General features: G+C 51.5%; 13 protein-coding genes, 5 long non-coding RNA genes, 1 other non-coding gene and 3 pseudogenes across 47 annotated transcripts; 16 read left to right on the top strand and 6 right to left on the bottom strand.

The window, feature by feature from the left end:
- Nucleotides 1-48,287: 48,287 nt before the first annotated feature.
- On the bottom strand, nt 48,288-48,372 carry TRNAR-UCG. Its single transcript has one exon. It is a non-coding gene; the product is annotated as a tRNA-Arg (tRNA).
- A 103,661-nt stretch (nt 48,373-152,033) lies between these two features.
- LOC122227230 lies at nt 152,034-157,648 on the top strand. The gene is made up of 3 exons (XR_006205930.1): nt 152,034-152,222; nt 157,014-157,395; nt 157,558-157,648. It is a non-coding gene; the product is annotated as an uncharacterized LOC122227230 (long non-coding RNA).
- Nucleotides 157,649-422,090: 264,442 nt separating this feature from the next.
- Nucleotides 422,091-580,914, top strand: KAZN (kazrin, periplakin interacting protein). Its single transcript, XM_042951590.1, has 15 exons — nt 422,091-422,160; nt 457,209-457,400; nt 510,372-510,508; nt 515,353-515,523; nt 523,284-523,473; nt 525,507-525,637; nt 528,491-528,541; nt 529,911-530,034; nt 552,319-552,524; nt 553,056-553,174; nt 561,827-562,058; nt 563,366-563,467; nt 564,002-564,168; nt 578,457-578,571; nt 580,414-580,914. Exons 2-15 carry the CDS (start codon nt 457,265-457,267, stop codon nt 580,576-580,578), a joined length of 2,046 nt encoding a protein of 681 aa, XP_042807524.1. The 5' UTR covers nt 422,091-422,160; nt 457,209-457,264; the 3' UTR covers nt 580,579-580,914.
- Nucleotides 547,269-549,909, top strand: LOC122227228. The gene is made up of 3 exons (XR_006205928.1): nt 547,269-547,414; nt 548,024-548,269; nt 549,282-549,909. It is a non-coding gene; the product is annotated as an uncharacterized LOC122227228 (long non-coding RNA).
- A 10,336-nt stretch (nt 580,915-591,250) lies between the features above and the next one.
- On the top strand, nt 591,251-596,919 carry LOC122228480 (annotated as a pseudogene).
- Nucleotides 596,920-619,553: 22,634 nt separating this feature from the next.
- On the top strand, nt 619,554-673,863 carry TMEM51 (transmembrane protein 51). Of its 6 annotated transcripts, none has more exons than XM_042952107.1 (4): nt 619,554-619,808; nt 666,005-666,078; nt 670,053-670,610; nt 672,924-673,863. In XM_042952107.1, exons 3-4 carry the CDS (start codon nt 670,267-670,269, stop codon nt 673,330-673,332), a joined length of 753 nt encoding a protein of 250 aa, XP_042808041.1. In that variant the 5' UTR covers nt 619,554-619,808; nt 666,005-666,078; nt 670,053-670,266; the 3' UTR covers nt 673,333-673,863. The 6 variants fall into 6 exon arrangements, with proteins under 6 accessions (XP_042808041.1, XP_042808039.1, XP_042808038.1 ...); XM_042952105.1 differs by having other exon boundaries at nt 666,005-666,068; XM_042952106.1 differs by lacking the exon at nt 619,554-619,808 and adding an exon at nt 620,910-620,994 and having other exon boundaries at nt 666,005-666,068.
- A 14,679-nt stretch (nt 673,864-688,542) lies between these two features.
- LOC122227367 lies at nt 688,543-690,625 on the bottom strand. Its single transcript, XR_006205992.1, has 2 exons — nt 690,296-690,625; nt 688,543-689,089 (listed from the first exon to the last, which is right to left on the bottom strand). It is a non-coding gene; the product is annotated as an uncharacterized LOC122227367 (long non-coding RNA).
- Nucleotides 690,626-690,720: 95 nt separating this feature from the next.
- On the top strand, nt 690,721-825,621 carry FHAD1 (forkhead associated phosphopeptide binding domain 1). 11 transcript variants are annotated; one of them, XR_006206768.1, is made up of 34 exons: nt 690,721-690,835; nt 694,475-694,581; nt 715,041-715,247; nt 723,585-723,852; nt 732,705-732,814; nt 736,160-736,396; nt 740,355-740,478; nt 744,991-745,121; nt 747,460-747,549; nt 748,576-748,680; nt 752,487-752,594; nt 755,245-755,328; nt 756,074-756,226; nt 757,419-757,614; nt 766,352-766,422; nt 768,908-769,060; nt 772,150-772,257; nt 772,502-772,609; nt 776,296-776,403; nt 779,717-779,824; nt 785,318-785,491; nt 787,082-787,298; nt 788,642-788,726; nt 789,257-789,363; nt 791,175-791,334; nt 793,787-793,919; nt 797,280-797,406; nt 798,062-798,195; nt 801,343-801,432; nt 801,862-802,082; nt 802,566-802,731; nt 807,567-807,623; nt 810,961-811,071; nt 814,712-814,794. XR_006206768.1 is itself a non-coding variant. In XM_042954231.1 (33 exons), exons 2-32 carry the CDS (start codon nt 694,489-694,491, stop codon nt 814,826-814,828), a joined length of 4,293 nt encoding a protein of 1,430 aa, XP_042810165.1. In that variant the 5' UTR covers nt 690,721-690,835; nt 694,475-694,488; the 3' UTR covers nt 814,829-814,862; nt 824,883-825,621. The 11 variants fall into 11 exon arrangements, 9 of the variants coding, with proteins under 9 accessions (XP_042810165.1, XP_042810166.1, XP_042810164.1 ...); XR_006206769.1 differs by lacking the exon at nt 807,567-807,623; XM_042954231.1 differs by lacking the exons at nt 807,567-807,623; nt 810,961-811,071 and adding an exon at nt 824,883-825,621 and having other exon boundaries at nt 814,712-814,862.
- On the top strand, nt 742,865-743,686 carry LOC122227691 (annotated as a pseudogene).
- A 3,057-nt stretch (nt 825,622-828,678) lies between the features above and the next one.
- Nucleotides 828,679-844,621, top strand: EFHD2 (EF-hand domain family member D2). The gene is made up of 4 exons (XM_042954238.1): nt 828,679-829,052; nt 840,478-840,625; nt 841,858-841,992; nt 842,895-844,621. Exons 1-4 carry the CDS (start codon nt 828,742-828,744, stop codon nt 843,024-843,026), a joined length of 726 nt encoding a protein of 241 aa, XP_042810172.1. The 5' UTR covers nt 828,679-828,741; the 3' UTR covers nt 843,027-844,621.
- Nucleotides 844,622-849,285: 4,664 nt separating this feature from the next.
- On the top strand, nt 849,286-855,321 carry LOC122227702 (chymotrypsin-C-like). The gene is made up of 8 exons (XM_042952382.1): nt 849,286-849,325; nt 850,484-850,575; nt 850,671-850,768; nt 851,611-851,736; nt 852,648-852,784; nt 853,574-853,719; nt 854,490-854,642; nt 855,264-855,321. The coding sequence occupies exons 1-8, from the start codon at nt 849,286-849,288 to the stop codon at nt 855,276-855,278; spliced, it is 807 nt and encodes a 268-aa protein (XP_042808316.1). The 3' UTR covers nt 855,279-855,321.
- A 7,577-nt stretch (nt 855,322-862,898) lies between these two features.
- Nucleotides 862,899-871,671, top strand: LOC122227431. The gene is made up of 3 exons (XR_006206056.1): nt 862,899-863,137; nt 864,843-864,932; nt 870,794-871,671. It is a non-coding gene; the product is annotated as an uncharacterized LOC122227431 (long non-coding RNA).
- Nucleotides 871,672-878,071: 6,400 nt separating this feature from the next.
- Nucleotides 878,072-896,899, bottom strand: CASP9 (caspase 9). The gene is made up of 9 exons (XM_042951354.1): nt 896,699-896,899; nt 893,530-893,923; nt 891,430-891,464; nt 890,292-890,468; nt 889,768-889,857; nt 888,448-888,595; nt 881,927-882,106; nt 881,209-881,318; nt 878,072-879,181 (listed from the first exon to the last, which is right to left on the bottom strand). Exons 1-9 carry the CDS (start codon nt 896,828-896,830, stop codon nt 879,092-879,094), a joined length of 1,356 nt encoding a protein of 451 aa, XP_042807288.1. The 5' UTR covers nt 896,831-896,899; the 3' UTR covers nt 878,072-879,091.
- A 1,617-nt stretch (nt 896,900-898,516) lies between these two features.
- DNAJC16 (DnaJ heat shock protein family (Hsp40) member C16) lies at nt 898,517-942,231 on the top strand. 5 transcript variants are annotated; one of them, XR_006205675.1, is made up of 17 exons: nt 898,517-898,647; nt 898,957-899,051; nt 900,899-901,083; nt 905,244-905,310; nt 907,009-907,345; nt 917,454-917,638; nt 919,692-919,796; nt 920,574-920,732; nt 932,225-932,355; nt 934,482-934,665; nt 935,436-935,618; nt 935,768-935,844; nt 937,100-937,180; nt 937,540-937,638; nt 938,187-938,357; nt 938,841-940,662; nt 941,616-942,231. XR_006205675.1 is itself a non-coding variant. In XM_042949959.1 (16 exons), the coding sequence occupies exons 3-16, from the start codon at nt 900,917-900,919 to the stop codon at nt 939,238-939,240; spliced, it is 2,346 nt and encodes a 781-aa protein (XP_042805893.1). In that variant the 5' UTR covers nt 898,517-898,647; nt 898,957-899,051; nt 900,899-900,916; the 3' UTR covers nt 939,241-942,231. The 5 variants fall into 5 exon arrangements, 3 of the variants coding, with proteins under 3 accessions (XP_042805893.1, XP_042805895.1, XP_042805894.1); XR_006205676.1 differs by having other exon boundaries at nt 938,841-940,033; XM_042949959.1 differs by having other exon boundaries at nt 938,841-942,231.
- An 18-nt stretch (nt 942,232-942,249) lies between these two features.
- On the bottom strand, nt 942,250-952,371 carry AGMAT (agmatinase). Its single transcript, XM_042949962.1, has 7 exons — nt 952,038-952,371; nt 950,601-950,803; nt 947,807-947,855; nt 946,551-946,746; nt 945,652-945,831; nt 943,700-943,784; nt 942,250-943,027 (listed from the first exon to the last, which is right to left on the bottom strand). The coding sequence occupies exons 1-7, from the start codon at nt 952,307-952,309 to the stop codon at nt 942,954-942,956; spliced, it is 1,059 nt and encodes a 352-aa protein (XP_042805896.1). The 5' UTR covers nt 952,310-952,371; the 3' UTR covers nt 942,250-942,953.
- Nucleotides 952,372-974,524: 22,153 nt separating this feature from the next.
- LOC122227074 (protein DDI1 homolog 2) lies at nt 974,525-1,012,179 on the top strand. 7 transcript variants are annotated; one of them, XM_042951252.1, is made up of 10 exons: nt 974,537-974,808; nt 982,406-982,535; nt 985,680-985,916; nt 987,748-987,874; nt 992,024-992,151; nt 996,210-996,338; nt 1,002,894-1,002,997; nt 1,005,157-1,005,346; nt 1,010,235-1,010,336; nt 1,010,838-1,012,179. In XM_042951252.1, exons 1-10 carry the CDS (start codon nt 974,671-974,673, stop codon nt 1,012,112-1,012,114), a joined length of 2,562 nt encoding a protein of 853 aa, XP_042807186.1. In that variant the 5' UTR covers nt 974,537-974,670; the 3' UTR covers nt 1,012,115-1,012,179. The 7 variants fall into 7 exon arrangements, with proteins under 7 accessions (XP_042807185.1, XP_042807184.1, XP_042807186.1 ...); XM_042951257.1 differs by lacking the exon at nt 1,010,838-1,012,179 and adding an exon at nt 1,007,671-1,007,733 and having other exon boundaries at nt 974,563-974,808; nt 1,010,235-1,010,319; XM_042951250.1 differs by having other exon boundaries at nt 974,532-974,808; nt 1,010,235-1,012,179.
- On the bottom strand, nt 991,557-992,013 carry LOC122227075 (annotated as a pseudogene).
- A 17,344-nt stretch (nt 1,012,180-1,029,523) lies between the features above and the next one.
- Nucleotides 1,029,524-1,065,167, top strand: PLEKHM2 (pleckstrin homology and RUN domain containing M2). The gene is made up of 20 exons (XM_042950834.1): nt 1,029,524-1,030,360; nt 1,049,632-1,049,738; nt 1,050,071-1,050,180; nt 1,050,731-1,050,830; nt 1,051,369-1,051,456; nt 1,052,280-1,052,466; nt 1,053,751-1,053,810; nt 1,056,963-1,057,191; nt 1,058,276-1,059,118; nt 1,059,382-1,059,451; nt 1,059,551-1,059,641; nt 1,059,962-1,060,026; nt 1,060,414-1,060,502; nt 1,061,115-1,061,247; nt 1,061,490-1,061,680; nt 1,062,124-1,062,189; nt 1,062,882-1,063,041; nt 1,063,391-1,063,570; nt 1,063,653-1,063,769; nt 1,064,090-1,065,167. Exons 1-20 carry the CDS (start codon nt 1,029,644-1,029,646, stop codon nt 1,064,222-1,064,224), a joined length of 3,738 nt encoding a protein of 1,245 aa, XP_042806768.1. The 5' UTR covers nt 1,029,524-1,029,643; the 3' UTR covers nt 1,064,225-1,065,167.
- On the bottom strand, nt 1,037,396-1,040,871 carry LOC122226899. The gene is made up of 2 exons (XR_006205810.1): nt 1,039,589-1,040,871; nt 1,037,396-1,037,897 (listed from the first exon to the last, which is right to left on the bottom strand). It is a non-coding gene; the product is annotated as an uncharacterized LOC122226899 (long non-coding RNA).
- Nucleotides 1,065,168-1,066,892: 1,725 nt separating the features above from the next.
- SLC25A34 (solute carrier family 25 member 34) lies at nt 1,066,893-1,071,010 on the top strand. Its single transcript, XM_042951768.1, has 5 exons — nt 1,066,893-1,067,466; nt 1,068,046-1,068,111; nt 1,068,202-1,068,354; nt 1,068,762-1,068,896; nt 1,069,518-1,071,010. The coding sequence occupies exons 1-5, from the start codon at nt 1,067,047-1,067,049 to the stop codon at nt 1,069,698-1,069,700; spliced, it is 957 nt and encodes a 318-aa protein (XP_042807702.1). The 5' UTR covers nt 1,066,893-1,067,046; the 3' UTR covers nt 1,069,701-1,071,010.
- Nucleotides 1,071,011-1,071,642: 632 nt separating this feature from the next.
- Nucleotides 1,071,643-1,075,699, top strand: TMEM82 (transmembrane protein 82). Its single transcript, XM_042952245.1, has 6 exons — nt 1,071,643-1,071,760; nt 1,071,916-1,071,988; nt 1,072,164-1,072,338; nt 1,073,209-1,073,626; nt 1,074,818-1,075,005; nt 1,075,260-1,075,699. The coding sequence occupies exons 1-6, from the start codon at nt 1,071,673-1,071,675 to the stop codon at nt 1,075,353-1,075,355; spliced, it is 1,038 nt and encodes a 345-aa protein (XP_042808179.1). The 5' UTR covers nt 1,071,643-1,071,672; the 3' UTR covers nt 1,075,356-1,075,699.
- A 7,481-nt stretch (nt 1,075,700-1,083,180) lies between these two features.
- On the top strand, nt 1,083,181-1,107,559 carry FBLIM1 (filamin binding LIM protein 1). 4 transcript variants are annotated; one of them, XM_042953105.1, is made up of 8 exons: nt 1,085,268-1,085,335; nt 1,089,722-1,089,991; nt 1,095,930-1,096,099; nt 1,096,605-1,096,719; nt 1,098,983-1,099,152; nt 1,102,214-1,102,392; nt 1,103,175-1,103,292; nt 1,106,369-1,107,559. In XM_042953105.1, exons 2-8 carry the CDS (start codon nt 1,089,742-1,089,744, stop codon nt 1,106,480-1,106,482), a joined length of 1,116 nt encoding a protein of 371 aa, XP_042809039.1. In that variant the 5' UTR covers nt 1,085,268-1,085,335; nt 1,089,722-1,089,741; the 3' UTR covers nt 1,106,483-1,107,559. The 4 variants fall into 4 exon arrangements, with proteins under 4 accessions (XP_042809038.1, XP_042809037.1, XP_042809039.1 ...); XM_042953104.1 differs by lacking the exons at nt 1,085,268-1,085,335; nt 1,095,930-1,096,099; nt 1,096,605-1,096,719 and adding exons at nt 1,083,181-1,083,230; nt 1,084,747-1,084,904; XM_042953103.1 differs by lacking the exons at nt 1,085,268-1,085,335; nt 1,095,930-1,096,099; nt 1,096,605-1,096,719 and adding exons at nt 1,084,426-1,084,480; nt 1,084,747-1,084,904.
- Nucleotides 1,107,560-1,127,095: the final 19,536 nt, after the last annotated feature.

Consider the following 1,127,095-nt stretch of genomic DNA (forward strand, 5'->3'; position numbering starts at 1 on the left):
GGTTCCATGCCCTGTGGTCTTTTTCATCGATCTGCGCCCTACCTAGCAGAGGCCCTCCCCAGAGGCGTCTGAGAGAGCCTCCAACACAGCAGCTAAACGTGGTCTCGGCAGTGATGTGCCAGCGTGGGAGGCAATGGCACAAGGGCAGGAATAGCAGAGGTGGTAATGATTGGGGGCCATCCTGGAGGCTGCATTTGTTCAACGGGGATAGTCAACGTTCGGTGTTGTTTTCAAAGAGGCTTGGGGACTCCTCTCTTGGAAAACTATCAACTTCTCTTTTCTGTCGCTCCTTTATCCGTAGCTCTTCTTCCTTTTGCACTGGCAGGTAAAATTGATTTTTCTACCAAGGGACCGGGATTATTAGCTTATTTCACTGAATGTGAACACTGAGTTAAAAGGGAAACACACACACACACACACACACACACACACACACGCACGCACCAGTTCTATAAGTTGACCTGGCCTGTGCTGTGCCACAAAAAGACATTGGGATGAGAACTTCTTTTCTCAGCCTCACAGGGACTCTGTGTTGCTTTCTAGGTGTGCTTGTGGGATCGAACCTGCCATACAAACGCGAGGGGACTGAGCCAGAGGACTTTTGCTGGACCCCACTCTGCAAGGGCCCAGACTGTGTGTCCTGTATATGCCCTCCTGGCTCAGAAGGGGTTTGGCCGTAAATGCAACCTGGCTGTTTTCTGTAAATCCTCAGAAGACAGGTTTTGTTGCAACAGAAGGTCTGGTTGGGTTGGTGTTTAACGAATTACTGCTGAACGAACAAGAGATTGCAAGTCAGATATCTCAACAGACGGGATTCCCTGATAGCATTTTGATCTTTGCTCCTGAAGGCACAGATAAAAATGACCATAACCATGATTTCGAGGCACCGGTAGGCTTGAAGCTGTGGCACCGGAGGCCGACTGGTACCTACATGATTCTATAAATGTACCCTGGCAGTTTGCTGCATGTTTGGTGTTGCAGACCTCATCAGATTTCATGACAATTACACATTTATTTCAGGGTCCTGATTGCTGGGAGGTTTCCCCGCAGGTAGGACTGGGGTCTCTTGTGTACAGAGGTATCCCAAGTAACCGGTACAGTACCCGGCTCCTAGAGGGTTTTCAATAAATAGTGTTGAGTGAATGAATGAGGCAGCAATCCTAGAAACGCATCTAACTTAAAATTGGACTCGCTCTTTGAAAAGAGTCAAAAGTTAGCCAACTCTGGAAAAACCCAAACTCCGAGAAGGGGAAACTATGGCAACCCTTGTTCCCTTTTTGTTTTTCATACTGGGTGGCCCTGTTACTTGCTTCCTGCCTGGCACCTTCAGCCTTTGGACTCCTCTAAGCTTTGGCCCATTTCCTTAGCTTCAATCCAGAGAAAAATGACACTACTGAGAATTCTAGGTCCTTCTCCCCATTGGTAGGCTCTTCCCTACACTTTGCCATGTTCTCTCACGTCTGCTGCCCTGGGAGTTAAGATTCAGGGGGAAGAAGCGAGAGAGAGAGAGAGAGAGAGAGAGAGCGAGAGAATGAGAATGTTTGGACTTGTGTGTGTGCACAGCTTCCAAATTTTTTGGCTCCTCCCTCTGCACCGCTCTTCATTGGGCCAAAGCTCTCTATTAATGTGAAGCAAACATCATGGTCAAGGGGGAAGATGGCGGCAAGCCTCTGCATTCTTTCCTTAATCAGATTAACTCAAGGTAGGGAGGTATGAAATCAAAGATGGCACACTGCTTTTATCCCTTCTACCAATTCCAATCAATTGGTATTGGCTGCCTGGGCTGCTGTGTCATGAAGGATTCTGAGGCTGGGTTCTGGCTCAGCACAAAAGCATGACACGATCAATTCATGTCTTCCATGGGCACAAGAAGAGTCAGGGGCGACTCACAAGCCAGACACACTGGCCCAGTATCTTCAAAGCAATGGAAGAGCTCAAATGTCTGGCCTCCAAGGGAAAACACACACCCTTGTTTATTGCAACATAAACGTATATCTAAGTAGTGTCAGCATAGGGAATAATTGTTCTGGATTTGGGTAAATATAAGAAGAGGAAGGATAGATAGATTAGGTAAGGTTTGAGCTGCTGTCACCAATGTTCTGATTTCTGTAGCTTGGTTTCTTTCTTTCTTTCTTTCTTTCTTTCTTTCTTTCTTTCTTTCTCCCTCCCTCCCTCCCTCCCTCTCTCTCTGTCTCTCTCTCTGTCTCTCTCTCTTCCTTCCTTCCTTGCACCCATATGATCCCATAGAAACCAGAGTAATTAATATTCAACAAATGGATAAGCATTAGGTAGGTGACATTTAGAGAGTAATCGCAAATCGGTTTTCTCTTACCCACGAGTTCCAATCAGTTGGTGGGGGATGTTGTCCAGCTCCTGAGTTCCTGAGCATGGAAGGTTCTTGATGCCTGACCCTGGAGCTGTAGGCCATCTGAATGTGACACCATTATGCTGCACCACTATCCCGACAGCATGCAAGGACACCAGTTACCCCCGAGACAACATCTGGCCAAGCACCTGGGGACACATAGCCCCCCTCTGCTTTTTCCTTTGTTCTAAAGACTTGTTTAATGTTTATTTATTCTTGAGAGAGAGACAGAGACAGGGCATGAGTAGGGGAGACGCAGAGAGAGAGAGGGAGACAAAGAATCTAAAGCCGATTCCGGGCTCTGAGCTGTCAGCACAGAGCCCGACGTGGGGCTCAAACTCATGGACCGCGAGATCATGACCTCGGCCAAAGTCAGACGCTTAACCGACTGAGCCACCCAGGCGCCAGGCCCCCTCCTCCCCCCACCCCCACCCCCCAGGTTTTCCAAACTAACATCCACACTGGGTGTGATGCCAAGGCCCAACCTACCCCACAAAGCTGCCCCAGACATCCGACATTACTTGAGGCCTCATTTATTCGTACAGACAAGTGTGCACAGCCCAGCTGGCGGGCCCCACACATAGCCTGGCAACAGCCAGAATGTGGAACAGTAGTGAGGATCCAGCCTTGGACCTGTTTACGCCCCGAGGAGATATGCTTCTCTTTTGCTAGCTCAGCTCACCCTTCCAAGGACAGTGACCAGCACTGGCACCTGCTTGTACCCTGAACAGGGCTCCCCGGGCCATGTCCTGTGAGCCTCTGTCCTGGCCTCCAGCGGCCAGATGGCCTATCAGCGTTTACTACAGTCCTGAGATGCCCCTCCCCTCCTCTCTGACATTCTCTTCCCTAATTTCCTTTAAGTCCCTGTCCCACGCACGCCTCCATCCCCCACCCGCCAAGCAGAAGTCCCCCAGGCGGCTGAGGACGCTGGGCCCCTTCCTCATCAGGACCCTCCAATCAGAAATCAGATGCAGAGCTTCCTTAGGAAAACAGAGATACTTCGCTTCAGTGGGGGCATTTTACAGTTCAAAGCATTTTGGCAAGTCTGATCTTTATTTTGATCTCGTTAAGGCAGTTTATAGCCATTTCTCTGTTAGGAAGCTGAGTCTCACAAAAAGAAAATAAATTGCCCCAGGCCGTGCAACAAGCCAGTGGCACAGGGCTAGGGCCCCAACACAGTCTATCCCGGCTGCACAACTAGCCCTCCCCCCACAACCAGGCTGTCTGGCCTGACTTTTCATCCACAGCCATCGTGGCTGTAAAACTCCTTCCAAGGGCAGGGTTTTGTGTCTTGTAAAGTTGTCACTGCTTCGTAGCCCCACAGGAACCGAATTTCTTCACGGTACCTGGAATCTAGCAACAGAGACATTACTCTCTCCCAGCCGACACCCCTTTTGTCCAGGGTTCAAGTACTCCCAGAGGAATAAGACATTCAGGTAATTACAGCTTAATTGAAATCAGTTTGTTTGACGCCCTCTTCTGAACGTCGGGAACAGGGCAGGACCGAAGCTACCACGAGCAGAGAAAGAGGGTGAGTGGCAGTGGGGCAACCATGAAGCCCACCTACTTTATGACCTCGCCCATCCAGTTATATCCAGAAACATGTGAGCCGTGCAGGTAGCCAGGAAGGAGTCAAAATAAGGCAAATCGAGAAATCAGAAACTGAAAACATTCCTGGGAGGGACCTGCTTGGCTCCTTGACCCTCAGGCAACGGTCCTCTCCCAGGGAGAGCAGAAAAGACTTTCAGTTTTGAATATTTGTGCCCTTCCCTAGTACCACCAAATGCTAAGCTGCAGTGCTGTTCTTATCTTTTGGAAGGAGAGAATTAAATTGCATTGGTTTCCCTTTGTTTTTCCCCAAACTCCTGGCCACCAGGGCAAGAAGTTGGGAATGGTGAATGCTTGCAGTTTAAGGTGGCGGGGGGCTCGATTAATTCTGGACCACCCTGGGTCCAGGAAGCTTCCCTGTGCATGACGCAGGTTTTCAGCATCCTGAACGTTTGCCAACTGCTGTTCCACTCCTATATTTCGAAGGTAATGGAGGCCAACATTTTTACCAACCCCACTGATAGAGATCTCACTCTATCGGACCAGAACACTGTCTTAGGACCTCCATTCTAACCTTGATCCTAAAGTTTTTTAATCCCACCTGAACGCCTTAGGCGGCCCAAAGCTTCTTTGACTAGCTCTGTTATACCTTATTTGAACCTCTCTAGTGTGTTTCTGTAAAGTGCTCCTGTAACAGTTCCTGGCACAGGGTAAGCAGTCAGTACGTGTTAGTAGTGATTATTATTAGCAATGTGGCCCTTAGAATCAGCGGCATCCATTCCATTTCAGCTTCTGATGTATAGTATGACAATTCCCAGACCGTGTTTCGTAATTAGTTGCCATTGCTTCCAATCCGAACGGCAGTATGAAGTCTGGGCACAGTCCTTTCTAGGGGTCTTTCTATGGTAGAAGCAGCAGGCAGCTCTACAATATCTGATGTACTTAAGAGGCTTGAAAATGATGGTCCTGCCCCTCCCCGTGAGGGCAGGGTGCTTTTAGCAATCAGCCCAACCCAGCTCAGGGCACCCTTTGCATGAAGCCAGCCCTGGGGAGCAGGGCTTATTGGGGCAAGGATTCCATTTCCTTTCCTCCTGGACACACAGTTAGACTACATTTCCCAGGCACCCTTGCAGTGGAGGGGGAACCACAGGACTGTGCTTTGGCCAGTGAAATGTGAGCAGAACTGATCTATGTGGATGTCCAGTCTTTTAGAAAAGAGACTCCAGTGCAACCCTTCATGTCTGGGTCTGCCCCATCTATGAGACTGGAAGTAAAGTGCTCTAAGGCCCAAGGTGATGTCAGGGACATGGGATGGAAGGAACGTGGCCCACAAGTCTCTGTTTGGAGGACAGCAAAGAGCTGTCAAACGTACACACCCACACTGAGCTGTTGCATAAGTAAGGGCAATTTTTTTTATTATGTTAAAGTACTTAAAATTGGGTATTTTTAGTTACATCAGTGAGCCTGCCTTAATTAATACAGAACCTTCCGTTGTCTGAGAGACAAACTAAGCCAATGGTTGAGGGTGCCATCCCAGCAAGTTCTGAGGAAATAGGACATGAGTTTGCATACTTTTATTTACAATACAAATTTGTGGTACAAAGCTAATGTCTCTGGCAAGCAAGAATAAATGAAACAGGTAAACATCTCTTTGCTCAGAAGGAAACTGCTGGTGGAAGGCCAGAGACTTCTCTCCTGCCCCCTCTCACCGTGATACGGGTGTTCTCGGCATTATGAGCTGCAGTGCTGCTAATTCTGGAAAGTTCCATTCTGAGAGCTTGCTGAGGCCTTTTGGTTGTGTTGTTTTCATTTCCATGAAACCTGAGAGCCCCAGGAGTGCCACCTGTCTGAGAATTCTCTGTCTTGACCGGGCACACACGAGCCCCGGACCATACAGGGAAGACATGGGCCCCAGGCATTTTTAGAATGTTAGCACACGATGGGACTTAACTATGACACATCCCCCGTCTGAACGAACATTTTCTCACCTGTACCTGAGGGGGTTGAGTCAGATTACAAGCTAATAGCTGGGGAGAAAGTGCAGCCTGCAGGTGTGTGTTCCTTGGCTTGCAAGGTAACGTTATATATTTTTTAATTAGTTCCCAACAGTTAAAAATTAGGATTTTTGCATTTAAAAATCCGACAGCTCTTGAAAAGTCTGGCAACACTAAGCTTGTGTTCCCTCAGGGCAACAATTGGTTTTCCTCTCCAGACGTGACATATACTCTCTGGGTTGCATAAATCCTGCCCCCTCCCCCCAGGTTATTCATTCATTTGCATTGCCTGCCTGGATAGACTGTGTTGGTACTTGAGTTTGAGACCCTGATTCTAGACGATTTCTAGCAGCCCCTTCTACCTGGTCCAGATGAACAAGGTCGCATCACTTTGTTACATAGTCTATTGCTGTATAGCAAGCTGACCCAACACACGGTGACTTCAAACAACCACCGTTTAACAATATCTTGTGATTTTGCAGGTCAGGAGTTCAACAGGGCTTAGGTGGACATGTCTTCTGTTTCATACGATGTCAGCAGAGGTCACCTGTTTCTCTTCAGCTGGTGGGTGAGCTGGTATGGAGAGTCTAGGGTGGCTCCATTCACGTGTCTGATGCCTTGACGGCCATGGTTGGAGGTTTGGATTTCCTGTGTCTGTCACTGGAATACCTCCATGTGACTTCCCCAGTGCAGCATGGAATTGAGGTGGCTGGACTCATATGGTGGCCCAGGGGTCCCCGAGTGAGCATTCTAGGAAACTCGGGCAGAAGCCACAAGGCCTCTTGAACCCTTGAAACCTCAGATATTCCAGAATATCACTTTAGTCATGTTCTATTAGTCAAGCAAGTCACTAAGTCCAGCCTAGTCATGGGGAGGGGAATTAAATTCAATAGGAAGAATAGAAAAGAGTTTATAACATCTTTAATCTACAGGATTTTTATTTAAACTTGGTTGCTCTGAGTTAGAAGATACTGATTAGGCTAAATAAATATATCTCATAATAATTCACTGTATTTCATAAACATTTTGTTCCTGATCCAAGAAACAGAAGATAGGTCTATATAGGAGATAGTTCACTCTACATTGTGCCCACTGCTCTTTTAGATGTACCCCACAGCATGCAATATCACAAAGGACACTTTGGAATACAAGTAATTGAACTTCAAGCTTTTGTAAGAAAAGAGAGAGAGAGAAGAAAGTATTGATTCATACGAGCATAAGTAACTACATAGGTAAATACAGTATTTTTTGTAATTCTTTTCTTCCCTATCTGATTTAAAAGACAACTATATAAACCGATAATTATAAAACTAAGCCAGTGCCTTATAATGTATAAAAATGTAATTTTTATGATGAAACTAGCAGGGAGGAGGAGGGAGGGTATTGTGCTTTATTTGATGCAAAATTTCTGTATACTATTAAAATCAAGTTAGCATTAATCCAAACTAGATTATTTTGAGTTAAAATGCTAATTGCAGTCCCCAGGGCAATTACTAAGAAAAATAATTTAAAATATTTTATAAAAGAAAGAACACAGAAAGTAAGATAGTAGATTGAAAATATCTATTTAATACAGAATAAGTCATTAATGGAGAAATGGAAGAACAAAAAAGACATGAGACATACAGAAAGCATATAGCAAGATGGAAGAGGTCAATCCTACCTTTAAAGAATTACATTAAATGTAAATGAATCAAACATTCTAATCAAAAGGTAGAGAGATTAGCAGAATGGATGAAAACAGTATCCAACTATATGTTGTCTACAAGGGACACACTTTAGATTCAAAGACACAAATAGGTTGAAAGTAAAAGAGTGAAAAAATAAGCATTTGGCACACATATTCAAAAAGAAAAAGAGGAGAACTTGAATTAGCATTAGCATCAGCTGGGTCTGGGAGTTCTAATAATGTTGTCAAGATTTAGTCTTGCTCAGTTAAGCATTCTTCTGTGTTAGTTCGGCATCCCCTGGTGGCCCCCCAGAAGCTTCAGGTGTTGCAACTCCAATATGAAGTTAAGTTTCTCTGCTATACCAGCGAACTTTCTGGTGTGAGTTTCATTAGCCTGCTTGAGTCAAACATCCACTTCTGAGCCAGTTCCAATGACCAGGCCTGAGTCATGTGCCCTACCCTGGATTCAGAGGCAGTTTGGCTTGGCCTCTCCTGAACAATATTCCTGAGAGGAGGTGAAGGGTGCTCCTACAGTGAAGGCCAGGGAGCTATAATCAGAATCAACAAGAGTGAATAGTTGGCTGGCCACTAAACAACACAAGTGCCCACTGCACATGCATTGGAAAAAAGCAAAGCTAACTAAACTCTGAAGTGTGGAAACTTTATGTTCATGTTTTTAAGTGTCCGAAGACCTTCTCAATTAATTTTTAAAATACTTTTAGCTCCCGTGATACATAGGACATACTCCAGTGGAGTTCTGTGAGATTGAGAAAAGGAAGAACGGAATCTCATATTATGAAATACCAGCTCCGTACCACTCCTCTTTACATACCTAATCTTACTCATGCTATGTTAAACCCTGTGAACTAGATGGAATTCTCAGCCTTTTGAAAATGAGGAAATGGAGGAACAAAGAGATCAGTCATTTTGCCAAAATGACCATTTGCCAAGTGGCAGAGTCAGGTTTCCACTCAAGTCAACACAACCCAGAGCCTGGGGCTCTTTGCTGTACTCCCTGCCTGCATCATACTGCATAGCGTGTCGTTGTTATGTATCTTCCTACATGCCTGTGTTCAGATAAGAACTGGGAAGAAGCCACGGACATGCCCAGGGTAGAGTTTGGCTTCACCACAAATGGGGGGTTAAATGTCAGGATTCAAGCTAAACCAGGAGTATCGAAGGCTGAGCACCAGTGAAGCACATGGTCAGAACTTCTTGGCTTTCACTTTACTGGAAAGTTATTTCACCATCAATGTCTGGCGGTTGGTGGTTTTGTATCTTGTACGTTCACGTTTTGCTTGCTGAGGCATCTCTGATGGGAGGGGGGGGCAGGCATCAGCAGCAGTTTGCAAGACGGTCTCCCCATGGCAGTGGCTCATGATTCTTGCTTTGATTTGTTTCTCGGTTCCAGTTCGTATCACACCCCATTTTCAGTCTTTGGCTTCATCTCGGTACGAGGCATGGGTCGTGATGAAAAATGGGATCACCACACCTTTTCGTTCACTTTGCATTCTCTGCCTCCTCTTGGGCAGAGGTGTATAACCAATGCTGAAATTGGACGGTTTCCTTCATCCAGATATTTCTTGGAAAAATGCTTCTCTCCTTTTTGATGGATTAAGGCAGTAATCCCTACAATGTGTTCTGTTGAACATAATTACCAGGAATCTCCGCCATAAACAAATGGGGTGCTGCTATCAGATTATGGTGGGATATATGTCAGGCAGACAAAAAAAAAATCATCCACTACATCTCCTCTGAGGTTATAAAGTTCTGGAATAGACCTTTTCTACCAAAATTATTTGGCCAGCCAGTCCAAGGACAGCAATAGTCTGAATCCAAAATGTAGCACTTCTGTTTATCAGGAATGAAAAACTAGTCCCCACCCACAGCTAGTGAAAACTGAAAACTAGGAACTTGGCTTTACAGAAGACATAAAACCTCTTTCACTTGTATCCATTCCATCCCCCCCCTTTTTTTTTTTAATGAAATGAAAGGTTACTTTGATAGCAGAAAACTGTTATTGTTGCTGAATTTGCTAAGAAAATTGGGCAATTTATCAGTGAAGATGGCAATAGAAATTCACAGGGTTGCCAGAGGCATTATTTTGCGATCCTCAGCAGCATTAACAAGTTGGAAAAAAAAAAAATTCTAGGTTTCAGGATGGCAATAATGAATTTTGGTCTCCCGGGCAGGAAGCTGGATGGTGGATGTGTTTCCCACTGAGCCAGTCCTAGTGGGCACCAGAGGTTTCTAGAACAGAGGCCATGATGTCAGATTCTGATTAGCATTAATGATGGGTTGCTCGACGAAATCTCTGAACCTTACACTACAAATCTTCCTGGAGGATTTGGGACTAGCGGTCAAGATTAAGTGACTATTTTCTCTGTCCTTGCTGGGTTAGCTCTTCCTTATTGGCATTCTATGTAGGCTTTTGGCTTTGAATAATGTCTTGTTCTGTAAAACACCAAGAAATAGTGTCACGGTCGGGAGCAAAATGGATGGTGTTGCGTTGATACAGCAAACACTATTTTGAGGGGATAAGTGAGTCTGGGCGGTGATAATGTTGAACAGCAAAGCTATTGTTATTGACCATTTTATAGGAACAGGTTCTTTTTAAGGCCGCGTGCCTACATATTTTATAAACAATGTGCTTGAGAAATGTCCAGCGAGGTACAATGGATAGCGTAAGAATGAATGCTGAGTTAAGACAGATAGCCCAGCTTGAAACTCCTGTTATGAAAAGTAGGAAATATAGACACAGGCAGAAAATTATGTCAGGTAGAAAGATTAAAACACAAAGCAGCTTTCTCCAAAGAGGCATGTCCGTGGTCCCCTCTGTAAACAGCCAGTACTTAGGGACAGCAACAAATGGTTGGAAACATAGAAAAAGGTGTGGCCATGGAAATGGGCCAAAGCACAGGGAAGAAGATGAAAAGAAGGAAAAAACCGCTATTTCGCCTACACCAAAGCACAGAGAGATAGCGTGTGAAACCCACCGTTTGACAATCCATTTCTGCCAATCACAGGCAGCAGCTTTCTTGGGAGAGAATGTTAGACTGAATGTAGGATTGTTTAGGCAAAAGACCCATAGCAGCCAACAATTTGCAGCTCTATACTGAAAGGAGAGAGAATGTTTTTTTCTTGGAAATTCCACACTCGTGTGCACCTTTCATGTTCCCCAGAGTTCACTTTGTTTGCAGGCAAAGGAAGGTGTGGGTGAATTTGGGGAGCTATTTTCAGAAGTTCCCTTGTGCCCCCCCCAATACACCACTACCATCACCATCTACACGAATACAGTCCGTCTCCCAGATGGCTCCCAATGACCCCTACCTCCTGTTGTTTCAGTCCTGTATAGTCCCCTCCCGCAGTGAATAGGGATGACTTCTGGTAACCAATAAACCATTGCATAACAGACAGGGTGTGACTTCTGAGACTAGGTCATAAAAGGCATTGTGGCTTCCATTCTTTCTCTCGGGTTATTTGTCCTGTAGGAAGCCGGCTGCCATGTTGTGAGGGCAGCCCTATAGAGAGACCTGCCAACAGCCAAGTAAGTGCACCATCTTGGAAGTGTATTCTCCAAATCCAGTCCAACCTTTAGACTGCTGCAAAGACCATCTTGAAAGTGCACCATCTTGAAAGTGCATTCTCCAAATCCAGTCCAACCTTCACTGCAATGCTTGCCAACATCATGACTGTAAACTCATGACAGACTCAGGGTCAGAGCTCCCCAGCTAGGTTACTCCCAAATTCCTGACCCACAGGACCTAGGAGATAGTACTTTGTTTTGCTTTGCTTTAAGCCATTAAATTTGGGGATATTTTGCTATGCAGTAATGGTTGACTAGAACAGCTGACTATAATTCTTAATTTGGGATTTGCTTCTATAATTGTAATATTAAAATATTTCAAACTTTTATGTGAGAAGATAACAGAACAAATGCAAGTAGAAAGGGGTAAAATTACGTATCCCGGCATGAGTGTCTTATGCAATAAAAGCCAGATAAATTAACATCCTGTATGTGTGATGTGTAAACCACATCACATACAAGACCTAATAAGATACTGTATAGACTTGGGTTTTGCTCTGAGTGAGATGGGAAAAAAAAAGCCATCAGAGGATTTTGAGCAGAGAAGTAAGTGACATGACCTAACTGATGTGCCCAGGGGACACTCTGTGTGCCCAGACTACTGTGTACCCAGGCATGTGCTAGGGGGTCTTTGAGAATAAGGATGTCAAGCCCCTACCCTCAAGGTGTTTCCAGGCTCATTTACATTCAACCACACCAGGAAAAGTTTCACTCCTCCTATCCCTCGGGCTGTACTTTAGGCTTAATCCTAATATAAGAAGAGCGAACTAAGGGGAGAATCCCTGCGTTCTGCTTCTGCACAAGTGTTCAGAAAAGCTACAACAGTTCTGTTCTTTGGCTGGGAGACTGCCTAACTTGGGTCTAAGGGGCCCATTAGAAATGTTACAATGTTCCAGGCTCGGAAGCTCTAGGAGGCCCGTCAGGCCCGTCAGTCAGTTATGTTGTGGTAACAAACAACTCTCAAAGCTCTGCGCTTAAAATGATGAAGTTTCCTTCTTGCTCATGCTGCATGTCCAGCGCAGGTTGGAGGGGTCTCTGCTCATTGAGCCACTCTGGGGCCCAGGCCAATGAGGTTTTACCATCCTATGATACCAACGTGCTACAGCAGGCAAAAGAGGGCTGGAGTTCAGTGCTTTGGCCCGTAAGTAACACAAGGCATTTCTCTTTCCATTTCATGGGCCAAAACTAGGCACGAGGGATCACAATTCGAGTCCCTGAAATCTGTGTCTCTCCATGAGACAGGAATAGAGTGGGGCAAACCCAAAACTGGCTTGGCTTCCTCTTAATGAATTAACACTTATTTACTAAGGAGGTAGGTATGGTGCTGGGTGCTGTTGAAGAGATAGAAAGTCAATTAGATATGGTCCCTCCCTTAAGGGAAGCATATGGCCTCTCAGTTTTAACATAATTATGAGAGTAAATCGCCTGGAATAATCATTATTTAATATGTTCTAGAGATAAATGCGCTTTTCAATTTCCTCATGTCTTTTTTCCCTAAGTAGACGGGAATAAGTGATAATTCAACTAATTGCCTGTTCCAGTTCCAGTTTCTTCTCTGAATTCTCCTCCATGATCAGGGGACAGCAACATGGTCCAGGATTCTGGAACAATTGTCACACATTGATCAAATTTGGGCTGTTGTCTTAAAGCGGGATTGCCAGATAGAATACAGGCTGCCCAGTTAAATTAGAGTTTCATATTAGCAAGAAATACTTTTTATTTTTAATTTAAATTTTAGTTAGTTAATATACCGCGTAATATGGGTTTCAGAAGTAGAATTCAGTGATTCATCACTTACATACAACCCCCAAACACCCAGTGCTCATCACAAGTGCCCTCCTTAATACTCATCACCCATCTAGCCCATCCCCACCCACCTCCCTCCATCAACCCTCAGTTTGTTCTCTGTATTTAAGAATCTCTTGCGTTTTGCTTCCCTTTCTTCTCTTTCTCCCCCTTCCCTTATGTCCATCTGTTTGGTTTCTTACAGTCCACGTATGAGTGAAATCGTATGGTATTTGTCTTTCTCTGATTGATTTATTTCACTTAGCGTAATACATTCTAGCTCCATCTACGTTGTTGGAAATGGCAAGATTTCATTCTTTTTGATGGCTGAGTAATACTCCTTTACAGACTAATACCCCATATCATTTTCATCTATTCATCAGCCAATGGACATTTGGACTCTCCCCACAGTTTAGCTAGTGTTGATAAGCAAAAAAATGCTTTTTAGTATAAGCATCTGTCATGCAATGTTTGGGACATACCTCGACTAAAACGTTATCTGTTGTTTGCCTGAGCATTCAAATTTAATGGGGCATCATGTACTTTTATTTGCCAAATCTGGAAAACCTATCTTAAGAACCCCTCACCATTATAGAAACTCCAGCCACCTCTAATTTCATCCTGTACCACTCCCCTTTCCCACCACCACACCATTACTGTGCCACACCGGCCACACTGGTCTCATTTATGTTCCTGTAACATACTTGGTCTGAGTCTACCTCAGGGCCTTTGCGCGTGTTATTCCCACTGCACGAGACATTCTAGGTCCTTGAGAGGCTGCCTTCTCTCCTTTCGCCATCTTAGCCTAAATGCCACCGCCTCAGAGAGACGTCCTCTGATCAGGCGATCTAAAGCCACACCCTCTTGCCCTGTCTCCACCCTTCTATTTATATCACTGTGTTTATTTACAATAGTTTCCACGCTCTGCAATGATGCTAGTTTCCTTGTGTGCCTCTCTTCACTATCATTTATCTTCTCTGACAGCAGGGACCGTGTCTGCCTCGTCCCTCACTACATCCCAGCACTGACAACGGGGCCTAGAATGTAGCAGGTGAGCAATGAGCATTTATGAACTGAGTCATGCTTTAGTTTGCACAAGATCCCTGGCCTCTAGTATGTATGTATATGTGGGGAAGCTAAGGAAAGGCGGATGAGACAGACAAATGATATAACTTATTATAGGAGTAAATGTGATGAAAAAAAAAAGTAAGTGCAGCAATATGTTGACGAGCCATTGGGGACGCCAAGCAGGGTGGATTCTTTTTTCGTAGAACTTATTAGGAGGGGCACCTCTGAGGAGGTAATGGGAGCTGAGTTCTATATAATGAGAAGGAAGGAGTCCCTTAAAGGGAAGAACATTGCAGGAATGGCAGCAATTGGAAAGTTCCTAAGGCAAGAACAACCTTGGCTTGCTAGAGGAAGACAGTTAACCAGCATATTTGGAATGGCATGCGGGAAAAGGCAGCCAATGAGAGGGGTGTTAGGGGCACAGCCAGAGTAGGCTGGTAATGCAATGGTAATATACTGGAGGACTTTAACCAGGAGACTAATACGCGCCTCCAGAAGATCACTTTGGTAGCCATGGTGAACACGAACGATGGAGAAAAAGGCGTGGAAACATGGAGACCAGATAAGAGGCCACCACAGTTGTGCAGGCAAGAGAAGACGGTGGGTTGGTCTAGGCTTTAGCATTGGCAACGAGGATAAAATGGGACAGATTTGAGATGGAACTATGGAGCCTCACCAACAGAAATCGCTTAATTGATTAGTGGAAGGAATGAGGGAATGAACGGGTGAGTGGAAGGATGGATAAATGGATTCATTGGTGGATAGATAGTGAATGGATATTGGATGGATGGATGATGGATGGACAGATGAATGATAGATGGTGGGTGGATGGATGGATGGATGGATGGATAAGGAAATAGAATAAACTGATTAAAATCCCAGGCTCTGGACCCTGATCAATCTCCTTTTGAATCTTTGGCTGATACCCTCATTAACAGGGCAACCTTGAAGAAGTAGCTCAACGTTAAGCCTTACTTTCTTTATCTGAAAAATGCAACAGTAATACGTGCATTGTCAAAACAATATGAGGACTAAAAGGGATAATGTCTTCTGACTCATTCCCCCCGTAGTTACTGTTACTTACCTCTAGCACCCTATATATCAATTTGTAACATTGAAGATGTTTTTTCAACACCCTCATTATCACTTACTTTCAAACTGTTCAGACTCAGGCTGCACCAAAACCCAGCCCAAACAAAAACATTTATATCAACTGTTTAAAGTTGTTTTTTTTTTAATGAAAGGGAGAGATGATGCAGTGTGGGAAGTGTTATAAACTATTCAGTATTTCAATTTTTTTATTCACAATCCTGGATTCCCTTTGATGGTTTTTTAATATAGGGAGGGCTCTTGTGACTATGTGTGAATAATTAAACTTTTTTGAGCTTGAGCATAACTTGGAAGAAGCTCATTTCACTGTCAATGATGTGAGGCAAAGGAAAACCCAATAGGCATCTTTTTTTACACTCGATAATTTTGTGGGATTTTTAAAAAATCATTATTCTCTTCCCAGACAGTCGGAGAAAGTCGGCTTGGGGAGGCTCCTCACCGCGCTTTTCCTATCTTTGGTGTTGCCTGGATAACCCTTGATCGAAGGAGGAGGGCAGGGGTGGTGGTGATGATGGTGCTGTTGTTTGAGCGTTACATGTGCACACAACAGGAAGAGCTTCATTTTTGCTCTGCCATTTAACGCTCCCAGCAACCCCTGGTGCAGGGGGTATTGCTGTTCCCATTGTACAGATGAGTCAAATGAGGCTCCCACAGGATACTGGACGTACCCAAGTAACTACTTGGGTACCCAAGTACCCAAAGATTCACACTCACACTGGTGTGATCCCAGTGCCGGAGCTCTCCGCTACGCTCCAAGACTTCTCCTTGATTGGCTGCTTGGCACTGAGTCATTTCTCAGCATTATTGACTGTGTTTATTCATTCCCCTCCCTCCTCGTTGCCTGACAGCTATTGATTTTCGTGCATGATGGTGCCCTTGGCCTCAAATAGTTTTGCAATTTCTTCCCCAATTTTCAAGTGAACTTTATCATCCGTTGCTTAGTGAAGCTCGTCTTTGTTCTTTGGGCAATAATGGATGATTCAGTAAATGGCATGTCACAGAACAGGAGAGATGCGAGGGCGACCTTTATTAGATTAAATAGGTTTTCCCCACCCCGTGCTCTGTAGAGTCTTGGAATTGCTATGGGAAAGCAGACAACAGGGAATGAGTAGTATGTAGCTAAGAGCTTCCCAAACTTGCATCAGGAATTACTTTTCTTGATACAGTTATATTTATGGGTCATAACAATTTCCTGTAAAGTGTAACAGTTACTGTATCAGTGCAATTCTGACATTATGTATTCAGTTTGCTTCAAAGCTCTCCAAGATGATAAAGTCACTCGTGAATGCCACCATCCCCACCCATCTTTCAAACCTGATTCCTATCTAGAACCCCATCACCTGCCTTTTGGATGGAAGGCTGATAGGCATGTGTGGCTATAGGCAGATCACCTTGGCAGTCGGGTTTGCGACACTGTGCGTGACCCAACTCCTGCCCACTTCCTTCTGCTCCTCAAATGCCACAAAGTGGCATTGTCTTTGTTCTTCAACCATACCAAACTTTCTCGCACCTCAAGGCCTTTAAACCTCCTGATCCCTCTGCCCAGAATGTTCTTTCTAAAGACCAGCATCAGGCCATCTTCTCTTCATCACCGTGTCTCAGTGAAAATGGCAGCAACCTGGAAAGGCCTAAGATATCTCACCCACCCAGGTAGTCTTTTTCTGTCCATCTCTGTTAAGTGAATTTTTCATCAGGGCCAAGTCTTGTCTTATTTCTTCTCTTCCCTACGTTGGAAACAAATATTATGCATCTCCTCTGATTCCCTTGGTTCCCACAACCTCCACCATGCCCTACTACGCCCACTTGGGCCCGCCTGGTTCTGCCTTCTGCGTCAGACTGAACCAGTCACATGCCCAGAGTTTTAGCCACTTCCAAATGTGAAAGAAGCCCTCAGCGCAGGGAGTGTGGGATCTGGCTTCCTGAGCAACCATCAGAGGAGCAGTCCAGCTGAAGGGTTGGATGTCCTGCAGAGCGGACTCTCCACTGGGCAAACTCTGACCAATGGAAAACAGGAGATGAATGGGGGTGGGGGAGTCACCAGATAGGTCACCTCTCCTTTCTTGCTCCCAGAGACGGCTTTGAGGCATGGTTTCTTCTTGCCGAGAAGTCGGTACACCAAGTGGGTGAATCTGCTGAGCAACTAGCCTTGTCTTCCACAGCTCATCATTAAGGGAAAGTCAGCATAGTAGCACATCACTCACATTCTTACTCACCTCCTCGCTTACTCGCCTTACTCACTTCCTCTCCCTCATTCTTGCTGCCCTGAGTTTGTACCTCCCAAATGAAACACAAGCATTTTAATCTTTACCTCAAGCTTTGTTTTCTTGAGAATCTGGGCCAAGGCAATCCCCAGTACTGGGAACATTTCCTGGTACATACAAAGCACCCCATATACAGAGGATGGATGGGTGGGTGGATGGATGGATGGATGGATGGAAGGATGGATGGATGGAAGGATGGATGGAAGGATGGACGGATGGATGGACGGATGGATGGATGGACGGTAGGATGGGTGGATGGGTGGATGGAAGGAAGGAAGGAAGGAAAGAAAGATGGATTGGTGTTCAAGGGCCAATGGGATGAATGAAAACTCAAAAAGGTCACTATTTTTGTCTTTCCCCGTGGAACAAGCCTTTCCTACATATGCCTCAAACCCAACATATCCTAAACTAAAATAACCATTCTCTTTCTTAACAATTTACTTTCTTCCTGCTCTTCTTTCCCAAGCCATAAATTCTTCCTCACCCATCACCTAATCTACGCTACGTCTTTCCCATTTTACTCCCCAGGTGTCACTAGCCTCCATCCTTTCTTCATGCTTCGCAGCTACTGTTCCAGCTCAGGCCTGTGTAATGTCTCACAGGATTGGTACCCCCATCACCAGGTGGCCTGCCTGCAAATTTCAACCATCTCCAGGCTAAGCCATGATCAGAATGTGTCCCAATTTCGGTTCTCCTGAAAGCAGAGCCTGAGGCAAGGGCCTGGATACAAGTGGTTTGTTGGGAGGACATCCTAGAAAAAAAGGAGGGAAATGAATCAGGAAAGAAGGAAAAGGCAGCCAATATAAAGGTACATTATCAAGGTTGCTGCGACGGGCAACAGGGGCTTGGCACCACTGGGACCTCCTGGGAGCATCTAGAATGCCTCCTACAGTTGTGCACCTGAAGGATGGGAAGCTGAAACATTTATCCACCAGCTTCTACCCCATCAGTTCAGGATTGTCCCTGGTGGCATTAACGGCTCCATGCTTCCAGGCGGTGCTTGTGTGCAGGCCACGTGGTCCTCCTGTGGTGGTGAAAAAGGCTCTGAGATAGAAAGTGGAGAGGACACACAGGTGGGAGGTGGGTCTGGGCTCCTGTGGAACTGTCCACTGCGGCTGCAGCTGAAATCAGAAGCCGATCAAGGTTGCTAGAGGCTTCTGCTACAGCATGATCTCTAAAACGCACGCGCAAGTCTGATTCCCAATGGTTAGACTCCTGGTAACTTCCCTGAGCCTGGGGCAAGATGCCCGACTTTCTTAATAGAGCTCAGAAGACCACCTGTAGACTAACTCTACCTCTGTTGCGGTCTCGTCTGTGATAACTCCTACTCATAGTTTGCTCTCTGCACCATCCATGGGTCTCCTCTCCGTGACTCCTCTGCCTGGGACTCCCTTCCCATTTGCATTCCTTTCCTAGACTAATGGGTCCTTAAAGATGCCTTTTCTGACAATTCCAGACAGAGTGAGCCCCTGTCCCTATTTCTATCATTGCCCTGAACACATTTTTTTAAAAATAATCATTGCCAGTTGAGGGGCTTCTGCTCCCCTACCACTTAGGCAGTGAGCTCAGGGGGCGCACTGACACACAAGGTTCTCTTCCTCTTGGCTTCCCAAATTCCCAGGGAGAACACGGGAGAGATGTTGCTGAATGGCTGGCTGGTTGGACGTGTGCACAAATGCTTCAGTGTGGACTCACTCAACAGAAAGTGGTCTTGGCAACTGGAAAGGACCCAGTCTTCAAGGAGAAGCAGAGCCCACGCTATGCAAGCATCTTGCTTCGCTCACTAGATCCCAATCCAAATAGTCTGGACCATCTGTTCACAATTGTTTAAGGATGCACAAACCATTTTTCCAGGTGTCCATCAAGAAGGCAACAGCTCTGATAGTAAATTCAATTCAGCAAACATTTGTTGGACAGCCAAAGAGCTGAGTCACTGCGTTGGACACAACATAAGAGGATGAGCTAAAAAACAAAATACCTGACATGTCTTTGGGCATCTTTGTGACCAGTGCTGGGGAGTGACACACACGAGGACAGAGACAGGTGAATCAAGATGAGACTGTCAATGCAGCCAGCCTTCCTTGTGTCAGGATGCCACCCTCTCCTCCTCTGTGCTTCTAGACAGGTATCCACCCTGGGGCAAGGGCAGCCAATGGAGCCATTGACCTATAATCTGGAAAGGAGAACGTCCCATGTATCACATACAGGTAGCCATACCCCACAGCAAACATTTAGTGAGCCCCTGGCTCAAAGGGCAGCCATCTGTGCCCTACGTTCATGTACACTCTAGCAGAGGAAACAGGCACATAGGGGGACAATGGCAGGGACAATGGCAGGATGATATCATAAAACAATGTGAGCCACACTATGTACGGAGGTTTGCATGCATGTACAAGGGAGGGATGGGAGCTCTAAAGGTATTTACATTGATGAAATATTACAGGATAAATGAATGTACACTCAGCCATTGCCTTTCTGTCTGTCATGTATTTACTGTCTTATATTCCCTACACGTAGCCTTTCTTTTCTTTTTCCCTTTTAACCCAGTTGAGTGAGTATGTAATGAGTAGATCAATCTCAAATGTTTAAGAGGGAGGGCTGCAGTGTGCAACCACCTACGTTCACGTCCTACTTTGCCTCTTACAAAGGCAAAGGCTCTGTCATTTGGGGCAGTTCACCTGCCCACTTAGTTTCCACATCTGCGAACTGGGGATGATGAAAGCACCCTCTTTGTAACGTTTTGTGATGGTGAAATGAATTGATAAATGAAAGGGCTTTTAAGGCACACACTAAGCCCTCAATAAGGTTAGCTATTATTATCAGTGGTTCTGTTGTTGTTGTTGTTGTTGTTAAGATTATTACACAGTGGCACAGTGTGAGTGCCAGTTTTCTGGAAAATTCTAAGAAAAAGGAAGAATTATTCTCATTAAGTAAGAGGGCAGGTTCTAAATTCTAGTCACCGAATAGAGGTCCACAGGAGCAGTCATGTTTGACCCCTAAAGAATGTGTTTTTGATCCCCAGTTTTCCGATGGCAAGGCGTAAAACTAGAAATTAATTTTGCCTGGTGCCTCAGACAGCAGGACACTTCCTGTTTTGAAAGTAATAATTTGCTGAGCATCCACTGTGGTTCTTGATTATTGCAGGCAAAAAAATATCCAACGCACTTGGAAAAATGGAGAATATATGCATGGGGCAACGAGAAACTATGATGAGGGAGAACGTTAAGTAAGAGGGGTGCTTAAAAGCGTGATGGAGGAAGGCGGCTTCTGGAGGATGCCTGTGAAGGAGCTCTGGGCCCTCCCTCCATGGGAACGTTTTGGACCTCCCATCCCCAGGTAGAGCACTTGAATTCTGCAGGTTAATCAAGAGCCTCACAGGCCCAGTGGTGTAGGAGCAAATTTCCCCAGCCCAGAGTGGCTACGGACAGTGAAACACTTCCCCCAAAGCTGCACAAATGCAACCATGAGAGCCAACGGGCGTGAGGCAATGCTTGGTGGCTCAGGGAGGGCGCCGCAGGGACCTGCCTGGATGGATGGCCAAAGACCAGATAGGAAAGGAGACCAAGATGAAGTTTCTGCCACAACAGGGGAATCAAGGGCCACGGTAGCTTCAGGAAAAGAAATGCAAATCTACGTTTCTTGCAGATTTCTCAGAACAAAAACAAAGTCAGAAATCCCTGTATGGAGGTAGTAAATAGAAGTCTTGATGAAGAATGTGGGTGTTTAGAGTCTTAAAAGGTTGGTCATTGCTCTGCCCCTTGTCAGCTGACCAGGTACTTCCTTTCTTCTCTAGTCTCTTTGCCTGTCTATAAAATACACATAGTAATAATACCTGCTGAGAGATTGCATGTGTTAAATAGAAACTTGAGGGCTTGTTTCATGATAGGCATTCAATAAATGCAGGTGAATATCATCATTAGAAGGGAAGGAGTTAGGGAGGGGTCTTGGGGCAAGGCTGGTTGGAGGGGTCTGCGATGAGTTGCTGTTATTCCTGGTGGTGAAGATTCAGAAGAATCCCTCTCAGCTGGCACATGGTAGAATGTCACTGGCCCACCGAGAGGGCAGAAGAGTGGGTTTATGTGTGCATTAAGCACGTGGTCCCCACGTGCTCCAAGCTGGTCAGAGCCAATACAGTGTTGCAGTCAAGGTCATGGGCTCCGGTGTCCCACTACCTGGATTTATCTTACTTACTAGCTGGGGACGTATCCTTGGGCTAGTCTCACCTGTAAAATGAGTTCTTATTTGAAAAAAGTTATCCAGAGGCTTAAAGAAACGAACACAAGCGAAGTGCTTCTCTCAGCCTTCCTTCCTGGCATATGCTGAAACACACTATAAACATTAGCTGTTACTACTCTGATTTTGTTTCATCCAAGTTTACACTTCAGCTGCTAGAATCCCTCAGGGTCTCAACTATGATCTCCCTTCCGACAATAAAACCCATCCAAACTCCAGACCATTTTCCCTCAAAATAAGAATATTAAAGCCACCAATGTTCCCATGAAGGTAAAGACCGGGACCCTCCTTTTTCATGCGCCCTGGCAGATATCTCCACTTGCACTTCAGAGAGAAACAAAAACGTCAGCGGGGTTGCCCACAACCCAAAGTCAGGGGCTCACAGCAGTGGGAGCACTCACTGACATAAGAACGTTAGCCAATCAAAGAAGGAACGAAAGAACAACTTGTCTGTGGGAGATCTTCTGTGCTTGTATGTCTTCTTTGAACCAAATATAAGGGAAAAAGTAACTTGCAACTTGTATCAGTTGATGGCCGTTCGAATAATGCCGTGTAACAAACGACCACAAAGCCTCAATGGCCTATGGTGAACACTTGTTTTGGTCCATGGGCTGTGGGCTGGCTGACTGGTTCTGCTGATCTGAAGCTGGCCTCAGCAGGACTCATTCCCACGTCCATGGTCATCTGCAGGAAAACCAGGCCATTTTGCCATCTTAGCAGGGCTTTTTCACATGTCTTGGGGCGGGGGCCGGGGTGGGGGGCGTTCTGTTGGGTTGTCTCAGGTTTGCTCCATGGATCTCATCCCCCAGCAGGCTAGCCCAGGGAAGCTTTCACAGAAAAAGCAAAAGAATGATTGGGAATGCAGAAATGCATCAAGTTTCTGCTGGTCTCGACGTTTGTTACCATTTCCTTGGCCAAAGCAAATGTCATGACTTAGCTCAAAGTCAAGAGATGGGATAGAATATGTCCCCCCTCCACACACACACACACACACACACATACAATGAGGAGGTAATGCAGAGTTACATAGCAAAAGGTTTCAGTCCTGGAAGGGATAGAATTTTCCATCTCTTGTACATCTGTCCATCAGTCTCTGGCCATAGTCAAAATAATTTGCCAACGTCGATTTCAGGAAAGCAGAGAGGAAAATTATGAGAGACCAAATCTACTGAAAGGAATGCCAGAATCACCCACAAAACAAGCAACTTTGAGGATGTTAAATAACATTTCCCTTTATGGACCTTTTGCATTCAAAGAAACACCCATTCTCACATTTCACTCTTTACCGTCTTAAAATCCTATCAACATTTCCCATCCCACCTACTTTGAGTGAATCCAGATATGCCTTCAGAGGACAGTTTTCCAGGCATTCTGCTCCAAGACTTTAATATGCCAAGAATTACATATCCATGTGAAAGTAAGTGAAAAATAACTTTAAAGAAATTAAGATTTCTCCCCATTTCAGACAGGTTTGACTCCAATTAATGGATGAAAGTTAGAAAACTGCCCCTTCTCTTTTCCCTTCCACCAGTCCTCAGTTAAGACCCACTGGGCTAGGTCATAGATGCAATTATTTTGAACATGATATCTGCTGTGGAACTCTCAGTCCCCACTTACCATGGCTTGTGGTTGAAAATCCTGGTGCCTACTATAGATTCCAGGAAAATAAGTTAAAGATGGGACGTAAAATTCCAGGATGAAGATTCAGAATTACAGCTGACTCTTCCACCACTGCCTGTTTCTCGTGTAGAAGCTCTGGGAGAGGCATTCTTCCTTCTCCTCTGTGATGTTTTATAAGAGGAGCTGACCACTTTAATAGCTTGTGCATTTAAGATCCATAAAAGATAATGTGCAGTGAAGATAGTTGGGTCAGATAGACTCAGCAGATAGACATTTTGATAGTCAATTTTTAACTAGGTAATAAGAGTTGATACCATGCGTCTAATACCTTCTGGTTTGGGAGGAGAATTCTGTCCTTTGTCCTTTGTGGTGAAGTTCACAGAACTGCCTGGCTAAGTTCCAAGTACTGACCACTGGGAAGCACCAGGCATAATATTACACCTGATGGGCTATCAGTTTGACCTCTATCCTAAATTCATTGGTAGCTTCCTACAAATTACGGGTTCTGTCATTTTATCTAAAGCAATTATTCACTTTCAGTGTGGTTTTGCTTGTGGCCAAGTTGAAATGGAAGGATCCATCAGCTGGATGTGTATTCATGGAGACCAACTTTTTTTTTTTTTTTTTTTGGTCGGGGCTAAAAATGGTCTAAATGAGATTCCATAAATCAGTGCTAACAGCTACAGTAGTGAATTTTCTTACGGTAATGTAGGATGCTGGGGCTAAATCAACAGGCTCACTATTTGCTTCTACATTTGGTTGCAGACTCTTGATGTAACGTTCGTATGAGTTCCCAGGCCACCACCTTATTTCCTGTTTTGTTTGACCTGGTTCTTTGGGATCCCATTGGGACAGAGAAGGCAATATCATTACACTGAAGTTTTCCATATGACTAAAAAGGTGGTCATTCTCTAGGTGATGGCCCATATGGAAACATATTTTATTAATTTCCTTTTCTGGTGTTACACAGTTAACCTGGGTCCACAACAACCAATGAAACAATTCATACATGTAAGAGAGAGTTCTACGTTTTTTTTTCTTGTAATGAGGACTTTTAAGATCTACTCTCTCAGCAACTTTCAAATGTGCGACACAGTGTTATTAACTATAGTCACCATGCTGTGCATGACATCTCCAGGACTCATATGTTTTATAACCAGAATGTTGTGCCTTCTGATGACCTTTGAAACAAATGCATAGCTATGCGTGGCAATGGATGTTAACTAGACTTATTGGTGGCGATCATTTTGCGGCATATGTAAATATTGGATCATTATATTGTACACCTGAAACTAATATTATAAGTCAGTTGTATCTGTGTCTGTCTCTATATCTGAAGAAACCTCTCTCCACCCCCCTCCAGACTCACGTCCCAAGGTGACCAATGTTAACAGCCTGGAATACAGATGTCCATGTATTTCTCCCATCTTCATACTCAACATGTGGTGGGGAGAACATGGAGACACGATGGAGTAAGCCACGTGGGGCCTGGGGCCAAAGACTTATTTTATCTTCGTCCAAACGTAAAGGAAAACTCTGGAGGGTTTAAGGAGAGGGAGTGATAAAGTCTGTCTGTGTGGCAACTGAATGAATGCAGGAATACCATCAGAAAGCCATTGTGATTTTGGCACCTGGGTGGTTCAGTGGATTAAGCATTTGGCTCTTGATTTCAACTCAGGGCATGATCTCACAGTACCTGGGATGGAGTCTCCTGTCAGGCTCTGTGCTGACAGTGTAGAGCCTGCTTGGGATGTTCTCCCTCTCCGCCCCTTCCCTATACTCTCTCTCTCTCTCTCTCAAAATAAATAAATCAACTTTATAAAAAGAAAGCTATTGTGATTGCTCAGGAGAGAGACATAGTGGTGGCTGGGACTGAGGTGGTGGCAGTGCAGGTGGAAACAGTAGATATTTTGAAGGTCAGGGGATAGATTGGGGGATACATCAGATGCTGTAGGGAAGATAGCCGGTTCTAGCGTGTGCATCTGGGAGCCAGTGCTACCTCGCCCGGAAAGAGATCCCCGAAGGAACGGGAGGCCTGGCACAGAGCTCATGATTCTGTTTGGGGCATGTTGAGGATGACGCATCCCCATGGCACTTCCAATATGGAGCTCAAGTGGGCCGCTGGCTCAAAGGAGAGGTGCAGACCAAAGCATTCTGCCTGAGGAGGTGCAAGGACATCCCCAGCACCTAGCACGTTGTTCTAGCATAACACCTGCTCAGGAAGTGCTTGTCAAATTAACTGATGACAGGGATTATAGAAGAAGCTTCATGAGGGAAACCTCTCTCCCTTCCGGGCTCTCCAGAGGCCCAGGCCTGAGGCTCTTTGGTGTCACTTGGAAACTAATAATGTGGCACATCTTCAACACAATATTCTTTAAATAGCTGTTCATTAGTCACTTGTTTAGAAAAGAGGCTCAACGCTGCTTAAGGTGGGAGAGAGGAAAGGAGGATAACAGGATATTGAGAAACAGAAGGGTGACCTTTCCTGCTCTCTCGGATCCTGAACAATTCAGCTCCGGCCCACACATGCATGGTGTTCTCTGCAGAGAAAATAAGGGCTTGGAGGTAAGACTCCTTGAACTCAAATCCTGCCTCCGCATGTGCTGACTGTATGGACACGGGCACATTATGCAACTTCTGGGCCTCTGTGTCCTCATCTAAAACGGCGGGTGGGGTGGGTGGGGGCTCATAATAGGACCACCACCCCCATCAGCTTGGTCTGAGGCTTAAATGAAGTAGCATACTTAAAGCATTCAGCAGAGCCCCTGGCCCGTGGTTAGCACTCCCCCAATGCTGGCTGCTTGCTTCCTCGTGCACATCTTCCTTCCAAAGCCACAAAGTGCTGTCCCTAAAAGGGTTCTAGAAAATAAGGAATCCTCCATCCCACTGCATTTCCTGTGATGTGAGAAGTGTGAAATGTTTCTGCCCCATGAGTCCTGTCCATCTGGCTTTGGCTTCTCATCTCTTTGCCTGGTCTGCCATGTTTTATGGCCTTCCAAGCTGGAGCCTGTCTTCTTCACTCGATAATTCTGTACTTGGGACAAGATACGTGTCTTCTGGCTCATCTTTACTGCCCTGCACCTTATACACAGTAAGGGTGCAGTAAACATTTATTGCAATTATCTTAGTTGCGTTTATCTGAGCTGGGCTGAGAGAGGCAGAAGGAGAGATCGGGGAACAGAGATATCACTAACGTCAGCTTTTGTCCCACACTCACCACCTTGGGAGCCAAATTTTCTGGCAATAGTTGGCTCTGATATGTTTTCATTTGTTTGTTTTTGAAACTAACAAGAGCATGTGCTTATTACTGAGGTAATTTCTGTTCATTCCAGAAAGTTTGGAAAAGTAAAAAAACATATAGAAGACTATAAAAACAAATAATAATTACCCATAATCCCCCTAGAGATAATCACCGGTGGTATTTTGGGATTATATATCCAGATCTATTCTGTTGGTCTATTCTATATGACCATGTATATTCTGTGTATATATTCTACATACTGATATATGTTCTATATACATATACACACTGGGATCAAATCAAATAAACTTTTGAAATCCCTTTTTTAAATTAACATTATTTCAGAAGAGCTCTCTCATAATTCAAATATTATCTGAAATGTGATTTTAACATTAATCTCTCCCAGGAATAAATGTCTTTGTGTATAAGTCTTTGCCCACATATCTATTTTCTCTAGGACAGACTTCACGGGAAAGGAATTTCTTTGTCAAAGGATGTGAACTCATTTTAAACCCTTGGTATCTTTTGTCAAATTGCTTCTGAGAAAGAGGGTAGCACTTTAAGCCACCAGCGGCCATGGAGGAGGGAGACATAAATATTCTCAGCCTCTCCATCCTTCCGTCCTTTTATCTTGGACAGTTTGATTGGCACAAAAAGGCAGTGACTTGATTTGTTAATTTCTTTGATTACCAGTCAAGTTGAACTCCTTGGGAGCCATCTGTTCATATCTTCTGCCCTTTTGTTCTACTAATGGGCGAAGCCCTTTTTTTTGATCTTTGAGAGCTCTTTATATAAGGAAAGAATTTATCCTCTTCCTGCTTTAGTTACAATTTTTTTCCTCTGCAGTTTGCCATTTAAATGATTGAGAAAATACTAAGTTTATAGATTTGCTTGAAGAAAATTGACATTGTCACAAATTCATAGATTTTCTTCCAGGTAAATATGTTCATTTCTCATATCTTATTTTGTGTATCTCAAAAAGATATTTTCTAGTTTTCATCATAGGGAATAAAATGGGATATTATGCGTGTCTTGTCATAGTTTTTCCTAGGGTATCTTGGGTTTGCTAACGCAATTAAGAAAATTTCCGTCTTTAGATATTCTAACTGGTTATTGCAGATGTAAGTGAAGCTGTTGCTGTTTCTCTGTTTTCTACTTGATCCATCCACTTTATCAAACGCCAATTAACTCTTAGGAGATCAACAAGTGAATCTCTTGATATCACCAGGGATACTTGGCTTTCCCCTGATTTTAATGAAAATACCTTCTGTTTTCACCATTACTGCTGGTTTAAGCTAGATGGTATTTACCATACTTATTAAGTGGACACATATTCCCAGCTTGCAAATAGGTTTTCTCCCCCTTTTAATTAGGAGTGGGTGTTGAATGTTACCCAATACATTATCAGTGCTTGGCTGTTTATAAATGCTGTGATTATACATGTTATCTAAGTGTCCCTCTTTGTTGTGTTTACTAATGCTTTTCCCCCCTTGAATTCTACTCTATCTGAAATGGATATTGCCACCCTTGCTTTTTCTAAAACATCTTTTTGCTTGTATTTGCTTATTCTTTGCCTATCTCTCCGCTTTAAATCTTTCTGTACCATTGATTTTCAGCATCTCAGTTCAGTTAGACATTTAACAAATATTGGCCACATGCCTAAATGGCAGAACGCTGGATTAGGTCCCTGGGATAAAGATGAGCAAGTTGATCAACTTGCCCGAAGGGATGCATCACAACTCAGACTGAATTAGGCGCCGCTGTGGACAGATGTGGGACACAGGAGCTCCTAGCTGGGAGCTCCCGGCAAGTTTGCCCAGAGTTGATAGGTTTGTCCTGCAGATGTGCACACAAGATAGCCTGAGAAGAGTCAATCAGCTGGGTGTCAGGGAAAATGGAAGTTTGGGTGCTCCTGAGTTTAGAGACTCCATGGAATTTGGGGAATCCCACACTAGGGCACCACCATTAAGTCTGGAAATTAGCTACATCCCCTCTACTCTTTTTCTCTACTTCATAGTTTCTGACTACTTAACAGTTTTAGTTCCATTCATTCACTCATTCAGTCGTCCTGGCAATCAATACCCTCTCAGCACTTTCTCTAGATCTGGTGTCACTCTAGATATTGAGAAGGCAACAGTGAAGAAGGTGTAGAAACTAGTTGCCATCACAAAGCTTATATTCTAAAAGAGGGAGCAGACAATGACAAGTAAAAGCATAAGATAACGTCTAACAGCCTCTCATCACACCCGGAAGAAAACCCGAGTTTCCCTCCACAGTTTCTACGTCAACTGACACCCTCCTCCACCCCATTACCTCAGCAGTCCTTCTCTCTGCCTTGATTTCCCGGCTCCAACATCCTGGTTTCAACCTTCCTCAAACGGGCCAGACGTGCTTCTTCCTCAGGGCCTTTGCACTGGCTGTTCCTGGATGCTCTTTCCCCAGATGTTTACTTAGCTCACCACCCGTCTATTTCAGGTCCATTTGAATATCACTCTGTCAGTACGGCCTTCCCTGGCCACTCTCTCCGTGAGGCAGGACCCCTCCCTCCCACTCAGTCTCTCTCTCTTTGCCTTGCTTTGTTCTGCCTCACAGCTCTTAGCACCATCTGACCTTGTCATGCATATATTTATCTGCGTCTTTGTCAATTGTCTGTCTTGCTACCTAGCAGTGAGCTGCTTGAAGGCAAGGGCTTTCTGTGCAGAATAAACACAGGGAACAGAGCTCGGTACAAAGCAGACCCTCAATGAGTGTTTGTTGAAAGAACGAATGAGGAAAGCAGGACATGGTACACGCAGTAACGGTTCCGGGGAATGAGCTGGTGGGGAGGGAGACCTCTGCAGGTCGGCAGACCCCAAAGACAGGGAGAGGGAGAAAGGGCCAAGCTGCTCAGGCCTCCTTCATCTCCCAGCGCATTTCTCAGGTAACTTGCTGCACATCCTTGGGGAGGAGTATAGGATGGGACGGGAAAAATGGGGAGTAGCACTCCTTCCCCACAATGTATGTAGTCTCCTCTTGTTTCAGACTCCGGCTTGGGTGATTTTCATCTTTATCCTTATAATTTAAGTTTTGCCACAAGGTGTCTGGAAGGGCTACACCTTTCATAAATTGTGCCTGAGACATGAGATAACATTTTCGTCTGCCCCCTAAAGTTCCAGGAACTTCTCCAGCTCCAGGAAGGTGTCTTATATAGTATATTCTTGTCCCTTCTTTCTATATAGATTTTTATCTTGTTCTGCATTCTGGGAGAGCTCCTCAAATTCATGTTGAGGTCATTGATTTGGTTTTATGCAGTGTCAAATGTGTCCTTTTCCCCCTCGGGAGTGAGCGTTCATGCTGCTACTGCAACACTGTTTCCTTTCAAGACGTCCTTGTCTCCCCAGTCCTGTCTCCAGGTTACATTTGTACCTCAGACACTCTTCAACCTCTCTCTGTGCCACTCCTGCCCCGGCCATTCTCCTCCTTTTCTTCCCAGGTCATGTCTTCTTGCATTGTCTTCTTAACTTGTCTAAACTTTTCTTCTGGCTCCTAGAGTAAATCATTTTCAGAAGCATGCATTTCCTCTGAAAGCTATGGATATTTCGTTTGTTCATTCGACAATGAAATGTATTGACTGTGTCTCCGGTACCTAGTACAGAACTAGGCTTCGGGAGGCAGCCCATGGCCAGCGAGTCTCTGTCCCCACGGATGGTAAAGTTCAATGGGAAAACTAAACAATTATGTAAGAAATTTTAATTCACGTGACGAGGACTGGGGTGCCCGGGTGGCTCAGTCAGTTAAGTGTCTGCCTCTTGACTTCAGTTCAGGTCATGATCTCACAGTTCCTGGGATTCAAGCCCCACGTCAGGCTTTGCACTGACAGTGCTAAGCCTGCTTGAGATTCTCTCTCTGTCCCTCCCTTGCTCTCTCTCTCAATAAATAAATAAATAAATAAACTTAAAACAATGTATGACAAGCACCATGGATAGGACATGTAGAGGATATCAGAGCACAGAGTTGGAGCGTGTCACATTGTCTACAACAGAGGTGGAGGGGAGGTGGATGCTACTGTCTTTCTTTTTTCTGAAGTATCGTTTTTTTCTTATGGTTCACGCCATTGAATTTGGGTTATTACCCCCTTACTTTGGTGTTTCTCAATGAGGCATGATTGATCCAGGCTTCTTGTGTCGTAACAAATGGAATCGAATTCCTCTTAGTTCTCATTGTCTCTCCGTGTGCCATTCGTATCTCCTTTTAGATGTACAGGCAGGTGGCAGGTTGATGTCCACAAAGTCTGGTCCAATCTCTAGTGTGAAGAGGCAGATACTTTAACTGTGCGTCTCTACTGACACCGGATAAGACACCCCGTTGCTCTCTGACATCCTGAACCAATTGGTGTTGTCCAGGCAAAGCCAAAATCTCCAGCAGGCTTTATTCCTAGGACTCTTCTGGAATAAGTAAATCCAGAGTGGACGATCTCTTCCCAGTGGTGACCCCCTTCCAGCATTTATTGATATGTGTTTGGTGCAGCACTCAAGGAAACTACAGAAAGCATGTCGCGTTTCTGGTGCCCTCTGGTCATTGGTAGAGACAACCCTGGGTGATGGAGAAAGGCAGGCAAGTCAAGGAACTGTCCCCTCAGTGGACCCACTAGGATTTGGGGCTCAAAGAGCACCAGTGAATCTGATTCTAAAGAAGGGGGAAAAAATTCATCTCTCCGACAGAAAGAAAAAATGAAATGTGGGCTGGTGGAGAAGGGGGACAGCAAGGTTTCAAGGAGTTCAGATAGATATTTATTTATCAACATGTTACTTTATTTTTGAGAGGGAGAGAGACGCAGCGAGAGCAGGGGAGAGGCAGAGAGAGAGGGAGACACAGAACACGAAGCAGGCTCCAGGCTCCGAGCTGTCGGCACAGAGCCCGATGAGGGGCTGGAACTCATGGGCCTTGAGATCATGACCTGAGCCGAAGTCGGAGGCTTAACCGACTGAGCCACCCAGGCGTCCCTCAGGTAAATATTTAAACTGGGAAGGAATTATGAGTCTCCCCCAGATGGTATGCATCATTAATTCCCAGGCAGTCCGGTTCACAATGAGCTGGTAGGGAGATAGCCTCTTGAATTAATCTTTCAATGGAGTTCCCGGGTTAGAGTAGTTTTCACTTAAGGTCAATCAATAGGCAATTTTATCCAGGCTTGGTGATTGAAAGAAAACCATAAAGAAGTCCTGTGACAGTAATCATTTTGGCTCAATCAGACCTTCCTTTAGACCTGGAAAGCAGTGGATGAAGGCTACAACCACAGATCAGGGCAGGGGCTCCGGGCACTGTTTTCCATCAAACTCTTCACCTCAGTGCAGTCTAACTGCTCCCCCACAACCTTTAGCCAGATGGTTCAGTCCACACCCCTAGGCAAAGAGAAGAAACTCCTGTTCAGTTTCTCTTCTGGTAGATGGGGCACATTGGAATAATTTAAATGAAGAGTGTAGATCCAGCTTATTTCTTGAATTCCCAGTGATCGGTCACAGTGAATTAGTATGAGTCAGAATTTTACTTTGACAGAAAGTGATTATATTTGGCGCCTTGTGAGTCTCTGGGTCTCTCTATCTCTCTTTCTTTATTAGAAGTAGCCTCGGGAAATCAGGAGGAAATGAGATGCCCAAGAACGTGTAGCTCAGAGATCCACCATTGACTTGGTTAGGAAATTAGGGTTGAAGAGGGTTTCTAGAAAATAAAATTGCCTTCAGGTCTTACGGACTGATTTAAGTGCTTGCAAAATGCATCTGGGAATTATAACATTTGAAGGAAAGGGGTTTTGCTTTCTCTATCATTTGTCTTCAGGGAGTCAATGGAAGTGACATTTTTTTTTCCTTTGAATTGTGGGTTCTTAGGAGTGAAATAGTGTATCTTTCTTTTTTTTCTTTTTTCTTTTCTGAATAGTCCAGGACTTTTTCTAAAAGTATGTTTTACCTGATCCTGCATTTTGAGTTTATTAGACAGGATTTTCCCAAGACTTGCTATTTATTTTCACAGACTCACTTTTCACCGAGTCAAGAGAATGAGGAAGAAAGATCCTTGTTGCCGTGTGTGTGTGTGTGTGTGTGTGTGTGTGTGTTACATAAATTAGGCTTTAAAGGAGCTGCTGGTTGCTAGTTCAACACACAATCAAACTCTGCTGTAGTTTCCATTAAAAAAAAAAAAAAAAACCTGCTGTGAACCTAATGAGGAAAAAGGCTCTGAATCTTTCCTCCTTGCTTATCAAGAATCAAAATGGAAACAAGGAATGTTTGGAACTATACAGAAAGTACACTAAGGAATGTGAAAATTCTATGGGGGAAGGAAATAAATCCTGCATTGTTGAGGGGTGTTGCTGCATGTGAATATTGTCTTCAGATTGATGTTCACATACGAGTAAATGAGGTGTTAGGAGGCGAGCCTTGATATGTTTATTTCCATAAAGGCCAGGGGAAAGTAAGGTGTTTCCTTTGGAGACAGGAATAGCTTCTTGAAAGACTTTCATTATTAGTGCTCTTAAACAGGTCTGTGATCACTTTTGAATACATTTGTTTAAAATGATAGATGAGGAACAGTGACAAAGAAAATAGACCCCTAATTTCCTATTCCCCTGAAATTTTCAGCTCTAAAACAGCTTGGCAATGACTCTAAATCATGCTGAAACATCTCTTCGGCAACGAGACATATGTGAAAATGAGCGTGTGCCCGAGTGCGAAGCATGATATTCGCATGCTATTCCCAGAACATGTAGAATCAGCATTTTGAAGGCTTTTAGCAAAAGGGCTGGAATTCAAATCCAGAAACTAGGAGGAAGCTAGAAACGGCAGAAGCAACCTTGTGTGAATCCATACAGCTGCTGGCTCTGTTTCCTTGCATTGATCTTGGAACTTGACAACTGAGAAATACATCTTGATCATCCTTTTTGCTTAGACTGAAGTATTATATATACTTGAATGCAACATTGTGTTTTATTTTCCACCTCTGCCAAGATTCAATCTACTGGTATTGAATAGCCACCGAAAGAACGCCAGACAATTACAGAACAGGCACAAAGGAGGTACAGAAAACCCCATAAGCCTCATTCTCTCGCCAAGTCTGATAGCAATAAAACACCAACTCCACCCTTTTTCGCCCTGGGATTCTGACTAATAAGGAGAGACAGAGGAGGAAAAGGGAAATTGAATCTCAATTATGAGAGATAGAAGGGAATGGGTGTTTTTATTGCCTTCACCATTTGTTCCTTTCTTTAATGTTGTACCTAATTCCGTTATAAAAGGAAAAAATCTTTAAAAAAAAATTAGCTATGAATACCTAAAGAGATTTGAGCAGTAGCAAACTGTAATAAGTCATTTTCAAAGGGAAAACATTTTGCAACAGTAAATCCGTGATTTCACTACCTTAGAACTTGAATTTCTGTTACTTTCAGGGGGCTTTCAACTTCAGAGTGAATACGGTAACCAGAACAATAGAATTTATTGGAGTTTGGAGTTGGCCATATGAATGAGTAGGGGATTCAGAACAGAGTAAAACAGGTAGGGAATTTAATGCTGCTTGTCAGGGCCCGCTTATCCCATTCAGCCTGTGAAGATGTATTATTTGGGTAACTGGATTGCCAGGGGGAACTGGGGATCTGGAACACTTAGAGGGTCTGGGTTCGGGTTCCCATAGAGCCTCCAGATGAATGCACGGAAGGTTGAGTCATCCCTCGGGTGCTGCTGGGTGGCTGACCCAGTGTGGGTGAGGAATATAGCGCCCCTGTGTGGAAGAAAAGGCAGAGAGTGACCAAAACCCACCATTAGAAAGAAGTCATGTCACTCCCTCGCCTGTGTGCCCAAGACTCATTTTAATGGCTTTCTGTTAGCTTCTGGTTAAAGCCCAGACTTTGCAACCTGGCACCTGTTTCTTCCAATCTGTTCATCTGCACTTTGACGAGCAGCTGCTCCTTCACCTAATCGTATTCAATGTCCAGGTTCAAGTTTCTTTCTTTGGAAACCTCCCTGACTTCTCTCACTGACCCGCCCCCGCCCCCCTCCAGTTTTCTCCTTCTGCGTTCCCACGGCATCTGCAGCCGATGTGGCTCATCGACAGTATACTCTCATTTCTCCCGACCTGACCCCAAGGTCCTGGCCCCAGGGACTGGCTTCTGCACCTCCGTATCTGTTGTGTACTCTGGATATTGTCCACTGGCCACCACAGACCTATTCTCCACCTTCTCCTCCCTGCTCTGGGTTCTGCGGTGGCATCACGCAGGCTCTTTGCTCCCGCTTTCTAGTTGCGTGGGGCTCCTCGTCTGTTGAACATACTCCATAAAACAAAACATTCCAAATTGGTCACTGCCCTCCGCCCTCCAGATGGGGAAGTACAGACGGCAAACGAGGGTGGAGGGTGGGAAGAAGGAGGGGCCGGGTGTTCTGGCTCTCTCCCTCTGAGCCACGGCTTGACAGAGGTTATAAGCTTCTATGTAAAACCTCTGCTCCACTGGGGGCAGCCCCTCCCCCAGCTCGCTGTATTCTAGGAACTTCTCCTTCCCTTTACCCCTTCGGGCCTGGGGATGCTAACGGCTTCTGCCTCGCAGGACTTTTTCTAAATGTAAAAGAATATTCGATGCGGAGACCTCCAGGGCCCTTTCTGTAATCCCCACCACGACCAAGGACACCTGTCTTGCACACTTTGCTTTCAGTATGGGTGCTTACCTTCCTCCCTCACCCACCAAGTCTCAGTTAGGGAGAAGTTTGCCTTTAGGCTCTGTCGTGAGATCGATTGCTCCTGAGCTGGAAGATATTGATCCCGTGACAATTGCTGTCCTGCCTTTCTTTGTGTGAGGAGCTGACTGTAGGCTTAGGGATTGTGCACAGCGGAGGTATTTCTGAATAACAATGGCCCATTGTCTCATTATCGATTGTTCTGCGGTCTAACTGGGTTAGAACCAGTGCACTCTTTATGCTTCCTTCCTTCTCCTTCCTCCCAAAGCAAACCAAACCCTTTAAAGAGAGAGAGGGGTAGATACAGACAGAGGCTATTTGATTTCATATGAAGATGTTCTCAAAGCTTCTGACCAAATACATTTTTCTTTCTTTTTGAATGCTGAAAATGGTTCAGAGCAATAGTCCTGGCTTGGTCCGAGGGGTTTGGGCCTCAGACCGTTGTAGTTCAGCCCTTGTCCTTACCCAGAAACCCCATCGGACCCGAGTGGGCCTCTCACTTCTGGGGACGCTCTGTACCTGACTGACTTCCGTGGTAGGCAAGGTGTCTGGGGCTCACAGTGCTGTTAAAGGCACATGAAAATGTCTTATGTTTAATTTCTTTTAAACTCAGGAGAAAAAGTGCATATAATAATGATGAATATGTAATAATAAATCCAGCCTGGATTATACTTGCTTTATGTCAGTGTGGTTGTAAAATTTAATTTTTAATATTTTCCACGAAGGGAAGGACTTGCAAAGGCAAATGTGCCTCGGGCCCTCAGAAGTCATAATGCCGCCCTGCTGTGCAGAACACTGGCCCTGAAGACACTCCTCGGGCAAATAAAATCTGGGAAACCCAAGGGCTACACCTCCCTTGGGAGAGTCACGTCACACGCTAGCAGATCAAAGGGCCAAAGGCATGTTGCAGTGAAGGAATCTACTTCACTGTGCTTAAGCCACCTAGCTTCAAACTTCTTTGGCCACGTGTTTCTTGGAGAAACACCAATTTAAGCTTTACCTGTTTACTCGTTTTATTTCTCTTTTTTAGCCTAGACAACTTCTCAGAACTTAAGGAGTATGATCTTGTATTTATTATTTTAAATGCCTCTGGGAAATTGATAGCTATAAATGTCTATATTTTTAATTAATTACTCATTTTTTTTTTGAGAGAGAGAGAGAATGTATGTGAGCAGGGGAGGGGCAGAGAGAGAGCAGACAGAATTCCAAGCAGGCTCCACACTGTCAGCACAGAGCTCCACACGGGGCTCCATCCCACGAACCACGAGATCATGAACTGAGCCAAAATCAAGAGTCAGACACTTAACTGACAGAGCCACCCAGGTGCCCCTATAAGTGCCTATATTTTAAAAGAAGCAAGATCTCATATTGATCACCTAAACTTTCACCTTAAGAAATTAGAAGAAGGTCAAACAAAACCCAAAGCAAGCAGAAATAAGGAAATAATAAAGATTAGAGCAGAAATAAATGAAAGTTAGAATAGAAAGTTAATTGAGCAAACCAACAAAACTAAAGGTTTTGAATAGATAAAAAAAGATCTTTGAAAAGACCAGCAAAAAAAAAAAAAAAAAAAAAAAAAAGACCAGCAAAATGACAAACTTTCAAATAGATGACCAAGAAGAAAGAGAAAAGACTCAAATAACTAAAACCATGAATGAAAGAGGAGACAATACTACCCATCTCACAAAAATAAAATGGGTTATAATTAAAATGAATTTTCAGTGGATACTGTAAATAATTCTACATCAACAAATGATAGAGCCTAGATGAAATGGATACATTCCGGGGCGCCTGGGTGGCTCAGTCGGTTAAGCGTCCGACTTCGGCTCAGGTCACGATCTCACGGTCCGTGAGTTCGAGCCCCGCGTCGGGCTCTGTGCTGACAGCTCAGAGCCTGGAGCCTGTTTCAGATTCTGTGTCTCCCTCTCTCTCTGCCCCTCCCCTGTTCATGCTCTGTCTCTCTCTGTCTCAAAAATAAATAAACGTTAAAAAAAAAAAATTTAAAAAAAAATGGATACATTCCTAGAAGAGACACACGATGGAAACTGACTCAAGAAGAAATACCCAAACAGACCTATAGAACAAGTAAAGAGATTGAATTACCACTCAATCGTTTTTTCACGAACTCTTTCAAAAATTAGAAGAAGGAACACTTCCCAACTCATTTTGTGAGGCCAGTATCACCCTACCCTGATTCCAAAACCAGGTAAAACATCACAACAAACTAGAGACCAATATCCCTTGTGAATTTGGACATGGATATCCTCAACAAAATAGTAGCAAACTGAATCCAATAATATATCAAAAGACTATACATTATGACCAAGTGGGGTTTAACCCAAGAATGCAAGTTTGATTCAACATACAAAAATCAATCAATGTAATCCGCTCTATTAATAGAATGAATGGTCAAAGCCGCACAATCATTTCACTAGATGCCAAAAAAAAAAAAAAAAAAAGCATTTGAGAAAAACCCAACATCCTATCATGATCAAAATACTCAACAAATCTGAAATCTGAAATAGAAGGGAACATTTACAACCTGATCATCTACCAAAAACTCACGGCCAACATCATACTTCATGGTGAAAGGCTGAATGTTTTCCCTCCAGCAAACAGTAAGACAAGAATGTTGTCTCTCACCATGTTTACTGAACATTGTGCTGGAGGTTCTAGGCAGGGCATTTAGGCAGGAAGAAAACATAAAAGTTGTCTGGATTGGAAAGAAAAATCTATTTATAAACGTCATGATCTTATATACAGAAAATCCTAAAAATGCACCCATACACACACCTATTGGAGTTACTAAGTGAGTTCAGAACCATTGCAGGTTATAAGATCAATATATGAAAATCGTTATTTATGCTCTACACCTAACAATGAATAATCCAGAAATGAGATTAAGAAAACAATTTCTTGGGGCGCCTGGGTGGTGCAGTCGGTTAAGCGTCCGACTTCAGCCAGGTCACGATCTCGCGGTCCGTGGGTTCGAGCCCCGCGTCGGGCTCTGGGCTGATGGCTCGGAGCCTGGAGCCTGTTTCCGATTCTGTGTCTCCCTCTCTCTGTGCCCCTCCCCCGTTCATGCTCTGTCTCTCTCTGTCCCAAAAATAAATAAAAAACGTTGAAAAAAAAAAAAAGAGTCATAAGAAAACAATTTCTTTTACAATAGTATTAAAAAGAATAAAATACTTAGGAATAAATTTAGCAAGAGATGTGCAAGACTTCTACCCTAAAAACTACCAAACATGTTGAAAGAGATTGAAAAAGACCGAATAAATGGAAATGTTCTCCCGTGATCATTTATGGAAATGTTCATTTATGGAAATGTTCTCCCGTGATCGGAACACATCGTAGTGTTACGATGACCGTACTCCCCAAACCAATCTGCAGATTCAACACAACTCTCTCTTCCAGGATCCCAGCTATAAGCAATCTAACCATTGGAATACTATTTGGCCATAAAAAGGAACAAAACACTGGCACCCACTGTAATGTGGATGAACCTTGAAAACGTTATGTTAGGGGAAAGAAGCCAGACCCAGAGGCCTCGTGTAGTAGGATTCCATATACGTGAAAGGTCCAGAAGAGGTAAACCATTAGCAATAGAAAGTAGATTCATGGTTTCCAGGTGCTGGCACAGGGGAGACGGGAAAGCGACAACTCACAGGTACAGGGTTTCTTCTGGGGTGATGAAAAAGTCCTGAAATTAAGTGATAGTGACGGTCGCACAACTCTTTGAACGTACTAAAAGCCGCTGAATTGTATACTTTTAAAAGGGTGAATTTGATGGTGAATAAGAACAATAAAGTTGTTACATTTTAAAATATCTCCTGGCAGTCACCGCTAGGAATGCCCCTCATGAGTCTGTTCCTGTACCAGATGAAATAGGTGTTCATCTCTCCCTCCCCTTTGCGACTCTGGTAACCTCACATCTTTCTGGATTGAGGAGTCTTGGCATGTTCATTTATCCATTCTTTCATTAATTCATCCATTCCCCACGTATTAACTGAGTGCCTCCTCTGTATCACGTATCAGGCATGAACAGGACAGACCCGGTCCCTTTCCTCAGAGAACTTACCATTTAGTTCGTACTTGCTTGAAGCTTAATTCTGAATTTCTGGCTTGTCAGGCCATCCACTTGTAGAGTGAGGGTGGGAGTGGGGATAGAGAAACAATTAGCTTTTTTTCTTCGGAGACCTCGGTTCAGGTACCTTGGTAGACCCTTCCCCTGGGTGCCTATCAGAATGTCACCTGTTGGAAAAAGGCCAGTTTAGAATGTTTGCCTTCCCGGGGCTTCCTGCGTTCAAGTTGGGGACCACTTGAAAGGTGAAGAGAAGACCTTGAATACCAGTTGGGCCCCTGGCCTGCTCCGACGCTGTGCCATGGTCACAACCTCCCTGCCAGGTGGGTCACAGGGATAGCAAAACTAAATGGCCGGTGTCGACAAAACATTTACTGTGTTCCAGATACCACACAGGGATTTTATATGCATCATCTCATTTCCTCCTCCCAGTAACTTTATGGTCCCCATTTTATAGACACCTTTCAGAGAGTGTTGCCCAACGACGTAGTTAATGAGTTGAGGGACCAGAATTTTCACTTCAGCTCTGCCTGGCTCCAAAGCCGGTGAGCATTCTCTTCTCCTGCATTGCCCCCTGGGTTCTGTCTTCAGAATACCTGAAAGACTTACAGATCCAGGAGTGAGCTTCTTAGTGCAGGCTCATGGGCCCTGGGGCAGGTAGACAGAATACTGCCGGTTCAGATTCCTGGCTCCTGCACCTGCCAGCTATGTGTCCTTGCCTCCACTCCCTCCTCTGGGAAGTGCATCAATAGCAAGTCCAATCTAGAGGGAGTATTATTAGGATTAAGTGAACTGATGTGTGTAAAGTGCTTGGAGTAGGGTTTGGCTATACTAGGTGATCGATAAATAATAGCTGTGCTCCCTCATCAAATCACACAGACCCAATAGTAATTACGGTGGACCTATCTGATTGACTTACCAAACGTCCAACACAACGCTGGACATGTTCCAGCCCCCAACTCCAACCCACCTAACTTCTACACAAGCATCGAAGAGTTATTCTTCCCATTTTACAGATGAGAAATCCAAGGACAGGACTGCACAAGCTAAGGTGCAGACAAGATTGGATGAGTTGATGTCATTCACCTTCTCTTAGGGCCAGGACCCCTTGCATTCCTCAGGGCTTGGAATAGCTTCCCTCTCAAGAAAATTTCTCACCCCCAAGGCCATCTGAACAACCCCAGGGGGTAGTGGAGAGCTGTAAGCTGGACCAGAATGAGGGTGAGACACATGAGGTATCTAGGACACAAAATTTAAAGAGGTGCTTATTCCCAGGGTAGTGCAAGGGCAAGGCTGGCACCCGAGATTAAAGTGCCTCCTTAAATCTGTACCTTAGCTCCCTTGCTTATCTCTCTCCCTAATCCCATCCCTGACTACTCAGGAAGCCCCAGGATCTTGTCACAGTGAGGACAGAGTGTCACAGATTGTGTTCGGAGCTGACAAAATTATAGTGTCTCTCTGCTACAACATGAAAAGAGACCTGGGGGTTATAGGGAAGTAAGAGCATCGAGTCCAGTATAATTCAGGGGCTGGTACTGGCCAAATTCACCATCAGTTTAAAGCTGGAAGAGAGAGGAGTTTGAAGAAAGCCAGTGGCCTCAAGTTAAAATGCTATGTAATGTTAGAGAAGACAGGGGGATTTATGGAAAGAAGTGAAACCAGCATAATGAGGATTAATGCCAAGCATTTGGATTAATGCTTGAGTAAGCATTTCCAACAAGTTAAGTCCTAGTTGGAAAACTGAATTCTGGAAGGGAAGCTGGGAGAAGGTTCAGCATGGAACAGAAGCAAGTGATGTGATGGGACAGGTTGAACAAGGAGAGATGAGGGCCACCTGAGAAGTGTTCGTAGGGCAAGAGGCAAATGGCGGGTGATGGATGTCTGGAGGAATGCCATCTTCCTGTCCAGGCTTTGAGTTCCTGTGTCACTCTGTACTCGTCTGGAAGTCTCTTTCCAAAGAGCTCAGAGTTCTGTGCAAATATTCATAAAGCATTTTGCCCCCAGGGGCACCTGGGCGGCTCAGTCGGTTAAATGTCCAACTTTGGCTCAGGTCATGATCCCATGGTTCATGGGTTTGAGCCCCACATCGGACTCTGTGCTGTCACTGAGGAACCCACTTCAGGTCCTCTGTCTGTCTGTCTGTCTGTCTCTCTCTCTGCCCATCCCCCACTTGTGCACTTGCTCTCTCTCTCTCAAATAAATAAATAAACATTAATTTTTTAAAAAAGGGAATTTTGCCCCCAGGTGAAGAGCTGTAGACTGAGTGTCTTCTTTCTCCCTAATGGCCAAATGTATGGCTCAGGTGGAGGTCAGTGGAACAGGGGTTTTATATTCTTCTTGCATTAACTGGAACTCTTCTGGCTGCAAGTGACAAAATATGACTGGAGATAGCATAAGCAGAAAGATCTGATTGGAAGAGTACAGGGTGTCCTTTGGATCCCCAGTACAACAAGATGTTTTAGCTTCAGGAAGGAAATATCAGCAAAAAACTGCAGCTCTGTAAAGAACCCAGGATGCCGTCCCCCCACCCCCGCAATTCCTCTTGTGCTGCTCACTCTATAGGACGGCTTCTCTGCTTCTCTGTCCACCTGGTGGGAAATGGCCACAAGTAGCTCCCCACTTGAAGTCCCCCTATTTCCAAGAATGGCCATACTGATGGGAATTTGGTCCTATTACCAAATTCCCAGAGAAGAGGCTGGTGGGCCAGCTTAGATCGGAGGCCATCCTGATCCGATCAAGTCTGGCCCGGAGGGTAGGTCTGAATGTGGCTCCTCCCCTTATAAGCACACGGAGGAAAGGAGGAAGAGGGGCAAATCCCCAGAAGACCAGGTCCTGGGTGGACAAGCCAACAGATGTCTGTATTTCCTTCTCCCGTGAGGTGTGATTTCATCCACAGTCGTATGGCAATATTGACTAAAGCCACAACAGCATGAAACCACGTGCTCAAAAGTTAACTAGAGTCGAAGACCTTACACCAAGTCAAGTGAGCCAGACAGGAAAGGACAAGTATTGTATGATTCCAGCTAGAGAAGTCGCATTCCTGAGACAGAACGTGCAACAGTGGTGACCAGGCCAAGGGGGGTGGGGGAGGGGAAAGTGGGGAGTTACTCTTTAATAGCTGTAGAGTTTCAGCTTGGCATGATAGAGAAGTTTGGGAAAGGGGTGGTGGCCATGGCTGGGCAACAGTGTGAACGTACTTCATGCCTCTGAGCTGTATACTCAAGAATGGTTACAGTGGGGCACCTGGGTAGCTCAGTCGGTTGAGCGACCAACTTCGGCTCGGGTCACGATCTCACGGTTCGTGAGTTCGAGCCCCGCGTCGGGCTCTGTGCTGACAGCTCGGAGCCTGGAGCCTGCTTCCGATTCTGTGTCTCCCTCTGTCTCTGCCCCTCCCCTGCTCACGCTCTGTCTCTCTCCGTCTCAAAAATAAATAAAAAAATTTTTTAAAAAGAATGGTTACCGTGGTATATTTTATGTTGTATATGTTTTACCAAAATGCTAAAATAAAGTACAGTAAATAAAAGTTGAACTGGAGAACCAGCGGAGGGAAGGGCACAAAGGTGTGTAGCTTGCCCTCCTGTGCTCCCTTTGCTTGGGGTGCACTTTTCCTCCTTCTGGACTTGGCAAACTCTCAGCTGTTCTTCAAGATCCAGGTACTATCGCCCTCCTCTCTTAAGCCTTGCTCCACTCCCCCGGGCAGACTTAATCATGTGCTCTCTGTGTTTCTATGGCAGCGTATGTGGTACGTAATGCCATTTACTATCAATCACGTACGATCGTTGTTTTGATGCATTTGTCTCTCCCAGAGCAGGCCAGTGAGAACAGCACAGTGTGGCAGTTCACACAGCAGACCTCGGAGCCCCAAACCTCAGCTCTGCCACTCACCCACTGTGTGACCTTGGGCAAATTCCTTGCCTCCGTCCCCTCGACTGTAAACATGGGGGACCGTGAGCGTATTTGCCCATATGGTTGTCTCGAGGATTACATGGGGGAAGCCCACATACGCCATTGTACGTGTCGCTGAGACCTCACGAGTACTCAATAAACGTTAGCTTTCGTTGTTATTACTCACCACCAAACACAGCGTCAGGAACATGGTGGAGACTCCACGTTTGTCGCATAGATGAACAAAATAAGGAAAACAATAAAACCGTGTGTAGGTGCGTATACTCTGTCAGTCACAACAAAACAAATGGTTGCAAGGTTGCAAGATTAAGTAAAAAAAAAAAAAAAGAGAGAGGCACATTGGCTGCCTGTGACACGTGACAGTGGCCTCGGCTTTGTAAAGGAGGCTGCGAATGTATTGTTTCTGGAGGAGGTTCAGGAAATAGTAGACAGAGCCTCGGTGAGGACGTTGCGGAAAGTTGACTAGCCCTCCCACTGTGGTACGTGTGCATAAATGAGGTGCCCAGAATGTCCCTTTCCGAGCATAGATTTTCGTTCCACTTAGCTGCTACATCCTTTGGCTGCGAAGAACAGATTGGCACTTAAATATGTACATCGCGTTTAGATTTCCCCAGGGAAAGAGATCGATACAGCCCCTGTTTATTTGCAGAACGACAGTTTAATTGTGGACGGGTTCCATCATCTTCAGCCCAAGATCACTTACTTTTTAGACCGTGCTGCTGCTTAAGGCCCCTCCCTGAACCCCTTTTATTTTCATTTGGAACCACTCTGGCTTTTGAGCCCATAATATGCTGAACAAAATGCTCGTTTCAGGAGAATGGGGGCTTTGTTCCCTATCACTAACGTCCATCTTGGTGAAATGACTTACCACAGCTGCTCTGAGAAGTAAAATCTGATAGAAACAGAGTCTGCATAGATATAAACATAAACATTAGTTTCTATGGAAACAAAAGTTGCAGGATGATAACTAGAAGGCCTAAGAGCCTGTATTCCAGGAATCAGATGCTAAATATACAGTGAGTGCATCCACCAGGGATCATACCAATAAAGCCGAATTCTTTTTGAGAGTGGAACAGACCACATAGACGATTGTGACTAAAACGGACCCCACCTAGCAGAATCGATATGAAGGAGGGCGGCCTTTTCTGCCCCAGATTGAAACCACATTTCTTGTCTTAATTGAAAGCCTCGGGGCAATGAATCGTGCATTGATGGAATTCAGTCAACAATTATACCCATGGGTATTTCGCTCTGGTGTCCAATAAGAGCTCTGAAGGCCTAAGGAAGGTTTGAAGTCTCACACTCAGAGCAACATGTTCCCAAGCCCCTTACCAAATGGGCCCCATTCCTGTGGCCCCAGTACCATGCATCCTGGGTGCCTCCCCATCTTCCTGGCCGTCATTCTAGGAGTCCCTGAAGCAGTCATTATTCCTGAGGCTGAAGGACCTTGGTTTAAATGACATTGGAAATATGGTCCCCAGGAGAGCCCACGAGTGTTTATGCAAAGCCATCAGGTTGCACCAGGACAAAGTCACAGGTTCCATGTTGGATAGGCTGAATTTCAGGTGCCCCTAAGACAACCAATGGGAGCCAGCCCATCTACTCCAGATGCTATTTCTGAGTAACAAATTATCCCCAAACGTAGCCGCTTAGAAGGATCTTTGTATTAGGTTCACAGGTTCTGTGGATGAGGAATCGAGGCAAAGCATAGTGGAAACAGCTCGTCTCTGCTTTGTGACGTCTGGGGCCTTGAGAGGGAGGATGCAGCATCTGGAGGTGACGCATGGCTGGGTGATTCAGTGACTGGAGGTTGGAGACATCTTGGGGGTGCCACATGTCTGTCGGCTAATGCTGGCTGTCAACTGGGACCTCAGCTGTGACTGTCAAGTAGAGCACCTTGCTTGTGATCTCTCTAAGTGACTCCCTCACTACGGTTTGGCGGCCTCATGATAGTCAGATTTACATGACAATCAGGACTCCAAAAACCAGTGCCAGTAAGGCCTTTCGTGATACAGCCTTAGAAGCTACCTCGCAATGGCGTCACTTCCATTGTATCTTTTTTTTTTTAATATAACGTATTGTCAAGTTGACTAACATACAATGAGCACAGTGTGCTCTTGGTTTGGGGGGCAGATTCCCAGGATTCATCGCTTACATACAACACCCCGTGCCCATCCCAACTAGTTGGATTCAAGTAAGTTACTAAACTCACTTGATCCCTGATTCAGTGGGAGGGTAAGAATTTCTGGGCATGGTTTAAAACTGCCCTGACAGAGAGGGAAAGGAGGCACACCATTAGAGACTCTTAAATACGGAGAACAAACTGAGGGCTGATGGGGGGTAGGGGAGAGGGGAGAGTGGGTGATGGGCATTGAGGAGGGCACCTGTTGGGATGAGCACTGGGTGTTGTATGGCAACCAATTTGACGATAAATTATATAGAAAGAAAAGAAAAGAAAAGAAAAGAAAAGAAAAGAAAAGAAAAGAAAAGAAAGAAGGAAAATTGCCATGACAAAGTTAAAAATATAATAATAAACTACAGACATAATTTAAGAGTTTAGTAAAACAATTTCCAAGTTTAAAAGAAAACTCCCTCACAGATGAATAGCAGTTTTTGACCACTGCATAACAGTACATTATAGGTGGTGCATAGCGGACATTCACGGTACCCTAGGGAAACACCTAGTGCGAGTTCTCTCCACCAGCCAGCAAGACCATGTGATGTCAGTGCTGACCATAAGAAGAGAGTTTAAAGGACCCAAGCGTCCAGGTATGCATCATCCAGCATTTATGGGGAGCGCTTAAAGCCCGGGACAAAAGTAATTACATTTGCTCTTTGGACCTCTGCTGTTCTCCCTTCCTAGTCTGAGAAAATCTCGGCCATAATAGTTACCATGGCAACAGCAACATCTGTAGCAGATCCAGCCCGGAGGATATTTAAGGAGCAGACAGGAGTGGGTACCAACCCGGGTGCCAGCAGGGAACTAGGAAGGGTCTTTCCAGGATCAACGCCTGCCTGTTCTGTCCTCTGAGAAAGCTGACAGCACGGAGCAGTGCAAACAGAGCTCATGGCTTATTGGAACCAGTGGAAATTTGGTGCAAGGACTACAGAGAACAGGTTAACAGGGCAGTGAGAGAGGAGAGGTGTATGGTGTTAGCAGGAGACTCTATGATGTGGAGAGGGTTTTAACAGCCTCTGAGGCACAATGTGCCACCCAAGGTACCCGAGAGAACCCTTCATGACGGAGAAACTCAGCAAATACTTATGAAAGGCCAGCTGTGCACCAGACCCTATGCTGCCGGCTTACACATATCATTGCGTTTGATTTTTTCCTCTATTCCTATAAATAAGGTCTGGCTGCCCCTGTAATGTAGATAAAGGATATCGAGAAGCCAAAGTCGAAGCTGGGATTCCAGTACAGAGCTTCCCATCACCCAAGCTCCCAGTCTTTCTGCTAATCAATGTGGCATATTTATGGTCCATGTAGATGTGACCCAGGTCCCCAGTGGGGTGGAAATGCCGTGGGCTTTACATATGCGAGGCTTCCAGAGAAAAGGCTCCCTGTGAGTTGACATTCAAGAGAAAGGCGTGGAGCCTCTCAGGCATGAGAAAGACTGGATTTTATTCTAAGAGTAAAAGGATAAACATAAGTTCATTCATTCATTTTTACATTGTTCCCGGAGCCTCCACTGTGCACCATGGCCTGTGCCAGACTCTGGAAATAGGGCCGACAAGGCCGTGCTGCCCGTCTGCTAGAAGAGGCAAGCACAGAGCAAGGGAGCAGATAAAAAATAAATATACACTCACCTGTAGGTGAAGAAAATAAAACAAGATCCTATGGTAAAGAGCTCTAAGGGATGAGGAAAAGGTCCTTCGTGATAGGGTGATCAAGGTCCTTTTTTTTTTAACATTTATTGGTTTTTGAAAGCGGGGGGGTGGGGTGGGTAGGATGGTGATAGGCAGAGAGAGAGGGAGACAGAATCCCAAGCAGGCTCCACGCTGTCAGCACAGAGCCACATGCGGGGTTTTGAACCCACAAACTGCAGGATCATGACCTGAGCCAGAACCAAGAGCCAGACGCTTAACCAGCTGAGCCACCCCAGGCACACCTGAGGTCCTTTCTGAGGAGGGCGTATTTGAGTAGCGACCTGCAGAACGAAAAGAGCAAGCCAAACAAAGAGCTGAAGGACGGACACAGCGGGCAGAGGGAGTCATTAGCACAACGGCCAGAAGTCGGAAAAGACTTGGAATATTGGAAGCCACCGTCGTTGGGGTGAGCGAGAGAGTAAGGAGGCGTGAGATGAAGCTAGAAAAGTAGCAAGTCTCGTGAGCAGTGTTGCCAGGGAAAATGCAGGACAGGTACACAACAAACACTTTATTGGTGTAGGTATGTCCCCAAGTATCGTATATGGTTGTCAGTGCGCATTGTTTATCTGAAACTCAAATGTAACTAGACATCCCGTATTTTTATTTGCTAAATCTAGCCATCCTACATAGTGAGCGCTCAGGGATCAGTTCTGAAAACAATGGCAAATCATTGAAGTGCTTTAAGCAAGGAGTGACGTGAACGGATTTACATTTTTAAAAACGTATTCTGACCGCTGTGCAGAAAAACGAATTGTGGTACAGCCAGAGAAGCTGCAAGAGATTCAGTAGTCATTTGGGCAAAGGGTGTGTGGTGCCTTACCTTAGGGGTAGCTGTGGGCTTGGAGAGAAGTAAACTGATTTGGGACATGCATTGGAGGTATGGATGGAGAGGTTTGGAGAGGGGAATTGTAGATCAAGCATGATTATTAGCTACTAAAGCAGACCATCATCTGCTTTTTATGCCTAAGGAAGCTTCTTAGATGTACAAGTTGGCTTAACTAGCCCAAGAGGCATCTTTGGTGTTCAAGACAGATGGTGATTTTCGTGCTCTTTGGTGACCCCCCCCCCCCCCCGCCCTTAATTCTCTAGCCTTGGTCAACATTCTCTGGGTCGACCACTTAACATTTTTTTTTTTTAATTTTTTTTTTTTTTAACGTTTATTTATTTTTCAGAGAGAGAGAGACACAGCATGAACGGGGGAGGGGCAGAGAGAGGGAAACACAGAATCGGAAGCAGACTCCAGGCTCTGAGCCATCAGCCCAGAGCCCGACGCGGGGCTCGAACCCGCGGACCGCGAGATCGTGACCCGAGCCGAAGTCGGACGCTTAACCGACTGAGCCACCCAGGCGCCCTGACCACTTAACATTTTTAATCAAACATCATGTACCTCAGAGTTCTTCGGGGGAATCCCTGTTTCCTTACTGCATGTGATATTTATTCCCATTTACTCTGGTAGAAGCCAGAAATAGCCAACATCTGGGGCTCTGGATATTTCCATTTGTCAAGCCAGTTTTGAAAGATGAGGGACACAACAGTTCATTAAGTTCTTGTGGGCTTAACTAAGAGAGACAGGTACTGGAGCCAAGAAGAACTTATTAGCTGAACACAGCCTTCCATTGCCAGCACCAATCACTTCAGGGAGTAGAAACTAGTCAAAGAGAGTTTGGGGAAAGACTTTAGGGGACAAATTCTAAATATGGCAGAACCAAACAAAGAAGCACTGTGTTCCTCCGGCCTCTGTGTTCCTTTCAAGACACTATCCCTACTGTATGCTTTCACAAAGGCTGAAGAAATAATCACAACACATTTATCATTCACCGGGCGGAATTATTTTGGCAAGAAATCTATGCTCCGGAATACATTATACTCGCTGACAACATATTCTGAAAAATGTAGATTTTCAAAGCCGGTAGGTGCTTATGCAACCGTGTCGGGCTCAGGGACCGAGTGATTATGTCATTATATGTGTATCAAATATTTTGGATAAATATTAAATGATCTCCCAAGTCAGGTCTTGTTAATGCAGGGAGTGGAAACCAGCAGCTTCGACAATCACGTATTAAAAGCCAGACTGGGGGGAGGCTGATTTCACTCGGGGCTCCTGAAGAAGAATTCATAATGTTCTGGGTGGAAGGCTACATTCAGCATAAATAAATGCATTAGTTTAAATATGGGAATTCTGAAGAATGGAACAAAGCTCGGTTATTCTCTCTGCGTAACTCAGGCAACAGGGGGAGACCACAGAATTTTTCCAGGGGTGTGGCCAGGGAGGAGGTCAAGGTGGAGTTCTCCTCCTGGAGGAGACGTGGAAGGCAGTCTGCTTTTTCCCCCTATGGGCACAAGTGCATGTTGACATCGACTTTCATCTCAGATGCTGTCAGATGTGTGGAATGTCCTTCTCCCTAGGAACTCGCACAGATGTGGCACCTGGGATAACTTGCTGTGTGTTCAGGGGGCACGAGGAGGAAGCTTATCTAAGGCATCTCCTCTGGCCACATGTTGATGTGGAGGGACACTGTGAGTTTATGTCTAATTGATGGTTTAAGGCAGGGTTTCTCAGCCTCAGCACAATTGACATTTGGGGACAGATAATTCTTTGTTGCCAGGGGTCTGTCTTGTGTGGGTGTAGGATGTTTAGCAGATCCCTGGCCTCTACCCACAGGATGCCAGTAACACTCTACACCCAGTATGACAACTAACAACGCCTCCAGAGGTTGCCAAAGGTCTCCTGGGTGGAGTGAGAACCCCATTTGGGGACCACTGAGTTAGGCCACTGAGGGAAGATTCAGGACATCGGACTGTCAGCATGTGATGGCTCATTGACTCAAGAAAGGCACAGTGAGCACCAGTCAGCCCCAAACCCCTAATTTCACAGGCAACAAAACAGCCCCAGAGAAGTGCAGGGTCATATCCAAGGTCACAGAGGAGCTGTTCTCTGCCCAGATTCCACCTCGCTGGGTTTATGAGAGAAATTAAGATGGAAATAAAGTCAAACAGCAGATCGCTGATTCCTATTCATGGCAGTCCTTGCAAAGAGTTACAAGTTTCTTCACATCTGGCACCTAAGACTGAGGACACCTTACACAGGTAATCGGGCAGGCTGTTCTCCCGCTGAGAGAAACCACACGCTTCTCTTTCTTGAGATCGCAAAGCAGGCAGGTTTGGAACAAGGTCCCTCCCTAATCAGTGCAGCCAACACAGCCTCCGAAATATCACATATGATTGAGCTTACTTAGAAAAGATCTCTTTACAGTTTTATGCCCTCGTCTCGTTACGCACAACGATGAGAATGCCAGCCTCCCTGGGGATGTCTCCAGGTACACTCCTTTGCCCCTTTCCCTTGGAAACAAGTCCGGTTGCTTCCGCCTCTAGGAAAAGAAGTGTTGGCTCTTCCTTTGGGCGTCGTATATCTTACTGTCTTATGCCTCTGTGTTAGCATCCCGCCTCCTGTCTTTGTCTGGGCGGTGTCTCTGACTCCCACATTCAAAAGCAGCACCAGGGAGAGATTGCTCCCATTACCCATAAATTCCCAGTCTTTTGTTGATATGCTTCTGTTCAAACCTGGGCCCAGACTCACTGGGTGGCAGGGAATAGTAGCCTATTTTCATAATCCCCAATCATAAAACTCCACAAGCTTATGTTATACACCCAAGCGTTGTCAACCGGTAAGTCACCATGCTAAAGAATGGGCAGCCTCGAGGTCTGGTTTTTTCCCCTCTTTGTAACGTGCAGCAGAGGGCAGAAAGAGAATCAGATTTATGAAATAAGGGATCGCAAGCCTATTTATTGAGCCCTGGTTAGCAAAAGAGAAAACCTGATTATTATTGCTGGATATTTTATATAAACTAGATATTGAAAACATATAATAGTAAGCATTTTAAAATAGCGACCTTATTTCAACTTTACATTCTAAAATGATGCTGTTATACAGGGTAATTACATAATAAATTTGTTAGGGGAATATACAGCAATAAAAATGGTGGTAATGGTTTGTCATTTAATAGCTGAATTGTAAATGAGTTTTTCAGCATTAATGTAGCAGGTTGCTACAATTAGGAGACCATTCTTAGGGGTGTCTTTAATTTCTAAAAAAAAAACTTTCTGAGGTTCAGTATCATTAATTTCCTCATTTGAAGATGCTACACATTTAACCATTTGAAGTCAGAGGATATTGGGATTTTTGAGCGGTAAGAACTATCAGAGCCAAAAAATAAAAATGCAAAGGGATAGCAAGGATTTGTGCCTGTATTACTAATTCCAGCAAGGCAGTCAGGGTAGCATAGTGATAAAAATGCAGGGTCAACCCCTTACGGGTTGTATGGTCTTAACAAGTGACTTCATCTTTCTGTGCCTCCTTCCTGAATCTCATTCATAAAATAAGACAGATAAATCAACCCTCCTGAAAGGGTTAGTGTCGGATTAGGGTCATTGTTTCATGTTGATGGATTAGATCAGATGACATATGCAAAAGACTTAGTCTGGCCTGACTCAGAGTGTGAGCTAAAGATATGATAATTACTGCTTTTGCTGTTGTCATCATTCGTTCGTTCCTTCCCGTGGTATCCCCTACCACTCTGATCTTACCTTCTTTTTATCTTTTCATCCCATGCTATACCACATTTCCCAACTTTTGTCCCCATGTGTCCAGTCTTCTAGAATGAACAGAAATTAGAAATTTTTTTTTTTCCAACATCCATCTGACCCTGGGCCATAATGTCCTCTCTTGCCAACAAAACCAGAAAGAAAAACAAACATTTTTTTAAGTTTATTTATTTTTTAACGGGTGGACGAATGGGCAGAAAGAGGGGACAGAAGATCCAGGACAGGCTCCGCACTGACGGCAGAGATCCCTACACGGGGCTCAAACTCAGGAACAGCGAGATCATGACCTGAGCGGAAGCTGGATGCTTAACCGACTGAGCCACCCGGGTGCCCCTGAAAAACAAACATCTTAATGAGTGAACTTACACTATGAACATTCCTGCCTGAGCTTGCTTAGTCTTCAAAATACCCTAAGAGACCTATGTTATCTTACTTTCAGATGACAGGCCCACTGAATTTCAGTGATTTGGCCAATATTCCTCAGCTACAAGGTGGCAGAACTGGGATTCCAATCTAGTCGTCTCCACTGGACCATACTCTCCACTGTAGGAAATACTCACTGAATGTCTGACATACGCAAGGCTGTGTGAATGTGGTAGGAGAGGTGGGGGCAGAGTGTATCCGTGTATGAATCAGACGTGGAGCTGGTTCCATGGCCACAAATAAAGCACTTGGGAAATTCAGACGAAGCAGAATCATCAATATGGGATCTGGCTCCTGCCTCTCTCGGTCTGTCCTCCTTACCCACCGTGCTCCACTCCACCAACCCTCTTTCTGGCCCTCATCCATACCAAGTCCATTCCTGCCTCAGAGGCTTTCCTTGGAGCCCTCATCCCCATGGGATCTTCATGGTTCTTTGTTCTTAAGTCTCAGCCATCCCCTCCTCTTGACATCTGACTGTCTATCCCAAGGGATCCCTCTCCCTCCTCCAGGCCTCTGTTACACATTTCTCTGCTTTATTTTCTTCCAGAAAGCTGTCACCTATATATGAAGCGCCTCTGCTCATGAACATGGGTCATTTACTTGTTTGATATCTGCCAACTAGAACATGAGCTCCAAAAACAAGAATCTTGTCTGCCTTCTTTTGTCTGTCCTCACCCCTGTATCCCTAGGGCCTAAATAGCACCCGGGCACATGGTAGATGCTCAACGAACATTTTCTGAATAAAGGGCTAATGAGAGAGTGACTGATATTAAAGTGATTTTGCTGTATCGGGAGGTTCGGTCTTCCATGTTTACAGCTCTGACTCTGTTCCCAACTATGTAAGTTCCTTGAGGGCAGGCACCGTGTCATCTTGCCTTCACATTTCCAAGGGGAAAAAAGGAATCAATCCTTACGTCTTCGTTCCTTTCCATCCCCCACCCTCAATCTCATTTTTCTAACTGGAACCAGGCTTCCTCCTCTGTTCTAGCTCCTTGAATTTTCGCTCATGGATTTTCGTGATGAGAAAAAGAAGTCAGCAAAATATGTTTTTTGAATTGTCTTCATCCTCTGAGACATAAGGAACCTTGCGTTGTAGTGATGGTCTGTTCTTTTGCCTGCCAACATCTCTTTTGCTGCCCCTAGATCCAGCCACGCCTGAAGCTGATCTACCTCCGAACTTTTCAATAAGCGAGGCAAATAAAAATCTCTTTTTGTTACTTGCTGAGTTTGAGTCGTTTGCAAGCAAAAGGCTAATGCAGGGACCGAAAGTGAGGCTAAGTCTGGAACCCATGCCTCCGCACAGTCCGTGGCTCACAGTATGAGCTTAAGCTCTTCCAGTTCTGCATAAACAACATGTTGGCCTCCAACTATGAGAGAAACCTTAAAGCAAAAGCGGGAAATATTTGGGTAGAAAAGAGCATTTGTTTATCTTCCAGCTCATAGCCGGTGGATGTGCAATTCTAATCTCTTTTTAAAGGGCAGTTCTTTGGAACTGGATGCTGCTTAAATACCAGGCCCAGACAGCTGCCAAGGGGAACATCATCTAGTTATTATTTTTCAACAGCAGCAAAGTGGATGGATGGCTTCACATTTTTTCATTGCCATAAAACAACACAGACGAATGTGGATTGCTTTAGCTGTGAGGGTGTGTGCAGCACAATGTGAGTGAAAAAGAGGCAAGGAAATGAAGCTAACTTGGCCAAACACCTACTGTGTGTTCCAGAACTAGTGACGGGTGTTTTACATCCTTTAGCTCACAGTATTTGGGATCAGAGCCCCGGATTCAAGTCCAAGATCAGCCGCTGACTGGCTGCAAGACCCTGAACAAGCCACTTAGCTGTTCCAGTCTTCAGCTTCTTGATCTGTCAAGTGGGGTAGTACATATCCATCATTATTAGAGAGCCATGCTCTGCTTAGCTGGAGTCTGTTTGAAGGCATTTTTAAAGGAAAATAGGAAAGTATTAGCAAAGTAAGCTTCTTAGGGCCCCCAGGTGATGAATTTGCCAAGGTTGAGATGGCCTGCTCTCATCTCTTGGTCTGTCATATTTGGGCTGATCAGGACATCTTGCCATTGCTATTGTGTGATGTTCCTCAGAAGAGCTCTATCCCCGAAATCACACAGAACGGGCCTCGAGTCCTGGCTCTAGCATTTGCTTGTTGCCTGTCCTTGGGCAAGCCTCAGTTTCCTCCTCAGTAACATGGAGACTACATAGGGCTATTAGGTCAACAGAGTTACTCCGTTTTGAGAGCTGTGCCCAGGACCAAGCCAATAGCAGGTATTCAATAAACGCTAATAATCAAAGTTTTTGAAAGCCAAAGCCGACACTTCTATTGCAATATGCTGTAACAAAAATTGCTGGGAACAGGTATGGGAGGACGACATCATCTGTGCAGAGACCCACCTTCTGTGGTCCTCTTGCTCTTGGGACCCTGTACAACCTCGGCAAGTATCTTGCCCCTTCTGAGCAGCGTTGTCTTAGCCGTAACATGGAGGGGAGGAGATAGGGCAGGTGGCGATTAGAAATAATGTGAGTCGCTGAGTCCCACTCAGCTCTGACTTGCTACGGTGCTACATAAGTGAGAATTTAATTTTTTTTTTTTTAATAATGAAAACAGAAAGTGTCTAGAGCCGCAAAAACAGCCCTTGGCTACACAGGTCAACATGAACTCCATGAAGAATGAGAGAAGGACCCGTGCATGGGTTCGAAGATCGTTTTGAAGTGTGGAAAGAAAGGAGGACTCCTCTGCTTTGCTTTAAATGGTCTTCAAGGCCGGCTCTTGAGGCAGAAATGGAAGGAAGCGTGACATAGGTGCAGGAGAAAAGAGGCAAAGCAAACGAAGCCCAGGGGCTGTTGAGAAAAACAGCTGAGAGCAGCGGAAAGAGCAGGGCTGGTAGGGGGCCGAGCAACAGCCCCTTGTGCATTTCTATCGCCAGCTGAGGCTTTTCCCTCTTCTGGGCTTTCCTGCCCCTGTAGTGTCACTGCCCCTGTGGAGAACTGACCTGGGCCCACGGACATCCTGGAGACTTTAGAAGATGATGCCACCATGGCACACGGATGACACACGTCCAGTGGCATCCAGGCCTGGCGTCTGTTCATTCCGGACAGCCACATGATCGACCGGGCACGGCCAGGCTGGGAACACAGGGATGGAGATGGCCATACACAGTCAGTCCACACGGTTTCTTCCCACCAGTGGCCACAGCCTGATGGCGGAGGCGGACATTCCAAGACTGATGGGAATGGAGTAGCAGACAGAAGAAAGAAGCAGGAGTGGGGAGAAGACAGTGTGAACGAGAGAAGTGAGCCCCAAATCTGCAGCAGCCCCCGGGACGGTTGTGTGGGGAGACCAGCACCCAGGAAGGGGCGGGGCGCAGGGGAGCACATGGAAATTCACGCTGATTCCGTGTACCTGGCCATAAAAAGCAGCAGCTTATAACACAACCATGTATGCACAAAAAGCCAAACAGGAATCCCACTTCCCCGTCAAGAACATAACCGAGGTGCTGAGGAGCCCAGAGAAGAAGCAGGTTTGGCTGAGGTTTGCCTCCCTCTGGCTGCAGTTACCCCGGGAATTTCCCCGGGCAGAGACTGGAACTGAACTGAACCGTTAACACATGTGATCACCCTCCAGAGCTCCCTCTGGATCTCACCTCTTTGGCACTAAACTAAAGGTGGGTTTGTTCTGACACGTGTTTAACCTGCCTCAGCTAAAAAATGAGCAATATTCTGAAAAGAAAAGAGCTGAACCAAACCAGGCAGAATGATCCCAGCGCCTGTTCATTCATTCAGTTCTGTTCCCTCTGACACAGTTCTGTCAGGAAGAAAGGGCGTGGGGGAGACTGGGGCTGAGACCCATGTATTGGCCCCTCTGGAGGGAGAGAGAAGGGAAGGAAAGAAGAACTAGCCTCCTTTGGACTCCCCACTTCTGCTAACAGCCAACAGGCAAAGCCCAGATGAGCTCATGCGTGTCCAGCCACAAGGTCATGTGGGCTGTCAATGCCGAGGGAGGGAGCGCAGCCCACAGAAGCGGGTGTTGTCTCGAAGCATCATTAGGAGAAATGGCAAGAGAGACCATACTTGAGGGACGGGGGTCTAAGAACGCCCCCAGGATGCAGGTCAGCGTGGACTCTGACATTTCCAGAGGCGCCCATGACTGCGTTGGCCAATTCCCTTTTGATTCCATGTGCCCAATGCGACATTTAAACAGAAATGCTGCCCCCGTGGCATTTATGTCTCCACAGCCTTTAGAAGCATGTCTGTTGTCAGATCGGTTCATTGGTGACTTCTTTCCAGAGCCAAAGTGACAAATGTAAACCAGAAAGAAGAAAATGTGGACATCGTGAACTCAGGATTCAATCAGGCTGGGGCTTTTAGCAAAACCTGAGCCCTGTAATGCGGAGAAATTACATGAGCTCTTTCCTCTTCAAAGCTCCACGCCGTCTCTGCTTAAGCCTCTCGCTTGACGGCCACCATCGCGGCCTGTCGGGTCAACACCGTGGAACAACTCGAGAAAAACACGAGCCAAGCACCTGGCTTTGAACTGAGAACGGAGGACCGCCTACCCTCAGTAACAGACTGGCCCGGGACGTTGAGTTAAGGCTTCATCCCGTTCTTGAATGCTTGCTTTTCTTTAAAGTTCAAAGTTCTCTTTCAAGTTCAGTGACACGCGGTAACTGAGCGTTTGCCTCCAATCACCCTTCAGTCGAGGGTCAAGTGACGACATCGCGGTTTGGGTTATCAGAATTGATTTCTTTGGCAAATGTGCACTAAAGACTGTGTTTCCTAAGTGGCTACAAGTGCGCCGTAAAAAGAAATTCATATCTGTAGACATCAGCACATCTCGGTGAGTGTTGCAGCTAAATTTGAAAGAATGTGCACTTTTGAGATGTCACATGTAGATGCAAATTTGTGTTAAGGATTGTACGTGGAGCTGTTATTCGAGATGTTTAGCGCAGGCCTTCTCCACCAAGAGTTTCGACGACAGGAAAAAAAAAATTAAGAGAAACTCACACCCCTACTTGCACAAAAATCTCCATCTCCCGCTGGCAAGTTTTTCTCGCTCCTACTTCAACTCCATTTATCACGCAAGATAGAATTTTCTGCTTCTCTCTCTCTCGAATACGGTCCTGGCTTCCATCACCTGTACATTGTTCTCCCCGGGGAGGTGGTAACTGACATCCCTTAAAGAAAAATAAGTTCTGTATCCCGTATTCAGAGAAGCAAGCCATCTGAGACCTAATTACCCCCAAAGGGCCTTGTGGGTCACACACGTTTGCTCCTTACGGCGGAGGCTGGTGCGGGTTGGAAGATGGGAGCAGATACATTATCTTGCTGTTGCCACTCTTTCAACTTAGCCGTGATCCTAACGATTAAAGGGATCGGGGATCAGGCGTTTCAAAAGGCTTGACTGCAAACCTAAACCTTTTACACTGTACAGTTTGGTGTCTTGCATTAGGCAGGAGTCCTTGGTGGTGTTCTAAAGCCTGGTTTTAATAAATGGCCAAAAAGAGAAGGAAGGCAAATGCCTACTGATGCAGACTGCCCATCCTTTTGGACACGAGCCATAGAATACACGGGGTACCTACAGAAAAACGGTACGTAATGCGTCCACAGTTACCTGGACACTTAGCATGCATGGGACAACTCATGACGAGAAACAGATCTTTGTTTTTCAGACGTGGAAGGAACGAATGAATCACAGGTCACAGATTCAGGTGTGGAATAAGCATCAAATCTTTTTATTTTCTTCTGGACAGCTCCGATCCCGTGGTGACTATCCTGTGCCATCACGTAGGCGGGAAATTCAACGTCACTGATTCTCAGAGCACCCCCAGCCCCATCCTAGGGTGTCTTTTCCTAGCATTGAGGTGCTGGGAGGGCCTTCCCCGTCACCTAGTCCGTCCCCCGACTCCCCAGCATGTACTAGCTGTGAGTCACCGAACTATGCTGGTTGCCATGGAGACGCACATTGTCCCAGTCTACCGGTCCCTTCATGTCTGGGGCTGCTGCTCCCACCCCGCACATGGAGGCTGGGGTACCGTGGCAAATCTGGGAAGCACCTCACCCTGCCCCTCGGCCCGCTCGCTACTCCCCTGCGGCTGAGCCCTGCTGGGGAGCAGGGTGCTGGTTCTCCGGAATCTCAGAATGCTCTTCTGCTTTTGGTCCGAGGAAATAGATTTTTCTTCAAAGACTAGCCCTCCCTATCTCTTTGTGTTTTTCTTAGACGTACTCCCTTCCCTCTCTCCTCCAAATTATCCACCTCTGTGATTTTAAGTTGGCAAACCAAAGCCAAGAAGAGAAACGTAAGGGCGCCTGGCTGGCTCAGTGGGCTGGGTGCCCGACTCTTGATCTCAGCTCAGGTCATGATCTCACCATTCGTGAGATCGAGCCCCGCGTCGGGCTCCTTGCAGACGGTGGAGGCTGCTTGGGATTCTCTGACTCCTCTCTCTCTGCCCCTCCTCTACTCGTGCTCTCTCTCTCTCTCTCTCTCAAAATAAATAAACTTAAAAAAAGAGAGAGAGAAATGTCCAGCAGACAACTCCAGCTCCCCACCCTCCCCTGAGCTTTCCAGCCCAGAACTTGTGACCTATTTCAGAAATAGAAAGAGGAAAACAGAGAAGCGGTAACCAAATACATAAATGTTTTCCCCCGCTCTCTGAAAGCAGCGTGTCCCTACGAAAACTTCCGTTAAGTCAAAATGGCATGAAGTGAAGAAGCAATTACCAGTAATTTATATGGAAAATTTTCAGAGTGTTCCCAGACTCAAAAAAAAAATAAATAAATAAAACAACCTCTCTGAGGCTTTTCTGATGCCTTAGGACACATCTTGCTAATGGATGCACAGAATAAATGGAGATAAAGCACAGATGCTCCCAGACACATTTCAAAGCTATGTCGGCTGGATGCTGACACGCTGCGTGTAGGTCCCAGGGAAGGAGCCTCGGTGGGGCCACTCTCGCTGCTCCTCGGGGTGCACGCCGCCCCAAGAAGGGCTCGCTGCAAAACAAATGCTGAACATGGGTTTCGCTTCTCGCCTTTTTTTCAGACCAACAAAAATCCTCTTTGGATTTCTTTCAGGTAGCGAAAACAGGTACAAATGTCGGTCTCCCATAAAACAAAGTAGTGGAACTTGAACAACTGAAAAGCAGGGGATACCTCTATACGTGTACATATACAGACATATACATGTACAAATACACACATACACATAGATGGGCACAGATACGGAGAAGGAGGTGGCCATAGGCATATATTTATTCCAGCCGCACAGATGTTACAAGGTTCTACATCGTTGCGAGGAGGGGGAAACTCCGCGTGTTCTTTCCCTCCACCATAACCAACAGCCTTCACATGCATCCTGGCACTTTCTCAGCTTAGTCCCGTGGCTTCATTCCTCAGCTGAATATTTCATTGCGCATCCCATCTGCCTTCTCAGTCCCTTACTTTCTCTTCAGTGCCCCCACTTAAGTGAATCAAGGAGAAGCGTGGACTGGTGGGTCTTATGGCTCACAAATCTGGTGGCCGCGAACATCATGCGTGGTCATGAGGCGGTGCGGAATGTGCTGGCCACGCGTGTCAGACAAACTGAACAGCTAAGGGGAAGCAATGTTTTATTTTGAACGTGCATATCCCGTCTAGGCTCACTAGATGTTACGTCTGTGCATCCGTGTGTTATCCAGGAAGCGTGGCGTCAGGGTGAGAGGTGAGGGCTCTGCAACAGTCACCAGCGTTCTAGCTTTTCCATCGAGGAGCTTGTGCCCTAGAAGGAGCCCGTTCTCCAGGCCACCCCTAGATTTGCTCATCTCTAAAAGTAAAGGTGTGGACTGGCTGATCGCCAAGTCCTCTTTGGCTTTGATGGTCTTCGGTGCTAGTTTATTCAAATAGACAATATTGTTCAATAGCTTTTTACGGTGACGAGGGCACCTGCTCATTATATAACTGCAAACCTGGCTGAGCTCAAACCCCTCGGCATGTCAGCCTGCCACAGCTGTGCCTTCACTGTTCGACTCTATAAAACCCAGCAAACTTTATACGTATTAAAGTTTAATAGCAGCCCAAGAGTGAGAAGGCGAAAGAAATGCGAGCCATACCTAAGGGGTGTTTTATTCATGTTGATTCTCATATGTATGATAAATAGTTCCCGTGCCTGACTTGTGATGAGAGCAGGTCCTTAAAAACTCCAGCAAAGGGAGCCCATAAGGAAAACGGAAATCTTGTACCATAAAGAAAGTGCTAAAATATTCATATATTTCTTTCGAGACCCAGCAGGGTATGGAGAGAGCCAGCGATTTTCAACTTGGCCAGACACATTTACCACCGGTGCTGTCCTACAACCCCATGCTGGACAGATGCTGAGCAACATAATGGTCTTTGAAGAGCAGGTTACCCGGGAGGGGCCCCGGGCAGGTGACACGTGGGTGTGGGTCCGGGTTGTCACACACGTATGTGTACTGACATGTGTTTGAACGTATGCGTGTGTGTGTGTGTGTGTGTGTATGTATAGAAGTATATAAACACACGTATGAAAGGTATAATAGCCAACTATGAAAGCCGTGTTCGAATATATTGCTTGAAACCAATTTTCTTTTTTATCTTGTGGTGCAGAGATTGGCAAGTGAAGGGTAAATATAGGAAATCTTTTAGGCTTGCAAACTATCAGGTGTCTGTTGCAGGGCCAAAGCAGCCGGGGACAACATACAAACAAATGAACGTGCTTGTCTTCCAAGAAAACTTGATTCGTGGACACTAAAATTGGACTTTCGTGTAGTTTTCAGGTGTCACAAAATATTAGGCTTCTTTTGATTTTGATTCAACCACTTAAAAACGCAAGCACTGTTCTTAGTTTGTAAGTCATACACCAAGAGCCGACAGGCTGGATTTGGCCTTGGGCCGTAGATTGCCAATATGTAATTTAGCGTGCCACTTCCCACAGGAAAATAAATGATTATAGATATTGTTTGGGTGATCAGATCAATCCACAAAGGTCAGTTCAGTCCATGAAGAACCCGAAGTGTGGTGTATATAATAACTAATATTATTGAGTGTTTATGTTTGGCATCGTGCTAAGTCCTTTGTATTCATTACTTCCCTTAATACTCAGTACAGGCTTAGAGGGAAACAGGTTGAGAGAGTTTAAGTGATTTGCTCATGTCAGCTAAGGAGCTGCAGAACTGGGATTTGAACCGACTTCTTAGGACCTCAGATCTGTGATATTGACAGCAAGGATGCACACCTGATCATGAAGTAGGGGGACGATGCCTGGAAGCTAGTGAGCCCTCAGTGCGGGTCAGCCATCATCACGTCACCATTATTACTCACTGAACTACTTCAACACTACTAAATTGCCACTTAGGATGCCATTTTTTTAAATCAGGGTTCAAATGTGGAATGCCCCAGACGTCTCTCCTTCCCTGGCTTTCAATACCTGCAGTGCCATTTTGGAAGGATGGATGGAAATTCTTCTGAGTAGGTAGGATTGACTCTTCAACGATCCACTCTTGGGCTTCTGCTTGAGAGCAGACAAGCCAATCATTTCCCAGTTGCTCCCAATGAGGGACAAGGACTAAAAGAGAACTCCCTCTGCAGCAGAGTCTGGGGGAGCCATGTTTGGAACCCCTGGGAGTGTGTTCCTAACACTGAGCTCTTGGCAATCAAGTGTCAAGGAATCAAGACCTCATGTATAGACGTGGTTACAGCCACGCACCAAGCCCATTGGACATTTACAATGACACATGCCATCATACCATCATCGGTAATATTTTAGTATCCGTGCAAGCCACCTAGTTTGCTGAGAACAAAGAACCCCCATGGTTATAGCCACAGATAAGATTGACAAGCTGAAATGGACAAAGATGTAACTGAATATTTTTTGTCCCTCTTTCCATTTTTATCTCCCTGCTCTTGGCTCTAGTCTTTTTCCAGTTTCCTAGAGGGCCTTACTTTTAAAAGTATCCCTCGCTCCCTCTGTCATCCTGGGTACCAAAAACCTCATTCCGCTGGGGCCATTTTCAGACATCAGGAAACCATATCATAGTAAGGTAAAGGAGAGCTTATTAGATTTAAGGTGTTCTCCCCGCCCCCCCCCAACCACCACCAAATTGTATCAATCTTGAAAGAGGTCACCCGTCAACCAGAAGTGATTCGCTCTCGCTGTAATTTGGGGCAACATGGCAGGCTGTAGTGGAGATGTTGTAGGGCTGAGCTCTTGCTAACATCTTTATGACAATTTCATCTAATTCACCTACAACTAAGTCTAATCCTTCTCCTCTGTTTTGTTGATAGAGTTAGGAATTCTAATGCTTGTGGGCCAGGACCTATCATTGCATGAGAAACTGTTCCCAAATTTAATGCATTAAAACAATGGATTCTTACGTCTCATAATTTTGTGGGTTGACCCAGCTCAGCGAGATGGTCCTTACTTGGAAGTCTTTCATGAAGTTGCATTAAAATGGCAGTGAGGGGGCGCCTGGGTGGCGCAGTCGGTTAAGCGTCCGACTTCAGCCAGGTCACGATCTCGCGGTCCGTGAGTTCGAGCCCCGCGTCAGGCTCTGGGCTGATGGCTCGGAGCCTGGAGCCTGTTTCCGATTCTGTGTCTCCCTCTCTCTCTGCCCCTCCCCCGTTCATGCTCTGTCTCTCTCTGTCCAAAAATAAATAAAAAACGTTGAAAAAAAAAATTAAAAAAAAAAAATGGCAGTGAGGGCTGGAGTCATCTAAAGTCTTCCTCACTCTCATGTCTGGTGCCAGAGCTGGGATAGCTACAACTGTGTTGTCCGGACCAGGGTTTATTCTTCTCTCCATTAAGTCTCTCCATGAGGTTAGCTCGGGCTTCCTCACAATATGACAACTTTAGGAGAGTCAGACTTCTTACACGGCAGCTTAGAGCATGCCATCCAAGAGCAAATGAGGTGGAAGATGGCAGTCTCTTATGGCAAGAGCCTGGGAACTGGTACAGCACCATTTTCTCCATATTCTATTGTTCTAGCAGGCTAGCCCCCACCCCTCAGATTCAAGACGGAGGGACAGAGACCCCACCTCTTGATGGAAGGGGTGTCAAAGAGATTGTTCTCTTTAATCTACCACAGATAGGATAAGAACTCAAGGAGTCATCTTATACAGCCCCTTTATAAATGCTATCTAATCTGCTTTAGCGGCTGGCAGAGTCCAACCCGTTCCAGAAACATCTACAATAAATGAGGACTCATTGGTTTTCTGGAGCAGCCTGTTCCAACTCGGGGCATCTCTGTCTCTTAGAAAATTCTTTTTTCACAGTCAGTGAAGATCTGCTTCATTCTAACATCTGTCCATGTATTCTATTCTAGTTCTTGGAACTACCAAGAACACTCCTACCTTTCCACATGATACTCCTTCATATATCTGAAGATGGCTCTCCTCACTCTGCTAAGTCTCCTTTTCTCCAAGCTCCCCATCCCCAGTTTCTTCATTCATGTCTTGGATGACATATTATCGTTCTTCCTCCACAGTCACTTCTGTCCTCTGAACAAGCTCCATTTCCCCCATGTCCCTCTCACAGTCTGATGCCAAGTACAAAACAGGAAACCGATCAGTCAGAAGCAGGCAGACCTCCTCTCTCCCCATCCATGGTACCACTTGTCCCTTAATGTACTTGTAACAAGGATAATATGTTTTGAAACATATTAATCTGCTTTTCTTTCCCATGCGTCCTCAAACATTACCATTCAATACAAGCAGCCAACACCCCTGAGGGAGATTAGGATTTGTCATAATAGGAATGCACAGAGGGGGGAAGAAAAGAGCCACTGTTCGGCTTTTGATTTCCAGTTTGGGATTTTTTTTTTTAGTCTACAGATGTATTAGGAGAAACACGGTTCTTCCCTATTCTATATGTCTCCTTTAGTATGCACACGGAACACTTCCCTTCTGATATTTCTGGTCACCAAATGTGGGGTGAGGCTGGGAGTTCCCATACCAAACAAGTCTATGACCCCAGCTGGGTGTCCAACAATTTCACTCAATTCTGACACTATCTACCTGGAGATCCCACAGGGTAAGGACTCAGTCCCACAAGACTGCCTCCCCCATTCCAGATGCCAACACAAGCAGTAGGCCCCCAAGGTACCTACGACTTCTGTCCAACTTGGCGAAAAATCAGAGGTTCCCGTGACCCGCTTCCTCCTGGATTTGATTATTTGCTAGAAGAGCTCACAGAACTCGGGGAAACACTTACTTACATTTACGAGTTTATTAGAGGATGTGATGAAGGATACGGAAAAACAGCCAGATGAAGAGATACATAGAGTGAGGTCTGGGAGGGTCCCAAGCACAGGAGGTTCTGTCCCCGTAGAATTGGGGTGCATCACGCTCCCTGTGTGGATGTGTCCACCAGGCTGGAACCTCTCCAAACCATACCATTGGGATTTTATGGAGGCTTCATCATTTGGCGTGATCGCTCCGCCCCTCTTTAGAGAAATGTGGGGTGGTGATGAAATTTCTAAGCTTCTAATGAAAACTTGGTCTTTCTGGTGACCGGTCCCCATCCAGGAGCCCACCCAGAGTCTGCACAATAGCACAAAACATGCTCCTGGTACTCTTACCACCTAGGAATTTACAAGGGTGTTAGGAGCCCTACGGCAGGGACTGAGGATGAAGACCAAATATATATTTCTTACTATGAATCACAGCATCACATCATTATTTCAAGATAACGGTATCAAAATACAGGTTTTGTGAGAGAGAAGAGTGTCTTCTAAATTCCAGAAAACCGAGTATGTTGGATTTAGAGTATGAGGTGTTCTCAAATCCAGTGCTGGAAGGACAGAAGAGGTGAGAGAGGAAGAGCCGTCTGTAGATAGGATGAGAAAGCCTTCCCAGGATGGAGCAGGAGAGGGAAAGGGGACGGAGTAGACCCAGCCTGGTGTTAGGCACAACTGGATGAGGGTGGGGGAACCCAGGGCTCATTACTTATCCTTGTCACTCATGCACAGACAAGGCCACTTCAGTCCTGTTAGAAGTACTCCTACCTGGAACTACTGAGGCAGAAGGTTAAAAATGACCAACGAAGGTATCTCGGTGAGTGGACCAGGGGCTGCTTATGGAGCCAGATGCTCGTGTCACAGAAACAACCAGGCCATCCAGGAGAACTCGTGGGATAAGAATAGAGCATACAGAAGGTGGGACCTCATGGCCCAACCCCATGACGGTAACCGCAGAAGGTGACAGCGCAGCACCCAAAAAACCCAGATGGCACCAGCTGTGTCTCTGGCGCTCCCAGTACTGGGATCCTAGAGGGCCGGGTGAAGCCAATGGAGAACAGCAGGCAGACCATCTTCCCTGATATCAGCCAGGAGGACAGGTGGGCTCCCCTCTGCCCCAATACATCCCAGAAAGAAGAAGCAGGAGCAGAGGAACAATGAAAAATTGCACATTTACCTAAAGCAGACTGATTTGACCCCAAAGGGCCTGCTCTAAAGATCAAGACAGATGAAGCCACCTCCGGGAGGTACAACGCAGGTTATATCCCTCACTGCCACCATGGAATGTAGTCCTCCTAAGCAAGCTATGGACATTTAAAAAAAGCCACTTTTTTTTTTTTTTTTTTTTTTTTTGCACATCTGAGTGTAAATTTTCCACCCCTGCAGAGCCCAAGACCCATTTTTGGCAGCCAACTGTCCAACACGTCATTTATGGAAACTCCGTATGAGCCGATCCAAACACATCTATCTTGAGCTGAGCTTCTTCCAGACCGTCAAAGATAGAAACAGTTGTAGAATTTTCCCTCCCAGATATTGGAGATCCCATGAGATCACCCAGGCAAACCAATATAAAGGGGTAAATGTGCCTTCTTACCTGAAGGCAAGTTGACACCCTATTCTCAGACCCCACTATGATCCCTCTCACCAGATGACGGCACAAGAGATGCCAGACTATGGATATTCAGGCACAGTCTGTAATCAGATCACTCCTGTGGGGCCAGCATCTTCATCCAGGAAAGGTTTCCTGAGACTCCGCTAGGTGGAGTGGGGGGGGTGAGAGGGAGAAGGTGGGAGGAAATGAGGGGCTGGGAGGTGGGGTACAGTGGAAGGTTGTGGTTTACAGACAGGGTTTGTACCCAACTTGGTAACTGTAGAACTTCGGTTAATTGACTTTATCTTTCCAAGCCTCCTGGTTTTCCTTCTCTTTAAGAGATTTTTATCATCATCGTTACCATTCAAACGACCTGATATGTTCCATTGAAAAGCAAGAGAAGCTTTAAAACTAGTACTAACAAAGAGATTTCTAAAGGGTTGCAATTTTTTTTTTCAGACACATCTTCTTAAAGCATTTTAGGCCGTGACATCTAAACTGTGTTCCCTGGAGCCCCAAGGGACCCTGGAGCCTCCCCCTTGGGTGAGGGGAATGACCTTCTACGGTGATTTCAACCAGAGCAGTGGTGCAATTTCTATTCGTTTCACATGCCCTGCATCCATAGAATAGACTCCCCAACTTAAGAAAAAGGTCTCTCTGCCCCTCCTCTGCTCACTCTCTGTCTCTCTCTCTCTCAAATACAAAATTAAAAACAAAACCTATAAATTTGTTTTAAGTATGGAAATTTACTGATTTCAGGAAAGCGATGTGAAGAAAGCCAGTGCCAAGCTGTCTATGGGCATGGCAGCCACCCCCCATCCCTCTTCAAACAGCTTGCCGCCTTCTTTGCTCCTACTTTCCACCCTGCCAGCTGCCTCCCTGACTCACTGCTCAGCCACCAGAAATAGCGTCCCACCCCCCGCCACCCCTCCAACACCCCAGGCCCAGGGTCCTCAACCCGACCCGCCAGAGCCACAGACCTGCTACCCTCACCCCCAGCGCCTAAGCTCTGGCATGACTCCGACAGGAATTGGAGAGAAGCTTAAATTCACAGTCCAGGGACATTCTGGAGACTCGTGCCTTATTTCCAAAGGGCAACAACCATCATTATGCTTAAATGAACTGCTTTCCTGGTTGAAAACATGTATTTTTTAAAAGCTTAATTCTTCTGCTTTGTCCAAAATGAGAATCAAGTTATAACTGTGGCCTGGCACCTTGAGAGAGCATTTCCTTTTTTATACTTCATAGAATCCTTAATAATACAAAAATTGCCCAGAGCATTTCACACTGAGTTATGAAGTCATTAACATTTTCAGGATAAACACAATACCCCAGGACAAGTTATTAGCCATATAGGAGTGGGGAAAAATTAGATACATTGAAAAAGCCTCATGTCTAGCAACTGCAGCCAGAAAAATTCACCTGCTCCTAGTTAAAGGCAGCGGAGGAAGCTGTCTGCAGCCCACATGCCGACTGGGTGGCCTTTTCTCAGCCAACCAACTCAGCATATTGGGTATTGGTCAAATCTTAAAGAATCAGCATCTCGATGTCCCAAGGCCAGCAATCTTTCCAAACTCCCGGCTCTGCATCCTGCCTCAAGGTTCCTGGTATTTATGATCATGTCGGCAACAAAATGGCCGTTCCCCCACACCCTACAGTCTATTCAGACCCATAACAAATTTTACCTGGCTGTGCTGTTTGCTTCCAAATTAGCAGGGGAATCCATCATACATGCTCTCTACTTCCCATGCCACTTCCCCCGTTTCCACCTGTCCTTCACTGTTACCTTCAAGTGCCACTGGCTTCGTGGAGACTTCTAAAAGGCTAGGACTCATATATTTCCTCTCCTTTTCATAGACAACTGTCGTATATTTTACCAGGAATTTTCTTTTGGGGACTTCAGCGTACTGTACTTTGATCATTCTTTAATTCTGCTCACACGCAAGTATTACGGTTATGAAAGAAACCCAGGGGGACTGGTCGTTCAGGCTTGCAATGAAGCAACCTTGCCTCTGGCTGAATCCTCAGCCAACAAAGATAAACACTCCTGAAGTTTATAGATGGTCTCAAGTGTTCTGTTTCTTTATGGGTTTCCTTCAGCTGGGGAGGAAGTGTCTTTCCCTAGATCCTTTCCTTTACTGCTGCATGGAACCCTTTCCAGAAGGACAAGACAAGAAGGCAAGAATAGCCCCCCTCCCCCCACCCCCATCAACCCTCAGTTTTTGTTCTCAGTGTTTAAGAGTCTCTTATGGTTTGCCAGATGCCACGAATTCACACGGTGCCCTTTCCCTCTGAGCCTAGACTCAGCTTCAAAGGGGCACATGCACCCCAATGTTTATAGCAGCACTATCAACAAAAACCCAATTATGGAAGAGCCCAAATGTCCACTGACTGATGAATGGATAAAGAAGGTGTGGTAGAGATACGATGGAATATTATTCGGGGATGAAAAAGAATGAAATCTGGCCATTTGCAAAACTGTGGATGGAACTAGAGGGTATTATGCTAAGTGAAAGAAGTCAGTCAGAGAAAGACAAATTATCATATGATTTCACTCATATGTGGAATTTGAGAAACTCGATGGATGAATATAGGGGAAGGGAAGGAAAATAAGATGAAAATAGGGATAGAGGGAGGCAAACCATAAGAGACTCTTTTTTTTTTAAATCCTCAATTTCTAATTTGAAAAATTTTTTTAAATTTTTTTTTAACGTTTATTTAGTTTTGAGACAGAGAGAGACAGAGCATGAGCAGGGGAGGGGCAGAGAGAGAGAGACACAGAATCTGAAGCAGGCTCCAGGCTCTGAGCCATCAGCCCAGAGCCCGACGCGGGGCTCGAACTCACGGACCGCGAGATCGTGACCTGAGCCGAAGTCAGACGCTTAACCGACTGAGCCACCCAGGCGCCCCCATAAGAGACTCTTAAATACAGAGAACAAACTGAGGGTTGCTGGAGGGGAGGTGGGTGGGGGGACGGGCATTAAGGAGGGCACTTGCTGGGATGAACACTGGGTGTCATATGTAAGAGCTGAATCACTGGGTTCTACTCCTAAAGCCAAGACTACATTGTATGTTAACTAACTGAATTTAAGTTAAAAAAAAAAAAAAAAAAGAAGCCTTCTCAACAAAGTATTTCCAATTGCTGTTGATACATGATTTAAAACACATATTCCGTCTCCAGTGCAGTCCCTGGGAAGCGACCCAACTCCAAATGTACATGGCTCTTGAAAAGTCAATTAAAACTGTAGCCCTGTCCAAATACTAGGTTTCCACCTCTAGCCACTTATGACACCCCCCCCTTAGATGCCATACCTCTTTCCTAGGATGAACAGCCAATAATAAGGGCTCTAGCCCATGGGATCTTCAGCAAGTGCCTACACAATTCAATATTCCTGATTCCCTGTGTATTTTCACCACTACACTTGAAACTTTCTTATGGAAGAGACCATGTGCCATAGTCCCCCCTGAGCCAGCACTGAATTCATCTTCTTTAACCCCCCTGACATTTGCCTCCATTTCACACCAGACTGTACTCCTCACTCGATCGTAAGTCTGGGCCCCCCCTTCCTAATGTCAGCCCCCTTCTCTTCCGTTCGGTGAACTGACTCTCTGTCTCCTCTGGGACTTCTCATTGTGTGGCTGGTCACCTATGTCTCTCCTATTCGGAGTCCACAAATTTGCCAGCCTGCCTGAACTCCAGAGCCACCCTCTTCGGTGTTTGCCTCACCAGGATCCCAGATTCTGTCCTACCAGCCCGTTGGCCATTTACTGTGACAGTCCCCAACACCCCTACATCCCCATCTCGTCTCTGTAGAACCCATGACTTTGGACACACCTGCGAGACATTACCGATGGGCCACTGGGACACCATGGCACCAAATTCATCGTGTTCTCCTAGTAAAAGAAGTATCCCATACTGCTGCTTGTATGCCTTGGAGAATCTGCTTGGGGTCTTCCCTGTGGCACATTTCCAAGACACCTCAGCCTGAACTTTCACACTCCCCAGTTTGCCTATTGCGATGTCGAGAGTGATCATCTTTGTCTTATAGAACTCAGCCATCAGCCGAAGACGAGGGTAACCTGCTTTCCCATTGTGGGACCAAACCAGGAACCCAGATCTCTGAAACAGATTTATGGAAATAGAATGGCCTATAAATATTTGTTAAATGGGAAGACCAAAGCTCCCTGGGCCAAAGCAATCTCTTTAATTAACTGGAACTGGAAATCCCTAATCACTAGGGCAGACGGGAGAAGGTGACAGCAGCTGTGCAGGGGCTCTCCAGTTGGCTTGAGTGACATTCAGGCTAGAGCGTGATCCTCAGCCCCATCCCCACTTGGGCCACAAATAATTGGTTATTAATAATAACCGAAGGTGCAACACCGAGTAATGATATTTTTCTCTTTCTGCTTTAAACCATTTGGAGCTGCTGTAAGGTTACCCATAGGCAGTGCCCTCCTATTCTTTCTTATTTACCTGTACGTTGTGACTGGGAAAGAACAGGGGACACCTGTGCCAGAGGGTTGCTCATGTGAATGTCCTTCGTCACATGTGCCTGGGAGAGAGGAAGAGGTCCCAGAGGCTCTGGTACCAGTTCGTTGTTCTTAGAGGTTGGGTTGATCTACCCTTTGGGAAGAGACCAAGAGCAACCAGATGTGTATGCCTTAGAGCCGGGCTCCTCTGGAGGCACAGATGATCACTCCCAACATCGTGACAGGCAGGTTGGGGAGTGTGAAAGCCCAGGCGGAACAGCAAAGAGCACCCAGCTTCTCTACAAGAAAGTTGAAGTTCGAGTTGGCCACCTCTACCTCACCAGGCAGGTGGGAAGAGCCTGTAATGATGCTCGAAATGCTTTCGAAGATCCGAAGAGCCGTTCCCGCATTGGTTCTCTTTCCCCCCCATTTCTCTCCATCGTGAGGTTTATGTTTTCTCCCTCGAGTCCTGACAACACAAGGCTCAGCTCAAAGGAGCAGTGCAGGCAAGGGGCACACCTAACCCACTGGCAATCAGGTGGAAGCCGTGTGCTCGTGTTCAAGTCTTTTTTTTTTTTTTATTAAAAGGAATGAAAACCCATGTGAGTGAGCACAAGTAATAAATGGGGGTATTTGTGCCCAACGAGACATCTAGGAAACCCAAGGGCAGTTTCTCAGTGGGACAAAGGTGGCCTCACAACCCAACGGGATCGTGTTGAGTGTTCTGCTAATTAGCTTACTGATTAAAGACTGGCCAAAGACCTGAGGCATCTGGGTTTTTAGATCTCGCTTTACACACCACAAGATACGCATTTAAGGAAGAACAGAACCAGAAATTAAAACTTTCCATCTACGCTCAACTGTCTAATCATATATTAGAAAACTTACTTTGTGTATGCACCTTGCTTCATTTATTTTTTTCTGAAAATGGGCATGACCAAAGGCCATAAAAGGTATCGCTAGAGAGACCGTATGATAGAGGAAGGAAATGTTAGGTGCAGGGTCCTTGGGTCTAGAATTATAAAAGTCTGGGGAAAAAGCTCTCATTTTACAAAAATATTTATCAATAAACTGACCACTTACACAATTACCCCCCTTTCTTACTGAATACTAGCAGCCTGGTCCAGATATTTATCATCGAGTAGGGCACAGGTATCCACCCGCCCCTCCCACCCCCCATGGGGAACAGACCCATTACCTGGAACAGGGTCCTGGGGGCCCCCTGCTGGCCAAGAATTTACCCTTCAGTCGCTACGGTGGAGAGATTGGGGGGAGGTTGGCACGGGGGCGGGGAGGGTGTCCAAGGGCAGGCAGAGGGAGGGTGATCTCTAGGCTTAGCTATTTATTAAAACTTACAGGAATATTTTGCTATTTTAACAAGCAAAGGACTGTCCCAGCACATATGGATTGAAAACCCACCTGGCTTGACACGAGCATAAGTCGCACTACCCGCCCCTAAAAATTTTGACACAACAATTTTTTGCTATCGGTCCCTTGCTAAGTGGAATTGCAGATATTGAAGCTAAAAATATATAATTTCATCAAGTCAATAAAAGTGATGTCGGAGAAGTGCCTGAATCGTGCTCCGGGCAAGTCACTGAGAAGTAAATAGACAGCAGAATTAGATCAGTCATAATCAAAGAAGGTGTTAAGAAATATGCTTCCAAAGAGAACGATTGCTAAATGTAATGAGGTGCCCTGGACTATATCCTGGGACAATAGAAGGGCACTTGTGGAAAAACGGGTGAACTGTTAGAACCATCTGGCAAAGCTACCATAGTTCTGTAAGGTGTTAACTTTGGGGCGAGCTGGGAGAAGGGTGAACGGGAACTCTCAGTACTATCTTTGCAATTTTTGTTTTTATTTTAGAGAGCTTTCACTTGTGTGTGTGTGCATGTGTGGGAGGGGCAGAGAGAGAGAGATAGAGAGAGAGAATACCAAGCAGGCTTCTCCCTCAGCACAGAGCCCCACTTGGATTCAATCCCACGACCCTGGGCTCATGACCTAAGCTGAAATCCAGAGTCAGATGCTCAACCGACCGAGCCACCCAGGCGCCCCTTTGCAACTTTCCTGTAAATACAAAGTGACTCCAAGATAAAGAGAATGATTAATATCCAAGGATTAAGACAGACCCTTGGGGTAGTTAGTAAGGCCTCCAGATATTTTTGCAAAACTTGACTTTATGACGCTGGTATGAAGGTCACATGTGAAGTGAGGACAAGTGTTCCAATTCACTGGAGAAAAATATACCAGATTACCACCCCCCCCTACTCCCCCCCCCGCCCCCCGCTAAATCCTTACTTGATCGATTTGCTCTTAGTTCTAAGAATTAACACCTGGTAGCAATTATAACCTAAATTACGTTTAATGCAAGATAGCAAATTAATTTTCACATCGTTCTATTTTTCAAGATGAAGTCCCAATCCCAGTCAACCCCCCACCACTGTTTATTTGGAACACTCCCCCCCCCCCCGCCGCATTAAGTGAATGCATCTGAAGTCACCTTTCTGTGGTCCCTATGATGTGCAGAAAAGTGGACCCCCTCCCATGTCCAGTATGCAAACTGTCTCCCCATCCAGCATTCCAGAGAAGATTCTGTAATGCTGGGGGGAGGGCGAATGTGTAAAGACTAAAGTGTTTTATACAATAAAGGGATTGGCATACGCTGAAAGTGTGGCTGAGTGAAATATGATGTCACTTCACCTCATCGTCCCCAAGAGACCTTCAGTAAAATCTATGTTTTGCTTCAGCGCTTTGGAGTAGGAGTCTGTTTTGCTTTGGATTTTTATAAGACATATGTTGACACTGGACTCCAAGACAAGTGCCAGATGGCCCAGTTACACATTGGATACCCCATGAATCACCCTGTTTTGTGGAGGAGAAACTGAGGTTCAGGAAAACAGCTCACAGGCTGGGAGATGGAACCACGGTGAGCTAGAAAAATATGCCCCATCCAAAGGGGATAGCCATGAAAAAAATACACCCAGCACAGCTAGCCCTTCTGATCTTTCAAAAGAAGCCAGGACTCTGGATTTTTAAGTCAGACTGCCCCACGGCCCTTCTTGGTTTTGATTGTTTTAAGCACGGGACAGAGTTCCCAAAGGCTGTAGAATGCGTGTTTCCATGGGCAGCCACTGTGTAACCTCTAGACCGGGGAAATATTAAAAGTTGGGTGAAACCCACATAGTAGATTCCTGCCACTTGGGAAAATAAATTTACTTGGCCTATATTATATATTGTAATACTACACATTATATTAAGTGATCTCTCCCTTTTCCTCTCTACACTAGCCAATTCTGTGTCACAGTGTATTTATAATAATAATACATAGGGGCGCCTGGGTGGCTCAGTCGGTTAAGCATCTGACTTCAGCTCAGGTCGTGATCTCGTGGTTTGTGAGTTCGAGCCCCCTGTCAGGCTCTGTGCTGACAGCTCGGAGCCTGGAGCCTGCTTCGGATTCTGTGTCTCCCTCTCTCTCTCTCTGCCCCCCCCCCCCCCCGCTCATGCTCTGTCTCTCTCTGTCTCTCTCTGTCTCTCAAAAATAAAGAAATGTTTAAAAAAATTAAAAAATAATAATAATACATAAATGCGTGTACATCTCTATCTAAAAAAGAGAGTTTCCAGATCCTACTGCTTTTCGGTCTTCTCTCTCTCTCTGTCTACTCTGTAAAGCCCTGTTAACAATCAGATCAATAGGAGAGGAGCTTTAGATACATCAGATGCAAATTATTTGCAAGAAGTTGCACTATTTCTAAGGAATAGGCAACAGGCCCCAGCACAAAGTGTTTACCCACCTACTCAAGTGTATAAACCAATTATCTTTTTCAAAGAAGGTATTCAAATGTCGCTCTCCTAAGATTGAGCTATTTCCAATAATTCTTGACTTGTCTTTCAACAGATCTCAAGTTAAGCTTAACCATTTATCTTATGCCTCTGCTTCCCCCGAGGACAAAAGAAACAGCTACACAATAGTCGGGTTTTCCAGATGGCAATGGCAAAGCCAAAGTAGACACCCAATGTAATTTATGGGATAGACGAACGAAAAAGAAACTGATTTCTGTGACAGTGATTTGTGGGTAGACAGTAAGTTCTTTCCTGGGACGTATAAATGTGTTTTCCCATTTTCATTCAGAAAAACACTGAGGTCAAGGCAAGTTCAGATCCATGCAGTGAAGGTCAATCTCAAACTTGCATTTTCAAGAGAGGCTGTGTGGAAGAATACCTGGGGCCAGGACACTAATCCAGAGTTTACTGATGAACCAGGTAACCTTGAGTAAATCACCCAGCCCTTTGTGCTTCCTCCGAAACTGCCCGAGTGTTTGGAGAATAAAGGAGATTGGCTCCAGGGAGGGCCTTGAGCATTTCAAAAGACCTGGCGTCCAGCTGGTGCCACGGGAGTGGCTCTCTGAAGCTACTCTTACAAGTGTTCCTGTCAGTTTCCTGCCCCTGAGTTATGGGTTCTAATCTCTCTTGATCCTCCATTTTTAACCCACAAGAAAAAGACATTTGTTTTCCTTTCCTGCGGCTGAAAGGTTAGATAACCGTTCAGTGTCATCTTTAAAGGCAGCCTTCTCTGCCACACTGAGACGTTGCATCTTATGATGGAGAGCATCCAGTGGAAACTTCCAGTTATTTGCCTTGACAGCCCAAGAATCAGACTTCAAAGCAGAGGCCTGCTGAGGCGGTTGCCAACCTCTGCTATTCATCATAGGGCATTTCCTCCAAAATGCAGGGATTGATGAATCAGACAGGCCCGCGTGAATTTATTCTGGAGAGCAGCAGCTCTGTGGTCTTGGGGGCGTGCAGGGGACTCAGAGGCTCGTTTTGCTCCCCCACGAATCCACTGATACCCACAGACATGACGTGCACCAAAAAAGAGCTGGGTAGTAACAGCTCTAGTATATATCGCTTATTTTAGGGACCCAGAAAAACATAAATGAAGCCACTTTTCCTTACCTCCTATTCAATTTTAATGTCTACTCCCCCTGGGAAAGTGAGGGACCAGCAAACTGAGATGCTGCTTGGGGTCACGGAGTCACCACGCTGCACATCTCCGGTGGGCGCTGCTCGAACTGTCTGTAGTTGTGCATGGCTCAGCCTGCCGGTTGCAGACTTGGATATTTGGAGCACGTCTGGAGCACGATGGGGAGCACAGGCTCCTACGTAACCAGCTCGGCGGCCTTGACATTCCTTACCTTTCTGAGCCTGTTCCTCGTCTTTAATTGGGCTTCACGGCCTTTAATGTCCTTTTAACATCCCTTATCGCAAACGGTGTGATTTGCGGGTAAGGAAAGTTAGCTTTCCTTAGAATGTAACTGACATTCTCAGGGCAGCCAAGTGGTATTTGAGGAGCCTGGATTATGAATGCAGACTCCAGGGGTGGTCACATCAGCCCTCCAGCCTACAGCAGGATTTGTTCATCAACAAACGATGTTAGAAATAAGCACTCTTGGTCAGGGCAGTGAAGGTATGTCATTGTCTAGAAGAGTGAAGGACTCAGCCACTCCTGCATTGATAAGATGTAAGAATTTGACCCGATCAGTAATTGACCAGTAACTGATCAGGTGCTACAGAGCTGCCCCAATGCCCACTTCATTAGTCCTCTGGCTCTGCACGCGGAGTAAGCCAGTCCCCCCAGAGAGCTGGACAGGCAATGCCTGTCCCCCTGGGCATGCAGTGGCTCACAGCTACCCTTGGAACATTATCTCAGCTCATTAAAAGGTGGCCCCCTTCACATGGGTGGAGTCCCCTTTATTGTTTTCCAGCACACCCCCGTTCACTTTGTTCCAGAAATTGCTTCAGTCTTGCTGCGCTGGTTCAGTGGCAAACAAATCACAAGATTATGGGTCTTGTGCAATAGTCATTTCCATCTTAATGTGAGAGCCATCCGTTTTTGCAGCATCGGGTCATTGGAGACTGCTATACGAGGAGTGTTTCATACGCTAGAAATAAGAAAATGGAAAGTTACGTGTATTAGAGCTGCTTGTGTAAACAAATAAATCAAACAAGGAATCATGTTATTAGATGACCAATTAAATGAAAGGACCACCCAGGCATTGTTAGTACGGCAATTAATTGTAGGGTTCCACTCATCTTCATACACTTTGTGGGCCTATTAATATAATGGATTGATTCTCAACGATTGGGTCTAAAAACATGTGTAATCAGACTGTGCGAGGCAAAGGATCATTATTTTCATGGCTTTGTGAAATGTATATTTTTCCCAACCGATTCTGGAACAGGCTTTTCAAAGGTTAGGAGAAGGGAGCTCATATCCTTTTACATAACACCAATTGAAATTGGAAGTTTAAAGAAAATCTCATTATCAAGAGAATAATTGGGGGAAACTAACACCCCCAGTGTTCCTTTGATTTGGAAAATGCTTGAATAGAGTTTTCTGAATAGAAAGTTGAAGGATTCTTTTCCTTTAGTCTTGTAGATTTTCTTAGGGTATCTGAAGTCCCAACAACTGTGGTGTAGACAAACCACAAATTGCCATTTGGAGGTTTGGGGGCTTTGGGTTTGATCAAGCTTTCTTGGTCCCCTCTTAAAGACACTTCTCGCAATTGTGAAAAGGGAATAAGTTCCCCTTCACCCCAAAGTGACTAAGAATATGAGTGGGTCGGATCCAAATGTACAAAAATCCTAAAGATACACAAGGGAAAAATTTAGCCTTTTTTTTAATGAACTTCAAAAATACCAGTGTTTCCCTTCTTGCCTGGGAACATAAAAAAGAGTGTTCTAGGATAAATTAAAGGAGGCCCTATTTTAAACAACTTGTCTTTATGCAGCAAGAGGTAGTATGGGCTAAAAATTCAACCAGCTTCAGGAAGAGTTCAGATAAACCCCTTGGAATCCTATCTATGACAAGGGATTGAGGGGGATCTAAGGATGCTCAGAGGATATCCCTTACCCTTTGGCGCCCAATGCAGCCTTCCTGGACAGCCATGCTATTCAGAGTGGCCCCCGCTCCGTTCTCCCAGGGAGTAGCCCTCTTATATTGCTCAATGTCTGTCTACCTCCCACACTCAGGAACAGTGTCTTCATGGATATTGAGTCCATTAGCAAAGGGTCTGATACAATAAATATCGGACCAAACTGATCATTGGTATCAGATGTTTTCCCCCACGAAATGCCCTGAGCTATTGCTTATGATCTCATTATTTATTTTCCAGGTTGTCCCTATAAAGAAACTCAGGCTGTTCTTCAGGGACAGGGCAGCTCTACCCTGCATTCACGTAGCTGGGCCCATGGTGCCATTGACTTTACTAACACGCTGCCTTTATGAAGTGGGGGAGGGGCTGAGCAAGGTGGGAAGGGAGGTGGTCAAAAATTGGTGTTAGAGAATGTTCTTTCTTCTTCCCCACGTGCAACACTCCAGCCTCCCTAAACGGCCTGTAGAGCATTGTGGTTTTCCTTGCAAGCTCTGAAGACAGATTGCCTGAGTTAGAATCCTAGCTCGACCACGTAATGACCTTGGGCAAATTACTTAAGGTCATGGTGCCCGTGATGCTGGATCAGTAAAGAAGGGTAATTATTGTGTCCACTTTACCGCGTTGTAAGAATTCAATGAGATGATCCGTATGCCAGTGTTTAGTGTATTACCTGACCCATATCAAGAGTTTAATAAGTGCGTACCTGTCAGTAGAGGCTAGGGCTGCAGAACGTAAAGGATAAGATCTCCGTGCTTAAGAAAAAACAGTTTTATTGTTCACTCATGCTGCATGCCCGCACAGGTGGACAGGGATCTGTCTTCATTGAAGCCACTCAGAAAACCAAGCTAAAGAAGCATCCCCCTGTTTGTTATGTCACATCCGAGGGAAGGAAAGAGAAAGTGGCAAGACATACCGGCTCTTAAATCTTCCGCCAGAAACGACCCGTGAGGCTTTTGCTCATATTTCATTGCACGTTATATCACACGGCCCCGCTTAGGTCCACGGAGACACGGGTATGTGAGCCTGCCATGTGCCTAAAAGTTGGGGGAACCAGAACTACTTGGTTTCTTTAACCACCACCAGGGGCGAGCCGATATCATTATGATATAGAGGCTCGTATGCAATTGACTTGCACATTTTCACAAGCAAGAATGTAAAATGTCAATGACGTAAAACAGATAGGTTCTTACACCTGAACTGGACTATCAGTCCTCTCCCCTCATCTGGCATAAATGGCAGCCAAGCACATTCTCTCTCCCTCCTACAGTTTTCCCAACTACACTATTCTCACATAATTGTCAGTAGCCCATCATTTTTGAACAGTCTTAATGCCGCCTTTCATTCTGGTTGCGTGATAGATGGGGAGAACAGCTTCCAGGGAGAAAATGGAAACCAACTTCTTTTTTTTTTTTTTTTTTTTTTCTTCCAGAGCTTAAGAAATAATGCCATAGTGCCTAAGAAAAATACCCCCCGGGTCCTCAGTCCTGTCAACCAGTTTAATGTGTGGGCCTTATTTTTTTTTAATTCTTTATGGGTTGGGGGTGGGGGTGAGAGGTGCTAGGAGCAGAGAAGAGCCCTCCCCAGGTCTAAGTGATTTCCTAAATTTTTTCCCATGATTTTCGTAACAAATAACTAAAACACACAAGGAAGCTGGTAACTTCTCATTTGATCTTTCCTGTAGAAAGAACTAAAAGGAAAGCCTGCCTGCGAGACTTCAGAGGCCACTAAACTGCTTTCTATTGATTTTATACTAAGATACTTTATCACTCTTGTTGCTTTAAAAAGAAATGCGATCTGTGTCGAGGTCTAAATAGACTTTCCTAGAAAAATCAGGCCCCGCACCCCTACATGAACAGATGTGGAGGCTATTTATCAGCTTTGGCAAATCAACTTTGGGGAATTTTTTTTTTTTTTTCAAGAAGCATCTTTCCTACTACAGCAGCCTACTTCCTGAAAGGGTTCTAGCTGGAGCCTTACTTCCTGATATGAAACCCTTCCTTGGATCTGGACTTTCCCTTTAAAACCACAGTCCTCTTCCTGAGCACCTGGGGAATGTGGGGCTCTGAGATGTCGGGGACTTGCTGACGCTTACTGAGTGAGCCAGGGACAGTCACCCGGCTCAAACCCACTCTGAGTCCCAGACAGAGAATCGCAGAATCGGCAGAGACTTTCAACCCCAAGTGACTTTTCCTGCACCAGCTCTTCCCAATGGAAAGAGTATAATGATGCATTTTTTTCCCCTTACCTTCTTTTTTTTTAACGTTTACACGAACCGTGAGATCATGACCTGAGCCGAAGTCGGTCACTCAACCAGCTGAGCCACCCACACGCCCCTTCCTTAACCTTCTCGATGCAAGTTACCTTTGGCTATTTCCTGTTCCTATTTGGCATACCGTATTCTCCTGTTTTAAGAAATTCAATAAATAGAAATACTGCCCTACCAAACTAGTAAATTGCAGAGGTCTTTCATGTAAAAAATGGTTCTATATAAGGAAAGACCTGAGTTCTAGTCTCGACATTGCCATTAACTGGTCACGGATCTGTGAAAATCTCACTTTGTCATTCCCGGCCTGAGTGTAGGCATCTATTAGAACAAGGGTTGGAGTAGACCATCTTTACAAAACCTTCAAAGTGAAGGTCGTTTGTGAATTAATTACATGAATCAAAACAAGTTTCCCTAAGGTTTTGAATTTTAAGTTTTTACATTTATTTTTAAAGATTTCATTTTTTTAATGTTTATTTATTTTTGAGAGAGAGAGAGAGAGAGAGCGCACGAGCAGGGGAGGCGCAGAGACAGAGGGAGACACAGAATTCAAAGCAGGCTCCAGGCTCCGAGCTATCAGCACAGAGCCCGACACAGGGCTTGGACCCACGAACCGTGAGCTCGTGACCTGAGCCAAAGTCGGACGCTTAACCGACTGAGCTACCCAAGTGCCCCTAAATATTTCACATTTTTAAAAAGGGGGGAGGGAATAAAGAATACTACGGTTAGCATCCATGAAACCACTGCTCAAATTAAGATCTAAATCACAAGGGACACATTTGAAGCTACCCTCTACAGCCCTCACCAACCTGGGCCAGCCATCTCCTTCTTTCCACCCACGGTAGAAGTAGCCCCTACCTTATCATTTTCAGCTTTTCTCGATCATCTCACCACATAGCATTGTGTCCCTCAACAATATATGATTCTGTTCTGCGTATCTTGAATATATAAGCAGACCTGTACTGCCTTTTTCCTCCTTTGACACTCTATTCTAGAACACATCCTTGTGGGCACGTCGACTGTGGGTCCTTCATCCGCGCTATTGTAGACAATTTCACAGGATGAATATCCCAAGTTTACTTATATTCTTTTGTTGGTAGAAACTAGACTGTTTCTTACTTTTCACTGTTAAGAGAAGGCTGCTGGGGAAAGCCTTTCATTATCGACAGTATACATGAGTTTTCCAAGGCATCACGATAGAGTGGAATTTGTAAAGTGTTAAGATATTAGCTCCTTCTATCTTTATGCTGTTGGCTTTTCCCACCCATGAACCTGCTCAGTCTCTCCACTTAAGACTCATTTTGTGTCTTTGAATAGTTTTAGAATTTTGTCCATAACTGGCTTGCATACATCTTATTTAATTCATTCCTAGATACTTTGGTGTTTCTGTTGCTATCACAAACGGTGGCCTGTCTATAGGAATGCAATTAATTTTTGTGTATCAGTCTTGTAAGAGCGTACACGCTGCTCTCACTTATTAATTCTAATAATTTTTCGGTGGAGTCTTTGAAGTTGTCCTATGTAGATAATCATATTATCATGTCATTTGAGCTTCTGTCTTTCGGATCTTTACACCTAGTGTGCGATAACACGCTTCTGATCCAGTGCCCGTTCCCCCTTTCCCCCTTCTTTCTTGTGAGCAGAATCCAAAATATTCCCTCAGCCCTGTGCCCTGCTAAAAATACTCAGCCCATGAGTCTCCTTGCAGCTGGGAGAGGGGCGGTGCATGAGAAACAGTTCTGGCCGGTGGAATGTCCCTGTTTATGTCCCTGGAGAGGAAGTAAATTAAAGATCAAGCTTTGGAAGGAGGCTTCTGCCCACCCCCCGCCCCCCTTACACAAACCTGTGGTGCAGACATAGGGTGGCACCAGCCAGAGACTGTTTTGTATTCCTTTCTCATCTGGAGGTTTCCTGGACCACATGGGTAATGTAAATTTGAACCCCAAACCTACGAGTGGGCAAACTGTTGTCAGGAATTCTCCGGGCAATGTTTTTGTATCTGGCGCAGAACAGACCGTGCACTTGCCGTATCCTGTTGGCACAGGTAAACTTTTCCCGCCGTGACCCATGAGCCTTCAAGAATCCCAGGTGAGCAGTGGCCTCAGCTCCACCTTCCTGCCTTGGGCAGGTCTAAGACCCGTCTCCCATCTCCACTGAAAACCAAGCCTCCTGGGTGCATAACTGGATTGCCAACACCCCCGACAGCCGTGGCCTCAGTCCCGGCTTACCACTCTGGTTTTCAGCTTCTTCTGTATGTTTGGTCCTCGGAAATTTCCCTTACTTTCTCGCAAAGTCAACGAAGCACCTGAGAAGGGATTTGTTCTCTTTGGTCCAAAATTTCTGGATGTTTTGTTGCAGGAGAGTCTTCAGATTAGAAATGGAAGTCCCTTCTGCTATTTATTTAGTTCACGGCTCAATTTATGAAATCCTTCCTGTGCCACCTGTTATGGAGCACACCCATCGCATGGCGTGAGCTTCTCTCCTTCAACACGTGCTTTCTCTTTAGCACCTAACCGTGCCAGGCACTGTCTAGGATCCAGGGATCCAGAAGTGAAAAAGACAAACCAGTCCTCTACCCTCGTGGAACTCGTCTCTAGTGGGAAGTCATACAATAAACAAGGAAAACAAAAAAAAAAAGGTTTTCAGAGAGAGAGAAATGCTGGGGGTGTGGGGGATGGGGAATGAAAACCGGATAATGCCAAAGCGAATGGAACAGGACACATTAGGGAAGGTATTCAAGACATTTGACCTGAGGCCAAGAGATCCAGAAGCCAGCTCGGTAAAGATCTGGGTATAAAGGTTCCAGGTAGATAGACCAGAAAATGCAAATACCCTGAGACTGGGAAGACTACTGGCATGTTTCTATAAGTCTGCAGCAGAATGGATATATTTCTGGGGTGTTTTCTTTTTTCTATCTTGTTTCTTCCCAGTGTGCCAGAGTCAACGGTGGGTACAACTTATTCTTTCTGCTTGAAGAGATGTCTAATTTAGACTAGGGAAAAAAATTTTTTTTTAATAATAAGTTCATTAGCAGCCTCCAAAACATGAACAGCCTGACTTCCCTTCCTCTCATTTTATTTTTTTTTTTTATGATAGCAAATAAGAAAAGAGAATGACATCTTTAGGGTATCTGGTTACCAAAACCCACAGACAGGGTGTTACCCAGGGGAGAGCACAGCACAGGCAATGGGACTGTAAACCAGGTCAGTCTTTGCTGTGAAGTCTTCGGTCCCGACTCCATGATGACAGTGGGAGGAAGAGAAGGCTGTGGCTTGTCGGTGTTGAGCCCTGTGGCCTTGTTGAGCCTTGTCCCTGTGGCCAGGTCTGGATGAATGGAGTTAAACTAGAGAGGACTTGGCAGAGGACGTGGTGTTTGAGCCGAGTCGTGACGGCGGGTGAATGTTCAGAAGATGGGCGAGGCAGAGAGCATCCCCGGGGACAGCTTGGGCGAAGGAGCAAGAAAGGAGGTGGCTGATGTGGCACACCAGGACTTCCCAGCATTTTGGTTAACGCCCTTGGCCCCACGGATTACAAGCTCCAGAGACACCGGGGCTGCCCCCGTCCGTGTCTCTGGCTTCCAGACTCCAATGTCCTCCTCCTACCGTAATGGGATCTGCTCCCGCCATTCTTCTTTCCCTTGACAACCAGCTTCTGACCCACCCCCTAGGTGGTCCATTTCTCCTGTTAGGGGATCATGAGAATGTCTTCCTCGTGGGGACTTCGCTGTTGGCGTGAAATGAGCCCATTACCATAAGGTGCTTGTCACACACTGATTTCTACATAAACCTCAGCCAACATTCCTATCATTGTATGTCCTGGGTGTGTAAAGTGTTTGCTGGGGAGAGGTCCGTGTGCAGGCTGAGGAGATTGGGGTGGCGCCTCACCCTGATGGGGCAAGGGGCCAGTCCTGTCCCAGCTGTAGCTTGCACCCTCCCTCAGCTTCCATTCCTGATCAGCCAGACACAACCCCCAGGATCAGACTGAAATTCTGCAGCCAGGCAGACCCCCGGCCCAAAGGGATGGTCACCCCTTCCCATGCCTGGTTCTCTTGAAGCCTCCTGTCCCCAGCTCTCCTCCAGCCAGGAGGCTCCCTGCACTGTCTCCAGCCATGCCTCCTCTCCTCCTCCAAACCCAGCACCCCCCCACCCCGCATCTTTATAAAGCATTCCTTCTCCCATTATTTCTGTTTTGTTCACACTTCTCTGCTCTCCAGAAATATTACTTTATCCAGCAAGTGTTCTGGTTGTAAATTGAAATGCAAATAGATAAACATAAATCTGAATGTCCATTTACATTAAATATATTACAAATATAAAAATATAAGGCCCCGTGGGTTTCAGCTCATCAGCCCTATTACTCTTCTGCCCCTTGGCAATCGACTTCGGACCTATCACCAAGCCAGTGCTCATCAAACCGCCTAAATTACAGTTGGGGGGGGGGGGGTCTCTGATCACAGCAAAGATGATTCCCCTTCTCTTCCTTACCACAAGGAACACTGACTGATGTGCTGTTCTCCTTGTAAAACTCTGCACTCTCTAGATTGGGGGGAATCAAATCAAACCCCTGTAGAGGATCTGGGGCATCTCTATTTATGCAGCTAGTCTTGGCACAAATCTAATATTCTGTAAAGATTCTAAGCTCTGTGCAATTTGTGCGTGCACGGCACCTTGTACAAAGGCACTCGATAAATATCTGTTGGCTGGTTGGCCACAAAGAACAAAGCACCCCTACAGCAAATGTGTAGTGTTATCTGCTCTGAGCGTTATTCCTTTTTAGGTCAAGGCCTTCGGTATGTTAATAGCAGGCTGGGTTGAGATTTTGGTGAGTCAGCTGGTGGCGGGGGGTTAAGTGGAGTCATTTTCAGGTTTGAGGCATCGGAGCCACCCCTCCTGGTCCTCAAGCTGCATCCAACCCCAGCCAAACAGCAAGGCCCTTCACTAGTGATGTTTAACCACAGGGCAGGTGATTACCGAAGGAGGGCAGTACAGGTATAATCCACCCAGGGATTAGGAAGAGAATTAATGGCTACCTGGAGTCCTTCTCATCCCTCCTTTGCCCCCGTGGGGTGAGAAAGCAGCATGACGCATGACACTATCGACCCTTCTCTGCTTATCGCCTTCAGAACATTAAAAAGGGCCTCTCCATGGGGCGCCTCGGTGGCCCAGTTGGTTAAGCGTCTGTCTGACTCTTGGCTTTGGCTCAGGTCATGATCTCCCGGTTCGTGGGTTCGAGCCCCGCGTACAGCTGTGCACTGATTGTGTAAAGCCTGCAGGAGATTCTCTCGCTCTCCCTCTCTTTCTGCCCCTCCCTTGCTTGTGTGTGCCCTCTCTCTCCTCTCTTTCTCAAAATAAATAAGTAAACTTAAACAAATTTTTAAAAATTCAAAAAGGGCCTCTCCCTCCGTCTCTTTTTTTTCACTATTTTATTTTCTTCTTCCTTTCTTTTTCTCTTTCCTCACTCCTTCTTTCCCTCCTTCCTTCCTTCCTTCCTCCCTCCTCTCTCCCTTCCTTCCTTCCTCCCTCCCTCCCTTCCTTCCTTCCTTCCTTCCTCCCTTCCTCCCTCCCTCCCTCCCTCCCTCCTCTCTCCCTTCCTCCCTCCCTTCCTCCCTTCCTCCCTTCCTTCCTTCCTTCCTTCCTCCCTCCCTCCCTCCCTCCTCTCTCCCTTCCTCCCTCCCTTCCTCCCTTCTTTCCTTCCTTCCTTCCTTCCTTCCTTCCTTCCTTCCTTCCTTTCCTCCTCTCTTTCTTAATGTCACATTTGTCTGAGTGCCCTTGACTGGGATTTGGTTCAAAGCTGACAACCTGAATAATTCTTTCGGTGCCCCTAAAATGCATGTAATTTATCCTTTGGAATATAAATAGTTCAGAATGCTTTCTGTTCAAGAGGCAGAACGAGGGTTCCTCCAAGCAGGTAGCCTCTCTCCCTTGGACACCATCATCTCACTTCCTATTATCATATCGCTTGGGAAGAGATTCAGGGCTGGCGAGCAGAGGCCACCCTGCAGGTTACAAGGCCCCGCACAGAGAGCCGGCCGGTCGCAAGGGCTGTGACACCATCTTGGGGCCCCAAATCCCAGCTTAGCCCTGCACACCGCTGCGTCCCCTTCCGGCAACTAGCCGCTTTGGTTCACAACTGCAGTGTGCCAACCTGAAGCGGCAACTTGGGGGTTGCCAGGGAAACCGCTCCCTGTGTTGTCTGGTGAAACTGTGGCAACTGGGTCTGGGAGAACCAAGGGTATGCTCAAGGGGGTTCCTTCCTCCCGTCGCAAAAGCTGGAGGAGAGCCCCAGGAATGCGTCCATGTCAGTCTGGGCTTGCTTCGGATTCAGATTCTGTGTCTCCCTCTCTCTCTGCCCCTCACCTGCTCATACTCTGTCTCTCTCAAAAATAAACATTAAAAAAATGAAATAATTATACACACACACACACACACACACACACACATACACACACACACACACACACACACACACACACACACATATAATCTAATTTAATGCTCAGAAGGGGGTCACTAATTCACCCTGCACCACTCCAGGAGTCAAAATAAACCATCTGGGCTGGTGTGAGGCAATAAGGCTGGTGGGGCCAGGGGTAAGCAAGGACAAGCACGCCCCGTCAAAAGGGAAGCTCAGGTTCTGTCCTAGAAGACCGTGCCCATCAGAACCACAGATCCCATTATAGAGATGAGGAAACTGAGGCTCCAAGGCACATCTCTGGTTTTCCAAGAGAAGCCAGAAATACACATTTTCATATATAATCTTCTGATTCTTAAAGCTTGATAACTAATTCAAAACCATACTCCACTCCATGCCTGTGAAACTCCACAGGTCAGTGGCCCGGGGCCAGTTCTTGGTAACCAGTTTGTAATCTTGGCCTTGGAACTCTGTGAGGAAGAGGGCACAAGTTCCATTTTTCTGATGGGGGAACTCAGTCTCAAAGTGTTCATGTGACTAGCCCAGGACCACATGGCTAGTGAAGGTACTCATCGGTGCTCAGTAGGCAAGTTTATCGGCGCTGCATGGGTTGATGATCTGACGCCCCTCTCCTGGGCTTAGGGCCCCCAAATGCCACAGTGTTGTACCACTGCCCATCTGGAATGGTTGGCAACTCAAATCCGAACATGATCTCACAACCACTGGGCTAGACCAGTGACTTTCAATCCGGGCCAAACATTGGACTCACCCAGAGGAGCCTTTTAAAATGACCAACGCCTGGCCTCATCTCCAGAAATTCCGATTGGTGTTTTTTAAAAAGCTTCCCCATAGGGTTCTAATGTGCAACCAGGAGGGACAGCCAGTGAGCCATCCCCTTGCTTAAGTGCCGAACCTAAGTTTCTGGGAATAAGAAAATGCAGAAGAGTATTGGAGCCGGACAGGTCTGGGTTTCAGTCCTGATGCTGCCCCTTCCCAGTTGAGGAAGCTTGGAGAAACCAGTGCCCCTCTCTGAGCCTCAGTGTGCTCATCTCTATGATGGGGACAATAATTGCTACGATACTGGGTTCCTGAGAAGAACAAAACATTACGGTGTGTGGATATGAAATGGTACCTGTGGCATTCAATGAAAGGCAGCCTCCAGCTCGTACACAACTCCAGCCCCAGCCACCACAGATAGAAAAGCAAAGAGCAGTGAACCTAGGCAGAGTTCCGGGGGCTTGAATCGTACCTCTGTATCACCCAGGCACATGCATCTAATGTCAGTTCACAGTTGAGCCCCAGGTGGCCCGGGGGCCCACACCTGGCTGAATTTAGCTGCCTCTTGATGGGAGGAGTTTCCCCGAGGGGTGTTTCAAAAATGTCACTCTTCATTTCCCTCCCTTTCAAGCCAAAGGAAGAGGAATTGGTAGGATAAGCTGACCCACGTCCGTGGCCCCTTTGAAACTTTTAACAGGTGGTCCCCTCCACCAGCATCATCCTCGAAAGTCTTACAATAGGACCTGAAGGAGACAAAGACAATTCAGAGTGAAGCGTTTTAGAAATAGTAATCCGGTACTCGAGGTCTCTAGAAAGATCTGTGCAGTGGAGTCCACATTTTCATGAACCGGGAATCCCCTAAAATTAGATTAAAACTGCCATCTCCTGTCTAAATGGACTCATCTGGTAGGAACCCCTCCTGCTTCCTGAAACCCTTTAAGCCTCAGCTATGATGACATCATTATTCGCAGTCCGTCATTCGTACATAAGCACTGAGTCACAAGCCAGCCCAGAACTGCACACACCAAAATGTTGTATCTTTGAATGCACCTAATGGGAAAGACCGCCTTCCTCTGCCCCCAATCCTGCTACAGTGAGAGTCGCTTAGCTCGTTTTAGGGGTTCTGTTTATTTCAAAGAGCAAGTTGTTAACAGCGATAGCTATAGTCGTGGAGGGTTTATCATCAAATACTCCAAGATTTCTGGGGTTGGGTCTCTGACCTGCTTGTCATCAATGACAAGTGAAGTTCCGCTGTCTTTACCCCAAGGATGGAAGTCCTCTTCCCAATTAGCAGTTGAACGGGGCGTAGAGCTCACACCGAAAAATCTGCACCTGCCCAAAGCTTCGTACAAGAAAAACTTGTGTAGCTCCCTTGTGGTGGCTTTATCTGCAGCCTGCAGCCTCGGGGGCAGGGGCACAGGGGACACGGTCTTTTGGCAACACCGATGTAGAACAGAGGCGAAAAAGATCATTTAGCAACCGCTGGTAACGGTGATTCGCCATGGATGCATTTTCCCAAAGAGCCAGAAATAAGAGATCTCCACCCTTTCTGCAGCGGTGGGTCCTCAGCATTTTGTTTAATTTGGTGAGCAATGCCTCCACTCCTAACAGTCTGTAGGAAGCAGCTTTAATTCAGGAATTACACTGAATCTACATTAAAGCTGTTTGGGCAATGGGAATGTTTTCTGACATCCCCGGAGGTCTAAATGTTGTGCAAGAAAGCTGGGATTGTTAAGTCTTCAGTGGAGAAAAAGAAAAAAAAAAAAAAGATTCCTAGACATTTGAGAGTCGTTTGCCTTATTTTAACAGAATTCTTTGAGTTCTTCCTGATGGCCAGCCCTAAGAATGTCCGAGGACTGTATCTATCCGGTTCACTCCTGAATCTGTAGGGTCAACACAAGTCAGGCACCCAGGAGACCCTCCATCAGTGTTTGCTGACTGTCTAAACAACTGACCTGAGCATTTGTACAGAACAGTGGTGTGGACATCGGGCTCGCCTCCTACTTCTGTAACCTACAGAGGTTGGAAAGTTGCTTTGAAATCGAGATTTAGGTTGCCTCTGAACGATACACGTGCAAAAAGTTACAGCGAAGAGCCAGTTGTGTGCGGGGCTTCCCATCTCCGTATGCAGTGATGTTATCAGTGGCTCGAAACCAGCCACGGGGTAGGAGTGACGCCACAGAGACTGGCAAATGCTGCAGGTCACGGATTTTTTTGTGTATGTGGGAGGGAGGAAAGGCGGTTGTTAAACACGTAGAGCACATTAATACACATGTACATGAATATTGGAATTTTTATATGGGGGGGGCTCATAGAGGTATGGAACTGGACCTTTCTCCTTTTTTTTTTAATGTTTGTTTCTATTTTTGTTTTTAATTTCTTTTTGGGAGGGAGGGGCAGAGAGAATCCCAAGCAGGCTCCATGCACCAGCACAGAGCCCGATGCAGGGCTTGATCTCACAAACCATGAGATCATGACCTGAGCCAAATTCAAGAGTCAGATACTTAACCTACTGAGCCACCCAGGCGCTCCCTGGAACTAAATCTTTTAAACATCAAGCCAATCAAATGTCCTCTTTTTCTCTTTTCGCACGTACCTATGAAAGACCAAAAAATGTTTTTGCCAGGACATTTTCCTCAATGTATACTTGCTTTTGCCCCAAATGATATTAGCTCCCTGTCAAATAAGTAACTGTGCCTGGAAGAAATCCTGTCTGTACCTTCCTCCAATAATGGCCATGGAAACAGGTGACTTCAGCCCCTTTGCTCCTCTCTTGAGTGTCCCCATCTCTAAGAAGAGACAATGAGATCAAATGAGCTCCCATGGCCCATTTGTCTCTGACGTTCTGATTCCTGGTTCTACTAATAGGTGGTTCTTCATTCCCAGTCCTAACTATTCCCAAGGACCCTTGTGTGGCTGATCTAACTTGTCTTAAAAGAACAGTTTGTCACCAATTCATAAAGCAATAAATGGCACGTCATTTTATGCCCAAGAGTGGCAGGCAGGGATAGGAACTTCTTAGGACTGCATCAGTCTATAAATAATCCAGCTAGCAAAATAAAGCTATAAGTGAAATAGCACCAGAAAAAAAAAAAAAAAAAAAAAAAAAAAAAAGGAATCTGTCCTAAGACCAACAAAGGCAGAAATACCATGAGCAAATAGTGAAGTTGAAATTTTAGCAGACCGCAGGAAGGAGAATATGAAAAGAAATCAATGTGAATCTTAAATTAGCCCCAACACCTGCTACACCTCTCCTTTTTCAACTAGAACAATGTGGGAGATACCTGCATTAGCCCCAACCTTTATGCATTCATTAAATGAAGCTATTTGAAAAGGTTTTTTGTGTACCCCAACTATCTAAGTGGGGACCAGTTAGAGGGAAAAATTTTGAAGTCACTGGACCAAAGATCAAAAACTCAAACATCTTTGGGTGCCAGAGACATGATATATAAATGAGTGAAATAGTCCAGGCATCAGAGAAGTTTGGCATGGGCACATGTTTCCATATTAAGTATTCTTATAATAATTAATAAACATTTATGTAAATATATAAAAATAAATATAAAAGTCTTTAGCTTCACAAAGAAATGTGGTCTCTGCTATTTTTCTTGACAGATATGAGCCTCTTGGTCTATATTTTGTCTATGTTTCCTACTCTTCAGAAGACAAGAAAATAAGGGAAGGATGCTCGGCTGGCTCAGTCAGTTAAGTGTCCAATTCTTAATTTCGGCTCAGGTCATGATCCCAGGGTCGTGGGATCAAGCCCCACATCAGGGTCCACGCTGAGTGTGGACCCTGCCTGAGATTCTCTCTATCTCTGTCTCTCTGTCTCTGTCTCTCTGCCCCTCCCCGGCTCATGCTTGCTCACTCTCTCAGAGAGAAAGAGAGAAAGAAAGAGAAAGAAAGAAAGAAAGAAAGAAAGAAAGAAAGAAAGAAAGAAAGAAGGGAGGGAGGGAGGGAGGGAGGGAGGGAGGGAGGAAGGAAGGAAGGAAGGAAGGAAGGAAGGAAGGAAGGAAAAGAGAAAAGAAAAGAGAAAAAAGAAAAAAAGGAAATCTCTCTACCATACTTTAAGGAGGACAGCATGGCAATGCCTGACATGTGACAGGTGGCCTTGGTGAGGACCATAGGGAAGAAGGGAGCTTTCTTACCTAGAGGAGACAGCCATTATTCAGGGCCAGCCAACTGTGGCCATGAGGGGATGGGCCCAATGTTGTCTGTGGCCAGAACTCCCAGGTTTTCAAAGCATCCTGAGAGCCAAATAAAGCCCAGTCTATAGGGTGCAGTGGCCCTCTCTCCTACCCAAACTACCAGTTTTCAACTTCTTCCCTAGACTGTGATTTCCATGAAGGTGAGAAGTGACCTCATATGTCTTATTAATGGTTGTATTCCCAGTCCCTTCTAGAGAGCCTGGCTTTCAATAAACAGTTGGTGATTGGTTGACTCCAGAGTAGGAAACCAGCAGGTGCATTAATAATAGAACTTGACCTTCATAAATGCCCTCCACTGGAGGAGCCCAAACAGATTTGCAGATTTGACTTGTGCTGACGGCAGAACCACCAAACCCTGACGCCCAGGAGAAGAGTCTCCCCAGACCCCAAGGCCACTCTTGTGATAACACACTTTTTTTGTGTGTCAACATAAAACTGTGCTCACCTCCTCCTAGGTAGCCTGGAGGTGGGTGATGACCTTCCTCTCACTAGTTCTACTATGCAACAGTGTAGCTCTTCACTTTGAATTGGGGGACTTGTCACCAATTGTTTTCAGTACCGATTTCACAATAGGGGAGGTGCCGTTTTATCAGGTGTTACACCAGGCAGCAACAAGAACCACCTTCCAAGAACCACCTTCTGCAAAATTCAGAAGGTAGATAGACCAGCTGAGCCTCAAGTGCCGTGTTGGCTTCAGGAGCCACCCATCCTCCCAAGAGGCAGGTACACAGATTCCTTGCTTTGAGTACTTTTCACTCGTCTGCCCCTAAGGAGTCAACAAGGATTAATGTTTGTTCAGAGATCCTAGGATGAGCTGTCCCTTGTGATAAATACCAATTGGGAATACTGGGCTTCATGCGGTATCTCATTCTCTTCAAACATGGAGCCGTGCTAGTTCTTTTCAAGATCAAATTTCTGGGTCAGATATTTGGTTGAAAGTCTTGGAAGCTCCATCTTCGGCATAAAAAGGTATCAAGTTCACACAGCAGTGCGTGGACCTGTGAGCGTGTCCATCCAGGAAGTGGCATCCTCTGCCCCATGCCGGAACGTGGGCTTCTTGACAAGCTCTGATCCGTAGTACTCTGTGTCCCAGCATCTAGCCCAGCATCCAGTTCAAAGCAAGCTGTCCTGGTTAAGGATCTTTTTGTTGCACGAAAGAGAAATCCACTCAGACCAGCTCAAGATGAAAGGAGGGCTTATAAAAGGGATCCAAAGTCTCCTGGGGAGTAGAGATTCGAGACTCTCTTTCTTCTTTCTTCTTTCTTCACATTCCTCATCTTTCCTCTTGTCCACCCACCTCCTTTCTGCCTCCTCTCCCTTCTCATTCTGCCCATGGCCCAGAATGGTTGTTCTAGTTCCAAGGAGATGTGAGCCAAGGACACATGATCTTTGAGCTCAGGCATCGGTTATTAACTGGAACTCCTTTTTGTATCTCTTGGTTCAAAAGGAATCTGATTGGCCCAAACCTGTCCCTTGGGTTTTATGTTCTAATCAGCTGAACTGGGCCTGAGGGTAACGGGGATACAGGATGGGTAGATCCTTCTGGGGCCGGAAGTAGAAAAGGGAAATAGATCTATTATGGAGGTAGTTGATGGTAAATACATATTGAATGAATCAGCTCACCAACTGTAGAGCCTTTCCTCCAAAAAAATAGAGGAAAAGAAATAACCAGTTTGAGACAAGTTGATTACCTCTCCATCCCTGAAAAGGCTCCATCCCTGACCGTCCATCCTTCAGGACAGCCTAGTGCCACCCTCTGAGTAGGTGACGTCAGAGCCTCTGGGAGGCCTGCCCACAAGTGCCACAGAAACCCTCTGAGCTGAAGCTGCTCCATCTTTAAAATGAGAGCAGAATTATCTGCCTCACTTGGTAGTTGTGGAGATTGAAACAGACCCATAGCAGAAGACGCTATAAATCGTCAAGGCCAGTGTCCGATGCCCAAGGCCAGACCTTCCGATCCATTGCCAGTGAGTGGTCAGAAGCACATTTTTATAAAGTTCAGTCCTTACTGTTTGGAAGGGAAACACACACACACACACACACACACACACACACACACACACACCCCGGCCCCCCGGAAATCACACTGGTCAGTCACAGGATCAAAACACCTAAAATCAAGTTCGAGTTCTGCTTGAAACTCCTCGTGTGACCTCAACAAAGCCACTCACCCCCTCCAGGCCTCTGTTTCCTCCCGGGCGATATAGGAAATTGGAAGAGAACCCAATCCAAGAGCCATGTTGAGTCAGGGTTTCATTTTACTTGCTGTGCAGGCAAATTAGGAAAATAAGTCAACATAGAGAACTGGGCGGGGCTGGTTTTTCTCAGTTCAAAGGACCCTGCGTGCGTTATCCTGAGGCTATGTCCTACCCTCTCCCACTCAACGGCCTTTCTTCAGTGATGGGAAAGGTAGTACTCTGTTCTTAAACTCCTGTTGTCCTATCTTTTGAAATTAGGAGCGGGCAACCCCGTGTCCCTCCCCACTGCTCACTTATTCTTACTGGTCTGTGAAATCCCAAGTGTGACGATTGGTGGCAACGCTGACATCCGTGGTCCTTTTTAAGCTCTGACAGGCTCTGATTCCAAGGGAGGCACGAGAACGCACGGCCTTGGGAGCCAAACAGCCCGGGTTCCAAGTGTGACCCCACCACCCAGAACTGTGCGACCTTGGTTGGGCGAGTTACTTAACGTGGCCTCTTGGTCTCTGATCCGGAAAAAAATGGGGATAATAATAGTACCTACCTGACAAGGCTGTTGTGATGATTAAACATGTTCAAGGACATAAAGTGCTGTGGGCAGTGCCTGGCACAAAGTGCTCCTTAAGTGACAGTGAAAACCGTAAGGGGAAGCAGGAGAAGTGGGGAGAGAAGGAAGGAGGAAGAGGGAGGAGGAGAGAAAGCCCTTCTCTGGGCCCTTTCGGCAGCGGCAACTGAGAGAGGGTGTCTGGTGGGTTCCATCCAGCACCATCCACTGGGGAAAACCCTCCAACCGAGTTGCCCATACAATGGTGGCCAGCCCATGGAGTGGCTGCCCACGGGTCATGTGTCCCTCGCTGGACCAATCAGCTGCGGAGGGGGGGGGGGGCAAATCTTGAGCTGTGTCACATCTCCCAAAGGAGTGGCAGGGTGCCACTCTGGGTGGGGGTTACCGGTAATTTGCAGGCAATGTCGCAGCTAATCTGAGATGGCCAAGAGAGGCGTTTGAAGACGACCGGGGAGGATGCGGGAGGCCCAGGACTGGGAATAAAATAAAAGAAATAATGATTGGGAGGCTTGTTTCACAGCATGGTTTGATTGGCTGCTGCGAGGTCAGGTGCTCACACCTGGGCCTATCAGCTGTGTGAGGCGGGGCTGGTCACACGACCGGAAACAGCGACTGAGGGTGGGAAACCCCTGCTTCCACCCAGCCAGAGCTACAGGCCATCCGGACAACCTGGGACGGGACCGTTATGCTTGCCCCGTTTCGAAAGCTCTAGAAAGTCCCTGAAATCCCTCCTTTGTTTAAAAAAAAAAAAAGGGAAAGGCTTTGAAAAACTTAGGAGCCCGGAGATTGATTCCCCCATCAGAGGCACAGAATTACTTACCAGATAAGTGGTAACGTCTTCATCTTTTATTAGGTGAGCATCCCCCCCACCCCTCCTTCAGGGATGTGGGACTGCCATTCTGTTGGATTCCACATAAATTGAAATCTTCCAGCTAATTTGGAGCTAGCCATGCTACCAACTTCTAATTTGGAAAAGGGTGACTCGGTTGGAAGCAATTGCCTGGGAGTCAAAGCGTCTGAGACCAAATCCAAACAATAAGGGAAGTCGGGGGGAACCCATGTGAAATATTTGGAGTGAGGAAAACATCTGTTGGTTTTGATTTTCTGGGTAATTGACACTAGGTCTAAAGTTGTAGACATTTTGTAACGTGACTCACCTGGATAAATTGAACTATACGGACCTCAGCAAACTTCAAGATTAGCTCCAAAAGGCTTGTCATCTCCTCAAGGTAGTAATGGTTCTGAGGACTTCTGTGGTGGAGTCTCATTGATGTTCTAAGCCGATCCTGAAATCCTCTGATTCCCTGGGCGAGTTTCCTTCCGGCGGATTTTCGGCGTCTGAAATAGCTGATGTTCAGTAAAATGTGTTTCTCTCCAGTCTCATGAGTGCCGGAACGACGCACGGGTAGGTTCAACCTAGTTCTGCTGATGTTTATTGAGCACCTACTAAGTGTAAGGAACACCCTGCGTTTATTTCCTGATCCCTCGCAGTAAATGTTTATCCGTGAAAGAGCTTAAATTCTTCCCACATGTCCATATGGCAGTGCTTTCCAGAGATTCCCGTGGAAAGCAGGAGACGGCCAGTTGAATGGTCGGCAAGCCAAATACTCGATCGCATAGCACTCCGGAGTGTGTTTGGTTAAGACAACTCATCTCGGAGGGGATTTGTGGAAGGCGGTGTCGTGGATCATTTAAGAGCCTTACAAGTGGCGCTGTGACATGTTTGCTAAGTGGCAGGGTACAGGAGGGCCAGGATGAGCTATCAGATCGAACAAAAGCATACCAGGGGCGCCTGAGTGGCTCAGTCGGCTAAGCATCTGACTTGGGCTCAGGTCATGATCTCACGGTTCGTCAGTTCGAGCCCCGCGTCGGGCTCTGTGCTGACAGCTCAGAGCCTAGAGCCTGCTTTGGATTCTGTGTCTCCTTCTCTCTCTGTCCCTTCCCCATGGGCACTCTGTCTCTGTCTCTCTCTCTCAAAAAATAAATAAACATCAAAGATATTAAAATAAAAAAATAACAGAAGCATACCCACAGCGGCCAAAAGAGGTGATGAGTGCTCCCTGGGCACATGTGAACCTGCCACAATGGGGGGTTTCTGCTGCAGGCACCGGGTCGTCCGTTCATAGAGCTCTCCCAATCTAGTGAGAACTCACCTACGGTTAGAATTTGATCAGCCCTTTTGCCAAGTGGAGCTCAGCCTAGGTGGCTCCTGTGGGGACGTCCTTTGGCACCTGCAAGAGTCACCTGGGAGCTTGATAAAAATAACGATTCCTCATTCCCAGTAATTCTAGCTTTTTGGTGGGGCTAGTACGGTGTATTGGCCCATAGGCATACCCCCAAGGGATTCTGGCCAAGTGTCCCCCTTAGACCACACTTTGAGAATAACAGTTCATAAGATGCTCCTGTCATGCTCTGCCTTCTAAACACCAGACTTGAATAGTCAGCGTTTATAGCAAGTTGTCTCAGACCTCTCATGGCGAACTCTCTCTTCCTGGGTTTATCTCACTGGATGGCACTACCCCCACCCCAATCCCACCCCCAAGCCAGAACTTGGCAGTCACCCTGAGTTACTCCTCACCTCAGCACCTCATTCTCCCTCACCCCCAACTCCCATCGGCTCCGTCCCCTGAACAGTAATAGGATCTAGCCAGTGCTCTGCATTTCTTGACCCCGCCATGGTTCAGCTGCCTTACTCCTCACTCAGATTATTTCAAGGGCTTTTCAGCCAGCCTCCCTATCTTGGATTTTGTTTGAGTATTTCCATACGGCTACTAACATTATGCTTCGAAATGCGCATTTGCTTTGTCGCTCTTGCTCAAAATCCCTTAGTGGCGCCCAGTTGCACTCAGAATGTGATTCAAGCTCCTTAATGTGGTGCTACGGTCTGAATGTTTGTATCCCCCTGAAATTCCGATGTTGAAATCCTAATGCCCAAGGTGATGGTATGAGAAGGTCCTTTGGGATGTGTTTAGGGCATGAGGGCGGACCCCTCATGAATGGGATTAGTGTTCTTATAAAAGAGACCCCCGAGTGATTCCCTGCACCTTCTACCGCGTGAGGACACAGCAAGAGAGTAAAGGCTATGAACCAGGAAGAGGGCTCTCATCAGAATCCAGCCTTGCCAGAGCCTTGATCTTGGACTTCCCAGCTTCCAGAACGGTGAGAAATAAACGTCTGCTGTTTACAAGCTACCCAGTCTGTGGTCTTTTGTTAGGGCAGTCCAGATGGACCAAGACGCATGGCATCTGAGAGCCTTTCATACCTACCTCCTACCCTCCTTGTCTGTTCTCATCACCCAGGGCTCTCCTTCCCAATTGGGATGTCCTGAACTTATTACTTCACTCAACAACATTCCCTTCGTAGGGAACGTCCTCCCCTACTTTCTCCGCCTCCACCTGGTGAGTTCCTACGTGTTTCCTTTTCAGAAGGAGAGATGGAAACCATATACCCATGACTGTGGGTCCATATAGAACACAGCCTGATGTCGTGCTTGGGAGTGACACCATCTAGGTTCAAATGTCAACCCTACCGCTTAAGAAGTGGTGGCACTGGGTAAGTTGTTTAACCTCCCTGTGCCTCAGTGTCCTCATCTGTAATACGGGATAACAATAAAAGTGACCCCACGGGGTTGTTGCCTGAATGAATTGAATTAATGTGTGTTAAGTCCTAGAATAGTGGCTGGCACCGAGTCAAATGCTATAAGCGATCACTATTTTTGTTATTATATACAACGTCCATGGATGGGTAACCGAGATACTGTCAACAATATTTCCTCCAGGAAGAGAATTTAGATATTGGAAGTCCAGGGTGTGAAGGAGATAAGAAAAATTATTATGAAACTTTACAAACATCAGAAAGTATTTAAAAATAAAGAACAATGGCCCGCCACCTTCCAGCTGATAAGCAGAGCATCACCCATACAGGCAGATCCCTTGGGTGCCCTCCCTAATTGTATCATCCTCTTGTCCCCTCCCCAGGAGCCAGGCATCCTTATTTTTCGTGCATTGTCCCTATACATGCTTAAGTATTTTTAACGTGTACAAGGTTCTCTTTTAAAACCTAAAACTGGTATTTAGTAATATAAGTATCAATGCCCATATTAGAATACAACTTGGAAAAGTGGGTGTTTTTGCTTTTGTTTTGAGTCAGCTACTTTTGTCTGTTAAAAATCACCTCCTCTTGGGGGGGTGCCTTGGGGGGCTCAGTCAGTTAAGCTTCTGACTTCGGCTCAGGTCATGATCTCGCGGTTTCTGGGTTTGAGCCCCGTGTCGGGCTCTGTGCTGACAGCTCAGAGCCTGGAGCGTCCTTCGGATTCTGTCTCTCTCTCTCTCTCTCAAAAATAAATAAATGTTATAAAAAAATTTTTTTAATAACCCCCTCTGGGAAGCCTTTCTATCTGTTCCCTCACCCATTCAACAGTTTAAAGCCCTTTCCTCTGACCCTTCACAGGGCCATGACTGCAAAATTATAATTAAAACATCCTTTGTCAGGCAGAATTCCAAGGGCCCTGAGAGCCCCACCCTTGGAGATCCCTTTCCCTTGAGTGCAGGCAGGGCATGTGGAGATGATGGGATTCGTGTGAACAGGTTACATCATATAGCAAAGATAAAGGGATTTTTCACATGTCACATTAATCAGTTGTTGACTGGGAGTTCATTAAAAGGGAGATTGCTGTGGGTGGGCCTGGCCTAATCAGGTGAGCCCTTTTAAAAAAAAAAAAAAAGGGTCCAGTCCGTATTTGAAGAAAGCAAGAGAGATTCCCTTGCTGGCTTTGAGGAAGCAAATGCCTATGACATGAATGCTTATGGATAGGGCCATGTGGCAGTATCCAGAGGAAGTCCTACAACCATAAGGAGTTGAATTCTTCCAACAACCACATGTGCCTGGAAGAGGACCCCCAGCTCCAGATAAGAACACGCACACGGTCCAGTGGCGTTTTTTATTTCTGCCCTGTGATATACCCTGAGCAGATGACTCGGCTCGGCTGTATCCGCATTTCTGACCTATAGAAACGAAGAGGTAGGGGACGCCTGGCTGGCTCAGTCGGGTAAGCATCTGACTCTTGATTTCAGCTCAGGTTACGATCTCACGGTTTATGACCTGGAGGCCCACAGCGGGTTCCGTGCTGACAGCGCGGGACCCGCTTAAGATTCTCTTTCTCTCTCTCTCTCTCTCTGAAAATAAATAAATAACCTTAAAAACAAATTATGCGGCAGTAAGTGGCTGTTGTTTTAAGCTGCTGAGTTTGTTCTGGCAATAGAAAACTCAGGTACACCTTAAATGTCTCCCCCCCGTGCGACTCTGGCCAGTTCGGCCACGAACATTTATGGCAGCCTTGCTGCGGGTCTTGGATTTCTCTTAGCCCTGGGGAAACTGAGGCAGTAAGAAGCCACTGTATCCAAGCACTTCACGTTTGGCCACGGCACACAGAGGTCACTCAATAATGCATGTTGGCTGAACGAAGGAGCAGCAAAACAGTCCGCAGAAAATCTACACTCGTGTGCCAGATAGACTTCTGACAGCTGCCCGATTTTGTTTTCCCTAAAGCTATCCCCTTTACAGTTGTGCGGTTTTATTTTATTTTTTTCCTAATTCTCCTGACTATATTCAGGTTCAATGCACTAGTCTTGTGTAACAATAATTGTCGTTCCATATTGTGGGGCGGGGTGGGGGGGTGGGCAGGGGAGGTGCTTCGAAAGTGTGTTGGTTATTACAGAATAATTTCAGAAGTCCTGCGGTACAAAAAGTTATAGACGACAAGTTACCAAACTTAACCACAAAACCACCAGCACCCCCTTTTTAAAATAGTAATATCCACCATTCATTACCCAGTTTGGGAAATTTACTGTCTGAAATCACAAGTCAGTGACACCTCGGGATGTCCCCATCAGTCAGAAGGGTGCAGTCAGCCCCCGTAACTGCAGCCAGAGGGTTGGGACCAGTTTGGAGCTGAATCCCCCAATGAGGTTTCTGATTAAACCCAGGATGCCTGGCTCAGGCACCCCCGTCTTCAGAGTCAGGCTGACACCCCTAGGTTTTGTTAAATGTGTTTCTTCAGTCCTCTGCTTTGGTTTTGTTTGTTTTTTTAACAGCTATATTGGGGTATAATTTGCGTACCATAAAATTCACCCATTTAAAAAAAATTTTTTTAATGTTTATTTATTTTTGAGAGAGAGAGAGAGGGAGACAGAGAGTGAGCGGGGTAGGAGCAGAGAGAGAGGGAGACACAGAATCCGAAGCAGGCCCTGGGCTCTGAGCTGTCAGCATAGAGCCCAACGTGGGGCTCGAACCCATGAACTGCCAGATCATGACCTGAGCCAAAGTCAGATGTTTAACCAACTTAGCCACCCGGGCGCCCCCAAATTCACCCTTTTTAAGATGTACGATTCAATTACGTTTGGTATACTTACGGAGTTGTGCAGTCCTCACTCTCTGATTTCAGAACACTGTCACCACCCTAAAAAGAAACTTCATAACCGTTTATTTCCCATTTCCACACCCCGCCCCGAGCCCCGGGCAACTACTGATCTCCTTTCTGTCTGTCTGATTTTACCTATTCTGGACGTTTCGTACAAGCGGAATAGCGCCATAGGGATTCTTTCGTGCCTGGCTTCTTTCGCAGAGCGTAACGTTTTTGGAGTCATTCATGCTGTAGCACGTATCAGTATTTTATTTCTTTTTATTGCCAAATACTAACCCATCGTGTGGACATACCACATCGTGTTTGTCTCTTCATCAGTCGATGGGTATTTGGATTGTTTCCACCTTCCGGCTATTATGAATAATGCCGCTGAGAACACTGATGTGCAAGGGTTTCTGTGCACATAGGTTTTCATTCCCCCGCCCCCCGGGCATATATACCTAGTAGTGGAATTGCCGGGTCATAGGCTAGTTCTGTGTTTCACATCTTGAGAAATCGCCAAACTGGTTTCCGAAGGGGCTGTAACATCTCCTATTCCAGCCAGCATTGGAGGAAGGTCCCAGCGTTTCGGCAATACCTCCGTGTGACGTGACCAGCTAGCTGTCCTGGATTTCACATCACCTGCTTTTACTCCTGACCTCTGAACCTTTGCCCACTTCCCCGGATTCCTCAGCCCCAGCCTCTCCGTGTCCTCTCTAAGCTTGGAACTTCAACTGCTACCCAACTTCTAATGTCCAAACTGGTTTTCTATGCTCCGACCGCGACGAAATGAAGCCCTTCACCCCAACCCTAGCGCTGCCCACGGCCTGTGCATGACAAAAATCCTTTGCCTGGGTTTTTTTTCACTTGAACTCGTTTTGAAAAACAAAACCAAATATAACCTTGCGAAACATACACAGAATTCGAAACTAAGAACGGTGAGCACGATCAATTTTTCGGAATGCTTTTGCCCTTTTGTTAAACTATTGTTGAGGAGTAACATCAGGCCTGGGGCTAAAAGGCTCCATATAATGCTGCCTTTGTACCATAATTATACCAAAGAAAAAGAAAGAGACTAGTTATTATTGTCCATAATCGTTCACCTTTTTCACGTATTGAATCCCTGTCGTCCGTTCCCCGACTTCTCTCTGCAAAAATTGCCAAGTATCCTTGCCCTCCTGGTTTTGCTTTGGCGCAGTTCAGTAAAGTGGGCTCTTTGGAGGTGGGGGGGGTTGGGGTTAGTCTGTCTTGGGAGAAAGCGGGTTTGAATGCCCCGCGCGAGGTCAGTGGCTCCGTGCACCTGTGCGATGTGACCCCTGCCAGTCTTTCTGCAGATGATCAGTTAGAGGCAAAGGAAAGCAGCGTGAGAGCAGGGACCCCCCCCCTCTCCAATAAAGGCAGCCAGCATTTTTGCGTTCGTTTGTACTGCTTGAATTGGGAACGCTATGGGCTGTGAAACGTCCAGGCCAGGGCAACCAGCAGTACCTCCCCTCCACCAGGATCCCACGGAGATTTACCCTTAATCAAATGATCCGTCCCTCCAACTGGGCTGGTAGCCGGAGGTAAGCAATGGGGAAGGCAGAGACTGGGGAGGCGGGTCCTGCATTCATGCGGCTGCAGAGAGCAAGCTGGCAGTAAATTCAATGGAAGTACTCCGTCTGGAATTGAATCAAAAGCCTCCCCTCAACCCTCACTTCTGTGCAGAGGGCCTGGAGGGGCGTGATTCCGATTTCCTGTAGACCTCTGGGGAGGCCCAGGGGTGGGGAGAGGGGGGTAATAGCCGCCCCCCCCGCCCCTGGTGCTGTGAGAAGGCTGCCCCCTGCAGCTTCGGGAAAGGTACCTCTTACATCATCCCCACTGCCTCCCTGTGACCAGCCCTTATGAGGCAAGCCAAGTCATTTTTATCATGGAGTGGGTGGGTGGGACACTTCTGAATGACTCAGTAGGTAACACTTTACATTCGGACGTGGTATTACAGGTTATTTCAATGATGGCCAATGGAACGTTTGAGGCTTCGTATTCCTTGATGTGTCGTACAAAGGCTGTGCATTCAGGTGGCCAGCCGTCAGACTTGGGGGCTTCTGGAAGCTCTGGCACCAGATCAGAACCCAGGGGACAAGGAGAAAGGGCCACACAGTCTCATGCTCCGGGAGCCTTCCCGGGTGAACAGGGTCCCGGGCTTCAAAAGCTTTCTTTTTCTTCCAGTCTCCCAGGAGGAGATCCTCTGTAATGCCTCCCTGTCCCCAGATCTCCGAGGGGTTGCATGACTTTGGGCTCTGAGCTCAGGCCTGGGAAGCAGGGACATAAAGGCTTCCTACGCACTTCACCTTCTGGCCTCCTGTGCCCTGTGCCGGCAGCTCTGTCACAGTGAGCCTGTTCCCGGGGCTTTCTGTAAGTACAGTAACGAAGCCACCGCCCAAGACCCAGTGGAGGATGCAGAAAAGCCTTTAAGAAGTCAGTGTGTGAACTTTATTTGTGCCGTGGTCCTTGGTCCAGCTGCGTGCTCCTGCTCCAGAAAGAGCAACAGGGAAATTTTGGAGACGCCAAAGGTGACAGGCTCAAGAAAAAAGAATCCCTACTTAGACTCGTGATTCGTTTATGTAAGTATTTACACTTACTGGATGAGGCATTGGTGTGAGCATTAAGTGAGTGCTTACAGTATACCTGGCACTCTCTGGGCATTGTTGAGTCAAGACGCGGGAGAAATAGAGAAAGTGTTCCCTGCTCTCCAGAAAGCCAATGCTCTACCTGTAGAAACCCTTCAGAAGCAGTGATGTAGCCGACCAGAAAATGTAACGGACGACTCCGGTGCTCATCAGCTCTGATGGATGGGGGAGAGGGTAGAAGTCCTATTTCATGCATGAGAAGAAATATGCTTCTGATTCATTAAGTTCCTCTCTCCTCAGGGTCAGTAAACCCACTTCTCCTAAACAGCATAGAGCCTCCCACGCTCTCCCTTTAAGCCCCCATGTGTATTTAGGGAAATTTAGCTGAACAATTTGGAATAATGCGTCGTGCACTCATCAAAAAAGAAATTAAGTAGCTTTGTAAAAAGCCAAGCACATTTTCAGGAACCTACTTGAGGCTTTCCCATAAACCTGTTTTCTGCAAAGTGGAAGCATCGGAAATAATACTTAAACCCAAACGAAATGAATACAGGTAAGAACTCAAAGCAAGGCAAGTTCAAGCATATTATAAACCTGGCAAATGGCATCCTCACATTCCGTGTGTAATGATGGTTTCTTTTTTAAACTTGAGTTGGCCAGGGTGTTTTCGCCCTAAGATTGCCCCTTTTGAGGGTAGGGAAAGAAGGAGAAAGTCAGGGGCACCTGGGTGGCTCAGTCGGTTAAGCGTCCGACTCTTGGTTTCGTTCGGCTCAGGTCATGATCTCACAGTTTTGTGAATTCGAGCCCCACATTGGGCTCTGCGCTGACAGTGTGGAGCCTGCTTGGGATTCTCTCTCTCTCTGCCCCTCCCCCACTCATGCTGTCTCTCTCGCAAATAAATAAATAAACTTAAAAAAAAAAAAAAAACACAGAAGGAGAAATTCAGGGACCTGAAAGGAGTACTTGAAACAGGAAACATCTTAATTAAGAGAAATATCTTCATTAAGATACATACATTATCACTGCCAAAGGTGGCTCAGAGCTCTGATTCCATTGATCTCAGCCCTGCATTCCTGTTCATCTAGGTGATTTTCCTTTAAAAATGTATGTTGTTATTCCAAGCAAGCAGTGATTTCAGGACCTACAGTTTCCAATGAATAATTTTAGGTGTGCACCTCAAAAACCCCAAAGAGACTCCGAAAGTCTACAAGGTGTGCATCTCAAACATTCTTAAGAGACTCTGGGAAGTTTCCTATTTGTGTGAAGCCTGAACAGGCTGGGAGCAAGTCACAAACTAGCTGGGTAATTCCTCTAGCCTGAGTCTCCTCCTTTATAGCACCAGAAAGCTGCATTTCATCGTGTCTCCCAGAACTTTGTTAACAGCCATGAAGCAGAGAGTTCTTTCTTATAGATCCAGACAAGTTACCAATGTCCCCATGGAGCTTTGTCTTCATTCATTCGACTGTTGTTCATTGAGCACCTGATGCTTACACAGTGAGGCTGCAAAGGTTGGGGAGGACTTATTCCTGCCCTTGTGAGCTTCTAGCCTAGTAGAGGAAACCAGAAGTTACAGGATAACAGAGGAGGTTCTATGATGGAAAGGCTTCAGGAATGCCCCGAGATGATAGGGCAGGAGCTTTTTCTGTTCAACCAAGACTTCAGAAGGGAACTGGTCCTAGGTGCACAGAGGAAAAAGGAGGAGGGGGCTGTGGGAGGGGAGAGAGGAGAAGGGGATGGGGGAGGGGAGAGAGAAGGAGGTGGGGAAGAGGTATCCAAGTGAGGGGATCAAGCAGAGTGAACAGCAGGTGGAAAGATACAGACATGTGAGTGCATGGCATCTTCAAGGGTTCTGGTAGGGGGCGCCTGGGTGGCTCAGTCGGTTAAGCATCTGACTCTGTTCTTCCCCTGCTTGTGCGCTCTCTCTCTCTCTCTCTCAAAATAAATAAACTTCACAAAAAAGAAAAGAGAGAGAGTTCTGGTAGGCAGGAACTGGATCCAGGCATGTCCTTTATGCCACATTAAAGAGTTTGGGTTTATTCCTAAAGACAGGGAAGTGCCATTGGAGGGGTTGAGCAAAAGAAAGAGCTGATGAAAACGATAGTTCCTGAAGGCCACTCTTGCTGCATGATGGAATCTCAGCCGGTTGGGGAAGGGAAAAGACTGGAGGACATGGCCAGGGAACCAGTGAGGAGGCTGTTGGCTGTAATCTTGGGGACAAGGTGGCAAGTAACCTGAACCAAGTCAATAGCAGTGGTCGAATAAAGGAGAGGACAGAGCTGAAAGACACGCGGGAGGTAGAAGCTTGAAGAGCCAGTAACACATCAGTGAGAGTTGTGATTGTTCTCCTACCCTATGGATAATGGTTTTCAAGCTGCCGAACCACGCTATAAGTAGTTGTCCAGTACGTGCCCCTGCTGCCTACAAGCTTCTGAGGGAGAGGGACAATGTCTGTGTCTTTCCTGTCCGCCATTTTATCTCTAGGACTTAGCATAGGACTTGGCACCTAAATCTCGTCCCCTGACGTGAACCCGTGGTGGGTGGGAAGTCATTTCTCTTTTCAGATATTAAGCTGGTGAAACTTTGACAATTCAGAATTCTTGCCTGAGGCAGCCAGGTTAGAAGGAATAGGGAAAAAAGGCCTCTTCTTAGAGTTGAGAGATGAACTTGAGTGCCTACCCTTCTCATGTGCTCTGTGTGACTTGACTGAGTTCCTTAACCTCTCTGAGCCTTCTTTCCCTCATCTGTAAAATGTAGAGGATGTAGATGTAAAATGATATTAGTATTAGACTTCATTGATGGTGGGAGAAACTAAATGAGGCTCTCCATGACAAAAGTTGAGCAGAGTGTCTGACAGAAAGTGAACACTCAATAAGTGCTAGTTAGACTAAAAGGATAGAATGAATGGATGGGTAGATGGGTGGGTATGTGGGGTGGATGGATGGATGGGTGGATGGGTGGATGGGTGGATGGGTGGATGGGTGGATGGGTGGGTGGGTGGATGGATGGATGGATGGGTGGATGGGTGGATGGGTGGATGGGTGGATGGGTGGGTGGGTGGATGGATGGATGGATGGATGGATGGGTGGATGGGTGGATGGGTGGATGGGTGGATGGGTGGATGGGTGGATGGGTGGATGGATGGATGGATAGATGGATGGATGGATGGATGGGTGATTGGGTGGATGGGTGGATGGGTGGATGGGTGGGTGGGTGGATGGATGGATGGGTGGATGGGTGGATGGGTGGATGGGTGGATGGGTGGATGGGTGGATGGGTGGATGGATGGATGGGTGGGTGGGTGGATGGATGGGTGATTGGGTAGATGGGTGGATGGGTGGATGGATGGATGGATGGGTGGATGGATGGGTGGATGGGTGGATGGGTGGATGGGTGGATGGATGGATGGGTGGGTGGGTGGATGGATGCGTGATTGGGTAGATGGGTGGATGGGTGGATGGATGGATGGGTGGATGGATGGGTGATTGGGTAGATGGGTGGATGGGTGGATGGGTGGATGGATGGATGGGTGGATGGATGGGTGATTGGGTAGATGGGTGGATGGGTGGATGGATGGATGGATGGATGGATGGATGGATGGATGATTGGGTAGATGGGTGGATGGGTGGATGGGTGGATGGATGGATGGATGGACGGATGGATGGATGATTGGGTAGATGGGTGGATGGGTGGATGGGTGGATGGATGGATGGATGGATGGATGGATGGATGATTGGGTAGATGGGTGGATGGATGGATGGATGGATGGATGGATGGATGGATGGATGGGTGGATGAGTGATTGGTAGATGGGTGGATGGGTGGATGGATGGATGGGTGGATGGGTGGATGGATGGATGGATGGGTGAATGGATGGATGGATGGGTGGATGGGTGATTGGGTAGATGGGTGGATGGGTGGGTGGATGGATGGATGGATGGATGGATGGATGGATGGATGGGTGAATGGATGGATGGATGGGTGGATGGGTGGATGGGTGGATGGATGGATGGGTGGATGGATGGATGGATGGGTGGATGGGTGATTGGGTAGATGGGTGGATGGGTGGATGGATGGATGGATGGATGGATGGATGGATGGGTGATTGGGTAGATGGGTGGATGGGTGGATGGGTGGATGGATGGATGGGTGGATGGGTGGGTGGATGGATGGATGGATGGGTGATTGGGTAGATGGGTGGATGGGTGGATGGATGGATGGATGGGTGAATGGATGGGTATGTTAATGGATATATAGATGCATTGGTGATGAATGGGTGGACAAATGAAAGGAACATTCTGAGTAGGATCAGGTCACGGTCTTTTTCAGACCAAACTTAATCCCATTTTGTGGGCATCCGTATAATAAATTGATTAGTCTGAAAACTTAAAAAGCCACCTGATCACTGTTTCTGTGCAAGTCTTATGGCCTGCTGCCATTGAATGCTGAAGATTTAAACTTATTTTAGGTTCTGTCTAGACACCTCTCTAAATAGGAACTTCATGCTAATCTGCAGGTGTTGCTTATGAACAGGTTATTTCTAAATAGTAGCTGGTGCATTACAGAAAAAATCCAAGAGCAAATAATATTTACTGAGACCAAGGTCTCCAATGGGAAGATTCCTAGTCAATTTGTCCACCCCTCCCATACCACCTGGTTCCTGCCTATACCCTACCCAATTACCGGGGAATCAAATATTCACAGAGGGTATAATTAATTAAATGCATTTTTACTAATTAACTTAAGAACTGGTAAATAGAGCCTCCCTTTGGTAGTTTGAAGATGCAGCTACTGGTGCTGTTGATTAAAATGTGAAGCGAATCTGGCTAGAAACTAGCATGTAATGGATGCGAGCACTATTGCAACATTTCTTTTAAAGTTTGTCAAATCGTGTCCTACTGATACGGCTAAACCCCTTTAATCAGTAAGTATAAAATTCATCTGAGAGCATAAAATATATCTGACAATGGCATACATCAAATCCCAAACTGAACATTCAAAATAAATTGTATCGAGATTTTGTCACAATCATTGATTTCTGCTTTTCAAGCTGGTTTCTGGGGCAGCCACATAAAAGTTAAATACAAGCTATCTATGGGCTCATTGGATTGCGGTAATTCATTAAACCAACAGTGGCTTTAATAAATCTGAACATAAAGATTGCTTCCACAGACACCCTCAGCTTGGAAATGTGCCACTAATCAAAGAGGGTGGCAAAACTAATCTCGTCGGCATGTAGGGGAGGTGAGAAGTAGCTTCGAGGGTTGCCGAGGGCTGATTTCCAAGGGTAGTAACACACTTGTGGAACCAGATCAGATCACTGTGGAAGTAAGAGCCCCTGTGGAGCCAGACTCTCAGCATTAGCGGTCAGCACATGCACAGCACAGGCAATTGGTTCTTTGAACAAAGCTGGTTTTCGTCTTAAATGGGAGCCCACTTATTGAATGACCTTCGGTTCCATTGATTGACTGATTCCCCCCACCGCTCGCACTTCCCAACGATGATGGTGATTGCTGGGCTCTTCACAATTTACAAAGCGCTCTCACACCCAGTGGTTTCCTCAGCCCCGTTGCGATCTTGGGAGGGACCAGGCTGAGATTATTAGTATGCCCATCTTCTAGATGAGAAGAGGCGAGTTTCAAAAGCAAAGTGATTTGCCCTAAGCGCCCCAGCTGTCAGAGCTGGAGCCCAAAAGCCCAAGCTTCGGGTTCAAATCCCACCTCTGCGACAGGCTACAGGTTATCCAACCTTCCCCAACCTCAATCTTCTCAACTGTAAAGTGGAGATAAGACTCTACCTATCAATGACTTGGGAGATTTCATGAGCACCCATGGCTCAGATGTATAACAAGCACTTAACTACATGTTTGCTACTATCGAAAGAGAACGTCAGGTTTGTATCAGAAAAACAAACAAGCCGGACAAAGCCTGGAAAGTAACTAATGGAAATTTCAAATTCCGTCTCACACAGGTAGAGGAGAGCCTTGCCCTTATCATGCATTAGCCTTTTCCCGCCGTAGAGCACCCTTCTTTTGGCGTATGTTCAGAGAAGCCCATGATATTTCAGTCCCTTTCAGCTGTGACTCATTATCGTAAATAGCAGTGCAATGAGAAGACGAGGAAAGAATTTAAATACACTGACTGACAGAATTTTTAGGGAAAGTGATACACAAGGAGATAAAAAGCAATCAGGAAATTTTGCATACACCCTTTGTGGTCTCAAAGGTCATCTATTTGGGAGTGTACTAATGGAAATACGTCTTTTTTCAATTCCGGGTGATTATTTAATTGAAAAGGAGAGAATTTAAATGAATCAAGTCATAGAAGCAAAGTAGATTCATGTCAACTGCAGCAAAAAATTGCATGTTTCTTTGGGAGAAAAATTGGTCCATTCATACACAAGTTAAAATTTAGGATGGAGTAGTAAATTTGGCCATTTATTAGGATTTGGTCCAGCACTGTAAAAAAGGTTGATATTAATGAGCTTTATTAATTTATTTTTTCTAAATCGGCTTCCTATTACACCCCTTATTCTATCTAGAAAAGAGGATGGTTTCATATCCATTAATTTACTTGAACTTTACAATGACCCTTGGAGGTATTATCATTCCCACTTTATGGGAAGTATAATTTATACTTATTCAAGGCAGGGACCGAGACATTTTGTCTTTTTTTTTTTTTTTAACCCCCCTTGCCCGACTAATGAAAATGTAAGTCAGAGGTTTAGCGGAACTTCCTCAATGTTCTTTCTACTTAAGACATTAATCTTTTCTTAGAAGTCAGCACAGATAGACATTTAGGCTCCGGCTTCACCATCCAGCTGGATTTGAGTTCAAACCGCAGCTCTGTGTGTACCAAGGATGTGACCTTCGGAACTTATTTCTTGGAACCTCAGCTTGTAACACTGTTACTAATACCTCCCTTCTGGAGTTGTTATAATATTGAAATTTCACGATAATGCAATGAGGGGAGAGATGTATCTGACACATATTAATGCTCAAAATTTATAGTTTTTACATCTCATGAACATAGAAAGGCTGGAAGAAGCATAGCTTTTGACCACTGCGGGACGTTTTTTGTTTTCTTTTTTTTTTTTAAAGCATGCCTTAGTCATCAGATTTGAAATTAACAGGCACAAACTGAGTGGCTGGTGTATTACTAGATGAGGAGCAGTGTCCAGGCACATGGCAGCCAGGCACGGATTCTTAGCGCTCCTGTGACGAGCCTCGCCTCTGATTTAATGTAATGTGCTGGTATCATTAATCAGCAGCAGGGAACCCAGTGCGAGGCTGGCTGCTGTCTCTCATACTGGGTCCATTCACTTTATTATTTTCTAGGACATCATACAGTCCTTTGGCCATGTGGGGGGGGGGGGGATATCTGCTCATTTCATTTCCGAGCAAGGGGCAATTGGTGCCGATCATGACTCATAGCTCCAGGAATCCAACATCTTTTTCAGGATGTTGTGCAAATTTTCTATTAGGAGATGTGCAAATTTTCTGGTGGTCCCTGGGAGGTCCAGGGTAATTGCACTGTGTTGCAGTTAGCTCGGTGTTCGCCACTGCTGATGAATCATCTTTAAAATATATTACCAGTGTAGCCACGTACAATGAAGGATCGTGTGACTGATATTAAGAGATGTGTGTGGGGGGGGCGGTGGTGAAGGACAAGTGAGCGATAGCTGTGCGTTGGACAAGTTGTGTGGTTGGTGATGAGGAGAAAGGGGACTAACATTTCACGAGCATCCGCTGTGCACCAGGGCTTAAACTGGGTGAGTTATGCATGTCAGCTCACCTTATCCCCCATGCCCACGCTATGAAACCCCTCGTCAGGGCCACCAGCGGTCACATTGCCGGGCCCTCAGTCTCCTGCCTCTAAATCACACCTAAGTGCCGACAACTTCCAAATTCATGTTTCTAGCTCAGATCCACTGCCCGAACTCCAAATTCATGTATCCCACTGCCTGCTTGATAGCTCCATGTGGATGTCTAATACACATCTCAAAATTACTATACACCTTATCCCCAAGCCTGCTCCTCACCCAGCCTTCCCCAGCCACAAGTGGATCTTTCATTCTTCCAGTTGCTCGAACCCAAAGCATTCAAGTCACCCTCGACTCCTCACTCTGCCACGTGCCACATTCAACTGTCAGCAAATCCTGGGTCTCTCCCTTCAACATCTCTCTAGAACTCAGTCCTTTTCTCCATGTTCAGCCGCCTCCCTCCACGTCACTACCACAGCTCAAGACCCCATCATAGCTCTCCAGACTTAGCAACATCTGCCTGAATGGTTTCCTGCCTCCACTCCCGTCCCCCTAGAGTCCTTTCCACACGGCAGCCAGGGGAGCGTTCTAAAGCATAAATCACCTCCTAGTGGATCTCTGCTCAAACTATGCAGTGGCTCCATCTCAATCAGAATAAGAGCCTGAGCCCTCGTAAGTCCGCAACCGTTTCTCACATAAGCCAGTACCTGTCTCAGCCACCAGACTGTGAGCACTGTAAGCGCAGGGACTGAGTCTCCCCCATCCCTGCATCTCCGGCACCTAATGCACCATCCGGCGCAAGAGGAGGAGCAAATGCTGAGAATCACTTTCTCCATGCCCTGTGCCATTTTAAACCCTTATGCCCATCAACCTCTTCAATCTTCATAACAAAGCTATAAGATAGAAACGATTAGTGGTGCTGTTTTACAGATGGGGAAACGGAGGCACAGAGAAGCCAAGTGCCTTACCCAACGTCACAGACCTGTTGGAGGTAGACCCCCAGGCAGCCTGGGTCCAGAGGCAAGTCTGTGCTCTTAGTTGGCCCATTATCCCCATTCTCCTGCCTTTCCTAAGTGTGCCTTTGGCAGATGAGTGCATAGGCCCTAAAGAGGAGAACTGGGGAGAGCTGTACCGTATCCCCTACATGGACTAAGGATTCTGCGTAGCATCTCATTTAATCCTCATTGCCCTACCATAATGAGTTATACGTTTGTTACGCCCACTTTATAATCAAGCAAACTGCAGTTTGGAAGTTGTGCCTAAAGCTGACCGATCATCCAGGAAGATAAGATGGGGATTCCAGCCCCGTGTGAATGATGAAAAGTCTGAGGGGGCCAGGGCCTTCATGCTGCCCAGGCTGCAGGCCCAGGCTCACCAGCTTCTTGTTGGGGCAGTGTTGTCATGGGCACGGGTCTCCATTGCCCGGGTCTGCCACTGCCTGTCTCCTGCTTGTCTCCTCCTCCCCTGCACGGGCATGTGCTCCTTCCCGATCCTTGCGCCTGTGGCCGGGGTCACTAGCCTGATTCCGTAGGGCTTCTGGGTTGGGGACACACACCGGGCCTACTCAGGCAGGGGAGTACTGTGCTGTGGCCCAGGGGTAGGCCAGCTCTTATCTGGGAACGATAGGAAAGAGAGGCCTCTTCCTCGGAGGTAGCTAAAGTAACATGATGTAAGCCTAGAGCTGCCTGTGGCCATGTTCCCCCAGCCTCCTCTATAGAGAGAGAGGCCAGGTGCATAGAAGAGAATGAGAAAGGAGGCCAGGGAAGAGCAAGTGAGAGAGATATGCTGGCTTGAGCTCCCGGGATCCCTGAGCTCTGACCTACCTCTGGACACCCTGCTTTGTAGGCCAATAAATTCCCCATTGGTCTCTAAGCTAGTACACATTGATTCGCTTGCACCTGCCGGCGGAATGAGAGCCTGAAGTCAAGGTGCTAGTTTCAATAGTGTATCAGTCCGTTTTTGGTGTGTAACAAACAGCCTCAGAATCCCTGCACTTACGGCAACATTCATTTTTCCCATTTATGGATCGACACACTGCAGAGGGCGTGGCTAGGCTCTGGCTGGCTTTTTTTCCCCCAGGCTGAAGGGCGGGCTCAGGCGGGCTCCCTGTGACTTCCTTCTGGGGCTGAGAACAGTGAGGCAGTTGCCTGGGCCGCTCGCTTCTCACCGAGGATTGCAGGAGCCTAAGAGGCCAAGCAGAACTGTGTGGAAGTTTTAAAGGTCCCTCCTTGCTGCAAGTCAAGGAACATTCCCGTGGCCAAGGCAAGTCAGATAGCAGACTGGGGCAGAGGAAGGTGATCCACCTGCCTTAGTGAGAGGTGCGGAAAAGCCACAGGCAGGGGCAGGGTGGGCACTTCGGAGGGGAGTGAGGAATCAATGGCCATGATCCAGCATGCTACAGATGTGCAAGAGGAATGAGGAGAGGGGGCTAAATGGCTCCTGGGGCAGGGGGGACATCCTGGCCATCACGCCGATGTCAGTGAAGGTGTCCCGTCCCCCACGTCCCCAAGGGCAGCCCCGCCTCTCCTGATCGTCAGAAATACAGCAGAGTCAGCGGAACCCCAATACCTTCTCAGAACGGCACAGGCCATCTCGAGGCAGCGGCTCTGTGTGCGGAGAAACCAGATCCTTTCTGAGAGATCAAAATCGATTTTAAACAGACACAGCTGTTCCCTAGCGGGGGCGTCGGAAGGCAGAGGGGGAGCCACGGTAGGGAATGTTTTGTTTCTTTTTGTTTTAAGTTGTTGGAATAACCAAAGAAGATTTCTGAGGTTTGATTATTAATTTCGGGAAGAACCGCTTGCCAAGTTTGCTGTCCTTTTCAAGAAAAAGAAGGGTGAGATCAAAGAGATGCTTCATAGCAGAGGTGTTCACCTTATATTGAGTTTGGAAGCTTTTCGCAAGAGAAGGATCAGAAATAGAGCTGGTTTGTTTTTTCGATGTGCCCCTCAGATGGATAAATCAGATACCACAGTTGAGTTCAGCTCCGCAGATGTTTACCGAACATCTCCCGTGGCCACGTGCTCGCTCGCTTATCAAAATACAAACAAATAATAACGGTAGTGAGGACTGCCCCCACACGTCTGGGTTGTCTGGCCCAGTCAGCTTCTGTCCCGGGGTCTCAGCTACGTCATTTGGAAAGAACGCCGGTGTGGCCTGTGAACGCCGAGGTCCCTTCCGGATCTACGATTCTCAAGTCCACAAGCTGGAAGACGTCCTTTTCCCGCTGGCTGCTGACTAAAAGTGCAGAGGTCCGCACTTGGGAAAGCAGACCTCCTGAAGCCACGAGCGTCAGAGGACCAAACAGGGGTGGGATGTTCGAGGTCCTTCCCGTGGCAACGCAGAGAGTTCCTGGGGCAGAATTCCTCAGTTCAGGTACATCCATGAAGCCCGTCTTCGCTACGCTTTTCGCTTTACCAACAGTGAGTTCAGAGGAGTAAGGAGGTGATGCAAGATGCCAGAGAAGTGGACGCCACTGACGCCCCCTTGACCCTGCCTCTTTGTCGGTTGTACGACCTGGGGGGACTTAGCCTCCCCACGCCTCACTTTTCTTCTCTGTAAAATGAGCGTAATAATAGTAGCTTCTTCCTACAGGGCCGTTGTCAGGGATGTAAGTCAAGTCCTTAGCACCGTGTTCAACGCAAGAACCCACTGGAATCGGTAGTATTATTTTATTAACAAAGCCCCCCCCCCCTTCATGCGCACTTTCAGGCAAAACTGGATTCTGAATCTGCCAGTTCATTTAGCCTCTGCTTAGAAAACCCAAAAGAGAAAGAAAGAAAGAAAGAAAGAAAGAAAGAAAGAAAGAAAGAAAGAAAGAAAAAGGAAGGAAGGAAGGAAGGAAGGAAGGAAGGAAGGAAGAAAAAGAAAGAAAGGAAAGAAAGAAAGAAAGAAAGAAAGAAAGAAAGAAAGAAAGAAAGAAAAGAAAGGAAGAAAGGTTTATACCATCGCTATAATGTAATGGGGAAGGTACGGTAACTTCCTTCGGCATTCTTCCCATACAAGGGTACACAGATTTGTAAACGTATGTGTTACTTTGAACTCACAGCAATAATAAAAGGAGCTTTTAAAAACTGGAACCAGAGAAACCCTGTGAGTCAGGGGGGAAATCCAGGTGGCAAGTGATAACATGGGATCATTTCCTGCTTGGTGTCCAGAGGGAACTCACCCACAGGCGGGCCGAGGCCCCGTTCTCTGAGTCTGCGCCCTCAAGCAGGGCTGCGTTCGCCCCGGGGGAAGAGGGCACATCTTTCCTGACTTGCACAAAGGTGCTCTGTGGGCTAGCCAGGGCCCCGGACCGGTTCATCCTTTAGGAGACATCCACGTTCATACTCTGGTTTGAAGCCTCCCTAATGAATGACGGGATGAGAACCTAGATCTGTCTTTCATTTCTCTCCGAAGCTGCCTGGGGGACTCAGGTTCCACATGCTTGCCCAGAGCTGTAAGGCTCCTAGGGCTAAGTGGCCACCTGCAGGAGGCCACCCCCGCCAGCCCCAGGGACTCCTTACTGGCCCTGGTGGATGAGGGAGCACCCAGCTCTGTTTCCTTTTTTTCCAGACTGTTTCTCCTCTTTGATACAGGACAGCTGTCTTAGCGCCATCCAGGCATTCCTGCCCTTACAGTCCCAGCAGCTTGAGAGGCTAGGTGTGGAGCCAGCGTGCCGGGCAGAGGGATCCAGGGCCAGAGTCATGGGTGCAGGATGACAGACAACGCCTGGCAAGGAGAAAGAGCGAACCACCCCCCTCGGCTCTTGTTTCCACGTCTCCCCCAACTTCTTTTAAACCCAAACCTCCTAGCTCTCTGTTTATCAAAAGGAACACACGTCTCCAGCTAGCTCTTCGTGGACAGAGGTGTCGAGGAACCGTTTTACCGTCAAGGCGGCTGAGGACGCTGACCCAAACACGCCATAACGGACATTGCTCTGAGCAGACACTGTTCCCTCTGGAACGGCGCACACACGCCTAATAGCGTGGCCTTGTGGTTCCCAATGTTGGATTATAAAATTGTTTTACTCCCCCCTGCCCCCCGCCCCGCGTAAAATAAGGCTGGTAAACAAATAAAGGGACAGTCGATTAAGATAAATATGCAACTTCACAATTTACCGACTAGAGACACATTATCCCAGTGAGCCCAACGTTGGGTAAAATAGCTCTTTTCTGACTATGTCTACAATTGGTCAGCTAATCCTGACTGTCAGGGCGGATGGTCCCAGATACAGTCCTTCGTGGCACACTGGATTGAACGGTGTATACTATTTGGCTAATAAATACTTTTCAGAGAGCACCTTAGTGCTGCAAAGGTTTAGCATTGACTCCAGGGGCCAGATTCCAAGGCCCTTTCTTACTGCCTCTGCTTCCAATTCCTGAGAAAGGACATGTTGCCATCGCCATATCTGAGATGCCTTTGTAATGAGTCATCAAGGGGCCCTGGGGTCCCAATTCCCCAAGCTGTTTGGTGCCTACTATGGGCCACTCCTCTGTGGCCTCGAGGGAGGGCCACCCTGGTCTTTCTTGCACTGGTCCTAAGACAGAAGGGGCTCAGTGCGTAAGGCATCGTACAGGTCAAAAGAAATGAACAGAGGGGAAAAGGAAACTCTTGAGAGTCTGAGCAGGGGGGTGGGAGAAGACATGAGAGAGAGACCTCTCCTGCCTGAGTTATCATTCAGTTAAATAAATGGCAGAGCAAAATGTGGGGCGGGGGGTTGGGGCGGCGGAGGATAAGGGGTCCTGAAAATCCCATTCTTGGAAATGCCCACTGTGCTCCTTACTGAATCTAATGCACTTCTGTTAACAACAACAACAACAACAACAACAACAACAACAGAAACAGAAACAAAAACAAAACAAAAAACGCCTATCTCCTCACCCACCCCTGGAAAGCATAGAAAGCAACTTGTATAGGATGGAGATCACATAAATAGTACTATCAGTGAGAAAAGAATAAATTACCCATTTAAGGTAGGGCTGGAAAGCATTTCAAGCCACTGGGGTACCATTTCATGAACCAAAAGAACTAATTTACCAAATGGGTCCCCAGGGCCTAGAAGAACTAATGCACCGGCCACTGAGGAGTGGCTCCTTCTGTTTCTCCATCACATCAGTGCCTTTGGCAGAGAATAAAGGGCGCAGGGCTGGAAGGGACGCCGAACATCCCTTGGTGCATCAGTGCGCACAGGGAGGAGACCGTGTTCGCGCATCCGAGGGGAAGGGGGAAAGGAAGAAAAGGCAGACGCGTTAGAATCAGACCTACCTGGGCCTGAATCTGGTTCTGCACCTTCTAGCTGGGTGCGTCTGAGCAAACCTGAGCTTGGGGTTGCTCCTGATCCGCTGAAAGGGGGTCCTAACACCTATCCTTAGCGTGGGGAAGAGTCAGCCTACGCTGGTGGTGATGAATGGATGAGCACAGTGGCCGGCCATGGTGGCATCCAAAGGACAGGAGCTGCCCGGACAGCTCTCGCCGTCCATCCTCCCCTCCGGGACCTCCTCCTGTGTGTCGCATCACTGATACATCCACTGAGTTCTGCCAGGCACCGGGCACCCTGCCAAATGCTTCACATGCATTGTCTCATTTAATTTCTCAACAGGTCTGCGAAGTAGGTAGTCACATTATCTCATTCTTCTAGTGAGGAAGGTGAGACTCAGGGAAGTTAAGGAACGCTGTGAGTGTCACGGGGTGAGTAAATGGCAGGGCTAGGACTTGAACCCTTGTCTGACCAACTCCATAGCCCGTGCGTTGACCCTACTTTTGCCCTTCGAGAAGAGTGAGATCATTCATGATGTCAGTTAGCATTGTCCTGCCAATGGGCTGTAGAGAAGGGCTTCACTGAGACGAGACATTGGAGCTAAAGACCCAATGACTGGAAGACTCTAACCATGTTCTCTTTAGCCCTGTTCAAGGAACCTCTCAGACACTGCTCTTGGTACTCAAAAGTAAACTAGTGCCCAACCCGTGGATCTAGCCAAGACCTAAGAACGCGGGAGGTCTGACAAGAGACCTGGGGGTTGGACCAGTTCTTTGGGGTGTAGGGATGGTTTTCTACAGGGGGGCAGATTTATCTCAGGGTTTTGCATTTTGCTTGGCTGTTGTTATTTGTCACCATCACACAGGTAGTAACAGAGCCCGGAGCCAAGAGCCCGGGCCATGAGGCACATCCCTTTGTAAGCCCCACACCACACCCAATAAACATCAAAAGTATGTGGAACGTTCAAGGGAAAAAATTACACTTCTATGAAGAAGCATATATATGCTTTCAGTATATACGCTTATGTGTTTGAATCTATGGTTAATATGTGCTTTTAATATTTATCTATTCCATACCTAGGTGCGTCTGAATCCTAAGTGATTGTTTGTAAGGGAAGAATGTGCAGAAATGACTGAGTTGATTAAATAGACACAGAAGGGATGCACCTGACCAGCTTCCCGACCCTTAGATGAGACATTGCCGGGGAAGTCAAGAGGAAAATGTCGTTCTTTTTTTTTTTTTAAGTTTACTTATTTATTTAGAGAGAGAGAGAGAGAGAGCGCGCATACAAGCAGGGGAGGGGCAGAGAGACAGGGAGAGAGAGAGGATCCCAAGCAGGCTCTGTGCTGTCAGCGGTCAGCCTGACGTGGGGCTTGAACTCATGCACCGAGAGATCATGACCTGAGCCGAAACCAAGCGTAGGATGCTTAACCAACCGAGCCCCCCCAGGAGCCCCATGCATGTCACTCTTCACACTAATAACTGTGCTCTGTGTCCTCACTGATGCCCGTGTGTGGCATCTGTTCTCACCTTACAGCTCTGGGCTGTTTCCCTAAGCCCCACAGTCCTCTGCCCTGTTTTCCTCTCCTGGTGTCTTTTTCCTCCAGCCCTTTGTTTCCTGGCTGTGGGTCTGAGGGTGACTGTTGGGGTTCGCTGGGGATCTCGAATGGAGGGGGGTGGGCGAGACAGGACAGCCGACATCCAGAAGAGGGGGCGGGGCTACAGCCACTCCTGAGGTTCAGAAGGTCTCTCGCATTTATGTGTTTCACACGTGTGAACAGTGCTTTATGGGCGCCTGCTCTGGGCGCCTAGGGCAGGGGGTCCCAGACTTTGTGGGGCACCAGACACTCCTGGGAAGCTTGTTGCAAATGCAGAGACCTGGCATCTCCTCAGAGCTTGCGGTTGGTTGGCAGAGGGGCTGAGGATCTACACTGTAACAGAGGAATCAAGCGACAGGAGGGTAGTGAGCAAAGGGGAGAGCCATACGAGATGGAGTCGGAGGCCAGATTGTATAAGATCGTGAGCTCGCGCTCCCAAATTTAGAGTTGAGGAAGCGCCACGTGCACCAGTGGTCTGGCATGACCGTGACAATACGTAGTGCTGGATACACAGTAGTAGGATGCTTGGTCATTTTCGAAAGACTCTGCTTTGTGGGGGGTGGGGGGGGGGCATCTGGGTGGCTCAGAAGGTTCAGCGTCCAGCTCTTGATCAGCTCAGGTCGTGATCTCACGGTCCCGGGATCCAGCCCCGTGTCGGGCTTTGCACTGAGCATGGAGCCCGCTTGGGATTCTCTCTCTCCCTGTCTCTCTGCCCCTCCCCCACTCACTCTCGCACACGCGTGAGCGCTCTCCCTCTCTCTCAAAAAATAAATAAACATCTAAAACACATAAAGACTCTGTTTTTCATCCCTCCCAACTCCTTTACCAACGTGGCTTCAGGGTCCCTTCCTGTCTCTGGGTCTCTGTTTCTCCATGAGTATATAATGATAGTGCTGGATGAAATGATCCCCAAATTGCCTTCTCGGACCAGATAGTTCATTCGGCTGTAGGTTGGGGCAACCACATACACTGGGTTTCCTGGGACAGTTCCAGTTTGTGCCACTTGTCCCGGCTTCATTATTCATAACACCCTCTTGTGCTCTCAAAAGTGTCCCAGTTTGGACATTAAATTATAAGGTCATTCTATTTATGGGAAAAGGGAGGTGCGTGTGACATGACTGTCAGCCATGGGCTAGGCTCTCTGCCTTAGTTCTTATCAGGAATTTTCTTTCTCAGAGCAAGGATGGTTTTGCAGACTTTCCAGAATGCCCAGGTAAGCTTCGAAGGAGGGCCTACGGGCCGGTGCGCTGCCCGTGGCTTGGATGGGGTATGGCTGATGGGGAGAGATGGCAACTGGTAACATTGGGGAAATGGCAGCAGATCTCTATGAAGCAAGCCTATTTCTGTGGCTACATGAGGAACGTGCACTGTCACATCCTCACCGTTGTGGACCCCAAAGCGAGAAGACTGTGATTGACACACAGCTCTGGAGCCCCTCCCCCTTCTCCTAAGAAGTGAGCTGTAGATGTGAGTCAGCCTGCAGGCAGGCAAGGGGGCGGGGCTCTGGAGGACTCTGTGACTGTTTTGCTACCTGGGGTCACCCAGGGAAGAGCACCAGCGGAAGTTGCGGGGAAGAGAGGTAGGATAGTCATCGTTCTGGTTTAAACGGAGTAGATTCTAGGCGGTAATTGTTCCCAGACTTTCTCTCTGAGATCTGGTCCTTTTGTATGTGGGTGAACATAAGGAGACACAGCTGGGAAAAGCCCCCTTTTTCGCGTGAAGAAAAAATTTCTCAAAATTAAAATTCTGTAAAATCCTAGGAGGCACCCCAGAGGTTTCCAAAGTGAGTTTCTTGACATTTCAATGGCTGTACTTCAAGTGGGGGAGAGGAGGCAGAGGCAGAGGAGAAAGAGCTCAAGGAATGGGGGCTTGCTTTCTTTTCTCCTTGTTGGGGTTTTGTGTTTTGTTTTGTTTTGACTTGATTTTAAGATTCTGGTGTGTGGGAATAATCTCACTGAAGAGGAAAATGAGTAACACTTGGTCAGTTTGTTTACCGTACGAACACGCTCACACACACTCATTTGCAGAGCGTTTACGATGGCGGCAGGGATTCAAAGACAGATAACGACGCTAAACGGTGACCACCCTCCCTCTCCCACGCGGAAGCAGTAGGTGAAGTGGGAGAGAGACAGGTAAACAGATGAATTACTGTGCCTTCTGATGAGCGCAGGGCTCTCCAAATGACCTGCTCCAGATCGGTTCCTCGGAAGATTTGTTCCCAGGACACCCCTCCCCCGCCTTTTATTGGTATTTGCATAAGTGCTGACTTACTGTTTATTGAGATGAAATTCACATAACATAAAACGAACCCTTTTAAAGTGAACAATTCAGTGGCATTTCGTACCTTCACAACACACCACCACCTCTGTCTCGTTCCAAAATATTTCATCTCCCCAAAATAAAACCCCGTACCCATGAAGCAGTCATTCCCCACTCTCGCCTCCCCCCAGCCCCTGGCAAACATGTCTCTATCGATTTACCTATTCTGGGTATTTCATGGAAATGAAATCATGTTACCTTCCGTGTCTGGCTTCTTTCACTTAGCATAATATTTGTGAGATTTATCCACACTGTGGCAGGTGTCTCATCCCATTCCTTTTCCTGGCTGGATAATATTCCGTTATATGGACGTACCACAATTTGTTTATCCATTCATCTGTTGTTGGCCATCTGGGTTGTTTCCACCTTCTGGCTATTGTGAACGGCGCTTCTGTGAACCTTTGTGTGCAACCTTTTGTTTGAGTTTTCTGTTTTCAATTCTTTGCCTATATACCCCGGAGCGTAAGTGCTCAGTCATAGGGTAATTCTGTGTTTAAGTTTTTGAACACAGTGGCTGAACTATGACAGCCCCTCCGCCCCTCCATAACTTTTAGCCAAAGGACTTCAACGAACTAAATCCTGATTTACAAATACGCCAAGCAGCCCAGGTTCCTTGGTTGGTCCAGTGGGTCAGGATTCCGGCTAACGAGACTGAGGTCAGGGGTTCAATCCCCAGCTGACCAGTTAGCTCAGGAGAGTCGACAGTGAAAAATTATCTCTGCTGCCACATGTTCCACCAATACTGTCTTGCCCTCTTACAAAAGCTTGTTAGTGGCCCCAGGGGGATGAAGCTAGAGTGGGTTTTTATGGTTCCATACAAATCTAGCATCCAAGGCACAGTGGGACTAATTGGAAAGCAGATGACTGCTTACTTCCCGTCTTGGTTTCACCGGATTTCTGTGGGCCCTTTGGGTAAATCGCTTCACCCCCACCCAGAGCCTCAGTTTCCTCATCGCTAACGTAGAATTCATAATCCTTACTCCAAAGAGATGATAACCCAGCTAAGCACTTTGCATATTGTAGGCTTCCTACCTAATAAACGCTGATAAATCTCCAGGGTGGGGAACTTCAGTCTGTCCAGGAACATACCACCAGCTTCTGCAGTCGGCCCTGAGCTACTCTCCAGAGGCTGACCGAGCTGGGATGGCCTTGCACTATTGTCCTCGGGGTTACATTGGCTGTTCTAAATTGTCCTATTTGCATGGAATGAAGCTTGCTATGGTAACAAGGTCTGGTGGCTGGAATCCAGGGCCCCAGTGAAAAATGCAAAGCCTGTGCTCTGGGAGAGAGAGGAGCTAGATAGGTTTATCAACTTTAAGGTTACCTCAGTTCTCCTTTGAAGGGGCAGTAGGTAAACTGAGACAGCAGGGCCTCAAGGCTCACACTGCTCCAGTAGGAGGAGAAAGAGGGAAGCCCCTTTGATGCCTTCCAGTCTTCTCTCCTGGCCTCTTCCCTCTCGCCCCCCCATACTTAGCCCAGCTAAGAAGCTTAGTACCTGGCTGAGGCCAGCCCTCCACCTCGGGTGCACGCACGGGGGTGGGGGCGGGGGCCTGCGAGGAGGCCCGAGCTCCAGTGGTCCACCCAGGGCCCAGACGGGGCCGGGGGCGGGGGGGGGGGGGGGGGTTCCTTCCGGGGAGGGCGCACAGTGGAGGTTGGTGCGGAGGAGGTGGGGGTGGTCGGGCTGGAGTGGGGTGGAGGGTGAGAGGCGCTCGGGGCACCAGCTCAGCTCCCCGCTGCACATTTCTTACCCGCATTTTAAGGGAAGCAAAGCTCCACTCCCGGCATCGCGCAAGCCGCCCCCTTCTGCGGAGCTCCGTCCCCGCTCCCCTCCCGGGCCTCCTTCCCGAGCACCCCTCTCCCGGAGCACCCACCCCCTCCCCAACCCCGGGCCGGCGCGGGGCGCTCGTTAGCCAGGGCGGGGGCTGCCCCACCGCTCCCGGGAGGGGACCCAGCGCCGGCCTTGGAGCAGGCGCCCCCTACCCCTCGCCAGGGGCGCCACCTCGGCCCACTGGCGGCCGCCGCCCGCCGCCCCCGCCCCCCGGGGGGGTGTGTCCCCGAAGTGGGGGGCGCGGGAGGCCGAGGGTGCGCCCCGGTCCCCGGCCCGGGCCCCCTCCCGAGCGCGCGGCGAATGGTAGGCTCCAGTGAAAGAGTGCCGGGCGGCGCGCGGTGTCCTTCCCCGAGCCGCGCTCGGCGCCGGGGTCTCGGCGATCGCTGCTCCTCCTCCTCCTTCTCCTCCTCTTTCTCCTCCTCCTCCCCCCCGCCGCCTCGCTACCGCCGCGGCTCCGGCTGGAGGCGCCGCTGTCATTCCTGCGCCGGAGGAGCCGGCGCTGCCGGAGCCCGGGGGTCGGGGCGCGGGGGAGCCGGGCCGCGGGGGACCCAACAGGTAGAGCCGGGGGTGCCCGGCCGCGCGCCCCCCCGCGCATCATGCAGCTCTTTGTCACCTCTCTCGCCCCCAGGCCAAAATCCTGAGCATGATGGAAGACAATAAGCAGCTCGCGCTCCGCATCGATGGGGCGGTCCAGTCGGCCAGCCAGGAGGTGACCAACCTGCGAGCCGAACTCACGGCCACCAACCGGAGACTGGCGGAACTGAGCGGCGGCGGCGGCCCGGGCCCGGGCCCGGGAGCGGCGGCCAGCGCCTCGGCGGCGGCGGCGGCGGCGGCGGCGGCGGCGGCGGCGGACTCGGCGGCGGCGAGCATGGAGAACCACCAGCACGGCGCGCAAGGTAGGGATCGCCCGGCGCCCGGGGCGCAGGGGAGGCGACGAGCAGCACCCGGGCCGGAGGCGGCCGGGGACTCGGTGCCTGCACGCCCCGGGCGAAATCGCCTTGCATTGTGGCTCGTAACCCTTTCCGCCCGGCGGTGGCCACCGCTGCTCCCCTGCTGGGAGTTGCAGGCTGCTGTCATTAAGGAAAACCCGGGCGCGGTGTGCACGGGTTCGCACGGTCACACGGGCCCCGGCTAGCGGGAGCGAGGCGCAGCCGGCGGGGCCCCTCCCGCGGCAGAAAGTGCCCTTTAGCTGGCGCACAGCCCCCAGCTCCGTGGGCAAACTTTTCGTGCCCGGGCCTTTGCCCCCACCCCCGACAGGGGTGGGTGCCACCGCTCCCCCCACCCCCCACCCCCCACTCCCCCCGGTTCTGGCGGCTCCTTCCTTTGGAAAGACTCTTACCGCCCCCCCCCCCACCCCCCTCCGAGAGCGAGCTCCGGGCTGTGCTGCCGTGGTTGGGGTAGAGGATTGGACTGGTTTGCACTTTTCTCCACGGATGCCAAATCCCTTGTCTCCATTGCATCTGGACTTTATTTTCTTCCCATTTGAGATCGCGCAGACAGCGGAATATATCGATGCAACAGTAGATGCTTTGCTCGGCAGTGAGTTTAAATTTCCAGCAAATATAAACACCGAGAGCACTTTCCAGGGGGAAATCTTAGACCTCAAAGGTTGAGTGATGGGCTCCTGGCGAAACGAAGGCTTAGATGGTGGGTTGCAGGGAGCCCGCTGCTCGCTGCTCTGCTCGAAGGGACTCTTTGCACTTTACAGGAGGGGGTGGGGAGGAAGACAGCTGGACCGTGTTGACATTGACAGTGATAAAGCCCTGAAATCCCCCTGCCAGGGTTAAAGGTGGAGGAAGCATCCAAAAATGTACTGTTTGGTTTCTGCCAATTGAAAAGTAAAAGGGTAGACCGGCTTTTCAGTCTTTTTTGTGTGTATTTTTGTGTATGTGTGTTTTGTTTTGTTTTGCCTGACTGTCCTTTAAGACATGGTTTCACTGATTATTAATAGCATTCAAATTATAAGCTAAACTGCTGAAATCCAGAATTCGACAGAAAAAAAAATATATAGGAGGGCCACTTGTATAAATATGTCACTTGATGAAGTATGAGGTACCAACAGCTCAGTGGCTCAGAGGGATTTTTTCCTGGTTTTGTTGTTATTTCAAGAGCTTCTCCTAAGTGTTGGGAGAGTCTGTGTTCATATGAATGCCTTCTCCCCCTCAGTTTCTATTTGCTCCTCTCCTTCCTGGAGAAGGTGTGCTTTTTCTGGTGGGAGATGTTAAGCCTATGTGTTCGTTTTATGCAGAATTCCAAGTCAGATGTCAACTTGGTACTCCAGGAGTCTGTCAGAAGTGTTAGGAATTGGGGCGGTAATTTGGTCTGACGTAGCCATGACATAATGGTGGGAAGGTGTCGTGAGGCTGTTCTTTGCTGCACAGTTGTTTTCAAGGTGGGTATCTTCTTATCCTGTCATTTATCCCCTGCTCTGTCATTGTGTGTGGAAGAGGCTGTCTGCTGGCATCTGGGAGAAAAAGAAAAAGGAAGGCAGACTGCGTGGTGATGCTTTACTCCTTACAGGCAGAGACCCTTCCAACATTAAAGAAATAGCTAAGAACTGGCCCTTCTTCTGCGAAGAATCAGAAACCGTGGTAAGGAGGACGGAACAACGCTGGTTTATTTCCCGCCGTCCGCCCCCCGTTCCTCAGCCAAGGAAAAGTTAAGTGGTTTTCATTTGAGTCATGGGTGCAGTTGCAGACTGAGTGTGCTAAGGAGGTCAGTACAGCAGTGATCCACACGCTCGACTTGGAAATGAAGCTGCTTAGCTGATGGGTAAATTGTAGTGGGAACAGCGGGCTGTTTCCTTCTTTTTTCCTACAAACCTGCACAAGGCTGTGGAAATGACTTTTGGATCTCTCGATGTCCCTAAAAACACACAAAACCAGCGTCTCCCTCATGCTTATAGGAGCGTGCCTGTCGGTGTCAGTAGCCATCGGGAGGGGGTGGGGGATGAAGGATGGTCTCGATTTTTCTTCTGTGTGTCCCTGATAGTTTTCAACACCTTCTCTAGAGGGAATTGAGTGATTTTATAATCAGAAAATAAAACGTTAAAGGTTTCAACTCAACTTAATTGCTGGCCACATGTCCCTCTTGAATGGATGTGACTGACAACCAATGGGATGGTTGAAAAGAAAGCAAACCAAGAGGGCATCACTTGCTTATCTCTACAGGAATACCTCGATCCTGTACATTTTACATTAGGTAGCCTTTGTGAGCTCTTTAGATTTTGTTTTTCTTTTCTTTTGTTTTTGTTTTTTTCTCGTGACCTATGACAGCCCTGGCTAGAGCAGAAACCCTCTGCAGATGTGGTCTGGCAGTTTCTTCTGCTGGTGTTCCCATATTCCTAAAGGAAAACGTGGGGTTCTCTCAAGTTATTTCTAAAGTATGGTCGATTGATTTCCTTATGCTTCTTTGTAATATACATCCAGGAAGGCTCACGGATGCTCAGCTCCTGGGGAGTTCCTGACCATTCTTCCAAATTCATCTTCTGTTTTAATTTTGTCTCTGTTGGTGAGATTGAGTGGGACCCAACCCTCAGGAGCATTTTGTGCTATTGAGTTGTCCCGTTTCAAATCAAAGTTTTGAATGAAATGAAGTATCTTTCAAAATGCATCTGTGGCAGTCATATTTTACTGAAGGGCATTATGCACATATTAAATGAACGCTAATGCACTTTTAATAATATTAACACAAAGGGTTACAGGGAACAGTCGCCTCTCCCTCTCCCTGCCAAGAAATTGTTAGCTCTATTTTCAGATTTTTTTGTGTCCCCCAATTTTTGTTTTGAATGAATTAAACAAGCTTGTCAGTTCACCAAGGGGTTTTGTCCCAGTGATGGTATCTGACCCTCGGTAAGTCGACGAAGAACACCTGGGTTTTCCTAGAGAGTTAATGCAGTGCGTCATCTAAACAAAATATTAACTTGGTTGGTACCCTGTGTGAGCTGGCATGGTTGCTATGTAACGGAGTCTAGAAAGTGAACTGCTGAAAATCTGGGCTTTCGACACTTTGCAGGATCTTCTTTTGGAATCTGTGTTGAAAGTACATTTGGCCGCCAGCCCATCTTCTCTCTCCCTGCTCCGAGTAAGTTGGATAATCCCTAATGAGGATTCTGGCATACAGTGCCGAGGGCATCCGTGCAGGGGGGCGCGTTTCACAGCTCTGGAGCTGCCTTGTGGGTTGGGTGGGGGTGGGGGTCAAAACTGCCTTTGACAGGTGGACAGAAGGAGCCTTGGAAAGAACAGAGCCAAGCATTTGTTCCAATTTGTCTTGTTGGTAGCCAGAGAACGGATTTGTTTAAAGTAACATTTCTAAGCTGTTTTCCTCGGCGTAACATCTCTGGAAAATGTGTTTAAAATGCTTGCTGTTCTTTGAGGAGAAAATATAGCAGTTTGTTTCTCTGGAAATGTCTTATCTGATGAATGACTAATATTAGATTCAATTGCTTGCTTTGCTATGCATAGAACAAAACAATTAGGCTCCGTTGTACCCGATTCAAATAGGTGTTAACCGTCTACACCGTAAAATAACTTGTGCCCGGTAGGATACATGCCTACTGCTATTAGGGTTTTTTGTTGTTGTTGTTGTTGTTTTAGGGAAATAATTGTTATTTATGTGCCTATGCAAGTGGAAGCGCTTGAGAGCATCTTCTTTGAGTGTTGAGGACACACAGCCTACTGTGTGGGGCTTGTTAGGGTGGGAATGGAGAAAAGGGTCACTTTCCTACGCCCTGGTAAATTTCCATAAATAGAGGCAGGTTTTATTTTTTTCTCCCTCGGCGCTAAAATAGGCTGTTACTTCAGGTCTGCCTGTTCTTATCTAGCATCACTCCAACGCTGGAAATTCTTGGGCGAAGTATGAATTACCTCTGGACTGAATTGAATGTGTGAGCGGTCTACGGAGATGCTACACACTGTTGCTTTGCAAAATCAGTTCTGTCTTTTGGCCTCCCCTTCCCAATTCATTCTCCCTCGGCTCTGGTTTTCCCAAGTAGACATTTATCTTTTCTTGAGAAAAAAAAAAAAAAAATTACAAATGGCAGAGTGGATGGAACAGAATGGGGTGGGATTTCTAGGGCCTTCTGTTGGCTTGCCCCCAAGTTACAGAGCTCAATTCACGGGTCACACGCATGTCGGTTTTCCGGCTGTATCAATGGGCCGAAAGAGACAGGTGTCTTTTCCTCATCCGGTAGGCTGTCGTGAGATGGGACTTCCAAGTTCTTCCCGAAAATCACCACGCATGGTCACAAAGAGATTACTTACAGATCAGTACGTCGTGGTTGAAATTACTTATTGATTGGCTGTTATTTACTGTCTTCCCATTGTCTTTGGAAAATGCCTTTGGAGGACCCCTTCAGTCGAGTTTCTGGCTCTGACTAATTTCATGCTTCCAGTATTTCATGATTTACTGAAGCTTTTCAAAACTTTGATATTAACCACAAGTCTAAGCCAATCTGATTTTTATAGTAGGAGCTATGTTGCATATCCTCCCAGGGTAAGGTAAGGCATTGCTCTCCCCATCCCTTTACTCTCCTACGCCCCAAGACTGCTGGCACTTTTTAGGAATCCTGGAGGCCGAAATTTGTGACTTCCTGGCTGCCCGTGAACTTGTAGCAGATGGGCCTGGCAGGTGGGGAGTGCTGGTTGGAAAGGTACCTGCTCACTGTGCAAATCACAGGGGGCCCAGGAGGTCAAGCTTGGGGTCCTGGCCATATTCATTGCATATTTTGTGTATATTTATTTCTGAGTTATACAGTTAAGGAAAGTGAAATCAACACGAACCCCTCAGTTGTTTTCAGACCCTTTCCCGGATCGGTTTGTGCGAACATTAGCGCTTGGCTTTGTACCCCCTGCCATCCGTCAGGCAAGAAGACAACTCGTTCAGCCTGCTGAGGCTAGGGAATGGGTTTTTAAGTGATCTTGTAAATGAAAATGAGTCTGTACCGTTTGGGCTGGATATTAGGGTAAGTAACACATGGAATGACAAAGGGGTGCCACCAACAGCACTCATCGTAATGTCTTCACCGTCTGAAATGCAGGCAGAGCGGGTTCGGGCAGGATCACTTAGGAAAAGAAGCCAAGAGAGTGACCGTCCATTGTGGCAGATTGCACCCAACAATTCAGAGCAGGTAAGAGTCCTGCTGGCCCGTGTCACCATCCTCAAGGTCTCCTGCCAGGCCCCTCTCGACTGTGAAGAAGCTGGAGGAAGGCCAGGCCAACGGACCTCTTCTTCCTCCCCACGTGGTTGGATGAGACCAGAACATTCTTGCTTGTTTGATGCAACCTCAGATCTAAGCGGCGGAGTTCAGGTTGTGCTCTGTGGGCATTCCCGCTTCCCCCTTGGAGTCCTAAGCTGCTAGAAACATGAAAGAAACTGAACACGGTCTTAATGAGTTTGGCAAGAACAACTGTTTGGGCAGGTGGCTTCTGTGTGGTGGGAAATCATTGGTTCCCAATTTGTTTTGGTGTCTTTGTTGACTTGGCCTTGCTGGGCCTTCGGGTCAGACTTCTGAAAAGCTCCCGTCCCCTTCGCCCCTCTGATGAATTGAGCCCGTACATGAGAGCTTGGATGGAGCTTGTTCACAGGCAGTTCTGCAGGCGAAGCCTTCCCAAGGCCTCTGGGATCTCCTGTGAGGTGCACTCTGTCCGGGAGGATGGACAAAAGTGGAAAAAAGGAGGCGTCTCGCCCAGCCCCACCCCCATCCTCTTCCATGCCTTCGTAGGGTGTCAGGGCCTTCTATTACCGGTACGGTCTCAGCCCTGCGGATGGTTGGAAGTCAGGTGAATCATCAAGAGCAAAGTGCCCTCTCAAGGAAGGTGGGTCCAGAGCTAATTTTTCACACTCACCTTTAGCAATCCATAATGGTTCTCGGAGCTCACTCTTGAGTGCATTGCCAGGCCTTCCGGAACCATCCTGACGGCACGCGGTTTTCACCTGGTGAGTGGTTTAAATGTAGGACTAAGTGAGACCTAGTTTCAGCGCTTTTGGCAAACTTTTCAATAAATAATAAGAAATGACAACATATCAAGTATTGTCCCAAGTGTTTAACATGCGTAACTGAATCCCATGCCCAATGAGTTGGCAACTATTCGCATTTTTCTTTTCTTTTTTTTAAATGCTTATTTGAGAGAGAGAGAGAGAGAGAGAGAGAGCGTGCACGCATGTGGGAGGGACAGAGAGAGGGAGACAGCATCCGAAGCGGGCTCTATGGTGAGAGCAGAGAGTCCGACGCGGGACCTGAACTCACAAACCATGAGATCAGGACCAGAGCCGAAGTCCGTCGCTTCACCGGCTGAGCCACCCAGGCGCCCCTTGTGCCCATTTTTCAAAAGAGGACACTGGGAGTGGGAGAGGTTAAGTCACATAACATAGTCATGACTGCGGTGGCACTGATAACAGCAGGCTTTGACATGGTCTTGACTCGGAGCCAGGTACAGTGTTCCAAGTACTTTCCTGGAGTAACGTATTTAACTGATGCCTTCAGTCCTCGTAATGACTTGTGAGGCAGGGACCATTCTTGTGCCCACATTACATATGAGAAAACTAAGGCACAGGGATAATACATTACTTGCAAAAGGGCCTTCTGCTGTTAAGTGACCAGGGTCTGGCCCTCCCTCGTCCCCCTTCGATGACGAGGGCCACTCAGTTGGCAGTGACTGAGCCAGGGGTCCAAACCCACCAGGTCCCTCTGCTGCGTAAACCTGTATTGTCGCCTAAGTCAGAAACGTCCTTTGGCTTGATATGTGAAGAAGGTTGAGGGGCGCCTGGGTGGCGCAGTCGGTTAAGCGTCCGACTTCAGCCAGGTCACGATCTCGTGGTCCGTGAGTTCGAGCCCCGCGATGATCTCGCGGTCCGTGAGTTCGAGCCCCGCGTCAGGCTCTGGGCTGATGGCTCGGAGCCTGGAGCCTGTTTCCGATTCTGTGTCTCCCTCTCTCTCTGACCCTCCCCCGTTCATGCTCTGTCTCTCTCTGTCCCAAAAATAAATAAAAAAACGTTGAAAAAAAATTAAAAAAAAAAAAAAAAAAAAAAAAAAAAAGAAGGTTGAGGGAGCTGTAGGCTCATCTCTATTCCTGAGTATTATTTCACTAGGCTAGTGGTATTTTCTGGGCCCTTGTGATGAAATCTTTGACCGAGAGTGAAGGGAGCAGCCATACTTTTCACTTGGGTGTGAAGTTAGCTGACCGAGGAAACTGGCTCCTACCTGCAAGATTCACAACCCAGGGGTCACTTGTCACCACTGAAGAGAGCCATCTGATCCTGGGTTCGGGGCCTCCTGCTTCTTGGACTTTGTGCACTTTCTCTCTCTCTGGAAGCGTGAGTCTTGGCAAAGCTGGAATCTTGTGGTCCCCTTATTCTCCATCCACCTGTGTCCCTCCCTTTCACAGCTTCCCTTCCTGTGGTCTCGGTAGCCTTCAGTTGCCCAAACCGTACCCAACAAAGGACCCATTGATATTTTACAGATTCTTTTACACTAGAGTTTCTCAGCTTCAGGAGTGTTGACATTTAAGGCAAGATGGTTCTTCGTTGGGGAGGGAGGCTGTTGTGGGCACTGTAGGATGTGCAGCAGCATCCTTGTCCTCTGCCCACTAGATGCCAGTAGAACCCTCTCCACCCTAGCTGTGGCAACCACAGACGTCTATAGAAGTTGCCACACGTCCACTAGAGGCCAAAAGAGCACCCGGCTGGGAACTGCTTTTTATGCCAGGCATTAGGGGGAGACCTAGTTGTGAGTCTAGAATGATAGCCACGGGAGAGCAGAGTTTTGTCTGTTTGTTCTCAGCTCCATTGATTAGCACCTAAAACAGTGCCTGGCACATGGCAGGAGCTCCGTAAGTCGTTGGTTGAGTGAAGGAAGGAAGGAAGGAAGGAAGGAATCCATGACTGGTTGCTAATTGCAGTGTGTGAAATTTGGTCTGCTTATCACATTATACGTGATACCAGGAAGATCGCTGGTTTAATCATTGATGGTTTTGAGTGTCTACTTGCCACGTCAACCCTGTTCCACACCCTTTCCCTGTATTAGCTCAGTCGACCCTTTAAACCACCTTCTGAGGGAAGTACTGCGTTTGCCATTTTACGGATGAGGAAATTGAGGCGCGGGAAGGTTGTGTGACCTGCCCAGGGTCATGGAGCTAGCAAGTGGCAGAAGCAGGAGACAAGCACAAGTAAGTGGGACTCCAGGGACCACCTGCTGTCTCACCCAGGATGCTGAACAGCTTTGCAGTTTTGCCCACTCTTGCCCAAGAAATCGTTTTTGTTCCAAAGCTGGCACTGTGGCAATTATAATTAGGATTTGCATGTCCGACACGAAGTCATTCATCATAAATCCTCAGAGCTGCGCTGTACGGAATGTGCTTCGTCACGGCCAGAGAGTCCGTAGCCAGGAAGGATTGGTGCCTGGCCAGAGATAAGAGGGCAGACTGGTGGCCGAACCATGTTCAAAGGTGAGAGTCTTCCTTCTTTCTACCCAGCTGCTGGGCTTTGGCTGCACCGAGTCATGGAGAGGACGTGGACTTCTTTCCTTTCTGGGAAAGGGGACAGTGGACCTCTCCTAGCAGGGGTTTGACTCATTCTTCGAAAAAGGGATGCTCCAGGATCAGAACTGGGGAGCTAGAGATACTTTTGAGGTCATCTGAGAGTAATAGGAGCAGCCATAGCTAACGAGGGTCGAGCCCTTCTTGGCTTTCCCAAACACTGCCCCGTGTGCTTGAGGGACGCTGTCCCTGTTCCTTCCCTACCACAGTGCGTTAGGTAATGTTATCACCTCCATTCTCCGGATGAAGAAGTTAAGGCTTAGACAGGCGAGGCTGCTTTGCCCAGCCCTGGAAGGCGGTCATCTGCTGAACAGAACAGGGGATCGGAACCCAGGCTCAGCCAATCCCGGAGCCTGCTTGTTTCACTGCAACGAGAGATGCCGTGGCCAGGCAGCACAGAGACGTGCCATTAGGAGGGCTTTGCCTTTTTGCTTAGATGGCTACCCTGCCACCCTCCCTCTTCTTTCTTCTTTCCTTCCTTTCTTCTGCCTCTCTTCTCTCTGTCTCCGTCTGTCCGACAGATTGGGCACACGGGTTCGGGGACCACAGATTTAATAAGATACGAACTAAGTTATCTTGGAGCTCATGGTCTACTAGGTGTGACTGACGTGGAAACATAATTACATTTTATAATAAAGGTCTAGACAGATGTAATGGCAAGAGAGGTGAAGTGACAGATACGGAAGCCTTCACAGATGTGCGTGACAGCGGCGACGTGCGATAAAGGCATGCTGGGAAAATACATTCATTTTGCTACTAAAGGTTAAACTGACCATGAGAGATGATTAAAAAGCACAACCTTTCGGAGAGATTAGGGTTGGACACTGCAGAGAGCAGCTGCTGGCTGGGACCTTCTCCCTCAAAGGGTTTTCCTTAAGGAGGAAGAAGACGTAGACGATGTAGGGTTTAGCTCTTGAGTAACAGCTTTCTTTTTCTCCCAAGAGAATAAGAAAAATATATGAATTTCAGCGCAGGTATGGCCCTGCGTCTCTTAAAGTAACCTCACCCTTTGTAGTGTCCTCCTGGCGAAGGCTGGGGCTTCTTGTCAGCTACAACAAATGAATTAGTTCGTTTTCCTTGATTACCTTGGACTTAAAAAGAAAAAAATTGAACGTGGTGTATGTGCTTGAATTCAGTAAGTACGACTTGGAACACAGTGGGATTTCTGTCTCCTCCCTGTCCCCATTCTTGCCGTTTGAAATTCTGTGCTCACCATTTCTGGAAATTTGGAAATTTGGAAATTTGACGCCCTGGAGAGTACAGTCGTGGTACCATAGAGCCTGAGAGATGATAGCTGGGGAGAATGGACCCGAGATTTTATGTTTATCGATTTTCTTAATGAATGTATTCATCAAGTAGATTGTTCTTCCTATTCCTACAAGATTTACTATGTGACGTGAGAAAAAAATGGGAACGTTGGAGACGTCTTTAGTTTCGAGAGTTACCAGAGAGGCGAAGCCCAGCTGCCCTTTTGTGGACACTGTTGGCCCATAAGCTGGCAGGGGTGTCCTGGTTGTTCTGTGTGCAGTTTGATGCGGTGCCACGCAGCCCTGCTGGAGCAAGGAAGCAGGTGTAAGTCTTAATGGAAGTCCTGTGGGAAAGGATCACGATTCCATGGTCAACTCTCCTACAGTGCAGGTCATTGGCATTGGCCAATAGCGTAGAACGTTGTTGAAGTTCAGCTGGTCAACACATGGGTTGTTGCCACCATGGGATAACTCAGAACCCGCCTTCTAACAGTTCTGGTGTACCACCTTGCCTCTAAAGCAGAAGCTTGGTCTGGTACCTTCAGGCCACGAACCCGATGCTCGGTCCCTCTTTCCAGGATTCCGCTGCATTTGTCCACTCTTCTCTGCACCTAGGAGGGCACCAGGGATGCACCGAATTCTGTCACTGCCCAGCTCTTCATAGTATAAAAGGACGCTCACAGGCATCATCTCTGTGGATTCCACCAACTGGCACCGTGTAATGGAATTGGGGTAGACACAACAATCTATTTCCCGAATAAAGAAACCAAGGCACAGTAATTTAAGCTGATTGATTCAAGATTGTTGAGCTGGTCATTGAGCCAAGTTCTCCTCTCTTTCTCCCATGGCAAGGTCGGGTCTGACTGCACGGTGGTGGAAGAGGGCTGCCCTGTAGCCTATGATTGGGTGAGACCTAACCTTGCCTTGGCCGCTCTCTCTCGGGCATGGGTCACCCTGATCTGGAAGGCCTGGACGGTGAGACCATCACCCCAAGCCTATGTTGTCCTGCTCTGAGCCCTCATGTCCACCCATGGTGAGGGGGAGAATACAGTTTTACAAGTGACCTGTCTTCTCAATGCCTAAGCTTAAAGCTGCTCTCCCAGCCTCCCTGACAAGCAGGTAAGGGATCTATAAACTGGGGCAGGGCTGCACCAGGTAACTTCCTGTCTTTGAATGAACTCTCCTTTGGAGGAAACTTTTTTTGCACCTGCCGCCACTGTCGTTTGGGATTTTTGAAGATGGAAAGTACATCTGGGTGGGAACCCATGGTCTTAGTGTATGGATGTGTATATTCTCTAAGTGTTGGGGGCAGGATTTAACCATCACAGTAAATCTGCCTAATTTCCGTCTTCACTGTCCCTTTGGGGGGACTCCACTAAACCTTTGGGGTCTCTTTCACCAGGTTCTTTGGGTTAATATGCAACCAAAAGGTGTCGGTTTAAATTCTCCATGTAACCTGGGGCGCCTGGGTGGCTCAGTCGGTTAAGCGTCCGGCTTCGGCTCAGGTCACCATCTCACGGTTTGTGAGGTTGAGCCCCGCGTCGGGCTCTGTGTTGACAGCTCAGAACCTGGAGCCTGTTTCAGACTCTGTGTCTCCCTCTCTCTCTGCCCCTTCCCCACCCACACTCTGTCTCTTTCTCTCTCAAAAATAAATAAACATTAAAAAAAAAAACTTAAGGGCGCCTGAGTGGCTCAGTCGGTTGAGCGTCCGACTTTGGCTCAGGTCATGATCTCACGGTTCGTGGGTTCGAGCCCCACGTCAGGCTCTGTGCTGACAGCTCAGACCCTGGAGCCTGCTTTCGATTCTGTGTCTCCCTCTCTCTCTGCCCCTCCCCTGCTCATGCTTTGTCTCTCTCTGTCTCAAAAATAAATAAAAACATTAAAAGAAATTTTTTTTAATTTGCCGTGTAACCTATTGCACGTAGGTGATGTAGGTGCACGTTCTCACTCCTGCTGTGGCTGTACTGCCTGAATAGTAGGAAGACCTTCTGCTGCTCAAGGTTCTTGCCCTAGACCTGAGTCATCCATAGACCAAAGGCCAAGAGTGTGGTAGAAAAACTCAGGGAAGAACAGAAGAGCGTCTTTTGCATCTTAGAGGAATGGAAGGGAGGTCGCAACCTGGAGGTCTCTGTAGATCATCAGACAACCAGCTGTGATGAACCCACTCCTAAGCAGCTAATCCAGTGCTAGGGGTCTGATCCTGGTTTTCATTTCATTGCGATGAGGAGCATTCACTGTGGGCTTCCCCAACCTCTGACAGCAAAACAGAAATAACACACATTTGAACTTCATTTGAAGATATATTTATAGTGGACTCTAGAAAAGCCAAAAGTATATTCAAGGATGAAAATGTTTTGGTGCTTGGGAGCTGCAGATTTGTATTAGCATTGAACAGTTAGGATTTCCCCCACTGCCAAGAGATCCTATAGTTGCGGGCATAAATGGAAACACTTCTTGATTTGGTCTGGAGTTCACTTTATTTTTTTATTTATTTAAAAAAAAATTTTAATGTCTGTTTTCAAGAGAGAGAGATAGAGTGCAAGCAAGGGAGGGGCAGAGAGAGAGAGAGGAAAACACAGAATCCGAAGCAGGCTCCAGGCTCTGAGCTGTCAGCACAGAGCCCGACGCGGGGCCCAAACCCACAAAATGTGAGATCATGACCGTTGCCAAAGTCGGATGCCCAACCGACTGAGTCACCCAGACGCCCCTTAGAGTTCACTTTAATACTCGCTCTGTGGCTTGAATGATGGAGCTGGTGTAGGATTGGCCAACTTTTTCTGCAAAGGGCTGGATGGCAAATATTTTAGGTTTGGGGGGCCATAGGTATCTGTCCCAGCTTCTCAGCTGTGCTGTTGTAATGGGACAGCAGCAGCCACAGACGATAGGCAAACGAATGGGTGTGGCTATGTTCCCGTAAAACTTTACTTACGAAAACAGGCGGCCTTTGGGCTGTAGTTTGCCAACCCCCGAACTTGTAGTTCCCTTTCATTTGCCTTCTGACCTGTTTACGTGTAGTATTTTCACAGTGCGCAGCATACAGGGGGAGCTTAATAAATGGTGATTGAACGAGTAAGCTAGTGGATTCAACGTGAACAATAAAACTGCTCAGTTATAGTGTTAGAGGAGCAGAAACAAGTCAGTCGCTAGGGGTGTAATGGTTAACAGACAAGAGAAAGAGACATTGTGGTTTGAGGTATAGTCACCTGTGTTTAGACATCATTCCTGACCTTAAAAGCATTGTGAGGGGACAAAAGTCAATTGATCACAGTGAGGTACAGGGTGGGACAACTTGGCATCTGAGCCTCAGTTTCCTTATTTATGAAATGAGGAGGTCACTTCCCTCGTCAAGATAATACAGCAGATACATGGGTTTAAGGGAGTGATCCAGATCCCCCCCTATATGTGCGGGACCTTACGGCTCTCGGTTTGTACATTTAGAACAAGAGTCTGATAACGCCTCCTTTTATCAGGCGATCGGGATGGTTTCATGCAGGGTTTCTCAACCTCGGCACCATTAACATTCTAGGCCAGAAACTTCTTTGCTGTGGGGGGAGGGGGAGGGCTGTCCTGTGCCTTGTAGAACGTTAAGCAGCGTCCCTGGTCTCTACTACTAAATGCTCCCATAGTAATGTGGGAGCTCCCGTAATGTGACCACCAAAAAAATCTTCAGCTGTTGCCCACCGTTTTTCCCTGGGAGGAAAAATTACTCCTTGGGTGGGCACCGCTGGCTTGATGGAATAACAGCACATAGTGTGCCTGGCACAGAGCCCAGCACATTCTGGGATTCTGTCGATAGAACTCTTCATCCTGAGTAACATAGTCTCTTATTGAGCGTTGAATTCTCCCCCCTTTGAATGGCGTTCTCTTTATTTTCCCAGCCGATTTTTGTATCCCAAAGGAGAGGGTGTTTTTCTTCTACGCTCCAGATCTCTTTCCTGATATTTCTGTGTTGCTTGGAGGCCTTGCGCCTAGGAGGAGCTAGACTTGCCATGATGTCCTGTTGAGTATGGTTTCCAGGCCTTTTCACATACGTGTACTCTCGACTTGTATTGGAGCTTGTGGTTAGAATCCACCAGTAGCTCGTTTAAGAAGTCATCCAGATGTCTGCAGCATGAGTGGACAAGGAGGGTTAAGGGCTGAAAAGCTTAACTCACAAAGGCTGGCAAGCTTAGGTAGTAGGTTGTACTCAGAGGAAATAGGTAATATACCCCAAACTAGCACCAACAAAATGATCACTTCCCTACGGAGCATGCATGTGCTTCTAACTTTAGCCAGGGGCCAGTTTTCAGTGGTTTAAATTGTAGGCAAGACGGCTGTTCCGTACCATCGGTCTCCTTCTGGATTTGATGACTTGGCCGTATTACCACTGAAACAATAGTTCTCAGTTTTTATATATACTCTTTTTAATGAGAGAGAGAGAGAGAGAGAGATTTTTGAATGTATGACTTCTGGCCCCTAATATTAGGAGGTGTCATTTTTCTATGTTTTTAAACGTATAAATGCAAAAGAGTGCAGTGAATTCTGTAGCATGGTCAGATGGATGTTGCCTCTGCATCTGCATATATTTGGAAACGATGGTGCATACATGCAAGAAAAATGATTCATTCACAGCATGCCGGAGACCTTTAGATTTTCTGTAAGTGGCTCTCTCTGGTCACCCAGGGTCTCGATGGCCCACTAGTTGGGAACTGTTGCCACTGAATGCATCCGGGCATGTGTGTTCAGTCCTGTTCAGCGTGGTCCTCAGTATTGTCGTGTGGGTTACATGCTTTGATATGTGCCTTGGAAGATTACGGCTCCTGTTCCAGAACTTAGACTATTCCGCTGATTTCAAAGGATCCTTCTGTTTCTCAAATTCATCTCCACCTCACTGTGACACAAGCAGATTGATCTCTGATTTGGTCCCTTGACGTTAAGCAAACCCCCCCTTCACGTAGGCAAAAATTTCTACAGTGACTTCCTGGCATGAATATTGGAAAGCGCCAGTCACAGTCAGAATAACAGAACTGGCCCTAAACTAGATTTCAGGCAATGTGATTTGATTGGCCAACTGCCATTGCTAACTAGCGTCATCCTGCCCCATCTCCAGCTAACTCCTAAAACCCCTCAAGCATGTGATCCATCATATCATTTTCTCATTTATGCCAGTGCTGGATAATGGCCTAATCTCTCCAGCAGCATTCAGATTTATTAGAGAAGATGGCATTTACAAAATCATTTCACTGTTCCACTGCAAACACCCTAAGCTGGCGTGCACTTTCTCATTATAAACCCTACTTTTAATGGTGGTTTATAACCTGCGATTAAAATCACCTGGAAGACCCAAGTAAACAGTTTTCATTTCCCTTCGTTGGTGTTTGGCTGATACTTGGCTGGTGGGCCACCTAGGACTTAGGCGCAAACCGTAGGGAGAGGCTGGTCAGCCTTGCTAAGGAGAAGAGCTGTCCAGTGGAACATGGTCAGTCCTAGAGCCCGGATGAACGTCTTCCAGGAGTGTTGACGAAGCACCTTCTGTGTGGGGTTTGGAAGTTCAGAAGAAAAAAAATAAATAAGAGGAACACCCAGCGTGATCTGGTTGAGAGGAATCGTCCCTTTATGGTGTTTTCCCTTCCTATTGGCCATCAAAGAGAATGTCGAGTTTAGCAGTCACAACAGGCCATCATTTGGGTACAACCCAGAGAAATGTTGTAATTACTGGGGAAGGGCCTCACTGGTTTTCCCCGTAATGACTCGTCTCAGCACACGAAGATGCCGACACACGTTTATAATGTAGGACAGAAATCTCTTGAGCCTGTTGCCTGGATGCATACCATGTTCCCAGCAGTTTTTAGCTGTAGGAGGTGGGCAAGTCACTGTACAGTCTAGGCCTCCGTTTCTTTGCGGGTATTACCCTAATCCAGACATCCCAGGGCTGTTGTAAGACCACAGGAAGAGCATGGGTCAGGTGCTGAGCTCAGCCTCCCCCCACCCCACCCCATGAGTGTTGTCAAGGTCACAAATGGGCACCATAAGGGTCATGAATGGGTGCCGCTAACGTGCATCCCAGCGGGTACCAGCGTGGGAGACTGAGTTCATTCTTTTCTGTTAATTCATTCAGTTAGCGTTCATTAAGCACGTTTTTCTGATTGACAAGGCAGGTGGTGGGCACAAAGGATCCGAGGACAAGGTGCTCACCTCCTGCTGGAAACCAGAGCAAGAAAGAGCAGCAGGAGAAGGGTGCAGTGAGGGACTCCAGGAGACTGGATTCTCACCCTGACTTCGCAACTGAGAGGCTGAAGAAGAATAACTGGGACGTTCCAGCGGCCCCAGTGCCCTGTGATGCCAGCTGTGTGACCATAGACATGGGTCACGTCACTCCCACCTCCGTCTGCCAGGACTCCTTAAGAGGCATCCAGATGGTCGCTTAGGAGCTGGGACATTGGGTGCGTCAAAGTGAGTGCATTGGGTAAGACCTCTCTGAAGTCCCTCCCATTTTTCAATTTCTACAATTTGTGACCTTGAACAGCATCACTCAACCAACAGGTTCCCCTTAAAGAATATTTTAGAATAGGTTGTTTAATTTGGGGGCTGTCATCTTCCCTGAGTTAAGCAGAGATAACATAAGCCTGTGACTCAACGATAGACATGTGCGAGAGAGCCACCCTAAAACGGATGGAGAGAACATGGAAGCACCCGAGAAAAGCACTCACGTGGGCTTACGGAATCACGGGATGTCGGTACTGCACTGGAAGGGACATTGAAGACCATGTCGTCCAGTTTTTGTTGTTTGAATTCTTTTTAACATTTATTTATTTTTGAGAGACAGAGAGAGACAGAGAACGAGAAGGGGAGGAACAGAGGGAAAGGGAGCACAGAATCCGAAGCAGGAGTCCAGGCTCTGAGCTGTCAGCACAGAGCCCGACGTGGGGCTCGAACGCACGAACCGTGAGATCATGACCTGAGCTGAAGTCGGTTGCCTAACCAACTGAGCCACCCAGGCGCCCCATCCTCCAGTTTTTGTTTAGCACTTGGAGAAACTGAGGCCAGAAACCACACGTGAGCTGATTGAGGCCACGTAGCCCTTTGAAGCAGAGCCCAGGCTAGAGTGGGGACGCTGGCTTCCTGGTCCGGGACACATCCCCCCGGTCCATGCAGAGGCCATGCTGATGCACACGTGCACGGGTGACAGCAGAGCCCTTCATGTGTCATAAACACATCCTTTCTGTGCCTCAAGGAACTTCTATTCTGAACCAGGCAAGTGGGAGACAGAAGAGCCCTCCAGAACAGGTTTGTGGTTCGGTCTTGTTTTCCAGGGCGTATGGAAGAGGATGATTTGGGGGGTTGGCGGGGGGGGGGGGGGGGGGAAGAGCACAAGCCAGATGCCCAAATTAAAACACTAAATTTTCTTGGAGTTTATGTGCTCCAAGCAATGTAAATAAAGGTGAGGGCTGGGCGACTCTGCCCATAAATCAGCCTCAGCCAAAGGCTCACTCAAGGTTTGTTTCGGTATTTCGGCCCATCACCCATCCTTCTTGGCATTTCCAAGATACAAGGGGGAGGGTTCCATTTGTCATCCTGGTCGTCCTCCCCTGGGTTTTCTGGGAGCGGCGATCTCAGTGTTGCCTTTTGCATGAAATATTAAGCTCAGGGATAGAATCAGGACGTTTCAATGCAGGCAGGATACACTTGGGAAGGCCGGTTTTCTGCCCTCATGGCCTCATTTGCATTTATTTTGCTCCCGACCATTTGTAATATAGTGGTGGGTGTCCATCAAATAGCTATTAACTCTTCAGCCAGCTCCTAAGGGGGCTGTCTGGGCTGTCTGTTACAAGTTCAGGGGATAACATGGCCCATACCTTTGGCCATTCAGTTGGTATCACGAGCCACTGTGGATGCTAGAACTTCCCCTTTTGTTTCTGTGTAGTCTCTCAGAGACCCCGCAGAGACAGCAGCCTTGGTTGTATGACTGCCTTCCTTTAACTGGATCCGAATTCCTTGGTTTAACCACCAGTTCCACCACCTCCTAATGTGTCGTTTTGTTGGGTCACATGACAGATGTTTTCTTATCTGCATCGTGGGGCTGATAATAGTTCCTCACACCTTATAGGGTTTTTTTATTTTAAGATTAAGTTAATATTGGGTTAATATATGTGAAACCCTGTGCTAAGTGCTTGGCATATGTGTGTGTGTGTGTGTGTGTGTGTGTATATACATATATATATATATATATATATATATATATATATATATAGTATATATGGATATATATGGATTCATATATAGATAGATACATATACATATATATACACATATACATATATACATATACATAGATATATGGATTCAATAAGTATCAGCTGTGAGTATTTAAAACTATGGGTCAGAGTCTCCCATGAAAGACCTCTGGTGCTGAAGAGTGACTTCTCATGGGAGTGATAACAAAATCATTCAAGGAGTAGCTGCTTTAAGTTAGAATCTTGGTTTTTCAAATACAAATCCCAGAGTGTATGAAGCCTTAATGTCCTCATTTATTTTGTGGTTTGATCTATGGAGTTTCCCATTTGGTGGCGGCAGAAGGGACTCCCTGAGTGCCCACTGCTATCTGCACTCACCTTAAATATGCCCAACCAAAGTCTTATCTCCGACAGCTCATGCATCATCCTCCCTGGGAGAGGGAGCCCCGCTGACTCGTGGACAGACCCTCAGTTAATTTCTGGATTATTTTCTTCTCGATTATTTATAGCTTGCCTGCTGATGTTTCAGGCTCTTGTTGTGAAGCAAAGAAAGGTCTCGAGTGCTGAGATGTGGCAGCTCAGCCCAGCACTGGCCTCACTCTGATGGAGAAGTGTTGTTTGGGCCACATGACAGGATTTGCAAGGTGTGCAGCCCATCTCCTTGCAAATACACTGGGATATTGTCCCATCGTGTCTTAGTGGTGAATGAGGACACAACGTGGGAAGTTCACGACCTCCTTCTGCCTCCAGCCGTTTGCATGACTGGGCAAATCACTTTCGTATTTACCCATCAGTAAAATGAGAACTGGGTGGATGGATCATAACTTCATTCAACATGTGGTTGTTGAACATCTATTCTATGGCAGGGCCCTGTGCTAGGCTTGTGGGGCTCATAAGCTACTGGGGCAGAGGGAGGATGATGGGGGCGGTGAGGACAATAACGACACTAACATTTACTGGGTCCCTAGGAGGGATGAGGCACTGTTCTAAAAGCTGTCTATGTATTTCTGTGTTTAATCCTCACATCCTCAGTAATTATCATTAGCCCAATTTTTACAAAATAGGCAACAGGCACCCAGCAGTTTGGTAGTTTGTCCGGGTACACAGAGCAGGTAGAGCTGAGATTTGAACTGTAGGCCAGTGACTCCCCCCGCCCCCAGGCCTCTACTTGTAACCAGCACATGCTCCTCTGTTGTATGAAAGCTTGTAATTACAATACGCTGTGGTGAGTACTGTGACGACGGTACATATGAGGCATGTAAAGCATCAGCGCTGCCCGAGCCAAGGCAAGGGGCTCCGTGACAGCCTCCACAGGATGCTGTGCTTGAGTTGAGTCTTGGAGGACAAGTGGGCAGAGAGTATAGGAGGGGACCCTGAGCAGGGCTGGCTGCGGGATGATGGGTGGCACATGGTTCGCAAGGGAGTGGCTCGTGTTTGGGTCGGGCTCCAGGTCTGGGTGTGATGGGAAGAGTGGTTGGCATTGAGAGAGAAAGAGAGACAGAGAGCAGGTGGAGAGGACACATTTGGAAATTTCTCGCAAATCAAGACCAGAAATAGGGATTTTCCCCCATGTACAATGAAAGAGGCATTGAATCATTTTTTAATTTTTTTTTTATTACTAAAAATTTTTTATTACTAAAAATACACATGGTTCAAAATTTACCATTTTAACCATTGTAAAGTGTACCACTCGGTGGTATGAATTACATTCACGGTGTTGGGCAATACCACCACTATCCAGTTCCAGAACTTCCAGATCGTCTTGAAAGGAAACCCTACCCCCATTAAATAGGCACTCACCTGCCTCCTCCTTCTAGCTCCTAGCGGCCAGTAGTCTGCTTGCTGTCTCAGTGGGTTTACCTGTTCTAGACATTTCACAGAAAGGGAACGATGCAGTGTGTTTTGACTTTTTGTGTCAGGCATCATGTTTTCAAGGTTCGCCCATGTTGTAGCAGGTGTCCGTCCTTCCTTCCTTGTCATGGCTCAGTAATATTCCATCACCTGTATATGCCACATTTTATTTATCCATCCAACATTCGACGGACATGTTGTTAGAGTTGTCGATGGTGCTGTCCCTACTTTCTGGCTATTGTGAGTAGTGGCACTGAATTATTTTAAGTTTTGGCCTCAGCTCAGCTCCTCAGACCAAAGTACTGTAACCCTAACCCCAGTAAGTGTTGGTTTATCCATCTATATAATGGAAAGATCTATGTCTCTATGTGTATGTTTGTATGTGTAGGAAAGTGTATCATCTGCTTCTCCCTAAATTACAAGCACGCAGGAAAAATGACGTAACTTTGAAATCGTTTGAAGCTCCACACATTCTATTTGAAACCAAAGCAAACGTTCCCTGAGGTGTAAAATGGGGCCTCCCATTTCCGAGACTTCTCGAGGTTACTGCACGTGCTCGTTTATGAAGGCACGCAGATCGGAAGCACCCGGTGACGGTTGGTGGTGATCATTCCTGTAATTATCATCGTTGTTATCTTTGGCATGCTATCCATTTTGCCCCGTGTTCTCTGGGCGGCAGGAGGCTGGGATGGGTTTCCTGGATCTCCACCAGTCTACGAGGGAGACCTGCCAGGTAGACTTTGGGCACACATCGCCCAGAGATTCATGACAGTGTAACGGCAGGAACTCTCCTCTTCTTTTGGCCTGTTCTTTCTAAAATACTTACCGAGACTTCCATGTGCCAGGTGGCAGAGGCGGGCCGTAGTTTTGACCTTGGTCCTGTCCAGGGCATTGATAATCTAGTACTTATAACAATAAGTGGTGACAAACTCAGGCTCCAGGGTGCATGGCCTAGAGTTGGGTCCTCGCCTCACGGTCACTTCCTTCATGATCTGAGCAAGTTATTCAACCACTCTGGGCCTCAGCATCCCCAACTGTAAAAGAGAGTGTAGCTCATTTTGAGGTTCAAATGAGGGTCTAACTTTTTTCTTTTAAGGAGAAAACATACCCAGTCATCATGCTTATGAACTACAAAAGGATCTGTACACCTGAGACTGATGTCACATCGTGTCAGCTGTACTCACAAACACTTTTTGAAAAAGGAGAAAACATGTGCATCAGTTACATAACACAAGTTCGAAAGAGATTTTCTCTTTTTTTAATATTTATTTTTGAGAGAGAGAGAGAGAGAGAGAGAGCAAGTGAGCATGAGCGGGGGAGGGGCAGAGAGAGAGGGAGACACAGAATCTGAAACAGGCTCCAGGCTCTGAGCTGTCAGTACAGAGCCTGACATGGGGCTCGAACTCACAAACCACAAGATCATAACCTGAGCCAAAGTCAGATGCTCAACTGACTGAGCCACCCAGGCGCCCCTCAAAAGAGAATTTCTAAGAGAACTTTTAACATCCTTTGGAAGTTCGGAGGAGAGAGACGATCTCTGGCTAGAATGGACTATGGAAGTTTGATTTGGGATCTTGCGAAGAACTCATAGTAGCTCTGAGTTTTTAGCGTTTACTCTGTTTCAGGAATTGTGCTAAGCACCTTGAATCTTTATTATAAGAGTGGCGTCCTTTATTAGGCTGGATTATGTTTTTAAACCTTCTCTACAATCCTCTGAGGCTCTAGCATGGATTATCCTGGCTTCTTAGATGGCAACAAGGCCTCGCCCCAGGTCAGCCAGCATACGAGGGGTGAGAAAGGAACGCACGTCGGGTCTGGCTGCCTCCCGAATCCCCACCAGCGGGTCACCTGCAAGCAAACCTCAACCCCAAGCGGACAGTTTGTGGCGCCAGGACGTTGCTCTGGTGTCGCTGATCCACAGAGCGATCCCCCTTCTGCGAGGAATTTAACTCGGAAGTAAATTTGCATCCTGTGAGGCCACAGCACCACAGCCTAAAAAGAAGCAGGTCAGGAAGGGTGTTGGGCGGCAGAAGCCAGCTAGCATAACACAAGGGGCAAGAGGCTGCGGAATCAACCCATCGTGGCTTCCAGCCCCAGCCCTGCCACCTACTAGCTGCGTGTGACCTTGAGTAAAGCGTGTGGTCTCACGAAGCCTCGGTTTTGTCATCTTTAAAATGAAAATGGCGAGAGTACCGACATTTCCGGGTGGCCGCGAAGATCCCAGGAGATGCCGCTTGTGTGTACTAAACCTCAGTAGAAGGGTCCTCGTCACCATCATCAAGGTGCCAGTTCAGTGGCACAGAGGGGTCTCTATCACGTCTGCTTGTCCTGAAAGTTGGAGCCATCCTGTCGGCCTTCCTGTGTAGGGACTTCCTTGCTGGCCTGGAGGAGGCCACGGAACAGATGGGCAGCTCCGGGGGGACACTTTCTTGGAGCTTTGACCTCCCAAGGGAGCTGCCAAGTGAAAAGACAATCACTAGAGAGGAAGGCTGAATCCTTTGTGTGCTGGTCCATCAGGGACTGAACCAGGGCCACCCAAGTCATTTGTCATCTGCTAATGGGGCTGATCAATGGCCAGAGGGTGGAAGCCGGGCGGGGCGGGGGGCGGGTTGCTTACTGCTCACAGCCACCGGATCCACACTGCGGCCTTCAGGATGACTGCGCTGGCAAGGTTATTTTTTTTTTTTCTCAAGAATGGGTGCTATATTTCACAGATAGGTTCCTGCTGCTTCTGAATGCAGAAAAGTCCATGAGTTTGTTTATCTATTTATTTATTTAATGCTTATTTTTTGAGAGACAGAGGGAGAGACAGTGTGAGCAGGGCAGGGGCAGAGAGAGAAGGAGACAGAGAATCCAAAGCAGGCCCCTCGCTGCCAGCACAGAGCCAGACCGGGGGGCTCGAACCCACGAACCGTGAAATCATGACCTGAGCCAAAGTTGGATGCTCCAAAAAATGAGCCATCCAGGTGCCCCGGAAAGTCCATGAGTTTAACCCACATGCGCGTTTAAGTTGAAGTCCGATTACTAATTTAACCCACTTTGCAAGATGGTGTGTAAGGAACCTCCGGGGCCGCACTCTCCCCCAGCTCCCTCTCAGGACCACACTGATGTACAAAGGCCTCTTTGCCTCCCTCTGACTCTCAGGGTCCAGTCGGCTTTCTCCACTTCTCTGCACCTGCCACTGCCCAGTGTTTACCCCCTACGACTGGCTGCAGAAGGGGACCTTTTCCCCAGGCCCCATTTCTTTTTTTCTTTTTCTTTTAATTAAAAAATTAAAAAAAAATTTTTTCTTACATTTATTCATTTTTGAAAGAGAGGGAGAGAGAGAGACAGAGTGTGAGCAGACAAGGGGCAGAGAGAAGGAGACAGAATCTGAAGCAGGCTCCAGGCTCTGAGCTGTCAGCACAGAGCCCGACTTGGGGCTCGAACCCACAGACCGTGAGATCATGACCTGAGCTGAAGTCGGACGCTTAACCAACTGAGTCACCCAGGTGCCCCTAGAAGAATTTTTTTTTTTTAAGTTTATTTAGTTTTGACACAGAGAGTGAGTGGGAGAGGGGCAGAGCGGGAGAGAGAGAATCCCAAGCAGACTGTGCACGTCCGCATGGAGCCCAAGGCAGGGCTCGAACTCACAGACCGCAAGATCATGACCTGAGCCAAACCCAAGAGTCGGACGCTTAACTGACTGAGGCCACCCAGGCATCCCCCTCACCAGGCCTCCTTTCTCAAAGCTTCTGAAGAACACGGGCCTTTGCTCTGGGGAACTAGACGGAAGACAAGAAAATAGTGAGCGTGGGAAAATTGCAACCCTAGGAAACCTTACTTCCTGTACTTACAGCCTGTACTTCCCGCTCAGGCAGGGTGTAAAGTGGGGGAGTTCAGGGACCAGACCCTTGTCACCTTGTGCGTGGCAGACAGTCCTCTCCCCTTCCTGACACCAGTTGGAGGGGCAATTTTAGAAGAAAAGTGCACACGTTTATTTGCTCTCACCTTGTGAGCTTCTTGAGGTCAGATATGCTTTTGACTTCTTTCAAAACACAGTGGGCATTTAATAAATATTGACCGACCAAACTCCCCTCAAGTGAGCCCACTGGGACTCCATCCTGGAAGGAGACTGTATTAATACATTTTGGTTGGAAGGTATATGGATTTGCTTAATTGTAGGCTTTCACGAGACATTTAAAAAACACCACGGTGGTAGATGGTATTATTATGTTTAATCAAATAAGGTACCTTTGAGGTTTCTTACACTTTCATCAAACATCAGTGAATACCCGTCAAAATCTCCACTTCACCTTTAAGCCTCACCCGAAACGAAATTCGGATCACCCAGTGATATGTACACTCTGATTTGTCTTATGATGGGAGGTGCTCAAAGCGTTGTCTTCAGAATCCAACAGACCTGGTTCAAATCCTGTTACTTAAATAGCTGTATGACCTTAAAATTTTTGCTTACCTTCTTTGGCTGTAAGTTTTCCTTTTCTTCTTTTTCGTTTTCTTCCCCCCCCCCCCCAAAAAAATAAAGAGTTTTGAGCATTCAACAACATCTCCGCGGACCACGCATGGCCAGCACAGAGTGCTATTGACAGCTGAGAACTCAACAGAGAGTTCATTCATTTGGTCAACAAACACACGTTGGGTCTTTGCCATGCGCGTGTCATGGCTGATCATGACCCTGCCCCCGTCCGCAGTTTACGCTCTCATGCTAGAGTTTGTAGTTTTGTGCTAGTTAACACGGTCAAGTCCGGCCTTTCACGGGAATATTATTTTTTGAAGTGGGTTTAGTGACCCAAGAGCAAAAGACTTTCTTGTTCCTGTCAGATCCTTTCTCCCACCTACCCCACCTGCTCTCACCAGACATTACCAAAAACTGTATGTGGACGAATGGGAACAACATTTAGGTTTTGATGAGGTGATGTCTGGTTTTTTGTTTTTAAATTAAATATCACAGGTAAATTGCTAGTCCGTGCCAGAAACCAAAATACAGACATTGCCACCGTTTCCAAGAGAACCGCGTCAGCCCAGCCTGTGTCCCCTGGAGGGTCCCCCCGCCCCCCAACTCCCTCAGGTAGTAATCAAGAAAGAAATCAGCACTGGTAACCAGGATGTGATGCATGGTGCTTTATTACACATTCTTTGCTTTCCCCTCGAGCATGTTTTCTGTTGAATTTCTTTAAGCTTCTGCACACGGTTCAGAGGGTAATACCATTAATTAGACCAACAAGGTAATGTAATGAAAGGTATGAGCCTTTGCAGTGCATGAGATTTGTCCCTGATTAACAGAGGAGCCCCTCCCATTGTGAGGCTTTGGTCTGTACTATCTGAGGATAATGCTCCGATTGTAATTAAAACTGGGGAAGACATTTCACTCTTCCCGCAAGTGGAAGACGAACAGTTGAAAAGCAGAGGACCAAACTCATCACTTAGAGAAGTCAAAGAGATATTCCAAAAAAGCCCCAAAGAGGCTTGACTTATAATTTGCAACCCAAAGATTGCCAGTGATGTTACACATCAGTCTTTGTGGAAGAAAAAAACTTTAAGATTATTTTGACAAGCTAGAGTTTTGACTGAAGTTGAGGGAAGCTAAAAGCGTTACTTGAAAATGTAATTATGTGAAGTTTCCATTATCTTCCTCCCTTTCAAAAGTCTCTCGACCCAGCAGGCAATTAGACGTGAAAGAGGGCAGACAGGTTTGTGTGGTGCACAGTGTGATTTCTTCCCAAGGACACACACACCTGGTGTGGCTTACTGTTTCCAGCTTCCTTGGAAAGGACAGGAGGTGGGGTGGGAACGGTCAGTCTGGCCGGTGAAGGGATCTGGACATCGTCAACAGCTGTCTCTTCTCCGTGGCTGCCCCCATGTTCATTCCCAGACACCTGTTTGGGTTTTTTTTTTTAACGTTTATTTATTTTTGAGACAGAGAGAGACAGAGCATGAACGGGGGAGGGTCAGAGAAAGAGGGAGACACAGAATCTGAAACAGGCTCCAGGCTCTGAGCAGTCAGCACAGAGCCCGACGCGGGGCTCGAACTCACGGACCGCGAGACTGTGACCTGAGCCGAAGTCGGACGCTTAACCGACTGAGCCACCCAGGCGCCCCCTGTTTGGGGTTTTTTTTTTTTTTTGCCTTTGGGGGGGACCTAAGAGATTCTTAGGGATGTTTGACAGGTCATAGATGTCCACCCCGAGGCTGTTGTCCTCTGAGTATAGACTTGAGCCAGGAAAGCTGGTACAACACATAAGAATCCTTTCCTTCCCCATCACACCCGGTGGAGCTGAAGAATCAAGGCACCAGCCAATTGGACAGAGCCCCGCTGGGAACACGCAAATGCCACCAGAGGCCTTGTGTTCTGCCCTGGTCCTCTCGGGCTGTCTGTGCGCCTTCTCCTGCATTGGTGACTTTCGGCTGTCAATCAAACGGCACCATTATTCAAATTCATCAGGGTTTAGATTCGGGCACACTCGCTAAGTGCCAAGCGGGGATGATCATGGAAAGCCTCAGCCATCAGCCGGTAAAGCTAGCCGTCATCCCAACAGCTCGCTTTTGGAGAACACTTAAGCCTGCACTCCCCCGGAAGCGGCATCGTTGACACGGATTCTCGAAGCAGACCACCGTGCTGCTCAGCATACCCACGTGGCCGGCAAGAAAGCAGAGGTCCAGGCGGGTCAAGCGACGTGCCCAGCGACACCGAGGTCCCGGAGACAGAGCCAGGCTCTCTGCTCCTCTCCAGGGCCACCGCTCCGGCTGGGGCACTCAGCATCTCTCTGCCACGGCCCCCTCCGGCCCCTGACACCTCACTGTGGCCCCCGAGGCACTGTAGCGCCCGCCCTGGCTTTCTCCCTACCGTGGTCCGCGTTCCGGCCACACCGAGATTCTCGCATCCTCTCCCAGATTTCTCGAGGCTGCTGGTGCTGTCTGCAGTCCTGTTCCCTGTTCTCCACGCAGAAAACTCCCACTGGCCGTGAAGTGGCGCTTCCAGGAGGCCTTCCAGACTCCCAGACACTGAGCCCCTCCTGCGTGCTCCCGCGGCCGGCTCTAGTAAATCTGTATCGAACATCTGCTGGGTTCCAGGTGCTGCTGGAGTCCTGGGAGATGAAGCGGTGAACAGCAGGGAAAGCAGGGGAGAGACACTGTAAATAAATGTGTGAGGAACATAAGCAGGCGAAGGGGGACGGAGCGAGGGTGGAGAGCGAGCTCCTTTAGGTCAGGGGTCAGGGCAGGCCCCGTGCAGAGAGGTCAGGGGTCAGGGAAGGCCCCGTGCAGAGAGCGGGAAGGGGGTGAAGTGTTGAGCCTTGTGGATGTGCAGGGGACAAGCATCTCAGCGGAAGAAAAAGCAGGTGCACGGGGCCGTGAGGCTACAGCCGCTTGGCGTGTCTGAGGGAGGAGGCTCAAGCAAGTAGGAGAGGAGGCGGGAAGAAATGGCGGGCAGAGGGGCAGCTGGGCCACAGCCTGCAGAATGGCCGAGAACGGGGAGCTCGGGAATCTGGGGAGCCGGACAAGGTGCTTCCGCACGGGCCCACTCACTACGCTGCGCTCAGGGTTTAACAGACTCGACCCTCCCTCCCTTTGTGTTGCCGTCGGTTTACTCTGTGGTCTTCCCGCTGCTTCCCGTGAGCTCCGTGAAGGCAGGCAGGGCCCGGGTCTAGTTGATCCCTAGGGCCTTCACAGCCCTGCCTCCTGGAAAGTGCCCAACAGATAACGCGTGAAACGGTTCCCAGACCAGCCTGCTTCCTCTTAGACGCCAGAGCCATTAGCCAAGCGGAGGGCGGGGCTGTTCGTGTTCTGGGTCATGTGACCCTCCCCCAAATTCCAACCGACCAAAGGGGAGCTGGGCACCTAAGCCTGGCCGGTGCTGTGCAGGGTGCCTCGGGTGCATGGGGAGGAGGCCGCCCATAGGGGGACACCGCCACTCCTCAGGCCCCTCCCCCGGAGACACTGTGGGCAAGACGCCTGTGAAACTCTCTCCTCCTCCCCGCCGTCTGACTCTCTTGCCCTCTCCTCCCCAGGAAACGGGCAGCACCCATCCACTACTCGGGAACACATTCGGTGTCTTCTCTGAAGTTATTTTCTCCTTTTGCAATGGGTCACCCCGGTCCCTGCTGCTGGGCAAAGTGCACAAAATGCACCTCGTCCGCAGCTTTGTACTTCTGCGGCGGGGAAGAGTGGGGGGGATTGGCTTTGGCGGGAAGGGGGGTGGGGGGACGGGGCGGGGGAGCGCCCTGTGTGCCCTGTGTGCGTATGGATTCTGTGGGTTGGCTTGAAAGGCTGACCTTTTGTTGGCGGAGTAATTTTAGTTTTCGTTGGCGCCCAAGACAAAGCAGGCTTTCAACCCACCCGCAGCATATAGGCGGCCAGGATTTTTTTCAATGAGATTGTAGGAGATTTGCCAAGTCGTTTGGGGCCTGTAAATTAGGCCTTGTTTAAAAATTTAGATAAAGCCCGATGTGAGAGAGAAATGCTTTCATAACACGAAACGGGAATCACGCTGAAAACCCCTTTCAAGTTAAATGGAACCGTTCTCGGGAAGCACAGGGACGTGAAATGCTTCAAATGTCAAAAGAGTTTTCATTTATTGTCCCAAGTGAAACGAAGGCGTTTTCTGTGGCTTTCTAGTTGAGACGCACATGTAAATGGAATTCGTTTGGAGAATGCCCCTCCTGTTTCGGAATCCCTTGTCACAGACCTGCCTGATTCCGTCCCATCTGTGCTGTAACCCCGCGAGGGGTGGGTCCCCCCGTCCCCGGTGTCCCGAGAGGAGGAGCGCCGTTCTGTGATGGGCGCTCCTGCCACCAGCATGGCATCTTTAAGCCGCAACAAAACTGGAAGTATCGTCACGTCTTAAACTTGCCTTCCGAAGAGGCCACTTGTTGGACCGTCTGGAGGGGGTCTCGTGGATAACCAGTGAAAGGTGTCGGGGTTGGCTTCTGTGGGTTAGTGTCTGCCATTGTTAAGAAGCCTTTGTTCTTTCTCTGAGAGCCTTTCTGTACCCTGGCTCCCTTATTTACCACTGCTCTCTATGGAGCTGCCTTCCCCATGGGCTGATTCCTTTGATGGGCCGCTGTGTTGCTTAGGGTGTATTAGTTGCAAGGAACAGAAACTCCCAAGTTTAGACCGGCTGCAACGGTAAGGGGCTCTCACGACGGAAAAACGTCCAAGGCTTCCAGCACTTTCTGTGCAATTCCAGTTAAGCCTCTGGTGCAGCTCGGCTCAGCTGACCAAGCCCCGCCTCCTCTTGGCCTCCTCAGTGTCGATTCCAAAGGCCACAGGGGTCTTTACCCTTCCTGCCCCAGGATGGTCACCGCCGGCTGCAGAGTAGCATGCTTCCTCACTCACGTCCAGTGGGTAAGAGCTAACTCTTGTCCGATCTTCAGGAAAAAGTCCCGGACTTAGGTGTGACTGGATCAGAGGCGGTTCCCGAAGCAGGGACGGCGGAGGGGCGAGGGAAGAGTGCAGGTGGGTGGTGCCGTTGCCTTCCCCCTAAAGCCGCGAGCCCTGGACTGCTGCTATGCTGTGGCATGCTGGTAAATGTTTAACGAGTGACTCTCCCAGAAACAAAAAGAGAGGCAAGAGTAATAATAATAATAACAATAATAATACTAACGCAGACTTGGCTGGTTCCTGGGGTGTAAATCATCCTGCCATGGACGATTTTAAGCAACGGATGTGATACCACTGAACATACACTTGGGAACAGAAGCACATACGTAATTGGCTCTCAGGCCAGTGCCGCAGGGTGACCCTTCCTCCAATGTCTGCGGGCCGCACAGAGGGCAGTACGGGTCCCCAAGCCAAAAGCAGAGAAAGGGAAAAGGTGCGGATGTGGGGGGCCCTCAATCCGGCCAGCCGTAGCATGCCCAGGCTTCTCTCCTGACCCTGCATCAGCCTGGTCCTTCCCAGGCCAGCATGAAGCCCACTGCCAGCCTCTCTGTACCTGTGGGTAGTGGAGACAGTTTAACTTGGACTAGAAAGTCAAGCTGGGGCCCCCGGGCGAGTCCTTGGACCTTTCTTGGTAGCTTCAACCATAAAAGGATTGTAGGAATAGCCTCTCCCCCGAAGGGCCACCGTGAAGATCAGACGAAATGCCACCTGCCTGTCCAGTGTGTCCCTCACGCCATGGGGACCACAGTTCAACACCAAGTGTAGCCCAGACAGGCCTGGGTTCAAATCCCAGCACTGCTGTGTATGAGCTGTGTGACTGTGGAGAAGATCCTTAACCTCTCTGAAACTTTGCTTTCTCATCGGTAAAAATGAAGGAGAATAATGGACCTTATCTGGAAGGGTTGTTGCAAACATTGAATAAGATAAAGCATATGAGGGCACAATAAAGATAAAAGTCGTTGTTTTTTATAATTTCACAGCTAGTACATATTGATTACCCCCACACCCTGCAATCCCCTGCTCTTCCGGCAGCAGCCTCCAGTTTTTGTTTTGGAGGTCCGTCTTTCCCTGGTGTTTAGGCTAGGAGGCTCATGGAACATCCCCTATCCCCACCTCACCCCACGTCCTGCTGTTTAAGCCAAAGGGTATAGTTACATCCCATCACCACTGTTACTAGTTTAGAGGTCCAGTCAGAATTCATCCAGGAGCTTCTGTGAAAGCGACTAGGAAGTGACTCGCTCTGCACTGAGACCTGGAAGACCAGAAGGGTGGAGCTGCTGCATCCATTTTGCCACCATGAGGTAGGAGCCGAGTAGCGTCTGTATGAGCTGACAGATGGCGGGAGCTACAGGCGTTTGAGTCTTGGATCAAGAACCTCATCCTTGGATATTTCGCCCCTATATTCGGTTTATTCTTAAGCTAGTGAGGGCTGGGAATTTTCATCAGTTGCAACCACGAGACTCCTGTCGGGCACACTACAGCTGGAGAAACAGCCTCAGAAAGTGGCGCAGGCGGGAGGGCGTAGCAGTGCCCGGAGTGGTGCAGCAGAGACACCCGCCAGGCTCTCCGGCTCCAGATCCTGTTTCCTCCCACCCCGGGCTCTGCCACTACCTCCACAGGATCTTCCTCGAGCTTCCAGCTGGCGGCCCTGGCGTGCACGGTGGAGAAGTGTGACTGCAGACTGTGCACGTGGCAACTTCTCCCGTCACACGGCGTCCTTGCGAGAGAGCTCAAGCACGCGAGCCTGCAGCCTCGGGCTGGTTGGATTTGTCCCAGGGAATCAAGTGGAGAAAATTCCCAGACAGTCCATTCCCCTGCGTCGTCGAGGGAGCCTGTGGGTATAATGCACCTTTGTGGGTTGTGTGTCTGAAGCACTGTGCCGTTTGCATAAAGGAAGAAAGAAGAGTCGTGAGAGAGACCTTGGGGTCGACTGTCTTAGTGTCTCAGCACACATTCTGGCAAGCACCCCCAGGTTTTTAATAAATGTTATTTTGATTGGGCTTTGAAGTTTGGAGACGACAAAGTGACACATTTTCACAGTTCCCTGTCAAACCAAAGCATGACTGCCAAACTGTTAAGTTAAAAAAAAAAAAAAAAAAAGGCAGGAAAGGGAGCAGCTTGCGTGAAACATCTCCATTACGTTTTCAAGGTTCTTGGGGGGGGGCTTTGCCTTCCCCCCACTATCATCTACAGGTACATTTAATGTCGTGGTGCTTCCTGGGGTGGCTGACGGTGGGGTGGAATCTCAGGAGAATGTTTGCAAGAGTGTTGTAGTCAAAAGGCACTGTCAAGGGAGGGTGTTTTCATTTTAAAACAAACTTTTATAGGGCCGCCTGGGTGGCTCAGTGGGTTAAGTATCCGACTTCGGCTCAGGTCATGATCTCGCAGTTTGTGAGTTCGAGCCCCGCATCAGGCTCTGTGCTGATGGCTCAGAGCCTGGAGCCTGCTTCGGATTCTGTGTCTCCCTCTCCCTCTGCCTCTTCCCCACTCGCACTCTGTCTCTCTCTCTCTCTCTCTCTCTCTCTCTCAAAAATAAATAAATGTTAAAAAAAAATTTTAAACAAACTTTTATGAAGCATGGCATCTCTCTAGTGGTTTCTTTGTGGGGGAATTAGATGTGAATCCCTTTATAAATAGAAAAATCCTTCTATAGAGGAAAGAATCACCCTGGTGTCTTCGTCAGAAAATGCCTCCGCCGTAAAAGCTAGATTAGCGACACACACATAATGAAGAACGGTCTGTGTCGAGAAGTAGCCTGAAGATTAATGGCACAGGTTCCAAAGTGTTCTGAGAAAGTTGAACAAGCCTCCAGCGGGAGAATCCTTCCTTTTGGAGAAACCTTTCCTTTATTTTATGCTTTGGTTTGTTCATCTCACTTCTGGTCATTTTCCTGCCCCACCCCCTGCCCCCCGAAGCGGCAGGTAATGATCCCCTCCTACGCAAGTGATCGTGCATTGCTCTGAGCCAGGGCTGGACAAACGAAGCCAAGAATCCAAGTAGAGGACCGTGTAGAGGCCCATCGTTTGGCCTCATCCCACCGGCATCACCCGCGTGCCTGACTTGACCACCTCACCTTGGAAGAAGAGCCTGGTGTGGGGTGTGGCTGGCCCCGAACAAACTGATCACCAGTACTGGACCAGAAGAGTAACTCAAGATACTCACCTGTGATATGATAGATGGTGCCCTATTTGGGAGGGGGAGTGAGACACGACCTCAGATGATCAGATCTCCTGGTTTTGAGACGCTGTGGTACGCAGCATCATGCCCCCCCCCCAGAGACGTCCGTGTCCTCATCCCCCAAACCTCACATGGCAGAAGGGCCTCTGCAGACGTGAGGTGAGATGATCGTGCGTTGTCTGGTGGGCCCAGCGTCCCCGCGAGAGCCCTTATGAGAGGAAGGCAAGACGAGCAGAGGCAGAGAGGAGGTGTGTTGGTGGAAACAGGTCAGAGAGATGTCCCTGCTGGAAGGGGCCACAAGCCAAGTCATGTAGGCGGCCCTAGCAGCGGGAAGAGTCGAGGGAATGGATTCTCCCCCGGGGTCTCCAGGCGCATGCAGCCTTGCGACACCTTGATGCGAGCCATGGAAGGCACATTTTCGGACTTTTTTTTTTTTTTTTTAAGGCGCTGAGTTTGTGGTAATTTGTTACAGCAGCGATAGGAAACTAATAGAGACATCCGCTGTCAAAGGCATTAAAGTAACACACACCCCTGGGCTCTCAGATCACAGAACATAATTCATGCTTTCTTTGATGATGCAGAAGACACTTCAGGCCCCTACCGTGCTTTGGGCACATGCTTCTGAAAACACGTTTCTGTTACATTAGTGCCGCTTAAGAAAGAGCTTGAACTGATGGGTTGTGAAACTCGCCCGCTTCTCCCGTACTGTTTGAGAAAACAACAACCACAAAAGACGATCATTTGGAGTGGGAAGTTTGAAAAAACAACAACCACAAAAGACGACCCTGGAGCTTCACAGAGTTGTGAGCTGTCCCGTCCTGAGTTCTGTGTCATCGTGCCTAGTTCCGTCGCCCTCCGAGGGTGCCACCGATGTGTCCGATGCTATGAGACAGGAGAACCAGGGTAAATACAGGGTTTGCAGAAGGGGGGACCCATACTTCCCCCTCTCTTTGCATGCCTGTTTCTCATTAACATCACGAGGCGTTATGAGGCTGCGTCCAGAAGGCAGTGGCTGCCATTGACTGGAAAATAGCCAGTGCACAACAGTCTGGGCTCACAGACACTACGCTCGCACTTGAACTATTCCTTCCCCCAGGGAACTTTCTCCCCAGCGAATATATCATATACTTCCTGACTCTATTTTTTTTTTGTTTTGTTTTATAAAGCCTGGCTGATAAAAGATGAAAAGATCACTAAGGATTTCTTCCCTTTTGGCTTAAAATTTTCCATCTCATAACCACACGTGGAGAATCTGTCTTCAAAAATGGATTATGTGTCGGCAGGAGGTTGGATGCTTCAGTCCTCGTGTCACTGCAGGTTGCCTGCTGCACCATAAACGAAGCCTATGCATTATGTCTCCCGGGCCGTGGTCACTCAATCACAGCAATATGAAGGCAGGGCAAAGGTGGGGGGGGAACCTGGCCCTTGGGCACTGTGTGGGGAGCTCTGCCTGCATTTGGGGCAGTGGGTCTAGACAGCTCCGCTTCCTTCCCCCCACCATTCAGTCACATCCTGTTTATGCAGCCCGGCACAGGCTGGCTTTGTTTGGTAAGTTGCCTTCTATAAGGGATGGTCAGCAGGGCAGTCCAGGGCTCTCTGACGAGCTCACTGTGGGCTTTGGAGGGGCTCCTAAAGGTCACCTAGTGCTGGCAAAGATGGTTCCTAGGGCTAGAATGCACTTCATGTTTCCAGCCCATTTTTCTTCTTCAGCAAGAATCCACTCAGGGGATGGGTAAGTTTGCAAATTTGCCCTGACTTACTGTGCGCATGTAATAAAAAGAAGAAGGAGAAGGAGAAGGAGAAGAAGAAGGAGGTGAAGGAGGAGGAGGAGGAGAAGAAGAAGGAGGAGGAGGAGGAGAAGGAGAAGGAGAAGAAGGAGGTGAAGAAGGAGGAGGAGGAGGAGGAGAGGAAGAAGAAGGAGGAGGAGGTGAAGGAGGAGGAGGAGGAGAAGGAGGAGGAGGAGGAGGAGGAGGAGGAGGAGAAGGAGAAGGAGAAGAAGGAGGAGGAGGAGGAGGAGGAGAAGAAGAAGAAGAAAGGAGGTCAAGCGGCTCAGAAATGGGGCTGTGGAGTCCAGCTGCTTAAGGTAGAACTTGGCTTTGCCTTGTAATAGCCGCGTGAACTTGGACAAGTCCCCCAGCCTGCAGGTGTCAGTTTCCCCACTTGTAGTATGGTGGGGGAGGGGGATGAGAATGGTACCCACCCCACAGGTATTACGCTGAGGGGGGTGAGGGGGATGGAGTGAATGCCAAGCTGTTTGCATGGGCTCATGCCGAGTGTTGAGTAAATATTAGCTTTTTGTTGTTGCTGCTGCTGTTAATTGGGTGAGATGATGTCATGGATTAGTTAAGCCCAAGGCTCTGAATTCTACAAATCCTCTGTGCCGGCTCCTGGCACTGGGGCTTTGGGCCAGTCCCTGACTGCCCTGACTGGGGTGCCCCAGTACAGCCATACAGCCGTGAGGGGTCAATGTGAGATACCTGGTCAGGGCCGGCACCTAGGTAGCCAGAAGGAAGTCACGGCTTCCTTTCGCCACTCTTCCTACGCCCCCTGCTGCTACCACTGTTATTAGTAACGGGGTGGCTCTTAGGCCTCCTTAAATCATCCTGTCCCTTTTGCCGTGTTCTCTACGGGGACCCTAGCAAATGTAATCCACCGGTGCTTATGGGCTTTCCCTGCTTCAGGTGTAGCTGTGTCTGTGTGTGTGTTGTAGCTGATGTGAAATAATCAGACCGGCGGTACCCAACCACGGCGATTTGGCAATGTCCGGAGACAGTTTTGGGATGTCACAACTAAGGGGGGGGGTGCTGGTATCTAGTGGGTGGGGGGCCAGGGATGCTCCTAAAATCCCTACAATATATTAGGACAGCCCCTGACCCCAAACGTCAACAGTCCAAGGTTGAGAAACCCTGAACTAGATGATCTCACAGGTGACGTATCGGTTGTCCGCACCCTGATTTGTTTTATCCCGTCGATTTGTTGTATTTCCTTATTCCAGTGTCTGTTTACATTGAGGTTTGTTGGCATATGGAAAGTCACGGTTGCCCAGGAAGCTAAAGGGTAAAAATGTGCTCTCTGTCCCCGTTCTTGTATCTCAATCTCAATACATCCAGTCCAAAGGAAGGAGGAAAGCAGGCCCTGAGGGCAGAGTGAAAGGAGGGAGGGTGTAGGTGGGGCCCTGGACCCCAGGATTCTGGCCCCCTTTCCACCTCTCTGGGCTTCAGGTTTCCCACCTGGCAAACGAAGGGGTGGGACCAGATGGAAGTTGCCATTCGGCTCTAAAATTCCTAATTAGAACTTTAAAATCAGATGGTCACCCTGTCAAGGTCCTGGTGGAGACTAACTTGCATGGTGGAGACAGTGTTGTCTGATCCTCCCTACCCCCGCCTCCTCCAAAAGGAGGTGAAATGAATTGGAGTCACCTGTGTGCCGTACCTTGAGCCCTTGGGATTGGAGAGCCCTTGGGATTGGAGAGCCTTTGGGATTGGAGGCTGCTTGTGTTGGTTGGACACTTCTGGCTGTCCTCTGTCCCTAAAAACCCTTACCATCATGACAGTGACAGCAGCTGGCAGCTTCAGGAGCCAGGCGCCATCACTTCTCCCGCCTTACAGATGGGGAAACTGAGGCACGGTTGTTGATCACAGGTGGGAGAGCTGGACGGTCGGAGTCTCCCCCACAAAGTAAGACACGATCACTCCAAGTTGCAAGAAGCGATCCCTTCCCCGGCAAGCCCGTGCACACGCTTTACTACTCGGCTAAATTTCAGATGAAGCTCATTGGTGAGATGCCACCGTCCTTAGGAGGGGAGAGAGAAGACCAGAGGGAACATAGAGGGGAAGTAGCCGAAGTTATATATTGCTCCCCGCCCCCCACCCCGCCAAATGCATGCTCGTGTGATTGAGGGGAAATCCGACCTGAGGTTCAGACGTTTCACAGGGAGATGAAACCCTGAGAGCTCTGATTTCAAAGGGGTCCCTCTGAAGAGCCTGGCCCCTGGTGACGCGTCACACAGGCTGCCTGGAGAGCCCGTCCAGTCCCAGCTTTCTGATTCCTTTGTTAGCCGGCTGTGTGTTCTCTCTGCGATGGGACTCCCCCTGTACCTTGGATGTGTAATGGGAGGCGTGCAGTGAAAATAGAACTAGGATAACCTGGGTAGAGCTCATCAGAAAGGGCAAGAGGTGATAGAAATGGGGCCAGGCAGAGTCACCGTCGGCATAATTCTCGTCAAAGGAATATCATGATATGAGCTTTCCCGTTTTACTGAGCACCTACCACGTGCCAGGTACCAAGCTAAGTTCTTTGCTGGCGTTAACTGTTTCAGCGTCCCAACAGCCCCAGGGGGCAGGTGGGAGGAAAGTTGAGGCTCAGAAATGTCACAGGGCTCACCAAGGCCACAGGGTGGGACGCGGTGGACACACAGGTAGCTTGAGCAGGACCCGCGCTTTCGGTCACCCTCCTCAGATACCTCTCACTGGCTCTCTGTCCAGTCATCCAAGAGCTTTTATAAGTGACGGTACCCGGACTCCACCTTCCAAAGCTTCTGCTCAGTTAGTCCTGGATGGGGCCTGGGCATGGTATCATTTTTTTTTTTAACTCCCCAGGTGATTGTGTGGGGAGCCCGGGTTAAGAACCAGTCACGTATAGGGCACCTGGGTGACTTGGTTGGCTGAGCGTCCTTTGTCGGCTCAGGTCATGATCTCATGGCGTGTTGAGTTTGAGCCCGGCGATGGGCTCTGTGCTGACAGCTCAGAGCCTGCAGCCTGCTCTGTAATCTGTCTTCCTCTCTCTCTCTCTGCCCCTCCTCCGCCCATACTCTGTCTCTCTCTCACTCTCTCAAAAATAAATAAACATTGGTAAAAAAAAAAAAAAAAAGAACCAGTCATGTATAAATGTGAGTGTGAATCTGTGTATCTGAACACGTGTGTGTGTGTGTGTGTGTGTGTGTGTGTGTGTGTGTGTGTGTTTGTATCTCTGTGCGTTGTATTAGTTTCTAAGTGCTGTTGTAACAAAGTCCTAAGTCTGGGTGTCTTAAGAGAACAGAAACGTATTCTTTGTCCGTTCTGGAGGCTCTGAGGGAGAGAGTCTGTTCCGGGCCCGTCTCCCAGCTGCTGGTGGCTACGAGCAGTCCCAGCGTCCTTGGCTCCGAGGCTCGCCATTTCTGTCTCTGCCTTCGTGTCCCCATGGCACTCTTGCTGGGTGTCCTTGTCTCTCTCCATAGGTCCGTTCCTCTTCTTATAAATAGGGCGCCAGTCGTTGGCTGTAGGGCCCTTACTAGTCCAATAACTCATCCCAACTGGTCACACCTGCAAAGAACCAGTTCCGAATGAGGTCACATTCTGAGGTTCCCAACGGGCAGGAATTTTGGAGGGACGCTATTTAACCCACTGTGTCTATGTGCCTGGGTATGCGTGCGTGCGCAAATCACTGAGGTTGTGTTAAGAATGGCTCTCCTCTCGAGACCCGTAAGGCCCTGGCCACGGTAGAAGACCATCGTGTCTGTTTCTGGAGAGTCAGCAGGGAGACGGGTCCTCTCCCCAAAGATGGGGTTGAGTGTTCCTCTTGAATGGGTCTTGGGTCCTTCTACTTCTCCATCCACAGGCCACACCCCCATCCAGGCCGCCATCGTCTGTCATCCGCATGGACGGCAGCAACCACCCCGCCGGTCTCCCTGCCTCCCGCCTTGCAGACTCTGCAAGCCCCCACTTCCACCATTGCACGCAGTTCATTGCGAACCAGCAGCCAGTCTTCTAAATGCCAAAGCTAAACTTGTTACTTCTCAGCCAAGGCCCTTCAGTGGATCCTGTTGTCCTCCTGAGAGCCTTTCCGGTCTCTCTGTCCAGCATCACCTAGTGCTCTCCCCATCATGAAGGTGCTTCTGTGCCGGAAGCACATCTCCTGGCTCTTTTCTTCAGGCCATCCTCTGTGTGGTCCCTCTGCCTGGAAGGCGGGACAGACGCCATCCCAGGGACCCTGAAGGCTGATGCGCTCAGGCAGGTCTGTGATCCCCCCGGGGGCCCCGCAGACAGCATAGAGTAAGCCAGGGAGAGTCCTGTTTGGGCCTCTCCTTGAAACCTTGAGTCGGGCAAAGAAACTGGTAAATAACCCCACTGAGATTTCTCCAGCCACTTTCCAAGCTGGAAATGAAATGACCAGCTGTAAAAATGTGATGCATAACACAGACCAGCTTAACGGTTTTCTGAAACATTAAAAATGAATGTTGAGCATCAACACTTTTAGTGGTCAAATGTCCCCCATGGAGCTCCATGTCTGGAAATTGTCCCTGTGGGGGACATCGGGGACCATGGCTGTGGGCCTGTTTGGGATGGTATAAATGCCCTGTGGAGGAGAGGCCGTTTAGGGGTGAGCTGGGCTTAAACGGCTCAGGCAAGGGGCACAGAAGCTTTCTCCCTAATCTCTGCTCTCACCAGTTGTTTGTAAACTTCAGAGGCTTTTCACAACCCTAGCTTGTTTTATGCAATGCGGAGGGCAGGCCTGTCCGAGGCCCGGAGCCGGCCAGCGCCTATGGCTGCTAGGTACTCTGACCCACGTCCTGTGATGTTTTTAGCCATCCAGGGCAGGGAGGCGAGGCTCACATTCCCAGTGGCTGCCTGTGGCTGCCCGTAGGGCTGCCCCTTTCCGTAGATCAACTTTGAATCTTACTGGCTTCTGGAACTCGGAATTCCCCGCCCCCCAACTTCCTCATCCCCTTGGGGGCAGAGGGAAGGATGGGAGACTTCTTTCCCTAACTTGTGCCGCTACTAAGCACCCCAGGTGGAGGTGGAGGGAAGAGCCACAGGCACAGCCCAGAACAAAAGGTTGTTGGAGAAATGCGCGCAGTTTGTTCGGGCCTGAAACAGCAATATCTTTAAAAACACAATCTGCTGGGGGCTCCTGGGTGGCTCAGTCGGTTGGGCGGCCGGCTTCGGCTCAGGTCACGATCTCGCGATCCGTGAGTTCGAGCCCCGCATCGGGCTTTGTGCTGACAGCTCAGAGCCTGGAGCCTGTTTCAGATTCTGTGTCTCCCTCTCTTTCCGGCCCTCCCCTGTTCATGCTCTGTCTCTCTCTGTCTCAAAAATAAAATAAACGTTAAAAAAAAAAAATTTTTTTTTAAAAACACAATCTGCTGCTTAGCTAAGTTTAAAAAAAAAAAAGCACCCCTTTGTATTTTAGATAATAAAGCTCAAAATTATTCACTATGTTAGATGCTGCTTAATACACTTATGGTCTAATGAACTGCCTGATTGGTATTTGCCAGGTTTCAACCGTCTGGGACCCGCTGGGATGTGCTCTGATACTGTGGCAAGTGGACTCAGCCTCTGTTCCGTGTCCGTCGGGGAGGCAGCGGGTTGGGACGTTTGTCATTCCCTTAAAGGCCTCTTAAATACCCACGCCCTTCCCTGCCGGCACAGGTGCTGGGGCAAGGGGTCCGGAGAGGTCTGTGGTGCCAGGGCAGCCTCGAATTGCAGCCATTCCCAGGGGGCAGCCATTGCTGAGATCTTTGGTTTCTGTGCTAGGTCTACCTATCATGTGCCTGAGTAATTAGTACCTTCTTGTCCTACTACTTTCCCGAAGTGTTCACCTGGTGCTTTGCAGCTTCCTTGGCAGGAACCTCGGGAGCTGCAACTTAGTAAGGATCCTACCCTTCCACTGCAAAGCCCGGCCCAAATAGAGAGTCTGCAGCCTATGCTCTGACCTGTAGTCATGCTGCCCCTGGGCCTTTGCGCATGCCATTTGCTCTGCCTGAATAACTTTTTTTTTTTTTTTTTTGAGAAAGAGAGAGAGGGAGAGAGAGAGAGGGAAAGCGTGTACACATGGGAAAGGGGTAGGGAGAGAGGGAGAGAGAGATTCTTAAGTAGACTCCACACACATCATGGAGCCTGAGCCGGGGCTCGATCTCACCACCATGAGTGGAAATCAAGAGTCGGATGCTTAACCAACTGAGCCACCCAGGTGCCATCTTCCTGGATAACTCTGCTCTCACTCCCCATATCCTCACCGCCATCCCCTTTATCGTATTAACTCCTCTTGTTGCTTCGGGTCTCCTATTAAATGCCTCTTTCCTTGGAAAGGCTTACTGAGCTCCCGGGGCCCTGCTCTGAATCTCTCCTTCTGCCAGCACATTTTCATCCATCTCTTGGCTCTTTGATCTGGCTGTATTCTCAGGAAGGCTCTTTAGTGGCACCCTGGTTGTGGGTGACTGTGAACTCACAGTCCCCAGATGAATCACGGGGCCTTACTCCTAGTGGTTGTGGCAAAAGTCCCGAGTCCTTTGTCCATCGCTGAATCAATTCCACTATGAATCTGATTGGCCAGGCTTGGATCTCGGAACTAAGTAGAGTCAGCCCCTCTTAAACCACATGACTTAAAGTGCTGAAACCAGAAGCAGAGGAATGTTCAGATAATTAATACTAAAATACCAGTATAAGGACGTATACTGGGCAGGCGAAAACCAGATGGCCCCTGGAGTGCCATGCGGCCCACTGGACTCCTAGGTTGAGTTGTGGGAGATAGCCCTGCATGTTGCTGCATCAGGTCGGTCTAGATTTGGCCAGCGATGACAGAAAATCTGAGGTAACAGTAGCCTAAGTAAAACAAAAACACAAACAAAAAAACCATTATTCTTCTTTCCCATAAGAGCGAGATGTGGGCAATCCGGGACTGGCATGAGGGCTCCTCCACAAAGTGGAGCTGAAGGGTGTCTTTCAGCTTCCCATGGTGCCATATCCCTGCAGTGTGGCCCCAGAACCTTGAGGGCCAAGAGGGCATACCGGCCGTCACAGCCCCACTCCCAGAAGCAAGACCGAAGAGTCTGGAGTAAGGAGCAGAGGAGGTATACCGGCTGACGTCTAAGGAGGCTCTCTGGAGGAAGCCACCTCCTTCGCACCCTGTTGACCGGAACTCGGTCACATGGCCACCCTTGGCTACAAGAAAAGCTGAGGGTGGCCAAGAGCCCCTGGAAAGTTGTTTTACGCTTGCACGTGACAACAAAAGCACAGTCCCTAAAAGACAAAATTGATAAATTGGACATGAGAAAAATTAAGACCATTTCCTCCGTGAGAGACGCTAATGAGGAGAATGAAGCCACAAGCTACAAACTGGGAGAAAACAGTTGCACGTTGCACGAGAGGCTTGTATCCAGAGCATATCTGAATCCTCAAACCTCAAGAGTAAGAAAACAACCCATTTTTAAAAATGGGCAAAAGACTTGCACAGACACTTGGCCAAAGAGAATAGAGGGCTGGCAAGGAAGCCCATGAAACGATGGCCCACGTCGTTGGCTGTTCAGGGAAGGCAAATTAAAACCACGACAAGGGGCGCCTGGGTGGTTCCGTTGGTTGAGCGTCCAACTCTTGATTTCAGCTCAGGTCGTGATGTCACAGTTCGTGAGATTGAGCCTGCATTGGGCTCCGTGCGGATGGTGAGGAGCCTGCTTGGGGTTCTCTGTCTCCCTCTCTCTCTGTCCCTTCCCCACTCGCTTGCACGCTCTCTCTCTCTCTCTCTCTCAAAATACACTTAAAAAATAATAAAACCATGACAAGTCACCACGACACGCCTGTTGGAATAGCAAAACTCAAAAAGGTGGACAAGACCAAATGCAGGAACCAGACCTCTTAGGAGGAGGTGAGATCGTGTAGGCAGTCCAGAAGGCGTTTCGGTGGCTTCTTATAAAGGAAAGCCTGTAGCTACTGTATGACTCAACAGTCGCACACCTGGATGCTTCCCGTGGAGAAATATGGACTTAACTCCACATAGAACCCTGCACGCAAGCGTTTACAGCAGCTCTGCTGGTAACAGCCCCAAACTGCAAGCGACCCAAACGCCCTTCCACAGATGAATGGAGACACAGGCTGCGGTTCGCCCATACGACGGAAAACCGCTCAGTAGTAAAAAGGAATGAGTTACTGATCCAGGAAATAATCTGGGTGAATCTCAAAGGCATTATGCTAAGTGAAAAAAAAAAAGTCCCCAAACACTGCCTGCTGTATAATTCCATTTATGTGATATTCTTGAGAAGACAAAAATGGGGACGGAGGACAGATTTGTGGCTTCCACACGTTGGGGATGGGGGAGGACGGACAGTCCGGGGCAGTTTTTTGGGTGGTCTAACTGTTCTGTATCCTGATGGTGGTGCCGGTTAGTTACATTTATAGAATTGTGCGTCCCCCAGAAGCCAATTTTATTGTAGAGAGTGTTATTACTCTAGTGGAAAGGAGGCCTGGGTAAGGTGGGGGGAGGCAGTCAATAGCGATCCAACGACCTGTGCCTCACTTTCTAGCACGTTCCCTTGGTTGGGCCAAGGCGGGGTTTCTCAAACCCCGGTGCTTTTGCCATTTAGAGCCAGACAATTCTTGGTTGAGGAGGCCGACCCGTGCACTGGAGGGTGTTTACAGCAATCCCGGTCCCCGTCGTGACAACCAAAATGTCCCAGACGGTGTTGAATGTCCACGGGGGACACGGTTGCCCCTGGTTTTGAGAACCACTAAGCGAGTGTGAGTGTGTTTCCGTTACTTACAACACATGACCTCCAACTGGTGCTTTCCTTTCTCAGAGACCCTGTTGCTTCACTCTGTCTCCATTCCCGGCTCTGTGACAGGTGCTCCGGAACCTGCCAGGTGCAGCCAGATACCCCTGAGGGCGGGACCCCGCGAGGCGGGTGGGGCTGTTCGCTGAACTTCTGCTCCTTGTAGCCTGTGCGGCACCTGCCCCACCGGCCCCTGCCTCCCCCACACCCTCTCCCCGCACCCGCATCACCCCACTCCGTCCCCATATCCGCTACCTGGCGGAGGAGGGCTGAGCCCCCGGGGCAGTTAGTGGCACCAAGTGGTGGTGCGTCAAGCCCACATTTCAGTTACATCTCAAGCCATAGGTATTTCCCTTGGCTCATTTTAAGGCTCAGAAAAGCCATTTCACTGTTTAAATATAGAAGAGCAACAGATTTTAATAATCATCCTCCGGGGCACAGTTTCTCCCGCTGCGTGAAAAAATAATGGTCAAAACAGCCCGCAGCCAATTGCAAAATTATGTAAAAGTAATGAAAAGAAATCCGAACCCACACGCCTTCCACCACGCAAGACCACCTTTGCTGCCGCCGTGTTTCACCCGCTCTCCAGCCCAGGATAGAGATCCTGGAGGTGTTCAAGTCTGGAGAAGGGCTTTGCTTGTTCCAAAGGTGGCTTAAGAGGTGGAGCTAGAGAAGGACCGGTCCACCTCCAGGTTTAACTTCGGGACCAGCAGTGGCGTTTACTGAATTATCTTAAACACAAGGAAGGTCAGAGAATCAGAGTTACTTTAGGACACAGGGCGACAAACGCCAGTGCTCGCCGACTCTGGGCCGGCAAGTAAGTGATGGGGCAGCCGAGTGGAAGCCACGAGGAAACAGTTCGAGGGCACACACCTGTTCGGAAGAGCCAAGTGCCACCTGACGGCTACAGAACTGCCGTCACGTGGGAACTGACCTGGGCCTGTCAGATGGCATGTGTTTCCGGCCGAAGTCGTGAACCCAAGCCTTTATTTGATCCCTCCTGATTCGTAAATGCTGCAGTCAATTCCGATGGACAAGAGCAAGCGTGCAGGCTGGGTCCACGAGGGTGTGACTGTCCCCCACCCCGACCCTCTGGACGTCGGCTCTGCAGGGAGCCCTTTGAGGGATGAGGGAAGTTCACCGTGGTCACAAGTCCGACCCTGGGTCTCCGTTGGCTTCCCGTCTCCTCATGGGTCCTTCCTTCCCGGCTGGCGTCTTAGTATCTTCTGCTGCCCCTACTGTCCAACCCAGCTGAGAATGGGTGCCTCCTCCCCTCCAATGAACTAGATCGGGACGGAGCGTGTCCCTAGGAATAGTGGCAGTGTGATCCGAACGTCGGCAGCACAGAGGACACGCACAAGCCAGGAAGCCCAAGTGAAGAGAGCAGAGTATGAAGTTGCACAGACGGAACGATCACATTCTTGTAAAGATCACAACCAAGAACTTGGCAGTGTGGGTGCAGCCACCAGAGAGAACGGTACGGAGGTTCCTCAAAAAATCAGAAATAGAACTACCATGTGATGGAGCAGTTCCACTCCTGGGCATATGGCCGGAGGAAGCAAGATCACTTTCTCTAGAAGCGTCTGCACGCCCCACGTTCACTGCCGCATTATGCATAACAGCCAAGACCTGGAAACGGCATAGGCGTCCACGGATGGATGAATGGATAAAGGGAATGTGCTATTTGTATATGGTGGAATATTATTCAGCCACAAAAAGGAAGGAAATCCTGTCTGCGACTGAACAGATGGACCTTGAGGGCATTATGCTAAGTGACACGAGACAAATAGAGAAAGACAAGTACTGTGTGATCTCGCGTATACGAGGAATCTAAAAGTACCGAACTTACAGAAAAACGGAACAGATTGGTGGTTGCCAGAGGCAGGGGTTGGGGATAGGGGAAGTAGGTGAAGGGGGTCAAATGGTACATACTTCCATTTATAAGATAATAAGTAGGTCCTGTGGATGTCATGTACAGCATGGTGACTATAGTTAAGGATTTTTTTTTTTTAACGTGTATTTATTTTTGAGAGAGAGAGAGAGAGAGAGCATGAGCAGTGGAGTGGCAGACAGAGAGGGAGACACAGAATCTGAAGCAGGCTCCAGGCTCTGAGCACAGAGCCTGATGTGGGGCTCGAACCCACAAACCGTGAGATCATGACCTGAGCCGAAGTCAGACGCTTAACCAACCAAGCCACTCAGGTACCTCTATAGTTAAGGCTTTAAAAAAATTTTTTTTAAACATTTATTTATTATTGAGAGATAGACACAGAGCATGAGCAGGGGAGGGGTAGGGAGAGGGGGAGACACAAAGTCTGAAGTAGGCTCCGGGCTCCGACCTGTCAGCACAGAGGCTGACATGGGGCTCGAACTCACAAACTGCGAGATCATGACCTGAGCCGAAGTCGGTCGCTCAACCAGCTGAGCCACCCAGGTGCCCCAAGGCTTTTTTAAAAAAAATGATTATTTATTTATTTTGAGAGAAAGGGAGTAGAAGCGGGGCAGGGGCAGAGAGGGAGAGAGAGAATCCCAAGGAGGCTCCACACTATCAGCACAGAGCCCGAAACAGGGCTCGAACCGACGAACTGTGAGGTCATGACCTGAGCCAAAATCAAGAGTTGTCATTTAATTGACCGAGCCACCCAGGCGCCCCAGCACGATGACTCTAGTTAACAATAGAGTATTATATATTGGAAAGTTGTTAAGAGAGTAGATCTTAAAAGTTGTCAGCACTGGAACAAAAATTGTAAAGACGTAGATGATGGATATTAATTAAACACCGTGGCGATCATTTTGCAATATATATACACGTGTGTCACATAATTGTGTTGACTACGTGAGACTAGTACAATGTTATATGTCGATTATATCTCAGTAAAACCGGGGGGGCGGGGGGGGGGGGAGTAAATTACGCAGAGAAAAATAGACCAGAAGGAGATACAGCAAAATATTGACTGTAACTAACTCTGGGCTTGGGAATAGAGGTCATTTTCTTTCCATCAACTTTCTTGTGTTTTTCAAGCTTTTCATGCTGGGAATGTGCTATTACTAATTTATGATGGAAAACATGTTTACAAGAAATCTCATTTGGAAATTAAATGAGAAACATGAAGAAACTTCAGTAACGATACTTAGTGAGCATCGATTCTTTGATAGATACCTGATCTTAGTTGATCTAAGGAAAAAACGGGCTTGCCCCCTGCAGTGCGTGTCTCGGATGAGGTGATGAGGTGGTTGGACAGGAGCCCGGAATTGCAGAGAGGCTGGGGTAGACGTTGCCCCTGGAGTTCAGAGAAGGAGGTGTAGGGACTGAGCCTTGCAAGGGAGTAATTCCCAATCCACCATTAAACACGACGACGGATCCCTCGATTCAGAGGGTTTTTCCTTCCATGGATATTGACGGGACTGATGGGATGGGAGTCACTGTTGTAAAAGTGGGAAAATAATGGAGCTTGCTAACGTAAAGTGCATGCCTTAGGTCATGTCCCATCAGGAAGTGGCCTCTCCGCTGGGGGAGGTGCAAATGGCAAAAGTTACTCGAGTCTTTGGGCACGAAGCCATTCTGCCCTGAGTTAGACAACTGTGTTCATCTCATCCCGTTAAAAGCAGGCAGCTTGTTGTACTCGGTTCTTTTAAATTGGCAGCAGAAGAATTTGAATGAACACATCCGTTCTGTCCACACATTTAAATTTTCCAGGATGCTTTCCCAAACCACTAGGAACAGGGAAGCGTGCCCCAACTTGTTTGCCATTGGGTCTGAGCGCGACAAAGCAGGGAGCAGTTACCAGGGAACGGGCACCACGTGAGTTCTGTGATGGTGGTCAGGCCCTGAGTTCTTCAGCCAAGTAAAGGCTTGTCCCGTTCCCCAGACTCTTGGACAAGGAGCGCCACAGTCTCTGATTCATACCCTCCCGGAAGACCTAATCCTCAGACCCCTGACAGGGCACTTACTTTATGCCACACCCAGCCCTAAATTCTTTACATTGAAGGGTGGAGGAAGGCAATATTGTTTTTCCGATTTTAGAGCTGGGGACGTGAAGCACAGAGAGGTTACATGATTTGTGCACGGTCACACAGCAGGTGACCGGAAGAGCTGGAATTTAAACCCAAGGAGTGTTCTGTGGAGTCTGTGATCTTCCAGGAGTGGCTGATGGTTTGCATTATGTCCCGGAGCCTGAGCAGTGCCTCGCCATAAGCCAGGTTCACAGTTTTCCTATCGCTGTGATGAAGTATGTTTCTAAACACGTGCAGCCCAAGGAAGGTCCTAGGGTTTGCCTGCTGGCACGTTACGGCAACACTAATAAGAAGCTGCTTTAAAACGGGCCAATCTCAAAGACAACCAGTGCAGCCTGTTAATTAGGAAGGTCTCTCAGTGGGTGGCTTTTAGCTCAGGATTAGGAAAAAAGATACAGCATGAACTAAGAGGAGCGGAGATGGAAAAGCCAGAAATCCCACTCCGACATGATTTTATTCCAGTGATCGTCATGATCCCGTGAAATCCAAAAATGTGTCGTGTCTGATTGCTTTTCATTTGCACATTTTGAGGTAGTGTGAGTTGGTGCAAAGACATTAAAGAGAAGAGGGTAGGGACGCCTGGGTGGCTCAGTCAGTTAAGCCTCTGACTTCGTCTCAGGTCGTGACGTCACGGTTCGTGGGTTCGAGCCCCACGTCGGGTTGTGTGCTGACAGCTCAGAGCCTGGAGCCTGTTTCGGATTCTGTGTCTCCCTCTCTCTCTGCCCCTCCCCCGCTTTCTCTCTCTCTCTGTCTCTTTCTCAACAATAAAATAAAAACATTAAAAAAATTACAACGAAACATTAAATCAAATGTGCCTTAAAGAATTACAATGGGACCAAAAGTCAACAGAAGTGCTTTCCCTTAGTTGTAGGTAAAAACCATTTTCATGATTAAAATGCTTCTCCTCCCATTTGATGTAGCTTCGCTTTTAACATCTTTTGACTGATAAAAATCACAACTGACACGGAGGCTATGCATTCAGTAGTGTTTTAAATAAATTTGTACTTCATTAATCGGTGGCTTCTTCATGCAGTGGAAAATTATGTGGCCGGCCCACCCAAAAGGAGTGTTTGGTGCATGTGTGGGTTTGGGGACTGAGTAAACCACACCAAGGGCCCCATCTCCCCTCTTGGGGCCAGTGGCTCACCAGATTGGGAACAAGTGGGTTCAGGGAACCAAGGAGAGGACTGGTCAAAACCTTCAGTCTCCTCCTGCTACCCACGCACACGGGGCAGGAGACTGTGTGGAAAGCAAACCCATTGGGCTGCAGGTCCGGTGGTTTTCCTAAAACTGCGTGCATTTGGAATTCAGAGAAAGTCCCTCAACACCTTTTAAATCCAAGAGCCTCGCTGAGATAAAACCGCCTGTTCTTTGGGTGATCAGCTGAAGCACCTCCTGGTGTTCTCGTGTCGTTTTCAACTTGCCACGTCTGGCTTTGTGAACTTGGGGAAAGAAGTTCTTGGCGAACGTTGCTTGCACGGGCTGCATGGTTTCGAAGAAATGGTTAAGACTTGCTTTGGTGGCAAGAAGACCTGGCCTTTTATTTTGCCGGGGACGGTGGGGGGGTGGGGGTGGGGTGGGGAGGGCTCTCTGTATACTGGAGCATCTTGCCAGTTTGCTGGTAATGATTGGGAAGGTTTTGTTTCACTTGCACACCTGTCTTCCCTGGTAGTGAAGAGGGACCAGAGGAATAGTGCATAATAAGTGAGAAATCAGCCTCTCTCCTCCTCACCTTTCTACCGGACAGATAGGGTGTGTGTTGGGGGGGGGGGTGGAGGGTGGGCGTGTTGGGTGAACCCTGGAGGGCCTCTGACCTCTGGAATGAAGAATGCTTCCCCAAACAGGCAGGAATCAGCTGGCACAAAACCGTGAACTCAGTCTCGATGAGTGTTATCCTATGGAGGCATCCTTGAAAAGAACAACATTTACTTGATTGGATTTGTTTTCCAGAATTTTGATTGGGGCTTTTTTTCCCCAAGAGAATAATTACAGGGTCTAAATGAACCGTTTGAACTCCAGCATTAAAAGAAAAGACAAATCATGATGTAGCTCATGACATTTGATGGGTGGGTAACGTGTCTTAGTTGGTCCTCGTTAAACGGCTAATGTGCCCGAATCCAGAGCCCCTCCCCCTCCCCTTTTCAACTTCTTTACCTAAAATAGGGGTAGTTTGAATGACACTGCTGATCCCATAAGATGCTTTCGAGATGGAAATAGACCCCTCCCCAAGAGGAAAATCATGTAGTTTCTCAAAACTCTGCCTTCATTTGCTTTAAATTAACTCCTATAGAATAGGACATTCTGGTACTGAAATGAAGTCTGCACAGGGCGGATCATCAGGCCACAAATCAGGGCCCAGCTTCCAGAGCAAAAATCAAAAGTGAAATAAACTGAATAGTAGAAAACAAATTCAGTTTAGGAAGCTGCATTTTTGTATGTTCAAGGACTTACCCCAGCCCTGTAATTCTGATCCTGCTATAAGCTGTAACAAGGGTTCTTCACTTGAAGTAACTCACAGCATCCCTGAGAAGTTGCTCAATTTGCTCTCATTCAAAATTGCCATTTCCAAGTCATTGTATTGGCTTCACTCCTCATTATGTTTCATTTGGTTGTAGCTTGAGTTTGTCTACCTTCTTCTTCCACCTGCTCCTTAGTCTTGCTGTCCTATGTTTATTTTTGGGGGCCATCCGTTCATCCATCCATCTATCCACTCACCCATCCACCCAGCCCCACACACACCTATCCGTCCATCCATCCACCCACCTGTCCATCCATCCATCCATCTATCCATCCATCCACCCACCTACCCACCCACCTATTCATCCATTCATTCATCTATTAACTCATCCATCCATCCATCCATCCATCCATCCATCCATCTATCTACCCATCCACCCACCCACCTACCCACTCACCTATTCATCCATTCATTCATCTATTAACTCATCCATCCATCCATCCATCCATCCATCCATCCATCCATCCAAAAGACATTTCATTGCTGCCTATGCTCCAGGCCATACACCAACTCAGTGATTTTTTTTAACGTTTATTTATTTTTGAGACAGAGAGAGACAGAGCATGAACGGGGGAGGGTCAGAGAGAGAGGGAGACACAGAATGGGAAGCAGGCTCCAGGCTCCGAGCCGTCAGCACAGAGCCCAATGGGGGGCTCGAACTCACGGACCGCAAGACCATGACCTGAGCTGAAGTCGGACGCTTAACCGACTGAGCCACCCAGGTGCCCCTGAGCTTAGTCATTTTTAAGTGGGGGCAATTTTGCCTTCCTGGGGCAATGCCTGGAGACATTTTTAGTCGTCCATCACACCCTGGAGTGAGGAGGTGCCTCTGGCATCTAGTGAGTAGAAGCCAAGGGTGCTGCTGAACATTCATGATGCGTAGGACAGCCCCCAACAACAGAATTATCTGATCCAAATATAATAATGCCGGCGTTGGGAAAGTCTTCCAACTGAGAGATAGATAACGGGTGCCTGGCCACGTGGAATTCACAGTTCTGTAGAGGAAATCGACAGATAAACAAGGGAGACTATGTTGATGCTCCTGATGAGGTTAGAGGTGCTCCCATCATTTCTCCGTTGGAGGGCGGTTCAGCAACGAGCCCATTCACAGTTCTACAAGAGCATTCTTTTCTGGAGAGGTCCAGTAGTAACTGGAAATAGGGGAAGAGATGTTGAATAAACCAAAGGGTTACGGATACATGTTTGAGACATATCAGTGCAGGGGGGAAGTTGGAACCCTGAGTGTGGGTGAAGCTCTGATGTGGAGGTAACACGCTCATACACCTGCAGGTGCCAGGTGAGGTGACAAGAGCAGTGATGACTGGCAGCTGATTACAGCTCCCTGGGGAGTGCTGGGGACCGTGGCAAACATCAGAGCCGCTAAAATACACAGCAGCTCCAGTCAGCTCTCTCTCTATCTACGAATGCAGGCCCAGAATGGCCAGATCCTTGTGATTTTTCAAGAAAAGTTAGAAGCCCAGACTTTCTATGATGTTTCCTGAGTTTTATTTTTTTCTTTTTTTTTTTTTCAACTTTTTTTTTTTTTTTTTTTTTTTTTGGGACAGAGAGAGACAGAGCATGAATGGGGGAGGGGCAGAGAGAGAGGGAGACACAGAATCGGAAACAGGCTCCAGGCTCCGAGCCATCAGCCCAGAGCCTGATGCGGGGCTCGAACTCACGGACCGCGAGATCGTGACCTGGCTGAAGTTGGACGCTTAACTGACTGCGCCACCCAGGCGCCCCGTTTCCTGAGTTTTAAATGTTAACAGCTAATTCGATATTGGTTTAAAAAAAAAAACCAAAAGGCACCGCTCAGGCCACACAACACATCTGTGGGCTGCATCCCGTGGAGTTTTGACGTCTGTTCTAAGGATTAAACGAATGAAGGCGTGTGATAACCGATAGGGTACCTGGGAGACAGTAGGTGCTCACTAAACATTGGTCAAGCATGAGTACTTCATCTAAATCCGCCTTTCTCAGCCTTGACGTGATTGACATCTGGAGAGGGATCGTTCTTTGTTGTGAGGCTCTCCTGTGCCCCCGGGCCTCTTACCCACGGAAGCCAGTGACAGGCCTCATCCCTAGATGTGCCAACTAAAATGCTTCTAGACATTTTGCCAACAGAGTATTTGCCTAGCAAGCTACAACTCAACTCAGCACCTTGAGTTCTTTGCTGTGGCCTCTCAGTACAGCTGTCAGCCCCAGTAGAGAGCTCAGAAATTGCTGAGGAAAGGCCTCTCTCAGTCTTCCTGGCCTCCCCAGGACAGGCCCCCAGGCCCCTCTCCCCCGCACAGAGGTAATTTTGTGGCTCTCTGCTGCTTCTGGGGCCTGTGGCGTTTGCCCTTTCAAGGCCCAAGTCACCTCTTTAGTTAGTCTTTATAGAAATGCCTTCCGAGACGCAGCTCACAGGGACACGTGCCAACGCCCCCCCCCCCCCGGAAGAATAGTCCCTCTGCTCCAGGGACCCCAGCCCTGCCCGTGTGTGTCCCCAGGGTCGGGGAGGCCACCCTCTCAGCCAAGTCTGTGATGGAATCTGTAATGAGAGCAGCAGCTGTTAGCTTTGTCCAAGTTGAGTAAGCCCTTAACTGATCCAACAGGTGGTTCTCAAACGTAAGCCTCAGAACCGCTCCCATTTCTTACAGGTTACTAGGTGCTGTTGCTGTTACTGGCCCAGGGGCCGCACTCTGAGAACCACTCCTCTGGGCTCTCATGTAGATGCCATCTCCCCACGTCCACCTGGTTCCTCCCTGCAGCAGAGAAAGCAGAGCCCGGGGAGGCCGGGGAGACTTAGGGACACCTGTCTGGCTCTTTCTGGGTTCTCTACTTGGGGCCGAGGCATCCCCGGCAGAGGCATCCCCGGCAGACCATAACCAAGTACTCATGGCACTGAGTTACCTTGTAACCTTGCTGGTTGAATAAAGTAAATTTACATGCCTCCCGGCTCTTTGGTTTTTTAATTATTTTTCTCATCCCCCTGATAATGTCGCGTGTTTGGATGGGTCTCCTGGTCATTAGAGTGAATTAGTGAAATCCCCCTTTATAGGTTTTTGTTTGTTTGAGCTTAACAGAGGTGGCTTAAATCACTGGACGTCTGAAATGCCTTCTCCGGCGAGTGCTTGGATAGTGCTTCATTATAAGCAGGCTTAGCTGCTGGGACAGATAGAGATGAGAACAATTTGCTTCTCCGCTGATGGGGAAGCTGTGACATTTTGGTGGCTCTGATACAGAGCTGTTTTTCAGAAAGGGAAAGCGTCTTACGTTTCTGTTCGGTTCCAAATAATGTAGCTCCAGGATGTAGCAGGTGAACCAATGCATGTGCCTGCGTGCTGGGGGTTGGGGGCGGGGAGCAGCCACAGTGGGGTCTCCAGGCCGGGAGGGAGCTGCTGGCTCAGAGCAGGGTGATCAACGCATCCCAGTTTGCCTGAGACTTTCCTGGTTTGAGCACTGAAATTCATCCCGGGGAAACCCTCCGTGCCAGGGAATCTGGCCGTTTGGTCCGCCCGGCTTAGAGGGTGATGATGGCTGGAAATTTCCCCCGGGGCAGGGCTCAGAAGATCTCAGAATAATAACGCCGACAGTCGTCACCCAAGATGTAATAATTCACAGACTAACAGACCAGCCACTTCATCCACATCCCTCGTTTCGTCCTCAAAACAATGCAAAGCAGTGCGGCTAACACCAGTTTACAGGTGAAGGAAACCGAGCTGGTTAAGGCTCTCAGGCTGAGTCTCGGGCTTCTGGAGGCAGGGACTGGCCTCTCCAGATCCCAGGTGAACCACCCACCACAACAGGTCTGGGGTTGTGTCCTCAGACCCTGGCGGAACCCGTGAGGCCCCCTCCTCTGTTGGGGCAGCTCCCCAGTGCCAGGACGTGCCTTCCCTTCGTTCACCTGATTGGGAAGACCGAAAGAGCCAGCATCCTAGGGCGAAAGCAGTTTCCCCTGGTGGATTTCTGAGACCCGTGCGAAACGGGGTGGGAGCCTACGGTGGGGGGCTAGAAGGAGGCATTTCGGAAGCAGTGGTCAGGAGCGGGGTCAAGGTAGGTACAAACTCCAGGGGAGAGCTGGAGTAGGAGATGCCACTTCTTGGCTCTGTGGCCATGGGTGAGGTTTTATTTTTTTTTAAACATTTATTTATTTTTGAGAGACGGAGCACATGAGCCAGGGAGGGGCAGAGAGAGAGGGAGACACAGAATCCAGAGCAGGCTCCAGGCTCTGAGCTGTCAGCACAGAGCCCGATGGGGGGCTCGAACTCACGAACCGTGAGATCACCACCCGAGCCGAAGTCGGACGCCTCACCGACCGAGCCACCCAGGTGCCCCGGCCGTGGGTGAGTTTTTAAATTCTCTGTGTTTCACTGCAGAGAATGACTATGAGGACCTGAGATAATGTATAAATATTGCCTGGCGCACAGTAAGCACTAAATAAATGTGAGCCGGTATTTTTTCCATCGTTGCTCTCTCTGCTGCTTGACCAAGCTGGAACCTCAGTTTCTCTATCTGTAATAAGGGAACAAAGTGCTAACGTAGCTCACCGTGGAAGGGGAGGAGCAGGTGAACCAGTGTTTGTGAGGCTCTGTGCCTGGCGCCTGGAAGGACCTCAGTAAATGTCCGCTCTTAAGATTATTTATAATCTTTCTAGGTCAGAGTTCTTGGAGCATTTGGTAAAAAGTATAGACTTCGGGAAAAATACAAACATAATAACATTGTGCACATTGGGTCAGAGACATTGGCCCCCTAAGCTGTCTCTCTCTCTCTCTCTCTCTCTTTAATATTTATTCATTTTTGAGAGAGAGAGACAACAAGAGACAGAGTGGGGGAGGGACAGAGAAAGAGGACGACAGAGGATCCGACGCGGTCTCCTCACTGACAGCACAAACCCGATGTGGGGCTCAAACTCAGGAACTGTGAGATCGTAACCTGAGCTGAAGTCAGACGCTCAACTGACTGAGCCACCCAGACGCCCCTTCGACCAGGTTTAGAATGTCTCCAGTGGAAGGGGTACCCACAAATAAGTGGCTTAGGCCACTGTCCACTGGTGAGTTCTCTGTGTTCCCATACTCCTTCTCTCCCTCTATCCCCCGTTCTCCTACAGCAAACCCTTCTGCGAGGTTCATCCACTCCGTGCTATGTCAGGGCACTCCAGGTAACTTCCCAGGTAGTCCTGGACTTATCCTAACTCACACAGGAATCGTTAGGGACTGGCCAGGAATTCCACCTGTACCCGCTTTAATGACATTTCTGTTTTAAAGGAGGCTGCCAGGAAAAGGCAGAATCTAGTCAAAGGAATGTATTACAAATTGTGGAATTAGGGGTAGTTCTATAGATCACCAAGGAGATGAAATGTTAGCCTCTGTGAAATCCAGGACGCTATGGTGTTTTGTTTTGTTTTGTTTTGTTTTCCCAGGATGTGGTAGCCAGTAATGGGGAAAAATATTGAAAGATTAGGGAACAAAAATCATCAGGTACCTAGCCTCTCTGCTCTGCTCACTTTAAGCCCAATGAGTTCCTTTTCCATTCCTGTCTCCCGCAGGCAGTGCTATATGTTGTATCCTTTACAATCAATGGAAACTTCTAGAAAATCAACCACCACCTTGGCCCTGCCTGGGAAAGTAAAATGTTATGTTTTCCATGAATACGAGATGCACAAAGTCTCTCCCAAGCCTGTCCCTGAATTGGATATGTCATCTTAAAGCGAGTTTGCTGCTTTCAGAAACCATGATCCCTGTTGGCCCTACAACAAGGCAATTTTCAAATAAGGCAGGTCCTGGCATCTGGGAAGACTAGCTGTTTCCTTTGTTGCCACGGAAATCATTCTGAAACAGAAAAAGCCTGGAATCCCAGCCCCCAACAATCTCCAAAACAATACGCATTCTCAAACAAAACAAAAAGATCCAAACAACAAAACAAGAGACTACACAAAACCCAACACATTACTGTACATCAGGAAGGCTTTTTTTCCCCCAACTGAAGGGATGAAAGGGCATCATAATTTTGTTTTCAAATGTGTTTAAGAACCTGTTATTAAAACGGAATTAAACCCGAGTCCCAGGGCAGCCTGCTCGGGAGACCGCAGGGAGATAATCCCGATAATGCGATTAGCGCCTGCTTGAATAGGGCCTGGGAGGCAAAGAGAAAAACTGGAAGCCTGAGCTGTGCTGAGCCACCCCCGGGTGCCTGGGGCTGAACACAGATGCCTCCTTCCCCCCCCCCCCGCCCCCCCCCCAGGACTGGGCAGTGGACCCCTGCCATGGGGGGACATTGGGGGCCTCAAGGATAAAAGGAACAATAACCCTCATCCACGGTTCCCTCTGTGCCAGGCAGCGTCTAAAGACTGCACATGTGATTTCTCATTTCTATTCAGATACTTAGTATCTAAGTCAGGTACTGTTCTAGCCACACACACACCCATTTCTCAGATGTGAAAACTGGTGGCGGTAGGGGGGGGTGTGTAGGGGCGGGGGCGGGGCGTGAGTTTCCTGAAGTCACATAACTGATGAGCGGCAAAGCTAGGATTCAAACCCAGGTCTGGCAGCGGCCCTGTACAGCCACAGTCGAGCTACAGATTGGGCACTTAAATGCAGAAGACTCAAATCTGTTGGAAAGTAATAGCAAGTCCTGTCTCCTCCCACAAGGAGTCGGACAGCTACAGTCACGGATCAAACTGTTGCCAGCAAGGTCACGATAATATCGACACAAGGCCAGTGGCTATGCAGTAAGAAGGTCCCTCGAGTATGCTGCATTTTGCCTTTTGCGTATTTATCTATCCAGAAAGCAGAGCGCTCTCTCTGTTCCTCTGCCTGATGGGCCTGTTGAACAGCAGGCTGGTGGCAGGGGCTTCCCCCACGGCACCACACTTTTGCCAGGCACATAGAATGATGTTGTTGGTCACAGGCCGAAGGAAAGAAGGAAAGAAGGGGTCATTGAGGGCAGACTCTGTGCCAAGCCCTGTCTTGAGCCTTTTATCTCATAAATCTCACTTAAATGTCGCGAAAATTCCATGAGCGATGTTGCTGTTCTCCACGTTTGTGAATGGGGAAACTGAGGCACGGAGAGGCAGAGCGATTCTTGAGCCGTGGGAAGGGATGATCCTAATGCTAGATAGAGGTCAGAGACGATGAATAAAGGATATGAGGATGGTCCTGGTCTCTGGTGATTCCGTCCGGAAGGGCCCTCTAACCCTCCCACCTGGTTCAGCCACCCCTGCTTTGTGTGCTGGGGCCCCTGCACCTTTGATCAAATTGAACATTGTTATGGTTAAGAGCAGGGGCCAGCACACTTTCTGTAAAGGCCTAGGTAGTAAACATTTTGGGCTTTGTGGATCATTCAGTGTCTGTGGCAACCATTTAACTCTGTCGCTGAAACAGGAAAGCAGTTGTAGACAATACATAAATGAATGGGTTTGGCTGTGTTACCAATAAAACTTTATTTACAAAAACAAGTAGTGGGCCTCAGTCTGCTGACCCCTTAAGGGCATGGCTTCTCAAGTCAGCGAGGCCTGAGGTAGAATCACAGCTTCACCTCTCCTAGCTGCGTGATCCCGAGGACTATTCTTTACCTCCGTTTCTTCGTCAATAAAGTGGCTTCGTAATCATACCCGTCTTGTATGGTTTTATGAGGTGTCTGTGTGTGCCCCGGGTCAGGAAGGAGAGGCGTTCCCCGGGGGAGAGGCCAAGCACACCAACTTCATTAGCCTCGCTCCCCAGCGGGCAGGCTTTCGCAGAGGCCTATTCCCGACGGACTGGATGGTGACCATTTTCTTTGGACTGATTGACCAGCTAGTCTTTGGACTAGTTGCCTGTTTGTGTGCTCAAGTCCAGACGAGACTTCTGGGGCATCTGCCATGGCGGGTCAATGGGCTGCTGACACCACAGGCCGGAAGGTTCAATGTTGGTCAGCTTTAGGGAATGGACAGCCAGCCACACACCCTCGAAGCTTACAGTTGCCATCTGGGTGTGTCTCGGTCTGCTCCTTGAGTGTTGTCTTCAGGACTGACTGTTAGAGGAAGAAGGCGTTGCTTAGCTCACCGCGTCCCAGGCACCGTTTGTAGCAGCCCTAACCCCAAAACCATGAGTATTTCAGTTCTTCGGAAGTCCGTGTACATCCATCTCTGTTTCTCCTGACGTGACAGTCTTAGATCTCTAATGCCGATGCCCAGTGTTTGAGAACCATCAGCACAGTCCCCTTGCCTAGGAACAAGCCTGGCTTTGTATTCTTAGCGAGGCATTTGGAGCTGCCCATGTGTCCCTGTTTCCACCCCGCCCCCCACAAAGTGGTCTTATCCACACAAACACTGTAACCAGAGGCTGTGACTTGCCCCGTCCTGTATCATGCCAACAGCATCTCTTGGGAACGGGACAACACAGCATTCCGACGAACAGGAGATCTGAGCCAATTAAGCAACCCTCTCTCTGTTACCTTTTAGCAATCTCCAAGAATGTCCAATAGCTGCCTTTAAAAAAATAATAATAATAAGCACATTGAAACGTGTTAGCACTGTTTATCTCTTCATCCCCTGAATAGTTAGGCATGAAAAGCATGACATTTATCGGTTGTGCCGATAGAGTGATTGATGAATAAGTTATGCAATGGCTTCGTTTCCCTCAAGATCAATTATTTAAGTGCTATCAGTTTATACTTGGTGTCGAGAAAGCTGAGGTTGCAAGAGTCAACCCTAGGGTGCTTGTTAGGGTTCGAGCAGGGTGGAGAGGCAGAGGGTGGCAGGGTGCTGGTTCAGGACGCAGGCACTGCAGGCCGGGAGTCAAAGCCAGTTCTGCTCGCTGGAGGAACTTGACCTCTGGCGGGTGGTTCCCCTTGTGTGAAAGCACAGGGGATGATCGCCCCTACCTCCCAAGGATTCAGCCTGAAAATCCCAAAGAGTGTTTGGCACCGACTGGCCCGTTGTCAGATGCTGAATCCCCATCGACTCTTATCATCTTAGCTGTTTGTATTCTAGTTGTTTTGTTTGTTTTTAATGTCTGTTTATTTTTGAGAGAGAGACAGAGTGTGAGCAGGGGAGGGTCAGAGAGAGAGAAGGAGACGCAGAATCCGAAGCAGGCTCCAGGCTCTGAGCTGTCCGCACAGAGCCCGACGCAGGGCTTGAACTCATGAACCGTGAGATCGTGACCTGAGCCGAAGTCGGGCGCTCCACCGACTGAGCGACCCAGGGGTCCCTCTAGGTGTTTTGCGAAGACACAGCCACCTTATTTGGGTAGCTTCTCACCTCCCACAACTGGGGCCCAACGGTTTCATGTTCCCTTTGCAATTTGGAGGCTCCAGGAAGGAAAAGGTTTGCAGAGAGAGAGACCTGGAGATTCAGAACTTGGGGAATGATGCGTAATTAAGATATGCTTCCAGTATAGTATCTATACTAATGTAATAGAAGGCAGTAATGAAGCTCGTATATGAGTTTTCTAGGGCTGCCATGACAAATTACCACAAAGTGGTGACTTAAAGCAACAAAAATATATTCTCTCATAGTGGGGGAAGCCAGCCGTACAAAATCAAGGCACCAGCCAGCCCACACACCCACCGAAGGTTCTAGGGGAGGGTCCTTCCTCGACTCTTCTTGCTCCCAGAGTTCCTTGGTTTATGGCAACCTTACCCCAATCTCTCTTTCCAACCAACACCTGTTTTGTCTTCTCGTGGGTTTCTCCCCAGTGTCTCTCTGGGTTTTCTCCTCTTTTCACAAGGACACACCCTAAATCTAAGAATTCGTCTCTGGATTCCATAACTACTTACATCTATTAAGACCCTTTTTCCAAATTAGGTTCATATTCTAAGATTCCAGGGAGACTTGAATGGGGGTGTTGGGGGGAGGGGGCGGGACATTATTCAACCCACTACGGCCTACTACCCGTGTTGCCAGCCACAATCCCCACGTGACGAACGAGGGGAAGCAAGGCAAGATGTGAGCCCTTGCTTTCTCTGGAGCTGGAACAGCCAGTCGGCATCCTTAGAGCGCCTGATGAGTGGCTTTCCTTGAAGACCTGGCCCTTCCAAAGGGTCTGAATCACCCTGATGAGGAGACTTGTAGGTGAGTATACGCCGGGGAGCCATTCAGCCAATGATCCATTTGTCCCCAACTCCTCGAGCACGAGGAAGCTGAGGAAATTACCGTTTTCGCAAGAACATTAGAGGCCTGTGCCATTCTCTTAACCGTGCGCCTCTGATTATGCGTTTGAGGGTCTGAATTCACCCACAGCACAGGAACACTGACTCCGTCGCGTTTTTCCAGGCAGACTGGCTGTGTTTTATCCGATCCAAACAGCTGACTTTAACCTCAGGCAGATTTCTCTTCGGGTTGTAATTATTCCGGAGCAAACAGAGAAAATGGGAAGGGGTGTCCCGGTGGGAACCACCTTGCCTCCTGGGTGGAAGGATTCCCACTGAAAAGCTTCAAACCACGGGGCTTCAAGTTGATCCAGATAACTGCCCACAGCTGCAACCCACCTTCTCTGCAGTATCTGTAGATGAGTGCGAAAGAAAGAAAGAAAGAAAGAAAGAAAGAAAGAAAGAGGAAAAGAAAAAGAAAGAAAGAGAGAAGAGGAAAGGAAATCAAGGAAAATAGCTCTCAGTGTCTGATTAGGTGCCCTTACATACAACTCTGGTGATCAGATTGCCCCTTGGAGCTGAACCAGAACAAAACCCTGTCTCCCCACACTTCACACCTTCAAATATATCTTCTTCATCTTCCTTTTGAAAATAGAAATCCCTTAGGCTGCAGTGTGGGACGAACTGTGGTGTGACAGTACTCACAAAGGATAGGGAAGCGGGGTGCCTGGATGGCTCGGTTGGGCATCCAGCTCTTTTTAAAAAAATTTTTTAAATGTTTATTTATTTTTGAGAGACAGAGAGAAACAGGATGTGAGCAAGGGAGGGACAGAGAGAGAGGGAGACACGGAATCCGAAGCAGGCTCCAGGCTGTCAGCACAGAGACCGACTCGGGGCTCGAACTCCCCAACCGCGAGATCCTGACCTGAGCAGAAGTCAGAGCTTAACCGGCTGAGCCACCCAAGCGCCCCTGGGCGTCTGACTCTTGATTTCAGCTCAGGTCATGATCTCATCATTCCCATGAGATCAAACCCTGTGTCGGGCTCTGCGCTGACAGCCCTGAGCCTGCCTGGGATTCTCTCGCTCCCTCTCGCTCTGCCCCTTCCCCGCCCGCATTCTCCATCTTTCTCAAGATGAATAAATAAGCATTTAAAAAAAAAAAAAAAAAGATGATAAGGAGGGAACCACAGGAAAAAGCCCACTGATTCAGATGTTGCTTAAAAATGCTAGGATCCTAAGACTCCACAGAGATATTCGGGCACCTCTGAATACATCTTTAATTAGGAAGAGAAATGGGGGGGGGGGGATCAAGTCTCCGGGAAACTCGGGAACTTTATATGTAATTTCCTTTCTTATAAGTGGAAGCATCTCAGATGCTCTCAGATTTTTCCCATTCGCTGTCGGGCAGGGGAGCACACAGTCCTGCTTCAGGGGCTCCTCATACGTCCCTGGGCTGCGGTGGCCGTCCTCTGCCTTAGCTCTCCGGTGGCCGTCCTCTGCCTTAGCTCTCCGGTGGCCGTCCTCTGCCTTAGCTCTCCGACATGCCACAGACCCCTTCTCTGAGCACAATGCCTTTGCTGTTTGCAGCCCTGCTTCCCATACTCAGCATTTCAAAGAGAAGAAAGGCAGGTCCTTGTCCTTAAATTTGCCTTGAGAAATCCCGAGGGGCTCTGGAAATCCTGTGTGCGTGTGGAGGAAACCCATCACCCCCCCAAACACACACACCGGCTGCCCTGCCCGTAGACCCCAGGGCGCCATTTTGTTTCCCTTTCTTGAATCAGCAGGACCCGGGGCACAGGAGAGACACAGGAGCTGGTGACTGTGGACAGCGAGGGTGGCAGGGGGCTGCTACAGTGCCGCTGACCGCAGGCTACCCAGGGAGCTTGTGACTTAGACTCGGGCCACCCTCAGCTGGACCAAAAAAGTGCCCCCAAAGAGTCCGGAAGGCCAGTCCTTCTCTGACACGGAGATGGGCTCTCTGGTCTCCCATGGGGCCATACCACGTGGCACGCACTCCTGATCACGTGCTCACGTGACCTCACAAGGACCCATATGAAGTGGCAGGAGGATTTTTGGCCCCGTATCTCAGATGGGGAAGTTGAGGCCTAAACCCTCAGAGTGACCTCCGAAGGTCTCCTTGCCCCCTGTGGGGGACTGTTTTCTCTGGATTCAAGAGAGAGTGGGCCACTTTCTCTTCCAGAGAACATGCCGGGGGAGGAGATGGTCTCCTTCCCGTGTCTCCCTCCCTCTCTGGCTCTTTGTGAAGCAGGACTTCCCGCCTCCTCGCCACCCCCACCCCCTGCAGGATGTTGATGCTGCTTTAAAAATCTGTCAGGAGCTGCTTACCCTTGCCCCGGTAAAGTGAGTCCGTCGCAGGAATTCAGACTGGGAATGCGATCTCTCCCCTTCTGCGACATGCATCTTTGAGCTTTTATCATTTAAAAATAAATAATAGAAAAGGTGCCTGCTCCTGGCAGGAAGCTGGCTGCAGCTCACACACTTGCCATCAATTTGTAACTGTATTCTGTTACGTATTTAGAAGGAGCTGGGTTTGGAATTCTCTCCTCCCAGAGCAGTGCACGGAATGGAAGCCACACAGAGACCCTGGAGACCCCCTCAGACAGAGAACATTTATCACGGACTTGGACGAAGGGGGATTTGCAGAGACTTATGTTCGTGAATATCTTTTCGCCTGATGTTATCACAAGGAGTTTCTTCTATCGCGTGAGAATGACGGGCATTGTAAAGACAGGCTGAGAACCCTTATTGAAGGCGCCCACCATCCACCCCTGTCCCAGCTTGGGAAGCCCTCACTGCCTTCATCGGGAGGATGGATGTGGTTAGCTAACATCTTCGGTCTGTTGAGAACCACTCAAGGGTTCTCGATTCTTCAGGTGTTTTGAACAGACGAGGAGCACAAGGCAGGTCAGGCTCAGGACTTAGGCTGCGGTGCCCGGCACGTTACTGATGCTCCCGTGTTGGAAGCAGACGTGGGCACGGAGCTACGTGCAGAGGGTTTATTGGGGAGCAGCAGGTGTGCAAGGCAAGGGGAGAAGGAGGATTAGATGAGGGGACGAGGGGGCCTTGACCGAGATTTGACAAAGCTCAAGGCAGCCCGAAGGTTGCTCAAGAGAAAAGACAGCCCCCGCCCCCCCCAGGGGAGTTGTACCCTGGATGGCAATGCTATCCTTGGCCGGGGTCACGCTGTGAAAAACAGGACCTCGGTTAAACATTAAGGCCGATTTTTCTCTTGTTTTGGTCCTTTCCTGCTTCTCATTCGGTCGTGCTCAGCCAGAGACAGTTTTGCCCCCAGAGGACCTTTGGCAATGCCTGGGAACATTTCTGGTTGGGTGGGAGGCTGTCAGCATCTGGTGAGCAGAGGTCAGGGGTGGTGCTAAGCGACCCTCGAGGAACAAGACAGCCTCCCCGCCCCCCTGACAAAGACCTACGTGGCACCTTAGTTGTCCACGCAGCTAAGGTTGAGAAACCTGCTCTCGTGCAACCTTTGCCCTGAGAACCTGGTCTTCCACATGCCAGCTTCTCCCAGCCGAGACTTTCCTCGGTGCGTTTTTTGTTTGGAAGCAGTTGGCGCAATGAGAATTCATCAGAATCTGACCAGCACTTCCTGGGTGTCACCAGCTTATTACAGGTTACCGCAAACTAGAGATCTGTCCTCAAGGAGATCACTGCTAACTTGAGGAGGCATCCAGGTTTTCGTAGGAAGACGACAGCCATATAAGGTATTACCTCTTGCAAGATGGCCAGATGGGAGCCCCCCTCCCCCCGCTGATCGGGTCTGCAGAGGTTTTATTTGGCCAGGGAGCTTTCTTTTTCTTTCTGTCCTGTTTTTCATCCAAATATTATGAGCAAGAACTTAGAGTCTCTAGTTGACTACAGGTCCTTTCCAGATATTTCACCTTTATTCATTCCATACCTTCCTGCCTGTATCCCTGAAGGCTATTGTGTTTGTAACCCTCTAGTCAAAGACAGTGGTTCTCGAAGTTGAGTGAGCCTCAGAATCACCTGGAAGCCTTGTTAAAACAGATTGCTTATCCCCGCCCTGGAGTTTCTGCTTCAGTGGGTCTGAGGTCGGGCCTGACGGTTTGCATTTCTTTTTTTTTTTTTTTAATTTTTTTTTTTAACGTTTTTATTCATTTTTGAGACAGAGAGAGACAGAGCATGAATGGGGGAGGGTCAGAGAGAGGGAGACACAGAATCTGAAACAGGCTCCGGGCTCTGAGCTGTCAGCACAGGGGCCCGACGCGGGGCTCGAACTCACGGACCGCGAGATCGTGACCTGAGCCGAAGTCGGCGCTCAACCGACTGAGCCACCCAGGAGCCCCTGACGGTTTGTATTTCTAATAGGTACCAAGAGCCTCTGGTCTGGGGACCATACTCGGAGAGCCACTGGTCTGATACAATGATTCTCAAATGGTAGTATGCGTCAGTTACCTGGGAAGTTGGCCAGAAATTCAGATACCATTACCCCATGCCATTAGATTCTGGTTCCATAGATCTGGGGAAGAGCCCAGCCACCCCTACTTTGTAGAAGCCTTCCAGGGGAGTCTGATGCATACCATGTTTGAGAATCATGGCTGTAAGGGTCCAATGAGTGGTGCAGACCCCTGCTTCCCGGGGACTTCATGTGCATATGAACCGCCCAAGGACCTTGTTAAAATACTGATGCTCATTAAACAGATCTGGTCATACCCGAGATTCTGCACTTTTAGCCCATCCCCAGGCAGTGCTCATACTGCTGGCCCACTGGCACTGTTTGAACAGCCAGGTAGACCATTGGTTCTCAACCACGATGATGTTTACCCCTCAGGGGACATCGGCAACGTCCAGAGACATTTTTAGTTGTCACAGCTGGGGGTCTAAGTACTACTGATACGGAGTGGGTAGGGGCCAAGGGTGCTGCTAAACATCGCACAAGGCACGGGACACCCACAACCCGAGAACGAGCCCGCCCAGAATGTCAGTCAGTAATGCTGATGTTGAGAAACGCTAGGTAGACAGGGTCACTGAGAAGTCGGCTCACCATCAATAAATGGGCCAGGGTGGCCAGCAAAGACATCAGGAGGAAGGAGCACTTACATGAGTCCAACCGGCTAATATTAAGTTCCTGTCAGAGACAATGAGGTCGCAACCCTCCCCTGCTACCTCCTGTGCCTCGTCTCTGCTCCGTTCCGTCTCCGAAGCACATGCCACGATCTCACATAATTTAACTTACGTGCGTCTTATTGATAACCTGCTTCCCCTATTAAGATTTAAGATCCGGAAGGGCAAGACTTCCATCTGTCTGATCCACCTTGTAACCTACCCCAGCACCTAGAACAGTGCCTGGCACATAGCGGGGGCTCAATAAATAGTTATTGAGTGAATGAGTAGATGTCCGGGTTTTTGGAGGAGTGGAGGGGAAATGGGTGCCAGGCCACAGGTTAGGGGAATGGAGAGCTATTTATTTTATCCTTCCTTCCCTCAACCAATCATAGGATGTATACTAAAGGCTTGCTTTGTACCGGCTCCTGGGGCCCACACTTGATGTGTTCGTGGTCAGGCTGTGAGATATGCCCATCACCCACTGTTCTTGCCTTTGGACATTCAGAGAAGGGCAGTAGAGTTTTCCCCAATGGACAAAGAGCCCATGTATTTTTTTTTTTTTTTTGGAGACATCCTAATTTCATGATGCTCGGGAAGGAAACTCCATGGAACTGAGAAAAGTCAGAATGAACATACATGTCTGTATCTCCTTTTAATTCACCGCCTTTCTTCTCTCTTTCTTTTTAAACCTCACTTCCATCCAGAAAGTTCTTGCCCTGTATTTTCTGAAAATTGGAAAACCAGACCCTTAATCTGTGCGTCTACAACTGCCGGGGAGCTGGCCGGGGAGTGCAGATTCAAAGGCACTCTTTTCAGAACATCCCATTTTCCCATTAGCACGAGTCTCCGAGCACCTTTGTATGTTACTGTCTTCAGAGAGGAGAGTATTACAAAAACACTTTCTAATTATTGTTGGCCTTTTATTACTTTAGAGGTCCCGCAGCCTAGAAATGAACATCCGTGCCTGAGAATTTGTCCTTTTTCTCTCTTGGGAGATGCGTCATCCCCGCGGGGGTTATTGATGGAGACTGAGCTGGTGGAATTTGCCTAATGTGTGTGACGTCAAAGAGATCAGGGCCACAATGGGAAGGACAGCTCTGGGTTCATTTGCATTCGCTCCCCTGCTTCCGGAACAAAAGCCCACCCCAGGCCACAGCCTTCGCTTCATGGTTCACTTATTTTGGCTCATTTCCTCCAAATTGAGGAGTAGATTAAGAAGAAGAAAAAAACCAGTCAGGTTTTCTCTCCCGTGTCCTCTGCCCAGTATTCTTGGCTGGACTGTCATGTGGGCAGGTCACTATTGTCTCTAGAGGAGGAGGAACCTTCGAGTGTGATGTTGGCCAGAGCCCCTCCCTTTTGACAGGTCAATTCCATAACTGTGTGGCGCTTTCTTGAAGGACTGCCGGGCTGAGGATCTTTGAAAGCTCATTTGCCTGAGGTCCCACCCAAGCAACATTTCTCCCTTTTCTGGTAGCACTCAGTGTTACCACCTGTACCCAGGTGCCTTGGTGCAGACAGCAGAACGGCTTTCTGGCGGTCATCAGGGGGCTCACAGAATCTCCAGAGGTCGGGCAGCTGGGCTCAGGGCAGCTACGGAGCAAGATCATCGTCACAGAATTGCCTCCTGGAGACACCCGTGCCGCCACCTCTGAGAACAGAGTGCCCCGATGCTGGGCACCAAGTGCCACCTCTAAGCTGTCGTCACGGCCTTCTCCGCAAACTGGATGTAGTGGCCGTGCCCTTGCCTGAGATCTGCCCAGTGCCCGTCTCTCTCGGCCACGAGCCTGAGTCCAGCTTGGGCATAATCGGAGTGTTGGAGCCCAGGTCACATGCAAAGGAGGCCGAGAAAGAAAACTTGTCACTTCTCATTTGAAAAGGGCTCCTAAGTAAGGAACTCTCCGACTACAGGCAGAGTGTTCGAAGCTTAGGGTGACCCGGAGGAATGACAGGTGCCTAATAGCCTAGGCAAGGCCTTCCACTGAGCTTTGGCATCCTTGTGAGCCAGAGGCTTCAGGCTGTAAGAGAGGGAGACCTGCCAAAGGATCTCCGCTGTCCCCGACTTCCCATCTGAGGCAGCAACAAGTTACGCTGCCCTGAGGTTTCCCAGCCCCCCTTCCAGGCCTCGGCTGGAGATAGATTCTGCAGACGGACACAGAGCTGTCCTACCGTCCACGGAAAAGCTCCTCTCCCACGCCCCGGGTAATGGTTCCAGAGCGGCCAGGTGCTCCTTCCCAGGAGCAGCAGTCACAAGCTCGTGACGATTTGATGACTTTGATGTAGGAGCTGATGACGGCTGGAACAAAAGCATGCATGGTAGGCAAGCAGTTTGGTTAAAGAATACCTGACATCCAGAACGTGGGGGAGGCAGGGCCTTTCCAGATTCTGAGGACCAGCCCCCCAAGTTTCAGCAGCTGGAGGAGAGAGGCGTGTAGTCCCCAACTGCACATCGGGCGGGCTCAGGGACGCGAGCCAAGGAAACGAAGGCAAGAGATGCCAGAGTGTTTGTGAATAAAACTCACCAGGAATCCGCACAAGTCAGCATCTTCATACCAAATCTCTCCTGAGTTTTGGGGGCCAGCAGCCCCCTCCCCACCTCTTGCTTGAGCTTCCTCTTGCCAGACTGAGGAGCCCTAACAGCTTTAACATTCAGAATCTTTTTTTTTTTTTTAAGTTTGTTTAATTACTTTGGGAGGCGGAAGGGCGGAGACAGCGGGAGAGAGAATCCTAAGCAGGCTCCGCGCTGTCGGCACAGAGCCCAGTGCAGGCCTCGGTCTCACGAACCGTGAGATCATGACCTGAGCCAAAATCAAGAGTTGGATGCTTGACCAACTGAGCCACCCAGGAGGCCCTCAACACTCAGAATCTTAAAAAGGCCCTTATGGTTCATTGAGTCCAGAGTTTGTCAAGTGTGGTCCTCACTCTCCATGGATCTGATTCACCACTGCACCTTGATTAGAATGCAGACTTCCTCGGCCCATCCCCAGACCTACCGAATCCAACTCTGGGGCGATGCCCACAGGATGTGAGTTTCACCCAGCTTCTCAGGCCATTCTTGTGCACGTGGAGGTTCTAGAACCACCAATGCAATCCAGCCTTCTTATCTTTCGATGGGGAAACAGAGCCTCGGAGAGGAGCAGAAACTTGCTCAAAGGCAGACAGACGGGGGGCCACCTGCAGAGTGGAGCCTGGACTTCTCCAGGTTACGTCTCCAGTCCTGTGTCACTGGCCCTGATCCGCTGGCTTCTCCAGCAGATCTTCTGCGTATCTTCATTAGGAAGCATTGAGGGGAACAGTAGAACTAGAAGTGAACCCTGTTGGATGCCAAGAAGATCTTGCCCGCAAAACTGGAAAATACGTTCTCTCTAAATACATCTGTGGTCACCACGGGACCGTGAGCCAGCTGTGTAGGGATGTGATAAGCTAGTGGACTCACGGCTGAAAGCAAGGCTCGTCCTGGACTTGGGAGGGAAGGGGCACTTTGCAGGTGCCGGGCTTACACCCCTCCTCTCCCTTAACAGTCTCTGCCCCCTGGAGGTAGATGTCACCTCCCCTGGTCGACATTACTCCTGCAGCCCCGGGCCTTCTTTGCTCACCAGGGCAAGCTGGGCAGTTCGAAGCTTGAGCAGAGACGTGAGGTTGACTGTATCAGCCATTGGTTCTAGGCTGACCTGGGGATGTTGCTGTCCACTCACGCCACGGCGGTGTGAGTGGGTCCTTAGCTGGAGCTAGACAGAGGTTTGGATGAAAAATGAAATCAGTTGGGGGAGTGCCTGGGTGGCTCAGTCAGTTAAGCAGCCAACGTCGGCTCAGGTCATGATCTCCTGAGTTTGAGCCCCGCGTTGGGCTCTGTGCTGGCAGCTCAGAGCCTGGGCCCCGCTTTGGATTCTGTGTCTCCGTCTCTCCGTCTCTCCCTGACCCTCCCCTGCGCATGCTCTGTCTGTATCTCAAAAACAAATAAACATTAAAAAAGATTAAAAAAAAAAAACCACGAAATCGGTTGGGAAATGACTTTGTCTGCAGATGTTCTCAGTGAGATTTTCTCATCACGGCATCCGTGTTCCCTCCCTTCCAGGTGCCCCACACTGGCACTGGGGTCCGTCCCATGACGTGAGTTATTTGGACAGAGTGGTGGGACTGCACTATTTTGTGTAGCCCATTGAGATAGCTGGTTTGTTCCTCCTCTGGGGATATCACGGCTGCTAAGAGCAAAAGCCACAGCCCGTCACAGGCTGTGCTGTGTTCACTCTGCAAGATCAGTCACACCCTGACCTGATGGTGGAGGGGCAGCTGTGAAGGGGCCCCGGAAGTCACATCTTCAGAGTGAGGCACAGATGCTCAGCAACACGAGGGGCCCTCGGGGTGACCCCTGGACATGTGTAGGAGGTGCCCAGAGAGGTGGTGGGTGGCCGTATGGACTTTGGGGCATGTTCCCCATAAACCCTCCCCTCCAGCTTCGGCTGCTTTTCCTGCTGCGGTGGTCCTTCCACTTAGAAGATGCTCCTGGGCCTTTCGTGACTGTGTCGTCAATGCCTACGGCAGTGTGTGGCACCTAGTCCAGCAGGGCAGACTGACTGTGCCCCCCCCCATCCCAACCTCATTTCCTTCCTTTATTATTTGCTCTATTTCCTCCTACCTTTGATCTGTCTCCATCATGAGAATTTGAATCTCAGAGACAGACTCTGTTTTCTTCTGACTTTGTCTTCTGATGCTTCCAGACCTGGCACACAGTAGGTGCAGAATAAATACTTTGGTGAATGAATACTGAATAAAAGTAAGTGCTCAATAATGGTTTGTTCATTGCATGTGAACTTGGAACTTCCCAGGAGTTATCATTCCAGAGGAATTTCTGGCCCTGTCTTTGATAGGAGAGACTCCCTTCTCGCCTTGTGGGTTATTTCTGCCTTTTTTCCCCCTGATTGTGAGTGACTTTCCTGTTGGCTTTGCTCTCTGCCACGTGCATGCTTAGCCCCTCCAGATCTGAGCACAAGAGGGCTAAAAAGGGGCAAAAAAATACAAAGGAGGCAGAGGAGAATCTGATGTGACTTTCCGGGAATGGTGGAGGGAGGGTGACCACCACATGCAACCTGAGTGTCCCCAGGCAAAGCCCTGAGCATGAGATTGGGTTTTTCCTGGGTTTTCTAGTTAGTAAGAATGAGCTGTCTTCCCTTCTTAGATGCTGGCACCAATCCACTTGGAATCAGCTGTTGACTACCCTGCTGGGGTTACAAAGCAAGATAATCTTTAATTATGCTCATTCCTCTGCCCGCAGGGCCAAGCTGAAATGATCTTAATATGCTGTTGGATTCCTTCTACAAACACAAAACACCGGTCCTTCATGTCTCACTCTGAGGCATTGACTGAGCTTGGTCAGGGTGATTGACCTTGATCCCTAGCATGTGTCCAGCCAGCTAAGTGACCTTAGAGAGGTCACTTCCCCTCCCTGAGCCTTTGTTCCCATCTCTGTGATGGGTGAGATTATACCTGCTCTGTTCTCCTGTAGGGAAGGTTGTGATAAAATAATGGATGGGCACGAGAGAGTGGAGACGACCCAGATGTCCTTCGGTTGATTAATGGATCAACACAAGTGGTACATCCCTACGATGGAATATTATTTGGCAATAAAAAGGAATAACGCATACTGCGACATGGACGGGCCTTGAAAACATTATGCTAAGTGAAAAAGCCAGACACAAAGGCTATGTATTGGGAGTCCATTCTTACGAAAGACCCGGAAGAGGCAAATCCATAGGGACAGAGAGCAGAGTAGCGGTTTCCAGGGGCTGGAGGGAGGGGAGAATGTGGAGTGACTGCTGATAGGTGCAGGATTTCTTTGGGGGCTGATGAAAATTATGTAGTGATGATGGTTGCACAACTTTGTGAATAGACGGAAAATCACTGAATACATACTTGAAAAGTGTAAATATTTTTTTTCGCTATGAATTATACCTCACTGACAAAATAAATAAACACACATACATACAATGTATGAGAAGGCGGCTGAGTAAGCTGTCAGGCTGCATTCAGCTGGTGTGTTGTCATCACTGACAGCATCGTCTTCATATTTTAACATTTATTTAGTGCCTGCTGTGTGCCTGGCACTGTGACAAGAGCTTTGCATGTCTTGCTTCACATAATGGACCTTATCGTCTTTATTTTGTAAAGAAGGCTGAGAACCTAAGAACTTGAATCATATGACCAAGGTCAAAGGGTGGCTGAAGGCCTGACTGGGACCCAAGCCCCAAGACCTAGGCCCTTTCTTCAACCCCATGCTGCTGTCTCTTGGGTTCAGGGACATGTGGGGATAATTACATGTCTTATTTTTTGTAGACCTGGCCACCATTAAAATGATTCTTGGAACTTGAAGGGTGATACCCAAGACTCCCGTTGGAAAGGCAGACATATCTCCATGGTCAACCTAAGTGAACCTTTCAAGCTGCAGAAGTCAGCTGGCTTATGAATTGCTCACCCCTGAGACCAGCAGCTGGTCTCTCTGGCTTGGGGGCTTGGGAGTGGAATCCAAGAACTCCGAGAGTTGATGACAGGCCCTAAGATTCCCAGGCCTTGGTGATGACAGGCACCCACTACCCTGAAGCCGAGGGAAGTTACTCCGGGCTTCCCTCCGGGAAGAGCTGAGATTCAGCGTTGCAATTACGTCATATGTGAGGAGGCCACTCAGGACTCATCGATTAGGATCCCGTGAGCCAGCTCCCATCTATGAAGTGGGATCAGGACATGGCCTGCCAAGTCTAAAATAGTTTCAAGGTCTACACCAATACGTCAAAAAGCTGCTAGCAGCGACAGGAAAATACATATATGTGCGTATGTGTATATGTGTATGTATCTGTATGTAGGCACGTATGTGTAAAATGACTGAAAACAAGGTCAGTGGGGTGTGCAAAGGACCGCAGTCCGGCAAGGAGACATTCCAGAACTTCTTGAACACCCACGCAGCTTCAGCATGTGCAGACAGGGATGTTCGAGGGACGTGAATTGCTCACAGGTTTTCGGGGGGAACTGCCTGGTGTGGGGGAAGGGACCTTGAGGGTCGAGGGGCCCTGACACCTTAGCTCCACCTCAAATGGGCTGTGGGATTTGATGAGTCGTCACACCCCCACCCCGGGGCTTAGACTTCACTACCTACTCAGGGAGGGGGCTCGACTGCAAAACCAGTGCATCCTCCGTCATCAGTCAAGTCTCTGTCTGGTCCTTGGCTAGAAGCTGGTGGTGTAATAGTGAATAAGAAAGTGGATATCAGCCTTCCTTCTCAAAGCTGAGAGGCTGGGGCGCCTGGGTGGCTCGGTCGGTTGAGCGTCCAACTTCGGCTCAGGTCATGATCTCACGGTCCTTGAGTTCAAGCCCCGCGTCGGGCTCTGTGCTGACAGCTCAGAGCCCGGAGCCTGTTTCAGATTCTGTGTCTCCCTCTCTCTCTGCTCCTCCCCTGTTCACGCTCTGTCTCTCTCTGTCTCAAAATTACATAAACGTTAAAAAAAAAATTAAAAAAAAAAAAGCTGAGAAGCTAATGAGACACGTGTTATTCAAAGAATCCCCCAAACATATGATCGCACGTGGCGGTGAGTGCCGTGAAAAAGTAGCAAGACATTCTGTTCACGCGTGAACTCAACCTTTTGCAGACCCGCTATGTGCCGGCCACTCTTTCCATGCTTGGATTAACGTGCACCTGGACTTGGGGGTTTATACGGGTTTGGTAAAGCCAAGAGACCAGGAGGTGATTGCTATTGAAAAGGTTGTTGTGATTCGTAGTTCCCAAAAGAAGAGGGAGAAAAGGCCACACCGTGCAGGGCCACCTGGGGAAGTACCAAGTCAGGAGGGAGAAGGGGGCAAGGAGAAAGCACAGGCCAGAGTGTTTACTGGGGTATTCTCGGAACGGATAGGTCAGGTAGGGTAAATAAGCTTAGGACTGCGAAATCTGAATAATTTGGGGGGGCTCTGGACAGTCCTGGTGGTCCTGGTTGTCTGGTTCCTGACCCTGGCGCAATTCCGGGCAAGGGAAACGTTGGCTTGCTTTGTCAGGGTTTGATAAAGGAGCTGGTTGGGGGTGTGGGCCTTGGCTTGGTTGGTGTGCATGTCAAGGGCAGGCTCACAGGCTAGCTGTTTGCTGTCTCTAGGAATTAGCTAATCCTGGGAGGGCTAAGATAAGACAACTGAGGCATACGGACTTGCCCGAGGTTCCTTAGCTTAGTCAGAGGGGCGTTGGGGTTTGAACCCGGGCAGTCAGGCTCCCCAGTTTGTACTCCTAAGGACCTCATTCCTGCCCTCTGCCTAAGAAAGGACTTGGTCTGGTATTACTGAGCACACCTGAGAAGTGACTTGTGCTCTGTGAGCCGAGGTCCAAGGCAGCACCTTCCAGGGTGAAGGATGCAGGGAGACAGGGCTGTGGGAAGGCATTCCTGTCTCGAGACCTCAAGACCAACATGGCAGGAGGGAGTGGCGTGGCTGACAGCCAGCTGGCCATACAACTGGCCTGTGGATATTTGAAGCCTTCGGAGGCTGACTCCCGCTGCGGGCCAACTCAACCAGAAGCTCTGGGGCGGGCGATATTCTTGATAAGCTCCCTGAGTGGACTCTGTAAAATTATCCTCCTTAAAGATTGTAAGGTAACGCACATGCAGTTGAAGTGCACAGATCTGGGGTATATGGTTTGATGAGTTCTGATAAATGCACACACTCATGTAATCCATACTTCTTTCTTTTAATGTTCGTTGATTTATTTTGAGAGAGAGAGGGAGCACGTGAGTTGGGGGGAGGGGCAGAGGGAGAGAGAGAATCCCAAGCGGGCTCCACACTCAGCCCGGAGCCTGACATGAGGTTTGATCTCACGACTTCGAGATCATGACCAGAGCCGGCATCGAGAGTCTGCCGCTTACCCGACTGAACCGCCCAGGCGCCCCATATAATCCACACTCCTATAGAGATACCGAGTATGTCTATCACCCTAGAAAATTCCCACACTGCCCTCCTCCCATGCAACCACCGTTCTGAGTTCCATCAATAGAGATCAGTTTTGTCGTTCACAGCCATGGATCCTACAATAGCTATGCTCTCATATCTGGCTGCCTTCACTCAGAAAACTCTTTTTGGGATTTATCCAAGGTGTTGTGCGTTCCATATTCATTCATTTTATCACTGAGGATGACTAAATTGTACCGATATAACCGCAATTAGTTTATCTGATCTATTGATGGACATTTGGATCGGTTCCAGTTTTAGACTCTTGTGAACAAAGCTCCTACAGACATTTGTATGCAAGTCTTTTGTCGAATTAGGTTTTCGCCTCTCCTGGGTGAATACTAGGCCTGGAATGCCTGGGTCGCCCCTGACTGATCTGTTGCAACACTGACGTTGTAGAAACTCTGGACTGACCAGCTCATGACTGTAAATCCCTTTCAGCTCCCAAATCCCACAGTTCCGTTTCAGCTCTAGTATGTTTCTTGCAGTTGCTACATATTTTTTGTGTGTGTTGTAAAATACACAGGGCATAACATTTTACCATTTTAACCATTCTTAAGCGTGCAGCTCAATGGCATTAAACACGTTCGCGGCCACCATCCGTCTCCAGAACTCTTTTCATCCTGCAGCATTGAAACTCTGTGCCTATGAGGGGCGCCTGAGCGGCTCAGTCGGTTGAGCGTCCGACTTCAGCCCAGGTCATGATCTCGCAGTGCGTGAGTTCGAGCCCTGCGTCGGGCTCTGTGCTGACGGCTCGGAGCCTGGAGGCTGCTTTGGATTCTGTGTCTCCCTCTCTCTCTCTCTGCCCCTCCTCTCTCTCTCTCTCTCTCTCTCAAAAATAAATAAACGTTTTTTAAAAAGAAAGGAACTCTGTCCCCATGAAGCACTAACTCCCCATTCTCCTTCTCCAGCCACTAGTATCCATCATTCTACCCTCTGTTTCTATAACTCGGACCACTCTAAGTACCCTGTGTAAGTGGAATCAAACAATATCTATCCTTTCTGTGGCTGGCTTATTTCACTTAGCCAGCAAGGTCCAGCCATGCTATAGCACATGTCAGAATGCCCTTCCTTTCTTAAAGCTGAATAAGACTCCACTGTGTGTTATAGACCACGCTTTGTTCTTGTATTTTTTCACAGAGAAAAAATTTAACACAAAGAGTCGTAAAAAGAACGTACAATTACCCGACCCAGAAGCTCTGTAATAAACCCTTCCCTTACTCACCCAGGACATGTTTGGCTGTGTCCCCGCTCACGACATCCTAGGTCCAGGAGACCTCAAAATGCAGGTAACTCGGCACAAGGTGGATTTCACCGTCGTTTGTCCCGTAAAAGACGGAATGCATCAGGACTGTCAGCCGCTCGCCCGCCACCATCAACACCTATTTTCTCTCATTTGAACTGGTTTCCCAGTGAGTCCATTAAAATCTTCTCTCCGCTTCTTCTCCCAGAACAGTTCATACCAGAGTCTAGAAGGAGATCTCTTTGTTTTTATTTCCCGTGGCTGTTTTAAAACCCGATTTGTCATATGGGACATCCTGCACGTTTCCTGTCAGATCTGAGAGGAGGGAATGCGTGATGGGAGAGAGGAAATGCGAGCCGAAAGCCGCATTGACTGTGACCGCAGCACCTTCGCGGGAGCTGAGAGCCGCCGGGCGTCTCCGCGGGGGGAACCAACCTGAGAATAGCGGGCGGAGTGTAACTTCCTGGGCGCTGAGTTTCTCCAGGAATGCAAAGGAACAATCAAAGCTGCAATTGAAACACTGTCACCCACGTTAGACAGTCGTGGCCTGTCCCAAAGAAGATGTGTAGGTCACACACACACACACACACACACACACGCACACGCTGTATTCATGGGCTATTCATGCGGAGACGTGGTGCAAAGACTTCCTACCCGCATCCCACTGGTGGATGCTCCTTGGCCGCTAGACCTCAAATTTCATTTCTTTTGCTCAATGGAGCATTTGTGTTTCTTCTGAAGTATGGTAGCAGTTGTTTTCTCTATGGTGTCTTGGCTGTCCCACGTCACTCTAGAATAGAATTAGCGTGGAGAACCTGGATGGGTCGGTCGGTTAAACATCTGACTCTTGATTTCAGCTCAGGTCATGATCCCAGGGTTGTTAGATTGAGCCCCAAGTTGGGCTCCGTGCTGGGCATGTAGCCTGCTTAAGATTCTCTCTCTCTCTTTCTCTCTCTTATCCTCCCCACCAACATACACACATACCTCTCTCTCTGACCCTCCCCCCCCCCCACACTCTCACTCTCAAAAAAAAAAAAAAAAAAGAATAAAATCAGTGACTCTGTCTTGGGCCTCATCTAAGCAGGTTTTATTTTTATTAATTTTTTTCATGTTTGTTTATTTATTTTGAGAGCCCGAGAAAGCGTGTGCACAAGTGGGGGAGGGGCAGAGAGAGAGAGAATCCTAACGAGGCTCTGCACTGTTAGGGCAGAGCCGAACAGGGGCTGGATTCCATGAACTGTGAGATCATGACCTGAGCTGAAATTGAGAGTCGGTTGCTTAACCAGCTGAGCCAACCAGGCGCCCGTAAAGCAGGTTTTATTACGTGAGTCCTGAGTTAGGCTCTGGCCCTGTGCCAAGTGCTGTGAGCTTCTCCTATCATCTTTGCAAGGCTTGACGTGTTTCTTGTTTGTAGAACCTTTTAATGGCATTGTAGACACAGGAAAACCAACCCCAGGGTAATGGCTTTACAAGCTGGCCTCTTAGAATCAATGTTGGGGTTGTGGGTGGAGGAGAATTAATTGCTAAGGTTGGACAGACTGAGTTTGATCCCAACTCTGCCACTCTTTGACCTCAGAGGCAAGCCGTTCCACCCCTGAGTGACGGTGTTCCCATCTGCAAAATGGGAATAGATAGCATCCGCTAAAAGTGATGCACTGATTTGATGGTGGGCTAGTTTTCTGCTGCCACTATAATAGACTGCCATAACCTCAGTGGCTCACAACAACCCAGATTTATTCTGTTACGGGGCTGGAAGCCAGAAGTCCAAAATGTAACCGATGGGGCTAGAATCATGGTGGAGCAGAACCGATTCCTTCTGGAGGCTCCGGGGGAGCATCTCTTCCCTTGTCTTTCCCTCTGTGCCTTGGCTCATGGCCCCCTCCGTCCATCTTCGGAGCCAATGGTAGCATCGTTCTTTTCCAGCTCTGTTCCCCACGGCTCTTGTTGTCACATGGTCTTCTCCACACTCTGACTCCACTGCCTCCCTCTTACAGGGACTCTTGCAACTACATCAGACCCACTTCAAGATATTTGGATTTAATCATATCTGCAGAGTCCCTCTTACTCTGTAAAGTAACATATGCATAAGTTCCAGGGATTAGGATGAGGACATCTTTGGGAGACGGGGATTGTGTGTATGGTGACCTTCAAGTAACTAACGCACCACATCGTCCTGTGTTCTCCATCTCCGGAGTAAAACTTCACATCGATACTGTCTTAGTTTGGACTCCTCCGAGGCAAATGGAATCGAGGATTCAAGAGCATATAGTTTATCTAGGAGGTAAAGGGAGCGCCAGGAAGATGTCAGGAAGGGAAGGCAGCCAGGAAGTCCGGGCATCCAAGCCAGTTACCTCTGTAGCAGACTGGAGCTTAACCGGAGAAACCCAGGGTTAGACTCCCAACCTTATAGGGGAGGGAGCCGGGGTATGTATTCACCAGTTCCCAGCAGTCACTGGGGTGAGAATTCCCATAGTTTTGTGGCACCTCTGGCAGCAAAGTGAGCCCTGGTGCTAAGGGAAGGCAAGGAAATGAAGGCATTGGCAGTTGGAAGTCAGGCCAATGTGCACCCATGTGCCAAGGGCAAGGGTGTACGGGCAGTATAACCGACGGTGTCCTCCACAGAGGCTCAGGGCCTCTTGGATGCTCATGGTCAGCAGTCCATCCGTCACCATGCCTGGGCACCTCTGCTCCAAGCAGTCAGGTCATTTGCTGGCTAAGAGTCCCTTGCACTTGTGTCCAAACCCGTTTATGCCATCTATCCAGTCATGTAATGAAGCTCCCTTGAATGTTAAATGTGCAGTCGTCTAATGACACTAAGGTGAAGACTTGATAGGAGTAAAGCTGATCGTAAAAAATGCTGTTCAATTAGGTATGTCATGACAGCTGTGGAAGATGATGGCAGGGGAGGAAGAACCACAGAATTCCAGAAGGGGTGGTCATTTCTCCTTTTAAAGAAACTCAAGCTGGAAGGCACAGATGATGAATTGTGGGTGGTGTGTGTGTGTGTGTGTGTGTGTGTGTGTGTTCAATTTTCACAACACTGTGAGGTTGGCATTATTCCCATTTTGTTGAATGTAAGTGACGAAACCCAAAACGGCTGGGTTAATTCCCCAAGGTCCCACAGTCAGTAAGTGGCAGAACTCGAATGAGGGGATCTCCCTCTTGACCCTGCACTGCCTCCCACCGATCCCAGCCTGGCACAGTTTCCAGGTGTGTCTAAGGACACCTGCTTCGGTCTGACCAATTTCTTGGGGCCGACGCCATCCCACGTTGCCCAGAGAGACTCCAGGCAAGCATATGTGGTTCTTCTCCTCCCCAGTCTGGGAGCTTCCTTCATGGAAAAGGGGAAATGATACCTTTATCCTACCTTTTCTTAACTTCTTTTGACATTAATGAGCTTCCACAGCTTATAGACCATGGGAACACCTGAAAACTCATAGCAAAGTCAGCGCCCCCCCTTCACCTTCTGGCAAAGATGTCCTACCAGGAATTCTGGGCAGTCTCCCTCTGCTTTGCCCAATATCCAGGCAATATGTGGAGGCATGGAGGAAAGGCCCTGATACTGGCCTTGGCTCTTCAGAGACCTCCAGGTTTGGGATTTTGACAGCAACAGGAATCAGACAGTGGAGAAGCTCAGGCTGGGGGGTCGCCAAGGCTTCCATGTTGGTCCCGAGTGCCTGAGACTAGGCTCTAACTAGAAATCTGTTTGAGGGGAAGAGCGAAAAGCTTCCACCCAAGCAGAGTTAACTAAGCTATTAACAACCCTGGGACTGGCTGGGTTTCTTCTTCCATTTTCTATGGAACTCCCTGCAGAGGTGGCTAGGAAAGAGAGCTCACCCCAAGAGCACTGGTTCAATGAGAGGTGTCTGGAGACCCATCAGTAGACAAATATGGGATTGGCTGGCATGCAGCTCTTATAAGGCAGTTCAGTTCTTGCTCCCCTTGGAACGGCAGATTGATCAACTTACACTGTGGTTCCCAGCACGCAAAATAGCCTTCCTGATTTTTACCGGGGTTTTGTGTCCTTGTTCTTAAAGGAAATACCAGTTGGCAAGTTGGCTGGTGTGGTAATTCCTTCAGTATCAAAATGGCAGCTTTCTATGACGCTGGATTGAAGACGCATTCATTTAACATATGCATCGCATGCCTGCTGTGGTCGCGCGCTGGGCTATTGCGGTTATAGGACTCAGGCATAACCCGTTTATCAGACGAGAGAGGGGAGTCAGCAGGCACATGGCGTGTGCCACGAGGGAAGTAAATAAAGGGCCTTACAGGGGCCCGGAGGGTGGACGGCTTCTCCACCTTTGTGTGCAGGGTTTGGGCCTGTTAACAAACACCCAGAGGAGGCGATGCCTGAGCTGAGTTGAGAAGGATGACTGTGGATTAGCCAAGGAGAGAAGGCGGAACTGTGGCGCCATAGGTGGCCTGAGCCAAAGCCAAAGGCGAAACAAGTGGTGGATGAGAAGAGCTTCAGGGAGTCAGCTGAGGCCAGGATGTAGGACAGAAGCAGGGGAAGAGCAGCCTGGAGATGGAGACAGATTTCCACCCAGCGGGGCCTCTGGGTCTTGCCAAGGGGCTGGGACTTGACCCCGGAACGCTGGCCTTACCTGCGTCGTACGTCGGGGACTCAGCGGCAAGCTGGAGGCAGGAGCCCTTCGTGACTTATCTGTGTAATAATGAGTCATGTTTTAAGGGTGTTCTATGCATTTTCATGGGGCTTAACTTGATAGACAAATTCAGCTCTTCGGTTTTAATTATGCAAACCCAAGAGGCAAGAATTATTCTGTTCATCTCCAGCATGAAGACCGAAGTCGGCACGCTGGCCCAGTGCCAAGGACCTGTGCTGGAGTTCTTCAGCGCACCGCTGCGGGGAGGTGGCCAAGGACCTGATGTCCTGCCACTGATGTCGGAATAGGCCGGCCCCGGTCTGCCTCTTACCCACACCCAGAACCTGGACACGTCTCTTCTCCTGGGATCCTTTGCTGCTACTGTGCCCCTGCTTTTACCCGTCTTCATTCCCAGCCTCTGGCACCAAAGAGACAGTCTCACCGAGGGGCTCTCCACATGCCAAGTGGTGTTGTAGCCAGTCGGGCTTGGGAAGAAAAGTGCCGGACTGGGTCTCATTCCAGCTGCATGGCCCTGGGCACTTTCCTTCCCCAGCCTGTCTCCTCATTTATTAAAAGCAAGTGCAGAGGCGGTAGCTGTCCTGCTCATCGCTGTGTCCCTCAGTGGCTGGCATGGAACAGGAGCTCGGTATATTGCTATCGAACGAGTATGGAAACACCCATCACGGGCCAGGCAGCGTGTGCCCCCCGGGCAGACACCAGGGAGACTAGAACGAGACCCCTGCCCTCCAACGTCTAGTGGTTAAAATCAGTGTGGGAGCAAATAAGTCGAATATGGCACAAATGAGTAGAAAACACACATAAGTAGAAAATACGGTGGCAGCCGGAGTGGTTGCTCAGTGCGATTCTTTGATTCCATTTCATCTCAGTGGAGGAATCTTAGCACAAAAAGGAAACCAGACAAGATTGCCCGCCGCTGGAGGCACGCACGGGTGTGGCCCTCACCAAGGGTTCTGACCATTCGGGAGTTCGTCACGTCCCAGGTTCGTGGACGCTGTTATTTGTTATTCTCTGTGCAGGACAGCACAGATGATGCACGTGTTTGGGCAAGAAACTTTTTCTTTGAAAAGAAATGCCGACGAGAGTTTGTAGGCGAAACCGCTCTGCGTTTTGTGTATCAGAGTCTGTGAAACTTAACAAGTGGAGATCTGCTCAGGACCTGGTCTGGCGGGCGACTCACATGCAAGTGACGGCCACCAGAAGGAGTGACATCCCCTCTCCCCACCCACTTCTGATTGTAGGACAGGCCTCTTGCAGGAGCCCACCTCTGGGGTGAGGTCTGGGCAAAGCTGCTGGAGGACGTTGATGGCGTGGGAGCACTTTGTCGCCCAACAACACGTTTGCCATTGGAGTGTCTGCTTATGAGGCGGCTGGGGGTTTTAGACAGTTGATAATAAGTGAAACGCCAAGAGGGCAGTTCAGCCTGCTTTGCTCCTTGGCAGGACCCAGTTGACCTTGCCTGGAAGAACCGGGAGTTGTTTTCCCTGTGAAAACCTACAGTGGCCACAAAGAGAAAGGAACAGGTGCAGGGCCCTCCCAGCAGCCCAGAGCCTGGAACGTCATCTCAGCCCGCCTCGGCAGGTGGCAAGGAGCTGCTTCTCCACAAGAGCCCAGTCCTTCGGGACTGATTAGACCCTGGCGGGGATGTGCAGATGCTTCGGTTCACGGGGTTCAGCCCATTCCGGGGGGCAGAGGGCATGGTGAGATCCTCCGATGGCAGGGAACCCGTCGAGACCAGCTAGTGCCAAACAGTCGCTACACGCAAAGCCAGGCAGGTGGGTCACTGAGCAAGAGAACGGGACGTCGCGGGGTTGTTCTCCTTAGACGGAGTGAAACGGGCAGCCGAGTGCCTCCGGGGTTTCCAGCTTCTCTCTGGGACACCAGCTCACTGGATGGTGGAGGCTTCCCCTTCATAGCTGACTGCGTGTTGACAAAGTAGGTTTTCAACATCGGATGGGATTCCGGAGACCCCGCTCTCTGGCGGCAGAAACGTCCCTTTCTGGCCCAAGCTACCTGCCGCGTTGACACCATCACTTCCTACAGTAGGATGCACGGGTGCCCTCTATGAACAAACGAAGGCTGGCTACACATTTCATCCAGGAGGCTTGTCACGCGGGACAGCTGCAGCCCTTGACGTGAATTATGCATCCGCGGGTCTGCTGGGGTTCCTTCCTGTCTTCTCTTCCTCAAGTGCTCGTAATATACGAGGCCCTGGAAACGTACACTCCTCACAGTCTCATGTGACGAGGAACCTGAGACGGTCATCCCATGTTTTTATCTGGAAGCCCAGGACTTCCGGGGGCCACAAAGCTGTAGCAGACATCGGGAGAGAGAGAACACAGCACAGTTAGGTATTCGTGCCGCAGACTTGGCGGGGAATCCTCCAAGGCCGATCTGAAATGGAAGGAACATCGGACGGGCTCCCTCCTTGTCACCAAAGTCATTCCTGGCCTGCCTGACTGACTCGGGGTGACAGCAGCCCCTGCAGGTATAAGAGGGTTTCCTTCACGCTCTTTCTCCTTTTCCGGTTCTTTTAGATCAAAGAGAGGAAGGTCACCTTCTGGCTTTGGCCAGAGCCGTTCGCCAGGAAGGAATACTGCTTCTAAAACACACCCAAAGCCCTTTCTTAGCAGGACGGGATTCTTTTCTGCAGACTCCCATTGTATACCAGCCATAAAACTCCTTAATAACTTTGCCTTAGATAGGCCTCTAATATCCATAATTCATTCAAGGAGGCAGACTCCAGAGGCTGCACTGTGGTTTATCTTATTTTTGTATAATTACACACACCCCCACCCCCCGCGCACGCGCGCGCGCACACACACACACACACACACACACACAGGGTGTACGTGGTGATTTACAGCGATGTTGGGATACCTGGTTATTATTCTTCACTCCTGATCCATTATTATTCTTCCTAATTTTGCAGAGTCATTTGTTGGATAAGGCCATTTAGGAAACAAATGCATATTTTAATAGCTAATATTGAATTTACATTTATATCTCAGGTGTATAGGGATAGTGATGTGGCAATTAAAGGCAAATATATAATTTTTAGTCATGACTATAGGGATTACTCTGCTGACAGAGCAAGAGCTGACTTAGATATTTAACTGAATGTTAAATTTTTTAGAGCTCTGGGAATTTTGGACTCTTGATGGATAGCTCAGTACTTTCAAATTTTAGGCGGGGGCAGGGGAAAAAATCCTGATTTTGCACTTTACGTCTAGGTGTCTCAGAAATATGTGGCCAATTCATTGAATATGCTCACAATGTATTGGTGAGCAAAGCAAGCAGGTATGTGTGCTGTGATCCCATCTGTGTGTGTGTGTGCACAGACACACGAACTGTGTGAGTATACATACACAACATGTATATATATAAAATGTACATGTATGTTATTTCTATAGCTTTTTGCATATATATTATAGTATGTATTTATAATACACACACACACACACACACAGACACACACACACACACATTCATGTTTCCAGATGTCTTTCAATGCATGTGTGGAAGAACAGATAAAATTTTAACAGAAATTAACTCTGGGTTTATGGGGTTCTGCTGTCTTCATCTTTAAGCATAACCGCTGTTGATTCTCTTTATTGGAGAGCCCGCCATGAGATGAGCCAGGTGCGGAGCACGTGTTAGATCCAGACTGCCTGAGTTCATGTACCTCCGTCAGTTCCTTACTCCGGGGTTGACATCAGGTTGATCTTACCAAGGGTCATTTTTAAAGGGAATGGGGATGTGTCTCTGCTTGGGTCACTAAGTAACTACCCTTGACTTTGACTTTGGTGTCTGAAAGGTCCAGGCTGGTTTGCGAGGTTAGGTGGGAATGGTGATGTCTCCCTTCCCCCAAAGAGCAACGGTCCTTGAATTGGTTTAGTCCTTACCCTTGGATACAACAGAACTGTCTGCCTCGCAATCACCTCCTTACTAGTGGCCTCTCTTAACAAAACAGCCTGGGGGCACCTGGGTGGCTCAGTCATTAAGCGCTGACTTCTGCTCAGGTCATGATCTCCTGGTTCGTGGGTTTGAGCCCCACGTTGGGCTCTGTGCTGACAGCTCAGAGCCTGGAGCCTGCTTTGGATTCTGTGTCTCCCTCCCTCTCTTCTCCTTCCCCACTTGTGCTCTGTCTCTCTCTGTCTCTCAAAAATAAATAAACATTTTAAAAAAACAGCCTGTAGAAGAAAACATTAGGGGGAAAGCTCTTTGACATTGGTCTTGGTGATGATTTTTTGGACTTGACAGCTGGAACAGGAACAAAAGCAAAAGTTAAGTGGGACCACATCCAATGAAAAAGTTTCTGCGGAGCAGAGGAAACCATCAACAAAATGAAAAGGGAGCCTGCGGAATCGGAGAAGCCATTTGCAAACCATATATCTGATAAGGGGTTAATATCCAAAATATAATTCCCATGAGTCATTAGCAAAAAATCAAAAACGTGATTAAAAAATGGGCAAAGGACTTGAATAGACGTTTTTCCGAAGAAGACACACAGATGGGCAAAAGGGACATGAAAAGATGCTCAGCCTAACTCATCATCAGGGAAATGTGAATCAGAACCCAGTGAAACACCACCTCACACCTGTCGGGATGGCTAAAATCACAAAGACAAGAAATTATAGTGTTGGCGAGGATGTGGAGAAAGGGGAACCCTCTCGCACTGTTGGTGAGAATGCAAACTGGTGCAGCCGCTGTGGAAAATAGTTTGGAGGTTCCTCAAAAAATTAAAAATAGAACCATGTGTTCCACAATCCCACTTCTGGGTATTTATCCAAAGGAAATAAAGTCACTGTCTCAGGAAGATGGTTGCACTCTGGTGTCCGTTGAAACTTTGTAGCCATAAAAAGGGAGCAACCTAAGGGACTGTGGACAGATGAATAGATAAAGAAAATAACATATTCACGTATATTTATACATACATGTGTTTATACATAGATACATATACACGCATACACACACACACACACACACACACACACACACACACATATATATGTATATACACACACACGTGTACATATGTATAAACACGTTTATAATTCAGCCTTAAAAAAGGAAATCCTGCCATGAGCAACCACATGGATGAACCTGGAGGATGTTATGCTAAGTGAAATAAGCCAGAGAAAGACAAATGGTATCATTTATATATGGAATCTGAAAAAGAAAGGTGGGCGTGCCTCATTGGCTCAGTTGTTAAGTATCTGACTTCTGCTCAGGTCATGATCTCATGGTTCACGAGTTCGAGCCCCGCATCAGGTGAGCCCTGCTTCTCTCTCTCTCTCTCTCCCTCTCCCTCTCTCTTTCTCTCTCTGTCCCTCATAGGATTCTCTTTCTCTGCCCCTTGCTTGCTTGTGCCTTCTCTCTTCCTCTCTCTCTCTCTCAAAAAAAAAAAAAAGGAACTCCCAGTAACAGAGAGTAGGGTGGTGGTTGCCAGGGGCTAGAGGTGCAGGAAAAGGGGAGATGTTGGTCAAACAGTACAAACTTTCAGTTATAGGATGACAAGTTTCTGGAGACATCACGTATAGCATCGTGACTATAGTTAAGAATAATGTGTGCTTGAAATTTTGCTTAGAGAGTAGATCTCAGGGGTTCTCATCACACACAAAAAGGACACTATACCAGGTGAAGGGTATGTTAAGTAGCTCAATGGTGGTCATTATTTCACGATGCATATGTCTATCAAAACATCGTTTTGTATGCCTTCAATATCTATAATTCTTTTAAAAACATCTATCTATATCTATATCTGTATCTGTATCCATTTTGATCAGTCATACCTCAGTAAAGCTCAGGGGAAGAATAAAACACCTGAGCAAGAGAGGTAGTTGTTTGTCCGTGGATGATAAGGGAAGGATAGCTGAATTCATCATTTCTTCCCACCAAGAAGCAAGGAAGCCTCGTGGCTCTCATTCCAAACGTCAGGACTGCACCCTGTTATGCAGTAGGCCACCTGGAGAACTGTCATCTCTGGGTCCCATCTGCATTTGAGGACTCCCACTCCGAAAGGAATATCGTCATGTTGGAGAGTGAAACTCTTGAACCTACGGGTGCTGAACTTGTCCTGTATTATTTAACCTGCCCTTGGATGGCGAAGCAGATGCACTTCTGGCATAGAAGCTTAGATTTTCTGTCTTTTCTTTTCTTTTTTTAAGTGTTTATTTATTTATTTTGAGGGGGGAGGGGCAGAGAGAAAGAGAGAGAGGGAGAGAGAGACTCCCAAGCAGGCTGTCCACTGTCAGCATGGAGCCCAACACAGGATTCGACCTCACAAACCTCGAGATCATGACCTGAGCCAAAATCAAGAGTCGGACGCTTAACCGACTGAGCCACCCAAGCGTCCCTTACATTGTCTTTATTTCACTCTCCTGTTCCACCCCCCTTACCCTGACTCTCCCTCTCCCCCCGCCCCCACACACCACCACCTACAAATCTGTGTGTCGTTGGGGGGGGTGGCAGGGTTCAGTTCTGTCATGCGCGTCACTTGGTGTTCAACAGAGTCTACAATTGTCACCATATTTTCAGAGACACCCTGTTTTTCTTGAGTGTTTGGGGATCGGTCCAGAAGTGTGTTCCGGGATAGGGACCAGATATTCATTTCTGGATTCAGCATGTTGAGTTGGGCCTGCCGTCCGGGAGCTCGACTGGGTCTCCATTAAAAAGACCCCACTGAAGAATGGTACTAATGCACAGAGGGGCCCGAGAGCCTGCCCCAAGCTGTGATGGTGATGGTCTGCACTTAATGGAGAAGATTTCAAATGTGGCACGCAGGCTAAGTGTGATTTTAACTTGAGGCAGTGGCACAGGCTTCAGCACCAGGCTAGGAGGAGATGGGCTATTAATCCTCTCGACATTCCCTTTGAATAGCATCATATTTCAGTCCCGTTAAGCTGTGGGGCCATTGTTTATCAGTCTCCCTCCAAAAGCAGGGCCTCTGTTGCGCTGAGCTGCAAAACTCTGCCCAGCTCTGTGCCTTTAAGACGACAGTTGGCTTCAGCCTGCTAGGTGACCCCCTCCACCTCTCCGGCTCTGAGATAAACTCAGGCAGCTCCCAGCTGCCTCTGCTCGCCCATCTGTCACTGACCAAGCAAGGGGTCAGTGGACCTGGTGCCCTTTATTGGAATGTCGAGAAGAGGAAAAGGAAGCAGTGTATCTGGGAAACAGGGGGAAAAAGGAAGGGGAGGTGGTCAGGCATGCTGAAGAATCCCAAATTCCAAATTGTGACTGTCTCCATGACCTCGCTCTTTCTGTTCTGATCCCCCCAGCTTCAATGTCCGTTCATTTGCACATTCATTCATCAGACCTCTATTGAGCATCTCGCAAGTGCACTGTGCTCAGTGCCACAGGTAGAGGATGAACACAGCAGGTGAGGTCCGTGCCCTTATCAACCTACCATCTAGCAGCGGGATGGACATTGGCCACAGGAAGTTGGGAATATGGAGAGGGAGGGATTTGGAGACCAGCTGTCCGGGCTCTGTAGCCTGACGTGGCTGCTTGTAGGCTGTACAGCTTGGAGGAAGTCACTTGACCTCCTTGAGCCTCGGTTTCCTCATCTGTAGAATGGGGCTAATAGCAGTACCTCTTCCAGGATTGTTGAAAGGTCTAAATAAATCATTGCAAGTAACACACTTAGGAAGCAGTCAATAATTGTTGGGTTTTGCTATTAAATTCTATGGTAAATTGTATTATAAAGGGCAAGCACAAGGTGCAAGGGGAATATATTACAGCGAAATTTGCCTCGTCTAGGAAGTCAGGAAGGCATCCTTGACGATGGGATGTTCAAGCAGTGAACTGGAAATAACCCCCAGCCTATTCTCTCTCTCTCTGTCTCTCTCTCTCTGAGGGTTTACCACTCATATGTTCAGTCTTCCAGGTTTGGGCTTAATTGGATCCCTGTCTTCCCTCTGCTTAGAGGAGAGGGTCCTGGTGGACAAGGAGTGTACCTTGTGCATAATTCTAGCACTTTCTGCCACACTTATTGCGTTGCTTGGCCCATCACTGGACAACCAGATAAGCGAGTGGCCAATCTGTATCCACACACAGAGGCTGAAAGATCTGAAGTTTAGAGTCTCTTACGACATGGTCCCAGGAACAGCTCCAGCTGGCCTCACAGATGTACAAGGTTTCCCTCATTCGTACGCTGCTTTATAATTGTCCAGTGAGTTACGAAGGGGTCCATACTCTTGGACTGTCAGCGGGAAGCACGCTCCCCCAGAGGCTGCCCTCTGCCCAGGAGGTTAAAGGAATTACAGGAGGGGGACGCAGGCCACAGGGGGCCTGGGTGGCTGTGGAATTCCTTCCCTGGCCTCTGCCCACTTCTTATGCACCCCAAAGGCCACAGCTTTGAGGGGCTGTAACTCCCCTTCCGCAGCGAGCATGCATGTATTTTTAACTTATCCAAGAACCTGAAAATCTGTTCATCAATCTTTCCCGTTTGGGTGAATACAGGAAGAAACCTTCTAAGAGACGTGTGAATGTGCCACATGTTATACATAATTCAGTTTTCCTTTGGCTATTAAGTTGGCCTTGCATGCCTGGTATTTTTAAATTGCCGCTCCTACTGAGCTCCCTCCTGTCCTGTGAGCCTGAGACCTCACAAGGGTCTGAGGGCCATTCTCTCCACCTCCTCCTAGGATCCGTGTCGAAGCACTTTGTTCATTGGCGAGCACCTCCGTGTGTGCTCGTGAAAGTTGGGAGAATGGGAATAAAGCCACATTTATCTCCCGGGAGCCCACAGTGCTCAGCAGGGAATGAGTGTACAGCAGGCTGAAAGGTTTGCAGAGGGTTTGCCTGGGGAGCATCAGGGGCAGGGCACAGGCATTCTAGACAGAGGACAGCCTGAGCCTGGCGGGAAGGTGGGATACCGTAGTGTGAGTGGGTTACTGCTGCTGAGCGTGGACAGGTACGCAGGGAGGGGCGTGGCCAAGCCAGGTGGTGGAGGGTCTCACGCGCCACAAGAAGGAGACGGGCAGGAAGGTGGCTGGCACAGAACGGACAGCGGAGGAGTTTGGGCAACACAGCAGTGCCTCCTACCCCCTGTATTTTCTCGGGGATGGTTTTGCGGGAGCCTCTATGCCACAGGGTGGTGCTTCTCAAAACTTGAGCGTGTGTCAGAATCATTTGGAGGGTTTGCAAAAACCCACGCCCAGAGGTTGGGGTTCAGCGGGTCTGGGGTGGGACTGAGAATCTGCGTCTCCGACAAGCAAGCTCCTGGTGAGACTGATCTCGCTGGCCCAGGGGCCACGCTTAGAACCACTGCTTAGGCATCCAGGAGGTCGACCAGGAGGAGCAGTGTCCCCTGAAACCATCAGGAGAGAAAGAAGCAGGTTAGGAAATGGGGGGAAGGAGCCACTTAAGCAGCTGCCCACGGACAGGCTGTCCTTGAACTCACGCTCTGGATCCCAGCTGATAATCCCAGATTCAGCCAACTCACGTGGGCTGCGGTTACATTAAGGAAATAATCACCTCCCTTTCATAACTGTATACAATTTGGCCGCATCCGGAAACGTAACCCATTTTCCCTTTTTACTTTTAATCCTGTCTGCTCTCTCGGAGACTGAACACGGCGTGTCGAAGGCTTTATTTTGGAAGCCTATCTTCTCACTGGTTTCCAGTCTCCTCTCTCACGGCTTTCTGGTCACTTTAGGGCACATCACCAGTGGCCAGCAGCTCCTAACGCTGCAAATCTCCTCCCCGCGTCTTCCTCTCACCCCAGATTTCATGGGTTCCCATCAAACGCTTCGGCCCAAAGGGTCCAGAGACAAAGCTCGTTTTCTGATAAGGAGAAGCACCACACTAAACTCTGAAATGTCACGTTTTCTTGTGTTAAGACCATGGTCTTGGAGGGCCAGAGGGTGCCCTCCGGCCCAGGGCCACTGGCTGCCGCCTGCCTTCCCTGCTATCTCCATTTCCTCTCCCACCCCATTCTGCTGTGGTTCCTGCCCACGGAGAGGTCCCACAGGACCCAGCAGGGAGGATGCTTCTCAGGGCATGGAGCCATCAGTTAAAGGAGAAATGGGGGTCACTGAGGTAGAGTAGCCAGAAAATCCTGGTCCCCTTCTCCGGAGTGTGAGGCAAGACTGGCCAAACCTTGGCCGGGTTCCTGCGGTTTGCCTGTGTCTTTGCTTCTCCAGCATCCTCCCCAAAGGCTGTCGCGAGTCTCCACGCTGTGGCTCCTGATAACCTGTCGACCCGTGTGAGTCTCGGTCGGCAAAATCAGTTACATGCATCTCCTGTGCGGATTTTAAAGATTTTCCGACAGCACATTCAGCTTCCATTTCAGCTCGGGGCTCCGTTTAGCCAGAGTGGTGGAAATGTGCCATCAGGTCAGCTGGGGTGGGGGTGGGGCGGTGTCTAAAGTGCCCAGGGCTTGGGGCCGGCGTGGGGAGGGTGGCAGGGTGTCTGCCCCCGGTGTCATCTGTGCACCCAGACATCTGCCGAGGCCCTCGCCGTGCCATCTGGCCCTTGTCAGGAGTTACACAGCTGCTGCGGTTACCCTTCGGGGCGGGCAGCGGGCAGCGTGCAGAAATGATCCCGCTGCTCCACTACCGGGGGGCTTCTGCAAGCCCGGCTCCCGGGGCCGGGCTCAAGTGCCGTCTTCTCACCAAGCCAGCCCGTGCTGCCCCTTCGGAATTGTTCTCGAATACTTGGGAGAACCTCTGTTGACCGTATCACCTGCATGGGCCGTCCCACGTCAGAATCCTTTACCTGTCCACCGCTGGCCGCTAGACTGTCGCCTCCTGGGGCCACAGCACCAGCTCCTTCCAGGACACGCATGGCGCCTGGCCAAAAAGCGTGGGCAAAGCGTGCTGACCTAACACGCGTGGAGACCCGGAGCTGGCAAAGCCCCGTCCTGCCAGCAAAGAGGAAACCAGCCTGTTTGTCTCCCCCTGAGTCCTCCGTGAGAAAAGGAAAACGGGCGGGAGCACCTGAATCCACAAGGACACAGGGGCTTGACAGGTGAGGGGCCAGAAAGCTGCAGAACATAAGCCCCATTTATCTCTGCTCTTCTATCATCCAGCCTTGGAGCGTCCCTGCAAAGAAAGCCCCAGCAGATGGCTCCTGGACGTCCCTCACTGGGACAGAGGTGACACCCCAGCCCCCAGGGAATTGCGAGGCCCCGGGCTCATGGCATCCTTGAAGGATGGCAGGAGATGACACTTTGGCTGACCCCTGGGAGAACTGTCCTCGCTGGTGAACTCCAAAGGCAAGGGTGGTGTTGCATCCCAGGTGGGGCCAGGGAGGATCTGGACCGCTCTGGGCCCCAGGCCTTGAAGGTTCACTCTTCCCAGGGAGGAGCATTTGCTTTGCCCCGCCCCCCCCCAAGCCCTTCCCAGTCTACTGGAGGCTTGAAAGGGCTTATTGTCATGCCCATGCATTTCAAAGAATATGCATTGAGCAGGGTGCCTGGCCCTATACTAGCCTGGGGGTGGGGGGGGAGCGGGTGTGTGTGCAATGGGCTGGTGGCTGCTCTCAAGAGCCTACAGTGGGAAAGGGGAAACCATCCAAAAACTTAGCAGCAAATAAATAACCTGCTTGTGGGTTTGAAAAACAGGCAGTATGAAGGGAAGGGATGACAGGCAGGAGGACTTGTTGACACGGCAAAGGCTTCTCAAAGTACCACTGGAAATGAACACTGAATGACAAGAAGGAGCCAGCCAGTGGTGAGCTGGTAAATACTTAACAACTTGCTCTAAAAAAAAAAAAGAAAGAAAGAAAGAAAGAAAGAAAGAAAGAAAGAAAGAAAGAAAGAAAAAAAACAAGTCAGGAATGCAGAAAGAAAGGGAGGAAGGGGGGGAAGGAAGGAAGGAAGGAAGGAAGGAAGGAAGGAAGGGAGGAAGGAAGGAAGGAAGGGGGGAGGGAGGGAGGGAGGAAGGATGGAGAAAAGGAAGGAAGAAGGGAGGAAGGGAGGTAGGAGAGAAGAAAGGGAGGGAGGAAGGAAAGAAGGGGGAAGGGAGGGAGGAAGGAAAGGAAGGAAGGAAAGAAGGGGGAAGGAAGGAAGGGAGGAAGAAAGGAAGGGAGGAAGGAAGGAAGGGGGAAGGGAGGGAGGGAGGGAGGGAGGATGGAGGAAAGGAAGGAAGGAGGAAGAGAGGGAGGAAGGAAGGAAGGGGGAAGGGAGGAAGGAAAGGAAGGATGGGAGGGAGGAAGGGAGGGAGGGAGGAAGGATGGAGGAATGGAAGGAAGGAGGAAGGGAGGGAGGAAGGAAGGGAGGGAGGAAGGAAGGAAGGGGGAAGGGAGGGAGGGACGAAGGAAGGAAGGAAGGAAGGGGGAAAGAAGGAAGGGAGGAAGGAAGGGGGGAAAGGAGGGAGGGAGGATGGAGGAAAGGAAGAAAGGAAGAAGGGAGGAAGGGAGGAAGGGAGGGAGGAAGGAAGGAAGGAAGGAGGGAAGGAGGGAGGAAAGGGGAAGGAAGGAAGGAAGGAAGGAAGGAAGGGGGGAGGAAGGAGGAAGGAAGGAAGGAAGGAAGGGAACCCCAATGTGTAGTTTGCCAGTTTCCATGGTGTCATTATTCCCACCATGGCCGATTTCAAGCTGTCAACCTGACATCATAGGAAGAGATGTGCACACTCAACTCTCGTGAGCTGGTGTGAGCCCCACTGCACTCATCAGAGTGAGCCATGGGAAGACCTGGAGAATGAGCAGTAGAGGCAGAAGAAATGGCAAGTGCAAAGGTCCTGAGGCAGGAATAAGTATGTTGTGTTCAAAGAACAGAAAGGAGGTCGGTGCAGCCTGGTCATAATGAGCAAGGGGTAGGAGGGTCATGCTGGAAAGAGGCTGGGCCACAGAGGGTCTTGTGGACCTTAGGAAGGAATTAGGGGCATGACAGATGGCATGTCATGCCCCCCAGATGGCAATGACCGTGTACTGGGGAGGTGCTACTAGGAAAACCATTGACCACGGCAACAGCAGTAATATAGCGCGATGAGGCCTGGAAGGAGGAGGCCTTGCCCAAGTCCTTGAAAATTGGCTCTAACCCGACTGAGCAAATAGTCAGAGACTGGGCACACTGTCCCCGTCCCTGTCACACCTTCCTGGTGTCTGCTGGAAGCATTTGTTTCGATTTAAGAGGATCGATGATTTCCACCGAGAAAAAAAAAAGAAAAGAATATCGTCGTGACGAATGTGTCCACACAGCCACCCTCTGTTTGCAGAGGTCACCGGGGCGGAAGTCGAGCGCGTGGGTCTGCTTGTCCTAAAAAAGCAACCGGGAGATGCACCAGAGGCAGCGAGAAGGTAGAAAAGACTCGGGGGAAGGCAGCTTCCTGGCTCGGGTTCACTCCCTGTCTGAACAGCCCCGGTCACCGGGCCAGGAGGGAACCGGCAGGAACGGAACTGAGCAGTAACTGTAGCTCTTAGCAAGGAGCAAGCCCCTCTAAGCAGTGGATCAGGCATCCAGATCCACGCTGGGTGAGCCTTCTGGACGGTTCTCCTCTCCCTCCCTGCTCTCCCCGGGAAACCTCAGCCCGCACAAAGGGGCTGGGGCCACGGACTTCAAAGGGAAGTCTTGTTCCAATGAACGAGCCGGAGAAGATTTCAATTAAGGCTGCCTATTTATTTATTGGACTTTTCAAAAGATGCGGCCCCCATGCCCTCTGGGCGCAGGTGTCTAATTTAAAACATGTTTCATTAGTATAATTTTTAAAAAGCAGAGAAGTCTCCTCCGGGCACTTTCCACCAGGATTTCATTCTCGGACGAGAGAGAGCGCCTAAGAAGAAGGTGGCTCCCTCTCCGTCCCCTTGACCTGTCTCACAGGGGCTCCGTTTTTTCTCGCCACGTTTTCCCTCCACCTCACGCATGAGCACCGCCCCCCACCCCATCTTAGCATCCCTGTCTCCCGGTCTCCCCCAGTCCTCGCCAGACCACAGGCCCCTTACTCTGCTCTTACGCATGCTGAAGCACAGGCTTGCTTCTGGTCGGTTTTCCGGTATGCACGGATGCGTCTGCTGTCTGGTTGTTCATCACCGGGGCTCCAAGTACAAGTCTGGGAAGCAGGGAACCACTAAGGGGGAAGGGAGGGCTGGCCTTGTTCGCTGCACGTTTCTCTTCGGGTCCTAAATTTGATGTTTTGAAAAGGCACGAGGGCCCGGGCAGCTCGGGAGGTTAAGGAAGCGACCCTGGTGCTAGGGGTTCTGATCTTCAAACACTTGCACGGGCTAACGGGTTTCCAGAATGCACTGACATGGTGTGCAGAATGGTGTGGGTGTTCTTCCCGCGAAGAGAATTGGTACCTTCCCTCACTTCTCAGGGGGTTGGCGGGGGGGTGGTTCATGGGTTTATGAAATCCCAAAGGTTAGGAATAAAGTGCCTGAACATATAGATGGTCTGTCCTCTACCAAACGAGATGAAAAACACACAAAATCGGTACACAATTGTAGGGGCTTCGTGGATTCCCCAAGAAACCCCACCTCACACCCCTGTTTTGTTTATCTCGGAGCTGGAGGAGGAAAGTCCTACATGAGGCCCCACCTCTTAATTCCTAGTCTCCTGTCGGGTACTCTTTGCCTTTTGAGGATCCCCAGACAACAACCTGTTTTGTTTTTTGTGTTTTTTTAAATTTTTTTTCACGTTTATTTTTGAGAGAGAGAGAGACAGAGCATGAGCAGGGAAGGGGCAGGGAGAGAGGGAGACACAGAATCCGAAGCAGGCTCCAGGCTCCGAGCCATCAGCACAGAGCCCGACGCGGGGCTCGATCCCATGAACCGTGAGATCATGACCTGAGCCGAAGTCGGACGCTTAGCTGACTGAGCCACCCAGGCTCCCCACAACCTGTTTTCATTAAAATGTAAAACAGCCCGTAGCAATGGGCTCTGCTGAGGTGTTTACTGTGAGCTTTTTGGACTGTCCCCTTCCTCCAGGACCACCCTCACTTCTTACCCCTGTTATTCCTTCACCCGAGAATGAGAGAAACAAGGATTTACAACTAAAATCTACCCTTCATCCACTTATTCCTCCACCCCCACCCCATTTAAAAACTCAGGGGGCCAAGGAGCGCCTGGGTGTCTCAGTTGGTTAAACGTCTGACTCTTGATCTCAGCTCAGGTCTTGATCTCAAGGTCGTGAGTTCAAGTCCCGCATCGGGCTCCACGCTGGATGTGAAGCCTACTCAAAAACAACTGGGGGGGAGGGAGCAATATTTTCGTTACTGGGTTCAACACACTGACTGCTGAGTAGACAATCCCATTTAATAATAATCCCATCAGGTAAGAACTATTATCACCCCTGTTTTAGAGATGAGGAAACTGAGGCTTTGAGAGGCTAAGATATTTCCCCAAGACCGTGCAGTGTGTAAATAGTAGACCAAGGATATGAACCCAGGGACCTGTTGGGTCTCTGGGGCTGTGCCTGAGAACCGAGCTACAGGCTCCTTGTTCAGCTTCCATCATGGACGAGGTTGGCCAAGAGGAGGTTGACCAGTTCTCTGGAGAAGAAGAGAAGGGAGAAGGCGGCTTCTGTGTGGGAGCCACTGGGCGTCCTCGTTCCGAATCCTGGGAGCAGACAGACATACTCACCCAGCGTGGATCTTGGAGGTGCGAGGAGGCAGTTCACCCTCAAAAGAGGAAGGAGAGAAGGGAGCGGCCGGACGGTGCATAGCCAGTTTCTCCTTCCAGACTTACCCATCAGATGAGTCACTCCTGTCTCCCTGGGGGTCCGGGGACAAGAGTGGGAAAGGCCTGCAGGACGGCACCGACGGATGACCCTCGTGGGAGGAAATATCAGGAAGAGGGAAGAAGCTCTCCCCACCCAAGGGGATTTTGACACCAGCTGCCATAAAGATCCTGTAATACCCATGGTTCCACAGCACGAGGGCCCTGTGAACAAAGTTCTAGAGCTCCCATCATACCGTGACAGCAAGAAGAGCATCTTTGGAAGGGACAAGGTGAGCCAGGCCAGCTCGGCCTCCCACTGGCATCATCAAGACCTAGCATCATCATGAGACCCAGCGTGTGTGTCTGGAACACTGGGTTGGTTCCCTGCAAAGCGGAGAGGTGCGTCCACGGGGCAAAGGGGAATGATTTGACCCGCACCTTAGAGGAGGCTGTGGGCCTTGGCTCTGGGGGATAACCTGGCAGGCCACCCTCTGTAAGAGACGTAAGACTGAATTCGTCCTCTCCAGGAGGGGCACCGTGGCCGTGACATCATGTGCTTTTCTTCAAGTCCGAAGTCTCTACCTCCCATGTCTAGAAATATTTTCCATTTGCTCCGCCTGGTCATTCTCTACCCTTGCCCCCTGCTCTCTGTCATGACAGGGGACATATACAGATGGCACCAGCGGGTTCAGCCAACAGGGAGTCTCCCAGCAGGAGCTCGGAGCAGGGAGTGGGGGTGAGGTCAGGGTATTCGCTGTGCTGGCTCCCTCTCTGGGTGGTCGCCGTGGAACTGCATGCTGTCTTTCCACCAAAGGTCACTGCAAGGCAGTCCTCCGGACACAACCCTTTCCTTTACAGGCCCTTGGGTGGTTACAGCCCCTGGTTACTGCACAGACGGTTCCTGTATTCATCTGCCGTAACAAAGTACCGCACACTGGGGGGTTTCAACCACAGAAATCTATTGTCTCGCGGTTCTGGAGGCTGGACGTCCGCCAGGCTGGTTTCCTCTGAGGCCTCTCTCGTTGGCTTACCGATGGCCGCCATCGTGCTGCCGTTCACAGGGCCTTCCCTCCTGCCCCTGCTGCCCCCTCCCCTCCTTGAAAGGACAACCAGTCGTATTGGACCAGGGCCCCACCCTAGTGGCCTCATTTATCTTAACCCCCTCTTTAAAGACCCCGTCTCAGAACAAGAGTACATTCGGAGGCTCTGGAGGTTGGGGCTTCGATGTAGGAATTTACGGGGGCACAAGTTAGCCCTAAGCAGTTCACCTACCCCCTTCATGAGTCACTTTTTTTTCCTGATTTGAACGTGCCATCTGTTTCTGGTTGTCTGACTGATCAAGGAAGGCACCCCGGGCTGTTTCTCTTGTAGAGATTTGTACTAAAGCACCTGTTTGTCTCCCTTCACACCCCAGGCGTTGGAAGGACGGTATGCGAACAGGGGCTGGGTGGTGCACAGAGCCATCGAATCCCTGCTTACACGAAGCCCTCGCTGTTGGCTTCTCTCTGGGGCCATGAGCTTCTCCCCCGGTGACCTTCGAAGCCGCAGATAGCATGGCGTGTCCTAAAGTCCAGCCCCCCAGCCAGCGCTCCCTAGCCAGTGCACGCCGGCACGTGAGGACCTTCGCCTGGGTGTAAAAGATGCCATGTGTGAGGGTGACATTTGTCTAGTAGAATAGGGAACACAGGTCACAGCTTCCCATGGGTGAGAGGGGAGAACCCAGCGTCAAGGGACCGGGTAGAGGGCTTGGCATCCAGAGGAAATAAATACATGAAGAGATACAAGGCATAGCAGTTCCGCTTCCCCCACAGCACCCAGTAAATGTTCAAATAACCATCTGAAGCAGCAGAATCAAGGCAGTAATGTAAAGCCTTCAAGAGGGCTGAGGACCACCGTGCGTCCTGAGAATAATGCCAGGCCATTCCATTGGCTTCCCGATCTCAGCAGGCCTCTTTTCCAGAACTCTCCATGCCCACGTGATGGTGGTGTGGCTCTTCCTCTGAGGTCTTCATTTGCTTTCATTCCCAAACCTAACTCCCTGCTATTGGAAGAGCATGAGGCTTTCTCCCGGGTCCCAGAGTCACCAAGCGCCATTGCAAATGCTTTGCAAACTAAGATTTTGTTCCAAGATGCTGTCTCCTCTTATAATTGTCTGTCACATACATTATCAAGAAGCCCGCACTTACACCGAAGGCATCGGCGTTTGGGGCAGTTGTTTGAAGTCCGTAAAGGTTTTCGCGCCTCAGCCCTCCTCCCTAATTAAGTGCGGCTCGTCCAGTGCTACTTGTCAAGCACTGTGCCCGGGCCCTGCAGGTGTGGGGGCAAGTAAGACAGAGCCCCTCTGTCACGGAGCTTGCCGCGTGAAACACCCTGCCAGGACTTCAGGAAATGAAGTCAGGATGCCAAGTGTTCGTTTGGAAAATCCAGGTCCGTTGAGTCTGAGCAGTTTCCAGATCTGGCCACCGTGGCTTTTGCTTCCTCCTCACTGGCTCCGGCTTTTGGAGTTCCTCCTTCCCAATCGTGGGCGCCTCAGCAATGCATCCAGAAAGTCTGGATTCCTTCCCTCTGTTTGAAAAGCCTTTTTGCAACACCCTCCCCCACCCCTGCCCGCCGAAGACCCGGTTGTGCCTTTCCGTCAGTGAGAAAATCTGGTGCTCACCCGGGGAGCCCGCATCTGCACAGGGAGTGGTTACGGGGCTGGGGCTTTGGACTCTGAAGTTCCGTAGAAGGGAACTCAGAGGTAATTAGTGGGAACAAGTGCTTTGCGGGTTCTGTTTCAGTCCCCGAGCATGATCCTGACCGAGGCTCCTGGGTCCCTGTGAATTTGATCAAAGCACAGAAAACTTCTTTGCCGCATGGGGGATAGTATAACATGTTGTTTTCATAAATAATTCCCACGGGCCTGTCTTTTGTTCCTAAATGTGCCAGGTGTCTGGTTAAGAATTGTCTCAGGTTGGCATCAGAGGGTTTTCACACGGTCTCTGCCCAGAGCCACGTAAAGGTCTTTTTAATGACACCAGTAAGGGGCGCCTGGGTGGCTCAGTTGGTTTAAGCCTCCCACTACGGCTCAGGTCATGATGTCATGGTTTGTGGGTTCGAGCCCCTCGCTGGGCTCTGTGCTGACAGCTCGGAGCCCGGAGCCTGCTTCAGATTCTGTGTCTCCCTCTCTCTCTGCCCCTCCCCTGCTCACACTCTGTCTCTCCCTCAAAAATAAATAAAACATTAAAAAATTAAAAAAAAAAAAGACACCAAAGGAGTTGAGAACGCTCCTGTGTAGAAGGCGGCCCACAGCTCTGTTCACGCAGAGCAGCATGGATGGCTCTGGTCCCAGATTTGTGAATAGTGCCCCCGATCCATAGCGGCTGCTCTTGCCTCACGGTATCTTTTCTTTTTCTTTTCTTTTTTTTTTTTTTTTTTAACCCCAGGAATATTCAGCTGGTGGCAGCCAATATGATCACTTCAAGAAGGATTTCTTGTTTTCTGTCCTGCAGTGTTGGCTGTCTTAGACTCTTACTTGGTTGGTTTGTTTGTTTAAGTTAATTTTATTTTCCCTCAGCAGGTCCTGGAGTTTTTAAAGATAGTTTTTGAGCATGGAAATAAACAAGTCCGGGAGAGTATCATTTACCAGGGCCGTGTTTTATGCCCTCTGGATCTGGAGTCCCTGACTTGGCTCCTAGTAGACACATAGGACCTGTTGGTGATGCTGGTGATGATGGGAGGGTGGTGGTGGCCGTGATGCAGCTGATGAAGACAGGCGCCTTTTATTTCTCTGTTTATTTATTTTGAGTGCCTAGCCTGTCAGGCACTGGGGCAGGGGACCTTCTTTCCCCCTTCTCATTGTAGCCTCGTAAGTACCCGAGGAGGTGAGGTGCCATCGCCATCATTTTTGCACAGCTGAGGAGTCGGAGACACAGAGGCACGTGCCGGTGATCGGGAGAGCTGAGACACATCGACACGGGTCCCACTCCAGGGCCCAGATTCTTGTCTTGAATTGCGGAACGAAAGACCCGATTCGTAAAGTGCAAAACGTGTGTCTTTCCAGTTCTGTTCCTTCCGTGTCCAAAGGCACGTATGAGGGGGGATAGAACGACACCAACCTTTGTGATGCCCCGGAAGCATTGAACTCCAGAGTCGGGAACATGACAAACTCAGGCTAAATCTGAGTGAGAGCCCTGAAGAGGTGGGTCTCAGCCTGCCAGGGCCCAGAAGAACCTCCTGGAGGGAGGGGGCGGGGGAGGGGGGAGCTGAAGCGTCCCCTGAGAAGTACCCAGTGCTCCTCAGGGAAGCCACGGCTGTACCCGGTGGTCCGGCGAGGAAAGCCACTCAGTCGGCTCAGCAGAGAGAGGACTCGGGGGCCGGTCTTTCCCACAGGAAGTTGATTATCTCACCCCCGCCACTATCTGAGAGGCCACCGCTCCCAGGATGCAATGACAGGGAGGGGGCAGAGTCGAGGGACAGTAGGAATCCATGCTGTTGCGGTCCTTCCCTTCTAAGAGCAGAGGCACATGAGGCAGCTTAGCGGGGACATGAGCTCCTATGTGTTGGTGTCTTCTAGGTGCTAGTTACTGTCACATACAGTTGCTGACGAACATTTCTTAACGAGATAGGTCTTTTGTCCCGCAATTTACAGAGAAGGGAGACAGGGCTCAGAGGGGTTCGGACACTCACCCAAAGAAGAACAGAGAGTAAGAGCTGGAGGGAGGGTTCAACCCAAGGGAAACTTCTAGACTTGGCATCACTCCCCGTGCCACCTCTGCAGCACACACAGAGCTGCTGTGTCAAAGGTCGTGTGTCACACGCTATGAAATAATGCCCTCCATCCACTCGTACCGCGCCCCAGGCTCTGAAGGCCAAGAACATGCCAGACACGGCCTGTGCCCTCGTGCAATTAATACCGAAGAGGGAAGCAGGCCGTAAACAATGACATGTTGCACAGTTAACTACTCGTTTACAACGGCGATAGGTACCACTCAAGGGAAGGACCGGTGTTTGAGAGTACGTCCGTGGCTTACCCGCTTCTCCCCTCCGCCGTGGCTGCTGCCCTTGGCCCGGCCACCGTGGTCTCTGAGCTGGTCTCCCTGCTTCAGCTCTGGCCAGCCAAAGGGATCTTTTAAGCTACAAATCAGATCACGTTATCGCTCTGTTCAAAGCCCCCAGAAGCTCCCACTTGACTCAGAGAAGAGGTCAGAGTCCCACCATGGTCCCACCATGGTCACCTCTTCCCTCTCGCCGTGGTGGGGAAGCTTAGCCACGCTACCTCCTGTTGGCTATTTCCTGCATCCCCCAACTGTGCTCCAGCTTAGGGCCTTCGCAATGGCTGTTCCATCCGCCAGGAACACCCTTCCTCTTGTATTGGTACGAATTGATCCTCACTTCCTTAGGGCTCTGAATAGGAAAGTCCTGTTGTAGTTACACGGCCCTCCCTGTCTCCCTTTTCCCTGCTTTGTTTTTCCCGAACAAGTGATTGTCATTTGGTATTATTATTATGTTTATTTGTTCATTTTGTGTCTTCCCCGAGTGGGATGAAAGTTCCTGAGGCCAGAGCTGAGGTCACCTGTGTGCTCTGCCTGATGCCCAGGGCTGAGAAGGGTGGGTGGCACACAGTAAACCTTTAATAAATCATCGTTGAGGGGATAAATACATAACTGAGGGCCACATTTTGGCTTGGGGGCCACGCTGATTTCTTTGAAAGAAGGGAGGTGTTGCAGGCAGCTTCGAAAATGGGTCTCCATCATCCCCCACCTCGTGGTGTTCTTGCCCCTGTGTGGTCCCCTTCCCCTGACTGTGCACGGGAATCACGGCTTGCTTCTATTAGAATATGGGGAAGGTAGTAGGATGTCCCTTGCAGGATTAGGTTACACGGGACTGTGCCTACAGTCCTGCTCGCACTCTCTCATTTGTTCACGTTGAAGAAGCACCCCACCAGGTTGTGAGTGATGGAGAGGTCTCCGTGGCCAGGAGCTGGGGGTAGCCTGGACCAACAGCCAGGGAGGAACCTGGAGGCTCAGCCCCACCTATCCACAGGGAACCGAATGCTGCCACCAGCCACAACAACCACGTGATTGAGCTGGGAAGCAAGTCCTTCCCCCGTTGAGCCTTGAGATGCCTGCAGCCATGGCTGAGACCTTGCAACCGGCGGGACACCCTGAGATAGAAGCTCATAGGATGCAGGAATCCTGATGCACAGAAACTGAGACCGTCACCGTTGCTTTGAGCCTCTGGGTTTGAAACCATTTGTGACGGAGCCGTGGCCAACAGCACAGGAGAGGCACAGGGTGCGTGGAGTGGCATTCTGAGTCTCAAAGGAGCAGGATGCAGGGCATTTAAGATGCAAAGAAGCCAGAAAGCTAAAGCTCCGTGAATAGGTGGGGGTGGGGAATGGGGGGGAGAATCCAGGGTGAAGTGAGAAAGGGCACAAAGCCAGGCTCTGGGTTTGAGTTTCAACACAAAAGTTCATATAAACCATTAAAGGGTTGGAGCCCGGAAAAGACATTTATCCAATTTGCATTTAAAAGATCACCTTGGCCTGGGTGCCTGGGTGATTCCCAGTCCCTTAAGCGTCAGATTTCAGCTTAGGTCATGATCTCACCGTTCTGCACGGACAGTGTGGAGCCTGCCTCTCTCTCTCTCTCTCTCTCTCTCTCTCTCTCTCTCTCTGTTTCTCTCTCTCTCCCTCCCTCCCTCTCTCTCTGCCCCTCCCCCACTCGTGCTTTCTCTCTCTCAAAATAAATAAAATAACCTTTGAAAAAAAGATCACCTTGGCTGATGTACAGAGCAGAACCTGGAGGGGCAGGGGTGGGTGTGGGGAGATGTGTTGGGGGACCTTGAACCATCTTTGTGCAAGATGTCAGTGGCTTGGCCCTGGGTGCCGGCAGTGGGCATGGGGAGAGTGGGTCCTAACGTCGTTTTAGAGAAGATCCCACAGGACTCGGTGATTGAGTGGTTGGGTGATTCAGTGGGTGGTGGCCAGGGAGAAGGAGACGTCACAGGGCTGCCCTGTAGGTTTCAATAGTTTTGGTCTTCGTTTTCGGTCCACACTGCAGGCCACTGAGATGCTTTGTTGGTTGGGGTTGACGCCAACAATGCTGAAACCACACCGTCCTCACCATAGAAGTTTCTGATGCCTTCCGAAAAGCAGGTAGAGCTCCAACTCCATTTAGTGGTAGGGAAACCAGACCCCAGGAAGCAGGGCGTGTTGCAATCATCCAGGCTTTGAGGGACCCCAGGACGTGCCCGAGAGCCATGCCCTGGAAGATGCACTTTATTTCTTGAATGGTCGCTCTGTGTTCTCGCTGACCCCGTAACTGACAGCTGCTCGGTCCTCTGTTCTTACCCAGAGAACCAAAGCTGGGCCTCGGCGGGGAAAGGAAAGATAAAGTCAGAAGCTGAGGACAGAAATAGCCCAGACATTGACGGGCTGGAACATTCCCCTAGTGCAGTCTGTGGCTAAGAGTCAGCCTGGAGTGAGTGCCTCCTTCCCACCCTCACCTCCTCCCCACGCCCCCTCACACACCACAGTCAAAAGCAGCCGGGTACTCCCAGCCCTGATGACGCCGGGACTTCGGGATGTCCATATGGGATACAAGATGGCGCCCTCCCCATAGATGCTCATGTATCAGCTAGTTTTTGATATGCTGCTAATGCTGCGTGACACAGACCCGAAACATAAATAACTATACATGCATGTTGCTCCCGTGTCTTGATGGTCGGTTAGACGGCTCTGATGTTGACTGAGCAAGCTCAGTCCCTACAGGTCATCCCGCTGTCGGAGGGCGTGACGGGACTACTGCTCTGTGCTCTGTATGTCTCACCTTCCACTGGGCCGGCTCGGGCGTGTCCTCGTGGCAGTAGCAGACGGGATGGAAGGGACAAGCCTAACTGTACAAGCACATTGCAAGCCTCTGCTCGGCCCCATGTGTGTTAGCGTCCCAGTGGCCAAAGCAAGTCACGCGGCCAAGCCTGGGGTGAAGAATTGGGAGCATTTTGCCATCTTCCCTAATAGACACACGATTATCCCGCGTTTCTAAGAGCACTGTTATTTCAGTGCTCGTCACTGTCATTTATGGAGCTGGCACTGTGGCTATTTTATATTAACTCAGTGGCTCTCCACCGAGGGTGGATGTTCCCAGGAAACGTCTGGCAGTTTCCGGAGACATCTTTGGTTCTCACAACAGAGGGGGAGGGGTGCTGCTGGCATCTAGTGGGTAGAGTCCAGGGATTCTGCTAAATATCTAAGGCGCCCAGGACGGTCCCTCAACAAGGGACTGTCTGGCCCCAGATACCGATGGTGCCAAGGCTGACAACGGTGTTAATCTGATGACACTCGTCCTGTGGAGTAAGTTCTGTTGGATCTGTTGTTACTTCTTCCTTTCTTTCCGCATAACTTAGTCTTGCCCCGTGGGACTGTCCGATGGAGACCGCCTGTGATTTGGGTCCAGATTGATGCAGTCGGGTTACCCTCACACCAGTTGTATTTCCTTTCTCCCATTTAGTCCAACTTCCAAGCAGGTGCCAACCCTGCCCCGCGCGTGGGCACGTGGTGGACAAATCCCTCCTCAAGAGGCATCTGGAGGCACCTTCTTCGGAACGGCTGAAGACTGTGAAAGTATCCCTGTTCTCCGTTAGCTGGGCAATTGGCCCTAGACGGAATTTCTCACCGCCGGTGTTAGGCGATCTTAAAGGAGTTCAGAAGAAAGGAAACAAATGTCGGAAGAGCCAGCATGTTAGCCTGGCCGCCTGGTCTACCCTGTAGAACCTCTCCTCACGTGTGCACACAACGAATGCACACGGCCCACAGAGGGGCCCGGGGCTGGAGATGTTTGTGGTGACTGCAGACATCTCTGCTGTCATGTTCTGTGTGTCCTTTGCTCTCACTTCAGGTGACTTCCCTCCTCTCGTGAGCTGCTCATGCAGGTTTGAAGGTCCTTGAGGAAGGCACTGTGTAGGAGAACAGCTGCTGATCTCAGGGCTCTTCCCTTGAGGAAGAGGACAGGGTGCTTAGGTCTTGGTTTTCTCACTCTTGGGGCGGAAAGACAAGGTTGAAGCCATCCACTGGGCCACCCGGTGGCTACAGTAGAGAGTTTACTCTTAATTCCCAAGTTTGTTCCGCCTTGAGAACCCGGTGCCCTGCCCCCAAGAGGCTCCTTGGGTAATAGCTGTATGAACAACCGGCATCTGGGCCCCGCGGGCTCTGTGTTAGCGTCTGTCATGCATCTCGTCATTTATCCTGACCACAGTCCTCCGACACGGGTTCTGTTATTATCCCCATGTCATCGATGCAGAAACTGAGGCAGGGGAAGCTACCGTGTGCACGTTGCACAGCTAGGGGAGCTGGGAGTCCGAGCCGTGCGATCCGGCTCCAAAGCCTCGCTCTCCACCGGGACGTGGGCTGCTTCCCCGTGGCCCACGGAGTCTCGTGCCCGGATGCCCTGGCCCCCCAGTGTTTGGCACAGAGCCATTGCTTAGTGAGTTTTTGCTGGACGAACGGAGGTCTCGGGCGCCTCTGTAAAGGCACACCGTGGAACCCAGTGTGGGGAAGGGATGAGCAGCGGAGGACCTACCTGCTGTGGGCCACCACCTCTGCTGGGTGCTCTTCTGTCATCCCATTTGTGCAGAATGCTATCGATGCAGAAACTATTTGGTGGCATCTGGGACAGTTGGTGACGGGGCACCAAGACTTACCTGGCCTTCAGTCTCCCCACCTGTAGGAATGGGTCAGGGGAAGTGATTCTCACGGTCCCTCCTAGCTTTCATCTTCCTTGGTACTTTGAGTTGAGGACAAGTTTAGATGAGGAAACATGTATTTCCTCCTCACAATAACCAAGCACAAGATGTGCAAAGACCCACCTGCTTCTCGAACCTAGATTCTGAGTTTTCTTTTTGTTTCGTTTTGTTTTTTATTTTGAGAGAGAGAACGCGTGCGCGAGCAGGGCAGAGAGAGAGAATCCCAAGCAGGTTCTGCACTCTCCGCGCAGAGCCCGGCACGGGGTTCGAATTCACTGACTGTGAGATCATGAGCTGAGCCAAAACCAGGAGTCGGGCACTCAACCGACTGAGCCACCCAGGCGCCCCCCGTAAAGTCCAAGTTTAAAGGAAGTTTTGAGGAGAATGGGGCTCGGAGACCAGGACTTTCTGAATTGCTTGGCCATGTCAGCTGGAAGTCTGTCCTTCCTGGTCCTTTTCCATTTTTTTAATTCTGAAAACATCCACTGAAGACACACAAGGACCGTCCTCCCCATTTTAGAGCAAACTCCGTGTACCTTCTAGCTGCTTCGTCTCTATCCACAGTCCTCTAACTGTGATCCTGGGGGCTCTCCCAGAAATCTTCTGCTCCAACCTCTGCCCTCTGTCACCTCCTCTGCTTCGCCAACAGACGTCCCCTCTCCCTGACCCTCTCCTCCGTTGTCCTTTCCATCCGCCTGCCTTTCCCAGTAGCTAACGCGTGCACAGTGCCTCACAGCTTGCAACGTGCACGCAGGGACCTTCTCCCGTGAGAATTTCCCAGGCGGACGGGCGGGCAGGAGCACCACCCCCTTTATGGAAGCGAGCAAACGGAGCCTCCCAGAGGTTTCCCATGATCACGTGACCCAGCCGAGCACTGAACCTGGGCCACCCATCTTTCAGTCTTGTCCTCTGTCCCTTTAACACCCCGCGGCTGTACTCGGCTGCCTGCTGTCCTTCCCGTCCACCACAATAGAGCAGTAACACCTAGTCCTTCCAACTCCTGGCTGACAACAGGCACTAAATAAGTACTTTATATAAAGTAGCTCTTTATCCTCCTAGCCACCCTGTAGAGTAGGTACCCTTATCATCCCTCCTTTACGGATGAGGAAACCCAGGCCCAGAGAAGTCAAGCAGCTTGCCCAGGGTCACACAGCTAGTAATCGCCAGAGCCGGGTCATCTGACTCTAGAACCCATGAGCCTGATGACCTCACCATGTTGCCTTTCTGAACTACCGCTCAGCATTCACTCACTCATTCATTTAACTGTGTGCCAGTTGCTAAGACAGGTCAAATAAGACCCGGTTGCCACCCTCAAGGAGCATGATCTGGAGCTTTAAGGGTGTAGTCGTTTTCTACGGCTGCATTGCAACTTACCGCACGCGTTCGTTCCCCGACGCCCGTTTATTATGTCACCGTCTCTGCGGGTCAGGAGTCGAGGCGTGGCGGAACTGACTTGTCCGCTCAAGGTCTCACAAGGCTGAAATCTCATCTGGAGCTCACCTTCCTCTTGCAAGCTCACGTGATTGCTGGAAGACTTCGGCTCCTGTGGTTGTAGAACTGAGCCCTCACCTCCTGGAGGTCACTTGTCATTCCCTGACATGTGGCCCTCTCCCTCTGTAGCATGGCACTTTGCTGCTTTAAGGCCAACAGGAGGCCCATACTGCTGCTTCTCTTCTCTTGATTCCAGCCCCCCATTTAAAGGCCTCTCCTGATTAGGTCAGGCCCACCCGTGATGATTTTTTTTTTCCCTTGATGGATTGGATTCAAAGTTAACTGATTAGAGACCTTAATTACATCTGCAAAATCCCTTCACCTTTGCCCTGTAGTGTAATCCAGTCACAGGAGTGAGATGCCACTCAAAAGTCCCACTTACGCTCAGGGGCAGGGAGTATACAAGTTGTGAACACTAGAAGGGGTGGGGGTGGGGATCACCGCTAGCAGCTAGGGATTTGGGGATGAATGAAACATAACAGTGGTGAGAACAGTCACGGATAGTTACCCAGTGCCCATAAGGAGCGAGCTCCGGGGCAGAGCCTTTGTGACATCGTCTCATCCCGTCCTCTCTCAGGCTCCCCTCTGAAGAACGAGGGAACCCCAGCTTGCCGACGAAGAAACCCAAGCCCAAAGGGGTTACGTAGGATAGCTGGAGGTTGCCCACACGGGTTTTCACCATCCCAGCAGCCAGAGCCGCCCCGGCATCACTTGCTGGCTCTCGTGGTGAGACTTCTGGCCGCGGACGGCACGGGCCCCCCCGGTCCGCCGTCCCTGGAAGCCCTTGGCCCGCTTGCCTTTCAGGCTAAGGTGCTGCATCCTGGTGATTCTGCCAGTCTGCCAGGGTCTCCGTGTGCAGCACCATGGTGGTTGTTGGAGAAGTTCGCAGACGTCAAGGGCGTTGATCTTGGTCTCCACCAGCCTCCTGTGTCACGGGGACCCTGCCCCAGCCTCTGAGAGCTCCCGGTCTGGTGGGAGGGCCACAATCTCTGACGCTTTACGCTCCTTGCGAGGTTAGCCAGGTTTACAAGGCGAGGTGACCCTTGGTGTCAAAGGATGACACAGTCTGAAAAGGAAGGTGTTCCACTCGGGGTAGGGCTGTGGGACACAGGCGGCACGCGCTGTCCCCGGAAGGGCCTCGTGTGCTCCATGGCGCTCGGAAGACGCAGGCTGCGGGTGCGGCTTGGTGCGTGCGAGGCTTGGCAGAGGACTCCGTGACGGATGTGTCCCGTCTTGGGGGTGCATTTTCCTCCCAGGACCGTATCACCTCGCAGGGCCAAATTCAGGTCGAGAGTCTTCCGTCACTCTGAAAGGCTCGGCAGCAAATGTACGGTCGGAACCTTTTTTCTGATTGAACTGAACGTATCACAGCTCCATTTTCTTTTCTCTTTGGGTTAAGTCAGTACTGAGAAGGCCTTCCTGAGACATGAGGTTTGATCTCGTTTTGAAATCTCCAATTCTTGGGGCGCCTGGGTGGCGCAGTCGGTTAAGCGTCCGACTTCAGCCAGGTCACGATCTCGCGGTCCGTGAGTTCGAGCCCCGCGTCAGGCTCTGGGCTGATGGCTCGGAGCCTGGAGCCTGTTTCCGATTCTGTGTCTCCCTCTCTCTCTGCCCCTCCCCTGTTCAGGCTCTGTCTCTCTCTGTCCCAAAAATAAATAAAAAATGTTGAAAAAAAAAATTAAAAAAAAAAAAAAAAAAAGAAATCTCCAATTCTTCAGCACAGAGACCCGGGCCACGGTGGTGGAGAAGGTTCTGGCTTCTTGTTCCCAAGCAAGTCAGCCGACCCCACCCTCTCACCGGAGGCTTCTAAGGACTGGAAAGAAGCTGGGCTCAACCGAAGGCCTTTAATCAAGCTGTGGTTACCAAGTAAAAGGAAGTGGCATTTCCTTTGAGTCACTGAAAGGTTTGGATTTCTCCCTCACAAGCGTTTTAAGAGCAGACCCCAGGGTTCACTAACGTCGGACATGGCTTCCACATATGCCAGTTTTTCACGAGTTTTCTTGGAGCCCAGAGAAAATGTAGACACATGTATTGCATATGCTTGTGTGCGTGCACGTGTGTGTGTGTGTGTGTGTGGACAGGGAGGGGCTTCCTTTTTTTAATTTTTCAAAAATGTTTATTTATTTTTGAGAGACAGAGACAGAGAGTGAGCTGGAGAGGGGCAGACACAGAATTAATTGGGACGTTCCAGTCTCCGAGCCGTCAGCCCGGAGCCCGACGCGGGGCTCGAACTCAGAAACCGTGAGATCGTGACCCGAGCCGAAGCCGGGCGCTCAACCGACTGAGCCACCCGGGCGCCCCGATTCAGTAATGTTTTAAATAAATTTATAGTTTATTAACCAGTGGCTCCAGGCTCCAAGCTGTCAGCACAGAGCCAGATGCGGGGCTTGAACTCACGAACTGTGAGACCATGACCTGAGCCCAAGCTGTCAGCACAGAGCCGGATGCGGGGCTTGAACTCACGAACTGTGAGATCATGACCTGAGCCGAAGTCGGTCGCTCAACCCACTGAGCCACCCGGGCGCCCCAGGGAGGGGCTTCTTCACTCCCCACCCAGTATTCTGTGAAGCTGGTGGTCGCGGTACATTCAAATGCACCGAGCAGATTTTTTTTCTCTTTCCAATCTTTTTTCACGTCTCTCTGCTCTTTTCCACTTCCAATGCCACCCAGCAATCAGGCACCGATAATCCCTCCCTCGGACCCTTGCAGTAACCACCACCCCCACCCCCTGTCTGCAGCCTCCTCCTTCCCATCCATCCTGGATTCAGCTGCTGGATTAATTCTCCCCTAGCAGGCCTCTGAGCAGGTTGCGCTCAAAGCACGCTGCTCTGGCCTCTGTCAGCTCGTCCCGGAGGCTGGCATTTCAGAGCTGGGCCCGCAGCCTCCAGCCCTGCCTTCCCTGTCCCTTCCCTGCCGCCCACGGATAGCACAGGTCCTGCTCTCTGGCCCAAGTCTGCGCACTGCTCCTGGGTGGTAGGGGGTGGACGGACTGAGTGCAAAGCCCCCCCCCCCCCCCCCCACGCTGCACCCCGCCCAGCACAGGGCTGGATCCTTCAGAGGTTCTGTTTCTTTTGTTTTGTTAAATCCACTGCACAAGGTGAAGCTTCCAAGCCTGCCTTCCAGAAGATTCTGCCAGTGGGGGGGGAGGGGGATGTTCTCCCTGCAGTTCCCCTACAGGGATCTTCAGCTTCCTGTTCTCTGTGCCTTCCCTCAAGCCACTCCCTCCCTCTGGAAAGCCTTCCCCTCCCAGACCCAGCTGGGAGGCCCCCTGCTCTGGGAGGTGGGGGGGGGACACCTTTCTTGATCGCCCGGGGAGCCCTCTCCCCTGCAAGCCTGGGGATGCATCTTCACCTCGGTGGGGCACACACAGGCTGCCACAGGCCATCGTCTCGCAGCCTCCACTGTACCCTCCGCCTCCCTGGCGATGGGCTCTGAACACAAGGTTATCTCTTCTATCCCTTCCGGTCATTCATTCATTCAACGCACAAACTTTCCCAGGTCCTGGGGCTTGGGCAGTGAATAAGAAAGGCACACCTCTATCCTCATGGACTGTATGTTCTAGGCAGAGAGTTTTAAAACAAGTACAGAGAGGACAGCCTTGTGAGAGGTGGCAAGAGGGCATTAAAGGAGAATCTTCTGTGCACAGTGTGGTTGGTGGTCCTGGGCGGGGCCCCGTGAATGAAGCCTCATCATCTTGTCATTGTCATCGCAGTGGACACGGAGAAGATGGGTGGGAGTGAGCCGGAGGGGGGGGGGGAATGGGGGCCTGGGTCAGGGAGACAGGAGGGCCAAGGAGACCCCGAGGGGGAGGACGTGGGGGTGAGTGTGGCTGTCACTCAGTGAGGGGGAGGGGAAGGCCAGGCAGGAGGGTGGGCAGGGCTGCATGAGAGCCCAGGTGGTTTCTCAGTGGCTTTATTGCATTTCCTACAGCTGCTGTGACAAACTGCCAGCAAGTGGGTGGCCCACAAGAGCAGACATTTATTCTCTCCCAGGTCTGGAGGCCAGAAGTGCAAAATCAAGGTGTGGGCAGGGCCATGCTTCCTCCAAAGGCTCCAGGGGAGGACCCTACCTGGCCACCTCCAGCTTCTGTGGCCCCATCCATCCAGTCTCACGTGGCCTTCCCCCTGTGTCTCTGTGTCTCCTTTTCTGTCCCTGATAAGGACACTCTCCTTGGGCTCGGGGCCCACCCTATTCTGACGTGATCTCCTCTGTCTTTACCGTAGTTTTGTCTGCTAAGATCTTATTTTAACCAAGGCTCTGAGGTTCTGGTTGGACGTGAATTGGGGTGGGGTGGGGATACTATGCAACCCCGCTCCCACGGCCCTCACAGCACCCCTGCAGGGTTAACTTGGAGGTGGAAACTGAGGCCCAGAGTGTCAGTTTGTCCTGGGCCGCACGGCTGAACTTGGCCCAGCAAGGAGCCAACCGAGCCTCTTGCCCCCAACATGGATGTTCTCCTGTGCACACCCCCTGCCCCCCAGAAGGCAGGCCGGGCACTGTTGCCTCGTCTACTGTTCTCAGCCTGCTCCTCAGTTCAGAGTCTAAGAACAAACCGGCCTCACAGCCCGTCGGGCCGGAGGCCGGGACTGCAGCCATGGAGACTGGGGTGGGGGTGGGGGGGGTCCCTCCACTGGGCCTGACCCCATCGCCAGTAGTGACTCAGGGAACGACGCCAAGACCGATGGCATCGGCTGGTCTCCACCGTTGAGCTGAGCACAAAGAAGCAGATACCCCAGGGATTCAGCTTCGCGTCCGTTGCATTTTCGTTGTGTTCTACGCTCTTAGCTCCCAGCTGCTCACACACCACGTCTAATGGTTCCTTCTATTTCTCTGTAAGGAGAATGTTGGCCGTCTCCCTTAAGTGCCCATCTCCCCCCGGGGTATGCCGCCCCCTTTTGTTCTCCGCCTTGCCATGTGTTTGAACAGCGACAGGCGGTGCACCCTCTTGGCCACTTGGCCTTCTGCGCGGCCCCTCCCTCGTCCGCCCTTCAAACAGTCCAGACCGAGTTTCCCCCGACCCGGCAGGCTGGCATCTTCGCGGGGACTTTTCTCTTCCGGATGGTTGCAGTATTTCGCCAGATCTTTTTTTTTTTTTTTTTTTTTTTTTTGTAATAAAAAGAGGAGAATTGCTGACAATTTTCACAAATTTGGGCTCTTGCAAGAATAATTTTCTCTGAATTATATGTGGTTCTCCCTTTTTATGTATCCCTTACATTTAGTTTGCTTGTGGTGCTGCCTCTAAGCTGACTGTTAAATATTTGGTGTCTCCTGTCACCTAGTTTTCAAGCTGTGGGGGTTTAGCACAAGCCACAGATGCGGGAAGACCTGAAGTGCTGAGTGTGCTGTTGGCCTTCTGGATGCCCACACTCCGCGAGCAATGGAGGAGGCAACAGATGAGAGGTTTGATTTGACCGCAGAGTCTCTGAGCCTCCGCCCTTTGTTTCTGCTTTTATCTTACAACCAAGACGAGCCCCGGGTCCCTGGGGGCTGTGAGGGAGGCAAGAGGGTGCCCCACATGTGCTTGCTAGGAGGGCTTGATGAGCAGGGCATAGAAAGAGAACACAGTGAGTTTGAAGCCGACGGTTTTCAACTGTGCAGACTGATGCTGCGTTTAGACCCGGGATTGTCTGAATCTTTGGGAATTCAGCCTTGGTTTCCAAGAACAGGTACCACAATCTGCTTACAATCATCAGGTGACTAGCCCACGCTCAACCCTGCACATAGGCCATTACACATCTGTCTGCTTGCTGGTCTCGGGGATTGTGCCCAACGGACAACATAATAGGTGATGGCTCCATTTGGGTTGAATTAGTGCAGTATTTGCTATGATGATGATGGTTTTGTTGAATTAATGAAATACTACCGATGATGATGATGATGATGAAGGAGAGGGAGGGAGAGAGAGAAGAAGAGGAAAAAGAACTTATGGGTCCCTTACCTGGGTCAATAAATGTATGTCGAATGCATCCTCTCTGCCAGGCACCTGTGCTAGATCTTGGGAAATATGGCGGAGAATGAATAAAACAGACATGAGTCCCTGCCCTCGTGGGCTTAGATTGCCAGAGGGAGAACTGAGGCCATAAAATAAATAAGTAGATTGCCTTCAGTGGTCTATTAGAAGGTGATTAACACTGTGGAGTAAAAGCAAGAAGGTGGAAGGTGCAATTTGAGGGACAGTGGTCAAGGGTGGTCCTCTCTGAGAAGGTAACATATGAGCAAAGGTGGGAAAGATGGGAGAGCCACACACGTGCTGGAAAGGCCATTCCAGGTGGAGGGAATAGCCAGTGCAAAGGCCCGGGGGCATGTTTGAGAGACAACAAGGAAGTCAGAGGGACTGGAGTGGAGTGAACCAGAGGGAGAGCAGGAGAGGGGTCGGCGAGTTAAGGGGCTGCCCTCCCACCACGGGTAGTTGAGGCAGCCAAAGCTCAAGGGAATTAAGGGCGTGTCTCAAGCCCCCCAGCCAGTGAGTGGTGTGGTAGAACTGGTTCTTGTGCCACCTCTCCACATGACAAGAGGGTCCCCTGGAAGATGGCACCTTTTGTGACATGGCATCCCCAGCACCTGGCTGCTACAGCTGTAGGTTGGAGAGAGGACAGACCGCGTTTCCCTTCCTTGCTCCCGAAACATCTTCAGTCAAGCGGACAAGAGTTGGCGGCCCCATGATTTCAGTCTGAGCCGTCCTCAGAATTCCCAGCTAGATCCCAAATGCCTCCGAAGTCCTTATTGCGTCTGTCTCGGTTGTCCAATGCCACGGTGACTCCGATTCCTTTCCCCGCTTCTCCCTCTTGCCCCCAGTTTCTTGTCTCCTTCTGGAACTGGCCAGGAAGACGTTTAATTTGGGGCATCCACCTGTTCACAGCCAGTGAACTCCCACCGCTCATCCGCTCTGACAAAATCATCTTCCTGGGCCGACCTTTCCTTCCTCGCGTTTTGGCAGCATTTTTCTTTGCTTTGCTCTCTGTGCAATCCTCTTTTCCATTTCTCCTCTTTGCTTTTCTTATCATTTGCACAGCCTGCCCTTCCCTCGTGTCGCGAGCCTTCCTGCTTTCCCCGGCTGCCTCATCTTCACTTTGGAGGGAATTTCTCTGCTGCCTCCAGGGTCGATGGCTTTGGGGACCCTCCCGCGTGCGTACCTGTGATCTTCACCGTCTAGTTTGGCCCTTTCCTTTATGTCGGTGGCCCGCACAGAGGCAGGCTCTCCCTACGGCGCGAAGTGCTGTTGAGTGTTCCTGGGAAACGAGGACGGGGCAGTGATTTTGAAGGCACCGCTGATGGAGAATCGCAGAGCTCTGTGCGGGTGTGATTTGGTGAGACAGGAACCTTGAATGCGACCTCATTATCACCGAGATCTGGTTGTGGTTGGGCATTTACCTCAAAGGTAACATTTCTGTGCTCACAGCAGGCGTGCCAATCAGTACGGTCTTTTTTTTGAAAGGCGCTTTGCTTTGGTGACGGCTGTTCAGATTTTCCACACATTTCTGGAATTTCAGAAATACTAAGCGGGTTTTGCAGAGGTCTGTACAGAAGACCACCTACTACAGCAGTGTTTACTGTACGAGTAAATTGAGATCCTAATTGTCTATCAAACCATCCGCAGGTTGCACTGGGTAAGTAAATAGTGGTTCCTACCTATACCAAGGAGTCCGTGAGGTTGTTAAAAATGGTGAAGATTGGTCCACGTGGACATAGAGAGATGACCGGGAGACTGAGTTGTTTGAAATAAACACGTTGCCCTGCCTTTGTGTAGGGGATGATCCATTTTTGGAAAGCAAAATTATATACCCGCTAGAGAACAGGCATGATCTCCTTATTAAGAGAAATTAACTGCTTCACAGATCTGAAACACTGTAGCATTCTCAAGTCATTAAGTGGTTATACTATTCTATCTAATTAACATAAAAGGTGAGTTTAAAACCTGGAAGGAGAACATTTGATCAGAGCCCCTCCCGTTGCGTGAGTGGAGAGAAGAACTATTCAGTCGTTGTAACTTTGTTTTACTTTCAGTAAACATGAAGAATCGTGTTCACTTCAAAACATTATACATCCAGATAGATATCGTGCATTCATAGGAAAACCATTAGAAGGATGTGTCCCAGAGGCCTCGAAAGAAGGGGAGAAGCGTGTGTGTGCAGGAGAGACAGTAACTGAGACTTTTTACAACCTGCACCACTGGGTTGCTGAAGCTCTCTTCCAGTGAGCACGTCTTTTATTATATGATAAAAAAACAATACACGTAGGGGAAGTTACTTTACTTTTTCTTTGACTTTGTGTCTCTCTGTCTCTTTATCTTGATTGTGGGGAATTTTGAACATGCAGAGAGGTGGACAGCCTAGTAAAACACTCATGTATGTACCCATCACCCAACCCATCAGTCTTAGCCTGTCCTGCCCGGTCTAAACCAGGATCCCCTCTTCCAGCCGCTAGTCCTGTGTGAGGTCGAAGCAAACCCCTGGCTTCATTGAAACGTCTCCTTTCCTCCTCCCAACTCTGCTGCCCTGAGGCTGCCGGGGGATATGTCCTCCGATGCTGCACTGTTGCGGTGACATCCTAATCCTGGCCTGCAGGACTCCTGCCCGCTGTTTGCCCCACGCGGTCCCCAGAGCGACCTCCTTACGCCCTAATCTGAGCCCTGTCTTAAATGCATCCATCTGAGCATCCCAGCTGTGACAGAGGGCCACCAAGGGGTTGCAGGTCTGCCCAGACAGCGGTGTCCTCGCAGGCAGGGGTGGCCAGAGCTTGCTGACCGTGGCCTGTGGCCTTACGGAGCCTCATCAGTTGGACACCAGCGAGCTGTACAAATAGCATCATGTGTCCATCTGCCATGTCAAGGAAAGAGCTGGACCACTCAGACTGCTGCCTGCACAGAGGACAGGTGGCAAATAGCCCTCAGTCGGCCTGTCCGCCTCAGCTCTTCTCACTCTCCCTCCTCCGCACCTGTGTCGGCTTCTCCCCCTGGGACTCGTGTGCCCCAGGGGTGAACATCGTGGGATGGGGTGGGAGGCGATGCGTCAAGCCACGGCCGAGTGTGGGGCACAACCCTGAAATATTGCCATGACGGATTCGGCCAGTCTTTCAACAGATATTTTCCTGGGCGCCTCCGATTTGCCGACACCCTTCTAGGCACTGGGAATGCAGAGGTGATGGGAACAGACAAAACCCCTGCCCTCACGAAGTTTCTACACGCGCAGGAGCATACAAAGATGTTTGCAATGACATCCACCGAATATGGTTGAATTGGGGGTAATCTTTGCTCTTTTGTCTTTGCAGCATTCTGTATTCACTAATTTCTTTAAGGAATGTGTTTTGTTTTTACCAAAAAAATATGATTTTTCTTTTTTTCCTAAATGTTTCTTTGTTTTTGAGAGAGAGAGAGAGAGAGAGAGAGAGAGAACGAGCGGGGGAGGGGCAGAGAAAGAGGGAGAGAGAGAATCCCACGCAGGCTCTGTGCTCAGCACAGAGCCCAACACGGGGCTTGATCTTACGAACCTCTTGATTATGACCTGAGCCAAAACCAAGAGTCGGATGCTTAATGGACTTAACCACCCAGGAATCCCATAAAAATGTGATTTTTCTTCTCTCTTTAAGTTTATTTTTATTTATTTGAGAGAGAGAGAGAGAGCACAAGGCAGGGGGAGGGACAGAGAGAGAGAATCCCAAGCAGGTTCTGAGCTGCCAGCACAGAGCCCAATGTGGGGCTTGAACTCACGAACTGTTGAGATCGTGACCTGACCCGAGACCAAAAGTCAGATTATTAACTGGCTGAGCCACCCAGGTGCCCCAACATGTGATTTTTCTTAAAATGAAAGCCATAAACACAGGAAGAAGCACTATTGTTTGTTTCTTTCCCTCCAAAATCAATTTTAATTTTTGTTTGTTTGTTTTAGAGAGAGAGTGCATGAGCAGGGGAGAGGGGTGGGGGAGAGAGAGAGAGATTGGGAGAGAATCTTAAGCAGGCTGCATGCTCAGCACAGAGCCTGATGCAGGGCTCAATCCCACAACCCTGGGATCATGACCCGAGCCGAAATCGAGCATCAGACGCTCAACCGACTGAGCCACCAGGAGCCCCTACCAATTTTTGAATTAAAAAAAAAAAAAAAAAACTAGGAAAAAGTGAATTCTTTGGAATCAGCAGTGAATCAGCCACAAAGCAAGGGATGTAAGGAGGGTTTTTTTTTCTTTCTTATACTCCACCTGGAAACCATCGTATCGCTGCCTCACTCCAGGGCAGACATGTGCTGTGGGAAAGCTGGGATTATCGTTCCCCGACTCGGTGAGGCTTTCTCTAAACCACCTTTTTGCGGCCTTAATTCCGTGAATACAAACAATAATTACCAACCTAAGTAGATTACTCAGCATAGCTTAGACGCCTCTGGGTCCCTGAATGAGTCACATTATTGACTGCTCACAATTAATCTAAAAAATTAAACCAATTGCTTTTCTGGTTCCCTCTTCCCCGTTTTGTGCCTGAATGACACTTCCACAAATTGATTGCCGGGGCCGTTATTTCTGCTTGCTGTTCCCATTTTTCTCCAGGACTGAAAAATTCCATGAAAGCTAATTTGTTTCTGGTCCAGGTCTTTCGGATTTCTCCGTCCTTCCCTTCTGGGTACTGTCCCTTTAGCCTCAGCGGGCTGCAGCCGAATGGGGCTTCCTGTTTATAATTCTTCCATGGTCTGTCTGGTTTTTCAATTATTACTTCGCCAACTCCCTCCTGTCCTTCTCCACTTCCCCCCCATCAATTTTCACTTCACTGTCAAGTTTGGAGGAAGCCGGTGCAGTTATCCCCACCCCCCAGCATCCTAAGTGTTAGTGAGGAGTGAGAAAACGACCCCAAATCCTGAGAACAACTAATTCAAAAGTATTTGTTGAGTTGCTGTTAGCACAAAGAAAAAAAAAAGTGCAAAGGACGCGTCTTCCTTCACCAAGCTTATCATTTACCGAAGGAAGAAGAGAACCACACACCAAACTTCAACCCTAAATACAGAAGAGTTTGGGGATCACTTGTTACGCAGCTGTAGGTGACTAATGCGCATTCTCTCGCTTCCTGGCTGGGCACGTACTGTGTCCCAGGTACACCCGGCTCAAACGCATTCGCTAGTCTGGAACATTCTTCTTCTCCCTCCTCCCCTTCCCCTGCTCTTCATTATGTGTCACTGCAGACATCACTTCATCAGCACCCCCCACCCTGGGTGGTGGCACCCTGCACCTTCTCCTGTGTTGCCTTTACTTTGCAGCAGATGGTCACCTCGCATTCGTTTGTGTGATTTCAGGTGTCCCCTAACGAAGCCTACGTTCTGGGAGGGCGGGGACACGGGCTGTCTTGTCTCTTCTTCCTGTTAGATCTCCGGTGCCTCTCAGGAGGCCTGGCACATGGCGGGCACTCACATATTTGGTACAGGGATGAGTAAACAGGAACAGCCGTGTTACTCTCGTTCCCATTTTACACAGATGAGGAGACTGAGGCTCAGAGGGCAGAGGGGGGTTACTGACATTAATCGTTCAGTTACTAAGTGGCTTAGCCAAGCTTCCGGCCTCGGTATTCCCAGGCTGCCTTCCCCAGCGTATCCCTTAGCTCAGCACTTCTGAGATGCTACTGGCCACACACACACCTGGGGGTTTTGTCAACAGGCAGATTCTGACTCAGCAAGTCTGGGTGGCCGAGAATCTGCCTTTCCAACAGTCTCCCGGCCGTGCTGATGGTGCCGATCCTGGATCACACTTGTGGAGCAGTGACGTCGTCCCAGGCATTGTCTGCTCGCGGAGGGAGGGGATTGGACAGGCTCAGAGCGCACAAGGAGATCGGCATGGAGCACCTCGGTCGCGCTGGGCACTGTCCTTGTGTGGCCCCGTTCTGCTCCAGAGCTCTGTGTGTGTGTGTGTGTGTGTGTGTGTGTGTGTGGTGACAGTGTAAACATTCAAACAGGTGGGGCAGAGGCAGGGGACATTCTGAATGCCAGTGTCACGTCACCTGCCACTGGGTTTGTGAGTGAGGCTTCAAATGGCTTGGTTCCTGGGCTGGGCCACCCATGGGGACTAGAAAGACTTGTGACAAGCCCTGGTGGCGGAGGTGCCTGGGCTCTCACTGAGGAAGCAGCTCCCAGCTGGGCACGGACAGCTGGCGCTTGGCAGAAGCAGATGTACACCCTATACAACAAGGGAGAAAACCGGAGCACATATGGGGGCCGTGCAGGCTGCTGGAGGCTCTTGTCACCGGGGGCTCCCTGCTTCGTCCCAGGAAGAGGTGTCCCTGGGAGATGTGTTCCCAGCCCCTCAGGAGACGTGTGCACTGCCCCCAGGACCCTGCTCACCTCCCTCCGTCTTTAGCTTCCTCCCTGAGCCGTCGGCCGGAGGGTGCTGTCCACAGCCGCCCTTCCACGAGTGTGCATCCCACGAGTAGAGGTTGGGCCGGACCAGGCTGCGCAAAGACCATTAGAAGCTCTGAGTCCCGCAGCACTGAGCTGCTTAGCAGTCCACACCAAGCCAGAAGACCCCAAGTCAAGAACTACCAGACTGCCCCCTTTGACAGCCACTTTCCCGACCAGAACCAGACCAGGAACTGCTGGCTGAATTTTCTGGCTGTCAGCGACGATGACCGCCAGGCCAGCGTGTTTCTGGGACCATCTGAACGGGTTCCACCCCACCTCTCCTCTGCCCTCCATCCTTCCCCCAGGATGCCGAAGGGGGACGGGGCACATGGTGATCTCCACCCCGGGATTTTGAATCGTGACTTAACTAATACCAAACACTCCTTGTAAAAATATTAAAAAAAAAAAAAAAAAAAAAAAAGCAGCCATGAGCCCTGCAAAGATCATTACTACAGTGCTGTATAGAACAACAGCAAAAACAATAAATCCTTACGTAGCAATTATTGCAATGCCGTGGGTCAGACATTGCTGTAACTATTTGCCTACACTTGTAGTTCTCAAAGTGGGGTCCCCGGACCCGCAACAGCAGTGTCACCTGAGAACTTGTGGGCAATGCAGATTCTCGGGCCCCACTCCAGACCTGCCAAATCAGCATCCCTGGGGATGAGCCTGGAATCGGTGTGGAACATGCCCTCCCAGGGACGTGGATGCATGCTTAGGTTTGAAAACCTCAGACCTAGATGAACTCATTTAATCCTGAAAGCAAGCCTGTTAAATGCAAACTGTTGCGGTCACCTGTCTGAGGTCACCCAGCTGGAAAGTGGAGGCAGCAACATTCAGCCCTGGGCCCCTGGTTGCAGAGGCCGGGTCACCACCTGCCTGTCATCAAGTGTGGCCCCCATGAAACCAGTGCTCTGTATAAATCATAAACATGCATAAGGATGTCAAACCAAATAGCATGGGTTTTTTTTTCCTATGTTTTTAAAAAATAAAGATGTTTATAAAACACTGGATTACAAATCACTGGGTTTTCCCCAAATGTTCTTTTCTCTTTTTCATGCTCAGCCTTCCCATGGAATAATCCAGCACTAGGCAGAGCGGATGCAGATTCACAGGGGAACAAAATAGGCCCCAGACTTGAACTGAGGCCTTTCTGACAGTTGCTTCCCAGTGCTCCAGGCCCCTCTCGATGAATTATTTGGTTGAATTGGTTATCAACTGAGAGGATAAGAGCTGACAGGCCTAGCAAAGGAATTCTCAGGATCACCCAGATACTTGCTAAAATTCAGATTCTGGGGTCTACCCCCAGAGAGGCTCACTCAGGGCATCTAGAATGTGGCCCAGGAGCCTACACGTTAGCAGATTGCACCCAGATGGTTCTAATGCAGGAACTTCCCGTAGCCACCAGATCTCAAGACGCTTAGCTTCCTGTGTTCAAAGCCTGTTTCCTTTGAGTAACACTGCATTTGCAGAGGTCCTGAACCCACACACGAACATGGCCGCCTAGCCTGATGCTTCAGGACACAGAGTTGGGGCCCAGAGATCGCAGGTTCAAATCTTGCTTCTGGCACTCACAGACTTTATGACCCTGAACAAATTTCTTAACCCCTCCAAACTTTGGTGTCATCATCTGAAAAATGGGTGTGGTAACAGTCCTCTCCTCGTAAGGTCATTGATGAGGATTAAATGAATTGGCATGCATGTTTGACCCCACTTAAGCACTTAAAATAAAATCATGTTTTAGATTATCAGTAGGCAATTTTAGTGCCTTCCAAAGGGTACTTGTTCAGATTCTCTGCAGGTATGATCGGGAAGTCCATTTCTTAAGCTCCTTCTAGGTGACAGATGGGGAGTGGCTCCTTGACATGAACCGTGGCACTGCTCACAAAGCTTTCCTACCCTTCTTCTGCCCTAGGCTCTGTGGGTCAGGGTGGGGAAGGGGCATGTCACCACAGATTCTTGGACATGTGTATGGCCTTTGAAGGCCACATGGTGCAGCAAATAGATGGGAGAGTCCACGGTGACTCAGAGAGACTTAGTGGCTCTGTCTAGCCACATTTCCTTCAGTCTGATTGACCACATGAGTATTTGTAAATGAACTGGAGACTTAACCAAGACCCTCCGCCAGGGAGCAGACAGCTCTGCAAAGCCCCCTGCCATCCTCCCACCCAGCACCACTGAACTGCCTTCTTTCCCACACTAATCAGTTCCAACAAATGCTTTTACAGGAGATCCTAATGGGTTTTGTGAGGTGTTGCATTCAGTGGGTAGTCTGCAGGTTAATCCTTTCCAACACTATCAAAAGATTGGAAGAAGAACCGAGAATTCCAGAACTGGAAGATGCATGAATTTAGACTTTACGTTGGCTCGCTCACGCAATTCCGTTGGCGAAGATCTCACCCTTCGAACAGGGCCTACTCCGTTCTGTGTCCCAGAATTTTTCCCTTTGCGGAGGTCACAAGTGAAGAACAAGAGAAAAAGGAATGTGTTTCAGACCAGAGATTTAACTGACTGTAAATGAATAACATTAAGACCCTAAAACAGGGTCGGCAAATACTTGCCACTGATGTTCGGATGTCCCACGAACTACAGAGTGTTTACTTTTTTTTTAGGTTTGCTATTTGAGAGGGGAGGGGAAGAGGGAGAGGGAGACAGAGAATCCCAAGCAGGCCCCACACTGTCAGTACAGAACCTGACGTGGGGCTCAAACTCACAAACCATGAGATCACGGCCTGAGCTGAAATCAAGAGTCGGACGCTTAACCGACTGAGCCACCCAGGTGCCCCCAGAGGGTTTACATTTTTTAATGATTGGGAAAAGCCGAAAGAAAAATATCTGAATATTTCATGATATGTGAAAATTATATGTGAAAATCAAATTTCAGTGTCCATAAATAAAGCTTTATTGGAACACAACCACGCTCATTTGTTTTGATGTAACACTTGTGACAGAGACAGCGTATGGCTGCAAAGAAAGCCTGAAGTATTCACTGTCTGGCCCTTCATAGAAAATGCTTGCCGGCCCCTCTCAGAAATTGTCATAATTTGCCAAGAGAGCTTGCGTGTGTTTATTGATGTATGTGTGGAGTTCTTCCTATGAATCTTTCTTGTGTTTTAACTCATTTAATCCTTATAACAACCCCAGGACACATACTCTTATAATGCCCATTTTGTCGACAGGGAAGCAAAGGCAGACAGAGCTTCCTGAGATCTGCTTTAAATCATGAAGCTAGAAAAGGGCAGAGCTAGGACTCAAATCCAGGAAGTCTGAAGCCAAAGTATACACTGTTGACTACTACCTCGCATGCCTGGCTTCTGCGAGACTTTATCCATAAGGGGAGCATCTGGAAGGTGGGGTCCTTAGATTTTCCCAGGCAAGAACCCAAAACCTCTTCCTGAGAACTAAGCCCCGTGGGACTGATGCTTTCTCAGGCCCCAGGGAGAACATTTCCTCCTGATTTGCTAGAACATCCCCTTCTGATCAGGGCTGGGACTGGGATACAGGTGTCTCAAATCTCATCTTCGACCCACTTCAAGATGGCTGTCTCTCCCACATGTCCCAGAGGCTCTCTGATGCCAACTTGGGCACAGCAGGGAGCCCGGTGCTCAGGCCTGATGGATTCCAAGACCCCAGCAAGGGACATCCCCATTAGCTGGGGACAAGGCCCTGGCTATTGTTCTGTTCGCTTTCCTTTGTGATGTATTGTTGCATGGGAAATTTATTTCTTAACAATTTCACTTACAGCCCCTTTGACAAAATGGGGCTCTGGAGAACTGCATCATTAGCATTGATAAACACTTTAGAATACCATCATGAGCAAATGGAAATGCCTAATGAAAAGAAAAGAAGCACTGTCAAGTAATTAAAGAGGCTGGTGGGTTGTTATTATTATTTTTGAGCAATTATGACTAAAAGCTCTCATCAAGCAGCACCCATTTTCCCATCCATTTTGAACTCGGTGATTAAAAACATGCGTCGTCAGCTACACGCCAATGTGGTCAAGACACCCATGCCAGGTAGCACATTAGGCCAAGGGTGCCCAGTCCTAAGTGCTTTGCCTTCTCCATGGTCCTGAAAGTCTTGCTCTGGGGCCTGCCCTTGAAGTGTCTTTCCTCTTTCTTTTTTTTTTTTAATTTTTTTTAATGTTTATTTATTTTTGAGGCAGAGAGAGACAAAGCATGAACAGGGGAGGGGCAGAGAGAGAGGGAGACACAGAATCGGAAGCAGGCTCCAGGCTCTGAGCCATCAGCCCAGAGCCCGACGCGGGGCTCAAACTCACGGACCGTGAGATCGTGACCTGAGCTGAAGTCGGACGCTCAACCGACTGAGCCACCCAGGCGCCCCCTTTCTTTTTTTTTTAATTTTTTTTTTAATGTTTATTTATTTTTGAGACAGAGAGAGACAGAGCATGAATGGCGGAGGGGCAGAGAGAGAGGGAGACACAGAATCGGAAGCAGGCTCCAGGCTCTGAGCCATCAGCCCAGAGCCTGACTGTCTTTCCTCTTTCTGTCTCTCCTTCCCCCACTCTCCCTTTCCCGTCTTAGGAGGTTTTGCTTCTGAATTAGTGTTGAGTCTTCTCCATACATCCTTTGTTTCTTGTCATAAAGACCATCCATTTTCAGAATAGCTGTCCGAGGTACACAAACAGTAGATGTGGTCTCAAGGACCAGAGAGGTTGAGAAGCTCAAAAAAAGACACACAGCTAGTGAGTACTAAGGTCTAGACTTGATCCCAGGTCCTTGGACTGTGCTGGTAGGAGGGAGGTGAGGAGCAAGGGCTTTGGCTGCAACTGGCCTGAGTGGGAGTCCCAGCTGTGCCTGGTGATCTTGGGCAAGTACCTTAACCTTGTTAGGCATCAGTTTCCTCGTCTGTAAAAGGGGAGGATAGTAGTGCTTATTTCATGGAGTGGTAGCGAGATCGTGTATACAAAGCACATGGCAAGTGCTCCTTAAATGGCAGACTCTATGGCCACGGTTCCCAAACTGTGCACCGATGTGTCCTGGGGCGCCACAGTGGAGTCCCTGGGGGTGCTCTGGGGTATTTTCAGTTTTCAAAGAAAACACAGCGACATCTGTCGGACATTGAGTAAAGTACTAGCTCAAGGTAAGTCACTGTTTTCCATGGCAGATTCTGCTACATTCCTTTCGATGACATCATTTCTTTGTGAAGCTGGGGTTTGTGCAGTCCCTTTGGTCAAATACCAACAAAATCAGTGTGTTACAGGAAAGGAGGGTGGTTGAGTGCAATCCAAGTTCAAGGTTGGAGGAGGTGTGCAGAACCCAACAGGCACACCCATTCCATTGGTACATCCGTGAGACTATTTAAGAACAACTTAAATCTATTGCTTTTCCTTTCGATGTACGTACATTTTCTTTTCAACTGGCTAGTAAGTTGTTAGACCATAGGTAGTTTTTAAGGTTTGGGCTTGAACTACTTAATTTAAAAAAAAAAAAAAAAAAAAAAGCCTTTAGGGATTTCTTTTAGCTTCCGGGTGCCATGAAAAAAATGATAGAGACTCTAAGAGTGCCGTGAACTGAAAAAAAAAAAAAAAAAATGTGGCAACTCCTTCCCTAAGGCACACCCAGCGGCTGCCCCACGTCCTCTTGGGAAACTTAACTCCAGACAGCTCCACCGGGGGGGTCGGACTTGAGAAACCACTTTCTGCGCACACGGGTGGCTGAGTGTTAGACTCTTGCCTTTATGTGTGTTTCTTGGGATCCGTTGCCGCAGATTCATCAGCTCTGACTTTAGCCCCCAGAGGGACTTTCCACCCCGCCGCACCAGGCTCAGGGTATAAAGCCGTCCGAGTGACTTGGGACCGGCTCAGGTACCTTCTTAGCAGCCTGTGCTTGGAGCTGAGATGACACCACGAGGAGACGTGTCCCAGAGAAACCTAGCTGATGGAGAGAAAATGGTGTCTCTTTCAAATGCAGCTTTCCCCGCCGCTGTCCGAAAGGAGAGCGTGCCTGTGAAACCCTACGTAAGTCCTAACTGTGTAGAGCAAAGAGTGTCTCCCGCTCTCTGAAAGTTCACGTTAGGCCGTGTGGCTTTTATGAAAGATCTATCAGAGAAGACTTTACCACCCTAATGTACGTCTTTTGTAAAAGCCACGTGGCCCAATGCGGGCACTTTTGGGGGAAAGGGGGGTACCTGCACACGACCCTGAGTTTTACCTCAATTAAATGGAGACAGAGAAGTTCTTTTCCCACTCTGCCCCCCAAGCCACCTTGATTTTCAAATCTGTCAGCAGCTGCAGCCGTGCAACACCTTTTTGGCAATTCCAGTAATGCCTGGAAATGAAGTCACTGCCACAGGGCGGAACCCAAGAGCCTCCGGAGTCAGGTGGATGCTCCCTGTGAGATGTCCATGTGGCCCTGTTTGCCGGAACGCGCAGAAGTTCTGAAAGGTTCGGCAAAAGGAGCACTTCTCCAAGGGTTGGGGGCCCCATGTTTTCCCAGAGCCTGTTTGATGTTCAGGGTGGGCTCTCAAGGGAGATAGTAGCCTCGGCCATGGAAGCTCTTTTTAGCGGCCTCGTGGGGGGTCTGGCCCCTGCCGGCCCCCTCTCCAGATGGAACCTTCTCCTTGGCTCACTACACAGCCCAAGCCCTGGCTGGTCCCGACTTCTCTCCGTTCCCTGCCTTAGCTCAGGCTGTTCCCTCTTCCCAGAATGCCCTTCCTCTGGACACCTATCCTTTGAAGGCTCTCAAGGGTTTCCTCCTTTAGGAGAAACACTTTCAAATCATGATGAGACTGTCTCAGAGTTCAGGTCATAACCTCACACCTTTGCACATCTCTCGGGTCTCCCTCAGCCTCCTCACCCTTAGAATGAGGATAACTGAGTGCGTCTCAAATGTTAGGGTACCCGGAACCACCCAGGGATCCTGTTAAACTGCAGGTTAAGATTCATCTGGTCTGGGAGGGAGGCTGAGATGCTGCATCGCTAACGGGCTCCCAGGTGATGCCGATGCAGCTGGTCCAGGGACCACACTTTGAATAGCAAAGGCCTGTCTGGTTGCATTACGTGTGATGGGGCGTGTGAGGTGCTGAGGACTTGCCTGGCTCACGGCTGGCCACCCATGGGAGCTCATCTCGTGCGCTACGTGAGATTTCTAGAGCATGCCCGCCCGCCCTCCTTCCGGGAGACTTGGCCTGACCGTGTGTCCAGACCATCTCACTGTCTGAGGTTAGACGCACCACTGCTCCTTCCTCCCCTTTCTACCCACGACTCCTTCTGGTTCGGTGTGGTTCCTCGATCTCCACGTGGGCCATCACGTTGCCGAGGCCTGAAACATCAAAAAGGGAGAAGGCGTGTTTGTGCGAAGATGGGCCCCTTGGCTTTTACGGTGTGGAACAGGTCCCGTTCTTTCCAAAGAGATATTTAGTGTTGAAGGGAACACAGCCCCACCCTGGTTTTTGCCCACCGCGGGTGTTTGGGCTGGACCCCGGGGCCGCCTGCCGTCCACAAGGCCCAGGTAGTGAAGGTTTCCGAGCAGCTGGGCTCCGAGATAACATGCCAAAGCCCAGCACACCTAATGACCCATTTTCACATGGCAGTCCCCCAGATTGAGATCCAAATACCCAAACATCAGACGGCTGCTGTAGAGAGAAGCAGCAGGAGACGTACAAGCTACTTATCAGACATTTTCCATTATCCCTGCCACCTGTTCCTGGATTTCCAAAGCAGAGCACCGGGTAATAGCCACTCTTGTACCAGAAAGGAGAAACGCCAACGATTTTAAGAGAAAGCTCCTTTTCTTCGCTCGGGATTTTATAAATTGTAAAAGGGGCTCGCTGTGAAATAACCACTTACTGTCTCAGGGACTTTGTGATCTGTAAGCTTGGAGCTTGAGCTAGAGCCTGGTGACAGTCTCAACCTGTGGCCTTCGAAGAATAAAAGCATTTGGGGGAAATGGGCAGGTAGAGGAGAAAGCCCAGAGGAAGGAGTGTGGTGGGCCATCGGGCAGAAGGGCGAGCCGGAGATGGGAGGGGCCCGCTGGAATATCCCATCTGTCCGTTTGCAGGCGGATGTCAGGGGCTTTATTACTGCCAGTGGATAGATGAGACCAGCTTACAGCCGGAAACTGTCCTCGGGCTCGGGACAGACGGGAGGGGGTGGTGGGCGTGTGTTTCCTATGAGTCCTGTAAGTATTCTCAAACGTCCACGCGCCTACAAATGGGGTAGGGGACTACTTCCTCAAAATTAAAAGTACATATTCCTGGGCCCCGGGCCTGTGAAAGCTAGGGAAGGACTTGAGCATCTCCAGATGGTGCTGGCGCAGGTGGTCCCCTGGCCGCGCTTTGAGAAACTCTGCCTCCTCCGGCATGTTCCCCTCTACAAAAGTGAAGGAGAGACCGTTCATTGTTCAGCTCAGGATGTTCAAGGGAGAAAGAGTAGTATGTTCACTCACATGGTTTGAAATGCAATTTCCAGAACAGATTTAAGCTGCAGAATTTGAGGAGACGTGGCCCTAGTCCCATTTCATTCATTCGTTCATTCATTCATTCATTCAACAAATATACCTGAATACCAGCTGCTGTTGTAAGTGCTGAGGAAAAGTAGAGAATTGGGCAGAACAAACTCCTTGACTTCAGGGGCGCCTGGGTGGCTCAGTCATTTGAGCATCTGACTTCGACTCAGGTCATGATCTCGCAGTTTGTGGGTTCGAGCCCCGCGTCAGGCTCTGTGCTGACAGCTCAGAGCCTGGAGCCTGCTTCGGATTCTGTGTCTGCCTCTCTCTCTGCTCCTCCCCTGCTTGCACTCTGTCTCTCTCTTTCTGTCTCTCAAAAATAAACACTTAAAAAGTTTAAATAAAATACATTAAAAAAAACCCAACAAAACAAAGTCCTTGATTTCAAAGACTCTGTTTTCCTCTGGAAGAGCTCAGCAGTACAGAAGATAAATAGGGATGTGAGTACATCGAACACAGTTAAGGGTAGGCAAGAAGGTGGTAAATACTCAGCAGAGGGAATATTGCAGGCAGGGACGATGGTGGGAATAAATGTGGCAACTTGAAATTGGGAGGTCTGGGATAGCGTCCCAGAGGAGGTGACATTTAAGCAGAGACTTGAAGGGGGTGAGGGGCCCATGTGGACATTGGGGGTGAAGCACAGAGACCCTGAGACCTCAGGGCACCCCAACATGTAAGGAGGCCAGTGGTAGAGGGGTGACCAGGCAAGAATATTGTAGGACATGCGGTCAGAGGGGGAGTGGGGAGCACGGCAGGGTGAGGGCCTGCCCAGTTTGTCCAGGACAATACCAGCTGAAGCTCCGAATACCTGCATGGTGATTAATGGTTTCCCATTTTACTCTGAAACGTTCCCCGTCTGAACAATAACATAATTATCCGCTTACCTGTTTACAGGCCATCGTAAGGACTCGGGCTCTCAGTGAGATAAATCCCCTGGAGGGTTGAGCAGAGGGCTGACGTGATTTCATTAGATTATAAAAGGCTCCGTCTGGCTGCTAAATTGAGAGCAGACCGTGGGGCAGCATGGGTAGAAGGGAGAGTTAGTCAAACACTCCAGGAACCCCGTGGGGGTTCAGGGAGGTAGAATAATACCCCCCCCCCCAAAGTTACCCACATCCTAATCCTGGAACTTCTGAATAGGTTACCTTACGTGGTAAAACAGACTCTGCAGAGGTGAGATGGGAAGATTAGCCTGGATTCTCCAGGTGGGTCCCCCGTAATCACAGGGGTCCTTCTGAGAGGTCTGTGTCAGAGAGGAGAAACAGAGGTTGGAATGAAGCATCTTGAAGATCGAGGACAGGGGCACAAGCCAAGGTATGAGGCAGCCTCAAGAAGCCGGAAAAAGCAAAGAAACAGATTCTCCCCCCGGAGCCTTCAGAAACAACACAGCTCTGCTGACACGTTGGTTTCAGCCCACAAGACCCACTCAGACATCTGACCTACAGATCTGCAATATAACAACAAGCTTGTGTCATTCTAAGCCTCCAAGTTTATGGTGACTCTTTACAGCAGGGACAGGAAATTCATGAAGTGCCCCAGGGTTTCACCAAGCGGTCCCCTCGACCTCTTGACTTCCTGCCTCTGAGTCCCTAAAAACCAGACGCTTTTGGAAGGAAGGGCTTCTCTTTTACCATAACTCGACAATACAGGTCAATAAACTGTGGCCCACCGCCTGCTTTTGTGCATAAAGTTTTATTGGCACACAGCCATGCTCCTTTATTTACATACCGTCTAAAGCTGCTTTCCTTCTACAATGGCAGAGCTAAGTGGGTTGACAGAGGCCATATGGCCCCCAAAACCTCTAAAGTATTTACAGCTATCTGCACCCTTCATAGACCCTTTGGGGAATGTACTCCACCCACGATGACCCCACCCTTTCAGAGTTACCTTACCATCTGCAGGCGAGGCCACAGCAGCCCTGCTCGGCTCACCCTGACCTTTCTCTCAAGCCCTGCTTGGCTCACTCTCACCCTGGTCATTGCAGAATGAACCAAACCGAGGCCACCCCCTCTCAGACTTTGGAACTGGATCTCAAAGAAAGCTTGCGGCTGGATCTGAGAACAAGCCCTGGCACGTACTTGCCCCTCAGCGGGTATCTTGTGAATGAGTGAATCCATTCGGGAGATATGGGCTTGGCCTCATCCACAGAGCGCGGAGAGGAGTAAGGAGATCCAGGAGGGATCTAGGAGAAGAACAACCATGAGGCTATGCGGGGAGAAGCCAAGGCAGAAACCACAGGGCGCTTTCCACAGGGAAAGGGTTGTGCCGTTATCTTGTGTATCATTGCTGCGATACCCAATTATCACCGACTTAGTGGCTTAAAATGACAGACGTTATCTCTCAGCCTCCATAGGTCAGAAGTCTGGGCAAGGCTGGACTGGGTTCTCTGCTCAGGGGCTTCTAAGGCTGAAATCAGGTGTTCACTGAGCTGTGTGCCTTTCTGGAACTCCTGGTGGTCTTTCTTTGAAGCTCATGCAGTTATTGGCAGAATTCTGTTCTTTGCAACTGTGGGACTGAGCACGCCCCCCCCCCCCAACGGTTCTCTTAATGGGAGTTTGCCAGGGGCTGCTCTCAACTCCTAGAGGCGGCCTGCAATTCCTTGCCACGTGCCCCCCTCTGTAGTCTCTCTCAGGCTTCTAAACCCTTAGGAAACACCCAGGCCCTTTTAAGGGTTCACCTGATTAGGTCAGGCCCACCTGGACACTCTTCTTTAAGTCAAACTCCACTAAGCTTTGCCATGGGAGTGAAACGCCATCCCATTCGCAGGTTCTGCTTGCACTCAAGGGAAGTGGATTATATAAGACATGTACATTAAGGATTGGGATCTTAGAATAGTACCTCCCATCCTTGGTTCCAGCATGATTTCTGGATCCCGGCACTGGAGCAGCAGGGGCTATTGTCTTCTGTCCAGGGGCTCCCACCCAATGTGATAAATGACCAGTCTCACTTCAGTTGGCCCCAGGGGATCTCTGTTAGAGAGCCCTGGCTGAGACAGGGATGGGATGGGGGTCCTAAAACCAGTTTCAGCCTTGCTTGCCTGTGGTGTGCAGGAACCTTCTCTCTCTAGGAGCAGAAAGAAGGAAGCAGTCATGATCAAATGTTTTCCAAGCTGCCTGGGCCGTGGCAGTTCACTGCCATGAACTCTGGCTACTGCCCCAGCACGCTCAGCCTTAATGTATTGACATTGGCAGCCTTTGTGTATCTTGTCATGCCAGTAAGGTAATTGAAATGGAATTGTCTCCAAGCGTCCAATTAATCAACAAATAAATCATAAACCTCTGGTCATTCACTCAGGGAGGCAAAGAGGCTTCTCCCTGGCTTCTTGACCACTGGAGCAGAGGGGGCTTGGGCTTTATGCACGTCTAATGAGCTTTAGGAGAAGAGAAGGAAGGTGGGGAAGGTGACTCTCAGGGCATTTACTGAACCCCCAAGAAGTGTGTGCCTTATAAACGAGACCTTATTCTTCCTTCAAAGAGGTTTACAGACTGAATTTCATTCATAAGACAAAGAAAGGATTATGATCCACATTTTACAGAGAAAGAAACTGTGCCCCAGAGAGGTTAAGCAAATTGGCAAAAGTAACACAGCAAGTTAGAGGGCAGAATCTAGGTTCAAAACTAAGTCTGTCTAAGCTTCAGAAAGGCCGTATTCCTTTCACTCCACGCTATGCTAGAAATGCAGGTCTAAGTAAGAAATAGTTTCAATCGTTGGTCCAGAATGGTGCAAGTTGCGACAATATTTGAATGGATGTCCTCTGTCCACCTCTCCTCTAGCTCAGCCTTACTAGGTGCTGGTGTTGGGGGGGAAAGTGGGACCGGGAGTGTTCTCTGGTGCACCTGTGGGAAGGCGTTCTCATGTTCCGTTGGTGACAGAGATCTCTAAAAGCCATTGAGTTCCCAGAATGCTTCCAGAGTCCAGCGTTCCCTCCTCTTTGGACAGAAGGGAAACCAAGGAACCGTTCTCAAACTTGGCTCAGGAAGTAGGGCATGTTGTTTTTCGCCTTTGGATGCCTCAGCGACCTTCCAGCCTCTTTACCCAATGCCCCTTCTTTCTCTGTCCTCCAGTGTTCAAGTCAAGAAGTTAAACGGATTAAGAGGCCAGACTGACTGAGCCAAAGGCACAGGGTGTTCCAAAGAGCGGAAACATTGCAGCGTCCTTACTTAGCCTCAGAATCACAAAATGCTGACCTGTCTACAGGCCTCCCTACCTGCACAGGAGGGATTCCTATGCACACTTCAGGAGGGCTTGCGTCCGCTTTGGGGTTTGACAAGCAGGAGGAGTCACCTTATTCTCAGGGTTTGGGGTAAGCCCGTGGAATTCTGCTGCAGGGGGCGTGACCCTGAGCCCTTCTGGTAGAGGCAGGGGAGAGAGGGGGAGAGAGGATGCTGGTGGAGCGCGGGGGGTTTGCTACGCGGTGAAAATGCAGAAAGAAGCCAGCCTTTTCCTAAAGGAGGCACCTAAACGCGTCTGCAGGAAGCAGGAGACCATCTGCCATGCAAAAGCACGTTGTTGTCGACAGAACCAAGCTGGGCGTTCTGGAGCTGTCTGTGGTGAATACCCAGCAGCCCCCAGGAGGCAGATTGGTCCCTCTCCAGGGAGCCATGGCTTCAGAAATCCGTGCAGCTCCGGGAACTAACCAATGGGGTGATGAGTAATAGCGCCATAGATGCTGTGCTGTGCCGGAGAGCTGCAGTCCCGAGCACACAGACCGAATTCCTGGGCAAGAAGCCTCCACCTTGATGCACAGATAATTACGGGAGGGGAAGAGGGGGTCGGAAGCGTTCCCTGACATCCAGCCCCATGCAGACTTACCTCCCTCCAGCTCCTCCTCATTCTTGCCTCTCTTCCACACCTGCAGACGTGTGCTTCTCTCAGTTGTTAGAACCACCCACTAAAGTCTCCCCCATCCTGCCCTGTGCCCCCCCAAAATACGAATCTGATCGCCTCACTCTACTTCGCCCAACCCCTCGATGGCTTGGCCTCGGCCCCGCAGCCCTCCCCGCTCTGGCAGCTGCCACTTGGACCTCACACTTTATGCAGCTGTGACTCTGGGCCATGGGCGAAGCTGTTCGTCTCCACTCTCTGCTCATCCTCCCTCCCTTGCCTAGAATTCCCTTAGCTCCCTTCCCTGCCAGCTCCCAGAAGGATGAAAGACTCCACCTTTGCTGGACTCTGGGGTTCCAGCTACCAACTCTGGGAATAACAGAGCATTTGGGAGTTTAGGTTTGGCATCTCTGGGGGAATGACCAGCACTTGCTCTCCGTGGTGCCGGTGGGGGTGGGGATCCTGCCCTCTTTGCACAGACCTGGAGGGGAGTGGGAGAAAACTCAGTGGATGATGATTTTAGTGTTTGGACATTCTTCCCTGAGGGGTGCACACCCCGTAAGAGGCTGGGGCACAATCCTGCCCCTCACTTCCTTTGTTATGCTCCTACGGAAGTCCTGTGTGCTGGCCAAGCACTTGTCCCAGGGTGCTGGAGCCAGTGGTTTATCCACCCGACTATGTCTAGGTGCTTGGTTTTCGGATGGATGGGGGGAAGGAGAGAAGGAAGGAAGGAAGGAAGGACGGAAGGAAGGAAGGAAGAAGGAAGAGGGGGGAGGAAGGAAGGAAGGAAGGAAGGAAGGAAGGAAAGAATGGGGGAGGAAGGAAGGGAGAAAGGAAGGAAGGAAGGAAGGAAGGAAGGAAGGAAGGAAGGGAGGAAGGAAGGAAGGGAGGAAGGAGGGAAGGAAGGAAGGAAAGAATGGGGGAGGAAGGAAGGAAGGAAAAAAGGATGGAAGGAAGGTAGGAAGGAAGGAAAGAATGGGGGAGGAAGGAAGAAAGGGGGGAAGGAAAGAAGGAAAGGAAGGAAGGAAGGAGGAAAGGAAGGAAGGGAGGGAGGAAGGAAGGGAGGAAGGAAGGGAAGGAGGAAGGAAGGAGGGAAGGGAGGGAGGGAGGAAGGAAGGAGGGAAGGAAGGAAGGAAGGAAATAATGGAGGAGGAAGGAAGGAAGGAAGGAGGGAAGGAAGGAAGGAAGGAAGGAAATAATGGGGGAGGAAGGAAGGAAAGAGGGGGAAGGAAAGAAGAAAGGGAAGGAGGGAGGGAGGAAAGGAAGGAAGGAAGGAAGGAAAGAAGGAGGAAAGGAAGGAAGGAAGGAAAGAAGGAGGAAAGGAAGGAAGGAAGGGAAGGAGGAAGGAAGGAGGGAAGGAAGGAAGGAAGGAAGGAAAGAATGGGGAAGGAAGGAAGGAAGGAAGGAAGGAAGGAAAGAATGGGGAAGGAAGGAAGGAAGGAAGGAAGGAAGGAAGGAAGGAAGGAAAGAAGGGGAAGGAAAGAAGGAAGGGAAGGATGGAGGGAGGGAGGAAGGAAATGGAAGGAAGGGGGGAAGGAAAGAAGGAAGGGAAGGAGGGAGGAAGGGAGGAAGGAAATGGAAGGAAGGAAAGAAGGAAGAAAGGAAGGAAGGAAGGGGGAGGAAGGAAGGAAAGAAGGAAAGAAGGAAAGAAGGAGGGAAGGAAAGAAGGAAGGAAGGAAGGAAGGAAGAAAGGAAGGAATGAAAGAAGGAGGAAAGGAAGGAAGGAAGGGAAGGAGGAAGGAAGGAGCGAAGGGAGGGAGGGAGGAAGGAAGGAAGGAAGGAAGGAAGGAAAGAATGAGGGAGGGAGGAAGGAAGGAAGGAAGGAAGGAAGGAAGGAAGGAAGGAAAGAATGGGGGAGGAAGGAAGGAAAGAAGGAAGGGAAGGAAAGAATGAGGGAGGAAGGAAGGAAGGAAGGAAGGAAGGAAGGAAGGAAGGAAAGAATGGGGGAGGAAGGAAGGAAGGAAAGAAGGAAGGGAAGGATGGAGGGAGGGAGGAAGGAAATGGAAGGAAGGAAGGAAGGAAGGAAGGAAAGAAGGAAGGGGGGAGGAAGGAAGGAAGGAAGGGGGGAGGAAGGAAGGAAGAAAGGAAGGAAGGAAGGAAAGAGGGGGAAGGAAAGAAGGAAGGGAAGGAAGGAAGGAAATGGAAGGAAGGAAGGGAAGGAGGAAGGAAGGAGGGAAGGAAGGGAGGGAGGAAGGAAAGATGGATGGATGGATGGATGGATGATGGATGGATGGATGGATGGATGATGGATGGATGCCTTCCCCTTTGTGTCCCAGTGAGCTAGTGAAGGGTAAGGATCCTGTCTTGATCATCCACCTCCCTAGCACCAGCGCGATGCCTAAAGCACATAACTACTATAAATATGGGATGAAAGGAAGTTGGAGGAGGGGTTGGCTTGGCAGCACCAGTCGCTTGTGTTACCTCAGCCCAGGCAAATCCCACGGCCATTTGGAGACCTGGGGACCTGCAGTGCTTTCTTGAGATTGTTGCCTCATAAGGTTCTAACAGTTCTGGACCCTTCTCTTGGATCTCCTGGAAGGGAAGGTACAATAACACCCCCCACGGGGTCCAGAGGGCTGAGAGCAACAATCCGCACAGTAAAAGGGCCCGTGTCATTTGGTTAGGGTTTTGCTTCTGAACCTGTGTGGTTTGGCTTTCTCCTAAACGATGCTGATGTTCAGTACCTTGGACAGGGAGGCAGAGGGGCCCTGCCCTCCAGGGTTTGGGGGCCTGCTCTGCTTTATGGCTGATAGGTTTGCATTCTTCGCTCAGAGATTGGCATTCCAGAATGGCCCTCTGAGACAAAAAAAAAAAAAAAAAATCCTTCAAGGCAAATGAAACACAAGTAAACCTTGATAAAATTTCAGATTGGTGGCATGTTTTTCTGAGAAACTCGAATGAGAAACTGATGAGCAGTCCTGTAATATATTTAAATCTTGCTATTTGAGCCAGAACCCAAATATTGCTTTTCTGTGAACTAACTCAATGTTGCCTGTCTACTGTGATTTTTTTAAAGGACTTTCCTTGTAGGCAGGCACACTTTGTTTTTGTTTTTGTTTTTTTTTATTGTATTTAAAGTTTCTTTATTTCGAGAGAGAGCGCACGCATGTGAGCACGTGAGTGGGGGAGGGGCAGAGACAGGGAGAGACAAAGAACCCCAAGCAGGCTCCACACTGCCAACGCAGAGCCCAACATGGAGCTCGAACCCACAAACCATGAGGTCATGACCTGAGCCAAAGTCAAGAGCTGGATGCTTAACCGACTGAGCCACCCAGATGCCCCTTCACTCACCTTCTTTTTTTAAAAAAATTTTTTTTAATGTTTTTTTTTATTTATTTTTGAGACAGAGAGAGACAGAACATGAGCAGGGGAGGGGCAGGGAGAGAGGGAGACACAGAATCCGAAGCAGGCTCCAGGCTCCAAGCTGTCAGCACAGAGCCCGACGCGGGGCTTGAACTCACGGACTGTTCACTCACCTTCTTAATGGCTGAGTTAACTGTGTAGAAAAACAAAACCTGCTGCAAGCAGGAAAAGATTCTTCACACTTGGTGAGAACCCAGTGCAGGCAGTGATTCCCTCCCAAGTTTCAAAGAGCAGGATAAACAAAAGGACAGATCTGTTAGAAAGGTCCTTCCCAACTACTATGCCTGGCACATAGTAGGTGCTGAATCAATAATTATTTGTGGACAAGCTGCTTGCTTACAGCCTCTGTGATAGCAAGGACCACATGCACGTCCAGTTTGCTCACTGACGTGTTCCCTCAGGTTAACATCATAACGGGCACAAAATAGAAGCTCATTCATGCATTGAGCAAAACCACTATAGGCCGGGATTAGTCAGACCCTCATATAAATATTTGTGAATTAACTAGTGCATTCACACATACATGATTGAATGAATAAAAGAACAAATGATTGGGGGGGGGGGAAAAACAACCAATAAGCCAATCAGTCCCCCAGCCAATAACCAGTTTCATTTCCCTTTGTTCCAGTTCTAGAACAACATGGCTTGAGATTTCTCTCCCTGTACTTTTTCTCACTTGCTTTGCTGTCCCTGATGAGTCTTCCCCATCTCTGCCTCCCAAAACCATTAACTGTCAGTTCATGTGCCGTTGCTTTGAATCATCCCATCTGGTGGGATGTGAATTCTCTTGCTTTGGAGTTGCTTCGTCACATTTTATCCTAGCCACTTCGCACGGTTCAGAAATCATTTGCTGAGCCCCTCCTGCAGGCAGCCACGGTGGCAGAAACCAGGAATGCAGAGATGACAAGGAACCAGGCTGTACCCCCAGAGTCACTGGTGTCCAGCGTGTGTCATGCCTGCCTGCGCCGACCGTAAAAAGCACCCGGGGCCCCGTGACAGGTCTGCCCCTCTCTGTAATCGCCCACAGCACTCAGCACCGAGCCTGGTCCGACAGACGCTCCCGGGTTCACTCTGCGAATGGACGTGTGAGATGTGCAGCCTTTGAGATTTCCACTCTGGTGGAACTGAAATGTGGGAGGAGGGAGAGCAAGCTGAATCGCAATGCGTTGGGGCAGGGGTGGTGCATCTCAGGCGGGGGCTCGGAGGAGCCTGGGACCAGGGCAGACACATCTGTGCCTGCTGCACTGACAGCGACCCTCGAAGGTAATGATAAGTCATTGCAGTGGCGAGAGTGGGGACTTCTTTGGTAGTAGCCCGAATATTGTCTAGGCTTGCTTGCGCAAAATAAGACAGAAGGAAACCTTAATTGGCTTCCAGACCGGGGAAGTCGTAGGTTGTCACCGGCATCAGGAAGGCTCAACGGTGAAATCTGCCTCTTCTCAACTCTCGGCTCTGTCATCCTCTGGGTTGGCTTTGGTTTCAGGCAGACTGTCTTCTGGGGTGCCCCCTACCCTCGGCTGCTCCCGGATTTCTAGAACCGTTTTGTCTTCAGAACTATCTCAGTGGCTTAGGGTCGATCTCAGGTCCCCAGTGGCCAAGATGTTGGGATATGCTGATTCCCTGGCCTGGGTCAGATACTCACCCTGGGACCAAGGGCAGGCCAGTCGTTTTTTATTTATTCAAATTCAGGTTAGCTAACATACAGTGTAGTCTTGGCTTCAGGGGTAGAACCCAGTGATTCATCTCTTATATTCAACACCCAGTGCTCCTCTCAAAAAGTGCCTCCTTAATGCCCATCACCCATTGAATCCACTACCCTTCCAGCAACCCTCAGTTTGTTCTCTGTATTTAAAAATCTCTTGTGGTTTGCTTCCCTCTCCGTTTTTATCTTATTTTTCCTTCCCTCCCCCTATGTTCATCTCTTGTGTTTCTCAAATTCCACACAAGAGTGAAACCATATGATACTGGTCTTTCTCTGACGGACTTATTTTGCTCAGCATAGTACACTCTCGTTCCATCCATGTTGTTGCAAATGGCCAGATTTCATTCTTTTTGATTGCCAAGTAGTATTTCATTGTGTATATATACCATATCTTCTTTATCCATTCATCAGTCGATGCACATTTGGGCTCTTTCTATAATTTGACTATTGTCAATAGTGCTGCTGTAAACATTGGGGTGCACCTGTAATGCACCTGTACAGCACACCTGTGTCTTTTGGATAAATACCCAGTAGTGCAATTGCTGGGTCGTTAGGGTAGTTCTATTTTCAATTTTTTGAGCAACCTGCACGCTCTTTCCCAGAGTGGCTGCACCAGTTTGCATTCCCACCAGCAATGCAAAAGGGTTCCTCTTTCTCCGCATCCTCGTCAGCATCTGTTGTTGCCTGAGTTGTTCATGTTAGCCATTCTGACAGGTGTGAGGTGGTATCTCATTGTGGTTGTGATTTGTATTTGCCTGATGATGAGCGGTGTTGAGCATCTTTTCATGTGCTGGTTGGCCATCTGGATGCCTTCTTTGGAAAAGTGTCTACCCAGGTCTTTGAGGGCAGGTCAATCTTAACCCAACTACTGAGGCTGAGAAAGGGGTCAGGGTGGTTCCCTGAAGCAAAATCAAAGTGATGGTACTATAAAGAGTGAAAAATGAAAGCTGGTCACCCAAAAACCACTCTTGGTCACTGTGCAGAGCTATCAAGAGAAGTGAATGAGATGGCCGGCCACCTCCCCCAGTGCCTGTCCCCCTGCAAGTGATGTGGTTATTGGAGCAGTTCCTGGGAGCCTACTGGAAACAGAGAGGTTGTTGTGTGGTTCGTGGGGCAGATACTTCTGGTCCTGCTGTGTGACCTCAGGCAAGTTGCTTCTGCTCTCTGGGCCTCAGTTTCCTCACCAACAAAACCATGGGATTGGAGGAAGTCATCTGATATGGCTTCCTCCTAAGAGCTGATAATCTCCATTCCTACAGTTGGAAGAATGGAGCTGTTCTCCAAGGGCACCATCATGGCCCTGAACTCTTCCTTACGTCCAAGCAGCATGGACCTGGCCATGGGCACGCGTTAACAATAACAGTAGCAATGTTACTGATGGCCACCATCATGTGATATGTGGCTCTTCTGCACTGGCAAAGTGCCAAGTTCATTATGATCTTATTTGGTCTAGATCCCAACCCACAAGTGAGAATTATTAGCCCCACTTTACAAATAAGGAAACTGAGGCCCAGAGAGGCTAGGTTCTTAAGTGGACAGCTGGCAGGATGTTCTTTTCACAGTGGCCACATCCACATCCAGCAAAACATCACCAGCACCCAGCAGCACCAATGGCCCCTCCCAGTCACTGTCTGCCCCCAACGTGGCCACAGTCCTGACCTGTAGCATCAGCGGAAGAGCAGCTTCCCTGGGTGGTCTGGCCCCAAGCCGCATTCCTGGCCTCGGTCCTTTCCCACCCGTGGGCAGTGTTACGTTATGACGGACTAACCGTGTAGTTCAGATCTCAGGAGATGACACGGGTGAAAGGAGGTCTTCACTCGATTGAACTGCCTCACGATCTAACCAAACACTTTGGCCCAAAACCCAGACAGATCCCAATGTGGCCAGTGCCCTGTGGACCCAAGGGCGCACGGTGCCAGGACTGGCCTGGAAGCTGAACGGGCTTATATCGTGAAATAGGAAAACCACATTCTTCCTTCGACAAACGGACTTCTCCACAACCATTTCCAAACGATCGACACATCAAACAGATAGGAATGATAGTAACAATAAGGTAAATAAAGAACACCCCCTCCCCCCAGAATAATAGTGGGGCTTTTTCCCTTGCTCGTAGGAAAGCCCAGAGTAATTAGCACCCTGAGCACAGGGTTGGGGTAGGGAGTTTTGCTGCTTCTACAACACTCTAATTACCAGTTACTGAGAGTCATAGTAGAACTGAAAGGAGGCTTTTGAAATCTCACCGTTGAGTGACTGCTTGAGGTGGTAAAACACTCAGCAATGGGGATCCTCTGCTTCTCGGGGCCAGGCACTTGGAGTGGGCTTGTTTCTCTAATGTTAGGTGGGATAGGGAACACAATGCTTGCACAGAGTGAAAGAGCAGAGAGGGAGGTCTCCACCGTCCCTGGAATTATTCGCACTGATAACAAAGTCAACGACTCATCCACCAGAGCATCATGCGGACGAATGCTGCCTTAGACATTATTTTCTTGGCTGCTGTAGCTGTCATCCCCATTTGGCACGGTTTGCCTTTCTGTTGGGGGCAGACCGTTTTCATTTGTCACAAGTGGGTCTTTAAGAGCCTGCTCTGGCAAAGCCCTCTCTCTGCTGGCACGGGCCATGTGGGGGAGACCCCTTGGGGAAGTCGGCAGTCTCTTTCCTCATGGAGTTGATAATCCAGCAGAAATAAAATATAGCAGAAGTTGTCTCTGAAGGAAGAATCTTAACAGTTGTGCAATGTGATTCATCATGAGCTCTTACTGGTTTGGTTTAAAAATGCTATTTGCATACACCCCAAACTAGGTTATGAAAGTTCAAAGTCACCCCTGACCCAAATCCTTGATGGACCTATGTACGGGTGTGAATGTGCGAGTACTTTGTGGCTTTATTTTAGATGCCACATATAAGTGATGCCAAACGGTATCTGAGTATTTGTCTTTCTCCTTCTGGTTTATTTCGCTTGGCATAAGGCCCTCCGTGTTGTGGCAAGTGGCAGGATTTCCTTCTTTCTCATGGCTGAATAATATTCGTGTGTATATGGGCGTGTGTGTCACATCTTGATCCATCCATCTGTGGAAGGACATTTAGGTTGTGTCCAATCTTGGCTACGGTGAATAATGCTGCCGTGAACATGGTATGAAGGTCACTCTTTGAGATACTGGATACTCAATAGCGAAAAAAAGTAAAGAATCCAACTAAAAAATGGGCAGAAGAGTGGAATAGACATTTTTCCAAAGAAGACATACAAATGGCCAACAGGTGTAGGAATAACTGCTCAGCATCACTCGTCATCAGTGAAATGAACATCAAAACCACAACGAGGTGATACCTCACACCTGATAGGATGGCTGTTATCAACAGGAGATAACAAATGTTGGTGAGAATTCAGAGAACGGGTAGCCCAAACGCTGTTGGTGTTCCAGTGTAGACTGGAACGGCCACTAAGGAAAACAATATGGCGGTTCCTCAAAGTTAAAAATTGAACTGCCATGTGATCTAGCCGTCCCATCCCTCGGTATATATCCAAAGGAAGCGAAATCAGTATGTCAAAGAGGTGATTTTCTCTTGATTCTCACACCGAGTGAATCACCTCTCTCCAAAGGTGTAGGTAAGATTTCTGGAGTACAGAGGAAGGACTGCAGAGTCATATGTTGACTTAGGTAACATTGTATTGAGTGGTCCAGAAGATGCCAGGATCCCTAGTAAGGGTCATGGAGGGATTCAAGTGGGAGAGACTCAACCTCTACTCCCGACGTCCTGAAGAAGAGGCCTCTTTCAGACAACTAACTGTAAACACCAAGAAGCAGACAACATGCTTTAGGAGGTCAGGTCAGTCAGGGAGGGCTTAAACTTTCCAGCAGGCAAGATGATCCGGGAAGCCTTCTCAGAAGAGGCGGCACGAAAGCATCAGGAGGATGTTGATAAGCAGAAGTGGGAGTGGGGGGGGGGTGCATTTCAGGTAGAAGCTGGAGGTGGGAGGCTGAAATGGCAGTTTGGGGGTCATGAAGAAAGCCACTCACGTGCGTCCTTGAGAGTCAGGTGACTTGGTGGGAGGTGGGTGCTCTGGTAGGGATTTCTTAGTGCTGGAGGTCAAGGCAGTCTTTTCGAGATTCAGCAGCTACAGCTGTTTTCCTTGCAGACCTGTGCATACATATATGTGTGTATTAATATATATATATTTAACAGGGGCACCTGGGTGGCTCAGTCAGTTAAGCGTCTGACTCTTGATTTCGGCTCAGGTCATGATTTCACGGTTCATGGGTTTGAGCCCCATGTTATGTATATTATATATAACATACAATTCACCCTTTTAACAATTTTTACGTGTATAATTCAGTGACTTTACGTACTTTCACAGCGTTGTCCAACCATCACCACCATCCATTTCCAGAACGTTCTCATTTTCCCAAAGAGAAGCTCTGAACCGTTTAAGCAATAACTCCCATTCCTGCCAGCCCTCAGCCCCTGGTGTAGCCTCATCTACTTCCTGTCTCTGTGAGCGTCCGTACCTCGGACAAATGGAATCCTACAACTCCACCCTTTTGTGATTGGCTTATGCCACTTAAGGGAACGTCTTCCAGCTGCCTCCATGCTGTAGCATGGATAGTCAGAATGTCCTTGCCTTTTAAGACTCAGTAATAGGGGTGCCTGAGCGGCTCCGTTGGTTAAGCACCCGACTCTTGATTTTGGCTCAGATCATGATCTCACAGTTTTGTGAGTTCCAGCCCCGACAGCGTGGGAGCCTGCTTGAGATTCTCCCTCTCTCTCTGCCTCTCCCCTGCTCACACTCTCTGTCTTTCTCAAAAATAAATAATAAATAAACAACTTAAAAAAAAAAAAAAGACTCAACACTATTCCATTGTGTGTGTGTGTACCGCATTTGGTGTAACTGTTCATGTGTTGATGGACAGTTGGTTTGTTTTCAGGTTTGGCTGCTGTGAATACTGCTGTTAGGAACATGGGCATACGTCTATCATCTGCTTGAACCCCTGCTTTCGGTTCTTCGGGGGTGGACACCCATGAGTGGAATTGCTGGGTAATATCGTAATTCCATGTTTAACTTTTGGAGGACCCGCCAAACTGTTCTCCACAGCAGCTGCACCATTTTACGTTCCCACCGGCAACGTATGAAGGTCCCGATTTCAACACACGCACGCTTTATTTTCCTCCTTTGGGGGGGATAACCACCCTAATGGACACGAAGCGGTGTTACGTTTACATTTGCTCCAGCAACGTCTTTGATGTGAGTCCTACCTTGTAGGTTTTCAGCTGGATCATGTTGCCGATTTTCAAAGATTTCAACTTTTGTTCTTTTCCCGTCTTGAGTAACACGGTGGCAAGGTGACCAGAGGGGTGCCTGTGAGAGGCTAAACTTTTGGTCATCAGATGCTGGCTTGGGAAACTGACCCCTCATTTGGCTCCTCTCTTGTTGTAACTTGGACAGTTTATCAGGCTCCACCCAGTTCTTTTCAACCAGAAAGTATGAGTTCTTCAGTTTCTGCTAGGTTTTCTCCCATAACATCATCTTTCAAAAAATAAATCTAAAGGAGCCGCGTATGTGGGCCAAAAAAAAAAAAAAAAAAAAATCACTTTTCTCATCCTTTCCAACAGTTTTCAGTTCACAGGAGTGTGGGAGGAACTCAGCTCAGGAATAAGCCTCCCTCTGAGATAAGCTGTAAATAGAGTGGACATCACATGATTAGGAGTCCACAGACCTGGGTCCAACAAATTACTGGTTCTGTGACTTTGGGCAAGTTGACCTCTTTTTGGGCAGGGGCGGGGGTGGGGGGATGAAGGGCAAAGTTATACAGTTCTTTTTTTCTTTAACCTCTTTGTTCTTCAGTTACCTTGTCTATAAAATAGGGATATTTGACCAGCTTCATTTGGTTTTTAGGAGGATTCAATGAGGGAATGCCTGTAAGTCATCTGTAACTGTGGCTGGCATATAGTGAATGTTCCGTGTCTGTTAACTTACATTAGTTTTGTTGAGCCTCGACTTCTTTTTCTGTAAAATGAGGCTAGTAATAGGTTATGTTTCAAAGGCTGTTATGTAAAAGAACGGAGCTTATGCATGTAAAGTTTTTGACACAGGCTTGGCACATAGTGATTGCTCAGCAAGTCTAAGTTGTGTTGTCACTACCAGGATTGTTGACGCTGATAACCTCCAGCGCCCCAGAACAAGCAAGTATTTATCCTTAGCCCGGAGGATTGTGATGATATCCAGACTCAGTCAGTTGAGCCATAGCTTAGAAGAAAGTTTTGCAAGCACCGTAATGGTCTCCCAAACTCTGCAGGCAAAAAAAGAACACTAGTCAAAAGATACATTTTATATTTTCTGCTCCATCTCTAGTGTTCTGCTTGACCACAGGCAAGTAAGTCCCTCCAATCCTTGGGTCCCAGTCTCCTGCTGTTAACAGACTCTATCAAGAACGGTAAATAAATATGGCCTGAGGGCCTTTCGGCTCCACGGCAGACATTACTAATCGATCTCAGCACTCCTAGCCGCCGAGACCAGTCTCCACCTCAGAATCCTTGTCAACACAGGGCTACAATCAACTGCAGTAGGTTAATGAGTTGAAACCTATTTGATGTTCTAAGTGGGAATCCTGATTCCATTAATAAACTCTTCTCCCACACCACCATGCACACGGGCAGACGTGCTAGGACTTTTTTTTTTTTTTAATTTTTTAAGTGTTTATTGGTTTTTGAGAGAGAGAGAGAGAGAGAGAGAGAGAGACAGAGACAGAGTGCAAATGGGAGAGGAGGAGAGAAAGAGGGAGACACAGAATCCGAAGCAGGCTCCAGGCTCCGAGCTGTCCGCACGGAGCCCGATGCGGGGCTCAAACCCATGAACTGTGAGATCATGACCTGAGTGGAAGTCGGACGCTTAACCGACTGAGCCACCCAGGCACCCCAAGGACTTCTTTTGCTAAGTGTCTCATCAGTTATAGCTCCTGAATGTTTTCACTAGGCCAGGTGCTGGGGAGCTCCATCAGCGGTGGAAGAAGCACTCTTAAGCCACTCTTAAACCTTCTCCAGGAAAGGGCTTCAGCTCAGCATGAAGAAGCAAACACAGATCAGGGAATTAGTGGTAAGAGGAAGTCACAGGTACCTGTGGTTCAGTCTGCCCCTTCAGTTCAGGCTCTGCCTGGGGTTAAGAGAGGAGAGCAGGCTGCAGGGGAGGGGGGAGGGGGTGCATAGTTTCCCCAGTGGGGAAAGAGAAGCATTTCCCCTTTAGGCTGATTTTTCTGGGAATGGGCCCTTGTGCCCCACAGAGACCACCAGCCCACTGCTGCCCGCTGGGGGCTTATCAGCATTTTCTGGCTTCCTGCTCTGGAAGCTACTGTCCTTGGCCAGTTCTGGGGGACTGTGTATATAATAATATGTCACAGAACAAAGACATACCGCACCACCGCACATATAAAAAAAAAGTGTACATAAAAACTGGTAAAATCTGAGACATGTGTCAATGTCAGCTTCCTGGTTTCCATATCATTCCGTGGTTGGGAGAATGCCATTATTGGGTAAAGCTTTATTATAGGTACAGGAAACCTCCATACTATTTTTGCAATTTTGTGTAAGTATGTCATTATTTCATAACAGAAGTGGGCTTTTTTTTTTTTTTAAATGAAATCCTTGAACGTGCATTGAACAATTTCAAGACAGCACTCATGGGCTGTAGTTCCAGGCACGAACTCCTCTGCCCGGTCCCGGGAGTCCAGGGCCCTGTGGAAGGAAAACACTCACAGCCCCGGCATTTTCAACACCAGAGGCTGAAGGTCTCACCCATCTCTCGGGCCACCTGTGTACCTGAGTTCACAAGGGGATCCAAGTTCTAGGTGCCCCATACTCCAGACATCAACACTGAGGCCTCAGTCACAGCAACCCCCCGTACCTGGAAAAGCTCGTATCTTGGCATCTGTTTCCCCCCGCCCCCAAATTCATAGTCTGAGATGCTTTCTATCTTAAAGACAGCTGCTTCCTCAATTCTGTACATGACAAGATTTCTTTTTTAAAAAAAGCCTTCAAATCCATTTGTCTTCCATTCCCTCTGCAGGGCCTTGAGGAGCTCAAGGCCTGGGAAATTGTGATTAATTTGAAGACTTGTTAATTACTCTTGTATTGAGGGAAGCCGCTAAACTCGAGCCCGGGCTGCCTGGTCGGGTGGTGGGGCGCCAGGCAGAGTGTCTGCACTTTAGAAAACACATGATTTCAGAGAGCTTGCTGGGAGGGTTCTGACATCTGGAGGCTGTTGCTGAAAATAAGCAACAGTTTCTGTTGGGTCAGTGGACAGGCCCAGCTTAAACCCTGAGGCATCATTTTTGTTCCCAGGTGAAAGTGGGGAAGAGCCTGATCACAGTCAGGGCTCATGTGTCATGTGGGGAGGTCATTTATAATGCAATCCAGACTCTGGCCCCTTTCCTTCCCAGAGGAGATGTGAGATGGGAGGCTTTTGCGTTTGTTTGTTTGTTTGTTTCGAGTTTTAAAAATCGCTTTGTTGCCTAGAGGAAACGATACATGCTCACTGTAAGTGAACCCTGAATTCTACCACCCAGATACAGTCACGCTTCACATTGTGGTGAGCCTTCCCCCAGATCTTTGCAGGACTTTAGTCACGTGTAGATACTGTGTATACATGTAGATAGAGTGTATGCCTGTGGATTTAATATATTACTCGCGTGGCCTTCTGACACCTACCCATTCCATTTGCATCGTTAGAGCCCCGACCATTCTTACGTTCATTGTCGTTGAATTCAAACCTTACTTCATCCCCCATCTGACTTCTGCCTGGCACAGGTGAAGCACTTCCCTCAGTGTTAGACACTCTTACAGCACCCAGATGATCCCTTAGTCCTCCCAGCATCCCTCTAAAATGACTAGTGTTACTGCCTCCATTGAATATTAAGACACAGAGAAAGTAAGAGACTTGCCCAAGTCACGCGTCCAGGCCCCAGGCCGGGCACTTGAATAAGACATTTGGTGCTAGACTGTGGGCTCTTACTTGCTGGGCTGCCCTGCTGCTCAATCCTGAATCCAGGCATCGCTGAACTCACCTGGCCCTGGGATGGGGAATGTCTGACACACAGAACACCATTTCTCAGCCTTGTTTCCATGGCAGACATTACTAATGGATCACAGCTCCTTTCTTCCTGAGAATCCCAGACCGGCTCAGGCTCTCTCTGGATACATCATCACAGGCAGTGACTCCTAAGCCACTGAGATGGGTTCACGGGGTGATGCCTAGGTGCTTTCCCCGATCCATTTAATGCCGCTTCCCCCTTCGTGAGTGAGGAATCAGGCCCGGAGGGAACTGACTTGTCTAGGTGAGGAGCAAAGCCAAAGCCGGTGCTCGGTTCTCGCTATTACCAGTCCCTCTCTTTCTACCCTATGCCACTGTTTCCCCAACTAGAGCAGAGCAAACAGTGACTACCCTTGGGGACACATCCTCATCAGAGTTTTGCTTCCACCTGACTGTGCACTTGGACAACTCAGAGTTAACCAGAGAGGATGGGCCACAGAGGATCATTTCATCACAATACACTTGATAAAAGACGTTGCCAAATGGAGTGCATTAGTGATATCAATACTTTTAATGTATGCAGTGGCCACGGCTCAGGGGGCAGCGAGCCTGGGTGGATGTCAGTTGCCAAGAGTTTACTGAGGGTGTCCGTGACTGGGGGGCACTGGGGGAGACCCAGGAAGCGTACCCTCAAGTAGTCTATTCACTCATTCGACAAGCATGCGTTGAGTGCCTCCTGTTTATTCAGAGAGGCTAGGTTTACACAGATGAAACAATCACCCATAAGACAAGGTGGTATTGGTGGGGTTTCAGATGAAGAGGACCCTTTTCTCCATCCCCAGGTTTTTTTTTTTTTAAGTTTATTTTTATTTATTTTTGAAAGAGAGATAGAGAACAAGGAGGGGAGGGGAAGAGAGGAAGGGAGACAGAGAATCCCAAGCAGGCTCTGCACTCTCAGTGCAGAGCCCGACACAGGGCTCGAACTCACAAATCGTGAGATCATGACCTGAGCCAAAACCAAGAGTCGGATGCTTGACCGACTGAGCCACCCGGGCGCCCCCACTCCCCAGTTTCTTTTTAACTGAGAATTAAAGACACGGAAGAAAGACCGTGGAGATCACAGTCGTTAGTGACAGAGCTGACTGGGAAACGAGACCTGGGTGTTGGCCGGTTCTCCTCCCCAGGGGTAGGCAGGTCTGAAGGGCCACAGACCTCAGTACTCCACCCTCAGGAACCAAGTCTTCTCCAGTACTTACCTCTGGTAGAGAACAGACCAGAATGCATATGTCCGTGGGCAGCCAGGCTCCAGGTAAGCCCTTTTCCTTCTCCCAGACTTACCAGCCAGACAGGAGTGAGTGAAGGGCAGTGGGGAGCCTGGCGTGTAGGTGACTGGGGCTCCCTCCAGAGACACTTGGCCAGGACTTGGGGGCTCTCCTCTAACCAGCCTGGGCTCAGTTGGCACAGGTGCTGGCGATTCAGAAAGCGGGGTGGAGGTGGGCTTCAGCCACTGGGAAGAGTTGCTGCGGGACCCCAGATTCGGGCCTGAGAGTGGGGGTCACTTTACACGGACCGGATGCAGGGCCAGCACCCTGGGCCTGGCAGTTAGACAGCTATTTCCGTGGTATATGGCGAGGAGGCCAGCGGAGAGGTTACGTTGGGCATAATTAGATAGAAAACACAGTGTTTTGAACGTTGCGAATTCAGCAGGTCTCCAGTTCGAATCAATGAACCCAGACTTTTTAAGCTGATATGTTCACGTCGGCGGATGAGTTCACGCTTCATGACACGTGGGAAAACGCATTCTCACGCAAGGAGGGGGAAACGCATGTCCGGGGGAAAGAGAATGGCTCTGGGGCCTGGTAGGTGCTCTTTCAGTCCCTAGCTCCACTGCCTGCCAGCTGTGTGACCTTGTACAGATTACTTAACCTCTCTGAACATCTGCTTCTGCCCCCGCTTCATAAAGCGGGAACGACATGGATTTCCCAGCTTGAAAAAATTAAGTTCGGGGCGCCTGGGTGGCTTGGTCGGTTAAGCGTCCGACTTCGGCTCGGGTCATGATCTCGCGGTCCGTGAGTTCGAGCCCCGCATCGGGCTCTGTGCTGACAGCTCAGAGCCTGGAGCCTGCTTCCGATTCTGTGTCTCCCTCTCTCTCTGACCCTCCCCCGTTCATGCTCTGTCTCTCTCTGTCTCAAAAATAAATAAACGTTAAAAAAAAAAATTAAAAAAAAAAAATTAAGTTCATCAAGGCTTGCAAAACGCCATTTCTGTGCCCGTCTCTAAACTCTCTTTCACCCCCCCACACCTTGCCCACCAGCCCCTCATCTCTCCACCCAGAGGATTTTGATATCAGATACAACCCTAACTCCCAGGTGAGAAAAAATGTTGAACGCTTCTCTGTAAAGAATATAAATTCAGGAAGTCGACTTGTACTAATATATGTGGGTTGTAGATTTTTTTTTGTTGTTAGGGAAGGAGAAAAAAATGCCTCCTGGGAAGTTTCGATCTCCTAGTCATTAAGAGGGAGGTCTCGGCAGATTCCCCAAAGTTGCAGAAGAGGAAATGAGACTCAAGCTCCAGATTTGCATAATTGCAAATGAGGCTGTTCATTTGCCTCCCCTGTGAAGGGCAGCCCCCTTCCCGGCCTGGATGCCCTCTCTGCCCCTGCTCGGCGGGGTCCCGCTTGGAATGATGCTTTAATGACCGCTCAAGTGGCATTTAGCTTCCAATTAAGAACGAGGAGGAAAACACTGACCGAGTGGGGTAAACGTTCTGGGGAATGCACCCACTTAGGAGAAGCCCAGAGAATTAGCAGGCACACAAAGCCACTTTATGACTGGACCAAAGGCCTCACAGCCTTGCAGACCCCCCACTGGCTGGAGAGGAAGTTGGCTGCGCAGTGACCTGTCTTTAGAATTGTACCAAGGACTCCCTCCTGAACTTGGGAGGCCATGTCCACCGCGGGGGAGGAAGAGCCTGAACAAACACTTCTTGAGGAGATCTGTCTCTGCCAGGCTGGGTGCCTTCCTGCCTTGTGCTAGTGTCTCGGGCTATGGATGGAACATTTGTCCCCCTGCGCCCCCTTCCAGATTCATATATGGAAACAGTAATGTCTAACATGACAGTATTTGGAGGTGGGGCCTTTGGGAGGTAACTGGGTTTGGGTGAGGCCATGGGCGTGGAATACGGGGACGAGGGGACCCAAGCTTGTGCCCCCCGCCTCTCTCCCCTCTCTCTCCGCCATGCGAACCGACCAGAAAGAGGGTTCTCACCAGAACCTCCCTGCGCTGGCAATCTGATTGCGGACTTGCAGCCTCCAGAACTGTGAGGAATAAATGTCTGCTGTTTAAAAATACCAGCATCTGGCAATTTGTTACGTGTAGCAGCCTGAACTGACGGAGATGCCCATACTCACCCTCACAACAAACCCTCATAAAAGCACACGGTGGGGACGAAGATCAAGGATGGAAATCAGCTTGCCCCCGGGCAGCGTGAGGATTCGAACCCAGGCCTTTCTGATCTAAGAGCCCATGATCTTCAGCATCTGAGCAGACATCCCTTAGAGGCCCTTCCTCCCCAGACAGGCATCTCTGTTCACCATCTGTCTTAGGCCAGCCCTTGGCCTCCTGCTGCCGGACTGTTCCTCACTCTGAGCCAAGCGGGCAGGCTAAAAAGAGCTCTGAAAACTGGCCCTGTTCCCCCTGCTGACCCACCTTCAAGAGTGCCCTCAGCCTGACCCCAGGGGGTCCCAGTCAGTGTGGTTAGTAATGCAGCGTATTTGGGGGTGAGGTTTTGGAAACGCCCCTTCTGGTGTCAGACCGGCATCTCATCCCAGTTAGTGCCTTCTTTATCCGTTCATTTCTGATGAACGCTGCAGTAAAGTCAGCCGTGAGCGGACACGGGAGCAGGGACTGTGTCCTCAGGCCTGGGGTCATTTACAAGGCAGCACGGACACCACCAGGGTCCGAAATGAAACCACATCGGCCCCGCTTCGCCTCTGTTACCTCCCCCGGTCCACGCATTGAGAATATAATGAGGGGAAATCATGGGTTTTGAATGTCTTCTTACTAAGCAGTCTGCCGAAGGAAGAACAATTAATCTCTTTATCATAACTGGCTTGGCCACATTTAAATACTGAAAAGAGAAAAAAAAAGAAACAAAGAAAACAAAACAAATAGAACAAAACCTTTTGTGTTCCTGCCAGCAGAGGGGCAAAGGATAGGCTTGTCATTTTGCAGACATTTTTGGCTAAATGTCCTTTTTACCTTTAATCTGCGAGGTTTGGGATATTCTGTTGCAAGAGGGAGAAATCGACCTGGCCTGTCTGCGGAAGGACTGTGAAACTCACTTCAGAATCTCCCTGCGGAGGCTCAGGAGTTTACAGAGCAAGGATTTCAAGGCCAAGGAGGAGGCCCTGGGGGACTTTTGCCTTCAACATCACCAAGCCTTCTTCTGCTCCCAAGAGTCCACAGGAAATTAACAGTTACACTACGAGGGGTTGTCAGTGTTCACAGACGTGACTCCGACGCTCTACGGGACACAGAATTCTGCATTACCACAGCCCACAGCGAAGCCAGAACCTGTCTGCTCCTGCTTCCTCTGCAGTGTCCCACTTCTGCTGGCAGAAGAAAGCCGGAGCTGGTTACTGAAGCCAGAGAGAGGATTGGAAGTTGCGGGAAAGAGCAAAGGAACGACCGTCTGAGGACTGGGTCTGAACCCCACGTCCGGCACAGACCTGCTGTGGGACCTTGGGCAAATTAGCCCACTTCTCTAAGCCTCCGTTTCCTCATCGGTAAAACACTGACAGTAGGAACCACCTCACAGAGTTTCATGAGGAAGATCCAATTTATGGAAAGTGCGTTAGTGAAGCGTTACACAAGTATCAGGTGCCGATTTCGTTACACGCAGGACAGTGTAGGAAGCAAACCGCTGCTTTTGAGGGAGCCGATTTGACTAAGTTGAAACTTGGTAATAGTTCCGTATCACTGGGATGTCCTAATGGGGGAATCAGAATTTCTCCTGTGGGCTCAGGAGTCCCTTCTGATGTCATCTCTTGGGAGCACCCTGTACACCTTACGTATGGATTAGGAATTCGCATTTTAGCCTGACGGGTCTAAATGTCCAGATAATCGCTCGTCACCATGATTGACCTGTTTAAGGAGGAAGGGAGGGCTGGACAACAGTGACCCTGTTGTGTTGACAGGAACGTGCGGTAGGCAGAACTACTGTCCCAAGTGGAGACTTCGGACAGTAATTGGAGCCACACCGTCACCATGGCCACCTTGACTTTAGACCCCACCATGTGACTTGCTCTGGCCAGTGTTACTGTAGGCAGAAGCTGGAAATGAGCTTTGAATCTGCTTTGCCAGGTAGGACACTTCTCAAGATAGCTGCACCTGCATTCTTGGGGGGTGGGGTGGAGGGGGTGGTGAGAAATAGTGCGGGGGAATTGGAGCCTCTGGAGAGATCGGGACTTTGAGATCTGCTTTGCCTCTCAGATGACGAAAAGCTGTGACCTTGCATATTGGTTACTGTCATTTTGCTGGGAAGCAGCCCTCCTCAAGCAGGGTCATTTGAATCTAGAAATGAGTGAAAGAGAAAGATGAAAAGTGAGAGCATGAGAGCAAGTTGGGGGCAGGAGGGAAGATCCACAGAGGCTTGAATTTGACCAGCTTCCCTGGACCAGGAATTCGTCCCGGGGCTAACGCAGGATTCCCTGAACAGCTGAAGGGAACTTTAGGAAGGGAGGCGGGATCCTCTTGGAGATTAACTTCGGCTTTGGCTTGCTTGAGCCTCGTTAGACTTTAAAGAAAAGCTGCGGGGAGCGGGCACCTATAGGGCAACCCCGGGTGGTGGCGAGAGTTTGCATCCCAACATCGCCGTGCATCCTGACATCTGACACTTCTTATTTTGGTAACTGATGTGGCCGAGTTGAAGCTTGTCGCGGTGAGAGCGCCGCACCGTGGCATCGGCAGTGCCGGGGCTGTGTGCAGAGTGGCAAAAATCAATTTCCACTGTCCACGGAGTGTCGTTTGATTTATGACCGCAGGAAGAAGAAATGCTTCATCTCCCACCCCCTCTTGGGGAGGACGGTTTTACGGTCTGCCGTTAGAGACACTCTATAAAGGAAGTCCTCTTTGCCCAAACTTTGGTATTTTGATAACCTTCCTTGGCTATTCAGAGGACATTGAACACTCCCAATTTTTATGACCATCATTTGTTTCTGATTAAGCAATTACAGGCATTAAAAGACAATCCGCAGGAGCGCGGCCCGCGTACCTGCAGGATTGTTTCATGCAGTGGGAAGCAGTGTAAGGCTTCAATTTTTCATGACCACCGTGGGGAGGAAGGACAGGCTTACTGGGAAAGCAGAGGAACGGACAGATTTGGGAGTCACGCTGGGTTTGGAACCCTGCCTGCCACTGGAGAGCGAGCCAGCGAGCCTCAGTATGGGAGCCTCAGTCTTTCTCATCTGCACAGTGGGCGTGTGGAGGAGACAACCGTCTGCTAAGATCCCCCGACAGCCCTTCCAGCCTTTTCTTGTGTGCCACCTCTGCCTGCCCCTGCGAGCTTTTGTGTCCAGCGCCCTGCACCTGAGACACGTCTCCCCAAAAATCACCCTTGGCTTCTGGAGCCACTCTGCCTGCACAGCCACAGAGCCGGGAGTGCCTGGGAATTGATGTCCTTTCGGGGCGGCCGTCAGGCAGTGACTGACCAGTGTGGGGGGGCGGAAGCCCAGCTGGCACTCCAGAGCCCTCCACAGCCTCAGGCTAAGGCTCCCCCTTGCTCACCTTCCTCTCCTTCCCTGACCCTCTTCCCCTCTCCTACCGAAGACCTCTTTCATATGTCACTTATGCCCTAATCCTGGTCTCAGGGCTACTTCTAAAGAATCCTACCTCAGGGGCGCCTGGGTGGCTAAGTCGGTGAAGCGTCCGACTTTGACTCAGGTCATGATCTTGTAGTTCACTGGTTCTAGCCCCGCGTCGGGCTCCGTGCTGACAGCTCAGAGCCTGGAGCCCGCTTCGGATTCTGTGTCCCCCTCTCTCTCTGCCTGCCCCTTCCCTGCTCGCACTCTGTGTGTGTGTCTCTCTCTCAAAAATAAATAAACATTAAAAAAACATTTTTTAAAAGAGTCCTACCTTAGATAGCAGACTGATGGTTCATGCCGGGTTTTTTTACAAACTGTTTTATTAACTTTTATTCAGCATTTTGGTGTGCCAGGCATGGAATTACATGTTCAAAATGCATTCTCTCTGGTAATGTGGTAATGAAGAAAGCAGGTCTCCGGAAGCATTTTACACGAAGTCTAACACACAGCAGGAACTCCGCACACGCTGGCCCGGTCTGAACACGGTTGGTCTGCAACATGTGTGGGAGGAAAATGCAAACTCCTCCTCGTCCCTGGTCCCTCCTGCCCCTTCCCAATTCATCTCCTCACAGCGGCCAGAATGGCCTTTTAAAACATATCCGTCAAATGTGTGAGACCCTCTAGTGGTTACTTTGTTGCACGCAGAATGAAATCCAAACTTCCCACCGTGAGCTACAATGGGGGTTGGCATACTTCTTTAAAAGGCCATACAGTAAAGATTTGAGCCTTTGTGGGCCATGTGGTCTCTGTTGCACCTACTCGACTCTGCCGTGTGTCACCAAAACAGCCACGGACAGTATGTCAACCAGCAGACGTGGCCGCTTTCCATAAAACTTTATTCATAAAAACAGATTTGGGGGGCGCCTGGGTGGCTCAGTCGGTTGAGCGTCCGACTTCGGCTCAGGTCACGATCTCGCCGTCCGTGAGTTCGAGCCCCGTGTCGGGCTCTGGGCTGACGGCTCAGAGCCTGGAGCCCGCTTCCGATTCTGTGTCTCCCTCTCTCTCTGCCCCTCCCCCGTTCATGCTCTGTCTCTCTCTGTCTCAAAAATAAATAAACGTTAAAAAAAAAAAAAAAAACAGATTTGGCCCCCAGGCTGTGGTTTGCTGACCCCCGGTCTACAAGACAGCTGAATGGCGTGGAGTCTGCCTCCCTCGTCAGCCACGGGCCTCCCCCTGACCCGCTCTCCTCCTCTTGGCTCATTCACTCCCAGCACATTCCTGCATCAGGTGTCTCTGTGCAGCGAGTCCCCTGTCTGGGTCTGGGACCCTCTTCTGGGAGCCCTCTGCATGCCCGGCCCCTGCCCCCATCATTCGAGTGCCAGCTCATGTGTTACCCCCTCCAGGAGGCCTTCACAAGCCTGCAGATCTCGGTCGCTTCGCCCCGACCCCACCGCCGCTGACTCCATTCACACTGTTCTGCATCCTCTCAGCGGTTCATTTAGTCCCCTGATCACTTGTTTGGTGTCTGTCTGTCAGCAAGGCAAGGCTCAACAGTATCTGATTGTTTCCTGCCGCATCTTCGGCCCATAGCTGAAGGTACGTGAGTCTGGCACTTAGTAGGTGCTCGATAAACGTTGGTTGGCTTAGTGGTGTCTAGGACACGCCCCCTCCCCCGCCGACCACAAGAAGTCTGTGAAGGGTGAGGAACACTGGAATTCCAGGTGGTTATGTCGGTTGCAAGACAAGATCGCAGAACTCCCAATCATCTTCCTCTCTTCCTCTTTCCCTGTCAATTAGCCCGATAAACGGAACATCTCATCGGAGGATTTGCCTGAGCAAATCCCCGCTTTTCTTTTCTCAGTCCCAAGCCTTGGACCTCCATTTTCAAGGCTAAAAACACCAAGAGGAATGTGTTCTCTGAACATGACATTGAGATTACCCAGTTAATTAAAGAGGGATTTAGGAGTTACTTAACATCTGGGTGGCAGGGTTTTGTGTGTGTGTGTGTGTGTGTGTGTGTGTACGTGTGGTTTTCCCACTCAGCCTCAGAAAGGAAGCAGAAATCATGATACGCCTGACATGCACACCTCACTGCCCCTCCTGATCCCCCCCTCTCGCGACTTCATCGTGCTGTAAGAGGAGACTCTTCATCCCGGGTTCCTTGGCACCAAGACGTCTTTGTCTTGCTTTGACGAAGGCCGTCCTCCCCACGGCAAAACCCAGGACGCCTGCTTGGAGAAGCAAGCTGTTTCTTCATGCTGATCGCCACCCCAGAAGCGGCAGTGGCTCTTTTTAGTACTTAACAGCTCAGAGCAGTGGCTCCCAGACAGCAAGCGTTGTAAGGGGGCTGGGGGAGCTTCAAGACGTGGCCTGAGACGTGGCTGCCTTTAGGTGGTGGGGAATGTGCCGTGCTGGGGAACGTGATGTGAGCTTTAGGCCGGCCAGGGAGCCTGGCAGGCTTGCTCGCTGGGCAGGGCCCCGGCCGATGCTCCATGGCAGCCGTGGGGAGGACGGTGTGAAGGAGGAGGACTTGTGGCCGGAAGCCCCGGTAGGAGGTGGCTCTGCAACTCCAGGTGGGAAGTGAAGGGACCCGACTGTCACGGTAGCATCGGGAAGGGAGGGGAGGAAATAGGTTCGGACAGGGGTTCTCACCCCAGGGACGGGTCACCCCCAGGGACGGGGGGAGGCAGGCCCCCACCTCAGCTCCTGGAGCTTGGATTTTGTTCGGCACTGATGGCCATGAGCTGAACACCCGACGGTCTGGGTTCCCGAGAAGGTAGCGAGCGCCTTGAAACTTGCTTGTAACGAGTCGTTTATGAACTTTTCATCGGTCGACAGGTGCCATTTCTGCAATGCGTCATCAAACAGAGCTATTCGGAGCTTGTCGGCACGTGAGTTTTCGACGGACTCTGTCATCCTCATGCGGCGCCTGGGCCCTAAGAGGCCTCCCGGTAGCTCGGCTGACAAAGGGTGGGTGTTGCTGATCCAGCAGTAAAACCAGCCTCGTGGGAGAAATACCGTTAAAAAACAGGGACGGGGGCGGGGGTGGGGGAGGGGAGATCCGTGGGACCGAAGGCAGCGCGCCCGTGTGTCACCCATCAAGCCCTACGGCACGCTGTTTCGGAAGCGGTGCCCCTCTGAGGCCAGCCCCGAGCGCAGACCCCAGTGAGGAGCACAGCTGTGATTGTGTTCATGGTTGGGGTTGCGGCCACCACACTTTGGTCCGGCCCCCGTTCACCCGCGTTTGTGACCGGCCAGGCTCCTCGAGATGCAGCTAGACCCCGGCCCGCTAGCGTTCGTACTTCGCCAAACTGCCTGAGAGAACAGGATCGGGGTGTTGAACCGTAGGTCACTGGGCTTAAGTGCAGCGGCCTTGCTCTCGGGGGCCTCGATTTCAACTTTACGGGGCGCTGGGCGATGCTTTAATTGTCAGTAGTGGCTCGAGGCACAGATCGGCCAAACGAACAAATGACAAGGGCAAAAGAACAAGGGCAAATGACAACAGACTTGTTCCCTGGAAATAGTGTGAGCTGATATGGTGGTGGTGAGTTAGCCCGAGGACGACCCTGTGCCTAAAAGGCGGGGCTGGGGGACACCAGTTTAAACACCTGTTTAAAATTAAGGCATGTGTGGGGCGCCTGCGTGGCTCAGTCGGTTAAGCATCTGACTCTTGGTGTCGGCTGAGGTCATGATCTCACGGTTCGTGGGTTCAAGCCCCACATCAGGCTCTGTGCCGACCGTGTGGAGCCTGCTTGGGATTCTCTCTCTCTCTCTCTCTCTCTCTCTCTCTCTCTCTCTCTCCCTCTCTCTGCCCCTCCCTGGCTCATGCCGTCTCTGGCTCTCTGAAAAAAGAAATAAACTTAAATAAAAATATAAAATTAAGGCATTTGTTTATTCTGCTGCAGTGGAATGCCTCTCAAGAAGCAGCAAAGGATGATTTCCTTGTGCAGTAGGCAGGTGAGCCACAGAAAGGCCTGCAGGAGGGTAGGAATCCCCCTTACTGGTAGCAGCAGTGTGCCTGAGACCTCGAGCCCTTGTCTGGGTCAAAGCACCCCTCCTCCAGATGCCCCGTAGCTAAATCCTTCCTCCTTCAGGTCTTGGTCCAAGGGTCCCCTTCTCGGTCGGGCCCTCCCCCAACCATTCTGTTTAAAATTACAAACCACACACACATACACACACACACACACACACACACACACTCCCGGTATCTGTTCCCTGTTCTCTTTCCCCAGCCTTCTAACACAATATATGATTTATTGACTTTTTATAAATGTTTAATGTTTATTTTATTTTTGAGAGAGAGAGAGCACAAGCAGAGGAGGGGTAGAGAGAAATGGAGACACAGAATCCAAAGCAGCTTCAGGCTCCGAGTTGTCAGCATAGAGCCCAATGCAGGGCTTGAACTCATGAACCGTGAGATCATGACCTGAGCTGAAGTCGGACGCTCAACCGACTGAGCCACCCAGGCGCCCCTGATTTACGGACTCTTAATCACATCTCCTGTTATCCGCTCCCCCAGATAGAAATAGGGGAGATAAGTAGGGCAGAGGCTTTTGCCACTTTGACTGATGGATCCCAAATGCCCAGAGGCCAAAATAGATGCTCAGTAAATACTAGTTGGTTGAAGGGATGAATAAATGAAGGAATTTGAGGGAGGGGACAGAGGGAATGCAGGACAGGTGGAACAGCTGACTGTAAGAAAGCTGTCACACCCTGCCTTGGACGGTCACCATGATGGACCGACGGGACGTGCTTCTGCCTCCCGGCTGCCAGAAATGAGGCAGGACGAGAGGGGTTCCGCGTTCCTGTTCTGTGCCAGTAAAACCTGGGACCTTCTCGACAGTATCTAATCCTTACAACCATCCTGTGTGCTAGGCACTATTAGTCTGATTTTACAGATGAGGAAACTGAGGCTCGGGAGAGTCGCGTACTGCCCAGGGCTGTCAGGAGCAGCAGAACTGGGTTTGAAACCCGTATCTGTCTGACTCCACGTCGGTTGATGTTTTTCCTTCGGGTTCGAGTTTGAGCTCCTTTCTGTACATTCTCTCCTCCCCAGTGTGGCAGGGTTTGGCGACCTGGGCTCTCCTGACCGGCTCATTCTGTGCTGTGCCGGAGAGTTACTGGAGACACCGTGGAGGAGAAAGGGGGGAAGCAGGAGGCAGGGCGAGCCTTCAGATCGCACTGTGGGGCTGATACCTGTGAAAGGAAGCAGGGAGGAAGGGTCTTGGACCCCAGCGCAGCTCACTTTAGTGCCACACATCCCATGAAGTAGGTACCACTCTTCTCCCCATCTTACAGATGCGGTAACTGAGGCCTGGAGGATTTTGTGTTCCCCCAGCCTGCAGGAATGGACTGTACCGGGATGGCTGTTGTGCTCAGTCACTGCCCAGAACAAGCCAGAGGAACCAGGGTCTTGGTGTGAACCCAGTAGTGGCCGCAGAGGGGCGGCAGCTGGGGCTGTGGATCAGTCCTGCTCCCGTAGCAGCCGACCGCGTGGCCTGCCGACCAAAGTCACACCAGAAGCGTCTGTGTGTCAGAGCAAACCACCCCCACCGCTGCCGGCCCCCCCGAATCTGCCCAGTGCCGTTTATGCGATGTCTTAGCTCAGGCGCCCACAGAAGCAGACCCTGAGACAAGGACTCGAGGCACATAAAGTTTTGGAGGCGGTGACTCCCGTGAAACTCCAGTAAGGGAAGAAAATGGTGAGCCAGGGATGAAAGAAAGCCACCGAGGGCACATAAGCAAGGTGCCACTGCGGGGAAGTGGAGCCCGATCGTGCTGGAGAGTTCTAGAAATGGCGTGGGACGCATGGCCTCTGAGTTTTCCAACGTAAGGAATGAGGGAGCTGGGTCCTCTCCGCCTGCTCCCTCAGTCACAGCTTCAGACCTGCCAGAGCAGAGGCCCTCAGGCAAAGGGCTGTAGATACTGGCAGCTTAGAAGCCATCCCAGAGTTGCACTGGCAAGGTGAGCCATTTGGTCTCCCGCTTGCCCTAGGCACTGACCGAGCCTGCTCCAGAGGCCAGGAAGAGAGCCTCAGGCAAAGCTGCCAATATTTGCAAAAAAGCAGCCCCTGGAGCCTGGAAGCCGGGGAAGAGTTGAGCGCAGGGCCCCTGCGGGAGGGCCTTACGGTTCTGTTGCCACGCCATCTTTTCGGTCCCCCGAATAATCCCACAGGGTACATCGTCTTCATATCCCCACTTTACAGATGGAGAAGCTGAGGCCCGGAGTTTCACCCCTAAGTCACCCCCCTCCCTTTTGCTTACACCAAGGATTGGAACCATGGAGAGAGCCTAGCACGGTAGCCGGAGGTCTGAGCTGCGGGAAAAATCTACGTGGGAGGTCAGGCCGTGTTCAGAAGGAGCCCCCCAGAGGACGTGGGCCCTCTTGCCTCCTGGGCTTGCGAGCTGCGGCCGCCGGGCCCCTCCCGCAGTCCTGGGGCTGTCCAGGCCCCAGACATCACGTTGGCTGCAGGGGGGTGCCCGCAAGGGCCCCACTCCGCCTCCCCCGTTGGTCTTCTCCGCGCCCAGCACCCTTCCTTCAAGCACAGAGCCCTCCTCCAGCGGGGTGCATGGGTCCCGTGCAACTTCAATGCCTGCCCTTACGACGTTACTCTCTGTTCCGGTCCTGTCTTCTGGAGATTACACCCAGGTCACCTCGACTGAAGTTGGGGGCGGTCCCCCAACCCCCCAAACCACACACTTACAGTTTTGTGGGTGGTTCGCCTCCAGACTAGTAACCACATTCATCGAATGCAGCTGTTGCCAGTTGATCTCCAAGGACCTCGAAGGAGGAGGCTCACGAGTACCTTTTTTTTTTGTTTTTTATGTGGGCCGACCACAAACTGTAATAGAACCTACTCGTGGTCGGCATATCCATGTGCCTGGGACCGTGTGGCTCACTTCGCACATGGCGGCTCCTTGGGCTCTCGCCACACCCCTGTGAGACGGGCGCTGCCCCATCCCCATTCTACAGATGAGGAAGCCGAGGAAGAGGGTAACACAGGGAGTCATACGAGTATTTAGCAACCACTGCTTAGCCAATGAGAGTTTTCGGGAGGCGGAGTCCTCTGGAGAAAGTTGACAAGGCTGTACTTGAGGCGGAAAAGTCGAGAACTGCCCCGTTTGTCACCGACGACGCCACAGAATGGTCGGAGGGAAAGCTGGGGGCTGGGTTTTTAGCGCGTAATTTTCTTCTCTTAAAAAAAGACACGGAGAGAGCGGCTCTTGCTCATTCTGGGCGGAGATGGAGACAGCAATGGCATCTCCCCCAAGCACCCAGCACTGGAGACGGTCACCAGCACACCCCGCCCTCAGGCTGCGCAAGCCAGCTCCGAGGTCCCGGCCCGGGTGGCGGCTGACGTTGCTTTTCCCATCCGGGTCCCCAGAACCAACCAGCGGTGACAGAGGTGGCGACAGGCAAGGTCTCTGGAGTCAGACGATCTGGGTTCGAGACCCGAGTCCCCGATCGCGTGGCTTCGGATGAGGTTTACAAAATCTTCCAGGCCTCAGTGAACACATCTGTAAGATGGGGATAAAAGCGGTTCCTACTTCGTGGGACGTCGTGGCACTCAAGTGAGTTCATACCTTTGCGCGTGAACGTGCTGCTTAGAACAGCCGTTGGCGTTTACGAAGCACCCCAGCGACGACTCTGCTGGGCCGGGAATGTTGCTGTGTTCCGCGTGGTCCAGGCTTTCTCCTGGCGAGCTGAATCGGAGGATGACTGAATGGCAAACACAACTTAGAGGCTAGAGACTGTGTTTCGCTCTGGAGGCATTGAGAGACTCCTTTTCCCTGGAGACATCAGCTTACTCTCTAAGGACGATAAAAACCCAGGGACCTTCCCTCCCTCTCCCCAGAGAGCATGGGTTTCCCTTAGAGAGTAAAGGTTTCTCTCCCAACCTACCCCAGAGGGGAGAGGGGACAGATACCCGGGCCACCTTCTATAAGCCCTGAGCCTCATAGTTTTGGGGTTCCTCTCCTGTGGGGCAGCCGTTGAGCACACAGGTCGGGTGTCATCACCCCACGCGGAACAGAGACAGGGAACGCTGTTCGTCTGCTCTCCGGTCCGGAGACCCTGTGTCTCCATAGATGGCAACACCGAACAGATTCTTCTTCCCTCCCCTTGAAGTGGGGATGGCAGGAATGAACCTTTACCCCCCCCAAATGCATCACTATGCACCCCAGAACTGACAGTCAAAGACTTCCCTAAAGGAAAATTCTCTGATCCCGTCCAATGCCCAAGATTGTAGATACAGGCCCCTTTCCTCCCGTAAGAAACATAATTATTACTGGCTTTTGCTGGGGAACGGAACCCACTTCTGCTTGAGACACAGGGAGCGCCCTCTGTGGCGGGCATGAATGTAAGTAGGGGTCTCCCTAAAGCAGAGAGAAGTAGTTTTCAAAGAGCACCGTCCTGACCTTGGCTCATACATTAGATTCATCCTTTCTAACCCAGTCCCCCAGGCTGCAAGCTCCTTGAGAGACGGGACCCCACTTGCCTGGCACATACCTATATCCCCAGCACGCGAAGCAGCACCGGGCATCTGGTAACCAGGGGGCAAATCTGTGTTGAAGAAATGAGTGAATGAGGTATCCCTCTGCCTTCAGACATCCTTGCCTGTTCTCCCCCTGGGTCTCCCGAGGCTCCCAGTGTGATTTTGGCCTGCTCGCTACCTGCGTGAAGGCTCTTCGTGGGCTGGGGCACTCGCTATCCCTGCCAGTTTCCTTTTCTGCACGACTCTGACCACGAATGGTTGTTCTCTAGACCCTGTCCTGGCTGAGCAAGCCCTCCCAGCCTCGTACCCTGGGGGTGTCCAGCACTAACAGAAAGAAGGTGAATCAAGGGGCTGGATGGAGTCTGCAGGGAAGGGCAGAGCGGGTCCCCTACACTCTGGAATTCGGGGTGCAGCCCTGCCTCTCTCTGGGGGCCACCACTGATAGGACAAACGTAACAGGAATAACATTCTCTGGAGGTATGCGACATGGGGTCCTGCTGGGAGCCCCAGGGGGCACTGCTGTTTGGTAGGGGTCCTCCTTCTTCTGGGGCCATCAGGGGTCTCAAAAGCCTTCCCAAAGAGGCTCCAGCAGGCCACTACCTGTGAGATGAGATGTTTGGCCGCCCTCTCCCTCCCCCAGTGCCAGGCACTCAAGATAGAGGATGGAAAGACAGGGAAGGACTTTGAGAAGCTCACCATCTCAGGGAAATGTACACGAAAAAGACAAAGACAAAGTAGGAGAGAAGGAAGGAAGAGAGGGAGGGAGGGAGGGAAGGAAAAGAAAAGAAAGACAGCCTCACGCTGGTATAGCATAGACCCTGGTACAAGCATATTGCCTAGTACCCTGGGACAGAGAGGGGGGCCTTGCGGGGCTGGAGAGAGTAGCTCTGGTCCGTTCTAGCACGTTTCCCGAGCACCCAGTGGGTTCCCTGGCAGTTACCAGGGAAGACAAAGATGCCAAGGGTCAGTCCTTCCCCTGGGGGAGCTCATAGTCCAGAAGCTGCATAGGTACAAACACCCCAGGATGGGAGGCCATGTGGCACGGTGGGTGGAGCACAGTTAACCACCCTGAACTTCAGTCTCCTCGTCTGTCACCTGGGGACGGTTCCTCCCAGGATCATCGCAGGGATCAGACAAGACGATACGTGTCCGTGCTGATCCCCACCCCCCCTCACTCCCGTGCGCACACACAGGAAGCAGTGAGCGAACTCTGGCTGTCGTTCTCACTGTTGCTGCCCTGGTGGAGAAACAGAGGAGGTCTGGGGGAACATGAGGGCTGGAGGGACTAAATCCGTTGGTGGGCAGGGAAGGATGGGGTGAGTGGAGGGTTTGTCAGGAAAGGCTTCGCTGAAGATTTGCCTCAGTTCTGAATCTTCAACGGAAAGGCATCATGGTTCCCGAGCAGCCAGCAACAGGGGCCCTTTCTGGTGTTTTCTTTTCCTTTCCATTTTGGAGACCCCGGGGGGACTGAGGTCTGCGGATAGTCAAGTACCTCACGAGCAGCCTTGCCGTGGGGAGGGTGGCGGGGCCGTCCGAGGGGCCTGCCTCACAACGGCAGCCCCTTTTTCTCCCCACAAATGGAAATTCCCACCGCTTATTTGAGCCTGTTCTCTTTTCTCCCTGGACTGCTGCCTGTGAGCGGGTGGGGCCCCGATGCAAACCCACTGCCGGGGCGGGGGGGGGGGCGGGGACAATACGCCCCGACGGCTCTATCTGTAAGACGGAAACCCGCAGAAGCCGAGAGGAGATAACTTTGGATCCGGCAGAAAGTGCCAGGCCTTTATTTCCCCGGAGGTTCCAGTTAGCTGATAGTCCAAGCCTGGAGACCTGGCGCTTTCCCTGTTGCAAGCATTGGGACGCAGAGCTGGGCCAGAAGAACACCAGAGCGTCAGAGAACTCGAGTGGGAAGCTTGTCCTTCCTGGGAAAGCAGCTTGAAATAGCGTCTTGGTGCAGACAGACAGCGGCCTTTCGGGAAAGTGACTGCATGGCCCTGTTCTGGTGGGGACGGGGGCTCCTGTCCATGGGTCCACGTGGCCTGGGATTGCAGGGGGGGGGGGGTAGGGCACGGTACACACACCAGGGCACGAGAGCAGGTACCACTTGGCTGACCCTAGAAGAGCCTCAGCAACTGATGTGTCAGGATGACCACCTAAAAACAGGATCTCCTGGGCCAGGACTCCAGGAATTTAATTGAACTGCCAGCATGCGGGCACACAGTGCTAGAGTGATAGCCCAGGGGGAGATAAATGTCACTTTCACTCTGGAGAGTATTACCAAGGCGGCTGCGAGGTTTAATTTTCCTTTTCAAGCCTTTTATTCAACCTAAGGGCCAGGGTCAGGCAGAGGGGGATGAAGTCTATGCCTCAGCCTTGGTTTGGTCCTAACGCACGTAAATGTCGCCGTCGAGACGTCAAGATGTTTTAAAGATCAGAGAGCAAAAACGATGAGGAAGTCTAAGAACCTGCTCTCCCCACGGTATGAATTTCTCTGAGCATTTTTTTTTAACGTTTATTTATTTTTGAGACAGAGAGAGACAGAGCATGAGCAGGGGAGGGGCAGAGAGAGAGGGAGACACAGAATCCCAAGCAGGCTCCAGGCTCTGAGCCGTCAGCCCAGAGCCCGACGCGGGGCTCAAACTCACGGACCGCGAGATCGTGACCTGAGCCGAAGTCGAATGCTTAACCGACTGAGCCACCCAGGCTCCCTTCTCTGAGCATTGTTGTAAGGGGCACGGACTCGTATTATAAGGGGCACGGACTCGTACATAATCGTGTTGTAAGGGGCACGGAAATAAAAAATCAAGACGGAAACAAGATCTAGGTGTGAGGGTTCGATGTGCACTGCCGTTTCGAGCTATAATCATTCGTTATCCACGAACTTATGAAGATACTAGTAAGACCAACCTTTGTGCACACTTCTCGAGAGCCCGGTGCCTTATGTGCAGGACTGATACATGTTTTGCAACAAGTCTGCGGTGTTGTGTAGGAAGGTGGAATCAGCCCATTTTATGGGTGTGGACACAGAGCCTTGGGAATTTCAGTGGCAAGATCTCACGCCTGAATCAACGCTGTCAGTATATCAAAGAGTTGCCTGAACCTGGGTCCCTGTGACGAGACGCAAAACGTCACGAAATACAAACAAACGTAGGATTTCAGGTGGTCGCCACCCTCCAAGGTCTCCCCGCTCTCCCGAATTTTTGTGTGACCGGCCTGGAGTGAGGGGACGCGGCGTGAGGTTTCACTATGAGATCCTCAGGAGTAACTATCATTTCTTATCGACTTGGCAGTGATCCTAGGGCAGCGTGGAATGCTGGGTTCCAGTGCCCGCGGATGCCTGGCAGGTCCTGGGGAGCGGCAGAGCTGGATGGGAGTAACGAGTGCAAAGAGAGAGCTCGCTCCAACCAAGGGAAGACGTTTCTGCTCGGCTCCTGCTGAGCTGCGGGCCTAGGGGACTGCAGGCCCAGTGTGGCCAAAGCGTTTGCTGTCTCCAGAAAAGCTGGAGATTTGGGGTCTGTGAAGCCTCCCGAGTTTTCAGTCATTGGCAAACGCACTTAAAACATTCACAAAGTGCCACCGCGTGGGGTCGAATTTGGCCCGTGTGCAGCCCCTCTTTCCTAGAGCCTTTGTCCGGTTCTTCACGGCTGATTGACCCTCCAGAGGAGCCTTGGAGGTGAGGAATTCATTCCGAGGCAAAGAGCCCGTCGGAGGACCCAGCCCTTCGGCCGTGCCTTGTCAGCCTATTCACCGACAACGAGAAGCAAAACAATTTTGAGTCTGACCCGTTATCGGCCGTCTTCAACCCTCACAAGCGTGGCTTGTGGCTGATAGTCGGGTCTTGCTTCTGCTGGGATCACCAGTATCACCTCCGTCTGAATTGTAGAGCCAGGCCGTTGACCTCAGGAGGTGTGGGATTACCCTGGGGTTGGAAACTGTGCCCTGGTCAGGTGTTTACCCTTCCGGGTCCCGGCACAATGTCTTCTTACTGATGCTTGGTTCTTAATTAGCATTTCGGTGAATGAAATAAGCCCTGAGCCTTCGCTCGTTCCTCCATTCAGCAAATATGGGTTGGCCATCTGCCGTGTGCGGGTGATGGGGCTCCAGCGGTAAATCACAGACTTGCTCGTTGCTAACAGTCTGGCGGGATACGTAGATGAAGAAGTAACCCTGAGTGCACTGAGTCTGGGATGAAGTTACAGGGTCCTAAATGTAGGAGTGTGCGTAACTCAGCTTGGGGGTCACGGAAGGTCCCTTTGAGGAGGTGATGTGTACACCTAGAGCTGGGGGTTGACAGGGACCCTGTCACGTGGAAGAGGGAGACAGAGGGAGCAGGGTGTGCAAGGGTCCTGAGGCAGAGGGAGCCAGGAGCACCAAGAAAAGTCCAGGGTGGCTAGATTAAAGAGACCATGGTGGCGGGGTGGGGAGGGGCGCCTGGGTGGCTCAGTCAGTTAAGCGTCGGATTTCGGCTCAGGCCATGATCTCACGGTTCGTGGGTTTGAGCCCCACATCGGGCTGTGTGCTGACAGCCCGGAGCCTGCTTCGGATTCTGTGTGTGTCTCTCTCTCTGCCCCTCCCCCGTTCATGCTCTAGCTCTCGCTCTAAAAAGTAAATAAACATTAAAAATAATAATAACTAATAATAAAGAGACCATGGGACAGAGTCAGATGCTAAAGCCAGAGAGGAGGCCTGGGCCAGACCCTGCAGTAAGCTACGGTGAGAGTTTCTATTTTGCCCTAAGGCGGAGGGAAAGTAACCTAATGGCTTAACCAGGAATGGGCATGACTGGGGGGGGGGGGGGGGGGGGGCAGGGGAGTGAAATGGGGGATGGGGATTAATGAGGACGCTTGTCATGCTGAGCTCCTGAAACCAATAGAACCCAGTCTGGAATTAAAATTAAAAACTTAAAAAACGTAATAAAACTAAAAACTTAATAAAAAAGATGAAGTATATTAGAACGTAAAATTTCAGAATATAGAGAAGGCCAGGCTGCTTTCTGAATATTAGATACATTCATTGCAAACAAATTTTCTCCCATTAAAATTGTTTAAAAAATATATGAAGGCATTTAGTTTAAAAAAAAAAAAAAAAAAAAGAATGAGGCACGATGATTTGCCTCCTAAAAGGTCTTTCTGGCTTAACTGTGAAGAACTGATTGGACAAGGTCCAGTCAGAGATAGGGATAAGGCCAGGGATGTGTGAAATATTTAACAGGTAGAAGCAACATAACGTGGTCGTTGATTGGGTGCGAGGGATGAAGGAGAGAAAGGTGGCTGCCTTACAAAACCATGAGGAGTTTGCTGAGATTGGGAACACTGATAGGTACAACTCCTTGAGGTGCCCTCACTTAGACTACAGTGTGAATGATTTCCCTGGAGCTATATAACACAGCAGCCCTGGTAGGAAGGGATGGGGAAAAGGACGGATTTCGTTGGCAGTTTAACAAAGAAACTAACAAAATGTCTCCGAAGGCCCAGTTGTAATTCTCCATTACTGTCAGACCAAAAAGTGGTCCAAGTTAAGAAACTGAAGTTTCAGAGTGGTTAGGCCTTAAAGAGAACCAGGCCCCCAGTGTTTCTGGGAGAGAGACATGCACCTTCAGTCTTTCAGAAATTACTAACTGGAAACAGTCCTCCTCCCCTCCCCCGGACAGAAGCAGGAATTAACTTTGAGACTACAACACTTTGAGGAATCAGGGAAAGGAGAGTAAGGAACCTTAAGATTCCTACCAGCTCAGTGTCCAAACTGAGCGCCACAAAGGACTGGAAATTCCCAAATCCTGGGCACTCGCCCACATGACCTCAGACTTCCTACTATCCTCGCAGTCGGAAAAAGGTGCAGGGGCAGCTGAAACCTTGCCAGGAATGACTCACTGCGATCATTGTTATACGCGCAATAATATGCTGCCGCAGAGAAGGAAGACCCCGAGGAAGACAGACTTTTTTTTTTAAGCCTAATAAAAGGAGAGAAATACTGCCCCAAACTCCTTTAGAAGAATGTTCTGAGGACAAGTAAGACCAAAGGTGGAAAATCACTCCTGAAAACAAATTTAAATAATAAAAATAAAGTCATTCTTGGGGCGCCTTGGTGGCTCCGTGAGTTAAGTGTCTGACTCCTGATAATCAGTTCAGGTCATGATCTCACGGTTCATGAGATCGAGCCCCACGTCGGGCTCCGTGCTGGGTGTGGAGCCTGCTTACGATTCTCCCTCTCCCCCTTTCTCTCTCTGCCTCTCCCCCCTCCTCTCAAAAATCAATAAACTTTAATAAAATACAATCGTTATTGAAAACAAGGATGCCATGAAAGCAGACGGCATCTCAGACGCTAAGAAGGGAGGGAGGGAAGGGAGTACTGTTCTTTCTGAGACGACAAAAACATTTCATCTGATGGACACAGTAAGACCGTGATCTGCCTCTGACAGCCTGTCTCAGTCTTTCCCTGGGCCTTTGAATATTTCTCTTCTCATCCTGCACTCGACATTTTTTTTCAAAGAGGGCGTCCCTTTTGGTTGGAGAATAAGAGTCGAAAACCATAACTTATCAGATTCCCCGTGACACAGGGCCAGGTGTTCAGGGTGGAGCCCCCACTGCCCTCGTCACTCGAAGGGATCCCAACCGCTGTGAGGGCCACTGCCCACCCGCCAAGATGGCTTGAATCAAAAAGACAGAGAATAGTGCAGCTGAGGCTATGGAGAAGCTGGGCCCCCGTGTGTTGCTGACGGGGGTGGAAAATGGTGCAGCCAGCTTGGAAGACAGTCTGGTGGTTCCAGAGAAGGTCACACCCACAATTACCGGGAGTTAGGACTTCAGCAGATCTTTTTTTTTTTTTTTTGCGGCGGGGTGGGGGGACACAATTCAACCCCCAACGATGGGAGAGACGAAGGATCGGTACACCATCAAATAAACAAGCAAGACAGTTTCGTGAGTGCCACAGTGGGCTTGTGATGGGAACGTGGCAGGTGAAGTGACAGGAGGGGGAGGGAGGCCTGAGAAGTGCCCCTTGAGAAGCGGGGAACACTGGAACTGACACCTCCATGACCAGGAGGAGCCAGCTGTGCGAAGAGCCAGGACAGCAGGTGAAAAGTCCCTAACGGGGGGGAACAGACGGGCAGAGAGTGTGTGCAGAACCGCAGCAGGGGAGCAGGGTGGGGGGAGCGCAGGGGGGAAGCGATGCCACAGCCCGCGGTGCCTCAGAGGCTGCTAAGGGCTTTGGGTTTCATTCCCAGTGCCCCCCCGAGCAGCCGCCGGAAGTTACAAAGCAGGGAAGCGACATGGTCCGATTTAGCAGAAGATCCCTCTGGAACATTTGCCTGGATAAAAACACTTCACCTAATACATTTAGAGAGACAGAGAGAGAGAGAGAGAAGAGAGAGAACTCTGGAGTAAAAACAAGCCAATAGAAAAGACCCCTTTTGGGTGCTCTGTAGAGAAGCAAGCTTACGATAAATATCTGTTGGCTGAGCGATGACAGGCCCACCGTGCACTTGATCTGTCAGACCATTTGGTCTCTGCAGAGAGCCACGAGTGGCTGGTGATTCAGACCATAGCGGATGTCCCGGGAAACCTTTGCCGCATTTTCGGGGAGTCTAGAGCGGGCTTGAGACCCCTTCCTGAAAGACCAGATATTTCTAACCATGGATTGATCTTTTCTTTTTAAGTTTATTTATTTTGAGAGAGAAAGAGAGAGAGAGAGCTCGAGTGGGGGAGGAGCAGAGAGAGAGGGAGACAGAGAATCCCAAGCAGGCTCTGCACTGTCAGCTCGGAGCCCGATGTGGGACTCGAACCCGTGAAACCGTGAGATCATGACCTGAGCCGAAATCAAGAGTCCGATGCTTAACTGGCTGACCCCCCACCAGGCGCCCCTAACCATGAACTCATCTTAAGAATTGGTGTAGGCCCACATCACTCACCTCAGAGCCATCTCTGCGAAGAAAGCAGAAGCTGTACATTTCCCCCCTAAAATTTCCATTTGGGGCTCCCTATGTCAGCCTCTGTGCTCTGGGGTTCTCAGTGCTGGGGGCAGTTTGAGGGCCCCAAGCCGAGTTGTCTGTCTGCCATGTTTCCCCTCAACCAAGAGGACAGAATTTCCACAGGCAGCATCGTCACCTGGGTCTCTGTGGAAATGCATCCTCGAGGGTCTGGTGGGTGGTCCAGGTCGTGGACAAGTGGCAGATCCCGTCAGAGAGGGGAGGCTGACGCTTCATGAATGGGGAAGAAGCTTGGAGAGATTAGAGGCACCCCCCCCCCAACCTGTTCCTGCTTCTGAATCATGAGTTGGCCTTCGAAACCGCTCCTCAGGACACAGATGTCCCCAGTGCCTCTAGGGGGCCAGCCCTGAAATGTTGATGCTTGAAATGTCTCTCACCAAAGCCCTCCTCTCCACGGGGAGAGCCAGGACGTAAAACATAAATGCCCCTGAGGGAGAGAGATGCCCGTTCCGGCTTCTGCCTCCGCTGGGCAACATGGCCTGACCTCCCAAGCCTCAGTTTCCTCATCTGTGAAAATGAAACACTCCTGTTGACTTTGCAGGGTCTCAGGGAGCCAGAAGTGAGGAACGTGCCGCCTTCTCTCTTCCCTCCTCTTTTCCTGCTTTGGACCCTGTGAGTCACCGCGGCTGGTGCTTCTGTGCGGTCGGTTTCCCGTTGGCATAATTTAGCTTCGCAGAGCTGCTGACGGGGCTGGCTCCATTGGCTGTGAACTCCCACGGCCGCTCTCCCTGGTTAACACAGGCTGCCCACAAAGCCACGGCCAGGGCTCCGCACCTCCAAAGAAATACTGTCTTTCCCGCTTGAATGTCCGGAGGGAAGCGTGAAGGAAACAGCAAGGAGAAGGTTAATTATGAAAAAGTGGTTCTCGGCCCCAAAGTCCCTCTGAGCCTCGTTGTCTCCTCTGTCAAATGGGATCATAAGGCCAGCCCCGCAGGCTGACTGGGAGGGTACAGAAGACAGGCATGTAAAGCCCCTTGTCCAGTGTCCCAAGCATATGGAAACTCAGCAAACGGTTCTGAGTTCTGTCCCTGGCCTGGCACCTTCTCACACCACACTCCCCCTCAGGATGCTGCTTGGTGACTTGCCCTGGTTCTTGAACAGATTCTTGATCTTGTCTGGGATCTGCAAATCACGGCCACTGCCCAGGGTCTTAGAACATATTATATTTCTGGAAGGCCACCCTCCCCTGCTCCCTTCCGTTGATCGAGAGCATTGATCAAGAGCCCGGCAAATGCTTGACTTTGCTTGGCGGCCCCCTTGATCGAAGGCAGACATGTGCCTGCCCTCATGGAGCTTCCAGTTATGGGGCAGGGAGGCAGACCTTAGAGAGAGCCGTGTGTCCCCCTCATACTTACAGACTCCCTGGGGCACCTGAGGGCCTCCAGGGTGCCTTAGAGTAGACTGACCTTGATGCATACGTATTGGACCCTCAGCAACCTCCGGCATGGGCAAGCAGGTGCGACCCATTTCACAGATCAGGAGAGTGGACCAAATTGCTGCTTCGTTCCATCATGTTCAACTTCTTCCAACATCAGAGCCCTTGGTTCCCTATGTCCTTGTTTCCAGAGCAACGTGAAAGAAATGGCTTTGGTAACAGCCAATCTTGATCGATCCCTTCCAGGTGGCCTCTGCACTAAGGACTTTATGGGGATGCCCTCACTTCAGCCTCCTGGTGGCCCTCTGAGGAAATGAACACTGTCCTCCTCTCAGGTGGCAGATGAAGACACCGAGGAAGGTTCATATACATGCCCACGGTCACCCAGCTCAGCAGTGTTGGGTCCACGGTGACAGTCCAGGTCAGCCTGGCTTTGGTGCACACCCTGTGTGATGCGGATGAAAGGGAAGGCAGAGGGGAGCCTGGGGGGCTCAGTCGGTTAAGCGTCGGACTCTTGAGATTGGCTCAGGTCATGATCTCACGGTCATGAGATTGTGCCCCACGTCTGGCTCTGAGATGAGTGTGGAGCCTGCTTGGGATTCCCTCTCTGCCTCTCTCTCTCTCTCTCTCTCTCAAAGATTACTGCCATCATCTTTGGAAACACAACCCACAACATCCCGCTTCCCAACTGGCCTCTGTCGGACCACAGAGTTTATCACTCTTTTGTGCACCTGCTGCTGGGAAGAAGTGTGGGCTCTACTGGCTGCCCTCTGGGGCGTTCGTGAGGCCTTCAGGCTCCCGGCCCACGGCATTGGAAGGCAGAAACAGAAACTTCCAGGGGACACTCCCAGAGCTTCCTGGCCCTTTGCACATGCTACTGTCTTGGATGCCAAAGCTACCCCTCGCTGCAGGAAGCTCATGAATATATTTACCTCTGAATTTGAGAACCATAACGGATTGGCATTGGCTCCTGACCTCCCAGAAATATTGAACAAACAAGATGTAGGTCTGCAGGGCAATTGCTTTCTTTTTGATTTCCTGGGCTGATTACTATTGATTATCTGCTGTGCACTTTGTTAATTTCCTTTTGACAAGCTCTCCTCTCCGAACAATTCCTGGGAAGCGTTTGGTTTTGTTATTTTTTTTTCCCTGGGATTAAGGCACTATGTATTCTAAACAACCCGATTATTCAGCAGAGAATTCACTCAGCGTCCCTCTTTCGGCAGCCAGTTTGCCAATGACCTCCCAAAGGGAAGTGACAGGCAACCATCATGCAGGAAGCGTGCTCATCTTTAAGAGACACGGCAGTGCTGGTGATAGGGCATAAACGACCTTCTCCTCTGCTGATGCTAATTGGCGTGTACCCGGGGTTAATGATAATTTTGCAATAACAGGTAACATCCAGTTTGTGTCAGGCTCATTGCTAAGTGCTTGACAGGCTTTATCTCATTAATTCCCTCAATAAACCCACAAGGTGGGCCCTCATATTATCCCATGCACTGTAGATGTCCAAAGGGGGAGCTCTGGGATATGGAAAGGCCTTGGAGCATCAGAGCCAAGTGGTTTTTTGTTCGTTTGTTTGTTTTGTTTCTTTGTGTTTTTTTGTTCTTTTTTGAGCCAAACATGTTTCCTCCTTAGGGCTTTCGAACTTGGCATTGCCTCTGCCCCGAAGCCACGGCCCGTTCTTTGCTCTTTGTATCATCCCTCTGCCTTGTTCTTCAGGTTTCTGCTCAGATGTCACATCTTCAGAAGGCCTCCCTTGGCCAGCCTGGCCCTCCCGGCCTCCCATCTGTTTATAAACACCTTGCTTTGTTTTATTGCTAGCATGTATCTCTACCCAGCAGACACCCTCTTCTGTTTGGAGATTTATAGTGCTTCTCCTCCTTTCTGGAACACATGGAAGAGCTGGTCGGTGGGTCCATTTATTCCTTTGTTAGTTTGAAAACTATCTGTGAAGTGAACCAGTGCCCTCCCACTCACTGCCCGCATGACCTTGGCAGGTTACCCAACGGGTCAGAGCCTTGGGTTTCTCATCTGTCAAATGGAAATAGCAATTCAAACCTGCCCCAAAGGGTTGGTGTGAGAATTAAGCAAGATACTACAAATAAACTTCTTGGCTCTTTCATGGCATGTAGGCATTTAGCAATTAAAACAGAGTACTCTTAAAAAATGATGAAATGAAATGAAATGAAATGAAATGAAATGAAATGAAATGAATGAAATGAAATACTTCTCTTCTAAATACTAAGGCTACATAAAATGAAATTTAAAAATACATAGGGGCGCTTGGGTGGCTCAGTCGGTTAAGTGTCCGACTTTGGCTCAGGTCATGATCTCATAGTTTGTGAGTTCGAGCCCTGCGTCAGGCTCTGTGCTGACAGCCAGAGCCTGGAACCTGCTTCTGTGTCTCCCTCTCTCTGCCCCTCCCCTACTCACTCTCTGTCGCTCTCAAAAATAGATAAACATTTTAAAAAATAAATAAAAATACATAGTATTTAGTGCCTGACACACAGCAAACACTCAGATGATTATTGTTCCTGGTTTGCCTTCTGCTGTTTTAAGGACAATGATGAATGATCGCCAACCAGGAATGAATTGAGCCCTGAACTCTGCTATTGACTGAGGTAGAAACTGGTAAAACTTTAAAGATCAAAAGTGTTCTTTATCTTGACTTAGAAACGGAGAGAAGGAGAAGCTCAGAGGACCTGGTGTTTCTAGAAAAGCCAACCACGTCCTGCAGGCCTGCAGCCAGTTACAGGAGCCCTGGGTGTGCTGAGGGGAGGGGGTAGAGCTCAAGGAGCCCCAGCGTAAATAACCTGCATTGAGAGGGATAAAACCTCAGTGTCAAGGGCTAAGAAATCATATCCCCATTTCGACTACCAGATTTGAAAATGAGCCACTGCATTTTCTGAGCAAAGGGTCAACTTCAGAAGACAGTACGTGCCGTTACAAACATGGGTGCCTAAACAGCCTTTACAAAAGCGGGGTCTTGAACGCAGCGTGAACTGCTGTGACGTGGCCTCATTTATAACAGCATGTGGAGAAGTTGAAAACTGGGCAGGGCAAGCAGGAGGTGGGGCTTCTTGGTCTTAAGAGAATTCAAGATTGGATGTTAATGACGAGGCTCTTCGGCTCACCCAGGGATGGTTTGCACCTTCAAAACCAATCAAAGGTGGAGGAACAGTCTTTTGGAGCCTCACTTTCCTGGATGGAGACTGGAAGTAAACTAGCCCCCAGTGCATAGTGTGTTCGGAGAATTCACCAGAAAACAATGCTTGCCATGATGCCCAGCACGTAAAATACACCCGGTAAATGGAAGCTGTTTTTTTTTTTTTTTTTTAATTACTATGAATTCTATCCCCAGGAATAAAAACTCTTCAATCATCGTTAGTCTCCACGACGGCTGAGCTCCCAGAGCCGTGCGGGATTATGTCTTCTAGTCCTGGCTCTGCTTCTGGTTCTGTGTCTGGGCAAGTCCCTTCACCTCCCTGAGCCTCGGTGTCCTCACCTGTAAAATGGACATATAGGGTCACGCCATCGTCTGGCACCTATAAAGAACACTCTACATGTGTTGGCTGTCATTAAAATCAATGTGTTATTAATTGGACAAGGAGTTGCTCACGATGCTAAGAATGAGCCCTTCACCCCCTTTAGGCAAATACACCTCTCAGCTTGTCCATGGTTCTCAGCTCTTCGTTGAGACTCACCTCCCGTGCGAACGTGGAGGACAGTGAGCGTGTTCCCTCATTTGAGTAATTGAAGAGGCTTATAAAGGCAAGAATAAGTATACCTAGGTTTCTATGGAAACGATTATCTCATTAGGCTTTTCTTTTAATCAAAGGAGTCCAAATTTAGGAACTCTTAGTGTGTTTCCTGATGAAGGCCATTTGTGGTTTCCCTCAGTTGCTGGAGGGATACCCCCAACCTCGTTGCAAATGTTTTCATTACAGATTGTGGCACAAGGCCTGGGAGCATCTTCAGAAGGGATAAATTTTTTCCCAACAGCCCTGCTGAACTTTGTTTGCTGATCTCCCTATTCCCCTCTGCCGGTCCCAGCACAGAGGGGCAGCATGGAGGACTCCGGTCTCATTTCCCTCGACGGTAGCATCTCAAAGGACTCAGGAGGGGTACCCACCGGAGCCAGCGTGAAAAAGAGAAAATTGCTGCCCTTAGAATTGCCCGGCCTTGAAATGCTCCGCGAAGCCCCAGCTCAGATGGGCTATAACATGTCAAAATGTGATGAGGCTGATATTTGGAGTTTGCAACTGAACATAGTCCCTGCAAAATGCCATTTCCAGCACCTAATACCTGTCTGGGGAGAGATCAGAACATTTAGTTTTAATCTTAAAGGTCATGCAGGAATTCATCCTAATAATGGTGCCCAAAGACAGGCGGAGAAGCCAGGAAATCTCACCAACAAGGGTTCCTTTCTCAGAACCCCCGCAAAGAGGAAGAGTCCGTGTGCACAGAGCTGATAAAGACCGACTGGCCTTTTGAAGGTGACCCTGAGAAGCCAGGTGTGGTCAGACTTCTTTCTGCTCCTGAACATCCCATCTGCAAAACCAGTACCCTGGGTGTAGATGCCTGTGTTCATGCATTTATTGAACACAAATTCATCTTTGTGCCAGCTCCTGAGCTAGACCCTGGAGATAAGAGGAGAGAAGGCACACTCTCTGTCCTCAAGGCCAAAATTGCCTGCCAAGCCAAGGAAATGGGAAAATGCTAAGAAATGATTCTACTGCTGTCAACCTGAGTGTAAAGGGGAAAAAAAACCCCACCATGGCTTGCCAGAAGAAGTCAAGGAGGGCGTCACGTAGGAGGTGGGCCTGAACTGAGTCCTGGCAGAGGCGCTGGCATTTTCTGGCAAGCAGATGTGATTCATGGTAGAGAGAAAGGCCTGGAAGCATGAGGGGCCAGACCTGGTGGGGACTGTGAGGTGGGTGGAGACACACCAGGCTGAGTCTGGAGCCAGCGGGGAAACACTGGAGGAACACTGGCATGGTTTACAGAGTCCAAAAAAAGTGCTGACAGCCAAGCCTCAGGAAAACTAGACGCAGGGCATCCCCGTGGACCTCTATACGGTGCATTTTCGCCCTACCTTTGGGAACTCTGCTATTGACCAAACTCAGCACTCAACAGGCACCAGGCTCAGTGCCTCTTAGTTCAAGTTCTTAAGAGAAAGAATCTTATTGGATAGCTTGGGCCAGATGTTCACTGGGGACCCAATCAGCTCTGGCCTGATAGTGTCGTCATTAACAAATAAACATGGCCGCCACCTCTTGAGAGAAAGAATCTCATTGGATGTTTTGGGCCAGATGTTCACTCGGGACCCAATCAGCTCTGGCCTGATAGTGTCGTCGTTAACAAGTAAACATGGCCGCCACCTCCTGAGAGAAAGAATCTCATTGGATGTTTTGGGCCAGATGTTCACCCAGGATCCAATCAGCTCTGGCTGATAATGGTGGTGTCCTAAAGAACGAACAGGGCAGACAGGTCTCGTGTTGTGCTTACTAAGGACACGTCAGGAAGGTCGCTTCTTCTGTTGTCATAAAGTTGTCACACACACACCCCAAGCAGGAGCTTCGTGTTGTACCCTATTCCCGGTGACCTTCCTGCCCTGACCTTGTGCAGTACCTTCTCATCCCTTCTCTATCTGCCCTTCTGAAGCCCTGGGAATCACCTCTCTGTGTAGCCCAGGACAAAGTACTTGCCCTAAGCCTCAGCCTTCTCAACTCTAAAATGGACATGAAAATAAAACGTATCTTCTGGAAGTGTTGTGAATACGCATTCAGCTCTTTGCTCTTAAAATTGCTATTGCTTTTATTGTTGTGACGTGTTACTGGTGTCCTGGTGGCAGTGTTTCTCGCTGCCTAGCTGGGCTTAGAAAAAATAATAACAGCATAGGGCACTGTGAAAGGGTGGAAGACGTAAGCTTCAAAGGCTGCCCTATCTGGATTGCGACCTCACCCCCGCCACTTAATGTCTATGTGACACGTCTTTCAACATCTCTGAGTTTGTTTTCTCGTTTGCGAAACGAAAGTAATAGCAGTGATGTTGCAGAATCCTTAAAAGGATCAGATGACGTCCCCCGTGCCTAGTGAGCTTAGCAAAATGCCTGGGAAATAGTAGGTTCTCAATAAAAGGGAATTCTTATCATTATTCTCATGGTCTTACCATTATTCTTGTCCGTTACCACTGTTATTGTTGAACCACTTACTTATTCCAATAAACTCCTGCATAATAGCATGACTGCTCAATTCCATCTTACTATAGCCTAAATCTGATGAACTTCCTGACTCTGATGTCATTTATATCTTGGGCAGCTGCGGGATTGGTTGATGATTAACCATTCTGGCTCCTATGCCTTCTCTCACTGGTAACTGTACAGTTAATATTTTCAGAGCCGGGCAGTGCTGTCATTGGCTTCAAGGCCATCTGTACCTAGTTTGAGAAGTAGCCCTGTGATTTTTGCATATGGCATTGGAGTGATTCGTTCTTCACTGAGATCGGAAGTAATTTGGAGCACACATTCCCTCAATCACATGTTCTCTGTGAGCACATAGAGCTGAAACCCCACACTGGGCCAAACCACGCATGGTGATTTGGCACCTTGAATGGATTGCAGGAAAATTAAGCTCAAATAAGGAGCCACTGTAAGCGCATTTCATTTCCATCTGCCATTTACAGAGAAAGGCCACTGCCCTGCATCTAAATAACCTGATGCCTGTCTTTAAAATGCACTCGCTCGCTCCCCTTCCCGACTCACTCAATCAGGATGAAGAAAAAAAAATACCTTTGTATAGAGCGGTGCCTGAACAATTTGCACACCCTGTAATCCTCACGTAACCCTGGCACCCTCCCCTGCACTCCTGCAAGACATTTAATAGAAGGATGTTGTGCTGACATCTCAAATCGTAACGATATTGTCACTGTACAGAAATATGCCACGGTGAGTTTTCTAGAAAACAGTGACGTGCCATTAGGAGTGCTGAAAATTGGGGCGCCTGGGTGGCTCAGTCGGTTAAGCGTCCGACTTCGGCTCAGGTCACGATCTCGCGGTCCGGGAGTTCAAGCCCCGCGTCGGGCTCTGTGCTGACTGCTCAGAGCCTGGAGCCTGCTTCCTATTCTGTGTCTCCCTCTCTCTCTGACCCTCCCCCGTTCATGCTCTATCTCTGTCTCAAAAATAAATAAACGTTAAAAAAATTAAAAAAAAAAAAAAGAAGTGCTGAAAATTACCCATTTCTGAGCTAATGAACAGCGCACATGTAGGGATAAGAGTCAACACTTTGAATCACGTTCTTCTGCTTATTAATTTCTGAGTCTTGACTCCAGCATCTTGAGGTTTAGACTGAGTTACGCAGGCTTCATGAACGTCTTTAAACGTGGCACGTCCTGCTTGTCTTCTCAGAAGGCGGTATTTCCCAGGGGTTAAACTCACAGGCTTGGAGCTCTGATTCTCTGGGTTCCAATCCTGTTTGGGCCACTTTCTACCCATGTGACCTTGGATGTGTCGATATTAATACTAGCCAGTACAGGTATTGACACATATATTGTACTGAGCTGGTACTAACATGGGTTTAAGTTCTTTGTCTATATTGACGCTTTCGATCTTCAGATTTACGAGACTATGAGTTGGGTATTTTCCTTCTTATTTCCATATTATAAGTAGAAAACCAAGGCACAGCGGAGTCTGAATGTTGCCCAAAGTCAAGATCCCGTTATAACCAAGCTGGCATTTGAACCAGGGAGTTTGCCTCTGAAGTCCCTGCTCTTGCCTAGGGTGCTCGGCTTATTCTGAGTGTCATCTTTCCCATCTATAAAATGGCAACGGTACTAATACCTGCTTCTGGGATTGTTGTTGCAATTAAACATTTAAGTAAATGCACGTCAAGCGCTCGGCATGCTGCCTGGAATCTAGTATGAGCTCAATTAATGTTGGCTGCTCTGTGATTAACAGCAGCCTTATAGGGCCTCTCCCGTGCATGATTCCAAGGGCACTCTGGGGGACTTTGCACTGTGGGTCCTGGATGACTGCCCCCTCTGGAGCTGTGCAGCACAACAGCCTTGTTGACCGGCATTGTTCTGGACGGCTCAGAGCGGGTAGAGGCTGAAGGGAAGGTGGCTGTCGGGAATCCACAGTAGCCCAGGGAAGAGATGGGGAGCCCTGACCACGGCGGTGGGAAAGCACGAGGGGGACCAGTTCTATAGGAGCATCATTATCAGTGAGTCAACATTTTTGAAAGATCGGCCAGATTTAGGACCATGTCAGTGGCCCCAGAAGAAAACCAAGCCAATCAGCAGTGAGAGCCAGGCCTCTGTGCAGGACCCACTATAGAATTTTCATGCGGAAAGCATTAAACATTTCAAGAGAACAACAACAGAGCGTTAAATCAAGCACGGAGTACTTCTAAGCATCGGGTCCTGTGCAGTTGCACAGGTCACGTACCTAGGAAGCCTGCCCTGCCTTTCTGTCACTGTCCCACCCCCAACCGCAGCCCTCACCCCTGTGAACTAGAGATGGGGCTGAAGTGGTTCCCGGGCCTCCAGCTTCACGAGCTCATGCCCTGGCTGGCCTCAGATTTCTCCCTCCAGGAGCGTGCTGAAAGACAGATGCGCAGGTGAAATGAGATGGTTTGGACTCCCACAGAAGAGGGGCGGGGAAGAGAAATCTTTAGCCCAGATGAATTGTGATTAACCACAGATACTAAGGAGCGCTCCGGGGAAGCTGAGATGGGTAAATTGAATTCTTGGGGTGGCAGCTCACGGAACTCGAGCAGTGGCCTCTGTCCAGGAAGATTGATGCGCCGCAAACACGTACAAGGCTTCTTTTCCATACGTCAGGCTGTGAGAGTGATGAGGCTCACATGGCCGTCACCTGTCTGCATGAATATAAGATGCCCAGAGACACAGTAAACCCCAAGCCCCCCCGAGGACCCCCCCCCCCCATTAAAGCGTATGATGCAGAGGCCTGCCCGTGATGGGTCCATTCCTGCCAGTGCTCACCTGCCAGGCTGGAGATGGCTTCTCTTCTGCAACTGCATTGCCTTTTTTTTTTTTTTAAGTGTATTGATTTTTGAGAGAGAGCCACCACAAGCGGGGGAGGGGCAGAGAGAATCCCAAGCAGGCTCTGCACTGTCAGCACGGAGCCCAACGCAGGGCTCGAGCCTACGAACCGTGAGATCATGACCTGAGTCCACATCAAGAGTGGGACGCTTAACTCACTGAACCATCCAGGCGCCCCCTACAACCGCAGCATCTTAAGATAATTGAACTTGTGGGCAGGTCGAGCCGAGGAAGGGCAGCGGTGTGGTCCGAGGCGCGTGGACAGGTACTTCTGCCCAGCACACCCAATGCATGAGATGCCACCTGCAGAATCCCTTGGGTTAAGATTTCCAACAGAGAATTGACTTATAGTCCGCCCCCCCCCCCCCCCACACAACCAACTCATTTGTGGTAGAAAGGTTCCAAGGCCCCCAGTGGATACCTGAAGCCACGGAGAGCACTCCACCCTCTACAGACTATTTATTTTCCTACACACACATACCTGTGATGGTTTTTAACTTATAAATGAGGCACAGTAAGGGATTACCAATGATAGCTGATAACGAAATAGAACAGTTGTAACAATAGACCATAATAAACATCATGTGGATGTGGCCTCTCTCTCAAAGTATCTGAGTGTTGCTGTACTCACCCTTCTTGTGATGATGGGCGATGATACAACGCCTACATGAGGAGTTAAAATGAGGCGAATCAGGGGGCTCCAGGGTGGCTCAGTCGGTTGAGCGTCCGACGTCAGCTCAGGCCATGGATCTCACGGTTCGTGAGTTCAAGCCCCGCATTGGGCTCTGTGCTGACAACTCAGAGCCTGGAGCCTGCTTCCAATTCTGTGTCTCCCTCTTTCTCTGTCCCTCTCCCCCTCACGCTCTGTCTCTTTCTCTCAAAAATAAATGTTAAAAAAATTTTTTAAAAAAAGGGGGACGCCTGGGTGGCTCAGTCGGTTAAGCGTCCGACTTCAGCTCAGGTCATGATCTCACGGTCCGTGGGTTCGAGCCCCCCATTGGGCTCTGTGCTGATGGCTCGGAGCCTGGAACCTGCTTTGGATTCTGTGTCTCCCCCTCTCTCTGACCCTCCCCCGTTCACGTTCTGTCTCTTTCTGTCTCAAAAATAAATAAACGTTAAAAAAAAACAAATTAAAAAAAATGAGGCAAATCACATAGGGTTTGTGACGTAGCGTTAGGCTATGACTGAGCTGACACTATGTCAGAAGGAGGGTCATCTGCTTCCAGACCACGGTTGACCACGGGCAACTAAAACCACGGATACGGGGATTAGTGTACAAATGCCACCATCTTCCCTGTGCGGGTCACCGTGAATTTCCTGCAATGCCTTCACCCGGCTCCGTCCTGGGAGAGTCCTGAAAGAATGAGACACTGGTCAGGTTATGGATCTGGAGATGAGCGGCTTCCGTGCCAGGAGCATTCATTCATTCGTTCATTTGTCAGTTCATTCGTTCATCATCTCACCTAATGATCTCACTGAGTATCTTCCAGGGGGCACGTCTACCAGAGCTGAGCACCTTGTGGGCAGGAAGGGGCCAGGAATCTGGTGGATGGGGGTGCAGGGGGGGTTCCCCAAAGCAAACCTTGCCTGCCTCACTACTTAGAACCAGAAACACCCTCAAGGCAGGGAAGGACACGCCTCTCCCCAGGAGAGGACCTGAAACACACCAAACCCACCCCCTTCCCAACCACTCAAACGCAAGGCCCAGCTCGGCGTTGCAGACCCACTTTCCTCCACCGCCTTCCACACACCCTCCTTTGCAGGCAAATTTCAACCCCTTGTATTTTCCAGCCACTGTGCCTTTGCTCCTGCTGGTCCTTCCATCTGAAGCATTTCCACTGACTAGGATGTTCCCCGTCCTTCAAAGCCCATCTCAGTCCCGGGTCCCTGTGACCAGATGGGACCTTGCCCCTCCTTAAAAATAAACCCACAGAGGGGCGCCCGGGTGGCTCAGACAGTTCAGCGCCCAACTCTGGACTTGCGCTCAGGTCATGAACTCAACGGTTCATGGGTTCAAGCCCTGCATCGGGGTCTTGCGCTGACAGCACGGAGCCTGCTTGAAATTCTGTCTTCCTCTCTCTCTGCCCCTCCCTCATTTGCTCTCTCTGTCTCAAAAATAAAAAAAATTAAAATTAAAATAAAAAAAATAACCCTCCAGAGCCTGTCTCACTGCTCCTGGCACGTTGTGCCCTCCCTCCTGGGTTATTTGTTCTCTCGTCTTATTTGCCATTCTTCGTCTGCGGGCTAAGGTCCTGGGCTCTTCATCTTTCTGGTGCCCCTAAAGTCTAGACAGTACCTGGCATACAGTGAATATGTTTGTGCAATTGAAGCTTATCCCCCGGCTGACGCGTGCTCCCAGTACCCATTAGATGACAGCTCCTGTCCACTATTTTCCAAAGGATTCTTTGATTTGTTTCCCTTTGTGGAATGTGGTCTCCTGTAACTGAGTCGCCACATCATGGTGTTCCTTGAATTTCCTGACCCAGAGTGGGGTATGGGATAAAGGGGCTTTTTCTACCTGTGTGTGTGTGTGTGTGTGTGTGTGTGTGTGTGTGTGATGTAATTCACATAGCATGAGACTGGCCGTTTTAAAGTGTATGATTCAGTGGTTTTTAGGATATTCGCGAGGTGGTGCAACCACGACAGCTGTCTGATTCCGGGACATTTACAGCATCCTGAAAAAGTAAAGGGCTCATTGTTAACTTTAAGAATACGGCAGTTCTCTCGTTGGGGAATCACGGGTGTCATGATCCAAACCCGGATGCGATGGTTTCCCTGAGCTGTCAGGGGTCGCGAGGCCCCTGGGGGAGGGGCAGGCTGCATCCCATCCGTCCTGAGCCCTCAGCTCCCCAGTCTCGCCCTGTCTTACCCCCCACTTCCTCTCTTGCCCACCACGTGCTTAACACAGAGCCCAGCTCTCGAAACGGCCCGGAGATGCATCTAAATCATCGAAAGCGATCCCTCTTTGAACTCTGTCCCATCACCGTTAATCTGTTTGGACAGCCTTTCTCCCCGGCACGGCTTATTAAGATTTCATTACCCGGGAGCCAGAGCGCACATCGTGAACCTTGACTTAGCATCACAAAGAACGAGGGGGTGGGGACATCTTCCCGCCGGCTGGGGAGCCCAGGTAAGGGGGGGGGGGGTGGGGAGGGTGGCTAGAAGCCTTCGTGGGTGACACATGCACGTCAGAAACTGGTCCACTTGCTCCTTCTTCTGTCCCGAAATGCCACTCTGAGCCTCATCCGCAGATAACTCTTTGCACACTTGTCTGTTAGCCCATTGGTGCCACCACAGAAAAAGGCCCCTCGTCAGCTCTGCTGGGCTAATGAGCCAACATGCTGTACCTCTTAGCATCCGCATGACTTCTAAACCGCTATTGGAGGGGATCTGACCAAGGAATGTCACCCTGTTCACTGGACACACCTCCCATCTTCTGTCACCTCCCTCCACTTGCCCACAAAGCACCCAGCAATGCTGCAGGGGGTCGGGGGGGGGGGCACCTGGGACTCCACTGAGGACGCCGGTGCGGGCTCAGTCCCCGGGAGAAGAAGAAAGCAGGAGGTGGTTAAGAAGCTGGGCGAGCTTCCGGAACATCCGAGGCCTAATCCATCCTGCCACCGGACCGCGGTTCCCAGGCCTGCAGGCCACGCTTGCCTGACCCGCCAGGACGGAAGCAGCTCACCGCCAGCCTTTAATCTCTGCACACACACAGCTTCCCCTCATCCACGCATTTGATCCCGTGGAGGGGGCTGCGGATTGTTGTCGTTGCCGTGGTCCCTGGGCCTGGGGGTGGGATTCGCCTTTCCGGAGGAACGGCCGCATCAGCCGTTGTGACCTCGGTCAGTGCTGCGGGGACTTGGATTGTCCCAACTGCGGCTGTACTTTCAAAACGCCGCCTCCAGCCCCTTTGATGCCCCTCCTGAGTCTCATCTTCAAATGCCCGTCCTCACCCCTGCCCACCCCCAAAGCACAGGGCTGCTGCCTTTGGCTGTCAGATGTAGGACAGGAGTCAGAATCGCTACCTGGTTGAAAGGATAGATGATTCACAGGTGGCCAGCCACTCATTCATCCGTTCATCTCTTCAGTGGTTATTTATTGAGCACCCACTGTGTGCCAGATACTCTGCTGGGTGTTAAGGGAAGGAAACTGTGCGAGACAGTGCCCCTGCCCCCCAAAGACTCTCACAGCCCAGTAGGCAGGCAGACACAACGAGGTGGAGTTTTGTGGGGACCCAGAGGGCCTCTTACCTCCCCCTGGCGGTCAGCGTGTCTCCAAAAGGAGAGGAGCCTTGCTAGCATCATGAAGAACCGGCAGGTGCAGAAACTGGAAGGGAGCATTCCAAGCACAGGAACAGCATATGCAAAGGCATGGAGGCAAGGAGAGCAGTGTGCATTTGAGGACGGGCACGTGGGACATGGTCGGTGCGATTCTGCTGGGAAAGTGGCCGGGGGGGGCCACGGGGGTCCGGCCAGCTGGGTCTGTGTGCTGTGCCCAGGCCGTGAGGCTGTTGACAGCTTCCTGCAATATGAGGGATGGGCGTGGACACCCCCCTGCAGAAATGCGGGGGAGGTGAGGCTGGAGGGAGGGACCTCCAGGGAACACCGTGGTGGCCCCAGCAAGAAGTGGAAAGGGCAGCAACTGAGGCCTTGGTGGTGCAGTCCGGGGTTGGCGGGGGGAGGTCGCCCTGCCTTGTTGGATCAGAAAGGTCTGAAAGGAGCCGCGATATTTTCCCACTTTCCTCTGAGGAAATACTATACTACATTCAGAGCATTTCCTAGTGCCTCGTGGCTCACCTCTGTACCCACCCACCGCCGTCCCATGCAGTTTAGTTGTTTGGGGTTGGGAGTCTGGAGCCGTATCAGCTGGGTTCAAACCCCAGCCCTACCACCTATTGGCTGTGTGACCTCAAACAAGTGACTTAAGCTCTCTCTGTACCTGTTCACACGGCTGTAAGATGGACAGGAGTGTAGTGAGCGTATCCAGTCACAGGGTGTTGTGGGCAATACATGCGTGGGTCTGTGTGTGTATATAGAGTGCCCGGCACACAGTAAGTGCTCAATAAATACGTGCTCTTATTCTTCCTCCTGGGAGCCTTCCTTGCCCTCTGTGGCTCAAGACAGGTCAGGAGAGAGCCCAGTTTATATTTGAAGCCGGTGAGAACTTTGGGTAGAAGGGAGCCCTGGGCAGCCCCCCGGGTTGTCTGTCTTTGGCAAACAAGCAGGCCGCCCCCTCCCCGCTCAGCGCCCCGTGAACCCGCACAGCCCACAGCCTCCACCCGAGGAAGTGAAAAAAAAAAACTGGATTGGATTTTTCGGCGTAATCAAAAGGAATACCACGGGGCCCGGCTTTTTGTTCACCAGCAATGACGTAGGTGGCATTTACGGACTCTCACCCTGAACCTCCGCTTCCCTGCTTTCGTCTCCCGGCTCCGACAGATGCAGCCCGGCGCGGTTCCCCCTGCTCCCCAACGGGGTTTTCTAGGTGCCCCCTCCGTAGCCTTCAGGGGTCAGCCGGGGGGTCGCCCCCTTCATGGCAAGAAAGCCCACGAGGGATTTCAGGCTTTGATCTCAACCAGACCCAGTCAGGAACCGAAAGAGGCACGGAAAGCCTTGAAAATTCCGTGGCATCCAAAGTGGAATGCAGCTGGATTGTCCGCTACCGGGATCCTCTGCAAACCGACAAAAGGCAGGGGGTCCCTGGACTTGGGGCACTGGGTGCCCTCCTCGGCCAAGTGGGTGTAGCCCGTGTTGTGCTGCTCAGTGCGTAAGCACCAGCTCTCTCCGGGACGGGGGAGGGGAGGCTGCTTACGGCGATCCCCGATTTCCATGGCGTAGATACTTTTGCCACTGACTTGACGTCCCGAACTAGGGAGCCAGGATGAGACGGGCACAGTCGGCTCCAAGGGGCCAGGGACTGGCTGCACCACCCCGGCAGCACCTGCCCCGTAGGCGGTCAGAGAATGAGAACCAGCACGCACACGGATAACACTGTGAGGGGGTGTGCGTACCCACCGCCCGGGGTCTCCCAGCAGGCTGGGAACCGACACAGGCCCAGCGGCGATCTTTGTACCGCATGCAGGGCGCAGAGTAGGTGCTCATCTGGCCCCTAGTGATTGGGTCAAAAGCCTTTTATACTCTTCCAGCCAGAGCCTTGCTGCCCTCCCTGCAGTTAAGTTTATTTTCAAATTCGGGCTTCGTGGCACCCTCAGTGTTCACCGTCTCTGCGATCCATCAGAACCTCCACAAAAATGTAACCTAAATTTGCCCAACTTCTTTCCCTCCGGCTGCCCTCTGGGGTCTGGTTCCCACCGACCCCCCTGCCCTCATCTCCTGCCACTCGTCCCCGTGCTCATTCTCTGCCAGCATCGCTGCGACATGCCAGGCATTGTCCTCCCACGGGGCCTTTGCACATGCTGTCTGTGCCTCTCCTCGTTCTCCCATCACTCAGGTCTCTGCTCAGATGTCACCTTTCAGAAAACCTGGGCTGAAATAGGAAGGCTTGACTGGCACCCCGTTCTTTATCCCCCCCCCACCCCAGCCTACCTTATATTTCTTTCTACCTTGTACAGTATAGGTTTCCTTGTTGGTTTATTACCCGTTCTCCCCCACCTCCACTCGTGGTGAGCTCCTCATGGGAGAAAATCTGTCCACTTCTCTGTGGGCCCCACCTCTCCTCTGTTCCCACCTGCACTCTGTCTGTCTCTGATTGGAAATGCCAGATCAGCTCCTTTCCAGCCTCCATCGCTTGTTCTGGTGCCTTCTGTCTCTCTGAGTTCTGCCCTCCCGTGGACCAAACTCTGGGTGTCGTTCCTGCACATATGCCTCAAGTCAAGGTTGGCCCTGGCCTGTGCATGATCTTCTCAGGCACCCGTCTCCTCCCCCGCCCTTGACTTTCAGACTCAAGGCTCACATCTTAATGAGGCCCGAGTCCTTGTGCTACATCCAGCCCAGCCCGTGACAAGCACATCTCAGTCCACCCACCCGGTGGGAGCTCCGTCGGTGCAGGGACCTTGTCCTGTGCAGCTCTAGTGTGTAGTCCCTAGAACAGAGCCTGGCATCCTAGACGTAAAGACGGGGTAACTGACAATTCTTCCAGCAGCCCAGAATCTGCTCGAGAGCTCTGCGGTGGGTGCATTGCTGTTGCAAAGGGACACAGAAGTGTCCAGTTCGCCTGGGCTCCGCACGTTGCCCTCATTTTGGAAGATAACTGTCCCTCCCCCCCTTAGCAAGCACGGCACCATGGAAGCGTCTCCCCATTGGGTGCTTCCTCAAAGAACTGCCTTTTGCGTAACGTGAGGAGTCCTCACCCCCTGTCACCTGAAGGAGGGAGCTTAAGAAAGACAAACTTTACAGAAAGAAAAAAAAGGCTTGGAGAGAGGGCATGACCTGCCCTTTTCTCCAAAGCACGACTGCAGCAGAGAGAAGCAGGATGCAAGTTGGCTCAGTATGCAGCTTCCGGGTCCACTGTGGGCAGAAGATTGTCAAGAGGGCGTCATGGGTTTCAGGAGGTGTGAATTCTCTGTGTGGACGTGTCATTGGACAGCCACTTGAGTGAAGCAGGGGGCTGGAAAGGGAGAGGGTGGTGCTGTTTTGAATCGTTTTGTTGGAGGAATGCCAAGGGGAGAACGATGCAGTGCACCCTAGAACCCATTCCAGGAGACGGGAGTCTACAAAAAGGGATGGGCGTGAGAGGATTGGGAAGCATGTTGGAACCCAGAATGTCAGCGGACTGAATGAAGACAGAGTGTGGAGTTTACAAAACATCAGCTCAAGAGAGAGGGGCACCATTGTTGCTCACCGAAGCCTTTTTCAGTTTTTCTGCAAATAGAGGTTCCGTAGCTTCGAGGCAGAGTGTCTACCGTGGAGTCAGGAATACCTGGCTTCCAACTGGGGCTCAGATCATCTTCCGTGAGTCATCAGACCCCAGGCCAGTTAGCCCTCAAGCCTCAGTTTCCTTATCTGCAAAATGGTCACCATACTATGCCTGTCGTGTTGAGCTGCTGGGAGGATAACATAATCCTTAGTCAACGTTCAAAAGATGCCTATTCTCATTTATTTATTGGCCGATAACGTGGTGCCCGTGATGTTGCAGGGTTTCTTGTAGGTGCTTAACAGGCAGTAATTCAGTCACCTTTATTATATCTACCAGACTACACCATTTCCCCACCTCATAGATGAGGAAACTGAGGCACAGAGAAGTTAAGAAGACTGAGTCACACAGCCCAGGAGCGCCGGAAGCAGCATTTGCACCCATGAGCGTGACCTCTGTCTGTGCTCTGCTGCCTTTGACACAGTTTGATCACCTGCTCCATGCATGGCCCTGTGGCGAAGCACCAACGCCAAAGGAGACGTAGAAAACACAGTTCCTCTCTTTACGTTGCCGGAGAGCTCACTATCTCATGAAGCCCTCTGCTTATAACGTGGCAGGTAATCAAGTAGCAGAGCGTCCAAGCAGCTTTTCAAAGTGCATCAGCAAACACCCTGCTCTCCATGCAGAAATCAGTAGTCTTAGCAGGTGAGCTCTACTTCCTTTGTCAGGGTAAGGACGGTAAGAAATGCAGTAAGAAATAAATGCTCATTTAAAACCTCTGACTTTGGGGGCGCCCTGGGAGGCTCAGTCGGTTAAGCGTCTGACTTCGGCTCAGATCGTGATCTCATGGTTCATGGGTTCGAGCCCCGCGTCGGGCTCCGTGCGGACAGCTCGGAGCCCGGAGCCTGCTTCGGATTCTGTGTCTCCCTCTCTCTCTGCTCCTCCCCCGCTTGCACTCTGTCTCTCTCTCTCTCTCTCTCTCTCTCTCTCAGAAACAAAATTAAAATTAAAAATAAATAAATACATGAGTAACAAAACCCCTGACTGTAGTGGGGTTGTTTGTTACGGCAGTATAACCTCGCCTGTCCTGTCTGCTACACCCTTGTACCACGGCTTTATGTCTGATTCATGCACTGTGCGTTCAGAGCACATGTGCAGTGACTACCCGGCAGGGTGAGGTGAACTCCACCAGCCGAATTGCCTGGGGGCTGCAGAAGCTGAAATGGGTGTTTTCATCGCTTTTGCCCAGAAAGGCTTCATTGGAGACACCTGTGGGAATGACTGTTTTGCTTTCATGTTAGCCAATTTTTAAAGCTTTCATTACCGATGATAAATTATTCAAAAAGGAGTAACACCCGAAACCTCTTTAGAATATTGACGTGGTCCAGCAGTAAATGAATGGAAAAGTACCTCCAGGTCCGAGGCTAACTTCCATTTAATTTTTAGAGGACCCAGTCGAGTTGTTAAAATGATCAGAAATGGGCCTGGCCAGAGCCAGCTCTGCAAAAAGGGGACCATTAACTTAATCAGATCAAGTCAATGTCAAGAAAACAAAACTCCTCATGTGACGGTGGGACTCAGGATGTAATTAATGAGCGGCTTTGACTTTTATCCGGAGGCCCCCGAAGAACATCTTTTTGAAAAGGAGGTTCTAACTAAATAAAATATATGTGTAATGTATAATTTAGTCTCATTGCTGGAATCTTACACAGTATTTTACAGGAAGCCTTGGAGACCCCAGACTTCCTCTCCCTTGTTGCATCTTCGTATCTTCGTGCGACCGATAAAACCAGCGTTAGATAATGGATGTCCCCAAAGGCCGTACCGAAGTTCTAAGTATCTGACGTGTTTCTGGTACTGAATTACAGAGGCATTGTCAGATCATCTATGCGTGCACCTAGAGATCTCGTGCCGTGGGATCTCAACCCGGGGTATTAATAGCTTCTGAAAGACTTGGGGTGTTGCGCGTGGGATGGCAGTTCCGTGATGAGCCAGACGGGAAGACAGCAGGGATTTCGGGTGGCCCAGAATCCCAGCCCAGAAATACTTCCTGACCCAGTATGTCAAGTCGCAAGGTTTTTAGGCTCTTGATGCCAAGAACCGCATATGACCCAGCAATTCCACTCCTCGGTGTATATACGAGAGAAACGAAAACCGACGTCCACACGGCCTCGTACACGAATGGTCACAGCGGCGCAATTCTCAATAGCCAGAAGGTGGAAACAACCCAGACGTCCATCAGTTGAGGAAGGGACAAACAGAGTGTGGTATGTCCATACAGTGGGATATTTCCCGGCCATAGAAAGGAGTGAAAGATGGACACACAACTCGAAAAGGGCTGGAGCCTTCAAACCATGATGCTGTCAGAAGGCAGCCACAAAGAACACCGTGTCGTGCGACTTCGCGCATACGGGATGTACGGAACAGGCAAATCCATAGAGACAGAAGGCAGAACTGTGGTTGCCAGAGCCGGGGGGAGGGGAGACGGGCGTGGCTGCTCACGGGTGGGGATTTCCTTGGCGCGATGAAAATATTCTGGAATTCGATAGTGGCGACGGTTTGCACAGCCTTGCGAATATACTAAAAACCACCGAATTGTATGCTTTTAAAAGGGGAATTGTATGGTGTATGAATTCTATATCTGAAAAAAGGAAGTGTGGGAGGAAACAGGACCATAAGGCAAGGGCCGTGGTGATCGGATCAGAAATGTTCTAACCGCCGCGGCCCGCGGAACCGGGCGGCGATTCTGGAACTCCTTGACAGCCGGTCCACGAACGCCACACGGAGCAGTCTCGGGGTGTTTCCACATCGTTGTGGTTCTCTTTCCGCGATACCTCAACGGGCTCCTCTGGGAATGTTTTTCTCTGGAAGTCAAGACCAGGAGCACGTTCGTGTGTCTGGGGCCAAGCTTACTTGTCAGTGTTGCAAGGAGCCGTGATGCAGACAGGGGCCAGCAGAGTTGCAGGTGACTTCCACCCCGAGTGCAGCTCACAAATTAGCCGAGTCCTTGACCCTAGCGCATTCCGGGCCCCTCTGAAACTGAAAGAGAAGGGATGGTGATTTAGGATGGGCTGTCCTCCCTAGAATCTCCATTTCCCAATGGAGGGGAGGGGGAGAAGGAGGAGAAGGATGGGCTGCTCAAGACAAGTCATTCATCATATCCCGGGCTTCATCGGGAAGGTTCTGACAGCCTGCTCTGTCTGTCACACATCAGTGATGAATTTACCAACACGGCTTGCTGCAAGGTCTCTCTTCAATCCCTCCTTCTTTGCACTAAAGGGGGCTGTTCTCCTGACCCTTCCAGAGCCTCCCTCTGTCACACCCTCCATTTTAAAACGATCTCTTCCAGGGGCGCCTGGGTGGCTCGGTCAGGAAAGCCACGTGACCCCTCAGGGCCTGATTCCCTCACTGCTAACATGGAAACAATTGCTGTCTGACCCACGCTCCTCCCGGTGTGGTCGGGAAAATGGAATGTGATTTGTGACTGTGAAAGTGATTATGGGAAAAATAAGACATTTGTGTTACGATGCCTAATACTGCGGCCGTGGCCACCATTTATGGAGGGCTAATGACACAGCAAATACCGTGTTGGAGATCTCCCTTGACCCACACAGTGTCCTGAGAGGGACATTTTTCAGAGGAGGAAACTGAGGCTCAGAGAAATGGAGCAGGGTGTCCTCGATCACGTCATCAGAGATCTGCAGAGGGGGGACTCAGACCCACTGACCATTCACCGCCGTCCACTGCTGTGTCTGTGACTGATGTGCAACCCTGCCCTCTGGCCAGCACCAGACCTGACGGTGTGCTGGGGCGGCGGGGGCGAGGGGGGGGCCTGATACTCAGGATCAGAAAGTCCATGCGTCGGAGGCCCCTGCAGACAGGACCAGGGAGCGAGGTCCCAGAGCCGCCATCGCTTTCTGGTCCCCAGTGGTGCAAGGCTGAAGGAGCTGGGGGGCCCAGCTGCCCGTTGCTTGGGCTGTCCTTCATGAATGATGCCCCAGCTGGGTCTCTGCATCCGGAATGAAGCAGAGCCACGAGTGGGCCCCATCAATCCAGCTCCGTCTGGGGAGAGAGGTACTCAAGTGCTGTATGACCGTGCTTCCCCGGGCGCTGCTCTCACTGGGCCTGGAGAGAGGCTGCCGGGCCTCGCTCTGCTGCCCTCTGCTCCAGGGTGGGCCAGCGCTCCACAGCGGGGCTCCAGGGACACTGGGCGTGGCCAGCAGGCAAAAGCCTTGGTGGCCTTTCTTCTGGGCCTGGTCCATGTGCCAGGACACAGAGCACCAACGCAGATCCTGTCCCCCAGTGAACATGGAGCCTTTTATCTGAACTCACCTACACCCCAGAAGCCAGCGAGATAAACGGTCGTGCACCCGCCCAGTCAGTCCTTGTCCTCTATCTTCTCCCCAGACTCCCCCCTGCCTCTGTTCCCCTTCCTGGGCCCGCCAGCTCCCGACCTAGTGATGCTGGCCTCTGAGTCCAGCTCCGGGGCTCCCAGATTGTTTGCTTGGAAACCTCGGTGTCGTCTTTGGACGTGGTCTGAGCCATCCCCCTCTGCCTTGGGCTCAGAGCAGCTCTATCAGGCAGGCTCTTTGAAAGGAAGAAGGACCAGTCCTGGAAAAAATGTGAGCAGAGACAGGGTTGCTCAGAAGGAAGGATGTGACAGAGCTCTCTCCACATCAGAGGAAGAGCTGACGAGCAAGACTCGGAAGGGTCAGGACTCAGGGCAGCACGGGGTTCCAGGTAGCAGGGACCTGTGGACAGTCCTGTGGGTTTGCTGCTGGAATGAGTGAATTCTAGCCCTGAAAGATTCGTGTCTCTCCACCAAAACGCCAATGTCCGCGATGGGGACCCGTTGGCCTAACTCGGGCCCAGTGGGGTCAACCAGCGTGAGCTGAATGAAGAGTGCAGGGGAGGCCCCCTCCGCACGCAAAATCTGGGTGCTTGTACCGGAATGGGGGACTGGAGGCAAAAATAACAGATGTCAGCTCATCACCCCAGTTGATCACACCCTGAGCCCCCAAAGTCCCCAACACTCAGATTTACCGAGGAAAGAACCTTTCTCTTTGAAGAGAGGATATCAGGTTCTTGGTCCCAACTTCTTAAAATGTGCAGACGTGGGGAAAGAGCCATCAGCACAGGCACTGCCGAGGGAAGCGAGAACCCTGAGCAGTACGTAAGGGCATACGCTTTGGTTACAGCTACACTTGGAGTCACGTCCCGGCCCTGCCATTTCATACTGCTGTGACCGTGGGCAAGCCGCTTAACCTGTCTGAACCTTGGGGTGCTCCTTGAGAAAATGGAGAGGAAATCAGACCTATCTTGCGAGGTTATTGCGAAGATCAAATTTGTGTTCGTCAGGGTGCAGCTGAAGTGTTATTTAAAAAGGCCTGAAAGGCAGGGAACGAGCTCCCAGTGCATTTTTCTCTTTCGTAAAAGCCTAGAAGAGGGTGGTCGGGGGCAGCTCTGCCCCGTGAGCTTGTCGAGGGACCCAGGTTCCTTCTACCTTGTTGCTCTGCTCAGTATTGGGGACTTACCCATTGGGTGAAGCTGCCTCCACACCCTTTGCAGCCACAGACGGGGGACGTGGAAGCAGAGGCAGATTCTCTAAACCCACGTGATCTGCACGTTCGGAAGCTGGTCCCAGCCGCTTTCCATTGACCAGAATGTGCCACGCAGCAGAACTTAGCTGCAAAGGATCCTGGGAAGCGGAGTCCCCGGGCTCCCATGTGCCTGGCTGGATTGGTGGGGCTTGGGGGACAGGTATGGGGGATGGAAGGAATATTCCATAACTGCACAGGAAAGGGGAATGGATGCTGGGACAAAATGGACCATCGTTGACTCTAGTGAGATAATGCAATTGAAGAACAATTAGCACACCCGTACTGCACGGGAAGGACTCGGTGGTCCCTGTCATTTGAATAGTCTTTCTTAGGAGGAATAGGCGAGTTATCTCTCATCTCGATATTCCAGTTCTGGAAGCCAGACAGGAACACGGATGTGAGGGCACGGCCCCCGATGTTCTTTCTTCCCGAGCCCCAGACAGTACGAAGAGCCCTTAGTGGGCCCTCTGGCCCGAAGGAGAAAGCCCACAGCCCCTCAAGGGTGTGACCACCCCTCCGCCAGTTGCCCCAGACACTGTTCCTTTCGTGTCAGCATCTGATGCCGGTGCCTTTTGGCCACGTCACCCCAGAGGGGCAGCCACACGTGATTGGCATCCCGCGGGAGGGAGTTTGGCGACCGGCTTGGCATGTCAGCCGATGCCCTGCCATGTTCGCTTTGGGTGACATTTAATTATATTTTGTTTTCATCGGCTGTCAGGCCAACCCCCTGCCAGGACACTGAATTATGCTTGAAGCCAGCCATCCCCTGTGGACACCTTCTCATTTGGGCCTCCTCAACTGGATGGCCCTCGGAGAAAACAGACACGAGTCCAGTTGGCAGGGAAAACCTTGGGACTCAGAGAGCATACGGTCAGGCGTGACCTTCCTTCCATTTTCTTCACTGTCTCAGCATTCAAGAAAACACAAAGCTTCCTGACAGTGCTATCATTAAGGAATTTGGACATCTTTAATTCTTTGTTGATCTGTACAGCTAACACACTCACACACCCTTCTAACCACTGCTGTCCGTGTCTGATTTTTTTAATGTTTATTTTTATTGTTGAGAGCTAGAGAGAGAGCACGAGCAGGGGGTGCAGAGAGAGAGAGAGAGGCGGGGACAGAGGATCTGAATCTGGCTCTGTGCTGACAGCAGCGAGCCCGACGCAGGGCTTGAACTCACGAACCGCGAGATCATGACCTGAGCCAAAGTCGGATGCTCAACCGACTGAGCCACCCAGGTGCCCCTGTCCCTTCTAATCTTAAGCTGTCACTGGGGAGTAGCTTTTGAAGTTTCGGAATACTTTCTGAATAGCAAACGCTTCTGTGGCAGTTATAATGTGCTGACTACAGTTCTATGTGTCCTACGTGCCCAGGTTCCCTCCCTGCCTGAATCAGTTCTGTTTCTGAGTTCGTGACAGCAAGCGGCAAGGGTTTCAATAAAGGCAACATTTAATCTTCAGAACAATCCTATAAAGCAGGTCCTACTATTATCCCCATTTTATGGATGGAGACACTGATGCACACTGAGTTCGGTGGCATGCCAAAGGTCGCTGGGCTTGTACGTGGCAAGGCTGGGTTTGAATCCAGGAAGTCTGATTCTATATTTGTGCCCCTGGCCACTGTGCAGATGGGTGTGGAGAACAGAAGTTCATGGACCACTCCATCCCATTCCCCTGGGTCTACCTGTCCTGCAGGGGGGAAAGCTGGGAACTCGGTGTCAGGACTCCCTTGCAGCTAGAGTTCTTCATGTGGTTCTGCTTTGACCACACAGATGAATTCAGGGGTGGTTTGGGACGTAGGAGGGAGGCAGAGACACCTGCCCGCTGCTTCTACACTTCAGCAGGCAAGCATGTATCTAAGGTCCTTTCTTTCTCTGTGGTCACTTTCAATTTTTTTTTTTTTTTTTTTAGCGTTTTATTTTTATTTTTTGAGAGACAGAGACAGAGCGTGAGCAGGGGAGGGGCAGAGAGAGAGGGAGACACAGAATCCAAGGCAGGAGCCAGGTTCTGAGCTGTCAGCACAAAGCCCGACAAGGGGGCTCGAACCCACGGACGGGAGACCACGACCTGAGCCGAAGTCAGATGCTCAACCGACTGAGCCAGCCAGCTGCCCCATTTTTTAAAATTCGTTTTAACATTTTATTTCTACTTCTCTGTGGTCGCTTTAGCAGTGGCCTGGGAGTGGGCCCAGCTGGCCGCAGTCTTGGCAGGCGTGGTGTGGTTGCAGGACAAGCAGAGGAAGGGGTAGCTTCCTGATTGTGGCCAAGGAGGTAAAGTCCTGGGGCTGCCACCATCTGATTCGTAGAAGATGCAGCAGTTTCCTGGTGTGGATTTCATTCCTGAGAGCTGTGTTCCTTAGGCTCTTCCTATAATCACACAATATAATCAATATCCTGTAGTAAATACTTTTCTGCCTAGAGGAACCAGAACAGTCCATTCTCTGAACTCACCCCAGTCACACAGTGTGAGACCCAAATATCATCTTCGTTTCGGACAAAGATAACATTGGAGAATGTGTCCTGTGTCACAGTTGAAATCAGCCATGGCCATTTCATTCCTTTTGCCAGTGATTTGTTCTAGGAATGGTCATGTGACCTCGTTCTAGTCAATAAGGAGGGTAAGTTGGCTTGGCAGCTTCCAGGAAAGATTTTCCTCTCTGATAAAGCAGAGGGCCACATGACTAGAAAATCCTTTTTTTTTTTTTTTTTTTTTACCACCACTCCTTTGTTCCTGTTTGGGCAGTGGGTTTGCTAGAAAGGAGGTGATGCTTGGAGTTCTGGCAGCCATTGTGTGACTATGAGGGAAGGCAGGTGGGCTCCCTAATTAGACATATTTCCCCACCCAGACGCAGGTAGCACTGGCCTGAAGCAGGTCCCCCTTCCCCCAGGGGTGGAGGCTGCCCTTCCCTTCCTAAGTTTGTGGAGGAGCAGAGCAGAATGTGCCCTTTCTGTGAGCAGGTCGCTCGAAAGAGGAAGGAGAAAGGAGGGGCCGGCCATGGAAGCTCAGTTCTTTATCGTGTGCTCACCAGACAAACGAGTCAGTACTACCTGGGGTGGGGATGGAGACAGACGACAGATGAGGAGATTATGGAGGAAATCGGCTTGGAGTGCCATTTCGAGTGTTGAGATTCTGGGCCCACGAATGGAGATCAGGAGCATTAAGTCACCGTGCGAAAGCAGAGATGATGTATGTCATAGATCACATGACTCTGCGTGCAATTAAATACAGTCATTTTGTACTTTGTGGAAACCGCAGGGGTAGAGGGCATCATTCCAGAGTAAAGAGGTTTTTCAATAACTGATACTTCGTCCGTTCTAGAGAGAGCATCTTTTAAAATGTTAACCTCCGGGGATGGACATTTTCTGAGAGGTATTATTACAAAAAGAAACCATATTATTTAGGATGCTTTGGGTTACAGGTAACAAAATGCCCAACTAATAGAGGCTTCAATGATAAATGCATTTGATTTCTTTTTTTTTTTTAATGTTTATTTTTGAGAGAGAGAGAAAGAGAGAGAGAGAGAGAGAGAGAGAGAGACAGAGCACAAGTGGGGGAGGAGCAGAGAGAGAGGGGAGACACAGAATCAGAAGCAGGCTCCAGGCTCCGAGCTGTCAGCACAGAGCCTGACACGGGGCTCGAACCCACGAATCGTGAGATTGTGATCTGAGCCGAAGTTGGACACTTAACCGACTGAGCCACCCAAGCACCCCCATTTCATTTCTCACATAACAAAAAGTCTTAAGGTTGCAGAATAGGCTTAGGGCTCCGCACTGTCATTGAGGATCCAGATTCTTTCTATGTTCCCTTCCTTCCACCCTCAGCATGTTGGGGAACCCCTTCCCTGATAGTCACAAAATGGCTGCCAGAGCTCCAAGCGTCACATCCTTTGTTACAAGCCCGTTCCCCAAACAGGAATAAAATGAGTGCTGGTAAAATAAGGACGTGCTGGCCATGTGGCCCTCTGCTTTGTCAGAGAGGAAAATCTTCCCCAGAAGCTCTCAAGCCGACTTCCCCTCCTTATTGACTAGAATAGGGTCACAGGACCATCCCTAGAACAAATCACTGGCAAAGAAGAATGAAGTGGCCGTGGCTGGTTTCAGACAGCGTTAGGGCTGTGCATAGTGTCTCCCAAGCACCGTCAGCGTCCTGATGGCGTGGCGGGGGGGGCGGGTATCGGTGGGGAGGCAGGAACGGTGCAAGCTGGCCTGAGTGTCTCGTGTCTCAGTGTTGTGTAACGCAGAGGTTCCCTGCAGGGTCCAAATGGCCCCAGACCGTTGTGCTCTCTGAATTCTTTTGCTCGCTCTGTGTGATGGGCCGCATCCTCCCTCACTGCCAGGCTGCCGGCTGTCACTTCCCGCTACACCTGTGTGCCTGTTAGAGGCAGCATCTCTCCCTGCGTCTGGTCTTTTCCTTTCACCGTATGTAGGCCCAGAAACTTGGCACGGGGCGGGGGGGGGGGGGCGGTGCAGCGGGGTGCGGGGAGGGTGCACTTACTGGACCAGGACAGTCTGTTACTGGATCGCATGGAACTGGCATGGAAGTGTTCCTGAATCCATTTTCCCCAAAGCTGGCTAGGGCCACCCCCGGATTCCTATGTCGTTCGATTTTTTTTTTTTTTTTTTTTTTGCTCTTTAGTTAGCAGAAGCTTTCTTGGAACAACCTAGGCCAGGAGGGGTGGGACTGTACCCTAGGCATTGTCGCATGCCCGCCCACCATGGGAGGGGGCACTGCCTGGGCGGCTGGTCTCCGACGTCACCCACTGTAGGTCCCTTGCCCTGAGGGGTTTTCCTGGCCATCAGCTCTGCTGAGCGGCGCAAAGAACATAGCACAGGGTAATGGAGCCGATCAGGGTTGCTCAGCCTCAGCACTATTGACACTGGGGGCCCGCTAATCCTCCGAGGGGTTGTGTGGGGTGGGGGCTGTTCTGTGCACTGTGGGATTTTTAGCAGCGTCCCTGGCCTCCACCTGCTGCGTGCCAGTAGCCACCCCCACCCTGTAATAATAACGTCACCAGACATTGCCACACGCCACCTGAGGGTAGAGTCACCCCCCCCCCCCCAGGTGAGAAGCATAGGGCTGAGGGATCATGGCCTGGAGGTACCTTCGTGGGCAGGCTTCCCTGACCACCCAGTGCCTTGCTTTCTTCTCTCCCTGGCCCTCATCACCCCCTGAATGTCTTACTATGTTTGTTTGCTTACTGCCGCATGATCTGCTGCCAGCCCCAGACTCTCAAGTCCTGTGGGAGCAGAGGCCAGACCCGTCTTCCTGGTCGCAGTGTCCCCAAGCCCTGCGCAAGCTGCCTGCCGCACGCTGGGGGAGCGGGGGAGGGGCCAGCAACTCTTAGCTGAATGTGGGCCAGAGAGTCCGTGAGCGGGTTCTCGACGGAGTCACTGAGGGGCTCTGTTCGGGACACTTGGACGGACACTTACCCCCTACAGCCGCTCCACGTCACCTTACAAATAAGGAAACTGAGGTGCAGAGAAGTCCAGTAGCAAAGTGCTGACAAGTGACAGAGGCAGGACGTAAACTCCGGTCTGTCTGATTCCAAGGTGTGGCTTGTGTTGGGGACGCCAGGCTGTCCCCCTAAAGACACGAGGGAGGCTTGGAGGGGCTCCTTCTGGCTGTGACCCACCCCCCACCCCCCCACCGAGGGGTCAAAGGGCCGAGAAGTCAGAGCCTGGCGCCTGAGGAGGCCCAAGGCCCAGGAGAGCTTGTGATTTTTTTCCGATTGGAAGAATTACGGATCAAATGCTCTTTGAAGGCCTCCAGACTATTTCTCTTTCTTTCCAGAGGGAAACCGCAAGGCCAAACCTCTCAGCCATTTCCAACCTCAAAGCAGCCTGGGAAACGTGGCCCGAGGAGTGCTCCCTGCCCCCCACCCTGAGGCTGAACAGGATTTTGTGGTGTTTTCCTCTCCCAGCCCCCTCCCTCCCAGTAATTAGCTACAGCTTTCTCTTGAGGTATTTATGTGTTTAGACAACACAGTTCATTGTTTCCAAATGTTAGTCAATTCGAACTATAAATCAAGCCCCAGATCTTGAATCCCATTCAAGGGAAAACTCACAAGTTGATTCTACACAAATAAATCATAAGAGGGTGGGAATGTTATAAATGTAGAAAAGCAATTCAGACTCAGGCACTGTAAAAATGCAGCTTTTTGAACTACTTAAGTGAGTACATTAAAACAATTATATAAGGCTTAGGAGGATCTGATAGTACATTAGTCTTAAAGATGAAGTCCTTTGAAAGTGCATATGTCTAAGAAGAATTAATTTTGGCACTTTATAATTTACAAAGCTTTTTTTTTTTTTTTTTGCACAACATCTTATAGGGAGGCCAGCCATTTTCCTAAATGCCATCAATTCTAAGACCCATTTTCCTTCCATGTTTACCTCTGAAATTAGGATACATCTTAGCATCAAAGGCACATCAGTTTAATTGGCAGGTTTGTTTTCTTAGTAATACATAAAATAATGGTGCGTGTTAGAAATAATACTGTCTTAGATTTAATGATCATTATGATCCCGGTTTCCCAGGAGAGGTGACAAGCCCTGAGATGTTATAATCTCGGCCCAAGGTCACACAGCAAGAAGGGCAAGACCTTTAAAGGGCATGCAAATACCCCAGGGATATATGATCTCTGAGTTGCCCACTCGGGAAGGTGGTCCCAAGCCTGAAGAATCGTTTTTTCTGAGCAGAGTATGCAAATTTGTAGCTAGAGCACAAATGCTTGAGATGTTAGAAGAGTTGTCACATTCTCCTTCTCTACCTTTCCCTTGAGATGTTCAGACTCTCCTCGAGGTAATTTAGATAGCATTGGTTTGAAGTTTGCCCCATTGTTAGTCTCCTCTGGCAGGTTAACCTTCCATAGCTACCCTTAGCAAACTAGGAAATGCCGACCTTACTCCAGACGGACTCAGTCCCACGCCATGACAGGAGGCTTGGGGAGAGGAGCGCAGGTTAAGTCTCAACCCTTTTCAACTCTCCACTGATCTCCTTGTGCAGTACACATGCTGAGTGAACGGTACACAGCCTCCCGGGGCCCAGGGCACCCACATATCTCCAACTTCTTCAGCGGAGGGGTAGTGGGACAAGAACGTTGGCCAGGGAGAAGGAAGATGTGGACAAATTCAGGAATTATTTTTCTAGTCCACATCGCCTGCTTTTTGTGTTCTGACGAAGTGTTAGCCCATGAAATCTTTGACTGAACTTGGCTCTCGGGAAAGAAACCGAATGCTTAGGAAAACTCATATGGTCTTAAGAAATCCAAACACGGCCTTATTTTTAATCGTCTTTCTGGACCTATTTCTGAAGGCACACCCTGTTAACGAAACCAGCCCACCATTTACATTAGCTCGCGGGTCTGAAGCACAACTTGGTTGAGTGGGAGGGGCTTCTGTTCCGACCGTAGGCAGACCTGGGTTCCAACTCGGATCTCTGCTGCCTTCCAGCTGCTGCCTGTGGGGAGTGCTAAATGTCTCGGAGACCTCAGTCTTTCCGTCTGGAAAGTGGGCGTGGTGGAGTAAGTCGGGCCGCACGGTTCTTTGCCACTCGTCCCGCTGAGAAGTGGAATCCAGTCCCCCTCCCTTTGAATCTGGATTAGTCTTCGTGACTTGAGGGGCCAAAAGAATGTGGTAGCCGTTAGAGTCTCGGACCTCCGAGGCTGGGTCACCTGCAAAGCCTTGTAGCTTCCACCCCGACTTCTTGGAATTCAGCTGCCCTGTGGGGAGGCAGCCCAAGCAGCCTCGCGGCGAGGTCTACATGGAGAGGAGCTCCAGCCGACAGCCACCATCTACTTAGCAGCCGTGCACATGAGCTCTCTTGGAAGTCGGTCTTCTAGCCCCACCCAAGCTGCCTCAGTTCATGCCATGTGGAGCAGAGACAGGCCGTCCCTGTGCCCATCTTGCAGACTCACGAGCAGAATAAATGATCGTCATTTCAAGTCACTCAGTTCTGGGGCGATGGGTCCTGCGGTGACGGATAAATGGAACGGAGGGGAATAAAAATAATGCCTTGCTCGCTGGGAGTGTTGTCCGGGACAGAGTAGGCACGGAGTGAAGCCAAGTTCTCTTCCTTCCCTTGCAAATCAACAGTGCGTGATAGACTCAGTCCCTAGTTCCTAGCTCCTAGTGGGACGAGGCTGATCACCCCCCAGGAGCTGGGGGGGGGGGGGGGGCGGCGGGCAGGGCATCACCATGACTCCCAGTCGACTGGATCTCACATCGCTGTCTGTCAACAAGGCGTGGGCACCGTCCGCTGTCATGGAGCACATTTGCTATTGGGTGAAAATCGGTGTCAGACCGTTCACCCCGGTGTCCACCAAGGAAAGTTTCCTGGGATTTCAAGGAAATCTGGCCTGACTTCCTGTGGCCACAGAAGACAGTTAGTTGAATGTGACAGCATGCTGGAGGCTGTGTCTGCAGTTGGTCCCCGCTCCCAGTCCCTGCCTCGTGCTCTGACCAAAGGCAGACAGGAGCCTGGCCTCCCGGTCCTGCAGAGACCCTGCAAGGGCTCCCACCCGGCCCTGTTCCAGAGCAGGGACTGGGTGCCTGACTGTCAGCACCCCCAGACCCAGGCCCACGGGGCACGCCCAGAGCTTCCCGGAGCTTCCCGAAATGCCCCTGAGCAAGGCTCCAGCCCAGCAGGCAGCAACAGAGGGCATTAGGGGTGAGGTGGGGGGAGGGGGGGTTGAGTGGACTTCACACCCACCCGTGAGCCTGTTCTGATTACAGCCTGGGCTTTTAGTGCATCCCATGGGTGGGATGCAACCTGTTCAGACGCTTCCTGTGCAGCAAGATCACAAGGGAGGGGCTGTGTAGGTCACTGGGAAGGTGGTCACGTGATAATGGTAAATGCCACAGTCGTGTGTAACGGGGTCCGTGGAGGGGAGAGCAGGGGATCTGTCCCTCTGTGTGCCGGGTATTATCAGAAGCACTTCACGTGGTGACACTGCCAGTCATTTGGCCTCTCCGTGCCTCAGCTTACCCACCTGTAGTATGGGTTATCCAGAGCACCCAACTCCCAGGGCGTTGGGGAAGTTAAATGAGATGCTATAGTCAAGCCATTGGCCTGCCTCTGGTGCAGTCTGATCTGTTAGCAGCATTCCGGACGATAATGTTGATGATAAAGTCTTCCAACAGCCGTGCGAAGCGGGGCTTGCTTCCTCGGCTATGACGGAGAGCTAGAGACTGAAACATCAGTATGAATCGTTACGGATTTGGGCAGGGCAGAATGAATCCGAGAAATCCGAGCCATCTCAGACGTGGTGCTGAAATTCAATCAGGTAAGTCTGGAAACAAGCCGGGCACGCGTCTCCCATTTTGTGCCCACAAACCTGGGCGGTTGCATCCATCTTCCAAGCAGATGGCGAAGCCTGTGCTCCGCCACCCAGGGCCACTGCGTTGCCTGGCGGAGCCTGGGGAGCTCTGCGCAGCTCCACATCTGTCCCTGCATCAGGCCGTGACGAGGAAGCTAACAGCCCGTCGTTATTGGCATTGTCATCCTAGTTCTGGGCAGATAACGGGGGTCCTGCCGTTTCTTCAGCACTTCTCAGCTCCGGCACTGGGGCTGCCAGCATTGAGATGAGTGAACCCAGAGTGCGCGCGACTTGGGGCATCTGCCTTTCTAGGAAGCGTTCTTGGGTGATGTGTCTCGTTCCAAACCCGGGCACCGTAGCAAGGCTGATGTTGTTGCAGCCCTGAGCCGTTCGGGATGCCCTCTTCTGTTAGGATTTGGGAGTGGCGGGGCGAGAGACGGTCCGAGAGGCTTTGCTGATCTGTTTTCCTGTGCTTTCCTTCACCTCCAACTCTCAGAACCTTCTGTGTGCCAGCTATCTCGTTAGTTATCTATTGCTACATGGCAAAGTGCTGCAAAGGTAGTGAGCAAACGAATACATATTTGTTATTTCACGGTTCCTGGGAGTCAGGAGTCCTTACCCGGGTCCCCTGCCCAGGGTCTCCCAAGGCTGCAGTCAGGGCGGAGGCCTGGATGCATTCTCATCTGGAGGCTCGACGGTGGAAGAACCTGCTTCCCAAACCTCTCAGGTCAGAATTCACGTCCTTGTGGCTGTGTGAGTGGCATTTTGCTGGCTGTCCGCTGTCACGGTTCTAGAGGTCACCCACAGTTCAGCTGCCATACTTCCTCAGCGTGGCTGCTGACTTTATGGAGCCAGCAAGGAGAGTCTCTCCTGTGTGTACAAGCAAGGCAGAGACGTAGGTTAGTATCTGTAGGTAAGTGTATGTAGATAGGAAGATAATATAACTAGATATATCTATATATATATATACCTAAATATATATATAGATATATACACATACACACAGACACAGAGAGAGAGAGATAAAGAGATGATAAAGAGTAGATAATAGATATAGATATAATAACAGGTAATAAATACTGGATATAATAGTAGATAAAAGATATAGACACATAGATATAGCAAGAGATGATTGATGGACCAATAGATAGATAGAGGTGATACATACGTACATACATATCTTTCTAGATAGATTGATCATAATCCAATGACAGGATGACATCCCATCATCTTTACCATATAATAGTTGTTAGAAGTTAGTTGTAGGTCCTGCCCACACTCAAGGAAAGGAGATTATACTGGCTTTAACACCAAAGGGTGGCCATCAAGGGAGCCAGCAGTGAGACTTACATCATATCATTCTCGTGTTCTAAATGGGAAACTGGGGTGGGAGGGGGAGGGGGGTGCGCGCCTGGGGGGCTCAGTCGGTTGAGCATCCGACTTCGGCTCAGGTCATGATCTCGCGGTTTATGGGTTCGAGCCCCACGTCGGGCTCTGTGCTGACAGCTCGGAGCCTGGAGCCTGCTGCGGATGCTGTGTCTCCCTCTCTCTCTGCCCCTCCCCCACTTGTGCGCTGTCTCTCAAAAATAAATACATGTAGAAAAAAATAAATAAAAATAAATAAATAAATGGGAAACCGGGGTTTAGAGAGGTAACTTGGCCAAGCTCCAACAGCTACCCAGTGGCCAATGGGTACCTCTTCTGCACCTTGGTAACTTCCTGCAATGCCCTGACTGCAAAGTGCTGATTACCGGTGCACTGATGTTCGTTGATTTACTTGGGCCAGAACATCCAGTACTTTCTCTTCCATGTCACTCCACCAACACTCACTCGGTCTTTCAAGAAATGCTGGTTGAGCCGGGCCACGTACTTTGGATACAAAGATGACCAAGATACAACTCTAAGTGCAGGCCGTCCCTCTGTAGCAGAGCAGAGACATAAAAGAAAATAAACTACAAGATTGTGTGACGTCGCACAAAGATTGCAATGGTTTCCTCGGGCTTGCCTGTTCTGAATGTTCCCAGGCCCTGACACGGTGACGGGCCCATAGTAGGTGCTCAGTAAATGTTTGCAGATTGTGGCTACTCCTGTTACCCATCATGCCCTGCTCTCTTCTGTTCCGCGTAGGATAGAAAACAACAATCAGAAAAGATTAACTGGTCAGGAAAATCCAGGGAAAGTTAAAAAAATATATTTAATGACATCCCAGGCTGGCTTCAGAAGTCTGTGCTGCAATTCTGTAATCCTGGTACCTCCCTTTTTGAGCAGAGCTTCACATTTCGAAATAGAAAAAAAAAAAAAAAAAAAGCACTGTAATTATTAAAATTGTGTATATAGGAGAATTTAGCCTTTCATTTGAGGTGTCCTAATGACACTTCAACAACTGCTAGGGAAGATAATAGGGTTTAGAGCAATTACACAGCCCATCAAATCCCGAACATGAGTGATTCAGATTCATGCTTGGAGCTGGAACCGTTCTCAGCAGTTTTGCTCATACACAGCTGTTTCATTTAAAATTTTTTGGCAGAAAAATCGCAAAGTGGGTCGTGCTGGCCATGCTGCACTGGAAGCTTAACCCCTGCATACCCGACGACATCCCTCTCCTCCCAGCCCCGCCAAGCCCCCCCCGACCTTAATGGCTCCCTGGCGCTTTTTTGCATAACGTATTTGGGAGTTAAGACTCGGCCCCTTAGCTGAAAATGCCGGGGCTTGGGGTGGGGGTGCGGGGGTTCTTGCTCCTTGGCCTGCTGGACTCTCCTGTGTCTTTCTCCCTCTTTTGATTTAGGTAGTTCGCACCATTCAATCACTAGGTGGCCAGTCCTGTGTGGGCTATGAGTGTATCGGTCAGATGGCCAAAAACAGTCGGCCCACTCAAACTCGGGGATTTGGGAAGAGTAACAAAAACCACATAGATGGGGTGGCTTACACAGCCTACATTTATGTGTCACGGTTCTGGAGGCTGGGCAGTCCCATAACCTAGGTGTCAGCAGATTCGGTGTCTGGTGGGAGCCCTCTTCCTGCTTTGCGGATGGCTGCCGTCCCCTTGTGTCCTTACATGGCAGAGAGAGATCATCCCCTTGTCTCCTCCAATAAAGGCACGAATCCCACTCACCAAGGCTCCACCCCCATGACCTCATCACCCCCCAAAGGCCTTACCACCTAACACCCATCACATTGGGGATTGGGGCTTCCACATATGAACTTGGGGGAAGGAAGTTCAATAAAAGGACTGCTGACAAGGCTTCAGCTTCAATTTAGAGAACCCCACAGGGACAGTGCAGTGCCCTGGGGATGCCACAGCAGGAAGCCGATACCCCCTTTAGGTCTCAAGGGGCAAAGGGCAGGGAGCACTCAACAACATGGGTAGTCTACATGTGCAGAATGGGGGGCAGCCCAGTCGAAGCTGCTGCTTAGAGTTCAAGGCGTGCGGACCAACCCCCTGTAACAGTGAAGGGACCGCCCCTCTCTCCCGTCCTCCAGGCTCCTCCTGGTGTCTCCCATTGACCAAACCATACTGGAAGCCAGAGATCAGGGAGGGCCACTGATGCGTTTCCTCCAGGCCAGCCTCCTGATGCTTTGAGAAAGACTGCAGGATGAACCAAAGATATCCAGCACAAAGGGGGGCCAAGAAAATAGATTCGCATCCTCTGCCCGGAGGGAGAGGGCTTCTAGCTGCAGACAAAAACCTTGCAAGGTCATGGTGATGGGCACATGTGGCTGCAGGGTCCGGAACTCATTCAATGTATCTGAAATCACTGGGAGGTCATTGTAAGGGGGCCTGGTGGTACCCTAGACAAAGCCAAATCCTCAGGTCTCAAGAAGAGCTGGCACGAGCCCTCCGAGATGGTGACATTTATGTGGCCCAGTTGTTTGGTCAACCGCTGGTCTAGCTGTTTCTGCGGAGGGATTTTGAAGGTATCTAATAATAAGTGAAGGCCTTAAGAACAAAACTTAAAACTGAGGTTTCTCGAAGGAGGAAGGAATTCTGCCTTAAGGCTATACCATAGAAGTCCTGCCTGAGTTTCCAGCCTGCCAACCCACGCCATAGACTTGGGACCCAAGACTACAACATCGACACCTGCCTGAGTTTCCAGCCTACCCCACAAGTTTGAGACTCGTCAGCCCCCACAATCGTGTGAGCCAATTCCTTTAAAGAAACAAAGGGATGAATGAATGAATATCTGCTATTGGTTCTGTTTCTCCGGAGAACCCTGGTGGACCCTCCCTCCAACAACTTCCCAGTACATATAAGATGATCCCAGCCTTCTCGTCATGGCCTTCCACGGTCCAGCACCCGCCACCCTGCCTCCTCTGTAACCTCATTTCGTAACCCAGGGATTCCTCAACCCTCATGTGCTCAGGCATCACCCGGAGAATTTGTGAAAACAGTTTCCCGAGCCCCCTCCCCAGAGATTCGGATCCAGCGGGAGGGGGCAGGGCTCATGACTTTGCACCTGAACGAACTCATACAGGATGCTGTGGCCACTGAGCTAAGAACTGCTGTTGGAGGGACTACACCTAATTGTTCCCTCTCAGGGGCTTGGAGCTTTCAAGGGTGACTTAGCGAAGTCACTGCCGCTGCTCTTGGAGCCATCTGCCAGTGCCAAGTGCCACATCATCTGGCATGGCACCTGAGAGCCGGGGTCTGTCTGCCAGCCTGGAAGCAGCCATGGCGAACGGGATGTGTTCCACTGGCTCCCGTCAGCGCCACGACTGGGTTTGTTCTCCCAGCTGCAAAGCCCGGTCCTGGGCTGCACAGCTGCCTGAGTTTTAAGCTGGAGCATGTGAATCAAGGGCACGAATATCAAGTTGGGTTTCCCACTCTCGCCCACAGTAAGCTGGCCATGCCTGGCCAAGTGGGCTCTGTGGTCTGAACTGGATCTTGGAGGATAGGATTTCAAGAGGAGGATTAGGGCTCCAGGAAGGGAGGCGTTCTGAGCTTGGGGGGAAAAAAAAACAGAGGTGAGAAGGTGCATGTTACGTCTGGGGAATGATGATGGGTTGGTTTGAATGGGGTAGAGAGTTCTCATGGGGGAGCAGTGGGGTTCAGGCTGGGGAGGACCTTGACGGACCTGGAAGAAGAGCCCCTGAAGGTCTGATGCAGGGGAGGGACATGCTCAAGATGGACAGAGGGAAGGGACGGGGCAAGGTGAGCCCAGGATAAGTAGGGACTTCCGCATCATGTCGTTGAGGACGGAGAGTTCTGGATGCCGCAGGACTGTTGTCTATTCTGGGATGGGCATTTGGGAGAAAGGGAAGAAATAAAAATGGGGCAACATGATCTCATCATGATTCTGAATCTCAGTGCCTGCAGAACGGAAGCCCCATTGACCAAATCAGTAGAGACTGGGAGAAACACTGATGGATGATGGGTTTATAGCTTGGAAGGATCCTTAGAGGTCGCTAGTACAGGCTGAGCCGTGTCTCCCCCGAAACTCATACCTTGAAACTAGCTCCCGGTGCCTCAGAATGTGCTATATTTAGAGATAAGTCCTTAATTAAGACTAATTACATAAAATAAGGTCATTAGGGTCGGCACTGATCCAGTATGACTGGTGTCGTGCCTCTGCGTTGCTTAAGCAATGAAGGAGGATTTTGATAAGAAGAAGAAGAAATGTGGACACAGACAGGCACAGAAGACCAGAGAGAAGGCCAAGAGAGAAGACGGCCATCCGCATGCCAAGGAAGGAGGCGTCGGACGAAACTGGCCCAGCTGACACCCTGATCTCAGACTCCCAGCCTCCAGACTGTGAGACGCTAATCTTTGTCGTTGAAGCCGGTCCTGGAAGAATGATACAGTCCCCCAGTTGAATCTCCTATTTCACAGATGGGAATACCCAGGGCCAGAGAGCGGAGGGTCTCACTCGAGCGGCACAGCCCAGGCTCCTGAACGGGGCTGTCAGCTCCAGAAGAGTGGACGTGTTTCACCACACCATGTTGCCTCTTCCATCATGAAATATTGACCGTCTCCCCGTCTATGGTTTAGTTTGTTCAAACAATTTGCTGCCACTAAAGCAAACTAGCCTCTGTTTGGTTTTTTTCAATAATGATTTTCTCCCGGAGTTCTCAGATTGTGTCCTCCAACAGGCGTGGAGTCTTGGCTCCTGCCCTTCTGGCTTCCTTCGTCGATTCGTCACCCTGGTGGCCCAGCCCAGGAAGACAAGCTTTTTCATTCCAGCCAGATGGCGCAGCGGGGAGCAAGGGTCTCACCTGTGACCCTTGGAGGAGGAGGTGCCACGGTGGAATCTTCCGGCAGAAAAGCCCGTGGATTCAGGAGCTGTGTCAGCTAGCTCTGTGGGCTGGAGCACCAGTGAGGATGTGACATTGGGCAGGCAGCGCGAGAGAGAGAAAGTGAAGGGAAGATGTCTTCGCCAAGACAAGACTCTCAGAATCCGAAGAGGAAGTAGGCCTCCAGGCCGCGGGAGGGGTGGGAGCCGAGGAGAAACCAAGCCACCCCACCCGCGGTCTCTGACTCCGGGCCGTTTGTCCTTGTCCTGGCACATCAGTTCCAATGTCTTTTCACGTAACCCAACACTGACTCACCCCGCCCACACAGTAAGAAACACGCCCTTGCCCACATGACAGGAAGTCCTGAATTAGGGTGGCCCCAGTGGGTTCACTTCGAGGCTCTGCGGTATGTTGAGGCCTCTGGCTTTTACCGTCTTTCCCCTCTGCCAGCCTCGGTGGCTGGCTGTGTCACTAGTGTGCTCCCTTCCCAAACAAGATGGCGGCCCCACGGGCACAGGGCCGCGCGAATCTGAGGAGGGCACTGCTCCTCCCCAGGTGTCTCTTTTCTGTCTGCTTCCCAGGACCTGCCCAGTCCTCCCCCAGGCCTCGCTGGCTGTAACTGGGCCACATGCTCGTCTCCGACTCAGTAACTGGACGAATGGGATTACCCCATGGTCCTGAGAGAGCAGGCCTCCCAAACAAAATGGGGGTTTTGCTGGTGCATAGGAACAGGTGCAGGAGAGCACTGGCTGGGGAGGCAGCTCTGCCTCTCCTGCACGTGGCACCACACCTCTCGAGTCCCCATCTCCTCCGATGCCCACGGCCAGGCTCCGAACCCCAATTCCTAACTCCTGGGAGAGAGAATCCGTTGCCACCGGCTTCAGTCAGGTGATAACCCCCGGCCAGTCAGCCCAGGGCTTCATGGTGAAGTCATGCCGAACAGGGCTGTAGGGTCACCTCTGGGAGGGGAGGGTGCCATTTTCAGAGGAAGGGACTTCTCAGGGGGTCTGTGAGGACACCTCAGTGATGGCTCCCGTGAACCCATGGAGAATATGGAGCTTTAAGAAGGTTAACACAAATGCTGTATCCACGCCCATAGGAAGTATTTGGAATTGGAATTTAGAATGGGGGGCGGGGCGGGGAGGCGGGGGGTGGGGAAAGCTGCTCTGGTTGACACGAGCCTGGGGAAGCTAACTGGCACTTAGAAGGTAGTGGCCAAGGATGCTAAATGTCCTGAAGTGAGGACACAACGAATTATCTCACCAGTATGCCAACTGTGGCACGTGAAGAAAGGAAAAGAGAGGAACTGTTCATAAAGTTTGGGGGCAGGTAATACAGTACATGGAAGCCAGGATCAGGAAGGTTATGTGGGTTGGGGGCTGGGGGGAGGGCAGGAAGAACGGGGCGGGGGGAAGGGCAAGGGACAGGGAGGCTTGGTCACTGCTTACATGAACTTCCTCTGCAGACACTGTCGATAAAAATACATGGCCTGTTGGGCCTGACGGTCGTCTTTAGGAAAAACGTGCCGTTTGCCCTGCTTTAGCCTGCAGCTGAAGGAACGGAGACCCCAGGAGGTCCCCCGGCACACGCAAGCCAAGGTGGATGGCGGGGCGGTCGTGTGAGCAGCTCGGGCTGGCCGGGAGGAAAGTACACCGAGGCCGCTGGAAGAAGGGGCCTAAGACATGCCCTCCAAACGGTGCCAGAATGTTTCCATCAGCACTCCTCGTGCCCATGGCCATTGCCCTCATCACCTCATCCAGCCTGGGGGCTGTCTCCTCTCATGCTGGAGGCAGTCTCTACAGCGTTGGGCGTTTGTCCTCGCAGACTTTTTACATCTGGTTCCGCGTGTCAGTTGCGTGACTCTCGGTGGTAGTGAATTCCTTGCTTGGCTCTACGTGAGGGTTTCTTTTTTTTTTTCCCTCCGAGTTTCTTCATCAAGGTCCACCTTGTGTGGCTGTGGAGATGCAGACTTCGGGGCAAGGGCTTTGCGGGGAGGCTCTGGCCATCCAGCTGTTGGCACACTGCCGCTTTAGCTTCGTCCCCGTCTCTGCCGGGAAGCCCGGATTCCATGCCCCTGGGAGGCGTGTGGAGAGCACACTCTTGCCTGCCGCCTGGGAGTGCCCGCAGCCCTCCCTGAGCCCTCACCACCGCCCAGGCCCAGGCCCAAACAGGGAGGGTTCCAGTCTTCGGCAGAATCAAGCAACTCCAGGGGCGCCTGGGCGGCTCAGTCGGTTAAGGGTCCAACTTCAGCTCAGGTCATGATCTCACACTCCGTGAGTTCGAGCCCCTCGTCAGGCTCTGTGCTGACAGCTCAGAGCCGGGAGCCTGCTTCGGATTCTGTGTCTCCCTCTCTCTCTGCCCCTCCCCTGCTCACGCTCTGTCTCTCTGTGTCTCAAAAATAAATAAAAACGTTAAAAAAAATAAAAAACAAAATCAGGCAAGAACTGCCTTTGAGTCAGGGAATCTCGAAGGGCTGGGTTGCGTATATCAGGCTGTGAGGCTCTGGGCCAGAGAGCACAGTCCGGCTCGTGGGATGCACCCGGGATGCTCTGGACCCTCCAGGGTATAGCTCTGGCACTCCTCTCTTGAGCCAGCTTCTGCCGTCTCCACCTGGAAGGTCCCTTCAGCTCTCCTAGAAAATGCCATCATTGCTCCTTTCTTGTGCCTCCCCGCCCTGGGCTCTTTCAGTAGCCTTGTGCCGTCCCTAGACTGTATTTAAACAAGCGTGTATGAGACATACGTCGAGCTGCCGTGTGTAACAGAACAGTCTCTGTGTCCGGGTGTAAGTGCTTCGCCGTGAAACTCGTGTCATCCTCACAAAACCTCAATGAGTCAGCCGCTTTCGTCATCACCCCATCTTCCAGAGGAGCAAACAGAGGCAGAGAGAGACTTGCCCGAGGGCACACCGCCAGGACGGCACGGAACTGGGACTGGAACACAGGTCCTCCATCTATAAGGCATGTATGCTTAGTCCCCAAGCTGTTTTGTGCCCTCATCGCTTGATCAGGTCCTGCTCGTCTATCCTGTGGACCTTATCCTGGGCATCCTTGACCCTCCAGGACTGGCTTTCCTGTCCTGCCTCTCCACTCCCAGCCTCTGTGACCGCAGACCGCACCTGTCACTTGTCACTGTGGGTTTAGTTCTCTGTCTCTCCGGCCCACGCCCTCTAGGAGGACACATGGGCATCTCTAGCTCTTGGCTTTGAATTAGTGGACAGCTGAATGGACGGTCATGACATCTGAGAGGTTCAAAAGCTCACCGGAGGCCACACAGCAAGGAAGGGGCTGAGAGCCTGGGCTGTTTCAAGTCCTCAAAAAAGCAGGTCCCTGCTTCCCCCTGGCCCCCCTGCCTTTCGGGAGCCACGTGGAAGAGTTCTGCGGCAGCCTCCCGTGATTGTGCCTCTCAGATTCCCAGATTGCAAAAGAAGGTACGAACGAAGAGAAGGGGAAATTTCCCAGCATCTGACGATAGGCGCGTTCCAATTATCCGTTGATGCTCATAATGGGCAGGATCTTGCCTCATTGTCAGGCGCTCCGAGGCTGGCCATATGGGTTTATTTTCGTGGATTTTGTACCGTGAAAAAAGAGTTTCTGTTAAACACAGGGTGAGTCATCGCCTGCTTCTGAAATCGCCCCCAGCCTGCACTGCCTTCACCAACACTCTCTGACAGCTGGATTGCAATTTCCAGAAACCTCTACAGAGCTCCCTTGCTGCTCCTTGGGGATGAGATACCCTGTTCTCCAGGAGTGTCTCCCCCTGCTTCGCGCGTCCCCAGCCCTGGCCCCCGCCTTGGCCTCTCCCCTCCCCCGTGGGTGGTTTTGTCGGATCTTTTTCGTCTGTTTCTCCAGCAAGACTGTCAATTCCCCTGGGGCGGCGATGGGTCTTTTTCACCTCAGTCTCTACAGAACCTGGCACACCCACCTCACTGCCAACACACACCTGTTGAAGGACGAACCCCAGTTCTGTTTGCTTTTACCGTCGGCATGCCAGGCTGGGAAGCTGGGTTAAAAATAGCGCGGGTGCCCCTCGCTCTGATCACACGCATATAATCCCACGGAGGGACAAAGTGGCGCAGGGAAGAGAATAAAGCCTTGGGGCCAGACCAAGTGGGGTTCAAACCCGGACTCAGCTGCCAAGCACGCCACCCCCACCCCCGGCCTCGCTGTCTTTATGTGTACTGTGGGACTCAGTCCCAGCCTACTGCAAACGCCGGGAGGCTAACTACAGTAATGTGTGCAAATCTCTACACGCCTAGGCCTTTCCCCTCACCCGGGAAAGGATGGGATCCGTGAGCCAGGTCCGAGGCACCTGTTGTCAAATGTAACCTTCCCTGAGGCAGCCTCAGGGCTCCGACCGCGGTGGTGGTCCGCCTGCGAACACTCGAGAGGGAGCTCTAAGCACTCTGGGTGCGGGCACTTGGCCTCGCCCTCATGCGGGGCCTCTGGCAGAAGGTAAAAATGCTCAGGCAATGGCTGTTGGATCCAAGAGGAAGTTGGTGGTGGAACGGATTCCAGAGGGGAAGCTTTTAGAGACGAACCCCAAAGGCTGGTGAAGAGCCCACCCGGCAGGGTCCTTCTGCCTGCGAGCTTCTGTTTTCTGGAGCACACACCCATCTGACCATGGGAGTGATAAATAGGAACGTTTATGGGGCTTGTGAGCCCCCAGCCCTTTGAAGGATGGCCTTCCTAAGATAGAACGGGAGGCCCCATCTTGATGGGTTTCACCGATCATTATGGGAAGCCCCAGAAATAGGCTGGGGTTCCTTTCATCCCTCCTCTGTTTGCATAAAAGTTGGTTGTACCCACTTCTTGTCTGAAGGTTGGTATTATTAAACAAATGCGGCTGGAGAGAGAAGGGCAGTGCGTAAGCCAGAGGTGGAAAATGCCAGCACACGTGCCACACCTCAGCCCTCCCCTGCCCAATGCAGGCATCCGCAACCAATCGCTGAACACTCTGTGTCATCCCCAGAATGGGCTACCTCGTCACCGTTCAGGGAACTTGCAGGCCAGAATTGTGATAATTGAGTTCTCTATGAGCAAACACTTTCTCTTCAGAAGGAGGAAAAACACATACATTGTTACAGTTAAAACATGTACCGCTGTGCTTTGTAAATATTCAGGACCCTGGGGATTGCATCTCAATAGTCTTATTATCAGCCTATTTTATTTGAGTATAAACAATAAATACATTGCAAATTATTAATGGGAAACCGTGTTTAGGAATTACAGTGATTACAGATCAATTGGATGGAATAATTACTACAATCACTGGGTAATTAGATCCTTCCTGGCCTGAGACGGGGGTACAGGAGCTCTGGGAGTGATTCCTCTGTGAAGCAGACTCTCAGAACCAGAAAGAATGAGTCCTGAACTCTGGGGCAGCCCACCTGACAATTATAAGCTACCCCCAAAGATGACGATGCCACATCCCTTTCAAATGCTTTCAGCTTAAGGTTACTGAAACCCGACTGAAAGCAGCTTAAACTATGGGGCCTGGTTTTGTTTTCCACCAAATAAGAAATCCAGTGGTCGGTAGAACCGGCCTGGTGCATCATCTCAACAGCAGAATCAAGAGCCCAGCCTCTTTCCATCTTTCTGAGTCGCCATCCAGAGGTTGGTGGTTTGTTACTTCATGGTCGCAAAATGGCTGCTGATGCTCCAGGCACCACATTTGCATTTCAGGCAGGAAGAGGGCAGAAGAGATAGTGACAGCAACATTTGCCCCCCCCCTTTTTAATGTTTATTTATGTTTGAGAAAGAGAGATCAAGCATGAGTTAGAGAGAGGCAGAGAGAGTGGGACAGAGGATCCGAAATGGACTCTGTGCTGACAGCAGAGAGCCCGATGCGGGGCTTGAACTCATGAACTGTGAGGTGGTGACCTGAGCTGAAGTCGGGTACCTAACTGGCTGAGCCACCCAGGCACCCCTGTTCTTTTTTATCAGGAGAGCCCTGAGGAGACTTCTACTTATGTCTCATTGGCCAGGGTAGAATCACGTTGGCCACATTTGCCGCAAGAGAAGCTGGGAAAGTGGGGAACAGGATATATCGGTTGGCTTAGGCCAGTCACGGTCCCTCTTCTAGGCTGAGGCTGTCACTCTGAACAAGCAGGGTTTCTGTTAGCAAGAAAGAAGAGGAGAGCTGGGAAACTGGATAGACAACTAATGGTGTTTTGACCGTCCCAAGTCCCTTTGAACCACGAAGGGCATCCATAGTGGAACTACAGATGAGTTTGTTGCTTTTTGTTCATTCATTCACTCACTCATTCATTCATTCATTCATTCAACACATATTGAATCAGTGCCTAGTGGATGCTAGAAATTGTGCTAGGAAATGAGAGGAAGTACAGAATTATTTAGGACTAGAGTAACAGGGATGGAGGGCATCGCTAAGAACTTTCTGGGGAAAGTGACTTCTAAGCCAAGAATAAGAGATAAGCGCTTGCCACCTTGTTCCGTGCATGTGTATGTGTGTGTGTTGGGGTGGGGTGGGAAGGTGGATGTGTGAAGAGCAGGTGGGAGGAAGGGAGTGTTGCAGGCAGAGAAAAAGGCACGAGTGATGGTCTCAGTGGAGGAAGAGGTGAGACCCGTTTGCAGAGATGGGACGAGGCCAGTGTAGCCAGAATGCCGAAAACGAGCCTGGAAAGACAGGAAGACAGCAGATCCTGGAAAGCCTTATGAACCAACCTAAGTCTTAGGCTTTACCTTAAAGGCCACGTCTGCCCCAGCCCCTGGTTAGTCAGAGGCAGATAAGAGTGACATTGGCCAGCATGTGAGCCTTCTTTCTGGCTGCATTAGTCAAGACTGTTTGGGTTATGTGGGAGGAAATGTCTAATTAAAAAAAAGATGAGAGAGGGTTGTTATTGGTGCATTTTATTCAAAAACCCAATAGTTGGCTTCAGGCACAGCTGGATCCAGAGGTTCAAATGGTGTCATCATGAGGCTGCCTCTCTCTAGACTCTTTCTCCATCGTGTTATCTTCATTCTCAGACAGGATCTCCCTGACTCATAGCAAGAGGCCATCAGGAGTTCTGGACTTATGTTCTGTGAACCTTAGCTCCCTGATAAAAGAGGAGTCGTTCAAGGAGAGGTCCCAGGAGGAGCTCATCATAGGTGACATGGCCAACCCTGAGCTGACCTTTGAGGCCAAGGGATGCTATGCTTTAATTCGCAGGCCCGAGTCAGATGCCCACCCCAGGGGCCTGCAAAGTGAGCGGAGACAAAGAAGAAATTGAGGTGCTGTTATGCTCCGGTAGATAAACTGTCAGGTAGTGCTCCCCCCATCCCCCCACCGCTGCCTCATTCTTCGCCTGTCGCTGTCTGGACTCCTCCTGTGTTAATGCAGCTCCTCCCTCCTGAACCCCTTCCTGCTCCCCTTCCCTCACCCTCCTCCCTCTGCACCTGGCAGATCCCAGCCAACATCATCGGTTACTTCTGTGCTTAATAAAAACGCTAAAGTCTCCTTGCGTTGCATAAAGCGGGGACACAGGCCCTGTGCGTTGCTTTCTGTTCAGCTTCTCAGCAGCCTAGTCAGTGTGCCGCCATGAAGGCATTGATTTATTCTGTCCAACATATCACGGCTTGTTAGAGCTCTCAGTATGACAAGAAGTATTGAGCCTTACGTCCAAGGTTTTACAAAAATATGGATAGATCGCCATCTGGACTCTGAATTAACAGAGTGTTTTGCCTGCTGAATAGGAAACTGAGACAGGGAAGTGACAAGAACTTTGTTGAGACACAGACTACCTTTCCCTGTCCTTCAAGACTACCTCTCGTTTTACTTCCCCTGGGAGACCTCCTCTGAAATCCCCACTGTGCTATTCAAGACTCTGGGTTATAAGTGACGGAAAACCAACTCAAATAGACACAAGCAAGAGCAAAGTAATTTATTGGTTCTTGACTGTGAAAATCCAAGAGTGATTGGCTTCAGGTATGGCTGGATCCTGGTTCTCAAAAGATGTCATTAGGACTTAATATTCCCTCTCTGTCTTAGTCTCTGTCTCTGTCTCTCTCTCCATCTCTGGGATCTGCTCTCCTGTACATATGGGCTTCGTTCTTAAGCAGAATCTCTCCCATGATACCCCTGGAATGTCCAAGGCACGTTCTTATAGCTTAGCGCCTTCAACAGCAAGAGGGTGCCTTTTCCCCAAAATTATCAGTCCATGTCTTGTGGCCGATGGTCACTATCTTTGATTGACTCAGCTCTGGTCATCAATCTAGGGTCTAGACCAGACCCACCATCTGTTTTTGTGTGGTCCACAAACTAAGAGTGCTTTTTACACCTTTAAGTGTTTGGGGGAAAAAAAGTCAAAAGAACAGCGTATCATGGCATGTGAAAATTATATGAAACTGAAATTTCGGTGTCCATAAAGGCTTACTGGGACACGGCCATGCTTATTTGTTTATGTGTCATCTAAAGCTGCTGTTGAGCTACAATGGGGTGACCTCCATGGCTCACAAGGCCAAACATTTACTATCTGGCCCTTTACAGAAAGCGTTTGCTAACCCCTGGTCTAGACACTCAGGGAAGCCAGTGGGATGTGTGAATCAAGTGCCCACCCTTGGGTTTCAGGGATGGAGTCAGCCCAACCAACCAGACCACAGGATGAGAGTGGCAGAAGGTTCCAGAAGAAGGGGGCATGAGTGCTGAGTAGGCAGAAGAGCAGGTGTCCACTCTGCCCACTGTCTTAGACTGGGATATCCCAGAATCAGAGAAGTTTGTAAGCACTTTCTCCTTAGGGGGATGAGGGAGTCTCAGGGAGCACTGGTGGGAGTGGAGGGGAGGGAGACAAGGAAAGGGAGAGGAGAGAGAGAGGCCAACACAGGGAACTTTGTTGAGTAGATACCACTATGGGAAACTGGGGTCCATCCTGCTTAGGGATTTCTGGGAGACAGGGTAGGGCACACACCTCAGGTAGCCCAGTTGGAGAGTAAGGGAGCTGGTATATTCATTCTTCAACCCCTCCCGGCCCCTGGCCATCATATATATGGGCTCCACTTTTCATGTCTGCCTATGAGGCAGTTCTCTCTTCCTCACCCCATTCAGTGGGTGGTTAATAAAGTCTTCTTGATGCATGGACACCTGGGATGAAAGTGAGCAATAACCAAGAGGTTGGGGCAATGTCCCCAGAACCCTTGCTAAGAGACCCCTGGAGCGAGCATGTTACTGCTTCGTGGCTTTGGTGAGTTATGCATTTAACAAACAGTGGGTGATGGCCCCATTCAGGTCATAGCCTGGAGTTTGGGTTTACCAGCAGCCCGGTGTCTAGGAAGAGAATGCTGTCAGCCATGACTCCCTTACTTCCACTCAAAAAAATCTGTCCTGTCCTTCCAGGTAGCATCTTTGACCTCCTCTTTCCCTGCCCTTTGTCTATGACATATACTATTTAGGGGAATGTGATAATATACATGAAAATGTCTTGAAAACCATGCAAATGTGATAGAAGTCATTATTTAAAATTTATTATCGTTCATTCCAATTTATTGAGTACCTTCTGCCAGGCACAGGAAATACAGGAACGGAAAAGAAACAGTCAACAATCTCTACCCTCATGGAACTTAGAACCTAGTAGAATTGTCATTATTAGTTACTATTATTATTAGTTATATGATGAAGATATAATAATGGCTCTTGTTATAATACTGAGTCTGGATTGATAGGTCTTAAAGTGCTGGTTTGGGGTGTTCTTCCATTGTAAATGATTTTCTGCTTGAGAAGACTTTCGGCTGGGCCACCCTATAAAAAAGAGTAGATTCCCAAATGGTTCTGTGCGTTTCTGTGTTCAGTTAAAGCTGTTTCGGTAAGCAGGTGTTAAAGAGGTTTGTCCTAAGCAGGTGGGTGTGTGACATTAATTCATTTTAAATGCCCATCCTATGGGGCGCCTGGGTGGCTCAGTCAGTTAAGCATCCGACTTCGGCTCAGGTCATGATCTCACGGTTTGTGAGTTAGAGCCCCACGTCGGTCTACAGAACTTGGACGTCTAGAATTTCCTGTTCTTAATCCCAATTCTGAAGCTTCGTTGGGCTTCAATGAAGCTCTGCCTCATTCAGCCTTTCTCCCCAGGGCAGAGCCCACAGCCAGACCTGCCTCCTTTTTCTGGCCTCGGTCTGGGGCTCTTTATCTTTGGAGCATCCCTGAGGCGTGAACAAGGTCTGCCCTTTCCACCCTTCCCCCACTCCACTAAACTATGGTGGGAAGATGGTCTCAGCACGGATTCCCACGGCATTACTTCTTTTAAAATTCTTCATCATATCATGTTTAATGAAGATAAAAGAGCCTATTAATGAATTTGAACGTTTTAAAGTATAATTTTTGTAAATGGCACCCACAGACCCACCACCCCTCTGAGAAACACCCTCAGGGGGGTGAACAAGACGGTGACCAACCTTGCTGAGGCCACCTGTGGGTTCTTCCCCCTCCCAAGTCAACTGATCTAAGCACATAGTGTTGTCCTGAGTGTTGTCTTTATCATTTCTTTGCTTATTTTTTTTGGTCTCATCTCATGTTTATAGATCTTGAAATAATTACGTAATTATAAACTCTGGTGCTTCGAATCCATGGCTTCTGGAAGGTCTCTTGGGTTTATAGCTAGGACTGACATTTCTGGGTTTCGGGGTATACAGTGAACTGGAAAGTCCACATCTCAGCTTGAGAGAAAGAACCACACTATCCCGGTTAGTTACCCAGAACACCCATAACTCACCTCTTGTGTTTGACTTTACAAGATTACGCTCAATTATGTTCCAGAGTGGTCCTTCCCAGGCTCCCCTCTTGATCCCCTTCCTCGATTGTATGCAGGCTTAGGGTCCTGACTCTTCAACCTGCTCAGGGTCTGCACTTTACCCACCTAAATTCAAGGAGAGGAGAGATGGACAGCTGCCCACACTGCCCTTGATCAACTCCTACCAGGGGCATGGTGGGAATTCAGGCTTCAGGTCAACCCAGGGGAGAAACTCTCCAGCTGCAGGTGTGTTTTCCAAACCCACCCTCTTCCGCCACCTTAGGGCGCTAATGCTGAGCATTTCCTCCATATTCTTCTTCAAATGCACGGAAGAAGAATTTTGTGAAAAGAAATCCTTGAAGGTAGTGGTGAGCTCCACGGTCATTGAATTGGTCTGCCTTGGTTCACATCTTAGCCCTACCCCTCTGCTGGCTGAGAGACTTTGGACAAGTCCTCCCCACCCCCACGTTCCCTGGCCTCACTGCCTGCATTCTGGGGATAAGGAGGCACAGTGAGTCATCCTGAAGGTTAAATGAGAGTAGTAGATGCTTCGAACAGTGTCTGGCATAGAGTAAGCGTTCAATAAATGCTAGGTATTGTTTGAAAGGTTAAATAATAGCCAAAAGGCGCTTAAAAAACTCTAGAGTAAAACACGTTCTTAATAAATGTCAGCTTGAAATGATTGTTATTACCAGAAAAACTCCTATTCATCCTTCAAAACCCAACTTTCACGGAGCTTTCACGAAGATGTCCTTCCCTGCCTCTCTCTCCTGACAGCATTTGGTGCAGAGCTCATAATCCCATCCATCGGGTTGTGTTTTTATTTCCCTGTCGGTGATCTTTGTTGCTGTTATTACTGTCTCTTTCCCCAACTAGAATTATGGTATCTTTCAGAGAGGCACTCTATGCCTTTTACTCATCCCTGTGTCCTTGGTGGCCAGCAGAGAGTAGGTGCTCAATGTGTGAAAAGGAAGGGGTAAAAAAAGGCAAGAGAACAGCTGGATCGTAGAGGCATGTTATCGGCTGCTTCTCTCTTACATGGTTGCAGAACAGACAGGAGAGGGGAGCCAGCCTGCCCACGTTCATTCATTTCCTCTGGGCTGTAGTAATTCCGAGGGAGGAGGAGCCAAATTGTCTTTGTCCTGCCTCCTGCCCTGGCCAGTACCTTGTCAGTTCCTCCAGGAGCTCTAGCCAGATGCCAAGCCGGGTTTCCAAACACGCCCCCCAGCCCATTAGTTTTTCTGACCCTCCTTACCACCTGGCATCCCAGAAAACTGATTTTCCCTCACACTGTGTGGTTCTCATTGGCTGCTTCCAACTAAGAATCCCTTTTGGTTCTTAATTGAGTCTGCAAGAGGGCATGCACAGTGATTGCTGATTTGAGTACCCTCCTCTGTAGAGGTCAATTATTTCCTTTATTTAAATAATAGCCGTTGAAATGATTAGATGGCTGGGCGCTGGAAAGTCTGGGATGGGGGATCGAATCATACACAGAATTGCTAGCAAATCATCTCATTTTGGCCTTTTCTTCCTAATCACAAGCTGCTCTTGCCTTTTTGAACATTTGCACCCTGTTGTCCACCTTTCCAGGACCCACATCTGTGAGAATACAGGTGCAGGGAGGAGAGACATTTAACAAGCACATTACATTTCTCTCAAACTTGAACTTGAGATTGGAGTCTTTCCCGATGCTGAGAAGAGATAATGCTGCAAACCACCTGCTAAATATTACTCTCACCATTCATGGTGGGTGACAGAAGGGCTCAGGATGTGATTTCCTGAAATGTATTTTTTAAATTTTTTTTTAATGTTTACTTATTTTTCATAGAGAAAGAGAGACAGACAGAGCGTGAGTGGAGGAGGGGCAGAGAGAGGGAGACACAGAATCCAAAATGGGCTCCAGGCTCTGAGCTATCAGCACAGAGCCTGATGTGGGGCTTGAACTCACAAACCATGAGATCATGGCCTGAGCTGAAGTCGGATGCTTAACCAACTGAGCCACCCAGGTGCCCCGGTTTTCTGAAATATATTAAATAAGGGTTGCCATTTGACCGTAGGCTGCCCTCAAGCTGGAAATTCCAACCCTCATCCAGGCAAAAAGAGCCACATCTGCCTGGTCATTTAGCCTGGAGCTTCCTTTTGGTACCTTGTCTCTTGTCCACCATGTGCCTCAGTAGTCTTTGGTGGGGACACATCCTCCAAATCCCTACATTTGGGGTCTTGTTTATTGTGGGTGTTAGAGGGTCATGGACTCATATTTATTAAATGCATTCTTTCTGTGCACCAGACACTATCTAGGAATGTGGAATGGATGTAGCAATAGCAGGATGGCACATACCAGAGACCATGGTCCCCTTGATACGGTAACAGGTGTGGATCGATGGATGCATGGACAGGTGGATGGATGGATGGGTAGATAGGTAGGTAGGTAGGTAGGTAGGTAGATAGATAGATAGACGGGTGGATGGATGGATGGATGGATGGATAGATAGGTAGATAGATAGATAGATAGATAGATAGATAGATAGATAGACGGGTGGATGGATGGATGGATGGATGGATGGATGGATGGATGGATAGGTAGGTAGGTAGGTAGATAGATAGACGGGTGGATGGATGCATGGATGGGTGGATGGATGGATGGATGGATGGATGGATGGATGGATAGGTAGGTAGGTAGATAGATAGATAGACGGGTGGATGGATAGATAGATAGATAGATAGATAGATAGATAGACGGGTGGATGGATGGATGGATAGATAGGTAGGTAGGTAGGTAGGTAGGTAGGTAGGTAGATAGATAGATAGACGGGTGGATGGATGGATGGATAGGTAGGTAGGCAGGTAGATAGATAGATAGATAGATAGATAGATAGATAGACGGGTGGATGGATGGATAGATAGATAGATAGATAGATAGATAGATAGATAGATAGACGGGTGGATGGATGGATGGATAGATAGGTAGGTAGGTAGATAGATAAATAGATAGATAGATAGATAGATAGATAGATAGATAGATAGATAGATAGACGGGTGGATGGATGGATGGATGGATGGATGGATGGATGGATAGGTAGGTAGATAGATAGCTAGATAGCCAGATAGCTAGATAGCCAGATAGCCAGATAGCTAGATAGCTAGATAGCTAGATAGCTAGATAGCTAGATAGATAGACGGGTGGATGGATGGATGGATGGATAGGTAGGTAGATAGATAGCTAGATAGCCAGATAGCCAGATAGCCAGATAGCCAGATGGATAGGTAGGTAGATAGATAGCTAGATTGCCAGATAGTTAGATAGCTAGATAGCTAGATAGCTAGCTAGCTAGATAGCTAGCTAGATAGATAGACAGATAGATAGACAGATAGATAGATGGGTGGATGGATGGATAGATAGGTAGGTAGGTAGGTAGATGGATGGATGGATGGATGGATGGATGGATGGATGGATAGGTAGGTAGGTAGGTAGATAGATAGATAGATAGATAGATAGATAGATAGAAGGGTGGATGGATGGATGGATGGATGGATGGATGGATGGATGGATAGGTAGGTAGGTAGGTAGGTAGATAGATAGATAGATAGATAGATAGATAGATAGATAGACGGGTGGATGGTTGGATGGATGGATAGGTAGGTAGATAGATAGCTAGATAGCCAGATAGCTAAATAGCTAGATAGCTAGATAGCTAGATAGATATATAGACAGATAGATAGACAGATAGATAGACACACATATAAGGTAGGTAGGTGGGAGGTAATTTAATTCAGTGATAAGGGCTGTGAGAAAATTAATAAGGGTGATGTGAAGAGAGTAATGGGGGATGGGCACAAGAGTGATCAGGACTCTCAGAAACAGACATTTGAGACAAGATCTGAATGTTGAGAAAGAACGTGCAAAGAGCCAGGAAAGAACATCATAAATGTCTAGAACAAGTGTGAGGACTGAAGGTGCAATAAACTTGGCAGCTGCGTGACACTGTGTGGAGTTTTATGGGTAATTCACTTAGAAATGGGGTCCCAAATGGGTTGTATTCCAATGCACAAAGCTGAAAATATGAGGACATACCTTGTCCAAGGCATTTAAGTGAAGGACCCTGAGGGCGGGTGGGCCTTCTCAAATCTCTGCAGCACTGAAGGATCAAGGGCCCTGCTCAGGCAGCAGGGAGCTGGCGCTGGGGCTGGATGTGCTCACCCCCTCCCAACTCTGCATTCAGTGACATCACCTCAGAAGTCAGCAAATGCTATAGATCATTAACGTTCATTCATTTTTGAGAGACAGAGAGAGACAGAGCACGAGCAGGAGGTTGAGGGGGAGTGCAGAGAGAGAGGGAGATACAGAATCCAAAGCAGGCTCCTGGCTCTGAGCTGTCAGCACAGAGCCTAACGTGGGGTTCAAATCCACAAACTGTGAGATCATGACCTGAGGCAAAGTCGGGTGCTTAACCAACTGAGCCACCCAGGCGCACTGAATCAGGTATTTTTTAAGGCAGTTTTTAAATGTTTACCAGCACACCACTGACTTATGGACAGGGCCTCCCTGAGAATGAATGTGCATTGGGTAGTGAAGCAGACCATCCAGTTACCTCTCTCACCTCTTGTCCTCTGTTCTCCCCTTCCAACCTATTTCAGTCATTCTATCCTTGGCTATGCCAGCTGTGCTCCTGCCTCTAGGCTTTTGTACTTTCTGGCCCTCTTTCCCCAGACATCTACATGGCTGGCTTTCTAATGGCCTTCAGGCTTTGCAGACATGTCTCCCCTGTACTTCCTGTCCCTCCCACTCTTTCTCTGTAGCATTTAACACCATCTCACTTAGGGTGTCTCCTACTGATTTATCTTTTTCATTCTCTGCCTCACCCCCCACTCCCTGCTAGAATGCAAGTGCCAAGAAGAAGGGGGATTTTTGTCCCTGTGGTTCACTATTTTATACCCAGCACTTTAAGCCATGCCTGGCACATGGTAGATGTTAATTCATCTTTCACTGAACACATGAATGAATGGCCTGGTCTGTGTTTTCTCTTTTCCCTCTAGTGGATCCATCTGTTTAGTGTTGCCCCTTGTTTTCAAAATGAGGATAGACACTCGGGGTCCAGAAGACCTCAATGAGACACCACAATGAGAGGAGAGAGGGGCTTGACTTACACCAGCAAGAAGGCCCCAGGCAGGACCACTCTGTTCTGTTGTGCAAGGTAGCAACCCTGGGAGTTCCTCATTGTCCTGCTTCATTTAGTGAACTATTCCCCCCAGAATTTTAATATCTAAAAGCCATTATTGTGCTAAATGCAATTGACATCTGTTTACATTATGCCTCCATTACTCGTTTCTGTGCAAAATCTGTTTGCCTTGATGCTGTGCTATGATTTTAGAGCATGTTACTTGGAAGGATCAGAGGAGCGGTACAATTCACAATGGGATTCTGTTTCTTTTGCACTTTTCGCTTTTTTTAATTTTTACTTTTATTAAAGTAATACATGCACATAATTAAAAAATCAAAGAGTATTAAAAGGCTTATAATGAAAAGTACCAATCCCATGCCCACCCTTCTCTCCCCTGATTCCAGCTCCCCGGAGCCAACTACTTCCCACACTTCTAGCTGTCTCTTTTGCTCATCTCCACATTTTGAAATCGTTTGTATATAGCTATTTCTTGGGTTATCCATTTTAGTCATCGTCTATTGATGTCCTCTCATGGTGGGTGAATATTTAGCTCTCTTAGGCCCCCTTCACCCACCTGTCCCTCCCCAGTCCTCTTAATATAGTTGGACCACACTTAGTTTCTATCAGTGGTCTGTACTGACATTTATTAGAATCATACTCACTGTAGAATCAGGAAGCATCTGAGATTCTCCCAGAATGGCTGTGCTGTTCAAATCCGCACCTACTATGTGCATAGGCGTGTATACTAAGAAAGACTCAGGGCTCTGTGTGGGGCTGAGGGTGAGGGATCCAAGAAGGAAACAAGAAGTTGAGGAAAAGAATCATAAAGGACCCATGACAGTGGACAGCAGGAGGAGGCCACATTTAAGCCAAGCCATGAAGGATGGAAGGAGGGAGTCGGTGGGGGAGGCAGTGGACAGAAGGGTTGCTTTGCAAGCACGGGGAGGAGCATGAGGTCCTCATTTCAGAGTTTTGCATCTCTTGGTGGCTGCCATCAGACATGAAATCAGGCTCAATGGAGGGGCTGGCCTTTCAGCGGGGCCCTGAAGATGAGCGAGGCATTGGCAGACAGCCCTGGGGTGGAGATCATTCCTGACACAGGAACCTACGTTGGCCAAGACCCAAAGGTGGGGTTGATTTCAGCAAGCCTCCCTCCCTGTCACTGGATTTAAATGTCTTCATTTTATAACCTAAAGACTTTTTTCTAAAGAAATACCCCCCCCCCCCGCCATCCACTGCCCTGACTTATCCTCTTCTAGTCCTCACTTCTGCACAGACACTTTTATATCGGTGTTGCTTTTGGTGGTCTTGAGTTTGCAGAATCCACCCGTGGGCCTCCAGGTGTTGGGGAGACTCCATGTGGATCTCAACCTTACTGCACCCTCACCACTGCAGCCACTCAGCAACTGGGCAAAGATACACTGGAGCTCACACTGCCAATGCCTTGAACTGTCTCCTCCTGCAGGAGAGGGCATGATTGTAATAGCTTTAAAAAGCATTTGGAGTTTTACCCCTCATCCTCAGTCCCCTAGCTGTGCAGACAGAGATCCTCAAGGGGGATCCAGCTTCCCTTTTGAAAGTGTATGCTTTGAGCTCTCATTAGCAAGCCTCTGACATCTAGTCTGGATTGAGCCTGTTTTTTACCTGCAGCACCCCTGGCCCAGCCTCAGAGCCTGTGTTGGGAATGTAAAGGAGCCCAGGCTCAGAATGGACAGCCCTGCCCTACCCTGTACCCTCACTTGTACTTCCCCAGGTTCACCTTTTAGGCAGATTATTTAGGCAGAAGCCTCAGTCTTCTCATCTGTAAAACCTATCCTAAAGGTTGCTATGGGGGAGGGGGGCGGTTAAACAAGGTGCTGCAAGCTACAGTCCTGGAACAGAGCAGGAGCCTGGCAACTGTTACTTTCCTCCCCTTCCTCACTTTCCCATTATTAACTGTGACTGCCTGATACTCACTTGACACTCCTTCAGCCTCACTTTACAAAATAGCATCCTTCCTGGGCTGTCAGCCTGGTTGGACATGTGCTGGAAGAAGAGTGTCTTGCAGGCATCTCTTTGGGCACAGAGCCAAGATTTAAATGAGATTGTTCTCAATGAAGAAAATGTGTGCAGCCGTAGGATATATTTTTGTCTCATCTGAGTGGGAATCAACTCAGATGACAGAGTCCCTTTCCAACAGGGAGAAAATTGTGCTTCTTCCTCAATCTCTTTTTGGCCTTCACTGGGATGACAGGGCAGCCTGAGAAGCTGGTAGCTTCACAGTCAAGGACTTCAGTGACTTGCCCAGCATCCCACCATAGTGCCTGGCTGCTTTGGGGGCTGGGTGGGTGGAGAAATGGGTAGATTGGTGGATGGATGGATGGATGGATGGATGGAGAGATGAGTGGGTGGGTGGGTGGGTGGATGGATCGATGGATGGAGGAATGGATGGATGGATGGATGGATGGATGGAGAGATGAGTGGGTGGGTGGGTGGGTGGATGGATGGATGGATGGATGGATGGATGGAGGAATGGATGGATAGATGGAGAGATGAGTGGGTGGGTGGGTGGGTGGGTGGATGGATGGAGGAATGGATGGATGGATGGATGGATGGATGGATGGAGAGATGAGTGGGTGGGTAGATGGATGGATGGATGGATGGAGAAATGGATTGATGGATGGATGGATGGATGGATGGAAGGAAGGAGGGAAATAGGGATAGAAGTATGGGGTTCACAACTCCTTCCTTCAGTCTTGAATGTCCTTGATGGATTGATCCTTAATTTTTCTATGTTACAGCTGTATTCCTTGTGATATAAATAGGTGCTCTTTAAGAGGTCTGTTAGTCCAAATTCTCTAAGAAGCAAACACCAAGGTGGGATTAAACATGGGAGAATTTTATTAGGAGAATTTCCTTTGTGAGGGAAAATGGAGAGGGAACGAGAGAAACCTGGTGAGCCATCAGACCAGGATGTAAGTTGGACCCCAAATGATGGAGAGAGAAGAACGGTCGAATGGAAGCATCCTAGACTGCCATGCAACCTGAGGAAGGTTTGGCAAAGCTGTCCAGGCGTCCTCAAGCCAAAGATGGCCATCAGAGGAGTCCTGTGTCTCCCAAGAGTGGGCCTGACTTTGTATCCTTGTCATGCTCCATCACTGGGTGGGAGCAGACCCCAGAGAAGCATGGCCTCTGTGCAAAGGTAGCAGCGGGGACCCTCAGTCATTTATGCTCGCTGTGTCTGGAAGTCATAAAGGTGCATTCTCGCAGCCAACAGAGGGGAGGAAAGTTCTACAGACCTATAAATTTTGAGATTGCTGAATTCCACAATTTTCAGGAACTCTGGGTGCATGTCGGCATAGCAGACTGGCCCAAGAAGATCCGCAAAAAAGAAATCTGTTGGATTCAGCATTTCCCAAATTTATTTGATGATGCAGTCTCTTTTCATAGAATGGTTCCAAGGAATAGAGTTTGAGATCCAGGGGTCTAAGTGTAGCTCCAGAGTTCCCAGGCCAGGAGAGAGAAGAAAAGAGAAGGAAACAGATGTGTGTGTGAGAGAGAGAAATGGTTGCACACGGACAGAGGCAGGACAAACGCAGAAACACAGATCGAGGGGTGCCTGGGTGGCTCAGTCGGTTAAGCGTCCAACTTCAGCTCAGGTCATGATCTCACAGTTTGTGGGTTCGAGCCCCACATCGGGCTCTGGGCTGACAGCTCAGAGCCTGGATCCTGTTTCAGATTCTGTGTGTCCCTCTCTCTCTGCCCCTCCCCTGCTCGCACTCTGTCTCTCTCAAAAATAAACAAACATTTAAAAAAAAGAAACACAGATCGAGGGAGAAACAGAATGTCACTGGTTGTTTTTAACAGACCATGAGATACCAAACATTGTTTTCAGTAAAATATGTAGTGTCTATAGATGATGTAAAGATATATGTGTATAAAGAATCTCAGAATCTCAGTGCTACTGGCCAAGGCTGACACAGGATACAAAATCATTTCACTTGACTTAAAAACCATCAGGCCTCCTATGTACACAGAGCACTACAGTTTATAAAGCTCTTGCCCATTTGCCATTTCCTGTGTCACCCTCAACCCTGCGAGTGAGTCTGACCGAGAGTTGCGGTCCTCATTTTATTGCTAACAATGACACTGTCCGCGGTGGTGATAACCGTTGAATTTCCTGAGCGCCCTCTAAGCACGAGACACGGAACTAAGCAATTCTACCCCTAGTAACTTCCTTCTTCCCACACAGGGAGGGGACTGTGGCTCAGAGAGGTTAAGCGACTGGCTCACCGTCACACAGCCGGCACACGGTGGCCTCTCATCGAAACCGGGGTCTGGCTTCCCAGCCGCTGCCAGTGAGTGAGCCGGGTGACCCCTTCTGGTCTTGCTGCCCCTTTTTTGCCTGACAGATCAGCAGACACATGCAGCCCCCTCTACGTGGGCTTTTTACAACCTGTTCTATATCACAGCAAGAAGTAGGCTCAGGGAATATGAAGTGGATGGTGATTTTTCTCCTCCTTTCTTTTACTGCCTTTGTTTATTGAGGGACAAATCATTGCTGTTTTCGTTTGTGTTTCTAGCACAATAAAAATAAAAGATATGCTGGCAATCTGTTTAAAAGCTTATGCAATTCCAGAATTTAAGCCGTCGGATTTATGCCACACGCTGATCTCACAGGCGTCACGGAGCCAGCTGCCCGGCCCGCCAAGGGCTTCTGAAGTTGCTGTCACCAGTCAGTGCCTGGCGGTCACGAGCTCGGCGCGGCCGTGGCCGTGGCTCCAGCCGAGAGTTGTGGTCCTCATTTTATTGCTAACAATGACATTGTCCGTGGTGGTGATAACTGTTGAATTTACTGAGTGCCCTCTAAGTGCCAGACTTAGCCAGGGCCCTCTAAGTGCCCCTCAGGGGCTGCATTTACCTGGCTTTGCCCAGAGCCTCAGGGGTGCCCACAGCCGGCTCACTTTGCTTGTCGGAGTTGATGTCTGGCCCAAAGCAGGAGAGGGGCCCCGGGCCGGCACTCTTGACCCCAACATCCACATTCTGGTCCCAGCCTTGTGTTCCCAGAGAAGCGTGTATGTCTGCACTTGGGAGTGAGAAAGGACTTCCCGCAGCTCATCAGCCTCCCCCGGCCTAGAACAGAGCCTGCTACACAGCAGGTGCTTCGTAAGTGTTTGTTAGGTGGAAAACGGAAAGTCACATACGCATGACCGACAAGCCAGTCGGAGGGACAAGTCAGGGCTGCCATCCACCCAAGGCGTGTTCCTTCCTCTCTCTTGCCCTCCTTCCTCTGCCTCCCTGCCCTCCTCTCTAGAGGCCTTTTCTCTCTTTCTCTTCCTCTCTCTGACCGTCGTCTCCTACCCTCTAAGACCACGCCCCCAAGCTCAGACCTTCCAGATGACCCAGGGAGAGAAAGCAGCGAAACAAGGAGGCCCTAGTGCTGTCCCTGATTTGCTCTGAGCCTGAGTCCTGCCCCCTCCGAGCTTCGGGCTCCTCGGATGGGAAATGGGAGGCGTGCACCCACCTCAAGGACAGGATGGGCGTGAGCTGGCACATGGGCAGGGACCCTGGAACGTAGAGGGTGTGATGGGGCGAACCAGAGACCCCTCCGTGTCCGGGACAGCGGTAGCTTTCTCTGCGGGCGTGAGCGTGGTGGGCGCGCGGAGCCCTGGTTTCAGAGTTCATCGAGAGGCAGCGGGGGGAGGGGAGAGCACGAACATCCAGTCTTCGAGTCTGACGCTACAGATGCCGACCGTCAGTGAGAACGACAGTTCCATTAGGCAGCTGCCCGCTCTCCGCGTGAGTGATTAAAACGTCACCATCCATCCTGCGCACTATACATCATCTCGCCGGCCTGGCACTTCATCAAGGACTGTGTGCACGCAGGGTGTTCGCGCATCTTCCGTGGGCCGCGCCGAGGCAGCAGTGGCTGGAGACATCCGGGCTGCGGGTCCCCGGAGCACCTTGGACACAGAAGCTGGTGAGAGCTTCACAGGCAGCGAGAGGTCCGTGTGCCGGGAGAAGGAAAGCGGGGACTAGGTCAGGAGAGGTCACTGGGGATCCGAGAGGTCAAGGACCCTGGGGGTCACCAGTCCCTGCCCTCACTTTACAGCCCAGCAAGCTGGGACTGGGGCAGCCGAACTCCCTGCTCCCCCCATTTTTATCAGCTCACAGTGAAGTTATTCATTTACCCCCAGGGCCCGGTCCCACCCAGCAGGTGTCCTATTGTGCTTTCTGACTTGCAAGGAGTGATGACCAGCGTCCTGGGGTCATTGGCCTCCCTGGAGTTACAGCCCAGGTCTCCCGTCCCTCCTGAGCATGTATGACCCTGTCTATCATGAATTCTAATCACATCGTCATCAACACAGTAAAACCAGAACAGTAACAATAGTGATAGCAGCTAACATTTACCGTCAATGTGCTAATAAGCTCATTACACACATTAACACAGATGTCCCTGCTGTCATGTCATCCATGTGTTCCTGGAAACCCGACATTCTAGAAAATCCTGCGCTGAAAACTGCAGGGCTGATGGGAAGAGGGTCGGGAAGGCCTCTCCGGAACCTCGGAACTTTGTGACTAAAGCACGCTCGGAAACAATAAAGGGTCACATAAGAATATCAGCTGAATACGGTTGAATTCATCCCCGGCTTCCCTGGGGGTCATTTCTACGCACCCTTAAAGGACACGCTTAACACTTGAGCTTTCTCTTTTGAGATGTTGATCCCGGAAGGCACTTGCTTCTGATAGAGCCCGTTTTCATCAAAATTAAAGATCAGAACCACGCTGTCGTTTTAACGATTCATCCTTCGCTTTCATACAGAGATCAGAATCTTCAAGCGTTGCCGTCTCGCACACGGGTCCCCCAAATAGCGTGGCGGGGTGGGGCACAGGCAGATCTGGAAGCCGTGAGATCAGTCACGGCTTGCCATAAAGAAAGGCACATGGGTAGATTTTCTACTTCTTTTGCGAAGATCTTCATTTGCCGCTAAGACTTCCTCTGTAACTTTAAGAAAGTTTGCCCCGATGGCTTCGAAACACTGGTGTGCCAGGGAAGATCACCCCTAAACCAACACGATGTCCATCGCATTCTCTGGACCCCAGGCCCTTCCTGACCAGCCACTGATGAGGTAGTTGGAGCAGACGGAGTGTATCTCCTTAAGTCCTCCCCCCCAACCCAAGGAGGCGGATGCTACTAAAATCATCCCCATTTTCAGATGGGAAAACCAAGGCTTAGAGAGTTCAAGCCACTTGCCCGGTTACGCGCCTGATACGTAGACCAAGAATCTGAGCCCAAGCAGCCTGCCTCCAAAAAGGGTGACCCCAGCGACCCTCCGCCTCACCGCCAACCCAACCTTGTGTGCATTTGCATTAGCTACGATAGACTTGAACGCCAGGCTGTGTCTGTTCTTCTTCGCAGACCCCCAGCACCTAGCACGACGCAGGGCACAGACCAGGCATGGGAAAATGTTTGTTTGGAGTGCTGTCACACTGGAGAAGTTTCACCTGGAAGGTCCCACAAAGATGGTGGGGAGAGGGCTGTCGCCTGTGCGGGGAAGATGGCCCCGCCCTGCCCCCAACCACCACACCGAATCCCTAGGCAGTACGCACCTCCCTGGGTCGCCCAGGTCCCAGGCTCTGGTCCCCGCTCCGTCACCTTCCTGTCACCAGGGGGCCGCTGCCCAGGGATCGTGTCCTTAAGGCCAGCGTGCACCAGGCCCGTCGTGCACACCTCGCAGCTGGGGACTCTCTTCTTCCGCGGCGAGTAGTGGCCCCCCTCATGTCCCTGCTGCCAGCTGCCCTCTGTCCCTGCTCCTGGCACAGCCCTGAAGCAGAATCTCTAACCCCTCTGACCCTGTCCCAGCACTCCCAGGGGCCCCAAGGGGGTACATTGCTGCCCCTGAGCAGGGAGCTGGCAGAACCGACGAGGGGTGGGCAACAGGGATTAAAGTGCCGTCTCCACAGAAGCTCATTTGGGTTTCCAGCAAGAGCCTCCAATTCTGTTGGAGCCAGGAGCCAGGCTTTCAAGGTCACCTTGCGAGGCTGGAATCCTACCTACCTCTTCAAGCCCTTACCACCTGGGCATTGACTTATCCTCTCTGGGCCTCAGTATTCTCAGCTGGGAAATGGGATAGCACTCAGCGACTTAGCAGGAAGAACAACCAACATATATACATGCTCAAGAAATGTTAGTTCCTCTTGTGGGACAGTACCTTGGCGGGGGGTGTATCTTCCTGTGGGGCTGTATCTTGGGGGTCGCCCTATCTCTTCTTCCCTTTCTCTGCATCCTTATCACCCCTCTCCCTCCACCCTGGGGCTGTCCACCTGGGCCTACATCTGGAAAATACCAGGTGTCCGTGTTTGAGGGCTTGAATTTCCTGGGGTCTCGGGGACAAAGAGGGACCCAGACAGCTCTGGGAGCTGCAGTAAGGCCAGCCGGGTATAGACACGGCACCTATCCACACTGCAGCCCGGCTTATCTTGAGTGGGGAGTCCAGCTGCCCAAACAACATACCTGGTGTCAGAGGGGGTTAGGAGGCCCGTGAAAGGGGCAGGAGTCAGGGCCGGTGTCCTTCCCGGGGAGCGGCAGCTCTATGATGTTCTCCCATCTGAAGCCCCCTCCCACCTGCAAGCCCCACCCCCTCTCCCCTTCTCGGCCCCCACATGAGGTGCCCCTGTGTCTAGGCTTGGTCAGCCTTTCCAGCTTCTACCCAGGCCAGGATCGCCAGTACCGGGCACACGTCCAAAGGGCCAGATGGTCTCTCTGGGAGCACTGGCCCAGGGTTCATGCCACTGGCAGGAGATGACAAATGTGGGCACAGAGAAGTGGCTTTGAAACGGAGCCCAGGGGCTCGAGGGTATGGACTGCAACTTCTGTGATCAGAAACATTACTTTTCCTGCCCCTGTCACAGGATTATAAGAGTCAGCGTCCTGGTGCGCCGGGCTGCAGACAGCTTTATACAAGTGAGCTTAGCCTCTCGCTACCCCAGGTGTGGTCCACCGACCAGCAAACCTCAGCACTGCCAGGAACTTGTTCGAAGTGCAGCAGCCCAGGCCCTTCCCCGAACTGTTGGATCCCAGTCTGCAGTGTGAACAGATAACCCCACGTGATTCCTGTGCTCGCTGAAGCTTGAGGAACACTGAGCCACACTTGACATTGGTTTTCCAGGTGAGGACCCTGAGAATCAGGGGATCACAGGACTAGGGATGGGCAGAGCGGAGATGTGAATCCATCTGGCTTGCTCCAGAACCCAGCCACATCCTTCATTCGTTTAACAAGCTGTTCCGGACGTCCTGTATATCATGCTTGGGTCCAGAGGATTCCAGGGTGAACCAGACTTTGCCCTTTCCCCAGGGACCTGCAGTTTAGTGGGAGGTGGGGCGTCAGTGGAATGATCACCGCCAATTACTATGTGTGGCAATGACCCCGAGAAGGCACACAAGGCAGAGGAGCATAGCGCAGGGGCCGCTGAGGCAGGAAGGGTGTGTGATCAACTGACCTGGCGACAGCCCTGGACTCCGGTCCTGTCTCCTGGCCCCCCTCCCATCCAGGCCTGCCGCCGACCCAGAAGCAGCTGCTTGAGGAAGCTTGGGGGCCTGGCCAAGGGCGCTTGGTGCAGATTGGGGCCAGGGTACAAGTTGTCTACCCTCTCCAGTTCCCACTGGGGCTGAGGCATCACAGTAGATGGAGACCAGTGGCTCATGGGCCACTCTTGGCCAAGGAACAAAGATCAGAAGGAGGAAGACAGCCCTATCTGGGGGGCAGAGATGTGCTTCTGGGTCAGGCTGGCCTGGATCTGAGTCCCAGAGAAGCCGCAGGATCTTAGGCAGGGACGACTAGCCTGGCCTCTGGTGAATTGCTTGTGGATGCCACCCGCCCCGCCACCAGCTCGCCTGGAGGACCACCAGAGCACTCAGGCCCTGGGTCTCAGTTCCATGACAACCTCCAAGTTGCCCCCAAGGACACCATCTGGTCCTTTGTGACTGAGCCATTCCCATTTTACAGATGCAGGAACTGAGGCAGAGAGAGGGGAAGGGACGTGCCCAACAGTTTTTGTTGAGCCTACACGTTGACTAGCGGTGCCACCGTGGTGCCCAAGACAGCGTCGCCCACGTCTTATGGAAGACTCTTGTATGTTGGGGTTTCCCTGGTGGTATCGGCTCACCTCTCCGCGTTGCTGAAGGGAGGGGTCTCATCCGTTCAACGTGAGGCCCAGTTCAGGGTGGGGGAGGCATACTTCTCAGGCACTTGGGTCCGTCTGAGCTTGCGGGGGTCCAGCGAATGTTCTCGGGAGGCGGACTTCCCGAAATAGTAACACGAGATGATTCTGTGGGCTGAAACTCACCTGGTTGTCGAAACGGGGGGGGAAAGACGCACAGGTGCAATTATCCTGGGAGCTTAGCTCGGAAGCACTGAGCAGGAGGTGCGTGGTGCACGGTGACTGTCGGGTTTTAATTTAGCCGTGCGATCAGGGGTCTCGGAAATGCGACTCAAGAATTTACCAGGGCCGTGAGCAGCCCGTTTCCAACCTACCAAACTGATGAGGACTTTTAAGAATAGAACAATGTCCCTCTCCAGTTCCTTGCCTTAATATCTGTCTCCCTGCTACACCACAGTTATTTTTATCTGCTGCCTATTGTTCTGGGTGGAATTATGCCTTCCCAAGTCTGCGGATAAGAGGAGAAGTTTCTAAATGAATTTGCACCTCGCCCGAAGGCTAAATGGCTGTCTTTTGACTTTTGTCGACAGCCCCCCGACACCTCCCTCCACACACAGAGAACTCCACCCTGAGAAGTCTGTGCTCCTCGTCTGAATCACTTGCCCCTTCATTGCACCAGTGACCAGGTGTAGTCTTGCATTGAGATGGATCGCTGGCATGATCTTATGGCATTCTGGTCAACCAGGCCAGTGCCCATGACCCGGGTGAGATGTCGTGGGGTCCTCGCTGGCCGTGGCATCAGCCTGGGACACAAAACTGGTGGCTGTCCCACAGCCTGGAAGGGAACTAGCCCGCTGTGGAAGAGCACTTAGGTGCCGGGCAGTTTCCACCACCAGGCAGAGAGGGAATGATTCTGCTTTACACATGGAAATACCGACAGCCAGGCAAAACTTGCCCCAGTGCACGTGGTGAGCGACAGCACTGAAATTTGAAACCACTTCTGAGGTGTAGCCGTTGCGCTAAGCCGCCAGCTTGCTTATGCAATTGGAATAGAAGTTTCCAGAATAAAGAGAGAAGGAAGCATGTTTCCCCCCCACCCTTTGAAAAGAGGGAGAGGCTGCTTCCATGGCTGCTTGTCAAAGCAGTTCAGTTGAGGGATTGATTTTTCAATAAGCCACCAAAACGATGGTACGTTTACTCCTTATGTTACTGACAAGGAGCACATTAGTAATTGCAATGTGCCATTGGGATATGGCAGGTAGGTAATGATATGACTTAGGTCTTTGGGGCTGAGGTTTAAGTTATGTAGTCGTTGTTGCAAGGGCCCGCGCTATAAAATCAGATGCAGAGAGACACCACCGAGGCATTCGGTGACACCGTGGCTCTTGGCTCTTGTGAGGATAATGGCCATGGAAACGGGGGAGGGGTGCAGAGAAGGGGGGAGGGTGGCCGGGAATAACTCTGCCCACATGCATTTACTAAATAAATGGGAGGAGTACATAGTCCCCACCAATACGGATGCCAGTCTCAGAGGAACTCGTTCTTCCCGTGTCTCTTAAGTCTCAGATTATTCTCATAATGACAAGAGCCATTGTGCCTGTTCTTCCAGGATAAACATGAGCATATATTGGTTGTTGGGCTATTATGGGCTCACTCAGAGATTTTACAATTCGGTCGCAACTCAGATTCCTTTCCCCTCTTTCGATGCTTCTCTTTGGGAGGCGGGGTGAACGGGATTGCCTCATTAAGCAGAGAAGGCTAGGAGAGACCTCGGAAACCGTCTTCAGCCACATACAGGGCTCTCCGCAGTTTGTACTCAGAACGGGGGACAGGGGACTCGAATGCACAAGAGAGATTTGAGAGAAGCGGGCCAAGCACACGTGAAGGGAAAGAACACAGGTTCGGGGATCGGGCAGGCGTGGGGTCAAGACCCTGCACGAGTCGCATCGCTTCTCTGAGACACGCGGATCTTCTTTGCAGAATGGGAGTCGCAACATCCCCTTCAGAGGGTATAATGAGGTCGAAACCAAGCGCTCGGCACAGCGTCTGACCTCTAGGTCACTGCTGTTCGTGTTACCAGTATTGCATGTCGAATGGGTGAGCACCGTGGGAGTGCGCGAGACATCTTCACAAAGGACACAGACCTCAAGAAGCCGCTGTGGCGTTCACAGTCCTGCAGACAGAGCCACGGCCACCTACCTTGTGGGATTCCGGGACTCTAAAAACTAGGATGAACGTGATTTGGAAGGGGACCCCTCAGATACTCCCACGGAAACCTTTTGAAATGTTTTGTCACTTGATTTCTCCTTAGGCTATTTTGCATCTTTTGGGAAAAACCCAGCCCAGCTGTTTCCATTCAGAGTCCCTTACGTGTGTCTGACACTTTTTTTTTTTTTTTTTTTGTGGTTGGAATCATTTTATTGAGATACAATTCACACACCATCCAGTCCACCCATTTAAGTGGACGGCCCTAGACAACAGATTTGCCTATTTTGGAAATTTCACTTAAACCGAATCACACAATATTGGTCTTTGGCAACTGGCTTCTTTCACATAGCATTATGTGTTCAAGGTTTAGCCACATCGTAGCAGCTGTCAGGACTTCCTTCCTTTTTATGCCGGAACAATGTCGTCGCATCACACGGATATCCCGCATTTTGTTTATCCGTTCATTCGCTGATGGACCTCTGGACGTTTTTTCCACCTTTTCGCCATTGTGAATAGCACTGCTGTGGACGTTCACGTCCCAAGTTTTCAGTTCTGCTTCTCCCCTAAAAACAGATCTCCATGGCAACAAGTGAGTATTGGCAATATTAACTAGAATTGAAGATAACGTACATGAGGAGGATACAAATTTAGAAAAAGATTGAAAGATACCCAAAACCTGTATTTGCGTCCTTATTCCCTTGGCTGGCCCTGAGAGGCCTTCACGGAACAGCCTCTGGAATCCACCCGTGAATTTAGTGGAAAGATATCATCGCAGACACTCGTCCTGTGCGTCCTGTGAAGATCCATGAGATGAAATTTCCTTACATCTCCCTCCAGTCAATGTAGTAAGAACTGTAATTCTAAGTAATGGATTTATTTTTAGCCTAAAGATGCTGAACCCCATAGCTCCCCATACTTCCTGCTCGGCCGTGGTCACTCTGGTATCCAGAGGCAAATTTCCAGGCCAGCTCTGCTCACTGTTCAGAGCGGGGTCTATACCAAGCACTCTTCACGCATCGGCCCATTTTGTCTTCCGACAAGCCCGTGAGGAACTATTATGATCCCCATTTTACAGGTGAGAAACCAGGGGAGGGCTTGCCCAAGACCACCCGGCAGCAGGTGGCAGAGCGGGGACAGAAATCTAACGCTTTTTTCCTCCCAAGTCCGGGCTCGGGACTGCCATCTGGAAGACTGTGTGCATTTCGCAAACCCACCTCGGATCCTTTCTGAGAAATGTGGAGGAGAGATGCAGACCTCTTTCATCTTCAACTTCTTTCATTCACTGCTTAATTTAACCCTGATCGGATCCCAGATCTGATTATCGCTCACCTACTCAGAATCTAATTACAATGTCCTTCTGGTATTTTAAGACCATCAGGATAGCCTGATATCAAAAGCCCTTATCTGGCAATGTCTTTTCTCTATCACAGCCATGATCAGTTGCTGGAACTAATAAAGAGGCCAGGATTATTTTGTCCTTCTAGGCTTTTCTGCATGTTGAAAGCTTTCCTGCTAGTTTCTCTTCCTGTCCCCACCCTATCTCCTTAGACCTCTTGTATCAACCATCACACGTCAATAAGAGAAAGTGAGTAGGATGTGGTGGCAGGACCATTCTGCTTGAAGCCTCTCCTGGATGTCGCCCACCTCAGTCATCGCTTCCCTGGCATAGAATCCTGTGAAGCCAGGCCTTCTGGGCGAGGCTAGGTTAGGGAGAACATGGTGATATTCGCAGCAGCCAGCACAAACGAGCCCCTCTGTCTCTTCTGCAGGTACGTTGCAGATGTAGCTGGATATAATGAAAATGTTTCCTCTTCTTTCTGGCATTGTGGTTAGGGAGAGGGTCCGTAGACTCTCTTCTGGGATTTGTGAAGAACTTCTTTGTGGTCCAGTACTTAGCCAATTTTTTAAGTACCCCAGGGGCATTTGAAGGAAAATAGGTGTTTCCCATTTAGCGCCCACGCATATACGCTAGGCTACATACACATACTTTGTGCCCAACGCGCGCGCGCGCGCACACACACACACACACGTGTCAAATTGAGTTTGTTAATTGTGTCTTCAGAATACAGCTAAGTGAAACAAAGTTTATCAACTGAAACCATAAGGCGTCTTTTCGGTAGACCTAAAATAAATTACTGGAAGAAGCTGGATCTAGTTAATGAAGCATCTGTGTGCATTTTGGTGCTGAGGTTGGTCATGAAAACAATTACTTTTTATCAGGTTCAAAGTTGCCAAGAGGGCTGTTTTGCCTTTACTCGGTTCTCCGTGATTTGCACAGCCTTTCCTATGAGAAGGGATGGAAGGAAGCAACTGAAGACACAATCCCTGCCCTGGGGAACAAAAGGAGCAGGAAGGAATAACAGTGAGCCAGTATCGTCCCTGAGCCAAAGGAATTTTGATAGAAGATCCAGTTTCCTGCCTACTGTTTGTTATTTCATCTGGTGCTAAGGTAGACCTTCGTTGTGTTCTGTCCGCTCACACTTGTTACTCGAACTCCCTTCCAGGGACTCACCCCACCCTTAATCCATTCAGTTCAGGTGGGGATCATGCCAGTCCTGCAGTCTCCAGGCCACGTTGATTTGTTCAAGGATGGGCACTTGACCCAGTCAGAGCTAGAGACGCGCAGTGAGGCTTTTACGGAGACCGCTGGACAAGAGATGCATGCTTACCCATGTGAGCTTGAACCAGGGAGATGAGGCTCCAGCTGCTGGCAGCCATCTTGCCACCAAGAGGAGAGAGCCCATCGGAGCAGGGAACCAACCCAGAGCAGGAGGGGAGCCCGGTCATGCTGAGAGTAATGCCGAAGAGCGGTATCATTCGAGCTCCTTGGCAAACCTTGCTCTGAAAATGCAACTGTCCTGGCACTTTCCAGTCACGTGAGACAATAATTTCCTTTTTATTTAAACCAGTTTGGATTGAGTTATCTGGCATTTGTCATTGAAAACCCTGACACCAGCATCTACAGAGTGTGCTAGACCCGTGAAGGAAAGAGGATAGAAACTTGAGAAAGAAATATTCCCCCTCTCAAGAATCTGAGCATGGAGTGAGCACAGCACAGATCTGAAATCATAATTAAAATACAACTTGACAATTGCTGTAATAAATGTATGACCCAAGTGTCCGGGGACCCAAAAGAGGAAGGAAATAACCTTGTGGTCGTCTGTCTGCAGAAGACCCTCTTCAAGGAGGACTTTAGGGGCTCTTCATGTGGGTGTTGAACTCGGGAACGGGCACCCGGCTCTTGGCAGGGGAGGGGGGCGGGGCAAACCCTCATGAGAGTTTCCCATTCCAGTGCACTTCCAGATCAATCCGGCACTGTTCCGATCAGACCTGGTAGGGGTTTAATTGCTTTGGATTGATTTTTACCCGCGGTGCCTTCAAAACCCCCAGCCCAGGGATAAAGAGAGATTAGTCACGTCAGGGAGGCTCCCTGCCGGCTCCGGTGAAAATCAGCCAGGGGTGAAAATGATTTAGAAGAATTTTTAAAATCTGCGTCCCCGAGTGTACCTGGGACGTGAGTGGGCTTTCTGACAAATGGCGACCAGAGCACTTTGTGAGAACCCAGCAGTGATAATCCTAGGAGCTACCGTTTCTTACATGCGCCATGGTTCGCTGATGCCGCCCGAGCCCTTTACTTATATTCGAGGATGTACTTGGCTTTGCAAACCAGGACGCGGGCCAGCGTCACCAGTTACCGGCCACTGGCACAATGCACGGGCTGTATTGGTTGTGCATTATTTGTAGTGTTGCCCCTTTATACAGTGTCTCCTTTAACCTTCAGGACGATGCTGAGACGAATAATAAGTTGTACAGATGAGGGAAGAGAGGTTAAGTTACCTGCCCGGCTAGGAAGGCACAAAGCCGGGATTTGATCTTGGTGGGGGCCTCTCGCTCCCACGGTTCCGTTGATGCCAGGAAGAGACATTTTCTGGAGCCGGGTCTTTGTATCTCCGTTTTCGCAACTGTCAAGCGATGAGCGCCAGCTTTGAGGCCTCGATCTGTCCTGGAACAGTTCTTGTGAAACTCCCGGAGTGTGTGTGCACTGTCGATCCCACGTTTGCCATCGAGGCGAATGCGATGAGCAGCCAAAGGCATCACCCAGGGCGTATACGGAGGGCTGACTTAGCCCTGCCGAGTGGTCCAAAAAGGCCAGGGAGAGATGTGTCGCGCTGTGTGGCAAGCAGACCCCACCCCAGCAGCAGCGCCCTGCCCCTCAGCGGGACATTGGCGCTCTGCTGTGTCGGGGGGTGAGATGTGGTTGATGAAACCTCTGCCCCCACCTGGAATGTTCCAGAAAGCAGGTGTCTCTGTGTTTCAAAGACAGCTCTGAGCAGAAGTGGAGAACAGGGCCCAGTGGACATCCTTACCTGTCTTGTACTCATCTGGAGATGTAAATCTCCAGTTTCCTTTAATTTTCCAAGATTTTTATTGAACGCTAGATTTGGGGAGGGGGGTGAGAGATGAGTTGGGTCCAGGTCAGGTTTTTTGTTTATTTATTTATTTTCAGATAGAAAGAGAGAGAGGCAGAGAGAGAGAGAGAGAGAGAGAGAGAATCCCAAGCAGGCTCCGCACGACCAGCACAGAGCCGAATATGGGGTTCCATCTCGCAAACTGCGAGATCATGACCCGAGCTGAAATCAAGAGTCAGACGCTTGGGGTGCCTGGGTGGCTCAGTCGGTTAAGCGTCCGACTTCAGCTCAGGTCATGATCTCACGGCTCGTGAGTTCGGGCCCCGTGTCGGGCTCTGTGCCGACAGCTCAGAGCCTGGAGCCTGCTTCGGATTCTGGGTCTCCTCCTTTCTCTGCCCCTCCCCCCGCTTGCACTCTGTCTCTCTCTGTCTCTCAAAAATGAATCAACATTAAAAAAAAAAAAAAAAAAAAAGAGTTGGACGCTTAACCGACTGAGCCACCCAGGCTCCCTGAGTTGGATTCAGGTCTCCACCCTGGAGATCTCACCCATCAAAGAGGGGCAGATGTGGAAATAACCATAATACAGTCCAAGTTCAGTGGTGGCATTTGGTACGTACATGCTCTGAGAACTCAGGAGAACAAATAATTAACTCATCTGAGGACTTCATTTCAGGTGAAATTTAAGGACAATTAAGGGTCAGGTTGAACGGGTCTTTGAAGGATGAGTAGGAGCTTCTGAGTAGGAGTAGGGGCACAGGCGTCTCAGGCAAATGAGCCCCAACAGGCAGGCAGAGGCACAGAGGTGCAGCGGGTGGTGTTTGGGGGCAGAAAATCATGCCACAGAGCTGCCACGTGGAGTGGGGGCGGTGGGGGGGGGTGCAGCTGAAAGGTGGGCAGGTTCGTTCCTTCATTCCTTCACTCGTGATCTCACTCTTTCTTCGAGCCGGCAGGCACTTAGTGAGTGGCTGTTATGAGTCAGGCGTGGATCAAGAGAGAAGTCAGCTAGACTCAGGAAGGGCAGAGTCCTCTCTTCCCAGGATGCTCAGCACAGGGGGGATTCCACCGCCACCAACTAGCTCGAGGCTTCGAGGAAATGTCAGGCGAACTGCCTGTCTTCTTGTCCGGGGCAGCTGTGAGAAAGTTCAGGAGTGACTTCCTACTGAGAAGTGAGAAAGGCTGCAAAGACGATGTCAAGGGACGGTCCCAGCAATGGCTCCCAAATAGGACTCCGTAAGTGGGTGTCAAGGTGGGTGGGGCACAGCCCTAAACCTTGAAGCAGAAAAGGTGGCAGGAGCGGGCAGCGGGTTGTCGCGTTTCTTCCCCCTCCCCCCCACCCCCACCGTGACAGCATCTGGCAACATCTGGCAGGCAGGACAGCGTCGCGCTCGGGGGATGGGCTCTGAATTCAGATTGCCGAGGGCCGTATATCAGCTGCACTACGTTCCGGCTGTCCCTTTCCCTCTCTGGACCTCTGTCTTCCCACATGTGAAATGGGATGATAATGATATCAGTCACCCAACCCGCAAGGCGGTTGTCCTGTCTGGGATGCAAATGAGTCACTGCACCTAAAAGGCTCCAACCAGGCCCCCGCCGTGTGAATGTTCAGTGCCAACCGCTCGGGACACCAAAACGCACTGCTGGTCGGATAACCCCCAGGGGCCATGTCTTCACGGGGTCTTGTCCCTCCAAAATGCACTGGCACACACGACAGGAAACTAGCCGACCTGAAAGGCAAAGATTCTGGGTGGTGGGGGGAGGTAGAAGATTCTTCTACCTCTGCCTCCCACCCGAGGTCAGGGACGCCTTCTCCACACCCAACGCCATGTCTGGAGATGCCAGAGGAACAGACCTTTCCAGACAAATGCGGACGCGGTGCCTTCCCAGTATGAAAATAGATCGCCCTGGGACTGGAGGAGATAATGAAGACGATAATTAGAATTGCTTATCAGGACCTGTCTTCTAAAGTTCGTGTGTGCTTTTAATAGAATCTACAATGCATCTGCTTAGCAAGGATGATAGATCTTCCTGATCTGGTGTATTTTATAACGAGATCCTCACACCCTGCCTTCTCCCGATTCCCCCGCCCCCGTCTCTGCCATCTGCTGCTGAGGTCGTCGTCCTCCACGGGAGGAGCCTTAAAATTGAGACCCGCAAACTTCTTGCAGGGAGCCCCCCCGCCCCAGCCAGAGAGCCAGCTGGTCCCCTCCCTCTGAAAGCACAATCCCATACAAACCACCCCCTGCTCCTTACACTCCAGACTGTTCTAGGTGGGGAAGTGTCCCCCGCCGAATTCACGTCCACCTGGAACCTCGGAATATGACCTTGTTTGGAAACATGATCTTTGTGGATGTAACTAGTCAGGTTAAGGTGAGGTCCTATTGGATTGTGGTGAGCCCTAATCCAAAATCGGGTGTCCTTATAAGAAGACCGTGTAAAGACGTAGAGGGAAGGAGGCCATGTGATGACAGAGGCCGAGATTGGAACGATGTGTTTATAAACCAAGAAATGCCGAGGATTGCAGGCAACCACCAGAAGCTGGGAGAGGTAAGGAAGGGTCCTCCGCTAGAGCCTCCGGAAATGGGGCCTTGCCGACACCTTGGTCTCAGACTTCCAGCCTCCAGAGCGGGCAGAGATAAAGCTCCGTGTCTCAAGCCACCCAAGCTGTGGCACTTTGTGGCAGTAGCCCCAGGAGACTACTACAGTGCCCGTCCTTCAGTGTCTCAAGCCTGCCCTGTTCTCGCACCCCTGCACGGGCTCTCCCATCTGCCTGGGACTCTCTCCCAGCTGCCCCTCCACCCTGCACATCCCCTCCTGGCCCTCACCACGCTTCAGCATAACTGTGTGTCCGTGTCTGTCCTCACCTCCAGACAGAGGGTCTGGCCAGGGCACCGCCATTGTGGGTCTTATCCACTGGCTTGTCCTCGGGGCCTGGCATCGTTCCTGGCATTCAGTGGGAGCTCGGGAGGATTCTGTGTGGTGGAAGATGAAGTGAGCAACGTTCCCGGCCACTACCAACCGTGCTGGCAGCTTTTCTTGACTTCTGCCACCACGTCCACCGTGGGGGACAAGACAGTGGCCATCATCTCAGACTCTGCCACCGAAGGCACCGTGGGGTCCCATTCGACTAAAGGCTCTGGGAGCCGGCTCACTGGTCAGTTGAAAATCCCGCTCTGGTTCTCCTGCCCTTCCCTTTAGTGAGGACTTTGCTCATAGATGAATATTTAATGAATTACCTTATTTAAAACAGGTGGCCTATGGGGCGCCTGGGTGGCTCAGTTGGTTAAGCTTCTGACTTAGGCTCAGATCATGACCTCGCAGCCCGTGGGTTCGAGCCCCGCGTTGGGGTTTGTACTGACGGCTCGGAGCCTGGAGCCTGCTTTGGATTCTGTGTCTCCCTCTCTCTCTGCCCCTCCCCCACTCACGTTCTGTCTCTCTCTCTCTCTCTGTCTTTCTCAAAAATAAACACTAAAAAAAAATTTTTTAAGTAAAAGAAAGAAAATAAAAAAATAAAACAAGTGACCTAAATAGAAAGGAAGCCTCCTGATTTGCCTGGAATTTAGCAAGAGCCCCCGCCTCAGTCCTGTAAGCTCTTGGGGAGTAATATTTGTGCTCATCTAATCATCTCTTTCTCCCTGGAGCCTGGCACTGAGTTGACAAATAGAAAATGCTTGATCCTAAAATAGCTGAGCCCAGAGAAGCCAGAGGGTCCTTTCGGCCCTGGCTCTGACCGCATCCTGACACCTAGCATGAGTCTCCAGTCACAGGCTTCTCCACGGAGAGATCCTGGTCTGTGAACTCTTGGGATTGGTGCACTAGAGAATTCCATTGTTGCCAGGGCGTAAACTTGCATTTGAAAAGACAGGACGGAAGTCGGGAGGGCCACTCGCCCAGCCCCACGAGTGGTGGACTTTTGACCTTGCGATGCCCTTCTTCTGAATCCCACGTTCAGCCTCCTTTTATCCAGGCCTCCTGAGCTGCAGCGCTCGACCACGGCCCAGCCGGGGCCACCAGGTTTTGGCTCCGATCAATAGCACCTGGAAACGTGCCTCAGGGCCAACCTTTTGCTTCCGTCCGCTCCCCTTCCCCCTCGAAGATCTGTCGTTTTGTGAGATCCGCTAGGGTGGGGAGGTGTATTCTGTGCGGGGGCTGTGAGGGGGCTGAGGGGGAAGCAGAAGACAAAAGCTGCACTTGACTTTGACCAGGGGACCAAAATAGAAAGCTCGGAGCATTTGATTCCCTCCCGTCCCCCGGGGGCCGCGCTGCTGGTGGAGTGAATGTTGTTGTGTCCGGTGGGCATCCATCCACTTCCAGGACCACAGGCACGTCAGGTTCTGTCACTTTTCTGTGCCCGTTTCCTGCTCCGCAAAGTGCATCCAGCTCATGGAGACGCTGTGTTGCTGATGATCACAGCAGTCACCCCGCCCGGTGCCTTAGCTGAGACTTTGCCTTCTGCGTCAGCCTCGCTCGGGGCCTTGGGAGACCCCCAGAGCGTGGAGGCACCGGGTGGGCAGTGGGCTCATCAGCTGGCACGGCCCCTGCTCCAGGCGGGCTTGTGCCTGGCTCCGTGCCCTTGGTTTTCCCGTGCTGAGCCGGTGATGTGTAGAAGGTTCCGGACTATGTTCAGACAGAGGGGAAATGGAGACACAGAGGGCAGAGGGCAGAGGGGGAAATGGAGACACAGTTTCACTGCGGGAAGGACAGGAGCGGACAGGGGTGACTTCCCAGAAGCACAGCCAGAGCCTCCTCCAAGGCCACTGGAGGAGAACAGTTCTGACCTCCCCCAGAAACATCTGGCTTCCCCGCCACTGTTAATTGCGGGCACTCATTGAGCGCCAGGCACTATTCCAGCACTTTCCCTGGGAAGGAGCCATTTTATAGATAACCGAGGCTCAGGGAGTTGAAGCAACTCGCCCGAGACCACACAGAACAGACCTGGGATTCCGACCCAGGATGACCGAGCCGAGGCTGACATCTTACCCACTTATTGGGGGCCCTGCTCAAAGTGAATACCTAATCACCACTTCTCAGCTGGGCAGCCTGGGGGGAGTCACGTGGCCTGGAAGCACCTGGGCAAGCCTTGAGTTGGGGGGATCCGATGGGCCCCTCTGTGGCTGGCCTTAGCCCCGCACATCCTTGGGGCCAGGCAAGCGTCTGGTCTGCTTAGTTTCTCTTCCTTGCTCTTCCTTCTCTCCCACTGTGGTTTGAGGAGCCTCGTGGTGTTGCTGGTACCGGTGAAATGCTGAAACAGGAAGCCAGGTCCCCCCTTCCCCAGTCCCTGCTGGCATGTCGGAACGTTCTGGTCAGTGGGAACGCCCATGTCCGCAAAGCAAGGCGGCTGACTCCTGTTCCAGCCACAGCTTGGGATCAAAGCCTCGTTTCAGGATTCCAGCTCCCAGCCTGCCCTCCCACTTCTACCCACTTCCTGCCCGGATCGACCCTTCCGATTTGTTCCTTTAAATCACCACTTGCGTTTTGGACAGTCTCAAGCTTTTCCTGGCTCTCATGCTTTTTTCTCCCCTCTCAGGGTGAGCTTGTGACCTCTCATGGCCTTCCCTGTGTGAACACAATTCAGGGGGCTGACTCCGGACTCACTGTGGAAGCTCAACGCAGGGGCTATGTGTATATATATTCAGCACAGCGCGGCTCTAATTACAGGCTGCTGCTGGAGACTAGTCATTTTGTGAGTCATTAGGACGTGTGGCTGGGGCTTTACAGTATCTTTTGACAAGTTCTGTGATTTTTAGATCTTCACCTATGATGACGTTTTCGGTGAAGCAGAACACGGTAGTGAGGTTGGCAAATGTCACGGCCTCCGGACTGTTTCCTTCTCCCCATTAAAAGGGTCCTCTCCTCTCCGTTGCAAGGAGAGCAATATTGATTTTGATTGGGTTGGAGGGGTTGGAAGCATGGCTGTGTCTCTGTGTCTTGCTAATCAATATCCCAAAGCCGTGGTTGGGGGTAATGTTTTGAGTCCTTGCTTCTGTTCTCCTTCGTGTTGGCAAATTACAGGCTTTCAGGTGAGGCGCCTTCATTTTGCAGAGGCTGTGAGGAGCAGGTTTAATTAGCACGCAGACCTGCTGGAAAAATCCAGCGTTATTAAGAGCCTCCCTCCATGTCGGTGGCTGCCAGGCTGTGCCAGTCCCCTGCCCTCTGCCATCTCCTTCCTGCAGATACCCAACACTGACCCCTCATTACTTTGCCATTACTCCCAAGATCTCCAGGGATGAGCAAGAAAGGGGTGAGAAAAATTACAAGTTCAGATTTTTCCCCATTGAGACGAGGACTCAGGGTCTCATGAAACTCTTGAAACTCTTGGCTTTGATCCTCAGATCCTGCTGGGCAGAGTCACTGAGGGTTGGGTCCATGGGCTCAGCTCTGGGAAAAATTAAGTCCTTTCTACTCAAAAGCAGAGACCACAGGCTTTGGAGCTGAGATAGACTTTGTGGGTTGAGCCCCGTTCTGCTCCTGACTTGATGTGTGACTTTGATTGAATAGTGTGATTTGTCTGGTCTTCAGTTTCTTCATCTGTAAAATGGGGTTAATTGCAGTGGCACTCTCATGAGTTGCTGTGATGCCCAATGAGCTAAAGTATGGAGGGAAGTGTGAGCTCGGCACAGGGATTGTCAGAGCATCAGCTCTCACCCAGGTAGTTGCTCTGAGGGTTATGCTGTGATGGTTGTCCCGTGGTCATGTTATTTTGACCAGACCCAACCAGGAGAGGTGAGAAATTCAGACTCATCATATCAGTGAGTCCCTCCACGCCTGCCCGAGGTCACGTGGTAATCCAGGAAGTTCATCTGATGACCAGAGAATGGAGGAGGAGAGCGGAGTCTTGCATCCATGGTGGTCTCAGCTGACCTGGTCTTTGTCCAGGCCCACCTGACCCCCAGAGGTGGACGGCACTCTCCCCTGAGCCTAGGTGTTTCTTTGGTGATGTCAGGAGCCCCAGTGTCCAGGGTCCAGACCCATGAACCCTATGTGTGGTGCCTACATGTGGCCACTCCAGACTTCAGCCCTGCTGACCAGTCACCATGCTGGTAGAAACCAGACACGTTCCCACTATCACAGGCCTACAGACCCTCCTGCTAAGGCCTGGAGAATTGTCCAGTCTCCTCCTTCTAGAATGTTCCATATCTCCACCCCCCAGAAGCACCACCTCTTCTCCTCCTCTGGCCTAACTTCCTCTAGGCTTCCTGTCTGAGGAACAAAGGTAAGGAGGGAATTATGCCTCCAGGTAAGCCCTGCTTTCCTTTCATACACGAGTCTCCCGGAGGCAGGGGGCTGAAGGACCCACTTTCTCTTGGAGCAGTGATTGACCAGAGTTGAGTCACACATTCATCCTGGAATCAGCATGGGGTCAACCCTATGGGAGGCTCATGAGCTGAGTGTAGGGGAAAAAGAGGTGGCCAGGGAACAGGGAGGTGCTGTTGCCAGAAGAAAAGGGCATGAATAATGCATAGACAACATGGCAAGAGACTGTCACCAGCAGACAAACACCTTGATTGCTGTATCAGAAGCTGAATTAATTAGGGCACAAGCCTTTGGTGACCCAGCTCTTAAATCACTCTGCTGTGGGAAGAAAAGGGACTTGGAGTCACAAAGCCAGACTTCAGGGCAAGCCTCTGTCTCGTGATGGTTGTGGGACCTCTCTGGGCTTATTTTCCGGTCTACAGAGTGGGAAAAACTACTTCATACAGAGAGGTTTTATGGCAGCGCTGCTCTAACATGATAAAAACGTTCTAGAACGGCACTGCCCAGTATGACGGCCGCTAGCCACAGGTGGCAATTGGGTGCTTGAAATACGGCTAATGTGACTAAGGAACTGAACTTTTTATTTTATTTTAATGAATTTGAATTTAAAGGGTCACACGTGGCTAGCGGTGGCCATATTGTACAGTACAGTTGTCAAGCATTTAATGGAATCATGAACGGGAAATTGCTTCGTAACGTGCCGTGAAGGGATAGTCGTTGCATACCTAAATTGAAAGATCACAGATGGGGCCAGATGCTGTGTGAATAAGTCCAGATCATGGTGATTGTAACTGCTGATCTCAAGGAGGCCTAAGACCCCAACAGAGGCTGATTTCTGGACATCTCCTTCCATACATGAAGGGTCAATACACCGGCCCTGCCATAAACCTATACGGATTCCAGTAAGAAATGTATTGCATGGATGGATGAATGGATGGACAGACAGAGAATAGATGAACAGGTGAATGAATGGATGGATGAATGGATAGACAGACTCATCCATTTATTCCTCTGCCCTCTACTATTTGCTTGGCGTTGTTCTAGCAGTTAGGGATGGAATAATGAAGATGCCTTCACGAGGATCATGTTGTAAAGAGGAGAGTCGAACGCTAAACAAGAAACCAGAGGGCTAATATATCAAATAGCAGCAGTGCTGTGGAGAAAAAATGAAGTCAGGAGAAGGAACCCAGAGCAATGTGGGTTAGCTAACTCACAAGGGTGGTTGGGGGAAGGCCTCTGGTAAAGCGATATTTGAGAAAAGTATGAGGGAGGTAAGAGAGTGAGCCATGCAGAGACGTGAGGGTGGAGCTAAGACAGCAGAGGGAGGCCAGGGTGCTCTGGACCAGGGTGTCGGACGACATGTGAGCAGAGAGGAGGCCAGAAGGAGCTGGGGGTTTTCAGAGGTGGTTGGAAGGCTTTGGTTTCCCTCTGAGGGAAGTAGAAAGCCAACAGAAGGTTTACAGAAGAGGAGGGATGGGGTCTGGTATATATTGATGCTGCGTTGAAAATAGATGCTTGGTGGGGCGTATGGGTGGCACGGTCGGTTAAGCGTCCGACTTCGGTCATGATCTCACAGCTCGTGAGTTTGAGCCGCCGCGTTGGAGCCTGCTTCGAATTCTGTGTCTCTGCCTCTCTCTGCCCCTCCCTCACTCGTGCTCTCTCTCTCTCAAAAATGAAAATGAAAACAAACATTAAAAATTAAAAAAGAAAGAAAGAAAGAAAGAAAGAAAGAAAGAAAGAAAGAAAGAGGGAGGAAAAGCAGGGGCAGGCAACAAATAAGGTGGCTGTGATGCTAATCCAGGCAAGAGATGATGGTGACTGGGACCAGAACATGAGCAGCTGCAACGTGGTGGTATTCAGGATCTAGGGTAAAGGTCGAACAAACAGTGGGATTAGATGCGAGGTAGGAGAAAACAGAGAAGTCGAGGATACTTCAGGGATGTAACCTTGAGTTGCTGGAAGGAGGGCGTTACCAATTGTTAAGACAAAAATGGGCAGGAGCTAGTTGAGAACATGTAGGGTGGGGGGACTGGGAGTTCAGTTTGGGGCCTGTTAACGTTTGAGATGTCTGTTAAATCGTCCAAGAGTTTGGAATTCAAGAGAGAGGTCAGGGCTGGCCGTATACATTTGGGACGCTTCAGCATAGGGATGGTATTTAAAGCCATGATACGGGGCGGGTATACACAGAGAGAGAAGAGAGGAGGCCTACGGATGGAGCTCGGGGCCCTCCAGCATTTGGAGGGCAGAAGGAGAAGGGGGATCCAGCAAAGGCTATTGGAAAGGAGCAGCCGCAGGTGAACTAGGAAGAAACCAGCAGAGCGAGGGGCCCCGGAAGTAAGGTGTATCAAGGAAGAGAGAGTGATTAACTGTAAGAGGAGGCTGGAAAATTGACCATTGGGTTTAACAGCGTGAAGGTCGTTGGCGACCTTGGACTGTTCAGAGGAATGTCGGCGTGAATGGCCAGCGGGCCGGCTGGGTGGGTGGATGAAAGTTTACCCCGACTAATGCAGCTGACTGCAGCATCCCTCACCTGGACCAGCAATTAAGCAGATGTTGCCCGACGCCCTGGATGCCGGAACCAAAGGCCGTCAGGACCAACCTCGTCCATTTTCCCCACTTCTCTGGGTTTAGCCCACAAATGTCGGTGTGACCCCTGCTCATTATGAGATTTGAATCTTGGCATCTCCTGCTTTGATTAGTGTTCTTTTGATTACCCGTAATGCTCTCCGTTGAATGCTTCCTCTTCTGAGGCGTGGGAAGGGAAAGAGAGGGAAGAAAACGAGAGAGGGAGAGAAAAAGCTAGCTCTGGGATTCTGGATTCACTTGGTTTTGTATTTGCATTTGCAAACTGCCACTTTGCCAAATTCCGCTGCCTTTTGGGAAGAGCAGATTTGCAGACACCTACCTCTGCGAGCAGGTGTCCCTGGTGATTTCCTTCCACTTTAAAGCCAAGCGAGAAAAGTGAGGTACGCTTGTAAGTTGTAGTTGGAGAGCTAGAGATTTTATGTAAAATGCTATTGATCTTTTATGGGTTTATTTTGTTATCATTCATTGGGAGGCATGGAGGCTGGAGCCCAGTCAATCAGCCTGTATTACATTGTCCTTAGTTTTTTTTTTTTTATGTTGTTTATTTGTTTGTTATTTATTTTTTTTATTTTTAATGTTTATTTTATTTTTGAGAGAGAGCGTGTGTGCACATGCGTGAATGGGGGAGGGGCAGAGAAAAGGAGACACAGAATCTGAAGCAGATTACAGGCTCCGAGCTGTCAGCACAGAGCCCGACGCGGGGCTCGAACCCACAAACTGGGAGATCATGACCTGAGCCGAAGTCGGACGCTTAACTGACTGAGCCACCCAGGTGCCCCTGTTTGTTTGTTTGTTTGTTTGTTAATTAAAATCCTTATTTTCCATGAAGCAGTCTCTCTCTTCTCCTAACATTAAAAATCACATAAGTGGGGAGGCATGAGGCTTAGACCAGGCTTTCTAGCTGTGCCAGGATCGTGATAGCCAAGGGTTAACCTCTCAAGAATGTGGTGAGCCTCAAACTGGTAGCTGAAATTGGTGATGGTGAGGGTATTTACACCAAGGCAATTGGCAGCCCGACAAATCAGGACTCCTCTCCCCCCACGTCCACAGCTGATTGTTAAGCATTTACCAGCAAGCAGGCCACCGCCTGTGGCCCTCAGCCCTATCCTCTGGGATTCATCTGAAGTGCAATCTAGGGAATTCCCTGCCTTCCTGGAAGAGGAGATTTCAGCCCAGGTGTGACTGTCACACAAACAGGTGCTCAGGAAGATGTGTTGCCCACAAACTCGCACAGTTGATGTGCCTAGCTTCAAGCTCTGCAGGGTGGGTGACCGTGTGATGGGAGAGAGCTGTCCCTCCGGCGACCAGGGAGATTAAAAGCAGTTTGGCTGAGAAGAGGAAGAAGGCGACCGAGTGGGGTTGTGATCATCACTGATGTCAGGATCTCACCTCATTAGGGCACCTCCGGGGCTAGCCGCAGAGGCGAGAAGCTGGAGGTGAGGAGGCGGCTTGACAGAATTGTCCGTGTTATCAGTTCCCTGTCCCCGATCTCATCTGCACAATCACCGCCTCCGTTGTCACCTGTCCAATTTCTGATCTTGTGGTAGCTGTGTTTGTTATCTGCACAAATGCGGCCAGCAGCGGGATGGCACCGGTGACAGTGGCTGCAGGGGGCTCGTCGTAAAGCAAGCTGGGGAGGGAAAGAACAGATATCTGGGAAGGCGCACCTGGGGTGTGCAAGCAGGACCCAGGGCTTATTATGACCATCACTTCTTTGCAGGGGACGCAGGCATGGTGTCGCAGAGGAGTTAGATGTAGGGGTCTGGAGGGAAATTGTCTGGGTTCAAGTCTCGTTCTGCCACTTACTAGCTCTGTGACCTTTCTTTATGTTTGTTTGTTTATTTTTGAGAGACAGAGTGTGCTAGCAGGGGAAGGGAAAGGGGCGGGGAGAGAATCCCAAACGGACTCTGCACCGTCAGCAGACCCTGACATGGGGCTTGAACCCACGAACTGTGAGATCATGACCTGATTCGCAATTTAGAGTCAGGTGCTCGACTGACTGGGCCACCCAGGCGCCCCTAGCTCTGTAACCTTGAGCACACTTCTTACTCTCTCTGTGCACCTTACAGTCTACCCATTCATAAAATAGGATAAGAATGATGATGATGAACCAAAAAATGGCGTGCTTGTGAGGCTTAATGAGCAATCTATATAAAACGTTTAGAGCGGTGCCTGCCACCTAGAGCTTAATAAATGTTAGCTGTTATCATTCCCTTCCAGGCCTTTTTTCCAATAGCCATGTCTGGATTTGTGAAAGCCCTCTCTACCACCAAGAGTACTGCAACGCCATTCACTCTGAAATCAGAACTGAAGAAAATAAATGGGCCTTTCGGTGCATTGAAACCAACTTGTATTAGTCAGACACATCCTGGAGTTTCAAGTGAGAGGAAATCAACATAAACTGTCTTAACACCCCCCTCCCCCCGGCCAAAATGCAATAGCTATGTCTCAGGTAATTGAAAATACTGGAGTGGATCCTTCAGGCATGGCTGGATCCAGGAGCTTAAGCAGTGTCACTTATTAAACTCTATTACATTCTCCTCCCACCACCAATCTTGTGGATCTGCTTCCTTTTTTTCCCTTTGTATATTGTCCCCATTCTCTCCTATTGAGGTGGGCTTCTTCCACGTGGCTAGGGAGATGGCCTCCAGCATCATCTTTACATCAAAGATCTCCAGGGAATAGAAAAGCATATTTCCAGGAGGTCCAGAAAAAGTCTCAGGGGAGACTGTGATGGGCTCACCTTTAATCCCATGCCCATCTCTGATCCAATCACAATAGCCAGAAGGACAGTCTGTGATAGACCTAAGCTATGGGCCAAGCCCTGGACTGAAAGGTAGGCAGATAGGGGCCAATGCATTTAGCCCAGCCCATGAGATGGGGAAAAAGTGGTCCTCTAAAAGTAGAGGGTGGGACAGACATACAGCACTGGTTCACCACAAGTCCATGGTTAGAGGAAAGGCTCCAAAGGCCTTGGGTTCAAATCCTGGCTCCTTCACTCCCTAGCCAAGTCCCCTAGGACACGGTCCTTTTCCTTTCTGTGCTTCAGTGTCCTCGTCTGTAACATGGGGATACTAACAGCACCTGCTTCATGAGGCCGCTGGGAACAAAAACTAGTTAAAAAGCATAGTTGAGAGTAGTACTTGGCACTTAGGAAGTAAACGCTCAGTAAAACCTGTTGTATGATCTGATATTCGCAGTTGTCATGAATATCCTACAAAGACTTTCATTAATTAAACAAATGTTTTATGCCAGGCCCTGCGCCAGGCCCCAGATGTCTTGCCGGACCCTACAGCCCATGGGGAGTGATAGACATTAAACAAATGATTGTGCAGTAATTGAGGGGGAGGGAGGGACTTCTTACACAGAGTGGCAAAGTGGAAAGCTAAGAAAGCTTTGCCGGAAGCCACACCAGCCTACAGATGGGGCTTGGTTCCAAGCCCCAGCTCGGGCACAAATGGGCTGGGTGATGGAGGACACAGGGCACAAGCTCTTTCTCAGCTTTGACTTTCTTCTCTCTACAATGGAATGACAATTTCTGGTGGACTTTCACCCCAACTGCCTAACACCCCAGGGTCTTTATCACACACCTGGGTGCATTGATTCAGACCAGGATTTCTCAGCCTAGGCACTATTGACATTTGGGGGCCAGGGAACTCCTTGTTGGGGCTCTCCTATGTACTGTGGGCTGATTAGCAGAAGCCCCAGCTTGTACCCACCAAGTTGTGACAACCAACCAAACATGTCTCCAGGCATTGCCACATGACCCACGGGAGAAAGGCCTCCCACCCACCCTCCCCTACTTGAGAACCAGTGCTCTAGAAGAATTTCTCTGCGTAACTCTTTGGTCTGGGACTCCCCTCCCCAGGCCTCAGTCTCCCCATCTGTCAAATGAATGGCTTGGCCCAGAAGATGGATAGCCATAGACCTCCCGAAAGCAGAGTTTTCCCAGCTCCAGATTTTTTTTTTTTTTTTGGAGGTTGCAGGGAGAGAGAGGGATAGAAGGAGAGGGAAAGAGAGAACCTCAAGCAGACTCTGTGTTCGGCACAGAGCCGGACATGAGGCTTGATCCCATGACCCTGGGATCATGATCTGAGCCAAAATCAAGAGTCAGACACTTAACCGACTGAGCCACACAGGCAGCCCCCAACTCCAGGTTTTATGGTAAAATCCAGCCAAGTTCCACCAGCAGGAGACAAGGAGGACAAGGAAGACAAAGAGGAGAAAGGCCATTCGAGCTTCAGCTAGACTGTTACAGAGCTTTCCAGACGCTCTGTGTATCCACCTTCTATAACCTCTTCCCTTGTGCTAGGCCTTCTTTCTGGCTGAATTGCCCATTGGCCACCACATTTGCCCAGGTCCTGGGGAGACACTGTCCCTCCTGCATCCCAGAAAGAATAGGAGGGTCATTTGAATGTTAATGAACTTACTGGCGAATTTGCGGTGGTTGTTGATATGATTCCTGGCACCCGAAATGGCCTCATCCCACCCACAGTGGTCTTTTGACCCTGGCTTCATGTTTCTGAAGGAGCTTATTCTGGTTTTCTTGAAAGGTAATTCTTGTGGCTCAACTTTGCTGAGATGAAGAGCCTTCTCCTCTCCCTTTAAATCCCCACATGTACCTCCAAGAGCAGAAAGGACCTCTGTCACAGGTGTGGTATCACATTAGCACCTGGGCTCTGGAATCAGAAGGTGTCCTTTCAAATCCCAGCCAGGACACATATGTGACACATAATGGAAATACCCCTTCGTGTGGGGTTGTTGTTGGAATTAAGTGAATTAATATATGTAAAGCCCTTAGCATAGTTCCTAATGCATAGAAAATGCTCTATACAAAATCATTTATCAATAGTTACATAGATTATAATTGAGAAGTCAAACGGGCTTATTTATATCTGGTACTTTTAAACTGTTCAGTGTTACCTACAAGACTAATAATTCTAAGATGTTATCAACATCATAAATAGCACTGTGCCAGCTTTCCAGAGGAAAATAGCCAGATACGATCTGTCGGTATCACAGCCCATCAGTATCCAACGATGCTTACTCTGGCTTCAGGGTCAGAAACAGCCTGGATCTCTCACTGGAACAATCATGCAGAAAGTGGACTTGTTGGCTCAGATTGACTCAAAGCCCTGCTCTGGAAAAATCTGTGCCACAGAACTGGGCCCAAGAACCACCCCCATGAGGACCAACAGGGTTCCCAAATGCATGATGGGAATACAATCTGATGTGTGCAGCTGTGCAGGAACACAGACCCCTCCCCCACGGAGTGGAGGTGTCTAAGGGACACTCAGGGTCCTCCGGCCATGATGGAGACAGTGACCACAATGGAATGGGTGCCAGGTGGAAGCCGCCACATTAAGTGCATTATGTGCATTATCTCATGAGTGTTTACAACTTCCTAACCCCTTGTTATAAATGATGAAAAGGCTCAGAAAGATTAAATCCCATGCCAAGAATTTCAAGGCAAATAGCAGGAGAGATGGGCTTCTGCCCTGGGCTTCCCAGATGTTTGACTGCTGCAGGCAAGCACACAGAAGTGCCTAAACCAGCTTTAGGATGAGGTTCACGTGCTCAGGAGGATTTGGGTTGTAGGGGGCGATGGAGGGAGTGATATGACAAAAGGGAGATGCCCCTTAAAACTCTGAGCTCATGAAAGAGAACTGTAAAGGCTTCTACACCAGACAAGTGCCACGTGCTTCATGTACACTTTCCCACTTAGTGCTAGCAACAACCCGCCAAGACAGAGTCTCTGTGGGCACCCATTCTAGATGAGAAAGCTGAGGCCTGCAGGGCCCAATGGCTTTCCCTTGGAAATGTCTACAATAATTAGTGGAGCTGGGTTTGGAACCCATGCAGTCTGGCGCCCTGCAGAGTTGTTCCAGCTGCATGACAAACCACCCCGAATTTAGTGATGCACAACACTAATCATTTTATTTTGCTCAGGGATTTTGTGGGTCAGGAAACCAGACAGGGCTGGGGTAGCTTCTTTCTGCTCCACGATTCTGCAGCCTCAGCTGGAGCTGACCCGGATAGGTGGGAGCTGGGCCAACAGGTCCGCTTCCGAGAAGGCGTCTTCACTAGTCTAAAGAAGTGCACAGGTATGACTCAGAGGATGGGCCCAGCCAGGAGTGATGATCAGAGCACCTGCCTGTGGTCTCGCCGTGTCACCTGGGTGTGTTAGAGCATCTGGGTTCCAAGAGGGAACTTTCCAAGAGAAACACCTGGAAGCTGCAGACTTTCAGGACCTAACTTTGAAGTCACATGGCATCCTTCCTTCTGTACATCACCGATCAGAGCAATCACAGCAGCCCAGATTCAAGGGGATGGGACATAATTTATACTGGGCTCTAGCTAGTGCTGGGGATTGGGGGAACAGTAAGACAAACCCTCACCCTTGAGCAGCTCCTAGGCTCGTGTGGGGAAAGAATTACACCGCCGCGTGTCCCATGCCCTCGAGGTCTCTGTGTCATGCCGTGGGCATGGAGCTCATCCTCAGAGAGCGTGGTAACTGTCTAAAAGCTCTGTCCCATTAACTAGCAACACCATGTGCTCTTGGAGTCACTTGTGACCAGTCCTGCACGGGTTGTGCCCAACAAGCTTAAGATGAATGTTCTGGAGAATGAATGTTCCTGTGATAAGCAGGGGATTTCCAGTCATACCAGAAAATCCAGCAGAGTGACCGGGCAGATAGCTTCCCAGCCAACCACTTCCCAACACTTGTCACGACTGGTGAGTGCAGAAACGGGTGGTAGCAAATACAAAGGGCCCGGGAAATGCTGGCAGAACCCCTTTTGAAAGCTGTAGAAATCATTTGAGGACCTTAAGGCTCAAGAAAGACTAGAAGGCAGGAAATCAGCCTTTTGCCACCAATATCATGGCATTGTTTACCACCTGGTCCTAGACTTTCATTGTTCATTTATCCTTCATCTACAAGTGTTTATTGACTGCTGATTATGTGCTAGGCATTGTCCCAAGCCCTAAGCTGTGGCTGCTGCCCGCCAGTGGTAGCAACTTCCTCTCCTCCTCTAGACCCGGTCTCAGCTTCTCCAGGGCAAGGACTAATCTCCTCTCCTCCTGTGTATCTCTCAGGGTCTAGTTTGAGCTGCCATTGGAGCCGGCACTCTTCAAATGCCTGTTGAGTCATTAAGTCTGAACCTCAAATTTTACTGTGACTCTGAGGGTCATTTTGAATAGTTATGACTAGAGCATATTTAAATGCAAAACTTCAAGTTCTTGTAGAAGAAAAAAAGCCCATCTGATATCTCTGAAGCGTGGTTTGGTGAAGCAGTTCTTAATTTGAATTAAAACTCATCTTCTGGGGTCGTTGGGTGGCTCAGTCGTTGAAGTGTCCAACTTCAGCTCAGGTCATAAGCCCCGTGTCGGGCTCTGTGCTGACAGCTCAGGGCCTAGAGCCTGCTTCAGATTCTGTGTCTCCCTCCTTTTCTGCCCCTACCCTGCTTGTTCTCTGTCTGTCTCTCTCTCTCTCTCTCTCTCTCTCTCTCTCTCTCAAAAATAAAAATAAACATGAATTTAAAAAAAACAACTCCTGTGTGTTAGCTTCTCACATGCAGCAAATTGTTTATTCTCCCTAAGCTTCAGTTTCCTTGTCCGTAGCAGGGGGACTAGCCTGTTTGGGGGCTGCTAGGGTGTGAAATGATGCCTGGAAAGTGCCTTGCTTGGAGTTGGGCATACACTTGGCTTTGATAAATGAGGACTACTATTATAGACCTAATACTTATGCCAGTCCAGAGCTCCAGGTATTGGGGTAAGGTCATGCAAAGTGCCACACCAACTCTGAGGGGCCAGGGTAATGACAAAGTGCCAGTTAGAGTTCAGATCCCCAAAGCATCACCCATCAAAACCTTGCTCTTCCAAAAACCTTCATCTCCCTGCACTCAGGAGGACAAGTCAGAATGATTGCAAAAATAAAAGCAATTATAGAACACTTAAAAAAAATTAGTTGGCATTTATTGAGCACCTAAGAACTTCGAGAGGCTGCTCTAAGAACTTTGCGTGGATTATTTCACTTCAGTCTCATGACAGCCCTGCCAGGTGGATGCTTGCTGTCATCCCTCTTCTATAGGTGATGAAACCAAGGCAAAAAAAAGCAAAGAGATTTGTCGAAAGTCATTCAGGGAATTAGTAGGGGGCTGGAATTCAAGCCCAGACATTTCTCTACAAGAGTGATCTTTGATCATTATTGGTAACTCTAACAGTGGGTCTTAAGCTCTTTTGTCCAGGGGCACAGGGCTCCTAGGACTCTGGTGGAAGTGATGACCCCCTCCCCTAGGAAAACACACACGGGGTATGGCGGTGCCTGGAGCATCTTCCCCAGAGCTGTGCCCTTTCCAAAGGTGCAACTCTGAGCCACAGCCAAACAGAGCAGGGGGCATCTCTTTACATGCCCCTCCCCCATCTTTTATCCCCAGCATGGGATCTGGTGTAACTTATTAAAAGAATGTACACACACACGATGTCGGATGCAATTTCAAAGGATTCAAAAGCACTCCCCCTCCTCCGCCTCCAAGCTTGCTCATCCCCCTCACACACACACAGTGGAGAATCCCAGTTAGGAATCAGAAAAACAGTTCCTGATAGGGACAGTTAGGGGCCCCACTTTAACTCTGAACTATAATTCTTTTTTTTTTTTTAACATTTATTTATTTTTGAGACAGAGAGAGACAGAGCATGAACGGGGGAGGGGCAGAGAGAGAGGGAGACACAGAATCGGAAGCAGGCTCCAGGCTCTGAGCCATCAGCCCAGAGCCTGACGCAGGGCTCGAACTCGTGGACCGCGAGATCGTGACCTGAGCCGAAGTCGGATGCTCAACCGACTGAGCCACCCAGGCGCCCCTGAACTATAATTCTTAAATTAGCACACCACTTCCTTGTGGACCACCTGCTTGGAAATCAGTTGTTTTCCTTAACTCATTAAATGTCCCCCTGACCTTCCTGTGTATGATGAGAAAGCCTTTCTTCATCCCTCAGGTCCCCCAGCCCCAATCTGTTCTGCACCTCCTCATTTCATAGATAAAGAAACTGAGCCTGAAAGAGATGATATCATTCGCCCAGGGTTTTGTAGCCTGTAACTAAGTCCAAAGAGCACCCAATACCAAAACATCTCTTTCTGTTGTACCACTGTATTCAAGAATAAAATCAGCCTTCGATATTGTATGTATAACAGCAGTATGAACTGCATGGCTTTGGTTTGAATGTATATACCGTCAAGTTCTCCAAATTTAGGATGTTTGTCACTGGAGTCACAGAAGCCCAGAACTGAGCGCATTTTGGGAGGTCACTTAGAGAAGTGTTCCTTAACTCCCTGTGCATGGCAGTCAGCTGGGGCTCTCCTTAAAATGAAAATTCTGATTAGGAGCTCTGGAGTTAGGCCCAAGATGCAGTATTTCTAGCAAATTCCAGGTAAGGACCATGCTGTTGGTCCAGAGATCTGTACTGTGTGTGGTCAAAGGCTAGACCAACCTCTTGACTTTCCCTAAATGGTTTCCATAGCTGAGCAGGAAGTATTAGCTGAGAGCCTTCAAAGGAAAATTATGGTTCACAGTGGGAACACCATGGTGCAGAAGAGATCCACCCGTGGGGTGGGGCAGAGGGGACCTTAGCCATGGAGGCTGAGCCCCATTTAAACATGCAGCATAAAGATGTGCTCGCTGGGGAGTCCAGGGAGAACAGGACATCACTGTGCACGGGAAAATGCCTGGCATGCAGCTATTATCCATTGGTATGGAGTCATTATGAGCATCTTTTTCAAAAACACTTTAATGCCAGAATCAACAACAATAACGTTACCTCCAAGTTCTCCTTTATTAATCTGGAAATGGGATAATCACTAAGCTCTTGCTTGGGTTAACCCAGGAGTCCAGCCTGGGGGAGGGTGCTCCTTCCTCTCTTCCTGTTGCACACCTCTCCCCAGCCAGGCAGGCTTCAGGCCAGGTCCTCCAAAGCTTCCAGCTCCTGCCCCCAGACCTTTGCACCTGCTGAACTCATTGCCAAGAATGCTTGTCCCCCTTCTCTCCATCTGATTGACTCCAGCCATTGTGTGGGATCTGAGTGCCTCTCTCTCTCTCTCTCTCTCTCTCCCCGCCCCCTTCTCACATAGTTTACCGCTGCATTTCCAACATTTAGAACAATACCTAGTTCCTAGTAGGTGTTCATAAACACTTTTAAAATGAATTGAGAAATGAACCACCACCACTCCTCCCCAGGTGTGGTTATAAGGATTAAATGAGATTATTTATGTATTACAATTAGCATAGCCCTGGGTATTAGTAAATGACCAATAAATGCTAATTCCCCCCCCCCACTTTCTCTCCCCTTCCCCTTCTCTGCCAAAGATCCCTTTTATTATTTGACCCCTCATGAACCCTAGGTTTTGAAAGATTTTTTTTTTTTCCTAAACTGATTACATAATGTATTCTTCTCCCCCTGTGCCATGGAGCAAAGACAATGCTAGCTGTGCAGAGGCATTAGCCTCCCTGGGAAGAACCCATGACTGCATTCACTAGGAATGAATCCCAGAAATTCCTACGATGTGATCAACAACCAATGAGACCTCTCACTGGTCTAAGTAAGCTAGTGTTACCACTGAGCGGATAGAATTCCGGCCTTAAACAAAGAAACTTGGCATTTTTAGTGTGTCTTCTTGTGCACGGTTATCGGGAGTAAAATAATGATTTCCCTTGGGGCCGTGGGTTGGCTCGGTCAGTCTGACTCTCGATTTCAGCTCAGGTCATGATCTCATGATCTCACAATTTGTGAGTTCGAGCCCCACGTCAGGCTCTGTGCTGACAGCATGGAACCGGCTTGGGATTCTCGTTCTCTCCCTGTCTGCCCCTCCCCGACGTGTGCCCCTGCACACATCCTCTCTCAAAATAAATAAACATTAAAAAAAATAATAATTCCCATGAAGCATTTTTTAAGTTCTTAAAAAAAATCTCACAGCCCTTCCTGTGATCCCTGGCCTCCTGCCCTGCCCCAAGGAGCCCCAGTTTGGGAGTCATGAGCCTTGCGGTCGTGTTTCTTGCCACCACGTTCCCGTGGAGCCCAGAGGAGGCATTTTTCAGGGTGCGACTGCTTGATCACTTTCCTTCCCTGCTCCCAGTAATGAGCTTCTGGGCCTAATTACAATGAAATGTGCTGTTTCCCTTCCTTCTTTGTGTCCATATCCATAATGATCTTTATCATTAGGACGGATTAATCGCTCCTGCCCGGTGCATGCTCGCTCTCGCCCTCTCTCTCTCTCTCTCTCTCTCCCTCTCTCATTACAGTTTCCTCAGGGTGTGTATATGTGGGTGCATGAGTTTGCTGTGGATGCGAATGGTTAAGGGGACCTCCATAGAACTGGGAAAAAAAGAGGAAAAGAAAAAGAAGAAAGAAGATAGGCAAGTGACAAGGAATGAAAATAGCACCAAACGAGCCTCTCTCCTGACTGCCCCTCTGAGTGATCATTGAGAAGAGGGGAAGCACAACACAGCTGTGTTTGTCCTTCCTCATTGCTGTGGCTTTAATGAGAAAAGGAAATTAGCTGATCCGGGGACATTCTTGTCATCTTCCAGCACGTGAACACCTTTGTGAGGTTTCGGGCAAACTCGCCTCGCCCGGGCAGCACTTTGCAAGCCTCCCCGCCCAGGAGGCTGGAACACAAAGGCTTCTGCCCAGACTTGCTCTGTGACTCGTTCTTCCCATGGGTCCCCTGGGGTTTCCAGCCCCGGGACCCCAAGAATGGAAAGCCTCCGGGCGTACCCCCCTCTCCCTGCTGCACCCTCTTGTGCACGAGTGTTAACTTCAAAGACCTGGGGAAAGAGGGAAAGTGAGGGACCCCAGAAGTCAGGTAGGAGGTGCCAATCAGTCCCGCAAATGCTAATCATCTTCAAATGGATGTAGTTCCTTACAGTGAGGGAATCACTGTGAATACACACACTGGAAGGGGTGATGCCCCGTTTAACCTGTTGAGTATGGCTTTATGCATTACTGATTAGTTTAGCCTGGCAGAAAAATGGCCACAACCTCTGACTCCTACAACAGAAACCACTGGGTTACAGTGGAAAGAGCGTGATGTATCAGTTAGGATAGACTCGGTTATGCCACAGGGTTTATTTGTCACTTATGCTCGTATCCGGTACAGCCAGGACCCAGGCTGATGGCGTAGCCTCTGTCTAAGACCCTGGCAGGAAAAAGAGAAAGGGGCAGATCACGTGCCGACTCTAAGAGCTTTGGCTCAGAGATGACACACATCAATTCTGTGCATTTCATTGACCAGAGGAAGTCCCAAGGTCAAAGCTGCCATCATCAGGAGGAAAGTATAGTTATTCTCCTCCAGGGAGAAGTAGTGAATATTTCTGAAAAATAGTAGTCTACCACAGTGGGCTTACAGCTTATAATTGCACAAAACAAACAAGCAAACAAAAAAAAAAATTGAGCAATTATGATATAGTCACTTAACAGAATAGCATAGAGCCGTGTAATGGATGCACTCCAGCTGTACCTAACAACATGGGGAGTCTTAGAATAGTAAGGGTAAATGAAAAAAGCAAGTCACAGAAGACCACATTTATTGCGATACCATTTTTGAAAAGCTAACAACAAAAGGTGGAACTAAACAATATGTTGTTAAGAACACACATTGATTAAGTCAGATCTTTTTTTAAAGAAAGGATTGATGTTGGGGGTGGATGGGCAGCTCAGTAGGTTAAGCATCCGACTTCAGCTCAGGTCATGATCCCGCTGTTCTCGAGGTTGAGCCCCGCGTTGGGCTCTGTGCTGATGGCTCAGAGCCTGGAGCCTGCTTCCGATGCTGTGTCTCCCTCTGTCTCTCTGCTCCTTCCTCACTTGCGCTCTCTCTCTCTCTCTCAAAAATAAATAAACATTTAAATATATATATATAAACGAAAGGATTGATGATCCCCAAACCCTCCGATAGCACCGACCCCTGGTAGAGAAAGCAGGGATTTAGAACAAGGGAGAGGCAAATAGACAACAGTCCAACGATGCTGACTCACAGATGTTGACTTTATTATTAGGATTCATAACCTGCGTGTATATTATGTATTTTTTCAATGTCTTTCTGGTGGTAAAATACACATAACATAAAAGTTACCCTCATAACCCCTTCCAAGTGTGCAGCGCGGTGACATTAAGTGCACCCACACTGTTGTGCAGCTGTCACCACCGTCCATCTCCAGACCTCTTTTTATCTTGCAAAACTGAAACTCTGTCCCCATGAAACACTAACTCCCCTCCCCCCAGCCCCTGGCAACCCCCTATATCCATTGTTGTCTATGTATCAAATATGACATAGGAGTTGGTTTTGAAGGGAAGAACAGGAGCTCTGGGAATAGATCTGGGTTCAAATCTCAGCTCTAGCTTTTAAAGCCGACCTTGGGATCTGCTTAATCCTGTCTGCTGAGTGAAAATGATAAAAGCATCATAGACGACACGTGCTGAGCATTTAGCACGAGGCTAGACATATAGCCGATGCTTTAAAAAAGGGTAGATATGCCGTTGTAAGTGGCGATTGATTAATTAAGTGTTGAATAAAGAATCGGCCCCGGGGCCATGCCCTTTCAAGGCACTTAAATGGGCCAAAGCTGGGTTGGTTTTCTCCTGGGAGGGGAGGAGGGAGTGCTGCAGAGATACTGTCTAGGAGCAGAGGGTCCTGGGGTCAGAGCAGGGTAACTCCAGAGAGTCTCCAGCTCAGGGTGGAGAAAAGTTGTACTTCCAAGGGACGTGGGGCCGGATGTGACGTGCAGGATGAACCCTAAAGCCCAACGCCAGCAGAGGGCAGACTGGGGAACGTGGTGTGGGTTGGGTTAGGGGACACCGGTCTAGACTGAGGCAGACAACGATACAAAGGCATTGCTGGGGTCTGTTCAAAGGAGTGGGCGTGATCACCAGTCTGTTAGGATAATAAAATCATACAAGATCTTTTAGTGAGCCACCCTTCTGGCTGGAGATTTCCCGAAGAGCAGAGAGGGTCCCATCCTTACCCCTATCACCTGTCCTCTCCAGCAGTCTTGTGCAGACAGTTCCGATCCATGCCAATGACTTCCTGGGTCTTCCTGAGCACATTCTATGGCCACAGAGCATGCTTGACCCACCCACCAGGAGCAGGGTCAGAGGTCAGAGAGGGAGCACCTCAGGACCACCCTCAGGCCATGGCATCCAGGAGTTGGAATATACACACTGCACCTGCTTCGGTCCTTCCGTGGAGACCATGCCCGATGCGTTCTACACAGTCTCTTAGAGGGCTGCAGAGGACCGACCCCAAGTGTCACAGCAGGAACCCATTTGTCAGCCTACCTTCCTTGTCTGCCTTCCCCACTTCTTGCTACCCGGGACCAAATCCCAAATAAACTTCTTGTGCCCACATCCTTGTCTTAGGGTCTGCTTTGTAGGGAAGACCCAAACTGAGATGACGTCCAGATCTGGTTTTTGTCCAGAATGACTTAGCACTCATTGTCTCCCCAGAGACAATTCCTATCCTATTAGAGACAGCTCTGACCCTGGAAAAGTCTGCAGCCCACCCCTCCCTGCCAACCCATGGGCCAAATCCAGCCCTTTTCCTCCCCACTGTACCTACAGCCCAGCTAACAGGAATACTTTTAAATGGTTGGAAAAAATCACGAGAAGAGTAATATTTCATAAGTGAAATTTACATGACATGTAAATGTCGCTGTCCATAAATAAAGTTTCATTGGAACGTAGCCACACCCATTCATTTACATATTAGTTAAGGCTGCTCTTGCCCTGCAACATGAGCTGAGTAGCTAGAACGGACACCGTGGAGACCACATGACCTGAAATATTTACTATGCGGCCTTTTACCAAAAAAGTTTGTCGACCATGGTCTTAACATGACAGATGTGGCAACTATCAGACTGTGGGGTGGTAACCTCAGTGAAACGTAGCTTGTAGGTGAGGGGCACCTGGGTGGCTCCGTCGGTTAAGCATCAGACTTCAGCTCAGGTCACGGTCTCGTGGTTCGTGGGTTCAAGCCCTGCGTCGGGCTCTGTGCTGACAACTCAGAGCCTGGAACCTGCTTCCGATTCTGTGTCTCCCTCTCTCGCTGCCCCTCACCCACTCATGCTCTCTCTCAAAAATAAATAAACATTAAAAAAAAAAAAAAGTACCTTGTAGGTGAAAGCCAAACTCTAGAGTTAGAACCCAGTTTGAGGCACTTCAAGGGGAAGCTTGCCATGGGAACCCGCGGGGCTTCTCAGAACTTGCCAATCACCTTTCCTTTTCCAGCTCGACAAGTTTGGGTTTGGGGTAAGTGAACCCAGCTGGGTCAGCTGGAATGCTCCACTCTGGAAACGGGCTGATCTGGGCGATTCAAGTTTCTCTTTAATGGAAGATTGAGCAGGAAGTCCTTTCTGCATCGCCCCTAGGGAAAGCTCTTTCAGTTGCACGTGAAGCCCGTCCTTCCTGATGTCTATTTTTCCTGATGGAGAAGTCCATCTTGCAAATGTCGCTGAACCCCTCCATTACCCAAGGACGGTGCTCCATCCTGCGGTCGCACCGGCCATCAGTCTCACTGATGGGACGTCGTGCCTCAGAAAGTGCAAGACAAAGAAAATGAATCTGCCAAACCCATGACATCCCCTAAAAGCTGAAATGTTTTTCTTTGAAAAAAAATTTTTTTCTCCATATATGAATAGAAACATCCCTTCCTTTAAAAACATCCTTTCTTCGGGGGCACCTGGGTGGCTCAGTCGGTTAAGCGTCCGACTTCAGGTCAGGTCATGATCTCGCGGTTCGTGAGTTCAAGCCCCGAGTCGGGCTCCGTGTGGACAGCTTCGGATTCTGTGTCTCCCTCTCTCTCTGCCCCTCCCCCATTTGCACTCTCTCAAAAATGAATAAATGTTAAAAAAAAAATTTTTTTTAATAAAAACATCCTTTTTTTCAGCACTTGCTCTAAACTGCCACCGAGGTTTTGATCCAGACCCCGTACCATCAATGATCTGAGAGTTGGGCTTTGTTCATTATCAGATAAAAATATAAAGACATCCAGTAAAACATAACTTGCAGCCAAACATCTGTACCCTCAATACCTATAAAAGTTAACGCTTTAAATATTCCTGATAACAAATTGAAATCTTTTTTCGCCCTGCCAACTTCTAAAATTGCAGGAAAGGGTGTTCAAAATTTTTTTTCATGTTTGTTTGTTTATGTATTTATTTATTTTGACAGAGAGCATGAGCGGGGGAGGGGCAGACAGAGAGGGAGAGAGAGGATCTCAAGCAGTGTCCTTGCTGTCAGCGCAGAGCCCGATGCGGGGCTCGAACCCATGAACCATGAGACCATGACCTGAGTCAGAGTCAGATCAGATGCTTAACTGACTGAGCCACCCAGGCACCCCAGGAGCGGGTAATTTTCAAGGTATCCTATAGATCAAAATTCTGTGACTCAGAGTCATCTTGGGGGCTCTTCCGATGTAGAAACTTCCAGACCCCACAGCAGATCCACCGGTAGGGCTCCAGATGGGGCCCGGGAATCTGTATTTCATCCAGTTTCATACTGCTTCTGATGAAAACCACCAGTTTAAAATTGCTACATTTCCCAGCTACATGAGAAAATGTCCGTAGAGTATTGTTGAATTTAACAAAAAAAATTTAATAGTAAAATTTTAAAAGGCAAGATAGCCTCTGTAATGCTATCTGATTGCCGGACAATTCTGTGTTGTCTTATGTTTGAGGGGAAGAAAAGCCAATAGAAGTAACAGTAAGGCAAGTGTAATTTTACAGGCGATTTATACTTTTTTTCTTTTTACTTCTCTGACTTGTCTGACTTTTATGCAATGAGTAGATACTTCCTTGAAAATAAGAAAGCAACCCCTAAAGTAATTTTCTCATTAGGGCAGAGCAGACAGAAGCATCCTGGGATCTGTGGCAATTGGGGTCTGGCTGGGCGAGGTTTTACGGTGCCTCCTGCTCTTGGATCCGGCCCTGCCTGTGCGTGTGATCAGAAGCTACTGGGGAGTGTGAAGAGAGGTTGGCGTTCCCTCCTCCGTTCCTCCTGCCTTTGCCCTCTGGCTTGCCACGAAAGGGTCTGTGAGCCGTGTAGACACCTAGAAGTAAGTGCCCTCTCAAGGTGACAGGCAGCATGCCGCGGGGTGGTGGCCCTGCTGTCATGTGTGGTTCATCTCTGCCCTCATTCGTGGCCTCAATGGAGTCTCAAGGTCCCCCAGGGGGCCCAGGCAAGCACCTGCCACAAGCCCTAAATCCTCCTGGAACTCCAGGGAGAAGACACTTCTGGCAGAAGAGAGTTCGGTCCCTGCCGGGGGCTTGCCTCTGGGTCATCTCCGATGACCAGTATCTGGATGCCCTCCCTGCACCGTCATTATGGGAAGAGAGTCGTCCGTCTTTTAGAGGCACCTCTCTCTCTCTCTCTCTCTCCTCCCATCCCCTGCCCCATATCCTACAGTCCCTGGATTGTTTGAAGGCTAGCTTCTCCTACGACATTTCCAGCATCCTCCCCTCCCCTGGCAGCCCACAGGAGCCCACCTGCAGGCTTTACCTGTAGGCTCTGCGAGGGGCAGAGTGGAAAGGGAGGCGCTGGAAGGTTGCAGGGAACCCCCCCGAATGTGTCTCCAAAGCAGGCTTTTGAATTACGAGCCATCTCTGCTGCATCCGTGTCCGTGCCGAGGGTTAGATCTGCCCGGCCCCCTCCGGCATGGGCAGATGAGCCCAGGAAGCGCCTGCCCTTGGGCAGTGGGGTCTCCTGCAGGCCGAGCCATCTGATGGCCAGGGCCCAGGCCAAATCGTCTGACGCATCTTGTATCCCCAGCACACACAGGAAGTTTCCGGAAGGAAGGAAGAAAGCAAGGGAGGGAGAGGAAGGAAAGAATCATCAATCTGCTGAGATTATCCCTCATTCATGCATCCTTTCCACAAGTATTTATGAGCACCTACTATGTGCCAGCCGCTATTCTAGGTGCTGGGATGTAATAATGAACAAAGTTGGACCTGTTCCCTGCCTCACGAGGCTGCCAGTCTACAGGAGGAGGCCACCATAAGGGAATAATCTTTTAAAAAAATAGTGAGGGGGGTTGGTGCCTGGGTGGCTCAGTTGGTTAAGCATCTGGCTTCAGCTCAGGTCATGATCTCACAGTTCGTGGGTTCGAGCCCCACGTCAGGCTCTGTGCTGACAGCTCGGAGCCTGGAGCCTGCTTGGGATTCAGTGTCTCCCTCTGTCTCTGCCCCTCCCCCGCTTGAACTCTGTCTCTCATAAGTAAGTAAGTAAATAAATAAATAAGAGAGAAATGGCTCCCATGACCAGAGCTGCACAGGGGAGGCCAGAAACCTTTTGATCTGGCCGGCGGTGGGCGGGGGGTGGGGGACACTCCCCTGTGGAAGCAAATGCCTCTTGGAGCACAGGCAGGTGCAGAGTACAAAGACCTCCATCCTCCCTTCCTGCTTCCCCTCACTTTAACTGACCCCACCCCTACCCTTCATGCCGTCACACCCACCCACCGCCGCTTCCCCGACAGAGAGGGCGGTGGGCTGGGAAAAAGCAGAATTGGAAAAACTCTTTCTGACCATATCGCGTCTGGAGCTCTATACACCCCGCTCGGCCTAAGACCTCTGTACCTGGAGGCCAGAGGAGGGCGAGAGCTCAAAGCGGGCAGCACTGATCCGTCCCCTTTAAGCCTACATTGAAGGTGCAAGACTCGTCTGAAAAGTCCCTTTCCCAAGGGAGGCACCTTCCGAATGTAACAAATCTCACCCCAGCTCGGGAGCAGACGGCGTTGCCAACGGAGTGTCTCAAAAGTTGTGCAAATGACAAGCTCATTTTGAGCTGAGAAGAAGACACATCTGAAATATTGATGAGGCAGCCAGGGCCCAGCTCCAGCCCCGGCTACAAAGGGAGGCGCTAAATAGTTGATGAAGAGTATAATTAACCGCAGTTATGACTCTCTGGTTGCAGGTTTCAAACCAACCGTTCCCCACGCACATTTCTCTGACCCGCCAAAGCACAGGGCGCTGCCACTCAGGGCATCGGCCGTGCGTGAGTCAAATTGTAAACTTCCTGCCTTCTGTCACCCCCATCTCCCCGCCCCCCACCGGCCCACAGCTTTCACCGTGGCCCCTCCTGCTACAGCATCTAAGCATCGGCCACTGGCCTGGCAAACACTGTTCCCTCTGTCGCCTCACCCACTCCCGCTCCCGGACTCGCCTCTTACCACCTGTGCAATGCCTGAAAATTTTCTTTCTTTTTTTTTTTTTTAATATTTTTGCTCTAATATTTTTTTATTGTGCTTTTTTGGGAGGTTTTCATGAAAGTATATTGATAGTGTAACTTACCTCCACAAACTCTGTTTTAATTTTTTTTTTAACGTTTATTTATTATTGAGAGACAGAGAGACACAGAGCGTGAGCAGGGGAGGGGCAGAGAGAGGGGGAGACACAGAACCCGAAGCGGGCTCCAGGCTCCGAGCCATCAGCACAGAGCCTGACGTGGGGCTCGAATTCACAAACTGCGAGGTCATGCCCTGATCCGAAGCCGGCCGCTTCACCAACTGAGCCACCCAGGCACCCCTGGAAAATTTTCTTAATCTCGTTAAGAAATCTGAAGTCCAATGGATAGGACACCCCCTTCCCAGCTCAGCTGCTTGGCCTCCCAGATGTGCCAGTGCCGCCCATGCTTACATAATTGCTGGTCTGTGGTCCTCGCTGGACTCCAAGCTTCTCGAAGACAAGGATGGGACCATTCCTCTCTGTATGTATGCCCGGTGGCTGGAATGGGGTCCACAGGAGGTGCTGCATGAGTGAATGAATGAACGAACGAATGAATGAATGAATGAATGAGTGAATCTGCACAGAGACTTCTCCAGGGTCTGAGAAATAGCCCACATCTGTGACTTGGGTAAAGGGGACAACTCTGTCGCCTTGCTCATCCCGCCAGCTGTTGGACTCAGTGGAGCAGAGGCTGTGCCCTCGGCCCCGGAGCAAGGGCCTTCCCCACCAGGCACAGACTTGGGAGTTTTGGAAAGCGAGTCTCGCCATCCGTCTCCCCCGCTTCCAGAGCAGGATTCTGTAAGCGGCCCCTCCTGGCATTTGCCTTTTCTCCTTCCTCTCCCGGCCTCGCCGGCGGCCTCTGCCATTATCCGTGACGCCTCTCCCCATACGGGGACAATGGGCAGCCCCAGAATCTAGGGAGCAGCCAGGGAGCTGTCTCTGGTTTTTTACAGTGTTGGTCCCACGCTCCTACCCCCACCCCCAACCCTCCCCCGCCATGCCTTGCATGCTGGGCACACGCTGCAGGCTCTGGGCAGCCCGGCCAGCCAGGAAGTGCAGACCGCCCTTGATTAGTATAAGCAACCCGCTTTCCTTGGCTGGGTCCGGAGCTGTTGTGGCCTAATTAGCAAAGCCGCCAGATCAGCAGGCCTTCTCGTTAACATTGATCCCATCCCCTTGTCAGCTGCTGAAGCCCCCACGGTCCGTCCCTCGGCAATCTCCCTCTGGGTCACACCAGGGCTCTGAGAGCGGCCCTGACAGCCAGGAAGGGCCACGCAATGCCCTTGTCACCAGCTGATGTACAGAACCAGCCAGGGGCTCATCTTCCTGGGGGGAAGGCTTCGGCTGGTGGGCCTCCCAAAGTTCACGGCAGGCCTTGAGTCCCAAGTCTTTCCAGCCCTTCCTCGTACAGTGACTCTGCACTAAGTTCTGTGAGACACACGGCTGCAGGCCATGGTGCCCGGCTTCAGAAAGCTTTCCTTTCCCGGAACCCAGGCCGGCCTGCTCCGTGGTGGCCACAGCCACGGCCTCTGTCACAGTCGGCTCCGGGAGTCTCATTAGGTCAGCTCAGAGCACCTGAGGCCAGAGACTAAAAGAAAGTAAAGGGAGACAAGAGGGGCAGCTGCTTTGGTTTACACGACCCGAAGGGCTTCTCAGAGGAGGTGGCATTTAAATTTTTTTTTTTTAACGTTTATTTATTTTTGAGACAGAGAGAGACAGAGCATGAACGGGGGAGGGGCAGAGAGAGAGGGAGACACAGAACTGGAAGCAGGCTCCAGGCTCCGAGCCATCAGCCCAGAGCCCGACGCGGGGCTCGAACTCACGGTCCGTGAGATCGTGACCTGAGCTGAAGTCGGACGCTCAACCGACTGAGCCACCCAGGCGCCCCAGCGGAGGTGGCATTTGAACTAAGACTTGAATGACCAAAAAAAGTCGACCTGGCGATGATCCAGAGAGATGTCCCAGGTGAAGGGGGAGCGAGTGCAAATGAGAAAGAAGCCAACTTCTCTCTACAAGAGGAAGGAGGCCAGGGTTCAAGGAGCTCGGTCAGGCATTGGGAGGCTGAGTAATGAGGCAAGCGGGAAGAAATCATCGGGTGAATGAATGAATGAGTGAACGCTGTCAGCACTGAAGGCTGGGAGAGACCGCTGGGACTCGGGGTCGTCAGGGAAGCTTTCTAGAACACACAGGGCTTTGTTTTTGCTCCTGTGTACTCCTCCATCACAGAAGCAGATCCTACGCGGTGGGAGAAAAGAGAGAGATCCTCAGAGCGCGGCAGGTGGATTCAGACAGGCTCCACGTTGCTCACACACGACAGACCCCTCCGCTGTGCTGCCACAAGTCACAGTTAATGGCCAAGTGCCAAGCACCTGACATACTGAAGCTTCTGACAGTCGCAACAACCCTACCATGGGATAACTCTAGTTACCTCCACTTTACAGCAAGGAAACGGAGGCACAGAGGGGTTAAGTCAGTCAATGGAGCAGGTGTTGAGCCCAGGCATGCCCCTAGTCATTGTTGAGTTTGCTTTGTACTTGGTTAGAGAGCCGAGGGACCCGCCATGCTGCGTGAGCGGCAGCCCAAATCCCTGCCAAAAGCCACGGATTTGTCCCTGAGAGAAGCCTGTTCCCGGGCGCTCAGGAGCTTTTACCCACCACGCCTACTGTCCGGGGGCCTCAAAGCGGCTCTCCGGAGTACATTTCTCTAGTGGACATCTGTCACTCGTTTGGCCCACACGGCATGCAAACCTCCTTTCTGGGCTTGAAGAAGCCCCAAGTACTTTCAGGAAGAGTCTACTCCCCTCCATCAAGTTGAAAATGCAGGCGACTGGTATTCCCAGCCTCCCTTGCAGCTAAGGATTCGACACATGACCTAGTTTCCACCAATCAGAGGCAACCATCTCACCCTTAGAACTGGAAGCCAGTGCCCCAAAGAGGTGACAAGAAATGCAAATTCGGTTCAGTTTCCACAGGCTGTGGCGGAGGCACCCGTGGGTCCATCATGGGGAGTGGCAGTAGGCAAGATAAGAGTGTCTGTGCTGGACAGTGGGGCCCGGCCAGCTTGATTTGGGCCACTACTCCCGGTTCCACGCCCTCCAAGGCTGTCTCTCCCACCCTCCGGGAGATGTGTGAGCTAGCCAGACAAACGTACCTTTTCTGCTTGAATTAGCTGTAACCGCTTTCTGTTGCTCGCCACCAACAACCGCTCGAACTGGCCCACTGTCCTTAGGTCTCATCAAGTCAGTAAAGAATGCAGTTCTGGGGGCGCCTGGGTGACTCAGTGGGCTAAGCATCCGATTTCGGCTCATGATCTCGTGGTTCGTGGGTTCGAGCCCCACATCGGGCTCGTGCTGACAGCTCAGAGTGGAGCCTGCTTGGGATTCTGTGGCTGCCTCTCTCTCTACCCCTCCCACACTCACGCTCTGTCTCAAATAAACACTAAAAAAAAACCAAAACAAACAAAAACCTCCCAAAGGTGAGACAAGGAACTTGTCATTTCTGGGCCCAAGAGAGGGACTTTGGGAGACACTCCTGAATCTCTCAGACTGTCCAGCTTCCTGGGGCCCCACCCAATGACGTTTTCTTGTGATCTGGATTGTAGATTGAGAAAAGCAAGAACTTAACCTTGAAAGCTATGTGGTGTGGTGGGAAAATAAAGGTTTACAAGGAGACATGGGTTTGGATCCTGGCACTTGGCACTTACTAGCACTCGCTTAACTTCTCTGAGCCTCAGTTTCCTCATATGTAAAGGAGGGTTTTTCAGTTCAAATGTTTTCATCTGTAAGGACTCAACATCCAAATCCAGCTGGCATAAAAAAATAAAGATGTTTATTAGGTCATGACACTGCACTTGAAGATGTAGGTCAACTTGATCCATGACTTTGTCTCCATTTTTGGTGATTCTCTTGGCTCTGCCCTTTTCTGGGTTCAGTTCCCTCTTCGGGCTGGATGTCAGCCAGCTGCTGACGTTCAGATGCCACAATAACATCAGAGAAAGACGTGGCATTGTTCCTATCATCCAGAGAATCGGGACAAACTTCCCGGACAGCTCATAGGCAGCTACTCCAATGACCTCATTGGTCCAAACTGGTCACATGCCTATTCTCCAGCCAATAGCGGTCACCAAGGGAAGGCCACGTGCTGATTGGCTTAGGCCTGAACTCCTGAGCCAATCACTGGCCAGGGTTATCAGAATATCGGGATTGGCTCAGCCAGCAGTTCTCAGACTTGTGTTCTCATAACTCCCAGTACACGTTTAAAATTTAGGCAGGGCTCCTACAAGCTACTGTTTCTATGGATTGCATTTATTCACTTTACCATTTAGAAATTATAACCGAGAAAGATTAAATGTTTATTTACTTTAAAAATAACAATAAGCTCATTGACGTGTTAATAGAAATAACGTGTCTTATGAATAATAACTATACTTTCCAAAGCAAAAAAAAAAAAAAAGTTACTGAAAAGAGTGGCGCTGTTTTACACTTTTGCAAACCTCTTTAAAGTCTGGCTTTAAGGTTCAAGTCCGACAGCAGGTGTCTCATACCCGCTTCCGCACTCAGGCTGCCGCAGTAATACCGTTGTTGGAGTTGTAGTTCACGAAGACAGTTCAGCCTCTTGCGGATACGTAGTTTGGGAAGGTGAGGCCCCACAGACTTCCGGGAAGGCTCTCGGGGACCCCAGTGGTCCTCAGAACGCATTGTGACAACCACTTGCTTAAACTGACCAGGGCTCATCCCTGGAGCTGGCCAGGGTCAGATCCTGTAAACTCCATGGGAGCTGCACCTTGAGGGGTGCACAGGTATTGAGGAGACACCCACAATGTCCAGTCCGTGGAGACGACAATCCCCCGTACTCCATAGGGTTGTTAAGAGAGAAGTAAGGGAGATTATGTATGTAAAGCACTTAACACAGGGCTCACTAAATGGTGCCTGGGACTGAGGAAGGACCTCAGGTGAGCACAGGTAAAAGCAATAATCTTTGGCTCAGATGAACTGACTTCTCCGTCCCTTTTCCCGGGTCCTCCACCCACGTGCACCCCATTATGCCATTCTTGCTGCATCTGTGAAAGCAAAGACATACCATGATGGTTGCTACAGAAAGGAAAACGGGGTCGTTATTCTACAGAGGGGAGGAATCAGTTGCAGCCATCAGACCCCAGCACTTGAGTTTCCCTGAGCAGAATGAGAGGCAGGGTCTGGAGTTGGCACAAGTCAGGGATCAGGGTGAGCCTCGGATCTGCTGATGCTCTCCCCCAAGGGCAGAACTGGGGCCCTCGCTCAGGAGTGCCGTTGCAGACGGCGTAAGACACGGTCCAGGGTCCAGAAGCCAAAGCAAAGCATCCGGTGTCAGCACTGGTCAGCAGGTTGGGGTTGGGGACAGGAAGCTGAAAACCAGATGGCATCAGGAAGTCAGAGCAGGACAAGGGAGAGCAGACGAGGCCTTGGTCACTTGGTAGAAGGAGCAAGAAACTTCAGACCAAAGTTGGAACTTGCAGGGAACAGCTGGAGCATATGCACATGTGCACACACACACACACACACACAAGTGTGGAGCTAGGCAGGTAGCTTGTATGACTAAGTCCCTTGCACAGAGAGGAAAGCAATGGTGTGAAAGGCTGGCCACCGCACAGCTTGCAGAATGATCCCAACTTCAAAGGACCCCAAGGCGATAGGGGCGGGTACCTCTAGCATTCAGTGCACGGCACATAGCGCCTATCGGTTCGATAACTGGTGGCTGGATGAATGAACCTATATCGTTACCCCTAAATGCCATCAAAATATCTCAAAACTTGCCATGCTTCGGCATCCCGATTGCATCTCCCAGACTCCCCCTTGCTCCCAGGAGTGATACAAAAGCCTTCAGCTGAAAATGTGTTTGGACTCGGGGCTCAGAACACCTGCTTCCGTCCAAGGGCAGTGAAAGGGACCCTGCTATGCAGACCAGGAAACCCTGGTTCCGTCCCCAGCTCTTCACTAGATTGATATGTCATCTTCAGCTCGTCACTCTCCCTCTTGGAGGCGCAGGTCACCCACTGTGGGTGGATGGGGTCACCAGCGGGGCACCTGAGAGTGCGTGCTGAAGCAGGGGCTCAGGATCCCAACAACAAGGAACCCAGAATGTTCCACTAGCTCAGGTTCTCCGGTGGGACCAGGGAGACAGTTTGCCAGCTGAGGGTCAGGGCACCTGGAGAGTTTGGGCTGTGGTCGCACCTGGCGATGTGTTCCCTCTCTCGGTCCTGGCAACCCTTCCGTAGAGCCCCTTTACCTCAGGAAGGCTACAGATGGACTCCAGCCTCTGACCTGATACAGGTCAAAGCCTTCCGCCCGACTTTTAGGGTACGTGCTGCCAGTAGCTGAGGCCCGTGAACTTGGGTCTGGGCCATGAGGAATGATTGGAAGGAAAGAAGCCATTTTCGGTCCCAGGCTTGATCTCCTTTTTCCAAATGTGAGGTTGGGGAGGCAAATAGGAAGGCAATGAACGGTCTTCAAGTCCTGTGATATGTCAAGCCTCTGTTAGACTCTTGAACTGTATACGTGACTTTCGATCCATATGGTAATTATCAGCGTCCCAAGGAATTTGACAGAGAGGTGTAATGTCTTGGCCAAGATCACGAAGGCAGACTTTCAACTTCCCCTCTTCTATGCATCCCTCTCCCCTCTTCCCCCTGCTCTCCTCTCCTCCCCCACCTCCTCTCTTGTGTCCCTCCCGCCCCCTCCCCTCCCTGCCCCTCCCCTCCTGGAAGGTACCCAAGAGTCCACAACCACCTCTGTACCCTCAAGGGATTTGAGCAGCCCTCTCAAGAAGCAGTGTCCTTATTTCACTTTCCCTTTGTGACCCTGGACTTCCGCCCTGGCCATTCAGGGTGGCAGCTTCCTACCGCCCTCTCCCCTCTGCCAACAAAAGCCAGACATAATCCTGCCTTCCTGCCCGCCCCCTCCATCCTCCAAAGTAATGTCTTTCCTCCCTCATTCTTCCTCCCCTTGCTCCAGCCCTGTGGCTGCCTTCACAGCAGGCCCATGGGATTCGGGCCAAGGTTGCCAGGAAGGACTGGGATGGCTGGGGAGGCAGAGCCTGCTGACCTGCACGCCCCCCCCGGGGACTCCCTGTCATTTGCTCACCCCGATGGCTGCACCTTGGAGCTCCTCACGGCGCACCCGGCCGTGGGGTTTGTGAGATGCGGTGGCTTCTGAGAGGAGAGAGCGTTCTGCCCCCGACCCAGAACTGCTTCTCAGGGGCCGTCATCACCCACCCTCGAGCTCTGCTTTGAGTTCCCCTGGGAGAGATCCTGCACTTTGCAGAAGCTCGTGGGAGAGGTGAGAGCCCCGCCTCTGCAGTTAGCTCTGACACTTGGCACAAGTTGAAGCTGGTCAGTGCCGCCATTTCACCATCTGCAGAATGGGTGCAAGAGTAATAATGACCCCGTGGGGTCATCGGGAGGATTGCATGCCTGAGAAGAGCTTAGGCACTGGGTCCGGCTGGTAGGGAGGACCTAGCGGGTGGGGTACAGCTGCTACTATGCTGATGTCTTTCTGGCTTCCTCTGTTGTCTGGAAAGGGGATGCCACTGGAAGGAGAGTTGCTGGCATGGTTGGTCCAGGGAAAAGAGTTTCCTTACCCAGACCGCTGTGATTCCAGGGGTGGGTACAGTGCCCACTAGGGTATGCTGCACAGAGTGTCCACAAATTTATTCGTTCAACAAATAATTGAGCATCCACTCTGTGCCGGGCCCTATGCCGAGGGCCAGGAGGCAGTGGTGACAAGACACAGATGACCTTTGTCCTCAGTGAGCTTCTTGTATGGTAGAGAACGATAACCAATGAGCATTGAACAAATGATCTCGAGATGCATACGTGCTATGAGAAAACAAAGTGTGGTCATCGGTTGGGGACAGCCAGAGGGAGGGGCTGCTTCAGATGGAGGTGGGGGCAGGCCCCTCGAAAGAGCTGGTCTGTGACTGAGACCTAAACAGGGAGAAGGACCTGGGCACGGGTGGGACGGGGAAAGAGCCCCTCTCGCCGGGAGGTACGGCACGTGTCAAGGCCCCGAGGTGGAAAGTGGCTTGGCTTACTCACAAGATAACAAGGCTAGTGGAGATCAGTGAATGAAGTCAAAGTGGGGATGGATGGGGTTTGGGGCGGGGGGAGTCAGGCAGGGGACAGATCGTGCCAGTTATGCCACAGTCAGGAGTTCAGAGTTTGTCCAAAGAACAACGGGAAGTCAGTGGAAAGTTATAGGCAGGGGGTCACATGGTCTGACTGGCTGTTAGTCTGGCTTTTGGGTGGAGGCTGGATAGGAAAGGAGCACGAAGGCGCAGAGCCTGCTTTGGATCCTCTGTCCCCCTCTCTCTGCCCTGTCTGTCCCTCCCCCACTTGCACCCTCTCTCAAAAATAAGTATACTTTAAAAAAAAAAGATCCATTTGGAGGTGAAGCCAGGGGGACCCGCTGGTGGGTGGGTCCATCCAGGTCCCACCCAAGAGCAGCCACGGCAAGAGAAGCTCGAAGGACTGTTAAAGCTGCGTTCCCGTAGCTGCCTCTCCCGGGTGGCAAGACTTCAGCCTGTCTGTCTCGTCGAAGCTGAGAGTCCGCGCTGAGATATCCGAGGGGATGAGAGTGACACGCGCCGTGTTATGGGAACGGGGCCGGGAACCCGTGAATCCCCCTCTTCGGAGCGCCGGGAGGGTCTGCCCGCCGTGACCCGCACTCTCCACTGATGAAACTGATAAAGGCCATGCACGCAGATGGATGTGATATGCACACACCGAGGCAGCCGATCCGCCGAGCAGGTTAGGGACGCAGGGACCCAGCAGAGGGTGAAGCACCTAGAAAGCCCGTGCTAGCATGCGCTTAACATCGCTGCCTGCGCCAGGGTGCTGGGAGCAAACAAGGATGGAGAACGTGCTTTGATGGACCCAGGTCTTTATAGGCTAGGAAACCCCAAGTTCTGAGAACTGCCGTGTTTATCTTCCGTGTTATTTCCAAGGAGAGCCAAATACGCAGCTGGAGACCGAATGTACAGGTGCTTTTATTTATTTATTTTTTAATGTTTATGTATCTTTTGAGAGACAGATCACGAGCGGGGAAAGAGCAGACAGAGAGGGAGACACAGAATCCGAAGCGGGCTCCAGGCTCCGAGCTGCCAGCACAGAGGCCGACGCGGGGCTCGAACCCACAGACCGTGAGATCATGACCTGAGCTGAAGTCGGCCGCTTAACAGACTGAGCCACCCAGGTGCCCCAACATACAGTTCCTTTTAAAAGCCAACTTTATATTGGGGCACCTGAGTGGCTCAGTCGGTTAAGCATCCAACTCTTGATATTGACTCAGGTCATGAGCTCACTGTTCATGAGATCAAGCCCCACGTTGGGCTCTGAACTGACCGCACAGAGCCTGCTCAGGATTCTCTCTCTCTCTCTCTCTCTCTCTCTGCTCCTCCCATCTCTCAAAATAAATAAATAAACTTTAAAAATTAAAAAAAAAATGCCAACTTTATAGACATTCTGGAAAATGACATCAGTAAACCTAAGAAGTTCTTGCACAAAACTCAGTGAGAGGAACGGGAGCCACCAGGCCCAGCCACAGGGAATAAAGAGTGTGGGCAGGTCAGCCTCGGAACACAAAATGTCCTGTTTGTTGTTGGTCTGGAAATTGAAGGAACTGTCCTCGTAGACGCATACATTATAAATAATCTCTTATTTTCTCCTCCCCTCCCCCCTCTCCTTTTCTTCCTACCATGGTCTGTCTGGCCACCCAGTAAGATGCCAGGGATAGGAAACGCAAGAAAAAGGAAAAGGATAAATGCTAACAACACCGCCACACTTGTGAACTCAAACACAGGATCCGAACTCTGCTTTTCAAGAGGCCAGGAGGGCAGGTTTTGTTTGATGGCCCTGGGGCCACTTCGGCAGTGACCATCATTGCAGATCTCCCTTTCATCCCGGCCCTGCAGGCCTCGGCAGCTGGGCGGGCACCCCTTCTGCCTGCCTGGGGTGCCCGTCCTTTGGCTACAGGGGGAAGACTTTGTGCCGGGCGCACGGGGGGACCAGAGGTCAAGACTATTCTTCCCCATCGCATCCAGCAGATGGGCAGAGAGAGGATGAGGAGTAGAGGGCTGGTTCCTGCTCTGTTGTGCTTTGTGGCTGAAGATAGAGATGTACCACGATGACGTAGGCATCGCTTTGCCGGGCTGAGAAGCTTACCACACTCTCCACCAGCCCTGGGTACAGGCTTTGTAAAAAGTTGCTTTGTGGGAAAATCAATCTTCAAACGTTACGCTGGAAACAAAATGTAAGTTTAACAATCCCGATCCCATTCGTCTAACATTAACAGGTAACATTTCTCAAATGCTTACTCTGTGGCGGATGCCGTTCTAAGCGCTTTACGCGCATTTAGTCCCTTTAACCCACTGAGGGGGGGCAGCGTTGTTGTTCCATTTTGCAGATGAGGAAGCTAAAGTCCTGGGATGTTAAGCAATCTGTGAAGGGTCCTACAGGTAGGGCAGGATTCTTGTCTTAATCTCCCCTCGTCTCAGGGCCTGGCACCCAGGGATGCATATGCTGGTGGGAGGTTGGCAGGTCGACTGGTTAGTGAGTTGGGTGATTAGCTCATTGGGCTGGTTAAGCAGCAAGATGGTTAGGGGCCCGGGCTTGAGTCAGCAGACCCAGGTTCCAGCCTCAGTGTGGCCACTTCTCAGTTGCGTGGCCTTGTGGAAATTGCTCGCCCGCCCCCCTCCACGCGCCTCAGTTTTCCTCATTCATAAGATGGACGTCGGGATTGCCTTACAGAGTTTTGGTTATGGCTAGAGGAGATAAATGCACCTAAAACCTGGTGCATGGTAGGCACTTCGTTATGGTTGCTGCAATGCTGAGCCCCAGCTGTGAGTGCGGCTTTGCAACCCGGTTCCAAACAAGGGCCACGGGACGCTGGCTTGCAGGGTTGGAGACGGCTGCACACTTCAGGCACCAGCATAGACAGGTCTGTGTGCGGCTGGTCAGATTCCCTGCTGGAGAAGACACCGCTCAGGTCTCTCCGGAGGCCCGTGAAGTTGTTTTCCAACCCCCCCCCACCCCCACCCCAGGCATGTCCATCATCTGCAGGTGCCACGGGGCTCTTCCCACGGGGCCTGAAGCGCACTTGGCGTAGAGAAGCCCCTGCCGGCTTGGTTTGCTGTGCCGCCTGCCAAAGGGGACCAAGTAGCAAGGACCCGCACTGGAGAAAGAAAGGTCCCGCAGGCCTGCATCCAGGAAATCCTCCCAGGGTTTGTTAGCCAAATATTAACGATAAGGATAAACCAACTACTTCATGTGAATGCTTAGTAAGAAAATGACACACCACACGAATTCAGCTTGCCATTAATTGCCCAGGGGAACTCGGATACGAACAGTGGACAATTTTAACAATTTAACAGGACATGATTACCCTTGAAATATGCTGGGTTTGGAGGGGTTTTTTTGCTTTTTTTTTTTTTTCTTTCTTACTTTCTCTTCCTTGAGCAGCGTGACTTTGCTCATTGCTTTGCTTAAGTGGATGGTAAAATTTGTTTTCATTCCTTGGCTTAGTGGCCAGGGTAGGGCAGCAGAGGGACACCCAGGACCATGCCAGGTAGTAAGGAAAAGTTAGCCTCAGAAGTGAGCTGTGACTAAAAACAGACACGTAGGCCCACAGAACAGAACTGAGTGTCCAGAAATAAACCCACGCCTATACGGCCAACTAATATTTGACGAGGGAGCCCTAGATACCGGACGGGGAAAGCACAGTCTCTTTGACACACGGCGCTGGGGAGAGTGGACATTCACATGCAAAAGAATGAAACTGGCTGCCTATCTCACACCGCTCACAAAAATTAACTCAAAACGGATTAAGGACACAAACGTGGGACCTAAAATCATGAAACTCCTAGAAGAAAACACAGGCGGAAGTGTTTGTGACATTGACCTTGGCAACGACGTTTTGGATGGTGTGCCAAAAGCACAAGTAACAAAAGCAAGAATCAAACTGAAAAGCTTCTGCACAGCAAGAGAAACAGTCAACAAAATGCAAAGGCCACCTGCAGAATGGGAGAAAATATTTGGAAACCATATAGCCGTTAAGGGGCTGATATCCAAAATGTGAAAGGAACTCAGACAATTCGACATAAAAAGAAATCCATTTTAAAACTGGGCAGAGGAGCTGAATAGACATTTTTTCCAACGAAGACATCCATATGGCCAAGTACACGAAGAGGTGCTCGACATCACTAATCATCGGGGAAACGCAAGTGAAAACCACAGTGGGATGTCACTTCATACTTGTTAGAATGGCTATTATCGAAAGGACAAGAAATAACGAACGTTGGCGAGGATTTGGAGAAAAGGGAGCCCTCTTACACCGTTGCTGGCAATATAAACTGTTGCAGCCACTCTGGAAAAGGGGATGGAGTTTCCTCAAGAAATTCAATATAGAACTACCCTATGATTCAGCCCTACCACTACTGGGTGTTTATCCAAAGGACACGAAAACACTCACTCGAAAAGACATCTGCACGCCCACATCCACTGCAGCGTTATTTGCAATAGGCAAGGCACAAAAACAACCTAAGTGTCCCTCAAGGGCTGAATAAATAAGGAAAATGTGGTATAAACACACACGCACATGTATACAGTCGCAATGGAATATTACTCAACCATAAAAAATAAGGAAATTCTGACATTGGCAACAACGTGGATAAACCTGGAGGACGTTATGCTAAGTGAAATAAGCCAGACAGAAAAAGACAAATATCCCGTGGGATCACGTATCGGTGGAATCTGAAAAAAAAAAAAGTCAGACTCACAGAAACAAAGTAGACTGATGGGTACCAGGGCCCGGGGGGTGGGGGAAATGGGGAGATATTGGTGAAAGGGCATAAACTTGGCAATTGTAAGAAGACAAAGTTCTAAAGAGCTAATGCACGGCATGATGACTGTCGTTAAGCTTACTATATTATACATGCGGAAGATGCCAAGAGCGTCGATTTCACACGTTCTCAGCACCACAACAAAATGGTAATTTAAAGCAAAGGATGTGTTAGCTGACCTTAGCGGGGTAAACATTTCCCAATATATACATGCATCACATCATCACCTTAAACTCACCTTAAACTCACACAGTGCTGCATGTGAATTTGATCTCAATAAAGCTGGGGCCTGGGGAGACAGAAGTGAGTTACAGCATGGCTGGTGATCTGGGAGACGTTGCCCCACGCTGCCCAGGTGTCCCAAGTCCATTGTAGAGTCCAGCCATTTTGATGTCTGTCCCATAAAGTGAAAATGTTAAAAAGTCTTTTTCGATACCCCGAAACAGCAAAACTGATTTTTTTTTCTTAAAAAGTGCAAATGATCAGTTGAAACATGCAAGTGAATTGTTCACATTAAAAATCATTGTGTTCCCTCTTACTAGTGATCTCATATTTCTCTGGGAGACAAGGTGGCAACCCTCGATTGAGGTTAGGTGGCCATGAAATAATCCCAGCCTGCCCTCAGTTACAGAGTCACTGGATATGCCTCCCTCTTCTGAAGATCTTGGGGGGAGGGAGCGTCTCTGAAGCAGCGTAGATATAGGTCAGATTGAAGTACGCAATCTCCCTCCTGATGGGTCAACACTCTTGCCTCCCCTTGCCCCCCACTGCCGGGATTTACAAAGGCCAAGGTTAGTAAAGTGAAGCCCCTGCCCCTAGGAAGTGCCCTAGGACTTTTCCACTCAGAGTAAGGCCCTCGAGAGTGTGTGGCCTCTGGACCAACAGTATATGCAGCTCCTGGGAGCTTGTTGTTGGCAAAGCTTAGCCTCAGACCCTACCCCAGAATCTGCAGTTTCATAAGGCCCCCGGGAGATGCACGTGCCCAGTAAAGACACCCTGTGGCAGGATGCCCTAATACCCCTAAGAGGGCCAACCGAGTTTGAAAAGTATGTGCTGGGTACAAAGAAGAAGGCGTGATTACTTTGCCCGGGCATGTCCTGAACTGCTTCCGGAAAGAAGTGTCCTGTGAGCTGGGTTGGAAAGGATAGAAGGAAGGGCTTCAAAGGAGGCGGAAAGGAGAACATTCTGCGGGGGGGGGGGGGGGGGGGGGGGGGGGCTCAAAAACTGCCAGTGGGAGAGGCATTTCCAGACCTTTGGCTCAGCTGTTTCTCACCTGAAGGAGGGGGGGACACCATTCCTCTACCCCCATCTCTCCCCAGAGCCCTCGTGCCCCCTGCAGAACATCTCTGCTGCCTACTTGTGCTGTAGACTGGACTTCGCTCCATCCAGCTGAGCCGGGACTCCGTGTGAAATATTACAGCGTCTGCACCCACTCTGTGCCAGCATTGTGCCGGGCACCTGCCCTGCTCTATTTCATTTATTCTGAAGGACAACTCTCTCAGAAGATCCTAGAGAGGCAGAGGGGCGGAAGGGTTAGGAGCACGTCTCCTAGAGCCAGACTGCCTGGGTTCAAATCCTACCTCGTTAACCTACTAGAAGCATCCTTGGAAAAGGGAGGATTAGTTGACTGGCCCCTACCTTGAAGCTTCCTCTCCTATCAAATGAAACGAGTAACAGTAGGTACTCCATAGGGTTGCTACGAGGACTACATACATCACATAGAGTTTGGTGCCTTGGCCCGTGGGAAGCTCTCGAGGTGAGAGTTGTTGTTACGCTTCTTATCCCCATTGAACGGATGAGGAAACCAAGGCTCTAAGACTTTAAAGTCATTATTTTTTTAAATTTATTTTTGAGAGAGAGAGAGCACGAGCAGGGAAGGGGCAGAGAGAGACAGAGAATCCCAAGCAGGCTTCGTGCTATCAGCGCAGAGCCCGAGGTGGGGCTCGAACTCACGAACCGTGAGATCATGACCTGCCAAAGGTCTAAGAACTTAAAAGTGACTTCTCCAGGGTCACAGTTATACCCCACCGCCTTTGCAAGGATCCCCCATGGGCTCTGCCCTCTCTCTTCCACTTAGCTTGACTTGGAGGTCCCTTACACTCTGCCCCCCCAACCTCCTCCAACGTCAGGCCCTTGCTTCCCAGTCGGTTTTGCTCCCAACTGACAGAAAACAGCTCATCTCAGATATGTGCCTCTGAGTCTGTTACTGCCGCCGCACCTTTGCTTGGGCTGCTTCCTCTGGCCAGAACGCCCACCTCCCCGTCTCTGCCTCTCCTGATTGCACCTTTCAAAGCCGGGGCCAAATGACACCTATGCCTGTGTGGACGGACCTGGCCGGAGGAGCCCCTCCTCTGCATTTTCCCGTGGCAGCCCCTCTCGGCGGGCCACCTCTCGCACACCGAGAGGGCCAAGGCTATGTTTTGCACATCATCACTTTCTCCCACTTTCCTAACACAAGGCTCAGTATGCAGTCGGTGCTTAATAAATGCATGGTGAACAAATGCCTGGCCCAGGCCGGTTAGCTCCTGGCTACCAGGATGGATCTGGGATGCCCACGGCCCGCGGATCTCTCTCTCTCTCTCTCTGCTCGACCCCTTCTAACATTCATTTTCCGACCTTGAATCACAAGTGGCTGCCACAGTAAATGCTTTCCCCTTAGTTCCACAAGGGAATGTTCCAGGCCCTCCGTGATTACGGAAAAGGACTTGGTCCACCCTGCTGACGTGGGTGACCCTCCCTCTCAGGATCTTGTTCCTAAGGGCTCGTGGGGGCTCGTGCTCTCTCTTGGCTCTGCTCAGTGTTTCCCAACCTCATGTTTGAAGCCAAAGAATTCTTTGTTCATCTTGTGTTTAACAGCGTCCCTGGCCTCTACCCACTGGTTGCCAGAAGTCACCTCCTCTCCCCATTTGTGACAACCAAAAATGTCTCCATACAAATGTCCCCTGGGGGGCGCAGTTGCCCCCAGATTGAGAACCATTGATCAACCAGAACTCCTCCCAGGGTGACCGGGAGGAAAGAGGGGTGACTTTAGCAGAGGGGGCTACAGAGAAGTCTTTGAAATCCCTAAACTTACATGCAGGGAGGTCACATAGACAAGGAAAGATGTCTGAGCATGAGGAAGGAGAGAGTGCCTAGCTCCTGCCAGTCCTTGCCAGGTGGAAATGTGGTCCAGCTTTTGCCAGATCTCAAGACTCTTCAAGAGAAACCAGAAGTCCTGTCTTTTATGTGAAATCCCCTGATTTTTAAATGTTGGCAGCTAATGTGATTTCAGAAAACAAACAAACAAACAAAACACTGTGGGAGAAACAAAATATGTCTGTGAGCCAAATGTGGGCTGCGGGCTGCCAGTTTGACAAGCTTTCCTGTAGACTGAGCTTCCCTTCTAGAAGGGACCTGAGCCTGCAGGTCCCTACTCTCTCCGCACTGGTTTGCGTCTTAGACACCGTGCACAAGCCCCCTGCTAGGCCTCTGGACCACACAGACACTCTCTGTCCACACTGGCCACGCCAACCCCCTCTGAAGCCCAGTTTCAAGAAGTTGGAGGGTTCTAGATTCCTGAGGGAGAGAGACTATGGGAAGTCCCCCCAAAAAGGGGCTCAAGAAGCCTGAGCTCTGCCTGACTCTGGCATTGCTACGCCGTGTGACCTTAGGCAATCCTTCCCCACTCTCTGAGCTTCAGTTGCCTCTCATCAAATGTTTATGGAATGAGGAGAGAGAGGGGAGCTTGAATGAATGCTGTCTGTTCTTAGGACTTGAATAAGCATTTCCCCTTGGCAGCAAGGAGCCCCGACTGGCTTGCCCGGTGCCCAGAGGGCATCTTTGTCCTCACACTGACCTAGGCAGGGACAATCTGGCTGTACCTCCCAGCTCAGGCATCCTGCATTTCAGAGCAGGGAATCTGGGGAGTATCTGATGGGCTCTCTGCTCTGTGCAATTAGATTATTGCTGCTGGCAGCTTCTCCAAGGGTGAAAGCCCCCCTCCTGTCATTGGGAAGGGCCAGCCCATTGGCCCCTGCTGGTACTGATGGCAAAGCTCTGGGCTAATGACATGGTCCCCTGCCAGGAGGTACTCACATCCACAGGACGGCTCAGGTGGGCGAGTCCACATCCTGCCCGTCTGCAGCCCCCAGGGTGGTTTCCCAGCCGACTCTGGGGCTGCGGGGAGCTTTAGGCTGATAGGATGTCCTATCCGGCCTCCAGATTGTATAGGTGGGGAAACTGAGAGCCAGGGAGAGTCTGCCCAAGGTCACCCAGCCAATGGAACAAACACCAGAATCTCCTGCCCTGTCTGATCTGCCACATCGGGATCTCCCAGGAGTGAGCACTGGGGAGACAGACAGACAGAGAGACAGACAGATGGACCCAGTATAAGCAGTGCCTTTGCCTGTCATTAACTGTGGCCTAAGACTAGTGGTTGTAAACGCCACGCCTGGAGCACCCAGGCGGGTCACTTACATGAGCAAGGGAGCCAGGGGTAAGACCACAGGGAGCAGCAGGGATGGCAGGGGTGGGGGGAGGGGGGTAAGAGGGCACAGTGTTACCCTGTGGGATGGGATAGGGGTTCACTATTACCAGATTTCCTGATTTTTCCAAAGTAAAGCTAAATGTCTGAATTTTTTGATGTAAGTTATCCTCACTTTAAAATATTGGCAACCAGGGCACCTGGGTGGCTCAGTAGGTTGAACGTCCGACTTCAGCTCAGGTCACCATCTCGCAGGTTCGTGAGTTCAAGCCCTGCATTGGGCTCGCTGCTGTCAGCCTGTCAGCCCAGAGCCTGCTTCGGATCCTCTGTTCCTCTCGCTCTGCCCCACCCCCACTCACACTCTCTTTCTCAAAATATAAATGAAACATTAAAAAATATATATTGGCAAGGAGCTTGGGTGGCTCAGTCGGTTGAGCGGCCGACTTCAGGTCATGATCTCGAGGTCTGTGAGTTTGAGCCCCATGTCGGGCTCCGTGCTGACAGCTCAGAGCCTGGAGCCTGCTTCGGTTTCTGTGTCTCCTCTCTCTGCCCCTCCCCTGCTTGCTCTCTGTCTCTCTCTCAAGAATAATAAACATTAAAAAAAATTTTTTTAAATATATATTGGCAACTAGTGTTTCAAATGTTTCTGAATAGAGTGTTAGGAAAAGAAAATACATTTCCTAGGCCCCATTTGGCTGTAAGGCCACCAGTTTGCAATCTCTGCTCCCTTCTCTGACCCTCAGTTTACTCTGCTTTAAAATGGGTATAATAGCAGTATCCCTTTCTTATAAGGAAGTTGTGGAATTAAATGCAATGATGCATCTAGAGGGTCCATCATACCACGGGCCCCACAGTAAATGGTAGCTATTGTAACTTATTAGGACATGGGACACTCTTCTTCGGTGAAACAGAAGGGGCTGGAGTGACAGAAGGGGCACGTTAAGTTCGGGACAAGGCAGCTGGGAAGCCCTGAGCTAGAACTCAGGGTCTTTTCATGAATCCACAGAACTGATCATGGGCTTGCTGTGTGCCTGGCACCATGGGCATATATCAAGTTTAAGACCTGTCCCTTCCTTGAATTTACAAGGAAGGTGGAAATATGCCTGTGCAGCAGCTCGTGGGGTCGTCCTTTAGCCCAGGAACACCTGTGAATCCCTCCCCTGGGCCCCTGACCCGGGAGAAACCTTCCACTTTCAAAGCTCGGGTCTTTTTTAAAAACAAAGAGAATGAAGTTTCTTTCACATTTGGCAAAACACATTTTTACTTGTTTGTTGAGCAACTTCAGGGGACGATGCCAGTCCTTCCTATGTATCTGCCTCCTGAAACCAGTTCCAAAGATATTTAAAGGGCAATTCTGGGAAAAGAAGAATTTAGAACCAATTCTAATTAGTCCCACTGGGACTCAAGGCCACTGCAGATTTCTGCCCTGAGAACCCGAGACTGGGGCCTAAAGTTACTCCTTAATGTCCAGAGCAAAGAACGTTCTGCCTTCCTCCCTGGCTTGGCCCACACTGGAGAAGCTTGGGGCAAAGTCAGGCCTGTTCTCGGCTTTGCTGGGGGCACTTGCAGCCACAGAACCCCCTAATCTGCTTGTGTGGTGGTGATGGAGGCCGCGTATGCTCTGTGTTCAGAGTTGGAGAAGACAGGAGTTGCTCTGGCTGACGTACCTGGGTTCTGGTGGGCGGGTGGCTGGACGAGCAGGTAAAGCCCGTATTTACGGGCAAGCAGCCTCGGGCATGTGCGGACAGGCCTCCCGGAGCCAGGGCTAGGTGGCCTCCTGACAAGGGAGGGCCCTGGAGTACGGAGTCTGGGTGCAGAAAGCCATCAGGGTGGGGGAGGGGTGGTTATGTAACTCTGATGCCACAGTCACTGAGAAAGTGACCTTGCTATGCTCCACTGCCTTGTTCCTCCCCACTCGGAAGGACATGAAAATCTAGCAGCCCTTCCTCTGGGCACGGCAGTGGCCCTCAAGTTTATCACCATCGGGGTCACCTGGAGGGCTGTTAAAACTCACACTGTCAGACCCCACCCTTGAGTTTGTGACTCACGAGGTCAGGGCGGGGTAGAGAATTTGCATTTCTCATAAATGCACAGGAATGGTGCCGACGCAGCTGGGCCAGGGGCCACACTTTGAGAATCGCTGCTCTAGGACTTAGTCCGTCTGCCTGGGCCCCTGATTTGCTGTGTGCAGCTGGGCAAGTGTCTGAGCTTCTCTGGGCTTCTGGGTTTTTTTTAGAAGGAGAAGCCAGCTTTGTCTTTAAACAACTAAACCCCCCCTCAGTGTTGAGATGCCTAATTACTATTCACAGGTAGCTTAGAGATCCTCACAGGAAAGGCCGGGCCTTAGCACAGGGTTCTTACCCCATGGTTCGAACTTGCTTTTAGCCACCGTGAGGCTAAGTCACTCTAGGAGAGGTGGGCACTTTAAGCCTTAAAGGGGCGGGGCAGGCCAGCATCTCTGGCCTCAGCACCTGCCCTGCATGCAAGAATCTTGAAGAGGTCCACTAGGTTTGTCTTTGGGATCCTTTTGTTTCTTTGAGGAGGTGAGTGGCACAGGCTCATCAGAGCCCCAGTGATCTATGGCATAGAAGATTATGGCATAATCTGCCAGAAGTCCCCCCTTTTCATCTTAACATCTAAGTGGAGTGTCTGCCTCCTAGATGCTGGGGTCCCCTTGCCTCCTGCCACCGCCTCTGGGACAGGAGTGGACTCATGGCAAACACTGAGTGCAGAATAAAATGAACAAGCGAATGAACACACAGACCCTGTGAACGGGTCGTGAACAGGGCCCAGCTGTCCTCCTTGTGCAGTTACATGGGCTTTCCCACCTAGGGTCTCCTTTGCTTTTCACAGAACAGCCTTGGGGAATGGGCCAGTATTCTTATCTCCCTTTCAAAGGTGGGGAAGCTCAGGCCCTGGGGAACCAGGCCCCAGTGGCCCGACTTGCTCGACCTCACTAGTAAGTAAAGGGCAGTTGCAGGAAGAAAGTACAGAACTCCAAGCCAAAGCCCCTCCCAACAGCCCCTCCCAAGTGTAATCAGTTGTACCTCCCACGCCCCTTGAAGAGCCCTCCGCAGGTGGTGGCCGTGGACATGAAGTGGGGAGAGGGATGGTGTCGCTGCAGGTGCCCACAGCAGGTTCTACTGACCGGCTTCACCTCCGGAGCCCAGAGCAGTGCCTGGCACACGGTCGGTACAGAGTCTGCGTCTGTTGAGCGGATAAATGAATGGACGAATGAAGACAGGCCGGGTTGAAGTATCAGCTCTGCATTTACCAGCTGGATGATCTCAGACAAATCCTTTTACCCCTCTAAGCCTTGGTATCTTCAACTGTACAACAATAATAATAATGACAGTAACAGAATAATAGTTAAGAGAGCAGACTCTCTAGAGCCAGAATTGCCTGCGTCGGAATCCTGGCTCCACCATATAGTACTGTGTGACCTCAGGCAACCTCCCCAACCTCTCTGTTTCCTGCTTTCCTCACTGATAAAGTGAGGATAACGACAGTATTTGTATAGTGTTGTGGGGACTGAACTGAGCTACTATGGGCAAAGTGCTCTATGCAATATTACTCATAACCCTTGACAACGATGATTCTACCTCAGTGCATTGGTAAATTAAATGACCTCCAAGGAACAGGCGCCTAGCAGAAGGGTTCCTGGTGCAAAGGCAGAAGTGCCCAGTAAACAGTAAATGTTATTCTTACCTCGGGCGCTGACTGGCCCAAGGCCCTCAGTGTCTCTTGAGTCACACATAGGAAGGGGAGACACAGGGTCTGAAAATCGTGGCGGGGGACAGCAGCCCCATTCCCCAGGTCCCACCAACCCCTGGTTCAAACTTGCTGAAACCAGTTGGAGAAGGTGAAGTACTGCCACTGGCCACTAGGGGCAGCAGAGGTCCCATCCCGCCCCGCTACCCAGCTACTTACGCCTTCCTTAAGTCCCGTCTTCTTAGGAGGTTGGCAAGGATCCTGTAACCCTGAAGGGGGGGGGGGGGGCATTTCCCCAGATAACACCCCTCCCTTCTGAGGGTTAGACTCCCAACCCTGCATTACCAGTCACATCACCTTGGATAAGTCCCCTTGTCCCCATAAACCTCGGTTTCCTCATCTGGGACATGGGGATAGAGTGATTTGCAGGGTTGAAGGAGCTAGAAGGAGCAGTCCCTGCGGCGGAGTGAGCACTCAACCAATAACACGTGTTGCCCAAGTAGCATCGTGATCATCAGCATGGAGTCTGCAGCCAGACCACCTAAGCTTCAACTCTGCTCGCCCCACTCGCTGCCTGTGTGCCCTTATGTAAGTGACTTGCCTTCTCTGTGTCTGTTTTCTCATCTGTAAATGGAGATGATAATAATAGTGTGTGGTATACTCGTATCTCTCAGGGTTGTTGGGAGGCTTAAATGAATGCGTGAAGTACTTAGAACACATATAGTAAGTACTCTGCAAATGTATGCCAGTATTATTATAAGTCATGGTGTTTTGATGTTATCGTTTTTATTCTGAATAAGCTGCAACATTTTAACTTCCTGCAGAAACCTCCCTCTTTGACAAAAAAAAAAACCCTCCCCTAAAAGGGGCTTAGAGGGGCGCGTGGGTGGCGCAGTCGGTTGTGCGTCCCACTTCAGCCAGGTCACGATCTCGCGGTCCGTGAGTTCGAGACCCGCGTCAGGCTCTGGGCTGACGGCTCGGAGCCTGGAGCCTGTTTCCGATTCTGTGTCTCCCTCTCTCTCTGCCCCTACCCCGTTCATGCTCTGTCTCTCTCTGTCCCAAAAATAAATAAAAAACGTTGAAAAAAAAAATTAAAAAAAAAAAGGGGGGGGGGCTTAGAGGAGATGAAGATGTGGCCTCTGGAAAAGAACTTTTTCCTTTTGTTGAAGCTGAGAATCTCACTCGGGACCCAAGACAGTCTGACAGGCAGGGAGGGCATGGAGGCCAGCTGCACTCTGTGAAAATACTTCAATGCCTGGCTCTGCCCGAGGACTGAGCTAAGCCGTCGCCCCCAGGGCGGGCCCTTTGCAAGCCCTCAGAGGGGATCAGGATCTCTGCCAGGTCATTTGGGGCCTCGGGAACATCGTCAAAGGGTACCAGTGAGCCCATGACAGGCGCACAAAAGTGTCCAGCCAGGAAGACCTCACCAGGACAGATGGCAAGATGGATCGTGGGTAAATCCCCTATCCCCGTAGGGCAAAGGTCTAAATAGGTTTGGAGGAAAATCCCAGTCTAATCCTCCCGCAGCACCTGGGCCCCCGAGTCCTACTGGGATGGCCAGGGAAGACCAGCACCATCCCTGCTGGTGGCCCTGGTCACAAAGGCATCCCAGGGCCTGCCAAAGGCCTTCCGAGTCACGAGGCTGCAGAGCTCCATGGAGATAGCAGGTAGCACCTGTCTGACTCAGTAGCAGTGGGCGTGTCCCTCCAGCCTCCTCCAGCCATGTCCCTCCAGCCCGCTTTTCAAGGGCTTACCCTGTGCCGGGCACCATTTACAGCTCCATATGTGCATTTTATCAGTGAACCACCCCCCACCCACACCCTCTGAGGTGGTAGCCACGGTCCTCCCCATTTTATTTTTTTTTTTATTTTTTAATTTTTTTTAACGTTTATTTATTTTTGAGACAGAGAGAGACAGAGCATGAACGGGGGAGGGTCAGAGAGAGAGGGAGACGCAGAATCTGACAGGCTCTAAGCTGTCAGCACAGAGCCCGACGCGGGGCTCGAACTCACGGACCGTGAGATCATGACCTGAGCCGAAGTCGGCCGCTTAACCGACTGAGCCACCCAGGCGCCCCAGTCCTCCCCATTTTAAAGATGAAGAGCCTGAGGTTTCCAGAGGCAAATCGTTTGTCCAGCATCATGTACCCGTGTGTGCCAGAGCCAAGGTTCGAGGCCCGGGCGCCGGGGTGCCCAGCCTCCCGGGGTGGGGAGCCTCCAGTATGGCCCCCAGTGACCCCCGCCTCCTGGTAGTCATACCTTCCTATAACCCCTCCCACGAAACGAGGGCAGGACCTAGTGACTCATTCCTAATGAACACGGAAAAGGTGATGGATGTCCTGTCCAACGTGAGGTTACAAGGAGACCATGGCGTCCATCTGGGGCACACCGTCTCTTGCCCTTTCTCAGAGCCCCGTGGCAGGAGCAAGCTGCAATTCTGTGTGTGGCTCTGTGAGGCGTGGAGGGCGGCCAGTGGCCAACAGCCAAGGGGAGCTGAGGCTTGCAGTCCGGCAGCCCATAAGGAGCTGACTCTTGCAAGAGCCACAAGAATGAGCTTGGGAGTAGATCCCACCCAGGTAGAGCCTTGAGGTGACCGCAGCCCCAAAGGCTACCGCGGCTGCCACCCCATGAGAAGCCTCGAGCCACAGGCCCCCAGCTCAGCCACGCCTGGATTCCTGACCTGCAGAAGCAGAGAGATAATAAATACCAGTGTGGTTTGGTTTTTTTTTTAAATGTTTATTTATTTTTGAAAGAGAGAGAGACAGAATGTGAGCAGGGGGAGGGGCAGAGAGACAGGGGGACACAGAATCCAAAGCGGGCTCCAGGCTGTGAGCTGTCAGCACAGAGCCCGACGCGGGGCTCGAACCCGTGAACCGCGAGATCATGACGTGAGCCGAAGTCGGGTGCTCAACCGACCGAGCCACCCGGGCGCCCCAATACTGGTGGTTTTAAGCTGCAAAGTTTGGGGGTGATTTGTTATACAGCAACAGACAACTAATACACTTCCTTGTCACTCCTGGTGACACCCACACAGCCATCATAGAAAGGACAGAAAAGACCGGCTCAACTGTAGAGGGCAGAACTGGCAAAGCCCTTTCACATCCACTAACCCAGCTCTTCATTCCACTTTTGCCAGTGAGGGGCTGAGACACAAGGAGCCTTTTCCACAGTCCCACGCAAGCTAGCGGGGACCTAACATCCCTGCTGAGGGCTCCAGACTCCCTGGCAGCATTGCGAGGGTTACAGATGAACCTGTGCGGATTCCTGGGAATCCAGAATTGCCACTTTGTCTTCGTTGCAGGTGTTTGGAGAGAGCACAGTAATGTTGGCTGGAAGATCTTAGTAAAATCTCCTCTACAAATACTAAAAACATAGCCAAGAAAAAAAAAAAAAATACCTGAAAAATTCCAGTGGATTCAGATACTCAGCTTCAAGCATGTATCAAATATAGTGAGGCCTTTTAATACAACGTTTCTGGTCTTCCTTCCTTAAATCAAATGTATCTTGTCATCTTTTCCTGTGATCTAAGGGCAGTTTCCCTGGAAGCCAAGGGATACTTTGAATGGGAACCGTGCTGATCCCTAGCAATCCCTGCCCCGGCCTCCTTTGTGTTTTCTTCGGAGGCACCCCGTTGACATCCTGAGATCAGGGTCATGGGGACACTGGCTGGCCTCAGAGCTCAGAACCAGAGCATCCTCCACCCCCCTCTGGCTGACTGCCCATCCCCCACCCGATTTCCCACTATGCCGTTGCTCCTTAATTAGTTTTCTGGAGGAATGGATGGGGAAGTTCCTGCTGCCTTTCCCCACCCCCAGATCCTCCCTTCCTGCTGCCTTGCAGAGGCCCAACACAACGTACCCTGGAGGACAGAACGAGCCAAACCCCGGGCCCAGCTGCCTCCACCATCAATTCCCAGCATCCCCCAGAGAGGCTGGGAAGATCTTCTGGGAGGAGAACCAGCTAGGTAATTTGCAGATCCCAGTGCAAGATGAACGTGCGAGGCTCCTAGTTCAAAACTAATTAAGGATTTCAAGGCGATGACAGCAGAGCATTAACCCAAGAGCAGGGCGCTTCTGAGGTCGCACGCTCAGAAGCTGGCTCCGTCTTGGAGTTTCCAATAAAAACCGCCCTGGAGTTATCATTCCTGGAGGGCCTGCCCAAGTGCCCAGGGCAGAAAATGGGTTGTCACTTGGTTCTTGGACCTCCTGTTGCAGAACTGAGCAGAAACGTCCCCCTGGGTCCAGGGTGTCCTCATAATGAGAAACATACCTCAAGGAAGAAACACCTCCCACCCGAGGCAGATGGTTTTCTGGAAGGCTGCAGGCCGTCGCTGGTGCCAGAGGTTTGCCTGCTAGCAGAGTTGCGAGAGGGCAGACAGAGGCTGACGCTGCCTGGGGGAGGCCTGGGCCATCGGAGAACCCCCAGAAAGTGAGGGAAGGTGGGTGCGACTGCCATCTGAAGTCCTGACCCTGAAAGTGGGGAACACAGACACACAGACACAAGCACACACGCGCACTCACACACACAGCCAGGCCAAACTGTGCTGAGTAAGGGAGAGCCGCGGAAATCCCCCAGGGCTGTGGGCTTGAGAAGCGGCTTGGGTTATTGAAATGTAAGTAGAAAGCATGTGCAGACTTCTGAGAGGTCACGGGGCGGGGGGCCATATCGGTAGCAGTGAAATGAGCACATGTAGCCAGTGGGCTACATAGAAACTTCTAGACATGTTTACTTTGTTGTTCTTTCTCCCTCCTCTTCTTCTCCTTCTCCTCTTTCTTCTTTGTAAGTTTTAAAGAGTTGTCCACATTTTGAACTTAGATTACACATAAAAAATTCATATTTCTAATAGTTCTTTTAAAAAACACAACAGAACCCCTGGCGACACCAGAGCCACATTTCTGCATGACAGCCATCTACGGCCTCCTCTCCAGGGAGACTGGTGGCTTCCTGTTTGCCACAGTCCCCACCGCTCCCTAAAGTCTCCGTGACACTAAATCCAAGTGGCAAGTGCTCCGTATTTAGGCTTGTGCTGCTGTTTTCTTGTCGTGGAATTAAGAGGAAATTGCATGTTTCCATCCAAAGTGGGAAGACAGACGCAGAGTTCCATGTACTTCAAGAAATACGGGAAGGAGAATGTTTCTCTGTGGAAGTAAATAGCCTTCCTATGGGCTTCATATGCAACACGTGTCTAAGTCAAAAGACTACAACCTAAATGCCCTTCTGAAGCAAACCACAGCGAGCCCTGTACAGCCCACCCACTCATTTATGCCCCCAGTTGGGTCCCTGAAGGCACCTGGAACAGAGATTCCTGTGTGGGGTGTCCCCCCAGGATGGCTCAGAGCAATCTTTCTTTGGTTCTGTTTTGCCTGTTATCCCAGAAAAGGTGGAAGAACTGGGGGGATTCCTAGCATCTCCTATCACTTGGTGTGACCAGTGGTGGTCAGTTTCCTCCCCTTAGAGTGGTGTGGGTGTTGAGGGTAGTTTTCTCCCCTGGCTGGGGGTATCACCAGCATTTGATGTTACCGGTCAGCTTTCCAGTGGGAAGTCGGGGTTCCAGACAGGGGGCTGAGGCAGGCCAGTTTCCACATCATGGGAGGAGGGAGGAAGACGTCGGCTGTGGAAGCTGGGAAAGCCACGATGGGTGGTGGCCAGACCACAGTGCTTGCTCCGGGGCAGGGTTCCTTGCCCACAGACAGGAAAGTGACCCATGAACAGTTTTAGAGACTTGGGGGCGGGGGGGGGGGGGGGAATAGTTTGTTTCCCACAGCTTGTTGGAGAGGCATATGCCAGTGACCTAGAAATTCCCAGAGCTCAGGCCTGGGGCCATGGGAGCCACAGGTTAGAGAGCCAGGCCTGGTGCACACTGCCTGGAAGGAGAGGCCGGGGACATCACTGAGAGTGTGTGAGTTCTTGCCTTGTTCTTGCTATGTTGCCTCGGTTCCCCATGTGTGCAATAGGGGGGAGACTGGACCTGCTTCCTGGGGCTGCGGGGAGATAATTAGTCCTTCTAAAGAGCATCATAATCCTCAGATCAAAGGGGGCTGGGAGCTGCCAACTCATTTTACAGCAAGCACTGCCAGCCACTGGTGCACCCACTCCAGCAGGCAGGTTTAGGTTTGCAGACCCAAGGTGCCACCTCCTAGGGGCTTGGCTGGCTGAGTAACTGCACCCCCCCCCCCTCCATTCCCGGGGTCCAGGCCCTGGCCTTCCCTGGGAATCACCTCACCTGCCTCCTGGCTCTGGCAGAAGGGCATTCAGAAGCATCTGGCATGGTGGACAGGGTGGGAATTACCGATGCCTCATTTGAGAGATGGGGAAACTGAGGCTCAGGGAAGTGAGATGCAGACATACCCCCCCCCCCCCCCACGCCTGGTCGGTCACACAGTACAGGTGAGTGCAGGAAATGTCCCAGGGCCACCACCCCTTTCCCTGTCCACTCGTGCTGCCCTCTCCTGGTCGGCTATTGGGACTTCAGCTCCTCAGCAGGGCTGTCACAAGGGTGTCGGAAGAGTGGAGACATCGGCAAACCGGGGTACCAGGCAGCCGTCCCCCAGATGCCCGCACTCTGGGCTTTCAGAGATCTTGGTTCAGGCCTGCCCCCCTCCGACCCGTGCGCCACTGGCTGTCGTTCTGACCCGCAGTCTCTCCAGAAATGACCATGTTGGGGGGTGCGCCGAGCGTCCCCGGAACGGGGCCACGAAGCGCTCGCCGAGGCCGTGGGGCGAGTCCCGGCGCCGCCGAGGGGCCGGGGGCGGGGCCGGGGGCGGGGCCGAGGGCGGGGCGGGGCGAGGGGCCTCGCCAGCCCGGAAGGAGCCGGAGGCGGAGCCGCGGGAGTGAGGGCCGTTCCCACGTGAGAGGCGGGCGGCCGAATTCCTCGCGCGCGGCGGCCGCGGACTGCCCGGCGTCGGCCGGACGGAGAGCCCGGGTGCGGCGCGCGCGGGCGGCCGGCGGCCGGCGGGGACGGCGCTCGGCTGCGCCCCGATGCGGCGGCGGCCTCGGAGGCCGTGAGCCCGGCGCCCGCCGTCGGAGCCCCCCGCGCCGCCGCGGCAGCGCCCCCCTCGCCGGGCACGCGGCATGCGGGCGGCCGACTCGGGCACCTGGGAGCGCGTCCGCCAGCTGGCGGCGCAGGGCGAGCCGGCGCCTTCCTGCGGGGCGGGGGCCGGGCCGGCGCGCCCCCCGGGGCCCGCAGCTTGCGAGGCGGGTGCGGACGCTGCGCGGCCGGCCGACCGGCCCCGCGCCGGGGCGCCCTCCGTTCGAGCGGATGGCGACTGCAGCCAGCCCGGTAGGTGCGCGCGGGGCGGGGCGGGGCGGGGAGGGCGGCGCGGCCGCAGGCCCGGGGAGCCGCCGGGGCCGGGCGCGCGGGGGCGCTCCGGGCCGGGATCGCCGCGCGCGGGTGGCAAAGTTCTCGCCGCGCGCCGCGCCCCCAGCGCGGGGAGGGGCGCCCGGGGAGACGCGCGGGACTCGGAGTTAGTTCTGCGGCGCGGGGGCGGGGGTTTCGGGGGTCGCAGCTCTCCGGCCGAGCCCCCGAGCGAGCTGCAGAGGGAGGCCAAGGCCACGCCTGCCGGAGTCGGCGAGATCCCGCGGCGCCGGGAGGGAGACCTTGCTCTGGGCGGGCCCCGCGACTTTCGTGGGAAGCGTGGGAAAGGGGCCAGCCCCGCACGAAGTTGGGGCCGCCCCTCTCCGGCCGCACCTGAAACCCACCTGGCAGCCCCGTAAAGGGCCAGGAGAGCCCTGCTCTCCAGCTGCCCCTCGGAGAGGAAAGTGATGAATTGCATTTGCCGGGAGGGTAGAGATTTCTCTTAACCTTTGAAGGACTGATGCGGAGAGAGATCGAGGCGCTGCAGACACAAATTAAATGGTCCGGTTGCGTATCATAGGCTAATCTGACCCCAGCTGAGAACCGCGTTTTAATGTTAAAATGTTCTGAGTAGGTGCAGCCGGGTTCATTATGTTCCTGTCTCAGCCACCCCGTCCCCGCAAGTTATGTCGGGGGCGGGGGGTGGGGGGGGGGTTCCCACCGAATCCCTGAATCCCCTTGACTCTAGAGGAGGAAGAAATTTAGATGGAAGATGAAGGGCTTCCAAGAAGTGTCTGTCACCATCAGCTTGAAGTTTGAATACTTTTTCCAGGAAAAAATGGGGGTGGAGGGAGTACAACTTGATTATTCATTATTTCTTGAATACCTGTTGGGTTCCAGTAATTTGCATGCAGTGTCTCCTTAAAATTTTATCACAACTCTGGGAGCCAGGCTGTGTTATCTCCATGAAGATAAGGACAGAAAACGCAACTTGCCCAGGGTGCCGCGATTTCAGATTTTCTGTCAGTGGACACTAGAATGCCTCTCCCAGACAGCAAGCTTAACCAGCTGGGAAACACCAGGCTTATTTACCTAATAATTATTTCTTTCCTATGAGAAAAAGCCAGCAGCAAGGCCCCCTAATTCCAGGCTGCCTGTGTTGGTCTCCCAGGGAGACAGAATCCTGAGTATAACAGTTGTAGCCACAGGAGCTGGGACCACTGACCTGCTGAGCTGCCACTGGTGTCCTGGAGCCCCTGAAGTCTTGGGTCACCAAGGGTCTAGAAGAGGGACACTGAGCCCTGGAAGTAGCTTGAATCCCTGAACCCTTGGCCTCGGGGCTGGGCCTGTTGGAGACAGTCCCACCTCCTCCCCAGTTGCACAGAGCAGTTAGAGAAAAGATAGCTTGCCATAAAACAGAGCACAGATGCGAAGGGTAAGCAGAGAGAGCTCGGGCAACTTGTTTATCTTTTTGAGACTCCGTTTACCCATTTGAAAAGTGGCGGACGATACAAGGGTCAACTAACATTCTGATGACCCGAAAGCTAGTGTCTGCAAAGCACCTTGCCTCGTTCATAGTTGACGCATAATAAAGGCTGGTTGTCAGCTTCCCTTGTGGGGCACCTGTCAGTGCCCCCGTTGACTCGGTTTCCCATTAGGATGTGATGCTGTAGGTTCCATCTCCACCCTCCTGAACTGGGCCAAGATGAGATTTGTCTTGTGTGTAAAATACCTCAGGGATCCAAGGCTGACTGTTGTGCCCCGGGGAGGGGGGGGGGGGTTGTTATTATGTAAAAGTGTAGGAGATGGCTGGGTGGAGATAGGTCTGTTTACTCTGTGTCTACAAAGACTCCGGTTGTGTATTCATAATAACAATATCCTAATGATACGGTGTAGCTGAGAAACGCCGGGTCTCCAAGGCCTTAGGGGGTGGTGGTGGTTCCAATGGCCCTCGTGGTGCCCCTTTAGGGCAGAGAGCAGTGGAAATCTTCTGATTTACAGATGGCATCCCTGGCGGGAAACAGGATCAAGCCGGCGGCTACACCAGAAAGTTTTGAGTTCACTCCACTCCACCACCCACCCTTCACCCTCTTCCGGTGCCCGGTTCTTAAAGGTCACGTGCAGTTTCTGAGAACTTCCGTGCCGGCCGGGCATTGAGGCTGGCCTGCCATGGACGTGGATGTTTGAGAATCCACGAGCGGTTTGAGACATTGGCTGTTATTAGGGGTTTTTCCTCTGGGAAGCAAATGAGAGCTCTTCTGGCTTGGAACCGCAAGCTGAAATTACTGTTGAAATAAACATTTTAGCCAGGCTGTGAGGTGACTAGTCCCAGGATCTCTGCCCGTCGGTCTCCAGCTGCACATAGTTGCCCTGTTGGATGACAGAGTCTGGGAATTGGCACGTTCAGAGGTGTGGGGGAGGGGTAAGGGAGAGGGGATGCTGGCTTGGCAGGCTGGAAGCCTGGACACCTTGACATTGCTCACGGAGGGTGCCCTGAGATCAGGAGGGGGACAGGCTCTGTGCCGGTGACAGCCCTGGCCTCCAGAGTGGGGCCAGTTCTAGGGGAGGTGACCGTTTTCAGGCTCAGGACCAGAGCAGGAGAGGCCGAGATGAGACACGCACTCAGTCTGCACCTGGTTCTGCCTCAAATCTGTGTGACCTTGAGAAACTCGGTAACTCAGTTTCCCTGTGTGGCACCGTGGGACTAACTCCATCTGAGGGGAGGTCACCCAGACCCCCCGCAGAGTAAAGCAGGTGCTCCCTGAAGCTTCTTAGGCTGCGGCGTGAATTCTTTCCATCCTTGGTCGTGCATCCATTCGGTCACATTTCTTGAGCAACTGCCTCGGCCACTGTCGTAGCTGCCAGGGATACAGTAGCAAAGGGGACAGCCACAGCCCCTGTTTCCATGGAGCTTCTATCGTGGGAGGAGATTTCCAGCAGGCACGGGCACACAAGATGTGTCAGGAGGTGGCCAGTGCTGTGCAGAAAAATAAAGCCAGGTGAGGGGTTAGCATGATGGGAGCGGGTGCTGGGTAGCATCTGGGCAGAGGGGTCAGAGAAGGGAGTGAGCTGGGTCCCTAAGGCGAGAGGGTGTTCGCCCTTCCGCTAAAGGCACCCCCAAGCCATTGTTTCAGAGTTGTTGGTAAGTTAGTAGATTTGGAGACTGGACAGCGTATCTGTCCGCATCTGAAGCCAGCCAGACCTCGAGGCCCAGTTCAGATGCCGTTGCCTCCTTAAGCGTTTCTCTGAACCCCAGCTTTCAAAAGCCACAGGACCTAATGGCTCCTCGTCCAGCCTCTACTTTTTTTATTAGTCATTTGCGTTCTTATGGCCTCTTGCCCCTCCCCTTCACATAAAGCACCCCCCTGGCCGAGGGCACCAGGCCCTTGTGGATCTGGGTACTGGCTCTCATTGCTGTCCTGTACCCTCCTGGGGGCCGGTGATGGTACTCACCCAATGGGGTGCTCTGTCTTAATCAGTCCTCCAGGGACCCCAGCCGGGAGGTGCAGTCGCCGGTCCCGGTCCACAGGTGAGGAGACTGGTGCTCAGGAAAGTTTAGTAATTTGCCCGAGATCACACAGCTGGTAGGTGTCACAGCCAGGATTTGACGGTGGGGTCCCAGGCTGAGGACCTCAAAGCGGTGTGGAAAGACCTTGTGTTGATGTTTAAGACGCAGAGCCACATGAGGTTTCAGGTCCGTTTTCTCTTTAAATTTTTATCTTTAAAAAGAGGGGGCGGGGGTTGTCCTCTCCTTGACTTTCCTTGTTTTAAGCAACTCAAGCATTTGCTTATCTTTGTGCCGTTAGCAATTTCAGCAATAGATTGGTCTTGTGTTATCCCTTCTGTAAAGGGTCTCTGCTGGGTTAGGGGTGAGATTTCAGTCTCCACCTTGGAACCGGGGATTCTCTTAGAAAGCCAGCCACCGGGACCACAGGGTTTAGTGTGGACATCCTTGGCGACCTGAGCGGGACAGAGACTGCTGAGGCTCGGGGGTGAAAGTCACTGCTCTTGAACACCATTCCCATTGGTTTCCCTGGGGAGATCCCCTGTGGGCCAGCACCCTCACCCCGGGTGACGGCTCAGTGAGAAGGATTGCGCTTTGCTTCTGCCAGGACACTTGAGGACAGGGCACCAGCTTTGGAGTCAAACACACCCTGGTTACTAGCTTCTGCTTACTACTAGCTATGTGTCCCCAAGCAAATGATTTAAGATCCCAAGCCTCAGTTTACCCATCTATTAAATGGGATCATATCACCCACTTCGGAATTGTTGGACAGGAATCTGTGTGGTTGGCATCGTTCATACACTCACGGAGCCCGATGCCACAGGAGGGAGGAGGTTTCCCGTTTATCCAGAGTCCAAACAAATCGATTGAGTGTGTATGTGTGTGTAAACTTCTTAAACGTTTTGAAGTGTGAGATACTGGGATTTGATGACATCGGGTGATTCCAGAGGGCTGGTCGCCGGCTCATTTGGCCTTCCAAGGAACCAGGAAATTTCCATAATAGTCATTATGCCTGCTTTGTGTTCCTTGTAACATTCCAATCGAGTTTACTGGAGGATATACCAGGACCCTCTAGCCATTCTGAAAGATGAGTTTAACCCCCTTAAGCCATTTCAAGAGTCACAGAGTGCATGGTTCAAGGAAAACAGCAAACATGAGCCTGGACCCCAGCCCCTCCCACCCATCCGGTGGCCAGTTGACAAAAGTAGAAAATCAGATACATAGGTGTTTACCCAGATTTTAGCCCTAGCAGATAAGCACAGCCAACATATCATTAAAGCTGTCCAAAGCAGCCGCCGTGGGGATGCTGTGTTTGCTGTGGGTCACTAAGGGCTGTAAACACTCCAGAGAGGTTGGCAGTCTGTGTTTACAAGGTGTGTGTACGTGTGCGTGCCTGTGTGTGGAGTTATTTTTTATGAATTCACTCTCCGTAGATGCACTTCATGTTGCGTGCGTCCGATGAGTGCCAGTCCGGGAGGGGAAAAGTCAGGAATGACTCCTGTTCTAAAGGACCACCCCTTCCGTGCCCCTTGGGGCAGCCACCCTGAAGGCGGGGACTTCGTGCTTTCTCTTGTCTGCTGTTGGGATGCCCTCAAGAGAAGCCAGGTGGAGGGCCTGGGTCGTGGCCATTCCTCTGAGCCCTTGGCCAGTGCCAGTGGCCCCAGAGGCGCTAGAGCAGACCCGGATTTGGAAGAAATTAATGGCCAGAGAGGTACGACAGGTGGGTGAGTCCTGAGCTCTGAGCTGGGGGGACGCTACGCCCGGGCTCAGGAAGAGGGGAGCTGGTGGGTGGGTTCAGTGATGGCGACCGTCCCAGTGCTCCCTCCATCTGTGCGCTGGGCTTTGGGGACTGCGGGGAACACCCACCACCTGGGAGCCTGCCTGCAGGTGCCACCAGCCCCATCTGTTGTTGCCGCCCGGACTCGGAGGCTGGCTCGGGCTCCCAACTAGTTTGGGCCGTGACTTTATCACAGGCGTTGAGTGCGTTCGGTACCTTTGAATCGTACAGAAGCTTCAGAAAGCTCTCCCTGGGGGCCTGGAGACAGGTGAGAACAACAGGTGCCAGTTCCTTCCCGGACTGCACGGCTCTGCCTCACCGGTGCCCTGGTAACTTGGAAGTCCCCCTGTGCCCAGGCAGGGAAGAATGTGTATTTCCGGTTTGGAAAAGGTCCCTTTAATGGCGAAGAAGTGTTTGTTCAGGGCCGCCCAGGAGCCGAGCACTTTGTTAGCTGCACTCCTGTTGGTCTTGTCCTACCCCCGTAAGGCAGCCCAGCATTCCTCCCCATCCTAAAGGTGACACAGTTGGGGCTCCCGGGTGGCTCTGTCGGTTAAGCGTCCGACTTCGGCTCGGGTCGTGATCTCACGGTCTGTGAGTTCGAGCCCCGCGTCCAGCTCTGTGCTGCCAGCTCGGAGCCTGGAGCCTGGAGCCTGCTTTGGATTCTGTCTCCCTCTCTCTCTCTGCCCCTCCCCCCCCATAAATAAAACATTTTAAAAAATTAAAAAGGTGACCCAGTTGAGGCTTCAAAGCAGTTAAACAGATTGTAGGAAGTGGCTGTTCGAGGACGTCACACTCTCTGCCCCAGGACCATTGCTTCTCACTGCGGTTTTTCCTTCACCAGCTGACGATTCCTTGAGGGCCACCAGGGCACCAGGCAGAGGCTGTGCGGCTGGGTGTCACGGGCTGGGTGTCATGGGATGCCCTCCCTGACATCTTTGACGCTGGCTTCCAGTCAGCCAGAGGCATTTGGAAGCGAGGGCCTCTGGGGCCCAGGGCCACTCAGCTGGCTCCAGGAGACGACCCTGTCCCCCTGCCCCCCCTGCCCCGGCGAGAATCCAGAGCAGCCAGCTGACCCGTGACAGGAGGTCCAACCCAGGCAGAGTCCCCAGAGGGAAACAGCAGCAGGGATAGAGTCCGTCACTCTCTACGAAGTGAGGAAACCGAGGCCCAGAGTGAGGAAGGGACCATACTGCACGATGCCGTGTGGTTTCCCGGGGCCAAATATCAAGACCCCCAACTACACGTGATACCTTGGCAAAGCTGGGAACTTTCCCTCTTGACCTCCTTCCTTAAAGGGGGTTTCAGCCTGAGGATCACAGGGGTCCGAGGTAGGCTCCGCCTCTATTCTGCCTGTAGTGCTGGGGAGGGGGCCTGGGAATCTGTGTGTTTATTGAGTGCCCTGGGTGATTCTGATACGAGGGTTCCCCGGGCCAGACTTTGAGAGCCTCTCTGCCCTCTGCGTTTCTGGGATTGGGTTAATTTTAGAGTGAGAATATTAGCAGGCCGAGCACTCTGGTTTACCCCCTGCATCCCGACATCATCCTTGGCCGCACCCTGCTCCCTCCCACAGGTGTCCCCAAGTGGACAAGAGGCACATGGACACCCTAGCCAACTCTCCCTCTTTCCCTTCCTAGCCCACGCGCCCCTCCCGCCCCCACCTGACCTTCTCCGAATCTGTTAGAAAGAGGCACGTGCTAATCTGTCTCGTGCGCTCCCAGGATCGGCCAGGGGTGAGAAAGCAACCGGAGTAAGACTCTGTCTTTGCTCAGATCCCCCCACCCCGCTCCCCACACCGTCACCAGCACGTCTGCTCAGCCGCTGTTCCTTCTTCCTTGAGTACCTCGGGGCGGGGGGAGGGGGCCAGGCACGGGGCAGGGCGCTGAGCGGGCAGAGGGGGACTGCACACTCGGCCTAAAGAACCTCGGTTCATCCAGATCCCTTAGACTTGGGACCAAGCCCGCTCGGGGCTCAAACTCACCATCCACGAGATCTTGACCTGAGCCGAAGTCGGACGCTCAACCCACTGAGCCAGCCAGGTGCCCCTCTGGCACTTTTTCATCGTCCTAAACTGTGACCGTACCCACTGAGGAGTAAGTCCCCACCCGCCGCTCCAGCCCCTGGTAACCCACCATTCTGCTTCCCGTCTGTGCATTTGCCTCCTGTAAGCACTTCATACGGTAACTGCAGAACCCTACACTCTCAACGGACTGTCCATCCTTGTCCCTGCACTGCCTGTCCTGGAACCGCATGTGGAGATCCCCTGGCCCCGGTACTTTAGTGTTCTTTCAACTCCTTCCTTGAAAACTCGACCACCTCATTTGTGTGCTGGGAAGCTCTGGGAAAGACGTAAATTCAGTTCCCTTTTCTCTGGGATTAAATCCAGTCTGTTGTTAATGCCTCTGCCACTGTGATGGGTTAAGCATATACCTTTTTTGTTGGGTTGGTTTTGTTTGGTATCACTTTTCTTGAAGGGTTGTTGCTTGGGCTTCTGTTAGTTGGTTTTCCTTAGCATACTCGTGATGCCTAAGCTCTGACTACTAAGGACTGCTCATCACGGTGGGGAGTCTAGCAGCCAACCAGAAGGAAAAAGAACCATCCTCTTGGGTTCTGGGGCAGACATGGGGGCCAAACTGGACCACCTCCTCCCACCAGCAGGTGCACGGGCTCTTTAAGTGTGGGGAAGAAACGTCGCTCTGGGTGGAGCCTCCCCTCTCTCTTACACCCTGAGAAAGATGGTGGAGAAACTCCTTTTTATAGAAAGGGAAAGAGAGGCAGACACGTTGTGATTGCTCCAGGCCAGAGCTCTCTGACAGAACTTTGTGCAAAGGTGGAAATGTTCTAGACCTGTACAGTCCCATATGGTAGCCACTGGGTTTAAAATGTAGCTAGGGTGACCAGTGAACCAAATTTCAGGTTTTTTCAAATATTTCTTTTAAGGGGGGCTGGGGACAGAATCCCAAGCAGGCTCTGCACTGTCAGCGCAGAGCCCGATGTGAGGCTCGATCTCACGCACCACGAGATCACGACCTGAGCCGAAATCAAGAGTCAGGCGCTTAACCAACTGAGCCCCCCCCAGGTGTCCCCACTTTTTATTTAATTGCAAAAGGCTCCGTGCGGCTAGTGCCTACTGTATTGGGTGGCCCCGAGTCAGGGCATGGGACTACAGATGTTTCTGGGGCTCATCGAAGCTCGCAAAGCCTGAGAAATGTATTTTTCCACGGCGCCGCTCTGACGCTCCCACGCCCCTCCCTGTGGCCCAGACTGCCTGCATCAGAATCACTCAGAGCCTATTGTGGTTGTTAAGTTCCTGGGCCCCCTCGCAGACCTGGACAGTCAAAAATATCCAGGGAGGGAGGAGCCCACAGATCTGCATTTCAAGCAAGTTCCCTCCTCTGCCTTGTGATCCTGACCCTCTCCGAAGTGGGAGGACCAAGGCCTCCCAGCACCTTCATTTTTACTTGCGTGGCTCTTCCCAGACCCCGGTGACCCATCAGCACCCCTGTGCTTCTTCCCCCTCCCCCCATCCCTCATAACCACATGCTCCAGGCCGGTGGTTCCCAAGATGGGGTGCCAAGACCAGCAACATCAGCCTCACCTGAGAACCTGTTACAGGTGCAAAGTCTCTGCCCCCCGCCTCAGACCTGCAGAATCAGAAACGGGGTGGGCCCAGCAATCTGGGTCTTAATAATCCCCCTGAGGTGATGCTGATGCAGATACGGCATGGGACCAATCACTGAGCAGCACGGCTCTGGGAAGCTCCTTCTGCTTAAATCTGCCAAATCCCCTCTCCCGTCTTCTCCCTCTCCCTGCCCCTTCCACCTCCCCTGTACTCCGGCCTGTTCTCTCCCCGTCTGCCCAGAGCCGTTGAGACCCTTCCATACCTGGGGACTACAGGCTGTGTGGCTAGATGATGCATTGCCTTTCACAAGGGCCTTTGGGGATCCTGGCCTTACCCGAAGGGTGGCCATAACGGGGATGTCATAGGTGAGGCAAGCAGAACACAGCACCCCAATCCCCACCCCGTCTCCCCACGTCCCAGGTGGTGGCCGCCGTTCACCCTGGGTCAGAATCTCGGAAGAGCAGAGGGCCAGATGGGCCCGTTTCCCTGGGGCCCCTAGAGCCCCTCTTGGGGACGAGGGCTCTGGTGCATGCCCCCCCCGCCCCCGCGTCCATTGGCCCAGAGGAAAGCGGCACAGCGCACGGCCGTGCTCGACAGACAGCGCTTGTGTATTTCACGTCTTCCCGACGTGCAGGGAAAGCGAGGAAGCCGGAGGCCAGAACGTCACATTGGCCCCGTGACTTGCCCACCGTGGTCACTCACGTCCGAGCCTCAGTTTCCCCGTTCCAGGAAACGAGAGTCATAGCGTCAGCCTGGCTCGGCTCCCACGCCTGTGGTTTGCCTGAGCCCACGATATGCAACAGCTTTGGAGTGTCTGAGCCCCTGACAAATGGGGTTGGCCCCGCCGGCAGTCTTTTCCCTCTTTGGTGCCGGTGCGGGCAGACCTGTGCCTCAGGTGACCAGCTCATCCTGGACTGCCAGAACTCTCCCGGTCTCAGCATTGAGCGTCCCACGCCCTGGGACACCCCTCGGTCCCCTGGCGAAACAGGACCGTCGGGCACCCTCTCTGTACCCCCAGTGGCTTCTTAACACTTAGCTGTGCCAGCCGTACTTACCTGCTGCTGCTGTATCGGACGAGCGATCCCCCCCCACCCCACCCTTGCACTCTCCGCAGCTAAGGTGTCCCCTGCCTGGCCTCTGACCCCTCTACCTTCGCTCGCCTTTTGGTGCTGTTCTCTCCCAGCTCATTCACGTCTCTGGGCCACAGCTGAGGGTCAGGATGATTCCAGCCGAGCACCTTTACTAAGTCAGATCTGCCCGCTTGTTTTTGCTTAATTACTCACTGGATGCATACTCCTCTGACTGGGTGCCTGGTGTTGACAAGCTGAGCCAAGCCAGCTCTACCCTCCTGGGGCTTACAGTCTGGAGGGGAAGGGTTCTGTCTAGAACCTTTAACTTGAACCAGAAGGATGGCCTCCCTCAAGCTCTCCCCAGATCTGCCAAGGCTCCTGGTTCACCCGCCTGGCGGGTGTTGAGTACCCGCTCTGGCCTGGATTTGGGGCTGGGACCCACGGACGTCTCTGACAACCTCTCTTTTGACTCCTTTCGAGGAGCTCAGAGCCTCCTCACTGTCCCACGAGCCAGCTGGCTCACTCCTACCCCTCGCCTTCTTACTTCTGTTACCATTCCAACCCACGCTGACTTCCGAGTTTTCCGCCTCGTCCCGGGCCCCCGACCCTTCTGCAAAAGCCTGTCTTGTTCATTCCACCCGCTCTGTGCTTTGTCCTTGCATTGCCATGGGCGTGTGTCATTGGAGCACAGGGTAGCTGTGGCAGGTCCTGCATGAGCATTTCTCGAGTGTCACCCTGGGCTCTCTGAACTGTCCTCGCCGACGGGGCGGGGCCATAGGGCACCTGCACCTCTGTCTCCCTCTGTGCACCTGGAGCACAGAGCAGGGCTCCAGGAAATGCTCCCAGTGGGGGGGAAACACGTGCGCGTGAATATTTGCGCTGGAAGGACCTTGGGGGAAATCTAATCCTGCTGACAGTGACACACCTTTGGCTGAGCCTCACCCAGCAGGTCGGGCACACCTGGAGAGCACCTGCGGCCTCACCAGTAATCGTCAGGCTTTTGAGGGGTCGGTAAACACGTCCCTCTTTTCTGGAGCCGGCTGAAAGCTATCGGCAGGAATGGGACGGGTGGAGACGGTGACTTGGGTTGTGCCTTGTGGGCACCCCCCCTCCCCCCCCCCCCCCCCACACCCCTGCACTGGATTTCGTTCTCAGCCTCCGTCTGAGATGTAAGCTCACGAGTTCATTTGCTTTTACGCTTGCCCTGGTCCTTTGTGTCATCTGGTCACCCTGTAAACAAGTGGACAGTTTGTGTTTCAGTCTCCAGAATCATTGGGGGGTGGGGGGCGCCTGGGTGGCTCAGTCGGTTGAGCGTCCGACTTCGGCTCAGGTCATGATCTCGCGGTCTGTGAGTTCGAGCCCCGCGTTGGGCTCTGTGCTGACCGCTCAGAGCCTGGAGCCTGCTTCGGATTCTGTGTCTCCCTCTCTGCCTGTCTCCTGTTCACACTTTCTCTGTCTTAAAAATAAACATTAAAAAAGAAAAAAAAAAAAAAGAATCATTGAACCTGTAGAGCCCCTGAAGTTCTTTTCTTTTCTTCATTTATCCTGTGAATACTTGGGGTGCACCTGCCTGGATCAGAACCCTTAAGTAACAGGGATACAATTGTAGATAAAACACAAAACTGCCCAAAACACAGTCCTCCCCGCTGGCCTGAAGTCAAGGATATTTTCAGAGGATGAGACACCGAAAATTCTTCCTCTGTTTTCGGTGCCGTTGAACATTTCCTAAAATGCCTTTCTGCTTCCCCACCTTGGTCGCAGGGCCAGTGGAGCCCGGGCGACTCCTTTTTTGGCATTGGGCTTCTGCAGACTTTCCGGTTCTAACTCAGAGCCTGCGCGCCTGGGACGGCTTGTTGTACTTGGCCCCACAACTTTCCCTGTCTGGGTTCAAGAAAGTCAGAATCCATTGCGTGCATCACCGAGTCTTGCCGTTGCTTCTTTGTCCTCAGACGTAAGCCAGAGCTCTAGTTAAGTGGGCACCCGAGCTGGCCGGGACCTGGTTAGAAGACATTTGGTTGTGTGTTTGGGCGCCCGCTGGGGTGTTTCGAGGTGGCCTGCAGCTCCTCTTGCCTCTCTTCACGCCAGGCTCCTGGAGTAGGCATCAGGGACTTCCCCCAAAAGGCCATGTGTCCCCGTGCGACCTCCTCTCCCAGGGTGATTGGGCCTTCCGTCTGCAGCCGGCCCTGCCGACCTCTAGGCCAGAGCCCCGCCCTCTTGCTGTCCCTGAGCCAGCTGCGCCTTCCTGCTTCCCGGGCTGACTCGCTGATCCTGTTCACTGGGTCCTTTTTCAGAGACTCACGGTTCGCCAGGCAGATGAACCAGTGTTCTGAGCAGCGCTTAGAGGGACTCGTGCACCCCTGCTGCAGAGCTCACCGTGGCTGCCTCCCGGGGCTGGGCTGGCCCCTAGTAAACTAGGAGGATCGTGGGCCAGCTCTGTATACTCCAGCCCGAGGCTCAGGTGTGGGTGAGCTCTGCGCAGGCGTCCCCGACAGAGGGTTCTCTCCCAGGGCTGTGCGTTTCCCCGCTGCTCTTGACCACAACACGTGAAAGATAACAGAGTCTGCAAGGGGGTCCAGCGACTTTCCCATGCACCCTGTGAGGCCGGGAGGCGTGCTCACCATCATTCAGAGCGGCATCTGCGGCTCGGAGAGGCCCTTGCTTACTGCTCAAAAACTTCCTGAAAAAACTAACTTTGTATTGTATTGTTTGTACTTCCTCTTGCTTTCCTACCACCTGCCCGGAGAGTCATGTAGTTGCAGGGCTAGTTGAGTTGCAGATGATAGAAACACCACTGGAACGGACTCACTGAAAGGAAAAGCAACAGCACCCCATAACTGAGATGGTCAGAGGCAAGCCCGGCTTCAGGCGTAGCTGCATCCAGGGGCTCAAATGATGTCATCTCCCAACTCTCCTTTCATCTGTTGGGGCTTTATCCTTTCTGGTGGCAAAATGACCCCTAACAAGTCTAAGCAACATTTACCTTTCTAGGCTTCCAGTCAGTGCAGAAAGCCCTTCACTCCCAGTATTTCCAGAAATCCCAGGGCTGATTGTCATTGGTTTAGCTTTAATGACGTGACAGCTCTAAACCACTCACCTGGTCCAGTGGCCTAGAATGCATTGACTGGCCAAGCCCAGATGTGCACCCTTCTCTGGAATCAGTTGGGGTAGGGGTTGTGAGCCCCCAGTGAAATGCACAAGCTGAAAGGAGGGTGTTAGCCAAAGGCAAGTCAAGGAGAATGTTCATCCCTGGCAAATGCGGGAGCTGACCCCTGCGGAGCATGAGAGGAGTTCCTTCAGCAGATATGTGTGTGTGTGTCCCTCGCTAGGTGCCATGGGGTTGAAAGGAAAGCCTTAGATGTGGACCCTGTCACTTAAGGATTTTGCAGGTTTTCTTGAGCAGCTACCATGGGCCAGGCCCTGTTGTACACCTCTGTGGAGGAGCTCAGTTCTCTCTTCTGTTAAGAAGTCATTCTTTCTCTTGTTTTTCCTCCTTCGCTCTAAGGACCAGCTAGAGAGTTGCCACCTCTCAGCTTCCTTCTCAGTCTCCTGGTCATAGGTAATTATGACTCTGCCTGCTTCTCCCTTCCATCCCTCTGTTTATACCTCTTTTGTCACCCCTGTCCCAGGTGGGCTTTTACAAGGACCCGTGCATCTGTTGGCTTCCTGAGCATGGGGGTGGGGTGGGGTTGATCTGAGCACACACACCCACCCACCCCAGTGTGCCTGCATAAATGCGTGATGTGATGTTCCCATTGCCGGCCTCCTGCCACATCCCTGATGCTGCTGAGCGCACTGAGGGCAGTGACAACAGCTGGTGCTTTGGGCACTCCAGATAGCATCTGGCTTCTCTCAACCTCCCCATTGGGAGTCAGATTTTCCAGGCCGCATGTGGAGCTTGGCCATCTCCCTGGAAAGCACGGATTGATTCCCCTCAGAGATGACCTGAATCCGTACCCCGCAGGCAGATGCTGCCTTCTCACAGCAAGGCAGGGAGTGGGCAGCCCAGGAAGGTAAGAATTTAGAAAAAGGGATGGTTAGCTTGCCTCTGTGCCTGGCATTGTTTAGGGTGTAGGTGCTGGCTCCACATTTCCTTTGGTATCTGCCCTTTGGGGGAGGGTGAGTCCCCCCACGAAGACAAGTACCTGGACCCGGGGCTCTGAATGTGGGGACCCTGGAGGCGTGTATACCAAGTGCCTGGGGCCATAAAGCCAGACCGCCTGTGTGCAGATGGTTTCAACAGTGGGGACCTTGAGCAAGCTTCTCAGTCCTTCAGTTTCTTCATGTGTAAATTGGGGGAACTACCAACTCGGGGTGCTGTCCCTCCCTGGTAGAGGTTTTGTGGAGATTCACCGGGATGACTTAATGCACGGTGTTTCGCATGGTCCTTGACACATAGTAGGTGCTCAGTAAACATCGTTTGTATCAGTTTTATACCAGAACGGGTGCTGGAGAGATACAAGGCTCACGGGAGAGATGCCCACACTGCGCAAACCTAAGGTCAGTGATCAGCGGGAGATAAAGTCCTTGGGAGCAGAGTGAGGTCCTGCCTGGGGGGTCCTGGCAGCAGATTGACAGGGCTTCCTGAGACTCAGGTTCCGCATCCTGTCGTGGAAATGGCAGAAGCCACCCTGCAGAGCCCGGTATACAGCAGGTACTTGATAAGGAAAGCAGCTGCCTTATTCGTAAGCCATCTCAAATGCGTTGCAGGTGTTTATTAAGCACGGGGTTGGCATTGGTGGTACCAGAAGCATCTTCCCAAAGGATCGGGTGTGTGTTCGTGAGCCTGTTGGGACTTTGAGAGTGTGGGCAATGACTGACCCTTTAGCCTGGTTGTCTGTGGCATATGGTTAGAGTCAGGGCGCTGTGGCTGAGCGGTGATGATGGGAGGTCCATGGGGAGCACAGGCCGTGCGTGAAGCCTGTAGTCAGAGGGAATGTGAGTCGGCCTTGGGGAAGGCCTGGGGCTTGATTCCCCTGTGCAGCCTCAGGGGTGCCAGATTCCCAGGACGGTCACTGAGCCTTCGCCCAGCTCCGCATCCTGCGGGGAGCCTTCTGCTCCCGCCACCGCGGGTCCCGCCAGGAAGCCCCCCAGTGCTCCAGGTGTGAGGAGGTGCCTACCCCACGGGACTCTAGCCAAAGCTGGGCTTGTTGTAAGGACACGACAGGCAACCCCAAGAAGTCCAAGGCTGGCCGCGTGGGGTCCGGACATGAACGCTGGGAGCCTGCGGCAGTGCCCCCCTCTGCGTCCCGCCCCCTTCCTCTTCCCACCCAAGGGCTCCCCCTAGCGGCCTTCCCCGGCTTAATCCTCTGCTGTAGCCTGGGTCTCTTCAATGCCCTGGCGACAGAGAATCTCATTGGCCCCTGCCTAACCAATAGTTGGGCACACCCTCGGTCAGGTGACTCTTCCGGCCCAATCAGCTGCAAGTATCGGGGGGGGGGGGGGGGGAGGGGGGAGGGTACCTGGCCTATGGAGTTGCTTCCTTCCAGATTGTGGGAAAGTAGTTAACGTAGAGAATTGGGGGCAAGGACGACAAATTGCCTCAGAACGTCCAGTGCAGTGTGTTCCTCCTGCTCTTGACTGCCTTCCGGGACTGGAAACTCCCTTCCAGGCAGCCCCTACAATTTTTTGATCAGTTTTAAGCATTCGCTCACCTTTTTATGGAGCCCCAAGTCGATCTCATTGTAGCATCCACCTGTTGTCCCATGTCCTGCCACGTGAAGATCTAATACACTAAATCTATTTCCTGGACCTGATAGGCCCTCTGATGCAACTACATGACTCTGTGCAGATAGCAGGAGAGTGAGAAGTAGAAACAATACAAAGTTAGTTAGCTCCGTGGTACAGGACCCCGTACACCCTACCGCACTAGCTTCGTTTCCCCAGATGTCTTTCTTCCCGGTCAGGCCAGAGCAGATTGTGCTGGAGGGGCAGGGGGAGGACAGGGCATCTTGCCTTGATCCGCCCGGCTCGACCAGCCTCACATCGCTCACTCCCCACCGGGAGCCCTTTTTGACAATAGATGAGAGCTGCCGCTCGTCCAGCAGGAGAATGTTCCCCATGCTGAGCTGTGTGTTCCCGGCTCTCCTGATGTTTGTTTCAAGAGGACTCAGGAACCCGAAGACTTCAGTGGCGCCCACTGGGAGCAAGGCTGGGAGAGGGGCAGCTAGAAACCCCACCGGATGCTGTGAGGACAGGCGGGGATGGCACAGTAGCCTGAGCCAGGCCGGGGCTGTGGAGTTCGGCTGCCATTCCCCTTTTCTGCAGCCCACCCTGTACCACCCACCCCCGTGCTGACAGCTCCTAGGTCAAAAGGAACCGAAACATCCAGTGACAAGTTCACACACTCCTTTTGCGGTCGATTAAGCAGCATCCGTGGCCAGATAAACAGCACTTGCCCCTTGGCAAGAGGGTCCTGTGAACATTTACATGTAGCCAAGAGATTACAGAGAGAGGAAGACAGAGGTGGAGGAGAGAAGCGATATGTTACTTGCGGACCAGTTGAAAAAGGGGATTGAATTTGTGCCTGGAAATGTTGGAGTCAGCTGCCTGTCGGCCAGGCCAGGCCAGCCGGGATGGGGCTCTGGTCCACCCCACCCCTCCACCCCCCGCTCAGCTTCCCCCAAATTAGTTTTTTGCAGGTGTGCACCCAGAGAAAATGCTAGTTTGGAAGGAGATTTATAGCTTTCTCTGGAGATCAGGGGCAGGAACAATTTCCTGGGCAGTGAGGTTATCCCGGGTTAATTTTCATGATTACTGAAAGAATCTTAGCTGAACGTTCTTTGGCCCTGCCCTTGGCCCTTGCCGGATGCCACGCTGACCGTTCACCTGCGGGAGAACCAGAGGGGTGCTGTCCCTTTGTCCCTGGGCCTCCTGGGTTGGAGGTTCATTGTCCAGGGCCTTGTGGCTGAAGAATAACCAGAGCTCGCGTTGGATTTTTTTGTTTGTGTTTGGTTTTGATTCCTGGAATGTCTGCAGCTATGTGCCATCCACCCCCAAAGGAGTGACCTCGCTGGCCTGGCTGGTGACCAGCCTGCAGTTCCAGGGGGGAACATGGCAGCACGCCCACAGGACACAGAGCTTTTTCTTATTACAAGTTGAATTACAGTGCAAACACCTGCATTGTAATTGTTACGACACTTACTTCTTTATTCGGCCTACTTTCTGCTGCTTTGGCCAAGCATGGGAAGCAGCGCTTTGAGCATCAGCAAACTGCAGATGTATGTTTTTTGTTTCGTTTTGGGTCCCCCGCTCCACCAATTCTGTATACCCCGGGGACACGTGTCTCCTCTCCTTCCTCCTCAAGCAGCCACGAGGGATCATACCATTTCGGATGTGTCGGAAAAGGGGTCCCAACCTAAGGCCTGGGACATCCCAGGAGTGGTGTTGGCGGATGGGAAGAAGGAAGAGAAAAGACATAGAAAAGTTCAGTTCAAGAGAGTAGGGCAAGGGGAGGCTGACTTCGAGAAAACATAGAGAGACCGACAGAAAGCCTCTGACCTGCTCCAGGCCGTTCACCTCCGGGGTCTCTGCTGTAACTTGCATTTGTTCCTTTCTTCAAGCTGTGCACTGATTCTGCAGCAACAGACCTGCTATTTTCCAGCTGGTGTCATTTTCTCCCCTGGGGTGGGGGGGTTTGGGGGGGGGGTGGGCAGGGGAGGGAAGGGTATGGAAGAGAGAGACTTCAAGGAGAAGCGTGTGTGGTCTCAAAAGCCCCTCTAGGCAAGAGAGCGTGGTCCTGTGCCGGGGAATGGGGGAGAGGGTGGCCTGATCTAAGGCATCCCTTGCCCTGGGCCTGTGCCCTGGGCCGGCTTCAGCTCCGGGGGCACTTCTTGGGCTTAGATCATGAGTCAGGGCTCTGCTAGGTGCTGAGGTATATAACACGTGACTCCTGCCAGGAGGTGCTCCGAAAGAGTTGGAAGGATGTTGTTCTATACGAGATTTCCTTGTCTGCGTTGGCAGGATCGTTTGTGTTCCTTCCAGGAAAGCAGCCTGGGGGTCGGTCACCATTGGGGAAAATTCTGCATCGTCTCTTGGGCCTCCTGCTCCTTTTAAGGGGTGCTGGGACTCGGTCACGTGTTCCGTCGAAGCGGGTATGTGCCGTGTATGCGTGTGTGAGCGCGTGTGCTAGTGTATGGGGGAGGTGGGGGGTGGAGAGCCATGGGTTTTTTTTTCAATTTACATTTTTCGAATAGTTTTCTCCTCTGCTCTCCCGAGAGACAGCGTGCGGAATGGAATCAGTGTTTGACCTTTGCGAGACGTTGGTGGAGTGGGCCAGGCAGACGGGGGGGGGGGGGGGAGGACGTTTGGTGACAAGCTGGTGGCAGCTCAAAGCAGGAGTTCAAGTTGCATCTCTTTCCTTTTCAGTTCATGAACTGGACAGAGTGAGGGTGGTGGGCAGCAAACAAGAGGGGGCTTCTTGTGCCCGGGCCTCTGGATTAGGATCACGTGGGCCACTCAGCTGGGCAGCTGGGAGCCCCGCTCTGGAGACCTCTCAGCAGAGAATGTTCTGCTGCTGGGTCCGGGGCTTCAGGAGAAGCCCCCCGGGGACCCAGACCAGGCGGCCAGGCGGGGGCTGGTCTCCGAACCGGAAAGCAGTGGCCCCCAGAAGGGGGAGGCAGCAAAAAGCACTGGCAGGAATGTTGCCGTCTGGCCTGTGCCACGTCCCGTCCCTCTGTGTATAGTCCCTGTACAGGGACAGCCACTCTTTTAATTCCCAGAGCCACCCTATAAGATAGGGACTGTGATTGCCCCATTTGACAGATGTGGGAACTGAGGCACAGGGAGGTTAAGGAGTGGCTGGGACCCAGACCCAGACTGCCTCGCCACTGTGAGGCTACGTTCCTAGCCACGTAGACCACGCTGCTCGTCGGTCGAGGTGCCCAGCAAGTATCTGTCAGAACCAAAAGGCAGACAGGCAGGTCCTGTGTTAGGGTCAAGTTTTCCTGTGGGGGAAGAAGTTCTGTTCACAGGCATGGCAGTAACTCATTAGGGACTTGAGGTTGCCCTCCCCCCCCAAATACCCCACATTTTTCTGTCTTGATTATATGTTTGGTGCATAGACCACACTGCTCAGGCTCCCCCAGCGAAATCAAGGGTGTTTTTCTAATCCGTTTTGTTCAGTTTTCGTCGTGGAGGTTGTAGCCTGATGGGAGGAAGGACACGGTTGTGGGGGCCCCGGTTGGTGCCCCATTGTGAAGTGCAGGAATCCATTACCACGAAGGCCTCTGGAGACAGGACGGACCACTCTGGGATTGTGGGTACCCCCAAGCCCTTCAAGCGGCGAGGCTTTGGGGGGAGGCTGGGAGGACAGGAGTGCACGCAGCAGCCCAGAGAGGCAGGGTTGCACCCAGGAGTCCGCATGGGTAGGGAGGGAGGGGGCTGGGGAGGGTCTAAGGGAGGCAGGAGCCGGGCCCAGGCCTCCCGCACCCCAGGCTCCCTGGGTGAACTGGTTGAGGAGCTCATCCTTGGGCCAAGGGGCTAATCCTTGGGCCTTGGGCTGACTGCCCTTGTGAAGCACGATAAAACCTACCACCGTCATCTTCCCAGGGGATTAGGATGAGACACATAATAGAAGTGAGAGGACTTGGAAGAAGTTAAAAGTGCCGTATCCAGCTTAGCAGTGTCAGGCCAAAGCACATAGCCTTCTTCGTGTGAAGACGCCATTTTGTTCCGGGCTAGGCAGAAGGCCTCCATCTGGCCTCGCTAGCCGGTGTCCATTCTGTGCTTGCTTTGGAGTTATGTTTGTCAGGACTGGGGGGAGGGGGGGTGTCCCCGTGGCACGTCAAAGAATGGAATCCTGGGAAGACGTATTGCAGGGGGAGCCAGGCAATGCAGTGACCAGGGCCCATGGCTTTGAGGTGTGGGCCCTGGGGCAGGCCCTTCGTCACCTGTAAAGCGGGCATCCTCCCACCCTCTGGGGTTGCTGGGAGGTTGCACGGGACGTGCGCCCGGCGTGCAGAGCTCCCCCTGTCCTTGGGGTGCTGAGCACGGCGCCTGGCCTTCGAGCTGCAGGTTGTTGAGGTCCGAGTAGGGCCTCCTGTGAACCAGCGCCCTGTGGCGTAGGCCTGCTCTTTCTCAGCCCGAGGTAATTTTTCAATTAACTCGATTGGCTGGAGACCCCGGCGCCCTTGGAGTGTGGGAAACCATCCCAGGCCGGAAGGGCCCTCCCCTCTGCCCCTAAGCTTGTGCTTGCTGGGGGAGGGGGGGGGGGGGGACTTGGCTTCCAGAGGGAGGATCCGATTTCACATTAGGACACCAGGATGTGATCCCAGTGCCCCTCTGAAAAATCCCAGATGGCGCCTTCTGGAAGCCCCAGCGGGCTCCACACTGGCGGCCAGCCGGCCCGCCCTCCTCGACCCCGGGCTCCAGGGGCTCCAGCGTGAGAGCCTCAAACAGTGCTCGTTACCGACTTTATTGCTAAACGGTTTAGAAAGGCCGCCCTCCCAGTTTTCATAAGTGAAACATTTAAAGTATGCGAAGCCTATTTTATTTCTTCCTGGAGCAGCTGCTCGGTTGGGCTGGAGGATAATCGGGAGTGAGTTACACGGTGCGGCCCTGCTGCGCTCCAAGCTTCCGTGGCCTCCAGCACCTCCCACCAAGGGATGGGCCGCGAGGGCCCGGGCGGCCGGGGCCCGAGTTGGCTTCTTCCTTTAACCCCCACCCCACGGGGCCAGCCGTCCTCTGTGATGGCATCAGAGCGGCCTGCCAGCGTTGCTGAGGGCTCGCGGGGTGCCGGGCACCTTCCTGCGACGTTCGATCCATTACTCCTAGAACGTCACGGCAGCCCTAGGCGATGGACACTGTCATTATCTCCGTTCCCCACATGAGGACAGAGAAGTGACCTGCAGGTCAAACAGCTTCTAAAAGGGCAGAGCCAGGATTTGATCGAGCACCTCCTAACCTTCGTGGCCAACATTTTGTGGGCGAGGACGTGGAGGGACGCAGAGGTCATGCCATAGCAGGAAACGCCCATCTTCGTTCGCCTTCTGGAGCCACCTTTAGACAGGGAGTCCTCTAGGCTTGCCGTCTTCGGGCCACAGTCTGGAGTTGGTTTAAATTTTTTTTTTTATTTTTAAAAAAGGTTTATTTTTGAGAGAGAGAGCACGAGCAAGGGAGGGGCAGAGAGAGAGAGAGAGAGACAGAGAGGGAGGGAGGGAGACACAGAATCCGAAGCAGGTTCCAGCCTCCGAACTGTCAGCACAGAGCCCGACACAGGGAACTCTCGAACCCAAGAACCGTGAGATCATGACCTGAGCCGAAGTCCGGCACTTAACCGACTCAGCCACCCAGGCGCCCCTGGACTTGGTTTAAATTCTTCTGAATGCCCGGATCTGTTTGCGGTAGGGATCTGAAGATGCCGGGATTTCTGGCCCTCTATGCTCTTGTGGTGGCGACGTTTAGGAGAGCCGTTGGCCGGGCCTGGTCGCCCACTTCTCGTCTCTGCATAATTGTTTACATCTGTGGGGGCCTCCGGCGTGCCTTACACATTTCAATGCATTTAACCCCTGAGTCGATGTCTGAGACTGGCTGAGCGGAATGTTCCAGCCAAAGCATGTTTCCCGTTTGGCTTCCAGGTCATGGCAGCCAGTGGCCTAGCAGTCAAGGTCGTGGATTCTAGACACCTTCTTCTGGGCCTCAGTTTGCGTATGAAATGGGGCTAGAAATGTTTTTTCTTCCCCCAGTCTTTGGTGGGGGGGAACCAGGTCTGCTCTCTGACCAGTGTCTCAGGCAGCTTCTATCCACCCTGTGCATAATGGTAATGGGCGGAGAAGGAAGCTGGGAGGCAGGTGTTTGGCTGCTGACTCAGACTCAGGTGGGAAAGAAAGCAAGAGCTGGGCTGTCCCCTGCAGGGGCAAGGCCTCCTCAGTCAAGCTGGTTCCTCCCAGTTTGCAATGAGCTTTGTGCTTGCTGCTTGGATGGGCTGTGTTTTTGCCTTTCACGTTTTGGTAATTTTTTTTTTAATGTTTATTTATTTTTGAGAGAGAGAAAGAGACAGAGCATGAGCAGGGGAGGGGCAGAGAGAGAGAGGGAGACACAGAATCGGAAGCACGCTCCGGGCTCCGAGCCATCAGCACAGAGCCTGATGTGGGGCTCGAACCCACGAACTATGAGATCATGAACTGAACTGAAGTCGGATGCTCAACCCACTGAGCCACCCAGGTGCCCCTGGTAATTTTTTTTTTTCCTGGGGGGTGGTGAAGAGGGAGGAGGGGTGTGAGGGGAGAGTCACACGGGGTGGGGGGAGAGGGAAACAGGCCATGCCACCCGGTGGTCACTGTCCTCTCCTGGATACATGCCTTTAGGAGCCAGGCCTTCGGGAGGAATGAAGCTCGCTTCAAGAGCCAAGGATGGGGGACCTAGACATTTTTCACCAAAGTTCAAAGAAGGGCACAATTCCTTCTCTGTGCTTGTTTGTCACGCTCTTTGATCTGGCATTTAGCTCAAGAAATAGGCACAGCACGGCATTTAGGGCTGGGAGCCTAGTCCAGCAGTCAAGACCACGAGCTTTGCAGTCAGACAGACTTCGGAGTTGGGACCAAGCTGTGTGACCTGAGTCAGCTCTATGACCTTGAACGAGCCAGCTCACCTGTCCCGGCCTCTGGCTCTGCCTGTGCCAAAGGGGAGCACGCCAGCACCGCTCCCACAGGCTTGGCGGGAGAATTTGGTGGGCTGAGGCCCAGTGGCAGGCACATAGTCAGCATGCGAGCGGGAGCTGGAACCTGCAGGCGAAGGAAGGAGACCCAGCGGCTGTGGGGTTGGTGCTCACGGGCCTCCCCCCCCCCCCCCCCCCCAGGTGAGAAAAAAGGAGAAGGGCTGATTGGGGCAGGAAGGTCTGGAAACGGCTTTGAGGCAGAACTTGAAAAACGTGTGCCTTCCAGGGTTCAAGCCAGAGGGACTGTTGCCTGCAAAGGTAAGCTAGGCTTGAAGTACCCATGGGGGTAGGTGCTCATTGGTTTTGTGCAGGTGAATTGCCCATCCGGGTCCTGAAAGAGAGTGCTAGCTTGGAGCGCTTAGCATAGAGCGGGTGGCCTTTAAGTTTGTGGGGACGCTGAGTGCCCAGAAAACGATCTCTGACAAAAGCAGTTTATCAGAATTCTTTTTCCAGTTACAAGAGCTAGAAAGCACAAGTGGAACCGGCTTAAGAATGTGTTTGCTCACGTCCAGGGGGTGTATCCCGGCTTCGCGTGTGGTGTGATCTAGGACACGGATATTATCTGAACCCAGTCTTGGTCTTGTTGGCGCTCCCCTCTCGGTGGCCCCGCGGCTGCCACCATCGCCAGGCCCCATCCTGATGCCGGCCAAAGCAGAGGGACGAGAGGTCCAGACACTGGGTTTGATCGAAGCGGCTTGGGTCACGTGCCCCCATCCTGAGCCAATCACAGTGGCCGGAGTGATTCGGTGCTCTGATTGGCCAGACTGGGTCACATTGGCACCCCTGAGCCACAGGCTGGCTCTGCAAAGGGAAATCGAAGAGCCGTGTCAAGAAGATGGGGGGGGGTGGGGGAGTGGGAGGGATGGTCAGTTATGTTATATTAGCGGGACGGGAATGCCTGCGGCCCAATCCAGGAGGGGAGAATGAGCTTGGAAACGGCGGCATGAGCCCGTGTTCCAGAGGAAGTGGTAGCTTTGTGGCTCAGCGTGGCAAGCGTGCTCAGATTCTTGCTTGTACCCAGAGGGTATCCCCGGGCGGCCGCCGTCAGCCCACCCGAGGCAGTGGACTGACTGGGGGCCCCAGCTCAGCTGCTTCTGATCCCCAGCGGAAGATGCGATCAGCGAGGACTGGAGCAGGCGGTGTGCGAGCCCAGAGGAGAGCCCGGCTCGCTCTTCTCCCACCCCTCCTGCCCCGCAGGCAGATACCTGCCCGGCAAGCAGATAGCAGCAGGCTCCTAAAAGCCACCAAGGAGACCCGGGCACCGGGCTTTGGGACTGCGCAGTCGTGGCTGCCACGGCCCCTCAGGGACTTGGCCACCCAGGTGACAGGAGAATGCCTGCCTTTCCCACTCCCGGCCAGATGGCGCCTTTGGAGGCTCACATCCCTCCTGGAGCTAGAATAACTTGCTGAGTGATCTTTGCGGATCCCGGAGGACCACAGGCTTCCTACCGGCTGTCAGTGCTATGGCAGCATTAAGCCATGGGCCGAGAAAGGCCACCGAGGATGTCCTTTCTGGGCTTGTGGTGCAACGGACACAGGAGGCCAGGACCTCACGCGGGGTAGGACAGGGATCAGGCCAAGCGGCCCGCAGGGAGCACATTCTGCGGCCCCCGATCCTCGGGCTTAGCTCTGCCTGCGAAGTAGGCAACCTGTGTGCTGGAGACGTGTGATTCCTCCACACCCCCAGGGTGTCTCTGCTTTTGAGCCTGTGACTGTCGATCTTCCAGGGCAGGGACCTGGTCTCCCTCACCGATGCCCGGCACGCACCATTGCTGAGTCAGTGCTTGGGGAGGGGGGACAAGAGGCTGCAGACCCCTGTCCCTGGAGAGAATTGAATCTCCGGGGTGGGAACGACAGGCCCGTGGGCAACAAGACCACGCAGGGGGGGGGTTAGCCTGGCAGTCAGGGGCCCGAGCAGAGTCTGGCTAAACGGCATGTTTATGGGTTGGCAGGTACATTGAGCAGCCTCTACAGGAAGGATTAAGCCACCTGAAGGATAAAAACAATCACTGTGAAATATGAGAAAAAGACGAAAGCAGTATCACCTGGGTGCCTGCGGCGCCCGCCCCCCCCCCCCCCCCCCCCCCCCATGTAGTAAGGATTACCAGGTGGCTCTCTCAGGCCTGGGAGCGGCCTGGGGCATGATACTGTTGGGAAGTGAGTGGTCGGGCGATATCTGAGCATCTCCTCGTATTTGGCGAGTGCCGTACCCCCAAGGCTTCAGGTGTCGGGATCCCATGACAAAGGCCCAGAGAACACGGAAATCTCCAGCAGACCATAGTCCCAGCTCTCCCCTGCCTTCCGCTTGGTCTGCTTCTGGCCTAGCGGGTGTGTCTCCACGAGCAGGGGGGACCGAGGGAGGGACAGGAGAGTCTGTATGATGAACGGGGACAGAAGTGGTCCAGGAGGGCTGTTTACAGCTCCTAATGCAGGGACCAGGCAAGAGGGGAGCCTGGGCTGGGCCTGAAGGGGCCAACCAGGCCAACCAACCAACGCTATGGCTTGCTTTACCAGCCCTGGAGGTCCCCGGTGGCCCTCGGAGGCATGTCCCTGAGGCTGCTCTTCCCAGGCTACTGCTCTCCCAAGACCGCTCTCTCCAAAGGCAGATCGTTCCGTCCAAGACCAACCCGGCTGCATTTCCCTGTGGCACCCCGGTCACTTACAGAGCTTTGGGGCCGCGTCTGGCACCAGGGGCCACTTTGCTGCTGCTGTCACTGCCACCCCTGCTGCCCCGGGGCTGTCCAAATCCAGGGCTCCCAGCCCCACTCGGAAGCTGGGTCAGTCAGCTTAACCAAGAGGCAGAGGTTCTGTGACCTTGGGCCTTTCAGGTGGGGAAAGGTTGCAGACAGTGGTGACTGTGCAAGAGGATTTGAGGGTCGGGGGCACGACAGCAGGCCCTGCGAGGAAGCACAAGGTTTGTGCCTTCCTTGGGGGGCAGCTTGCAGTCTGGCAGGTGTGCCCCCGGGAGACGGGCAGGCAGGGTTCTGTAGCCAGAGCCCCTGGGTTTACCTGCATGTTCCCTGTGCCTGTTTCTGTGAAATGGGTGTATCCCCAGGGTCATTGTGTGGATTGAGAATGAGAACCCTTCTGGAGGGCGTGAGAGCTCAGAGAGGGTATCACCGCGATGAGATGATGATCCCGAGTGCATTCAAGAACAGGGACTTCAAGAACAGCCCCGGGCGGCTCCCAGGCCTGAGAGGGTCGCCAGGTAATCCTTACTACAAGTGGGGAGGGGGTGGGCGCCTCAGGCACCCAGGTGATACGGCCTCCATCTTTTTCTCATATTTCACGGCACGCTGAACACACCTCTTCCTTGCCGGGTCCTCCCCCCCCCCCCCCACCTCCGCCTCCGCCTCCGCCCCGTCTCTCGGTGATTTGCCGGTAAGGATCCTTACACCTCAGTCTTCATGTCTTCGCCTTCTGAGGACAATCCTGTTGCTAGTTTATAGAATAAGCCCAACCGTAACAGCAAGAGCAGAAAGGGGCGCCTGGGTGGCTCAGTCGGCTAAGCGTCCGACTTCAGCTCAGGTCATGATCTCGCAGTTCGTGAGTTCAAGGCCCGTGTCGGGCTCTGTGCTGACAACCTGAAACTTGCTTCGGATTCTGTGTGTGTGTGTGTGTGTGTGTGTGTGTGTGTGTGTGTGTGTGTATGTGTCTCTCTCTGCCCCTCTCCCCACTCTCTCTCTCCAATGAATAAACACTTTTAAAAATTTTAGAAAATAGGGCGCCTGGGTGTCTCAGTCGGTTGAGCGTCTGACTTCGGCTCAGGTCACGATCTCGCGGTTCGTGGGTTCGAGCCCCGCGTCGGGCTCTGTGGTGACGGCTCGGAGCCTGGAGCCTGCTTCGGATTCTGTGTCTCCCCCTCTCTCTCTGCCCCTCCCCCACTCAAGCTCTGTCTCTGTCTCAAAAATAAATAAACATTAAAAAAATAAACAGTAGAAGGGCTTAAGCACTTACAGGCACCGCTGGGCAAGTCTGTGGCAAGTGGCTTCAGAACCACTGACCTGGGCTTGACCCCAAGCACCCCCAGTGTCTCTGATGCTCCAGCGCGGCCACCACCGCCCTGCGCGGGGCGCCATGAGTGAGGCACCGGCGAGGCGAAGCCTGGCACCCGGCCCGCCAGCCGGCGCTCAGACTGGCCGCTCGGTCGGCCGTTGTCTGTGTCAGCAAGGGGGCCTGGGCCGGAGGGGACCCGCGGTGTGCTGCCATACGTCGTGTGTCATCTAGAAGTGACCTCCGCCTGGCCAGGGGCAGCGTGGGGCCGTTCCCTAGGCATTTGGCTTCTCCCGTAGGGCGCGTGTAGCTCAGGTGCACACCCCAGCGTCTCCTGGGACGCAGGCCTCATGTCAGGGAATAGAGGTCCGCCGCAGAACCTTCCGGATTGGCGGGGGTTGGACATCGGCCCCCCTCCGCCGAGGCCTGCTGGAGGGCACGGGACCGGCGGGCTCTGTACCCAGATTTGGGGAGACGGGGGAGGGAATATAAAACTGAGCATTTGGCGGAAAGTCTAAACTACGTTACTGCCGTGTTTGGATTTTCTTTTGCCCGGGGTAGGATCTACGTACAGCGGGTAACACCTGCTAAGTTACACAGTTAAGGCGTTAAGTGGACCGTTGGAGGTTGGCGGGTTCGGACAGGCACGCACTTGGCTGCTTGTCAGGGCGTCCACCCAGGTGCCGCCAGGGAGGGCCGCTTCCAGGCTGGACTCATTTGCGCAGCCTGGCCTCCGCCCAGAGCCCCTGCCCTCTCCTGCCTCCCCCGGCCCCCAGACCCGGGACTCGGCCTTCTCTGCCTCGGAATCCACCCTCTCGGGATGGGAGACTCACGGGTCAGGGCTCTGCAGTTGCTCAGGCCAAGGCCTTCCTTCGGGATATCAGGGAAGTTTGCCCTCTTCTAGAAGAATGATCGTGATGAGCTACACGTGACCCCTGTTAGAACCTTCCAGAATGTTTCCACTGAGATGATTGCTTTGTTTAATGTTTACCACAGGCCTGGGAGACTGGTCGTGGCTCCATTTTCAGATAGGCTCGGAAGTCGCTTATTCAGAGGTCAGTCAGCTTGGCAGTGGGGAAGCCGGGACCGAGCCCAGGCTGGCTGGCCCCAGACCTGCCCCTCCCACCTCTGCCTCGACGCTGCACCCAGTGCCTTTCTGCCGAGAGCCCAGCACCGGACCGGGCGCTGGATGTCGGGTGCAAACGGCCAGGCGAGTTCCATGTGCACGTCTTTCTCCAGGAGCCGTGTGGGGACCCAGGGCCAGGAGCACTGTGTGCGGAGTCGCTGGGTCACTGAGCCCAGTCCACTGTGGGAAATGAAAACAAGCTCATAGCCCGCTGGGGGGCGCAGCTGCCTCCACTGCCATCCACCAAGGAGAGTCTGCTTGGGCCCTGGGCTCCCTCTCTGTCACCCACAGATTTTGCCACCGTGCCCTGCAAGATTATACAGTGCGGAAGCTAAAACCGTGCGGGCCGGAGCTAAACCGCCCAGTTTGGCTCTGCTCTTTGCTCTCTGTGACCCTGGCCAGATCACCTGACTCCTGGGCCTCAACTTCCCCATCTGTAAAATGGGGTGATGACGATAGGACCTACGTCGCCGGGTATCGCGAGGAATAAACGAGTTAGGGCACGTTAAGTACTCACCACAGAGCCTGGAGCGCGTCGTGGGTGCACGAGGAGTGTTAGGAAAGGAACCGTTGTTGTTGGGATGCGCGGTAATTATAATATTGCTATTTAGACCTTTGACTTGGGAAGGCTGGGCTTGTAAACGTGCAGCTCACCCGGAGAACTTACTGGTGCTTGGTCCCCCACGGCCCCGTTCAGGCGGTTCTTGGGCACACCCTCCAGTCACAGAAAGTAACCCGCTTTCTTGTCTCCTTCCTCTCCTGCCCCTGCCCCTGCCCCTGCCCCTGCCCCTGCCCCTGCCCCTCGAGCTCACAAAAGCTAAGCCTGGAAGAGGCTTCTCGCAACTGGGGGCTCGTCCCCAGGGCCAGGAGCCGCCACCTCCCTCCTGCACTGTGTTGATTCTGCCACAGCCCGCCCACCCCGCCCGCACTCCCTGCGCGCCACACCTGAACTGCCCACAGGCGCAGCTGAGGGGCCCTTAGCAGCGGCCTGAACTCAGACTCAGCCTGTAGCCTGGTTTGGCTCTGGTGGTAAGTCAGCTGGGAAATCAGAGGCTCTCCCGCCCCAGGCAGCCCTGCCTTGCTGATGCTGTTCCAGGTCCTGATGCGGGGGCAGGGCTGAGCTGCACTGTCCAGGCCCCATCGTCTCTTCTCCTCTCTTGGTGTGTTCTTGGCCCTATGCCCACTGCCTCCTTGTTACAAGGTAGCTGCTGCAGCTCCAGCTACAAATCCACTTTCCAGACAAGAAGGTAGAGAAGGGGCACAGCGCTTTTTTCTTTTTAAGTTAGTTTAGTTTTGAGAGAGAGAAAGAGAGAGAGCAAGCAAGCAGGGAGGGGCAGAGAGAAAGGGAGAGAGAGGGAATCCCAAGCAGGCTCTATACTGTCAGCATGGAGACCAGCGTGGGGCTCGAACTCGTGAACCGTGACATCGTGACCTGCGCCGAAATCAAGAGTCTCACGCTTAACCGACTGAGCCACCCAGGCACCCCAGAGTCCCTTCTTTCTTAAAGGACAGTCCTCCTCAGGGGTTTTCTCTTACATCTTGCTGCCCAGACTGGGTCACATGGACCACCCTAGCTGCAGCGGAGGCTGAGAAGTGGCTTTTTAAAAAAAAAAAAAAAAACACCAGGCACTCACTGCTCTTGATGACAAGACGTCTGATGCCAGACAGAGAAGGGCAGGCCTGCCCTGGCTCCCTTTGCCACCTCTGAGTGGGTATGCCCCACCTCCAACCCAGGGGCAGCACCCCTGGTAACGGGCAGCTTCCCCTGGGGCAGGAAAGCCGCTGTCTCCCAGACAGCACTTACTTCCGGCTTCCTTGGCCCAAGAGCTCTGCTCAGTCCGCGGCATTTCTGGCGTCAGCCCTTTCCACCAAGGTCCTAGGACACTGGAGTTGCCCGGCATTGGCAGAAGGGTGGACAGTGATGTTTCCTTTTTCTGTTCTTGGGAAAGGGCCGGGATGGTTTCTCCATAAGCGGTGGCTCCTTCCTTAGCTCTCCCGGCCATTGGCAAAAGGCTCCTTCTGTCCGTGTGTCTGTGGGGCTGGGCTGGGCTGGGCTGGGCTGCACCGGATGCTTAATAAATACCGCACTCTTCTCCCCTTTTCTTTCTCCACCTTGTGCCCTGTAGGTCAGCACTGAGCAGGAGCTCTCTGTGCAGTGAGGAGACTGGCCTCTGCGTGCTCGGTCCAACACCAGGGCCACTAGCAATGCACATGCGCTTGAAACCTGGCTAGCGTAACTGAGGGGCTGAGTTATTCGTTTTAATTAATTTACACTCAAGTAGCTGCGTGCGACTGGCGGCTGCCTTGCTGAGGAGCTCAGCAGCTGTAGACGAGAGTGGGGACCCCCGTTCCCGCCAAGGGAAGACATGCGTAATCAGTAGCATTCATCTAGATTCGTGAAGCACGGGCACCGAGATTGTGAAGGCCCAGAGAGGGACAGTGACTTGCCCGGGGTCACACAGCATTAGACAGCAGCTCCCCTGAGGCAGACAACCCAGATCTTCCAACTCCAGCTTCGTCGCTGTTTCTGAGGAATGTGGTCAGTCCCTCGGCACAGAAGGGAAGGGGAGTTGTGGGATGGTGGCACGCAAGGTTCCCACTGCGCCGAGCACGTGTAAGCGCGTTACGTACAAGGCTCCGTTATTCCCACCACCCCCGCTTTACAGGTGAGGCATCTGAGGGCCAGAGAGGGGAAGTGCCTGCCCGCGGCCCCAGAGCGCCCCCCCTCCCATGGGCTGCAGTCTTGTGCATCTCCCTGTGATGACAGTCCCGGGGTTGCCCCGAGTCTCTGCCTCTGGGAGGATCCAGGGTGTGCGAGATCTGGGTTTACACCCCCAGCCAGGGCGGGTGCAGTTAGTAAGCTCGGACAGGCCTCTCTCCTTCCACAAAGTTGTTTTTCCAGCCTGGTCTCCTAAGACTTGGCTCCCGCGGGTGCCCCGCCCTCCTGCTGCTTCAGGGCCTGACCCAAGGGGTGTGGTGGTCAGGTGGCACCTGTTAGAAAGGGGAGCACAGGAAAATTCCGCCTCCGTCGCTGTTAGCCAAGGAGAAGGGCACCCAGCCGCATCTTGCTCTCTGCTGTCACCTAAGCGCAGGGTGCAGAGAAGGCTGTGCCTGACCCTTCTTAGCCTCTCCCCCCTCCCTCCTCTGAGGTGCTCTGGCAAAGCCTTTTCTCGTGATCGCCCCGTATCATTGTGCCAGAATCCCCATGGATGGGAGTAAGGTTGCTGGGTGAAACACAGCACGCCCAGCGAAATTTGAATTTCAGATAAGCCATGAATACATTTTAGCATAAATATGTCCCGTGTAATATTTAGGACAGGCTTATCCTAAAAAATATTTGCTTATCTGACATTCAAATAGAAGTGTGCATCTGGGGGGGGGGGAGGGGGTGGGGTGGGAGGGAGCACTGTTTGTTTTGTTTTGCTTTGTTTTGTTGTTCTAACTCTGGCAACCCCAAACAGATAGCATGTTGTAGCTTATGTGAGTCCTGAGACCCAGAGAGGTGATGGGGCTTGCCCAAGGTCACAGCAAGGTCCTGGTCGGGACTGGGTTTGAAGCCAGGCCTCTTACAGGTCTCCGGATCTGTGTAGATACAGTAGGTGACCTTAGTGGCCACTTCAGGGCCGTCTAACGAGGCCCAGAAGTCACATCCCCAAGCAGACAAACAAAAGCAAACTTCTCTGCCACCTGTATGGTAATGTGAACACAGATGAGAACTCAGAGCACTCACTCGTACCTTGTTCGGTGACTGCTGAGTGGGGACAGACCCTGGCAGGCTGGGGGGTTGGGAAGAAAGAGAGTGTGTCAGTCTGTTCTGGCTCCTGACAAAAATACGATAGACGGAGTGGCTTGTAAACGACAGACGTGTTCTTCACAGTCCTGGAGGCTGGAAATCCCAGATCCAGGCACTGGCAGATTCAGCCTCTGGTGAGGACCCTCTTCCTGGTTTCTGGACAGCTCTCTATTTGCTGTGTCTTCATGCAGTAGAAGGGACAAGGAAGCTCCCTGGGGTCTCTTTTATAAGGGCACTAATCCCATTCATGAGGGCTCTATCCTCATGACCTAATTGCTTCCCAAGACCCTACCTGTAAATACCATCACCCGTTAGGGTTCAACATGTGAATTGGGGGCGGGGGGGGGGGCTCAAACATTTAGTCTGTGGCAGGGAGCAAGGATGAAAAGTCCAGCGTCTTGAGAACTGCTAGAGATGGGTCACAGAGGAGTGGTCAGGGTTAAGACCTTTTATAATCTGACCCTGGCATACCTCTCCAGGCCACCTTCTGCTCTTTCTCACCTTATACCCATTTACCCCCCTCCACCCATCCATCCAGGGGCCTCTGCTTTCCAGCCTCCTAGGCTTTGCTCATACTCTTCCCTCTGCTTGCCAGCCCTTACATCTTCCAAGGCCCATTTCAGTGTCCTTGTACCCCACGCACATGCAGCTCCTTGTGTTATGCCCACCCGTGTGTGCTGCTGCTTCTACTCACCAGAGACTTCTTGAGGCCGAGGGTGTTCCCTTCTCCTCTCTGGACACCCTACACTGGGCCTGCAGTGTGGACAGCCTGCAAATGTTGGGCCAGAGCGAGGGGAGGGGAGCGGGCCCCCACAGCAAACCTCCTGCTTTGCAGTTTTGCCGAGAGTCTTGCTTGTATTCGAGCCGGGCGATGGCCGGATAGCCGGACGCTCCCTTGCAGACAGCCCGTCTTCGCGGAGTGTGGGTTTGGGGTCCTTCAGCCCTTGCTCCCGGTGGGGTCTGGGAGTGCCAGCCTGAGGACGGGACCTGTCTGTGACATTCACCCAACGGTCCCCAGGGCCCGGAACGGTGTCTGCCATGGGGCAAATGCCCATAAACTCTCATTGGCTTGATGGATGGGCCGAGGGGGTCAAGGCGACTGTCAGTGCGTCACCGCACGCTGTTCGGGGCACCTCCGACCCCGCAGCAAGCGGGACGGAGCGGTGTGACCAGGCCCGCTGCCGGGGAGGCATGCCTGTGGGGCTCGAACTCCCGAAGCATGAGACCATGACCTGAGCTGAGGTCTGATGCTTCGCCGACGGAGCCACCCAGACTCACCCCTAGATGAGTCTGTATCTTCGGGACTGAAAGGTGGCCTGAGGGAGGTCGGAGAGGGCCGCCAAGGCCGCTGCCTATCGGCTCTACCGTGGGAGCGCGGCCGGGAGGGTTTTCCGCAGGGAGTGAGGTTCTGCGCTCTGCATCTCAAGGGGGCCCTCAGGCTTCTGTGGGGAGATGAGTTGGGCGAAGGAGGAGCTGGGAGGGCCGGGGCATCCCCCCTCGCACACGTGGCCGCCGAACCCAGCAGGCCTCAGGGAGGGTGGTAAGAGGGGGACAAGGGACCGGCCGGAGTCAAAGCCACCTTCTCGCAAAGCCTCTGGGGGTGGAGGGACCGCACGTTCTTGAGGCCTTAGCTCTGCTTCCCCTCGCCTGCCCCGTGCCCCGGGCCTGGCTCTGCCCTGCTCGCCTTGAACCCAGGACCCCCGAGGACTGCAGGTCCCAGTGTTGCAGAACGCCGGGCGCCGGTAGAGGGTGAGACGTCTAGGTTGATGAGGGCCACTGCCTCGCCAGTATTGAGCACTTCCTGTGTGCCCCCAGCACGTCCCGGACCAGGCCCATGCGGGGTCGGGGGGGGAAGACGCCTTCTGTGTCACAGTCCGATGAGGGTGAGACCCGTCGGGGGAGGGGGGGGCATCTGAGGCTCCAGGGGGAAGGGACTCGCTCACGGCCACATGCCTCTCTGGAGCCAAACGAGAGACCCAGTGACCCCAGAGCTGTGCCACAGCCGTGACCCTCCCAGGCAGGGACGGCACCCCCAGTCCACGGCAGCGTGAGACCTGGCGAGAGGGCCTCCCTGAGGAGGTGGCGCGGGGGGAAGGCCTGTGCGGCGGTGAGGAAGCAGCCGCAGCGAGAACAAGGGGAAAAGGGCCCTCTGGGTGGAGGCCGCTGCAGGGACACAGGCCCTGAAACCGGGGAGAGCTTGGCATGTTGCAATGAGAGGGACCGGGGTGGTGGGAGGGCGGGAAGGAGGGGGCGCCATGCATGAGTTCAGGGCCATGTTGTCAAGGGCCGGCTCCCATGAAGAATTCAAAATCTCCTCCGGGGCGGCTCGACCCGGGCGGCTGGGTCAGTTGAGCATCCGACTTCCGGCCGGGTCACGATGTGGTGGTTCGTGAGGTCGAGCCCCACGTGGGGCTCGCTGCTGTCCACGCAGAGCCCGCTTCAGATCCTCTGTCCCCCTCCCTCCCCGCGCCCCAAAAAGAAAGAAACATCCAAAAACAACGTTTTTTAGTCTCCTTTTACAAAACCATGGGGTGAGCACCCCGACCACAAGGCTGGCTCCCTTACAGGGTGTGGCAGGGGCGCGGGCGGCCCAGTGAGGCTGCTTGACCCCGCCTCCGGCACCCTCCGAGGCTCGGGGTCTGCTGCTGCTCAGGCGAGCGGCCTGGGTGCGAGGGTATCCGTCCACCCGCAGGGCTGAGCTGGCCTGCAGACTCACGGGGGCCTCCCAAGGCCCCCACCCCCCAAGGGACACCATGTTCTCGCCCTCGTGGATATGGGGTGGGGTTTGGGTGGCGTGGAAACCCCCGCCCCTGGTGTCACCGCCGTCGGCGCCCGCTGGGCCCCGTTCTCCCGCACGTTCAGCCGTGAATGCCGAAGTCCTGTGTCTGCACGGTGCTGGGTTCCCGGAGACCCCGTGTTCCGCGACACCCGTCGAGCGTGCCTTTCGGGGACTGTTCCCTGAGCGTCAGACCGGGAGCTCAGGCTCTGGAGTTGGCCACGTCTGGGTTCGAATCCCAGCTCTGCTACCTGCTGACTTTCTGACCTTGGGGAGTTACTTAATGTCTCGGAGCCTCAACTCCCTAATCTGTGAAATGGGGGCGAGGCTGGAGATAGAGCATCTAAAGGTCAACTCGGCAGGCTGCAGGCTCGTGGCCAGAATCCTGCCTCCTGTCGGCTCTTCGTCCTCGTGCTTGTTCCTGCCTTTTGGAGGGAAGATGATGTCGGCCGTTGGAGTGGACGCTCTCGGTGCAGGGACGGCAGCACCAGAGAGCCCTAGAGAATGTGGCAGGGGGCGAGGAGGGCTCCCACCAGGCCTGCTCTGCAGGTGGACATGGGACGCGCAGGGCTGGGGCAGGGGCTCTTGGAACAAAGCCGGTGGCTTTGAGGTTTTTCTTCCCGGCACACACGTAGGAAGGGCCTCGAATGCAGAGCAAACGGGAAAAGCCAGAGCACCTTGGAAGTGTCCCCTTCCTCTAACCGTGTGCCCTTCTCCCCTAGTGCTCCTGCGGGAAGAAGTGTCCCGGCTCCAGGAGGAAGTCCACCTTCTCCGCCAGATGAAGGAGATGTTGACGAAGGACCTGGAGGAGTCACAGGGTGGCAAGTCCTCCGAGGTCCTGTCAGCCACCGAGCTCAGGGTCCAGCTGGCCCAGAAGGAGCAGGAGCTAGCCAGAGCCAAAGAAGCCTTGCAGGGTAAGTGACAAGTCGGTGGCAGTTCCCTCCCTCCCCTTGCCTGGGGCTCAGGCTTGGGCCACAGGGGCGCCGAGGAGCCAGGGTCCTGCCTCTGCGGGGGGGAGTGGCGCGGACACGGGGGTCTCCCGGCGCCTAGACCCCCAGCTGAGGCCGCCCTGTCCCCCTTTCAGTAGATGTCTGCCTGTCGCAGTGTCGGAGGCTTATGTCACTCCCTCCTCTGGGTGACCGCCACCTGCTCTCCATAGTGGCCGTCCAGGCCACCTCCCTCTGAGGCGTGGACGGCAGGCGGGCGTCTCTGCTAGATCGGGATGTGGACCCAGCAGCTGGGTCTCCTCTTTCCCGCCATTCTCGAGGTCCTTTAGCACCTCCCCTCACGGGACGGTGTAGATGCACTGAACCCTCTGCTGGAGGAGGCGTCCGTCCACCACGTTCGCTCTCGTCCAACGTGGCGGTCTCCCGGGGGGCTCGGGCCCCTTCTCCCGTGGTCGGCCTGGAGGGGGCTCCCCTCTGAGAAGTGCGGTGTCCGGTGTTCCCTCCGAGGAGACGAGAGAGGAGGTGGGAGAGAGTGTGGTGCTTTCTGGCTGAGCCGGGCCACCTGTAAGCACCACGCGGCCAGCCAGAAGCCGCTTTAGGGAAGGAGGAAGCCAGCGGTCCCACGTGTGCAGCCCGCTCTCCCTAGAGCTGGCCTGGGACCCTAGCGGCTGGCATACCCCTCACTCCTGGGGGCCACCTGCCCGCGCTCTTTGGGGCTTGGGGGGGGGTCTCAAAAGGTTATTCAAGCAAGGTTGAGAGTCATCCTCTAACAGTGCGTGGAGACCTCGGACCCGTAACCCAGGGCAAGAAAATGGCCTTTGGGGCTTCCTGGATTCTCTGGAGGCCCCCTTACCGTCTCTGATTCTCCTGGGCAGGGCGGGGTGGGGGGGGGGGGGGGGGGGGAAGCAGTAAAACTTGGCAACCTGCTTTCCACGTGCCATTTTACTAGAATGATAAATACCCTGAAAACTTCATTTTTGAAGCCAAAGCGGTTTTATTACTTAGGTTGAATTCAGGCTGCTATAGCAAAGGCATTCCAAAACGGAGTGGCTTAAGGAATTTGTCTCTGTCTTCCATAACCACCAAGCGGAGCATTTTAGGCTGCGGGGTATCTCTGCTCCCCCTCGGCCTGGGGTAGATCCAGGGAAAGAGCCAAAATCGAGGGGCAGACGTTCCCTTTGGCAAGAGCTTGGTGATAACGGCCATGCCCGCCTTCAGGGAGAGCTGGGGAATGTAGTGTCTACCTGGGCATCCAGGCCCACCCACTGGGCTAACTGAGAGGGAAGCAGGGGCGGGGAAGGTGGGTTTTGCAGGCCAATCAGTCGGCTCTGGTACTGGGTTTCCCTGCCCGGAGCTGGGCTATGAGCAGCAGAACATTGGCACACTGGCCAAGCAGGCTGTCTGTCCAGCGTCCCACTAATGTCCCCCAGGAAGTCTGGAGAATCATCTTTGAGGGTGCACAGCCCCCTGTGAATTCTTTTCAGCAATACGTGTTACTCATAAAGACAGGTGAACCATTTCCTGCTGGGGTAGTGCTTCCGGTGGGGCCACTCAGTGTTCCGGGTGGTGTCTTCAGGCCAGACGGGGCCGGTGGAATGTGCTGTGGTCCAGCCGATGCTGGGCGATTGGGAAGTCATCGCGCCGGGCACGTACGCATTTGCTGCCTGTGCAGCCATCCAGGAGTCTGGGCAGATCTGTGCGAGCTTCGAGCTTCCGGGGGTCTCCTGACATCACTCCTTTCTCAGGATGGAGACTCCAGTCACGGGAAATCTCCCTGAGGAAGTGCCTCGGGGCCTCGGGCTGGGCCAGCTGGTGTCCTTTGGTCTCCCTGAGTGCTATGACCCTGTGGAGAGTTGGGACTACCTTGGACGCAGTCCCAGCCACCTTTGCCAGTATTTATTCCAGGGACGGGGAAGCCTGCTTTCCATGTCTTGACCAGGGAAAGAATTCTCACCCATATTTGCCCTTCTGGACCCGTCTGGGGATGGGGGGGGGGGGGAGCGCAAAACCTCTCTAAGTTGTTTCTCGGTCCAAAGGAATGGGCAGGCTCATTTATCCACCATTCCCCAGCTCCTGGGACAGACAGTCTGCCCTCTCCAGACCTCGTTCCCGGCCTGAGGACTGAGGCGATGTCTGTGAGGGTGGAGAGCTGCCTGTTAAGATGTGCGTGCTTGGGACGCCTGGGTGGCTCAGTTGGTTAGGCGTCCCGACTTCGGCTCAGGTCACGATCTCCCGATTCATGGGTTCGAGCCCCACGTCGGGCTCTCTGCTGTCAGCGAGGAGCCTGCTTCGGATCCTCTGTCTCCCTCTCTCTGCCCCTCCCCTACTTGTTCTCTCTCTCTCTCTCTCTCTCTCTCTCTCTCTCTCTCAAAAATAAATAAACATTTATATATTATATAAACATTAATAAACATTATCTTCCTAACTCTTTGCTGTAAGGCGTCTTATCCATCACCAGAAGTCACCCACAGGCGCGGAGATCTGCCGGAGGGAGTGGCTCCCTTGTCAACAGCAATCTCAACAACAAGGGCTTGTCAGTATTCATGACAGGAAAGCCTTCTGGAGCACCTACTGTGTGCCAGCACTGGATCTGTCCCTCACCCCAACCCTACCAGGGGGTATCAACCCCCTTTCCCAGATGGAGACACCTGAATGAGGTTCAGAATGGTTAAGTAACTTGGTCAAGGTTATAGAGCTAATCACAAGCAGAGACAGAAACTTTCCCCTGCAGGAGCATCCCTCTTCTTCCCTCTGGGGAGTTCAGTCCGGTGGATGAGAGCAACAGGAGTCCTTCGTAGCTCAGGAAAGGGGACAGCAGACTCTGGGGTCAGATCTGGGCTTGAATCCCATCTCTATCTAACTTACTAGCTGCGTGACCTCGGGCAAATTCCCTAACCTCTCTGAACTATATAGTTCTCTTGCTGAGGGTAACAAAACCAAAGCTGTTTCTCTTATAATTGGGGCCAATAATAGTAGCTACTTCAAAGGAAGAGGACAAGATCACTTGTCATCAGGATTAAATGAGATATAAAGTGCTTGGCCAGTGCCTAGTACTGTTAGTGCAAACACTTAGTGATTACCGGACGAGAGGGGGCTTGGCACACCTCGGATCTGCCTGAAGATGTCGGTCCCCTGATTCCCGTTAGGGGTGGCCCGGACCTTAGACCCCCTGAGCCCACCGAAGCTCAAGGTCACGGTGGTTCCCAAAAGCAGTGGGCACCTTCAGCCGGCCCAAGCATCCTGCCCGGCATTCTCCAAAGTCATAAATAAGACACTTTCTCCCCAGCCACAGCACGTGGTGAGTAAATTGCAGACAGATGTGGGCAGAAGGAGGCTGGAGCATGAAAAGGGATTTATATGCCCATAATGAGGAGAATGAGAATAAATGCGCAAAGCAAGTAAGCAGCAGATGTTGGGTGATGCTTGTTAACAGCCGGCGTCCCTGCAGTGGGAAAACACAAAGCCCCCAAAGACTTCCACCCTGGCAGTTCCCTGCCTACCTGCCCCCGTCTTTGCCTGGGGTTGGATGAGACCAGAATTTTCCAGAACGTGAGAGGATGAGGACCTCAAGCAAACACCAGAAACACCAGCCCGGGGTTCCAATGCCAAAGCAAAGCAAAGGGCCACGTTCGGGGAGAACAGGGTTTAGAAGATTCCTTGGTTCCTTTGGGGATGAGTCTGGAATGTCAGGTTTAGGAGTTTGGTCTCGCTGTGTGTGTAAAGGCAGAAGTCGAGAATGACCGTTCAACAAAGAATGGCATTATTGTGTGTTTAAACATAACCGGGGTCCTCCAGCCCTACAGGTGCAGTGAGCTTGCGGCTCATGGGGCCCCTTTGGGGTGTCTGTCAATTTCCCCAGCTTCCCCCTCTCAGTTCCATTGATTCCCCCTGAGAATCAAGGCATTACAGAAACATGACCATGAAAATTTGCTTCTGCCTTTTTTAAATGGTGTGTCGAGTGTATTGAGCATTTTCTCGCAATAAATACTCTTTGAAAACATAATTTGTAATGACTACGTAATGTTCTAGCAAATGGAGGCCCCATAATTTAGCCACTTCCTGGTTAGGACACATAAGTTGTTTCCACTTTTTTCTCAAAGATCTGGGTTTGTAAATCAGTTTATTTTCTTAAGACAACATTTCTCAAACTTCCTGGTCTCCAGACCACTTTATACTCTTTACAAAATTGAGGACCCAAGAGGTCTTTTTAAAAAAAATTTTTTTGTAAATGTGTATTTATTTTTGAGAGAGAGAGACAGAGCTCGAGCAGGGGAGGGGCAGAGAGAGAGGGAGACACAGAATCCGAAGCAGGCTCCAGGCTCTGAGCTGTCAGCGCAGAGCCCAATGTGGGGCTCGAACTCACGAACTACGAGATCATGACCTGACCCAAAGTCGACACTTAACCAACTGAGCCACCCAGGTGCCCCAAAGGAGCTCTTATTTATGTGGTTTAGTTCTGTAGGTGTTTACTATTCTAGAAATTAAAGCTGAGAACCTATTTAAGTCTCCGATAATTTATTTTTAAACAACAGCAGTGAAACCATTACGTGTTAACATAAATTTAAAATTTTTAATGAAAAATACTTATATTTTCCCCAAACAAAGCTACTTGAGTGAGGAGAGCAGCAGCGTTTTACATTTTTGCAAAACCTTTTTAACGTCAGACTTGCCAGAAGACTGCCAAATTCTCATACCTGCTCCTTCAGCCAGGCTACGGTGATTTGTTGTTTGAGTTGAGTATCTGGCAGCAAACAGATAATATTGGAAAAGGGAGGAGGGTATTAATTGCCTTATGAGGTGATTGTAGGTATTAGTAAATTTGTTGGCATACTAAAACTCACTAGATGGTAGTATCTGAGAGATTTGCTGCTGTGTGCGATCTCAGACTTTCTCTGGTGAGGGTTTTGTGTTCTGTTGCAGTGAACATGGCCATTGGTCTCGTCTGCCCTTTGAAGGGATACTGCACCACACACGACTTTTTAGCATCTACTATTGATCACTTTTTTAAAAATAAATGTTTATTCATTTTTGAGGGAGAGAGCATGAGCAGAGGGGGGGCAGAGAGAAAGGAGGACAGAAGATCTGAAGTGAGCTCTGCCCTGGCAACAGTGAGCCCGATGTGGGGCTCAAACTCGTGAACCGTGCGATCATGAGTTGAGTTGATGGTCACTCAACCCACTGAGCCACCCAGGCGCCCCTACCATTGATCACTTGAGCAGTGCATCCCCTGAATGATCACATCTTCTCAATGATGACATACTTCATTATCCATCACCAAAAAGTCACATTTATTAACATCACCACTCATCTCATCAGAAAAGTCTTTAAGTCTTGAGAAGCTATTGGCATGGTGGCACATCACATCTGCCGAAATTCTCACTTTTGTTTGAAAGCTCAAATTTTATCATCGACAACCAATATGGTCAGTTGTTTCTCAGAAGGAACAGGCTCACTTAGTTCATTTGTGGACTTAGCAGTTTGCCAGGTACCTCGGTTAATACGTTAGTCACTTGTCTGTCAAGTACATGTGGTATTCTATGGCAAAAGTGGCTAGTTTAGCTTGCAACTCAAATGGTCATGCAAATGTCTTTCGTCAAGATAGCCTTTGTTCTTTGGTATGCAGCAAAAGAGCTTTCAATGTGCCTCCATTTAAAAAAAAAAAAGTATTCGGGATCAAGTTTTAATAAAATTAATAATTCTTACTGCTTCATCAAGGACATTCGGAAGCAAAACTGTGCCCTCCCCGTTTGTTTGTTTGTTCTTTCAAGAACAAGTGCATGGTGTCAAGAACATAACGACTAATATGGTTTGATGCCTCTGCCTGGATTTCTGCTAAGATGGTCAGCATTTTACTCTGCGTTGCTTTCGTACCAATGGTGAAAATACACAGTAAAAAAGGCAAATAGCATCATAGCATTATTATGAAAATAGTTTTCCTCATGGATCCCCTGAAATGATATTGCTGGTGGTAGTGGCGACAGCTAGCATTTCTGAGCAGTGTGTTTATGCTACATACTCCAGAACTTTAGCTCATTTAGTCTTCCCAACAAGCCCAGGAGGTGCGCTGTGAGTGTGCCAGGAGTATGCGCAGTACCTGGTTCGAGCCAGGTTTGGACTTCAGCAGGGTGGACTTCTGCCCTTAGGGGATGCTGGCAGGGACAGAGAGGGTACTCATGCAGGGGAAACAGCTTGAGCAGAGGCAGGAAGACCAGTGTGACAAAAGCCACGTTCTCGAGCTGCCTTTCAAATGGCGTCGCCCAAGACCCCATTAAATTCTACTTGGAGCCGTGGCCTCTGTCACGGTGGAGGTCCCGAGCCCACCTCGCCCTGACAGGGTCACGACATGGCCCTGAGCCTGCGGCAGGAAAGGGAAAGCCACGCTGGCCTCTGTCCTGGGAGGAGAGCTTTGCTATGAGCGAGGGAGGGGTTTTCTTCAGAGTTGCAGGGACCCTTGCTCGGCCGGGGTGAGCACTGGCCCCAGATGGCCGTGGACATGGGCCAAGTCTGACAGGGGCCTCAACCATGATTCTCCTCGGCCCTGCTCGACTCCCCAGGGGATGCTCTCCTGGCCTCAGAGACCTCGGGGGTGGGGGTAAGGTCCTTCCCATAAGAGCAGCACCGCTGATGTCTGATCAGGCACGGAGAAAGCGGGGCTTCGCGGCCTCGACTGAAACACAGGCGAAGCGGGTAGGGAACAGGGATGGCACCTTTTCACTCAGATTTAGCAAGCCTCATCCGGGACCTCCTGGGGTTATTAGCCCCGTGCTGAGCCCTCCACACATCTTCGTTTTCTGGTAACCTCCGAACAGCCCCGCGACACAGGTAGAGTGAGCCTGACTTTACAGTTGGGGAAACCGAGGCGCCAGGAGGGTCTTGCCGCTTGCGGGTCTCAGCATTGGAACTTGACCCAGATCCGTTACTACCACACCAGGGTCAGTTTTTGCTCAACGGAAATCTCTTCAGTCTTCATAAAATCATACCTCACTCCCTTGTCTATTTAACAAATGCTTGTGGAGATCTATCTGCCAGGCATTGTTCTGGGCCCTCGGGGTAGGTCTGTGAGCAAAACAGACAAACGGTCCCTTGGTCATGGAGCTGATGTTCTAGAAGAGCGCGCCAGTTGATAACTGACGTATAACAAACTGGCCCCAAATCTTAGTGGCATAAAAACAACCACCAGTGTTCTTATATGTCATGATTTTGTGTCGGGGACTTAGCAGGGCTCAACTGGACAGTTCTGCACCTCTGTGTGGTGTCAGCGGGGCCCCGCCATGGGGGACCCTTCCACCAGAGTCCAGGACGGCTGCACTCATGTATGGTGCCTTGGGGAGGGGGTGGGGGTGGGTCTCAGCTGGAAACGATACCCAGAGCACCCGCGTGGTGGTCAGGCCTTGCACATGGAGACTTAGGGCCCCCCGCAGAGAGGGTCCTCCTGCACGCTTCTTATGGCCTGGCCTCAGACGTCACTTGGCGTCACCTCTACCACATTCTGTTGGTGACAGGCCAGCCACAAGGCTAGCCAGACCCCACGCTGTAAAGAGCATGCGGTATGGGAGATACTATTGTGTCCATCTTTGCAAAAATACCATCTGCCACAGAGGAGAGGGAGAAGGCCAGCGACCGACAATGAACAGTGTAGAAATTAAATCGCCCGACTTAGAAGATTTTGAAGGACCACGGGAACGTGGGTGTTTTACAGCCGGGTGAGATGTGACCCAGCCATTCCCTCCCCGGTGTTTACTCACCTGGGAGATAACGTATCCGCACCAAGACCGGCCCAGAAATGGCGGTAGCCGTTTTCTTCGTCATCGCTCCAAAAGCAGGAAGGAGCCCGGATGTCCGACAGATGCAGGGAATCCGGTGCATCCTCTGGTGGAATCCTACTCGGCAGTAAAGCCACAAACTACTGATCCATGTAGCCGCATGGTGGATCTCAACATAATCACGCTGAGCGACAGAGCCCAGCGAGCAGAAGAGCGTATCCCGGATGATTCCATTTACATGAAACTCTAGCAAATGGAAAGGAATCTGTAAGGTCAGAGGGATGAGTGGTTGCCTGGGGCGGAAGCAAGGACAGGAGCGTGGCTCACAAACGGGGGGAGGAGACTTGGGGGTGTCGGATGTGTTCGCTGTCTTGATTGTGGTGATGGTTTCCCGGGGGAGGCGTATGTTCCGACCGTCTCTAACGGTGCGTATTAAATAGCGTGCACTTACAATCATTGAAGCCGTATTGAAAGGGGGGTAGGGGAATGAGGGGTCCTGGGGATGGCGCGTTTTGGGGTGGGCAGCATTTCCCAGTACCCCATAGGCCACATGGCTCAGGCAGACTCCAGCTTTGCCTCCTTGCCCCGCACGCCGGCCTCAGCGGGCCACGGAGGGGACCCGGCCCCGGTGCGCAGCGTCCGGCCGGTCCGGGCAGAGCCTTGAGCTGTCAAGGCCCCAGCACGCGGGGCTCCTGGGCTCACGTTCCAGAAACAGGCAGAGACCAGAGAGGTCCGAGTCTGCGTGACCGTGGCCTGGGCTTCCGGCCCAGCTCTTTAAATAGCTCTAGCCACCTGGACTGGCCGGTGCCTAAGACACAAGGTGCTGCTACCCGCCAGGCAAGCTGGGCAGGCCTTTGTGCCCGAGCCCAGCGTGTGGGCACAGCAGGAGGAGAGGCATTTTTTGGCACTCAGAATAATGTAGAAATTTAGAAAGGAGCATTCTAATTCTGCTCAGGGTCAGGTACTACAATAGAGAAAAGATGGAGGTGAACATCTGATGGTTCAGTAATATTTTTTTTAAGTTTATTATTTATTTGATAGAGAGCATAAGCGGGGGAGGGCAGAGAGAGAGAGAGAGAGAGAGAGAGGGAGAGAGGGAGAGAAAGAATCCCAAGCAGGCTCTGTGCTGACAGCACAGAGCCCGATGTGGGGCTCGAACCCACGAACTATTAGATCATAACCTGAGCTGAAATCAAGAGTCAGACACTTAACTGAGCCACCCAGGCACCCCGGCTCCATAATATTTTTAAAAATAATATACGCATTTAATGTATACATAATTAAAATACATATTTACTGAATATTTTTATTTTTATTTTTTTTATTTAAAAAAAAATTTTTAACGTTTATTTCTTTTTGAGACAGAGAGAGACAGAGCATGAATGGGGGAGGGTCAGAGAAAGGGAGACACAGAATTTGAAACAGGCTCCAGGCTCTGAGCAGTCAGCACAGAGCCCGACACGGGGCTCGAACTCACGGACCGCGAGATCATGACCTGAGCCGAAGTCAGCCGCTCAACTGACTGAGCCACCCAGGCGCCCCTGAATATTTTTAAAGAATTTTTTTAATGTTTATTTATTTTTGAGAGAGAGAGAGACAGAGTGAGAGCAGGGTAGGGGCAGAGAGGGAGACACAGAATCCGAAGCAGGCTCCAGGCTCTGAGCTGTTAGCACAGAGCCTGATGTGGGGCTCGAACTCGCAAACCTCAAGATCATGACCTGAAGTTGGATGCTTAACCGACTGAACCCCCCAGGCACCCCTTTACTGAACACTTTTATAGGCCAGGAATGCATGGGCTGTAAATCCCATACATTGTCTCGGATAATCCTCCCCGTTTTTTAGACAAGAAGACTGACAGAGCAGTAGCCTCCTGAAAGGCGGAATTTAAACCCAGGGAGGCGTGGGTGGCTCTAGGGCCTGCGTGACTTTGCCCGTGGGTCCCGCTGCTGTTTGCTTAAGTGGTTAACAGTTGGTTTTTACGACGAATCATTTGTGACGTGGCTTCTGGAGTGAGGCTGGGCCTGTGGGTCAGAGGTAGGGGGGCACCTTGGAGTGGGCAGTCGGGAGGCCAGGGCTCTCCATCAGGCTTGCCCCTGACCTCTGCAGGCCTCGTCTGGAAAACAGGCGGGTTGGGCCGAGGGTTGTGACAAGTCCCACTGGAATGTGAGCCGCATACTCAGAACACAGGGGGAAAGTACCTCCCGGAAAGCCAGACAGAAGCTTGACGCGACCAACCGGCTGCCTGCCTGTCGCCGGTCACAGAGAGTGCTGCAGGGCCTGCCACTTTGACCCCGGCCCAGAGAGAAGCTTCGGGGCCCACACCCAACAGCCCAACCTGGAAGCCCTTAGCCTGCTGACCTCTGCAGCCCCTGAACTCTGGACAAGTTGCTCACCTGTGCACTTTGGATTGTGAAGATCTACAAGAATCGTTCTGATTCAGGCCTTGCCAGCAGAACTCGGTGCCCAAGGAAAGAAAGAAGTCTTCAGCAGGAACCCATGGGCTCAGGCAGCAGGAGGGGGCACGGCCCAGGACTGGTCAGTGTCCCCAACGCCTGCCGAGCCCCAGGAAGAGGCTGTGCTGTGCTTCCCTCGGTAGGTTCTGTCCTGGATTCGGGGCCCAGCTAGACGCGGCTAGAGGGTCGGCCTTCCTGGTGCCCTTAACCCTTCTCTCTCCCACCGGGTGTTGGGCAAGGGGCTCAAAAAATGGGTCCTGAGGTGAAGGCATAAGATTGAAAACCCTGTGAAGGCTTCGGGACTGTCGCTTCCTGGGGAAGGCGGCTGTTGACTCAACATTTTAAGGCCAGGAGCACCCTGAGGTCAGGGTCTGGAGTATGTTATTTCTGCCTCTCGGTGGTTGTTCCCATTCCTGCTGCTATACGGCAGTTAGCAGGGCTGGGGAAAGAGGGACCGAGTAGGGACGAGATGCTTGCTGGGCCGCCAGGGCTCGGGAAGTGCAGAGTGAGGGCCCACACCCCACAGGTACATGCCCACGGTCGGTCACAGATTCCGGAAGGTCCTCGTGCTCGGGTGGCATCCCCCAGGCTGGGTTTCCTGGTTGTAGGACCTGTCGGTGTCATCCTGAGCGCTGACCTTTGTCTCCCGCACGGGGACCAGGGGAACGCGTCACTGCCTCTGAGTCATTTAAGGAATCTGTGCACTGGCTGAGCACCAGTGTCACTGGAGAAAAAAGGGCCCCTGTCTTTCTTCCTCGTAGTTCAGGTGACTGCAGATTGGGGGAAACTTGCTTCCTTCTTGGGCAGAAAGGTCGGGGGTGGCCCTGGGTGGCTTCCCAGGGGAGGTGGGCGGATGGGGACTGGGGGTCTCTGGCCAGACCCGCCAGAGCGGGGCCATTGGCAGCTAGAGCTCTCAGAGGAGCGTGGCTTTGGAGACCACTAGCTCGCACGCCGACCAGGACTGTTCAGTGGCCGGCTGAGCATTGACCTCCCAGCGCCAGACCTCTCACGGCTCACCTGCGCAGGGCTGAGTGTTGGCTGGCGGCAGGTAAACCTCGAACTCGCCGTGAGGCGTATGTCCAGGTATAGAGCAGAAAAATGAGCTGGTCGGTGGGGCATCTGGGGGGCTCAGTCGGTTAAGCGTTCGACTTCGGCTCAGGTCACGATCTCACAGGTCGTGGGTTCGAGCCCCGCGTCGGGCTCTGTGCCGACAGCTCGGATCCGGGAGCCCTCTCTCTCTGCCCCTCCCCCACCCCTGCTCGGTCTCTTTCTTGCTCTCAAAAATAAACATTTTTAAAAATGTTCTATTTTAAAAGAAGAAGAATGAGCTGGTTGGTGATGTCTTGCTGAATGTCGGGGTTTTCCAAAGCACCTGATGACAGCTTAATAGACGAGGACGGTGGGGAGTCAGTCAGAGGCTTGTGGTCCCACGGATGGGAATGTTGTGTCTCCTCTTTGGATGAGAAGTTGGTAAAGCCCCCCTTCACCTCTTTGGGATCTTCCATGCCCACCAGGGAACCCCTGCAGGCAGTGTTCTTCTATTCTTGGATTTCTTTTCATCCGAGAGGGTTTCTGCTTCCCACTCTTCTGGAGGTCCACGCTCCCCGCCCCCAGGCTGCCAGCACATTTGAGGGGCAGTTTCACGTTGGTGATGGATGGCCACTGGGCATACGGGGGGTTCTGCTGTAGGCTGTTGTCATATGGTCTGGAGGCTCCACTTGCCACGGAGGCTGGCTGGGGGCGGGGGGAGGTGGCCTCGCTCCCCTGCAAGTGTGAGGGCTTTCCTCGGGCAGAGGTGGGCTTTCCAAGCTCCCCCTAGAAGGGGGGGGTATGATGCCAAGGCACGGTGGCCTCTGTTGCTGTTCAAACTTTGTTGCTAGTAAGTCGGAAAGATGGTGAATAATTTAAGGGTGGGATTTGTGGCTCAAAACAAGGGGGCTTCCTGCCTGCCACGTTTACACTCTATGTGAATGCCAAAAGCAAGGGCAGTAGAGATTTCCCAATTCATAGCGAGCAATTAGGAGACGCTTCTATAGGGAAGGGAAGGTGCCCCTCTGAGCTTCTGAGTTCAGCCCGAACCCTCAGGAAAGAAGTGACGGCAGGGAGCGTCCAGGAAAGCAACCCGCGGCTCGTGGAATCCTGCCCGCCGTCTTACAGGATAGTTCCTAATCTCCCTTCTATGTGTAAAGAGCAGAGGTGCACGAGGTCATGCGGGTGGTAGAGACAGGACCAGGCTCCACTTGAACTTTGGCCAAGTTGCTCAACCTCTCTGTCTCCTGTTGGTGGCCCAGGGATTACAACAGCACCTGCTCTCCGGTCCTGAGGATTTAATGAGAAGAGTCGTAGAAAGAGGCTGGGGCAGTAAGTACCCATGTGTTAAAATATCAGCGGCTCCCTCTTTATCATTATTCTTGCACTCGGCTTACAGCGACTGTATCATTTATTGTCTAAACTGGGAGGGTTTCATAAGAGAAAGAGGGCCTATTAAATAGAGTTCTGAAAAAGATGATAATCCTAACGTTGTTCCTGGGACATTAGGAGTAAACTGGGACTGTCCCAGGCAGACGGGACCTGTAGCCCTTGACCAGCAGGATAGGATCCGAGTAGTTGGACAGGTGTCAGGCAGGCATTCCAGGTCAGGGAATGACACAAACAAAGGTGTGGGGGTTGGATGCTCATGACCGTGACCGTGAGGTGACCGTGAGGTGGCCGGCCTCAGGGCTCACCTGCCCCACTGGCCCTCCATTGCACCTGACCCTGTCGCCCGGAGCACTTGCTTGCCTCCGTCGCAGGTTCGTCTGCGTTCCTCCGAGACCGCTCATGATATATGAGGACACCACAGGCCACTCGGTTCTTTATGGACCTGAAAAAGACATGATCTTTCCCATGACAGAGAGGTTTGAAAAACATTCTGGTGCTGTGATCGACGGGAGGGAGCGGAGGCAGAGAAGTTAGCTATTAAATCACGGAGCGCATCCTCGTTGACACCAGAGGAACGGAGCTTTCGGGTGGTGGCTGCAGGAAGAAGGACGCGGAAGGCAGGGGAAGGGAGGTGGGGCGGCTGGAGGAGGCTCGCATCCCTAGCCTGCGCGGCTTCCGTGTGAAAACCTCAGCAAGAGCACGTGATGCCCTGAGAAGGAGGCGTTTCCAGGCAACTGATGTTCCGCACCCAGAGGGCCCCTGTGTCTCCTGGTGGAGCACGGTGTTCTGGGGAGTCAGGTTCCCAGAAGGGTGGAACAGTGGGGTCTAAGAGATGCTGGGAAAGACCTCCTTTCCCCAGAGAAAGACTGGGGAAGGGAGCCGGGACTGGAGGCCAGGCTCTGGGGGCGAAGTGACATGCCCCAGCTAAGCTGGAAGCTGGACCTAGACTCCCCACCCTGGACGCCTAGTGCGGTCCTCGCTTTTGACTGTCTGTGCTCCTAAGAGAGGTTTCTAAACATTTTAATGAAATCTTGACCCAGTAGCGTAGGATCTTAGCTCAAAAAGCGTAGGCCGGTCACCAATCTGGGGATCGTAAATGCGCATTTCAGACATCTGTGGGGCTCCCACTAGCCTCTGTGGAGACTTGGTGCAAATTAGAAACAGCCATATAGACAGATTCAGAAAAAATGTGCCCCTTCCCACTGAACACAGTCCTACTGCCCTACTAATGCCTCAAGTTTCTCTGAGCCCTTAAAATGCAGCCCTTGGGTGGAGGTGAGCAGGCTTGGGCTTGGGGGTGGGGCCAGGGCTCCCCGCTCATCCCCTCTGAGCCAAGGTTGTTCCCAGCACCCTGCGACCCCGAGGGATGCCCGGCCTGGGGCCGTGACTGTGTGATGGCAAGAGGACTGCAGACACCGTGCTGGATCTTTCCACCACCTGAATTGCTAAAGACGTCTTCCTGTGGCCCACGAGCCTGGTACGGGAAGCGCAGGTGCTGATGTAGGAAAGAGAAGTGCCAATTAATAGCGAAGGCCCGCACAGGCACTGTCCAGCCAGCACCCTTGGCCTCTTGCTTGGAGCACTGTGGAGGGAGCTCCTGGCCCTGCGACAGGAGCCTGGCAGCTTGTCCATGATCGTCAGGGCAGAAGGCCAGAACGTTGCTTTTGTCTCTTGAAGACACCAGGGAGCCTTTTTTCTCCACAAAGGAGAAGGGCACGCTTCTGAGGTTTCTCCAGAGACCCAGAGCTCTCCTCGCCTGTACACAGAAGCCAGCGTGTCGTTTCGGGCCTCATTGGTCCGCGGTGTTCAGGCCCAAGTGGGTGGGCATGGTGACCGTGAATACCACCCCCCGCCCCCGCTAGGATGCCCAGCCCAGCACCTTCGGGATGAGCCCTGGACTTGGCCCCAGGGCCAGAGCCTTCATCCCAGGGCTGGAAGTATAAGCAGCAGATTAAGAAGATACAAATTACATCTGCCCAGAGGTATCATTGCTCACCTCTCCAGTTGGCAAAAGCACAGAATGACACCAACACACCTGTGGGGGACTAGCACTCTCACGCATGACTGGCAGAGAGGCAGAATGGTGTGACCCCAGTGGGGGGAAAGTGAGGTACGGCGAGCAGAATCACATACGCATTGGCCCATTGATCCACCAGTCCCCCTTCAGAGGGTTTGCCCTGGGAATAAAACACAAATACGAAACAGGTTACCCTATACTCCTCATGGAATATATCCGAAGGCAGAGGGTGCTTGGGTGGCTCAGTCGGTTAAGTGTCCAGCTACGCCTCAGGTCATGATCTCATGGTTTGTGTGTTCAAGCCCCATGTCGGGTTCTGTGCTGACAACTCAGAGCCTGGAGCCTGCTTTGGATTCTGTGTCTCCTTCTCTGTCTGCCCCTCCTGCACTTGATATCTCTCTCTCTCTCTCTCTCTCTCTCTCTCTCTCTCTCAGAAATTAACAAAAAAAAAAAAAAAAATACACCCAAAGGCTTAAAAGAATAGAATGGGAAACAAATCTTAGAAGTTTACGTAGATTTGTTGGCAGTCCTTCTTGTGTAATAACCGTGGACTTATTCCATGACTACGGAATAGACCAAATAAGTAAACTACTGTTAGGTACCAGGATCGCCTCTGGAACATGGGAATACGGAATGGGGGAAGGTGTTGGATGGGAGTTGGAGGGGCCAGTATGCTCGTGATTTTGTGTGTGTGTGTGTGTGTGTGTGTGTGCGTATAATTTACATATGTACATTTTATATGCATGTGATTTACGAGTCGAAATCACAGAAAGGGCGAAGAAGCAGTGACTTGTGCAGCAGTGCACACGCCTGGTGCCCACAGCTCACTGCTGTTCCCCGTGAGAAGGAGCCAGGGCTCCTTGGACCTCAGTGGAGGATCCCGGGTGTGGGGGCAACGGAAAGTAACAAGGTATGACTAGACCATCCTGTCGTTCTAGAAAGCAAGGATGCATTCAGAGACAGATGGGTCAGAAACCAGGCACCGTTTGGAAGAGGCGGCTGCTGGCGAAGATGAGACACTGTGAACACCCAAAACAATGAGAAAATTAGATTCTTTTTTTTTTTTAATTTTTTTTTAACGTTTATTTCTTTTTGAGACAGAGAGAGACAGAGCATGAACGGGGGAGGGTCAGAGAGAGGGAGACACAGAATCTGAAACAGGCTCCAGGCTCTGAGCTGTCAGCACAGAGCCCGACGCGGGGCTTGAACTCACGGACTGCGAGATCGTGACCTGAGCCGAAGTTGGACGCTTAACCGACTGAGCCACCCAGGCGCCCCGAGAAAATTAGATTCTTAAGGGGGGAAAGGAGGGGAGAGACGAAAGCTAGTAAGTAAGTGTGTAACTAATTAGAAAGTCACCAGAGTGGGCAAACGGCGTGTGGGCCTCCTGACAGGACACAGGAAGAGGCCACGATGTCACCTGTGGGTTTGTTGGATCGGGAGCAGGCAGCTTCAGTGTCACCAAAGGACCCACAGAAGGCAAAGGGAACCGCCTAGACTGAAGGACGATCAGGAGCCACAACGGCTCAGTGCAACGTGCGACCCTATGTGGGATCTCGGACTGGGGGGTGAAGCAGCCGCAGAAGCGGTTCCTGGGGACGATTGGGGCGGCTGGAACGTGGGCTCCGTGTTGGGTAATGTCGCTGCATCGGCCGTGATGCCGAGTGAGACTCGTCAGGCGCTCTCAGGACGGGCCGCCGCCCGAGTGCTGGCCTGCCGGGCTCCGGCAGTTTCGCAGCCCTGCCCTCGCACAGCGCCAGTTCCCCCGTACGTGCCCTGCGCTGGCCGAGTGCCGGGAACAGATGTTGATCCTCGTTTGCAGATAGGAGACGCGTGCACGGCGATATTGCCTCTCTTTATGAATATTTTAATATTAAAGCAGCAAATCCCAGAAAGTGCTGACCTGTAGCTTTTCTTGGTTGGCGTATCCCAGGCCAGTTCCACTGGCGGGCTCGCGGCCAGCCAGGGCTCAGTGCACCCGTCCCGCCGCAGATGGGGGGGGGGGGGTGGTGCGCAGGACCTCCGAGGGGATGCCGCTGTCTTCTTATTCCGGAGCCACTTAGGGAAAGCGGCTCCCCTCCGTGTCCGAGCTGTGTGCAAGGGGTGTAGGACTCTGATGGGGCCCTGGCCGGCCGCCTTCCCGGAGACGGACAGGCACAGGGGACACTGGGCCCCAGGGGCTTTGCCCGCACCTACCGGCTAAGTCATTAGTGGGTCCTCAGCAAGCAGTGGCCGCGGCTGCTTTCCTCTGTTCGGTTGAATCGAGGGCGCAACGGCAGGCACTCGCCAGGTATCAGAAACGCAGAGAGTCATTCATCCCAGAAATATCGATTGACCCCTGGCCACATGCCAGGCCCGGGGCGAGGTGCCGAGTGTCTCGTGGAGGAGAGAACAAAGTGTCGCCTCCTTCCAGCTCAGCAGTTTAGAGGAGAGTCGAGTCATAAATCAGCGAACAGACGAGAAAGAGATAAGATAGAAACACGTGCCATAAAGGATGAAAATGGGGGTGGGGGGGCATGGAAGATCCTGGGGACGGGGCGAGGGGCTCCTTGGCGTGCGGTGTCAGCGAAGGCCTTTCTGAAGCAGGGGTCTCTCGCGACACCGATGGGAAGGAGGCAGCTGATGAATCAGGGTGGTGGCGGGAGGGCAGCTCACCGGGAGGGGGACAGAGGAAGCCGCTGTGGCTGGAGGGTGAAGGACGGGGAGAGAGTTGGGGGTGAGGACAGGCAGTTTCGGGAGGGGCTTTGCGATCCGAGTGAGGAAGTGGATTTTGTTATCGCGCCGGTTTTAAGCAGGGAGGCATCTCAACCTGATTCGCATGGGAAGCAGCCCCTCTGGATGTTGCCGGTGAGAGAAGACGGGGACGGGGGTGGTCCTGGAAGGCAGCTGCAGTCCTGGCAGGACAGGTTGGAGAATCCACCTGACTTTCCGGCAGATCAGGTATGGGAGACGAGGACAACTCACAGGGATGGGGGTTGGGCACCTGGCACAGGGCAGTGTCTCCTCCGGCAGGAGGGCCCTTGGGAGCCACTGCAGGCTTGAGGCAGGGAGTGATGGGATTCTACTGGGATTTAGGAAGCCAGCCTGGGGGTGTAGCGTAGAAACGGAGAATCCAGAAGGCCCCGGCCAGGGAGGAGGAGGGGAACGAGGGCAGTGGTTCTTCCTTCAGAGGAAGCAGTAGGTGTAGGCAGGGCCTGCTTCCTCCCCACGTTTGGCCTCAGGCCCCTGGCTGGGGGTCCTGTACCATCACCCCCTCCTTCTGGCTTCCTCGAGCCTCCCTGAGAGGAGAGAGAATGTCGCCCTCCCCTGTGGGGACTGCATTCCCAGGCAAAGGCAGAGTTCCCGTGGCTTGGGCATCTCCGTTTCCATCCCCACCCGATCCCGCCCTCTCCTCTCCGCCCGCCGGAGCCTGGAGTCACCGAGGGAGTGAGGGCTGCCCCGCAGCTCTGCCCTGCCGAGCTCTGCTGGAGGGGATTGGAATTAAAAACGGGGTGGCTGCACTTGGACTAATGATGCTCCACACTCAGAATTGCTGTCCTGGGCTCTGATTTTCCTGATGCCAGAAAATCCAATCACCCCCGGTTGTATTCGGTCTGGATGCAGTGCCGACGGGATTCGTAAAATCCGTCCAGCGTGTGGGATTCTGATCGTTGCCTGTTTGGGGGGACGGCTGTCAACGCAGGCAGCAGGCGGGCAGTTCGTTCACAAGGGCCACCCTTACGCAGGTGGGGTCACATGTGCGGCTCGGCCGCAGAAGCCAGGGCCTCCGGCCCCAGCTCTGGGCAACACTGCAGCTGCGTGCAAGACCGCCTCCCCTCGCCTGGGCTCTCGGGGTCCCTACGTGTGACCATCACGTGGGACAGCAAGCTTTCCTAGAACCTGGCCCCTGCCCTTACCAGCCAGACTCAGGGGAGCACAGGTCAACATTTCTCAGTGACTCGAGGTCATCCGGGAGTGTTCATTCTTGCACTTGGGAAAATGTGGCGGCTCAGTCTGTTTGTGCTGGATTCTCTTTCCCTTCGTCTCAGGCCGTGGCCTGTCACTTGTCTCTTGTCATCTGGCTGCCCCTTGGCATCGATGGAGGCCATCATATGTGGAGGTTGGGATCTCAGGCACTGGGTTCAAATCCCGGCTCGTCCCTCAGCCCGTCTGACCATCTGCAAAGTGGGGACGATATTCATGATATTCATGATATTTATTCATCTGCAAAGTGGGGATGATACTGGGGCCTGCCTGGAAGGGGGACGGGAGGATGGATTGTCACCTCGGCCACCTGCCCCGGGCACAATCAGCCCCGAGGACGGGAGCGACACCCTCACGCTCACCGCCTTCTTGCTCACCCCGCCATGCTTCAGGCCCAGCACGGAGCAGGCCGTGAGCCACCAAGGCCACCGCTGCTGTCTCAGTGCTTAGCAGCACAGGGGGGAGTTTTCCTGGGGCAGCAGGAGGAGGCTAAGGGGAAAGTGGGAGCCTGAGCCTCGTGCGCTGGATCCTAGAAGGTGGCCGGCACCCTTCTGGGCAGAAAGGGAGAAGCTGAGCTCTACGGAGCTCCTTCAGGTGCATTTCTGCTGGGACGAGCTGGGACTTTGCCAGGATCCCCCAAGGTGCCAGCGCTGGGCTGGGCCCTGCTGTCCCGTTTGCAAGGACAGCAAGGAACCCTCCGCCCTGGGAGCCCCACAGCGTTCCCTGCAGAGCCTGATGGGCGTCGACTGTTCCCCATTTCAGCTCCATCACAGCAGGAGCCCGGGGGACAGCCTCCCTGGGCTGGGCCTCTGTCCCCGTACGTTTGCCGTTCAGAAAGAGGCTGGAACTCGCACACCTACACCAGCTGCACAGGAAATAATCAGGGGCCCGACAGGAGGAGCCAGACAGGGTTCTCCTTAACCTGCTTCTCCTTTCCTGCCTTCGGCACTTTGTGCAAAACGCCCCTCTTGCCAGAAGCCCTTTCCTGCCCGGCACAAGCACCTTCAGGCATGTCCGACGCACTTCCTTGTTTATATTTGCCTTCGGTTATCCCAGGCCGTAAAGCTGCCGACCCACAGATATGTTCTGTTGAGTCTGTGTTGCTTATTCAATGCTTGAATGCGTTTCCAGTGTTTGAAAGTCGGAAACTCTTCACGGTGCGGATTTGCACCTTCTTTTGGAAAACGGGCAGGTCTGGGCACCCTGGGCCGTGCCGCCTCCCGTCAGCAGTCACCGGAGCTACTCCCTTGGACGGCTCACGCTGCCCTCCACACCCCACCCCACCCCCAGCCCCTTCTGCCGGGCCTCTGTCCCTGGCTCTGGACCCCGTGCAGCCGACCGGAGAGGACGCACGCCAGTTTCTAGTCTCTTCCCGGCAGCAGAGCTGGCCCAGGCCTCTGTGTCTTTGGTCCTCGGCCCCCCACACCCACAGGGTCCAGAGCCTTTGACACGTGGTCACCGGGTGGGCTTTTCCCCTCCTTCCCTTTGCAGACGCATCCTTCTCCCTCTGCGTCCTGACCCCCATCCCTCTCTCTTGCTCCCCTGCTGGCAGCACAGTGATTCATGCCTTTCCTTTTGCTCCCCGGGTGCCTTCACTGGTGGCTGGATTTTAACACCCTGGCTGTGTGACTGAGTCATCACTGTGCCATCAGAACCCAGCTCAGGGCCTGGCCCGCAGTGAGCGCTCCAGGAATGGAGACTTGCACGAACAGGACGAACAGGACGCTGAGGAAGCTACCAGGTCCTCGCCCGCCCTCCCCTCCCAGAAGTCTTGCTTCTCGGAGGGGAACGCAGATCAGATCGGCCAGCGAGATGCTGCCTGAGAGGTACCTGCCGCTTCCGTGTGCTTCCCCCCCGTCAGACTCCCCTCCAGCTGGCCTCTCCCAGTCCCCACAGGAAAAGCTGATCTTCCCAGAGGCCTGCCACCTGCAGGAAGGAGGCATCTTGGGTGCCTCACACCCCCCGGCGCCCGGCCTGGCATGTGGGGCCCTGGGAGGGCCATGCATGCTCCCCGTGTGACGTAGTGTCCACCTCCTTGACCGACCTCATCGCCCCTAGTGCGCTGGGTCACAGTCTGGTCTGTTCTTCAAATGCCCCAAGGCCACTCGTTCCTGGAGGGCCTTTTGGCTTTGCTGGCCTCTCGGCCTGGAGTGTTCTTTCCCAGCATTCCCCGCCTCCCAGAGCGGCTCATCCTTCACGGACTCGGCTTAAGTGTCACCTGCTCAGAGGGGCCCCTGGAGCTTCCTCTCCCCTGGAGACCTGCTGCCCTGTGCCGCACCCCCCCCAGTCATTCTCAGCATCAGCCCCAAATGGTTCCCTTCACAGTACGTTTTACGGTTTCTGACTGTTTTCTGCATTTGGATGCTCATTTATTGTCAGACGCAGGAGGGCACGGGGGTCGAGTTTGATTTCCTTCTGCTCTGTCCCCAGCAGCCAGCTCACGGTAAGAATTCCATGGCTTCTTGGTAAAGCTGCACTGAAGAGTGAAGGGTGAACAGGCCCCCAGTGCTAGACCAGGAGCCGGCAGCTTGTCAGGCTGATTCTGCAGAGGAGCCTCTGAGCAGGCCTGGGCTGGGAGTTGGCAGCGGGCGCCCAGAGGCCCTGGGGCTGACCGGCACCCTGGGCGCTTGGGGCCCGGCGGGGCCTCGCGGAGCCGAGGCATCCAGGCCCACTCCAACCGCGCCTCAACTACTCTGTTGCCGTGTGGCTTTGGGCAAGGGATCTAACCTCTCTTGGCTGGAACTTCCTCATCTGTGAAATGGGTAGAGCACTTTCCAGCCCACGGAAGTTAATGCGGTAATGGAGGTAGGGCATCTGGGAACAGCGCCTGGAGGCTAAGCGGACAGCAAATTGTTAGCTGACGGCGTGATTTTAAGTGCGTTTGGTGTGGAACCGGGCAGACAGGAAGTAGAGAGGTGGGTCTGTGCCGTAGAGGTGAGGCAGGGCTTAGATGCCGTCTTGGCTCCCTTTTACTCCTTGCTCCCACTCTGCCGACGGGAACTGCCCTGCCAGCTCCCCAGCCAGTTTGGGGCAGAGTGGGAGGCGAACGAACAGTCTCCTGCCGCTGGTGGACGTCGTGTCTCTTTAGCAGAAAGATGCTCCAGGGGTTGGCCTGCGTGGGTGTGCGGGTTGTCTGCCACGTGGGGGCCCGCGTCCTCTGCTCCTTCACGCCCACCCAGAGGACGGGGCTGTGGCTGGGGTGGAGACTGCGGGGGTCAAAGCAGGGGGGGCACGCGGCTTCCGTGCAGTGCGGCCCTGCTCCAGCCTAAATGCTCTACCCGAACTGACGCGTTAAATCCTCACAGCGCCCTGTGAGGCAGGTGCTTTCGTCCGCTCCACTTTACAGATGAGGAAACTGAGGCCCGGAGAGCTAACGATCCCTCCCTGGTAGAGCCTGGGTTCAGACCCAGGCTGTCGGGCCCAAGAACTTCCACTTTCAACCACTTGCCCTCCTGCTGGGAGCCACAGTCAGCAGGTGTTTGTCAAGTTCATGGGTAACCTGGAGGTAATTTAAGTGGCAAAGTCGAAAGGACACTGGTCTTAGAGTCAGGTGGACCTGGTTGCAATCCCTGCTGTGTGACTTTAGGCAAGTCACTTCACCTCTCTGAGCCTTCGTTTTGCCTTTAGAACGACGGACCTAAAAATGCTCCTTTTTTGCAGGGGTATTTTGGAGGCTGTCTTGGAGAGCTGTTTGCCCTCCCAGAGGCACCCCACAAGTGTTAGTTTGCTGTCTTTCTCCAGGGTTTCCTCCCACCCCGTGCCTTCAGCTTCAGGCACTGGCTCCTGTCCAGAGCCTGACCTTGGCCTTGAGTTCCACTAGAACTTCGGAAATGGCTTTGGCTGCTCCAGTGGAGAGAGCTGCCCCGATCTGTTTGCTGATCAGAATCTCGGGGCGCCCCTTGCCAGGCCTTTCATGTTGTTGCTTTATTTCACAAGAGCCCCGGTGTTTGTTTAGCAACGGGCAGTATTTTTAGAACTTAAAAGTAATTCTGCTCTTCGAGGAACAAGCCTGTGGATGTAGCCCCATCTGGAGCCAGGCCTGGACTGGAGGCGTGTGGGCGCCGTGCCCTGGGTCTCCCCACCTCCGTGCCCTGCTCCTCTGGGGCCTTTCCACTGGCCGCGGGATACCCTCAGTCGGCCCGGCCCAGCTGGACTCCTTCCTTCCCACTGGTCTGGCTCTGGGGGTGCTGGTCGTTTGTGTCGGGGGCGGGGGGTGCACCACAGTCCCAGCCTGTGGTAGGCTGAGTAGGAGCCCCCCAAAGACGTCCACATTTCAGTCCCTGGAGCGGGGAAAAAATGCTACCTTGCACAGCAAGAGGGACTTCACAGCTGTGATTGAGTCAAGGCTCTCGAGGTGTAAGCTTATCCTACCGTATCGGGTAGATCCAGTGTAACCACAAGGACCCTCGTCCCAGGGAGGCAAGAGCAGCAGAGAGAGAGGAGAGATGTGGAGGCAGAAGTTCAGAGTCCGAGGGAGGGCTTGTGGGTGCTGCAGCGCCGGCTTTGGAGATGGAGGCAGGGACCACGAGCCCAGGGACGCAGGTGCTTCTAGAAGCTGGAAAAGGCAGGAAAACGGGGGCGCCTGGGTGGCCCAGTCGGCCGAGCATCCAGCTCTTGGTTTCAGCTCAGGTCACAATCTTGCGGTTTTGTGAGTTTGAGCCCTGCATCGGGCTCCGCACTGGCAGCATAAAGCCTGCTTGGGATTCTCCCTCTCTCTCCCCCATCTCTGTCCCTCCCCGTCTTGCGCTGTCTCTGACTCTCTCAAAATAAATAAACCTTAAAAAAAAAAAAAAAGGAAGGAAAACCAATTCTGCCAGAGAGCCTCCAGAAGGAGCACAACACTGCAGCACCTTGATGTTGGCCTGGGAAACCTGCTTAGGACTTCTGCCTTCCAGAACCGTCAGGGAATCAGTGTGTGTTGTCATCAGCCGCCAGTCATCTGTGGCAGAGGCAACGGGATCCTAATACCCGGCCCCATGTCCGCTTCTGCCCTTGGAGGGCCTCCCTTCAAGCCAGATGTGCAGGGGCACTGACCCCCCTCCCCCCAAGTACTGCACTTATGAGACAGAGCTCACTCCTCTGGAATTCTTGGGAGGAGTTCCGGAGAACGTAAGGACCTGACCCAGCCCCTGGCACGTACTAAGCATGACACCATTACAGAGTCACGCACCTGGTGTGCTCCCCAGAGAAGCAGGGTGGCGGTGGGGGGGTTAGCGCAGTGGGTGTGGGTCTGGGTCGATGCTACGGAAACCCGAATTCAGATGCCAGCGTCAGCACATTCAGGGAAGCTTTCCAGTGAAGTTCGGCAAAGTCGCAGGGACCTCAGCATCCTCGTCTGTAGGAAGGGAGGACAGCGGTCCCAGGCCCGTGAGCGAGTGCACAGAGCCTGGCCACAGCCTGGCCACAGCGCTCCTGGATGAACAGGTGAAGGGAGCCAGGACTCTCGTTCGCCCAGCCGGACCCCTTTTCTCTCCACCCGAGCTCGGCCGCGCGCCTCCTCCAACAGCTGGAGGGCTCCCAGCCTCCAGGGTCGACCCCTGTTCGGTGCAGCATTTTCCCACAATGTTAGTCCCCATCTGGGGGTAGCCGAGGACCCTTGTGTGTCCCACCGGGAGGCGATTGAGAGTGGGAGGTGGCTCTTCCCGACTGCCTCCCACTCTGTCCTACAAAGCTGAAATCCTAGCCGACTGAAGGCCGTGCCTGAGGCCTCCGGAGGTCGCAGATGACACATCGGGGGCGGGAATGCTCCCTCTGTGGGGTGTGGGAGGAGAGAGGCCCCCAAATGGGTCTCAGACGTTCCCTGCCTCAACCAGCAGCCGCCTGTCGTGTTTGTGAGGACACAGACCGTCAGAATGGGTTCAGTCGAGTTTGCGGAGAGAAATCTGTGTGCCTGACCTGCCCACGGTGCCTCCCGGTCCATTTGGGCAGGAGCCGGCAGGCGTGCAGCCACACAGGCCGGGACACCGGGCTGCGTCAGGCTTCAAGCTTCCCCTCTCCCGGACAGGACAGCATCAGGGTCTGGAGCACCTGCGTGGACTCAGACTGCCCAAGTCAAAGCCTAGTTTGCTCTCAGAACGCCCTTGGGCAAGTCATGGAACTTTCAGGAACCTCCGTGTCCCATTCAAAGAAGTCAAACCTGCCATCATCATCTTCAGCTAACACATCTGGAGCCGTCACTACGTGCCAGGCACCGTCCTGACTCCTCTGGAAAGGTACACACTCTGAATCCTCACCGCGACCCCGTGAGGCGGGTGCTCTCGTTGCCGTCAGGCGAAAGAGGGGCCCAGAGGAGTAGAGGAAGGTACCCAGAGCCGCACCCCGGGGTTTGGAGTCAAGTCACCAAGCCCTTGCTGGGCCCGCGGCCTCCTCCAGAGTGCCGGGCACACCTCCCGGAACTTGTCGGGGCGATGCGGGTAAAACACGAAGCGTCGTGTCGGGGCGGTGAGCACTCAGCACCTGTTAGCTCTTCTGTTCCTCTTACCCGATGAACAGAGGTGCTTGGTGACTTGTGCTGGGGGGGCCTGGGTCAAAATTCATTCTGACTTTTGAGCGCCGCGAATGTATTCACCATTTTGATTGGGTTGATGGTGTGACGGGTCCGTACGTAAGTCAGGGCTCATCTAACTCTGTGCTTTAGATAACGTGTAGGCTGGGGCGCCTGGGTGGTTCAGTCGGTTAAGCATCCAACTTCGGCTCAGGTCACGATCTCGCGGTTCGTGAGTTCGAGCCCCGCGTCGGGCTCTGTGCTGACAGCTCGGAGCCTGGAGCCCGCTTCGGGTTCTGTGTCTCCCCCTCTCTCTGCCCCTCCCCTGTCTACACTCTCTCTCTCCAAAATAAATAAACATTGAAAAAATTTAACTAACATCTAGGCTGTCCATTTTATGTCAATTATGCCTCAGGAGAGCCAATTAAAAAAAAAAAAATACAGCAGACGTTAATGAACAAAACAGGAAATCCGCTCTGCCCTGTGGGTGTGGCCGAGTGAGGACCACCTAAAAGGGTGGCAAGTTTTGGGGTTGCCTTTCAGGCAGCATCCTGTCCGCTCAAGTTCTCGCACAAAAGAGGGCTGTGGAAGTGAGGGGTGGCCTTTCATTGTGCCCACAGTGCTGTCACAGCGCTGGCCTTTCCTGTGCACTTGACTCCAGATCCGCACATGGACGCTCCCGCCAGGAGTCGGATGATGTTCCCACAGGCGTGTTTCACCTGCGGGTTGCACTGGCTTTGTTGTAAGGAAGTGGGGTTCACCCTGCTCCCAGGGAGGGGGGGTGCCCCCCACTTGGTCTGCTCCAGGAACTGCCTCTTTAATGGCCCACGTCCTGGTTTGCACCTGGGCTGGTGGCATTCATCAGCTCACGGGCGGCCCTTGGCCCCGCTTTAAGGAAGAACCAGGGTTGACAGACCTGGGCCCGAGCACCCCAGTCCCTGGCTGGTGTCCAGACTTGGCCCGGTACGAGCCGCGGGATCCCGTCCAAACCTGTTCGCCAAGCCAAGCCTCAGTCACCGCATCTGCACAATCAGGGTGGTTTCACGAGGCCGTCTCGAGGGTCGTCCGAGAAGGTCCCGTATTGTATCGATCCCAAATCTGAATCGGGGTCTGAAATCAGGGTGCACCCCCCGCAAGTGGCCTGTCAGAGTTTATTTAGCAGTGCTTGTTGACTGGTAATTTTGCTCAGCGTCTTCAAGAAGAGGAGACCGTGTGTCTCTGGGGAAGCCACGCCTGAGGTCAGAGGCGCTCCCGGTGTTGCCGTTTACGGCATCCAGATCACTTAGATCTTGGACCTCAGTGTGTTCACCTGTACAATGGGTATAATAATAGTACCTACCAGCTGCGGTGGCTGCGAGAATTCAGCGAAACAGCACAGAGGGCCTGGCACTTAAAATGCACTCGCTGGGGGCATGAGCCAGGTGCCCACGCGTCCAGTTTTCGTTAGCGCGTTATTAACGGTGATTATTCTTCTGAGCTGGGGGTACAGGAGGGAACACGTGCAGATCACTCTCCTTGAGACCTGGCGACCTTTCACACATTGAGGACGAGAATATGAAAGCCAGGCCGACGGGAGGCATCAGGGCCGACCCTCACCTGAGAGCACGGGGGTTGGGGGGAGGGGGTCTCAGGCACAAAGACGACTCCCCACGTATTTTACAGGTGCACTTTGATCATTTAAAGTCATCAGTGGTTTTGTTTGGGGGGAAAAAAACCATGGTTTTACTCTGTCCTGCATATTCTGCCTCTGCGGGTTGCTGGGCCTGCACCTGGCCCCCGGGAGTCCGGTCTCACGGGTTCCAAACAGGGGCCAGTGTTTGCCGTACGGTCACGGGGGCAGGTGCCATCTGTTGACACCACGCCCCCTCCTCCTACCCTGACTGTGTCCCACGTTCTCTGGGCTCCCGAGTAGCCAGAGCTGTGCCTCCCCCTTCCCATTTCCTTCTGAGTTTAAAATTTAACCTGGAGAGGATCGGGCCCAGAGCAGGGCCCCGCTGCCCGGTCCCATCTGCGGTGGGACAGACCTCTCAGGGGACTCGGTGCTGCTTGCATTTTTCATCCTGTCTGCACTTCACCACGCGGGAGACCGGCAGATATCCAGGCAGGCGGGTCTGGGGGTGGCTGGAGGGTTGGAGGTCCGAACCTTGAGCCCCGCGGCCCAAGAACCGTGTCCAGAGATGGATGCGAGTATCAGACCCACCCACTGGCCAGCCCCGTGAGGTTCGTGAACTCTTCCACGAATAAAACGCAAAAGCCAAACACTTTAGAGTTGACAGAACACATGCCCCCAGCATCTTGTTTGAAGCAGAAGAGGATTCCTGTGGCCGGAAACAAGAGTGGAGCTGGTCGGCCCAGGCTTTCCAGAAAGGCCGTGGGAGGCCAAGCCAGGTCTTTGTTGGGCTGCGGGAAGGAAGGAGCTCTCTTCCGCCTGCAGAGGCGTGGTGGTGGCCCAGCAGGTGCCTTGCATACGGTGGCTGCCAGCTAAGGGCCGGTGGGGTTGGGTTGGATGTGAGCCCGAAGAATCTGGGTGGGTCAGGCTGGGTGCCGTGTGATCCCCTGGCAGGAGACTCCCCTTCTCTTCTGTTACAGTTCATCCCATCCCCAAAGCTGACTGTGCAGGTGTCATTGCAGAACCCGGTGGGTTAGCTGTAGGGTGAGGACAGCGATGATCATTCATTCACTCATTCATTCATTCCACGCGTACTCACTGAGTATCTGCGGTGTGCCAGGGACTGTTCTAGGTGCTAAGGACACAGCCGTTAATAAAACAGGCAAAACATACCCTCTGTCACAGACATGCCGTCCTGCCAGGGGTGTAGAGCAGGCAACAGGGAGACAAGTAAGTAAAATGCACAGGCTAGTGTTTGACACCCGGTGCTAATGATTGCAGGTCTAGAAACTTCCAGGGAAGGAATGATGTCACTAATTAACAACAATAGCTATATTGGCCTAGTGCCTTCTAGAGGCCAGGCCCCTGCAAAGAACTCGAGACGCTCATGTAGCCTGGGGTAACAGCCCTGAGACTTAGGTGGGGAGGCTGGGCAAGCCTCGGGAACCGGACCCCTGGGGTGTGGGCCTGGAGCACAGCCGTCCCTGTCCTACGGCATGACCTCAGACACGCTCCTCCACATCCCTCTGCAGACATCGGGCTCCCCGAGCTGTGACATGGGAAGGGCGGCAGCTCCCACCTCCATGCCCGTTCGTGAAATTATCCTCGTTGACCCGGGCACAAGTGAGCTGCAGAGTTAGGATTCGAACCCAGAGCTGGCACTCCAAACCCAGCCGGTTTTTCCGAGAGCTGGCTACCCTACGAGGCTTGGTCCCCAGTTGACAGATAGAAGATATGCGCCCAGAGCGCTCGGCCAGGAAGGGGGAAGGTGTGCTGGGAGCCACGGCTGTCCCTCGGGCATCGCCGCTGCCCACGCCGCCCGAGTGCGGGTTGGCAGGGAGGAGCAGAGGGGCCCTGGCGTGGGGCTCTGGTGGGTCCTGTAGTGGGACGCCTCCCTCCCCTCCCCTCCCGGCTGCTCTGACCCGCAGACACCTCGTTGCCTGCCTACCTTCAGAGCAGATGTTTAAGAGGCCCCGCAAAGTGGATAATTCCAAAGCAGTGGAGATTGGGAACGGAGCACGCTCCTCATTTTCCGCACATTGCCGCTTGCTAACAAAGCTGATTGCCGCCACCCAGCAAACTCCCCGGCTCTCATTTGCATGAGAAGTTTTCTTCCGGATAGATTTATCAGTTCATGGCATCTCCGGTGCGCGGAAGGCTCGGCTGCCCCCTTGGCAGCCCGGGACGGGAGCTGGCACCTGACCTCGGTGCAGAGGTGGCCCCGGCAAGCAGGACCTGCCGGCGTGGGGGGAGGGCCTCCTGCCGAGTTCCGGAGCAGAAGAATCGCCTCCTCCCTCCTCCCCTTTTTAATAAAATAACTGTTTTGCTCATGAGGCTTAATGAGGATCTGGAAGCTTTGTTTGTCTTAAGCCGTGGCCTACGGAAACGGATAGCTGCCTTCCCCGGAGGCTCAGCCCTGAGTTTGTTACCATAAGCCCAGCACGCGAGCCAGTCGTCCCCATCCAGACTTCATCGCCTCGGAATCGGGGACCTGGTTGTGATTCTGGCCCCGGGCTGCCGGCATCATGAAGGAAAGGGCTTTGCCAAAGCTGGTAAATGACTTGAGGGTGCAGGGGCCACACGGGTCCCTGATCGGGCAGGGCCTCAGACCAGCCCAAGAGTAGGAGCTATGACCAAAGGCAAGTCATTTAACCCCTCCAAGCCTTGCTTGCCCATCCGTAAGATGGGAACACGAGTACTGACTTGTGTGCAGATGGGTGAGTCGTCTGTCAGGAGGAGTGCTAGTGCCCCGTCGTGTTTGCAGAGCACTTCACTGTTTGCAGAACACTTCGCAGAGGTCATTTTGGGTGAGCCTTAAAATTGGTCATGCGACTGGCCCACATACCAGGGCCTCTGGCCTTGGTAGCTGGTTCTAAAACTAAGGCTCTTTCTACCTTGCCCCATGTGCCTTCCAAGTTCAAAGTCTGTATAAAGCACTGCTGTTATCCTGAGCGTCAGTGTAAGTCCTCAGCGGTCCCCTTGGACCTAGGAGCCCTGGGCCGGGACAGTAAAGTCTCAGGTGGTGGTGGCTGGGGACACTGAAAGGGAATGCTGAGGTCCCACTCCCTCCCAGCCACAGTCCCACAGGCCTCTCCCGCGTCCTCATCACTTAGTGCTATTTGTTTGGGCCGTTACTAGCTCAGTTCCTGTTATTCCCTGCCAGACAATCGGCCAGGAAATTCTTCACTTTTGTTTCCTTAAGAGGTCAAATGCTTTTCTCTTTGCAGAAATAAATAAATCCTGCATGCTGAGTTGGCAGTTTTTCGGGGCAACCTGCAGGCCCCCTGCCCTGCAGCCTTAGCCAGCCCCGCGCAGGGCCCCGAGGCCACCGGGGAAGCACAGGCAGCCTGCAGCCCATCCTCCCACCTCCCCGAATGGCATCCTGGACGTGTCTACAAAGGGGGCGGGCGGGGTACGATTTTTTTAACCAGACGCAGGGCCGGAGCCCAGGAGGGTGCGGGAAGAGTCTGTGCCTGTTGACAGGAGCACAAGTTCCCTCTCTCTCCCATCCCCAGAATCCTGATGGAAGGGAGTGAGGGTAGCATCGTGACCTCGGCGCTCCCCGAAAACTGTCTTGAGGCTGTCTTAGCTCCCCAAGGCATACTGAGCACCGGGAAGGAAAGGAAGCCTGGCAGAGAACTGGCATAACCAGGGGCACAACTCCTGAGCATCTCTGTACAGATGGCATCCCTTTTGCCCAGGCTGGGGGACTCAGGCTTGACACACAGCAGTAGTGAGCCACGTCCCCTCGGTCATCCCACAACAGTGCGGAGGAGGCGCATTGGGAGAGGCCGCTCTGGGCACTCCTGCAGAGGGACAGCTGTCAGCCACATAGCAGACGGACAGACTATCCATGGAGCCCGCTCTGTAGAGCACCAAAGTCTGGACCACTCGTGAGCTGTCCTCTGTGAGTCTTGGTGGCATTTTTTCAGTACGTGCAGAAGTCATTTCAGTTACACAGAGGTCAGTAGTATAGTGTGATAAATTGCACATACCCGTGACCTGGCCCCAACATCCATCACCCCGTGGCCAATTCTGCCCCACACTCATCCATCCTATTGTGAAGCATCATATTGGGATGCATCCCCATCATATTGTGAAGCAAATCCCAGACGTCATCTCGGCTATGAATACTGTCGTACGTCACTGTAAAAGAGGACTCTTTAAAAAAAAATGATAAATAAGGGTGCCTGGGTGGCTCAGTCAGTTAAGCATTCGACTTCGGCTCAGGTTGTGATCTCGTAGTTCATGGGTTCGAGCCCCACATCGGGCTCTGTGCTGACAGCGCAGAGCCTGCTTGGGTTTCTCCTTCTCCCTCTCTCTCTGCCCCTTCCCCACTTGTGCGCGCTCGCTCACTCTCTCTCTCTGTCTCTCTCTCTGTCTCTCAAAATAAGTAAACTTAAAACAAAATTAAAGGGGCACCTGGATGGCTCAGTCGGTTAAGCATCTGACTCTAGCTCAGGTAATGATCTCACAGTTCGTGGGTTCGAGCCCCGCATCAGGCTCTGTGCTGACAGTTCAGAGCCTGGAGCCTGCTTTGGATTCTGTATCTCTCTCTCTCTGTCTCTCTCTCTCTGTCTCTCTCTGTCTCTCTCTGTCTCTCTCTCTCTCTGTCTCTCTCTCTCTCTCTCTCTCTCTGTCTCTCTCTCTCTCTCTCTCTCTCTCTCTGTCTCTCTCTCTCTGCCCCTCCCCCACTCACTCTCTGTCTCTCAAAAATGAATAAAGGTTAAGAAGAATTTTTTTTAATTAAAAATAGTAAGGAAAATAATCTGCAAACTGTTATCACACCTAAAAAAAAAAAATGATTAGATATCCAGTCGTGATTCAGATTTCTAATTGGCTCATAAATTTATGTTTCAGACTTTGTGGGAATCGGGATTCAAGTAAAATCCACAGCGTGTGATTAGTTGAAATGTCTTTTTAAAAAATCCGAAGGTTCCTCTTCACTGCTCTCTCTTAGTTTTCACTCTTGCTAATTACCGGTTGACAGAGCTGGGTGTTTGTCTTATTCCCTGCCAGACAGTCAGCCAGGAGATTCTTCACTTTGGTTTCCTTAAGAGGGTCTGGAGTTTGTAATTGCATCCCCGTGGTGCCCTTTGACGTGCTCCTCTGTCCTTTGTGTCTCCTGTACACTGCTAGTTCATCCAGAGGCTTGATCATTTTCTTGACTTACTTTTTGCAAGCCTCCTTCCGAGGAGATGCTGGGTCTTCCCTTCGGGAGGGGCATGCTGTCTGGTTGTCCCCTTTGGTCCCGTTGGCAGTCCCGAACATGCAGTGGCTCAGTCCCCACATTCGGCACGTTCGGCACAATGGCGGTGTTCTTGTCCGTCGCTCCTTCTTCCCGGGGCAGCTGGAATCCTTCCATAGAGCAACTCCCCGCCATCCTCCCCCACTGGTAACAGGTCTTCTAGGGAAGGAAGGGTGAAGGCTTGATCTTCTTTCCCTTTATGGACCAGCTTTCAGAATAATGAGTTAGTGCCTTTGCTTTCATCCCTATGTTTTAAAAGCTTAGATCCCCAGGAAATGGTTCAAGCAATGCATTTGCTAAGAGTTTGACGCTAAAAGACTCAACTGGTTAGAAAACTCAGACACCCCCAATGTTCTCCGAGATAGCCCGGGGTGTCTCACAAATGTGGCAGATACTAGTGTGTTCGTGAACTTCAGAGAGAGAGGTTTATTTATCCCCACTTCGTTGGTCAGAAGACTGAGCCCCAGCAATCGGGACCTGCCCTGTTTTTGTAGCCAGTTAATGTGACACACTCATAAGAGCAAACACAGAGGCAGAGTGGTTAGATATGCTCGCCTTGTTTCTAGGACCCAGGCCTCCCGACGGGGCTTGAGTACGTGACCCCCATTCCCCGCCCTTGCTTACAAAATGCCCTTAGGTCTGGCGAGGTCACTGGTCCAAGGCTGGACGCTGAGGGGCAGCCACCAGGAAGGAGGTGGTTGTTGATACTTTCCCCAACTGTCTGAAATTCAGGAGAGGCCCCAGTCCTGCCTCTTTCTGGAGGCCTTTCCAGACGTCTGTCCAGCTCACCGTCTCTCTCCGACTGCCGCTTCTCCCCTCCCAGTACTCGTGCCCACAGCCTGTGTTATCCCTTCACTGGCTTGGATTAATTATTCACGACTTGATGTATCTCTGTTTCTTGCTAGTGTGGTCCCGGCTTAAGGCGGATTAAATAAAGTTTGCCCGAATGAATAAATGAATGAGGGGAAAAAAAAAAAAACAAACAGGACTCTCATCGTTTGTATTTAGACCTCTCTCTCCGACCTGGCCGTAAATCCCTCCAAAGCAGGATTCTTCTGTCTCCTGCAAGGCTGACACGGGACGCACGGGGACGGGAGTCGGGGAGAGGGACTGCCGAGCATCTTCAGGGAGGGGCGGTGGGGAGGTGGATGGTGGGCACGGGCCAGCCAGCACCCGCAGCTCCTTCCGTTCTGTGTGAGCGCGTCTGCTACCCCCAGCCATCCCAGGGCTGCTGGGAACTTTGGGGAGCCTCTCCGTTCGCCCCCTGCCTCACGTTGGATCCGTTCACAGCCACCCTTAGTAGGGATTGGGGCTGACACCCCGAATGATGCCCTAGGCTCTGTGAGTTACTTTCTCCGATTCTCTGCATAGCCTGTGTGGTAGGGACTGTCACCACCCCCCCTCTGCAGGTGAACAGATGGAGGCAACAAAGAAACTAAGAGGCTCACCCAGAGTCACCCAGCTGGTAAGTAGAGGGGCTGAGATTGAGCCTAGGTGACCGGGTTCAGAGCCCCACTCTCACCAACCGCACCGGCTGCCTGCTGGTAGAGAAACAGCGTCCTGCTCAGAGACCCTCCCACGGGGACCTGCGTCCTCAACGCTGGAAAACTTGTCCTAGGGGCGCCTGGGTGGCTCGGGTGGTTGAGCGTCCAACTCTCGATTTGGGCCCAGGTCACGATCCCAGGGTCGTAAGATCGAGCCCCGAGTTGGGCTCCGTGCTGAGCTTAGAGCCTTCTTGAGATTCTCTCTTCAAGGGAGCCTGCGTGGCTCAGTCAGTTAGGCATCTGTCTCTCGGTTTCAGCTCAGGCCGTGATCTCACGGTCTGTGAGTTCGAGCCCCACGTCAGGTTCTGCGTTGACCCCACGGAGCCTGCTTAGGAATGTGTGTCTCTCTCTCTCTCTCTCTCTCTCTCTCTCTCTCTCTCTGCCCCTCCCCCACTCACTGTCTCTCAAAAATATTAAAAAAAAAAAAGATTCTTTCTTTATCTCTTCCCCTCCCCCACTCATGCACAAGCATGTGCACACATGGTCTTCTCTCTCTAAAAGAAAAGAAAATAAATAAAAGAAAAGTAAAGGAAAAATATAAATACAAGTAAAAGTAAAACTTGTCCTAAAGAGACCCATTTAAACTCGAGTGTTCCATCGCTGGCAGGGATGGGGGTTGGAGGACCGTTGGTGCCTGGTCTCTGGGGTGATCGAACCTTCCACACCTGGAAGTGAAAGTTGTCACCTCTCCAGCTTCCTGGGCTACAACTTACCCCCCGTTTCTCCCAAGGCCCTCACGCCTGGACGTAAGAGGCACACACAGAATGTAAACCCTCATTGAAACCTCAGAGTTCTCCCGCAGAGAACCATTCTGGCCAAAAAAAAAAAAAAATTACGAAAAAAATAAAAGAAATGAACGGATAAATTTGCTCTGCCCCAGCCCAGGCACCAGGTCTGGTCTCTGAACCGCTATGTCGAGCTGTTCTCTGTTCCAGAGCAATTCTTTACAGCTCCCAGTTTCCTGAAGCTCGGGCAATACTGAAGTGAGTGTGATTCCCCAAACACAACAGGTTTCTGCACACACACCCACAGCTCTGCAAACACTTCCCTGTCCTGCAGTGACCCTCAGCCTCCGTTTGCCAGGCTCGCGAGCTCAGAGACGCCCTCCTGTCGACCTCTCCTGCCTTCCTGCCCCCCCCTGTACCCCGTACTCACTCCACTGGGCGTAAATGCTTTTAAATGCTTCCATAAATATTTATTGAGCACTGTCTATTTGCCAGACCCTGATCTTAGTGCTGTGGGCTTAGCAGGAAACAAAATTATCAAAATCCCCCCTCCATGCTGATTGGGAGGTAGGGGTGGGGGCTGGGGTGCTAGACAATAAGCACGTAAATGCAAAACACACATCACGTCCGACGGGAAAGAGCTTTAGGGGAAAAGTATGGAAGGAAAATAGTGCGAGGGGGTCTGTTACCGTGGCAGTTTTAGAGATGATGAGACAGTAACGATCTGAAGGAGGCAGAGAAATGAGCCATGAGCTTGGGGTTGGGGAGGAGCATTCCAAGCAGAGCGCATGGTAAGTGCAAAGGCACTGTGGCATGTTAGAGAAACACTTATTTGCTTTACTGTTCAGAAATTCTTTGCTTACCCCTTGGTCTCTTTCCTCGCCTCCTGTGTCTCACACACCCGACACAGTAGTACATGTTGGGACACAGGGGAAGGATCACTTGAAGCATCAGGAACTCATTCCTGGAGAGGGTTCCGTCTGGGGGAAACCACTGGCCAGGACTCACAGGCTGAGCAGGAGGGAAGATTCTCCCTTGAATCCGGGAAAAGGGCCGAAATCACACCCTTGGTCCTTCTGGATAAGTCAGACATCCTTCAGGCTACCTGTACCCAGATCCCCCAGAGTCAGCCCCACCAAGGGGTTTCAGCGAGGAAGAGTATTGGTCTATAGGGTCGGAAGTCTGTGATTTGAGTCCAGCCCAGCCTCTGAGTCGTTTGTGAGCAAGTGACTTTAACTCTCTGAGCCTCGGTTTCCGCATGAGTGAAGTGGGACTACAGTCTCTCCCCCTGCCCACCTCACAGGTGCTCCCAGGAAGGACTAGGGTGGTTTTGGTCAAACGGCGCATTTCACAGCAGAGGTCGGCTATGGCTCCTACTGCCGCTGCTCTGATTTCCTTCCTTTTCTCTTTTGTATAATTCTGTCCCCCGTTTCAATCCGAGTGCCAAGGCTCCGATGAATCAGTCGTGCTCTGCTGGACTAACTTTTCATGGCAGGGCGTTTCCAGCACCCTGGGAGAGATCTCCAGAAATTCAGCTTCTTGCTGCCCGTGCGAGAGGGCACCTGCAGGCTCCCGTGGAATTCTGGGGCATTTGTCACTGTCAGGAAAGCCATTCTCCCGGGGCAAGTCTTGGCACGTGCCCCGTGCTTGGAGAGCAGTGAGAGCAGCAGTGCGAAAGCTGCTGGTGTATTTAAGGGGACAGTCAGGCGGCCAGTTTGCGGGGCTCAGAGCAGCACACCCCGCCCCCCCCCCCCCCCCCCCCCGCCAGATTCCTGCTCCTTAGCCTTCCTGGCTCTGGCCAAATTGTTTCCTTGGATCTTAAGAAATAAGCCTGAGAAGGCTGGTGCTTTTTTCTAGCGTGGGACCTTGGCTGCATGATTTAACCTGTCCGTTTCCTCATCTGTAAAATGGGAGTGATAATAATTAATAACAATAACAACGACAGCACCTTCTTTGTAGAGTTACTATAACAATAATATATCAAGTACTGAGAACACTGCTGACGCACAGGAAGCAGGAGATAAGTACTAATTTTTCTAAGTGTATGTGAGTCGCATAGGCCGCCATGGCTGGGGCGGGGGTGGCATTTTTTTGCTCCGGTTCAGCCCCGAAAAGTCAGATTGCTCATGACAGACTCATGTGAACCAAACTCACGAGAAACCGATGTATAGCCCACAGTGCCAGTTAATCACTCGTCAAGGAGAAATGTGATTTCTTGGTGCTTTGTGTGCCTGGAGCTCACTCTTGCTTGGAGCGTGGGCTCCGCGGTGGCCCTCTTGAGCTGGTGTGATCGAGCTTCAGTGACTTGGGGCTTTCCTCCCTCCTCTCCGGAGCACCCCCTAGGCAGACAAACCATTGATGTGGACAAGATCTGGGTCCTGAGCGGGGCTGGGTGCACCTTGCCAGGCCCACCCCACTGACCCCTCTATATCTGAGGGCTTTCCTTCTGACCACTTGCCTCCTGGGAGGCACAGGATCTCAGATTCATCCCCTTGTTTGTCTCTGCCACCACCACCCTACTCCAGGTCACCACCTCTGTGCTCTGCTTGACCCCAGTCTGGTCTCCGTGGGGCAGCAAAGTGGTGGTAAGGCAGGTCACTTTTGCTAACACCCCTTCCCCGACGTCGTGCCGTAGCGAGCCCCTCAGAAGATCCACCGGCCCGAACCCGTGCGTGTGGCCTTATTTGGGAAGAGGGTCTTTGCAGACACAGCTAAGGTAAAGATCTCAAGATCATCCTGGACACAAGTGTTCTTGTAAGAGAAGGGGGAGAACGCACAGGGGACAAGGCCAGGGAAGACGGGGCAGAGATCGGGACGATGCGTCCCCGAGGAATGCCAAGGCTTGCTGGGGACACTGCCCGCTGAGAGAGGCGAGGGAGGTTTCTTTCCTGGAGCCTTCAGAGGGATCTCAGCCCTGCCACACCTCGGTTTCAAGCGTTTGGCCTCCAGAACTGCAAGAGAATACACTTCTGTTGTTTCAGGCCACCTGGTTTGTGGTAATTTGCCCCGGCAGCCACGGGGCACTAATGCAAGTGTCTTCCGTCTACCCCTCAGAGAAAACCCAGACGCCTGCGTGGGCCTGCGTGACCTGGCCCAGCCCCCTTCGACTTCACCTCCCGGCCCCCTCACCGCAGCCTCTCCCCTCTTTGCTGCCTCAGGGCCACTGCATTTGCTGTTCCCCCTGCCAGAACAGTCTTCCCCACTCTTGGCCTATGTGGCTTCTCCGTCCTCTAGAAGGGCCGGCCCTGCCAGCCTGCACCGCCCCCTGCACAGCTCCCCAGGGACTCCCTGGCTATTTCCTGCACAGTCTGACCTCAGCGTGCATTTAAATAATTGATCTGTCATACATCTCCCTAGCTCCAACACCGCCCCCCGCGGAATAAAGACCTCATCTGTCTGGCCGAGCCAGGCTCCCAGCAGCAGGCCCAGTGCCCAGCGCACAGTCAGCCCTCAGGAAGATCTTGCTGAATTAACAAATACAAGGCTCTCTATTAATAAGGCCATAGCAAGGTCCTGCTCGTCTTGGTCTTGACCTGTGGGATGATACATTGTTTGAAAGCAGCATTTACAGATACTGTGATCTCATTAATCTTGCACACGCTTGAATTTAACTCTTAGGCGGGGCGCCTGGGTGGCTCAGTCGGTTGAGCGTCCGACTTCGGCTCAGGTCATGATCTCACGGTCCGTGAGTTTGAGCCCCACGTCGGGCTCTCTGCTGGCCTCATGGAGGCTGCTTCAGATCCTCTGTCCCCCCCCCCCCGCCCCCCCCCCCCCGTCTCTCTGCACCTCCCCTGCTCGCACTCTCTCAAAAATAAACAAACATGTAAAAAAGTAAAAAACACCTCTTAGTATCCTGGGGGAGACTCCTGTGTCACCCCTATAAACCATTTATATGAGCCAGCCTCTGAGACCTGATCATTAGAGCTGCTCCTAATAGTGAGTTCTCCATCCATGGAGGCATGCAAGGTTCATATTTACTAACCCACTTGATCTTCACAACTTCCAAGGACCCTAAGGAGTCTTTAGGGTTCTCCCCCTCTGACCGCCCGCCCCCCCCTCCCCGCCTCTTGCCCAGCCTGCTAACTCCTCTCCCTTTTCTGGGCAACCCTTTGAGCGTCTTTCCAATAAGACAAATCAAAGTCCGAGAAGGCTACATGCGTACGGCTGTTCACACCTATAATTTTACAACACGAGAGTTTATCAGTCCTGAATGTATATTTAGTGACAGGCTTGGCTAATCTTTCAGCTAATTACACCCATTAACATTTAAACGTATAATCATTAATATATCTGGGCATGGCGGTCTAAATATTTTATAGAGGTCTTAATTACAGCAGACTTCCATAAAACCCGCGTGCCCCGTGGCATCAGGTAGCCTGGGGCCCTGGCCAAGTCGGTAGCAAGAACTCGCCATTGCACGGAGATGGGGTGGCTCGGGGGGTGGGGGTGGGGGTGGGGGTCTCCAGTTTGCGGCTGCACCACGGAAGCCGGGGCTGGCAGAGAGGACGAAACTCATTCTCGTGATCTCTCACTGCCACACCGCTGTCGACTTCACGCTCCTCCTCGAACGGGGGGAGTTCAGAGACACGATAGCAAAGCTTAAAAAGAATAATCGTTGCTGCCAAGGCTTCGGGGAGTCGATGAAGAGGCGCCCCTTTCTTCTTCTGCCAATTGCAGAGAGCCTCCCAGGAGGCAGGTAAAAGATGATCAGGACGTGTCTTGTGGCTGCAAGAGCTGATCTGGGAACGTGGCGCGGATCCGTGGCCACGTGGCTGGTCCACACCGTATGCCAGAAATAGACAGACTTCTCCCCCCAGACCGCCCGGGTGGGCACCTGCGGACCCCCAGCCGTTACCGTTCACGGTAACAGCTGTCTTTGCCCCCTTTGAAGCTCCCTGTGGATTCTAGAGCTCATCTTCAGACGCTTCTCGGTCCCAAAGGCTGGCAGGGTTTTGTTACATCCCTTCCACAGAGAATGCGGAGTCCCTGAGAGGTCCCGCGGTTCCCCAGAGGTACATGGCTGCTGGCAGGCAGAGCAAGACCCGAACCTTTGATGTCCTGCCCTGAGCCCCACCTGGGCTATGACCTGTGCTTCCCGGCAGCCTTTTTGCGTCTGTGAGGTGACCCAGGAGGCTCGGTAGACCCAGGAGGACTGAGCCCTGGGGTTCGCGGGAGACGTAAGACCTCATGCGATGGGGCCACCGGGCTCCGCTCCTCCCACAGCCAAGGCCGGCATCCACAGCGGCCATGTGGCACCGGGCACTGCCCGCCTGGACAAGCTTAAAGGCAGGGACCCAGAGCCAGAGCTCCCGGGCCACGTCCTGCCTCAGTTTCCTTACTTGTAAACTGGGGATCACTGATGCTAACTACCTCACGGGATCGCCGTAAGGGAAAATTTAGTGAAAACATACAGAACAATACCCAGCCCCTAGTACACACGCAGCAAATATTAGCCGCTGTCACTGTGGTGATCATCAGCGTCGTGGGGCTGGGGCGCCCACCCCGACCTTCCTCGCTCGCGTGCGGTCTGGGCACCTTCACGGAAATCTTCCCCCTGATTCTCACCGCAGTCCTGCACGGAAGGTGCCATCTTTGTGCGGGAGGGCGCTAGACTCTGAACCCAGGACAACCCCAAGTTCACGTTCATGGTCATGTTCTTTCCCCCAGCCCCAGGGGTCCTGCAGATTCACAGCAGCTGCTCTCCTCGCCCACGCTTGGACCTGCCCATGTCATGGGGGGTCCCCTGGTGGCACGGGGGCCACCTCCCCCCACCCCAGATGATAAGAGCGGATACTTCCTGAGGGCTCCCCCCACTCTAGACACAGTTCTGAGTGCGACGCGTATGTAAAGCCGGCCCTGTAAAGTAGACGCTGTTTTTAAAGCTTTTTGTTAAAGAATAACATACATACAAAGTGCAGGTTTACCTGCTTAATGTCAGGTGCTTAGTGTCACCAACTAGACACACATGTGTGACACCAGCACCCAGATCAAGAGGCAGGACGTCAGTAGCTTCCTGAATGTCCTCCCGTGGCCCCTTCCTGTCTGTATCCCTCAGCGGACAACCTCTTCCTGACTTCTCCCCACGTCCGTTAACTTTGCCGCCTTTGTGTGCTGTAAAGGGAGCCACGCGGCTCTTGCGTCCGGCTTCCCTGGCTTGGCGTGCCGTCCTCGTGGGTCATCCCGTTGCGTGTGGCGGGGTGGTTGTCGTTCGCTGGTTCTCATTAGATCGAGTCTTCACCCCTGCAAAGGGACCCCTTCTGCAAAGGGGCTGTGCCCGTGGTTTTCCAGTTTGGAGCTTTTACAGATGGTGCCGTTGTGAGTTTTTCAGTGCAGGTCCTCGGTGAGCCCGGCTGCATGGGGAGGAGCTGTTTTTATCCCTCTTGTACAGATGTGAAAAACCAGGCTGATGTGACTCGCTCCAGATCTCCCCTCTAGACGGTGACAAAACCGGTTTTAAACCCAGACAGCCTGGCTCCGGGATCCGCACTCTGGAGAGGTCTCCTGCCCCTCCCCTGAGCTTGTCTAGGAAGAAGCTGACCATAGCTGCCAGTTTCCCACCTGCATCTAACCTTGAATAGCCTTGCTGTATCTCTGTTGGAGGGAAGCCAGGCGAGACCGATTCCCAAACCATCGGGGCTCCAAAGGCAGCCTCCTGAGGGTTCCAGAGGGCCCGACGGACCATCCTGAGAGTCTGACACCAAAGCCCAGAGAGGGTGTGTGAGTCCCCAAGGCCGCACAGCACACTGGCTTCCCTCCGTGTCCGGCAGCCATTCTCTGCCACATACCTCCTCCTCCTCTCAGGGCCGTTATCTTGCCTGAGAATGACCTCACGCACCATCATGAGCCGCTAAAAATAGTCCTCATGTGGGGCGTGAGGCCCATGGCCCATGCTGCGTTTCCAGAAATCGCCCCCCTGGGACTAGGGAATGTCAGTGTTCCGGGCCCATCCCTTGCCCCTATTTTTAGTGGTAATTTGGAGGAAGGAGGACATTTCCTGGACTTGCCTTTGGAGGCTGGAAAACAAACACCACCCCCTCCCTGCCTCCGCCCTCCCATTTCCCTAGGCAGGAAGTGGGGGGCCTGGCTCCCCGGGCCTGCCACCCTCTGGGCTTCCAGGTGAGCTCTGAGTCATTCCGGAGCTGAGGGATGGGCTACAGGCGGCAGCAGTGTGTCCCCACCCCCAACTAGGACCCCCGCTGTGCCTCTTATTTATTGCCCTCTGTGTCCAAGGCCCTCGCTGGCCTCGCCCTTCCTATCTAAAGTTTTCCGGTCGGGAGCCTCTGACATCTAAGCCTGAGACAGAGATCCTGGAGACGGAGAAAGCCCATGCACCCCTCTTCCCATGCACCCCTCTTCCCTGCTCAGGCTCCAAGACAGCATTCCGCGCAGCCGGCTTGCAGCCTCTACTCAAACTCCCCGGCAGGGTGCCCGCTTCCTCTCAAGACCCCCCAGTCTGCCCTGAGACCTCTGTGAGGCTGTCACCTAGAATGACACAGCCCGACCAAGCCATCGGAGGTGCATCTAGAGCTTTTGCTCTCCTTTAGTGGTCACTACAGCAGAATGACATAGAAGCTGGTATCTCTGCTTCATGCACGAGGGGAGAGGCACAGAGAGGTTAAGGAACTTACCCGACGTCACCCAGCTAGTGAATAGTGGAGCTGGGATTCAACCCCAGGTTTCTGTCTGCAGAGCCTGGTCCCTGGTCTCACTCTACAGAGCTGCAGTGGGCTCACATCGTCCTGTGTTCCATCTTCTATAGCCACCTGCTCAGGTCAACGGTCCAGCACCCCCGTGAGGCCCGCAGCCACGGTTGGGTATCATGATTAATTGCCAATATTGGAAAAAAAAAAAAAAAAAGAGAGACATTTAAGACATAAAGACTACCACAATCCAGAGTTTGGAAATCTCTGGAAAAGTTGGAAGGTGTGGCAGTGCTGGGCCCCCTTCAGTCCCGGAATGGCTGCCCCTGCTATGCATTCTAGGTGCCCGCCTGTGCTTACTCTCGGACCGATGGACCCTGGCAGGGCCCCGAGTGCCGCTGTGCTCTCCTCCCTGGGATGCCTGGGGGGTGGGGTCCCTCCTGAGCCCCTGAGCTGGAGAATGCAGGAAGGGCGCGGCTTGAGGTAGGGAGCTAGCATGGCCCCCCGGCATCCAGACCACAGGTAGAGGCGGGGGCTGTGGGCTTTGGAAAGCCAGGCGGAAGCTTCCTCGAAGTCTCGCAGGGAGAGAAGGCCGGGAGGTGCTCCCCTCAGTACACACAGAATACATAGTGTTCGGTGGTGCTGAGCTCTAAGGAGAGCGGACAGGGAAGGGGGGGTGAGGAGGGTGTCCAGGGAGGGCTTTGCTGAGAGAGTGACGGTTGAGGAAGGACCTGGGAGGGAGTGGGTCACGCGGGCAGGAGGACATTCCGGGCAGATTCAGAGGAAGGAGCAGATCCGCGTAAACCGGGGAGCAGCACGGAGCCAGGTGGCAGCAGTGGGGTGGGAGTGGGGGGATGGGGGGCGGGAGGAAGTCAGAGAGGTGAGAAGGCAGGGGAGGACAGACACGTGACTCTTCTGGACCATTCTAGGGACTCCGTGCTCACCCTTGAGACTGGAGCCGTTGGAGAGGAGCAGGGAAGTCATGATCTGATTTGCCCCGTAAAGGGACTACTCCCTGCTGAGCTGATGGGGACCGAAGGGTTGGGAGACCAGTCAGGAGGCTACTGCATGATGCAGACACAGGATGGTGGTGACACGGGCCAGGGTGGTGACTGAGGAGTGGTGACAAGGGGCCGGATTCTGGCAACATGTCAAGCTGACGTGGCTTGTTGAGGAATTGGGTGTGGGGCCTGAGAGGAGTGGAGTTCGGGAAGATTCTGGAGTTTGGGGCCAGAGGAACTGGAAGGCTGAGGCCGCCCTGGATTGAGTTCGAGGAGGCCAGGCGGAGCAGGGTGTGGGGGGCTGGCTGTGGACTCCGTCTCAGACGTGCTGGGTTGGAGGTGGTTAGACCCCCGGTGGAGGTGTGGGGAGGCTCTCGGCCCTGAGCGGGCTCCAGGGCCGACGGCCAGGCTGGAGACGCACAGCACGGGGCTGGAGCTGAAGCCGGGAGGCTGGACGGGCCACCAGGACACAATGGGAAAGGAGGACAGGTTCCTCATGGCTAGAGGCCCGCTCCTCAGAGAAGTCAGCAGAGACCTAGAAGGAGCCGCCAGAGACAGAAGAAGAAACCAGGAGAAGGGGGCGGGAAGGGCACACGAAGATGGAGTGTGACAGACAGGACTGTGGGGTTCACAGCACGGAGGTTACGGTGACCTTGAGAAGAGCAGGTGGGGGAGAAGTCCAGGCGGTGCCAGGGAGGGTGGGAGGAGAGAAATGAGGCACGAGCCCAGGCGGTCCTTTTAAGCATCTTTGCTCCAAAAGGAGGAAGAGATAGAAGGAGAGCGGGAGAGAGAAGCGGGGTCGGCTGCGGGGTTTTCTGTTCGAGTTGTGAGACAGAATCGCACGCCCGTGTGACGCAGGGGAAAATCCAGTGCAAGGCCCGTGCCAGGTGCACGGAACGTGGCTACTCAGAGCAGGCTCTCGTGATGGAAGGATGGCCGCAGTTTCCAACGCCTCCTGGCCTATCCAAACCCGGTGGCCTCCGCGGGCCACCCAGCGTTGGGGACGGGGAGCCCAGCTGACGAGTGGGTGGCCTCCTCGAGACCCGGGGAGGGTGCCGCCATGAGCAGGCTGAAATCAAGGAGCCTTGTGGGACAACCAGGTCACCCCGCTCCCAGACACCGGGTGTTGCCTGTGCTGGGAGCAGTGTCCGGGGTCCGTCCCCAGCTCTGAGCACCTTAAATACTCCTGGTGCCCTGGGGCAGCCGAAGCTGTGGTCTGCTTGAGTGTCCTTGTATCCTGCCTGGCGGGTGCCGTGAAATGGCCGTGGACGCGCCGCACAGAGCCCACGGCAGTTCGGCGAGAGCCACAGCCTCTCTGCAGTCGGGGCTCGGGGGCCGGTCAGGAGACACAAGGGGAAATTAGCCTGCCCTGTCAAACCTGTGGAGGTCAAGAGGAGACATGCAAAGGAAAGCCGGATCACCTCTGCCCCCAGGATGCAAGAAATATTGGACACAGCTCAGTGACGACCATGGAGCAGGTCCCGGTGTTCTCTAGGGAGGCCACCCTTCTGTCATTCATGAGTAAGTTGGTGGGTATTTACTGAGCACTTACTATGTGCCAGGCACTGTTCTATGCTGGAGATACAGTAGTGAACAAGGCAGGCCAGGTCCCTGCCCCCAAGGATCTTATATTTCCAGTGGACATAAAAATATGTAAGTAGACCCAGGAATCCTCCATGCATCTTGGACCAAAGTGAGGGAATATTGTGCTCTCACCGTCGAGTGTGCGCGTTGCAGTTTGTGTGCAACCGTCTCAGATGCGGATGGACTGGCTTCTCTCTTTTGGTTAAATGGAGTTAAGTGGAGTCGGTATTGGCACTGCATTGACCCAGACAGGGCTCGCCCAGCCGTTCTCAAACATGCCAGCTCTGATCAATCGGTGATGGCATCTGACCTCCCAACCCGAGGCAGAGCAAATCTGCATTTCCCTCCTGTGCCATGGCAGACATCCCCAGTCAACCCAGATTCCTGTAGAGTGTGGTTGATTAGTCATGTCTGCGTGGCCACAGGATTGGGAATTAAGAACCTGTATTCCAGACATTTGGAATATCTTTCCAGGTTGGAAAGGCCACGCTGCCTAACTCTTTCTAGGCTGTACTTGGAGAGAGGAGCTGTGGGGACTCTGGAAAGATCGCGGACCTGAATATCCAAGTGGTAGGGTCAAGTGCCAATTCTGCCACTCGTTGGCTGAGTTGGCCAATCAGTCCACTTCACCTGGCAGTGAGAAGAAAGAGGAGGTTTCGGTCCCCGAGGAGCAGAGCTACACCCAGGTCAGACCTTCGGCCACACAGCCAAGCCCGTGTCTGACTAGGCCTGGCTCAGCGGGTGCCGGGTTTTCCTTCTTCCCTGAGTGCCTCCTGACAGGGCAAGAGCCTGCTTAACCTCTGCACCTGTTCTGAAGTCACCTTGCTCAGCTTTCAAACAGGAAGAACCAAAATAAACCCAGGCATGCCCGTCCCGGGGCCATAAGTAAGTCTGCAGGCCTTTTGCTTCCTTCCCTGCCCTGTGCCCGCCCTTCCCCCTGGCCCCGGGCCCCTTCCCCAGGCCCTTTTCCCAGAATGCAGCCTGTTGGTCAGGTCCCCCAGTATTTCCTGAGCCCTCCTGGGGCCTGGGAGCCGTGGGGAGCCGGAAGACAGGAGGAGGTGCTAACACTGAGTGAACACCCTGTGGATTCAGGTGCCAGGTAGTGTCACAAAGGGCCTCGCAAGGTACAAGTTATCACCCTCAGCTTGCCGGCCGAGGAAACACCCAGAGACGTTACACGCAGGGAAGCTGGTTAAGGGGAAAAGCCGGACTGGAATCCGAGGCTCCGTGAATCCGGAACCGTGTCTTTCTGAGGCTCTCTGCTCCCCACGTGCTCAGGGTCCGCACCTGACGGGTCACTCCGGATATGGAAACCTGTTCTCTATCGGGCAGAAGTAGGTACACTTTCAGTCCTCGTTCCACAGATGGGGAAACTGAGGCTTAATTAAAGTCTGATAGGCCGACTCCAAAGCTGATGCTTCTAACCCAGCGGCGTTGGTCTGGGAATCAGGAGACCCGGGCTGGCTGGCTGTGTGATATTGGGTATCCTCTTTCCCTCTCTGGGCCTCAGTTTCCCCATCGGTAAAGGGAAGTTGAGCTAAAAGAGCTTTGTTTTCTTCTTTCTTTTTTGAAAGTTTTTCCATTAAAAAATTTTTTTCCACCCGAGTACGGTCAGCACACGCTATTCCAATGCCATCGACTGTACTCCCAGCGCTGTGCCTTCTGTTCCCGCGACCTGTTTGGGAGAGCATCTTGGTGGGTGTGTTTGTTCAGAGTGGTTTGCTAGGCTCTTCTGGCCCCCGCCCGCCCGCCCACCCCTCCTGTCTCAGAATCTGTGGATGCGGAAGGTTCAACTGGTTGGGGGTGTTGAATGGAAAAGAAAGGGGGCCCCCTGCTGGCGGTGGCTGAGATCATCATACCTGGGCTGAAATTTACCCGACTCTGCCCACCATCCCTGTCCCCAACTTCCTTAGAACCTGTTTGCCCGGAGGAAGGGGGTTGGGGGGGGTGGGCACTGACCAGGCTGGACATTTTCATAAGGTCTCTTGGTTTGGGACCGTCCAGAGCCAGGCCCTGCAGTCTTCCGAGGCCAGACCAATGGGAAATCTGGGCATGTGGAAGGAGACTGTGTCTTGGGCAAGCTGTGGAGGGGGGCCGGGGGAGGATTCCTTGAGAGCTGTGGCTTGCACGCACGCGCACACACACGCACGCACGCCACCAGCGGCCACGGAGCAGTCATGGGGTGCACACAAGAATGTCAAACCGCCGTTGACGGAAACCTCGGAAGGTCCCCTCGGGACCGTAAGCTGCAAACACAGTGTCTCGTGGCAGGAGTGACTGGCGCAGATTTCTGGATCATCCAGCGGTTTTGCGCTTCGATGCAGGTCCTGCTGTTTCCAGGGACGTGCTTTCACAGTAGGTTAAGGAAGGGGAGTGAGGGGTTCCAGGTCAGCCGGCAGAGAGGCAAGTCCGGGATCCGGTCCTTGAGCTGCGAGGGCCCTGGAGAGTGAGTTAGCCCTTCGAACCTCGGTTTCCTCCTCCACAAGGCAAGTGCCCCCTCCCCTCTACACACACACCCCCCATCCCCCCAGCCCCACCCCTGCACAAGGTCCTGAGGAGCAGGCGAGGCCAACGGGACCCTGCGGGGTTGGTTGGGGTCAGTGATTTTGGAGGCAGCAGAGGACCAGAGGGGGAGGGGGAGGGGAGAGGGTAGGTGGGTGTGGGGCGAGACGGGCACTGCCACTCACTCCCTGACCCGGCTCCTCACTCTCCCGGGGTGCCTACTGCCCCATGCCGTGACATGGAACGACTTCATACAGTGGTTGTGGTGGTTGAGTGGCAAGAACGCATCGGGGGCTCAGAGCAGGGCCGGGCACACGGGAACCGTTTTCATACCTAGGAAAGCGAGACTTGGGGGAGGGTGGTGACTTGCTCAGGGGCTCAGAGCCAGGGACAGACCCACGTCCTCTGACGCCAGACTGGTGCCCATTCTGCCCCGCTGTGTGGTGCTGGCCAAGGCCCTGGACACCTCTGTGGGGAGCAGTGGTGGAGGTGATGCCTTCTCGGCCCTCCACAGCCAGAGGAGGCTCCCAGGGTCCATCCAGCACACTCATGGTGGGGGCACGGTTGAGGCTCAGAGAGGGGAAGGCTGGGAGCCTGGCTCCTCCCTCCCCAGCAAGGTTCTCCCTGCGCACTCTGCCTTGGGGGGTAAGCAGAAGTCCCCTGGTGCTCAAAAGCGCCCTGTAGAATCCCTTGCCCTCCAGGCACACAGCCGCTAGAGGCTCAGACGCCACGAATTCGCCTGTCCGGTCCCCTTGCTTGTTGGCGGAGGCCTCCCTATGCCTGGGCATTGCCGCTGAGGGTCTGTCACCCGTGGCCGCAATGAAGGGGACTGGTCCTCCCCCTGCCGGTGGTGCGTTTGCAGCAGCTGTGAGGTCAGTGAGGAGCTGTGGTCCCCTAAGCCAGGAGAGGAAGACGGGGTCTGCTGCGGAAAGGCCACGGCAGAAGCTTGAGAGGAGGACATCCCCAGAGATGCTCTGTCTTCACGGGGCCACAGCCGGGCCCCTGGTCACCCCCCTGCAGGCACTCGGCCTCCTCTGAGTTAGAAAAACAAGCCCCCCCCCCCCCCCGGAATCCCCACATTCCCCGGAGCTGAGCTGGTCTCCCTCGGTGACCCCACAGGGCCCTCCAGGCATGACATCACCCGTCACCATGGCAGTGGTTCCGGTGGCCTGGCTCCTGGAATGGGACACGCCCGGCTGAAGCTGGATGCCTGGGAAGGTGAAGTGAGCGCCCGGGAGCTTTGGGCCGAGGCAGGAGGCTGGTCACCGAGAGGGAAGGTCAGGTGTCACAGACCCCACCCTGCTACTCCTGCCTTAGTAGCAACATTTGGAGAGCGCCAAAATGCGGTTTGGAAGGAGGGGTAACAGCAGACCTGTGGCAAAGGGAAGAAGGAGGCACCCCATTGCATAGTTTTCATAGCTGTGTAAATTGGTAATTTAAATTCTTTCTTGGGGACCCGTCGTGCTGATCTTCTTGTCTTCTTTTTAATGTTTATTTATTTGAGAGAGAGAGAGAGAGAGAGAGAGAGAACAAGGAGGGAGGGGCAGAGAGAGAGAGGGACACACAGAATCCGAAGCAGGCTCCAGGCTCCGAACTGTCAGCACAGAGCGCAGTGCGCGACTTGAACTCAGGAACCGCGAGATCATGACCTGAGCCGAAGTTGGGCGCCTAACCTTCTGAGCCACCCAGCCGCCCCCGATCTTCTTGTTTTCTTAAAAGAGTTACAATGCCAGTGACACCCTTCAGGGAGCCCCGTCTGATGGCAGCGACCCAGCATCTGGAGACTCGGGGACAGTCAGGCCCCATGGGGACTCGCGCGCGCACGCACACACACACACACACACACACACACACACACACACACACACACACGCCTGCTCCCAGGTCCTGCTTCTGCGAGGAGTTCCCGTGAGTCGGTTACGGTCGTGTGTGCTTCCGAGAGGCTATGGCAGACCGCTCGGCATCTGCTTTGTTCACGCTGTGGCTCCAGAGGTGCCGAAGCTCCGTTTCAAAGGGATCTGCACCCGGCATTCCTGCCCAGAGATCCAGCTTTCATGTGTCTCGGTCCCCAGCTGGGCAGGGTCCAGCCGCCGCCCCCGCCGTGCCCCCAGAATCCGCAGAGCAGGGGTTCCCAGGGAGAGCTCGTGCGAAGGAACCAGGCAGCGAAGGTTATTATGGTGGGGGTGGTGGCACCTCTCACAGCCCGCCCTGACGTGTCCGTTAGGAATGTGTTGGGGTGCACGTCACGGGAAGTCCCCCAAACACTGTGACCTTGTACTATAAAGAAAATGGGTTTTCCCAGTAGGCTCCTGGGTACGTTTTAGTAGCCACAACTGGACACATGGCCCCTCAAGTTGCAAGGGAGCATGGCACGTTGAGTGTTTTAGTGGGGCGCAAACAAAATTGGGGTTCCCTTGGTAAGGAGGGGTGGATGGGGTCTAGCGTCATCCACGTGTGCAGGGGTTGTCTCCTCCGTCACACTGGCAACCTCCCAGGAGGTAGGGGCGTGTCTTCTTCAGCCCTGTCCCCCCAGCAGCAGCAGGCAGGGAGTCTGGCACACAGAACATGCCTGATCAGTAGTTCAAGGGAGCTCGCAGTTTCCCCTTGAGGAGGAGCTACTAATCTGAAGGTGGAGGGCCAGCCCCTGCTCTCAGGAGCCCCCGGTCAGATGGGGGAGGCGTAGCTCCCTGCCCCACCACTGAGCTCCCTGCCACTAACACACAGAGACACAGGTGCACACACACACCCCTTTGCTGGGGGACAGAACGGGGGCCCACACGGCTGCTCCTGCACACGGTGGCGCAGGGGTAGAGGGGAGGGAGCACCGTGGAGGCCAGCGGCAGGCTGCCACGTCGCCCCTCCCCAAGGTGTTTTGGCAAAAGTGAAGGAAGGCCCAGCACTGCTATGGAGGAAGGGGGTGGCATCCCTCCCAGAGCCTCCAGTTGCCAAGAGCAAAGTCTGGAATTTGGTTTCCATCCAGACAAGGCTAACGAAAGAGGCAAATCGGAGCCCAAGGGGGATTAATTTCCAACCAAGGGCAGAGGCATGCTCCCCAGGGGAGTCTGTGAGACCTTCTCAAACCCTGGGGTGGAGGGTCCCACAGTGGTGACTTTGTCCGGGTCAGCTGCCCCCACCCGCGGCCCCTGGGAGCCACTCCCCTCGACAGTCTGAAACCCACCTGAGTCACCTCTGCCGTTTGCCGGCTGTGTGGCCTCAGTTTCCTCCCCTGTAAAATGGGATGATAGCACTTCCCTCCCACCCACCTCTGTCACAGGAGGGAGTACAGCCAGGATCTAGGGTCTGATGAGAATGCAGATGGAAATTTCCCAGTTCTCAGTGGCAGCTGAGCCTGGGCTCTTCTGTAAGATTCCTTCTGACCCACTTATGTCTTTAGATGTTGGGTTTCTTCAAGTGAAGCTCACCGTTAACCTATACCCCGCACCCTAACAGAAAACTAGCACAGCCCGGCCCCCCCCTCCTACTCCTACCCTGGCCACCCCCAGCCTGACTGGAGAGAGAGGAGATGAGCTCTCTCACCATGCTCTCCACTGTCCCTGTCCTTTATGGTCCCAGCCCCAGCCCTGCAGGCCTGGAGCTCCGGCCCTGATGATCTACGCTGCCCCACCAAGCTGCCACGAAGAAGACGGGTCCAGCTGCAGGACTGAGGGAGCTGAAAGCTGGAATTTAAAGGGCCACCCAAGACCCAGGGCCCCCACCGCATGGGTCTCCCCACGGTCCCTGTTCTACCCAGGTTGGGGGTTGGGGGAGCAAAGCACAGGAGGATGAAGGAAGTCCCCTCAGGGCCAGAAGGATATCAGCTTATGTCGAGCACTGGGCCAGGAGCCCGGCATCCTCGGTCCTTACATCCCACCTGGGGGCCCAGACTCCCATATTGGCAAGCCGAGTTTGCAGTCAGATGTCCAGGACGAGATGGGGTGTCACAGCCATGGTCTGCCCCATATCACTGCCCTCAGCTAGCCATGGGGCCGGGACCCTCCAGGTCTCGGAGGCTCCAAACAGCATAACGTGGGGTCACCTGTGTCGGCTTTCAGGTCAGACATGGCTGTGTGACTTTGGGCAAATGACTTAACTACTCTGTGCCTTCTCAGGCCAAGGAGCGTGAGAGCCCTCCGGAGCCACGGAGTTGCTTTACCCTCCTCCATACCATCTGCACAACTCTGCTTGGTGTTCTCTCCAGGGACAGGACAGAACAGACTTCTGGGGGCGCTGGGACAAGGCAGTGGAGCCCCCTCTGCAGCCACAGCGCCCCCTGACCACAGCTACTCTCTCCATTTGCCAAAGAGCCAGCGGTGTGAGAGAGGGTCTGCAGGGAGCAAAAAGTCACGCTGCCTGCCAGGAGGTTGCTTAGAGCTCATGGCCCTGTGTGTGTGTGTGTGTGTGTGTGTGTGTGTGTGTGTGTGTGTGTGTATGAGAGAGAGAGAGCTTTATTAAGATATAATTCACATATCATACAATTCACCGTTTACAAGGTACAATTCAGTGGTTTTTAGTATATTCACAGACTGCTTATCCATCACCACAATCAACATTAGAACATTTTCATCATCTCAGAAAGAAACCCCAGGCCCTCCAAATACCGCCCCTGTAGCCACACACGCCCGCCCCCTGCCATCCACCCCTCCCCCCAGCCCTCAGCAGCCACTTGTCTGCATCCTGTCTCCGTAGATTTCCCTACTGTGGACCGTTGATACGGCATATGGAATCCTACATCGGCGACTGGCTTCTTTCACTTAGCAGACCGTTCAGAGTTGATCCGCGTCGTAGCGTGAAACGGTACCTCTTTCCACTGTCAGGCAGCGTTCCGTCGTATGCGTCACCGCACCGCGTGTTTGGGTTTTTAATTCCTTCATCAGTTGCTGGCCATTTGAGTTGCTTTTCACCTTGTGGCTTCTGCGACCCGTGCTGCCGTAAACGTTTGCGTACGAGCGTTTGCGTGGACGCGTGTTTCCCTCTCTCTTGGGCGTGTGCCTAGGCGTGGGTCGCCGGACCACAGGGCAACTCTGTGGAATCCCTTGCAGAACCGTCAGGCTGCCTTCCCCCGTGGCTGCACCGTTTCCATCCGTCCCCATCGGCGGTGTGCAAGGTGTCCTAGTATCCCCACATCCACGTCAACCCGTGAGTCCGTCTTGTTTATTTGTGGCCATGCTAGTGAGTGTGAAGGGGTATGTCCCTGTGGCTGTGATCTGCAGCCCCCTTGGACTAATGAGGTCAAGACCCTTTTCCTGTCCTTGTTGGCCATTTCTTGGAGAAATGTCTGTTCCGATCCTTTGCCTCGTTCTTACTTGGGTTGTCTTCTCCTTATTGAGTTGTAAGAGCTCTTTATATATTCTGCACGTAAGCCCCTTATCAGACATGCGGTCTGCAAGTACCTTCTCCCATTTCCTGCGTTGCCTTTTTACTCTCTTTGTGGCCTTTGAAGCACAGAAGTTTTATGTTTTGACGGAGTCTGACCTATCTGTATTTCTGGCCGTTACGCACACTTTCCGTGTCATTTCTTGCTGCGCGTTTTTCATCAAGTGCTTCTCCTGTGGAGGAAACGGGGCAGATGATGGACTATGGTGCTGGGCTGAGTCTTCCTGGGGGCTCAGAATGGACCGTGGGGGGCTCCTTCGGCCCGGAGTCGGGGCGCCATCAGCTTCCCCGGCCACGGGCGCTCACCGGGCCTCCAGCCCCCTCACCCTGGAGACCCCTTCGGTCCAGGGCCGGGAGAGATGCTCAGTCCAGGACTTGCTGCCCTGGCTGGATCCGTAAAACCGAGAGGTGAGAACAGGTTCTAGAGACAGGTGGCCCAGGTTCGAATCCCGGGAATGCCACTAAGGGACAGGGGCGCGTGGGAGAGAAACGTCGCCTTCCTGAACCCCGTTTTCTCATCTCTTAGAAAGAGGATAGAGGCAGTGCCCCTTCTCCCCATCGGGCCGACGGCCGGCTAGACTCTGGCACTCACAAGCTCTTCCGCCCCGCAGCCATGAAAGCCGACCGGAAGCGCCTAAAGGGCGAGAAGACCGACCTGGTGAGCCAGATGCAGCAGCTGTACGCCACGCTGGAGAGCCGCGAGGAGCAGCTGCGCGACTTCATCCGCAACTATGAGCAGCACCGCAAGGTGGGGCCCGCCCCTCCCCCCTGCCTCCCCGCCCCTCCCCCCTGCCTCGCCGCCCCTCCCCCCGCCTCCCCTCCCCCCTGCCTCCCCTCCCCTCCCCCCTGCCTCCCCTCCCCCTTCCTCGGTGCCCCCTCCCAGACACCAGCTTCTTCCCCCTTTTGCCCCTCCCCTTCCTCCCCGCCCCCTTCTCCCTCCCAGACACCAGCTTCCTCCCCTCCCCCTCCTCCCCTCCCCCTCCCAGACACCAGCTTCCTCCCCTCCCCCTCCTCCCCTCCTCCCTCCCAGACACCAGCTTCCTCCCCCTTTTGCCCCTCCCCTTCCTCTTCACCCCCTTCCTCTCCTCCCCCTCCTCCCCTCCCCCTCCCAGACACCAGCTTCCTCCCCTCCCCCCTCCCAGACACCAGCTTCCTCCCCTCCCCCCTCCCAGATACCAGCTTCCTCCCCTCCCCCTGTAGACACCAGCACCCTCACCTACCACTGCCTGCAGGCTGCCTTCTCTGCCCAGCAAGGGGTCTGGCTTCTCTAATCCCCGAGCACACACACTCACTGCCCGTGTCACCTGTGGTCGCCTGAGGAGGCCTGCAGTATGTCTGGCCCGGGCCTGGGCACGGAGAAGAAATGGGCACAGCCCCTAGTTGGGGGGCCTCCGTGCCCCCCCGGGCAGACAAGCCCAGACAGGACAGCCCAGCCAGTGTCAGTGAGGACTGTGGATTCTGGGTGGCCCGAATTCAGATCCCAGCCCCCTGTGGGCGTGCCCTTGGGCATCTCACCTAACCTTCGCAGCCTCAGACCTCCTGCGGCTGTGATGGAGACGCCATGCCGGGCACCCAGCACGGCATCTGGCTTCCAGTAAGTGCTCACTAAATACTCGCTGGGCGCCTTACTAATGATACCACAACAAAAGTGTGAAGAGAGAGCCGGGGCGACAGCAAGAAATTCTGCCTGCAGGGAGAGAGGCTCGTGAGGCTTCTCGGAGGAGGTGACCTAGGAGTGGGGCTCTGCGGGGTGCGTAGGAGTTTGGACAGACCCGAGTTATTTCCGCTGTTAACTGTTTACAGAGCAACCCAAGGCAGACCACAGAGAAGAGGTCCCAGCTGCCCTCGTGAGCCATGGGTGCCGTGCTGAGCATTTCAGCGGCAGTGTGACCATCCTGGGGCTTAATAGCCAACATCTCTCCCGTCTTTCAGTGGGTCATTACATTTTAGAGACGCGCTTTTCCTTGAAAATAAAATCTCCACAGAGATCCACCTTCCGCCAGGTCCGTGCCGTGACTTTTTTTAAGTCGCAGGTACCTGGGGGCACCCCCCCCACCCAAGTCCAGCCAGCAATGGGGGGGTAGGGTTGAAGCTGCTGAATAATCCGAAGCCAGCCACGGGCAGCCATAGATGGCCACAGCTCAGCACCGAGCGTCACTCTTACGGAATGGCAAGAGCCTTCCGATTCATTCAGAAAAAGGAATTTGGAAAACACTAATTAAAACAAAACTTCGTGTCTTAACCCTCCTCATGTGGAGCAAGTTGTACTTCTAGCCTGTCAGTGGAAGAGCAACATTGTGGTGGGTCTTTAATCGTTGTTGGGCACAACCCCATTTTACAGACGGGAGGACTGAGGCTATGAAGGGTCCAAGGACTGACCCAAAGCCACCTGTTTAGAGCTGGTTTGGAGAAGCTAAAACCACAAGTCCTGATTTTATTGTCTCTTCCAAGACCTTGCAACTGGTTAAAAAAAAAAAAAAAAGTTGCATTTTATGCACAAAGTAAGTGTCCCCGTGAACAGGATTAACGGAACCTTTAGGTGCCCCGCCCTCCTTGGTCCTGCCACTTAGCCTGCCACGGCCCACCCAGCTCCTCCTGAGGACCCCTGCAGGCCTCACCTGGAGCAGGGGGCAGGACCCCAGTTCTCTGAGCTACTGGGGTCAGCACAGGCACAGGCTGCTGAGAAATGAGGGGTTTGGAGTCTGCCCAGAAAGTTCGCGGAAACGCAGCCTCCCAGAAAGTTGTGCCTGATGCTCGTGCCCCGTCACACGGTGCAGTTTGGAGGGCGATTTGGGACTCTCCGTAAATCCAGCCGAGGAAGTTCTCGCGGCAAGTCGGGCGGGCAGGCTGGGGGCCACGGGCCAGACACAGGGCCGTCTTGGGTAGTGAGGCCGTTGTCACAACGGGCCGCCTTCATCCCGCCCTCTTCACCTCCCCAGACAGGCCTTTGTCCCCTTGAAGCACCATTCTCACTGCACCCCTCCTCCTTCTGTCCAGTGAGCCTCACATGCCAGCAGAGGGACCCCACTCCCGCCTTGCCATCTGAGGCCCGACCACCCTGATCCCCGTGTGGTTCCAACCTCCCTGGCGGGTTTCCTTTCAGTTGCTTTCCTGCCTCAGTTACCGGCAAGGATGGAGACCTCCACCACACTCTCGGGGAGGTGGCGGGGAGAGCTGTTCTACTTCTCTGGCCTCAGCTCGCTCATCTGTGAGACAGGGATGGTCATAGTTCCCCACCTCACGGGGGGTTGTCAGGTTTAAATATAATTGCCTAAAACGCGGAGGCACCATGCTTGACGTGTGTCCAGAACATTCCGTGTCACTTGCGACTGAACCCCGCCCTCCTGCTGCCAGGGAATGTGATCATGGGAGTGGGTGTCCGAGTCCTCACCAAGACGGAAAGCACCTGGAGGCCTTTCCCCCCCCAGCCTGGAACCCTCAGTCTGCTCGCGACCAGGGCAGTCAGTGACTGCAAAGAGACGCGGAGACAAAAATGATCCCGGGGTCCTAGTGGACCTTCCTGATTCAAGAATGTTTTGTAAGCAGCCCCTCGTTACACCAGCCAGTTCGAAGGGACAGTCCTTAACCAGTTATTCATTTTCCACACGCTTCTATGATCGAGGCTTGTGGCTGGGTGCTGGGGGCAGATGCCCAGGACACAGCTCGGCCCGCAGGGGAGGAGCTCCCCGTCCGGGTGGGTGCCGGGGGCCATGCCTGTCACCTGTTTGCACCGACCCCACCTGAACCCAGCCCCACAGAGAAAGGACTGACCAGCAGTAGAATGCCTCCCTGCACGGAGACTCTTGCTTCCAGAACGTCAGACTACAGCTTCCCCTGTGACTGCGCGATACGCCGTCTGTGTCTTGCGTTGCCAGTTTCTGCTGGGCGTCCCGTCACCCTAGGAGGCGGTATCACCACTGCCTCACAACTGAGGTGACCCAGGTTTGGGGAAGTTGAAGAACTCGGCCAGTGTTCTGCAGCCTGCAGGGGGCCGAGCTGAGAGTCCTACCCGGGCACCTGACCCTAAAGCAGGTGCCGGCGACCCGTCCTGGGAGGGATCGTCCCCCCACCCCCTCCTCCAGACTGCACTAGGAAGCGGCAAGGGGGGGGGGTGCTGCTCACACCACGCCGAGGGCTGACACGTGGTGATGGCCTTTGTAGCTGTCCCAGCAGCCGGGACGCACGCAGTCATTTCTTCGGCAGCATCTGTCACCCGCTGCTGCTGGCCGGGCTGCCGTCCTGGGACCCGGGTACACGCCAGGAAACCGAAGTGGCACGTCCCTGCTCTCGCGGCGCATGTGCGACGGCTTTTCTCTGTGAGCCCCACGGATGCGGGGATTTTTTTTGGTCTGGCTCATGCCTGCCGACAGCATCCGTGAATGTGGATGGGTTGAATGACCAGTATCAGGCAGCAGGTTGAAGGGAGCCCAGGGCTACTCTCGGGTGAGTGGTCAGGGAGGGCCGCTCAGAGAGGACGGTCGAGCAGGGTCTGCTGTGCGCTCGCCCCGTGCTGAGCTCTCCGCGTGGATTGTCTCATTCAGTCCCCAGAACAACACCCTAAAGTACCTGGGGTATTATCTCCGCGGTAGAGACCAGGGCGCCCAGGCCCGATAGTCATCGCGGCTCGTCCTTGCAGAGCCGGGATTTGACCCGGACTCTCTCTGTCCCCAGACCACAGGACATAGCTCCAGCTCCATGACAGCCCCAGAGAAGGGGACAGCCCTCGGCCTCCTTGGCTCTGGCCATCTGGAAGTCGGGCCTTCTGCGACAGGGCTGTTAAACAAGGCAGGATGTGCCCCAGGCCACACAGGGACCTTGAGCGTGGCTCCTGGTCTGGTGAATCAGAAGACCTTGCTGGGTGGGTGGGCGGGGCTCCGTGCTGGGACCCTTCTTCTCGGGAGGGGCACCTGGCCTTCTGACACCAGCTCTTGCCCTGGGAGGTCAGGCCCCCTGACTGTGTTCCCCGCCTGCTGGCTTTGCCCCTGCACGGCCCTTCCCTCTGCACCCCGGGAAGAACAGCTCCTGGCGGGGGCACTGGCGGAGGACGGTGCTGCATCCAGACCCAGCAGCGAGCTGAGGGGTTCGGCCTGCTCCGTCATCGGCTGTGACCTCGTGAGGTGCTGCGGGACCCCGTGGCCGCCAGAGCAGCCGGGCTGCAGGTGTCTCCTGGGCCCCTCCGTGCCTGGGACACACACGTTACCAAACAACAGAACAAAGCCCCGCACCCGTTACTGACCCAGAGTTCCGTCAGACGCCATGTATTTCCCACGTGTAAAGTCATTTGATCTTTATAACTTGAAACAAGCGGTGTCGACCCCCTGCCCCCATCTTAAAGACGGAGCAGCGAGACTTGACGAGGTCAGACGACTTAACCCGTCACGCTCATTTGCTCACGTCTTGTGGAAACGCTGTTCACTGAGCATCTACTAACGGATTGTCTGTGTCCAGTCCCCCCGCTAATCTGTGGCTCAGCCAGAGCGCCTCCCCTCCCCTTCCTCTGGTCCAGGGGTCAGGGCCCCCCTCTGGGTGTCTGTGGGCCGAGAGGCGGTCCCGCAGCCCCGCTGTAACTCCCCTGGCGCTCCGTCCCCACAGGAGAGCGAGGACGCCGTCAAAGCCCTGGCCAAGGAGAAGGACCTGCTGGAGCGTGAGAAGTGGGAGCTTCGGCGCCAAGCCAAGGAGGCCACGGACCACGCCACGGCGCTGCGCTCCCAGCTGGACCTCAAGGACAACCGGATGAAGGAGCTGGAGGCCGAGCTGGCCATGGTGAGACCCCCCCCCGCCCCACGCAGCCGGGGCACCCACGACGTGCCGCGGGGGACAGGGCACGCGGACAGGGTGGGCGGAGGAGAGGGTGCGGCCGGGCGCGGGGTCTGCTGTCTGCTCAGGTTGACCGCTGAGCCCGGACCACAGCCTCTCCTCCACCTGCAGGGATGAAATCCACCACACTCCCAGGCCACTGTCAGCAAAGAAACCAAGCCCGTCTTGATTTAAAATACACATATTTAGGGGCGCCTGGGTGGCTCAGTCAGTTAAGCGTCCAAATTCAGCTCAGGTCATGATCTCACGGTCCGCGAGTTCGAGCCCCGCGTCCGGGCTCTGTGCGGACAGCTCAGAGCCTGGAGCCTGCTTGGGATTCTGTGTCTCCCTCTCTCTGCCTTTCCCCCACTCACGCTCTGTTTCTCTCTCTCTCTCTCTCTCTCTCTCTCTCTCTCTCTCTCAAAAATAAAAACATAAAGAATATTCTAAAATACACGTATTTGTTTAGGAAAACATTTGCTTTGGGAGGAAATGCACCAAAAAATTAAGAGCGGTTATTTTCTGGGTAGTAGGATTGTAAGAGATTTTAGTTCCTTTGTTTCCCCTCCTGTTTACATCTCTAGTGAAAAATGTGTTACTTAGGTTGTCAAGGAAAAAACTGTTATTCTTTTTCTATTCCAAAACAAACCTTCAAAGTACTTCCAAACTCTGTGTTTTCCATGGAGGTGACCAGCCTGCATGTGGGGACAGAGCACCCAGGTGGTATGTCCGGGCCTGGTGGGAGGGGTCCAGAGCCCTGGAGTCCTGTTCTGCCTGCCCCTGCGTGACCTGGGGCCACTCACTGAACTTCTTTGGGCTTCCGCGCCCTTTATCTTGTATCAGAATGGGGGAGACGGTCTTTACTTCACCCTGCCCTCCCAGGAGGTGGCTGGGGGAAGCCCAGGGATCCCATGACTTAAGTAAGGGGCCTTTGAAACCACCAGGGTCTCAACGTGATCGTGGCTGGAAGGAGACTATGCAAGGTGCTCATGAGGGGTGGGGAGGCCCACGCAGCTCGTAGAACTCAGGGTTCTCCCTCAGAGCTCTGACACTGACCAACCATGTGCTGATGGCCATGGGTTCTGGGCTTGAATCCAGCTGTGTGACCTTGGGCAGGATCCTTCACCTCTTGGGGCCTGTTTCGAGTCTAAGTAGGGATAATGGCATATACCCCACGGGGCCTTTGAGGGTTTCAGTTAAATAATGCAGGGGAAGCACTTAGCACGTGCCCGTACACAGTGATGATTGGGTGACACAAAGGTTCTCTACGATCACTTCCTTCAGGATCGTGGGCCGCGCCCGTGGCAGGTCAGGACCCTTGGGCCCCTCCTGGGTCTCCTGTCCAATGCTGACCCCTAGTGGTGAGAACTGCCCAGGCCAGAACAAGGTGCAGCCGCCAGGTCCCCTCTGGGGAGGGCTTTTCCCAGCCCTGAGGTCCCCGGTGCTAAGCCTTTCCCGCTTCAGACCTAGGAAGTGGGTGCAGGGGGAAGCAAGGTTCCCATCCTCCCAGGTCTTCCCAGTGCCCCGTGGGTGGACAGCTGTGTCTTCCTTGCCTCAGAGCACTGGCCTCAAGCATTCTGGGTGTTTCTGGGACTTTTCAGAAGTGGGAACCCAACCACCTCTGTTTCCGCTCTCCCCATGCCCAGACTGGTCAACCTGCTTCCGTTCTGGCCAGCAAAACTCAGGTTCTGGCCGCCCCCTCTGGCAGGCATCGCACCCGTCTGCTAAGTGTGAGTCGTTACGGGGAGTGTTTGCAGCTCCTTATACCATCAGTGGGGCCCGTGTCTGCCTAGGGCTCGGCCGCAAAGCGGGGGGCTCTGCGGAGAAGCATGAGAGCCCCAGCTCTGTCGGGGTGCCCGGGAGACTGGAGGTCTCCTCCGCGGAGCACCATCCAGAGAAGCTCATGTTGGCCAGCGTGCGCCCCACTGCACTGCTGCCCAGGCCGGGACCGGAGGGAGGGCGCCACCCCTGTGCGCGTGCCTTACGTCCTCGGGTGCGGGCAACGGGAAGCAGCCTGGCTGGTTTGGCACAGGGGATGCACCGGAGGGCCAGGCTTAGAGACGGCTCGCAGAATGGGATGCCCGGGTGGCTCGGTCCGTTACGCGTCAGACTCTTGATTTCGGCTCAGGGCACGATCCCACGGTCCGTGGGACTGAACCCCACGCCGGACTCTGCGCACACAGCGCGGGGCCTGCTCGGGATTCGCTCCCTCCTCCTCTCTCGGCCCCTCCCCCCTCCTCAAAATAAACATTTTTTTAAAAAGAAAGAAATGGCTGGCCGAAGCCAAGGCAGCCGCAGAGGTGGGGAAGCCAGGGTTCCAGACGGAGTGGGTCTGCTCAGCAGCCCCCCCTGGGGAGCAGGAACCCGAACCCTTTGTCCTTTGAATTTCACCTCCGTTTTTTTGTAAGTGTGAAAATGGCCCATCTTGGGTCACGGCGGTTACCACTCACCTGGGGGTCCTGGCTGTGGCCGCTGGTGATGAGTAATTTCTCAAGTGACCCTGAGGTGCCCCCGAGGAGAAGGGAGCTGAGCTGGTCAATTCCCACCCGCCCATCGTGCCGTGACACGAGAACCGTGGGAAGCGGCCTGGTGCCCGGTGAGAACGAGGGGGCCCCGTTCTAGCTTAGGCACCGTCCCCTCCCCGGTCTCCACACACCTTGCGTAGCTGCTTGACCTGAGTAAGAAAGAGCCAAAGGCTTTGGCTTCCCAAGAAGCAAAGCCCCCTCGCTGTTTGCTGACGGCAGCACCCACGCTCCCCCTCGGCCGCCTGCCCTTCGGGTGGACGTCTTCCCGATGACGACTTCCGGCCCAGCCAGACATTCCCGCACGTGGCGTGGCTTCACCTCTGTGGCCGCATTGGCTTTGTGGCACCACCCCGTGGGGAGAATGCATGTATTTTTTAATATGTTGTTTTACTGAGATGTCACATCCCGTGAAACTCAGCCTTGCAAGATGTACAGTTCGGTGGATTTTAGAACGTTCACAGAGCTGTGCGACCGTCACCAAACAATTCGGTTCTAGAACAGCTTGCACCCCCCCCGCCCCGCCCCAAAAGGGAAACCCGTATCCATCGGCCGTCACCCCTCACGTTCTTGTGGTGCCCGCTTTAGGGACGTGGAAGCGGGCTCGGAGGGCGAGAGGCTCACCCAGAGCTGCCCAGCGGGTTGAGAGGCAGAGCTGGGAGTCGGGGAGGCCCCGAGCTTCGTGACGTGGAGGCTTCGGCTCCGTTTGCGGGGCCTCTGTAGGGACATCCGGCTGCTGGCCTGAAGGGGCCCCTCCCCCACCAACCCTCGCACGTCCCTCGGGCCCTCCTCGCTGGCCTCCGTCACACGGAGGGGGAGGGAGACGGGCCCGCCAGCCCCCGAGAGCACACGCTTCCCCCAAGGGCAGGCTAGTCCTGCCCCCCAGGACCTTGGTTCGTGTTGACCTAGTTTCCTATCAGCGCTGTCTCTCCAGAACAGGAGGCTTTTTTATGTTCACCATACAGTCGGTCAACGGGGCTTCTCACCCTCAGCACTGTTGACATTTGGGGCCGGTCCGTCTTCGTTGTGAGGCCTTCCTGTGCCCTGGAGGATGGCCACCAGCTTCCCTGGCTTCCACCTGCTAGATGCCTTGGGCACCTCCCACCTGTGACCACCAGAAGTCTCCGGGCATTTCCCAGGGTTCCCTGGGGGAGGTGGGGGTGGGTCTCGCCCCCGTGGAGAGCCAGCCTTCTGTAAAGTTGGACGTTTCTCAAGCGTCGGGCGTGGGATGGTCTAATCTTAGCATCTCTCTCAGCCGTTCGGTTCTAACGGAGTCCTCGTTGGGTCCCGCCATGTTCGGGCTGTGTGACCTCTGACAAGGGACTTCACCTCTCTGAATCTCAGTTTGCACACGTGTGAAGTCAGGGCTACGAGGCCTTCCGCCTGGAGGGGGGGTGGGGATTGTGAGGTGAGGTGACGGTGAGCCAGGGCAGGTGCGCACCGGTGCTCAGTGAGGGTCACTTACTGACTGGTGTTGGGCACCTAGACCCATTTCCGGTTCCGTTCCACTGGCCAGTCACCGTGTGACCTCAGGAGTCACTCTTAACCTGCCTGGGCCTCAGTTTCCTCATCTGTGAAAATGGCAGCCGCCACAGACCCAGGCGAGAGTCGGGCGCGGTGCAGTGAGGGTGGGGGAGAGGCGGGGTCAGGCGGCAGGGGGATGACGGGATGGCCCGAGTCTCCATTCCTTTTCTGGCGGCCGTGCTCCGGGTTGGCGCTGTTTCTGCCCTCGCTCCCAAGAAACCCGCCTGCCGCAGGCGCCACCCCCTGGCCCTGGGCCATTGCCGTCTGGGAGCAGCGGGCCAGACCTCACAACCTGCTGGTGTTTTCTTGGAGGATCCCCCCCAGCAGCCTTTGGCCAGCAGAGACGTTCCCTGGACAAGCAGGAATCCCTCGGAAAGCTAACGAAGGGTTCTGCCGAGCCGTGCTCCCGGCATCCCTCGGGGGCCCGGGCTTACTGTCCAACATGGAATACCTCCTGGCTGCCGGTCAGCAGACCCCCCAGCCGGTCAGGCGCCTTCATCAGCCCCGATCCAGAGGGAGGCCCCGGGCAGGGTCCTGCCACCCCCTGGATCTTATCGGCCCGTCTTAGGGCATAAATATCCCACCAACCTCGATCACTGCTTCTTATGGAACATGGCAGTGGTGCAGCTGGCATCCTGGGCCTTCATTGGACTTAGTTCACGCCTGACTCCTACTTGTGAGGTGGAAGATGTTTCAGGATTTAAGTCACTAACCTTTATTGACTATTTTTATCTTAGGCCGGGGCTCTGCATCGCAACTGTGTTATCCCCATCTGACAGAGGGGGGCATGAAGGCACAGAGCGGTGAGGGACCTCGCCCAGGATCCGCCCCCCCCCCCCCCACCAGGAAGTGGCACAGCCGGGCTCAAACCCAGGCAGTCGGGTTTCCGAGCCCAGACTCCAAAGGCCCCTCGTCCCACAACTCCAGGGGGCGCTACTTACATGGCAGTGATCTTCCTCTGCCCCCCGTCTTACTGGGGAGGACCCCGAAGCTGAGGGAGGTGGAGGAACTTGCTGAAGGTCGCACAGCAAGTTAAACAGTAGAAGTGGAGTTTGAACCCAGTTCTGACTCGTGTCATAACAGGGTGTTTGAGCCAATGTCCAGTAGCTTGAAACTTCGGGTGCAGAGTGCTCAGGAGAGGGTAAAGGCTCAGAGAGAAGAGGGAGTCAGAGCTCAGGGGGAGCTCCCAGCATTAACTTGCATTTAGCGGAAGCGGTCAGCCGGAGAAGTGCTGTGTAGACTGCCACGGGGAGCGGATCCCGTGTGCACACATGCCTGTATCTTAGACTTTACGCGCTGCTTTTTATAGGTCTTGTCTCTGCCACAAGTGGGCCATTTGTAAGAGGTCCCTGTGCTTCAGAACTCAGGGGTACCACCGCCCCACCCTGCAGGACCAAGCACAGGGGACCTCCCAGTTGTCAGGTAGCAGCGATGTCGAGCTGCCTGCTGAGTTAGAAGTGCCTCTCCCAGGCCTAGACGGAGACGAAGCCCCACCTGGGAGAAGAAAGCCAGGAGGGGACAGAGAGGGCATCTTGCCTTGGGTTCTTCCGTGCTTCCCGCCTACGTGCCCGTGAATGTTTGCGAGAAGGCCGAGCTGGGGGTTAATTAGCACGATGGCAGATTGACCTGGGGCTCGTGTCTCCACCCCGGGTCCACCTTCCAGGCAGCCGAGATGGATGGGGCCCGGAGGAAGCAGGGAGCAGGGCAGCTTAGCACGTGGAGTGGTGCCCAGGATGGTGGGCCAGGAGGCCAGATGCACATGACCTAGAGGGACAGGAGATGTGTTCCCAGCTGAAGTGCCCTGGCGGCCAGGAAATGAGGGTCTCCGTGGTGCTGGGTGGCCGCAAGCCTGGGGCAGCTCGGAGATACACGCCGCTTGCCCCTTCCTTCAGCAGAAGGATTGGTCTGTTGTTCTTGCGGTAAGTTAACACAGCGGGTTCCCTGAGCCATCAGCCTGGACACGGCAGGGCCTGCTTCCGTCTATGCTGCGGATTTTTACTGATCGCTGCATGTGCCCTGCCCCGAGCGAGGTGCTGCGCATTTCATGGTGACCAGGCACACCCCATCCTCTGCTTCGTGCACCCGGAGTCTGCATTCCTTGTGTGGTTATTTTCCTTGCCGCTGAGGAGCGTGGGTGCCGTGGAAACCCCAGGGCTCAGGGCCAGGCTCCCAGGCTTGGGACCCGACTTGAACATTGTACTTGCTGTGCATTCTTGAAGAAGTCACTTCTCTCAGCTTCCAGTTTCCCCTCTGTCAAGCACAAATAATCTTACCCTCCCTGCCTGAAGCCCAGGACTGTCGTGCTGAGCACATGATAGCTTTCTGGCTTGGGGGACGGGGCTGACACCTTCAACTCAGCCTCCCTCTGCCGTGGAAGGGGGGTGATCTCGTAGACTTGGGGTGTCCTTGCTCTGGGGTTTTCATTTTACAGGTGGGGAAGCCGAGGCTCAGAGAAGGCAGTGACTTCGTTCTTAACTTTTTTTTTTTTAATGTTTATTTTTGAGAGAGACACAGAGTGCAAGCAGAGGAGGGGCAGAGAGGGAGGGAGACACAGAATCCGAAGCAGGCTCCAGGCTCCGAGCTGTCAGCACACAGCCTGATGCGGGGCTCGAACTTGTGAACTGCAAGATTATGCCCTGAGCCGAAGCCGGACACTTAACCAACTGAGCCACCCAGGCGCCCTGGCAGTGACTTTAAACATAGCTGGTCAACAGGATAAGGGTATATCAGGTTTTAGGCCAACGACGATCCATTTCTCTGTTTGGAATCTCTTTCCCAAGAGCTCCTGCTCTGCCAGGAAGCGTCTGGGACCTCGGGCAAGGTATAGAACATTCTGGAGCTAGGACAGATAAGATGTTTAAATTTTACCCATGTTCGTATCAAGGTCAAAGCCAGCACTCACGGTGACTCTGTTATCTGTAGCAACGTCCCGGGTTGTCAGGTTCACTGGAGAGCTCGGTTCAAGACCCTTGGGCCCCTGCCTGTGTCCCCGCTCGACCCTGGCATGATCTTGGGGAACCAGTTGAGAAAGGGAAAGAGACTGTGGTGAAGAGAATATGCATTAATGCATGGCTCATTATGTGCCCATTTTCTCCCCCAAGTAATGTGAGATGACTTCAGTAAAACCCCACCTGCGTGGCAGGGAGTCACCCAAGGCTGAGAGATGTTGGACTATCCCTCCTGCCCTAAGTCAGCCCCGGACTTGTTCCTGGGCTTCCTCCTGTGATCCTGGGAGCCAGGTTGAGGGTTTGCTCTGTCCCCTGCCTGCACTGCACAGCACCTTGTAAAGGGGAGCTCGTGGGCTGAATTTGGGAGGAGTTAGGGTGGTCAGGCAAAGCACCCATTTTCCTCCAATCTCATTCAAATCCCGGCTGGTCCTTAGAGAACTCGAAAGAATGGGTGATAAGTGTCTCCTTGGACCCCCTCTCCTCTGCCTCCTTGGTCTCCCTCTCTCGCGTCCCCTTGGTCTCCCTTTGTGTTAGCAGGAACCAAGGGCCAACCCCAAAGTGAGGCCTGCGGTGCAGGTGTTAGACTCTGACGGGCCATGCCATTCAGAGTCACAGCTGCCCAGGTACCGAGGGCGGATCCATGGCTTTCTCACCGCGGTGGGTCTTGGCCGAGCCACAGGCCGGGAGGTCCCCTCGATCCCATTTTCTCTGTGTCTCCCGGCTCTCTCTCCAGGCCAAGCAGTCCTTAGCTACGCTGACCAAGGACGTCCCGAAGCGGCATTCCCTCGCCATGCCGGGCGAGACGGTGCTCAACGGCAACCAGGAGTGGGTGGTGCAGGCGGACCTCCCGCTGACCGCGGCCATCCGGCAGAGCCAGCAGACCCTCTACCACTCTCATCCCCCGCACCCTGCAGACCGGCAAGGTGAGTCCTGCCCCCGGCCGGGCCCAGCCCTGGCTGCCGCGGCTTCTTAGGAGGCTCCTGACCTTCCCAGGGCGGGGCAGGCAGCCTCTCCGTTCACACTGTAGCTGCGTGCGGGGGGGTGTGGGGGCAGAGGCCACAGGCTTGTTGTAACTGAGAAGTCTAAGAGATGGACTTCAGGCACAGCTGGCTCCTGAAGACCGGATGCTACCTGGGGCCCCCGCCTCTCCACCTGCCTCCATTCGGCCTCATCTTTAGGCCCTCTCTTTCCACAGAGCAGCAAAACGGTCTCCGGGAGTTTCAGGCTTTTAAGGTCTTTAAGTGCAAAAGTCAGGAGAAAGAAAAACTAAGCGCTTTCTCTGGGTTTATGGTAAATCCCGAAGGGGAGTCTGATTGGCCCGCCTGGATCACGTGCCCACCCCTGGACCAATGACTGTGTCCAGGGAGCGGGAACGCGGATTCTCCAGCCTGGGTCTCATGGGATCCTTTGGCAGGGGAGACCGCAGGGCTCCTCGCGGTCACGGGGTGTGTGGGAGGGCCACAAGTAAACGTCACACGTGTTCCCTCCGGGCACTGGTGGGAGGAAGGGTGCGGCCTCCGGGCAGCGTCTGTACCCACTGGCCGTGGTACAAGCCCCAAACCCCTCCGCCCGTCCGCAGCCCGCCTGGCTCTGTTCTCGGTCCCTGTGTTGAGTGGCTGCCTCTGGGCGACGCGTGCAAGTTGGGGGTTGGCTGCTGGCCTTTAGAGCCCGCAGGTGCTGCCGTGGCCCAGCTGGGTACCCAAGTCCCCGACCGCAAAGCCCGCTGTCCACCCCTCTCCCCCGCCAGCCCCCCACATCGAACCGTATGGCCACTGGCAGGAAGGACGATCTTTGTCGTGATGCAGCCCAGTCCGCTCCCTGCTCCCATGCTGCCTGCGTACAGGAGGCCCTCAGTCCGTCTCGTTCAACAGGGAGTGAAATCGGCGGAAGACAGGCTCTTTGGTGGGGGAAAGCGTGGGGAGAGCGGACAGTTGGGGGAGGCCTCTCTCAGGACAGGCGGAGCGACGTGAACGGTGATAATTCCTCCCGATGGAGCAGCGGGACCAGCCAAGACGGAGGCAGGAGGGAGATGGCCTGTGTCAGGCACTGTCAGAAAGCCAGTGTGATGTGAGCCAAGGCTGCTAGGGTGGCCGGGGCCACCTCCCTTTGGGCCTTGGGGGTTTTCCCCCGCAGGGTGACCAGATGCCCCGCTCTACTGCAGCGTGAGGAATGGAGTCAGCAAGGACTCCCGTTCAGTGGAGGCTGGGAGGCCGCACGGTCTTCCCGGTGACAGACGGCAGTGGCTTCGGCTTGGGTAATGACAGCGGGGTTGGAGAATAGTGGACGTCTTTGGGGCGCCTGGGTGGCTCAGTCGGTTGAGTGTCCGACTTCGGCTCAGGTCATGATCTCGCGGTTCGTGGGTTCGAGCCCCACGTCGGGCTCTGTGCTGACAGCTCAGATCCTGGAGCCTGCTTTGGATTCTGGGTCTCCCTCTCTCTCTCTGTCCTTACCCTGCTCATGGTCTCTCTCTGTCTCAAAAATGAATTAATGTTAAAAGTTAAAAAAAAAAAGTGGACGGATTGGGGGTTGTGTTTGAAGGTGCTGATGACTGGGTGCTGGGTGTAGGGGAAAGAGGGGACCCAGCGGTGGCCGCTAGGCTTCTCACTTGGGAAGCTGGTGTTGACCAGCGGTTAGGATTGAGCCAGGTCTAGGGAACGTCCAGCTGGTGAGAGTATGGTGAGGACAGTCATCAAGGTCCCTGGAAACTCGGGCCTCTTCTCCTTCACTGCGGTTAGGAGAGGGCCACCTCGGATCCAGAGGCCATGCCGGACCTTCCCAGGAGCTGCCGTTTGGCCGTGTGTGGGTCTGTGGAGTGGAGGGCAAAGGGCTAGACAGTGTCTTCTCTATGCGTCGGCATTGTCACCTGCGTAACGGGAGCACAGGGGCGCCACTGCAGGGCGGCACAGGCGAGGACATGCTCTCCACCCCTCACTCACCAGCTGTCCCTGCTTTCCAGCGGTCAGGGTGAGCCCCTGCCACTCGCGGCAGCCCTCTGTCATCTCCGACGCATCTGCCGCCGAAGGCGACCGGTCGTCCACGCCAAGCGACATCAACTCCCCTCGGCACCGGACGCACTCCCTCTGCAACGTAAGGCCAGCAGCAGCAGGGCCTGGGCCCCGGGCCCTTGCCTGGAAACCGCAGGGGCGGGGTGGAGGGGTGAAGACGTACCCGCTGTTTCCTCTCGTCCACCCAGGGAGCACTCTGGCGAAGGCATTTCCTGTTCTGTTCTCTCCTTTTGCAAGAAGAGATGGATGTGGGGAGAAAGGAATGAGGCCTGTTTGCTCCTTGTGTCCGGGAGGGCCAGAAAAACCCAGAGGAAGGCGGGCCTGGGTCGGCTCAGGGTCCGTGCAGCCTGGATTACCTCTGGTCTAGGACTGCGGGCCTCTCCTCAGAGGTTCCTTCGGGGCCTTACCAGCACCCTTCACTTCCATGGAGAGCCAGCTCTCAGTCCTTCATCCTGGGATAAGCCAGGTTTTGTTTTGTTTTTTAGTTTCCAGGAGTCTGGGCAAATGCTACTTCTGGAGAGGTGTCCCACGAATTTGTTCTCGGGTTTTGTTTTTTTTTTTTCTTTTGCTTAATCAAATGCTCTTTGATGGCATACTGGGCACCAGCTACCAAAAGGTGCGGGTCCCTGGCCACCTCACTCTTGGTGACCGGCAGAGCAGACAGTCGGGCTCCCGAGAAGGGGACGAAGGTGGGTCAGGCATCTGAGGACAGGAGGACACCATGTGGACACTGGATCCGGGGTGTGGAGGCCACGCTACAGTTTTGTTCTGTCACGTGGTCGATACGACGGAGGGCGGTTCCCCTGCCGTGAAGGCAGAGACACAATAGAGTTAGGTGTTCAAGAACATGAGAGAGCTTTCTCAAAAATTCACTTAATGTTTTATTAACCAGTGAGACTGATAGGAGGAATGAGGTGAATACGGTAGGAAAGACAGACAAAATAACCATCACTTGCCACGGATCTGCTTTCCTACCTGGAAACTCAAGAGAATAACCTCCAAAGCTATTAGAACCGATAATGACCAAGTACATTAACGGGACTGGTTGAAAATCAGTGTAGAAAAATCAGTAACTTTTCTATATATGAATAATCGTACTGGAAAGTTTTGTCCAGTCTACAAGAACAATGGAGAGTAGCTAAAGACTACTACTAAAAGTAGCTAAGCCTGAAATGAAAATAGTTGCCTTCACCTGGCAACATGGACAGTAGGGATCGCTGGCCCGGGGCTTCATTCAGCCCAGGCAGGATGCCAAGAAGGTCGCTTCGGGCCTGAATCCCACTCAAGGCTGGGATTCTTTGTTAACTGGGGCTTTAAGGAAGCAATCTGTTCTTCTCTAGTTCCCACGACAGAACCCCGTGACAAAGGTGGTCTTGAAGGACAGAACAAGGGCCACTAGAGGGCCTCTGACATCTGTCCTCTGGTTCTGCGGGACCACTGATGGGCTGTACTCACAGCCAAGGGTCCCCCCATTCTTCGACCATGGGCCAGAGACTTAAGAGTAGCCATGCACACCCCAAATGAGAAGACCTTCCCAGGTGCCATATTTTGTCTTCTTGTGGTGGGCCCAAGGGGGCTCTGATAGCCAAAATCCCGTAGGAAAGCCCATTCTCAGCACGGGTTCCCTAAAGACCTCTTGAATTGCATTTGGCCTAGCCTTTTGCTCAACTTGGCCTTGACACATACCGGCTGCTACAGGTGGCAGTCCAGCGTATTTATTTCCGAGATCACAGGGGCCCTGCTGCCAGGAAATGGGTGCTTTGATAAGCCAGTTGTCTGCACACAGCCATTTCAGTGGGCACTGGCTTCATTCTCTTCCCCATTAAAGTAGACCTATCTCAGTGGCCCCCCAGATTAGTTTCTGTTTGCAAACCTTGGGCTGGGACTAAAGACTAAACTAGCATTTGTTCCATTCCCGCCCACCCTCAGCCACGTTCATCCCCCATTTCAGCAGATGTGCACACAGGTAAGCCAAGAAGAGCCTAGAAAAAGCACCAGGTAACCCTGTGTTCTCAGGCCTTGGACCTGGTACCAGCAAGAACAGGCCAGCCCAGACTAAGGACTTCCCCATCCTCTTACTCTGTGGCCACTAATTTAGAGCAGAGGTGGGGACCAAGTGCAGGGAAGTTGAAGACTGATGGACTTCGGCCCAAATGACATTGTTTTTTTCATGGATATTTTGCCTGCAATTCTGGAAACCACCATCAGAGGCCCCCCCTACTAATGACTTGTGATCCGTTTGCCCCCCAGGCAGGGCAGCCAGAGTCTGGGCTGTAGCGAAGGCTTTGCGTCCAGCCACCTTTGCCTGCCCACAGGAAAGCAGCACTGGACCAGGAAGAAACAGTCCCAGATCTGTTCCTGTTCCGCTTACAATTAGTTCCATCACGTTGGGTTGTCCAGAGCCTCTCTGGATCTGTAAATCAGGCTAATGAGCCCTGCCTGCACCCCCAGAGAATAAGAGATGCGTTGAATTGGGGGGGGGGGGGGGATTAGAAGCTACATGGTCTCCCGTGTCTTCCTGTCCAGAAATTTTTTTGTGTGGTCTTTAAAACCATATTTCTTTATGAAAAATCCCAAGTATAAACAACCTCCAGTCCCAACTTGATGGGCCAAGTGGGACAGGAACTTAGAAGCCTTCAGTTGACTGATCTGTTGATCACTGGGTGTTGGGTGGGGGAAGGGGGTCATTGAGAGACCTGAGGAGGCAAGAGCACCCCAGGACCTCTGGACCAGGCAGCGTCTTGAACCCCAGGTGCCATTGCTGAGCCATCTGGGAGTGTCTGCTTCAGGGCGGGTGGGGGTGGGTTCCCCAGCACAGAGGCAGGGTGGTCCCCGAGAGAGGGCTTCCTTCCACGGAAGGCCCCACGGGCCACGGGCCACCTCTGCTCCCACGGGTCTCGCGTCGGTTTCATCTTCTCCCTCTTTTTGGCTGCAGGGCGACAGTCCCGGCCCAGTTCAGAAGAACCTGCACAACCCTATTGTACAGGTAGGTGTGCCTCCCCTGGCCATTTGGGCCCACTCCCCCACCCCTTGTTCCCCTGGGCCCTCGGCATCCCCACTTCCATTCTTGGACACCCAAGGCAGAGAAGAGTGAAGCCGCTGCTTCAGTCAATCCAGGTTTGGCGTCTGAGCCAGGCTCAGTGCCTCGTCTGCCCTCCCCAGTCCCCTTTCCAGTCCGTGGACCCACTCAGTGCATCATACATCCTCCGTCCCACTGCCCTGGTGAGTGGCTCCTGGCAGCCAATGGTTGATGACCCAGGCCAGAGGCTCACTGGGTCCCCTGCTGCAAGAAACTGTTCTTTCAGTACCCTGTCAGCAGTGAGGAGGGGACCACAGGCAGGAAAACCTGAACTGAGAGTCGAGAGGGGTCTCTGAGACGGACTCTCTAGTCCTGGGGTCCCCAGATGCTGGTCTGTGCACGGCCCATCTCCATCAGGGTCCACCAGGAAAGACTTTGCAAATGCAGATTCCGGGGGCCTTTAAGCCTGAAGGATCTGAGCCCCCAGGTATGGGATGGGCCCTGGAATTCAGGTAATTCTGGTGTGTTTTGGGCACCATTAGTCTAACCTCCATCTTTTGCCCAATGACACTCCCTGTCTTTGTGTAAGGCACTCGACAGTTTGTAAAGCCCTCCTATAGACACCACCCTGTGGCCCATTAGCCCGCACAGGCGGCTATCCCCGACATCACTGTGGTCTTGGGCTCAGAGAGAGGCAAGGGGCACTCCAAGAGCCCATGGGTAGTGACCTAGTTAGGACGAGAACTCAAGCTCCAGCCTCCCCGCTCTAGTCGACCCTCTTGGCCAAGGCCTTAAGGTCCAGGGCCCTTGCTCGTGGCTGGCACGAAGCTCAGGTCGCCCCCTTCCTCATTTTCCGGGCTCCCCTGGGGCTCCTTTCCCATGGGGACTCTCTTTTTACAGGCAACCCGTACCCCTGGCGCATGTCCCCGCAGACGAGGCCTGGGGCCCAGCGGGAGCCAAGTGCGCAGACGCGCTCCTGCAGGCCCTCAGGAAGCACCCCAAGGGTGTGGGCAAACTGACAGCTGTAGAGCGGCAGCTAGCGGTCATTTAAAGGGTTATTATAACGCGGCACTGCTGTAAGCACGGTGGTCCTCGCTGCCACCCTCACAGCGGCCTCGGGTGGGTCCCGCCGTGGTCCCAGAGAGCTTCCGCAACTGGCCCAAGTGGGCTCCGCCAGCGAGGAAGGGCAGACCCTGGCATTTCACCCACCCGTGGCCCCTGCCGCCTGCCCGCCCCCTGTCCCTCCGCCCCTCTTCCCCACCCCCCCCCCCCCCCGCACCCAGCTCAGGTGGCTTTGTTCTTCTCCTTCTACCCCGCCGCCCGACCGACTCCTCAGTCACTAGAGGATCTTGAAGACCAAAAACGGAAAAAGAAGAAAGAGAAGATGGGATTCGGCTCCATCTCGCGCGTCTTCGCCAGAGGGAAGCAGCGGAAGTCCCTCGACCCCGGCCTCTTTGATGGTACCGCCCCTGATTATTACATAGAGGAGGACGCGGACTGGTGATACCCGCCTCCCTGCGCCTGCCGCGCGCAGGCGTGTCTGTGCGTGTGGACGTGCGTGCGAGCGCGGGGGAGGGGGGGCGCGGCGGGGCGTGCGTGGCGGGGCGTGTGCGGGCGCGAGCTCCCGCGCACGTGGGTGCTGGGCGTGGCCGAGCGCGGGCCCCGCCCCCTGCGGCGCCACCTCTGTAATTGATGTACATACTCCAACCGTGTGTGACTCTGTCAACTCTCTGTCGTCCTCGGAGCGATACAGTCGTGTTGTTAATCTGGGTTTGTTTCTGTTTCTTTTCCGTGTTTTGTTTTTTTTTCTTTTTGTTCGGTTCGTTGGGTTGTTTTTTTTTCTCACCCTCCCCCCCCTTCTCCTCCCCTCCTCCTTTTTTATGAAACTTGAAAACTTGAAGGACTGCTGTGTATTTGTAAATAACAAAACTATTGTGCACTCCGTGCTTGTAAATGTCCCTTGTCCAAACTGCTACTCTTGGAGCCCGTCTGCCCAAGGATGTGGTCTGTTTTTGCTGTCCCGTTCCCCCGCCCCCCCCCCCGCCCCGCCCCCCAGGTGTGAACGCGTGGGACCAGACCCTGTCCCCGGGGCGCCGAGTCACTTTAATCCGCAAGCTGCCCAAGTGGTCGGGTAAGGTCGGCTCCTCGCCAAGACCCGGAGCCCGGCCAGGGGATTGGGGGCGGCGGGGGGGAGGGGGGCGGCTTACCTTGGCTCGGCGTGCCGGAGGTCAAACGGGCTCTTTTTAACGGCCTGCCAGTTTTTAAATTGCGTTGCCGTTTCTTTCTTTATGGAAAAAAAAAAAAAAAAAGAAAATTGTTCCGTTTAATTTATTTGCACAAACGCAGAAGACTTATTCTAAATTATTACATAAATATTGGAATGTATATTTTTCCATGGGGTGGGCGGGAGGCGGGTGTTTTGTTGACTTGTCTGTTCTATTATCATGCTGCTGCCAAACTGTGCAAGGTAGACTTTAGGGTGGCCAGAACCCAAGGACCATTGGATTTCAAAGCTTGCTTTTTTCCGTTCTTTCTTCTCTTTCTCCCCCGTTCTTCGGCCCCTGCATGGAAGTGCACTCCACCTTCCTTCCCACCCGTAGCTCTTCCCCCTTTCTAAATATCTATTTATTTATCTGAAATAAGGAAAACTGACCTCAGTGAGCAGAGGGCCAGCTGTGATGGTCACCTTCTCTCGGGTCTGTCTTTTGTGAGAGCGGTTGAGTTCAGAGTGAGACAGCCAATCACATGACCACAGGGTATGGCCACAGGGACCCTCGGCCCGAGTCAGTGCCACGAGGGGCCTCGAGAGGCCATAGGTTCTTCCCTGCAGCTGTGTCTTTCTCATCCTCGGGTCATTCTGCATGTTGGCCAGGCAGGTGTCCTTGGGGGAGGCACCCACCTCAAGGGGAGGGCTGCTGGGGACACAGTGTCCGGCACCAGAACCTCTCTGCCCTCCCCATTCTGGCTGGTTCCTCCAGCCACACTTAATAGAATCTCCCGGGATCCCTTGGGCCCTGTCCTCCCAACTTGTCACAACAGCCTGAGCCCCCTCACCCCAGGAGAGAAGGGCTGGCAGGAAATCGGCCCGTTTGGGGAGCAACATTGGCCCCAGGGAGGCTTCACCAGCAAAGGAACCGTGTGCATTGTAACGCCAGGTGATGGAGAACTCGTGAGCTTCTAAGCCAGGGCCTCCTAAGGCCTAAAACTAGCTTCACCTTTTCTTTTGTTGACCTGTGGATCCCCCCCCCTCCCCCTGCTTCACCTTAACTACTAACACAGCTCGATGACCCGCACCCTCTGCACAACAGTAGTGGCGCTTTCTGCTAACTGTAACATTTTCAGCTCTTACAAAGAAAGGAGATTTGAAAGTGCTGGAGAATATCAGAAAGATAGGATATATTGTCCAAAGTCTCTAAAGCAAACAAAAAAGCACCAGTAGGCTGTTCCCTTTCCTTCTGACTCGGTGGGGGCCGGGGGCGGGGGGGCGGTTGCTGGGCAAGAGCAGGCAGGGTACCTAATAAGGATCTTTCGGGCCTCCTTCGGCTAAGCTGTTTAACCGAGCCTGGCGGTGAGGGAGCGCGGCCGGAGCTGACATCTTTCTCTACGGAGAGAGACTTTAGAAAACACTTTTCTTCCCCCATGATTTTTTGTTTCCTTTCGGTTGATTTTTATTGTTTGCCCTTTACTTATGAGAACATAAGATTGCAACCACTCCTGGTAATGATTCAGTAGTTCCTTTTCATTTCAGTTTTTGTAAATTAGGAGATAAATCTAAGAGTTACTAAGGATGATTTATTTAAGAGAACTACGTCAAATAGCGAATGAGTTATGGGTAAATTAGTTGAAAATAACTTTTCCCATGGGGAAGGTTTCTCGAAGGCATGGATGCAAATATAAAATATAAAAAAAAAAATCTAAATAAAGCTTATTTTAAAATATTATTGAACTCTATGTTATTTGAGTGCTTCTATCTTGCTCCGGGCGGGGGGCAAAGCCCCTGCATGGCCTGCTCCTTGAAATTCCAGGGCTGGGTCCAGAGGGGCCGAGGAAAGCTGGCTGAATTCTGGCTGAATTCTGGGCCCGTGGTGGGGGCGGAGGCCAGGGTGGCCTCCCAGAAACCTCTCACCTTGGCCGCCCTGACTATAATTTGGGGGAGCTGTCAGCATCCAGGGCTGCCTGTGGTCCTATCGTGCCACCTGTAAGCCTGGCACCCTGGCCCTGAGTTCTCCAGTCCAGCGGCCCCGGTCAGCTTTCCTCTGCTTCCTTCTCTCCCCGGCCATCCTTCCAAAGGCCCAGAAACGGGCCTGTGAGTTTGGGGCATGTTACTTCCTGCAGACCTCAGTGGGCCTCTGCATCGTCCCAACGTCCCACCTACCCTGGGGACAGGAGAGGAGCTTAAGAGAGAAATCAATGGAGTCACAGGACTTTCCTGATCAAGCCAGTGTGGGCCAGGCTTTTTCGAGTCCCAGGAGATACCTCCGATGCAAAGCCTGGGCCTCTTCCCAGTGAAACTCCACAGTGTTGCCCGAGAAGAGGTCACCCTGGATACCCAACCCCCGATTGCAGCCAGGGCCTTCGACCTCTATCTCCCAACTTAAAGACAAATCCTCTCCAGCAATCAAACTGATGGAAGCCCCTGTCATTTCTGCTGGAAGAAAGCTCAAAGTTCTATGATCTATGAACCATGCCGAGAAGTCGTGCAGCTCAGGACTTGGGGAACTTAGGGACGTCCACCCCGGCAGTTCTCAACCTGGCCACACGTTAGAATCACCTGCAGAGCTTGTGAAAACCGTTAACCGATGCCAGGCCACATCCCTGAATCAGAGCGTGGGTAAGCCTTCTCTGGTGCATTCTAAGGTGCAGTCAGCATGGAGAACCACTGGGCTGAGGAGGGTGAGAAGCCCAAACTTACATGCCACTGCTCCCTGCTCTCTGGCCTCATGCAGACATCACTAATCAATCAAAGAGCCCCTCCCACCCAGCCCAAAGTGGCCTCTGATTTCTTCACTTTACAAAGCCTCAGACAGCCCCTGCCGATCAGTCAGACTTTGGCATACGAGGGGAAAGCCTTTCTGTCATCCCGAAACTAACTCCACCACCCCACCCCACCCGACCCGCCCTGGACTGATGGGAAGAACTTTGGCCCAGAGAGGAGTGACCTGGCCAAGATTCTAACTATCGCTCCTCTAGCCCTGTAACCTTTTTAAGGGCTGAGCCATACCTCATTTGAAGCTCGACTCAAAAGCCACACTACCTCCTTTGTTAATCTTCTCCGAGACCTTACCCCCAAGTGGTCCGACTTCAAGTGGTACCTATTAGAAATTGAAGTCGGGATGCCCAGGGCATCTAGGGCCAGGGTACAGCCCCACAGGTTGCGTACTGCACTACTCCAGAAGGCACTACTGTGGAAATGGTGCCCTGAGTTGTACAGTGCACAACCTGCACAGCTGTGCTCAGTGGCCCCTCCATGTGCTCTCCCACCCGTGCTGGCAGGCTCCAACAGATACAACCTAATAACGTAATAATAACATCTAACAATTATTAAGCACTTCCCACGAGCCATGGTCTATGCTGCACATTTTACATGCATTAACTCAGTTAACCCTCCCATAACTGACGAGATCACTACATTTTTGATGAGAAAACTGAGGTTAAGTAAATCGTCCAGGGTCAAGGGGCTAGTAAAGAACAGAGCTGGATTTCAAACCTAGGGAGTCCATAGTGCCTTGGCCACTCTACCACCTGGGCAGTGAGGGGCTGGGCCTGGTTGGCAGCTCACCTTGCCCACCAGGAGTCTGTGGCACAGCCTAGCACTTCCTTGCTGGTGGGACTGCATCTACTCTATCCATTCGGGCAGCCTTTTACCCCCAGGTCAGGGAGCCCCACCCATGGGAGGAACTGGGGCAGGCAGACTACATACAAGCTCTTGTCCCACACTGGTGCTCCATCCGGGCCAGAGGCGTGCCCCCGTTTGCCCTGCTGCAGGACCCCTCGCTGCACAGAGCTGCCGCAGTCTCGGGGTTAGCTCCGCCCCCGACGTGAGGCGGCGTCTCCCATCCTGGCCACAGCCTGGGCCCGGGAGCCACCCACACCCATGCCCAGTGGGGAATCCCAGTGCCGTGTGGCTGCAACATACGGGGTCACCAGCCCTGTGACCGGGAGTTTTAAAATAGCTACAGGGCCTCTCACCCAAAACCTGCATTCTCACAACACGGGCCTCACAGTCACCCCACCCCCAGCCCATCTGCTCCCAACAAACGGCTCCGAAGTTTTTTCCATTCACACCCCACTAGGTGGGGCAAACACTGCCATAGGCCCACATCTCCCACCTGTTCCCATTGTCGAGTAGGAAAAGAACTTGGCGATAATAAAGTATCAGGAGGGAATACATGCAATCACAGCTTTATCTTAGAAGAGGGTTCATAAGCTTAGGTTATGAAGGAATGCCCTATAAACGTGAAGATAACGTAGGAGTTTGATCTGGACTGTACGTTAGAAGCGTTTGAACATAAACATCAGTGCATCGCTAGTGAAGTGTCACGGTACAGGCCAACCGCGGGTGTAGATCTTGCTGGCAGCCGGGGTGTGGACAGTTCATCCCAGAACCACTGCCACCTGGGGTCGTGAAGCCCACTTACTGAAAAACATACGCAAATATGCAACCCTGTGTGTACTCTTAAGGGCTCTGACCACCGTCCCCAGCAAACAGTCCATGAGAACATGATCCCAAGAGGACTGATCTTTAAGCAGCAAGAACAGCAGTAACTGAAACTCTTGCCCCGGTCTTCCTGAACGTGGCAGGACCTCCCATTGCCCAGCCCGTCCCCAGGAAGGCCTGGCAACATTGTTGGGCTGCTTGTAGCAGTCGCCCTTCTGAATCCGAGGCCCCAGGACACGCTGGTGGACTGCTCGTCTGCATTACTGAGTTTCAGGTTTTGTCTGATTGTTTTCTTAACGGGTTACCAGTAAATAGCAGTTAATTGCACCAAAACAAGAGAATCTATGAAACTGCACACCGTGCTCCCTCTGGAGGACCCTTGCAGCCCCTCCCCCTCCCCAGCGGGGCCAGGCCGTGCCTGGATCATCGCTCCAGCTCTGGCCCCTGCATCTGATTTCAAGCGAGTTGTCTCACCCGTGAGCCTCGGTGTCCTCTCGTCCTCTCCCCTCCTCACAGGCTCAGAAATGAGCGCTGCATGCGTTTTGGAGCCTGGAAAGCACTGGCCCCACGTGGCCCGCATTCCCCCGTGATTTGAGTGGATTTAAGTTCCATCGGGGGTAGGAAAAAAGTGTGGAGGCGGCTTGACACACATCTTGAGCGCAAAGAGGACTCAAGCAAAACTTGTCCCTGGGGATAAAACCTGGTCATCAGGCTGTGTGGACCTGATATCCCTCCAGCTGTGTACCCTCTCCACAGAGTCCAGATGTAGTTCCAGTGCTGCTCTGTGAGAGAACCCAGGCTTCCCCGCCTCAGAACAGGGAGGCTTGGACCTGGTGGCCCAGAGCATCCACCAGCCATGACGCCATTCTTTCTAGATTCGAAGGAGAAACCTACTCCCTGCTGTGGCCAGCACAGCGATTAGGCTGCCCAAGCCTAAGTGCTTGGGACAGAAGCCCCCAGGTCACCCCGGGGGAGCACACGTATAAGGACACGTGTGTCAGAACTCGGGGCCAGCCCGGTCTCACGTGCCTCAAACTCTGTGCAAATATTCACTTATCTGATCTTCCCAGTAACCCTCCAGGATAGATACTGTTATTATCCCCATTTTATAGATGAACAAACCAAGGCACAGAGAGGTCAAGTTTCTGCCCAAAGTCACACAGCCAGGAAGAGGCAGAACCGGGTTTCAACTCCAGCACTGGTCTGACTCCAGAGTCTATGTCATCAGTAATTGTGCTGTATGGTCTCCCCCAGGGACAATATCCATAGGAAGCTTCAGAGAACTTAACAAAGCCTCACTAGCCCAGCCCCATGCAGGCTAGCTCTTTGGGGCTCAGTTTTTCTACCCAACAGAGGAAGGAAGTGGAATAAGCAGTAGTTTTCAAACTGTGTTCCATGGAACCCTTGAGGGTTCCTCAGGTCACTCCAGAGGCTGCCATAGCTGATAAAAGAATCAGCGGGCAGGGCTCCGGTCCTACCTTCGGCCACAAGCTCTGCTCTTATCTGTTGCACGCTGTACCTCCATGCAGGAGTCCATGTGGAGGGTCCCACGACAGGAAAAAAACATGAGAAAGAGGGAGGGAGGGAAAGAAAAGAGAACCACACACAGATCGGTAGTTGAGAAACCTGACCGCGCCTTGAGTTTTGAGGATACAGATTCCCAGGCTCCATCTTATACCTACTAAATCAGGTCTGGGGGGGGGGGGGGTGAGGCCCTGGGATCTGTGTACCGAACAAGTTCCCCCTTGTGGGCTCAGCTGCCAGAGGTTCGTTCCACGGGGCAGTAGCTGAGGGTGGCATCCTGCCCACGGGTTTCAGCATACACTTGCCATCGGGAAATTTCCCCAAGGGACCATGACTAGGGAGGGCGAGGCTGCCTTTCCGGGGCAGCTCTAGATCCCTCGGGGAGGGCGGAACCATGCTCAGGCCAGGCCCTGAGGAGCAGAGAGCGAAGGGGTCTGGCATTGGCGTACCTGCTGCCCCCCCCCCCCCGCCCCCGGGCAGAACCCCAGCGGTACGCCTGTTAGAGTCACAGAGAGGTGCCCAATTCTAGAGGCACACAGCCAGGAAGGGGGGGGGGGGGACAGAAGTCAGACCTGGGTGCAGGCCAAGTTCTGAGCGTGGCACCTGCCATCTCAGACTTGGCCGGGGCCCGACGGTGCCCCGTGGACAGCAGATGCTGAGCCCTACACGTTGGGAGCCAGGCTGCCCGAGCTGTGCCCCGGGGAGCAGTCTGGGCGATGCCGCTACTGAGGGAGGGGCCCAGCAGGGCTCTGCCCAGACCCTGCCCTCAGGCTCCTAAGGAGGCCCAGCCTGCAACCCAAGAGCCCCACCACCCCAGCCCAGTGCAGGCGGGAGCCCGGCTCTGGACTTCCCGTTCCCAGCGTGGCCAAGGACTCGCTGTGTGACCACTGGAAGTCAGTCCCCCTCTCTGGGCCTCAGACACCCTCCAAAATAAGCCAGGGCAGTGGTGGCCTGTGGCATCCTAGGAGTCCTTGATGTCTGAGGCCATCTCCCCGCCCCCCAAACTCATGCCCTTCAGCCCAAAGGCCAGTATATTTCTCTTACAGATACGATTTCGTTGGCACGAAGGGTTTGTAATGCCAAGGCAGTGTGAAACCCTAACCCGTGGGTTCGGTCGTCTGATCTCTGTCCCGTGGGTGGCCTCAGACCTCCTCCCGCACCCCTCACCGTGGAGAAGTCGCTCCCCTGGGCACCCCCAGACCCCTCAGCCCTGCTCCGCACCAGGAGGAGGTGGCCCAGACCCCTTCCCTCCTCACTCTGGCAGAACGGGAAAGCCCGCAAAGGGAGGGCCCGAGCCCTGCCCCAGGAGGCCACGTCCAGGTCCCCTGGTCCCCAGGTCCCCTGGATGAACCACAGCAACATTACACAGAAGAATGCCCCTGTCAGGGAGCAGCCCTTCACAGTTTGTAACGCTCTTTCTCGGGCAGACCAGGGTCAAGGCTAAGAGGGTGTGCCCTGGTAGCCCTTAGTCCTGACATCGGCTCCCTGGTAACCTCAGGCAAGTTAGTGAACCTGGCTGGGCCCCAGTTTCCTCACCTGTACGCTGGGGACAATAAAGCATCGTCAAGGGGTGGCCGCAAGGAGGGAAGGAGTTCCCGCATATGGAAAAGGCTTAGCTCAGGTGGCAGTAAATGTCAGCTGCGATGATGTTGGTGAGGACAATGACGGCAGTGATCTCATTTCAGCCCCTCACCCTCCCTGTGAGACGGGCAGGCAGGCCCCTCAGTATAGGTGTGAAGGAAGCTTAGTACAAGCGTGAATTAGAGCTGAGAGGGCTCTCGCGGCTTCTTGCCCACTCCCCTCACATTACGGATGGGAAGGGACTTGCCTACAGCCAAGCAGGGTGTCAGCGGCTGAGCCGGTTCTAGAACCCAGGCTCTGAGCAGACCACAAGATTCGGGGCGCGGCGAGGGGGGGGGGGGGCGGGGAATAAATGCTTGGGTCGTCTTGGAAACAATGCCGTGTCTCTAACCCTTAGAGAATCAACACAACACGTTAGCTCTGTAAGGCTCTGACAAGTTCTGCAGTGAAGAAAAATACCACACTTTTTTCCACCTCGTGTTTCCCAAACTTAATGGACCACAGAACCATGCATTTTTTAAGGTTTATTTTGATAGAGAGAGAACACAAGCAGGAGAGGGGTAGAGAAAGGGAGAGAGAGAGAGAATCCCAAGCAGGCTTGCACAGTGTGGAGCCTGACTCGGGGCCCGAACCCACGAACCGTGAAATCATGACCTGAGCCGAAACCAGGAGTCAGATGCTTAACCGACCGAGCCATCCAGGTGCCCCAAGGACGCTGCGTTTTTTGTCTAGTTCCATGGAGCACCCCCTATCCCTCTGGGACGTGTGACAATGGGCGACTCCTTCAGCCCCTGTATCCTGTGCTTGGAGGCGCTAAGCCAGTGGTTCTTTGCAGAGCTTGGAGCCCACCACACTTCTGACATCATTTAGCCCTGGAAAGTTCCTGAGGCTCGTGTGGGATTCCCACGTGCCTTAAGGAGTGAGCCAGGATCAAGGCCAGGTGGGCCTCTTTCTATCCCCTTTGCTTAGTTAGAAAGGACCTGAGTCAGTATAGGGCATCTGCACACGGGCCCCCGCGGGCTGGCTAAGAAGTGCCAGCCCCAGGGAATTCATCTTGTGGCCGTCCCGGGTCCCAGGCATAGGCAGAGAGGCCCAGTCCATTGCCACAGGGCCTTGGACAGGGACAGGAATGGGCACATCCTGCCGGCACAGCTGGCCCCGCCTGCCCTGTCTCCCCACCAGCTCTGAGCTGCCTAATGGCTTTCCCCGGGACAGGCCACAGACCCTGGTGGCACATCCAAGCTGGGTCCGTGCACACACAGTGCCAGCTCCCCTCCTTGCTAGGACACCCATGTCTCAGGGGGGCGGCACGGAGCCTGCGGTTGGGGGCGGGCAGGCCAGGGAGGAGAGAAATCCGCCCCTAGCAGCTGTCACCGCAGACGCCAGTGCTGTGGCGACAGGGAAGGAGGCTCCCGACAGGCCAGAGGGAATCTGAGGGCCTGTCTACAGGCTCTGAGGGTCAGAGATGACAGGCTGGGTCACCAACTGCAACTCGCGTGTGAGAGCCACTGCCAGGTCCCCTCCGTCTCTCCTTGCGTGTGCGGGAAACACACGATCGTTTCGGCGACAGCCTGAACCCAGCAGAACTGATAAAAACCAAGCAGTGCAGGGAGGAGCGTTGAGGAAAGACCAGGCTTTGGAGCCAGACCTCTGGGTTCGATCCCAAAGAAGCCACTCACTCACCCAGTCCCTTTGGGCCTCGGTTTTCCCCTCCATGAGATGGACACAAAACTGCCTATCTCCTGAGGCCACTGCCAAGATGACGTAACAAACGGGCAGAAGCGTCCAGCCTATGGCAGCTGCGTGTCTCAGCGTGGCAGGACACTCACGTGAGAGGAAACGTGGGCCAGTGGCCTAAGACACGGACTCTGCGTCCTGGCTGTGCGTTCTGTCCACACCTGATTGACGTCTCTGAGCTCCACTGGCCTCATCCGTGCAATGGGAACGCAGCCGCTCACTGAGCTGGAAAGCACCGGGCAAGCCCAGCCGTCACGGCGGGGGCCTCCCGATAAGAGCTGGAATGTCTTTCCTGAAACCCTCTCCGCTTTAGGTCAGCTCTAGCGGCCCCGCCGCACAGTGCTGTGGGCGATGACAGGGGCTCACCTCCACGAGCACTCTCGGGAGCCAGCACCGAGCTGCACGCTTACGCCCCTCATTCCCGCTATGTCCCGGTCCCAGAGGCCTCCGGCAGGTTGGGAAGAGGGTACCCGGCGGCCCCGCAGTCTGGCCCCTCCTAAGGAAGCAAGCCCCGCTGGGCTCTAGTGCTTCCAGACCTCCTGATCTTTCAAAAGAAGCCAAAAATGCCACAGATACACCGCAGTTCTTACTACTGGCAACTCAGGTTTTTTAGAAGATCCGTGTTCTTTAGGGGAAAAAAAATTTCCACGGCCCCGGTCTGTCTCCAGGCCACCTGCTCTGCCACGTCTGCTCTGGATTCCCTCTGTCCTTGTCTTTCCCCTTGATCGCAGAGCCCCGTGTGCCTGCCCGGCCACAGGCGTCCATCTCAATTTGACACGTGTCCTCCTTCACCAGAGGGCCCTGCGGCCCTTCCCTCGATGGGGAGCCTGGCAGCAGGGGACCACGCTCGTTTCTGAACCCAGAGCAGGGCTCCCAGAGCTCGGGGTGTTGAGGAAGTAGCAGGTGCCCTCCGAATTCTGGATTCGGCACAGGAATCCTGAGCCCGCCTGGCCCCCAGAGGGCTGTGGTCAGACTCGGGGGCAGCCTGCCTGCGGCCCGGAGCCCAGCCAGGGGACTCCACCATTTCTCGTGGCCGCGCTCGGTGGGATTCAGAGATGGAGAGGGTGGCAGGGGAGGCCTCGCTTCACCCTCAGGTGGAGGTGTTGATGGGCTGACAAAGGGGGACCCCAAGCTCTCCCAGAAATGCCAGGCGGATGCGTGGTCACCGGTGCGGAAACAGCCGTAACCTGCAGGCCCAGGGATACGGTGTGGGTGTCAGGCTGAGGACGGAGGACAAGGACTGGCTTCTGGCGGGGGGAAGAAGGGCGTAGGGAGTGAGAAAAGCCGGGGGAGGAGAGGAGGACGCGATCTGCAGACATTTCCTGAGTGCCAGGCAAGTCCAGGCCCTTGACATACACTCAGTAAGTCATTCGACAAACACGGGCTGGCCGCTCCCCGTGTGCCAGGCCTAGGGCTCGGGCGGAGGATGCAGGTGTGAACACGAGACGACAGAAGTCACCCTAATGTAGTCCTCACCAAAATCGCACGAAGGGTCTGTTATGGTCCCAACCTTACAAGGGAGGACACGGAGGCTCAGACAGGTGACAGAAACAGCCGAGGGGACATAGCACGTGATGAAACAAGGATAAGAATTGGGGTCCAACAGCGCCCTAAACCCAGGCAGGTGCAAGTACAGCTGACAAAGCCAGGAGCTGTCAGAGTGGCTTAGTCCCCTCTCATCTCCAGAAAGTCAAGACCAGCACCAGCTTTTTCCCGGACAATTCCAGTTAGGGGTCGAAGTTGTAAGAATGCCCTCCATGAGCCCCACCAGAGCTCGCTCTTCATTTTGAAGGACATTAAAGATCTGCTCAGAAGCATCTTTGCTCTTCCTAAATTAGCCTTGGTGCCAGAAACAGTGTAGCTCATCGCAGGTACAGGAAAGTTCCAGGCAGCTGGGAGTATTTTGAAGGAGGTTGGAGGCTGGACAGTTTGCACTCACCGCTTAGGATGATCCCAGAGAGCGGCATTGGCTCTGGGGGCCTCGCCCTGAGCCAGAGGTCCACAGATCTGACTCGCTGGGGGTCCCCCCTGTGCCAGCGAGCAAACGGATAGGGTCCCACGACCATCCTGATAACCGCAGTCCACGGGACTCACAGAAGCAGGCTGAGCCGACCCAGAAAGGACCTCAGAGGTCCTGAGGGCCGGAGGGGAGCCGGGAGGGCTGGGCGCCAGGCTGAAAATCCCATCAGGGAGCCCGGGCACAGCTGGGCCCTCAAAGCACACAGCAACTGGATGCTCTAACCTGGCCTCCCAAGAGCCGTACAGACGCAAACTCGTCCTGTCTCCACGGGGCCCTGGGAGACCGATCCTTCTCCAGCCCCCAGCCTCTGCTTCCTACAGGCCTCACCTCCCAGACCTGCCCATCGGTAGAAAAGCCAGTTAGGAAACTAGGCCCTCAAGAGTACTAGCCGTGGGAACACAGGGGGAGGCCGCCCCCAGCATAAACAAAAGGGCAGAGAGATTTCAGGCGCAGATCAGACTCTAAGAAGGTCTTCCCAAACGTGGGCACTATTCGGTGGGGGGCGGGGGGGGGGGGGGGGAGACAGGTCAGCAAGGAGCAAAAAGGAAAGCTTCTTTCTACATTGTTAAAGCAGACAGTGGCTGTCATTGGATGACACTGCACCTGCCTGCCCTGGACCTCGTCTCCACATCTTGCCCCTAAGTCTGTAAAATTAAGAAATACTTGCCAATCAGCTACCCGGGAATTGAGTACAGTACAGAGCAGGTGAAGCCTTGCCCAGTCCAGGAAATCGATTCCCTGCCTCTTGGGAAAATTCCCCAAGGGGCTGGCGGGAAGTGGTGACGGGGGGGGAGGAGGGAAGATGTCCTCTGAGGTTGGGGACAGGGGTCTTGTCGCCCCAGGGGACAGACACAGTGAGCACAAGCTTAGGGCCTTTGCCAGGCACCAAAAAGGAGGGGAAAGGGAAATATGTGAGGTTTTCTCTGAACGCATCAAACAGTTATCGCTGGTAAGGGCTGAACTCTGTCTGACTTCTATGTGTGCTTTGTGGTTCTGTGGATTTTCTTTCTTATTTTTTTAATGTTTATTTATTTTTGAGAGAGAGAGACAGAGAATGAGCAGGGGAGGGTCAGAGAGAGGGAGACAGAATCCAAAGGAGGCGCCAAGCTCTGAGCTGTCAGCTGAGCCCAACGCGGGGCTCGAACTCACACCTTCAGATCATGACCTGAGCCGAAGTCGGATGCTTAACCGATAGAGCCAGGTGCCCCAGTCTTGTGGATTTTAAAGGACATGGGGGGAGGGAGTGCCGTCAGCTTTTGAGCTCAGGGCCTCCAAGCACCCGCTGGGCACTGGGGTCAGGGTGTTGTGGGCGGGTGGCGAGCCCACCGGGGTCCCGCCGTCACCCCAGCAGCTACGTGGTCAGTGACTCGATGCCGTGTGAACCCGTGTTGTCGGTCTGGCACTCCAGGGTCTGTCTTTTGCACATCTTTCACAGGGGCTGTGACTGCGGGCTCCAGCAAAGCATCTCCATGCAATGCAGCGGCTGTTATCAGGCCATAAAATGTTACTTTCTCATATTATAATGCAGAATTTTAAAAATGAGAATTCAGCTTCTGGCTGGATAAGTGCTGACAGGGGGCTCCCTGCCACTGCCCAAGGGCAGGGAGTTTTGACCTTACTTGGCTGGCAGAGCAGGGTGGGTCTGAGAACAGAGGGGCCCCGGGGCGGAAGGATGGGGGCGCCCGGAGCAGCCACACTGTGTGCTCACTGGCATCTAGGGTGTGGAGGCCAGGTATGCCCCTAACCATCCTCCCCGGCGCAGGACAGCCCCCACGACAAAGAATGAGCCAGTCCCAGATGTCATTCAGCAGCGCTGATGTCGAGAGGCTGAGAAACAGGAATGAGACCATATGGTGTGTTCAAGAAGCTGCAAGCAGCTTGATGTGGCCGAAAGGAGGTGGGACGAAGAGGAGCCTGGAGGGAGAGGCCTCCCTCCCTCCTTACCTCTCATCCTGCCTGCTTTCTTTTAACCAGCGTCTCTAGAGCACCTTCTGTCCAGGCAGTAGAGGGCAGGATCCGGCTCATACAGGCTCACAAACAGATTTCCTCGCTCACATCCAGCGACCTCTTGCTGGTCAGTGAAATCGGCCACGGTGGGTGAATCTACACCACAGAGATCGGCAGAGATTGAGCCCTTGCTGAGGGCCAGAGATACCGAGGGAGCAAAAGCAGGCCCCGCCCCCTTCCTTCCGGGGTTGCCATTCACCAAGTAATCCCCTGACCGTTCGTTAATTTCAGCCGAGAGAAGCGCAGGCAGGAAGAGCCCCTGGGTTCCTGAGAGCCCCGCGAGCACACGCACCTGGAGCGGAGGCGTGCTGGTGACCGGCCTCCCCCAGGTGACCTGAGAAGGGGTCCCTGGAAGAGGCAACATTTCACTAGAGCCTGAAGGCTTCATAAGAATGTTTACCAAGCAGATAAGCCAGCGGCCGGGAGGGCCTTTCAGGCAGAGAGCAGCAGGTGCAATGGATTCGAGGTGGGGGAGGGGATCAGGAGTGCTGGAAAAGTGCCAGAAGCCCAGGGTGCCAGAGAGGGGGTGAGGGACAGAGGAGAAGCCAGCCAAGGGCTGAGTCGCAGAGAGTCTTGTCATGTAAGGAGTCTGGGCTTCATCCAGGGAACCGGTGATGGATGTTGAGCAGAAGAGGTCCCTGGGAAGATTCAAATTAAAACAAAAACACCGACTGTCCTTTTCCCATAACTTGGGCTTCTGCCGATGGCATTAAGCATCACCGTGAACCAGACTTGGGTGGTAAAGAGGTGGAGAGACCTGACCTCTGACCTGGGAACTCCCTTTGTGGCAAAGGCAGACGGACAGACCCGCCCACCAGCGGTGCCCACAGAACGTGAAGAGCGCTGGGTGGACAGTGCCCTCGGCCAAGAGGGACGTCCTCTCGGGGCCGCGCGGAGCAAGACGGACCGGGGACCCTCCCTCCACAGAACCACTAAAGCTAAAATAGAGCATACTTCCTCATGTATCTCCGACATCACCAAAAGTTAGGGATATCCCCAAGTTGCCCCTATCCAAAACTAAGAAGCTGTGAGCTAATCCCAGAACGAGGAGCAGTGAGTGATAACTCAGTGTGGAAACCGGGGTCTGTCCTGGGAACAGATGCTGATGTCAGGACTGTGTACCGGGAAGTCCGTGTCAGGGCGTGGCACAGCGAAGGAACAGAGTCTGCGGTCCCTCGTCCTCCCAGGTCCCTCTAACAGGAACGAAGTGGTCCCTGCTGCCAGGTATCATCCCCATTCCCTATCTCCTCCTACGCCGGCAAATCCTCTCTGGAGGACAGCACCTGCTATTTAGACCCTAGAGATTCCCAGAAGATCAAACCTGAGTTCAGCACGCATGCAAATCCACAGAAAAACACAACCAATCTAGAGCCTCCACGGCCTTTTCAGATACAGGAATTACCAATACCAAATATAAGCTAACACGTAGGTCGTTCTTTAAAAAAAAAAATTAAGATGAGGGGCACCTGGGGGGCTCAAGTGGTTAAGCATCCAACTCTAGAGATCAGCTCAGGTCATGATCTCACAGTTCATGGGATCGAGCCCCACGCCAGGCTCAGAGCCCAGCACGGAGCCTGGTTAGGATTCTCCCTCTTCCTCTCTCTGTTTCTCTTCCCCCGCCCCCTCAAAATAAATAAACATAAAATTTTTTTTAAATTTAAGATGAAACCGTAACATGAGTAATCAACAAAAGACCATCTAAACAGACCAGAAATACATAGTAACATTTAAAAAAATAAAATCTGGGGTGCCTGGGTGGCTCAGTCAGTTAAGCGTCTGACTCTTGACTTCGGCTCGGGTCATGATCTCACGGTTCGTGGGTTCGAGCCCCACACCAGGCTCTGCAGTTGGCAGTGATGAACCCTTCCTGCCCCTCCTCTGCTCGTGCTCTCTCTCAAAATAAGTAAAGCTTAAAAAAAAAAAAAAAAAACTTAAAAAAATAAATACATAAAATCCAAGGCTGGATTAACCAGCAGTGTAAATATCCGAAGAGAGGATTTTAAAAATGGAAAATAGGGGTAAGGAAATTACCCAGAATGCAATGCTGGAAATGCTGCATTCTGGGAAACCGTGGGGAGAAATTAGAGTTTTCTGGTCCCCCACAATAGCCGCTAGCCACACATGGCAACGTAAACCTGTATTTGAATTAAAATTAAATAACATCTTAAGTTCAGTTCCTCAGCTGCACCAGCCACATTTTGAGTGCCCGCAGTCATATGTGGCTAACAGCTGTCACATTGGACAATGCAGATTATCCAACATTTCCACCATCGCAGAAAATTCTGTTGGACAGCACTAGGTTACACAAGAGGGAAGACAGAATTAGAAAGCCCAGTCCCAGTAGGAGAGCAAATGGAGAGAATGGAGAAGAGGTAAAATTTTAAGAGAGAATGCTCGAGAATATTCCAAACATGAACCCACAGATACCGGAAGCACGATTTACATCATTCGGAATAAGAAGACATCCACATCTAGCCACATCGTAATGAAACTGCAGGACCACAAAGGCAAAGACACAATCTTAAAAGTAGATAACAAAAAGAACAATTTTACTGGCGACAGCTGCCTTCTCTTTAGCAAAAAGGAAGACAGAAGACCGTGGAGCCATGTATTCAAGGTGCCAGAAGCAAATGATCGTCAACCTAAAACTGTGTGGCCAGCAAAGGACAAGGGGGAAATAGAGGCTTTTTTCCCCCCACATAAACAAAAGTTGTAAGAGCTTACCACCAAATACTCCCAGAGGAAATTTTAAATCGCGTCCTTCAGGAATGAGAAAAATTACCTTAGAAGTAAGGTCTGAGACACAGGAAGTGATGAACCATGTAGGGAAATTATTTCAGGTCAATATGATCAGCAGAAAATAACCATGATGATAATGTCTAAAATTATGGGGCTTTTTCAAAGGACAGAATTAAAATAATCGACAGGGTAGGTTATAAGTCAGAAAGAGTGATCAGAATGTTTTAAGTAACTTATAATTGGGGACAGAGCATTAAGATCCGCTCAACCCTAGGTTTCAAGTTAAATACACGTAAGTTTTCAAGGGAAACCATTAAAGAGTGGTTCTAGAATTCAGCACACATCAGAATCACCTGGGCGGGGGAGGGGCTTGTTAAAATGCGGATTATTTGGCCCAACATTCAGACCTTCTGCTCCAGGAACTTGGGAGGGGCAGTCCTAGAATCTGCACGGCTAACAAGTCCCCACGTGCTGCTGATGCAGCTGGCACAGGGACCCCACTTTGAGAACCACTGAACCAAAAACGGAGAAACAGGACGCTTCACTTCCAAACCAACAGAAGGGGGGAAATACGGTGAGAAAACAAACAAAACCTTCCATCTAATCCAGCTCTGTCCAGCAAAAATACCATGAGTCCCACATGTAGTTTTAGACTCTAGTAGACACATGAAAAAGTAAAAAGAAACAGGTGAGATGAATTTTAATAATATCCGATTTAACCCAATACGCCCCAAATATTAGCATTTCAACATGTGATCAATATAAAGATTATTGGGATTACTTCTTCTTTCTTTGGACAAAGTCTTCAAAACTCAGTATTTTATACCATAGACACTTCTCAATGTGGACAAGCCGCATTACAGGTGCTCGATAGCCACGTGTGGCTTGTACCTACCATACTGGACAGAGCCAGTGTAGACCGTTTGTGACATGAACTTGCAGAGGACGGAGGCCCCCACGCAGCCCCTGAGCACCCACTGAATGCCAGACACTGAGCTGAGCACTTTGTGTGGATGGTACATCACCGCATTAATTCCCACTTAGGCCTGTGAGATTAGACATTATTATCATCCCATTTCACAGATGGTAAAAGTGAGGCTGAGAACATTCAAAACACTCTCCCAGATCATCTGGCTGGTAAGCAGAAGAGCCGGCACTTAAACCCAGGTCTCTTGTATTTCAGTGCCAGCCTCAGAACCTCAAGTTTTCCGTAAAGGATTTTCTGTAACAGGCCAGATAGTAAATACCTTGGGCTTTTTGGACCAGCCGATCCATCAGGTGGGAGAAGGTAGAACCTCTTCTGCCAGAGCCACCACAGTCCCCTCCCCCCCGTGTGCCAAAGGACCCAGACTGACTGCCTCTTGGCGACACCTCCTCTCAAGACTCTGCCAGGGGCTCGGCCAGCCTCTCGAAGTCACCAATTGTAAACGTGAGTTATGCCCACTCTCAGGCTGAGACAGAGGGGAAATAAAACCCAAGATTGATGGAATCCTGAACATAAAATCTGGCATCATGCTGCCTGCATTTTGGAAAGTACCCTTAATTAATGGTTTATGACCCCAAAGACGCCTCCCCCCTCAGCCCTTCTGCAGCGTCGCCTTGGAGCTCCGTCCTGGGTGCTGGGGGTGGAGGAGTTTGCGGGGAGGACGTGGCGGCCGGGGGGCGGGGGTGGGGGGGCGCCGATAGCTGTTCTCAAAAACCAGAATGTGTGGTTTGCTCGTATGAGCCCAGCTCAGCCTCTGACATTCCTCGAGCCTGGACGCCATAAGTAATGGGAGTTGAAGAGCCAGCTCTCGTCACAGGCCCGGGGCCCCCTAACCACAGAATGACCCGCACACGGTCACACGCTTGGGAAAACACGCACGCGCGGGGGGGGGGTTTGCTTTTCCTCTTTGCCCACTTACCTGAGGCTCCCTCTCCACCCTCCGCTCACTCTCTCCTGTTTACCTGTGTCCTTGTTGTTGCTCTCAGTCTCTCTCCTCTCACTTTCTCCATTGCCTATCTTCTCCTTCCTTCCTCTTTCCTGTGCCTCCTTTGTCGCCTTTATCTGGGGAGGCCCAGCCACACACCGCCCACCCCTCGCCTCGCGGGGAGCCCCACCCTCCCACCTGGACCAGGCCAGGGTCCAGCTGGGACGATGCGTTTCAGCTGGGCTCGACACCAAGCGGGACCCCTGTAAGCACCTGAGCCGAACTCAAGCCACGTTTCACCCCAGGAAGGCAGTCCTCAGGGAGGGGCCCTTTATTCCCAACAATAACCACCTTCTACCCGGTGCCCACGATAGCTTCGCGTTCAGAATTTATCATAGTCATTAACCTGGGAGGTAGAGAGTATTGTTTTTATTCCCATTTTATAGACGGGAAAACTGAGACTTGAAGAGGTGAAGAAATTTGCCCACAGCCAGGGTCTATTCAACCCTGAAGCCTGGTCTCTTTCCACAGGCCCGGTCCAAACGGACAACACGGGCGGTGTCTCGGAATTTCAGGTAACCAGATGTGGTGACGTTCGTCTCTCATCTTCCCAGAAGCACGTAACAGAGGCAGGACCCAGCCACAGGAACACAGGAGCTTTCAGCTCTCCAGCCCAGGGAGGGCACCCTGTTTGGGTGCCACTGATAGGACCCAATCAGAAAGACTTCCCTGCAAAAGCCAAACCTGTCCTTGGGAGCCGGGGACCAGCAAGAGGGACACCGAGGCTGGGAAAAGGCAGCTCTGTCACCAGGCAGAAACTTGGGGGCCCCCAGGCAGGGCTGCAGAGGAAGCTGCTGCTTCCGCATTCCCGGGCGTCATGGCAACATGTGCTGGGACTGGGGACCCAGCCCAGGAGAGGAGGCAGGTGGCAGGGAACAGTATCATGCCAACCTTACAGAGATAGAAACTGAGGCACGAAGCAGCATATCTGCCCACCCTGAATTAGGTCACTCCGCCCAAGTGCCCTGCAGAACCAGGAGTGACATCTTCCTGGCCGGCAGCTGTGGGCTCCCAAGGGTCCCTGGCTGGGCAGTTCGAGGCCCCCGGTGTTAGAGAAGTTTCCGCAGAGCTGGATGCATGCGTGGCCACCAAAATTATGCAGCTGTTTCCAAAGAGTTTAAATGGCAGGGGCAGGGGAGGGGGTGAAGGAAAGCAGCCTCGTAACTTGAACAAGGTTTCTAGGCTGTGGTTTTCAAAACCACGTTATTCGCTGGGGTGGCTGGGTGGCTCAGTCGGTTAAGCGGCTCAGTCGGTTAAGCGTCCAACTTCAGCTCAGGTCACCATCTCGCGGTCCATGAGTTCGAGCCCCGTGTCGGGCTCTGGGCTGACGGCCCGGAGCCTGGAGCCTGCTTCCGATTCTGTGTCTCCCTCTCGCTCTGTCCCTCCCCCGTTCATGCTCTGTCTCTCTCTGTCTCAAAAATAAATAAACGTTAAAAAAAAATTAAAAAAACAAAACCACGTTATTCGTTATTCAAACATAATGCAGTCAATGCAGGACACGTGGAAAACAGGAAAGTATGCACACATGCAAATACTCTCGCACACTCACACGCACATACACACACTTATGCACCATTAACCCATCACCCCATTCCAGACAGACTTCTAACATTTATCCAACTAATATCTTATGTGTATAAATATACATATACACACACAATTATAGTTATATATTATATAGTCATATATATATATGTATCATTTTAAAAATACAGTGGTGGGGGGGCACCTGGGTGGCTCAGTCGGTTAAGCGTCCGACTTCAGCTCAGGTCACCATCTCACGTTCCGTGAGTTCGAGCCCCGCATCGGGCTCTGGGCTGATGGCTCAGAGCCTGGAGCCTGCTTCGGATTCTGTGTCTCCCTCTCTCTCTGCCCTTCCCCCGTTCATGCTCTGTCTCTCTCTGTCTCAAAAATAAACGTTAAAAAAAAAAAATACAGTGGTGGGGGTGGGCACCTGGGTGGCTCAATTGGTTGAGCGTCCGACTTCGGCTCAGGTCATGATCTCACGGTCCGTGAGTTCGAGCCCCACGCCGGGCTCTGTGCTGACAGCTCAGAGCCTGGAGTGTGCTTCAGATTCTGTGTCTCCCTCGCTCTCTGCCCCTCCCCCGCTCATGCTCCGTCTCTCCCTTTCTCTCCAAAATAAATAAACATTAAAAAAAAATAAACGTTAAAAAAAACACAGTGGGGATTAGGTTGTACCTGCTGTCTCGTGGGGTCTTTTTCACTCGGCAATGGATCATGAACATCTTCCCATGTCAAAACTATTCTCCAGTGATAGATTTCTTATCAATGACATATATTCCAATATATGAAGGCAGCATCATTCGTTCAGATACACTCCCATCAATAACCACTTACAGTTTCCTATTTTTTTTTAATTATTCCAACTTGTGCATGTTCATTGTGGAACGCTGATGACACACAAAAGTGTGGAAGAGTAACCTCATCCTTCCTGGCACCCACGCTCAGTAACTGTAAACACCTGTGTGACTTCACACACATTGTTTTAACCCTGTGCCCGATTTGATGCATCAGCATTTTTTTTACATCGTTAACGGTAATTTATAATGCACCAGGCTTATTTTTTCTCATGCTTGTCATTTCTTGTGGTGTTGAGTTTGGGTGTTTATTTAACCCTGCTTTAGAGAAAGAGACTCTTTCCCCTCTCAGTAGAGTCTGTGTGAACTGAACTTGGCCTGTACATCAGGTGTTGTTGTGGCTGACCCTGGATCGAACAGGGCCGGGAAATGCTGGCAGGTAGACGTTTTTGTCTGGCGGGGGGGGGGGGGGGGGGGGGGGGGGGGGGGGGCTACTCCGAAAACAGGTTTTGGGGTGTTCAGGAAGGAGCTGAGGCTCCATTTATCCTAAGAAACCAAATCAGCCCATGGCCAACAGGTGACTGCCGTGATGTATACACCAGCGAAAAATGGGGAACAATTCGTGCCCATCGGCAGGAGGCAGGCGAGGTAAATTAGAATGTATCCTCTGATGGCTCCTGTGCAGTCAAAAGCTATGGCAGATCTCTGCTGAGACGGAAAGACATCCTCCGTGGCATGAATGAGAACAGCGTCTTACAAAACAGAGTGCGCGTGGGTCTGTGTGTTTGTAAGCGTGGGCATTTGTGTAACCCAAAGAATATTTAGCTAAGCACGAACAGCTGCTGTCTCTGGGGGGGGGCGTGGGATTGGGGGCGATTTTCACTGTTTTATTTTCATTCTTTTCTGGATTAAGTTTTTGAAATTCTTTTGTGGGGTGGGGGGGACAGATTACTTTTGTCATGGGGGAGGGGCAGCAAAACAAAACGAGAGCCGTTTTGATTTGGCCAAGAAGACGCGCACGAGGGGAAGCCATCCCTGCCCTCCTCCTGCACCCTGGGAGTGCAGACTCAGGGGGCAGCCGGCCCAGTCCCTGCCCCTCCCCCCACAGCGCCCCCCTCCCCCCACAGCGCCCCCCTCCCCCCCCCCCCCCCCGCCCCCCTCCCCAGCAAGCTTGCGCTTGTGTGTTGCAGACTCGGACAGCCAGTGCAGCCCCACGCGGCAGAGCCTCAGCCTGTCGGAGGGCGAGGAGCAGACGGACCGGCTGCAGCAGGTGGAACTGGTCCGGACCACGCCCATGTCCCACTGGAAGGCCGGTACCGTCCAGGCCTGGCTGGAGGTGGTCATGGCCATGCCCATGTACGTCAAGGCGTGTGCGGAGAACGTCAAGAGTGGGAAGGTAGGGCACCTCCGGGACCCCGGTGGGAACGCCCCTCGCCCTCCCATGAGCCTTAGCGGTCCAAAGCTGGCCTGCTCCACCCACGCCACCGGCATCCCACCCCCCGGCGAGGAGGAGCTGTGTTCTAGGAGCCCGGCCAGGGGCCCCAGTAAGCCATCGCGTCTCCCCTGGAAGGCACATAGAGAGCCCTCTGAGCCTAACCTTCCCGTACCTGGCTGGAGGGGAGGTGGAGACTGGCCTAGAGGGCGCTTTTGGCCAGGATGTGATTCCCACTTCCTGGAGCAGGGACAGGCCCAGTGCTCTGCCTGGACTGCAGAGGAGGATGGGCGGGGAGACGGGGTAGGGGACGGGGTCCGAGGGGGGGTCCAACGGGGGGGGGCCAGCCTCATGCCCGCAGACCCCTCCCCCCCCCCCCCCCCCCCCCCCCCCCCCCAGGCCTCGGCTGTGCAGCCAGCGGCGGGCCCCGGGAGCCTCGGGTGCCCACCCAAACCTCCCTCCTGGGCGCTCAGTCCTCACCTCCCGGGGGAGCAGGTGCTGCTGAGCCTGAGTGACGAGGACCTGGAGCTGGGCCTGGGCGTGTGCAGCTCCCTGCACCGGCGCAAGCTCCGGCTGGCCATCGAGGACTACCGCGACGCCGAGGCGGGCAGGAGGTGGGTCGGCATGCGCGGCTGCCCCGCCTGGGCGGGGCCTCCGGGGAGAGGGGAGAAAAGTCCACCCCGAGACCCCCAGATCACACAGTGGGGGCGGGGACACGCAGTGTGGGCTGGGCCAGGGATGGGGGACGGTGTGGTAGACCGGCAAACGCCACTGGCCGGGGAGGGGGGCCGGGCTCACTCCAGTCCCGCTCTGGACCGGCCCTCCCCTTAGAAAGATGGAGATCCAGGGAATCGGGGAGGCCCCAGTGCCCTGGGATCCCCGCAGCCGCAGCCGGGAGGCCTCACACGCCCCCAGGACTCCTCTGTCTCCGAGGTCCGGCCCAAGCAGGCCTGGGAATTGGGCCAACACGTCAGCTCTGCCTCCTTCTACCTCAACCCCTGGGCCTACCATTCCGGAGGGAGGAAAGACGGCATAAGGCAGGGAGAAGCAGAACGGGACAGAGGAGAAATGGACGTGGCTTTTTTTTTTTTTTAAGTTTATTTATTTACTTAGAGGAGACAGCATAAGTGGAGGGAGAGAGAGAGAGGGAGACGGAGAATCTCAAGCAGGCTCCACGCTGTCCGCACAGAGCCCGACTCCGGGCTGGAACTCCCTAAACTGCAAGATCATGACCTGAGCTGAAACCGAGAGTCAGACGCTTAGCTGACAGAGCCCCCCGGGGGGCCCCAGTGAAGGGCTTTATTGCAATCTCTGCGCACAGGATTGGGGCCGGCTGGGCGGGGGCTCCTTTAGCAAGCACACCTGGGAGTGGCCCCAGGTCCCTCCCCTCAGGTGTGCCCTGCTCCCCATGTGCACACCCCCCCCCCCATCTTTGTCCCTCCTCCTGACCTTTCGCCAGCGGGATTTGTTGTTGGGGAGCTCACTCACCAGGCAGCTCCCAGGAAACCAGGGCCCCCCCCCCCCCACCCCCCCAATCCTCAGCGTGCAGAGGGGAACTAGTGAATCTGACACTTTCTGTTTTGCATAATTATCTCCTTCACTGGTTTCCCCATCATTTTTGCGCAGTTAATTAATCAAACCTGGTGGTGTGTGCCATTATTTGCAGAAGCAGCTTTGCGGATTAACAAGCGAGGGGGGTTAGGGCCGGGGACTCAGGCTGCTTTGGAAGCAAGAAACCAAACGCCTGTGAGTCCTGGAGAGGGGCCCGTGGTGTGATTCCGGGGTGGAAGGAAGTACGTGTGAGATCTGATCAGAAACCCGGGTAGCAGCTCAAAGCAAGCGAAGCCAAAAGCCCCCGAGCTTGTCAGCAAGTCAGGATCCCCGGGCCAGGGCTGGGGGTGAAGGATGGGGGTGGGGGAAGGCAGTACCTGCTGGGGGAGGGGATTGGTGGGCACGAGCCTGCTTTCCTGGCGCTTCCCCTGCTGAGGGTCTCACAAGCACCTCACGCTCACCCACTCACTACTAACCAGTGCCTCCCCCCCCCCCAAAAATCCCCAGAAGCGCTCATCCTCTGCCACCCCAGCTGGAGACCCCTCCCGCGCCCTGGTCCGCTCCCGGTGTGGTCAGTAAGCACTGGCCATTGACAGGGCGGGGGCTGCCTGCTTCACCCGGCGAAAATGCCAGATCGCTGCCCAAGTCCCCCCAAAACGGGACCGACCCCTACGAACCTCTGGGAACCAAGATTCTACAGCACCTGGAGAGGGGGTGGCTGCAGGATGGGAGCAGAGTTTGAAAAATTCTGACGGCTGTGATCAGGACCGTTTCCGAGGAGAACACGTCCCAGAATTAGACACCCCCAGGGCCTCCCGCAGGAGGGAGGGTCTCATTCCCTGCGGAATTCTGGCGTGTCTCTAACTTGCCGGGACCTTGCTCTCTCTCTGGGACACGGTTTCTCCACCTGTGAAGCGAAGGGGGTTAAATTAGGACAGAGGTTCTTTCAACTTTTGGAGACCGGGGCCACTTTGAGAATCTGATAAAAACGGTTGACGCTTTCCCCACAAGAGATATTACAAAACTGCTTTAACTTCGTGTCCTGGGACCCTTCGGCTCCCTCACGAACCGTTTAGGGGCCCGTGAACTCTAGGGTAAGAACCCCAGTGAGCTCATCTTCAAGAACACCTCCTGTGTGGCTTCGGGCATGACGTTACCCTCTCTGGGGCTGGTTCCTCTTATCTCTAAAATACACCAGTCGCCTTATGGACACGATTTTATTTACCCATCACCACACCCGTGTGGGAGAGACATCCTTACCCCCATTTTAAAGACAGAGAAAGCGAGGCCCAGAGAAATCATGGGTGCAAAGTTACATTTCAAAATACCTAACTTTGAAGTCAATCCTCTTTCTGTTATCCTATGTTGCCTCAATGTTAAAAACACTGACCATCCCCACTACACTTATTTGTGGAACATGGAATGCGCCCCAGACCCTGTGCTAAGAGTTTTACGCTCTCTTGTCTCTTCCAGCCCTCACGACGTCTGTGAGGCAAACACGATTAGCCCCATTTTACAGATGAGGAAACTGGGGCACCAGAGACGCAAGGTCTCCGAGCTAAAGGTGATAGAGCTAGAATGGCCTCGTGTTTACAGTGCTGAATAATGACCAAGATGATACCTAAATTCTGTGCCCAAACTCGGATTTCAGGGTCTAATCCAGACCCAGTTTGGGACGGGGGACAATGTTAAATTTTATAAAATATCTGAATTACTTTTAAAGTCATGCCGTTTTTGGGGCGCCTGGGTGGCTCAGTCGGTTAAGTGTCCGACTTCAGCTCAGGTCACGATCTCACGCTCCGTGAGTTCGAGCTCCGTGTCGGGCTCTGGGCTGATGGCCCGGAGCCTGGAGCCTGCTTCTGATTCTGTGTCTCCCTCTCTCTCTGCCCCTCCCCCGTTCATGCTCTGTCTCTCTCTGTCTCAAAAATAAATAAACATTAAAAAAATAAAAAATAAAAAAATAAAGTCATGCCGTTTTCAACTCGGGTGCTTACAATAGCTCAAACCAACAGCTGGGAAAGTGTTGCCAAGCTGAGGCCCCATGGGGACAACTTTAATGAAAAGGGAACTGCTTTTGAAGGGCAAGAGTGCATTAATTGTCAGCATGCAGATAGATATTGCTGACTGTAAATGGCTTCTCTCAAGTAGGTTCCCCCATGTGCCCCCCCAACACACCAGCCCACGTCTTGTTGCTGAGCAAACCCTCGCTCAGGAGAGGAGGGCTTCTTGTCCCCATTAGGGCCAACCCTGGCCCCGTGGCATCTGATTAGGAAGGCTGGGAGCTCTAACTCCTGCACTGGGCAAGAGAGCCATGACAATGGCAGAGAGGCCTGGGAAGGGCCAGAAGAGGCTGGAGCCCTGCCCTGGGGGGGATGGGGGCTGGGGGGGGGGGATGGGAGGGGGTCTGCCTGGGACGTTTACTTCCTAGAAGGGCATGTGGGCCAGAAGTTTCCAGCTCATGGGGTGCCTGGGTGGCTTAGTCGGTTAAGCCTCTGGCTTCAGCTCAGGTCATGATCTCACGGTTCATGGGTTCAAACCCCATGTCGGGCTCTAGTGCTGACAGCTCAGAGCCTGGAGCCTGCTTCGGATTCTGTCTCCCTCTCTCTCTACCCCTTGCCCACTCGTGCTCTGTCTCTCTCAAAAATGAATAAACATTTAAAAAAAATTTAAAGAAACAAGAAGTCTGCAGTTCAGGAGCTCCGTCTGGGCAGCCTCCTGGTGAATAGGAGTCAATGCCCCACTCACCCAGCTTTGCTTTGTCTCCGATGCACTGGGTTATAGAAAAGAGGCTGTTGACCATGAACTCTGAGCCAGGTGGGGAGCCCGGGTGTTTGGAGAGAGGCCACACCCAGTCCCACCCTCCAGGAGCTGACGGTGTGGTGGGCCGCTGGCCAGATGAACAGCAGGGTGACAAGTGCAGGGACCAGGGACTCCTGGGGGGCTCTGGACACTGAGAGGGGCTCTGACCCAGCACTAGGGGCCGGGAAGGCTTCCGGGAGAGCGAAAGCACGGCGGAGTCCTGTGGGAGTCCAGCGTGGCGGTGGAGAACAGCCTGGAGACCAGGAGGCCCCGGCCTCGGAGAGCAGCCCCCAGTGGTCCTGGGGGGCTGAGGGGCAGGAGGAGGCAGAGCGAAGCTGGGAGCCCACCCTTCCAATTCTTGGCGGATCTTCCACTGAAAGCACCTGCTGGGTGTCGAGCGCTAGATTGGCTCTTCAGCAGAGAACATAGTCTCTGTGCTCAGAGCAGTTAATTCCTAAGGTTCCATGTGTAATTAGCGCTTTGAAGGAAATACTCAGAGGCAGAGCAGCGGGCCAGGGAAGCGACTCTAGACAAAACGGGCAGAGGAAGCTGCCGCTGGGAGGTGAGTGAGCCGTGGGCAAGGCTGGAAAGAAATGGGCCCAGGGAAAGGCAGCTCCCCCACCCAATGGGGGCAGGAGCTCGGTGCATCTGGGTGCCCCCTGAGCCTGCGGCTGTCGTGGGAGAGGAGGCCACACCTTGCTGGGCGACACTAGTGACTCCTGATGTTATATCTGCAAAGGGAAGCCACCGTTTTCTTGTTCTGTTTCCTTGAGATCTACTCTTTGTTCCTTTCCCCTTCTTTTACTGGCTTTTTATCAGTTAAATGTTCCTACCACTAGCTTACGAGCTACACTTCAGTTTCCTTTCAGTTGTTTCTCTGCAGTTTGTAATACACATGCTTCGCGTACCACTGTCTGTCTTCAAATAATATTATACAACTTTGCGTATAGTCGAAGGCGCTTTCTTCTCCTGCCTTTTGTGCTATTGTTTTCATAGGTTTTCATCTATGTGGATTATACGTTCTGTAATACATCATCACTGTATTTCTTTTAAAGTGTCCATTATTTTAGATTTGAGATTTGCAAGTGAGAAAAATGGTGACCCAGATATTTACCGTTTCCAATCATTTTCCTTCTTAGAAAAATTTTTGTACTGTGCATATTTACCATCTTAGCCATTTTTTTTTAATTTTTTTTTTTAACGTTTACTTATTTTTGAGACAGAGAGAAACAGACATGAATGGGGGAGGGGCAGAGAGAGAGGGAGACACAGAATCGGAAGCAGGCTCCAGGCTCTGAGCCATCAGCCCAGAGCCCAACGCAGGGCTCGAACTTGCGGACCGCGAGATCGTGACCTGAGCCGAAGTCGGACGCTTAACCGACTGAGCCACCCAGGCGCCCCTAAATCTTAACCATTTTTAAGTGCACAGTTCAGTAGTGTAAAGAACATTCACGTTGCTGTGTGGCCATCACCACCATCCATGTCCAGGACTTTCCATCTTATGACACTGAAACTGTATGCTCACAAAAACACAATAAACACAAACTCCCTGCTCTCCCCTCCTCCCTGTATAATGGCAACCACACTTCTACTTTCTGCCTTTATGGTTTTGACTACTCTCAGTACCTCCTACAGTATTTGTCTTTCTGTGCCTGGCTTACATCACTTAGCGTCATGTCCTCAAGATTCATTACTGTGGTAGCGTGTGTCAGATTTTCCTTTCTTTTTAAAGCTGAATAATATGCCACTGTGCATATATATATATATATATATATATATATATATATACATATATATATAGCACGTTTTGCTTATCCATTCCTCTGTCGATGGACACTTCTAATGGAATTGCTGGATATGATAATTCTGTTTAATGTTTTTAAAATTTTTTTTAATGTTTTATTTATTTTTGACAGAGAGAGACAGAGCATGAGCGGGGGAGGGTCAGAGAAAGAGGGAGACACAGAATCCGAAGCAGGCTCCAGGCTCTGAGCCATCAGCACAGAGCCCGATGTGGGGCTCGAACTCACAGACCGTGAGATCATGACCTGAGCCGAAGTTGGATGCTCAATGGACTGAGCCACCCAGGCGCCCCATAATTCTCTTTAATTTTTTGAGGAACCACCATACTGTTGTCCACAGTGGCCACACCATTTTAGATCCTCACCAACAGCACACGAAGGTTCTGATTTCACCACATCCCCAACAACACTTGTTTTCTGGGGGGTTTTTTAGCCATCCTAATGGGTATGAAGTGGTATGTCATTGCAGAGAAATTTCCATCTCTCTAGTGATGAGTGATGGGCGTCTTTTTGTGTGTTTATTGGCTACTTGTAAGTCGTCTTTGGAGAAATGCCTATTCAAGTCATCTGCCCATTTCTGAATCTGGTGGGTTTTTTATTGTGACTTTTAGGAGTTCTCCTCTTTATTCTTTTGTGTGGGCCAAGTTGCCATACAGTTATTATTTTCTTTCCTTTTGAAGAAAGTCCGTCAACATTTCCTGCAGTTTATTCTTCTGATGATGAATTCTCCCAATTTTGTTTGTTTAAAAAAAGTCTTTGTTTCTCCCTCATCTATTAAATAAACATTAATTTTTTAGAGCAGTTTCAGTTTCACAGCAAAATTGGAAGGAAGGTACAGAGATTTCCCATGGACCCCCTGCTCCCACTCCTTCACAGCCTTCCCCATAATCCACATCTCCTGCCAGATGGAACATTTGCTACAGTTGATACACCAGCACTGACACATCATGATCGTCCAAAGTCCATAGCTTATGTTAGCGTTCACTCTTGGTGTTGTACATCCCGTGGGTTTGGACAGACATCTAATGATATGCATCCATCATTGCACTATCATGCTGAATAATTTCACTGCCCTAAAAAGTCCCCTGTGCTCCACTTATCCATCCCTCCCTCTTCCTAACCCCTGGTGACCACTACTACTCTTTTTACTGTCTCCGTAGTTTTGCCTTTTCCAGAATGACATAGGGTTGAAATCGTACAATATGTAGCCTCTTCAGATTGGCTTCTTTCACTTAGTGATGTGCACTTAAGGTTCCTCCACTGGAAGATTTTAAGCAAAGGAGGGACATGACCTGATTGATGGTTTTAAAAGACTGTCTGGCCACTGTGGGGAAAAGTGGATTAGAAGGGGTGGAGCAGGTGGTGGGGGGTGGGGGGCGGAAGTAAGGAAGCAATTGCTGAAATCTGTGCCAGAGGTGGTGGTAGATTGAACCCAGAAAAGGAGAAAAGGGGACAGACACACTGACCAGAGTGATTGATAGACCCGGCGGGGGAGGGAGGAGGAGGGCAAGTGAGGCCCGGGAGCTGGGTGATGGTGGGCAACGGGGCAGAGCTGGGAAAGGGGACAGGGCATTTCATTTGGAGCCCATTAAATGTGAAATGCATGACAGGAAATGCTAGGAGGGCAGTTAGTGAGAAGCTGGGTCTCAGGAGACAGGAGAGGGGAGAGATGAGAATTTGGGAGTCCTCATTTACAGACGTATCCAGAGCCCTGGAAATGATGCCACCAGGGAACAGAGAGCACAGGGGAGAAGAAGGAAAGAAAGGGGCCACGAGATGAGGGGAGACGTGCCCATTACACGACAGCATCCATCCCGAGCACACCAGTCAGTAGCTGCTAAGCGCGTGTTGGTGGAATGAAGGAAGGACGGCAAGGAGCCAGGCAGGAGCACCAGCAGGATGGGTGGTGTGGTCGGCCCTGGCTGCTGTCCTGGGGAAGGGACTGGGGAGGGCCCAGTTGGAGCAAGGAGACCAGCTGGAGGGCAGAGTCCAGGGAGAGGCAGGGTTGCCCAGAGTGGGCGGAACAGAGTGGAAAGGAGGCAGCCGAGTCAGGTGGGAGTGAAAATCCCACCCAGGTCTCCAGCTTGAGTGGCTGGTAGGGCAGCTCTTACAGATGGGTGCACAGGGAGGGGACTGGAAAGTGGGTGAGGGGTGTTCCATCCGGGGCGGGGAGGGGAGGATGCTGGTCCCACTCCCAGACCTGGGGAAGGGGGCGGTGTCTCCCCGTGGGCCCACATTTCCCTATAACATCCTGATCCCTCTGTAGTGGACCCGCCCACCTGGCAGCCCCGGGGGTCATTTCTCAAGTCCCTCGGTAGGCGGGCTGGGCTGTGCTAATTCCTTCTGTCCCGCTGCCACCGTGTGGCGATTAGGGGAATGACAGCCGGAAGGACCTCTTGGTCCGGAGCACGCACTTTTTTATCCGTTTGAGTCTTCGTTGTGCACCTACTATGTGTGCAGCACTGAGCTAGGTTCTGTGTGGGATACAGAGGATCTGAGGTCTAGCAGTGAGGTGAGAGGGCTTGGAATGGGCAAAACGGGGGTTTTAATTCTGATTTCAAGACACGCCACGGTGTAACTTCGAGGAGAGACGGCCCAGGCCATGGCTTTGCAGGCTTCAGGGCTTCGGTAGAGGGACATTCCCAGGGGACCGTGCCCAGGGACAGGCTGAGGATGCCGAGGGCTCCCAGAGGTGCTGCTTCCCACTGCACATGTCCCTGCTGCTCTGCCACTGTCCCTTCGCACTCAGCGTGTCTGAAAGTGCTCTCTCCTCTTTTCCTGTCCCCTTTGTCTGCCTCTCTGTTGATCCTTTTTCTGCTCTTTGGGGGCTCGCTCTCTGTTTCTCTGTGTCTGTCTTTCTGTCTGTCTCTGTCTCCTCCCGCCCCCTGTGCCCACCTCTCTCCCCATCTCTGCTTTGTCTCTCTCTTCCTGTCTCTTCAATCCATCCCTTTTCCTGTCCGTCTCCCCGATTTCTTGGTCCCCCACACTCCCCCGCCCTGTTGTTTTCCCTCTATCCTCGTCTCTGCCCATCTCCGCCCCGTTTCTTCCCGTCCCTCTGTTCCTGCCACCTGTCCCCCACCCATCCCCCTTTCTGGCCATGTCTTTCCTCGCCAGCCTGTCCAAAGCCGCTGACCTGGACCATCACTGGGTGGCCAAGGCCTGGCTGAATGACATCGGCCTGTCCCAGTACTCTCAGGCCTTCCAAAACCACCTGGTCGACGGGCGGATGCTACACTCCCTGATGAAGCGGGACCTGGAAAAGCACCTGAATGTGTCCAAGAAGTTCCACCAGGTCAGCATCCTGCTGGGGATCGAGCTGCTGTACCAAGTGAACTTCAGCAGGGAGGTGAGGACCAGGGCAGGAGGTGGGGGCACCTCCCACAGCCCTTCTTCCCACACTGGTACCCACTGTCTGTCCATCCGACTACCTGCCCATCCCTCCATCCACACACATCCATCGCCCCTTCCTCGCTCCCTCCCTCTTCCAACAACTGCTTATTGGGCATCATCAGGCCCGGTGCCCAATTCAGAGGAAGTGGGGAACCCTCATCCAAGAGCTCACTGCTGATCAGGGAGAACCACATAGAAGCTGGAGCCACAATACCATGGAAAGTTGCCCCGGTGAGGAAAGCCCGGGGCTTTGTGAAAATCCAAAGGAGTCGCTTCCAGAGGAATCAGGGAGGGCGTCCCAGAGAGAGTGACAGCTGAACTGAGGCCTTGAACAGGGAGGCCAGGTAGGCAACCGGACAGCAGGGGGGAGAGTTAGAGTTTGGACTCTGAGCGCCCCTTTGATTCGGAGCCCTGCCAAGCCAGACGGCACGGGACATGCACCTCAGCTCCCCGGGGACCAAATATCCCTGAGGGAGGGGCCCTCAGCTGCGGAGTGGAATCAGTCCAGATGGTTTCCTTTTCTTCGAATGTGACGTCAGAGCACAAGAGCTGGGGGTCAGGAGGAGAGGCATAGAAAAGGGCGCCGTCCAGCTCTCCAGCCCTTGGCGCACGCCCAGCACAGGGCCCGAGGCACAGGCCCCGGGCCCCCGGGAGCCCCAGGCTGGTGAAGGAGGTGGATGTGCAGGAAGATCGTGAGAGTCAAGTGTGGAAAAGGGCTTGGTGCACTGGGGCTGGTCAGGGCAGGTTGGAGAAATCCATGGGCCGGCGGGGGGCAGAAATCCATGTGTCCACCACGAGCCCAGGAGTCCTTGTCTGGGAGCCAGTCCCCCCAAGGGGGCTTGCGAAAGGGGACCAGGCTGATCCCTCTACAGGCCGCCGTGGGTGACGTTTTGTGCCTGGGTGACACTCGTTGCCCCCAGGGGCTGGGTGGACCCACAAGACACCTAGCCCCTCATGGAAGGGCCACGTTGTTGGGCACCCACTCTGTGTCAGGAGAGCGGCGGACAGGGACGCACAAACCAGGCAGCCTCTGGGGGTCTCACCCAGCCCTCCACCCCAGAAGCAGGCTTCTCCCCATTTCCCAGGATGAACGGCCAAGCCCCAGCCTGACGTGGCCAGAGAAGCTGGGGCTCGCCGGCCAGAACTCCCCCCTGTACTGGCATACCAGGGTCCCCCCAACACGGCCGACACTCGCTCCTTGTCATCTCTGTGTAGCCCCCCGCCCCCGACACACCAGCTGACCCACTGTCTTCCCCCCACAAGGCCCTCCAGGAGCGCCGCGCCCGCTGCGAGACCCAGAACATAGACCCCGTGGTCTGGACCAACCAACGGGTGCTCAAGTGGGTGCGGGACATCGACCTGAAGGTGAGAGGCGGTGATGGGCTGGGGGCGACTCGCAGGCACGTGCCAATCCCATGCACGTTTTGTGCCCATTTTGTGGGAGTGGGGTGTCCGCCCAGGCTGGTGAGAGTGCCTGCCTCCTGTCGCTCAAGAGGAGGGAGCACTCACCCTGCCCCCGCAGCGGGACCCCCATTAATGATGCCTTTCTCATAGCAGGAGTGGAGAGGCTGGGCTGTCCCCTGAAGCCTGGGTCGGGTTGGATCTGGGTTTCTCTTCTCACTGAACAAGTATTTATGGGTTGCCTGCCAAGGTCTGGGGATATGTCAGTGACAAAATAGTCTTGGTGACCGTCCTCATGGCCGTAAAGGAGTGAGGGGATCCCCCTTGGGCTTAAACTGACCGGTCCCCAGGGGGACAAGCCTTTGCTGTGGGGGACATGTCCCCACTTGCAGCTGAGGGCACCTCAAGCCGGCAGGGCAGCCTCAGGACAACAGGGTGGCCCTCTCAGACTAGCAGGGCAGCCCCCCAAGGCTGACCAGCCCTGTGCCTCGCCCTCAGGAGTACGCAGACAACCTGACCAACAGCGGCATCCACGGTGCTGTGTTGGTGCTGGAGCCCACGTTCAACGCCGAGGCCATGGCCACTGCCCTGGGCATCCCCAGCGGGAAGCACATCCTTCGGAGACACCTGGCAGAGGAGATGAGTGCCGTCTTCCACCCAGCCAAGTGAGTGTGGGATGCTGGCTCCCGCTCCGGGGCTCGAGGAGATGACCCTGACTTCCCCACGGCCCCCTCACTTCCCGCACCCCCTTCTCCCCTACCACACGGAGGCCTCCTTTTACACAGAGGAAACTGGGGCTCCGGGAAGCAAGGTGCTTTAGCGTGAAGGTCACAGAGGAGGGGTCAGGTCTTGAATGAAGTGTGTGGTGAAATCCCCAAACTCCCCCGGCATTTAGGGAAGGGAAAGTGAGTAGCACAGGTGTAAGAAAAGACCCTGCGAGGGTGGGGTGTGGGCTGGGGAGGACTCGCACCGGCCGGAGAGGTCAAGGTGGCCGCTCGGGCAGGGAGAGCTGTGGAGACGGAGGTTTGGAGGCGGCGATCGAGCAGACTGATGGTGCTGATGGTCCCGGGGGGCAGGCTGTGTCAGCCCACCTACTGCAGCCTCCTCAGCTAAAAGTGGCCAGAGAAGAAGCATCTGGACAGATGACCCAGACCCCCTCCCAGTGGATTCTGTCCGCAAAATAATTACCGTTAGGCTAAGGTTTATTGGACACTTGCTATGGGTACTGATTTCATCCTCGTGACAACACCAAGAAGTCAGTGTCACCAACCCTCCTTTGAAAATGGAGAAACTTGGGGCGCCTGAATGGCTCAGCTGGTTGAACGTACGACTTCGGCTCAGGTCATGATCTCACAGCCAGTGAGTTCGAGCCCCGCGTCGGGCTCTGTGCTGACAGCTCGGAGCCTGGAGCCTGTTTCAGATTCTGTGTCTCCCTCTCTCTGACCCTCCCCCGTTCATACTCTGTCTCTCTCTCTCTGTCTCAAAAATAAATAAACGTTAAAAAAAATTTTTTTTTAAATAAATAAATAAATGGAGAAACTTGTTCGAAGGGGCCAAGGTCCCTGCCCCAGGTCACACAGCTAGAAAGTAGCAGAGCCCAGATTTGCCCTTTGTTCTATTAATATGGCATATTACATCGACTGATTTCCATACGTTGGAAACCTTGCATTCCTAGGATAAATCCCACTTGGTCGTGGTGTATATTCCTCTTCATATGTTGCTGGACGAAGTTTGCTAGCATTTGCATGAGGATTTTTGCATCTATATTTATATATTTTTTAACTTTTTAAGTTTATTTATTTATTTTTGAGAGAGAGCGCGCACAAGTGGGAGAGGGGCAGAGAGGGAGGGAGACACAGAATCCGAAGCAGGCTCCAGGCTCCGAGCTGTCAGCACAGAGACTGACAAGGGGCTCGCACTCACGAACCATGAGATCATGACCTGAGCTGAAGTCAGGTGTTCAACCAACTGACTCACCCAAGCACCCCATGCATCTATATTTATAAAGGATGTTGGTCTATAGAGTTTTTTTTTTCTTGTGATATTTTTGTCTGGTTTTGGTATCAGAGTAATACTGGTCTCATAGGTTAAATTGGGAAGTATTCTCTCCCCTCCTATTTTTTTTTTTGGAAGAGTTTGTGGATTGGTTTTCATTATTCCTTAAACATTTAGTAGAATTCACTGATGAAGCCTCATGGTCCCGGACTGTTCTTCAGGGAATTTTTTTCCCCTACTTCAATTGTCTTTGTTACAAACCTATTCAGAATTTCTATTTCTTCTTGAATCAGTTTCAGTAGCTTATATCTTTCTAGAAATTTGTCCGTTTTGCCAAGGTTAGCTAATTCGTTGGCATGTAACTGATTATATAATCACTTCCTGATAGCCTCTCCTATTTCTGTAAAGTTGGTAGTAATGTCCCCTCTCTCATTCCTGGTTTTAGTCATTTAAGTCTTTATTCTTTGATTATCGGTGAGTCTAGCTAAGGCTGTGTCCATTTTGCTGACTGAGCTCAGATTTGAATCGGAGGCTCTCGAGTCAGAACCCCGAGTGCTGAACCCCCAAACCACATGAAGCCTCAAGAAGCAGCTGGAACACACCCTGTTATGCAGGTGGAGACACTGAGGCTTAGGGGGTGGGGGGAGTTGTGTATCAGTGGCGACAATCCAGAAGTCCCGAGTTGCCCTTCCCCATCAGCAGGCTAATACCTAAGTGTTTCTCAAAGCGTGGTCCATGGACTCCTGCAGCAGAATCATCGGTGCCCTTGTGAAATGCAGATCCCCTGGCCCTCACTCGGATCTGCAGGACCCTTATCTGCTGGTAGAGCCCAGGAATGTACATTCTGAGCATTTTGAGGTAGTTCTATGGAGACCAACGTTTGACGAGGACCCTATTCCATGAGCCGTACATCAACAGGTGCAGGAAAAAGGCTTTTCTCCTAAGAATTGTCCCCTTCCCTGACCTCCCTTCTGGAGCACCGTGATCTGTAATGGCCTTACTACATTCTGAGCCCTGGAGGGGCAGCACTAGCTAAACATTAGCAGGCACTCATGTGTCTGCTTAAACCCTTGAGCGCTCCTGAGCTAACAGGTGCATTACAAGGACTGTCCAGGATTTGTGGCTGAGCACTGGGGACGTTTCTGGTGGGGAGCAAATAGGGTGGGTTCTTATGCTGTGGACAGGCCAAAGACTCCTTTAAGAACGAGGTGAAAGTGGGGCACCTGGGTGGCTCAGTCGGTTAGGCATCTGACTTCAGCTCACGGTTCATGGGTTCAAGCCCCGCATCGGGCCCTGTGCTGACAGCTCAGAGCCTGGAGCCCGCTTTGGATTCTGTGCCTCCCTCTCTCTGCCCCTCCCCTGCTCACGCTCTGTCTCTCTCCCTCAAAAATAAAATGAACATTAAAAAATTTGTTTAAGAATAAGAGGAAAGCAATCCTTCCTGATATCAGGATAAGGAAGAGGAAAGTGGACTCTTCTCATCTTACAGGCAAGGAGTCAGAGCTGGTCAGCCAGGGCACCGAGACGCTCCGCCAGCCCAGACCCCAGGCCCACCTCCCTGCTGTCACCTCTGCACCATGCTGCTTCCTTCTGTGTGTCCGTCCATGGCCCGTGCATCGGGTCTCGGTGTGGCATTTGAGACCCCTTTGCTGAGAACTTGCCACAGCCCAGGGGAAGAGATTTCAGTCAGCTTAGGGGAAACAGAACTTCATGAGTTCCTAAGAAATTCTGGAGACCACCCCCCGTTGGTACAAGTGTCTCCAGCTAGGCAGAACACCAGTGGAGACGGTGACCCCCAGGCATGTGGTGAGATGCGTGGGAGGGTCGGATGGGTTTATATTAACCAAGATCCTCGGGCTTTGCCCCAGGACATCTCAGCGGTGGCCCAAGCAGTGAAACTGCCCTGCCCATTGCCCTCTTGCTCCCTGTCCTTCTGTTGCTGACTTTAGCTTTCCAGAGAGAGGGGGCAGGGCAGGTGGTGCTGGTCCTTTGGGGTGAGCCCTTCCAGAATACTCTGATGGGGTGGAAGGATTCAGATGGAGAACCATCCCTGACCATTGAATAGATACCAAGGGCTAACGCGAGACTCCATCCCGGATGGAATCCAAGGCTTGGGGGGACCAGGTGACGGTTGTGGGAATAACACTTCGCAATTTGACTTGCAGATTATCACCAGCAAAGTTCTGTCTCATTTCTTATTTCATCTGATCCTCGTCCCTAAGAAGGAAGCTGGATGGGAAGGGATCATTGTCCCATTTTTTAAAGTTCATTTTTATTTATTTTGAGAGAGAGAGATAGAGAGCAAGCAGGGGAGGGGCAGAGAGAGCAGGAGACAGAATCCCAAGCAGGCTCTGCGCTCTCAGCGCAGAGCGCGACTCGGGGCCCAATCTCACAAACCGCAAGATAGTGACCTGAGCTGAAATCAAGAGTTGGACGCTTAAGCACCTGCGCCACCCAGGCGCCCCAGATCATTGCCCCATCCTATGGGTGAGAAAACTAGCTTCAGAGAAATGCAGTGGCTCCCTAAGAGTAGCCAGTGGCCATGCCAGTGTCTCCCTAGGACCCAATGGCTTTCCACCACGCTGGCAAGTTTACGGGGGTGCTGACGAGCACCTGCTCCCACTCCCCAGTAGACCCTGAGGCCCTGTGACCTCTTAAAGAGGAGAGGGGGCAGGCCGCTCAGAGCACATCAGGAGGCTGCAGTCACCCCATACTGTGGCCCAGGGCCACGGAGTCAGGGAACATTAGCATCCACACCTGACCCCGGGAGAGGCACGTTCCCGGCGTTACTAAGTCCCAACATGACATCGCCTTCTCCCGCCTCCTCCTGTCTCTGTGACAAGACACACACCCAGACGAGCAGTGTCTCGCATCCTCTCGCGGCACCTGCCCCGACACGCGCCTCCTGCTTCTCCTGATAAACCCCCGTCCAGCACCAACTCTGTGTCAGTCCTCTGTGAGTTCCAGATCCGGAGGAATAAACCAGGGGACAAAAAGGATGCAGGGAGTAGCCGTGGTGTTCCAAAGGCATTCGCTGCAGCCCCAGAGCAGCCAAATGGAAAGTCTGCATGGAAATAGGGGACTGTCCCCAGCGTCGGCCTGGAGGATGATCCAGCCCATCACTAACATAGAGTCAGGGACAGGGATGGATCCTTCCAGAATGCCCACTTATATTCTGCTTGGATATGAGGTCAGAGATGGAGTTCTCTGTATTTTTGTTTAATGTTTATTTATTTTGAGAGAGAGAGAGAGAGAGAGAGAGCGTGAGCAGGAGAGGGCCAGAGAAGGAGGGAGAGGGAGAATCCTAGGCAGGCTCCATGCTGAGAGCCTGACGCGGGGCTCGAACTCACAAACTGTGAGATCACGACCTGAGCCAAAATCAAGAGTCTGTTGCTTAACCAACTGAGCCACCCAGGGGCCCCAGAGTGTCCCCTAGATCTCTGAAGCAGCAGACAAACTTTGTATCTTCTTACTCATTCCCGTTCTATGGCCTCATGACCCACAGTCCAGAGGTTGCCATTTTGTTTCCAAAAATGAAAGAATCGGCCAACATCTCCCTCTCCTCCTCCCTTCTCCTTCCCTCCTGCAGAGGCAGCTATAGGGTGCGGTCATCAAACTGCCACAGCCACTGGCTGCCCTCTGCCACAGGCCCGGCTCAGGGCCTAGCATTTGATAGCTACCAGGAGACACATACTAGGAGCCCCATTTCACAGATGAGGAAACTGAGGTACAAGAGGGTTACCTATCTTGCCTGGACCCATCAGCTGATAAACAGTGGAGCTGGGATTTAAACCATCATACGCTGCTTCTTCCCTGAAGCGTGAGCCGAATGACCAAACAACAGCGGGAGGTGTCAAGGCCCCTCCCTGAACCCCTCCCAGGGGGACTTTTGAGCCTTTGTCCCAGGGTATAAATGCCCAGGTTCAACTGCAATAATGGAGGTTAAGACCTCTCTCTCTCTCTCTCTCTCTCTCTCTCTCTCTCTCTCTCCCTCCCTCCCTCCCTCCCTCCCTCCCTCTCCTAAATGTGGTTCGGTACTGGTGGGAAAAACCCTTTCCCTGAGCCCCCCAGAATGCCCCCGACAATGAAAGACAATCTTCCTGATGGGTTTGTTCTTCAACCCACCCACCATCTTCTTTTAAAAAAAAATTTTTTTTTAATATTTACCTATTATTGAGAGACAGAGAGAGACAGAGCATGAGCATGGGAGGGGCAGAGACAGAGAGGGAGACACAGAATCTGAAACAGGCTCCAGGCTCTGAGCTGTCAGCACAGATCCCGACGTGGGGCTCGAACTCACAGACCGCGAGATCATGACCTGAACCAAAGTCGGACGCTTAACCGACTGAGCCACCCAGGCGCCCCCCAAATCTCTGATTCTTGCAAGGACACCAGTCATATCGGACTGTGGACCACTCGAATGACCTCATTTTAACTTAATTACCTACCTCCACAAAGACTCCTCTCCAAACACCGTCACATTCTGAGGTAGGACTTCATAATTTTTTTTTAATGTTTACTTATTCTTAGAGAGAGAGAGAGAGAGCATGAGCATGGGAGGGGCAGAGAGAGGGGGAGACACAGAATCCGAAGCAGGCTCCAGGCTCTGAGCTGTCGGCATGGAGCCCGATGTGGGGGTTGAACTCGTGAACTGCAAGATCATGACCTGAGCCGAAGTTGGACGCTTAACTGACTGAGCCGCCCAGGCGCCCCGAGAAGAGCTTTCACGCACCCCTCTCTGCAGAACACACAGCCCAGGTAATGTACCTGCTCAGAGGTCAGGCCAGGCCACTCCACTGGTGTGGAGCCCAGGGTCCTACGCTGTCCTCCAGGGTCCGGATCTTGATCCTAGAGGCTCAAGGTCAAGTTCTATCCCTGCCACCGAGGGTCTCGTGAATCCTCAGGTAAGGCCTGACTTCTACCTCTTCTCCAGGGGGAAGCCGAGGGCCCCGGCAGCTCTCCCAAGCTCAATCAACAGCTAGTGTCCCCAAGTCAGGAGGATTTAATGCACTTCGATGCATGACAGCAAACCGCTGGCTGAGTGAGTTTAGATTTTCATGGCTTCTGCATTGGAACGGCTTCCCCACTAGACCCGGGGAGCCCCCGGCACCCATGGATCTGAAAACTTAGCTTGATTTGCCCTCCAACCTGCCAGCGCCCCTACATGCCACCTCTCCCCTGCCTTAAACCCCCTCGACAAAGTTTGCCCCGGAAGCAGGACTTCTCTGAGGCAGCTTTAAAGACCCTAGAAGGTTCATTTCTCTTAGCAAGTCTGCCTTCATGTTAGCTTGGGCCAAGGCTCTCAGCTCCCGCGACCCCGATCCCGATCCCTGGCTGCCTGTCAATCAGAGCCGACTCCTTTGCAAAGTGTTCTAAATGTTACTATGAACCCTTATTATGGCCATTTATTGGACGTCAGCTAAGCTTCGAAGCACGTTTTAACTAACTTCATAAAGTTGGCTACGTTATGATCCCCGTTTTGCAGACCTAGAAACCAAGCTTCCAAGAAACGAAATGGCTTGCTCAAGGTCACACAGCCAATGAATGGTAGAGCCGGGATTTCAATCCTGCTAGAGCTCCGGGAAATTCTCTGGACATAAGCGGCTTGGGTCTGGCAAGGTTGGCGGAGAACGTGCACAAGGCTCCCGCCAAGGCTACAGCCTACCCTGCAGGAAAAGGCTGAACACCAGAGCCCAGGGGAGACGGGGGTTTGCCCAACATCTAAAAGTAAAACAGGGCAGGTGGGAGGACTGAGTTCGGAACTTCCAGGATTCTGGACCAGGATTCTTACCCCAACACCTCACACGTCCAGCACAGCACTGATATTCTAACAGGGGCCGGAAGACTTCTTTAAAACGTTAGACAGAGGGACGCCTGGGTGGCTCAGTCAGTTGAGCTTGATTTCAGTTCAGGTCATGATCTCACAGTTCGTGGTTTCAAGCCCCACGTTGGGCTCCATGTTGATCATGGAGCCTGCTTAAGATTTTCTCTCTCTCCCTCTGCGCCTCTCTTCCACTCACACGCACGCAAACTCTATCAAATAAAAAAAAAAAAAAGGTTAGATAGTAAATATGTTAGCACTTGGGAACTGTGTCAAAACACAGACACTCGGTCTATATCAAAAATATACGGGGGAGGAGGAGCCAAGATGGCGGAAGAGCATGGAAGTTTTTTGTGGGTCTCGTGTCCATGAAATGCAGCCAGACCAACACTAAACCAACCGACACGCCTAGAAAACTGACCAGAGGATTAACACGACCATCTGCACAACCTGAACCACAGAATTCAGCAGGTACGCCGCACGGAGAAGTGAACTTGGGGAGCAAGAAGGCACAGGAAGGGAGGTGCTTTTGCGAGCGGAGAGAGGACGGAGGCTGGGGGGGGGCAGAATACGGGAAAAGCACCCCTCCCCAAAAGCAGCTGGAGAGAAAGTGGAAAATTGGAAACAGCCGCAGGGACTGAACTAAAAAGGGAGAAAGAAGAGGGTTTAAATTCCATTAAGACTGTAAACAGGGGGAGCGCAAAGGCTGCAACTCCCCAGCTCGATACCTGGCGGTGGGTGCTCTGGCGGGAAGGGCGAATCCCCAGGAGCAGAGCGGGGTCCGGGAGGTTCTCGGGCCACACGGGGAGAAGCAGTTCCACGGCCGGAAGGACGTTCGGCAGAGGCTGTGAGGCCACCTGGGCCCAGCAGACCCCAGAGAACGGCCCCGATCGCTGGTGCTGGAACAAGGTCGTTAAGGGTGAAGCCTGGTGCCAGATGCGTGTTGCGATTTTCCATAATCCCTGAAAGGCTGCTGCTGCGCTAGCTCGCGAACTTTTTCTGGGGCGGCTGGCACCCGGCCGCGGTCTCTGGGCTTCGGCAGCAGCAGGTTTGGCGAACTTTCCTGGGTGTGGCTGGCGTCGGCCGTTGCCCAGGGAGACCCTCCCGCAGAGGGCGGAAGGGGCCGAAGCCGCAGCCCTTCGGAAGTAAGGGGCCGGGGAAAACAGCCGCATCTGAGACAAAACTCGGGAGAGAGTGACTGCCTGGGGCCTGGTCACGGAGACGGAAGAAGCGGGGAGCAGACGAGAGCTGAAGACAGAGGACGGATGCGCGACTGCTGATCGGGGAGAACGGACCGGGTAGCTGGGTGGCACCATTTTCACGGCTCCCGCGCATGCGCATACACACCTACGAGCGCCACAAGAACCCACCCCAGGAGGCTGGCAGCGCCATCTAGTGGAGAGCGGAGCCGTTACACTGAGCCCCGCCCCAACCAGGCCAACCTCGCTCTTGAAGAACACACGTCTCACCACCTGCTGAGTTTATGGACCATAAAGCGCTTCCTAGTCTGACTTCTAGGGGAAAATGAAGCAATTTCAGTCCTACTTCAATCTGTTAGCAGGTTCATCTATTCAATATTCTTTCTTTCTTTTTTTTATTTTTTCTTTTTCGTTTCTTTTTCTTGAATACAGAAAGAGAAAAACTTCATTTTTATTTTCAATTTTTATTAAAAATATTTTTCTTTAATTTTTATTACTATATTTTTTACTCTTATGTAAATTTTTTCAAGTTCTGTTTTGCTTCCATAATTTTATCTTAGTCTACTTCAGTGTGTTCACCTTTTCAAATTTTCAAACGATCTCCTTTTTTTCGTTTCTTTTTCTTTTTCATTTCTTTTCTTTTTCTTGAATGCAGAAAGAGAAAAACTTCATTTTTACCTTCAATTTTTATTAGAAATATTTTTCTTTAATTTTTTTCTATTTTTTTGCTTTTATGTAAATTTTTTCAAATTCTATTTTACTTCCACCATTTTATTTTAGTCTACTTCAGTGTATTCACTTTTTCAAATTTTCAAATGATTTCCTTTTTTCATTTTTTTCTTTTTTCTCTTTTTTCTCTTTCTCGTTTCTTTTCTCCTTCTTGAATATAGAAAAAGAAAAATTCATTTTTATTTTTAATTTTTAATAAAATATTTTTCTTTAATTTTTTCTACTATATTCTTTACTTCTGTGTATGTTTTTTCAAATTCTATTTTACCTCCATCATCTCATTTTAGTCTACTTCAGTGTATTCATTTTTTTCAAACTCTCAAACGATTTCCTTTTTTTTCTTCCCCCTCCCCCTTTTTTTTCTCTAATCTGTCAAACCACTTTCAACACCCAGACCAAAACACATCTAGGATCTAGCATCATTTATTCAATTTGTGTGTGTGTGTGTGTGTGTGTGTTTAATTTTTTAATTTTAATCTTTTTTTAATTTTAATATTTTTTAAATTTTAATTGTTCTCCCTCATTAATTCCTTTTCTCCCTTCAAAATGACAAAATGAAGGAATTCACCCCAAAAGAAAGAGCAGAAAGAAAGGACAGCCAGGGACTTAACCAACACAGATACAAGCAAGATGTCTGAACCAGAATATAGAATCACGATAATAAGAATACTAGCTGGAGTTGAAAATAGATTAGAATCCCTTTCTGCAGAGATAAAAGAAGTAAAACTAGTCAGAATGAAATAAAAAATGCTATAACTGAGCTGCAATCGTGAATGGATGCCACAGCGGCAAGGATGGATGAGGCAGAACAGAGAATCAGCGATATAGAGGACAAACTCGTAGAGAATAATGAAGCAGAAAAAAAGAGGGAAATCAGGGCAAAAGAGCATGATTTAAGAATTAGAGAAATCAGTGACTCATTAAAAAGGAACAACATCAGAATCACAGGGGTCCCAGAAGAGGAAGAGAGAGAAATAGGGGATGTGAGCAAATCATAGCGGAAAACTTTCCTAACCTGGGGAAAGACACAGACATCAAAATCCAGGAAGCAGAGAGGACCCCCATTGGATTCAACAAAAACCGACCATCAACAAGGCATATCATAGTCAAATTTACAAAATACTCAGGCAAGGAGAGACTCATGAAAGCAGCAAGGGAAAAAAAGTCCCTAACCTACAAGGGAAGACAGATCAGGTTTGCAGCAGACCTATCCACAGAAACTTGGCAGGTCAGAAAGGAGTGGCAGAATATATTCAATGTGCTGAATCAGAAAAATATGCAGCCGAGAATTCTTTATCCAGCAAGGCTGTCATTCAAAATAGAAGGAGACATAAAAAGTTTCCCAGTCAAACAAAAATTAAAGGAGTTTGTGACCACTAAACCAGCCCTGCAAGAAATTTTAAGGGGGACTCTCTGAGGGGAGAAAAGATGAAAAAAAAAAAAAAAAAAAAAAAAAAGACCAAAAGCAACAAATACTAAAAAGGACCAGAGAACACCACCAGAAGCTCCAACTCTACAAGCATCATAATGGCAATAAATTCATATCTTTATTAACAAATTGATAGCAAATTAACAAATTAACAAAATTGATAAACCACTAGCCAGTCTGATCAAAAAGAAAAAGGAAACGACCCAAATAAATAAAATCAAGAATGAAAGAGAAGAGATCACAACCAACACAGCAAAAATAAAAACAATAATAAGAGAATATTGTGAGCAGTTATGTGCCAATAAAATGGGCAATCTAGAAGAAATGGACAAATTCCGAGAACATATACACAACCAAAACTGAAACAGGAAGAAATAGAAAATTTGAACAGACCCATAACCAGTAAGGAAATCGAATTAGTAATCAAAAATCTGCCAAAAAACAAGAGTCCAGGGCCAGATGGCTTTCCAGGGGAATTCTACCAAACATTTAAGGAAGAGTTAACACCCATTCTCTTGAAGGTGTTCCAAAAAAATAGAAATGGAAGGAAAACTTCCAAACTCTTTCTATGAAGCCAGCATTACCTCGATTCTAAAACCAGACAGAGACCCCACTAAAAAGGAGAACTATAGACCCATTTTCCTGATGAACATGGATGCAAAATCCTCAACAAGATATTAGCCAACCGGATTCAACAATACATTAAAAAAGTTATTCACCACAACCAAGTGGGATTTATACCTGGGATGCAGGGCTGGTTCAATATCCACAAAACAATTAATGTGATTCATCACATCAATAAAAGAAAGGACAAGAACCATATGATCCTCTCAATAGATGCAGAGAAAGCATTTGACAAAATACAGCATCATTTCTTGATAAAAACCCTCAAGAAAGTAGGGATAGAAGGAGCATACCTCGAGATCATGAAAGCCATATATGAACCACCCAACACTAATATCATCCTCAATGGGGAAAAACTGAGAGCTTTCCCCCTAAGGTCAGGAACAAGACAGGGATGTCCACTCGCGCCACTGTTATTCAACATAGTATTGGAGGTCTTAGCCTCTGCAATCAGACAACACAAAGAAATAAAAGGCATCCAAATCGGCCAGGAGGAGGTCAAACTTCCACTCTTCGCAGATGACATGATACTCTATATGGAAAACCCTAAAGATTTCACCAAAAAACTGCTAGAACTGATTCATGAATTCAGCAAAGTTTCAGGATATAAAATCAATGCACAGAAATCAGTTGCATTCCTATACACCAACAATGAAGTGACTGAAAGAGAAATCAAGGAATCAATCCCATTTACAGTTGCACATAAAACCATAAAATACCTAGGAATAAATCTAACCAAAGAGGTGAAAAATCTATACGCTGAAAACTATAGAAAGCTTTTGAAAGAAATTGAAGAAGACATAAAAAAATGGAAAAAGATTCCATGCTCCTGGATAGGAAGAACAAATATTGTTAAAATGTCGATACTACCCAAAGCAATCTACATATTCAATGCAACTCCTATCAAAATAACACCAGCATTCTTCACAGAGCTAGAACAAATAATCCTAAAATTTGTATGGAACCAGAAAAGACCTCGAATAGCCAAAGCAATCTTGAAAAAGAAAACCAAAGCAGAAGGCATCACAATCCCAGACGTCAAGCTATACTACAAAGCTATAACCATCAAGACAGTGTGGTACTGGCACAAGAACAGACATTCAGATCAATGGAACAGAATAGAGAACCCAGAAATGGACCCACAAACGTATGGCCAACTAATCTTTCACAAAGCAGGAAAGAATATGCAATGGAATAAAGACAGTCTCTTCAGCAAGTGGTGCTGGGAAAACTGGACAGCAACATGCAGAAGAATGAACCTGGACCACTTTCTTACACCAGACACAAAAATAAACTCAAAATGGATGAAAGATCTCAATGTAAGATAGGAAGCCATCAAAATCCTAGAGGAGAAAGCAGGCAAAAACCTCTTTGATCTTGGCCGCAGCAACTTCTTACTCAACACGTCTCCGGAGGCAAGGGAAACAAAAGCAAAGATGAACTGCTAGGACCTCATCAAAATAAAAAGCTTCTGCCCAGAGAAGGAAACAATCAGCAAAACTAGAAGGCAACTGACGGGATGGGATGGGAGAAGATATTTGCAAATGACATATCAGATAAAGGGTTAGTATCCAAAATCTATAAAGAACTTATCAAACTCAACACCCCAAAAACAAATAATCCAGTGAAGAAATGGGTGAAAGACACGAATAGTCACTTCTCCAAAGAAGACATCCAGATGGCCAACCAACACAAGAAAAAACGCTCAGCATCACTCATCATCAGGGAAATACAAATCAAAACCACAATGAGATACCCCCTCACACCCGTCAGAATGGCTAACATGAACAACTCAGGCAACAACAGATGTTGGCGAGGATGCAGAGAGAGAGGATCTCTTTTGCATTGTTGGTGGGAATGCAAGCTGGTGCAGCCACTCTGGAAAACAGTATGGAGGTTCCTCAAAAAACTAAAAATAGAACTACCCTATGACCCAGAAATGGCACTATTAGGTATTTATCCAAGGGATCCAGGTGTGCTGTTTTGAAGGGACACATGTACCTCAAATTTATAGCAGCACTATCGACAATAGCCAAAGTATGGAAAGAGCCCAAATGTCCATCGATGGATGAATGGATAAAGAAAATGTGGTATATATATATACAGTGGAGTATTACTCAGCAATCAGAAAGAATGACATCTTGCCATTTGCAACTATGTGGATGGAACTGGAGACTATTATGCTAAGAGAAATTAGTCAGAGAAAGACAAAAATCATATGACTTCACTCACATGAGGACTTTAAGAGACAAAACAGATGAACATAAGGGAAAGGAACCAAAAATAATATAAAACAGGGAGGGGGAAAAAACATAACAGACTCTTAAATATAGAGAATAAACTGAGGGTTACTGGAGGGGTTGTGGGAGGGGGAATGGGCTAAATGGGTCAGGGGCACTAAGGAATCTACTCCTGAAATCGTTGTTGCACTATATGCTAACTAATTTGGATGTAAATTTTAAAAAAGAAAAAAGAAAATTAAAAAAAGAAAAAAACATATACAGGGGCACCTGGGTGGCTCAGTTCGTTAAGCATACGACGTTAAGCGTCCGACTTCAACTGGGATTATGATCTCGTGGGTTCATGGGCCCCACGTCCGGCTCTGTGCTGACAGCTCAGAGCCTGGAGCCTGCTTCGGAGTCTGTGTCTCCCTCTCTCTCTGCCCCTCCCCTGTTCATGCTCTGTCTCTTTCTCTCTCAAAAATAAATAAACATTTTTTAAAAAGTATAGAACCCTGTTCTCATAGCAAGAAAGGAGGCTTAGACAACACATAAACTAACGGGCGTAGCTGTGTTCCAATAAAACTTTATTTGCAAAATCAGTCAGCGGGCCGGCTCCAGCCTGCAGTTTGCCGAGTCCTATTCTAACAGAAGCCTTCCGCGCTTTAACACAGAGAAGGGAGTAGTGGGGTCACTTCAGCCAACAAGTCACTGTGGGGTGGGGCGGGGGAGACACAGATTTCAAAAGCAGGGCGGGGGCGATTTTCCTGACGCTTCGGAGTGCATTCGCAGCACAGGGGTGCTTAGCACGCAGAAGGTACGCGGTAAATTGCAGCATTTACGGTCATTGTCACCTGTGTGAGTGAGTGTGTGTGTCTCTGGGTGCTGGTAGCTGACCGGGTCCCCCACCGCTGACTCAGAATGTGTCTCTCCCCAGCTCCTCAGGCATCCGGGAGGCTGAGCGTTTCGGAACACCCCCAGGGAGGGCCTCCAGCGTCACCCGGGCGGGGAAGGAGGAGAGCAGCGGCGGCATCAAATACAAGGCTGGCCGGGTAAGACGCTGACGCCTTCACCCCGGGCTCCTGCAGCCTGGGGAAGGTCTTTTTGTCATCTGGACCCATTGATGCCCCCTCCCAGCTCCTGTCTTGGCTTGTGGAGGGGGACCAATGGACCAGGTCACAGATGCGGAGGGGAGAGAGGAAGACACCTTCAACTGACCTGCATGATGCTTTAAGCCCAGCCCCCCCCTCCCCCCAAAGGCTTAGAGTAGCATCTCAAAGCACAGGTCTCGCCCGCCTGCGTCAGAATCACAGGCAGCTTCTGGGACCCACCTGGGCCTCCTAAATGTTTATTTTTTGAGAGAGAATGAGAGAGAGGGAAAGCAAGTGTGAGCAGGGGCAGAGAGAGAGACAGACAGACAGACAGAGGATCCCAAGCAGGCTCTGTGGGCTCTGCTCAGAACCCGACGCGGGGCTCGAACCCAACCAACGGTGAGATCATGACTTGGGCCGAAATCAAGAGTCAGACGCTTAACCGACTGAGCCACCCAGGCGCCCCCACCCGGGCCTCCTAAAACCAAGGGCCTCTGGGGTGAGGGGGATCCTTGGTTGCAGCCAAGCCGCCCAGAGGGTTCCATGCACCCCAAACTCTGAGAACCACCGACTTAGCTCTTGAACTCCAATGACCCGACCGATAGCGGCAGATTAGCCTCTGGTATATGGAAGCACGTGCGGTTTGGATCTGTTCACACAGACTCAGACTGACCCAGATTCCTAAATGGAAGTGTGTAGACACAGATGGCCCAAGTGGATAATCCAAAAATTCTTCCATTCATGCAGCAAACGGTTTTTGGATCCTAACTGTGTTTTAGGCACCACCCCGAGCATCAGTGGGACTAAGCATGAATACATTCTCTCCCTTACTCTTACCGTGCTCTCGGTCCAAAACGTGCAGTCTAGAATGGGGTGAAAATGGGTTTGGTGGGAAGGGGCAAAAACCTCACTCTTTTTATGTATGAAGCACAGGTATGTATACGGGACATGAACAGAAGCACAGTGTGTCTGTGGGGTGAACATTTGATGGGGGGGGGGCGGTGGGATTAGGAGAAAATATCGGAAAAGTCTGCGTTTTTAAAGGTGGCAACATGAAACAAAAGATCGAGAAACACGGGTCTGGCAGTCGAGGGAATAAGTAGTTACAAAGCGCCATCAGGAAGATTATAATAGAGATATGTTCAAAATAAGAGATAAATACACACTGAGGACCTGCTGTGTAGGGTTAATAATAGCCCCCCTTTGCCAACGCCTGGCTGTGTGCTTTACAGATCCAATTTCTACTCTTTGTGACAACTCTGGGAGAAAGGAACTTCTATTCCCACCTTGAGGCTGGGAAAACTGAGGCTCAGAGAGGGCAGGTGACTCATCCCAGGTCACACAGCCAGGAAGTGGCAAAGCAGGGATCGAAAGCCCAGTTTCTGAGTCTCCAAAACACGCACACCCTTTCTGCCACACCAGGAAGTGCTAGAATATTTCTTCTCGACTTGGGAATGCAGTCGGACCTCACGCCCCTGCTCAGACACTCTCGCCTCTCTTGTTACACCCACTCTCCATGCTCCTCCTGCTGAGGAGGGAGGTAGGAGACTTTTGAGGACAATCAGACTATATTTGTCCTCACCCTGGGCAACCAATCAGTTCCTTCAGTTGGGAACGCAAAGCTCTCTCCGAGGGTTGACTCACAAAATCCTCTCGGGGGTCTCTGAGCAGCAGGAAGCACACAGAGAGGTTAGGCAAGTTGCTTAAGGTCACGCAGCAATGAGAATGGGGGGACCCCACGTTTTCCAGATCCCAAGGCACCCCGTTCCTCTTTTCCTCTGACCTTCATCTCTCTCTTCTCAGCTGCCGCTGGGGAAGATAGGAAGGGGCTTCAGCAGCAAAGACCCCGATTTTCATGATGACTATGGCTCTCTTCAAAATGAAGATTGTGGAGACGACGACCCCCAGGGCAGGCCAGAGCAGTGCCGGCTGGAAGGCTACAACGGCCTCGAGGTCACCAATGTGTAAGGGACTGACGCCCCACCAGCCCCAACACGGACACACCCGCGGAGGAAGGGTAGCCAGATGCTGTCACCACTGCACATAGTGGCCGCGGGCCAGGGATGCGCCCCTCCCGGGCACAATCCCAGCAGACTGTCGCAGTTTCAGACGGGCGCTCCGAGGAACGAGGGGACACCAGCCTGCCTGTCTTCAGCGGGTTGTGGACCTGTCCGCTCAGTGGGAGGACCTGTCGGCCCAGCCTCTCTATAACCCAGGCCCCACCCAGAGTGACCGCCAGCCACTGAGCCGGCCGGGTGCTCCCCGGGGCCTTGAACTGAGCTGCCGCGGTTGGAAGGAGGCAGGCAGTTCCCCAAGAGCACCCTCCCAGAAAGCGCAGGTGTGACTCCAGCCACACACACGGCACCCAGCAAGGGCGGTGCCAGGGGCGAGCACAGCCTGAGGCTGACGGGGGCCCTTCCAGCCAGCCTGGCGGGGCTCCTGGCTCCAGCACCTGTGCCGCCCCACGACTGAGAACCCGGGTTCTGACTCAGCTGGCTGAATCTCCCTTGGGAGACTGCAAAATGGGGCGGTCACTCCCTTCCACCCCAAAAGCCATGGGGCACGGGGGGTGGACGCGGAGAAGAGCCTTTTGCCTGCTCCCAGGCGCGGCTACAGCGCCGGGAGGGTACGGGGCGGGGAACGGTGCCAGGAAATGCAGGCTTCCTGTCGTCAGGATGGACATCCTGAGGACGGGATCCGGGCTGACTGACTCAGGCCGGCGACGACCAAGTTCGACAACGGGGTTGGGATTGGGGGCAGGGAGATGCTTGTCACTGTTGACCCAACAAACCTGTGTGGTGAGGTCTCAGTCACCTGGAACAGGGGTGCGTTCACCAAGGCCCTCATGGGGATGAAGGCTGGCGAGCAAAGTCACTGACGTGGCGGAGAGAACCCCCCGCCCTTTTCCTGACTCTGCCACTGTTTGGCTCTGTGGCTTCTTGCCGGTGGCCTCACCTCTCTGTGCCTCAACCCCTGCATCCACAACACTTCCTGGTTCCCTCCCAGGGACATTGTGAGAATTAACACGTGCTAATGTCTGTAACCCACTTTGTAACCTCTCGGGAGACAGGTGGCAAGCAATGAGGCCAGAAGGGAGCTCTGAGTTCCCACTTACAGCACCGGACTGACCTTGAACTGGTTCTCCCCAACAGTGTTCCGGTTGGAACAACGTGCACAAGGAGGAAAGGAATGCTTAATGTTCAGACTCTCTAGAGCCCCAGTAGGGCTTGACCAAAAAGAGAGAGAGAGAGAGAAAAAAAAAAGTCCACAGACACAACCCTTGAAAACCAGTCGGATCCACGTGTTTGGGCTCGAGTCTGTTGACCTCAGCGCTGAGCGATGACTTGGGAGGGACGACATGCACTGGAGTTCCCCTGACACTTTGGTTGTCAAAGCAAATCCTTTGTTGGGACCACGATGCTCGACCGCCATTGGGGCCGTTCGCACCAGAGTCAATGACAGGCCTGAACTCCCAAGACTTGAACAGGTGTCGGCCTCCAAGAACCGTCAAAGTACACGTTCCTCAGCCCAATGAACCAGTTCCCCCTGCGGGAAAAGCCTAAACCGAGGCCTGAGGAACCTGAGAGTGACCCTTCCTCCCCGATGCCGGAGACCATGGTTTTCTCTCTGATCTTAAGATAAGCACAGCTTTTCTTGCCCATGGAAACCAAACGCCCAGCTGGTGGACAGGTGGATGGCCCTCCGTTCATCTGATGTTTAGCCTTCTAGGGTCCCATTTCTGATTCCGTGGCCTTTGGGGGGCGGGCGGGGCGGGGCGGGAAGCTCTGGTATTTAAGGTGGCTTTGCTGAGGTTCCAAATTCCAGCCACATTCAGCCACACCTGGGGCCTGCAGCCCGGAGGGGGAAGTAAAACGTCTTCTAACCCGATGCCACAGGTCACTCCCAAGCCAGCCTCCAGGCTGGGTGACCCGGAACCCTGGGATCTGCCTCTTGGGAAGCAGCAGACCAGGCAGGAAATGACTCCCACAGGGTGAGCAAGGGTAGCACAAGGGGGCCTGATTATCTGAAGCCAACATTCACCCGAGTTGTCAGAAATGGAGCTTGCCTTTCCCACCCCCGCTCCACCCCACTGGGGACAAGATGGGCAAGCGGACAGTATGGGGGGGGGGGGTCACCAGCAGGGATGGCATTGTCCCCAAAATGTGCAACATTGGGCCAGCAGGCCTGGGGCGATGTGGACAACCTCAAAAGCACCTTTCGGTCCAAATGATACCTTAATAGCACACTCTCTCCTACCTGACGCCCCGGTCCTTGGCAGCCAAGCGACCGTTTGGAATTGGCTTTTCGTGACTCAAGCGGGCAGGGTGGCCGCCTGCAGAACGGGGACCTGCCACATCCCGTGCAAAGGGCCTGAGTCGTGTGGCCGTGGAGGGTGATGTGGCTTCCGGACCTGGGAACATACGAATGTGCTTCTTGGAGTAGCATCATCTGTGTCCATGGGCGCTGGCCCCTTAGAGAGGGGTAGTTGGTGCCAGAGGCTGGGGAGAAGCAGAGTAGGCAGAGGCACCCCATATTTCTCCCAGAAGCGGGGACCAGGGCCATCAGGAGGCACCTGCCCGGGGAGCCTGGGTGGCTCTGTCAGTTATGTGTCCAGCTCTTGATTTTGGCTCAGGTCATGATCTTGTGGTCGTGGGATGGAGCCCTGCATGAGGCTCTGTCCTGACAGCTCGGAGCCTGCTTGGGCTTCTCTCTCTCCTTCTCTCCCTGCCCCTCCCCCTCGCTCTTGCGCGCTCTCTCTCTCCCCCTCTCCTTCTCCGTCTCCCTCTCTCTCTCTCCTTCTTTTTCTCTCTCTCAAAATAAACATTAAAAAAAAAAAGTCACCTGCCCAGCAGACTCTCAGCTTTCTGACCCAGACACCTCTGGAAGGTCCCTTTGTCATTAGCTGGGCAGAGCTTTTCTCCTAAAAGTCTGTCTGTCTGTCAGCACCTCAGTCACCCACCTGCCCCCTGGGCCCCAGGCTGCAGGGGGCAGGGAGGAGCCGCGTGACAACCTGGCCCAGATGAAGGGGAAGGGGAAGGGGAAGGAAGGGGAAGGGCCTCTACGCAGCCCAGGCAGCACAGAGGGGGCCTCAGAACAGCGACCCCAAACCTCGAGGTCACTAAACAGGGCTGCACGTGGCAGAACGGGAAGATGTGGCAGGACACGTCCGCTGCGGGGCCACCCAGACCCTCCAGAGCTCCAAGCTGCGCCCACCCCCTTCCCATCGAAGCCCGTAGGCTCTGGCCCGTCCCGCCCACGCCGCTCTTCGAGGCTCCAACGGGCTCCTGGCGGGTGAGCGGCGAGGAAAGAAAGCCCGTGGGACACGGCGACTTCTGAAGGCCACGTTCTTGGCGACAGTTGGCTGGTGAGAAGGTGTCCCAACCCAGAGGGAGTTTGTTGGCCGCAAAGGGAAAAGTTGTCCACGAACAGAGATGATGCCCCTGCCTTTTAGTTGCTGGTCACGGCCCCAGCGCCTTCCCAAGAGTGGATTTTAACACTGTAACAATAAATACTACTGCACAGCGGCTCATTCATAGTAGCCTTTCTCTCCGTGTGTTCTCCTTTAATTTTCCCAACAGCCTCTTTGGGAGAGATTACCCACCCATTTCAGAGATGGGGAAACTGAGGTGGGGGGTTGCTGAGGGGCTCACCCAGCTCCGTAAAGCTAAGAAGTCCCAAGGCAGGGACTCAGACTCAGTCATCTGCCGCGCCACCCCAGGGTCCTCCACCCTGGCTGCCCACTTCCTGTCGCTGCAACGCTGGGGATCCCACCCCCGCCCCCACCTCCCAGCACAGGACTTACCTCACCAGGGGGCGTCACTCGAAGCGGAGTTGAGAGGCTCTCTGTCCTGCTGGAAAAGCCTGGGGCCTGCGCTCCCCGTTTCCAGGAGGAGAACATCTGATCGGGGACCCTCCCTTAGCATCAGTAGCTTGCCCGCCTCACCCCTCCCGCGGCACTTCCGTTTTCAGATTGCCCTCTGGTGTCCGGCAGTGGCCTCTGTCAGCTCAGGCTGCTCCCTGGGGGTCTTCAACAGCCGACGTTTATCTCTCCCAGTGCCACCTCGTCCTGCTCTTGGTGACGGCTCTCTTCCTGCTTTGCAGAAGCTCACCCGTGGCCAGGGGGTTTGATTTCGGACAGTGGTAATGTGGTGCAGGGGTGGGGGTGCCCAGAGGACCTTTGAACCGAGACCTAAGTTCTGGGAAGGAGCCAGCCCCGCCAACACCTGGGGGAAGAACGTTCCAGGCAGGGCGAGAGGACAAGCTAGATGCTGAGGATATAATGGTCAATGGAGTCCTGCCCAGCCTCTGCCCTTGCAGACCTTCTAGTCCAGCGGGGAAAAGACACGCGAATCAAACACTCCTCAGGCAATGTAAGAGCGTAACTAAGACCGGTGTTGAGAGCAGGGGAAGCTGGTCGTTGGGAGGGCTTATCACGTGGGTGTTTAGTGTGGTCAAGAGGAGGTGAGGCCTGGAGGGAGACGAGTTCAGCACGTGAAGAGGAGAGGGAAAAGGATTCTAGATTGCCGGGACGGCATGTGCAAAGGTCCCGTGGTAGGCGGGCCAGAGTAAATGAGGCTGGGATAAGGCCCACATGGCTGAGTGAAGGAAGCGAGGAGCTCGTCTCCTGAGAGTGCTGAAGGAGCATCGAGCAACAGCAGAACTTCCGCTGGGCTTCCGCCCACTCCCGGGGGACCCGCTCTGCCTCCTGCCCATTTACATCACCCTCACTGCCGGCAGCGCTTCCTAACTGGACGTGAAGTCTCCACCTTCTGTAAAGGTGTCCCTTTCCCTCTGCTCTGACTCGTGGCTCAAGTGGACTCCCGGGGCCACAGACTGATACAATGGGCCCATGAGGTGGCACCGGGGGCCGTCAGGGCACAACAGAGGTGTCGGGTGGCTCTTTCGTGACCCCAGGGAGAAATCTGAGATGTCTGCTTTAAGCCATGCTGGTCTGCAAGAGTGGGGGGAAAACCTCGCAGGAAACGATATCAGACCCGTGAGAAACGCCCAACCCCTCCTGATTCACCGGGGCCTGACAGAGCTCCTTCCCCGCGGTGCGTTTCCTATGGCTCAGCCCGACCCGGCGTTGAGGGGAGGCCCAAAAGGAAGGCCCTTCCCTGGTGGACAAGCCGAGGCCAGGGCAGGGCCGACGTAGGCCGGGCCTCCCTGAGGATCCCTAAGCCTCACCGGGCCCTCCAGACGAGGGGGCCAAACTCCCATAATAATTAGCAGCTAAGCTTTTGCTTGTGTGTTTGTTCTAGACGCTTCTGTACGCTAAGGGCTTTGCACAAGCATCTCCTCTAATCGTGACGCTTCCCCGAGAGGCGTGTACTATCACTGATTCTGTTTTACCGATGAGAAAACGGACACGGTGGGTAGAGAAGGCACATGAACCTGTCTGCAAACACCCCGTTCTGCCTGGCCCTGCCCTCCAGGGGCCTCCCCGATGGGGTCCCACTTTCCAGGAGGACTCCTCAGGGGAGCACGGGAGGATTCATCCATCTCAGGACCTAATTCCCTCGAGTAGCCTTGTTTGGTCCCTCCCCCAACCCTTCTGTGACCCAGAGAACGTCAACCGGGCCTCCACCGAAACTTTCCGCATTTCCGCTTCGCATTAAGTTTATTTGCGGGGGGCCCTGGGACCTTGCTGTGTACCCCAATACGGCATCCAACACAGACTCTTTGTTTGTTAAACAAACGCAGTGATAGAAAAGAAAACTCATGCAGGACACAATGGAGCCATGACATCAGATAGAGCGGCCACGGGCTACACGTGGCCGTTTAAACTATTAATTAATTAAAATTAATTAAATTTGTATTTTTACATTATTTACATTATTTACATTAATTAAAATTGTATTTTTTTAAATTTTTTTAAATGTTTTTATTTCTTTTTGAGAGAGAGGCACAGGGTGCGAGTGGGGGAGGGGCAGAGAGAGAGGGAGACACAGAATCCGAAGCAGGTTCCAGGCTCCGAGCTGTCAGCACAGAGCCCCAGGCGGGGCTCGAACTCCTCAACCGGGAGATCATGACCCGAGCCGAAGTCGGACGCTTAGCCGACGGACCCACCCAGGCGCCCCAGTTAATCAAAATTAAAAAAAAAAAAAAAAATGTAACTTTCCATTTGTCAGTCACCCCAGCACATTTCAAGGTCTCCATCGCTATGTGGGGCTGGCGGCTACCAAAAGGGACGGATGCAGAACATTCCCATCAGTGCAGGAAGTTCAAGCTGCTGCAAGGTCCAGAGGGAATTTAGTTTACTAACACAAACACCACCTTGAGAAGCTTATGATTGGTGGGGAAACAAATAGAAGAAAATCTCCAGAGAAAACACCACTGGTAGGGAAAAAAAGAAAAAAAGGATTTTCGGGCAGGTGGGATTGCTGTATTAGCCGGTGACCGGAGATAGAAACCCAACTCAAAAACTGGTTAAAAGTACCAAGGAATGTCTCTCTCTCTCTCTCTCTCTCTCAAAAATAAATAAATGAGGGGCGCCTGGGTGGCTCAGTCGGTTGGGCGGCCGACTTCGGCTCAGGTCATGATTTCACAGCCCGTGAGTTCGAGCCCCGCGTCGGGCTCTGTGCTGACAGCTCAGAGCCTGGAGCCTGTTTTGGATTCTGTGTCTCCCTCCCTCTGACCCTCCCCCATTCATGCTCTGTCTCTCTCTGTCTCAAAAATAAATAAACGTTAAAAAAAAATTTAAAAAAAAATAAAATAAAAATAAATAAATAAATGAACATAAAAAAAAAAAAAACACACAAAAACAAAGTACAAAGGATGTCTTGGCTTCTGTAAAGAACAGTCCAGAACTGTGACTGGCTTTGGGGATGGCTGGCACCCAAGCACCCAATGATATTTTCAGGACACTCCCCTTGCCTCCTCTCTTGGCTTTGCCTTCCTCTCTAGCAGGGTCACTCTCGGACAGGTCGTCCCCACTGTTGGCAAATGACCACGAGACACACAACCTCCCAGGTCTGCAACCCTACACAGGAGAGAGAGGTCCTCACCCCGGTGGTTCTAGCAGAGTCTGGGGCTGGAGTCTCGTTGGCTCGGTGGGACAGGGTCTTAGGGGTGGGACAGCCCCCGCCGAGTCTCCAGTCCTGAGGGATTCGTGCCCGCGGTGTTCGGGGGACTCTAGCAGTGGGAGGCTTTAGTGTGGCCCAAAGGCTTTCTGCTTTCCTGAGACAGGTATCCTCTCCTTAGCAGCTGGGGTAAGCAAGGACCCCAGGGGATAAGGGCCCCCAGATATTCACAGAGGGAAACACCCTTGAGTCCAGACACCCAGACGTTCACAGAAGCACCAGAGACAGACTCAAGGATTCAGGGGCGTCTGACCCCGGAGCTCAGACCTAACACTAGACGGCCTAGACTGGGCACTCGCCCTGTCCTTTGCCGCAGGGTTTCTCAAGCTCGGTGCCACTGACATTCAGGAATGCTTTGTGGGGGGGCCTGTCCCCCGTGTATTGCGGGATGTTCAGAAGCATCCCTGGCCTCTACTCAATAGATGCCATTATTGGGGCGCCTGGATGGCTCAGTTGGTTAAGCGTCTGACTCTTGATTTCAGCTCAGGTCATGATCTCGCGGTTCATGAGTTCAAGCCCCAAGCTCTGTGCTTACAGGGTGGAGCCTACTTGGGATTCTCTCTCTCTCTCTCTCTCTCTCTCTCTCTGTCCCTCCCCTGTCTCAAAATAAATAAATAAAATTTAAAAATATATTAAAAAAAATAGATGCCAGTATCACCCCCACCTCCACTCGTGACGACTCCCACATTTTTCCAGGCATCACGAAATGTCCCCTGGGGAGGCAGAATCTTCCCCATTGAGTGAAAAACCAGCTATAGTGTTTTTTCCCCATTGAATTCCGCCCCCCCCCCCCCCCCGGCAATCCTTTCAGGTAGACGTTGCTTTTCTCATCAGACATATGGGGAAACTGAGGCACAGAGCGGTCACATAGATTCCCAGGGTCCTGGGTGAGTGAGTGGGAGCAGACTGGCTCTTTGCAGTCTGGGCTTGAAACCAATGGCCTGAGGCTCGCTGGCCACACCCCTGCTGTTTACAATAAAAAACTCCTAAAGCCAGATGTTCCCAGGGCAGAAAAGACTTCCTCCGTATTAAGTACGATTTTCTTGGAAGCCGGATCCACTCCCTCGCCTGGCAGAAAATTGCTCTGTAAATTACAGGTTTAAAGGGTAAACGGGGCCCTGTGAGCTCCTGACTTAAAACAAGGTAATAATTTAGGGCCTAGAACGGTCTGGTTGAGCGAGTTCCCATAATAGTTAATCTCACACCACACCCCCATCATTCTCATTTTATTAAAACACAAACAAACAAACAAAAATGGGATAGAAGCAGGAGATTTTGGACAGGTGCCCAAGCCCTCACAGCAAGTTAGTGACGGAGCCTGACGGCAGCCGAGCTGTCCTCTTCCAATCACACCGGGAGTCAGAGACCTGGCCTCGGGCTCACTGTCCCCCAGGCTCGGCCACAGACACAGGCTGTGTGTTCTGAGGCCAATTCCTTTCCCTCTCTGGGCCTCCCTCTCGCTGCTGAGCACACTTTTCCCTCCTCTGCCAGCCTTGGGGGACTGTTCCACCTTCACGACTGGGGGTGTGGCTGTGATCCTGGTGCCCCTCTGCCCCGCCCACTGCCTCCCCCGTCCCCCCCCCCCCCCCCCCGCCTTCAGGGAGGTCACATGACCCTGGCTGGACCAATCCCAGCTCTGCAGCCCAGTGGAGGTGCCGGAGCCCCAGGAACAGGCCCCGAGACCCGAGAGGAGAAAATCAGAACCTACCCGGATGGCCCAAAATGGGGACTGGAAGGTTAGCGCTCACTTTTCTCTCGGATCTTGAGCTGGAAGATGTGCCCCGGGGTTGCAGCCTGCCATGTCCCTCCCACAAGAGGATGCCCGAGAGGAAGGGACAAACCCGGAGCCAGAATACAAGACCGTTGAGGGCAGCAGGAAGATCGTATATTGCCCGGATCACCCTGTCCCTGCCGGAACCACCCCTGCCTCTTGAGTTTTGGTTGAGTGACGGCCTAACCCTTTCCCCCCGCCCCCCATTGCTTCCCTATATTAGTTTGCTAGGTCTGCTGTAACCAGGTGGCTTGAAAACAAAATTTAGGGGCGCCTGGGTGGCTCAGTTGGGCAAGCGTCTGACTTGGGCTCAGGTCACGGTCTCACAATTCGTGAGTTCGAGCCCCATGCCGGGCTCTGTGCTGACAGTTCGGAGCCTGGAGCCTGCTTCGGATTCTGTGTCTCCCTCTCCTCTCCCTCTGCCCCTTCCCCGCTTGCACTCTCTCTCTCTCTCTCTCTCTCTCTCTCTCTCTCTCTCTCTCAAAAATAAATAAACATTAAAAAAATGTTTTTTCTCACAGTTCTGGAGGCTGGAGATCCAAGATCAAGGTGTCAGACCCCCTTTCTTGGCGTGTCGGTGGCTGTCTTCTCCCCCTGTGCTCCCGTGGTCGTCCCCCTGTGCCTGTCTCTGTCCCAGGACCCTCTTCCTATGAAGACACCGGTCATATTGGATCAGCGCCCACCCTACCGGCTTCATTTTAACTTAATCACCTCCATAAAGACCCTATTTCCAAGAACAGTGCATTCCGTAACACTCTCTCCCCCCCCACGCACCCAGGGGCTTACGTCAACATGAACTGGGTTTCAGTCCCTCGACCCTTCAGAGAGCCTAGTTAAGCGACCGCCTGTCCACCGGGCTTGACCCCAAAGTGCCTCTGTCCCATCCCCTAACTCCTACCTGCCGTGTGCATGCACGTACCCACGCACACGTGGGTGCACACACAGCCTCCCGCTGCATGCCAAGCACTGTCTGCAGCACGTAGAACAACACGGAAGAATGAAATAATTTTAAATCCTTTTTCTTTTTTAACGGACCGACTCTTCCTAGCTAGAGATGCCCTCCCTGGAGCCTGTGACGTTGCATTTGTGGGGATGACGCTGCCCTGTGTCTCTTGGCCACCACGCCACCGACTGGACGCCCCAAGGGATGGCCCCCCCCCCTCGCTTCTGGTTTCCTGCTGGGGTTTCAGGGCCCCTCTGTCCCGGCCGGGCAGGGCCCCTCTGGCTGTAGCTCGCGGTAGAGGTCAGTCCAGAGCCGAAAGGATGGAGCTGGTATCACCCTGACAACACTGAGCCTAGGACACCAGGGCAGGGCTCTGCCAGGAGCCCCGCAGACGCAGACAGGCACGTAGCACCATCCGAGGGAGAGCCGGGGACCAGTCTCCGGCCCCAAGTAGCGGACAGAAGGAAACCTGTAACGTGGAAGCCGGTGTGAGGGGCAAAATCCAAACAAGGCAAGGGGAGGAGACGACCACAGATGCGTGTCAGGTGGGCAAGGGTCCATAAAGGCGGATTCGTTTGCTCTTTTCCTCCCCGGATCCACCCGTGGTTTCGTGGCCACTTCAGCCCGCGAACTCCAGCATCAGAGTCATCGGCGGCCTCGGGCTGGCTTGCTAAGGGCGCCAGAGGCACCCGGAGCGTGGAGGCCGTGGGGTGGGGTCTGGTGAGGACCGCAGTCGGCCCCCTTCTCGTGGCGTCCATCATCCTGGCTGGCAGGAGGGGCGAGGGAGCTCTCGGGGGTCTCCCTTCTAAGGGCACTCGTGGCATCCGTGGCGGCTGCACCCGCATGACCTCGCCACCTCCCAAAGGGCCCCCTCCAAACACCATCACGCCGGGGGTGACGGTCCAACATGTGGATGTGGGAGGGGAAGAAACGTTCAGTCCGTAACACTTCATGTACACGTACGGTAAAACCCTGGATCGCGAGTAACTCGTTCAGCGAGGGTGCCGCGAGACCAGCAAAGGTTTCTAATACATTTTCGCTTGATAGAGGAGCGATGTCTTGCAACACGAGTCGAACGTGATGCCAAACATCACATGATCACAACTCAGCCGATCGTTCTGAAATTCGCTTTGATACACAAGCGCTTTGGATGACGAGCACGTTTCCAGAAAGAATTCTGCGTGCAAACCAAAGTTCGGCTGTTTTTTTTTTTTTTAATTTTTAAATGTTTTCTGTTTATTTTTGAGACAGAGACGGAGCATGAGTCAGGGAGGAGCAGAGAGAGAGGGAGACACGGAATCCGAAGCAGCACCAGGCTCCGAAGTGTCCGCACAGAGCCCATCGCGGGGCTCGAACCCACGAACTGTGAGATCATGACCTGAGCCGAAGTTAACCGACTGAGCCCCCCAGGCGCCCCCTTACTGTAATTCAAATTTGGCTCAGGCCTGATGGGACGTTGCCACCCGCTTCTGTGAAACCACAGGCCCAAGACGCCGGCCTGATTTTTTCTACGACAGAAACATACGCACAAACATACATGTGTACGGATGTGTCCCGAGCGTGTGTGCGTGTGTGTGCCAGGTATATGAATAAGTATGGAAACAACTATTGCAGCAGATGCGTGTCTGTGTTTCCCCCACGATCAGACCACGCTCCGCGAGGGGCAGAGGCACCGCACCGGAAACCGCTTGCTCTGGGGAACAGAGATCTCGCTCGGCATCCGCCTGAAGGGCTTCCAGCGAAGCCACCAGCCCGCGAGTCGGTCCTTTCCCTTCCCAGCTCCAGGGGTTTGCAGGCGTTTGCTCACGCACGATGCCCCCTGATCCCCGTTCCCTCTTGCACACTAGACCCTCGACTGGTATTTTTAAGCACCACACACCCCTTGTTCCCCAGACACCTCTGTCCCCTGCCCCGGTTATAGACCCTCAAGCATCCTCCCAGCCCCTCAGTTCTTCCAGCCCCCCTACCTCCGGACATTCCCTCTATAAACATGTTCCTGAAATCAGACACAGTGTTGCCAACAGACTTGAGCAGTGTGACTCATTCCTAAGGGCAGGCCCTGTGCTGAGTGCTTCCTACATGATCTCTTCGAGTCCTTCAAACAACCCTGACAGACAGGTACCCTTATCTCCACTCTACAGAAGCAGGAAGAAGTGTAGGCATTGGCCCACGGTTTACACAATTGGGAGTAGCAAAAGTAGGACTTGAACCCAGATAGTAACCATTATCTCATATCCTCCCCTAACCTGGGGGCTATGCTTCTAGTAATATGACCAAACGTAGCACCAGCTTCTTAAAAAAAATCCACATCTCACAGTTGTCTCATTTAACTGGTGGCCACTGTGTCAGTGGCGTTGACTTCAAGCTGCCCATAGGAGTTACTAGAGAAGCCTGGTTAAGAATTTGGATTCCAGGGGCACCTGGGTGGCTCGGTCGGTTGAGCATCCAACTCTCGGTTTTGGCTCAGGTCATGACCTCACAGATCATGAGTTCGAGCCCCACATCAGGCTCTGCACTGACAGCCGGGAACCTGCTTGAGATGCTCTCTCTCTCTTTCCCTCTCTCTCTGCCCCTCCCCTACTCATATTCTTTCTTTCTCTCAAAATAAATAAAACTTTAAAAAATAATACTTTATTAACAATTTGGATTCCAGAGGCACCTGGGAGGCTCAGTCAGTTAAGCGTCTCACTCTTGATTGTGGCTCAGGTCATACTCTGACAGTTCGTGAGTTTGAGCCCCCAGTCTGGCTCCGAGCTGACAGCCAGAAGCCTGCTTGGGGTTCTCTCTCTCTCTCTCTCTCTCTCTCTCTCTCTGCCTCTACCCCCACTCATGTGTGCGTTGTCTCTCTCTCTCTCTCTCTCAAAATAAATCAATAAACTTAAAAAAAGAAAAGAATTTGGGTTCCCTGCGGAAGACAGCGGGGGCCCCGGAGCTGACGTTGCCGGAGAAGCCCCCGGGACTGAGTGAAGGCAGCAAACACAGAGCTCAGGGCGAGCGCAGGATTTCAGTTCTTCGAACGAGCAATGGTCCAAGTCTAACGGACTGACTGCCAAAGCGGCTCGTCTTGTCGGGCCGGCCTGCAAAGAATGTTCGCTGGCGAGCCCCGCAGAGGGAAAAGCAATAGTTCAGCCGGGTTTGGGGTGCAGGGTAACTCGAGTAGACGGACGCTCCGGGAAGGACGATGTCCACACTCCGTCGAAGGGCCGTAATTCAGATCTTGAAGGCACAGTCCACTTGCAGGGTATAACTTTACCTTTGCAGATACCCTATTATACTACGGACGTCATCGCTTTGTAGTTGACCTGACGGTTCAAGAAAAGGAGAAATGTCTTCATGTATCTCCCTGGTCTTGTCACAGTCACCATTACCCAGGGATCAGGCAACAGGCCACATCTGTGCATTCTGTCTTCATCAAGAACAGACTACGTACCGGGGCGCCTGGGTGGCTCAGTCAGTGAAGCGTCTGACTGCGGCTCAGGTCATGATCTCGCGGTCCGTGGGTTTGAGCCCCGTGTCATGATCTGTGCTGACAGCTCAGAGACTGGAACCTGCTTCAGATTCCACGTCTCCCTCTCCCTCCGCCGCTCCCCCATTCGCATGTGCGTGCTCGCTCGCTCTCCGTCTCTCAAAAAATTAAAAAATAAATTAAAAAATTAAAAAAAAAAACCAGACTAATTCCCACTAGAAGCTATGATGACATACAGAAGTGTGGTCACAGGTATTTCCAAAGGGAAGTAAATTCTGGGCCAGAGGACTCACATAAATTGATATGCAGTCATTCTTTGTTTGCTGAAGTTGATAGAATAAACTTCTGTCTGAATCTTTTCTTTGTTCTTTCGTTGAAATTCTGCAGCTTTTATGTAAAAACTCCAACTGTCAAAACTGGAGGTGAGATCCAGTTATAAACTAGCTTGTTTTTATAGATGAAATTTATTTTCGTAAAATGTGCAAATCAGCGGCTTAATCTTCAGGAAAAAAAAAAATAGTCCTTTCAGTGGCTGACCTGTTTGGCAACTTATTGACCTCTCTCTCTCATATTTTAAAATTCATTTTCTCCTTATGGATATTTACAGCTATTTGTTTATTAAAAGCTGTAATACATTGTGTCGAGGATACAGAAAGGGAAGACAGATGGATTCGTTTTCAAATATTTATGTAAGCCAGTAAATGTGGTTAGGAAGGAAGGAAGGAAGGAAGGAAGGGAGGAAGGGAGGAAGGGAGGAAGGAAGGGAGGAAGGAAGGAAGGGAGGAAGGAAGGGAGGAAGGAAGGAAGGAAGGAAGGGAGGAAGGAAGGGAGGAAGGAAGGAAGGGAGGAAGGAAGGGAGGAAGGAAGGAAGGGAACTTGGATTCCCAAATCCTATCCCAAACCTAGTTTAGAGGTAAGTCCTGGGGATCCACATTCTAAAGCTAAACTGCAGATTTTCAGGCCTCAGACTTTCTGATGCAGGAGGTGTGGGGTAGGGCTTGAAAATTCCTATGTTTAAAAAACCTCCTCGGGAACAGCCAGGGCTTGGAGTCACCTCTCCCCTCCGGGGAGGACTGAGCCTGGTAGGGAGGAGTCTGGAGCCTTTGCAGCTCCCAGTTCCACCACCCACCACTAGATGGCGGGACTCTACGTCCCCCGCCGGCCCGGCCCAGCTCAGCCCAGACCACCAGGCCCACGCGGGGGCGGGGGTTGTGGGCCGGTGCCCGCTGTTATCCCCGCCCCCTCCCTGCGCCCAAAGAGGGCGGCTCTTGGTGGGAAAGGTCTTTTGTTTTTGTTTCCCCTCACAGAAGACCGGAAACACATCTTCAGCGGGACAGGCAAGATTTGGAAGCGGGGCTCAGGGCAAATCGGAATAGCTGTTGCCCCCCACCCCCACCCCCACCCCCGAGGATTCCCTCCCAGGCAGGGCACAGTGCTGGAGGGGGGCTGAGGAACCGGGCCGATGACAGCCGAGGCTTGGGCAGTTCCCAGGTGGGTGGCCCTAGGAGCAAGGACAGGCTGGGAGCTAGCAGGGTAGGGTACTTTTTCTGCAGCCATTGTTCCCAGGCAGAGAAGGCTATAAAACAGCCCCATGGGACCATGTGGGCCGCCTGAGGGAGGCAGATACACCCTTGCGGCACCTGAAGAATGGCCATAAACTTCACCTTGTCCAGCCACCTGCCTTCTCCTGCTCCTGGACAATAAATGAGGCTTCCTCCTGGCCCCTGGGCATGCCAAAGGGGCCTCTCCCTCTGTGCCAGGACACCACAGGGGCCATCAGGCAGCCTGCGTGTGGGAAGGGGGGGACCCTCGGGGCAAAGGAAGGCAAATGCATGGAAGGACTCCACGGTGGGGGGGGGGGCACATCGGCGGGCCCCCGGGCACTCCCACACCCTCAGGGCACTCCCACACCCTCATCCCCGGAGCCTGTGACCGTTTTAGGGTACACGGCAAAGGGGCACGCAGATTGCTGATGGAATCGGGCTGCTGATCAGGTGACTTTAAACTGGGAAGATGATGCTATTCCAGGATTATCTGCGAGGGGCGAGGGGGACGGAAGAGGAGGGCGCAGAGAGAGGTGCCACTCTGGCAGGGTTCGCACCCAGAGCCACAGAACGGGGGAGCCTCTAGCTGCTGGAAAAGGCAAGGAAACGGACGCTCCCCCGGAAGGCGCCAGAGAGGAGCGCAGCTGTGCCCGCACCGGGATCTTCCGCCCAGGGAGGCCCGCGTCAGACTCTGGCCTGCAAAACGGAAACGGAACGCATCGTGTTGTGCAAGGCACCGCGTTCCTGGTGTCTGTGACAGCAGCAGCCTTGGGAAGCAACGGGGCAAACCCCCCCCTTCCCCCCCCCCCCCCCCCCGTGCCCTGCTCAGCCCCGGGCGGGGGGGGGGGGGGGCGGGGGGCAGGTGAGGGAAGCAACCTCTGTTTTAGGGAAGATGCTAAGTGAGGTGGAGTCCGGTCGCCGGGTAAGAGGAAGACGACCTGGCGTCAAACTCGACTCTGCCAGCCCCCAAACCCGAGATCCTTCTGCCGCCCCGACGGCAGAACGGGGTGCCCCAGGCCCGGCGGGCAGCTACTGAAGCGGCTCCCGTCAGCCCCGCCTCCTGGTGGTCCTGCTCTGCTGAAACCCCCTCCCCTGGAGCGTGATCTGCTTCTTAGAACCCAGCAGACACGACGGGAGGTCGCTCGTCACGCCGGGTTACAACCTAGAACAGGAGAGCCGCGATTCGGCCCTGACAGGAGGTCCTTCTGCACGCGAGGCCCGCTTACATCAGCCCCCCGCCAGCCCAGCTCCTCGCAGGTGCACAGCCAACTGGGCCCCGATTCGGGGTCCAGAGACCGGCCTCCAAGGTCGGCCCCACCCACCACTTCCTACCTGCATGACCTTGCCTGGACCATACCTCAGTCCCAGTCACCTCGGCCTGAAAAGGGGCATGAGACTAGTTGTACCTTTCTCTCCCCAGGGTCGTTGGGGGGCTGGAGGAGACCCAGGCAGGGGAGTTCCCCGAGGGGCAGAGTCCTTCAGATACCATCTACGTCGCATAGGGGTCATGGCTGAGCTGGTCATGGTCATACACTCATGCGCTAGACCTCAGCAGGTGCTAGCTGGGAGGGGGCAGGTGGCGGTGGGGAGACGGTTTCGTGTATTCATTCATCAAATGCTTATCCCGAGTCAGCATCAGGTGTTATCAGGGGAGTCGCCTTGGGCAATAAGGAAGCAAGTGGGACCTGCTCCCTCCCCCTTGAGGGGCTGACATTCTACTCAAGGAAGACCTATGAGCAAACATTCCTGAAGGGTGAGAGGAGCTCTCACGGGGCACGAGAGGCACAGGAAAGGCCACAAGCAGGGGCGCCCTGGCCTCCTGGGGCTCTCTGGGGGGCTCCATCTGTGTGAGGGGGTGACAGCTGCCCTCCTGAACCCGAGTTTGAGAAAACCATAGGGGAAAGGAGGGGGGCGGTGGTCAGAGCGGAAAGGGCCCTGCGCCATCGGCCAGAGGGCGCGTGTTAGGGTCACCACCGCCTCCCATTTGCCGTGTGATCCCGGGCATGGAAGCCGCGACCCTCGCTGGTCTCAGCCTCTCATCTGGAAACGAAAGCCTGTGGGCAACGCGGCCCTTCCAGCCCCGACAGTGGGGGGTTCTAGAAAAGGTGGTGATGTTCCCATTAGAGCACTCTGCCGGACTGACCCTGAACTTGGTGGTGCAGCTGGACTGCACTCCCCAGGAAGGTGGGGGTGGGTGGGGCATCCCATCCCCAGGCCCGCTCCCCAGCCCCCCACTCTGTGCCTTTGTCCAGAGGTGTCTCCTTTTCAGAGACCCACTTTTCTTTTTTTTTTTAATGATTATTATTTGTATCATATTTTTTAAATATGAAATTTATCGTCAAATCGGTTTCCATACAACACCCAGGGCTCATCCCAGCAGGTGCCCTCCTCAGTGCCATCAGCCACTCTCCCCTCCCTCCCACCCCCCATCAACCCTCAGTTTGTTCTCAATTTTTTAAGAGTCTCTTATGGTTTGGCTCCCTCCCTCAGAGACCCACTTTTCAAGAAGTGGGGCCCCAGTAATGACTGCCACTCCCCCTGCCACCTGACAGATGTGTTTTATCACACTGCACCCATTTGCTGTACTAACATCATTCTGGCTCGGGAAACAGCATAGCCTCGGAAGACAGAAGATGGGAAAAGAGATAAACGTCCTGTGCCCAAAACATACAAATTAAGAGGGAGATGTAAATATTTTTCTAATGATGCAAGTTCTATTAACTCTGGAATCGGTTTTCCGTTTTTTCCCATCTATAACCTCAGATAAGTAACAGGAGTGAAAAGTTATTCACGTAGTTCTATAATTATTCATGCGAATTGAACAGATATTTGTGGGCTAGCTTGCAAAACCACCTTGGCCTTGATAACATCGTCGCTATAAGAAAACAGATTTTGATTCCCAGTTCACACAACTATCAAAACACCTTTGGAATGTAACCGGCTGGTTAGGTGCGGACTGGCCAGCTCCCATAAAGCTTTCTTGAATATTTCAAACAGGAGCACTCCGTGCTTAATCGTCACTGGTAATGCCATTGGGGGAGGGCATAAGGACAGAATACCTTTTTCTCCCCCAGGCAGCCATCCTGTTGAAGAAGCTCCCAATGGATAGAACTCTACACCTGGAAGGGGAGAAGTGATTCTTAAGTGAATGTTAGGGGCAAGATCAAATTTAAAACCTTCCAGGGAAGAAGGATACCACGAATTTCATGGGAAAATGACACTATCAAAAATTTAAACCCGAGTCCTTCTAAGGGGCCTAGGGTAATTTTAAAGATTCAGAGATTCAGGGCGCCTGGGGGGGCTCAGTCAGTTAAGCGTCTGACTTCAGCTCAGGCCATGATCTCACGGTTCGTGGGTTTGAGCCCCGTGTCAGGCTCTGGGCTGACAGCTCAGAGCACAGAGCCTGCTTCAGATTCTGCGTCTCCCTCTCTTTCTGCCCCTCTCCCGCTCCCACTCTGTCTCTCTGTCTCTCTCTCTGTCTCTCTCTCTCAAAAATAAATAAACATAAAAAATATTAAAAAAAAAAAAGATTCAGAGATGCATTAAAAAGACCTTGGATTAAGTTCCCATTGCCAAATGGTGAAAAGGTCCTGAGAGATTCACCCCCCTCAGCCTTCAGAAGGCCTTCAGAGGTGCACCCAGATCAGTCACCTCAAGCCAGAAGCAGCCTTATCTGTTGACCTCAAGGCGCCAAGCCATGATGGAAAGCAGAGCCCTCGTTCAGGGGTCCTCGAGCATAGGAAACACCTGAATGGATGTTTAAAACACATGCTCCAAGGGGCCCCTGGGTGGCTCAGCCAGTTAAGCCTCTGACTTGGGCTCAGGTCATGATCTGTGGTTCACAAGTTCAAGCCCCGCGTCGGGCTCTGGGCTGATAGCCTGGAGCCTGCCTCGAATTCTGTGTCTCCTCTTCTCTCTCTGTCCCTCTCCCACTCATGCTCTCTCTCTCTCAAAAATAAATGAACATTTTTAAAAAATTAAAAAACAAAACACACGGCTGTTCTACCCTAGACACACTGAGCTAGGTCGTTCTTAATCCTGGAGGTGAGGCATGGTAGAAACACCTGGTAGAAACAATGTTAGGGTCCCGCCCCCAGAGATTACTATTCCATTGGTGGAGCTCGTGTGATTCTTCAAAAGGTGTTCCTCACATGCAGCCGAGATTAAACATCACTGACATTTTAATCCAACTTCCCATCCAATGTAAGAGTTTCCCAAAACAACTTCTTAGAGGTATCCAGCCTCGTTCCCAGACGTCCTCCCTCCTCGTTACCGCCGAGAGCAGAGCAAGCTATGTAAATGCTGGCTGCTGTTATTATTGGTGTTGGTATTACCATTATTACTATCCTCATTTGTATTCGGTCACGGGGGCAAATTCAGCCCACCTGTCCCCATAACCCAGGTGCCAAGACCCTCAGGTTTGGGTAGAGCATGGGAGCTACGCTAAGCCAATCAGAGTAGTGTTTCATTCCCCTACCTGCCCCCCAGTGATTGGTTCAGCAATGAGCATGTGATCCAGTCAGAGCCAAAAGTGAGCTTATATTGAAATTGTTGGCCAAGAGAATCTCCCACTCTCCCCCTTAATCCTCGGACGGTGTCAGTCTTACCCAGCCAGAGCCACCAAGATGAGAGAGAAGTTGTTTGAGAATAAGGCAGCACAGAAAAGAAGGAAAGCCAAAAGATGGAGAGAGACGTTATCTAGATGACATCATTTCATTCACCTGGATCCAGCCATACTTGAAGCTGTTATAGTCCTGGACTTCACATTCTCTTTTCTCCCTAAGCCAATTGGCGTCTTGTTTTGTTTTGGGACTTGCAAATGACAAAGACATGCTAATATATTCACCTGATACCCAAGCTCACCCCGGACCGTACCCATGCTGGGCTCTTGCCCCTGAGCCCCCTACCAGCGACGAGGCCATTGCCACCTGATGACGAGTATCCCAGGTGCCAGCCGCCTGCCTGGCTGTGCTTATTCTCCATCGCCGTGAACTGCTCACATGTCAGGACACCCTCTAGGTCATCTTGGATTAGGATGACCAACCGTCCCAATTTGCCCAGCACTGAGGAGGCTCCCGGAATACGGGACTTCCCAGAATATGCTGAAACTAAGGAAGTCTCAGCAAACCAGTGCAGGTTGGTCACCCTCTTTTGGATTGTGTACTAACTGGAACTGGAAACCTCTGGAACTTCGGGACACTGAGCTCTGCCAGCAGCCAACACGGCTGGGGCTGCCCCCCATTCCGCTGGAGGCACGGGGAGGGACACGGGACCAGACCTCCCATCCTTCCTGCCTGCTGTGCCCAGCCGGTGCCCGCCGAAGCCTTGGGTGGCTGCCTCCGGGAAAGAAAGGAGAGAGTATGGACAGCGAGTGAATGCATCCTCCCCACATCCTCGCAAGGTAACCTAGTTTTCGGTTGGAAAGTTTAAGGTGTGAAAGTAACAAGATCACGTGTATCAGGATTCTAGCACAGTCCCTGATGAGCCCTAAGTGAAGAGGGTAGCTAGTACCCTGCTCACAGCAATGGCTGATTATAATTTTATAGTGCTTCCTCTATGCTGGGACTTACTTTTTTTTTAATTTTTATTTATTTTGAGAGAGAGAGAGAGTGAGTGTAAGTGGGAGAGGGTCAGAGAGAGAGAGAGAGAGAGAGAGAGAGAGAGAGAATCCCAAGCAAGCTCCATGCTTAGTGCAGAGCCCGACGTGGGACTCCACTCCACAGCCACGAGATCATGACCTGAGCTAAAATCAAGATTCGGATGCTTAACCGACTGAGCCACCCAGGTGCCCCTATGCGAGGCCTTATTGTAAGCATTTCAGTGACACCAACCTATTTGTCCTGATAACCTCGGGAGATAGGTAACATTATCCCACTTTTTCGGGAGAGAAACCCCCACAATCTGCCTCATGAGGTCGAACTATTAGCCATTGTTCGGGAATCGGCCTCCCCTTCAGGCCTGACTATTGTCTATTCATTCAACAAGCATTTAATTGAGCACATGCTAGGTGCCAGGCACTGTTTTAGGCACTGGGAATATTGCACTGGACCAGACAGTCCCCACTGCCCTGGAGTTTACATTTTAGTGGAAAGGACACCAGTAAAGAAGGAAATGAGTAGCAGAAACCAGCCCTGCCTGGCTTTTGCAAGAGGGAATTTACTGGAAGGCGCTCCCAGGGCATCGCTGGATGGATGGGTCTGCTCAACTTCAGATCCAGAAGGGGAGCATCTGATTGGGTCACGTGCCCACCGCCGTGGCTGTGGGAGGGCGGAGCCCCCAAGTACCTTCCTTTCTACCGGACTGTGCACAGAGGAGATGAGTAATCCCCCCAAAAGGACATGAGAATGGCGGGGGGGGGGGGGGGGAGAGACAGATGCCAGGCCGCCAGAAAAGCAACAAGCATCGGTGACCCTAGCCCTCGAGTAGTTAAAGTCATGGCATTCCACCTGCAACCGGTCTCTCCTCTGAGCTGAAACCCTCATTCCCCACCCCTACTCGGGACTCGGTTTCCATCAACCTAATCCTAGAACTGTAGGACTTTAGAGCTGAAAGCTGAAGGAACCCAGCCATGCAGGTGACCAAAGCCCTGCCATGCACGTGTGGGAGAAGCGGGCTGCATAGCTCAGGTCCCAACCAGGGGACCAGAATCAGTAGAAGGCATGTATTCGGAAATTTATTACAAGGAGTTTGAGGGGCTGTCGAGGCAAGATGTGTAACTGACGGGCAGAGCCTGGCCGAGCGGACACACACGAGTGCCCATCACACAGAGGTGACCTCACTAAAAGCCTCCGAGAAGATGTGGCACGTTTAGGGTCTCGAGAGAAAATGAAGGCAAATGTAATGCCCGGTTCAATTTGAATTTCAGACAAACAATGAATCGTTTTTGAGTAGGCATGTGAAAAGGAGGAGGACAGAAAATGTTCTTTGAAAGCCCTCCTACCTATAAAGACTTGAACTCGGGGGCGCCTGGGTGGCTCAGTCGGTTAAGCGGCCGACTTCAGCTCAGGTCATGATCTCGAGGTCCATGAGTTCAAGTCCCGCGTCAGGCTCTGTGCTGACAGCTCAGAGCCTGGAGCCTGTTTCAGATTCTGTGTCTCCCTCTCTCTGACCCTCCCCCGTTCATGCTCTGTCTCTCTCTGTCTCAAAAATAAATAAACGTTAAAAAAAATTCTAAAAAAAAAAAAAAAAAAAAAAAAAAGACTTGAACTCGGAAGCAACCCCCGGGAAGGAATTGGCATACAAGGACCCTTGGCCCCTCTCGCTCACTAGCCAGCCATCCATTTGGAGAATATTTATTGAGCACCTATTGTGTGCTAAGTAAAAGGGCTGCAGCGAACAGCCCCATAGTGAGTGTTTGCCAGGTTCTAGCTGCTTTCACGCTTAAAAATTCATTTAATATGTACAAACCAATGGGGTCGGTGTAATTCCTATTTATAATGAGGCAACCAAGGCAAAAAGATTAAGAAATTGTCCACAGTCCCAGAGCAGGTAATTGAGAGACTTGGGATCTGAACCCAGGTAATTTGGCTTTAGAGTTCATAATCCTCGATACCTGTGTATTAGGGTTCAATGCAACAGAACCAGCGGGAGATTTTATATGCATGTAAAGGGAGGGAGGGAGGAAGGAAGGAAAGAGAAGAAGGGAAGGAGGGAAGGGAGGAGGGAGGGAAGGAAGGAGGAAGGGGGGAAGGGAGGAAGGAAATAGCCTTTAAAAGCCTCACGTATGATAAATACATATATACATATATATAGCATGGAAGGCACATACTGTCACCCCCATGTGTCACCCTCACACTCTTGGTCACACAGGGCCAGCTCCATTCAGTGTGGGAAGGGATGGCTAAGCTGGGACTACCAGGAGGTGGGGGTCACTCTGGCCATCTCAGAGGCGCTGCCGACTTCCCCGCTAATCTGTCCCTCTAGGCGCTGAGCTTAGTACTTGGGGAATTGAGAGTGAACAGGACCAACCCATTCCCTGCCTTACAGCACAAGAGGCCAGACACCCAGTAAGTAAACAAAGAAGTAAATCATTACAAATTGCAGTGTTAAAAAGAAAGCAGAGGGGCACATGGGTGGCTCCGTGGGTTGAGCACCCGACTTCGCTCAGCTCATGATCTCACAGTTCATGGGTTTGAGCCCCACGTCGGGCTCTCTGCTGACAGTGCAGAACCTGCTCGGGATCCTCTCTCCCTCCCTCTCCCTCTCTGCCCCTCCCCTGCTCTCTCTTCCTCTCTCTATCTCAAAATTAATTTAAAAATTAAATATATATATATATATATATATATATATATATATATATATTAGAGAAGGCAGAGAGCAGAAGTGGAAAAGTCTTGGGGCCCAAAGGAGAAAGGTCAGTGGGGCTGGAGCATCTTCAGGCAGCACAGGTGCTTAGAGCCCCGGTGAGTGGGGGGCGGGGGGGGGGGGGCTTTGTCACAACAGCTCCCAGAGGAAAGAGAAATTGGGGTGCGGATAAAGGACAGGAGAAGAAGAATCAAAGTGACCTCCCCTGCCCCAAACTCTCACACACACACACACACACACACACACACACACACACACACACTTACTTGCTTGAAGGGCTCAGGTCCGTGTTGGGGGAGGACACAGTGAGACCTTTCCCTGGCTGACTTTGGGGAAGGAAACCTGAAGGAGGGATCTGGAAGGATGGAGAAGACCTTCTACCTGAAACTCAGTGCTTTGCTTCTTTGCAAAGCGCACCTGCTCTGCATCCCAGGGGGTCTTGCATTAAGATGGATATGAACTGGCCAGGAAGTCTGGTGGGTGCTGCCTTCAAAACTCCATGCCTCCCTCCGCTGTCCCCGCCTGCCAAGCCCCCCCCCCATCTGTCCCTGGATTGTTGTCACAGACTCTTAACTGGTCTCCCTGCTTCTGTCCTCGTCTCCATCTGTTCTCCACATAGCAGCCAACTCCCCTTAGAAATGTTAAGTCAGATCTTGTCACTCCTCTGAGGGAAACTCTGTAGGCTCTGTATGTCACTGAATAAAAGCCAAAGTCCTTATAGCCACCTATACGGCCCCTCTGCCCTCTGCCCCTCGCCTCTCTGACCTCATGTTCCATACCCCTCCCACTCGTTCAACTCATTCCCACCAAACCATCCTTAATGTTCCCCAGTTACCGCCAGGATCCTGCCTCAGGGCCTTTGTACTTGCTGTCCCCCTGCCCAGAACACTCTCCCCGTCCCACAGCCCCCCTCACCACTGCACCCGCCACCTCTTTCAGGGTTTCTGAATGTCACCTTCCCTGACCACTGTGTTCAAAATTCCCACCCTCCCTGTCCCCCAAGCCTCCAACATTTCCTGCTCTCTCCTGCTTTAATTTATAGCACTGATTGGGGCACCTGGGTGGCTCAGTCGGTTGGGCGTCCGACTTCGGCTCAGGTCATGATCTCACGGTTCGTGGGTTCGAGCCCCGTGTCGGGCTCTGTGCTGACAGCTCCCAGCCTGGAGCCTGCTTCGGATTCTGTGTCTCCCTCTCTTTCTGCCCCACCCCTGCTTGCATTCTGTCTCTCTCAAAAAGAAATAAACATTTAAAAAAATTTAATTGATAGCACTGATCTTTCTCCAACTCACCTCACTCTCTGTACTTATTTCTGAGTTTATTGGTCTTCTCCCCTGAGAGATGCAAGTTATATGAGAGCAGGAATGCTAGTCTGTTTCCTCTCCTGCTGTGGAAATGAAAACCATAGCTGGCACATGGTAGGCGGTCAAGGTTGAATAGAGTAAATCTAGAATCTGACATCCAATAATCATGGAAGGGTGACCGACCAGAAGACGCTAAACTCTTGGGACAACAGTTCCCATTTGGCAGATAGGCACTGGGAAAGGCCAATGAATATAATCCCTTTCTCCCAATCTGCAATTTTTTTAAAAGTAGGCTCCACACTCAGCACAGAGCCCAACCTGGGGCTCAAACTCAGGACCCTGAGATCAAGACCCGGGCTGAGACCAGGACTTGGACGCTTAACTGCCTGAGCCACCCAGGCGCCCCTCCCTTCCTCCCAGTTTGCAGAGGAGGCCGCTAGAGGCCAGGAATCTTTGTGTCCCTGGCCCTGTCATGTCACCGGCTATGAGGCTTTCGGTAAGTCCCTTCTCTGGGCATCAGTTATCCTATCTGTAAAATGGGAGAAATGGATTCACTCATGTCTGAATTCCTGAGCTACTTTCAAGACTCAACAGGCACCATCAGCAGGAGAATGAGTAGAACTTTCTTCCAGGTTTCAGAAGATCTCTATGTACATTGCCAGCACAAGGTCAGATGACGTTTTTGAAAGGGGAAATGCTCTTGGCAAGTGGCCAACATATTTTTACATCTTCTTCTGGATGTGGCTGTCGTGGTGCCTCTGTCTCCTTTCCATTTCTCAGACTCTCACGCCTGCAACCCCGAGGCGGCTGTGCAGGGGGAGGGGAGAGGCGGGGAGGGAAACACACTAGTTCCCGATTTCCTTATCTTGGAGCATTTTCTTTCTCTCTTGTTTTAATTTTTTTTTTTTTAAGAGAGAAAGAGTGCAAGCAGGGGAGGGAGGGAGAGAGAGAGAGAGAGAGAGAGACAGAGAATCCAAAGCAGGCTCCATGCTCAGCTCGGCACAGAGCCTGACACAGAGCTCGATCCCACGACTGTGAGATCATGACCTGAGCAGAAATCAAGAGTCAGATGCTCAACCGACTGAGCCACCCTGGTGCCTGTGTTGGAGCATTTGCTAAAAGAATGTCTAAAAGGGCTGGAACCGGGGCATCTGGGTGGCTTAGTGAGTTGAGCGTCCAACTTCAGCTCAGGTCATGATCTCCCGGTTCACGGGTTCGAGCTCTGTGTCGTGTTCTGTGCTGACAGCTCAGAGCCTGGAACCTGCTTCGGATTCTGTGTCTCCCTCTCTCTCTGCCCCTCCCCCACTTGTGCTCTGTCTCACTCTCTCTCTCTCTCTCAATAATAAATAAACATTTTTCAAAAATGAAATAAAATAAAAGGGCTGGAACCACCTCTGTATGCCTGACAGAAACAAGGGCTTCTAGGCACCAAGAGCCAGGTGCAAAAATGTTCACAGCTACTTTATTCATAATATCCCCAAGCCAGAAAGGAAGCAAATAAAAACATACATAATGGGACATTCATACAGTGGAATATTATACAGCAGGTAAGAAGAATGGAGGACAGGTATACGAAAACCCGGATAGAATGTTGAAAGAAGTCAGTCACAAAAGGATACACACTGTTATGATTCTGTGCATTTGAAGTTCAAAAGTAGGGAATAGTAGTTGAAGGTGATAAAGGTTAGAATTGGGGTGACTTTGGGGAGTCTTGAACCGGGAAAGGGTTTGGGGCAGCCTTCTTGGGTCCTGGGAATGCTCTAGATTTTGATCTGGGTGGTGACTGTACATGGGTAGAAACCCATCGAGCTGTCCACTTAAAGAGTTTTGCACTTCACTAAATGTAAATTATGTTTTGAAGAAAGAAAGAAAAAGAAGGAAGGAGGGAAGGAGGGAAGAAAGGAAGGGAGAAAGAAAGAAAGAAAGAAAGGGAGGAAGGAAGGAAGAAAGGAAGGAAGAATGAATAAGTAAAAGGCTGGAGCCAGAGGAGAGTTCCAGCACAGGGGGACCCACCCCCCCACCCCCCGCCATCAACAGGGGATTTCCATGAGATCGGGTGGCAGTTCCCACCGCCTCCGGCAGCCCACAAAGGCATTAACTCAGAACTCAGCACGTCTGGCCATGACTTCCTCCTGAGCAGCCAGGCCCCCAGAAGCCGAGAGGACACAGGGCCCAGCTGCTTCTGGCCCAGGCTGCCGGTGCTCCTCCTCTCCCCTCCTACCTACCCTTCCCCCTCCCGCCCCTTTCCTGAGAGCCAGGCCCTCCCAGTGGGCCCCATTTCTCCACCCTTTGCTCTCCTCCCCCAACAGTGCTCCACCATCCAGGATGAGCTGGGTGATCCCAGCCTGGCGCCTTCCTCCTGGCCTCTCTGGCTCGCTAGTCCCACAGCTGGTACTCCGGTGCCAGCCGAGACCCTGGAGAGTCTAGTTCAACTGGCAGGACTATGTCCTTGACCCTCTGATCACAGGTGTGCCGAGTGACCCCACTCGGCATTATCCCCAGCGACATTATCACCCCACCCCTCCCTGACCCAGAACAGTTTCATTCGTGTTGGGAGTTTTCCTTCAATAATAAGATCCTCCTTTTACTGAACTTACGAGCCACGCATTGCTTGCTGCACTTGACAGACATCGACCTGGTCGGGACTACTAATAACCCCATTATACAGATGAGGAAGTTGAGGCTCCACAAGACTGAATGACTCACCCGAGGGGCTGTAGCGTGACTACAGAGCCAGGATTTGCACCCAGATAACCCAGCTGCAGAGCCATGTGCCCAAGCATCGACCGAGACTACCTCATATAGAAACAACTCTAAACACAAGTGCCCGCGTTTCGAATGGTGCCTGGGGTTAGCTAAAAGGCGATACAGGTGAAAGAAAGGGTTAAGTTTCTAGCAGGAAAATATCTCAATCTCAAATGATGCAACTTTTGTTTTTTTAACACTGAATTCCATGGAACTAAAACCAAAACGAAACAAAACCCTTCCCTCCCTCTGGTCAAACAGAGGGCCAGTTAGCCCAAAGGTCTGTCCAAACCTGGTGCGGATGCTCTGCAAGGTGGACGCCCTCAGCTTGCCAGGCAGGCTGCCGACGGACACATTGACAGCGGCCAGCGTGCATCTACGCTTTCCTGTAACTGGATTTGCCAACTTTCTGACTCAAGCTCTCGTTTTATCCTTCCATTTTTATCTCTGTTCTCCAGGGAGTTGATCTGTCCTGACAGTCTAGACTCTCCTGCTGCGGTTAAAGTGGCGCGCGGTGGAGGTCAATAGATTTCCCTGGGCCAATGATCAGCAAGCTGACGGTCACAGCCACCCTGCCAATCAGCCGGGGGCATAGGCGGGCCTTAGGAAAATCTAGGCCAATGGCCTTTCAGTTTCCCCCAGGTAAGGATTCCAACTGGCCTCTACCGCGCACAGATGGTCAGGGACCTGGGAGTGCCGGAAGCAGAGAGGTGGGAGGTGAACTCAGGCCATACCTTTGGGGGACCTGGGTGGCTGGGTTGATCTACTCTGGGTTCACCTCTCAGCTATGCCCCCTCGTTAGCTATTGACTTTGGACAAACACTTCACCTCAGTCTCATTTCCGGTTTGAGGTTGAAATGAGGTAACACTCGTAAATTGCTTAGCACAGCCCCCGGCATGTAGACAGATGACGGAGGGTGACCTCATAAGTTAACGGGTGTGTTTTTTATTCCCAGTTTTTGTTACTGTTTCAAGATCCTCTCCGCCCCCCAAAATTCAGGCAGATGTCACCATATGCCTCCAGGAAGGGAGGACACAGTGTAAAAAAGAGAACCAAACAATCCTGGCTTTTGGATTTTGAAAGCCTGGCAAATAAGGGGAAAGAGAAAGGACTGTTGTGTATAGACAATAGAATGGGGGGGGGGGGGCAAAGTGGGGAGAAAGACACGGAAGCTGGACTAGCAAGGATTCCTGCCTCTTAGGGCAAAAATAAAGGTTCCCAGGTCAGGAGGAGGAGGGAGAGTCTGAAAGGAAAGGAGGAAAACTGAGAATGAGGGCCCTGGGCTATGTCCCGTCGTGTCCCTATCCGGTGTGGAGCCAGGGAGGGCAGCAAGACCCTGGACTGAGTGGCCATTTGATAGATCTAGGCAAACGGGTCTGAGACAGCTCCCCAGTGTTTTTCTCACCCCAGCAAGGAGCAGGAGAAAAATGGGCCCCAGGGACCCAAAAGTGACGCAGCAATAGGAAACAGTGGGGACTGCCAACTCAAGTGTCTATGGGAGCCAGGCAAATTTTGCAGATGAGTGAATCCAGGCCCCGTGTTGATAGGAAATGGGGGGAAACTGTGGCTAATCCACTGGGGGCATGCCTGTTGTACAGGGGCAGCCGCCACAGAGGAGGGTCCCGCGGATCACTGCCCCATTGGGTCGTGTGCCCAGAGTGATCTGCCCCAGGTGTCTAGATTCTATTTTGTTGTGTTTTGTCTTTACGAGACATGAAAATCTTTATTATTTTTTACAAGACCTGAAAATCTTTTTTTTTTCCTTTCAAATATCTTATGTGAAAACTCCCATTGCAGGTTATTGGCAACTGATCTTTTAAAATACTACATGGGCCAGGGGGCGCCTGGGTGGCTCAGTAAGTTAAGCGTCCGGCCTAGGCTCAGGTCGTGATCTCGCGGGTCGTGGGTTCAAGCCCCGCGTCGGGCTCTGTGCCGACGGCTCAGAGCCTGGAGCCTGCTTCCGATTCTGTGTCTCCCTCTCTCTCTGACCCTCCCCTGCTCACACTCTGTCTCTCTCTCCCTCTCTCTCAAAAATAAGCATTAAAAAAAATTTTTTTAATACCATATGGGTCAAATAAAACGTATCTGTGGACTACATGTGAATCAGAGAACGCCAGGTAGTGACTCATCGGTCCTGCCAGGTTCCCTCAGGCTCAGCACGGACCTGCGGGGACCAACAGCCCAGCAGCCAGTCTGGGAACAGGGACGGATGGCACCTGCCCCAGATGTGCCCCTAGGAGGCTTTCACTTGACACAAGCCTGCAGAATTTAGGTGCAACCCCAGCAGACGAGGGAGGGAAACATTTCTGCCACCTGGCAGAATAGGAGCTCCTGAGATAAATCAGGCTGAGTCATGGAAAAGTCGTTCCATTTCCTGTAGGTTCGAGTTTGTGATCTGAGTCTCTCCCCTCTTCTAGTGATCTAGGGAATTTAACTATTTTTATGCTGCACATGTTTTGGGGAATTCTTTTTTTTTTATTTTAATGTTTATTTATTTCTGAGAGCGAGAGAGCGAGAGAGAGGGTGAGCAGGGGAGGAACAGAGAAAGGGGGAGACGCAGAGTCTGAAACAGGCTCCAGGCTCTGAGCTGTCAGCACAGAGCCCGATGCAGGGCTCGAACTCCGTGAGATCATGACCTGAGCCGAAGTCGGACACTTAACCGACTGAGCCTCCCAGGTGCCTCGTTTTGGGGAATTCTTATTTCCATTTTGTCCCTATGTATTTATTCTATTTAGGTTGAAGTCTTTACTTTGAAATAGTAACAGATTCACGGGAAATTGCAAAACAAAAATTACAGGAAGGTTTTATGACCTTCACCCAGTCTTTCCCCGTGGTAATATCTTGTGTAGCTTTCATACAACAGCGTGGCCAGGATGTTGACGCTGGTACAACCCACAGAGCTTATTCAGTCATGGAAGTGCTCACAGACTTTTTCAGCTGAACCCTGCAGAAGTCCCGGGAGGGGAGGCAGGACAGAGACTCAGTCAACCAAGCAACATATTTTTATTGAGCACTTACTATGTACTATTCTAGATACTGGGGATACAGTAGCGAACAAAACAAACTAACATCCTTTTCCTCATTTATCATCCCCAATACACATATGGGAAAACTGAGGCTCAAAGAAGTTAGATGCCCTGCTTAAGGTCACATAGGTAGGGAGTGAGACTTGACCCCCAAGTCTTCTGACGTCCAGACCACTATTTTTCTGGTTAGATTTTGCCTTCTACCTTCACTGACATCAACCTCAGAGCAAAAAGCACATGCTGGGGGGGGGGGGCGGCGTGTATGCAAAATCTTTTAAGCGGTGGTTCTTCATTGGGGATGATTCTCCCCTCCCCTTGGGGACAGTTGACAATGTTTGGAGTCATTCTTGGCGGTCAAAACTCGATGGGGGGTCGCTACTGGCATCTAGTAGGTGGAGGTCAGGGAAGCCGCTAACCATCCCACCGTGCACAGGGCAGCCCCCCAGTAAAGATTTATCCCGCCCGGATGCCAATAGCATCAAGGTTGCAAGACTCTGGTCTAAACAGTCCTAAGAGTCACGGGCAAAGACAGCAAGTACCGAGACAGCACAGTGTCGTCTTGAACTTCCGGCCCCATAGACACAATTATTTGCGTCACAGGCATGGTGAAGGCAGGTACGTTGTTGGTTGGTGGCTGATAGAGGGACAGTATGAAGTACCATCACCCCCACTCTATCAATACCAGGAGGCTTTTCCGCAGGGGATGAGGGCACAGGGACGGCTTGGGTGGTAGGAGACCAAGCCCGGAGGGCTGCCTGAAAGAGGATACGGAACATGCAGGAGGATCAGGCCTCTGCTACAGGCTCTCTTCCCCCATTTCTCTTGAACACGCAAAGCCGTTTTAGGAACAGGGAAGCAGGCAGGACATTCGGTCCACATCGTGGAGTGCGCAAGAGACATAACTTCGGTTTTTCACAACTGGGCTTAGTTTCTTAAAAAATTTTTTAAACCTGTTTATTTATTTTTGAGAGACAGAGCACCAGCTGGGGAGGGGCAGAGGGAGAGGGAGAGGGAGACACAGAATCCGAGGCAGGCTCCAGGGTCTGAGCTGTCAGCACAGAGCCCGACGCGGGGCTCGAACTCACGGACCGTGAGATCGTGACCTGAGCTGAAGTCGGATGCTTAACCGACTGAGCCACCCAGGCGCCCCACAACTAGGCTTAATTTCTGTTTCAAGTCCCCGTTCTGCTGGGCGGGAGACGCTGAATCACAGTTAATCAGAGTCTGCCCACCACTTGTTCTGGGTTGTGTCCGTATCTCTTTTCCTGGTGAAGGGAGCTCACAGAGTTCCAAGCCCCGGGCAGGGGCCCGCGGCAACCTGGCCTTCTCTGGCACCTGCTGAGATGGCCTCATTTCCGTCTTCCGGGTGGCAGACGTGCCCTCCCAGCCTCCTGGAAGCCCTCTCTTCGCCCAGCTTCTCCATCTTTCTTCTCTCGGCCTCTTCGCAGGCACACGGGAGACATTGGCAGGGCCTGTCACAGGCCCTGTCACTCTGAGGGCACAGGCGTCTCAGCCCCTCTGCCAACCACTCCGTGACCATCCCCTCCCACGCCATGCGGGGTGAGAGACACCTGGGCTCCCCCCGCCAACCCACACCCACTCTCACAGCTGGCACAGGGCCATCGCTCCTGCCACCACTCACCTCTGTGGAGACCCACGTCCTCATAACTGTTTCCACCCTCCTCGGCCCCTCTGCGCGGACCCCCAGCCCAGAGACATCTGACCTTATCCGGGTCTGGGCAAATGATTGTTGGATCTTAGTCCAACATTGTTGCTCAGTCCAGTGATTGTCGCTTAGTCTCCAAACCTTTTGTTAATGCCATAAACTTTACGTATGCCCGGGGCTCCCACTTTTGAAACTCGAAGCTCAGGTTCTTACGACGCCAAAGTCTTGATTCTTGATACTCAGAAATGGTATCTCTGCTTTTCTGCTGAATCTGGCTTAGCCCGAAGAAGAGCCACTGGCTGAAACAGCAAAGGGGAGAGAAAAAACCAAAACCGGGGACGCCTGGGTGGCTCCGACGGTTAAGCGTCCGACTTCAGCTCAAGTCACGATCTCGCGGTCCGTGGGTTCGAGCCCCGCGTCGGGCTCTGTGCTGACAGCTCGGAGCCTGGAGCCTGCTTCCGATTCTGTGTCTCCCTCTCTCTCTTGGCCCCTCCCCTGCTCATGCTCTGTCTCTCTCTGTCTCTCAATAACAAATATTTTAAAACGTTTTTTTAAATAAAAAAGAAAAAAAACAAAACCACTTTCGTCAATATCACTCCAGCAGTATGTGTGGAATGGATGAAAGACACTGTCGTGCTTTGGGTCCTTCTCAGCCAGCGGAAGCGGAGTCTCAGTTCCCAGACTCCTCTCCCACCCTCCAAACCCGGATCCCGAGTCCCTGAGAGCATCGCGGGCCACACTAGCATGAGAGCCAGTGTGGAGAGAAGCGTGTGGGCACACAGAGCACAGGCAGCCTGGGTTCACAGCCGGGCGCCAGCAACGACCAGCTGAGTGAGCTTGAAAAAGTCACTTAACCTCTCTGTGTCTCAGTTTCCTCGTCTGGACAAGGGGGACAGAGCACAGTACCTTCTTCCTAGGGTTACAAGGATGATTAACGAGACCGTACTTGGGACGTGCGTGGGACGGTGCCCGGCAAGTAGTTAGCACTGTGTAAACGTCGCTGCTATTGTCATGACTTACTTATCCTAGAAGTGAATGGGTTTCCCGGAATCCAAGTCACCCAGGACCTGTTGCTGGCGGTTTCCCGCGTAGTTATCTATGTGGTGACTTGACCCGGAGAGGATCAGGGCCTCCGTGCCTGGCCTCTAGCACCGTGTTCAGCCGTTTGCAAGAGCTTCAAAGGGATTCTCTTAGGATCCTTTCATTGCGGGAAAGGGAAACTCATCAGACCAGTTTAAGTAAAAACAAGGAAACCCACGGGAAAAACAAGAATGCTGCTCAAGCACTAAGAGCTGGAAGGAAGGCGGAGAGCAATCCAGGAGGCTTCTCTCTCCGGCTCTCTCTGCAGCCGGCTTCCTGCCTCTGTTTGACCGGGTGGCCTCCCAGCACCTGCGGGTGCCTGGGCCACTTCTTCCTCTTGGCAGAAACTCCACTTGGTTCGGGGGTCTGCACCGACCCCCGTGATCCCAGGTGAATCCTGAGAGCCCACAACGCTCTCGAAGGCCCTCGTCGGTGACGGGTTTCAGAATGAGTATGTGACCGAGTCCCCGCGAGGGAGGTATCAAGCAAGTTCCCAGGAGCTTCTGGGAAAGGTTTCATCACTGATGGAAAAGCGACCGCAGAAGAGTGACAGGGCCTGCAGCCTGAGGGAGTGATGAGCAAGGCTGAGCAGTTAGGAAGTCCTCGTATCCTGGGCAAGAAGTCTGGACTCGGTGCTAGGGCCCTGGGGAACCGCGGCTCAGGCCTATGTGTCACAGTGCTAACCGTGCAACACGGAGAAGACCTTCCAGGGGACGGGCTGGGAGCAGGGACGCCAGTGAGGAAGCAGCTGGACGAACCACACTGCAGAGGAGACACAGAAGAAGGTTCTAGGGGATGGGGCACCAAAGAACATGGGTGATAAGGAGAGGGAATCGGGGCTGTCTGTGCTCACGGGCCTCAAGACGCTGTGCTCTAATGCCGTGAGGCCCTCACCAGCTCCATCCTGGGCTGTCTGATTCGTCCACACAGACCCAGTTACACTGGCAACTCAGGTAGAGACGTATTTTTTGACACGCACATTTTTCAGGAAATGGGGTGAACACGGTTTCATTTAAGCCGACAGTCCCACTACCCGATTTCACCGTGCACTCTATGAGCACAATGTCTCCGTCACGCAGCCCTGATTCAAGCTTCCGAGAGGCTGGCTCAGTATGTCACAGGTGACGCCCGCACGCAAGACACATCCCTTCCCGGTGACTAATGTGAACCGCTCCAGATGAAGGCCACGTTCCAAGTACACGTACGTATGGGATTTACTGCTGACTCTGGCAAGAGTCACGCAGTGGAGACATTGCTCAGCCCCTCAAGGGTTTAGAAATGAGCCGCGTCAAGAGTAAGTGGGAAGAAGGAGTCACCTGCTCAGAGTGGACTAAAGGAAAAGAGAGGCAGCAAGGAAGGCACAGGAGCAAAGGGTCCTGGCCTCCTTTTTTTTTCTTCGTTTATGCTATTAATTTAATACATTCTTATTGAAAAAAATTATGTCCCCCATCACACACACACACACACACACACACACACACACACACACATTTTCACTTTTCAATTTCTAAGGGTAACCAGAGTTTGGTTTCATTCCTCCCATGCATTTTCTTTTCTTTTTTTTTTTAATATGTATTTATTAAGTAACCTCTGCACCCAACATGGGGCTCGAATTTACAACTCCAAGATCACCTACTCTACCAACTGAGCCAGCCAGGCACCCCTTCCATGCATTTTCTATGCATAAGTAAAATATATGTGCCTACATCTTAAAAAATAAAACCGTTTGTGTGGCATGATCATGTTCAGTCCCTTGCCTTTCTCAGTTAATGATACATGTTGGATACTCTTCCCTGTCAGATAGCTCTTTCTCCTTCTTTTTCACGTCCACATAGCATTCCGGCACAAGCCCACACCAGAATTTATTCAGCTCTCTTCTGGTGGCATTCAGGTTGGTAACCGTTTTTCGCTGTTATAAGTAGTCAGCCATGAAAATCCTTGAACACCTGTTCTTGAGAACCTGGGTGAGTTCTACGTGGTTATCTATTCCTCTAGGTAGATTTTCAGCTTCACTTCCTGACAGATTGAGGACTAGTCACCAGCCAGAGACAGTCTAATATTTTAAATTAGCATCTTGCCCACTCAGCCCGAGAGAGCAGAAATGTTTGCCAGGAGAATGCTCAGAGAAGCATCTTCTCCTCTTAGAATCCAGACGTTTGGAAAGGGACAGGCTGGTGCCCCAAGTGATCGTGTTCAGATGGCGCTGGTTCCTGCAAAGTAGGTATTATTAGCACCAATTAAAAAAAATTTTTTTTTAATATTTATTTACCTTTGAGAGAGATAGAGAGACAACAGTGTGAGCAGGGGAGGGGCAGAGAGAGAGAGGGAGACACAGAATCTGAAGCCGGCTCCAGGCTCTGAGCTGTCAGCACAGAGCCCGATGCGGGGCTTGAACTCCTCAACTGCAAGATCGTGATCTGAGCCAAAGTAGGATGCTTATCCGGCTGAGCCACCCAGGCACCCCTTAGCATCACTGTTTCTACAGATGAGGAAATTGAGGTTCAGAGGGGACAAGATATCTTCCCAGCATCACACAACTCATAAGCAGCAGAGGACCCAGAAACGAAAAGACGGAGCTAATGAAATCCCAGCCTCATCCTAAATTCATGGTTCAGGCCGGATCACGGTGCCTCTCAGGAGAAGAGATTGATGGTGGACAAAGGTAGGCGTCTACATCTGTCTACATGGCTGAGTTCGCAAGACCTGTTAGTTTCCTGTGGCTTCTGCAACAAACCACCACAAACTTCATGGCTTAGAACAACACGAGTTCATTATCGTACAATTCTAGAGGTCAGAAGTCCAAACTCTGTCTCGGTGGCTAAAAGTAAGGTGTCAGCAAAGCCGTGCTCCTTCTGGAAGGCCCAGGGGAGAATCCATCACTGACCTTTTCCACCTTCTAGGAGCTTCTAGCACATTCCTGGGCTCATAGTCCCTCCCAGGACACATCGCTCTGCCCTCTGCTTCCACCACTACATCTCTTTCTCTGACCCTCTTGCCTCCCTCTTCTAAGAACCCGTGACGACACCCAGTCCACCAGGATAATCCAGAATAATCACCCCGTGTCAAGGGCCTTAACTGAATCATATCTGCAAAATCCCTTTTACCATGTAAGGTAACGCCTCTGCATTCGAATGGACATTTGAATATGAATGTCTTTGGGCAGCCCTGATCCTTCCTGTCCCCTGGAATTCCTAGCCTAGTGGTTAACACCAAGCACATACATCAGTACGAATCCTGGTCCTCCCACTTGTTAGCAGATGGAGGTGTGTAATTTCTCTGAGTCTCAGTTAGCCTGGCCTGAAACACCAAAATAATAGAATTTCCCTTCTAAGGCTGTTCTGAGGATTAAACAATACAATGTTCCAGAACTCTTGAAACATAGTGCTCAGTAAATGGGAATCATCGTCTTCCCCCACTGCCTGTTATGGTCACGGCTAACAGAATTTCCACCGTTCGAGATTTACTTCTTTGGCTCTTTCCCCAAGGACATATCTTGGGCCCTTGTCAGTCAAGTCTGGCTCTTCAATAAGACCCAGCGAACCAGAGAAGAATCAGAGAAACTCACCGTGTAGAGGGAAAGGGCTGCGAAGGGTAGGATGATAAGGAGAGACGTGGCAAAAAAAAAACAAAAACAAAAAAAAACCCACAAAAAAAACTTTGCCAGTTTCTAGTTTTGCCTGTGGCTCTGCTTTGGATGGGAATCTCTCCAGCCTCTCCCCAGATTAGCCGGGGTGAGCTGCCTAAAAGGAACACTCTGAGGATGATTTGCTGAGATAGACCTGCCCGGTTAGGTTTGCAGCAGAGCTGGGTGGCTCTGGAGTAGGATCCAGGCGTGGAAAAGTACTGACGCCCTTGGCCTGCAGGTAGGAGCTGCAGCCGCTGTCTGAAATGATTGTCCCCAGTCCAGGCCTCTCCAAAGTCGGTCTTGCAGAGTGAAATGAAAGCCAGATTCTGGGTCTTATCTGAAAGTGGGACTGTTTCCCATCAACCATTTGGAGACTGGAAGTTTCCCAAATTCACGGTCCAAACTTGGTGATGGAATATACAGCTCTCCGATGTGAGCTTGTCAGCACAGGCACCTGCCTACACAGAGAGTTCTCCCCATTCAATAAAATAATGTGACTATTTGGGGCTCTCATTCATCCCCCCAAAAAATTAATTGAGCGCCTGCCGAGGGCCAGGAGAAGTGGGCGGGACACAGCGGTCCCTATCCTCAAGGAGAGCAGGAGGCAGGCTTGTAAAGAGTTATGTCACCGTGCAGAGTGTGACAGAAGCGACTTCTTTTCCTGAAGGACAGACAGGAGAAGCAGGGAACCTCGTCTCAAGGGGGAGAGTGCGTGCACAGTGACAAAGAGTTCTCCCAAAGCAGGGAGAGCGCGGGCTTTGGAGCCCACGAGCTGGGATCTAACTCCTGATACTTCCCAGCTGTGTGGTCTTGGGCAATTGGTGACCTCACCTTTCAGAGCCTCAGCTTTCTCTTCTATAAAATGGGTGTAACCCAAAAGTATCTCTGAGGTTGTTAAAAGGATTAAGTGGGCTGGGCAGTGAGTAGCTGCCTGGCAACAGGTCCATAGTGAGGATGTGAGAGATAGTTGTTACTGTCATACTCATGGAGACGCATCACTGTTTCCCTAAATGCTTTCCTCACCCCCAAATCACAAGACAGCCCCAAATATGCCTATTTGTGGACACGAGGGTCCTGTTCCACGGCGACTGTTCAAGTTAAAAGGCAACAATGGGGGAAAAAAATACCCACATGGGACAACATAGGTATACACACGTTTGGATGATGCCCACCCATGAACTTGGCAGTTTGGAAGTGAACTCCATTGGATTCCACCAGGGTGTCTAATTTCATCCCGGACACAGCCGATTCCCAATAGGAGGCGCCTTCTGTCCTCAGGGATAGTCTCTGATACCCGGCCAGCTGCCTATTGGCTTTTCTCAGGGTTTGAACTTCAAAGAACTGAACCGAGAAGGAGACCCCGGCCTGTCCTCTCTTGGAATTCAAACAACCTAAGATTGGGAGAGGAGGCGGCTTCCCTTCTCCCCCTGTGTTCAGAATCCAGCTTCTTTTGCGGTCTGGCTGAGATCAATTTGGGCGCCGCACAGGTTCCAGGGCAAACCTCCAGGTGCGGGGGGCAGAGGCGCCCTCGCCAGCTCGGGCTTACCCTCCCCAGAGCCAGGTCTCAGGCAGCGGTTCTGAGGCGCTAAACAGAGGTGGGCCGCCGCCCGCATCCCGGTGGTCGGGACGACGACAGCCCGTGTTCCACCAGGAAAGTTCTCAGGAAAGCTGGGAACGAGCACCGGGCAGGCGAAATTCTCCGGCCAGGGCGCCCGCACCCCGTATGCAGGCGCGGGCTCCCCGAAGGGGCTCCACCCGGGGCCGGGCCACCGGGAACCCGCAGGGGGTGCTCAGGGGACCCGGGAGGGGTGGGCAACCGGGCGGAGGGCAGGAGCCGACTCGCTTTTTAAAAACCTGCTTCCTTCTTCCCCGACTCCACCCATCAGTCACCTCGCAAACCACCGGCCCAGGGCGGTGCGGGCGGGCCCCGGCGCCCCGAACACGCCCTAGGGTGGAGAGGGAGGCGGCAGCCTCCCCGGGAAGTGGGGGTCGAGGCCGGCGCACCGGGCGGCCAGGTGAGTGTCCCGCCAGGTAGAGGCGCGGCAGGCGGGTCCGCAGGGCGGTACCAGCCTCCGGGGCGGGGGAGTCTCCCAGCGCTACTTAACCCTTAACTAACCTGGACTCCCGGCCCGAGTCACCCTCCCCCCCTCCCACCCCCACGTACCGTTCCGCGGCCCGGGGTTGGGGAGGTCTGGACCCTGCTCCCTCCCCCCATCCCTGCTTCGCCAACTCCTAGCGGCAGGGGGCGGGGGAGGACTTGGCCTAGCGTCCCCGCCCGGCACTCCCCCAGCCCACCCGAGGACGTGGGTGCCGCCGGCCCGGGGGTGGCGCGGAGGGCAGGGCGGGAGGGTCGACCGGTGGGCGGCGCCTCTCCAGGCCCGAGGCCGCTCGGGGCCGGCGCCGCCCTCGGCCTCTCGCCGTCCCTCCCTCCTGCACGCCGGCGCCTCGAGGCTGCGCTTCCTGCGTCCCCATCCCGGTCCCGGCGCGGGCGGTGCGCCCTCTCCGCCACCGCCTCGCTGGGTCGGGACTCCCCGAGCCCTGGGATCACAGCGCCCCGGAAGAGGCAACCCGAGGGGACGGGGTCGTGGAGCCCCCGGTCCCCGGTAGTGCGACCGTGACCGAGCTGGCCCCGCAGCCGCCCGGGTGAGTCTGCGCCGCCGCGCCTTCCGCTCCGCGGCGCCCGGCGGAGTGAGTGTTGGCTCCCCGCCCGGCCGGGGAGGGAGTCGAGGGCAGTCTGGGTCTGTCTGTCCGTCCGTCCGTCCGTCCGGGAGCTTCCTGTCCCGGGTCTGCGGCCGGGAGGACTCGGAACCCGCAGTCGCCGGAGCCGCGCCCCAGCGGTGCGGGACCCCCCGCCTCCCGGCATCGCGCTGGCCTCGGCCGGGGGAAGGCGGCCGGCCTCCGGGGCTCCCCGTGGGCGGGGACAGGTGCCCTCCGCCTGGCGGGTTTCGAACCCTTGGCCTCCCCCAAGAGGCACCTTCCACCCGTGCTTAGAGCCGAGCTTCCCAGGAAGTCCCCGGAAACCACCCTGGCGCTGCCCGATGGACCCCCCTTCTCCCATCCCTAACTTTTGTGGAAATCGAGGCTTTTCAGGGATTTCGATTGGAGTGTGTGTTTCACGTACTAGAAAAAAAAAAAAAAAAACGGTGAGAAATCGGGCGCGAGCTAAGTGGGGTGAAACTCAGTTTCTTCGCTGTTCAATGCGCATGACAGGCCCCTGGGCTGAGGCGGGGGCACTCGTGCCTGGCACACAGCAGGTACTTGCCTGCCGTCCAACCCAGATCTTTTGTCTGCTTCCTGACGGGAGACGTGTGGCCTGGGAGCGCCAAGTCTGGTTGACAGGGATGGTCACCTAGAGAAAGCAAGCTTTCCGTAACCGAGAGGTGGGGGGACAGGGAACCTGGATGTCCTTACGGTTCCCCGGCCGGTCGCTGCCGTGCGGCACCTGTGCACTCTCGGTTGAGCTTGGGTGGCCCCCGGCCAGATCCCTCCAGGCCGCGCGGGTGGTCCGGGCCCTGGGAACCCAGGAGCCGCGGGAGCGGCGGGGGCGGGGCCCGGGTGGGCGGGGCCGCGGCGGCGGGGGCGGGGCCGGGGTCAGCCCAGAAGTGCCACTGGAGAGGGGTTACCCTGCAGGGCTGGATTTTGGTTTTCGTTCTGCGTGGTTTGTTTGGAGCATAGCTTCTCTAGTTGAAAGGTCGGCTCTGGGACCTGTGAACGGCTTTTGCGCTTTGGAGACTTGTCACACGAGGATCTCGTCCTAAGTTTATAGGAAGACGTGGAATTGGGAAGGAGCCCCTTTCCCTCCAAACACTTCCTCTGCAGCCTGCCAGAGGTACTGCCCAACTGGGAGAAAAGGCAGAAGAGAGAGGAAGGGGAGGAGGCTGGCGGTGTATCTGCTCCTCAGGAGGTTCTGTCCAGGGGTTGGGTGATTGGGACCTCCTGGGAGCTGCGCGAGGGCCAGGCCTGCCCCAGGGATGCAGGGCCCAGGGGCCTTAAAAGCTCCCAGCCTCGTGACTGGTAAATGCCAAGCATTGCTGGGAGGCGGTGATATACAGTCAGGCCCCAGCACTGGCTCACTGTGTGTGACCTGCCTCACCGAGCCTCGGTTTCTTCATCTGTACTCTGGGAATGATGCCCTCCTAAGTGGGACCTTCATGCCTAGCCCCTAGCAAGTATTCTGTAGGAAATGATGTCACAGGGCTTAGAGGAGAACAAGAGACAGAAAAGAACTCGGGCTGAGGTGTGCCAGGAGGTCCTGCTAAAAAAAGAATGTTGGAATATTGAACAGTGTATCAGTCCCCCAGGGAGAGGGAGGAAGGGTGTCTGGGTTGATGGAACAGCATAAGCAAAGGCCCAGAGGTGCGGGGGTAATGGGGCGTGCTGGGCCTGGAGGGCTGTGCTCAGGCAGTGGCAGGCAGGTTTGTGGGAAGGTGGAGAAAGTCAAGGGAACGGAGCGGCTGGAATGAGCTAGACTGAATAGGCAGGGGGCTGGTCGTTACAGATGGGACTTTCTCACGTGAGCGCCTTGGAGTCATCCAACAGCTGGTGACAGAGTGCCTTCCGTGGCCCAGGCACTGTTCTAGGTGCTCGGTATGGATCACTGAGCAAGAAAGACGCAAGGGAGTCATTGGAGCCCGTTGATATGCAAGGAAGATAACTCTGGCTGTGTGAAGTCACATGAGAGTTTGGGGAAGGCTGCTGGGGGCAGGGGGTGGGAGGAGGCGGACCTCTAGGCTGGGGGCAGTGGGAATGAAGCAGGGGGTGCTGGAGTGGAGACCCACACAGGAGGCGGAGATTAACACACGGTCTTAACACGTGCCCGCTGGTCAAGGGTGACGTTTGTGGATTTGGTGTGGGGTCCAAGCTGCCAGCCTGTCTTCTACCAGAGAGAGCGGGCGAGTGCCCGGGACCTTGGCAGGGTCCAAGCGCCCGTCCTCCCCGCCCCCCCACCCCCCCCACCCGTGGCTTCCCCGCTCCCTGGCTCCAGGAGGCACAAGACCCAGGAGCTTCTGTGTGAAGAATGGCAAAGCTGGAGGCTGAGCCAGGAGCCCGCCTCCTGGGCAACCTGCCTCTTTCAGGGCTCCTGTTTTTCGGGTCATGGTTCTGGTAAATGTTCTCTCCCTCCGTGGGCCTGGCAGTAAAACCCTGCAGAGCCCCAGGGCTGGACGAGGCTGAAGCATGAAGGGCTTTGGCTCTGGGCCTCTCTTCCCCGGGGCTCCAAATCAAGGGGGAATTTGAGGGACCGAGCAGAGTTTTCTCCCTAGGCACTAGGAAAGTTCCAGAATGTGGTGAAGGGTCTGCTTCTGGCTCCGGGCTTTTGCTTTCACTTTGGTTGTGAAGCTTGGATGGGTCATTCTCGCCACTGGCAGCTGTAAGAGAACCTTCCGTGTTGGATGGAAGTTACCCTTTGCTTGGAGAGGGACCACACTGTCTTTCACCTGCCACAGGAGGACCCTAGAATGTTTTGGGTGCAAGCGACCACGCTCATTTGATGAGTAAAACTCAGAGTGGGGAGGAATGCCTGGGGGGCTCAGTCAGTTAAGAGTCCAACTCTTGATTTCGGCTCAGGTCGTGATCTCACAGTTCAGTTCGTGAGTTCGAGCCCCACATCGGGCTCCATGCTACTTGGGATTCTCTCTCTCTCTCCATTTCTCTCTCCCGTGCATGCTCGCTCTCTCTCTCGCTCTCTCTCTCTCTCCAAATAAATAATAAAAGACTTAAAAAAAAAAAAAAAAAACTCAGAGAGGGGAAGGGCACGCAGCAGCAGAACTGGGACGGAAACCCACCTGACCGCTCTAGGGTCGTCTGCGTTCTCCCAGGAGGTCTGACCGCAATCAGGTCAGAGACTTGTTTTAGAGCCCAGTTTAGCACAGGTTTGGTGGTTTCTCAGGATGTCTGTCTTGCTTCATATAGAGTCTCGCTTCTCCCCAGCCTGGACAGGTGGCCCGCTTGGCCTGTTAACAGTTTTTGTTCTCCTTCTCTTGGATCGAGCCCTTGGCACACTGGCTGCCTCTCCTGGGAGCTCTGGCTCCCCAAAGAAACAGGTTGCTTGTTCGGGTTTCCCTGTTTCAGCCCAGACTGCCCCAAGACCCTGGCCAGAGGCAGCCCTCCCAGGGGCCGTGCTGAGCTCTCCCACTAGCTGTGGCCTCAGACTGATTCTTGACTCCTCCCTCCCCTCAGTCCCAACCCTTATCTCCAGAGGCCGATTGGCTCTGCCTTCCATCCAGAGTTGTTTACTTGGGCTGAGCTGCCAACAGTCCCCTTATTCTCTCTTGCCCTAGATTTATCAGCCTTTGCAGCCCTTAAACCTGAATGCCTGGCTCTTAGAATATCGGAGCCAGAGGGGACTTCAGCCGTCAGAAAGTCTAGTCTGTTTCTTTTACAAGTGGGGAAACTGAGACCCAGGGAAGGGAAGGTGCTTGCTTGAGTTCAGAGCTAGGACTATGACCCAAGTTTCCTGATTTTGGCCCGAATGATTTCCAGGATGGTTCTTGAAAAACAAAACAAACAAACAGAAACAAGACAGTAAAGTCAGAGGACCCCGTCTCCAGAAGCCGCTTTCTCTCTCTGCTCCACCCTGGCAGGTGTTCTTGGAGGCCACCACCGTGACCTGTCTAGGACGAGCAAATGCTGAGGGCCCTGGAAGACGGGGGAGGAGGATGCATAACAAGGAGTAGATACCTTGACAATTTCAAGTAGATACCTTGACAATTTCAAACCCCCCCCACCCCATGGTAATGCCAGGGGGTAAGCCAGTGATGAAGCTTTTTGCTGCCCCTGTAAAAGTTCCCTACAAGGTACCGCAGGATGGACAGGCTTTTAAAGTTGTTTTCTCCCCCGGAGTGCAAGGGAAGTACATGCCCCTGGTAGAAAACCTGGACGGAAAACCTCGCCATATGCTGGCAACCACTGTTGATATTTTGGTGTTCATGCAGATTGTTTGTTTGCTTGCCTGCTTGCACTGCTGTTTAATATCCTGGCTTTTCAGTTGATCATCATGACAGGTATTTTCCCCAGTGAGAGTTTTTCCCCACCGGTTCTAACCCGCCAGTCTCCCATGCTTCTGCTAGCTGGTGGCCTGAAGGTACTCAGGAGGCCAGCCTTTTGTGGCTCTGTCAGAACACTCCAGCAACCAAAATCTTGTAACGCTATGCAACTTCTCCACCACCGTGGGATTTCAGGGGGCCATGTCTCTGCACCGCCATGGTGTTTGGGAAAGGGCTCTGTTTACAAAATCGAAAGCAAAAATCTCTTCTTAGGGAGCCTCTTAGAAATGGAGGAGGTTAGCCATCCGGGCGGGATGGGTGTGATCCAAAGATTATAGGGAGGAAGGTGAAAGCTTTGTTTCCTCTGTTTCCTGTGATTTTTTTTTTTTTTTTTCCCTGTGTTCGGTTTTAACCCAGCCAGGTACTCTCACCCGCTCTTACCACCCCTTGCCCTGAATCTTCCCAGGATTAGGCCCTGGGGTGGCAAGTGCGGGTCCCTGGGAAAATCAAGACTGTATTTGGTTTGCCTGCCTCTTGGACAGCAAGTATTTCAATGGCAAACATGAGCAGAGAATTTGGTACCCACTCAGGTGACCCAGGTTGGCCACTTCACCTTTGGGACTGGTTCTCCCGGCAGCTCTCGGACTCTTAACAGGATCACAGCTTTGTTAATGCCCTATAAATTGCCAATACTAGAAATGATCCGGGAGATCCCTTAGGCTGATGCCTACAGACTGCGGGCGGCAACTAAGTGGGGTTTAAAATCAGTTACGTAGGGGTGCCTGGGTGGCTCGGTCGGTTGAGCTTCTGGCTTTGGCTCAGGTCATGATCTCAAGGTCCACAAGTGGGAGCCCCGCGTCGGGCTCTGTGCTGACAGCTCGGAGCCTGGAGCCTGCTTCGGATTCTGTGTCTCCTTCTCTGTCTGCCCCTCTCTCGCTCGCACTCTGTCTCTCTCTCTCTCTCAAAAGTCAACAAACATGAAAAACAAATTTTTTTAATAAAAAAAATAAAAAATAACTAAGATCAGTTACGTAGTTTTCCACTAGCTTTCTAAAAGTGAAACAGAAGAAAGCAGACCAGAAAAGAAAGTGCATCCCCTGTCCTGAGAAGTATTCTTTAGTAAGACTGTCACGTCAGGTGACAGTATGTGGACAAGCACTGAGTCACCAGATAAATATATTTCCAGCTGCGTGGTCAGAACCTTGGGCAGAGATGCTGCCGTCCATTGGGTTTCTTTTTTAATTGAGGTACAGATAACATACAACATTATACGAGTTGCGGGTATACGACACAGTGATTTGACCTTTGTGTGTGTCGCAAAATGATCAACACGGCCAAATTACCATCTGTCACCTGCCGAAGTTCGTACAGTGTTATTGACTGTATTCCCCATGCCGTACGTTACACCCCCGGTGACTTATTTATTTTGTGACCTTATCGATTTTACGGGAAGTACAAACTTCCCCCACCTGACTGCTCTCTCCCCTGTAGCCACCACCGCTCTGGTCTGTGTATCCATGAGCCTGGGGTTTGTTTTGTTTTGTTTTCTTTGTTTTGTTTTTTAGATTCCACACATTTGTGAAATCAGGTGGTATTTGTCTTTCTCTAACTTATTTCACTTTGCCTAATACTCTCGAGGTGGACACGTGTTGTCGCGAATGGCAAGGTTTCATTCTTTCTTAGGGCCGAGTAGTATTCATTTGTATGTATCAATGAATATATGTACATAAAATACATACATACATATAAATGAATATATGCATCGCATCTTCTCTATCTGCCCACCCTCGGATGGACCCTTAGGTTGTTTCCATGTCTTGGCTGTTGCGAATAATACTGCAGCGAACATATGGGTGCATGTATGTTTTCAAATTAGTGCTGTTTTCTTTGTATACAATACCCGGCAGTGAAATTGCTGGATCGTAGGGTTGTTCTAGGTTTCATTTTTGAGGAACCTCCATACTGTCTTCCACAGCGGCCGCACCAACTTACGTTCCCATCGACGGTGCGCGAGGATTCCCTTTTTCCTCCACATCCTTGCCAGCGTTTATGACTTCTCATCTTTTTGATGACGGCCATTCTGACAGATGTGACGTGATATCTCGTGGCGGTTTTGACTCGCATTTCCTGATGGTGAGTGACGTTGAGCTTCTTTTCATGTGTCCGTTGGCCATCTGGATGTCTTCTTTGGAAAAGGGTCTTGGATCGGCTGCTCATTTGTTCATCAGATTCGTTGGGGGTTTCTTTTGTTATTGAGCTGTATGGGCTCTTTATATATTTTGGATATTCACCTCTATTCAGATAGATGGTTTGCAAATGTCGTCTCCCACTCGGGAGGTTTTCTTTTCGTTTTGTGGATGGTTTTCCGTGCCGTGCGAAAGCTTTCGGTTTGCCATATGCCAATTGTTTGTTTTTGCTTTTGTTTTCTCTGCCTTTGGAGTCAGATCCAAAAAGACATCGCTTAAACCAATGTCAGGGAGCTTACTGCTTCCGTTTTCTCCTAGGAGTTTTGTGGATTCAGGTCTTACATTCAAGTCTTTAATCCATTGTGAGTTAATTTGTGTATATGCTGTAACAGCCCACTGCTTTTTATACTGTGATCCCGGGGACCTTGGAATTCTTTGGACGGGTCCCAGAAACAGTCAGGGATAGAGCTGAGTGGTGGGAGGCAGGGCCAGCTGGAAGGAAGCCGCTTACTAATGTTCCAGATATCAGGGGTATGAAAGATTCCTTTAAAAAAGTTCTCTGCCTTTGAAAACAAAATGAAACAGCAAGCTGGAAACCACTGCTTACCTAGCCACCTCAATCCTTAGAATTGAGAATTCTCACGCAGATCTCTCTAAAAAAAAGTCATTTTGGAAGCGAGACTCATTCATCTGACTGATATTTATTGCGTTCTTTCTACAGGCCAGGGATTCTGGATTTGGGCAGAACATGGTCCATAAGGGAGACATGGTCCCTGCTCTCCTGGAGCTTACTCCTTATTGGGGAGGAATGAGGAGTCTGTAAAGTAGGACACAAATCAATGAAATAACAAACCAATAATCATATACTCACAGAACTAAAATCTTTATCAGCCCCTCACTTCCTGTAGGACCAAGACCAGGCTAAGCCCCTTACCTTTCAAAGCTCTGAAGACTGTACTCTTTTGAATACTGGACTCCTTAGCGTTCAGACTCAGTTTACCTTGCTAGACCTGTTGCCACTTCCCCAACCCTCCCCCCACCAACAGATGGGCAGTAAGGAACTAGAACCACTTCCTATCTCCACCTTCCTCCTACACCCCCACCCATGAACTTCGATGGGTTTTCTCTTTCTATTCCTTCTGCTTTTCTGCCTAGATCATCCTCTGTCCAAGAACAAAAGTCCTCAAAAAACAAAAACAAAAAAAACCTCAAACTCTCTTTATTTGGGAATTATTTTATTTCATTTTATTTTAAAGTTAGGGGTTTTTTTAATTTTTTTTAATGTTTATTTTTGAGAGAGAGAGAGAGAGAGAGAGAGAGAGAGAAAGACAGAGCATGAGCAGGGGAGGGGCACAGAGAGAGGGAGACACAGAACCCACAGAGCCCAAAGCAGAGCTCAAACTCACAAACCACAAGATCATGACCTGAGCCAAAATCTGACGCCGAACCAACTGAGCCACCCAGGCGCCCCTTATTTTGGAATAATTTTAGATTTGTAAAAAAACTCACAAAAATAGTATAGTTTTCCTATATCCTAGTTTCCCTACATTCCTATGTTCCTATTTCCTATATCCTCACTCGGCTTCCCCTGGTGTTAGTATCTTACATAAATAACATGGTGTATATCACAAAACTAAGAAATTCACATTACTACTAGCAAAATGGGTTTATGGCAAGAAAGTTTCATACGTGCTGTGATATAGTTGTCAGCACAGCAGGTGAGAGCATGAAAATGAAGGAGGAGGAGGAGGAGGAGGAGGAGGAGGAGGAAGAGGGGAGGAGAAGAACCACGAGGAGAAGGAGGAGGGGGAGGGAGAGGAAGAGGAGGGGGAGAATGAGAAGAACAATGAGAAGGAGGAAGAGGGGGAGGAGAAGAGTGAGGAGGAGGAGAGGGAGGAGGAGGAGGGGAGGAGGAAAAGGAGGGGGAGAGGGAGAAGGGCGATGAGGAGGAAGGGGAGGGGGGAGGAGGGGGAGGAGGAGAAGTGCCCTTGGCTCATAAGCACGTGGAAAAAAACAAAAAAAACCAACAGTCAACCCCATTGTAGTAAAGAAAATACCACTTAAAACAATATCATCTTTCACATATGAAAGTTGAAATGTTCTGAACGCTTCAAAATTTTAGCTTAAAAAAGGAATGCTAATCTTTGACGAGCTCATGGTGGGCAGGAGGACTGTCTGAAATGTGTGTCAAAGCCTTAAAAAAAACCCAGCAGTTTCAATACTAGGATTTTATTCAGAGGAAACATGACTGTTTAAGGAGTTCGTTTCAATACTGATTTTCTTTTAAGTGTATTTACTTTCTAGAGAGACAGAGACAGAGGAGCGTGAGCGGGGGAGGGGCACAGAGCAAAGGAGAGAGAGAATCCCAAGCAGGCTCCATGCTGTCCACACAGAGCCCGGTGTGGGGCTTGAACCCATGAACCTCGAGATCATGACCCGGGCCGAAATCAAGAGACAGACACTTAACCTGCGGAGCTGCCCAGTTTCACCCTAATACTGTTATTTTTAAAAATAGCAATAAAATTAGAAACCAGCTATGTGTCTGGCAATAGGAGATTGGTTGGTTATGTAAATTATGAGTCCTCCATGTTCTGGAATATTCCTCAACCACTAAAAGTTATGGTTTAGATGAATACTGATGATGTGCAAAATTGTCCATTATTTACCAACATTTTAAAAGTTGGGGTGCCTGGGTGGCTCAGTCAGTTAAGCGTCCGACTTCGGCTCAGGTCATGATCTTGTGGTTTGTGAGTTCGAGCCCCGTGTCGGGCTCTGTGCTGACACCTCGGAGCCTGGGGTCTGCTTCCAGTTCTGTGTCTCCCTTTCTCTCTGCCCCTCCCCTGTTCACACCCTGTCTTCCAATAATAAATAAATGTTAAAAAAAAAAAAGTTAGGTCACCAAGCCCTGTTGCAGCCAGATCTCATTTTTGTCAAAAGACAAAAAGGAAAAAGAAAAAGGTATGTTTGCTTACAAAACACACAAAGTCTGAACACCACCGTAGGTACTGTCAGTCGTTATGGATGGTGGGGTCACTGGTGATGTTGACTTCCTTTCTGCTAATCTAGATTTATTAATGTTTGCTCACTAAAGAAGCATGGTTTTTCTAATAAGAGAAAAAATGTTTTCTTTTTAAAAAAACAATCTCCTAGGGTTGCAGTGGGTTCCCCGAGGGTTCCTACGAGGTGAGGTGTTAGTGAATTACAGAGGGCTGGCGCGGACCGGCCCCTGGCCCAGGCGGGTCTTGGATGATTTCAACCTTGAGCGTCTGCTTCCTGCTTCCCAGACTTAAAAAGCTGCGACAGGTGCCTTGTGGACACCCGGCGGCTCTCTCATCTGCAGCGGGGAAAACGACCGGTTCCAGGCTGTGTTTCTGCCCCCCCCCCCCCACATTCGCAGGTTGAAGCCCTACTCCCAGTGTGGCGGTATTAGGAGACGGGGCCCTGGGTGATACTTAGCTGTTAGTTGAGGTCTTGAGAGTAGGTCTATCGTGATGGGATTAGTGCCCTGAAGAGGAGAGGGGCGCCTGGGTGGCTCAGCCTGTTAAGCGTCTGACGTCTGCTCAGGTCATGATCCCGCGGTTTGCGGGTTCGAGCCCCACGTGGGTTCCTTGCTGTCAGCGTAGAGCCCACTTCGGATCCTGTGTCCCCCTCTCTCTGCCCCTCCCCCACTTGCGCTCTCTGTCTCTCTCAAGAGAAATAAATAGATAGATAAAACTTTGAAAAAAAAAATCTAAGAAACAAATAGAATCAGAGTGTGACGCCTTTGGAGTCCGGCTTCTTTTACGGAGTGTCGTGCTTTGAGGTTCCTGCACGTTGAGTTACCCCATCCTACGGATGTGGCAAATGTTTGTCTGTTTATCCCCTCACCTGCTGAACAATATCTGGGTTGTTTCCAGTTTGGGGTGGTGATGACTAAGGCCGCTATAAACGTTCTCGCGCAGGTTTTACTGTGCAGGTACGTTTTTCATTTCTCTCGCGCAAATACCAAGGAGTGGGGGTTGCCCGCTGTGTCTGGTGAGTGGATCTTTAGATGAAGTGGCCAAACTTAAAAGTTTCATGCTGAGGACCCAGGGAGGGGAGGGTGGAAGGGAGTAGTAGACTCTGGCCGAGCTCCTACTGTGTGCCCCTCACAGAGGCAAGAGCTTCACACACGTGGCCTCGCGTGGTCCCCAGCACAGCCGAGCGAAATACGGGCTCTGGCTGCCCCTTTACAGACGACCCTCAGAAAAGGTGATTACATGTGCTTCGATCTGATCAACAGAGATCTACTCTCTTTGTATTTGGAGGGGGTTTGTGGTAGGAGGCCGTTTAGCCTCCACTCTATGTCTCCCTCCACGTTCCAGCTTTGTTCTAGCATTTACACATCTTCATCACCCCCTGCCTGGTGCAGAGCTGATGGGGCTGAGTGCACAGCCCTTGAACTTCCATAAGAAGGTTCTTCCCAGTTCCTCCTGCCAGCACCCCGCTGGGTAGGGACCTAATGAAATATGAATAATCCCTCAATCTGGAACCATAATGACCTGTGTTGAAGGAGAAACAGGAAAAACAGTGTCACCCCTCCTTGAGTGATGTTTTGCCTTTCCCCCCTCCCACGTGGGTCTTCCTCTGCCAGGAAATAAGTTGACCTCTCCCCCATGGTGATCTGTCCCTGCCCCGTGTCACAGAAATGGCAGTCACAACAGGTTGTGTCTAGTTCTTAACTTAAAAGAACTTTTTACTGGCTCTTTTCAATTAGAAAATTAACTGATTAGAAAAAAAATTTTACACACAGTAAAAAAAAAAAAAAAAAAAAAACCTCAAATGTCGTAAAAGGGATAGCCAAAGGAAAAATGTAAACCTCCCGCTCATCTCAGACCCCCAGTGCCTTTCCTCAGAGATAGCCACGGCTCGCGGGTTTCTTGTATATGCTTCCAGAAATTCTCTGTGGGTATAAGATGCTTTTAAGTGTTGCTTTTAGATATTCACGTGTTAAGAGTTGTCAGGATCGTTCTGACATTGTTGGGACCTTTTAAACATGTAATCACTCATATCAAGGTCCTCAGATTGCCTTTGAGGACCCACCAGCCATCTGAAATCTTATGGCAAACCGTCTGCCTCTGCATTTTTCTCTGGGGCGTCAGTAGCTTTCATGAGGGTCTGTACACACACACACACACACACACACACACACACACACACGAAGAAACATGGCTTACCCAAAAAAGCATGCTGAGCGGGTACGAGAGAAGCAAGCTTTTACTGATAGAAAGTAGTTAAATGTGTAATTAGCTGGGGGGCGGATACAAGCTCCAAATTTCTGGATCACTGGTGCCTCGTTGTGTGGATGGAAGCTGATGGAACCTCCGATTGGACAGTTTCGTCCCGGGCTAAGGGGGAACTGTGCCTGGCTGAGCCAGAGCCGTGAAGTTCACGGAGTTCTTCAGCCCTGCGTGTTTCTACTGACTCATTGCCTGTGGGGAAGTGTGCTGGCAGCTTTAGAACAACACGCGTATGCTCTTGCCCCGGATGGAGTTATCCATTTACTGGGAACTTCTCACAGGAGGACACACATTTGCTTCCTACGAGAGGATTTCAGGCTGAGAAACATTCAAAAAGATTTTAGGGAAATTCCTGGCAGCCAGAGCCACGTCTGGTTGATGATGAGTGTCAGGAACGTTTTGGGGAAATGTCCTTCGTGGGGTCAGTACTCTTGATGGAGTTGCGGGGTGGCCCCGAAGGAGGCAGATCCTGGGTCAGCTGCAGGGAGGGAGGGTCTGACCTTACAAGGCGTTTCCAACGTTAGTATAAAGTTGTGACAGGCACCAGCCTAAGCGTTTTGCGGGTAGTGACTCGTCACTCGCAAATCACCCTCGCAAGAGTTCAGTGGCCTGGGGAAACTGAGGCAGGAGTAGGCTAGCTACTGTGCAAACAGCCTCACATCTCAAAGGCTCAAGGCAGTCGGGTCACAATGTAGCCTGCTGGGTGGGGAGGGTGGGGACTTCGGGGACATAGTCATTCAGAGACCCAGGCTCCTTCCGTCTTCAGTGTGCTTGGATTCCAAGGGCTTGGTGAGGTAATAACACCACCCACTAGCTGTGGAGACGGGTGTTCAACCCAGGGAGTCTGGCTCCAGAGTCTGTGTTCTTAACTACCACACTCTAGTGAGAAACGAGAGCACTGCTGTTTAGCTCGATGCACCTGCTGTGTCAACTCAGAACTGGCAGGTAGGGAGACACGCTGGTGTTCTGGAGAACATTGGCACCTCGTTGCAAGGGATCAAGCTTTTCTTTCTAAGGAGTGAGATGGGTAAACCTCACAGACGTTTTTACCTCGTCTTCTGCACATGAAGATGAAAGCATTTGCCCCCCCAAATGTCTGCACCCCAAATAAACATGTATCGGCTACGTTGCTGCCTGGGACGCGGGTCTTTCCGCCACAGACATCATCCCTGCAGAGCCGAGTGCCCCAAATTGCTGCTTGTTGTAGGGAGGAGGTTTCGCTAAATTTCAGCGCCCTAGTTCACACGTGTTTCCCCAGTTGAAGTGCCTTCTTGTGGAAACAACCCAAACGTCCCACATGAAGGCCTGGACGAGACCGTGTGGTACGTCCACGCACGGGAATGCCACGTGGCTATAAAACGTGGTGGTGATGGGGACCTTGAGCATCATGGAAAGACAACTCTAATCTAATACTGTAAAAAAGCAGAGTATAAAGGCGGTGAATTTTTTAGCTTTAAAAAAGACACAAAGGGGGTAAAAATCTGGATAGCGACCATTTCTAAATTTCCTATAGAGAAACATGTATTATTTTGTATTAAAATTACAGATTTACGTGCAAGCACTGGCCCTCAGGACCTCAGTGACTTGGGCACCGGCCGAATTTCTCCTAATGAGGAGGACGGTTTTAGGATTTTGTGAGGATTGAATGATCTATGTGGAAAAAGTACCAAACACACAGTAAATGCGCAATACGTTTCTAGATTCTGCTATTGTCGTTATCACTTTTAAAAAAATCTTTCCATTCTAGGGGCGCCTCGGCAGCTCAGTCCGTTCAGGGTCCCACTCGTGGTTTCGGCTCAGGTCACGATCTCACGGTTTGTGAGTTCGAACCCCTCGCTGGGCTCTGCGCTGACAGGGATGAGCCTGCTTGGGATTTCTCTCTCTCCCCCTCTCTGCCCCTCCCCTGCTCGCACTCTCTCTCTCAAAATAAATAAATAAACTTAAAACATTTTTGAAATCTTTCCATTCCGATAAACTCACTCCAAATCCAAAGGAACCATTTCCAGTAGCCTGGGGCCGGCCGGGGGAGGGGGGCTTTGTTGCAACAGGCCTGGGGGTGCGGACCTGGGAGCGGGCCAGTCTACACCCCCTTCCCTCCCGCCGGCCTCTGCTGCAGGGCAGGGTAAAGCCGGGTGCCTGAGATCCTGCTTCTAAGTGGAGACCAGGGGCCGCACTGGCTGACGTCTGGTTTCTGTCTCCTGCACAGAGAGATAAGTCAGTGGCTACAAGCATGGGTTCTGGGTCAGACTCCCTGGATTCCACATCGATTAAATGGGGAGACTAGTGACGCCACCTTTGGAGGGTTGGGGTGAGGGTGATATGGCGATTAGCACAATGTCTCAATAAATGCCAACGTTCGCGGGCATAAGGGGAGGCCTCGGAAATTCACACAACGTAAAATTACATGAGTAACATGATACCATATACATTTCCAGAACCTTTTCATCATCCCCGGCAGAAACGGAGGAGGAAGGCTTTTTAAGTGCCTACACGCGTGAGTGGTTCTTCAACCTTAGCACGTGTCAGAAGCTCCCCAGAATTTTCTGATGCAGTAGGTCTGGAGGGCTGGGACCCAAGAACTTGCATTTCTAACAGGCTCCCAGGGGCGCTGATGCCGGAGGTCCAGGACCACACTTGGAGAACCACTGCCCGAGGTGGAAAGGTCTGCGGGCAAGTGTGGGTGACGACCTCGTTTGGGCTGAACCTAGAACACTGGGCCACTGCGACCTGTGGAATTGGGGATTTATGATAAGAATTAGATCTTACACGGCCATGGCTGGGGAGGGGGGGGTCAGAAGTGAAAGTGACACAGGAGCTGAGGGCCCCGGATGTCCAGCCACCAAGGTGAGACCACAGGGACGCTTGTGGAGAAGGCTGTGGGCGGCTGTTGCCAGTGGGTGCCCAGCAGGTGTCCAGTGACAGGCCTGGGGACACTGTCGGTCAGTGGGACCCGCAGTCAGAGGGAAGAGCTGGGCACGGATCAGACAGCAGGACCGGCTCAAACCGGCTGGGCCGCGTGGCGCCCGCCCATCTGGGCGTCTTCCCCGCGAGTGGAGTTTCCTCCCAGATCTCCTACAAATTCCTCTCTTGGCCACTTCTAACCTTGAGCCAAGAGGGAGGGGGATTCTGGGGACAGCAGTTGCAGCTTAACCGAGTTGACACAGTCTAAGCTGCCGTAACAGATCAATCAGCCTTTGCCACGGGGCTGCCTCCCTGAGCCCACCGGGGGTTTGTCGGGGGCTCGGCTGTGGGCTCCCCAGCTCTCCCTGCAGGACCTCTGGCTGCTACAGTTGTGGCCCACCCCAGCGATGCTCTGCTCAGATCATCAATCAGCAGGATCAGAACTCCCCATGGGGCGCCTGGGTGGCTCAGTCGTTAAGCGTCCAACTTCGGCTCAGGTCGTGATCTCACGATTCGTGGGTTCAAGCCCCACGGCGGGCTCCGTGCTGACAGCTCAGAGCCTGGAGCCCGCTTCGGATGCTGTGTCTCCCCCTCTCTCTGCCCCTCCCCCACTCACACCCTGTCCCTCTCTGTCTCCCTCTCACTCTGTCAAAAAAAAAAAAAAAAAAATTAAAAAAAATTTTTAAAAAGATATACTACCCAACTATGATAATCAAAACAGTACGGTACTGGCACAAAAATAAACACAAAGAGCAATAGAACAGAATAGAGAGCCCAGAAATAAATGCACACACTTTTATGTTCCATCTATGTCAAAGGTGGCAAATGGTGTTGGGAAAACGGGACGGCTACATGCCAAAGAATGAAACTGGACCACTTTCTTACACCCTGCACAAAACTTGAGGCGCCTGGGTGGCTCAGCTGGTTGAGCATCTGACTTCGGCTCGGGTCGTGATCTCACAGGTCGTGAGTTCAAGCCCGGCGTCGGGCTCCGTGCTGACAGCACGGAGCCTGCTTGGGGTTCTGTCTCTTTCCTTCTCTCTCTGTCCCTCCTGCACTCCCTCTCTTAAAATAAGTAAATAAACTTGAGAAAAATAAAAAGCTTCTGCATAACAAAGAAAACCATCAACAAAACAAAAAGACAACCTACTGAATGGGGGAAGACATTTGCAAATGACATATCTGAGTAAGGGTTCGTATCCAAAATATATAAAGAACTTACACAACTCAACACCAAAAAACCAAGGAATCCAATTTAAAAATGGGCAGAGGACACGACTAGACATTTTTCCAAAGAAGACATACAGATGGCCAACAGACCAGGAAAATACGCTCACCACCACTCATCATCAGGGAAATGCAAATCAAAACAATAATGAGATATCACCTCACACCTGTCAGAATGGCTAAAATCAAAAACGCAATACATAACAAGTGTTGGTGAGGATGTGGGGGAAAAAGGAGCCTTCATGCCCTGTTGCTGGGAATGCAAACTGGTGCAGCCACTGTGGAAAACAGTATGGAGGCTCCTCAAAAAATTAAAGATCGAATTACCACGTGATCTGGTAATTCTGCTACTGGGTATTTACCCAAAGAAAATGACAACACTTATTCAAAAGGGTATGTGCACCCCTATGTTTATTGTGGCATTATTTACCAAAGTCAAGATAGGGAAGCAAGTAAGTGGGTAAAGAAGGTGTGGTGTATATATAGAATGGAACATTACTCAGCCGTGAAAAGAATGAAATATCGCCATTTGCAGCAACATGGATGGATCTAGAGAGTATACAATAGACAAAGTCAAATGCCACATGATGTCAGTCATGTGTGCAACTTAAGAAACAAAACGAATAAAGAAAAAAAGAGACAAGCCAAGAAACAGACTTTTAACTACAGAGAACAAACCGATGGTTCCCAGAGGGGAGGTTGGGCGGGGGCGCGATGGGGGAAATAGGTGAAGGGAATTAATTAAGAGCACGCTTGTTCATGATGAGCACTGAGTAATGTGCAGACTTGTTGAATCGCTATGTTGTACACTTGAAATGAATTTAACACCGTATGTTAATTATACTTGTTTTGTTTTTTTTTAATTTTCTTCAAAAAGCAGTTGCTTATTTCTTCATTGGGCAAATTTCGCAAATTCCATCTTTTTTTAAAGTTTATTTATTTATTTATTTTGAGAGAGAGAGAGAGACAGTGCAAGCAGGAGAGGGGCAGAGAGAGAGGGAGAGAGAATCCCAAGCAGGCTCTGCACTGTCAGCACAGAGCCCGATGCGGGGCTCGATCCCACAAACCGTGAGATCATGACCTGAGCTGAAACCGAGAGTCAGACGCTTAACCGCCTGAGCCACCCAGGCGTCCCTAAAATTCCATCTTTACACCAAAATGGTTCCATCAAGATCATTCCAACCTCCAGGCCTGTTTCATCTCAAAACTCTTTCTTAAATCTGGAATCTCTGAAGCTTTCTTGGAGCATTTCCATAACCGTCTTTCCTTTTCGTGTCTGTCGTTCTGACATTCGGTGAATTTTTGGGGTCCGCGCCACAGAATGAACTACTTTTCCGAGAAAGCAAGCTGGAAGATTTTGCAATGTCTGCTGCTCCTCCGCGGATCAAAGCAATGCCTCGTGGGCCAGGCTGCTTGATAAAAGGACCCTTGGCTTTGAAATAGGCTTTTAAAGAAGCCGTTATTCCCAAAGCAAGCATGAGCACCCAAATGGAAAACAGAGGGTTTTTGCGTTTCAGCTGCTACGAGGGTAGAAAAGGAGGGATGGTCAGGTCCCAGTGGGGGGCTCTCTTCCTGACCTGCAGACAGATGCTTTCTTGCTGTGTCTTCACGTGGCCTTTTCTTGGTACATGTGTGTGGAGAGAGAGAGAGAGAGAGAGCGCAGGCTATCTAGAGTCTCTTCTTACGAGGGCACGAATCCCATCAGACCGAGGCCTCACTCTCATGACCTCATCTAACCCGATCTCCTCCCCAAAGCCCCATCTCCAAATACCATCACATTGGAGGTTAGGGCTTCAACACATGGATTTAAATTCAGTCCTTAAGGGTGCCCTAGTGTCTTCTTAGTTGCTCAGGCTAAAATCATTGGCCCCCTCACCCCAACTCTCTCTCCCCAATCAAATCAATAATAAGCTCATCTCCATTTGTTAGCTTTGCCCTGGGCTGGGGCAGTACCTTCCTAACTGGCTCCCTGCTGCCCCTCTGCCTTGCCCACCTTCTGAGGTTATTTCTGCCTCAGGGCCTTTGCACTCCCCGCTGTCCCCACCTGAGACTCCTCCCACCTTCCCATTCTGCTGTGCTACTGCCTTGTTGGTCGCAGCTGAACTGTTACCTTCTCTGAGAGGCCTTCCTCCATCACCTTATCTAAAGAACCACCTTCACCTTGATGCTGATTTTTTCTTCTTTCTTTTCTGAACAACTCATCCCATCCCTTACGTTGTTTCTCTCTCAGTAGAAGACGGGCTTCCTGGAAACGGGCCTTTGTCTTGCTCATTCCTGTGTCTGGCACCCAGTGTTGCCCAGGGAACATTTGTTGAATGAATGAAGTCAGCAGAGAGTCTTTGAGATTTTGTGATGTGTACCGTTCCGGGGCTCAGTGTGAGAAGAGTCCCAGAGAAAGGTAAAAATGCCCAGAGGCCATGATAAGACCAACTCAGGTTTGAAGCCCTGCCTGCTTAACTTCAAATGCAGGTACAGAAAGTAGCATGAAAGTTACACCCTCAAGACCCCCCTGAGTGGCCAGGATCGGGAGGCTCATACACGTGACCTGCGTGGACGAGGCTCGAGAAGAAGACAGCTACTTCTCGCTGGCCATGCGAGGAAGCTTCCCAGAGAAAGGGCGTGAGAGCTGGGTGTGGAAGGAGGTTAGGCCTTCACGGTCAGCGGGGGGAGGGGAGAAAGCCAAGGCAGGGAGACCAGACAGCATGCAGAGGGCAGAGCGCAGGGCCATGTGACCAGAGGGGGGACATCAGGACCGTTTCCCTCCCTTGGACACGTCCCTGACATTGCCCTGATCTTTCTCCTGGGAGAAAGCACGTTTTTATTCACCCTATATTGTTGTTCATTGTTGTGTTCATTGATTGTCCGTCCCTGGTGCCAGGGCCCCCCCCTGCCCCAAGCAGGTGCCCAGGGAACACTGACATAGGAAGGAATGTTGAATGGGGTGGTCCAGACGCTCCTGTAAGAGCTGGACTTTGTCCTGTGGGCGGTGAGGGACTCCTCTGAAGCCACACAGGGGCTGGAGGGATGTCCCGGCTGGACGTGGGGACTGAGAAAGCCTTGGAGAAGTGGGTGATCGTAATTATCACACTGAACCATGCCTGGGAAGTAGAGGAGAGCCGGCTGGGGGCCAAAGAAAGGCTTTGGGAAGGGAGAAGGAACGAGGCTGGGACCCACTGCACGGGGCAGTGGACAGGAGTTACAAATGCACGTGTCTGAAAGGGGGCAGCGGGGCTGTTGAGGAGAGAGTCTAGCCAGGTATGAGGCAGCAGGGAGTGGCGGGGATCGTGGCAAAGTAGAAGGCAGGCCCCTTCCGCAGGACGCAGCTCTGACTCAGCACCAGCTTCTTGCTACCTGTGAGGATTGGGGCCAGGGTTTCCAGATTTTCAAGTTCTGTGTAGGAGATCACCCATGGCTGTCAGTACTGGTCACCATTCCGTGTTCCGTAAATAACCTTTCACAGGCCGAGTAAGATACATCCACGGGCCAGATCCAGCCCTCAGGCTGCCAGGTGGGGACCTGGAGGTGTGCGTGTTTGGGGCGGTGGGGGGGGGGAGGGGTGGAGTAAAGAGGGGAGAGAATGCCCGCGGTCACTGAGATTTCCAGACCAGGTCGCCGGGACAATAGTGAGCTCTTGCACCGTGATCAGGAAGGACAAAGGAAAGGGGTGGGCAGAGTGGAAGACGCTGAAGTGATGCGGGTGGTCTTATGACAAAAGGGGACACAGCCTGACAAAAACAGCTCATCCTGGGGAAAGGCAGTGCGTTTGAGACCGGAGGGAGGGCCTGTTTGTGGCCACCTGGTAACCAGTATGGACGTGGTCTCTCTGGGACCCTCTGTGCTTCTGCAAGGATTTTATACTGGTTTGGGAGTTTTGTTTTCATGTGTGTTTTATGTTTCCGTCTTTGTTTTTTCTTTTAAGATTGCCTGATTTGGCCCCTGGCTGGAGGCAAATGTGAGAACGTTGGTGTTAGAGCCTTAGAGACAGGGTTCAAGTCCTGGCCCAGCCACCTGCTGTTGGGGACCTGGGGCAGAGTCCCTCCAGGCCCCACTTTCCTGGGTCTCTGTCATCTCCTGGGTCTCTGGTGGATGTCTCCTTCCTGTCACTTGGGGATGACGGGTTGGGCGGGGGCATCCGTAGGCCCCCTCCCCGGTGCTCATCCCCCACTCGTGACGGATGAGATTGCTGTCTTCTGGCTCTCCTCCCTCCAGAGTGGCCCCCGCCTTCTCTTCTGAAATGAGGGACACAGACGGGACAAACCCAGGGTCCTTCCTGGTTCCACTTATCCCGCCTGGGCCTCGTGGTCCCCACCGCAGAGGTCTCCTTGAAATCTGAATGCGCTTTGGCCGGAGGTGGGAAACAGAGGCAGAATCTCCCTCAGCCACCTAAACGCCACAGCATGCCCTAAACAGTCCAGAAGAATCTCCTTTCCCCATGGACAGGCTTCCAGCCATGTGGGGAGGGGTCCTAAGAAACAGTTACCAGCCACCTCCCTGGTCAGGGATGCCACAGGTTTGTGATCACATCTGTTAAGTACTTACTAGGGGCCAGGCATCAGGTTCCCTGGTGTATCCGGCTTGCCTGTTTTACTTAAGCCCCACAACAGCGCACTAAGGTGGGTTCTATTACGATGTCCACTTTACAGAGGACGAAACTGAGGCTCAGTGCAGTGAAGTTGCTTGCTCCCCACCCCCCACTCACGTTGCAGCCCCGGGCCTCCCTGGCTGGCGGGAGACCCGTTACTCAGCCGCACAGAGCTCAGCAAATGGGTACCTCAGGGACATCTTGGAGAAGCTGCGTTACAGCTGAGACAGAAAGAAGGCGAACGCGGCCGGAGGCAAAGAGGCTGTCCAGCCAGACGCGTGAGAGAGCTGTGTCCCCTGTCCCTGGGTCGTATGGGTTGGGGAACGTTTCTTGGTTGTCAGGAAATGCATTCCCAGCCCCACAGCGGAGGCAAGGTGAAGTCCTGGTGCAACGTCGGCAACAACCGTGTGACGGATGCCCGGCCTGACGTTACACGCTCTGCCCACTCGAGCTCGTGCCCTCCTTCTGCCAGTTGCGTTAGGGAAGCCCTAATTTTATGATACCCTTTTTACAGCTCACCTGAAATAGCTAGTTCAAGTTCATCCAGCCAGGAAGGGGTGTTAGCTGGGCGTTGAACCCGGGGCCTCCTAAGTCCAGAGCCACACGAGGCCCCTCTGGCTGGCACTCCCGGGCAGAGGCAGGAGCCAGTCTTGGCGGGGGAATAAATCCGCCCCTAGTCCTCCCTGGCCTCCTTCCGTTCGGTGGCTCTTCCAGAAAGCTTCAACTGCCCTTCCTTCCACCCCACTGGTCTCTGCACCCTCGTGCCCGGCTGACTTCCCAGGCTCTGCCTGGCTCCACGCTCGGGATGAGGGTTTCAAGGCTTTGGCGAGCATCGGGACCACTTAGGCAGCGTGCTAAAAGCAGATCCTGGGCCCCACCCCAGGTTCTGATTCCGTGAAGCCTGTAAACGGAGCCCCAGAACCTGCTCGCTTAGCGGACGTCACCCTACCTCTGCAAGGTTGGGGGCGCAGGGGACTTCAGGGAACGGCGGGCCTCATGTTCCCGTTCCCTCTGCTTCTTGACCCCCTTCTGCCGCGCAGCCAACCTCTGCCGCTCCCTGTTGTACATCTGGGACTGTTTCGAACTTCCTCCGGTACCATGAGGTAGCCCTGCTAAGCATCCCCATTTTACACACGAGGGGAGCGAGGCTCCCCTGGATCTAATCATCACTGACTCTAACCACCTTGCTTTACTGCCTGGGCTAAATGGGCATGGGGGGGAGGGGGGTGGTCCCTGAGGGCCCCTGGTCGGGTTTAGAGGAAGGGCCGTGAATGATGGGGCTTGATCAACGCCTTCAATCCGTAGACCATAGGGAGAGAAGCCACGAGACTCGGTTAAAGCCTCGGTACCCAGAATATTCCTGGTGCCTTCTCCCTGGGCTTTTGAGCCCTGGTGTGAACGGCTGACATCATCAGTCAGAGCACACCGTCCAGAGTCGGTTCAGCTTTCAAAGCCAAATGTGAATCAAAATGAGGAACGATCCCTGGTTTGGAAAACGGATTCCTCTGTGATCCCGAGCAGGTCCCGTCACCTCCGGGGGCCTCCCGCCTGGAGAGGGGGCTGAAGGGAGAGGAAGGCAGGGAATCCTACCCGCGCTGGTCTGGCGTAGCACCTGGGGAGAGGGTTAAGATAAATTCTTCTACCTGTGCCCCCAGCAACCCCGCTCCTGGGGATCGATCGCGAGAAGGGCCCACGCAAAGACTCCTATGCAAATGTTCATGGGTGGCTTTCGGCATAACAGCCCAGGTGTCCTTCCGCAGGGGAACAGGTCAACTGTGATGCTGTTGCTCAGCAAGAGAAAGAACAAAACAGACCACACATACCGGCAGCTCCGCGGAGGCGCGCGAGGAGGCAGACGTAGATCACGTGCTGTAGGAGTCCGTTGGGAGAAGCTTCTAGCACGGGCTCAGTGAACCCATCATGGCAGAAAGCAGATCAGCGGCCGCCTGGATGGGGACGGTGGGGGTTCACTGGCTGAAGGCACCACACAGGGCACTCTGGCCAGTGGTTACACGTATACACGTATACAGTTGTCGAAACTCAAGTTACGCACTAAGATCTATGCCTTTTACTATATATAAATTCTGCCTTAGGCAAACAAATAAACAAATGAGCAAGCAGCTGCCTCCGCCCCAGCCCCAACAACTCTGAGTCAGCAGGTCTTGGGAGGGGACCCAAGGGCATCTGCATTTCAATCAGTAGCACAGCGTTGCCCCCCAACCTGGGATGGGCACCCCCAGACTCTAACTGCAAAAGTCTCTTCTGGCCAAGACAGTTGAGTCTTTGAAGACGTCAAGCACTTACTGTTAGTCTGGGGTTTTTTTTTAGCATAAACCTAACTGGGGTCAAAGTCTGGCCCTGGGCCTGACTCCCCATGATCGGCAAGACCAGCTCTAAGCCACGGACAAAGCGCCCTCAGTCACCGGGCTGATCCTGGCTGTCGGCCAGGCATCACAGGGTCTGCTATGCTAGGATCAGGGGGCAGGACTCCACGCGGGGCTGCAGACGTCTGCCAGATGCTGGGCATCGGGCAGAATTAGATAGGCCCTCTCTGGGCCACCCTCCAGATAATCACGCTTTGGGCTTGTGTTGGAGAACTGTTGTGTTATAGACACCATGCCGATTGGTTTGTGTCCATGTTGAACTATATAAGAGGATGCAGTCATTAGGAGCCTGGGCTCAGGGTCCGCCAGGGCTCAGGTCCCCACATCTCCGCAATTAGCTGTGTGTCTTCGTGCAAGTGGCTTAGCCTCTCTGAGCTCCTCGTCTGTGAAATGAAGGGGATGGCAATACCTCTTTCTTCACAGTGCCTTGAGCATGGGAAGCATGTAGTAAATGTTGGCTGTTATTATTATTATTATTATTACCTAATTTAACGCTTCTAATAACCCTATGGGTGAGGTGCTATTCCTATCCCTATTTTACAGAGCACAATCTGAGGCTCAGAGAAGCTGGGTCCGTGGCCCAAGGTCACACAGGCAGGAGCTGGAGTAGCTGGAATTAAACTTGGGGCTGCGTCACTCCCGAGGCCTCCCGCTGCGCCGTGCCCGCCATCAGCTTTGTGGGGGGCGGGGGGGGGGATCACTACAGAAGACCCCCGTGTCCCGGAATCAGAATCCATCTCTGGTTGAGTGAGAGATGTGCCCTGCCTCAGGAAGGCTGGATGTGCTAGTTCTGAGAATGGGTTCAAGTCCCGGCTCGACCAGCTGCGGGACTTTGGACAAGTGGCTGCCCCACCTCGGTTTCCTCATCTGTAAAATGGGGGTGCTCATACTGACCATAAAAGGCGGTTGTAAGAATGAAAGAGTCAGTAGGTATACGGCACACAGATGGGCACCCAGCACCCGATAAGCCCGTCACCCATCAGCTTTATTTACGGTCACCTGCAAGGTCGCAAGCCCCTCTGGGTTCAGGACCGAGCTGGGGGGCGGGGGGGGGGGGCTCCAGGCTGCAGGTGCTTGGGAAGCTGTCCTCCAGGCCTTCGAGGAGGCCACAGGACAGACTCCGGGGCGGCAAAAAGCCTTTTTGGACCACGTCCAGTTGAATCTGAAGGTCTGCGATTAAACCCGCTCTCGGATTCTCTCACTTTAAACACTCAAAACCTTCATCCCAAGCTGTTTCCTGACCATCTTGTTTCCACCATCGGGAGAGATGCGGGGCCGACAGGTGCTGTCACGGCCAAACGAAGGGCAGGCTTCCCGCCACACCGAGCTGGCTCTGAGACCGGAGCTCAGCAAGACCGCGCTCAAGGCGGACGAGCCACCCTTCTGTGTGTTGAGTCTGTGTGATTGATTGATTGGCCGGTTGATTGCCTGCATTTTGGGGACCACAGCGTGGGTTTCTCAGGCTTCTCTTTCCCTTGGGTTGAAGACAAAAGTCAAACCGTGATATCCGGCTGCCTGCATGAGATTTGGAGCATGCTGGTTTCTCAGTGAAAAATGTGTGGGGCGTCTGGGGGGCTCAGTCAGTTAAGCGTCCGACTCTTGATTTCGGCTCAGGTCATGATCTCCCGGTTCGTGAGATCGAGCCCCGCGTCAGGCTCTGTGCTGACACTGTGGAATCTGCTCGGGATTCTCTCTCTCTCCCTCTCTCTCTGCCCCACTCCCGTTCGTGCTGTCTCTTTCTCTCTCTCAAAGTAAATAAATAAACTTAAAAAAAAAAAATAGGTAAATGGACGAAAAAATGTGTGATCGCCGTAGGCTTCAAGCAGAGTGGTAGCAAAGCCTGGCGTGTCCCTTCTGGGTTCAAATCCCTGCTCTCTTCTTGGCTATGCGACCTCGAATATATGCCCATCTGCCTCTCCGGGCCTCAGTCTCCTCATCTGTGAAATGGGCACAGTCGTACCCCCTCCCCACGGGGCCGTTGTGAGATCGAGCAGCGAAGGTGTGGGCACCGTGCCTGGTGTTCCCTAACGCGATTATCGGTACGCCAGGCCCATTCCGAGTTGAACCGTTCAAATTTGGGGGTCTCTCACTGACCGGCTGTGTGACCTTGGGCAAATCACTTCACCTCTCTGAGCTTCGGGCTCTTTTCTTCATTTGCAAAATTGAGACCCCACGTCCCTCACGTAAAGGACTGACCTGAGGATTAAGTTAAGACGGATGACTACCGCGCACAGCCTAGCACAGCGCCTGGGACATGGCGGGCGTGGTGCGGTGAGAAGGTTCCGGAAGTGGGAAGACGCGGTAGCTTGTGCCCATGATAAGGCCGTGGGGACACATGGCCATCACTCTCAGGGAGGTCGGGCAAGGTCATAAGTGCCCGGAGGGTCACGGAGCTGCCGTGGAGGGAGTACTTGGTACAGCCCTGAGTGAGTGACAAGGGGCGTGGCTGGTGCTCCTTGGAGAGAGCAGACAGGGAGGGTCATAAAAGGATGGATGTCCAAAGACGAACAGTGACTCGCCTGGTGGCCACAAGGGGTGAAGGTGCTCCCGCCGGACAGAGGGCATCGAAATATCAACCGTTCCTTCGCTTGAACATCCCTGTGTCTTCCCTGTCGGGTTTGTTTCTGGACTCGTGTCTGGGGGTAAAATGGTTTAGAGCAACAGTCTTTGGGACCATCTGGAGAGACAGACCCGGCGTAAACAGATTCTGAACACAAAGATGTAATTTTCCCAGAAAGCACATGAAGGGATGATGATTTCCCAACAGCAGAATTCTTTATCTTGTAGAACTGTTCACTAGGAAATCCTTCTCAGTGTCGAGCCCCCGAGAGTACGTGTGTAAGATGCTTTGTGGTTAGGAATGAGGAGGTGGGATTGGGCGGTGGTGACAGGTGTCATCGTGGGGCCAGACCTTGTCCCCACCCGGCTCCAGGTGGGGAGCCTGCCACCGGCTGTGAGACCTTGTGTCATGTGCCTCTATTTCCTCATCTGCAAAATGGGGATTATCATAAATACTACCCATCTCACCTCGTAGGTTTCACGAAGAATAAATAAGATAATCCATGTGAAAAACAAAGTATTGCCACGCAGTAAGGGTGTAATACTTGTGACTCTTGCTCATCCCCAAAATATTTGCAGAATGCCTTCTGTGTGTCTGGTTCTGTCTTCCCTTCACCTGACCTCATTCAGCTTATTCTGGGCTGTGGGATACGGGGGAGAGAGACAGACAAAACACAGGGTAAACCAACAAGATGCTTACAGGCTGCACTCAGAGCTGTGTCCCAAACCAGCAGGGCGCCAAGATAGGGAATCACATGAGGCAACTTACTCGATCGAAGACGTTGGAATGCCTCGCCATGAGAGCGACGTGTGAGTAAAAAGTGAGAAGGAGCCAGTAGTGACGGGCAGTGTGGTCGGAGCGGGGGGGGAGGAGCAGACTGGAGCAGCTCTTTTCGAACTTGACGATGCCCTTGCAGAAAATGAGCCAGGAGGTCTGGGGTGGACCTGGGATTCTGCTTTTTCTAACCAGCTCCAGGGCTGCCCGGGAAGCTGGGGACCCCGCCGTGAGCCGCCAGAGCCTGGAAGAAGGCAGAGGGGGCCGGGGTCCAGACAACAGCCTGCCCCGGGGGGCAGGTGGGGAGTTTGGATTTTATTCTCAGGGCAGTAGGGAGCCAGGCAGTGGAGTGACATACTCAAGGGCACGTTTGGAAGCTCATTGTGGCTGCCATGGGGGCAAGGGCAGCAGCAGGGGGACCACGCAGGAGGCAGATGTAGATATCCGGGTAATGGATACTTCCAGCGACGGAAGTAGGTGTCCGTGTATGTGGACGTGGGTGCATTTGACGTCTTGGGGCAAAGAGAATTGAGAACACCTGCCAGAGTGTTGAATGGAGATATCCTTAATCGTCTTAATAAAACGTACTGCACACGCTTCTTTTAAAAACAAAAATCTTAAACCAATCATTAGAGCAGTGGTTCTTGGCACGGGCATCTCCCCTCTCCCACCACCGGGGAACACATGGCCAAGTCTGGAGACATTTTTGTTGTCCCGGCTGGGATTGAGGTGCTACTGGTAGCTAGTGGGTGGAGACCAGAGATGCTGTTAAATATCCTGCCATGCGCAGCATGGCCCCCACGACGAAGAATTATCAGCCAGGCGCATCAGTGGCGCTGGGGTGGAGAAAGCCTGGTGCAGAGGCTGTAGGAGGTCTGAAGGACATCGCCCCCTTTTGTCACCCCACCCACACCCCAAAGATAACCGCTGGGTTTGCTACGTAGCCGTCCAGGCGGTATTCTGTGCATGTACGCAGATTCCCGTATATTGGAGGCAAGTGTTCAAAACATGGGGGAGGTTCTGGGGGAGGTTCTAGTGGGAGGGGGGGCGGGGCATCTGTTTTGCCGAATCTGTTCTGCTCTCACCGTAAGATGAAGGTCACGGCCCAGCCAGAGGGGCCAGGAGGTGGGCAAGTAGCCCAAAACCGATTTCCTCTAAAACTTGGGAAATTCTTTTCTCTAAAGAGCTCTCTAAAAACTGCATATAGGAGCTCCTGGGTGGCTCAGTCATTTAAGCGTCCAACTTCGGCTCAGGTCATGATCTCACGGTTCATGAGTTCAAGCCCTGCGTTGGGCTCTGTGCTGACAACTCAGAGCCTGGAACCTGCTTCGGATTCTGTGTCTCCCTCTCTCTCTGCCCCTCCCCCCCCCCAAAAAAAGTATAATAATAACAAACAAACAAACAAACAAAAACCCTGCATATCGTTATGATACAGGCCTTCTCTTACCAGGGACTAATTTAGGAAATCTGAGCATTTCAGTGCCAGAAGAAATTTGGGGATAGTCTATAGTCTCACCCGACCTCCTATTTCCCACATGGGAAAACTGAGGCCTGAGACTTCCTTGTAAGTGGGACAATCCTTTTATAATAAATTGTCTCTTCTTAATTTATTGGGATTTTAATCTCAGATTTTTAATACGATGCGTGGTAACAGTGTATGTTTCTGATTTTTTTTCCCTTGGTCACATCCATATGAGAGGTTGGTTACAATGGCTGACGAGGGAGACATAATTTAGCCTTGTAGCTTCTAAATGCTGCATGTAGACTCTGGCCTGTGGGTGAGAATCCCTTCATCAATTCACAGCAGAATTAGAAGACGAAGGACAGTGTATTAAATTTTCCCCAAATAAAAATCGATGTCATCTAAGGGCATGCCCTGTGTTCCCAAGATTCTCTCCTACTGTTTTTACTGTCACCTTTCCGCCATGACTAGACGGCAGTAGGAGAAGAGAAGATACTTTTTGTTTGGGTTTTGTTTTGCTTTGATGCCCTTCTGTGGCAGAAGGGAAAGGCGGTAACCCCATTGCCCGTGGAGCCCCACAGCCGTGCGGAGTCTCAGATTCAGAGTGCTGAGGCTGTGACCACCCGCCTGTCCCCATGCTCCCGTCCTTCAGGAGGCCCCACGGAGCCCCCAAAGTGGAAATAAGTGTTCCCTGCCCCTGGAAAACCCCAGGCAAGGACCCCACAGGCCAGGGAGGTCGGCTCTGGCAGCCACGAGGACCTCAGTGTCTGAAATACAGCTATGGTCTGTGGTAGCCAGCCCCTCCCTGCCCCAGCAGGCCAGCAGGGAGAGGAAGAACCCCTAGCGAGGCCAGGATGCCTCAGGTTGGCTCCTTGGGAAGGTTCCTCACCTGTTTCCCAGACCCCTCGAGCTGGGCAGAAGGGCCTGAACACCAAGCTAAGGACTTCGGTCTTTGATCCTCTGGCAATGGGGAGCCACCGAGGGTTTCTGAGCGAGAGAGTGACAGGATGAAAAAGCCCGTTTCTGGAGGATCAAAATGGCAGCAGCATGCTGGATGGGTTGGACAGAAACGAAAGACCGCGCGGGTAGGAAGCCAGGTAGGGACAGTGAGGTGTCAGGCTCTACCCTGGAGTAGAAAAGAAACAGAAAGAAGGAAGAGATGGACCCTGGGGATGACAGGGGCCGATGGGAAGGACGAGAGAGAGCCAGCAGTCACAGCTGAGCTGGCTTTTGAGCCCAGATGAGGACGGTGACTCTGCCAAGGTGGGAAGCTGGTATCGGGTTACTTACCCTCTCCCACCCTCAGCTGTCTGTGGAACGGGGTGAGACACAGGGGTGTCGGGAGGATGAAATGAGGTTGTGTGTGGAAAGTGCATGGAAATCAGCCCGGGCCTGGGGGGAGCGGCAGGCAGGTGCTAGGGGCCAGGAGGGTGATGGGGAGCCATGGAGGGATCTTGACTGAGGGTGGTATGATCACATTTGCCTTTTGGAAAGACCCGCCTAAAAGCAGCATAGAGAGGGCAGGCCAGGAGGCAGGGAGGCCACGGAGGAGGCCTTCATGGTCCACGTCCAGGGGAGGTTGGCCTTGACCTAAGGGAAGGGGGGGGCCATCCTAGGGTGCGGCCTCTCCCCAGGGCCCCACTTGCTTGCTGGGTCCCCTTTGTGCTCAGCAGCCACTGCGGCGAATGTGGGGTGGCAGGTGTTTGCCCAGCAGGCGGGGTCTGGAGTCCTCTGTGCCCGCTGGCCCACCTGTGCACACAGAGCATATGCTGGGCCCGCCCCTGTGACAGCTGCCGCAGGACAAAGGCCTGGCTGTTTGACCAGAGAGGCAGGAGCCGCCCAGTGGGTACCCAGCACGGGATTCACCCCCCTTCCAAGAATTCACCCACACCCCGGTGCTGTATCTGCGCCCTACCCCCCAGCAGTCTCCCCAACCACCCCCTTGCCTGTCAGGGGCCGGGTCCTCCTTGCCCCTGAGTCTAGTGGCCTTTCTTCCTCCTCCTGTGCTTTCACGGGGGTCACTCCGTTTTTGCTCACTTTTCCCTCCTTTTTGTCCTTTGTGCCTCATTGTTCTTCCTGGCCACTGCCCCCTGCCCCCCCTTCATATTTCTTCTGTTCCGCCCTCTTGGGCTTGCGGGAGGCTGAGGGCAGAGTGCCGCTGACCGCCCTCTCGGTGCCCGGCACAGTGCCCGGCCCACAGGGTAGAGCGATGGCGTCCCCTTGGATGCGTCTGCCTGTCCCTATAGGCTCGGCCGGTGCCCGCTTCCCTCTTTCTTCCTGTGTGTGTATCCGTTCGCTAGATGTGCATGACAACCTTGGTAAGTTTCCAAGGGCAGGCCTGGTTCTCCTCTCTGCCTTGTAATTCCTGCTAACGGCCTAGAGGCATTCCCGACCTCGTGATTTATGACAGCATCTATCGGGGTGGCATGTTGGAGGGCAGTGTGGCCCAGGGAGAGATTTGCCAGCTTTCAGTCCCGGGACCACATCCTTCTTCAGTCACTGCCAAGGCCAGAGAGCTGTCTTAGTGACCCTGACAGTGACCCTGAGGATGACTCCTCAAAACATCCCCACCAAGGAAGGCGATCCTATCACCTGCAAGCAGACCTTGACTCTTGACCGTGTGTTCCAGAACGCCTACGCCTCCCTCTGCAGGTGCTCGGGGCCTGACTTGGCGATCCGAGAGCACATGTGAGGGGGGTGGGGCCTCGCGGAGGGCGGTGATCCCTGCTCACTCGCTGGCACCAAACTTGCCTCAGAAAGGGGAAGAATGGGGGCAACTGGCCAGTTTGGTTTTGCTTTGGGGGCTTTTTTTTTTTTTTTTAAGTCATTATTTTATTTTATTGTTTTATTAGGCAAGAGGATTTATCTGGGTTCATCCAACATCGGTAAGGTCCCCCTGGATGGATTCTGGCATCGGGCTCACCGTCCACCTCCGCTCACATTTCCTCCACGCTGGCTCCCTCCTGGAGCAGCCTACCCCCCGCCCCCCAAAGGGGAGGACCAGATGGCCACCAGCTACCTCCAGTCCCTCTGGCAAACCCAGCCAGGAAGGGGCCCCGCTGGGGGTTCCCCTCAAGGGCATTTCCTCAACCGGGAAGAATTAAGTCTCATTGGTCCTGGCTGGCCCAGGCCCCGCCCTTTGAGAAATGGGAAGATCTGATTGGCCAGGCTTGGTCGCGCCCAGACTTAGGGCCGGGAGGAGCACCCGCCTGACCACATGGCACCTGCGTCCTGGTCCAGGTGGCCTTGGGCAGCCTGGCTCCCGCGGCCCAGCGTAGCCCGGTCCCCAGACCTCCGGGGACACTCCTTGGGAGTGACTTGTGCGACAGGCTCTGGACAACTTGGCGCTGTGGAGAGCACAGCAGGGCCTCGTTTAAAGGGTCCCTGCAGAGACTTTTGTGATAATCACAGATAACCCTCGATTACCTGTTTGGGAGTTTCCAACCTGATCCTGGATTTTTGTAAAGAGAGGGCCTGTGTGCTCGTCCCCCAGCACCTGGACTTCTGCTCGGCACTTGTGGGCGCCCAGTTAATGTTTGTGGGGAGACTGCCAGGAGCCAGGGGTCCGCAGCCTTGCTCCTGCCCCCCACCCAGGCTCCACCCTCCCCGGCGCATCCCCCAGCCTAGCCCAGCTTGTGGGCGGTACTCAGGAGACAGGGGCTACTTTATCTTCAGGGTCATCATCATTATTGTTAGTCATTGTCCTTGTTATTGTTCAGCCTGGACGTTTCTCCTGACTCGGAGAGCAGTCTTGACTTGTGCTGTGCCTCCCCCCTCTGGCTACCTTTGCTTCGGTAATCCTATGCCCAGATGTGTGGTTACAGTCCCTCCACTGATTGGTGAATCGGGGTCATAAAGTCCTGCACTGCCTGGGCCCCCTGCAGGGTAGAGACCATCTGGCATAGCTCCCGGCCTAAGGGGTGGGAACACGGCAGGGACACCCGCGGATGCACTGGAGATGGGGACACCCGCTGTGGGGCTTCCAGGCAGATGATCCGGGTCCAAATGCGCACGGCGCCGGTTTGGAGCAGCGTGCACCTGCTCACCAACCTCAGCCCCCCTTCCTTGCTGTACAGTGGGGACGAGGGGGCCGCCAGGGAGTGTTTGGATGATTACAAAAATGACGTTCAAGTGTCCAGCTTCGTGCCAGGAAGGAATTGCAACCCCCAACACGGTGCTGTGGCGTCCGAGAAAGGGACAGAGTCCTGGGACATGTGACCTGACGCCCCGGGTCACAGGGCCGAGCCCGGGTGGCGGAGAGGTGCAAGGTCAGCCCTCAGCCCTGACCCTCGGCTTCCGAGCAGGTTACTGAAGACGCTGGTGTTTGTCTTTGTCACCGAGTGGCGGGGGACGAACCCAAGTCCCCCCCCATTTCTCTTCCGTCGGCAACCCCAAACCGTGGCTGCGGACAGTGGACAAAGGAGGGCCTTGTCCACACAAGCACTGTATAGACATTTTAAAAACTCATTATTCTTTCAAAGCCTGGCTTGGGGGCAGATGAGAGGCAGGATTTTAGAGGGACTCTGGACTCAGAGCATCTGGTTCACAGCCTCCTTCTGCTACTTATTAACATGAGACTTCGGGCAAGTTATGTAACCTCTCCGGGCCTCAGTGTCCGCATCTGTAACATGGGGGTGATGGTGGCCGCTTCTTTGTGAAGATTCAGTGAGATAATCCAGGCTCAGAGTAAGCAATGCACGTTAGCTGTTCTTATCATGATTTAAAGACACATGCTTTTGAAAACAAAAGGCCCTTTTGTAAAATGTATAATCCTGCAGTTTGCGTCTGACGTGCCTTGTCTACAGCCGGGTACCCCTGGGGCTCCAAGAGCCGTGCTGTGAGATACCAGAGCGGGGCTTCTTATCCTGGAGGACAGTCCTGGAAGGCCAGTGAACCCGAGATTGGACAGGATTGTGCCAAGGGCGTTTACGGTAGGCTGGATAACACATTCATTAACGAATAATGTCCCCCCACCCCCGAGATGTCCACCTAATCCCAGAGCCTGTGATAAATGTTACCTTACGTGATCAAAGGCCTTTGCAGATTCACATTATCCCGGGGTGGGGGGGGGGGCATACTGTAGTCGCAAGAGTCCTTGTAAGAGGGGGCAGGGGTGAGGGGTGTCAGAGAGGGAGGTGTGGTGATGGAGACAGATGGCCGGGGAGTGCTGTGAAGACAGGAGGGGGCCAGGAGGTAAGGAGTGTGGACAGCCTCCAGGGGCTGAAGAAGGCAAGGAAAGAGATTCTCTCCTGAATCCACCGGGGGAAGGCAGGTCTGCTGACACCGTCATTTTATTTTTTTATTTTTTTATTTTAAAAAAAATTTTTTTAGCGTTTATTTATTTTTGAGACAGAGAGAGACAGAGCATGAATGGGGGAGGGGCAGAGAGAGAGGGAGACACAGAATCCGAAGCAGGCTCCAGGCTCGCTCCGAACTGTCAGCCCAGAGCCCGACTCGGGGCTCGAACTCACGGACCGTGAGATTGTGACCTGAGCTGAAGTCGGACGCCCAACCGACTGAGCCACCCAGGCGCCCCGACACCGTCAATTTAGAACTTCTCGCCTCCACGACTGTAAGGGGGTGAATTGGCGTAGCTTTAAGCCGCTAAGTTTATGGTGATTTGTCACAGCAGCAACAGGAAACGAACACAGCCCTTCTCAGGAGAGGGTCGGTGGTCATTTTTCAGATCTGCCCCTGCATTGGCAGGCCGGTGATGAACAGTCACAGGTCCAGAGCCTCCCACTGGCCCCCAGAGCCCCCCCTACCCCCAGCCCCCCCGCTAGGTGTTAGTACACCCACGGCTCCCTCCTCCTTGTCCCTCTGTGTTCCCGTGTCGCGCGTCTGAAATGCAGGCATATTTTCACTAGCCATTTGTTTTTCCTCTGGAAGAGACCCTGAGAAGCCCCACAGAACAGCGTGTCCCATCTCTCTGGGGGTTTCTCGATCACGGCCCACGCAGACGCCCAAGGTGCGTGCCTCTCCTGACGCCGGCTCTCAGCTTCCCTCTTCAAACCTGCAGGTGCCTGCCTGGATGGGGAAACCCGCTGCGCTCCCAGCCACGGGATCGATAGGGGAGGCACTTCTGTTCGGGGGTAAACCTCTTAGCAGCTGCTGGAGGCCACAGCCTGGAGCCTAACTTGGGTTTCTCATTCACGCACCGCACACAGCAGCGGCTCTCCGACAGAGCCCTCGGGCCTCCACACCCGCCGACAGCCTCAGCTAACAGTGTGCCAGTCCTACACCAGAGCTGGCTTAGGTTGTGTCACCAGACCCTTGAAAGCAGCATCTTCCTTTTCTCTTAATTTTTTAAGTTTTTTTAATGTATTCATTTTGAGAGAGAAAGAGAGAGAGAGCTTGAGCAGGGGAGGGGCAGAGAGAGAGAGAGAGAGAGAGAGAGAGAGAGAGAGAATCCCAAGCAGGCTCCACGCTGTCAGTGCGGTGCCCCATGCGGGGCTCGAACCCACAAACCACGAGATCATGACCTGAGCCGACATCAAGAGTCGGATGCTCAACCGACTGAGCCACCCAGACGCCCCCAGCATCTGCCTTTTACAGAGAAAAACAAGGCTCACAGAGGTGAAGGGCATTGCCAGAGGCACACAGAATTAAACAAAGGTTGGACAGACTCTAAAATCCTGTATGTTCCACGATACTACTCTGTCATGCCATTCATTCATTCATTCACTCATTCATTCGTTCGTTCAGCATTTATGAGGCTCCTCGGGCACGTGCCAGGCCTCTTCTAGGACAGAGGGAAAGCAGTGACCAAAACAGACCAAAGTCTCCGCCCTGGAGAACTCATATTCCAGCACAGCACCATCCCCTAGAGCTAGAATACAAGCCCCAGGTGTCGTTTTCAGTTTCCTGTAACCACATTGTTCTTTAAGTCCAAAGAAACAGGTGAAAATCATCAGTTTTATTTAACTTGATACACCTATCACCTCAACACGAAATTGATTTAAAATATTAACGAGATAATCTTGTTGCCCTCCTGTGTCTCTGAAATCTGGTGTTTGTAGCTTATACTTTGACAGCACATCTCAGTACAGACCGGCCGCGTTTCGAGAGCTCACCGGCCGCGTGTGGCCGTGCCTATTGTATTGGACAGTGCGGCTCTTGGATATGGCAGACGCCCATCCAGACAGCGACCTGGGTGCAGCTGGTGTCATGACCCCCCCCCGTGGAGCTCAGCAGCCATCGTCCATCCCCGCTAATGTCCAGCTTGGGGTTATACTGGCCGCTCTCGGCTCTGCGGCTCCTTGCGGCTGGGTTGTTGCAGGATTAGGGACCCAGCGTGTCTCTTTGTGGGGTGGCAGGCGGAGGGGGCTGGGCCTCAGCTCAGGAGGTTGGGTCAATCCAGCCCTTCACCTGTGCCACACCGTCTTCAGTGGCCACGTGAGGCCACGCTCCCGTTTTATGATCGTCGCTACTATTTTAGTCCCCTCTTCTCCCCTCCCCCACTCCACTTTCCTTGTCTCCCAGCAACCGTCCCTGCTGTGGGGAATGCCCTCAGTGGCCAGAGTTAGGGCCAGACACTGGACTGAGAGCGGGGAGGTCCTGGCACAGGAAAATCAGGGTGCTGTTCCACCAGGATAGAGAATGGTCATGGCCCAGGTGAAACAGCAGCATCCTCTGAGCCTCTCCAGGGTACGTGGTGAGGCTTACCACTGCCCCTCCCTCCTTGCACCGCCTCCCGGAACCTCTGGGCCCTGTGATCCCCGCTCCCCGCCTCTCTGCCTGAGGAGCCCTTCTCCGCTTCTTCGTCCAGACTGGTTTCTTTCCCCTCTTAAGGTTCGAGCGCCCAGAGAGCCCGCGCTGAGTCTCTCGTGCCCCTCATTCCTGTGAAGGTTGCTTTTAGGCCAGTGCTCTACCGACAAGCACTTTCTCTGTGCGTCATCCCTTTGGAAAGGTATAGTCACAGCCATTTTACAGATGAGAAAACCGAGGCTCTATAGGATATAAGCTAGTTGAGTGCAAGAGCCGGGAGTCATACAGAGTCCTGCCTTGAGCTTCCATTGCCCCCCGCCCCCCTTCCTGATCCGCGCGTGGCTCTGTGGCCCAGGTCTGGTTCTGGAACGTCGTGCCTTTATCTCACAGTCGCATCTGCCCACAGCCAGCCTCCAGGCTTCGCTCCCACTGTTGCCAGCCTCTCGACCTGACTTTCAGACTTCTCCACCCTTTCCGGTCCTCGCCCCTTTCTCCAGGAGATGGGCTCCTTCACTGACCTCCCCTAATCTCGCCAGAGCCCACTGGCAACAAAAGTTCCCCTCTTGGTCTAGTGCTTTATACCGAATTACCACAAACCTAGTGGCGTAAAATAACTCACATTTTGTATTTCACAGTTTCTGTGGGTGCGGAGTCCAGGCACAGGTTAGCTGGGTCCTCTGCCAGGCCACAGTCAAGGTGTGGGCCAGGGATGGGTTCTCATCTGGAGGCTCGAGTGGGGAAGGGCCCGCTTCCAAGCTGTCTTGGCTGACGGCAGAATTGCTCCCTTCAAGTTGTAGGACCGAGGGCCTCATTTACTGCTGCTGTCATTGGGAGCCTACTTCAAGGCCTTGCCAAATGGACCTCCCTTAAAATGTCTACTCGCTTTATTAAAGTCAATAAGCAAGAGAAGGTCTCCTTGCAAGGTGGGCATTACAGTCCTTCGTGATATAATCTCACATAATAACCGTCATCCCAACATTTGCTGTATTTTACTGGCCTGAAGCAAACCAAGATTCCTCCCACACTCAAGTGGAGGGGTCACGCAAGGGCATAAACACCAGGAGGTATGGATTGTGAGCCCACTTTACGAGTCTGCTGGCCATACTTCCCCTCTGGTTATCTTTGCTTAATGGCAGGATGGGAGAGTGGAGTCAGACCTGCCATATGGCTTTAGGCAAGACCTCAGTGTCCTCACCTGTAAAATGGGACGATACCCTCTGTCCCTTGGAGTTCGTGTGACGATTAAATAAACTCTATAGGTGGAGTTTTTGGCACTATCCTTGGCTTAGCTGTTAGGCTTATAAATAAAAACAAATTCACTGTTACTATTCAGCCAGGCCCGGGCTGGTGTAGGTGTAGAAAAGCCCTACATAACAATAGGTTCAATAGAATAAACCTTTGTTTTTCTTCCATGTAAACAGAGTCCAGAGTTCAGCAGTCTGGGGCTGGGAGGGTGGCTCAGCAATCACCAGGGACCCGGGCTCCTTCTCTCTCATTGTTCTGCCATCCTCTACTTCATGCTCCAGCATGGCTGCTGAGCTCCGGCCATCACATCTGCACCACAGTCAGTAAGAAGGAGGAAGGTGCAAAAAAGAGAGAGAGAGAGGGAGATGTCCCTTCTACTTAAGAACACTTCCTGAACGTCCCCCTCCCCTGATACACACATCTGCTTATGTCCCATTGGGTGGAACCTAGTCATGTGGCCCGGCGAGCCTCTCAAGAGGCTGGGTAATGGTCTGGATTCTGGGAAGCCCCGGAAAACTGAGCATCAGGAGTTTTCTCACAGCGGAGGAAGGGCAGAGTGGATATTCGGAACCCTGAACCGCCCGAACAAAACCACCCTACTGAGGATATCCGGCCAGTGAGTCGGCACTACCCGCCCTCCAGCACAGGTAGAAGAAAAGATCAGGTGAACTGAGCTTGGAGGTGAGCTGTGCCCTCCAGGTGACGTGTCGCTCCAGCCAGCTGGCTCTGGTGCATCCCGAGGAGGTCGTCGCCTTTTCCAGCACGTGAGCGGGGGGCCCGACTGGCGTTTACAGACCAGAACGGCGGGGAGGAAGGGCAGCCAAGGCGTGCCCTCTGGCGCCCCCCAGAAACGGTTTTGCGCCTCGGGAGTTTCATCGGGGCTTATCTGTCCAGGAGGAGGCCGCTTCAACGTCACGTGCTGGCTGCCAAGGAAGCACAGAGTCTTTTTCAGTTCCCAGGAGGCCTTACAACCTGGGGGAGCAGGTGGTGGCGAGTGTAGGATCCAAATGTCATCCCTCCCATCATCCCTGTGCCGTGTCTTGGCACTTACTGTATACCTAGCTAGCTCTGTTCACCTAAGGTGGATAAAACACTCACTCCTCAACCTTGTGAGGTCGATTCTCTCTGTTCTGATTGTCGCCAGACAGAGGGGATCGAGCCCCGCCCCGTGCGCGGGCTGTGCCCTGACTTCTCGGCGGAGGGGGATGGTGGGGGTAGCGCTTTCCTCCCGGGTTGCTGGGAGCAACAAGGCAAACGATGTTGGGGAGCACGCCCGCTCGTGGAGGTGGGTGAGCACTCGACCGAGGGTCGTTCTCACTCCCTCTCCCAACGTGAAAGAGGTGCCAAGCCCCACAAAGCGCGCCTCCCCCGTGAGCTGTTATTCTCGTCCCCATCTCCTGCGGGCTGCCCCGTTTTAACCTCAGCCCCAGTTTTATGATTAAACATTCCAGCGTCAATTATTTACAATATGTCCAGATGAGTATCAGGATTGCAGGGGGCCGAGTGACTCACACGGGGAGAAGCTGGTTTTTATGGAGGGGAAATGACACGAAGGGAAACAAGGAATTCTACCACCTGACCACAGAGACTGAGGTCAGCCTAGGAAGGGCTCCAAGCAGCCAGGGTGTGGGGAGGGGGCTCCCCGTGGGGACGTGGGGCGCTGGGAGGCAGCAGGTGGTGGAGTGAGCTAGCTCTCGGCTCAGACATATCCAGTTCAGATCTTTGCTGTGCCATTCGCTGGACGACTTTGAGCAGGTGTCTCAACTTCTCTGAACGTCAGTTTCTTCCTCTGTGAAATGGGGATCACTCTAGAAACCTTCCCCTCAGGGTTCTTGGACATTTTAAATGTGATAATGAAGGGGCGCCTGGGTGGCTCAGTCGGTTGAAGATCCCACTTCGGCTCAGGTCACAATGTCATGGTTCGTGGGTTCAAGCCCCGCATCGGGCTCTGTGCTGATGGCTTAAAGCCTGGAGCCTGCTTCGGATTCTGTGTCTCCCTCTCTCTGCCCCTCCCCTGCTCACACTCTGTCTCTGTCTCTCAAAAATAAATAAATGTTAAAAAAATTTTTTTTAATAAATATAAACATTAAAAAAATTTTTTTAATGTGATCATGAATAATAAGTTTTAAAAATAATTATTTTAAGTAATAAATATGATATATTAAATTGTCTAAATACAATCAATAGCAATAACAATAAATGCACGGAAAGCACCCAGCACCGGGCCTGGCACTTGGTAAATGCTTAGGGGATCGTTCACTGTTGCCGCTATGATCCCAGGAGGTGACAGGTGGAAAAAGAATCTGGTGTGACTAGTGACATCCTGAAAACCGGAAGCAGGAGGAGGCCGGGGCTGGAGAAAGCAGGTCTGGCTGGGGGGCTTTCAGTGGGAATCACAGGTAGCAAGGGAAGAGAGGGCTGGGAGAGGGCTGGACAAGCTTGAGCGAATTCCAGAAAGGCGCTTGGCAGAAGGTTTGGGAACCGCTTCTGTGGAAGCGGCATCACTGTGGCTAAAAAAGAAAATGTCCAGATATGGGCAGGATGACCGCTCTCAGACTGCGTCCTGCCCTCCCCAATCAAGGGCCGCCCTGATAAAGGCCTGGGAACAGGGAGGGCTTTGCTTCTGCAGCATCCATCGGCCTGCAACGGTCTGCCTGTCCTCTCTACACACCTCCAGTCTGGGTTAGAAACCCCCACGTAAGGACCACATAAAATAAACGCCTGCCTAGCTTTGTCCTGAGGGCTTAGGAACTGGGCCACCAGGAGAGCGGGTGCCTGCTGATACAGCGTGAGGACGCATGCCTTTGCCGCGGTTTTTACCCCGGCCAAGTCAGAACGAGTGCAGGCTTGCCTCCGGAGAAATCTCTGGTTAAAATGTAAATGCGGTGCAGGAGGGCCGGGTTGCCCAGCCCTCCTCCGTCCAGCCTGGCCACGCGAGGAAGAGGTGCAAAATCCACCAAGGGGTCCATTTTATCAGGATCAAGGAACTGTGTCCGATTAAATGAGCCGCTGGACGAGAGAAGGTCTGAGAATTAGCAGGTGCCGGGGGAAGGTGTACCCTGCGTGCATTGCCTGTGGCTGCTGTAACAAATGACCCCAAACTTGGTGGCTAAAAACAACATAGATTCACTCTCTTGCCGTTGCTAAGGCCAGAAGCCTGCGGTCAGTTTCACGGGCTAAAGTCAGCAGGTCTGCTGGGCTGGTTCCTTCTGGAGGCTAGAGGGGAGAAAGTGATACCCTCATCACCGCAGCCCCCTGCTTCGACCTTACATCTCTCACTTCCTCCTCTGACCTTTTTGCCTCCCTCTTGTAAGGACACTTGTAATTAAATTGGACCCACCCGGATGATCCCGGCTAATCTCCCCATCTCAGGCCCCTTAACTTAATCACATCTGAAAAGTCCTTTTTGCCACCTAAAGTTAACAGTCACAAATTCCAGGGATTAGGACTGGGATATTTGGGGGGGAGGTCATCATTCAGCCTCCTACATGCCTTCTCCCAAATTCTGAGAGACACAGAGGGGTGAGTGGCAAATAGGCCTGAGCTGAACCCCAGATTCTTCTCTGCCCCCAACTCCAATGGCCTTGAATTAGCCTCTCACCCCCTCCGGGCCTCTGTAAAAATGACGGATGCTCACTTCCTCTATAGGCTGGAAATGACCGCTAACACACCCGGAGCGGTTCCTCTCTGCCCGTCACCAGGTGCAGGAAAACCCTTAATGCAGTCACTCATTGATTTTCTAGCTTTACTGTCCCTGGAAACAGCCAGACAGTCTCCTGCCTCGGGGCCTCTTTACTTTGGTTCCCTCTGCCTGGAATGTCCTTCACCCAAATAGCCACATGGTTCCCTCCCCGGCCTCCTTCAAAGCCCTGTTCAAATAACACTCTCTCAGTCACTGTGCTCCCTGACCACCACATTTAAAGTCCCCCCCGCCCCCCGCCCAGCACCCCCTACCACCGGCCTCCGTGTCAGGTGCGGGTGTCGTTGTTCTCAGCTTGTCTTCCCATCTAGCACGGGATGGAGTTTTCCCAGACAGGTGGTTGTCCGTGAGCTCTCCGGGGACAGGGCCTTCCGTCCGTTTTGGCCATTCCTCTATCCCCAGCACTTACAGCAAGCCCTGGAACGTGGTAGATGCCCAGTTAATGTTTTGTTGAGCGAATGAATAAATACCTATACCCCCACACTTTGAGCCCGTAACGCGTAACAACCCATGAGTTCCATCCCCATCCGGCTCCCTGACCAGTGAGACGGCTAAAGCGGACGGTGATGAGAGGAGGCCTCTCGGTGACTGAAGCCGCCGGGCCGAGATGGGAACACGGCCTGGGGCCCAGAGTCCACGCTGGGAAGCCCAGTGCGTGCTGGGAGCGCTCGATACTCGGAAACAGTCTCTGCAGTCCCTGATTTAAGCTCTCCCCTCTGCCTACTTTTTGCTGCAAAATGCCTCTTGGGGAGGAGAAACGAATGAAGCAGGTCAGCGTCCAAGATGACCCGCACAAGGACATAGGCTATGTCCACGTGGTGCCCGGGTTGGCCAGCACACTAAGCGAGCAGCGGAGTCGCAGGGGCTCCCTGTCTCTGGGGAATGACCTGTTGCTGGCCTCACTGGTGGGACTGATAACAGGTCCTGTCTTGGTGACTTGGCAGAAAGGCTGGTGTCCTATTGCCTCGAGGATGAGGAGGGGCTGCGCACAGGACCCCCACTTACACGCTGTGAGACCCGGGGCAGGTTTCTCAACCTCTCTGTGCCTCAGTGCGTTCAGCGATGACACGGACCAAGGTGGGGATAAGAGCGCCTCTCTCATACGATGCTTGGGCGGAATGAATGAGTTCAACGCACGCAGAGCGCTTCGCGTGAGCCCGAAGGAGCACAGGAAATAGTAACAGGTGGCTGCAGCTGGCTGCATGCTGGGCCCGGGCGGGGTGGTCAGTGCCCGTGCTCGGCCTTGCTCTCCAGAGAGGGAGGCGACTGGCGGCCCAGCCCCAGAGCCTGGAGGAGGATCAAGGTGTCAGACTCACTGAGTTGAGGATGATGGGAGCCTTGCTTCCTGCCCTGCGTCTCATGGGCACCAGACTCTGTCCTGGCAGGGAAACACACAGCGAGGTCACATTTCCCAAGAAATATCGAATGTGGCCGGAGCCCTCGGGACTGGCTCCCTGGTGCCAGCCAGCCTTGTAAATAGGGTCACACGCCAGCCACTTGCTTAGGGAGAGACACCTTGTCAAGCTCCCAAAGACTAGATACCTGGTTTAACTCACTGCTTCTGTTTATGGCTCCTGGAGTCTTCAGAATGAATTTATCTTCCGATTAAGGATCAGGCGCCGATATTTAAATGGATTAGCGGGGAGACTGGAGATGTCAGCTCTTATAAAATTCACCAAGATCTGGGGCGCCTGGGGGGCTCAGTCGGTGAAGCGACCGACTTCGGCTCAGGTCATGATCTCACTGTTGGTGAATTTGAGCCCCGCGTCGGGCTCAGAGCCTGAAGCCGGTTTCAGATTCTCTCTCTCCCTCTCTCTCTCTCATTCTCTCTCTCAAAAATAAATAAACATTTTTTTAAAAAAATTCCCCAAGATCTTCCACTGGGGAGGGGAAAACTGCCTCTTTTCAGTGCAGCAAGTGTTAGGTTCTGGGAACCGTCCCCTCTCCCATCTCTGTGCAGTTTCTCAGACTGAACCCTCCCCACAGATCGCCCTTAATCCCCTCCTACCCCCAAACTCCACCCAAGGTAAATTTACATACACCTCAAGGCCTTGCAAAGCTTCTGGATCTTCCTTCCCCCACCTCCCTCAAAGGTAATTTCTTGCCCCTTCTGTAGGCTCGTTCCCTGTGCCCCATGTTATCAGTACTGCCTTGTGATTTATGGGTTTTAGAATCAGACGTGCCTTATACCTGCCTTGTATACTAGCTGTGTAACTTTGGACAGGTCACTATACCTCTCTGAGCCTCTGTGTCCTTATCTGTAAAATAGAAATAGTAATGATCAGGTGATCGTACGCGGAAGGAGCTGGACAGAGGACCTGGCACAGAGTCGGCACCCGACCCACGTTCACTCTTACCTGATGCTGACTTCCCTCCTATAAGAAAGCATCACTTGTCTTCCTGCTGGACTGTAAAAGTATCTCACACATCCGTGTGTCCCCCAAAGCCCCTGGCACACAATAGGGACCCAGCAATTGTCAGATGCAAATTCCTTAGAAAGCCATTTTAAAAGAAAGGGACACCTGTTACCCCTCGTGCTTCTGTGATGAAATATCTCCCAGAATAAACTGCCGTGCTCGTTTCTGGCCCGCCTGCCCTGCCCAGGGAGCGGTGTGGTGCAAGGGAAGGAGGAACATTGGCAAAGTCAGCAGGATTTGATTGTGAATCTCGCCTGCTGCTTAGCACTGTGTGCCCTAAGACGAATTATGTAACCTCTCTGAGATTCTGAGAGTGGGCTCCTCGCTCCTTGAAGGATGGCTGCTGCTGGGACTTACACTACTCTTCCTACAGTTGTGGCTCTGCCTTGCAGATTGCTTAGCACCTTTTCCTTTAGTCAGCTCTCTCGGGGCCCAGGCAACCCTCTTCCCTCCCCTCTACCTTTATGACTCTTTTGGCCACATGACTTTCATTCTTCCTGAGTGCTCAGTCTACAAGAACATGCTCTGAACGAATGGGAACCTGATGCCTTTGACCTTGGTTGGTAGGAAGGTGGCCTGACACTCCCAGGCTGGAGGGGAGCTGAGGCAGTGGTGGCTCAGAGCCCTTCTCCTCCCGGTCCCCCCAACCTTCCCCCCTGCATGGGACCGGAACTTGGTGACAAAAGGGACTAGGGGCTGAAACTTGGCCCAGGGGGCCCCCACTGAGTTCTTCCTTTGTGATGGGAATGTGGCCTGGTTCCCTGAATGCAGCTGGGGATCCCTTTCCCAATTATGCAGCTTGGCAGGAAGAGCTCAGGGCACAGGGAGATTGGTCAAGGAGGCTCTTTGTCCTGGGAACTGGTCACTCTGCCAGGACTGAGATCCCCTCCCATGGAAGGTTGGATGGGCTGGAGCTGTGCCTTCCTTCTGGGGCCAGGGGGCAAGCTTCGTGGCCACTCAAGGGTCTAGATCAGATTCTTGGTTTCTGAACTGCGTTCCAGAGAATTTCTGGGGTTCAGCGGGAACCGGGCCAGGGAACACTCTACCATCGTTTGGGGCCCTTCGCTCCATTTCAGCCAGAGCAGAGCCTTTATTCCCTTTCTTTCGTTCAATTTTATTCCAAGTGTTGTCTTCATACCAGACTCATAGCAAGTCCCTCTAGGTGTGGGGTGGCTACCCTCGGGTGTCAGCCAAGTGGGGCGTCCAGTGTCCAGAGCTGTGACTATCCGCCCCCACCCCGGAAATCCATGCTGGCTCTGGTTGGGCCAAGGGTGCTCGTGGGAGGGAAGACAGCGGCTGCCCAAAAGGAAGGAGGCTCAGGGCTCTCACCCCTGCCCACTCCTGCCTAGGAACACCAGGGGACATTGGTAGAGTCACCACTTTGGGTCAGAATGGAAATCACAATTAACTGGGCACCTCTCCCATGTTGCCGGCAAGCCGTCTGTGCACGGGATACTCCTGAAAGTTGCTCTGACGAATCCTCTCCCCCTCGGTGCCAACTGTGGACTAGGAATTTCCCCAAATTGATAATGGGACATTGGTTAAACTTTTTAACTTGCGAGATATTCATTCAATGAAGAGTTAGTTATTAAGCACCTGCTGGGTTCCCTAACAAGAGCTTTATTTCAGGGGGTTTATACTCCAGTGGGAGAGACAGGGAGCCTACAAGAAAACAAAACAATACTATTAAATGGTGAGGTAATGTCATCCGTCCATGGGAAGGAATGTCATCAGGGAACCAACAAGCATGGGGCTTAAGAGTAGCTGGGTGAAGGAGGGGCATTTTATACAGAGTGGTTAGGGATATCCTTTTGGAGGAGGTGGAGTTTGAGGTGAGAGACAGAAGTAGTAAAAAGTAGCCAGACCAGGGGCACCTGGGTGGCTCAGTCGGTTAAGTGCCAACTTTGGCTCAGGTCATGATCTTGCAGTTCACGGGTTCCAGCTCCCCGTCGGGCTCTGCGCTGACAGCTCGGAGCCTGGAACCTGCTTCGGATTCTGCGTCTCCTTCTCTCTCTGCCCCTCCCCCACTTGCGCTCCATATGTCTCTCTCTCGAAACTAAATAAACATTAAAAAAAATTGTTTTTAAGTAGCCAGACCAAGCGCAAAGGCCTTGTGGCAGGACGTGCTTGGTGTGAGTGAAAAACAGAACAGAAGCCACGGAGGGTTGATGAGCCAAGAGAGAAGAAATGAGAGAGGCAGGAGCCAATCCAATCTGGTGGGACGAGGGAGTTTGGATTTTATGCTACGAGTGTGGGAAAATGTTGATGGTTTTGGAAATTCCTACCGCAAAATAATTCAATCAATCGAAAAGGCCCCTGTAAGATATCTATGAAGTTTAAGGAATGACGTCATAAGTAAACACCCACGTACCCTTCTCTCTCACCCTCCCCAGGCACTGTGTCTCACTCCTCCAGGGAGGTCGCTCTGATCCTGAATTTTAGTTTTGGCAACCTTTGCATTTCTTCCTCTTATTACAAAAATAGACGCGTGTTGTTTGGTTTTGCCTCGCTCGGAACTTCACATAAATGGAAACATGCCGGGTTTGCTTTCCCGTTCAACCTCGCGCTTGCCAGAATAGGCCACATCGGTGCATGTAGCTGCGGGTTGTGTTCATGGCCATGTAATACTCCACTGGATAATGCTGTCGTGGCTCACGCTTTTTCCGGGTGCCTGGCATCACTCGGTTTTCTCGTGTTGAACCAACCCTACGTTCTGGGGATAAACCCAACTTGATGGTGATGTATTATGTAATTGTCTGCTTTTAAAAAGACATCGTGGGATTCCATTTGCTGATATTTTGTTTAGGATTTTTGTTTGTGTGCTCGTGGATCAGATGGGCCTGTCATTTTCCTCTCTTGCCTTGTCCTTAGTTACTTTAGGGATCAAGGTTATACACTCCTCATAAAATGACTTGGGGGAGTGTTTCCTCTTCTTGGAGTCTCCAGAGCACTTGTGTAAGACAGATAAAACCACATAAGGTCTGGTAAATGCAGCTACTGGACTGTCATCCTTCCGCGGCCCCACTTTTTTGGTCCAGAGTCTTGGTTTCTTTGGGGACAATCTTTCTTGCAGGTACCCCAACCGATGCCCTCCCTCCCCCAAGAAGAAGCAAAGAAAACACATACCCACCCACCCAGGAAGCATCTCAAATTGAAATGCTCACCGCTGGGGTGCCTGGGGGGCTCAGTCAGTTAAGCGTTAGACTTCGGCTCAGGTCATGATCTCACGGTTCGTGGGTTCGAGCCCCGCGTCAGGCTCTGGGCTGACAGCTCGGAGCCTGGAGCCTGCTTCGGATTCTGTGTCTCCCTCTCTCTCTGCCCCACCCCTGCTCATGCTCTGTCTCTGTCTCCCAAAACTGAATAAACGTTTTTTTAAAAAATTAAAAAAAAAAAAAAAAAGGAGAAGAAATTCTCACCACTTACTTAGAAAGCTGTGTTTCTGGTTTTTTACAGGTGGGTCCTTGATTCAAGATTTTAGTATGAAGAATTGTTTCCCAGCCTGCCCTGAGCACCCCAGGTAACAACAGGTAGATGCTTCTCTTAAGTAGTTAACAACTTTTCTTGAACACCCGGGTGTAGAATCACTCACTTATCCTTGAGCGCAGCCTTGACCATGAGCCGCGATGGGTCCATGAGTCTGGCTGAGCTGGGACCCTAGTCTGCCTGCCAAGGCTGCCCTGTTTTAAGGACGTGTTGGAAACTATGTGGTCCAAATCCTCCGAGCACAAAATTAGCTTCTTTCCATATTTTTGAAAGGGAAAGAACATCATGCTAAATATAACGTGGGTCAGCAAGCCAGAAACAACATAAATAGCCATCAGCTGTAGCTCAGGAGCTGGGTTTCCACATCCCTGGTGAACCCAACAGGATCCTGGGCTCCAGAGGGAGCGTGCAATCGACGAGCGATGTTGAGCGACCATTGGAAGCGTAACCCTGCCACGAACCCAAAACCCAGAAACCTTTATTTCATTTGTTCACTCTAAAGGCACCACAGGCCCGTTTCTGTTTCCAGTCCTTAGTCTCCCAGTAAGAAAAAGACAACAAAAATCATTCTAATCCCACAACACACACACACACACACAACTAAACCACCGTGGTATGCATCATTTGAGTGTTTTGAAATTTAATATAATACATCAAATAGTGTTTGTGTATCTGTTTATGTATTATGGAGGGCCCCAAGCCATCATAATATCCAACACCATGTAATCTTTGCCCCCCTCGTGGGTGGTCTCACCCCATTGACAATGCAAGCTTTAAATAATATTAAATAACAAACCTTTCTCTAAGGACTGACTCTTGTGCTGGTCACATACAGTTCTCGGTGCTTTATGTATCTTTCCTTGTTCACTTGTCAAAACTCTCCTATGAGGTGAATACTAGAAGGCTTTTATTTCTGCTTTACAGTGGCGGATACTGAGGCACAGGGAGGTTAAGTAACTTGCCCAAAGTCACACAGCTAGGAAAGTAGAGTGAGGATCTGAGCTCAGGCAGCCAGTTTCCAAACTGGTTCCAAAGTTCATGTTTAACCACCAACCTATGTTGCCTTGCAACAATACGCTGTTCTGGTTGTAACGCCTTCAAGCTACAGAAATTGAGTGAAAGGTATACGCTCGACGCCCTCTCCGTTCTCGGAAGCAATCATTGCTAAATTTGCAATGTGCCCCTCCTCTGAGATTTTTACAAACATGTTTGCATGTGTGAAAATATTTTGTCTCTTTGTTTGAACGTAGGAAGGATCCAGTCTTCCTTCCCATGTATTCATATATACATGTCTGTGTATAGAATTTTTAAAATTATAATCACACTGCACGTGCCGGTTTTGTTTTTTTTTTTAACCTTGTTTGACTTTAAAACGTATCATTAGCCGGCTTGAAACCGTAATGTAATAAGCACACGTACCATATTTTATTTAACCAGATGCAGATTATTGGCTCTTTCAGTAGCTTCCAGTTTCCCACTGCTACGAAGGTATGATGAACATCCTTGCCCTGTACATAATTCTTAACAAGTTGGAATTCCAGAGCCGCACGGTATAAGCATTTTGAGACTTTTGATCCATAAATGCCAAAATTTGCCACTTAGAAAAATTGTGTGAAATGACTTATCCCAATACCATTACCCACACTGGGTGTTGGTGCCTGTTTTCCATCACTGACAATTGAACAGGCGCAAATGTGTGAATCCTGACATTTGCATCTCTGTCGGTGACTCTTATCTGAGGCTTGTTTTACTCATGTGACAGGATAAGGCAAAGCTGGAGTTGAGAGAGCAGGGAAGGTGGGATGTTAAAGTGGCCCCGATCACTGGTTTAGAAAACACACTGTCAGCCTCCCACGTTCAAGGCCTACCTGTAGGGCCCCCTAGCAGGTGCTCAGTAATGGGCTTTTTAATCTGCTTCCCACACCAGCCTCAGGCTGAACCTTTACCCCCAGAGCCCCCGCCCCGCCCCTCCCCTGCCGGTCTCATCTCAGGTCCATGTGGCAGAACCGCCGATCCCCTCATCCTTCTCTTTGCTGGCTGTGAGTGATATCGTAAGAAACAAATACCCTTGTGTATACGGTAGACTTTTCAGCTGGTCCCACCGCCACTGGCTGCAGCGGAATGGATCCTTGTTCAGTGCCCTGCACGCACACACATACATGTTCACACACCAGGATGCGTGCATATATGCATACATACAAATACATATAGGACAGCACGAACAGGGTGCAGACCCTATTATGTGAAGTGGGACTTCTCTCTCACGGAGACTTTCCGTAGGACACACACCTACCAAATTCCAGCTTCTATACTTTCTTCCCATTTTGTTGTTATTCCTTGTGGACTTTTTCCTGCTGTCCCGGAAGCCCCACCAGCCCTTAACTTGCTCACCAGTATTTCTCCAGTGCCTAACACTGCTTAGCAGAGGCGCAAGAAATATTTGTCGAGTGCAAAAAAGAAGGAACAGACCTCAAGCCGATAAAGGATATTATCCCAAATATTTTTGGAGTATTTTTTAACCAAGTGGCCAGTTTCAGATGGAGCCCATTGTTTGATGAGAAAATATCTCTGCGGCGTTGGATTTCAAGTGGCCTGGTTAGCCGTCCTTCTGGAAAGATTGGAAAGAATGCACAATTGAAAACAGGACCTTGCCCAGCCAAACATCTGTCAAGTTTTACTATTCTACAAAGGTTGCTGTCCCAGGAATAACGTTCTGAGGAGCAGTTAGCCAGGAAGGGTGCTGCTCGCTGGTCCTCCTGGCCCCTGAGAGTGTTCTCAGCTAAACCTTCAGGGGACTTGCTTGTCTTGCTCACTCTTCCCAGACAACAAATGGTTGTGGAATCCCGGGACGAGGGGCTGCTCCCTTTAGCACAGAGTCTCCGAGCCACTTCGGGGGAAGAAGGTGTCTCATCTAGCCGGGCACAGCAGCTATGATGAGGAATGGGCAGGCTTCTGCTCCTTTAAGAAAAGCAAAACGCCGGGGTACCTGGGTGGTCCAGTTGGGTAACGGTCTGACTCCGGCTCAGGTCATGATCGCATGGTTTGTGCGTTCGAGCCCCCTGTCAGGCTCTGTGCTAACAGCACAGAGCCCGCTTCAGATCCTCTGCCCACCCCCTGCCCCCAATCTCTCTGCCCCCCTGTGCACATGCTCACTCTCGCTCTCTCTCTCTCTCTCTCACACACACAAAAATAAACATTAAAAAAAAGGAAAACAAAACTCCATATGGCCGAAGGGAAGCTAGTCTCACAGGACGGCTTCAGATTCTCTGTTCATTTCATTCAATGAATCGGCAGACGTGTTCGGAGTCCCTCTATGTCCCAGGTGCAGAGATAAAGACGATGTGTCACAGGAAGAGAGAGACTGGCCACAGCCGCTGCCGGGGGCTTGTGGGAGCCCACGGAAAGGGGCAGCTGAGCAGGGGTGACCAGAGAACAGCAGAGATGCTGGGGGGCGGGGGGGCGTGCAGAGAAGGGCGAGGTGAGAGATGGTGGGGGGAGGCAGTCACGGGCGTGATCCTAGGAGCCTGGATTTTCTGCTGCAGGAAATGGGGAGCCATCGAAGGTGGTAGCCGGACCGCACGCTGTGCGGACTGGGACGTTTCACTGACGGATGCCCGTCACCCAGGCGATTGGGGTACCGCTACTGACCACGGCTCAGGCTCCCCCTCGTTCTCGCTCCTCGCCGGACCCAGTGAGAGCTCAGACTCTACCGCACTTTGTTGAATTCCACAAACTGTTTTAAGGACCCGGAGCTCTGACCTTTCTGGTCTCCTGCATGGAAAGGTCCGGCTTTTCCTTTTCGGGCGGGGTAGGCGGGTCAGCCCTCCTTCCGCAGCCTCACAGAAGGAGCCGAGCGCAGCACGTAAGACATCTGGAATGCATCAAAGGCGAGGCCCCGCCAGAGCCCGTGGCTCCGTCCTGCTTCGTGGCCGCTTCAACAGTACGGCCGCTGTGCTCACAAGAGCGTCTCAGATCCGAACTGATCTTCCCCTCTCCTGTTTCTGCTTTCTCCTTCCAGACCTCTCGGCCGCAGCCGTCCACACAGGATGCCTCGAACTTGCCCGAAGCCATCCCTCGAGAGCTCAGCTGCTGTTTCTTTGGGGTGGCCCTAGGGATTTTGTGCAGGGCGTTGAGCGGGTTTTGGGTTGCTTTGGCTGCTGCTGCCGCCCTTATCTATTGATTTTCTTCCTTGGAGCCGGGCCTTGCCCTGCGCACCCCCCCCCCACCCCGGCATGATGGCCCAGTCGAAGGCCAACGGCTCCCACTATGCGCTGACCGCCATCGGCCTGGGGATGCTGGTTCTCGGGGTCATCATGGCCATGTGGAACCTGGTGCCCGGGTTCAGCGCCGCCGAAAAGCCGACCGCCCAGGGGAACAACAAGACAGAGATCGGCAGCGGGATTCTCAAGAGTAAGACCTTCTCCGTGGCCTACGTGCTGGTCGGGGCTGGGGTGATGCTCCTGCTGCTCTCCATCTGCCTGAGCATCCGGGACAAGAGGAAGCAACGACAAGGCGAGGAGATGGCCCACATCCAGCACCAGGCGGGGGCCGAGCCACATGCCCCAGAGGAAGACAGGTGAGGACTGGCCACCACCCAGACCGTGGGGGGGGGTGCGGGGTGGGGGGGACACACGCGTGTGCACACTCTCAGGGCTCCCCGAAGACACCATTTGCGTCTGGGAGACTCTAGGAGACTGCCCCTTTAGTCTAGGGGTAGAGTCTCCCCACCACCCCCACTAAGGCTCTGTACAGCCATTTCTAATTGCCCAAATAACTGTATTCTTCTATCCCGGAGAGTCCCAAATAATGTGGTATGAATGGATTACAGAGGTACCAAGATTCTGACACCCGCAGGGAAGATGCATGGGGCCTGGGGTGGCCAGAGCCACATCAGACAGACGGCTCGTCCATTCACCCCAGCATGCTGTGCGCACACGCCCTGCATTGTAAAGGTTGGGGGGCGGGGGCACCTGGGTGGCTCAATCGGTTAAGCGTCCGACTTCGGTTCAGGTCATGATCCCATGGTTCATGAGTTTGGGCCCCGCATCAGGCTCTCTGCTGTCAGCACAGAGCCTGCTTTGGATCCTCTGTCCCCCTTGCCCTCTGCCTCTCCCCCCCTACTCTCTCTCAGAAATAAACATTAAAAAAGAAAATCAAAAAGAAAAAGAAAAGAAAAGGTTGGGAAGCAGCATCCTGTTGGACCAAAAAACGCCACAAACACATTCAAGGGATAAGCGATAAATTGGGGAACAGATGATAAAGGTTGACATCCCTACTATAGAAAGAGCCCTTCCAAACAAATGAGAAAGACGAACACACCAATGGGGAAACGGACAAAAGATACAAGCAAGCTTTTCATACATGTTCAGACGATAGATGTTCAACCTCATTAGTCACGAGACACAAACAAATAGGTATCATTATTCTTTGCCTGTGTTAATGGCCAAGGCAGACAGCCCCCGGTGTTGGAGAGCTGTAGGGAAATGGGGGTGTTGATTGACACAACCCTTCCGAAGGGGAGTTTCATAGTAAGAGGAGGTATTGAGGATGCGTGGACCTATCCATTCTGTTCCCGAGAGCCGATGCTTGGAAGGTCATCACACAAGTGCAAAGGAATTTGTACCCATCTCTTCACCAGAGCATTGCTTAGAATAGCAAAACCTGAGAAACAACCTAACTCTCCACCATTCAGGCTAAATCATGGCACGCCCATTCAGTGGCATTCTACACAGCCACAGTCGATCTACAGTTGCTAACGTGGGACCATAGGCACCACATTGAGAAAAGGAGGTGTTAACAGCATCTTTGGTAAGGTCCTAATCTCATCAAATGTGGCGGCTGTGGGATTACAGACGAGTCCGGAAAAGTGCACAGCAGAGTGTTAGTGGTTGTGTCCAGGTGGAAGGACTTGGGATGGTTTTATTTTGTGCGTTAGGTTTCCCCGTGTTGTCTGGATTTTCTGCAAGTTTGTTATCTTTCTAGCGGGAAGGGAGTTGTTTTCAGTTTGGAAAAATTCAGTCCATTTTCTGATAAAAGATCGTGCAGGCGTATTCTAGAAAACTTAGGAAATACAGAAAAGAACAAAGAAGGGAAATCAGTCCCCTGTAATTACTACCCTCGCCATGTGAGTGCTCATGGCCGTGAGCACACGCATGGCTAAGGGACACGAGAGGGAGGCCTGGACAAACACTGAGGGTCAGATGTCGGCCATTATCACCCAAAGGTTCAAGTGTATAAAAAACACCACCAACAACAACCAGCACCCTGACTCTCTGGTTTTCTCTTTCAACAGTCAAATGAGAGTAAGCCTGAGGACCTGACCTGTCTTTTAAGTCTTGTAGTGAATTTGGAAGACAAAAATCACAGAATAACTTGAAATACGTATAAATTTTATGTCAGATACTCATTCTCTACCTCGGGAAAACCATTTTGCTTCAAATTGGCAGCGATTTCATGCACGTTCGTGTTGCCTCTGGCCAAAGGACCCAGCAGGGCACCAGAATAGCCCATCCCGCAGGTGGTTAAGTGGGAGGCTTAAAAGCAAAGGGGGCTCAATACGTCCTTGTGTTAACGCTTCCAGATAATACAGTGTAGTCATTGAGAGTGTGGTGTTCAGTGCCTGCTCTCCCGCTTCCTCGATATACGACCAAATCACATGACCTCGATGTGTCTGCTTCCCCCTCCACAGAATGGGTACAGTGATAGTACCTAGCTCACAGTGTTGTTAGGAAGATGAGAGTGGCTGGTATGTGTTAAGGTACCTAGAACAGCACCCGACTCCTGTAGGAGGACCCAGTGCTGACACAGGATGTGGAGCTCATCTACCTGTGATTTTCAGGGGCATGAGTCCGTGCTAACCCTCTCCTTGTCGCTGTGTGTTATCTCGCAGCCAGGAGGAGGAGGAGGAGGCCTCCTCAAGGTACTACGTCCCCAGCTACGAGGAGGTGATGAACACAGACTACTCAGAGGCGAGGGAAGCGGACCAGAACCCGAGGATGAGCATCTCTCTCCCCTCCTACGAGTCCTTGACGGGGCTTGACGAGCCGAGCCCCACGGCAGCCAGGGCCAACGCGGAGACCGGCGCAGGGAATCCCCCCGACAGGCAGAACTCCAAGCTGGCCAAGCGCCTGAAGCCGCTGAAAGTGCGAAGGATTAAATCCGAAAAGCTCCACCTCAAGGACTTCAGGATCAGCCTCCCGGACAAAAACGCCCCTGTCCCCTCCATTGAGCCGTTGACTCCCCCGCCACAGTACGACGAAGTCCACGAGAAGCCTTCGGACGCCCGGCCACCTGACTGACGACCTCGCTCCGTGTGTCCCTCCGGTCACTCACCCTCCGCACCACGGACCCCCAGTGAAGCCACTTCAGCTGCAGTCGAGAAGCGGAGGGGCCGGATGCACCCAGAGCGATGTGGCTGGGGGTGGGGGGTGGGGGGGTCCCGGGACTAGGGGGTGCCTGACGTCCCCAGAACCTCACCTAGCAGGTGCGTCCGAAAGAGCCGCCGCCTCGGGCCTCGGGACGTGCACCCCGCCGGGGCCGCCGCGTAGGCACCTTCCCTGTTGTTCCTTCCCCGACTCGGATTTGTTGGCGACAACGCCCCTCTTTCCGATCAGGAGAGGACCCCGCGCGGCCGGTTGAGGTTGTGATTTTTGTTTTGCTTCCACTAGGACTGTTTTGTGTCAAAGAGAAAACAAGTTATCGTGCCTTTGCTTTCCTCACTGGAGTCCTGAGCTGTGGGCAGGAGATGTGACTCAGCCTTATAGAAAGGACACGGGTCGGTTCGTGAATGAAGACAAACCAGGGGCTGAATGATTGGGGGCGGGGTGGGGGGGGGGGCTCTCTCAGAGTCCCTGAAGCCACCCACTCTCTGAGGGTCCAAGGCCCGGTGATGCATTCCATCAGAGTCTTTCCTGGCTCCCTCTCCTAGTCTCTCCTGTGTAAGGGCAAAAAAGGAAACATACTATGAGATGCTCTGTTCCTTCGAAAATGCCATGCAACTGAGCTTTTTATAATAAAATATTTTATATGGACTACACTCGGATGCTGAATTCCTGCAGCGGCTCTTCCAAAGCACTGGCTTGCTTCGAGAGAAACACCGCTGATCGTAAGAATTGCTACCATGCAGGGGCGCCCGGGGGAGCTCAGTCGGTTGAGCGTCTGACTTCAGCTCAGGTCGTGATCTCGCAGTTTGTGGGTTCGAGCCCCGCGTCGGGCTCTGTGCCGACGGTTCAGAGCCCGGAGCCGCTTCCGATTCCGTGTCTCCCTCTCTCTCTGCCCCTCCCCTGCTCACACTCTGTCTCTCTCTCTCCCTCTCAGAAATAAATGAGCCTTAAAAAAATTAAAAAAGAATTGCTCATATGCATGGAACACTTCGTATTACCAGGCGCTGTGCTAAGTATCTCACATATGTTATCCCACTTCCTCTGTATCCTGGCCTCACGGCCATTTTGCAGGTTAGCTCACTGGGGCTTATTAAAGTGCCCCATGTCCCATTGCTAGCACGCGGCAGGGCTGGAGTTTGAACCCAAGCCGCCTGGCTCCAGTGCCTGAGTTCTTTAAACGCCCTACTGTGCAACCCAGCGTAAAGAGCTTTTCCAGACTTTGAACGAGAGCGAGGAACTGTGCTTCCCGAGAGCTGGGGCTGCTCCGTCAACCCACGCGCCCAACAGAACATTGTGGCTGTTTAGACAGCAGCTTCTCCCTGTCTAAACATCCTCCCAACGTCCCCCTCCTGAGGCCAGGCGAGAGGGAACCGCTGGGCTGTATGCTCACCCGGGCCGGGTGAGCGAGTCCTCATGGAGAGGGCAGAGTGCCTACCTGGGGAGCCCAGGAAAGCAGTCCAACGAAAGAGAATGTCCATGGGGACTGCAGACTGCTGAGGCCGAACCAGAGGAGAGGAACAGCGACGTCTGGGGTCACGGTCTTGACCGTGGAGGGGGAGCCTGGGAAGACGCACCCGGGCCCAGGGGTGCCTTCCTGGTATTGGTGAGCTTGAAGTGGAGCCTGCATGGCTAGGAGAAGAATGAATTCTGCATGGTTGCCATTCTGAGGCCCTGCGTGTTTCCTAAAAGCCCCTAAGTAGGGAAGAGGCAGCAGATAGGAAGTGAATCGCCTCCTTATCTCGGGGTTGGCAACAGGGCCTAAATTCCAAACTTTCACTTTCCTTATACACATCCATCTGCTAAAAGGGAGCTCTAAGGGCCTGCTTCGCGGCTAAGACACCAGAGGGCTGGCCTGCCTGGTCCCAGCCCGCTGCTGAGCCAGCCTGTGGCTCTCCTCGTATCTGTGGGCGGGACTTGATCTTTGGTTACTCTTCACGCTTCCTCCTGAGAGGACAAACAGGAAGAAAAAGAAAAGGAGAATAGCTAATGAGCTAAGAAACAGCTGGCTAGAAGGGCCCTCAATCTGGGCTCTGGTAGATCACCTAGCAAGGTGCCCGCCCTGCCTAGACCCTCCTGGGGGGGGGGGGGGGGGGCGGGAGGAGAAAGGTTTGGGGCTTGTGGTGCGCTGACCGGTAACCCTGAAAGATATCAGGACCTAATTCTGTGGCCCAGCTGCTGCTGGTTTTAGGCCACCAAGTCTGTGGGCATTTGTTACATATCACATGTAACGTGTAGACGGTTCACCTCCGTCTACAGGGAAGGCGAGGAGAATGTTAGCTGAGAACGTTGGCTATTGGATGGAGATCTGGACAGTGCCAGACAGGCAAAAAAAAAAAAAAATTACCCACCATATTAAGTGGGGACCATCTTCGCCTCAAAATTCCCCAAGGCACACTCAGCCTGTTTGCTCATTGGTCCAGACCTATCAAGGCTCTCTACCTTGTGACCATAAAAAAAATAAAAACTCAAAACCGGAAAAGTTCCAGCCCTTGCCTCATCATCATGTTTCCGTTCTTAAATATAAAAGGACAGAGATATGGGAGAAAATTCAAGAAGCCACACGCTCGTTCTTGGGACTAAAAAGCCCCAGGGCCAAGAAAGAGCAGAGACAATCCCCACCTAGCCCTCCACCCAAAAGGAGGAATCTCAGCAGCCACGTTGGTGTCACGTGAGCACCAGTCTCTCAGGCCTCAGCTGATTGGACCTGAGGTGTACGTCCACATGACCTAGAAGAACCAATCAGAAGCTGAGCTGTGCTAGACACTTTTCTCCCAGGAATTGGTTGGTCCTGCAATGGATGTAGAGGCTCTTGGGTGATGGGGTCTTAGGGATTTGGGGGGCATCATGATGGACCACAGATGAGTGAAGCAAGGGGAGAAGCAGAAAGAGGCAGACGTGAACCATAATCTCAGAGACGGGGCACCTGGGTGGCTCAGTCAGTGAAACGTCACACTTCTGCTCAGATCATGATCTCATGGTTCATGAGTTGGAGCCCTGCATCGGACTCTGCTGACAGCTTGGAGCCTGCTTCAGATTCTGTGTCTCCCTCTCTCTCTCTGCCCCACCCCCGCTTGTGCACGTGCACGCTCTCTCTCTCTCTCTCAAAAGAAATAAATAAACATTTTTTTTTAAAAAACCCTCAGAAATAGCTGTCTTCTGATGACTTTCTGGCCCTTGGTCCTTGTCCCTTGGGAAGCCCGGCCCAGCCCTTGAGTTCCTTCCATAAGAGATGCCGTGTCCTCCCAATAAATTCTCCTTTCGAGCTCTGAGCCTAAATGTAGCCAAAGTCCTTGAGGGCGGGCACTGCCTCTGCATTGTAGACAGTGCTGGGCACGTAGAGGACGCTTTGCCTGTGCTCGATTTTTATTTTCACTTTTCTCAGATTGGTTACAGCTCTGACCAAGGGGAAGCCATAAGCGGATGATTGAGGCCAAAGGTTGCTCTCTTCCTCGGTTCACCAGACAGCAACTCCCCTCACGGATAGTGGACAAGTCAGTCCATTCTGTTTGCTTTCCAGCCCAATACCAGCTTGCCAAGTACACTCAGCACTGAGTGGCTCATACTAAGAAAGCAAGTGCCAGGAAGGCCACAGTTATCAGGATTTAGAGCCCCTCTCCCCTGGTCATTCCTCAAGCTTTCCCCCCCCCCTGGATTCTAATGAGTGGAAGCAAAAAAGAGCCCCTGATTAAACTCATTTGCGAATCCACAAATGAGACAAAGTCTATTCATTCTGCACAGTTTTACTCAGCATCTACTGTGGGCCACGTGCTAGGCATAAGCTGCAAACACGCGGACCCAGTCCCTGCTGACACAGAGGCTATGTTCTGGGTGGAAGGAGACAGATGATGAACAAACAAATGAATGTGAGCTGTAATGTCAGAAAACCAAAAGCCCTGTGCAGAAAGATGAAGCAAAAGAAGATCGCCTATCTGAGGACAGGGCGAGTCTCTGGGGAAGCAACATTGAAGAAAAGTGGGGAGTGAGCCACATAGATATCTGAGTGCAGAGAATTCTAGAAAGTCTCTCATGTGCTTATGCACATTATGAATCTCCACGCGGATGCTGCAGGAGATAGCATTTCCCAAACCAACGTGGCTGCAAAACGTTTCTCCCCCACAAACCTCCTCCATGGTCAGCTTTCGTGGACTACGCCGCAGGGAATGGTGATTGAGCCAAACCCAGGAATTCTACAGGGGGAGAATCAGACCCGGAGCGGACAAGAGGCAAGTCCAAAGTCCTACAGCCCATTGGCAAAGCCGTCCATTAGCTTCCTTGTTGTATGGCACTCAGATCAAAGCTCGCCAGTGAGGACTCCAGCAAAAGATCACTAAGATGGCCCGGCACCTGACACCTCGTGGGGGGGAACCAACTGCACGTGGGAGGAAGGCAGTCAGCTGGACGGCATGCTGATACAGACCAGTGAACCCCCAGACACACGTGTGACAAAACATTCTCAGCTCCCAGTGAACACTCCCAGAGACATTCACACCAACGCCAGAACTGGGTATTTTGCACCTTAGATCAGTGGTTCTCCACCAGGATTAACTTTGCTCCTTAGGGGCCATTTGGAAGGTTACGATGGTTGGAGGGGGGCTGCTACTGGCCCCTAGTAGGGCAGGGATGCCACTAAACGTCCTACAATGCAGAGGACATTACCTACAACAAAGAGCTATCCTGCCCCAAATGTCAATAGTACCAAGAGTGACAAATCCTGCCATAGACAAAGAAAGATCCATTCTCTTGGGCAGTGGGGTCTATCTGAGGATAGAGCCTGGCTACCCGATGTCAGCTCCATCAAAAAGCAAGAAACAGTGCTCGTTGGGGTGCCTGGGTGGCTCGGTCAGTTAAGTGTCCAACTCCCGCTCAGGTCATGATCTCACGGTTCGTGAGTTCAAGCCCTGCATAGGGCTCTCTACTGTCATTTCAGAGCCCGCTTTGGATCCTCTGTCTCCTTCTCTCTGCCCCTCCCCCCTTTCAAAAATTAATAAGCATTTTTAAAAATGCCTTAAAAAAAAAAAAAAAAAAGAAATGGTCATCCTTAGATATCAGCCCAAGTGTGGTATTTACCATTTTCCTTTAAAAAAAAACTGTCACTTTGGGGCGCCTGGGTGGCGCAGTCGGTTAAGCGTCCGACTTCAGCCAGGTCACGATCTCGCGGTCCGTGAGTTCGAGCCCCGCGTCAGGCTCTGGGCTGATGGCTCGGAGCCTGAAGCCTGTTTCCGATTCTGTGTCTCCCTCTCTCTCTGCCCCTCCCCCGTTCATGCTCTGTCTCTCTCTGTCCCAAAAATAAATAAAAAACGTTGAAAAAAAAATTTTAAAAAAACTATCACTTTTACATAAAAAGAGACTGTTTTCCTATCCCTTCCCAGTCCAGAACTATAAATCTAATTCTGCACGGCATGATATAAACAGGTCTCTTCTTCTTTCCTCCATCCCCAGTCCCTACCCGGCGCATTAAAACTCTGCACTGGAATTTATTAACTGTAATTTAACGGATGTGGGAAAGATAATAGTCAATAGTATTTACAAACTCAAATAGATTTTTCAAAGGTTTAGGTTCCTTGAAAGCATACTAATGAAAGATATATAAAAAAATAAAACAACTACAATATAATTTGAAGCAGAAATTATGGCATGATCTTTTCTGAGCTGAAAGCCTTCACAGAAAAAAAAAAAAAAAAAAACACAACCCAATGTCAATAATACAGCGTGCTTCTCAGGGATATGCTGGGCTCAATACCGTATAAAATGTGAACGGTGCATGGAAACTTTAAACCCAAGAACATTCTTAGTCTTTATCCTCAAGATGTCTTATTTTAGAAAGCATCTTGGCAATTATGTCCAGCCTAGAAAAACTGTTAGTGCGGACTTCAATACATCACAAAAGAGAGAAAGGTAATGTAACAATGTGATAGCAACTATGATAAACTGTAAACATGTGTTTATAAGGGAAAGGGGTGTGAATACTTGAAATAGGCAAGAGAATAAATGCATCTGCCTTACCTAAACATTGAAAAATTGAGCCCGTAAAATAAAATCATAAAATAAGATAAAATGCTGCGTTTTGCTTCTGACAAATTAGTTGTCTTTTTAAAAATCAGCTTCAACATACGAGCCCACAAATTGACTTTTCGATCAGTAAAGGGCACGCCATTCCAGCACTTGCCCGTGGTAAATTCATTTCAGCACCAAGTGGGTTATTTTAAATCAGTACAAATGCAGCAGGAGAAGGGATACGGGAGAAGCTGGGAGCAGAAGAGTGCAACAGTTTTAACGATTTCTAAAAGATAATGCTAAGCTTCTTGAAAACATCCATTCAATCGATCAAAATGGCAAAGAAACAGGACCAAAAAAGCTGACTGCTATTTGGGCTAAAACTTGATTTTGATGTTTATTTCCCAAGATAAGGGGGGAAAAAATCAAGGCTTAAAGTTTTCCTATTGGCCTGAAAGCAGGGAAAATTGTCCATTAATCTTCCCTTGGGCCAATAATAGAACGGTCTCCAGGGGCAAAATAGGAACCAGAAATAAGACTGAAGGGGAAACGTAGGAGAACATCAGATGGCTAAGTTCTGTGGATATGCTAAGAACAGAGCGTCCCATCATTCCATTTCGTGTGTGCTTGAATCCTCAGATATGTACATTTTTATACATCCTTTCATTGAATAAACATTGGATAAAAAGGCATATGACTCCATCTCTATGGATGGATTCAAGTCAGGGTTTTTTAGCTTTGGTACTATTGACACTTGGGACTGGATGACATTGACGTGGGGGGTGGGGAGGGGTGCTGTCCGGTGCATCATGGGATGTTTAGCAACATCCCTGGCCTCTCTCAACTAGATGCCAGTAGCACCTCTCCCATGTGTGACAATTAAAAATGCCTCCAGACATTGTGACAAGTCCCCTGGGATGCAAAGTATACCTGACTGAGAACCATAGCTTGAAGTCTAGCGGGGGAAAATTCAGTATGGGGGATTGGAAAACATATTCTCACTCAGGGGGCAATTTCCACGTGTGTAAAATGGAGATGTTGACAACTGGATTGAGCCACAAGACTGGGAGAGTCCAATGAGTAAACTACGTGTGAAAATGCTGTAGAAAGTAGAGTTTAGAACAGGAATGTACCCAGAGCTCATCTTGTCCAACTTCCTTGTTTGGGGAAGGAAAACTACAGCAAAGATGTTTGCCTAAAGACCACCCCAATGCAACACAAACGTGGGGTTATAATTCAATATCGTGTGGTTTCCACCTGGAAAAACAAAGGACACAGAGCCTATCTTGGTGGACCCCTGAGATGGCACTGGTGATCATCAAACCAAATAATGACTTTAATGGGCTACAACATCGCTACAGATTTTTGAATCAAAGATTCCTAATGAGGAGCGCCTGCATGGCTCAGTTGGTTAAGAGTCCAACTCTTGATTTCGGCTCGGGTCATGATCTCGAGGTTCATGGGTTCAGACCCTTTGTCAGACTTTGCGTGGAGCCTGCTTGGGATTCTCTCTTTCTCTCTCTGTCTCTGCCCCTCCCCGACTTCTGCGCTCTCTCTCTCTCTCTCTCTCTCTCAATAAATAAATTAAAACTTAAAAAAAAAAAGATTCCTAATGATATTTGTAAAAACTCATCAGGGACCCCTCGGTGACTCAGTCAGTTAAGCATCTGACTTCAGCTCAGGTCATGATCTCATGGTTCATGTGTTCAAGCCCCGCATTGACAGCTCCGAGCCTGGAGCCTGCTTCCGATTCTGTGTCTCCCTCTCTCTCTGCCCCTCCCTTGTCCCTGCTCTATCTCTCTCTGTCTCTCAAACATAAATAAATGTTAAAAAATAAAAATAAAAACTCAACAGTCACTTTAGCAGTTGCCTCTGACTTGGAATACTGATACATAAGAGAGAAGAACCAATCATTTATTCTGCCTTTCCTGAACAAACTGTGTTTTATGATACACATAAACAAATAGTTGATGAAGGAAGAGCCTTCTTTCTAGAAGAATTCTAACCAATAATTACCAAAGGAATAGCAATCAGAAAAATTATAACTTAGCCAACCCAAAGGAAATAGTGGATCTCGCGCATGACCCTCAAAGAAAAAGCTAAAACTATTAGTTAAGAAGTCGATGAGCCCAAGCGTCCGCCGATGAATGAACGGATACACGGAACGTGGTACCTGCCTACAGTGGAATGTCATTGAAGAATATTATCAAAAAGGAAGGTAATTCTGATACCAGCTCCCACATAGATGAGCCTTCAGGACCTACGCTCAGTGAAATGAGCCGGTCACAGAAGGACAAACACCATAAGATTCCATTTACACGATGCACCTGTCAAATTCATCGAAACAGAAAATAGATGGGCGGTGGCCAGGGGCTGGGGGTGGGGGGATGGGGAGTTGCTGTTTAATGGGTGTAGAGTTACAGTTCTTTAAGATAGAAATGTTTTGGAGGTTGGTCACACAGCAGTATGAACATACTGGACGTGGCTGAGCTGTACATTTAAAAATGGTTAATAGGGTGCTTTTTACATTATGTCTATTTTACCACAATTAAAACTAAAAATAAAAAGTTACTGGGAGAAGAAAGCTGATGGGGACTTGGGAGTGGATGGCACAAGGCTGCTACTGATCAATCTCCGGGGCATCAAAAATGCAATGAGCAGGGATCAGACCCCTCAGGATTCCCACAGGTGAACTTCGATCAGAAATGAGATCCAAACCAAATCGCTACACATCTGAGAAACAAGCCAGTACGAACCAGCAACAAATAATAGATTGAGATCCCCGCCCAGCCATGCACGCCAAGGACTTCAGATACTGGAATTGTCAGATGCAGCTTCTGAAATCACTACGCGTTAAACCTTTTCTTTTAAGTGTATTCCTTTGGAGAGAGCGAGAGCACAAGTGGGGGAGGGGCAGAGAGAGAGGGAGAGAGCGAGAATCCCAAGCAGGCTTTGCGCTGTCCGCACAGGGCCCGACGCGGGGGCTCGAACCCACAAACCGTGAGATCAGGACCTGAGCTGAAACCAAGAGTCGGACGTTTAAGCGACTGAGCCACCCAGGCATCCCTTAAATCTTTTTTAAAACAGTGAGGAATGAGACTATCAAAAACGGCAGGCATTTGTCCTCCGGAGTTTATGGGAGCACAGGGAGAGTTATCTGTGCTTTTGGTGATTCCATTCTGGTGGGAAAACCAGATTTATCTACAGAATCAAATTATGCTGGGGATAAAAACTAAAGTGCTCCCAGAGGCCAGAGAGGATATGTGGGCAGTGCGGGGAGGGGGTGGGCAGGGAGAACACAGACGGTGTCTAAAGAGGGCAACCCCTCCTCCGCCCCCACAGAAAGCTGATCTACGGGTGAGAACACAGCCCGGGTTCCCATTTTCCAAGAAAAGGCATTAATCCAGATTTTAACGTAAATTAAAGTGGTCCCTCAGGGCGCCTGGGTGGCTCAGTTGGTTAAGCGTTGAGCTCTTGATTTCGGCTCAGGTCCTGCTAGCACAGATTGTGAGTTCGAGCCCTGTGTTGGCCTCTGCACGGGCAGCACAGAGCCTGCTTGGGATTCGCTCTCTCCCTGTCTCTCTGCCCCTCCCCCCCTCAGAATAAATAAATAAACATTCAAAAATAATAACCAAATAAAATACTATGGTGTTATGATCCCCCTTTGTGGACCACACCTCTCCCCCATCCGCTCTCTCAAAGCCGGTGTGGACCCCCAAGCTCAGCCAGTCGGAGCAGAGCAGTCTCCTGCCCTCAAGGATTGGCTCAGAAATGGATATATTCCCCAGTCATAGAAAATGAGAAGCAGTGAGGTGTTCGGGGGAACCTTAGGGAAAAGACTCTCACTCTTCCCCGTGGGATTCAAAGCTAAGAAGATGCAAGGGCTAGAGCTGTGGCAGCCCTTTTGTGACCACGATACAGAGACTCTGTCTGAGGTCGGATCCACTTGGCCGAAAGCATGGCTGAGAGCTGGACGGAGGCCAGGGCTCGATGACATCACTTGGGCCTGAATCCAGCCGTTCCCCCTAGACTTTTCATTTATGGTAACCAGTGAGTTTCCTTTCATGATGAAGCCAGTTGGAATCGGTTTCTCTGTCGCTCCACAGAAGGAGGCCAAGCCGTTCAGCAACTACTTCAAAGTATTTAACACACTACGAGAGCCAAACAAACGTATTTGAGAGCTGACATGGGCCTTCAGTGTCCAGTGTCAGCACCTGGCCTCCCCGCCTACTCTGTACCTCATCCTTAGCTTCCCTGATCACCAGTCTTCTAGCCTCTCCTCTGTTCCCAATGCCCCTTCTTCCCTCCATGGAATCTTCTCTCCCTGCCCTGCCACCTGGAATCCTACCCATCCTTCAAGACGCGGGTAAAATGCCTCCTTTTTCTTAAAAGAGCCTTTCCTGAGCCCTCCCCCCTCCAAGTGCCACCCCATAGCAGAAGAATGGACCTCCCTCTCTCTCCCCCCAGGTCCCTCTGACGCCCTCTGGAAGGCTCAGCCCTTCTGCTGAGGATCCTAATTACCCAGCAACATTCCTGTCCTCCTTGCTTCTTGACGGTGATCCAAATTCAGACCCAGATTAGAAGGGATGATCTTTGAGACTTAAATTTCAAAAAACAATCCGTTGGCAGGAGAAGTCAGAAACCACGGTGAAAGACGAGGACTCCAGCGAGGGATCGGAAAGAAAGGACGGTTGTTCTGGGGAAAAGAGAGGGTCTATGTTGAGTGCGGCGAGGAAGGCAGACAAGCTGGACATTATCTGGACCGAATGAAATGATTCAGAGGAAACCCGAGAAGAAACGTCTAGAGGGGCACGAGGTTGATCTGCTCTCGGAAAGGAAGATAGTAAGCACGTGATGGGAATGACCCAAAACAGAAAATAGGAGCTCTGTTCAAACGATAAAAGAATGCAGACAGCGGGAGGATGCTGCGAAACCTCCAGAAAACAAGGGAGAGGGTGACAAACGATGAGGTCATCTCGAACTAGGTGAAGTGAGAGGTTTGCTGGAAAGGTGGGGCTCCTGTCAGCTTCGGCAGAAGGAAACTGAGGTTCCTGGAATTTGCTGTTGGCCCCAAGAGGCCAGGCAGTGGCTAGGCTCGCCGTACCCAGAGTCGCCATGGGTCAAAAGTCAAAACCGGCAAGGGGTCAGTTTACGAGCTCTCCAAGCAAGCGCTGTCTCTCTTCTCACTTCTAAACTCTGTCCTTGCCCAGGACCAGCTGTTTCTTACTGTGATCACATAACCAAGCCAGACTGGATCCCGTCACAGTGGCTGTTAGCCTCTCCTGGGAGGACTCTGGTTAAGGCTCTGGGCCCTCTTCCCAGAAAAATGCGCGGGGCTCAGCTACATCAAAGTTTCCTCCCGATTTCAGAAGTTCACACCCTCCCTGAGGCCTATTTCTTGAGCAACGGTTCCTAAACTCATTCACTGAATTAAAAACCAAACCAAAACAAAAAAGGTTACTGAGCCCAACTACCTCAGGGGATGCTCTAGGCACCAGGGATATATCGGTGGAGAATACAAGGATTCCTGCCAGAAATTTGGTGATTCTGACATGGGGCCAGGTTTAGGACCTCCTGTCCCGAGGAATCCCAGGTCACACTGGCCCCTGTAAGGAGAGACAGGAGCATAGCATTAAAAAGCAAGTGATGCGGGGCGTCTGGGTGGCTCAGTCGGTTGAGCGTCCGACTTCCGCTCAGGTCGTGATCTCACAGTCCGCGAGTTCAAGCCCCGCGTTGGGCTCTGTGCTGCCTGCTCAGAGCCTGGAACCTGCTTCGGATTCTGTGTCTCCCTCGCTCTCTCTGCCCCTCCCCCACTCACTCTCTGTCTCTCTTTCAAAAAAAAAATTAATGAACATTAAAAAAAAAAAGCAGGTGCTCTGGCTGGAACGCTCACACACTGCTCAAGGATAGTAGATGATCCCAGCACTTTGGAAAAATGTCTGGCAGAATCTTCTACAGTTGGACGCACGGGTCATGGCCCGGCCATTCTACTCCTAGCTATATATCCAGGAGATACGTGCATTAGGCATACCAAAAGCCACAGGTACACAATAGGTCCCAATTATGGCTGGTGTTCACACCTCTGGGTCATCCCCTCTCCTTGGGCGCAGGTGAGACCTGTACCATATTTCTAACCAACACCAGGCCGCAAAGCTGATGGCGATGTCACTTCCGTGATTATGTTACATGAGACCATAACTCCCACCTCACTAGGAGACTCCCTCCATTGACTCTCGTTGGCTTTGATGTAGCCACCACCTCGGGGAGAGGTCCACACAGCAAACAAAGACAGGGGGCCTCTGGCTAACAGCCAGCCAGGAAGTGAGGCCCTCAGTCTAACAACCTTCAGGGCACTGAATCTTTCCAACAGCCACATGACCTTGACAGTGGATCCTTCCCCACCTGAGTCTCAGATGAGACCCCCCTGGCCTTGGCCAGCCCCTTGGTGCAGCCGCTCAGCGGTGGCCGGGTTCCTGACCCACAGAAACTGTGAGGTGATAAGCATGTGTTGTTCTGAGCCACTAAGTCTGTCATCATGTGTCATGCGGGAATGGATGACTCCCACCGGGGAATGCAGTACAGCAGGGGAACGAAGGGGCCCGTGCCATCAGACAACAAGGCCGAATCATGGGGAGTGAACAAACATCATGTTGAGTGAAGGAAACCAGGCAGGAAATAGAATCTGTAGAGTTCATTTAGATGAAGCTCAAAACGAAGCAGAACGAATCGATGACGTTGAAGGTCAGGGTGGCGGGTGGGTAATGCCTCGAAGGGAGCACAGGAGGCTCTAACGGTGGCCGATCTGCTTCCGGGTCTGGGTTCTGGCCGGGTGAAAGCATGCGCTTTGTGAAAATTCTTCAAGGGTACACTCATGACTGGTGTGGAATCCTGGTCTGACCTCTTTCAAGATGCATAACCGGACTAGCGCCCCCTCGTGTAAAATGGGTCGGGCTCAGAATCAAATAAACCACGCAGGGTATACTGGCGGGTGCCTAACAAGCCTAGAGAAGCGTTAGCTGCTCTTGCTACATTCATAAAGGTTCATTGTCACCCGCGAAAAACTAGCAGAGGTTTGTTTGGCCCGATGCCTGAAAGTAGAGCTTTATGGAGTTGTCCAGCAGGTGCGACCCCATAGAGACCAGGTGGGTCGTTGGGAATCCCTCCAGGGGCCCCCAGGGGAGGGAGCTCAGCCTGTCTCTGACACCCACACCCAGAAAGATCCCAGGGCAAAGGGCAAGATGATGTGTGGCTGTTCAGAGGTCGGGTTTGCTCTGAGTCGGGACTGAGTCTTGATGCAAATCAGAGCTCTCCCCAGGGTGTCTGTGACCTTGGGCCATCCTCCCACCCCAGCCAGAAAACAAAACAAGCAGACAAAACCAACAATGAGAATCGCGAACACTCACGGAGGGAGCCTGTTGTACTGGGCACAGCTGAGTAGTAAACACACACTAACCCCTGAGTCCTCACCACCCGGGCCTTGCTATCCGCACCTGTGCAGGTGGCAGAAGTGAGGCGCAGACAGACCCGCGGTGGGACCCAGGATCAGCACACTTTACAAACGGGAGGCACACGCCCACTCCCGTGGCAAAGCCCAAGGAACCAAGGGGAGTTGACTTTGGAGACAGATTTGCAAGAGACACCAAGGCAGCAATGGAAGAATCCACTTGAGAAAAACCTTCACGGTTTCACACGTTCTGCCAGGGGAGGAGGATGAGGAGAGCTGCAGAGAAGCCCTCCGTTAACCAGGTGTCCTTTCTGGGGTTTGCATTTATTTTCGTGAGTGTGTGTGTGTGTGTGTGTGTGTGTATAAAAATAAAACCCCGTTTTTCCAAAGCCTGAAGGGCCAGGTTATCAGTGGCTGTGGAGCCTCCAGCCGGCCAGCTGCTCTCCCATCTGTCATGCTGCTTGGCTACTTCCTGCTGGTCCTGGTCTCTTTCTCCCTCCTGCTCTCCCTTGCTCCCTGTTCCTGCACTTTCTCTGGCTCTCCCTCACCCTACAGAGCCTGGGCAAGCCTCCCACCTCCTGGTGGGACGGCATTCATTTCGATTTGAAATACAAGGGCGCCAGGAGGAACGACAGGCAGGTCTGGGAAGGGGGTGCAGTGGGTGTGCCCTCCCAGTCAAGGACAGCCCAGAGACGGTGGCTGACACAGAAGGAGGTTCTACGGGGGCAGAGGGCCCCCAGGAAGGAAGCCCAGGGTCCAGGCCAAGTTTGGTGGCAGGCCTGCCCCCACTGCCCTCTCTTGGTCAGACTCCTTTCCCTCCCTGCCTCGGGCACCGCCAGCTGGGGCCTTCAGGGCAGACAGGAGCCTGGCCAGTCCCAAGATGAGGGGGAGCGTGGGTCCTCTTGTGGTTGGGTCGCCTGCAGTCCCGGGGGATGTACCTTTCCTGTCATACTCATCTAGATTCCAATCCTGCCAGATATTTTAGCTGTACTGCCTTGGGCACATTCCTACCTGTCTCTGAGCCATATTTTCCTGCCAAAATGGGAGTGCTTTGCTAGAAATAATGATCATGGCCAATGTTTTTTTTTTTAGGTCTTCTCTGCAGCAGCCCTGTTCTAAGTGTTTAATTGCGAGGATTCAATGCAGTGACCCACAAGTAGGAGTGAGAGAGCACCCAGCAAGTTGAAAGCCCTCTGTTAACATTAGTCAGTCCAGTGTATGGGAACAGATGGGACCAATGGAGCTGAGATCTGAACACAGGCCCTTCAGACACCAGTACATCAGTCATGATACAATATGGCCTTGGTAGCTACGCACAGCTCAATAAAATTGATTGATTACAGGCATCACCAAGGAGCCCATATAATCTAGAAACCTCTATGTCTTCCTTCAGAAGTATTTTTAACCATCGTTTTTTGTTTTAATTTCTTTAACGTTTATTTATTGAGAGACAGACCGTGAGCAGGGGAGGGGCAGAGAGAGAGGAAGACAGAATCCGAAGCAGGCTCCAGGCTCTGAGCTGTCAGCACAGAGCCCGACGTGGGGCTCGAACTCACAAACCGTGAGATCGTGACCCGAGCCGAAGTCGGACGCCTAACCGACTGAGCCACCCAGGCGCCCCTACCCCCCCCCCATCATTGTTTAATTGCAAGTTACAACTCCCTCTCAGTCCAAGAAATCATAAAGTCTCAAGTTACTGGGGTGTTTTATTTTGCTTTTGAAATGAAAATGGGACACGCTCCCTTTGAGACGACGGCGGCATGTTGTGGGGAGGGGAGTCGAGCCCAGATTCAGCAATCTCTGCTCCAGCGGGTCTGAAAGTCGGCTGTGCTCTCGGTTCAACGTTCTTCACTGAGAGATGACCTCTGAAAGCCGATCGGGCCCCATGGGTTGCTCCAGCCCATGGCCTGCCTGGCGGTAAGCAAGTCTACCCCCTCCACTCGTATTGAGGATGAGAACTGGACTAAAGGCAAGCATGGAGGTGGGGGTGCAGGTAGGGGTGGTGCTCAGGCCTCCCGTGAGCCCACCGTCCAGGCAGGTGGTTAGACAAGCCCACGTCCTGGGATAAGGACAGATCGGATCAGCAGCCCAAGAAGGCAGGAGGCCAGGCAGCTGTGGGCGGATGTCAAGGGCCACCCCTGCTCACTCTGGCACTCAGGCACCGTTCTAGGTACTGGTGATCCAGCAGTGAACTGAACAGAATAATAAAATCCCTGCCCTCGTGGAGCTTAGTTTCTAATAGAGGGTGGGGCAGAGAGATAGACAAATGAGATAAATAAATAAGATAATATGTGAAATGACAAGCGGTAAGATGAACAGAAGAGGGATAGAGATAGAGTGTCAGGGTTTTTATTTTGTTTTCTTCTTGCCTTGTTGCTCCTTCTTGTCTATTGGGTTGTTTTTTTTTTAAAGAATTTTAAGTGAGGCGGTATTTGAGTAAAATCTAAAGGAGGTGAAGGAGATCTCTGGTGCAAGTAGTTTCTAGGGAGCGGAAACAGTAAGTGCAAAGGCCCTGGGGTAGAAAGGCCTTGGGGAATTGAGCCTGACCCTCCCTGTTCCTGTGAAGCTATTAGTAATCAGGCCCTAGTTTCTGTGGTCACTCCTCAAACTTTATGCCTGGGGTCTTTCTGGTTGTGCAGAATTGACCCAGGCAGAACCTTCCAGGCTGGGTGAGGCCCTGGAAGAGATTTCTATGGCAAGGCTCCAGGGAAGGTCTCTGCAGTTCTACTGCGTAAGTCAGGGGGTTGCCACGCTTGTAACAAATGCACATTCCTGGGCCGTGCTCCACATCCGCCTACTCAGGATCTGTGATCGGGCCTGTGCTGGGGAATCCGCATTGCTAAAAGCCTCTAGGCATGTTTGAGCATCTTCACTATACCCATTTCCATGACTTCTCTCTTAGCTCTTGTTCTGATTGACTGGGGTAGAGTCTGCCATATTTCAACTTTCCTAAACGCTTTGAGTTTTTCTTGAGGCACCTTGCCAGCCATTTCCTGCCAGGGATTGGAAGCATTCTCCAGAGTCAGCTGGGCTGTTCTGCTCCCCTGCACAAGGGGCTGGTCTGAAACAGGTGACATGGGGGGGGGGGGCGGGAGTTCTTGGGATTTGCATGTTTCCTCCGATACCCCACCCTCCAGCCCGGTGCCCATGGTGGGGGCTTCAGGGACAGTGGTGACTGATGCAGGTCAACTCTGGGGACCCAGGGGATGTCTGTAGAGATGAAGAACAAATGAATGAATAAACGTCAGTTTTGACAAGAAAGGGCAGGCACATTGTTAGTGGGGTTGGCGGTTTGGAAATATCCTTTTCCCAGCACATGGGAAAAAAGCCTCATTCTTTCAAAATCGTTCCTTCCACTCCATCCCTCTCCCATCCCCCTCCCATCCCCCCCATCCCCCTCCCATCCTCCTCCCACCTGGGTGGTGGTCCCCCCCAGCTTACTCTATTTTCTCGTCTGCAGCAGAGAGGACTAGAGATTCCGGGGGGCAGGAGCTACCAACCCCTGAGCTTCTCCGGGTTCAGCGCCATCACCCTCCCACCCCGCCTTCACGCCTCCAGCCAGAGCAAAGGATAGTAGGCAGGAAGGATTCTCGCGTCGGCTCCTTCCTCCCTGGAAAACCGTGGCCTATCTCTGTGACCTCGGAGCCTCCGTGTCCCCATCTGTGAAACGGGCCCGGGGAACCCCTGGTGGCGGGCCCGGGGATACCCCGGGGCGCCGCCGCAGGCTGGGCTCCTCGAGGGCTCGCCCCGCACGCCGCCGCCCGGGGTCCCCACGCCTCCCGCCCCCGCCCGCCGCGCAGGCCACGCCCCTCACGGCGGCCCGGCGGCGTTGCCATGGCGACGCACGTACACAGGCCGGGCGGGCAGGCGCGCGGGGTGCTGGCCGCCGGCTGGAGACTCCGCGGGAGCGCGGCCAGGCCGCCTCCCGAGCCCGCGGGGCTCTCGGAGGGCGACTGGGCGTGGGCTTCTCCCTCCGGCCAGGTGAGTGCGGCACCGGGAGGAGGCAGCGGGCGGAGACCTGGGGCCCGACCGGGTCGGCCCTGCGAGGTCAAGAGCTTGGAGAGGAGGCTCGGGACCCGGCCCCACCCACCCACGCACCCCGAGCTCGAATTCCTCTCAGGTCCACACTTGGGTCCCCGGGAGCACCCCAGAGCAGGTGTCCCGACAGCAGGCCGTCCTCCCTAAAATGCAGGCCCCCCACCCACTCTGCCTCCGGAAGTAGCCTGCGCGGGAGCTTCCAGAACCTTCCTTGGCACCACATGTGCCGCTTTAAGCTATCCGATGGGGTACAGCCGGGATTAGCGGGGTGCCCTTTGGTTCCCTGATTTAGGGGCAACACCCACCCCTGCCCCAACCTTCCCTTCCTTGAGGAACTTCTGCAGCTCCCAGGACACTGAAGACCTGTAGCCCTCACAAGAAATATTGCTTCTCTAGCCCGATTCTGAGGCATCCGAAGTGGTCCGGAGGGATGCAGGGCAGGTGACTGAGGTTCTTTTGCTCATTCCTATGCCTGGTGCTTCAGGGCACTAAGAACGAATTTACAGAGTTTAACACGTTTCAAATTACTTTCTACCGTGTTTTCAGGCAGGGGAGTGACTGCACAGGGCAAGATGAAGGTGCAGAAATATTGTCCAACCCAAAAGCTACAGATAGAATTTAGGTTTCCCAAGAAGGATGTCGAAGGCAGACACTGAATAGGGAGATTCGTAGCCAACTGGCTGCACAGATTTGCTTTGATGTGCCGTTTGTATTTCCCTTCATTCGGCTACTGTTCATTGAGCACCTACTGTGTGTCAGACACTGCTCCAGGTGCTGGAGATGGGGTAACCAGCGAAACTGTCAGGAACCGCAAAGGGTCTGAGGTTTTACCTTGTGTGTGAGCTAGTAAGGTAGCCTGGCCAGCTTATAGATGCTGGCAGAAGACACAGGACAAAATTTGCCAATGCCTCTGCTCCAAAGATGGGTACCAACACGAGATACCCATGAAGAATTGTCCCTTAACAAAAACAACACAGTTCTGGCTCTCCTGGAGCACACATCTCAGCGAAAGGGAAACAAACAACAGACACAGCTAAAGAAAGGAACAAGAAAATGTCCGAGAGTGATGAGTACAAGGAAGGAAACGAGGCTACGTGGCAGGTGGCCACAAGGAGGGACATCTGAGCAGAGAGAAGGCACCAGCCCTGGGAACCTCTGGGGTGAGAGCTAAAACTCAGACATGCACCTGGCCCAAGTTCTGGGGTTCAGTTTGGTGGCATTTCCCGTGGTCTTCCTGCAGAAGAGACGTTTCTCCCAGGTTTGCATCAGGTTTGAACGTGTGGCTTGACAACGTGGTCCTCTGCAGCTGAAGCAAATAATTGAAGTCATTTGATGACAACAGAGCGTGGTTCTTTTGGAAGAGGAGATGCCTGTCCCCTTCTGTTAGTGACAGTGAACTTAACAAAATGTATCTCTCCCTCTATGAGATCATCAATACTTACGAGGCATCTGTAGCTCTCAGAGCTTACAAATAGAAAATAAACTATCTGGCTTATTTTTATTTCTCTTACTCCCCGCAACACCCGTGGGGTCTTTTCTCCCTTTCGGGGGTGGAATCCTGGTTGTCAAGGACTCTCTGTTACTGCACATCCCAAGTGGCAGCGGACAGTGCAGCTCCCCCCAGCCCGCTCTGCCCCACCCAGCATTCGCGGAGTTGTGCGGAAGGCTGAGCTGCGGGCGGATGCTACGGCAGTGACACGCAGAGGCTCAGAGTTGCCTCCCTGACACTTGCCGCTGAGTGACCCTGATCTCTCCGGGTCTCAGAGGGACTGTAGAGTGGGACAGTACCGACATACCTACCCCGCAGGGTTGTTCTGAGGTTGAAAAGAAGCAGTTGTGAGGGGCGCCTGGGTGGCTCAGTCGGTTAAGCGTCCGACTTCAGCTCAGGTCACGATCTCGCGGTCCGTGAGTTCGAGCCCCGCGTCGGGCTCTGGGCTGGTGGCTCAGAGCCTGGAGCCTGCTTCCGATTCTGTGTCTCCCTCTCTCTCTGCCCCTCCCCCGTTCATGCTCTGTCTCTCTCTGTCTCAAAAATAAATAAACGTTAAAAAAAAATTAAAAAAAAAAAAAGAAAAGAAGCAGTTGTGTGTAAAAGGATAGCACAGTGCCTGGCACTTAGTAGGGATTCAATAGTTGATGATGGAGACGTCGATGAAGAGTAGAACCAGACCCAAGTCTCTGTAGGATCACAACGAGAGGGTCTTTGTTTTTGTCCGCAGTCCGACAGCTTCACGTTTCAGGGACCGTTCAGTTGAAAAGAGAGGGACTTCGTTCCTTGGCCTGGCCGTTGCGATGGGGGATGTCACACTGTGTGACTGGACGTATCTCGAATCAGAATCCAAGCACCATATGAATCATTAGCGTTTTGGATCCTACTGAAGTCGCTGACATTTTTCCATGTTAGGAAACCAGTGTAGAACTTACTTTGAAATGCATCAGACTATACAATGGTTAGGTGAACGCATAGACGGATGGAGGTGTGGTAGAGCAAAAATAGCAAAATGTTACTTGTAGGATCTAGGTGGTGGACAGGAAGGAGTTCTTTCAGCGGTCCTGGATCTTTGACATCTTCCTAACAAAACGTTGGGGGAAGATAGGTGCAGAGTCCTGATCAGATCTCCAAGCTAGAGTCTTAATACTTTGCCTTTCAAAGTCACCCCTCTTCCCTTAAGTGTATAAAGGAACGGAGTGACTCACGATGATTCAAAGAAAGTATCATGTAAAGCCCATTCCCTCACCGACTGACTCATCAGTTTCAGGACTTCTGTAGAAGCTTAGAATTCTTTAGATCCAACATTTGTAACAATAATAATAATAATAATAGGACAGATGTCCACTCTGAATGTTTCACACATATGTTTGCATTTCATCCTCATGGAACCCTTCGGGGTACAGAGTATTATTGATCCCGTTCTACAGATGAGGAAACTGAGGCATAGAGAGAGAAGTAACTCACCCAAAGTCACAGAGCTAGTAGGGGGCTGGTTAGGAACACGATTACTTACTGTGTCAGATAACTCCCCTTGTGCTTAATGGGAGGCGCACAGCGATTATCAGTGGAATTCAGATTTGTCGTTGGGTTTTTTCAGCTACTGTAAAAAAAAAAAAAAAGTCCCCTGTCTGATTGTCAGAACCAAGCTCATCTTTGTTAAATGTCACTGTTTAAAAGGGGAGCCTCAGGGGCACCTGGGTGGCTCAGTCGGTTAAGCGTCCGACTTCAGCTCAGGTCACGATCTCGCGGTCCGTGAGTTCGAGCCCCGCGTCGGGCTCTGGGCTGACGGCTCAGAGCCTGGAGCCTGCTTCCGATTCTGTGTCTCCCTCTCTCTCTGCCCCTCCCCTGTTCATGCTCTGTCTCTCTCTGTCTCAAAAAGAAATAAATGTTAAAAAAAAAAAAGGGGGGGAGCCTCAGAAATCTGCAGAATCAAAAGTGTGGTCATTGGGGAAGCCCGTCTACCTTCCCCTACCCCTGCTGATTTCTCCTTGGAACAATACGGTGCGTTTTTCGTCCCGTTCTCCATGTGGTGGTGTTGAGTGACCAGAAGACTGCATTTTCCTAACGGAGTTTTTTCTGAAAACCTTATGCAGGGAAAGCAGACGGTATGAAAGCCTACCTAAAGAGCGCAGAAGGCTTTTGTGTCCTGAATAAAAGCACTACTGTTGGAAGGCATGAAGACTCAGACCTTGTTTTAGAGGTAAGAGCTGTTCCCGCCACTCCCAGCACCTCCCCCCACCCCCCTCCACGCAGCCTTACTGTTCTTGTGGATTCCAGGCTCTTCTAAAGCACACCCTCTGGCTTGCATCTGCGTTTCACGTGCCACCAGTAACCCAACTGCCGAATATATTGGGTGTTCCCAGCATATGTAGCAGAGATGGGTATGAGGCAAAGTGTGATGTGCCCTCTGTCCTCTGCTGGCCACGTGTACGGATGTCCCACCCATTGTCCCCTCCCCAGCACCCATTTAGAAGGGGGGCATGGAGCAGGTGTCTGACCCCTGCTCTGGGCCTGACAGCGAGGGCCATCTGAAGTACCTGGCTTGGGCAACGGCCTCTCGCCCTTTCTAGAGCTTTCGGAGACTGTTGTGATGTGTATAACATTTTGAAAATGTTATATAGGGGCGCCTGGGTGGCTCAGTCGGTTAAGCGTCGGACTTCGGCTCAGGTCACGATCTCGCGGTCCGTGAGTTCGAGCCCCGCGTCGGGCTCTGTGCTGACTGCTCAGAGCCTGGAGCCTGTTTCAGATTCTGTGTCTCCCTCTCTCTCTGACCCTCCCCCGTTCATGCTCTGTCTCTCTCTGTCTCAAAAATAAATAAACATTAAAAAAAAAAAAAAGAAAATGTTATATAAATGGATTATACCCCAGGTGACCTTTTGAGATCATTTGTGGTTTTTTTTTTCCCTCACTCAGCATAACGTCTTTGAGATCATCTGTTATTTTTTATTGTTGAGTAATATTCTGTGGTATAGATGTTGAGTAATATTCCATTTGTTTAACCGTTCACGTATTGAAGGGCATTCTGGTTGTTTCTAATTTGGGGGCTGTTACGGATAAATCTGCGTATGAACATTTGTGCACAGGTTTTTGTGTGAACACAAGTTTTTATTCCTCTGGAATAAAATGGAGGGTGCTTGCTGAATCATATGGTAAGTGTATGGTTTCCAAAGGAAGTGCCAGACTGTTGTCCAGAGCGGCTGGACCATTTTGCATTCCCACCAGCAGTGTATGAGACACGGTTTCCCTGCATCCTCACCAGCAACTCGTGTTATCACTGTCTTTTATTTTACCTGACTTTCGAAAAATAAATTTCAGGTTTTTTGAAGTCTCATGCTTTTCGAATCATGTCTAAGAACATGTCACCGGGTCCTTGATTCCCGAGGATTTCTCATACATTTTCTTCTGAAAGTTTTATAGATATTTTATGTTTAAACCTATGCACCATTTTGAGTTCGTTTTTATATATGATGCGAGATTTCAGTCCGGGTTCATTTTGATTGCATGTGGATATGACGTGGCTCCAGCACCATTTGTTGGAAAGACCATCCTTTCTCCGTTGGACTCCTTTTGAAACTGTCAAAAACCACTTAGCCATACTTGTGGGGGAGCTGTTTCTGAGTTTCCTGTTACGTTTCGTGGATCTAGGTGTCTGCCCCTCTACCAATACGACGTGGTCTTCGTTACTGTAGTTATGCAAGTCTTGAATCGGGTAGAGTGGTTCCTCCCACTTTATTTTTCTTTTTTAAAAAAACGTCTTTTTACCCATTTTAATTCTTTTGCCTTTCCACAGAAATTTTAGTAAAAGCTTGTCTATATATACAAAATATCTTGCTGGAATTTTATTTTTTTAAAAATTTTTTGGGGCACCTGGGTGGCTCCGTCGGTTAAGCGTCCGACTTCAGCTCAGGTCACGATGTCGCGGTCCGTGAGTTCGAGCCCCGCGTCGGGCTCTGGGCTGATGGCTCAGAGCCTGGAGCCTGCTTCCAATTCTGTGTCTCCCTCTCTCTCTGACCCTCCCCCATTCATGCTCTGTCTCTGTCTCAAAAATAAATAAAAACGTTAAAAAAAATTAAAAAAAAAATTTTTTTTAAGTTTATTTATTTTGAGAGAGACAGAGAGCATGAGAGGGGGAGGGGCAGAGAGAGAGAGGGAGAGAGAGAGAATCCCAACCAGGCTCCGTGCTGCCAGCACAGAGCCCAATTCAGGGCTCAGACCCACAAAACTGTGGGATCATAACTTGCGCCAAAATCGAGAGTCAGACGCTTAACCAACTGAGCCACCCAGGTGTCCCTCTTGCTGGAATTTTAATAGGAATTGTATATAAGCCTATAATCAGTATGAGAATTGGTATCTTTACTATATTGTCTTCCAATCCATGAACATGGTATGTCTCTCCTTTTTTTCAGGGGGTCTTTGATTTCTTCCACAAATACTCTGTCATTTTTAGCACACCAGCGCTGTGCATGTTTTGCTAGATATACACTTAAATATCTTATCTTTTTTTAAAATGATTATAAGTGATGTCATATCGTTGGGGCTCCTGGGTGGGTCAGTTAGTTAAGCATCTGACTTCAGCTCAGTTCATGATCTCACCGTTCATGAGTTCAAGCTCTACATTGGGCTCCCTGCTGACAGCATAGAGACTGCTTGGGATTCTCTCTCTCTCCTTCTCTCTCTGCCCCTCCCCCACTCTGTCTCTCTCTCTCTCAAAATAAATAAACTTGAAAATGGTATTATAGTGTTAATTTGGTGTCCCCGTGTTCATTGACAATATAGAGAAACAATTGATTTTTGTATACTTCAGTGATACTTGCAACTGAGAGTGTTTATCATAAACTCTCCGACTTAAAAATAAGTCAGTGGACCTCCCCTTGAGGTTCTCATCCATGGTGTGGTCTCCCTACAAGGACACGGAAAATCTGTTCAGTGCACAGTCAGGGTAAAGAAAAAGAATTGCAGATTCTTCTTTATCATAACAAGGGACAGGTCTTGGGTAGTTGTTTTTTTTTTTTTTTTTTTAATTTTTTTTCAACGTTTTTTATTTATTTTTGGGACAGAGAGAGACAGAGCATGAACGGGGGAGGGTCAGAGAGAGAGGGAGACACAGAATCGGAAACAGGCTCCAGGCTCCGAGCCATCAGCCCAGAGCCTGACGCGGGGCTCGAACTCACGGACCGCGAGATCGTGACCTGGCTGAAGTCGGACGCCTAACCGACTGCGCCACCCAGGCGCCCCAGGTCTTGGGTAGTTTTATTTCTTGTCTGGCCAAGGTAGAAATAGAGATCTGTGTTTTGAACCTGAGTATGATATTAGAAAACTATAGTAATTTTTAAAAGCTCAGGCTTTGGGGGTGCCTGGGTGGCTCAGTCAGTTGGGCATCTGACTTCAGCTCAGGTCATGATCTCGTGGTTCGTGGGTTCGAGCCCCATGTCGGGCTCTGTACTGACAGCAGAGCCTGGAGCCTGCTTTGGACTCTGTCTCCCTCTCTCTCTGCCCATTCCCCACTCATTCTCTCTCTCTCTCTCTCTCTCTCAAAAATAAGTAAACACTTAAAAAAAAATTAAAAGCACAGGCTTTGGAGATAGACAGGCCTGGGTTTGAATCTCACTAAGTCACTTGCTGGTTGTGTGGCTTGAAGCAAATGACTTGATCTCTCTGAGCTCATTTCCGCTGCCTATAAGCCACTCACCTGACAGGATCGCTGTGAGAATTAAGTGAGAAATGCACAGAAAGTGCCTGGCACGTGCTTCTAACTAAAGGACGCCACGGTCATTATTATGGGCTCATAAAATGGAGACTGAGAAGACTCCTGAAAAGTGCACAGACAGGGGCGAGACGAGGAACCGTATGGAAAAAGGAACTAATGAGGACAATTTTTACACAGACAGGAATTGAGTTGCATTCACCGTATAAAAATAATTGACTGCCTCCCGCTCCTCAGACTTAGTTTAAGAAGTAAGTCACCACCGCCAGCCACAGTCGCACTGATTTATGAAGCAATCAGCTGTGTTTCCAGAGGCACAAGCTTATATTGGCTCAGATGACACACGAGTTGCCAAATATTTTGTGAGCAGGCTTTTGATGGGTGCTCCTGTCTGCTCTCAGACAAATCCTCTTCCCAAAGCTTAAATGGATTTGGGAGAGGAGATTTGCTTTGAAAAGGGTTGTAGGGACACCGGTCCATTTTGAACAACTGGAACCTGCAGACGTGACAGCATTTTCTAGTTTTATAAAACAAGACAAAGTGAAAATCGCTTCTCTGCTGACTTCCTTGGGTCTTTCTGATTAGAAGAATCACCCTTGGGGACACCGGGTGGCTCAGTTGGTTAAGCGGCCGACTTCGGCTCAGGTCATGATCTCGCGGTCCGTGAGTTCGAGCCCCACCTCGGGCTCTGTGCTGACAGCTCGGAGCCTGGAGCCTGCTTCCGATTCTGTGTCTCCCTCTCTCTCTGCCCCTCCCCCACGTGCACTCTGTCTCTCTCAAAGATAAATAAGCATTTTAAAAAATTAAAAAAAAAAAAGAATCGCCCTTGGTTAGCTATGGTCCACGCTGAGGAATAATTCAACAGTCGATTTATAGTTTATGTTATTTGTGCCACTATAGGTCATTCCCCTAAACAAAGTTCAGAAATCCATATGAATAAAAAGACTTCTTCAAAATTAGGCAGAGGGCACAGCCAGCAAATAAAAATGATTGTTTTACTTACCTGAGTAAGTCCTAAAGAATAGGCAGTCATACTTCTCGAGATTTACACTCAACTGGCCAGGCTGACAGATTGTTCTGGTCATCGATGTCCTTCTATTTTGCCACCATTCACTTTTTCTGATAATAGAAGGCAGTTACGTGCTTATTGTTTTAAAAAAAACTGGGAGAAAGCAAAGTGTAAGGGAGAAAATAAAAATCACGTGTAATCCTCTGGCTCAGGGAAAAAATCAATATTGATATTTGCAGGGTTTCGCCCTGCAGACCTCTTTCTGTATCCTGTAAGGAGTTTGGTTCCCCGATGGCAATAGGAAGCCTGTGTTGGCCGGGCCAGGTTTTACCACTGTTATCACTCATTCCTTCCACAAATATTTACCTGGAGCGTCAGCACTGAGGCAAACCTGGGGATAAGGCAATGGCAGAATCAGGCATGGTCCGTGCAATCAGAAAGCTGCCAGGAGAGAGACACAGAAGTCAGGGGATCCCACAGAGACATATGTTGTTTTAGTCACACTGGGGCTCTAAAGAAAAGGAACATGGAGGATAAGGACAACTTAATGGACAAGGGGGAAAGGGAAGGACATGTGCAAAGGCCCTGGGGTAGAGGAGCATATTATGAACCCAAGGGACTGAGAGAAAACCAGTGTGTCCAGAAGGAAGAGTGGGAAGGAAGAGAGCTTAAGAAATGAGTAGGCCTCCTTCAGGCCACCCTGTCTGAAGAGTATGGGCAGAAACTGGGGTATTCTGAGCAAGGGAGGCCACCTCCATTTTGAAAATTTTGAAATGACCAGCCTGGCTGCCACACACAGACTAGCAATGAGGGGCTCCGTTCAGAATCTCCCTTCTCGCGTTTCACACCGTTCAAAAGCCTCAGCCTTGCTCGTTTCAGACATAAACCTCGCGAATTTTAGTTTGTGTGATTGGCTGTGGCCTGTGAACTGTGATTTTTGGAGTTTAGAGCTGTCACTCAGACTCCGCTGAGAAAGGGGCTCCGTTCTTCCAGAGTGAAGAAATCCCGCCAGCCCGTAGTTGTCGAATTGTCCGCACGTGTCCGAGTGCTTGTTAAACATGAACCCCTAGACGTGCTGCCCCGCTGGGAACCTTCGCATTAGACACGCTCCCCAGACTCAGGTCGGGAGTGGGGTCCCGTGGAGATGGCTCCAGGATCGTGCTTCAGCGCCCTCCCTCTCTCTCCTCGGCCACCCGTGGCTCCCCCCTCGTGATGCTGTGGGAGCCCCTGTGTCGACGGAGGAGCGTGCATGCTGTTCCCGTGGACTCTGTTTAGAGGCGAGGAGGAGGAAGAGCTCAACAGTGGGCAGCTGACCCACCCCAGCCCCTCCCCGAGAACTCACCCGGCCACACTGGGGAGGTTTCTGAATCCCCTCCAACGCCGAGCTACGGAACAGCCCAAGGCAGCGCAGCGCTGTGGCTGGGAGGGTGGGGGGTGAAGGAGCAGAGCAAAGGACCGAAATCACGGGGGGGGAGGGGGGGGGGGGGGAATGCTTGCTCCGCCCTGGCCTGTCCGCCCTGGGTGCACAGCGCCCTACCAGCTGGCTCCTTCCTGATTGGAACAGTCTCGCGTGTTGCAGCCCCTTCTTGCGGGGGAGCTCAGGATCACGGAGCAAGACGGATCTAACACACACTCCAGCACCCAGACAGCCGGCTGACGCTTGTCCCTTTGGCTCCTGCCAGTTCTGGGCTGCCTCTTGGAAAAGAACCATCATCATGAGTTCGAGCCCCACATCGGGCTGTGTGCTGTCAGCACAGAGCCTGCTTCCGATCCTCTGTACCCCCCTTCTCTGCCCCTCCCCTGCTCATGCTTTCTCTCTCTCTCTCAAAAATAAACATAAAAAAAAACAACCATCAGAGCCTACATCGTATTCTTGTTTATTATTATTAAACAAGGCTGCGGTGATCGTCCCCTCGTTTACGTCATTTCTCAGACGTGTGGGTGTATCTGCTGTGTCAAAGGCCACGAACATCTGTGCCTCTGATGGGCGTCTCCAAATAGGCCACCAGGGGTCCAACGACGTGGTGTCCTGCCAGAATGGGCGCCTGTTTCCCAACCCTCCCCGGTGCGTGTTGTCTACCGATTGGATCTCCGCTGACCTAACAGGTGACACATCGCGCCCGTGTCATTCTAGTTTGTGCTTTTTTTTTTTTTTTTTAATTTTTTTTCAACGTTTTTTATTTATTTTTGGGACAGAGAGAGACATAGCATGAACGGGGGAGGGTCAGAGAGAGAGGGAGACACAGAATCGGAAACAGGCTCCAGGCTCCGAGCCATCAGCCCAGAGCCCGACGCGGGGCTCGAACTCACAGACCGCAAGATCGTGACCTGAGCTGAAGTCGGACGTTTAACCGACTGCGCCACCCGGGCGCCCCTAGTTTGTGCTTCTCTTATGAGCGAACCCCTGCGTGTTGAGAGACGGGGTGACAGGTGGACCTGGTCTGGAGAAGCATTCTCACCCCTGCTCAGAAATCCCCTGAAGATCACAGCCCGGACACAGAGCAGGTCTCCTCTGTCCTCGGGAAACTCTTCTCTCCCCTGTTGGAGAGCTGGCAGCCGGAACCCGGGGCCGGTCTCATCGATCCCTTCCCACCACAGCCATTTATGAACCTACCTTCCCTCCGGCAGGTGGAGGGCTTCCAGGGAGGATAAAGCTCATAGAAAAGGGCTGATCGCATTTTGCTCGCTTTTTAGAACATTTTTATTTCTTTTTTATCGCGGCAAAGCGCACATAACACAGAAGTTTCCATCTTGCCATGTCTTCAGAGTACAGCTCAGCGGCATTAAAGGCATTTACCTGGTGCAGCCGTCACCCCCGTCCGCCTCCAGAGCTCCCCGTCTTGCAAAACCCTGTCCCCCTCCGCCAGCCCTGGCCACCACCCTCCTGGTTTCTGTCTGTGTGAGTCTGACCGCGGTAGATGCTCATGTAAGTGGACTCAGGCAGCATCTGCCCTCTTGTGGTTCATCCGTGGTGTATATTCCATGGCGTGTTTCCAGCACATTTTGCTTATCGGCTCCTCTGTCAGTGGATGCCCGGGTTGTTTGCACCTTTGGGCTGTTGTAAATAACGTCACGAACATGGGCGTACAGATATCTCTTCAAGCCCTTGCTCTCCATTCTTTTGGATGTATACCCAAAGGTGGGCTTGATGGGTCGCATGATAATTCTATTCTTAATTTTTTGAGGAACCACCATCCTGTTTTTCACATCGGCTGCACCTTTTTACATTCCCACCGACGGGGCACAAGGTGCCACTCTCTCCACATCCTCGTCAACATTTGTTTTATCCTGGTTTGGTTTTGTTTTTAGTTTATTTGTTTATTTTGAGAGAGGGGTGGGGGGAGGGGGAGAGAGAGAGAGAATCTCAAGCAGGCTCCGAGCTGTCAGTGCGGAGCCTGACGCGGGGCTCGATCCCCTGAACCGTGAGATCGTGACCTGAGCCAAAATCGAGAGTCGGATGCTTCACCGACGGAGCCACCCAGGCACCCCTTATCCTGTTTTTCTGATAGTAGCCATTCCAATGGACGTGAGGCAGAAGATCACAATCTTTCCGATAACACAAATGATACAAACAGCTACAGCATGCATTCGTAGACTACTTTACCTCCCGTGACTTTATACATATTGTACATCCTGAGTATGTATGCAGAAAATTACATTCTCCAAAAAAAAAAAAAAAACCCTGTGGTGTAGGAGCTGCTATCATCACTGTTATCCTCATTTAAAGATGTGCAAATGGGACGCAGAAAGGTCAAGTTGAAAAATCACACAGCTGGTCACAGGGGAGGTGGGGGCCACGTTTCAGATTCCGGGTTGTCTGACTCAGCAGTTCCAGAGAGAAGAAGTTTCATTCCTTAAGTGTAAATTTAGCTTTGGGAATATCTGAAATTCCTTCCGAGTTCCCTGGAATATCAAAGTAGCTCACTAAGCTAGGGAGATTCCATCGGGCGAAATCCAGAGTGAGGACTGTCCGTGAAACACGACGTGCATATTCTGGTGATTGTCCTTCACGCGACTAGCTGGGGTGGCGCCCTCCAGTGGGGGGGTGCGTGTGGGGACGGAATGTTGACGCGGCACCCACTGATCAGGAGCGTGGGGGTTGTGAATTGAAGCCCCCCACAAGAATCCTCTCGGGGGGTCAGGGAGCTCCTCAGAGAAGCCCAGACTTGAGCTGCCTCTTTAAAGAGAAGCCTGGGGAGGCCTGAGTGGTTCAGTCTGTTAAGCGTCTGACTCTTGATCTCAGCTCAGGTCTTTTTTTTTTTTTTTTTTTTTTTTTTTTTTTTTTTTTAAGTTTCTTAATTTATTTTGAGAGAGAGAGAGAAAGAATCCCAAGCAGGCTCTGCACTGTCAGCACAGAGCCCGACACGGGGCTCAAACTCATGAATTGTGAGCTCATGACCTGAGCTGAAACCAAGAGTCGGACGCTTAACCGACTGAGCCACCCAGGCACCCCTTGCCTCAAGGTCTTGCTCTCACGGTCATGGGATCAAGCCATGTGTCAGGCTCTGCCCTGGGGGTGGAGCCTTCTTGAGATTCATTCTCTCTCTCTCTCTCTCTCTCTCTCTCTCTCTCTCTCTCTCCCCCCCCCCCCCCCCGCTTGCACTGGAAGGAAGGAAGGAAGGAAGGAAAGAAAAGGAAAGACAAGGAAGTCTGGGGATTTTCCAGACAGAGCAAGTAGGAAAGGACACCCCAGGTGTTGAAAAAGCAGGTGCAAAGGTCCAGAGATGTTTGGGGAACAGTTTGGCTTGGGAGAAAAGGACGAAATGGCATGTTGGTGGTGACATTGCAAAATGGAAGCCAGGCTAAGCACGTGAAGAGGAACCTCCCCCTCGCCAAAAGGCTTTGAAGCTGGGGAGGAGTTGGTGATCTTTGTTATCTGGGTGGGAGAAGAGCAGACGGAGTGGCCCTGGGACAGAGCAGTCAAGTGCGTGACCTTGCCCCACCGGGTGGCCGGTTCAGAGCCTGGCTCCGCTCTCGTGGGCTGGAGGGTCTCAGACAAGTTATGCAGCTGTTCTCGGTGGCGGTCTTTGTATACGTGCCCTGGGGGTGGTTGCAGGGACCACGTTTTGAGAGTGAATCACTGTCAAGGGCTTAGATCAGTGCCTGGTGTTGTCAGTACCGTAGTAAATGTGGGCCATTGTATTTGTGTTCTATTTACTACACAGGGGGATGATCTCCCGGTTTTGTACTTCGGAAGTTGGGGTGGACTCAGCTGGTTTCTCTGTCCCTGGGCCCCCAGGTCAAAATCAAGGTGCTCAGCGGACCTGGGCTCTTCCAGAGTCTCCAAGGAGAATCTGCTCCCAGGTCTGTTCAGGTGCTTGGCGCAAGTTAACCTGTGCTGTTACGGACTGAGGTCCCCTTTCCGGGCTGGCTGTCAGCGGAAGTGGTTCCCAGCCCAAGAGGCCGCCCGCATTCTGGGCTTGTGGGCCCCTTCACCTTCAAAGCCAGCAGCATTGGCTCAAGGCCTTTTCATGCGTCAAATCTCTCAGATCCCTGGGGTGCCTGGGTGGCTCAGTTGGTTAAGCGCCCGACTTCGGCTCAGGTCATGATCTCGCAGTTCATGAGTTCGAGCCCCGCGTTGAGCCTTGTGCTGGCGGCTCGGAGCCTGGAGCCTGCTTTGGATTCTGCGTCTCCCTCTCTCTCTCCCCCTCCCCACTTCACTCACACTCTCTCAAAAATATTTAAAAAAAAACAAAACCAACAGATCTCTCTGATCCCCTGTTCTGACTCATCTGTCCAACTCCAGCCAGAGAAAGTTCTTTGCTTTTAAGGGTTCATGGGATTAGATTAGTCGCACCTGGACAGTCCAGGATGCTCTCCCTCTCTTAAGATCACAGACTAGTAACCTTTACATCTGCACAGTCCCTTGTGCCCTGTAACAGAGCATCCTCGCAGGATCCAGATTTGGGGCGTAGATCTCTTTTGGGGACCACTCTGCCCACTGTAGTCAATCCTGCCTCTCACCTGCACTGTTGCCATGGGGAGGGTGTGGTGTCACGGGGCTTGTTGGAGAGCTTTTTGGGGGAACTAGTAGGGACAACGTCAGGAGCCGTGGAGAGGGGTGGTCCGTGGGCTGGGAGTGTGACGACGCCATTACCGTCATTACGGAGAGGGTTTAGGGGACAGGAGGAGGCAGGAGGCAGGAGGTGAGCGTGTCGGCATCCAGGGGCAGGTGGGCACAGGGAGGCCTGGGGTTGAGCTAGGGGTTGAAAATACACGTCGGAGAATTAAGGCTCTGCAGCGGGAGAGGGGGAAGGAGCGGGAGCCAGCCCTAGAGTAGAATCCTCAGGAGCCGTGCGAGCTGGGGGCAGGTGAAGGGAGAGGCGCCAGTGTGGAGGCCTAGAAGCAGCCACGGCAGCGGCAGAGCCAGAGGCCGTGGCCGGGCCAGAGAAGAGAGCAGTAACGTGTCCGTAACGCAGCGAGGGCTCGCTCGGTGCCCGGCCCCGTCCTTGGCACGTCCGTGTGTGTTAACTCATTTCGTCCTGACGATCGGCATCCCTACGAGGCAGGCGCTATCATTTTCCCCATTTTACAGATGAGGAATTTGGGGTCACACAGGGCGGGTCGGAGGCTGGAAACCACCCTCAGGCAGGCTGATTTTAGGAACCAGCCTCTTCCTGAGGCCTCACCCCTCCACGGGGCTTTCCCAGGAGGACCTGGGCGGAAGGGTCTCTGTGACAGAGGGAAGCAGAGACATTTCCCCTTCCCTTCTCCTCCCAGACTCACGTCTCGCCAGAGCCCAGCTGTTTCCCCATATCCTCATTCTTCTGGAAACCCCAGTTTTCACTCTTTCTGCACTACGTCTCTTTCTCGAGGCAGTAAGGGGGATGTGCTGGGGGGGGGGGGGGGATGCACTGGCCAAGACCCAAAAGGTAAAAAAAATAGATCAAACACACACACACACTCACGCAGACCCCACTTAACTGAAAAAATGTTATCCTACTACCTTGAAGTTCCTCCAAACCGTACCTTTTGTCAGTCCTGTGTAGCTCAGCATATCAAACCCGCTTTTGCAAGGGAAGCAACCGGAGAGCAGCAAGAGACTCGCCCCAGAAGATACAAGAGGGAGACCCTCAGTGAGCCAGGACCAGACCAGGCAGGGTGACAGCAAGACCACTCTGATCCCCTTGGCAGCTGCGGGAAGGGGACTTGAAGGCCATGCCGGAGAGCTGCTCACTGCTGGAACTCTGGGTCCTGGCAGGGAGCAGAGGGCCGTCCAGAGTGGGTGCTTCATGAAGGGACACCGACAGAGGCAGTCAGGCTTAAAGAAACCAGCCAGGATGGTGTGGCACCCAGAGCCACTGAGAGTGAGGAGCTGTCCCCACCCCCCCCCCCCAGACCCGAAGGGTGAGGGGGTGACATCTCCTGGAATCCCCAACGGCAGCTGTGGCTTTTGGTGGAGGGTTGGGCCCAGCCCATGGTGTCCCCACAGGGAGGGAGCAAGGGGAATGTCTGATCCCCCCACTGGCCAAACCCAACCAGAAACCAGAGACAAGGAGCCCGTCAGCCCACGATGCAGCCCCGTGGCCGGCCTGCTGGGGCAGAGGGCCAGGGGGAGAGGGTGGGCGAGGATTGGAGGGCAAGTGGAGGATGTGACAGGGCACAGAAGGTGAGGACCTGGAAGGCTGTTAACAAGGTAGAATGAAAAGCCAAGCACCAGGGACCGGTGGCTGGGGAGCCTGAAGAGAGCAGCATGTGACCAGACTGGGCCGACTTGAGGACAGAGTGTGAGGGTGGCAGGGAGACAGGGACAGAGGTGGAGTTGGAGGAGGTGGTGGGCCAGGCCAGGGCAGGTGAAGGGGAATGCCCACGTGGAGTGGGTGAGGGAGCAGAGGTCACGAGGAATCAAAGAGGAAGGGAGGGAGGGTGAGGAAGATGGGGGTCAGGAGGTCGTGCTCCGAGACTGGGTTTATGAGTTCCAGAAGATGAAGGTTGAGAACTGGCTCTGAAGGAAGGTTCCAGATACATCAGGAGCCTTGGTGGCAGGCTAACTAACGGCTTCTCAGGGAGGCTTCCTCAAAGCCCAGCGGTCACCAGAGCAGATGTTTATCATTAGCAGATTTGTCGAAGTCTCAGTATTTTATGGACTCACTAAATACTTTTAAAAGGTATTTAAAATGCAGGACACTTTTTTTTTTTTTTAATATTTTAGGAAAGATCATCTCTTTCCTCATTTGAATTGCCTTAATTTTTTAAATAGTTGTTAATGTTTATTTATTTATTTTGAGAGAGAAAGAGAGCACGTGTGCAAGCAGGGGAGGGGCAGAGAGAAAGAGGGAGAATCCCAAGCAGGCTCCGCACCATCAGCACAGAGCCCAACGTGGGGCTCCAGCCCATGAACCCCGAGATCATGACCTGAGCCAAAATCAAGAGTCAGATGCTTAACCAACTGAGCCCCCCCCAAGCACCCCTGCAGGAGACTTTTTTTTTTTTAAATGCATGGTCCATATTCAGTTCCACCCCACTCCTCTCTACTCGCGGGGCACCTGGGTAGCTCAGTTGGTTAAGATCCGACTTCAGCTCAGATCATGGGTTCATGAGTTCAAGCCCCACGTCAGGCTCTGTGCTGACAGCTTAGAGCCTGCAGCCTGCTTCGGATTCTGTGTCTCCCTCTATCTTTGCCCCTCCCCTGCTGGTGCTCTGTCTCTCAAAAGTAAATAAGTAAACGTTATATAATGTAATTAATTAATTAATCCCCGTCTACTCTGAAAAGCATAGGGGACAAGTCAAGGGCACAGATCTTGGTCCCAGAAGTGCCACGTGCATCTTGATGTTGGGTGAGACACTTTGTCGTAGCCACGTTTAAAACTGCGGTGAAACGTAACGTTTACCAACTGAACTGTTTGTTAAGCGTACGGATTAGCAGCATTAAGTGCGTCCATGCTGTCGTATAACCAACCGGAACTTTCTCATCTTGCGACACTGAGGCTCTATGCCTGTTAAACCGGCAAACAATTCCCAGTTTCCCCCTCCCCCTAGGCCCTGGCAGCCGCCGTCTTACTTTCTGTTTCTGTGAGCTTGGCAACTCTAGGTACTTCGTACTGGTAGGATCAGACAGCCGTCGCCTACTTACGACTGGCTTATTTCACTCAGCGTAATGTCTTCAACGTCCGTCCGCGTCGTAGCGTGCCTCGGCATGTCCTTCCTCTTTAAGGCTGAATAATATTCCATTTTATGTACGCGGCACATTTTGCTTATCCGCCCACTTCTCAGTGGACACTGGGTTGTTTCCACCTCCCCGCTGTTGGGAGTAGAGTCGTGAACACGGGTGTACAAATCTCTCTTCAAGCCCTTGCTTTTCGTTCTTTTGGATGTTTACCCAAAAGTGGGCTCGATGGATCGTATGATGATATTATTCTTAATTTCTTTAAAGTGGATTTATTTAGTTTGAGAGAGAGAGAGAGAGAGAGGGCGAGCGTGAGCGTGGGGGAGGGGCAGAGAGAGAGGGAGAGCATCCCAAGCAGGCTCCATGCTGTCCGCACAGAGCCCGATGCAGGGCTCAGCCTCATGAACGGGGAGATCATGATCTGAGCCAAAGTCAAGAGTCAGATGCTTATCCAACTGAGTCGCCCAGTGGCTCACACCCAGTGTGAGTAGCGGGACAGCTCAGCAGGACGGAGCTCATACATTCAGCCTATATTAGCAGCAGGGCTTCTGTCCAGTAAGAGCTTTTAGCAAATCTCCAAGGAAGCGGAGGGTCTCATATTATAAGATGGTCCCAGGAAGCACTCTCTTGGCCTAACCTGTGACAGAGGCTCCTCCCACTTTTATGCAGTCATTCAAAACTTCCTGCTTGCTTTGATTTCTTAATAATGGCCTGGCAGCTACTGAGGAACGGAGAGGAACGAGGCTTGGGAAAAGGAAAACAAAATGCAGCACATAAAATTTCTCTCCTCGATGGGTTACCCAGGGTTCATGGAGCGTAGGGATCAGTGGGTATGGGGATGACCATGACGTGAGTGGAATTTCCCAAAGAACTAACGTGCTGTAGTGTTTTTTTAAAAAATGCTTTCTTTTTTAGAACGGATTGAGGTTTATAGGAAATTGAGCAGATAGCGTACAAAGTTCCCGTATACCCGCCCCCAACACACACAGAGCTTCCCCTATTATTAACATCTTGCTTTCACATGGGACATTTGTTACCACTGACAAACCAATATTGATATGTTATCATTAACTAAAGTCCATAGTTGACATTAGGCATTGCATATTCTGTGGGTTTCGGCCCATGTCTGATAAGTACCCACCACTGCAGCATCATACAGAATAGTTTCACCACCCTGAACCCCCTGTGTTCCACATATTCATCCCGCCCCACATCCACTAGAGCCCCTGGAAACCACTGACCTCTTTACTGTCTCTATAGTTTTACTTTTTTCAGAATTTCATATGGTTGAAGTTATACACTCTGTGGCCTTTTCAGACCGGCTTCTTGCACCAAGTGATGCGCATTTGCATGGTTCCTCTGTGTCTTTTTCTGGCTCGGTAGCGCATTTCTTTTCATCACTGAATTTTATTTCATTGTGTGGATGTACCACAGTTTGCTTATCCATTCGCCTTTTAAAAGACATCTTGGTGGCTTCAGTTTTAGGGATAATGATGCTATAAACATGTGTCCAAAGTAAATGAGTCTTAAAATTCAACAATAAGGAAACAACCCAATTTAAAACTGGGCGAAAGATATGAACAGACACCTTACCCAAGAAGATCTACAGATGGCAATAAGCTTATGAAAAGATGCTGACCATCATGTATCATTTAAGGAATTGCAAATAAACACAGGCTATCTTTTCATTTATTTGGATCTTCTTTGATTCTTTCATCAATATTTTATAGTTTTCTTCATATATATCTTTACATATTCTATTAGACTTCTACCTAAGTCTGTCTGTCTGGTCTTTCACTCTTTCTTAATCTATCTTCCTTCCTTCCTTCCTTCCCTCCTTCCTTCCCTCCTTCCTCCCTCCCTCCCTCCCTCCCTTTCTTTCTTTCTTTCTTTCTCTTTTTTTTTCTTTTCTTTTCTTTCTGCTGCTAATGTAAATGGTGTTGTGTTTTTCACTTCCAATTCCAGTTGTTCATTTCTGGTATATAGGAAAGCAACTGACTTTTGTATATTAATTTTGTATCCTACAACCTTGCTATAATTGCTTACTAGTTCTAGGAGTGTTTTTGTTGATTCATGGGGATTTTCTACATAGGCAGTCATGTCATCTGCAAATAGAGACAGTTTTATTTCTTCCTTTCCAATCCGTATACCTTTTATTTCCTTGTCTTATTGCCTGCCCTGGCTAGGACACAGTACCGTGTTAAAAAAGAAGTGTGAAAGAGGACATCCTTGTCCTGTTCCTGATCTTAATGAGAAGGTTTCTAGTTTCTCACCATTAAGTATGATGTTAGCTTTAGGGTTTTTGTAGATGTTATTTATCAAGTTGAGGAAGTTCCCCTCTATTCCTAATTTGCCACAAGTGTGTGTGTGTGTGTGTGTGTGTGTGTGTGTGTGTGTGATCACAAATGGATGTTGGATTTTGTCAAATGCTCTTTCTTCACCGGGCTGTGATCATGTGGCTTTTCTTCTCTAGCCTGTTGAGGTGATGGACAGCATTAATTGATTTTCTTTTTTTATTTTTTTTTTTAACGTTTTTATTTATTTTTGAGACAGGGAGAAACAGAGCATGAACAGGGGAGGGTCAGAGAGAGGGAGACACAGAATCTGAAACAGGCTCCAGGCTCTGAGCTGTCAGCACAGAGCCCGACGCGGGGCTCGAACTCACGGACCACGAGATCATGACCTGAGCCAAAGTCGGCGGCTTAACCAACTGAGCCACCCAGGCGCCCCTCATTAATTGATTTTCAAATGCTGAACCAGCCTTGCTTACCTGAAATGAATCCCACTTGCTTGTGGTGTATACATTGTTGGATTGGATTTGCTAATATTTCGTTGAGGATGTTTCATCTGTGTTCATGAGAGATACTGGTCTGAAGTTGTCCCTTCTTGTAATATCTTTATCTGGTTTTGGTATTAGACTAATGTTGTCCTCACAGAATGAGTTAGGAAGTGTTTCTTCTGCTTCGATTTTCTGAAAGAGATTGTAGAGAACTGGTATCGTTTTTTCCTTAAGTGTTTGATGGAATTCACCAGTGAACCCATCTGAACCTGGTGCTTTCTGTACCAGGAACCAGGTGCTTTCTGGAAAGTTATTCATTATTGATTAAAATTCTTTAATAGATATGGGCCTATTCCGATTATTTATTTCTCCTTGTATGAGTTTTGGTACATTGTATCTTTCAAGGAGTTGGTCAGCTTCGTCTAAGTTATCAAATTTGTGGGCATAGAATTGTTTATAATATTCCTTTGTTATCTTTAATATTTATGTGATCAGTAGTGAACCTCTCTCTTTCATTTCTGGTTTTAGTAACTTGTACCCTCTCTCTCTCTTGTTCTTGGTTAGCCTGCTAGAGGCTTGTCAATTTTACTGATCTTTTCAAAGAATCAACTTTTGGTTTCACTGATGTTTCTCTATTATTTTCCTGCTTTTTATTTCATTCATTTCTGTCTGAATTTTTGCTTCATTTCTTCTGTTTGGGTTAGGCTTTCCCAAGGTGAAAGCTTAGATTATTGATTTAAAGTCTTTCTTCTTTCCCAATGTATGCATTCCATGCTATAAACTTCCCTCTTAGCCCTGCTTTCACTGAATCCCACAAATTCTGATAAGTTGTATTTTCATTTGCATTTACTTTCATTTCATTTAGGTAATTTTTTTTTTATTTTTCTTGAGGCTTCTCCTTGACCCACAGGCTGTTTAGAAGTGTGTCGTTTACAGATACCATATGGTTTCACTCTTATGTGGATCCTGAGAAACATAACAGAAACCCATGGGGGAGGGGAAGGAAAAAAAAAAAAAAAAAAGAGGTTAGAGTGGGAGAGAGCCAAAGCATAAGAGACTGTTAAAAACTGAGAACAAACTGAGGGTTGACGGGGGGTGGGAGGGAGGGCAGGGTGGGAGGGAGGGCAGGGTGGGTGATGGGTATTGAGGAGGGCACCTTTTGGGATGAGCACTGGGTGTTGTATGGAAACCAATTTGACAGTAAATTTCATATATTAAAAAATAAAAAAAATAAAATAAAATAAAATTATCTCAAAATAAAATGAAAAAAAAAAAATAGAAGTGTGTCGTTTAATCTCCAAATATTTTGTAATTTTCAGTTATTTTTCTGCTATTGATTTCTAGTCTGATTCCATTGTAGGCTGAAGGCATGCTGTGTAGGATTTCTGTCCTTTTCAATTTGTTATGGTTTGTGGCCCAGAATGGGGTCTATCTTGGGGAACGTTCCATGTGAGTGTGAGAACAACGTGCATTTTGTTGTTGTTTGGTGAAATTGTCTGTACCTGTCAATTAGATCTAATTGATTAACGGTGTTGTTCAGTTCAGCTTTATCCTTACTAACTTTCTGCCTGCTGGATCTGTCCATTACTGAAACAGGAATGTTGAAGTCTCTAACTCTCATAATGAATTTGTCTATTTCTTCTTGAACCTCTATCAGTTTTTGCCTCATTTATTCTGATGCTTCATCGTTAGGCATATACAATTAAGGATTGTTATGTCTTCTTGGAGAACTGACTCCTTTATCATCATATCCTTGTATCTTCTCTTTATCCCTGAGAATACTCCTGGCTCTGAAGTCTTTTCCGTCTGAAATTAATATAGTTACTCCTGCTTTCTTTCTGCATTTCAATATTTTGAGTGCCCAAGTGTATGATAAAAATTTGCAAAGTGAGTAAGAACACAGACGTTTGAACGAAGCAAATCCGAGTAGAAGCCAGGGTAGTCAAGCTGGGTAACTCTGCACAAATGTAATCATTCTGTGCCTCAGTTTCCTTATCTACAAAATAGAGAACTATCCCTTTGGGCTGTTGTGTAGATGAAATGGATAATGCAGGAGAGCGCTTAGCACATTTCCTGGCATGTAATGTTTAATTAATATAGTCTATTAATACAAGCTGTTGTATTGTTATATAACAGCATAACATAAGCAATTAGTCTATTATGGATACAAGTGACTGGTTATTATTGCATTTTGAGGCTTCACTGTCAATTTCTAAATGCAAGTACTCTTCGTATGAAGTTGGATGAGGCACTCCAGGAGGACACATTTAAATGTTTATTTATTTATTTTGAGAGAGAGAGAGAGAGAGAGAGAGAGAAAACAGGTGCATCCAAGCAGGGGAGGGGCAGAGAGAGAAGAGAGAATCCCATGCAGGCTCCACAGTGTCAGCACAGAGCCCCATGCGGGGCTTGATCTCACGAACCGTGAGATCATGACCGGAGCCGAAATCAAGAGTTGGACGCTCAACCGACTGAACCACCCACGCGCCCCACGAGAAGATAAATTTAGAAAATAATTGCAAAGTCGCAGGCTGAAGTGGATGTCTCATAGGCAGTGTCCTGAAAAGAGAAAGGCTTCACATATGCCCTGCAGCCACAGTCCAGAGCCCCACGGCCAGGGGAATATGGTATTTCCTTCTGGCCACTGGGCCCTGCTCGGTCTTCTGATCAAAGCGAAATTACAGCAGAGCCTTCTGCCCTCCACTGCCAATTCACAGACACACCGTCTGGGGTCCCTCTCTTTTTGGAAATGTAATCACACCACGCCTCCTATTAAAAAGTAGATCATTGGGGCACGTGGGTGGCTCGGTGAGTCAAGTGTCCGACTCTGGATCCCAGCTCAGGTCTTGATCTCAGCCATGAGCTCAAGCCCCGCAGTGGGCTCCACGCTGGGCATGAAGCCTACTTACAAAAAAATAAAAAAAAAAAAGGTAGATCATCTTCGATTAGATAAATTCTGCGTAGCTTTTAAGAAGCAATAGAAATAGCTAATCACATGGGACAATCTTCATTGCACACCAAGCTTTTCTAAAGGTGGTTATAAAACTAGGTGATGTGCTGTGATCTCAATTTTCTTTCAACTTTTTCACAAGATTGTAAGCACAGACAGACTAGAAGGATGTTCACGGCGCCTGGCTCTGGGGGGATGGGAGCCTAGGTGATTTTCATGTCTTCTTTGTGCTTTTTTCCGGTTCTCATTTTCTGTAATATTTTTTGAAATGTTATTTTTTTAATGAGTTGAACACAAAAGTAATGAACGCCAATCATTAGGAACACCCCCCCCCCCCCCCGTTTACCTCTATGTACTTTATCCCATGAACTTGGTGTTTTCCTTACAGGAAGGTGGACAGTTGCCACCTGCCAAGTGACCTTTCTGGTTTGGGTTTGGGGCCATTTTTGCTTTCTGTCCTGCTGTTCGGGATGATCAAAAGCATACCTATGTGGGGTCAGGGATATAGAAAGTGGCCGATTCCCTGGCCAGACACGTGCTCATCCAGACTCCACAGAGTTCCCTTTGCCTCCATGCTGCCGGATCCCCAGCCAACAACTTGGGCACCTGCTCTGGGGTCTGGAGTCAGAGAGAAGACATACCCCAGCCCCACCAGACACTATCCATGTGACCTTGGCCGGGTCGCTATCTTCCCTGACTCTACCTGTCATCATTTTTATTTATTTATTTTTTTTATTTAAAAAAATTTTTTTTAACGTTTATTTGTTTTTGAGCCAGAGAGAGACAGAGCATGAACAGGGGAGGGGCAGAGAGAGAGGGAGACACAGAATCTGAAACAGGCTCCAGGCTCTGAGCAGTCAGCACAGAGCCCGACGCGGGGCTCGAACTCACGGGCCCTGAGATCATGACCTGAGCCGAAGTCGGACACTTAACTGACCAAGCCACCCAGGCGCTCCACCTGTCATCGTTTTTAAATGAGGGCTGTGGTGACCAGCCAGCCAGGCGAGGCGCCTAGCACCTTCTGATACCCAGTGCTCAGCAGTAAATGTGAGGGGCCCCTGCCGTTTATTCTTGTTTTCTTGGTTACAGCCGCCTTCCTTATGTATTTCAGTCTCCTGACATCGACAACCATCATGCGCTCATTGAATATAATGAGGCCGAGGACAGCTTTGTTCTCCAGGACTTCAATTCCAGAAACGGCACCTTCGTCAACGAGTGCCACATTCAGAATGTGGCTGTGAAGCTGCTACCCGGAGACATCCTGAGATTTGGGTCTGGAGGGCTGACCTACGAACTGGTCATCGAAAACCCATCCTCGGTGAGTCCAGACCCCTGTGCGTCCAAAGGGTGGTCCTTGTCCGCCGTGCGCCCCTCGGATTTCACACCATGCACACCAGTGACGCTCACCGACTGGACCCGGCAAGGTTCACACCTATCCCGGTGGATCCTGGCGGGGCGTGAGTCCTCGCGCCCTCTTCTGGGCATTTCCTGGAATGACATGTAAATTTTGCACCGTGGCAAACCCAGAACTAAGCGTAGCGTTTTGCTGAAAATGCAAAGCTTGATCAGGGCAGATGGAAGGCAGGATGCGCTTTTGAAAACTCAGAGATGGATGCTTCTTTTTAGGCAGATCAGCCGTCTGCAGCTTCCTCGCTCTGTGCCCCCCGAGCAGGGTTCTTTCTAGGCCTGGGTCTCGGGCTTGCCAGCACGGCCTGGCATCGATCTGGCTGTAGAGCCCGAAAGTCAACGTCCGCCCGGAGCAGACACTCAACGCATAGCAGCTGTTCTTATGCCCCCGATCAGAAATGTCCCCGGGGTCCTGACCCAGAACGTGGCCCCGGTTTAAGCCAAATGTAATACAGAACTTCCCCATTAAACCTCAGTCACGAGGAACGTGCTGTTTACCAGAGAGGTGGGATGGGGGCGGGAGGAGGGGGTTAGCAACACGGGCTTTGATCAGGATCCCAGCTCTGCCACTTGCATACTTTTGTGTGCTCTTGAGCGAGCCACCGGACCCCTCAGAACCTCTGTTTCCTCACCTACAGAATGGGGCCAATGGCAGCAGTGACCTTGCAGGCTCATCTTGAGGGTTGAGATGATTATAATCGTAAAACTAGCACAGCGTCCATTCCCGGTGAGCACGGAATGAATCTCTGCCATGCGTGTCCCAGAGAGATGGCGCATTTATCTTACCACCCCCAAGAATGCTACGTTGAGTCAGACCTCCAAGGCTTAAAATCCTTTCGGGGACAAGGCCGAGTATAAATAAATTAAATTCAGAGGATCTACACGGAATCCTGGGGTTTTGAGCCCTCAGGCAGCCCTAAATATGCACCCCAGGCAGATCAACAGAATCCCTCAGGCTGCAGGAGCCACGATGTCACATCCATCACCTTTGGCTTTGAAGATGGGGGACAGATTTTTCTGCTACTGCACAGCTGCCTTATCCCCCTTAGATCATTAAAGTGTGTTTGCTCATGGACCGTACCAGGGTCCTGTGGCAGCACCGAGGAGGGGCTCCCGACCCGGAAGGTGTTGACCTGATCAAGGTTTCAACGTGGGCTCCAAGGACCCCCCAGTACTTCAAACCCTGTGGGGAGCAGACCAAGCATGCAGATCCCTGGGCCTCATCCAGGCCCAAGGACTCGTACTTAAGGTTGACAGATGGGGCGCCTGGGTGGCTCAGTTGGTTAAGCGTCAGCTTCACCTCAGGTCATGATCTCATGGTTTGTGAGTTCGAGCCCCGCGTCGGGCTCTGTGCTGACAGCTCAGAGCCTGGAGCCTGCTTCGGATTCTGTGTCTCCCTCTCTCTCTCTGCCCCTCTGCCACTCATGCTCTGTCTCTCTTTGTCTCTCAAAAATAAATTAAAAAGTTAAAAAAACTTTTTTAAAAAGATTGACAGATAAAATACAGGACACCCAGCTAAATCTGAACTGCAGATAAACGCCAAATAATTGTTTAGTATAAGTATATCCCAAATATTGCAAAAGGCCACTTATGCTTAAAAAAAATTATTTGTTGTTTATCTGAAATTCAGAGTTAATTGGACACACTGTATTTTATTTAGGTTTTTAAAAAATTTTTTTAACATTTACTTATTTTTGAGACAGAGAGAGACTGAGCACGAATGGGGGGAGGGTCAGAGAGAGAGGGAGACACAGAATCCAGAGCAGGCTCCAGGCTCTGAGCTGTCAGCCCAGAGCCCGACGTGGGGCCCGAACTCACAGACCGCAAGACCATAACCTGAGCTGAAGTCAGACGCTTAACCGACTGAGCCACCCAGGCGCCCCTAGATTTTTTTAAATCTATATATTTATGTTAAATCTGGCAACCCTCCCCAGCCTCCCTGGGAACGGGGTGTGCACTGGGGAATATGCGTTCTCACAAGCTCCCTGGTGATTCCGACGTGCCCCCAACACAAGGAAAACCTAAATTTGGAACTCCTCCTCTAAAGCATTTACAGATTGTTTCAGGAACCAAAGAAAACAGAGTCTCAAACGCCAAGCCTATAAACCCAAGTCTGTGAAGCGTGAGTCAATGTTTGTCAAACACGTATGATTGAGTATAAGAATGTATTTGGAATGTCCCATAAAATTACAGGTTCCCAGGCCCCCCGCCTGGGAGATTCTCATTCTGTGGCTTGCCAGTAGGGGACAGGGGGACAGACGACATCTGCCTGCTTTCACACAAAGGTATTTATGGAAATGTTATTTATAGGGACACAAAAATTGAAAGCTAGCTATCCATCAAAAGGGGACGTCATTTTAAAAAGTACAAGGAGTTCTTCGCATATGGAAAACTGTGCCGCTTTTTTTTTTTTTAGACACTTTATTTATTTTTAAGAGTGTGCAAGCTGGGGAGGGGCAGAGAGAGGAGAGAGAGGGGATCCCGAGCAGGCTCCGCAAGGTCAGCGTGGAGCCCTGTGTTCCACGAACTCACGAACCGCGAGGTTATATGACCTGAGCCGAGATCGAGATGGGGCACTTAACTGACGGAGACCCCCGGGCGCCCCTGTGCCGCTTTTTAAAAACCGGTTTTTGGAGACAGACTGACAGGCAAGAAAGCTGCAGGTGTTTAAAGGATGTAACTTGATCGACTTTGACTTAGGCGTGTGCCAGACGGACCATCATCAAGGCAGTGAGCAAACTCATCACCCCCAAAGGGTTCCTCGTGACCACGTTTGCTTGCCTGCTTTTAACAGCTTCCTCGAATATAACTTGCACCACACACACCTCACCCGTTTGTACGTGTGCCGTTCGGTGTTTGCACGTTTACGGGGTTCCGTAGCCGTCACTACCACCCGCTTCCAGAACCTTTCCATCCATTTCTGTCACCCTCCCCCAAACCTTGGAGGCACTTCGTTATTTTTGTTCGTTTTTCATTTTTAGATTTTAAAGTGGTGGCAAAATACCGAAAACATTTACCGTCTGAACCTCTTGTGAGCATATAGTTCTGTCACTGCACTCACACTGCCGTACAGCCATCTCCGGAACGTTCTCCCTCTTCCCAATCCGAAACCCGGTGCCCGTTACGTGAAAGCTCCCTCCCTCTTCCTCGCTCCCCCAGCCGCCACTCTTTCTGTCTCTGTGAACTTGACCGCTCCGGGCCCCTCACAGAAGTGGAATCTCACAGTGTTTGTCCGTTGGTGACCATCTCCCTTCACTTACAGAGTGTAATGTCCCCATGGTCCGTCCGTGTTGTAGCAAGTGTCAGAACTCTCCTCTTTTTTTTTTTTTAATTTTTTCATGTTTATTTATTTTTGAGAGAGAGAGAGAGAATGGGGGAGGGGCAGAGAGAGGGAGACCCAGAACCCGAAGCAGGTTCCAGGCTCTGAGCCGTCAGCACAGAGCCCGACGTGGGGCTCGAACCCACGAACCGTCAAGATCGTGACCTGAGCCGAAGTTGGACCTTTAACCGACTGAGCCACACAGGTGCCCTGCATTGTTAACATTTTCTCCAGAACCTTCTTCAGTGTGGACAGTTGACAACACAAAACAGATCAAGCTCTGATTTACAGTGTTTGCTATTTCTGTGGTGTAAATACTCCCACCATGGTCAATCTCAAGAGACCAGGAAAACATCGCTGAATACAGAGATACAGGGAGACGTGAGGTAGCATGCACACGTAGGGTTAAATCACCTCAAGAGCATGGAGAGCTGTAAAATAATGTAATATAATTCGGAAGGGTGAGTGTTAACTATGTTACTTTTGTTTCTACTATCGTTTAATTGTAAGTTCATATCATTTAATTTTTATTAATGGCTTCTTATCAACCAGCTCACAAAATTCCTGGGCATTTAATACCTGGCTCTCATGGGGGGCACCAGGGTGGCTCAGTTAGTTAAGCATCCGATGTCGGCTCAGGACATGATCTCACGGTCCGTGAGTTGGAGCCCCGTGTCGGGCTCTGTGCTGACAGCCCAGAGCCTGGAGCCTGCTTCGGATTCTGTGTCTCCCTCTCCCTCTGCCCGTCTCTGTCTCTCTCTCAAAAACAAAGAAACATTTTTTTAAATAAAAACAAAGAACTGGCTCTCATGAGCTGGTAGCAGGTAGCCCCAGCACGCCTCTCGTGCAGCAGACATTCCCCGGTCCTGCCTGGATGAAGACCGGGGTCTTCTGGGCTGCTTCCCACACGCGGCACGTACCACATGAATAACACCACCAAAGAGTTATCAGTGTTCCTAGAAAACCCCGATTCCAAGCAGCGCATGCAACATCTTGTGGTTTTCACACCGTCTCTTTCTTCCTTTCTTTTTCGTAACTTAGAAAATTTCCTATTCCCTGTTAACCGATCATCTAAGACCCTTCTGTGAGTATGGAAAGCAGTTATAAAAAAAAATCATGACTTCAAACAAGCTCGAAGCTGTAAGAGCCCAGGTGTTAGAGTCAAACAGCATCATCGCTTCCCGGCTGTGGGACCTTGGGCAAGTCACTTACCCTCTCTGAGCTTCAGTTTCTTAATCCACAGCATGGGGGCAAAAATGCCTCCCCCACCTCTGGGATTGTTCTGGCAATTAGATGAGAGCACAACACAGTCTCTGGCACCCGGGTGCCTTCCTGACGTGGTGGCTCATCGCCGGAGAAATATCGGCAATTACAAACAGCAGAGCACGTGACAGGCTCTCCAAGGGCAAAGTCGGCCTCACCGTCTGCCCAGCCTCCGGGGCGTCCTGGCAGCGTGTGTGGGTCTTGGAGGCACCCAATATGTAAACTCCCTTGGTTATTTTAGGGTGTCCCATTCAACATGCACCCCTTACAGGGCTAGAAGCACACACTGGAAAGATAACATAAAGAACAAGTAGATAATCTGAAAAATTGGGTTATGTTTTCTTGAGTAAATTATTGACGGGTGTTTGTTCAAGCTGATACAAATTCAGTAGCGGGTGTGGCCTGGCTAATCCAGGTGGTTGACAACCTGCTATTTTAAAGACAGTGTGGAAGAAATCAGGAGTGTAACATATGCTCCCTGAAAAACAACAACAACAAAAAACATGCAACATACCATATGGTCAGAGAAAAGGGAAAAGGGAAAGAAAAAAGGCATTAGCGTGTATTTTTAAACTCACGTTTCTAAAAACAGACTTCTTGATAACTGACCTTGACCCCAAGCTCGGGGTACATTCTAATGTGAGCACAGCCCAGAACTAGCTTTTAACGTGAGTCCTTTTCTTGTGTTTGTTTTACCCCTGCCTGTTTCCTTATGTACTGGCAGCGATTTCTGAGAAAACCTTGACCTTGCTTATTATAGAGCAAGCATGCAAACCAGAGAAAATCAACTTTTACCTTCCAACTAAAGCCACCCTCAACCAACAAGCTTGAGAAAGAAAACAAAAAGCCTTATAATTTTATTTATAATTTTATTTTTGAATCCGAAAAGCCAAATGGAGCCTTTTGTGCATGTATATGTCCCTGGCTCCTTCCCCCTTAGGGACCCTATCATTAGGGCTCTGGGCTGCAAGTGACAGAAACCAGCTCTAGCCGGCCTCACCGGGGCTGAGCAGCTCAGGGTACTGCCCCAGCCAGGGCTCAAAGCCAGCTCCCCACGTGCAGCGCCACGTTCACAGCAGCCATCATCACTGTAGCCAGTGACGATGGGAACCCAAGTGCCCCCCAAAATGGCTAAACAAAATGTGAATTCTGACACCTGCTACAACGCGCGTGAACCTTGAGGACACAATGCTCAGTGAAATCAGCCAGTCGCCCAAAGACAAAGGCGGTACAGGTACAGTTCCACTTGCCTGAGGTCCCTAGAGGAGTCAAATTCAGAGACAGAAAGCGGAATGGTGGGTGCCAGGGGCTGGGGGAGGGGGAAGGGGGTGGTGGTGTTTAATGGGGACAGAGTTTCCGTTCTGTAAGATGGAAACCTTCTGAAGATGTGTCTCCCAGCCACGTGAGTGTCCTTGGCACTCCCGACCTGTACGCTTAAAAACGGTTAAGATGCAAATGTGGCGTTACGTGTGATTTACCACGATTAAAGCAACAGCGGCTTCTAGCTCCCCACGCCTCGGCTCCGCTCCCTCAGGCAGGCTACATTGTCAAGTCCGCAGACCACCCCAGACCCTGGTGTCCGGCCACGGGCTCCCTGGGTCCCTTCGGCTCTGATTGGATCACACGCCTCACCGCTGAACCAATCACTGAGGCCGGGGAATGTGATTGGCTGAGTGCTTAGCCCCACCCACAAGCTGCTCAGCGATTGGGCGGGGGATTCCCCAGACGCTCCAAAAGAGCTGAGTGGGGTCTGGGCTGCCCCCTGGGGAAGTGGATGGTATTGGACGTGCCGGACGGGCTCACTCCCGCTGGCACCCTTGCCGTTAGTTAGCGGTGAGCGTATGACCTGCGGATCCCAGCACAAAAGGGGAGTTCTTCCACGCCTCCCAGCAACCTCCAGATTTGTTTTTTAGCACATTAGAATTTACCCCTTCTCACCTTTGGCCCATGGGCCAGTGAATATTTATTTAACTGGTGGGAAAATGTTATAGGAATAATTGAGGCAAGACAGACCCTCCGAGGTGGGGAGGAGACAGGATGGATGGGGAACTTAGTGTAGGGCAGGAGCGGGACACCCTGGCCCTGGGGAATAACGAAAGGAAGAAAGCACAGGTGGAGAGGCTGAGATGTTGACACTGGAGAGAAATTGGAAAAGTGCGCGGAAGAAACAGAGCCCTGGAACACTGCCAAGTCCGTTCCTGAAGCAGGTTTAAAGTGGGCCAGTGTCATTATGAATGATGGGCCAGATGTCCCCAGGCAGTTGGAGCTTGGAGCTTGATATCCCTGAACGCTGTCCTCACAGACTCCAAGAAAACGTCTTCAGAGAGAACGCACAGGATCTTTGACTTGCTGGGGAAAGTCTAGAGCCTGAACGAATGGAGAATCTTCCTCTTAAATCTAACTGAAGCTGTAGGAAGTTCTATGAGTAGGTGCTCGTATTTGGAAGTGTCTCTCTCTCACTATGTGTCTCTGAGTTCATATTCTCTCCCGTCTACAGGAGACACATGAGCCCCAGGCAGGGGGGAATAGATGTGTGGCCCTACATAGTGGCAAACCTTTGAACTCAGTGTGTTTTTTTCTGCCAAGAGAATTGGAGTGGGGGAGGTGAGACAGAGACAGGAGTCATCAGACCTCATTCCCAATTCCCTCCCCACCACTACCTGAGCCTGGGTAAATTCATTAACCTCACCATGCCTCGTTTGTAATATAGGAGTCGTTTTGTAATATAGGAGTTCTGCTCGGCAGGACTGTCGTGAGAAATAGATAAGGAAGGAACAATAAATGATAGCACACCCCAATGTTACGGTTGAACCACTAGGCCCAGGGAGAAACCACCACTGAAGCGTTAAACCCAGGCATAAGCCAGGTGTCAGCATCCCTCAGCACGTGTCTGTCCACGATTAGATGGGGTTGGGTGTGCTTCCCATATAAAGTAGCCACAGGCCTCTTCCAAGGGTCAGATGATGAAACAATCCCTCAGTAGACGTTTATGGAGCATTTCCCAAGAGTCGGGTGTGGTACATGTTGAGGATCAAAGGTTAAAGAGACAGGCGAGGTCCCTGCCATCCCAGAGCTCTTGGCTTCAGAGGGGCAGATGGCATTAGAAGTGCCCAGCAGATGCAGAGTGTGGATGGAAGGAAAGCAGGCTGGGGGTCCTGAAGAGCCTGGTGTGAATCTCAGGGATTTGTTCATTTATTCTTTCAAGCAGTATTGGAGGGCATGCTCTGTATGTGCCAGGCATTATTCTAGGTGCTGAGGACACAGGGGTGAGCAAGATAGACAGCCCTTATCCTCTTGGAGGTGACGTTCTACCAGCTCAGAGGCTCACCAGCAAATCTAGGATCTTGGAAAGTCACAAGGTCTCGCTCAGCCTCAGTCTCGTGACAGAGTGTTGGGTGTATCAAACAGGGTGATGCCCGTGAGTGACCCTTTCGGCCGCATGAAGGCTGTCCCCAGGAACTGGTGGTGTGATGGTGCAATGTGACCCACAGTGGGGCCTGCCATCCCAAACTTGGGGATGGTCTGGCGGGGGGCGGGGGGGGGTGCTTCCTTGGGGAAGTGACTTAGAAGCTGAGCCCTAGGGCAGCAATTATATGGCTGGGACAAAGGTGGAGACCACCCCCAGCTGATCGGAACCTCCTCTGACTCTCTTCTCTGCCCCTGCAGGTCTCCTCCCCATGGATGAGTGGCCCGGTACCTTGGCCAAGACCACAGCCACCTGCGGCCACACAGCAGTCGCAGCAGTCCCCCCCACCTCTGCAGATGCCCTTCCCCCTGGGGATCCGGCCAGCACCAGTGCAGAGGAGCTGGTCCCAGGGGGTTCCCAGGCCCACCATGGTCCCTCCTGCCTGTCACAAGCGGCCCATGAGCGCCGGAGGGAAGATGTTCTCCTTTGTGATGGATGGCATCCACAGGCCTCCCATCATCAAGCAAGGTATTCGCTCGCGCTTCCAGTGGTGGTTTTGGGGATGGCCTTATAGCCACGTGGGTGGGTCTCGGTTTTTGCTTATTTTTTCCGATTCTGAAAGTAGAACATAGTCAATTATGGAAACCTCGGGGATAAACAGAAAGTAAGAAAACAGTTAAAGATCCTTTGTCACCCTCACCACCCAGCACCCCCTGTTGACTTTCTGGGGCCTGACCCTCCAGACTTTGTGCTCTGCACAAATGCACACATCGGTACCCCCGTGGCGAGCGTGCGGGCATGGGTGTGTGTCAGTCTGTGTGTGTGTGTGTGTGTGTGTGTGTGTGTGTGTGTGTGTGTGTGTATCTGAATACATAGCAGGCTGTAAACTTACAACTTTGACTCAGATGTGCAGAAATATGGGCAGCCAAAATGCCCCTCACCCACAACAGCCTTAGGAGCTTTTAAATATTTTATTACCATTTCACAGATGACAGGAGGCTGAGGCTCATTGAGGAAAATTACATCCCAGACGTGACATATTCAATCTAGTCTGATCTAACATTTTTCAGTCCGATTAAGGCTAGTTATCTCGGTGACTATCATTCACAGCCTGGTCACTTTGGGGACCAATCTTCACAGTTTCCTTCCCTCACCCTCTTCCCCTGAAGGCTTCATGACATTTGGGGAGGGGACTTCCTATCTGTCACTATCCTCTTGGCCTCTCTGGCAGAGTAGCCAGCTTGACCTGACTTAGTCCTTGGCATGACCCCGGTTTCCTCCATGCCTGTGATGTGAAGATCCCATTCTCTGTCCTCTGGGTCCCCAGGTCTCTCTGTGGCTCCACACCCTCGCCTGGTGTCACTCACGACCATTCACCTGATCACCTCCCTCAGCCATTCAAATAATAGTTATTTTTGTGAAATATACAAACTGAGGAGTAAATGAAATGCAGTTATATTCACCACTATCATCATCATTATCATCATCAAATGAACCCTTGTGGACCATCAACATCAAATGAAGTTGAGAAATTACTCAGCCATTTCCCCCTTTCATTTTAATATGAAAATTTTCAAACATACTGCAAAGTAAAAAGAATTTTACAGAGACCCTCCCACCTAATTCCACCATTAACATTTTGCTATACTCTCTACTGCATATCTGTCTATCCATCCCTCTATTCATTCATTAATCCATCTTTGATGCATTTCAAAATAAATTTCACACGTCTGTAGCCTTCTTCCTAAATATTTTAGTATATACACCATTAATCAGAATTCAACAGTGTCTGTCTTTTTGATGTAAAATTAACATGCGGTGTATATGTTATCAATTGCTACATGACAGATTCTCCCAAAACTTAATGGCCCAAGGGGCTGCCTGGGTGGTTCAATTGGTTAAGCCTCTGATTCTCGATTTCGGCTCAGGTCATGATCTCACAGTCGTGAGATCGAGCCCCATGTTGGGCTCTACGCTGAGCGTGGAGCCTGCTTAAGATTCTCTCCCTCCCTCTCCCTCTACCCCTCCCCTGCTTGCACACATGCTCTCTCGCTCTCTCTCAAAAAAAAAACAACAAAAAAAACAGAAACAAAACACTGTAGTGGCCTAAAGCAAAATAAAACAAAACAAAAAAACCCAAACTAAAACAAAAACAAAAAACCCAGACGTGGGTTTTTTATCTGATACTCTTTTTGTGGGTCAGGACTTTGGGAGCAGCTTAGCAGGGTGGCTGTAGCTCAGGGTCTCTCATAAGACTGCAGGTAAGCTGTCAGCCAGGGGCTGCAGTCATCTGAAGGTTTGACTGGGGCTGGAGAATCTGCTTCCAGGATGGCGCACTCACATAGCTATTGGCAGGAGGCCCCAGTTCCTCACCACACGGACCTATCCAGAGAACTGCTGGAATGTCCTCCTGAAATGGCAGTTGGCTCTTCCTGAAAAGGTGGCCCAAGAGAGCAAGATGGAAACCACAACATCTCTTAGGACCAAGCCTCGGAAGCCGCTATGTCATTTTTGCAATACCCTGCTGGTTACACAGGTCAGCTCTGTCTAGTGTGGATAAGACTCCCCATGGGCCTGAATACCAGGAGGCGAGACCTCCTGGCAGCCCTGTCTTGGAGACTGGCTACCACAGTCTGTCCTCTGGTCCTCAATGATTCACCACCTCTCACTTGCACAACTCCCTCACCCTCTCCCAAGCGCTCCCCCCCGCCCAGGGTCTCATCCCATTCCAGCATCAGTCTAAATTCCAGAAGCTCATCATCTAAATCAAGTCCAGGTACAGATGGAGCTCACTGGGTGTAGCTCCTTAAGCTCACGTTCTTACATACCATTGCCAGCAATCTGAAGACTGTGAACTGAAGACATGGGTTGTCTGTCCCTCGTACACCCAACATAGTCTGGTGGGACAGAGTTTATGGACATGCCTTCTTTTCAAAAGGGGAAAAACAAGAAACACACAGGAGTCCTTGGCCCAAAGCAATTCTGAAATCCAGCCAGGAAAATGTTGGAAGTTCCTTTATTAGGACTTAGACCTATTCTTGCCCAGAAATGACCCTTCATGGCTCTTGCCTCTGCCCTCTGGTTCCTTGGTTCGGCCCTCTGAGTCCTCCTGCCTTTTCCATGAGAGGTATCACATTTGCAGCTGTGCAATTTTATAGTCTGCTACCTGCCTATAGATGTGTGGGGGTCATAGGCTTCTCTTGCTTTTGTGGGTCTCCATCTCCGTCAGTCCACACTGGTAGTGTTCCTTCTTGGGGTTCACCCTAGTAGGCAAAAGCCTTCTTGACACAAACCCTCCTCTGCCTTGGGCTCCTGCCGAGAATGGGAGGGACAGCCCTTCTTAGAAGCCCTGGGTTTTTCCCGAATCATTCCCTGACACGCCAGCTTGGATCTCTCTGCTTTCTTGACAAAGGATATTACAGTCTTACACTCAGCTTCATCTTTGGAGCGTGCTTTCCTGAGAGTGCCCTTGATTTGGTCTTTGCCCAACCCACATCTCACATTTCATTTGCCATCTGGAGAGGGAGGGAATTTTCAAGTCCTATCAAGTCCCAGCTCCTTGTGGTTCAACAGTCCCCCTGTTGGCCTCTCTCCCCTCCTGCAGTTCATGGTAAGTGCCAGGAAGAGGGCAGGTGGCACCTTCCAGCACTCTGCCTGGGCTCCATCACCCAGTTCATTAGGAACATCTGCTTTCCGCATCACCACAGGCAATGTGTTCTAAAACTTCTTATAAGGGATCCTTATAAGAAGAGAGAGAGAGAGAGACACCAGGGATGCCTGCACATGGAGGAAAGGCCATGTGAAGACACAGAATGAAGGTAGCCATCTACAAGACAAGAAGAGAGGCCTCAGGAGAAACCAACCCTGATGCCACCTTGATCTTGGACTTCAGCCTCCAGACTATGAGAAATATAATTCCACTGTTTAAGCTGCCCAGTCTGTGCTCTTTTGTTATGGCAGCTGAGCTGATGATTGCAAAGTCCATCCACTATTGGAGAGGACAATCCAAAGATGTGAGTACCAGGAGATAAGAACCATTGGCGCCATCTTGGAGGCTGGCCACCACACAACGAAAAGCACCCAGTCCAAATCCTAAAGACACCCACACGCTGATAATTAAGGCACCCACATGCTGTCCCTGGTGAGGACTGATAATTATCTGACAAGCACCAGGAGAGCCAGATGGCTGTGAAAATATTGAAGCAACTTCTCTCCCATTTGGCAAATAGCCACCGCTTAAAACTTCTTAAAGTGTCTCTGTTCCCCCATCCCTGCCATCCCACTGTCCCAGCCATCCCATCCCTCCTTTGGGGTTCTCCCCACTGGGACCTCCAAATGATCCAGCAACTAGAGGGTTTGTTTTGAACTGAGTTAAACCAGTTGGGTCATACATGGCCCTTGGGGTCTCTCCTCGATAGGTATTAGGAGCCAGTAAAGACATTTGAGACGGGTGACAGGAAACCACTCCAGCACCTCCCTGCCTGGGTGCAAGGAAAGCAAGTCTCAGATAAATTCGAACCCATGCAGACTTCCAGTAAACATAGCAAAGGGATGTCAAACATCATTCAGCCTATTCTGTAGGTTTGATGAAGTCTGGACTCTGTCCTTTAAGGGCTCCGACCATCACCTAGTAGAAAAGCTCATTCAAGGCCGCCATGACAGGGGCACAGAGGCATCCGGAGTTACTCCCAGAGATGGCATTAGACAGCAGAGATCTAAACCAGGACTGGACACGGGACCCTCCCTGAGTGGGGGCACAAGGACAGGGCTCCCCAGTACTTCAGCCGACCGGCAGGCATACCTTCGTGCATTTGCCCTTTGGGAGCCTGTTTCTAACATAAAGCATACAAGGGTAATAGGCCTTAAAGCATACAAGGGTAATAGGCCAACTAAAAACCTATTTCTGGCCTCTGGTTTGCTAATTAGGAAAGCCTCCGGTGTCGCCTGCCTCTGGACTGTGGCCTGTGCAGTGTAATGCTGCCCGGCCACCCCAAGCGTGGGGACTCCTGACTGGGGCGACTGACTGCCCCTAGGCTGAAAAGTAAACAACTTGCACATATATAGCATCAAACAGAGAGTCTGCTGAATATTGAAAAACTAAGCCACAGGCCTTGTGACCATCAGTAATGTGACACAGGGGTCTCCAGAATCCGGCTGGATGTTATACTCAAAGCCTTTGCCGTAGAATTAGTGTGTGTGTGTGTGTGTGTGTGTGTGTGTGTGTGTGTGTGTGTGTCTGTCTCACTTCTCCTGTATTCCTTTAAAAAAAAAAAAACCCAGTTATAGATGTTGGCAGGAAAGGAGAGATCAAGTGAAGTAGGAGAACAAAAGGGAGAATGTTCCAGTCAAGTGCTTTCAGATGTGATAGCCACCAGCCACACGTGGATTGAGCTAACGTGGCTAATGTGACTGAGGAACTATATGTTTAATTTCCACTAATTTAAATTTCAAAACCGACACCTGATTCAGTTTTTGGAAGGTTTTAAGTGCGCCTGGAACATCCTGAGTATGCAAATCTGCTTCAACTGCAAGTTTTTGTGAAGCCCAAATACAGATCAAGGCTTCCCATTGAAAATTTAGCTTCCAAGTTAAGATGCACTGGATTTCAAAGACATAGTGCCCCAAAGAAACAGAGTGTAAAATGTCTCTATCTTTTTCGTCTTGATTATGTGTTGAAATGATAGTGGGTTTTTTTTCTAACGTACGGAGTTAAATCTGTTATCAAAATTAATTTCATCGTTTTACCCTTTTAATGGAATTAATACCAGAAAATTTTAAATTGCCTTATATGTATAGCTCGCATTATTTTTCTATCAGACAGCACTGCACTAGACAGTTAAGTTAGGATCCAACGGCTCAGGGCCCAAGAGGGTGGGGTGGGGGGGAGTGAGCTTTGAACACAAATTTTCTAATCGTGAACTTGGTTGGGGGATGTTGGGGGGCGGAGAACAGGCAGCTGCTGGAACCAGCGAGCGGCGTTCCCCCCCCCAAGCCCTTCTCTTGCCCCTTATTGTGTTGGGCACGCGCCCCTCCCCCAGCCCGTCGCGGCAGGGCCTCGCGGAGTTCCCCAGGGAGGAAGCCGGAAGTGCCTGACAGAGACAAGGAGCCGCCATCTTGGTGCTTTGGGCCCTGGGTGCGGGGCCTGCGCCCCCCACGCGGAATGCTGACGGGACGTGGGAGGCACGTTCCCGGGAGCGGGGTGAGCCCAGAGCACCCAGCAGGGCCCCTCCCTGTCCACAGAGCGGCAGGCCCCCACCACGGTGACAGGAAACCAAGTAAGTGGGTGGGGAGCTTGCTTTTCTCAACTCTTTCCAGGGAGACCAACTCGTCCCGGTTTGTCTGGGTCTTTCCCGGCCTTGGTGCTGAAAGTCCCGCCGTCCCAGGAAGCCCCGCAGCCCCTGGGCAACTCGGGCAGCTGGTCTCTTTACCGGTTTCATCAGGCAGCTGCTAAACCTCCGTCTTGTGACGCCTCCAATCCAGTCCTTGGCAGTCACTTGCCAAGGAGACAACGTGCGGAAGGGCTCCTCGTTGACGGGGTCTGTCACGGTGAACCAGCTCCCAAGCTCCTCGTTCACTCGTTCACGGCCTCGTTCCCACGTTCGCCACTCCGCAGTGTGCTGGTCCTGGAACCAGACCGGCGGGGTCGGACCCGACTGCCCCCTTGCCGGATGCGTGGCCTCCGTCTCTCTGCACCTGGGCTTCTCAACCGGGGGGGGGGGGGGGGGGGGGGGGGGGGGGGGGGCTGAAGCAGCACCTGCCTCACTGCGTTTTTGTCAGCTCTAGCGTTTTCGTAGGCAAAGCACTGGTGCCGCAGAAGGCAACAAGCCCGCTGTGAGTTCTTGGTTATGAGCGGGCTGGGCCCTGAGCTCTTGTTACCCTACAACACCTTCCCGGTCCGTAAGTGCACAACAGAATTGAGACAGGCGCGGGTTCGCACAGGAGCTCGGCCTTCTTCAAGCCCTGTGAGCTTGGGCAGAGGATTTCCCTCTCTGTGCCCGTTTACACATCTGTCAGATGGCAGCAGTAAGTTCATCTCAAGGGGCACAGACTGAGACATGGTCCCCAACCTCACGGAACTTACCATTCAGTCGGGGAGACGGACGTTAGCGAGAGGATCACAGAACAACGTCTATCAAATGGTAACCGCGACAACACCCGACAGCCGAGGTGCCCGGTACCCTGTGAGCTCATAACTACAAGGACCCGACTTAGTTGGGGGATCAGGAGGGTATCCCCGGAAAGGTAGGCGACCTTTACCCCGAAGTGCAAAGGCGAGGGAACAGCATTCCAGGTGGAAGGTGAGTGCCGAGGCTGGAGTGCAAGGAGTCGGTCGGCGTGGCTGAAGAGTGAGCTCCCAGAGGAGGAACGTGGAGACCCTGTAAAAAGAGCACGGGAAGCGATGGCCGGTGTTAACCCGGGATGGGACATGACCCAAGGTCCAGCTACACCAGGAGGCGTCTGACTTCGGATAAGTTTGCCTCCACAGGGAGACCAGCTTGGGCACAACTGAGAAGGCTTTTGCTCCTCCCCTCTTGGAAGAGTTTTGCTTGGCCAATTTGTTTTGTTGCCTGTAAGGAACAGATAAGAAATCCAGCCCGCCCCAAGGTAGAACGAGGACATCGCCGGGATCCCAGCCCGTTCTGGTGCAGGAGCCCAGGCCCCTTTCCTTCTGCGCGGCGAGGGATACTGTGGCCGCAGCCGCTCATCCAACGCACAAGGCCATGTGCTCCTCCGGGCCTTTGACTATGTCCACTCATGCTTCTGGAGTCCACAGACACGTTCAAGACCTGGGTGGGGCAGAAAATCACTGGCCCTGAAATGCATGAATACAAAATGCAGAATCAAAGCGAATGAATGATTAAATAAAATGCCCACAAACGTGAAGGTGTGTACTTCCTTCATTGTCAGTGTTAACATTCATTAACGTTTCGTGACCTTTGGAAACAATTGGTTCAATTTCTCACCTCACGAGAAGCCAAGAATGTGCAGCGATTGCCCAGAAGTCAGTCAGGTGGAGATTTAAAACACCACTTAAAGCCAAATGATCTCAAAAGCAGAAATCCAGAAGTCTTTTCAAAAGTTTCTACGCTGAAAAAAAATTTAATCGGTGTTCGTGTGAGTGGATTGTGTGCAGAGTGGGACCTCCACACATAATGATGCCAGGACTCCAGAAAGTCATGAAAAACCCTTGTAATATTGGGGGGCGGGGGATAAGGAAAAATCAGGAAAACCTAAACATCTATAAAATGGATCCTGGTTAAAAAAATATGTTTGGCACACTTGTATAATGGACTACAATGCCACCATTAAAAAGAACGTAGTATAGGAGTGCCTGAGTGGCTCAGGCAGTTGAGCATCTGACTTTGGCTCGGGTCATGATCTCATGGGTTGTGAGTTCAAGCCCCACCTCGGGCTGGCTGTTGTCAGTGGGAGCCAGCTTCGGATCCGCTGTCCCCCCTCTCTCTCTCTGCACCTCCCTTGCTGGCGCTCACACTCTCTCTCTCTCAAAAAAATAAATAAATAAACATTTAAAAATATAATTAAAAAAACACAGTATAAAGGAATTAAAAGGCACAAACTCCTAGTTACATTAAAAAAAAAGAAAAAGGAATGTGTCATAGCTATAGATAGTGACGTGGGAAGATGTTTTTGTTCATTGTAAGGTGAAAAAATGAGCTAGATAAAAATCTCTGCAATAGAAATCCATTCTTTTAAAGATATAATTGCAATAAAAAATAGCTGGCATTTAGTGCTGAATGTTAAGGTAATGCTCAGGGGTAGGAAACTTTCTCTGTAATGAGAAACTTTTTCTGTTAATATTTGAGACTTTGTGGGCTCTATGGTTTCTGTCACAGCTACTCCACTCTGCCTTCGTGGCTGGAAAGCTGCCATAGACAGTATATAAGTGAATGACTGTAGCTGTTGTTTCAATAAAACTTTATTTACAAAAACAGCTGGATGGCCAGTTTGTCCCTAGGTCCGTGGTTTGCCAGCCCCTGCTGTACATCATTACTTCATTTAATCCTCAGAGTGCCCTTTATAACAGAGACTAACATGTAAGTGATATAACCAAGGCTTGGCGAGAGTAAATGGCCTGCCCCAGGTCATCGGCTCCTACGTGGCTTAGCGGAAAGCCTAGAAAGAGACACACCAAAGCCAACCGGCCTGGTTAACACCGCGACCTGGGTGGGATGAGGCAGCTCTGTCCCTTTCTCATACTCCTGTCACGCGTGTTCGCCGTTGCTCAGTGAGCGTATGCGTCGCTTTGTATTTTCTAGTAACGGGGGGAAAGACTATGAGGTTAGTCTGAAAATAGCCTCCCAGACCTTAGGGACCCTCACCATGTTAAGGTAACGCTCTCTGTTGATCTTGTGTGTTAGTGTGGACCAACGCTGTGGAACTGTCGGAACCGTCAGTGGCCGAAGGGATTCCCGAGGCAGGACCTTCCGGGGAGATTTATGCGGACCAGGACTCAGACCAGCAGGATAAGGTGAGGGGTCCTGTGCACCTGACGTTCAGTTAGCTCATGAATCTTCACCGTCTTCAAAAGAGATTGCACCCCCCTCACTTTACCGATGGGGGAGCTGAAGCTCAGAGAGGTTAAGTCACTTGCCCAAGGTCACGCCGTGTGAGGGGCAGAGCTGGGATTCAACCCCAGGTCGGGTTAACCTGGAAGCTGGTACTCCTGACTCCCACACGGTAGCTGCTTGGTCAGCCACGAGTGGTGGGACACGGGTGGGGAGCACACGTCTCCTGGCGGGAAGGCGTGAGCACTGATGCCGAGGCCTGAGCGAAGACGGGTTGGTTGAAGAACCAGAGAGGTTTAGAATGAAATGGGAATGCGGGCCAGAACCGGTGAATTCAAGCCACCCTGGGAAGGAGCCAGGTTGATGTCTCCCTGCATAGACATAACCCTGAAATTATCCTGAAAGAGGCAGTCCTGCATTATCTTGCTTTCCCGGGCCTGAGCCTGCAGCAATTTTCCAAGTTTGTGAGGAGCAGAACCACTTGGGGTCCTGGTTAGGCGTGGGAATCTGTGACGTCAAGTGGCAGGTGTCCGGGGACCAGACTTTGGAAGCGTTGCAGAGAGGCAAGAAGCCAGGCTCAGATGCTGTCACCAATTCTCTATTGCTGTGTACGAGCCACAACAAAACTTAGTGGCTTAAAACAGTAATGTATTGGGCTCCTGGGCTGGTCTCCCTGAGACCCTTGATCTCAGGGTCGTGAGTTCAAGCGCCATGTTGGGTGTGGAGCCTACTCAAACCGCCCCTCCCCCCGCCACACACACACACACGCACGCACACACACACCAGAAAAAACCAGCAGTTTGTTACTTCCCAGCATCTACAGGTTGACCTGGAATGTTCTTCGGCTGGTGTCCCCTGGCTTCGCTCATGCCACTGTAGTCAGCCAGCCCTTGGCCCAGCCAGTGGTCTGGGATGGCCTCTTCTCCACGTCCGGGACCTCAGCCAGCATGCCTGGCAGGCTGGGCATCTCTCTGCACATGGTTTAGTATCCGGGGCTCCTTTACAGCACGGCAGCCCCGGGCTTCCCGGAGGGCCAGAACAGAAGCTCTACGGCCTTTTAAGAACTTGCCTGAAGATCGCTCTCCCATCTTTTCGGCCACATTCCCTTGGTCAAAGCAAGACACGGGCCCAGCCCTCATTCGGGGCAGTAGATTCTGCTGCTTTGCTGGCAGAAGCTGCAAAGCATCTGTAGCCGGTTTTCAATCCATCCCAGTTTTACGCTGGAAATATTATGCAACCAGATTTATAATGTTTTCTATTTATAAGCCATTTACGCCCTGACTTCCCAGAACTCCTTCAAATGAAAGTGCCAATAAACAAATCAGCTGAAGCAACCAAAACAAAACAAAACAAAACAAAACAAAAAGCATTTATTGCCTCATCTTCTTGAAAACTTAAAAGCCTACCAGTTTCAGGCATGGCTAGGTGTACAGGAGCTTAAGTAAGATCACCAGAACATTCCCTACTACTGATCTCTCCCTTCTGTTTCCCTCGGAGTTTGGCTTTCTAACGGCACGCTGGCTTCATGTGTTGGAAAAGACCAACTCAGGCAAACAAGCCTCTAAGTTTAAAGCTCGTGATCCAAGAGGAGGCAAGATGCTCTCCCTCGGTAACAGATGCGCCAAGTCTCTGAGAAAGCCCTGATTGGCCAGCTTGGGTCACGTGCACATGGGAGGCGGGACAGGAAGGAGCCGGGCACATGATTGACGGCCCTACCAAGACCACAGGGAAGGGGGCGTGTTTTCTCAAGGAAGGGGGGGGCGGTTCTCACGGGGGGAGGGGGGCCTTGTTCTCAAAGGCAGAGGCTGCATGTGTACACCACACCCTGCAGGCTTCTTGGTGCTCCAGAGCCCAGCACAGGGCCTGGCGCGTAGTAGCTGCTCAATAAATGTTTGTTGCATAAACGATAAGCGCCCGGCTGACCTTAATTGGGTGGAACAGACGCGGCTGCCCAGGTGTTTCATGCCATCCCTTGAAACTTCGCCGCAAGCATTTGCAGGCATTCAGAGAAAGGCCCTTGGCAGCAACTGGCAATGTCAGAGAGGCTTCCTCAAGTCGGAAACCCTGTCCTTCCTTGGGCCAGGGAGCTGGCAGGGCGTGAGGCTGACTGGGTAGCGAGGTCCCCAGGAAATGAGCTGGCCTACAAAAAAGCCGTTTCCCCTCTTCCGACCAATGGAAAATGGCGGGAAGAGCAGGGCCTATTTAAAAGCAGAAATTCTGCAGCTCCATTTGCAAATACACCTGAGGACTTGTTTTTCAGATTTTCTGACGCTGTCTTGATGACTTCTGGTGAGAAGTTTGGGGCTTATTTTCTTTTCCTTTGGGGGAAAAGCCTAACACATTCTTTGGCTGCAGAGTCTTCTCTTTCGGAGACGTGGAGAACTGGGGCAATTACACCTGGGGGTAAAGTCAGCTGGCAGTTGTTCCCCCGCCCCCCACCCCCCGACCCCAAGTTTACACGAGCCCACACAGATAAGTCACCACTCCTGTCTCGTTTACTTTACAGGCTCGATTACCTGGAGTACATTTCTCCGTGAATAACGCAAAGAGGCAGGATGTACCAGAAGGGAGGAGAGGAGAAAGAAATATTTCAGGACGTATTCAATTTTTTAAGTTAAAAAATAGCCCTCATTATAGGCAGCGTGTGGTCAAATAGAATGTCATTTTCCTAACGACCTTTCCTAGGTCCCCACCGTGCTAGGCTGAATATTGTAAACAAAAATATTAGAACTAAAGTCTCTAGCAACAAAAGCTCCCGTGTGGGGTGCTGGTTCTCAACACGAAAGTATAATTGTATGAGAAAGGAAATTTTCAGTGCCTGTGAGGTATAAACATCTATTACAGGAGTCTGTATACAGGTGTATCATTTTCACCAAACTCTTGTCTCTGTGAGGTTTTCCACGTTATGAGGATGACTTTGAAAGTCTGCTTTTTCCCTCCCCGCGTGTCCTCACCTTCCCAAAAGAATTACACTGCGTTTTTCCTACATTTTTTTTAAAGATTTTTTTTTTTAATTTTTTTACATTGATTTATTTTTGAGAAACAGAGTGAGACTAAGCGTGAGCAGGGGACGGGCAGAGAGAGAAGGAGACACAGAATCTGAAGCAGGCTCCAGGCTCTGAGCAAGCGGTTAGCACAGAGCCTGATGCGGGGCTCAAACTCACAAACTGTGAGGTCATGACCTGAGCCGAAGTCGGACGCTCAACCGACTGAGCCACCCAGGCGCCCCCCTACATTTTTTTTTTAAATGGGCTCAGCCTTGCACCCGGACCCACACCTAGTAAACTCCCCATCTGGCCTCCACCCAGGATGAAATCATTCTGCTGCTGGGGAAAGAAATCAGCCGTCTCTCGGATTTTGAACTTGAATCCAAATACAAAGACGTCGTGATAGCGAACCTGCAGAGCCAAGTGGCCAACCTGAGTCAGAGGCTGTCGGAGAAAACCTCCCCCAGGCAGAAGGAGAGGGGCACCTCACAGAACTTCCAGGTTTTGGATGAAGACATCGATGCCAAACAGAGAGAGATCGAGAGCTTGAAAAGCCAGGTAGGACTCAGTGACAAGTTGGTGAAGGCCTTAGAATGGGGACACAGGGCGACAGCTCCTGGGTAGAGCCGGGGAGCACGAGGGGAGCCACGCGGATAGACACGAAAGGGGTAGTCCCCGTAGCGTGGTGGCTATGAGCACGAATCCCAGGAATCGGGGGCCCGGCGCACATAGCCCAGTAGAACCGTGTTAACTTTGTTAAGCGCCTGTAGCGTGCAGGCACCCGGCACGAGTGCCGTAGATCCGTTGGCTTATTTAAATCGCACCGTCCTCTGACATGTACCATTCTACGGAGGAGGAGACTGAGGCCGGCTCAGAGACCACGGGGCGCTTGTTCCGTTTGCCCAGTAAGTTAGGAGCAGCGGGTGTGTGCCGAATGCGGGTCTGCCCCTTCGGAGACCGCACGCTTTCACTGCGCTTCCTGTTTCTACCCAGATCTTTTGCTTCAGTGACTGGCCCTCACATCCACCCAGCCCCAGCCAGAAAGAGCTGTGGGCAGTCAGCTAGACGAGGGGGGGGGGGGAGGAGGAGGAGGAGGAGGAGGAGGAGGAGGAGGAGGAGGAGGAGGAATCATCCCCAGTCTTCCAAACACCGAAGCCTTCGCCCAACCCCAAAGGCACTTGCTGGCTCACTTGCAGGCAATGCCATCAGACAGAAATTCTCCACCCGGAATTTCCGCACTGTCCAGGATAGTCACATTCTTTTCTCTTGAGACAAGCTAGGTTCCCCCCGCCCCGCCCCCCCCCCCCAGATTTCTTCAAGTACTTTAAAATTGGCCATTGACCTGGTACATAAATTATGTGTCAATAAAGTTGGTTTAAATTAAAAAAAAATTGGCCACTGATGAATTGTGGTCTCCGTGCATAATGTTGCCTAGACCTAGTCATGCCTGGGGCCTCTTTTCTCTGCTTGCCTGTTCACGGCCTTTCCCTCTGGGACCAATTCAAGGTGCGTGGCCTCGATCCTAGAAACGGTGCCCTAGAAAAGGACTGAGGTCGTGCGTGGTGAACCTAGGAGATCCTACCAGGAGACTATAAGCTCCGTGAGGGCAGAGAGTGAGCCCAGTTACCTTCTAGGGCTCTGTTAGGACCCCGTCTGTTCATTCATTCATTCATTCATTCCATCAATCATCCACCCGTCCATTCACTCACATAAGATTTTTTGGGTGACTGCCTTGTGCCCTGCCCTCTTCTGGGCTCTGGGAATTTGGCAGAGAATGAGGCAGGTATGACCTCGGCCTTCCCTTGGTTGTGTTCCCAAGAGGGATCCTAAATAAATAAATAAATACATAAATCATAAATAAATAAATATATTTAAATTTATTTAAATGAACAAATGACTCCTCAGACGTGTTTTAGGAAAACCAACGAAAGCAGCAGATTCTATAGGATTTCCTACTTGACCACCGCCTTCAGGGTAGCCGACTCCTGAATGAGCATCTTCTTTGCTTAATCTAAACCCAATTTTGCTGTTGGACAGAGTAATTTCCCTTTCAGTTATTCTCCCATTTCAGAGATTTCCTGAGTGCAGGTGGCATGTCTTGCCCAGATCCATGGACAAGGGGTGAATTAATTCCCATACAATTTTTTTTTTTTTTTAGTCAAACATATTTGACAGATAACATCACGTAATCCTCTCCTATCTCTGAGTGTGTTCAAAGTGGCTAGTGAGATCTGGAAACAAGTTTCTCACGAAGAAAGCGTCTAGAAAGAATTACACCAACCCATCATCCTGTTGCTTCCCCGCCCCCCACCCCTTAATCTTTACTGGTAACCGAAAGAGAATATTTTGTAACAAGGCGTATCTGAATTGGAGGCTTCGGTGGGTTCGAACCCGAATCAAGTTCTATCGGCTCACGTTGTAGTTTCTTAAATGTTCTACCACCTGCAGAACATTCAGCCAGAAGTAGAAGCCGCATGGGCAGGTCGGTTTATTGTTCGGATTGCTGGGTGCTCCCTGGTCCCCCGAAAGTGGGTGCATCATGGCCTGCTCTAAAGGGTCTCCCATCCACTGCTGTATCACTAGAAAATACTTGCCTCTGCGTGCCCTTGAACGCCTGTGCTCATTAGCAGGCAAATTACTCTCCCGAAGCTCTCCTCCTAACACTATTAGCTTTCTTATGACTCACTGCCCATCTTATTACACAGGAGAGCAGACATGAAACTTCTTGGGATGTGTGCCCGTTACAGACAATATGGGTACTCATTTTGGTAGGGAAAGAAACAAAGACGTTTGGAGCCTGGAGTTTTCTCGAAATCTGGACTCTTACAAACCCTGATGCGTAGTTTGAATTCCATTGTATCTGTCAGAAGCAGGAGCACTGGCATCTTTGGGCAGGAGGGCATGTGGTTTCCCCATCCCTTCTGGAAGTTTGTCTCTTTGTGCTGTGCCTCTGGTGTCATGCAAATAAAAGCATGGAGCTGAGGAGGGCTAGAAAAACACTCTTAAAAATTATTCCAAGTACCTTTTATGGGAAAGTTACATCCCCCCCGCCCTGCCGAGAACAGTACGAGGTGAAAGAAATGTTTTCACTCAGAGTTTCACAAGCACAAACATGCAAAAGTATAGCCTTGGGGAGCACGGGGGACAGTCATCTGTGTCCCCACCACCTTCTAGCGAATGCCCCCTCTCCAGTGTCTCCGATACCCCGGGGAAAAAGAAAGTGTAACTGCCCCAATTGTCATAGAACCTGAATAATGATGGTTCATGAAATGAGCCAGAAAACTCGTGAAGCCTTGATGCTCCTGTTAATTTTACCAGTCACAATGCCAAGTCTCAGGGACAGAAACCCAGAACGAGGACTGTGAGCGCCACCTAGTGGCAAGGCCCCCTGCGCCCTCAACTTGCATTACCTGAGTGCGTCCCACCACCCCCCGCCCCCCATCATTTTTTACGCTTCACCTACAGCAGGATAAGCGTGTTAACAGGAATCACGGCACTTCTGCCTAACGGTCACACTGGCGTTGAAGTGAGCCGTGGCAGGGCTTACAAATGCCCGTGAAAATACTGCCAACCTACCTTCCCCCCCCCCCCCCCCCCCCCCCGACAGACTTGAGAAGCCGCAGGTAAAACACACCTGGTGAGGTCAGAGGGTAGTCACGGCTCTAACCCGTATGCCGTGTGCCAGGCGTGATCCGAGCACTTGTCCATGCCCTAACTTATGAAAATCCCTTTACCCATCCTGTGCGGTTGGGACCGCCATCACCCCACGTACAGAGTGAATCAGTGAGACAGAATCCGGTGTCCTCCCTGGATTCGTCAGCCTGTAAACAGAAGTTGAGGGCTCCCGGGTCCACGCTGTGCTCTATGCTGGTTCCTAGAGCCATCCAGCAAGCTGGAAAGAGCTAGAACTGGGCGCCTAGACACTAGTTGAATCCTAACTCCGCTCCTGCCTAGCCATGTGATCCCGAGCAGGTGGCCTCATCTCTGCGAGACTCTGTCTGCTCACTGGGAGAAAATGGGAGCATTGACGGGAACCTCGGCCTTCGGCGGCGCTGTCGAAGTGTCGTCTGTGAAAAGGCTTTGTGAGCTCCGAGCGTTCCACGAGATACGAGCTACTGTTGTTATCTTTTGAGTGAATTACTTCCGTAACCTGCTTCCCTTTCACGAACTTTGCTCTGCCATCCAGTCAGTGCCGGACGATCTGGAACCAACACTTGGTCTGTTTATGGCTGAGAGTCCAAAGGTGGTCGCGGGGTGTCTGAGGGATCAGGTATCCCCGGTGACAGCTGCTCCTGAGCCACTTTCTGGGCACAAAGATAAGGTTCACGTTTTCGTCACATAGGACACGGTGATCACTGAAGGAACAGGCCCTCTCCCGTTCGAAGTCCAAAGCACGGCTTTCCCGACACCCCCACCAGAGATCAGTCCAAATCTGTTGCCCAACTGCGGAGAAGTACCAGCAGATCCAGCAGACCTGGGCAAGCCCCCTCTGACTGTGTGTCGCCTCCTCCCACAGATCAGTGCCCTGCAGAAAGGCTACAACCAGGTGCTCTGCCAGACCCTGTCCGAGAGGAACTCAGAAATCACATCCCTGAAGCACGAGGGCGAGAACCTGAGGAAGGACAATGCCGTCACCTCAGGTGAGCGCTCTCCGACCTGGGCCTGAGAGCTGATGCCCTCCCCCTCCTTCCCAGGCCACGGCAGACATCGCCAGCTCACCACCGAGCCGCTGCTCCCTGGTCTGGGGCACAGCCTCAGACACCCTCTCAGTGGCCTGTGTCAGTGAGTTCGAGCGCACCCTCGAGAGGGGGGTTTTGCCATCCAGTTTCTAGGGCAGGGCCCGGTAATTATTTGAGCCAAGGTTATCTCTTAGCTGTGTCTGCTGAGCGTCGGCCTCGGCCAGCTGGCCTTCGACGCAAGCCCAAATGTGGACAAAGTGGGGTCACCACGTTAGGGCACCCATCATCTCAGCCATTTCACGCCAGTGCACTCAGGCCCCCGTGAAAATATTTTCTAATTGGCCCACAGAGGTGGTTCTGTGCTAAAAGCCTTAGGGTGGGAACCAACACACTGTCCAGGGACGGCTGTTTCTTAGCCTGGATCCCTTCGTTCATTCAGCATGTTTATAGAGCACCTACTAGGTGTCAGGCCCTGTTCTAGGCACTGGGGAGAGAGAGCCCTGAGCACACCTTCCCTGTACTCATCGGGTTCACACTTGGGAGTGAGTGACAGACGCTAAAAGTAGGTACATAAACGAGCCCATTTCAGAGAAAACTGGGCAGTGTGGCAGCCACATGCTTCGGGGGCTGAAGCAAAGGGAGAATAGCTCAGGGGGTAGGCAAAGACGGGTCTTTGAAGAGGTGAAAAGGAAGAGCAGTCAGGAAGCCAGAGGGAACAGTGTTCCTGGTAGGGAGATCACAAGTGCAAAGGGCCTGTGGCCATGTGAGAGGAGCTGAAGGTGAGTGTGGCTGGAGTGCAGGGAACAGGGGAGTGGGGAGGGCAGGGTCAGAGAGGGAGGCAGGGAGGAGGGAATAGATCCTGAGGAGGAGTCTGGGTTTTATTCTAAGGGTGATGGGAAGCCACTGGGATTTTTAGAGAGAAATCACACGCCCAGAGACCTGGAGAGGATGAAGCCATGAACAGAGGAAGGGGGTGGGGGGTGGAGGAGCGAAGCAGGTGACTGGGGAGCAGGCAGTGAGCCTGGGTTGGGCGTATTGCTCTCACAGTGCCCGGTATACAGCAGGAGACACGGCCATAGCTGTAAAAGCCAAGCTCAGCGCTGAGCCACGGCGAATCGCCATCTATCTCTATGTGAACTTGTAGGCCGTGCACCGGGGCAGCCTGACCGCCGGCTTTTCCTCCATCTCACTCTGCAGTTTGCCACCCCTACCTGCACCTCCCCCGCCCCCCGACTTGCCAAGCCTTTTTACGCTCTTCCCTGATGGACAACGCCCTCGGATATTTGCTGAGCACTTTCTACAGGCCGGGTGCTGCTCTGGGCACCAGGAACATAACACGCCGGGCCCCTGCCTCCCTCCCCGACACCCGCCTGTCAGGTCTCATCCATGCTTCAGGCCTCTCTTGGATACCACTTTCTCCACTCAGGGACTGGACAGACCCGGGTTGGGGTAACACTGGGGGTGGGCTGGACCCACTTGACGTGCGGTCCCCAGACCAGCCGCATCAGCACGCCCTGGGTCCTCGTGAGGACCACAGAGTTTCAGACCCAGCCCAGGCCTCCTGAACTGGAATCTGCCCTTCGGTGAGACCCAGATGTGTCCTGCCCACATTTAAGTTTGAGAAGCACCGGGCTGGGCTCTGCTGAGCCTCGGGGGCTTACAACAGACGGGCTCATGTCTTGTTTCCGTCTGGGGTCCACCATGGGTTAGCAGGGGCCTGGCCCGTGCTGTAGCCCCTCAGGGACCAGGCTGACACAGGCCATCACAGCACCTGCTTCCGCGATGAGAGAGGCAAGAAAAACGTACAGGGCAGATGGGATAGCAGGGACTGGATTGGCTCTCCTGCCTGAAACAACCACAAAAAGAAAAAAGGCATCTGAAACGATTATTTCCACGTGACAGTGATCCAGGGGAGAGGGAACAAAGCAGACGATCGCCCCAGCTTACTGCCTGCAGACGGGCTCCAGACCGCAGTATGGGAAGGAGAACCCAGGCACAGCCCAGTGGGCCCCCAGGTTGAGAGGACGGCATTGGAGAGGCCCACGCGGCCACAGTTTGCTGGGCAGAGTGCCCGGGCGGAGCGGCTGTGCGGAGAGACCGCGCCCGGTGACCTTTAGAGGGTCCCCCGCCCCCCGCCGGTCTTCAGCTGAGTACTGAGAAGCACACACGCGCGGACAGGGAAAGAGGACCCAACCGATGCAGAGGGAACAATCGCAAAGCTCACACGGGCCTGGAATGGTTCACTGTCCCAGCATCCGGAACAGAGAGGCTTCCTGATACACACCGTATCTGGTAGAGACTCAAACAGGGGTTGCCTCGCTTTCCTTTCGGGGCCGCGGCCGCAGCCATGAGCGTGCCCAGGCTTCGAAAGAGGCTTGCCTCCCGGGTCCTCTGCTGTGGCACAAAGGAGGTCTGGTTGGATCCCGGTGAGACACATGAAACCGCCAATGCCAGCTCCCATCAGCAGATCCGGAAACTGATCAAACATGGGCTGATCATCCAGAAGCCTGTGACTGTCCGTTCCGGGGTTCGATGCCGGAAAAAACACTTAGGCCTGCCAGAAGGGCAGGCATATGCACACTGGTAAGAGAAAAGGTACCGCCAGTGCTCGAATGCCTGAGACGTGACCTGGATGGGGAGGACGAGGGTTCCGTGTCGGCTGCTCAGAAGATACCGTGAATCTAAGGAGATTGCCCGCCACACGTGTCTCACAGCCCGTACCTGAAAGTGAAGGGTAATGTGTTCAGAAACAGGCAGACTCTCACGGAGCACATCCAGAAGCTGGAGGGAGGCAAGGCTCGCAAGAAGCTCCTGGCTCACCCCGCGGAGGCCCGCAGATCTAAGACCAAGGAAGCCCACGAGGGGCCTTGAAGACTGGCTCCAGGCCAAAGAGGAGGAAATCACCAAGACTCTGTCCAAGGAGGAAGAGGAAGAGACCAAGAAAGAAGCCCCTCTCTGTCGTCTGTACATTGTGGCTTCAGCAACAACACAGATCAATTATTCAATAAAACAAGCTTTTATCTGCAACAAAAAAAGAAAAGAAAAGAAAAAGAAAACCAAAACGTGTTGCCTCAGTTGTAAGGCCAAGTTACATCCCGATGAAAGTTCTGGTCCCTCCTCACAAAGCATGAAGGCAAGTCCCAAAGGGACCAACCTGTTTTCAGAGTAGCTTCACTGTGTCCTGTGACAGAGTCTATTGTTGAAAGGAAATTCTGGAACACATTGTTCCTTATTTCACGTACCTTCTTGATTGTTACCTACCGACAAAATTGGGCATAATCGGAAAAGAACCATGTGAGATAATCCAACCCCACAGCACCCCTGCCCTCTTCTTTCCACTTGTCCTCAATACGAGAGCCCAGTAATGTATGAGTTACCTACTGCTACGTAACCGCTTATCCCAAAATGTAGTGGCCGAAACAACAACCATTATTTAGTGTCTCATCCAGCGTCTGGAGCTCAGGAATCTGGGGGTGACTTGGTTCTCAGGGTCTCCCATGAGGTGCAGTCAAGATGTTGGCTGGGGCAACTGTCCCATCATCATCTAAAGCCCCAACAGGAGCCAGAGGATCTGCTTCCAGAATGGCTCGCCCGTGTGGCTGTTAGTTGGAAGCCTCCACTCCCCACAACGTGGGCCTCTCCCTTGGTGGCTTGAGTGTCCCCACAACATGGCGGTGGGCTTCCCCCGCTAAGTGAGTGATCCAACAGAGAGCAAAGGGGAAGCTGAAAAGTCCTTTATGACCCACCTAGGAAGTCCCATCTTTTCCGTAATATCATTACTGATTAAACACATCAGCCCTACCCGTGGTGGGAGGGTGCTGTGCAAGGGCCTGATCTGGGAGGCGGGGATCACTGGGGCCATTTTAGGAGCTGGCTACCACAAAAAGTAATAGGCGCCACCATGTGGCAAACACTGTGAGTTAGCCACTCTCCTGTGTTCTCTATGTGTTTTTAAAGCCTCATAATCACTCTGGGGGGGAGATACAGTGAAAGGTACTCGTAAGGAAAGTAACAGGTCCAAGAACGCTAAGCGGTAGAAACAGGTTCCCAAGTCCGGCGAGCGCGAATCCCTCCACTGACAGCCTCCTTCTGCCACAAGCCTTTTTGTGGCTCTGGTGAAAAGCTCCTGGTTCTCCCCTGTTCTGGGCCTTTGGTCCCGAGGTATGTTCCCCATGGTGCGTCCTCTCCTGCCGAACCTGAGCCCACAGGGGCCCCGAAAGGCTTTCCGTCTCGCAGCGACACTCGCCGACTTCTTATTCCCCCCGAGGTCTTAAACAAACCCCGTTCAGCTCACTTCAGTGTTATCCCTGTCCCAGCTCCGGGAGCCTGGACACATCCTCCTCGGGTGTAGACGAGCACCAAGTGTGGCCGGGGCTCGGAAGGGGCTCGGCCACGAGTTGGCTGAGAGCTGTGCTGACAGTAAGTCTTACTGCCCCTTTGACCTCTGCGGGTCTTTGCTTTTTTCTTTAACAGGGATGGTGTCATCTTTGCAAAAGGAAGTGTCAACAAGGGATGAGCAAATTCAGCAACTCACACAAGAGGTGAACCAACTAAAAAGTGAGAACAAAGAAAAGGAACATCAGCTTGAAGCCCTCAGCTCCAGAGTGAGTGTCAGGTCACCATCACCATAGTGATGCCTCCCAAAAAGCAAGCAGCAGAGTCCCATGACTCATCCCCTTTAACCTGGACCCCAGCTTCGAATGCTACTCTCTCCTCTCCCACCACCACGAGAGGAGGCTGGTGGCCGAGGGCATAGGGAAGGCACAGGGAGTCCTACGAAAGGCACACGAGGGGCCAGCTTCTCTGCAAGTTAAGGAGTTTTTTAAATGTAACTTTGACTCTGCAAATGCGTCCTTCAATCCTGACTTTAGACTCCTGATCCTGTAGAATAAGGTGTTTATTTGTTTGTTTGTTTTGAAAGAGAGAGAGAGCATGAGCAGGGGAGGGGCAGAGAGAGGGAGAGAGAAAGAGAGTCCCAAGCAGGCTCCGAACTGTCAGCGCGGAACCCAGTGTGGGGCTTGAGCTCACAACCATGAGACCAGGACCCGAGCGGAAATCGAGAGTCAGACGGTCAACTGACTGAGCCCCCAGGCGCCCCCAGGAAGGTTCCTCGGTATTTGTGTGGTTTGTCTGTTTCCCTGAGTCTAGGTAAAACCGAATAGCTGTCATCTCAGGCGACAGCTCAAAGATTCACAGTGGTCGTCTGATCAGGGTTATGGGGGTGGAGACAGATCTTGGAGTTCCAAAGATAAGGCACAAGGAGTAACATCTGGTGCTTAGCACAACGCTGTTTGGAACTGAGAAAAGGCAGAGCGTCAGCTTTGGGGGCGGACAGACCGGGATCCGACCCCTGAGCTTTCTTCTGTGGTAACGGAACGGGTCTCCATTTCCACATCTGTGAAACGGGGGAAAACAGAGGCATTTTCTGAGAAGTGGGATGCCGATTTCAGTTGTGCTCTTCTGCCTCTGCGCCTGGCCAGCCGCCTGGTGAGCCCTGCACCGTCATTTCTCCCAGGCAGACTGACGCCCTGGACACAGGGGGTCACAGCTTTATGGGGGCACGTGCGGGTTGCCAAGGGGAAGAGACACGGGAAAACAGCGCCTGTTTGATTATCCAGCTTCCTGAAGTACATTTGGATTCTTTTTCTCCCCATTTCCCCCTCCTCATCGCCCTTGGAGCGAGGTATTTCTTCTCCACTATCAGGCCCCCACTATACCCGTCTTTCCTTTTTCTCCTTCCCTTTGTCACGCGTGTTAATTTTAGGAAAAGAAGTAGATGAGGTTGAAAAGCAAAGTTAAAGAGCTGGAAAAGACAGTGCTACCCCTAGAAATCCACATTGATATTTGAACGTATATTAAATTGCAGACTTGTTTCCATCTATTATAAATTTTAAAAAATATTTAAAATTTTATACTATACACAATTTTTTTTAATATTTTAACTACTTAGTGTTTTCCCATGTTAATAAATAAAAGCTCCTATCATGGGTCCTAAAAGCTACAAAATATCTCACTGGTCCTAAAAGTTACATAATATTTTCCTGGATGTGCACAAGGTAATAAAACGATCCGTTATCAAACATGGGTTGTTTCTTTTTTTTTTTTTTCCTCCTTTTTTTTTTCTCTGTTGCTAACAATACTGTGAGGAACACCCTCGAACCTACAGATTTGTTGATTTCTCTGATCATCATCCTTAAGACATACTACTAAAGTGGGAATTTCTGGGTCAAAAGAAGGCACATCTTTATGTTCTGAATGCGTGTTGCCAAGCTGCCCTCCAGAAAAGCTGTTTCCTTTACACTTCCTCGGCCGGGGCAGATGTGTCTCTGAGATGTAACTCACAGAAAGCTCTAAGAGCCTTCCAGGTTCACTTAGGAAGCTCCTCTGTGTATTCCTGAAAGCCACTTTTGGCTGGTCACAGAGGAAGACACACCCAGTTCCTCCACCCTTAGTACCCAGACTCTGCAAAGCTGGGTCTGCCCTGTGGTGTAGATTGCTGACTCTTAAAAGAAGAATTTAGGGGCACCCAGGTGGCTCAATCGGTTGAGCATCTGACTTCGGCTCGGGTCATGATCTCATGGTTCATGGGTTCAAGCCCCACGTCAGGCTTTGTGCTGACAGTGTGAAGCCTGTTTCAGGTTCTCTGTCTCCCCTCTCTGCCCTTCCTCCACCCCTGCTTGCTCGCTCGCTCGCTCTCTCCCTCTCAAAAATAAATAAACATTTTTAAAAATTTTTTTAAAAGAAGAATTTGGACATGTTCTCCCCAGAACTCGTGAGAGGGTGAACTAGGAACTCCAGGCATCCATCCGACACAAACGGCCTCGCCTCCCTTGGAATTTGGGGATGTGATTGGATTAAACAACAGGAACTGTTCTTAGGGGCAAATATGGGGACTCTGGACCCACGGCCAACCCCACGGCCTGTTGACCTTTCTCTGTGTAGTGCTACATGCTGAAAGAAGAACTAAGAAAGGAGGATTCTCAGAAGGAGCACCAGGAAGCCCAAGGGAAAGAGTTAAAACTTTGCAAAATTGTGAGTTGAACCTCCTCCCTCCTAGGTGTCCCCAGAAAGGCTAGACTTTGACCTTCAGGGTTTTGGGGGTGTTGGGGAGGGGTTCCTTGGCCCATTGGATAGCACCAGCTCGGGACTTTAATGATGGGTTGTTAACATCGTCTCCTAATTCTTTGAAATGCTGCCTCCAGCCCCAAGGAAGAGATGGGTGAAAATAGGGAGGCAGGATGCTCTGGGCGTGGGTTCTGGCCACCTCACCATGTTCGCCCTGGAGCCGGGCAGGAGCTGGGCTGGGCTGGGGACACACTCTGTGGCCTTGTGCCCCTGGCTCTGTGATGCCCAAACCTTCCTGTTCCACCATCTCAGTTTATCATAGGCACGGGCACTGTCATTAACAAGAAATTCTCCCTGAAGTATTTTTACTGGAACATATCAATTTTTCACCAATTCATAAAAACAAAGCAAAAAGAAGAGGTATCATTTGCCTTATGTAGATGATGACTTTGGAAACAAATAACAACAAAAATATGAGTACTAAAATGAAATCGTTCATTCCCTGTGCCAGCTGAATCCTCTCGCATGTATGTTTCCATTCATTGGGAAATACAGCGCCTTAGACACCGGGACACGTGCTCTTCTCTGTGTTAGGGACGTTGCTATTTTCTGCCTCAAAGGGGAAAAAAGAAAAATTTCCTTGTCCTGTCCTTCCAGACTATGTCCATTGTGTCATCCAAGCAGCCCTTATTTAGACTGATTTCGAAAAGAGTTTCTCAGAAGAGTTTCTGATGAGTTGATGGACATCTTGTACTGTTTAATGCAGGGTCCATGCTGATTTTCAAAAGAAACTAATCATTTTCCTATACCCAATTTCCCATATATCAATTGAAAAAAACATTTACTTTGCCCCGCAGATGTAGAATTTTCCCCCAAGGGAAGCAATTAAGCTCATACCAGATTAGGTTTCTGCCTTAATGAACCCAAGGAAATGAGCCATAGAGATTCAGAAGATTCAGCAACTCTTACTTCCTGTTGTTGAAACTCTTTCAGCAAATCCAAGACATGGAGAAAGAAATGAGGAAGCTCAGGGAGGAGCTGAAGAAGAGTTCTACTGAACAGAACATGATCTCCAAAACTCTGCGAGAAAAGAGTAAGGTAAGACAAGGACGGGGTGGCCCAGTGACTGCCCTGGGCCAGGCTCTCTGCACTCATCATCTCCATGAATCTCACAACGACCCCGTGTGGTCGATACTGGTATTAACCCCACTTCAGGGCTGAGAAACTGAGGCTCGCAGAGGCAAAGGACATTCCCCAAGTTCACACAGGTAAAGTATCTGTACGACTCAGAACTTGAACCCAGGTCTGTCTGATTCCAGTGCTCCCACGTGTCACCACTAGTCTAGACTGACTGCCACTCTTACTTGTAAAAATTATCCAGAAGAGAACCGATCCACTAAACCAAGTTTGCCAATGACGTCGTTCAAACTTAAATGGTCTTTGGGTTGTTTCTTGGCCGCGTGTTCTATCAGTCATTTTAGGGGTATATTTTTTAAAAATCTCACGATTGCGGATTTGTGTGTTCTGCTTTGAGTATGGCCAGCTTTTGCTTTGTGTGTCTTGAGGTTACGTTACTAGGTTCACTTGATCTTAGCCCAAAGGCCGAGAAGCGATACGTTACTGGGTTCATATAAAGTTAGAATTTTAATACTTCTCAGTGGAAAAAAATCCCTTTGCTTATCATAAAATATCCCCCTTAACTCTAGTAGTATTTTCCCCTTAAAGTCTGCTTTGTCATTAATCTAAGCTACACTGGCTTTTTTTGGTTAGAATTTTCATAGCGTATCTTGCTCCTACTTTCTCTGTCAGTCTTTGAGTTTTAGACCTATCTCTTCTAAATAGCATATCATCCTTATAAAATCCACTTTGACAATCTTTGCCTTTTAGCCCGTTTATATATGATGTGGTTGCTGGTCCATTGGGGTTTAAATCTATGTTCCTGTTCATGACCAACTGTACGATCTAGGCGATGTTCCCTTTTCTTCCTTTCTTGCCCTTTTTTGAGTTAGTGGTTTCCTGTCGTTCCATTTTTCTCTCTATGAGCTTGGAAAATCTTTTTTCTTTTACTACTCTTTTAGCAATAGCAAGACCACAGCATTCAGCCTTGACGTCCCAAAATCCAATATCAATTGAGTTTTTCACTCTTTAACTATTCTTTGGATGGTCAGCCTAACGACTATAATCTGTGTTTTCGACTTAACCAAGATCCCACATTAGCTGATTATTGTGCCCTTCTCCTTGATAAGGCAGTGACTTTAGAACACTAACTTCACTCGCCCCCTCCAGATTTGTATGCTGTTGTTACCATTTCTAAACTATTCCCTACGTTTTAAACCCCAGAAGACCTTATCAGTATTTCTACATAGTCAGCATTCATACCCGCACATTATGTTTTCTGCTGTCTTTTCTGCATCTCTGATCATCCATCTGGGATCATTGTTCTCCTGTTTGAAGAACGTCTTTTAGTGTTTTCCTTCGGCGTGGCCGTGCGGATGACAAATTCTCCCAGATTTCCACACACACGCACATCTTTGGAAATGAATATTTAACCTTCGTTCTTAAAACACATTTTGACTGACTGTCAACTTAGCAATGGCATTCTTCAGCACCTTACAGATAGCATTAGGCCCATCATCCTTTGATTGTCTCTTGGATCATGTTGTTTCTCTTTACAAGTCATTTAGAAGCCTAGGGGCGCCTGGGTGGCTCAGTCGGTTAAGCGTCCGACTTCGGCTCAGGTCATGATCTCACGGTCTGTGGGTTGGAGCCCCGCGTCGGGCTCTGTGCTGAGTGCTCAGAGCCTGGAGCCTGCTTCCGATCCTGGGTCTTCCTCTCTCTCTCTCTCTCTCTCTGCACCCCCACTCTCACTTTGTCTCACTCTGTCTCTCAAAAATAAATAAATATAAAACAATTTTTTAAAAAAACAAACCTCAATAAAAAAGATGTGTAACCGCGGGGACTTTATGTAATCTATTTTCTCTGGCCGCTTGTAACTTTTTCTTTTCCCTTGATTTTTAGCAGCTGTATTATGATTTATTTGGGCGTGGGTTCCTTTTTACTTACCTCGTTTGGAGTTCTTGTGGGCTTCTTGAATCCTCGGCTGGGTGTTTTGCATCAGTCCGGCCCTCGGGTGCCATACCACACAGGCGGCGGGGAGCTGCCGGAGGCTTGTGAACAGGGAACTGGCGTGATTGCATTGTGGCCGGTAATACCGATGGACACGATGGCCATAACCCCTCACGTACCAGGCATCGTGCCAAACATTTCGTCTCTCTCAAGCGTTTATCCTGTCCAGTTTCCAGAGTTGGGGGTCGGGGCTCCCAGTTACTGGGAAGGTGACCAGCCCACGGCCACGCCGTCAGTGGGTGGCAGAGCCGGGACGGGAGGCCAGGTGTGTCTGGCTCCAGTCACCGCGGCATAGCCGCTAGCCACGTGTGACGCTTCACACTGAAATGAATGCAGATTCGGCAAAACTCGAAATTCAGCTCCTCAGTCACCCCGGGCCGCGTTTCAAGTGCTCGCCAGCCGGACGCGGCTAGTGGCTGCCGTGCCGTTCGGCACAGACACAGAGCGTTTCCGTCGCCGCAGAAAGTTCTGCCAGACCGAGCTGCTCCGTGGCTCGGTCACTCTCACGGCACCATGAAGAATGTGCTGGAAGGAAAGAAACGAGAGGGAGGAGGCCACTTCTCGGGGGCCAGAGGTCCTCAGTGCCTGGAGAGGAGATCCAAGCACGGGCTTGGAGATCGCTGGGCGTGGGAGATCGAGCCGGGAGGCGGCGGAGGACGACCCCGAGCGTTGGGGTGGGGAACGGGGGTGCCATCCACCGGATGGGGAGCGCGGGTGAGGGCAGGGTCCTCTGGGGCTGCACTGGGCTTTCAGAGCATATCAAAGTCTGCTGAAATAGAAGTCGGAGCGTGTTTAGATGTGGGGGGATGTACGGGGAGGAAGCGAAGGCCCCGAGAGGCTGGATGGCTTTTCCGAAGTCCCATCGCTCGTTCCGGGCTCTTCTGCTGAACCCCACTGCTCAGAACAAAGCTCTACAGGGCTCTTCTGAGCCTTTCACATCTGTGGCTTCCCTCTTCAGCCCCACCGAGAAACAGCTCGTGAAGTTGTTTCAGCACCGCACCCTCACGTTTATTCAGGGGAGTTTGCTGGCTGGCCCCGTGGTGCCAGGGCCCTGGGCCCGACAGGTGCTTCCAAAATGTTCGAAAACGAACAGCGCAGCCGCAGGGTCCCATAAAAGCCAGCAGAGGGCAGCATCGAGCACCCGAAAGCTCCCCTCGCCTTGACTAGGATCCAAGCAAGGGGAATAGATGGGCAGGTTTCCCCGCTGCAAACTCTTTCTTTTCAGGCTGTGCTTCTTAAAAGACATTGTTTAGCGAGTCCCTAAAGTTCACCGGTGAGTGCTGAAGGCAGTAATGACAAACAGTTACGATAATAAGGCCGATAAGGCGCATGGTGGACATTCCTGTCCACTTTCACAGGTTGCAACAGCTGATTTATAGAGCCCTCAAGCAGCACTGGCGCTGCTCTAAACATTCTGAATCCCCGTAATAACCCTACGAGGCGTACTAGGATCATCATCCCCATTTGACAGATGAGGACACTGGTCGCGGTGGTCACGGCACTTGCTGGGGACCCAGCAGAGGTTTGGAGCCTGCGATAGGATGCATTTGAGCCCGGGGTGCAGAGCTCGGCCCTTTCCCCTGGAGGGGGGTGGCTCCTGTGAGCCTGCCTCCACCCTGTGCGTGACTGTGACCCCCACCACCTGGGCTGCAGCCGCCCCTGCCCCCCCTGGGACTCCCCCCCCCCCCCCCATACAGGGCCATTAGACCTGCTAGAGGAGTTCCCCTGGAGCGCGTTATCCCATTAGCAGCGAGCACATGCTTTCATCATCGTTTCAGGTTGAAGAGAAGCTTCAGGAGGATTCCAGAAGGAAATTGCTCCAGCTGCAAGAAATGGGGAACAGAGAGAATCTCATTAAAGTCAATTTGGAAAGGGCAGTAGGTCAGGTAGGCGAGCTTCAGAGCCCCCTTCAGCGGCCCACCCACGTTCCCCGTGGGTCCTCTGCACCCAAGCAGCTGGTGGGGACGAGTGAGGAGGGCGTTGGCCTTGGTTGAATCCTCCCTCTTATCCCAGAGGAGAAGCCGTGTGTGGCTCCTGCACCCCCATGGACACCACGAACAGGCTTTTCCTGCTGGGTAGCTGCCCACACGAACAGTTCGCCATTGTCTGAGGCCCAGGCAGCCCGTCCCGGCCCCAATTACCCCGCCATGCGGTTCCCTCTTGGGAAGAGTTTGAGCCTCTTGATCCCATGGTGTTTCTAATCCTTTCTTCCTCACATTTTTTTTTTTTTGTCCTGACATTTAACATCATTTTTCTTCCTCTGGGCCCCCCGCAGATGTCAGAGTCGGTGTCCTTAAGGAAATAAAGTAACACCCCAGAATGTCAAAGCTCACGCTAGATGAGGAAGTCCCTGGGCAGGGTGGTGAGCAGGCTGACGGGCTGGTCTGGGGATGCCATTTCTGTAATACTCGGGCCCCAGATGGCCCAGTGGCCCTTCCTCTTATGCGTGACACAGATGTGAGGGCCAGGAGATACAGACGAGACCTCACCGAAGGCTAAGGGGGAGCAAACAGGAAGCCAGGATGGGGGCACTGACCCTCCGGAATATGGCCCTCCAAGGGCACCCGACCCTGGACTTCTCAAGGGGTTCTCTCCTGGCAAAGCACGGCTCCAGGCAACCCAAGGACAAGTTGTGCGTGTATGTGTTGGTGCCATCGTTTTTCTGGCAAAGAGGGTTCACCGTGTCGCTCGTTGGATCCTCAGAAGGGTCTGCGAACCACCCAAAAAAGTTAAGAACCACGCCTCCGTCCCACGCGGCCCAGCTCCCAAAGCCCTTCCGAGCCTTAAGTGGGCGGCGTGACCGGGCTTTGTCAGAGGCGCATACAAGTTTAGTAACAATGCTGACTATTGGGCAGATCTTAAAGCCCCTTCAACAAATGTCCCCCCCCAGTGCCATCCCCGCGAGGTGCCACCACTCAGCGAGGGCAGAGAACCCACCGGTCTGAGCCTTCCTTTGTGCACCTTTTCTGCACTCGGTAGTCCCCAACGCACACCTGGTCCGAAGGCGTGATCTTTGTCACTTGCCCAGGCACCAAGGTCCGGGTGGTGGCTCTGGGGAGAAGTCATCCCGGAGGACCCTCAGAGACATTGAGAGCCCTCCAGGTCCAGACTCAAAAGACAGAGCGTGAGCCCTCTCTCTGCCACCTTCCCATCCCACGCCCTTATTTCCATGGCCCTGTTCTCTGTCTGAGACTCTGCCCCTCCCCAGCTCCAGGCCTGAGCCCATCGTTCAGGAGGACCTACCCCTCCACCCCGAGCTGTGCTCTCTTCCTGGGCTAGTTAGGACCCTCCCCTTGGCTGTGGATCCGGAGGATGGCCTGGAGTGCCTCGAGACCACCACCCTGCCCCCCATCAGCTTTGGGCCGGGTGATTGCAGGGGTGTCCCTAGAAGACTCACCATTCCACTACTGGGTTCCCAGAACTCCCCAGTATATAGTAAACTTGTGCATATTAGGACCCTTTGACTTTTGTGTTGTTGTTTATTCACTTAGTTTTGAGAGAGTGAGCAGGGAGGGGCAGAGGGAGAGGGAGACAGAGAATCCCAAGCAGGCCCTGCTCTGTCCGCGCAGAGCCTAACGCAGGGGCTCGAACCCACGAAGCATGAGATCGTGACCTGAGCTGAAACCAAGAGCTGGACGCTTAACCGACTGAGCCACCCAGGCGCCCCGGGACCCTTTGACTTTTAAGTTGATTCGGTGGCACCTACGGTCCCTTCGGGGCTCCGTTTTAGAGGCAGTGACCGTATTTTACCAGCGAACCAAAACCCCGGGCCATGTTGGTACATTCCCGGAGAAAGGCGGGCTGCCTCTGCCCCCTCTTCTCGTGGAACTGGACACCTCGAGCTCGTAATTCTGTGTGCCCCGATTTAATCTCCTTGTGCCATTTCGTCAGCTGCGATCTGAAAACACCCGCGCCAAGGAGGCGCTCGATAAAAGCCGGCTGAACCAAAGCAGAAGACTCGGTGTTTGACCGACGTCTCTGCATTCAAGCGTTCAGTGAATGGGGACTGAGGGCCTACTCCGTCAGGCACCGCACCGGGCTCCGGGGACACGAAGACCATAGGCACAGTCTCCAGGACACGCGTGGTCCCGGGCCCAGAATGGCAGAAGGGAGCACACTGTTCTCTCCCCGGGCCCCCGAGCTGATTGCACCATCTCCTCGGGCTGACAGCCTCAATATTTATTTCACAGCCTGGCGCCAGCTCAGCAATTATGGAAGAGTCTCCCGGCCCCAGACTCCCCGCCGGGTGATTGGCAGCAAGTGGCTCCTCCGAGGGCGTGAGCGTGTGCGCTGACCACGCGTGTGGGTTGGGTTAGGCAGGCAGACCCAAACAGTCATCAAAGCCTGCTGTCCGGCTCTCTTCTGCGGGCCCCGCCCCTTCCGGCGAGAGGTGACCCTTTCAGTGACCCGTGGCGACCACTAAAGGCGCGCGGACCCTTCTGACTCCAGGACCCCGGCGCTGGAAGTGCCACGCGCGGGCTTGCCGGCTCCGGGCGGCCCCGCCGACTCTTGTCGCCTTCCCTTTCTGTGCTACAGCTGGAGCATTTCAGAACTCAAATCATCAAGGCCACCTACGGACAGGTGAAGCCGTTCCTGGACAGGTCCATCACCGATCAGCAGGTTTGTCTGGAGTTTTCACTTCCTTCCCCGGGACCCGGGCCCCCAGACACGGGGAGCATATGTTTCTGGTTTTGGTTGATGGCACATATTTTTCACGCTGTTGCTACACCATAAAGATTTGTTTTGATTTTATGGGATTTCCTGGCTTTTAAAGTAAAAGCCAGTTAAACTCCCTTGAAACGTTTCTCTGAAAATCAAATTAAACCACTCAGGCCTATTTCTGGTCGCCAGACACACACATTTACCCTTCGTTAGCACCTTAAAAAAAAGAGGGGGCTGCCTCTCCGTAAACCGTGCCTTCCTTCCGAAGAGAAAAGAGGGCAGTGGGGACGGACTTCTGGCTGTAATGACCGCCTCGTCGTTCTTCCCGACTTTCTTTCCATCCCTCTGTGTCAACACACATAAGAAACCACACCAGGACCTGCACTACGGCGGCTGCGGACGCTGGCCTTCTTTTAATGAGCCCACAGCATCAGGCTCCGTGTTATGAATCACCACCGCAGTGCAGAAGTATCTAGAACAGACCCGTGACAGCGTTACAGATCCTTGGCTCTTAAAAGTCATCTCTGATCCTGGGAAACACATCCTGGGGACAGAGCCAATGTCCTCCTCCGGAGCCATCCCCAAGGCACACGTCAGGACCTCCCTTCTCACCTGTCGAGCCGGGAGCTTCAACCCAACGCCCCCAGCTCCCTTCCCAGGGCCGCCCTGTGCCGTAAACCTTTCTTTCCTTTTCTCTCACCAGTTAATAGAGAAGATTACTCAGGTCACTGAGGACAGCATCAACCTTCAGCAGAAAAAATGGACCCTGCAGAAGGAGACTCAGCTCCACAGCTCCAAACGGGAGGAAATCACAGAGAACATTGAGAAGCTGAAGACATCTTTAGACAACTGCCAGGTGGCCCCCCTCTGCTCTTTACAAACGTCTCTTTCACCTCATTCTTTTTTTTTAAATATTTAAATATTTATTTATTTATTTATTTATTTATTTATTTAGAGAGAGCGAGTGTGTGTGTGTGTGTGTGTGCGTGTGCACGCGTGGAGGAGGGACAGAGAGAGAGACACAGAATCCAAAGCAGGCTCCAGGCTCTGAGCTGTCAGCACAGAGCCCGACACGGGGCTCAAACCCACGAGCCGTGAGATCATGACCTGAGCTGAAGTCGGACGCTTAAGCGACTTGAGCCACCCAGGTGCCCCTCTTTCGCCTCATTCTTGTGCTGCTTGTTTGGGAAATTACCCAGCGCTTTTGGAGCAGGTGGGGCAGAAATGCTCTGCTCTTTTTTCTTTTTGTCCTTCTCTCTTGTTGGAGAAACTTGTTTGGGAATAGAAAACCAAGAGCCCCAGGTGAACTTGGTGTGGCCAAGGGAAAGATGCCTGACACACTCCTAGTACTGACTTGGGGAGGTCCCCGACCCCAGCAGGAAAAAAAAAAAAATAGCCCCCTATTATTTCCAGAGAAACCAAGGAAATGTTCCTACTCTTTATTTGCAGCTTCTTTTTCTGCCCAGCAATGGAAACCCTGGTGGTCTTTGTTGTTTGTCTGTCTGTTTGTTTGTTGCCCCTTTTGCTTTTGACTCCGGTGGAGACTGGGACCAGAAGTCGGCCTGAACCCCCAGGGCTCCCACGCGGGCACGGAGCCCATCGAGCAGACAGCTCTGTCTGCTTCCTCTGGAAATAAGCAGCTGCTATTTGGGGAGTCTGTGCAGACGCGGGCTTGTCAGCACCCTTTCAAATCAGGAAACCCCACTGTCTGGCCAGCCCCTCTGTTCATCTCCACAGGGAGTTTGACGTGCAGAAGCACCCAAATCCGATTCTCGTTTCAGCCCGTGCTCCTGGGCCATTTGGGCTTCGGAATTGCAGAGACCTAAAAGCGGGGTCTCTCTGACCATCCAGAGTCTAAATTAAGAGTCCAAACAAACAAACAAACAAAGGCAAAAGCGGCCCCAAAACGGGGGGTAAATACAACGGAGCCGGCCCCGCGCGGCCAGCCCGTGGCACGGCCAGTTTCACGGCAGGGGCGGGGAGCGCGGCCGTCCGGGTGCTGGTTTCTGGCGCGCGTCTGGGCTCCTCATGGTGTCGTCTCTTGCCAGGCGTGCATGAAAATGTCCTGCTGTAGCAAGGACCTGAAGAAGGAGGTGGACGTGCTTCAGAGCCTTCAGGTGAGCCCGCCCGTTTCAGGGCTCCAGGAGGCGGCACTGGACATCCTGCGCCTGGCGCTGTCCTGGCTGGAGGACACGGAGCGTCTCCTCGGGGACGTCGGGATCCAGTTATCCAGCTCCGACGCAGGTGACTGGCGCTCTTTTCTTTCTTTTCTCTTCCTCCCGTGGTTGCATGACTCTAAAATGTCGCGTTGCATCTTACTGCGAGGGGACATCTGTTGAGGAAGGCTTCTTAGGGATGTGGCCAAGAACAACTCCCTTCTCCAGACTGACTTGGAGAAGTGATTTTCCTGGGGTGGGAAAAAAAAAAACAAACAAAAAAACAAGTGAGACATGATTACTGAAGAAAAATGAGACGTGACACAGGCAAAAGGAAAACTAAATCAAAATTATGCTAAATCCTCCCTTTCAGAAGGAACTACCATTTTATATATATATATTTTATAGAGCAGTTTTAGGTTCCCAGCAGAAGTGAGAGGAAAGTACCGTACAGAGACTTCCGTGGGCCCCCTGCCCCCCGGCTTGCACAGTCCCCGCCTCCCGCTGTCAGGATCCCCCACCGGAGTGGTGCATTTGTCACAGCTGCTGAACCCACACTGACGCATCAGTGCTAAACCCAGCCTCCATGCTTTGAGTTGGGGTTCGCTCTCGGTGTCGCACCTTCTAGGGGTTCGAACGGGGGTATCGTGACGTGTGTCCACCATCATCGGGTCGCGCGGGATAGTTCCGTTGCCTTCAAAATCCTCTGCTCTCCACCTGTCCGTCCCTCCCCCCCCCCCCGCCCCAGCCTCCAGCTCCCTTTTACCACGGTTTCGCCTTTTCCAGAATGCCGTGCAGTTGGAATCCTACCACCTCTCGGATCGGCTTCTTTCTCTTTCTAATCTACGTTTAAGTTCCCTCCGTGTCTTCTCATGACTTGCTAGCTCACCTCTTCTTAGCACTGAATGATACTCCACTGTCTGCACGTACCACAGTTTGTTTAGCCGTCCATTTACCCCTTTGAGTAAAGCCCGGAGGGGATGATTGCTGGGGCATGTGGTAAGAGGATGGTTGGTTTGGAGAGAAACCACCAAACCGTCTTCCAAAGGGCCTGCGCCATTTTGCATTCCCGCCAGCAGTGAGTGAGAGGGTTCCCGATGCTCCACATCCTTGCCAGCATTCGATGTTGTCACTGCCGTTCTGTCTCGGGCGTCACTTCCACAGCATCTTCCCGGGGAAACAGCTATGTGGTTCTAGGCGAGTAACTTACCTTGTCTCTGCCTCAGTTTGCTTGCCTGTAAAATGAGGATAATAAGGAATACCCACCGCAAGGCTGTTGTGAGGACTGAAAAATATTGGTATATGTAAAGTGCTTAGAATAATAGTACCTGGCACAGAATAGGCACTACCTGTACATTTTTTTTTTTTTATCGTGGGCATTTAGGCTGTTTCCCGTTTTCCATACTCACAGATAGTGCTGACGTGAACACGACTGAACACGTATCTCGTCGCCTTATCTTTATCGCCTTCTAGGGGGAAGGACATTGAACCGTTTTCACTCAACAAAGTTTCGTTGCGTGCCTCCGAGACACCAGCCCTGTGCGGGGCAGAGGTGTAGTGGGGTCAGAAGCAGGTGGACTCCGGGTCGAGGGTGTATGGGTGTTCGCTGAAAAATTCCTCTAACTTTGTCTGAAATTTTTCGTAGTGAAGTATTGAGGGGGCATAGGCACCGTCCCTGCCCTCACAGACCTTGTGGTCTCGGGGAGGGGAGTTGGGCATTAACTGAAAACTCACGCGCACATAAAACTTGGATGGTGACAGGTGCTACAAAGGAGAAGCGCGGGACTCTGAGCCGGTCAGGGAGGGCAGGGTGTCTGCAGGACGCGTAGGAGTTATTTGGCAGAAGGGGGAGGGGAGGGGACGGGAGGGAAGAGAATTCTGGGCCAAGAGAGCTGTGTGGTGGCGGGGAGGGGAGCGTAAAGAACAGAAGGGTCTGAAAGAAATGGGGGTGGGAGGTGGGACAGGGCTGGCAGGGGAGGTGGGCGGGGGCTGTGCCCCGCGGGCTGGCAGGGCCCCCCATAAGAAGCCCTGCTTTATCCTAAGAGCAGCAAGGAGCCAATGAAAGGCTTTAAGTAGGAAACGGACGGAACAGGTTTGCTTTTGGAGATAATGGTCTCAGCTGGCAGTGGAAAACGTGTGGGCAAATGGCCAACACGGAGCACCAGGGAATCGTTGGGACGCCGTCCCAGGAGATGATGGTGGCTTTAGGGCAGGGCTGGGATAGGGAAAGAGAGAAGGTCCCCAGGCACATCAACAGCCTCCGCGGCGGAATTGGATATGGTTAGAAGAGAAGTGACAGAGAGAAGGGAGTCTATAGACCTCCAGGTTTCTGGCTTGTGTGAAAGGACAGACGTGCTTCCTTCACTAAAATGCAGTCTAAGGAGCGTTGCACGAAGACCAGGTTTGAAGGAGGAGATGAGTGTGGGGTGCCTGTGAGACATTCCAGATGGGGTGCCAAGGATGCAGCTGTTACCCTGTGTGTCTAATCTGGAAATAGATGTTAGTAGTGGTGTATCTCCAGAACCCAGAAAGGCGTATACCACATAGTGGGCGCCTACAAAAACCATCATTTCTATCCCAGTAACAGTGGGGCCAAGCTATGTGTGTACTGTCCCCTCCCCGTGTCCAAGGCCATTTTAGTCATTGTAGCTTATGTCCAGAAATCTAGTCCTATACATGCCACCATAAACAGAAGTGAATTATAAAGTTAATTATAAAGTCTCGGGCCAGCGATTCCAGTTACTTCAGGCAGCATTTCTCAGACCTGCCCTCTCAGGTCTGCAGCGTTCCTCCTATAACTAAGAAGCACTATGGATCTAGAAAAATGAGGTGAAGAATGTAGCGTTCCCAAAATATATTTCTCCTTTTCTCCTGTCCTTGCCCACATCTAACATCTTTTGGAATAATGTCCTATGGAACACCCGTGGGGGAGACACAGACCGTATTCTATGATTGCAGCTACGAGGTCTTAAGGAGTCAGACAGGAAGCGTGGAGGGTAACAACAAAAAGGTCAATAAGTGGGGCCTCTCCTTCATTCCTTCAGCAGGAGAAGTTGATGGCAAAGGCATTTTCTCTTCCAGTACGAGCAGGATCATGGCAAGGTCCCCAAAGACTAAAAGAAAGGGATGAACTAGAGAATTCCCTCCATCCTCTGTGTTAAGTATTTCCGTACCTCATTCCCAGCCCAGAACCATCTACCCAAGGATGGCGGTGGCCATGGTGGTGAGGGTGGTGAAAATGGTGAGGATGATGATGGTCGGGGTCTGAATAAGTAAGGGTGGTGATGGTGGTGATGATGGTGGTGGTGATGAGGATGATGGTGGTGATGGTGGTGATGATGGTGGTGAGGAGGACAATAGCAGCGCTGAGCCCGACAATCGTGGCGGTGATCAGGTTGTGATGGTGGTGATGCTGAGGAAGAGAAGGATGGTTAGAGGTGATAATGGTAACGATTGCGATGATGGTGGTCACCATTCACTACTGAGCACTTCTCTTCCAGAAGCTATTCTCAGCATTTCCATATATCATTCCAGTCTGTCCTCACGGCAACTCGGTGAGGCAGGTACTGTTACCCTCATTTTAGAAACGGAGAAACTGGCCCCAAAACTACTTTCATGAGTATTCCAGCATGATAAGGAGACTCAGGTACTTCACATCGCCGAGGCCAGCAGGGGGTCCCCGGTCATTCCCCGCCATCCACAGACACTCCAAAAGGCCTTCTGTGTTCCCAGTTCCCGAGAAAAGGGTAGGAACCGTGGTTTATTTAGCTGCTGCTGAGAACTTATCACCGTGTTAGGTGTCTTATATGTGTTGTGTTGTGTCCTTTTATCCTCCCATATCCTAGCGAGCGAGGTACTATTACTGTCTTTATTTTCCAGGTAAGGAAAGCAAGTCTCAGCGATGTTAAGAAACTTGTTCAAGGTCACACAGCTGCCACATGGGAAGGTCAGGATTCAAACAGGTCGTTGTGACCCTGATGCGTGTGTGTTTGTCTGTGACCCCACGCTCTCTCTGAAGATCCAGGGAGGTACCAGGTACACACCCAGTTCCTAGAGGACAGATTCTGTCATCAGCTTGGGCAGAGACAGAGCTAAGAGTTCTCGCTCCCCAAGGTGAGCTGCCCTCTCTGATGTGCACCACGAGCCAGGCCCAAGGAAGACTCCCATTTGCACGACACAGCAGAACGTTTCTGAGCCCGGGCTTCGGAGACCAGCTGCCAAGCCTGAATCTCAGCTGTGCACTTACTAGTTGTGTGAGAAGGTTGCTCGACTTCCGTGTGCCCCTGTTTACCTGTTTGTAAAATGGGAATGAAGTCCCATAGAGATGTTGTGAGGATTAAAACGCTGAGATGCATGTGCCGATCATGGAGCCTGGGCCACGCGGTAAGACTTAATAAACGAGAGCTGCCGTTATCACCAGCCTGAAATACCCGTGGAACTAATTTGACCTAAATGTGGGTCAGATAGGTATACGCACGGGCTCTCCAGCTTGATTTATTCGCACCAAGGTAACCTGACCCGCAGCCTCTCGCCCATCTCCATCTGGCAGCAAATGGGATTTTCCGAGCCACGAGCACTCAGTTGGGTTGAACCCACAAGAGCCCTTCCCAGGCCTCCTTCCCAGAGTCATGACCATGGGCTCAGTGTCTCAACAGCCAGCTGGTAAAGGTGGGATTCGGTTCAGATCCCTCTGACCTCCCAGCCCCTACTCTTAACCACCACGCTACCCGCCTTTTCCAATACTGTCCTAAGAGATAGAGTTCACCTAACAGACTGGGTCTGTAAACCCTGAAGTGAATCCCCCGGGAGAAGGCAGGTCGACTAATGTTAAGGGAGACTTGACTTGGAGTATTGTTGGCCACTGTCCTAAGTGGCTCAGAAGGTTGGTGTTGCCACTAAAGATGTGACCGGTCAGGGATTTGCTGTGTGGTCCATCTGGGAAGATGCAAAACGTCTAAAGAGGGACCTTGAAAGTTAGCCCCCACTCCTCCTGCCTGGTTTCTCGGCTTCTTTTGATAAAGGAAAAGAAAGAACTCTACATTTTTCTCACAAGGCCAGTTGTTTGTGTCTATTTCTGCAAGACTTTGTTACAGATAAAAGGCTTCCCTGCATCCATAAAAAATCACTCTTTCTCAGATATCCAAAATGTGCAGCATTTTTACATGAAAAAAGCCAAGTTGTAATACAATACGCACAGTGCTCCCGTTTTTAAGTATCGGTACGGAATCAAAAGAAAAGTCCGAAGAAAAAGACACACGGGCGTTGGGAGTATTTTCCCAGCGTGGTGGGACTGTGTAGGACCTTTACCTTCACTTGGTCGTTCATCAACTGTTGTTTGCAGGCCTACTGTGTGCCAGCCAGGGAGGCTAGAGCAGGGAACAGTCTCCACGTTACGGATGTCTGTAATGTTTGGGTGTGTGTAATAGACACACATAACTTTTGTAACCAGAAATATGATGAAGAATTGCCTCTTCTCGAAAAGAGAGAAACCCCATAATGATTGCGGCTCATCATGGAACCCAGACGCACGATCACACACTCCCTCTTCTCCTTCCACATCCTTGAGTCCTTCCTCTCCCTAACCCTCTCTGGATCCCACTCCTGCTTTGATCCCTCCCCTTGGGTTCTTGAGTCGCGGGTTGTACCCCAATTGAGCCACCCCAAATGCATTTGCTCCTGTAGCTGTTGCCAACATTACCCAGGCCATCTTGCCTTCCCTGCCGTCTTGATGTCCTCACAGAGCACTTCCCCCGTCGCTTAAAAGAGAATGACAGACCCGGGGCTAGATTCTGCGCCTACCACCTCCCAGCTCTGTAGCTCAACCTCGCTGAATTTCTGCTGCTTCACGTACAAGGGCAAACACATTTCCTTGCTGGGCTGTTTCTCATGGCTAGAAAATATCACGTGTAAAACTCCTGGCGTGGTGCCTGGCACACAGCAGGTACTTAATACTTGATAGCTATTATTATAATATTACTCTTCTACTCTCGCAGGCAGGAAATTCTCAGAAAGTTGCACTGCCAGGGATCAAGGCCCCAGGCATGAACATATTCGACTCCCTTCCTTTCTCTCTCTCTCTCCACCCACCTTTTCTCCTTCCCCCTCCAAATTCCCGCTATAGTCTCACTGCTTTCTCCAGATGCAGCTCTTCCCTCCCTGTGTCTCCCATCCTCTGTCCCTCCCAGGGGAACCCGTGCACAAGGTCTGGAATTACAACTTCCTTCTCTGGCATCAACCGCTTTTGTCTTCCTCTTAATCCTTCTCTTGCCATCAACCATGCGTTTCAAGATGGCAGCCGTTCCCTGGAACCCGCTGCTTCTTTAGCTCTTTTTCTGTTCCTGGCACTGCCATCCCACCTTGGATCTTGCAGAAGTGTGTTACGCCCTCTGTCTTCATTGCAAACTTCCTACTCTGGCTCCGCCTGCCTGCTTTACCCCTGCGTGTAACTGACATGGAGCCCCGCCTGGACTGGCAGACCCGCCGTCTTTCCGGCTCCCCCAGCGCTCTCGGATCTCTTCCCGGAAACACTCTCACCCCTTGGCTCGTCCAGGCCTGGGGCGCCCTGCCCTGCCTGTCTCTTGACCTTCTTCATTTGTTTTCAGCAGCCCCTTTCCCCTGTTCCTGTCCCTACCTGAGTGTTTTCTCCAGCGGAGTCCTTGGCCCTCCCCTCTCTCATCTCCTTTCTTATGAAGGAAGTCTCCATCCGGGCACTTCCACAACCACTCCCGTGGCCGCGATGGCCACGTGCACATCTCTACGTGCCGTGCCACCAAGAATGGTAGTACAGGTTGGGCGCCACGTAAGGCAGCACGTGGGACCCCTGGCAGGGGCCGTGTCCACCGGGAGGAAGGGTGCTCTCTCCTAATCCCACGAAGACCTTGGGTGGACTGGGCCGGGGTGGTCCTGCTTTCGTCCAACCACCTCTCCTTGGAGTCCCTCTGGTACCTCAAATTCAGCACGTCTGACGCCGAGCTTGTAGCTCTCGCCTCCTCACCAGCCCTTACACCACCCTCACCTGTCTTCTCTGTCTGACAATGGGGCCACCATTCTACCCCTAAGAGGAGATTTTTCTCTCTCTTTTTCTTATCCCCATTTCTCCCTTCTCCCACCCTAGTTTAGAACATTGGCCCTAAAGGCCTGGACGTCCATGGGCTCCCAGCCTCTAACTCTCAGGAAGGGATTCAGCCACCAGGAGACATCCGGCAATGTCCGGAGACATTTCGGTTGTCACGCCCAGGACGGGGGGTGGCGCTCCTGGCGTCCTGCAGTGCCCAGAACAGCCCCCACAGCAGAGGATTCGTGTAGCCCGGCCCATCCACGGTGCTGCCGCCGGGAAACCTGCTAGTTCCCCCGCCTCGAGTTCGCCTCAGCTATTTTTCTGAAAAGACCAAAAAAGCAAAACAAGAAAACACTCCTCGTCAAGGCAGTTAGTTCACTGCTCCATCGGCAACTGAAGCAGCAGTGACACGGCTGCTAGAGTCCCACTGACTCGAGCCCAAGGCCCGGCTCCGCTGTTTGCCAGCCTTGCGGCACTCGGCGGCCGCACGTCTCGGAGCCCGGCTGCCTCCCCTGTCACACGGGGTGACGATCCGGTGACGCAGTGCGGCGATGCACTGATTGCTTGGCAGAGGGCCGGGCACACGGGACCTGCTCTGTACGCATCAGTGACGTTTCGAGCCAGTTCACACCTTGTGGCTACTGTTCCGGACCGGCCACCACTCGACCCCAGCCTTCCCCCCAGCTCCACCTTCTGCTTCCCTGCTGGCTGGCGGCGTCCCAGCAGCCCAGTTAAGCTCAGCGCCCTCGAGGGCTGTGCACTCCCTCCCCCGACCCCCCACCTGCCTTCACCCCCACATCAGTTTCCTATGGCTGCTGTAACAAATACCACCAACGCAGCACCTCAACACAGCACGTGTGTGTTCTCGCGCAGCCTGAAGCCTAAAGCCTGAAATCGGCTTCCCTGGGCTCGAGTCAGGGTGTCAGAGGGACCCGGTCCTTCCGAAGGCCCTAGGAAAGGACCCATTTCTTTGCCTTTCCTCCATCTTCAGAGCCAGCAGTGAAGCATCTTCCGGTCTCTGCTCCTGTCCCATCGCCCGTCCTCTGTCTGGTCTTCCCGTGTGATTATATTGGGTCCACCCAGTAGTCCGGGATAATCCACCCCCCCCCCCATCTCAAGATCCTTAACTTGATGACATCTGCCAAGTTCCTCATGCCCCGTAAGGAAGCATTCACAGGCTCCCAGAGATCGGGACCCGGTTATCTTTGAGGGCCGTCAGCACGCAGCCTGCCGTTTCCACATCGTCCGTTCAGAAATGCCCTCCCCGCCGACTCTGAATGCTGCCTACCCAGCAGTGCCCACACCCGGTGGCTCCTTGGCCCGGTAGCCTCCTGTGATCACTCTGGGTGAATGATCTCCCCTCCTCTGAGGCTCTCACACTCCCCCACTCTGTCAGTAGTCACTTAGGTGCCAGCTGGAGCCACCACATGTTTCCTATCAGGCAGTGAGACCGCGTCTCTCAGACTGGACCTTGACGAATGGCTTCGTAGCATCCCCCACACTCGGCTCGGGGCTTTGCACCCGGTGGACACAGTCAGTAGGTGCTCTGCGGATGGGTTTTACTTTCCACCTTCAACAAGAAACTCGATTTGAGCCCAGCCAAGACTGGCCAACCATTTTTAAACCACACGTCGGACGGAGACTCCGGTCTTCCTGGTGGGAGGACAGCGTTGCCCTCATCCACCTGTGCGCAAGCTCTGTTACTACGTTATTCGGAAAGCAAAGGAGGCGAAATGAATTAATACTTCTCTCTGCTTCTTTTTTCAAGGATTGTCTCTGTATCTGGAATATCTTCTGATACATTACAAGAAAATTACAAACCAAACCCAGGAACTTCAGGTAATATTTTAACTTTGAAAGTTCATTTCAGCTCCTCCTTGGCATCTATATAGCACTGTGCACTGTTTTTTCTCTGTTAACCAGTCAGTCCACCTTCCCCGAGAGGTGACATGTATCTCCGTTTGACACAAAAAGATTCAGACAGGGTGGCTAAGATCTCCCAGGAGGGCAAGGGCAAGGACAGGATGCTTGTTTCCTTCTGTCAGAATTATCAGAAAGATTTAAATGCCGTCACATCTTGGGGCACCCGGGTGGCTCAGTTGGTTAAGCATCCAAGTCTTTTTTTTGTTTTTTAATTTTTTTAACGTTCATTTATTATTGAGAGACAGACACAGGGCGTGAGCAGGGGAGGGGTAGACAGAGGGGGAAACACAGAATCTGAAGTAGGCCCCAGGCTCCGAGCCGTCAGCACAGAGCCCGACGCGGGGCTCGATCTCACAGACTGCGAGATTGTGACCTGAGCCGAAGTCGGTCGCCCAACCGACTGAGCCACCCAGGCGCCCCAAGCATCCAACTCTCGATTGCAGCTCAGGTCACGATCTCACGGTTGGTGGGACGGAACCCGCTTGGGATTCGTTCACTCATTCTCTCTCTCTCTCTCTTTCGAAATTAATTAAAAAGTTTTTTTTAATTAAGAGATAAATACCACCACATTTTGAAAAGTGTGCTTACTGAATGCAGTGGAACAACACGACTAGCAACAGTACAGGGAGACGAATTAGCAACAGTTGCGTAACGTGAACATTTGAGAGGCAGTTGATGGTTAGGGATCGGACCACTCTCGTAGCTACTGACGTACAATGCTGTGTAATGAACACCCGCAAAACTTCAGTGGCATTCCACAATTACTGTTCGTGGCTCACGTGTCTAGGGTCAGCCGCTAGGTGGGTGCACCAGTCTTGGACGGGCTTGCCCAAGTACCTGGGTGTTGGCTGGCCCTTGAGGCTGGCCTCAGCTGGAACACCTCTACTCTCCTCCATCTGTCTGTCATCCTCCATCAGGCTAGCCTGGGAACGTTCCCATGGCGATGCAGAAGTACAAGGGAAAGCAGCCCGATCGTAGAATGCTTTTCAGTTCTCTGCCGGGATACGTCTGCTAACATCCCGTTGGCCAAAACAGGTCACATGGCTGAATTCAGTGTCAGGGCAGGATATGGGTGGGCACTGCAAGGCACATGGCCAGAGGGGCGCCTGGCTGGCTCCGTCGGGTAAGCATCTGACTTCGGGTCAGGTCACGATTTCATGATTCATGAGTTCGAGCCCCCATCGGGCTCTGGGCAGACAGCTCAGAGCCTGAAGCCTGCTTCAGATTCTGTGTCTCCCTCTCTCTCTGCCCTCCCCCACTTGCCCTTTGTCTGTCTGTCTGTCTCTCGCTCTCAAACATAAATATTTAAAAAATAAATTAAAAAAGGTACGTAGCCAAAGACATATGGATAGAGGGAAGGTAAGGTATTGCAATCAACCCCACAGACCATGTAGTCCAGGGGTCAACAAACTTTATCTAAAGCAAAGGGCCAGGTGGTAAATAGTTTAGGCCATAAAGTCTCTGTCACACCTACTTAACTCTGCTGCTGTAAAGGCAGCCATAGACAGACAGTATGTAAATGAATGAGCACGATGGGCATGGCTCTGTTCCCATAAAACTTTATTTATAAAAATTTGGAGGGGACCAGATTTGGCCTGTAGATAGTACTTTGTCAGTCCATGATCTAGTCCATTCTCCTTATTTTACAGGTCTGGACATGAAGCCTCAGAGGCTAGGTGACTGTTTCAGTGTCATACAGCTAGCTGATGGAAGAATCAAGACAAAACTTCAGGCCTTCTGACCCTAACTAACTGCTTTTTCTCTTCCACTCAGCTAATAATAACTAATAATTCTAGCTGTCATTTACTAAGCACCTACTATGTGCTAAGCACTGTGTTAAAAGCTTTCCATCACAATCTCCCTTAATCTTTCTTTTTTAATTTTTTTAGATGTTTATTTATTTTTGAGAGAGAGACAGAGACAGTGAGAGAGAGAGGGAGACACAGAATCGGAAGCAGGCTCCAGGCTCTGAGCTGTCAGCACAGAGCCAGACGCAGGGCTCGAACTCACCAACTGTGAGATCATAACCTGAGCCAAAGTCAGACACTTAACTGACTGAGCCACCCAGGCACCCCACGATCTCACTTAATCTTTATTCTAAGAGGTAGATACTATTACTAACCTCATTTTCTAAATGGAGAAGCACCTAGAAAGAACCAGAGCTGAGATTCTATCCAGATCCAGAGTCTGAGTCCTTAACCACTGTACTCAACTGCCTCACTACTGGCAACTAGGCTAAGCATTAAGAAAGTTTTGTGTAAACCTTTGTCCTGTCCCCCAGAGGTAAAGAACTTCTAAAAAGAAAACAAGTTGAAATGACTCCTTTAATTAGTCTTGTCTCCCTCCCCCCCCCCCGCCCCCCACCCCCCATCAGCTTCAGTTTCCTTTCCTCTCGTTTCAGATCAAAATCCACAGCTCTCAGGAAGCTCAGCAGTCTTTCATGCAAGAGAAGCTGCAGGAGCATCTGGCAGAGAAGGAGAAGCTGAATGAGGATAGGCTCCAGCAAGAGGAGAAGCTGAGAGACAGAATCAAGCAGCTGTTGGAAGAGAAGGAGGTAAGGCGGTGCCTGTCATTGTCTTTACTCCTGGAAAGTGACGGAGTGGCCTTTTCCGAGGGCACGTTCTTAGAGGGAGAAATCTCAACAACTCCTTGTTCAGTGCTATGGAACTAAATTAATTAAATGAATGAGTAATGTTGGAGGAATTAACATGAAGCTTGAATTCTAAAACTCACAGCGAAATTGGCTTGAAACATCAAGGTTACTGAAGTTCCTGGAAACGGTAGCTTATTTGCTTAGATATCGCAGTTGATTTAACAAGTTCAGGTCACTGTTACAGGTCCTGGTTTGTAAGTGACGGACCGCTTCTGAGGGCGTGCGGGACCGACTTCATATTATTTCCGTCGTCCGCTCTCATGTACGTATCATAGGAAACAAACGGACAAAATGGCTACTTACTTTTCTAAAACCCAAGCCAGCTAGGAGATACTTTACAGCAGCACCTCTCAAACTTAAAGGTGCCCACGAAGCACCTGGGGAGGCTTTAAAACGCAGATTCTGACTCGGCAGGTCTGGGGCAGAAACTGGCATTCTGCACTTCTAACAGGCTCCCAGCTGGTGCCGAGAGCACAGGTCTTTAGACTACCTTTTCAGCAGCAAAGTCTTAGAGGAAGGTTTTCCCAGAGTTGCCCGATAAGAACCAACTGGACACGTGTTAAAAATACAGATTCTCGGGCCCCAGCCCAGACCCACTAAATCAGAATCTCTGGAGAAGTCCAGGAAACTGCATTTAATGAGTCGATTCTCATCTTTGTCCTATATTCAGCCCTTCTTGATGTTCAGGGACGGCCATGGATTTACTTCACTGCCATCATCCTAGATCAGTGGCTCTTGACTTTGGCAGTTAGATTAAAAAGTGCTAGCACTTTGCACCTCTCCCCCACCCCCATCCCCAGGCTCTGATCTAACTGAGGCGAGGGTGTGGCTCATGCACTCGGATTTCAAAGTGCTCCTGGGTGGTTCCAGAATGCAGCCATGGGTGATCACCACTACAGGCTGCCCCTGCCTGCTCCCACCCACCTCGAGACGGCCGCCCCAGATCTGCTGGACCCCAGCTCTTCCCCCCCACCCGAGGCAGATTGCACCTGCCAGTTCTGACTTCCAGCTCGGACCATCCCTCTCTGTCACACGTCAGCTCTGCAGACCTCTCTGCCTCGTTAAGCCTCTGATTCATGCCCGGTTATTTCAAGAAATCTCTCTCCTCCTTCTACCTCTTTTTTTGTTTGCCCCTTTCTCTGCCTTTCTGCCTTTTATGAAAAAAAAAAAAAAAAAATGACTAGAAAGACTAAAAAGGGAAGAAGCATCTGACCAAAATTGTACGTAAGGCAGTATTAATAGCCTTAAAACCAGATGAGTCCATTTCGAAGGTCAATTAGACGTAGAAAAAGCCAGCGTGTCATTCGAGAGAGAGGAAAATAAAACCAGAAAGAGCTGGAACTCTGCAAACGCCTCACAGAGCTCTCCCCCTGCTTCCTCGCTCCTCCCTGATTACCCTCTCCCTTTCCAAATGTCTTATTTTACTTTTAATTTGGGGTTGACTTTTTCCACTGTGGGTACACGGTATTTCCGCCCTACCATGTTCAACACCGACTTGGGCACCAGCCTCCCCGACGCGCATTTATAGCCTCAGTCCTGATGCAGACAGGGTTTCAAGGGCTGGCTTCAAACCCCCTTTAAACAGAACAAACCTCGGCACACACCAGCCCACGAGGAGCAGAGAGCACGGTCAGGTACCTGCCGAGACAGCACCCTTGCTCATGGTCATTACTATCCTGCTGAGGGTCATCATTCCCCAGACACTTAGTAGATCTCCTTGACCCAAGGGACTCATCTGAAAGTCCTGTTGCAGGGGCGCCTGGGTGGCTCAGTCGGTTAAGCGTCCGACTTCGGCTCAGGTCACGATCTCACAGTCTGTGAGTTCGAGCCCCGCGTCGGGCTCTGGGCTGATGGCTCAGAGCCTGGAGCCTGCTTCCGATTCTGTGTCTCCCTCTCTCTCTGCCCCTCCCCCATTCATGCTCTGTCTCTCTCTGTCTCAAAAATAAATAAAAACGTTAAAAAAAAAAAAAATGAAAGTCCTGTTGCAGACTTAACTCCAGGGGTCCCAATTTTAGATGAACCTTCCCCACACCACACGACCCCATCACCCCCACCCTTTCTCGAAATACGTGTGTCAAAATTCATTAGTTGAACTCCTTCTCACACATCCTGACTTGTTGAGGACACTCTTTCACTAGTAAGAAATTCTAGGTTCTTTCATCCAGCTAATACTTTTTTATCACGAGCGGTTAACGACACGTACGTAACAACATGTAACAAACGAACGGTTAACAACACGTACGTAACAACACGTAACAACATACAACCATTTGCTCACACAAATGGTTTCGATTGGGGTCAGCGAACTTTTTGCAGAAAGAGCCAGATAGTAAATATTTTCAGTTTTGCAGGTCACACTGTTCTGTCGTGACTGCTTAGGTCTGCCGTCGTAGTGCGGAAGAAGTCCTAGGCAACCGACAAACAGGGAGCAAGGAGGTATGCCAATAAAACTTTATTCACAAGGCACAGACAGCAGGCCAGATTTGGCTAGTGGGCCCTAGGTTGCCAACCCCAGGTTCGAAACACAGGCTCTCGAGTCAAATGGATCCGGGTTCGAATCCCTGTTCCTGTGGTTTACTAGTAAATTTGACAGATTCCTCAATCTCTCTGTTTCCCCTTCTGCAAAGTGAAGATCACAGAGGAACTAACCGACCCCCCTTATGAATGAACGGTGACCACATGCCAAGCAGTTCACGTTCAGCCTCTTGTCTGCCCCTCACGCTCACCCCATGCAGGAAGCACCGTTTCTGTCCCCGTTGTACAGATAGCGAGACGGGGGCTTCTCACCTGCCCAAGGTCAGGCACCCAGGAAGGACTGACCGGGGACTCTGATCTCGGCCTGCTCTAGATCCCCTGCTCCTAGCTGCCCACAGTCTCCCCCCGTGGGGTCATTGTAGCAGTAAAGAGCGAGCCCGGGCAGTGGCTGGCACAGAGTCCACATTCCTGCCATGGTAACCGTGTCTGGTAAAACAACAGTCGTTGACTTTCAGGATTTGGAGGAAAGCATTGCTCGAGAGAAAAACAGAGCAAAAGAAGCATTAGAAGAAGAACAGAAGCGAGTCCAAGAGCTGGAGAATCGCCTAACCCGCCAGAAGAAGGTGAGCAGCTGGGGGAGACAGTCAGCCCGAGCCCCGTCAAGATCCTGCCCCCAGGAAGGACCGGCCTCGGGCTCTGATCTGAGCCTGCCTGCTCTGGGTCCCTTGCTCCTAGCTGCCCCGTCGGCCCCGTCTGCCCCGTGGGATTGTGGTGAGCAGCAAAAAGCTACCCTGGCAGTTCCTGGCACAGAGTCCAGATTCCTGCCATGGTAACTGTGTCTATCAAACAATGGCCATTGGATTTCAGGTTTGGGAGGAAAGCATTGCTCAAGAGAAACACAGAGGGAAGGAAGCATTAGAAGATGAACAGAAAAGAGTCCAAGAGCTGGAGAGTCGCTTAACCTGCCAGAAGGAGGTATGCAGTGGGCTGGGGGGGGGGGGGGGGGGGGGGGGGGAAGCGGGCTCAAGCCCAAACCTGGCTTGAGGGCCACGTGGCAGTGAGTTCCAAACCACAGATGACGGGGGTAGAGCGTGACGGAGCTTTCCTACAGCGATCAGTCCTTGGGAGGGCTCTGCTACCCCCGGGACGCTTGGGAGCTCAGGGAGAGAGCTCTGGAGTTGTAACCTTGACAGCCAGTCAGAAAAATTGGAAACAGCACAAAATACAGTCACAGAGAGGACTTGGGAGACAAGCTGGGGCTGGTGACCTGAACATCTTCGGCCTAGAGATTATGTCCCAAAGCAGAGACGTGGAAAGGGTACAGAGTCCCGGGACTTCAGGGCTGTGTCAGTCCTCCAACGACATCCTAAAATCATCCAGCCTTCAGCTCCATCATTAAAGAATTTTCGACAGGCCAGGCAGTCCGTCCCAGTGGTGATGCCTTCGGCAGGCAGAAGATTCTTCCTTTTGGTTAAGTGCCTCAAACTCATTCTCCCAGAAGAGCATCACTGGCTCCTGTAAGACCTGTCCCCCCCGCCTCGTCCACATAATAACCTTTCAACTGCTTGGAAATAGAGGCACCTGCTCCTCTCCAGACCCGAATGCCCTTGTGTCTCCTTATGTGCATCCCAGGGTTGGAGCCTGGCCTTGGTCCCCTCCCCTGACCTGTCCTGTTGTCCAGAAGTCACAGATTGGCTGCTCACTGGCTGGAAAGGGCCTGTGGACATGTTAACATTTGGCCCCAGAGTGTTTTATTTTGAATTCATAAAATATACTTAAAAATCCAGACTTCCAGGCACCCGGGTGGCTCAGGGTTACGCGTCGAACTCTTGATCTCAGCTCGGGTCATGATCTCGTGGTTCATGAGATCGAGCCCCGCATCAGGCTCTGCGCTGACGGTGCGGAGCCTGCTTGGGATTCTCTCTCTCCCTCCCTCTGCGCCCCACTCCCGCTCGTGTGCATGCCCTTTCTCTCCCTCAAAAATAAACATTTTTAAAAATCCAGATTTCCTTCCTCTCCTGAAAAGTCAGCCGACCTGGCCCCATTTCCACTTGGTGGAACTGGAGGGAGCTCAGCCAAGTAGCAGTGATTTCCCACAGCCCTCACCACACCCTGTTGCGGTAAACGCAGCCCACTTTAGTGCCGGTACCTGTCTGGCCTCTGTAGATGTCTGAGTCTGCAACCCACGGGCTGTTTTCTTCCCAAACCGGACCCAGTTCTCCTGGCCGTGGTGGCCCAGGCCAGGACTCTGCTCCCCCCTTGAAGACGTCATACCTGTACTGACGTTCCCACGCCAGCTTTGGGGCAAGTGCCGTTACATTGTCGACACGGGTTTATCTTGGGGTCACCCTCGGACCTCGAGGTCTCTTTCACCCACTGCTCTCGTCAACTCTTCAGTCATGAAGCAGCACAGAGGCCTTGCAGCCAGACGAGACACAGGTTCGAATCCCGGCTGGACGACTTACTGGCCACAGAGGTCTCAGTACCTCCCTTCTTTTAAACGGTGGCCGTGAGGCATTGGCGGTCACGTGCAGCGAAGTGTTGGACCCAGAATTGCTGCTCAGTAAATGTCGCCGTGATCACCACTTGTGTATCTTGTCCAGGCACTTCTTCCCCATCAAGCCCCTCCCTACCCTCACTCCTCAGAGGAAAGTCCTCACCCACCCGCCGCGGGAGGCATAAGGTCAATCTGATCTTACCCAAGGAGGGAAGATGTTTATGTCCCAGGTCTCCTGCACAGCCGTGCTCTGCTGCCCCAGGTAAACAGTGTCACTGAGGCCTGGCCCTGAGTTATCTCTCCGGGGGCGGTGACAAGGAGCAGAAACTCCTGAGGGTTCACTGGGGCCAAATGCCACCAAGAGGTCAACGCTCAGCTCAAGAGCCTGGAGAAGGCCCTTGAATTTAGAGATTTTGAGGTCACAGGGGACTTCAGGAGAGATATTTAAGGAAGCGCGATGAGGTCAGCCTCACAGCGGGGAGGAGCCTCACCCCAGGCCCCGGCAAACGTCGGCCCACCTCTCCTGACAGAACCTCTTGGCAGTTTCTCTCTTTCTTTTCTTTTTTTTCCTCTGGGGTTTCTTGACGCAGATTCGGAGATAAAAGTCCCAGACACAGACTTCAACCAACCTCAAACTGGTATTTGATTTTCCTTTTTATTAGACCTGCTGCCACATTTCCAGATGAATCTTTAAGGACAACAGAATGCTAGTTCATGATGTGGGTTTTGAGGTCACCGCTAGAGGTTAACTCCCATTACCTGCCCGGGAACTTGGGAGCAAAGCGGCTGAGGGGGACAGAGCCCGTGTGTGTGAGTCACGCAAGAGACAGTCCTCTTCTTCAAAGGAGCTGCCGAGAGGAAGGTCCTGAGTGTAGTTGTGAGATCAGAGGCCGTGGAACGAGTCCAAGTCCCTGGGAAGTGGCCTCGAGTCTCTTTCACAAATTGCAGGAGAATGTCTTACCGGAATCCCACCTCCGATGTTCAAAATCCATGATGTGACTGCTTTTCTGCTTCATTTAGGCACTGTGGGAACAGCTGAGCGTTGGGATTTCTTAAACGGCTTTTCACTGCAAAATATATAGTGTTTCAGCCATGTTACGGCTTAAAAACGCCACGCAGGCTGACCTGGGGCCCTGACCACTGGTTATATAACGGAAACCAGGTTCCGAGTCCCAGACATCTTGCAGCCAAGCTGATGCTTATGACTCAACCCCCGTTGAAAGTTGAGGCGCCATTTGTGGCAGTGACTGGAAACAGGGGCCTCGCCGCTAATCCGCATCTTTGTGATTTGCATGAGGCCGTTTAACTGAATAGCTTATCAGCAAATAACTTCCTAAATAAAGTTCCGCGAGCACGAGCACCTAACCACACTCTCTTCCCTCCGTCCTCTTAGAGCGTCACTTGTGAGGTTCACCCCCGCCCGCCCCTTCCAGAAATCGGTCTGTTGTGGCTCATGAATGTGGGACACGGCCCTCATCCTGAGGCCTGATTCTCTTTAAGAGATTTATTTCAGTGATAGGAAATCCATTATTAATGAGCTTCTCCTTCTTATCAGAGAGACTGCCTGGCACAGGGACGAGAGCTCAGACTCCAAAATAAGACGGGGGCGCCTGGGTGGCTCCGTTAGTTACGTGTCCGACCTCTTGGTTTCGGCTCAGGTCATGATCTCCCGGTTTCGTGGGTTCAAGCCCCACGTCAGGCTCTGCCTGGAGCCTGCTTGGGATTCTCCGTCTCTTCTCTCTCTGCCCCTCCCCACTTGGCGCTGTCTCTGTCTCCCTCAAAATAAAGAAACTTAAAAAAAACATTTTTTTTTTTTAATTAAAAAAAGACCTGTTCACTCGCCCCTCACCGAGGGCCTCTGTGCACGCGCAGGGCACTTTTCCTCTGCACAGGGCTCAACCCCTGACCTCACCACCGACAGACTGCATGACCCCTGGGCCTTCACCGTCTGTTCCTCGGTTTCCTCATCTATAAAATGGGACCACCAACTCCTCCACCCGGGAGAGGGTTCGCTGGGTGTGAAGTGCCAGCCACGGGCCCTGGCACGTGATGCCAACCCAGAGTTTTAGCTACTGTCACCATTAGCATAATGAGCAGTGTCCCCCCGCCCCCTCCCCGACCCCAAACGTGCAGGCGACCAAAAAGGCTGGTCATTGATTTTCAGGTTTTGGACAGCAGCGTGGCCTACGAGAAAAGGAAAGCAAGGGAAGCGATAGAGGCAGAAAAGAGAAAAGTTCAAGATCTGGAGAACCACTTGACCCAACAGAAGGAGGTATGAGAAGCAGAGAGAGAAGTGGGGCCGTCCGAACCCCTGCGGAAGGCGCCCCGAAGCCAGGCGCGAGGCCGCGGTTCCGCGCCCGGACGTAGAGTCTGGCAGGAAAGTGGGCAGGCACCGGGCAGCACGCGGCCGAAGTCACACGCAACTTACTAGCCGTGTGACCCGGGGCAGGTCACTTAGCCTCCTGTGCCTCAGTTGTCTCCTCTGTAAAATGGGAGTCGTAACAGCCCCTGCCTCTCAGGGCCAAGCGGATTGATGTATACAGAGTACCTGGAACCCCGCCTTGCGTGTAGACGCCCGGCTCCCCGGGGAAGAGAGACGCGCTCCGGGGGAGAACCCTTGGTCTGGAGTCTGGGTCGGTCCCTCCGCCAGCACCTTCCTCCTCCTCATTCGGAGGTGTTTCGTGACACGGCCCAGCATGGCTCCTGGCTCTGGTCTCCCGGCTTCATAGACCTTTTGTGGAGACCCAGGCAGTGCGGAGTAAGACGGCGTGGACAGGCTCACGTGGCAGTCACACAAATAAGTACCAGGGTCTGGGATGGATGAGAAGAAGCAGGGAGAGAGTGACAGTGATTCGGGCAGGCCCGAGTGCCGTGCCCGGGGAGAGCCGGAGGCATCCGCCAGCCCGGGCCTGGGCCCAGCAGCCACACCTGCCTGGAGCCACCACCGAAGGCCGGCCCACGGCTGAGAGGGGGGGGTGTCACTCAGGTTAGCCCAGACACCCACACCGTCCTCCGCCCCCCCCCCCCCCCCCGAGAAATCAACGAAGGGCTCTCAGGAGCTGGAGGCCAGGGAGAGGCGACCTGTAGTGACAGCTCCATGAGCTGGGCTCCGGGACACGGGGGCACGGGCACTGGACACGTGCCGGCTCCCCTGGAAGTTCCAGAAACAGGGCTAATGACTCCATGGATTGCTTGATCCTGTCGCGTTCATCCATCCACAAATATTTCCCGAGCGCCGGGCACGTGCCAGGCCCCGTGGGGCGTTGGGGACATGGCTGAGCACGAGACGGACCAGGGCCGTGCCCTCCCAGAGCCTCCACTCTAGGCCGGAGGGAGAGACACCAGATAAACAAGTGCACAGGGTAACCGCAGAGCCCCAAGCCTGGGGGAAGGTCAAACAGGCGGGCTAGAGGTGACCGCAGGCAGGGGGGCCTCTCTGAGGGGTGACATGTGAGTGAGAGCTGGAGGGGCGACGAAGCACGAAGGGAACATCCTGGGGGAGAAAGTGCCACTGGCTAAAGTGGCCCAACTGCAGAGGACGGGGACGTGGCTTCGCCAGGGGGACGGGGGGCAGCGCCGTGACGAAGGGAGCAAAGCTGGAACGAGACGGAAGCCAAATGAGGGGTCGGGGAAGGGAGCCACACGGGGGAAAGCAGCAGCGCTTGGGAGGCTACAAGTGTCGGTTCTGGTCCACGTCCCCAGCCCTGCCCTACCAGGCTGTGTGACCCTGGGCAAGCACCTTGCCCTCTCTGTGCAGCCATCTGTAACGTGGCTGTAGAGACAGAACCACCGTAGAGATTTGTTGTGCGGAGTCATCGTGTTCGTTATGAGCCGCCTACCCTGGTGAGGTCAGAGTCCAGGTGGGGTGGGGAGGGTGGTTTGTCCCACGTGGGGGGCGGGGGAGGGCAGACAGTCAAGCAGAGACCTCGGCAGCAGGACCCTGTCGGCCCAGGCAGGAAGTGAGGTCAAACTGTTGTCAGCTGCTGTGCCCGGAGGGTCCTGTATACGTGTGGGCCGGGGGTGGGGTCTCGAAGCTCGGGGGGGCCCTGCGGTGGCCCACTGGGCGGTGGCCTCTGTGCCAGACTAGCTGCGAGCATACAAGCAGGTCTGTGCCTCTGGGCGGGGTGGGGTTTTAATCAGGAGGACGCGGAAGGCAGGCTCCGGAAGCCGGGTGGCAGGACGGGTAGGCCGGGACCCAGGTGCCCAAGCGTGCGCCCCCGCTCCCCGGTGGCATGATGTCTGCGCGCTGCCCGTCCTCTTCCTCCGCTGCAGTCCCCGTGTGCTCACGGGTCAAATGTGGGTGACCGGGCAGATGCCATCTGGGGGGTTGCGGATGAGATAGCGCACGGTGGCCGGCACTCACGTTGCCGGCCTTTCGAGAGGAGTCAGCATCGTCGTCATTATCTTCGACGGTGACGAGCCGGGCAGCGCGTAATCCCACGGGGCGTGCGGAAGGGGGCTGGCAGCCTCTTACGACTGGCGGGGCGGGGGCCGGACCGTCTTAAGCAGACTTGGCAGTGGGAAAATGCCAAGCTCGTGCCGGGAGGTGAGTCAGAGCCCAGGTGGGGTGGGAGGCCCGGGCAGGGCAGGGCAGGGCAGAGCAGGGCAGGGCGGAGGGAGGCCGCAGACACCGCAGGGCCGTCGGGAAGATGGTCTTCTCCAGGGCCACGCATCCCCGGAGCCTCGTCCCAGCCCCAGCAGTCGTCTTCCCTGTTCCAATTTCCGAGCCATTTTCTTTTTGCCAAATAACGTACATTCGCTCAACAAGATGTGGAAGATACAGACCAGTGGGAAGAGGGAAATGTAAATTGCCATAATCTCAATCCCCAAAAATAACCGCTATTTACATTTCAGTACGTATCGCTTCAGGGCTTTGTGCATATATGCATAAATTCAAAATATTTTTTGGTGAACTTTGTGTTTGTACGGGAGCACAACGGCAAGAATTCCAAGCAGCAAATAAGAGTTTTCCAACCCCCCTGCACCGCGTACCTCCTGGGCTGGTGTAGGCGAGGCTGGGCCTCAGTCCCCTCCCCGTCACCGGACCTGGGGCTATATGTTCTCTGTTCCAAACTGTCCTGCACATCCATTTGTGGACCCAAGCCTTCGAAGGCCAGAGACTGAAGCCACAGGCATCAGGCCTGCTGGGACAGGAGGCGCCCCTCCCCCCCGCCCCAACTCAGGCTCTCCTGCCCCATCTCCCGAGAAGCCAGGTACTTCCCAACAAGGGCCCACACTGATGCCAACACAGGCCGGTGCAGCTGGTGGCCCAGCGCCAAATGCCTGGACCCGACCACTCACCAGCGCGTCACTTCCTGAACACGGCCCAGAAATCCTGAGTGATGAACAACCCTCTCCGTTATGCGGTGACCGACCAGACACGACCTCCAGGTTCTCGCCGTGGCGGGCGTGCCAAGACTCGCATCCCTCTCTCCGATGGGCCGCGAGCATCCTGTTCCTTGAGCCCTCGCTCCCAAACCCTGACTCACTGATCTCCGTGATTAGCAATCCTGGCTTCCCTCAAGGTTCCGTTGTCCTTCCTTTCTCGAGTACGCTCCCTCAAACCGGTTGTCTCTGACTTCCAGATTTCAGAGAGCAGCATCGCCTACGAGAAACACAAAGCAAAAGAGGCCATAGAGAAGGAAAAGAAAAAGGTGCAAGATCTGGAGAACCGAATCACCAAGCAGAAGGAGGTAAGAGTCTCGGAGAGGAGCAGACACGGGGGAGCCCAGCACGGTTAAGAGCAGGGATCTGGAGGCAGGAAGGCTGGGTTCAGATCTTACCTCTGCCACTTGCTGGCTGTGCAGCCTGAGGCAAGTTTCTTACCATCTCTGTGCCTGTGTTTCCCCACCTAGGAAATCCAGGTGATGCCAATAGATCAGCCTCATCGACTTGTGAGGCTTGATCGCTAACAAGCACACCCGCACGTAAAAAAGCACGCAGCACTCAGCGGACGTTCTGTGTGTTAGCTGCTTTTATTATTTTTTATTGTTACTATTATTATGAGTCCGCATCTAGGAAGCGGAGGGGCAGAACCAAACCCAGGACTATCTGACTCCAGAACCCTGCATTGTCCCCTCCTCTCCCTCCTATCCTGTGCGTGGGCTCAGCTGCCTGGGGCCAAAGAGGGGATGTCAGGAGATGGGTGCCTAAATTTGCCAATCACCTCGACAGCGATGTCTCCACCGGAACTTGTCATCGTGATAATCACGACCTTCCCAGTCAAACTGCATTCACGATTATCCCTGGGAGCAGCAGACACAGTGGGAGGCACAGGCTTTTGCACAGGACCCCATCTTAGGCACCTCCTAGCTGTAGGACATAATTCACTCCTCCTGGGTCCCAACAGTACAGGGGACACACACACACACACACACACACACACACAGGACTTAATATCGCAGAATTCAAGGCAAGAGATTAAACACACAACCTCACCGTAGGGGGTTAAATTTAAATGCAGGTAAATACCATTTCAAAGGACTTTGAAGACTGGATGGGACTAAAAATGCCTTGGAGTCCATTCACATCACTCTTCTGATCATTTTCTTTGAAGAAAGTTTCCCCAACATTAGCATGCATAGGATCGCTTGGGGTGGTTTTCAATGCCCATTCCCTGGGCCTCACCCCCGGGGGAAGAGAGAGATTTGCAATCACTGTCTATAGGGTGGACTCACCAATCCCAAGGGGACTGGACAAGCCGCCCAAGTGATGTGCTGTGCTAGGAACAACACTACTCCAGAGCAGTGAGTGTCAGTAAACCACATCCGGATTAACATCAGTGCCGGGCACTGCCTTTTTTTTTTTTTAAGTTTACTTCTTTATTTTGAGAGAGAGAGAGGGAGCGAGCATGAGCGGGGGAGGGGCAGAGAGAGGGAGGTGGAAGAGAGAATCCCAAGCAGGCTCCACACTGTGGGCACAAGGCCCAGTGTGAGGCTCAGTCCCACGAAGCAAGACGTCATGACCTCAGCCACAATCAAGCGTCGGATGCTTAACCAACTGAGCCACCCGGGTGCCCTGAGAAATTAACATTTTTCAAGTAGATTCGTCAGGACATCAAATGGATCACGAAGGAGGTGGATGCTAAAAAAACAAAAAAAAATGTGGATCAGTGAAATTGATGAGCGGTCACAGGGTTTACTGTGCAGTTACAGTGGAAGGGAAGACGCAGGTGGCCGTACAGCTGTCCAGATGAAAATGGTCCGAATCAAAACCACAATGAGATGCCACCTCGCACCTGTCGGAAGAGCTGAGATTAACAACTCCGGCAACAACAGATGTTGGCGAGGACGTGCAGACAGAGGATCTCTTTTGCCTTGTTGGTGGCAGTGCAAGCTGGTGCCGCCACCCTGGAAAACAGGATGGAGGTTCCTCAAAAAACTAAAAAGAGAACTACCCTACGACCCAGCAATGGCACTACTAGGCATTTAGCCAAGGGATACAGGTGTGCTGTTTCGAAGGGACACATGCACCCCCATGTTTATAGCAGCACTATCAACAATAGCCAAAGTATGGAAGGAGCCCAAATGTCCGTCGATGGATGAATGGATAAAGAAGATGTGGTATATACACAATGGAGTATTACTCGGCAATCAAAAAGAATGAAATCTTGCCATTTGCAGCTACGTGGATGGAACTGGAGGGTATTATGCTAAGTGAAATTAGTCAGAAAAAGACAAATATCATATGGCTTCACTCACACGAGGACTTTTAGAGACAAAACAGATGAACATAAGGGAAGGGAAACAAAAATAATATAAAAACAGGGAGGGGGACAGAACATAAGATACTCTTTTAAAAAAAAAATTTTTTTAACGTTTATTTATTTTTGAGACAGAGAGAGACAGAGCATGAACGGGGGAGGGTCAGAGAGAGAGGGAGACACAGAATCTGAAACAGGCTCCAGGCTCTGAGCAGTCAGCACAGAGCCTGATGCGGGGCTCGAACCCACGGACCGCGAGATCGTGACCTGAGCCGAAGTCGGATGCTTAACCGACTGAGCCACCCAGGCGCCCATAAGAGACTCTTAAATATGGAGAAGAAACAGAGGGTTGCTGGAGGGGGTGTGGGAAGGGGGGATGGGCTAACTGGGTAAGGGGCACTAAGGAATCTACTCCTGAAATCATTGTTGCACTATAGGCTCACTAACTTGGATATAAATTTAAAATAAAATGAAATGAAACGAAACAAAATAAAATAAAATAAATATTTCAAAGCACAGCCAAAAAAAAGAAAGAAAGAAAATGGGCCGATTGTTCACGGATATTGGGCCATTCTTGGTACTCGACCCTGAGAGGATCTCTCCTAAGGATCATCACATAGCGTATCCAACAACATCCTCAACAGCCTTAGAACGACAGTGACACCAGAGGGTGAGGTCTCGCGATAGCCCCCAAGTTACCCTGGTGGCGTCACACCAGACACGGAGAATCGGGACCCCCCTCCCCAGGAACTCGCCATTTACCAAGAAAGACCAGGGAAGTACAAGGTCAAAGAACCACCCAGACACAGAGTTGTTTATTCGCGTGCTGTTACACTCGTCTACACAGAAGAACAAGGGAACGATTGAGGTTCGCCGAAGCGGGCATAAGAGAAAGAGGAGAGAAGGGAGAAGAAACATCAATCCGGACCGGTGCGGACGGTGGACTTTGTTCCTGTCCTCGAGGAAGCGGCCGAGCTGCCGGCAAGGAGCAGAGACGCCGGGCACTGTCCTCTGCCCTGGGGCGGCTTCGTGGCCCATCAAAGAACCCGTTGGCTTGCTGTGGATTCGCCGGGACGGCCGGGGGGTCTTGCCGTGAGCTGTAGGTGACAGGCTGCTCTGTGGGGCATGCCTGCCAGTGTCCTCGGCGAGCACCTTCTTCGGCCAGGTCTGCACCTCGTCCGCCCTGGGATTTCTCGACGGTGACAGCGATGGTAAGGCCCCCGGACAGAATCAGCTGGAGTTCAGTGGCGACATGAAGGGACTGGGGCAACTCCCCGGCGAGGCTCCCACGAATCACACGGTGAAGAAAGGGCTTTTCCTGTTGCTTTTAAATCCGTTTCCTTTCCCAGCGATAAAAGGAGCAACTATTTGCTCTAAGAATTTTGAAGAAAATTTAAAACTACCCATGAGTCCACTGAGCGCACTCACCATTAGCGACATTTTGATAGGATTCCTTCCAGACCTTCTACGTGCTGATCGTTATTCTAGACCTCGACACCCAGCAGTTCGTTACAAAGTGACCTACCCTGTTACACTGTGTACGCTGATCTGAATGCTATTTTTTTTTTTTAACTTAATACATTACAAAAATGTCTGTAGGTCATGGAACATTCTTCCAATAACCTGCCATGGACGGATAACCTGGGTTTGCACTCCGTTGGATGGACCCCAGTTTATTTACCTCCCCCTCCCCCCCGCCCCCGCGGTTGGGCACTGGGGCTGTTTGTGTTTTCACCGGAGTAAAAACAGCGCTTGGCTGAACATCCCTGCGCATCGGTCCTTGTGCAGGTGTGAGGCGACGTCCTTAGGACAGATTCCCGAAAATGGAATCACTGGGTCACGGCGGGTAAACATTTTCAGCCTTTTGATGGACGTTCCCAGCGACCTTCCAAGAAGGTCATGCCTGTTCGCACTGCCACCAACAGAGTCTGAGGATGCCCGGCACCACATCTCAAGCGTGTGTTTTAGATCGGATTAAAGAACGCTCATGAAAAGGCTGCACACGCACGGTGTGATTCCAACTATGCCTGTGACGTTCTGGAAAAGGCAGAAGTATGGAGACAGCGAAACGACCAGGGGTTGGCGGAGGGGAGGGGTGAATGGGTGCAGCACAGAGGACTTTTAGGGCAGCGAAACTACCGCGTGGGATAACGTAATGGTGGATGCATGTCCTCATACGTTTGGTCGGACGCGCGGAGGGTACGGCAGGGAGTGAACCCTAGAGTAGACTATGGGCTTTGGGTGATCGTGAGGTGTCAATGCCAGTTCATCAGTTAGAACAAAGGTACCAGCTGGTGCGGGGTGTGGATGATGGGGGCGGGGCCTCCAGCGGGGTTTAAGAGCACACGTAAGAGAGCTCTGCGTTTTCCTCTTGATTTTGCTGTGAACCTAAAACTCTTTTTTTTTTTTTAAATATAATTTATTGTCAAATTGCCTAACATAGGGTGTGAACCGTGTGCTCTTGGTTTTGGGGGTAGATTCCCGTAGTTCATCGCTTACATACAACACCCAGTGCCCACCCCGGCAAGTGCCCTCTTCGATGCCCATCACCCATATTCCCCTCTTTATTTTTTTTTTTCTTTTAATTTTTAATGTTTGTTTATTTTTGAGAGAGAGGGAGACAGGGTGTGAGCGGCAGGGGCAGAGAGAGAGGGAGACACAGAATCCGAAGCAGGCTCCAGGCTCCGGGCCGTCAGCACAGAGCCCGACGCGGGGCTCGAACTCACGGACTATGAGATCATGACTTGAGCTGGTCAGACACTTAAGCGACTGAGCCACCCAGGTGCCCCAGATTTTCCCCTCTTTCAAAATAAAGTCAAGTAGGAGCGCCTGGGTGGCTCAGTCAGTTGAGTGTCCAGCTCTTGATTTCAGCTCAAGTCTTGATCTCACGGTTCGTGGGTTCGAGCCCCACGTCGGGCTCTGCACTGACAGCACAGAGCCTGCTCGGGGCTCGCTCTCGCTCTCTCTCTCTCTCTCTCTCTCAAAATAAGTAAATAAACTTACAAAAAATGAAGTCAAGTAAATGGACAAAGTTTGTGAAGCCCCCACCACAGGACCTGTCACAAAGCTCACGTTCCACGAGGTTGAGGAGGGACTCAGGGAGGAGAGTGGAATTTGGACAGTCCGGGGCTGGAAGAGTGGGTTCCAGGAAGAGGAACGCGGCGATTAGAGTCCACCTTGCTGGAGCCCAGAGCAGAGAGGGGAGGGCGTCCCTCCGAAGCCAGGGAGGAAGGTGCTGGAGGCAGACCCTGTGGCAAAGGGCTGAGGGAGCTCGGCCCATTTATCCCGGAAAATAAATTGAGACAGAGACATGACCTCCCTCCTCAAATATTTAAAGGACCGCCTCGTAAAATAGAAGTGAAACTCAGTGCGCTCCGGGTGGCAGAAGGAAAACGCCTCCTCTCTGGAAGCAAGGGGAGGGGGGCGGCTAGGGTAAACGCTTATTCCTGAATTTCCGTTGATTTCCTGTTTGCTGTTTGTCCAGGAAATAGACTTGAAAGTGCAAAGAGAAGATGTTTTAAATAATAAGTTAAATGACGCGCTGGCCATGATAGAAGAGACTCAGAAAACCAAGGTGGCTGAGAGCCTGAAAGCCGAGAGCCTCGCCGTGAAATTAAATGAAACGCTAGCCGAACTGGAAACGGCCAGGACCAAAATGGTGAGTTGGTGCCTTCCAGGGACGGGAGACTCTCTCCCTCAGTGAAAGATCACAATGCAGGGAGAACTCATGATTTAGACCGGGGGCTCTCAGCCTGGGCACTGCTGCTGTTCCAGGGTGGATGAGCCCTTCCTGTGTGCGGCTGTCCTGTTCATCACGGGCTGCTTAACATCGCCCCTGGTCTCTACCTGCTAGATGCCAGTAACATCCTTCCCCCGGTTGTGGCAACCCAAAATGTCTTCAGACTTTGCCCAATGTCCTCTGGGGGGGTGGGGGGCAAAAATCACCCTCTGTTGAGAAGCAGTGGTCTAGTCTGAAAGGTAAACAGAGGCTACGATGGCCTCTCTCCAGGCGTTGTAAGATGTAACACAGGGTCCTTACAGCATCTGGCTGAAGGACTGAGCAGCCCCAGAACTTAGTAATCAATGACTGTTCCACAGACTTGAAGATGAGGTGTTAAAATTTTAGCTCGGCATTCAAGGCCCTCCATCCTCGGGGCTCAATATTTCACTCGTTTGTCATTCGTACACGCGACCAACAGGTCTGTGGGCAAGGAGGTAATAGAGGCTTCATCGGGCAGAAGCGCACCAAAAGTGAATTTGAGAGGGACTAGAGTAGGAGAGGCCAGCTCAGGCCGGGGCACACAGTGGCCATCACAGAGTCTAGGCTCATAAGGACCTGCGCACAGGGGCAGGCCAGAAGGAGTTCCGACAAGAGAAATGGCAGGACTCGATAACTGATTGACGGGACACGAGCACCAAGGAGAGGAGGGTGCTGATCGAGACAGCCTGGGCTTCAAGCCAGGGCACCCAGGGCAACGGTGGCATATGGGTGACATGTTGATGGGAACACGGAGGTCACGGTGGCTCTTGTGGGGCAGGGTCTCTGTTGCAGAGAAGACGAAGAATTCAGACTTAGGCGCAGGTAGGGTCTCAACGTTCGACAGTGCCCCAAACTTTTGGCGGTCCAATGGATGTGGGGGGAAAGCAAGAGAGCCAAGAAACGTGTGGTCGGAGAAGCAGGAGGGGGCGAGGAATGAGGCACTGAAGACAGAGGGGCAGGGCGGCCACGGGAACGGGTCCGATTCACCACTTGGTGATGATTGGTGGCTTTTGCTTTTAAGAACTACGAATGCCTTGGCCTTTTCTTACAACGTTGTCCATTCGTTAATTCAACCAACGTGAACCGAGCAGGGATCCAGGCCGTGGGTCCGTTGGTAACTAAGGCGAGTTTCTGCTCCCCCGGACCTTCCGTTCTCGCGGGAATGGGAAAGAAACGAGATCGTGCAGATCACGGAAAATGAAAGAGGATGACGGACTAGAGAGCTGTCTCGGGCTTCTCCTTTAGACAGGCAGTCAGGAAGGGCCTCTCCGAGGAGGCGCCATCGGAGCTGAGACCTGACGCGCGAGAAGGAGTCAGCCATGCGAGGAGCTGGGGGAGGAGGGTACCGTGCAGAACGGACAGCCCAGGCAAAGGCCCCGAGGTGGGTCCGAGTCCCGTGCCTGTGGGTGCCAAGGGGGCATCTGGCTCTCGTCGTCAGTGGCGTCACGCCCGGCTCCCAGGAGCACACGGACCCCCCTGTTCCCCCAGATCATGATGGAGGAGTGGCTGCAGCACACAGTAAAGGCCCTCCGGGACGAGCAGGAAGCACAGAAACACGGATTTGAAACCGAAGTCGTGGAATACAAGGAGCAAATCAGACAGCACTCCCAGACGATCGTGAGCCTGGAAGAAAGGCTGCAAACAGTGACCGCGCGCCACAGAAAGATAGAAGGAGAGATTGCAACTCTGAGGGACAGTGACCCAGGTGGGTCCAAAGAAATGTCGAGCAGACGTTAGCGTTCGGGACAGGGCCTGGTCGCCCTGCGGGTCCCCATAGGCTGATGGGTAGGAGAAGGCTGCCCCTCGCTCATTCACTGTCTGCAGAGGCTCTTTGCTTCCCGTTACACCGCGAGGTTGGGGCCCTCGAGGCCCACGTCAGACAGAAGTCACGGCAATGCGAAGGGACGTCCTTTGTGCCGAGCCAGTGAGCCGGCGGGGACGCACAGGCTGCCGAGGGTATCAGAGCAGCATGACAGAGGGTGTCCTTTCCGCCTGAGAACGTCCCGCGCGGGGGCCTTTCAAAGGCTTCTCTCTGCCCTCAGCAATTTGCGACTTTGTCTAATGGACTTTCGTCGCCAGCCAGCGTTGGTCTCTTAAAAAATAAACCCAAAAGGGGCTGACAAAAGAACTCAGAGCTGTGAGCACTTACTCACCCCAAATGACCCAGGCAACGCAATATATTGCAAAGACGCTGAGCTCTCGGGGGGAGAGTTCTGGAACTGGAGGCCTCGGACCAGGGTTTCTCCACCCCGGCTCCACTGACATTTGGAACTGGCTAGGCCTTTGTCGCGGGGGCCGTCCTGCGCACTGTGGGCGTTCAGCAGTGTCCCCGGCCTCCACCCCCTGCACGTCAGCAGCACCCCCCACCCCAGTGGGACTACCAGAACCATCTCCGGACGTTGCCAAGTGTCCCCGGCGGGGGGGGGGCACGCTCACCCCTGATTGAGAACCATGGTCTTGGTTGTCAACCGAATTCCCGCCCTGACGGGTGACCCAGGGTGAACAGGGCACTGTGACAAGGGCGTGAAGCAGGACTCAGTTTCCCAATCCAGTTCCAGGTCAGAGGGAGGACGGTTAAGCTGGGACCCCAAGAACGACTACTTCCTTGTGACCCCACGTTTAGCGCAGTCCCCGCCATAAAGCAGACATTCCATGAGCCCCTGGTGATTGAAAGTGAGGGGGCGAGCGTGTGACTGAGGGTGAGGAGTAAGTGGGAGGCGAGGACAGGACAAGACCTGTCTGGGAGGAGAGGAGGGATAGGGGGGAGGCGCGGCCCAGGGCTTCGGGCTCTGGCTGTCACCGGCTTAGCCGAGTGGCCGCCGGCAGGTCCTGTCACTCCTGTGCCCATTTTCCCATCTGAAAATGAGTAGCCGGGAAGATTTCGTGCACTCGCTCATACGTGGCCGGTGGGTGGGAGCCAGCCGGCGCCACAGAACACACGTGGGGCTTTTTAGGCAGAGAGGGCGGCGGGGTGGGGAGGGTTGCTAAGCTGGAAAGGACGCAGGTGTCTGAGGACAGCGATGACCCTCGCGTGTCCCCCTGATTCAGCCCAGGAGGAGGTGATGCAGCGAGAGCCCCCGGCGGTGCCTCCGACGGAGACCAGTGTCAAAGACGAAGTGGGTGACACCTTGATGTGAGTACCTGAGGGGCGTGTGCACACGAGGCCGGAGACCCCTGCTTCTGGCCATGTCCTCAGAGCCGGAGAAAAGGAGCAGGGTCCGGGGCCTTCCTGCTGTTACCTGAGTTTCTCAGTTCCTTTCGCAAGTCAGGATGGTGTCATGGAAAGATCTGGGCGGATCTATGCCCGGATCCCGAAATACAACCCCTTCCAGTTGTGGGGCCCTGGGCCCCCAGTCATGTCACCTTACTGTACCTTAGCTTCCTCGTCTGTGAAAGAAGGAGACACTTGTCACATCTCAGCCTCAGCCCAAATCCAGAGGGGATGCTCTGTTCTCTCGCCGTGTGTGTGTTTGCATCGCATTCAGTTTTTGTTCTGAGGATGTTTAAAGAACGCGCTTATCCCTTTTGCTGGGACTGGTGTCCCGTGGACGCCACTGATGGAGGGTCACTTTGCGTTTCTACTTGGCCCCGTCCGGGTCCAGGCCCTGGGGGTGCCAGCGAGCCTGAGGTGAGCTGACGTGGCCCGTTTCTTGTGCATTTCAGAGGGGATCTACTGGCCGCTCAGAAGGAAATCCTGTCTCAGCAGGAGGTCATCATGAGGTTAAGGAAAAACCTCACGGAAGCCCACAACCGAATGTCAGACTTGAGAGGTTTGTATGATGGCCTGTGTCTCTTGACTTCCCAACCCGCTTCGAGAAAGAACAGGCTTAAGAGCTGGAAGGGTTGGGGGCGCCTGGGTGGCTCAGTCGGTTGAGCATCCAGCTCCTGATTGTCAGCTCAGGTCACGATCTCACGGTTCGTGAGTTCGAGCCCCGCCTCGGGCTCTGTGCTGACAGCTCGGAGCCTGGAGCCCGCTTCGGATTCTGTGTCTCCCTCTCTCTCTGCCCCCCAGCAAGGCTCGCTCGCTCTCTTTCTCTCTCTCTCAAAAATAAAATAAACGTTTAAACCGCATTTTTAAATCCCAGTGACCTGCTTTCCTGGGCGGTCACAGCGTTTGTACCTCAGTCAGCAAGACACGTGCCTTATCAGGGGCCACTTTGCCTTATCTTCTCCGCCTTGAGATGCAGCTTCTTTGGGGGAGGGGGAAATCTCCTTTTACCTAAGAGGATTTGTCTCTGGAGGCAAAGGCTGGGAGGGAGGGAGTCGTGGGCCCGCACAAACCCTAGCCCTCCCCAGCTCTGGGACCTAGAGCAGGGTAATCTCTCCACACCTCCCCTGCCTCTGATGCCAAATCACCTACATCACACCTGCTTCCTGGAGTTGGCCGGACGGCAGGGGCCTCTTACACTGGGGAGGGACAAAAGGGCGCGAGCAAGTCTGGCTGAACATTCCGGCTTGGCTCTTCTCGCCCCACCCCCACCCCCGTTCTTTTATTTCGGCCTCTCCCGGCTTCTCGTAGCCCTTCTCCTCCTTCCCAGCTCCAGCCTCCGTGAGGCCGAAAGGCACAGGCAGGCTGTCAGGAGATAAAACCAGGTTTAGGGAACACTCCTCTTGTCCCCACCTCAAACCCCGTGCACCCCAAAACCTTCAGTGGTATTTGCTCCCTGCGGCTGTAACGGTTAATGCTCCCAAGGCGTTTACGGCTGACTTTTTCAAAGCGTGATTTTCGTCCATGCTGAGGTCTGAGAACGTGTAGTAGAGAGGCCGCCGAGTCCAGCTCTAGAATCAGGAGACATTGGACCCAGTTCTGGGTCTGCTATTTACTAGTCCCATGAGTTGTTTAGGCAAGTCACTTTACCTCTCTGAGCCTCAGTTTGTGCATCTGTGAAGTGGGGGTGTTCCTGGTAACTAACCTGTCGGGTTACCACGAAAATCTGAGGCCATGCGAGTGTCTCAGTTTGGATTTTCCCAGAGGCTGACCCTGAGGCCAGAATTCCAGAATTCCGAGGCAGGTGGTGTATTTGAGAGGCGATCCCAGGGGGAGGCAGTGGTGGAGGTGCCAGAGAAGCGGGACAGGGACGGGAATAACAGCCTTGCTGTCAGTCAAGGGCAGAGAGGGCAGCTGGGGTTGAGCCCTGCGGGGGAAGGACGCCGGGGAGCAGGGTACAAATCAGCCGCCAGGCTGCCCGCCTGAGGGGGAGGAAGCCAGTCTCACCTGCCTCGGCTGGTACCTGGCAGACACAGGAGAGCAGACTCCAGAGTCCTTAACACGAACGCCCTTAGGCAAACAGGTGCAGAGGCAGGTAGCTGGAGGTCGGCCAGGGAGCTCAAAATGCCAGAAGCACAGAGGCGGGGCCCTGACAGCTTCTGGAACCTAGGGCTGTACTTTGCTGTAGTTTGCTAAGGTGCAAGCAGACCCTGGCCATTCCTAACGCCCCTGCCCACCACACACACACACTTCCGGGAGAATTCCTGGAGGGTAGGCCTGCCTCGTGGTTCTTGTAGGCCTGGAAGAGCTGCTGTGGCCCTGGCGGAGACCTGAGGCAGGAGACCCCCTCCCCAGCTTTCCTGTTTCTCCCAGGGGAGCTTAGTGAAAAGCAGAAGTTGGAACTGGAGCGGAACGTGGCCCTGGTCCAGCAGCAAAGCAACGAACTCAAAGCGCTCAAGGAAAAGATGGGGCAGCTGACTGGCCTGGTGGAAAAGAAGGACAGGGAGCTGGAGGTCCTCAAGGAGGCACTCAGGTGTGTGGGAAGGTCCTCATGGGGTGGGGAGCCCAGACACACCCAAGTGCCCAGGGAGCCTCTCACAGAGAGGGTACACAGTAAATCCTGGAGAGATGGATGGATGGATAAAGGATGGATGGATGGATGAATGGATGAAGGATGGATGGATGGATGGATGGATGAAGGATGGATGGATGGATGGATGGATGGGTAGTTGGGTGGGTGGATGGATGGATAGATGGATGAAGGATGGCTGGGTGGCTGGCTGGATGAATGGATGATGGATGGATGGATGGATGGATGGGTAGTTGGTTGGGTGGGTGGATGGATGGATGGATGGATGGATGAATGGATGGGTAGTTGGTTGGGTGGGTGGGTGGGTGGATGGATGGATGGATGGATGGGTGGGTGGATGGATGGATGAAGGATGGATGGATGGATGGATGGATGGGTAGTTGGGTGGGTGGATGGATGGATAGATGGATGAAGGATGGCTGGGTGGATGGCTGGATGAATGGATGATGGATGGATGGATGGATGGATGGGTAGTTGGTTGGGTGGGTGGATGGATGGATGGATGGGTGGGTGGGTGGATGGATGAAGGATGGCTGGGTGGCTGGCTGGATGAATGGATGAAGGATGGATGGATGGATGGATGGGTAGTTGGTTGGGTGGGTGGATGGATGGATGGATGGATGGATGAGTGGATGGGTAGTTGGTTGGGTGGATGGATGGATGGGTAGGTGGATGGGTGGGTGGGTGGATGGATGAAGGATGGATGGATGGATGGATGGGTAGTTGGGTGGGTGGATGGATGGTTAGATGGATGAAGGATGGCTGGGTGGCTGGCTGGATGAATGGATGAAGGATGGATGGATGGATGGATGGATGGGTAGCTGGGTGGGTGGATGGATGGATGGGTGGATGGGTAGGTGGATGGGTGGGTGGGTGGATGGATGAAGGATGGATGGATGGATGGATGGGTAGTTGGGTGGGTGGATGGATGGTTAGATGGATGAAGGATGGCTGGGTGGCTGGCTGGATGAATGGATGAAGGATGGATGGATGGATGGATGGGTAGCTGGGTGGGTGGATGGATGGATGGGTGGATGGGTAGGTGGATGGGTGGGTGGGTGGATGGATGAAGGATGGATGGATGGATGGATGGGTAGTTGGGTGGGTGGATGGATGGTTAGATGGATGAAGGATGGCTGGGTGGCTGGCTGGATGAATGGATGAAGGATGGATGGATGGATGGATGGGTAGTTGGGTGGGTGGGTGGATGGATGGATGGATGAAGGATGGATGAATGGATGGATGGGTGGGTAGTTGGGTGGGTGGGTGGGTGGATGAATGGGTGACATGTATTTCATGCTTCGCAGCCTTATCATGTAAAGGAAGGTTTTGCTTAGTTCTATGCTCATCAAACATCCCTGCCCCATATTCTAGTGATAGGTCTCTGCTTAAATGCCACTTCCTCCAGGAAGCCCTCTGTCACTCACCCCCACCAAACGTAGCCAAGGGCTCCTCCTCTCCCTGGGGTCCCTCATCCCCTGGGACCCTGGGCTGGGATGAACTCCATCCAGCCTAGCACTTCTCACATAGCTATGCTACTATTGACTGTTTAATTGTCCACCTTCCCCACGAGGTCCCTGATACAGATCTTGCCTGCTGTTGACTCCCCAGCATTCGCATAGTGCCCGGCACATAGGGAACTTAATGAATATCAATTGAACAAATGTATAAACTGAGGTACCAGAGGTTAGCTTAAAATAAATGTGAAATTTCATTGTCCTCCCATGGGTTAGTCCATGTGAGTTTGCATTTTCATCCGTAAAAATACGTGTGAGTTTGCATTTTCATCCGTAACGTATCCTTATTTTGACCTGAGAGTAATGTTTTCTCCAAGAAAGGTTGAGTAAAATCCACATCTCGTGAAAAACCCTGTAGCTCTATATGCCTCATGGCTCATAGCCAAGGCAGGTTCACCCAGTGGCTGAAAGAACAGGTTCCAGACCCAGGCTGCCCGGCTTCAAAGCCAGCCTCCTTCACTTACAAGTTTCACAATCGTCGGCAAATTGCTGTGTGTCTGTTTCCTTGTCTGTAAAATGGGACAAGGAGAGTCTCCGGCTCGTGGGACTCTACGTGAAACAGAAGGGTTAACACATAAAAGTGTTAGAAACGGCAGGCAGGGAGTGCATGTCCCCAGTGAATGCCACAGCAGGTATCCCACGGACCTAGTATATGGGAAACAAGGTGCCTACTGTCCTGACCACGACTTTTGAAGTCCCCTGAAACTAAAAACTAGAAACCTGCTGGCAGGAGACTTGAAGGCCTGGGGGTTTCGGTCACCTGTAAACACAGAGTTCCTTTTCCCGTTCTGCCGGAGGCTACAAAGGTCACTCGTGGCTTCCGGAACCTCATGCTGCCAGCCATCCTGCTGTCCAGGGACTAATCTTCTCTGCCCTAGGGCCTCTCAAGAGAAACACCGAGTCCAGCTGCACAAGGAAAAGGATCAGAAGCCCAAGAACATGACCCAGATGTGTGACATCTCGGTGCAGATGGAACCCGTCCACACTGACATTTTCTCGAGCAGTCAGGAGGTGAGTGCCGTCCGGTCGCGGGCGGCCAGCGGGACGTGCTACATGGGAGCCCAGTAGCGGCTGTCTTCGCTTCTGATAATATTTTCATTCCGAGTTCCAAATGTAGGCACTTGCTTCTGTGAAACGTTCAAAGTGAAAAGCGGCCGTCCGGCCCTCCAACCCCCCAGTCACTGGAGGTCACCGCTGCCAGTCGCATGCTATTCGTCACGTTGTGTCCTCAGCCCTTTGCCTCACAGAGACTGCCCTACCCTCCAGACAGGCGTGGTCGTGCGGTGCTCGAAGGCCAGGCTCACATCCAGGCTGCCCGGGTTTCATCCCTGAGTGGGACTCCTTCACTCGGAAATGCTGACCCCAGGGAGGTTATATGTGCCGTCCCCCTTGTCTGGGAAGCAGGAGTTAGGACAGCCACCACCCCACGGGGTCATAAAGAAACAAATTTGATTTATGCACATAAGCACACACAACCTATACATACATGTTTATATAATCTGCTTGCAGAATGATGGTATTAAGTCATATATATATATATATATATATATATATATATATGTATATTTATTTATTCTGCAACTTGTTTTTTTCCCCACCGAACACAATATAAAGGCCACCTTCTCTAGTAAGTATTTAAAAACCTGCTTTGTTCTTTTAAATGAGGGCATAGAATTCCACGGTGTCCCTTTTATCCAGCCCTGTCCCCTGTTGGTGGACATTTATACGTTATTTCTACTTCCACACGTTGCTGTAGTTGATGTCCTTGTAGGTATGTATGCAGAACAGATTCCTGGATGTGAAAGTGCTGGGTCCGGAGGGCGTCCTGAACCATGCTGGGTAGGGGCCAAACTGCCCTCCCAGAGAGCCACACCACTGACGCTCCAGGCCTGTCTCTCGGTGACTTCTCTGGGGGTGCCTGCCTGGGAGCCCCGGCTGCACAGCCCCCCGCCGGCCCGGGAGGGCGCGTGTCTTTGAGTGAGAGCAGCCCGTGCCACGCGGCCCCCGCAGGTGGCACTCACATTCTGCCCCCGTGGCGGGGGCCGTGGTGCCTCCCACAGTCCGTGGAAGGCTGACCACGGGCTGCAGTGGTTCCTCGAGGCCTCGGGTTTCCTAGAGTCCGGGGAGACATCCTTTTCCCCTTTGCTTTAGGAAACTAGAGAACAGGGCGCTCCGGCAATGGGCTTTGGATTTTCACTCGGAAACGGGGCCAAATGTGTCAGCTTGCCTCCCTGCTTCCTCAAAGATGCCATCCCCCTGCCAAACAGCAGTGAGCCAGGACCGCACGCAGCTCGAACGAAAGGGCTCGGCGGCCCAGCCAGCTGTCCTTGTCACCGTCACTGTCCAGCGCACTTTAACAGAAGTTAAAAGCCTCGGTGGGGCGGGGAGCGGGTCTCACTCCCGTCTCCGACCCGTTGGAATCCCAGGCTCTTAGTGCGGGACGCAGCCCATATTCGTTCGCTTTTCCGGCACCTACTGAACGTCTGCTGTATGCCAGGCCCAGCGCTGGGCACAGAGGAAGGCGCACAGGGTTCCTGTTCGCACCAGACCCCCTCAGGCTCTGCACGAGTTTGCCAGAATGGGTGGCTGACCTGATGCCGAAATTAGTAATTTCTCTTCTGTGGGGGGATTCACGGAAGAGGATGGGCGGGGCGGGGGCGGGGAGGCTGCAAGATAAAAGGGAAAAAGTATTTGTTCCTCCTCAGAATGGCTTTCCAAACTCGGGCTACTTCCTGCTTTCTAAGCCAGAGTGGGTCAGAGGGCGTAAGAGTTGTATGAGAAAGAATCTTCATCTTCTCTAAATAAACAAATTCCCAGAAGAGCCATGAGTAAGGGTCACATCGGGCTCAGACATACTCTTCAGACAGAATAAAAGCTGTCACCCAGCCTCGCTGCTGTGGCTGCCCCAACCCCCAGGTCAGTAGCCCCTGCTCTCCTCTCTGCACCCCTGCACGTGTGCACACACATCTCACACACACACACACACACACACACACACACACACACACACACGACATTTCAGGTGTTTACTCCTGGGCCGACATACACCCTCAAATACAGCAAGGCTAGTATAGAACCAACCTAGGAAGAGTGGACCAGCCGTGCAGTCTATAAGGAGGCTGAGGACAGTATCCAGGTCAAGTGAGGTCCTACTAAGTGCAGGCGGGTGGAGCACCCCCTTCTTTTTTGCTGGTGAGCCTGGTCCCAGCCAGAAAGCCAGGACAGGCTCCTTCCTACTCCTGTTTCTGACCTTGGTCCATTCAGTCTCCGTAACTATTGCGCGTCTACTAAGCTGGGGCACGGGGCTGGACTCTGGGAACACCACTGGAGACAGGACTTTGTTCGCACGGAGCCCGTGTGACACGGGGGCTTCAGGGGGGTCCCGGAACCTCCAGAAACTGTATGCAAATGTTGTGTATATGTGACTTCCTTTGAAAGATGGAACCTCGGATTCTTCCAAATCTGAAAGGTAGATATGACCCTTAAAAGATAGAGAAGACCAAGGGGCGCCTGGGTGGCTCAGTCGCTTGAGTGTCTGACTTCGGCTCAGGTCATGACCTCAACAGTTCGCGAGTTCGAGCCCCGTGTCGGGCTCTGTGCTGACAGCTCGGAGCCCGGAGCCTGATTTGGACTCTGTGTCTCCCTCTCTCTCTTCCCCTCCCCTGCTTATGCTTTCTGTCTTTCTCTTGCTCTCTCTCTCAAAAATGAATAAAAGTTTAAAAAAAATTTTTTTTAAAGATAGAGAAGACCTCTCCTTGTCTATGCCCTTCATCAGCCCTACTCTAGCTCTGTGCCTGGTGGCTACCATATTGGGTGGTGCAAATATGGAACATTCCCCTCGTCGCAAGAGACCTGTGTTGGACAGTAGAGGCTCCAGAAGGCTCAGAGAAAGGTTTTCCTTTCTCCAGACCAACCATGAGCCAGTCAAACTCCCCCCACCCCCAGCAAATATTGGACAATCATCCTTATTACCAGTCAAGAAGAAAATATCATGTGTTCTCATCCAAAAAATGCCCCTCCTGCAGCAGAATTTGATGGGATTATTCTGAAACAAGATCCAAAATGACAACAAATAGAAACCCAGGCTTAACAGAATATTAGAATAAAATATAAAATGTGGGGAGGGAACATAGAGGGGGGTTTTATTTATAGATATGCTAAGTAGGTAAGAAAGTTGAAAATCTTCCTAGATGTGACTTTATATTTGAAATGAAAATTTTAAATCCCTTCTGTGCCAAAGCCCCTTATAGTAGCTTCCAAGGTACTAAGTGACAGGGTCCCTGCTAGCCATGAATTGTACGTGTTTCTTGGAATATAAGGGAGGAATTCTGACCCCTGATAACGCTGCTGTCTGAACCATTCTGGCCACAGGAATCCTTCAGTGATCTAGGGGCCAAGTGCAAAGGGTCCCGACATGAGGAAGTCATTCAGCGTCAGAAAAAAGCCTTGTCTGAACTGCGTGCACGGATTAAGGAGCTGGAGAAGGCGTCCTCAGCAAGTAAGTTCCCTCCCTGCTGGTCTCCCTCTCCCAGCTCACAGTCCTGAGCCCCAGACTCTAGGGATCACTCTGGGCGCCAACAATCGGCCAGGACCACTGTCTCCTATCCCCATCACTTCATGACCGAAAGGACGTAGTGATACAAGGAATGATGGCAGGCATGGTCTCAGAGTCAAGGGCAAGGCTTGGTATTTAAATAAATAGGATTTCATGGAAAAGTCACTACAGTGTCCTCCTTTTTCTCATTTCGCTGTGGCCCGGCGGGAACTTGGCCATAGACTAACACTGCAAGGATCAGCCTTGGGGAACCTCCTAGAACACCCTGTTTAGAGGGGATGGCATTCTCAAGACGCTGCTGGGGGAAGCGCTGAGCTAGGACCCAGAGGCCAGGGTTCAAGTTCCGTCCTTGCTCCTGTAGCTGAAAGTTCACCCTCTGTGCCTTGGCACTGACACCTGCGAGGCCGCAGCCTCCTCCTAGCTGTGTGACCTTGGACAAGCCACCTACCTGTCTAGGCCTATTTCTCACCTGCCAAGGGAGGGGGCTGGAGATCAGCACCGGCCTATGGTAAGGGTCCCGTAAAGAGCAGCTGTGATTGTTACGTGCAATAACTTCTTCCCGACCCTTTCTTTTGACTCTCACTTACTTGTTTTATAGATCATAAGGACCACCCGAATGAATCATTTCTAGACTTAAAGGCTCTCCGAATGGAAACAAATGTCCAGAAGACATCGGACGCAAAACCTGACGGGCCAGCTTTCTCAAGAATAAAGATCAGAGCGGTAACCAAAGAAAGTTTGTCCCCGCGGTGACTGAGACGTGGAATGCGTGGGCCTGAGGGCAGACACCAGCCGTGCGCTCTGGCACGGCCGTGAGCGTCAGAGGTTCAGGGCCGGCCCTCCCTGGTAGGCCAGCATCTGTGCCGACCCCTCGGTGGCTTTGCCATAGCGGTGACCCCGTGTCTGAACAGAGAGGTTGCTTTCCGTTTGTGGCCAGCGTGGTAAAACCCTTGCACTGACACTGGGCCAGGGCGATCGCTGGCGGGCCCTCCTTTTCACGTTACATATTCCATTCCGCAGAAGATAACTCAACAGGCTAATTCTTAACGTTACGCCGTGAGTTTGCCTCAAGTGTGCTTTTCGTGGCGAACTGAAGAACATGAACATGCAAAGGGTAGCAGGAGGGCTGATTAAGAGGCACAGGTTCTAGAATCAGAGGGGCCTGTGTCAGAATCCCAGCCCTGCGAGCCGTGTGGCCTTGGGCGGGCTCAGCCTTTCTGGGACTCCCTTCCCCAGCTGGGAAATGACCAAGATTTAGAGGTGGCGGTGGTAAGTGCTTAGCCCCGCCACCTAGCTCAGAGCGAACACTTAATAAATTGTAGCTGTGAATGACGGTTTCGAGGTATTTAAATAGCGTCACTCAAGAAAACCTCCCTTCCTTAAGGGAAATAGTTTTATTTGCTAGGATTTTCAGAAGTGATTCGATTGTTATGGTGAAGGTGCCCTGTACCCTAAGTGGATGTCTGGTGGGTGTCTGACACGTGATGGTGGACAGCTCAGGTCGGCGTCACTCACGGGATCCCCTGGGCTCAGCTTGCTGCCACAGCGGGATCTAAATTTTTCTTTTTTTAACGTTTATCATTTTTGAGAGAGAGACAGAGACAGGGACAGGGGCAGAGAGCAAGCAGGGGAAGGGCAGAGAGACATGCACAGAATCGGAAGCAAGCTCCAGGCTCTGAGCTGCCAGCACAGAGCCCGACGCGGGGCTCGAGCTCACGGACGGTGAGATCATGACCTGCGCCGAAGTCGGCCGCTCAACCGACTGAGCCACCCAGGCGCCCCGCCACAGCTGGATCTAAACCACACACAGGCTTGTAGAAGAAATAACAGGGTGCCTGGTGGTTTAGTTGGCTGAGCATCTGACTCTTGACCTTGGCTCAGGTCTTGATCTCAGGGTCGTGAATAAAAGCCCCACATTGGGCTCTGTGCTGCGCACGAAGTCTACTAAAAAGAAAGAAAGAGAGAGAGAGAGAGAGAGAGAGAGAGAGAGAGAGAGAGAGAGAGAAAGAAAGAAAGAAAGAAAGAGGGAGGAAGGAAGGAAGGAAGGAAAGAAAGAAAGAAAGAAAGAAAGAAAGAAAAGAAAGAAAGAAAAGAAAAGAACAAAATCATCCTATCTGTACAATATTCCCCTGCGCAATTTTTCTAGACACTCGCTAGGAATGTGAGTCTTCAAAAATGTGTTGGCTTTCTGAATAAACCCCCACTGTCTGAGGTTGGAAGGGGAGGGACAGTCTCCAGAAAAAGGCAAACTCAGCTAAGAACATATCCTAACCTGCTTCCAAGATTTACTTTCGCCTTAGCCCTGACCCTCTCCAACCACCAACACCACAGAACAGGAACCGCCCCCCCACACACACACCCTCTCAGAAGACCCCAATCCCCCAAGCTTGGCAATAATGAAAATTAAAAGAAGGAGCTGGAGGAAGGCTGGCTGACATCTGTGAAGTGCCTCCTGGGTGCTGGGCACTGAGCTAAACTCTCATTTGTCAATCACCCCTCCCAGCGGCCTTGTGTTGGAGTTACTATTTTACAGACAGGAAAAGTCAAGACTTCGGGCGATCAGGTACATCACCCAAGGTCACAGCATAATGACTGACGGGGCCAGGACTGTGTCTGTGGCAGCCCGTCCCTAGCCCTCTGCTAGTCGGCAGACCAGGACAAGGGGACTGTGTGATTGAACCTTGTAGACCAGACTCTGCCTTAGGTGACCCTCCATCGGGAAAGAAGGGAACCGGAAGAGGGGTGCAGAGGCCAGCGCCCAGAGGCGGGCACGCTCAGTGACGCTTCACACTGTCTTGCGGCAGGTGTGCCCGGTTGACTGTCATCAAGTCCCCTCTTTTACGCTCCTCTCTATAGACGTGGAGACAAAGAGTCCACGCTTTTCTATCCCAGTCACTTTCTGAGCTTTCCGTTTTTGTAGCTGGGCTTCCTTTTAATCTCAGGCGTTTACAGTATCGTGCCAGCAAATGGTGCGGGCCAAGAGATGCTCACGGCGAGCACTTAACCCAATCTGCTTTGGGGGGAGATTTATGACAGTTATTTGTGGTCCGTTAGGCTCCCCGATCTGGCCGGTGGCTTTTCCGTGCGGTCCGTAGGGACTTTCAGCAGCCAGCTGGCTGATAGGGTCTTAGGGCACAGCTGCAAACACCGTTCAGCACTGTTTCTAAACAGCGTGGGCCTAAAGTGATGGCCGCCCACCAGGTTCCAGCACTGGGGGAGGGTTTGGCCAAATTGGGTGAGGGTATCGTCTCTGCTGCCTGAAAAGGAGACTCCTTTAATAAAAGGAGTCTCACTGATTCAACAAGCATGCCCACCGGGTGCCATTCTGTGCCAGGTGCCATGCTGGGCACGAGAAATGGAACAGCGAGCAAAAGCAAGGAAGCTCGTCATCCAGACCGGGGTTTCCCGACCGGAACACGACTGGTATCTTGGGCCGGGTAATTCTTTGTGGCAGAGGCCGTTCTACGTACCGTGGGGTGTTTAGCAGCATCCGTGCCCTCGACCCCCTGCGTGCCATTAGTACTCCCCATCTCTCGTTGCGACGGCTAAAAACATGTCCAGGCATTGTCAAAGGTCCTGGGGCACGCAGGAGAGGGTGGACAAAACCCCCTCGGTTGAGAACCACTGGTCCGAAGGGAAGACAGGCAGTAACCAGAGAACAAGGCAAGCGATGTGTCATTTCAAAGAGAGTCACAGTCTGAAGGGTAGCAGCACAGTCGACAGAGGACTCGGACTGGATGGTCAGGAACCGACATGCAAATCCACTCTCTTAAAGTCATTCTTCGGGAACCACAGGGTGTTACCTCCAGGATGTAGACGTTCACGATGGAACGCCGAGAGAGAGTTTTTACTTCTTTTTTTCTTTTCTTTTCCCCCCAGCCTCAGAACGGCCCTGTCAACTCAGCCGTCCCGGACATCAAGTCAGGGAAGATGGATGTGGTTGAGGCTTTAGATCTCAGTGAAAAGTTGGTATGTGCATCCAGCGTGGTCCCCCCCCCCCCCGTCCAAACGTGGGGTCCCCTGCAGTCGCTGTTAACCACCGGATAGGGTAACTAAACACCAGCCTCGCGTGCGTATTCAGTTGTTACGAAAGCTCTGCAGGACCATCTACTGTCCCAGCGTGGCTCAGACTTTGCAATCCCTTGAAAAACTGGGTAGTTGGCATGAATGTTTAGGTCTGTTGTCACTCTTCCCCCTGGTTCTCCAAAAGGCACAGCGTCCATGGATATGGAGGAAATGAAAGTCGCACTAACAGCCCCGTTGGATTCGCTTCCAAGCACGGGCTTGTTCTCTGCAATTGCAGAAAGTGAACAAAACAAAATTAGACGCTTGCCTCCTCAAAGTGGCCTCCGGCGGCCTCGCGCCAGGCCCCTTAACTGCCAAACGCTTTCCTCGTAGTACATGGACATGAGCAAAACACTCGGGAGCCTGATGAACATCAAGGACATGTCAGGTCACATATCCATGAAGTACCTCTCCCCCAAAGAGAGAGAGAGAGTCAACCAGCTCCGACAGAGGGACCTCGATCTGGTGTTCGATAAGATCACCCAACTCAAGAGCCGGCTGGAGAGAAAAGAGGAGCTTTTGAGAGGCTACGAGAAAGACATAGAACAGCTCAGGTACCGCCCGTGTCCCCGCAGAAAGGGCCGGGTGTCCGTTCTCGCGGCTGAACCTCGGGCAGCAGCAGACGCAGGTCCGGGACAGGCAGAGGCCTCGGGGGAGGGGGCCTGGGGCCTGACAGAAGCGAGTCTGTCTGCGAGAAAGCAGCGGTCGAGGGGCTCAGGGTTCATCCTGCCCTCTCTCGCCACGAGCGAGAGGCGCCTCGTACGAATTCTGACTCGGGGTTCGCCTTGTGTGCTTCCCAAGGCCCCGCCCTGTTTCAGCGGCCGCCGCTCCCCTACCCTCTCTGGGAAACGGGGGGCTGGTAGCACGTAGGCTGCTGATGAGGTATCTGTCCTGCCCCGTGCGCCCCAAATCCGCTGGTGACGAAGCCACCGAGTTAGCCGCCTGGGGAAGTATTCTGAGATTCTCCCAGGTGGGGACACCGGTGGCGAAGGAGAAAGATGCGGGAGAAAGAGACCGTGTCTCTCCCGTCCGCTCAGGCAGAGCAAAGTATCCGTGCAGACGTACCAGTCACAGGTGGCCAAGCTGGAGGACAACATCTACAAAGAGGCCGAAGAGAAGGCCCTGTTGAAGGAGGCCCTGCAGCGCATGGAGCTCCAGCTGTACCAGGAGAAGAGGTTCAACAGGGCCGTCAGGCAGCAGAAGGTGAGAGGGCCTGGCGGGGAGCGCAAGCTCTGAGGCCGCCCCCCGGCTCCCTTTGGAAATGGCAAAGCGAGCGCCCGGGGTGGCCCGTGGGGCATCAGACACACCCGGGTTTACACCCTGGCTCCGCCACTTGCTGTGTGACCCCAGGCGGGTTCCTTAACCTCTCTGAAACTCCTAATCTAGCGTATCCGTGTCTTCCTAACCAGTGGCTATTGTTTGTATTTTTATGGTTCTCCCAGGTGGTAGGGATACATAGATGAAACAGCTCCCTGTGAATAAAGATGTGGGTTCACTACTCTGAGTGCTCGGCACATAGTTGACATAGGAAATATTGGATGGATGGATGGATGGATGGATGGGGACAGATGGATGCGTGTCCTTGAAGAACATAATCCTTTAGAGCATAGCAGGTAAAGCGCTGACTGCTGGCTGATTTAATGATTTAAAGTCTCTGTCTGGGGCACCTGAGTGGCTCAGTAGGTTAAGCGTCTGACTTTGGCTCAGGGCACGAACTCACCGTTTCTAGGTTCGAGCCCTGCACCGGGCTCTGGGCTGACGGCTCAGAACCTGGAGCCTGCTTCCGATTCTGTGTCTCCCTCTCTCTCTCTGCCGCTCCCCCACTCGCACTCTTTCTCTCTCAAAATGAATAAACATTAAAAAGTAAATAAAAAAATAGAGTCTCTGGCTGAAGGGCGCTCAGGCTGTGTCATCCAGAGGCAGGCACTCGGCCAGCCCGGAACATCCCAGGGGTGTCTCCCAAGGGGTGACACCTTTGCACTGAGTTGCAAAGGCGAGCTGGACTCTGCCCACCACAGGCACGGGTGGGGGGCGTGCGTTCCGGGCTGCGGGAACCCGGAGGAAGGGCAGGAGGATGAGAGCTCCGGCTCCTGGCAGGAACTTGGCCGTGGCATTGCCTTGAGAAACCCAGATCTGAGACTCAGGCTGGCGATCCAGCCAAAAGAAGCCACCTCCTCCCCTCAACCTGTCCTTTCCTCTGTCACGCGGCCCAGGAGTCGGCTAGTCCTGGGTTCAGATCCCCCCACTCCCTCCCTGCGTGGCCTCGTGCCAATCCTTTCCCCTCTCGGCGCCTCGCTTCCTCACCGGTGAACGGGAACTGACCGCCCCTGCCCTGCAGGGCTGTTGTGGGCACAGTGCCGGTACCCTCACCATCCAGGCTCTCACGGTGTGAACTCACAGGCCGTGTGGCTTCAGACGGCGAGGGACACGTGTGCTCCCTCTAGAGCGGGTAGCCCAGGGCCCGGCACACGGCGGGTAGATGCCACTCTCCTCTGTGTGGCCAGCTGCCTGCACGTGGGGTCACTGGGGCAAGCTCCGCCTCAGACCCGCGAGAGTTGCAGCTGACGGTGAGGCGCGCATGACCCACAGCCAAACGGGTGCTTCGGAAGCTCCCGGCAGACCTGTGCCTGCCCCGTGGTCGGCAGAGGGGCTCTCTTTTTTTTTTTTAATTTTTTTTTATGCTTATTTATTTTTGAGAGAGAGAGAGAGAGAGAGAGAGAGAGACAAAGCATGAGTGGAAGAGGGGCAGAGAGAGACGGAGACACAGAATCCGAAGCAGGCTCCAGCCTCCGAGCTGTCAGCACAGAGCCCGACGTGGGGCTCGAATTCACGAACCGTGAGATTGTGACCTAGCCGAAGTCGGACGCTCCACCGACTGAGTCACCCAGGCGCCCCCCCCCCCCTGCCTTTTTAAAACTCTGGCAGAGGTGTTCTCTTGTCTTCTCTGCAGTTTTCACCCGTAGCCATTCACTCCTGCATTCATTTCCAAACCAGACTCTCCCTTCTTCTTAACCCTTGCCTAAACTAAAATAGGACAAACAAGGAAAATTATCATAACCGTCTCGTGACCATCTCCAGGCACCGGGCTCCACCCAGGCTTTGCAGCCCTGATCGGGGTGACTCATGCCTTTGTAGCTCTGCCTGGTTGGTATGATGAGTCCCGTTTTACAGATGAGGAAACTGAGCCTCCGAAAGTTAAGAGACTTGCCCAAGCTCACACAGTAGCAGCTGGTAAGCAGAGCCTAGACCTGGCCCCAGATCTCTGACTCTAGTTTGCGAGCTCTCTGCTGGGCTCTCCCCGTTCTTCTTGTAATTGTTAGTCTGCCTGACTCAGGGCTGTGTATTTATGCATGTATGCTTGCACGTGTGCGTGTATGTGAGTGTGTATAATAAGTGTGTGTGCTGTAATGTGTGTTTCTGTGTGTATATTTGTGTGTGTGTGTGTGTGTGTGTGTGTGCGCGCGTTGCCTGCAGGAGCTCTAAGGAGGCCAAGCCATAGAAGGCTATAGAAGGGTGCCCTCCTCCCCAACCAGGACGCCCTGGTCAGACAAGTTACTCGCAGAAGCCTGCCCTCCAACCTGCAAACCTCCCAGACCACAGCTTCCCTGGCTTATAGCGCTAGAAATGAACCCAGCCATCGTGCTCGGAAGGAGCCCTAGATGAGGGGTTTCTAGCGTCCACAGTCTTGAATTAAACATCACAGGCCTCAGGCAAAGGACGATTTCCTTTCACACCAGGCAACCAGGGAGAGCTGGGCCAGTGACAGAGCCCTGACTTTTCCTTTGATGTGCCCGCCAGAGAGCTCACCCCTCCCTAAGGTGCCCCCCCCCCAGGACTTGGCAGGCTAGCCCCCAAAGCTGAGACACCAGACCACAGAATGGGGCAGCAAAGGGCCCCAAAAAAGGCCATTGTCATGGGGCTGGCTAAAAATGTAAGAAACCTGAGGATTTACATAATCAGGTTTTACATGCATTATTCATGAGCTGCCTCATTCATACACAATGCAGGGGCCATGCCAGCCTGTTGGGCACTAGACATCCTTCTGTGGAGAAGGAGCTGAAGTGGCCAAGTCAAACCTGCATCTGTATCCCCAGAAGAGCTGGGGCTGAGAACTTTCAAATTCATGGAAGTCACAATTTAGGGAAAGATTCCGAAAAGCAGAGCCACAATCACAGCGATGCCGGTGGCATTATTTCCTGGGCACGTACCGAGGGACAGGCACCTGCTCCACGCGACACATGCTTCATCCCTCCCGTCGGCCCCGCGAGGGATGCTGGCGAGCGGCCGCCCATTCAGAGCGGCTGACAGAGGGCAGCGTCACCTGGCTGCCCGGCAGCAGAAACAGGACGCCGCCCCCGCCCCAGGCCTGCTGCCCTCCCCAGCCCGAGTTCACTTCTCCCCACCCGTTGCTCTGTGCGCCTCCTTTTCCAGGAGGTCTCCGCTCATCCCAGGGCTAGGGTGGGCCTGCAAGGTGTGTTATGAACATGTCGTCAGAACTTCCTATTTATCAGGAGGAAAAACAACAAGCAACATAGATTTTAGGGTTTTGCTGCATTCTAAAGGGAACTTCAGAATCTGTCTTGGCCTCAGTTCCCTCCAAGGAACATATTCAGCATTGAAATGATTTTTGTTTTAAGTTTGACACCTAGCATCTTCACAAGGAGCCTTCATGGTTTCAGTCTCACGTATAAAATTTCCCCCATCCGTAGAGAACGGGGTGGCTGAGGCACTAGACCGGCAGAACCATCACCCTCCTCAAAAAGGAAAAACAAAAAGCAGGAAGTAGTTTTTAGGGTTAATGTTCAAACCTCTGTTCGCCAAAGCAGAACTTTCTGGAATCAAAAGTCACACTTCCACACTCCTACCTTTGGCTGGGGCAGTGAGACTTGATATAAAATACTGGGGAAAACCTCAGTGCTGGGCACTCACAGGGAACCTCGCGGTCATCAGCTCCGGACCCTGGAAGGCCCCCAGTCTGGAGCTCTGGCCCTGTGACAGAGGGACAATGACAGCCGTGCAGGCTGCGCTCAGTCTCATCCGCTTCCCACACCACCGTATAAGGCAGCTGTGTCTCTCGGAGTTCAGAGGCGGACTTTGCAGCCAAACGACTAGAGTCGAAGCCCCACCCCTGGCCCTGAGTGACCCCGAGCCACTGGTTTATGCCCCCGCGTCTCAGATTCCTCAACACGGGCACCCAAAGATGATTAACAACGGGGCCCGGGGAGGGTTAAATGCCATAAAGCCTGCAGTGCCGGGCGCACAGCAAGCACGATTACGGGGCCTGGGCGGGGGGAGAAAAGGCAGCTCGTGGACGGGTGGGGCGAGGCCGGCAGGTCCTTGAGAGAGCTTCCTGCCGGCTGACGCTGTCGCCAAACCCCGAGACGCGATCCCGGGGCTCCGGGAGCCAGCAGCTGTTTTGTGAAGGTCCCCTTTAGAGTTGGTGAATACAACCAGGGCTCCGGCCAAGAAGAGCTCAGATACTTTTTGTGAATGGGCGAAGGCTGGAATTTTCAATGGGAGAATTTCAAATGCACAGAAGTAGCCATCGGGGCAGCACGCACTCCCCTTCCTGGCCCTTTATTAGGGCTCCTAGCGTCTGGAAGGCTCCAGGGCACGCTGGCTGCTTCCGGCTGGGGAAGCCCCTCAGGTCTCCAGCCAATCAAATCCTGGCCAAGGGGCGTGGCCACAGCGTTGCCGGGTGGGGTCAGTGGGGCTAGACCACCGCCCCCCCCTCCACACACACACACACACACACACACACACACACACACACACACACCACCTTCGCTCTGCTTAATTAGCTCAGATCTCTCATCCTTCAGATGAGAATAGAGGTGGCTAGTAACCCAATGCGTCCAATTCAAGGAGAGTGTGGATACAAGACCCTTAGCACACAGGAACACTCCATACGACCTTCTGTACCGTCATCGATGGCCTCACTACCCTACTCAAATCACAATTTTCCGAAATTTTTCTCCAGCCCAAGCATTCTCAAGATCCAAGTTTAAAACAAATTTTTTTTTTTTTTTTTAATCCAGGGTCCCTCAGTTGGGTGCTTTTGACCGAGGAGTAGAAATCGGTAGATGGTGTACAGGATATAAGAATGGGAGGGTAGGGGGTGGGGGCCGTACCCTCCAGCCCACGAAAGGATGAGAATGTGAAGTGTGGTTTGTGCGGTGCGGCGCGTGGTTAGAAGATGAAGCCCTTCCTGCCCGCATCTTCTGCCCGCCAGTGAGCCCCAGGGTCTCCCAGAGACCTCAGAGGTGCGCCCCAGAGTGGAACAGGTCCGGACACACTAAACGCTCTCTTGCTCACCTGATATTTTCGCTCAGGAACGTTTAGAGGAGCTCGAACAGGGAAGCGCAAAAGAACGAACGTCTCGCGACTGTTGCTTCAAAGAGAGAGAGAGGCAGGTCTGGAGAGGTTTTCGGATCTTGTGGCCAGACACAAAGCAGATACGGTGTTTTCAAGGGGTGTACAAGCCACCATGTGCTGTGCCAGAAACATCCACACACCTCCACTGCCTTCCCTTCCCCCGCCCCAGCCCCTGCCCCTCCCTTGCCTACAGTCGGAGCAGATGACCTAAGAGACAGGCAAGCAACGAACCTATTATCTGGAGGGAAGGCACAGGGCAGGTGCAGGTGTGGTTTTGGCTGAGCAACCATTCTAGGCACTAAGTGATTTGGGGACTTGAAGGCAAGGTCATAAGAAAAGGAGAAGAGAGGAGTGGGGAGCCCCAGGCCCCCTGCCCTAAGAGTAAAATAAATGGGTGAAAGAAGCCAAGAGTGAGGAGAGTGCCAACTCTAACGCCCTTCTTACCTGTCAAGGGGGAATCACACGTGACTGGGCTCTCTGGCAGCCCATGGGAACTGGAAAACCCAGAGTTCATGGCGTCCATGAGCTAATGATGGATGCAGTGCACCTCAGTGCTCTTAGAACAAGATGGCACTGGGTTTTCCCCTAGAGAGGACGCTGTGTGATCTAACGAACAATATCCCTACGAAGAGCAGCTCAGTGTTGGCTGGGCCACGTCTGAGGGCCAGGTCTGAGGACAGCTCTTGAGACAGACTGATGTCATTACAGCCCAGCGAGTTCAGGAAAGTTCAGGAAAAGCCGGTGTGCAGGAGGGCCCAAGATCTGCCCTTCATCGCTCAGCTGTCCACCGATTGCATTTAATCCGAGGAAGCTATTTTGGAGCAGTGCTCAGACTGGGGTCCCCTGGAGCCCTTGGGTGCCATGGAAAAGTGTGACCGTCAACATCCCCAGCCCACACACGCACAGGCACACACATGCATACGCCTGGTTTCCCCCAGAAAAGTTCTCCCTTATTTGTTGTGTATGCCAAGTTCCTCATGGGATTTTGCTTAAAGCATTCTGCTGGGTAAAAAAAAAAAAACCCAAAAAACAAACAAACAAAAAAAAAAACAAACAAGGAGGTTGCTGGCTTAAAACTACTGCTTTACAGTTATCTGGGAATTTGGTTGGTGACTATCTGCTAAGCTTAGCTCCTCTCAGCTGAGTCTGTGATGAATGTTGAGGGGCTGCAGGCTCAAGGCCTCCTCCATGAAAAATGTCCAGAGAGCAACTCAGTTAAATGCGGGCCCCTAAGCCTCCTTAGACAGTTGCTGTAAGGATGGGGTTAGCACCCTTCTGCGGATATGAAAGAGACTTGCACGTACCCATGCCCCATCCCAAAGATGGCCCCACTCCCTTCCTCCGCGAGTTTTGTGAACACCCAACAGAGTTGCCAGATCTAAGGGAAAGCAAAACCCAACGGGATGCCCAGTTAAACTTCAACTGCAGAAAAACAACAAAGAGTCACTTAGTAGAAGTATGTCCCAAATATTGCATGAGGCATACTTATACCTATATATATATCTATCTTTTCACGTGGATATTCAAATTTAACTGGGCGTTCTGTATTTCATCTGGCAACCCTGCCAACAAATATTTACTAGAACCAACTGGAAGCCGAGGGGGCAGACTCTGAAACGGATGTCGCAAAATGGCAGCCCACAGAGGCGTTCCATTCGGCTCAAGGGTTTCCTTTTTTTAAGTAACCTTTCCAAATAGGTCACTCTGGACAAGAGAATGTCCAGCTTCTCTGGGCAACTGGGAAGGTCTGGTGATACCAGGCCCACGAGCCTGCGTTTTGCAGGCCCCCTTAGAAAGGTGCCGGGCTCGTGGGTTTGTCGCCACCCCCCACTCGGCTCACTTCACCCACTTTTTTTACCTCCCCGGCCCCCTGGAGGCTTCTGCCTGGCACCTCCCCAGGAGATGCTCGGGGCTCTCTGAGAAACACCGCCTTCCCGATATCCCTGCACGGTCCCCCACCGGAGTGTCAGTCGGCGAGGGAGGCCCCCCACTCTCTCTCACCGTTGCGTCCCCAGCGCCTGGGAGATGCTCTTCCTTCAGCGAACTGTCCCTGAGGTCTCGAGGACACCAGGGTCGGCAACAGTTAGCCAATCCCAGGGGAAGGGCAAGCGGCAGCAGTGAGGCTGGCTCCCAAGGAGCTCGCAGTCCCCGCCGGGGAGGTTAGTTCGCCGCTGTGGCTTTCGTCATGCCCGGGCTGTTGGGATGCCAAGGTAGAAGCCCACGTCCGTTGAGCCCCTTCCGTCGATCAGGGGGGCTCCGCTTTCACCCAAAGCAGATTTATCCTCCAAGAGAACCGCAGGGTTCCCCCAAAGGCCCCTTGCTGGACAAGCCTCCACCTCTCAGATTCCTCTGGAATCCGGAACAGAGATCCATCCCTATGGAGCTCGGCAGGACAGGGCAGCATGGCCTGGAGGCCATGCCCCCTTCTGCACATGCACATCCCCACCCCACCCCCATCCCTAGGAAAGCCCGACATTTCATCCAAATGGGTGGCATCTGAAAGTTGAGAAAAACCATTTTTCTTTGGCGCAAAAGGGAGAGAAGCGCATGAGCTAAATTGTGTCAATATTCTTCCTGTATTAAAGAGACGAATGTTTGTAGAGACAGTGAGGAGCCAGACGCAAAGCTCAGGTCTCCAGGTGAGCCGGAAGGAAAAGGAGAACAATAGGACATCAGCGGAAAAGCCAGTTGACAAAAATACCAGCACATGTGTTATGTATCGAGCATTTAGTATGTGCCAGGCACAGAGCTAAGCGCTCAGTGTGCATCATCCCGTTTAATCTTTACAACAAACCCACGGGGCAGCTCTCGTTTCTGTCCTCCGTCATCAGACGAGGTGTCTGAAGGTCAGAGACGTTAAGCTATTTGTCCGGAGCCACACAGCTGGATAAGACAGGTGTGGCTCATCGCAGATCTGACACCCAGACGAGCACTGCTTCCCCTGCTTTAGGTAATAAACCTCCCGATAAGAAACCAGATACACTTCGGGTGACTTTTCTCTTGAATTTCGAGGAAACACCTCTAGAATACTCTTTTTTTTTTTTTTTTTTTTTAAAGAGTTGAGAATCGAGACTATGAAATCTTAAACATGTTGAAACGCTGCCATTCACAATTCAGCCCTGGAACTGGAGCTGACCCAACCACATTCCCACTCTGCAGAAAATAGAGGTGAGCTCTCAGGAAGCTTGAAAGCTAACCACATTGTGGTGGAATAAGAAACAGGAACCATATTCGCTTTTGAGACAAGGTCACAATAATTCCAAGACAACAAAATTAGCGTTAGAAAAACCAAAGCTATCCTAGGTAAGGGACATTTTTGGAAGATGGAACCCTCTTCTCAACCAACACCCTTATTCTAAGGCTGGAAGGTGGTTACTACCCAGAGCAGGACGTTACCGGGATAGAGTGTCCTGAGGGCTCCCCCAGCTTTGCCAGCCTGCCAAGTGGGCACGAGTGGGAGACTGGTCATTTATTCATCTCTATATATATATACATGTAGCGTGATTTTTGTCCGAGGACCACCTTGGGATGTAAGGTGACAGAGGAGATACCAGGATGGTCCATAGCTGTTGTAGGAACATTGTGCTCCTCTGAGATGTGAAGCTCCCCGGAACTTCAGGCCGTGTCTGGGCATAACAGAATGTGGCAGATGGCACCCCAGCTAAGAGCAAAGCCTGAGCCTGCTCCCAGCCCTCCAGCCCGAGCTTAGAGGCTGGGTGTCTAGGATCTCCTTGGTGCAGAAAGGTTCTCTCCACATTCTTTACAAAGTGTAGCTTGGCCATCCCCTTTCTCCACTGCGTGCCTTGTGTCTTTAGAGGGAGGGAATCACCGCGACCATCCTGAAAAAGACAGGACGTGGAAAATCTGCTTTTCAGTCCTGTTCACTCGTAAAAGAGTCTCCATTTCTAGCAAGCCTCAGAAATGGCACCCCCTTCCCTTCCGAGGCCCTGCGGGTTTTGGTTTTCCCTCCTTTGTAATGCCATTCAGTGATTCTGTACTGTCTCCCACTGCAGCTAAAAGTCATTTATAGTTTGGGGGGAGTTGGATGCTAAAATGGAAAACCTAGTTAACACATGCCAGCCTCCACACGGAGCGATGGGAGAGTGGACAAAAAGGTACTGTCCCAGCCCTCGTTTATTCGAGGAATATTTACTGAGAGCCTGCAACGTGGCAGGTACTGTCCAGGTGTTGGGGTTCAATCAGGAATTCCCAGGAGGGGTAAGGTCACCCCTTGAGGGGGCGAAATTTATTTTTTTAATATATAAAGCGCACACACACACACACACACACATAGAGTGCTATCTGTCCTATTAAAATTTCATGGGAGTAGAGCAATTAGAAACTTGTCTAAGAAGACTCCTTAGTGGGGGACAATAATGGAAACAAGGGTGAGCACTGTGGGGTTAGATCAAAGGAGAAACACACAAAATCCCCCCCCCCCTCCTTTCTAGCTTACACTCTCCGGCATTTTTTTTTTTTTTCAGTAAATACAATAATGATGCAATAACTACCTTGCACGCGATGTTTTGGGAACAAAGGTCGGCTGCCTGAGTTCATGAGCATATTTCACAAGGACTCACCCAGTGCAAGGGCCAGGCAGGGCCTCCCCAAAGAGGAGCTGCTTAAGCAGAGCCCTGAGGCCGGGTGGCAACAAACAGAAGGGGCCTTTCTAGGCTTCCAGTTGCCTGAGGCGGCCACCCGGTGTGTCCCGAGTTCATTTCCAGCTGGGTGTCACTATCTAAATGCCCAGCTTCTATCCCTGTCCGTTCGTTCCAAAGGTGAGGCATGTGGTTCCCAGACGTCTAAGCCCTAATGCATGGCGCTCGCCAGTGGTCCCTGTTCAGGGAGAGCACTGCGTGATTTCCCAGCCCTTCCTCGCACGTGTCTCAGCGTCCTCCTTTTCCCAGGTCGGCCCTCTGCCCTCTGCTCCCCGCCAACCTCATCAGGCCAGGGCACGGGTGCTTGGGAACCATCCAGGGCCGGCAATCTTACTGAAAATCAAATAAAAAGGGTTGTAAAGGAAAGGTGGCTTGGGGGAGGGTTTTGACATTCGCTGTCTGTTTTCATTGTCGCTGGGCATTCCGACCAAGATTTCCTATGTAGGTTCTTGTAGGGAAGCTAGCTCTTCTCACCCTGAAATGATTTTCGATGCGGTCTCAAAGCACATTTAAGGCCCCTGTCAGCCACTGGCACAGGCCTCAGGAGGTGGTTTTTATACCTCCCAAGCGAAGAGAGCTCTACAGATGGGCCTAGCAGCCCCTTCCTTTAAAATCCACCCAGAATCTTCTCTCAGTCCCTGAGGAAGACAGGATGGCTACTCTGGCCCCTATTTGACAGATGGGGAAACCGAGGGTCATAGAGTGGCCGAGCTGAAACCTGACCACCCACCAGCCCCCTTCCCAACCCACCCCCCCCTCCTACCCAAGGGCATGTGTCCTCATGGTTGGAGTCCAAAACTTGCAGGAAATAGGGCTGGAATTTGAAGCCTGTTGGAAAGAAACCTTCAAGCTACAATCCCATGTACATTACGCAGAAATGTGCCAGAGGGAGATTCTTGGGGGGCAACTAGTGGGAACCTGCTCAGAAGTGGGGAGGGGGGCTTTTACAGGGATACAGGAGTGCGTGCGTCAGAAAAACCAAGGGCTGAGAGGAGGTCTGGCCTCAAAAGGGAACTGGTAAGCCTCAGGTCCCAGGCATCATCTCCCTACCGCACCCCTTCTCTGCGTCTCCCTGTACCTGCTCATCTCGACTTTCTCCAGTCATACGTGATGGGAAGAGATGACCTCACCATTCCCCCCTCCCCGGCCCCAGCTTAAAGGACCGACTCAGGGAGCAAGTAACATCTCAGAGCCGATACCCCCAAATCCTGGGCGTGATCATCTGAAAAGCACAGCCCGTGCGAAGCATCCAATCAACTGTGACCAGGGACAGCGTCACACGAGGTGTCGGGGAGGAGGGGCAGCGCTCAGAAAAGACCTAGACAGGCCCCTCCAACATCAGAGACGTAAGACACAGGCACTTAGGTGACAGCTTTCCAGGAGACAGAGATTCCATCACAATGAATGTGCCCATCATAAGAAGCTCGTAGTTTTCAAAACTACAAAACTGTAAAAAAGGGGGAAATGTTATTTGTATATCTGGAAGCATGCACAACAAAACATTGTGATGCTTACCTTCGGGTAGTGTGATAATGGTGAATCGTTTTAGCTTCTTTTTTCTTTCAAGTTTATTTATTTTTGAGTGAGAGAGGGCAGAGGAGGGGCAGAGAGATAGGGGGACAGAGAATTTCAAGCGGGCTCTGCACTGACAGCAGAGAGCCAGATGCGGGGCTCGAACTCACAAACTATGAGATCATGACCTGAGCCAAAGTCGGATGCATAACCGACTGAGCCACCCAGGTGCCCCTCACTTTAGTTTCTTTTTATGTATCTCTTTCTCTCCCTCCCTCCCTCTCTCCCTCTCTCTCTATAATTATTAGTATATATATATATATATATATATATATACACACACACATATATAATAGTATATATATAATAGTATATTAGTATAGTATATAGTATATTATATATAATATAATATATATTATATATAATAATAGTATAGTAATAGTATATATAGTATATGTATAGTATATATAATATATAATATTAATAAATATAATATATATAAATATGATTAATATATATGGATGATTTTTTACAGCAAACATTTTTCTTTCAGTAAAAAAAAAAATCATTTGAGTGGAACATTTTGAGATCTTGCCCCAATTACAGAATCTGTGCTTGTGTTTCTCTTGTCATTGAAGGTCGGAGCCAGAAAAGCCACCCAAAAGATGGACCAAGAAAGGGAGACACCGAAGGGAGAAACATCCAGCAAATCCAGCCAGAGCCTTCTGTTTTCCAAGCCCGGTAGCAGGAACTAGAAATGCCATCCCGTTGGGCCGTGCGTGATGCTCCGTGAGTCCCGTATGTGACCCTTCTGTGTCAAAATACTAAGATGCTCTTATAGGACTTTAAAGGTTGTTACCCCAGAATGTTGCTTCCTAGACTGATATTTGCGCGATGCTGTATTTTGGAAGGTGCAGGGAGAGGGGTTCTGTTTGAAATTACTTACACGGGTATACACCCTCAGGCGCATGAAAAACGTAAGTTTGAAGCAGACTCCTAGGCCCGGCGGACACAGTTCTGGGGTTCCACCTTTGAGTCGTGAGGTACCCACACATCCACCTCCGCAGAGCTCCAAGAAACCCACAGCTGGCAAAACGCAAGACCCGTACTAGGGCCACGGGACAGAATGGCACCCTCGGGTCTGAGGCTGTCTGTGGTACAGCACTTCATATTGAGTTTATTATAATAAAACGAGCGTGCCCAGTTGTCTTACCGCGTCTGTAATAATGTGGCACTCTTCTCACCTAACCCCCACCCCCCAAACTCTGGGAGGTAAATTGTATCATGATCCCCATTTTACAGATGCAGAAGGCCCAGAGAGGTTAAAGTGCCTGTCTAGATTCACAAGTGGGGCCTGGACCCCGGTTTCTGATTCCCCTCCCATACTGCCCGTTCTGCGCTCCCAGTTTTGCAGGAGCCAGTCACCCAGGACAGACCAAGTACCCAGGCGCCCAAGGGCACACACTGCCCAGGGGGACACACCCCTTTTTCGCAGGGTTTGGAGAAACCCTCATTTTTCTTGCTCCCGTGTTCTGCCCTCTCTCCGTCCATCTGTCCGCTTGCCGCCTTTCTGGTGTGGCCAGGACAGCCAAACAAAATGGGAGGAAGAGCCAGAAGTCACGAATGCCATTTCTTTTTTTTTTTTATTATTACTTTTTTTAAGAAGACACAAGAAAAATATTTTGATATTTTAAAGCCAAATGGATTCTTTATACCGATTAAAACCGGAAGGAGATAGGGTATGTTCTTTGTGTGATATTCCACTGAAAGCACATCTTACGCAGGGCTAGGAGCTAAAGACAGTGAGAAAGGTATACCTGGCCTTAAAAACACTCCCGAAGATCCTGGAAATTTTCCATAAAGAACATGGTATGACAATACTGTACCACATCCCCAAAGTCCAAAACAAGTTTTTCTCTAGCACCAGAAAAGATCACTTAGGCAGGCAGCCGTTCCAGTAGCTGGCTCATGTCTGGAAGCTAAATCGTGTGGGAAAAGATGTTTTTGTTGGTTGCACACGTGTATTTGAATTTGCGTAAGGTAAACGCAATGCCTGTATGACTTCACTGTATTTTACGCCTTCTGAGGACACGTTGATTTTTACCCTATCACATTACAGCCCACCATGGCAATCTCTTCTCTCCACTCCTCGAACTAGATACACCGTTTTGAGGGTGTCTCCCTGAAAACGCACCACCAACCCCCTCCACCAATCAGATTTGCCCTACCTAATGCGGTTCTTTTGGCCACACCCTATTGGCTGAGCAGTACATCCCCAAGCCGGGCCAGACCAATCAGCTTTCTCTTCTAACTCAAGCTGGGCTAATGCTATCTTTGCCATTGGTGCTTGAAAGATGGCCACTGGGATGCCACACAGATCGTTCCTGAACCGCACTGGAGCTGAAAGTCGATGCAGTTCCAGGGCTGGAGTGGCCATTTCCCCACTCGTGCCGGGAGAAACAAAAACCAGCCTGCAGAAGGAGAAGGGTGGGGTAGATACACAACAAGAAAGACAAGAAACCAGGAGTCCCAGAGAGACAGTGACGCGGACATCACAAGCCCCCTAGTCATCGCCTTCCTCCACCGTATGGGCTGAAGCCTGAAGGCCTTGATTGCACAGCCTCCCTTGCAACTAGAGCTGGCCATGCTGTTCAGTTCTGGCCAATGACCTGTGAGCCAAGGCCCGTGGGGAGGACTTACCTTCTGTAATAAAAGGCAAGTCTTGGGGCGCCTGGGTGGCGCAGTCGGTTAAGCGTCCGACTTCGGCCAGGTCACGATCTCGCGGTCCGTGAGTTCGAGCCCCGCGTCAGGCTCTGGGTGATGGCTCGGAGCCTGGAGCCTGTTTCCGATTCTGTGTCTCCCTCTCTCTCTGCCCCTCCCCCGTTCATGCTCTGTCTCTCTCTGTCCCAAAAATAAATAAAAAACGTTGAAAAAAAAATTAAAAAAAAAAAGGCAAGTCTCCACTAGGAAAGAGTATTTTGCCCTTTGTCCCTTTGCCTTGTCTCCTTTTTCATCCCTGGAGCTCAGGCTTGGAGCTGGAACGGCCATCTTGGGCAACGTCAGGCAACCGGCAAGAGGCCGGCGCTCACCTCCGAGGACAGAGGAGTGAAGGACAAGGAAGGCCTGGCAAGTGCCTGGCGGCCGCCCTGAACTCCACGCCGTGCCTGCATTGCCTCCCTCTGTACCTGTTGCTGTGTCGCACAAACCCCTGTTTGAGCCACCGCAGGCACGTGCACCCGTTTGTGCCATGGCACAAACCGCTCAAAACTTAGTGATGGAAAGTGACAAAGATTTATTCTTTCTCGTGGGTCCGTGTGTCGAGCCATGATTCCACGGCACTTGTACTGATCTGGGCTGGCTTGGCTGCAGCTGGATGGTTTAGGGTGACCCCACTTACATGCCTGGTCGCTGGTAGGCAAGTTGGGTGAAGGGGGTGGCTCCCATACAGGGGCAGTTTTGCACCCCTCCCCCCAGGGAACACTAGGGCAACAACTGGACACAGTTTGGGTCGTCATGACTGGAGGGGTGCGGCACTACCGTCATCTAGAGGGTAGAGGCCAAGGATGCTGCTGAACGTCCCAGAGTGCACAGAACGGCCTCCCCACAGCAAAAACCCACTTGATCCAAAGTGTCAGTAGTACCAAGAATGAGAAATTCTGCTCTAGAGAGGCCTCACCCGGGACCGTTTGGTTCTGTTTGTCATGGCCTCTCATCACTGAGCAGGCCAGACCAGGCCTTTTCACAGGGCGGTGGGCACGCATTCCCAGAGCAGCAGGAGAGAGCAAGCCCCAAAGCACAAATACTTATCAAGTGTCTGTGCCTAGTGTTGGTCAACATCCCATCAAACAAAAGCAAATCACACGGCCAGAGTCATTTTGGGAGGGACTCCAAATTTTTACAGTCTGCCCACATTCGGTTTTCTGTTATTTGAAGCTGAAGGCATTCCAAGGACACAGATTGATTACCTTGATTGCTGACGACTGTCTGGTTCCCAGTTTTTTTTCTTGGGGAAGGCCAATTTCAATGCCTGCCCTTGGGTTCCACTAGGACCCTTTGTATCACTTAAGATTCTTTGGTTGCCAACAACAGAAACCTCCTGTAGCTCACTTCCGCAGAAAGGGAGTTTACTCACAGAAAATGAGGAAGCTTAAGAATCAAAGGACAAACAAAGCAGAAGAGCCAGGGCGGTCAGGAGCCGGCTTTTCTTCCCCCATGGATGCCCGCCTTTCCCTTCAGCCGGTTTGACTTTCTGTTATTTGCAACCAACATCTCCTTTACCGAGACACTGCCTCCCCTGGCGGCTGGGAGAAGCTGCCTGCAGCTCTCCCCCGGGGTGGTATTAAGGTACAACAGGGTACCTGCGGTCCCCAAAGCCTCCCAATCTTCTGGTCCCCCAAGAAGCTAAGGCAAACAACTTCCTTCCACCCTCGCCAATGGTGGCCTGTTTGGATTCTTGGATTCGTGACTTCACAGATAAGATGCCCTTCTCTAGCAGCTTTTGGCAAAGCCACCCATGCCTGCTGCTGTGAAAACCAGAGTCATGAGCGTCTGCAGAAAAAAATAGCTTCCAGATCTGCATTCCAAAGCGTGCTCCTGGTAAGTTGGAATGGTTTCCAGTTTTTCTGGGTCTCAGGAATGAAACTAACGAGGAGAGGAAACCCCAAACCCGCTAATGCTAACGTACGTATCCCCCTGTTTCGTGCTGAGGCCTCCTGACACAGGAGGTGGGGCGCCCAGGGAGGGCAGACCATTTCGGCGCATCAAACCTGCACTCGTTTCCATCAAGATGTGCCATTCGCGTCCGTGTGCTCGGTGTCCCAAGCTATTTGGGGCCAATTCGTGACCCAACGCGCCTGCTTTGGTTTTTAAACATGTTGTTCCCCCAGGAACCCACCACGACGCCTCTGCCTGTATCCTATGGCAGGAAGCAGTAGAAGGCCCCCCATTTTGAGTTTCCTCTCCTCTTGAGCCTGTTGCCTTCGTTCCTAAGACCCTACGCTATTGGAGGCAGAAATTTCATCTTCCGGATGACTGCGGTTTTATCGTCATAGAAATCAGGAGTGCTGTTTGATAAATCACTTTTTAATTTTTTACTTAATTAAAAAAATTGTTTTAACATTTATTCACTTTTGAGAGACAGGCAGAGTCAGAGTGCGAGCGGGGGAGGGGCAGAGAGAGAGGGAGACACAGAATCCGACGCGGGGCTCAAACCCACGAGCCGTGAGATCATGACCTGAGCCGAAGTGGGAGGCCTAACCAACTGAGCCACCCAGGCGTCCCGATAAATCACTTTTTTAAGTATAGTCGGCACCCGATGTTCACTAGCCACCACCTGTCACCATACATCACTATTACAATATCATGGACTGTATTCCTTATGTCCCCATGACCTGTTCATTCCATAACTGGAAGTCTGGATCTCCCACTCCCCTTCGCCCATTTTGCCCATCCCCCACCCTCTGACAACCATCCATTTCCTCTCTATTTATAGGGTCTGCTTCTGCTTTTTGTTTGTTTGTTCATTTGTTTTTTACTTCAGAGAGAGAGGAGAGAACGAGCAGAAGAGGGGCAGAGAGAGAGGGGGACAGAAGGTCCAAAGAGGGCTCCGTGCTGACAGCAGAGAGCCCGACGCAGGGCTCGAACTCACCAACAGCAAGATCATGACCTGAGCCAAAGTGGGATGCTTAACCGACTGAGCCACCCAGGCGCCCCTGTTTGTTTGTCTTTAGATTCCACTTCTGTTTCTTTCTTAGTCTGACATATTTCACTCAGCATAATACCTCTAGGTCCATCCACATCGTCTCAAAAGTGGTGATCCCATCCTTTTCGCGACTGCATAATATTTTGTTATATATATATATATATATATATATATATATATATATATATATATACACATATCATCGACTGATGGACACTTAGGTTGCTTCTGTGTCTTGGCTATGGGAAATAATATTGCAATAAACACAGGGATACAAATATCTTTTTGATTTAGCGTTTTCATTTTCTTTGGGTAAATACTCAATAGCAGAATTTTTGAATAATGTGGTATTTCTACTTTTAATTGAGGAACCTCCGTACTGTTTCCACAGTGGCTGCACCACTTCACCTTCCCACCAACCGTGTACCAGGGTACCTTTTCCTCCTCACCAATACTTTGCTATTTCTTATCAGCCATTCTAACAGGTGGCAAATGATATCTCATTTTTGTTTTGATTTGCATTTCCCTGATGATGAGTGATGTTAAGCATCTTTTCGTGTGTCTGTTGGCCATCTGAACGTCTTCTTTGGAAAAATGTCTACGCAGGTCTTCTGCATTTTTTAATTACATAGTTTATTTTTTTTAATGTTTGTTTATTTTTGAGAGAGACAGAGACAGAGTGTGAATGGGTTGGGGCAGAGAAAAGGAGGCACAGAATCCAAAGCAGGTTCCAGGCTCCGAGCTGTCAGCACAGAGCCCGACGTGGAGCTTGAACTCACGAGCTTTGGAATCATAACCTGAGCCGAGGTCGGACGCTCAACCAACTGAGCCATCCAGGAGCCCCCTACATAGTTTATTTTTTAAGTTTATTTGTTTATTTTGAGATAGAACCAGAGGGGAAGGGGCAGAGAGAGAAGGGGACAGAGGATCCAAAGTGGGCTCTGTGCTGAGGGGCAGAGAGCCCGATGAGGGGCTGAAACTCACAAACCATGAGATCATGACCTGAGCCACCCAGGCGCCCCTAGAGAGTTGTTTTGTTTTGTTCTGTTTGGTGTTATGTTGTGTAGGGTTCTTTATGTATTTTGGGGATTAACCCTTTAAAGGATATATGTCATTTGCAAATATCTTACTTAGTAGATTGCCTTTTTGTTTTGTTGATTCCTTTGCTGTGCCAAAGCTTTTTATTTTGGTGTTGTCCCAATTGTTTATTTTTGCTTTTGTTGCCCTTGCCTCAGAAGTTGTGTCTAGAAAGATGTTGCTACAGCTGACGTCAAAGAAATTACTGCTTGTGCTGTCTCCTAGGATTTTTATGGTTTCAGGTTCCACGTTTAAGACTTTAATCCACTTTGAGTTTATTTTTGTGTAGGGTGCTAAAAGGTGGCCCAATTTCTGGGGCACTTGGATGGCTCAGCCAGTTAAGCATCCAACTCTTGGTTTCAGCACAGGTCATGATGTCATGGTTCATGGGATCAAGCCCCACGTCAGACTCTGTGCTGACACTGCAAAGCCCGCTTGGGACCCTCTCTCTCTCCCTCTCTCTCTCAAAAATAAATAAAATAAAATAAATTTTAAAACCTGGTGCAGTTCCATTCTTTTGCATGTAGCCGTCTGGTTTTCCCAACACCATTGTTGAAGAGCCTGTCTTTTTCCCATTGTACATTCTTGCCTCCTTTGTCATAGATTAATTGGCTGTATGATCGTGGGTTTATTTCTGGGCTCTCAATTCCGTTCTTTCGATCTGTGTGTCTGTTTTTGTGCCAGTACCATACTGCTTTGATTACCACAGCTTTGTAATGTAGTATGAAATCTGGGATCGGGATACCCTTAGCTTGGATTTTCTTTCTCAAGATTGCTTTGGCTTTTGTGGTCCCATACAAATTTTAGTATTACTCTAGTTTTATGAAAAATGCTATTGGTATTTTGATAAGGATTGCACTGAATCCTTAGACTGTTTTGGGTAGGGGCACCTGGGTAGCTCAGTCAGTTAAGCGACCAACTTCGGCTCAGGTCATGATCTCATGATTTTTAAAAAAAATTTTTTTAATGTTTACTTATTTTTGAGACAGAGAGAGACAGAGAGTGAATGGGGAGGGTCATTCAGACCGTGAGATCATGACCTGAACCAAAGTCCGAAGCTCAACCGACTGAGCCACCCAGGCACCCCAACGATTTTTTAGTTCAAACTCCACATCGGGCTCTGTGCTGACAGTTCAGAGCCTGGAACCTGCTTCGGATTCTGTGTCTCCTTCTCTCTTTGCCCCTCCCCCCCTCTCAAAAATAAATAAACATTTTTTAAAAAGATTGTTTGGGGTAACGTGGATATTTTAACAATATTCTTCCAATCCCTGAGCATGGAATATTTTTCCGTTTGTATCATCTTCAATCTCTTTCATCAGCGTTTTATAGTTTTCAGAGTAGAGGTCTTTCAGTTCTTTGGTTAGGTATTTTATTATTTTTTGGTGCAATTGTAAATGGTGTTGTTTTCTTAATCTCTCTTTGTGACTGATGAGTCACTTTTGTGGTTAAACAACCAGCCTTCATTCCTTCAGGCAGCACATACTGGGTACCTACTATGTGGTACCACATAGTGGCTAGACCTCGTGGCCTTGACCTTGGCTGCCCCTTCATATTCTGATCTGCTGCTCTCCTGGAGAGGAGCTAGAATCATTAACTTACTGGGTATGTTGCACGGGAGAGTTCACCTTTGATGTCCACACCCTCTTTTGGGGCTTCCTATGGGATTACTGCTGGGCATTCTGTACAGAGAGCTGCCTGCAGTGATGACCCTCTCCCGGGAGTTTCTTTGTCCCTTTCAGCAGTTGAAGTTCAATAGCTAATAATAGCAAACTTTTTTATACTGTCCTTGCCAACCATCAAACACTCCCTGTGCTAAGCACAGTCCAGACATTATCCCACTGAGTGCTGGCTGCGTGTATCACTCCTGTCTTACCTGTGAAAGCGATGAGTAAGGAAGGAACTCGCCCCAGAACAAGAGCCTCAGAACCCAGACGTCTTACTCTTAACTGCTCTAATATATCCCTTTCCTCAGGGAAGTCCAGAAACCAGCTGGTTCTTTACCACTCAGAGACGATAGGGTCGGCAAACTTTTTCTGTAAAGGGCCAGACAGCAAAAACCCTTTTCTTGTAAAGGGCCATTCACTTCAGGGACCACCGGGTCTCTGTCACCACTATTCAACTCTGCCATCGCAGCATGATATCTAAACAAATGAGCGTGGCCGTGTCCTAATAAAGCTTTGTTTATAAAAGTAGTCAGTGGGCCAGATTTGCCCATCTCTGTGTTAAACTCTCCCCCAGACTAGATTATTAACATCGGTGTGGCTCTTGCCTGCCACTTGACTCCCAGAAAGTCGGACTATCATCATGTCTGTCACTGAGAGCATTTTGAGATTTTACCATGCACCACACACTAAACACTTCAGATACATTATCTCATTTAATCCTCTCAAGTGCTCTGGGACGAGATAGTTATTGCCATCTTATAGACAGTGCAACTGAGGCCAGAAAGGCAGAGGAACTTACCCGAGGCCACCCCCGCCTTGAGATTTTCAAACCCAGTTCCTAGCCACGAAACCACACCACCTTTCACAGTTGGAGCCCGGCAGCTGGAGAGAAAGGAGTTTTTCCAGTGAGTCTGGAAGACCTGCCTTCTGCAGGACCAAACCTGAAAGAATGATGTCTTCAGGACATGCCCCTTCCTCCAGGCATCTGCGTTTATCAGCCACCTCCTGAAAGAGCCATCTGCTTTCCTCAGTTAATACCCTAGGTCAGGTGCCCCTGGCCCACGCACTATGCTCTCCCTTTCAGTTGACATTGCCTACCTCTACGCTGTGCTAATCTTACGATATCCCTTGCAAGTCTCCCAAATCCTCGGGTGCCCCTGCAGCAGTCACATGCAGTGTTTATCTGTTCCTTCCAATTTGTTTCTTCCATCTTATCTGCTGAGCAGAGAACTGATAAATGACCAAGGACCAGCAGGTCACCGGGCCCCGATCCCTCTCTGATGCCGCTGACGCTAGGGCACAGACACTTGAGAGGCTTGTTTTTCCAGAGCTCCTGCTAACTTTTGTGTTGAGTCATGTGGATGCAGAGAAGTGTCATTTTAGCAGCTTCTCTTTCTTGGCAGTGACCTTGAGACCGAAAAATGGGCCACCGGATGCTCTGGAGGGGACACTGAGAAAATGCCTCGTCTGCCCCAAGCCCGCAGGCAGAGCATGCCATCATGCATTCACCCGACCACGAGTTCTCATGGCACCTGGGTGGCTTGGTCGGTTAAGCGTCGGAGTCTTCGTTTCAACTCAGGTCATGATCTCACGGTTGTGGGATAGAGCCCCATATTTTGGCTCTGAGCTGACAGCATGGAGTCCGTTTAGGATTCTCTCTCTCCCTCTCTCTCTGCCCCTCCGCCTCTTGTGTGTGTGTATGTGTGTGTGCGCGCACGCTCTCCAAATAATAAATAAGTAAACTTAAAAAAAAAAAAAAAAAGATTTCTCCAGCAGTATCTTGGACCAGGCACCACGCTGGGCACTGAAGAGCCAAAGTTGACCCAGACAGACAGGTCCTTTGCCCCAGGAGGTTGTGTCAGCGGTGGGGAGGGGGGTAAAGGGTGTCAGACACTTTACGAACAACTTCGTTGTGGGTTGTAACAAGTGCTACAGTCCAGCTAAAACTGCTGTCACCTCTCTGTCCCCCAGCGTGGTGTCCAGCAAATCTCACTCTTCCAACTGGGCACCTCCCACCCCTCCACCCTTTGCCAGTGACCAAAAGAATTCCAGGACCAGAGCCTGGTGCCCAATACACTTAATATGTCTTGACTGCCTGGATGGAGACTCACACTGCTTTCACAGAGTGGTATGAAAGTCGAAATCAGCTGCCCATATTATTGCCATATTTGGAAGGGGTCCAGGAAGGTATGAGAGATGCAGCCTTACTGGGTTTTAACCACAAGACATACACACACACACACACACACACACACTCACTCACTCGCCTTGAGACTTTACGATAGGGCTGTCAGGTGTAAGCTTGGGACACTGAACTGCCTGGGATTTCACAGGAGCAGAAAACCCACTCAGCTTCCTTTTTTCCAGCCTGCCCAGTTGAGCACACGCAACTCATTGGAAAGATGATGTTGGTTCTCAAGGAGATTCATCGCATCCAAGAAAAGCACAAAAAGAGAGCTCTACAGATGGATAGGTGGGGTCCTGATGACCTACACATGGGTCTACCTGCAGCCGGTGCCCGGTGCCCCTGTCCTGCTCAGCAGCCACACGAGCACCTGCCTCAAGCGGGTCCCCCCGCCCCCACCGTGCACCCTGTGTACAACTTCCAGACTTTGCAGGAGGCGAGAAAGCCCCTGAGACCAACCCGGCTGTGACCCCATGCCCTGTTCTCACTCCTCCAATCACTCAAAAGAGTTATCGGGGCTGTCCCTGAACCTTGACCTCTGTGTATCTTTCTCGATCATTCAAGGGTTTCCCGGTGCTTTTGGAGAGCGTTTGTGATGATTAATCAGTAAGCTGGTATTTATAAAGTGCTAAGTGAGTGCTGTACTTTATGAGCCAGCGGTATCTCCGTCGGCCTCTCTAATCCCTTTCTAGCAACTCAGGCTGCGGGGACCACCCAGTTCTGTAAGGCTCTGGAATGCCCCTCACTGTCCACTCCATCTGCCCCCAAATCGCAAGAGCTCCTTCCAACCCCTCCCCATCCCTCCCCCCTCTTCTTCACAGAAGTGCTGTTGTTTTTCTTAATATTACTTCGCCCCTCCCCGAAAGACAGTTACACAAGTAGATGTGGGAGGAAGAAGAGAAACATAAGTCAATGATGACTAAGTCTGCCGAGCTCCCTTGCCGCTGGAATATTGTCAGAATTGGCTCTGGCTCACCCCTGCCTCTGTAAAAATCCTTTGCGGAGGGTGTGATTTTTTTCCTGAAGATTCATTCTTTCCACATGACCAAATGCTGTAATGTGTAGCCAGTCCAGATCGTTTCTCTCTGCCCAAATCCACGCTTGGGGGCACAGCCCTCAGGGTCATTCAGAAACGATTCCCCCTAACGAACAGGCTGGAAGTTCTACAGTCACCGCTCATGGGCAGTCCCCGCCGCTCCTCCTCCACTATTTTCATTTCTGCAAAGGTGCCATTCCTCAAGATGAGTGGCCTCAGAAGGAAAAAGTTCAAGGAAAATGCAGCCCCCAGCATGCATCTCAGATGTTGGCCGATCAATAGATGTGTCTAGCAGCAGGGCCCAGGCCCAGGGCCTCAGAAATGAGGCAGGGAACTGAGTTCTCATCCTGCCTAAAACCCTGAGAACCCTCGAGAAAATCAACACAAGAGGTGTGAAAAGGGCATCTGGGCAGCATTTCCTGAGCTCTGCCTGAGGATAAGAGCAGCAGGCCTGGGCGATCCTCTCTCTCCTTTTACAGGACACAATAGGTAATGACCAAGAATTCCCCCACGGCATCATGGAGATTGGCCAGCCTTCTGAGGGCTGTGTCCACATAAACCCAAAGGGTAAGTGACCGGGGAGTTTAACACCCACAGCCCACCCAAATAATTCAAACCAAAACCATATCTGGCTTTCGCATATATGTGAGTTGTTTTTCAAGAAGGCAAACCCCCACATAGTCTCGTCACTATTAAAAGTTGGCTCCAGGGGCGTCTGGGTGGCTCAGTCGGTTAAGTGGCCGACTTCGGCTCAGGTCATGATCTCACGGTCCGTGAGTTCGAGCCCCGCATCAGGCTCTGTGCTGACAGCTCAGAGCCTGGAGCCTGTTTCAGATTCTGTCTCCCTCTCTCTGACCCTCCCCTGTTCATGCTCTGTCTCTCCCTGTCTCAAAAATAAATAAAACGTTAAAAAAAATTTTTTTTTAAATAAAAAAAATAAAAGTTGGCTCCCACATCAAGTACATGCAAAACATAGCATAATGAAGGCAGCCCTATTTCATGCAGACACATTATAAATCATAGATTGGGGCAAGATGAGGTTCACCAGATCTTTAAAAGTCATCAGCTGCTTGGTGAGAAAGACTAAGAATCTGGCAAACCAGAGCATCGGAAGACAGAATTTTTAGAGTTTCGATCCACATCCCATCCCTTAGTCTTTTGCATTCGATAAGTAACACACTATTTTAGGGGCGCCTGGGTGCGCCCACGAACCAACTCAGTTGGTTAAGCGTCCAACTCTTAACTTCGACTCAGGTCATGATCTTGTGGTTCGTGGGTTTGAGCCCAGTATCAGGCTCTGCACTGACAGCACAGAGCCTGCTTGAGATTCTCTCTCTCTGCCCGCCCCACCCCCACGAATAAATAAACATTAAAAAAAAATTTTTTTTTAACTATTTTACTTCTTTTGGGTCCTTCAAGGCCCCATACTGGTGATATAGAAACCTGCCTTTTCCAAGTAGCTGAAGTAAACTGCCCAACTCCAACAGAAACTTGATTCTGAGCTCAAAACAATAAAAATGCCATTTAAGCTGAGCATCTTCATGAGACTCAAACACACCTCAAAAATAAGTGAATGAAAACATCATATTTTCTGAACCCTAAAGTGTTTTTCTCAACTTTGTTCTCTTTAAATGCTTTTTAAATTAATTCAGCAATATTCTTGAACTATGGCAAACCCACAAATACCAATGAGGGTCTGTTCTATGCAAATCAGTCTGGAACAGCTTGCTGGCTTTACATTCTCAAGTGCTCTCTGCCTCCAGAGCATGGGTTTTTAAGCCCTGCATCCATCTTTTCTCTGCACGAACTGGTGGGAGCAGTTTCTGCATAGGGATCCTCGGCATTGTCCCAGTGTTTTAGAGAATAAGCCCCAAACACAGTCCTCCTTCTCGATTAGAGATTCTCAAACTTCAGTGGGCAGAACTCCCCTGGGTGCTTGTTAAAATGCAGGTTTCTGAGCCCCATGCAGAGATCTGTCTGGACCGGGGCCTGGGAATCTGCAGTATTAACCAGCCCTCCCCCGCCCCCTTCCCCCACAGCTTCGCAGTTTTAAGGTGACACACGAGGCCACAGAGAGAGATCCTCTCAGGCTTCTTCCCGAAGGCGTATCCCATGGAGCCTTGGAGAGGGTATCTCTCCTCTGGGGCCCTCACCGAACTGGCAGGAGCCAGAGTCCCTGCCAGTTCCCCTAAAGCAGAGTCCCAGGGGACGACCGGGGCTCAGCAGCTCTATTCTGCCAAGTCATCCATGGGATGTGCCGGCCCAGGCGTGAGGACCAGCCCCTTCCCCGCTTTAGCTCTCCCTCTGTCTCGGAGAACCGTTCGGGGCTGAGGCCCGGCCCCAGTCTCCCTCGAAACTGCTGGTCCAGCCCTTTCCAGAAGCTCCTGCAGCTCTAGCCGCAGTTAGATCTAAACGGGGGTTCCCGCTCACCGGATCCACCTTCATACCCCTGCAACCCTCACTGAGAACGCCGGTGTTTAACAGCGAGTCGTCTCCATGGCGACCGACGGGGTGTCAGAGACTCGGGACTACGACTTCACGGCGTGGGGATTCCGGAGAAGGGGTTGGGGGCGGCGTCCCTCCGAGGCCCTGACCCATACCCAGATTGAGGGGATGGATCCCCGTCCTTCCCGCCTCGGTCCCCGGCCCCCAGCACGACCTCCGCTGCTCAGCGGCCACAGCGAGGTGGGGAAGGGGGGGGGGGGCGTGGAGTTTTACGGGGGCCCCAACCCCGACGGTGGGGCAGCGGGGGCGCGGGGCACGGCACCCCGCCCCGCCCCGCGCCCTCGAGCCCAGGCGGCGGAGCCCCGGCGCACGCGGGCGGCGCAGGGCCGGGCGCGGGCGCGGGGGCGGGGAGCGGGCGGGCCCCGCGCGGGGCCTAAGTCCCACCCCCGGGGGCGGTGCCTGGCGCCGGGGAGTGTCAGGAAGAGGAAGAGCGCGGCCAGAGGCGGTGCGGGCGCGCGGCGAGCAGGGGCCGGGCCCAGGCGGACGCCGAGCGGGCCACCATGGCCACGGACGAGCTGGCCAGCAAGCTGAGCCGGCGGCTGCAGATGGAGGGCGAGGGCGGCGCCGAGGCCCCGGAGCAGCCCGGGCTGAACGGGGCGGCGGCGGCGGCGGCGGCCGGGGCGCCCGACGAGGCGGCCGAGGCGCTGGGCAGCGCGGACGGCGAGCTGAGCGCCAAGCTACTGCGGCGCGCCGACCTCAACCAGGGCATCGGCGAGCCCCAGTCGCCCAGCCGCCGCGTCTTCAACCCCTACACCGAGTTCAAGGAGTTCTCCAGGAAGCAGATCAAGGACATGGAGAAGATGTTCAAGCAGTGAGTGCCCGCCCGACCCGGCCCCCTACCCACCCACCCCGCGCGCCGGCCTTGGGCCCCAGACCCCCGAACCCCGCGCCGCGCGGGACCCCCTGCCGCCAGCTCTGCGCCCCCGAACCCCGACACAGCAGGGGTGGCGACCCCGCGGCCCCTTTCATTTAATCACGAGGCTTCAGGACCTCCTCCCCACCGCGCGTGTGAGTCTGGCGACCCCCAGGCCCTGGCACGCGACCCCCTCCTCATGGTGACGCGGTCCCCAGTACACCTGACGCGCGCACTCGGTGTGGGGACCGTGCGGCTCTTCTGGGTAATCCCGAGTCCCCTCGAGCCCCCCACTACCACCGTACACATGAGTCCGAAGACTCTGGGTCTCTGGCCTAGGACCCCTGCCCAGTTAGTGAAGATTCTCACCAGACACCCGCGCACACTGCGATTTGAAGATCCCGTGGCCCCCCTTTCCCTCTCCCTAGCGACTCGAATTCCCCACCCCCACCCCCTGGTCAAAAACACCCCCCTCTACACACCCTCCAGCGCCCCAACAAACGTTACCAGTCCCTTCACCCCTTGCCATACACATTGTTTTCATCGGGGTCCTTTCATTTCCTCTGCTTATCTCAGATGCCCCTCAACATAGGTTCTGGGCAGGGATTCCCCCCCCCCCTTCCCCTCCAATTATTCAGCATCTGCTAGCAAACTGTCATCAAAGACCCTTCAGACCTTCTCACCCCAACCCCATCCACCCTGCTATCCAGGACCCCTGTCCTTGACCCCCGGGTGGTCTCCCCAGGGAGAGACCCCTTCATCCCTGCCCCCCACTCTGCAGGTATGCACCACCCCTTCCCATCCTCCCTTCAGGGCTGGGTCCCCTCCTCCCTCCACACACTGTCCCTCCCTCCTCTTGCCCTAAGCCCTCCCCAGCAGCTTTGCAGTCACTGCCCCCCCAATCTGTCAGAAGCCCCCATCTCTCCCCCCTTCCCCCACTATGTTCCCTCTTCCGTCCTTCGTGGGGTTCCGACACCCCATACCTCCGTATCTAATTTGCCTGGTTGTTCTCACCCCTCCCTTTTCCTCTAATTCCACACATTGTGCCCTTAGCAGATTGGACAGGCACCCCCAGGCCTGCGGCTCAGCCCTCCCCACCCCACCCCCCCCCAAAAAAAAACACTTAAAACCTCTCTGAAGGGACTAAATGGTCCCCTTCTGGTCCATCCTTGAGAACATCCATTTGGGACTGAGACGGACAGTCAACCTCTTCACAACCACAGTGGGGGGGGGGGGGGGGCAAGGGGGGCACTAGTGGTAGAGTGTTGTGAAAGCGCTCAGCCCCCTTCCCTTTGGTACCCTTCCCCACCTGTTGTTGCCCAGCCCCTTTTCTGGTGGGGGAACAGCCCAGGGTATGGTCTGGAGTGGAGAGGTACTGGCACACCTTGGCAGGGCAGGATGGGGCTGTGCGCCCAAGCAGGAAGCCCAGGAACAGGGTGTTTTGCAACCCCTACAGCTTGAGAAAGGCTCTTTCCCACTTCTCGATGCTGCTGCTTCTGCCTTTGGCCCCAACACAGGGGAAGAGGGCTTTGTTTCCCAGACCTGGATGGCTGGGAGCCCCATACTTCTCCAAGGGTCAGCCTGGGGCAGGGGACTGAGTCCTTAACCCTCCTCCGGGCCCTGAGGAGCCTGCTTCTTTGACTCCAGGGTCTTTGTCAGGAGTTCTTCTAAAGTTTCTTCCCCGCCAAAGACTGGCACCATCTGGAGAGCAGGATTTCCAGGATTCCAACCCAAACTGATAGAAAGCTCCTTGAGCCCAGGGCTAGGTATAGATAGCTTCACTGTCTGGAATTTCCCTGTTGAGCCTGCCCCCTGCCTTGGGGGCAGGGAGTTGGGGGGGGGGGATCGTTTAAATGCAGCCATGATCCCTGCGTCAATAGTGGCTAGGTACTAACTCCTTGATTCCACCCAGCATCCCCACGACTAGAACTATCACCACCGTGGCACAGCTGAGCAGTCTGGGCACGGAAGAGTTAAATAACTTGCCGAGACCACACAGCTAGAAAATGACGGAGCCAGGATCTGAACTCAGGTCTATGACTCTAAAAACCACGTTCCTCCTTCTGGGTTTTCCATCACAAACATCTGCTTCCGTGTGGGAAAATGCACTTCGCCAACACCCCCTTCCATGTGCGTGGCTGATTTTCCACCTTGTGGACCCACCACCGTCCCGTGTCTCTCTCTCTCCCAGAATCCTCCTCCTCTTGGGCTTCCACAGCATTCCTACACCCCGCCAGAAAAAAAAAAAAAAAAAGGACGGAGCTGTTTGGGAGAACCCATGCACCCCCAAAATGATCTGGGACTTGGGAGGCTGCGGCTTGATCAGAAGGGCGCGTGACCAGAGCAATGGCCTTGAAGCTGCATTTGCAGGCAAACTCACTTGCTAGAGAGGCTGCTTTTGGGTGTTAGTTTGACAAGGTTGATGTTGATGAAGTTAGGGGGGAACTTAAGCCCTCCCAACACCCCTGCAAACCAGCTCTTGGCACGACTGACCGCCGGTGTAGGGGGCAGGAAGGGGCCAGGGAGCTGCCCTTCTAGGGAAGGAAGTGCCGCCCGCAGTGGTGGGGGGGCCCTGGCGGGGAGAGAGAAAGCTGCCGGTTTTGTATTCAAGGAAACAAGGCTTCTCTGTGCCAGCCAGCCGAGCCCAGCTGAGCCCAGCTGAGTCCCGGCCGGGAACAGCCGACACACAGGCTGTCGGGAAGGACAACCTGTTCTGCTTCTGCTGTCCTGGTGGGGCTGCAGCCTCCTGGGTCCAACAGGACCCTGCTGAGACACTTCCACCCTGGTCTCTGGCTCCCTGGCAGGGAGGAGGGTTGCCCCGCCCTCCTGGAAGCTATTCACCAGAGCTGAGGGCAAGAGATAGGTCATAAGGAACCGGGGGCTGGCCTTCCTGGGGAGGCAGGAGCTAGAAAGCCTGGTCTTGAGTCCTCCTGGCTCTGCCCTCGCTGGGCGCGAGTCTTCCCATCTGTAAAAGGAGCAGGCTGTACTCAGCAATGACCTCCTTCTTTCTGAGAGGTCCTGAACCCTTCTGGATGACAGACTGCCTCCCAGGGCCTTCCGGTTCATCCACTTATTAGCTGGATACTTCCTGAGGAGGGAGACAGGAGAGTCAAGGAGATTGAGGGAGGCAGTCCGCCTCTGACCTCACGACCCAGCTGTGCAGGTGCCGGCTGGGAGAGACACCTCGAGGGTGGACTCAAGCCTGTCCCCCCACTTTACAGAAAAGGAAACTGAGACCCAGAAAGGTGGTGGTTCGCTTGGGATCACGGGGAAGTTTTCAGTGGCTGAACCAGAGCACCCTGGTCTATACACTAAGGATGATGGTCCCTGCCTCTCGGTCGGGGCTGCGAGGAGGTGATGCCTGTAGAGGGCTGGCCTGGTGCCCAGCTCGTGGAGGTCCCCGCGTCCGTGGAGCCTGGATGTTCAGTCCTCCCTCCCCAGGCGGCCTCAGGCTGCCTCCGCACCTCTAACCCCTCTCCCCACCTCTGTCTCTGCCCATCCATCCAGGGCTGTTTCTGGAACCTTCCAGCCAAAGAGGGAATGGTATGACCCCACAGAGCCTCAAGGGGGCCCACCTCTGGGCCAGCAGCAGCCTGCACGAGGCTCTGTGGGGTTTCGTGAGTCGAGACCTGCCCAAGAGGGAGGCAGCCATGTAATTCTGAACCTGCTGTGGAATCTGAGGAAGATGCCCTAGTTCCCTGCTTGGCCAGCCTCGTCCCCAGACGCTGTGTCTCATGACCCCTCCTTGCGTCAGAGAGGCAGCCTTCCCTCTCCTTCTGGACGCCTCTGCCTCCCCTCTTCTCCATTTGCTCCTCCTCCACATGTCCCCTCAGACCCTGTGCCTCACAGCACGTCCCCCGGTGTCCTTCCTGAAAGACAGTATGAGGCACAGTCGTTCAGAGCAGGGCCTTCGGGGTCTGTGGTCCTGGGTTTGAATCCCAGCTGTGGGCCTGGGACAAGGCACCTAAACCTTCCGGGCCTCCGTCCGTCACCCTAAAAACAGGGAGAGTACTGGCACCCACCTCACAGGGCAGTTGTGAAGTCCTTCACCCGGTGCTTGGCACAAAGTAAGTACTGTTCCTGTCACCCGCACCCCCAGCCCTGGCGGTGGTTGTCTGTGCAGGTGTGGAAGTCGCTGCACAAAAGCTGTCGGCTGCCTCCACTTACCCCACGTAGAGCTCCCGGGCCACCGACAACCTCACGCTGTGGGCCGGAGTGATGGGGACCCGGCATGAGACCCCCTGCCTTTCCTCTTGCTGAACAGACGCTCTGATCGACAGCTACGTGCGGCTTTCATAAATAACAAAAAGTAGGGAAATGAATTCATTATCACTTAATTACGTGGAAGGCAGGTGGCAGAGAAAAAGGAGAGAGCAAACGACACTCTGGAGGGATTCAGAACTGGGACTCCAGCGCCCATCTGTGCAGCTGCGTGGCTCGGGGCAAAGGGTGCTCAGCTTCTCAGCCTCAGTTTCCCCCTGGGCTAGGGACCCTACCTGGTAAAGTTCAAGGATGCAGCTTAAAAAGTCCTGACGCTTTGTAAAGAGTCCACCATCATGTCCTGCCTGTGCGCTGTTAAAAACATAGATGCTGTGGAAAAACATAAAAGCCCTTCGTCTGAGCATTCATCAAACACGTCTTGTATGAAGTTTCTGCTTGTATTAAGTTCTAGACAATCCAGGGAAGAATAAAGTTCCTGCCGTCAGGAAGCTTAGTCTCATGAACAACGGTAGTAGAGAGGATGGGCCCCGGGGGCTAGAAATTGAAGTTTCCATTTATTCCTACCATGAGGACCAAACGCTCTCATGAGAGATGCCGTGCTGATGCCCTCTCCGCAGCCAGCCCCCTGCCTCCACGCCCTCTCCTCATTAAGTGGAGACACCGGGTCCAGTTGTTCCCAGAGGAGCCTGTGTGTATATTTCAGGGATTGAATTGAATCTGAACGACAGCACAGTGAGGTGGGTAGTATCGTTATCCCCATTTGCCAGGTGAGGAAACTGAGGCTCAAGAAGGTTGAGTCACTTATCCAAGGTAATAATAAGTGGCAGGGGCAGGATTGGAAGCAGGTCTGCCTGCGGGGAGCCCCAGAGACCAAAAGAGGGCTGTGTGTATGGATGGGAGCCGGAGGGGGCTCTCAGGGCCTCTGCGGGGGGAGGGTGGGTACAGAGGTTCGGTCCTTCCACCTGTAGCAGCCAGGAGCCCGGCTTTCTGGGAAGATGCCCCACCCCTGGGGAGGGAGGATTTCTTGAACTTGGTGCTCACCCTGTGCCGTTCCTACTTCCCTTCCGCTTCTGAGTCACTGCTCCCCTCCCCCGCCTGGGGACTTTTGGTTCCCCTTTGGTTTGCACCTTCCTGACTGCCTTCTCCTGTCTGTCCGTCCGTCCGTCTGTACCCTCTGGGTCCAAGGCCTGGCTTCAGCAGTGAGGCACCAGGCCCTGCTGCCTCAGGGGAGGCCCTTTAGCAAAGCCAGGCCAGCCGGAGGCAGGAGACAAGGCCAAGTCGCTCTGAGACCTCAGCAGGGACAGTCCCCACTCCCTCCTGGCAGCCGAGTTCCCTCTGACTGCCGAGCAGCCCTCTCCTTGGCTGACTTCCGCTTTTCAAGGACTGCAGAGAAGCCAGAGTCCCATGCCAGAATGGGGCAGCTAGAGCCGTGTGGAGACCCTCATGTGACTAAGACCGTGGCCACTGTCGGCCCCCTCCCTCCTGGGCATTTTGCCTCTTGTTTAGTCCTTTTATGACAGCCGGTGAGATCCTACCTACTGTTTTCACAAACTACCTACTATTGTCACAAACGAGAAGCCTGGGTCCCACAGAGGTTCCGTGCGTGGCCCGTCCAGAGTCACACAGCTAGTAAGGAGTGGGGACAGCGTGTGAACTCGGGTCTGTCCGACTCCAAGTCCCTCGCTCCCATGGGACCCGGAAAGGGCGGCTCGTTAGAAGTGTGGTTGCCCAGGTTCCGCCCCGGGTCTACCCGATCAGAATCTGCGTCCTAACGCTCGAGTATAAGAAGCGCCAGGCCGCCCACAGGTGACTTCTGCCACTGGCCTAAGATTTTCCTACAGGGAAGGCAAGTCTGAGCAGTTAAGGGAAGGAGGAAGTTAAATAATAAACACGAGCCTGTGTTAGACGCTCAGTGAATGTTCGGTGCAATCACCGATGTAACAATAAGCGTTAAGAGCCGGCAGGAAGGAGGCAGTGCAGGAATTATTGGCAGGACACCCACCGCTGACGTTACAAGCCCGGGGAGATGGGGCTCAGCGTGCTGTGGTTGAACCCAAGGTTAGCAGGTCCCAAGCCCCGAGAGCCCCCAGCAGATGGCCGTCAGCCTGGGGGGCCCCTGCCTGGTCCACTAAAAAGCTACGGGAGAGCCATGAGCAGCATTCGTGCACTCGTCCACACGCACGTACACACCCTCACACCCTCTCCTTGGCCGACATGGCAACAGATCGAGTGTCCAATTCTGTAGATAGGGCTGGAGGAAGTGGTGAGTGGCTGGGCTTTCCCCTCATGAGTCAGGCAGTCTGGGGGCGGGGGCACGCAGGACCCCACGGGCAGGGCCGAGCAGCGATCATCGAGCATGTGGGTGGCCACCTGCAGAGGGAGGTGGGCAGGGCCCGCTGGCTGTGACAGCGAGCAGAGCCAGAGTTTTTCTGTTGTCCAGGACTTTCCTGCCCCAAGGGACCTGTCTTCCCACTTCATAGGGCAAAGTGTGTAGAGGCCTAGGAGCCACTGGGGGTGGACCAGGCCTGTGAATGCCGAGACCAAAGCCAGGTGGGCCTGGGGGGTCGTTGGCCCACAGACACCACCCTCCCCAGCTGATTGTCCTCCTGGGGACCCCCGTGGGCCGAGGAGCCACCCACAAAGGCCTGGGATAGGAAGCAAAGGGACAAAATTGGGGTCTCCTGTGCTCCCACCTTCCCCCTCATTCTGCCATCAGACTGCGCAGCACAGCTGGTGGATGGGGAGGCTCGTGCGGGAGGAACCACCTTCCGATAGACCGTTCCAGAGCCAATATGGGCTACCATGAGTGAAGTAGGGAGCTTCCTGTGCCCAGAGATATTCGAAGACCCGAGCAGGAAAACCGCGTTAGGAATCTGACCTTCACGAACGGCTGAATGAGTCACCTCCAGTATCCCTCCCAGCCCGAGATTCTCTCGTACAGGGTGTGTGAGCATCGGGACATAACATGGCAGCTAAAAGCATGTGTGTTTCGTCAGATCGGGGTTCGGATCCCAGCTGTGTCCTTGTCAACCAGGGCTTTGGCCAAGTGGCTTCCTCCCTGAGCCTCTGTCTCCTCGTCTGTAATGGAGGGATAGTCATGCCAGCTTCGCAGGGTTCTTGTGAGCGTCTGATACGGAACACTTGGCGTTGTGCCTGGCGCTCAGTAAGTGCTCAGCAAAGAGTAGCCACTAAGGATAATATTGTTAGGAAGCAGGGACGCACACTGTAAGAGCCAGCCGCTGCCCGCTGCCGTAACTCCTGGATGTCAGAGCCAAGGCCGGAGGAGCAGCCGGCCGGGCGGGACCTGCTCCGTGCAAGGGTGCAACGAGGCAAAGTCTGTCTGGGCGGTGGCCGTCTACTCCGCTCTCGCTCTCGAGGGTAGATGGGAGGGATTTTGTCACCAGCATCCGGGGCGGCAGCTGCCGAGCCCTGCCCGCCGAGAACTATTCAGGGGGAGGCGGGTAGGAATGTGGGCACGGTGCCAGGGCCCGCAGCCTCCCTCCGGTGCTGCAGAAAAGTGCTGAGCTCCCAGCCCGCGAGCTTTGTTGCCAGTCCTGCCCGATAGAATTGGCCCTCCCAGGCAGGCCTCAGGCCGGGCTCTCAACCCCGCGTCCCCCAGCCCTGCAAGCTTGAGAATTCGGGACCCTCTCTGGGACCAGGAAGGAGAAGGACGCAGACAGGCGGGAAGAAGGAAAGCCTTTGGCTTTGGGGACCCTGCAGTCCACCCGCTGTGGGACCCTGGGCTGGTTGCTGCCTACTCTGGGCCCCAATTTCCCCCACATATCATGAAGCAGATAGACCAGGCTGTGCTGCCTCTCTTGCCCTGATCCCTCTGAGCCACCTGCACCCTCAGTTCCAGCTCAGGGAGAGAGTGATGGATGAGAGGGTCTCCCCAGCCAGGGGGTGTCTCCTGTGTTGCCAGTCATCCACCTGCTGGTGGCACAGTGACAGCCCCCTCCCCTTGTCCCTTCCTTCCTGTGAGAGGAAGGACAGAGTAACCCAGGGCTGGGGCTCCCCTCCTCTCTCTCTAGCCGGCGAGGGAGCAAACGGCTGTCCTGCTGTCTGTCCACCTCCCCAAGTGGTGGGGTCTGGGAATCGGGCCTCGTGGGGGGAGTCGTGGGAGCCTCAGAGGAGGGGGAGATGCTGGGGGCGGCCCCGGACCAACTTGCCCACCCCCTGCCTCCAGAACAGTCTGCAGCAAGCATTTCGTCACAGCCATGCGCCATCAGGACGGGCGCCCAAGGGAGAAGCCCTCGTATTTCTTTGCCGTTTTCATTCTTATCAGCACCGTTTTTATGTTGTGTGTGCAAAGCACTTAATGTAGTATCTGGCACACAAAAAGTTCTCAGTGGCCACTGTTCCAACAAAATTAGCAGGCTCTAAGCACCTGTTATGTACTAGGCATTTTATGTTCGTCATCTCATTTAATCTCTAATCCTAAAAGTGGGTAGTAATAACAACGTTTCATTATTATTACCGTCATTATTGACCGTCTGTGCTAATTAAGTGCTTACCGTGGGCCAGGCTCTGTGCTAGGAATCTACTTGGATTGTCTCTTTTAATCTGTGCCTTTGTCCTGAGTTGGGTCCTTTGAGTTCCATGATATAAATGGGAAAATTGGGGGGGGGGGGGGGGGGGGGGAGGCGGGGTCAGGTGATTTAACCAGGGTCAGCCAGCCAGCCAAGCGGCAGATCTGGGGTTTGGACCCCAGTCAGTCTCAGCAGAGTTGATGTGGACACAGAACCTTCAAGGCCATCTTCAGTCACATTCACCCTGGCACCTGCTTGATCCAGTGACCCAAAGCCCACCCACCTCAGAGCCCAGGGCACATGATCTCTGCCTGCTCCCTCCAAGCCTCATGGTAACAGCCTCCCCCCAGTGTCTCCTCCTTGGGGGGGACGCAACTCCCACCTAGCACCTGACCTCTGTCACCTCCTCTTGGTGATTGATCCGCTGGCATATGGCCAGCCCCTGCATTGTCCCCTTGGGGCTCAGAGCCTGCCCAGGATAGAGCCCAGACCCAGTCATTGATTGACCTTTGATTGATGCAGGCAGTGGTTCAAGCCGCAGCCCAGCCAGGCCTGGGAGCTGCCAGAAACCAAGAAATACAGAGTCCAAGTCTCTGTCCAAGTTCGGACACGTTCTCTGCACTTCCTCTGACACTGAGCCACCCCCCTGCTGCAGGAGAGATCCGTACACGTGAGCGGTGACTAAAGGCAGCGCTCAGGGGGTGCAGGGGGGCCGGCGGAGAAGAGTGTGGGAACCACAGGGATGGGGTGTGAGTCCCTGGCCAGCTGGTTTCCGAGCGGGTGCCCTCACCCCTACAATCCTCATTCCCTGGTCAGTCACATGGGCAAGTAATCCCGACCCTCCAGGACTGCTGAGCACAGAAGCTGTAAAGAAATGCCTCGCACATAGTAGGAGCTTAATAAAGGCAACTGGATCCCAGTATAGTCACGGCACGTCACGGGGTTTCAGGCAGCGGCCCCTCACCCGACTCCAAAGATGGGAAGAGGGGCCTCTGCCACGCCCCCCACAGGGCCCCTCCAGCTTGAACTGGAGCCTGGGACTGTAGGCCTCCCTGACCCTCCTGAGGCCCACAGCCCTCTACCACATCCTCTCGCGTCAGCCTCGCCCGCAGGGACCTCTGGCCCATCTGCCCCCAGCTCCAGCCCCCCCCCTCCCACCCCTGCAGGGCGGGGGACAGAGGCCTCAGGACCGGCGTTCCCTGCAGGGTTCCCAGAGCCTCCCCTGTGCTGCGTCACTCCCAGCCACTGACTCGTGTGAACTATTTATACCCCCTGCACATACACCCTGCTGCGTAGCCCCAGGGCACACGGAAGCAGGCCGGGCACGGAGCGAACGTGCAGCTTTATGAGCCTGTTTATGAGCTGGGCTTCCACTCCTTTCCTTTACTGCTCTGGGACCTTGGGCAGGTCACTTAACCTCTCTGAGCCTCCATTTATATAATACGGTTCTCACCGGGCTTAAGTACAGTAAAGTTCGCGGCCCAAAGACCGATGTCAAAAAGTGGTTTCTACTAGTTGTTCAAGGTCATGCGAAGCTTATATATAACTAGAGTTGGGGGACGGGGACTGGGGAGCCCTGAAGAAGGCACTGAAATGAAGTGTGGACGTAGGAACTCTCAGACCAGGACACGGGTTTCTGCAGCTCAGCCCCTCAATGTCACTCTACCGTCACCAACACTCACCCAGCCAGCTTGAGGCCTGGGGACTACACAAGGTTTCTCTAGGCTCAGAAGGCCCATTTTAGCCCTGAGACCACTCTCTTCCCAGCCCCCGCCAGGGGGCGGTCCGGGCAAGTGTTTGGTTAGCCTGATAAGAGGGCATGGCTAGGCTGTGCAAACAGTGCCCACATCCGTCATGCTGTGATATACTCTGCACTCAAGGCACCTCCCCGGCCAGGGGACCGGGCCTGGAGGCCATCTCTGACCCAGGCGCTTGCCACAGGGAGGCCAGTCAAGAGAGGTGTTTAGACAACACACACACACACACACACACAGTGTCCCTGCGTCTCCTGGACCTTTGGTGGAAGAAAACAGACCTGAAATGTGCAGGCACGCTTTTATCACCTTATCAGTGTTCCAGCCCTTTCCAGCCACCCAGCCATGTCCCCACCACTCGCTGCACAAACTGTTCCCTGAGCTCGCCCCAGGCCACCTCCCAGAAAACGAGAAGTGGACCTCCCTCCTGTGACCTCCGGCCCTGCCCTGTGACATGTGGTACCTTCTGCCTCTCCTGAGTTGGGGCAGGAGTGGGGGAGAGACGGGGCCAAGATGTCCCTCGAGCGCTGGTAGAGGTGCTAGGCTGACCCTGGAGATAATGTCAAAGCCCCCCCCCCCCGCCCCCCCTCCCCACAGTCCATACCCCGTGGAATCGTGAATTCTTTCTCCCTGCTGGTTCACGTCACATTCAGTGCAGGGAGGCTGCAGATTCAGCCGCAGTGTTCGACACGTAAGAGGCTGCGGGCCGTGTAGGGAGTCCCTCGTCATCAGAGATAACCAAGCGGAAGCCACAGATCCGGAGCCCATTCCAGCTGCAATGGATAGGATGACAGGCTCCTTGCGGCCCAGCCTGTGATGCTCTGACCGGCCAAGTCTGAGGTGTCAGGACGTCCCTGGCCTCTCTCGCCCCTCCCACAGGTACGACGCCGGCCGGGACGGCTTCATCGACCTGATGGAGCTGAAGCTGATGATGGAGAAGCTCGGGGCTCCGCAGACCCACCTGGGCCTGAAAAACATGATCAAGGAGGTGGACGAGGACTTTGACAGCAAGCTCAGCTTCCGGGAGGTGAGTCTGCTCCCCGCGTGGACGACTGAGGGGCCTGTGCTCGACCGTTGAATGGCTCATAGTTGGCTGAGGGACGCTCCGGTGGGGATCCTAGAGCAGCCACCGTGGGGATCCTGAGGTGCCTGAAGTGAGAAGGAGGGACATCCATTCCTTCATGTAGTAAGCACTTCCGGAGTGACTTCTGACCCTGGGTGCAGCTTTGGAAGTCCAGAGAAAGGCCTTGTGCTCCAAGGGCCCTGGAGCACAGAGGGGGGAGATTCCCAGGGAGTGAAATGGCAGAGTGCCGTGACTCAGGAGAAGAGGGGGACAGACGGAGGAAGTGACGCGACTGTGGTCCGAGAGGGGCCAGGCTCTGCGCTGGGTGACTTCACACCCTGGATCTCACTGGGTTCTCACTCTGGGACAGGAGTCAGGGGCAAGCCTGTTCTCTGGAGGAGGCAATGGAGGCTCCCAGCCAGATAACAGCGGCACTGGACCGCAGGCAGCCCAGGCCGAAGGACAGGGGCGGCCTCCTTCGGAGAACTGGCAAGAAGCATAGAGGAGGCAGGACGAGAGAACGGTGGTGGGAGGACGAGTCCAGGGAGGAAGGTGCAGGCAGTGCAAGAGGATGGAGGCAGGACACGGGTTCACAACCTTCTTTTGTCACTTTCTGCCGCTGAGATGTGGGGGCAAGTTTTTTCCTGGCCTCTGAGTCTGCCTCATTCTGTAAGATGGTCACAATCGTATACTTTCAGGACTCAGTGCGTGGAGCTTTTTTTTTTTTTTAAGTTTACTTATTTATTTTGAGAGAGAGCGCAGGGGAGGGGCAGAGAGAGAGGGAGAGAGAGAGAGAATCCCAAGCAGGCTCTGCCCTGTCACTGCAGAGCCCGACGCGGGTCTCGAACTCATGAGTCCTGAGATCATGACCTGAGCCGAAATGAAGAGTCAGCTGCTTAACTGACTGAGCCCCCCCGGCGCCCCTAGTAAATGGAACTTCTGAGCAGATTAGTTTGAGGAGCAGTGAGACAATGGTACGGGGTAGCTTGGGGCTGTTCGTGGGATCTGAACATGGGCAAACAGGCCTGCAGTAGCCCCAGATCCTGGGAGAGCGGGAGATGTGTCACCTTGCCTCCCATTGTACAGGTGGGCAAGCTGAGGCCCAGAGATGGAGGGGCCCAGAGCATGGAGGGGGAGAGCCCAGACCTCTGGCCCCATGCCCCTCCCTGACACCTCGTGCCTTTTCCCTTCCGCAGTTCCTCCTGATTTTCCGCAAGGCAGCGGCTGGGGAGTTACAGGAGGACAGCGGGCTGCACGTGCTCGCCCGCCTCTCTGAGATCGATGTCTCCACCGAGGGCGTCAAGGGGGCCAAGAGCTTCTTTGAGGCCAAGGTGAGGAACCAGAGGATGTGTGGGGCTCGGGGGGGTAGGGGGTGGGGGTCCCCCGACCCTGGCACGAGGAGAGGGGTGGCCGGGGTGTGACGGGACCCGAGTTAGCACGAGGGTCAGTGCTCGTCCTTCCTGTCCCCGCTGAGGAGCGGAGCACTGACGCCAGAGCTGGACCGCGCGAGGCCCACAGCACTCCTGGCTTCTGTCCCCTTCCGGCCGGGCTGTGGTCCCTGCCAGCTTCTCCTCTGTCTCCCTGGCCCCCGGGCAGGTGAAGGGCATAGACTCTTGAAGAGTGGACACGGACCCCTCTGTGCTGCCCCTGGCAGACCTGTCCTTGAACGCTGGGCCCAGGAGACAGCAGAGCAGGCCCAGCTCACGGGCCTCCCCCGGCCTGGAGGGGGTGTGGGCCCCAGAGGCCGTCCCCGTGCACAGCAGGCTCCCCGTGCAGCACGTGCCCAGGTGGAGAGAACAAGTAGGGCTCCTGGATTCTCCGCCCCCGGGCACCTGCTTTCCCTAGTTTCTCTCTCTTCCCATGTTAGCTAAGAACATTCCTTCTGAAGGTCACCTCCCACCTCCCTCTGCGCTTCTGGGGTTGATGGGCCATTTCAGGGATCGTCAGTGGGAACAGGTGCGCATCCGGGCTTCTCGGGACGGGAAACCCGAAGAGCAGCATCGAAAGCCCCCCCTTGCGGGACTTAACACTAGGCGGTGGCCACCGAACGCACGTTCGAGCTTCCACCCCGCTCGGTGAATCCACGAGGCCAGTTGTCGGTCAGCAGGCTCTGAATGGAGAAACTGAGGCCCAGGGCCAGAGCCGGTGTGAGCTGGGCGTGGGCCAGCGGGACACCTGGGGGCAGATCCCTCTCCCGCCCTGCCTGACCCACCTCGTCCCCGCTCGGCTGTAGGTCCAGGCCATCAACGTGTCCAGCCGCTTCGAGGAGGAGATCAAGGCAGAGCAGGAGGAAAGGAAGAAGCAGGCGGAGGAGATGAAGCAGCGGAAGGCGGCCTTCAAGGAGCTGCAGTCCACCTTCAAGTAGCAAGGGGCTGCGGCCTGACCGCTCGGCCCCGGCCCCCGGCCCCCGGCGCCCGGCCCGGCCCGCAGAGGCGGGCAGACCGGAGGCCAGGCCTGCATCCCGGCTCCATCCGAAGGGACCATACTTAAAACCTAAAACGTCTGTGAACGGAGCCAGCGGAGGGGTGTCCAAGGCGGCCCTGCCTCCCCCGCTCCCCCCGCCCGCCCCCGCTGTTCCCGAGGCCGCGACACCAGTGCTGGCTCCTCGCCTGGCCCAGCCCTCCCTGGCGATTCCTGCGCGTCTGTCGCCCCCCCGGCCGTCCCTCTGCCTGCTCCAGCATTGCAGCGGCCCCGAGCCCAGCTCCTGGCCCTAGGGTCTCCCCTGCCCCAGGTGCCTGCCCTCCACACACTCTCCTCCTCCCTTCCCAGAGGTCCCCTGCCCTTAGCCTCCAGGCCACACTGCCCCCCCGGGGGCCCTGCACCTCGGGGAGGCGCTCCGGAGCAGAGCACGACCCAAGGGGCTGATCAGAGACAACGAGGGCTTCCCGCCCCCCGACAGCCGACAGCCGTTCCTCCAGCCCCTGCCTCCTCTCTCTGCCAGAGGGGAGGGCGCTTCTCTTTCAGCGAAGGGACCCAGGCCCTGGCACCCCGTGCTCACACGGAGACCCCGGCCCTCTGGGGCCCCGCCAGGCAGGGTGAGGGGGCAGCTGTGCCCATCTACCTCACGGGCCCACACTCTGCCGGCCACGCCGTGGATCGCGGGCAGGGAAGGCTCTGGGGGCAGAAACACCACCCCCTCGTCTCCCTGGAACAGCCCGAGGGGCCCAGGGGCTCTGGGGAGAGCAGGGTGAGGAGGAGGGATTGGCCCCTTCACTGGGAAGGAAACTAGTGTCGGGCTCCGTGCTCCCGGAGGCGTCCGGGAAGTGCTTTCAGTGGTCTGCACGGACCAGGCGGCGGGGAGCAGGGGCCTGGCTCGGCCCTTTCACGCCATCCTTCCCCATGTGATGTGCACCGCCCTGTCACCAGCGATGGGACCCGTCCCGTCACCCCCACCCCCTGAGGAAGCATGGGGACCCCGGCCCTCCCTGTGCCCATCCCCAGCTGGGCTGCGGCCAAGCCTGTGCCACCAGCCCGGTCCTGCGCAGCTCCCGGCGTGCTCATTTCCGTGTGTGCGTGTGTGTGCGTGTGAGTGTGTCCGTTGCCGTGTCGTGAAACTGTGCCCGTCACCCAGTCCAAACACGTGAATGGCCACCGAGGCCACGGTTATGCAACTTTCGGTGTGTGTCAAGACAACGTCACTGCTTTTTAAACATGACAACTCTTTATTTTAGTAAAATGCCCCCCAAGAGTCCACAAAACTCCTGTTGGATTTGCAGAGGTTTTATTTTTTTGGCCTTAGAATCTGCAGAAATTAGGAGGTGCTGACCCCAGTGCGGCAGCCTTGGTCCTGAATTGCGTTTGCCTTAGCAGATGTGTTTATACAGATGACTATAAAAAGTTCTTTTCCTTCGGCTTCTCGCTTTTGTTTTTTTCCCTCCCTTCTCACCTTCCCCCAAAGAAAGCTACTTTTTCATTTGGTGGTACAATTATTTTTTTTAACTAAAATAAGATAAAATTCTATATTCTTACGTGTGTGTGGTTTTTGTTGGTTGGTGGAAGAGGGGAGGGGCTGGGAAGGAAGGGGACCAAGTCACCTGGGTGCTGGGGCAGTGCGTGCTCAGGTGGCCCCCATGTCACATCAGGGACCAGGGAGGAGAGTCTTCCTAATGGAGGTTGAGGGACGCCCACCCCCTATCACCAGGGACTGCTCTAAACGCCGTAGCTCATATATATATATATATATATATATGTATGTACGTATGTATATTTACTAATTTAATCCTCACAACCAGCCCATGAGGGGGTGCTGTTTTATTTCCCAGAGACTCTCCCAGAAGCACACAGGCTGGGGGAGTTGGGGGGGCCGCATCCAGCCACCCTGCCGGGCGGATTCAGAGGAGGACACGCACCAGGAGTGGCACCAATACTCTGAGGATCCTAGATGGATGCACCCGAGGGCCCCCGAGATTCTCCCGCACAGAGACACCTCAAGCCTCCCCACCCCCAAGACATACACACACACACACACACACACACACACACACACACACACTGTGGTGATAGGCGATGAGGAAAGACCTGGGGTGCTCCCTGTGTGGCTTTGGACAGATCAGGCTCCCACCGGGTGTCAGTCTCCTCATCTGTCCAGTGCAAGGGTGGCTTGGGGTCTCTAGGGTCCTCCCAGCCCCGCAGTTTCCAGGTAGGGGGTGCGACCTGACTTGGGGTGTGGGAGTGTGCGATCAGGCTGGGCATCGCTGCCCCCGGGTGGACATGGCTGGTACTGCAGCAGCCAGGATGCCATTCCGACCCGCCCCCCCCCCACCCCCCCCCCCCCCCGCCCCGCCCCTGCCCGCCGGGGCTCTGTCACAGACCCTGCACGGGGAGGACATCGTCCTTGGAGTGTGTTTCCTGGAGAATGCCACCCAGTGCCTACAATGCCACCATCATTAACACAGCATGTTAGGTTAAGCGTTGCCCCTCGATACTCCTTTCCCAAGGGATGAACATCAGAACCCCTAATGTCCTAACTCAGAGGGTCTCAGAACGAAAGGCAGAGAGGACCCTGACAGGGAAGGACTAAAACTCAACCTCTAGAGCCCTCGCCTTCCAGCTGACCCGGTGATGGATGTGGGCCTCGAGCCCTCCAAATGGGAGGACACAAGCCAACGGTCCCACACCGGAACCCTCCACCAACAGGGCTCCGCCAGGGGCGTCCCTAAGCCTTGGCCTGCACAAGACCCCCACTCCAGCCCCAGCGGAGGGAACAGGCTGAGATGCGAAGAGGCCTGGAGTGGTTCAGGGCCCAAGAGTGGGAAAGGGAGATAGTTCCTCAATCCCCTCCCAGGCCCCATTCCCTCGGCCTTCATCACCAAACACCAAAACCCTGCAGGAGCCCCCAGACCGCCTCTGAACCCCCAGTACTTACATCTGGTTTTAAGGAGAAGCACTGCCAGCCCCCGCCCCCCACCCCCAGCTGGTCCCTTAGTGGCCCTCACCCAAGTAGCAGCTGCCACCGGAGAGTCCTGTCCCGGCGACTAGAAAATATGGGCCCCCGTCAGTGACACCTGCCCCATTTCTCAGGCTCTCACCACCCCTGGCTCCCAACCTTGGCACGGCTTCTCCCGAGGTTCCCCCCACCCCCTCGGCGACCTCAGCCACTGCCAAGTCACCCTTGATTATTTTTCCAGGACAGTCTGGCCCTGAGTGCCTGGGCCCTTGGGAGGCCCCACTCCAGGCCCCGGAAGTCACAGACTTCAAGGGTGGTGAGAATGAGGATTCCAACATTCTCACACCCTCAAGTCCTCAAGTTCATCTTGGACCTGGAGGCTGTAGAGAAGGAATCCTTCTGCAATCCGCACCCCCACCCAGCTCCCAGCTCCCAGAACTAACCTCTTCTCGTTCAGGGCTGCCAGCCCTCGGCCCGAACACTCTGAGAAACACTTGTTGCCATGCCCAGCAGGGAGCTCCAGCAGTTGTGAGGGGGTCTTATCTCTGCAGCCCCAGGCCTAGCACAAGGCCAAGCAAATGCGGGCGGAAGGAAGGAAGGAAGGAAGGGAGGAAGGAAGGAAGGAAGGAGTGGAGGGATGGATGAATGGATGGAGGGAGGGATGGGTGGATGGAGGGAGGGAGGGAGACAGGGAGGGATGGAGACAGGGAGGGATGGAGGGAGGGATGGCCTCTATGTACACAGACTGTCAGCACCTCACAGTCTGGACAAACAAAACAGTCAAGCGTTTCATCAAGTTAATCCAGGAAATTCACTCCACAGAGCCCCCCTCTGCAGATATTAACAACCCCTCCCCAGCCAGTGCTTACACAGAGCTTGCCGTGTGCCGGGCGCTCCCTGCAAAAGCCGTGTGAAGCAGATAGCATTTTTTTACCCCCATTTTATCGACGAGGGCCAGGAGCACAGAGAGGTTGAGTCATCAACACAAGGTCGCACAGCCAAGAAGCGACGGCTCTGGGTTCTCCCCCCTTCAGGAATATGGCCCAACAGCAGGCAAAGCACTCACTGTGCCGTCTTCACCGTCTGAGGCAGATTCAGGAGACATCGGTTTCCTCCGAGTGCAATTGTTGGTACCTACTTCCGTGAAGGGCTCGTAAAGTTCCCAAAACAAGGAGGCTCCCCTAGAGCTGATGCCGTCCACGCCTTCAGAACAGTCTGCACCTTCCCTCCATAACAAGGTCAGTGTCGGGGCGCCTGGGCGGCTCCGTGGGTTGGGCGTCCGACTTCAGCTCAGGTCATGATCTCACGGTTCGTGGGTTCGAGCCCCGCGTCGGGCTCTGTGCTGACGGCTCGGAGCCTGGAGCCTTCTCTCGATTCTGCGTCTCCCTCTGTCTTCGCCCTTCTCCTGCTCGCAGTGTCTCTATCTCTCAAGGATGAATACACATTAAAACAAATAAAAAAAAAAAAAAAAAAAAAGGTCAGCATCTCTGCAAACATCCCAAAAAAGAAGAAAATTCTTGACTCTTCATCTGGTACCTCAGTACTTGTGTGTGTGTGTGTTCGGGGTCATTTCTAGGTTTGTGTACATGTTTGACGGTGAGGCACGTAGCCCTGCGTGTACCTGTGTATCAGTGAACGGCCTACACTTGTGACACGTGCACACATATGGAGGCGCATGTATGCGCGTGTGTCTGTCTGCCTGTCCCCGCGAGCTCGTGTAGCTGTGGGTGTGTGCACGTGACTGAGGTCGTTGCGTCCCCCAGTGTCCACCAGCAAAGTCCCAGTTCATCATTTCCCCACGTTGCTCAAGGGAAACTGAGGCCCAAAGAGCTTCCCCAAGACCCAGGGCCATCCGGAAAGTCACTAACGGAGCCAGAAACCAGAAGTCTGATCTCCTGCCGCTCCCAAGATCCGCCACGAAGCTCGGGCCACCTCTCTGCGTACAAGGTCTGTCTGCAGGCCAGGCTGACCCTTTGCAGCGCTCGGGTCTGCTCCGGGTCCGAGGTGTAGCAGCCACCGACCCCGCTGTCAGGACCGGCCTCGAGAATGCAACAGAAAGTTCCCCGCAGCCTGAGATCCCCAACGCAGCAGGAAAGACCCCTACACATACCTTTACGCTCCCTGTCTTTCGGTCTCTTTTTACCAAACGTTTCTTGATCTTTCTATTACCAAAGTCATGGATGCTCGCTTTTAAGAAAGAACTTAAGCTGAATAAAATAGCACCCTCAGATAAGCACTGTTACAACATCCAAAGGGCAGAAAGGGGAGGGAGAGGAGAATCGAACTGGCCAGGCCCAAGTCAGGCCTCGGCGCAAATGGGTGAAACCAAACACTAAGCCCAGACTGCCGGGGCTCTGGATGGAAACTCTGGACACGCAGTGCTCTGGACCCACACCAAGTGCCACCAGCCCAGATCTGCCACTCGACCTTGACGCTCAAGTTTTAGGGCGCCTTGGGACCAACAGTCGCCTGGGATGCATTTAGTCCTATCTGCCCCTTTTAGAGACGGGGAGACCAGGACTTTGCAAGGAGATAACTGTGGCTCTGGGGAGGAATTCGGTCAACGGGCACCTCCCAGGGGCTGCCGGACCTCCGCCTCCATCCACAGCAGGAAGGCAGGGGGTACCCCAAGACCAGACAATATGAGTTGAATGAAGGAGAAAGAAGAGAGGGGAAGAGAGAGAAGGAAACGGCGGACCGCGGCAGGATGAACCCCGGGCTGGCGTTAGAAGTCCCGGCTTCAAATCTGGGTTCCGTTGTCACCCAGCTGTGTGACCCTGGGCAGTCGCTGACCCCCTGAGTCTCAGCTTGCTCCTCCTCGCTGCGGGGATAAAAGCGTCTACTTCACGTCGGAACAATTGAGTGAATGTGGGAAGCACCGGGCACGAGGCCCAATAAATGATAGGTGCCCGATCAATGCTAATTAAACAGTGTGAGTTAGGGACAGAGGAGGAGAGCACGCTCCAGGCAGAGTGGCGGGGGGTCCCCCCAAACCTGCGGGCCTCAGAATTTGCTCTGTCTCAGGAGATTTGGGAAACCCATGCCTCTGAGCCAGCCCCATTTCCTGCCCAAATTAAACAGTAACCGCCCAAGGTCAGGGAAAGGGCCTTGTCGGAACAGGTTTCTCTCCGAGGGGCGGCTCGGCCTTGAGCAGGTGGTCCCACCCCCACACCTGCCTATAAGTGTGTCCCTGCCCACCTCGACGGCCACTCGGTCCTGAGCCAGTCCCACTCGCAACATGTTGGGCTTCACCACCCTAGCCGCGCTCCTGGCCTGTGGTAAGCCGTGGGGCGGGGACTAGCTGGGGCCGGCAGGCTCTGTGCTCAGGCTGGCCTCCCCGGGGACAAGGAGAGCAGCGGGGGGCTCTCCCCAGCTCCAGGAAAGGGGATTTGGGGCGACCAGCTGTGTGTCAAGCTAAGGCACTCGCCTGCTGGGCAGCCCTTGTTTCCATATCTGCAAAATAGGCTGATGATGTGGCCGGGGGAGAGTCACCGCCTCATCCCGGGCTCTCTCCAGGGACCATAAGGGCCTGGCTTTCTCAGCGTTGGCATCTCTTCCTTGGGGACCGATGCTTTGTTCACCCATTTTGGTGACCTTCTCCCAGACAGGAATCAAGGGACTTGGCTTGAATGTCACTTACTCTGGGCGGGACAACAACAAGCCACTTCACCTCTCTAGATCTCACTGGCTCCTTTGACAGATGAGAGCACTTGATTGAGAGTCCTTCCGGCTAACGACAACGACAGTCCTAAGTAATAATAGCAGCTTGCTGTTTGTTACATGTTTACCATATGCCAGGCGCCGCGCCAAGCCCTTGACAGGCAGGAGCTGATTTGACTGGCGCAGCAACCTTGAACGGCAGGGTCTATCAACACCTCCATTTTACAGACGAGGAACTGAGGCTCAGCGAGGCTCAGGATCTTGCCTGAGATCGCATGACTGGTTAACGGTGGGGCCGGAATTTGAATCCCGGGCCATCTCGCTGCAGAGCACATGCTCCTGACCGCTCCGCCCAGCTCCCCAGCCCTGACAGTCTGGAACCCTGGATTCGGTGCTCACACACCCCCATTTTGCTGCGGTCTAAAAAGGGACAGCAGGGAGAGAAGGAAAGACGCAGCTTTATCTGGGGACACACACGCAGCTGCCTTTTTAGTTCCTTCAACGCCTCAAACATTCGCTCCGCGCCAGGCCTTTTACTAAAGTCTTTCTACGCGTTGTCTGATTTCGTCCTCAGTTCAAACTCACCAAGCTGGTGCCACTCTTCCCATTGCACAGAGAGGGAAGCTGAGGCCCAGAGAACTAGCCGGCTTCCCCGGGCAGTAAAACCTGAGCCCGCGTCTGCCCAGCCCCAAAGCCTGTGCCCTTGCCACCTGCCCCTTCCCTGCTGGGGGTGCCGGCCCCTCTCACCCGTGCGCTTCCCCTCCCGAATCCCCCAGCCTCCAGCTGCGGGGTCCCCAGCTTCCTGCCCAACCTATCGGCCCGAGTGGTAGGAGGAGACAATGCCAGGCCCCACAGCTGGCCCTGGCAGGTAAGCATGCCGCTGCAGGGGTGGGAGGTGGGCTGCAGAGGGTGGCGGGGTGAGGGTCCCGGGGCTGACATGTGCCCCCCCCCCCCCCGCTCCAGATCTCTCTCCAGTACCTCAAGAATGGCACATGGAGACACACGTGTGGCGGCACCTTGATTGCCAACAGCTTCGTCCTCACAGCCGCCCACTGCATCAGGTGAGCGGGGTGACGCCCAGGGACCCCGCCCCCGCCCCGGGGTGCCAGCCTGATGACTGCTTTTATTGAGCACCTACTACACACCCCAGACACTGGGCTCCCGAAGCCGCTTCTACCCAGTAACTTCGCCATTCACTTCTTCATGCAGCAAGCATTTATTGTGCGCCCACAGCGTGCCAGGGCACGCGGCGGTGAGGACACTCCGGGCTCGCAGGGAGCTTACATTGTAGCATAAGAGCAACAGGCCATTCAACAAGTAGCCATCTGACGTATCGAGTGGCAACGAGGAAAAATAAGGCAGGCCGGAAAGCGGAAGGGGTCCCATTTTAAACGGGGTGGCCAGGGGAGGACCCGAGGGAAGTAAGGGAAGGGTGTTCCGGGCAGAGGGAACAGCCAGTGCAAAGACCAGGAGGAGGGAGGCTACTTGGTAGGTGTGAGAAATAGCGTGCGAGCAGGGGTGGCAGGAGCAGCGTGTGCGAGGAGAGCAGGAGACGGGGGAGGCAGGAACGAACGCGAGATCATCCGGGCGAGAGGCGGTGGCGGCTTGGACCGGCTCGTGTCACAGCCACCTGGGCAGGCGATGCCAACGCGGTCTCCGCCGTACAGATGAGGGAACTGAGGCCCAGGGCCGCCCCCCCTGGGAATCAGGGTAGACTTGACCCCGAGAGCAGGGTCCTCACCCTGAGCCCCGGGGAGGGTCCGTGCCGATGGAGACTCGCTTCCCCAAAACGATGCCCACGGTGGCCACAGGCCTGGGCCGCCAAAGCTCCGAGTTCCCTCCCTACCCCTCTGGCCAGCAAGGGCAGGAAGCCACCCTGACCCAGTCCCCTTCCTCTGCTCAGCAACACCAAGACCTACCGCGTGGCCCTGGGCAAGAACAACCTGGTGGTGGACAATGAGGAAGGCTCCCTGTTCGCGAACGTGGACACTATCTTTGTCCACGAGAAGTGGAACTCCTTCCTGGTGCGGTGAGTGCCCGCCGTTTCACGGCCCCTGGGGGAAGCGCCGATATGGGGGCGGTGGGGGTCCCCGATATGACAGAACCCGCCCCCACCCTGTCCCTGGACCCCGTCCTCACCCTGACCAGCCAGCAGACGACCCCTTTATGCAAAATGGAGAAATGCTAAATGGAGACGGACGCCTCTTCCGTCTCCATCATTGGCCAAGGGTTCCCAGAAGCTCCACGTGGAATAAAGACCCCCGAGGCCCCCACGGTGTCTTGCCTGAAGTCTCTCAGCCAGAGGCCAAGCCAGGACTCGCCGTTACTGAGTGCCTCCTGCGTGCCCATATTGCAATAATCTTATTTAACTGTCACAACAGCCCTACCTAGACAAGGAACCGAGACTCAGAGAGGTTAGGGAGCACGTCCCAGGTCACACAGCCCAGACTCAGAGAGGTTAGGGAGCACGTCCCAGGTCACACAGCCCAGACTCAGAGAGGTTAGGGAGCACAGCCCGGGTCACACAGCCCAGACTCAGAGAGGTTAGGGAGCACGTCCCAGGTCACACAGCCCAGTATGTGGCAGAACAGGGAATCAAACCAGCTCGGCAGGGGCCGCTCTTCGATCATTTCCAATTGGCTTTAAGGTCATGTCTCGTTGGTACGTAGCCTGCAGCGGCCCGGAAAGTTCCTGCTCTAGTCTCCCCTCCATAGAGCCTCACATGACGGGAAGGCACATGAGACGGAAGTTTCCTCTCAAGGGGCGCGCCGCGGTGTTGGGAGGCGGGTGTCATCTCTGTCTGCCACTAGGAAACTCGCTGTCCTCGAGGACTCCTGGTCACCCTAGGCTTGGCTCCCGGCTGACAGCCTGGGCTGCTTAGCCTTAGCTCGCGGAGCCGGCGTCCTCCTACACACTCACCGCCTCCACTTTGGATTCCAGCAACGACATTGCCCTCATCAAGCTGGCGAAGCCCGTGCAGCTGAGTGCCACCATCCAGGTGGCATGCCTGCCGGAGGAGGGCTCTTTGCTGCCTCAAGACTACCCCTGCTACGTCACAGGCTGGGGCCGCCTCTGGAGTGAGTACAGCCCCCGGCAAATCATGAGAGCCTTCCTGGAGGAAGCGGCTCCCACGATAAGCGCACCGCCCGCCGTTGCCCGACCCTTTTCCTTTCTGTCTCAACATCTTCACATCTGTTTTACCCTTGTGATAGTAACAGCTCGTATTTGTTAAGCACCTACCACGTGTCAGACCCTCTCGCAAGGGCACCTGAGGGGTGTCGTAAGATTGGAACTTGTCAAGTACTCAGAGCGGCGCCTGGTCTAATTGACTACGAAATAAACCAGGCAAGCCGCTGGGGGCAGGGGATTGGAGCTTCTGGAAAACCACATGCCTAAGTTAAAAGGGTGCATGCAAATAAGCGAAAGCACAGAAGACTTACAGAAACACGCAGGTCTGTCCTGGGAAAATCCGGGGGGAAGAAAGACCTCGGATGGTAGGACACCAAAGGCGGACGCGACAAGGAAATGATGGACCCTGGGGAAACCCCAGAATCCAAGTTAAAGATAAGTCAACGCAGTGGTTATCTCTGGAGGGCTTCCTACAGATGAGCTCTGCCTCCCGCGGGCTCCCTTCCCCACCCTCAGAAGGGTCTCTGACTCAGACTTTGGGACCGCAGGCTCGGAGTCATTTCTCTCCGTTAAGGGCCCGTGTGTGTGTGTGTGTGTGTGTGTGTGTGTGGCTGCCCCCGAGGGGAGCCAGAGCTCACCTGGGTCCCGCCCCGGCCCCGTCCAGCCCTCTGTTCCCCGAAGGCCTGGCGCCGTCCAGGCTGACGCGGGGCCAACATCTGTCCCCCCCTCCCCCCCAGCCAACGGCCCCATTGCCGACGAGCTCCAGCAGGGCCTGCAGCCCGTGGTGGACCACACCACGTGCACCCAGAAGGACTGGTGGGGAAGCATGGTGAAGGACACCATGGTGTGTGCAGGTGGGGACGGTGTCATCTCGGCCTGCAACGTGAGTGTCCACACCCCGCACCGTGTCCCTGCCCCACGTGGCCAAGTGGAAGGGGGCAGTGAGGAGGGCAAAGGAGGTGCGGGGGGGGGGGGGCCCGCATGAGCAAACCCTCTCCCTGGTTGCGCCCGGGAGGCTCAGGGGAAACCTGTCAGCCCCACCCCTCCGCGCTATCGTGCGGGCAGGGGTGTGGAGCGAGTTCGAGTCCTAATCCCGCCACTTGGTAGCTGTGCAGCCTTGGGCAGGCTGCTTCCCCTCTCTGAGCCCCAGTTTTCCCAGCTATAAAATGGAGGCACCGTGAGCACAGGGTTGATGTGAGGACCAAGTCTAACAAGCGTAGAAGAGACCTCATCGAAGTCAGAGGCAGGGGGCTTAGACAACCTGACCCAGAAACATCTAAAACCATCAGAAACGGTCCTGTTTTCAAACACACGACCCCTCCCCTCACTCCCACCCTTCCTCGCTCCCCCGGGTCTCCAGTGTGGCTCCTGGCATCCTCACCTCTCTGTGCAGCTCGCAGAGCCTTAGACACGACCTGAACAGCTAGGGAAGCCAAGGCACAGAGAGGGTTATCCTTATCCCAAGATCACACAGCAACCTAAGAGCTAGCCTGGGACTCCCAAACCACATCCCCGCCGCCTCCTTCACCGTGGACAGGCCGAGGCCAAAACAGGGGGTCTCAGCCCCCTATCCCCCCACCCCCGTGACCCGCCCCTGCCTCCCAAGCCTCTGGGGGAGGCCCCGGGGGCTGACCTCTGCCCGGTCGGCCACAGGGAGACTCGGGCGGCCCACTGAACTGCCAGGCTGAGAACGGTTCCTGGGAGGTGCGAGGCATCGTGAGCTTTGGCTCCGGGCTGGGCTGCAACACCCTTAAGAAGCCCACGGTCTTCACCCGCGTGTCCGCCTACATCGACTGGATCAATGAGGTGGGTGCCCGTCTCCGAGCCCTTCTTCCCGCCCCCACCAGCCCCTCATCCACCCCCCCACCCATCCCTTCACTCGCTCCTTCTCTCCTTCATTCATTCACTCACTCACCCACTCGGGAAGTGCCACGGGCTTCCTGTCTGCAGATGTTGAGTCAGGTGCAGGGAAGGAAACAGTCACTAACTTCAGCCCTTTATCCACCAGCTTCAGCGAGTGCTTGTGGATCCACCCCAGGCACCACACCAGTACCCCCCCCGGCCCCGCCCCTGCCACCAAAGTGAAACCCCATGAGAGCAGGGCCCAGCAGGGGAGAGGGGTCAGCAGGGGTGGGCACATGTACCCGAGGATGGGGGAACAGAGGGTCACAATGGACTTCGGAGCCTCATGCCGGGGGGACAGGATGTGTTCTGAGCCCCCATTTGCACAGTGGTCTTAAGTCCCGAGGGGGCTCAGACCCCTTGGGCAGAGGCGAGACGGGCTTGTCAAGGCCCTGGGGCTGCCTGCCACGCCCCCTTCCTCCTCTCGGGCAGTGTTCTCTCCCGGCAGAGCCTCGTGCTGCCCCAGAAGGGGACACACACACATACCTCCACCCAAGTCCCTCTCCCTGTTCTCTGTTCTTCCAGAAAATGCAGCTGTGATTCTTCCTTGGGAGCCTGCAACCCCAATAAACATCCTTCCCCCTCAGACTGCCTGCATTTGTGATGTGTGCCTCCCCCGCGGGTCCCCGGGCTCTGTAGGGGCTGCCCCTTTCCACACCAGGGATGCAGGGAGAGACCCCCTCGGCCCACCTGGTTCGGCTGTGGAGGATGCTGCTGGGGTGCCGGTGGAGAGGGAACCCCAGAATGCCACATGGTAGCCTCAAAGGATGAGGGTTAAGGCCACACCGGACACTTACCCCCCAACATCTCACAGGCTGTGGACTACAGTGGCCTGATCAAATCACCCCCTTCCTGATCCTGCCTCCACAGAGGAGCCTGGTCGGTCCTCAGACACCACCCCGGCCCGGAGAGGATGGGGTCCCCCCAAGAACAGCTCCCCGGCCCGGAGAGGATGGGGTCTCCCCAAGAACAGCTCCCCGGCCCGGAGAGGATGGGGTCCCCCCAAGAACAGCTCCCCGGCCCAGAGAGGATGGCCACAGGAGAATGCCTGTTGCTCAGGGACGACCACTGGCTCCCTGAGAAAGAGACTCCCCAGTATCGCCCACCCTGGATCAGACCCCAGGGCTGCTGTCAGCTCGGGCTTTCTTGGTTGAGAAATGTCCAATGAGCGCTGACCTACGCCAGCCCTGTACTGGGCATCGTGAGAAGGAGGAGGGTCCCAGCGCCTCCTTCAGGGGGGGCAGGTTCGAGGGAAACGGCGGCCTCCACGCACAGTCACAGCAGGTCCGAGCTGGAAAAGCTTTTGCTGTATCAGACTGGCAGGGAAACAGAGGTCCGGAGAGAAGAGAGAGCAGGGCGAGGTCACAGGCACGGAGGGCCAGTAATGCATGAGCCACAGAGGCTCGGGGAAGGGAGCCCCCCTGAGGCCAACCAGAGGGCAAGTGGGGCCAAAAAAGAGAGAGATCTAGTGTCCAAGTGGGAACCTGGACCCCGGGCCCCTGACCACGCACTCGTGCTTCGAGGGAGCGCCCCCACCCCGGCCTCTGGACTCCTGCTGGGAGAGCCCTCAGCCACAGCTGTCCCCGGCTGGCCCATGAGCTGCCAGGTTTCCCCATCAGAGTCTGGCTCCTGGACGTAGGGACCAGACAGACCCCCCCATACCTTACTAGGCCAAGGCGATTCTCAGGAAAGACTTTATCTACTCAACAAAGAGGCCCTCAAGCAGCCTGGCATCAGCTCAGACCTGGGAATCCAGGGATGGTTCAGACAAGATCTCTGCTCTGCAGAAGGCAGACCGAGAGACAGATTTCTTGATCATACTTACTGGGTGTTAAGTATGAAGGTTGGAATACAGACCAGGAGCATAGAAAGGGGACACTTAACCCAGTGTCAGTTGGCAGGAGGAGTCCAGGGTAGCTTCCTGGAGGTGGTGACGCCCAAGCTGAGTCTTTTTTTCTTTTTTTAATGTTTATTTATTTTTTTGAGAGAGACAGAGTGTGAGAAGGGGAGGGGCAGAGAGAGAGTGAGAGACACAGAATCGAAAGCAGGCTCCAGGCTCCGAGCTGTCAGCACAGAGCGCGATGTGGGGCTTGAACCCATGAACTGCGAGATCATGACCTGAGCCGAAAACCAAGAGTCGGACACTTAACCAACTGAGCCACTCAGGCACCCCTGAGTCTTAAAATCTGAACAGAAGGTACCCAAATACAGAAGATGCTGCCGGTGGCTTGACCCAAACTTCATTCCCAGACAACTCCTTTTATGTCCATCTTTATGTATATTGGAGGTTATAAATGCTAAATGTCCTCAGGTCCCTTGCAGTTATAATAATAAAAGCTAACACATATTGAGCACTTCCTATGTGCCAGGCACTAGCTGTCCTACAGGTTTTACATGTATCACCTCACTTAATCTCCAAAACAACCCTATGAGGTATTTTAGAGGTGAGAAAATTGAGGCTAGAGAGGGCTGGTGACTTCCCAAGGTGACTTAACCAGGAGGTGACGGGGCTAGGATCCAGATGTTGGTAATCGGGCTCCAGAACCCATGCTCTTGGCCACCACACTCTACTGCCCTGCCAGAATATGAATACGGATGTGATGCCTGGAGCTGAGGCAGCCATCTTGTGGATGGAGAATTGCAAAGAGAATTGCAGCTATGAGCTCCAATATCATCAAGATCCAAAGCCAGCAACCATGCTCTGAATGTCTTTTTATGTGAAAAAAAATAAACCTCCATGTGTTTTAACCACCGTGACCAGGTCGTCAGTTACTTGAAGTTCAGCACACCCCTCACTGGTACCATCGGGGATAATATAAGGGGTTGCTTTCCTACTAAGAGAAGGGGATGAGCAGCGTCACGATAGCTGCTTGGAAGACGTTTCTCAGCAGCAGGTGTTGCTAAAGCCTAAGGTGAAGGGCAGGGATGGAGTGACGGAGTAGTTTTCCAGGATGTGGGACTTTCAGAGCTAACATGGGGACAGTCCCAGGCAAATTGGGATGGTTGGTCCCCCAAGCAAGGAGTGGCAAGAGATGGGCTGGAAAGTGAGCAAAGGCCTTTCACGGACAGCCTTGTGGTTATGGTGGAAGGTTGTTGGAACTTTATTCTGAGGGCAATGGAGAGCCACAGAAAGGTTATAGATAGAGAGGGGACCGCCGTGTTCAGAGGCACACATCAAAGCGTTCATCTGACAGCAGCAGGCAAGAGGGGAGGCAAGGAGGCCAGTTGAGAGGCTACTGCAATGAGCTAGTCCAAAATTAACACGTAGGCGGTGATGGAGAGAGGGGCTCAGTAATTCAGGAATAATTCGGTACTTACTTAGGCATACGTGTCGTGTGGACTAGCCACCCCCCACCCCCAGTCTCAAATCTTTATAAACTTCTGGGGATGTGATTGAATTATCAAAATGACTTGTTATTAGCTAATAGATGAAAAAAATATAATCCACAGTTCTGTTGGTTCAGTAAGAGAGTAAAATTCTCAGATTCGGGGCCCAGAGTCACTGTCCCCTCCAATGCCAGTCTGTGGTAGAATAATGGCCCTCCAAAGACGTCCGGCCTGATCCCCAGAACCTGCGGACGTGCTGCCTTGTGTCGCAAAAGAGATTTTGCAGGTGCGATTAATTTGAGGATCTTGGGAATGGGAGCGTGTCCTGCGTCACCCAGGTGAGCCCAATGTCATCCTAAGGGCTCTAGCGGGAGTCAGGAGGGTCGGGGCAGAGGCGATATAAGGGCGGGAGCAGGGGGTCAGGGTCCGATGGGTGGAAAAGGCTAGGGAAGGGGTTCTCCCCTGGAGCCTCCAGATGGACCCCGTGCTGCTGCAGCCCCACTTGAGGCTGACTGTGGACCTCTGACCTCCGAGCCGTAAGATAGTAACTCTATGTGTTTTTACGCCACTGCATTTGTGATACTTTGTTAAAGCAGCAGGAGGAAATCACCACGCCATCCCTCTTCCCTTCTGGCAAGATCTAGAGTACGCTGTGGGAGCACAGGGGAGAGGAAAGGGAGGGGGCACGAAGGACTCCCTTGGGTGACGCGAGGGTTCGTGTGCTTTGTCGAGGGGTCACAAAAGTACGGTTGGAGGCGAGGGAAAGGGGGCAGCGAGGCCCTGACCCTCCCACCTCCACCTTCTTCCCCGGGCAGAGGAAACCCTGGCCTAGGGGCTGAGAGCCCCACATGCCAATGAGCCCTGAGTGCTGTTGTGAGTCTAATGCAGTCGCTGGGTACTGAGTGCTGGGTAGTCCGTGTGCCAGGCACCGACCCAACACAATCTCTTAATAATCGTGGCAACCCTGATTAGTATCCCCCTCTTTACAGATGAGGACACTAGGGCTCAGAGAGGTTTAGAAACTCTCCCAAGACCACACAGCTAATAACGGGCGCCACGACTTCAACCTAGGCAGTGTGACCTCAGGGCCTGTGGGACTAACAACTATGTTATTCTGCCACTAAGCCCCAGATCTTCAGGTTCCCACCTTGGGGTCCTCGTAGTGGCCCTGACAAGGACAGGTGAAGCATGGGTGTGCTGACCAGCCTCAAGGAAGCTGGCGGTGAGTCGGGATAGACCGAAAACTGAACGAATTATGGCTCACAGGTGTTCACAGGCACCTTGCACGCACCGTATCAGTTAGCGGTAAGTAATGATGCCTTATAACCACCAGCCACAAACCCTCCGAGGCATCCAATGACCAGCGTTTCTGGTTCACGTATCTGAGGTCAGTCGGGGGTCAGTTAGGTGGCCCTGATGACTTTGGCTGGAATCACTCCTCTCCAGGGGTCTGGGATGGGTAAGCTGGTCTAGTCTGGGTCTGGCCGGGGGAGCTGGGCTTCACCTGTCTCTCCCCCTCCTCCCGGAAGGACACTGCAAAGTGATATGGCAAAAGGCGTGAACACAGGGGAGGGGGAGGAATCAGCCCCATGTTGGCAATTCACATCCACAGGACCTCTGACGCAAACGAACAGCATGAACTACGACAGGGCAGAAGGGAGGGCGCTCATGGGGCCAGAGGTCTGAATTCCACCACTGACAAGCAGGGTCCTTTAATCGCTCAGAGTCTCAGTTTCTCCACCTGTAAAATGGGCCTCCGCCCCCACTTCCCTGTTGGAAGCCAGTGAAATAACAGAAGCTTGTGATAGATGTCATTAGTGCTACTGATCTCACATCTGGGCCCTATTAGCAAATCTTCCCTCGCTCTTTTGTACCTTAGGCGACAGGGCCTCATTCCCAGAAGGCCTTCGGGGCCAATTCCCCGAAGCTCACCCTTACCAGGCTGGGGCACGTGTCTGCAAGGGTTAACTTGGCGGCAGACCAGGGTGAAGGCGTAAGGCAGGGAATAAACACAAAGCCTCTCCCCGAAGCATCAATTTTCTTTGAAGCCTGGGTGGGAAGAAAACAAATTAAATCAAAATAAACCCAGCTCTGGCTATGAAGTCAGCCGCAGAATTCAGATGAAGCTTTCCGGGTGAGAAATGAGACTTCTGAGACATTTTGCTGTGCGGTGACTGCTGAGTGCTAAACCCCAAATCATTGCTCTAGTACAAACGAGAGCCCACAAGCCAAATTCTGTTTTGTAAATAAAGTTTTATTGGAACACAGCTATGCCATATGGCTGCTTTTGTGCTGCAACAGAATGGCTGACTGTTGCAGCAGAGAACCATATGGCCCGCAAGCCTCAAATATTTACTATCTGGTCCTTTACGGAGAAGCCTGCCAACCTCAATCTACCAGCATCCTTTGATGGAAGCATTTGAAGAATTCTGTGCTATCCTAATGCCTGAGGCCCGCAGGTCCGAGGATTTAAGGGTGAACATTTTGGTGCACATTTACTATTCCCGGTGTTTTTTATTCTAACAACAACGCTAAGAGACAGATGGAATTGTTCTCATTTCTATTTGCTAGGCAAAGAAACGGAGAAAGAAGAGCCATGAAATTTACCCTAACCTGGTTCCTCCCAAATTTCAACATGCAGAAGAACCCCCTGGGCTTTCTTGTTAAATAAACTGCAGATGAGGGGCACCTGGGTGGCTCAGTCCGTTAAGCGACCGACTTCGGCTCAGGTCATGATCTCATGGGTTTGTGGGTTCGAGCCCCGCGTCAGGCTCTGTGCTGACAGCTCTGAGCCTGGAGCCTGCTTCAGATTCTGTGTCTCCCTCTCTCTCTGCCCCTCCCCTGCTCTCGCTCTCACTCTCTCTCTCTCTCTCTCTCTCTCTCTCTCTCTCTCTCTCAAAAATAAATAATAAATAGGGATGCCTGGGTGGCTCAGTAGGTTGAGCATCTGACTTCGGCTCACGTCATGATCTCCCGGCTGTGAGTTCGAGCCCACATCCGGCTCTGCACTGACTTGCTCCGAGCCTGGACCCTGTTTGGAATTCTGTGTCTCCCCCTCTCTCTCTGCTCTGCTCACATTCTGTCTCTCTCTCAAAAATAAACATTAAAATAAATAAAAATGAAAAAAAAAAAAAACACAGATGCTGAACAGGCGGGGGGGGGGGGGGGGGGGGGGGGGGGAGGATCTGCATTTCTAACCAGCTCCTAAACTGTGCTGCTGCTGCTCATGGTCCAGACCGCTCTCTGAGCGGCAAGGATCCAAACCATGGAGTCACTACATGGGAAGCACCAGGGTGTAAACCCCCAGCCCTAACCAATGAACTTGGCTTCTCAGAGGAATCCTTCTGCATGAGTCATAAAAGCCACGAGAAGTTCACAACCACATCTCCCTGCCCAGCGAAGTTTACCGACTGCCTTGCTGCCCAACAACATATAAATAAGGACCGAAGCCCCAGAGGGGAGAGCAGGCTGTGGTGGCACGTCACCGCCACCTGCCCGGCCTCTCCATCCCCTCTCCCTGAAGCCTGCACGTTGGCATCCAGGCCGCCCCTCCCCTACTCTTCAGACCCACGGTCTGGGTGGAGCCTCGCTCCCCGATGTCAGGGGCAGGACTTGAGCTCCAGGTCTGGCCAATCAACACACTGCATCCCCTTCTCCAGCACAGCAATTGGTTCAGGCATGGGCATGTGACCTGAAGCCGGTCCAATCAGAGAGCCCCAGGGCTTCTCGGGGAGCCCTGCAAGAAGACTCTCACCCACCTCTGTGTTGGGTTTGAGGTTGAGCGGGTGGGAGACTACGAGAGCAGATCGGGAAAGGGGAAGAAGGGGTCGTTTTGCCCCCCAGGGTAGATTTGGCAATATGCGGAGACATTTCTGGTTGCCATGACTTGGGGGAAGGGGCTACTGGCCCCTAGGGGGTGGGGGCCCAGGATGCTGCCACATATCCCACCGTGCAAGGAACAGCCCTGATAACAAAGAATCCTTGCCCAAAATAGTGCTGCGGTTGAGAAACCCTGGGCCAGAGATTCTGTAACCATCTTGTGCCTGTGGAAGGAAGAATCTGCAGCTGTTACAGGCCACTCAATGGAGCCTGAGAACGGCCCCTCCCAGTGGAAGGCAGAGTCGAAGGATGGAGAGAAGCCGAGTCCTGGGGACATCATCCCAGTCCTGGATCCAGCTTTGCCTGAAGCTAACACCGCTCCTGGACTTTTCCATTTTGTGGCCCAGTCAATGACCGGCTTAAGGCTGTTTGATGAAGTTTCTCTGCCACCTTTACCTCCTCACAGCAACGTGGTGAAATAGACTGGCCTTGTGTCCCTCTCCCTCTCTCTGCTTGATAGATGGGCAGTCCCAGGCCACAGAGCCTGTGTGACTTACCCAAGGTCACACAGCAAGCCCACAACACGCGTCACACTGGTATTTGTTCAGTAACCTCGTACAGGACAAACCTTATTTTTATATTAAACACAGCTCCGTGGAGCAAAATGCCAAACTCACACTGATTTTCAAGATACAATAGAACACCTCAGAAATAGGAGTTAGGGGTAGCGTTGGGACTAGAATCCCGGCGCTCTGATGTCCAACAGGATTCTGCACCCCAACCTCCCTCACCTTCAAATGACCCATGGGTGATGACGAAATCTTTCACACCCGTTTTCTCAGCCTTACGGCGATCCTGCAGTCAAGGCTGTTGCTGGACCAAAGGCGGCCTGCTTCTTGGTGAGCTAGAGACCAAGACTACGCTGGGCGGAGGTCACTGTATTTGTACAAACAAGAAGATCACTGGGGAATGGTTTCCAGAGCTGGGACGCCCCGGCAGCAGTAAGGGCTTGAGATGAATATTCAGAGGGGGGTTTTAACATTCTAATGAAGCTGAGGTCACTATCGGGGAATTTCTGATTCATCCAGCAGGCGTGGTCCTCGAATGTTTCTTCATTTCTAAAAGATGATAAGCAGAAGCTTCTAGGGGTTTTCTGAGTTTAGGAGGTCAGGGCATCAATCCTGAGCTCAGGGGGTCAAGGAGTCACCGGTGACATGGCCTGGACGGGGAACTAAGAAACTCAGGCCCAGAAGGTAAGTGAATCGTCCAAGACATAATGTTTGAATCTGACTGAGGACTGGAGCCCAGGTCTTAACTGCTGATGCCCACTTTCATTTCTGCCTTTCTGGCTGTGGTCACAGAGCAAGGCTGTCTCACCAGAGCCTGGCCTGCCTGGGGCCGGGCTCTGACCACAAGGAGACCGAGGGCCTAAGAAAGAGTGAGGAAACTCTTCATTTGCTCCATCCTTCTGCCACCAAAAATAAGGGGCTTCCCGCGGTCCCAGGAGGAGAGTCAGAAGGCCATCGCCAGGGACATCAAGTAAAGGGGCTTTGGAAACACATGAGCCTAGGTTGGAATTCACACTCTGCCTCAGAGGCTGTGTGAGCTTGGGCAAGTCACATGACCTCTCTGAACCTCAGCTTTCTCGTCTGATATATGGAACCCTCTCGCAGGGTTTTGTAAAGCTGAGATGAGACATGTGAACGCACCGGACGTCTGTGTGGTGTTCGGTGGGTGTCAGCCCCCTTTCTGAGAAGGTCCTGCTTTGACCCCATTTGGAAGATGAAGTTATTGGAAAAGGCGCAAACTGCTGTCGTCTTGGGAGCAGACAATAAAACACATCTTGATCCATCCCTCTGCCAGCTCTCTCTCTCTCTCTCTCTCTCTGGCTCTCTCTCTCTCCATGGCTAGAGCTCTGCCAAACCCCAATTGTGTGGACCTATCTTGTGCTTTTCTTGTGGAAGCATGTTCCTTGTGTTTTTCAAATCCCCACCACAAGATTGCCATACAAACTGAGCACACATTTCTCTCCCTGTTTCACAGATGGGTGGGCCCTGGGCCTAGAGGCTTCCATGACTAATGCAAGGTCACACAACGGGCCAGGGCCTAGCCTAGAGCGGGAATGCTCAACCTCGGTACCGTGGACATCGGGGACAGGATAATTCCTTCTGAGGGGCGGCCCTGTGCACTGTAGGATGTTCAGTGGCACCTCTAGTCTACCTGCTAAATGCCAATAGTGCCCCAGGCCCCGCCGTGACAACCAAGAATGCCTCCAGCCGTTGCCACACGTCCCCTGACTGGGAACACGGGCCCCGCTGAGAACCACCGGCCTGGAGTGCTATTTGCCCAGCGTTTCCTTGAAAACACAACTCCAAGGACCAACAACCAGTACTTTTCTTCTTTCCTTAACACGTAGCATAATCTCTTGAAAGCAAATAGAACCCATATTTCAATATCTACCTCTGGCATCTTTTTCAAAGTATTTCCAGGGTGACAGGTGGGGGAAAAAAGTACTGGGACACAGGCCCTTTTTTCCACTTGGCTTTGAGCAAATCTACCTCTTCTGTGCTCCTAGTAGATCTCTGGCCTGTAAGCCCACTCGTAAAACCAGGGCCTTAGGTAGAGCGACACTTACAGGACTCCTGCGGACTCACCACGATCAGGGGCCTACTGCTGTCTGCCCTGGTGGTAGGGGGTAAGCCCTGTCACTCAGAGGAACTTTCCCAGTCCCCTCCCCCTGGTGGTTTGGGGACCTCCCTGCCCACACCGGACTCAATCCTATGGTTATAAGAAAGCTGGAGTGGAGTTCCAAAGAAGTAGAGCAAAGGGCAGGACTCCATGGCTTCTTGGGATCCTTCCAGAACAAGCATTTTCTCTTTAGGCTTTGGCAATGCAGCAAGTGTGGCTTCTATTGTTTGGGTCACTACTTCCTGGACCCAAAACCCTTTCTCTGTTTAGAATTTCAGCTGGGCGCCGCCCATTTACCTGCCCCAACTGCCCGGGATGGTTGGAGGTGAAGATGTAAGGCCTGACACCCGGCCCTGACAGGTGAGTAAACCCGCCCTCCACGTCTTCCCCCCCCACGACCCCGCACCCCGTACTTACCTACCTCACATCACCCCTTTTGCCCTCCGCCATGGGGTCTGTTGCCCTGGCAAAGGTGAGGAACAGTGGGGACTTGGAGGGCAAAATGGGAAAAGTCACTAATAGATTTCTATGGCCTTGGTCAACCTTGGAGGTGGAGGGAGAGGGGTCTTCTCCGGCTTCCGGGAAAGAACTGCTCCTCTCCGCTCTCCACGCACACAAATTCTCAAGTGCAGTCTTACCCTGGCGACCAACCACATGCTTGCTTGCAAATGTACTGTTCCCCTACGAACCATTCACAGCACCTATGCAAATGTCCCTTGCTTTAAGGAGCCAATCGGTGCTGTTTATTCAAATTAAGTCTCAACTACAGGCAAACTGACATTACCAACGAAAGTCAATGTTTCCTTTACCTGGAAATAGAAAGATACAGAGATTAAGACGCTGCGTGCGACACAGACACAAATTACTAAGACGTGTTAGCGGTAGGAATCCCAAAGGAAGTATGTGAGGCTGGCATTGACATAAATAAACATAGTAAAATCTCTCTTCTCTGACATGATTGGGACTGAGTAAGTGAAAAACTGGCCAGAGGGAAATTATTAGAAACCACACATACTCTGTAAACATTTTATTTTAATTTAAAACTTGTAACTATAGGTGTGTTCATCAATCCTTTGAGTTCTTAACTGTCTTATATAAACCGCTGCCCTCATAAATCACCTGTAATTCCCTTTCTTTAAAATGGCACAATGACTCTGAGACACGTATGAAGCAACCTGCACAAGCCCTTCCACGTTTTTATGGCCTTTCTTCCCCCATCGTTTAGCTTTTGCACAGACTCCTAATGCCGTAGCAATTTTTTAAGGTCACGGTTATCCAGTTTCTTCCAAGCGTTTAACTTAGTTTCCACATAAATCACAACGCACTTTCTGAACTCCTGTTCATGGGTTACACGCTTGATCAGTTTACAGACTGGCAGCGTGAGCACAGCTGGCATAAGCCATTTGGGAACAAAGAAGCCGGAAGGGGGTGAGTGTCCAGACTCCATGCCGGCCTCTCCACTAAGAGAGCTTCCATCACAGGGGCGCCTGGGTGGCTCAGCGGGTTAAGCCTCCGACTTCGGCTCAGGTCGTGATCTCGCGGTTCGTGAGTTCGAGCCCCACGTCGGGCTCTGTGCTGACATCGGAGCCTGGAGCCCGCTTGGGATTCTGTGTCTCCCTCTCGCTCTGCCCCGCCCCCCCCCCCCCCACTTGCACTCTGTCTCTCAAAAATAAATAAATGTTAAAAGACAATTTTTTTAAAGAGAGATTCTCTCACAGAATGGTGATGGATATTTCAAATATTTCACAACGTAGAACTTGGGTCTGTGGCTTGTGCCAGCTCTCCTGCTTTTCTCAGCCTCCCGCGGTAATTTTTCTCTGGAAAGTTGGGAGAGGAGCCATCCACTCTCCCCACAGAGGTCACCTCTGTGCACAGCCAACCAGTGCTGCCCAAGAAAATATTGCCCCACCCTCTGGGCCATTTGGTGCCGCTCTCTCGTGCAAACGTATCCTTGCCTTGGGACGGTCCTGGAAGAGTCTTCATTCCCTGCTTCTGCTTCCCTGGGATATCTTTTTGTTTTTACTGGGGTGGGTGGGCAGGTCCAGCAGGGTGGGGACTAGGATGAGGCAAGCAAGACATTTACTTTGCGGCGAGATATTTTTTTATTAAAAAAAATTTTTACGCTTTTTTTAAAATTTATTTTTGAGAGAGAGAGACAGAGCGTGAGCGGGGGAGGGGCAGAGAGAGAGGGAGACACAGAATCCGAAGCGGGCTCCAGGCTCCGAGCTGTCAGCACAGAGCCCGACGCGGGGCTCGAACTCGCAAACCTCGAGACCATGACCTGAGCCGAAGTCGGACGCTCCACCGACTGAGCCACCCAGGCGCCCCCACTTTGGGACAAGATTTAAGGGGACGCCACATGACTCAGACGCCAAATGAATAGTATCTTAATGCAATTTTTAAATCAAACTTGATGCAAAAATAACTCACATTGAACAAAATAATCAAAATTTTAAACAAAGCCGGGATTACTATAACTTTGGCCCTGCAATTCCTGAGAGACCTCTCTAGTCTACACTCACCCAAGATTGTGGCCCTAGTTCACAATCTACCAGGCACTTGAAAATAAAGTGCTAGGTATCTAACGGCCTTCTGAACTCAGAACAGTGTCTGGTTCGTGGCCAGTGTTCCAACTATCAGACAAAGCATGAGCTTTGGTTACTAATCATCCCGAGAGCCCTGCACCGTAGGCGTGATGAGCTCCATTTTCCAGAGAAAACATTTTTTCAATATTGCATTAGAATGTCATTTCCCCGATTCCTGAGTTTCTTGGTGCTCCCTTAAATCTTGCACTTGAGGCAGGTGCCTCGCTCACCTTACCCCAGCCCTGCTCTCGGGGATGAGACTCTGAAGAGCTGAGAGGCCCCCCCCCCCCCCCGTGGCTGCCGGACCAGGTGTCCCTGCAGCACAGCTGCCGTTGCACCTGCACAGGGTCTCTGGCGGCCAACAGCTGGGGCCTGACAGCTGCCGGCTGCATCAGGTGACCGTTGGTCCCCAGACCCCAGCCCGCTCGCCCCGCCAGCCAGCACACCAGTCTCCGCAAGTTGGAACCTGGGCAGGGCAGTGAGGGGGTGTAAGGAGGAGACCCATGTCCTGTCCTCGTAGGGGTGCTAGATGTGGCCTCCAGATCTAGAACTGGGTTCCCATGAGTGACTTGAATGACTTCTCCAAGCCTCAATGCCATCACTGGCAAAAACAAAAAACAAACAAACAAACGAAAAACACCCAGCAGACAATAGAATTTAGCGTGGATTAAATGAGATGATGAGTTAAAGGGCCAGCACTTAGTAAGTGCTCAGTGAAAGTGAGTGGTTAACGTCATACAGACCCACAAGGGAAAGCAAAGTCTCTGTGACATTCATTGTTCACCTGTCCTCCTTCCTCCCTAATGACCTCTGTTTATCTGGCATCAGTGGGACTCTCCCACTGCCCACCTAGTCTTTGAGCTCAATGAGGTGGTGGGGAAGGAATAGAGGCCGGGAGTCAGGGGTCCTGGCTTCTAGTTCTGGATTCTCAGTAACTAGCTGAGAGACTCTGGACCCCTTACTCCTCTCTCAGCCTCAGTTGCCCCTCTAAAAAGGAAGGGTGGGGTGAGAGGGGCACCTGAGTGGCTCAGTCGGTTAGGGGCCCGACTCTCGGTTTCAAATCAGATCACGATCTCACGGTTCCGTGAGTTCAAGCCCCGCATCAGGCTCTGCACTGACAATGCAGAGCCTACTTGGGATTCCCTCTCTCTCTGCCTCTCCCTCCCTCTCTCTTTCTCTCTCTCTCTCTCAAAATAAATAAGCTTTAAAAAAAAATAAAAATGAGGGGTAGGAGATTCAATTAGAAAATGCCCGTGAGGGCAAATGACTCCTATTTTCTTTGTGCCCAATCCATGAGTTTATGTTATAACTTTTATTTTCTAGTATGCTTTATAGTTACTATGATGTGGTTATAATTATTATGTAGTTCTAATTATTATGCTGTAATGAACTCATTGTCCCTGGGGAAGAAAAATTCCCAGGCTTACTTGGGCCCATCCCAACATTGTCCAGAGCCAGGCCTCTGAAGTGTCCCTAACCATGGTGGGGGCGGGGCGGGGGGGACGGAGAGAGCAAAGGACTATGGGAGCCGACCCTCCAGCTGGCGGGGGGGGGCTTTCTCCCCAGCTCCTCCGGGCCCTCCCCATGGAGCTGGGCAGGTGCAGTCTTTCCGCTGATGAACGCAGCTCACTGGTGTCAAGGTCCCCAAGCTCACGGTGTACAAGGACTGGAACCGCAACCAGTTCCACGAAGGGTCCCTTCCAGTGCCCTTGCAGGTTAGCTTGGCAGGGGTGCAGATTCGGAGGAGAGGCTGGAGGGGAGCGGGGCGGGGGGGGGGGGCACGGTTCCGGCGGGAGGCAGTGGGTGCAACCCCATGCCCTCCTTTGCTTCTCCTGCAGGGAGGGGGAAGAAGCTTTGTGCCCTGAGAGGCACAGCCAGCCCCAAAGACACCTGGGGTGGAGGTGGGGCTGTGAACCGGGGGAGGGAGAGGCAAAGACCATCAGAGCCACCTGAGCCTCCTGCCCGCTAAGCCTGCAGGTCCCCCGCTCACCCGGGGCACTCACTGATGGTGGTCTTCCATGCCAAGACCTGGGGACACAGGGAAGGGTCTGCGGGCCCCACAGCTGTCAGTGGAGTAGGACACACTCCCTCCTGCCTTGCCCACCCGCTGACCCCTCCCAACAAGGCCTTTCACATTTTCAAAGAGTCCCGGATACCCTGCAGGGACATCCTGGGGTAACTAGGGTCTCTGAGCCCTCCAACGCCTCCCAGGAGGTATCCCCCGCCCCGCAGGGAAATGGCAACGGCCCCCCGCCCACCTCTCCTCTTAGATAAGCGCAGACCATCCTCTGTTCACCTGGCACCTTCGCTGGCCCCCACGGACCGTGTGCCGTGCTGGGCACTGGACTCTGGGTGCTGGACGCAGGGAGAAACACCAGTCACCCGCCAGCGCGCGGGGACCTACGTGTGGCTGTGAGGCAGTGCGGGGTAGCGGTTAGGGGGTGGGTTCGTGGAGCCCGGTGCCTTACGGACGGATAATGACCGGGTGGCCCGCGTGAGTTCCTCGGCTTCTCTGTGCCCCAGTTTCCTCTTCGATAAAATGGGGGTGACAGCAGGGATGTTACGAGGATCAGGGACTAAAGCACACGGAAAGCGGCCCGGCACGTGACAGAAGCCACACGCGGAAGCCAGTGCTTGGTGCAATCATAGTGCAGGAAAGGTGTGTAAGTGCGGCGGGACGTGTCTGAGCCGTGGAGAGAGCGGAGAACGGCCCCAGCAAGTGGGGAGAGGAGGGTCCTCTGCCCAAGAGAGAATTTGGGCAGAATCGGCCACTCACCCCTGCCCTTTCCCGCTGTCACGGTGCAGGCCCCATCGAGGCACGTCAGAGACTTTGCAAGGGCTGGGCGTGCCTGCCTCACCCCTGAATCTCTAGCCCCTAACCCGGGGAGGGGCACAGAGTAGGGCCAGGGGACATTTGCTGGACCATCAGGCTTCCTTTGTGACCACTAATCCTGAGATCCAGGTGGCGCTAAACAAAATCCAGAGCTATTACAGGTTTACTCACACCTTCGTTCCACAAATATCTGTTGAGCGAGCACCTACTATGTGCCAGGCCCTGTGCTAAATGTTTCCCCCAGCTGGTAAACGAGCTTAGTTATTCTGCACAGCGGCCTTGGGCGAGAGGTACTTTTATTATCCCCCGTTCACACATGAGGAAACCGTGACCTAGAGAGGTTCAAGAACTTGCCCAAAGTTACAGATCTAGAAAGGAGCATTAAATGAGGTGTGATGTACCTGGCAGAGGGCCTGATCTTAATTTTTTTTTAATTTTTATTTATTTTTCCGAGAGAGAAAGAGAGCACGAACGGGGGAGGAGCAGAGAGAGAGGGAGACCCAGAATTCGAAGCGGGCTCCAGGCTCCGAGCTGTCAGCACAGAGTCCGACGCGGGGCTCGAACCCACGGACCGAGAGATCACGACCTGAGCTGAAATCGGACGCTTAACTGACAGAGCCACCCAGGCGCCCCAGACAGTTATCTTCCCTTTTCCCTGCTTCCCCATCACCTTCCCGGAACCCAGAGATGCCCTGTTAGCCCTCCTCTCCCCGTCCAAAGAGCGGGTCTGCAGTTCCAGAAGGGGCTTGAACAAGAAGCATCCCAGCCAGGACTTCAAATCTGCATAATTTATCCACACACAGAGCCACTTCTGCAACCCAAGATGCCACTCCTGAACGGCTGCCCAGAGAGCTCATGCTGCCAAATCTTCCAGAAGACGCCTCATCACAGACCCACAGAGAGCAGGAGGACGCCCTGTGGACGTAACCCTCAGCGTTCCTTCATCCAGTCAGCCTCCTGCGATCCAGCGCTGATGACGGCTCACAGAGGGCACAGGGGGTCCCTGAGGCAGCCTGGCGGCCCCTACCCTCAAGGGGCTTGTCAACTGGATGAGACGCACACAGACAAGACACTGGAAAACTATGAAATGACACAGCATATGTCAAGGATGGGGAGGAAGGAGATGGGGGGGCGAGGGGAGAACTGCCAAGACCAGGGACTGGTCACAGCAGGGACAGTGGTCCTGGGGCCAGTGAGCGGAGCAGCCCCGTGGCGATAGCGGTTATCCGAAGTGACATTATGGGACAGATGGCTAAGCACGTGCGTCAGAACCGAGAAGGTCGTCAGCACTGAGGGCATCTACTATCTGTCCTACTGGTGTCCTACCTGTCACTCTTCCTGTTACCTATTGCCGCATAACAAATCACCCACGAACTTCAGGACTGAAAGCTGAATGCGCTCAAGTGGGTGGTTCTCACGCTGGATCTCTCGCGAGGTGACAGACACACGGTGGTGGCTGGACTGCATCATCTGGAAGGTTTCTTCCCGCACCTGCGGGGGCGGGGAGGGGCGTCAGCTGGGACTGTTGTCCGGACCCCCGATGCGTGGCCTCTCTGTGTGGCTCAGAGACTTGGAGAAGAGGAATGTCCAGAGAAAAGAAGTTCTACTTCTTCACACGGTATCACCGGCCCCGCCCCACGGGCCTCCCTCTCCAGGGGGAAGGAACCCAGACCCCAGCTCTCAGCGGACGGAGCATCAACATCACATTGCCACGGCGCCTACGGGATGCGAGATCTCACAGCCATCGTGGGAAACACCAAGTGCCGACCGCTAAAGGCTCCCCGGGGCAAGAGAGTGACACAGAGGGGTGGATGGCAGCACATCTCAAGGTGGGAGGGAGAGTCAAGAGTAGAAGCCGACGGGTTTTTGATCTGAGCACTTCCTGCTGTTTTCCCAAACCGAATGCAGAAAGTACATGGCCAGGGCAGCCATCCCCAAGTTTGGACCGAGCTTCAGAACCCTTATTAGCACAGCCGGCCGGGCAGCCCTGACTAATCCATCCGGGCGCACGTCGCAAGACAAAACCTATTCGCCCTTTCTCTTCTGAGAAGCCCCATGAAAGGGCTCAGAGGAATCTGGGGCTCCCAGCTCCACCGGGGACTTAAACGGAATCTCGGGGTTTGATCCAGTCCCTGGTAGCCCCCCCAGAAGGAAGATTCACAATCGGCCCGGCCGAGGAAGGGGGTTCCATGGTGCCAGCTGGGGCTAGATCAGAAATGAAACCGGGGAGGGAACAGTCAACTCTCTCTCTGGGCTCCGCCTCTTCACCGACCCAGGAGCGACATTGCCCTGCTCGGACTGGCCAGCGCTGACCAAGACCCAGTGGGGCGACATCCTACCCAACAACTATGCCTGCCACATCACGGACCGGAGAAGGCTGCAGGGTAAGTGGGTGCTGGGGGCCCGGGGCTCGGGGGGGGGGGGGGGGGGGGCAGGCCAGGTCGCCCCTGTCCAGGCAGGGGCTCTCCCCACATTCACCGCCCCAGGGTGTCTGGAAGAAAGGGCGGCCGCCTTGGGGAGGCAGGACTGCATGGACCGATAAGAAGGCAGACTTCTGCCTGGGTTCAAAGCCCAGCTCGTCCACCTTCTAGCTGTGTGACCGAGGGCACGTTACTTAGCCTCTCTCCACACTGCAGTTTCCTCATCTGTAAAATGGGGATTATGAAAGCACCTGCATCACAGGGTAAGAGAAGGGAAGGAGATAATCCATGGGAAGCACTTAGACCAACGCCTGGCACACAGTCGCTGCTGTGTTTGTTGTTGGCATTGCCACTAAGATGGAATGAGGGTTAGAAGGACCACGTGGCATTGGGCAAAGAAGGCCCTTTGGATGACCCAAGGTCAGAGTCCAAAACAGCATTCACGCTATAACCTCAGGCTTCTGGGGTTCCGCAAAGGTCCCCCAGGTTCTCATGAGATGCTCCACTCCCAACCTCAAAACTTTCCTGTCTCGTGGGACACCTGAGTGTGAGTCTCCTTTGGACATAAACTCCAACAGTCAGGGGGTGCCTGGGTGGCTCAGTCGGTTAAGCGTCCGACTTCAGCTCAGGTCATGATCTCACAGTTCACAGGTTCGAGCCCCACGTCAGGCTCTATGCTGACAGCTCAGAGCCTGGAGCCTGCTTCCGATTCTGTGTCTCCCTCTCTCTCTCTCTGCCCCTTCCCCACTCATGCTCTGTCTCTCTCTCAAAAATAAATAAAAACATTTTTAAAAATTTTTGTTTAATAAAAAAATTTTTTTTTTAAGGCATACATACTTGCTATGAGGATTAGCATATTATAAAAAGCCTAGGGGTACCTGGGTGGCTCAGTGGGTTAAGCGTCCGACTTCGGCTCAGGTCATGATCTCACGATTCATGAGTTCAAGCCCCGTGTCGGACTCTGTGCTGACAGCTCAGAGCCTGGAGCCTGTCTCTCTCTCTCTCTCTCTCTCTCTCTGCCCCTCCGTCACTCATGCTCTCTCTCTCAAAAATAAATAAACATTAAAATTTTTTTTCTAAAAAAAAAAAAGCTTAATCAAGTTCAAGTGCAGAATTACAATAGTACTAACACCTTGTCATGTGTGGCAGGTTTTTGTGACAATTAAGTGACAGAAGGCATATGAAGTGCTTAGCTGCATTCCAGGCACAGAGAAGGAATAAATGTTGGCTCTTGGTACTCTGGTGTCATCTTGAGCTGTGACCACAAAGGCTGGCGTCAGAGAACAGGACGAGCCAGGATGGAACAACATGAATTCACTGCAGACATGTAAAACGCGGGGCTCTAATGGGCACCCCCTGCCCTCCGTGGCCCCACAGAAGCTCCCAGGTTCCTCCTGACGAACTGTGACCTTCCTCAGCAGGACCCTGCCAGGGGACTAATGGCCAGGGGGAAGTGCGCACCGCGGTCAGCTTCGGGTCTGCCCTCACCCGCAATTACTCAACCACAAGCCCTCCATCTTCACATGGATCTCCAGCTACATCGACTGGATTAATTCAGTGAGAACCAGACACGCCCCGGGCCTCATGGGCCCTGTCCTGCTCACCTGGCCCCACAAGAGCAATGCCCACTTAGGGCCTGAGAATCCACTCTTTTCTCCTGAGAGCTGGGCAGGAGCCCCCTGGGAACCCCTGCTGGGTCCCCCTCCTTGGGACCCCACAATTTGTGTGAGCGAAAGGCACGCAGAGGGTGGCCCTGTCCAGGGAGCTTGAAAACAAAGGATGCTCTTCAGGCATTAAGAGTAGGTTCATTAGGGGCGCCTGGGTGGCTCAGTCAGTTAAGCGTTGGACTTCGGCTCAGGTCATGATCTCACGGTTCATGAGTTCGAGCCCCGCATTGGGCTCTGTGCTGACAGCTCAGAGCCTGGAGTCTGCTTCGGATTCTGTGTTTCCCTCTCTCTCTGCTGCTCGCTCCCCAAAATAAATGAACATTAGAAAAAAAAAAAAGAGTAGGTTCATTAGGGGCACCTGGGTGGCTCAGTGAGTTAAGGGTCTAACTCCTGGTTTCAGCTCGGAGCGTGATCTCACGGGTCATGAGATCGAGCCCCTTGTCGGGCTCTGTGCTGCGGAGACTGCAAGGGCAGGTTCCTTAGGATTAGTTACGTATTTTATCTCATTTTTGCTTTTTGCTGTATGTAGGCCCTACCATCCAATGCTACAAACAGATTTATCTGTAAAGCCCCAAACCTGATCATTTGAGACCTCCACAGCCTTGATGATTGGAAATCAGTCCCTCTAAAGGGTCCCCCCCCCCCACCTCCTTGTCCTGCAGCTTGCCCTGGACTGAGAGAGTTCAGGATTTTCTCTTTAGACTGGGATAGTCCAGGCAAACAGGACTGAGTGGGTCCCTCTGTTAGTGTGAATGTGTCCTGAGAGCTTCCTCCTGGTGAGCTCAAACCCAGTACCTCATAAGCTTCCACACCAGCTCAATTCCTATTTTTTAAACGATGGCCCACGTTTGTTTATAATAAAAACCATAAAAATTATTTTAAAAAAAACACCTGGCCACCTGGCACCAGTCTGGGGCGAACCCATGGACACAATCAGCAACAGGTGTAAGCTGCCGTAAAAGGGAGACATCACAAGAGAGGCTCGCTTGTAAGAGGGACCTGGGGGGGGCCTGGGGGAGGGAGGAGGGGCCTGGGGGACCCTGGGGGAGGGAAGAGGAGCTTGAAGGGGTCTAGGGGAGGGAAGAGGGACCTGGGGGGCCTGGGGGAGGGAGGAGGGGCCTGGGGGACCCTGGGGGAGGGAAGAGGAGCTTGAAGGGGTCTAGGGGAGGGAAGAAGGACCTGGGGGGGGCCTGGGGGAGGGAAGAGGGACCTGGGGGGGGCCTGGGGGAGGGAGGAGGGGCCTGGGGGGCCCTGGGGGAGGGAGGAGGAGCTTGAAGGGGTCTAGGGGAGGGAAGAGGGACCTGGGTGGGGGGCCTGGGGGAGGGAAGAGGAGCATGGAGGGGTTTGGGGGAGGGAAGAGGGACCTGGGGGGGCCTGGGGGAGGGAGGAGGGGCCTGGGGGGCCTGGGGGAGGAAGGAGGGGCCTGGGGGCGCTTGGAGAGGGAGGGGGGGCCCGGGGGGAGGGAGGAGGAGGCATGGTGTCCAGTGATGGATGCTGGGAGGAAACAGGAGGACTCTATGCTGATTGTGGGTGTTTTTTACCCACCTCCTGGCATTGCCACTGCCTCAACTTACCCTTCTGTAAAATGGACTTGAACCAGACCAGGAGCCAGAACAAGTGGGAGTTGCATGTGGTTTGCCACAGAGCCCCAAAACAAGAGAAAGCGGGCATGTGATTTCATTATTTTATATGTAATCTGCAGAGAACTGAGTCAAACCAACAGTCTTGTTTTAAAATCAAGTATGGGGGCATCTGGGTGGCTCCGTCGGTGGAGTGTCTGACTTCAGCTCAGATCACGATCTTGCAGTTTGTGGGTTCGAGCCCCGCGTCGGGCCCTGTGCTGACCGCTCGGAGCCTGGAGCCCGCTTCGGATTCTGTGTCTCCCTCTCCCTCTGCCCCTCTCCTGCTCATGCTCTCTCTCTTTCAATAATAAACATTAAAAATTTAAAATCAAGTATGAAACCACAGCCATGAGCATGTGGTCACGGGAGGAAAACTACACTGTCAGACGGGCACCGTGAAAATAAGCAGGTGGCTGCCTCCACGTCTCATTAATACGCGCCAGCCCCTTGTTCATTTGTCTGTCCCCCTGCCTCTCTTCGCCATCAGGTGGTCACAGGCACCGGAGGTTCCAGAAATGTTTGCTGGAGAACTGTGTAAAATCAAGAAGCGAGTGCCCATTAATCCACAGTTTACTGTTTGCTCCCCCGGGGAAAGGCCACGATTCCGTCTGGGCAGAGGGGAACTGGAGTTGAGGTTCTAAGGAGCCACCAGCATCTCAAAGGAGCCTGGCCCCAGGCTGGCTGGCTGCAAGGTTGCTCAGGGCCTTTGCCCAGCCAGATCCTAGGACCCTTTCCGGTCCCGGCTGCTGTGCGAGTCACCGTGCAGATGGTCCGGGCAGCACCTCGGGGACCCAACTGCCGGGGACAATTGTCCTTTTTGCCCCAGCATTGGCCGTTCCCAGGCGCAGACACAGGCACAACAGAGCAGGCCACGGCCGAAAGCGTGGCCAGATGTCGGAGGGGATCAACGGGGAAGGCCAGCCTCGTGAGGCAGCTGGGCAGAGGCCCTGGGCTTGTGGGACAGCAGCCAGGACAGGCACATATGCTAACGGGCTCCAGGACTGGCAGAGCCCAGCAGCCAGCTGTCCCCGGGTGGAGGCCCCCCCAGCAGCTGCAGAAAGGCGGGGGCAGCCTCGCAGTGGTCCCAGCCCCAGGGGGGAGGGGGGCCGTGCATGTGCGGCTTGGAGCCCCACGTTGCGCTTGGGGACACCTGCCCACGCAAACCCAGACAGGTGACGAGCCGAAGTCAGGAGGCTGCCAACGAAAAGCGCGAGCAGGGAGGTGGCAGGAGACAGGTGGCCAAGGGCATTCATCCTTTCAACAAATGTTCGCTGAATGGCGACAACACGTGCGTCTTCGTACCCACGATTTTTAGTTTTACTTTAGAAGGCAATACATATACTCCTTGTAAAAATATTAGAAGAATCTAGGAGCGTATCGAGTCAAAAAGCGAAGTCCCCCTCATTTTACTTCTCCGGTTCCACCTTGCAGAGGTAATCATTGTTAACAGCACGGTGTATGGCCTTCTGGACTTTATTTATGTGCACACATCACACGCCCATATGGGTACACTCATATACCATGGCTTCTAACCGAAAATAGCATTTTATGCTTCCTACTGTTCTGCAACTGGGTGTTTTTCACTCGGCACTGTGTCACAGTTTACGTGTCAGTACATACATCCGGGCCATTCTTTTGGACAGCTAAATAATATTCCATATTATGAATAGAAGGAGTGACACTTTCACCCGCTCCCTATTCTCTCTCCCACCGCTGCAGCGAACATCCTGGGACACACATTCTTGCACACTGGTCTGCGTATCTGTGCTGGAGAGCTGGCCCCAGCAGCGTCACTGGACGATGGAGATGGGGCAGTAAAATGTTTCATAGACACTGCTACCCAGCCTCTGAAAACACGCCATGGGGGTGGCCTTGCAAACAGCGCTAGTTGTTAAACTTTTGAGGCTCTCAATCCCTTTGAGAGACAAATGAAATCTTAGCACCTGTCCCTCTACACATTCGGCGTATGATTTTCAGGAGTTCACAGGCCCGCTGCTTGGAAGTCCAAACAGAACTCCGGGCTAAGACCCCCCCCACCCCCACCCCTTTATAGGAAGTCCCCGCCAGGTCAGTGAAAAGCTGTGATAACATCTTTTCAGTGAAAAGCTGTGATAACATCTTTTTGTCCTGAACACGATTCGGGCGCCTCAGGCAAGGACCACCTGATTCGCATGAGGGGCGAGTACAGAGCCTGGAAGCAGGGAGCAGGCAGAGGGCCAAGCGCTGCTTGGCTCTGCAGGCAGAGGGCCAAGCGCTGCTTGGCTCTGTCGGGTTAATTGGATTGTTTCCTTGTACCATCCCGCAGGTGACCACACATAACTAACCGCCAGAAGCCCCCGGGACTATTTCACACTTGGAAAGGTCACAGGCGGGGGGGGGGGGGGGGGGGGGGGGGAATAATAACCAAGTGACAACTGCGTGAATCACATCTTGGTGAGTCTTAGCAAACAATCCTCCAGTCCAAGGCCCTAAAAGCTCCAAATTGGCCAGGGTCAGGATCGCATACAAGACCTCAGGGGTGGGGCCGTATCTATGCTCCCCTTGACTCAGTGACCTAACTTCCCTGAGGACACGGCTCCCAGACCTGTCATCCTTCCCTGGGATGGGGTGGGGTTCACATAAAGTAAGAGACGGGGAAATGTTCCCAGAAAAGCAAAAATCCCCTTTATAAGGAAAAACAAAGAGTTGGAGCAAAATGAGGGGGGAAATAAGGGGGAAAAAGTGTCCATATGCCCCTAAGATTTTTTTAATACTAGAATATAAGAAACATTGATCACTTTTAAAACCTCATTGAGGATTTGCAGACTCCAGCTTTTCAGACTAGTAGCCCCAAACTTGCTGATCTAAGAGAGATGATTTGTTTGTAACCAAAGTTTCTTGTAGATCAGTGGTTCTCACGGGGTGTCCCACCAGGGGACATCTGGCAATGTCTGGAGACATTTTGGGTTGTCACGACGCAGGGGGAGGTGCTCCTGGCACCTAGAGGGTAGAGGCCAGGGATGCTGCTAAACGTCCCACCGTGCACGGGACGCGCCCCCCCCCCCCCAACATCTGGCCCCAAATGTCAATCAGACTGAGGTTAAAAAGCCTTACTCTACAGAAAACACAGGGGTCATAGGCCACAGCCACTAGCCGGAGAACAGGCCACTGGTAAGAGTCCTGGGTGTCCTTGATTTTCTTCTGCTCCGCTTCCTGTGTCGCCAGTCATCCGTCTCCAATTTGGAAGCTGCTAAGAGCCTGTCTGCCGCTGGTGGGGAAAGAGCAGACCCACGACAGGCCACAAACCCCTTCGAAGAGTGACAGCTGTCGTCGTAGCAAAGACCGGACCTCCACTGCCGCTGGGCCTGGAGCGGGAAGGTTTTGGGGCAAAGGGTGCAGGGCCCCCGGCCTCATTACATTTTAAAGTAAAGTTTTTTCCGGAGGAAATTGAAACAACCAGGAATCTGCTTGTAAATCCCTTTCTGCGAAACAGCATTAGCGACCTGTGAAAACAGGAGCACAGGGGAGTCCGTGAGCTCTCTCGATGGAAGGAAGGGTTCCAGAGAAGGAGGAAGGGGGATGTCCACTGAACCAGCCCTGTAACAGCTCTGGCTTGTCCTCTGGGTTTGGGAGTCTGTTTCTGTTTGTTCGTTTGTTTTGTTTTTTTAGATTCCACACATGAGTGAAAGCATACGGTATTTGTCTTTCTCTGTCTGACTTATTTCACTTTGCCTAATCCTCTCTGGCTGCGTCCATGTTGTCGCAAACGGCAAGATCCCATTCTTGTTTACAGCTGAGTAATATTCCACCGTATATAGACATCACATCTCCTTTATCCACACATCCGTCAGTGAACACTTAGCTTGCTTCTGTATCTTGGCTGTTGTAAATAATGCTGCAGGGGACGGGGGTGGGGGATGGGCGAAATAGGTGAAGGGGAGTAAGGGGAATAAACTTCCATTTACGAAACACGTCGGGGCGATGAAAAGTGCAGCATAGGGAGGGAAAATAGTCTAGACTATCGTAATAACTTTGTATGGCGACAGATGGCGACTAGACTTATTGTAGTGAGCATAGCACAAAGAACAGAATTGTCAAATCGCTACCCGAAACTAATGTAACATGACTACATATGTCAACTACACTTCGATAAATACATACATACAAAAATATATAAATAAAACCTTAAAACCTACTTTAAAAACCAGCTCTAGGGGGCGCCTGGGGGGCTCAGTCGGTTGAGCGTCCAATTTTGGCTCATGATCTCACGGTTCCCGAGTTCCAGCCCCGCGTCGGGCTGTCTTCTGTCAGTGCAGAACCTGCTTCAGCTCCTCTGTCCCGCTCTCTCTCTGCCCCTCCCCTGCTTGCACTCTCTCTCCTGCTCTCTCTCTCAAAAATAAATAAACATTTTTAAAAAACAAAAATAAACAGCTCTACCTGCAGCCTCCTTGAGCTGGGAGGGAGAGTGTTTAACAGAGAAAAGCATCTCCACTATGAGTTTACAAAACTCAAAATGAGAAATGAGAAAATTCAAAACTTCACAAGGCTCAAATCAAATTGAAAGGTTTCCTTAAAGAGAAGTTGAGAGAAGAGATCAGGCCCAAGAGTCAAGTGCACTGCTTGGCCCTGATGGACTCCCACCCCCAACCGGCAAGGCCCCCCTGCTGCTCCCAAGGTCACCTGCCCAGAGTCATGGCGCCCCCTGGAGTTGTACCAGGTGGTGACCTTGTACTTGCTTTTTCTTTCTCCGCTGCTCTGCTCAGCAAAGCACAGAGCCAGAGCCTCCCCAGGAGGAAGGCGGGGTCCCAGACCTTCTAGATCCTTCTCATGACACAGAACACCTGAGCAAGCAGGAGAGGCCCATGTGTGCTCTGAGCGGGATTTCACTGAGTGAGTCTGGGGCCCTATCAGACCATCCTTCCCGCTCTCCCCCGGGGGACCCCCAAGACAAGGGGATATACTTGAGGGTCAAGACTAAAAGACAAAGGGGCGCCCGGGTGGCTCAGTCGGTTAAGCGTCTGACTTCGGCTCAGGTCGTGATCTTGGAGTTTGTGAGTTCGAGCCCCGCGTCGGGCTCTGCGCCGACAGCTTGGAGCCTGGAGCCTGCTTCCGATTCTGGGTCTCCCTCTCTCCCTGCCCCTCCCCCACTCATGCTCTGTCTCTCTCACTCTCAAAAATGAAAATATGTTTAAAGAAATGTAAAAGACGAGAAGACTACACAGTGGGGCATGCCTCACGACCCGCCCTCAGGAACGCCACTCAGCTCTGGCCACTAAGCTGCCTTGGCACGGAGGGCTGCCTCTGCCAGCGGGGGTCCCAGTATCAGCCTGGGACCTCAGAGGAGCCAGGGGAGGCAGCCCTCCAAGTAATGGGCAAGTGTCACTGTCACGGTTACAGTAACGGCAACACCAGCCCTCACAGCAAGCCAACCTCCGGTTTGGGCCTGGGGCCCCGCCCGCCCCACCTGAGGAGGACACGCTGCCCCTCCCAGAAGCCTCCCCTCTCTCTCCCAGAGGACGGCAACGCTCACCCTGAGCAGGAGGGTCTGCAGGTCCTCAGAGCGAGCCCACTGCTCGAAAACACCATCCAAGGTCTCCACGTACCAGGAGCCGCTCTTGGTGTCCCTCCAGGAAACAAAACCTTCAGAAGCAGAGAGGCGGAACTTTATCGGAGAGCCGCTAAGAGCCCCCCACACCCCGACTGGGGCCACCTGTGGACTTGGACCCATTCACACATCCACACATCTCTGCGCCCCGTCCTGTTCACGACCTTCTTGCGTGGTCGTGAGGCCACCACCGCCTTGGGACTTTGGTTCTGGTTCCCGCCTTCCCAGCAAGGGAACCGAGGCTCCGAGAAGTCAAGTGACTCACCCAAGGGCTAAGAAAGGAAGGACACTAATGCCCGTCACGCCTGCTACGTGCCAGGCACTGCGCTCGGGGATGTGCTAGCCACCTTGCTAATCCCCGCGACGACCCCTGACGTAGGACTGCTCTTCCCATTTTAAAGATGAGAATCCTGAGGCGGGGCCAGGACACGGGTGAGGCAAGTGAGGCACACAAACCCAAGAGCACAGGCCTCCTTGAATTCTGCATCCTAGCTGAGGCTCAGAGAGGCGAAGTGACTTGCTCGGGGTCCCGCAGATGGCAAGACTCAGGGCCAAGTCACCCCCAGGTCGCTCCTTAACAACACCGCTGCTTCTAGGGCTGACAGGGGGACCCGCCGGCTGGGAGGACACCTGATGTGCTCACCTGGGAAGGTGGAGTAGGACACAAAGATGTCACTGGGTGTGGGCAAGCTAGACACGGCGTCCGGCTGGTCAAAGGTGACTGGGCCTTCCTGGAACGGGACAGCGTCTGGCTCGGAGTCACTGCCAGGGGTCCTGTCTTCAGGGGACGTGGAGGCCACCTCAACCCCATGGTCTTTCCGCTCTGCAGGAAGCAAAAACGGACAGCACTCGTCACTGAAACACCGACCAGAGCCCCTGCTCCTTGCTTCTTGGCGACACCCGGCCCGCCCCAGCCCGAGACTGCCTGATTCCCTCCGGAGCCAGGGTTCCAGCGCTGAGCGAGAAACAGAAACCGAAGCTTTACTTTTTACTGTGACAAAAGTTTTGCACACCCATTAGGCAGAAATTGGGACGGGGGTGCAGAGATTTCTTTTCTAAAGCTGTAGAAACAAGGGGCGCCTGGGTGGCTCAGTCAGTTGTGTCCGACTGCGGCTCAGGTCATGATCTCATGGTTTGTGGGTTCGAGCCCCGCGTCGGGCTCTGTGCTGACAGCTCGGAGCCTGGAGCCCGCTTCAGATCGTGTCTCCCTCTTTCTGCCCCTCTCCCACTCACTCCCTGTCTCTCTGTCTCTCAAAAATAAATAACTACTAAAAACAAAAGCTGTAAAAGCAACTTAAGAGGTACACACCCAAGAGAACTAAAAACAGAAGTTCAAACAAATCCTGGCACAGCGAAGTTCACAGCAGCATCATTCACAACAGGCAACAGGTGGGGACACCCCAAGTGTCCGCTGACAGATGAACGGATACACAGCAGGTGGCACAGACAGCCAGTGGAATTTCACCCAGGCTTAAAGAGGGATAAAGTGCTGATACCTAGGGCCATGTGGGTAGACACGAAAAACACGCTGAGCCAAAGAACCAGATTCGAGAAGCCACGTATCTGGCTCCGTTCACGTGAAAGACCCAGAAGGGGCAAATCCGTGGAGAAGAAAGCAGGTGAGCGGTTGCCCGGGATTGAGAGGAGGCAGGAAGGGGGAGTGAGCCCTGAGGGGTATGAGGTTTCAGTCTGGGGCGACGAGAAAGTTCTGGAATCAGGGAATGGTGATCGTTGCACACTTGTGAACGTACTCCCAGCCGCTGAATTGTATACACTTGAAAATGGCTACAGTGGTCGACCTCACGTCATTAAAAAAACAATTCGCTTTATTCAGCCTTGAAAGCGGGGGTTGCCTGAGCCCCCGGAAGGACTCCAGAAACCCTTCCCTAAGGAACCCTCCGGGCCACTCTGCCCTCTGCTTTTACAGAAGCTCCTTTTAGCTGCTTTCTATCTGGAGTAGCACACTGCACCCTGCAGGGAGCTCTCCCTCCGGGGAGCTTGTCCCCGGAGAACCTCCTGCCATGTCGCCATCCCGATGGCTCTGTGATGGGAGCCGTGCGTGGCCCGAGTCCTGCCCTGACCCCTGGTTTCCAGGTCTGCTGCTGTGGGGGGGGGGGAATTAGGATTTTAAAATGGAAAAGACAGAAAATACAGCTAAGGAAATCATCCAGGATCTTGCAAGCCTGACACAGCTACCCCCATTTCTGCCTCTTAACCTTTGGGTTGTGGCCCATGGGCACATTGTCCCGGGAGCATTTCTTCACATCTCCACAGTCCCCATCACAGCTAGTTCAAATGGCTTTATCATGGTCTGTTTCAGTGATACGCCCTCACTGATCCATTTCCTTAATGTTGGCTATTTTGATGATATCCAGCTTTTGGCTCATGTGGCCACAGGTGTCTTTACATAGAGGATTTTTATCATTATTATTATTATTTTAACGTTTAGTTTTGAGACAGAGAGAGAGAGAAGAGTGCAAGCAGGGGAGGGGCAGAGAGAGAGGGAGACACAGCATCGGAAGCAAGCTCCAGGCTCTGAGCTGTGAGCACAGAGCCCGATGCGGGACTCGAACCCACGGACCGCGAGATCATGACCTGAACCCAAGTTGGATGCTTAACCGACTGAGCCACCCAGGCGCCCTGTTTTATGTAGAGCGTTTTGACTTCACTTGAATTATTTCCTTAGGGAACTACTGGGTCAGAAGGTATAAACATGGCCAAAATCTCACGACCTATGATTTGATGCCTTCTTTGATTCCCTAAAAGAAGATAGCTTAGTAGGCGCAAATGATAAGAGCAGAATAAAATAGAGAAGACGTAAAACTTCAAGGGCAGAAGAAGAGTACATTTGGGATCTAGAAATGCACGTTGTAAGGTCCCGCGTGCTTGCTAGAGGTGGCCCGTGCGTTTGGCTTTGTGCTTTCCAGCAGCCGAGGCAGGATTGCACAAGGTCGAATTGCTCACAAGATCCACCTTACTTGGCATTCGTAAGACAGAAGCCAAGAATGGCAATTTTTTCTCCGCTCGGTTGTCTGAAAGGGAGGGAACACTGTTGTATGACGGACTGTTTCCTCAACTCTATCCCTGTCCACCCCCAAAAAGCAAAGAGACGAGTTCGATGTCAGTTTTTTAAACCTAAGTCTCAATGTAAATTGAGGGCATAGATGTTTCTGTTTGGGCATTCAGCTCCCCAGAAAGCAGGACCCCGTCTTCTTCTTTTGTGTCTTCTTCGGTTTCTGTGTGGGTGCTCTGTACCCCAGGGGTAGTCTGTGCGTGTGTGTGTGTGTGTGTGTGTGTGTCACAAACCATGATTTTATTTTTTTAATTTTTAAAAAACGTTTATTTATTTTTGAGAGAGAGAGAAAGAGGCAGAGAGAAAGGGAGACAGAGAATCCCAAGCGCGGGGTTCGAACTCATGAACCGCGAGATCATGACCTGAGCCAGACTCAAGAGGCGGACGCTTAACCAACTAAGCCACCCAGGCGCCCCACAAACCGTGATTTTAAAGAAGGCTTTGTAGGGGCACCCGGCTGGCTCAGTCGGCTCCCTCGGCAGGGGGCAGAGACAGGGCAAGGATGATTCTGGCAACCCCATAATGATAGCCCCAACATCTATGGGCCTCTCACTCCATACACCTGACTCGGGAACTTGGTAATCTGTTTTTGTTCTCACAGCTAACCTTCAGGGGTTGGGATTCTGCCCGGGTGTCTGGAAGTGACTTGCAGTGGAACAGGGGCAGGGACGTGAGATGTGGGTGGCAGGAAAGGCTGGGGCACTGCTGTGGGGGAAGCCTGGCTTAAGCAGGCAGAGGTGGGCAGAGGGACGACCTGGGGAAGCAGGCAGAGGTGGGCAGAGGGACGACCCGGGGAAGCCGGAGAAGACACGGTGGGCTCCGAAAGGGGAATCTGGGAGAGACAGGAAATCTCCATTCCCGCGTCCTCCTCATGCGACAGACAAACCTGATGCGAAAGCCTCGCCCCCGGGGTTATCTGTCTCACACACGGTTTGTTCTCAGACAGACTCGCGAATCCAAACCCCTCCGTAAGGCAGACTGACTTCCCCAGAAGAATGAACACACAGCAGGATTTATCAGCATATAAAACCCACAACCACCACGGCAGCACGCTGTTCCTCCTTCTGCCTTCTCGGAGTGATTTCTAGAAGTCTAAAGAGGGGTTGCCCCAAAATGAACAGCTCGGGCTAACAGAGGCCGCTCAGCTTCGGCCAAGCGCATCACGCTAGATGCCGAATCGCGCTATCTACTCACTGACATTCCACACCCGCGCTACTCACTTGGAGGCAGGGATCTCTGCTCCAGGGTAGGCACCCCTACCTCTTACCGGTGGGGGGCACGACACGTCAAAGGATTTGAAAACTGTTGTAAGTTGTAACGACAGTGGATGTTACCAAAGCAACACAAGAGTCACCGAAACCCAGGGCAGACGTTCAGATGGCCGTAAACAAGAGGCCACCCTGCAGAACACGGGTGCAGACTGCAGACCCGGCAGCATTTCTGTTCTCAGCACCGTGCCGCCCCCGTGTGGCCACAGCGTTACCCACAAGGTCAATAGCGGGCCGGGGGCTGAGCAGGGCCCAGAATTCCAAAGGCAGAATCGTGATCACTGCATTGCAGCTTTGAAATCTTGCTCCTCCCACTAAGGTGGGTGTTTTGTGGTGGAGGGAGTCTCCATTATTTAAAATTTTGCTTATGTGATTTTTATATGGTTCTGTTTCAAATCGAATAATTAGGAGGCACATAAGATGCAACCATCCTGTGAGCTTAGTGGCAGGTCTGGGGGGACCAGAGGGGCCTGGCCTTGGCCTCGAACAGCCGACCAGGGGATGAGGCCATCTCAATACAAGGAGAAAGCGCTGTGACAAGGGAAGGACAGGGGCTGCGTGAGCACAGAGACTAACCCTGACTCTGTGCAAGGGAGGGGGTGTATAGGGAAGACTTCCCGGACACAGAGACAATAAGCTGTAACTAGAAGAATGGATGATTAAGAGTAGGCCAGGAGGGGTGCCTGGCCAGCTCAGTTGGTGGGGCACAGGCCTCTTGATCTCAGGGTTGTGAGTTCGAGCCCCACATTGGGCACAGAGATTATTTAAAAGTAAAATCCTTAAACAAAAAAAAAAAAAAAAAAAAAAAAAGAGGGGCACCTGGGTGACTCATAAGCGTCTGACTTCAGCTCAGGTCACGATCTCTCAGTTCGTGAGTTCGAGCCCGGCCTCGGGCTCTGTGCTGACAGCTCGGAGCCTGGAGCCGGCTTCGGATGCTGCGTCTCCCTCTCTCCCTGCCCTGCCCCCACTCACGCTCTGTCTCTCTCAAAAATAAACAAACATTAAAAAAAAAATTTTTTTTTTAAAGAGTAGGCCAGGAGGGCAGGCAGAGGGATGGCACAGGGAGGGCTGAGGAGCAAGCCAGAGCCTGGGAGGGCTGAACGGCGCTGGGGCGGGACACGGCGTGCCAGGCTGGGGGATGAAAAGTGGCCCGGGCCAGATCCCCGCGGACCTTGTGGGCCTGCTGAGGAGTCCAGAGAGTGACACGGGAAAGACCCTCCGTGCTGCCGAGAATGGGCAATGAGGGGGCACTGAGCCGGAAGACCAGCTAACCGTGACTTTCCAGAAAGCAGGTGTCCCAGCTCGCCCTTCGTCCACAGTTCCCTTGCCTGTTTCATCTTTTATTCTATTCACACAGGAAAGGACCACTTGCTTCAGAGTGAACAACATCACTGGGCGACACATTCTGGGTCGTAAAACAACGACGAGCTAGGATTTCTACAACTCCGAGAGCGGCAGCCTTTCCACCTTCCCATTACCAGAACTCTCAGGTAACCGTGCTGGGCTCAGGGGGCTCTTAGGTGACATGGGGTGCTCTGGGGTTAGGGGAGGGGGAGAGTCCAGGTTTGCAGTGATGCAAATGAGCCAGGCACTGCGTTCAGTGCCGCACATGCACCAACTCGTGCACTAAATATTTCACGGGGACGCTAGGACGTGGGTCCTGTGATTATCCCTACTTGCCAAGACTTCTAGAGATTAGCTGGCCTGTGTTTGTGCAGGAACGAAGTAGCCACCAAGATCGAACCTGGGGTTCTCAGTCACCCATGGCCGAGTTACGGGCATGGGTCACGACAGTGACTTGATACAGTTCCAGTCACATTATAAATTCCAGGGGACAGAGACCCTGTGTGGCTTGTACCTCGAACACCGAACACACAGCCTGGTGTATACAGCAGATTCTCAGTACACACGTATCAGATGAATCACGTGACCAGAGCCTGCTCACCTAGACGAGCCACATCCCCTCACATCACCCCTGCCAACGTGGAACAGTAGGGGACAGATGGACGTGTTCAGAAGGTTATGCTACAGGAACAGGTCGCTGGTGTGAATGGCGCCCCCTTTGGGCCGGCTGGATAGCTCCGTGGAACAACAACGCAGAGGGGGCTGGGGGACAAGGAACTGGCGTGTCTTTCAGACATCCTTGCCCTTGAAGAGCCCTGGGCCAAGGGAACGCCCTGGGACAGGATGCCCAGTGTCCCCCACCTCTGCCATCATGTCCCATCATTCAGGACACACAATGTTCTCTCTTCCTTCCTTTTTTTTTTTTTTTTTTTTTTTTCACTTTATAAGAAAACCAGGTAATGGTGACGTCGGACTTAGGTTTAAAGTCGGGGCATATGGCAAAATCGCAAAGGATCCAAACGATCCTTAAAAATTACTGACATCTCCAGTACTTGGGCCTTTGGCAATTCTAATAATTGGTTTAGCTCCGGCCTCCCTTCCTCTGGGCCAGTGGAAAGAGGGTCTAGCTGAGGGAGGTCGGGAGAATGATAAGGAAAATGAAAGGGCTTTTTTTTTTTCTCTGTCCCCTGCTTTGTTACTACTGAGTCTCTGGAGTTGAAGCTGCCAGAGCTGAATGAGGCCCTGAGGCTACCGCACGGTGACACGGTAGAGGCTCTAACCTCTACAGGCTGGACACAGCTGGGGCCTACTCTAACCGGAGGGAGATACTGCAGTGTGGACAAAGGGACCATGTCTGGGACCCTCTGACTGCCTGGACACACCCCCTTGGGCATCAGGAGGGGCTGGACGGAGGAGGAGGCAGGGGGGCGGCTCCTTCCCCACTAGAGTCACCTGCAGGGAGACTGAGGACCTGCTTACCGCCACCACAGGCCTGGATAAAGAAGAGCTTGGGCTTCCCTCCCAAGCTGGGGCAGCCGGATCCATTGAAGATGTTCACAATTTTCTCGATGGACACAGGACAGCCATCTGTGCCATAAACAGCCCCTGGGAACTGGCGGTGGCTGGCCTAGAAGACCAAGAATCCTGGTTACAAAACCAAGAAGTTGGAGGAGGAATCCAACCACTGTCCAGAGGCTTTATGGGGGTCAAGCATTTAGAAGGCCCCAGCCAGGGGCACAAGGCTGATTTAGACAGAGGTTCGTTCTGGAAGGGCCCTGGTCAGCATCTATTCGAAGGGTCTCAGACTCCCATGGCTAAAACAGCCTAATGGGAGAGTGCCAGCCAGCTTCTTCTAGATCAGTGGTTCTCAAAGTGTGGTCCCTGGACCAGAGGCATCAGCATCACTTGGGAACCTGTAAGACCTGCTGATTCCTGGGCTCCCCCCTAGATCTAAATCAGGAACCCTGGTGGTGGGGACCAGCAATGTGGTCTTTCAGGAGCTTCTGATGCAGGTAAGCATTGAGAGCTACTGCTCTAGGCCAGTTCTTCTCAAACTTTATGTGGACGGGACCTTGTCAACGCACAGGCTCTCTGTGAAAAGGTCTGTGGCAAGGCCTGAGAGTCTGAATTTCCCATGATTTCCTGGTGAGGCCTATGCTGCCGGTCCAGGGGTCACACCACGAATGAAAAGGGGCAGTCCCTGCCCAGCTGTAGGCCAGAGTTTTGCTCTGTGAGGATGTGGCCTAGTAAGGCCCGACCACTGTGGTTTTTCAAGAGAAGCTGGAAATCCTGATTTTTGTGCGACAGTTGCCAGTTTGGAAAACACTGTGAAACCCCCACAGGGGACGACAGGCCTCCCGCTTGGAGCTTCTGACCTGTGCCAACGCTCAGCTGTAAAGATGAGGAAGTTGAGCCCCAGGAAGCGGGAGGTGCTGGGCCACGACGATGACCCAGCACATTAGCGGCCAAGCCCAGAGGCGGTCCCAGTGTCCTGACACCCAGCCCACAGCAAAGGGCCTGGGACAATGCAAGACGGAGGCAGGAGCTGCGAGCCCCTGTGTGCAGTGCCCGGCTCTGAACAAAATCCAGGCTAGGAGCTCTGTGAGCAGAATTCGTCTCCTCCCTGCTTCTCCCAGGAGGGGCATCCATTTCCTCAGAGGGCCGGATGGCTCCCAGGAAAACAACAGGAGATAGACAGGGCCCCACGGCTCTGCCCACAAAGCCCAGGGTGTCTTGGACACAGGAAGGGACGGGGCTCCTTCATGGCCTCTCAGCACAGCGTCTCCGGGCAGCTCGTACCTGACAGCCGTGAGAGAGGATGACCACCACGCAGCAGTCCAGAGCACCGTGGTCCCGCCGCGCCAGCTCCACCAACACCTGGACCATTTGCTACAAGACAAGGTCACAGATGAGCCAGGCCATTGACAGATCAGGTCGCCATCCTGGGCCCTCCCGGGCAGAGCACTTTCCCTGCTCCCAGGGCCAATACTGCAGTAAGGACAGTCCTAACAGCCACAGTAGCCACCGTTCCTGGGGACAAGGTGCCATGCTTGGGTGCTGTTCACGATGCCCCTAGGAGGTGAGTACCGTGCCTGCTGTCTAGACAAGGAGACTAAAACTCCGGAGTCACGCGGCAGGGAGCAGGAGTCCACAACCCAGGTCTCTCTGAGCCTGCAGCTCGAACTGGTACCCACTGAGCCATGCTGCCTCTCCCGGGGCTACAGTCCTAAGGGCGGGTGTCGGGGAGTCGCTTGCTTTCGGGTCTCTCCCAGGACCCTTGTCCCAGCCCACCCCCCGTCCCTGACCACAGGCAGTGACCGGACCTTGGCCGTCTGGTCGTGCTTCACCTCCACCACGAAATGCAGCAGGGAGAAACGTCGCTGCAACTTCTCACAGTCGATATTGGAGCCGGTACGGGTCTGGAGCCTCGACTCGAGGCAGAAGTTCATGTTGTTGATGATGAGGCAGTGGCCACAGGGGTCCGCGTTCAGGACATACGCCTGCCCAAGCACAGGGACCCACGTCAACCGGGGTCTCGCTGCACTCCCCAGGAGCGAAGGCGAGCCCCAGGTTTGCACTCATGCGGTGGACGGTCTGGAGACGTGGGACAGAAAGTGGGGTCTGCCCTCTCTCTGACCGAGTAGCAGCAGGCCTACACCCGGCATTCCGGGGCAGAAGCAAACGGACGGCAAACCAGATGGGCGTGAGCACGAACGGTACGACACGCAAACAGCCAGCTCGGGAGAGAAGACCAGTTCCCACGGCAGCACTCAGCTGGGAAACTCAACCCCCAGAGCCGTTTGCCCCCAAAGGACCGGACAGATTGTCCCGTCCGAGGAGCACCTGAGAACCATGGGGGGGCGGGGGTAGCGCTCTGTCGACAGACTTGTGCCCAGATCCACCCTCAGAGTATGGATGCCATTTCCCGGCCAGACTCCCCTTCTCCCTTGGAATCCTCCCTCATCGCAGCCTGTTCTTTTTGTCACAGTACTTAAGATTTAGATTTAGACTTAGGCTTAGACTCAGACTCAAATTTAGATTTAGATTCAGATTTAGATATTTCTTTGTGCAAGCAGCCTCTGCTAGGCTGATGGCTCCACAAGGGCTAGAAACACAAGGGGTCCGCTCCCAGGTATCCCGGCATGAAGCCCAGGACTGGCACGCAGGGGTCAAGCCAACAAATGCTGTCAACAAGAGGGAGTGACTCAGTCCCACGGCCAGTTGTGAGGCCCGCCTCACGTGAGGTCTGACCCCCTGACTTCACAGAGGAGCAAAGAGCCGGTAGGGTTGGACAGCCTGCTCCAGGAAGAGCTGTGCCAGGGCCAGGGAGCTACGGGGGGGGCCTGGGGCCCTCTCTCCAGCTGGGGCTCCTGACCCACCGGCAGAGGGAAGGGTCTGGGAAGTGCAGAGCAGAGGAGCCCAAGGCCAACATAGCTGGCCCCAAATCACATAAAGACTCACCAAATCAGCATTTCGCTTCGAAATTTCCTGAGCACCTGGAGAGAGAGAAAAGGAGAGAAAACGTGAATGTCTGGCCCAGCAGGAGCAGGGCAAGGGACTTTGAAAACAGAAGGGCGAGAACTCGGGAAGCCTCCGGCACTGCTGGTGGGAGTCTAGGGGCACAGCCACCTTGCAGAACTGCTTAGAAATTTCCAATGACGTTAAACACACACCTACCCTCTGACCAGCAATTCCATTTCCGGGTATATGCCCAAGAGAAAGGAGCGCAATGGGGCATAAAAAGAGCCAGCCGTGGAGGATCACTGAAGCCTTATTCTTCATGCCCAGAATTAGAAACAACCCAAAATGTTCATCAACAAGTCGACAGATAAGCAATTTATGATAAAAGCCATGCAAGGCAACACTCCACAGACTGAAAAGAAAGCAGGTACTGACACGTGCATTGCCACGGACAGCCACGAAACATTAGGCCAGGGAAAAGAAGCCAGAAGAGTGTATGTGGTGTGATTCCATCTATACGAAATTCTAAACCAGAAAGGCATGAGGGAAGCTCCAGGACAGTGGACACTTCCTGTCGGTGGAATCCATGGAGCCCAGCACCCAGAAAGTCCTCGGGAAAGATTGGCAGAATGATTAAACGAGTAACGGTGGCAATGTTTCCTTCGGTGTCAAAGGAGTTTTCATTTCAATTAGCAAGAAGTCCAATGACCCCCAGCCTCTATGGTAGTTAGGACTTCTTTTCTTTCTTAAACAAAGAGAACTGGGTGGTTATCGCAGAGCTGCAATGCTGAGTTGAGTTGCACTGGAATCTATTCTCATGATCCAACAATATGGTGCCATTCATTGTTCACAGAGGGCCTGGACCCCTTACGGGGAACTGTCCTCTTATGAGTTTCAAAGCCATGCCAGAAGAGCATTCACATCCCATTTTTAATTAGAAACGGTTCTAGGGGAACCTGGGTGGCTCAGTCAGTTAAGCGTCCGACTCTTGGTTTCAGCTCGGGTCATGATCTCACAGTTTGTGAGTTCAAGCCCCACGTCAGGCTCTGTGCTGACAGTGCAGAGCCTGCTTGGGATCCTCTCTCTCTCCCTTTCTCTCTGCCCCTTCCCTGCACGCACTCTCTCTCACAACATAAACTTTGGTTAAACAAACAAACAAAAAGGAAATGGTTTTATCTTCCTGAAGAATCCTACAGTTCACAGCCTTAAATCTGAAACTATTGCTCATTTCCAAAATCTCACTGCACCCCAAAAATATAACTATCATCCACGACTGAAAAATGCATTCATTCCCCAAATCAGTACTATCCATCCACAAAGTGAGAGAGGGACATCAACAAAATGGCAGAATAAGAGTTTTCTACTGCCTTCCCCAACAAACAACACCAATTTTGACATCATCCATAACTGAGACCACCTTTGTCGAACTCTGGGAATCCAGCAGAGAAGTTCCAAAACACTGCTGGTGCAAAAAAAAAATCCGAGATCGGACGCACTGAAGAGGTTAGTCAGCAAGGAGTTGGCTCCTCCTTCAAATGCAAAGCCAACACATGACTTCAAGAAACACGAGAAATCAAGGAAACAGGACCCCACCAAAGGAGCACATTAATTTCCCAGTAACTGACCCCAAAGAAACAGTAATCTGCAATGTGCCTGACAATTCAAAATCACTGTTTCAAGGAAGCTCAGTAAGCTAGAAGAGTACACAGAAAGCCAACGTAACAAAAGCAGGAAAACAATACATGACCAAAACAAGAAGTTTAAAAGATAGAAACCACACAAAAAGAACCAAATAGAAATACGGGAGCTGAAGGATGCACTGAATGAATTGAAAGGAATGCAACAGACAGCATCAACATCAGATTCGATCACGCACAAGAAAGAATCTGTGAAGTAGAAGACAACTCATTTGAAATTACCCACTCAGAGAGCAAAGAGAAAAGAACAAAAAAGAGTGAAGAAAGCCTACATGAATGATGGGTTATCATGAAAAGAAACAATCTATGCTTTATTGTAGTCCCAGAAGAAGGAAGAGAGGGAGAAAGGGGTAGCAGGCTTATAGAATTCCAACTGCATACCGACCGTGGTCTTGGTACTCACAGATATCACTGAATGGTCCAGAACCAATGTCCACTGGCCTAGGCACCTCTGGTCTGAGAACCTCTGGCCGCAGCTTGGCTGGCCACAGCTCCTCGGGCCCCAACACCACTGGAGTGAGTTTTTCCGGAGTCGGCTTTAAAGGATACTGCCTCCTTCTGAGCTCCTCTGGTTTGAGGCCCATTGGTCCAACCACCACAGGCATGAGGTCCAGGGGTCTGACGGCCTGTGGATTCTGCTTTTCTGCTTGCCGACCCATTCTCAGCAATGAAGCCAGCGCATCCTGGCCTGTGTCCTCTAAGCAGGAGATGAACAAAGGAAGGGCCTGACTCCCTCGGGTCTCTAGATCTATGACAAGCTGCCTGACCTGATCGCTCCGAGACCCTGAGCCCGCATGCTGTTTGGAAAAAAAGACACGGCACTATTAGCCACACGATTTCCTGGGACTCTCACCATGTCCCCCCCGGCCCCCAACACTTCCCATCTGGTATAAGTCTGACCAGTCAGGCACGTGGGCAAAAACTGAGCCTGCAGTTACACGGAGTGTTTGCCACCGGCCAGCCTTTGCTTATCTATTCATTCCGCATTTTGGAGGCATCTCCCATGAGCCCAGCGCTGTGCTAAGTGGTGAAAATACAGCAGCGAACATTCTCAGTCCTCAAGAAGCAGACATCTGGGCGCGGAATGCAAACAGACACATCAACAGTGGCACACCAAGGAGAGAAGTGCCAGCAGGAGGGTCCAGGGCCATCCAACTTAGCCTTGGGAAGCCAGGGAGTCCTCCAGGAGGGGATGTCTTCACGGAGACCCCAGGGAACGTTAGGAAGTGAATCGCGGATTCAGAGAAACGAAACGTAAGCTGGAGTGGGAAACAGCAGCGAGGGGGAGGCCTCTGTGCGGTGTGCCGAAACAGCCGGGAGAAGCCGCTGAGGACCTTTACGAGTGACAGAGTCAGAGCTGCCTCTGAGAAAAATCATCCTGGAGGCAGGGTAGACGGTGGAAGGGGGTGAGCCACAGCCAGGTCGGGTGGTGGCAAAGACAGTGTAGCAGGAATGGAGAGAAATAAGTGGACAGACCAGAAAAGTACGGAAGGAGAGGCGCGCCTGGGTGGCTCAGTCGGTTGAGCGTCCGACTTCAGCTCAGGTCATGATCTCGCGGTTCGTGGGTTCGAGCCCCGCGTCGGGCTCTGTGCTGACAGCTCGGAGCCTGGAGCCTGCTTCGGATTCTGTGTCTCCCTCGCTCTCTGCCCCTCCCCCATTCTCCCTCTCTCTCTCAGAAATAAATAAACATTAAAAAAAAACTTTTTTTAATAAGGAAGGAGAATGCACGGGATTTGGGCATCAATTGGGCGGACCGTGACGATGCAGAAAAGGTTGAGGTTTACGGGTGTCGGGATGGTGGGGCTGGTCACCAACACAGGGAAAAGGAGGAAGAAGCTATTCGTCAGCTCGCTGTCCTTTGAGACCCACTCTGGCCAAGTTCCTCACAGGGGTAAGACATCACCCTCTCCTCAAATATCCTAGAGCAGCACTGTCCAAGGGAACTTCCTGTGATGATAGAAATGTCCTTCATCTGCTCTGTCCAAACGCATGAGTCCCATGTGGCTCCTGAGTACTTGGGTCCTACAGCTGGGGAACTGAATTTGCTATTTTTTTCAATGTTTTTTAATATTTATTTTTGAGAGAGAGAGACAGAATGTGAGTGGGGGAGGAGCAGAGAGAGACAGGGCGACACAGAATCTGAAGCAGGCTCCAAGCTGTCAGCACAGAGCCCGAAGCGGGGCTCGAACTCACAAACTGCGAGCTCATGACCTGAGCTGAAGATGGATGCCTAACTGACTTAGCCACCCAGGTGCCCTGTAAGTGTTCTATTTTATTTAACATGAATTATTTCAGACTTACACTTAAATAGCCTCGTGTGGCTAATGGCTGCTAAGTTGAACACCACAGATCTGTAATGTCACTGCAAAGATAATCCTCACTACCAAAACAGCTACATGCCTTTCAGCATTTCCGGAACACTCACAGTAAGACAGACCCCGTGTTAAATGCATCATTTCATCTAGTCCCCCCCTCAGTAACCTTACGGGGTTAAATTACAATTCTCCTCACTTTACAGATGAGGGAAACTGAGTCTCAGCAAGGCATCGCGACTAATATGTACCAAAACCAAGATGAGGACCCAGATCCATGTGGCTCAGCCAAACCAGGGGTGGCAAATGGCAGCCTCTCGTTCATGTGACAGTACTTCGAAAACCTGAATCTGTTGCTAACATCTAGAATCAGGGAATCTGACATCAAAATCGGGACTTGCAACTTCTTTTTACGTAACGTGAGAGATCTGGAAACACGGAGCCAGCATTCTGGAATGGCCAGACTGAGCTGGAGCGGGGGGGCCACCCACCGCGGTGCCCATCTCTTGGGCCTCTGTGGGCATCTGAATTTGCAACCCCTGTGAATGTATCTGAAGGCAAGGAAATGGTCTCAAACCATTTCCACTATTCAGTTCAGGTCACACAGCAGATTCTCATGAGACTTCTTCTAACACTAATATTCGCTGCTAATTTTTCATACGACACGTATCCTATTAAAGACTTCCTCACTAGGTCAGGCCAAGCTCCTGGATGGGGCACAGCCAGCTAAGCCCTCACTCTGGGCCTGACGCAATTGTGTTCCACACCCACTACCTCACGTAGCTCTCACAATACTACTGTTGTCCCATTTCACAGCCCAGAAAACTGAGGCTCACAGTGGATCAACGACTTAGCCAGGGACACAGAACCAGGCAGTGTGACACCCCAGCTGGGCGCCCTGAACCTTCATGCCAGCAGGTAAGACACAGGCCTCCATCCCGGCCAGAAGCACAGGGCTCCAGCAGCCAACGGTGCACGCTGGTGGTGCTGGGCGTGGAATCGCTCTAGCAAGCCCTGGAAGAGGTGTTGGGTATTGCACGGTTCGGCTGGGCGATCTAGTGCGCTCAACGCCGTGAGGGAAAAGGGGGTTCCCACATGATGATTCCCCAAAGGGGATGGGTACCGGGGGCACAGGCGGGGAGGGGAAGGCGGGCGCTCGGCCTTTAAGACATGCTGTGCCTTCAGCAACCCTCTCGGCGCGGCCTCGCTGACCCCAGCCGGGACGTGAAGTCTGCGGGCGGCGCTGGAAGCGGGGCGCACCTGGATGTCCTCGATCATCGCGGGCGTGAAGAGCTGGCGGGTCAGCAGAGCGTCCCAGAGCGAGGCCACCTGCAGCTCGCCGACCAGCCGCACCCGGCACCGCCGCAGGAGCCGCCGGTCAGCCTCGTCCATGGCGGCCCGACGGCTGGGACCCGGGCGGCCTCGGTCCGCTTCCGGGCCTCGGCCGCGGCGCCCCGCCCGCCGCCCAGGACCCGCCCCGGCACCGGCCGCCGCGACGCGCTCCGCCCCTGCATCGCCCCTCGCCCCCCGGGCCCGCCCCAGGCCACCCACGGCACCACTTCCGCCTTGCGACTCCGCCTCCGCGCCCCGCACCGCCCCCCAAGACACACCCCGCAACGGGCACCGCCCCCAGGGCGCGCCCCTAGTCCAGGCAGCCAGCCCTAACCAAAAGGTAGCCTCTTTCCGCTTTTACAGAAACTCGGAGGGTGGGGGTTCGGGGGTAGGGGGCGGCGGCGGCCCCTGGGTAGTTCAGTCGGTTAAATGTGGTTAAGCGTCTGAATTTGGCTCAGGTCGTGATCTCACGGTTGGAGCCCCGCATGGGGCTCTCTGCTGTCAGCGCAGAGCCTGCGTGCGACCCTGTCTCCCTCTCTCTGCCCCTACCCCACTAGCTGCTCGCTTTCTCTCTCTCTCTCTCTCTCTCTCTCTCTCTCTCAAATAAATAAATAAATAAATCTAAACTTAAAAAAAAAAAAAAAAGCTCGGAGGGGGTTATACTGCTGGCAAGAGGGACACCCGTGCCTGGGGCGATGGTCTGTCCAGCCCCATTCAACCCCCTCCCTGCCTCAGTGTCCTCTAGCCCCCTTCCCGCCAGTAATAAAACCATAATTCTCCTGCCCCCGCCCGGTGCCCAGATCTCGTCGTTTACTGTTCCAAACTCGCCTGTCTCATCCAACCAAGCCCACATTACACGGCCTTGAATCCCCTTCTTCCTTCCTTCCCACCCTAGCACCTCCCACAAAGAAAAAAAAAAAAAAAAAAAGAAGGCAGAAATCTACTCTTCTGAACTCCCAGTTTGTACAGCTCACTTCCACCTTTCAGAAATAATTGCTCCTGTTTGCTGAACATTTGCTAAGTCCCAGCCATTGTGCTAGTCACTTTACATTGTGTTATCTCACTTATCCTTGACTACAGTCCTATCAAAGGAATACCAAAAACCATTCTTTTCCCCATTTTACAGATGGGGGACGCTGGAGCTGGAGGAAGTGGTGTCTGTTCAAGGTCACAGAGTAGCAAGTGGCACAAGGCCGTTCAAGATTTAAAGCTGAACCTGACTCAAGTCTACCTTAGAATCCATTCTCCTGAGCATCAAAACCTCAGCCCCATTTATTCACTCAGTCCACAAATATTTATTGAGATCCTGCCTGCGCTGAGGTCTACACAGGCATCGAGAATATACAGTTGAACAAATCAGAAAGCCTTGCCCTTAGAAGCTTACATTCCAGTGGGAGGAGACAGACGATGAAAAATATAAAGAAAGAAAAGATACAGTGTGTCAATGATAAATGAAAAGAAAATTCAATAAAAAACAGGGCGGTGGGGGGATAAGAAACCTCTTTCTTTATATCCCCAAGGATACGTATCTCATTGGCTCAATGAAAGTTTACCTCATTCATCTGTGTCTCCCCCTCCCTCCCCACCACACACACATCCGTTTCCCCGAGCCGAGGGCAGTCCCTGGCACATTCTATGGCAGATCTCGCCTTGGTAAATAAGTTTAGGGGTCCTGGATTCTAGGCCTTGGGCAAGTCCCTGCCCCTCTCTGGGCCTCAGTCTCCCCATCAGTTTATGGAGGAGTTGGACTAGAAAGGGTCCCTAAGGTCCCTTCCAACTCTGACGTTCTAGGATTCTATGAATAGGGTGAAAGAGAACAGGGACCAGCGATTGCTTCCCCACCCTAGCAACTGTTGCCAGACGAGGGCCATCTCCCGGTAAGTGTTGAAACACCTCCCTGGATCGGGGAGGTCTTGGGGGCATCCCATCATGCATCGCGACTTCGCCTCGCTAGGAGGCACGTTTTGTCCTCTTTGGTCACGATCGTCCCTTTGGATCCAGCCAGAGAGCGGGCCGCGTTCCTATGGCAACCGCGCCAGGTCCACGCGCAGACGGCGGGTAGCAAGGGTCAAAACAGATTCGCAAAGTAGAAGCCCTCGACCCGTTCAGTCCGTGACTTCCGGGCGCCGAGCCTTTAAGTGTCACGTGACCCCCTCCACTTGTCCCCGCCCCTCTCCCCTCCCCAGGTCCCGGCGAGCGCTGGTGCGGACGGGAGGCTCCTGGCCCGGCGGACTGACTGGAGCACGGACGCTGCAGCCGGTTGGGCCGGTGCCCTTTCCCGGTAACTCCTTCCCGGCGTGACGCGCGGAGCCGCGGACGCGGCGGGGCCGGGCAGGCTCGGGGATTTCCCGTCAGTTCCTCCTCGTTCCCGGTTCCCCAGGGCCCGGGGGAAACCGGGAGCCGACAGGGCCGGGCCCAGGACTCTCGGTGGGCGGCGGGGGAGGCGGTCGTCTCCTGGAGGGTTGCGACCTCCGGCGGGAGCTCAGACCTGGAGCGTGCCTCCTGGAGCCGCTGCCCGGTCTGGGGGATACTGCCCGCGGGCGGTAGCCTACCTGTTGGGCAGGTGATTTCCTGCCCCGACGCCGGCACAGTCGAGCTCGAGACTGTCAGCCAAAGAACTTAACAGCCCCCTCCCCCGCCTCTTGGGCCCCTCACTGGAGGCGACTGACACGGTGGAATAAGGCAGCGATTGCCCTGCGTGGTAGAAAAAAATAAGTACCCCTTTCTGACTGTCGACCCGGTGTTCAGTAAATCTTTACATACGTTTAACTCCCTTGCTGATCTTTTCAAGGTGGTATTATTCACCCTCCATTTATGAATGGCACTGAGGCTTAGCAAGTTTCAGTAACTTGCCCAAGGTCATGAAGTGGTAGAGACGGATCCCGATTTGAGTCTGTTTCCGGAGCTTGTGTGCCTAACCAGTAGCTAGCTCCTCTTCCCGAGTTTTAGCGCTCTGTACATGTTTTATAGGTTATAGGTTGACTCCACAAGGAAGAAATGAATGTGTTCGCGGATTTGGTTCAGCATGCATGCAGTCCTAAAAATTGGCCATCGTGTCAGTCAATTCTGTGATCACTCCCAGTCAGTGTTTAGACTTCCACTTGTCCAAATCCACCACTGTTAGAGATTTGCCCACCTTCAGTAAGGTGTCACCTTAGACACTTGAACCTTAAAATGTTAGTAATTCATGTAAAGTCAGGATAAATATGACCCGTGAAAACTCACTGTATGATATCACAGAGCTCGTAATTCTTGACCATAAATGTCCGTGCAATACAGCACTACCTCGTTCATTAACCAACCAGGATGATTTCCCAGCCCACAGTGAGTTCAGTGACCACCCTGACCAGATATGGATCTTTAACATTTGAAGATGCCTGGTCTACAGGCTTTGCCATTAATCTCCCTTCACGTGGAAAACTAAATTTTTTTCTCACCGGTTTTTCTCCTCTTAGGTCTCCATTTATAATAACATATTGCTGAGGGTTAAATTAAAGAGCATCCTCTCTGTTTGCTTGCTTCACTGGGTGTGGTGATAAAGACTAGAATTGGGGTACACAACGTCATAACAAGTTTTTAATTTTTTTAGAGTATCTCACTTCCCTGTTGGTACTTATTTAACCCCAAGAATGTCACAACTATGTCATTTCACAGTTTCGCACTTGGTAATTCTTCTGATCTCTTGAATTTATTTAGCATGTACTCAGTGAAGTATTCTGAAGCCACGTATTTTTAAATTTAAAGTATTATTGGCAGCATAAGTGAACTAGTGTATTTGAGATGTAGTTGCCTTGATTTTCCTATGAATGTTTTCCCACGTTTGCTTTTATTTCTCCATCTCATTGATTTTTCAGTCATTTCTAGAGCCAACCTAATCCAAGGATTCTGGCAAGTTGCTGTTAAGTCTTACCGCTCACCTTTTCACCTAGAATAGTTCTTATTTGCGATACTCAAAAACAGTAGTAAGATTGTCGATTTCAAAAGACATGGTCAAACAGCTTGACATCTTTCCTGCCAAACAGCTTTTGTTTGTTTTGTTTTTCATCTGTCTATCTTAGCCCTTTGCCTCAAAAGCGAGACTGTCCAGGTTTCTACCGCTGAAACTTATTGCCTCTTCAATCATTTCAGCTCTGGAAAGGAAGAGAAATGGAAGTGAAAAAATTGAGCATTTCCTGGCAGTTCTTGATAGTTCTGGTTCTGGTCCTGCAAATTCTGTCTGCGTTGGATTTTGACCCATACAGAGTCCTAGGGGTCAGCCGAACAGCCAGTCAGGCTGATATTAAAAAGGCTTATAAGAAGCTCGCCCGGGAATGGTAGGTGAAACAAAGAAATAGCAGTTTAATATAAGCTAAGCAGTTGCAGTAGGGGAATGCAGCCTAAATTATGGTTAGCTTTTATTTGTCTCTGTGTCTATGTTCAGTAAATCTATATCTGTCTAAAATATTTCATTTGGGAGAACTAATGTTCATGTTATTCTATAATTTTTTTTTAATTTTTTTTAGTGATGAGATCCAAAGCCTGTATTGCTGTGAATGCTTTTGGCCTGAAGAATTACCCTAGATACTGCCAGCATATTTAATGTTAAAGTAGGAGGGAGCTTTAGTTTTAAAGTATATATGTCATCAGCAATGAATAAGCTAACCACCCCATGATGTTATTCGTAAAGTAACCCTTTATGCTAAAGGGAAGACTCTCCAATCCTATTTTCTACATTATTAATTTTAAGCTTTCAAGAAAATTTAGAGTAAGAGCTTTTTTGCTCTCAATTTTATAAGAATATTCAGGAACCGAGTACATTGCTGTTAAGAATTACTCTACAGAAAAGTCATAATTCGGGGCGCCTGAGTGGCTCAGTGGGTTAAGCGTCCGACTTCGGCTCAGGTCATGATCTCACGGTCCGTGGGTTCGAGCCCCGCGTCGGGCTCTGTGCTGACAGCTCAGAGCCTGGAGCCTCCTTCGGATTCTGTGTCTCCCTCTCTCTCTCTGCCCCTCCCCCACTCACTCTCTGTCTCTCAAAAAAATGAATAAACGTTAAAAAAAAAAATTGTAGAAAAGTCATAATTCTACGTAGGTAGGTTTTCTATATGCTAAAGAGTATACCAGTGTTTGTGAATTAGCAGAACAGCGATAAATTTAAAACTTACAGACAGGCATCATCAGTTTTTTCCACCAAGACTTTGGACATGCCAAAGAAGTAGAAGTATTTGGATTATGTAGCTGGAGGGGCGCAGCAGGAGGGAAAGGACAGGAAGGGCACAGGTGACTAGAAGCTGGCAGAGCCAGTCGTAAATAATAAAAGACCGTTTGGGAAATGGGAATCAAGATTGTACATGCTAGGCTCTTACGAGGCTCCAACTAACCTACTGCATGCTAGGCTCCGGGTTCTATGCTTTTTATCTTATATAAACCTGCTAATTACCCTATGAGGGAGGATATTGCTGTCCCCCTTTTCCCTGTGGGGAAATCTGGGCTCACTGTTATTAAGTCTTTATTGCCCCTGGGCTCCGTAGCTTGACCTTCTGTGCCAATAGATAGTTCATTGCTTTTTTTACTTTGTAATCGCTTGCCCACGTGAGCAGAAGTAAGAATGAGTGGGTTAGGCTGGGGGGGGGGGGGGGCGGGGCCGGAAGTTCTGCAGGAGCAAAGCTGCCACATGCAGATGACATTGCAGGCCGTGCATGACTCTGCCTGACACTGTTATTCTTCAGCGAAAGATCTCCGTGTTAAGCTGGTTGCGGTCAAGGTAAAAGATAGTTTCCAATATGACGTTTTGAATTCATATTTTAAACCAAACTCCTATCACAGGGAATCCAGAATTAGGTACTGAAAACACAATCTAATTATGTGTGGCCTCTTTCCAGGGACTCTCTTTACAGCAAAGTTGCCTTCCACATCATTTCAAACTCTTGCCTCTTTATATTTAAAGCAAAATATGTACGTCTGCAGTAAATCCATGAAGTAGCAACATTCTTTTGGACAGAGTATGGCCTTCGGCCGCATTTTAAAAGCAGAAATGATCGCTTGAGTATGTGGGATTTGTTAAAATGGACAGCTTTGACGTTTCTGTCTTCCAGAGCTGAAAAGGGTGTTATGATATTAATTAAATGAGTCATATGCTCCTCTTCCTTAATTAGACTCTCTCTAGGAGTAATTCATCACCGTAAAAATATATAGAATATCATCCAGTGAAAGTCTAAAATTTTACTGCACCTTTGCGTGCTCACCGTGCTGTCACTTTTTGCCGTTTTGGCTCCGGCAGGGTTTTATCACTGAAATCGCTTGTTTCATTTCACGATGGCTTCATACACGCTGAAAAGGACAGTGCTTCCCAGTTTGACTTTTCAGAGCAGCAGCAGGGGGGAGTGGTTAGTGCTTGACCTGGACTTGCAGGTTTCCTCTACTAGGTTTTACTACTAAATAATGTCTCTTCAGCTTCTCAAGAGCTTTCCCCCTTCCTTGGTGAAACCATTTAAAGTTACTGTGTCTCTCAGGAAAACTGTGTTTCTCTCCTAATAATTAGGTTTTAACGTACGCACTTTTCTTTTATCATCTTCATGGGCGATGTAAACAACCCCACCCCAAGAAAAAGGCATCGTAAAATTTGATCCTAAGCAAACAGATATAGCAAGGTCGGTCACTGGAACAGTAAAACGATTTGCCTAACACTTCTCTCTATTACTTTTTCTCCCTTCATTTTTATTTCCTTAGAGGTGGCTCCACAGCCAGTAGAGAGCAAGTGCAGTATTTTTCTTCACTTCCAGATTTAAAGGACGAGTATCATACTGCAGTGGGTGAAATGTTTCCTATACACTGAAAATAGTATTGGGCAGTGCTTTCCTAGAGCTGGATTTATCCTTTTCTGAATGTTTGCAACCTCGTGGCAGCACCCCTCAGTTAGGAAGATAGTTCTCATGACCTGGAACTGTCTTGTGGCTTCCTCCCTGTTCTCGGGCCTTGCTTTTGTCTTCGTCAGGATCTGTGGTTTTGGCCCAGCTGCCCTCACAGCCCTCGCCTTGGCTCAGTCTCCTCAAAAGCCCCTTCCTGTCCTTCAACACCCCCCTACCGAGTTCTGGACGTTAAATCTTCATTTGTGTGATTGCTTTATTTTATCTTTTCAGCCTTTAGCCTAAGTTTGAATATTTGAAACACTGGGGGGGTTTTTGGTTTTGGGGGGTTTTTTGTTTTTTGGGGTTTTTTTTGGTCATCCAGAAGCACGTTTTGGAACCACCATCTTGTTTCTTTAAGTCATACTATTTTCGTTATAACCCAGCTGAGATTTTCTTTTGCCACTGATATTCACACCAAGAATTAAATAGTAAAGCAAGGAATAATGTCTAAATTTAATGGACAGCCATTTGCAGTTTATTTTTAGAGAGATCAGAATATGTGGTATAATTCATTCGAACATATCCCGGCCAGAATAAGTTGACCAAGTTATAAAATTTCTTTATTCCAGTGTACGTGGTGCCGTTTTTAGTAGTCGTTTGCTTCCAGAAGAAGGAATGCTTGTCTTTCCTGAACCTTTGCTAGAGGAAACTTCCTGGAAGTTAGCAGAAGTGATTATATAAAGAATACGCTGTGTAATAGGGCCTCTTAATAAAGAGAACATTGAAAAATCAGTTGGTAGCAAACACTGACTTAGGACTTAGGGAGCTCTAAGGAAGTAAAACCCAGCCCCTACTTGCCAGGACTTTAAATCCCCAAAGCTGAAATTGGCATGAACACAGGCAAATTGTGGAAAACTGAATGACCACAAATGGATACAGTTAACTGCAAGCTGTGTGTAATAGCAAATATTGGTTCTAATATTAGTTTAAATCACTTTGCATAAACTGTAGATTTTTCTCACCCCTTAAACATGGGGCCTTGAAACCATGATCCGTTTACGGGTGAAAGGCCATCTTAGGCAAAAAGGAACAAGCAGAGCAATAACGAAACTAAAATGTTCTCTCTTAAACGTCAGCAGCAAAATGCCACTTGGAATATGGTTGTTACGAAACAAATTCACAGTGTGTCCTAGAAGCTATTTCCTATATCCTCCTGAGTTGTCCGAAGAAACACCTTCCTCGATGACATTCTAACATGGGGATGAATTGCCGCCATCTTGGGAAGGGAAGTCGGTTCTGAGGCCTCAGTGACCTTAGCCTGGAGCCAGCTCCCAGCTCAGCAGTATTAGGAACAACGTAAAGGCATGTGCATAGCCCACCTCTCCTCACTGGAATGTTCTAGTGCTCCCCGGTGTTGTGAAAATGTGCCCCACTGGAGTGCTTTTGGTAGAAACTGCCTGTTTCAAAGTTTCACTTAATTATTACGGTCATGCGAAGCAAGTGATTGCCTCTCCTGTGAATTTTTAAGAAACCGTCCTAACAAAATGGCCTTCCATCTGAGGTAGTGAACCGTGTGTACAAGATGTTAACTGACTGTGTGTAAAACATTAAATGCGTTCTCACTGCCTGCCCATTTGTGTTTTCAGGCATCCTGACAAAAACAAAGATCCAGGAGCGGAAGACAAGTTCATCCAAATTAGCAAGGCTTATGAGGTATCCTGTCAAACTTGTGACGCGTCCATTAGCTCTTATAAAATCTGCTTTAGGCGACCAGTTTTGTAAAGACCTCTCAGAAGGGGCACAGTCCCAATGCCCTTGACCCGGTTTCTAGATGATGGTAGAGAAAACTTATTTAGTTACATCCAATATGTTGAAATTGGTGCCTGAATACTTCAGCTCTTAAAAAAAAATAAACAAAACTGGCTTATTTTAAAGGCTTTAATTGGAATTGTAGAGTTCTCAGAATTCCTAACTGTAGGTCTCTCTTTCCTTTGTAGAAACTTCTATCACATGGTCACTTTGACAGCACACATACTAGAACTTCTGTTAAAGAAAGATTGACTTCCCAATTTATTAAAGTGACACAAGGTTACAAATGCATTTAAACAGACTTTTTTCAACAATTTTCCAACATGTCCACTTAAGTAACTTGTTCTTGAATGTGCCTTAAAGATAAGTCCATGGCTTTATGGTTTCTGTAGGGTAATGCTCTTCAAGAGACAGTGCTTGGCTCATAGAATGGCACATCATCCGCAAACAGCCTCTTGAATTTTAGACTTCAGAATTAAGTAAAACAAAGTCAGCTAACGTCCGGGACACTGAGCTCAACCCTGTGGCTGCTTTTTGGTGTTCGCAGCTTTTCATATCTTGCTTTGAGTTATTCCAACTTAAGTGGCATAACCTAGTCAATTTTCTTGTCATCCAGCCCTGGTGATCAACAGTGTGTTACGTTTTATTTGCTTTACTGATGTATTGAGTACTGTGATAACCCCAAATCTCTGAAGGCAGGACGAACATAAGTATCTAAATGACCGAAGTATTTTAGTCTTGACATATTTAATGTTTCTGTTGAAAGTAGGGTCTCCTGTAGATCTCCCCTATGACCCAGCAATAGCACTGCTAGGAATTTACCCAAGGGATACAGGAGTGCTGATGCATAGGGGCACTTGTACCCCAATATTTATAGCAGCACTTTCAACAATAGCCAAATTATGGAAAGAGCCTAAATGACCATCAACTGACGAATGGATAAAGAAATTGTGGTTTGTATACACAATGGAATACTACTTGGCAATGAGAAAGAATGAAATCTGGCCTTTTGTAGCAATGTGGCTGGAACTGGACAGTGTTACGCTAAGTGAAATAAGTCCTACAGAGAAAGACAGAGACCATATGTTTTCACTCTTAGGTGGATCCTGAGAAACTTAACAGAAGTCCATGGGGGAGGGGAAGGGGAAAAAAAAAGTTAGGGAGGGAGAGAGTCAAACCATAAGAGACTCTTAAAAACAGAATAAACAGAGTTGATGGGGAATGGGAGGAGGGGAGGGGGGGTGGTGGGCATGGAGGAGGGCACCTGTTGGGATGAGCACTGGGTGTTGTATGCAAACCAGTTTGACAATAAATTTCATGTAATAAATAAGTAAATAAATAAATAAATAACATATAAAATAAAATAATATCTTAGAAAAATTGGGAAAGAAAGAAAGAAAGAAAGAAAGAAAGAAAAGAAAGAAAGAAAGGAAGAAGAGTCTCCTGGTATGTTGCAGATTACGTTGAGAATATCTAACCATGTCATGGCTCTACATTCATTTTCTTCCTGTGTCTTCCATGCCGCTCACAGGAAAATCCTCTGGGTGAAACTTTCCCCACTTCTTAAATGTCTTATTTTTTGTTTTTTTCCTCTCCTCACAGATCCTTTCCAACGAAGAAAAGAGATCGAATTACGATCACTACGGAGATGCCGGAGAGAACCAGGGCTACCAGAAGCAGCAGCAACGAGAGTATCGCTTCCGCCATTTCCATGAGAATTTTTACTTTGATGAGTCTTTTTTTCACTTCCCTTTTAATTCGGAGCGGCGGGACTCCATTGATGAAAAGTATTTATTGCACTTTTCACATTACGTGAACGAAGTGGTTCCAGATAGCTTCAAGAAACCCTACCTCATTAAGATCACCTCAGATTGGTGCTTCAGCTGCATCCACATTGAGCCCGTTTGGAAAGAAGTGGTTCAAGAACTGGAAGGACTGGGTAAGATAATTTTATTTGCTGGAAGGTGTTTGTATGGGAGAAGGGGACCTTCATATCTTGAATTATATAGGCTACCGGGGAAATGAAGCTGAGATTTCTCTCACAAGTTCATGGTGACTGGTGTCTTCCAAGGACATGTTTTCAGAGCAGGGGAATGTATCAGCCACTTGCGTTTTCCATTACTAATTTGAAGCCTTATCCATAGTCTCCTAACATCTAGCTGGGGGCCTAATATATAGGAGAAGCTTAAAAACTATCAGTTGGACAAAGCAGCCCTAAAGCATCAATTTAGATGCCGGTGGGATTTGCAGGTTATTCTTCACACTGTGTGTGATTTCGTTCTTTTTTTTTTTTTTTTTTTTTTAATGTTTATTTATTTTTTGAGAGAGGGAGAGACAGAGTGTGAGCAGGGAGGGGCAGAGAGGGGGAGACACAGAATCCGAAGCAGGTTCCAGGCTCTGAGCTGTCAGCACAGAGGCCGATGCGGGGTTCGAACCCACAGGCTGTGAGATCATGACCTGTGCTGAAGTCAGACGCTTAACAGACTGAGCCACCCAGGCGCCCCTGTGAGTTCGTTCTTTGATTTAGTTTACTAGAGCCGCCTTAACAGAATACCACAGAAACAACGGAAATTTATTTTCTTACAGTCCTCAAGGTTAGAAGTCCATTGTCAAGGTGTGGGCAGGTTTGGTTTTTTTCTGAGACCTCTCTCCTTGGCTTGCACACGGCCGCCCTCTCCACGCACATTCACGTGGTCTTGCCTCTGTATGTGCACGTTTCTGGTGTCTCTCTCTCTCCCTTTCATGTCCTAATCTCTTCTTATAAGGACACCAATGAAACTGGATTAGGGCCCACTTTAATGACCTAGTTTTAACGTGATTACTTCCATGAAGTTTCTGTCTAAACGCAGTCACGTACTAAAGTACTGGGGGTTAGGACTCCAACATATGGATTCTGGTAGGGGACACAGTTCACTCCGTAACACTAACGGTTACGGGTGACCACTCTCGATCACCGATGAGCCTTTCCTGTGTTCATAGTTACCACTTAATGCCAGGAAAATGTCAACCATCCAGACAGGATATTTATTTTAATAACTTTTAACAGTTGGAATTATTGAATTGCGTGTGTATGTTGTGTTTCCTAGGCATTAGCAGACCTATTCTTGAGTAAAAAAGGCCCAACTCAAACATAGGGCCTGATTTCTCTGGAGAGAAAGTGCCACTGAAAGCCATCAGTTCACTTATTCTAAAGCAGAAATTATCAGCCTGTGGTTCGGAAGCACTCAGATTTCCCAGACGGCTTTCCTGAGATTGAATAAAGAAGCTCTTGGAGAAAGACAAGGAAATAAGTTTAACACAGTGTCATACGTGTGGTGGGAAGTCAGTAGGTGCTTGCTCGTGGTGCATAATGAATGAACGAGAGGCTGACCTCAGCTGGAAGCCCCTGGACTGAACAGCTTCCTCGTCAAAAAAGCGTAATTGCGTTTCATGCCACCCCACTTGGTATACTGAAAGCTATTTCACCAGGAGTTGGCATTCAGACCCACTAGCAGAACATAAGGCACTGCATAAGTCAGGGTGGTAATGCGTCTACACCGAAGTCAGATCAGGGCCAACATTACATTTTAAACATGTCAGGCAAATACACACAACGTGAGGTCGCGAAGCACAGTGTTTGGTGACCTGTGCTGCAGCCCTGGGCTTTGGAGTCAGACCGGTGTTCAGATCTCAGCTCTGTCATTTACTGTCTTGCTGCCCTTGGACAAATTCCCTAACCCAGGTTTCTTCATCTCCTAAGTGGATGTGATAATGTCAAACCAATAGGGTCATTAAGAAGATTAAATGAAAAAAAAAATTACACTAAGTGCCTGACATGGATCAAACACAAACATAAAATGAGTCATAAAAATGAGTCAACTAGGTTTTCTGGCTTACCAAAGAAAAAAAAATTCAAGGCACCTATTTTATACATTTTTAAAAATCATTCTCAGCTATATTAGCCTACTTTCTTCAACTCACTGACTCCCAGGCACCGACTTTTGACTTACGTTTAGCTTAAGTCTTGAAAGGTAATTAGAAGTTGGATGGGCAGGAAACCAAAGAATAACATTACAGGCAGAGAAACAAAGAGAGTCCACAGAAGAGCCAGTCGCAAGGTGTGAGTCGGGTGTAGACGAGGGGAGGAAGGAGGAAGAGTATGCTGGGACGAGGTAGTAAGGAGCCTTAAAGTCCAGGCTCCAAAAGGGGACTTTCGGGGCGCCTGGGTGGCTCAGTCGGTTAAGCGTCCAACTCTCGATCTCAGAGTTGTGAGTTCACGCCCTGTGTTGGGCTTAAGGCTGGGTGTGGAGCCTACTTTAAAAAAAAAAAGAAGAAGAAGAAGAAGGAAAAGTGGACTTTATCTTACAGTATGTAATAAAGCCAAGGAAAGCTGTCACATAGAGCTATGCTTTAATCCGATCTACGCTTTGGAAAACTGTTAGAGCCGCGTGAAGGACAGACTGAAGAAAGTAAGAAGAGAAGCTGGGAGAGGTCACCGGCCCCAGCGTGACAGCAACCACTGGCCCAGACTAGGACAGTGGGAACAGAGAGAGCTGGACAAGTGTAAGGTGTTTTGAGAGGTAGGATCATGGAAGTCTGGAGGGACCTGGCTCCTGGAGACCCACCTGAATGTGAGGAGTGAGGAAAAAAAGGAGAGAGAGGGTCACAGTTGACTCTGCATTGACTTGAGCTACTGGATGGGCAGGGAAGAGCTGGATTTGAGTCGTTCTAAATAGTAGCTACCGTCTGGACATACTGTGCGTGATGACGTGAAAATTACAATATTAGCTTCCGTTTATTGATAATTTACCGTATGCCAAACACAATTGTAAAAATCAACTCGTATTAAACGGCAGCCGTTTGAAGCCGGTGCTGCTGTCATTCATCATTTTTCAGACACTTAGCTCAGTTTTGGTACCTTGTCAGGGTCTCACAGTTGGTGTTTGGCAAAGCTGGGGTTTGAACCCAGGTAGGCTGGCCCTGTGATCCTTGCACTGCGCCCCGTGCTGTCCTGTCTTCTAATGTCCTTAAATCCGTAGTGATCGAAGATCTTGCCATTCTTTTAGGTTGCCGTGCTGTATAATCGTAGTAAGTCAGGACTCAAGCGACAGGAATGGAAGAAGCAGAATTTAGATCCGTAGAAGTCACATTTACTGAGGGCTCAGTCCATTGCCCCGCTGCACCCCCCAAGTTCCCTGGAAGACAGGTTTGGCCTAATGTGTTAGATGAGTTTGGTTTGTAAACCGTTTTTCCCCTTTGGAACGTTCGCATTAGTCGCAGATTCCCAACAGGCCCCACTGGGTTACAGCTGGGTGAGTTGGGCACAACCATGAGATCTATGGCCATTTCCCTGGCCGGGTGAGGCAGCACTACCCTCTAAGACAGGACAATGCCAAAAATTTTCTATTCTGAGTCCACAGGGAGATCAGCTGAGTGGTCTGGGGAAGCTGGGACCTTATGTCAGAATAACGTAAAAGGTCCGACTGGCCACGTGTGAACCTGCCCCCGGGGAGAAATGCTGCGGCCCTTCAGGTGGAGGCTCTGGTCACGCAGTGCGACAGCAACTAGTGTGCAAAAGCAGCCGGCATTCGTGGACAGCCGCGCCAAGGGGGAGGACCAGAAGCAGTCAGCACTACCCCTGCCCTTAGGGAGCTCACTGTTTAGTTGAAGAGAAAATATGTACCCTGAGAATTCACACTTGACATTTGCAAGTACAGAATTACATTCGCAAGTGCGGAATAATACAGCACTGCAGGAGTAAGCCGAGGAGAGAAGGGATTCTCGTTCTCATTTCAGACTTTCTTCTTGATGAGCCAAGTACTATGTTAGACACGAATATAATAGCTTTTCCTGAGCCTTTTAATTGTTGTCCACTATGCCAGGTGCTTTGTATGGATTATCGTTATCCCCAGAGCAACTCCGTTGAGGGAGAGACTATTATTAGCCCCATTTTCCAGATGAGGGCACTGAAGCCCAGGAAGGCTAAGGAACTGATCGAGATGACACTATCTACAAGTGGCAGTGCGGGGACATGGACCCGGGAGCTCAACTCCAGGGGCCACTTTTACCTGCCGTGCTGCACAGCTTCAGAAACACGTCAGACGTGGCCTTTGCACCCGCAACACCCAAATGGGAGACACACGTGAATTGTCACGGCGCACTGAGTGCCCCCCGGGGAGGCACAGACAGAGCTACCAGAGCGCCAGGGAGGTTGAGGGTCTTGAAATCAAATACCATTTTAGGGCGACCCGATTGGAACCGTCGTGCAGAAATTCTTTCCCGTGACTTCTCAGGTTCAAAGAAGGAATAAATGAACGAACGAACGATTCCTCTCTTTTAAGGAGTTGCTAAGGGTGTAGCAGTTTCACGCCGTCTAGAAAAAGGATCTATCTAAATACTGGCTTTTAAAAATCTGCTTTAGCTGCAGGCCCTCGATTTTGTTCCATTTCACATTGTTTGCATCTTAGCAGTTATTTTATTGATGGGTTTGTGTTCAGTCGGAATTGCGGTGGCCTGTTCCTGCAGCTGGTTCTGTACGGTTCCTGAAGACGTATGCAAAACTCGAAGTAAAAGTGAATGTGTGTGTGCTGCAGAGGAGAAAGAGAAAGAAGTCCCCTAAAAGATGCAAACTACGTGTCCGGGATCATACGATGAAAGGCACAAGTGGCACCTCGAAACACGTGTGGCACAGACACGTTTAGCGCACAAAGAAGACTTCTTACAACCCCAGAGAGGGAAGAAAATGTCAGTGTTTTTGATTACCCAAGGTCTGCAAACTAGCCAGAAACATCAATGCATATCAAAATCAAATAATGTTTCTGAAAGAGGTCACATCTGCTTTGCCTTTCTTCTAATGTTCGCTACTCATGTTTGTTTGGATTTCGGGCATATCCGTCTGTCATCTCGCCAGGCTATGCTGAATCAAGATGAGAAAACGTGGTTACTCTTACTTGCTGTTGGCCTAGCTGAGCTTGCTTTATGGACCCTGAACTTTGAAGGGTAGAACATCCAAAAGCAGAGGCGACCATGGCGACCGTGTTGTTCACTGTGACTCAGACCCTAAGTCGCCACCAGTTCTTTGGTCATTTCCCAGCCTGAGTCTCCGCGAGATCACAGCCCTGCCAGCTTTTCTTACTCTTCCTTCCCAGCTTGGGGGGGAGGTGGGGGGTGAGATCTGAATTCTTTTTTTTTTTTTTTTTTAATTTTTTTTTTTTTTTGCATTTATTCATTATTGAAAGAGAGAGAGAGACAGAGCATGAGCAGGGGAGGGGCAGAGAGAGAGGGAGACACAGAATCCGAAGCGAGAGAGAGACAGAGCATGAGCAGGGGAGGAGCAGAGAGAGAGGGAGACACAGAATCCGAAGCGGGCTCCAGGCTCCGAGCTGTCAGCACAGACCCCGATGCGGGGCTCGAATTCACAAACCGTGAGATCATGACCTGAGCCGAAGTCAGACACCCAACCGACTGAGCCACCCAGGCGCCCTAGATCTGAATTCTTATTCAGTATCTTCTCAGGAGGAAAAATACCATGAATTGAAACACAAAATATTTATCAGTCTTTATTCTTTTCTAGTCCTTATGCTAGTTAATCTATAGGAGAGAAGTAAAATACCTCCAGAATTTAGAAATGGGATTATTATGGTAAGAATTGAGGTCCTTTGTAGAAACAATCCAAGGAAATAGCCTTTATAACTCTGGAAACACTTGTATTTTTTTTAATGTTTATTTAATTTGAAGGGGAGAGAGAGAGAGAAAGAGAGAGCATGAGCCGGGAAGGGTCAGAGAGAGAATCCCACGCAGGCTCTGCCCTGTCAGCACAGAGCCCAGCCCACCCAGGCCTCGATCTCATAAACCGTGAGACCATGACCTGAGCCGAAACCAAGAGGCAGATGCTTAACCAAACAGGCCACCCAGGGGCCCCCGAAACACTTATTATGTAAAGACTCAATGGTAATTTAAGTAAAAGAAATGAAACCTAATCACTTGTGTTCTATTTTAACTGGGAAAAAAGCTGTACTGATGGGAGTGCAGGAAAGGTGGGGGAAGGAGGGCACGAAGAGCAAGGGTTGACGCGTTTATCGCACTCTGCAGGAGGAGACCTTCTCCTCGAGGCACCACACAGAGACGGTCTTGGGCTTCACCATGGTCGGGATGGAATAATACTTCATAAAAGCAGTTGTAATTAATTAGGGGCCCACTGTGTTCAAGGCTCTGGATTAGGTCATTTTTTGTTGTGTCATTTAGTCCTGACCGAACAACTTCCCTCCAGTTTACAAATGAGGAAACCGGGGCAGAGGGGTTAAATGACTTGCCTCAAGTTACACAGCTCATGGGGAGCAGAGCTGGCCTTAAATCTGGATCTGACTGATTTTGAATTCACTGGTTTCTGTTTTAAAAATCGAGTACCTACTGGGGCGCCTGGGTGGCTCAGTCGGTTGAGCGTCCGACTTCAGCTCAGGTCACGATCTCACGGCTCGTGAGTTCGAGCCCCGCGACAGGCTCTGTGCTGACAGCTCAGAGCCTGGAGCCCGCTTCGGATGCTGTGTCTCCCCCTCTCTCTGCCCCTCCCCTGATGGCACGCTGTCTCTTTCTCTCTCTCGAAAATAAATAAAAGCATTTTTTAAACAATAAAAATCGAGTACCTAGTAAGTGCCAGGAACTGGAGGCAGCAGTAAAACCAAATAAACAAAAGTCCCTGTACTCGTAGAGCTGTGTTCTAGTGACTGCACACAACTAAATGAAACCGAGTCCATCAAAGGGCAACGGCGTGGTGAGCAGGGCAGGTACTAGAGAAGGCCAGGGCGAGGTGACAGGCTGAAGCTGGCCAGACAGGACACGCCTTGCTGAGGAGGCAACGCACAAGGGGTGTGACCGCGAGCTTCAGGGATACCTGGGGCAAGACTAGAGGGAACAGCAAGCTCTGAAGATCTTTCCGGTTTCCCTTTGCCCCCCCAGGGCTGCCTGCATCCCTCATCCTGACTCCAGGCCCACCAGCCACCTTTCTGATTACTGATTCTGGTCCCCGGGTGTCCCGAAACCCTGCAGGGGACACCCGGAATGGCGCAGTTACCTGAGCGTACCGCCTGGGATTGTATAATAAATTGGCATCTGGTCTATAGGAGATGGTTTAGGGTGAGCCCGACTCTAAGAAATTGATGCCTCCGGTATTTGGAACCTAGGATAGAAGAGGTCGTTCTTCCAAGCCAGGCGGCAGCCAGGCCTGGGTTCAAGTCCTGGTTCCACTGCACGCTAACTGTAATGCCAGGCCCGTTGTCCTCAGCCTCTCCGGGCACTGCGGTCCTCATCCTGAAGACAACTACACTGACCACTCAGGATATTTGTATGAAAGGTGAAAATGTCTATAAAGCTTTCGCCACGCTGCCTAACTTAGAAAGGGTTCAGGACGTGGTCATTCCGCCCCTGGGCCTTTGCCGTGTGGCCGCTCGACCTCCCTCGGTGATGTCTCTTCCTGACTTCACAGAAAAGCAAAGCTCTCAGTGTATGTGCCTGCTATATTCTTGTTCTTCTCACAGAATCTTATATGCACTTCTACTTACTGACATTGTTCCATCAGTATTTGTAATGCCTGTAGTGCGGTGCAATGTTCTAGACTTGGCTCTAGACCATCCAGCTTGGATTCTCGCTCTACAGTGTTACCAGCTCTGCCAGCCTGGATCACGTAATCTCTCTGAAGCTCACTTTGTCTGTGAAATGAGGGGGGGCCTATGTGATGTTTAAGGTTCCTCCTTTCCTGCCCTTGAGATACTCCAAGGGTCACCGTCAGGTCGCCTGCAAATAGACTTGTTCAGTCTGCTCAGCAGTTGTAATGTGTGAAGCTTGTGAGCCCTGCCGTTCACCTAGTAATTCCGTTTTTGGAATTTAACTAGGAAATCACACAAGTGCACAAAGATATGTACACAAAGACGTACAAGGATGCCCATCAGAATACTCTGGTAATAGTGAAAGCCAAAAGCAGTTTCAGTATTCAAATAGATTAATGGGGGCGCCTTGGTGGCTCAGTTTGTTAAGCATCCGACTCTTGATCTCAGCTCAGGTCTTAATCGAAGTGTCCGGAGTTCAAGCCCCACATCGGGCTCCACATTGGACATGGAACCTACTTAAAAATCTTAAAAACTTAGGGGTGCCTGGGTGGCTCAGTCAGTTGAGCGTCCAACTTCGGCTCAGGTCATGCTCTCACAGTTCATGAGCTCGAGCCCTGCGTCAAGCTCTGTGCTGACAGCTGGGAGCCTGAAACCTGCTTTGGATTCTGTGTCTCTCTCTCTGTCCCTCCCCCTCTTGCACACGTGCGCGCGTGCGCTCGCTCTCTAAGTATACGTTAAATTTTTTTTTATTTTTTTTTAATTTAAAAAACAAAAATAAAACCGAAAAGATTGATGTCCCGGTTCCAGTGAGCTCCTGCTGTGTCCCATGCTCTGGTCTGCTGCTTGGATGCACCAGTGACCGAACCAAGATCCCCGCCTTACATCCTAGCAGGGGCAGACGTACAACAAACAATCGACAGAGAAAGGAAAGTGTGTGATACGTCGGAAGGTGGGAAGTGCTACGGGAAAAGGGCAAGTGAGCAGGTTGAGGGGGATCCCGAGAGCGGGGAGTATTGTCTCAAACATGGTAGCCAAGTGGGCCTCGTTGAGAAGGGCCTGCAGCTGGCGAAGGAGTCGGCTGCACAGAGGTCAGGGAGGTACACGCTCCAGGCAGAAGGGAGAGCCAGTGCCAAGGCCCTAAGGCAGGAACATGCCCGTGTGTTTAAGGAAGAGAAGGATGCCGGGCGCTGGAGCAAAGGTGAGTGAGGGCGGGAGGAGGGGAAGGAGGCAGAAGGGAACCGGGGACCGAATCACAGAGGGTCTTGTCGGCCTTTGTGAAGACGGGCTTTTATTCTGAGTGAAACGGGAAGTGTTTGCAGGGTTTGGGCAGAGGAGTGCCCTGATCCATGTTTGTGTGTTCGAAGGGATGGTCCGGCCAGTACGTTGAGAGTAGACCACAGGGAGACCGGGAGAAACAAGGCCATTAGGAGGGTATTGCAGCCACGGGGGAGGAGAGCTGATGTCTCAGAGAGGAGAGCCTAAAGAAGACGGAGAAAAACAGTCAGATCCCTGGTATATTTTGAAAACGAAACCAACAGGACTTGCTGACAGATTGGACGTGGGGTGTGAGAGGCAAGAGGTGGAAAATGACTCCCATCTTCCGTCCAAGTAACAGGAAGGGAGGGGCCCGTCCGTGACCAGGGGAGGCCTGCGTGGGACAGGCCTGGGGGAGGAGATCAGGAGGTAGGTTTGGGAAGTGTTAAGCTTGAGAAGTCTGTTGGGCATCCAAGAGAAGCCGCGTGTCTTTGCTGGCTATTAATACTTCACGTACCTCAGTGTTCGCAGAGCTCTCCAAATGGATCGGCTGATGGAGGAGCGAGGAAAATTATTCAACTATTAAGTGCAATGAGTGTCAGATGCTTCTATTTTATTTTATATATAGATGTTTGGGGAAGAAAAGGCACAGGTAGATACCAAAATAGTAGCAGTAGGTAATGGGATTGGGCTTCTGAGTGATTTTCCCTAAATTTCTTTTTCCTTTTGAGAATGTGCACTTCCTAATATCTCTACAAAGTAATTTATAGGACAGGGAGATTTGCTCTCAAGAGCGAGAAGACCGTGACTTCCATCGATAAATCGTAATTATTTTTTCCAACCATTACCGAGTTGTTGAATCCCTGGATTGTTCACAGGTTTTTTTCTTTGTGCATAGGAACACGGGGAGCAGATGGCTTTCTTTTCTTCTCAAGTATTTTCTCATGTTCTACTCCCAAAATTCGAAATAACAGACTAAAAGAAAGACTTGTCGCTCTTAAATACTGCCAGATTATTCTGCAGAAAAACTGAACCGATTTAGAATGTCAGCAACGAAAACACTGATAGACAACCTATTGGGAAAGATATCGTCCCCTGCTGGGTCAGGATGGATTTCGATTGCGCACCAGAAAAGTACCAGCCTTTCTTCATCCACCACAGCGCGGGTGGGGGGGTATAAAAGGCTTCATGCAAGTCTTCCCTGCTTTCCAGGTGTAGGAATCGGCGTGGTCCACGCTGGGTACGAGAGACGCCTGGCCCATCACCTGGGAGCACACAGCACACCCTCCATCCTGGGAATCATAAATGGGAAGATCTCCTTCTTCCATAATGCAGTCGTCCGTGAGAACCTACGACAGTTTGTAGAAAGTCTTCTTCCAGGGAACTTGGTGGAGAAAGTAAGTACCCCGCGGAGAAGAAATTTACGAGGTACCGGGACCCCTGGCTGTCCTGAACTCTTGTCCGCAGTCCTCTCAGGCCTGAGTGTCCTTTCGAACAGGGCAAGACATATCTTAATTAATTAATCATTCACCCGAAAGCATTTCAATGAAGTCAGTAGGAGACTGAAAATCGAAACAAAGTAGAACAACCGAACAAATCCCTGCCTGTTAGTAACCACTGTGCACATACACACAGAGGTGGGGATCTGAGCCTAAAACGACAGGGGCTCTCTTTTTGTGAGCAAAACTCAGATCACAAGGTAGGATGAAGGATTTCTTTCTGACTGGTGAATTTGAAGGTATTTGTCTATGAAAGTATTCAAATTGAATTACATTTGGTTACATGACACTGACGTGCTGCCTACTGCTCTAAGGAGGCACCTTACGTTTGGTTACGTACTTAATCGCATCTATGGAATACGCAAGATTCCACAAAATCAAATAGTATTTTTGGAACTTTCAGAACTTAGAGTAATGCAACAATATGAATAATTTCACAAACAAAGGGTTGAGCTAAAAAAGCCAGGCACAAAGAGTTCATACTAGTTTACGATTTTTTATACTTAAGCATTCTTTCCCCCAGTATCTGAGGTTAGGGATCAAAGGAACTAGAACAGGATTTTTTTGTTTTAATTAATGCTTTAAGTTTATATATTTTTTTAATGTTTTATTTATTTTTGAGAGAGAGAGAGAGAGTGAGCAGGGGAGGGGCCGTGAGAGAGGGGGACAGAGGATTCAAAGCAGGCTCTGCGCTGACAGTAGTGAGCCCGATGAAGGGCTCAAGCTCACAAACCGTGAGATCATGACCTGAGCTGAAGTCGGACGCTCAACCGCCTGAGCCACCCGGGCACCCCAAGAACAGGATTCTTGTTTGCTTTAAGTGATTCAGTCCTTTAACTATATACCAGGGAGAGTGAACATACCAACATTTGCATCCTGTTTCCACATGCACTATTCATAGACTACCCCGCCAGCATCGTTATCCACAGAAGAAATATTCATTGGAGTTAGTGTGAAAGGAAATTGTCAAAGAGAATTTTGAACAATCACAGGTTGTTCAAATGGGTCCTCAAACGTTTATGAAATACCTATTCTATGCCAAGCACTGTAAGTGGGTACTTTTCAAGGAGCTCCCAGTCTAGTGGGTGATTATTTCCGTCTGATATGCTAAGAGCCTGTGCTTGAGAGCTGGGAATGGCTTCCTGGCCAGAGTTTGCCAAGGGAGGAGGAGAGGTGGTAGGGGATGAGTTCCAGGCCCCAGGAGGTCTGGGACAGGCAACAGCCTGCTCTGGATGAAGCAGTCACTAGTGAGCAGGAGAGGACCAGATGAGAGGCATTAACAGGAATCTCGAGGGCTTCCGAGGGCCTGGCTACCCCTTTGAGGAACTTGGGCCTTGGCTGGAGCCATTGAAGAGGGCTGAGCAGAGAGTGAAGTGCCCAGATTGAGGTTTAATATAGATCATTCTGGAAGCAGAACGGAAAGATAAATCTTTTTTTAACTATGAAAAGTTTCTAGGTAGAATTTTAATTTATTCATGTTTCTTCTTCTCTCGGTAGGATTATTTAAGGCATAAAGAGGGAAGCACAAAAGTAGCAAATCGGATGGTAATGAATGAAATCGTGTAACGTATAGACTGAGTGGGCCCACTTGTTTTTTTAAAAGCCATTTTGAAGGAGCAATCATTGCATTATCTTCCACAGGTTAATAGATTACGAAGCACAGTCTAAAATTCGAAAGTTCAATTTTTTTTTTTGTAACGTACTCAGCAATTGTTTCAGAAAAGATACGATTTCAGTCTGTCAGAGTGGGGCACCTGAAAACACGAAATCAATAACTCTGTTCTTTTAAAGCATTTTAGTCCAAGAAAGACAAAAGACTCATCGTCTGCATTTATTTTTTACAAAACAATCTTTTACACATACGTGATTTTGTTTAACGATCTCCTGACTGCCTTACAATGCGGCTGTTGAGAACCAAATACTGAAACTGACATCCTCTTTTCAACTTAAGGTTACAAATAAAAATTATGTCCGATTCCTCTCTGGCTGGCAGCAAGACAACAAACCTCACGTCCTTCTGTTTGACCAAATGCCCGTCGTACCACTGCTGTACAAGGTATTTTGCGTGCCGGGGGAACGTTTGCTCTTCTGTTGGCGCAGTGAACTTGCCATGTGCTTGCCCTTCCCGCGAGTAAGAGCTGATCCAAAAAGAAGCGTTTATAAAGACCAGAAATGGGCATTAACCACCATACACAGAGCACCTGTGGGTGCCCTTACTACGCTAGTGTGCCTTCCCCACACGTGCTAGTATTTAGTCCTCAGAAGAGCCCAGCGATACAGAGACCATCCGTGTTTTATAGACCAAGACATTGAAACTTAGACAGGTTGTAGAACCGACCCCCGGGGTGACTGTGTGATTCCCTTGAAGCCTGTCTGGACCCGGACCCGCCCCCCGAGTGACACCCTGTGGTCCTGCACTTGCGGCACACCTCTGGCTAGCGCTGGGACCTGAGATGCGAGAGGAGGGTGTCCCCCTTGACCTTGGGCCCAGTCACTGCCATCGTACAGGGTTGAGGTAATGCCTCAAACACTCCACACCTCCGACCCAGTGCAGATCTCAGTAAAATGAATATTTTCCTCTCTTTGTACACACACACACACACACACACACACACACACACACACACACACAGAAATCCCTGCGTTTGGCTTCGTTGGTACAGTTTGCGTGCGTGGAACACCATAGAATTCCTCTGAGTGCACCAGGGTCTAGCAGCCTGAGTGGGGCTATACAAGCTAACATTCGCCAGCCGCTGGTATGAACGAGTCACGCGTGGTGTGTGTGGTTCCGTGCCCTCAACTTAATTTCTTCCTCTCTATTGCACCCTAACAGTTGACCGCTTTTGCATACAAGGATTACTTGTCATTTGGATACGTACACGTCGGCTTGAGAGGGGCAGAAGAGATAACAAGGCAATACGACGTCAATGTCTACACCCCCACCATCTTGGTCTTTAAAGAACACATCCACAAGCCTGCAGATGTTATCCAGGTACGTGAGAGTCATCCTGTTGTGAGATTGCCCTCATGTTTTATCTTGACCTTTGTAAATAGCAAAATTGAACAAGGCAAGTGAGGAGGAGAAATTCGTTTTGAATTTCTTCCTTCAGAGGCACAAAATTTAAAAATGAGTTTGGTTTTCATCTGATTTGGTACTATCTTGCTCAAAAAAAAAAAAAAAAATCTTTCGGCAGGAACTAGAATGATGGGAACTCCGGGGCCCAGGGAGGAAGATACAGGGGGTTAGTGTTGAATGGGTACACTTTTGGTTTGGGAAGTGAAAAGGTTCTACAGATGGACAGTCTGGACATGGCTGCACAGCAGTGTGAATATACTTCATGTCACAGAATTATGCCCTTGGAAATGGTTAAAATGGTCACTTTTACATTATGTGTATTTTGCCACAAAAATAAAATAAGAACCAATAATCATCTTTTCCCTCTAAAGTGCTCCTGTCAGAAAATCAATAATGTTCTTCTATAATAAGGTACAAAAATAGATTCAAAAGTCAAATGTAAAACAATAATAAAAAGGAATTAAAAAACCATAAACTGGAGCGCCTGGGTGGCTCAGTCAGTTGAGTGTCCAGCTTCGGCTCAGGTCATGATCTCATGGTTTGTGAGTTCAAGTCCCGCGTCAGGCTCTGAGCTGTCAGCACAGAGCCTGGAGCCTGCTTTGGACTCTGTGTCTCCCTCCCTCTCTGCCCCTCCCCTCCTTGTGCTCAGTCTCTGTCTCTCAAAAATAAATAAACGTAAAAAAAATTTTTTTTTTTAAAAACCTTAAAGTAACTCGGAGACCATATACATGAATATTTATCTGATCTTAAGATAAAGAAGAGCTAAAAGTCTTACTGGAAAATCTTAACTTGATTATAAGTTTAAAATTTGCACATAAATACTTTATAATTTTTAAGTTAAACGATAAGCTGAGGGAAATATTTACAACCAATCTAAAAAAGATTCAGATCTTTAATTTTTCATGAGCTTCTTCTAGTCAAAGAGATCAACACAGAACTTCCCAAAAGTGACCCCTTAATGGGTACAGAGCTTTCTTTTGGGATGATGGAAATGTGTGGGACTAGAGAGAGGTGATTGTGACACAACACTGTGCATATACGAAATGCCACTGGATTGTACATTTAAAAATAGCTGATTTTATTTTATGTGAATTTCACCTCAATAAAAACAATTTTTAGTAAAACTTTCCAAGAACTTTCCAAGAAGGCTGAGAATATGAACAAAATTCTGAGAAGAGATTCCAGTGACCAAGAAATCACTTTTAAAAATTAAATCTCACTGGGGCACCTGGGTGGCTCAGTCGGTTGAGCATCCAACTTCGGCTCAGGTCATGATCTCATGGTCCGTGGGTTCGAGCCCCGCGTCGGGCTCTCTGCTGACCGCTCAGAGCCTGTAGTCTGCTTCAGATTCTGTGCGTGTCTCTCTCTCTCTCTGACCCTCCCCCATTCACGCTCTGTCTCTCTCTGTCTCAAAAATAAATAAACATTAAAAAAAGTTCTTTTTAATTAAATCTCACTAATCAAGAAAAACAGTTTAACATATTCTTTTCGCATCACATTGTTAAAGATTTTCAAAGCAAAGATACTCAGTAGTGTTGAGGGTATAGAGAAACAGGACTCTGTTGTTTTGCTCACTGGAGGAAGCTTCAGAATTTTCAGAAAAGCAATTGGGTGATAATATATACATTGTCTAGATTCATTCAGGAAAAGACTACCCCTGAGTACCCGGCATGGGCCAAACCCTGCCCTGTGTGCTGGGGACAGAGCCCTGGACAAAATCCCCTGAATTCCCTGTCCTAGGGTCTGTTCTGTGTTCTAGCGGGGACAGCAGACAATTGGCATAATGTACTCCATGGTGGCATATCATACGGGAGAAGTGCTAAGGAGAAAAACGGCAGGAAAGGGGAATGTGGAATATCAGAGCAGGGGCACATTTTTTTTTTAAGGCAGAGTGGCCAAGAAGGGCCTCATTAAGATGATGCTTGCGGTGCCTGGGTGGCTCCGTCACTTAGGCAACCGACTTCACCTCAGCTCATGATCTCACAGTCTGGGTTCAAGCCCCGCGTCGGGCTCTGTGCTGACAGCTCAGAGCCTGGAGCCAGCTTTGGATTCTGTGTCTCCCTCTCTCTCTCTCTGCCCCACCCCTACTTGAGCTGTCTCTCTGTCTGTCTCAAAAATAAACATTTTTAAAAAGTTTAAAGGGGCGCCTGGGTGGCTCAGTCAGTTAAGCGACCGACTTCGGCTCAGGTCATGATCTCGCAGTCTGTGAGTTCGAGCCCCGCGTCGGGCTCTGTGCTGACAGCTCAGAGCCTGGAGCCTGTTTCAGATTCTGTGTCTCCCTCTCTCTCTCTGACCCTCCCCTGTTCATGCTCTGTCTCTCTCTGTCTCAAAAATAAATAAACGTTAAAAAAAAATTTTTTTTTTTTTAAATAAAAAATAAATAAATAAATAATAAAAAAAAAAGTTTAAAAAAAAAAAAAGATGATGTTTGAGTAAAGACCTTGGGAAGGTGAGATTACCTGTTAGGAATCTTTCCTCAGAGACTAGGAATTCAGCCAAAACTTACATGCAGAGATGTTGAGTATCATTCGTAACAGTTTTCACTGGGGAGAAAATATAAATATGCAGCAGTAGGCTAATTATTGGTATATCCCAAACAGGGACTGCTCTACAGCCATGTAGCCAATTAAAATGGCAGTTCAAGAACACTGAATGATGGGGATGATTTTCGTGACATAATGTCAAAAAGAGCAAGCAGGATGCGTAACTGAGGGGCCTCACCCTGCAGCCGGTGGGGACTCTGTGGTCATCTCAGACCAGAGTTCCATTCTGAGCAAGGCAAGACACATTAGTTAATGAATAACTCAGACAAAATCATTTAAATGAAGTCTGTAGGATACTGGAAACTGAAACAGATAAACGCACAGAGACTAAAAGATCTCAAGGCATATCAACCGTATACACAGTTTCAACACTGATCTCAATTTTGTAACCACATGTATGCATGTGTGTATATGTGTGTGCATGCACGTAGGAGAACACTGGAAATAAATACATCTCTTGATGGTAAAATTACATGTCATTTGCATATTGGGGTTTTAAAAAATCCCTACAATGAGCACGTATTCTTTTATTTCTTGAATGTTATTTTGAAAAAATCAAAAGAACCCCTTGACTCACCTTCTCCTAAAGGAAGCCGGGATGAGAAGTTCTGTAAAATCCTGTATTTCTTTCATGCAGTAAACGTTTCATCGCCTGCCTGCTGTGTAATGAATACAGAGGCGCCCTGACATCCAGAGTTAGTCTTTGTCCTCACGACCCAGTTAGAGGAGAAGAGGCCTAAAGGCAGTTCCCATCCACCGGCCTAGGTGACTCACTCAGACGCGAATGTAGGGAAAGGGCACTTGAGATGGGAATGAGGTCGGACATCGCGTGTGACAGAGCCAGACGGGGGAAGTGGACAGTGAGGAGAGAAGAGCAGGTTTAGGAAGAAGGTGACGAACTCAGCTGTGGATGTACAGGGTGAGAGCTGCCCACAGGGAATCTAAGGGGAGATGTCCGTCGGTCAGTCGGGTGTAGGGGTGTGGGTCTTAGGGAGCTGGGGAGAGGGATTTGTAGGCCACAAGTGAGTGGTCAGAGGCGGAACTCTTCAGTGTGGAGCGATCTCCCAGTGATTATGTGAGGTAAGGAGAGAAGGGGGCCAAGGACAAAATTGTGGACAGCCGTCAGCAATTGAAAAGGGGGTGCCCGATGGCGACTGAGTTGCTGAGAGGGTCCGTACGAGAACATGCTGGCGGCGTAGAGAGAAAAGATCATCTCAATCCAAGGTCGATCTCTGACGACTTCCCGAATTGCTTTTCAGTAATAGCTTCTACTCGTGAGAATGATTTATTTATCCCTTGCGGACAATTGTAACTCAAACACACTTAGAAAATTACTGGCACGGTGGATGCTTTACCAGTATGTTCATTAAGGACATAAAATGATATAGAGTGACTACCGACGTCAAGTCACTTAGTAGGTGACACCAGCAGGACCACTGGTCTCATGGAGCTCTCCTGAGCTTGTTTTCCTTTGCTGGATAGTACGTTTGGCCGCACGGTAACATCTCGGTTCATCCTTCTTTTGACGGGCATTTCGGGGCTGTAGGAGCAGTGTCGCCATGAACACCATGTGCAATCTCGGTCCATCTGGGTGCCTCTAGGACAGCAGTTGGCAGATCGAGGTTCACAGACCCTGGAGTGGGGCTGGGAAGTCTGTGAGCTCAGAACGATCTCCATAATCACACAGAGACATAACATAACTGGTCCGTTGTCTCTGTGTTGACACTTGCCCTGATGGCGCGAGAGCAGTGGTGGGTAAAACTCCCGGGGCACAACCCAGAACATAATCGAAAGCCTGGGCCCCAGACCACCAGTAAGCATGTGTTTTCACTCCTAAGCAATCACCATAGAAACTAACCAAAACCACCCTCATTTATCACTTAATACCCTTGATGAAGCAGTGACAAGTATAATTTTGTTAATAAATCTGTTGACCCTTGAGTACATGTCTCTTGGATATTTTCAGTATTATTTGTGATAACACACTGCTGCTGCAGGCAGGGTATAAAGATTGTCTTGAGGGGGAGCATTTGTGTGATTACCTAACTCATGAGTTTTGAACTAGCCCTTTTCAATGGAACTTTTTTTTTTTTTTTTGGAGAAGGTGCGAGGCAGGGGCAGAGAGAGAGGGGGACAGAGGATCCAAAGCAGGCTCTGGGCTGACAGCAGAGAGCCCGATGTGGGGCCTGAAATCAAGAACCATGAGATCATGACCTGAGCCGAAGTTGGACACTTAACTGACTAAGCCACTCAGGTGCCCCAACAGGATGTTGTTTTTACTTGAAAGAATAAGTGACAGACACCTATGGTTATTCAGACTTGGCTTTGGGGCAGACATTTCCTAAAAACTGAATGTAGTGAGCCTAGCCCTTAAACGGAAACAACTGATGGTATTTGTTGCCAATGACAAAATTCAGGTTTCCAAGAAAATTAGAATTTTGAAAAATTGATATCCGCCATTATGAACTTCTCAGAATTTTATGATAAAGTTGGTTCTCAATGTGGCGCACTTTTGTTTTATATGTATAATAAAATTTGCCAGCATTTGGAAGATCAGTGAACCAGTATTATCCAAATAACCAGTGCATGATATTGAAAAATCATGCGTGAGCAAAAGATCCATTCTAAGTGCAAGGTGATCAGTGACTATGAATTTAACAAAGTATTAAAAATTCATTGAATCCAGGGGTGTCTGGCTGTCTCAGTTGGTAGAGCATGTGACTCTTGATCTCAGAGTCGCGAGTTCAAGCCCCACATTGGGCATGGAGATTACTTTAAAAAAAATTTTTTTTTTTTAAAGTCCATTGAATCCAGATAGCAACTAACTTTTAACAAACTACTTTCTATCGAATTTTTACATAGTAGCAAAGAATATCCACAGTTATGGCGGGGGGGGGGGGGGGGGGGGGGGAAGCTATTAAACTAAACCTCCCTTTTCCAACTGTGTATCTATATGAGGCTGGATTTTTCAGCCAAAACAACATATCACCACAGGTTGCACACAGAAACAGATATGAGCGGGACACCTGGGTGGCTCAGTCATCGAGCGCCTGACTTAGGCTCAGGTCATGATCTCGTGGTTCATGAGTTTGAACCCCACGTCGGGCTCTGTGCTGACAGCTCAGAGCCTGGAGCCTGCTTCGGATTCTGTGTCTCCCTCCCTCTCTCTCTCAAAAATAAAATAAAAACATTAAAAAAAAGAAAAGAAGCAGATATGCCAACCTACCTGTCTCTTCTCTGAGGCCAGACATTAGAGAGAATTGTCAGAATGTAAAGCAGTGCTACTCTTCTGACTAAACATTTTTGATTTTGGAAAAAAGTGGGTTTTTTTCACTTAAAGATGTTTATGTTAACATGTATGAGTTTATTATTTTCTAATGAATTGCTAAATATGTTTAAAATTTGTCTAATTTGGGGTGCCTGGGTGGCTCAGTCGGTCAAGCGTCCGACTTCAGCTCAGGTCATGATCTCACAGTTTGTGAGTTTGAGCCCCGCGTCGGGCTCTGTGCTGACAGCTCAGAGCCCGGAGCCTGCTTCACATTCTGTGTCTCCCTCTCTCTCTGCCCCTTCCCTGCTCATGTTCTGTCTCTCTCTGTCTCAAAAATAAATAAACATTTAAAAAAATAATAAAAAAATTAAAAAAGATAAAATTTGTCTAATTTATATCTAATAAATATTAATAGGTAAAAACCACATTAAGCAAAAGTTCTTTGGGGTCCTCAGTAATCTTAAGAGTGTAAAGATGGGGCACCTGGCTGGCTCAGTCAGTAGAGCATGTGACTCTTGATCTCAGGGTTATGGGTTCGAGCCCCATCTTGGATGTAAAGATTACCTAAAAAATAAGATGGTTTTTTTTTTCGTTTTTTCAAATACTTATTAAGTTCTAGTTAGTTGACATGTAGTATAATATCGGTTCAGGAGTAGAATGTAGTGATGTGGAATACCCAGTGTTCATCATAAAAAATAAATAAAATCTTTTTTTAAAAAAAGCGTAAAGGTGTTCTGAGACCACAGAGTTTTGAGACCCATTGCCTCTAGGGTGTATCTGGTTGCAACATTGCTGGGCCCTGGGCTGTGCACATCTCTAGCGTCTCTAGGTGGTGTGTTTTCCGAAGGGATGTTACCAGTTTCCACCTCCACCGGTCACGGGCGAAAGTTCCAGTGCTGCACCTCCTTGCCGGCACCGGTTCAAGTTCATGTTTCCGAGTTGACTGAGTCTGTAGCTGCATCTCCTTGTACTTCTGCTTTGCGTTTCCCTTAATCACAAGGAAGCTGATTATGCGCCTTCTGGATTTCCTTCCCCTTTGCTGGCATGCCCACCAAGTGTTCCACCCATTGTTTTCTATTGAATTGTCTCCCTTTTCGCTAATGATTTGTAGCCACTCGCTTATCCAGCTAGACTCAAGCAGTGTGAATTCCTGGCGCGTCTGGCTCTTGCCAGCTTATGTTTGTGAGGTCTGTACGTGTTGTCTGTGGAGCTTGGCGTGAATATACTACAGCGTAGCCAATCTGCTGCGGACAGACGTTTAGATCTTTCCACCGTTTAGTTATGTGACCAGTGATGCTCTGGATATATTCTTGTGTTTGGTATCATGTTGGTGAACACATGTTCTTACTTTTAATGTAGTCGCTCGCATCAACAATTCCCTTTATGATTGGTTCTGTTTACTCTTCAGGACGCCTTTCCCTACAGCGAGGTAGTGAGGATAATCCTTCCGTGGAGCTTCTAAAAGCTTTACGGTTTGTCTTTTGTACGCCAGTAGCAGCCATCTAGAAAGAGTCACGATAGCTCACAGAGCAAATCCTCCCCCTTTATTTTTTGGGTTTTAGCAGGGTGGGGAGGTGTCTTCAGAAGCACCTTGGCCGTTCTTGGTGTCTTGCACATTTTGTATTCGCATTACGTTCTGTCTGTCAAGTTCCATCAAAACAAACAAACAGAAAACTTGTTGGGATCTTACTGATTTGGTATTGATTCTTCAAATCAGTTTGGAGAGAGGGGCAGCTCCGTCGGTTGAGCGTCTGACTCTCAATTTTGGCTCAGGCCGTGACCTCGCGGTTTGTGAGGTCGAGTCCTGGGTGGGGCTGTGTGCTGACAGTGCAGAGCGTGCTTGGGATTCTCTCCCCCTCTCTCTGCCCCTCCCCTGCTCACACACATGCACTCTCTCTTTCTCTCAAACAAATAAAACTCTGAAAAAAAATTATTTTATATAAGTTTGAGGAGAACATGCCTCTTGACAAAATTGAGCCTTTCTACCCATGAGCATCATAGATCTGTTGCCATTTGTTTAGGTGCTCAGTAATATGTCTCCATAAGCTTTTTTTTTTTTTTTAAAGGATCTTATTTTTAAGTAATCTCTACACCTAACATGGGGCTCAAACTTATAACACCGAGATCAAGAGTTGCACCCTCCGCCGACTGAGTCAGCCACGTGGCCCTCTGTAAGCTTTTATAATTGTCTCTGTAAAGATCGTGCTTTTTTTCCAGCTTACTTCTAGGTACCTCATATTTTTTATGCTGTTGGAAAGGGTATCTTTGTTATTACATCTTTTGTGTGCTGGTATTAGGTGATACAGTTAAATTTTTTTTAACGTTTACTTATTTATTTATTTTGAAAGAGAGCGTGTGAACAGGGGAGGGGCAGAGAGAGGGGGGGAGAGGGAGAATCCCAAGCAGGCTCCACGCTGTCAGCACAGAGCCCGACTCGGGGCTCAATACCCCAATACCATTCATTATTAAACACTGACTCCGTGTCCAGCAGTCTTGCTAAAACTCTCCTACTGATTTAAGTAATTTATCTGTACCACCTTTTGGGTTTGCTGAATTGCAGTCACATCATCTGAGATTAATGGCAGTTTTGCTTCATTTTCTTCCAGCCCTTATTTTATTTTATTTTATTTTATTTTCTAATTTTTTTTTTATGTTTGTTTATTTCTGAGACAGAGACAGACAGAGCATGAGCGGGGGAGGGGCAGAGACAGAGGGAGACACAGAATGTGAAGCAGGCTCCAGGCTCCGAGCTGTCAGCACAGAGCCCGACGTGGGGCCTGAACTCACGAACCGTGAGATCATGACCTGAGCTGAAGTCGGTCGCTCAACCGACCGAGCCACCCAGGCGCCCCTATTTTATTTCTTTTTCTTACTTTACTGCCGACCTCTGGTGTGACGCAGACTAGAAATGTAGTGATGGGGGGTTGGGGGGGCATCCTTGTTCCTGATCTCCATTTCCCCAATAAAGTGTGGCATTTGCAGAATGCATTTTGTAGCTACCCTCTTCAGATTAAGGAGGTTCCCTTCTATTTATTGTTGACCTGAATGGTATTGGTTTTTATCAGATGTTTTTTCCACATCCATTGAGAGATTATCTTGTTTTTTTGTGTTTAATCTTTAATCATCTAAAATGTGCCAACTAGATTAATTCATTTTCTTTTATTTTTTTTTTTAACATTTATTTATTTTTGAGACAGAGAAAGACAGAGCACGAACGGGGGAGGGTCAGAGAGAGGGAGACACAGAATCTGAAACAGGCTCCAGGCTCTGAGCTGCCAGCACAGAGCCCGACACGGGGCTTGAACTCACGGACCGCGAGATCATGACCTGAGGTGAAGTCGGCCGCTTAACCGACTGAGCCACCCAGGCGCCCCGATTAATTCATTTTCTAATGTTAAGCCTAATTTGAGCTGATCAGATAAGTCCAGCAGGATCGTGACTTATATTATGCTTTGGGTATACTGCTGGATTCAGTTTGCTAAACTCTTGTTTAGGATTTTTGCATTTGTGTTCAGAAACGAGGTTGACTTCTGACTTTTCTTTCTCTTGAGGCCCATGTGAGGCTTTGCATCAGGAAGTGAGGTGGGTGCGTCTCCCTTTTTCTATTCTTGGGGAGACTTTATGTAAGATTGGATTGTCCTCTTGAAAGTTTCATGGAAACCATCTGTAACACCATCTGGGCTTTGAGTTTGTGTTTAAGGAAAGATCTTTGACTACCACCAGTTCACCTCCTTTAATGCTTATACAACTCTTTAAGTTTTCTGTTTTTTTTCAGATACTGCCGTATTTTTCTAGAAATTTTTCTCTTTCATCTAAGTCCTCAGATAACTTTAACTTTTGCAACACAGGTGGTGATACCTCCTTGTCATCCTTGATAATGGTCATTTGTGCTTTCTGTCTTGTCTTCACGATGGGTTTTACCAGAGATTTGTCCATTTGGTTGTTAGGTCTCCCAGAGAGCCAACTTTAGCTTTGTTGCTTCTTTGTTTCTTCTTCTCTTCCTATGTTTGTTGTGCTTCATGGATCTCTGTTTTCATTATTTCCTTCTTTCTCCTTTCATATTTTTTGTTGTTTCTTGTTAACTTCCGGATATAGGCCTCTAGGTCACTAATTTCTTTTCTGTTTTATTCATTTTTTAACATTACCCTCCAAGTGCTGCTTTAGCTATATACCCCAGCGTGTATAAATAGTGTTTTCATGAGTCATTCAAATTCAGAGAATTTTTGGGGCGCCTGGGTGGCGCAGTCGGTTAAGCGTCCGACTTCAGCCAGGTCACGATCTCGCGGTCCGTGAGTTTGAGCCCCGCGTCAGGCTCTGGGCTGATGGCTCGGAGCCTGGAGCCTGTTTCCGATTCTGCGTCTCCCTCTCTCTCTGCCCCGCCCCCGTTCATGCTCTGTCTCTTTCTGTCCCAAAAATAAATAAAAAACGTTGAAAAAAAAATTAAAAAAAAAAAAAACAAATTCAGAGAATTTTTTAAATATCTGATAAGCTCTTCTTAGTTAAGTAGGTGATTCAAAGTGTGTTTCTTAAAATATAAGGATTTTCTAGTTGACATTTTATATGGATTTCTAGATTGTGGTCAGACAGTCTGCTGTCTGTCTAATTTCAGCTCTTCGAAATGCACAAAACTTAGTAAAAACAAAGTGGCCATCATACGGTTTTGTAGTCTGCCTTTTATACTTAGTAACCTTGGTACTTTGGAGTTTATTTTTAATTGTTCGGTTTACTGCCAAGCTTAAATGGAAGTCAATTTGCCTGGAATTCAAAATAACTCTTAAGGGACGCCTGGCTGGTTTATTTCATAGAACATGTAATTCTTGACCTCAGGGTCATGAGTTCGAGCCCCATGTTGGGTGTGGAGCCTACTTAAAAATAAAATCTATAAAAACAAAACAAAACAAAGTGACTTTTTAAATCTGCCAGCATAAAACCTTACACAGGGGCACCTGGATGACTCAGTTGGTTGAGCCTCCAACTCTTGATTTCAGCTCGGGTCATGATCTCACGGTTCGCGAGGTCAATCCCCATGTCAGGCTCTATGCTGACAGCGTGGATCCTGCTTGAGATTTTCTCTCTCGCTGCCCCTTCCCCACTTGTGCATGCTCGCTCGCTCTCTTGCTCTTTCTTTCTCAAAACAAATAAATAAATAAACATTAAAAAAAAAAAAGTATACAAAAACTCTGTAGTGGAAAGAGCACTTGGTTTTCCTTTGACTTGAAATAGTTCTGTCATTGCGTCCAGCCCCACACTGTCAAATAGATTCCCACGTGTTGATTTCTTTGGACGGGACCTGTCGTATTTATTATATCACTTTAGCCAGGGTCCGCCACACTTCTCTTCCAGTTTTTTTTTTTTTATATAATCTTTGTCTTGAGTGCGGTTTCCGTACAACGTGACATTAGTTTCAGGTGTACAAGCTAGTGACCCAGCTTCCCTGTGTGCTGTGCTCACGACAAGTGTGGCTGCCATCTGCTGTCGCCATACAACGTGAAATTACAACTTCACGGGTCAGCCACATTTTTTTTCAGCTTCTACGTACAGCCCATTGGCAGTGAGCAGAGTGACTAAAAATCAACTGTTTGTTGGTTTTTCCGCAGGCCCGAGGTATGAAGAAGCAGGTCATTGACGACTTCATCACCCAAAACAAGTATCTACTGGCAGCCAGGCTCACCAGCCAGAAGTTGTTCCATGAGCTGTGCCCCGTGAAACGGTCTCACCGACAGAGGAAGTAAGGACTCAAGGCTGTGTCCCTGTCTGTCACTGCAATAGAGAGGCCACGGCACATTCTTCTACAGGGCGATTAAACATCTACCTGTGACAGTCAGAACTTTCTCTGTAGGTAACACAGACTGCCCACTCTGTTAGTAGTGGGGTGTGTGAATCCAGGGTGCCAGCCTGGCCCAGGGGGCAGAGAGGATCTCCCTAATTCGCACCCCTTTAGCTGAGGCCAGAAGGACGAACGGACTTGGGCCAGTTGTCGGGGACAGTCTGGGTCCCTTTAAAGAAGCACAGATACGAGAGAGTCCCTGCTCCTACAAGAGCGTCGCACACAGGGCGAGCCTTCAGAGGCCCAGGAGCGGGGCTGGGGCAGCAGCTAACCCTAGGGAGCTGTAGGACACTGAGGAAACAGTCAGATAATTAGCAGGGAGTGGAAGGCTGAGGCACATTTGTTCATACAGGGCGTCTAAAAAGTCTGGAAATACAGGGAAAATGTCTTTTTAGACATTTCTCGGATGAATGAATCAGTGGCTTTAAATGTAGGGCTAGTTCGCTGGGAAACGTGTCTAGATAGGAAAGGAAAACGTACTGCTCATTTTACTTGAAAAGATAACTAAAATATGATTTAAAGTGAGAAAATTTCCTGGTTTCCAGATTTGTCTGATTCCTTTATTCCTTTATAAGACTAAGAGAGAAGAAAGACGTTAGCTCGATATAAAGAAGTATATCCCGGATCCTAAGGATTGTTGTGTATGTGGCCCTCAGAAAATCTCCCATATCCACCCTCTTCTCACCTGTTTTGCCCCTGCCGCCCTAGAGCAGGCCACCGGCACCTGTCGAGAGACCCTGCTAGCCTTCTAACCAGTCTCTGCTTCCATACCCCTCTTGTGCCTTCCACACGGTTCTCCACACGTCAGCCAGTGATCTTACTGGAACTGCGTATTGGGCCCAGTCTCTCTCCATCAGAGGGTCTTTATCTTGCGGTCCTCTCCGCCTGGAATGCCCTGACCCCTTTCTTTCAGGCTTCTGCTCACCTCTGGGAGGTGACATGTCCCTGAGCAATCTGTCTAATGGAGTGTGGCGCCCCCCAACCCTGGACTCTCTCTCTCTCTCCTCCTCTTCTTTTTCATAACAGTAGTTACTGCTTGTCACGATGTATCTATTTATGTGTGGTCCAACTTCCCCACTAGACTCTAAGCTCCACAAGGGCAAGAACGTTGTCCATCTTAGCAGGCATACAGTAAGTGCTTCCTAAATATTTGGGAGAAAGAGGGGCGCCTGGGTGGCTCAGTCGGTTAGGCATCTGACTTCGGCTCAGGTCGTGATCTCCCAGTTCGTGGGTTCATGCCCTGCACAGGGCTCTGTGCTGACAGCTCAGAGCCTGGAGCCTGCTTTGGATTCTGTGTCTTCCTCTCTCTCTGTCCCTCCCCCACTTGCATTCTCTCTCTCTCTCTCTCTCTCTCTCTCTCTCTCAAAATAAATAAACAGAAAATTTTTTTTTAAATATTTTGGAGAATGAATAAATGATGAGCTACACTTACCCTTGGAAAGATTGCAAAGGAAGCCCTTCAGAATGAGGCTCAGAGACCCCCAGCCCAAGATAGATTTGAACAACCCTGCCTGTGGCAGAAGAACTACAACAGTTGGCTTCTGGAAGCCCTTCTGCGTCAAGGACTCAGAGCCGTTGCCCTGAAAGAAATTCCTGGGCAGCTGGGTGGCTTAGGCGGTTGAGCAGCTGACTTGGGCACAGGTCATGATCTCACGGTTGGGGAGTTCGAGCCCCGCGTCGGGCTCTCTGCCGTCAGCGCAGAGCCTGCTTCTGACCCCTGGCCCCCCTTGCTCTCTGCCCCTCCCCTGCTTGCTCTGTCTCTCTCTCAAAAATAAATAAACATTAAAAAGAGAGAGAGAAAGAAAGAAATTCCTAAGTGTGGTAAAGTTTGCTTTGGGGAAGACATCACCAGTCTGGAAAAGAACAGGTCATCGGTGACTTGGAAATCCCTCGTCGGAGACCTTCTCACACCCGGCTTTCGTCTGTAAAATGAGCGCCTGCTCCTCGTCGCCTTCACCTGCCGTCGCAGATCCTAGCCTTGGCCTCGGAGATCAGTTCATAAAGTCTTCTCTTTTGTTGTTGTGCAGGTACTGTGTGGTTTTACTGACTCCCGAGGCTACCAAGCTGGGTAAACCCTTTGAGGCTTTCCTGTCCTTTGCCCTGGCAAACACACAGGACACAGTGAGATTCGTGCACATCTACAGTAACCGGCAGCAGGAGTTTGCCACCACCTTATTACCGGACAGTGATACGTTCCCAGGAAGATCCGCGGTGAGTCATGGATTCTCTTCTGACTCTGAGCTCTTGACAAGCTCATGGCGCCTGATACTGTTTTCTCCTCCTTTGGGAGTTTTGAATACAGATTCCAGAGATCCAGAAATCTCTGAGCCTGTTTTGAAAGCCCACTCCTAAAACAGTCTTTGACCTTGGGGATTTCACCTCCTAGATTTTCAGCCTTAGACCTTCACAGAAAGCATCTTTCCTACGGGTAAAGGTTCAGGAGTGTCAGTTGTTTTCCCCAGTTTTTCTCCCCATGCCGGGTCTAGTCTTAGAGTACCTACTTTGTAAAATCTTCCTTAGACCACCAGGCTAAGGAATTTCTCCCTCCTTTACTTCTGCCTCTTTTTTTCACTTCATTTTAATTGATCTCTCCTTCCTTTCCCCTCCTTTGTCATCACTCTACAGAAGCATTAAATCCTCTCTTTGTCATCTTTTTGGTAATCATGGAAAATCTCTCTAAACGAGAAAGTTTCTTTATTATATTGAGTCAGAGGTTATAGAAAAAAGTCTACTCAGAAGAAAGAGCTTTAACTTTTAGCAAAAGCTGTGGAAAGTCACCATAGTTTCTTTGCCAGAAAAAAATGTAAATCTCTCGCGCATATTTTCTACCGATCCATATCCGTGTTTGAGTTCATTGCTGACTCCACTGGATCCTTTTTTCCACCCCCCACCCCACCCCACCCCCCCCCGAAAAAAGACCAAACAGGAACTTCCCATTCTTTTGGAAAGACTTCTGATGGCTTCCTCTCTTTTCCCGCCAGGTGTCTATCTTGGAAAGGCGCACCACGGGAGGAAGGGTAGTGTATAAAACCCTCGAAGCTCCCTGGACAGGGAGTGAGAGCGATAAATTCACCCTCCTGGGCTATCTCGACCAGCTGCGCAGAGATCCCGCTCTCCTGTCCTCGGAGGCAGTGCTCCCGGACCTGACCGATGAACTTGCCCCTGTAAGCACGTGGCCCAGGAGAGGGGGCTCCGGGCAGGGCTCGTGAGGAGCCTGAGCAGAGGCTGGCAGCACGCAGTCGTGGGCAAGGACTTCTCCCGCCTGGGGTTCGGGCGCCCCGTCCTGACCGACGTGCGTTTTCTCTCCCAACAGATCTTCCTCCTCCGGTGGCTCTACTCCGCTTCCGACTACATCTCGGACTGCTGGGACAGCATATTTCACAACAACTGGTGGGAACATTGCTACTTTGAATTTCTCTTTCTCCAATGCTAGTAGAACCACTGTGTTTCTCTTGAAAACTCTGGCCTTCGATTTCAGTGTAAACTTGATCCAGACAAGTGGCAGGTCGTGTACACGTTTCCGACACGTGTTCGTTCCCTTTTTCTTTCTTGCAGTCACTTCACTTTTTACGTGTTTGCTGGTTGACCCTTTCCCACTGGTTGGGTGAGAAAGGATCACCTGGGCCGTGCTTGCACGCGGCACAGCCCGGGCCTGTCCTCTCCATCCAGGCGCCCCTGATGCCCAGCCCAGGGCCTGGCCCACACGGGGGCCGGCGTAGCGATGTACAAACCCGTCAGTGAGTTAACCAGAGAAGGGAGGCATGTCCCACCCCCACCCCCCAAAGTACCGCGAGCTCCTGAAGGACAGAGCCACGTCGCCCTCACGTCGGTGATTCCTGGCACCCAGCACAACTCCTGACAGATGGCAGGCCTTGGAGGACCGTTGGTGGGCGAATTAAATTTTAGAGCGCCGGTCCTAGAGGAAATTGCGAAAGGTCACCTTTTTCTTCCTGCTCTACCCCCTTTGGGCCATGTCTGAATTATTCTGGCTAGAAAAAAATCAAAATAAAGGAAATAGTCCCACAGACTTTTTAGCCACCGATACCACCCTTGACATCAGAAAGTTCTCCCACATTCACAATGTAAATCCTCTGACTTCCTTCTGCAGAACTTACTAAGCAGAAACTATTACGTTGAGACAAAATATCAAAATTTTATTTGTTTTAAAGTTTATCTTAGAGAGCATGAGCAGGGGAGAGGCAGAGAGAGAGAGGGAGAGAGAATCCCAAGCAGACTGCATGCTGTCAGTGTAGAGCCTGATGTGGGGCTCAAACTTACAAACCATGAGATCATGACCTGAGCCGAAATCAAGGGTCAGACACTTAACCAACTGAGCCTCCCAGGCTCCCCGTAATATCAAGCTTTTGGAATAAGCAGTCTGAACTAAAATGGTGAGGGAAAAACTGTCCGCTTTCCCCACCACCACCCTCACCCTCAAAAGAAACCTCTATTTGTATGAAACTAGAAAGTGTTTATTGATACGAAGCCTTTTTGGTTTGGGGTTTTTTTGGTTTTGTTTTTTGGTTTTTGGTTTTTGGGGTTTTTTTTTGGTTTTGTTTGAGCCAGGGAGAAGATCCCTCGTATCCTGAACTGAGGTCACAGCAGCCCATCCAGAGCTGACCAGGGTTTGTTCCCTTTGTTTTAGGCGGGAAATGATGCCCCTTCTGTCCCTGGTCTTCTCTGCCCTCTTCATCCTCTTTGGCACAGTCATCATTCAGGCTTTCAGGTAAATGCCTGTGTGGCTTCTCAGTGGGATTTCCCAAGGGTGGGCCCCACACCTCGGGGTCATTTGTACTGTTCCTTCTGTAAAACTCTTTGTTTCTTTTTTTTTTTTTTTTTTAATTTTTTTATTGTTTATTTACTTTTGAGAGAGAGAGAAAGAATGAGAGAATGAGCATGAGTGGGGGAGGGGCAGAGAGAGAGGGAGACACAGCAGCCAAAGCAGGTCCAGGCTCTGAGCTGTCAGCACAGAGCCCGACGCGGGGCTCGAACTCACCAACCTCATGATCATGACCTGAGCCGAAGCTGCATGCTTAACCGACTGAGCCACCCAGACGCCCCTGAACTCCTTGTTTCTTACTTTAGTGACTCGAACGATGAGCGGGAGTCACACCCTCCAGATAAAGAGGAAGTCCACGAGAAGGCCGGGAAGACGGAGCCAAGCTTCACCAAAGAAAACAGCAGGTTTCTCTAACGGGACACCAAACCCACCCCCACCACACCACCCCGGCAGGAGAGCCACAGGCCGAGTTGGTCTGACAGAGCGGTGTTCCAGAACCAGTCTATACACGCACTCGGGTTCACCTCCTTGTGTGTGAGATGTGAATTTAGGGGCAAGTCAGCCTCCGGCTAGTGTTTACTGAGACCCCGTAGGCCTTTAGACACAGGACCTACTTACCTTCTACTCAGTACCTGCAGGCTCTCGATCTCAAATTTGATAATGGGGGCAGGAGGCCAAGTATGTCAGAGCCACTAGACGAGCCAGAAGCAGAGAAGGGTCCTAAAGCCGCTTCTCCACCAGCTGAACAGTAGCATCTGAAAGGCTCTTCGTAGGCCCAGGACCACCAAGGAGGGACCGTCCCTGTCCTGCCAGGGTGCCGGGCTCGAGAATATTAAATAACCTGTCTAGTCTGGTTGGAACAGAGCATTTTCTTCCTCCTATTTTTTTTTTTCCAAAGTAATGGCATTCCCCTGTCCTGATAACATCTTAATTCCTCGCTGTCTCCCCACAGCAAGATCCCTAAAAAGGGCTTCGTGGAGGTAACGGAACTCACAGACGTGACCTACACCAGTAACCTGGTCCGCCTGAGGCCGGGCCACATGAACGTGGTCCTCATCCTGTCAGACCCCACCAAGACCAGCCTACTGCAGAAGTTCGCTTTGGAGGTCTACACATTCACTGGGTAAGCTCGTGGGAGGGAGAGCAAGGGAGGGCACGTTCGGGTGAGGGGGGAGCTGGAGGACAGTTTCCTCCTTTTCCCCTTGACCACGGGGGGCTCCTTGCTTGCAGCGAGATGTTGGCTGCGACCTCTTCTCCCCTGACTCCCTGTCCCGATGCTTCTGAACAGAAGAGCTCACCCCCCGGCTTCTTCCCTGAGCCTTTCAGGGAGCTCTACCCCTGTCGCTCTCGTGTGCTTTTACTGAAGCCGGACACCGAGAGGGACACAGGGGACACCCGGCAGGAGACAGGGCGATGGGGCAAGCAGAGCGTGGCACGTGTTGAAGCAGCCCTCAGGTCCCAGGGGAGTCCCCCATTCTTCCCATCTTCAGGCCCCACCCGACGCAACGCCCCCTCCTGCCACTTGAAATCTGACTGAGGCACTCGTGTCCCCTGCAGTTAAAGGCGTCAGGGTGTGCCCTAAGTCTTTCTTCTGTCCTTCCGGCAGGAGCAGCTGCCTGCACTTCTCCTTCCTGAGTCTGGACAAACACAGAGAATGGCTGGAGTACTTGCTGGAGTTTGCTCAAGATGCAGCCCCGATCCCAAACCAGTATGACAAGCATTTCATGGAACGGGACTACACGGGTTACGTGCTGGCCCTGAACGGCCACAAGAAATACTTCTGCCTCTTCAAGCCCCAGAAAGCAGTGGAAGAGGAGGAAGCCATGGGGTCTTGCGGTGCCCTTGACTCTTCCCTCCATCTGGGCGAATCGCGGGGGAAACCTTCCTGTGGCCTTGGACCCAGGCCCGTCAAAGGAAAATTGAGCAAGTTGTCCTTATGGATGGAGCGGCTGCTGGAAGGCTCCTTACAGAGGTTTTATATCCCGTCGTGGCCCGAGCTAGACTGAAGGGGCTCAAGAGAGACTTAAACTCTTCAGGCTTTTTAATAGGCCCCTGCGAACAGGCCTTTTCAGGACTCAACCTATCACCGAGGACAGAGAATAGATTCTAGATTATCCTTCTGGAACAATGACTAGAAGAATCTTTCCTTTGTCCTGTTCTAACCTAGGAGTGAAAAACACCTCAAGCTGAATCCCCCAGATCAAAAGATTTTCCTGTGGGTTTCTTCGCCCTCGTTTGAATGCCACACCATGTAAAGCAGACTGCTCATTCCCTCTTTTTTTGTCGTCCCGTCCCGTCACATGCTCACACCTCGCTCCCCTGTCCTGTCTCTGTGCTGTGGGAGAAGCTGGGGGCTCCAGCCCGCAGCGGTACCCAGATGGAACCTCGCGAGCCCGGAGTGCTGGTCGGGTCACTTCCCACCCCCGCTCTGCTTCTGCCCCGGTGCATGCTGCATCACCCGGACAGCCCACGGCAGCTTCTAGGCCCTGCATCCCGAAAGAGGCCCGGTTCCAGGCAACCTTAACATTTGATAGTTCTTCCAGTCGTCAGTGGCTAAAAGTGTATTTGGGGGGTATCCCCCTGCCCCAGTTTGGCAGCCAGAGTTTTAAAAGGCTGGGGATAAGTGGGGGCTCTGCATGTGAATTTGGTTTCCTTCCCAAGACAAAAGAAGGGAGGGCTGGGCAGTGACCGAAGTGACCTCTCGGTGGTGTCCCCCCCGGCCGCCGCCTCAGCACTAGATGTCGCCAGGGAGGGATCTGCACGGCAGGAAGTACTGTAATGACTTTGAGCCATTCACGTGTACGTTTTCCCATGCCTTTCTCCCTCTGTCAGTTTTAGGGTATGAATCTTAGGAGCCATGATTTGTGACCTTGTTCTCCGGACATAGAGATAAGCTGCTCGAAGCCAGTAGATGTTCAATGAAGACACCTCATTCCCACCTGCCATGAGTCAGGCTCGAGGAACCTCCAGTCGTGTCTCTTTAGTAAACTACCAGACCTGTCTTTGTATCAAGGAACTTAAAATTTCTTTTCAACAATTGTATTTTGAACACTGTTACCCCCAAAGTGCTGTAACTTTGGGCCCTCTCTTGTGACAAGTGACCCAAGACTTGTTCTAGACTCCTGTTTGGCAAAAGGCTTACTTTGAGCTTCTGGCCTAGGTTTTGATATCTCCGTTGCTTTCACTCTCAACAACTGCTTCACCAGTAACAGGGTCCGACCCACCATCAGCACCACAGTGGATCACACCAGCCAGTTAGAGAGCTTGCCTTTTTTCCTTGTCTTTTTTCTTTTCTTTTCTTTTTTTTTTTTAGGGCAGAACCACCGGTGGAGTTCGAACAACTTCCAAGAGTGGTCAGTTCTCCTGTCAAAGCAAATTTGCCCTTCTATAAAATGAAGGGTCGGAATCAGTGATGGGACATTTACTGAGTTAGTATTTCTTTAAGCATAATTGCTTGAAACTAAGCGATTCGGATCCTGAATAATTTAAATATTGAGCTACAGTGGCAAGTAATTAGTTATTTAAGCCCAGGAGTTCCTGTAGTTTCCGTGGAGAGTCTGTAGCTTTATTTAAAAAAGAAAGAAAGAAAGAAATCACTGCCAGGCTGCATTTTTTTTCCACATGATCCTCTAAAAATTGGATGCTTGCTCTGGTGGCCGTATCTCCTGGCACCTGGCCCAGGCAGGCGTGATTAAGGGACTCATTTGGTTCCTCGATGCACCGTCCTCTGAGTTATTTTCTAGGTCTTTTACGGCCACGTTGCTGATGCGAGTGGTGTTTTGGTTCAGTGGTGGGCTTTTTAACTTCTGGTCCTAATGGGATTCGTGACCTTCATTTCTGAAAACAGAATCTCCCCAGCTTTGTTCACTTTAAAAATGTTTCCCATTAAAATCAAAAGCACCTTCGGACAGTTAGCCGCACCCCCCCCTTTGCACTGAGAAAGGAAAGTGAGAATAGGATTAGAAACATTCCCGGCAAGTTCTTCCACTGGTCTGTTTGGGGCTGAAAGAGATGTCCCCCAAGAGGACACTAGGGAGTTTTTACTTCGACTGAACTTCGCCCTTGACCACCCACGCCTATCCTCCTGAACGTTCCCGTGAATTTGTTTACTTTTGTGTCAGATGTATGAGCCGCTGTCACACTCGGCCAATGCCACCTTTTCCCCTCTTGTGTGTAATCACACAGACCTAATTTCAGTTTGAAGTTAACTTCCTGGCCTTTGAATATGTTGAGACTGACAAGGTTGTTTTATTTTTAGAAGTAGGGTTTTCTGGTTGATAGAGACTACGCATCATGTTTAGCAGATGGGGATGAAAACTGGCCTAAAACAAGTCTTTGTAGAATACACACCTACTTACAAATATTTTTTTTTATCGTCCAGGTGCCGGTGGCATAATTTGTCTAAGAGATTGTCAGCTATGAGTCAGCAGCGTTTCCATAAGACCACCTTGACTTCCATTAAGCACCATGGTCTCTCTCTGCCATCACCTACCGACCGTGAAAATTTGGCCGTACTTTTCAAATTAATAGGCTGATTGCCTCCTCGTTCAGCACATACATGTTTTTCCTGATTTAAAAAGAAATGCGGTCTGTGTTTTAAGTGATTTGCTTTGTTTGGGAAAAGAGATTGGAAGCAGACACTCAAATGTTTTCCTGAGTAAAATTCTTTAAAAGCTGATGCAGAATGTCTTTACAGATGACATAATTGCTCGCATCCAAATGCCTGACCTTGTCCCTTGGAAACAAATGCAGTGTGGCAGCTGTGAAGGTGTCCACTCAGTTTGTCAAGGAGGAGGATGAAACTTGAGAGAGCGGTCTGAAAAGAAGGTGAATATTTTGCACTTTTGATACTCTTAGGAACAAATAACTCACTTGGCAAATGGTGTCTTTTTTATGTTGTTTTCGTTTTGTATTGTGAACAGGCACTGAAGCTGATGTTATTTTTGTTTTAAGAATATTACAGACTGGAAACAGAAATAAACTATTTTAATGTGTGACGATTACGCGTCGCCCTTGCATCAGGAAGAGGAGGGTTTGATCGTGGACCCGTTCTCAACAAAATTGAATTTGTGTGTAACTCAACACATGCCTGAATCTTCAGTGCAGATCTCAGGAGCTGCTATCCTAGAGGGTGGGCCAGCGCAAAGAGCAGATGATGCGAAACTGAGGCAGGGAGTAGGTTAAGGAAGTGTCACCAAGGGCACTTTGGAGGCCACCCGCTGTCTGGTTGAAAAGACATTCCATGCGCCCTCCTGGGCTGTTGGGTGGGCAGTTTCTTTGTGAGGGTCTGCATGTTACTTTCAAACTATTTGTTTATGTTCACAAATGGCCTAAAACCCAGACGCAGCCCTGAGTTCCTCAGGAGGAGCCATAGTGTAAAGGAAGACAAACTAGAGACATAGGAGATGTTTATACGGGATTCTGTCCTATGGGTTGTTTTTTTTTTTTTTATATTTCATTTCTCCAGTTTTTAGATAATCCTAAACTAAATGCTCTGTCCCTTGTAACAACACACGTGCTTCTCTTTAATTCAGACTCCTTAGAAATATTAGCTGTTGGATCAGACTTCTACTGAATGCCCTGATTTTACAGCCTCCAGTGACACTCTAGCAGAAGGTTTTACTGGCGTAAACTCTTGAGTACTCGGGCCTCTTGCACATAAATTCCTGAGAACCTGTCATCGACACAAGCTGCTGATTTATCAGGAAGAGCACGAGGTTCAGACGACTGTCACTTTGGGGAGCACACACAGCATCTCAAACAGCAGGTTAGCCGCCAGGAGGGCCGTGTTTCCTACAAAGATAAAAAAACCAAAGGTGAACACCGAGCCAGCGGGCCGAGCCTCTCGCTTGCCTTTGTGCCGCCTTTCCAGATTCCCTCTTCTGCCCAGCCACCCTGTGGACACGCTTTCCCCTGAACCAGAAGGTTCTTTGTTTACAAACAGATTCCCACCCCAAAGGAAAGCCTAGAATAATGGTGTGTATTGTATTTATCACCTACCCTCCTCCGAAGCTGACAGGCCTCGGTCTGTAAGTTCTCTAAATTGAAATTGTCGGGGCGGCCTCTGCTTTGAATATCTCTCCTAAACCAGCTAACTGCCCACTTTTTTAATATTAATAAACATCACTTAGGCCGCGACAATTCACTTCTCCATGAAACAGCAAAGGAGGAGAGGGGGCTATGCTATCCTACTACCAATTACCTTATCACTGTTCCTGCAGGCTGGTTTTCCTTCTGCTGACGGGAGGGCAAGCTAGTAAGAGCCACCTCCCAGGGGTGTGTGTTCGAGTTAATTAGCTCATGTCTGTAAGGTGTGGAGCAATAGGTTTATTTTCTTCACTGCAAAACACGCTCAGCAGGTTCCCAAGTTATACAAAAGGACGCAGCCATCTTCTACTTATTAAGCAGATTAATAGAATTTAAACTCGCAGCTGCTTACGGATCACAGCACTGTCACTTACTCACCAGAAGGATCATAAGGCGGTGACACTTCCACAAGATCACAGCCCACCACGTTCAGGCCTTGACAACCCCGGATGATTTCCAGCGCCTGTGCAAGACCAAGCCCGAGTTGTCCACAGCAGTAACCAGTGACCGGGAAAAGCAACTACAGAGATCTCAGTGGATCTCTCCCAATGCATGCCCACCCTTGGACTTGGAGCTGTTGCTTCCGCTCGATAAACGTTTATCGACTGCCAGGCACACTGCTGGGCATCACGTAGACACCAATGGCCAACACACAGCCCCTGCTCCCGAGGGGGGTCCATCGTGTGATGATGGACACAAGCAAACCAGTCATTTCAATGTCATGCATGAAAGGCTTCAAGAAAAGCAAGCGTAGGGGTCCCTGGCTGGCTCGGTCAGTAGAGCATGCAGCTCTTGATCTCAGGGTTGTGAGTTCGAGCCCCGTGTTGGGTGCAGAGATTACTTAAAAAAAAAAAAAAAAAAAAAAAAAAAAAAACCACAAGTGTAGCAAAGTATAATACAAAAACCACCCAAAGAGCTGGCTGAGGGAAGCCCTCCCCAAGGTGGAAACACTTAGTTCAAGGAATTGACCAAGCGGATTAGGGATAGGGCAGCCTGGGCAGAAAGACACACGCAAAGACCCCAAGATGGAAAGAAATACCGGTAGTTGGATGTGGCCAGAAGACAAGATAAGTGAGGGGGATGGTAGGAAGAAGTCACGTCATCTCAAAGAGTTTCCATTGTGCCGGTGAAAAGCCCAGAAGAATGATAAACTGAGGAATGAGGATTGTGTCTTAGAAATCTCTCCGAGGGGAACTGATGGAGAATGGCTTGGAAGAGGTAGTTGCTAACATGCCCCTTTCTTAGAGGAGATAAGATCATTGATAGGTGTAAGTGGCCTTCATTTATTTACTCAAGTGCCTTTGAGTTCCTACCCTTTAAGTCAGGCACTGTTCTAGACTGACGGGTGGGCTGGTAAAATAAAAGCCCTACCCTCCTGCAGCTTACCTTCCAGTTATAACCACACTCCAATTCTGCCTCCTGCATTAATTTATACTCAGCACACCTTAGATCTTTATTTGGGGGCCACCTGGGTGGCTCAGTTGGTTGAACATCCAACTCTTGATTTTGGCTCTGGCCATGATCTCACAATCATGAGGGTCCGCACGTCAGGGTCCACACTGGGCACGTCACCTGCTTGAGATTCTCTCTCCCTCTCCCTCTGCCCCTCCCTGCTCATGTGCACTCGCTCGCTCTCTCTCTCTCTCTCTCAAAAAAGGAAAAGAGAGCTTTATTTGGATGTTTCTAAAACTCTTGAACTACCTTGGTAGGTAGTCCCATAGTGAGCACTTTTTAAATTTAACCCCAAAAAGATAAGTTCAGTGTTTTTTTTTTTTTTTTAATTTTTTTTAACGTTTATTTATTTTTGAGACAGGGAGAGACAGAGCATGAACGGGGGAGGGGCAGAGAGAGAGGGAGACACGGAATCTGAAACAGGCTCCAGGCTCTGAGCTGTCAGCACAGAGCCCGAGGCGGGGCTCGAACTCACGGACCGCAAGATCATGACCTGAGCTGAAGTCGGATGCTGAACCGACTGAGCCACCCAGGCGCCCCAAGTTCAGTGTTTTTAAGAGGGGATGCTGCAAACTGTCCCCATGAACCAACTACAGCTGATCAGAGGCACAAAGCTCAAATAACAGACAGTTATGTCCCAGAGAAGAAACGAGGGCCTTTGCCAAATCAGTCCACTCCTCGCGCCAGAAGAGTGTTCAACCTGTGGTCAGCCCTGAGCAGAGTAAAAGGCCAAGTGCCCTGCTTTTAAAATCCTATCCTGATCCTGAAGACTCACTACACGTCCCAGGAAAGTGGGGGGTGTGGCGGGGGGGGGGGGGGGGGGGGCGCTGGCTAAGAATCCTCACCCCCGGGAACTATCACTGGTGAAACCTCCTTACCTGACTAGGGGTGAGACCAGCAATTTCGGGCGTCCCTGTCCCCGGGGCATAGGCGGGATCCAAGCCGTCAATGTCAAAGCTGATGTACACGGGTTTGCCTCCCATCTGCTGCCTCACTTCCCCCATCAGAGGAACCAGGGACTTCATCCAGCAGTCTTCAGCCAGGACCAGCCGGAAGCCCTGAGGAGGCAGGAAGTAAAGAGCAGGAGGTCGAGGCTTCTGCATGGCAGCATTTACGGGGCATTTCTCCTGTGCCAACCCCCACGCCAAGTGCTTGTGGACGCTTCACACGTGACCCCCCAATCTTCACGAGGACGGAACGGTCGTCCCCGTTTGACTGGTGAGGAAGGGAGGAACGACAGCTGGTGAAGAAGCAGGTAGGCAGTCGAAGCTGCCCCAGGGGGGACGGGATCGGAGAGCAGCTTGGCTAGGACGAGAGGGAGAAACTCGGGTCAGCTCGTGGTAGCACCTCCTCCAAGACTAGCCTTGGCACACTCTAAAAGCAGGGGACTTGGGTCTTTCCTGTTGGGATCTTGCCACACGTGTCCACCTAGGAGCCGCTCTGCCTGGTGGGGAAGAGGACAGGAACCGGAAAGGTGGCCGCTCGCCTTGGCTTTGGGCCTCCCCAGCTCTTTTCCAGGCCAGCGACGGCCCAGGGACGGGTGTGTTTCCGCCCGTCTCCCCACCCCAGCGACGAGAGGCCTCCTTTGCCTCACGAACTAACAGCCTCGCTCCTCTCAGCTCCACGTGACCCTCTCGATGGCCACTCGGCCTTCCGTCCCGTTTTCTGAATTTGGTCACCGAAGCCCCTGTTGAATCTACAGCTACCACTGAGGGGGCACCGGACAGAAAGGCACTTTGCAGACGGGGGACAGAGGGAGGGGCGTTTGGTTTGTCACCTGGCTCCAGCTGTATCTGTAGGGATCCAGGGTCATGGCGGAGCCCCGGATGCCGATCTGCACCACACGCTTACAGTCCAGGAGTCCCTCGTCCACGCACCGGCGGAAGGGCGTCCCGTGATAGACCTTCTCCCCTAGGGCCTTGTCAGCCGTGTCCGTGTGGGCATCCACGTGCAGCAGCCCCACGGGGCCATGCCTGATGACAACACACAGCTCAGAGGCCAGACCTCCTCCTGGGGCCTGAGCACAGCCACCCCCTAGGCTACCGAACTTCCAAACTTCACGGCTCGTGGCCACGGGGCGGAGACCTGCCATCAATTACCGGCCTTGCAACTGGTTTCCGTCTGCAAATGGTTTAGCATCTCAGAGCGATAAACTCAGAGAAAGGCAGGCAGAGAACAGACAGGTACTGAAGCTTACCCACCCACTGCCTAGCACCACGAATTTTCTTCACTTGGAGACGGAGAGGCCCAGGAGGATGAGAAGGAAGGATGGGGGCTCAGGTGAGCTCGGCTGAACTAATCAGAGCCTGTCTACAACCGGGGCACCGAGAAGCAGCTTCAAACCCAGCTCCCTCTCCATAATCTCCATCAACCCTGCCGGCCGCCCCAAAGAAACATATCGTCTAAATCGATGCTGGGCAAGCCCAGCCTCCAGAAAACACTTGAGCCCACCCACCACCAACCAGAAGGCTGCCCACATGTCTTTCCCTCATATGGATACTGGAGCCGCCACCGCCTTGGCCCTTCTGCCTCTTCTTCAGGCTAATTAACCAAAGTTAGTTCGTCCCTGGTAGACTTCCATCACTAGAATATCCATTTTCCCATTCTCTGGGGAAGGGGCCCTTTCGGGAAGAAACGGGGCCCCTCCCCGGCAAGCAACATCATTGTGCATTTGGCCTTTGAAGCAAAACAGAAACTGAAGTTAACCGGGGTTGTATATTTCGCGAGGGGCTCATCTTCCCAAAACAGAGGCACAGGCTGAGCATGCATTCACCAGAGCCGATGTAGGGCAAGCCAGGGTGGCCAGAAGTGTTAAAAATAAACTGTCTTGGCTCCCAGCTGGTGACTGACAGAGACACCTGGAGCTCGCCCGACCTTAATTTTGATCCACAGAAGCAACTCAGCCGGGAATTTCCTATCACCCCAAATAACCTGAGCCAGCAGAGGTCACTCGATGCCAGGGAGTCGCAAACAACTCATTCCCTAGCCCCTGAAGTTTGAAACCCTGTGTGGAACCAGACGCCCGGGACTTACTTTTTTGCCATCGCTTGCAATATAGGATATGTGATTGTGTGATCTCCACCTGCAAAGAGGAAAAAGAAAACATCTGACATGTGGATAAGATGGGGGGGGGGGGGGGGAGGGGACCGTGTATTTTACAGAGCAATCCTCAAATCGCCCAACGGTGCCACCCTTTTGATTGGACTGAAGAACTATAACATACTCAGCTAAAATGAGATCTTGTTCAGTGGTGGGAAAATGGCCACTGGATACTCGGGATCACATTGTCATCTAAAAGAGGAAACGAAGGGGCGCCTGGGTGGCTCAGTCGGTTAAGCGTCCGACTTCGGCTCAGGTCATGATCTCACGGTCTGTGAGTTCGAGCCCCGCGTGGGGCTCTGTGCTGACAGCTCAGAGCCTGGAGCCTGTTTCACATTCTGTGTCTCCCTCTCTCTCTGCCCCTCCCCTGTTCACGCTCTGTCTCTCTGTCTCAAAAATAAAAATAAAAAAACGTTAAAAAAAAAAAATTTAAAAGAGGAAACGGGCACCTGGGTGGCTCAGTTGGTTAAGCATCCGACTTTGGCTCCGGTCACGATCTCACGGTTCATGGGATCAAGCCCCACGTCGGTCATGATCTCATGGTGCGTGGGATCGAGCCCCACGTCAAGCTCTCTGCTGACAGCGTGGAGCCTGCTTGGGATTCTCTCTCTCCCTCTCTCTCTGCCCCTGTTGGCTCTCTCTCTCTCAAAACAAATAAATAAAATTTAAAAAGAGGAAACAAATTAAAGCTTACAGGTAAAATGTCTGGAACAGCTCTGTCCAGTAGGGCTTTCTTTCTGCAATGATGGGCATGTTCTCTAGCTGCACTGGCCACCGTGGTGGCCACTCCCCACATGTGGCCACTGGAATGTAGCTCAGGCCACGGAGGAGCTGAATTTTTTCTTTTATTTTAATTACTTTTAATTTTACTTTTTTAAGTGTATTTTTTTTTTTCAACGTTTTTTTATTTATTTTTGGGACAGAGAGAGACAGAGCATGAACGGGGGAGGGGCAGAGAGAGAGGGAGACACAGAATAGGAAACAGGCTCCAGGCTCTGAGCCATCAGCCCAGAGCCTGACGCGGGGCTCGAACTCACGGACCGCAAGATCGTGACCTGGCTGAAGTCGGACGCTTAACCGACTGCGCCACCCAGGCGCCCCAAGTGTATTTATTTTGAGAGAAAAAAACCAGCACGAGCAGGGAAGGGGCAGGGAGAGAGGGAGAGAGGGGGAATCCCAAGCAGGCTCCTTACGGTCAGTGCAGAGCCCGATGCGGGGCTCGAACTCACGAACCGGGAGATCACGCCCTGAACCGAAATTGAGAGTCAGCCACTAAACCGACTGAAAATTAATTTCAGTTTCAATAACCACATGTGGCCAATGGGCACTGCACTGGCCAGCTCAGTAAAGAAGTATTACGATGGATGGCCGTTAAAAACAACAGTAGCCACATTTACAGAAGCTTAAAATGTGCCAGTCAGGATGCGGGGCACTTTATGTGCGCTTTCATTATGTGGCCCTCACACAACACAGTGAGGTAGGTGCTATGATTCCCATTTTACAGGTGAGGAAATGACGCAGGAGGAGCTAGGGAGAGGTAAAGCTGAGATTTCAAACTGCGTCCCTCCAGAAACCACACTCCACACCACGCACGATGTTCTGCAGGCTGGGCCCACGCTTTTGGCAAAAATACATTTGGATATTTGGAAAAAGGTCTGTGTCATTTTAACTCTTTGTGAACTGGAAGAGAAAGAGAAATGGAAGGGTGGGAGGGGTGGGGGGATAAGAGGAAAACTGCCCCATAGATGGACAGAGAGACCCTGACTTGGAGGAAAATGCCCCTTCGCACCTCTCTCTCAAAGTCATATAAAAGCAGGTTCTTGAAATAGTTAGGAAGTCACAATTGAGCCCCTGTTGTGAGCCTTCCCCCCGGGGGCCTGGAATGGAGGAGGGAGGTGACAAAGGTGAGGTGGGTAGAGGCACTTGCTGGGATGCAAAATTTAAGGGACACCAAAAACAAAACAAAACAAAACAAAACAAAAAACCTCAGTGATTAAGATAAATACTACTAGTTTAATGTAATACTTTTAAAATTCAAAATCGGTACTCCCAAAAAAAATCCATGATAAATTTTAAAGAAAGATAGGATCAGTAACACTGCTATTCTGAGCCCTATCGGAGCCTCAGGCAAAAGGGAAAAGTCAGTCATATTTATTGTTGACTTTTGGCACCTCCCTGCCTCCCCCCTTAAATTTTGCACTAAAGCAAATGCCTTGCCTGTGGGCTGACAGCTTAGAGCCTGGAGCCTGCTTTGGATTCTGTCTCCCTCTCCCTCTGCCCCTCCCCTGCTCACGTTCTGTCTGTCTGTCTGTCTCTCAAAAATAAACAAACATTAAAGTGAATGCGTTTGCCTCACCCTAGTCCATCCCTGTCAATCGTACCAGTCCAAAAATGTAAATATCCTCCCCCCAGGGGAGAAAAAACATTAATTAGAGGGGCGCCTGGGTGGGTTAGTTGCTTGAGCGTCGAACTCGATCGTGGCTCAGGTCGGCTCAGGTCACGATCTCACGGTCGGGGGATCCAGCCCAGCATCAGGTTCCGCACTGAGTATGGATCCTGCTTGGGATTCTCTCTCTCCCTCTCTCTCTACCCCCACTCAAAATAAACAAACAAACAAAAAGGATTACAAATTCTCTTTCCTATGCCGTCTCCATATTCACCGCGGCTTGCCCGTGATAAATAAACCCTCCGTGCAGAGAACTGCACTTGCCCTCGTAGATGTTATTACCCAAGGTCAGAGGAATACAGCCAGCTGCTACGATTTTCTGATAGGCCTCTCGAATTAGACGGCAGCTGTCCTGAAGGTTGTAAAGATTGACATTCACATCACCTAGGTCTGCAACCGAGAGGGACTGGAAGGGGAGGGCCCCCGTGCTAGGGTTAGTCGTCCGAAGCATCACGGATTCTTCCCTGATCCGCCGGGGTCCAAATCTGGAGGAGGAAGAATCATCCTGTGAACCATCCCTGCAAGGTCAGAGGTCCTACCTCGGCCGGGGTTTCTCAGCCTCTGCACTGCTGATATTTGGGGCTGGATGAATCTTTGATGTGGGGGGCCATGCGGTACATTGTGGGATAGTTCCCCTGGTCTGTAACCGATTAGATGCCAGGAGCAAGTTGTGATAACCAAAAAGTCCTCCAAGGACACCACCAAATGTCCCCTGGGGTCAAAATCATCCCTGATTGAGAATCACTAAAACCCAGGCTGTATACTGAAGAGATTAAAGGCACAGATTTGGAAGCCCACCCAACATCAATTTACTAATTGGCATTAGATAACTTCTTCATCTCCGTGAGCCTCAGTTTCCTAATCTGTAAAATATTTACCCTCCTGGGTTGTTATAGGAATGAAGTGAGGTCATCTATGCAAAGCCCCTTGCATTCAGTAGACATTTAATAAATGGTGGCATTTCTACTTCAGATTATTCGTCTATACAGTATTTACATCTGTAAAGTGGCTGAGCCCAATCAGACATAGCTGATGCTCACTATTTAGGAAAACAGACTTGACTTCACTTCCTCTGCCATGATCTTAGGGAAAAAAATGCCTTGGGGCGCCTGCCTGGCTCAGTCGATAGAGTTTACCACCCTTATCTTGGGGTTGTAAATTCCAGCCCCACGCTGGGTGTAGAGGTTATTTAAAAATAATTTTTAGGGGCGCCTGGTTGGCTCAGTCTGTTAAACGTCAGACTTTGGCTCAGGTCATGATCTGGCGGTCCGTGAGTTCGAGCCCCACGTCAGGCTCTGTGCTGACAGCTCAGGGCCTGGAGCCAGCTTCTGATTCTGTGTGTGTGTGTGTGTGTGTGTGTGTGTGTGTGTCTCTCTGTCCCTTCCCCACTCATGCTCTGTCTCCCGTTCTCTCTCAAAAATGAGTAAATGTTTAAAAAAATTAAGAATTTAAAAAATAATATATATATTTTTAACCTTAAAAAAATAAAAGCCTCGTGTTTGAGCAATTCTTGATCGGGTGCCATCTAGATCAGGTGCCATCGGCATCGTGTGATGAGGGAGGGGGGAACCAACGGTCTGTCAGTCGATTAGGGGCGTTCTGGAGCCGGCACCAGCTTCCACCCCCACCCTGGCTGAGGGGAGGCGCCGTCCGTGGGGCTTTCGCGCCCAGTGGCCTCGGGTGGTCCGGCCACGTGTCCCCCAGTCCTGGGGGCCTTACCTCGCCCCGGGCCGGTTGGAGGTCCCAATGTCCAGGGGCACCCCGACGAAGGCGGCGTCCAGCCCCTGGGGGGAGGCCTGCAGCGGCAGCCGCATCATGGAGCAGACGCCCACCGGCCGGGCCACGACCTCGGAGCTGGGGGGCTGGTTCCGGGGAGCATCGGAGGCCCGGCGGCGGGGGCCGCGGCCCAGGTGGCGGAGCCCCGCGGCAGGACGCGCGCCCCCGCGGGCTCCCAGGCTCCGGGCGCAGAGGGACCCCAGCCGCCGCAGCATGTCGCCCGCCGGTCCCCGCAGCGGCCCGAACGGCCGACTGTGCTCAAAGGGCCGGCGGCCTGGGGATCAAGGGCGGACGAGGGGCCGCGCTCTCCCCGCCCCCTCTCTGGACTTCGGCCTCCGGCTCCCTCGGTAAATAGAACCGGGCCCCGGGGGACGCCCCCGCCCCCACCCCCGCGGCCACCGCACTGTCCCTGGGGTCTGCGCCCCGCAAAAACAAGCCCTTGGCGCCTGCTTCTCCCTTTCAGAGTAATATTTTTTAAAAGCAGAAAGAGTTAAAGGGGGGAGAGAAAACTTTCTCTAAGGAAGAGAAATTGGAAATGCATTTTTTTTAAATAATGTGTTACGAAATGCCTGGGGTAAGATTCCCGGGAAGCAGAGTCTCTTGTTTAAGTTTATTTATTTTGAGAGAAAGAGAGCATGCGCAAGGGAGGGGCAGAGAGCCAGAGCGAGAGGGAGAGACCGAATCCTAAACAGATTCTGCACCATCAGAGCTGAGCCGCAGGCTGGGCTTGAACACCTGACCTGTGAGACCACGAAGCTAGAAGAGATCAAGAGGCCTGTGCAACTGAGCTGCCCAGGCGCCCCAGGGGGTAGAGTCTTTCTAAATAACCTTTTTTAAAAAAGGCCTTAGAGACCAGCTTGGTGAAGGTCACACTGCCAGGGGGCCCCCTAATCTCCAGTCCTCTTTATTTCTGGCGGGGGGGCGGGGACCACCAGGGAAAGAAAAAGTGACTTGTCATGAAGTTATGTGAGCCATGGGTGGTGGTAAATACATTTTTAATCTCTGGAAGTTGAAATTGAATGGAAGAGGCCGGCATTGGCTTTAAACGGTAACCTTCATGGGGCGCCTGCATGGCTCAGCCGGTTGAGCATTGGACTTCGGCTCAGGTCATGATCTCTCAGGTCGTGAGTTGAGAGACAGAGAGAGTCTCATACTCTCTCTGTGTCTCTCAAAAGTGAATAAACGTTAAAAAGAAAAAATTGTCAATGGTAACCTTTACGTGTACGTCACACCTTAAACCCACACCGCCCAGCCTCCACTCTGCACGATGGGGGCAAAGTTTCCTAATGGTCAATCCTGGGTGTTCCGTGTCGCAAGACGGCTGCAGAACAGGTCCCTGCCGTTTTCCAGAAAAAAAAGCGACACTCCCTTACCACCCCTATGGACAGATTCTAGCACCATTTCTCCCATAGTGTTTGTCCTGGCTGTATCGTTTTCTTTCTTTCTTTTTTTTTTAATTTTTTTTTAATGTTTATTTACTTCTGGGACAGAGAGAGACAGAGCATGAGTGGGGGAGGGGCAGAGAGAGGGAAACACAGAATCCAAAACGCGCTCCAGGCTCCGAGCTGTCAGCACAGAGCCCGACGCCGGGCTCGAACTCACAGACCGCGAGATCATGACCTGAGCCGAAGTCGGACACTCAACCGGCTGAACCGCCCGGGCGCCCCCCAGTTGCCGTTTTCTGACTCCCCACCTGGATGGTCTGATGGCACCTCAGGTGGCCTGTGGCTCAGCAACTTTCCACCTCCTTCTTGATCCTGCTCTCTGCCCAATGCTTTGTTCAGTCCTGGTGGTTCCCTGCTTACAAGACCCCCACTGGCTCCCTCTGCTGTTACTGTGGTGCCAGCCACAGCTTTCCACTTGGTGTCTCCACTCTCCCACCAGATAACGCTTCCTGAAGCCAATCCAGTTTTGTTTTTTTTTTTTATAATGTTTCTTTTTGAGAGAAGAGAGAGCGAGAGAGACAGAGCGTGAGCGGAGGAGGGGCGCAGAGAGAGGGAGACACAGCATCAGAAGCAGGCTCCAGGCTCCGACCTGTCAGCACAGAGCCTGATGTGGGGCTCGAACCCATGAGCCGTGAGATCATGACCTGAGCCGAAGTCGGACACTTAACCGACTGAGCCACCCTGGTGCCTCGCAATCTGCTTTTTAAATTCTGTTTCCTTTCGTGCATCTTCCAGTACTTGGCTCTCGAGCCACTGTTCACCTTACACAGCCCTCACTTTCTTGCCTCCAGTCCTTTGCTCATGCCATCTCCTCGCCCGGAAGGTTCTCTCCCACGACGCTCATCTCCACATGCCAATGTTCTGCTGAAGCCCGTGCTCAAACCACCGTCTCTGGAACTCTTAAAACCCTTAAAATTCTCAGTTTTCAAGTATAGGAACTGGGATCAGGAAAAAAAGTGAAATCCTCGCTCCGCGATCCACGAATCTCCATTACTTGTGGCAGGAGAGAGAGCTCATTCGCATTTCCGCTGGGCTTGGGGCGACAGCTCAAGGCAACGCTCCATCCAGCGCAACGTCTCTTTGCAGTTTCATGCTTGATCTTGCAAATGTGTGTGTGTCATTCCATTTCGTAATACGTTTATGTTAGCATTAAAACATTTGGTATTATTTACCAGCTAAATGTTCCCCCACCCCCCGAACTTTCCTTTTTAATTTATTTTTTATTTTTACATTTATTTATTTTTGAGAGACAGCGAGAGCATGAGCAGGGGAGGGGCAGAGAGAGAGGGAGACACAGAATCTGAAACAGGCTCCAGGCTCTGAGCGGTCAGCACAGAGCCCGACGCGGGGCTCGAACTCACGGACCGTGAGATCGTGACCTGAGCCGAAGTCGGACGCTTAACCGACCGAGCCACCCAGGCGCCCCAAAATTGTATGATTTCTCTACGTGTGTCATGACAGGAGAAAGTTTCCAAAGCACCGTTCTGGCAAACTCTAAGTTCCGATCCGTGCTTCATCCTTTTGGCCCGCCTCTAATTTTTGGTGCCTCAGAAAACAAAAAACAGGAGCGTCTGGGTGGCTCCGTTGGTTAAGCATCCGACTCTTGATTTCAGCTCAGGTCATGATCTCGCAAACTGTGAGCCCTGAGTCGGGCTCTGGGCTGACAGCATGGAGCCTGCTCAGGATTCTTTCTCCCTGTCTCTCAAATAAATAAACTTAAAAAAAAAAAGTAATAGAATAAATGTTTGGTGGGTGAGTGAGTGAAAGACTGAACAGATCTTCTGGAAGCTGCAGAGACCAGCTCTAGGGTGATGAAAAAGCCGTGACAGCCGAAGAATGTGAGGAAAACATTGTGTATGTTCCGGCTATCTGCGTGGATTCCCTTTGGCCTAAAGAATAATACAAGGGCTCCACAGAAGAAGGAGTCAACACCTTGAACTTGTCTGTGCTTGCAGAGACTGAAGAAATGATCCTGCATCAACTCCCGCCTCCGTGAGACACCTGGCGTGGGGGGAGGGAGCTTTCTGGGACACTCTACCCACTGTTACACTTCTTTGTCCACTGGCCCTAAAGAAAAATAGTTTCCAGCATGTTTAGAATACTTCCATCAAAGTTGGTCAGACTCCCCATGCTTCACCTATAAAGTTACATACTCAACAATCCCTCAGGGAATACTTTACACACGAGCATGGAGTTAACCTCCAGCAGTGGCATCATCATTTCTGAATCTCGAAAATGGTATGTGCTATTTGAACACGACATTGGTCGTTCGGTCTATTCAGCTTGCCCAGTGGACACCGGGAGCCTGATTGATCCAACCGCTTTTAGCCATGTAAATGGCCCACTCAGCCTCTCTCTGGTCCAAATGGGGCAAGAGAAAGGGAGGCGAGAGCATGAATTCATCACAGGCAAGACCCACCCACTGAAGTTTAAAGAATACCACTGTCATGTAGTTTCAAAGTCAAGCCAGGAGAGGGCACAGAAAACTTCTGCTTGGTCGGCTAATAAGGAAGAGGAGTTTTAGCAAATGGACAGAGCACTCCTTCAATCTTCTATCATGTGACGCATAGTTTAGGTCATTTAGTCTGATTTCATCAGCCCACAACGATTTTATTATGCAGTAGGCCACCTTAATGTGATCTTTGCACCGTTTAATTCTCTCTTGCAGAAAATGTTCAGATTTCTTTAAGGCCCCGGCCGTTTCCCCTGATTTCTTTCAGATGGCAGTCCTCTTTGCCTCTCGCAGGAAGTCAGCTGCTTCTGAATAGCACCTCTTCCCCTGCAATAGCTAACCTCTCCTGACTTCTTGGTGCTGACGCACAGCTGAAAGTACATCGTCAACCTGCTCCCGATGGTGCGAACGGCGTTAGACAAATGCGGGGCTGATTATTAACTATAAACTATATACCCTGAGTAAGTAGATCTGACTCAAGTTACTAGTGAGACTGAATACTCAGTAATTGAGGACTAAAGGGGCTGAGGCTTAAAACCCAGGTTCCAGAATGATGGAAAGCTCAGGGACACGTGGGAAAATGCTACGGAGACAAACCCATCTGCGAACCAACTCATGCTGGGCAGTTCAGACCAGGAGAACGTCATCATACACGGTTCGAGGAGAAGGATCGAAGCTTGAAGTACAGATAAGATCTCATACAACAAAGCATGTATGATACAATGTTTCCTGCAGTATCATAAAGTCAATGGCATGAGAAAGTATTTGTTCTGTTTCATTACGACTTACTTTTACATCCCAATTTCTGTCTGAATTGAACACTCGGTGTATATTATCTCGTTTGTCTTTCCAATTACCCTACAGATAAAACATATTATCTATATTTGATAAGGAAACTGAAGTGTTCAGCCAGTGATGTCACAGTATAGTGCAAGGCCATTTCCTCCCCGGGATCCAGGATTAGAAATGGCCTTACCTGTTAAAGGTTTCAGTCAGAGTGGTTGGGAGAGAGTGAGTCTCACCATTTTTGGACAGTCAAGAGGATAAAACAAAAAACAAAACAAAACAAAAAAACCTCCCCTGAATTGACATCCTTCCACAGTTGCTATCAAAACTATTTCCAAGTTCCACTTTTGACACTGAAGATCCAGGCTCCAAATATTCACTTCATGACTCAAACCTGGTTTCTGGAATGATAGCCATCAGCTAAATAATTTGTTTTAGCTCAGAGTTCAAAAACCAGAATGAGAACAGAATTCGGGCTTTCTGATTTCTAATTTAATATCCTGTCCACTGCCTTGTGGATGGGTCAAATCGAACTTTTTTCTTTTGGTGTCACCCTTGGCTTGATTTTCTCTCTCTTTTAAAGTTTAATCTTGGGGGCCCTGGGTGGCTCAGTCGGTTAAGTGTGTGACTTCGGCTCAGGTCATGATCTCACGGTTCGTGGGTTCGAGCCCCGCGTGGGGCTCTGTGCTGACAGCTCGGAGCCTGGAACCTGCTTCGGATTCTGTGTGTGTCTCTCTCTCTGCCCCTTCCCTGCTTGCACTGTCTCTCTCAAAAATAAACAAACATTAAAAAAATAAATTTTAATCTTCCTTTTAAAATCTTTACTTCTTCTGATTACAAAATTCATACATGTGTATTGTACAAAGTGAGAGTCCATCATTGGCTACCCCTACCCAAGTAAGGTTGTATTTCATAGCATATAAGGCTTTTGAAAAAAATCAAAACTGGGCTTAGCTTATATAAAGTGGTTGGCAACTTCCTTTGTTTCACCTTAAAATGCCTTGGAAATCTTCACAATAAGCTTTTTTTTTTTTAAACCGCCTTATTTAGGTATAATTTATATATCACAAAATTCACCTGTTTTTAAGTGTACAATTCAATGATTTTTTTTTGTAAACCTGTGCAACCATCACCACAACCCAGTTTTAGAACATTTCCCCCATCCCTAAAAGTTTTCTCGTGCCTGTAAATAAGCTTTTTTAGAGGGTGCATTTTTGTGGATAATTACAATCATGAATAACAAGTCCCAGAAATTTCCATTTTGCCTAGCTTTCACTTGCTGCTGGCAGGCAAGAAGAAAATTGCAAAAGCCCATCAACAAATGTTGGAAGAAAACACCATAAGCTGACCGACAGCTGTTTGCTCAAAATAGTTTATTCATCCACTCCAGCTTTTACAGAGTGTCAGCCAAGTATCAGGCTATTGGTTAAGTCTGTAGGGACATAACGACGGATAATAGCTGTCTTCTCCTGGAATAAATTGGGTGTGAGTTCAATAGCATGCAACCTAAGAGTTTCAAGATTCAATGGTTTTGAATCATAAGTGTTCCCGATGGGTGTGGTATTTGGATTTCCACTTCCAGAAGTCAAGAGAGAGAAACAGAGATGATTTCCTTTCCCACCTCAACCAACCAAACGAGGACAAAAAATACGAAAACAGTGGGTTTTTTTTTCAATACACCGAACATATGGCCACAGCGGATAGTCATCCCGAGCAAGAACAACCAAATGGGGTGAGCCTTGGTACTTGCCCTGGTTTTTTACCGCGAGCTTATGGGCTCCGGTGCAGGGAATGAAAACTGAGGCAGAGCTCAGTGGAGTCCCCGAGTTGTGAAGGCAGAGCTGGGAGCCCAGGGTGACCAAAGCAGCTGGAGCTCACAGGCCAGAGTCACCGAGAGGAGAGCTACACACACACACACACACACACACACACAGCAGAGAGAGAGAGAGAGAGAGAGAGAGAGAGGAAAGGAGAAAGAGAGAAACCCAGAGATCTGTAGATGGCCCTATTCTGGTATTCAACAAGTTCTGCTTTGCACGTTTATGTAAGAAAATTACCCAAGGTTGGGAAAAGAACCGCTTGAAAGGCTTAGAGGGAAAGGTGCTCACCAGGGTAGGAATAGTGCCTATTCCCACTAGCCAAATAAGAAAAACTTGTATAATTTATGGGGCATTGAGAAGAATATTCATGAAAGTCTTGCCTCAGAAGGAATAATCAGCCCTAGAACTAGCACTGCTCCGGTCCTAACAAATCTGAAAAGCAAGACCCCAGGGGCGCCTGGGTGGCTCAGGCGGTTTAGTGTTGACCCTTGATTTTGGCTCAGGTCACGATCTCAAGATTTGTGAGTTTGAGCCCCGCCCGTTATCAGCTCAGAACCTGCCTGGGATTCTCTGTCTCCTTCTCTCAAAGTGAAGAAATAAACTTAAAAAAAAAAAAAAAAAAGCAAGACCCCAAAGAATCAATCTATTCCCAAGTAACTTCACTGCACCTCAGAACAAAGTTTAAGATGTAAAGGAACACAAAAATATGCAGCACGAAACACAGTAACACTCACGATACCTGGCACCCAAGCATAAAATCCCAGGCATGGAAAGAGACAGGTAAATGTGGCCCATAACGAGGACACAAACCAACCAATAAAAACTGACCCAGAAGTGACACAGATTTAGAATTAGCCAAGATGGGGAGCCTGGGTGGCTCGGTCGGTTAAGCCTCTGACTTGATCTAGCGGTTCACGGGTCCACCAGTTCCAACCCCGGGTGGGGCTCCGTGCTGACAGCTCAGAGCCTGAAGCCTGTTTCAAATTCTGTGCTTCCCTCTCTCTCTGCCCCTCCCCAGCGTGCACCCTCTCTCTCTCTCTCTGTCAAAAATAAACATTTTACAAACTAGCCAAAACATTAAAACTATTAAAACTGTATTCCCTATCTTCAAAATATTGAGTAGCACCATGGGAAATTAAAAAAAAAAAGATTATAACTGAAATTTTAGAGCTGAGCTACATACAACTCCCAAGCCCATGGCAAGTATATATAACATTTTTTTTTTTTTTTTAAGTATTTGACTCTTCACTTCGGGGAATATTTTTTTTTTTTAATGGAAATCTGTTATCCTCTGGTCTGCAACTATTCAAGACACAATCTTCTCACCCAAGACGCCTTAGTAGCGCACAGAGTCCCCACTGCCCATTTCCTTTCTGTGACCAAGGCAACAAGCCTAAGCCCTGACATAAGGCGCAAGGAAGCTTCGGGAAGCCACCCACGCCTGGGACTTGCACCAGGCCCCAGTTTCTCGGCTCGCCACGGCCTCGGTCACACCTCCGCCCCGAGCTGGAGTCTGAGCCAGTTCTCCCGAGCCGCGCTGGCCAAGGCGAGTTCACTGGCCTAACCCGGCGCGGCCCCGCGGCGCCTCGGCCGCCCGCTCGGTCTCACGGGACCACGAGCCCGCCCGACCGCAGGGCGCACGGGGGTGGGGATCGCCACCCGGGCTTCCGCCACAGAGGTGGCGACAGCCGCGAAAAGCCCCCGCAGGTCGCGGCACATCCAAAGCCCTGGCCGGGTCTGAAGCGCTGGACTCTACCTCCCGGGATAAACCCAGACCGCGGGAGGGTCGCCTAGCAACCAGGAGCCCAGAGCGCAGGACGCCAGGCATTGGCCTGCGCATGTCACGTGACGAGGCGCCCCTGCCCACTGGGAGATTACGCTGCAGACACGTGATGCGGCGCAGGTACGTTTCCGCAAGGCTCTGGGACCACGGTGGTGGTGGTTTCGCGGGAGGACCTCTTGGGGTTTCCTTCCCGGTGTCGCGCGAAGTCCTGGCCTTGCACGGCGTGGTCAGAGAGTGACCAAGCACGTAAGGGGCAGCAGGGACCTTTCCGCACCGGCGACGGTGAAGCGATAAAACGGTGCTAACTGCGCTCGTGAGGCTCCTTTGGTCGTGCAGGAGCATGTCCTGAGAGTAAGACTGGTCAGGTGCTGAAGTCCGCCTCCTGTGGGCACAGAAAAAGTTCTGTGAAGTTTGTAACATTTAAGAAGGGGTGACATTTAGGGATATCAAAGCTATTGAGTTGGACGATAGACGCAGCACTGGCTGGAAGAGAGATCTTGCATCTGGAGTAAGAGGACTTTCTTGGGGTGGAGGGTACGTTCTTGTTGAGGTAGTTATTGGAAAGGTACAACTTCAACTGAATTTAGAGAACTAATCCAGCTTCTCAGAACGAGGGGGCAGAGCCTCAGTACCCACGTCAGTTCATAAAATCTAGGGCATGGGGGGACCCCGTCGCAGGCTACTTCCGTGATCCGCACCACCCCCCCCCCCCACCCCCACCCCGTCCCTTGCACCAGGCGAGGCCTGGGGGAAAAATACATACATGTATCTCGAATACGAAGGGGGTTTAAGGAGATGACTGGGAGGGCCCAGATCTTTTTAAAACTGCCAGGGGGTTGGGGCGCTTGGGGGGCCCAGTGGGCCCAGTCGGTCTTCTGCTCGGGTCATGATCTCTCGGGACATGAGTTCATGAGCTCAAGCCCCGAGTTAGGCTCTGTGCTGACAGCTCAGAGCCTGGAGCCTGCTTCCGATTCTGTGTCGCCCTCTCTCTTTGCCCCTCCCCTGCTCATGCTCTGTCTCTCAAAAAAAAAAAAAAAAAAAAAAAAGATTTCAAGCCGCCGTGAGGTTTGGGAAGACCATTCTTTCCTTCTAATACATTTCAAGCTAGCAAGCAGAGGACTTTAAGATACTATATATACTCTGGAACACTGACACATGTCTTGTGGCCATGCTTGATTCCTCTTTTCTTCCATACCTTGTGTTCAACTCCTATTGGATCTCCATCAAAATGAATTCAGAGTCTGACAGCTTCTCACGACCACTTCAGCTACCACTGTGGTCAGATTTTCCACGGTCTGCCCCTTGTCACCTGGGGATCTTTTTGCTGGATCTTTTTTTTTTTTTAAGTTTTTATTTTCAAGTAATCTGTACACCCAGCCTGGGGCTTGAACTCACAACCCCGAGATCAAGAGTTGCACACTCCACCCACTGAGCCAGCCAGGCGCCCCTGTTGCTGGTTCTCATAGTCTCCTCATGCCTTCCTCCACGAGTCAGCTAAACTGATTTTTTTTTTTTTTTTTTTTTTTTTTTACAGTAAGCTCTGTGCCCAACTGGGACTCAAACTCAGGAGTCCCGAAATAAAGAGTCGCATGCTCCACCAACTGAACCAACCAGGTGCCTCAGTCAAAGCGATCCTTTTTTTTTCAATTTTTCAAATTATTTTTTTTATTTTAGCGCGAGCAGGGGAGAGGGGCAGAAGGGAGAAAGAGAACCTCAAGCAGCCTTCATGTTCAGCCTGGAGCCCAACGCAGGGCTCGATCCCACAACCCTAGGATCATGACCTGAACCGAAATCAAGAGTCGGACACTCAACCGAGCCAACCAGGCGCCCCCAAAGTGATCTTTTAACACACGCATTACGTCATGTCACTTTGCTCAAAACCCTTCAGTGGCTTCCTGTTTTCAGTGAAAGCCAAGGTCCTTACAATCTCTTGCCCCATAATGTGGTCCGGTGGGTTCCTGTCTACTTTCCTCCTCATTCATTGATTTCCAGAAGTGCTTTTCTTCATTCTGTTTCTTGAGCGGGGCCGGTATGCTTCCATATTTAGGTCTTTATACTTGCTTTTACCCTGTGCTGACAATGCAATCCTTGCATTGTCCACGTGATTTACTCCATTCCGCTTCATCCTGCTTGGATGTTACCTTATAAGACAGACCGCCCCCTGTGAAGTAGCAACCACTGAATGCTCAAACTGCTCCCCCCAGTTACCAACACTCCCTACCCTCTGCTTCCTTTTTTTCCTTCTAGAGCGTTTATCACCAACTGACGCATCCTATATGTTCTCGATAGAATGAAAGCTCCATGTGGGGGCGCCTGGGTGGCTCAATCGGCTAAGCGTCCAGCTTCGGCTCAGGTCACGATCTCACAGTTTGTGAGTTTCAGCCCCGCGTCGGGGGGCTCACGGGCTGGATTCTGCTTCGGATTCTGTGTCTCCCTCTCTCTGCCCTCCCCCCCCCCCATTCACGCTCTGTCTCTCTCAAAAATGAATAAACGTTAAAAAAATTAAAAAAAAAAAAGCTCCATGTGGATAGGGTCTTTGCCTTGTTTCCTGCTGTACCTAGAACAATGTCTGGCATTCAGTAGGTGTTAAGAATTGTTGAAGAAATTAATGAATGGTCTATGTCCAATACAGTTCTATTGCTGATTATGGTGAGTGAACCCAAGTTGTTCCAAGTGGCTAAAAGACTTTGAATATATCCATGACATTGTAATGATTCTCACATTGGCAGTATCCACTAAGAATGTTTTGTATCTACTTTATATCTTAAAAGCTGACTCTGTACTCTTAGCCATGACACCTGAGATCCCTCCACAACTGTGATGCGGTGTTCCAAGAAGAAGGCCACTCACGTTTGTCATGAAAAACTGGGAGCTTCCTGAAGGGCAAGAATAGAAAAGGTAAATAAATAACAAGGATAGATCAACAAACTCCTGGTCAAATGTCAACAGAGCAGGTGAAGTAAGCTGGTGTCAATCCAGAGGTTCTTGGGAAAATTTACTTTCCCAACCAAATTCCCTGAAGCCTAGAAATCTGGAGCTGATGATTGATACCTTTATTCCCTATTAAAATGCAGCTAGCTACCATAAGAGAGAGCATACCGAGTTTCATAACGAGTTCATTAGTACCTTAGTGTGAATTAGTCCAGCTCCCCTTTTTTTTAATGTTTATTTATTTATTTATTTATTTATTTATTTATTTATTTAGAGAGAGAAAGGGAGAAAACGAGTAGGGGAGGGACAGAGAAAGGGAGACAGAGAATCCCAAGCAGGCTCTGTGCTGTCAGCACAGAGTCCGATGCAGGGCTCGAACCCACAAACCGTGAGATCATGACCTGAGCCGAAACCAAGCGTCAGATGCCCAACCGACTGAACCACCCAGGCACCCCAGGCCAGCTCTTTTCTTGAGAACAGGTTTTAAAAAAGGCAAGTGAGGAAAGCAGGACCCATGAGAACTAAGAGGAACAGGTGGAGAGAGAGTCCATGAGCCAAGGAAGGAGCATCAGGTTGAGCTTGCCAAGGACAGACTTTGGCCTGTTTTGTACTTCTGCCCAGGCCGACTCTGGTAATCAAAGTACATTTTGATCTCTAGCGACAAACTTCCGAGTAGGCAAATTATGGTGCTTGAAATTAAAGCCATAATCACCTGCAATGTTGTGACAACACAGAGTACACCGTACATTGGAAATGAGGAGTTGACCTAGAATATGGTGGGACTGAAATGCTATCGGATTTTAGGAAAGATAAGCAGGAAAGGGAGGAGGCATTGCATTGTACATCTGCACATGATCCCGGCCTAAGAAACAGGAAACCGAATGAGAAGAGTTTTTGTGTTAAGGTAAAATGAGTAAAACAGAGCACTGTCTGCTATCAGTTGACATGCCAGGAATGGCAAGGTAAGAGAGGCTTCTTTGAGCTACCATGAACTGTTGATGAGGGAAGAATTCAAAGAACAATATATACCTGTTTAAAAAAAAAAAAACAAGTCACAAATATCAAGCAACTACTTACAGTGTTTGGGGAGTCTAGTCCCTATTGCAGGAGTTTTAAAACTCAACCAGGGAAATGCCTTTACCGATTTGTTTTTTCTAGTACAGAAGAATTAGGCAAGCACCCAGAAGCAGACAAAAAACATTGCTGGTGGCAACCATATGGTTTTGAAAGTCAGGGTTTTGGAGCAGACCCAGATGTCTCCACATGTAGTGTGCAGGCAGAACATTGGTGCTTTAGTTAAAGGTTAGAAATAGATGTTTTTCTTTTTCTTTTCTTTTCTTTTCTTTTTTTTTTTAATTTTTTTTTTTTAACATTTATTTATTTTTGAGAGAGAGAGAGAGACAGAGCATGAACCGGGGAGGGTCAGAGAGAGGGAGACACAGAATCTGAAACAGGCTCCAGGATCTGAGATGTCAGCACAGAGCCCGACACGGGGCTCGAACCCACAGACCGTGAGATCATGACCTGAGCCGAAGTCGGCCGCTTAACCGACTGAGCCACCCAGGCGCCCCTTTTCTTTTCTTTTCTTTTCTTTTCTTTTCTTTTCTTTTCTTTTCTTTTCTTTTCTTTTCTTTCTTTTTTTTTTTAAGTAGTCTTCACTCCCAGCATGGAGCCCAGTGCAGAGCTTGAACTCATGACCCTGAGATCAAGACCTGAGCTGAGATTAAGGGTTGGAGGCTTAGCCAACTGAGCCACCCAGGCGCCCCTAGATGTTTTCACTTTACGAAACTTCAGTTTTACAAAAGACCTACGTTACGTTACTTACTTATTTTCAGTAACCAAGAGAAAGCTGCAGAGGATTTTCAATTTCATGAAATGCTAATCCCTTCTTCATTTTACACCATCTCGATTTACAAAAGGCTTCAGAGGAACCACCTACTTTCAGATCACGGGGGACACCTGTAGTTCCCACCTCTGAGAATTTTTAGAAAAATAAAATGAGGTTGTCAGTGTAGCAACGTAGAGTAGTGGTTAAGACTAGAGTCAGATTGCCTGGTTGGAATCCCAGAGCTGCCACTCACTACTTGTATGTCCTTGGGCAGGAGACTGACTCCTCTTTACACCTCAGGTGCTTCATCTGTAGAATGGACGTCACATCTCACAGGACTTTTGTGACGATCACATGACTCGGTAGATAAAGTGCTTAGAAGAATGTGTGGCACAAAGTTAGCATTCGGGAAAGGGTAGCAGCCATTTGCAAGATTCTTGACACACAGCACTCGTTGATACGTGGGAATCAAGGGTAACCCTGTTTGTCTAGGCTTTCTCTTGAGGTCCGCCCCACCCCATCCTGACGTAAAATTACAGATCACAGGGGCGCCCGAGTGGCTCGGTCAGATGAGTGTCCAAGTCTTAATTTCAGCTCAGGGCACGATCCCAGGGTCATAGGAGCAAGTCCCACATCAGGCTTTGTGCTGAGCCTGGAGCCCGCTTGAGATTCTGTTTCCCTCCCTCTGCCCTATCTCCCGCTCACTCTCTTTCTCTCTCTCTCTCAAAAAAAAATTAAAAAAAATTTGTTTTAATAACTGGAAATGTCTCAAGCCATTTGTGGCCACAAGTAATAGAAATAGGAATCCACACTCTGAACCAGATCTCAAGAGGCAGTTGAGCAGAGTCCAAAAGGGGTGAGGCCCATACCTCAATATAATAAAGGCTTTATATGAAAAACCCACAGCCAACATCATCCTCAGTGGTGAAAAACCAAGAGCTTTTCCCCTAAGGTCAGGAACAAGACAAGGATGTTCACTGTCACTCACTTAAAAAAATAGATTTATTTATTCATTCATTCATTCATTCATTCATTCTCTACACCCAACATGGGGCTGGAACTCATGACCCTGAGATCAGTCAAGAGTCATAAGCTCCACTGACTGAACCAGCCAAGTGCCCCCACGCTCGCCACTTTATTCAACACAGTACTGGCAGTCGTAGCTACAGCAGTTAGACAACATAAAGAAAGAAAAGGCATCCAAACTGACAAGGAAGAAGACTGTCACTATCTGCAGATGACATGATACTGTATATAGAGAACCCTAAAGACTCCAACAAAAAACTGTTGGAACTAATAAATGAATTCAATAAAGTCACAGGATACAAAATGTACAGAAATCTGTTACATTCCTATACACTAGTAATGAAGCAGCAGAAAGTGAAATTAAGGGGGCACTTAGGTGGCTTAGTCAGTTGAGTGACTCTTGATTTCGACTCAGGTCATGACCCCAGGGTCATGTGATTGAGCCCTGCATTGGACTCTGTGCTGTGTGGACCCTGCTTGAAAATCAACTTCTCTCTCTCCTTCTCTTTCTCTGTCTCTCCCTCTCTCCTCCCCCCTATCCAACACCCCTCTAAAGTAAAATTTTTTTCTTAAGCGAAATTAAGAAAACAATCATATTGGGTGCCTGGGTGGCTCAGTCTGTTGGGCATCTGACTCTTGATTTCAGCTCAGGTCATGATGCTAAGGTTGTGGGATCAAGCCCCGCATCGGGCATAGAGCCTGCTTGAGATTCTCTCTCTCCCTCTCTCTCTCTCTGTCCCTCTACCCCTCTCCTCTGCTTGCACTCTCCTTCTCTCTCTCAAAAAAAATTCTTTTAATTAAATTGAAAAAAAAAATCACATTTACAATTACACCAAAACCAATAAAATGCCTAGGAATAGATGTAACCAAAGAGGTGAAAAGCCTATAGTCTGAAAACTATAAAACACTGATGAAGGAAATTCAAGATGATACAAAGTGGGGCATCTGGGTGGCTCAGTCGGTTGAGCGTCTGACTTCGTCTCAGGTCACCATCTCGTGGTTTACAGATTTGAACCCCGTGTCGGGCTCTGTGCGACAGCTCAGAGTCTGGAGCCTGCTTCCGATTCTGTGTCTCCCTCTCTCTCTCTGCCCCTCCCCTGCTCACGCTCTGTCTCTCGAAAATAAATAAAAACATTTTTAAAAATTAAAAAAAAAAAAAAAAAGGTGACACACAAAGATATGGAAAGGCATCCCAGGCTCATGGGTTGGAAGAAGAAATGTTATTAAAATGTCTACACTACCCAAAGTAATCTACAGATTTAATGCAATTCCTATCAAAACATCAATAGCATCTTTTACGAAACTAGAGCAAAAATTCTAAAATTTGTATGGAACCACAAAAGACCCTGAATAGCCAAAGCAATCTTGAAAAAGAAAAACAAAACTGGAAGTGTCACAATTCCAGACTTCAAGTTATATTACAAACCTCAAGTAATCCAAAGCGTATGGTACCGGCATACAAACAGACACATAGACCAATGGAACAGAATAGAAAACACAGAAATAAACCCACCGTTATATGGTCAATTAATCTTTGACAAAGGAGGAATGAATATACAATGGGAAAAAGACAATCTCTTCAACAAATGGTATTGGAAAAACTGGATGGCTACATGGAAAAGAATGAAATTGGACCACTTTCTTTCGCCATACACAAAAATAAACTCAAAATGGATTAAGGACCTAAATGTGAGACTGAACCTATAAAAATCCTCGAAGAGAGCACAATAACTTTTCTGACATTGGCCACAGCAACATTTTTCAAGATACGTCTCCTGAGGCAAGGGAAATAAAAGCAAAAGTAAACTATCAGGACTACATCGAAATAAAAAGTGTCTGCACTGCAAAGGAAACAATCAACAAAACCAACAGGCAACCTACTGAATGGGAGAAGGTATTTGCAAATGACATATCCAGTAAAGGGTCAGTGTCCAAAATATATAAAGAACTGATACAGCTCAACACCCAAAACACAAATAACCCAATTAAAAAATGGACAGAAGAGGGGCGTCTGGGTGGCTCAGTTGGTTAAGCGTCTGGCTCTTGACTTCGGCTCAGGTCATGATCTCACGGTTCATGGTTCAAGCCCCGCACTGGGCTCTGTGCTGGCAGTGTGGAGCCTGCTTGGGATTCTCTCTTTGCCCCTTCCTCGCTTGTGTGCTCTGTCTCTCTCTCTCAAAATAAATAAGTAAAATTAAAAAAAAAATACTTAAAAAAAAAATGGACAGAAGACATGAACAGACATTTCTCCAAAGAAAACATACAGATGGCCAACATGACACATGAAAAGATGCTCAACATCACTCATTACTGGGGAAATGCAAATCAAAACTACAATGAGATATCACCTCACACTTGTTAGAATGGCTAAAATAAAAAAAAACACAATGGGAATGCAAGCTGGTGCAGCCACTCTGGAAAACAGTATGGAGGTTCCTCAAAAAACTAAAAAGAGAACTACCCTACGACCCAGCAATGGCACTACTAGGCATTTATCCACGGGATACAGGTGTGCTGTTTCGAAGGGACACATGCACCCCCATGTTTATAGCAGCACTATCGACAATAGCCAAAGTATGGAAGGAGCCCAAATGTCTGCCGATGGATGAATGGATAAAGAAGATGTGGTGTATATATATACAACGGAGTATTACTTGGCAGTCAAAAAGAATGAAATCCTGCCATTTGCAACTACGTGGATGGAACTGGCGGGTATTATGCTAAGTGAAATTAGTCAGAGAAAGACAAATATCCTATGACTTCACTCATATGAAGACTTTAAGAGACAAAACAGATGAACATAAGGCAAGGGAAACAAAAATAATCTAAAAACAGGGAGGGGGACAAAACAGCAGAGACTCATAAATGTGGAGAACAAACAGAGGGTTGCTGGAGGGGTTGTGGGAGAGGGGATGGGCTCAATGGGTCAGGGGCACTAAGGAATCTACTCCTGAACTCATTGTTGCACTATATGCTAACTGACTTGGATGTAAATTAAAAAATAAAAACAAAAATAAATATTAACAATTAACAATTCTAACTTAAGAGTTCTAATTTCTCCACATCCTCATCACAACTTGTCATATCTGTCGTGTTGATGGTAGCCATCCTCATGGATGTGAAATGGTATCTTGTTATGGTTTTGATTTGCATTTTTCCGATAGCTAATGATGTTGAGCATCTTTTCATATTGGCTATTTGTATATCTTTGGAGAAATGTCTTTTCAGATCCTTTCTTTGCACATTAAAAAAATTGTTTTAGGGGTACCTGGGTGACTCAGTCGGCTGAGTGTCCGACTTCAGCTCAAGTCACAATCTTGCAGTTCGTGAGTTCAAGCCCCACATTAAGGCTCTGTGCTGACAGCTTGGAGCCTGGAGACTGTTTTAGACTCTGCGTCTCCCTCTCTCTCGGCCCCTTGACCCCCCCAAAAAATATTTTATTATTTATTACTTTTTAAAGCAGCCTTTATTTATTTTTTTTTCAATTTTTTTTTAATGTTTATTTATTTTTGAGACAGAGAGACAGAGCATGAGCAGGGGAGGGTCAGAGAGAGAGGGAGACACAGAATCCAAAACAGGCTCCAGGCTCTCAGCTGTCAGCACAGAGCCAGACGCAGGGCTCGAACTCACGGACCATGAGATCATGACCTGAGCTGAAGTCGGACGCTCAACCGACTGAGCCATCCAGGCGCCCCCCCAAGAAAATACTTAAAAAATTTTTTAAAACTTGTTTGCCTTTGGGCGCCTGGGTGGCTCAGTCGGTTGAGTGCCCGACTTCGGCTCAGGTCATGATCTCACAGTTCGTGAGTTCGAGCCCCGCGTCAGGCTCTGGGCTGACAGCTCAGAGCCTGGAGCCTGCTTCTGATTCTGCGTCTCCTTCTCTCTGCCCCTTCCCAGCTCATGCTCTGTCTCTCTCTGTCTCTCAAAAATGAATAAACATTAAAAAAAAAAATTTATAAAAAATAAAAAATAAAAAAATAAAACTTGTTTGCCTTTTTATTACTGAGCTGTAAGAGTTCTTTATGTATTTTAGATGTAAGTCCTTTATGAAATATATGATTTGCAAATATTATCTCCTGTGATAGTCTTTTCACTTTCTCAGCAGTGTCCTCTGAAACACAAAAGTTTCTAATTTTGATAAGGTCCAATTAATCTGTTTTTTCTTTCCTGGCACCTTTTGGTGTCCTATCTAAGAAGGCTTTGCCTAGTCCAAGGTTACAAAGATTCACTGTTGTACTTTCTTCTAAGAGTTTCATAGTTTTAGCTCCTTCATGTAAGTCTGAGATCCATTTTGAGTTAGTTTTGTATGTAGTGGGAGGTAGGGGTCCACCTTCCTTTTTTCACATGTGGAAGTCTAGTTGTCCCATATGTTGAGAGGCTATTCTTTTTCCCATTCTATTATCTTGGTACTCTTGTTGAAAATTAATTGACCATAAATGTGAGGGTTTATTTCTGGACAGCATGAACTCTTTTTTTTTTTAATTTATTTTTTTATGTTTATTTCTTTTTAAGAGGGAGAAAGACAGAGTGTGAGCAGGGGAGGGGCAGAGAGAGAGGGAGACACAGAATCCAAAGCAGGCTCCAGACTCTGAGCTGTCAGCACAGAGCCTGACGCGGGGCTGGAACTCATAGAATGTGAGATCATGACCTGAGCCGAAGTCGGGTGCTTAACCGGCTGAGCCACCCAGGCGCCCCTCACACCATATTTGCATCCTTAAGTTGCTCCCTATGACATCACCCTGTTTATTTCTTCTATAAAGTCTGTGCTTTTTGTGTTTATTTATTCATGTGCGTTATTGTCTGCCACCTCCACTCGAATGTGCTGTCCGTGAGGCAGGAACCTTATCCATCCAGTTAGACTTTGAATCCCTCTGTCTTCAATGATACTTTTGCACACAGTAGGTGCTCAAAACCTGTTGAATGAGTGTATGGGTAACTTAAGCTATCTTCTAACAATTAATGAGCAGAATCTGCAAGTTGGGGAGTTTCAGAACTGTTTAGCGGTGTGTGTAGCCTGGATTTGCAGATGTTGGCTTGCATTGGGACTATGTATTTACTTATTTATTTATTTTACGTTAGGACTTTTTATTTTTTATTTATTTATTTATTTTTTAATTTTTTTTTTAAACATTTATTTATTTTTGAGACAGAGAGAGACAGAGCATGAACGGGGGAGGGTCAGAGAGAGGGAGACACAGAATCTGAAACAGGCCCCAGGCTCCAAGCTGTCAGCACAGAGCCTGACGCGGGGCTCGAACTCACGGACCGCGAGATCATGACCTGAGCCGAAGTCGGCCGCTCAACCGACTGAGCCACCCAGGCGCCCCTATTTTTTATTTTTTTATGAGAGAGCACAAGCAGGGAAGGGGCGGGGGGGGGGTGGGGGGACAGAGGATCCGAAGCAGGCTCTGTGCTGACAGGCTGACAGCAGCAAGCCCGATGTGGGGCTCGAACTCACGAACTGCAAGATCACGAACTGAGCCAAAGTTGGACGCTCAACTGGCTTAGCCACCCAGGTGCCCCTTACGTTAGGATTTTTTAGACTGCAAGTTTGGGACGCCAAAATTCAAAATGGTTCAAGAAAAAAAAAAAATGTATCTATTCAAATACCCGTCAGCCACAAAATGGATGAATTGTGGTATATTCGCACAACAAAATATTATACAGCAATGGGGATATACAAGCTATAATTACATGCAGTGATATGAACAAGACACTTGCTGTTGAGTGAAAGAAGGCAGACACAAGACTCATGAGTCTGTGCTGTTAGAAGTCAGGGAAGTGGTCACACTTGCAGTGGGGGCAGAGTTAGTGATTGGAAGTGATGAAGTTTTGGGGTGATGGGGGGCTCGTGGGGGTCTGGAGCCGATGGCCAAGAAACAATTCTTGAAGACGTCTTCGGTGCACAAAGGTGATTCTATTAAAGCATAGAGACAGGACCCATGGGCAGGAAGTGCTGCCCCGGGGACCCTGAGAAACTTGTTATATACTTGGGAGTTGGGAGAGGTAAAGTCAAGGGGAAGTTTTCAAAGAGATTTTCTTTCTTTCTTTTTTTTTTTTTTTAATTTTTTTTTTTTAACGTTTATTTATTTTTGAGACAGAGAGAGAGACACAGCATGAACGGGGAAGGGGCAGAGAGAGAGGGAGACACAGAATCGGAAGCAGGCTCCAGGCTCTGGGCCATCAGCCCAGAGCCCGATGCGGGGCTCGAACTCGCGGACCGCGAGATCGTGACCTGAGCCGAAGTCAGACGCTTAACGGACTGAGCCACCCAGGTGCCCCTCAAAGAGATTTTCATATGCTAAAGAAGAGTCACAGGATACTGGAGGCCGAGTTATTGTCAAGCTAAGGTTTAACCCTCCAGCAAAGCATTAACATTAAGACAGTAGGGAGCTCAAGTATTTGTTAATGGGCTGCAGGTTATAAGGAAATTTCATTTTTATCTGCCATTTCCTCCTTGCCTTTGTTTCCCACATCACCCCACACTGAGCTCTGCACTGGGTGTGAGGCCTGCTTGAGATTCTCTCCCTCTCTCTCTACCCAAATCTTGCCCTCTCTCTAAAAAAGATAAAATAACATAAAAATACATGGAAGGACACACACCCCATCTCCTCATAGAAGGAATGTTATGGACACATCGTAGGAAGAACGTATAAGGTGTATACGTATAAAGATATTGCCTTGGCCATCTTTGGAAAATAAACTCTGTCACCCCTGGGCACCTGAGCACCACTAGAAAAATCATGTAACAGAAAAATTCATCAATTCACGATTCCAACCTCAGCTGCATCCTCGACGCCACCTGGCAATTCGGCGTGACTTCTCTGTCCAACTTGCTTCAATTTGCAACGGTTATTTCAAATCTTCCCTGCCGTAGCAGGCACTATGCAGGTTTCGCCTCACACCCGTTGCCAAAACCTTTTTCTCCTGCCCATGTCCTTTAAAGAGGTGAGGAAAGCTAAACACTCACTTTCCTAGCCTTGCGGGCGTCTGCGTGGCACAGTTCTGGCCAGCGAGAGGTAATCAGAAACCCGCCGCAGGACTGCCGGGCAAGCTTTTGCCTCGAACGAGAAAACGAGGCATGGGGTGGAGGCAGCCAGCCGTGTTGTGACTCTCAGGGAAAGGCCAAAAGATTTACAGAAATACAGGCCCCGGGATCACTGAGTCACCGAACAGATGCGGCTGTCTACCTCCAGGCTTCCTATCCTGGGAGAAAAATAGACCTTTCTTTGCTTAAGTCGCTGACAGCCAGGTTTTGTGTAGCCCACACACCCACTCTTCTCAACCCCCTGCTCCTCCAGAGATGACCTTCCCTCCTCCAGAGAGAAAAGTCTCCAGCGGGTCATCGACTTTCTCGCCAGCCAACCTACCTACTTACCTGCCTCCGCAGCCATCCTGCTTCCTCCTTCCCTCCTGTTATAATAGAAGAGGGGTCCCTACTCCATGGATAGGGAAGAAGCAGGTGGTAAGCAGGGAGGTGCCGCTCTTGCACCCGTTTTGGTTTTCTGACGAAGCCTCATGTTCTGGGCCTCTATCCACTCATCAGCTAGGTGGCCCGCCACAGGCCACGACAGGAGAAAATACTTCGTGGGGTGGAGTCTAAGCCGTGCCCAATATTGTCAGGTGTAGGAAGGAGACAGTCCAAGTAGAGGGAACACTTTACAAGGCAGAGGAATGGAGCCGTGGAGGAACTGAAAATCCCAACGTGGCTGGGAGGGCAGAGCGCAGGAAGGGGTCAGGGGTCAGGGGTCAGAGTAAGCCCGGTTCTATAGACTAGGCAGGGTTACGATTTTGGTTTTAACCCTCAATCATTAGCACAAGAAGTGGGTTAAGCTCTCTGAGCCTCAATTTCTGCTTCGTAGAACACGTTTTAGAACTCTCTGCTTAGTTGTCAGTCGCCTATACCAAGCTGAGAGTTCTCAAGGGCCAAGAAAGACCTATCTTTTTACGCAGTTTTTGTATCCACCTGGAAGGCGCTTCATAAATGCCTGCCGGATGAATGAGATTGTGGAATCCGCCACAGACTTCAGTTGTTAACCCCCTCAGTTGGTACATTTTTGATTCTCCTCGTTCCTTTCCTTCTCTCTCCTTTTCTCGCCCTTCCTCCTCCCTCCCTCTCCCCAAGCCCCTCCAATCCTCTCCCAGCTTCCCGCCTCCCTCTTCCCGGCCCGCCCCTTCGCCGCGTCGCGACGGCAGAGAGGGCCAGGCGGGCTTTACGGCAGCCGCGTTGCGGCGGGGCGGGGCGCCGGGCGGCTGGCGCGCTTGGCGGCAGCGGTGGGAGGCAGGCCGGCAGGCAGGCAGACGGAGTCGCAGGCGGGTGGCGGCGGCCGTGCTTGGTAGTGAGGGCGGGAGGGAGTGAGTCACTGAGCGTGTGTGAGGGAGGGAAGGAGCAAGCGGGCGAGCGAGCAGCCCGCGCCGTCCGCCCGCAGCACCAGCCAGGCCCCGCCGTCGCCCCGCAGCCCAGCGCCGAGGCCGGGCCGAGCCGAGCTGGGTCGGGCCCGGGCCATGCTGCTCACCGTGTACTGTGTGCGGAGGGACCTCTCCGAGGTGACCTTTTCCCTCCAGGTCGACGCCGACTTCGAGCTGCACAACTTCCGCGCGCTGTGCGAGCTCGAGTCCGGCATCCCCGCAGCCGAGAGCCAGGTACGCGGGGCAGCGAGCGGGGTCTCTCTCCAGGGCTGACCCTCCTGCCTTGGGGTCTCACGCCCTCCCTTTGCTGCCGGTGGGGAATTGGGGGTGGGGGAGCGGGATGGCCTCTCCCAGCTCGCCCCCGCGTCCGGGAGGGAGCTGGGATCGGTAGCTGCCCCCACACACTCCGAGCGTGGGGTGGGGTGCCATGGGAGGGAGCGGAGAGCCTGACCGCAGACGCACCCACTGCAGCCCGAGGGGCGCGTGGACTGTTGGGCGGCCCGCCCCATCTTCTGGCTCTTTGGCCCCTTCTCCCCTGATAATCCCGAGTTTGGGGTGTTGTGGACCTAAGAAGGAGCTCCAGGTCTGCAAGAGTTCATACATTCTACTTCCCCGACCAGAAATACCAGTTTGGATCGCTGTGGTAGGTTGGTGTTCATCTGGTGTTCTGGACAGAGCTCCTGCTTAAGCAACCGTAATTTACCTTTAAATGTAGAGATCTGCACTCCTAGTGAAGGAAAAAGTTTGAGACTTGCATTACCTTGTTTTGAGGCATTTGGAAATGCCCTGCACCTTTTTCCCTACCACATGGCATTTCTGATTAAATTCTCTTAAAAAAAAAAAAAAAAAAAAAGTAGTTATTCGTTCAATTCAAGCTGTTTGTTTCTCTGGTTTCTTCGCTGGTAGTAGGCCAGACTCCTTCTTTATTTCAGGCCACAATTGAGAGTTTGGGTGGGTTCAAAGTTCAGAGCTTTATGAGGATATTTTCGTAAAAATGGCCCGATACCTTCTCAGTGTGATTTGCTTGCTTGTTTCATTTCCCTACCATGCTGGAAGGAAATTCAGCTGCTCTTACATTTATTTGAAATGAGCAACATAATTTATTCTCAGAATGCCCTGAGCTGCCACCAAACAGAATCGGTGACGATAACTCTGGCCTTTACAGGAAAACATTTAAATCTCAACTTGATAAGTGGACCGTGGAGGACATGGTCTAAACGTTGAGAAAATTATAGAAGTCCTCCAGGGCCCCAGAATGTAAATCCTGATTTTCTACTGCAGTTATGAAATACTTCCAAAAACTATTGCCCAACTGCAGCGTGTTCTGCCCTTTATTGTGATAAACAGATGCGTCAATATTTTGTTCAGAAGTGAGTATGATTCCTTTACACGATGTGAACTTTAGAACCTTGGCATAAAGCTGAATATCAAGAAAGAATGGGTTTCAGGATGCAAAGTGTCACATACACAGACTGAAGCTGCAGAAGCTACAAAGAAATCGGTAAAAGGAATTTTTTGCAAATGTTTTCTAAAAACTGAGGAGCCAGTTCCTGCCCATGAATCCCTCACGTGAAAAACTAGGGAAGGACAGTTTAAGTAGGGAAGTAAACACAATTCTGAAATTTTTGAAGGTGGCATTTTCAATTGCTCTCTACCCTCCGGTTCTGTTACCCTGGTTATAATCACCAGCTGGCGGGGGGAATAAAAAATGAAAATGTAAGTTGTTCTCATCGTTATTTGGGCTTGGGAGAAGATGAAAAGCGGCATTGCCTCTCTTCCTGCCCTTTTTGAGACGGGCTGTAACAAATTTAAAGGAAGAGACCGATGGAAAAGACCGTTCGTTGTATGGTCCAGGCAGGCACAGTCCTCTGTTAGCTCAGGATGTTAGGAGTACCTCACTAATTGAACAGTTAGGCTAACTCCACAAATTCTTTCTTATTCATTAGGTCACCATTTGGGCATTTACTTCCTCCCAAGCCAAATTAGCATATGGAAGCCTGGGCTCCAACTTCTGTGAAGCCTGTATTACCCAGCTGTAAACAGCTCCCCTGTTTCAAGTTTGTTCCGTTGGCTCCATTGTAACCTAACACAGTATCTATTTTAAGATGTCTGGTGGTCGGTTGTCTTTTCAGTTGCTTGCCTTGCCCATGAGGCAGGAACAGGATCCACCCTAGACACACACTTGAGTCATTTCCGTTCGCCAGATCATAACGGTAAACATCATTATAGTTTTACCTACAAATACATCACTTACTCGAGGCCCCCACTCCCACTGCTTCACCGCCCAGGTTCTCCCATGTTACTCCTCTTCCCCTCCTAGTCCTCCTGCTTGCTCTGCCTCACTCTTGTTTACCTTCTCTGTCCTCGTTCCTTCACCTCCATTTCCAAAGGGAGTTTCTTCTTTCTTTTTCTTTTCTTCTTTCCTCTTTCTTTCTTTCTTTCTTTCTTTTTTTTTTTTTAAGGTTCCTGGCTGTGCTTTCCTGTCACGGTGTGTCCAAACCACGGATCTCCAGACTTTTTCAGTCAGGTTTCCCTTCGCGTACAGTGTTTTGGAACATACATCTTTGCGATACATATAATCAATTATAAACATGAACTAATGTTATATGCATTGTATACATGCGCACATATGTATGGAATAACCGTAAACATCAATGAGTGAAGTAATAACCTTATGTCCATTATAAACAACCATAGGATAGCGTTTAAGGAAGGACGAACTAAAATAAATGGAAATGAACATTCTAATATTTTTCTGTTCCCACATCTTTAAAGAACTGTTTCGCCTGCCTGCCCCACATTGGGGATCACCGGTTTAGAATTCACACTTGCACATCAGCATCAGTCGTGCATAAGTATGCACTTGGAAAAGACGTTACTTTTTAACAGCTCTAGTCTGATTATAGTAGTTATAATGTGATGATAACAAATTTAGAACAGAAACTATCTCTACTTGTACATGTGATTAAAGCTGGGCATGTTCCATCTCTTAATACAAGTGTGGGCTTGGAAGCCGGTCGTGGCTCTGTTTGATGCTTTGATGCAGAACTTGGCTGGGCAGACTTCAAAGAATTATCAGAACTTAGCTTCACTTTAAATTAATGTCTCTGTATTTTTGAAACATCATTATAATTTACCCCTGTAGGTGGCATGTGGTCAAAACGTGTGCAGAATGTGTAAGGACTCTCAAAAGGCATGTGTAAATGCCAAGTAATATAGCAGTAACCGTATGATCCTGGGAAGGCAGCTCTGTACACAGCATGATTTGTCGTTTGTAAAACACTATTTTAAAGCAGTGGAAACTGAAATTTTCTATTGTAGCTGCTTTTGACATACTTATTTTTGCAGGTAATTTTTGTGAATTTTTTTTCTGATAAATACTGCATATTCGTTTTAGAGAATTTGTACCTTATAGGAAAAGGTAGAGAGAAAAAGTTATTACCATATCACCCTGGAAACAACTGCAGTTTACTTCTTAGTGTATCTTTTTCCCTAAGCTTTCTTCCTTTTCTGTGGTTACAGTGTAACTTTTAAACATGATGCCCTGAACTGTACCAACAGTTTCAACTTTCTTTGTTCAGTCAAAGCTACATTGTCAGCATTTTTCCCTGACATTTCAAGTTCTTCAAATTTATAATTTTAATGGCCATGTAATATAGATGTACCGCAGTTTATTTAAAAATTTGCCTATTGCTGGGCATTTGAATTGGGGGAATTGGAAGCAGTTATTAGTAACATTTCCATGGATATCTATATTTAAGGCTTCGTCCCCATTTCTGATTGTTTTCTCAGGATGTATTCTTAGCTATGGAATTGCCAGGTCTTTTGAAAGGCTTTTAGTAACTGTTGCCATATTGTTTTCCAGAAGGGTTGGAAAAGTCAAGCTGTGGCATGAGATGTATATGTAGATCACTTGGCATATAGTAGGCTTTCAATTAATGATAGATAGTATTAGGGAGTCGTTCAGATGTGAGTCCAAAGATTCTGTGGCCAGTTGATGGTCCTTACTGCTAGAAATGTATTGTTACGATTTCTGTTGTATTGTTACGATTTCTGTTGATTGAAGACGAGAAGGCATTTGACCTCATGCTTAATGATGGAGTTGTTGGTCTTGGAGTTGTTTTAGTCTATTGTTAAATGTCGATTAAGCTTAAATTTGGTCTCTAGGGTGCTGCCTCTGGAGTAAGCACTAGCAGTGTGCCAGTTTCGCAGCTTGAGACTTGTAGATGTGTAAACTGTCCTGTTGTGTGTCCTCATAACTGGCAGAACCAGAATTCTTAGCTTTGTGGCCTTTGAGTTGGATATTATGGTGGAAAGCATCACCAATGCCTTACCGAAACTCTTTGTTTTGACTGGTGGAAATGTGAAACCATGGGTCTGATGATACACTCTTGTTGAGCTGGAAACTCATTCAGATTTCTTATAGGACTTGAGCTATACAATAATCGTCTTTCTTAGACTCTTAAGCCTGTTTTAACAAAAAGAAGTCGGTTCTTTGTGGCTGTTATAATTTCAGCTAAGCTTTTGTTTATTTCATTTGCGTCCTTGGACTAAAATGGAATACGCCTGCTGCTTTGTCAGAGTGAAGAATGTTTTGCTCCTCACCCACATTCTTCAGTCTAGTATTTTTAGGAAATGGGGCAAGATAGCAATGTTCCACATGACATGTATGTGTTTGGTGGTAGTTATTACCAGGATCTTAAACTTTTATTGTTAGATCGGGCTGTCTTTATTTTAAAAAGTTTTTTTTTTAATGTTTATTTATTTTGGGGGGAGAGAGAGAGAGACAGAACACGAGCAGAGGAGGGGCAGAGAGAGAGAGAAACACAGAATCCGAAGCAGGCTCCAGTCTGGGTGGTCAGCACAGAGCCTGACGTGGGGGCTCGAACTTACCAACCCTGAGATCATGACCGGAGCTGAAGTTGGACACTTAACCGACTGAGCCGCTCAGGCGCCCCCAGGCTGTCTTTATTTAAAAAAAAAAAAAAAAAAAAAAAAAAAAAAAAATTTACAGCATCTGCTGAGGAAAGACTATGTCCACTGAACACCGTGGAGTTTTTACGTGGAAGTCCTGAGTGAGGAGCCGCCACTGGTCCTTCCTCATGTTCAGGACACATTGATAGGCTGAGCGGTGCACAGGGTTTTGGTTCCCCTGGTGAGCATAGGCCCTCAGTGGTGACAGATGGCTTAATAGCTCTTGTTCAGGTCACCAGCTAATTGAGCTGGCCACATTGGACTTCGGTTTGGGGCAGTTGTATGTGGTCCTTAGGGAAGATCTCCCGCTCTTGGAGTCAGGCAGGTGTTCCAATCCTAGTTCTATTCTTTTTCCTTTTTTTATGTTCTTATTTTTTTCTTTCTTTATTTTTTGGTACAAAATAGATGGTTTTATCAAAGCACAGGGATAGGACCTGGGGGCAGAAAGAGCTGCCCTTATCTTCTTAATAGCTGTGTAGTCTCAGGTCACCGCACTCTGTTTCCCTGTCTGCAAAATGGGACGAATAATGCCCACCTAGAAATGAGAGGGCGTAGGATGAGGCGGGAGACTGTGGGAACCCGTTCCGATGGAAGTGCAAGCCGTGGTAGTGTCTGCTGTCTTAATATGGCCCTCCAGGTAGCATTGCCAGCTTGAAGACAAGTCTTGCGCTGGATAGGAACATTTTGATGCTCTGCGTTTGATTTCCTGTTGTAGATAAACGTTCTTCTATAAGTACAGTTAAAATGTGTCAACCGATTGTGTCTCTACATATACTGATGGTTGAGTTTCTGAACCTGGAAAATTAAGGAGCGGGCCGTGGACCACTCACTACCTTTGTCGTAAGGTGGCTTCGCTGTGTTGAGGCCACCTTGTGAGAGCCGCCTGCGTGGCATTTCTGTTGTCATGCCTCCTCTTGCTTGGTGCACACCTCAACTGGGACACTTGTCCCTTCAGATTTATGGTAGCTTTCCCAGCAATTCCACAAGTTACCATACGGCTCTCGGGTTGTATTGCAAACAGTCTGTGTCGATTCTCTTGTACTTTCGCCACGCGATATGTGGTTACGTGAGGGAGAATACTGCTGGAACGTGTTTTAACTTTGCAGGTTGAGGGTAGGAACCAACGATCCATTTTCTAGTACTGTATGGAACTTAGGAAGTGTAATCGGCCCTGTGAGCTCTGAGTCCCATTTTTTTGTGCACCCCCAGAAGTATTTGGCTTTGGAAATTCAGTTTCCTGTTGGTTCTACTTCTCATGTCAGTGTAGATTCTGAGAGCAGATATGACAGATCATTTTTCCCAGCAGAAATCTGTATTTTTCAGGTTGCGTGTCAGGCAGTCTTCCTGCAAGAGCTGTGAGGACATGTGAGGAAGCACTGTAAAATGGTAGAGTAGCAGACCGACCTGGAAGGGACAGCTGTAGCGATTATCTAGCCCCAACTGCTTGCTTGACAAACGGAAATGTGAAGCCAGGACCAGCGGAGGGACGCGGCCACTGTCAGAGCCAGGACAGGACTCAGGTTCCTCAGCTTGCACGTGGCCTGGTGCACAGCAAATCTTTTGAAAGAAAACCTTTCAAAGCCTGAGTTTATTCTGAATACCCCTCTGCAGTATGTAATAGTGCAGGATAGGTTTTATGTTCCTTTGTGGTTAAACTATAGTATGCCCTTTCTCCGTTTTTTTCCTACAGCACAGTGTTTCACCTGCTTTTATGCTCTCAGGTTTTTTCAGTGTTTGATTGCACATCAAAAAAATGTTTTTATTAGTAGTACATCCCTGATCCAGTAGAAGAGAAGGAAGAATGCAGAACAGGCAGTATTTGGAAAACTTTTAGACTTGCCAGTGTGCAAGATCATTTAAAAATGGATACATTGGGATGTCATATACAGCTTGGTGTCTGTAATTGACAAGACTGTATCCCATACTGGAAAGTCGCTAAGAGAGTAAATGTTAAAAGTTCTTGTCACAAGAAAAAAAAAAAGACATTTGAGCTACGCAAACAAAACAAATTCCTGTCCTCAAGTAGCTTCCATTTTAGTGGAACAGAAAGACAATAAAGAAACAGATATTTAAGGAGCTCCTGGGTGGCTCAGTCGGTTAAGCGTCCAACTTTGGCTCAGGTCATGATCTCATGGCTTGTGAGTTCAAGACCCGTGTCGGGCTGTGTGCTGACAGCTCAGAGCCTGGAGCCTGCTTCGAATTCTGTGTCTCTGTCTCCCTCCCTCTCTCCCTCTCTCCCTCTCTCCCTCTCTCCCTCTCTCCCTTCCCCTCTGTCTGTCTCTTTCTCTTTCTCCCTCTCCCCCCCACCCCCGCTCTTGCTCTGTTTCTCAAAAATAAACAGTAAAAAGAAATAGATACTTAATATGAGAGGGTTTTTAAATAGGGTGGTTAGTGAAGGGCTCTGGAAAGGTTATATTTGACCAGAGACCTTAAAAAAGAGTGGCTGGGAGGGCGTCTGGCTGGCTCAGTTGGTAGAGCACGTAATTCTTGATCCTGAGTTCAGGCCCCATGTTAGGCATAGAGCTTACTTAAAAAAGAAATAGCTGGGGAAAGAACATCCTTCAGGTAGAGAGAAGAGCAAGTGAAACAGTCCCAAGGGGGAAATTGTCACATTATTTAGGGAGCAGCAATTACGGTATGAAATGAAGTCAGAGGGGGAGCCAGGGACCAAATTGTTGGACCTAGCAGGTAACGGGAAGGATTTAGGCTTTTATTTCAGGTGTGATGGGAAACCATTGGAGGGTTTTGAGCAGGCTGGGACTGACATCTGGTGAAAAGGGACACTGTACGTAGTCTTCCTGCTTTGTTCCATGTTATTTCTCAGTGCTTCATATGGTGAACTCTTTTCTGGTTGTAGATCGTCTATGCTGAAAGACCCCTCACAGACAACCACAGATCGCTGGCTTCCTACGGCTTGAAAGATGGGGATGTCGTGATTTTACGGCAGAAGGAGAATGCAGACCCTCGACCTCCAGTGCAGTTCCCAAGTAAGACATTCCTGACACAGGCATCAGGAGACAGCATAGTGCAGTGGGTCAGAGCTGTGGACTAGCTTCGGGTTCAGACTGCGGGGTATGGAGTCTGCCCCTTGGTTGCTCTGTATCCTTGGCTGGGTTGACTTCCCTATGGCTGTTTTCTTAGCTGTGAGAATAGTGCAGCCTTCAGCACGCCCTGGATAAATGTTCGCTTCTGTTGTGATCGATGAGAACTGTATCCTGGGGAAGGACTTAAGAGGCCATCTATGCCCGTGATTCCTGACTGACTGTTGCTGCTTCGTGTCTGGCCCTCAGCTAGCAGGCCTGTGTGGGACATTTTACAGTCAGCCAGGCACTTGCATGCACATTGCACAGGATCACGGTTGTAGGGGAGGAGATTCCTCTTTATAATTTGTTATCGTTAATAGACAAAGCTCCGGTTTTAAGTAATGTCTTCAGTGTTACATAGCTAATAAGCGAAGGCATGGGAACTAAAACATGGTACTTTTCCCATTGTACTGAGCTTTTTGAACAGTAGGCAGCTGGACCACCAGATTCTGCTCCTTGCCCACCAGCCGTGTTAATCATGTGAAAGGAAACTTACCTGTCTCGATGTTCTATCCGGAATAGGGGTTTATAGTCTGGAATCTGTGCTTTGGGATTTAGAACGTTTCTGTGTCCCTGAAATAAATACGCACAGTTGCGTGGCTGAGAGCATGTGTGCATTTGATAGGGAGAGGGTCAGTAGCTTTCTTTGGATACTCACAGGGGTTCACGATCTACAAAAGTGGCCAGGGTTCTGATGTGGACCCCTTTAATGAAATGTAATAGTGTTTTCCATTCCCTGCTGTCTTCAGGTAGGTTTCTTAAATACTGCTTAGTCTCTAGGTCAGTGGGTTTAAAGTTTGTGGTTCCAGCTGATGAGTGTCTGGGTGATGATGACACAGGCCAGCTTAGAACACAGTGCATCCGTTCAGCCCAAAACTGGGGCTGTAAGAGACCATCAAGCACTGTTCCTCCCAGATCGGAATTACATTAGTCCCTTGGGTCTACTGTTAAACTTTAGAAAGAGTTGTGACTTGAACATGTCAGTCAAAAAAACCCAAAACAAATCTTCCTTTGGTTAATTTGGTGAAATTGTTAGTTCTGGAGAATTGCTGGTTGTTTTTTTTTTCCCCGTACTGTCGCATGTGGACAAGAGAGCCAGTCTGTGGGGGAGGGGAGCCATCTGAGGGGAGCAGATCTAGTCGTTCAGGTAAACAAGTTTTTCAGAATTACTCTGAAGCGAATGGACTCTCAAGATAAGTGTTACCATGGTTAAAGATAAAAATTTCTTACCCTGCAGAGAAGGTCCACCCATATCTGTGTTGCTGGTTGGTATGGATTAACTCCCTCATGCGCATGTGTGTATACACACACACACACACACACACACACAAGCTGCCAGCTGAGGTCTGTTGGAAGGAGGTGGCTAGTTGAACCCATGCTAAAGAGGCAGAAAATGATACTTGAGTTTAAGGATTCCCTTCTTCTAGGGGCGCCTGGGTGGCTCAGTCGGTTAAGCAACCGACTTCAGCTCAGGTCATGATCTCACAGGTCATGGGTTCGAGCCCCGCATCGGGCTCTGTGCTGACAGCTCAGAGCCTGGCACCTGCTTCGGATTCTGTGTCTCCCTCTCTCTCTCTGCCCTTCTCCTGCTTGTGCACGCGCGCTCTCTCCCTCTCTCTCTCTCTCTCTCTCTCTCTCAAAAGTAAATAAGCATTAAGGAAAAAAAAAAAAGGATTCCCTTCTAGTCGATTTCCCAACAGCTTCAGGATAGCCTCAACTTGAAACAGGAGTGACCATCAGGCACATTTTTGGGATTGAGGAGATACACATTCGCTCAGTTCTAGCCCCTAATTCTGTCTCTGCTCTACCTTTTTTTTTTTTTAAGGTAAAACTCCTTTTCTAAGTAACCGTTTTGTTGAGATATCATTCGTATACCATACGGTTCACTCATGTAAGGTATACGTAATGTGCAGTTCATTTTTAGTCTATTCCCAGTTGTGCAGCCATCACTACAATCAATTGTAGCACATTTTTATCACCTTATAAAGAAGCTGGACCTATTAGCAGTCATTCCCCATCTGCCTCCAAGCCTTCTAGCCCTAGGCAACCGTCAGTCTACTTTCTGTGTCTGTATTTTCCTATTCTGGACATTTCATAGAAATGGAATCATAAAACACGTGGGTCCTTTGTGTAAGGCTCCCTTTTATTTTCCTTTCGTTTTAATAAGGTCAGCTCAGCCTGGATTATAGAACCCAGGAGTTGTAGCCTCTAAATCTGTTCTATCTTTTGGTGACCTCAGCACCGAGAACCTGAGCAAGTCCCTTTTCTTCTGTTTGTCTCTCCTGTAAAACGATGACACCTGCTAGCTCCCTGGTGGTGTGAGAGGAGTTAGCCGTGGTGCGCAGATGAAAGTGTAAATTCCAAGAACGAGTATGTTTAGCAGAGACTTATAGAATTTTACATCTAAAATTTATGCAGTTCACTTGGTTTGTATAGTATTCTTTATCCCAGGTGTCCGGGCCCTTTGAGAGATGTCAAAACAAATTAGGATTTTTCTCAAGAATTACATCCAGATTTATGTGGTTATGTTTATTAAGACTAGCTTTAATTTGTAAAAAATACAAGTAAGTAGGGGCTCCTGGGTGGCTAAGTCAGTTAAGCGTTCGACTTCAGCTCAGGGCACGATCTCGCAGTTCGTGGGTTCGAGCCCCGCGTGGGGCTCGGCTGACGGCCCGGAGCCTGGAGCCTGCTTCGGATTCTGTATCTCCCTCTCTGCCCCTCCTCCGCTCACGCTCTGTCTCTCTCTCTCAAAAATAAATACACATTAAAAAAGATACAAGTAAGTAAAAACTTGTTATGTCTTCTGGGATATTGTAGAAGCCAAAAATCTAGGGTCATTACCATGGACTGCACCCCTTTTCTGTTCCTGGTTGCGGGTTCACTCAGACTGCAGTCTTTATATTCAGTCAGCGTGAGAGAGCGCGGAGGAAAGGTCAGATGTCTGCAATTACCATTTGCCATATACCGTTCACCAGCAAATGTTCCGCTGTGCCCTTCAAATGCTTGTGTGTCACTGGAAGTAAACTTTGAACCGATTTTCCCCAACAGACTTGCCCCGCATAGACTTCCGTAGTATAGCCGTGCCTGGCACGTCAGGCTCCCGGCAGCGCCGGCCACCAGGAGCACAGCAGTCCCACTCATCTCCCGGAGACGTAGCTTCATCTCCTCAGGGCTTGGACAATCCAGCCTTGCTCCGAGACATGTTGCTGGCCAACCCCCATGAGCTGTCCTTGCTGAAGGAGCGCAATCCACCCCTGGCGGACGCTCTGCTCAGTGGAGACCTTGGTAAGCTTATCAACGTGGAAGACTGGCGAGCGGACCTGAGGGGAAGTAGCGGTGTCGCGGCAAATTTGGAGAAACTCCAGCAACTGGGGTGTTCAGCCCGCCAGGTCACGTGATCTCTTGAGCACCCCAGTTGCTCTCCGAGAGGTAAAGTGATGCTGATGCCAAAGGCGGAGTTGAGTGGCGGTCGTGATCCAATTTTGCAACAGCACAGAGTTCTGAGATCCAGCTTGACCAGCCTCCTCCACTGACGGTTTTTTGTTCCCCCAAATTATTTTCACGTAACCTATTGCGCGTAACCTAGGGACTGGTATTCTAACCTGTTCGGTGGGAGCCTCAGTTGAAGAGAGCACCAGTAAGCCAGCTGATGCCGGGTGAAATGCTCTTAGGGACAGAAAACCTGTCCGGTGCCATCAGCCTATGTGGCAAAACGGAGCCCTCTGACTCTCACCCACCCCAAGATTAACGACAGTCGGTTGTCGCCAATAGCTTGTTGCTGTGTTTGAGCCATTCTTGAGTTAAACAGAATGTGTGTTTTTAGTCAGCTCGATGAATAAAGTTTTTCTCTGTAAATTTCTCCAGTTTTACTCCTGGGTTTATGCAACTGTACTGATTACATTTTAAAGCGTAACAGATGCTCCATAGCTCATTCTTCAGCTGACCCTTTTTTAAACTGAGGTAATAATTACCTAACAGAAATGCGCAGGTTTTAAGTGTACAGTTCATTGAGCTTTGGCAAAGTCCTGGAGCCGCCACCCTAGTCAAGATGAGAGAATATTTTTCTCGCTCCCGAATTCCAGTATGTCCTCTGCTGGTCAGCTTCCTCCCCTTATGGGCTACTGCCGTTCTGACAATCGTGTTTTCAGTCTCCGGGTTAATGGAATCACACAGTATGTCCTCTCTCATGTCGGGCTTCTTTTGTCAGCTTAATGTGGTTTAGATTCCTTCATGTTGTGTGTATTGATAGTTCACACGACCGTTATCTTGGTGTCTTTAATTCCTTCCGCAATATATCTAATCGCCAAAGACCGTGATGATGGCACGTAGAACTTGATACATTTAAATACACCCTCATTTAAGAAACAGCGAGACTAAGGTGGCTCTTGTGACATACATTTTATAGCAAGCAGTATTTTCTCTTTCCTCATTTTCCTGCCTGTTACTCACGAGGTCCTGTAGGTGGACTGACAATAGTTTGCATGTAACGTCCCTGGTCTAAGGCAGGGGGTGTTCTCAAGGGAGTGGCAGGAAAAGCGGGGCTGTAGTGCCCTGTGGGTCTTGTTGTCGTCCCTCATCGAAGCGTAGCTGACACAGGGTGTTGGCGGTAGAGTCACGGGGGCACAGCACGGTGATTCGTCATGCCCACGCCTCGTGCTGTGCCGCTGCAGGCGTGGCTGCCCTCTGTCCCCACGCAGGGCTGCGATGGCACCACCGACTCCATGCCCTGTGGTCGCGCTCTGTTTTAGTTCTGCGTGATAGGTTAATGGGGGCAGCGGGGAGGAGAGGAGTGGGGTCACTCATCTGCCACACAGATGGCTGTTTCTGCTGATTTAAATTGAAATGCTCTTACCTCTGAGTAGAAACAGTATGACGGATAATTTCTTACCGGAATAAATGACTTTTGAAAATACTTGATTTCTTGACACTGAATTTAGGGGACGTAGTCTTGCCTCAGAAATAGCAAGTAAATGTAATTGCCCGTTTAAAATAATTCTTAGGCATCCTTTCTGCATCTTGTATAGTTGTATTTTGAGAAACGATTTGATCTGGAAAAGTACTAACAGAGAATGGAAATAGCGTGGCACTCAAGATGTCCCCCTTGTTGTTTTTGTAGAGAAATTTTCTAGGGTCCTGGAGGGACAGCAGCAGGACCGAGCCCGGAGAGAGCAAGAAAGGATTCGTCTCTTTTCTGCCGACCCTTTTGATCTTGAAGCTCAGGCAAAAATAGAGGAAGATATAAGGTAATGACCCTTTACCTAAAGAGCAAGCTTTAGAGAATCCAGATTTCCCAAATGACAGGTGACCTGGTATCAGTCGGGCATCTGCTTTGAGGCAGCGTCCTTGTTTTGTATCTGAGATAGTAATTTCAGCCTTTTAGGTCACTCTCCTCTTCTGTTCTCCTCGTGTGTGGATTTAACATTACAAAGTACGGGTACCTAACTTGGGGACTTTAATGAAGACTCCCGGACTGGCCTACGGTGCATCATTAGAGCAACCCCATCAACCTGGGGTCGGTGACCCCAGGACTGAGCAGAAGCTCCAGTCCGGTGAGACCGTTAGGCTGTCTGTACAGGCTGATTGGAATCTCAATCCTTACACACAATACACGAGCCCTAATTAAACCCAGGCTTGAGCATGATTGGATTAGAGAGCCCTGTACGGATGGGCCCTTGTAGTCCTGGGTCTGTTTTCCTTCTGCAGTTCTTGAGCTGGCCTCCGTGGATAAACAGACTGCCAGACACATTTCCAGCTCCAGTTTCCCCAATGCTGTGGCTCGCACCTGGGGCTAAGGTAACATCACATAGGAAGCTTTAAAAATGCAGATGGCTTGTGCTCTGTTCCCCAGTCAGCCAGATGGATCAGCATCATAAGAGATGGGGCCAGAGCAGGTATAATGATGCTAATGCCAACCTCAGTCACATCGTGAGTCACAAGAACGATGCTGGTCAGTGGTCAGTCCGTTAGAATGAAAGCACAGCTGCCCCCCACCCCCATGTCGTGTTTGTTGTGAACGGTGAAGGCTTTAGCACAGTAGTCCCTCACCTTACCCGTGGTTAATTGCAGTCCAAAAGCAGATACATCAGAAGGTCAGTAGTAGCCCAACAGTGTCACAAGGCCTGTGTCATTCGCCTCAGTTCATCTTATTACGTGGGCAATTTAGCATCTCCCATCATCACAAGAAGGGTGAGTACAGTACAGTAAGGTATTTTGAGAGAGACCACGTTCACATAACATTTGCCACAGAGTATTGTTCTGTTTTATTACTGTTGCTTATCTCTTGCTGGGCCTCACTGATAAATTAAGCTTTATCATAGGTGTGTATATATAGAAGAAAACATAGTGTGTATAGGGTTCAGTACTGTCTGTGTTTTCAGGCATCTGCTGGGGGTCATGGAATGTATCCCTTGCAGATAAGGGGGAACCACTGTATAGCTAAGAAGAACTGTGTTCTTTGTCATAATCTTTGGTTACTTGAATGAAGCCTGACTTGGTCATTACATTATACTGTCAGCTTAGAAGTCAGATAATGGTTATTTTATCTTTTATTTCTCTGACTACATTTGAAATCAGGGACATTTAAATTGTATGCCAGAATCAGTTGCTAGCCCTTAGCCATTCACTTGTGTTCTTGTTGATTAAGTGTCCCCATTAATTGCGTCAGTATATTAGTATATGAATATTTTTGGGGAAAAAAAAGCAAAAACATCTCACTAATTAAATCTCCCCAGAGAAATAGGAAGAAATTTGTGTTCTCTGAACTTGACCACATTGCAGTTGTAAGGGAACCTGACATAATTCTCAAGAATAGATGTGTTCAGGGGCTCACTCAGTTGAATGTCCGACTCTTGATTTCAGCTCAGGTCATGATCCCAGGGTCATGGGCTTGAGCCCTGTGTCGGTCTCCGTGCTGAGCACAGAGCCTGCTTGGGACAGTCTCTCTCTCTTTCTCTGTCTCTGTCTCTGTCTCTCTCTCTCTCTCTTTCTTCTCTCCTTCTCTCCTTCTCCCACCCTCCTTCTCTCCCTGCCCCTACTTTGCCCTCCCCCCTGCGGCCACACTTTCTCTGTCTCTCTCTTTCTCAAGTGAAGGATTATGGACCAGAAATGTCTCAAGTAAGAGATGTAAAGTCTCTCCCGTAGAGTGATGAGAGAGAAGTGAGAATCCACACGTGGTGCGTGTGGCCTTGCGTGCTCGCTCTCTCTCTAAAAAAAAAAAAAAAAAAATAGATGTGTTCCATCCAGAAACAGGAGTGGTGGGTGGGTGGGAGGGTATCGTAGCCGAACCCTGACCCTGCACTGTTGGCAGAGTAGCCATGAGATGAGGCATATTTGTGTAGCTCGAGGGGGGCCCGGGGAAGTTAAGGAAATGGGATAACGCGTACAGTCTTTTCAAGAAGACCTTGTGCCTCTGAAGAGACTCTCTACATACGTACGGAGCCCAGAATAGCCAAAGCGACTGGTATTATCTCAGAAGATTTTTTGCTGAAATTTATCTTGGTTGGAGTCAACGCAAGGTCAGGAATATACAACTAATTTTAGTTCATCTCTAAACTTAATAATGTGACAAAAGAGAAAAGCTGTGTAGTTCTGCCAAATGCCTTTTGAAGTTTTATTTGGTATGTTAGACCAGCGATTCCTCAGCGTATGTATACATTGGAGTATAATAGCTCGCATGTTTCCCCAACTAAATTAAACGAGGGTGCCTTGGACTTTCTGGGAAGTTTCATGCGTTTTACAGAAAGACTGCTAAAACCAGCAGTTCATTTGAGGTGGAGCATTACCGCGAAAAGGACAGGCACTGCAGTTTAGAACAGGGCTCCGCAGACTTCGTCCGCAGAGAGCCGGACCGTGAAGATCGTAGGGTTTGCAGGCCGTGCTGTGTCTGCCACCAGCACTCCCGTCCTCCAGCGCGGTATCAGAGCGACCACAGATGACCCCACAGGATGGAAGGGAGTGGTGTGGCTGCGCTCCCGTAGAAGTTCGCAGGTGGCGGCCTGTAATGTGCTAGCCCGTCGCCTACGGTTATAACTTCTCCCCAATCTTGGGCCCTGTTCTGTTAGTAACTCAGTCTTCGGGTACGTTGCCCAGCGCCTGCCCTCGTTTCCATTAATGTTGGTCGTGTTTGGTGATGTTTTTAAAAGGAGGTTGGGAACGGAGACAGGAGATGTAGAAGTAAGCTGGAACTCCCTTTTACATCCCTTTCTCGTTTAAGAATTAGAATCTGTCTAATGTTTGAAGAAATGGTTTGCTGGACCAAGTGAACTGTGGGGTGTGTGTGTGTGTGTGTGTGTGTGTGTGTGGTTTTCCAAGTGATGGCCGGGTAGCTAAAGAGGTGTGTGCGTTTTCCCAGCATCTGCTCTTTTGTTAACATTGTGTCGTAGATGCTGAATCCCTCTTAGCTCCTGGAGTAGGAGTCCGTCCCCTCGTTTACAGGTAGAAAACCCAGTCTTGGAGGTGAAGCAGCAGGTGCAGCAGGGCGGTTGAAACCTCTGTTTTACCTTTGCCAACCGTCTTTAACGCACTGGACATAGGACGCATACCCAGACACCCAGTAAATCCCCGTGAAAACGGAAGCATTCACGAGATTCTGACATTCTCCAGAATTAAAAGATTTTGACTCTTACTCTCTCGAGATTCAGTTTCCTGTATCTGAGCTTGTAAAGGGAGCAGAACTGTTTGACGTGAAAGTCATTTGTGTGCCTTTAGATTTTCTGCCAGCTGTGTCTCACTACCTCACCTGTTGCAGGGGACAGTGCCAATGTCCATTTCCAGGGCTCAGCTGCTGCAATAGGGGCAAAAGATACGGACACATCTGGTGTGTGGTTTCTTTTTTTCAGTCAGTGAAAGGGAGACTTTATCGAGGCACACAGGCTCTGGGGTTCGGGCAGGGGGCCGTCCCGCAGGCCAAGAGCCGCTGGAAGGGCCTTATCTGACCTTCCTCTCGGGGCGCAGGTCATTGCTGTGACCACGCTTCTTGTGGCAGTTGACAGCGCAGGGGTGCAGGCGAGCAGAGCTCTCACGGCAGGTATCTTGTTGCAGTTGTATTTCTGGGCCGGCTGGCGGAGGGAAGGCTGGAGGGTGCCACCCCCCGGCCGAGCACCGAGCACCGGGCGGACTCTTCCTGGGTATTGTAGCCATCCTCCAGCTGTTTGCCCACAGAAACCAGAAGCTGCTGCTCAGGCGAGATGCCCTCCTGGTCTCAGACTGTAGCCTAGACATTCTCACTGGTGTCACTGGGCTCAACCTCAAGGGTGGTGGTGTCGCCCATCAGGGTCTTCACAAAGATCTGTGTCTCTGCGTCTGCCACTCTCGTGGAAGAGAAAGCCCCGTCTGTGTTTAATACTGTGACTTCTGAAACAGATGATGATTCCACTCTACTTGGTTTGTTACAGGCAACAGAACATCGAGGAAAACATGACAATAGCTATGGAAGAGGCTCCTGAAAGTTTTGGCCAAGTGGTGATGCTTTATATTAACTGCAAAGTGAACGGACATCCTGTGAAAGCCTTTGTTGACTCAGGTGACGTCTCTGTCTTTGTCCATGTGTCCGACATTCTGACCTGACACAGGGAGAAGGGGAGACTCTGCTTTAACCCTGGTAAAGATGGCAGCAGTCCTCCAGGCTGCCACCTGACCAGCCCAGGGGTTACGTCACTCGCCAGGCTTTGTGTGTGTCTGTTGTCACAGGTTTATTTTTGTAATCTTTTTTTTTTTTTTTTTTTTTTTAAGTAAGTAAGTAAACTCTGCCCCAAACGTGGCACTTGAACTCACAACCCTGAGATCAAGGGTCGCACGCTTTACTGATTGAGCCAGCCAGGCACCCGTAATCATTTCTTAACTGGTTTTGTCTTTCGCAGGATCTCCTTTAACTTCCTACCTCCCCTTATTTGGCATCCTGAGTTGTTCGGATATCTCTGTGGGAAATTTGGGAGTAAATGGGTTCAGCAGAAGGAGCTGTAAGAAGCGGCTGCATAGAGTGTAGGTCAGACAGATAGTTCAGCACGGTCTGTGCACCAGCGCTTTGCCAGGAGCGATGAGGAGGGGGAGCGTGTGTGTCGGGGCTCTCGGCCTTAAAGAACTTAACAGCCAGGTCAGGAGACAGGGAGTTTCCCACTTGAGGATTCAGATAATCCCTGTACCAGCTGGCACCTTTTCTCACCGTAATAGCTCTGTTTCTCAGTAAGATCGCACAGAGCACCGTGCGGGTATGGCTGAGTGGTCCTATGTGTCTTAATTCTGTGCAGTTCCCTCAGGCTGTAAGATAGGATGAGTTCCTAGAGTAGTAGAAGCCTCTGCTCAAGTAATATTTTCCTCCGTTTGTTCATCCACAATTATTTGAGCACATGCTAGGTTTCAATTGTCATTAAGAGTTTGTATCTTGAGGGGGCACCTGGGTGGTTCGGTCGGTTAAATGTCCAGCTCTTGACGTCAGCTCAGGGTTTGATCTCAGGGTCGTGAGTTCAAGCCAGACATTGGGCTCCACACTGGACATGATGCCTATTTTAAAAAAAAAAGTTTGTATCTTGAGATGCATACATTCTTGGGAGAAGCAAATTTGCCGATTATTCGGTTTAAAAATGTCTGTTGAATGCTGTAGGCAGGGCACTTGTGCTGAGTGGGAGTTAAGACTCACTAACTGTAGCCTAATGGGGCTCCTGTGAGTGAGAGAGACAAATACCCAAGAGACTCTAATATTACCACACTCAACATTTATTGAGCCTCTATTGTATGCCAGGCAACATATTAGGTGCTTAATATAAATCATCTTAATTTCAGTTAGTCCTGAGGAAATCCCTGTGAGCTGTGTTTGACTATTAACCCTATTTTGTAGGTAGGGAGGCTTAGACGTTGAGAGGTGGTGTCCCTCTTCAGGTAGACAGGGTCACGAGGAGCAGGCTGTGGGTCCAGCCCCAGATCTGTTTGATGGCAGATTCCACAACAGCAAAAATCCGATGCGTGTTGGGTACACATCGAGACCACATTCGCACCACGACTGGGGTGCTCAGGCATGGCTCTGAACTGAGCTGTCTCCATGAGCAAGAGGATGGGGCTTCAAGCCGAGGCTTGAGAGAGGGCAGGGGAGCGGTGAAAGGGACCCTTCTCGTGTCGGGCTTGCTTACTTTACATCAGTAAATAGCTTCTGTGGGGTAGAGTGAGGAGAGGGGAAGAAAAGAGGAAAGTTGCCTTCTCCAGTTTTCTCTTCCTTCACTTTTGCTGGGCCTTCTTGAATCTAACTTTCCTCGAGTGCCAAGAGCTTTCGGTGTCCGTGAAGTGTAAGGTGCCTAATGAGTAACGCGAACAGGGAGTGTTGGAACTGAAGGAGCGGAAAACTCACTGGGTGAGGACAGTTTTGAGCTTGGTCTTAAAGCGTAAGTGGAAATCAGAGAAAGTGAAGGCAGGGGGCGCTCTGCAGGAGGGTCAGCGCGAGTAAGAGGCAAAGGGAACAATTTCCTCCTGTCAGATTGGAGGGTTTTGAACAGTCAGAGTAGAAGTCTGATATTTGAGTCTGTTTGGGCTACTATAAAAATACTGTCAACTGGGGGGCTTATAAACAACACAGATTGATTTCTCGTAGTTCTGGAGGCTGGGAAATCCACCGTGAAGTTGCAGGCAGGCCCAGCGTCTGCTGACCTGCTTCCTCGTTCACAGATGTTCTCTTCTGGCTGTGCCCTCACGTGGCAGGAAGGGGGAGGGAGCTGTCCGAGGTCTCCTGTGCAGGGGCACTCGGCCCATTCCTGAGACTTTCACCTTCGTCACCTAATCACCTCCCAAAGACCCCACCTCCTAATCCCATCACGTTGAGGGTCAGGTTTTAACATAGGAAATTTGCAGGGACACAGATACTCCGTCTATTGTAGCAGGAAGTAGTTTGGCCAGGACGAGGTAGGTTGTGAAGCTGTGACAGTGTAGCTGGAGGCTAATCTTATTATAATAAGAGTAGAAGCCATGGAGGATTTGTGAGCAGAGGAATAAGTGATCTGAAGAAGACGATTATTTGAGGAAGACCAAAGATAGTTACAGATCTGGAGAATTCCGTACCCCTCAGGGGCAGGACTATTTCCTTGCTTTAAATTATGCATCCACAGAGTGGTTTGGAAACCAGAGAAGTTGTCCATTAGCAAGGGGAATAGGGTGTGAGCTAGGCTGATTGCTATAGTTAGAAGAAGGAAGGTCAGAAATAGAAATTGCATAAAACTTACTCACAGGGTTGGAGCAGAGTTTGAGAGTGGGGAGAAGACTGAGGCGCCTGGGTGGCTCAGTCGGCTGAGCGTCCGACTTTAGCTCGGGTCATGATCTCACGGCTCGTGGGTTCGAGCCCCATGTCAGGCTCTGCGCTGACAGCTCAGAGCCTGGAGCCTGCTTCTGATTCTGTGTCTCCCTCTCTCTCTGCCCGTCCCCTGCTTGTGTTCTGTCTCTCTCCCTCTCTCAAAAAGAAATAAGCATTAAAAATAATAATAAAAGCTTTAAAAATTAAAAAAAAGAGCGAGGGGAAGGCTAAAGGAAGAGGAGTCACGGGGGCTGTCTGGGCGGCTCAGTCAGTTGAGCATCCGACTTTAGTTCAGGTCATGAACTTGCAGTTCGTGGGTTCGAGCCCCACATTGGGCTCTGTGCTGACGGCTCAGAGCCTGGAGCCTGCTTCGGATTCTGTCTCCCCCTCTCTCTGCCCCTCCCCTGCTCATGCTCTCTCTCTCTCAAAAACAAAATAAACATTAAAAAAAAAAAATTAAAAAAGAGGAGTCACAAGTGAACGGTGTCAAGTTTTATGTTGTAAGAAAGTAATTCCCTTGGTAAAGAGAGAAATCCAAAGTGAGAATTACTGGGGGAGAAAAGAGCTTTATAGCCCTGTTGGCTTTGAGATGGAAATGTTGAGCACACGGGCATGTAGACCAGAATCTGTGAGAGAGATCAGGGCTGTAGGTGAAAACAGATGTGTCTGTGTCCTGTGCTGGCCTGCTCCGGCTGTGTGGGTGAATACACGTAACCAGGAGAGAAAAGACCCTAAATGCCTTCTTGCTGAAAGGAAACAGAGTGTGATTGTTGGAGCAGAGATGGGGAGTTCAGATTTGGTTTTGGTTTTTTTTTTTGAGAGATGGTGGGTTTTACATGGTAAATTATAAAGTCCCCACATTTGGAATAAAAATAATCTGATAAGATGTTTAGAGATACTTGATGAAGATTGACCCGAGTGTAAAGGAGTGCTTAACTGAGCACTTAACACATTTCCATCTGTAGATGTGGGTTGACTTTCTGGAAGTCCTCTCCGGGTAGTTTTGCTTTCTGTCGGTAAAGTTTTAAAACATCATCTCATGAAACAAATTTAATGAGACATTCAAACAAAATATCCTTTCCGTCACTATCAGGTTTCTACGCTGTGTTTCCGATACCAGCGTGGAACTGAAAGTTGAATGAAGCGTGGCAAGAACGGCTAAGGGCTAGACTAACCCAGGTGTGAATAACCGTCCACAGACAAAAGCCTGGGGGCTACTTGCTTTCTGCCTTGTCCTCAGGCTGCGGTTTTTAATCTTCCCACAAACGTGGATTTCATTTTTATTATCTGATGTTTCCCTCTGCTTCCAGGTGCCCAGATGACTATTATGAGCCAAGCTTGTGCAGAAAGGTGTAATATAATGAGGCTGGTGGACCGTCGGTGGGCAGGGATTGCCAAAGGAGTGGGCACCCAGAAGATTATTGGAAGGGTACATCTAGGTGAGTAAAAGGCACTATGGGAGTCTTTTCAGGGTAGTGGGTGTTTCAAAATTTGTTTTGTGTAGGCATACCTGATGTAGCAAGCCTGATCCCCAGACACGTTAAATCCTGTGTTCTGTCAGAGTTACACACGTACAGGTTTTAATTTGTTACAAGACATCAGTCCCTATATACTTCTATTTTCCTGCTCCTTTGAGACCGCGTTCAACTATTAGCTCTTTTCTTGTGGTGCTCACCTCCATATTTCGAAATAACATGTTTGTCGTGCTGTCACTGACACGTAAATACTGTGGAGAGCTGAGCCACCTAATTGAAGACGATTGCTTTTCTCTTTGTGTTGTTTGTCTTACAATTAGTAATTGTCTTCTTTTGGTCATCTGGTATTCTAAGTGTTCCTCAGTCCCCAAACACTTACCTAGTTGTGTAGATCTCCTTTATACAGTTCATCCTGTTGAAGATTCTTCTAGAGACTGGACCAGTGCTGTAGAGCTGCTTCACAGCTGTTGTTTTAGGATCTCTCTTGACTGGGTCCCAAAGGCTGCTTTCCTCTTGCTTTTAGATGGGATTATGTGAATCCTCTGTCTCGCTCTTTGTAATTTTGCTCCTCAGTTTATTGGAGGGTAGCTTCCAGAGAAAGAATACAAGGGGGGAAACGGAGTCCTTAAATATCAGAATTTGTCATTGTTGTTGTTTTCCCATATTCTACCAGTCTGGCTAAGTGGGAAGTCACTTTGTTTTCCACAGTTTTTGTCAGTGCTGCTGCGGAGAAGCTGGCTGCTGTCTCAGTTCTTGATCCTATATTTGAAAGGTTTCTTTTCCATTTCTGAAGCTTGCAGAATCTTCTTTGACCTCAGTGTTGTGGAATTTCAAATTCACAGTGATGCACTTGGGTGTAGATCTGTCTTCATCCACCGCATGGGGTACCTTTCACTTCCTCTCCCCTGCCCCAGGATGTTTGCTGCTCGGTGGGATAATGTCCTATCCTAGACTTGTCCTGTAGTTTCCTTTCTTTCCTGTTTCTTTCTTTCATGTGTCCTGGGTGTGGTGGGTGTTTGTGGGATTTCCTCAACATTGCCTCCCAACCTTTCTGTTACGTTTTGTATTTGTTTGATGGTTTTCTCAGATATCTGGTGATCCTTGGCATCTGCTCATAGTGAAGACTGGGACACCAAAAGGCTGTTTGGAACATTACTTGGGTAGGCAGCCTTGGCGATATTTGGTGATCTGGAAGTTGGAAGGGGGGAAAGGGCTAGAGGCTCAGTAAACTTAAGCTTAATCCCCCTGGGATTCAGTCAGGTTCTTGTGTCTTTGTCTCTCTCCATGTACACCTCTGTTTCACTCTCTTGAGAAAATAAACCTCTAGTCTATTGTTGGGGTGAAAGGAGATAGTCACCTGGCTGAGCAGAGGTTAAGAGAGAACCGCAGGGTCTAACTGTGCCTCCTACATAGACCTGCACCCAGTCTTGCTACTTTGGACTCACCTCTACCCCTGCCTGCAGAGGTACTGGTTCATGAAACACTTGGGGGTTCTGTGATGTTAATTGGCTTGCTTCCCAGTTTTCCTCACTGCTCTCTGCTGCTTTCTGTTCCAAAATTACGTTTCAGTTGTCTCTTCTATGTGTGTGTGTGTGTGTGTGTGTGTGTGTGTGTGTTTATTTATATTTATTTTTTGCCCTTAGTGATTTGTACCTTAAAAAAGATAAACTTTTATTGTAATTTTTCAGGAGTAAATGGAGATAAATACATGTGCTCAGTCTTTCCTCTGTAACCAAATTTTTTTTTTCTTAATTCCTTAAATCCCTTTAAGTGAGACTCAACCACCAAGTAATCTCCTTCTGACCCTTTTCCCTTGCATTTTATTCTTGTAAAAGGTGGTCGTATAATGTATAGAATTTCAGACTCTGTTTTAAGAAAAAATGACATGTTCGCAGTGTTACTATAATTTTCATAAGCACCATGCAGATGCATGGGATTCTCTTATATGGGTTTAATGGTCAACTTTTAGGATAAATTTTTTCCCCCAATATTTTGTTACTGTAATACGGCAGTAGATTTTTGTGGGGTTTTTTGGGTGCACATTTTAATTTTTTTTTCCTTACTAAAGATTCTTGTCAATGAAACTACTGAGTCAAAGGTTATGAACACCTAAAGGCTCTTGATGTATTTCTAATTTGCACCAAAATGGCTTTTCCAGCACTTCGTCAGTATTCATCTTAATGTCCTTCTCCAATCAAGTATTACTAATTTTTAGTCCCTGAATTTACAGATTCAAAAAGTGTGGTTTTTTTTATTGTAAGTTGCTCTTCTCTCATTGCAAGTGATCATTTCTACCCATTTTTCTCTCTTTTTTTTTTTTTTGTAATATAGTTGTCTGTTTATTAGAGTCTTTTGTTTCTTTTATTGATTTATATAGAATTGGGGTAGTTTAAATACGTTACTGTCACGTACTTTCCTACACACAGTAGGACTGAAATACCACAAACTGGTTTGCTTCAGAGTCTGGGTTTGATTTTCCATGGTTTTAGGTAGGAAGATAATAGGATGAGGCAAAGTAAGTCTCAGTCCCTCGCGTCTTTCCTTGTGGATGGACAGGTCGTAGCATTTTGCAGCTTGGCTACGACAGCAGGCCGAAAACCTATGATCATAAGGGAAATCTAAATAAAGGAGAGCTGTGTCATGGGTGGGAAGACTCAGTGTGTCAAAGGTGAGAATTCTCCCACATTCATCAGCAGCAGTCATTGTGGTACCATGAAGATCTCAGTAGGTTTTTTGTGAGACCTGATGTGCTCATTTAAAATCAGCCCTTTATTGTAGGAATAGGCAAGATAACTCTGGAATGACTTCCCCTTCTAGATGTCAGGACCAAAGGACTAAAACAGAAACAGACCTGTGCTTACGTGAACCTTGATAAATGGCACAGGGCATCTTACAGAGCGGAGGGAAGGTTTCAGGAAATGATGCAAGGCCAGCTGGGTGTCCCTGTGGAAAAAATGAATTGGAAAACGGACCCTGCCTCACATCACACACAGATGTCAGTTCGGCGTGGGTTACAGACCTAGATGTTAAAAGCAGTATCAGAGCTTTTAGAAGAAAATATAGGAGAATATCTTGCATGCAGAAAAAGAGTTCCTTAAAAGTTAAGAAGGAGATTATTTGGTAGATTGGGCCACATTACGATTCAGAATTTTTTATCAAAAGACATCATAAAGGATGTGAACAGATGCAAACTAGGAAAGAGTTTTTATAACAGTGACCAATAAAGGATTCGTTTTCAGAATATATACAGTGTGTGTGTGTGCATGTGTCCATCATTCAATTCAGTAAGATGGTATAAACAAACTACAGGAGCGATGCACTCGGGTGGCTGGGTTGAGTGTCCGACTTCGGCTCAGGTCATGATCTCGGGGATTGTGGATTCGAGCTCCACGCCTGGCTCTGAGCTGTCAGCATGGAGCCTGGAGCCTGCTTCGGATTGTGTGTGTGTGTGTGTCTCTCTTTGCCCTTCCCCTGCTCATACTCTGTGTGTGTCTCTCTCTCAAAAATAAATAAACATTAAAAAATTTAAAACAATTACAGGGGTACCTGAGTGGCCCAGTGTCCAACTTGGGCTCAGGTCATGATCTCATGGTTCATGAGTTTGAGCCCTGCTGACAGCTCAGAGCCTGGAGCCTGCTTTGGATTCTGTGTCTCTGTCTTTCTCTGCCACCCTTCTCGAATTGTGCTCTCTCTCTCTCTCTCTCTCTCTCTCTCTCTCTCAAAAATAAACATTAAAAAAATTATAAAAAAAAAAAATTACAGGGGCACCTAAGTGGCTCAGTTGGTTGAGGGTCCAACTTCAGCTTGAGTCATGATCTCAAAGTTTGTGGATTTGAGCCCGGCCTCGGGCACTGGGCTGACAGCTCAGATCCTGGAGCCTGCTTCAGATTATGTGTCTCCCCCTTCTCTCTCTCTCTCTCTCTCTCTCTCAAAAATAAATAGACATTTTTAAAAAATTACAGCAGTGGGGGGCACCGGATAGCTCAGTCAGTTAAGCGTTTGACTGCAGCTCAGGTCATGATCTCATGCTCCATGAGTTCAAGCCCCACATTGGGCTCTGTGCTGACAGCTCAGAGCCTGGAGCCTGCTTCAGATTCTGTGTCTCCTCTCTCTGTCCCTCCCCTACTCACACTGTGTCTCTCAAGAAGATGAATAAATGTTAAAAAAAAATTACAGAAGCAATAGAACAGGCACTATTGAATAGGAAACCCAAATGGTTAAGAAATACATGAAAAGTTACTCATTATTAGGGAAATTTAGTAAGATTTTCAATCTAATAATACTAACTGTTGGTGAGAATGTGGAGCAGGAGGAACTCTGATACGCTGCTAGAAACATTTTGGAAAATAATTCAACATCCCCCAGCAAAGTTGAACCTAATATCCCCTAGAACCCTGTAATTCTGTTTTCTGTGGTATATATACCATTAGAGAAACTGAATGCACACCAGGAGAATACTCAGGGCAGCATTGCTTATGACCGCAGAAATTGGAAGTGACCCAGAAAGTCCCAGAGCAGTAGAATAAATCAGTTGTGGTATATTAGGCATTACAGTACACTAGGGATTTTTTTTTTTTTTTAAGTTTTATTTATCTATTTTGAGAGAGAGAGCATAAGCAGGGGAGGGGGAGAGAGAGGGAGAGAGTGGAGCCTGATTCGGGGCTCAAATCCATGAACTGTGAGATCATGACCTGAGTAGAAACCAAGAGTCAGATGGTTAACCGACTGAGCCACCCAGGCACCTCTAAGTTTGTTTTTGAGAGAGAAAGACAGAGAATCCCAAGCAGGCCCACCCCAGTTACCACAGAGCCCTGATGCGGGGCTCAAACTCATGAACGGCGAGATGATAACCTGAGCCAAAGTCCAGAGTCAGACGCTTAACCAGCTTATCCACCCAGGTGCCCTAAAGGATAATTAAAAATGAAAGAAATAGTTACATGTGCAGGGATCGATCTCAAAATACTTCGGTTTTTTTTTTTTTTTAATTAACTTTTTTTAATGTTTATTTTTGAGGGGGGGAAGGGGCAGAGAGAGAGAGGGAGACCCAGAATCTGAAGCAGGCTCCTGGTTCTGAGCTGTCAGCACAGAGCCTGATGTGGGGCTCGAACTCAGGAACCGCGAGATCATGACCTGAGCCGATGTCGGACGCTTAACCGACTAAGTTACCCAGGCACCCCTCAAAATACTTGAGTAAAAGATTAACGAGTGGTAATTCAAAAACACAAAACTAAATAGTATGTCACTTAGAAATCATACAAGACTGGGGGCACCTGTGGCTCTGTCGGTTAAGTGTCTTACTTTGGCTCAGGTCACGATCTCGTAGTTCATGAGTTCAAGCCCCACATAGGGCTCTGTGCTGACACCTCGGAGCCTGAAGCCTGCTTTGGATTCTGTGTCTCCGGCTCTCTCTGCCCTTCCCCCGCTCATGCTCTGTCTCTCTCTCAAAAATAAACATTAAAAAATTTTTTTAAAAAATCGTACAAGACTCGGGGCGCCTGGGTGACTCAGTTGGTTAAGTGTCCGACTTCAGCTGAGGTCATGATCTCACAGTCCATGAGTTCGAGCCCCGTGTCGGGCTCTGTGCTGACACCTCGGAGCCTGAAGTCTGCTTTGGATTCTGTGTCTCCGGCTCTCTCTGCCCTTCCCCCCACTCATGCTCTGTCTCTCTCTCTCAAAAATAAACATTAAGAAAATTTTTTTAAAAATCATACAAGACTTCGGGCACCTGGGTGACTCGGTTAAGGTCCAACTTCAGCTCAGGTCACAATCTCGCAGTCCCTGAGTTCAAGCCCCATGTTGGGCTCTGTGCTGACAGCTCAGAGCCTGGAGCCTGCTTTGGATTCTGTGTCTCCCTCTCTCTCTGCCCTTCCCCCACTGATGATCTGTCTCTCTCACTCTCAAAAATGAATAAATGTTAAAGAAAAATTTTTAAAAAATCATACAAGACTCGTAAGAATCATTTAAAAAGCTAAGAATGATTGATACAAAAGCCAGGATAGTCGGGAGGGTTGGAGAAGACCCGAAGCTATGAGCAGTAGAACATAAGGAACCTCTGAGTTTTGTGTTTCCTAAACCGGGGAAATAAATGCATAGGTGTTTGTTTTATTCTGCTTTATTTATTTTTTATTTTTCTTACATTTATTCATTTATTTTTGAGAGACAGAGACAGAGCACAAGTGGGGGAGAGGCAGAGAGAGAGGCAGACACAGAATGTGAAACAAGCTCCAGGTTCTAAGCTGTCAGCACAGAGCCCGATGCGGGGCTCGAACCCATGAACTGGGAGATTGTGACCTGAGCTGACACCGGACAGTCAACCTACTGAGCCACCCAGGTGCCCCCTTCATTGACTTTTAAACTGGTCATTGGGTTCACTGGATTTTCATACTTAACTCACCTGTTTCATGCTTTGCCTTGGCTTTGACTGATTGCAAGAAGCAAGGCACAGAATGCAATCTTTCCAAAGATTGCATGAGGCTTTTGAAGCAAAAATCCGCAATCCCTTCTCTTAATATGCTTTAGCTCAGGTTCAAATTGAAGGAGATTTCCTGGCGTGCTCTTTCTCTATACTTGAGGAACAGCCTATGGACATGCTTCTGGGACTGGACATGCTGAAACGGCATCAGGTAATTAAGTGCTTCACTATCTTTCTGCACTGACGTTTTGTATGTTACATGGGTATGATTGCATCATTTCTCTTGGTTATATATACTAGAAAACTGAGAAAGCATGGCTTTTGAGACTTGGAAAGATCCCTAATTAAGGATGTCATCATACATGGTTTGAAACGATTTATCAGTAGAAATAGAATCTCTTCTTGTGAAATCTCTCTGAATCTGTTAAATCCCGCCATCTGTTTGAGAGTATAATGGGCAACTTGGTTCTCTTGTGTTACTTTCAGTTTCTGATTAGAACTCAGGTAAGTTTTGATGGGTTTGTAGCGGGATCTAGAAAACACATGATGATTTTACTGCTAGTATGAGTTTAGTAAATCCTTCACAGCTTGTCAGTGCTTAAGGAAGAAGGTGTAGGTAAGATGCGGGCAGTGGAAATGTTTGTTTAGTATGGGGAGAATGAGTTGTAACTATGTTCATTTACAATCTTTGTATTTCCACTCTGAAATCTAATAATTTGTTTAAAGATAAACTCTTCTGATTGAAGAAGCAATTAGTGTCCACTGGGTGATAAAATTTTCCCAGTAAGGTTTTGTATCTAGGCAATATTTTTGTTTAAAATTTTTTTTTAAACGTTTATTCATTTTTTGGTAGAGACAGAGCGTGAGTGGGGGAGGGACAGAGAGAGAAGGAAACACAGAATCTGAAGCAGGCTCCAGGCTCTGAGCTGTCGGCACAGAGCCCAATGCGGGCCTTGAACACACGGACCGTGAGATCATGACCTGAGCCGAAGTCGGGCGCCCAACCGACTGAGCCACCCAGGCGCCCCCATATCTAGACAATATTTTTATGTCACTAATACTGTTTTTTGTTTTTTTTTTTTAATGTTTATTTATTTTGAGAGAGAGAAAGAGAGCAGGAGCGGGAAAGGGCAGAGAGGGAGAGAGAATCCTAAGTAGGCTCCACACTGTCAGTGCAGAGCACAACTCAGGGCTTCATCTCATGAACCATGAGATCATGACCTGAACTGAAATCAAGAATCGGACGTTTAACGGACTGAGCCACCCAGGTACCCCTATGTCATTAATACTCGTTTTAATACCGAAATCCTATAAAACATATATTGCATTAATATTCTAATCAAGGTGCAGAATTTTAAGTAGAAGGGGTGAGTGAATGCATGTATTAATAAAACCTAATTTATTAACTTGTCACTCTCTCCCCATTTTTTAGTCATGATATAGACCAGTAGTCTTCAGCTTTACAGATAGAAAACATATATGTGTGTACTGTCCTATGTTAAATAATTAGAAAAATACACAGAAAAGGAGGGTAGTTCTAAGTACGAAATAAAGATTGCCTTGGGGTGCCTGCGTGGCTCCGTTGGTTAAGCGTCCAACTTCAGCTCAGGTCGTGATCTCACAGTTCGTGCGTTCTGTGCTGACAGCTCAGAGCCTGGAGCTTTCTTCAGAGTTGGTGTCTCCCTCTCTCTGTATTAAAAAAATAAGAAGAAAAAAAAATAAAGATCGCCTTGCCCATATACCACTTTTGAGATGATTGGTACTTTGTGCAGTAAGCACAATATAAATAGTAATGTGAATGTATAAATGGTATGTCTCAGTTTTTTAAGAAAAAATCATCTCTGTATGTCTAAAAAGTGGGGCTGCTGATTATGCTTGGCCTTTTTCCCAATTTTGTACAGTGGATGTGTATTACATTTAAATTCAGAAATGAACAGAGGTTGGGTTAGACAAATATGTATAAAACTACATCATATAAAGATGATTCTCCTATAAGCTTTTTTTTTTGATTCTGCTATAAACTTTAAATGTTTCAAAAAATACTTAAATATTAGGGGCACCTGTGTGGCTCAATCTTTTGAGCTTCTGACCCGACTTCAGCTCAGGTCATGATCTCCTGGTTTGTGAGTTTGAGTCCTGCATCAGGCTCTGTGCCGACAGCTCAGAATCTGGAGCCTGTTTCGGATTCTGTCTGTCTCTCTCTGTCTCTCTCTGCCCCTCTCCTGCTCACTCGCTCACTCTCTTTTCTCTCTAAAAAACAAACGAACATTAAAAAAATACTTACATAAAACTTAAATATTTAAATTCAGGATAACTTTTCTGCGTGGTGTTTTATCCGCTATCATCCGTCTTTGGTTTCTTCCTTCTAAGTGTTCCATCGACCTCAAGAAAAATGTGCTCGTGATCGGCACGACAGGCTCACAGACCACCTTCCTGCCCGAGGGAGAGTTACCGGAGTGTGCCCGATTGGCGTATGGGGCGGGGCGAGAGGATGTGCGGCCAGAAGAGATTGCAGACCAAGAATTAGCAGAAGCTCTTCAGAAATCCGTGGAGGATGCAGGTATTTGCAGTGGCCATGCTCTGGGATAACTTGCTCGTTGTTGTCAGTGAGCCGGGGAGGTTGGAGCTTGAGAGGGCTTGGGGACCTTTTCAGTTCTTAATTCATGTCATCGTGCTGTCACGGATGTGTTCCTTGTCCTCTCTCAATACGGTAAAGAAAAACTCGGTGTTTCAACAGATCCATTGCTGTGTGCTAGGTCCCTTGGGCAGTTATTTGCTTAAGCGCATTTTGGTAGGCTTCCTAAAAAATCTTGTTTCCTTTTTCCTAACACAAATTCTTGCAGCAAGCAGACATTTCCTTTTAGTTCTGCAGTTTCCCTGAACATTTATTTTCCTTTCCTTAGGCCCGCTTCCTTTGAAGGATAGCATTGTCGTCCTGACTAAGCAGTCCTGACCTTTTTAATTAATATCTACTCAAAGCGCTGCTACCAGAGACAGAGGAACCAACAATAAGGAGCATAACTGAACACTAATCAGAATACAGGGTTTATGCTATTAATGAGATCGCATAGTGTGTTCTTGGGCCAAATTAGAACCGTCTGCAAACCCCTGACACGGGGATTCCTAATTCACTTCTTTGTGAGTCTCAGTTGTCTTGGTTTAAGTCTAAAGACCAAGCCAAGTTTTCTTGGGTAAGCTGGAAGGACACATTCTCGATGAAATCCTACCTCCATGTGATCATTTTCCCCATCTGTTCTAAAACCGTGACTGTGGGATGCATTTTCTAGAAACTGAAGAGAATTAACTTTTAAGTTGGGGTTATTTTCAAGTCTTGAGCTATATTCATCAGTGACTAATACCACATGTTGTGTTTTCTGGTACAGTAAAATGTATTAGAGCTACAAGTTCAGGGAATAGCTTTCTCCTAAAGACATAAAAGATAGGAGCTTATTAAAAAAAAGAAAAAGGCAGCCAGATTTTGCCAGTGTTTTTATGGAGAGCACCCAAGGTGTAGCCCTGAGCCTCTTTAAATTAAAATGGGTGTGGGTAACAGATGGCCTTTTCCAAGCCGGCTGTGTTCAGTCTGCTCCTTGACACCTTTTGGCACCTTTGAGTTGTACATACAAAATACAGCATTGGTTGTAGGAAGGGGAATATTCTGAACAGCCATGGAATGAATAGTTTTAAGCTTCCCTGCAAGGCAAGCTGGACTGAGTTTGACATACCCGCTTAGGAGGTTTTACCTGTTTTTAGTAACTTGTCAGTTGAGTCATCATTCTGGGTATTAATAAAATGAGGATGTATTACCATCTTGTGAAATGTCTATTTTCCCCCTACAATGTGGTGTTTTTATTTGAGGAGCACTGGCTGATGATAGCAATGCTTTCTAACCTACTAACAGTTATCCTCTTCGGGTAATTACCTTCTTGTAATAAAAAGTTAAGGAGATGAAAATAGAAACCACAGGTGTTTTCAGGCACAGTGAACAGAATGTGGCAATTCAAACTATTACAAGGAGGGGCTCCTGGGTGGCTTAGTTCGCAGAGCGTGCAGCTCCTAATCTCGGGGTCGAGAGTCTAGCCCTTCGTTGGGCGGAGAGATTATTTTAAAAACATAAAAAAATAAGATAAAAAGATAAAAATAGTTTTCAGAAAAGGATTAAAAGGAAGTGGGTTTTTTGCCCAGAGGATGATATTTTTTTAGTGACGATACATGGCTTGTGCTAATTTTTACAATATTTAAATAGTGAATGAATTCTACATCAGGTCTGTCTTGTTTGGAACGCTGACTTCCCAGTATCTTCAAAATCAAAACTCTGGACATAGTAGGTGAAAGTATTTTTGCCAAAAACCGTTCCTTTGGTGGATACCTTATACCATAGTATCTTTTATCTTTTCTATCAGCGGAAAAAGAAGTCAGAACAGGAGCCATATCTGATACATTTTCTAAACACTGACTAGAAGAGAAGTTAAGCCAGGACGATCCAGTTTCATTTGTTTTTCTCCCAAAAATAAATGTCAACTGAGAAAGAAATTGGGAAAGTGACTGTCACAAGTGTTCGCTCACCTTGAAGATTGCCATAGCTTGTAATCCCATCCATGGGTCTGCTGTTTCCACCTGTCTCACACGTCTGCCCATGAGTTCCATGTGTGTGGGTGTGTGAGATGAATTCCTTCCCAAGTTCTATTGAAGATCTGTTGAAGTTGACACGTTGTTCTGTGTATTGTGAGAGATTAAACCAACCAAACTACAGAAGCATTCCCCAACTTTGACTCTACCAGCTCCTGATTATAAGACGGCAGAGGAATGGAGACAATAACCCCGCATGCTGTGTGGTTTGCGTTGTTAACCCAAGTTTGCTTGTCTGTTTCCTAATTCAAACAGAGCGTCAGAAGCCATGATGCATGTAGTGTGTGTGTGCTGCAGCTGGAGTGGGCCCCAGACCAGGTATTTATAGACGCCACGTTCAGCCTTCCATCCAGTTATCGTCTGTGCTCTGAAAGTCTCTGTGTCCGCCGCAGTTTTGGAACTTAGCTTCTGCCATCCATGTCACCTCGTCTAATCTGGTTACAACCAGCCTGTATATACATCCGTATGTTGGCATGCGTACACATCGAAGTATAGTTTCCTATTTATAGTTTCGTCAACTGTTGTGGAACAGTCCAAGGAGGGGAGGGAGATCCCAGTCAAAGCCAGGTCCATCTGGCCATTGTGAATAGAGCAAATCAAGAATATCAGCCCCACAGCATGTTGTTGTTGAAGATAACTACACCGTTAGGGGTTTCATGAGCCTGTTTCTTCTGGAAAACTGGAAGTTCCTTTTTCATATCCCTGCACACAACTGCCTAGACTGGTAGAAGGGCACTTCTACCTGAAAGAAATTTTCGTTCCGCCGAAGACGAAATCGGGGCTTCGGCCAGGTAAACTTGTCTGGGGGCACAGGTTCAATAACGTGGGCAGCGCTGAGGTTTAATTCTCCCTGAAACGGGAGTTAAGACTTGACTCTTCTCTCCCTAGCCTCGCAGGGTCTCCCCGGGAGACGCTCTGTTCCCATCTCCCTGGAGTGTAAATTTGGGAGACGGCAGCCTGAGTTCACTGGCTGATTTATCAAGAGGAAAAAAGGCAACTGCCAGCCTCGGGCTTTATACGGGGTTGCAGGCTGGTTGTGATTAGATACCTAGCACTTAATTTCTTCGGTTTTTTCTTTTTCCTTAGAAAGATGGGGTAAAAGTAGGCACAGTTTAATTATTCTTAATATCCATTGTTCTCATCCCCTTCTCCTCACCCGTAGTACTGAGCCTGTCCCCTGCGGTCAGCACTTAGGCCAGTGAAGTCTCAGCTCTTGGAGGACCGTGTGCTGCTTTCTTAGCACAAAACACACACTGAGGCCACGTTCTCCTTGACCTGACACAGGGATCGTAACTGGCGTGCCAGTGCCCGAAGGCCATCATCACATGCCCCGTGCTACTTAACTCGGATATTTCACTGTGATGCATCTTTTCTGTTCGCATCAACTCACAACTGAACCTCTTTCAGAGTCGGCCTTAGAGATTGATAAATAAAACTAATAACTGTTTCTAGACACTGATGGATATAATTTACACTGAAGCAAATGCTGTTTTCCTGTTGACCTCTAAACTATATTGTTTCACCAGAAGTCAGTAACTTCCCAACAGAGTCAATGCTTTATCTCATTGTGCTGTTAACTGGTGTCGGATTAGAATGATTTAGAGCCATTTGAATCTGGATTGCTTCCTGACTTCTTAAGATCAAGCCCCCCACAATGGATGGCAGTCAACACGAAGCATTTGAGTCTGAGAAGCATCTGCCCTGAGAGATTGTATCGTGAAGTAGTTTTTGCTGCCACCCGTTGGCATTTAATTAACAATCTTCTAGTCACTGCATAGAGGTCATTGTTTGTATCGGTGGCAAAAGGAGAGTTGGAATTGATGTTTAATGGCTTCGTGAGGTGATGTTTGAGCCTGCCACCCTTGAGTGCCCAGTCAGTTGTATTGAGTCTAAATGGTCATTGCCTGTCTGAAAACTATTATGAACCGTCCGCCTTTGCTGCCAGGACCCTACCCCCTTTCCCTGCCCTAAAAGACTTCAGTGTCCTCACTTAGTTGTACCATGTTAATGTGATAAAGTAACTGATAAACCCTTCTAAGGTTGCCGTATTTGGCAAGGTGATGATTGGATCTAATCTGTTTGCTCTTTACCTTTATTTTTGTGCTTTGAGTCCTTGCTCAGACAGCTGTCTCATGATTTGGATCATGGGAGTTTGGATAGAAATGAATTAAATAGAATATTTGTTTCTCTGTCTCCTAGAGAATCCCGAGCATATTCTCCTTTCTCTTTATAATTCCCACTCTGTTCCAGATATAACTGGTTTTAGTCTTGTCGTTTGAAATGCTAAAAGTGCATTGATGTGAGAATCACTCTAGTGCAGAGATCCTCAAAACCTGTAACATGCTTCAGAACCACCCGAAGAGCTTTTTGAAAGTGCAGACCCTTGGGTTTACTCCCAGGGATGGTGCCCCAGAGTGTGCATGCTTAGCAAACAGGATTTCAGGGCAAGTGATAGAACACACTCGGAGAAACTCTTCTAAGAGGGTCGGACCCACGGAGAATAAAGATACATGAATGTCCTTCAGTCTTGAGCACTAATGCAGCCATTATGTGGATGTTTATTAATGGTACTTAAAGAAAAATACTGAATTACAGTGTACATGTTTTGTTAAGAACGTGCCTATCTCTTACTCTGATGCTGTGATGTTGAATTGTCTACCCCAGTGAGAATGGTTCTTGTATAAGTATCAGTATAAGACAAACCCAAGTTTAAGGGCCTGATTTTGTTCTGTCCTGTTGAGATTTGTATCATCTGAGAAGTGATTGGCCTTTGTAACCTGCTAATTAATCTCTTTTCCTTTCCCTTTTGTTCCATGTAGAGAAAAGTGGTAAAGAAACTACCTCACTGGGAATGTCATCCTTACCAACTTCAGATGGATTTAACCATCCAGCCCATCCTTCAGGACAGAGTCCTGAGATTGGTAATCCTATGAGTCTTGCTCACTCTGTCTCTGCTTCAGGCTGCCCTTTCGAGCCCAGTGACCCTGACAGCATTGAACCTAAAGCTCTAAAGGCTTTGAAGGCTTCCGCCGAATTCCAGATAACCTCTGAAAAGAAAGAACATCTTCCTCCACGGGATCTTTCTGATTGTGCTTCTTCAGCAGACAGCGCTCCAGCCATGCCTCTGCAGAATTCATCCGAAGAAGCCATTGTTGCAGAGAATATGGAGAAATCTGCTGAAAGAAGCACCCAGGGCCTCAGATCTCCTCTCCACACAAGACCGCAAGCTAGTTTATCTGTCACGACTACTAGTGTGCAGGAACCACCGGGGTTTCTAGGTGAAAAGGGTTGGCATCCAGAAAGTCAGAACCCGAGTCAAGGGAACGGCCTTCAGCAGCACAAAGAACCAGGGAATGAACAGCATGAGGTTGTACAACAGAATGCTCTACATGACCAAGAACAGGAACATCTCTGTAACACAGAGGACTTTGAACTTCTTGGAGAAAGGCAACAGAATCCACAAAGAAGTGTTGATTTAGAAGCTACAATGAAAGAAGACAGGCTACAGCAGAATGTGGACCTTCCAGGTACAGAGGAAAATACTCTACCTTCAGGATGCTGTGGCTGCCCCCATTCAGAAACACTCATGGAAGTGGATACAGTTGAAGAGTCCCTAGTGGCTGTGCCTAACTCAGCGGATGGTCAGAATGCCAATGTCAAGAACATCGGTGCACCCGATCTCACCTTAGATAATCCCCTGATGGAAGTAGAAACATCAAAATGTAACCCTTCGTCCGAAATTTTGAGTAATTCAATTTGCACTCAGGATTTACAGCTCCCAGACAATAACGTTGAAATGTCTGGAACAAATAAAGAAGATGGGGATTGCTCCCCGTCTTTAAGTCTCTGTGGCAGTTGTCAGCCTTCTGTGGAGTCAGCAGAGGAATCCTGCTCATCTCTAACGGCAGCCTTGAAGGAACTCCATGAACTTTTGGTCATTAGTAGTAAACCAGCTTCAGAAAATACATCTGAAGAAGTTATCTGTCAATCAGAAATGGTAACTGAGGGCCAAACAGGTGGGAAGGACCTTTCTGAAAGATGGACCCAAAGTGAGCATGTTGTAGTTACCCAGAACGAAGAGCGTTCACAAGTCTCCTTTCATCAGACCGTAACTGTATCGGTGAGGGCAGAAAAGTTAACAGACACTTCAAATGGTGCTGGAGTAGAAGATGTAGAAGATATTAATGTCAGGGATCCAGGTGATGGCCTAGTAACTGATAAGGAAAGTGTCCCCGAGTCTAGGGAATCCGAGAACAAGAGCAGTTCTGACGCTCTAGCCTCAGCAAAAACGTCTAATCAATTACACTGCACCTTAGGTGTAGAAATCTCACCCAAACTTTCAGCAGGTGAGGAGGATGGTGTCAGTCCCACATCTGAGCAAACGAAGTCCTGGTCCAGTTTCACGGTTGAAGATCTGGGTCAGGGCGCACAGAATCCGGTGACAGACGGGCCTGAGACACGACAGGATGTCTGTCCTGAAGCCGCAGGGCCACTTGTTGACTTTGAACCGCCCACCAGCCACCCATCATCAAGTCCCTCCGTTCTTCCACCACTGATTTTTCCTGCTGCAGACATTGACCGGATTCTCCGTGCCGGCTTCACTTTGCAGGAAGCTCTTGGGGCTTTGCATCGAGTTGGCGGAAATGCAGACCTTGCACTTCTTGTTTTGCTCGCAAAGAACATTGTAGTTCCTACATAACCAAGGAAAAGTGGGCTAAACCATCCTCCATTCCCTTAAAAAAAAAAAAAAAAAAAAAAAAAAAAGCTATAGACACACAACACACACTCTCTCTCTCTCCCCTCTCTCTCTCTCCCTCTCTCTCTCTCTCTCTCTCTCTCTCTCTTTCACTCACCACGTACACAGTATATGTAGAAACCTGCAAGCAGAATGTTGAGCCAGATTTTTTTTAAAGATTTTTTTCGGCCAAAGTAACTTATCTCTTGTCTGATGAATTTGTCTATTCTATTTGTTAAAATTTGGGCCTTTTAAATGTATTGGCAGTATGTGCATACAAAAGCTTTTTATTATCAAGATGATGTATTCTGGAATAAAATTGACGGTTTTGTGTATAGCATACCATTTTAGAATGAGAGTGAGTGCTTTAAAAAGCAGAAGCCATGAGAAACCCTACCACCCATGCAGCTGAAAGCAGATCACCTTCCCTCTTTGGCTGTGTCTGTGCTGTAGGCAGGGTATGGCTTGTTGGCTCAATTGTCCATTTACAGACTTGATCACATGGTGTGGTGTTTGGAATTACACTTCGTGCTCTGTGTATTGGTGATGCATCAGTTATAAGAGGAAGTTGAAGAATAATTGAGTGATCTCTCCTACTAGAGTGGTATGTTTTTATTTGTGTGGTTAGGATTTGGCAGTTTTATGGGGTGAGTTGGGAGGATTTAAACCTTGGGCTGCTCTGTACGCGACAGGCTGCTGCATGGATTGCCAAGTATTTTGGGGTGGGGGGGGAATCAACATCAGAATGGAACGTGGTGCTACCCAGATAGAAAAGGGAAAAGCGTGTAATTCTGTTTGCAAATGTTTGGTGATGTGTCAAGGACCGGGAGTGAAAAATAATGGCCTGAACGCTGGAATTTACTAGAGAGTGGGTTTGCGAGCATCTTACTGATCTCACCTCAACCCTTAGTGACCAACAGTGAACCCAGAGTTCTGCTAAGGGGTTGATTTGCCTGCAGTTCATTTCCTTTCTAAGCTCATCTACTGGGAAGTGCTTCCAAAGCTCAGTGTGAGCCGCGATCGGAGTGAGATATCGTGAAGTGTGATAACCTTGTCGCTGGTTCATCTTGGTGCTTGGAATGGTCAGCCTGTTTGGTGAGTGGCCTTTACGGCAATGGAAATAGTAATGGCAGTTCCTGACTCAAGTGGCCTTGGTAGAGATTTCCATCCCTTTCTTTCCTCAGGAGTTTCTTTTTTAAAGTAGGCGGCGTCACATTTGTGTTTACCACGTCAAGGTAGAGTGGGGCATAGTATATAGATGTATTTATTGTGGCCTTTTTTTATATGAGGACTAGCCCTTGGAAATCATTGTCCTGTGGGCCCCACTGTGCAATAATCCTACTGGATAGATTTTAGGTAGTTTTTCCCAGAAAATAAATTATCTTATGTACCCAGCAGGAATCTGAAATCTTGGTTTTATTGAAAAGAATTTTGAGAATGACTCCTGATTCCAAGCTAGAGTTTGCAATGTGTTTGAAACAGATGCTTCGAAAGGGTGATTCGTGAACTTAGTGTTAAATGATTTTGTGTGAAGTCTTACTCTCTTTGCAAGCTTATTCTTTCTTTCAAAATTCAAGTCATTGAGCACAATCAAAACGGAGGCTCATATCTCAGGAGTTTTTGACATTTTCATTTGGGGGCACTTAGAGACCTTTCTCTTCTGTCCTGTTCCGTCTCCTTTTCTTTTTGCTGTGACGTTTGTATGTATGTTGTGAGTCTTCAGTGATGTGGCGGAAAGTCACATAGATTCATCATGATCCTCCGAAGTTGGGAGATGGTTGGCAGAAGGAGTTGTGGTTTACCGTTTTCACGAGGGCGCTCCGAACAGCAGGTCAGCCAGGTTGTCTTTAAGATGTTCTTTGAGACAATCACATGCTGCAGACCCTTTTGCCTGCCCCACACCAAAGACGTAAGATGCACTAGGAAACTGCGTGTAGGATTTCTGTCAACCGACTCTTAGAGCTGCGACCATAATTAAGTAGTTGGTGCTATGAGGGAAGCAAAATCCAGTAGCAGTGCAGTGGCCCCTGTATTTGCTTTATGGGTGGTAACTGGGAATTTATTCTAAGCTAATAAATCTTTAGGGTTATAAAGTGGGGTGGGTGTGAGGTGGGGGAAGTTATCAGTGACAACAGACCCCTCCCAAGAGGCCTTCTGGGTGAAGACGGGCCTCCTAGTCTTTCTGAGCAGTGGCACACTGCTCAGCGGCTTGGCCACTGAATTTTCACAGTGCGGAGATCTGGGAATCCATCCTAGGTAGAATACAGAATATCAGTGTGGAAGAGGTTTTATTACAATAGCTTTTTACGTATGTATATTTATTTTTAGGAGAAAATCGAATAGGCCTATAGTTGTACATGTATTCTCCTTAGGAGTACCTTGAATGAATGAGCTGAACCCTCTTGCCAGATAGCCTTGTCCTTTTTCATCATTTATTTTTCAGTGTATAATTGCTTTGGATCCTTAAAACTTTATTTTCCTGTCCCATCATTTGTATGAACGTAAAGTCGCTGACATTATTAGGATTTTGAATAATTTTAAATCACGCAGTTCTTAAAACACAAAGGGAATTAAGGAACACGACACTAGTGAACTTCGTCAGTTTTACTAAAAGTGCAGAGATTCGAGATTAACTTCTCTAAAAATGAGGTAAAATCATTGTGAACTCCTCTGGTGGCCAACAGAACTGATCCTGGCCAGCCATCGACAGTAACGGGCCACCTTTCTGGATAGCTTCTTTGCCGTAACCAGTAACGGACGGTTCTGTGGTCAGTGCTCCCCTCCAAGGGTGGTCTCTGTTTACTCACCAGAGAGAGGAGAAGGTTGTCCTTCCTGGAGGACTTCTGCAGTTTACCTTAAGTTGATTTCCATGGGTAGGAATGTGCTTGGTGACCAGACAGCCGTGCCTAACACAGCTGTAGATTTTGCCCACTGAAGCTGGGAAGAAGGATTTCCACTTGTACCTGTGTAGGCCCCCGGGCCCCAGCCGGCAGCCTTCATCCCTCAGTTTGGGCTTTAGGCGTTAACATCTAAAGATTACCAGTGGCTTGGCAAAGAGAATGGGATAGGTGGTGGGTGGGTGTTAAAACTGGTCTGCCTTGGAGCCTATGAAACCTCCCAGCGCTCCTTGTCTCCATATGTACTAAAGGAAGACACAGCCCGTGTGTTTTGTTTTTTTTTTTTTTTTTTGTCCAAAGCATTTCTCTAGCAAGAGGGTTGCATAAAAATGGAAAGACACATGAGACTTTGTGTCACCAATTTTGATAACCAGTTAAAACTGGAATCTGCCTGTTCTTCCCTTAGCACAGCTTTCTCTCTCTAGTAAAAGCCATAAAAACTTCATTGGTTTAACCATCAGCTCATATGTATATATACATGTGTGATTGACAAATAGCCTACAGTTAATTTTACATAGAATGAAAAGCAAGCAATTTTTCTATTTCAGATATATCCTCCACATACGGTGGCTTTTATCCCACCATGTATATAAAAACAGCCTTGCCGGTAACCAGCCAGGAAAGTTGCAGTGCGTCTGATTTCCTTTTCCTACCTGTTTGCCACCTGCAGTGAGAGCAGGCAGCATAATTGAACTGCTGTGTGTTTCAAACTTGTTATCACCGGTAACATATCCTAAGAGAAGCTAACTAGATTATGCATTCTTCCAATCTCTAGCACAAATACCAAAAAGCCAAATTTCTCCTTTGAATTTGGTTACTTAGTATAGTTTGTGGCTGAGTTAGAAAGAAACCGTTATCAAGAGTTTCCCTTCCTAGATGATGAATGTTAACATTTTAGGAGTTCCATAAAATAGCTTTTTTCCTGGAAGAATTAAAAACGCCAATTCCTCGAAGACCAAGTAAATTTAAAGCGTGTCCTTGAGAACTGTGGAAATGTAAATTCATGGCTCAAGCTCTGTATCTTAGAGGTCCCTCGGTGTTAGTGAGGTGTTCCTAGGAGTTCGTTAAGATTTTAGGGGTAAACCTTTGAAGTACTTGATTTTCTCTTGTGCCTTAGTTTTTCCAAGTAGCAGAGGCATCACATTTTGGTGGGGAGTGAAAGTGGAAATATCAGGGAGAAAGTTTGAAAATGGCCTTCCTAGAAATAGAGGGCGTGCATGGAGTTGGTCCTAAGACTCACCTTCGATTCAGAATTATCCTGCACCAAATCATTAGATTTCCTTAGACGGAAAAAATTCCAATAGGGCTTTTTTGCATTGGGAGTACCAGAAAATGGTTTCTAGATGTTTATTAGATTTTTCTTCATTGCACTATCAGTATTGTGGTGGTTAAGACACAGAAAAAGTTTGAGAAAATCTGGTACTCTTGAGGCCTATACAGTATGAGTCTTTGATTAAGAATTCATTGATTCATGGGGCACCTAACTGATTCAGTCGGTGGGGCAATGTGACTCTTGATCTCGGGGTCGTGAGTTCCAGCCCCATGTTGGGGTAGAGTTTACTTTAAAAAAAAAAATCAATTGATTCAAACATTAAGTGCCTGTGTGCCAGGTACTGGTGAGTACTGAGAACACAGGGGTGACTAAATCAGATTAGGAGCCTGTCCTCATGAAGCTTTGTCTCGTAAGGAGACATGAAGCAAATTTTAGCTTTAGGAGAAGGATCTGCTTTTGCCTATTAGCATGGTTTTATTTTAAAAGTCATACTAGAATGATTTGGTTCAAATTCAGAGAGTGGGGAAAATCAGGCTCAAAATGGAATTCGATGCTTATTTAGAGCTTAAAACTGCTCTAAAATGTTTTTTTTTTTTTAATTTTTTTTATGGAATCAGAAACCAACAAAAAATGTTCAAATATTTATAGGGATACTTGAAGAAATCAGTATAAATTATTTGCAAGTAATTTATGCTGCTGGGGTGGGGTGGGCAGGGTAGAAGTCCAAGGTAAACGGGAGAGATCCCAAATATGTAGCCGTGACCGTGAGCTTTCCCTCCCATCAGGGCATCCTTCCACGCAGGGTACAAATGTGGAGTGTGCCGGGGTATCCTCTCCCTGCCCGCCCCCCACCTTGAGCATGGCTGCTCTGGAATACTGACCATCTGGTCCCGCGGGACTTAGAGGATTCTGTGGCATTTGCTGCTTTAAAACAGCTGAGTGCAAAATGTGGAAATGAGAATCTAGAGCAGAAAATGAAGCAAGCGATAGTTCTGGGACTGGGTGGTGGGCAGAATTACTCACAAGAGGATTCGAGGCTCTACCAAATCGCTCAGCAGGATCGCTCCATCAAAAGAAAATTCGTTAGCCCATTCTTTAAAATGTCACCACGTATGTTGTAATCCTGAGGCATACAACCTGACTGCTAGTGACTTCTGAGGCTTACCATTAGAAAACTCCCAAGTTCATCGGATACTTCTTGGTGATTGGTAATTTAGATCCTCTGGGGGGCTGTAAAAGGTGAGGGGGATATAGCTGGTAAGTTTCAGGGCACAATGTTAAGGAATAAACTCTACAGAGAAAATGGCTCAAGGGTGTAGGAGTTAGAGAATGTTTCTTTTACCTTAAAAAGTTAGGCAGATTATCGAAGACGTGGGGTGGGGGTGTAGAATACAAAATTAGAATTTTTACAGAACTCTATTTCTCTAAATATGTACCATACGAAGGTTCTCATTAGCCGACTTGGGGAAGGGGCATGCTGGCTTATTTTTCCCTGGGAAAATCCGTGTCTGGTGGGAAATGATTTTGTTTACCAGGAGCTTGCTCTATGTGCAACGTTGACTGAATGCATCTGTGGTTTAGAGGAAGGTAGACCTCTCTTAATCTCCTACCAGAGGCAGTCAGATGAGCCATTTGGTTTCCAGATTCCTTCAGCCTGAGATGACCTGATGCCGACCAGACAGTTTTCTTTCCCTGCAGGCCCCACAGCTTTCTGAGTTTATGCCCCCTATCTGGGACCTTTCTCTCTGAATGATTATATCCCATTCTCTGTTCTCTCCATCACCCTTTTCAGATAGTTCTGGTGATGCACTCAGAGCAGTTCAACATACTGGTCATACTTGCTTTTCTCACCGTGCACGTACAGCGAAAATTGATTATGCTCATTGTTACTCAAAGTCCCGTCTTCATGGCGAGTTGAGCTAATGGCCTTTGCTCTCAAGGAAGCCTTGTTTACCAGTTTTGTAGCCACACTTGGCAAATCTTAGCAAACAGAAACCCTTCTCGAACCCTTTTATTTGTTCTTGCAATTGCTCATGTATTGCTTTTCTGACTTTTCTTTAAGCTTTGAGACTACTGCATCTTTAAAAAGCTAGGCAGATTGGCAAAATAGGCTTGCCAATAGCTTTGTCACTCCATAGCGCTTTGGTTTTGAGAGTTGGGAAACTCAGAACTTAAGGGAACCAAACTCAGGAATCCCACAGTTGGCTGCACTGTGCCCTTGGTTTAGGGGCTGGACATAGGACCTGTCTGCAGCTGAGTGAACTAGATGCATTTGGGTTTGAGTTTTTGTCACATACTGAAATGTTAAGTCAGCCCTAAATAATCAAAACACTTTATTTTTCTTTTTTTAATAGGAACTTTCTGAAGAAAAAGTGATGTGTAAAACATTTGATATTTAATAAGACAATAAAGTTTTTATCATAAGACTCTTGTTTGATCAGTTTCTTTTAAATTGAGATGGTTACTTCACTTGAGTCCTGATCTGTCTCCCTGCCCCTTTGAACAGCTTGTACCCGGGCACCGTGATTCGTGAGCCAGCTGCCTGTACCTCAGAAGAAATGGGTTATGCCCAAGCCCTTAAAGTTAACTTGCAGATGACCACTACAGGGGCACGGCTATCTGAGCATGTCAGAGACTGTGCATTTGTGCCTGTGTGGGCAGCCGATGCCCTGGGACAGACATAACGCCGTGGTAGGGTGTCGTGGTTAGATTAGCCTCTAGAGCCAGGCTGCTCTGGCACTTACTGGCTATGTGACTTCGGGTAAGTTTCCTAACCTTTCTGTGCCTCTGTGTCCTCAGCTGTAAAATGGGGACCTTCTGGATGGTTTGTAGGGATTAAATGAGTTAATACTTTCAGAACAGTACCTGGCACATACTAAGTGCTCATTAGGTATTAGCTAGTATTCTTCATTGTGTCCCATAAGGGGTTTGAGAACGCGAAATGCAGTTCCCAGAAGTTGGGCGGTTCCAAGAGCCAGATGTGGCTCTGCCCCATGCAATCCGTCATTCAGGGTCCTAGGCTGCCAGGGCTCTGACCTTTTCAACACGTGACTTCCAAGATGACCTTGGATATCAGCATCCACTGACGGGAGAAGAGAATGAGGGTTGTTCGTGGAAGTTTTTCTACCAGGCCTGGAAGTGGTGCGATCACTCCTGTATCCGTTTCCCTGGCTTGGTATCCAGACGGCCATGCCGAAGCGCAAGGGAGGCCGTGAAGTGCAATCTACTCACGTGCCCAACGTGACGAGTACAGTTAGGGTCATCTAGCAGTGTTTCAACTACTACCCAACACCCCCCAGGGAGATGGCTCCATATACACATATCCAGGTACTCAACTGACTTCAGTCCAGAATCCCCTGTGATCCCCTGCCCTCCTTCACGTCTTGATTGTGGCTTTTTATTGTTTAGCAAACTGAACTTGAGATAAATTATCTTGCTCCTGCACCTTGGGGTGCAGGGACAGAATAAACCGCATTAGCAAATCCCTTAACAGAAAAGAGAACAGGAAGTGCAACCCTTGTGAAGGGGTTGGGGAAACTCCTCTGCTTAAAACTCCAATTATCTTCAGTGGAAGGAACTCCCGTATCCATTGTCCATGGTCCCATCTGAAGCAGGTGCTAGGTCTCTACCTTCCTTGGGAGCTACACAGCTCTCTTGGCTTCCTGTTGGCACAAGTCTAGAGGACTGGGGGTTGGTCTGAAGGCTTGGAAGAGAGGCTGTGGCTTTTGAACTCTGGATTTGTGGTTTCTTCGGCAAAACAACTTCCTCCGTCACCGTGGCCTTCTGATTATCTGCTCCAGTCAATCCTCCGTTACCAGTAACCACACTCAAGAGTTCTTTCGTGTACACAGTCCTCAAGCAGGACTTCATTTCCTTATACAACCCTGCATTCAAGGCCCCAAATTTCTTAGCTCTGTTCCTTTCCAGTTTGGCTTGCGACAAGCCAGTTCTTTCCTAAACTTTGGTCTTTCTCATACTGTAGAACTCAACACACAAACATGAGTTTTCAACCCTTCCTCGTAGACCTGAACTTGGGCTATGTGTTAATGTAGTCAACCATCCAAGCTGCCACGGGAGAGTTTTAGTAGATGTTTTGCCACTGAATTTTAAAGGTCTCCTGTTTTTCTAGCCTCCCTAGATCAGTTTGCTTCCTGACCACCAAGACAGGGTCTTTTGGGTTTTTACGGTGACTATCCCATTTCAGTACCAAGTTCTGTATCAGGATAGGCTAACCGCTGTAACATACTCAACCCAAATGTAAGTAGCTTAACACAATAGAACCTTGTCTCTCCTTAACTAACAGTCCAAGTCAGTGGAGGCAGGAGGGCTCTTCACACTGTCATTCAGGAAACAGGCTTTCAGCATCTCTGCCATTTTCGCCCTGCTTCCAAGGTTGCCCTGGTCTACATTCGATTGGAAGATGATAGAAGAGAGTCGAGCTCAAGTGGTTTGTACAGGCCAGACCTGGAAACGGTACCTGTCCCTCCCTACACACAATCGATGAAAACCACGTAACTGGCCACACCTAGCTGAAAGACGAAATGTAGAGTAGCTCTGTGCGCGATAAGAGATTAACTAGCCCAGTTTTTGTCTCGGAAAGAATATCCGCCTTCTAATGTCTGCTCAGGGGACGGAGTCTCGTCTTGACTCCCGGTTACATATTCACAAATTGAGACCCCTCCTTCTGAACTACTGAGAGTCAATTACTTGTTGAGGGTTGCAGGATGATCTCTTTTCTATCCTAAAGCTTGTAAATGCCGTGTGTTTCATTTTTTACAAAAAATGTTCAAGTAACATAAGATTAATGATTTTGAGATTAATGAGTAACTTGGAAACACCTTTGAGGGGTTAGCCAATGTGGAGTCATTGCTTTGTGTATGGTTTGTATTGTGGGGTCTTCACTTGAGAAGATTTCAATGGACCTGGACCAGCTGGTATATATAGGGAGGAGTTTAGACAAATCCCCTCCCTTATCCTGTGACCATCCCTTGCCTATCTAATAAGAAGGACGACAGCAAAGGCTACTTCTAGTTGGAGGTGAGAATTATGTTGCCATTCTTCAGATCTCAATCTTTTGATAACCATTTGAAAATGGTTATAGAGTGATGCAAAATATGAGACATAATTAGTTACTAGCAGAAAGAATTATGGGTCCTTGGCACAGAGAAAGGCGAATTCACTACATCTTTATGAAAACAAAAAACAGGGTAGCTGGGTGGCTCGGTCGGTTGGGTGTCCGACTTCAGCTCAGGTCATGATCTCACAGTTGGTGAGTTCGAGCCCCGCATCGGGGTCTGTGCTGACAGCTCGGAGCCTGGAGCCTACTGCTGATTCTGTGTCTCCCTGTCTCTCTGCCCCTCACCCACTCACACTCTGTCTCTGTCTCAAAAATAAAGAAAACATTTTTTAAAAATTAAAAAGAAAAAAAATCGAGCTAGAGTGCTTTGGTTCCTCCTAGGGAGTTACTAAAAGCCGACATTTTCCCTTTTAGACTCCAGGTATCTGAAATCACAGAGCCCTGCGCTGGAAATACTCCACCCACACCCCACACCTGCTCCTCTCCGTTTTCCCCGAGAAATCAATGGCAACATCATCCTTCCTGTTGCTCACTCCAAAACCTTGGCTCTTCTTTCTCAACCTACATCCAATCCGTCCGAAAGCCTGTTGGCTTCACTTCAAAACATATTCAAAATCCCATCATTTCTAGAACCCCGGTCCCAGGACCCCTCACCTCTCGCCTGGGTTACCCCAGTGGGTCTTCCTGTCCACCTGCATTCTGTTCTTCCTTAACACAACAGCCAGCCCGCACCTCTCCTTAAAACCCTTCAGTGGGGCCCCTTCCCACTCGGATAAAAGCTGAAAGTCCTTACGATGTCTCCAAGGCCCCCTACCCGCCTCTCCGCCTTCCTCTCCTGCCTCCTTCCCCTCCTCACTCGTCTTCTGAGCCACCCTGACCTCCGTATTCCTTGAGCTCTTTCTCGCCCTCGAGCCTTTGGATCTGCCGTCTCCTTAGTCTGGAATGCTCTTTCCTCAGACACCTTCGTGGCTTTTTCTCTCACTTCCTTCAGGTCTTTCCGCAACTATCACCTCCGTAAAGGCCTTCTCTGGCTACCTGATCTGAAATCGAAGCCACCCACCCACCCCCTTCCATGTCATTTCCCTTCATTCTTCTCCGAGGCACCAACCACTGCCTAACATCCTTGCATTTCGCTTCTTGTCTACTTCCTTTCTCTCCGTCAGAAAGAAGCTGCGGGAGGGTAGGGATTGATGCCTGTCCTTCTCACCGCTGTATCCCCAGTGCCTAGAGCGGTGCCTGATGCAGAGCGGATAGTAAGTCCATGGACACCATCATGCTGCTGCGATTTCTCGTCTCAAAGGCCCCGAGGGGTTGTCCCGTAAGTGGAGTGACATAGCAGAACTGGGCCTGAAACCGGGCCAGGCCACCGAGGTCAGTTTGCAGGCTTAGGAATTCTAGCCTAGGATGACTGCTGAGTTTGAGTTTAGCATAGATTTTGAAAGAGGACTTTTTTTTTTTTTTTTTTAAGTAATCTCTACACCCAATGTGGGGCTTGAACTCATGATCCTGAGATCAAGAATCGAATGCTTTTCAGACTGGGCCAGCCAGATGCCCTGAAACAGTACTAATCTGGGACGTAGGCAAACAGCACCCCTCAGCTGATGGTTGTGTAAGCTTTGACTATACTGTCTCATCCTTTACCTTCCTAGGATGGAAAAGCCCAAATCAGGTGTAAAGAGAAGTGACTTTATGTTGGGTCCCACTTCTCTTCCATCCTTTTATTTCTACGGCCAGCTACAAAGGTTTTTTGCATCCCTATTGGATTAAAAATTAAGCAGAAGGTGGGGCGCCTGGGTGGCTCAGTCAGTTAAGCATCTGGCTTTGGCTCGGGTCATGATCTCACGGTTCGTGAGGTTGAGCCCCACATTGGGTGAGCTTAAGCCTGGATTCTCTCTCTCCCTTTCTCTCTCTGCCCCTCACTCACTCGTGCTCTCGCTCTCTCACAATAAAATAAATAACTTTAAAAAATTAAGCAGAAGGGGCGCCTGGGTGGCTCAGTCGGTTGAGCGTCCGACTTCAGCTCAGGTCACGATCTCGCGGTCCGTGAGTTCGAGCCCCGCATCGGGCTCTGGGCTGATGGCTCAGAGCCTGGAGCCTGCTTCCGATTCTGTGTCTCCCTCTCTCTCTGCCCCTCCCCCGTTCATGCTCTGTCTCTCTCTGTCTCAAAAATAAATAAAAAAACGTTAAAAAATTAAAAAAAATAAATAAAAAATAAAAAATTAAGCAGAAGACATTAATTCAACAAACACTGAGTATCATGTGCCAGACACAGAGTTAATGCTGTGAATACATCATCGCATGAACTGAGCAAAGGCATAGAGTCCCAGGGAGCTTATACCATAGCAGTCTCTTTGAGGAGTGACGCCAATAAGAACATGACAGGTAGTAATAAATCCTACAACAAAAATTGAGTAGATTTCTATGTTGGAAGGGACTAGAGACTCCTTAGTCTCTACTTAGTCTCTACCCTGACTTGTGCTCTGACTGTATCAAAAATAAATGAACTGTAAAAAAAATTTTTTTTATTAAAAAAATTTTTATTTTTTTAAATTTTTTTAAAAATTATTTTTAATGTTTACTTATTTTTGACACAGAGAGAGAGAGACAGAGCATGAGCAGGGAAGGGGCAGAGAGAGAGGGAGACACAGGATCCGAAGCGGGCTCCAGGCTCCGAGCTGTCAGTCCAGAGCCCGATGCGGGGCTCGAACCCACAAACCGTGAGATCATGACCCGAGCCGAAGTCGGACGCTTAACCGACTGAGCCACCCAGGCGCCCCGGAACCGTGCTCTTTACATCTCATAAGTGTGACCTCCTCTGTGCTTCATCTTACCTGGTGGAAGAAGAAACAGCACGGAGAAGGAGTACGCCTTGCTCAGAAGCCCAGCCGAGAAGTCGATCGCTTTATTTCTATTCACGTTCCGCTAGAGAGAACTTGATGGGATAGCTGTGCCCACTACAGAGGAGGACGTAATCTGGCCCTGGGCCTGGCTACGACGCTGTCACTGTGGAGAGAGCGGATTTTGGTGAATAGCTGGGCGGCCCCTGCCACCCTGGGGAAGAGCATCCCTGCACAGGTCCTCGGGTGTGAACGCACGAGGACGGCACAAGGGCTGGCACAGGTCCCGGCACGCACCAGCCGAGGGCTTGGGAGATGAGTCAGGGAGAGAGGCTAGACCAATCAGCTGTGACCTTGGAGGCCAGAGAAGAGTCCGGATGTCCTTCCAGATGCCGTGACATGAAGATATGGAGGCGTTGAAGTTGGGAAGTTGGGGCGGCCGGGTGACTCAGCTGGTTAAGCGTCCAATTGTAGATTTCGGCTCACGTCACGATCTCAAGATTCGGGAGATCAAGCCCCACATGGGGCTCTGCACCGTCAGGGATCCTCTCTCTTCCCCTCTCTCTGCCCCTCCCCTGCTCTTTCTCTCTCATTCATGCGTCTGCTCTCTCTCTCTCTCTCTCTCTCTCAAAAATAAACAAACTTAAAAAAAAAAATAAACTAGGAGGTGGAATGACTTCCCAATTTTCACCAAACTGTCTTGCTGACTGGACAGTGATGAGGAAGGAACTGGATGTTCAACATTTTTTAAAATTTTTTAATTAAAAAAAATGTATTTTAGAGAGAGAGGGTAAGTAGGGGAGTAGGGCAGAAGGAGCGAGAGAATCTCAGGCAGGCTCCCTGCTCAGCATAGAGTCCGACACAGGGTTCAAGCCCACGCCCCTGGGACCATGACCTGAGCCGAAATTGAGAGTTGGTCGCTCAACCGACTGGGCCACCCAGGTGCCCCTCGACATTTTAAGAAAATAGATTGTCATTATTTTTAGCAATCTCCACACCCAACATGGAGCTCGAACGCACAGCCTCCAAATCAAGAGTCACACGCTCTCGCAACTGAGCCAGCCAGGTCCCCTGGATGCTCAACATTTTCAAATAAAATCACCTGGGCACACCTGGCTGGCTCAGTCGGTGGAACCTGCAACTCTTGATCTTAGGGTTGTGAATTTGAGCCCCACATGGGATGTGGAAATGACTTAAAAATGAAATCTTTAGGGGCACCTGGGGGTGAGCATCCAACTCTTTATTTTGGCTCAGGTCATTGATTTCATGGTTTGTGAAACTGAGTCCCACTTCAGGCTCTGCACTGACAGCTTGGAGCCTGCTTGGAATTCTCTCTTTCCCTCTCTCTCTGCCCCTCCGATAGAGCAAGCAGGGGAGGGGCAGAGAGAGAGGGAGACAGAATACCTAGTGGGCTCCGTGTCGTCAGCACAGAGCCTGAGGCGGGGTTCCAGGGCATGAACTGTGAGATCGTGACCTGAGCTGAAATCAAATTTAGACCCTTAACTAACTGAGCCACCCACGTGTCCCTGTTTGTTTGTTTTAAATGAGCCAGTCCAATGGGGCACCTGGGTGGCTCTGTTGGTTAAGCTTCTGACTTCAGCTCGGGTAATGATCTCGTGGTGTGGTCCGTGAGTTTGAGCCCCGTGTTGGGCTCTGGGCTGACAGCTCAGAGCCTGGAGCCTGCTTCGGATTCTGTGTCCCTCTCTCTCTCTCTGCCCCAACCCCTCTCACGCTCTCTGTCTCTCAAAAATAAATAAACGTTCAAAAAAACCTTTTGTAAATGATCTAGTCCAATGACCTTTTAAGGATGTGGCAGGATAAAGCTGCTAGACTTTTCTCCTATCTTTTTCCTCTCTGAGGCAGCGCACATCTTTGGAAAGAAGAGTAAAGACGAGCCGGTGGCCAGGTCCGTGGACTTTCTATGATGTGCCTTCTTTCCCCACTTCATCCCTCGCCCGATGGATTGTGCAGTCGGGAGGTCAGGACGATATTTAAAAGAAGAAGAAGAAGAAGAAAGTCATCTTTCCTGTGACACTGATTTGGAAACTAAGACAGAGTGATTTGCCCGAGGCCTTAGCATGAGTCAACTGAGCGTCTCAACTCCTCATGCCTCAGAGTCTCATGCACTTTCCACATGATCAGCAGTCTTGTGCAATAAATGAAGGAGCTTCAATGACTCCCTATAACAAGATTGATAGGCATCCTGGGGTATTTAATTTTTTTTTCTGAGTTTTTTTTTTTTTTAATGTTTATTTCTTTTTTAGAGAGAGAGTGAGGGGTAGGGGAGGGGCAGAGAGAGAGAGGGAGACAGAGGATCCAAAATGGGCTCCGTGCTGACAGCAGAGAGCCTGAGCTGGGGCTCGAACTCACGAACCACAAGATCATCACCTGAGCTGAAGTCAGATGCTTAACCAACTGAGCCACCCAGGCGCTCCCGCTTTTGTTTTCTTTAGATAATCTCTACACCCAACAGGGGGCTCGAATTCACAACCTCAAGATCAAGAGTCACATGATCAAGAGTCACATGCTGTACCTTTTGAGCAAGCCAGGTGCCCCCTGAGTTGTCTTGTTGGTTTTTTTTTTTTTTTAATGTTTATTTATTTTTGAGACAGAGAGAGACAGAGTGCGAGTGGGGGAGGGGCAGAGAGAGAGGGAGACACAGGATCCGAAACAGGCTCCAGGCTCCGAGCTGTCAGCCCAGAGCCCGATGCGGGGCTCGAACCCACGAACCGTGAGATCATGGCCTGAGCCAAAGTCGGACGCTTAACCGACTGAGCCACCCAGGGTGCCCCTGAGTTGCCTTGTTTTTGACAGGCAAGGGCGAATTCCATATTCGAGTTCTGGGCCTGGGGCAATTATCTGCACGTGAACACGCCCTCGGCCCCTTCCTGTTCCTGCAAGAAGTCTTGTAAGACTGAAATGTGCCTCTCCTCTCCCACCCGCTTACCCATGCAGACCTTCGGTAAGTTTCTAACGAATGTTGTCAGCAGTTGAATGTGACCATCCCCCAATGTATGGAGATGTAAAGGACATCGCAGAAATGGCCATCACAGGTATATAGCCAAGCAATAAAAACATCCATGGAAGCCATCACATGCCCAAGCTGCGAGTAGCCATTTATAGGGAGGTAGCGTCCAGCAGAAGATGCCGCGCAGAAGACGTCTTATTATTTAACGGCAGGGGAGAATCACAAAGTTAACTGGTTCCACTTTGGGCTCAGTGGATTCTCATGAGCCAGAGTTGGATCTGACAGGTCGGGGCCTGTTGGCACCCTAGCTGACTGCGGTGGGAAGGGAGCTCACCAAGGTTATTAGCCTGGTCATTCAAGCAGTTTCCCTCCTGCTCGCCGCCAACACATTTGGACACGTGACTATTTCTTTCTTCATTCAACGTACTGAGTCCTCTGTTCTCAGCCTTTTCTCTACCTGCCCAGCAACTGTAACGTCTTCTCCGCCTGACATTCTGTCTGAGCCCAGCTCCACGGAGACTGTTCTCGCCTGTTTTTCTGAGCTCAGCGCTGATAAGAAATGCCTTCAGCTGAGAGACTGACTTCTTTTCCTAAAGGGGTAGACCGAGCCCCTGCGGGATCACCTGCTGGAACAGTACGAAGAAATGTAAAGGGCACTTTGACTCAGGATGTGAACGGGTCCCATCATCTGTGCGGGGGTTGTTGTGTGAGAATACAGGAGACGAATGTAGGTAAAGCAGTTAGTTCAGCGCATGGCACGTAGTCAGTACTCATTACTCATCGTCATCATCATCATTAGTCTCAAGAACTCTTGACCTAGATCCTGAAGTGGTAATAGAATGCAGTTTCTCAAGTAGTTCTCTTTCATTTTCTTGACGTGTAATTTTGTCCCCTTATTCAGTGACAGAAAAACAAATCAATGGGCTCCTGGCTGGCTAGGTTGGTGGACCATGAGACTGTTGGTCTTGGGGTTGTAAGTTCAAGCACCACGTTGGGGGTAGAGAGGACTTAAAAATAAAACATTAAAGGGGTGCCTGGGTGGCTCAGCCGGTTAGGTGACTGGCTACGGCTTGGGTCATGATCTCACAGTTCGTGAGCTCGAGGCCCGTGTCGGGTTCTGTGCTGATAGGGTAGAACCTGGAGCCTGCTTCAGATTCTGTGTCTCTCTCTCTCTCTCTCTCTGTCCCTCCCCTGCTCGTTCTCTGTCTCTCTGTGTCTCTCAAAAATAAATAAAAACGTTAAGAAAATTGAAAAAGAATGAAATATTAAAACAAAAAACAAGAAGGCAACAACAAAAACATAACTACCACCATCTTGGATCTCTCCTGGGGAAACTGAGGGACGGAGAGGGAACTTTTGGTTGTGTATGGGGAGGGGTCCATTTAGGATAAGCTGTAGAATCGGTGTTTTGCATCTGTGCTGGGGAGACCAGGTTTGGGAGGCTGAGAAAGGTATGCCCGGAAAAAGAGGGAAAATATAGGGAGCTGAAGTTGAGAATTGGGGTTTCTTCAAATAAAGAGGGTGCTGATCATTCCACAATATACAAATATCAAATCATTATGTTGTACACCTGAAACTAATGTTATTTGTCAATTATATCTCAGTTTCATAAAGTGAGACAAAAAAGGATACAGATTGACTTTTTTTGTTTGAGAGAAAGAGAGAGCGAGCGAGCACAAGCAGGGAAGAGGGGCAGAGGGAGAGAAAGACAGACAATCCCAAGCAGGCTGCAAGCTCAGCATGGAACCGGACAGCGGGCCTGATCCACGAGCCTGGGATCGTGACCCGAGCGGAAATCAAGAGTGGAACGTCAACCAGGCACCCCAATATATTGACTTTAAAAAAAAGAAAAGAAAAGAATGAAAAGGCGGGACTCATGGATGCATCAGGGTATGTTCATTTGGAGACCAAATGAGCTAAGTGAGCCAGGTAGGAGACTGAGAGCTCTAAGTGTGGGTGACTTTAAGAGATGGGGAATTGGGGGGATGCGGGGAATTGTTAGGGTGGGTTTCAGGGCTGAGGCAGCTGGGGCCCCCAGGGTATGCGGCCCCACCGAAGGAGAGCTGGGGTACGGGTAGCAATCAATGGGCTGTGGGTAAGAATCAGAGTGGGTGTTGGGACAGAAGGGGAAGTGCGGAGGGTGTGTTTTGTTGGTGGGGAGGAGCACCCGGGACCTGAAATGGCCTTAAAGTTTAGGACTGGGCGTGAGGGTGGGGAACTGAGGAGACGGACTGGCTTCCAGGGGCGGGTGAGGGCCAGGGCAGCCAGGGAGGGCCAGAGGGTGAGGGTCTCTGGGTAGGTCGAGGTGGGGCGTGCCCGGGTCTCCAGGCTGCAGGAAGCCAGGGGCCCTGGGTCTCTGGGGTGCGGGGGAGCGGGTCTCACGACCCCGGGCATGGCAGGGGCCTCTGGGCCGAGGAAAGGGAGGGTCTGTGGGCTGAGGGATGTCGCTGGCCGGCGGGGGCGGCTTGTCCGGATCCCCGAGGTCTGTGGGGGGCTCCGCGGGCCCCGGCCGGAGGGGGTGGAGGGGCTCGGGGTCGCTGGGGAGGGCCGGGAGACCTGGGTCCGTGGGCCGGCAAGGGCAGGGCGGGGGGCCCAAGGTCTGCGGGGACCCGGGGGTCCCCGGGGTTAAGGGGCTCCCGCGGACCCTGGCCCGAGGGGCTGTGAGCCGACAAGGGCTGGGGCGCGGGGGCCCGGGGTCTGCGGGGGTCCCGGGCGACCCCGGCCGGAGGGGCTGCGGGCCCGGGGACGGCGACGCGGGGTCCGGCGGGTCTCCGGGCGCGGGCGCCCCGGCCCGACCGCCGGCCTTGGCGCCGCCCCGCCTGACATCAGTTCCTGCCGCCGCCGCCGCTGCCGCCGCCGCCGCCGCCGCCGCGCACAGCCCGCGGCCTCTTCCCCGCCGGCCGCGCTCCGGAGCCGCCTGGCCGCGGCGGAGCGAGGGGCCGGGCGAGGCGAGGGCCGGGCGGCGGGCGCCGGGCCCCGCGGCCGGCACGACGGAGCCCCCGCACGGCCGGCGGCAGCGGTTGGCGGCGGCCCCGGGCCCCCGGCGCGGGAAGCGGCGGCGGCGGGGCGGCGGCGGCGGCGGCGGTGGCGGCGGCGCCATGGAGCCGCGGGAGGTGAAGGACCGGATCCTGGAGAACATCTCGCTGTCGGTGAAGAAGGTGAGCGCGGCCCGGCCGACCCCCCCGCCGCCACCCCCAGCCCCACGCCCCACGCCCCGACCCCACCCGGCGCCCCCTGCTCCCCTCCCCCCTCCGCGGGGCCCGGGGGGGGGGGGGTCCGTCCTGTCCCCGGGGGCTCGGGGACACCGCCCTGCCCCCTGTGCGACCCCGGGAGCCGCCGGGAGCCCCGGGCGGGTGCCGGGGGAAGCGGGGGCCGCTCACGTGAGCGCCGCGGCCTCCCAGCTATTTTTAAAGAACAAAGTTGAGGTCAGCATCCCCCAGAGCTGCCACCGGCCGAGGGGGCCCTGCGTCACTCCGCGGGGCCGCGACACGCCGGTCCCCCTCCTCCCCCCCGCCCCCCCCGCCGCCCCGCAGCGCAGGTCTGCGGGGCCTCCCGGGGCTGGGACCTCGGGGCGCGGCGGCCGGGCATAAGCAGCCTCCGCTCCTCCCGGTTCTGGGTTCTGGGCGACGTTGCCTCCGGTCCTGGGAAGTTCCTTGCCTCGTCTTGCTCAAGGATGGCAGTGCGAAGAGGCTCGTTTCAGGGTTGGGCCCGAGGACCCCAAGTGCCAGGGGATTGCGGGTTGGAGGGTGACCTGCGGAACTTGGTGGCACGCACGGGCACCCTGCTGCGTGGGGGCTCCGTGCGGTAGACATCGTTGCCCAGGCTGCCCGTAGGAAAAAATACTTCTTATGAAGCGTATGTCACTGCCTGTGTGAGGAAGTCAGCAGGGTCCTGTCCTCTTAACACCAAACCTGAATTGACAGTCATTTGAAGAAGGTGGTTGGATATTTTCCCCCCTAATTTGAGTTCCTGGCTCACCTGATAGTCTCGGAAACTAGGAATGATTTGGGGGGTTGGGGGGGAGGAAAGGTTCGTTCATCAGATTATTTTAGTTCAACAAACCAAAATGAAGACAATTGATGAAATCAACGATTCTATTTAAATAGCTCCCCCCGCCCCATACAGGACACTTAAATTCCTCAAAAGTAACATAGGTAAGCAATTTTACCTTTCATAGAGATCGATGTGGCTTAAAAGAAAAGTGGATTCAAAGTGCTCTCACTGAAAGGAACATTGCAGACATCCAACAGAAGTTATATTTACTTTGCCCGAGCCTTGCTAATGCAGTCGGGGTATAGTTTTCGCTTACTCAAAGAGTGCGGGGTAAGCAAATACTTTATTAAAAAGCAATAGATCTTTCCTCACGGAAGACAAAGGAAGACCTTTGGGGTTTCCTTTTTTTTTTTTGAAAAGAAAAATTTTTTTAATGTTTATTTATTTGAGAGACAGAGCATGAACGGGGGAGGGTCAGAGAGAGAGGGTGATACAGAATCCAAAGCAGGCTCCAGGCTCCGAGCTGTCAGCACAGAGCCCGACACGGGGCTCGAACTCACAGACCGCGAGATCGTGACCTGAGCAGAAGCCGGACACTTAACCAACTGGGCCACCCGGCGCCCCGACCTTTGGGGTTTCTAACCTAATCTGGGCCTCTGTGGCTTCTGGTGGGCCAAGCGCTCGGTCTCGGATTTCCAACAAATGCATGGGGAAGTCCTGGGTAGAAAGGGGGCCGGCATGGACCCTGTCATTTGTGTGGCATGGAGATTCACTCTGTAAATCCGGCTGCCGTCCATGAAGGAGGTGGGTGCACTTGAGATTCTTGCTCCTGTACGCGTTGGACAAGCGCGTTTTATTGAGCCGTGACGCATGCCCGAAGATGGAAGACCCACACTAGAAACTGGAAAGCCATCCTTGGGTGCATCACAACCAAAGGCATGACCAGCATCACAGTCAAGAACGTGGGTTCTGGACTGGGGCTGTCTGGGTTGAACCCCTGGCCTGCCTATGAGTAACCGTCTAATCTTAGGTACGTTACGTTCCTTGACCTCTCCATGCCTCATTTTTCTCATCTATAAGGCAGGGATAAAGTCAGGGTTGTTGTGAAGAGAATATCTATAGAATGAGAGCATATCTGCAGAGTGGTTAGCAGGGCGCTCAAGCCAGTCTTAGGAAGCTGTCTTAGCCTGTTTGGGCTGCTATAGCAAATTACCATAGACTGGGTGGCTTATAAACAACAGAAATTTCTTTGTCACAGTTCCGGATGCTGGAAGCCTGAAAATGTGGCTGCGTTCTGGTGAGGGCCCCCTTCCGATTGCGGGGTGCTCACTTCATCCTGTGTCCCCACATGGGGGAAGCCGAAGGGAGCTGGGTCTCTGTTATTAGGGCATTAATCCCCTGCGTGAGGGCTCATGACCTCAGCACCTCCCAAAGGTCCCGCAAAATGGGCTTGCTGATCTTTTTATAAGGATGTTGCATGAAGCAAATGAGATGTGTATTTCCGCAAAAAAGATCCGTTGTGTATTACTATGTTTGCAGAGGGCACTGTAGGACTTTTTATCGAAATAGAGCATACCTACAGAAAATAGCATATACTTACACTCCTAAGGGTGCAGCTGAATGAGTTCTCACAACATGAACATATCCACATATCCAACACCTAGATCGAGAAACAGAGCATAACCATCATCCAGAAGCCCCCACCCCCCCCCCCCCGTTCCCCTCCCAGAAGCTACACCTCCAGGTGTAGCCACTGTCCCCAAGCAGTGTTGTCGAGTTCAGTTCTTCTGACACCTAGGTTTCGTGGTCAAGAATATGCACTGTCATACTGACAGTGACAGAGCTGTTATCCCGCCTGGATCCAGGGGAACCTGTGTTTTGATATGAAGGCAGGGTTTCTGGGGGTTAGAGAGAATTCCCGAGTTTAATGGCGCAGTTAAAGGAAAATAGTAACAATGAAAAGCAAGCTCCACATGTTCTGGAAAGGGAGAGAAGGCAGAAACATCCCCGGTGCAGATAATAAAGTCTGCGGTTGCTGATTCGTTAATGGAGAGATGTCCGCGTCAAAGACAGAGTTGGCATTTTGAATTGGCATGTGGTTCTACTAGATAGCATCTACTCCAGGGGAGGGCAGGCAGTGGTTTCCATGAGAGTTTTGTTTTGTTTTGTTTTTGAGAAGCCTGAGTGTCTGATGCGTACACGTGCAGCGGAAGAAGCAGCCTCTGTCCCCCGACAGTCTGTGCGTTGGTTGGTCTGGGTTTGAGTGCTGGCTTTGGCACTGACCTCCTTGACCCTGGCAAATTATCAGCCCTCCAGGAGCCTCAGCAGTCAGGACTCCCCCAGAGTGTTGTCATGAGAATTGAATCACAGGAGATAATACGCTTCAATCACTGAGCACAATACGTGGCTCATGACAAGGCCTACCTAAAATATTAGCTACCATCGCCACTAGCAGGTGTCTATGTGAACGCTGCAGTTCGCTCCCGTGGGATTTGCAGTCAGAGTCTTGGGCTACCCTTCTCTGTGTCTTCCAGCCCGGGGTGTGTCAAACTTTTTCATAAAATGCCAGGTAGTCAATATGTTCAGCCCACGTGGTCTTTGTTGCAACTACTCAGCGCTGCCCTTGTAGCTCAAAAGCAAGCACAGACAATCCGTCCGTATATGAGAGTAGCTCGATACGCCTTTATTTGCTAAAGCGGGCTGCGTGCGTGCGCACGCACGTAGAAAGCCTTCCTCAGGGTAGGCTAGGGGTCGCTTTTGGAGAAATCGGTGGGACCGGTCCTACAGTTAATCAAATCTCGATTATAACTGTGTTTCTGTGTGTTACACCAGGCCCGTGGAATGAGTAAGGGCATTCGTAGATCCCAACATGTGTCCATGTATTTGGTTTTTCAAAAATATTTACTGGGCGTCCCCCAGAAGTCCCCAGGGTCCCAGGCCCTAGGAGGGTAGCAGGGAGCAAGGCAGATAAGATCCATGGAGTGGATACTTCTGGGAGAGAGGCAAGTTGGCGATTCAATAGACAAACCATTGCAAAGAGGATTCCAGGTCGTGATTAGCGGTCTGAAGGCATTGGGCAGGATACAGAATTGGCAGTGGAATTTGCCATAGAGGAGGTGACCGGAGAAGACTGACCTAAGGAGGTGATGTCGCATCCAATAAGGGACACTGACTAGGGTAAGAGAATGAGAGAGCATTCTAAGAAAATGAACAGTTGTTTTTAAAAAGCACAAAAAGAGGGGTCCCTGGTTGGCTCAGTTGGTTAAGCATCAGGATTTCAGCTCAGGTCATGATCTTACGGTTCGTGGGATCGAGCCCCATGTGGGGCCCTGCACTGAGAGCACAGAGCCTGCTTGGGATTCTCTCGCTCTCTCTGCGCTTCCCCTGCTCGCACTCTCTCTCTCTCAAACTAAATAAACTTTTAAAACACACAAAGAGCTCAGAAATATGTAAAATAAAAAGTAAGAGTCCCCCGTTCTCTGTCTCCTCAGCCTCAACTCTGCTTTCCTTAAACAGGGTGAATAAATGGACTTTAATAAGGTAACCTTCCAGGGAATGAACACTCCTGGGTCATCCCAACTTTCCCTCACCTGGGACAACATAGGTCTCCCACCCGCCTCAGTTTGGGCACACACGCTGTCCCTCCAGTTTAGGTCCCGAATGAGGTTGTGTTTCTGGCCAGGCACCGCGAGCAGGGGTCTCCCAGCCCGGGGCCTAGCCTGGGTGCAGCTGAAAGGCTGGCGAGAGTGGTGGGCTTTTTCTCCCCAGTTTCCCCACCCTCCAAGTGGGTTGGATGTGCCAGCACGTTAAAAATTAGCTAGGGCAGCTGATTTCTAGAGAGGTCCTTGTATTTAGATACATGTGGGAGGTATATTGACCATTGGGTTTCAATCGATAGTTTTGTTCTCTCAGGCTTCATGGAAAAACTCTTAAGAGTTTAAAAATCTGAAGCGTTCTGAAAATCCCCAGTGACCTGAGTCGCTGGGGCAGAGATCTAAATAAAATAGTATCCACACACACATTTTATAAACTGAAGTGCTCGGGGTCGGGCTGCTTCTCCTGCCTCTTCCCCTGCATGTGTCCTGATGTTGGCAGTAGCTGTTCTGGGCTCCTTTCCTCTCTCCCAGGACGGACGCTATCCAGGGAGGGACCCGCAGGCCCCCAAGCAGGAACCACAGAAGCATGCACCTGACCCTTTGAGTGACCCCACTCAGACCCAGCACTAGATGCTGTGACGGCCTTTTCTGAGCCCTGCCCATCCAGTGTTTTTTATTTTTTTTTATTCGAGTAATCTCTACACCCAACACAGGGCTCGAACTCACCACCCCAAGATCAAGAGTTGCATGGTCTTTTGACTGAGCCAGCCAGGCGCCCGCTTGCCCATTCAGTTTGTTTGTTTGTTTGTTTGTTTGTTTATTTATTTATTTTTGAGAGAGAGAGAGAAAGAGAACAAACGGGGGAGGGGCAGAGAGAGAGGGAAACAGGATCCAAAGCAGGCCCTGCATTGACAGCAGAGAGCCAGATGTGGGGCTCAAACCCACCAACCGCGAGATCATGACCTGAGCCGAAGCGGGACACCCAACTGACTGAGCCACCCAGGCGCCCCCCCCGCTTTCTTTTAATTGTTTTTTTTTTTTTTTCTTTTCCGTTTTAAGATATGGTTTTCCTTCTACAAAATGCGTCTCTAGCATTAGGTTTCTGTTTGAAGTCTTGTGACATTGTGGATCTCTCCATCCCATCAAAGAACACCCCGGGCCCTCTCTCCGTGGCTTTTGGCTCTTGGCTCTAGCGTGAGGCCCATCCAGACTGAAAGCCCCGTTGGATGATTGGAGGCCGGGCAGAAACTCACCTGCACCCGGGGTTGGACAGAAGCCAGGTGGCCATGTGGCAGCAGCCGGCCCCCTGTTGAGTTGGGGGCTACAGCAGTGGCTGTGTTTTCACTCTGTGGTGCGGCTAACACTCTGGAGTTCAGCTGGAGGGGTGGTGACCCCTGCGGGGCCCCCTCGGAGCTCGTCCAGCTGGAGCCCAGTGTGACGAGAAATTGCCAGCAAAACTGAAAATCTGCTGCTAGCCAGCAAAAATGTTTGGTCTGAAAACCAACGTGGAGCGGCCAAGACAGGTTTGAACGTGGAAGGCGAGGGGCAGTATTTGGAGCATGGATGCCGCAGGAAAAAGGCTGCCACTTGTCGGTACCGTGGGGCTCTGGGGTGGGTCGATCCCCCCCTCGAGTCTTTGGTGCTCAACTCGAGCATCAGGATTCACCACCATGGCAGGAGGATGATGCCACTGAAGCTGGAGGTGCTCTTAGGTCCAAGGAGAGCAATGGGGCTCTTCTCCCGGAGGTGGGGAGGGGGCTTGCTGAGAAACCACGAAGCGGGTGTCTGAGGTTGGGACCTGGAAGTACCTAGCAGTGTAGAGCAACCGTGTCCGGGCCCCTGGCTCCCCTCCGTGGGAGTCTGAACGAGGCAGCGGGGCCGGTTGGTTTGGGGGAAACTTCCTTTCCAGCCCTGTCCTCCTTATTGCTGCTCGCTTAAGGTGTGAACATCCTAGAACTTCCCCTGGAGGCAGGAGGACAAGGACCATTTGTGGGAGAGTCCCTTTGTCTGGAGCTCAGTCCCCTGTCTGAAAGCTCATGTCGTTGGTCTGTTGGTTATTGTGGTTATCCAGGGTCCCGAGGATGCCCGCTCTGTCTTGCTAGCAGAGCAGCTGGCCCTGCCACGTACCCATTCTTCCCTATTTTATGTGTTTGTAATGTATCTTTCCCCCCTTTTCTTGAATGCTTTACGAGCATTATAGAAATACATAAGGTGGGGCGCCTGGGTGGCTCAGTCGGTTGAGCGTCTGACTTCAGCTCAGGTCATGACCTCACGGTTTGTGAGTTCGAGCCCCGCGTCGGGCTCTGTGCTGACAGCTCAGAGCCTGGAGCCTGCTTCGGATTCTGTGTCTCCCTCTCTCTCTGTCCCTCTCCCCCTCATGCTCTGTCTCTTTCTCTCAAAAATAAATGTTAAAAAAAAAAAAAGAAATACATAAGGAAGGAAGCATTAGTTTCCTAGAAACACTTCTCTCCCATGATTCGCTGTCTTAAAGAGTTGGGACTCAGAGATTCTGAGAAACCTGGTAACCTATGAGAACGAGAAAGGGACTAACGTAGACTTGAAATCCACAAAAATCTCCAAACTTAAGTAAGTAGTCAACCTCTGTTCACGCTTTCCCCCCAGGTTCTTTATTTTGGGTGTCACAGACTGCCGAGGCACGAAATGCCCAAGTGTACAGGAGGCAGCGGGGTAATGATACCAGAGGAGTCCCTCCATTGAGTTTCTTCAGCACCTGCCGGTTACACGCATTTCCTCGGTCAGGCTCACGACAAACTTGCAGGATAGGCCACGGGCCCTAGCTCATACCTGTGGGAGATGAGGTGTAGAGAAGGAACTTGCCAGGCTTGTGAGGCTCATAAAGAGCAGAGCTGGGTTCGAACCACGTTTCTGGCTGTTGCTCTTTTCGTTTCTCTGGGCCTTTTCCATCCCCAAGATGTCCGTCTTGAAACTATAACAGATGATCAAGCCACCCTCTCAGTCCTCCTTAAGAGCACGTGTCCGTTGAACAAATAATTGCTGAGTGACCGTGACGTGCTGGGTGCTCTTCCAGTCATTAGGATCCAGCAGCGACGAGAACCCACCAAGCCCCTGCTCCCTGGGGCTGCCACTGTAGAAGAGAAGACAGCCAGTCAACAAATCACAATGGCTGCCCTTTAATAGCCATTACAGATTTGTCGTCCATGGAGTTGCTGTCATCCCTCTTAACCCTGTATTGACGTTTCCAGCCCCTCGTCTCTGACTGTATTGCACGGACCATGGGATGGAGGCACGGGTCCCCCCAGTGTCCTCAAAACCTCGTGTTTTGGTTTCGACGGTGACTTGGTGCCATTTTCCGTAGCAACAAAATGGTTGTCGGGTGAGGGACGCTTGCGTGAGTTCGTGTTGCAGGTACAGCAGAGGAAAGAGGAAATGAAAGATGAATGCAGGACCAGGGGGCGCTCCCAGGCTTTGAAAGACTAACTGAACGGAGGCTTTGAGAAACTCCCTTCTTCCTGCCAGTGTGCCACACGTCAGTGCCCTGACGACCCTGACCTGACCCTGGAGCACTGAGAACACAGGTCCCGCCTCCATCCCAGTGGTCAAAGTGTGTGCCGCGCGATCTTTCTGGTCATTGGTTGGCTTCTGGATCTGTGGTGTTTGCCTAGAGACCCCTTAGCAGAGACTCCTTCCATTTCGGTCCCTACTTTGAAAGGAGTCCTCAGTCCCACCGGCCACAAGCAGTCGCGCCCGGTGCGGTGTTGAGAGGCAGAACAATTGTAGTACCTGGGGGCTCGGACACTCCTCCCCCAGGAAAGAGAAGCATTTACCTTCTTTTGGAAACCATATTTCATCAAATTACCCAAAAGATCTGTGCCTAACAAGGCCAGTCGCCTTCTGTTATCACTGTTTCAACACCCCAAAGAAAGCAGTAAAAAAGAAAAAAAAAAAAAAAAAAGGAATCCACAGATAATTCAAGTACCTGCTTTTTTTAGCTTTTCCCCCCTGCATATCTTTCCATGAGCTGCCAATAAAGCAGAGAGCTCGCCAACTCTCCAGCAAAGGGGCTAATGAGCAGCGACTTGGGTAGTGGGAAAGGAAGCGGTATAATTGGGCGTATTTAGTAGCAAATAAAGGGTTAAGAAGCATTGATCTCACTCATCTTGCTCAAGAGACAGTGCACGCTCGTGGCAAACAAACAGCACACCCTTCATGGTGACTCTCCGTGTGGGGCCAGTCAGTCCTAGGATGGCACCCAGCCCGGGCACAAGCTCTTCCTGGGCAGGGGCATTGGCAGAAGGACAGTGTCTTTCATGCCCCCCAAGAAATCAGGCTGATCATTTCTGAACTGCAGGATCTCTGGCTCCTTATGTAGCAGCGATTTCCCATTTGCCGGTTCTCTGGTTCTATAATCTAACTGAAATTGACGGTCATTGGGAATGAAGTATTTTTCAGGCTAAGGTGGGGTGGGATCTCAGGTTAGGGATTTTAAAATCAGGAGAGAGAATCAGAAGCACTGCGGTTGCCTGGGGTTGGCGGAGTGTTCGACACGTGGCGGGCCAGAGCCTCTGTTCACACACTCATGTTGTCTAGGAGGGAGGCACTTAAGACCTTCCTGACATTGTCCCCAGACCCCTGACTCCCATTCTGCAGAGCCCTGGGAATGGCCCCGGGACGCTTACTGCCCTGCCCTCAGTAGGACATTGGGATGAGCGCTTCCAGATGGTTAGGGCAGGTACCCCCGAGTGTCGCTTTATCCTCAGGTGGGAGGGAAGCAGAAGGGGCTCCAGGAACAGCTACTGGCGGGGTGTCTGAGCTCACCTGGCCTGGGGGGTGGGCAGGAAGTGTCTTCGCCTCCCTGGGCCCCGATCTCCCTGCCGACAGAATGAGGATTCTGGCTGAGAGACGATTCTTCTGATCTTCCGCGTGTATGGTAGTCAAACTTTGATTCGCTGACAGCCTCACTCGGACTAGCCCCCCCCCCCCCCAACCATGGAAGCCCCCAGGAAACTCTGCCGTGTAACCAGGTGACTTCTACGGGTGCTTGCACTCTTGGGTTCCAAAATTCTTCAGCCTGGCCAGGACCAGCCTTGTCTTAGACTCCAGTGGAGATTCTGCACAGAAAAGCTGTTGGCCCTGGCCTTCCATTCCTTGGATCGGGCATTATTATTCTTAAGAAGTTTTGCTGAGACTTACAAGACTCCAGTTTGCCTGCCTTGTTTGCGTGTTTGCTGGTTTATTTTTGAGGGAATGCAGGATGAGCCTTCTCTTCAAATCCATGAGTCTGTGCCTGCAGCCAGTGCAAAATGCTCATGGGAGACCAGTGTGGGACACTGTTTCGGTGGGCTCCCCGGGGGGGCATTGGGTGGTTCTAACCCCACCACCTCTTCTCCAGTGGCCTCTGCTGGGGATGAACCCTCGTGGGGTCCCTCTCCCGGGGGAGTTCAGGCATCAAGGTTTAGGGGCACCCCAACACCAAAGGTGGGTAATAAACGGTAGCACATGGCTTGACCTCGGCCTTTCCTCTGAGTTTCTGCCTTGGAAAGAAGAGCCGGTGTCTGAGAGGGCCACAGGGCCACTTTGACCCGGCAGTGGTCACACTGTAAATAGAATTCCAAAGGCAAGGCAGGCAGTGCCCTCTCGTTTTCCTTAAGACTCGTCCCTCGCCCAAAGCGCACCCGCAAGCAGCATCAGGTGAGAGGCAGCTCAGGGATCAGGTGGCCCCGCAGCTCAGGGGGCTCAGAGTTTGCGTCGAGCTCATGTAACCAAGGCCATCATGGATTTCATTTATAAAAGAGGTGAGTTGAAGTCAGGTATCCGTCCACGCTTCGCTCCGTGGGATTTTCCTGCTTTTGGATTTCCACCTCCTGGACTGCCGAGGCCGTTCTAAACATTCTGTGGTCTAAATATACCTGGTCTCCATGGAGCCCACAGGGCGGCTGCTGTTGCCTGGGGAGCAGAGGAACCAGATTCTCCTGTGCTCTGTGTGCTAAGCAGGGAGGGAGCAGGCCCGGCAGGGAGCCCCGCATGGTCAGGCAGTTCCCAAAGACACGTTCACAGCCCTGTGTCTGTCCCACCTTGTGGACTCTCCTACCCTTGTTGGGGCAGGGATTCTTATCCAGCTCTGTAAATAGGGGATGGGGACCCTCCCACAGCCCTCCCGCTGCCCTGCCTCGTACAGCCTGTGAGTAGGTAGCAGTTAGATTCCAGACCTCCCATCTGTTTGCTCCGGGGCATCTCGGCCACCTTGGTGTGGACTGACAGAGAGAGAAAGGCACCTGTAACCGTCTTATTTTCCTTTGGTCATTTGTAATCTTTCATTGCTACCTTTGAGTTAACCTATTAGGAACCAGTTCTGGAAAGGTTTCTTGGTGCCAACCACAGAACTAGAAATGGTTTCTCAGTTGTGTGTCTATAAGAGAGAGAGGAGACAAAGAGAGCCGGCTGCCACGCAGAGCAGAGAGTGGGACCAACCCGAATTAAAATGCCCCGAGTCAGGCATTTCTTGGCCTGCTGGAGTGTGCCACCCACATTTCCCAGCAGCCACGGGGTCTGGCACGGTCTCGTGATGGCCGGTCTTCCCAGGGTGCTCCGCAGGGAGCACCGTCCTCCTGGCTTTGAGAGAGTGGCTGGGCTGCGCCCAGCGCTCCCCGGGCCTGCGCACACCCCCAGAATCAGAAGCAGGGAATCCAGGGCGTGGTCTGGGAACATGACTGACTTAAAGGACTTTAGGGAGACCGTGGCTTTAAAAAAATTACTTTAAATCTTAGTCCCTCTCTTCGTTCTCAGCTGACCTTGCTTATTTTTGATGTTTCCCTTTGATGGGAACGGTTCGTCCTGCCGCCTTCAAGCACACCTGCCCACTGCGTCTGGCTTCCCATCAGCACCACCCTCCCCTGGGGTGGTGGGTGCCATCCTGTCTTTCCTGTTCAAGGACTCGACTCCTTTACTCCACCTCCATTTCTTTGCCACTCTTTCGGCAAAACTGGTCAAAGGAGTTTTCTGTATTATTGTCTCCTCTCCTCCCTCCCTTCCTCCTTTCTCTTCCCCTCTCTCTTTCTTCGAACCCAAACTAGGCAGTATGGTATGCTGAAGTCCATGGACAGTGCTTATCATCTCATGGGCTATTTTGTGACAGCGTACTCCTCTGTTATTTTTGTTTATTTTTATTTACTTTGAGAGAGAGCACGCGACGAGCAGAGGAGGGGCAGAGAGAGAGAATCCCACGCAGGCTCCGCACTCTCGGTGCAAAGCCCGGCACGGGGCTCGAACTCACGAACGGTGAGATCATGACCTGAGCCAAAGCCAAGAGTCAGACACTCAACTTACTGAGCCACCCAGGCTCCCTGCCTGATCCAGACATCCGTAAATTTTTCAGTAAACATTGCTCAAAGGTAAGGATTCTTTTCTCACATAACCTAATACCACTATCACACCTTACAAATTTTAATAATTTTTCCATAATATCATCAAATAACTATGAAGTTTTTAAGCTCTAATTGCCTCATCAATGTCATTTTAAAAATGCCTCCTTTGCCGGAAACGGGATCCAAGTAAACTTGACCTCTCCTGGACGACTTCTCTCGGGCTTTTGTCCCCATCCCTTCTCTCATATCGCCTTTGCTGGGTTTCCCAGCACCTCCCTTTTTGTGGGACTGTGACCCTGATGAAGGGATCATTCCCTCCTTTTGGAAACTTTCTTCGCTTGGCTTCTGGAGCGCACAGTGTCCAGATTTTCTACCTGCCTCATCGGCTGTACCTTCTCAGTCTAAAGCAGTGCCCCTCAGCCCAGGCTGGGCATTAGAATAACGTGGGGAGCGTTTTAAAAATACTGGTTCCTGGGCTCCACCTCCAGAGTTTCTGCTTTAATTGATCTGGGAAGGCACCTGGACATTAGGATTCACCTGCCTTCCCCTAGTGGTTTTGTTGTGCAGGTTGGGCGAGAACCCCTGGTCTCCCATCGGAGGGCCCCGGCTCAGTGCTCAGGTGCTGGTCCTCCTGCACTCCCAGGGTGACCTCGTCCATCCCACGGCTTGAAATACCACTCCCTGAGCTCCAGACCCATTTATACACCTGTCTTCTTGACATCACCACCTAGATATCTGATAGGTGCTTCGAGCTTACCATGTCCACAGCACTGTTCCACCTGACCTGGAAACGGCGTCACCATTCAGTTGCTCAGACCAAAACCCTTAGAATCATCCTGGCACCTTCCTTTCTCTCATACCCCGTATCTAATCCATCAGTAAATCCTTGGGGCACCGCCTTCACAATAGATCTCGAACCCGACCCTTTCTCACTTCCACCCGGGGCAACGGCGGCGGGTTAGCCAAATGATACACTTCCTCACTCCTGGGGAGATGCCGGTGTGGGGCAAAAAGATGGCGAGAAGAATAGGCAAGATTTCTTCTTAAACATGCTGCCCCGCCTTTTCTCCGTGCTTCGTCTTCCAAGAAGAATTGCTTTTTAGTTCTGTGGCTTTTTAGTTCTGTGGCTTGAAAAAGACCGCATTTCTCTTTCTTGCATTCTCCTGCAGCATATTGGATCAGAGCATAACATTTTATATACATTATTCATTCAGGGATCTTGAGCCCAGGGTAGATGGAAAGACCTGGATCGAGAGTCTGGCTCTGCCACTTACTAGCTCTGTGACCTACTTTATGGAGCCGCTGTAATGACTAAATTAAATAGTGTTTGTAAAGTATGTCATCGTCACTTTGATAAAGACAGCGTCCATATTATCTAAACCCCTACAGCAACCTATAGGGAGGATTACTAAGTCCGTTTCACAGATGAGGACACTGAGTTTTTAATTTTTTTAAAAAAATTTTATTCAATTTACATCCAAATTAGTTCGCATATAGTGCAACAGTGATTTCAGGAGTAGATCCCTTAATGCCCCTTCCCCATTGAGCCCATCCCCCCTCCCACAACCCCTCCAGGAACCCTCAGTTTGTTCTCCATGAGTCTCTTCTGTTTTGTCCCCCTCCCTGTTTTTAGATGATTTTTGCTTCCCTTCCCTTGTGTTCATCTGCCCTGGAGGACACTGAGTTTTAGAGAGGGGAGGTCACTTGCCCAAGGTCACACAGTGAGTGAGTAGCGGAACCCACGTTCCCATCCCAGTTGTCTGCCCCCGGACATCCACCCCTCCCCTTCCTAGTGCACGTAATAAGCACGCTCAGTAAACGGTGCTCTGAATAGAGCCGCCTCAGTCCCAGCAGCAGGTGTATTGTATGGAACCCAAGAGTAGTTTGGAGCACAGCTGGTGACTGTGCTTCCAGGCTGACTTGTGTTCCGTATCCTCATTCCCTAAATTCTGTTGCCCTAGCGCCCTCGTTCGTGTGATGTTTGCTCCCCTCCCACTCCCCAGCTCTTTCAGAGCCTGCTGATGTTACCGGCGTAGTGAGTGGCTGCCGGCTGCGACCTGTCCACGGTGAAGGGAGAACGCCTCCGCTGTTTACCTTCGCGTCGTGCTTTGCTGACCAACTCCCAAAGCATGAGGTCACGCTGTGGGCACAGCTCCTAAAGTCCTCCCGTCACTGGTTCATAGACTGTCCCTTTCTTCCTGCTCCTCTCAGGAACCACGCTGGGCTGCAGCGTCGATTCGAGAACACCTTGTCCCCTGAGATCACGGGACATCTTTATTAACCTGCTGTAAAAGATGCTGTGAAAAGAGTGGTTAAGGGACACCTGGGTGGCTCAGTCGGTTGAGTGTCCGACTTCGGCTCAGGTCACGATCTCGCGGTTCGTGAGTCCGAGCCCCACGTCGGGCTCGCGGCTATCGGCGTGGAGCCCTCTTTGGACCCTCCGTCTCCGTCTCTCTCTGCCCCTCCCCACCTTGTGCCCTCTCGCTCAAAAGTAAATAAGACATTAAAAAGACAAGAACAGAAACAGTGGTTAAAGGGTAGGCTTCGGAACCCCCTGCTGGTGAACCAGTGAACGGAATGGTAGTTCTTGAGAGCAGAGCGCTTCATTGTGTCTCATTTGTACCTGCTATTAGGTTTAGCTGAGCGGTTTGTTACGGGTTTAAGAATACGGGTTCATTACTCTTAATAAGAGTGGCTCATGTTTACCGAGCAGTTGCTACTTACCAGGATCTATGGATGGTAAGCCTTTTGCATGCTTTGTATCATTCAGTCCTCCAAACTAGCACCGTCCGATGGAACTTTTGCAAGGAGGCAAATGTTCTGTACCTGCACTGTCAGTAACCCCTGACCGCACATACCGCATGCACGGGCTATTGAGCGTGTGAAATGTGGCCAGTGTCACTGAAGAGCTGAATTGTTACTTGTGTCTAATTTTAACTAATTCAATGTAGTCCCATGGAGCTAGCAGCCGCTATACTGAACAGCTCAGCTCTCTCCCATTTTACAGATGAGAAAAAGAGAGTTTAAAAAGATTTTTTTTTTAACGTTTATTTTTGAGAGAGAGAGAGCACGAGCGGGGGAGGAGCAGAGAGAGAGGGAGACCCAGAATCCGAGGGAGGCTCCAGGCTCCGGGCTGTCAGCATAGAGCCTGAGGCGGGGCTCGAACCCACGAGCGGTGAGATCATGACCTGAGCCGAAGTCGGACGCTTCACCCACTGAGCCACCCAGAGAAAAAAATGAGTTTGGACGGTTGAGCAGTTTGCCGCTCCATAGCAGCAGAGCCAAGCTTTGGACCCCTGCTTCCTGCCCAGAGCGCCCACCCTTCAGCGCTGCGTCACACGCCCTTTCTGTTGTACTTTCTGCAGAAGATGTTTCCCGGTTGGCAGAATGTTCCCTAACTCATTATATATGTGTACGTGTGTAACCCACTTGGCAGTAAATGTGCGAGACTGACCTAACCAAAGCTCTGACACTTACCAGAGGATGTAAGAGGAGACCTGCATGACTGGGGGAAAGTTCCACGGCCCCAGATGGCAAGACTTAGTGTCACAAAGATACCGTCTCCCCCCCAAATAATCCCAAGATTCAGTATAATTCTACTCCAAGCCCCAAAGGTAGTTGAATTGAAATTTGAATCTAAAAGAATGTGCCGGAATAGTCAAAACAGTGTTGGAAAAGAATAGTCGGGGGGGGGGGTGGATTTGTTCTGCCCATATCAAAATGACAAAGTGAAAATAATTAAAAATCAGAGACTGGGGGCGCCTGAGTGGCTGAGCGGTTTAAGTGTCCGAGTCTGGATTTCGGCTCAGGTCATGATCTCAGTTTGTGAGTTCAAGCCCTGCTTTGGGCTCTGCACTGACAGTGTGGAGCCTGCTTGGGATTCTCTCTCTCCCTGGCTCTCTGTCCCTCCCCTACTCTCTTTCTCTCTCAAAATAAATAAACTGAAATCGGAGACTGGCACAGAGACAGGCAATGGCCCAGTTAAAATAATCTAGAAAGGTGGCATATGAAAGCCCAAATCAGGATGGGACCACTAATAATGTGGAAAATGAGTTTTCCATCCAGAAAGTAATAAGGCTCAATTCTTACCTCATGCCACGTATAAAGGTTTAAACATTAAAAAAAAAAAAAAGTAATAAAAAGAAAAGAAAAGAAAGAAGAAGAAGAAACCAAAACTATAGAAGGATAAAAATACTTTTGTAATACTAGGCTGGGAAAAACGGGAGACCGTGAAGAAAAAGATTGACCGAGTTGGCTCGGAAAACATAAAAGTTTCTCAATAGGATAAAAAAAAACCCACCATAAGCAAAATTTAAAGGTCATTTGACCCTGGGCAAAAATAATAATTCAAAGCAACACACAGGACTAAATCCTTCACCGGCAGAGAGCTGCGACAGACCAGCAGGAAAAAGAGAAGCAGACAAGATTGAGCAGCGGTTCAAATAGGCGGCTCACGGGAGAAGAAATAGGGAAGGGTGGTCAGCTGCACTAGTGTGGGGAGAAATCCAATTTAGAGCAAGCAGGTACCCGGGCGGCTGAGATCATGACCTCATGATCTCAGCTCAGGCCGGCTCAGTCGGAGGAGTGCACGACTCTTGATCTCGGGCTCGTGAATTCCAGCCCCACGTTGGGCGTAGAGATTGCTTAAAAAAAAAAAAAAAAAACTTCAAAAAAAACCCCAGAACAACAATTAGGTACTGTTTTTCAGCAGTTGGACTGGCAAGAATTAGACTAATTGTATCCAGGGTTAACCCCGCACGGTGAGAGCAGCGTTTTAAAAGGTCTGCAGTTCGGCTGTGAGCACACCCCGCGCAGAAATAGCCACGCAGAGATCCACGGGTGCTCACATGCACGGATCCAGGGATCCACAGAAGCACGTCACGTGTGGCATCAGAGAACGGGAGACAGCAGCCATTTAGCTAACAGCGTCCTCTTTCAGAATGCAGGGTGGCTCTGGAAAAACGCAGCCGCTCCGTATGGAATGGTGTGCAAACAGATGCTTCGTACATTGTCGAGAAAAAGCACGTTTCGGAACAATGAGTGTAGCATGACCCTCTTTCGCTCTTTTGATTTTTAAGTTTGTGTATGCAGGCGGCATGCTGGGAGGACACACGCGCAAGCTGTTGACAGTGGGGAACGGGGGCCCAGGTGGTCTTTATACTTTATACACACTCCGTGTTGCCGGAATTTTTATGGTGGGCCAGTGTTGTTTTCGGAATAATTGTTTCAAAAGTCTCTTGACCTGAAAAGGGAGTCTGAGTTCCAGCTCTGGCTCCCTCCCTTAGCTGAAAATCACAGTGAGGGTCTTAACCTCCACTGGTTTTAACCACCTTCTCTGTTTAAAAATAAACAAAACAGGGACGCCTGGGTGGCTCAATCGGTTAAGCATCCGACTTCGGCCCAGATCATGATCTCACGGTTGGTGAGTTTGACACAGAGCCGTGTCGGGCTCTATGCTGACATCTCGGAGCCTGGAGCCTGCTTTGGATTCTGTGTCTCCCTCTCTCTCTGCCCCAACCCCTCTCACGCTCTGTCTCTCTCTCTCTCAAAAATAAATAAAACATTAAAAATAAATAAAGAGATAAAAATAAACAAAAAATGTTAAAGCTTTTCCACGTCTCTTGAGTGTTATGGTAGGTGTGGCTACTTTTCTTTTTTTAGGTTTTTTTTTTTTTTAATGTTTATTTATTTTTGAGACAGAGGAGAGAGCACAAGGAAGGGAGGAGCAGAGAGAGAGGGAGACAGAATCTGAAGCAAGCTCTGGGATCTGAGCTGACAGCACAGAGCCTGACGCCAGGCTCGACCTTATGAACCATAAGATCATGACCTGAGCCGAAGTCGGATGCTCAACCGACTAAGCCACCCAGGCGCCCCAGTGTGGCTACTTTTATAATCAAGAAAATGAACAAACGTTCATTTTGCGTCCTTAATAAGGGAGTTCACTAGATCTCAAAAGATCCTGCCAGCTCTAACATCTGTCAAAGACTCCCTGATCTCAGATTTGCTCGGGTGTTGAAAAAAAGAAAGAAAAAGGAAAGTCTGGACTCCGGTATGGTTCCCTGTCCTGAAGTGAGCAAGGCAAGCCCCAGCCGTTGCTGGGAGGGAACTGGGCAGCTTGCACAAGCTCACCGCCCTTTTCCTTTCGGTTCTGGAAACCTTCCTCCCGGGACTGTGGTGCCTGTCTCTCAGGAGAGAGGGTGGCCCCACAGGACTGGGGTCTACCCCGGGCCAGCAGGGCCGCTGGACTCACCCTGGGCCACAGGAAAGAGAGGCTATTTTTGTTGTGGGTGCTGAATGGTTGGCCTCTCGCCAAGAGCGCGTGCTCCTTGGTGTGGTTGATGTCTCTTGCTGCTGCTGCTGCTGTCTCTACCACTGCGTCCAGAAAACACTTGAGAACACGTTTGTCCAGTGCCAAGAGCCCAAACCTGAGATGAGTGTTCTTTTTGTGTGTCTGCACCCCCCACCCCCTCATCTGGCCATCAGAAGGGCAACAGCAGACCAGAGTATGGCTAGAACAAAGTTGGTGGAAAGACCTGTCTCCTAGGGCTTTCCTTGCCTCCTCATGGTGGTTTCAGAGGATCCAGTTCAAGGGTCGGGGCTTTCTTGGCGGAGAGAGCCTCCCTCCCCTTCGTTGGCCTTTGCTTACTGCTGCCGTTCGGCTCCCCGCCTGCCCCCACCCGCCAGCCCGGAAACAGGTGTCCTTCTTGGAGCAGGGCTTGACACGATACCCCGACCTGTATCCAACCTAGTCTGTCTCCTCGGGCAAATCTGTGTCCCAGGTCAGCCTCCAGCAAGGAGGCCACCAGAGAAGGGCCACCGTGCCACACAACTCCGGGAGTGGGTGGCATTTATATAGATAAGGCTGCACGTAGGGTCCCTGGAGTGGTGTGGCGCTGTGGCCCTGACTCGAAGCCTGGTGCCACGTGAGACCTACTCCCAGGCTGTGGACCCCTCCCGGCATCCAGCTGGCATTGTGCAAAGCACTAGCTGAGGACCTCTTGGGACTGGGCCCCGAGGATACAGCCTTTGCCCTCTGGATGCTGGGTAAGCAGCCGGTGCAGGCGGTTCGAGGTAGACTTGTCTCTTGGTCACCACGGATACATCACTGGACTTGTTTTTTTCTTTTGTTATTTTTTAAAAATATTTATCTTGAGAGAGAGAGAGAGAGAGCGTGAGTCGGGGAGGGGCAGAGAGACACAGAATCAGCACAGAGCCCACTCAGGGCTCGAGCTCACACACCCTGAGATCAGGACCTGAGCCGAAATGAAGAGTCGGACGCTCAACCGACTGAGCCACCCAGGCGCCCCTCTTTTAAGATTTTATTTTTAAGTGGTCCGCAAACCCAACGTGGGGCTTGAACCCACAACCCCGAGATCACGCATCGCTCGCTGTACCTGCCGAGCCAGCCAGGTGCCCGGGGACTGGTTCCCTTTGCCCTCTGCGACAGCCCCCCTCTTTATCTGTTTCTCACTCCGGGCCGCTCTGTTCACCCGTCAGTTGCAGAGCTACTTTGCCGCCTGCGAGGACGAGACGCCGGCCATCCGGAACCACGACAAGGTCCTGCAGCGCCTGTGCGAGCACTTGGACCATGCCCTGCTCTATGGGTGAGCCGGGGGTCCTTTCCGGAGAAGACCGACCGCAGGGCACCTGGGAGCCTCCAGAGAGAAGTGCTTCGCCTCGTCTGCGCTTTATTTCTTCCCTCTCTCGGCAGAAAGAGATTTGCCTCAGGCCGCAGGCTGTCTGTAATTGCCCCTGTAAATCACCTCCTTGCAGGCGTCAATGGTTGTGGAAAGAATTAGCAGCAAATGAGACCCTGCGTGAAGGCGCGGTGGTTGCCCTGGGCCCCCGCTGGGAGCTGGGAGCCGGGAGCGGGGACCCTGTTGCTTTCGGCCCCCAGCTCATTTGGGTCATGGCAGCTCCTGTCCTGTTTTCTCAGACTGCAAGACCTCTCATCTGGCTACTGGGTGCTCGTGGTGCATTTCACCCGGAGAGAGGCCATCAAACAGATCGAGGTGCTGCAGCACGTGGCCACCAACCTGGGGCGCAGTGAGTAGGCCCAGGGGGATGCTGGGGAGGGCCCACCGCCGTCCTCCCCGTGGTGGGCGGCCGGGGGCGAAGGTGTGGCCTCAGGGTCAGCCCCGGGAGGCCGATTCCCCCGTGGTGCCCAGTGGCAGAGGGGCGTTCCGCTGCTGGCGCCCTGCGTATGACAGTTAGTTGGGGCGTCACGGACTGGGGGAAGGACAGTGAGGTGCTGAGGACAACCGGACTCCTCTGGAGCCCCAGCCCGGAACGGGGAGCCTCGCTTCTCTCCCTGAGCTGCTGTTAGCCGCCAGAGCTGGTGCACGGCGCTCATACTTCTCAACCCGTCTGGACCGGGTGACCTGCGCTCTTTCTCAGGTCTCCCTGCCCCGCTGCCAGCTAGGGTCTGACCAGGAGCCGGCCCGTGTCAGGGGTTACGGCCCTGCAACACGACGGGAGGCTCTCTGAGTGCGGGGTGCCCTCCGCTACTCTTCCTTTCCTTCCCGCCCGCCCTGGGCCAGAAGAGCCAGCACCCTGCCAGACCTTCCTTCCGGTTACTCCTGCCGTTTGTTTGCAGGCAGGGCCTGGCTGTACCTGGCGCTCAACGAGAACTCTCTGGAGAGCTACCTGCGGCTGTTCCAGGAGAACCTAGGTCTGCTGCACAAATACTACGTCAAGTGAGTGTCCGGAACGGTCTGTCTCACGTGGCCCCGGAGCTCCCCTTGAACCTTGTCCCTAAGACTCTTGTCACGCGCAGGCACCATGGCGTGCCACGTCAGAGGCCTAGCCTGGCATTGCACGCTGGGGACCCGTCAACGGTGGCCGAAGAGGCCTCAGCGCCTTGCCTGTGATGCCTTTGCCGGGAGTCTGGGCGGGCGTCCCCCCCGGGCTCCTGTGTAGCGATGTGGTGCTCTGCCTCTGCCCGATCCTCCACCCCGGCCTCGGACCTTACTAGAATGCTTAACCACATAGAGCAGCTGCAGAGAGCTAGATGAGCCGTGTGTCGCAGGCCCCATAGCCGAAGACACTGGCAGGAAAGTGCTGTGTGGCTCTACACCCAGTAGGAGAATATGCTGGAAAGGGGCGGGTGAAGGCTGCCCCAAGATGGGTGCCCTCCAGGGACTGGGGACCGTCACATGTCAAATTTCAACACAGCCGGCTTGCCGGGGAGATACGGCCAAGCTGGTAACCATCGTCCCTCCTCGTGTCTCACAGGAATGCCCTGGTCTGCAGCCACGATCACCTGACTCTCTTCCTGACCTTGGTGTCTGGGCTGGAGTTCATTCGATTCGACTTGGATCTGGTGAGACCCCTTGGCTCTTGCTGCCTGTGGGGGCAGCGGGGTGGGCAGGGTGGGCATATACCGTTTTGCTTTTCTGGTTCCTCTCAGGGGACCCGTGGGGTGTGACTGAGCCCGAGCAACATGTTTGGGGTTCAGGGACGGGAGGGTTCAGGGTCAGAACAGTGGAACCGAGTAGGTGATTCTATCTTGGCTTATCTAAGCCAGAACTCCTCGTTCAGGTGACCCCTTCCTGCCTGTCTGTCCCCACATCGCCTGGAGTATTTAGTGCTAAAATACCCTCTGTCATGTTTACAGCGTGTTTGAGAAAGACCAGGCACGCTCACCCCTGTGCCTCTTGGGATCCTAGAAGGGTCCTCGGCTCCTTGCTTCCCAGCCTCCCTCACGGTCACCCACTGGAGAAACAGGACGCTGGCCCAGGAGGGGCTGAGGAGGGCCCAAAGCGGCTCTGGACTTGGCTCATCAGCGGGCAGCTGCCCTGTCCCAGTCCAGTCACCCCGCCAGGCCCCCGCACCAGCAGCACAGGCTGCCTACTGAAAAGTAGGCGAAACTGGAGGAAACGGGAGCGACTCTCATGGTCGCAGAGGTCAAGGAGGGGTCGACAGGCAGAGTAGGGTTCTGTCATCTCCGTTGGCCTCGAGTCCATCGCTGTATGAGCCACAGCCATTCACATCGCTCCTTTTAGCGGCTAATTTCTGAATTTAGAGCCTTAGGCCCACTGCTCTCCCAAAGGGAAACCAGCACAGAAGGCCTGGCAGGGGCAGGTCTGCGCACGGCCGCCCAAGGCCTCCCGCAGCCAAGCCCGCCCTCTGCACTCTCGTCTCAGGACGCCCCTTACTTGGACTTGGCCCCCTACATGCCTGACTACTACAAACCTCAGTACCTGCTGGACTTCGAAGACCGCCTCCCCAGCTCCGTGCAAGGTTCGGACAGCCTGTCCCTCAACTCCTTCAACTCCGTCACCTCCACCAACCTGGAGTGGGATGACAGCGCCATTGCCCCGTCCAGCGAGGGTAAGCGCCCCGGGCGGCCGGGAGCCACGCCGCTGCGGTGACACTGCTGGTGCCTGGCTGGCTGGCTGGCGTCTTTCCGGGCTCCTTGCGGTCCGATGGGGGAGATTTGAAGTTCGACAGGGCCCACCATTTCCCAGATCTTCGTTTTCTCAGTGTCTCCGCGGCGGCTGAAACACTGAGTGTGGGCGCAAAAAGCCAGCGTGAGATCATGGGAATGTCAGACTCTTTTCCAGAAGGCCAGTGCCACACGCCTGGGGCGGTTTTCTACGTGAGGAGGGATTAGCTGCGTGACCCGGAAACTCTCCCTGCCATTGCAGGGGCGAGGGTCGCCTGCCTGGGGAGGTCGCGCTGCCCTGGTTTTAGGCAGACAGAGGCGGAGCAACCCCTGGATGGAGACGAGAGAGCCAGACGGGTCCGAAGTTCAGGGAAACTTGACCCCCGTTTCTCAGGAGCCCCTCCCGCACTTGCTAGCACGTTAGGGCTGATGGCCCCCACTGCACCCGAGACTGGAAAAGACTGTCGTCACGTCTGTAGGTTGCTTTGTTTTCTTGATCCAACAACTTACTGGAACAGCCCAGTTTCTTTCAAACCTCAGACCCCCTGTGTTCGTTTATAAAACTGGCCGTTCCTCCAACCTTCGTCCCGTGTGGGAAACCAGAGCTCTTCCTTGGCTGCACCTGCCTCAGCTCCAGGGAAGGGGACCCCGCGCACAAGTTCAGCCCCTAGAACTGCATTAGCATTGAGGCCCTGGCCCTCTTCCTCCGTGTCTGCTTGTGCAATGAGCCGAGGGCCCATGAGGGCAATACTTTCAGACTTGTCGTCAGCACGACTCCTTGTACGAGCGGAAGGCGGCAGGCAGCACAGTGTCCTTGGGTTGCGCTCACGGGCTGCCTCGGAGAAGCCAGGGGCCAGGCCCCGAGGGAGCAGCTGGGCCGTCCACGGCAGACGCGTCCCATCGAGCCCACCTGCCACCCGCTGCTTGGTTCAGAGGGAAGAAAGGCAGGGGATAGAAAAGAAGGTTAGGTACGGGGGAGCCCACGTCCCAGAACCAGGTGCTGGGATTGGAAAGGATTGTCCCCAGAGGTCTTTCTAGCCGCTCAGAGCTTCTGGGCCAGTGTCCGAGCTGAGAAGCATAAGGGTTCCCCAAAGCTGTTCGATGAAAGGTAGAAAGTGTAGCTTTTTCCTCTCTCGTTTTCTCCCCGTGTCGCCCGCCCCGTTGCCCCCGCCCTCCCTGTCCTGCCACTGCCCGTTTCTAATCTTCGGTTTTGTCCCTCGTTTTTATAGATTATGATTTTGGAGATGTGTTTCCAGCAGTGCCGTCTGTACCCAGCACAGACTGGGAAGGTGGGACAGAGTCCGCTGTCACCCTCTTTTCCCGTTTCGCTACGTTTCCATGCCAAGCTTGCTGCATGATTCGAAATCAGCTCATTATTTGTAATAATGTCAGTGATCATAATAAAGCCAAGTTTGGTCTTCTAATAGATGGAATTCTGCAGGAGGAGAACTTGACCTAGGCAAATCCCATCTCCTAGCGCAGGACTCCCGCCTTTACGCGGTGGCCGCGTGGGGTCGCCAAGCGATGTCCCGTCCCGATTCCCTTGCCGGTCGAAGCACCGGATGTGCGCAGGGAACTGCCACCTCGCGCGGGTGCCAGTGGCCCGACCCAGCGAGCGGGGACTTGTTCTGGAGAGCGTGGGTTGAACCTGTGGACCGTAAGCTCCTTCAGGGCAGATGTGCTCCTGGGTCAGAAGCATCGAGCAGGAAAGGCAGAGGACTCGATTCCTCCAGTCCGCTCTTGACGGCCTCCTCTCTGGCGTGGTTGAAAGAGACCGAGGACCGAATGAGCGAAATTGTCCAGGCACTGCTGAAACTTCCCACAGGGAGATTCTCTCTGAAGTTTTAAGGCAGATTAAGAGAGAATCTGCCCGCCCTCCCACCTGTCCGCTAAGCGACAAGGACATTTGGGCGTCCTCCTGCCCGTGACTCCGCTTTCTGGGCTTCCGAAAGTCCATAGAGCTCCACCCCACGTTCTCACGATTACTCAAGGCACGTTTCTGAGAGGGTTAATGCTTCCTCTAGACCTGAGGCCGTAGCTACCCCCCCTCCCTCCTCGTTAAAGAACCACTCACCCTGTGGGCCCCTTCCGCCAGGGGCTGGCCCGGGTGGGGGTGTTGACTACTCATCCTGGGCAGGAGGCAGAGATGAGCGTCTCTCTCCGCTGCTCCAGAGCCGGCCCCTTTGCTACTAGGGCCGTGATCTCTGAGTAACGCATGACAGATGATCTTTTCCCAAGTAATGTGAGCATGAAATAGCTTAGTTTGAGGGAAATAAGATATGGCGTGAGGGAAAATTAATTAGGTCATCTGGCTGTGAGTGTAGCACTGAAGAGTGCCATGGGGTAGTTAGTTAAGATCAGCCCGAAATCCAGAATTCCATCGTAACATCATTTACCCTCTCAACCTCTCTTCTTGCAGTGCACATGCTGGGCATTGGTTTGTTTTTTTTTCTCCCTGCCTCTGATTCTAACCACTAACCCCCTCCCGACCCAGCTCCTCGCTGCCTGTTGCAGTCACTTGACAAACAGGGCCTGACCTTCCTCCGCAGCCCTTGAGAGCTCCCTGTGGCCTGAGAGCTAACAGCCCCGGTGGCACTGCTTGCTCGGGCGGGGCCGGGCTGGGCTCCGGGGGCCGGGTGACCTTAATCCACCCCCCCCCCCACCGACCCACCCCCCCGCCCCGTGACCTCCTGAGTTCCCGAGGCTCCTCTGGCAGCTCACCTGGGAAGCTTTGCCTTCTTCCACCTGGAGGGGAGCAGGATTCGGGGGCGGCTCCAAACTCTGGGCCCTGGAGTGGGGGTTGGGGCGGCCTTCCATGGTCCTCAGCTCACTTCCAGAACCGGTGGGCCCCCCCCAGTGTCCAGCCTTGACACCCAGCACGTCCCGTGGCCTGCTCACTCACCCCTCGGCTGCTCCCACAGACAGCCGCAGGTCTCTGGGGGCTGGAGCAAGAATGTCTGGCCTTGCGGGATCCTTCTTTGAGACCAAAGGGCGAGGTTTGCTGCACCTGAGAACGAAGGCTCTGGGGTCCCGGGACATGAGCGGCAAATCTCGTGTGTTGCTAGTGTTTTTCTGGCAGGGCTGGCGATTGCTTTCGGCCCCACTTTTGTCCTCCCATGAAGAGACGCTGTACTTTTTAAAAAACTGGCTGATGTGCTGTATCAGCAGACAGCTGCCCAGCGGTTTCCAAGACCCACTAGGCAGCCGACAGCAGGTCGGGCCCTTCCAGATGAGGCTGAGGACGGGAAGCGTGTTTACTGCGTCTCCTCTGGGCAGATAATGGCCAACGAGACGTGTGTAAGCTGGCAAATGGGGCGTGAGCGTCCCCTGTCCCGTGCCATTAGCTGTCACCCAGCCTCTTCCGCCAGTAGGGCCTCAGTCCTCTGCTGGGGCAGCTCCCATCTGCCACCAGATAAGTGCCCCGTGTGCTTTAGGCACGCCCGTTCCAGTACCTGGGGTGGATGGTTGGGGGCAGGGGGAGCCGATAAACCAGCCCCTCTCTGGAGAGTCAGCCTCCCTCCCCTCCCCGCCTTCTCCCCAGGGTGGAGCCAAGGGTCGGGGTGACCGACCCAGAAAGGACCAGTAGGCAAGCTGAGTGAAACTGAGTTCCCAGCTCTCACCTTCAAGGGGCGCCTGGTCCTGCCCCCCCTTCCCCCCACCCCCACCCCCAGGAGTGAGCGGATAGGATGTCAGGGAGAGAAGCGGCCACCGAAGAGCCCATGAGGCAGCTGTTGGGGGGCAGCCACTCGGCACACCTTTCTTCTCCCCTTGGCATCTCCTCGTTGCCCTGATCTGGCCTCTCGTCCTGCCTCCTGTGCTCTGGGTCCGTCTTCTGCCCTTCCCCCACGCTCCTCACTCTCTGGGCTCCCTGTCCTGCCCTCAGCCCCTGCCCCCACTCTGCACCCCTCATTTTCTCTGATTCCCCTTCTCTCCCTCTATTCTTTCTGCCATTGTTGCGTTTTATCTGCCTCCGGTGGGGGGGCACCCTTCAGAGGACTTTGGGTATCTCAGCCCTGCCGGTGGCCTTTGGTGCTGAAGGAGGGGCACTGGGGAGCCCCTCTGGCACTCTCCGTCGGAAGGCTCTGAGGTTAACCTGAGAGGTCTGTGGCTCATTTCCTCTTGAGGCATCGAGGTCACTGTCCTAAGGGGCTTCAGCCTGGAGGCCGTTTAACCTCGGGGCTCTTAACTCGCACTCGGCCAGATTGCTACGAGCTCTTGAGGGTTCCCAGTGCAGGTGGTGGTGGTATCCCTCCAAGTCGCTCTTCAAGCCCAGGTCCCTGGTCCTGTTGCTCTGGGGCTTCAAATCTTAAAGCAGGGCCACCCCGGTCGGATTTCCCTGGGAGGAACTCACCCGCCTCCCTCATGGGATAAGGCATGCCTTGGGGGCCCGGGGGCCCCAGATGCTGTCTGACGGGCTGTCTCCTGTTTCCCGTTCTCCCAGATGGAGACCTCACAGACACTGTCAGCGGGCCCCGCTCTACCGCCTCGGACCCGACCAGCAGCAAGGCCTCCACCAAGAGTCCCACCCAGCGCCACAACCCTTTCAGTGAGGACCAGGCAGAGACCGTGTCCTCCTCCGACACCACCCCTGTGCACACGACGTCCCAGGAGAAGGGGGAATCCCGCACTCTTGACCTGCCAGACGCCTGCACGGAGCTGGAGGTCATCAGGTCGGTGGGGAGGGGCCCCGAGAGCAGTTGGATGAGCATGTCCTGACGTCCATCCTGTGCACTCCTGGTGTCACGTTGTCCGTGCAGACTGGAACCACACTCACCCCCTGGCGGGGCACATGGGCATCTGCCTGGAGACCGAGTGGTTCTCCCGCAGTTCTGTGAGCAGGAAGAAACAGAGGGCCCGAGCCCGGAAGACAGTGTGGCACAGGCCATGACCGGGGCCACGCCTGGGTGGGGGGCATTTGTCAGGTTCATCCAGGGCCACAAAGTCCCTGCAGACTGGAACTCTTCCCCAGGGGGTCCTTGGGTGTCGCTGTACAGTTTCTGAGGTCTGTACCGATTGTAGTTCAGCATGGCTCCTTGAAAGAAAAGGGTCTCCATCCATCGCCAGGGGCCTACCTAGAAGGGGGGAAGTGCGGACGGATTGGGCTCCCGCCTGCCCCTGGGCTCCCGCCCTGAGGCTCTCAGCCCCGGGTGAGAAGATGTGCGTGTCCTACCCCCGGGCCTTGCCGGCCTTGCTCCCCAGTGACTGGAGTCAGGGGTCCCCCTCTGCAGGGTGGTTCGAGTCCCGAGTGGCTTCATGGGTTCAGGCCTGGGGTCGCCTTGCCACGCCCGTCCCAGCCAATTTGCAACCAAGGGGTTTGAGCCCAAAAGACTTTAAGTCCACTTTTGGTTGAATTATCCACAGTGACACCTAATGGGAAGTGAGGTCCGCCCAGGGTCCACCGGCCACATCCTAAGGGGAGGGCTGAAGGGAGGCGCCATCGCTCCGACCGACCGTGGCCTGTTTTGTCCCCCCAGAACACAGCTAGCTCATTTGTGTCATCGGCTAGAATTCGTGGGACCTGCTCAGGGGTTCCTCTGGTCCCTGTCTCTGCCAACAGCAGGGGGTCCCTCAGGGCCTGAGCTGCTCTGTGCCCCTGGCCCAGGGCCTCCCAGCCAGCACTGCCCAGGACCACGGAAGCTTGGCTGTGCCCTCAGAGGTCACACGCCCAGAATCACCTCTTTTGACCCAGCCCACCTAATTCCCCAGCTCAGTGGCGCCCAGATGGTAAATCTCTCCCCATCGCTACTGTCCCAGGGTCACCAAGAAGAAGAAAACCGGCAAGAAGAAGAAGACCAGATCGGATGAGGAAGCTAGTCCGCTTCACCCCTCCTCCAGCCAGGACAGCCGTGCCAGGCGGGGCGATGGTGACGGCCTCGTCAGCAGCCCAGGCCTTGGGCGGGCCTCACCGGACGCTACCTTCACTTCCCCCCAGGAGGAGGGAGAGGGGCCCAGCGGCACAGCCGAGGGCAGCGAGCTCCCGGAGCCCGGCCAGATGGGTCTGCTCATCCCCGAAATGAAGGACACCTCCATGGAGCGCTTGGGGCAGCCCCTGAGTAAGGTCATTGACCAGCTCAATGGGCAGCTGGACCCCAGCGCCTGGCGCTCCCACGTCCAGTCCCCAGACCAGTCCTTTCGGACCGGCTCTCCCGGGGATGCCCCGGAGAAGCCGCCATTTTGCGACTTTAGTGAGGGGCTTCCAGCCCCAATGGACTTCTACCGCTTTACCGTCGAGAGTCCAAGCGCTCTTACATCAAGTGGCAGCAACCATGACCCTGCAGGGCCTGGCCAACCGCTGCATGTTCCTGGTGGCCCTGCGACTGCTGGCCAAGAAGAGGGAGGAGGAAGAAGAGAGGGACAGGCACCTGGGCCCCTAGAGGACGCCCCGGGGGAGGCCCGGGAGCCAGAGACCCGGGGACTGGAGACGCAGTTGCCCCCTGCGGGTGACGGACCTGTGCCCGAAGCAGAGCCCGGGACCCACGAGGCTCTCTGCCAGCTCAAGCGAGACCAGCCCAGCCCATGTCCGAGCAGCGCTGAGGACTCGGGGGTGGATGAGGGGCAGGGGAGCCCTTCTGAGATGACCCACTCGGCAGAGTTCAGGTGAGCAAGGCTCTCGGTGCGGCTGCCGTGAGACGTCCCCGGCCTGCAAAGCAGGGGACGGTGGGCGTCGTCCTCCCAACGAACCAAGCAGAACCCCCGGAGGAACTAGCCTGGGCTGGGGGCTGGGACGGGGCGCACGTCTCCCCTCCCTCGCTCTGGCTCTTGGTCAGGAGCAGAGCCGCGACAACGGTGCCGCCGCGTGCCTGTGTCCCCTCCCACCCCCCTCCTGGCCTTCACCCTCCCCACGCTTGTCCCTCTCGCAGGGTAGACAACAATCACTTACTCCTGCTGATGATCCACGTGTTTCGAGAAAACGAAGAGCAGCTCTTCAAAGTAAGTCCCAGGAGCTCAGGGGCCAGGGGCAAAAGCGCGCTGGCCCGGGCCGGGGGCGGGAGCCGGGGTGCCTGACCGCCCCCTGTCTCGGCCCCTCAGATGATCCGGATGAGCACCGGGCACATGGAGGGCACCCTGCAGCTGCTGTACGTGCTGCTCACAGACTGCTATGTCTACCTGCTCCGGAAAGGTGCCCGCCGCCCCGGGCTAGGCCAGGGCAGCTGCTGAGAGCGGGTCGAGGACGACACTGACCACCCTCCCTCCTTCTGTGCCCCCCGCCCCTGGCTCTCGGCTGCCTGGCGTGTGGTGGCGAAAACACTCCACTCCGCCCCAAGACGAGCCCGGGGGCCTGCCCGCCACGAGCACCCCGTGTCACTGTCCTACTCTGTCATCTCAGGTCGCAGGACAAGGACGGGTCCTCGCTGAGAGAGGGGCCAGTCTTAGAAAAGGGGGCAGGGGGAGGGAAAAGAGGCCACTGAGAGTTACAGGCATTGGGGTCTCCTCTCTCAGGGGCCGCGGAGAAGCCATACCTGGTGGAAGAGGCCGTTTCTTACAATGAACTTGACTATGTGTCGGTGAGTGCAGGATCTGCAGTTGGCACAGGCCAACTGCACAGGACGGGGCTCCTCTGGCCACCCACCTCGGGAGCTCAGAGCGAGGCACGTCCCTGCCTCGACCCCTCCGCCCCCAGGGCTGGGCGTCAGCTCCTCTCCCGGGAGCTTCACCACATGATGCTGGGGATAAGGACCGAGTCTGAGGACGCCTCTTTGTCCACCGTATTTCCGACCATCCCTCCCCTCCCTGACTCACGCCCTGGGTCCCAGGCCTCCGGGGCTTTACCTTGTGGCGATGCCAGGGTCTGCCTCCTCCCTCCCCAGCCGGCCCTCTGTCTGGCTGTGGCTGCCTCTTCTGCCAGGCAGCAGCCAAGCCCCTTGTGCATGTGAAGGTATCGTTTCTGGCAGGTGGGCCTCGACCAGCAGACGGTGAAGCTGGTGTGCACCAACCGCAGGAAGCAGTTTCTGCTGGACACGGCTGACGTGGCCCTGGCTGAGTGAGTGACGCACCCCCCCCCGCCGGCCAATCCCCCACCTCCCCGTTCCTGTAGGACTGGAGGTCCTGGCCTGGTCTCCCCACCCTTGGGGCAGGAGGGGGAGAAGTGGGACACAAACCAGTGCGGAGCAGATGTGTTCCCTCCGGCACCTGCAGGGAAAGGTACACACACACTGACTGGCTCCGTCGTCAGTTCAGGTGACCTCAGACCCTGCGTGGCCTGCGGAGAGGAAGGGGGCTGGTGTGAGTCACCCGCCAGGAAGGACACCCGAGCCCCACTGCTGGCCCTTGTGCTTTCATACAGAAAGTACACATGATAAGATCGGATAGTGACGGGCACCCGGGTCCCACCCGTTCTGCGGCATCCCCTCATGGGGTCCCGCCTCACCGTCAGACCCCAGGCACCTCGGCCGCGGGGAACGGTTAGGCCTCTTCCGGGTCACAGCTGATGGCAACCGACCGGTGCATCATCGCCCCACCTGCTGCCCTGAGCTCTGCTTCCGGCCGGGTCCCTCCCCAAAGTTCCTGGGACCCCTCCAGGCCAGGATCCCGTCCAGTTGAAGGGTGGGGGGTCCCCCAGGCCTCTGACAGCAAACCCCACTCCCTTGTATAGGTTCTTCTTGGCTTCTTTGAAGTCCGCCATGATCAAAGGCTGCCGGGAGCCACCTTACCCCAGCATCCTGACTGATGCCACCATGGAGAAGCTGGCACTGGCCAAATTCGTGGCCCAGGAATCTAAGTGTGAGGTAGAGCCGGGAGTGCAGGGGAGGTATTGTGGTGTTAGGGGCCAGGCGACGCAAAAGGACGTCTTTAGGACCTCTCCATCACCCACCTGGGAGGGGCTCTCCTACCCTCGGGTCCTGTCCCCCACCCCACTTGGGGCACGGCCTTGCTTTCTCAGCGGCCATTCCTGGTGCTGGGCCGCTGGTGAGCCCGACCCAGACCTCACCGCTCTGTCTGCTGCCCCCTTCCCCCCTCCCCCCCCCAGGCCACCGCTGTCACCGTGCGCTTCTACGGGCTTGTGCACTGGGAGGACCCCCTGGATGAGTCCCTGGGTCCAGTGCCCTGCCACTGCTCACCCCCTGAGGGCGCCATCACCAAAGAAGGCATGCTGCATTACAAGGCGGGCACCTCCTACTTGGGCAAAGAGCACTGGAAGACTTGCTTCGTGGTCCTCAGGTGGGGGCTCCCACAGCTCTGGCCCCGGGCTCTACCCGGGGCTTGTTGGGCCCTCAGCGGGGGTCTCCCTTGGGCCGGCCACCCGGGAGAGAAGCCCACGGGGGCCTCTTTCCACCCCCAAAAGGGTTTTGGAGCACACCCCCTCCGGGCTGCGAGAGCTTCTGTGTAAAGCGGCCGTCTCTGGGGCCCGAGGATCCTGGGGCGCATCAGGCGGGGGTCCGGGCAGGGCTGCTGCCAAGGTTTTCACCATCCCCAGGTCTGCTGAGGGGACAGCACGCCCTCCCGAGCCTCTGCAGTTCTCTCTTCACCTTCCCTTCCACAGAGGGCAGGCCCCTTGGCCTCTGGGGCTTAAGGCCCCAGTTCAGGCCCCCCCGGGATCTGGGCCCCACCTGGCCTTCGGTTCTTGGGGCAGGCCTCACCCCTGCCATGTTGTGCCCCTGCAGCAACGGGATCCTCTACCAGTATCCTGACCGCACAGATGTCACCCCTCTGCTCTCTGTGAACATGGGGTGAGTGTCCTAGCGATGGGGGGCTGGGCAGGCGTGAGGCCTGGCGGTGCTGCCCGCACGTGGCGGCTCTGGCCGAGCCTGGGACCCGGGGCTCCTGTTCTCCCTGGCTCGAGCTGACACCCCACCCCCTTGTGTCAATCAGTTCGGCCTGCCCCCACTCAGCCCCACCCCATCCAGCAGCCCTGACCGCTGCCCTGGGGTCTGCTGAGCCCTGAGGCTATAGGACCCCAAGCAAGGGGAGGCTGGGCATCATCCTGTCAGGGGAGCAAGAGGAACTCCTTGCCAGGAGGGTCTGTCCGGGCAGGGGAGGCGGTCCCTCCCCCGGGAAGCTCCTGACTTGATGGAAGATGGACGCACAGGCACTTGGAGAAAACCTGGGGCCCACAGAGGCAACGGGAGTGAATGTGCCCTGATGCCAAGAGGGCCAGAGCTAAGAGCGGATTCTCACCCCTTGCCTGGCCAGGTTGAGATATCTAGAAGGATCTTGGCAATTCTGGCAGTTCCCCTTGCAGAAGTTGTCCCTCGGAAAGGGCCAGGCCCGCCTGGCAGCTTTAAGTCTCTCCTGAGAGCCAAAGGGGTCCATAGCACCTTCCGGTGGCCTCCAGCCCCCGGGACCACGGGTGCAGGCGCACCCGTGTCCGACGCCACCCCTGCTTCCTTGCTCCCCTTTCACCCCTCCTCCTCTGGCCCAGGGGGGAGCAGTGCGGTGGCTGTCGGAGAGCCAACACCACGGATCGGCCCCACGCCTTCCAGGTCATCCTCGCCGACCGGCCCTGCCTGGAGCTGAGCGCGGACAGCGAGGCCGAGATGGCCGGCTGGATGCAGCAGCTCTGCCAGGCCGTGTCCAAAGGGGTGAGCGCCTCCGGCCTGCGCCGCTCGTCTGGCCTCCCGACCCCGTCCAGCCCCCTCCGGTGTCCCTTCCCCAGACCCACACGCACTCACAGAGAGGCCCATGAGGACGAAGACAGGGACCTCCAGGGGACAGCCCAGGAGCGGGTCCTAGGGCTCAGGGCCGCCTGTGGGCCGGACACTCCCACTGTCACCCCTGTCCCCACCTCCACTTCCGACTTGGGTGGAGCCCGCCTGACCTCTGGAGCAGGGGGAGCCCAAGGGCTGGCTGGGCCCCTGGAGGGGGCAGGTCTGGTGCCACCGACCCCCGGAGAGCTCCAGCTTGCCTCTCCCCTCTACCGATGCCCTTCAGGTCATCCCCCAGGGGGTGACCCCCAGCCCCTGCATCCCCTGCTGCCTGGTGATTACCGATGACCGCCTCTTCACCTGCCACGAGGACTGCCAGACCAGCTTCTTCCGCTCCCTGGGCACAGCCAGGCTGGCCGACATCAGTGCGGTCTCCACGGAACCCGGCAAGGAGTACTGTGTCCTGGTGAGCTGGGCCCGGGGGCAGTGGAGGCAGGCCCTGCGGAAGGAGGGCCACGTCTGCTCACCTGGGGACCCGCCCTCCCCAGGAGTTTTCCCAGGACAGCCAGCAGGCTCTGCCCCCCTGGGTCATCTACTTGAGCTGCACATCTGAACTGGACCGATTCCTGTCTGCGCTGAGCTCCGGGTGGAAAACCATCTACCAGGTACCGAGCCACCCGGGGCCCCGAGGAGTGGAGCCGCTGCCCCGGGGAGAGGAGTCCTTCCTGTGTGGCACAGAGGCAGGAGGCAGGGGCCCGGGGACGGCACTGTACCAGCAGCTCTGGGACAGCCCGGAACATTTAGGACCAAAAGGGCAAGATTCCGCCCTCCAGCGCATCTGAGGCCACAGCCAGAAGCAGAACCTGGGACACGCTGCCCCTTCTTGGTCCCGTGGTGCCGAGGGTCTCCAGGGCTCCCGTGGCGCCCCAGGATAGCGGGGTCCTGGGCCGAAGCCCTCACAGACCCCCTCTCTGCCCCCGCACAGGTGGACCTCCCCCACAAGGCCACCCAGGAAGCCTCCAGCAAGAAGTTCGAGGATGCCCTGAGCCTCATCCACAGCGCCTGGCAGCGGAGCGACAGCCTGTGCCGGGGCAGAGCCTCCCGGGACCCCTGGTGCTGAGGCGGAGCTGGCCGGCCCCCCACCCCCACCCCCCCCCGCGGGCCAAGAAAGGCGAGCGGAGCAGCACACGCAGTGGCCCGCTGGGGCATCATGCCGCTTGGGGCCTGGCTTCCACCCCTGTTCCACAGCCCACTCCCACCCTGGGGGACAGAACCACCGACCGGGGCCTGAGACGGGGTCTCTCCCCTCCCAGGGATCCAGAATGGGTGCTCCGCACACCCCTGGGCATCCTGCCTGGCCAGTGGTGCCCCGAGAGTGCTGCTGGGGCAGAGGGTCTGAGCCCTATGGGCTCTGTGTACGCGGCACATCCGGATGTATCTGCGTCTCTTCAGGACAGCAGTGAGAATAGTATCAGCTTTGAGGGGAGCGGAAGGACCGAGAAGGCAGCAGTCCCCTCTTCCTCTCCCGAGTGAGAGGTCTGGGCGGAGACCCGGCCATCCTTGTTCATTTTTGAACGTTCAGCCGGCTCTGCAGGGAGGCCGGGCACTAAGGTCTCGGTGCATGTTTCCTCCTCGCTATCTCCGGCCCCCGGCACACTGCTGCCTGCCTCGCCAGGGCCCACAGCTGGGGGCAGGGGCAGGGGCAGGGGCCGGGCCGGCCCTCCCTGGCTGCCCAGCGGCCTCGCATGTCCACGGCCCCCTGCCCCTGCCTCTCCCCAAACCGCAGCGGCCGGAGGACCCGGGAGGACCCAGGAGGACCCAGGAGGCAGGCTGTTTCCGTTTGCAGGGAGCAAAGGGGAGGGAGGAGGGCTCAGAGAGGAATGGAGCCCACCAGTCTGGCGTCCCCGTGGGTGTCTCCTGACCATCCCCTGCTTGGCTGGAGCCGGGCCCTTCCGGAGAGTTTTATCAAGGGCCCGCCGGGGGAAGGGGTCAGATGGTCTGGGTTTTGTTTGTTGTTTCTTTTCTTTTTTTTTTTTTTTTTAAATAAAATAGACACGTTATATTGCCAAGACTTGTCACTGGCCCTTTATGACCAGGATGGAGGAGGGGCATCTCCAGCCCCCCTCTGAAGCCCCTTGGCCATTCATTCTTCATTCATTCCATAATTCTCTGCCATCAGCTGCTCTGTGCTGACACTGAGAACCCGGTCGCCCGCTGCCCCCCCATGGAGCTCTCTGGAGCTCAGGCCCTGAGGGTTTCTTGGCCTGACCTTTGCTCTCTGTTGTATTTCCTGCAGTGGCCAGGGGAGCGGCAGCTACCCCTCCGGTCCCGGGACTTGTCTCTGCGGCCAGCCTTCCCAGCCTCCCCAGCTCTGGGGGCGAGTGCCGGCCATGTGGGATAAACCCGAGAGTGTCCAAGCTGTCCCCGGACCGCTGGGCGCAGGCCAGAGGGTGCCAAGCCTGCCAGGCCCAGGCCGGGGGTTGGGGGGAAGTGATCTGGGGCCCCGAAGCCCTCAGCGCTGCCTCTTCCAGGGCTTCGTACGGGGCGGCGGGGGGAGGAGTGGGAGCTGGGAAAGGTGGGCGTGGAGGCCTAGAGGTGGGCTTGCAGGCAGGGTGGCTCAGCCTCTGGTTCTGTTTGGAACTTGGCTGATGTGGGGTGGCCGTGGCGGGAGAGAACTGCCCGGGGGCAGAGGCCAAGGTGGAGGCCAGGCCGAGCAGCCTAGCGCCTGACAGCCATTCCCAGGGGTGTGAAGTCCCTTCTCACAAAGGGCCACGTCTGGGCGCCTGGGTGGCTCAGTCAGTTAAGCAGCCGACTCTTGATTTCGGCTCAGGTCACCATCTCAAGGTACAGTAGTGAGCTAGGCGTGGAGCCTGCCTAAGATTCATTCTCTCTCTCCTTCTCTCTCTCTGAAAAAAAGCAAAAAAAAAAAAAAAACCCAAAAAACAAAGACAAAGGGCCATTTCTATACCAGGGCCTCTCCAGAAACCTATAGTCCAGAAGAGGTTCCCACCAGGAGGAGGGACAGGACTAGGGGGCAAGTCTTCATAGGGTGAATGACCAAAGCCACAGGCCACCCCTTGAGACACAACGGCCCCAGGGCCCTGGAGTCTTGGGAGGCAAAGGATGGGGAGGAAGGAGCCAGAGCGGGGGACGGGGCGGTGGCGGGGGGGGGGGGGGGGCATCTTCTGGGTGGAGCCCTGTGCCAGGCATGTTCTCCACACACCTCTGAAGTAGGTGCTGATATCCCCGTTTTAGAAACAGACCGTCGCTAAGAGAAAGTGACTTGCCCAGAGTCACACATGGTAGCAGAGCCCGGGATTCAAAAGCAGTTCCACGGGGCTCAAGAAGCCCTTCTCCACCTCTGCTCTCAGTGGGACCATAGACTGTGGGAGCCAGACTGGAAGACTGAGGCCGGGAACGGAGAAGCCACAAAGACGGTGGCAGGGTGGTTGTGGGCAGTCAGTGCGTTGCCTGGGCACGGTTTCAGGAGCCTCCCCGGGCAGTTGCTCTATGCCCAGGGCTCCGAGCTGCAGCAGGACTGGCTAAACCAGAGGCGGGGCAGGGGCACCAGGGAGGGCAGGAGGGTAAGAAAAACAGGAGGAGGAGTCTCAGCTGATTGACACCTTCTCCCCGCCCCCAATCTCCCTCCTGCCCCAGGTGACCTTTTCCCCAGATCCCAGGGTCCAGGCCCACCCCTGCGGGGAGGTGTGGAGAACAGAGACAGCTGGGATTGGTCAGAGCCAGCAGGGGCGTGTCCCGGGCTCCAACAGCCCCAGCGGCGGAGCAGAGCAGGTGGACTCCCAGGATAGACCAGGGGCCACCCGGCCTGTCTGACCTGGACGTCTGCCCTCCAGACATGGCCCCAGGCCCCCTTGATCCCCAGCCGGGCGGCCCTGCGGGGGTGCAGACAGCGTAAGCTCCGCCACCCCAGGGCCTGTGCCCATGTCCCTGCCCGGGGCGCAACGGGCCTCGGGAACAGAGGCCACGGAGACGGTTGCCCCCGCTGTGGACCTGGTGCTAGGCGCCTCGGCCTGTTGCCTGGCCTGTGTCTTCACTAACCCCCTAGAGGTGGTGAAGACGCGGCTGCAGCTGCAGGGGGAGCTGCGGGCCCGGGGCACCTACCCGCGGCCCTACAGGGGCTTTTTTGCCTCGGTGGCCGCGGTGATCCGTGCAGATGGGCTGTGTGGCCTGCAGAAGGGGCTGGCCGCCGGCCTCCTTTACCAGGGCCTCATGAATGGCGTCCGCTTCTACTGCTACAGCCTGGCGTGCCAGGCTGGCCTCACCCAACAGCCTGGTGGCACCGTGGTCGCAGGCGCCGTGGCTGGGGCGCTGGGAGCCTTCGTGGGGAGCCCTGCTTACTTGGTGAGTGCCTTTTCTCCATCCTCCATCACCCCGTGACCCAGCTCGCCCCGGGGACTCTGGAGCCTCCCAGGCTGGCCCTGCGGGACCAACCTGGACGGCCGGGTGGGGCCTGCTGGGCGGGGAACATCCCTGCCCGGGATTGGAATCTGCCCCTTGGCTCAAAGCCCCAGAGGCTGGTCCTGATCCTCATCCTCCTGGGGTCCCTGCCCCACCAGGCCTGAGCCAGAGGGGGGGGGCAGAGGGTGGCAGGACGTGTGCTGGCTCCACCCCGGTGTGGCCACCCATCTTCCCGTGCAGCCCGTGCGAGTGAAAAATAAGCGAGGCCCCCGCGTCCCCGGCTGGATGTTGTACCGTCGTCATCCCGCTTAGTCCTCAGAACGGCTTGTCAGGCGTGAGCGGACGGGCCTGGAGGGGGTTAAGTAACTTGCTCCGGTCACCCCGGGATGCAGACCCAGGCTGACTTCAGAGCCTCGCCCCCGACCCTATCCCACACGCCCCCTCAGCTGTGGGGGTGGGCTCGTGGCGCTCTGGATGTCGGGGCGCGCTCGTCCAGGCCCTCTCTCACGTCTGCTGTCACAGGTCAAAACACAGCTGCAGGCCCAGACGGTGGCCGCGATGGCTGTGGGGCACCAGCACCATCACCAGGTAGGAACCGTCACTCCCCAGAGCTCCCTGGGCCGGATGGGCTCCTGGGCCGGCAGGGGCTGCCCATGACGCGGCGTCTTCTCCCCGCAGAGTGTTCTGGGGGCCTTGGAGACCATCTGGCGGCAGCAAGGCCTGGCAGGACTATGGCGGGGCGTGGGTGGGGCCGTGCCCAGGGTCATGGTCGGCTCCGCGGCCCAGCTGGCCACCTTTGCCTCTGCCAAGGCCTGGGTGCAGAAGCAACAGGTGAGGAGCCGGGGACACCCGTGCCCACCCACAGACACCCCCAAGTAAGGGCCGTCTGCCTCCTTTCTCCCCCTCTGGGCCCTCATCACTCCCTAACATCTCCAGCTGGACCCCCCCCTAGGGTAGCCAACGGGGAGGTGACAGACAGGGCCCCTGAAGACAGCTGAGGACCCTGGCTCTGCCCTTAGGGTCGTGTCCCCGGCCCTTGTGCCCAGCAGGAGTGGGGGCCAGCAGTGAGCCCTGTAGCTGTGACGGAGCTGGGGTGGGGGGTGGCTGGAGGCGCCCGGTCTGTTCCCCTCCCCCTAGGTCTCCCAGCCCCCACACGCTGGGAGGGGAGGGTGGGTACCCTGCGGGGGCGGGGGGGGGGGAGGGCACCTGCAGGCATCAGAACCTGTACCACCCCACAGTGGCTCCCGGAGGACAGCTGGCTGGTGGCTTTGGCTGGAGGCATGATCAGTAGCGTCGCCGTGGCCGCAGTCATGACCCCCTTCGACGTGGTCAGCACGCGGCTATACAATCAGCCTGTGGACGGAACTGGCAAAGTGAGCAGGGGCTGGTGCGGGCGGTGGGGGGCCAGTGGGAAACTGGAGAGCACCCTCCAACACACACACACACACACACACACACACACACAGCCAGAGACACGCAGACACGTGACATGCATGCAGACGCATCGATTTGCCTTGTTTGTTCAGCACCTATGTCCCAGGCAATCATCCTCACAATCACCTCCATCTTCCTGATGAGGAAACTGACGCTCAGAGAGATCTGGTGACTTGTGTGTGCGGTCGCCCGGCTGATACGTGGAGGAGCCCGAATCAGAATCCAGGCCTGACCCCACGGCCTCACGCACACGGGCCCTCGCGTACACCGGTGCGGGCTGCGCTCAGCCCAGAGGTGCCCTCCACAGGCCGAGTGAGGGCTGAAATCCACCTGTGTGCCACTAGCCAAAGTTCGGCCCCCAGGCACGGGGCTGTGGCTGCCTGGACAAAGAGGCTTCTTAAATTTCACAGCCTACAGGGCCACCTTTCTAGAATTTGCCCAGCTTGGGGAGAGTCTCTCTACTGATGTGCCACAGTAGCCCCTACACACAGACACCCCTGGTGGTGCCAGCCAGGGCGCCACGTTCCCTGTAGTGACATCTGCCCCGTGTCTGTCCCCAGGGCCAGCTGTATGGTGGCCTCGCCGACTGCCTGGTGAAGATCTGGCGGCAGGAGGGCCCCCTGGCACTCTACAAGGGTCTGGGCCCGGCCTACCTGCGCCTGGGCCCCCACACGATCCTCAGCATGCTCTTCTGGGATGAGCTCCGGAAACTGGCTGGGCGGGGCCTGCACCAGGGCACCTAGGGGGCACCCCTCACCCCCATTTCCCGACACAGCCTGGCACTCGGCAGGAAGCAACGGCCCGCTCCAGCTGGGAATGGCCGGCTCAGAGCAGACCACTGGCCTGGACCCTGCCGCAGGTCGGAGGAGAGTGTGGACAGCGCTGGTCCCCCCCAGACCCACGGCCCCCCTCAGGCCAGAGCATTTGTTCCGGATGGCCAGCCACTTTGTTCTCCAGCAAATTCTCTTCCCTCTCTGTACTGGGTTACCTTATCCCAGAGCCTTACTCATTATGATACTCGCTGCTCCGGGGCATGGCCATCACCTTGAGCTGGGTCGCTTACATGCATCAGCTTGCTTAGTCCTCAAACGGTGTGAGATGGTTAAACCCTCTTTTACCAAGAGGAAGCTGAGAACTCAGAAAGGGGAAGTGCTTTGACCAAAGCCACACAGCTCTGAAGTGGCAGAAAGAGGACTGGAAGTTAGCTCTGCCCGGCGCAGGCTGGTGTCCCTGGCAAGAGCCAGGACCACGAGGGCTGGAGGGCCCCCGACAGTCACTGTGAGGCACCACGAGGCCATAGTGGACCCTCCGACAAGATGGTTTAAACAACAGATATTGTCTCACAGCTTGGAGGCTGGAAGTCAGACATCCAGGCATCCGCGGGGTTGGTTTCTTCTGAGGCCTCTCTCTCTCTCTCTCTCCCCTCTCTCTCTCCCCGCTGGCATGTGGACGGCCATCTTCCCCCCGGGTCCTCACATGGTCTTCCTTCTGTGTCTGTGTCCTAATCTCTTCTTATAAGGCCCCCAGTCGTGTTGGATTAGCACCGACCCTAATGTCCTCATTTGAACTTAATTACCTCTCTAGAGACCCCATCTCCAATTACAGTCACATACAGGGGGTTAGAACTTCAATATATGAATGTGGGTGGGGGGGGACATAATGCAGCCTATAACACCAACTAGAAGCTTTTACTGAGGGCTTCCTAGGTGCCCAGCACTGTGGGCGTCCAGACAAATCCTCATGACCGTTCTGAAAGGGGTCTCTGGACATGCCCATTCTTCAGATGAGGAGGCTCAGGCCCAGGGCGGGGAGGGGACTGGCTCAACGTGAGGAGCAGAGCTAGGTGTCCTCACCCTGGGCCCTTTCCCCAGGCTGCAGCCACACTCCTCCCAGGGAGTGTGTTCCTAAGGCCCACGCTGACCTTTGTGCTTCAGAGAATGACACCGAGTCCCTGGAAGGGATAGGACTGGCCCCAGCCCAAGCAGAGCCTAAACCACCTACCCTGCCATCCCCCATGTCTGCTGTTCCCCGGGGGTGCCCCACCACACACTCCAAGCCAATAAAGTTTTCTATTTTGTTTACTTCCACGACTCCCTTCTGCTGAAGCCTCGGTCTCCCCCACCCGTGACACCACCCCCCACCCCTCGGCTCCCTCCTCGGTCTGGGGAAGGAGGATCCAGATTTGCCGCACCCACGGCTTCCAACCCAACTGAGGCCTGCCACCTAGTGGACACGGGGAGGATCGTCGAGGCAGGCTGCCCAGTGGCGGAAGGAGAGGGGGGGCCCAGAACTGTATCTCAACCTCAGGTTGTGGGGGGTACGGACCACTTTCCAGAACTGGGGCTGATGGGGCAGAGCCTCGATGCAAGGCTGCGGGGGGCAACAGATAAGGCCTGGGGCTTCAGGAAGGCCCGGTGGGCAAGGCCTAAGGTAGGGTGAGAAAAACGGGCACACAACTTGAGCAGAGACAGAGGTCAGAGATCAGTGCTGGTTTCATGCCGCCCAAAGGCAGAGCCCCTGGACAGCAGTAGGCTCCCGAGGCCAGTAACCCTGGGGCCCTGAAGGTATCCCTGCCTCCCCTCCCCTCCCCTTCCCTCCCTTGAGCTTCTGATCCCTCCCTGCCCCTCCCCTCCCTCCACTGACACCTTTGCCCCGTGACTTTGGTCTCTCTGGAGCAGACCTGGCCAGAGGCGGGGGCTGATCCCGGCAGCAGCCATGTTCTCCCTGCCATCCCTGCCCTCCTGGCTCCCCGGCCTCCCCTCCCTCCAGTGGGGCTCCAGCCTCCTAGACTCTGTCCTGCAAGGTGAGCGCCACCTCCCTGTCCCGTGCAGCCCCGCCCCCTCCGGCAGCTCTGGGCAGCTGCAGGGTGGACCCCCCCCCCCGCCCCCGCCCCCCACCACGTGGGTCTCCCACCACCTCTAACCCTCCAAACCGCCTGCCCTCCCTCCTGCCCCTCAGGCCTCATCGGGGCCAGCGGAGTCTCCGTCCTGAACAGCCTCCTGAAGGTCTACTTCTTTGTGAACTGTGCCAAGTGAGTGCCTGCCAACCCAGCCCACTCCTGGGCCCCTGAGCTGTCTCTGGCCTGTGAGGGCAGGGCCGGAGGGAAGGGAACCCTATCCCCAGTGAGCACGTCTGGGGGCACGGGGACCACTGCCCAGGCCGAGGCTGGTGGTTCTGGCCCTGCCCACGTCCATTCTGCCCCACAGCAACCCTGAGCGGCGGCTGGAAAAGCACCGGCTGCAGCCCCCATGGGCCTTGCTGGAGACCGCGCACTTGGCAGGGCTGGCCCTGATCCTGACCGTCGTGGGGGCCCGGGTGGCCGCCCTGGTGGTGCTTGAGTTCTCCCTCCGGGCTATCTCCACACTGCTCTCCCTGGGCAAGGTAAGGCTCCCTGAAGTGGGGGGGGGGGGGGGTGTCATTACCCGAACCCGGGCCCTGATTTTCACCCCAGGCCCCCCTGTCTCCTCACCACCTCCTTTCTGTAAGACCGAGACCGGAGGGTGCAGATTGCCCCCTGGGGTTGTGATCACCAGTGCAGTCCCTGCTCCTAGAGAGGTCCTGGACACCAAGCTCCCCGTGTGCCAGGCCCCGTGCCGGATCCTCTGAGTGCGTCATCTCACGTATCCACACAGTCAGAGGCGGGTAGAGCTTCGCTGTGATCTCCATTTCACGGACGGGGAAACTAAGGCTCAGAGAGGGTAACTGGCTTGTCGCAGGTCAACAACCAGCAAGAAGCGGGGTCAGGCTCTGAACCCAGGTCTTCAAGGCTCTGAGCCACAAACCTTCAGCAAGCACATGGGGCCCAAGGAACAATCGTGACTGAAATTAAGCAGCAAGAAATGATCCCAGTAGGTAGGGCTTGACCTTGAAGGCAATATCCCTGCTTTTTTTTTTTAAGTTTATTTATTTATTTTGAGAGAGAGAGAGAGAGAGAGAGAGAGAGAGAGAGAGAATCCCAAGCAGGCTCCATGCTGTCAGCGCAGATCCCACTGCGGGCCTCGATCTCACGAACCACGAGATCATGACCTGAGCCGAAATCAAGAGTCAGACGCTTAACTGACAGAGCCACCCGCGCACCCCAGGGAATATTCCTTCTTTGGCAATGATCCCCAAGGTTCCTTCCGGCTCCAGATTCCTACAGAATGGAGCCTCTGCACCTTCACAGCCCCTTGGCCCCCCCCCCTTCTGGTGAGAGGCAGCCTGAGCCCCCAGCATCGCGGCCCCCTTTCTCCCCCTCCCTCCCCCGCCCAGGGCTCCCAGGGCACCGAGATGCTGCGGCTGCACCTGCTGTGCCAGTACGCGCTGGGCTGCGGGCTGACCTGCGGCCTGAGCTTCCTGCAGGAGGACGCCCCGCACCGCACCCTGAACCTGCTGCTGGGCCTCTGGCTGGCCACGCTGCTCCGCACGGGCGCCAGGCGCCTCTGCCGCCACATCCACCAGCTCTACGAGCTGCACAGCAGCCAGCAGTACTGCGGGGTCTGCCTGGGCCTGCTGGCCGGCGCTCATGCCCTCCCCCAGCTGCTGGCCCGCGCCCTGGCCGTGGCCTTTGCTGTGGGTGACCTGGCAGCCGTGGCCCTTATCAACCGGGACTTCCTGACCACGTCAGACGCCGTGCGTTTCTGGACACCGCTCGTCATCTGCTACACGCTGCTCGTCATCTACATGCAGGGTAAGGGCCACAGGCGGGGTCCTGGGCGGCCGCTGATTCACTGGGCATTCACGTCCCACTGTCCGACCGGGGCACAGCATTGTGCTGGGCCCCGGGGAGGCCGACAACAGTTAGGCCACACCCCTGCCATCCCGGGGCGCCCGGTCTAGTGACAGAAGCCATATGGGGCGGCTCACTGATGGGTGTGGCATGCGCTGGGAGCCCCAAGGAGATGGAGCTTGAACCGGGTTCTGAAGGATAGTAGGAGGGCTCGGGTGGGGAAGGGGGACAGGGAAGAGATCCTGGCAGAGGGAACCCCGCAGGCCGAAGCCCAGAGGTGAGAGAAGGTGGGGCCCTGTGGAACGACTGAAAAAGTGGAGTATGGCTGTCACCCCAAGGGAATGGGGAGGGGTTGAGACTGGCCAGGCTGATGGGGGGGCCTGATGGAGAGCCCTCATCAACCCAATGCAGGCGGTCTGATGAGAAGCCCCTGCACGGCTTTCAGCAGGGGAGAGCGACCTGGCCAGATGTGGGCTATGGGAAGAACCTCCTGGCTGCAGGGCGGAGACGGGGTCGAGGTGGCAGGACAGGGAAGGGCAGTCAGGCAGAAAGCAGCGGGTGCAAAGGCCCTGAGGTGGGAGTGAGTCTGGCGTGCTGGGGAGTAGTAAGGAACGGGAGCGAGCCAGAGACGAAATGAGGACACGGCTCAGATCAGGCAGGACGTCACGTTCCTGTGTTTAGAAGGTCACTAGCTGCCGAGCGGACATGGAGTAGACACTTGACCCACAAGGTCAAGAACAGAAGCCGGGAGCTGGGACTGGGTGGGGCAGCGGGAGTGGGGAGGTGGGTTCGGGTGGGGCTCTACTTAGCAGAAAGAGTCCCCGGGGCTTCCCGACCGATTAGAGGTGGCAGTGGAGGCAGGACGGCGCCTGCAGCTTGGAGCTGGCGTGCCCCCCCTCCCTCCCCTGACTGCAGGCAGAGCGCAGCAGCGGGCAGGCTCGGGGGCAGACAGCGAGGCCTGGTTAGGAAGAAGTGCCTGGTGCCAGCCAGGTGCTCAGAGAGTGGGGGTGAGGGAGGAGGGAGGCAGGGGGCTGCAAGGGGAGGGGAAGGCTCACACTGAGGAAGGTCGGGGGCAGCCGGGAGTCCAGGCCCCGTCCCAGGCCGGACCTCAGGTATGGCGGGCAGGTGGTGACAGGTGCCCTGCCCCCCCAGAGGAGCAGCGGCAGAACCCCGGCCTGCAGAGCCAGGTCCAGACGGTGCTGGTGCGCATGGGCGGCCTCTTCGTGCTGCTGCTGACCGTGGGCAGCTGGCTGGACCTCCTGGGGGTCCTTATGTCCCTGCTGGGCGAGCTCTGGTGCCTGACGAGCGTCCGTACCCTGCTGGACCTTTGCCAGATACAGGTGGGCGCTTCACCGCGTGGGTCCCCCAGACACGGAAGCCCCGCTCCAGACAGCCCGAGGAGCCTCCACGGGCCCGAGTTCAAGAAGGGCTGGGGTGACCTCTCTCGGGGTGGGGGCAGAAGGAGCTGAAATCCCCTCTTTCACCTGGTGTTAAGCTTTGACCCCTGCGTGGGAAGCAGGGCCTGAAGCTCCCCCACCAGAGGATGGGGGAGCTGAGTTGTGTCCTTCTTCTTTTCCTCCCCACCTTCCCCCAGGAGTTTCCATCCCAGAGGCCTTCAGTGTCAGCTCCAAGGCAGCCCCCGCCCCAGCCCTCAGCACCTGGCCAGCCCCAGGGGACGGCCCCCTCCTGACCTGCCTTAGCAAGGACTTGGGAGTCTGTCTCGGGCCCACCCAGGCTCATCTGGAGGTCTTGACCCCAGGACTGCCAGCCCTGCCCCCCACTTGGAGTTCAAGGTGGGCACTGGGGCTCTTGGGAGGGAGAAGAGGGCTCGGGGCTAGAGCTCTCAGAAGGGGGCACTTGGAGGCCACTGAGCGAACCCCTATTTTTCTCAGGACAGAGAACGGATGCAGCGCCCTCAAACCTGCCTTCCCGGTGGGGGGGTTGGGGGAACGGGGGAGAATTGCATTCTCAGAACGGCTTCTCCTTTACTGGCCTCCCTCGCCCTCTCCATGAACAACAATAAAGATGATTTTCTCAACCTGCGTTAGAATCATGAACACACAGAGAGGGAAAGAGGCTTTTCTGAGGCCACACAGCTCCTCTGGCTGGGGCGGGCCCCGGGGATACATGCCGGCTGGGTCCCCTGGTGTTGGGGAGTTCAGTACTGAGGTGGCTGAGGAAGCCATGGGGATGTGGTGGCCTGGACACGTGCTCTAGCACCCCCCTACAGTCGCGGGTGGATGGCGCCCACATTCCGTCCCATCCTAGGCTGAGAACCAGCTGAAGGGAGGCTCGGCTAAGACCGTGAGAATCCTTGCCATTTCAGCTTCGTTCAGCCTCGTATTCCCTGCAGGGCCCAGCCCAGGGAGGCAACAGGCTATCTGGGAAAAGGTTGGGTACCAGCTCCTCTGCTCACTTGCTGTGTGTCCTTGGGGGCTTCGCTGCCACTCTCTGAGCCCGTCAGAAGAAAAATTGCCACGTGTAGGGTGCTGACCATGTGCCAAGCACTATGCCGAGCACTTTTATGATCTCGTTTGGTTCTGACATCAGCCTCAAGAGGCAGGTACTGTTATCCCTTTTTACAGATTCAGAAACAGGCTCAGAGAGGTTATGTAACTCGCTCAAGGTCACTGAGCTAGTTGGTGGCTAAGTCAGGATTTGAATCCGGGTAGCCTGACTCCCAGAGCTCAAGTGCTTTGCATGCCTCCTGCTACCCCCCTCTTGTTGGAAGAACTGGGGCCACGGAAACCAACCGAGGTGCACATAAAATATGGCAGGTCCATTCCTGGAAGGTTCTGGAATATGGTTGCAGCCACCTTGTGAGCAGGGTCATCTGATGCTCCATCACAGCCATGTTACCCCGGCCCGAGCATCCAGCCCACAGGGCAGTTTCCACAGGGACAGAAGGCCCAGCTCAGGGCCCTTTCCCAGGGGGGGCCCCACAGGGCAAAGGAGACTCCCAGCTTCCAGGCCTCCTGGGGGTTGTGAGGGTCAGATTGTCTAGGACGGGTGGAGGAGACGTCAGGGAGGAGGTGAGGGGAGACGATTCTTGGAGGATTCCAGGTTCTGGCAAGCCCTGCTTCTCAGTAAAGGCCACCATGGTCACCCAAAGGCTACTGCCTCAGGACAGAGTCTGGCGTAGGATTCTCCGCTCCCCACCCTGGGACACACCTGGACACACCTGGGACATGGGGCAGGCTGGCCCCAAGCCTGGACAGGGTGGTTTCAGCTCATTCCTCCAGAAATGGCCACCCAACTGACAGTCCAAGCCTAATCCCTGACCCTTTGCTCTCTGCCACCCTACCCCCAGATGGGCCTCTCAGCCCCAAAGTAGCCTGAGGTGGGGGAAATGCCTGTGGCTGCCCCTCCCCCAATCCAGGACCCAGCCCCCCTCTGCCTGGGAGTGCGTTCAGTTCCCTCTGGGCAGGAAACTTGTCCCAGTCTGGGAGGAAATGGCTCAGTTAGTTGGGCACCCAGCCAGCCCTTGCCAGACCCAGAATGGGCACCAGGTTCCAACTCGGGCCTGATGTTTTTGCTGGAAGGTTCTCTGGCCTCTTGGCCCCTAGCACAGCCTGGGACCCGGTGGGGACAGGGCTGGGAGGGGATTGGATTTGGCAGTCCTTTCCTTTTTATGGACACAGGGACCATTTCCAAACAAAAAAATGGGCCACGTGGGTTGGACTAGGATTCTTTTCTTATCTATTAAATTATTTTTATGAAAAAGTCTGACAAGGGTATAAAAATTAGATCACTCTAAGTGAGGCGTTTAGCAAATCTCCATCCCAAACAAAGGAAAAGAGGCCTGAAGTCCAAAGAGCAGAGGAAATCCAGAAGGTATGGTCTGGAATGGGGTATGAAGCTGGGACTTCTCTCAGAGACCATGAGAGTTCAAATCCTGGGCTCTGACCAGCATCCTTCTGAAGAGGAGGGAGACCGGGGCCCCCAGTCTCTGCTAGGAGGGGGTAGCAGCCTCCAGGGCAGCTGGGATTGGGGTGAACCGGCCTCCCCCCTCCTGAACTCCCACTTCGCCCCTTCTGAGCTATGGCATTGTCCCTTTGGGCATCCTGCATGCCTTACCCTAGTCACTCATTCACAAGTAATTATTGAACATCTGCATGGGGCCAGGCTCTGGCCTGTAGTAACTGTGCCGCAAGGAAAAGTACAGCTGGGTAAGTCACTCTGTCGGCGGGAGACTGGGACAAGCTAAGGTGAGTGTATTTGTGATCCACGGCTGTGTTACAAACGGCCCCAAAAGTTAGCAGCTTAAAACAATAGACACTTACTGTCTCGCGCTTTTTTGTGGGTTGGGTCCCACAGGCTGGCTGGGGCCTCTGGCTCAGGGTGTCCTCACAGACCGCAGTCAAGACGTGGGCCAAGGCTCCGGTGACATCGTGAGGCTTGACCGGGGTAGGCTTGACCAAGCTCACTCACATGGCTGTTGACAGGATTCAGTTTCTTACAGGCTACCGGGCTGAGAGTCTCAGCTCCTCTGACTGTTGGCCGGGGGTCTCCCTTCGTTCCTCGCCATGTGGGCCTCCCCATAGACAGCTCCCAACAGGGGAGCTGGTGTCCCTCAGAGCAAGCCAGTAAGGGACAGAGAGAGAGAGAAAAGACATGCAGGACAGAAGTTACAGTCTTTTTGTAGCCCAGTGTTTTGGGTTTTTTTTAATTTTTTTTAAATTTATTTATTTAAATTTATTTAAAATTTTTAAAATTTTTTTTGAGAGAGAGAGAGAGAGAGAGAGAGAGAGACAGAGCACAGGCAGGGGAGGGGCAGAGAGGGAAACACAGAATCCGAAGCAGGATCCAGGCTCCGAGCCGTCAGCACAGAGCCCGATCGAACTCCCGAACCGTGAGCTCATGACCTGAGCTGAAGTCAGACGCTCAACCGACTGAGCCACCTGGGCGCCTCACGTGACTGACATTTTTAAAGGACTCCTCCCCTTGCTGCTTGTAGAATAGCGCAGAAACAAGCCAGTTCGGAAGCATGTGAAATTACCCAGGTGAGATGATATTAACCCTGGCAAGAACCCAGGGCTTGAACCAAAATGGTAGCCATGGAGGTAGTCAGAAGTGGTTGGACGTGGACGTATTTCGAAGAGTCCATAGGACTTCCTGATCAATTAGATGTGGGTTTGATAGAATGAGAAGAATCCAGGGCTCTCGGCTTTTCGGCCTGAAGAACTGGGTGAGTGAGATGGGAGGCATCTGGGGCAGAGCAGGGCCCTTCACGCAGGTGCGGTTGGCGTTGACGGGAAGGCCGGGTGTTATGATGTGTGTGATGTGGGGCTCAGGGAGGCCTAACCGACAAGGAGCTGTTGACACTGAGTCCTGAACGTTGGGGGGGGGGGGGGGGGCGTGGTGCGGCAGCCCAGGTGCTGAGATGCCTGAGGGACTAAAGAAAGGTCCCTGTGGCTGAGCAGAGGGCGCCAGGGGCACAGCAGTGGGAGATGCGGTGGGTCGCGGAGGCTGGCTGTGGCCAGATGGCCCAGGGTCACGGGAGGGCTTGGCATTTTCCTCCCTGGAAGCAGCAGGAGCCCCGGAGGGGCTGGGTGGGGAGCGGGGAGGGGGAGCTCGTGAGGATCACATCCTGCTCTAGCGAGATGGTCTGGCCATCAGGGTGGAGATGGGTTGTAAGGAGTAAGGCAGGGCCAGTCCAATGTTAAGGGCCCCCTTTAGGAAAAAGAATACAAAATTTGCATTGAAGTGGGTAGTGATAGAATGATAAAGAGAAAGCATAACAAATTGCTGGAGGCCTGGAGACTTGGGTGCCTTCTTCTGACATCTCCCTGGGCAGTGTGCCAAGGGCACTTAATGGAAAATGCTTCCTGAGTGCGACTGGCTACCTCCCTTCCTAGAACACTCTGTAACTCCCAGCAACCCTCACAGGGGCCCCTACCACGGAGAGGCCTACACTCACAGTAAACCCACCTTGGTTAAGAGAGAAGTAGGGAGGCCAGCTGGGGGGAAGAAGGGGTCTCAGGAACTGGGGGTGCTAAGAAAGATGAAGCCAAGGGTGGGGGCTCCCAGTGGGGGTGGGGGCTCAAGCAGGGAGATGGGACCAGTGAGGTGTTTGAATAGGGGCTCAGCCTTGGCAAGCAGCCAAGGGCCTGGGGCAACCTCAGGGACCCCCAAAGGGACGGACACCGGGATTTCCTCCTCTCTGCCCACAGAGGGGCTCTGACCTTCAAGGCCAGGGCCAAAGAGGGGCCTTCCCAGCCTGCTGAGCCTCTGGCCCCCTCCATGGAGCCCGTGCTGATTTGCTAAGCAATGGCCTGGCCGTGGGAACCAACCAGCCCAGACAGTGCCAGCTCAGGCCCCCAGACCAGGAGGGGATTAAGACCCAGACGATGTTATCACAGCCAGCTCTGGGAAGCTGGGCCCTGCATGGCCCAAGTGGACATAGGCTTGGGGCCTGAGAGGAGGGGAATTTATGTGGCTATAATGTGGCCTGGTTTGCTCCCCTTTGGTTTTTTAAGTTTGTTTTTGAGAGAGAGCAAGCTGGGGAGGGGCAGAGAGAGAGAGAGGGAGAGAGAGAATCCCAAGCAGGCTCCACGCTGTTAGCGTGGAGCCCGATGTGGGGCTCGAACCCATACGCCATGAGATCATGACCTGAGCTGAAATCAAGAGTCAGATGCTTACCCTGACTGAGCCCCCACCCCCACCCCGGATGCCCCTTCCCCCTCCCTTGGTTTTCAAACATTTTCCCTACACACTTGGCCTGTTCGGTAAAGCTGCCTGGAGCCAGGCTACCCGGGTTCAAATGAAGCCCGTTTGTCGAGTGGACTGAACAGATGATGGAGGTGGGGCATGTAGCCCAGAGGCTGACCGTGGCCTCTAGTCCACCCCACCCCACCCAGCCAAGGGACTATAACTGAGTCTCAGTCGTGCCCTTCTGGTGTGAAGGGTCAGTGAACACATCTGAGTAAGGGGATGGAGAGGCAGGCCCCGATTCAGGCAGCCGAAGCAGGAACCGCAGAAGCCCATCTCAGGGGAGGAAGGGAATGAAGAGGCCCACTTCCCCCGTCTTGTCCAGGGGACTGCTTCCGGGTACAGGAAGATGAGCATATGTGCATTTCACTCGCCATGAGCTGTTAATACGCTGATTCTCTACTGAGGAATTGTAACCCTGTGTTATGCATTTTTCATGCATTATCTGCCCGCCCCCCACCACCGCCCAGCTTTCAGAACCACCTGGAAGGCATGGTTTTCTCTGTCTCCTCAGGAGAAAACCCAAGGTACGGAAAGCTTACGTGACTTGCTCAAGATCACAGAGCTAAGAAGCGGGAGAGCCAAGATCCAAATTCAGATAGGTCTGATTCCAAAGCCCAAGCTCCTAACTGCTTACTACCCGTCACTACACTGCTTCACATGTGATTTGCATTTGCAGCTACTTGTAGACCTCCAACCCCAACTTGTGCATTTTGCAGGAATTGCTGAGTCCTGACATCCCAAGGTCTCCGGGCCAGTGAGGGCTGTGGCACAGGAAAACTTGTCCCTGTTCCCGGATCTAGTTCCAGAGCTTATGGACTGTGTGGACCGAGATCTCCGGAGACCAGGCACGGGTGATGGGAGAATAGCCATTGCTACTTGGTGGTCACTAACTATGGGCCAGGCTCTGGGGGGTGCCCTTTCAGTGCCTCCGTCCCCCCCCCCAACAGGTCTGCAAAGGGAAGCATTCCTGTCCCCATTTGAGGGTATCCAGCGCAGCACCTCTGTTTTTTGTTTTGGTTTAATTTTCTTAATGTTTATTTATTTATTTTATTAATTAAAAAAAAAATTTTTTTTTTAACGTTTATTTTTCAGACAGAGAGAGACACAGCATGAACGGGGGAGGGGCAGAGAGAGAGAGGGAAACACAGAATCGGAAGCAGGCTCCAGGCTCTGAGCCATCAGCCCAGAGCCCGACGCGGGGCTCGAACCCGCGGACCGCGAGATCGTGACCTGAGCCGAAGTCGGACGCCCAACCGACAGAGCCACCCAGGCGCCCCAATGTTTATTTTCGAGAGAGAGAGAGAGAGAGAGAGAGAGTGTGTGTGTGTGAGCAGGGGAGGGGCAGAGAGAGAGAATCTGAAGCAGGCTCCAGGCTCCGAGCTGTCAGCACAGAGCCTGATGTGGGGCTTGAACTCACGAACCGTGACATCATGACCTGAGCCGAAGTTGGATGCTTTACTGACTGAGCCACCCAGGCACCCCTGTTTTTTTTTTGTTTTGTTTTTTTTTAAGATTTCACTTTTGGGGCATCTGAGTGGCTCAGTCGGTTAAGCATCCGACTTCGGCTCAGGTCACGATCTCACGGTTTGTGAGTTCGAGCCCCACGTGGGGCTTGCTGCTGTTAGCACGGAGCTGGCTTCGGATCCTCTGTTCCCCTCTCTCTTTGCCTTCCCCCGGCTTGCGCGCTCTCTCTCTGTCTCTCTCAAAAATAAATAAACACTTATTTATGTTTATGATTTATGTGCTAAAAGCACAGGGCCCAACACGGGGCTTGAACTCACGAACCGTGAGATCATGACCTGAACCGAAGTTTGCCGCTTAGCCAACTGAGCTACCAGATGCCCCAAATAAATAAAACTAAAAAATACATTTTATTTTTAAGTAATCTCTGCACCCGGTGTGTAACTCAAACTCATGACCCCACAGGAGTCCTGTGCTCCACGGACTGAGTCAGCCAGGTGCCCCTCCCCTATGTGATAGGTGAGGAAACAAGAGCCTCAGAGAGGGAAGGAGTTTGTCCGAGGTCATAGCCAGCACCAGAATGCTGGGAGTTAAGCTGAAGTCTGACCTCAAAGCCCATGTATTTCCTACTGCCTCCCTGTCCTTGGAGTGTCCTCCTCTGTTCTCACGGCTGGCCCTTCCTCATCTCAGCCCATATGTCACCCACCCCCCAGAGAGGCCTCCCCTACCGCCACCCGTACCCCTTACTCTGTCGCAGCCCCTTGCTCATTCCATCATGGCACACATCACCATTATATTATGGTCACCGTGATACATTGGTAGTTATGACATTAATTTGTGTTACATGTTGATCTCCCCCAACTCTCCGTAAGTTCCGTGGGGACGAGGATTAATTATGTCTGACGTGATTCCCTTGGGCTCCTCCACTCGTTCTTAGCACACAGTAGGTGCCCCACCATGTCTGTTGCATCAAAGCCCTCTTCTGTGGGCAGTGGGTGCCACGCTGCCCTCTGACTGGACAGCAAATGTCCGCACTGCCCTGGGTCTTTCCCCCGAACCTGTCTCCCACCCCCTCCCTGCCACCTGGGGTCTCAGATGCCACAGCCCTAATAAAAGATGGAGCCCCTTTGCTCAATGGCTTGGAAGAGAGCTGGTCCAAGCCTGGCAGGATGGAGATGGGGAGGGAGCAGGGCCTCTCTGAGCCTGCGGACAAAGGGCGTGTGTTCCCATCCAATGCACTTCCTGGGTTTCCGTTGCAGGAAGCTTGGCACCTGCCAAGGTGACACTGACACCATCCGGGCTGGTGTGGGTCAGCCTTAACCAGGACACTCCTCTCCACGCGGGAGCAGAGACGGAGGTGGCACGGGTGGCCGGGGGTGCTGGACAGCAGGTAGGTGGTGGCAGCTGGACCTCCACATGTCCCTTCGACCTTCCCCCTTCCCCAGCCAGTCTCCACCCAGAGCAGATGTGCAGAGGTCTGGGCCCCAGATGGAGTTGGTGTGACTTTGGACGAGGCCCCAGCTCAACCCTTCGGTGCCTCATTGTCCCGTGCAGGGGGCGCAGTGAGGTGGCTCAGGGGATATGAAAATGAGGGATGGCGGCCCCATTTTTATCTGTTTTAAATAAGCTTCTGGGTCACAAAACGCTGGAAGAGGGGGTTCTAGGGCCCAAACTATCTGCAAACCCCTGGATCACACCTTCCTCTGTAAGGTCCTTCCCATCTCTGGCAGTCAGCAGCCCCCTCCTTCCTCCTGGGGAAGACTGCTCCAAGAAGTGCTGCAGGGAGGGGGAGGGGGGGAATGAGCCCGACCCAGGCCCCAGGCAGCCTGGAGTCTAAGTCCCCTCCGCCCTCAAGCCTCCACTTCTGCATCTGTAAGGGCCGCAGGTGCACAGGGGCCACAGGACCAGCACAGCCGTGTGTGCATCCAGGGGCACTGGCTGGTTCGGATTTGAACCCAGCTCTGCCACTCGCCCCTCGTGTGGCCTCGCACCTCTCGGAGCCTCAGTTTCCTCAACTGTGAGGTGGAAAGAACCAGCCCTGCCACACGGGGCCGTCCTGGAGATTCAGTGGAAAGGTCTGTAGGTGGGGCGCCTGCAGATGTCTGCGTCAGTAGCTCCTGCGATGTTGTTATTGCAACGTGGCTGAGACGGTCCTTAAAAGAGGATGACAAAAGTGGGTGAGGGACTTAGAGAGGCTGGGAGGAGGAAGAGGAGGAGAGGTGAGGGATCCAAGTACCCCCCTCACGACCCCCTCTGCGCTTGAGCCCCTCCCTCGGGAGCAACACCAGAGCCATCCCGGCCAGCGCGACTGTAACTTGGGCCACAGGGGAAAGCCAGACGCTGCCTGGCCTCTTCCCCCAGATGCCGCTGGGTCCAGCGCTCCTCTGGCCTCAGCTGCTGTGGCTTTAATCAAAAGAACAATCTGCCTCTGAATCAGACCCAGATTCCTTTTCCCAGCAATGTTCCCCGAGGCCTCCAGGGACCCAGGCGGCCCATCCAGGCTCTATCTCCGGTCCCAGGGCCCAGGCTCTGTTTACTCCTCCCCTCTCCAAATTCTATCTACTTGGGCTTGGAGGAGGGGGTGGGGGGAGTGCAGGAGGTGGGAGAGAGTCAGAGACTGGAACCGGAGTGGCAAACCAGGTGACCTGATTGCTGGCTGGGCCCTGCCTAGCCGGCTTCCTGAAGGGGCCTCTGCCCCGGGAGGGGAGGGAGGGGGGGGGGGTACTGGGACCCAAGGGCTTACAGATCCCCACAAGCAGTGATGACAGCAAACTGAGATGACCTGTTCCCCTGGACATCTGAGACACCCACCCAGGGTCACCCCCTAAAAAAGCCCCAAGCCCAGTATATACTGACCACTGGCCACCCCGGTGCTTCTCACCGTCATTACCATCTTTTATCCTCAGGCTGACCCCAGGCAGCCATCACTCCCATTTTACAGACAAGAGACGGGAGGCTCCAGGAGGCGGAGTGACTGCCCAGGGTCACTCGGTTTGTGAATGGCCTTGGAACCCAGGTCCACCTGACTCTTAGGACCCTAGGAGATCTGAGGCCAAACTCCGACGTAAGTACCCCCCACCCCCCTTCCACCCGACCGGGCAGGTGGGGCCGCCAACCCAGGTGACCTAGGGAAGGGGGAGCGGGCAAGGACCCCGGAGGGCGCGCAAAGGCAGGGGAGTGGGCAGCGGGGGAGGCCTCCCACCCCGGGACTGGGCCCTGGAGCCAGGAGGAGGGGTCGAGGGAACAAAGGGCGGGCGGCGGGGGCGGCGCGGGGCGAGGCCGGGCAGGTGGGGGGGCAGGTAGGGGCCGCTTCCGCCGGCGGGAACCCCGGGCCCCCTCCCCCTGAGCTTCACCTTTTATGGTAAGGCGGCCGGGGCGGCGGGGCGGAGGGAGCCGAGGGGCGGGGAGGGCGGAGGGGGCGGGAGGCGCCGCGCCGCTCCCGGCTCTGCTCGCTCGGGCGTCGGACCGGAGCCGCTGGGGGCGCGGGCGACGCAGGTAAGCGGGGCGAGGGGGGATCCTGTCTTTCCGTCCCTGCCCCGGCCGCACACAGGTGACAGCGCGGGCCGCCTCTGGCCGGAGCCCTCCCCCCCCCCCACGTTCCCCTCCCCCCGGGGTCGGGACCCCAGCCCCGGCGCTCGGGGGCGGGCCGCGGGGGCCAAGGGGCCGCCTCCCGTCCCAGCCCCCGGCCTCTGTCCCCGGAGCCGGGGGAGGACCGGTGTCCCTGCCCGGGAGCAGGGGCGCCAGGGGAAGAGGTGGGCAGGGCGGAAGCTCCCGCACAAAGAGGACAGCGTCCCGCACATGGATCGAATTAAAGTCCCCGGCGGCGCCCCACCGTGACCCGGCCGGTCGCCCAGCTTGGCTGCCTGCGGGAGGGCGCCGGGTTTCCGGAGCTCGGGGGAGCTCCGGGCCCCTTTACCCAGCCCGGGCCAAGCGAGGGGAGAGGAGGGACCCCAGGGCCGCCCCTCTCTGGGCCTCAAATCCCTGGGGGGGGGGGGGGGGCTGGGAAGGGGTGTGCCGTGGAGGCGTCTTGGCGTGGATCCCCCTCCAGCCCATCCCCGAGGACCCCGGGAAGAGCCTGGCCAGCGCCCAGATTCCTGCTCTTAACGACGGAGGCCAAGTCGGGTCCTCCCAGGCCCCCCAAGCCAGCCCAGCGGCTGGGGGCTTCTCATCAGGAGCTTGGATAACCAGCCGGCTCTTGGCACCTACCTAGTACCGAGATCTCCTGCACCTTCTCTCCTTGTGCCCTGTCTGCCAGCCACCTTTCAGGACAGACCTTTTTTAATTCTCACTTGGTGAAAAAACTGAGGCCCAGAGAGGGTCAGTGACCTGCTCAGGGTCACCCAGCAGGAAAGAGGTGGAGACGGGTGTGAATCCAGCTCCGTGTGCTTCCTTGGCTTCCCTGAGGTAGGAGAGGGGGAAGGGGAGCCTCTACCCAAGGCCGCAGGGTCCTCAGCGGTGGGGGTGGGCACCCCGTCTCATTGCCACCACCCCCCACCTCCGCAAATCTAATTCTGAACCAAGCATAGATTGCTTGGTCAAAGTATTAAAGAACAAAGCTTACAGGTGGTTCCAGAGTTTTTTGGAGGGGGTTTGAAGGAGTAGGAAGGAAGGGAAGGAGGGGGGCACTACCGGGAGGCTCTCCAGCTCAGGCAGCCTGTCCCCTGCCCTGGGCTGCAGCGTAAAGCCGGGCTGGGTGGCTGGCTGGCTGGATCTCAGCCTCCTTCCTTCCTCTTGACAGGAAATGACTTTCTTTCCCTTTGTTCCCACTTTCTCCGCTTACCCAACTGGATCTCAGATTCGCCCTCTGCGGGAGGAAGGATGGGGGAGGAGGGTCCCCTGGGTGCGGCTGGCCAGTAGCCCCACAGGGAGCTTTCTCACACATACCCCCCCCCCCAGCTCTGGGGTGACCTGGGGGCAGTGGGACCAGAGGGAGGCCTAGGCTCCCTCTCCTAGCAGCCCTGGGCCTGACTGACAGGCTTTTGAAAATCCCAGCTCGACCCCTTCCCCCGGGGGCCCCAAAGAAGTCCCTGCCTGAACCGCAGGGAGGGGTGGGGGTGGGGGGGTAGAGCTGCCCAGCTGTGAACATCTGGCCTCACAACTAGGACGTTTGCCTTGGATGTTTTCCGAGAAACCCACAGATCTGACTTCCCAGAGGAGTGGGCTGGGGCGGAGTGGGGGTCAGAGCAGGGTGGGAGGGAGGCGGAGGGGGCATCCACAGCATTCTGTCTGGGGATGAGCCCAGAATGACTGACCACAGGATAATAGATCTGGACTGGGCCACTCTGGGGTGAGAACAGGCTGAGGATTTGGAGGCCCCCGTACCATCCAGGGAAGGAAAAGTGTGGCATCTCAGGTCCAAGGACACCCTGGGACTCAGGTCACATGGTGCTCATTTAGAATTCTGCATCTGCCGAGACGGCCTAGAAAAATCACTTAACCTCTCGGGGCCTCACATGGCACTACCTGTAAAGTGGGGGCGTAACGGGCTGTTTTGCGACTCAGGTGCGTTTTGAGACTCAGAAAGCTTGTACCGCGGTGCCTGGCACACAGCAAGTGCCATTGTTGTTGTTTCTTGGATGTAAATCTCTGAAAACCGCTTACAAAAATAGACTCTTAAACTCGTAACAAAGTGTAAAGCCGAAGGATAAAACCGTATGGTCGTATATCACTAGGACAGCTCACATTAAGTCTGTACACTTCCAGACATCACTTACAGAACAAGAAACAAAAGGACAGTACTTTTCTTTATTTGTTTTTTAAGTTTATTTATTTATTTTGAGAAAATGAGGGAGAGAGAGAATCCCAAGCAGGCTCCACACTGTCAGTGCAGAGCCTGACGTGGGGCTCAGACTCACGGGACCGTGAGATCATGACCCGAGCCGAAACCAAGAGTCATATGCTTAATCGACTGAGCCACCCAGGGGCCCCCAAAGGAAAGTACTTTTGAAGAACTTTTAAAGCTCTCTTCCTACGTTGGGTTCCTTATTCAGAACGGATATTTTTATTAATCAGACTGAGCTATATGTTTTAGCCAAACGTGTAAACCAATTTCAGAGGAACTGAGGGGCGTGTATTGTGTTTGCTGCTGTCATTTCTTCAGTCACCAAGAGAGACCCAGGTGGCCAGTGGCTTTGAGATACAGAGGGGGCCCTGTGAGTGGCCACTCGGGCTCCAAGTCTGTCATTAGGGTCCCTCGGGGCCCTCAGCCCCACTTCTTGAGATTCACTCTCTGGGTCCCTGCTAACTCTTCTCTCCATGTACCTGTGGGCTGGGCTTTGAGGCCATGTCAGAGTGGCTCAGCCACAGAGTGAGTTAGAAGGGGCGCTTTTCACCCCTGGGAGCCCAGTGAGGAGTCCTCCTGGCTGAATGTGGTCACTTGCCTTCCCCCCACCCGCATGGCCCCCCTCAGCCTTGGCCCTGGAGGTTACTGTTTGCAGGCACAACCTGGGAGATGGAAAACGGGGCCCTTGACATCAGGAATGCCGCTCTGCTCCCAGATTCACGCTCTGATGCCCACTCTGGACTTGGGTCACAAAGATTGCGGGCATAGCTGAAGTCACATGCAGTCACTTGGGGAGTAGGAGCAGACATGGTGACCGTGAGCCAGTATGTCCTGTGATGGGCTGTCATCACCCTGCAGAAGCAGACAGCTGCCCCAGGGAGAGGGTCAGGAATCAGGGGAGGTTTCGTGGAGAGGTGATGTCTGAGCTGAAAAAACTGACATTCACCCTGGGGTAGGGGCAGGGGAGGAAAACCAGGGGGTGGAAACACGCCAAGGCAGGTAAGAGAGAAAGTTGAGAAAAGGTGAATGGTCCAGGGTGGTCAAAAAAGAAGTTGAAGCCAGAGGAATTTGCTAGTAGGAGCCATGGAAGGCTTTTGAGTAACAGGGAGACAGATTTATGCTCTAGGAAGATCAGGGCAGGAGGCGGGAATGGAGACCACTGGGGCTCCCACCCCTGCCTGAACCAGGGCCTAGTTTTGGAGATGGGACAGAGTGAGAGAGTCTGACGATAGAATCAAGACTTGATTGGATACAGAGGTTGACACAGAGAGAAGGATGCGGGCTTGTGGGCTGGGCTGGGCTGGGCGAGGGTGGCAAGGCCGAGTAGCTAAGAGCCTGGGCCCTGCGTCCAAATCCCAGCTCCGCTGCTGTGTGACCCCGAACAAGTGACTTTACCTCTCTGAACCTTTGTTTCCTCATCTGTCAGGATAGTCATAGTGCCTCTCCCCCAACAGCTGGGAGGATTTAGAAGTGAGGGGGCAGAAAGTGCTTAGGACAGGGCGGGCAGGGTAGGTCTTGATTGATCAACAGCAGCTCTAATTGTTTTCCTGTCCCCTTCTGCCTCCTGGAACCCGCCCCTGTGCTCTGACAGTTGACGCTGTCTCCCTCCCCCAGCAGAGCTGGCCTGGACCCCCGGAACTTCCTCCCTCCCAGGAGAATTGGATCCCCGGGGAGGGAGGTAACTGGGGTGTGGCCCAGTGGCAGGCCGGGCCCTGGGCTGGGACCGGCACCGGGGGTGGGGAGCCAGAGGGCCGGCAGGAGCCTCGCACTTGAGGAAAATTAATCATTTGTGAGGTGAGCAGGGCAGGGCTGCCCTTTGCTCCCCCAGGTGTGTAGGTTGGCGGGGGAGGGGCGGTCAGGACCGTTGGGTCCCATCCCTGCGGCCAAGTCACCTGGTGGACGCCCACCCTCCCCCAAAGGACGTCCCCAGGCCCTTTGTCTCCGGTGGGGCCGGCCCGGGCCGCTGGCACAGTAGAGCGGCTGCTCCTGTCTTGTCAGGAGAAGGGAGGCTCGATGCCCTGGGGATGTCTGTCTGTCTAGGTGGAGCACATCCCTGTGCCCTAAGCCCTGCCCAAGCCTGTGCCCTGCTCTGTCCCCAGCACCACCAGGAGCGGAGACGATGGCCTCGAAGCCTGAGAAGAGGGTCGCCTCGTCTGTCTTCATCACGCTGGCACCCCCGCGTCGGGATGAGGCTGTGGCCGAGGAGGTGAGGCGGGCAGCTTGCGAGGCCCGGCCTGGCCGCTCCCGGGAGCCCCCTGCTCCCACCAAGGCACCCGGGGCTGGCTCGGCAGGGAGGCCCAGCCTTTGGACTCCACCTGCCAAGGCCGCAGCCCCAGGGCCAGCTGTTCCATCTCAGCTCTCCAATGGAGGTAAGAGGGTGAGGGGGCTGGGCAGAAGGTTGGCTCAGAGGCAGCACTGAGGTGGGGAGGAAGGGGCCGACTCTGGCGTTCTTCATTCATTCATTCATCCATTCATTCATCAAGCACCTACTATGTGCCAGGCAGACGCAAACCCACCTGCCTGGGTTTGAATCCTGGCTCTTCTCTGTTCCTCAGTTTCCTAATCTGTAAAGTGGGCGTAATGATAGTACCTTCCTCGGAGGGTTGTTGTGAGGAATGGAGGAAGTGAAACAGACGTTGAGGCCAGCGCCTGCCACGGAGAAAGTGTTAAATGTGTTACCTGCTGTGACTTTTCTGGGCCAGGCACTGGGGACAAGTGAAAGAAGACAGGGCTTTCAGCCTACATGAAACTTAAATCTTAGCGGGGGAAACAGATGACAAAATTATATGGTGTTGGGGAGACACAAGCGCTGTACAGAAATAAAACATGGTGAAGAGGTGCGGAGTACGACTATTTACGGGGTGGTCAGGATGGCTTCTCCAAGGAGGTGACATTTCGGCTCTGATAAGACCTGAATGGCAGGATAGAGCTGGCCCGCGGGAACAGCCAGTGCAAAGGCCCTGAGGCAGGAATGCGTCGGGCGCGTCGGAGGACCTCAGAGGGGGTTTTATTCTCTCGCGGGCTCTGCCACTCACGTGCTGTGTGGTCTTACGCAAGCTGTTTCTTCGCTTGGTTCCCTGCTCTGGAAAGTGGAAATTTGGTCGTGTATATGACACACCCATCACAGAACGGATCTGTGTCATAAATGGCTTTTCTCTACCTTGTACCTGGCTCTGCTGCCGTGGTGACAGAGAGCCTTCCGGTCCTCTCTCCCTGCCACTCCATGGAGTCTCGGCTGTTGGTTGGGTAGAAACAAGGAAGAAGGACAATCCCGGGGCCTGGGGCAGGGGGATGTCTTGACTAATGGGACACCAGGTGGAATCGGGAGGCAAAGAGACATCAAGGACAACCCTCCGGAGGCCCCCCTGGGACCTGCTGTCCCCGAGCAAGGCTAGGGCAGCCCTGTGCGTCCATCACCACACAAACCACCTAAAGACCAGTAGGACTGCCAACTCCAGGTGGCCAGAAAGGGGCAGGAGAAAGGGCCATGCGTATACACGTGTGGGAATGCACGGACGTTCGTGCAACATGCCTCTTCATATGACCCAACCTTGTGAACCGATCTTTCCTTCCTAACCACACATCACAAGAACTCAGCCTCTTCCAGGTGCTTCCATGTAGAACCAGGACCACGATGACCGGAATTCACACATCAGGGCAGGTGATCCAGTTGAAGAAACTTACGTCCCTTCTGCATAGGAGAGGGAGTCCAGGAAACATAGTTTAGATGCCCAGACGCCAACGTTTCCGGGACATTTTCATGGGTCATCGGATCCTGGGATGGGTGGATTTTGTGGCAACAAAACCAGAGCCTGGGAGGGGTGCCTAGCAGTGGCCGGCCCGCCGTTTTGCTTGCCAAACTGGCAAACGGGCAGAGCGCGGGGAATCTTGGGGCTCGGCCTCACTTGAGTGAGACAGGTTCTAGGCGAGCAGCTTGGTCATGAGTCTGGTCTGAGCACAGAACACAAAGCGGGAGCCATCTCTGCTGCAGGCTGTCCCCTGACGCCCCATCCAGTACTTGTCCCCTGGGCAATCCACGCACGTCTCTTTGGCCCTTTCATCCTGGCAGCGGTCCCCACTCCCCTCTAGATGTTCGCGTGCACTTAACACGGATGCACCAGCTCACAGTCAGAAGTCAGTTTTTCTCGGGGCGCCTGGGTGGCGCAGTCGGTTAAGCGTCCGACTTCAGCCAGGTCACGATCTCGCGGTCCGTGAGTTCGAGCCCCGCGTCAGGCTCTGGGCTGATGGCTCGGAGCCTGGAGCCTGTTTCCGATTCTGTGTCTCCCTCTCTCTCTGCCCCTCCCCCGTTCATGCTCTGTCTCTCTCTGTCCCAAAAATAAATAAAAAACGTTGAAAAAAAAAAAAAAAAAAAAAAAAAAAAAAAAAAAAAGAAGTCAGTTTTTCTCGGCTTCTCTTTAAAAAGCTGCTTCTCCTCTTCCTGCTCGTGGCCACTCGAACAGAATCGCCCGGGGTCCTCTGCACACCCGCCTGGTGGCCTCAAGCCCCTCTCTGTCTTGAATTCCTATCCTGGCTGGGGACAGAAGGCAGGTCCCGGGAGAGGCCTGAGCGTGCCTCTGCCTCTCCGTGATCTGGTTCCTGACTCACTTGAGCTCATCGGGAGCAAGGCTCTCACACTGGAGCAGCCTCGGCTCCGTGAGGGGCTTGTTCAAACAGAGCCGGCTGGGCCCCACCCCGGGTGTTTCTGATTCAGCAGGTCTGCGGTGGGGCCAGAGAATTTGCATTTCTTACACATATCCAGGTAATGCTGATGCTTCCGTGGGGGGACCACACTTGAGAACTGTTGTTTTAGCCCAAAGGCAGTAAGCAGGAGAAGCTTGGGGAGTAGAAGACTGGTTTGCTTGCTTGCTTGCTTGCTTGCTTGCTTTCTTTTGAGAGACAGAGAGAGAGAGAGACAGAGAGAGAGAGAGACAGAGAGAGAGAGAGGGAGAGAGGGAGAGCTAGGGAGGAACAGAGAGAGAGAGAATCCCAAGCAGACTCTGCACTGTAAGCACAGAGCCAGATGAGGGGCTCGAACTCACGAACCATGAGACCATGACCTGAGCCGAAATCAAGAGTCAGACACTTAACCGACTGAGCCACCCAGGTGCCTTTGAAAGACTAGTTTTCAAAGTGTGGCCTTTGTGGGGCGCCTGGGAGGCACCGTCAGTTAAACATCTGACTCTTGGTTTCGGCTCAGGTCAGGATCCCACGGTTTGTGGGTTCGAACCCCGTGTCTGGCTCTGTGCTGAGAGCACGGAGCCTGCTTGGAGTTCTGTCTCTTTCTCCCTCTGTCTCTACCCCTCTGCCACTTGTGCTGTCTCTGTTTCTCTCAAAATAAATAAACTTAGACAAAAAATGAAGTGTGGCCTTTGAACCAGCAGCTTCACCTGGGAACTTTTCAAAAATGTAAATTATCAGGCACTTCCCCCCAAGCCTGCTGAGTCAGAAGCTCTGGGGGTGGGGCTCACCATCTGCCTTTGAGCAAGCCCCCAGATGATTCTGTGGCTTACTCACAGGTCTAGAATAATCTTCCCATCTGTACAGTCCCTCAGTCCTTGGGAGAAAGCAGAAGGGGCTCATTATCTTTCTCGAATGGACAAGAAACCTGAAGCCCAGAGAGGTGCCCGGGTGAATCAGCAGGGAATGGGACAGAGCCCAGGTCTTTAGGGGGCAGGGCCTCAGGCACTTTCCATCTGCTTTCCATGGGTGTGAAGGGAGTCTGACCTTGTGAGGCCTGGCCTGCCTTGTGCCCCAGACATAAGAGGGGGACGGAGGGCAGACGCGGACCAGACTCTGTGCCCTCTCTCCCTAGGGCACTAAGAATAGTGCTCTCCCTGCACATGGCAGCCAACAGAGGATTTTCAGGGCCTGACCCCCAGTCGCCTCCTCCAGGGAAGCTGGGCAGTGCCTCGACAGGACAGCATGGAGGGGTGGAGGTCACCCCCACAGTATAGTGAGCATTCCTGGACAGAGCAGAGCCTGGGGCTGAGGCAGGAACTGGGTGAGACCCAGCCCTCCTCCTCCTCCCTGTGCAAAGCCCTGGGATCCAGGCCCCCCCCCATGTCCCCCACCGCGTGGGCCTCAGCCTTCCCTGCAGGAGTTAAGCTGTGCTAACCTTGAACATGACTTCATGCCGGGGTGCTTTTCTTGGGTATGTACTAGCGTTTGCTATTGGGTTCTTTTTTTTTTTTAATGAAATTTTCGAACATACACAGAATAGAGCAGCTAGAGGAATCCTGCTTATCCTGGATCCACTACCAACAGTTGATAAGACTTTGCCACATTTGTATCCTCTATTCCATTTCTGTGTTCTTTTTTACTTTTCTTTTGTGATTTATTTTTTTATTATTTTTCTAAATGTTATTTCAATCCAAGTTAGTTAACATACAGCGTAGCAATGGTTTCAGGAGTAGAATTTAGTGATTCGTCACTTACAACACCCAGTGCTCATCCCAGTAAGTCCCCCCCTTTAATGCCCATCCCCCATTTAGCCCATTCCCCCCACCACCCACCTCCCCTCCGGCAACCCTCAGTTTGTTCTCTGTATTTGTCTCCCGTGGTTTGGAGCACCTGGGTGGCTCAGTCGGTTGAGCATCTGACTTAAGCTCAGGTCGCGATCTTGTAGTTTGTGAGTTCAAACCCCACATCGGCCTCGCTGATGTCAGCACAGAGCTCGCTTCGGATCCTCTGTCCCCCTCTCTCTCTGCACCTCCCCCACTTGTGCTCTCTCTCAAAAGTAAATACACATTAAAAAATTTTAGGAAAAAGGAAGGGTCTCTTATGATTTGCCTCCCTCTATGTTTTTATCTTATTTTTCCTTCCCTTCCCCTACGTTCATCTATTGTGTTTCTTAAATGCCGCATGAGTGAAATCATGTGGTATTTGTCTTTCTCTGACTCACTTTTATCGTTTAGCATGACATATTCTAGTTCCATCCACGTTGTTGCAAATGGCAAGATTTCATTCTTTTTCATCCCCAAGTAATATTCCGTTGTGTGCGTGCGTGCGTGTGTGTGTGTGTGTGTGTGTACATACCACATCTTCTTTCTCCGTTCATCCATCGATGGATATTTGGACTCCTTCCATAATTTGGCTAGTGTTGATAACTTTTGTGAAGTAATTTAAAGGAAACCCCAGGAACTGGGTCATTTCAGCACTGCATTCTTCAGGGTGCATGTCCAAAGATGGCCATCATCTAATACTCTCTCCATTCTTAATTTTCCCTGACATGCCATAAAAATACCTTTCAAGTGTTGGACTATAGCAGAATGAAAGGTTTGCTATCTTTTCTTGTATACCGTATACTGTGTATTTGTGTTATATCTTGCGTATATTTCTTGTATATTCAGTAGAATAGTTCACTCTTCCTTATCTACAAAATGAGAATTCATGAGATGATTTATCTTTTGAATCAAGATCCAAAAAAGGTCTGTGTCAGCACTGGCCAATGAAAATATAAAGCAGGTCACCAATGCAGGCCTCATATTTTGAAATGTTCTACGGGGCACCTGGGTGGCTCAGTCGGTTGAGCATCTGACTTAGGCTCAGATCGTGATCTCGTGGCTCGTGAGTTCGAGCCTCGCGTCGCGCTCTGTGCTGACAGCTCGGAGCCTGGAGCCTGCTTCGGATTCTGTGTCTCCCTCTCTGTCTCTGACCCTCCCCTTCTTGCACTCTCTCTCTTTCTCTCTCTAAAAATAAGTAGACATTAAAAATATTAAAAAATAAATTAAAATAATGTTCTAGTATCCACATGGAAAAAAAGTAAAAAGGAATAAGGGATGCTAATTTTTTATACATTTTTAAAATGTTTTTATTTACTTTTGAGAGAGAGAGAGCGAGTGGGAAAGGGGCAGAGAGAGAGGGAGACACAGAATCCAAAGCAGGCTCCAGGCTCCGAGCTGTCAACACAAAGCCCGACGTGGGGACTGAACCCACGGACTGTGAGATCACGAGCTGAGCTGAAGTCGGACGCTTAACCGACGGAGCCACCCCGGCACCCCTGTTCTGGAGGGTTCTGACAGGTGCTGTTTTTGGAGGCTGCGCCATTTTACCTGCCCCCCTCACTTAACCCTCACAACAGCCCGCAAAGATTGATAGCCATTTTTCAACTAAGCAAACAGATCCAGAGAGATTGAGTCTCTTGCCTAAGGACCCATGGCAGAGCCAGAGGCAGAACCCAGGTCTCGGTGACCCTGGACCTGAGCTCTTAGCCCCCCACGCTGCATGGCCTTCTGGGAAAGTGGACACCTCTCCTGTCCACCTGCAGAGAGAGACTCCCTCCAAGCCTCTCTCCCCTTTTGGTTGCAGGGTGTTCTCCCCCTCCTCCTACCCTGGATGGCGAGGACGCACTCCCGGACCTGGACCTCCTCCCACCTCCGCCGCCGTCCCCTGATGAGGAGCCCCCTGCCCCGACGGGGGCCTCCCTCATTTCGGACTTAGAGCAGCTGCACCTGCCCCCACCCCCGCCCCCACCACAGGTACTGCCGACCCCCCAGACAGAGCCCCAGGGGCCGAGGGAGGGCGAGGGCTGGTCTGCGCCTTTCAGGGACTTAAGCCTGGAGGTTGCTCCTGCTTGAGGGCCGTCCCTCTTCGAAGCTTTCAAGCTGCTAAAAATTGGTCATGTTTTTCAAGGTCCCTGGAGAAGGGGCTCCCCACCCTCTTTCCCCTCAAGTACCCCTTTCAGCTCTGAGAAGATATTTTTAATCCTCTGTCCTTCACAGAGGCCGTTGTAGAAATGGGAGGGATTCCAGGCCAAGGAAAAAAGATTCCAGGCGATTCCTCAGAAGGAAGTAGTTTTGGGCCCCGGTAGTACCTTCCTACTGAGTGATGTTAGATCGCTTGCTTCTCTGCGCCTTGGTTCCCTCCTCTGAGCAGTGGGGCTAATTGTGCCCAGTGCCACCAGAGGAGGAGCAGAGCTGAGAGGCCCGTGTGCAGTCCCCACTGGATGTCACCTCTCCTGCCCTCCCTTCCATGTCCCCACAGTCCCTGGAAGAGAGGCCTCCACTCCAGCCTCGGCCCAGTCCCCCCAGGCCCTCGGAAGAGCTGCCGCCTCCCCCAGAAGAGCCTGTTGGCTTCCACGAGAGAGAGGCATCCACAGGTACAGGCTCAGGCGTGGAAGGCTTCTGGGTGGTCCCCGGGGGCCCTCACTGCGCAAGCATGAGCTTCCAGGTGGGAAAGTGGGAGAGCAGCGGCCACAGCATCTGTCTCCACTCACGGACGGTTCAGTGATGGGCCTTAGAACTGTACATCGATTTTATTTTTACTGCCTTAACCTTTTTCCTTTATAACTGAAATCCATTTAAATATTGATCAGCAAGGGGCACCTGAGTGGTTCAGTCGGTGAAGCGTCTGACTCTTGGTTTTGGCTCAGGTCACGATCTCACGGTTCCTGAGTTCAAGGCCTGCCGTCGGGCTCCGTGCTGACAGTGCGGAGCCTGCTTGGGATTCTCTCTCCCTCTCTCTCTGCTGCTCCTCTGCTCACTCACTCTTCCTCTCTCTCTCTCTCTCTCTCTCAAAATAAAAAAATAAACTTTAAAATAAATAAATAGGGGCAGCTGGGTGGTGCAGTCGATTGAGTGTCTGAGTTCGGCTCAGGTCATGATCTCACGGTTTGTGGGTTTGAGCCCCGGGTCGGGCTCTCTGCTGGCCGTGTGGAGCCTGCTTCAGATCCTCTGTCCCCTTGTCTCTCTGCCCCTCCCCCGCACATGCTCGCTCTCTCTCTCAAAAATAAACATTTAAAAATAAATAAGCAAATAAATAAATATTGCGCTGCAAAATGTGCTGTGATAGCAGAATGGCTTGAATTGAATTTTTTCACCGTTTAGTTTTTTGAACACACGATGTTCTCATGTAGGCAAAACAAGAAGCGTGAAAAGCCTCCCCTTTGCCCCCATCCCTGTATCACCCAGTTTCCTGCTGGATCGACAGCCTCTGTTGTTAATGTGTCGCATATCCTCCCTGAGATAGGTTATGCATATGCAAGCAAATACAAGTACGTGTCCCCCGCCTCCAACCCTGCCTGTTTTTCCACAAATAGCAGCAAACTCTGGGCTGCTCTGCTCTTGGCTTTCTTTCCTTCCAGCATCTTAGAGCTCGTTCCACATCAGAACAGAAAGTGGGTCCTTTTTCACAGGTGCATAGTATTCTTCCCCAGGGCCCTGCCGTATGCATTCGACCAGTCGCCTGCGGATGGGCACTTAGGTGGTTTCTTGCTGTGACAAATAAGGCTGAGACGAATTGCCCTGCACGTAGGTCATTTTGCCTGTGTGTAGGGTTGTGAGAGAATTTCTGGGAGAGGAGATACTGTGGGGAAAGGGTAGGTGCATTTGTAACTTTGCTCTTTTTGCTAAATTGTCCTTCGCGGTCCTCCCCATCTGCTACCCAGTGAGGGTGTGACTGCCCGCAGCCTCCTTGGCCCCGTGTGTTACCCATTTAATTAGCAGCTATTAAGTGCTTACCATGCACCAAAAGCCTTCTCTACCCCGAGGTTATGAAATAATTCTCTGGTTTCTTCTAGTCCTGTGGTTTCATTTTTCACACTTAGATCTCTGATACGTTTGGAATTGTCTGGGTATAAATGTGTCACGGTGGACCCTCCTTTAAATTTTTGCAGATGGCAACCCGTTTGTCCTGACAGTGTTCTTCTTTTTTTAATGTTTATTTATTTTTAGAGAGAGAGAGAGGAGGAGGATGGGCAGGGAGAGAGAGGGAGAGAATCCCAAGCAGGCTCCGTGCTGTCAGTGCAGAGCCTTTTGCAGGGCTCGAACTCACAAACCGCGAGATCATGACCTGAGTGGAAATCAAGAGCCAGACACGTAACTGACTGAGCCACCCATGCGCCCCTTGATGCTGTGTTCTTTGATTTAGGCTTTCTTTCTTTCTTTCCTTTTTTTTTTTTTTTTTTTGATGTTTATTTATTTTTGAGAGAGAGACAGAGCGCAAGCAGGGGAGGGGCAGTGCGAGAGGGAGACCCAGAATCCGAAGCAGGCTCCAGGCTCTGAGCTGTCAGCACAGAGTCTGATGCGGGGCTCAAACTCATGAACCCTGAGATCACGACCTGAGCCGAAGTCAGACGCTTCACCGACTGAGCCACCCAGGTGCCCCTTTAAGATTTTATTTTTAAGTAATCTCTACACCCAGTGTGGGGCTCAGACCCACGACCCCAAGATCAAGAGTCGCGCGCTCCACCGATGGAGCCAGCCAGGCGGCCCTGATTTAGGCGTTCAGAGGCTGGTCACATTCCTTCTTACTGCTCCTCCTGAAATGAGGCCACACTCACGACCCCCAGGGCCTTGTTCCGGGGGGCGCCTGGGTGCAGTACTCCGGGACCGGGGGGCTTACAACCTGTGTCTCTACCCCAGACGTCTGTGCCTTCTGCCACAAGACCGTGTCCCCCCGAGAGCTGGCCGTGGAAGCCATGAAGAGGCAATATCACGCCCGGTGCTTTACGTGCCGCACCTGTCGCCGCCAGTTGGCCGGGCAGAGCTTCTACCAGAAGGACGGGCGGCCCCTCTGTGAATCCTGCTACCAGGTAACCACCCCCTGCGGCTAGGCCTCCAGGTACCAGGCGCTGTGCTGGGCACTTGGAAGGCGTCCCATTATTTCATTCCCCACAATCATCCTGGGAGGCAGGCACCACTGACCCACTTCACAGATGAGGAAGCTGAGGCTCAGAGAGAGGAAGGAGCTCAGCCAAGGTGTATTAGTTTCCTGTGGCCGCTCTAACAAATTACGGCAACCGTTGTTTGATGGCTTCAAACGACACTCATTTGTTCTCTTACGGTTCTGGAGGTCGGAAGGCCAAAGGCACGTCCGCACTCCCTCCAGAGGCTCTAGGGGAGAATCTGTTTCCTTACCTCTTCCCGCTTCTTCAGCTGCATCCCTTGCAGACTCTGATTTCTTTGCCCACCTTCAGAGCCAGCAGGGTGGCATCTTGCTTCAGAGTCCTGGTTCCTTCTTCTGCATCACATCTCCCTCTGCGTCCCCCTTACAGGGACCCTTGGGATGGCATTTAGGGCCCACCCAGGGTAATCCCCCCATGTCAGGACCATGAACTCAATCACATCTGCCATCTCCTTTGCCCCTGAAAGTAGTCACAGGTTCCAGGGATTAGGACCTGTATGTCTTGGGGACATTGACCCAGCCTGCCACACAAGGTCGCCGGGATTCTCCGGGATTCTCCCCCAGACCCATCTGGTTCTGGAGCCTGTCCGTGGTCTTCTATCTCACCTGAAGCCACAGGCTCCAGTGCACAGCCTGATGGGAATCTGTGTCACTTCTGGGTACCAAATGCGGTCTGGGAGAGCCGGTTTGGATGCCACGAAGTTAGAGTTGCTAACTCGCTGGTGTGTGGCATAAAGACCACTCACAGACACGTCACCTGGGTGTGTGCGGGCCTCACCTTGTTCTTGCGGGTGGGTAGCACCTGGCGATCTGCACTTTTAACAATCTCCCTGGTGATTCTGGTACACGTCACAGTTTGAAAACTACTGGTTCAAGGAGGTAGACTATTTGGAGCTGGAATAATCTAGAAAAACCCGAATGATCTGATGATAGTCTCAGCCAGTCTCCGTCTTACCACAGCCAGCAAGGCACACGGTGGGAGCAGCAAGGAGTCAGGCCATCCCCACCCCTTCCCTCTGACCCCCATCACCGTGACAGTGGAGGACAGTCTTGTCCTCTTCTCTCACCTTGCAGCCAGGCAGAGGTGAGTCACTGAGGGGAAGCTGGGGCCAGGGTGGGCTGACAGCTGGAAGCGGCAGGAGGAAGACTCGGGCAGTGTTCTAGGGAGGGGAGGGAGGCCCCCAGGACACGGAGAGGGGACAATGCTGTCCCCACCAAATATGAGCAGATTATAGGCAGCTTAGGCAAACATACCTATCTGTCCAGATGAGCTCAAGTTAAATAAACACAGGAGCACAGCCAGGAACAGAAGAGACCTGCCTAGAAGAGGAAGGTGGACAGGCTGGAGGATATTTGCTCAGTAACCCCTCTCTCTCTCTCTCTCTCTCTCTCTCTCTCTCTCTCTCCCCTCCCCCTCCCTTCCCCACCCCCCTTAATCCTCATTCCAGAAGGGATTTGAGGCAGCTTGTAAGAATGCACAAATACCCATCCCTATAGTAATGTTGTACACGTAAACATTTGTTAAGAGAGTAGACCTCACATTAAGTGTTCTTACCACAATAAAACATAAAAGATAAATAAAGAAATCAGAGGGGCACCTGGGTGGCTCAGTCCTTTAAGCATCTGACTCTTGATTTAGGCTCAAGTCATGATCTCACCGTTCGTGGGATTCAGCCCAGGGCCAGGCTCCGCAGCCTACTTGGGATTCTCTCTCTCCCTTTCTCTCTCTGCCCTCCCCTACTCATGCTCTCTCTCTCTCTTTCTCTCAAAATAAATAAGTAAACTTTAAAAATAAATCGTGGGCACCTGGGTGGCTCAGTCGGTTAAGTGTCCGACTTCAGCTCTCAGGTCACGATCTCACAGTTCATGAGTTCAAGCCCGAGCCCTCTTTGATCCTCTGTCTCCCTCTCTCTGCCCCTCCCCACTCACACTCATGAGCTGTCTCTATCTCTCAAAAATAAACATTAAATCAAAATGTATGTATATATTATACATTTTATATATTATATTATTTATATATGTATATGTTATATGTTTATATATTAGAAATATAAATATATTTATATTTTAATTTATATTAATATTTAATTTAATATATATTATAAATATAAATATGTTATATTTATATATTATATATTTATATGTTTATATATTTATATATTTATTTATATTAGATTTATTTAAATTGATTTATTTAAATTTACTTATTTAAATTTATTTAATTTAAAATTTAAATTATAGTTAATTTAATAAATATATATTATAAATATAAATATATTCTATATAAAATATATAATATAGATATAATATATAAATATATAATATATAAATATATATTATATTGCATATAATATATATTATACATACATATATAAATATATTATATTACATATAATATATATATTATATATATTATACATATTATACATACATATATATATATATATCGAAGAGAGGAAAATCAAAGTAGAGAGTGAGATGAGACCAGAGGGAAAGTTAGTACCCCAAATATATGAATAAAAGACCCCTATAGTCATTCCTAAAGGTGGAGCATGGAATCTGACTCTGAGCTTTCAAGTGGCCTGATGGAGAAGGTTAAGAGTTTCAAGGTTTATTGTCTACAAGGTCAAAAGCATATCAGCTCTTCCAGGAGTTCCTCTTCCTGACTCTGAGGTTTAAGAGAGATTTCTCCCATGGGCCCTAGTGGACACGGGCCCTAAGCATGTCTTAGTAACAAAAAATGCGGTAATAGCTTCTTGGCAGGATTCCTCACTGTGGGCCAAGGATACCTTGCCGAGCTCGACTCCTTTTAAGCAGCGGTAGAGGTTTGGGGGTGATAGTTTCAGGCTGAGCCCGTCTCCTGTACCCCTGCCCTTCTGGGCCCCTGTGGGTAGCCAGCCGGAAACCCCTTCTGGCTCAGAGTGGGCACACCCACGGGATGGCTCTGAGGCAGTGTCCCTCTGTCCCAGGACACTCTGGAGAAGTGTGGCAAGTGTGGCGAGGTGGTCCGGGAACACATCATCAGGGCCCTGGGCCAGGCCTTCCACCCCACCTGCTTCACCTGTGTAACCTGTGCCCGGTGCATCGGCGACGAGAGCTTTGCCCTGGACAACCAGAATGAAGTGTACTGCCTGGACGACTTCTATAGGTACGGGAGGGGACTCCGCGCACCGGGTGGGGCCCCGCCAGAGCAGAGCCGCCGAGCCTGAGCTCTCGGGGCCGGAGCAGAGCTTTCCCGCGGTCTCTGGGCTCCCAGAAACCAGTTGGCCTGTCCCACACACCCGCTTGCAGCTGATGCTCTGGGTACCTGCGCCGGGCCAGCCGCTCAGCGTGGATTAGGCCCTTTTATCCCCAAGCCTGGGGATTAATAGGCAGGCAGGTACTCTGAAGCGTTCTGTTTTTTACAATGTGGAAACTGAGGCAGGCAGCCGACAATTCTCCCAGCTGATAAGTGTGAAGCTACGATTCAAACCCCCAGACCCCAGTAGCTCGCCTTAGAACACGCTCTGCCTGAGGCTCAGCCCCTGTCCTGGAGTTGCTCACTGCACAAGGGCAGCTGTGCCTGTTAAAAAGAAAGGGAAGAGGAAGGGGGAACAAAAACAGTGACCCACAATACAAGATAAATGAAACGGGGTTAAGCCCCAGTGAACACACAGCAGATTTCTCTGCTTTCTCAAATTCAAACATTCCCCCAGTCACTTCCTTGGCTCGAGCTGATTATATACCCTGGGAAGCCGGGTCTAATTACACAGGACTCTCCATCCGCTCCTGCCAGGAAGAAAGAGGCGTTTGTGGTTGTGGCTCCAGGTGCAGTCACATGGCAACACGTCTGAAATAGCTCCGGAGGGCAACTAGAGCCGCCCCGGCTCCCACAGCTAATTTCTGCGGTCCTGGGCTGAGCGCCTCGAGCGTGGGTTCCCTTCCCTCTAGGAAATTCGCCCCTGTGTGCAGCATCTGTGAGAACCCCATCATCCCTCGAGACGGGAAGGATGCCTTCAAAATCGAGTGCATGGGGAGGAACTTCCATGAAAATTGCTACAGGTGCGAGGTGAGTAGGGCAATGAGGAGTCCGGGACGCGCTGTCCGCCCGGCCCCGGAGCCCTGCCGAGAGCCCGCGGGGTGCCGGGCCTGCGCTGGGCACTGGGACACGGTGACCAGTCAGGGTGGGGGCTCTGCTCTCAAATGCTCACAGCTCAGTAGCGAAGGCAAATGAGAATGGAGATCATTGCAAATAGTGTCTAATAATGAAAGCTCCGGGAGACGATAAAAACCAAGGTCATCCTGCTTTTCCTCAAGGAGAATCTCATGGGAAGGCTGATGGTGGGGTTATCAAGGCTCACTCTCCATCTCGGTCCTGCCTATTTTGTGTGTTTGCTTTGTTTCCTCTTCCTGTGGGCTAACATCCTCTGTGAGGAGGCGGATACATGCCTGGCCACCGATGATCCAGCTTTAACATCTTCCAGCTTAGAAACCTCATCAAGGGAACCGGTGTAGTCCCTAGAAGGGCTCTGATTGGCCCAGCCTGGGTCACATGTCCATTCTGGACCAATCACTGGCCGGGGCTACGATTGCCTACCCCTGGGGCCAGCAAAGCAGAACCATAGGAGACGGGAGTTGCTACAACCCTAGGAAGGGAGGGATGCTGGGCAGACGCACGGCACAGACATCGTCTCCAGGCGAAAGAGCATGTACAAATCAGCTTTGGGACAAAGAAGGCGGTGGCCAAGTCCAACCAGGGTGGTGGAATCAAAGGCGATCTTGTGGAGGAGGCGATGCTTCACCAGAGTCCTGCAGGATGAGCAGGAGTTCGCCAGGCATTCAGAGAGGGGAGGAGAAAGTCCAGAAAAGAGGCGCAGGCCTGTAAAACCCCACGGTGGCACAAGCAAGCCTGAAGAATCCGAGCAGGGGAAGTTTTTAGGTTTGTCTGTAGTGGAATGTGCCAAAGGGTGTGGTAGCAATGAGGCCAGAGGAAAGAAAAGGGCCTCCTGTGCCAAAGCTAAGGAGTCTGGACCTCAGGCTACAGGGTGGAGTGAGGCTGAGAGGGGGAGGCTGCTTCAAGGCGGTGCTGTAGCCCCAGCAAGAAATGCCCCCCCACCCCGAGTTGCACAGGGTCTCCCACTCGGTGGGGTCCCCTGCTTGCTTCCGAGCTCGGCTGTCACCGACTTAAAGTGCTTCCTCTTTGAACAAGGATCTCTGCTTTGCACTTTGCCCCTGGACTCTGCAGTTACGGAGTCAGTCCTGCTGGGGAGGCCCTCAGAGGCCTCCTCTGGCTCTTCCTCTGTCACCCCCATGTTGCTGATGGATCTGGCGTCTCTGGGGATGGGGACAAAGGTAGCTACTTTTATGGGTGCCGTCCGTGGGGTGTCCCAGAGGAAATCTCTGAGTGTCTCAGAGGAGATCTCTTAATCAGCCCGTGAGCAATTCCAAACGTTTATTTTATTTTGCACTGATTTATACACATGCATGGAGCCAAGAGGCTGTTTGCACTGCTGGTGACAAGGGGGCTTGGAGAGAAGTTGACATATTGCCCATGTTATGTTGCACGTTGGTTATGGCTCAAGGTCCAGCTGATAACACATCTTGAAAGAACAATGATGTCATTCAAGAGCTGTTATCACCACCCTAGCCCTCATTAAGGCCCAGTGGTGATTCACTTTTCCCTGAGCCTGGCTGGTGAGCAAACAGGCCCTCCCTGCGTGCCCTTGGTCAGCTTGGCGAAGGTGGCCATGAGCGTCATCCCCCTGCTGCTAGCAGTCAGCTCAGACTCTGGCAGTTACCTTTCAGGGGAAGGGGAGGGAAATGGGCTTCAAGGTGCCATCTCAGGTGAGGGATGATAAACTGAGGCAGAGAAAAGTGGTTCCAACCCTTGTCCGTCTGACTCGGGCCTAGCCAGCTCTCCACCACCCCTCAGCTCCCTCGCAGACTGTGACTCAGTCATAGTAGGGGTGTTTCCTCACTTGATTCTAAATTAGGAGAGGTCAGGGGCACCTGGCTGGCTCAGTCAGGGGAGTATGTGACTATTGATCTTGGGGTCTTGAGTTCGAGCCCCACGGTGGGTATAGAGATTACATACATACATACATGAGAGGTCACATGTGGCCCTTGGGGACCTTAGGTTGGACACTTGGTACTCTCGGAATACCAAACAAGTGGCCATTAGAAATAGCACAGATCCTTGGCATTAAATTGCCTGCAGTCCCCTGTGGGACTTGAGGTGCAGTTTCAGGGAAGAGACACATGAGGGCGCCCTTCTCCCTTGGCTGTGCTGGGCCCAGATGGCAACCGGGACCCAACAGGACCCAAGCTGTCTCTCTGGGGACCAGCCCCTCTGGTCTGATCCATGCGGATTCCAGAGGATGCCAGCCGTGCCCTGAGCCAGGCCCCTGGACATCAACTGTTCCCATTGTCCCTCTCCAGTGTGTGTACAGGTGAGGCCCCGATGAGGTATGGGCTGTGGCAGAATGGTAAGGTGGGCAAAGTTTGGGCCTCGAATCCCCATCCTCCTTGATCCAAAATCCTTTGGTGATTTGAAAAATAAGAAATAGTAAAGTTTGTACCAGTGTTGAAGCCGTACAGACAGGGGAGCAAAAAGAGACCACTGAACTCAGCCTGGAAACCTGTCCTGTCCCAGCTCTGGAACCAGCTCTCTGGTCTGGGGCAAGCCCGTCCTTCCCCAGACCCTCAGTTTCCCCATCTGTAAAATGAAGCGACTGGACTAGATTCAGTTACTGCTTCAGCAGATGTTTATTGTATGCGTGTGGTATACTAGTCTCTGGACTAGGTGGGACCTAGCGGTAAACGGGGTTACGGCCTCACAGAGCTTATGTTCTCAAAGGGCTGCTGGGCGCTCATTAAGGCCCTTCTAGATCTTTCCATGATCCCTCAGTGTCCGTGATTCTCCGAGTGTCCTCAGGTCTCCCCTCAGCTGACTCTGCCCTCATCACTCACACCTCTGTGTGGCTGAAAGCCCGCATCGAATGTGCCCCTAGGCTTCCCTCACCCTTAGGGAGTACATTCGTTCAGTGAAATTCATCCACAGATGCTGGGGGAGTCCCCGCCCCGTGCGGGCTCCGGGCTGCAGGGCTCAGGCTGGGGTCCATCCACTTGTGCCTCGTCTCCCGCAGGACTGCAGGACCCTCCTGTCTGTGGAGCCCACAGACCAAGGCTGCTACCCGCTGAACAACCGTCTCTTCTGCAAGCCATGCCACGTGGAGCGGAGTGCTGCAGGGTGCTGCTGAGGGCCCCCACTGGGCCCTGGGGCCGTGAGCTGCCCACTAGCCCTGGACTGGGGGCGGGGGGGTGGGGAGGACCTTTCCCGACTCGGTTTGCCTTTCTGACCCACTTTTGCACACTCTCCTTCTGAGCCATGACAGGGGCCAGCCTGCAGCTCTGCCCACCATGTCCGGGACGTGAGGGGCTGAGCCACCCCAGCCCCACTCCCCTCCCAGCTCAAAGGCTGGTGGCCAGTGCCCCTCAGACTTCCCACTCCTCCTTCTGCCCTCTGGGCTCCGGAAGGCTTCCATACCTTGAACATCATGTCCAGGTTTCCCATCTCCTAGGGTCGTGCCCCTCTCGAGCACTGGCCTTGACCCCCATTTCCATGGGTGAGTTGGGGTGAGTCTTTAGATGACATCCTGTAGCTGTCCAGTAGGGGGCGTAAGACCAGCTCTGGCTTGCAGGACTGAGCTGTTTGAGTAGAACTCCAGGGTCCTCCTTTAACAGCCCTTTTTTTTAAATTTTGAGATTTATATGATGAGAAACATTCTTTGGATTTGGAGCGAGGTGGGGATCTTAATAGGAAATGTTTCATAAATGTACAAGAATGTGACCTAGTGGTGGCCACCGTGGACTTCTCACCGGGGGGACATGTCACGCTGACGTGGGCAGCAGACTCAGGCATGAACCTGAACAGCAGGGGCAGGAGGAGAGGGTGCTGTATGCTGACATCCAAGGACGTCAGCAACCCCTCTGCCCTGCCTTCTGGCGCTCCTGCCATGTGTGACAGTGATTCAACAGATATTAAGTGCCAATAGTTTGCTGGGGAACAGGGTACCAGGAACTCTGAGTTTTCCTCCTACAGCCTTGACGGGGGCCGTGCGCACAAACCCCGCCCCCCACATGCACACACTCCTCCAAGGACAGTGCCAGGGTTGTCTGTTCAGCCCCCCTGTTTATGCCCCGCCCCCAAGTCCCACTTGGACCCTCCAACACAGGCTGCCTTATGACCACTGCTTCCTCAAGGCTGTACCTAGAAGATTCTTCTTCCCTTTTAAGGAAAATCACTTTGTTGCTTTGTAACTTTTTTTTTTTTTTTTTTTTTTAGTGTTTTCATTTTATTTTTGAGAGAGAGAGAGAGAGAGTGCTAGTGGGGGGAGGGGCAGAGAGAGAAGGAGACACAGAATCCGAAGCAGGCTCCAGGCTCTGAGCTGTCAGCAGAGAGCCCGATGCGGGGCTTGAACTCACGGACGGTGAGATCATGACCTGGGCCGAAGTCGGACACCCAACTGACCGAGACACCCAGGCACTCCTGTTGCTTTGTAACTTCTAAGCTGTTCTGTAGGGCGTGAACAAATGAAACAAAGTACTTGCCTCCCTGGGTCGTCTGGATGCAGCACACGCTCCTCTGTGGATGCCCTGGGCTCCAAGTACGAGGGCGGGGAGCAGGGTTTCTCTGTAGAGCCCTTTAGGGGCCTCAGAGCAGAGCCCAGCTTCTTAGTCAAAGCTTGGGGAGTGAGCCCCACACCCGGGGCCCTCCCATACCACCTCCACAATTTTTGTCCTAACCGAGGCTCTCCTCTTCTCTTTTCCTTAAGATTTCCTTTGACTCACACCTACTTTTTAATTTTACTTATTTCAAACTTTAGTCCTGTGCTATGCAATATATCCCGCAGTCACATGGTGATGTGCTAGTTATGTTTTTTCCTGTTACACGTGAAAATAAACGCATACCTAGTAGAAGTCTGTCTGTGTTCCTACCAAGATCTCACCCAGGTAAACGCTGGCCTTTGGTCATACCTGGAAAAATGTCTGTTGGGCATCTGCTCACTGGGGCATGATCGTTCAGGTGCCCCCAAACTGGGGCTCAGCTCAGCAGATGGAGAAAATCCTGCCCCTCCTCGCGCCCAGCAAGGCTGGCCGCAGGGTGCCCAGAGCGGAGCCTCTGCTGCGGGAGGTCCTCCAGAGCCACCAGATCGTTCCGCAGAGTCAGCGCTCACCCCGGGGATGTGCTGTCTCCACGAGAGCAGGACCGCCGTCCCTGTGAGCTGGCTGATCCTCTGTCCTCACGCTAACAACCGGGCTTGTGTCGGGAGCACAGCTCCAGAGAGAAGGGTGCGTGGTGGGAAGGAGCTCTGGCCTTGGGAGGTGCTCAGACCTGGCCTCTGCTACTGAGGGGTGTGGGCAAGCCAGCCACCCCGCGCCTTGATTTCCCCATTTGTAAAATGAGAACAATGCTGACCTCTATCACAGAGGATCGCTGTGCCAGAAAGAGAGAAATGTTGGGCTGGTGAGGGTTCTCCCCCGGGGCTGGCCAGCAGCGCTTAGCGTTCCTCGAGGGTCCTGTGGATGCCTGTCAATCAGAGGCCTGGGGGGGGTGGGGGTGGTTGGAGACAGGAGACAGGCCTGCAGTCCACAAAGCCGGGTTTCTCATCCTTGCTGCAGCCCTGGAGGCCACACGGCGTGGGGGAACTGGAGGGCGTCTCAGTTCGCAGGTGTTGGGTGGGGGGGACTCCAGGACGCGGGCTGGCAATGAGGGATTTGGGGGAGGATTCGGAGCACTGAGAGTTTGCCCCCACGTGTGCCGTCAGGAAGCAGGGGTGACCGACTGAGAGGCTTGATTCATTTACATCCAGGAGGTGGCGCGACAGTCAGGGCTGGTAGGCAGGCGGCAGAGGCTCACAGCGGAGGGCGCTGGCCAGTTTTGCAGCGGGAGCCGCTGTGCTCAGGACACGACTACAGTGAGCAGGGGGACCGGAGGAGCGCAGCTCGGGCCAGCTGTGAGGGCCAGGCCGGCTCCCGTGTGCCAGGGGCCCCCTTGCTTTTTCAGTCACCAGGTTTGATTCCGTTCAGGTTTTCCTATCATTAATATGTCACCTTGTGCTGTGATTCCTCGTGCTCCAGCTTATTTCTGGTTGGGTGTGTTTCCAGCAATGATATGTGGATGGAATTCTGGGGATGCTTTAGGCTTCCGGGCTGTACATCACTCCAGGAGGGGACACTTCTAGGGAGCTCTCTGCGGTGTGAAATTAGCCGGTCACAAAAAGGCAAATACTGTCTGATTCCACTTCTGTGAGGTACTTAGTGTAGCCCAATTCACAGAGACAGAAAGAAGGGTGGTCAGTTAGGGGCTGGAGGGAGGGGGAAGAGGGAGTTATTTAACGAATACAGACTTTCAGTTTGCAAGACAAAAAGTTCTGGAAATGATTGGAGGCCGTGCTTGGACAACAGTGTGAAGGTGCTTTAAAAAAGCCACTGAACTGTCTGTACATGCTTACAAATGGTTTTGATGATTCACGTAATGTTATATATATTTTGCAATTAAATATATGCGTGAATGTATTTAATGCTCGGAGACAGGGAGAGGGGCTGATAAAGTGATGTAGGAGTCTTGAGGGGCACCTGGGTGGCTCAGTCAGTTAAGCTTTGGACTCCTGGCTTCAGCTCAGGTCGTGATCTCCCGGTTCGTGAGTTTGAACCCCGCATCAGGCTCTGCTCTGACGACGTGGAGGCTGCTTGGGATTCTCTCTCTCCCTCTCTCTCTCTGCCCTTCCCCGTTCTCGCTCTCTCTCAAAATAAATAAACTTTTCAAAAATTGAAAAAAATAAAATAAGGTGACGTAGGGGTCCTGAGAGGTCATCCTCCCGATCGGGGTGCTCAGGAAGGCTGGCCATTGCTCTTTGCAAACCCAGGGAAATGCTGGGTGACCAAGACTTCTTGAAGGCAGGTGCTGGGCCCGGCCACCAGGGGGCAGCATGGGCTAGCAAACTGGGCATGGAGCACAGGGGCGCCGAGGTTCTCACGCCCCTGATGGGGTCCTCAGTTTCTCCAGAAGCAATAATCCCTGTCTGCCTCCTGCACGTGGCTGTAGTGAGGAGGAGAGAAGAAAATGACTTGGACAAGTAGAGAGTGAGCCGTGTGGCTGTGAAATTACCGCAACTGGAACACACCCTCTAGGAGGGAGACCCACGTCGGGAGACAATTCCTCATCTGCCCAAACTCCCACCTGCTAGGAGGGTCCCATCTGGGAACTCCCACGCTGCCAGCCCTCCACGTTGATGCCTGGGAGCCCGGACTCGGGAAGCACATAGGCGGGACAAAGGACAGCATGAGGTTGCTGGTAACACTGAGCCTTTCTGCTTGTCACCTCCTCTGCAGGGTTCTCCTTACTCAAAAGCCATACCTATGTGTCAAGAGGCACCAGCATGTGCCAGCCCCTCCACAGCAACCAAATGCTGTCCCCTACTCTGCTAGGGACACGAATGGTGGAAATAAGAGATTCATGGAGAGAAGGGGATCAGGATGAAGGGGGAGAGAAGGCTGGGCTGATAGGGAAGAACCCCAGTGTAACCACAGGATAGTTTCAAAGTAATGGTTTTATCCATTTAAAATACAGTTCTGGGGGTGCCTGGGTGGCTCAGTCAGTTAAGTGTCTGACTTAGGCTCAGGTCATGATCTCACGATTTGTGAGTTCGAGCCCCACATCGGGCTCTGTGCTGACAGCTCAGAGCCTGGAGCCTGCTTGGGATTCTGTGTCTCCCCCCCACCCCCACTCTGCCCCTCCTCTGCTCACACACTCTCTCTCTCTCTCTCTCTCATAAAAAAATAAACATTAAAAAAAATTTTAATACAGTTCTTCGGGCGCCTGGGTGGCACAGTCAGTTAAGCATCCGACTCTTGATCTCAGCTCACGTCATGATCTCACAGTTTGTGAGTTCGAGCCCCACATCGGACTCTGTGCTGATGACACAGAGCCTGCTTGGGATTCTGTCTCTCCTCTCTGCCCCTCTGCTTGTTCATACTCTCTCTCTTTCTCAAAATAAATAAATTAAAAAATTAAAAAGTAAATAAAATAAAATACAGTTCTCATAAGGTGAATGGCTACTCATTAAAAAAAATAATCTATGAAGTAGGCACTATTAATATCCCAGTTCAAAGACAAGGAAGCTGAACATCAGAGAGTTGGTGTAATTACCCAGGGCTGCACGGCAGAGTCAGTACCAAACCAGGTCGAGTGAAAACTACACATCACAAACACATTCTAGAATGTTCCAGAACCCATTGTGTAACACAAATGCCTAAATCCAGCTGAAAAAATGTGTGTCAACTATACTTAAAAAAAAAAAAAAATATCCAGGGGCACCTGGCTGGCTCAGTCAGTAGAGCACATCACTCTTGATCTCAGGGTCATGAGTTTGAGCCTCATGTTGAGCATGGAGCCTATTTAAAAAAAAACAAAAACAAAAACAAAAAACCCAAAAAACTCCTGCTGAGAAAAACCCTTAAATGTCTTGGGCCCCTCATCTTTTAGGCTGTAGGCCTCTCACTTGCAAGTGAGAAGTCATTTCCCCAACTCTCTCAGAAAGGACCTTGCAGCATTCATAGTGTGTGAATCATACTCATCTCGTGAACGATCACCAGATTAGAGACCACGGAGTGTACCTATTCATGGCCCTCCTTCTGCAGAAAACGTGTACTTCAGTGGAAAACTATGTCTGCACCCAGCACACCCTTCCGGGGTAAGATTCTAGCCTTTCATTACTGTTTTTTTTTTATTTTTTTAAATAGGCTCCACGCCTGGTGTGGGGCTTGAACTCACGACCCTGACATTAAGGGTGGCATACGCTCCACCTACTGAGCCAGCCAGGCACCCCTAGCCTTTCATTATTATTTCACAACTGTAAATTGTGGGCGACAGATCAATTAATTCTGTCTTGTCTGGCATAGACCCCTTTGCCCCCTTGTGAATAACTAGTTTTGCCTCCATTTGCACATTTATTTCAATATTCCCGGCCTGTACGTGTGAATGCTCTGTTGCCTCTTTGAGCCAGTTACATTATCTGATACATGTTCATTTTATATCTGCATAGGAGTCATGATTTTACCTTTTTTTGAAAATTGTCTGTAGCACTTCCTTCATCGGGTGTTTACAGATGGCACATTTAGGTGGGGGAGGGGGTGAGGTCGCTGGCAGGGCATCTCTGTTCCTCTGAGTTTAGATGCAGCAGGCATGGGGCCCCTGGGTGGCTCAGTCGGTTAAGCGGCCGACTTCAGCTCAGGTCATGCTCTCTCGGTCTGTGAGTTCGAGCCCCGCGTTGGGCTCTGTGCTGACAGCTCAGAGTCTGGAGCCTGCTTCGGATCCTGTGTCTCCCTCTCCTTCTGCCCCACCCCTGCTCATGCTCTGTCTCTCTTCGTCTTTCAAAATTGAATAAATGTTTAAAAAAAAAAACAAAACAGATGCAGTAGGCATCTGCCCCCAGAGGAGTCTCCGAGTGAGTCGGGGAGCGGGAGGGTCATGCTCAGGTGGATGGGATAGGGTCTTAGCAAGGCCAACCAGTTACTTGACCTTGAGACACAACCTCTTTAGGCCTGAGGGTAAAGAGGGGCAGTGGAAGCTGACTTACATCCTGAGTGCTTGTTTGGGGTGAGGCTGGGGAGGTTAGGATGATTGATTATCCCTGACAGGAAGCTGGGTCTCAGCAGGGTTATGTAGCCTGCCTGGGAGGGCCGCACCTAGACAGAAGCCGACCTGAATGAGAACCAGGCCTGCCTGGCTGGGAGACCCAGCCTGTGACCTCCCTGCCCCTCACCCTTAGGGGCAGAGGTCTACTCGAACTACCAGCTGCTGGGCACTGACCCACGGAGTCTCCCCAACATCTCTGCAATCCCCATCTTACAGATGAGGAAACTGAGGCTGAGGGGGGATGCCGTGAATTGCCCAAGGACCCGCAGCCAGTGGCCACAGTGGGACTACACCCTAGGATTTCTGTTCATCTTTAGCGCCGAGTCAAAGCAAAGTCTGTGAGGCCCGACTTATTCCCCAGTAAAGGTGCCCATAGGGTGAGTGGCAGGGGCTGGTCTAAACCTAATCCTTAACAAGGGGCGCCTGACTGGCTCCGTCAGGAAGAGCATGCGACTTGCTCTTGGGGTTGTAAATTTGAGCCCCTTGTTGGGGGTAGAGATTACTTTAAAAAAGAAATCTTAAACATAATCCTTAGCAAAGAGCCTGGAGTCTTGAGGAGATCTGGGCCCCTTCATAATGATGGTGCTGAGGGTCATAATAACAGCAGCTCCCAACTTGTGGGCAGGAAGATGCCTGCAGACATGATCTCATTCTGTCCTCACTCCTGCCTTGAAGTTAACTACCTGTGATCCCATCCTCCAGATAAGTGGCCTACGGGGCCTGAGGCCGCACTACTGGTGACTTCTAGCTCTAAATGTCACATCCCAGGGCACCTGGATGGCTCAGTCACTTAAGCCTCTGACTCTTGATTTCAGTTCGGGTCATGATCTTGTGGTCTGTGAGTTCAAGCCCTGAGTCGGGCTCTGCACTGACAGCACAGAGCCTGCCTGGGATTCTCTCTCCCTCTCTCCCTGCCCCTCCCCTGCTGGCGCTCTCTGTCTCTCAAAATAAATAAATAAACATTTAAGTGCCGAGTCCTAATCCCTCTCTGCACTGCACTGGCCTCTGAGCGATGTCTATACCTTTGTCATCACCTTTAAGGGGGATTAAATAGCAGGTAACTAAAGGCAGTGTGTTTCCCTGGATGGGATCCCGGGATGGAAAAAGGACCTTTGTGGAAAAACTGGTGAGATATAATGAGGTCTGGAGTTTGGTGAATAGCACCAGGCCGGCATTGGTTTCCTCCTTTTAACAAATGCGCTGTGGTTTTGTAAGATGTTAACAAAAGGGTGAAGAGTGTAAGGAAACTCTGTGATCTTTGCAACATTTCTGCAAATCTGAACCTATTCCCAAATGAAAAGTTTCTTCCTAAAAAGGTAAGCGAACAAAGAGGGAAAGCCTGTGAGTTCTGGCGGGGTGGGGGGTGGGGGGCACTGCCTGTCATGGACAAGAGGACGCACAAAGGCCATCAGATACTTTTGCAAATGGGCATGTGCTGAGCTGGGGGAGGGAGGAGGTTCACTGATGGAGGCCCAGAAGGGGAAGTGGATTCACAATTGTTCTCAGGACTGGAGCAAGCCCCTCCCCTTCCCCCACCCCACCTCATGGCCCCAGATGGCTTTGGCCGGGCAGACAATGTAAACAAGTGCTTTGGAGATGGCATTCCCTAACCCGGGTGGCCTGTGGAGCCTGGGGGTGCTGGGGTGGGGTGGGGAAAGTGCTGGGGCTCCCCTCCACCCCAGAAACCAGGAGACAGATGTCAAATGAGGGGTGGGGGTGGTGAGGGGGTCACAGAAATTCACGGTGACCTTTAGCCAGCGTGTGTGACAGATATTGTCCTTTCTGTAAACAAAGCAAGGATTCCTCAGAAAGCAATACAGCCAAGGACTCTCCAGCTGGTCCTTTAAAGCCGGTGGGGATCAGAAGTTCATGGGGAGACACTGGGGAGAGCAGGAGAGAAGCCGAGAGATATTAGCCCTGAAGGCCTGATCAAAGGCTGGATCAGAAGGCAGATTCGAGAAGGGAAGGGTTGATGAGGGAGGGCTGAGAAAACTCTGGGGGCCGTGAGTCATGGGCCAGGCAGCTGGGGCTGTGGTGTGGCCAGAACCCAGATGGAGCCTCCCTTGAAAATCTGCCCCCCTCAGACCAGCACCCCATCCTGGGCCGGGCAGAGCTCTGGGGTGGCCGCACAGAGGCCCCATGTGGAGGGAGGAAACCACTTGCCCGGAGCTCCCGTTTCATTCATTTGTTCCTTCCTTCATTCATAAAACTTTCTTTGACCCTTCCGTATGCAGGTGCCTGCCCTCAGTTGAGAGCTCAGTTTAATGGGGAAGAGAGATAAGAGAACAGCCCCGCAGGAGGACACGCACGGCTGGCAGGCCTGGAGAGGAAGGCCGAAGAGTGTTCACCAAGCTGGGGCCCAATGGAGGAGTGGGCGTCAGCCAGTGAAGGTGCTGTACCGAGAGCATTCCAGGAGCTTGCTCTCTTAGCTAGGCCCAGCTGAATGTTGCTGGGGGTGTGTGGGAAGAGGGAGGATGAGATTCCCAGAGGCAGGACCAAATCAGCAAGGGCCTCTTGGGCTGGGCGGAGAGGGTGGGACTTTTTCCCTAAGGGCAGTGGCCAGCCGGAGAATTCCCAAGTCCTGGTAGAATTCCAGAGCCAAGGGACGGGTAGGACATGGAAGCCAGCTTCCCGTTCTTGAAGAAGTGGAGACCAGAGCCCAGAGAGGCTGTGAGACCTGGTAGGCCCACCCAGCTGGTTAGTGGCACAGCCCCAGGTGTCCTAACTTGTAGAACAGGGTTTTCCCACCCCTCTGGCTGCCACTATTATCTGCTAAGACCTACTTTTAGACCCAGGCAGGCAGCTGCAAACATCTCAACACCTCCACAGAGAGGTGGAGGACAAAGAAGACCGTGGGCGGATCGGGGTCAGTGTTATGAGTAGGCTGACCCAGCGGGATGATTCCCGGGGCGGGAGGCAAGCGGGCTTCCGGCAGGGGTGAGAGTTGACTCGCCCCAGATGGGTGAAGTGAGTCACTGACCATGTTCACACTTCCTCCTTCCTCTGGGCCTTGATCCAGCTCCCTGGAGGGAGGCACAGCCCAGATTCCTGGGGCAGCCATCCTCCCCCTCTCTCCAGACTGGGGTGCCGGCTGTCTGCACCCCCAACTCCTCCACACACCCTTTCTGAGGCCCTGGTAAGTTTCCATTTTGGCCCTGGCCATCTGACTCAGGCTTGACCCACCCTGTGGGAGGTCGGCGGCAGGAAGTTGTAACCTTCCCTCTCCTACTGCTGAGCCCGGTCATGCATTTCACTGCCCTGAGCCACGTCCGCCCCTCTCACCGGGAGGATGATCAGACATGGCAAAGAACCCATGGCTTCCCAGCCAGTGGAACAAAACAAATGACCGCAGCGGGGGGGGGGGTCTCCCCAGAGACCAGGTTCCCAGGGAGCCCTGGACTGCAGGCCACAGATCCTAACCCCAGTGGCTGTCCCCGGTTGAGGGCCTACTATGTGCCAGGATCTAATGCAGCCAATAGCCCCGAGCAGAACTCTTACTGTCCCCATTTTACAGACAAGGTGTGCAACAGTCAGGGGGAGAAAATGACCATGGCGTCTGGCAACGCTAAGGGCCCAGTGGGGACGCATATCATGAATTCAGAGTGGGTTTTTTTCTCCTGCCCAGTACTGGACTTTTGTCAGGTGAGGCTGGTGTAAGGATGGAGAGGTGGAAGAGGTGGCTGGTGACCTGGTTGGGGGCGGGGGTGGCCAGTGAGCGGGGCTGGACTTCCTGGATGGGTAGAGCTTGGGTTACCAGAGGGAAAGGAAGGAGGTGAGGGTTCAGCGTCAGTGGTGGAAAGTCTGCAGCCGTGTAGGCACTGGTCATGGGGCTCTGGATATTGGGGTGACCATTGCTTATCGGAGGTGAGATTTGCTTCACATGGAGTCCTCAACCCACAGACTGCTCGGAACCGGCCCTCAGTGAGTATTTATGGTGTGAATGAGTAGCTACTTGGGGCAGGGTGACTTAAAGAGTATTTTATTTTCTTCTACCATTTTTTTTTGTTTGTTTGTTTTAGAACAGCTTGATTGAGGTGTCAGTCACATACCATAAAATTCACCCTTTTAAGGGTTTCTTTCACATGTAGTTTTTGGTATATTCACAGAGTTGTACAGCCATGACCACTGCCTAATTTCAGAACATCTTGATCACCCCAAAAGGAAACCCTACACCCCCCAAAAAGGAAACCTCTACCCATGAGTAGTCAGTTAACCATTTCCCCACCCACCAGCCCCTGGCAACCACTAATCTACTTTCTGTTTCGTTGGGTTTGCCTAATCTGGATGTTTCTATAAACGGAATCATATGTGGTCTTTCAGGGCCGGCTTCTCTCCTAGCGTGTTTGCAAGGTATGCACCCATGTTGTAGCACGCATCGGTACTTTGTCCTTTTGAATTATCAGATATTTCATTGCATGAATACCCCGTGTTGTTTGTCCATTTACCAGCTGATGGACACTTGGGTTATTCCCATTTTCGGCTATTGCAAATAGTGCTGCTGTCGACATTCGTGTACAGGTGTTGCATGCGACTTATGTTTTCCTTTCTCTTGAGTAGATAGATACCAAAGAGTGGAGGTGTCGGGGCAATTTTTACGTTGTTTGAATTCTTTCCAATAGGCACTTCATTCTTTTATAACAAACCAGTATTTTAAAAAATCACGTTTTCGAAAAAGAGGGGCCGAATCCATAGAAAAAAAATAGTGGACCAAACTTTGAGACCAGAAGGAAGGACTGGCTGGGAGCCGGGACTGAGGCCACCACTAGGTGGGTGTGTAACTGGGCAAATTACAGCCCTTCTCAGGGCCTCACCTGTGACGTGGGGGTGGGGCAGGGGTGGGCAGGGCAGCCGCTGAGCTGGAATGAAGACATCTCAGGCCCTTCCCAGCCCGGACAGCTCAAGATCTTAAGGCAGCCTAGATTCCCACACCTGGTTCGAGAAACAGATCAGGGAAGTGATCTGGTCTTGTAAAGTTCTCTCCCCAGGAGGATGAGTCCCCTGGTAGACCAGATTTAACCCGGAAGAATGTCTTAGGGCACAGCCTCTTCAATCTCTAATTGAGATGTGAAGAGATAGTTAACTCTATCTGCATTTAACCTTCTACTTTAAACCAGTGCCTCTCAGACTAACATGTGCGTGTGAAATCCTGGGCATCTTGTCAATATGCAAGTATTGAACCAATGGGTCTGAAGTGGGACGGCAATTCTGTCCTTCTGACAAGCTCCCAGGTGAAGTCAGGGCTGCTGGTCCCCAGATCACAATTTAAATAGCAAGGCTCTACCCCTCCTACGCACGGAAAGGAAATGGCACTTTACAAAATCTGCTCATTTGCTCACTAGGGAACTCCGTCCCTCTTGAATGTATTTTGACGGCTGTCTCAAAGCTGTTTGAGGAGTGGATGGATGTAAGAACAAAATGCTATGTCTGTTCCAGGAAGCACATGGGGAAAATTGATGTGTGATCCTTGCGATAACCCTGCGAGATTAGAGGGTTCCCCGTCTTGCAAATGGGGAGGTTCAGGGAGGGGAGGCAAATGGCAGAGCGGTGGTTTGTTCTCCAGTGTGACTCCGAACCCAGTGCTCGCTCCCTGCACTGCAGCTCCCCCTTCCCTCTGCCCCCCACGTCCTGATGTTCCCCTGAGCCCCCTTTCAGCTGTGGCTATGGCAACAGATGCCAGCCCTAGAAAGAAAAAGATCTGCTCCTCTAGACATGCAAATTTATGTCGCAAAGATGTTCCTTGCAGCATCACTGGTGACAGAAAGGCTGGAAACTCCACTGCACGCTGCAGAATCACCAAAAGATGACATAAAACCATACAAACTGCCTCCCTGTTGGCTTCTCTCACTCCTCATTTCTTTCTTGGGTTTCACCCCTCCTTGTTGTGTTTTTGTTTCTCATCCATGACTATCCCCTCCACTAGAATGCAAATTCTTTGAAGGCAAGGACATTGCTGGATCTCTAACTTCTGAGCACACAGTAGGGGCTCAATAAACATTTGTTGTCTGAATGAACCAAAACATTTTGAGAGCAGGTAAAACAAATTGCAGAACGGCATGCATGGAACAACTCCATTTTTGTTTACAATTTTTTTTTTGTTTTATTTTTTATTTTTGAGACAGAGAGAGACAGAGCATGAGTGGGGGAGGGGAAGAGAGAGAAAGAGACACAGAATCCGAAGCAGGCTCCAGGCTCTGAGCTGTCAACAGAGAGCCTGATGCGGGGCTCGAACTCACGGACGGTGAGATCATGACCTGGGCCAAAGTCGGACACCCAACTGACTGAGACACCCAGGCACTCCTGTTGCTTTGTAACTTTTTTTTTTAAACGTTTATTCATTTTTTGATAGAGACAGAGCGTGAGTGGGGGAGGGACAGAGAGAGAAGGAAACACAGAATCTGAAGCAGGCTCCAGGCTCTGAGCTGTCAGCACAGAGCCCGATGCGGGGCTCGAACCCACGAACCATGAGATCATGACCTGAGCCGAAGTTGGACACTTAACTGACTGAGCCACCCAGGCACTCCTGAACAACTCCATTTTTGTTTAAAAAATGTTTGAACGCAGGAACAGAAAAATCTGTAAGACCACATATTAATTATCTTGAGGATTGGGACTGGGACTTAAATGTAGGTCATTTTCACTTTCCATTGTTTCCTTTTTGTTTTTGATAGGAGTATGGATTTCTTTAGTAATAATAAAAAAGTAAATATTTTTAAAAAGAATAATCGGGGCACCTGGGTGGCTCAGTCGGTTGGGCGGCCGACTTCAGCTCGGGTCATGATCTCGCAGTCCGTGGGTTCCAGCCCCGTGTCGGGCTCTGTGCTGACAGCTAAGAGCCTGGAGCCTGCTTCGGATTCTGTGTCTCCTTCTCTCTGACCCTCCCCCGTTCATGCTCTGTCTCTCTCTGTCTCAAAAGTGAATAAACGTTAAAAAAAAATTAAAAAAAATAAAAAATAAAAAAATAAAAATAAATAAAAAGAATAATCATCCAAGGGGTACCTGGCTGGATCAATCTGTGGAATTTGTGACTCTTGATCTTGGGGTTGTGGGTTCAAGCCCCACATTGGAGGTAGAGATCGCTTAAAAATAAGATCTTTAAGGGGCGCCTGGGTGACTTAGCTCAGCGTCCAACTCTTGATTTCAGCTCAGGTCATGATCTCATGGTTTGTGGGATTGAGTTCTGTGTCAGGCTCTTTGCTGACAATGTGGAGACAGCTTGGGATTCTCCCTCTCTCTCTCCCCCGCCCACACTTTGCTCTCCCTCTTTCTCTCTCAGTCTCTCTCTTAAAATAAATAAATAAAGGGGCACCTGGGTGGCTCAGTCGGTTAAGCATCTGACTTTGGCTCAGGTCATGATCTCACAGTTCGTGAGTTCGAGCCCTGTGTCAGGCTCTGTACTGACAGATCGTAGTCTGGAGCCTGCTTCAGATTCTATGTCTCCCTCTCTCCCTGCCCTTCCCCTGGCCTTGCTCTGTCTCTCTTTCTCTCAAAAATAAATAAACATTTAAAATTTTAAATACATAAATAAAAAGGAAGAGGAAGAGTCCCCATAGAGATCCCTCACCCCTTCCTCCATGTGAAGATATAACAAAAAATTACGTGTCTGTGAACTAGAAAGCAAGTCCTCACCAGACTCTGAATCCGCTGGTCCCTTGGTCTTAGACTTCCCAGTGTCCAGACGGTGAGAAAATAAATTTCTTTTTTTGAATGTTTCTTTATTTATTTTGAGAGAGAGTGAGAGATCGAGCATGAGCGGGGCAAGGGCAGAGAGCGGGGGAGACAGAGGATCTGAAGCGGGCTCTGCGCCGACAGCAGAAAGCCTGATGAGGGGCTCGAACTCAAGAACGGCGAGATCGTGACCTGAACCGAAGCTCCCCAGGCGGCCCAGAAAATAAATTTCTGTTGCTTATAAGCTGTCCAGTCTATGGTATTTTGTTACAGCAACCCAGATGGACTAAGATAAACATGTATTTGTATAACTGAAAACAAAAAACAAATAAGGGCGATGTGTAGGCTAGCTGGCTTGTAACACCGAGCAGCCCGCCGCAGGCTCCCCTCTGGCCCACAAGGCAGGTGCCACTGCACCTGGCCAAGCCTATTTTTGTATTTTCCTCTCCCACACGCCACGTGAACAGTGGAAACAGCGTCTGACCGCTGGGACCGGCAGTGGAAAAGAGACAATCTGCTTCAGAGACCAGATGCCTCCAACTCTATGCTGTCTCCTTAGGGACAAGTGAGAAGCCCCTGCTGATCCCAGGGACTTGTCCCTGAGATCAGCCCGTCACCTCCCAACTTATGGACTTGTCCCTGGAGGCCGGGGTCTCTTCCCCTGGCTCAAACTTCCCGGGCTCCCCGTTCATTCTGACTGCACACTCAGGACAGAGTAAACAAAATCCCTGGAGGAGGACAGCTAGGTATGTTCTCTGAGCATTCTAGGGAGATAAGTCCCAGGTCGGGCTGTCTGTTGGGTGATTTATCTGCCTTATTTTCCCATGCAGGCTAGAGGGCACAGTGGTGAACTTCTCTTTGATAATGATCTCCCCAACAAATATAAATACAGCTGTGGGCAGAACCTTAGGACTTCTTCCTGCCTTCGAGGAGTTGACACGTACCTCGAAATTAGGGTCCCGTAGAGACTCAGAGGACTCTGGAACGCTTCCGTGGTTGGGGGCCGGGGGGACCGTGCTCCCAGTGCATTACCAAATGAAGAAATGCTAAAATAGCTTTACAAGAATTATAGTACATTTCATAATTTTTTTTAATGTTTTATTTATATTTGAGAAAGAGTGCAAGCAGGAGAGGGGCAAAGAGAGAGGGGTAGAGGATCCAAAGCAGGCTCTGTACTGACAGCAATGAGCCTAATGGGGGGCTCAAACTCATGAACCTTGAGATCATGACCTAAGCCGAAGTCAGACGTTCAACCAGCTGAGCCACCCAGTGCCCCCCCCAAATTATAGTACATTTTAAATGTTTACATTAAACAAATTAACCCTTTTAAAGACACACAAATCACAATGTGGTTCTGCTAATCAGAAGATGATGGGAATTCTATAGGGTGCCTGGGTGGCTCAGTTGGTTGGGCGACAGACTTCAGCTCAGGTCATGATCTCAGTTTGTGAGTTCGAGCCCTGCATCGGGCTCTGTGCCGACAGCTCAGAGCCTGGAGCCTACTTCAGATTCTGGGTCTCCCCCTCTCTCTACCCCTCCCCTGCTCACGCTCTGTGTCTCTCTGTCTCTCAATAATAAATAAACGTTAAAAAAAATTAAAAAGAAAAAAAAGAAGATGATGGGGATTCTTTTAAAAAAAATTTTTTTTTAACGTTTATTTATTTTTGAGACAGAGAGAGACAGAGCATGAACGGGGGAGGGTCACAGAGAGAGATAGACACAGAATCTGAAACAGGCTCCAGGCTCTGAGCTGTCAGCACAGAGCCCGACGCGGGGCTCAAACCCATGGACCGTGAGATCATGACCTGAGCCAAAGTCGGACGCTTAACCAACCGAGCCACCCAGGTGCCCCAAGATGATGGGGATTCTAAAAATACTCACGGACAACAGATCACAGGCTGCGTGGCCTGGCAAGGGGACACAAGTTTAAAGTTGTCTGCTGGGTGTCTTCTCTCACTCCTGTCTGGGGTGACAAGCCACAGCACATGATGGTTGGGTGCCTACCATTCTCTGTCCCATCACACACCTACTTTGTTTTCATCTCCACACTTCTGTGCTGTAAGACCGGAACCTTCTCTGTCCAGTTCACTGCTGTCTGACACGTGGTAGGCCCTCCATAAATTTTGGTTCAATGAGTGGACATATGATACCCTCGTTTAGGTGAGATCAGGTGCATGTACCTACACAATGGGATTTCGTGATAAGAAACAGCGCGCGATGGGTCCCAGGGAAGCAACTTCTACGATGGATGCACAGAGCTCGGCACCAGGGCTCTACTCCCGGCTCAGCGGCTGTTTGGTAAACTTGGGCCAAATGCCAGTCTTTCCCAAGGCTCAGTTCCCCTGTTGGTAACATGGGGGAGGGGCAGACTGGCAGATCTCTGGGGTCTCCCTGACCCTGGCATCCTATGGATTCATGGAGGTGATACCTGGGCTGGATTTTCAGAGATGAGTGTGTCAGGCAGAAAGGGAAGGTGTTTTCCATTTCCACCTGCTCTTGTCTCTGAGAGGTGGCCTCGTGGAGGGAAAATCTGTTCAAGAGACCGTTGCTAGATGGAAAAGCAAGGTTCGGAAGGGTCTATCTAGAATAATCTCATTTCTGCGAAAATCAATAGTCCTGTTACTACGTTTAGAAAAGGTTGAGGAATACATACGTCGCTGTTGACAATGTTGACTTTAGGACAGAGCGTTTGGGGGAAGTTTTATTTCTTGTGCTGTGGATTTATATAGTGCTCACATTTTATGTGTTATGCATTTTATTTGTAACCGTTTTTTAAAAAAAGATTAAAACATAACGTCGTTGCATTGGATTGTTTTAAAATTTATGACACGTGCTTCCTTTTCCCTTTCTTCATAGAAAGTTCTGTTTTGTTTTTTGGAGGAGCCAAGATAATCAGTTGCAGTAATTCTGCCGGGAGTATTTGAAATATCCAGGATTAAGTTGTCTTTAAGCTGAATGCCCCTAGATGACAGGATCCTGAGTGGATTTGAGGATGTCCAAAAGAATGTATGTGACATATGTAAGTTAGAAGGCATAATAAACTGTGTGCTTTTGATGCCCACTTTAGGAATTATTGATTATGTGTCTTTCTCTGTCCCATCCCCTGGTCCACACCAGAGGAAACCACTACCCCAAATTTTGTGTTTAACAGTCCTTTCTTTTTGTTGCTATTTCTCTTTAAAAAATTTTTTTATGAGGGGCACCTGGCTGGCTCAGTCAGTAGAGCATGTGACTCTTTTTTTTTTTTAAGTTGATTTGTTTGAGACACACAGAGAGAGAGAGAGAGAGAGAGAGAGAGAGCGAGCGCACAAGAGGGGGAGGGGCAGAGAGTGAGGGGAAAGGAGAGAATCCCAAGCAGGCTCCACACTGCCAGCACAGAGCCTGATGTGGGGCTTGAACTCACAAACCATGAGATCGTGACCTGAGCCGAAACCAACAGTCAGTTGCTTAACTGACTGAGCCACTGAGGTACCCTGCATGTGACTCTTGATCTCAGGGTTGTGAGTTCGAGCCTCACGTTGAATATAGAGAGTACTTAAAAAAAATTCTCTGGTATATTTATATATCCTTAATGGATATATTTATGAACATTCATCAAGCCATATGCCTATATAATTTGTGTACTTTTCTATGCATGTATCTATATGTATGAACATCAATGAAAGGTTGGCAACAAAAAAGTACAGGTGTTCAGGCAGTTCTACCCTAAGACCAAGGTAGGAGGGACCCCTGCCCTGGGCTCTGCTTTATAAAACCCTGCTCAGTATCGAGTCCACACAGCCCGAGGGATGTGCCCGCCCCCCTCAACACCCTGCAAAACCCATGACCCCCTTCTACCTTGGTCCGGGCACCCAAATTGTTATGAAGGTTTATTTGTCAAGATGGGAAGATAGAAAAATATTTTATTTAGCAATTTGTTAGCTTGATTTGTAGCTGTTACATGTTTAGACCTCGTTATGTGAATCTCCACTGGTACTCTTTCTTTTTTTGTTTTTTTTAAGTAAATGCTACCCCCAACGTGGGGATCGAACTCACAACCCCAAGATCAAGAGTCACATGCTCCACCGACTGAGCCAGCCAGGCGCCCCTCCACTGCTACTCTGGTTCTAGGCCCTGCAAGGGTTAGGGGTGAGGCTGTACCTAAGGCCTACCCCTGGAGGAGACGGGGTACTAGGATTTTTCAAAAGCTCCTCAGGTGATTCTCATGTGCAGCCAGAGTTGACAATCTCTGTCTTAAGATATCTTTTGCATCGATTCTTTCCTTTGTGGTCTGTGTTGCTTTTGTTTGTTGTTTTTTGTTTCGTTTTGTTTTAATTTTTTTAATATTTATTTTTAAGAGAGAGAGAGAGAGAGAGCATGAGCTAGGAAGGGGCAGCAAGAGAGGGGGGACAGAGGATCTGAAGCAGTCTCTCCCCTGACAGCACAGAGCCCGACGCGGGGCTCGAACTCATGAATGGTGAGATCGTGACATGAGCTGAAGTCAGATGCTTAATGAACTGAGCCACCCAGGCGTCCCTGTTGTTGTTTCTGCTTTTGCGTTTAATTTTAAGAAAGTCTTCCTTACCTTGAGCTCGTAACAATCATCCTATCTTTTTCTGTAAGTTGTAGGGTTTGGTTTTCACACTTAACATCTGGATTGATTTGTGTAGCACGTAGTGAGATTAGTTCCATTGCACGTCTCTCCAAATGGGCTGCAGATGATCCCAGGACCACTCACTCCCCAGCTCACCCTTTGCGCAGGTTGGCAGTGCTGTTCACATCGTGCTGCGGGTCTGCTCTGGGAGTCTTTCCTGCTGTGTCTAGTAGGCTTCCTTTTCCGTAATTAATATTCATGACTCGTGTGGTTTGTTTCATTTTCTCCGTGAAAGAAACCCCACTACTCTTAAGAAAGACTCTGAAACCCGTTCACCCAGATCTGTGATTGCTAATGGTGTTAAAATGACACCGCTCCCAAGGTGTCTCTGAATTTTACAGGGATCACACTTCAAGCAAAGGAGAGAAGTTCTAGCAGTGACATTTCAGCTGAGCTAGCCACTGAGTGGGGCGGGATGGGGGAGGAGGCCAGCAGCAGCGGCCAGGAGGCCCTGAAATCATGCCGCCTGGGAAGCAACCCCCGTTGGACATATAGGTCGATCCTGGCACACAGGTAAACATTTCACAGAACCGGGCAGGGGGAATCTGAGGAATTTGCTTACATCTCTAGTGGACAGAAGGGGAGACTGGAGGTGGGGGAAAGGCTAGAGAGGTATTTGGCCGGCCCCTGCCACTTATCCGGGATTCCTGGCATCGGAGGAATCTGTATCCATATGTAGTCATTGACCCTGAACCTTTCTCCAGGGCCAAATGCAGCCTTTGCAAGACAGAGTGAACTCTACTTAGAATGTCAGGGTTTTTTTTAGATGAATGACTGTCTCCCTTAGGGAAACAGAGCACTAGACTTTTTGGACATTGAACACCAGGGTTTAAGGAGCCTCTGTCACCCTCGGAACCAAATTCAAGTTTTAAAACATTTTTTTTTAATGTTTATTTATGTTTGGGAGACCAAGAGAGAGCATGAGCATGGGAGGGGCAGAGAGAGAGGGAGACACAGAATCCGAAGCAGGTTCCAGGCTCTGAGCTGTCAGCACAGAGCCCGACGCCGGGCTCAAACTCATGGACTGCCAGATCATGACCTGAGCTGAAGTCGGCCACTTAACCGACTGAGCCACCCAGGCGCCCCCAAATTCAAGTTTTAGTTTCTTCCTTTATAGATTTATGGTAATTCTGCTTCCATCAAAAAGTTCTAATGAGGGGCGCCTGGGTGGCTCAGTCGGTTGGGTGTCCGACTTCGGCTCAGGTCACGATCTCGCGGTATGTGAGTTCGAGCCCCGCGTCGGGCTCTGTGCTGACTGCTCAGAGCCTGGAGCCTGTTTCGGATTCTGTGTCTCCCTCTCTCTCTGACCCTCCCCCGTTCATGCTCTGTCTCTCTCTGTCTCAAAAATAAATAAATGTTGAAAAAAAAAAAAAGTTCTAATGAGCTGAAGTCTTGGAAAGGGCTTTGAAAGCGGCACAGCTCCTACCAAGTGTTAGCTGCATGGATGAAATGCCTGTCCAGCCCCTAGTTGAATGTCATCCCGAATGATTATCCTCCAAGCCTCTCCTAAGGGAGAAAAAAAGAGGTAATTGAGTTGATATTTTGTAATTCACTTACCCTAAATAACACTGGACAAGAGCTGAATCACAACACGTGAATTATATAGCCTGGACATAAGATTGTTGGAAACATTCCCCAACACGTTTAGCCAAAATGTTGTTCGTTCCTCAATGTTCTCCTTCTTGTGTATCCCACTCCCAGCCAAGGACAGACTCAGCCTTAAGGGAGAAGTAGCTTGAATTCAACAACATTGTATTTAGCATCTTTATTTTTAAGCGGACTTATTTAAGTAGGCCCCACACCCAATGTGGGGCTTGAACTCATGACCCCGAGATCAAGAGTCCCACGCTCTTCCGACTGAAACAGCCAGTCGCC

This window comes from Panthera leo, chromosome C1, assembly GCF_018350215.1.
Source record: "Panthera leo isolate Ple1 chromosome C1, P.leo_Ple1_pat1.1, whole genome shotgun sequence".
In the NCBI taxonomy this organism is placed as follows: Eukaryota; Metazoa; Chordata; class Mammalia; order Carnivora; family Felidae; genus Panthera; species Panthera leo.

What these genes read in the sequence shown, in the direction of transcription:
- FBLIM1 (XM_042953105.1), top strand. Translation starts at nt 1,089,742, where the DNA reads ATGGCCTCGAAGCCTGAGAAGAGGGTCGCCTCGTCTGTCTTCATCACG. An exon ending in TGCCTGGACGACTTCTATAG is followed by an intron (nt 1,102,393 to 1,103,174) that starts GTACGGGAGGGG and finishes CCTTCCCTCTAG; the next exon opens with GAAATTCGCCCCTGTGTGCA. An exon ending in AAAATTGCTACAGGTGCGAG is followed by an intron (nt 1,103,293 to 1,106,368) that starts GTGAGTAGGGCA and finishes CGTCTCCCGCAG; the next exon opens with GACTGCAGGACCCTCCTGTC.
- FHAD1 (XM_042954231.1), top strand. Translation starts at nt 694,489, where the DNA reads ATGAAAGCCTACCTAAAGAGCGCAGAAGGCTTTTGTGTCCTGAATAAA. An exon ending in TTGAAGCCCTCAGCTCCAGA is followed by an intron (nt 745,122 to 747,459) that starts GTGAGTGTCAGG and finishes TTCTCTGTGTAG; the next exon opens with TGCTACATGCTGAAAGAAGA. An exon ending in GTTATCCAGCTCCGACGCAG is followed by an intron (nt 757,615 to 766,351) that starts GTGACTGGCGCT and finishes TCTTTTTTCAAG; the next exon opens with GATTGTCTCTGTATCTGGAA.
- EFHD2 (XM_042954238.1), top strand. Translation starts at nt 828,742, where the DNA reads ATGGCCACGGACGAGCTGGCCAGCAAGCTGAGCCGGCGGCTGCAGATG. An exon ending in ATGGAGAAGATGTTCAAGCA is followed by an intron (nt 829,053 to 840,477) that starts GTGAGTGCCCGC and finishes CCCCTCCCACAG; the next exon opens with GTACGACGCCGGCCGGGACG. An exon ending in AGAGCTTCTTTGAGGCCAAG is followed by an intron (nt 841,993 to 842,894) that starts GTGAGGAACCAG and finishes GCTCGGCTGTAG; the next exon opens with GTCCAGGCCATCAACGTGTC.
- LOC122227074 (XM_042951250.1), top strand. Translation starts at nt 974,671, where the DNA reads ATGCTGCTCACCGTGTACTGTGTGCGGAGGGACCTCTCCGAGGTGACC. An exon ending in ACCTCCAGTGCAGTTCCCAA is followed by an intron (nt 982,536 to 985,679) that starts GTAAGACATTCC and finishes TTTCCCCAACAG; the next exon opens with ACTTGCCCCGCATAGACTTC. An exon ending in GAAATCCGTGGAGGATGCAG is followed by an intron (nt 1,005,347 to 1,010,234) that starts GTATTTGCAGTG and finishes TGTTCCATGTAG; the next exon opens with AGAAAAGTGGTAAAGAAACT.
- TMEM82 (XM_042952245.1), top strand. Translation starts at nt 1,071,673, where the DNA reads ATGTTCTCCCTGCCATCCCTGCCCTCCTGGCTCCCCGGCCTCCCCTCC. An exon ending in TTCTTTGTGAACTGTGCCAA is followed by an intron (nt 1,071,989 to 1,072,163) that starts GTGAGTGCCTGC and finishes TCTGCCCCACAG; the next exon opens with CAACCCTGAGCGGCGGCTGG. An exon ending in GCTCGTCATCTACATGCAGG is followed by an intron (nt 1,073,627 to 1,074,817) that starts GTAAGGGCCACA and finishes CTGCCCCCCCAG; the next exon opens with AGGAGCAGCGGCAGAACCCC.
- CASP9 (XM_042951354.1), bottom strand. Translation starts at nt 896,830, where the DNA reads ATGGACGAGGCTGACCGGCGGCTCCTGCGGCGGTGCCGGGTGCGGCTG. An exon ending in CGATGATCGAGGACATCCAG is followed by an intron (nt 893,924 to 896,698) that starts GTGCGCCCCGCT and finishes TTTTCCAAACAG; the next exon opens with CATGCGGGCTCAGGGTCTCG. An exon ending in TCCTCTCTCACGGCTGTCAG is followed by an intron (nt 888,596 to 889,767) that starts GTACGAGCTGCC and finishes TTGGTCTTCTAG; the next exon opens with GCCAGCCACCGCCAGTTCCC.
- DNAJC16 (XM_042949959.1), top strand. Translation starts at nt 900,917, where the DNA reads ATGGAAGTGAAAAAATTGAGCATTTCCTGGCAGTTCTTGATAGTTCTG. An exon ending in AAGAAGCTCGCCCGGGAATG is followed by an intron (nt 901,084 to 905,243) that starts GTAGGTGAAACA and finishes TTGTGTTTTCAG; the next exon opens with GCATCCTGACAAAAACAAAG. An exon ending in AGCATATTTCACAACAACTG is followed by an intron (nt 935,845 to 937,099) that starts GTGGGAACATTG and finishes CCTTTGTTTTAG; the next exon opens with GCGGGAAATGATGCCCCTTC.
- PLEKHM2 (XM_042950834.1), top strand. Translation starts at nt 1,029,644, where the DNA reads ATGTCGCTGGCCGGCGGGGGCGGCTTGTCCGGATCCCCGAGGTCTGTG. An exon ending in GCCAGGCCGTGTCCAAAGGG is followed by an intron (nt 1,063,042 to 1,063,390) that starts GTGAGCGCCTCC and finishes GATGCCCTTCAG; the next exon opens with GTCATCCCCCAGGGGGTGAC. An exon ending in GCAAGGAGTACTGTGTCCTG is followed by an intron (nt 1,063,571 to 1,063,652) that starts GTGAGCTGGGCC and finishes CGCCCTCCCCAG; the next exon opens with GAGTTTTCCCAGGACAGCCA.
- KAZN (XM_042951590.1), top strand. Translation starts at nt 457,265, where the DNA reads ATGAAGGAGATGTTGACGAAGGACCTGGAGGAGTCACAGGGTGGCAAG. An exon ending in TGGAGGCCGAGCTGGCCATG is followed by an intron (nt 515,524 to 523,283) that starts GTGAGACCCCCC and finishes CTCTCTCTCCAG; the next exon opens with GCCAAGCAGTCCTTAGCTAC. An exon ending in CGACCCCGGCCTCTTTGATG is followed by an intron (nt 530,035 to 552,318) that starts GTACCGCCCCTG and finishes TGTGTGTTGCAG; the next exon opens with ACTCGGACAGCCAGTGCAGC.
- SLC25A34 (XM_042951768.1), top strand. Translation starts at nt 1,067,047, where the DNA reads ATGTCCCTGCCCGGGGCGCAACGGGCCTCGGGAACAGAGGCCACGGAG. An exon ending in TGGGGAGCCCTGCTTACTTG is followed by an intron (nt 1,067,467 to 1,068,045) that starts GTGAGTGCCTTT and finishes CTGCTGTCACAG; the next exon opens with GTCAAAACACAGCTGCAGGC. An exon ending in GGCACCAGCACCATCACCAG is followed by an intron (nt 1,068,112 to 1,068,201) that starts GTAGGAACCGTC and finishes TTCTCCCCGCAG; the next exon opens with AGTGTTCTGGGGGCCTTGGA.
- AGMAT (XM_042949962.1), bottom strand. Translation starts at nt 952,309, where the DNA reads ATGCTGCGGCGGCTGGGGTCCCTCTGCGCCCGGAGCCTGGGAGCCCGC. An exon ending in CTGTATTCCTCTGACCTTGG is followed by an intron (nt 947,856 to 950,600) that starts GTAATAACATCT and finishes TCCTCTTTGCAG; the next exon opens with GTGGAGATCACACAATCACA. An exon ending in CTGGTCTCACCCCTAGTCAG is followed by an intron (nt 943,785 to 945,651) that starts GTAAGGAGGTTT and finishes GGTCTTGCACAG; the next exon opens with GCGCTGGAAATCATCCGGGG.
- LOC122227702 (XM_042952382.1), top strand. Translation starts at nt 849,286, where the DNA reads ATGTTGGGCTTCACCACCCTAGCCGCGCTCCTGGCCTGTG. An exon ending in ACAGCCGCCCACTGCATCAG is followed by an intron (nt 850,769 to 851,610) that starts GTGAGCGGGGTG and finishes TCCTCTGCTCAG; the next exon opens with CAACACCAAGACCTACCGCG. An exon ending in GTGTCATCTCGGCCTGCAAC is followed by an intron (nt 853,720 to 854,489) that starts GTGAGTGTCCAC and finishes GGTCGGCCACAG; the next exon opens with GGAGACTCGGGCGGCCCACT.
- TMEM51 (XM_042952107.1), top strand. Translation starts at nt 670,267, where the DNA reads ATGATGGCCCAGTCGAAGGCCAACGGCTCCCACTATGCGCTGACCGCC. An exon ending in CATGCCCCAGAGGAAGACAG is followed by an intron (nt 670,611 to 672,923) that starts GTGAGGACTGGC and finishes GTTATCTCGCAG; the next exon opens with CCAGGAGGAGGAGGAGGAGG.